This window comes from Staurois parvus, unplaced genomic scaffold, assembly GCF_062004578.1.
Source record: "Staurois parvus isolate SC_StPar_1 unplaced genomic scaffold, SC_StPar_1.0 ptg000682l, whole genome shotgun sequence".
NCBI lineage: Eukaryota > Metazoa > Chordata > Amphibia > Anura > Ranidae > Staurois > Staurois parvus.
The window spans coordinates 11584976-12738408 of NW_028318478.1; the positions used below are offsets into that span (position 1 = coordinate 11584976).

General features: G+C 40.2%; 2 protein-coding genes and 1 pseudogene across 3 annotated transcripts; 2 read left to right on the top strand and 1 right to left on the bottom strand.

Annotated features, from left to right (window-relative positions):
* The first annotated feature begins 56193 nt into the window (after positions 1 to 56193).
* THSD4 (thrombospondin type 1 domain containing 4) lies at positions 56194 to 927814 on the top strand. Of its 2 annotated transcripts, XM_089652473.1 has the most exons (18): positions 56194 to 56426; positions 129352 to 129475; positions 133585 to 133654; positions 216534 to 216961; positions 262633 to 263062; positions 338528 to 338630; positions 440253 to 440389; positions 829017 to 829221; positions 864924 to 865099; positions 886264 to 886360; positions 888325 to 888558; positions 891368 to 891497; positions 900902 to 901106; positions 910914 to 911087; positions 911413 to 911586; positions 918189 to 918368; positions 925090 to 925234; positions 927022 to 927814. In XM_089652473.1, the coding sequence occupies exons 2-18, from the start codon at positions 129441 to 129443 to the stop codon at positions 927162 to 927164; spliced, it is 3066 nt and encodes a 1021-aa protein (XP_089508599.1). In that variant the 5' UTR covers positions 56194 to 56426; positions 129352 to 129440; the 3' UTR covers positions 927165 to 927814. The 2 variants fall into 2 exon arrangements, with proteins under 2 accessions (XP_089508599.1, XP_089508600.1); XM_089652474.1 differs by lacking the exons at positions 56194 to 56426; positions 129352 to 129475; positions 133585 to 133654; ... (2 more) ...; positions 338528 to 338630; positions 440253 to 440389 and adding an exon at positions 671670 to 671911.
* LOC149447598 (U2 spliceosomal RNA) lies at positions 82902 to 83022 on the top strand (annotated as a pseudogene).
* A 14835-nt stretch (positions 927815 to 942649) lies between the features above and the next one.
* On the bottom strand, positions 942650 to 943973 carry LOC149447599 (bone morphogenetic protein 7-like). Its single transcript, XM_089652350.1, has one exon. It carries the CDS (start codon positions 943971 to 943973, stop codon positions 942711 to 942713), a length of 1263 nt encoding a protein of 420 aa, XP_089508476.1. The 3' UTR covers positions 942650 to 942710.
* Between the last annotated feature and the right edge of the window lie 209460 nt (positions 943974 to 1153433).

The window sequence follows — 1153433 nt, forward strand, 5'->3', positions numbered from 1 at the left end:
ATAAGGGAGTCCCTGATGTCCCCAAATCCACAGGTTGCAGCCTGTCTCCTCAGCTCTGTCACATATCTGTCCACACTGTCCCCAATCTCCTGATTCCTTGAGAAGAACTTGTATCTCTCCACCGTCTCATTCTTTTTGGGGTCACAATGCTTATCAAATGCTTGCAGTATGTCTGTCAGTGCTATGCTGTCTGTGAGCAGGGTCTCGGCTAGTTCTCTGCCTTTTTCCCCAATCAAGTAATAAAACAGCTTTACTTCCCTCTGCTCATCTCTGGGTGCCACTGTCAGGTCCACATACAGAGTAAACTCTTCCTTCCAGTGTCTCCATGTCTGTGAGAGATTGGAAGAAGTGACATCCAGTCTCTGAGGGGGTTTCAGGCCACTCTCCATAGTGCAGTCTGATAGGGACTCTGTACTTACAGTTGCTGATTCTCTGTACAGTTCTAGTGTCACACAATCTGTATTTGTAGACAGAAGACTTGCTATTCAGAGGTTCAGTGCCCAGCTGCCACCATGTTCTGTTAGTGGATCCTGCTCAGATGCTCACACACTGTAGTTAACAGGAGACATTTTATTAGATGCTCCTAGCTGCCATTATACATGTGTCTGCCTAAGAACTACAACCAAAGAGAGGGAATAACACAGTTGTACCAGTATCTAAGTAGTGAGACCCCTAGAGGCCATACACAGCATATAACATATTGCTACACAACCATCAATTACCTCTTCAGATTCTTCACCTGACAGGCAGGTGAATGCAGAGCGGTGGCTGCCTGGCCTGGAGGAGTAAAGCTATACAGCTGATCTGGTGCAGGGCGCTGGGCTTGTCATTGTGGATAGACAGGAGGAGTTCTTATGGACTAAAGCTGGCCATACACTAAAAGATTTTCGAATCAACGTCAGGTAAAAATTCTCAGTAGATCCTTGATAGATGTTGTTTGAAGGTATTTTCAGTTTTTTTGGCTTTTAACATTTGATTTTTGAAATAATGTGTTTGCTGAACCAAAACCACATGAACTGTTAAAAATTTGTTAGTTCAAGAATAATTTTCTATCCTGCTCCTTCAAATCCTTTCACTGTGGTTAAAAGAACAAACGTCGATGTGACCCCACTAATGATTACAAAACTGAAGAAGCTTTCATAAAATAAAACATTTCAGACAAATTCTACTTTTGTACGGCCAGCTTAAGCATGGCAATATACAGTAGTATAGTTCCAACTTCTGATCCAAACCTTAATAAAGTGCAGGAACTTACAGCAAGCAATAAAATGTTTTCCTCAGTTTGGATAGGTTTCTTTAAAAATCTTAAATGTAAATGTTTGCTGGAGGTTATTTTATTATAGGACATGGCAATTAGGTACGAGGGGCTTTGATAAACTTTTGATCAGGGACAAAAATCAGCTGTATTGTCAAGTTGCCAGAAATAAGCCTTTACTGTGCCAATGCCACAAAAAAGCCCGGTTACAATATGCCCGACAACATCTTGACACACCGACTTTTCTTGTTGCATTGGCACAGTAAAGGTTTCTTTCTGGCAATGACCATGCAGCTCATTTTTGTTCAAGTACCATCTTTTTCCAGAGCAGCTTGTATTTCTCTTAATGTTACAGGTGGGTTTTTCTTTGTATCCTGAACAATTCTTCAAGCAGTTGTGGCTGCAATCTTTCTTGCTCTATCTGTACTTGGCTTGGTATCAAGACATCCCTGAATTTTCCACTTCTTAATAAGTGATTGAACAGTACTGACTGGCATATTCAAGGCTTTGGATATATTTTTATATCCCTTTCCATCTTTATAAAGTCCCATTACCTTTTTACGCAGGACTTTTCACAGTTCTTTTCTGCTTCCAATGACTCAGTATCTAGCCTTCTCAGTGCATCCATGTGAGAGCTAACAAACTCATTGACTATTTATGCACAGACACTAATTGTAATTTAAACAGCCACAGATGTGGGAAATTAATCTTTAATTGCCATTTTAACTAGTATGTGTACCCAGGCCAAACATTCCAGTATATGTAAACTTTTGATCAGGACTATTTGGGTGATTTCTGATCATTATGATTTAAAATGGAGCCAAACAACTTTGTGATAATAAATGATTTCATATGATCACTATCCTTAAAAAAAGACCGTTTCTTGGCATGATCAGTCATATTTTCAATAAATGCCAAAATGTCATGATTTCTGCCAGGGTATGCAAAAGTTGTAAACCCTTATTATGTGGTGAAGGAGGGGGGGGGAATCATCCAAACATTATTGTAAACTAACTGAAGATAAAGCAGTTTTAAACCCCAAAACAAGCATGGAATATTTTGCAGCTTACCAATCCTTAAATGTGTTTTCTTTACTTTTTCCCTCTAGTTCACTTGGCGATCCTGCCAGTAAAGCACTTCCTGTCTTAGGATGTCTCCGCTCTGGATGGGGGAGCAACGGAAAAACCTTTGGACAGTAGCATTGTCAAACTTGGGAAAGGGTAGTGTTAGATAGACTTGGAAGTGACCCCCAGAAAATGTCGGTTCCCACCTTGTTGACTCCAGACCCACCCCGCTTCTTCTTGGATGGGATAGTCACTTACCTGTCATCTTGAAGAGACTCTGCCACTTCTCCTAGCCTGAAGCCCACCCACTCACATATCCTGGCTAGAGGCCTGTTACAATAAAGGAATGTCCAGTTGAGTTGCATTTTAAACCTTTACTGCACAAAACATAGGCACATTCATCAGTACATATTCCATGCATGTCAGCAGTCAATAGCATGACATCCTGACAGGAGTCTCCAGGGCAGAATCGTATACCTCCATTACACAACTTCCTGACAGTAGTCTCTTAGTGCACACAGTAACACTCGATACAGTCCCAATGCACCTTTGCAGCCAACCTCCCAGATGTTACAGTCTCTCTGAGGTAGTTCACACTTGGGTATTCCCTCCAAACACATAAGGTGTTCCTCACTTTGGCCTCAAGGCTGTCCCAAACCAAGCCACAGGTCCTGCTAGACAAAGGTCTGGAGTGGCATAGTTGTTCCATCTGTCACCATTGTGTCCTCCGCTGACCAACCTGGTAGTTCAGCCCTCTCTCTTTCCTCATAGCACAGCACTGCATCTTGCTGGTCATGGATGTCCTCCTCCCATACCCTAACTCCACTGAGCCCCACCCATAGCTGGCTATAAAGGGGTACTAACTCCACCCACCACATCACCAAAGGAGTGGCAACAATTAAAAGGCACTAACACCTGCCAACAGACTAGTAGATTTAGATGGTCATGACTAACAAATGAAAGCTAGGCTCCAGCTAACACTTTTGAAGCAGTTACAGCAAAACAGTTTTATTTCCTTTTGGGCTAAAGGGTTTACATAAATAATGAAAAATTGACCATTGTAAGCACCTCTGTCAGTATTAAGTGGTTTGTGTAAACCCTCTAATTGACACTTTTACTGGACAGCTTGGTATTTCAAGCTCAAGCATGAAATATGATCATATGAAAGCACATCCTTCAATGCTGTGCACCCGTGTTTATCCAAAGCACTGAGTGTGATTTCTCTGTCAGTGACTCTCATCTGTGATTGACAGCCCCAACCGTGCATGTTCTCCTGTACTGTGAGGAAGGGGGTGTGTCCCTTCATCCAATCAGTGCTCAGAGCTCTCCTCACTTTGCTGTGTAGTGTGAGACACCAGATCCCTGCCCTTTGCTTTTCAGAGCTCAGAAATGCTGTGTAAAATGTGTGCTTTTGAAAACTGTAGAGGAGAGGAGCCGCAGATAAACAGGTACAACTTGTGCAGGAGGATTTGTTTCATTTCTGTGTAGGAAGCTGAAAAATAACAGATTTACTAGCTGGATCAATAGGTGAAAATAAAGAAAAAAACATCTAAGAGATTGTAGGGTGCAATATATACATTTTTGTTTTTGGGTTTAGGTTGTCCACACATATTTATCACATCAGTAGCATCATGTAGGAGCACAGCCCGGAGCATTTTGTGCCTCAAACTTTCCTTACATTTAGAAGTATTAACATGCATTTATATGATGGTCATGACAGGGAGTTGCCTTTGAAATGATATTAAATGGTTCATCCCCAGATTTCAAGCTTACATGGTGAGGGAATTTACTTTGATGGATCAAATGGACATGGACATGAAAATCTGTCATCATACATGAGATTAGGTATGCAGAATGAACTATAAATGTCCTGACCTGCAGACTATGTTCCTGACGGCATGAATGGGAACAGATTGTGTGCTCTCCATTCACAGATGATTAGTAGTACTTGAATTTGGCCTCAGTAGCCATGGTGACGTTACCGAGGATGAACCCTACAACGTGTTTACACAACAATTAACAAGTATGTAGCTCCCATGATTTACAGTCATTGTGAACAAAGTGAAAGGAGATCTGTATTCATCTGGGAATCTACAATGCTGTACAAGCAAACACATTTACGTGACCTCTTACTAAACAGATGTAATTACTGCCACTGCATATTGCAGCACTCTACATATCCTGTTTACTAAGCTTTTACTTATTCCTGAAGACTTGCAAAGTAATGTGCTGCAAAGTTATACCGGTGTGCTAAAATGCATGATGAGGATATAAAGAATGTAGATTTAACTTCGCTCAGTGACCAGGGGCGGACTGACAACTCATGGGGCCCCCGGGCAATAGGGGATCATGGGGCCCCTGTGTCCTTGCCCAAACTCAAAAATGCCTATGAAAAGGTACCAGGGGCATTTCATGGGGCCCCCTACTGACCCCGGGCCCTCGGGCAGTGCCGAGTTTCCAAATGGTCAGTCCGCCCTGTCAGTGACTATAGCTAAGTCTTCAAGAACTAGAAGAGTAGAGTTGAAAACACAGGGCTCATCCTAAAGCAGGCCATAGATTAAGCAATTTTCTTCGCGTCTACTGTTAGTGTTGATGGGGGAATCCCTCCCTCTGCCAGTCGTGACACCTTGAATTGGACCCTGAACATACCAACAACTCAGCTCAGGTAAAATTATTTATTTTTATTGCGCTGCCACTCTAGGAGAGAACTCTTTAGTGACTAGACAAATCAAGGCAGACATACATGAAGTGTAACAGTGATGTGAATGTACAAAATATATGTAAAGCACTGCGTAAATTGACAGCGCTATATTAGTAATAAATAATAAATAATAACAATGGTGAGTACATACAATGGTCGCAGGCAATGTACCTTATAAAATGAGATAACAATGTGAATAGAAAAGGTGACATTAACATAACTACAACTAGCTAACACTGTACAAATAGGCTTTCTTGTCACACTGGCCAATGAAGATTAGATACACAAAAATATGTAAATGTCCACAGCCGGCAAAGTTGGGGCCTGTTGGAGCTCGTAATAAACAAATGTTTAATTTAATTTAATCCACAAGTGCAATATGTGTTTCTACAAATGCAACATAGTATAAAAAGGCAAATTTTAGACCAGACACCCAGGTATGGTTCTCACTCTCTCTGACTTTAGAGGAAATTTTGGAACACAGTCCTCTTAATGAATCAAATTTACTGATGTATGGGATGTAGTCTACCTTGTTGATGCTGTCTAGAAGTTGGCTGAAACAGCTTACCCCTCCAGCAAATTGCAATAGGGCCCCAGAACACTGGTGGCAACAACTGGTCCACTTTAGAGTCACAAGTGCACGGGAGATGACTTTGTTAAACGTCATCTAGACCTGGTTGATTTTCCACAGATGGAAGGAACAGGTACTTGGCAATCTTTCACTGATGACTTTTGATACACAGTGGCCCTTACAGGACTTGTCTACCAGTAACTTAGTTTATTTGTACAGTCACATGTACTTGAAAAAACACTTTAAAAATATCATGCTCTGTCTCGTTACATAGATCCATAGCACATTCACATAAACTGTCGTGTTAGTCACATACAGTAATTATAATACAGGTTGTCATGCACAGTGCCTACCATAAATGCTATTTCAGAGAAACAGACAACTTTTCTGTCAATCCATTCACTGTTCTGAAGTCCCACAATCCTCTAACACACATTCACATGTGTAAAAATTCAAATTAGCAACATAACGACTGACTTATGTAGTGTTTACTAAAGGAGCCGTTTGATGTGTCAGGTCCTCTGTTCCTATGCCCATGACTTTGTGAACAGCTCTGTACTCTCTTACACAGCTGTCAGGCTAGGACATGTTGTTCGGCTAATATGCATGCACATAGGCAAGACATATTGCCAATTTTTCCCCGTGTACAAGAAAACATGCGTGCACTGCTGACAAGCAGCCTATTTAAACTTGAATCCTGCGCTAGTCCTGTGCTGTATGGTCATCAGCCTTAACCACGTGATCCAGTTTGATGTGATGTGATGTGCATCTGTGACCCTGTTACTGACCTGGCTTTTTCTCTGACCTGTCTCTTGAATTATCCTACTCATGTGTGCTGTCTGCCTCTGCTACCGACCCCATCCTGGACTAAAGCGGCTTCTGCCTAGTGATTCTATACCTCACTGCCTGATTGTTGCCGACCTCTGCCTGTTCCTGACTCTGATTCTGTGAGCGTCCTGGTGTACGCCATCCACTAAACTTTGTGTTATCACAGTGTATCACCAGCTGTATCTCTGCTCAACAGATACCAGCGCTCTCAAGTTCCTTTTCACAGCAGCTACACTCTGGCACGTGTGCCTTTCTTTCGCCCATGTAGTCTCTGTCTCACTATCCAGGGTTGCTCGAATGGGAACTGTGCAAGAGGCCACCCTTGTCATCTCAGGCTCTGCATACAGGTATGTGACAGATACATATACACCAGAATATTATACCAAACTCTTTGGATAGTTGCAAAACGTATTGCAACCAGACTGTACAATGGTGAATCAACAAGAAAAGATTATACTGGATTGGTTCACATTTAAAAGATATATCACAGTCAACAATCAAAACAGAAACAAATAGTACTACTGCAATATTTAACCAACAGAAATAGTTTATTAGCCCATCTTTTACCTAAACCTGCACTAGTTAAGCCTAATTAAAGGGAGGACCTATAAGTGTTCACCCCTGTAACAGTCAGCAATCAGTATTGCACGTGCTTCAGACCTTTTGATGGCCAGCTTGTTGGGGCCCAAAACCGTGCATTGGAGTGCTTGGGATGAGAAAGTGTTTCTAGCCAGCAAATATATTCCTCTGCTTGTTCACTGTAGTGTATGGGTGACCAACAGTCCTTTGTAAGCAAAGGATCTCCATCCACCTGCCAGGCAAAGGGATCTCTCTCACTCTCTCTGATGGGGTCCTCAGCATCCTGCTCATTAGCTGTATAACAGGTTCCCTAAAGTCCAGGTCTCACTCTGCTCCATCTCCATTGCCTTCAGGTAGGAATCACTTGCTCACTGCCTCCTCTGCTCTCAGATAGGTTGCAGGCTGTCTTAGTCCTGGGCTCCATACAGAAAGAAACCTTCTCTTATCTCAGCCTGGGAAAACTACATCAACCCCTGCTCTTAAATGTCTCCCTGCTGCAAATCACAATTTAGAGCAAGCCTGTAGTAGGAGTAGGAGTCTTTTAGTGAACTACACAACCCACAATCTTCCAATTTCCACTGAAAGGTCTCTAACAGTTCATGTCCTCAGCTCGCCCCCTAGTGGTTGGAGGGTGACTGGTCACTAGCTGCTCTGTGTTCTGTGAAAGCAAATTCTCATGCAACCATGCCTGTAACTACCTTTGTCACTGAGCAAACACAGAATCTTCTCCTCAAATGTGAACAGGAGTGGCCTTGTAAACAATAAACTGACAGTCACGTTCAAGTAGCTGCTCCTCTCTCTGGCAGCATTGCAGACTAGGGTTACACTTTTAATGACATTTAACCATGGTGGGCACAGAAAACAAACCTATTTGCCGGTTTATTATTTGCATATCAGTAACCTTTCTGGCTTCCAAACCTGCTTTGCCAGTTTAAAAAATTGAACTTTTTTAAAACGGGCTTGTCCTTTAAAACAAGTTTAGAAATTTCATATGATGCAGTGATTTCAATTCAAAACACGAATGCCCTCTAAAATATCCACTGCATAACAAAATTGCCTTGGCTGTCTGTAGTAATCATGAAATAACTGGAAAGTTATAGTTATTTTCAAAAGGCTAAAACAACTTTAAAAGGTCAGCTTACATTCCAGAAATCAGGACATAGTTCCCAAAATTTATAATGAGCAGTTTATCTGCCATTACTGGGGACAGGAGAATGCAGAAATTGTTAAGTTGTACTGCTGCTGTGTCATCTGACAAGAATGCTCCTAATCATAAGTCAACAGGGGAACAAATGTTTTTCTCTTTATAAGCAGCCCCCTCAATGTCAAGCAGCTGTAGCTTTTAGAAATCTGCAACCTGGGCAAGTTAACTGTTGTTGTTGTTGTTACTATAATTATATAGAATTTAAATAGCGCCAACAGTTTGCACAGTGTTTTAAAAAATAAAGAGAGACAAAAAGTTACAAAAGAATTCAAAGCAAGAGAGTTAGGGGGAGCCTGATCATGGCAAGCCGTAGATTATGCAACTGCAACCATGGACTGAAAGAAAGAAAGAAAATCTCTTGATTCCCCCATCAACACAGTCTTGTCAATAGATCAACCTCAATAGAACCAGCCTGTCCATAGATGGATCAAAATTTCAATCCATCCATGGCTGGATTTACAATCCAAAGGGATTGGGAAGCAATTCAAAGGTAGTATCCGGTTGAGGATGAAATGTCTGAGAAAATAAGATTCGATTGCTAGCTAAAGGAAAGATAGGCTTCCTGAACAGATGAGTTTTCAGAGATCATCTAAAGGCAAAGTAAGAGATATTGGTGAATTCCAAAGGATGGGAAAGGCTCTGGAGAAGTTCTGGACATGAGAATGGGAGAAGGTGACAAGAGAGCTAGAGAGCAGGAGATCTTGGGAGGAGAGGAGAGGATGGTTTGGTTGATATTTTGAGATGAGGCTGGTGATGTAGCTGGGGGGAGTTGTGAAAGTTTTTGTATAATGGTAATAGTTTGAATGTTATTATTGGGAGACTCCTTCATAATAAATTCATTAAAGGAGAACTAAACTAATTGATTTAACAATTTCTCAAAACATTTACATTCAAAGCATACCATGAATGATAACTGTTAGAGTTGTTTGTGCTCTCAACTGAACTGTAACTCCATGGCTGGTGTCATAAGTGATCACATGTGCAGCACATGGCAACTGCAGATAAAAGAGAGGCTAAAATGGCAGCTAACTGTAAAGGATAGTAGGGTTTAGTTCCGCTTTAAGGGCCAATCCACACTGAAACACGTACGTTCCTGTGTGCTCCCCTGCATTCAAGCATATTCCTGTGCATTCCAGTTTTGACAGCCTATTCATCTGACTTTTTCAGCTCACACTGCACCAAACACCATGGTCTGGGGTACCATGTAGTCTGGTGGCTGCAATAATGCTGTGTTTGTGTGATGTGTTTGGGATGCCATTAACAAATAGCTGGCACCCATGCTTGACTCGCAAGGGCAGCATGTTCACTTGCATTTCAGGAAACGCGCACGGAACATACCTTTCTCACCCTGGTTTTTGTGGGAACAGGCCCTTAGAGCAATATGATCTTTTTTCTATTACCCCTGAAGCATAACTAATGGTGGCTTTTGTGTAAAATGTTAACTTGGGCAACAGAAACAAAACAATCTTTTTCCCAGTCAAAGATGTTTGGTAATCTTGGGCGCCAGCGGGTAATTAGCATCCGGGACCTGGTGATTGACATCCGTGGCTCGAATGGTGGCGCGGGTAGGGCGTCCCACTATTACTTTTCTGGGGACAACCCAAAATTTGGGATTTTTTTATTTTCACTTTCAGTGATAAATGGTAAACAGGACATATAGAGAGGGTGAATCTCCTTATTGGGGGCACAGACAGCAATAAAAACTGACAGGTGTTCTATCCCCACTCTATCCAAGACTAAAAAAATGTTTTGCCTTTATTTATACTTTACCCCTTGGTGCCAAGCATACGTAAATTAGCAGGCCATTGGACTGGGCTTTTTTCCATGGGGCTGCTAATTTGCATACATGTCTTTGCGCTTCCAGCACGAAGACCGATGTGTCAGTGAGAGCCCCAAGTCCCGTTCTAACATTCGGGACTCGGTACTCCTGATTGCTGTGAAAGCCTCTGATTAGTTATCACTTGTTTTCTCTCTCTGAATGGAGGAGAGAGATACATTGTATCTCTCTCTGTCCTTTTAGAGAGAAAAAAAAAGTGTTTGTAAAAATAAAATTAAAAAAAAGAATAATAATAATACCTAGATCGAGGTTTGATCTAGGTCAGTGCCAGGGTTAGTGTTTGGGTCAAGGTCAGGGTCAAAGGTCATGGTCAAGGGTCAGTATTTTTTTTGTCAGGATTTTAATTTTTAAATTAGTATCAGTGTCAGTTAGTGACGGGATAAAAAAAAGCAAAATGTGCATTATTGTTTCTGGGCCATACTACAGGTACAAACAACTAACATGCACATATGTGGTATGGCTGCAATTGTCAGGAGCAGGAGAAATTATTTTGGGTTGTTCATTGTTGGTGGGTATAGTAATAGCAAGAAATATACAACTAAATGTAAAAAAAAATGTTTCTATGATAATAAAAACAATTAGAAGATATCCATTACTATTTACCACCAAATAAAAGCCCAATTTGTCCTGAAAAAAAACAAGGTCTAATCCACCTGGATGTACAAAGTAGTTGTGATGATATGTACAGTTTTGCTAACACATGTCAAAGTTGCAAAATTGTGCTCAGGCTTTAAGATTTGTTTTAACCTTAGGCGTGAAGGGGTTAACATCTCTTTCTCAGTCAATCGCCCAGACCTTAATAAAGCCCATTCAATAAAGTAATCATCAGAAGAATACATTTACATCTTGGTGTGCGCTTCTGGAGATAACAAAGAAAAAATACTTTAAAAGTATTACTTCGTCAGGTGAAGAGAACTGAGTATTCTCAACAAAATTAGCTAGTTGGCCTCCCCACATAAAACCTCCCCACATAAAATTTCAGAAGAAAAAAATCATCAGAATACGCTGAACAACTCCTGATTAAAACACACACACACACACACACACACACACACACACATATATATATATATATATATATATATATATATATATATATATATATATATATATAGCCTTTTTAATACCAAGATAAAATAAAAGTAGAACAAGATTGTGTCCAATAGTAACCATAAGCTTTTGTCCTTCTTAAAACATTGAACAAGTATTATGATTGGTTGCTAAGAGTAATAGCATTCATATAATTTTCATTTTGTTTTGGGGGGGAGGAGGGTTAATGAATCAGACCATTTTAAAAAGATTAAAAACTTGTGATTAGGTAACAGCAGTAGATTGGTAAGGAGCCAAATGCATAAAAGATTTGGGAAAAAGAAAAGGAAGGAAATAGGAGAAAAACAAAAGGAACATATGCTGGAGACAGAACTGTGGAAAAGAAGAGGATGATATTGATGCTTCTTGGCTCAATCTCTATTAGCTCTCCTACGCACCTTTTCTGCCAGTCTGTACTCTGGCTCACCATGCATCACTTATTAATACTCATATTACACCCATAACTCTCTTTAAAGAATATAACAAATGTGTGCCCATAAATGAGTGTTCCAGAGGCAGTTTGCCTGTCTCTTCTTAGCATGCTCAGACAGTAGAAGGGCATACTCAGACATATAGTTCCACAGCAAGCAGAGGCTGTCTAAGATAGTTGTAGATAATAAAACTTGAGAGAGAAGATGAATGTTGAAATAGGGCAGACGTAAACCCAGCAGGCTGAAAACTACAGACGGGAAGGGGACAAGTGGGAACAATACAGTACAGTAGCCAGGATAAAAAAAAAAGGAAATAGTGCGTGGGGACACTATAATCTTCTAACCAGGAAGAATATTTGAAGATACAAAAAAATGCATGTATCAATAATTTCTACAGCGATGGTAATTTAGGTAATTTAATTCTAAATGCTGTGACGGTTGGTATTCAGTTATGTTTTCTATAACTTTTCCAGAGAGGTCATGTGGGTGCTTAAAGTGATATTAAACCCAAAAGTAAACATTTATTATGTTGCAGCTTTCCATTTCTCAGATGTGATGGTTGCATTCATTTTTAGGCTCTCTTTTTTCTACTTTTATCTGGTGATCCAGCAAGTATGTCCGTTTTTTCAAAAGAACAAGCTCTCCAGCAAAATGTATCAGTTACAGAGATGAGACAGACAATTTAACACTGAGAGGGGTGCTTACAATCATTGGCTTATAAAGAATCTGTACTAGTATCTGCTAGTACATCTAACACTCCCCACGAGACTGACATTGCTGCTATCTCCAGTGCCCCTTGTGCTCATTCATCTAGAGTGGGGGCATTTTAAAACAGATAGTGTGTTATCGGCTAGATCACCAGAGGGGAAAAAAAGCCTATGAAAAGAGAATGAATACAACCAACACATGCAATGACTCATAAGCTGCAATATATTACATTTGTTTAATACCACCTTCAAGTGTTCCTATCATAAAACAAATATGTAGGCTTTAATTTTGGGCCTCCCTGTCTAAAAAAGTTAGCTGCCTTCCTGTAATACTGATGCCTTGGCTTCAATGCTATCTGAGACCCTGACCCAATACACTTGTTGTTGCATGCATGCTATGTCTGTGATTTTAACAAGGCGATGGCAGCCTACATCATTTTCTTCTCTAAAGGTACTCTAAAGCCCTGGAGGTTTTTGAATAAAAACCCATGGATTTAAAACCAAGCTCAAACCAGTGTGGGAATAAATAGGAAAATGCTCTCTCTATGCCACACACAGACATACACAACTGATAAGAGTTGTCAAAAAAATGCAACCCTCAAAGAGGCAAAGATCTCAGTGGGGTTGATTTACTAAAACTGTGGAAATCTGGTGCAACTCTGCATAGAAACCAATCAGCTTTCAGGTTTTATTGTCCCAACTTAATTGAACAAGCTGAAGTTAGAAGCGGATTGGCTACCATGCACAATTGCATGGGTTTCTGAGTGTCCGAGTTTTAGTAAATCTCCCCCTATACATACCTTTTTTAGTATATCCACTTATTTATTTCAGGTACTTATATAGCGCCGTCAAATTACGCAGCGCTTTACATATACATTGTACGTTCACATCAGTCCCTAACCCTCAAGGGGCGTACAATCTGAGGTCCCTAACTCACATTCATATACAAGGGTCAATTTAGACAGGATCCAATTAACCTACCAGCATGTCTTTGGAGTGTGGGAGGAAACTGGAGTACCCGGAGGAAACCCACGCAGGCACAGGGAGAACATGCAAACTCCAGGCAGGAGGTGCCGTGGCTGGGATTTGAACACTTCTGTTATTCCCCTATGTACAAGAGACATTACCAATGGTATTAACTATGTCTATTTTAAGTCATGGAATGAAGGATCACAGGATTTTCTGTGTCACCAACCAGTCCTGCACTGTCTGGTCCTATCCAGAGCTGCTAGTGTTGCAGATGTGGCATTAAAAGGACATAAAAAAGAACAATGTGTAGGATTAGCTACAGCGATAGTGAAGACAGAACTAGATCATGATGCCAAATTGTAAAGCAGATGAAATCAGGTGAAAATATTTTCTAATTCCAGATCTTTGTTGTTTGGGAAAACAATTCCTTTAAAAGAATAAGCAGAAGTCCAAAGCTGGCAAAAAAGCATAAACCAAACAGGTTGAGTTGTAAATAAAAGCAATCAAAAGGTTTCAAATGGTTTCAATTGGATTCAATGGATGAGTTGAATGCTATGAAAAGGCAACAAGTTGTAAACAGGAAAACAGATCCAAAATTCACAAATACCTGGCAGGTCAGAATACAGAAACCTTGGATCATTGCCGAGTCCACCCAATTTAAGCTCTACTAATTGAGGCCAGGTGTGTAGCTTTAGCATGGTCTTGCCCCAGTGCTGAATGTTGTCCAGTAGATTTTGTGACATATACACACACACATTTACACACATGGTCATTGGTCATGAAGTCTGCCAAGGTAGCTTTGAAGGGCCATATGCAGACTCAGACTATCATTAGTAACTTGCTGGTTTATTGTACATTTGAAGCATGTAGTGAGACTCTAGAGATAACAGAAATTCATCATGATTTATGTATTTACAGACACAGAGTATAAATATAGATTATTCATTGTCAAAAATAAAAAACTGTATATTCATAAAGAAGAACATTACATGCATATAACAGCATATTTATGAAACAATATGGGTATTCACTTTCCCCAGAGGAACTATTTTTAATTCCAGACCTTTGTTGTTTGGGAGCACACTTCCTTTAAAAGGGAGTATGCTTCACAATGCTTTACTGTGAAAAAAGAAAGAAATATCAAGGAGATGTTCCATAGATATGTTGCCAATCTCTGTAGTTCTCCTTCCAGTAATATTTCTGAAATGGAAGTAATTATAATACAGGCAAGCATTTTAGAAATCATTGCCTTAATATTTTATGGATGAATTCCTGCATTTGTACAGCTTTTTAATGTTGTAGAAAGCTCCTCACAAAGCATTTGAGCATGCATTTGTAAATACATAATATTACATAAAAGCTAATTTTACCTGAAACCAACTTCAAGTAAATGCACAGATTCATTATCACAGTTCAAATTGAAAAGTGTATGTAAAACCAATTTATAAACTATTTATACACTCTCATTTGCTCCTTTTAGTTCTGCTAAAATATACTATTAAAAAATATTTTTTACCCTGGCAGAAATACACTATATTGCCAAAATTATTGGGACTCCAAATCATTGGATTTAAGTGTTCCAATCACCTCCATGGCCACAGGTGTATAAAATCAAGCACCTAGGCATGCAGACTCCTTCTACAAACATTTGTGAAAGAATAGGTTGCTCTCAGGAGCTCAGTGAATTCAAGCTTGGTACCGTGATGCCTGTGTAATAAGTCCATCTGTGAAATTTCCTTTCTACTAAATATTCCACGGTCAACTGTTAGTAGTATTAAACCAAAGCGGAAGCAACTGGGAACAACAACAACTCAGCCACAAAATGATAGGCCACATAAAATGACAGAGCGGGGCCAGTGAATGCTTAAGTGCACAGTGCTCAAAAGTTGCCAACTGTCTGTAGCGTCTATAGCTAAAGACCTCCAAACTTCATGTGGTCTTCAGATTAGCACAACAACAGTGCATAGAGAGCATTGTGCCAAGTGTATAGTTTGGTGGAGGGGGGATTATGGTATGGGGTTATTATTCATGTGTTGGGCTTGGCCCCTTAGTTCCAGTGAAGGGAACTCTTAAGGCGTAAGCATTTCAAGACGTTTTGGACAATTTCACTCTCCCAACTTTGTGGGAACAGTTTGGGGATGGCCCTTCTTGTTCCAACATATCTGCGCACCAGTGCACAAAGCAAGGTCCATAAGGACTTGGATTAGCAAGTTTGGGGTGGAGGAACTTGACTAGCTTGCACAGACTCCTGACCTCAACCCAATAGAACACTTTTGGGATGAATTTGAGTGGAGACTGAGCCAGCACATCAGTGCCTGACCTCACAAATACGCTTCTGGAAGGATGGTCAAACAGTCTCGTAGACATACTCCTAAACCTTGTGGACAGTCTTCCCAGAAGAGTTGAAGCTGGTATTGCTGCAAAGGGTGGGCCAACTCAATATTGAACCATATGGATTAAGACTGGGATGCCATTAAAGTTCATGTGCTTGTAAAGGCAGGCGTCCCAACACTTTTCGCAATATAGTGTGTATATATATATATATATATATATATATATATATATATATATTGTATATAATATGAAAATTTCTTGTGATAGGTAAAAATCAAAAGCAAGGTAGGAGAGAAGAGCACAAACAGGATGAGGGAATTGTAAAGGAGTAAATGCTCCAAAATGTCTTTAATATTATATCCCTTGTGCCACTAGGCATTTTACAATAGTGATGTTTGTGTCATAACATGTGCCAGTTATTGGTAACCAGCCAAATCTAAAGTGTCTTTAAAAGTGATCCAACTGTACTATTTTTATTGGTACAATTAATTGTCCATACATACAGTATTATGGAGTATGCTCATAATGTCCATTGACCTAGAATTGGTGTAGCCAGTGGCTGCATTAGAAAATGCTGTAAGATATATTTTGTTTTTTAATAAATATTGAGTCTAGATGTCAAGGTCTATACCCAGGTTTTCTCTTGTGTGGGTCATTGACACTACTGAGGCATCAACAGCTCTGGACAGCTCCTTCCCTGATTTCTTGGTCAATCTTCATTAGTACATAGTTTCTTGCCAAACTCCTTGCTTCTCCCCTAAGTTTCCTATTTAAGCCATACCTCTGGAATTCCTGTTTGCCAGAATATTGTGCTCTTGTCATAATATTGTGCTTTTGTCAGTAGTTAGCTCTTTATTGCTTCTGCTACACTGTTGGGTTTATTTACTAAAGCCAGAGAGTGCAAAATCGGGCTCACTTCTGCCGAGATTCCAATCAACTTCCAGGTTCTATTGCCAAAGCTTAATTGAACAAGCTGAGGTTAGAATCTGATTTGGTTTCTTTGCAGAAGTGATCCTGATTTTGCACTCTCCAGCTTTATTAAATAAACCCTGTATCCTTATTTACTGCTACTTGTGTAGCAATTTATGGCTTTTGATTCCTCCACTACTCATCGTCACTCTCTATTGCAAATCTGATACCTTTGGCTACTGACTTTGGCTTGATCTCTGACTCTGCTTCTGCCTTGCCTCTTATACTGCTATAGCTACATGTGTACCTACTGTGGACCAGTCTGCTGCTCCTGCCGCTGGACTCTAAGCCTGATTCACCACTTGCCCTCCAGAGTATTTACCCCCCTTCCTGACCAGGCCATATTTTGCGATATGGCACTGCATTATTTTAACTGACAATTTTGCAGTCATGCAATGCTGTACATAAATGAAATTTATGTAATTGTTTTTCCTCACAAATAGAGCTTTCTTCCAGTGGTATTTGATCACCTCTGCATTTTTTATTTTTTGCCCTATAAACAAAGAAAGGCCTACAATTTAAAAAAAAACAAACAATATTTTTGACTTTTTGCTATAAAACATTTTCAATAAAAAATTTTCCTAAATCAAATTTCTTCATAAATTAAGGCCAAAAGGTATTCTGCTACATGTCTTTGCTAAAAAAATCCCAATTAATGTATATTTATTGGTTTATGTGAAAGTTATAGCATCTACAAATGGTGGTATATATACTGAAATTAAAAAAAAAAAATGTTATACTAGTAATGGCGGCGATCAGCGACTTATAGAGGGACTGTGGGGGGCATTCTGACACTGGCTGGAAACTGACTATCTGCCACTGACATACCCAGTGACACTAATACCGTCATCAGTGCTAAAAAAAAGGCATGACACTGTACTAATGACACTGGGCAGGAAGGGGTTAACATCCGGGGCATTGAAAGGGTTAACTGTGTGCTGTGTGCGTTTTACATTGTGTGCTGTTTTACTTGGGAGACATGCTGCTTTGTATCTCTGCTGTGCAGAGAGATACAAAGCAACATGCCCAAGCTGACAGGAGAGAGACCTATGTTGTTTGCACACAGGTCTCTCCCCTGTCAGCTGATTACGGAGTGCCTGCCTGGAAATGCAAAATACCGTCTATATATTTATTTATTTCAGGTACTTCTATAGCGCTGTCAATTTACGCAGCGCTTTACATATATATATTGTACATTCACATCAGTCCCTGACCCTCAAGGGGTGTAAAATCTAAGGTCCCTAACTCACATTCATACATACACATACTAGGGCCAATTTAGACAGGATCCAATTTACCTACTAGCATGTCTTTGAAGTGTGGGAGGAAACCGGAGTACCCAGAGGAAACCCACACAAGCACAGGGAGAACATGCAAACTCCATGCAGGAGGCGCCATGGTCGGGAATCAAACCCATGACCCATTTACTGCAAGGCAGACGTGCTAACCACTAAGCCACTGTGCCGCCCGTCATATATGTGATTTTGTGCAGCTGTGCTGCCCTGTAGCTGTAGTTCTGCTATAGGGTGGATGGCAAGTGGTTAAACTTATGAGAGTAATCTCCCAACCACCCTGGCTTGAGCTCTGACTATGCTTCTGCCTCTTGGGCTAGGTTCACATTACTGCATGTTGGGAACATGCACAAAATTGCTTGCGTTCCAACCCTCTAAGCATAAGCGTGCTAAAAAGAGGTTTAACCAACCTTGGATTGCACCTTCTGTTCCACCTATACCTACTCATAATAGGTTTGAACCACTTTCATATATGCCAGAGACTAATATAGGCCCCAGGGACTCTAGATGGCATCCACATGGCCAATCTATGTCTCATCAACAAACATACCCTGACTCTCCATATAGAGATTATCAGGATATTCCACCTAGACCGGGCTATTATAGAGGTCCACCCCAGTCCAGAAATTATAATAGCCCCTATAAATCTAATTATTATGGTGGTCCACCTCCCAAGGGGAATTACCATCCTAATAATAACTATTACCAGCAACCAGGGACTTCAAGGAATTCAGGTCCCCCCAGACCACCTAGTGGGCCTTACCCACCTCCTAATAATGTGGTTCCCCTTATGTCACAGGGACCTCCTAATTACTACCCTCATGTTTCCCAGCCTGCGCAATTTTTAGGGACAGGTCAGGGGAAAAAAAGAAACAAACATTTAGAGGGAAGAGAGGAGGAAGGAGAATGCATGGACACCCCCAAAAAGAGGAAGTTTTAAAGGGTAATGGAATTTTTAATCTCAGTAAAACTGATCTTACTGTTGATGAGATTAAACTGCTTGACAAAGGCCTCAAATTTGCTCCTACAAGACATCCTAATAAGTTTGAGGCTTTTATAGATGTCCATAAGTTCTCAAGAAAGTTATCTATCAAGAGATATTTTCTTACTAACCCTATTAGTAAGGAGCCTGCCAAATACAGTTACTCCAATTTGAGCAATGCCTCCACCTTTAATCCACCTCCTCAGGCTAATTCTGCAGTGGGCCTTTTCCAAGAACAAGTTTTAAGGGATTTAAATAGTCTTCCCGTTAGAAAATATTATACTGACCACTCTAAAAAAGTAGCTATGAGTTCTCTTCTTGAGAAGAATGATCTGGTTATTCGCCCAGCGGATAAAGGTGGAGGTGTAATGATTTTGGATAAGCAATATTATGTTGAGGAGGTTTACAAAATTCTGAATGACACTACTACCTATCTGCCTTTGAATAATAACCCTATTCTGAAATATAAGAAGTCTCTAAAGAGTATTATCAGTTCTGGATTTGATAATAAGTTAATTAACCAGAAAGAAAAGGCTTTCTTGTGTCCAAAAGCACCAAGATTACCCATTATGTACATTTTACCCAAGGTGCATAAGGATGCTTTGAACCCTCCGGGTAGGCCAATTGTAAGTGGGATCAATTCCCTTTGCTCCAAGATTGGAGCTTACATAGATCACTATCTCCAGCCACTTGTCACCCTTACACCATCCTATTTAAAGGATACCAAGCAAGTATTGAACGCTATACAAGATATTGCTACTAATCCCACTACCTATTTAGTTACTGCAGATGTGGAAGCCCTATATAGTAGTATAAGCCATCAAGAAGGCTTGCAGGCAGTTGATTATTATTTAAAACATCATAGCTCCTTATCTGCACCTCATATGCGTTTTATCCTTGAATTACTGGATTTTGCAATGAAAAAGAATTATATGTGGTTTGATGGCAACTTTTACCTGCAGATCAAGGGCGTGGCTATGGGGGCTAAGTTTGCCCCCAGCCTTGCCAATCTCTTCATGTCATACTGGGAGGAGGAGATTATTTATGCTAGGGAGTGGCCTGAATTATCCTTCTACAAAAGGTACATTGATGACGTACTGTTGTTATGGAATGGTAGCGAGCAATCTCTTATTAATTTTTTCGGAACGCTTAATTACAATACTAGTAATATTAATTTCACGTATACTTATAGTATGGTGGAAATTAATTATCTTGATTTAGTTCTTATGAACATTGGTGGTAAGATTGTTACTAAGTCTTACTTTAAACCTTCCGATCGTAACAGTTACATTCCTCTTGATAGTTGCCATCATCCAAATTGGCTTTCTAACATCCCTAAAAGTCAGTTTCAGAGGATTAGAAGGAATTGCACGGATCTAGATGATTACCATATACAAGCTTCCATTTTGAAGGAAAGATTTATTGAAAAAGGCTATAATATCTCTACGCTTGATGACACCATCTCTATGGTTGCAAATATGAGAAAGGAACAACTCCTTAAGTCAAACCCCAAATCTCCTAAGAATTTGATTTGCCCTTTCATCACTACCTTTTCAATTCAACATAGATCTATTCGCCATATTATTAAAAAGAATTGGCAAATTTTGAAGGCTGATCCCATCTTAAACAAAATTCTGCCTAATTCACCAGAGGTCATTTTTCGTAAACCATCCACTTTGAGAGATATTATATCTCCCAATGTAATTAATCCCCCTGCTAAGCCTCTGTCTTTATTTAATCATAAAGGTTTCTATCCGTGCAACAAATGCATAGCCTGTAAAGTAGATGACAATAGGAAAAGGAAAATCACTACCTTCCGCTCCAGTTCCAATAACAACACATATACTATAGACAAGTTCATATGCTGTAATAGTAAGCATGTAGTCTACCTTCTCGAATGTCCCTGCTCCAAGCAATATGTGGGCCGTACCACGAGAAGGTTACGTGATCGGCTCAGGGAGCATATAAATAATATTAGGAAGGGCTTTAAAGATCATTCTCTCTCATTACATTTTAGACGTCATCATGGGAGAGATCCCTCCCTTTTGAGATTTACTGGAATTGATACTATTGTTCCACATTGGAGAGGTACTTATAAAATTCGGGCTGTTTCACAGTTAGAGACTAGATATATTTGTCAATTGGATACTCTATACCCACGGGGCCTTAACGTCGAGCTTGACGTAAATTGTTTTATAGACAATAGCTGAAATAACAGTTTTTTCCACATTTTTATTTCATGTTTTTTGTGTATTTTATTTAATTTCATTTCATTTACATACATATCTGTGCATTTTTGATTCATATTTTTGTAATATGGTGTGTTTATTATCATATGATCATTATTGCTGCGTTATACATTTATTGGCCCCCATTTTTATTTTTAATTTTAATTTTAATTTCTTTAGTTATTCATATATCTCGGGTTTGGGTTTTGAACCACCGTTCTCCATTATTTATGACCTTATTTTAAGTATGGAGAGATTTTGCTCAATCCCTAATTGAGGTATTATCCACTGCTCCTCTGTTAATTCATGACGAGCATGTGGACTCTGTTTTTTTGAGCTATGATAGCATGGCGCCTTGCTATCGCGCATGCGCCTTTCTTTCTGGCTTGTTTTTAAGTAATCATGATATTATCCATGGTTATAGTTATATTCTTCCTTTTTAATATTCAGTAGCATTTCTCCATTATGTATAATCATTTTGTATAGAGAATTTATGCTTGATTATGATTGATGTACCGTCTGCTGTCCTTCTGATAATCTATGACGGACATGCAGACCTTTTTGAGCTATGACAAAATGGCGCCTGGCTATCGCGCATGCGCCTTTTGATCTATTTAGCTCTGACTTGCACATCGCGGCGTACACCGGTTCTTTTCTCTGAAGATGTGCTTGGCACGTAACGCGTAAGGAGGAGCCTGCGCACGCCTTGACGTCACGCCGTCGGAGCATTATGGAGCTCCGGCGGCCACTACATCTGACAGGACGGTTAGTCCTTGTTTTTAATAGCTAGCATTCATGTTTGCTAGCCGTGTGCTGTTTCACCTACTGCTATTTTATTGGATGCATCCTGTCTTATCCTAATAAACCAGTTTCAACTGTACTTCACTATGGGCATTTTTTCTTGATCCCTTGTGGGGAGCATATTTTCCTAGATACCGTTGATGTGCAGTGGAGGAGTGGTGGCTTTCTCTGGTGGAGCTGTGATTCCTTCCTTGCTGTCTAGTGGATCTATTCTGCTCTGTTTTTATCTCCACCGTGTGGATCTTCTCTGATCAAGGGGATACATCTGTCCTTTCCATGCTGATGACTACGTCCTGAACTCCATCTTTGCCATATTGCATTTATTTTGCGTGCACCTCTGGTCAGTGTGCACTGTTACCTGAGGTCATCTTTATTGGGACTTTCATTAACGGGACTTTTTATGTTCTTATGTCACATTTATAATTTTAGCGCTGCACTTTATATTGTATATTCATGTGAGGATTTTTTGGTTGTCCTGTGTGTTTCAGCTGCTTGTCCATCTAAAGCGCTCACTTTTTTGCTCTTTGTTTCAGACTTCTAGTACAAATCCTTGTAGCTGCAGACACACATGAAAGTCCCATAATAGGTCTTAAAGAAAACAATTGAACCGCACATAATAAAACAAAATGTGCATATATCCAACATATCAAAGACTGGCCTTTGATATGTTGGATATATGCACATGTGTTTTTTGATTATGCGCGGTCCAATTGTCTTCTTTATTATTTTATCGTGACATTTGCACACAAGTAGAGGACTGCTGCAAAAGGTTAATTTGTTTATTTGTTTTGTTGATTGTGACACATTCATTAGTACATGAACACTTTTATCATTTATATTTACATGGTTCTGTTATACTGTTTATTGCATTGCAGCTATGGATTTGTTTAATTATGTACAGAGCAGAAGTATGCTAGCTAAATATTTTTTTGGGAATATAGATGTCACGCAGCACAGATATGGAGAATTGTTTTAAACAGTTGAAACATTTGATGGATAAGCAAATTTGCACATGGTGGGACATACTCACCGTAGAACAATACCAAGCAGAACGTTTGACTCCCAGAAGGCTGAGGTGGGACTTGGGTCCCAATGATGGCCTTACAGACCCAGAATTAATGAATGAATGGAAACAATTTTTTAGTCAATGTGAACAGAAATTGTTGGGTATCATTGTCCAAAGGAGGAACAAAAAAAATTGACTATTATTGGACAACAAATAGAGGATATTAAGAATAAGTTAACGTCTGTCATGTACCTGATGGTGGAATCTGAGACACAGAGGAGGGCCTCCCTTGCGTCTCTGGCTCAGGGGCCCTGGTAAAGTGACAGGCAGCGCCGGAGCACAGAGGTGAATGAGTGCCTGTTGGATTCCTGCGGAATGATGTGCATCAGGAATGCAGGAGTGGCTGGACGATGGCACACTGACAGAGGTGCTGGATTGGTTACACAGCCGGCGCTCAGGCAGATGTGCGGGTGCAGGATACTGGCAGGGTAAGCCGGTAGAAGCAGGATCAGCGTTAAGCAAGGTCAGGCGGTCCAGTTCAACAACAAGTGGGCAAGTCAGACAGAATCAACAGGCAGAAGAATAGTCCAGAGGGCAAGCAAAAGGTCAAGGCAGGCGGCATTCTAGCGAGGTCAATGACAGGTCAGATCAGCAATAGCAAAACAGATAGCAGGATATACAGGAGCATAGGGTAAAGACCAAATGGCATTGAGGCAGAGTCCCATCTCAGTTTAAATAGCCCGCCTGGTGCCAAAGTGCCATCGCGCATGCACACCTGCGCACCCTCACGCGCATGAAAGTGCATGTGCACCCGCCGACTGGCCATGAACGGACCCGAGAGAAGCCCTGTGCCCTCGCACATCTATGAGCCTTCCCTGACAACTCCTCATATGAATACAGCTGAATATAAACACAAAGAAAAACAGCTGCAAGAAATAGTACTGAAATTGGAGAATGATACCAAAACAAAGAAATTAAAAAAATACCTAAGAGATAAAAAAGATTATGCAGATAAAAAGATCTACAAATGGCAAGAGGATGTAGGGAAAACTAAACCCGCTAATATTTCCCTAGTGAAAGAAGCAGACTTTCAGGTAACTCAGGAAAGTTTCACCAAGATTCAACAAAGAAATGTAGATCCCTACACCCTGCAAACCAACAAGAGGGGGCCAAGGCAACAGTGGCCTAACACTCCAAAATATGCAGTTAATACATTTAACAGGTACAAACCGCTAGAAAGGCATCAATCCCATTCACCTGGAGGGTATGATAATATCCAACCTTATTCACCCAAAGGGTATGGGTATGTCCCCTACTCACGGCTGTGGAGAGGAAGGAATAGGGGTAGAGGGAGAGGGAGAAATCCCAACTATTCAACCAATTTTTAGAAAGGGGGGATGGAGAGAATTGCAGGAGCCTTACAAACTCCATCCACCACAGTTATGGGTACCCACCAACAAGGGAGATGAAAGAGAGGCAAGAAGAACTAGAGGGGGGACTAAAAAGAAAAAGAGAGAATTAAGTAAAGGCATTTTTAACCTCAGTGATGTGAAACTGAACACGGAGGAATTGACAGTTTTGGATCAATGTCTTTAGTATGCACCCACTAAATATTTTAATAAGTTTGAGACTTATATAGACTTGCAAAAGTTTATTAGGAAATTAGGCATTTAAAAGTACTTTTTGGAAAAGGGGGGATCCACAGTTAATTTACAGCCCACTCGGTATTTACATAGTGGACTTCATAAAAAGTCCACATTTAACCCCAAATCCTCTACACAACATTATTTGGAGGTATTCAAAAAGATGATTGAAGAGGATATTAAGAATATGCCCATTAAGAAAAACACTTCAGATAAAAGGATATGGCAAAGATGTTATAAAAACAAATCACTAGTCTTAAGGTTGAAGATTCCACTTTATTAGTTACGATAGACGTGGAATCATAATACACAAACATTCTGCAACACCATGCTAGTGATGCAGTCAGGTGGGCCCTTAAAAAGTATACAAATTTAGAGAAAGTACAAAAAAAATGTATTCTGGAAGGACTCGGGTTGGCAATAACTAACAACTTCTTTTGGTATGATGGCCACTAATACAATCAAATTAAGGGAGTGTCTATGGGGGCAAAATATGGTTAGAGAAATTTCAAAAAATGAAACGAAGTGGATATATAAACTCGAAACTTTAACACCTAAAGGGTTAAACAATGAAATAGGTCTAAACAGTTTTTTGACAGATTTTTAAAAGGAACAAAACAAAGCCTATAGTAATTAGATCTACCAGTGAGGTTATTTCTTTTATTCCTTTTATAAATGTTTATTGTATTTATTTAGTTCTAGCATTATGGGCAAGCAATTTTATATGTGTATGTGTATATGCGTATTTATATAGATTATTTATTCTATGAACCTGACTGGGTTCCATTCATTTGAGATGTGTCCCCTTTTAAGGGGATAGCTCTTGTAATACGGAAGGTTCACATAGTTTATTATTTATTTTAGCTTGTATTTGTGTATTAAGATTAATGTTAGGATCTATTAATTTGCAGCTCATAAATATGTAACACTGAATGTACTCAGCGATGTTGCGGGCAGTTGTATCCAATTAATATCTGGCTGGAGGGTCTAAACACCATTATCAAAATGGCTGATTTAGCACTTCCTGAAGATGATCTTGTATCAAAACGCATCAAGGTTTGATGACGCAACTTCCGCTGACGTTACATCCACCCTGTGGAACGCACGCAGCTCCGAGGAGTGTTCAGTGTAGCGGCTCCCATCTAAGAGTAACAAAGCTGAGTACACCAGGTGCCAGGCTTAGGCACTTCTCTTGTGAGTGTATGTTATACACTTTTACCCCCAATAAATATACCATACAGTTTTACATAATGGGATCTTCTTCCTCTATTTTCTTTCTTTATAGTGACATATATATATATATATATATATATATACATTTTTTGCACCTGCGGGGGCTTGGAGACAACTGACCCTTTGGAAACTGTCCCGCTAAGCAATATGGACCACCCTGGGGATAAATGTTTACAGGCTCAGGATCTGGAGACAACCGGCCTCTTGGGAATGTCACTAAAGCGTGAAGGACCATTCTAGAGATTGAAAGCCACTGGATAGGGGTGAGTCTATGTGGGGCACTTTTGTCGAGCACAGTGGAGCACATTTTTGGAGATGATTCATTAATCAAGATATAGAATTAAGCTGAGCACAAGTACAAGCACTTGGTTCACTGATTTGGGACTGGTGTTTGATATGTTGGATATATGCACGTTTGTTTTTATTATACACCGTCCAATTGTTTTCGTTATTATTTTATTGTGACATTTGCACACAAATACAGGACTGCTGCAAAAGGTTAATTTGTTTTGCTGATTGTGACACATTCATTAGGGCATGAGCACTTTTATAATCCATAGTAGGTCTTACCCACAATGTCCCAGGAGCTGACTGCCAACCTTCTTCCACATGACACTCTTCAATGAGGGAGACAAAAGATCATTCTTCAAACCAGAAGTCCAGGACAGTGCACTTCAGAAAAAAACCCTTCTAGCAATTTTCTTCAAGCCTTCAGCTAGCACCAGCACCAGCACCAGCTGAGACTCGACTGCAATTCCTGTCTCAAAATAGCTACCTCCCAAGGGCAGCAGTCCCAGCAGAAGTGGAATCCTCCTTGCAGAAGAAAAACACTCTGGAAAGGTCTACAGCTACCTGTAGAACACCCCCTTCCAGGTATTGGCTGAGGCATGATAAATATTCAGAACCCTCCTGCTCTATATTCTGGAAGCTTCTTCCAGAAACAGGCAGGGGCAATCAATCACCCAGCTTCAGAACCCCTGATCAGAACAAAAAAACAGATCCTTGCTCCATTAACTACAGTGAAGCCTAAAACTAAATTTAGCCTAACAGAGGCAGGGTGCTAGATATGTATGTATACAATGTGTTCTATTGCATTAAAGCTGATGTCCTGAAAGGACTGATTCCTTGTTCACAACTTTTAGAGTTCATACAAATGTTTTTGTCAAATCTTTACCTTCCAGTTTGCAGCATAGTAAGGACGTACCACAGGAAGGAATGAAATTATTTAATACATCTTTCATCAAATTCCATTGTCAACTGCCACATGGGACAGTGCCTCAGTGCAAAAGTGATACATCTGACATTCCTTATTAACATACCAATGAATTTGCTTATAAAATCACATGGATACATAAACAATTCTTTATTAGCCTCTTCGCGCTGACTGTACACAAATATGTGGCCTCTCGGCGGCTGGGCCCTGACGCCGAGCAGCCAAATATTTACGTACCATTTGTAAACAAACATGTCCTGAGAGCGCACTTCACGCGCGCTCCCAGCACACATGTTGGCATCCCACGGAAAGGTCCCAATCTCTCCTTGTGATTGGGACCTTTCCGATCATGTGACTGCCAATCATGGTGGTCACATGACCCTAAACCCCGTCCCGCCTCCCAGCATCAAAAACTCCTTAAAGGGCTGGGAGGCACCAGCGTGAAGGGGTAAATGCAAAGTCATGCTGACTGCTCATAGAAATATACAGTACAATATGAACTCCACAATTTTAAAAAATGTAATCTCTCCCCTAACATAAGAGTAACATAAGGTTTTAACCCATCTGCTATAATGATCTAAAATGGGCAGCTCATGAAAGAATGATATGAAATATTATTTTAATAATATACTCCCTCACTGTGTATAATGAATATTGTTTTACATTTTCTACAGAACTTGGCTCAGCCATTTAATCTCATCCTCATTATCAGAACACCTCTGTCTAGTTTTACTTAACACCTTGTGCCAAAACTAAGAGCCTAGCATTACCTTGCACTGGACGTTAGCCAAAAATTCCAATGCTGATAGTTATTTGTGCCCATGTACTAAACCAGATAAGATAAACCTAAAATCTCTATACAAGTGAAATAATTTGTCTCAATATAAAATAGTACACTTTCTAAATTTAGTAACATATGCTATGGATTTACCTTGGACATGTATTGGAAGGACAAGAGCAGGGTGCGGTCCAGAGTTACATGCAACTGGCCTGGGAAAGCATCGGATGTTGGACTAGATGGAGAAGATCATTTGACAGTAAAGTAGTTGTTACAATGTCACCAGCACATAATAAAATCTTCTAGATTATACTATACCTCATCTCACTTCCTGCTAGTAAATATTCCCAGATGTGTAGTTTATATGATTTACTGAGGTGCATACCTTACTAGACACTGTGCATTGTGGCTGATGCTGACTCCTATCACAACATAATGTAAACTGTTATTTACTGTATATTTATATACAATATATTTGCACCAATCACTGTTTCATTCCAAAAAAATTTTATATACTGATACCAGAATGTGCTGACCTCCTCGCAGATCTTCTGCTTATTGGGAGTCTTGGTAAATAAGGAGTCCCAATGTCATGTCTTGACTGTGACCTGTTCAGAATTCGTTGCTCTACTCAGAATGATCATATACGGTCAATATATATACTTATTGCCTCTAGCACCAAAGGTCCAAAGAACCAGTATTGCAGCTGAGAATATAACTGCCCCCCTGGGCAGACCGATTTATCTGTATTAAACCAGCGCAATAGTAATCCAAATGTCCATATAAGATAAGAGATCTCCTTATGCTCTCACCAGATTCATCCAATAACAGGGGCGGACTGACAACTCATGGGGCCCCCGGGCAATAGGAGATCATGGGGCCCTGTGTCCTTGCCCAAACTCAAAAAAGCCTATGAAAAAGCTACCAGGGGCATCTCATGGGGCCCCCTACTGACCCCGGGCTCTCGGGCAGTGCCCGAGTTTCCAAATGGTCAGTCCACCCCTGTCCAATAATCAAGGTTTGTATACAAATGAATCCTCCTCTCCTCCTCTTCTCTTCTGTCTACTCTTCTACCCGTGTTCCAAAGATAAAAAAAAGAAACATAGTGTAGTATGTTCTTAACTAATTAAATAAATAAAATACATAATGTGCTCTTTTTCAAATGATATAGCTTGCTCCAAAATGACTGTGCAGTTCTCCAAAATGACTGTGTAATCATCACCAATCACCGTTCTCAAAATTTGCTCTTACCCTCCAGAAAAAATTCCACGCATTATATCTCTATGTGTATCTCTTCCACCAATCCTCCTCAGAATCTTTACAGTGTATCCAGTGCACCATCCACCTCAGAAATTCACACTACCGCTAGTGCTCCTCAACTCCCCTCCAGGTCATGCACCTTACCCTCTATAAACTGAATGTCCACCTCTCCGACCTATGAGGAAGTCAATGTGAAGAAACACGTCAGTGAGGAAGTAACATCAGACGGAAGTAATGTCAGATGGAAACCAGAAGTACTGTGGCAGCCATTTTAGAGAAGGCGTTTTGTAACCGGAATCCAGGTAAGCATATTTTAACCTCCCTAGCGGTCTGATTATGTCCATATTTCTGTGCTCAAAGTGGTACATTTTTTTGCATGGAAAGATGTATTATTTTTATTGTAGGCCTGTAATTTTTAGGAATAACTCACTGAAATCTGTCCGAACAAGAGTCTAGTAAACATCCCGGGGATGTTAAAATTTGAAACACAAAATCATAAATTATAATTTATTAAATATTCATAAAAAATAATAATATAATAATACATTTAATTCAATAATATAATCAAACCAAAAACAATGAAATTTGAAATATAGCGCCAAGTTCGCACATCACTGAGCAAAGTCGCAAAATCGTTTTCAGTGTCTGATGACGAATTTCCTCACGAATCATTATCACTCAATTCTGCAAGTAGTTCTAATTTACTATCGCTGTTCTCTAGCTGGTCTAAAACTGCTTTTGACCTAAAGGGACGCTTTTTGGACGCCATGGACGTTTCTCAGTTTCCAGGCAGAAAGAACTGTAAAAATGCAGGCAGGGCACAGGACAAAGCACTAGGGACAAAATATATGTGAAATGGTTTGATACAGTAATGTTTTACTATGTTATTTTAGTGAATTTAGTGAATGTCACTTTTTGTTACTTTCAAATTTCCTGCTGGTTCCGGGCCCCCGTACGACCCGACATTGCAGGGGACGAAACCCAGAAGACAGATGCCAGCATCCGCCAGAGGACATTACAGGGGACACTGCAGGAGGGACATTGCGGGAGCACAGGACAAGGTAAGAGAAGAACAGATCCTGGAGCAGCGCCGCATGGTAAGCCCGAGTGTAGCTCGGGGTTACCGCTTGTGGTACTGAAACTTTACCCCGAGCTACACTCGGGAATATCGCCAGGGAGGTTAATGAATAAAGTGCGTTTTATACATACTACTGCACTATGGAATTTTGCTTTTGATCACACATGTCGAGAGGAGATTCATAGAATATAGAGAAGAGTTGATATTGAAGATTCAACAGAGAGATTTAAAGAGGCTGATATTCAGTTTATAGAGGGTAAAGTGCATGATCTAGAGGGGAGTTGAGGAGCACTAGTGGTGGTGTGAATTTCTGAGGTGGACGGTGCACTTGATACACTGTGAAGATTCTTGGAGGATTGGTGGAGAAGGTACACATATACAGTAGATATAATGCATTCATTTTTTTCTGGAGGGTAAGAGTGATTTTTGAGAATGGTGATTGATGATGATAAAAAAAATCAGTTTTCAGATGAATACTGAGTACTTATTCCAAAAGAGTCTGAGCTGCCCACAGCTACCAATCAGATTCAGGCTTCCATATTTCAATTTCCAACTGGCTATGGACAATCCTTATTTAAATGGTAGCTAACTGCATTTTTAACTAAAACACAGTTCAGTTTTTATTAGGCAGCCAGAGCTGAAGGCATGCTTTTTTAATGGTTTCAGCCAGTGTCTTAATGCTGTAGACAAGTGGGCAGGTCAGCGGCATGCTTCATGAGTCAACTTGAGGAAAAACTGTCCACTGGTCTTCAATTGGCAGCATAAGCCTAACTTATTCACAGAAGCAGTACTGACAGATGCTACAAACACTGGGTACAGGTCATGGGTAAGAGTAGCCATCTTCCACTACTAAAATGTTACTTAGCCCAAGGATGTCTAATGAGTGTGTTGGCAGGTGGCATAAGCGAGCAGGCGAGCCAAACCCCCAACAGGACACTGACCTCCTGGGCATTACCAAACCTTGCCCCATGGCTCAACCAGATCTGTGGTTGGTGGACGGAGACCATCCAACCCCATCCACCCTCCTGGCTGTCTGCTTCACCCCCTCACTCCAAGGGGTTCAAGACACTGGCACCTTCTCCAGGCAACAGTCAGAGGACACCAGTAGAACTCACACTCACACTCTTCAGAGCAGCATTCTTACCAAATAAGGCATCACGAGGCTTGATGTTGTTAACGTTTGTTTACTGAAAGCCTCAATCAATCATGGCTGAAGTAGAAAAACACAGTTCAGTCATGTATTCCAAAATATTTCTCAAAATAAGGCCTACATGACTTAGAATAACCAGAGCAGAAGTAAATAAAAATGACAATGGGGTCACATTGCAATCTGAATCCAACATCTCAGTAGTAGTAGTAGGTGATGTTGTCATAGTAAGTGTCCATTCACACCAGGTGAAGTGTGACTACATTGGGCGGCTATTACAATACAGTCCCACTGCAAGACAGGGCAAAATGTCTTCTTTGGGCCCAGTTCATACCATTGCGTTGCAGTGGTGTGTGGGCTGTGTGACCTGAAAAATGACAGCAGCAACTTTTTCCAGCACAGTGTAGAGCAAGGCAATCCACCACCTCACTGCGCAGTGGCCAGTTAAAGTCAATGATATGTCTGTGTGACATTTCAATTAAGCTTATTAAAAAAAAAGTAAACAGTGCAAATGTACCGAGATAGACACTGCAATGGTCCTGACGGACCACACCGCGTGCACACCAGCATTGTAATACAGCAGCTGCCATGAATTAGCCTTAAATGCTGTAGTAACTATACCAGAGCACTTGAGGCCCATTAACACCTAGGCTGCTGGTTGAAGTGCATTAACAAATGTGCATGTTAATGTGCAATGCGTTAAGGCAAACCATCTGATTGCCTGCCAACATATCAAAATCGACATAAAATAGTTTTTTTCCAAACTAGCATACTAAAAAGAAAAAAAAACAGGCTTTCTGTATAAAAACTAGAAAAGAAGAAAGTGAAATAATTGCTTATAAAAGCCAAAGAAATTCTAAGCTACTGTCTGGATGACATCATCACTAGAGATGAGTGAATCGAACCAGGCGAACCGGAATTCGATACGAATTTCAGGAAAAATTCGATTTGCGTCGAATCCGAATATTTGCCTACTTCGGGTGCGCGAATCGGATTTTTCCCGATCAGCCGGCAAAAGTGTCCCTGCAGAGAGCTCCGCTATTTCTGACAGTTCTCTGACAGAAGGAACACATGTACAGCGGTTGAAACATTGTATCTATTTGTTTCCATTTAGGATACAGATGTTTTTATTCGGAAACAGATGTTTCAATCGCTGTACATGTGAAGGAGCTGTCAGAGAACTGTCAGGAATAGAGGAACTCTGCAGATACACTTTTTGCCGGTTTGGAATTCTTATTTTCATCCTACTTCTTCTTCTTCTTCTTCTTCATCCTCATCCTCAGAAGAAGAAGAATGAGGATGAGGATGAAGAAGAAGAAGAAGAAGAAGAAGTAGGATGAAAATAAGAATAATTCCAAGCCGGCAAAAAGTGTATCTGCAGAGCTCCTCTATTCTGCAGATACACTTAAAGGAGCTCTGCAGATACACTTTTTGCCGGCTTGGAATTAATCTTATTTTCATCCTACTTCTTCTTCTTCTTCTTCATCCTCATCCTCATCCTCAGAAGAAGAAGAAGAGGATGAGGATGAAGAAGAAGAAGAAGAAGAAGTAGGATGAAAATAAGAATAATTCCAAGCCGGCAAAAAGTGTATTTTTCCATTTCCATTCCATTTATGGAAACAAATAGATACAATGTTTCAACCGCTGTATGGAGTGAATGTCCCAGAACTGTCAGAAATAGCCTATTTCTGACAGTTCTGGGACATTCCCTCCATACAGCGGTTGAAACATTGTATCTATTTGTTTCCATAAATGGATCCATTTATGGAAACAAATAGATACAATGTTTCAACCGCTGTATGGAGTGAATGTCACAGAACTGTCAGAAATAGGCTATTTCTGACAGTTCTGGGACATTCCCTCCATACAGCGGTTGAAACTGCTGTATGGAGTGAATGTCACAGAACTGTCAGAAATAGGCTATTTCTGACAGTTCTGTGACATTCCCTCCATACAGCGGTTGAAACCGCTGTATGGAGTGAATGTCACAGAACTGTCAGAAATAGCCTATTTCTGACAGTTCTGGGACATTCCCTCCATACAGCGGTTGAAACATTGTATCTATTTGTTTCCATAAATGGATCCATTTATGGAAACAAATAGATACAATGTTTCAACCGCTGTATGGAGGGAATGTCCCAGAACTGTCAGAAATAGCCTATTTCTGACAGTTCTGGGACATTCACTCCATACAGCGGTTGAAACATTGTATATATTTGTTTCCATAAATGGATCCATTTATGGAAACAAATAGATACAATGTTTCAACCGCTGTATGGAGTGAATGTCACAGAACTGTCAGAAATAGCCTATTTCTGACAGTTCTGGGACATTCCCTCCATACAGCGGTTGAAACATTGTATCTATTTGTTTCCATAAATGGATCCATTTATGGAAACAAATAGATACAATGTTTCAACCGCTGTATGGAGTGAATGTCACAGAACTGTCAGATATAGGCTATTTCTGACAGTTCTGGGACATTCCCTCCATACAGCGGTTGAAACCACTGTATGGAGTGAATGTCACAGAACTGTCAGAAATAGGCTATTTCTGACAGTTCTGGGACATTCACTCCATACAGCGGTTGAAACATTGTATCTATTTGTTTCCATAAATGGATCCATTTATGGAAACAAATAGATACAATGTTTCAACCGCTGCATGGAGTGAATGTCACAGAACTGTCAGAAATAGCCTATTTCTGACAGTTCTGTGACATTCACTCCATACAGCGGTTTCAACCGCTGTATGGAGTGAATGTCACAGAACTGTCAGAAATAGCCTAAGAAATAGCGGAGCTCTGCAGATACACTTTTTGCCGGCTTGGAATTCTCCTTCTTCTCATCCTTCTTCTTCTTCTCATCCTTCTTCTTCTTCTCATCCTTCTCCTTCTTCTCATCCTTCTCCTTCTTCTCATCCTTCTTCTTCTTCTCATCCTTCTCCTTCTTCTCATCCTTCTCCTTCTTCTCATCCTTCTTCTCATCCTTCTCCTTCTTCTCATCCTTCTTCTCATCCTTCTTCTCATCCTTCTCCTTCTTCTCATCCTTCTCCTTCTTCTCATCCTTCTCCTTCTCCTTCTTCTCATCCTTCTCCTTCTCCTTCTTCTCATCCTTCTCCTTCTCCTTCTTCTCATCCTTCTCCTTCTTCTCATCCTTCTCCTTCTCCTTCTCCTTCTTCTCATCCTTCTCCTTCTTCTCATCCTTCTCCTTCTCCTTCTTCTCATCCTTCTCCTTCTCCTTCTTCTCATCCTTCTCCTTCTCCTTCTTCTCATCCTTCTCCTTCTCCTTCTTCTCATCCTTCTCCTTCTTCTCATCCTTCTCCTTCTTCTCATCCTTCTCCTTCTCCATCTTCTCATCCTTCTCCTTCTCCTTCTTCTCATCCTTCTCCTTCTCCTTCTTCTCATCCTTCTCCTTCTCCTTCTTCTCATCCTTCTCCTTCTTCTCATCCTTCTCCTTCTCCTTCTTCTCATCCTTCTCCTTCTTCTTCTTCTCATCCTTCTCATCCTTCTCCTTCTCCTTCTTCTCATCCTTCTCCTTCTTCTCATCCTTCTTCTCATCCTTCTCCTTCTTCTCATCCTTCTTCTCATCCTTCTCCTTCTTCTCATCCTTCTTTTCATCCTTCTCCTTCTTCTCATCCTTCTTCTCATCCTTTTTCTCATCCTTCTCCTTCTTCTCATCCTTCTCCTTCTTCTCATCCTTCTCCTTCTCCTTCTTCTCATCCTTCTCCTTCTTCTCATCCTTCTCCTTCTCCTTCTTCTCATCCTTCTCCTTCTCCTTCTTCTCATCCTTCTCCTTCTCCTTCTTCTCATCCTTCTCCTTCTCCATCTTCTCATCCTTCTCCTTCTCCTTCTTCTCATCCTTCTCCTTCTTCTCATCCTTCTCCTTCTTCTCATCCTTCTCCTTCTTCTCATCCTTCTCCTTCTTCTCATCCTTCTCCTTCTTCTCATCCTTCTCCTTCTCCATCTTCTCATCCTTCTCCTTCTCCTTCTCCTTCTTCTCATCCTTCTCCTTCTCCTTCTCCTTCTCCTCCTTCTCCTTCTCCTTCTTCTCATCCTTCTCCTTCTTCTCATCCTTCTCCTTCTCCTTCTTCTCATCCTTCTCCTTCTTCTCATCCTTCTCCTTCTTCTCATCCTTCTCCTTCTCCTTCTCCTTCCTCATCTCCAAGGGCATTTAAATTAAAGGTACAGTGTTCTGCACTAATTTAAAGGCTCTCTGAAGCCTAGAAACCCTTTTTATAAGTTAACTTCGTAGCGAATAAATTCGCATCGAATCGAATTTCTTCCTGAAATTCGGCGAATCAGCCGAATCAAATTTTTGAATAATTCGCTCATCTTTAATCATCAATGTATTTCTTTTATCCTTTTTTGATGAGTTCCCTTATTACTAAAAAAAAAAAAAACCTTCAAAACAACTTGAGTCTATTGTGACAGGCGTGGCGTCAGACCCCAAGCCTTCTCACCAACTTGTGACCGAAGGACTAGCCAATCTAAAACCATGCTGCCACTTGCGTAACAATGCCACGCTCAGCTACACCCTGCTCAAAGATTTTCCAGCTCACTGGACCACAATCCATGTGCCGCAGCCTGAGAGCGATTGTTACTGGGTCAGGTTAATTACGCAATTAACCCTTCACACTGCCACCACCACCTTTTTTTTACAGAGAAGGAGAAAACTCACAAATCTTAGCAGTAACACTATGATGTTTGAATAAGCATCTGTTTACACACTGTCACTGCAGGCAGATGTATACAGAAGTTTAAAACACACAGTAGCACTCGTCAGAGACCGGGATTCTCAGTTTGCACTAAAGAGCTTTAGAAACAGTTCAACACTTTTCAGAAAATAGGCTTTATTACTAAAAAGGTCAAAATGATGCAATAAAAATATTTACAGAAAAAGATGTAGCCAATATATATATATATATATATATATATATATATATATATATATATATATATATAAATAAATACAGAGAGCAATAACACAACAGAGAGATAACAGAAAGAAGTTTAGAGAGGTAGAATACTTGCCGAAGTCCTTGGTTTAAGCAGATTCAAGTGTCCTGAACAAAAGGGTACCGTTTCTCCCAAAGTTGGTTCCTGATGTTAAAAAGGGAGAATCTCTTCATCTTACTTCTCCAGGTCTGACAGCCTATTTTCTAGTCAACCAGCAGGGGGTGTCTACTGAAGCCAAGGGCCAATCTCCTCATTTGGGGAGGGGGTTTAGGTGGCGACCCCTCGCAGTTTATACTATGGTCAATAACCTTCCATAGGTACATGTAGCATCCTATCCACTGGTAGAATAATATGCAGAATCATCTGCTGAATGTTCAGACACCAGATATGACATATCTGCCTGTGACGGTTAAAAAGATATCGCTTTCTGCTCTCGGGTAGATGTTATCTAGGGATGCAAGATATCAGGTGACTCGCATTAAACTGACCTATCTGAATATACGCTTTGTTTTATTGTACCTGTTTCCTGCTGGGAGTTATGAAATTGTATGAAAACATGGTTCCAAGTGGGATGTATGTTTTACTACTATTTCGGAATGCTTTTCAAGTCCAGTGACTGACTGGTTTATGGCTTTGCGATCCGGCCAGAGCAAGAGTCTGGCAGACACGCTGGAACCAGCTAATTGGGTTTACAACCATGAAGTTTATCCAACTATGCCATGTGCACTCTTGAACTCAGCACACACACGGACCACATGCCATTCAACAAAAAGGGAGGGGGACTGATTTGGGGTGAGAATGACACAAGATGGTGGATCTTGAGCAAAATGGATGTCCGCATCCATATCTGTACGTACAATTGCTACATCTATTTTTTCCCTTCTGCTCATAGAGATTCGTTTAGATCTAATTTACTTTATGAACCTGGGTGGACTACTTATATTAGACTAGCTGTGTTTCTAACCTGGTCACCAAAAATAACCAGTTACCTGTGACAAGGCCGTTATAAAAATACTGGAATTTATGTTGTTGTACCCGCTTCCATTAACAGCTTCCATTTTTTTTATTTAATCCATATTGGTATACGGCATTGTGACCTTATAAACATTTTTTTCTGGTTGCTGTAATATTGAAATTGTGTTGGGGTTGTATTATGTGGTTTGTTTAAATATACAATTTGCTAATGGACCTCTTTACGTTATTCTTGATTCTTCCATTAAAAACATGAGCAGCACTGAATGAAGCTATCAGCTCTTCCATTTTCTTTATGGCACTGTATTTTAGAGTTATGCATCTACTCCCAGTGTCTTTATTACAGCTCAGTCATTTTACATTTCCACTGGATAAAAACTGGGAATATGAATTGCATAGAGCTTATCTGACCAGGGCTAATTTACAGTTTGATTTAAAGGCAGGATTGACTTGCCTGTAGAAGTCAAAATCTCACTTGAATTGTGGAATGTCCCATGAGATCTGTGGTTCACATTAATGAAACATTTTTTTTACTATATGTTAATATTGTTTGAAATAACCCATAATTCATAGGGATACAAAAATAATTATGAGGATTTAATCATTATTTTGCAGAGGTGATATACTGTATATTTCCCCATAGTTATGTGTAGGTGTTTGGGGGGGCATCCTGTAAAATGCCTTTTAAATCAGAAGGAAAATCATTATATTATAGACAAGAGTGACATTGAGTGGGCCTGTAACCCAATGTTCAACCATTCTGCTTATAATTACATCACAAATAACATTCCATAACAGGGAATGAGATCATGAAAACAAATTGAAGGCAGCTGGGAATTGTTAATGTGAACCCAAATAAAGAAAACTTAGTTTTTTCCTTTTCATATTTATTTACTGTCTAAAGTCGAATAATGTAGTGGGTAAAACAGCAACAAAAAAAGCATCATACTATAAAAAAAATCTGTTTCTAGTTTTATGTAATGTTACATAATTGGCTTAAGTCTTTCCAGTTTATCTATCAAGTCACAATGATTAATAAAGTCATTTTGTTTCTGCTTTGCTTAAAGGAAATGAGAGTCAGTGGACACATTTGTACAGGACATTTTGATGGATATAAGCTATCTCATTTAGGTGACATGATGACAAATAATTCATTATGAGAAAATATATATTGTATGTATGTGTACAGGGTGATCTGTTATAGGATTAGTTCTAGTTGGTAAATGTGCATTCAGTGCAACCAACAAAATCGATCAAGGCCCCATGTAGATATTAAAACTACAAGCTTTTAGTGTAGCCCACATTTCATCCAATCTGACCTTCAATAAATTAATTTATAGTAGAAATAAATATTCTTGACTTCAAGAACAATGACAAACATTCCTTGGGATTCATACAAATGTACTGACTTTTGGGGTACCGTCATTAAAAATGGTAATGGCTATTAGATAGTAAAGGGTCATTAGACACTTCGACATATACTTTGAATGCAGAAGGCTCCATCACATAGGGCAACCGACTGAACTGGATTGCACTAAACCAAACAGTACTTATCCAGAGGCATCTGGGAGTATGAATTAAAATCAGATTTGCCCTGTGTTCAGTGCAAATCCCTAATGTCCTTGCAGGTATGCTGTAAGTTTTTATTTGTCTATACTTTACATTTTCTTAATTTTAAATGTTTCCTTATTTTTTACAGGACCATTCATGTGTGTGCCATTAAGGTCCTTCAAGTGTTCTGCATATTCTAATAATACTAATCATAATATAATAATACTACTAATAATAATCATTTAGCTCTAAAATTAAAAATAGTAAAAAACAATATAACAAAACAAAGCACTATTTTACGAATGCTTTTGTACACATCCACGTGTTCCATGATCTTAAGAAAAACCTGCAGCTTCATCTCCATATACAGTAGATGGTCAGAAGACTCTGCTTTTACTTATCTACAATTAAAATTGTGGTGTAGATGTAGCACCCTCTAGTTAGATAGGATTTTTCCCTGTGAGTTAGAGGCTTGCTAGAAGCCTTGGATGAGTCATCCTGGAAGTGAAGCTGTGAGGTTACCTCAGTCTAGGCTGGGAAGCTCTACAAGTCAGCCCCCCCATGCTTCTAGAAACTGCTGGAACTTTCTAGAAGAGGGGCAGAGGAGGGGAGGAGGCCTGGATTTGCATGTTTGAGGGAACTTGCCCAAATCCCCAGGAGGGAGGCCTGGCATGGTGGCTAGGACAGCCCTTCAATGTGGGAGAGCCTGAACAGCAGGGGAGTTGGGTGGTAGATGGAGTGAAGGAAGGAGTTGGTGTTTTGAGCCTGGGAGGGGGCCCCAGCGGAGGTGGGCCTACCTACAGGTTGAAGTTGGACAGAAGAATCTCCACTGCCCCACAGTCTACCAGGAAAGACAACCTGTCAGCAGGAAAGGAGCCAACTCAGTGTAAGGCCTGAAAGCAGCTTCAATCCACTAAGCTACAGGAAAAATAGTTCTCATCTGGGACTACCTTACTGTAGGTCTCGGAATCCCTTGCCCAGGGATATCCTCAGGACAGCAGGGTAGATGAGGATAGTTTCATTTGGGGTCTGAGGAGGTTCACCAAAGGTGACTTAGTGCTCCTTACTAAGACTGTTACTGATTTGTGTCCACATTTTGTACATTTTTCTTTTTGCTAAGAAATTGTCCTCAAAGTTCTACAGTTCCTTGGGCATCCTATATACACCTAGACCCCATCCAAGTTGTTAATCCCTAATAAAAAAAAACAACAAAACCAAGCTCAATGACTGTTTTACTGACTCTGGGAGAATTGGTTATATTATATAAAAATTCAACATGCAAAGTCCATGCTCAAAAATTATGACTTTTATATTTAAAACATACATCTAAGTGTAAAGCAAATATCCCACAAGTAAAATCACATAGTAAATCAAATAGAGTTGTGCCAACTGTTCTTAGAACAATGTTACTATTAAGTTTAGGAAACTCACTGAAGGTACCCGAAATCATAAGTACATAAACAGATCACAAGTGTATTCACTTCACCTTTGAGGAGGACTGCAGCATCTTCTTAGTCTTCTGTGCTGTGCTACCTACCTACATCAAGAAGCCTACATTGTGGCTGGAACAAATTGTTGATACTGCCTTTATGAATGCTCAGAGGCACATATAATTAGAAGGGAAGGGCTTATTAGGGCTAATGTTAGGTAAACATTCTCAGTGCTATGTGTAGCTTGAAAAGACATTATTACAACCAAAAACATATTACCAAAAACAGAAATGTCAAATACTTATCATTAGCCTCTAGGTTGACTTTAGTCTTCACTTTGTTGCAGAGCTAGAGGTGCTGCTAGAATCATTATCATCTGACACCTTTGGGTGCAGCGGGTGGCTCCGTCTCCCTGCTGCTCACTGTGGGTTTTCGTCTTGGGCTCTACTTTACTAGTGTATCTATTAAAAGAATCATGGGCACACTAGTGATTCGGCAGCTGGGAGGGGGTTTATTTTATTTAAGGTAATTCAAACCCATATGCAATGGCATGAAATATATCAGCAGAGTTCATAGTAGGCTACAAAAACCCAGGATCTTCAGAGCTCTGAAACAGCCAGCTAGAAAAACTCTGGATCTCCAGAGCTCTTAGACCACGAGCTACACAAATTATGGATCACTAGAGCACATAGGCCACCAGCTACACAATCCATGGGTCAGTAGAGCCTTTTAACAGACAAATACACAATCTGTCGATCTCCAGAGCTCTTAGACAGTGAGCTACACCAACCCTGGGTCTCCAACTCACTTAGACAGCCAGCTACAGAACCTATGGGTCTCCATAGCTTTAGGCAGCCAGCTACAGTACATAAATCCTGGGTCTTCAGAGTTCTTAGGCTGCTGACTACACAACCGTGCATATGCTCTTAGGCAGCCAGGTACACAAATCCTTGTTGTCCAGAATGCTGAGACCTCTTTTACTCACAAAATCCTAATGATACAATCCATATTGGTAACTATCCTTCTTGGTGTCTTAGTATGGTTATAGACTTGGTATGGCTTATTATAAAAGGCATGTGCACCAAATCTTGAATCTGAACCTGGCTATTACCAGAACATGAGGTGTTTCACTAACTAACAACAGTTTGCCAAATAGAGGAAAGGCACAGGAGGGGGCTTTGAGTAATGATCATAGAGGGAACAATAGCCCTGCATGTCATGTCAGATGAAGTGTGTGGGAAGAGATTCTTAACTGAAGAAAAAAAGGAGAGATTGACATGCAAAGTAAAAGGAGGAGTTAGAGACAACTGATATTTCCACTGTGTACATGTAACATATACTATACCAGGTGTGCCCTTGTTTTGGGTTATTTGAAAGCTTGATTGACACTTGGTAATTTAGCCACACTCTATATGAATTACTTGATTTGGCACCCATACCTGTAAAAGCAAATAAGGTAGTGGGTGGGGGAATGTCATTTGTGGGAACTGCACGTGTGAATGGAGAATGAAGCATTATAGGAAACCTGTGCCGAGAGAAATATTGAGGCTTTTATTGTTAATCTCCTACTAAAACTGATAGTTACCTGGCTGTCGTATGCCTTGTTACTTGGAATACCTGTCCTGAATCTAGCATGCAGCAAATAAAATGAGAGCGCAGTCAGAATTTCTGACATGACTACCTGACTCTTAAGCTGGCAATACACAGATTAAATTTCAACTGCTCCTGATGAAATGGTCAAAATTCAAGCCATGAGTGGTTATGTTGGCACCCTTACACTCTACAGTGCATCCTTAGATCTGAATATCAAAGGGACCAGGTGGAAAATTGTCAGACAATTAGTGGCTGCTACCCAGTCAGATGCAGCTACTGATCAGATATTCTGACAGCCATGCATGTTGGCTGTAAAATTACAATACCTGGCATGGATTTAGCATGGATGGTAGAATTGAAAGAATTCTTTCTTTAAACCCAAGGGGCTGAATAAGAAAAATCTTACAGTGTATTGCCAGCTTTAGAGGAATCATTATAAATAGAGATGAGCGAATCGAACTAGGCGAACCGGAATTCGAGTCGAATTTCAGGAAATATTCGATTCGTGTCGAAACCGAAATTTTGCCTACTTCGGGTGCGCGAATCGAACATTTCCCGATCAGCCGGCAAAAGTGTCCCTGCAGTGAGCTCCGCTATTTCTGACAGTTCTCTGACAGAAGGAACACATGTTTAGCGGTTGAAACATTGTATCTATTAGTTTACATTTAGGATACAGATGTTTCAACCACTGTACATGTGAAGAAGTTGTGAGAGAACTGTCAGAAATAGAGGAACTCTGCACATACACTTTTTGCCGGCTTGGAATTATTCTTCTTTTCATCCTACTTCTTCTTCTTCTTCATCCTCAGAAGAAGAGGATGAGGATGAGGATGAAGAAGAAGAAGAAGAAGAAGAAGAAGAAGAAGTAGGATGAAAAGAAGAATAATTCCAAGCCGGCAAAAAGTGTATGTGCAGAGTTCCTCTATTTCTGACAGTTCTCTCACAGCTTCTTCACATGTACAGCGGTTGAAACATCTGTATCCTAAATGGAAACTAATAGATACAATTTGTATCTATTAGTTTCCATTTAGGATACAGATATTTCAACCGCTGTACATGTGAAGAAGCTGTGAGAGAACTGTCAGAAATAGAGGAACTCTGCACATACACTTTTTGCCGGCTTGGAATTATTCTTCTTTTCATTCTTCTTCTTCTTCCTCATCCTCATCCTCATCCTCATCCTCTTCTTCTGAGGATGAGGATGAAGAAGAAGAAGAAGAAGAAGTAGGATGAAAAGAAGAATAATTCCAAGCCAGCAAAAAGTGTATGTGCAGAGTTCCTCTATTCTGCAGATACACTTAGAGGAGCTCTGCAGATACACTTAGAGGAGCTCTGCACATACACTTTTTGCCGGCTTGGAATTAATCTTATTTTCATCCTACTTCTTCTTCTTCTTCTTCTTCTTCTTCTTCATCCTCATCCTCAGAAGAAGAAGAGGATGAGGATGAGGATGAAGAAGAAGAAGAAGAAGTAGGATGAAAATAAGAATAATTCCAAACCGGAAAAAAGTGTATGTGCAGAGCTCCTCTAAGTGTATCTGCAGAGCTCCTCTAAGTGTATCTGCAGAATAGAGGAACTCTGCACATACACTTTTTGCCGGAAACCGCTGTATGGAGTGAATGTCCCAGAACTGTCAGAAATAGACTATTTATGACAGTTCTGGGACATTCACTGCATACAGCTGTTTTAACCGCTGTATGGAGGGAATGTCATGGAACTGTCAGAAATAGACTATTAATGACAGTTCTGGGACTGTCCTTCAATGCAGCGGTTGAAACATTGTATGTATTTGTTTCCATAAATGGATCCATTTATGGAAACAAATACATACAATGTTTCAACCGCTGTATGGAAGGACAGTCCCACAACTGTCATTAATAGTCTATTTCTGACAGTTCCATGACATTCCCTCCATACAGCGGTTAAAACAGCTGTATGGAGTGAATGTCCCAGATCTATCAGAAATAGACTATTTATGACAGTTCTGGGACATTCACTGCATACAGCTGTTTTAACCGCTGTATGGAGGGAATGTCATGGAACTGTCAGAAATAGACTATTAATGACAGTTGTGGGACTGTCCTTCAATGCAGCGGTTGAAACATTGTATGTATTTGTTTCCATAAATGGATCCATTTATGGAAACAAATACATACAATGTTTCAACCGCTGCATGGAAGGACAGTCCCACAACTGTCATTAATAGTCTATTTCTGACAGTTCCATGACATTCCCTCCATACAGCGGTTAAAACAGCTGTATGAAGTGAATGTCCCAGATCTATCAGAAATAGACTATTTATGACAGTTCTGGGACATTCACTCCATACAGCTGTTTTAACCGTTGTATGGAGGGAATGTCATGGAACTGTCAGAAATAGACTATTAATGACAGTTGTGGGACTGTCCTTCCATACAGCGGTTGAAACATTGTATGTATTTGTTTCCATAAATGGATCCATTTATGGAAACAAATACATACAATGTTTCAACCGCTGTATGGAAGGACAGTCCCACAACTGTCATTAATAGTCTATTTCTGACAGTTCCATGACATTCCCTCCATACAGCGGTTAAAACAGCTGTATGGAGTGAATGTCCCAGATCTATCAGAAATAGACTATTTATGACAGTTCTGGGACATTCACTGCATACAGCTGTTTTAACCGCTGTATGGAGGGAATGTCATGGAACTGTCAGAAATAGACTATTAATGACAGTTGTGGGACTGTCCTTCAATGCAGCGGTTGAAACATTGTATGTATTTGTTTCCATAAATGGATCCATTTATGGAAACAAATACATACAATGTTTCAACCGCTGCATGGAAGGACAGTCCCACAACTGTCATTAATAGTCTATTTCTGACAGTTCCATGACATTCCCTCCATACAGCGGTTAAAACAGCTGTATGAAGTGAATGTCCCAGATCTATCAGAAATAGACTATTTATGACAGTTCTGGGACATTCACTCCATACAGCTGTTTTAACCGTTGTATGGAGGGAATGTCATGGAACTGTCAGAAATAGACTATTAATGACAGTTGTGGGACTGTCCTTCCATACAGCGGTTGAAACATTGTATGTATTTGTTTCCATAAATGGATCCATTTATGGAAACAAATACATACAATGTTTCAACCGCTGTATGGAAGGACAGTCCCACAACTGTCATTAATAGTCTATTTCTGACAGTTCCATGACATTCCCTCCATACAGCGGTTAAAACAGCTGTATGGAGTGAATGTCCCAGATCTATCAGAAATAGACTATTTATGACAGTTCTGGGACATTCACTGCATACAGCTGTTTTAACCGCTGTATGGAGGGAATGTCATGGAACTGTCAGAAATAGACTATTAATGACAGTTGTGGGACTGTCCTTCAATGCAGCGGTTGAAACATTGTATGTATTTGTTTCCATAAATGGATCCATTTATGGAAACAAATACATACAATGTTTCAACCGCTGCATGGAAGGACAGTCCCAGAACTGTCATTAATAGTCTATTTCTGACAGTTCTATGACATTCCCTCCATACAGCGGTTGAAACCGCTGTATGGAGTGAATGTCCCAGAACTGTCAGAAATAGACAGAAACTGTCACAGAACTGTCCTTCTTCTCATCCTTCTCCTTCTTCTCATCCTTCTTCTCATCCTTCTTCTCATCCTTCTCCTTCTTCTCATCCTTCTCCTTCTTCTCATCCTTCTCCTTCTGCTCATCCTTCTTCTCATCCTTCTCCTTCTTCTCATCCTTCTCCTTCTCCTTCTTCTCATCCTTCTCCTTCTCCTTCTTCTCATCCTTCTCCTTCTCATCCTTCTCCTTCTCCTTCTCATCCTTCTCCTTCTTCTCATCCTTCTCCTTCTTCTCATCCTTCTCCTTCTCCTTCTTCTCATCCTTCTCCTTCTCCTTCTCATCCTTCTCCTTCTTCTCATCCTTCTCCTTCTCCTCATCCTTTTTCTTCTCATCCTTCTCCTTCTCCTTCTTCTCATCCTTCTCCTTCTTCTCATCCTTCTCCTTCTTCTCATCCTTCTCCTTCTTCTCCTTCTTCTCATCATTCTCCTTCTTCTCATCCTTCTCCTTCTTCTCATCCTTCTCATCCTTCTTCTCATCCTTCTTCTTCTCATCCTTCTCCTTCTTCTCATCCTTCTCCTTCTCCTTCTTCTCATCCTTCTCCTTCTTCTCATCCTTCTCCTTCTTCTCATCCTTCTCCTTCTCATCCTTCTCCTTCTCCTTCTTCTCTTCCTTCTCCTTCTTCTCATCCTTCTCCTTCTTCTCATCCTTCTCCTTCTTCTCATCCTTCTCCTCCTTCTTCTCATCCTTCTTCTCATCCTTCTTCTTCTCATCCTTCTCCTTCTTCTCATCCTTCTCCTTCTCCTTCTTCTCATCCTTCTCCTTCTTCTCATCCTTCTCCTTCTTCTCATCCTTCTCCTTCTTCTCATCCTTCTCCTTCTTCTCATCCTTCTCCTTCTTCTCATCCTTCTCCTTCTCCTTCTTCTCTTCCTTCTCCTTCTTATCATCCTTCTCCTTCTTCTCATCATTCTCCTTCTTCTCATCCTTCTCCTTCTTCTCATCCTTCTTCTTCTCATCCTTTTCGTTCTTCTCATCCTTCTTCTTCTCATCCTTCTTCTTCTCATCCTTCTCCTTCTCATCCTTCTCTTTCTTCTCATCCTTCTCCTTCTCCTTCTTCTCATCCTTCTCCTTCTTCTCATCCTTCTCCTTCTCCTTCTTCTCATCCTTCTCCTTATTCTCAGCCTTCTTCTTCTCATCCTTCTCCTTCTCATCCTTCTCCTTCTCATCCTTCTCCTTCTTCTCATCCTTCTCCTTCTTCTCATCCTTCTCCTTCTCCTTCTTCTCATCCTTCTCCTTCTCCTTCTTCTCATCCTTCTCCTTCTCCTTCTTCTCATCCTTCTCCTTCTTCTCATCCTTCTCCTTCTTCTCATCCTTCTCCTTCTCCTTCTTCTCATCCTTCTCCTTCTCCTTCTTCTCATCCTTCTCCTTCTCCTTCTCCTTCCTCATCTCCAAGGGCATTTAAATTAAAGGTACAGTGTTCTGCACTAATTTAAAGGCTCTCTGAAGCCTAGAAACCCTTTAAATAAGTCATCTTCGTAGCGGAGAAATTCGCATCGAATCGAATTTCACACTGGAATTCGCCGAATCAGCCGAATCGAATTTTTCATTTCTTCGCTCATCTCTAATTATAAAGTACCAAATGTAACATTTACCAAACATTTACTGGCATTAAAAAAAAAACACAAGCACCAGGAAGATTCACCTAGAGTGAATGTTTAGTGAATGTCAGAATAGCTTCTTTATAAATATAATCCTTATGTATAAATTAGCATGACTAACCAGGCCACTAATCTTTTAAAAAATAAGAAATGGCAGCTTCCATGTTTTTCTCACTGAAGATTTCCATTAATGCTGGGTAAAGCTCTGATCTGAACATTATATTATTTTCAGCAGTCCAAAGCTAACACTTTGTAAAAAAAAAAATGTTGGTCAGTGTCCATAATATATTTTAACTGCAGTCTATGAATCTGTGTGCATCTGTGCGCATGGCAAGGCAGCAGTATACTATTAAACATATATTGCTTTTTTCCCCCTTTCTCTTTCCTACTTCAGTAACACAAATAAAAGAATGGGAAGCATCAGTTTTATTTGTACAGTATATGCATTCCTAAGGTCATTGTTGTGCGAAATACTAATACAATAAAAGGCTCCATTGTGCTCCAATTTCAGTTGTAGGTTGTTCCTATTTCAAATAAGCAAGCCCAATGGGTATAATTATATGAAATGTACATTATTTTAAATGTTTTCTTATATTATCTTAACACATCCACCATTTCACCCCATCAAAATATCCCTTCCCCATCTCTCTTCTTCCCTTTTCTAAACTATCCACATACTCAATTGACAGTTTGAGGTCTCTTTTCCAAATACCCAGGTTTGACCTCATATCCAATATTTTAGCATTTCATTAAATTAGTCTTTACACATATATATATCTATATATGTATATTTTTTTATTATATGAATGATTTTGCTATGCCCTGAACACATTATGCTAATTCAAGCAATCTTCAAAAACTAGGACCCAGGCTGACATTTGATATACGTTGCCAATATCTCATCTTTTTTCTGAATGTACTAAAATGGATTAAAATAAAACAATTATTTTTAAAAAGTCAGCCTTAAATGCTGTATTTTAAATTATTTTTACAACTAGAAGACACTGATAAATGTCCCTCTTGCACGTATATGGCCCATGTGATTATACCATACAGAAGGTAATATTAATCAAGTGTCTTAGATCTGGTTATATTTCAGAGCTTTAATCATATCCCTCAGTAAATCTCCAGAGCTTTACACTCTTCATGCTCTTACATGCTGACTCTGAGCCTGGAGGGAGAGTCTAGAATGACATTTCAACAACTTTATGTTCTGACAATTATTACTACTACCAGGGAGAATTCATAGAAACTAGATACAGAGACACTACGGCCCACATATCAATATAGTATGTCTACTAAACAAAGAGGCTATTTTTAAAAAGGATACAAAACTATTTTAGGCTAATTTATTAAAGAAACAAAATGAACGAGACCAACAATTTAGCTATTGTGACACAAAACCAGTCCAGAGGTTATGCAGATCATGTGCCCAGCTTTGCAGACATTTGTTTAGAACTGAATGCAAAAGTAACTCTTAGCAGCGTCTTTGGCTGCTGTCATTTTTCGATTAGCTTTCTATAAAAAGAATTCCATGTATTCCATTTTTTAACCCATAGTGTACCTTATTGTGTTGTCATTCTGAAAGGCGCCCTAACGCACCTATACAGCCTACCACGCACATTTGTTTATGCACAACATTTAGGCAGGCCATAGATGAGTCAAAAAAGAAAGTTCTGTTGATCAAAAAGCGAAAATAGCTCATACGATTGTGCCATTTTTGATTTTCTAAAAAAAACCAGCACGTTGGTTCAGGCATGAAAATCGCATGTCACAGCTGGCACACTAATATTAGATGAGAAAAATGAATGATTCAATGGTCTACATTAATTTCATCTTGTCTATGGCCTGCTTTAGATTCACCATTGACGAAAAAGGTGCAGGTGGGTTAAAACATTAAGTTATTAATGTGCATGTATTAATGTGCATGTTCATAAACTGCAATAGTGTGGATCCACCATAATAGAATCTGTAACCACAGTAAATTAAAGTAGAATTAAAAGCAATACTTTTGTCAGTTTGGATAGGGTACGGGAGGGTTATGACCCCTATCAGTTTTTTTTTGCCATCCATGCCCCATTGGGGAGCTTTCCCTTCACTTCCTGTCCCATAGCCACAATAAGAAATGAGAGGAAATCCCTCCAAAATGATGGAATTCCTGGTTCAACATTTTGGATTCTCTTTCACTTTCACTGTTGGTGATACTGGTAAAGAGAAAGGGTGAATTTCCCTAACAGGGCCACAGCCAGAAATAAAAACCTGACAGGGGTTCTAATCCCTGTTCATTCTATCCAAATCTAAAAAAAAAATTGTTTTGCCTTTAGCTATATTTTAATTGACTTTCAATACATGAGAGATTGCGAATATACAGTATATTTTCTTCAAACTGAGCTAAAATGAATCTGGTTTTTTATTAGATATGCGTGTGAAATTATATTACCAATCTGCAATAATGCTTTTAAAAATGTTTTAAAAAAAATTGTGTTTGTAAAAAATAAAAAAAAAAGTGTCTGTATTTCTAGTTGTGATAATATAGTGTACATAAGGTTTATATGTAGACTGTGTTTTCTGCACAGAAATAATTACATCCCCTATGCCCTTGCTCGCTTACTGTCAATGCACGTCTATCACTCTGCTCACTGAAAACAAGACAATATTTTGGCTTAATTTTTATAATGACTTGTCGGTAAAGGTGCAGGTTCTAAGTCTGTCGTCCTGATCTTGGCTTTGATTCCTAGTAAGTCAGTGACCTGGAACAAGCTAGCAACCAATGAACTCTGCAAAGTCTCAACTCTTTCTGCATACTTATTCCAGATCAGTGACTCACTAGGTAGACAAAACCAGAGTTTAACATTTCAGTTATTTATCAAAATTTGATAACTGTAAGGAATGAGTTTTTGGATTGGGTTTGATCTGAACACAGGCTGCTCACTCACTGGACTGAACCTCCAGCTGATGTACAGTAGATGGAAACCTGTCATTTAGCAGTGGTATCTTGCCTATAAATGACAGATCCCTGCTGACTTAAATTGTAAACAAGCCAGGGGGAATCCTGGGTGATATCACTTACAAAATACAGTCATGAACCTTGGGGGCTGCTCACTTTCTGCTCCCTTTTCCTGGTGACCCAAGCTGCATGCTTAGATAATTTGGTCAATGATGTCACCCAGGACCCCTGGCCCTTTTGTTTACAAACAGAAGCCAGCAGAGATCTGTCATTTATAAGAAGTAGTAATACAGATACCTAACTTATTGACAAACAAACTGGTGGGAAACTACCATTTACCAGTGATATTCCTGCCACCGATAAATGACAGAGCACCAGTTGCCATTTGTAAACACAAAATGTGATTGTATGTACAATATCATACTGCATCCACAACTTCCCTTGCAGCATTAAGACATCCCCCATGCGTTTTATTTAAAGGGGTTGTATATTTGCAATGATGATTTCTAAGTTGCATCAAAAGACCCTATTCATGCTGAACAGTATTTTTAATTTTTTTTTTTTGCATTGGTACATATTCCCAATGGCAGTGCTAAGCTACAGTGCCTATGCCTTAAAAAAAAAGAAAAGAAAAGGATTTCTAACTGGTGTAAGGATGCCCTCTACTGTTTGACTTTGTAAATACCTGTAAATATATTATGCATGCACTTCCTGTCCCTGGTTGTTGGCTTAGAAACTCCAGAAGGAGGAAGTGGAGAGAGAGAAAGTCTCAACCACATGCCCTGTTCATGCTACTAACTCCAGACCACAAGATACTATTATACACTACTATGGAGGGACTAAAGTGCAGAGTAGATAGGTTTACTCTACGTTCCAGTGCCACATCACAGTTTGTGACAGAGAGAAGTTCTATTCCAGGGTGGTCGGACAACAGTTGGAGGACACCCCCTCTAACCGCTGATCTTGTCTTCAAGTCTCTGACATAAAGACAGAAGCGGTTTCAATCTCCTGGACTTTGCTGCAACATTCATCAGGTGGTATCTCTATTAATAAGTATATATACTGAGTATACAATATGTGCACAATTCCATGAGGACCTCTTTCAGGCTTTTTGCTGATAATACCTGTATATACATTGGATATATGTAGTGTTATTCATCTCCTATATAAAGTTTGTATTATTTCCCTACTAGTGTACATCTACTGTATATACTTATGGGTACTGTTACATGCTAGTTGTAGTAGTTCTACTGCTCCCAATTACTTTGTTTAGATTACTGGTTAATTTCCCAGGCAGAGAATCTCCTCTGCAGAATTTTCCCCACTTCGTTGAACCTCCTGCTAACCAAACTTTGCCTGGTTTGCTTATTACTATTCCTGATTACTTATTGCAACTGGTGGGGGAGGGGCTATAAATCTGGATGTATATACTGTATATGTGCACAAATATTATTATCGTACATAGTTTATATCGCACCAACAGATTGCACAGCATTTTACAATATAAAGGAGACAGTACAGTTACAATACAATTCAATACAAAAGGGATAGGAGGACCCTGATTACTGGGTAGGGAACACCAATCAAGTAAAATTGTAAAAATTTAATCAAAAGCCCCTTTCAGGTAAACCTTACCTTCAGAATATTTTTAATATATTTTGACTTACTGAAAATACATTAGGAGGTCTGTTATTGTTTTCACCCAAGATTCATACAACTTTCATCCAAGATTCATACATTTTTCTATTTGGAATTACGTTGTGTGAATCCTGGGTGAAAACATTTATAAACAGATCCCCTTGTTTTCTTTGAGTAGATGTCAGCTTGCACAGCAATGACTACCAAGTCTCAGCAATGACGACAAGTGGTGTAATCATCAGTAATGTACAAGGTAATTATCGTGGTAAACCACTTTGAAATATTTTTGGGTAATTTTTCTATGTCTGTGATTATTTTTGTTAGTTATGTAAGTGTCATGCTTTGTGTGGCATTTCAATGACTGATATCCGGATAGCATGTTTTGGACTTCATACAATCTTTTCACAAATTGCACTTAATATTGTACAAAGTAACCCTACACTGAATACAACTGTACATACCACCCGCCTTCTGTGACACATTATCAGTCTGAGCTGCCAGCCTGACACAGTCATGAATTCTTTAATCTCCTTAACACTGATACAGCAAATGCTTTGAACTTGCAGCTAGATGGTAACATACTGTAGTTTACCATGGACTGTTAACATTCTAATCCTGGTGGATAAACTACCAATGTGTGATTTCATTCCCATCATAAACGTCAAGGCTATGGCGAGTTCCCACACACTGCAACAGGTGCAATAGCAATAACAATGATATTAAAGTGCAATTCCAGGCAACAAGTAAAAGCAATTAGTGAGCAACACTATGCAGAAATATGAAGAGGTTCAGCCAATTTACCTTAACCACTTCCCGTCCGTCCTATAGCAGAAGTACTGCTACAGGGCGGCACGGGTGCGCAAAATCATGCATATATACATGATTTCGCAGTTCCGGGTAGGGGGCGCGCGCGAGGTGCCCGCGTGCCTCCTACTCGCGTCTCCATTTGCCGCCTCGGCTGTCAATCACCGGATCCCTGTCGGTGATTACTCGCCAGCGCCCAGTGATAGCCGAGAATCTTTGATGGGGGGAGAACTGTTTGTAAACATTACAGTTCTCTCCCCTGTCAGCTCCTGCACACTGCTTTGCATAGCTCTGCAAAGCACAGCCATGCAAAACAGTGTGCTTACAGTGAAGCACTAACACAGGACACAGTGTGAAATGGCACATAGCACACAGTTAACCCTTTGATCGTCCTACATGTTAACCCCTTTTTGCCCAGTGCCATTAGCACAGTGCGCTGCAGTCCCACAGTCCTGCTAAGTCACTGATAGCCACCATTACTAGTAAAAAAAAAGGAAATCCCAGTATCTATGCTGCCATTTGTAAACACTATAGCTTTCACGTAAACCAATTAATTTACACATTATGGGATTTTTTTTTTAGCAAAGACATGTAGCAGAATACATTTTGGCCTAAATATATGATGAAATTTAACTTTTAATTTTTTTTACTGGACATGTTTAATAGCAAAAAGTCAAAAACGTTTTTTTTCTCAAAATTGTTGGTCTTTTTTTATTATAGCACAAAACATAAAAAACGCACAGCCGATCAAATAACACTGAAAGAAAGCTCTATTCATAGGAAAAAAAGACATAAATTTCATTTGGGTGCAGCGTTGCATGACTGCACAATTATCAGTTAAAATAATGCAGCACCATAATGCAAAGAATGGCCTGGTCAGGAAGGGAGGTAAATCCTCTGGAGGGCAAGTGGTTATAGAGACACTGTCATTGGGGAAGTAGAGGGGCTGCTATTGCTGGCCCCTAGGAATACATTTTCCTTTTTTATTGCTTACCTTTTTCTGATGTCTTCTGTCTGGTCACATGATGCACTGGGTTATCCTCAATTTTCTCCCAGTGGTGGGCAGTCCCTGATGATACAAACAGTAGGGCTGATGTGATGACATCAGCATGGGTCTCCGCATCATTACATAGGGAGTACAGGGCACCATGTTTAGGTACAAGAACTATGACACCCTACACTCACAGTCTTTCCTGAGTTGTCTGTGTTGAGTGATGCTGGGTGTCAAACAACCCAGAAGATTGTGGACAACCTGTGGCGAAGAAAAGGTACTGCGGAGGGGGGTTGTCAGCTCCAGATTGCTGATGAGTATTGCAACTTAAAAATATATACATACATGGGGACATTTACACTTTTTTATAGCCTCTAAAAATTTTCTCAGCTTTTACCTGTATACAAAAAAGGGGGATGCAGCTGCATCTGGGGCTGTACATATCTACAGATCTTATGCCTGTAAACGAATACAGGCGTCTGTAAATGCATGTAAACACGTACATGCATACACGCATAAGGTCATCAGAACAATTGTATGTATGTAAGTGTTGGTACTTTAGGTATGCATTTTATGCAGGATCTTTGACAGCAAGAACCTACATTCCATGCAGAAAATAGCCTTAGTGCCCGGTAATACCGGTGCGATTTGCAAATTGAAATCACATCTAATGAATGTGAATGTCAGTGTCTTAACATGTACAATTTGCTGCAGAGCGGTTTCTAAAGTAGTACTTGCATTACTTTTTCTGCAGTTTTGTTGCAATTTCACATACATAGAATTTGATGGATATTGTACTGCAAATTTCAAGAAATCATTGAAATTCCTCACAAGTAGCAATCAAGTCTTCAGAAATAGCACCAGAAATTGCACACAAATTGCGTGATTTTAAATTGCAGCAGTGTGACCGGTGACTTAGGCTTCATTCATACAGGCATAGGATTATTTTGTGCATGGAATGCAGGTTCTTACTGGCAGAAATAGCAGAAGATCCTGTCTTAAGTATGTGTGTTTATGCTTTTAAGCCGACCATAGATGGATCAAAATCCAGCCGGTTCAACACAAACTGTCTGAGTTTCAATCAGTCTATGGGCAGGCTAGTTGTACTGAAGTTGATCCAATAACTGACTTTGGTACAACCAGCCTGTCGGGATTTTTTTTCACCTGGCTATAGACGCCAGCAATGATCATTGTAACCCTTGGCTCCCCGTCAGCAGAACACAATAGAGCTGCAGGAATGATTCCCCCATCAACATTGATGGGGAGGTGTCAGGACAAGTCTGATTATTGGAGGAGAGCACACTGAGTTCCCAGCACAGCTTGAGAACTGACCATGATGTGCTCTTATATCTAGTATGGTCAGCTTTTAATAGAAAAGCAGAGGAACTGTTAGGATAACCAGGGATTTCACAGAGAGGAAGCAATAAAAAAGAGCACAGGATATTTTCCATACAAATACATGGTACAGCAGGCACATATCAGGAATATGAAATGCCGGGTTTATATACATATTCTTTAAGCTGTCCATAGATGGGTAGAATTGCAAATGAACATTCTTAGGAAAAGAACATTCTAAAAAAGTTAATTTGTTTTTCTAATCATTAGTGGGTCAAGTCGCTATTCACTTTTGATTAAAATGACAAGAAAGGTTGTTGAAACGGGATGGAAAATTTCTAAAGCCTGGTAGACGTGGGCTGAAAATTGGCAGCTTCAAATGGACCTGGCTAACTTTTGGTCCATGTGTACAGCTGCCTGTTCAACAGAAGCTGATGCAATGACTGGCTTCTGGCAATTGGCATGCTAGAAAACCAGCATTTGATCAGTGTTTGCAGCCAATGGCTACAGAGCTGATCAGTGTATTCTGGTGGTGGTGGGGGGGGGGGGAGTCCTCCTGCCAGAGTACAATGTCTCAGCGGGAGAGATCCCTGCATCAAAATTGCTTGTGTTGGTGAGGGGATCTGTCAGGTTTGTTTTGTACAGCCTCCTAGCTGAATGAAAACTAACTGTGTGTGTGTACCCAGATTAAAGTGATACTAAAAACTTAAATTTTTTTTAAAATAACAAACATGTCATACTTATCTGCTCTGTGCAAAACCACTCCAGCTCCTCCCTCTCTGGGGTCCCACGCTGGCACTCCTGGCCCCTCCCTCCTGTTGGGTGCCCCCACAGCAAGCAGCTTGCAAAGGGGTACCCCAGCAGGCATGTTCCCAAGCCGTTGCTCCGTGTGTCCATTCACACATGGAGCTGTGGCTCAGCCCCGCCTGCTATATCCTCTCATTGGCTCACTGGCTGTGATTGACAACACTGCTGTTCCAGCCAATGAAAAGAGGGAGTCTCGGGGTAACCGAGATTCCGGTGCATATCACTGGATCAAGAGTATTAGTGGGGGCTGGGAGGGGGAAGCGGCACATGAAGGTAAAATACCTTGAGCCTTTACAACCAGTAAAGTCTGTTCATTCCAATATCAAATGTTATTATTATTATACAGGATTTATATAGCACCAATAGTTTGCTCAGAGCTTTACAATATAAAGGGAGACAATACAGCAACAATACAGTTCAATACAAGAGGGTTAGGAGGATCCTGCCCTTTGGAGCTTACAATCTAAATGTTAAAAGCAAACTAAATCATTTAAATGGAATTCTAATGGTCTGAGAAGTTTCATACACATTTCTAAGATTTTTCTTTTGTTCGAAATTCTATCCATCTATGTCCACACCAATATCTATCTCCCCCTCAAACTGATCTGATCCCAGCCATGAGCTTTGTGAGCGGAGCCGGGATTGTCCTCTCCTGCCATATACTAATTGTCCAGCAGGTGGCGGTGTAGAGGCCTCTGTGCGCTGTCAGTGCCCATAGCAGCGGAGAATGCCTGCAGTCCGGGACGGCTGTGTGGACTCCGCGCCTCCTTCCTCCACACGGCGTGCAGTTGCCAGGGAACTGAAGTGAACCTGCATGCACTTTCCTCGCCCGGACAGATCTCCCTGCTGGAGGGACGGCTCGGAATCTGGGGGGTTGCTGGTCCTGGACTGCAAAAGTTGACATTAATAGGGGAGCCTGTGAATTGGAGGAGCTGGAGAGTGAGCGATCCTAGGAGAGCACTGGGGGCAGGTAAGTGATGGACAGGTGGGCTGTACTCTGCACCCTCCATGTACTCTGCACACTCCATGTACTGTGACTCCTTCATGGACTGTGCACCCTCCATGTACTCTGCACACTCCATGTACTGTGAATCCTTCATGGACTGTGCACCCTCCATGTACTCTGCACCTTCCATGTACTCTGCACCTTCCATGCACCCTCCATGTATTGTGCATCCTCCATGTACTCTGCACCTTCCATGCACTGTGCACCCTCCATGCACTGGACACCCTCCATGCACTGAACACCCTCCATACACTGAACACCCTCTATACACTGAACACCCTCTATACACTGAACACCCTCTATACACTGAACACCCTCTATACACTGAACACCCTCTATACACTGAACACCCTCTATACACTGAACACCCTCTATACACTGAACACCCTCTATACACTGAACACCCTCCATGTACTGTGTACCCTTCATGCACTGGACACCCTCCATGTACTGGGCATGATTATTTCATCACTGATCTGAGGAATTGTTCTGTCCTCCAGTGATCTTTGTGTAGGAAGATGTTTCAGGTGTCCTTTGGTGTCTGTCATACATGCCCCATGTGTTATACTTTGTACAGAGTTGATCTGTGACTATCATAGAGAAAGTGTTGCCTAGTAACCAGACTGCTATCTGCGCAGTTTTATTTGTTGCTATGGGCAACCGCTCTACTTCTGCACCTGCTTTGCTTTAATACAGAATCTGGAGCAGCTGTACATGGCAGCCAATCAGCTTCCAGCTCGTTCAGTTAAAGTGGATTGGTACTCCCCTTCTCTCCAGCGCTGCAGTGTCACAGGGCTCCTCATTGGCTGCTGTCATCTTCAGCTTCTGGGTCCTGATCTTTGGCCATTTTCATTGGCCTGGCCGAAATGACGCCACGCGCAGGAGTTGATTGATGACGGCATTGCCGAAAATTGTACATTGGGCTGCGTGTGCACAGCTCAGTATTCAGGGCGTACAGCAGGTATGGGACTCTAATGCAGGAGGGACATAGCGGGTCTCTTCTGTATTAAAGATTTTTTTTTTCATTGCTGATTGGTTGCCATGAACAACTGCTCCAGATTCTGGCTACTCCAGTTTTGATAAACGCCTGTGATTGGCCAGTGTGTGCATTCATTAGCATTCTTAAAGGCACTCTTACTTACTTTAGTTTCAACAGTCCAACGCCCACGAAGTCCCTCACCAGCATCTTCCCCCTTGGTTCTTATGGGTGCCGGTCCTTTTATTTTTTTTGTGGTCATCCAAACACACGGTCACAGTGCTGAAATGTATACTGAGCTGCGCATGCACAGCTCAGTATACATTCTACAAAGAATAGGCAGGTAAGTGTACTTTATCACAGAAGAGACACTGCATGTCCCTTCTGCGAGGAAGACCCTGCCTATTCACAATTATTTAGTCTTTACCCTCCGTTCTGCTCGAAGGTGACTACACATGGTACAATCTGACTATATAATGTACCATCAAATATGTAGTACAAGGGCCTGTGTGATTGGATACTAATTGAAGGTATCATTTAGGTTTGTCCTCATTTTACAAACTTTTGTTGAATCTAAGGAAGATTTCAGAGACATTGTACAATCAGATTGTATAGTATAGGCCTCATGCACACTGGGCGTTTTAAAAACATTGGTAGCGTGTTAACTTTTTTAAAGCAATTTTTAGCACACAAAAAATATTTTGGCTCAAAAAATGCAAGTTTGCTGCGTTTAACCGCGTTTACCAATGTTGGAGCGTTTTTATAGCTAAAAAACTCCTCTTGAAACCCACTAATTCTGTTTTTTTTTTTTCCAGCCAGAAAACGGCCATGTCAAAAAAAGTTAATGAAAACCTATGTGTGCATGGACACATAGGATAATATGCAGGGGAGCTTACTGGCTATAGAAAAAAAAATGCCAGAAGCCAAAAACAGCAGCTGTAAAAACGCCCAGTGTGCATGAGGACTTAGGATCAGGGGCATATTTACCACAAGGCAAACAAGGCAGTTGCTTAGGGCAGCATTTTTCAATAAGGGGCAGCACTGCCCTTTGGAAGAAGGGAAAAAAGAAGGGACACACGCAGCATGGGGACCTGGTGGGGTCTGAGAGGCTGCGGGTTTCATAAAAAGTGTATGCACAGCCTGACTCTCGTTCCCGGGGATGTCCAGTGCTGTGAAGGTGAGTGTCTTTCTCTCTCCCACCATGGGGGATGGTAGCTGGCTTATAGGGGGCAGTGTTAGTGGAATACTCTCTTGGGTGTTGTTGGTCAATGTCAGGCTCTCTCTGCGGGGGGCGCCGATTTTTGTGTTGCCTAGGGCAGCACAAAACCTAAATACACCACTGCTTAGGATCAGGGGTGGACTGACCATTTGGAAACTCGGGCACTGCCCAAGGGCCTGGGGTCGGTAGGGGGCCCCATGAGATGCCCCTGGTACCTTTTTCATAGGCTTTTTTGTGTTTGGGCAAGGACACAGGGGCCCCATGATCCCCTATTGCCCGGGACCCCATGAGTTGTCAGTCCGCCCCTGCTTAGGATCACAATACATTCTGACCATACAATCTTTGTACAATCAAATTTAGATTTATTAAAGCCATGTAAGATGAGGACCTCCATAATCTACCCCAGCCTTGGGTGCCTTTAGGTTTCTTCAGGGGTGCCTTGGCAAAATCCATAGAAAATGCCCAGAAATTGTATAGAAGCCAGGAGGTGGATCAAGCCTGCCTTTAAGTTACACAAAGCCACAGGTTTGCAATGTGCACCATTACATTTTTCCAGCCGCTGACATCATTGGTTGATAAGGACATCGGGGACCTCACAGCGTTTTTGTTTGTCCCTCCCTCCCCTGCCCCTCTCCACCAGCACTGGGGTCACATTAGATGAGTGAGGGAGAAGAGAAACATTGGAATACTAGTCAGTACCAGTGTGGAAAGGTGTGTCTGCTTAGAAAGAATAAATCACCTCTTACATTGGGTGTCCTGCATGTGTGGATGTTGCTGCGTTCTGTAAAACTTTTGTTTTATATTTTAGTCCTCGTTCATGCTGCATATAAATTGGAAATCATGCGACTTCACTTGAAGTCGCACAATTTTTAAGTCGCATGACAATGCAACTTCAAGTGCGACTCACAGACATCTGTGCGACTTCATGTACAGATGTCTATGCAAGTTGCACCCAAAATCGGCAAAGGTAGTGCAGGAACTACTACTTGCCGATTGTTGGATGCGATTTGTCATGTGATTTTGATCAGTCAAATCGCATGACAAGTCGCTTCAGTGTGAACCAGGGTTTAGAATGGGGTGACTCGAGATTGTCTATGATTTTAAAGGATGCCTTAACTGAAAAAAAATGGTTGAGAATCGCTGATCTAACCAATCGATTTGTATCCAGTTAGGCAGGCCCATGCTCTACAAAATGTTTGGTAGATGTCCGATCAGATTGTAATACATATGGCAAGCTTTAGATCTCTCAAAAACTATGTAGTGCACAGTCCTGCCTGCTTAGATAGAAATGGGTTGGTTGGATTATGGAGGTCCTCATATTGCATGGTTTTGGTAAATCCAAAGTTGATTGTACAAAGATTGAAGGTAGATCTAAAGAGTTTGAATAGATCTAAAGATTGTACAGACAGATGGTAACGTGTATGGCGAGCCTTATGGTGGCTGATCGATGTGATGTGATTCAATCAAAATGACTGATTCTACAAACAATCGAGCAGCCATTACTTCCCTTCCATACAATGTAGACCTAGTTTCAATCAAATGTGGTTGAACTAAGTTGATTGCCCAGGGTGGAATTTTATCGTTCATTTTACATTGATTGACAGCACTGAGATCCCATGTTTATGAACACGACAGTATTTTGATCGATCAGATAATGAAATCCCGTGGTGGAAATAGAGATGCAGTCGATTATTTACCATCATTATTTATGATTGTATCTTCGTGTATCCTGTATGTGGCATATTGATCGATTGGGTCATCAGCTATGGATTGTAAGAGATCGATCGCAGAAGAAATAGAATATTTAACAAAGTAATATATATATATAATAATAATAACAACAACAGTGGACTTATTTGATGTTACAGTTCCATTCACTCCTTTGTGTATTATTCCCAGTTGCAGAGTTCTGGACAATGGTGGGTGAATTTGGGGGGTTAGCACCTGCCGGGGCGGTGGGCTCTCATCGTGGCCCCTCTGGATCTTCAGGAGCTCGAGTAGTGCTGAGTCTTCTAATCCTTTCATTAGTGTGGATGTTGTTCCCTGGCTCTCCTCCTCTTGACACATGCAGGTAAAGGCGAGTAGTGTTGCTCGGGGCACAGGAGCAGTGATAAATCCTCAGATTAAAAAGCTGTCTGAAGAACGCTGGGAGTCTGCATACGGCTCATTTTCATCTACCTGGAAGACGGCTTTTTATAAGATCTGCCAGCATTCATTGTTGTAAATCAAGCAGAACAGATAAGGGGGAAAACAAGTGACAGGAAACTTCAGAGTTCAGAAAGGGAAAGAGAGGATAGTGATGATTTATCCCCAAGAAGGAATGCTCTACTCCCAGGCTATGAACTGTGTTTAATGGGGGGATTCATTCCTGAGCTGTACATGGGAGTGAATGTGGTGGACTGCAGGTAGATCCGAGGCATAATCCCTCCTTCATTCATTTGGAACCTGAGTTACTAAAGTGTGGAGTGAACCTGCGCTCCTTTTAGCCTTTTTTTTTTTATGTCCCCTGCATATGATTAGTGCTCAATACCTGTCATCACACCTGACACTTAAGTAAACCGAGATGTCAAACTTATCTCTTCAATCCTGTATTGGTGTAGCATTCGTGATTTATTATTATAAGATAAAAGGTGTGATGGAAATCTACATACTGTACATTCACATCAGTCCCTGTGCTCAAAGTGCTTACAATCTAGTCCCTATATATACTATGGCCAGGAAACTTACCAGCATGTCTTTAGATGGAGGAAACCCAAACAAGCACAGGAAGAATATACAAAATCCATGCAGGTGGTGTTCTGACTGGGATTTGAACTAACTCTGTAGCTTGGGCCATACTTACTAGGGACATTAAAGGAAAATATGTTATATGTATTACAGGTATTTACAGTATATAGCGCCAACAATTACAACTTTACAATTACATTCACATCAGTCCCTGCCCTTAAGGAACTCACAATCTAGGGCTTCATTCGCAGGAGTGTTTAGATTCCTTGGATTGACAGCTGCGTGCAGATAGCGACTGGGATTGACAGCTGTGAGCAGATAGTGACTGGGTTTGACAGCTGTGTGCACGTAGTGACTGGGTTTGACAGCTGTGTGCACGTAGCAACTGGGATTGACAGCTGTGTGCACGTAGCAACTGGGATTTACAGCTGTGTGCAGATAGCAACTGGGATTGACAGCTGTGTGCAGATAGCAACTGGGATTGACAGCTGTGTGCACGTAGCGGCTGGGATTGACAGCTGTGTGCACGTAGCGGCTGCGATTGACAGCTGTGTGCACGTAGCGGCTGCGATTGACAGCTGTGTGCATGTAGCGGCTGGGATTGACAGCTGTGTGCACGTAGCGGCTGCGATTGACAGCTGTGTGCACGTAGCGGCTGCGATTGACAGCAGTGTGCAGATAGCAGCTGGGATTGACAGCTGTGTGCAGATAGCGGCTGGGATTGACAGCTGTGTGCAGATAGCGGCTGGGATTGACAGCTGTGTGCAGATAGCGGCTGGGATTGACAGCTGTGTGCAGGTAGCGGCTGGGATTGACAGCTGTGTGCAGGTAGCGGCTGGGATTGACAGCTGTGTGCAGGTAGCGGCTGCGATTGACAGCTGTGTGCAGGTAGCGGCTGCGATTGACAGCTGTGTGCAGGTAGCGGCTGCGATTGACAGCTGTGTGCAGGTAGCGGCTGCGATTGACAGCTGTGTGCAGGTAGCGGCTGCGATTGACAGCTGTGTGCACGTAGCGGCTGCGATTGACAGCTGTGTGCACGTAGCGGCTGCGATTGACAGCTGTGTGCACGTAGCGGCTGCGATTGACAGCTGTGTGCACGTAGCGGCTGCGATTGACAGCTGTGTGCACGTAGCGGCTGCGATTGACAGCTGTGTGCAGATATCGTCAGTGATTGACATCTGTGTGCAGATATCGGCTGCGATTGACAGCTGTGTGCACGTAGCTACTGGGATTGACAGCTGTGTGCACGTAGCGACTGGGATTGACAGCTGTGTGCACGTAGCGACTGGGATTGACAGCTGTGTGCAGGTAGCGACTGGGATTGACAGCTGTGTGCACGTAGCGACTGGGATTGACAGCTGTGTGCACGTAGCGACTGGGATTGACAGCTGTGTGCACGTAGCAGCCGCAGTAAAATGACAGGCTGTCAGTGGCAGCAGTTATCTTGCTGTGGGGATTAACATCATGGTCATGCCTGTGTGAATGCAGCCAAAGGTTCCTACCTTTATATAGTGGATATAAAAAGTCTACACACCCCTGTTAAAATGTCAGGTTTCTGTGATGTAAAAAAATGAGAGAGAGAAATAATTTCAGAACTTTTTTCACCTTTAATGTGAGCTATAAACTGTACAACTCAATTGAAAAACAAACTGAAATCTTTTAGGGGGGGAAGTAAAGATTAAAAAAACTAAAATAATGTGGTTGCATAAATCTGCACACCCATTTTTAACTGGAGATGTAGCTGTGTTCAGAAAAGCAATCACATTCAAAATAATGTTAAATAGGAGTCAGTACACACCTGCGATCATTTAAAGTGTCTCTGATTAACCCCAAATAAAGTTCAGCTGTTCTAGTAGGTCTTTCCTGACATTTTCTTAGTCGCATCCTACAGCAAAAGCCATGGTCTGCAGAGAGCTTCTGAAGCATCAGAGTGATCTCATTGTTAAAAGGTATGAGTCAGGAGAAGGGTACAAAAGAATGTCCAAGGCATTAGATATACCATGGAGAAACAGAAGATAAGTGAGCGCTTATGTGACAATATATACTAAGCAGCAGCTGTACACCAGAAAAGGCACCGTATCAAACCTTCAATAGCATATATATGTAAAGGGAGGGAGGTGCAGCGCTGCACCTCCCTCCCTTTACATATATATTAGATATACCATGGAACACAGTGAAGACAGTCATCATCAAGTGGAGAAAATATGGCACAACAGTGACATTACCAAGAACTGGACGTCCCTCCAAATTTGATGAAAAGACGAGAAGAAAACTGGTCTGGGAGGCTGCCAAGAGGCCTGCAGCAACATTAAAGGAGCTGCAGGAATATCTGGCAAGTACTGGCTGTGTGGTACATGTGCAACAATCTCCCGTATTCGTCATATATCTGGGCTATGGTGTAGATTGACAAAATGGAAGCCTTTTCTTACGAAGAAAAACATCCAAGCTTGGCTAAATTTTGCAAAAACACATCTGTAGTCTCCCAAAAGCATGTGGGAAAAGGTGTTATGGTCTGATGAAACCAAGGTTGAACTTTTTGGCCATAATTCCAAAAGATATGTTTGGCGCGAAAACAACACTGCACATCACCAAAAGAACACGATACCCACAGTGAAGCATGGTGGTGACAGCATCATGCTTTGGGGCGTTTTTTTTTCAGCTGGAACTGGGACCTTAGTTTAGGTAGAGGGAATTATGAACAGTTCCAAATACCAATCAATAATGGCACAAAACCTTCAGGCTTCTGCTAGAGAACTGAATATGAAGAGGAACTTCATCTTTCAGCATGACAACGACCCAAAGCATACATCCAAATCAACAAAGGATTGGCTCCAGCAGAAGAAGATTAAAATTTTGGAATGGCCCAGCCAGAGCCCAGACCTGAAAACGATCGAAAATCTGTGGGGTGATCTGAAGAGGGCTGTGCACAGGAGATGCCCTCGCAATCTGAGAAATTTGGAGTGTTTGTGCAAGGAAGAGTGGGCAAGTATTGCCAAGTCAAGATGTGCCATGCTGATAGACTCATACCCAAAAAGACTGAGTGCGGTAATAAAATCATAAGGGGCTTCAACAAAGTATTAGTTTAAGGGTGTGCACACTTATGCAACCATAATATTTTAGCTTTTTATTTTTACTTCTCTCCATCTAAAATATTTCAGTTTGTTGTTCAACTGAGTTGTACAGTTTATAGGTTACATTAAAGGTGGAAAAAGTTCTGAAATTATTTCTCTTTGTCTCATTTTTTTACATTACAGAAAGCTGACATTTTAACAGGCGTGTGAAGACTTTTTATATCCACTGTATACACCTACAGTACCAATTTGTCATGTTACAACCAAAAACGTAAATGTATTTTATTGGGATTTTATGTAACACAAAGTGGCGCATAATTGTGGTGTGGAAGGAAAATGATAAATGATTTTCAAAATTGTTTACAAATAAATATGTGAAAAGTGTGGCGTGCATTTGTATTCAGCCCCCCGAGTCAATACCGTATTTTCCGGAGTATAAGACGACTTTTCAACCCCTGAAAATCTTCTGAAAAGTCGGGGGTCGTCTTATACGCCGGTGCGAGCAGGTGTCAGGGCGGCACTTTTTCGAGGGGCGGCGCGGCGCTGCCCCCCCTCCTCCTCCAACGGACACTACGTACAGGGGTGGGCAGAGGGGCTGCTGTACCTTACCTGGCTCTGGCCCCACGACGATCCGGTCCAGGAAGCGCGGCTGCTCCTTTTTTCAGTTCGGCCGCTCGATGGTCACGCGGCCGCTCGGCTCCGCCTCCTCATCGGTGATTGGGCACCAGCACTGGAAAGGCACACAGGCGACCAATCACCGGGGAGGAGGCGGAGCCGAGCGGCCCCGCGAAAATCGAGCGGCCGAACTGGAAGAAGGAGCAGCCGCTCCTCTCCCCCACTGACACCAACGATGGGGCACTATTCATCCTCCACACTGACACCAACGATGAGGCACTGTTCCTCCCCCACTGACACCAACGATGGGGCACTATTCCTCCCACTAATACCAACGATGGGGCACTATTCTCCCCCCCACTGACACCAATGATGGGGCACTATTCCTCCTCCCCACTGACACCAACGATGGGGCAGTATTTTCCCCACTGACACCAATGATGGGGCACTATTCTCCCCACTGATACCAATGATGGGGCGCAATTCCTCCCACTGACACCAATGATGGGGCGCAATTCCTCCCACTGACACCAATGATGGGGTGCAATTCCTGCCACTGATACCAATGATGGGGCGCTATTCCTCCCACTGATACCAATGATGGGGCGCTATTCCTCCCACTGACACCAATGATGGGGCGCTATTCCTCCCACTGACACCAATGATGGGGTGCTATTCCTCCCACTGACACCAATGATGGGGTGCTATTCCTCCCACTGATACCAATGATGGGGTGCTATTCCTCCCACTGATACCAATGATGGGCCGCTATTCCTCCCACTGACACCAATGATGGAGCACTATTCCTCCCACTGACACCAATGATGGGACACTATTCCTCCCACTGACACCAATGATGGGACACTATTCCTCCCACTGACACCAATGATGGGACACTATTCCTCCCACTGACACTAATGATGGGACACTATTCCTCCCACTGACACCAATGATGGGGCACGATTCTTCCCACTGACACCAATGATGGGACACTATTCCTCCCACTGACTAATGATGGGACACTATTCCTCCCACTGACTAATGATGGGGTACTATTCCTCCCACTGACTAATGATGGGGCACTATTCCTCACACACTGACACTAATGATGGGGCACCATCATTGGTATCAGTGGGAGGAATAGTGTCCCATCATTGGTATCAGTGGGAGGAATAGTGCCCCATCATTGGTGTCAGTGGATGAAATAGTGCCCCATCATTGGTGTCAGTGGGAGGAGTAGTGCCTCATCATTGGTGTCAGTGGGAGGAATAGCACCCCATCATTGGAATACCATACTGAAATACCATACCATATTGAAATCAAATCTGATGTTTTTTCATTTTTATTTGGTGTGCGTTGGAAGAGGGGTAGTCTTATACGGCGAGTATAGCTCAAACCCTATATTTTAACAGGAAAAGTAGGGGGTCGTCTTATACGCCCAGTCGTCTTATACGCCGGAAAATACGGTACTTTGTAGAACCACCTTTCGCTGCAGTTCCATCTGGAAGTCTGGGGTGTCTCTACCAGCTTTGCACATCTGGAGAAGAAAATTTTTGCCCACTCTTCTTTGCAAAATAGCTCAAGCTATGAAACCAAGTCATGTTCTGTCCTTTTCATTAGTTGAGGGGCTGGAAATAAAGTCCTGTATTTGCATTCTGTTCGGATGGCAGGAGCATTTGGATGTTTTGTTTAAAAGGATTGCACATGAGTATCCTCGGCATGAGTTGTGACCTGTAGAGCCTGTGCTATTATTATCATTATTATTTTATTATTATAGGGTTCACCTGAAACAAGATCTGCCAGTCTTTAGCTGACATCTTGTTTTCCAGCTCTATTATCTACATCCAGAATGATAGTGGGGATGTCAGATTACACATGTGCTGGTTACACAGTACTGTCACTACACATGTACTATGTAATAAATATTGTGTGCGACAATTCAAGCCAGGCAGCAAATAATACCGATTACATAATTCTGCCCTGTAAACTCTCCTTTTAAACTTGTACCTACAGATAAGCTTACAATAAGACTTACCTGTATGTACAATGAATATCTCCTCTGTATGTACAATGAATATCTCCTAAGTGTGTACCGTTTAGGAGATATTAACAATTTCAGCAGCTGGTGATGTCCATCGGCACAAGCACACTGCGTTCTGCATTGAGGGCTTACTGAATGAATTTAATGTGTCTGTAAGGACAGAGATGTGAAAGCTGATGTTACTGACTGTTTTCAAGCCTAAGTTCAGCTAAAACAGAAAATCAGCACAAGGGACATCATTTACAATCAGTAGGCTATGTCTGTTGTGCTAATCCCTCCTCTGTCCATATGCACCCACTGCCATGGATAGGCATGGACAGAAGATGGTTTGTATTAACAAAAGAGGAATCTGCACAAGGGACCCATCCTACTGACTGTAAGTTATGCACCTTGTGCTGATTTGTGTGTTTTTGTTTTTTTTATCTTCACTGAGTTCACTCTGATGCAGTGTGGAATTCGCAATGGTTTCTGTGCGAATTCCACACCGCATCACAATCGCACCCCGTTCATGCAAACCACTGTGGGTGTGTATGTTAAGTTAACAACGACCCAAGATCGGTCCGCAAAACGCGGTGTGATGTGCAGAATTGGATCACATGGGTGAGAATACACATGCAATCCAATTCTAGTGCGGATCAAAAAAAGGGTCCTGCACCTTTTTGGTGCAGATGTGGTGCAATCTAAGCCATGCAAAATGTATGGCTCAAATCTCACCGCACAGAATTCGCAAGTGATTTACACAAGAAGGCGTTGTGGTTCCTTGAAAATCACATGGGGTACGCTGCACCGCACAAGTGTGAACCCAGGCTTAAAGGTGCAGGCTCTGAGACTGTCACTGTGGCTTCACTAACTATTGGGTCTGTGACCTGGAATAAGCATGCAGCCAGTGGAGTCTAAATTCCTGCCCTGTATCTGTTTCGAATCCGTGGCTAATTGGGCAGTGTCTGGATGATAGCCCTAAAGGTTTTACCCTTCAAGCCTAAGTTTAGATAAAACTTTTATTTTAAAAAAATCAGCATCAGGGATGGTATTTGCATTTAATCCGAAGTGTCCCTTGTGCAGGTTCTGGGTGTCGTATTTGAAATCCAACCCCCCCCCCCCCCATCCTGCAGTTGCAATCTTCCAGTGCTGCGGGGGTTATTAGAGCCAAAGGGACCTTTCACAGGCACTGATTAAGAGTCCCAACCATGCCTATCTTTTCTGCCCCCTTCCTCTATTCATAAAAGCCGTACAATAGCTTCCATGGTTGAAGCACGATTTATAAATGGAGGAATCAGACCTTTCAGTCATCTGCCCATCCTCCATTTCATACGTTTTGATTCATGGAAGCTATAATACAGCCTCTGTGAATGGAGGAGGTTGGCTGAAAGGGCAGACATAGTCAGTCTCTTGGCTGTTAACTGCCCCAGCACCAAAGATTATGGGAAGGGGTAGAGGATTTCAACTACAACAGCAGGCACCAGCGCAAGGGACACTTTGGATTAAATGTCAGGGACGTTGCGGTACATCTTTAGTTTCCCTTTTTTCACCACTTGAAATGGCCACAGTGTCCACACACTAATACATATTGTGATTTTATAGGAAGTTACTACAAAAATGTCCTTTAAAGTATATAAGGTATGATTGTTCGTCTCTCCAGCTGAACATACTTTTTCCATTTTCAGACAGATATTCTTGGATTCTGCATACATTAGAATTTAGTATTACAGAACTTATGTTTCTTTTTTTGTAGACATCACTGCCATATCCATTACATTTGTGACAGCCTCAGTTGATCTGTTTAGCAGTCAAGAGACATTGTCCATTGTCGGGTTACCTGAGACACCAAGTAGGTCAAAGATCAACAAGACCTCTAGGGCTCTATTTTCCACTTATGCTAATAGGAAAGAATTATTCAAGAAGGACATCTCTCATCCAAGACTCAGTAATAAAGCAGCAGCAATTATGGTGTTGGATAGTGTTGGGACTTGTTTCATGATTGGTATGAGTACTTTGTAACATTAAGTTAAAGTTAGCCCATACTAGGCCATATACAGTAGTAAAGACCAGGCTGCTCAGGGCAGTTTAATGTCAGGTTCATGAGGCATAGTCTTTAAGGCAAAACTGCACCCATGTAGGTCTCCACTTCAGCTAGTTGTGCTCATTTGGCAAATGGGAATGAAGAAATCTAGCCATTACTTCTGATGATGGGAAGCAGATGACTGGTGATTGGCCAGAGCTGTCGCATTGCGCAGGAAGGCCGTCCTCAACCATGTGTAAGCTCCAAGTTGTGACATGGAGCTTAACCTTGACTCACTTTCATTGTTCTGGCACCTGCAAAAATGAGTGAGGGAGCGACTGGGAGTTTGTTATGTACAGTATGTGGGGCACATGGACAGTTCACGGGTTCTCCTTAGGTGATCTGGCAGTATTCATTAAATTGGACCATCCAAGGTCGACAGGCTGGTGACCAAGTCTTTATGATCAATTTGTTTCACAGGTACTTCTTACCTTCCCAATAAGGCAAGGTATCAAGTAAAATATACACAGTGACTTCTTACATGGACAGATATGTATGTGAGCTTGGATTTTCCAGCCAGTCTATATTTGCTGTAAATGTGATTATATGTAGCTAAAGAGTATATATTGTGGTTGTACATATATACGGTATATTTTCTTTCTGAATGTATTTGTTAGGTTACATCATGATATTTTATATTTTTGGAGCCAACAGATGGATGCCTAGGTTCCTCTTTCTACACATTTTACTCTATCTTCTTCTTGTAAAACACCTGTTTACAGAGTTCAGTAGCACAAGCTGAAATATGTATACATGCAAGTAAAAGAGTTAAGAGGAATGACTTGTCACTTCTGTGATGGTTGCGTTCAACATTTCAGTCAAACCTGCTGATTGCTAATGCTGTGTATGCTCTTTACATAAACCATAGAGCTCTTGGTATGTTTTGGTATGTAATATATTTTTTAAACTAACATTGTGTTAGTTTAGTAACCCTAAGTGTGCTAACAGGCCTACACTCAGAATACTCTAGTCTGCTTATTTCAATGTAGCTCCGGGGCACATTCACTCTCAGGGCTGAATCTTTCGTGTGAAGTTGGGTGCCAGTCATTTCAGAAATGCTTGAAGTTTTGTTTGCTGAAGTATAGCAGAGAGGGTGATGGAACAGACTAAACAAAATTTCTATAACATCTTAGCAGCTACTTCTATGTTTTAAAGCAGAACTCCAGCCAGAAATAACAAAACCATATGTCCCATCAAAAGCTAATATATATATATATATATATATATATATATATAAACTGCTTTTGCTGCAATATTCACTTTCAATCCAGAGATTTGCCTTCAGTCTTTTGTTTCTTTAGCCAGTCCACTTCTGCTGAGCCCATGCCATCTTGAATATACCCAGGCCTATGACTGGATGGTGAAAGAATCCTCTCGCTGTCAGTGTGCTTCTTGTCAGCACATGAACTGATTGACTCCTTGTATTGCTACTTTTTCTCACGCTCCATCCCTGTTGTACACCCATCTACCTTGAATCCAATCCAGCAAAAACAAACAGAAGGGGATCTGTTCCTGTCTGTCTGGACAGATCTACAGCTTGCCCATTTACACTTGACTGCCCATAGAGCAGAGCAGGAGGTGCCCATGTCTGCTCTGCCTAAGTAGAGTGGACATGAACTTGTCATCTGTCTGCTCTGCTCAGCTCAGCTCAGCAGAGGATCAGCGGACAGAGCCCCTGCTGAGAAAAACGGATCCAGCTCGTGTGAAAGGGGCCTATAGGCTAGGTTCACCTTTTACATAAAAGTCCAAATGCGTTCAAGTTTCCCCAGTATATTAAGATCACTGTTCAGCTTTTAAAAAAGGAATTTCTTTTAAATGTCATACTTGTAGGCCATGCATGCCCTCTATCCTTAATGTCTCTCCTCCCACTACAGACCACCAGGGTCTAAGGGTCACAGGTTGGGCACAAGGGCAGTAGGGACATCTGTATACCATAGTTCTCAGTTCTGTTCACAGCCAGCCTTTGAGCTTGTGTGTTTCCGCCTATCTTGTGTATGTTACTCCTCCAAATGCATTCTGATAAATAAAGTATCCAATAGGGAAAATCACACCTTTTCATAATGTGCCCACCAAGACCACAAGATATATGACATTAGGTGGTTGAGCACCTTCTAAAACATTAAAGGTTGGTTTTGAATGGGCTGACTCTTTTTTTTTTTTCCAAGGCATTTGCTATGCAGACAGTACTATAGTAGTGTGTTACTATAGCTCAACATCTTAAAATGGAGTACATGGGAAAGGAGACTTTAGATCAAGGGTCTCCGAACTTTCCAAACAAAAGGGCAATTTACTGTCCTTCAGATTTTAGGAGGGCCGAACTGTAGCCATTGGCAGTAGAAAAGGTCTCAACGTCACTATCTTTGGTGTCAGTGGGAAAAAGTATGCTCCATCATCGCTGTCTTTAGACCCCTTTTGTTTGTGTCATTGGGAGAAATTGTGCCCATTCATTGGTGTTGATGGGGAAAATTATGCCCCATTGTTGGTATCAGTGGATATTAAATATTGCCTCAAGGGCTGGCTAGAAGCAAGCAAAGGGCCTCAATTTGGAGACCACTGCTTTAGATGGATGCAAATAAATCCTCATCCTACGTTACAAACAATTGTAGGGAAAACAAGTTCAACATGATGCACAAGGACCATTGCCGTGCTTGTTTTATGTAGGTGACAACCTTTCAAAGAGTTGATTTATGCTACGCTGACATGTGCAAATATGATCTACCTATATACCTTTTGCTGGGTAAATAGGGATCTTTTTTAAGTGGTGACTTACAAAGCATAAGGAATCCAAATAAGTAGTATGATCTGTATGTTATGTGTGTAGAAAAAGAATGCTTCTTAATTTCAAGCTACAGAATTCCCTAGGAAAATTTTCCCACCATCAGCATGCAGTTTGCCTTCCAGATCCAAGGAAAACTATGATGCACTTTTATTTATTTTACGTGAATGGAGGTTTTCAATGCAAATTTCATGTTTTTACTTGCCAACTGTGCTGTATTTTCTCAATGGTATATTCTATAAAGATGGGTATATTCTTATGCTACTGAATAGTATGCAGTACAGTGTGCATTTTTGGTGAACAACAGATGTGATACTCATTTATCTGATAAGATACCTGGAAGAAGAGAAGTTGGTAATGTTGGCAGTTTTTCTGAGTAGAGGGATTGGTAGTAGGGGAATAATGGTGGCAGGGCAAAACGGAGTAGGTGACTAGGGGAGGGCATGGCAGGTGACTGGGGGTGGGAGATTTAGGGACAATTACTAGGGAATGGTGCTGTGGGTCATTTCTTTGAGGGGGGGTAGGTGCAATGTTGCAGGTGGTTGCAGGAGAGCTCTGCAGTGTAGGTGACTGAGGAAGGGTTCTGCATGGTGGATCATTGGGGGCTGGTTTGGTGTTGTAGGTAACTGTGGGTGGGAAAAGCGTTGCAGGTGACAGGAGGGAGACAGCTATGGGACAGGTAACTAAGGGAGGGTTCTGCGGGCAATGTAACTGGGGAAAGGTATAGCTGTGCAGGTGACTAGGAGAGGGTGCTGTGGAGCAGGTGGCTCGGGGTGAGCGTAGCAGTGACTGGGGGAGAGCGCTTGGTTGCAGGTGACTGGTGGAGGGTGCAGATAGGACATGTGAGTTGAGGTAGGCCCTTGTGCTGCAAGTGATTGGGGAAGGGTGAAGTGATGCAGATGATTGGGGAAAGGTGCAGTGATGCAGGTGATTGGGGAAAGGTGCAGTGATGCAAGTGATTGGGGAAGGGTGCAGTGATGCAGGTGATTGGGGAAGGGTGCAGTGATGCAGGTGAGTGGGGAAGGGTGCAGTGATGCAGGTGAGTGGGGAAGGGTGCTGCACTGCAGGTGACTAAGGATGGGTGCGGTGGTGCAGCTGACTGGAGAAGGGTGCAGTGATGCAGGTGATTGGGGAAGGGTACTGCACTGCAGGTTACTGGGAAAGGGTGCGATGATGCAGGTTATTGGGAAAGGGTGCTGCACTACAGATTACTGGGAAAGGGTGTGGTGATGCAGGTGACTGGAGAAGGGTGTGGTGGTGCAGGTGACTGGAGAAGGGTGTGGTGGTGCAGGTGACTGGAGAAGGATGCGGTGATGCAGGCGATTGGGGAAGGGTGTATGTATGTATGTATATTATGTATATAGATTGGGGAAGGGTGCTGCACTGCGGGTGACTGAGAATGGGGGCAGTGGTGCCTGTGACTGAGGATGGGTGCGGTGGTGCCTGTGACTGAGGATGGGTGCGGTGGTGCCGGTGACTGAGGATGGGTGCGGTGGTGCCGGTGACTGAGGATGGGTGCGGTGGTGCCGGTGACTGAGGATGGGTGCGGTGGTGCCGGTGACTGAGGATGGGTGCGGTGGTGCCGGTGACTGAGGATGGGTGCGGTGGTGCCGGTGACTGAGGATGGGTGCGGTGGTGCCGGTGACTGAGGATGGGTGCGGTGGTGCCGGTGACTGAGGATGGGTGCGGTGGTGCCGGTGACTGAGGATGGGTGCGGTGGTGCCGGTGACTGAGGATGGGTGCGGTGGTGCCGGTGACTGAGGATGGGTGCGGTGGTGCCGGTGACTGGAGAAGGGTGTATTGGTGCAGGTGACTGGAGAAGGGTGTATTGGTGCAGGTGACTGGAGAAAGGTGCGGTGGTACAGATGACTGGGGAAGGGTGCTGCACTGCAGGTTACTGGGAAATGATGCGATGATGCAGGTGATTGGGGAAGGGTGTAGCACTACAGGTGACTCAGAAAGGGTGTGATTATGCAGATGATTGGGGAAGGGTGCTGCACTACAGGTGACTAGAAAAGGGTGCAGTGGTGCAGATGATTGGGGAGGGCACAGTGATGCAGGTAACTGGGGTAAAGGGCCAGATGGTTCACATGGATGATAAAGGGGCACACCTGTCAAGTGTTTTCAGCCTAGAAAGGGGGTACTAAGCACACAGGCGCCATTCCATGCTAACCCTAACATTGCGTGCTGCACTAGACAGCACAGAGCAATCGCTTTAGTGATAGCAGTGCAACCCAAATGCTATCCAAAATACATGCACTGAATGCTCTTTGTAATCAGTATCTGTGTAAACGTAACCTTTATGCTAACCTCATCATATACACAGCTGTGTGTTACATCAGCTTTATACAGTATATATATATTTATATATCTACATTTGCATGAAATATGAAATGAGCTGAATACAATAGGCTATTATGCGATACACAGCTGTGTGTCGTATATCAGCTGTATAGAGTATATATTTTGATATACATAGTGCTATGTAATGTCAGATATGAATATAATGGACTTTCTTTTTATTATCCATAGCTACGTGTCATGTATTAACTGTATATGCTTCCTCCTAGATTGTAAGCTCTAACGAGCAGGGCCCTCTGTTTCCTCTTGTACCAAATTGTATTGTAACTGTAATGTCTACCTTCATTTTGTAAAGCGCCACACAAACTGTTGGCGCTATATAAATTTTGTATAATATGCTGTATACTGTACATTACTCACAAAACAGATCACTGTGTACGTTCAACTATGTATTGTAAGACCAAAGCTGCATTGTTCTTAGATTTTGGAACGCTGTCAAACACCCTGAATTCTATGCAGTCCCTTTGTGGCTGATATTTTATCTTGACAGTTGTTAAGCAGGACGCAGAGTGATTGTGGTTAAATCCAGAGCTCCCTCTACTGGCTGCTCTACAAATCTATGCATTTAGTACAATCACAAAAACATGGAAGCTTGTGAAAATGCAAATGACACATAAAAATGACTTTAAGTTAAATACCACAATGATAACTCAAATATGTGGTCACTAAAAATACAATTCTTTCCCTTTTGGAGCAGTTCATCTCTCTGCCAGCAGGTGGAACAGATCACCATCAATATGTGAACATCATTTAACTTTATTACTATTTTTGTTTTCACAACATCATCATTGTAACTTTCTTTTCAGCTTTTTATTCACTTGAGTAAGTAAAAAAGAAATATTTTTTTCAGAGATAAAAATCAGTAAATTATGCCAGAGGATTAGAGTGCTAAAAAGTACTTGTTTGATCTTCAGATCCTCTCTTTTTACTGCAGTGGAGACAGCTGTTTTTTACCAGGTTTTATGGAGGTCAAAATGTGAGCTGACACTTTAATGTTATTGCACCAAGTGCTTACTGTGTTTTTAAAGCAAAATGTCCATCTCATTTTAAAGATGTCTGTCATCCTCTCCCTTTCTAACACCAAAGTGATTAATGCCAGTAAATCACGCTCAAAACATCACCCAATGTGCTTAGATATAATTTTGATTCAGGGATATTGGATGGAATATAGGATATTAACAGCATGTATCAATCTGGTTAATTGGTCCTGTCTAAATTGTCCCTAGTATGTGTATGTATGAATATAAGTTATCGACCTTAGATTGTACGCCCCTTGAGGGTTAGGGACTGATGTGAATGTATAATATATATGTAAAGCGCTGAGTAAATTGACAATGCTATATAAGTACCTGTAATAAATAAATAAATAAATCCGCACTGTCATACAGCTCTAAACATGCAAATCACATTGAAAAAATATTCATATGTAAGCCTATTCTTGTATATCCATATAATATTGGATGCTCTGCTGAACACTAATAGCTTTACCACATTACCCTATATAACCATAAATCCCAAAAATAGTGTAGCACAACCAAACAATATTATATCAAAAATAGTATAGCACAAAAAAGTCAAATAATAAAGTGTCCATCAATTTCCATGTAGGCTTAATGCACTTCTCAGCATCTAATCACCAACTAGTGATTACTTTCAGTTATTTTAGCATGTCACCCATATGTAGAAACCACTTGCACCTCAAAAATTGGCCGCTTACCTTCTGAGAATAACCTCTGAGCCAACAGGAAAAGCTTCCCTTTAGGGGCGTATATGAACACCCCAAATACTGCTCTTTCTCTTAAATCTCAGCGATACACAGCCATCATTCAAGAACAAGAAGACAGCCCATAGTGCTCATTGTAGATAAAAATGTATTGCTGTTAAATGTGAGATTAAACTTACAAAATAAGGCATGGGGTTACAGTCATAAATAAACCACGTTGCCAATGATCAACAAGGTGACCACAGGATGATGTCATATGTGTGGCTCCATCACCTACACGCAAATCAGATGATTTTCTGATGAATTCACTAGAGAGATTACTCCTGTACAGGCGATGCTTCAGCTGATTGGCAGTTCCTCCATTCTCTGACTTGCACCGTGTGAAATGGCTGATTGAGCCTGGCACTCTGCATCTGGATGTGTAGGTAGGTGGACCCACACACATGACGTCATCCCATGGCCATCTCGTTGATCACTGGCAACATGGTTTTTTATGCCTGTAACTTCGCACAGTGGAGTGCCTTATTTTGTAAGTTTAAGCCCACATTTCAGCAATAATTCATTTTTATACGGTGAGCACTATGGGCTGTCTTCTTATTCTTGCATGACGGCTGTGCTTTGCTGAGATTTAACAGAACGAGGAAGAGCAGTATTTGGAGTGTTCATATATAACCTTAAAAGGAAAGCCTCTCTGATGTCCTGTTGGCTCAGGGGTCATTCTTTGAAGTTAGTCATTCACTGTACCTAAATCTAGACCCAAGCTTCCTTAACCTTGTTGCTCCTTCTTATGCCCCATTTACACCTTAGAGCAAGGGCATATTTACAAGGCAAACAAGGCATTTACCTAGGGCGGCATTTTTCAGGGGGGCAGCCCCCCCAGGAAGAAGGGACTTATGTGGCATGTATTTGAGGTGGTATCCGGAAGAGGCTGCAGGCTGCTTGATGGTGTATGCAGAGCTCGACTCTCGTTCCTGGGGATGTCCAGAGCCTTCTCTCTGTTGCCGGGGGGCAGGGGTGTTGGTCACTAGCAGGCATGGGGGGGTGTTTGGGGGTAGGGGGTCTGGTGCTCATTGGTGTCAGGCTCTCTCCGCTGAGGGGGGCGTCTGATTTTTGTGTTGCCTAGGGCAGCAAAAACCTAAATACACCACTGCCTTAGAGTAATGGCCTTGTGGGTGATATCTCTTGAATATGCCCGCTATTCTGGATCCCACTAACATAGCAGCAAAATGCACAATGTGCATTTGGGTGCCATTAATTCTTAATTGCATATGAAATGTGCAAAAAACTACATTTTGTTGCACGAAAAACACACAAATCGCTCTGTCCAGAAACTTGGCTCCAAAAAAAAGGTACAGGAGCTGTTTTGCTGCCTTTTTGAAATTGAGGGAATCCCATTCAATTGGATGAAGTCTTACGTAAAAAACGCACAAAAAAATGCATGACACATAAAACAAAAAGACGCTCAGCATTGCTAGATGTGAATGGGGCTTTAGAGTTTGACATTTTGTGCACTTGCTTTCCCTCTTTGGCTTGTGTCTTCTTCAATAGCCTGAACAACCTTTAAATCAGTCCCTTCCATGGTATGATAGTAGTAATGGGAGTCTACATGAACAGATATCTTTAAATTTAGGCAGCTTACTGAAATTGTCTTCTTGGGGGGACAAATATAATATCACATTAAAATGTTAGCAAGAGGCTGAATACACCTAAAAGTCAGGGAATGACAGTTTTTTTCTCTTTTAGGCCTTAACTTCCCTTTTGATGACCAGCAATTCCTTCCCTAAAAATCTGTAGGGGAGTAATACTTGGAATGGCAGGGGGACCACAACTATGGGCCCCTTGTTCCTCCATCCAGGATGGGTTCATCGTGATTTCTTCACAGGACCTCCTGAAATAGCAAAACAAAAATCTTCACTCCTCTCAGAGCACCCATATTTTGATCCTAGAAATCTGTTGGCCTCCATACCTCCTCCTTCTTTGATATCACATTGGTGGATTTCCACAGTTAGGAAAACCAATCAAATGAGAGAGCAGGCTATATCCATATCGATAGGAAATTTTCCAGCAGGGTTGTTGTACAAACATTTAATCAGTAGATTGACTTCTGTACAACTACAAGTGCCTATATATGGATCAAAATTTGGTCAGTCCCTGCTGAACTCTATGAATTTCAATCCAGGCGAGAGACTCAATATAAAATAACGCATCAAGCATATTTACCAATTCAAGGATATGACTCGCAGACAGGACTCAACCATAGGTGTCCAAAATGTGGAGAAAATAAGGCTACGCTAGCACACTATTTTTGGTATTGCACCTTCGTTAATAATTTTTGGAAGTAAGTACTAAGTTATGCATCTAAGATCTGTGGCTATAGCATTCTGGAAGATCCAATTCTAGTTTTATTAGCTACTGGGAGACCGTGCCAGTGGGACAGTCAGAAAAATGCCATACAGAATGGGTCCATTTGTGTCTAATAACAGCAAGAAGGTGTATACCTAGAGAATGGCTCAACCCATTTCCCCCAACTATGGAAAGGGTACAGAGAGATATAAAGAACTTGCTTTACTTAGAAAACTTATCAGTTAAAGTAGATGATGGGTGGGGGAGCAAAAGTCGAAGAAAATGTATCAACTATGGGCTCTATAAAAACAATCTTTAACAGCACAGGAAAAAGCCATGTAATCGCCTAATTGGGTTATTATTATCCAGGATTTTTATAGCGCCAACAGTTTGTTGCTCAGCGCTTTACAAAATAAAGGGGACAATACAGCTACAATACAGTTCAATACATGAGGGTTCGGAGGGCCCTGCTCCTTGGAGCTTACAATCTAAGAGTTATGCAAATTGTAAGGGGGTGACTCTATATATATATATATATATATATATATATATATATATATATATATATTCTTATCTGTTACAATTTTACACAGTATATTTTACATCTAGGTTGCTAGGCTTTGACTTATACGGGAAAAATGTGTATATGCTAAGAGAGAGTAGTGGAGGTGAGAAATTAACAATTAATAAATTACAGAGGAATTTAGAGGTTAGCGTTTGTCTGGTGATGGGTACCAGAGGAAGGTTAAGGAAAAGATGAGGATAATTGATATTATTACATTTTGGACTCCCTTCTCTCTCTTTTTTTTTTTTTTGTGTAATGTGTAAATAATTTGTTTTGTTATTGTAAAGATATTTTTTTGAAAAATTAATAAAATGTTTTGGAAAAAAATAAATCAATCCATCTGTAGGTAGCATGAGAGTTTAAGGGGGCTATTCATCAATCAGTTCCAACCAGCATAAGTGAAACAAACGAAGGACAAGGATGGAAAATTTTTGTCTGATCCAAAGGTAACTAATGATTTTCTCATCACTGAATTGGCTCCCAGCCCAGAAAATTCATTACTAATATTATGCGCATGAACTTGTCAACGGTCATCCAGAAGTAGAACGTTCTTTAGTAAGAGAGGTCATTCATTCTTGAATTGGAGACAGTGCTGGGACAAAGTGATCCAGCGCCCAGGGCAAAAATACTAAAGATCGCCCCCCCATTCATGATGTGCAAGTTTAGGGGATCCTACACCCAGCTTGTCAAAATCGCTGCCGCTACTCCTGTTAGCCTTGTCACAGAAGGAAAGCGCCCTCCTCCCTACAGTACACCATTGCGTCCAGGGCAGCTGACCCTCCCGCCCACCCCTTGTCCCGGCCCTGATTAGAGACATTGATATGGTGCTTGAAGGAAAAGTTCTTCAAAATTTAGTGGAGTCCATCAAGGTGCCATTGAATGGTTGGATGAGCATTTTCTTTACTTTCTTGTCTGAATGTGTGAATGAAATTCTACAGGTATAACGACAGCATTAGTTCTACCTCCATGCTACAGAGCACCATGTATTTATAGTGTCCATTCTTGCAAAGACAGATACAGTATTTGGCTCTTCTCTGCATTCTCCCTGTTAACTGCCTAAACAGTAAAAGGATTATGTTGGAGACTCAGCCCTTTGCCAATTACATGCACAATTTCAACTGCCCCAGGCTGACAGTTTGACAGACATTTATGCTGCATGATGGAATTTAATCATTACAGTTTTGCCAACCATTTCAATAGACTTTCTATTTTCATGAACTCTTGTTTGGAAATGATGAAGATAGACATACCTACAAAGATCACCATTAGAAAACAGACAAATATGAGATTGGCTTAACAAAAGTGTTTAGAGCTTATCTTATGTATACTGTATTCTTCATTGTTACGAGTTGTTGTTTTACATAAATCTGATTCCATTTACACATTCCTTTCCAGCCCTCACCACGCGACCGTCCCTGCTTACCAGTCTGAGACGGTGGGAAGAGTTTGGAAAATACCGAGTTATAACATAACTCCATAATAACTTATGTCTCAAGGGAAATGTTGTGGACAGACAAAGTGTGTCAGTAGTTTTAGTTTTTATGTGAACAGATCTTTTTTTAAAGTCTAAAGTTTAACTTTAACAAAAAATCAGCACAAGGGACAGTACGTACATTGAAGGAGAAGTGTCTCTTGTGCTAATGCTGCTGTCATAGTTGAATCTTCCATCCTCTCCCCTCCTCTCCATATCAGCTTTAATCTTCTGGTGCTAGGGGGTTAATACGAGCCACTGGACCTGCCATAGGCACTTGCCGAGGGTTCAAACTATGCCTGCCTTTTCCACCCACTCCTCCATTTATAGAGTACTTTTTATTGTTGGAATATATAGTACAGCTTCAATGAATAGAGGAGGGGAATGGAAAGGGTTGACATAGTCATCACTCCTGGCGAGTGCTTATGACAGGTCCAGCGGCTGTATTAACCATTGGTGGGATATGGGCAGGGGTCAGAGGACAGAAGATTTCAACTAGGACAGCAGCCATCAGCACAAGAGACACTTCTTATTGAATCTAAATACTGTTCCTTGTGCTGATTTTAAAGCTGTAGTACACTTAACAAAAAAAAGGCCCCCTTGCAGGTTTAAGCCATAATGTGCTAGTATGCACCGCATACTAGCACATTATGTCACTAACCTGAAGAATGTATCCTTCTTGCAGCGTGCTGTCACTGCTGGCAGGGGTTCCATCTTCACCTGGTCTTCCTTCCGGGTTCCTGGGCTCCGGCCATTTAAATGACTGAACCGCAATGACATCACTCCATATGCACAGGAGTCACAGCCACGGCACAGAGCTCTGGAGGGCACAGCATGAGTATGTTGTCCCTTCAGAGTGCTTGTGCCGCTGACGTAATCGGCTGCTGCTAACTGGAATATCCCCTAAAAACGGGTGTCAAACTGGCGTCCCTTCAGCTGTTGCTAAACTACAAGTCCCATGAGGCATTCCAAGATAGACCGTTACAGGCATGACTCCCAAGGGCAGGGGCATGATGGGACTTGGGTGAGGGGTACTTTTGCAACAGCTGGAGGGCCGCCAGTTTGATGCCGCTTCCCTAAATGGTACAGGTTTAGGAAATAATCATTTTATTTACATTTAAGCTTTATTATAAGCTCACCTGTAGGTAAAAGTTGCAAAGTGGACTTTACTACCACTTAAAAAAAAAAAACAACTAAGGAGCTGTGTGCGTGTGCTTACATGAAAGTGTCTTGTTGTGCATAGTAACCAATTCAAATTCTTGTTTTATTTTTAAACCGGGGACTGTAGACTTGACAGTTGAACGGTGACTGAGCAAATTATTATGTTTTCTCCTTCAACACATTTTTCATACATCAGCTTCTACAATTTTTATTTTTATTTTGGAGTATGCGGTAACTCACAGCAGTCATTCGGACTACGTTAGATTACTGAAATCTGATTACTGCAGGACACTGCATATTACACATTTTTGTGATGTCATGGAATCCCATTATGTTGTAATGTTTTTTTCCATCGCACAGGGCTAACCATTAAACTGTTCTCCTGGCTGTAATAAAACCATATCCTAACGCTCCAGTGTTTCTATCCATCCATTTTTGACAAATGTTTGTCATGTACAATAAATAGTGGTGTAGATCTAGAACAGATGGCAAGGTTGTAAGAGAAGTTGGTGGATATTTTCTGGCAGTTCATCGTTGTGTTTAAAAGTCCAGTAGGAAGACCAAATGATTGTTCTGTAGGATATACAATATATTGTGTGCAATTACTGGTTCAAGATAAAGCTGTGTTATCTTTAGATTATATAAAAAGCTTTGGTATATATTTTATTTGTTGTATATATTTTAATTATTGTATATTTTTTTTTATGCAGGGATAAAAAAATAAAAAGTATTTTCATTAGGTAAGTTTTAGCCCACATGGAAGAAAAATATATTTGAAATTTATTTTACAAATATGCTTCCCAAATATATTGCCATATTTTTGAAATGCTACAATGTTGACCATATTCAATTTATTTCAAAATATATTACAAAATATATGAAAAACATTTTTAAAAATACATTTCAAATACACTGTATTTCTTTAAAAATACAAATCTACATTTTTGGAATGCATTTACAAATAAATGTAAAAATATATGTTACAATTACTTTTTTATATATTAAAAAAAATCTGAAGAATATATTTAAAAAATATATATTTTTAAAAAAATATATATATTCTTCAGATTTGTTTTAACATATAAAAAAGTAATTTTAACATATAACATTTTAACAGTGTCAGTGCTTCTGATTAGCATTGATCACTGTATTAGTGTCACTGGGAATGTCAGTGACAGTCAGTTCTCACCCAGTGTCAGAATGCCTGCCTCAGTCCCACTATAAGTTGCTGATTACCACCATTACTAGTATAAAAAAAATAAAAATTCCAGTATATATACCGTCATTTGTAGACGCTATAACTTTCATGTAAACCAATTTAATTTACATGTATTGCTTCTCAGCCTTTTGGCTAAGATCAAGTGTAGTATCTGTTCTTATCAGTATCCAGTAGGGGTTATCTGCCGTCATTCTTGCTTTTAGGCAAGGATGGCTCGCTGTATAGTACCCCTGCTGGTATAATGGGGGCTCTGAAGGCTAGTACCGGCTGGAAGAGAAGAAACCGAGGTGCCCAGAGGCTGTTGGGGCCCGGGAGTAATTCCCCTGGGAAAACGGGAGGTGCTCAGCTCCTCCTGATTTGAGTGGATCTACCTTGTCTGGCCAGGGGCCGGGGAGGCAGAGAGTCCACGAAGCAGTGCCCCCTGAGTGGTTGCCTCAGGGGTGCTCTTAGTAACACATGGGGGTGGGATCCCAAGTGTGAAAAGTGCACATGGTCATTGTTCCAAACACGTTTTTCTGCACTACGCCTTTAAAGGCTAGGCCTTTTGGCTAAGTCCAGGGCAATTTTTTTTGCTACAGGCCTCAGGGCCTAGCCAGTGCACAATTGCATGGCCACTTATTTATTTATTTCTCCCACGTTTTGTCACCTTTCACTTTTGGGTGTGTTTTTTCTCACTAAGATGGTAGGGTGTGGGTTCTCGGGCCTGCCCTGAAGTCTAGGGGGAGGATGTGTGGCCATCAGATTCCTTCCTACCCTGTCCCTAGGAGGTCTCTCTTCAGGAAAGCCCCCTGACCTAGTACTTGGTGGTCAGCTTTGGCTAGCCACAAGGAAAGGGGTTCGCCAGGCCTTTTGGCTAGGTGGAGCATGTGGAAACCTCAGTCCCTGTCAAGAGCCTTGCACCCCGTGGGATCAGGTTAGAGGTCCTACCCCTTCGGGGGGTAGACTAAAGAACACCCCTAAGTGCACTTTTTTGTGTTTGTGTTTTGCACTTGCACGTTTTTTGTTCACATACGGGTTTTTAGTTTTTTCGCACCTCTGCGGACAAAGAAAAAAAAATAATAATAATTTACGTGTATTGGGATTTTTCTTTAGCAAAGACATGTAGCAGAATACATTTTGGCCTAAATTTATGAAGAAATTTGATTTTTCTTTACATTTTTTTACTGGATATGTTTTATAGCCAAAAGTAAAAAATATTGCTTTTTTTTAAATTGTCTGTCTTTTTTTTTTTTGTTTATAGCGCAAAAAAATAAAAACCACAGAGGTGATCAAATACCACCAAAAGAAAGCTCTACTTGTGGGAAAAAAAGGACATAAATATCATTTGTACAGTGTTGCACGATCGCGCAATTGTTAAAGTAACGCAGCGCCGTATCGCAAAAAATGTCCTGGTCAGGAAGGGGGGTAAATCCTCTGGAGGGCAAGTGGTTAATTTGCAGGGATTTCCTCTCAATTCCTGTTTGGCTATGGTACAGGAAGTGAAGGGAAATCTCTGCAATAAGTCACAGATGGCAAAAAAAAAAAAACCTGGCAGGGATTATAACTCACCCTTGCTCCATCCAAAATGAAAAAAAAAAAGTTTTGCCTGTAGTTCTACTTTACAAATAGTCAGTTGTGATTTGGGCAGTGTAGTTCCACTTTAATCTGATGAGTGGTACCTGTCGTGGTATGTCATACAAAGCATAGCATTCTATGAATGAACTTTTATTACTTTGACACATCCTAGAACCATTACTAAGAAATAACTCCTGAACACATCTCTTAAATAGTTGTCTTTTCTTTTCATACCAAGTATCTGTCAGTGCAAATTCTCTTCAGCGTTGAAGAATATTGTTTTGCTATGACTCACATTGACTTCAAACAGCGATAAACATGTGCATTTAGCTTCACAGTTATACACCAGAAATGAAAGATATGTTCAATAGAACGTGTTTTCTTAAACTGTAACCAAAGCAAATCTGTTCCAGGCAGTTCAAAGGTGGATGCATTAAAATGTACTGTAGAACTTTGACAGCCATCCTTTTCAATCAGATTCTTCTCTCCAGCCCTATGGGTTCAGCCAGAAGCACATACTTCTTGTGACCTTGGCGTTGTCTCTTCTGTAAACCCTTCTATTAAAACTGTACTATCATTAAGATGAAATGGATCCAAGAATGTGACTTACGGCAACAGGATTAATAATTTAGATCCTTTTACAGAGTAGTATCCTTTATATTACATTTATTAATCTCTTCTGCAGGGGAATTGTGCCAGGGTGAAGTACTACAAAAATGTTGTATGCTCTTGCAGAATTCTTAGTGGGATTAGATAGACAAGAAAGACACCGCAGGCCTTTGGATTCCATTGAGATTGGCTGGAGGGGAGGCATAGCAAGAAAAAAAAAAATGTTTTTGGCTTCATTTTCTCTTTAATTGTTTCTTGTACTATACCGTGAGGTTGATTTACTAAAGGCTGTTCACTTTGGGGGAATGTTCCCAGAGTTTAGTGAATGAGGTGAAGCTCTGCTGACTTCTGTCTTCCAGTCATGCAAAGCAAAAATACTTTCTTTTTTTTTTTTTGTATTTGTATTTATTTTCCTTGCATGTGATTAGATATTTTTTGTAAAGTGCTTTTCACCACATTCACTAAGCTAAGGGGAAATTCCTTTGCAAAGTGGAAATTTGTTTCCACAATCCGCTAGTGTACAGCCTATTTGTCTTTAGTAGGTTAACCCTGTTTATTAATGTAACAGGTAAAAGCGATATTAAAACTTCTGGTTTTCTCTTAAAATAATAAACATGCCATACTTCCCTGCTGTGTGCAATGGTTATGCACAGAGCAACTCTAAGCCTCCTCCTCTCAGGTTCCTTGGTGGTGCTCCTGGCCCCTCCTCTTCAGTGAGTGCCCCCATTGGATGCCACTTCCTATGGGGGCACTTGTGCGGGCTTGCTTCCGAGCCGCCCTATCTGCATCTATTGATATAGACAGGACAGCTCCCTGATCCCTCGTCACAGGATTCATTGACAGACTGCTATCAGTCTGCCCAGAGAGGAGGGACAGTGCCAGGAGAGCCAATGTTTTCATGCACAGCGCTGGATCGGTAATGGGTTCAGGTAAGTAAAGGGGGTGGTGATATTCTGTTAGAACCACTTTACGCATACATTTAGGGCTTGATTTACTAAATAAAAATAGGCTGTGTACTTTAGCAAAGGGGGTTACACTTTGAAAAGAGTTTAATGAATGTTATTAAATGTCTTTTTGCAAAGAATACCTAATCGCATGCAAGGAAAATAAAAAGTGGCATTTTTATTTGCACATGATTGGATGATGGGAGTCAGCAGAACTTCATCTTATTCATTAAAAATTCCAGCTTAACTCCAATGGCCCTGGAGGCTGGAAATTACTGAAGTAGACACGACTATTCCAGTGATCACCACTTGCCTCTGGGTCTTGTGCTGAGCTGCTGGCCTACTGCATTCTGAACAAAGGAGGTTAGCTGCTCAGCAGGGGCCTCATTTGGAGAATGATTTGCATTTTGTAAATTAATTGGATGAGGTGAAAAGTGGGGCGGTGATGTCACCCTCTGCACTTTTTCCAGTCACAGAAAGCTATGCACTCACTGTCAGCCATCTCCTGGCAGTATCTCTAGCTGCCCACAGCACGGGGTTCCTCAGGGCGCGGGGTCTAAGTCTCAATCTGCTTGTTCACCAGGGCCCCTGATGGTGGGGATGGACTTGGAGCAGACTGAGACCAGGTCGCGACCCCTGAATACGTCCGGCTATGGTAGAGGGTACCGTCAGAGGTGTGCGAGGAATAGGGCCTGATGTGAAGAGGCTGGCAGGCCTGGCAGCAGGGACTGATCCGTGCGGGATGGATGGACGGACACCATAAGATATGGCGTAGTCAGGCGGACCAGGTCGGTAACGTGCGGGCAGCGAGGTACCAGAGGAGCAGACAGAGAATGGTCAGGTCAAGCCAAGTTCAGCAACGGGAGATCAATCGTAAGGGGCAGGCAGGAGAGTGGTCAGGATGAGCCAGGGATCAAGCAGGAGACAGTCAGCAGGGTCAGGATCAGGCAGAGGTCGGCAACAGTGAAGCTTCACTAACAGAACACAGGAACAGATTAATAAGACCAAACGGCAATGTACATACCTCCTGGCTCGTTTAAATAGCGCGCTCTGCGCTGTCATTGGTGCCAGGCGCGTGTCCGCGATCGCGCATGCGCAGCCGTCGCTGTTGCCGCGATCACCCAGGTCCTGCCGCTCGCCGGCTTGTGCGCGTCGGTGTTCTGCGCATGCGCCGCCCGGCGTATCGCCGCGGAGCCCTGGGTCCCTAACACTCAGAAAATGCAAAACATTCTCCAAATGGCGCCCCTGCTGAGGGCCAACCTCATAAGTTCACAATGCATTAGACCAGCTGCTCAGTGCAGGATCTGGAAGCAAATGGAGATCACTGGAATAGCGGTATCTGTGATTTCCATCTTCCAGGAACATTGGCTAGGTATGGTATATACATAGATACGTTGGACCAAGCTGGACCACTGTAATTATGTATAAATATTAAATATACCATCCATTAAATATAAATGTGTGTGTATATATATATTGTCTTGAGCTAGAATCTTGTGCACATTGGTACATGAATATAGAACTATGGAGGCTTGTATGATAAGCAACCCTTTATGATTATTACTCGTATGTATACATTATACACTTTCAAGTGAGGCCAATGGTAATCCAAACTGTAGCACGAAAAATTGAAACACTGTTTTCTATTTAGTGCAGATGTTCTGTTCATTCTGATGGAGGGTTTTCCTTGTTTAACGTCAGCATAAGGAGAAGTCACATTTTTCTCATCTTCATTTCCCTTCTGTAATTGATTGGAATTACTGTATCTACTGTACATGTCTCAACCAGACAGTTGTAAAATGATCAGCATTGTTGGTATTCAGCAATTATTTGTAGTTATCTGATGGTTTAATATGTGCTCGGAAAAGTGGAATGCAGTCATGTGCAACAGTCAATCATCTTTTCTTTAATCTCTGAGTTTATATATAATTGGTGGACAATTTGTGATGCAAGTATATGGAAGACAGAACGACAAAGAGAAATATACTTAAGTAGATCTGCAAACCATAGTACAAATTGGGTAAAATGTACCTGTCTATTTTTTGGCTACTGTAATTAAAAATAATCCTGTGTTAAAGGTCTTGTATTATTTGTATTTCTGTATTGTTATTTTGGGTTGACACAGAAATATGCCTCATTCCTACTTCCATTCTTTATAACTACTCTTTGAAGTGTTACTACTTGACTTTCTTAGCCTCTAGGGACGAATTTACATATTGTGAACCACCAGTAAAATCACTTAAAACAAGCCCTTATTCGCCTCTGCAGCTATAGGCAATGTGGAAAAATGTATTTTTATTGTTGACAACAAAGGCATTAAAATTATAGCTTCTACTTCCTTATCCTAAGTGTCCTGTATGTGAAGCCCATCTTTTTTTTTTTTTTTTAATAGAATGTGGAAGATTTAGAACCTCTGTTAGATTTTCATTGCTGTCTGTACCAATTGGGAAGATTTACCCTCTCTAGTGGTCCTGCAAACCATTCTGTGGTACAGAAAGTATTGGGAAATTCCATATTTTTGAGTTGTTATAGAAACACGAGGTGAAGATGCACTACAGTGGGGATCGAAAGTTTGGGCACCCCAACTAAAAATTTGTATTAATGTGCATAAAGAAGCCAAGGAAAGATGGAAAAATCTCCAAAAGGCATCAAATTACAGATTTGACATTCTTATAATATGTCAACAAAAGTTAGATTTTATTTCCATCATTTACACTTTCAAAGTAAAAGAAAACAAAAAAATGGCGTCTGCAAAAGTTTGGGCACCCTGCAGAATTTATAGCATGCACTGCCCCCTTTGCAAAGCTGAGACCTGCCAGTGTCATGGATTGTTCTCAATCATCATCTGGGAAGACCAGGTGATGTCAATCTCAAAGGTTTTAAATGCCCAGACTCATCTGACCTTGCCCCAACAATCAGCACCATGGGTTCTTCTAAGCAGTTGTCTAGAAAACTGAAACTGAAAATAGTTGACGCTCACAAAGCTGGAGAAGGCTATAAGAAGATAGCAAAGCGTTTTCAGATGTCAATATCCTCTGTTCGGAATGTAATTAAGAAATGGCAGTCATCAGGAACAGTGGAAGTTAAAGCAAGATCTGGAAGACCAAGAAAAATATCAGACAGAACAGCTCGCAGGATTGTGAGAAAAGCAATTCAAAACCCACGTTTGACTGCACGATCCCTCCAGAAAGATCTGGCAGACACTGGAGTTGTGGTACACTATTCCACTATAAAGAGATACTTGTACAAATATGGTCTTCATGGAAGAGTCATCAAAAGAAAACCTCTTCTATGTCCTCATCACAAAAATCATCGTTTGAACTTTGCAAATGAACATATAGACAAGCCTGATGCATTTTGGAAACAAGTTCTGTGGACCGATGAGGTTAAAATTTAACTTTTTGGCCGGAATGAGCAAAGGTACGTTTGGAGAAGAAGGGGCACAGAATTTAATGAAAAGAACCTCTGTCCAACTGTTAAGCATGGGGTTGGATCAATCATGCTTTGGGGTTGTGTTGCAGCCAGTGGCACAGGGAACATCTCACGAGTAGAAGGAAAAATGGATTCAATAACATTTCAGCAAATTTTGGATGGTAACTTGATGCCATCTGTGAAAAAGCTGAAGTTAAAGAGAGGATGGCTTCTACAAATGGATAATGATCCTAAACACACCTCGAAATCCATGGGGGATTACATCAAGAGGCGTAAACTGAAGGTTTTGCCATGGCCTTCACAATCTCCTGACCTCAACATAATTGAAAATCTATGGATAGACCTTAAAAGAGCAGTGCGTGACAGACAGCCCAGAAATCTCAAAGAACTGGAAGACTTTTGTAAGGAAGAATGGGCAAAGATACCTCAAACAAGAATTGAAAGACTCTTGGCTGGCTACAAAAAGCGTTTACAAGCTGTGATACGTGCCAAAGGGGGCAGTACAAGATATTAACTCTGCAGGGTGCCCAAACTTTTGCAGACGCCATTTTTTTGTTTTCTGTTATTTTGAAAGTGTAAATGATGGAAATAAAATCTAACTTTTGTTGACATATTATAAGAATGTCTAATCTGTAATTTGATGCCTTTTGGAGATTTTTCCATCTTTCCTTGGCTTCTTTATGCACATTAATACACATTTTTAGCTGGGGTGCCCAAACTTTCAATCCCCACTGTATATTGGCAAAAGTATTGGGACGCCTGTCTTTACACGCACATGAACTTTAATGGCATCCCAGTCTTAGTCTGTAGGGTTCAATATTGAGTTGGTCCACCCTTTGCAGCTATAACAGCTTCAACTTTTCTGGTAAGGCTGTCCATAAGGTTTAGGAGTGTGTCTATGGGAATGTTTGACCATTCTTCCAGAAGCGCATTTGTGAGGTCAGGCTCTGATGTTGGACGAGAAGGCCTGGCTTGCAGTCTCCGCTCTAATTCATCCCAAAGGTGTTCTATCAGGTTGAGGTCAGGACTCTGTGCAGGTCAGTCAAGTTCTTCCACCCCAAACTTGCTCATCCATGTCCTTGCTTTGTGCACTGGTGCACAGTCATGTTGGAACAGGAAGGGGCCATCCCCGAACTGTTCCCACAAAGTTGGGAGAATGAAATTGTCCAAAATGTCTTGGTATGCTGACGGCTTAAGAGTTTCCTTCACTGGAACTAAGGGGCCAAGCCCAACCCCTCAAAAACAACCCCTCCACCAAACTGTACACATGTAACATTCTCCTGGAAACTGCCAAACCCAGACACGTTCATCAGATTGCCAGACAGAGAAGTGTGATTCGTCACTGCAGAGGAAATGTCTCTGCTACTCTAGAGTCCAGTGGCGGCATGCTTTACACCACTGAATTTGATGCTTTGCATTCCATTTGGTGATGTAAGGCTTGGATGCAGCTACTCAGCCATTAAAACCCATTCTATGAAGCTCTCTACGCACTGTTGTGCTAATCTGAAGGCTAATCTGAAGGCCAAATGAAGTTTGGAGGTCTTTTGCTACTGACTCTGCAGACAGTTGGTGAATTTTATGTGGTCTAACAATTCATAGCTGAGTTGCGTTGTTCCCAGTTGCTTCCACTTTGTTATAATACCACTAACAGTTTGTGGAATATTTAGTAGCAAGGAAATTTCATGCATGGACTTATTGCCCAGGTGACAACCTATCACGGTACCACGCTTGAATTCACTGAGCTCCTGAGAGCGCGACCCATTCTTTCACAAATGTTTGTAGAAGCAGTCTGCTTGATTTTATACACCTGTGGCCATGGAGGTGATTGGATCACCTGAATCCAATGATTTGGAGGGGTGTCCCAATTCTTTTGGCAATATAGTGTAAATGGGGAGACCTGTTCTGATGATATGCACAACCTTTAAGAGATCCTCTCTTCCTTCCTGTTGACTGTCTGGGACTGGAAGTGAGGTGGACATCTCCCATACTAACAGGAATCTTAAAGTATAACTAAAGGCAACACTTTTTTTTTTTTTTTCTTTTTTAGTTTTGGATAGCCTGGTAGCTCTGTCTGGGGTGTCATTAGCCATGCACGTTTTGGCATGTTTTTGGGAACATACATTTCTGCATGTGCTCCTGGAAAACAAAGCTGTGAATGTGGCCTAGTAGTATTGTTTTAAAAAAGAAGTGTGGCCAAAATGCTTTCCTTCTAAGTCACAGGAGTGCACTTACTTTTGTTTTCCTATGACCCTGAATCTGTCGTTAGCTGGCTAAAGCCCACTGTCGACTGATGTCACAGAGCCGCTCCCGACTTTGGAGGGATCCCAACAAAAATGTTGGAATCCACCCAGATGCCTGACCCTTCTACAGCCTGGCACTTCAGTGAACGCTGGAGGGGCAGATCAGAGAGCTGGCTACGGACAGTCACTGCCCTCTGCTCACTGAAGACTGCGATATGAGCGATCAGTGGTCATGTGGTTGCTCAGTTCTCAGGTTTAGAGTCAGCAGGGGACAGCTGCAGCATCAGACTGATGCTGCAGCCATAGAGTTGAGTATGTATGTTTGTTTTTTTTTAAACTCCAAACTTCTCTTTTAGATATTCTTTTAAAAAGACGCTTTCAATGATTAGTGGTAAATGTCACTCTTCCACATTGGTGGATATTTCCTATTTGTTGAACTTGCGATTTTTACATAGACGACACATTTTTTAAACTGTTTATTTTTTGTTCTTGCCCAACTGGAAGCAGTAAAAAGTATGTTTTTCAAGGTTACATAGTAATATTCACATTATGGAAATGATTTACTAACCTGCTGCTGCTTAATAAATAGTTTGTGAGTTACCGCAGGGATATTGGCAGTGAGAAGGAGGTGATGCATACTTTCACTGTAATTATCAGGCGCACCATGGTCTTTCCCTGCAAATCTTTCTATTTACAGTAATGTAAGAAAGGAGCAGACTTGTGCAAATATAAATGCAACAGTATAAATACTTATGACTGTATCTTTAACACTAATTATATGGTTCATTGAATCTCTAGGGGAGAAATTATTGCTGTAACCAGAAGGTATGTTGATTAAGGCGTGGAAAAATAGCAATATACATGAATGAGCTGGAGCTGACTTCTAAAACTTGAAAAAATATAGCTGCTTCTCATACCAGACAACTTCTTTTTTTATGTAGTTTTATGTGAAAGTTCAATCTGGAACAACAAAGTATTAGAACGTCTGTTGGGCATCTAATGCTGTCTTTTTACTAACTACACTACTAAAGAAGTTTGGAGATTCTTCACAATGGGGACACAGGAAGCAGTAAATATCCGACAGAGACTGTAAATGCCCAGATACACTATTCTGCCGCAATGTGGTGATTTGCTACATTAATACACTATGTGTTTCGTTAAAGTGGTTGTAAACACTTATATACACCCAGTGAAATGACTAGCCTCAGGTGATACACAGAGATGAATCAAATCCTCCTACATAATTTGTATCTGTTTATCTGCAGTCTTCTCTTCTCTACTTTTGTTCAAAGTGCAGAATTTATAAAGCTTGTCTGAGCTGTCATAAAACGGGGCAGGAAGCTGACGTTACACATTGCAGAGCTCAGTGAGGAGAGTTATGGGCTGTGATCTGAGGGAAGGGACACACTCTCCTTCACACAGCACATAGGAAAAAAGCTGAGACTGTCAGTCTGAGGCTGTGTGCTGGAGCTCCCTTCCCTGTCACCTTTTTTTTCTTGATGTTAGAAACACTTGTCAGAAGTGACTCATACAGATAGCTGAGGAACAAGGCAGCAGACAGAAATTATGCTTTGTGCCCTGAATTGAGACCCTATAGATCAGAGGTGCTCAAACCTGTAGCCTGCAGGCAACATGTGGCCCTAGAGAACTCTGATGTGGCCCTCAACCTCAAACCAGGGAATTGCATGCCTGGGTTGGCAACCCGTTGATCACAATCTGGGCCTGCTGACCCAACATCCTAGAGCATCAGACTGCATGGAGCTGGCACTGATAGCTTCCTGACAGTGCATCACACCTGCAAGATAGAATAGGAGTCTGTGGCAAAATGCAACTAACCAACTGTTAGCCCGTAGGTGCACTGCGCTGCACCCCTGGAGCGGGTAAACACCAGTGCGTCATTATGAAAGCAGCCTTACAGGGGGCTCGGGACAGTAAGAGCTTGTTTACATTTGCAGTTTGAGGGTGGTAAAACCCCATTATTGAGGCATGTTTTTACCACACCCTCCCCCAACCACTGGTGTAGTGTTAGGGGTCTCAATGATGACCCTGCTGCATGTTCCAGGGGGCCATGTGGCTTTTCTGTCACATTCTGTTTTTTACTTGTACTGGAGGGGCAATGGGGGCAGTATATAAAGGGACAGTTCCTCTCCATTTTCCTCCAACAACCGCTGAAAGTCGGCTTCTCCTCCTCTCCCTCCTGGCGGCTTTCAACAGCTGCAAGAGGAAATTGTTAATTTAAAATATAAAATTGGAAATTTTGAAACCATTTAATTTCATTGTGACCCACGACTGGTTACCAAATCATTTAAGTAGCCCTCGCTCTCCAAAAGTTGAACAGCCCTGTTGTAGAGGGATGGCAGGGACTGGGTTGGTGGCACCACATCACACTACTCCTTGCTTTCTTTTATCACAACACAGTTTGAATGGACCCTAACTGTTCTCCCCCATGAAAAAAAATGTTTACAGCCTGTGTCCTCATTGGAGAGATTGTACTTATGATCGGTCCCAGTGACCACAATGGAACATCTCCCCATTGGTGAAAGAGGCTGCAATAACTTGTTAGGCATTATACTGAAAAGTATGTTTTGATGAAGGTTGTTTTTTAAAATGTTGCCATTATCTGTTTTCTCAGAGATATTTTCAGAAGCTACTTCTGAAACCTGTACCTTTTTTTGTTACAGTTTCTTCCTGTAAAGCACAACAGTAGCTATTCATCCCAGTGCCATCCCAGGAATCAGTGGATTAGCAGGTCCCAGTGGGAGATCAGTGACAGCCAACATCCATCACTAAGCCCCAGAGCTGAAACCATCATTTTCCATGGGAGCGCTTGTAACAGATCATTAGAAACCCAATGCTGTAGTGACGATATGGTACTTTCTTTGAATATGGCAACTGGGACAGAACTGTTGCAGCTCTGTCCATCCTCTCCCTGCAGCAATAGATTATTGTTCTACTGCTTACTGCAGCCAGCAGTTGATCATTATTACCAGTGATCTGTTGCTGTGTGAGGGGTTCACTGACCATCTTCCCACATGAAGAATACAAAAGTGTACACAATATTAATCCCCAGGCCAAAAAAAATTATGTTGGGTGATCTTAATGACATTTGCATTTACTGTGCAAACTTAAAGTGCTCATGCAATTGCAATGTCATCTGGATTTTTAGCAATTGCAAACTTGCAAAGAAGTTTGCCAATTTGTGCCCTTGCCAATGCAATTTGATCTTCTATTCATGTTATGCTATCAGTTTACGCAAACTGAATTTTTTCTTGTGTGCATCTCATTGTAGCATTGAAAAGGGAGCTCTGCTACAGTGAAACACATAAGTTTACTATGAGCTTTACCATTCCTCTATGGTAAATAATGTGCTATAACTTTAATCAGCAGTACATTTTTTTGGGGGGGAATGGCAGGTAAATGCATTTTTTCCACATTTTTTTACTAATTATTTGGGTGGGGAGCTGAAGTTACATCAGTGAGGAGAGATCTGAGAGCTGATTGGAGGGAAAGGACACACCCCCTTCACACAGCACGCAGTCACAGAGCTGAGGCTGTCAATCACAGGCTGTGCCTTCCCCATTACCATTTTTCTCTTGGTGTCAAGAAAACTCATCTGATTCATATTGATAGCAGAGGAACAAGGCAGTGTAAAGAAATGACACTTGGTACTCTGAATTCAGACAAATACACACTATAGAGGAATATGCTTTGTTCATATTTCATGTCTGAGGTTTACAACTACTTTAACCGCCTCCCTCCTGCCATATAAGGTAATGACAGGAGAGCGGCGGTTCTCTCGTTCTGGGAGGACATCATATGACGTCCTCCCACTCTAACCACGCGCAGCATGGCGATCGGTGGTGCGCTATGTCCCTGGGACACAGCGGAAACAGCCGATGATGTGGGCTCTGTCATGTGATCTGCTGTGTCCAATCACAGCTGATCACATATTAATAAGGAAATGCTGGTTATCAGCATTCCTCTCATGAGCTGTCACGCTGACAGGAGGAGACTAGAGCCAGTAATTGGCATTGCCAGAGCGGACATGTACACTGATCAGCAGGGCACTGATGATCAGTGCCCTGCTGATCAGTGTATCCCAATAAGTGCCACCTGTCAGTGTCCATCAATGCCACCTGTTAGTGCCCATCAATTCCACATATCAGTGCCTACCAGTGCACATCAATGGTACATATCAGTGCCCATCTGAGCTGACTTTCAGTGCAGCTTATCAGTGCTGTTAATCAGTGTCGGTCAGTTCCACCTATCAGTGCCAGTCAGTGCCGCTTATCAGTGCTGCCTGTCAGTGCCATATATGAGTGCTGCCTTTCAGTGCCCATCAGTGATACCTGTCAATGCTCATCAGTGATGCCTGTCAATGCCCATCAGTGCCACCTACCAGTGCCTTCTCAGCAGTGCCCATCAGTGCCGCCTATCAGTACCCATCACTGCAGCCTCATTAGCGCACATCAGTGAAGGAGAAAAATTACTTATTTACAAAATTTTATAACGGAAACTAAGAAACATTTTTTTTTCCCCAAATTTTCAGTAGTTTATGGTTTGTTTAGCAAAAAATAAAATAAATAAAAAAAATAAATACCACCAAAAGAAAGCTCTCTGTCTCAAAAAAATAATAAAAATTTCATACGAGTACAGTGTTGCATGACCGCGCAATTGTCATTCAAGGTGCGACAGCGCTGAAAGCTGAAAACTGGCCTGGGCAGGAAGGGGATGAACGTACCCAGTAGGCAAGTGGTTAAAGAAAAGTGCAGTAGATACAGCAACAGTACAGAGAGAACTTTTCCCATGCACAATCATCCTTCTTCTACTGTAAAGCCTATTCCACACCCTGTATAGTTTATTTATTGTTGAAATTAAAAATACAATGTGTGAACACAGGATTTACCTAGATGTCTGGACTGTTAATATGTTAATATAATGTAAAGAATATAAAAAAAATTGTAGGATCCACAAATCTTTGAGAAAAGCATTATGTTATGAAAATGACCTAGCCAGATTTGAATGCCCATAAAACTTTCAAATGCTTTGAATCCAAACATGCCTAAAAGATCCACATTTTTGGGGCTTGATATCTGTTCTTTATACCATATTGCTCATAACAAGCTCTTCTCTGCCGACCACTTACTGACCATTACAAACTGGGCAGAGGAGTTGGAAGTTTCTCTGAGAAAGGTGGACTGGAACCAAATTTGGCAAACTTCTAAGTCATGCTCCAGTAATGTCTATGCATTTGAGACAATCCCACATATCCAAATTTACACCTGAATCTTCTCATAAGTGTTTCTGGGGATGTGATGAATATTGCACTTTCCATTATATATGGTGGACATGTCCCATGGTAAGTAAGCTTTGGTCCAGTAAGTAGCAAATGTTAAATACAATCCTGATCTACTGCCTCTCAGAGGCAAAGCCCTTCTCAATAAAACAAACCATAGGGAATAACTAATTCTCAATGTAAACTACTGCTAGCTATATTTAGCATAACCAAACAATTGCTAAAACATGGCAATCCCCATCCCTTAACCCTCAAGATCTTGAGCTCTCTTCAATTAAAAAATAACTGTTAAATTGCCAGGCACAACAGTCAAATTCTGGTCTCTTTGGGTAGACCGCTTTCTTCCTTCAGCTTTTGACCTTAGTCTTCTCCTCTTCTGTGATTTTCTAATAGATATGTATGCATTGTGCCACAGTCCCCAGCCACCACAATATCCTGCTCAACCTTTACCTTTTCTTTTCACTAACCTTCTTTCTGTTTTCTACCTCTCTGTTCTACCTCTCTATTCCCCTATGTTGTTCTTCCTTAGAGTCAAGTTCACAATTATTCTTTTTCAAGTAAAATCTCCCCAGCACTTTCAGTATTATAAGTGCTATTTCAAACAAGTCTTAATATATTAAATGTAATACATTGAATGAGATGTACACATGAGTTTTCTGTAATGGGTATCCTGTAATGTCCTCTGAAATCCTTTAAAATTTTGCAAAGCCTATAATGTAGAATAGATGGATAGAAACTGGTTATTAAATATACCTAGGATTGCAACAGTGGGCCATCTGTAGGCGGTCTGTGCGCTGTGGAATGACTGTGGAATGACTTTCCTTACCTATTTTCTGCCTACAACATATGAAGTCTCAAGCAGTGAGAGCATGTTCAAGAGCATGTCTTGTTAAATGGAAGTATATTTCAGGACAGTACTGATCAGTAACAAGATTAGTATACCTAATGCTGTTCAGGTTACAAAAGATAGTAGATAGTTCATTACGTGTATTGATGTATAAATTCACAATAATACACATAAACACATGCTTTTATGCAGTACTATAAGTATATTATATAAATAAAAAATACATCTGCAATGCTGATCCAGGTACATTAAGCAAACAGTAATAACATCATAAATTCACTAAAGCATTACTAATACAGCATAATTCAGACGTGCACCTCATCTGTTATTTTTTATTATTGAAAATTACATTTTTATGCATTTAAGACTTGAAGTACTGAATTTACACAATGCGCACAATAGTGCACAAAATATATTTAACATTCTCTCTAGCCAGCAGGTGGAGTTCTGGGAACCCTTGTAATGTATTAAATGTTTATTTGTAAAATGTTTATAATTGTATATAGATATATACATTTAGTTAAAACAAAAAATACAGATATATGACAACAGTTTAAAACGCATAAGGGCTCATTCACACTATGGAGTTGATTTACTGAAGGTAAATAGACTGTGCACTTTGCAAGAGCAGTTGCTCCAGAGCTTAATAAATGAACAGAAGCTCTACTGACCTCCATTATGCAATCAGGTGCAAGCAAAAATGCTGTTTTTTTTTTTTTTTAATTTTCCTTGCAGGCAATGGGCTATTCTTTGCAAAGTGAGCAACTGCACTTGAAGAGTTCAACTGCAAGTTGCAGAGGATGCCATCTATTTGTCTTTAATAAATCTACCCCTATGTGTAGAGACTTGTGTTACTCCACACTGGATCATAGTGGTTTACTGCAAGGACACATAAAAACAACTTTTTACTGTGTGCTCATCCACACCACAATGAAGCGATGATGTGCATTGCTTTTGCAATTTTTTGCAGTGCATTGCATGGCACTACTTGTCAATTGAAAGAAAAAAAGAGTAAACAGTGCAATGCACTGAAATAGTTTATCGCAGTGCCCCCCACTGGACTTCAGTGAAACAGCACCCACCATACTAAGGGTTCATGTACACTGCAGCTGTTAAACTCGCGTTCAGGAGCTTTTCTGCAATTTTTCAGCAGCCCCTGAACTCTCCCTAATGTTTTATGTGTCCATGTACACATAGTCGTTTACAGGCAGTTGAATTTGCAGTCGTTTTTTTGAACGCACCAAACTTGCGTTCAGGAGTAGATTTTATCAGCGTTTCAAACGCCAAGTGCTTGTAAACACGTGTAAATGCAGCTAACCGCGTTTATAAGCGTTTGCGTTTAGAAGTGTTTTTTAACTGTTCCATATCCAAATGCTGTCCAGAGCCTTTTTTCATCATCAGAAATGCATGCAAAACGTTTTCCATGTATTCAAATGGACCTAGCACACCAGCGCAGTCAGTTCAAGAAAAAAATGGTAGAACGTGCTGCATTATTCTCATGATGGGATCCATAGTGAATACAACCAGAAAAGATAGGTCATCTCAACACATACTGCTCTCTCTGCTTCTGCTCTCTCTGTTTCTCACAAAATGTCTGAAATAGTTAGTTTTTTACTGTTTTTCAGTAAAAAACAATATCAGTCTCCTGATATTATCTTCAAAAAACGCTTCTAAACATAAATACAGTATGCAAATGCAGCTAAACAGACGTTTTTTAACCTACGTTTTTCAGTAGTCAGTTTCCATCATTCAGAGGTGTTTTCCTAACGTCCCGTGTACTTGGTGCCTAAGAATGCAACTTTTTAGAGTGTGGCAAAGTGTGAGTGAGATCCTAATCTTACTGTAACGATAAAACAAACAGTCCAATAATCACAGTAGTTTCTTTTTAAAGGAAACTTAACTTTGTGTTGTACATGTTTTTTTTTGCTATAATGGTGTCTGCTAGCTTGCTGTGCTCAAATCAAAACCAATGTCATTGAAAGAGCCATACATTTACCATTAAACCAACTGACATATCAATTTGAATTAAATGCTGGTAAGTTACCTTGCTTTACCCCATCTAAGCCGTAACAGTATTGATAGGTAGTTGATTTACATTTTTCCTACTATATTCTCTGTTCACTGTTCACATTTAGTTTCTTCCTCATGTATATATCAACTTTATATATACTAATTTTAATTGTATATACATTTCAAGTATTTATCTCTTCTTACCTATGCTAGCCAACTCTCTTCTAGCATTATTTCACTCACTTGAGCAATCTTGCAATATCTTGGCTTGGGAACATGGTATATCAGTAGTAAATAAATACAAATTTCCATAGATAAGCTATTGGTTAAATCTGAAACGCAAAGTACAGTAAAGAAAATAAGTAAAGGGGTGCTGAAGTCCCCTAAATTTGCTTTTAAATCGCAGCAAGATGACCTACATCAATGCTTGGCATATGCATACCATGCATTCTGCCGAGTGAGCTCCAGTTAAAAAACTTTTTTACGGTTACTGTCCCTTTTATCCATTAAGTCTGCAAGATAGTTTGCCTTATGGCATTTAGGCTTGCAGTCCTAATTACTTAAGAAACCTGATCTGTGCATTACACAAATTGATTATGAAGCAATAAATGCTGCATCCACGAAGGAGACCATAAAACGCAGTAACTGTTCTTCCATTACTGCCCAAACACAACGCAAGCTGAAACACAGGCTGTATTCCAAAATCCTTCGTGGGTGACATCATTTAGAACTAAGGATTTCTTCATTTGCTTGAAAGGCTTCAGTAGGCTTCACATCCTGCTCCAATATTGTTCTAAAGTGTTCATGGTCCTTAGCCATTCTCAATGCACATATTTGGAATTAGCTTTCAATTACCATCTGTAGACTGCTCTCCATTGTAGAGCAGGGGTGCTTTTTGTTACCAAGGCATTTTATTGTATTTGGCAAAGCACAAATCTTCCCTTTTTAACCTTGGCGGTCTATTCTATCAAATAGGGACAAATGGGTTGGCTGGTGTGAGGTCCAAAGTTATGAAAAGTGTATATGAACTGTGGCATTGGGAGTTTGGTGGGAAATAAATGTTTTCTTGAAAACACAATTCAGATCTTGTCTGTTTGGATTGAGGTGGGAACTAAATTAATTGGGCTGAAAAATAGTGCTTGACCGGGTTTGCGCTTACAGCACTGCAGTTACCTTGTGAAATGTTTGACATTGGGCATATTCGAAAGTTATTGGATGACGCTAATGTAATTGCGAATTCACATGTTCAGTGATTAATGTATATTTAATATCATTCAAAGTATTTGTATTAATTTGTGTATATATGTGAGTTTTTATTCTTATTGCGACATTTTTGGATGGCAGAGCCCAAGAGTTCAACCATATAGCTAGATACATGTATAATAATAGTTCATATAGCACTCCTATCTCCTGTGGCAGGGTACAAAGTACATGAAATAACCACATTTTTCATTCCTTCAACAAATAAGTAAGAAAGTAAAAATAAGTCCAATGTAACATTTGTAATTCTGATAAAATATCATGGAATTCTAACATCGTAAGACAGAATGAGGCATACATATTAACTTTGTTTTTTATGTGTCAATAAATGTTAATCCTTTACTTGAACTTGCTCCCCCAGAATTGCTGATTGCAAAGTTTTCATAAAAATGTAATTACATTTTCTGTACTAAAATTTGATTAAAATGTTTCAGAATATTTCATTTTTCTTCCCACATGCTTTCAACCCATATATATATATATATATATATATATATATATATATATATATATATATATATATATATATATACAGTTGCAAGAAAAAGTATGTGAACCCCTTGGGATTACGTGGAGTTTTGCATGAATTGGGCATAAAATGTGCTCTGAACGTCATCTAAGTCACAACAATAGAAGAACACAGTCTGCTGAACATAATACTACACAAACATTAGATGTTGCCATGGTTTAATTGCACATAACATGTAAACATTCACAGTGCAGGGAGGAAAAAGTATGTGAGGCCCTAGCTTAATGAGTTCTCCCAGAGCTAATTGGAGCCAGGAGTGAGCCAACCTTGACTCCAATCAGTGTGATGATATTGGATGTGTTGCTGACAGCTGTCCTGCCCTTAAAAAACACACCTGTTTTGGGTTTACTGGTTTCAAGAAGCACTGTCTGATGTGAACCATGCCTCGCAGAAATGAGCTCTACGATCAAGAATTGTTGACTTGCATGAAGCTGGAAAGGGTTACAAAAGTATCTCCAAAAGCCTTGATGTTCATGTGTCCACGGTAAGACAGACTGTCTACAAATGGAGAAAGTTTAGCACTGTTGCTACTCTCCCTAGGCTTGGTCATCCTGTAAAAATGACTGCAAGAGCACAGCGCAGAATGCTGCATGAGGTAAAGAAGAATCCCAGAGTGTCAGCTAAAGACCTACAGAAATCTCTGGCACATGCTAACATTTTTGTTGACACATCTACAATAAGAAAAACATTAAACAAGAATGGAGTGCATGGGAGGACACCACGGAGGAAGCCATTGCTGTCCAAAAAGAATATTGCAGCACGTTTGAAGTTTGCAAAAGAGCACCTGGATGTTCCACAGCACTACTGGCAAAATATACTGTGGACAGATGAAACCAAGATCGAGTTGTTTGGGAAGAACACACAACACTATGTGTGGAGAAAAAAAGGCACAGCACACCAACATCAAAACCTCATCCCCACTGTAAAACATGGCGGAGGGAGCATCATGGTTTGGGGCTGCTTTGCTGCCTCAGGGCCTGGACGGATTGTTGTCATTGATGGGAAAATGAATTCCAGAGTTTATCAAGACATTTTGCAGGAAAACGTACGACCATCTGTCCACCAACTGAAGCTCCGCAGGGGATGGGTGATGCAACAGGACAATGACCCAAAGCATACATGTAATTCAACAAAACAATGGCTGCAACAGCACAGAATACGCCTTCTGGAGTGGCCCAGTCAGAGTCCTGACCTCAACCCGATTGAAATGCTGTGGCATGACCTTAAGAGAGCGATTCACACCAGACATCGCAAGAATATTGCTACACTGAAACAGTTTTATGAAGAGGAATGGTCCAAAATTACTCCAGATCGTTGTGCACGTCTGATCTGCAACTACAAGAATCGTTTGGTTGAGGTTATTGCTGCCAAAGGAGGGTCAAACAGTTATTAAGTCCAAAGGTTCACATACTTTTTCCTCCCTGCACTGTGAATGTTTACATGTTATGTGCAATTAAACCATGGCAACATCTAATGTTTGTGTAGTATTATGTTCAGCAGACTGTGTTCTTCTATTGTTGTGACTTAGATGACGTTCAGAGCACATTTTATGACCAATTCATGCAAAACTCCACATAATCCCAAGGGGTTCACATACTTTTTCTTGCAACTGTATATATATCTTTCCTTGGATAAGGGTATTTCTGGACTTTAGACCTTTACATCGTTTACTGAAGAACATTTGGCTTAACTATATTTCTGAAATAGCTGTGCTGCTCCCCTCCATGCCATCTACAAGAGGATGTCATGCTTTTGCTGCCTGCCCATGCATCTCATACCTGACCTTCTAAATGGATTTATAAGCTGCCCACCAGTGACAGAACCTTCCAGTACAGAGTGTGGGTTTTAGATGCTGGTCTCTGATTTGGGTTCACAGGCAGCAAATTTAGAATTCAAAGCTAAGCAGCCAAATCATTTCCTCCTGGTAGAGAACCCAGCACTATACTCTTGAGTGGCAGACGTTAATGGGGAACTGCTGGCTGCTGTTGCAATATTGGGAGGCCCTATCAAAGCTAAACAGCTTTAAAAAATGTTTTGCAGCTGAATGATGGTGGGGCGCAGGCAAGCTACAGAGGCAAGGGTCGGTTTCTCTAAATGCCTTACTACTTCAGTCATAGGGATGTTGTACCACTGCCAAACATGCTTACACATCCATGATCCTCTTAGAGCCATCTTAGAATTTTAAGAGTTGTTCATGTAAAATATTAAGCACATCCCTTATGAAACGTGATTATCACATTTATTTTCAGAAAAATGTTAGATTGTTTGTTTTCTTATTTGTTAAGTGTACAAAGAGAGAGAGATATGGCGAGTACAGAAGTAGCACAATCAATGTGTTTCAAGTCTGTTATAAGTCATTTAAAAGTGGATTTTTAATACAATAAAAGGTGCCTTTACTTTGGTCATGATGGTTAAAAAATACTAAATAGTTGTGCAATGGCAGTTATAAGTTAAAGTGGTAGTAAACTCCACTACAGGTCAGCTTATAATAAAGCTGGCCTGTAGGTAAAATTAATATCTCCTAAACGTGCACCATTTACAAGATACTCTAGTAAGCAGCAGCTGTTGACATCATGGGTATGCCGTTCCTTCAGAGCTCTGTGCCATGCCCATGACTCTCTCACTGCACGTGCTGGAGTGACATCATTGCAGCTCGGCCATTCAAGCGGCCACAACCCGCGAACTCAGAAGGAAGACCAGGCGAAGATGGAAATGATGCATACTGGCACATTATGCCTTTTCCTTGCAGGGAGTTTTTATTTTTTTCTAATATTTACTACTGTTTTAAGATGTTTAGTGGTGCTATGTTTTCTTTAGCCTTAGCAACCTCTTCCTCCTATATATATCTTAAATTAATTATTGAATTTCATTCCACTGTTACTTTGTAAGTAGATTGAGAAGAGTAGTGAGGAGATTTCTTTATTTTATTAGGAACAATATGACTAAAGCTGGTCATACACATTTATCTTTCTCTTCTTCAGCTTCCACACTGAACAAGATAAAAATACTTGATTCCCCATTAATGTTAAACAGCATGGATGGAAAAATATCCTACCGCTGGCTATTGAATTCTGACAGTTAGCACCAGCGGCAGTTATTACACCCAAACAGTGACTGCATCTGCTTGGCTGTATTCACTGTATGGCTGACTTTTTCTGCCCAGCATCTTCATTTCTCAATCAAACATTGTGCAGAGTCTGGAGGTGTTGGCAGGGCCATCCATAGCTCGAATTTCAGACAAGGAAACAGGCAAAATTTGCTCTGTGTATGGGCAGTTTATGTCACTGTGTTCTTTGGGCACAAACCCTATCCTTTGTGGTTTAATATGCTGTTATAAGGGATTTAGGGTACTGGTTATAAGCCCAATATGCAGTAAGCGTTGTCTGAATTTAGGTGTGTATTTCGCCAACAACTCTTATAAACTGTTTTGATAATTGATATATTTTTTAGTAAAAGCAACTGTTATCCTTTTTGCAAAACCTGATAATTTTCCATATACACAAGATATAAAATCAGTGCATTACCGCATATGTCATAGGAAAAGCAAACCAAAAATCCATCCACTAAATTAGTGTGAAGAACAGTGGAGCCTTCTTAAAACATTCAAACCAATACTGCAAAAATACTGTTTGAGGGCTGCCTCGAGTTTTTCAAAAAATAAATAAAGTATATGGAAAAACTATATAATCCAGCTATTTCATACGCAGTTTTTATTAATAAAGGTTAAAAATAACTCGTATATAAACAATCACTGGTATAGCAGAATTTAAAAATATACCTCCAATGATCCTATAATTGGATATTTAAAGTAAATTGAGAATATATTCAATTGGTTTGGATAGTTTGTTCTATTGTGGGCTCCAATTAGTTGATATACAGTATATATCATAGGTTTGGAGATTGTGTTTTTTTTTTTTTTTTTTTGACACTTTACCTTTCTTAAAACATGTCTCACATTTATTGCAAATCCCAAAAATTAAAGGTTAATTCCTTGTTTTATGGTAGTGGTTGGAGCTAAGTATATCATTAATTGAATGAGCACAAATGGCGCTCACGTGTAAAGGACAGCAGGCAGCAAAAGCAGGCTAAAAGAGCTTTGCACCCATATTGTTGTTCAGTGCCTTTGGTTTATGGCTTATATCAAGCAGGCCTTGCAGCTTTCTTCTGATTGGAGGAATCTTGAATACTAAAGAAACAAAAGAAAAAAGGGAGCCCGCTGGCTTAGTGCAACACCTTTGGACACATTTAAATAGTTTAAAATTAATTAAAATACTCACAATAAATAGTGTTATAGAATAAGTTCACCTAGTTGACAAAAATAATAAATGTACATTTTTTGCAGGTAAAAACATGTGCATTTATTATTTTTGTCTGCAGGAGCATGGAAAGCATTGCACCAGCGATTAGTAGATTGCTGATGCCATTCAGGTCTCCTGCAGACCTGCCAGAATATCTGCTTGCCGTATGGGATGTACAGTCAAGCAGATATACTGACAGGAAGCTTCAATGAACTACCACGGCGCTCCACAGCTCCATGGTAGTTCATTGAAAACTACAAGGCTGCCGGGACTTGTAGGCACTCATTCACAGCACTCTGTGAATGAGTGACACGGCCATGTGGGCAGAGACCCGCACAGCCACGCTGTTTTCAAATTCGACAGATCGTACAGGGAGAAGCTTCCCTGTACTATCTGTCGGGGGGGGGGGGGGCACGGCTGCATTTATGGGAACATGTTACATGTTCCACCCTAAAAATGGGAGGAACATGTTCCCAAAGGTGAACTTATCCTTTAAAATCACATGCGCATTGTTAAAATGCAGATGCAGGGCCCCTTCATATCCTCATAGACTAAGGCTGGCCATACATTATACAATTTGTTTTTAGATTTTTGCTTTAGATGTATCAAAAACCATATAATAGGAGGTCAAACCCAAACAGCACTTTCAGTTGTATCCTACTAGGCAGGCCCTTGCACTACACAGTTGAAGGTAAATCTAAAGGAAATTGGGCAGAAAATTGTAAGAAAATTGTATAGTGTATGGCAAGCCTAAATGTGAATAAAGGAGAGCTCTCCAACATCAACAGCAACTTAATGAAACACATTAGCTATCCCACAGTTTCCATATCAAACCGTCATCCTCAGTTCTTCATCACTAGAAGTCAATAATTGCAGAGCTCAGATAGTGCCTAATGATGGTATTCACTGTGTTGCACACCTGGAGTCAGTGCAACCTTTCCCACCTTATTGCTAATTTTTTCACATGCATGGGACAGGCTGTGTGCAGGGAAGGGCCACAAAGAATAATGGCCGTCCACCTACTGCAGAAGCTAAAGCGTATCACAGGGACTTCTAGAGGGAAAAAGATGGCATCAACCCATTATAAATAGTCTGTTACTCCAATGTAATACAGAGCTTGTTTTCTTTTCTAATTAAAGGTACACCGATCCTCCAAAATGTGGTCAGTGTAGAGTTGATGTATTTTCTGTGTATGAATGATCAGCTTGTAACTAAATGCAATATCAATCTTCCTGCTTCACCAAGATTGTGGCTTTGTTTTAAAAACATTATTTTGCTGAGATAAAACTACCACTTTGCCCAAGACAGTGAGTGATGATTTCTGGCACTGAGAACAGCTCAGGGCCTCTGTCCAGCCATTCTGCATGCACATAGATTCATCCTGAGCCAGATTCCTAGATTCACTTTTATAGAAAGATATGTGATTATTCAAACAAACCGGATGAGGCCGAAGAGTTTGATTTCATAGTTAAATATAGATGTATTCCTTTAGAAAGTGAGAAATTTTATTTTGGTACTTCACAGCCTACTTTTATAGTAATCCAAGTATAAAGTTGTACTAAAGCATTGCCGGCCTGTCTCCTTTCTTGCGTATATATAGTACAAGTATACTTGGTTTGCTCTAAATGTATCCTTTTTAGTCCATTTAATTCCATCTTTTTTTTTAGGCTTAGGTTTTGTTACTGTTTGGAAAGATGAATTGTTACGGACTGTCATTTTTAAAAAAATGAATATAGTTGATCTGATGTGCAGGGAGATGTATCAAGCAACATGCTGAAAGAATCAGTTGCCTATATAGCACAGATTCTGTTGTCTATGAATGAATTTCTGTTTTGGCCTGCAATCCTAGACATCCAACTACTGTAATGACTTGCTCTACTTGTAGCACCACTCGAAGCCGGATGGCATGAGTAATATCGCCAGTACACAGAAAGTGGATACCAGCATCCTTACATTGATTTAGAGTGAGAAAGAAAACATTTTTCATAAATGGCCAGGTATGGCGATATACAGAAGATACATTGATGATATTTTGGTCTTATGGAAGGGTACAGAGGATAAGTTAGATGAATTCTTAATGGATATTAATAATATTATTTATGGACTCAAGTTCACAGGAACGAAGAGTCAAAGTCAGATTAATTTTTTAGATCTGAATCTTTTCAAAGAAGAAGGTAAAGTATGTACTAGGACCTTTTTTAACCACTTACCCTCCTGAGGATTTAACCCCCTTCCTGAGCAGGCCATTTTTTGCGTTACGACGCTAAGTTACTTTAACTGACAATTGCGCAGTCATGCAATGCTGCACCTAAATTAAATTTACATTTTTTTCCCACAAATTGAGCTTTCTTTCTGTGGTATTTGATCGCATGTGCGGTTTTTATTTTTTGCGCTATAAAAAAAAGACAATTTTGAGAAAAAAACAATATTTTGGACTTTTTGCTATGAAACGTGTCTAGTAAAAAAATTGAAATCAAATTTTGTCATAAATTTACACCAAAATGTATTCTGCTACATGTCTTTGCTAAAAAAAAATCCTAATACGTGTAAATTAATTGGTTTACGTGAAAGTTATTGCATTTACAAATGGCGGTATAGATACTTGGATTTTTTTTCTACTAGTAATGGCAGCGATCAGTGACTTTTAGCGGGACTGCAGTGGTCATTTTGACACTGGGGGGAACTGACTTGGTGTCACTGACATCCCCAGTGACACCAATATAGTGATCAGTGCTAAAAAAAAAAAAACACTGACACTGTACTAATGGCACTGGGCAGGAAGAGGTTAACATGAGGGGAGATCAAAGGGTTAATTATCTGTAGGGAGTGTTTTACTAGGGGGTGGGGGTTGTGTGCTTCACTGTAAGCACACTGCTCTGGATGGCTGTGCTGTGCATAGCCATCCAGAGCAGTGTGCTGGGGCCGACAAGGAGGAAGACTGTTAGTGAACAAAACAGTCTTCCTCCCCATCTGAGATACTCAGTAATCACTAGGCACCGGCGAGTAATTACCGCCCAGGACCTGGTGAGTGACATCTGTGGCCACGAATGGCAGTGCGGCCCCCTACCCGGAAATACAGAATCACGTAAATATATGTGATTTTGCGCACCCATGCCGCCCTGTAGCAGTATTTCTGCTATAGGGCTGTCGGGAAGTGGTTAAGGACACTGACCAAAATAGCTATATTACTACCACGAGTTGCCATCATTCTAGATGGATTTATAATACCCCAAGTAGTCAATTCACCAGAATTAGGAGAAACTGTGATTTGGAGGCAGATTATAGGCATCAGATGGACAGATTGATAGATTTGTAGAAAAGGGTATGGGAGAAGCTTCCTTGAGAAAGAAAAAAAGATTTTTCAGAAAGACAGGGAGAACCTCCTATATGGCCAGAAGAAGGCCAGAAAGAAGGATAACAATTGTGCTTTTATTACAGACTTCAATATACAATATAAAGATGTAGAGAGGATTATCAGGAAGTATTGGCCCATTCTACTGAAAAAGATGATTCCTGATCATTCCAAGTTTATATACAGGAGAAATAGGTCCTTAAAAACTAGGATCACACATAATGTACTTGATCCACCAGAGAAACCCAGACATTTTTTTGAGATCCAGGGTTTCTTTAAATGTCAGAGATGTAAAGTATGTAAAACAATGAAAAAAGACAAAAGAAAGAGGGAGAAATTTAGATCCCTTTCTACCAATAGGGAGTATGAGCTCAGATCCTGAATTACATGTGAATCTACCCACGTAGTATATGTTTTACAATGCCCATGTTGGACACAATATGTGAAGAGGACAACTATTCCTAGTTAAAAACTAGGATTGGGAAACACATTAATAATATTAGAATTGGGTTTGAAAAACATAGTGTTTCGAGACATTATTATTATTATTGCATCGCGTTTATATAGCGCCAAAGGGTTTGCTTAGCGCTGTACAATAGAGGGGGGGACAATACATGAAACAGTACAGCAACTACAAACAGCACATGAGGGGTTAGAGGGCCCTACTCTTTCGAGCTTACAATCTAGAAGGGAGGGGGTAGTGGTACTGGAGGAAATGGCTGTGGGGGATGGAGTGGTAGGAGGAATGAAGGAGAACGGCTGTTAGGTGAGGGTGGGGTAGGCTTTCCTGAAGAGGTGGGTTTTCAGGGACAGCCTGAAGGTGTGGAGGGAAGGTGACAGTCTGATGGATTGGGGTAGTGAGTTCCAGAGGATGGGGGAGGACCTGGAGAAGTCTTGCAGTCGTGCGTGGGAGGAGGAGACCGGGGAGCAAGATAGGAGGTCCTGTGAAGAGCGAAGGGTACGGGTAGGGTGGTACCTGGGAATCAGGTTGGTGAGGTAGTTAGGGGCAGTGTTTTGTGAATGGCTATGTAGGTCAGAGTGAGTAGTTTGAATTTGATGCGTTGGGCAATAGGGAGCCAGTGGAGGGATAGGCAGAGGGGGGACATTTTAAACATAAGCATAGAAACAATTGAGTACTGACGTGATACTTTTTTTTATTTGCACTAACATACAATTTTGAGGACAAGCTTTCAGGGTATGTCCCCTTCTTCAAGGTCCAAGCAGTACTATTACAAAGTTTTAGCAGAATATTGGAAGAGGTGGGGGATGAGAAAAAAAAAAGGCAGAAAGAAACACAGGCCTAGGGTTAGCCTAGAGATAAGACACAGCAAAGCGAAAGCAAAGACTGGGGGGGGGGGGGGGGAGTCATAAAAATGTTGGATAATGATTGAGGAATCCCATGTCCAAATTAAGGCCCTTATCTCTTCTGTCAATTAGAATTATCATTCTTAGTTCAAAAGTTTTTCTTTCTTGAATGGATTTGAAATTTCCTTTAAAAACTAAAACATTGAGGTCTTCCATAATGTGGTCTGGTTGTGCGAAATGGTGTCCCACAGGTGTGTAAAAGTCATCTTCTTTATGTTCCTTGATGGTATGTCTGTGCAAATTCAACCTTTGCAACTTCTGTCGTGTTTTGCCAACATAAGATCCTTTACTACACTTTCTCCACTGGATAAGTTACACAACATTACTTGAGGTGCAGCTGTATGATCCGGAAATATTGAAGATCCATTTTGAGTGTCTGACACTTTTTGATGGATTGATTTGGTTGCACAGTTTGCAGTGTTTTTTTATTGCAGGGTTTGCTTCCATTATTTGTGACCTCATAATCAGAAGGAAGTTTCCTACTGATTAGTTTATTTCTGAGGTTGGGGGGTTGTCTGAAAGCTAGTATTGGGGGTTGCTGGAATATTTCTTTCAGAGTTCCATCCTCTGTTATGATCCAAACCATAAATACACTGCTGAGGATGTTACACAGCTCATTGAATTCATACTTACACACAACTACTTTGCCTTCAATAAAAACATCTATCTTCAATGTATGGGTACTGCGATGGGACGTAAAATGGCACCCCAATATGCCAATTTATTTATGGCTGACCTGGAGAAAAAATTCCTGAACAGCATGGAACAAAAACCATACAGATACTATTGCTATATTGATGATATTTTCATCATGGACAGAAGGTGAAGAAAACCTAAAACAGTTTTACTACTTAAACCACCTACACCATTCAAAAACTCTTGATTTCTCTTTTGAATGTTCACTATAAGCCTGTGGTAACTAAGCTAAAGTTTCACTCGCACTTTTCACACGAAATTTGATGTTAAGCCACTGCTCCAGATTCCTGTCACTCATTTTCTGCCAACAGCGCAACACACGCATATTATTTTTTCTACTACTCTGTAAAGACTGAGTCAACTAGTCCACAACCCAAGCAAGTACAAATTAGACTCACCACCATATTGCTATACAACTGGCGTTCTGTTAATTAAATTGTCACACTTCTGTGTGCAGTAATCTGAAATATAATTTGTTCAAATGAGCTACTTTATCTTCATTGATCTTTGTGGTTCTCATTCAATAAGCAAGATAGCATGCACCCTGAACTTTTAAAATTTCACATGTGCTGTATATCTGATTATATGTTACTTGATCTTTGTGAGAGAGAAGTATGTGAACTGTCTAAGAAATCTTTTTGCCTTTGATAAAAATAATTCTAAACTCAGCCATTGCTTCCTGTAGAGACATGTTGTGGTCATGTTGGAAGTAACTCCTCTATCACTCCTAAACAGGGTTTTACATACTCTCCTGGATTTACCATGTACAGCCTTATTTTCATTAAAATGTTCATCTGGACACAGATTAAGCTTGAGCCATGAACTTGAATTCATTCTGGAGTCAATAATCATGACAATGCAAGGAAACCTATATGGATTATATCACATAACTTGTATTACATCGTGTTCAAAGAGACATTTCCAAAGCTGTTGATTTATGGGATGTTTGTCATGGATGAACAGCTCTTGAACACCCTGATAATTGTAGTTGAAGCATGTGCAGACATGGCCATGGTGAAACTGATACATGTGTGGTCTGCTGAAGTTGGGTTGTTCCAGTGCCTTATGGCACAAGGAATGTAATTCAGCAGTTTGAACATTGTTACTTATTAAATGCCTGTCTTCAGAAGGGATGTATATTCTTCTTGCTGATGGAAATGAAGGCAAGCCAATTCTAAGTGCCAAATATTAATACCAAACAGCCATATATTATACTAGGAGATACTAAATAATGGATACATCCAGGAATGTTGATAATGGCGATGAGTTTATTATCCTGTATAGATTTGACAAATGTAGTGCTTGAGTCATGCACGCCTTCTTCTTTAGCCTTTCCTCCTACATCTGCAAGAATTTCAAAGTGTACTATGATTATGATCTCTTCCCTTTTCATTCATGCTTGTATGAACCAGAACATTTTATATAACTTGTAAAAACTGTATTTGACATTTAAGAGCTCTGCTATGTCTTACATCTTTTATAAACCTCCTAGAAATACTAGTAATTTACTAATATACCTTAATTAATTTACTGCTTGCTTTGGTGATGATTGTGAGCGAGCACAGGAAACCTTTACACAATGTTTCATCTTAGAATAGTCCTTCCTATATCTTCATCATCATTATCTGTTACACCCACTGTATGTATAGCAGCAACTCCACTTTTGTTTGTCTAAGTTTGGGCTTCATGAGGGGAATTTACTAAAACTGGAGCACTCATAATCTGGTACAGCTGTGCATGGTAGCCAATCAGCTTCTAACTTCAGCTTGTTACATTAGCAAAAATGAGCTGCATGGTCAAGTTGCCAGAAATAAGCCTTTACTGCACCAATGTCACAAAAAAGCCTGGTGGGGCGTGTCAAAGTTTTGTCAGGCATAATGTAACCAGGCATTTTTGTGGCATTGGCGCAGTAAAGGCTTCTTTTTGGCAACTCAACCATGCAGACCATTTTTGTTCAAGTATCGTCATATTGTGCTCCTTGAAACATCCACACAGTCTTTTTACAGAGCTGCCGGAGTTTCTCCTGAGGTTACCTGTGGGTTTTTCATTGTATCCTGAACAATTCTTCTAGCAGTTGTGGCTGCAATCTTTCTTTGTCTGCCTGACTTTGGCTTGGTATCAGGAGAGCTCCAAGTTTTCCATTTCTTAATTCTTAAGTACTTGAACAGTACTGACTTGCATATTCAAGGTTTTGGCTCTTTTTCTATCTTTATAAAGTTCCATTTCTTTGTTATGCAGTTCTATTCTGCTCCCCATGGCTCAGTATTTATTCTGCTCAGTGCATCCACATGAGAACTATTAAATCATTGACTATTTATACACAGACATTAATTGCAATTTAAAAATCCACATATGTGGGAAATTAACCTTTAACTGTCATTTAACCTGTGTGTGTGTGTGTGTGTCACCCTGTGTGTCTGTACCAAGGCTAAACATTCCAGGATAGGTAAACTTTTGATCAGAGTCATTTGGGTGATTTCTGTTATCATTATGATTTAAAAAATAGCCAAATAACTATGTGATAATAAGTAGCTTCATATGATCCACTTCACTATCCTTAAATAAAAGACATGGGATGATCAGTCATATTTTCAATATCCATGCCATGTTATGATTTCTGCCAGGGTATGCAAACTTTTGAGCACAACTGTAAGTGGCTAATGTTTCCTAGATTTTCAACATTACTGGTTTTAGTTTGTGACAATCAGCAAGACACTTGCAGTATCCTAAATAAAAGGTTAACTTTATTGGGGGTTTTATACATATTTTCATTGTTATTATGGTCCAGACTAAAAAGTTAAATTAAAAAATTTTTAGCCAGGTGAAAATGAAATTTTGCTTTTTAATATTTTGATTTGTAATATCCATCAGGTGGACCTCTCACATTCTTTTCACACATTTCCTTTGTATTGTTTTACCCTGTAATTAACATTTTCTGTTTGCAAAGCTCAAAAGTTGAAATTTACACAACGAGAATTCAGAGAAGTGGCTCCTTTCCCTCTCTCCCCCTTTCCCTCTCTCCCCCTTTCCCTCTCTCCCCCTTTCTTCAGTGGGCTGAAATCTTCTGAGATGAAATAGTTGACCTGATTTACTAAAGGAATAAAGCCTGTTCACTTTACAAGGTAAATGTTCACTTACCCTAGTGAATGTGGTAAAAAATTCACATTGCAAAATGAACAGGATTACTTATTTTACTTTGCAGGGGAATTTTCACTTACCTTAGTGGATATGGTAAATGTGACGGAGGGTAGGCAGGACAGAACACACACAGTAGATGGCAAACACACAAAGCTTTATTGAGACAAAAAGATGACAGTCACTCAATGGAGGGATTGCAGGGAGGGTGACCTCACCAGTAAGGGGCAGCAAGGAGGGGCTAAAACACTTGTAGTCCAGTACCGAGAGCAAAGGAAAAGTCTCTGTAGCAGATTGTAATCCAACAAGGGGGGTAGGGGCTCATCACAGGAACAGTTCAGGTAAAACAGGGGAAAGCATATGCTCACAGATCCGACAGGGTGCCTGGTCTCCCAGGGATAGAAAGTAAGACACAGGTACCTGTTGGGGTCCGGAATAGCCGGGTGGTCTCTCCTTTTGGGCTGGGGTCTCAGGCAGCTGGCAGGCAATCTCCCCCCTAGACTGGGGTCTCAGGCAGCTGGCAGGCAATCTCCCCCCTAGACTGGAGTCTCAGGCAGCTGGCAGGCAATCTCCCCCCTGGACTGCGGTCTCAGGCAGCTGGCAGGCAATCTCCCCCCTAGACTGGGGTCACAGGCAGCTGGCAGGCAATCTCCCCCCCAGACTGGGGTCTCAGGCAGCTGGCAGGCAAACTCCCCCCTAGAGTGGGTTCTCAGGCAGATGGCAGGCAATCTCCCCCCTGGACTGGGGTCTCAGGCAGGGCTTGGATGCGGTCCCCCTCTTAGCTGAGGGTCTTGGCAGAGTCTAGCCACGAGGGTCCTGCCGCAGCTGGGCTCCCTCGGCGGCTGCACAGTTTAGAAGATGACCGGGGCGCCTGGTACCAGCTTCTTAAGCTGATGCAGGACGCTCTCCGGTCTTCTTGGCAACTGGGGCGGGCTGGAGCTGGAGTGCCTCATTGCCTGGCAGCGAGGCATGCCCCCTGGACATGGGCCACATTTCTCGTAAGCGCGACCTTTGTCCGGGAACTTCCCGTGCTGTAGATGACAGGGCTGGGGTGGCGTCAGTCTGATGCTGCAGCCCGGAACATCCCCGCAGGAGGTTCGCACCTTTCCGTGGAGAGGTGTGAACCTCGATACCTTTCCCTCTCTGGCCGCGCCGGAGGAGGAGAAGATAGTGGCAGGGGTGGTAAAAGCCGCACCTCTCGTCCTGCGCGGCAGGATGAGAGGTGGAGGGGGGTCATTTGGCAATGGGGAGAGAATTAGGCTGGAGACAGGGGCCAGGGGTGACACTGGGGACATCAAGGGGACCTGGTGGAGAAAATAGTTTAATGAAATTTGCGGACATTTAGCAAGCTGGCAGGGAGGAGGAAACAACGGTAATTGAATTTGGGCCATTTGGCCGGATGACACGGAGGACGTACAGTAATTAAATCTGGGGACGTTTGGCACAAGGAATTAATGAAAGGATTAAGCAGAATTAATAATTCGCAGGGCCCCTATACCGTGACAGTAAACATTTACATTGCAGAGTGAACAGGCTACTAAATCAGCCACAGTGTCTTCCATTCTCTTTCTTAAAGTGCCACTACTATCCTTATTCTTCAAAAATAATCCATACACATCCAATACTTAATAGCCCTGTAATCTATTTTTCACGAAGTTTCATACTGTATATTTTTACCTCCTTGTAATGATCTCTGTGAGCTCCCAAACTTCACCTTCCCCAAACTGCTCTTTTACTTTATTTGTGTGTATAGAGCAGTGCACATTGGGTACAATCATGCTCATTGCTTTATGCACACTACACATCCCATAGTCTATAGTTGCTCAGCTATGCTTCTACATACAATGGGACAATGGAGAACGAACATAGCCACCCTCTAAAAGGAAGCTGATTCCCAGCAGCAAAAAAGGAATTTGTAGATTTGGAGGAGTCTGAGAGCAATAGAAGATAGTTCTCTGAGTTGAGTATACATACTTAGTGTTACTAATCCCAAGACCCTGCATTCTATCTGGTCTCCCACAGTACACAGAACATGTAAGTGCAATTATTTTAGTAAATATAAACTGCTGAATACCTTTTCTCATCAGCAATTAGAACAGTCTTGTGACTTCTATCAATGTTCAGCAGAGTACTGGTTAAAGCTTGTAGGAGGAATTTTCTTTCTGCTCTAGGAGGAAACAGAACCCCTGACCTGTGTCCAGACAGCACTGATTGGCCCTGTGCTCATCACATGCACTCTCCAAAAAAAAAAAACAACTCTAGCAATAAACACCAAACTGAGCATGTAAAGAGTGACTTCACATGATCTGTCTTATCAGGAGATAACGGAGCACTGGAAGAAGGGAAGGATCAGAGAAGTTGGGATCAAACGGCCTTTTTACATAATGCAGAGGAATAACCCCTTAGGTTCAACAGGGAGTACAACAATCAAGCTTTACTGCATATACAGCCTGATTTTACTGTAGTGGGTTTAGTAACACTTTAAATAGAATTTGTTTTTTTTAAACCAGAGTTTAGTGTCACTTCAAGTAAACCCATAGGTGTGTGTGTGTGAAAATAAAAATAAAATTGACCAAAAGCCATTATAATTTCTCATTATTGTGCACAATGTGGCATTTGCGTATAAGCAAACAACATGGATTAATACACTTGCTCAGCTATTTTACTACTATTTTCTACTATTTGCTATTTTCTACTGCATGCTGGACAGACTGCAAGCAAACACCCTGGGAAACATCTCTTACATGCCTGAGTCCCACTCTGTGTACCTTTATATAATACACTCCTCTTCATACTACTATCCTCTGTTCCCAAATCTCATTTCTTTACCCCTCTGCTCCACCCCAAAACTTGCACATCTCCCCCTCATTGCTATCATCTCCCTACTACTGCTCTCATCACCCCCCAAAATGCCTCTTCTACTCCTCATTTTCCTCTCCTCCATTCCCAAAATCCATTCACTATATCCCTCTGCTCCTCCTAAACATTTGTATATTGTGTCCTCACTGCTTCCTTCGCCCCTCTATGGCACCCACCACCTCCTCCTATTACTCCGCTCTCCCACTGACCCGAACACCTCCACTAGGAGTTTCTCACGCTCCTGCACATCCCGCTCCCATGCCACCTTTCTCACCCTTCTCCTCCTCCTAGCCGCGGGAGACATCTCCCCGAATCCTGGCCCTCCACCACCTCCCTCACCCGCACAACACCCTCCCGCCTCCATGTCCTACCGCAACCCCCGCAACCTAGTATCTGTCCCCCTGCTCCCTAAAATCTCCCCCCCGTTTTCATGTGCACTCCTGAACGCCCGATCGGTGTGCAACAAGCTTACCGCCATCCACGACCTCTTTGTTTCCCGCTCCCTCAACCTCCTGGCGATCACGGAAACCTGGATCCAGCCCACTGACTCTACCTCCCCTGCTGCACTCTCCTATGGAGGTCTCACCTGGACCCACTCACCCAGACCTAACGGTCGTAAAGGTGGTGGGGTTGGTCTGCTCCTGTCACCGCAGAGCACCTTCCGAGTCCTCCCAAACCCCCCCTCCCTATCCTTCTCCTCCTTCGAGGCCCACTGCGTCCGACTATTCTCCCCAACCCCCCTGAAGATTGCTGTGATATACCGGCCTCCTGGATCCATACCCCGCTTCCTGGAAGACTTCTTCTCCTGGCTACCCTTCTTCCTCTCCTCTGAGCTACCCACCATCATTCTTGGGGATTTCAACATCCCTGTCAACCTTGACAACCCGGACACAGCCCGTCTCCTCCACTTAACCTCCTCCTTTGCACTTGCACAGTGCATACAATCCACCACCCACTCTGACGGTAATATCCTTGATCTTGTCTTCTCCAACCGCTGCGCTCCCCACAACCTCACTAACACCCCCTTCCCTCTCTCTGACCACAACCTGATCACCTTCTCTATCTCCTCGTCCTCCAACGCCTACCCCTCCAAATGTCACACTACTACCAGCCGTAACCTCCGCAACCTTAACCCTGCTCCCCTCCACTCTGCAGCTGATCAACTCCACGACCGCATCCTCCCCCTGTCCTGCCCCGACTTGGCTATGACTGCCTACAACAACGCGCTGTCAGCAGCCCTTGACTCACTAGCGCCTTTAACCACACGCAACATCAGACTCCGACCGCTCCAGCCCTGGCAGACTGATCACACCAAAACCCTCAAACGACGCAGTCGTGCCCTGGAGCGACTATGGTGCAAAACAAAATCCCAACAAGCTTTCACCTGCTACAAATCTGCCTTCCGCACCTACACCTCCTCCCTCCACGCAGCCAAACAAGCCTACTTCCTGACCCTCATCAAGGCCCTCTCCTCCAATCCTCGCCGACTCTTCTCCACCTTCAACTCTCTACTCTCTCCACCCCCACCTCCACCCAGCACCTCACTCACCGCCCTTGAGATTGCCAATCACTTCAAAAACAAGATTGACACAATTCGCAAGGACATTGCCGCAACTCACACGCCCTCTCAACCTGTCCCCTCTCACACAGCTACCCCATCATCCCCCCTCCCCCTCGACATTACCCGCAGGTACTTCGTCACTGCTCAAACTCCCTCCAACCCCGTTCCCCCTCACTCAGCTACCCCTCATCACCCCTCTCCCACGGCCCCACCACTGCTCTGACCTCCACTCCCACCCCACCCTACATTCCTCATACTGAAGCTCCCCCAACACTCCACACCTTTGACCTTACTACCATCGAGGAAGTCTCCAAGATCCTCTCTGATGCCCGCCTCACCACCTGCCCCCTTGACCCTATCCCCTCACAATTCCTACGACCTCCCTCCCCCTCCATCCTACGCTCCCTCACCCACATCTTTAATCTCTCCCTCTCCTCCGGCACTTTCCCCTCCCCACTGAAGCATGCACACATCACCCCCATACTTAAAAAGCCCTCCCTGGACCCCAATGACCCGAACAACCTCAGACCCATCTCCCTGCTCCCACTTACATCTAAACTCCTCGAGCTCCTCGTCTACACCCGCCTATGCTCTCACCTCAACGACAACAACCTCCTCGATCCCCTACAGTCTGGCTTCCGCCCCCTACACTCCACCGAAACCGCCTTACTCAAACTCTCCAACGACCTTCTAACCGCCAAAGCTAATGGCCACTATTCAGTGCTCCTACTCCTTGACCTCTCTGCGGCCTTCGACACAGTTGACCACCCCCTCCTCCTCAAAATACTACACTCCCTCGGCCTCAGAGATTCTGCTCTCTCCTGGCTCTCATCCTACCTGTCACAACGCTCTTTCAGCGTTACCTATAATGCTACCACCTCCCCCTCACTCCCCCTCTCTGTTGGGGTCCCTCAAGGCTCTGTCCTTGGGCCCCTTCTCTTCTCCATCTACACCTCCTCCCTTGGCCAACTCATACACTCTCACGGCTTCAACTACCACCTCTATGCCGACGACACACAAATCTATCTCTCAACCCCCCACCTCACCCCCTCGGTCTCTGCCCAAATCACACACCTACTGAGCGACATATCAGATTGGATGTCGCTCCACTTCCTTAAACTGAATCTCTCCAAAACCAAGCTCCTTGTCTTCCCCCCAGCCTGAACCCCACCCCCCATTGACTTCTACATCACATCCAACAACGCCAATATCAAACCCGCTCTGCAGGCCAGAGTACTTGGTGTCATTCTGGACTCCAACCTATCCTTCCAGCCCCAAGTCCAATCTTTAACAAACTCGTGCAGACTTCACCTCCGCAACATCGCCAAAATCCGCACGTTCCTAACCCCAGAAACCACTAAACAGCTCATCCACTCCCTCATCATATCACGACTCGACTACTGCAACTCTCTCCTCACTGGCCTGCCTCGCCGCTGGCTATCCCCGCTTCAGTCGATCCTGAATACGGCTGCCAGACTCATTCACCTTTCCAACCGCTCCATTTCCGTCACCCCCCTCTGCCAATCCCTCCACTGGCTTCCGATTGCGCAACGGATCAAATTTAAAATCCTAACACTGACGTACAAAGCTGTCCACCATACTGCCCCGAACTACATCACTGACCTAATATCCAAGTACCGCCCAACACGCACACTCCGCTCCTCACAAGACCTCCTTCTCTCTAGTTCCCTGGTCTCCTCCTCCCATGCCTGCCTCCAGGACTTCCCCAGGGTGTCACCCATCCTCTGGAACTCCCTGCCCCAACCCATCAGATTATCACCTACTCTCCTCTCCTTTAGGCGCACCCTGAAAACCCATCTCTTCAGGGAAGCCTACCTCACCCCCTGCTAACTTGCTGACCTCCTCCACTCTTCCTACCACTCCATCCCCCACAGCTATCTCCTCCTGTACCACTATCCCATCCCTTCTAGATTGTAAGCTCGAAAGAGCAGGGCCCTCGATCCCCTCATGTTTTGCATTGTATTGGTATTGTTCTGTCACATGTTCTGTCCCCCTTTGTAATGTACAGCGCTGAGTGAACTATTGGCGCTTTATAAATACTGTATAATAATAATAATAATAATAATAATTTTATGATTTAAATGGACAATATTTATAACTGCCTAGACGGTTTAGGTTGCAGACATCACAGGCAATGACAGTTTGCTTTGGAATCTTCTAAAGTCAGAAGTCACAGGTGGTCTAAATATGCTGTAAGATGTCGTATGGTTGGGTAAATCCAACTATCAAAGTATATCATCCAAAGTCAGGAGAGCGGACAGCAACCGTGCTTAATCTTTTGTTATTGCTACACAGCTGTCCAGCACTCATGGAAAAAGGAGAGATGATCATAAGTCCAATCCCGCTAACAAACCTTTTTCACTGGCACACAGCTGAACCCTGCCGCCTGCCAAGATAAAAATAAACCTTTAAAAAATGCTCCGGTTTTCCCAGTCAACCATTGAACCATTGTTATTACTCAGAAAAATGGCCACAAGCCCGTAATCATTTGTGAATTTTTGGGTTGTTGTAATGGAACAGTTTAAGAGAAATTTCACTAAATCTAGAAATCAGAAGCTTGTTGTCAATTATTAAAGCTAGAAGCATATACCAGATTGGCTTAGTCTCTCTTCCTAATATGGATGCCAATGTTGCCACTGACGTCACCTACATATTTCTTTTTCAGCTCATGAAAAAATAAATTTTTGTCCTAAAGAATATTTCAGTATATTTTTTTTTGTTGTATTAATACAGGTTAAAAATTGCAAAACTCTAGAAACATGTTGGTAGGTTAATTGGCTTCCTCCCTAGTTGACAATTGTGTGTCTGTTGGTATGACTGCGGTAGGCACACTAGATTTTACATTTCTTCAGAGGCAGTGGCTGATGTAGATGGCTCAGTGTTTGTTATGGTTTGCAACAGTTGTTGGCACTATACAGATCTATAGAACTCTTTGCAGTTGGGGCCAACAGGAAATTAATATCTGGCCTCGTAGTAAACAGTAAAACATATCAGAAAAGAAAAAAATACTTTATTGCCCTTTGTAACCAGTTCAGTCAGATTCTTGCAGTCGGTTTTCCTGCACCAGTTTAAAAAGGAATTATTTGCTTGGGCGGCACTAACAAGTAAGTGGGTGTTAGAGTTTAACCACTTGACCTCTGGAAGATTTACCTTCCTTCTTGACCAGGTTATTTTTAGTGATATGGCTCTGCGTTACTTTAACTGACAATTGCACGGTTATGCAACACTGTATATAAATGAAATTTGTCATTTTGTCCCCCCACAAATAGAGCTTTCTTTTGGCAGTATTTGATCACCGCTGCATTTTTCTTTTTTTTACTTTTTATAAACAAAAAAGACCGACAATTTTGAAAAAAAAAGCAATATATTGTTTTTTTCTGCTATAAAACATATCCAATAAAATAAATCTAAAAAAAAAAATTTCTTCATGAAGAAAAAGAAAATCCCAGTAAACGTATATTGATTTGTTTGCGCAAAAGTTATAGCGTCTACAAACTGTGGGCCATATACTGGAATTTTTTTTTTCGCAGCAGGACTGCGATATTGTGGTGGACATTTTTACACTGACATTAACTGATGCTTTGTGGGAACCAGTGACACTAATACAGTGATCAGTGCTAAAAATATGCGCTGACACTGTACTAATGACACTGGCTGCGAAGGGGTTAAACATCAAGGGCGCTCAAAGGGTTATCTATTTGCTTGGTGTGCACTAGGTGGTGCTTTTACTAGGGGAAGTGAAGGATCGTGTTCCCAGCTTTGCAGGGACACACAATCCTTCACTCCCACACTGTCAGAACAGAGCTCGGCCTTGTTTACATAGGCAGAGCTCTGTTCTGTGTCCTGCCTGATGATTGGCGGGTGCCTGCAGACATCCATTCACAGCAGTAAAATTGCTATAGGGCAGACCTTAAGTGGTTATATGAACTAGTTATTTTTATTCTGACTGGGGCTTATTAAAGTAGAACTATAGGTTAACCTTTTCTTTCATTTTGGATAGAGTCAGGGAAGTTTTAATCAGTCAGATTATTTTTTGCCACCCGTGTCCCATTGGGGAGATTTACCCTCACTTCCTGCCCCATAACCAAGCAGGAAGTAAAATCTCTTCAAATTAAGGGAGTTCCTTGGTGACCCTGCAGGTCACGAGAACTAGTGTCCACATTGGAAATTTACCCCTCTATTATTTTTCTGGGGATAACCCAAAATTTGGTATTTTTTTTACTTTCACTCTCTTTCAATGATAATCGTAAACGGGACAAATCAAAAAGATGAATCTCCCTAACAGGGGCACACACTGTAGTAAATCCGTCTCCACTCTATCCAAAACTGAAAAAAACCTATTGCCTTTATTTATAATTTGCTGCAGGCAAGAGGGGGGGCTGAACATTTGCTCAGACCGTCTAGGTGATTCGGGCAGAAGTGGGAGCAGGTACCTGTCAAAATCAGAAACCCCCCCCCAAAAAAGTGCCCAATAGTTAAAGGGGGGGGAGGCAGACAAGTAGAACATCTACTGTTGGGTGAAGTTCTGTTTGAACAAATGCCATCAGATATCAGCCACACAGAGAATTGATTGCTTGTGCCCAGGTATTGACCCAACCTTGAATGCATCTCTAGTTTAACTAGGATTCTTAGGATTGATATTCATTTAGATTTTTCTTTATAACAGACAGTCATGGAGAAGGATATAGTGGTTGCTGTCATGCAGTTGTGAGTAATCCATCATAATTGCAATGGCAAGTTCTAGTTGGTCTGTGAAGACACTTAACTGTGCTCACCAATCACAAGCCTCATATGGGGATTCTTCTGGTAAGTTGTCCTAGAGGAAAGCAGCACTATCCATTGCGAGCATTATGATGGGTACTCGCTCCAGGGCAGATGCACCAGCAGCACAGTGCATCACAGCTGCTGTGTGCATCAGGGTCCAGAAGGCTGGCCAGGACAATTTGAGTTAGTTCACCTTTTCTTTTTTCATGAAAAGATGAACTTACCCATAAGGTTAGATTTACTAGGTCTTTTATTCTCAATCTTTGGTTACCTGTAGCAACAGTTTTTGGCTGGCACTAGAATCTGTATAGTATACGAAGAGGGAATAACATTGTTCCTAATGGAAGCATCAGAAGTTCTCCTGTCTGGGCCCCATAGCCATTAAAGACTTTTACTAAGCAAGCTTATTGGTAACAGCCCCATGCTGTTGGTAAAAGGCTAAAGAGCCACAAGTTCCAAAGACTTAGCTGAATGTGCTGTAAAATGAAATGTCATTGGATTAATCAAAGTCACTTAGCTTTTACAGTGTTTTCATATGTAAAAAGGATTGTCTAAATTAAAAGGAGCATCACGTTTGTCTGTTAATGTGCATCGTTATGCAGAATACACTCAATGCCTCCATTCTTTTTACTGGAAAGTAATAAATCAGTATTGTCTTCATTTTTCTTTCTGTCACAGAATCTTGGGTTACACGGGGTCTTTTCAATGTACAAAGTACTTGAATTAAATAGTGGAAGGGAAGGCACATGATCTATCCTTGTCACTGTGTAACATCAACAAGAAGATTAACAGCACTACAAAGTTGGCTTTGCTGTTTCTGTGTGTTTGTCTTGTCTTCCACCATGACTGTTGCAGAATTGCCCATAAGGCTACATTCACATTTTTTTAATGTAAAATTAAACAACAAAACATGTATCAATTTATGCATTAGATATTTTTGTGCTTCCATTGTTCATTCACTTTTAGAGACAGCTCTTAGTTCATTAACAGTGTGTATGTTAAAGTACATTGTCAAACCTGAAGAAGCAGAACAACCACGAAATGCGTAGACTGTACATTATATAGCATAGGTCCTAAATTCTTAAGAATACATATATTGTAATCAAAAGAAGATTCTTTTTGTCATGATTTAGTCTACAGTTTTGTTGCCTGTGTAGTTCTTACCTCCTTGCTGCATTGCTTCTCTTAGACTTGATTTCTTTCACATGTGTTGTTTGGCTTCTGTGCTCACCGATGGGCGTTGCCTGCTATTCTGTGGGTTTATATTTCCTTTTCCTTCTATCACTTCTTGGACCGCTTCCCAGTTTGCTTCCCAATATTAGACATTCTCAGTGCAGCCCACATTGCCTAAGCAACTTCCTAGTTCTCTGAGTTCCTGTTTGCCTATTATTGCAAAAGAAGTTGGATGTTCCCAAAGTGCTGTATCAAAGCACATTAATAGAAAGTTATGTGGAAGGGAAAAGTGTGGAAGAAAAAGGTGCACAAGCAGCAGGGATGACCGCAGCCTGGAGAGGATTGTCCGGAAAAGGCCATTCAAAAGTGTTGGGGACTTTCACAAGTAGTGGACTGAGGCTGGAGTCCGTGCATCAAGAGCCACTACACACAGACGGATCCTGGATATGGGCTTCAAATGTCATATTCCTCTTGTGAAGCCACTCCTGAACAGAAAAACAATGTTAGAAGCGTCTTACCTGGGCTAAAGAAAAATAGACCTGGTCTGTTGCTCAGTGGTCCAAACTCCTCTTTTCTGATGAGAGCAACTTTTGCATCTCATTTGGAAACCAAGGACCCAGAGTATGGAGGAAGAATGGAGAGGCACACACTGCAAGATGCTTGAAGTCCAGTGTGAAGTTTCCACAGTCTGTGTTGATTTGGGAAGCTATGTCATCTGCTGGTGTTGGTCCACTGTGCTTCATTAAATCCAGCGTGTCAGGGTTCGCCGTGGCGCGTAGGTCTGCGCATGCGCAGACTGCCAAGACACACTAACACGCGGGAGCTAGGACCTGGGTGCCCGCGGCTGCAGTTGCGGCCGCGCATGCGCACTCACGCACACGGGCGTGCGCTTGTCACCAATGACAGAGCAGGGCGCTCTATTTAAAACCGGCTCTTGCAATGCTCAAGTGTCGTATGGTCTTACTCCTGTTATCCTGTGTATCCTGTAAGATTGCTTGTTGCCGACCCTGCCTGACCCTGATCCATTGACCGTTTCCTGCTCTGATCCCTGGCTTGTCTGACCATTCTTCTGTTTGCTCCTGAACATATTGACCTCCTGTTACTGAACCTGGCCTGTGACCCGTTTATCCTTCTGCCTGCCGCTCTGTACCGTTCTGCCTCCACCGTCACCGACCCGGCCTGTCTGACTACGCTTAGTTCACCTCTTCACATCAGGCTTTCACCCGCTACATGCCACTGGCAAGTACCTCTACCGCAGCTGGTTGTACCAGGGTCGCGACCTGGTCTCGGCCTGCTCCAAGTCCATCCCCACCATCAGGGGCTCTGGTGAACAAGCAGGTTGGGGCTTAGATTCCGTGCCTTGGGGAATTCCGGCCTGTGGGGCGCTAGAGGCTTCCGTCAGTCGGTCCGTGACACAGGGTCAACGCAGCCGTCTACCAGGAGATTTTGGAGCACTTCATGCTTTCTTCCGCAGACGAGCTTTATGGGGATGCTGACTTCATTTTCCAGCAGGACTTGGCACCTGCCCACACTGCCAAAAGCACCAAAATCTGGTTCAATGACCGTGGGGTTACTGTGCTTGATTAGCCAGCAAACTCGCCTGACCATGGCATTGCCAAGAGAAAGACGAGAAACATGAGACCGAACAATGCAGAAGAGCTGAAGGCCGCTATTGAAGCATCCTGGTCTTCCATAACACCTCAGCAGTGCCACAGGCTGATAGCTTCCATGCCACGCCGCATTGAGGCAGTGATTGCTGCAAAAGGGGTCCAAACCAAGTACTGAGTACATATGCATGCTTATATTTTTCAGAGGTCCGATATTGTTCTATGTACAATCCTTCTTTTATTGATTGCATGTAATATTCTAATTTTCTGAGATTGTGGATTTGGGGTTTTCATGAGCTGTAAGCCATAATCATCACAATTATGACAAAATCACGGCTTGAACTATCTTGCTTTGCATGTAATGTGTCTATCTCATATATTAGTTTCACCTTTTAAGTTGCATTACTGAAATAAATGAACTTTTGCACGATATTCCAATTTTCCGAGTTTCACCTGTATATGTTGGATTTAACCTGTGTCATATGCAAATAGAGAATATATAGTGTCCATATAAATTAATGAAACAGGTATGCTGGTATATATTGAATGCATGATCTATCTAAAACTAGCTTAACCACCTGAGAAATGGCAATAATAATAATGACATTTCGTAAGTGATAAGAATGATAAAATATGATAAAGAATGTATACAAAAAAATGTATAAAAATCAAGGATATATAATATATGACACAATGTAAAATTATACATAAGTAAAATGAGTGTTCTTATAAGTTAAAATGGTAGATATATCCAGACTGCCTTATTCATCTGAGAAGTGGTACTAATAGTACTGGTGGTAATAAGTGGTTTAAAAAGACTTCACATATTTAATATATAAATGTATAAGAAATGAGTATGCCTAGAGTTGAAATAGTATTGGTAGGTGTCAACTGTTGTCAATGAAACAGTTTATGTCGATTTCGACATTGTGGCCTGCAGGGGTCAAGGTCTTCATTTCAAAAATCCACTTGGTTTCCAAGCGTGAGACCTGCCTACATCTGTTCGAACCACACCAATGGTGTTGTGCCACGTCTATCCCTACAAATTTGAGGGATGATGGGTCTCTGTGGTGGAAATACCTGAAATTTTTCGATAGTGAGTGTTCTCGGAAGCCTCTTTTGATGTTATATATATATATGGTCACAAAATCGGTCTCGTAGTCTTCTGGTTGTCCGGCCGATATACTGCTTCCGGCACGGGCATTCCAGAAGATATACTGCATAACGAGTATTGCAAGTGATAAAGGTAGATATATCATAAGACTTCCTCATTGTAGGTGAGGTGAATGTTTCAATTTTCTTTTTTGACATATTGCTATGTTGACAGATTTGACATTTCTTACACAGAAAAGAGCCTTTAAGGTTGGTGAATAGGCTAGGACGAGGAGGGGGTTCAGTCACATTGGGAGCAATTTTGTTCCTCAGTGATTGGGCCTTCCTAAAAACAATTTCTGGCTTCTCTGGTAGGGCTTGAGAGAGGATTGGGTCGGCTTTAAGCACATCCCAGTTTTTCTTGATTATCTTAGGGATGGCTTTGTACTGAATGGAGAAAGGGGTGATAAATGGACAAAATATACTCTTTCTCTGTGTTGGTGGACCGGAAAGCATAATATCCGGTTCATTTTGGCTACATTATCAATCTCGGTGTCAAGAGTATTTACCCCATATCCTTTCTCAAGCAGCTTCATCATAGTAAGCATCAATATCAGTTGTCATTATGGGGTATTGTTTGAGGAATGTTGAGGAAAAAAATGAATTTAATCCATTTTGGAATAAGGCTGTAACATAACAAAATGTGGCAAAAGTTAAACGCTGTGAATACTTTCTGGATGCATTGTACATCTCCTGTGCCTTTTTCTTAAACATAAATATCACCTCCACACCAGGTTGAGAAGGGAATTAATCTGAAGCTATAATCCAATGTTGTGCTACACAACAAACCAATCTGGGCTGTATGAGATTGAGAACATCTCAACAACCTCTGATTAATAAATTGCAGATGTATGTACTCCTTCAGCTGTTGTGTATCCATCATACCTTATTAACCTTGTTCATACACCCTTATATGGAATATAATATAAATAAAGAATACAAAATACAAAAATACAGTGAAGCAGCAATGCGTTTCTAACAAGAAGAATTAATTAAAAAAATCTTGCTAGTAGTAAAATGTTTATTAAAAAAAATCAATGTGTCAAAATAAGCAGCTTTTGCTACAATATTCCTTTTCAAACTGGAGCTTTCTCCCACAGTAATTCCTCCATACCACTATATGTCACTGGTCTTCCTTTGACACAGGTGCACCATCTTGGTGGTCTGTTCTCAGACTAATACTGCAAAGAACTGCGCTTATGCTTCATCATAACATTGGAGTTCACTTTTAAAATTATATGAAATGAAGTAAAAGCTAAAACATAAGGGACTGTAACCAATAGCACCCCAATATGTTATTAGTGTTTACTCAACTATGTAGTGTACAAGCTTACATCAGTTCTCAGTGCTAAACTACATGTGTTTTGTATTGTCGGGGAGATCACAGCTGCCTGAAATTAAATTGAATTACATTCTTTTGAAATGATCAGTTTGCCTTGAAAACGAGAGATTTTTAATCCTTATGACTCTAAAAATACATTTTGCTCATAAGTGAAATCTAAGCCTTGAGGTATATACTGCGAGAGGAGCCTACCTGCTCTTTCTTCATCCATTTGTAGCTGTAGTATACTAGTCCACCCCAGTCCTCTTGGTGATTATCTGGCGATTCGAGAATCCCCATTTGTGATACAGGAGAACTATTCTAACATACTTTTACTGCAGACTCCTGGTGGTCTTTAGCATATAGAAAATATAAGAGAGAACGATTCCTTCCAGTTTTTTTTTTACTTTGTTTTCATACTCAGATTAAGAGGCTGCCCATACTACTAATGTTTAGTATTATATTCTTGCTTTTACTTCATTGTCTTTGAGGATAGCTATGTCTAAAATGAGTATATTTATATTTTTTGTCTTTCAGTTTGGAATTCTTTGCTGTTATCTCCAGATCAAGACTGAACCATTAAGTTTCAGGAAACATCTTCACACTTGGGTGATTCTTTATTTCCTATGAACATGGTTGACAGTTTGATTTTATCTTTACGGTGAGTTATTCGTTATCATTGCTGTGGACGTGGGGTTCCAGTAGCTAAGTTTAAGGATCAGTGCACAATTTTGTTACATTGAACATGTCATCCTCCCAAAATAACATGCAGAAATAATATATTCGCTTGTCATTACAGCTGCTTTTTTTACTGTTGCTGCTCAATAGATGAAAGAGCATGGTTGTAGACTTAGGTGTTATTTAAGTTCTTTTTTGTTTTTAGATAAAATAAACAAAACTCAAATGTATTTGATATGTTTTTGAAACATTTCATGCTCGGACTTTGATTTTTCAATTGGTTTTCACCTGGTCATACTGCTTGATGCTCATTCTCTCTGTTCCCTCCTGTGCGGCTGGGATCTATAGAGTCCTGTATGAGTCCATGTGCTGTCACTCAGCCAGCTTGAGAGGGACACATGGAGGAAAATCCACACCTCTCCTCCTTCTTCACAGCAGTGACAACGGCTTCCTGTGCGGCACGCTGACAGGTTACACATAGAGAGCTTGAGCGCACACATAATGGAGACTCATACAGGACCCCATAGATCCTGGTGGCACAGGGGCACAGAAAGTATGGCTATCAAGTAGCATGGTCAAAGTACAATTGAAAAAGCAAGCAACGAGGAGGACCCCCCAAAAACATCAAATAAATGTGGGTTTAGTATTTTTATCTGATTTAAGAAAAACAAATGTTGACTTTAAAGGAGAAGTAGGGCTAAAGCTCTCTTGACTATACTTCTCCTATGGATCAGAGAAGTGCACTTCATTCTACACTCCTCTGGCTCGTTTTCATCCAGCAGTGGGCTAAATTCTGCAGCTGGCTGATGTCACTGAGCTGGTCCAGGCTCTGGAGAGATCCTGACTTTAATATCAGGAACCACTCACATTCCTGCAATAGAAAGAAGGGCAAGCCGCACACTGGAGGGTAGATGAATATAGTGTGTATTTATTAATCCATAGGACACACAAAACACCAGGACATGTTAACGCGTTTCACACGATCTCGTGCTTAATCAGTTTGTGATTAGGCACAAGATCATGTGAAACGCGTTAACAGGTCCTGTATTCATGTCCTGGTGTTTTGCGTGTCCTATGGATTAATAAATACACACTATATTCATCTGTCCTCTGGTGTGCGGCTGACCCTTCTTCCTATTGCATCGTGTGTGGTGGCAAGCCAGAGCCTGCACCTGTTGTGGATTGATCTGGATTGTTTGCATGAGCGGTATACCTTTTTTGTTTTTTGGATTCAACCCCATTCCTGACCGGCAGCTGGCTCTGCCTCTCAGCATATCGCTGGGAACCTGAGCCAGCTGCTCCCGCCCCTTTACAGCTCTGCGCTCCAGTGAGCACTGGAGGGGTCCAGCAGAAAGCCAGTGACTGATGGGCACCGGTTCACTGCTCATTGAAGACCAGAAACTGAGCAATCAGCAGCCTTTGATCACTCAGTTCTTGGTCTTAGAGGTGGCAGTGGAAATGTTCAGCATCGGTCTGATGCTGCATTCACCTAGGTGAGTATGTAGCTTTGTTTTTTGTATATCCCTGAACTTCTCTATTAATAAATTGTGTTTCCAAAGTTTTATCAGAGTGTTAGCAATGACAACTCTCTACAATCTGAAACTAGATTTTTCGAAAACTTTGTTGGTAGGGTCCATTTTCATTAATATATTGGTATCAGGGGCGGACTGACCATTTGGAAACTTGGGCACTGCCCGAAGGCCCGGGGTCAGTAGGGGGCCCCATGAGATGCCCCTGGTACCTTTTTCATAGGCTTTTTTTGAGTTTGGGCAAGGACACAGGAGTTTGGGCAAGGACACAGGGGCCCCATGATCCCCTATTACCCGGGGGCCCAATGAGTTGTCAGTCCGCCCCTGATTGGTATGTAACTTTACACTTGGGTACTATGTGCTTTTTAAGCACATCTGAAAAAATAAATCCCAGCAAAGAAGATATCTGAAACTGACCTCTTGTGCTGCCCAAGCCTGGTCACTGCAGTGGTAAGGGCAAATCACTTGCTGAAGAATCTTCAGAAACCAACACTTGCAGGTATTCTCCTTACCTGCTGCTCCCTTTGGCCCATGTGTCACTATTCTAAGAAATCAACATTCCCAGAAGTGTCATTTTCTGAATTAGGTAGAACAGGAGAGGTGTTGAACTTCTTTGCAGGGAGATTTTTATTTCAGGTGTTACGCTTCTTTCATATAGTTGGACGGGGATAAGGGTGGTTGAGTTGCAGTTTTTCTGCCCCACCTTCCTTCCCCCCTTCCTGTATCACATGTCTGATGAATGGGTCCTGAGTGGTCCTGAAACCTTGCACTTAACACTGTTATGTGATCACCAGATAAACATTTGGACTTTATTTCAAGGAGTCTTGGTTTGCTGGCGACGTATAGTTTGGCTTCCTTCCCTCTCCACTTAGAACATAACATGCAGTCACTTGGGATCTTACACATGCCACAATGCTTTGCTTTACTGCAAAAATTATGCACAAATGTCCTGTTTGTACTGCACCACAGAGAAGAATGAGCAGAGCTCATAACTTACTGTACCTGTATGTAATTCTGGTCTGTCAATGTCCAGTTAATAAGCTGCAGGCAGGACAGTTACACATCAGCGTCACCTTTATAGCTGTGCTGTTTGTCAGAGGTGGGCAAATCACAAAACTGGCTGGACAGAATTACACTTCACATATGTTCATTTCTAATATGTAATTAGTTGCTTGTTTGTATTAGGCAAATACAGTGGATATAAAAATTCTACACACCCCTGTTAAAATGTCAGGTTTCTGTGATGTAAAAAAATGAGACAAAGATAAATCATTTCAGAACCTTTTCCACCTTTAATTTTGTTTGAGGTGATTGTAGCCGTATTAGTGCATTTGAGGCAGAAACAATTGAGTACTGTCCGTGATACTTTTTTTATGTGCACTAACATACAATTTTGAGGACAAGCTTTTGGGGTATGTCCCCTTCTTCAAAGTCCAAGCAGTACACAAACCTTCAGGCTTCTGCTAGAAAGCTGAACATGAAGAAGAACTTCATCTTTCAGCATGACAACTACCCAAAGCATACATCCAAATCAACAAAGGAATGGCTTCACCAGAAGAAGATTAAAGTTTTGGAATGGCCCAGCCAGAGCACAGACCTGAATCCGATGGAAAATCTGTGGGTTGATCTGAAGAGGGCTGTGCATAGGAGATGCCCTCACAACCTGACAGATTTGGAGTGTTTCTGCAAGGAAAAGTGGGCAAATATTGCAGTGGCAAGGTGTGCCATGCTGATAGACTCATACCCAAAAAGACTGAGTGCTGGAATAAAATCAAAAGGTGCTTCAACAAAGTATTAGTTTAAGGGTGTGCACACTTATGCAACCATATTACTTTAGTTTTTTATTTTTACTTCCCTTCACCTAAAAGATTTCAGTTTGTTTTTCAACTGAGTTGTACAGTTTATAAGTTACATTAAAGGTGGAAAAAGTTCTGAAATGATTTATCTTTGTCTCATTTTTTTACATCATAGAAACCTGAAATTTTAACAGGGGTGTGTAGACTTTTTTTTTATCCACTGTATCTGCTTTTGGAAAACAACATCGCTCATAGGGGTTGATTTACTAAAACTAGAAAGTGAAAAATCTGGTGCAGCTCTGCATAGAAACCAATCAGCTTCTAGGTTTTTTTTTCTTTTTATCAAAGCTTAAATGAACAAGCTGATATTAGAAGCTGATTGGCTATCATGCACAGCTGCACTGGGTTTTGCACTCTTCAGTTTTAATAAATGAACCCCATAGTTTTTAGAAAGTGTTGAGTTGTGCAAAGGTTTTCCTTATGTTATTATACACCTGCGTAGTGCTTGTGTGCATTTTAATGTAATGTAAACAGTAATAAAACATTAACAGTATCTCATTAAATTCTGTGTATATGTATATACATACATGTTCACTCAGTTAAACATCTGTAATATAGCAGTGTCTTATTAAACACACACTGCAAGCGTACGTCATTATGAAGGAATCCAGCATCTGTACTCACTAGTCAATGTGCTGGTATGCGGCTGGAATGTTGTCGTGGATATTAAGTTATCTTTACATTACCAGCTCTGTTTTTCTTTGCAGATTGGTCAGCTCCATAGTATTGTTAGGATTTCAGCTGGTTGTCTCCCAGCTGTCAGTTGATCACAGAAAGGTAAGACATTTCCAGCACACTTTGGCCTATTGTTGGTCTCTGTCTCCTTAGCTGCACTGTTTCAGGCTTTGATGAAATGCAGCCAAGTTCTCCCTTTAAACTGATACCTTGCCATGAAGATTTGTAATGTGGAAACATTTTTGTGATATTTTTGTACATATGTTTTTTAGAAATTAAAATGTTATAATTACCTGCACAATGGAAAATGTCAGTACATCAAGAGTCTGCAGTAAGCACATGTTATGGCTAAAGTGTCCCTATAATCTTTAGTCAGAATGGCTGAAGAACCAAGTTAAAATAAAGTCAGCATGTAAACACTTAGCTAATTATAATTATATGCTACCAGTTATGAAAAACAAATGCTTGATATTTTAGTGCCCTGGGTGGAATTTAGCTGCATGTACAGTGAACATGGAATAGACTAGTCCCTTTTTTTTTTTAAATTCTTTTTATTGTTCTCTTACATAAAAGATACAAAAGTTGTAAAATAAAACTGTTACTTTAAGTCCCCTTTCAGATGGACAATTCGATCAGGTCCACCTGTCAGTTTTTCAGGTGGATCTAATCAGAAGGTCAGTGCATTCCTATGGACAGGCGGGTTTAAACGGACTTGTGTCTGTTTACACTCGCCCAGGGGCGGACTGACCATTCGGGTACTCGGGCACTGCCCGAGGGCCCAGGATCAGTAGGGGGCTCCATGAGATGCTTCTAGTACCTTTCATAGGCTTTTTTGGGTGTGGTTTGAGTGTGGGTGAGGACACAGGGGCCCCATGATCCCCTATTGCCCGGGGGTCCCATGAGATCTCAGTCCGCCCCTGCACCCGCCTATCTCCGGGTCCGATCCGGTCCACTTACAAAATGGAAAGGGATCCATTCTCTTCCATTTAGCTGGATCAGATTGAAGGATAGTCAGGTGAAAACTGCCAGCGGAGTACATATAGAACAAAACTGGTTTGTCCATATCTGGTTGGCAGAAACTGAACAGACACGGATGTGTTATCTGCCCTTTCTGCTATGATCAGCAGGGTATCTGTTAGCTGATCAGAACAAAATCCGGCCTGTGTGAAAGGGGCCTAAAACTCTTACGTTGTGTACAACTGTTGCAACATAGTCTCATTAGTTTCTTATACCTCTTTAATTTTATGAGAAGAGAAGTGGAGTTAGTGTTGACAATTCTGGAATCAGGAGGCTCATAGCTGAATGTGGCCATATCAATTGTGAGTTCGTTTTGTAATTAGAATAATTTGTAATGGGAGCCTTAGCTTAACCACATCCTGCCCGCCCGCAATGTACTGTGGACAAGCCGGTTGGTATAGGTGAAGCAACTTACCTGTATGTCGCTGGCTACTTCCGGGTTTAGGGCACAGAGGGAGCTGGTCAGCAAGTCCCAGCCAATGATTCACGGCCGGGACCTGCAGATCTCCTGTGTACAGTTACAGCCCAGAGCTCTGTGTTGACAATCAACACAGAGCTCTGTACAGAGAAAAATAAAAGCAGGGGTGAGAAACTGAGATCTATTAGTAAAAGCAGCACATTTTACACACATTATACATAGTTACGGACACATTTAACCCCTTGATCGCCCTAGATATTAAGCCCTTCCCAGCCAGAGTCATTAGTACAGTACAAAATATAATATTATCACCGATCACTGTATTAATGTTACTGGTGATATCAGTGGCAGTTAGTCAGTTCCCCCCCAGCATCAGTATCAGATTGCCCACCGTACTTCATCCCATTATAGATCGCTGATCACCGCCATTAGTAGTATTATGAAAAAAATAAATAAATAAAAATTCTAGTATATTTACCATAGTTTGTAGACGCTATAATTTTCACGCAAACCAATCAATATACACTTATTGGTATTTTTTCTTTAACAAGAATACATTTGGCCAAAATTTTATGAAGAAATGTTATTTTTAAAAATTTTTTATTTAAAGTGTTTGATAGCAGAAAGTAAAAAAAATATTGTTTGTTTTTTCCTTTCATTGATATCACAAAAAAAAAAAAAAAAAAACAGTGTAATGGTAAAACAGAGCTCTCCCAATTACCCAATCCACTATTCCAGTCTGAAAACTCTAATAAAACTGTCACCCTCACAAGCTTCAGAAATACGGAGACCTAACAGACCTTGGGTCATAAATACCTCAGTGAAATGCACATTTCTGATAGATGGCTTATCAGACAAGGTTCTAAAACTTCAGCATATTTCATAACTCATGAAATGATTAGAACACAGCCAGAATATATACATATTTACCTCCCTCAGTTATTGGGTAGCATTTTGAACCCAAACATCCCTATGCTAAGAGGTACCAGAGTGGATCAGGCCCCCACACCCCTCCTATGAGAAATAGATATCCGAGATCTGCTGTATCTATATCCATTTTGAAGCTACTTTCATGCTGGACAATAATCTGCATGTTAGCAGACTGTAAATGGTAGGCATTCAGAAATATTAATACTTATAAGAGACATTATTTGGGACTTGGTCACAAATGCGGTGACCTCCCAGCCCCCTTCCTTAAACCGGATGATTGGTCAGATGGTCTCTCTCAACACCCCTTTGATACCACAGAAAAAGGGAATGGCCGGACCTGATGTCAAGCTCTAATTTTACCATCAACGAAGGAACATCTATCAAGCTAAGAGAGCAGATAACACCTTGCTTATTGATTGAACTCTTCTAAAACCAAGGACTTTGCAAGTATTCTTAATTTTCAACTATTTTTTTAAATTCTCTGTTGCTTTATGGTTTCTTTATTTCTTTTTAACACCTTTTTCTGTAAATATTTTATTTGCACCATTTTGACCCTTTCATTATTAAACCCTCTTTTTGAAAAGTTTTAAATCTGTCATTAAGGCTTTTAATGCAAACTAAAGAATCCCTGTCTCTTGAAGCTTACTACTGTATATGACAAATCTCTGAATATACCTGTCTGTGGTGACAGTGTGTGTGCAGACGTTTATTTTTCATATTTGTTATTGCTAAGATTATGACTTTCCACCTTCTCAGTCCAAAGGTGGTGATGGTAGCTTAAAGGGTTAATTGCTAACAAACTTAACCCAGTAACCATTGCTCTCAGGCTGCTGGCATCTAGATTGTGGTCCCCCAAGCTGGAAAATCTTTGTGCAGGGTGCAGTTGAGAGTGGCATTGTTACGTAAGTGACAGTGCGGTGTGAGATTGTCTGGGTCTTTTTCAAGTTGTTGAGAAAGGCAGGGTTCGGGCACCACATTAGTCACACCCAGTGGGGATCAAATACCACCAAAAGAAACCTCTATTTGTGTGAAAAAAAAAATATAAATTTGATTTAGTACAGCGTTGCATGACTGTACAATTACCAGTTAGAGTAGCGCAGTGCTAATGCGGGGAGGTTTCCCTCATCTCTAATACAGTTGGCAGATGTTTAAGACTTCAGGAAAGTAATCGGGTGGCAAGTTTCTAAATCTGGCACTTCAATATGATGAATTCCCAGGTTGCTGTTCCCAGACTGTCAACTTATGTAAGCCATTAGACAATTTTCCAGGAATGTAGAATGCTTGGAAAACATATAAGAGTAATGTTGAATTTTAGTTGTGGAGTTCATGAATGCTGCTGTTGTCAGACTGAAGTCAATCCAGACAAACTACACTTTTCAGAACCCTGCAGGCCATCATCTTTGTTTGTAGGTTTATGGCCATGTGAAGTGCCGAATTTACAGGAAATTTCCAAAAGGTTTGGATTAGGCTTCTTTCAGTGCAGTACGATTGCTTCTAGGCATAGTAAAGTAACAATCCCTATAGCATTATCATGGCACTTAATGGGGCTAATGGTTCAACTAGGCTCAACAAGCTTGTTATAATATTAGGTAGGATGTGTGACCTTCTAGTTAGATCATACAGATTTCTGTATGGGTCCTATAGATGTGTATATAATCTGCTGGCTTTTTAAGGCATCTTCAGCATTTGAATGAGGAGGAGGGTGTGCAGTGTTGTAGTTCTGTGCATGTCAGTTAGATTCGAGCAAGGAACTTTGCCCTCTCATTCAACATTGACTATTTTTAATCCTTATGTTGCTAGCATTAGTAAATGGATAGGAAAGTATATTATATTTAGTTGTTTTAAACTTTTTTTTTTTTTGCTACATTTCTTCAGTTACTTCCTGCTTTCCATGCCTAGGCAAATGACCTCATACATGCCAGATGCCTTCAGGAGGGAAGGAGGTTTTTTTTTAGATAAGCACACCCTCCTGTCTGCATGCATGAGCCAAGAGTAGGTGGATTCCAGGAAGTAAATGCTACATGAATCATCTACCCTTACTCAAGATGGCCACATCCAGAAATGCTAGGGCGTGTTTTTCAAAGTTATTTCATGACAACATAAAGCATGCAGACATGGATGGATGGATGGGTGAGTTTGCTTTGTATAATAAAAATGAATGAAATAGTGTTTTTGGTGCTCAGATGCAGTGAAGTTCCGCTTTAAATTGTACCAGTCTGTTTCGTAAATACCTTCTAGTTGACTTGTGGTACTTGATTGGAGTATTGCATATGTTTTGGACAGAGCCTTAGACAGAAAGGCATCACATACAAGTATCTGAAGATTCAATGCTGGGAGCTGTGCCTTGAAAGCCTAGCATAGTTGTAGCTAACAGAATAGATAGGAGATGGATTATTCATGGATTTGAGTTAGGCAGGCCATAGACGGTGCAAACTTCTTTTCTGCAGCCATGGGTTACAGGAATTACATTTTCTGGATTCCCACATCAACACAAATAGTGTTGATAGGGAAATACCTCCCTCTGAGCCATTGTGTTCTCCTGGGGGGGGCTGGGGAAGTCGTCGTTGCCGCCACCGCCGAAGAAGACAGTGAATATTGCTAGTGGCTATAACAGCCGCTGGTGATAATCACATATAAAATCTGGCAGGCTTGGGTAATTGGTCAACTTGGGTACATTCAGCCTGCCCATACTTGGTGAGAATCTCGGCTGGTTTCTTCTGAACCAACCCAGATTCAAACCATCTATTGCTGGCTTTAGTCAAACAAAAGCAGTAATTATTTCCAGCTATGTTTTACAGAAGCTTTGATACCTTTGAAGGCACAATTAACTGGATCCTGAATTTTGGAGAAGTGGCGTAGGTATGTTTCTTTTCAGCGTGGGGTGGAGGGGAATAAAGAGTGCTTATGAATGTTGATGTATTTTTTGGAGTCTCTCCAGTCCCTAACCAGTGCTGATATATATGAAGTTGGTCCAGGGCTAAAAAGGCTCTGAGGGGAAAATGCTATAGTGCTTCAAAGGAGTATAGGTGCAGTTTTAACTACAACTGCTGCATTGTTCTTGATGAAAATTATGGAATTATGAAAGTCCGAGGGCCAAGCTTCCCCTAACCCAGGATTGTTGGAGGGTGCTTAGATGAAGCCTTGCATGGAGCTACACCATAAACCAGTTGAAAAGGATTTTTTTGTTTTGCTTAAAGAATTTAAGGAGGAACCAGATAGTGGTATTCCTAAGGAAGTATAACAGGAACGTGTTTTAAAGTAAACATATACTAAATGAAATATTCTGTCATTACTGAACAGTCCTCCTAAAAACTAACTGAGATTGATGAGCCCTATGGCTTCAATACTTTAAGTCACTGATCCGGAACAGATATGTAGATCAGCAGTTCTGACTCTTCAGAAGGAGATCAGCCATAATCTAGCTCAGTTTTGTTTTTAAATAACTGTCAGCATTTCATACAGCTGTCCGTTATCTTAAAGCAATATTAAATCCCAGAACAAATACTTATTAAATTGTACACATTTTAGATGTGGTGGCTTCATTCTATTTTATAGGCTTTTTTCCTTTATTTTCTCCTGATGATCCAGCCAGCAAGTCTTATTTTTCAACTTCCTTTAACAGACAAAGCTATCCAGACAAAGTAGCTGTTAGAGGGCTAAAACATAACTTTATTCAGAATGCAGACGCTGTGAGGGCATTTGCCCAGCTCTCCTAAACTCCATTCCACGTGGCAGCCGCATTTGGGCAGACAAAATGCTTGGCATGAGTAAACATGTCTAGAATCGTTTAGGCGCATTTAGGCATGCCAAGTGCATAGACTTTAATTAATTTCAGAATAATAATTTATTATTATTTATTATTAGAATATTATTAAATTATTATTATAATAATGTATTCTGGCATTTAAATGAATTAACGATCAAGCACGTTTACATGCATTTACATGTCAAACGTTTTTCTGCCAAAACCCTGCTCTGCTACTCCTGGATGTGCTGGGAGTGGTTATTTTTTTTCCTTTCAATGGCCCTCCCTCTAAACTCCTCTAAACATCTAACATGCAAGGGAGTTTAGAGGCAGAAAAAAACCCCGCTAGATGCCCCTTGAAGCAGCATTTTTAACACTCAATGTTTGAGGCCTAAGACAGGAAATGTGTTACTGGCTGGATCACCAGGTGAAATAAAGAAAAAAGCCTAAAAAAAAGAAAAATAATGCAGGGATTAGTAAGTTGCAATATATTATTTCTTTATTTTTGGGTTTAATTAACATTAAGACTCTAATTTTTTATCTGTATGTTCCTTCCTTTCCTGGTGACAACTCTTTCCCTCCCCCTTTTGTTATTCTGTTGTCGCAAACACCTGAAGGGAAAATCCCTCTAATGGGATCACAGACATAACATAAATGTAAACCACCCCTGTCTGTCCAGTGCTTAAAAAATGTGATTTGATGAAAGGTCCTGCAAAATGTTATGTCGGTAGCTGTAGGAGTCCATCTCCATTGCAGCAGCCAGGGTTACTTTAGATAATGATCTCTTACATTGTAAACTCTAATGAGCAGGGCCTTCTCATTTCTCTTGTACCAAATTGTATTGTAACTGTAATTCCTGCCTTCATTTTGTAAAGCGCTGCGCAAACTGTTGGCGCTATATAAATCCTGTATAATAATAATGATGAGTGATCATTTATGTGCATGCAGCAGCATCATGGCTCTGGTTTGGAAGGACCCTGTGCTATCATATATAAGGCTTTGCCTGTTTTCATGGCGTACACAATTTGCGTTATTATTGTAATGTTTTCTTAAATTAATGTTTTTTTAGTACCCATATGGAAAAAAAATATATTTGAAATATATTTTGAAATATATTTTTAAAATATTCTTCCCAAATATATTGACATATACAATTTTTACCATATTCAATATACTTCAAAATATATTTAAATATATATATATATATATATATATATAATCTGAAGAATATAATTTTAAAAAATGTTTTTAAACATTTTTTTTTAACATATACAAAATTAATTTTAACATATATTTTTACATATACTTGTAAATGCATTCCAAAACTGTAGATTTGTATTTTTAAAGACATACAGTATATTTGAAATGTATTTTTAAAAATATTTTTCATATATCTTGTAATAAAAAGGTATTTCAACATGCAGTGTATGTGTGTGTGTATGTATGTTTTTATATATATATATATATATATATATATATATATATATATTTTTTTTTTTTGGAATATATTGAATATGGCCAAAATTGTAGCATTTCAAATATATATTAATATATTTGGGAAGAGTATTTTAAAAATATATTTTTTTCTTCCATGTGGGTAGTTTCTCTATTTAAGTAGAGATTTGTAGATTAGCCGCTTATGGGAAGCCTGTGTGCCACTACACTCACAAAGCTTTCTTGCTTAGTCCCCTTCCAGATCAACATTTCAGTCATTACTATTGATTCTGACCTCGCTGCAGATTTCTGGATGTGTATTAGTAGGCAAGTCATTGCCTACTATAATATTACAAACTAAACTTCTCCTACATCCATAAAAAGATATACATTTAATGGTATGTAAACCCTAACAGTTACCTTTTCTTGTTTGGTCCCTTTTGGTCTGTTAAAGCTGAACTTTGGCCAAAAACAATATTTGGTCATGTGCACCGTAAAATAAATTAGTACTAATGAATTGTGTCCCATGTGTGGGCAGCAGCATTCTATAAAACTCTTACTTTTCTTTGCACAGTTTATTAAAACATCCACCACCAAGAGTTATACTTCCAGCTGGAGTACAGCTGTACTGGGTGGCTTACTCTGCAGCTCCTCCATTCAGTAAATGTCTTGCATTCTTTTCACAGAATGCAAAGTCTTCTGAGATTAGTGGAGGTAAGATTGCGATGTTGATTCACATTTCCTTCATTCAAAGAATACATGGCATACAGGACATTAACTGAATGAATAAGCTGTAGAACGAGAGACCCAAAACCAACACTGTACTCCTGGCGGAGGTGTACGTCTCAGAGCTGGACTTTTGGCGCTTAACAAATTGTGCGGGGTGAATGAAAGTAGGAATTTTTAGAATGCTTCAGTCTACTCAGCCTCCTACTTCATTAGTGCTGATTTATTTTTACAATGCACATGTCCAGATATTGTTTTTGGATGGAGTTCAGCTTTAAAAAACAATTTTTGAAATAATGTAATTATTAATACTAATATTTATTAATATTATTAAATTATAATTATTTAAATTAAGAGTCAATAGCCAGTGATCTCCAAACTTTCTAAACAAAGGACCAGTTTACTGTTCTTCAGACTTTAGAGGGGCAGGAAATTGGTGTCAGTTGGAAGAATGCTGCCTCATCATTGGTGTCATTGGAGGAATAGTGCCCTGTTGGTGTTAGTGGAAGGAATAGTGCCCCATCATTACTGGTGGGAGGAATAGTGCTCAATTGTAGGTGTCATTGGGAGGAATGGCGCCCAATTGTTGGTGTCAGTGGGAGGAATAGTGCCCCTTTGTTGCTGTCAGTAGGAGGAATGGTGCCACATTGTTGGTGTCAGTGGGAGGAATAGTAGTGTGTCAGAGGAACAGTGCCCCAAGGGCCAGATAAAGGCAAGCAAAGGTCCAGATCTGGGCACCGGGCCACAGTTTGGTGACCACTGGTCTAAGCAGTTGCCAGCTGCCCTATAGAAGCTTTACGTGTGTATATATACATGATTCTGCATTTCTGGGTAGAGTGAATGCGCCCACCTAGCCTCGCTGTCATTGGCTCCATTACATGTCAATCACTGGGTCCCGGCCAGAGATTCAAAGCCTGGTCCCTGCGATCGGTGGATCAACTGACCGGATTGAGAGCTGTGAATGTAAACAACACAGGTCTCTCTCCTGTCAGTGGGAATGTGCTGTTTTTTTTGTCTCCCTGCAAAGCATATCCCCTAGTAAAACAGTACACAGTTCACATCAATGACATTCCATAACACACAGTTAACCCTTTGATTGCCCCAGATGTTAACCTCATCCTGCCCAGTGTCATTAGTACAGTGAAAGTGCTTTTTATTAGCACTGATCACTGTTTAGTGTCACTGGAGATGTCAGTGGCATTTATTCAGTTCCCACCTAGTGTCAGAATGCCCGCTGTATTATCACAGTCCCACTATAAGTCGCTGATCACTGCCATTACTAGTATATATAATACAAAAAAAAAATTCCAGTATCTATACCATTGTTTGTAGACACTATCAATTTCACGCAAACCAATTACTATACACTTACTGGGATTTTTTTTATCAAATACATGTAGAAGAACACTTTTTGGCCTAAATTTATAAATACATTTAATTTTTTTACATTTTTTTATTGGATATGTTTTATAACAAAAAGTAAAAAAAATTTTTTTTTTAAATTTTCCATCTTTTCTTGTGTTTAGTGCAAAAATTAAAACACCCAGTGGTGATCAAATACCACCAAAAGAAAGCTCTATCTGTGTGAAAAAACTATATGAATTTCATTTGTGTACAGTGTTGCATGACCACTCAGTTGTCAGTTAACCACTTGCCTACCGGGCACTTTTACCCTCTTCCTGCCCATGCCAATTTTCAGCTTTCAGCACTGTCACATTTTGAATGACAATTGCGTGGTCATAACCTAAACTAAATTTTTATACTTTTTTTTTTAAGACAAATAGAGCTTTCTTTTTGTGGTATTTAATCACCATTGGGGTTTTTTATTTTGTTATAAACAATCAAAAAAAGACCAAAAATGTTGAAAAAAAATAAAAAAGGGTTTCTTAGTTTCTGTTATAAAGTTTTGTAAATAAGCGATTTTTCTCTTTCACTGATGTGTGCTGATGAGACTGCACTGAGGAGGCACTGACATGCATCACTGAGGAGGCACTGACAGGCATCACTGAGGAGGCCCTGATAGCCAGCACTGATAGGTACTGAAAACCATAACAGATGGGCACTATTGGCCGCACTGATGGGGCTACACTGATCATCAGTGCCATGATGATCAGTGTAGATGTCCCCCTTAGAATTGCCGCTTACTGGCTCTCCTCTCCTCACGCGGGATCAGCCTGAAGAGAGGACTGCTGATAACCAGCATTTCCTATTTACACTGTGATCTGCTGTGATCAGGTGGGTAAATCTTCTTTTTATGTTTTGCTAGACGGCTACAGCGTGGTCCTCCAGTTCTGGGACGGCATCTCTCAGAACTGCGCCTGCTGCAGGGTGCACCCAGCACTCTCTGTGATTGCTATGTCCTTAGGACACAGCTGATCACATCACGGTGGCCCTTTACCATGTGATCGGCTGTGTCCAATCACAGCTGATCACAATGTAAACACAAGTGGCGGCTATTGTTGGATTGTTCAATTAAGCTTTGACAATAACCCCCTGGTCACACTGATTTGACTTTGAAATTCCGACTTTGATTTCAAAGTCATGTGTTATTCTGACTTAAGGTGTGAATTGCAAGATGTCTATGCAAATTGCACCTGAAGTAGTGCATGCACTACTTTAGAAGTTGGTGTAGCTCTGACCAAGTCGGAATCGCACCAATGTGACCACTTTAATTGTGGACAATAGAGTGCAACTTGCCATGTGATTTGCAAGTTGCATGGCAGTTGGCACCCGGTGTGACCGTGGTGTTATACCTAGAAGCTGATTGGTTACTATGCACAGGTGCACTACATTCTGTGTGCTCCAGTTTTAGTAAATCTTCCCCATTGGCTCTTACTGGCCATGCAGACTTACATATGTATTCAGTAAGGCAATGTGCAAAGTGAAATAATCCTTATCAGCGAATTAGAATTTACCATTTACCCACCTGGTATTGCAGAACAATTCTAATTCCTCACTACATCCAGCAAAAATCCTCCTTTATATTCTGCAACTGAGTGAAGGAATGGAAGTAAGAACCTGAACAGATGGATAAAAAGTATATTTCCACTTTTGTAGGCAAATTGGGACACCTACTTTATGTTTGTTACATGCCCCCATTCACATGGTATAAGTTAAAAAAAATATATACAAATTGGAGTTTACTTTTTTTAGATGCTGTATTTTGAATCCTTTATCAAGACAAAATCCTACCCAGCTCTTTTTGTGAGGAGGCTTGGCAGCTGTGTTTGCCATAATTAACCCTGTCTGTACTGTGCAGGCAGATCTTTAATATCAATTGTAACTAGATTTGAACACTGTCTGTCCTAACAAAGAGGTAACGATTTAGAGACTGAGCTTCTTGCCTTGTATGTTAATGAAGACAGACCTGGGACAGTCTCACTCTAACATAGTTCAGAAAACCTTGCAGTCAGCCATGGCACCTTCTTCTCCTTCTGAGAAACATCGAAAAAGATATGCAAAAGTGTAAATATGCTCCATCTAAGCCAAAACTTTTTTTTTTTTTAATTTTTGTTGGAGTGGCGAAGGGTTATCACATTTGTTAAAGCGGTAGTTTAGTAAAAATCTAACTAAGGCTAAACATACTCACACCCCCATTCTAAGCCTATTTTAGCCTATTTTAGCTACCCCTATAAAGAAAACATCTGTATACTTACCTATTCTGAAACTGCTCTGGTCCAGTCACATGATCTCTCCAGCAGCGGCTTCCGTGTAGAGGGGAGATCGCTGACAATGGCTGCAACTGCCAGGGAGATGACGTCACCCATAGGCTCACTATGGGGCATCCGTTGTCTGTTCCTCCTCTACATTGAAGTTGCCACTGACACCTGATGATAGGACTTGAGTGGCTGTAGAATAGGTAAGTATACAGATGTTTTCTTTACAGAGTGTGACAGTACACAAGTCACTGTGGAATTGGTAAAAAAATGGATACAGGGTTTGAACGTTTACTGAGTACAGGACTAAGAAACGTTTATTTTGAGTGGAGAAAATGGCTTTTGCAGCTTTCTTCAGGTTTTGGTATTCCTGGATGGGGCTCCGTAGTTTGGAGATTCCATAGTGTCTTGGGCAGGATGGAATCTCCAGCCCAGTGTCTGGGTTTTTTGGAGGACCAGCAGGGTGTGTACGTAGGTGTACACAGGCCTTATAATGGAGGTTTGGGACTACCTCAGGGTGCCACCGAACAGAAACAGGAAGGTCTCATGTCCAGGAGTTAGTAGGTCTCCAAGCCTCTCCCGGAGCCAGAGAGCAGCTGTATGCATTAGAGTGAGAGACAGATAAAGGCCTGAGGACTAAGGCCAGAGGAGCTGTGTGCATTAGAGTGAGAGACAGATAAAGGCCTGAGGACTAAGGCCGGAGGAGCTGTGTGCATTAGAGTGAGAGAGAGATAAAGGCCTGAGAACTACAGCCGGAGGAGCTGTGTGCATTAGAGTGAGAGACAGATAAAGGCCTGAGGACTACAGCCGGAGGAACTGTGTGCATTAGAGTGAGAGACAGATAAAGGCCTGAGGACTACAGCCGGAGGAGCTGTGTGCATTAGAGTGAGAGACAGATAAAGGCCTGAGGACTACAGCCGGAGGAGCTGTGTGCATTAGAGTGAGAGACAGATAAAGGCCTGAGGACTACAGCCGGAGGAACTGTGTGCATTAGAGTGAGAGACAGATAAAGGCCTGAGGACTAAGGCCAGAGGAGCTGTGTGCATTAGAATGAGAGAGAGATAAAGGCTTGAGGACTAAGGCCGGAGGAGCTGTGTGCATTAGAGTAAAGCCATTTGCATTGAAGTACCTGTGGTCTGGGTGACCAGTGTAAAGAACAGAGATACTGTAAGTAAGTGCTTAAGAGCCAGGTGGGCTAGCATTTTTCATTTGTATCTTTTACTGGCGAAAAACCCCTGTGTGGGAAACCTTATGTTTTATGGACCTTACATTTTCCTTTTAATAAAAGTGGGCCCTTAAAACAGTTCTGTCTGATGTGGATTTCACTAAACAAGGCATCTACCACTGAGCTAAACACCCCCATGTCACAAGGGTTAGATAGAATAGGCTTGGAATAAGGTGGGAGTAGGTGTGGCCTTATTTAGCTTTTGGTTGAACTTCCATTTTACGATTTATTGCCCTTTTTGTTTGTTTTTTATTTTACCTCATTTATGTCCTGATGACCACAGAAGGAGTTTGAGAATCTCTTGCAATTGAGAAAAAAGACAGCAAATACCAGAGGGAGGGTCTTAATCCTACCCTCTCTACCTTGAAAAAGTATGTATTGCTGTGTGTGGCCCCCTTTAAAGGAATGTTCACTTCCTGCCCTGGTAACAAAACAGGAAGTGGGAGAACATCCAGATGGCTACACAAACCTAAGTAAAAAACCTGACAATGTTTCTAACCAACGCCCACTCTGGGGTTCGATTTTACATTTTTCAAAACAAGTTCTACTTTGTATTTGCTAAATACAGAAGGAGTTGTGAGTAGGTGTCAGAAATGTTGTTAACCTTCAGATTTGCTTAAACATTGCATAAAAATACCATTTCTATAATCATTTAGAATAGCAAGTTTATAGCAGAGGGAAATCAGATTTCTCCAGGTGTTGTGTTGCATTCTGGACATTTTTTTCCTCCTGGAGGTTGTAGATTTTTCTTACTTAAACCATGCCAAGTTAGTAAACCGGTTATCTTTTAAAGTAATATTTATAAAAGTAACTTTACTTCCAAATTTAACAGGTGTTAAAGGGCCACTTAACAGCATTCAGGATTTTGGTCTTGATACATCTTCCATGTGCTGGATGTTGCAGATCCTTAATTAACGTTGCTAAGTTATGCCTGGTTTAGGAACAGTAACGTGATCCGTGTGTTTATTTTATCTTATATTTTTATGGTACAGTCCCCGACCTTGATTCAAAAAAAAAGTCTGCTAAAATTAAATTTCCCTTCCTGCCTTCATATATTAACAATATCTTTTCCAGATTAGACAGCTTTGCAGAGACAGGGTGCGTGGTTCAGTCCTTGTTCAGTTCCTGCAGCCACAAGGGATATCAAAAATTGTGTTTTAGATTTTTGTGCTGACAAGCACATCTGTGTGACTTTTAGCATAGCCAGGGTTCTTATGGAGATAATAGTCTGCAGGTTCCCAGAATGCTAGGCAATGACCTCGGTATAGCACTGACCCTTTGCCTCCCCAGATACACCAATTACCTCACCTAGGGATTTCCACAAAGGGCCGTTGTGGGTTAAGGCACTTGTTCTAGAGTTAGGTTTTAGCTTGTTGTACGAGGTCTAGAAAATAATAAACTGTAATTTCATCACTATAGCTGGAAAGAGTTTATTATAATTAACTGATATCTTAATCCTTCTAATCTCTACTGGGACTAACTTCACCCCAGCTTGCTGAGTCTGCTTTTCATCTAATCATGCATTAATCTTTATAGGTTTCTCTATTCTTAAGGGCTGAGTAGTCATAAAAATGTAGTCTTTATAGAGGAACGAAACTGTATCTGAGCACCACAAACCAAAAACGCTATTCACTTCATTTTTGATATTCAATTTACCCATCTATCCATGTCTCCATGCTTTAATTTGTCAAGAAATCACTTTAAAAAACACCCCTTAGCATTTCTGTCTATGAGTAAAGACAACTAATTTATGCAGCATTTACTTTCTGGAATCCATCTGCCCTTAGCTCAGGCATGCTGGCAGGAGACTTAGTCGAGAAAGCCCTTCCTCTCCTCTTACTGGTGAAAAATAAAATGCCCAAGAAAACTCCTGGGATGTATGACATCATTTTGACCTTGTCCAGAAACCAGGAAACAACTAAATAAATATAAAAAAAAATTAAAACACGTAAATACAATATACCTTGTTATCTATTTACTAATGCTAGTAGCATAAGGATTAAGAAGTGTTAATGTTGATTCAACATGAAAGTTCCATTTTAATGTGATGCTTAAAGGATAATTTCACCTTTGGGAATATGTTACTTGTTCCACCTGTTTTTAGGGGTCTTAGTCTGCTGATTGCTGGTGTAATGCTTTACAGGCTCCTAAAACAAAAAATAATAAATGCATATTTTTTTTACCTGCAAAAAAATGTGCATTTAATATTTTTTGTGGAAAGGTGAGTTATCCTTTAAAGCTGAATTCCAACACAAAAACATTCACTTAATGTGGTTGTAAAGGCTCAAGGTTTTATATGAATGTATACGCATGCGTGTGCAGGCACCCCCCCCAATACTTATCCGAGCCCCATATAAATCCAGCGATGTGCACTAGAGCTTCAGCTGTCCCAGGTCTCTCCCTCCTCATTGGCTGAGACTGCAGCAGGAGCCATTGGCTACCACTACTGCCAATCACAGCCAGTGAGCCAATAAGGAGACAGTGGGGGACAGGGCAGAACCATGTCTGTGGGACAAAGGACACACAAAGCAGCAGCTCAGCAAGTTGCTTGCTGTGGGTGCACTTGGCAGGAGGGAGGGGCCAAGATGCTGGCGGGGGATCCGATAAGAGGAAGATCAGGCTGCTCTGTGCAAAACCACTGCACAGAGCAGGTAAGTATGACATGTTTGTTATTTACAAAAAAATCTGCCTTTACAATCACTTTAAATACACTGTATTGCCAAAAGATTTGGGACGCCTGCCTTTACACACGTAAACTTTAATGGCATCCCAGTCTTAGATCGTAGGGTTCAGTATTGAGTTGGCCCACCCTTTGCAGCTATAACAGCTTCAACTCTTCTGGGAAGGCTGTCCACAAGGTTTAGGAGTGTGTCTATGGGAATGTTTGACCATTCTTCCAGAAGCGCACTTGTGAGGTCAGGGACTGATGTCAGACGAGAAGGCCTGGCTCGCAGTCTCCACTCTAATTCATCCCAAAGGTGTTCTATCTGGTTGAGGTCAGGACTCTGTGCAGGCCACTTAAGTTCCTCCACCCCAAACTCACTCATCCATGTCTTTATGGACCTAGCTTTGTGCATTGGTACGCAGTCATGTTGTAAAAGGAAGGGGCCATCCCCAAACTTTTCCCACAAAGTTGGGAGCATGAAATGGTCCAAATCGCCTTGGCATGACGACGCCTTAAGAGTTCCCTTCACTGGAACTAAGGGGCCAAGCCCAACCCATGAAAAACAACTCCACACCATAATCCCCCCTCCACCAAACTTTACACTTGGCACAATGCAGTAAAGCAAGTACCGTTCTCCTGGCAACTGCCAAACCAAAATTCAAGAAAGAATAAACATGCCTCTTGTATTTAGGTATTTGCTTACCCTGGAGTTTATCTTTAAATTGTTTGTAAACTCTAACAGTCATTGTTTCTGCTATGCCCATCTTTGGTCTGTTAATCATACCACTGAAAGCTATTTTTTATATCTGTTTGATAGGTTCAAATATGCCTGATGATACTGCTGGAGGTCTTGTAAATTCCTAACTTCCTGTTGTAACCTGACATTCCTACACTGAAATCTCAAAAAGCGTTAGCTCTGGCTATGTTTTCTCTGAACCCCTCTCTCTATGCTATAGAGAGGAGGAGAGGGGAAGGTTTTGTGAAGTCCTAGGGCACTGACAGCGCTTCTCCTCCAATAATATGGTACAGTGAGTGAGCATTGTCACCCTAAGACAGGAAGCTTGTTACTGGCAGGATCACCAAGTGAAAATAAGGGAAAGAGAGCCTACAATCATATATATATATATATATATATATATATATATATACACAGTTGTGTTCAAAATAATAGCAGTGTGTTGAAAAAAGTGAATAAAAATCTCAAAATCCTTCTAATAGCTTTTATTTCCATACACACAAATGCATTGGGAACACTACACATTCTATTCCAAATCAAAACATGAAGAAAAATATATCAAATTTGTGTGTTCCTCTAAAAAAAAACTGAAGAAAAGTGAATATTAGACTGTTCAAAAAAATAGCAGTGTTTGTATTCTTCTTTACAAACTCAAACATTCACTATATAAACTGAAAAATTTTGAAGATTTTACTTTCCTTTGAATCACTTAATGAATATTTAGTTGTATAAGCACTGTTTCTGAGAACTGCTGTACATCTGTGTTGCATGGAGTCAACCAACTTCTGGCACCTGTGTATTCCAGCCCAGGATGATTGGACTACATTCCACAGTTCTTCTCTATTTCTTGGGTTTGCCTCAGAAACTGCATTTTTGATGTCACCCCACAAGTTTTCTATTGGATTAAGATCCAGGGATTGGGCTGGCCACTCCATAACGTCAATCTTGTTGGTCTGGAACCAAGATGTTGCACGTTTACTGGTGTGTTTGGGGTCGTTGTCTTGTTGGAACACCCATTTCAAAGGCATTTCCTCTTCAGCATAAGGCAGCATGACCTCTTCAAGTATTCTGATGTATTCGAACTGATCCATGATCCCTGGTATGCGATAAATAGGCCCAACACCGTAGTATGAGAAACATCCCCATATCATGATGCTTGCACAACCATGCTTCACTGTCTTCACAGTGCACTGTGGCTTGAATTCAGTGTTTGGGGGTCGTCTGACAAACTGTCTCCGGCCACTAGACCCAAAAAGAACAATCTTACTTTCATCAGTCCACAAAATGTTGCGCCATTTCTCTTTAGGCCAGTCAATGTGCTCTTTGGCAAATTGTAACCTCTTCAGCACATGTCTTTTTTTCAACAGTGGGACTTTGCTGGGGCTTCTTGCAGATAGCTTGGCTTCACATATGTGGCAAACTTGCTCATCAGAATTGGAGCGGAGTTCCCCCTCAACCCTCGTTTTCGTGTTCTGTCTGTGTATTTGAGGTCTTCCTGGAATCCTCACATCCCCCCTGCATTCCTGTGAGGCAGACTTTATCTCCTGGCAAATGGTGTGAAACAACCAGGAAGACATGAGAAGTGGAGCCAGCCAGTCGGCAGAGGTGTCATTTTTATCACCCAAAACTATGTAAGCCCACTCATTATCAAACGGACCAGAATAAGTGCCCAGTCCTCAGGTCAACTGTATGGTTCATATCACGGGATATGAAGCTAGTAATTTAGTGTAGAGTTCCCCAATGACCACTCCCAAGTCAGAGCCCCCCCTCCCCTTTTGGCTTTTAAGACTTTTAAGTGAGTTTGTGACACACACACACAGGGATCTCCCAGCAACATCGTAACAAGGGGAGATCAAAGAAGCTTTCTGCTCACAACTTGAATTTGCTAAAACCAGGCAAGGCAAGTAACTTATCCTGTATTTTCCCGCTATTCTATGTTTGCTGTGTCTTTGTATACATATATATATTTTTGTGATATCTCTTTGTACATATTTATTTTGCATCCAACGCTTTTAGTAATAAATCTTTCTTTCTGAAAGTGTTAAACTGTTTCTAAGCGCTTACTTGCAATTCACGAATCCCTGCCTTTGAAGAGACGCTACTGTTTGTATATCTCTGTATAGCAGGTCCGCGGGCCGTGCTATATAGACCAATATTTCAATCATTATAGTGTATATTTAGTAACGGGAGTCTCCCAGTCTCCGACAAAAGTGGTGGTGGCAGTATAGGGTTAGTTGCGTAACTAACCTGACCCAGTAACAAGCGCATCCAGGCTGCAGGCACCGATTGTAGTCCATTAGCTGGGCAATCGCTGTGTAGGGTGCAGCTGGGTGGGGCCTTGTTACGCGCGTCACACCGCGGTTTTGGATCGGCCGGCCCTTCGGTCACGAGTTTGGTGAGAAGGTCTGGGGTCTGACGCCGTGGGCGTGACGTATTACTGTTAGTCGCGGCTGTGCGATTGTCGCCTGTTGGTGGCGGCGACCGCGGGTCGTGACATATTGTTGGCAGCGTACGTGGGATAATTGCAGTAAGAGCTTCAGTGCAGTGTTAAAAGTTGGCTCTGCACTGAAGGATTGTAACCTTTGTGGAAACAGTCCTTAGAAAACAAGCGGTGCATATTTTATTTTATATATATGTGTGTATAGAGAGACACATAGCAACAGCTCCTTCTTTTCCTACGTTTTTCTTCTATCTTTGCTTGCAATTATGCCTGGTGAAGCAGATTACGAGAAAATGAGCAAAGCTGATTTGAAAGTTGAATGTGCCTCACGAGGATTGGACGTCGGTCGCAAAACTCGTGAAGATTTGATTAGTGATCTAGTGGAGTATGATATCCGAGCAAATCAGAACTCGGGGGAACTTGAACATGGAGAGGTTCCCATTACCCACATTACCAGTGGTTCAGAGACAGCCTCACAGGATGGGCATACAGAGACTGACACTGGAGGATCACCAAAGGTTAACGTCACACCACCGCCTGAGTGCGCTAGCAACGTGGTGCCGGTAACCAGCAGAGACTCTTCTCAGATGCAGGAGGCCCTAAAACGCCTCCTGGAGACAGATTTGGAGGCATACCTGCGGTTCATGGAACGCCAAGCAGCGGCTGACAGAGAAACTGCAGAGCGCCAAGCAGCGGCTGACAGAGAAGCTGCGGAACGCCGGGCTGACAGAGAAACTGCGGAACGCCAAGCTGAGAGAGAGGCGGTGCAGAGGGAAGCTGATCGTCGGCACGAGATGGAGATGGCAAGGCTCCAGCAGCGACCGGGTCAGAACCTCGGGTCCCTAGATCACAGGGACGGCACTCTTTCCGTGGGCGCAGCCAAGTTTCCCGCAATGGAAAAGGACAGTGACATTGACACGTACTTACTGTCCTTTGAAAAAACGTGCCGTCAGTACCATGTGCCCCAAGCTCAATGGGTTCGGTACCTGACACCAGGGCTACAAGGCAAGGCCCTGGAAGCGTTTGTTGAATTGCCAGAGGGGCAAGATGATGACTATGAACGTTTAAAAAATGCCATTATCCGGAAGTACCAGATGACCCCGGAAGTGTACCGCAAGCGGTTCAGGTCCATGCAGAAAGGACCTGGGGACTCTTACACGGATGTGGCAAGTCGCTTACGCACCACATTCCGACAGTGGACTAAGGGACTGAAAGTTGATTCTTATGAATCTTTGGAGGATCTCATGATCCGAGATCAACTCCTGCACATTTGCCCAGCAGACGTCAGACAGTTCGTCTTGGAGAGGGGGCCAGCATCTACTACAGCTGCAGCAGATCTGGCCGATACCTTCGTCCACACGCGAGTGCCTGAACCTCGCAAGGCTCCTCCAAACAGCTGGAAAGGGGGGAAATCGTCCCTAGCCACCTCTCCCACTTCGGTGAGTCAAGCTTCACCTCCGCCCAACCCTGCAGCGCTTGGAGCCAAGCCATTCCTGACTGACACCCGCAGATGTTTCGCCTGTGGGAAAGCCGGACATCTCAGGACCCAGTGTCCTGAGCAGAAGAAGATGACATCATCGGGCCAGCCAGCCCGCAACTCTTCCTCCGTGCTGCTGGTTAGTAGAAAACCTCGGGGACCCAGCATCAACCTACAGCCGGTCATCGTCGGCAACCGGGCCGTAACAGGCTTACGTGACACTGGAGCTGAAGTCACCTTAGTCCGACCCGAGGTGATAGAGGACACAGACATCATCCCCGAGAAGTTCCTGACCCTCACCGGAGTGGGGGGAACCCGTTCCCGCATACCCCAGGCATATGTGTTCATCGACTGGGGTGCAGGGAGGGGGATGAGGCAGGTAGGAGTCTCTGATGATATTCCCACAGCTGTCCTATTGGGGGCCGATCTGGGCACCCTTATCGCCTATTATGCCCCTGCTAAGGACTCTCCGGATGCCCCCCTGGAACTCTCGGGACCTACCAAGGTACAGTGTGCAGATATTGAACTAATGTCTGGGCAGCCTGTGGATGGACAGAGGGAGGAGGCTGGGAAGGGAGCGGGGTGGCAAGATTCTCCATTAGCTGGAGAGGGAGAAGAAATCCCCTTGTTGGGGAAGGTAACGAACTCAGGTGACATGGACAGTAGACAAGTAACTGTTGATAATGATGAGGACAATGATGTTGCAAATGCCTGTAATGTTGATGTTAATGTCGGTAATATCATTAGTAATGTCATTAATAAGGTCAGTAATGTTGATGGTTCTGATGATACTAATGAGGCATCCCTCACCTTAGTGGTCACCCGCAGTGCAGCTCGGGTAGCTGAGGCACAGACTCTGGTCTCAGAACAGCAGGAGGATGTCCCTGACCCCTCCCCTTGTTCTGACCCAGTGGACTCTGCCTCCAGGGAGTCTCAGCAGCTGTCATTGTTTGCTACAGGACCGCTGGCTGGGACCTATAGTTCCACATTTGAGGCTGCCTTACTGACAGACCAGACCCTGGAGCAGCTCAGGAATCTGGCTAATGGCCCCCCTGCGGAGAATGCTAAACAAAAGGTCTACTGGGAGCAAGGCAGACTATATAGGGAGGGGCTGCCCACTGAGGGAAGGGGGACTGACATTGGTAGACGACAGCTTGTCGTGCCTCATCCCTGTCGGGGACAGCTGCTGAAGGTGGCTCATGAGATTCCTCTGGCCGGGCACCTGGGCATCACGAGGATGCGAGCCCGATTGATCCATAAATTCTTTTGGCCCACTATGTTCGCGGACATAGCGGATTACTGTCGGTCCTGTGGTACCTGTCAGCGAGTTGGCAAGGCAGGAGAGGTGCACAGGGCCCCATTACAACCTTTGCCTGTGATTGACGAACCTTTTAAGAGGGTGGCAGTAGACATCGTGGGGCCTCTAGCCATTCCTAGCAGCTCAGGCAAACGTTATATCTTGACAGTGGTCGACTATGCCACCCGGTATCCGGAAGCTGTGGCTCTCCTCCCTCCGGTCGGACAAGGTTGCGGATGCTCTGCTGGGAATCTTCACCAGAGTGGGGTTTCCGGCCGAGCTTATTAGTGATCAGGGGCCCCAGTTTGTGTCCGACCTGATGCAAGCTCTCTGTCAGAAGATACAGATGACGCATATCATGGCCAGTCCTTACCATCCACAAACGAATGGCTTGTGCGAACGTTTCAATGGCACATTGAAACAAATGTTGCGCACCTTTGTGGAGTCCCAGGGCAAGGACTGGGAACGATATTTGCCTCATCTGTTATTCGCTTACAGAGAGGTGCCTCAGGAGTCCACCGGGTTTTCGCCCTTTGAACTTCTGTACGGGCGGAGGGTGAGAGGGCCTCTGGACCTGATCCGGGAGACCTGGGAGGGCAAGATTGCGGACCCAGAGGTCTCCGTGGTGGATTACGTGCTCAGGTTCCGGGATAAAATGGAGATGCTGGTGGGGTTGGTACGAGAAAACATGGCCCAGGCCCAGACCAGGCAGAAACGTTGGTATGACCGTAATGCCAGGGAGCAGACATACAACGTTGGGCAGCAGGTGTATGTTCTGCTACCCTTGCGGCAGAACAAACTGCAGGCTGCCTGGGAAGGCCCGTACCCTATCACCCAGCGCCTGAACAATGTGACCTATCTGGTTAGGTTAGGCGAAGGAAGCAGACGGCAGAAGGCCTTCCATGTTAATATGATCAAGGCTCACCACGAACGTACGGCCTACGTCATGCCAGTCTGCAGCCAACAGGAGACCGAGGAGTCTGACCCCCTCCTGGACCTACTCGCAGACACTAGGGAAGGGGAGTCAGCCCTCCCGATCAACCCGCTCCTTACCCCCACTCAGGTACCTGGGCTGGAGAGAGTGCTGGCAGTACATGGGGGTAGGTTTACTGGGAAGCCTGGGAGAACCCATCTTGCTACCCACAAAGTAGACACAGGGGCCCATCCTCCTATTAGACAATCCGCCTATCGCGTCTCGTTAGAGGTGCTGGCAGATATTAAGAGGGAGGTGGAGGAAATGCTGCAGTTGGGGGTGATTCAGAAGTCTCACAGCGCCTGGGCGTCCCCTGTAGTCCTGGTCCCCAAAAAGGACCGGACGACCAGGTTCTGTGTGGACTATCGGAAGCTGAACGCCATCACCGCTGCAGATGCCTACCCCATGCCCCGGATCGATGAATTGTTGGATAGGCTGGCGGCGGCCCGCTATCTCACGATCATGGATCTGAGCAGGGGGTACTGGCAAATTCCTCTAGCGCCCGAGGCCCGGGAAAAGTCGGCCTTCATCACCCCATTCGGCTTGTTCGAATTCACGGTCATGCCCTTTGGGATGAAGAATGCCCCAGCCACCTTCCAGAGGGTCATGAACGACCTATTGGAGGGGCTGGAACAGTGCGCAGTAGCCTACCTGGACGACATCGCCGTGTTCAGTCCCACCTGGGAAGAACATCTGGGGCATCTGTCACAAGTTCTGGACAGACTGACAGCCGCCAATCTGACAGTCAAACCCAGCAAGTGTCAGATAGGCATGACAGATGTCCAGTATTTGGGACACCAGGTAGGAGGAGGCACCCTGAGGCCTGAAACAGGGAAGGTGGAGGCCATCCTGGCCTGGCCTACCCCACAAACCAAGAAGCAGGTCATGTCATTCCTGGGGACAGCTGGCTACTATCGGAAGTTTGTAGGTAACTATAGTAGCCTGGCGAAACCCTTGACTGACCTGACCAAGAAGAAACTGCCCAAGGAGGTGTCGTGGACACCCGAGTGTGAGAAGGCCTTCCAGGCCTTGAAGGAGGCGCTGGCCAGCGCCCCTGTGCTACAGGCTCCAGACTTCACCCGTCGTTTCCTAGTGCAGACGGATGCCTCTGCATATGGATTGGGTGCCGTCCTGAGCCAGGTTGATGGTTCAGGAGAGGAACATCCCATCCTCTACCTGAGCCGGAAGCTGCTCCCGAGGGAGGTAGCATACGCCACGATCGAGAAAGAGTGCCTGGCGATCGTGTGGGCTCTCCAGAAACTACAAATGTACCTGTATGGGCGGCACTTCACCGTGATCACTGATCACAATCCCCTGAGCTGGCTAAATCGTGTGGCTGGGGAGAATGGCAAACTACTCCGGTGGAGCCTAACTCTCCAGCAATACGATTTCACCATACAGCATAAGAAGGGCAGCACCCATGGCAACGCGGATGGGTTATCACGGCAGGTCGAGCCAGCAGAAGTCGGTTGCGTCAGGAGGGAACTTGTAGCTCACTCCTTGGCAACCACTTAAGGGGGAGGTGTGGCAAACTTGCTCATCAGAATTGGAGCGGAGTTCCCCCTCAACCCTCGTTTTCGTGTTCTGTCTGTGTATTTGAGGTCTTCCTGGAATCCTCACATCCCCCCTGCATTCCTGTGAGGCAGACTTTATCTCCTGGCAAATGGTGTGAAACAACCAGGAAGACATGAGAAGTGGAGCCAGCCAGTCGGCAGAGGTGTCATTTTTATCACCCAAAACTATGTAAGCCCACTCATTATCAAACGGACCAGAATAAGTGCCCAGTCCTCAGGTCAACTGTATGGTTCATATCATGGGATATGAAGCTAGTAATTTAGTGTAGAGTTCCCCAATGACCACTCCCAAGTCAGAGCCCCCCCTCCCCTTTTGGCTTTTAAGACTTTTAAGTGAGTTTGTGACACACACACAGGGATCTCCCAGCAACATCGTAACAAGGGGAGATCAAAGAAGCTTTCTGCTCACAACTTGAATTTGCTAAAACCAGGCAAGGCAAGTAACTTATCCTGTATTTTCCCGCTATTCTATGTTTGCTGTGTCTTTGTATACATATATATATTTTTGTGATATCTCTTTGTACATATTTATTTTGCATCCAACGCTTTTAGTAATAAATCTTTCTTTCTGAAAGTGTTAAACTGTTTCTAAGCGCTTACTTGCAATTCACGAATCCCTGCCTTTGAAGAGACGCTACTGTTTGTATATCTCTGTATAGCAGGTCCGCGGGCCGTGCTATATAGACCAATATTTCAATCATTATAGTGTATATTTAGTAACGGGAGTTTCCCAGTCTCCGACAAAAGTGGTGGTGGCAGTATAGGGTTAGTTGCGTAACTAACCTGACCCAGTAACAAGCGCATCCAGGCTGCAGGCACCGATTGTAGTCCATTAGCTGGGCAATCGCTGTGTAGGGTGCAACTGGGTGGGGCCTTGTTACGCGCGTCACACCGCGGTTTTGGATCGGCCGGCCCTTCGGTCACGAGTTTGGTGAGAAGGTCTGGGGTCTGACGCCGTGGGCGTGACGTATTACTGTTAGTCGCGGCTGTGCGATTGTCGCCTGTTGGTGGCGGCGACCGCGGGTCGTGACAACATAGGCATCTTCTAATTGTAACAGTACTCACAGGTAACTTTAGACCTTCTTTGATCTTCCTGGAGCTGATTGTTGGCTGAGTCCTTGCCACTTTGGCTATTCTTGTATCCATTCGAATGGTAGTTTTTCACTTTCTTCCACGTCTTTCAGGTTTTGCTTGCCATTTTAAAGCATTTGCCATCATTGTAGCTGAGCAGCCTATCATTTTCTGCACGTCTTTATATGTTTTCCTCTCTCCAATCAACTTTTTAATTAAGGTACGCTGTTCTTCTGAACAATGTCTGGAACGACCCATTTTCCTCAGAATTTCAGAGAGAAATGCACTGTAACCAGCATGTACAACATTTGCTGCCTTCCTTCCTTAAATAAGGGCAATAATTGCCACATGTTTTTCAAAGAATGAATGACCTCACTAATAGAACTCCACACTGCTATTATTTTGAACATGCCCCTTTCAATTAGTGATTCAATTACACAGAATCAGCAGCATGCATGTCATGACTGTTGGGTCTGTTGGATTTCTATTACTCTACTACACCTGCTAGTAAATTATTTGCCATGTAGAAATATAATTTCTACCAAAAACAGTGATTGATCAGGTTAGTGATGTCTGACTGCTATTATTTTGAACACAACTGTATATACACACAAAACTGTGCAGTAATTATACAAAAGCCATTATAGTTTACATTTTACACTAGTTTCCCTGTTTGGTCTATAGGCATTAGGGATGTACAACCGTTATTTTTCATATATTCACTGACCTTCTAACTCATTTGAAAGCTGCATGTGTTGTAATAACTCTGCTTCTCCGGTAATTGAGTGCTTTACATGCTGTCCATGTTTTTACATCATTTGCATCATTTCTCACTGATTCCTTCAATACTGCAGGTCAAATAGTGAGGAAGTGAGAGGCATGTATGACCTTTTTTAGCATGAGAGCAAAATAGTCCTACCACTCTTGTCTGCCAGTTCGCTGCATAGGGTGTGGGAAAGGGGACTTTAAAAAAAAATGTAAAAGTCTAATTTGTTAAAAGTAGAGTTGGCTGACTGCAAATATCTAAAAAATGTTGGATTCAGCTGATCACAAGTGGATTGCAGAGAAATTGCTTACCTCTAATCCTGACTTAATGACTGTAAGAAATTGTTAGACTGTTATCAGTAACTTGCTTATGTGGCAGAGCAGCAGCTGTAAATGTAGCTGTCATATCAGTAAGTCATATAACTAAATTAAATATACCACAACACTTGTGTGTCATTCATAATTATTGAAGTAGGGCACTACTTAACTATACATGAAAACTGATATACATGGATGTAACTACTATAATTAAGGAAATAAGTGTGTTGTTGGACTTAATATAATTTAAATTATTGAGCAATTACAGCTATATGTTTATCAACACAGATATCCAGGCCACCTCCATGTGCTATGTGGGTGAATAAAGAAATGGGATCACACTGGGTGTGTAGTAGTAGTAGTGTCTGTTTGGTAGTGTGTTCCCTAATGTATGATGTGGTTCCTCCCTTCAGTGGGTTGGTAGTAGAAACCACAGCGTGCAAGAGAGGCACGCTATCTAGCAAACACGGAAATGATGTATAGCAGCGGTGGCTGAATCTCATGAAGAGGGTGAATATTTACCGGCCTGCCCACCAGAAAGGTGGGAATTCTTATTCTTTTACACATTTTTTTCTGCTGTAATGTCTTTCAGCTAGTGTCAGGGTCAAAATTAAACACAGGGATCAAATGCCTAGTGCATTACCATTATAATTTATTGAATATAATACCAAGTGAGTATACACTCCAAAAACCCAAGGAACAAAAGCATAGCACAACCTCTGAACCCATGGTGATGATCCAGAAGACGGAACTCGCAAGGTCTTTACAAACTGCTGACGTGTTTTGAGGGATACGCCCTCTTCTTCAGAGCAAGGTAGTGACTTTTTTATTTTGGTTAATTGGTGCTTCAGAGCACTCCACAGAAACTGGTCTACTATAGCTCACTAAGCATTGACTAACTGCTAAAACCAATGGCCACTACTCCATACTCTTAGTATACTCCGTACTTAATATTAGACTTCTCTGAGGCATTTGATACTGTTGACCACCCACTCCTCAATAAACTCCACTCCCTTGGCCTCCGAGATTCAGCGCATTCCTGGTTCTCCTCCTATCTATCACAGCGATCCTTCAGTGTCACCTATAATTCTGTCTCCTCCTCTCCACTACCTCTTTCTGTAGGTGTCCCTCAAGACTCTTTTCTTGGACCCCTTCTCTTCTCCATCTACACCTCCTGTCTTGGTCACTTGATAACCTTCCACAGCTGCCATTACCATCTCTATGGCAATGACACCCAAAACTTTCTCTCTACTACACACCTCACTCCTTCAGTCTCCTCTCGCATTACTAACTTACTAACTAACATATCAGTCTGGATGTCGCACCACTTCCATAAACTAAATCTCTCTAAAACTGAGCTAATAATATTCCCCCCTGCCCGTGCTCCTTCAATGACTTTTCCAGCAAAATCAGTAATACAACTATCAGTCCCTCCCCTCATGTCAGGGTACTAAGTGTAATTTTAGACTCTGACCTTTCTTCCCCAAATCCAATCGCTGTCAAAAGCTTGTAGACCTCACCTCTGTAACATCTCTAGAATTTGCCCTTTTTAACTAATGTAACCACCAAGCTACTCATTCACTCCCTTGTTATCTCTCACCTTGACTATTGCAACTCCCTTCTCATATCTACCTACCTATCCCATCTTCAGTCTGTCATGAATGCTGCTGCAAGACTGATCTGCCTTACTAACCACTCAGTGTTTGCCACCTCTCTCTGCCAATCTCTACACTAGCTTCCAGTAGCTCAGTGAATTAAATTCAGAATATGAACAACATCATGTAAAGTCATTCACAACTCTGTCTCAAGCTACATCACCAATCTTGTCTCTAAATGATACCCATACTGTCCTTTCTGCTCCTACCAAGACCTCCTGCTCTCAAGTTCTCTTGTCTCCTCCTCCCATTCTTGTCTCCAGGACTTCTCCAGACCTTCTCCCATCCTCTGGAATTCTATACCTCAGTCTGTCTGGCTGCCTTTGGTGATCCCTGAAAACTCATCTCTTCAGAGAAGCCTATCACACCTCCAACTAACTGAATTTTTACCACTTCCATCAGCTCATCCCCCACAGTTATAACCTTTTGTACCACTTGCCCCACCCTTTTAGAATGAAAGCTCTTATAAGCAGGGCCCTTTTAACGCTCTTGTATTTTATTGTACTGTAACTCCGTTTATATTGTAAAGCTCTGCGCAAACTGTTGGTGCTATATAAATTCTATAAATAATATTATCAGCCAACAGTGCATACAGAGCAATCATTGTCTCAACCTCCTGGGAGATCCTCAGTGACCTCAATAGGATTGATGTGACCAATGAGGACCTGCAACAGGGAATGTAGGATAAGTCCGCCTTGTAAGACCCTATATCCAAAGAGGGAGTGAGGATCAGCCCACTAGGTGACCAATAATAGGTGGAGATAATGTATCCCATGTGGAGCAAAAGGTCTTCCACGTATAGGGTTTGCCCCATAGAGGATAAATAGGATCCTTTCTTTTGTTTAACCATCAGATTAAAAGAAACTACTTATAATTATATTACATTATTTTTTAATGTTCAGTAGTTTTATGATTTAAAAAAAGAGTAACTTCACTTTGTAAAAAAAAAAACAATCCTCTCTTAGTGATCAATGTACATTGCAGGGATTTTACCAAACATTGTTGCAGATTCCTACTTTTTGTTGCACTGAAAAAAATTGCTGTTTGTTTGACTATGTCCTGTGCAGAGTGCTTCTGAATCGGAGGGTCTGGTTCATTATACAGTCAGGTCCATAAATATTGGGACATCGACACAATTCTAAAATTTTTGGCTCTATACACCACCACAATGGATTTGAAATTAAACAAACAAGATGTGCTTTAACTGCAGACTGTCAGCTTTAATTTGAGGGTATTTACATCCAAAGCAGGTGAACGGTGTAGGAATTACAACAGTTTGCATATGTGCCTCCCACTTGTTAAGGGACCAAAAGTAATGGGACAGAATAATAATCATAAATCAAACTTTCACTTTTTAATACTTGGTTGCAAATCCTTTGCAGTCAATTACAGCCTGAAGTCTGGAATGCATAGACATCACCAGATGCTGGGTTTCATCCCTGGTGATGCTCTGCCAGGCCTCTACTGCAACTGTCTTCAGTTCCTGCTTGTGGTCCTGCTTGTGCTTCCTCCGTGGTCTTCCGGGTCTTTTGGTGTTGCTGAGCTCACCGGTGCGTTCCTTCTTTTTAAGAATGTTCCAAACAGTTGTTTTGGCCACGCCTAATGTTTTTGCTATCTCTCTGATGGGTTTGTTTTGTTTTTTCAGCCTAATGATGGCTTGCTTCACTGATAGTGACAGCTCTTTGGATCTCATCTTGAGAGTTGACAGCAACAGATTCCAAATGCAAATAGCACACTTGAAATGAACTCTGGACCTTTTATCTGCTCATTGTAATTGGGATAATGAGGGAATAACACACACCTGGCCATGGAATAGCTGAGAAGCCAATTGTCCCATTACTTTTGGTCCCTTAACAAGTGGGAGGCACGTATGCAAACTGTTGTAATTCCTACACCGTTCACCTGATTTGGATGTAAATACCCTCAAATTAAAGCTGACAGTCTGCAGTTAAAGCACATCTTGTCCGTTTCATTTCAAATCCCTTGTGGTGGTGTATAGAGCCAAAAATGTTAGAATTGTGTCAATGTCCCAATATTTATGGACCTGACTGTAATTACCTGGTGCACTTTCAATGTTCTGATGAGGAAAGTTGCAGCATTTGTATCCCTTTATTAAAGATTAGCCCTTAGGGAGTATCTTGCCAAAAATGACATTTTGTTGCAGCAAATGCCGAAAATCTGACTTGTGCAGACTTCTGGGAAGATCAGTGAGTCAACCACAAAAGCAAGAAATGCCTTTTTTGGAAGCTTTCTGTACACCATCTGGGTACAGAATGCCTTCAGATTGGCATATTGCAGTGAATTTTTGAGAAAATCACAGTGCTGAAAACTGAAAGAGAAAGCTCATTTTTAATAACATTTAATTACAATATGGTCTGTGTAGCAATTGTATATGCAAAATTATTTTTTTAATTTGGGCAATTTTTTTTTTATGAAAGTAGAGTTATCTGTTCACTGTTTAAATGCTTTGGCTGTACATAGACATGTAAATAAAGAAAACTGTCTTGGAAAAGAAGTTGTGTTGTGTCAGATGTATAACAAGTAGCAGGTGAACAAAAAGCAGAGGCAGTTATAAGACATAGAAACAGAAAATATTTGTGGCCGCAGCACTGACATAATTTGTCGATTGCATCTCTGGTGAGAATGTGTGGTGGTGAGGTAATAGTAGCTGGTTCATGTAGCCTAAGAGTGATTAATATCAGCTGTGGGTTACCGTGCCTGCTAAATTTGTCAAAACAGAGCAGTGCCCATGAGATAATTTCCCACTCTGGAGTTCTGATAGCAAACATGGCTGTCCTCCAGGCAAGGCCAGAAGTTTCTTTATTAATGCACATTACAAGTTCACTATCCTCTGTAGAAAGAAGGCATATGATGCTTGAATTAACCAGGGAGAACAGACCAAAAGATTACTGTGCCCACACTTCCTGATTTTGCCTTTTCTGGGATTCATCATGCTACTCAGGTTGTATCTTTAGATAATTTACAAAGCACCATTTCAAACACTGCTTTCATATTAGAACTTAAGACTAAAGACAAGAAAACTAACCTAAGGAGCATACAATAAAAAGAAACTTTTTATTTAGGAAAGAAAACCTTTTTAAAAGTCGCTGCAGCTTGAGTCACATTGATTGGAATGGCTGCAATTGAAATAAATGGGATGTGAATAGTTATGCAACTTTATGTGCCAGAAGTCGCATGCAAAGTTGCAGCAGTGTGAACCGGGTTCAATCATGTATGAGCAAAATAGTGTTTTTCTTTTATTTCCCTTGCATGTGACTGGGTATTCTTGCAAAGCTTCACCATAAGCTAAGGAAAAATTCCATTGCAAATAAAACTTATTTTGCATATTGAACAGCCCACTTACCTTTAGTAAATCAATTGCATTGTTGAAAGGGAGCTGTCCTAGAGCAATTATGTGCTGACAATACTGTGATGCATGTACATGGACGGGAAGGGGGCTGAAGGAGACCGGAGAAGTTCAGCAGCAAACATTTTCAAATGGAAACATATATAATACTTTAGCAAGCTAAAATTCATCTAGTTAGGGTTTACAGCGACTTTAAAGGATAAGCGCACCATTCATAACATGTTACACTCGTATCCAGGGTGTAACATGTTAGTAGATGAGCAGCCCCCTCTCCCCCCTGAGCCCCTGTTGTTAACCAGAGACAGGGATCTTCTCCTTGCACCCGCTGTCACAATTTAAAAAACGTGGCTGTGCGGGGCTCCACCCACCCATTTGTCATTCATTTAGAATTCTGTGAATGGGAGAATTGCGGCTGACAGCGTGTATTTCTCAATGAATTACCATGGTGCTGATGAGCACTATAGGAAGTTTGATTCTTTCCATCATTCAGTAACTGCCTGCCTGTATGAGTTATGGGCAGACAGATACACTGACAGTCTGTAGGAGTGTAACACTGCTCCTGCGATCTGCAATAATTTATCAGCTCCTAATAAAAAAAATTATAAATGTACATTTTTTTTTTTACCTGCAAAAAAGATGTGCATTTATTTATTTACCTATGAATTTAGCCTTTAAAATCCAAGGAGTTAGGTTTGCAATGAGTAGCCATTTCTTGTTAATACTATTAACAAACAAAAGTGTAGTTTTCAGTTTTGGATAGAATGGGAAAGGGTTAAAACCCTTGGATGTTTATTTTGCACTGACTGCATTTTGTTAGGAATATACAGTGCATGTGATATATATTTTTATTATTATTACACAGGATAAATAGGGTAAATCTACCATGTTCGGACATATATAGCAATTTAAATTTGACAGAGGTTCTAAGCCTTCCCCACTTTATCTAAAAACAGTTTTGGCTATACACATACTTTGAGGTTTACTATTATTTATTAGCTGCATTTTACCACTCAGTCGGTGGTACTGGGAGTAATGTTTCTGGTTCCCTGTATTCCCCAAGTAGGAGATTTGCACATTTATTTTTTTTGCCTACTGTGATAGAAAACTGTTTGATCTTACTAATATTTAACCTCATTGAAATGGAGTTTGAAGGTTGACCTAAAATACCAAATCATGTTTAGGGCAAAATTGCTTGGCAAAATTGACAGGTTTCTTAAACCTTAATTCAGCATATTTACCTCTGACATGAAGCAATTAGAAATTTGGAATATTCGGTCATTTCTATGTAATATGTGTGCTTTGGATTGAACTGAACGACCTGCAAATCATCATCCTTCCCATTATTATTGATAGTCAGGTGGCTGCGCTGTTTCCATAACGCAGTCAGGGAAGTTAGTCCATCACAAATCACCCAAAACTGAAAGAACAGTGAATGACTTTTTTTTTGTCTGGCCTTTTTGACCTTTTCTTGCATGGACAGGCTTTCTAGATGTCCAAGGGTTCTGTTATTCTAGTGATTTGTTTCCAGCTTCCACCACTTTAAACAAAAAAAAAATGGAGCAGATGTTCTGCCGTGTCTGTGACATGCAGCACAGAGAACATGAGAGCTGGAGCTGCATGCTCTGATCTCTCCGCTGTCACCACATTATAATGGAAACTTGGTTCCCCAGATTATTTCTATTGTAGGTGTAGTTTTAGATTATGGATGTACAGTACATGTGGGAAGCCATATTTTCTCTTACATGCTCTGCTTTGTACATACAGGTTCTCCTTCCTACATACAGGCTCTGCTTCCTATTTTGCATTGCTAAACAGTTGTGGTTTACTTTTTTCTCTCAAGTCTTTGAATTGCAGTGCTTGGATAACACAATCTAACAGTTGTTGAAATGGAGGCCAAGTGATTGCAAACTGTTTGCTCACTCTAGTGGCTAACCTACGAATCGCTTTTTCAATGCAATAACAACTAAAAAAGAGCAAGCTTGTTAAAATGTGTATTATTGTAGTAAACACTGCAATAATATCTCTAAACGTGCTCACTGAGGATACCCTATATTTTCCCTTTAATGAGTACATAACTAAATTAAATAGGAATATTTTATATCTGCTCACACATATATTTTATTATAAAAAAAAAGTATCCTGAGGACGATCCACATATTTAAATGTTTTATGCGAAAGTAAAAAGAGCTACATCTGGTAAAGTTTGGCATAGAGTTCTAAACATAAGATGAAACAGATCAAATAAACCATGTACAAGATAAAAAGAACATATGCTATCACTGTGAGCAACAGCTAAAAGGCATTGCAGTGCAAAAAAGAAGCTCTCTTAAACATTCGTTTAATGGAGATAAAGAGTCTGGCATTAGTGAACTTATTTCAGCTCTTATTGTATAGCTGGAATTTGAAGGCTGGAGATTTATACGGGAGGGGAGCAGGGGAGATCACCAAGGAAACTTTTACATTATTCTTTAGGATGCCTACATGTCACACACAATGCAGCCCTATAGGGAATTCGTTCAGAGTAAGGTCAGAGCTGTGTACTTGAGGCCCTTTATCTTTGATGGCTGTGGTGTGCTGTATACAATCTCTGCCACCATGGGACTGTATACTGTAGGTCTTTAGAACTGTATTCTAAATATTATGCTGGGTGTTATGGAGAGCAAATCGTAAAACAGAAGTTTTCTCACTATATTGGCCTCTGATTTCAGAGGTACATAATTAAAATGTATGCAAATTACTAAAAATGTATTTAGTACTGCACAAAAAAAAAAATGCTTTTCTAATAGCACAAATGACTGAGGTTTTTGCTCAGATTAGGCAGTGACTTGTGTTAGTTCATAGTCTCTCCTTTTATTTACAAAAAAATTTTTGGGGTTAACTTTAGCATTAATGGGATGGAGGAAACTGATTAACAAAAGTGTCCATTATAAATTGCAAAATATATCTATATACTGTGTATATGTGTATGTACAGTGGGGATCAAAAGTTTGGGCACCCCAGCTAAAAATTTGTATTAATGTGCATAAAGAAGCCAAGGAAAGATGGAAAAATCTCCAAGAGGCATCACATTACAGATTAGACATTCTTATAATATGTCAACAAAAGTTATATTTTATTTCCATCATTTACACTTTCAAAATAACAGAAAACAAAAAAATGGCATCTGCAAAAGTTTGGGCACCCTGCAGAGTTAATATCTTGTACTGCCCCCTTTGGCAAGTATCACAGCTTGTAAACGCTTTTTGTAGCCAGCCAAGAGTCTTTCAATTCTTGTTTGAGGTATCTTTGCCCATTCTTCCTTACAAAAGTCTTCCAGTTCTTTGAGATTTCTGGGCTGTCTGTCACGCACTGCTCTTTTAAGGTCTATCCATAGATTTTCAATTATGTTGAGGTCAGGAGATTGTGAAGGCCATGGCAAAACCTTCAGTTTACGCCTCTTGATGTAATCCCCCGTGGATTTCGAGGTGTGTTTAGGATCATTATCCATTTGTAGAAGCCATCCTCTCTTTAACTTCAGCTTTTTCACAGATGGCATCAAGTTACCATCCAAAATTTTCTGAAATTTTATTGAATCCATTTTTCCTTCTACTCGTGAGATGTTCCCTGTGGCACTGGCTGCAACACAACCCCAAAGCATGATTGATCCAACCCCATGCTTAACAGTTGGACAGAGGTTCTTTTCATTAAATTCTGTGCCCCTTCTTCTCCAAACGTACCTTTGCTCATTCCGGCCAAAAAGTTCAATTTTAACCTCATCGGTCCACAGAACTTGTTTCCAAAATGCATCAGGCTTGTCTATATGTTCATTTGCAAAGTTCAAACGATGATTTTTGTGGCGAGGACGTAGAAGAGGTTTTCTTCTGATGACTCTTCCATGAAGACCATATTTGTACAAGTATCTCTTTATAGTGGAATAGTGTACCACAACTCCAGTGTCTGCCAGATCTTTCTGGAGGGATCGTGCAGTCAAACGTGGGTTTTGAATTGTTTTTCTCACAATCCTGCGAGCTGTTTTGTCTGATATTTTTCTTGGTCTTCCAGATGTTGCTTTAACTTCCACTGTTCCTGATGACTGCCATTTCTTAATTACATTCCGAACAGAGGATATTGACATCTGAAAACGCTTTGCTATCTTCTTATAGCCTTCTCCAGCTTTGTGAGCGTCAACTATTTTCAGTTTCAGTTTTCTAGACAACTGCTTAGAAGAACCCATGGTGCTGATTGTTGGGGCAAGATCAGATGAGTCTGGGCATTTAAAACCTTTGAGATTGACATAACCTGGTCTTCCCAGACGATGATTGAGAACAATCCATGACACTGGCAGGTCTCAGCTTTGCAAAGGGGGCAGTGCATGCTATAAATTCTGCAGGGTGCCCAAACTTTTGCAGATGCCATTTTTTTGTTTTCTGTTATTTTGAAAGTGTAAATGATGGAAATAAAATCTAACTTTTGTTGACATATTATAAGAATGTCTAATCTGTAATTTGATGCCTTTTGGAGATTTTTCCATCTTTCCTTGGCTTCTTTATGCACATTAATACAAATTTTTAGCTGGGGTGCCCAAACTTTCGATCCCCACTGTATGTATGTGTGTGTATATATATATATATTGTATTTATTTTAATTTTAACGAAGAACACCTATTGTCCTGCAAAATGTAGCATGCAAAAAGAGAATTAAGCTGACCATACATTAGTAAAATTCAAACATTGGTTTGACTTTCTAATCAGAGGGATCAAACTGATGCTTGTTTTCAACCACAATGACAAAGGGGAAGGATGGAAACAAACAAATTTCTAACAGCAAATGTGGTTTTCATTCAGGAAAGTACATTTACTCAAAGATCAAATGTTGAAAGCAAACTTTTTTTTAAGTACTTTAGAACTACATTTGTAATGTCATTGAATGAACTGATGAGAATTTTTGTTCCAATGTTTATACAAACACTCAAAAATCTACTAGTGCATGACCAGCTTTAAACCTTGAAAAACATAATATGGTAATCATGGGAAATTAAATGGGCTTTATTTTTTGCTCTTGCTTCTTGCAGATCATGAATTAAAGTAGAAGTTCACCCAAATCCTAACTAACTCTGAACCTACTCACAGCCACATTCTAAAACTAATCTATCCAGATAAGAAATCACTATACATGCCTTTTCTTAAGCTGATCCAGTCTGGTCTCCAGCAGCGGATGCTGTGTGCAGGAGAGAACCAACAATGGCTGTGAAATGCCTTGGAAATGACGTCGCCCACTTTGGGGCATCCGTTGTCGGTTGCCTCTCCTGCACACTCCTACACACTAAAGCTGCTGGAGTGGTACAACAGAGTGGTAAATATAATACAGAATCTGTGGGCTTACGGATGAGGGTCAGATTTTGTATTATATTTACCACTCTGTTGTATTTCTTGTTACTTACATGGAGTTCATTTGTAGACTTTCGATATTGAGTACGGTATGGTACATTACTGTAAATCCAGCTAGTTTTTGGTATTATTCTGGGGCATTTTTATGCTTGATGTTTTCATACACATTTTTATTGTAAACATAAAGTGAATTTTGTTTTAAACATGTGTGGTCTCCCATACTGAGCCAGTAAAGTCCAGTCTTCCTATGTTGGGTTCACTCCAGTGAACCCATTCTATTGGTTTAAAATTTCAGATGTGACCTGTAAAAGTAAATTTTTGTTTAGGTTTAAAGTTAGTGAGATATTGGGTGAACTTCTACTTTAAAGTTTAAAAAAAAAAAAAAAACCTTTAGCCTTTACAATTACTTTAATCTAACGACCAAAAGTAATTATCAAATGCATAAAATAATGGGTTTTTCTTGTATTGCTTGGTCTGTACATGTAAGGGAATATACTGTCTCAGAAAGAATTATGTCATGGCCCGACAGGCTCTTGACAACAAGCATGGTTCTGTTCACTTCGTTTTTCCTAACTGTAAGGAAAGAAGGAAAAAAATCCATTCAGACCTAGTTAACTTTATGCTGCCTAATAAAACAGATGGAAATTAATACATACCTTGCTGACAGCACAGCATATCTAGAAGGCCTGGTAAAATATTAAAAACCGTTTATACCTGTGTGGTCTAGTATGGAGCATAATAAAATCTTCATGTTTCTCCGATAGCATTGCTTTCATAACCCTGGGAAGTTAGTGTTTAAAAAATCAAGTGTTAAGATAACTCAGGAAAACTACGATGACAGCTCTACATTAAAAGGTCATTGTAAGCCTACAAGTCTGCCTTAGTATTTGCTGATGCCCGTTGTTTAGGGACAAGCGTTCTGAAGTCACTTTTTTAGCTGTTAAACTATTTGTGAGCTGATGAGAAGAAAATATTGTCAGTTCTGGTTTTAATGTCTCTAAATGGAATAATCACATTTAACTTTGAAACAATAGATGAATTGCTGGGACTGGGGTGGATTAAGGTTTTATGGTCTTTTGATGTGTGTGGATCGCACAGCTGGTTTTCCTTGTTCTTTAAAAGATGGGATAAACCGTTGGCTTTGGCGTTTCAATGGTGATGTATATTAGAATTTGAGTGTATAATTTATTCTTCAACATTTGTTAAAATAATTTATGAATTTATATATATATTTTTTAACTATGCTACTTTACTTTTTCCAAAGAATGCGACAGAAACATAAAAATCTTCCAGTAGAGATTTATTAAAATGAATACAACTGGCAAAATGATGAATTTGTACCTATAAAAGAAAGGGTTGGTCTCTCCAATTGACCATTTGTTGTAAGGAAATCTGTAAGTCAGGAACAATTGCGACAGATGACTCAATCATGCAAAAAAATCACTATATTGCATATACATTTCAGGTGAAGAAAAAATCATTACACATTCTGATCCATTGGAAGCGTAAATTTAAAACCATTCATACATTGGGCAATTGAGCCATCTGGAACAGCCAGATTTGCTAAGTTAATATTATTATACAGTATTTATAAAGCGCCAACAATTCGCTCAGCGCTGTACGTTACAATGGGAGACAATACATGCGACAGTACAATAACATTACAATGCGATACACGAGGGGTTCGAGGGCGCTGCTCCTCGGTTCAGATGTATATGTTGTTGGAAGAGGCTGTATGATGGCGCTATATGTGGGAAAATTTAGTCAGTATACAATTAGATTTTCCATCTCACCTGTTTAACATCTAATGATATTTCAGTCAAATAATTAAGACATTTTAATTTTTTTTCATTATCCTCATATGGCATCTAAAATTATTATTGCCAATAATTGGCTCTCACACTTTACATTGCTCGTATTAATCTGTAAATTCAACTTTTCACAAAAAAATGAAAACATGAGCTAACACCCTACACCCCCCCCCTCCCCTCTTCCCCACTGCACTAACCTCCATGGGTGATTAGCTGTCACTGCCCACTCAGCTGCTTTGAAAAGGATTTGAAAGTCCCGCTCTTCTTCCCCTTTTTTCCTTAGGGCTTTCAGCATGGATCAAAGCAATTTGCATTGGTGACCACTTTGTCCAATCTGAATCTCTCTGATCCATCTTAGATGCTCTAAGAAAAGAAGAGGAAGAAGAGCGGCTGCAAGGGCAGTGACAGCTAATCACCCACAGAGGTAAGTGCAGCAGGGACCGGGGTGAGTGGGGAGGGTAATAGGGTGTTAATTCACCCTTTCTTGTGAAAAGGTTATACTTTAAAGTCTAACTGCAGCCATTTTGTATCCTAATTTTTCTTAATGTGAGTAAGAGTTGAAATTTCTCATTTCTGTTTGTGACCCCATTGGGGAGATTTTACCTAACTCACTGCCTTCGTGACGTGTACAGTTGCCACTGGGGTAGGAGGCACAAACAGAAGTAAAAGCATTTTAATCCTTCCTCACCATCTAAAATGTGTTTTTATGTATGTCCCTGCAGGAGAGAATATTCTCCCTACCCTGATAAGAAGTAAAGGGAACTCCTACCAGGAGGGATACAATCAAGACTAAAAGCTTGATGGGGGGGGCTAAATTTTCTCTGTTCTATCTATCCAAAAGGAAATAAAAAGTTTTGGCTGAAGTTTCATGGGCAATATATTAAGTTAAATGCCACATGTATTTAACTTTTGGATCCCAGTTTAATAAATGAATTGCAGCTTCAAACATTCGTTAGATGGGGTGCCAGAGTTATCAGAGCATGCAATGTTTTGGGATTGTTTTTCAACTAAATTTAAATTTCTTTAGTATTTAATGTTGGTTTCAATCCACTGTATTGGGTGTGGCTACATGTCAGACTCTTGATATCACTCACAAGACAGTTTATGATTATACACATTTTTTTGGTACATTATTTGGATTTAAGAATTACCACCAGTTTATTTGGTAATCACAAAACAAGTAAGTAGACTAATAAAAGCAATACCTATCTGCAGTAAAAGAATCATCAAAAAATTGGAAGTACTACAAGTATTATATCACTAGTGCATTCAACAAATTTATATATTTCTTTTTGTAGTAAATAGTTTAAAATAAATTGTCACCATATACCACTCAATATTTCCTCCACAACAAGCAATATCAAGACTCAAGTAACGTACCTTCTAACTTTCTGAGATTTAGAAACCACCTTACATAAACTCAAAAAGATAAAATGTTATCACTTGCTTATAAATCTTCCGTAGCAAGAAAATATCAAGAAGAAGGATATAAACTCCTTATGGGGTGATATCGCACTTCATCAGTGGTACATCATGTGTTCCTTAATTCTTATTCTTTGGAAATGCCTGGAATTGAATGAGTTTTGGAATGCAGTAGAGCAAACGATTAAAGAGCTAACTGGTATGTTTCTTGGGAGTAATCCGGTAGCATACTTACTCCATGATACACCCTTATCCTATAAAAAGTATAAAAATTCTTTGTTAGAACATCTCTTAATGGCAATAAAAGCATGTATTCTAGCATTGTAGAAGAGTCAGGATCCGCTAACTAAGCCTCAATGGCAGGCTAGACAGAGGAGTAACTAGGATATTTTGTGCCCAGGGACGAACGGTTACCTCATGACACCCCCCCCGCTTCATATGGTCCCTGTAGACACCCCCCTGTCCCGATCACATTGCCCCCCCCTTCATCAATGGCAGTATTCATCCAGCTCGGCTCTCCCCTCGTCCCCTCCGGCACATACCCGGTTCACTGCCCTCCTCTCCGCTCCTCTCCTGGCCGGCTCCTCTCTCCTCTCATAACTCACTGTGAATGGCAGACGTATCAGATGACACGTCTGCTGCAGCCGCTGCAGTGATCTTGTGATCTCATTTTGGCATCCCTGTACCTTGGCGCCCGGGTACATATGTACCCCCCTGCCCCCCCCAGCTACGCCTCTGAGGCTAGAATAAAAGAAATTCAGGTAATGGAAGATCTAACTACGGCCATGAGGGAACAGAGTGAGTGATATCGGAAAATATGGTGTTTTGTTTTTTTTTAAAAAAGAGGGTCAAAGGAGAGTACTACTTTTTTTTTTTTTCTTTTTTGTGTGTTATTTTGTTTTGCTTTTTGTTGGGTTGGGGTAAAAACTTGGCAACTGAAGGATACAACTTTTTTTTGTTGTGGAGACAGAAACATCAACAGGTCTTGGAATAATAAAGTGGCGTATATCTTAAATTTTAATATTTAGTTGGCATTTAGGTACCTAGGTAAGAAGTCTATATGCTCTCTTGGGTATTAGATTAGGCTTAGTATTGTAACCTGTATATTTGTATGCTTTTGTGTTCTTGAGAATTATGTAAGATGCATTCAATATATATTTCCATTTATATAAATAAAGAATTAAAACAATAAACTATTTGTACCACTATTTGCTCAAAGGTGTGGGCAAAGGAAAGCCCCCTGCTATGCCTCCAGTTATGTACACATCATGAAGGGTTAAATGCATATCCTCACTATCTCAGACCAAAAAAGAGGGACAACAGAGGAAGGGGGGATACATTTTGCCACCCGTGATGCTATGCATAGCTTTATAGCTACATCCACTGCCCTTACATCTTAACCTCTTCACCTCGGGAGATGGGGCGGGGTTTTTGGGTCATGTGATTGCCATGATTCGCTGTCACGGCGGTCACATGATCGGAAAAGGTCCTGATCGCAAGGGGAGATCAGAACCTTTCTGGGAGACACCGACATATGTGCTGGTGGTTGCAGTGCACGCGCTCTCAGCACATATGTGTTTTCAAATGGTACACAAATATGCGGTCACTCGGCATCAAGGCCCAGCTGGTGAGAGGCCGCATATTTGCTTATGGTCTGCGTCAAAGGGGTGAAGGGAGCACTTGGGGGACTGTAAGAATGTTGGCTAACTGTGCAGTTTTTACTGTCTCCCAACTGCGTGTAAACGTGGCCTAAGGAAAAGTTCATTGTTAGGGTTTACATACACTTTAAAGAGGCCTAGTTGTCCGTATTTGAAGCATGCAGGTCCTGATCTCTGCTTCAGCACTGAACACTTTTGTTAGAGCTTTGTTCAGTGTTTTGCTGCCTCTTGGTGGTCTAGCCATGTGTCCCTCAGCTTTTCAGTTGAAGTAATTTAATTAGTGTTTGCAATGCCAAAATTCGTGTTAGGTACTAAGGAATCTGTCCATCAAAAAGAAGAATGGAATACCATGTTCACTGAAGAAAGCCCACATCTAGTCTCACTCTCATATTAGTGGACAAAGAGATTTTCTAAGTGACATTTGAAGACATTGTTTCCAATGCTACAGGCAAATGTTTTAAACTGCGAGTTCATCTGTGCCACTTCCATGTTCTGAAGAACTCAATAATGTTTAATAAGGGATTGACACCATTTCAGAGTGCAGACAGGTCATATTCATTCTTTTCTTTCAAACTATTTATTTCCCAGGTCTACTTCACATTTGCCTGATAATAAGGAAAATGCACAGACAATGTGTGTTTGTAATGAAAAAAACACATTCTGGGTGCTGGGCAACAGATGAAAAATCTGTCATAGAATGTGTGTTTTTCAGCATTGATAGAGGCTGTGTTCCTTGTAAGCAAGGTGCATTCTCCATATTGTGACAAAAGTGCAGTTATGTTATTATAACAGGGCTGCAGTTGCCAACTAAGGATAGTGCTGGGAAAAAAAACTGATTAGCATCTTATTGGCTGCAGTCATTTTTGCGTTGTAAAATTCCTGGGAACTACAAATAATGTACTACCTCACAGAATTAAATGGTTGACTTCCATATTTTCAATATTTTTGTGCACCCCATTTTGAAATTTGATCCCAGAATAAAGCTCATAATAAGTGGTGGTCACCTTCTTTTACGTCAACAGCAATCCTTTCTGTAGTAAAAGGGGAAACTGATTAAGTCCTTTACAGAGTCCTTGTGATGGATCCTAGGTTGATGTCTGTGGTAAAGAGAGTTAACAGTTTAACGGGAACACCAGCACTTTTAAAAATATGCTGGTTTATAACCTGCCATACTACAACTCCCAACACTACCGACCTGCTGTACTACACTTCCCTGTACATCATGGTCCGCAGTGTCCCCCTTACATCAGAGTTCCCCTTTACATCAAGGTCTACAAAGGTCCCCCTTGCACTGTAAGGGGGGATCCTACAGATTCTGATGTAGAAGAGAACTCTGAGGACTCTGATGTAAGGGGAACTCTGGGAACTCTTGTGTAAGGGGGGCTCTCGTGACCAGAAACCCCCTTACATCAGAGTTCCCCTTTACGTCATAGTCCGCAGTGTTCCCCTTTACACCAAAGTACACATCATTCCCCCTTACATCAGAGTTCCCCTCTACATCATGGTCCACATAGGTCCCCCTTGCACTGTAACGGGTGACCCTGCAGATTCTGATGTAAAGGAGAACTCTGAGGATTGATGTAAGGGGAACTCGGGGGGCTCTGATGACTGCAGACCCCTTACATCAGAGTTCCCCTTTACAACATGGCCTGCTGTGTTCCCCATAGTCTGCAGTCCACAGCATTCCCCCTTTCATCAGAGTTCACTTTTACATCATGGTCCGCACTGTTCCCCTGTACATCATGTTCCGCAGCTTTTCCCTTTACATCAGGGTCTGCAGTGTTCCCCTTGCACTGTAAGGGGGAACTCTGCAGACTCTAATGTAAAGGGAAACTCTGTGCCATCTGATTTAAGGGGGAACTTTGTTGAGTATGATGTAAAGAAGGACTCTGATGGAAAACCCTGCAGTCGGTCTTACTGTCTTTTTTTTTTTTGGGGGGGGAGCGCTTCAGAATTCTCTGCTTATAGGCTCCTGAGATGTAAATCCAGCCCTGGCTGGGGCCACCCCTGTGCACACTTCCGTGAGCCTGTAGTTTTTTTGCTAAGGTATACTTGGGTAATGGCCATCTGGACAAGTATTTTTTATTTTAAAAATTTTAGTCTTATCCCTCATTTAAGGATTCTTAGATAGGTATTTGAAAGAACTTTTACAGGCCTCTTTTGCTCTTAGAGATCGAGCCCTGCAGCCAGAAATTGCTGCTTTGTCTATTTTCTAGACTATTGATAAATGAACAAAACAAATGCACAGGGACTAGGAACCTATCTTTGATTACCTTTTGATAGTTATGCCTTTATGAGGAATCCTTGATAAATTCATCAAGGAAGTCAGTGGGGGAAAACTACTCCTAGAAGAAACTTAAAAGTCTGCCACTCATATGGCTACTATTTCCACTCAGTGAAAGAGATCTTTTCATTCTTCCCAAGCACCAACCTCAAAATCAAGGCTTAACATTTCCTTTTGTCACAAGCCCTTGGTCACGCAGCCAACCAAGGCTCCCCAGAAGTCCTCTTCACAATGAAAAGCTATCTCTGTTTGTTGGCATTTGCACCATTCTGGATCCAAGATGTCCCAGAACTCTGGGTCCAATTCAACATATTCACAACAAGCTGATCTAATCCTTGGATTGCCCAGTGCTTTTTCAAGCCAGAAAAAGCTTTCCCTGATATGTTGGCTCTCCAGTCTTGCTGTGGAATTGGAAACTCATTCCTTCACATATATTGGAAGATACAATGTTTTCCAGCCTTACAGGCTAGGGCGAAGAATCTCTCCATCAACATTCTGGAACTGAGAGCCATCTAATTTTATCTATAACACTGGACCTCCCTACTGCAAGATCACCCAGTCAGGATGCAGTCATGCCACAGCAGTGGCCTACATACACCACCAGGGGGGCACATGAAGTCAAGCTGAAGAGTAAAAAAATCTGCTACACTCTGGGTTAGAAACTTACATTCCAGCTCTTTCAGCAGTCCACTTCTCAGGAGTGGACAATTGGCTGGTGGACTTTTTAAGACGCTGATTCCTAGACCCAAAGTAGTGGCCTCCACATACACTGAGATCTTTCAAAATCTCTGTCAAAGATGGGGAAAACCAGATATGGACATCATGGCCTCCAGGTCCATGAAACTGAACACATTTGTAGCCCAGGGATTCTCTTGCCCTTCGCAGTAGATGCTCTGGTGATTCCATTGCTTCACTTCAAACTGGTTTATATCTCTGTTGAAGATTCTTCCTTGACTGCCATGCAAGATAGGAGGAAAGGGTCCCAATGATTCCTATCGCACAGATTTGGTCCAGAAGGATGTGGCACACAGATATACTCAAACTTCTAGTGGATGATTAATGGCCTCTTCCATAGAGCAGACTTATTGATCCAAGGCGCCTATTCCATCCTTCCTCAGAGCAAGAAAATCTAACTTCCGCAGGATTTACAATCACATATGGAAGGCTTACTTTGCATGGTGCAAGGACAGGCTAACCTCAGGGAATACTCTGTCACCTGTATTTTGCCCATTCTTTAATCTAGTCTTGACTAGCATCTGACATCTGGCAGTACTGTCACCTTAGAATCTGAATCTGATGCTCTCTGCCCTCCTCAGACCCCCATTTGAACCATTTTGAGACATCCAGTTGGAAGACCTCACACATAAGGTTCTTTCTTTCTTGTAAAGAATCTTTTTGCACAGGTTTAATGTGGCTTTGAGACCAAAACTTTCCTTTTTACCTAAGGTGGTCTCTTTTTATTGTCCTCCCTTCCCTCTGTCCTTCTCCAAAATATGGCAGAGCTATTGCCTTACACAGCTTAGATGTGCTTAGGACTGTCAGAGTTTACTTGATAGCCATGGGCTCTGTTCTCAACAATCCTTTGTTTTGCCTGAAGGTCCTATGACCTTAAAGGAAGGGATTCCTCCCTTTTAATTCCAGAGCTCATTTCGCCATGGCTGTTGATGTCTCTTAGGCATTTTGGCATCAAACATCTATCTCAGATTTAAAAGACCACCCCTGGTCCTCTGTTCACACATTTTTCAAGTTCTATCAGGTGGATGTTTAGTCCTCTGCTGATGCAAGATTTAGCCACAAGGTGCTTCGAACTGTTATCTGAGTGTTTTTGCATTCTGTAACCCTTGTGTTTCCTTGTGAGTTATTTTCCTTGGCAGTTTTGTGTTGCTATGTTGTTGCCCATCCCTCAGTTTATTGCTTGGGTATGTCCCATGGTCTATGAAAATAAGTCTTGTGTCCTTTACTGTACGATTAAGATAATAGGAATTTTAACTTACTTGTGCATTTTTTCATCTTGGAGTACAGTACAGTATACAGGCACCTCCATCCTGTGTTTTCTTCGTTCATTATTGCAAGAGTGGGTGGGGTTATATTTGTGTGCATTAGGGACAGCCTTAGCAGGTGCCCAATCACCTGAAGATAGATTGCATATAACCTCGGTCTAAAAATACAAATCCTGTGTCCTTTACTGTAGTCTACCATAAAGAACTTACCATAAATAACTTACAGGTAAGTCCGTGTGCATGATCCATTTCTGTAATGACCATGTGTATGAGCCATTGCTTTTCTTCTGCATGCTGATTTAACATTATCGCCCTTTCTTTCCTTTTGTGCCAGTGTACAGTATGTTTTATTGCCCATCACAGATTTTTGTTCAGTAGTTTCAACTCTAGCTAGGTTTTTGCTTAACTGAACAGCTATTGGCTGTTTGATTTCCAGCCAAAACATGCCTGCTCTGCTGTTTTTCTCTGGCAAAAGGTAACAGTTGGTGAATAGGTCCTTTCTTTCTGTACAATTTGCTGTTGATACTAGAATAGTCTATACCTTCATATTATAAAATCCATCAGGCAAGAAGATTTCTTTTCACTTAGTTTTTTTGTAGTTGTACAAACAAGGTGAAATCTCTGAATGTATAAATGAGTTATAATTTAGGAAATTAAATGCCAATTCTACTTTGTGGACCATTGGAATTTCTTTGGTAAAGTTTGCACTTCCTGTGGTCTCACACAATCTTGCTTCTTTCTTTGTGTCATTCTATTTGGGTCTATAATTTGGTCATCAGTGTACTTAATAGATACTGTCTCAGAGGGCAGTGTGGTGGAATGATGGAACATGTGATACAAAATATTACAGTACTGATAGCTCACAAAACACAGAAAAAAATGCTATGTTGAGTGACCATCAGCTGCATGTTGTACCTGTATGGCTTTTTTAGATTGAAGCTATGTTCTTGTTATCCATACAGTATGTTTTAGGCACTATTTTTAGGGTGTCTTGACTGCTGGTGTTAGTTTAGTGCTTCATGAGTTGGTACTCTAGTATACATTTGCTATTCTTGTCATTTTTTTACTTGATTTAACAGTTGTTATGGACATGATGACCTGGGGCAGAATTTTAATGCAGGAGATTAGAAGATTAGGAAAGAAAATTAATCTTGTGACCTGAACAAATATGGGGTGTCCGTCTTTTCTTTGCAACTTTTTTTAATTCACATACAGTCAGGTCCATAAATATTGGGACATCGACACAATTCTAACATTTTTGGCTCTATACACCACCACAATGGATTTAAAATGAAACAAACAAGATGTGCTTTAACTGCAGACTGTCAGGTTTAATTTGAGGGTATTTACATCAAAATCAGGGGAACGGTGTAGGAATTACAACAGTTTGCATATGTGCCTCCCACTTGTTAAGGGACCAAAAGTAATGGGACAATTGGCTTCTCAGCTGTTCCATGGCCAGGTGTGTGTTATTCCCTCATTATCCCAATTACAATGAGCAGATAAAAGGTCCAGAGTTCATTTCAAGTGTGCTATTTGCATTTGGAATCTGTTGCTGTCAACTCTCAAGATGAGATCCAAAGAGCTGTCACTATCAGTGAAGCAAGCCATCATTAGGCTGAAAAAACAAAACAAACCCATCAGAGAGATAGCAAAAACATTAGGCGTGACCAAAACAACTGTTTGGAACATTCTTAAAAAGAAGGAACGCACCGGTGAGCTCAGCAACACCAAAAGACTCGAAAGACCACGGAAAACAACTGTGGTGGATGACCGAAGAATTCTTTCCCTGGTGAAGAAAATACCCTTCACAACAGTTGGCCGGATCAAAAACACTCTCCAGAAGGTAGGTGTATGTGTGTCAAAGTCAACAATCAAGAGAAGACTTCACCAGAGTGAATACAGAGGGTTCACCACAAGATGTAAACCATTGGTGAGCCTCAAAAACAGGAAGAAAAATTAGAGTTTGCCAAACGACATCTAAAAAAGCCTTCACAGTTCTGGAACAACAACCTATGGACAGATGAGACCAAGATCAACTTGTACCAGAGTGATGGGAAGAGAGGAGTATGGAGAAGGAAAGGAACTGCTCATGATCCTAAGCATACCACCTCATCAGTGAAGCATGGTGGTGGTAGTGTCATGGCGTGGGCATGTATGGCTGCCAATGGAACTGCTTCTCTTGTATTTATTGATGATGTGACTGCTGACAAAAGCAGCAGGATGAATTCTGAAGTGTTTCGGGCAATATTATCTGCTCATATTCAGCCAAATGCGTCACAACTCATTGGACGCCGCTTCACAGTGCAGATGGACAATGACCCAAAGCATACTGCAAAAGCAACCAAAGAGTTTTTTAAGGGAAAGAAGTGGAATGTTCTGCGATGGCCAAGTCAATCACCTTACCTGAATCCGATTGAGCATGCATTTCACTTGCTGAAGACGAAACTGAAGGGAAAATGCCCCAAGAACATGCAGGAACTGAAGACAGTTGCAGTAGAGGCCTGGCAGAGCATCACCAGGGATGAAACCCAGCGTCTGGTGATGTCTATGCGTTCTAGACTTCAGGCTGTAATTGACTGCAAAGGATTTGCAACCAAGTATTAAAAAGTGAAAGTTTGATTTATGATTATTATTCTGTCCCATTACTTTTGGTCCCTTAACAAGTGGGAGGCACATATGCAAACTGTTGTAATTCCTACACCGTTCACCTGATTTAGATGTAAATAACCTCAAATTAAAGCTGACAGTCTGCAGTTAAAGCACATTTTGTTCGTTTCATTTCAAATCCATTGTGTTGGTGTATAGAGCCAAAAATGTTAGAATTGTGTCGCTGTCCCAATATTTATGGACCTGACTGTATACATTACTATGAAGTGGTATAAAAAAGTTTTGAGTTTAGTTTTTTAACATGCCAGCAGATGGCAGCACAAGGCTGCACGCAGTCACAGGGAGCACCGATCTTCATAAGTCAGTGTGCCAAAAGACATCGTCCTGTGTACATCAGGATTGATTGAGTTTTAGATATACTGTACATACCATAGTTTGTGGACTCTATAACTTTCCTACCGGCTAAATAATATTCTTTCTTGAGGCCCAAAATGGTCAGGGCAGTACAGATATCCCCCAAATTACCCCTTTTTGGAAAATAGACAGTCCAAAAAGGGGTAATTAGTAAGGGGCACAGCAAGTTTTTTGAAGTTTTAATTTTCTTTTCAATTTTTTATTACATTTTTTTTCTTTGTTTTATGATTTTTTTTATTTTTTTTTTACACACTGTGACCAGAGCAATACTATGTTACCGTAACATTGTACTACTCTGGGGAAGTGAGCATTCATTTTTTTTTTACACATTATGATATAATGAATTTAATTGCTATAAGCAAGCATTTAACTGAATGAAATTGATTCATTCAGGTTTTTTGTTGTGATTGTCTGTGATTGGCCACAGCTAATCACATGGCAAAGATGGGCTGTGATTGGCCCAGTCTCTACCAAGTGATCACTGTGACCAATTACAGCTAACAACACAATTGTACATAATTGTCATGTGACCTGTTGTGATTGATCACAGCGGTTACATGGTACCCGCAGTGGGCCAGTACACTGATCACTCATCAGCTGTGTCTGATGGACACAGCCGGTGACAGCCGGGCGCGTGCTAGGGGCGATCCAGGAGGATGTCATATGACATCCATCTGGATCGAAGAAAATGGTTGAATAAGAATTAGTATTTCAATAAGAAAAAGAATGTGGTAGAGAACACTAATGGATAGTAGAAGAAGAAGGAGAGAAGAATGGTGGAATAAAGAAACCATGGGGGAGCATATAAAGTTGAGTCAGTTGGTACCACCATTTAGTTTTGGGATGGGGTGGGCAGGAGTTGATCAGTTAGAAATGTATATGTATATAACGTCTTTTATATATACACTGTTGTTTTCTAAATTGGAATTAAGCTGGAATTTTTATAATGTTATCTGGCTGTATTAATATTCTGAGAAGGACATACTGTATATGTGCCCAATATTAAATGACTTCGATAATCTACATGCCTTAAAGTGGATGGCAAGACAAAATCTAACTAAATGTAAATGTACTCCACCCCCATTCTAAACATATTCTATCTACTCTGTAAAAGGAAAGATGCCTATACTTACCTATTCTGAAGTAGCTTTGGTCTGGTCACATGATCGGCTCCCTCCCAGCACCAGCTTGTAGAGATGGGACAGCCAATGAAGGAATGGCCCATAGTAAGCCTATGGGTGATGTAATCGCACAGGCTCTGCAGCCACTGTTGGCGATCTCTCCTCTTTGGTGAAGTCATTGCTAGAGAGATCACTTGACCGGACAGGAGCAACTTCAGAATAGGTAAATATAGGCATACTTTCTTTTACAGGGCAGACAGAATAGGATTGGAATGGGGATGGGAGTAGATTTAAGCTTAGTTAGGTTTTGACTTACCTTCTACTTTAGGCCCTCCACTTTGGCAAATCAATGATCTGTCAAGGGTGGGTTAAGTAGATTCCAGCTTGGGGTATTGTAGGATCTTGCACTGTTCCATGTAGATTAGAAAAGTTTTCTGATATATCTTTCAAGGATGATTGCGGTTTGTTATTCTACTTTGCTTATTATTTAGTGAACTAGAACTCAAATATGAAGAACAGGGAATAGTCCCAAGGGTAGTCACTGTACTGTATGTGTGAGGTAAATACCCAGTTGCTCATCCACAAAGAAATCCATACAAATCCAAAACAGGTATAGAAGCATTCATGAGTCTTATGTTGGAAATGAATCAAAACAACAGCATTTTATTGTCAATGTTTCAACAGAGCTAAGTCCATTATACTCAAGAAAAGGAGTATACCTTTACTTTTATGCGTTCATCTTAGTCACATTGCAATGATGTACATCATCATACTTGGCTTATATATGTCATACGTTTAAGAAATTATTCTCTGGCTCCATCCAGGTTCTTTGTAGTGCTGAGACTGCTAAAATAACATTAGATACTGTACATCGGGGTGGATTTACCATAGGCAAATAGACTGTTCACTTTTGCAAGTTCAGTTGCATTCTGCAAGGGAATTTTTCCGAGAACTTGGTGAATGTGGCTGCTGACTTCCATCTTCTATTCATTCAAAAATGCTTGCTTTCAAAGTAAGCAGTGTTGTTTGTCTTTAGTAAATCAACCTCATCAACTCTTTCTGTATATCACAATGAAAAAAATAACTGACAGATGTCAAAAAAGTAAGATGAACATTTTTGATTTGTTAACTTGAAAAGAAACTCTGTCATTTCCGCTCACGGGCAGGTGTACCCAATGTTTTAGTCTAGCCTTTTTCAACCAAAGTTCCTTCAGAGGTTGTTTGGGGTTCCTTGAGCAGTGGAAACCTCTGCTTCTTAGATGAGTACTTAATTGCAACAATAATTGTTTTAGCTGTTTGTAAGGTGGGAATTCTTCACACTGACCAAAAATGTAAGAAGCATTCTTCCCAGTGGCCATCACACGAACGCAAATTGTAGATACAGTAAGTATTATCAGGGGTTCCCTAAACCCTAAAAATGTTTTCAATTTCCTCCATGTGATCAAAAGGTTGAAAAGGGTTGGTCTAGCCTGTCTATAAAGTCATGGAAGAAACCAAAGAAGTTGAAGAAACCAATAAAGGTCACAAAAATGAAACAAAATATTCAAACCACCTAGGTTTTACTCTAATTTCCTGTATTAATAGTCACTGCTGACAATAAGGTATTTGGTATGCATTACTAAGTGGTGTCACAATGAGAACAATGCATGTTCTATGGCATGTTGTGTCCATCAGTGCAGGGTTCATTATTTCATTAGTTACCATCTTGCATATCCATCATCACAGATATTTTAGTCAGTGCACATATTTCTTGTTAACCAAGACAGCAGTTGGAATGAAAGACAATTAGAGATGTTTTTGTACCATTACTCTATCAGAAACAAGAGGGTAATTGCTAATTGAGTGAGTGAAATGCTTTATTTCCCAATGCTGTACAAACAGGATGTGAACTTATGTTAACAAATGCATTGAAAGGCCTTGAATGGAGGTCTCCTGGTCCACACACACCCTGAATCCTATTTCACTGCTCAGAGTTACTGTCCCTAGGCACAGCTGTTGCTTTGTGTTCATTAAAACCATCATTTGCCAGTGTCACTCTCATTTTTTTCACTGAGATCTTTGCTGTGCTGAAAACTGTCGCTGTTCAGTTTCAGAAGTATTCCCTGAGCTGTAACGTTACACTCTGCACAGTGACTTGAAATATGCAATGCATTCCACATGGAGACTTTTACTGTGACCTCACATGAGTCTTTCTTGCTTACAATAGTGGAATAATCATTATTTATTTGATGGACAACCTCTCCTGGGATGCATTACCTGCTGTTCTGTTTAAATGGGAAAACCATAATAAAATAATGCTGATACAAAAATAATTATCCTTTTTTAGCCCCTTACATTGTATAAAAAAGTAAATTGCAGTGCCAAGAGACCTTGCCTCTACAGAAATTCACATGATGATAGTGATACTTGATCACTAGAGACCGTATTTGTGCACTGAGATGTCAACATAACCATTTCTCTTATACATGGGAGGGGTGGTATTTTTTTTCATCCGAAACTTAATAAAAATTATTGGTGGGAATGGATATTTGAGTATGACAGTTTTTCTAGAACAAAAAAGAAGACTTTATGCATTGACCATAACTTAAGTTATATAAGTGGACTGAAAAGAAGGGGCAAGAAAATAAGTGCAACGCAGTGAAAATCCTTAAAGGTGAACTCTGGGAAAATGTGTAATTAACCCTTGCACTTGGGCCTCCTTCGCACAGCACGACCTAAAGTAGAAGAAAAGCCTAAGTCTAAAGCTCTTACACACGGGCTGAATATTGGCCGAAATCAGCCAGTACAGTAGACATTTGGGCCATGTGTACAGGTCCTTGTCCGACAGGAGCTGATCTCATGACCAGCTTCTGTAGAACAAGCATGCTGGAAAACCAGCAGCCGATCTGTTCAGCGCTCAAAGCCAATGGCTGCGAGAGCTGACGAGTATGGTTTGGCGGGGGAGTGGTCCCCCTGTCAGAACACAATAGCACAGTGGGGAGATCGCTGTACTAACATTGCATAGTAACTACAATAAGCTCCTCCGTTTTTGTTTTTTTTTTTCATTTGTCGCACTGGGCTGAATGAAAAAAGACTTAGCGTGTGTACCAGGCATTACTATTCTTAAAAATGTTCCCTTCCCCCCTCCTCATACCTATCCTGCTTAACATATAAAAAAAGATGTGTGTACTTACCTATTTTTAATCTGTTCTGCTCTAGGCACATGATCTTTCAGCTTCGGCTCCCCTGTGTCAGTGATCGGTAGGCTATAGGTGAATCTCGGCTCCTAGAATTCCCAGTCGCTGTCATACACTCCCTGAGCCGGAGCTGCAGGATCATGTAACTGGTCCAGAGTGGATTAAAAATAGGTAAGTACACAAATCTTTTATGCACAGGTTAGACAGGGTAGGTAGGAGGAGGGGGAGGGAATATGTTTAGCAATAGTTGGGCTTGAGCTTTTCTTCCACTATAAATGTTCATTCTTGTTTTAGAAGAACATTAAAAAAAAACATTTCTCTTACATTACCCTTTGTTCCCACAGGCTTCTTTCTCTCTGTGTGACTGCTCCTCCTCAAAGCCCTCAAGGATCTGCAGTCCTGTATTGTATGTGAATGTCTTAAGCTTCCGTACAGCCATCATGAAATATCCCCATAGTTTGTATTTCCTATTATCATCAGCTTCATCTAGTGGCCTTAATAGAATTTTTTCCAGAAATACCTCAACCTGGACAATGCTGCATTATGACCACTAGATGAAGCTGAAGATCATAAGAAATAAACACATTAGGCAAATTATGGGAATTATTTGTGACAGCTGTACAAATGCTTGAGACATTCACACAGAGAATATTTTGAAAAGAGACCTTATTGTATTTGGTTCCCCTGGTGTGTTGAATGGGTATAAGGCAAACAGATAACTGATGAGATCATCAGTGTCTCCACGTTTTCGCAATTGCAAGTGAAGCAGCAATATCCTTGCCTGTGACTCCTTTTTTGTGCAGAGCAATGATGACTGCACATTTTTCCTTGTAGGTAACCATGGTTAACAGAGGAAGAACAATGATTTCAAGAACCATCATCCTTTTAAAGCTTCCAGTCTGTTATTCTAACGCAATCAGCATGACAGAGCGATCTCCAGCCTTATCCTCGTCAACACTGACAACTGTGTTAACGAGAGAATCACTGACATGATGTCAGCTGGTCCTTTTGTGACAGGGCTGAAATACAGTGGAAATTATTTTTTTGGGATTGAGTTAATTTTTATGGCAAAGAGGGACTTTGATCTACCAATTGCGTATACCACAGAAGACTTCAAAATGACTAGATAGCAGAGTTACACAAGTCTTAACAATATACACTGATGCTCAAGGCTTACAGTAAACTGTAATAACAATTTATTTACAAAATGTCAATGTATGTTTACATTTGTAGTAAAGTCCAACACTAACTGTTCTTAAAAACATTCCCTCCTCCTTCTTTCTACCTATCCTGCATACCATGAATAAAAAAGCTCTACATACTTACCTTTCCAATTGCAGTCCGGTCATATGATTCAGCAACTCCAGCTCCCATGTGAATTTCTGGAGTTGTGATGCCACCTATAGGCTCTCATGGCCCAGACATTGTTAGCACTCCCTTCCCCTGCAACAGCCAGTCAGTGACACAGGCGAGCCAGAGCTGCTGAACCAGAACAAAGCAGACTAAAAATAGGTAAGCACCCTTTTTATACAGGTTATTCAGCATAGGTAGAAGGAGGGGGGAGGAAACATTTTTCCATTTTTGGCTCTAAAAATGTTGCACAGCCAAATACCTGTTAATTCTGCTGGAAATCCAGTGAGCTCCTAATTTTCTATAGTGATTTGACAACACTGCCTCTGCTGAATTGAAATACCAAGAAGTGTTGTCAGCCCTGCCTGAGTTCTCCCCTACTTTACTATATACATAATTCTAAGGTATCCCTTGCTTTGACAGCGGCTGATTGCCTTGTATTTTTTTCTGACACAGCCAGAAATGTGTAATTTGACATCACAGTATCCTATTAGAAGTTGAGGGTAAACTCTAAAATAGGCAGATGAAAATCATGCCATTGGATCTACAGATTATCTGAAAAACAAAAAACGGTTAGCACAGCAGTAGCAAACGATTCTCTTGACATCTTGTGCAAAGGAAAAATAGGTCTTTTTTCTCAGTGTCTAGGCCAGCAATGGGCAAACTACGGCCCGCGGGCCGTATACGGCCCGGCGGACCTTTTAATCCGGCCCGCGGAGCTAGGCTCCCGCAAGGCCAGTGGTCGGCAAGCCGCGGCTCTTTAAAACTTAGATGCGGCTAGCTATCCTGTGTGCCGGGCGCCCGCTCCCCTCCCTCCTCTCCCCCTCTCCTCCTCTCCCCTCCCCTCCTCTCGGATGGCCGCCCCCCCTCTCGGATGGCCGCCCCCTCCCTCCTCTCGGGCGTCAGGACTCTGCAGCTGTCAGGATGTAGGCGGGGCAGCCAGGATGTAGGCGGGGCAGCGTGACGAGATCTTCTCTCACAGTCCTCCCTGAAGACCAGAACGGCGCGGGAATACGAGAGGAACGCGCGGAGCAAAGGTAAGTGAATTGACACGGGGGGGGGACTTACTATATGGGGAATGAATTACTATATGAGGGATGAATTACTATATGAGGGATGAATTACTGTATGGAGGACTTACTATATGGGGGACTTACTATATGGGGAATAAATTACTATATGGGGGACTTACTATATGGGGAATGAATTACTATAGGGGGGACTTACTATATGGGGAATGAATTACTATATGGAGGACTTACTATATGGGGGATGAATTACTATATGGGGGACTTACTATATGGGGAATGAATTACTATATGGGGAATGAATTACTATATGGGGGACTTACTATATGGGGAATGAATTACTATATGGGGGACTTACTATATGGGGAATGAATTACTATATGGGGAATGAATTACTATATGGGGGACTTACTATATGGGGAATGAATTACTATATGGGGAATGAATTACTATATGGGGGACTTACTATATGGGGGATGAATTACTATATGGGGAATGAATTACTATATGGGGGACTTACTATATGGGGAATGAATTACTATATGGGGAATGAATTACTATATGGGGGACTTACTATATGGGGGATGAATTACTATAGGGGGGACTTACTATATGGGGAATGAATTACTATATGGGGGACTTACTATATGGAGGACTTACTATATGGGGAATGAATTACTATAGGGGGGACTTACTATATGGGGAATGAATTACTATATGGGGGACTTACTATATGGAGGACTTACTATATGGGGGATGAATTACTATATGGGGGATGAATTAATATGGGGGATGAATTAATATGGGGGATGAATTACTATGTGGGGGATGAATTACTATGGGGGATGAATTACTATATGGGGGATGAATTGCTATATGGGGGATGAATTGCTATATGGGGGATGAATTACTATATGGGGGACGAATTACTATATGGGGGATGAATTACTATATGGGGGATGAATTACTATGGGGGATGAATTACTATATGGGGGATGAATTACTATGGGGGATGAATTACTATATGGGGGATTAATTACTATGCTTACTATGGATGACACATACACATCATTCATCTACTCTTGGTCCGGCCCCCGGGTCCAATATATGAACCCATTGCGGCCCTCAAGTCAAAAAGTTTGCCCACCCCTGGTCTAGGCTCCAGTCCCCTCCTAGTGACTAAAGCCAACCACATATAATTAATTTTTTTGAACAATGTTGGCATGTGCTAAGGGATGCAAATGTTAAAGTAGAACTATAGGCAAAACTTCTTTTTTCATTTTGGATAGAGTAAGGGAGGGCTATAACCCTTATCAGTTTTTTTTTTTTTTTTTTGCCATCTGTGTTTCATTGAGGAGATTTACCTTCACTTCCTGTCCCATAGCCAAAACAGGACGTTGGAGGAAATCCCTGCAAATTAAGGGAATCCATTGGGTCCAACAAATCAAAATTTGGTCATAATGGTAAACAGGACAAATACAGGTGAATCTCACTAACGGGGGGCAGAGGTAGCAAAAAAACCCAAAAAACAAAACTAGCAGGTGCTCTAATCCATCTTCACTCTATCCAATACTGTTTTGCCTTTAAGTATACCTTAAGATGGCCATACCACAGTAGCAAGAAAATTTGAAGGAGCAAGATGCATGATTTTTCTCGAAGTAGCGAATTTCTAACAGTGAATGTAGTTTTCATTCAGGAAAAGTCTATTTACTTTAAAATTGAATGTTAGAACCAAACATTTTTATGTACTTTTGAACAACATATGTCATTGAATATACTGAGAACTTTTGTACATTCTTACTAATGCTCTTAACTACTAGTGTACAGCCAGCTTTACGAAAGCATTTTATGCTCTCAGAATAAAAAATAATCCAGTGTTTTATTTCCAGCAGATATTTTTAAATTTTAAAATATTATAGTGGCAGCATGTTGGCCTACGTTAATTTGTAATAATTTCACAATGAAACCATAAATGAGTAGGCCGTGCTTTACAATATAAACTCCAATTAGGCATCTTGGAACAAAATAGAAGTGTTTACAGTCTCTGGAATGGGAGCCTCATACATTACCAGGTTGATTTTCATCTCAATGACTAAAGACAAGACTGCATGGGCAACTGGTAGCTGCTGTTTGACAAAGCATTTATCTCACAGTGGAGCATTGTTTTCAGATCTGCCAATCCAAAATAACAATTTACACCATTTGCAAAGAACTCAAACAGATAGTGCATCTGACTTAAGCTTACTAGAAACTAGGCCGTTTCTTTGTTTTTATTTTTCTTTAGTACGTTTTCCAATTACACTATTGTGCACATACTGTATAGTTATTATTATTATTGTGGGACATTACAACTGTTTACTGATTTTTATTTATTTATTTTTTTACACAATTTTAATTTTTTCTTTTTGAAGTATTCTTACCTTAATAGATTTCTGAAATAAAAATGCATAACAATACTGTTAACATTTTTTTCAGGCTTCAAGTCTTCACGAAAGTAGTTATACAGGTGAAACTCGAAAAATTAGCATATTGTGCAAAAAGTTCATTTATTTCAGTAAAGCAACTTAAAAGGTGAAACTCATATATGAGATAGACTCATTACATGCAAAGCAAGATATTTCAAGCCGTGATTTGTCATATTTGTGATGATTATGGCTTACAGCTCATGAAAACCCCAAATCCACAATCTCAGAAAATTAGAATATTACATGCAATCAATAAAACAAGGATTGTACATAGAACAATATTGGACCTCTGAAAAGCATAAGCATGCATATGTACTCAGTACTTGGTTTGGGCCCCTTTTGCAGCAATTACTGCCTCAATGCTACGTGGCATGGGAGCTGACTGTCTGTGGCACTGCTGAGGTGTTATGGAAGACCAGGATGCTTCAATAGCGGCCTTCAGCTCTTCTGCATTGTTCGGTCTCATGTCTCTCATCTTTCTCTTGGCAATGCCCCATAGATTCTCTATGGGGTTCAGATCAGGCGAGTTTGCTGGCCAATCAAGCACAGTAATCCCACGGTTATTGAACCAGGTTTTGGTGCTTTTGGCAATGTGGGCAGGTGCCAAGTTCTGCTGGAAAATGAAGTCAGCATCCCCATAAAGCTCGTCTGCGGAAGGAAGCATGAAGTGCTCCAAAATCTCCTGGTAGATGGCTGCGTTGACCCTGGACTTAATGAAGCACAGTGGACCAACACCAGCAGATGACATGGCTCCCCAAATCAACACAGACTGTGGAAACTTCACACTGGACTTCAAGCATCTTGCAGTGTGTGCCTCTCCATTCTTCCTCCATACTCTGGGTCCTTGGTTTCCAAATGAGATGCAAAAGTTGCTCTTATCAGAAAAGAGGACTTTGGACCACTGAGCAATAGACCAGGTCTGTTTTTCTTTAGCCCAGGTAAGACGCTGCTGACATTGTTTGTTGTTCAGGAGTTGCTTGACAAGAGGAATGCGACATTTGAAGCCCATGTCCAGGATCCGTCTGTGTGTGGTGGCTCTTGATGCACTGACTCCAGCCTCAGTCCACTCCTTGTGAAAGTCCCCAACACTTTTGAATGGCCATTTCCTGACAATCCTCTCCAGGCTGCGGTCATCCCTGCTGCTTGTGCACCTTTTTCTTCCACACTTTTCCCTTCCACATAACTTTATATTAATGTGCTTTGATACAGCACTTTGGGAACATCCAACTTCTTTTGCAATTACCTTTTGAGGTTTCCCTCCTTATGGAGGGTGTCAATGATGGTTTTCTGCACAACTGTCAGGGCAGCAGTTTTTCCCATGATTGTGATTTCTACTGAACCAGAGAGACCATTTAAAGGCTCAGGAACCCTTTGCAGGTGTTATGGCTTAATTAGCTGATTAGAGTGGGACACTTTGAGCCTAGAATATTGCACCTTTTCACAATATTCTAATTTTCTGAGATTGTGGATTTGGGGTTTTCATGAGCTATAAGCCATAATCATCACAATTATGACAAATCACGGCTTGAACTATCTTGCTTTGCATGTAATGAGTCTATCTCATATATTTCACCTTTCAAGTTTCATTACTGAAATAAATGAACTTTTGCACGATATTCTAATTTTTAGAGTTTCACCTGTAGTTTCTTCAGTCACAGATTTCTGTGAATGAATGACGCGGCTGTGTGGACGGAACATTCTATAAGAGACTGTTGTAGCACAATGGAACTATAAGTCTTGTGGTTATATAGCAAATGATATGACAGGTTATAGCGGGTTATATGCAAGACCATGTTACTACGATTTCCTCTGTCTTTGGCAGCCATCCTGGAGAAGAGCTGGAAGCCCCTGACCTTGTAGTAACAGATAATCTACAATTGTAATAAATTGCTTTCAGATACAGTAAGGCTAGGTTCACACTACTGCAATGTGATTTTGACTCGATTTGCTATACGATTCTGGTGTGACTTTGGTTGCATTTTGGATGTGGTGTACATATTCTATGGGGCCAAATCACACTGTAAATTGAACCAAAGTAGCACAGGAACCTTTTCCAAAATTACACCGCATGAAGTTGCATTGATGTGAACTGGCGCCATTGAAAATAATGTGATTTTTCTTGTCATGTGATTCTTTGTGACTCAAGTCACATCTGGAATCGCAGTAGTGTAGACCAGACCTAACAATGAGAACATTCACACACAACAGCAATATCATTTTCTGTAATGGTAACCCTGTGAAAATGGCACTATATTTTTTCTCTGCACAACCTTAAATTGATTGGTTTCTTAAAGTGGAACTAAACTCCTGAAAACTGTCCACTCCACAATCCTGCGATGTGGAGGTTACATGTCATCTTTTCCCTGGGCTGCATCTGGGTACTGGTGTTTCAGCCCCATGATGTGCATGCACAGCTCAATGTACATCCAGTAGAGGACTGCAAGCAGGCAGGTAAGTGTGTGTTGCAGAAGAAACATAGCATATCTCACCTGCAATAAAAAACTGCCTACTAGCAGGTTTTTAAAAGTTTGGTTTAGTTATACTTTAAAGTAACATAGAAACATAGAAGAGTGACAGCAGAAAGAGGACCAGTTGGCCCATTGAGTCTGCCCCATCTTTTGTATTGATTATTAATAATGTTTTTATTAATTACTTTTTTATTTATATACTGTGTGCATGTGTACGTGTGGTGTGTGTGTGTATATATATATATATATATATATATATATATATATATATATATATATACAGTTGTGTTCAAAATAATAGCAGTGTGTTGAAAAAAGTGAATAAAGCTCAAAATCCTTCTAATAGCTTTTATTTCCATACACGCAAATGCATTGGGAACACTACACATTCTATTCCAAATCAAAAAATGAAGAAAAATATATCAAATGTGTGTTGTTCCTCTAAAAAAATTTAAGAAAAGTGAATATTAGACTGTTCAAAAAAATAGCAGTGTTTGTATTCTTCTTTACAAACTCAAACATTCACTATATAAACTGAAAAATGTTTGAAGATTTTGCTTCCCTTTGAATCACTTTATTAATATTTAGTTGTATAAGCACTGTTTCTGAGAACTGCTGTACATCTGTGTTGCATGGAGTCAACCAACTTCTGGCACCTATGAACAGGTATTCCAGCCCAGGATGATTGGACTACATTCCACAGTTCTTCTCTATTTCTTGGTTTTGCCTTAGAAACTGCATTTTTGATGTCACCCCACAAGTTTTCTATTGGATTAAGATCTGGGAATTAGGCTGGCCACTCCATAATGTCAATCTTGTTGGTCTGGAACCAAGATGTTGCACGTTTACTGGTGTGTTTGGGGTCGTTGTCTTGTTGGAACACCCATTTCAAAGGCATTTCCTCTTCAGCAAAAGGCAGCATGATCTCTTCACGTATTCTGATGTATTCAAACTGATCCGTGATCCCTGGTATGTGATAAATAGGCCCAACACTGTAGTATGAGAAACATCCCCATATCATGATGCTTGCACAACCATGCTTCACTGTCTTCACAGTGTACTGTGGCTTGAATTCAGTGTTTGGGGGTCGTCTGACAAACTGTCTCCGGCCACTAGACCCAAAAAGAACAATCTTACTTTCATCAGTCAACAAAATGTTGCGCCATTTCTCTTTAGGCCAATCAATGTGCTCTTTGGCAAATTGTAACCTCTTCAGCACATGTCTATTTTTCAACAGTGGGACTTTGCTGGGGCTTCTTGCAGATAGCTTGGCTTCACATAGGCGTCTTCTAATTGTAACAGTACTCACAGGTAACTTTAGACCTTCTTTGATCTTCCTGGAGCTGATTGTTGGCTGAGTCCTTGCCATTTTGGCTATTCTTCTATCCATTCGAATTGTACTTTTTCGCTTTCTTCCACGTCTTTCAGGTTTTGGTTGCCATTTTAAAGCATTTGCAATTATTTTAGCTGAGCAGCCTATCATTTTCTGCACTTCTTTATATGTTTTTCCCTCTCCAATCAACTTTTTAATCAAGGTGCGCTGTTCTTCTAAACAATGTTTGGAACGACCCATTTTCCTCAGAATTTCAGAGAGAAATGCACTGTAACCAGCATGTACAACATTTGCTGCCTTTCTTCCTTAAATAAGGGCAACAATTGCCACCTGTTTTTCAAAGAATGAATGACCTCACTAATAGAACTCCACACTGCTATTATTTTGAACATGCCCCTTTCAATTAGTGATTCAATTACCGTATTTTTCGCTCCATAAGACGCACCTGACCATAAGACGCACCTAGGTTTTAGAGGCAGAAAACAGGAAAAAAAAATTCTGAACTAATGGACTGCAGACATAGTACAGGAGATGACCAGAGACTGCGGACACAGTACAGGAGATGACCAGAGACTGCGGACACAGTACAGGAGATGACCAGAGACTGCGGACACAGTACAGGAGATGACCAGAGACTGCAGACCTAGTACAGGAGATGACCAGAGACTGCGGACACAGTACAGGAGATGACCAGAGACTGCAGACACAGTGCAGGAGATGACCAGAGACTGCAGACACAGTACAGGAGATGACCAGAGACTGCGGACACAGTACAGGAGATGACCAGAGACTGCAAACATAGTACAGGAGATGACCAGAGACTGCGGACATAGTACAGGAGATGACCAGAGACTGCGGACACAGTACAGGGATGACCAGAGACTGCGGACACAGTACAGGGATGACCAGAGACTGCGGACACAGTACAGGGATGACCAGAGACTGCGGACACAGTACAGGGATGACCAGAGACTGCGGACACAGTACAGGGATGACCAGAGACTGCGGACACAGTACAGGGATGACCAGAGACTGCGGACAGCACAGGGATGACCAGAGACTGCGGACACAGTACAGGGATGACCAGAGACTGCGGACAGCACAGGGATGACCAGAGACTGCGGACAGCACAGGGATGACCAGAGACTGTGGATAGTACAGGGGATGACTGCTGACCTTTGGGGAGGGGGGGGAGCGGGGGGAGCGGGTACCTGAATTTGACAGGTACCCGCTCCCACTTCCGCGGAGTTGTTCTTTCATCTTACCTGTTCCTCTATCCATCCGCGCGCTGTCTTCCCGGCTTCTGTAATGGCGCTTGGCATGACAGCTGGGTGCCCAGTGCGCATGAGCGAGAAGCACTTGTGCTTTGTGATTGGTCCGGCGGCTTCTGGGATCTGTCATGTGTCCCAGGTGCCGCCTTACCATTCACAAAAAGCACCGCTTCTTGCGCATGCGCACTTGGCACCCGGCTCTCATGCCCACACTACAGAAGCTGGGAAGACCGCGCCGCTGGATAGAGGAACGGGTAAGATGAAAGAACAACTCCACGGAAGTGGGAGCGGGTACCTGTCAAATTCAGGTACCCGCTCCCCCTCCCTCCCCAAAGGTCAGCAGTCATCTCTATAAGGTCCCGCTGTAGAGCTGAACGGCCGGCCCGGTATTCTGACACGGCAGCAGTGGAAATACCGGACCGGCCGCTCCATATTCGCTCCATAAGACGCACTGACATTTTCCCCCCTTTTTTGGGGGAAAAAAAAGTGCGTCTTATGGAGCGAAAAATACTGTATACAGAATCAGCAGCATGCATGCCATGACTGTTGGGTCTGTTGGATTTCTAATACTCTACTACACTTGCTAGTAAATTATTTGCCATGTAGAAATATCATTTCTACCAAAAACAGTGATTGATCAGGTTAATGATGTCTGACTGCTATTATTTTGAACACAACTGTATGTGTGTGTATGTATATATATATATATATATATATATATATATATATATATATATATATAAACATTTATTTATTTACTTTAACTCTAATTATACAGCTCTGGCCAAAAATTTTTAGAGTGACGCAAATATAAATTTTCACAAAGTCTGCTGCTTGAGTGTTTTTAGATCTTTTTGTCAGATGTTACTATGGTATACTGAAGTATAATTACAAGAATTTTATAAGTGTCATAAGTTTATGCAAACAGTCAATATTTTCAGTCTTGGCCCTTTTTTTTTTCAAGTCCTGTTCAATTTGCCCTGGCATGCTGGCAGTCAACTTCTGGGCCATATTCTGACTGATGGCAGTCCATTCTTGCATAATCAATGCTTGGAGTTTGTCAGAATTTGTGGTTTTTTTTGTTCACCCACTTCTTGAAGATTGACCACAAGTTCTCAATGGGATTAAGGCATGGGATGTTTCCTTGCCCTGGACCCAAAATGTCAATGTTTGGTTCTTCAGGCCACTTAGTTATCATTTGTGCTCCATCATGCTGGAAAAGGCATTGTTTGTCACGAAACTGTTCTTGAATGGTTGCGAAAAGTTGCTCTCGGAGGATGTTTTTGTACCATTATTTATTCATGGCTGTGTTCTTAGGCAAAACTGTGAGTGAGCCCAGTCCCTTGGTTGATGAATGGTCTCAGGATGCTTTACTGTTGGCATAACACAGGACTGATGGTAGCACTCACCTTTTCTTCTCTGGACAAGGTTTATTCCAGATTCCCCAAACATTTGGAAAGGAAGAGAAAATTACTTTACCCTAGTTCTCAGCAGTCCAATCCCTATACCTTTTGTACAATATCAATCTGTCCCTGATGTTTTTCCTGGAGAGAAGTGGCTTCTTTGCTTCCCTTCTTGACAGCAGGTCATCCTCTAAAAGTCTTCGCCTCACTGTGCTTGCAGATGCACTCACGCCTGCTGCCATTCCTGAGCAAGCTTTGCACTGGTGGTTCCCAGATCCCACAGCTGAATCAACTTTAGGAGACAGTCCTGGCACTTGCTGGACTTTCTTGGGCACCCTGAAGCCTTCTTCACAATTGAACCTCTCTCTCCTTGAAGTTCTTAATGATCCAGTTAATGGTTGATTTAGGTCCAATCTTAGTAGCAGCAATATCCTTGCCTGTGATTCCCTTTTGTGCAAAGCAATGATGAAGGCACATGTTTCCTTGCAGATAAATTATTTGTGTCATTCTCAAACCTTTTGACCAGGGCTGTAGATCTAAGTTTATCCCAAGCATGTTTAAATCCACTAATGGCGGACTGACACATTCCTCCTGCTGGAAGTCTATTCCACGCATCAACTAAACTTCTGGTAAAATAACACTTTCCAAGATTAATTTAAACTTTTCTCCTGCTAGTTTTGAGGTCTTGTTCCTCTGTTCTTGATCTTTGCTTCATATTGAAAATACTGCCCTCCTGCACCTTAATTACCCCTTCATGTATTTAAAGGGTTCACTCATGTCTCTCCTTTCCCTTTTTTCCTCCAGACTGTACATATTAAGTTCCTGATGTCTCTCCTGATATGTTTTATTCTCCAGACCTTTCACCATTTTGTATTGTCTTATAAATATATTTTTGTAAGTGAGATCTGTAGAACTGTACAAAGTATTCTAATGATGTGAACCTTAACCAAATGATATTTAGTTTGCCAAAGCACTGTGTATTATAATTTTTTTTAATGTGTTTTTACCTTTTTTCATTCTTTGTTGCTTGTCAATGTTGCTGATCACCTGCAGCGTCTTTGCAGCCACTTCCTGTCTATATGCATGTACTCCAGTAATATAAACAGAAGGTACATAGTATATAAAAATATCTGCAGAAAAGTTAAAGTGATTGTAAAGGCACATGGGGAATTGGGAAACAGGCAGTGCAATGTTTTTTACCTTAATGCATAGAGTGCATGAAAGTAAAAAAAACGCTTAGACTTTAGAATCACTTTAAAGCTGATGACAGCCCTGAACCAGACAAAGAACTGTGTTTTGACAGCATACTGTAGATCAAGCATTGTTAATATGCAAAGTGCAACTAAATTACATGCACCTGAAAATTCAGAAGCAAGTCACAAATGATTCCAGAAAATAATCTGTTTATAAAGGAATGCATAAAGCAGAACATTGCATAGTTTTAGCTAAAACAAGCACATTCCTTGGCAATCTCCCTCCATTGACCCCAATACTGTGATTCTGTATAACTTTCTTTTTTCTTATGGGACAGGAGACCTAGACAGCCTTCTAAGAGCATTAAACCCTATGCTCCCTGTCACTGTGAAACAGTGATTACCTGTCTGGTTGTCTCTAGGTCCAACCTAGAGGAACAGTAATCTTCTCTCAAGCAGCATTTCAGTCTTCTCCATGGCCAGACTCAAATGCTGCATCATTAGAAGGAGTCAGGCTGAGGGTGATCGAATGCAGTGCATGGTTTGCTGTTGGGGTGAAGGAGGTGGAGCAGCTGCAACAGTGCTAGACAGGACGTTCCTCCACTTTAATTGAGCATGGGAGGATACTAAATGAAACTCTAATACAGCTCTGTGCATGGGCTGTGCACTAACCACCAGCAAAGGGATGTTTTTATTGGAGGTGCTATAAGGGTGTATGATGACACTTGGGGGTGCTATAGCACTCCCAAGCACCCCCTTGGCACCAAGGGGCTGTGAGACATAAGTGGTTCAGTTTCAGTGTAAGGGTTTTCTCCATTTGATGATCTCTATGATAGCACAGGTTTATAGCGACAAGCCTTGTATCCAGTTTGTGGTGTGGTTCTGTTTCCATCTGTCAGTCATACTCTGAGTGCTTTATATATGTAGTTGTTGCCACCTGTCAGAAATATCAGAAATATGGTTTGGTCATACCAAACAAAATTTGATTTGGGGGGGGGGTTGTAGGGCTCTATCATATTTTAAATGCATATCTGTGTCTCGGGAGATTTACACTACCTTCCTTTCCTGGTAAGGGTTCTTCCACACAAGCGTTGAATACTAAAATAGCCATTACTGATCATGAAAGCACCTATACTGTTAATGAGCATGTTGGGCATGTTGCACCGGCATTCACGTAGCATCAATCAATGTTCCTCAAATGCCTTGTGTTATGTTTTGTTTGATTTTATGATCACTTTGGGTGTTTTGCAGTGAAATTAAAGCTTTGTTTTTGTTTTTTTGTTATACTTACCTGCTCTGTGCAGAGATTTGTATTCCTCTTCTCGGGTCCCTCACCAGTTCTGGCTTCTCCCCCTTGATTATTGCCACCAATAGCAAGCTGCTTGCTATAGGGGTACTGTTGTGTGCTCACTCCCAAGCCCTGCTATATGCGTCCATAAGGCACATAGAGCCATGGATCAACACCGCCCCCGATTTCTCTGCATTGGCTGACAGCAGTGGGAGCTAATAGCTCCTGCTGCTGTGTCTTAGCCTATGTGGAACGAGAGACCCAGGACAGCTGAGGCTTCTGTGCACATCACTGGATCAAGAGGGGGCTCAGGTGAGTATTGGAGGGGTTTTGGGGGGAGAAGCACACAGAAGGTTTGTTTTATCTTCATGCATAGAATGTGTAAAAAAACCTTCAGACTTTACAACCACTTTAAATGTGTTAAATGCCATAGGCATGTTAAGAGTGAGTTTAGGGCACACTTGAATAGAAGTAAATAGAGGTAGTCACAAAGCATCAATGCCTGCCAAACGCTGCAGGCAGCACTACAGTCTCCTTGCTGCAGTGTGAGGCAAAGTTAGCTCTGCAGTTAGTACACCTTCATCTGCACCCAATTTTGAGTGCAATTGGTAGGTGGTTGAGAAATGGTAAAAATGTGACCCAACCACCTATTTTCAGTCTCTGTGTGAAAGAGCCCTAAAATTTACTACAAATCGGAAAGGAAGGGGACATTCTCCCAGAGGGAGACAGAATTTGATAAAGCATATTTTCCCCACTCTTGTCTGGATATAATCTCAGAATTTTCAGTTTTCCGTATGTTCGAATCATACTTCCTTTTTTGAAACTATTTACAAAAAAGTTGTGACAATTTTCCTGTTTTTGCACTTCCTTGCATGTGATTTGAATTCCATTTCAGCTTGTTGCTATTTTTTGATAACATCGTTAAAACTTAAGTTTACATTTAAAAAAATAAACCCTTTCTTTAATACATAATAACCTCAAAACATGACTTTCCTTCATTAGATGTCAGATATTCCAAGGCACCCCATAAAACGAAAACTTGTGTCACTATAAAGCATACTAATTCTTCTCCATCAAAGGCATTATGAAAAAAAGTGCTGAAAGTTCCTTTTGTATGACGCTGAAATGAAAGCGGTACTTTCAGAAGATCTGGAAAAGTTTACTTGACTTTGGCACACACAGTACAAAGCCATGCTGCAAATACCAAAACTCAGGAACTTCATTGTGTACTGAAAAGGTGAAGCAAGCATGCCTCACATTCACTGGTCAGCTAACAATTGCAGGTTGTATAACATCTGTATTGTGTTGGCTACATTATTCAAAATAAAAAAAATTGTACGGAACATGAATTGATTTGTAAGCTGCTATAGTGGTTTTGATAGTTTCCTGGCTATGTCTTTATGGACCTGGTGTAGAATTTGGTCAAGCTTACTGAATTTATTCTTGAATGAGTAGGTCTGAATATTACCAATCAGGTATAACAAGCTTTCTGTGCTATCCATTCTGTGTTCTGAGTCTTGCTTGACCAGTCTAGTAGTACCATATATATAGCTACAAGCTGTAAATTACATTACATTACATTACATTGAGTTTATATAGCGCCAAAGGGTTTGCTCAGCGCTGTACAATAGAGGGGGGGACAATACATGAAACATTACAGCAACTACAAACAGCACACGAGGGGTTATAGTGCCCTACTCTTTTGAGCTTACAATCTAGGAGGGAGGGGGTAGTGGTACAGGAGGAAGTGGCTGTGGGGGATGGAGTGGTAGGAGGAATGAAGGAGAGCAGCAGTTAGGTGAGGGTGGGGTAGGCTTCCCTGAAGAGGTGGGTTTTCAGGGAGCGCCTGAAGGTGAGGAGGGAAGGTGACAGTCTGATGGGGGAGGACCTGGAGAAGTCTTGCAGACGTGCGTGTGAGGAGGAGACCAGGGAGCAAGATAGAAGGAGGTCCTGTGAAGAGCGAAGGGTACGGGTAGGGTGGTACTTGGGAATCAGGTTGGTGAGGTAGTTAGGGGCAGTGTTGTGAATGGCTTTGTAGGTCAGAGTGAGTAGTTTGAATTTGATGCGTTGGGCGATAGGGAGCCAGTGGAGGGAGAGGCAGAGGGGGGTGGCAGAGGTGGAGCGGGTGGTGAGGTGGATGAGTCTAGCCGCTGAGTTGAGGATGGTCTGAAGCGGGGAGAGCCTGCACTGGGGTAGGCCGGTGAGGAGGGAGTTGCAGTAGTCAAGGCGTGAGATAATCAGGGAGTGCACAAGTAGTTTAGTGGTGTCTGGGGTAAGGAAGGAGCGTATTTTGGCGATATTGCGGAGGTGGAGTCTGCATGTGTTTGTGAGTGATTTGACATGAGGTTGGAAGGAGAGGTTAGAGTCCAGAATGACTCCAAGGACTTTGGCTTGCGGGGCGGGATTGATGGTGGTGATGTTAGTAGTGATGGATAGGATGGGGGGGGGGGGGGCGCGGGCAGGAGGGAAGACGAGAAGCTCGGTTTTGGAGAGGTTGAGTTTGAGGAAATGGAGCGACATCCAGTCAGAGATGTCGTTTAGGAGGTGAGTGATGCGGGCGGAGAAAGTGGAGGTGAGGTGAGGGGTGGAGAGGTAAATTTGAGTGTCATCAGCATAGAGATGGTAGTTGAAGCCGTGGGAGTGTATGAGTTTGCCAAGGGAGGAGGTGTAGATGGAGAAGAGAAGGGGTCCAAGGACAGAGCCCTGGGGGGCCCCAACAGAGAGGGGGAGTGAGGGGGAGGTGGCACCATTGTAGGTGACACTGAAGGAGCGTCGGGATAGGTACGAAGAGAACCAGGAGAGAGCGGTGTCTCTGATGCCAAGGGAGAGTAGTTTATTAAGGAGGAGGGGGTGGTCAACTGTGTCGAAGGCCGCGGAGAGGTCCAGGAGGAGGAGGACAGAGTAGTCGCCTTTGGCTTTGGCGGTTAGTAGGTCGTTGGTGATTTTGAGGAGGGCGGTTTCGGTGGAGTGTAGGGGACGGAAGCCGGACTGTAGTGGATCAAGGAGGTTGTTGTCAGTTAGGTGGGCGCTTAGGCGGTTGTAGACTAAGCGCTCCAGGAGTTTGGAAGTGAGTGGCAGCAGGGAGATGGGTCTGAGGTTGTTTGGGTCAGAGGGGTCCAGGGAGGGCTTTTTGAGTATGGGGGTGATGTGCGCATGCTTTAGGGGGGAGGGGAATATGCCGGTAGAGAGGGAGAGATTGAAGATGTGGGTGAGGGAGCAGATGAGGGAAGAGGGGGGTGACTGGAGGAGTCGAGAGGGGATAGGGTCCAGGGGGCAGGTAGTGAGGCGGGCTTCTGAGAAGACCCTGGTGACTTCCTCAGTGGTAGTAGGGCTGAAGGAGTGCAGAGCTGGTGGGGTTATGGTAAGCGGGGTCTTGGGTGTGGAGGGGGGCAGTGCGGTTGCGAGGTCAGAGGAGGGAAGAGATGAGGGGGAGATAGGGGGGGGGAGGCTAGGTGGGGAGGTAGATTGCGAGTTGACTATGTCCTGACGGATTGCATCAATTTTGTTGTGGAAATGAGTGGCAATTTCGTGGGCGGTGAGTGAGGTACTGAGTGGAGGAGGGGGGGGGAGAGCAGGGAGTTGAAGGTGGAGAAGAGTCGGCGAGGGCAGGAGGAGAGGGTGTTAATCAGGTCTCTCTAGCGTGCGACTGCGACGTTTGAGGCATTTAGTGTGGTCGTTCTGCCAGGGTTGGAGCGGTCTGGTAAATGAAGATTATTCATATAACTTATTTGCAGAATAAAAAAAAATCATAAAAATAATTAGAAATTTAACAAAATCATATAAATGATTTGCAAAATAAATAAAATGATTCCAAACACAGAGATTTTACCATTTCCTTTTAAGGTAGTCTAATTTATGAGAAATAATATTTTGGTAATCATATTTACCATGATTTCATTCATTTTAAATTACATACTGGTGTGAATGATTATGTAAGAAAAACACTTTTTAACAGCACTGTCATATCTTCAGATTTTGGCAGTTCTAAAAATTCTCCTGGCCAAAATGTATGCTCAATAGAAATAGAAATATATAAGTGATGTGTGTAGTGGATCTTTAGCAATAGCTAATCATTCTAAGTTATCACTGCCCCTCATCCCCCCACCCACCCCAATCATTCATTTCAAAAGCGTTCCAGTTACTAATTTTCAAATTTTTGCAAGGTGTAATGTCTAGTACACATGATAAGAAAATTGGAGAAAAAAAACATTTTTTGAGTGATCACCCAATAATCTGATCATTAGTACACAGCTTTCAAGAGCAGATCATGACAGTTCATGCTAAATTATTTGAGGGACAAGCACAAAAATGTTTCTCATAAGATTACAGAACAAACAATTTTTGTTTAATCAGCACAGTATTCATTTGTAAAAACGTGACCAAGACAGCGCATGTTTTGAAACGAAAGAATACATTACAATACATCATTGCAGGAAGTTGTATTCTGTCTTAGGTATATTTTTGTAATTCTAGTAACCTATTTGTTTTTGATATAAGACTAGAATGCAAAAAAAAATTGTATAACTGTTCGTCCGATATCCTCATTGTGTGTACTGTGTAGAGGGCAGTATTCCAAACAGGTGCTTGTCCAAATTGATAGTGATGTGTTTCCAAAAAACTCACAGAACATCGGTGCCAATTCACATGAACTTACGCTAAAATGTATAGAAAATGCATGTACATTTCCATCCATTTTAGTCACGTTTTAACACGCGCTGACGTCCGTTGATATACATTTTGATATCTATTGACTTATATTTTTACGTTTGTTGACATGCATGCGCAGCGGTATGATGTGAATAGGACACATTAGAAATTATTGTTTTTCAGATGTCCTTCTGTTTATCTGCGTTTTACAGCTTCACTAAAACAGAGATCAATGCACTGGTGTGAATTGGCCTTTAGGCTCTATTGCTTCCAGTAGACTTGGAGCTACACACAAAATAAATTGTTAAAGTAATTTGTAATGGAATACTATAGCAAGACATAGATGGATCAAATCTCAACTGGTTCAGCAGAGACCGTCTGAGATTCAATCCATCTATGGTCTGGTTGGTTGTACTGAAGCCAATCCATTGATCGATTTCAGTACAACATGCAATCACTGCCAGTGGCTGTAGCTGCCATCAGTGATCATTGCGTTTGGCCAGCAGGGAAGTCTCCCCGCCAGCAGGATACAATAGCGCTGCGGGAGGGTTTCCCCTATTAACACTGACTGTGTTGAAGAAAATTGCGTAATCTACGGGCTGCTTTAAACATAGTTTGTCATTGCCAATTTCTTTAAAAAAAACTTGTTCTTGTCTGTCACACTGTTTCTTTGTCTGAACAGCAGGCACCTTTTAATTCCTGCTGATATTGGTTTTAAAGTAGAACTATAGGCAAAACCTTTTTTCCATGTTGGATAGAGTAGGGGAGGGTTATAACCTCTGACAGTTTATTTTTTGCCATCTGTGTCCCATTGGGGAGATTTATCTTCAATTTCTGTCCCATAGCCAAAACAAGAAGTGAGAAAATCTCTGCAAATTAAGGGAATTCCTTGGGGATCCCCAGGTCACCAGAACTAGTGCCCACATTGGAAAATTTCTCCTCTGTTACTTTTATGGGGACAACCCAATATTTGGGGTTTCTTTTGTAAGCTGTGTACCAGGGTGGGCTCCCCAGGATACAGTGAAGTCATGAACGAGGAAAGCAACCCCAACACCAGCTTTTGCCACAACAGAATTTTACTTAGATGTGGCAAATAAACACAACCACAAATGCTGGAAACATACAATCAATTTACATACACCCAGCCCAAAGGCTGAGACCCTTGTGCTGCACAGCACAGCGCCTTCTGTTGGATGAAGGTAGAAAGTGAAGTAATTTGCCTACTGGCGGACACAAATAAGCTGCCACACCTTGCCTGTTATTACCCTAAAAGAGCAGGAATCAGTGTATGGGTGTACGGTATGGGCTAGCCTGCGGTGCAGCACAACAGCTTACAATCTTACACAAATCTACAGTATTCCCCCTCCCATAACTGTTCCTGTAGCACGTGCCTGAGTATTCCTTCTGAGCAAAACGCCAGTCTGGCTTGAGTTTGTAGGATTTTATCAGCTCTCCAATGTGAAATGTCACTTTAAATTGTGGAGTCCTTCCAATGATCAGTAACAACACTTGTGGCCTGACACAAACAGAGACCCTAACTAACTAACTATAGGCCTGGTCCGCTGATGACTCTGAACAGAACAAATGTCTCTCCAACAGGCCTGCGATATTGCAGTGTATGCTGCATTGTTCCCCTGCTCTCATCAGCTTCCTGGCAGCAATCTCATCAGCTTCACCCAGCTGCAGCTCACACGGCCCCTTCATTCAGCATTCTCCAGAACATGGCTTCTGTTTCCTCTTCCTGTTTCCTCAACTTTGTGTGAAAACCCCACCTCTTCAGGAATATACAAATATCTATGCAGTCTGAGCCTGTGTTAGAAAAACAGTGACATCTTGTGGCTAAACCTCAGAATGTCAGTCAAAACATTAATTTACTCCACACAATAATTTACTGCACACAAACAGTGTTCAAACAATGAGAGCTGTTTCCCCATCTCACACTTTCACTTTCAATGATACTGGTAAACAGGACAAATAAAAAGGGTGAATCCCCCTAACGAAGACACAGTCTGCAGTACAAACCTAATAGGTATTCTAATCCCTCTCCACCTTGTCCAGAACTGAAAAATGTTTTGCCTTTAGTTATACTTTAAACCCTAAAAATAAAAGTTCTCCTTTTTACTCCCTTTTGGTCTGTTAAATATACCATCAAAGTATTTTTTTGTATCTGTTCAATAACTTCAAACAGATACCTGTTGATCATGTCAGAAATGTAGAGCTGTCCTGTGCACACTTTCTGCGTAATTAGCCCTCATAATTATTTTCTTGCACTACAAAACAATTCTCTATTTTGTGGAGATGAGGACAGTGGGAGGGATTTAGTAATTTATTAAAACACAACTGGCCAGGACTGACACCAGTTCCCAAAAAGGCTGTGTCTTGTCAGCCAACAATAAGTAATATGAGCTGAGTGTATTTATTGCATATCCGTGAGTATTTTTCTGTACTTTCAGGGTCTTTAAAAAAATAAAACATTGGAAAATGTGCATATATTACAAAGATGCACTGCATTGTTTTTTTTTCTGTTTCACACTGCCATACAGTTAAATCTTTAAATTTTCTTTGTTCCTTCCAGGCCTCTGCATCTCAAGCCCAGAAAGTAAACAATGCCTTGACTGGCCAAGTTGCCCCTTCTGGTGATAAGCCCTGCCCACCGTCATTCAGCTGTCAGATAGTAGGGACTCAGTGGCCAGAGTCCACCTGATACTTATCTGACAGTAGTGTAGTGCATTCTCACTTAGTTTCTATGGTTTACTGCACCATGAACTGGTACCTTGCACGGTACATGTACATATGTTTGGACTTTCTTACATTTGATATGCTAGTTAATTGTTTTCCATTTTGTAAGGTCCCAAAACCTCCTTGATTTGTTAGGCCTTATCTAGTTTGAGATCAAGACCATTCCAAAGCTTAAAAGATTGTCTGATCTCTAACGTCTCTCAAGGAGTCATGGGTTGCGCTCTACAGTGGCGTGCATATCTATAAAGATAAATGACTCTTACAAAGCAGGGAAAACCTAGACAAATATATTTAAATGCCTTATGCTTCCAATTTCCACTATCTGAAATATCCATTAAGTGAACGTTAGCAGGTACTGTTGTGAAGACAACATCTAGAGAACAAGAATAACATTTTGATAGAACTGCCTGTACACTGATCAAAGTTGTAAAATTCCCATAATACTAAAAAGACCTGTTATACTTACTTTAACAATAACCTGCAAGAATATTTAGTCAAACATAGAGTAGTGGTGCGTCAGCCCACTCCATAATCTTGCTTTCACAAATATGATCCGCATGGAAAGGTCATCAGATGAGAACTTTACCTACAATCCCATCATAAAAGTCAACTCCGGAATTATGCATAACAATTCTTAGATAAATAAGTAGCATTTAGGGAACCATAGTACATTTAGGAGTTTTTACAGGCACCCCACTTTAAAAAGTATAAGCTGAATGTCTGTTAGCACCACCACCTCCAGTCTTACTAGCCAAGGAGAAATGGATCTATTAGATGGAATGCACTGATGAAGATAAGAGGAGCATATCTGACAACACATGGAGATCCTGAACAGCCTTTCACTAAACCAAACCCTCACTAAGGTCTCCCTTAGCTTTTCAGGCTTTTCCAGATTACATGGTCACTAAACTTCCACCAAAAGACATTACCGAATCTGTCCTGAAAACATTCTTTCTATCCAAAATTCCATCTCTTCAAAAATTGTATTATTCTTACTTCCATCTCTTTAAAGTAGGGAGAAACATGTCATTTGTGAACAGGGGTGCCCATACTTGTGTGTATAATGAGTAAACAAAACATACAGTATACAAATACAGTCAGGTCTATAAATATTGGGACATCGACACAATTCTAACATTTTTGGCTCTATACACCACCACAATGGATTTGAAATGAAACGAACAAGATGTGCTTTAACTGCAGACTGTCGGCTTTAATTTGAGGGTATTTACATCCAAATCAGGTGAACGGTGTAGGAATTACAACAGTTTGCATATGTGCCTCCCATTTGTTAAGGGACCAAAAGTAATGGGACAATTGGCTTCTCAGCTGTTCCATGGCCAGGTGTGTGTTATGCCCTCATTATCCCAATTACAATGAGCAGATAAAAGGTCCAGAGTTCATTTCAAGTGTGCTATTTGCATTTGGAATCTGTTGCTGTTAACTCTCAAGATGAGATCCAAAGAGCTGTCACTGTCGGTAAAGCAAGCCATCATTAGGCTGAAAAAACAAAACAAACCCATCAGAGAGATAGCAAAAACATTAGGCGTGGCCAAAACAACTGTTTGGAACATTCTTAAAAAGAAGGAACGCACCGGTGAGCTCAGCAACACCAAAAGACACGGAAGACCACGGAAAACAACTGTGGTGGATGACCAAAGAATTCTTTCCCTGGTGAAGAAAACACCCTTCACAACAGTTGGCCAGATCAAGAACACTCTCCAGGAGGTAGGTGTATGTGTGTCAAAGTCAACAATCAAGAGAAGACTTCACCAGAGTGAATACAGAGGGTTCACCACAAGATGTAAACCATTGGTGAGCCTCAAAAACAGGAAGGCCAGATTAGAGTTTGCCAAACGACATCTAAAAAAGCCTTCACAGTTCTGGAACAACATCCTATGGACAGATGAGACCAAGATCAACTTGTACCAGAGTGATGGGAAGAGAAGAGTATGGAGAAGAAAAGGAACTGCTCATGATCCTAAGCATACCTCCTCATCAGTGAAGCATGGTGGTGGTAGTGTCATGGTGTGGGCATGTATGGCTGCCAATGGAACTTCTTCTCTTGTATTTATTGATGATGTGACTGCTGACAAAAGCAGCAGGATGAATTCTGAAGTGTTTCGGGCAATATTATCTGCTTATATTCAGCCAAATGCTTCAGAACTCATTGGACGCCGCTTCACAGTGCAGATGGACAATGACCCAAAGCATACTGCAAAAGCAACCAAAGAGTTTTTTTAAGGGAAAGAAGTGGAATGTTATGCAATGGCCAAGTCAATCACCTGACCCGAGTCCGATTGAGCATGCATTTCACTTGCTGAAGACAAAATTGAAGGGAAAATGCCCAAGAACAAGCAGGAACTGATGACAGTTGCAATAGAGGCCTGGCAGAGCATCACCAGGAATGAAACCCAGCGTCTGGTGATGTCTATGCATTCCAGACTTCAGGCTGTAATTGACTGCAAAGGATTTGCAACCAAGTATTAAAAAGTGAAAGCTTGATTTATAATTATTATTCTGTCCCATTACTTTTGGTCCCTTAACAAGTGGGAGGCACATATGCAAACTGTTGTAATTCCTACACCATTCACCTGATTTGGATGTAAATACCCTCAAATTAAAGCTGACAGTCTGCAGTTAAAGCACATCTTGTTCGTTTAATTTAAAATCCATTGTGGTGGTGTATAGAGCCAAAAATGTTAGAATTGTGTCAATGTCCCAATATTTATGGACCTGACTGTATATACTCTATATACACTATATTGCCAAAAGTATTGGAACACCCCTCCAAATCATTGGATTCAGGTGTTCCAGTCACCTCCATGGCCACAGGTGTATAAAATCAAGCACCTAGGCATGCAGACTGCTTCTACAAACATTTGTGAAAGAATGGGTCGTAGGTTGCCACCTGTGCAATAAGTCCATCCATGAAATTTCCTTGCTACTAAATATTCCACGGTCAACCGTTAGTGGTATTATAACAAAGTGGAAGCAACCGGGAACAGCAACTCGCCCACAAAGTGGTAGACCATGTAAAATGACAGAGCGAGGTCAGCGCATGCTGAAGAGCACAGTCGCCAACTGTCTGCAGAGTCAATAGTTAAAGACCTCCAAACTTCATGTGGCCTTCAGCTTAGCATAACAACAGTGCTTAGAGAGCTTCAAGGAATGGGTTTCCATGGCCGAGCACCTGCATCCAAGTCTTACATCACCAAGTGTAATGAAAGCATCTGATGCAGTAGTGTAATGGACACCACCACTGGACTCTAGGGTAGTGGAGACATGTTGTCTGGAGTGACGAATCACACTTCTCTGTCTGGCAATCTGATGGATGAGTCTGGGTTTGTCAATTGCCAGGAGAACAGTACTTGCTTGACTTCATTGTGCCAAGTGTAAAGTTTGGTGGAGGGGGGATTATGGTGTGGGGTTGTTATTGTTCAGGGGTTGAGCTTTTCCCCTTAGTTCCAGTGAAGGGAACTCTCAAGGCATCAGCATGCCAAGACAGTTTTGACAATTTAATTCTCCCAACTTTGTGGGAACAGTTTAGGAATGGCCCCTTCCTGTTCCAACGTGACTGCTTACCAGGGCACAAAGCAAGGTCCATAAAGACACCGATGAGCAAGTTTGGGGTGGAAGAACTTGACAGGTCTGGACAGAGTCCTGACCTCAACCCGACAGAACACCTTTGGAATGAATTAGAGTAGAGACTGCTAGCCAGGCCTTCTCGTCCGACATCAGTGCCTGACCTCACAAATGTGCTTTTCGAAGAATGGTCAAACATTCCCATAAACACACTCTTAAACCTCATGGACAGCCTTCCCAGAAGAGTTAAAGCTGTTGTAGCTGCAAAGGGTGGGCCAACTCAATATTGAACCCTACGGACTAAGACTGGGAGGCCATTAAAGTTCATATGCGTGGAAAGGCAGGCATCCCAATATTTTAGGCAATGCAGTCTACGTGCATGTATGTGTGTGTGTGTGTGTGTATATATATATATATATATATACACAATCTTAGAAGAATCTCTGTCCAGTTCGGGTTTTGAACCTTTCCTTTTTGGCAATTTAGGATCACCTGGAATGTGGAGTCAGTGCTCTTGGACCTGGGGAACAGACAAGTCATGTCTGTGAAAGCTATAAGGTTGTAGGAAGCTGTAAAATGATACTTCTAGATTGATAAGCATTATGCTTGCTCAGTCTGCTAGTTAGGACATGGGTGTGTGTAGTTAGTGCTGGGATGTGGCTAGTATTTTGTTTTGGTGCTTTTGCCTTGTCTAACACTTTACAGCACATGTACTGTAAATAGACTTGTAAATGCACCAATAACACTGCACTGTTTGTCACTATATCACTGGACTTGTATCAGTGCCTGAAAGTGTGCTCACCCCAGGGAGCTTTGTACCTGCTACCTATCCCCAGATCACAATATAAAAAGACAGACTGAAAAAAATACTCAATACACAGAGAAACAGGGATTGGCTTTATGTAGTTTTCAAAGGTCAAAGGTTAGTTGTATACTTGTATGTTGGTACAGTTAGAAGTTTCTTTTTCTTCCAAGCCATTAAGAATTTCATCATGGGTCTCCGCAGGAGATTACGCACAATACAGGCAACACACATTGGCTGACTTTGGAAGTGTGGGAATTGGGATGGATTCAGCATTGAGAAGAAGTAAAAAAAAGAGCCTTAAAAGTGACATGGCACATTGCCCAAAGAGATCCACCCCAGTGAAAAATGTTTTCTTCTCAATCCAACGATTCCATCACATGGTTCAAAACTCCCGTTCCTCTTTGGAACCTCTTCTGCTTTTCTATGAGCTCTGAAGAAAATAACTGCCGGGCACTGAGAACAGTTCCATTAGTTACTGGATATTTACACGATTATTATTCGGTCATGTCTGTTTCAGATCTAAAAAAAGCTACAATCTGAGAAAACTGGCAGGATCTTGCATTCATCTGTAGAATTTCTGTGTCCTTGGAGCCGACAGTTTAACATACTGTTTCTATTACTGTTCTTGTTTTGGATTTCTGTCTCACACTTGTTGCATTCCCCAATGAAGGCTGAGGGATGGAATTTGATTTATTTGTATAATATCCCATAAACCAGTGTTTAATTGAATTAAAGGGAAAAGTGCATGTGTTACTCCTGTTCTGCAGAGAAATAATTTTCAAGTGGGTGTATCATTTATTTTTAACTCTTGCACCACCAGGTGTATTAGTATTCCTCTTGAAGCATAACTCCACGCAGAAGGGAAGTTATGAGCTACCCCACTCTACCCATATAAAAGTTTTGGCTGGAGTTGACATTAAATAAATGTTTAAAGCCCAATGCAAGCCAACAACTATATTCTGATAGGTAGAATGGGGAAGTATTAGCACCTCTGTCAGTTTTGTTGAAAACACTAAGCGCCTTCTGTTTGTATGCAGAAAAATAAAATATACTGTCTTACAAAGAAGTGTATCCCCTGTGTAATAAAATATAAATTAATACTCTAGTCTGCCAACAAAAATAAAAATGCAAAAAATGTTAGCTGCCCCTTAAAAAAAAATCACTTGTGACCATATAATAAAGTAAGGTATGACACTATACATGCACACTAGGTAAACAATATTCTGTGATAGGAACATATAAGACCTGAAAGTACTATAAATCAATGAGTCCAAAGTAAAATAACAAAAGCAAGAACAGAAATCTTACACCAGGTTGTGGATCAAAACAATGGTGCATAATCCGCTGGTGCCAAATAAATTGCTCCATGCAGATCCTTCCTTTCCAAAGGCGTTGTCAACCTAGGGCAGAGAGTGTGTTAGGACACATAATACCTCCCTCTTTTCTCCATTAAATGGGAGGTGTTTTGTAGTCCATGGAAATAGCAGTGAACATAGCTAACTAATAACAATCCAGAGGCAGAGAGCACAGGAAGCTGACAACTCACAAGATTTCTAGCTGCTACTTTTCTTTTTCACTTGTTAGATATAATCAAATGCGATCAACTGTATATGTAACAGAACAAAAAGGATTAATGTTTTTTTTTCTTTTTTATATATATACTGAACTTTTTTATTGTAAAAAGTTGCAAATATTAATGCAATGGGGGAGATTTACTAAAGCTGGTTCAGTCAGAAACTGGTGCAGCTGTGCATGGTAGCCAATCAGCTTCTAACTTCAGCTTGTTCAGTTGGGCTTTGGAAGCTGATTGGTTTCTATGCAGTAGTGCACCTGATTTTGCACTCTTTAGCTTTAGTAAGAAACAGATAATTACATTGTATAGAGTGTTGAAGTCTAAAATACTGTTATGAGAATGCAGCTGCATACAGTATATTGCAAGCCATGTACAATAGAATAAACAACTAAACTAATAAGACTATGAGTGAAAATAATAAACAAAAAAAGTACAATTTGTTGTGTATCTTATTCTTGTTCTTAGTTGAATAATAAAAGTGGAGGAAAAGAAATCAAGTTGCAATGTCTGTACTGGTTGCAGTCCGAAAGGAATTAGAGGCTTAAGTAACTCCCCTGACCTGGGAAATAGGAGCCTAAATAAGAGTGTCCAAAGTATCAACAGAGTTCAACCATTCTCCCCAATTTTTTTCAAAATTATAGGGGCAACCTCTTGTCTCGTATGTCAGTTCGTAGAGAGAAATTTATTGTTAGACTTTACATACATTTTGAAGTTTGAATTCTGCATCTCTTTTATGGGGAGTTAATTTATTGAGGAATAATTGTAAAGGTGATTGGACAGTCTTGTAGATATACTTGGGTTTTATAATTTCCTCAAATTTATATTTTTGAATTAATAAATTGAATATGTGTAATTTTTGTTTTAAACTAATCAAAGCCCTGTACACACAAGCCGAATATTGTCCGGTTCAACAGAAATGACATTCGGCCTGTGTATACACCAGCCTGTTGAAAGGGCATGCTGAAAAACCGGCATCTGATCAGTATCCGAGCAAGCGCTGACAGGTACAATAGCCTGCTGGGCTGAATGAACAAAAAAAATTGATAGTGTCTACCCAGCATAAAGTTAGGTGATCCACTTTATGAATAATTTTATAATCATTCATATAACAGTGTGATATCTTCTACTTATTTAAGTCTATTTTCATTTGTGTATCAAGGTTTGGCCCTGGGGTCTAGCTCTGACTCTTTTATAAGAATGCTTGATTCTTTATCCATCATTATTCCAATAGAAGCATAGTCAATACAGCAGTGAGTTAATGTGAAAACATGAAATATAAAAGGTGCAGCGCTAAAATAATGAGTAAGTCTAAATGAAAATCAAATAAGAGATGTGCATATAAATAAATAGATAATGATGCAGTAAATGGAGCAGCAATAAAAAATAGCAGAAATACTAAGAAATGGACACAGTGAGGCACTCTGGTCAGCGCTAGCAGTCTAATAAATGTGAAAAGAAATAAATTATTAATATAACAATAATCAGTTTACTGATCAGTATGGTGATGGTATCTGTGACACTGAGTGGTCAGCGTAGAGTGATCTAAAATGGATTAGTGACTGGTAGTGAACATATCAAATTGCACAATAACAATAAACAATAATTATAAGAAAGTCCAGAAAATGAATCTGTGAACAGGTGACAGCCAGTGCTGGTGAATCCGTGAAAAAGTATTCTTTTATATGCACTCACCAGAAACGCATATAAGATGTGCATGGACAGCTCTTTACTTCCCCAGGTTAGTCAGTCAGCACACCTATTAGTCATAGGACCATGAAGGCCAAGGTGATCTCAGATAGAAATGGTGACACCAAACTGCATACAATCGCGGTAGGAAATCTTGAGGAGTTAGCTCACAAAAGAGCCAGAGAATATCAGCTAATAGTGTAGTACTTTATTAAAGGTAAGGTATATCCACATCATGGAATGTACAAACAAAAGTATAAAACAACTCACTAAGATGGCCGCCAGACCTTCGTGCGGCCCCGGCGGCAGGACGTCAATGTGCAGGCTCCTCCCTGATGCGTTTCGTGCACACGCACGTTCTCAAAGGGATTTGTGAACACATGTTCATTCCTGCAATTTTGTATTATACACTGTATTTTTTGTATATTAAATGTTGTTTTGATGAGTAGACATCTTGGAAGTTCAGATGTTGCGCTGGAGCTTAAAGGAGTTTAGCTACACTGCTGGCGATTGTTTTGTAACTGTACAGGTGTTCCTCTACAGCACTGTAACAAATTTAATATTACATCACCTAGCCACAACAAGTTTACAGAACTTTATGTGAACACAGTCTGCTAAAAAGTCAAGACTGTAAACCATTTGAAGTCAGCAATTTAATTAAAATGTAAGGTGATGAATAGAGAAGTGTCACATGTCGATTGGATGGCAACTATTTCTGTCTGTCTGTGTACCATAATTTCTTTCAACGTTATTGTTTATTTGCACTTACACTGTATTCCTGGTTATATGTTTACAGGTTCCACAGAGGATAGAACAACAAAGTGGCACAGCAGACAATATCAGTGCTGGGTCTGCTGGAGTTTGGGGCAGCTGGGGACCTTGGTCGGCTTGCTCTAGAAGCTGTAGCGGTGGTGTTATGGAACAAACTAGACCCTGCCTACCAGCCAGCTACCATGAAAGAAGCTACCAAGGCTCAAGTCACCAATATTCTGCTGCTGAAAGAACATCCAGCCATCAAAACACTCTTGGCCATGAGACTGCATTAAATCCATACTCTGGTCATGTGGTATCTGCCATTCGGACATCGGTCCCATTACACAGAAATGGAGATAATACTAGACTCAGTCCCCCAGCTGTCAATGATTTTAGTCATCTTGGGAGAGGAATAATACGAGGAAATCGGCAACAACTGCCACAAGGGCATATCTCCAGAATTGATAGAAGGTATTTTGTTTTTTTCTTTGTTCTAATATGTCCTTGTGATATGGGGCGTATAATTGTGAATTGAAATCTGTATACTTCTTATGGAGCAAAGCATTTTTTACATTAGATCTACTGTATTTGTCTATTGATTCAGCAGTAACATTTTCATTACATAGGACACCAAAGTCATACATCCAACCTATAGAGAAAAAGCAGTTTAGACAAAAAAAAGTGAAATAAATCAGTAGACACACAGTTGAAGATGGTTACATGTTTTTGGGAATGGGGCTGGATGATTGGAGATGGTTACAAATTTTAAGAAATTAGGTTGGATAGTATTTTGAATTTACTGTGTATCATGTTTAGATAGAATACTACAATACTTTCATCTTTAAAGATGTGGTTATCAGAAATATTAACATACACACAATCTCCAGTTATTAATGAGGCATTGACTTATTTACCCTTATTTAGCAGTACTTTAAAAAAAACATCAGAAGGCAGTTTTTTTATTACACTAGACACACTATGGGGTTGATCTAATAAATCGGAAAATTGCTCTGCATAGTAACCAATCACCTTTCAGTTTGTTTTTTTTTTTCAATCAAAGCTTAATTGAACAAGCTGACGTTGAACACTAATTGGCTGCCATACACAGCTGTCCCAGATTTTGCACTCCTCCAGTTTTAGTAAATCAACTTCTATATGTCTTCTGTAATGCAACAATCTTACCTGCCCATTCCCAAACTTCTGTAGAATACACAACAAGCTGGTTATGCACTAGTTATACATTCTCGGTATCCCTAGGTGCTGAGATGGATGAACTCCCATGCACATTCACAGGAGTTACATCATCCTGGCCTGGCCAGCGAAGAAAGCGAAGAACTCTTGTATCTGGAAGAAACAGAGGAGAAGATGTTGGCATTGGGGATGGAGCTCCCTATACTACCCATACTATAAAACTAGCTTGATTAGCTTCAGGAAAGTTTGTACTATTGTAGAAATCATTTTACTGTTTTATTACTGTAATATCCATTATTGGTTACATATTTCCGGAGGGTATCATATCTTTGTACGGAGGCAAGATTGTGAAAATTAATATTTTTTACATTGTTAAAAATAATGGATTTATAGTTCCAGTCTTGAAGGTAGGACACTTCTCAGCACACTACCTACTTATTGTACTGCAGGTGGTCTGCCTGAGTCCATTCAGCACAAAATGTGGATGCAGTTAGCAGCTCTTTTCTGTAGGGTAACATGTTTTAAGTTAACTGGCCTTTTAAATCCATTGTGAAGGAATGCAAGGTTTTCGGTAATGGCCTGGATGCACGTTTGGAATAGGTTACATAAATAGCTGTAATCTAGACACCATGCAGCCATTATCTCACACTAGGAACAGCTGTAGAATCTACAAAGATTCACATTGCAGGTGGTTTAAATATAAATCAGCTTTCATTTTTTTAATGAAAATGTATTCACAGGTTTGTAAACCAACCACATGCACACCAGAAGTTAAACTACAGACACAAATAAAAAGCCACCCCTGAATTCATTACAGATTAATTAAAAAATGGTGAAGTGAATTTTTATATGCACCCAAATCTCTCTTAATAAAACTATCCATTCATTCTCTTCACATTAGTACATAGACTGGTATCTTACTGAGAGGATGGAGAGAGCAGCATGATCCATTAATACGCTGCTGTACCTTCATTTTCCTCAAATTGCATACATCAAATAACAGTTGGCAGTGCCTCCTAGACCAGGTTGTGTTGCCCAACTGCAGTGCAATCTGCAGAAAGGTCCAAGAGAGTGCAGGGTCTGGCTTTGCTGATTGGAAGGAGCACCTAGACCACAACGGTACAGACTTAAGGTGGTCCACATATTTGTTTGTCTGCTGCACTTTTACTCCTCCTGCATACTGGGCATTTTAAAAACACCAATAGCATTAGCTGTATAAAGTCACATTAAAAACAAGTGTTTTTCCAAATTTTTTAGCGTTTTTGCATTAATGTTTAGCCGCGTTTTTCCACGCTTGTGTTTTTTAGCATTTTTTACACAAAAAAAATAAATACAATTTTTGCTAAAAAAAAGCCCAAAAACGCTGGTTGCCACATTTTATGGTGTTTTTCCACGTTTACGAACGTTAGCGCATTTTTACAGCTAAAAACTCCTCTAGAAAACCACTAGTTAATGGGGGGGGGGGGTTCCAGCCAAAAAACACTCCAGCTTGAAAACACTGATTAAAGCCCATGTGTGCATGGGCACATAGGTTAACATGCTGGGGAGTTTACTGGCTGTAGAAAAAAATGCCAAAAGCCAACGACAGCCACTGTAGAAATGTCCAATGTGCATGAGGACTTAGTTTTTCTCAGATCAGATTAGCACATTAAAATGTTTAAAAAAAAACAAGTAAAGTTATTCCTCTGTTAGATATGTTTGATCAGCACTAAAAGAAAAATACTTATTGACCTTATCAGAAATTTAGAACCACTCTGTGTCTCATGTTCACTCTATTATCACAAGGAAAATCATGTTTCCTAGTTCTTAACTTGGGCTACAGAACAGTCACTCACTATGTTATGTAGAGCGAGGAGAGTGAGATGGATTGTGTAGTTTAGCAAAAGAACACTGGGCAAGACTGCTTGCAATCTCAGTCCAGAAAAGGCACTTTGATGTCAGTCCAGTACAGGAAATTAGAAGTTGACTGCATTTCTGGCAGATCAACAGGTATCTTTCCGGACTTCATAAACATTGGACTGATGCATGTTTTGCAGAGTCGTACTTATTATTTTTCCTTGAAATATGCTTTAATTTATTAGATTCAGTCAGACTAGAAACACCAAAACTGTATTTTGACATGCATTTTTGTGTGTGTTGATGTTCTTTACTGTGTTTTAGTTCATTTTGCTGCATTTTTTGCCACTATAGGATCTATTTTTTAACCTGGCCATTCAAGATTCTGACATTCAGTGGTATATCTAATCTGATTGATGCTGATTGACCATGCCTATAGGAGTTCAGGCTGCTGATCCAGATGTAGACTCTGCTATAGTTTGTGCTGCAAAGATCTCCCCTGTACTTTCTTTTTTGGAAAACGTCCTGCGTGAAGACTGAGAGCTTCCCCTGCTGTCATGGTTTCCTCCTAGTCATACGAGGCAGCATTTCTTCCTGAACAGAGAATTTTTGGACAATTGTTTCCTGCCTTCTGTGGACACTTCAGTCCTTCACCTTAGTGAACAATTCTCTGCCCTGTTCTGGTGGCGTCTTTAAGTTGTAAAACCATGATTGGATCACATAGTTTCTTGAGTTCTCCTTGCTTAACTTATGATCCTCGAGTTTTACAGCTTCAGCCAATTATTTCTTCGGATATTCCTGTAGTAAGAAGTTTACATCTGTTACATCTCTCAGTGGATGCTACCTATGCTATAGTTGGATGGCTTTTGGACATCCCGCTTACAGTATCTATGATTTTCTAAATCAATGTGTCCCTCACTGGACAGTAACAAAAATTGGATTTTTGCACATCTTTTGTTTTTTTGGAGTCCAGTTAGGGACACAGATCCCACCCCTCTCTCTCTCTTGGTCTTATATACTGCTTGCTAACAAAACTGAGGCACAATGGTTAGGGGTTGTGTTAATGTGGGCTGGGCTTCAGTGATTTTACTAGTGTCCACCTCTTAAAGGCAGCTGGATATAACGCAGACTCCTATGATTTTCTATATCCTCAATTGACGCCAAGAAAAAAATTATGGCAAGTACACAGTCTTATTTTCAAAGTATTTCCAAGCAGAAATATAAGTCACAAATCATAATCATGTAGGGTATACAGATATAAAGAGATACATGATTGGTCACATCCGTTAGGATTCATTCTGTCACATTTACTGTATCATGGTAGAAAATCTGTTATCCTCAACACATTTTGTACAATTAAGATAATCCATATTTCTCTATTTGCAGGCAAAAAAACCTGGGCAGATTGATGATATCACTGTGCTTTGATCAGTATGATGTCATTGAATTATTTTGACTGATGCTGATGATCTAAGCAATTAAAGAAATATTCCTGCCTGCAAAGTTTTCCTAGTATGATCTGTATTCCTACACTACCTCCAAACACCGGTGTGTGTGCTGCACTGTGTTTGAATCATAAAGGTCAAGTGGCAGCTGAGCTCCATCACGATTCAGTAAATGCAACCCTGGCACAACGCCCTTGAGCAAAGGGCCACCTAGCATAACATATTGAATTCCATCTGGAATAAAATGTATTGGTAATAGCAAATATTTAAATATAGACTAAACATTTTTCTAAGTAGCTCTGTTAACTAACAACCAACCAGGGAGTTATAAAACATGGTATACTTTTCATATTAATGGCTGATCTGAGAGGGAGAAAAAAGGGTATAAGGCGCAAGTTGCTGACAGGTGCCAGTGATACACTTTCTATAGTGGTTCCAAGTCTAAAACAAATAAAATATTTGTTAAAAGTATATAAATTCACACTCTGTTATAGCTAAGAGCGTCTATTCATACTTAAGAGGGTGTGGGCCGTTTATAATTTCTTCTGCTAGATAAAAAGACATTTTTTATGACCCAACTGCACCCTTACAAAGTGTAACTTTATGCCATGTTAAGGAAGTTTCACACTATTTAAGATCTGATATTTCCATTACCTGTTTGCTTTCAGGAAACTGCGTTTTCAGTGCCAAAACATCTTGGCCTTACAAGCAGAAAGCTTATTATTGTTCTGTAGGGTGCGGAGGGTATGTGCAGAGCTTGCTGGTTACTGTAAAATGCTGATGAAAAAGTCCTGGTTGTTTCTGCTCTGATCAAGTACTATAAGGAATATTTGTTTCAAGAAAATATAAAGTTGTTCAGCGGCAAAGCCTGCAAATGAAAAAGTTAGAGAATAACAATTTTTTTAGTGACATTTTTGTTTTTCTTGAGTTGTATCCTCTATTGCAGAGGTCTTCAAATGTTTTAAACAAAGGGCCAGATTACTGTCCCTTAGCCTTAGGAGGGCCAGGCTGTGGCCAGTGACTGTAGAATATGCCCCGGCATCACTGGGAGTAGACAATGCGTCAGGCTTGGTGGTCAGTAGGAGGAGGAATAATGCCCCATCTTTGGCATTAGTTGGAGGAATAGAGCCCGATTATTGATGTCAGTGGGAGGAGTAGTACTCCATCATTGGTATTAGTTGGAGGAATAGAGCCCCATTGTTGGTGTCAGTGGCAAAAATGGTATCTTATTGTTGGCACCAGTGGAAGGAATAGTGCCTTATACCAGTGGGAGTAACAGAACCTAATCAGTGTTAGCAACAGTGTCCCAAGGGCCAGATAAAGGCATGCAAAGGGCTGCGGGTTGGAGACCACTGCTCTAGTGCATACCATTATTTAAGTGTCGCTAATTCTTTTTACATATATGCATAAAAAAGGGCTACTTGGTGCAATTTGATGGCTGTCAAAAATATTCTGGTGTTTACTGTAGAAACACTAAATTGTGCCCTATGGTCCAATGCAATGAACTACTCAGCATGGCCAAAGCTTTGTTTTGCTCTGCACCATGAGGTCTGGAGTTGTAAAACAAATTGATTAGGGCAGTTAATATCACACACTGGCCTTTGGATCCTTGATGTTCCTCACATTAGTTTTAGAAATTCTCAAGCAATCCCTGACTTTAAAAAGTGAAAACCACCATCGTAATGACATAATTACATTTACCCTCTGGAGAAATACAACACCAGTGTTGTTCCTCACCACTCTTTAACTCTTGTCTACAGGGACTGTTCTTCAAAGGTTAATTCCATATGTTCTGCATTATTTGAAGTATCATTGGTCCACTCCGATTATACAGATGTGGGTACACAAACCCACTGCATACAGTCTTAACAGGAAACATGCACTTCTATAAACTAGTGCATAGTCTTACCCTTGTCACAGCACTTTCAGCATTGGCTACAAAAAATCTATTTCTTATCAGTTTCCAAAATGCATGAGTCCTGTTTCTCATGGTTGCTTGAGGGTGGATATTATTACTATTATTATACAGTATTTATATAGCGCCAAAGGGTATGCTCAGCACTGTACAGTAGCAATTATGCCTTTTCAGTCCCTGGAAACTCTGGGTACTTATGGAACACTTTACTGATTAGTTTATATGGGACAGATTAAAAACTGTACTTTGCATTTGGCCATTTCATTGGTGCATGTCACACTTGGGACAAAAGACTGAAACATGCTTTACATAAAATGGATTACAAAAAAATTGTTAATATGTGTTAACCACAAACAACAACTTAATTATTTATAAGATATAATTACGCTTATATTACCAATTTTTTTCAAAGCATAAATCAAAAAATTATGTGTAATATAATAGGTAAATGAGTAGCGTGAAAATCATTTTAACCTCAAGTTCTTAAATTATACTTCTGATTACCTTCTCCTCTTTTAACAATCAGTCAACTGGAATCCCAGAAATAAAAGATTTACCATCATGTCACTAAAGTGCATCACTCAGTACAAGTGCCCAGAATTTCTTGCATTTCTATTTGCTAGACATATCTTATTGCAGGAGAGATTTGGACCTCCAAAGGAAGAGCTGAGCAGTTGCATACCTAGCATATTTGATGCATGAAGCACATTATTATTTTTTTTTACACCTTCCCCTATTTTGTGTCAAAATTTATTTCAGTTTTAATCCTAAAATAAATGCTAATAATGATCAGGAATGAAACAAAGACAGTGAACATTGTCTTTGTCTGAAAAGCTGCATATATGATTGTGCCAGTAAAAATAAAAAAGCAAGGTTTTAAGGTTCACATTGCAAAACATGGGGATATTAATGGAAAAGCTTGAAAGTGATAGGTCTGCAGGAGATTAAAGTAATATTAAAGGCTCGTGTTTTTTTTTTAAAATAATATGTCATACTTACCTGCTCTGTGCAATGGTTTTGCACAGAGCAGCCCAGATTATCCTCTTCTCAGGTCCCCTGCCTGCACTTCTAGCCCCTCCCCTTTCTGAGTGACCCCAGAGCAAGCCATTTGCTCTTTGGACACTTGTGTGTGCTCGTTCCTGAGCCCCACCCTGTGTGTGTGTGCTCGCTCCTCACTGGCTGTGATTGTCTCAGCCAAGGAGGAGAGCAAGACCCGGGAGAACTGAGGCTTCTCTGCATAGTGCTGGATCGAGATTGTGCTCAGGAAACTATTAGGGGGGCTGTGTGGGGAGCAGGAAATACAGTGAATAAAAAAAGTCTACACACCCCTGTTAAAATGTCAGATTTCTGTGTTGTACAAGGTGAGACAAGGATAAGTAATTTCAGAACTTTTTCCACCTTTAATGTAACCTATAAACTGTACAACTCAGTTGAACAACAAGCTGAAATCTTTTAGGTAGAGGGAAGTAAAAATAAAAAACTAAAATAATATAGTTGCATAAGTGTGCACACCTTTAAACTAATACTTTGTTGAAGCACCTTTTGATTTTATTCCAGCACTCAATCTTTTTGGGTATGAGTCTATCAGCATGGCACATCTTGACTTGGCAATATTTGCCCACTCTTCCTTGCAAAACACTCCAAATCTTTCAGATTGCGAGGGCATCTCCTGTGCACAGCCCTCTTCAGATCACCCACAGATTTTCAATGAGATTCAGGTCTGGGCTCTGGCTGGGCCATTCCAAAACTTTAATCCTCTTCTGGTGAAGCCATTCCTTTGTTGATTTGGATGTATGCTTTGGGTCACTGTCATGCTGAAAATTGAAGTTCCTCTTCATGTTTAGCTGTCCAAGAGAAGTCTGAAGGTTTTGTGCCAATATTAATTGGTATTTGGAACTGTTCATAATCCCCTCTACCTTGACTAACACCCCAGTTCCAGCTGAAGAAAAACAGCCCGAAAGCATGCTGCTGCTGCCACCACCATGCTTCATTGTGGGTATGGTATTTTTTGGTGATGTGCAGTGTTGTTTTTGCGCCAAACATATCTTTTTGGAATTATGGCCACTGTTTTTAAAAAGTGACAGTGTGTATGGGGAACCTCTCCATCAACATGAAACGGATCAAGCCCTATTTTTGTTCCATTAAAAAAATCACAACAGACGAAAAACGTATGAAATTGGACAACAGTCCATTTTTGCATTGGTATTAGATGTAAAAAAACTTGTGTATACTTCATCCATTTTTTTTTTGTTTTAAAGACGTGACTGAACTGATGAAACACAAAGTCCGCGTGAAAAGGGGCCTTAGAGAAAGCCTGCTTCTATTTTTTGGCTCAGCCTTACTGTCCCTGGTTCACCTTTTTATTTAATTGGATTTAAATTTTTTCAGTAAAAGAGGCTCCACATGACAAGTTGGCATTACCTAGGACAGGTTACATGCAAATGCAGTCTGCCAAGAATACCCGCTCTTTCAGACTGACATCCACCTATTAAGGCATATGGATATTTGCAAAACAATTTCAAAAGGCCTGTCTACTGCTTCCATTGGGACTGAGGACCTTTGAGTGCAGTAATGAAGCAGGGTACTGTGATTTTTTTTTTTTATAGGAAGCTACATACAACACCAGCTGCTAGCCCCTCCCACCAGCTGTGATCAGTCTGCATTTCATAAAGAAGCACAGAGACACAATATCAATGTCACTGGGTCCAAAATAAGGCATGTTGTGAAAACAGAATGTTTTTGTAAAAACATTTAATTGAAAATGTTGATGGGGGAAGGATGTGGGCATGGGGGAACAGGGATGGCAAAGAAGAAGCAGAAAAAATTTCAGCATTAATATGTCAGGGATTTTTGCTAATGATAAGGTGTTTATGATGATACATTTGATCTCTTTGGCTGGTGTTCTGCATGCTCAGCACTGTTAGGAGATATGATGAGGGTTCTGAAACTCCAAGTAATATAACATATGGGTCCACTTACTGCCATCAGTCTCCACTTATCTTACCTCTATCTTTGCCAAATACACGTGTAGTTTGCATTCTGGTCACAGTTCTATATTTTACTGTCATGAATCTTAAATACAAAGAATTGCCCAAACAACCATCCTCTTCTGTAATGCATTAGGTGAAACAGTGAAAAAGTATTTGTTCTCTAAATCATGATCTGCTTATATGGCTAAGAGGCAGTGGAAAATATCTATCCATGGTTGGTGTAGCTTTATTTATGTGTCCAGTAGATCATACAAAATATTCATAAAATCTGTTTATCATCATGATTTGTAGAATACATTATCAGTGTCTTGTTAAAAAAAGACCATTCTTCTGATTCTCTACATTTCTAGAATTATAAACACTGATGTGGAATTTGTATGGGACATTTGCCAACCTGGATAATATAATTCAGAACAATTGATCACATGTTTTTTATTTTTTGCAATGAAATGTAATATTTCGCAATGTGTTCTTGATCTACAGTCATTTTGTTGATTTAAGTTGATGCAACTGCTGTTTTGGACAAATACATTTAAAAAATAGCATTTTAGATTACAACCAGAAATACTGTATATTTGTAAATGTTTACTTTTTAGATGGAGAGCGTGTGTGTGTCTGTCTATCTCTTTCTAGTGCTTCAGACCTTAAAATTAACCTGTGGTCAAGCTATGGTCATTCAGGCATTTACATATATTCACTTTGAAGGGGTGTGACCTTGTACACAATATTAGCTTATTTCTCACTATCCATTGCCTTCGGTCTCCCTATTTTTTTCCCATCTTCATTCGTGTATGTCCATTGCCATATCACTAATTCATTTCTTTTTTGGTGTTTACCCTTTCTTTTGTTGCTCTAAACTTGTCCTTGTGACTCTTCCTTCCATCCTTATGACATGGCCAAGCATTGTGACTCTTCCTTCCATCCTTATGACATGTGTATGCATTGTGAGAGTGCTGAGCCTTGCCAAGGTGTTGAAGGAACTTGGTGCATCATACGGTAGTTTTGTGGATTTAGAAGAAAGACTCAATGTTGTGGAAATCAGGGCTTTGTGGACATACCTTCTCTTCTAGAACTCCTTGTTCTTCGTTTTCTTAAGGATAGTTCATTATAACTTTAGTTGTGTGATTGGTGTCATGTCCTGCTGCAGAATAAAATTATGATCAATCAGATGTCTTCCTCATGGTATTGCATGTTAGATAAGTATCTTCCTATACTTTACGGCATTGAAGAGACCAATAATTCTGACTAAATTCCCAACTCAATGTGCAAAAATGCAGATCTTAACATGCAGGAATTGACAGCATGCTTTACTGTTGCCTACAGTAACTCATCCTTGTGCTGCCCAGGTCTTTGGCAAACAAACTTCTTTTTATTACAGTGAAATATTTCAAATTTTGACTCATTAGTCCAGATCACCCGCTGCCATTTTTCTACACACCAGTTCTCATGTTTTTGTGTATAAACAAGTTGCTCGGCTTTCTTCCCATGAGGTATGGCTTTTTAGCAGCAAGTCTTTCATGAAATTAATTTCTGACCAGACTTCTCTGGACAGTAGATGGTTGTATCAGGGTCCAATTGGTTTCTGCAAAGTCCGAGCTTATGGTTACACTGTACACTGTCTTTCATCTGTTTCCTTGGCTGATCACTGCGTTTTTGGTTCTTAATGTTGCTTGTTTCTTTGTGCTTCTGCGGAAGAACTTGGAATCACCTCATCACATCTGGAAACACCTGTCATTCTTGAAATTTCTGTGTGAGAGAGACCCTGTTGATGCAGTAAGATCACACTGTGTCTTGTTGTACTCAGTCTTGCCATTGTGAAAGTTTGTTTTACATTGAATTGTCTTCAGTGGCCTCACCTTGGCTGTAAATTTATCAAAATCAAAATTCCAATCAGTGTGTGACTCTCCATGGTAACATAAGCTGACTGGATGATTGACTTCTGTGAAAGAAATACGTTGGAAAACTGTCGATCAACAGCTGCAGCCAATTGGCTGCAGCTTTTGATCAGTGCATTGTGAGAGCGGCTTGTCTTGCTGTCAGAATACAATTTCCTGGCATCACCTGTGTGGATGGAGGAATCAGCCTGCTAGCTGAACAAAAAAAAAATGACCTGCCGTAGTAGAGCTTGGATTTCCCTGACCCAGTTTCATTCCTTCCACACTTTTTATCTGGTTGACCATTAGCATCTGTTTGAATCTAAATAGGTAGTATGTATAATATAATAGGTATGTAGCTGTACCAGTGGGTAACTAAAAATTTATATATAAAAATAAAGGCCACATGGAAAGACAAATTATATGCAAGCTCTGACTATAATCTGTTTTAGTATTCTAAGAAGCAGGTTGAGTACATTTAATTAGGAATTCCTTCATGCCATCTCCAAGAAGCCTTTTGTGGTTGCCTTGTAACCTTCATTTACCTCTCTGCTCTCTACTTTCCAGTGTGTGGTACAGTTATAATGCTAACATTTCCATCACATAGCAGCTAGTAAAATTCCATACTACTGCAAACATTTTAAGTCTCTACAGTTGAGCTCCTTTAAAAAGATCAACACTAGTTCCTTTGTGTTTTTAATGCTAAAATTGTTCCACAGAAGATGATAAAGATAAGTACCTTTTAATGATCTTTATTAGAACTGCAGCCCTAGTTCAGTACAAAAAGCTATTTAATGACTTAGCAGTACTATGTGGAGTCTGGCAAGTAGTAATATCATTAAAGAGCTTAAATACAGCATGACCATTTACATGGTAACATTTTTGCGTCATTGACTGCAGAAAATCTTTGTCTAATGAAACCTATTTAAATTAAATGTATAACCTTTGAAAGTATTTAGCTAAACATATAAAATTGGCTTGATGTAAATAGTCCTATCGATGTAATGTTTAAGGAAAAATGTTATTGTAAACATAATTTGTACATCGTAGTTGTGCATGGGGCAGCCATATGTGCTCCTTACATATACAAGCTCTGCTTTTTGTTTTGTAGTGCTATACAATGGTTGTGTCTTACTGCTCCTTCTCACAATGCTAGCCTAGATAACAATGCACTTGGCTAATATGTTGTTGTTAAAAGTTTGGATGTTTGTGAGTGCAAATGTTTAAAGGTTTTGTGAGTACTCTACTAGGATGACTTCCCTTGTTACAAAAAGACTGAAATGAGCAGTAATTATGTTCAATGCTGAAACAGAACGTTGGTGAGCTTGGAGAAAACCATAGCAACAGGAATGGGATGAAGACAGCAAGGGGATGAAACTGTTGTTGGACTGGGAGGAAGTAGCAGGATTGAAACTGTAGCTGGATGTAGAGGTTGAGGTGGGGTGGAAACTTTGGTTGAAAAGGGAAAGAAAGAAGTTAAAGGGCAGGTATTTGTGGCCTAATCTCAGTGATTGTTGGGAAAAACATTCATTGGATGTACAACCTAACAGTTTCTTATTTTTTACCCTATAAAGGCAAAGGCACAAAGCACCACTTTTATCCTACACAACTTTATTTCCAAAGTAACTGTAAAAAACAGTCACAAACATAAAATGGAATATGTCAAATAAAAACTCCAGCCATAGAGCAATTTCATCTGACCAGATGTGCCAAGTTTGGTCAGCTGAAGCATTTCGGGGGATGTGCCCCTCTTCTTCAGAGATAAACCAACTAGATGCAACACCTCATCCTAAATACTCACACACTAAAAGACTCCTCAAAGGTCGTACCATCACAACGTAATAATGTCAAAACCCATAGACCCCTGTTGAATGCTTCAACTAATTTCCTCAACACCTTGACATGACCATAAATGACAACCTTCAATGTGTCAAGATGCCAAAAGGCAAGAAAGGACTACCATTGCTTTATACCCACCAAACCTAGAATGAACAGTAAGTGCATTATACAAATTGTAAAAAGCATCTTCATCTGTTAGGGAGAATGTTCCATCCTAGATTGTAAGCTCGTAAGAGCAGGGCCCTCAATCCCCTCATGTTTTGCATTGTATTGGTATTGTTCTGTCACATGTTCTGTCCCCATTTGTAATGTACAGCGCTGAGCGAACTATTGGTGCTTTATAAATACTGTATAATAATAATAATAATAATAATGTGTCATCAAAATATGTTTGTACAATCCTAATTATTTGAATCAAATTGAAAAGATTCCTGCTGTGCAGACAAGAGCTGCTGGAATGCATGCTCAATGTTTTGGACCACAAGTCGTCACCTCCACTGTATCCGAAGTAAGTCATAACCGAAGTGCATCATATCAGGGCATATCTTTCCTGATAACCCTTTCAAGACCAAAGTCCCTGTTATCAGGGTTGGAGATTCTTAATCACCGAAAGTCTCTATAAGCCTCCAAATTTCAAATCCCATGTAAGGACTTATTATTCCTGGGAAAACGGTAAGTCAGTTTACTACTTTTTAACTGGAACCCTTCACCTGGTATTTTTGAGAACCCTTATGTTCTCCAAAACTGTATTCAAATTGTTTCATTTAAAGGAACTACAACCCAAATAATGGGGAAACATACCTGTCTTCCAGGACCTATCCCTGGCATCTTGTACAATGCTCAGGTTGAAAATGTTAAAAGATACAACTATGTAATAATGCCCAATGGTTTTGTTGTGTAAAACCAGTGTGTTGTGTCTCTCTTTCTCATGTTTGAGTGGTTAAAAGAAAGAAATCTATGGTTTGTTACTCATTAATATGTAGGCAGATTAATATAAATTGCATTTAATCTTCATCACATTAGACGAATGTTAGCTTGATACAGGGAATGATTAACAGATATATTGTTAGGTATATAATGCAAACAGTCTGTGTTTTTAAAATACGTGTCACCAATATCCAGCCAAGGTGTTGTGTGTTGCTTAGAACTTGTCAGTAAAAGTCTGCTTCTTTATTGCTCATAGATGAAACACATTAGGCCCAATGAGTGAGGTGAAAATTTCACTTTGTGTTTTGTCTGTAAAGAAAATACCCCCGTGCAGCATCAGTCTATATTAATCCTTTTCCTGACTTTTATAGGTTTGACTTGGACAATCCTAATATTTTGTTTGGTAAAACACCCCAGTCTACCTTCTCCATCATCCCTGCATGCACAGATTTCAAATTTCTCTTTTTTATTGTCATTTCAAGTAAAAGTGTAACACAAGACAGCTTTTTGGCATAATGACTATGCTGTAACAACCTCAAAAACCTTTTGGCCCTGCACTATATCACACAGATTTTTTTCCTGACATTCCTCCGGATTTACTGCATGGTTTACGACTTATCAGTGAAACTGAAGTATGTAACATAAGGTGTTTGGTCTGCATTTCATCGTGTAATCCAAGGTAGAAACAAAATAGATGTTGTTTTTCATTTAGCTGATGGCTTGATTGGCTGCCCAGAGATAATTCCTCTTTTGGAAGACTGGCTGTATATACCAGTGTTATTTTTTGCAGGTGTCTTGTACCCTGAAGCTTTAATGCCATACTTCACTAGGTTGTTTACTTTAACAGTTGCCTGTCATAGTTAATTACATGCTCCATGGCAAAGACTGACAGAATGCTAAAAAGACATGTGCTGTTTGTTTTGGGGAACCCAGTAGAGGGTTTTACATTAGTTTAGTTAGTGGCTCACATGAGCAAATGTTTTGTGCTTTTTTTAGGCTGTGGACTTGCTGTACAAAACCCTCTTGTATTGCCTTGCTAAATAAACATGCTGGTCAAACATTTTTGGACTGTTTCTGGGAGTCCCTGTGTTGTCCATGGTTACCCCTGCCATTATGTGCATATATATGAAATACGTTGCAATTGGGTTTCCTGGTCATGGCACCCAGTAGTTTACTGCAGATCCACTATGGCATTCTATGGCAAGTGTGGTGCTTCTGATAGGGTTTAGTAAATTATATATCTTTATCATACAGTACAGGGAACAGGATTCAATTCAGAGAGCAAGGGCTATATGCCACTACCTTCAGGTGATTGAACACTGGCAAAATCTTTGTTGGTCTGGCCCCCAAGTGTACCTATATAAACCTGCCCACTCCTTGAGGATCCAGTATTTACTAGTATCCTGAGGTGATGAATGTCTTCTCCTCTTGGAGAAGAATACTTCCTATTTTTCACCAGATTTATTTTACCTCCTTCAGCTGACACTGATCTTACTAGGTATTGCCTTCATGGCTTACTAACAGTTGCTAGGTCGGTGACCCTTGGGAACAGTGGGGCTGGCCTGTAATGTTTGCTTCAAGCACTGGATCCTGAATTTGGCTCTCACCTTGGCACGTGGCTCAACGAGTGTAGTTAGCCACAAGGAGCTTTACAGGTCCATGGTCATGGTTCATTCTTATGGCACCCAGACCCTGAAAATTCCTCGTTAGGGGTATGCCCACTATGATGAGGAAAACTTGGACCCTGAATCTGTCCTTCAGGACATCATGTAAAGCAGAGCCCTCCTTTTCTGTTCTAAGTGGTTAGTGCCTTCATGGGTTCCTTATGAAAATAGATCCTCCTTCTTTCTTTTAACACCAGCAGTTGTAGTTTTGCCTTGGCCTTCCTTCTTCCACTTCTGGACAAGTAGTCTGGAAGCCATCTCTCTCCTTGCTTCCTTGGTGCTTTTTTATCACCCTTATAGGAATTTCTTTCCTGCCTGAGCCCATTCGTCTGCTGATGTCCGATTCTTGGGCCTGTACGACACCTAGCCTCTATTAATTTTCTTTTTCGCAGAGTCACCATCTGAATTTCTATTCATATTTCTACCAAACCGTTTATTGGTAAGTGGCTGTTTGAGTCACCACTGTTGCTTGTTCTGTCGGCAAGGCACTGCCAAGGTTAATAGTTTGTTTGGGTCAGTTGACCCTTCTTTTTTTGTCCTGTGGGTCTGTTGCTGCTGTTTAGATGTACTGTTGCCTGCCCCTCGATTATTACTTGAGGTTGTTCCATGGTCTGTGAATTAATTCCCATGTCCTGTATTGTACAATAAAGGTAATAGAAATTTTGATTTATTTGTAAATTGAGTATCATGGAGTACAGTGTAAGGCACAGTGCCTCTCTTCTCTTCTTTGTGATCTCTTTATTGCTTGCTAAAAAAAACTGGAGCATCATGGAGCAGGTGAGATTATGTGAGTGCACTAGGGGGTAGACCCAGCTACGATTTTGCCAATGTCCAATTATCTGGAGGCTGTGGCATATAACCCATGGTCTATGAAACATTTCCTGTGTCCTGTACTGTACTACCACTTACAGAATTTTCAAGTACATTAAAATTCCTATTTTTACCTCTTTAACAGAGAACATTAAGGAGGTCATTTGACCTTCAGTGACCCATTTCCACCCCTAATCCGATTGACCATTACAATTTACAGAATATACTGCATGTACTGTTTTCTGAATTTGATTATCTTTCCTCTGCATTAATACAACAGACCTGGGACTTGGTATACAGTACAATATGGGAGAAGAAAAGCTGTGGATTTCAGTCACGAGTTTTTCTACATCACATACATTTCTGTTTGATATTACCTTAACAGTGCATGTTTTCAGCTATCATTACAGAATGACAGGTAAAAACTTTATTATAGTTCTATTTTATTAGATTTTCTTGACAACACAATGTTTTTGCACTCTGTTACCAGGTAACAGGCACCCATGATATCAGGCATATGGGATGGGGGTGGCTAGACATGTGATTGGTCAAACCCTCTTTGATGCTTTCACATAAACCCACCCCATGTCAGAGTAGATGTAGTTGACTGTTACTAGTCCACACAATAGTATTCCTGCCTAAAGGTGTGGAAACACACACTACAATTGGTTCTCACGTACCAAAGTTATAATGGGAAATAACATTCCTACTCTTTGTTAGAAAAGAAAATGAATTATATTATTTTTAAGCTTTCTTGATTTTTTTATGTTTAATTGGCTAAGCTACTGAACAACATTTCCCATTTAGCTTATTTTTGGAACTTTAGTTTTATCTCTTGCATTATTCCTATTAGTGTCGATGAAAAGACAACATAAAACCTCTTTCTGTTTCCTCTGGGAAGAAATTCTTTCTGTTACTGCTTTACTGTACTGTCCCCTATTTTCACGCCTATGCTGATTGTAATATACACCTTTTGGGACATACTGTACAAAATATTGATGAGAAAAAGACTTTTCCAAGGAATAAAAAGACAAAAAGGAAACTTCAAAAGGTTTCACATACTTTCTACAATTTCAGCTATATTTGTGTTTCAACTTGGCTAGTGCTTTTGCCTTGGATTTTGCCAAGACAAATTCCAGCAGGTGTTTTTTGAGATTATTGCAAAGCCACACTCATGTTTTTTTCTGCTAGTCTCCACCAATTAATTTATGTTGAGAAATGCTTTGCTTTCTTGTTCAGAGTCCCAGCCTGTGGTTGAAACAATGAAATACCTGCCTACCTATTAAATAAAGGTGGTATGTTCCAGTCATATTTAATAATAAAGATGTCCAGTATCCCTTTGCTACATAATGATATATGCCTACTGGCAACTACATTCTGGCTCTGCTCCTTTTCACGTAGAGCCCGGCTGCTTCTTGCATTCTTCATTTGTAGTTATTATAGCAGTAATATTGTTGGAGGTCTAGTGCATTGTATTTTTTGGCAGCAGCAGGGTTTCCCTATTGGGAATCACTCCTTCAGTTTTGGCATTGTAGTTTATCCTATTGGGAATCTGATTATTGCTTTGTGATGTGATGCTGTTATTATCGCTTCATTTAAACTTTACATTTTTGTAATTTGATGTATATAAATCTCTGTCAGAGCAGAGCGTCCTGGATTTAGTTTTATATTGGGGAAAACAGTGGAATGAGTGTCTAGAGCAGCTAATCTCTGGAATGAAGTAGAGAGTTTACATTGGATTACTGCTAATTTGCTGGTCTTTCATGTTATCAGTCAGGCTACTTAGTTTTGTATAAACACCCACTAACAAGATGTAATGAAGAAAGGCTTGTGTTAAGAGTAATCGGCTAGTAGTTCTTTTGCCAGAGATAAGCCACTGTGATGTGAGGTGCCTGTGATTCTAGTATGACATGTTCATATTAAAGGAATTGGCTCACTGACAATGTTATACATCAAGTATTATTTTGTGATTTCATAGTGCAACCCATTTTACCTTGTAATACAGAAGTTTAGGATCTATTACATTCAGTAGTAGGTAAAGTTGTCAAAAGTCTTTTAAAGCGATAAACTGTATATGCTCCATAGAGAATTTCTTTGCACTTGGGGCACCATTGTTCAAAACATGGTGGCTTAGTGGTGCCTGTTCCTGTCCTGTAGATCCTATGCTTTTTTTTAACCAGGATGAAGTTTTGATGCTCTTTGTTTACATGTGTAGTGATAACCCCTGGAGGGGCCACTGGAAATAAACATGTCCCCCTTAGCTATTCAGAAGATGCCCACCCTGTGTGCAGTCCCCAAAGTGCACCAACAAATTCAGGCTAAATCTAGGGGTGTCTTTTGATGATTTATTGAAAATCTTGAACAAATGCAGAGAGGAGGATTGAGAGTTGCAGGATATACAAGGCACAAAATCTTGGAAGACAGCTGCCTTGAAAAATCCTTGTCCTAGCAGTGTTAGGCTCTATTGTAGCAGCCACAAAATGATGCTGAAGAAAGAGGGGACATCCATTCCAATCTGAGACCTTATGCAAGCAGTCAAAGTCCTTAAGCAGAAACCTCTAGTGTCTCTTCCTCTGTGAACAGTTCTATACCTGGAAAGGCACTATCTCTCTAGTCGAGCTTCCACTGATAAGTTTATTTCAGCAACTTTCCGTAAGTGTTACTAAATGCACAATTTAAAAAAAATGAAAATAACGAACATGTTATACTCACCTGCTCTGTGCACAGAGTCGCCCCGATCCTCCTTTTCCCAGGTCCTCTGCTGGTGATCCTGGCTCATCCTCTTCTTTGTGTGTCCCCATAGCAAGCCATTTGCTATCGTGACAAACACTGTGTGCTTGCTTCCGATTTTAGTGTCTGTGGAGCCGTGCCCCATAGACATACACACCAGGACTAAGCCCCGCGCCCCACTTCCTCTTCACCACACTTGATTGACAGCAGCAAGAGCCAGTGGCTTCTGCTGCTATTCGACTCCCTGTGTGAAGAGGGAGGGAGGAGAGAAGAGACGCAGCCATGGACAGTGCTGATCTCTTCTCCCCTCTATTCCCCTTTACACAGGGATGGGGGAGCACAGGGAACTTAGTTTTTCTACCTTAATGCAAGCAATGCATTAAGATAAACATTTATAAGCGTTTGTGTTTGGAAACTTTTCTTAAATCTTTTTTCATCATGAAAAATGCAAGCAAAGCGTTTTTTCTGGTACTCAAATGGACCTGGTACATCATACTTTGAGGTTTCGCATGAAAGAAAATATGTTAGACACCGCAGCAATAATTTCTGCACAGAAATGAGCTGGAACACATCCAAACATCACATAACAAAAAAAAAGACAGCTAATCTCAACAAATTTTGCTTTCTCTTCTTCTGCCCTCTCTATTTCTCTCAAAATGTCGAAATAGTTAATTATTTACTGTGTTTCAGTGCATTCTGAGCATTTTGGAAGGTCTCCTGAGGTTATCTTTAAAAAACGCTTCTAAATGCAAATGCGCATAAATGCGGTATGCAAAAGCGGCTAAACAGACGTTTTTTAACCTACGTTTTCCAGCAGTCAGTTTCCATAGTTCAGAAATGTCCCAATATACATGGAGCCTAAAACCAACTATTAGATCAAGTGTGTGTGCACCTGTTTTTGACTATAATGGGGACATAAAACTGAAATTGGATGTAATTAGATCTGTGCTCTTAGTAAAGTGTGGTATATTAAGTAAAAAAAAACATGAATAATTGTTGCAACTATTACATAAATATACATCCAACTTTCCAGTAATAGGCATGTGGACTGTGCCGGTGTAAAAAAATCACTATGGACACCAAAATATCCATACATTAGGACAACCTTTTAACATGTTTTTAAAATTTCTAACACAACTGTGCTATCATCTTAGACTTAATGGGCATAGTGGGCAAATATACCCATTTCCTGTACCATATGGATCACTCACTTCCCTGCTGACCTAATCCCCTGCCAGGCTGCTTTACTTTAAACTGGTGGACTTGCTGAGCAAGTTGAAATTTACACAAGGCTTGGCATGCTCCAGCTGTCCCTACATGAAAGTACTCTGGCATGTCAGTTGAATTTTCGGGCACAGGTTGTTATATTGTGTCACTTGTTCAGTCATGTACAAGATAAGTATTTTTGGGGTGGGCTGGCAGCAGATTGTAGTTGAGGGGTGCATGGTAAAGGTAAGTACTGGCTGTATAAACCTGTGACTTTGCTCATCAGAAACAAGAAATTACTGTTGACATTAATTGGATGGGATGAAAAATTGTGTAATTTGTATTTTATTCCTTATTAGAAATGTCTGTGGTTCACTATGCAGTGGATGGAAAAACAATCGTAGAAAGTTTGATTGTTCTGTTGGAAGTCAGTTACTGCATTACTTGCTCCAGTTACTTTGAGCAAGTGTATCGGGAGTAGAAGCAGGGATTATGCAGCTGTGCTGTTGGCATTGTATCAAGAGTTAATGTATTAGCACCCCTTAAAGAAGAACCCCAGTCAGCATAAAAAAAAACATACCAGGTTATATGACCATGGTATTTCTTTCACAATACAGACTCTAAAAATTAATGCAACTCCAACAGTTGTATTGATTTGCTGTTTGAAAAATAATCTTGGATGCAATTGCACCATCTGAATGATTTGTATTTTTGCTCCATACATACTGGGCTTAAAACATGCTGCTTCTACAGGAGTTTTGTGTTTTCCCTGTAGAAGCAACTCAGTGTTATATAAGGACATTTAAAGGCAATTTTAAGTTTAGTGTTTAGAGGCAGAAAAAAGAAACCCCTTCTGGGTTGTGTTTTTGTGTGGAGTTTTCTGGCCAAAAAAACCTCTAAACACTCCTAAACTCCTGTACAAAAACGCTCTATATGTAAAAAAAATACAAGTATAACACAATATCTGTTGATAGAATGCCTCATTCTTGCTATTTTAGCTGAGAACACAGGGAAACTGATTTATTAAAGGAGTTGAGGAAGTTTCACACAATTAATTGTGTGAATATTAGGCTCCTGTTCACTGGAATGTTTATTCTACTGGCAGCAGAAAAATGCTAAATGCCGCAAAAACGCGTTTAGCGCTTGGATGTTTATTCATTTAATTGACCAGAGTACTTGCTGTTGAAATGAATAAACACCCAATCGCTAATTGCGATTAGCGCTTAGGCGTGTTTACACGCATTTTTGCTGCGTTTATCTTTTTTGGCCAAACCGTTCTAGCCCTGAAAGCGATTCTTCTGGGTTCAGGAGAGGGACGTTTAACTGCCTTTAGCTTCTGCTAAACTCTGGTTTTACAAGGTGAGTTCAGGGCATTTGGCAAAAAAACACCAAAAGCTCTTAAACTCGTTTAAAGCAGCAGTGTGCATAAGGCCTCATGCTTGACAATTGTCCAGTCATGTGAAAAGCAGATTCCTGTTCAATTTGAATATCCACTTGTGTGCATGTGAAAAAAGCAGAAAGTTGCTTTTCACATAATTGGACAATTGAAGTGAATATTCATTCAATTGATTGTTTGAAACTTTCTCAACTCCTTCAGTAAATCAGCCTTGGTGTCTTTTAAGCTCCAAGGGCTAGCTCATACCATGCCTGCATCTGAATTGCACAGGAATGTGCTGTGCGTTCCTGTGCAGTGTAAACTGCATGCAAAATGCACTACATTTGCTATCTGCTGCTGGTGAAAAAAAAAAAGTTAACACATAGTCAGGGGCGGACTGACCATTTGGAAACTCGGGTACTGCCCGAGGGCCCGGGGTCATTAGGGGGCCCCTGGTACCTTTTTCATAGACTTTTTTGAGTTTGGGCAAGGACACAGGGACCCCATCATCCCCTATTGCCTGGGGGCCCCATGAGTTGTCAGTCCGCCCCTGCACATAGTTAAAACACACAACACAACACAAGTTAAAACATAGTGCATTTGCCTGCACCTGCCAGCACCGGATTGCATGGTATGTTTGCCTGCACCGGATAGCATGTTGTAAACTGGCCCTCAAACCCTAAGAATGTGGTGTCAGCCCTGCCTACTTATTTTGGATGAATTACAAAGAGCGAGCCTTCTCCTCATTTCCTCATCTCCATATCCTTTCCTTGTGTGCAGGGAGTTATTAGCTCACAAGATCTCATGTAGAACTAATGGGTATTATTTGCACTTATTGAACAGACGTAACAAAACACTTAAACACTTTCAATGGTATACTTTGCCAACCAAAAGAGAACAAATTAGAGAGGTTCATTGTTAGGGTTCACTTACACGTTTACACTATGTTTCTGCAAATATATCGCATTCTATTAAGACTGAGCCTGCTGTTCTCATGTAAATCAAAGAATTTTATCTAAAACGTTTGAAGCACTGTGACACATTAGATACAATAAGAAATGGATATTGGGCTAGCCCCATGAGCCCAGGTTCATGTTAGACTTGTCAAAGCAATGTAAACTACACCTGGGAACTGCAGTGTAACTTATTCAAGTAGAAAATGTATTTGGAAGGTTCAGTGTAACCACTGTTTCACCGAGTGCCTGTACAACATATCTCAGCAGCACAGATTTCGTAGAAATAACCATGGGCAAACTGAACAGTTATCTTTTCATTTTTAGAGACTATGCCATATTGGGACTCATAATGACCAAGTATGTATTATTATGTATTTTGATGTGTGATTTTATAGTTTGTGGTGACAACTCTATAAGACATCCCTGAAATAAAATATCCAGGTACTATTTTCTTAACTGAAATGAACAAAAATATCAATGATTGCATTAGTTTATGTCTATACAACAATTCCTAGAAATGACACCTGCAAGTAAATTGTAATGTTATTTCATCATCAACTATGATTTTGTTTCACATATTTACATAATTTGAAAAAAGAGACAAGTACTGCACATCCAGTTAAACCAGAAGAAAAAAATAAATGCCTAGAATAAATAAATAGAAAATTTCCATATACAGGGCTCAGTTTACAAAGAGTTATTTTCCCCTTAAAATCTGAGAAAAAAATAACTCGTAGCTTTTTTCTAATTTTTTTTCACAAAAAAACGCTACCAAAAAAAAGTATGAATTATTTAATCAAAATGTGAGATTTTGTACTTGTGAAACCATTCGGAATTTTATCTCATGATGTGATATTCAGTAGGATGGATACAGTGGAGACGTGACTAGAACCCCTGTCAGTTTTTATTTCTATAAAGTGGTAAAATGGTTTAAACCGTCCAAATATGCCAACTCACTAAGTCAGTGCGGTCCCTGCAGCATATGTATTAATACAAAAGAAAAAATAAGACGGGAATACCAGTCAAAAGGAATCCGCTTTTACAGGACACACGTGGCGTGTCAAAAACAAGTGAGTTAAATTAAGTAAATGCAAAAGATCTTTCTAAATGACAAATATTGAATGAAAATAGTATCAACAATCACAAACATATAGGAGTTTATTTACTAAAGCTGGAGAGTCCAAAATCAGACTCCCTTCTGCATAGAAGCCAATCAGCTTCTAACCTCAGCTTGTTCAATGAAGCTTTGGCAGTGAAACCTGGAAGCCGATTGGTTTCTGTGCAGAAGGGAGTCTGATTTTGGACTCTCCAGCTTAAGTAAATAAACCCCATAGTGTCATTGAGGAGATTTCCCTTCAATTCCTGTCCCATAGCCAAAACAAGAAGTGAGAAGAAATCCCTCCAAGTTAAAAGAGTACCTTGGAGCCCCCAGGTCACCAGAATCAGTGTCTTTATTTGGAAAATGTCCCCTCTATTACTTTTCTGGGGACAACCCAAAGTTTGGGATTTTATTTTACTTTCAATGATAATGGTAAACAGGACAAATAGAGAGGATGAATCTCCCCAAAGGAGACACAGACAGCAAAAAAACCTGACAGGGGGTCTAATCCATCTCTACTCCATCCAAAGCTAAAAAACAGTTTTGCTTTTAGTTTATACTTTAAGTAAATCAGCCCCAACTATTCTGTGTTTTTTCATATTTAGGTTTCTATGCATTACTATTGAGAGAACATATTCAAAAAGGTAGAGACTACTCCAAATTAGCTATTATACGGGGTGTCCCTAACGTCAAAATACTTTCAATAAATTTCAATACATTTTTCAACAATATTTTATTTCATTGGAATATTAATCAATAACATCTTCAATGGGATTTCCACCATTTGTGATGCAAAGTTCCATGCGCTTTGCAAGATTCTCATGAACGCGATGCAGTAACTTCACATTTCCATCAAATTGAGCACATTCGTTCATGATGCTTTCCTTCAGGTGATTCATATCTGTGATTTTCATTAAGTACACCTTCTCCTTTAGCATACCTCAAAAAAGACAAACTCATATTTAATATGTGGATAAAAAAACATATAGTTAGTGATATTGCCTATGTGTCTAGACTTTAGGGGCACCCTGTATTTTTACATTCCTTAAATACCTTGTACCTGGACCACTACTTATTTAATGCATGCATTTATTTATTTCATTTAGAGAATTGACTTTAACACCATATTATGAGGTATTTACTGAGTGTTTTTGTTTTGTGAGGTAGATAACTCGTAAGGTGATAGTGAATTGACATTTTCAGCATCTCATGAGATAATTGGAAAAATTGTGTCATGTGATTCAATTATCTCAGAAGATATTCTTTAGTGAATACAGCCCACAGAACCCTGTCCCCACAGGTGATCCAAAATAAACCTAAAAAGCATGGCTCAATTTGCTTTAGTGGTAGAAACAAATTCCTTCTCAATACCTCAAAGCCAATGGATGCTCCCTGGACCAACAGTTTTTGGTGTTATTATCTATAAATTCACCCTATGGTACTGTTTCTTTTTGGCTTAGCCTGACCCCAATCATAAACTTGCCTAATAACTAGTACACCTTGGCCTGTCTAGTTGCTGGTTGCCACCAGCAAGGCCGTATCAGGGATTGTGTATCAGGGTGGGATAGTCCTGCCAAACATACCTTGGGTCTGCCCCAAAGCCTTCTCTCAGTTTTACCTGTCTGGAATATATCCCAAGATAGCCTATGTGTACATCAGCATACTTCAGGATAAGATGACCGAACGTATGGCACCTTCTTGATTTGGGCAGCACAGTGGCTAAATGGTTAGCCAGGCTAAATGGTTAGCACTTCCGCCTGGCAATACTAGGGTTGCTGGTTCCCAACCCCGGCACCACCTGTCTGGCGTTTGCATGTTCTCCCTGTGACTGCGTGGGTTTCCTCCGGGTACTCCGGTTTCCTCTCACACTCCAAAGACATGCTGGTAGGTTAATTGGCTCCTGTCTAAATTGTCCCTAGTATGTGTATGTATGAATGTGAGTTAGGGACTTTAGATTGTACGCTCCTTACGGGTTAGGGACTGATGTGAATGTACAATATATGTATGTAAAGTGCTGCGTAAATTGACGGCGCTATATAAGTACCTGAAATAAATAATAAGATGCAGCAAATCTGCTTTGCAATGCTCTCTGGCTGTTACTCTCCTTAACCAATCATGAAAAGCAACAACCCAGTCGTACACAAATAACATACTTTCCACTATTTTATACTGTGACCTTCATCTTTGTGACCATCGCTTAGAATAAAACTTGAGATATTTGTGGCCAGTGTGATTTCACACCACTAGTACAGTGGAGAGTGCAAAATCTGGTACCATGGCTACCATGCACAGCTGCACTATATTCTGAGTGCACCAGTTTTAGTAAATACCCCCCATTATCTGTGAAACTTCAACAGTTGACCCAATCTTCTTGTACACCTTTTGTAATTAGACTTATTCATAAATTATGATAGACTGGGTAAAAGTAATTTTTCATTCAGTAAATCATTTCTTATATATGTCTTTAGATGAACTTTCTTAACTATTCAAGTCTCACTTACAACCTAAAATCAGTGCTGTAGCAGTTGCATGCAGTTGCATCACTGTTTTAAAGCATTGGTGGCTTGAACTATGTAATAGCCAGGGTTGACTTCACTTTTCTTCATTTCATGACCTAGTGTCACAGGGTGAGGAAGAGAGGGAATATAACATTTAGTTATAATTGTTGACATAGGTTAATTATTGACAATGTTTCATTGCAGAATAATTCTAAACTGTAGTTCTTCCATGCAACTTGGATAGAAAAAAAATGTAATTTATTGGTAGCACTTATCATTGGCACTGGCTAAATTTGATTTAATCCATCATGCAAAAATGAAATAAGTATTTGAAGTTTTAATTTGTTTGGATATCATTTAGAAACAAATGTAATTTAGACTCTATTTATTATCTTTAGAATGGTAATTTTTTTTATTTTAAAAATTATCATCTAGCCTTCATAACTGCATTTTGTGTTTTTCCATCCATTTTTTTTGCTTTTAAATTTTATTACATTGTCTAGTACATAATCGATGAACTATCTACACAAAGGAATCATAAATAATAATAATCCTAAAAAATATTTTCCTGAATTCGGAAGAGTTGCGATTCTTCACTGCAAAACAATCCAGTTATTATTAATAATAATAATATTACCACCAAAATCAAAATTGATATGAAAAGTATTGAAGCCATCCAAGTTGAAATACTATTGTTGTGTATGGTTTTTTTTTTATTGTCTTCTGTCATTCTGCTAAAACTATGTGTATTTGTACTGCTTGGACCTTGAAGAAGGGGATACACACCGACAGCTTGTCTTGAACACTTGAATGTTAGTGCAGATAAAAAAGTATCTGTGGCAGAACTCAGTTGTTTTTGATACTATCCAAGTAAACTTTTTGCTTTTTGTAGTGACCTCACTAGGTTTCTCTTCATTTTGCTTCAAGCCATTTTTATTTATTTTTTTTAGTTTTTCCAATTTTCGGTGTTTATCAGCTTGCTTTAGGCAGCTCATAGGTGATTCATTTTTCACACCTATATGTGACTTAAGTTTTTGTAGTATTTTTCATAAACATTTGTACAGCTTTAAAGGATAAGTTCACCTTTCATAACATGTCATGTGTTACACCCATATTCAGGGTGTAATATGTTATGAAATGACCAGCCCCACTACCTCCCAAGCCCCCATTTTGACAGCTAGTGGGGGATCTTCTCCCCCCTGCTAGCTGTCAAACTTGAAAAAAAAAAAAACACAATCATGCGGGGTGCTGCCCGTCTGACTGTGTCACTCATTCAAAGTGTTCTTTCAATGAGAAACTTCAAGTCCCAACAGCCTTAGCAGCTGTCGGCTTGTAGTTCTTGCTGAACTACCACGACGCTGTGAGTGATGTGATAGTTAATTGATTTTTCCTGTCAGTAAGTATCAGCTTGCCCCTATGAGGTACAAGCAAGCAGATACACTGACAGGACTGCAGGAGACCTGAAGATCGCTGGTGCAATGCTTTGCAGGCCCCTACAACAAAAAATAATGAATACACATTTTTTTTGCAGGTAAGAAAATGTGCATTTATTATTTTTTGATAGGTGAACTTATCCTTTAACCACTTCCAGACCGAACACTTTTACCCCCTTCCTGACCAGGGCAATTTTCAGCTTTCAGCGCTATCATACTTTGAATGACAATTGCGCAGTCATGCAACACTGTACCCAATTGAATTGTTTACCATTTTTTTGAGACAGCTAAAGCTTTATTTTGGTGGTATTTATTCACCACTGGGATTTTTATTTTTTTTTCTATGTAAATGAAAATGTCCAAAAATTTTGAAAAAAAGTGTTTTTTAAAAAAAAATTTGCAAATAAATAATATTTCATCATAAATCTTTGCCAAAATTTATTCTGTTATCTTTTTAGTAAAAAAAAAAATCCAAATTAGTTTATAACCAAAAATTATAATTTAAAAAAATTTTTTTTTACATTTTTATTTTATTTTTTATTTTTTTTTTTACATATTGTCACCCTAGCAGTACAGTATCACCATGGTGACACTGTACTACTTGTGGGGGGTGATGAAGATTTTTTTTTTTTTTTTTTACACTGATTGCTTTTACACCCTTATAGGATGTAAAAGCAATCATTTCTCTTTCTCTCTGTGTGCATTCTTGCACTCATTGAGAAGTACTGAGTGAGCTGTGATTGATCACAGCTTGTCACATGGTACAAGGCTGTTGTGAATAGCCTTGTACCATGTGACCTCTGTGATCATTCACAGATTTCACACGTAGTAAGCAATGATGTCACAAGTGACATCTTGCTTACTACTTTGCAAATGATCACTGATTGGTCAATCAGTGATCACATGATCGGGACCTCGTACAGAGGTCCCGTCCGACGATCGGTGTTTCACTGTGTCCAGAGGACACAGCGGGCACCGGATCGCGGTGCTGCGTGCTCCCAGGGAGCGCGCACAAGCAGGGTGCGGGGAGGCCGTTTATAAATGGCCACCCGACCCTGCAGTGCCACCGTCCAGCCGTTTATATGCAACGGCCAGTCAGGAAGTGGTTAAAGTACTTATAGATAATATATGACCGTTACCTTTGGTTCTGCCAATTTCTCTTGGGTCTCCCAGTAAATGATACTTCTTCAAGAACTTGCAATCCCTTTCTATGACTTTGCAAAAATCTGTTACAAAAGCATTAGTAATCAAACTGTATATGCATATATGTCTAATCACCTATAGTGACCATTGGAAGCCATTTTATAGTCTCATATCAATATACATACTGTCAGCTGAAGTTCTTGCGCGATTCATTTTTCATTCTTTCTTTCACTTCCCTTTTCCCTTTCTTGCTTACTATTACCATAGCAATAAGAACAATGGGAAAATCATCACATTTTTTCTAAATTTCATTTTGACAAAATCAGAAACACTTGCAGTGTTTTACACAGCAGAGGAGAGGGATAAACCCTCAGTAATAAGCATTACTGTCCCACAGCATTTTCATTTAAGAACAGCAACAGCTGAGCTTGTGTGAATTCGACAGGAGGAATGACATAAGATATGATCTGACATGGCAAATCAGCACCTTCCTCCACAGATCACAGCCCCACAATGATTCATTATGAGGCCCAAATGAATATGAAACCTGAAAGAAAACTGAACTTATCGTCAGCTTGGCAGCTCTTCAGAAGATTACAGAGAGTGTTGTAATACTCTTCAGTGTCAGCTTACTTCTCTTCTTATGGTTTTCCTAGTCATTACTGTGAATATTGTAGTGGACTAGAAATGTACCGTGTGTCAAAGGTACAATAAAGTTTTGTTGGATTTCCTCCATTATCTGAAAAGTTCCAGGGCCATTTAATTGGTTAGGGACTGGCTACATCCTTTATGGAACCTTATTAGACCAGAACAGGTCACGTAGTAAATCAGTTTTAGAGAATTTAATTCTTGGACCTTATTAATTTTGAGTTGCCTAGAACACAAAACATTTTACCTAAGAACAGGATCTTGTAATGCATATATTATCCAAATAACTAACTTAGAAAGTTGTTCTGCCCTTTTACATTTCATTTAAAGCATACATTTCCTCAAGCAGTCTGAAAATGTTAAAGGTTATTTCGAGTATACTTCTGATGTACAGTAAGATTGAATTTGCACAGCTGCTTTGGCTAGTGTTTCCAGTCGCATTCATTGCATCAACGCCCTTCATTGTTGGAGGGTAATGTGACTATTTTGTGATAGTCCAATTTACTTTAATAGAAGGTAGGAAAAATGCATTTGCTTTTTGGGAACTTTAATACAACTATAAATGTGAAGAATTATGACCTAATCAGGTCTTGAGAATTTAACTCATCTTTGCCACTGTTTTAAAGTGGGTACATTTTCATTGAGGTAGATTGGATCTTCTCTATATAAAATAAGCATCTTAACATTTTTCCTGCTGTAAAGTAGGTTCTCAGAATAAGAAGCTAGAAGGTTTAAAATATTCTTGTTAGTTATAAATAGTCTCCTGGGTTGCAATGCAAAAATCCTGTATGTTACTCTCTTTGGTCCCCTAAATTCCGAACTGATGCAGTCTGCAAAGTTGGACAATTCTGGTACTGGGATTGCTGACCCTGCTTTCTTCTTCTTGCTTCTTCTGGGTGATGAGCCATCTTATTATAATAATGGACCTGTAATAATCTGCGAAAGTTGCTGAGCATACTACTCTGCAGTACTATGCAGCCATTAATAATAGGAAAGGCATATCTCTGTGTGGGTATATGAAAGTCCAACACTTTCAAAAGAAGACAGACTTGAGTCAAATTAACACAATGTGTGTACATGTATAAATCTCTTTAGCCTAGAATTAGTGTTTCTGATTTCACTCAGATGCAGAGATGGCCTCAAAGGAAAACTAGGGAGAGTGAGGCATTGTAATTTCAAAGCTTGGCATCCTAAAAATATAAGAAATGATAGAACATCCTGCATGAAGAGCTCAGTTTGGCCTGATGTTATCAGTTATAAAGTAAGCTCGTTTCAATGCTTGTGACACATAATTTTCATGCATGTGCAAAAAACAAAAAAAAAAAAAAAAGTTAATTGCTTCACTCTGGGTAAATACAATAAGGTTTGGGAGCTGTGGCACCTTATGGACATTGGTGTTTTATAATTCAACCAACTGTCTGCCCCCGGGCGTACTCCGATTCATATTTGCATTGTGTTATTGCTCCAGTTCTGTAGAGAGGTTATTGTGTCCTGTTACATTCTGTATAATTTCTCCCACCTTTTCAGCTGTCTTTATGAAGTTTCTCATTATGTTAAATGTTAAATCTACACCCCCTTCTACTAAATCCCTGTTCATTCTTAGTGACCAAGACCAAACTACCCAATGCTTTTTTGATGTAGCCAAATATATTTTATTGGCATAAAATAGCTTGTGTTTTCCAACAAGCAATATACACTTCACATTAATCTACACTCAATTGCCATGTCTCTTGATACTGGTCTTTATTTCTGCTTGTGATTGTCTTCATTTGTACTAAAATGTACCGTGAATGTTGTAACGTACCATCCGCTGCCTATATGCTTCACATTTTCTATTGTTCTGTTTTATTAAAAATTAATAAAAGTCAGTTATCAAAAGAAAATAAATAAATAAACAGCTCCCACTGCTATGCTCAAACTGTCTTCAGCACTTACTGATCCAACACTGCTATGCCAGTCTTTTTCTTGGTTGAATGAGACCCACAGTCATTCAACCCATTTTCTGTAAGTCCAGGACTTCAAGTGCCTGGCCCTCTATCCTGAACTCACAGCTTAATGCTGCAGAGAGAAGCAGCATTCAGGATCCGCCCAGTGCTGAATGAAGAAACGGGTGGAGAAGACCTGTCAGGGCATTCAGCTGTACTGTGAACACCTGGATAGAAGTAATGTGCAATGTGCCTGGCAAGCCCTGAGACCCTGAACTTCAGGCAAACAACTAAATATGGAGTTGATATACATAGAGAGAAGCTCTTTTCCTGCCAATTAATATGCATCCAGTTCTGATATTGAAGCAACCCTTCCAGACAAGACAACAAAGTTCATGAACTGAGTATTTTCTACTGCAGTGAAGCAATAAGGCTGGGTCACCTCCCTACCCCAAGCCTGTGAGTGGGTAGTAAGGGATCAGCAAAACACTGTTAAGGGAGCTTTAACACAGTACTAATGGCATAACAATAGCCATAACAGCCATGACTGCTTTGAAGCCTGGGGATGACAGGGACCTGATTGGGGGAGTGGGGGCTGTTAAGACAATTTAGGCAGAAAATCTGTGTCGGTAACACATATCCATCACTGCATTAATAAAGTGATTGTAAATGCAATTTTAAAATAATGGAATTGCACAGAGAAGCCCCAATCCTCCTCTTCTGGGGTCCCTGGCGGTGATCCTGATTCCTCCTCTCCGGTGAGTGCCCCCATAGGAAGTTGCTTCTTATGAGGGTACTCTTGCAGGCTTGCTCCCGAGCCTGCTGTCGACGTCTATAGACACAAACAGTGGGACTTTGTCCTACCCCCTACTACCTTGTCACTGGCTTTGATTAACAGCAAAGCCTGTGAGACCAAGAAGTTAGGGGAGAGAAGAGCTGCAGATAAGCACAGAGCTAGATCGAATGAGGGCTCCGGTTAGTATGAGGAGGGGGAGGGGTGAGACTAATGCCTAAACATTTTTTACCTTAGTGCAAGGAATGCATTAAGGTAAAAAATGTTAAGGCTTTATAGCCACTTTAGGGATTGCAGACGATGCTAATGACACTGACCCTTTACCCCCATTTGACATTTCTAGTCAAGCAGAGCTGACATCAAGATATAAGTTCCTATGGCCTTAGCCCAGTTATAGTGCTGCTTTAAAAAAAAGGAACATTTACAAATCATAGCCCTATGCTTTATGAGCATACTTTGTACTTCATTTCTTTTGGGATTCCGAAGCAAGCAAACCTCCGTCCAAATTAATGAATAGAGAAATAAGTTCTCAGAGGAGTAGAGACTGGTCACATGATTTTGACAGATTATGGGACTGGACTCTTTATTTATTTCTATTTTTTATTGTGGCTTCTTAAGTTCAAATAGTCTACTACATTGTATACTGTAGCACCCCAAGTAAGCCCTGCTGTATGTTTCATTGTGGTTGTTTTGGTTCAGTAGTGTGACCCTTGCTTCACTCCTATAATGGTTTGCAGGTTTTCTGTTCTAACCTACATTTCCTAAAGGATTTAAGGGCATTCGGCCAAGCACAATTATTTCAGTATATGTTTTGGCCTACCAGGCATATTATATATTTTTTATGAAAAGACACTTGATAGCACCGTTTTTTTAATCTTTGGTCCTTTGTTTACATATTTAGAATCTGAATTATTATGCTGCACCCCTGAAAGATATAAAAAAGTTATGTATTCATTTTGAAAAATCATTAAACATATTTTTAAATGCAATGAGTATAGGTATCCAAATTTTAGTTAGTTCCCTGTACAGCAGTAGTTGGAATGAAGGAGGGTGGCCCAGCACTAGGGGCAGTCAAGTTGGCTACATGCACATGTGTTCACAAACATCGTGTTTGACAGGAAGAGAGCAGAGTGTCTGGAGAAATGAGCTTGTTAAGTATGATCTTTCACTATTCAGTCAGAAGCTAGGGCTAAGGAGATGGCCTTGCTGTAATTGTATTCATTTAATTTTTAAAAAATCCTAAGCTCAGATCCACTTTTACTTACCTAAATCCATGGTCATGTGACACACTCGAGTCGTCTATCTTTTTCACTGCAAAGGAGGGAGGTATCTAGATGGATGCTAGACTTGAGTGAGGAAAAATCTGCTAAATAAAGTATTTAAGAAACATTTTGGAAAGGGTTGGGAGGGAGGATTTGAAGCAAGATTGAAGAGTTCAGAAATGGGTTGTAAGTTTTTTGTTTTTCTGAAATTGGTAAAATTAAAAAATATGTGGTCAAAGATAGAGCTAATGGCATTTAATCATTCTTACATTGCTATATGGAGATCAGAATAAACCCAGTAACATTTTTGGCTGTGATGAGATGCCTTTTCATAGTTCTTACCATGGGCATTGCTAGCATGGGGCACCCGGGGCATGAACCTCATATCTCATGCTGGTTGCTCCAGGTCGTGAGCCACGGGTGGGAGGGTTGCTTGAGGCATAGGGATGATTTTTGCTTGGGGGATTGGGGACTGATTTTTGCTTAAGGGTGCTTGAGTGATAGGAGATTTTGTTTGTGTTGGGGGGGGGGGGGGTGTTGGAGTGCATGAGGGATGGGGACATTTTGTTTTTCTGTTTTGTGTGTTAAATACTCTGAACTTTGTATGGTGGGTGGGCAACAGTCAAGAATGTGCAACATAGTAACCAGTATACGTAGGGGCTCATTTAAAAATCCGTGATATGTGCATTGCACATCTGGTTTCCAGCGAAAATCAACAGAACTAAATGACAGTTCTGTAAAAAAAAAAAAAACGAGAGGAGCACGGTCATGTGACCTATCAAAGTCACATGACCTGCTCTTCTCACTTGGTGACTTTTCTGGCTACACACTGCAACCTAATTTTTATGACTGAGATGGACCACATTGCACATGGTGCAACATCTGGGTTTTTTGTAACTATGCCTTTTTAAGCCTCTTTCACTGACACCACAGTGTGGCTATGCCCTCTGTGAGGTGGATTTACTAAAGGCAAATAGACTTTGCACTTTACAAGTGAATGTTAGCAACCGCCTGGTGGTACCCCTAGCAGCCCAAAGGACAGGTTCCCCAGAGCGTGGAGTCTAAGCCCCAGCCTGCATGTTCACCAGGGCCCCAGATGGTAGGGATGGACTTGGAGCAGACTGGGACCAGGTCGCAGCCCCTGAGTACACCCGTCTGTGGTAGAGGAATCCGCCGGGAGTCTGTGCAGGTGGAGAGCCTGACGTGAAGAGGCAGAAGGCGGAAGCAGGGATGGCTGGATCCGTGCCGAATGGATGGACGGATGAGCGTGGTCAGGCGGGCCAGGTCGGTAACAGAGAGGTCAGCGTAGTACAAGGCAGCAGGCAGAAGAATAGTCAGGTCATTCACCGGGGTCGGTACCAGTAGTTCAGATCAGGTAGGGATATCCAAAGAGAGGTCAAACTTAGCCAGGGGTCAGAGCAGGAGAAGTCAGCAGAGGTCAGGTCCAGGCAGGTCAGCAATGAATCTTCAGCAACAGAATACAGGAACACAGGAATAAGATCAGATCATACGGCAACCCGTGTCCGCGCAGGGCCGGTTCAAGTAGCCCGCCCTGCACCTGACAGGTGCAGCCTAGGTCCCAGTGCCTGCCCAGCACCGTCATAGGCGACGGGTGCACCTGGGTCCCAGTGCCCTGCTGCCTGCATGTCTTGACAGACACCTACGCATGCACAGACCCACGGGCCGCGATGTTCCAGGGCTTAGTAAATGAGAGGAAGCTCTGCTGATTTCCATCACCCATTCATTTGCAAACAGACTGGTGTTTTTCTCTTTACCTTGCATGTGATTAGGTATTCTTTGCAAAGTGAAGCTCCACCTCATTTACTAAGCTCTGGGGAAAATGAGTGCAGCTGCACTTGCAAAGTGCACAGTCAATTTGCCTTTAGTAAATCCACTGCTGTCTGTCACTGCACACTATAAGGTTGATTTATTAAAACTGGAGAGTGCAAAATCTAGCTCAGCTCTGCATATAAACCAATCAGCTTCCAGATTTTATTTTTAAAGCCTAATTGAACACGCTGAAGTTAGAAGCTGGTTGGCTACCATGCACAGCTGCACCAGATTTTGCACTCTTCAGAAATCAACCCCACTATGTTCTGCATCATTCATTTTCATACAATGCCCAAAATTGCTGCAGGTCATACACAAGCCTAGCAAAGCTACTGGCTCGTTAAACAAGACAACTGCTGTTTTGTCCTTCACTAAATCAGATTCAAAAGACAGTGACCTAAGAATGATTTGTAAAAGTTTTTTTTCTTCTTTTTTTGCCATGGAAATGTGTATGAGCATGCTTTAATAAAAAATTGGCAAATATATTTGTTTTATTACAAATATTTTTCAGAGACCGCAACAATTACTTATCTTTGCATGAATAATGATTTGCCTCAGAGGAGGAAGTACATTTTGGCATCCTCATTATTCACATTACAAGTTCTGTTCCTTTGGTGCACCAGATTGTATACTACATGCAGAGAACATTCTTGTGGTTGCAAGGGAAAGCACAGCACATTGATGTGGACACACAGGGATGCCAAATTTTGAAATGTTTTCTGTATTGTAAATGCATCTATAGATAATTTACGTTTTGGATGAAAAACGGAAGGGTTAAAAAAAATTCAGATTAGATTATATTTGCATTTTATACATTTTATGATTGTTACCTGTAGAAGTCTTCCTTGTGGAGACATCCAAAAGCCCTGAGACTGCTGCTGGGTGCCACTATCTTATATGCAATGCCAGCAGCCCGAGCACCAGACATTCGTTGGTGCTCTTCTTTACTCTTCCTCTGGCAGGTACAAAAATGGTTGCGTAGTGAGGTGACAGCAAGATCGGATGAGCTAGGCCAACACAGACAGTAGTTAAATATTTACAGAAGAGGAGAGGACTGTGATGTGCAAGGAGGAAGGGTGTTGTGCTTGGGAATTGAGTCTTCCTGAAGTGGTCAAATTTACTTAGCAAATTCAAAGGCATAGTGCAAGTGAATAAAGTATAGTTTATAAAAGGTAACAATGCTGAAAGTAAGCATTTAAACTGCTTGAGAACAGTGGTTTAGTGGTTAACACCTAGTCCTTGCAGCATTAGGGTCCTCAACTTGAGTCCTAGACAGAATACTACCTGCATGAAGTGTGCATGTTCTCCCTGTGTTTGTATGAGATTCCTCTGGGTACTTTGGTTTCCTCCCAAACTCAAAAGATATGCTGGTAGGTTAATTGGCTCCTCTCCAAAATTGACCACAGCATGACATTTTACTGAGTGAACCCAAGATGGCTGCTTCACTATGGCCCCAGCGGCAGATAAAATGCTATTAAAATACAAATTATTTCAAATAAAAATTGTGCTTTTATCTTGTTAATTTGGTGACAGGGTCTCCTTACAATTGCTGACACTTGTAAGTAAAAGAAAACCTTCCCAACGAGAGAAGCGCCCTCTGACAGTTGTTAGTATAACTAGTATCCTCATTTCGCCTGACCTCATGTTGGATTTTCTATCACCTTCTGGCCCTGTGCTATTAAAATACAAATTATTTAAAATAAAAATTGTCCTTTTACCTTGTTAATTTGGTAACAGGGTCTCCTTACAATTGCTGCCACTTGTGAGTAAAAGAAAACCTTCCCAACGAGAGAAGCGCCCTCTGACAGTTGTTAGTATAACTAGTATCCTCATTTCGCCTGACCTCATGTTGGATTTTCTATCTCTTTCTGGCCAAGTGACAATGCTCACCAGGACAAATAAAAAGTATGAATTTTCCCAGTGAGAACACAGACAGCTATAAAAAATTGTAACAGGGATTCTTTCTCTTCCACGTTCTATCTTTTTTTTTTTAAATGTTTTGGCTATTCATACACTTTAACTTCATTTGATGTTCAGTCACCATATCAAATGGTATTTATTTTTCCATGACACTATTAGATCAATTTGGTTTATGTTCATGGGACAATTATTCTACAAAATTTACTCTATATAAGGATAATGGAGTTTTCCGTATTTACAATACGAATATTGTTTTTCAGGTTGAAACTGGAAAGTCTATTTCGAATTTCTTGGCTAGTTTTACATATTTGCTTAATCTGGATGCCTGTATGCAATGTGTATGAATCACAAGCTAAGGACAGTAGGGTTAGCACAACAGCTGTACCAGGGTGAAGGAGACAGCTGCATTCCTGACCTATGAATATGTTCTGGTAACATGCATGTAAATGAACGTAGTAGGAAATAGTTAATGAATTGTTCTGTCAACAGTCAATTTAAATATTGTGCTGGTTATTTCTGTGTTGCTTGAGTGTTACGTTGTGTACTTAAACTTTAATTTAGCATGTTGTAATAAATCCTCCTGTGCTGCTGTGTCTACTATGTAAATGAGAAAGCAGCTTACATCCAATCCTTACCTTTAGATGGAAAAATAAATAGAACGAATATAATAATGATGTAGTGCTGTGTTAACTGTTTTAACCCTTAGGCAATAGAGATGTCAATATACTGTCAACCAAGTATATACTGTGATACTAATAAGTGATACATGCAGTATAAGACAAACATATATTTATCCAAGTGATCGTATAATCATAATCGTGGCACACAGTGATTCCCTACACAGGGATATGCATCGCCTTAAAAGGGTGATCTATATAAATAGTAAAACAGTCCACAATATCCGGTGTTTAGCTTGTGTAACAATAGCACACACAACAAATGACAAACTGCATGCTCCTGTGCCAGTGCAGTTAGTGAGTGATGCTCCTATATGACAGGCGTGCCCGCTCACCTTCCCCCTGCGACCCACAGGGGCCAAAAAGCCTTATGGATCACCGAGGATCCTACACGATTTCTCCAGACATAGATTGGCTCCACCGCCTTTATGGAGCTTTCCTCCACCTTCCACTATTCCTCCGTGGCCAGGTAACAATATGGATGCTCATATATAGATATGATATTTGGTAATCATACAACAGAAAAGCAGAGATCCTCCATAGTGTAATACTGCATATAAAACTTTAATATATGAAAAACGCCAAGCACAAACTCACATTTCAGTTGCAGTACAAAACGCCTGTGTCACCTCACATGGGTGTACTAAGAACTTGCTGGTGTACAAAGATGGCGCTGGACTGGAAGTACGTCATGCGTCACCACGTTGCATCTACGCGTTACGCCACGCCCCTCGTAGCTTCATCAGGATAGCGTCGTGGTGATTTCCCTGGTATTTATAGGGGGATCTGGGTGCTGATTGGTTTATTAGATATGCAAATTATCGCGGCCATTTTATTGAAGTCCCGGACACTTTTCCTCCGCCATTTTCTTATAGTCTCTACCTGTTCATATGGTTTGCTATATTATACCATGCGGCAATTTTCTTGTAGTTTTTCTAGGAAAGTATACATGGCAGTCATTTCTTCATGGCTCTAAACTGTATATATTTGGTTACTGTAATGACCGCTGTTGCAATAAGTAGTTATATATAATAGTCTATTATGTGTGGAAGTTTGGCATATAAGCTAAAAACTTGAATAAAAAATATATATTAGAAACACCAATTTTATTAAATAATTAAAAATGAGACGACTTAGTTGCTAAAATAAGTATGTGATAAAAGATGAATAATAAAAAACTGGGCAGTAGTAAGAAGCGAAAAAACCCCCGAATAGCCAGACTAGTACAGTACATTCATGTGAAGTGCTAACAATAAGTACATAAAACATTTAAAAATCACTGATGAAACAGTTTAGATCGAATTCTATGTTTAACCCCATTGGTGCTTGATTTTGCATGGTATAAATCCATTTAGATTCCATTTTGCTTAATGTGCGAACTTTATGGCTCCCTCACCAATGTTTCTTGTAGCTTTCAATGCCCCAAAATTGTAGTTCTGATGGATCCTGTTTATGATGAGTTGCAAAGTGTTTAGATACACTATGTTTAGGGAAACTTTTGGAAACGATTAAGGGAACACATCCAAAACATTTACATAGTGGTCTCTTAGTGCGTCCGATATACTGAAATCCGCATTTACACTGCAAGCCATATACAACCCCTTCAGTTCTGCATGTTATGAATTCCTTGATTTTGAATTCCTCCCCACTATTTGTTGATTTGAAGGTGAACCTTTTCTTATTGTATCCCTTAGTGGCTTTACATGCATAATATTTCCTGCATGGACAAAAGCCTTCTATGTCTAAAAACGTGGTCTTCTTATCTCTAGTGGGTGGGTCCACTACATTCTTAACTAGTTTGTCTCTCAGAGTGGGTGCCTTCCTATAAACGAATTTTGGTTGTTGTGATCTGATTTTTTCTAACATCAAATCCGTTTTTAAAATTGGCCAATGCCTCTTAAAAATTTGTTAAATTTTTTTATAGTGACTATTAAAATCCATAATGATAACTAGTTCATCCATAAAATTCTGGCCCTTATCTTTATCTTTAAAAAATGCCTCTCTATCCATATTATACACTTCCAGACTCTTTTCTTTTATTATTTTCTCCTCGTATCCTTTAGCTATAAATCTTTCTTCCATTATTATGACCTGTTTCTGATAATCTTCTCTATATGTGAAATTGCGTCTGAGTCTAATGAATTGCCCCTTGGGGATATTGAGAAGCCAGTGGGGATAATGGCAACTGTCAAGGGGTATGTACCCATTTTGATCAACTCCCTTAAAAAAATTCCGTGTATAAATAGTGGATTCTCTGATTAAAATTTCTAAATCTAAAAATTGGATACATTCTGCACTCTGGTTCCAGGTGAATTTAATATTTTTGTTGTTAGTATTGAGTATATTCAAAAATTCCAATAATTCGTGTTTTTTTCCTTCCCATATCATAAAAACATCGTCTATATATCTCTTATATATCTTAAGTTGTGTAGGGGGTTGTTGGTATATAGTTTCCTCTTCCCATTGCGCCATAAACAGATTAGCCACAGTGGGGGCAAACCTTGCCCCCATGGCTACTCCCTTAATCTGTTTATAATACTTTTTCTCGTGCCAAAAATAATTGTGTGTTAGACAATATTCTAAGGTTTCCAAAATAAATTTTCGTTTTTTCCTTGTTATATTGCTATACTCTCTCAAGCCCCAGCCAACTGCTGATAGGGCATCCTCATGGTTGATGATAGTATATAGAGATGAGACATCTCCGCTAACTAAAATCATGTCCTGTCCTTGCTTTAATTCTTCCAACTTTTGAATCAAATGTTTCGTGTCGCGCAGATACGCTTTTGTGTTGTTCACAAGTGGCTGCAGGTAGATATCAAGGTATTGTCCCATTCTTGCCATAATAGATTGGATCCCACTAATTATAGGTCTTCCTGGTGGGTTTGATATATCCTTATGGATTTTTGGCACGGTGTGTATTATAGGAATTCTACATCATTTTGTAACAAATAAACTACTTAAAGTAATGTTAAAGGCAGATTTTTTAAAAATAAGAAACATGTCATAATTACCTGCTCTGTGCAGTGTTTTCGCACAGAGCAGCCCCAATCCTCCTCTTCTCGGGGTCCCCTGCCAGCACTCCTTGCCCCTTCCTCCTGCCAAGTGCCCCTAGAGCAAGCAGCTTGCTCTGAGGGCACCCGAGCAGGCTCGATCCTGAGATGCTGCTCTGTGTGTCCATTCACACACGGAGTGGGGTTTGCCCCCCCCACTGCTCTCTCATTGACTCACCGGCTGTGATTGGCAGTAGCTGCTGTGTCAGCCAATGAGGAGGAAGGAAGAGACCCAGGAGGGCCACTGCTCTTGTGCATATCACTGTATCGCGATGAGGCTCAGGTAAGTATTGGGGGGGGTGGGATGATGCTGCACACTGAAGGTTTTTTAACTTCATGCATAGAATGCATGAAGTTAAAAATCCTTGAGCCTCCTCCACACTAAAATTAATTTTATTATATTTTTTCCTGAAAATTTGTGTTTAGTAAACAGTTGCACAAATATCATGTCACATAAAAATATGCAACTATCACCTTTTTATTCTACAGGGTCTCTGCTTTCAGAAAATGTATAATGTATAATGTTTTTAAGTCATTTTATTGCCAAAAATGTAGATATTTACATGATAGTAAGCTCTAACGAGCAGGGCCCTCTGATCCCTCCTGTATAAATTTGTATTGTAATTTTATAAAGCGCTGCACACTGTCGGTGCTATATAAATCCTGTATAATAATAGTAATGTATGTGAAAAAGAAAAAAAATTGTTCTGGAGCCAAACTGAGTAAACAAAATGGGGCCCCAGACACTGCCTCCCCTACTTTTGAATGAGTGCGTAGTAACCTAGAAATAAAGACACCTAAATATTAGTCCTTTATTAAGAAAAATAAAATCCACAAGAATTGAACATCAATCATGATGCCTGCTGACAAAAAACAGATGGATCTGGCACTCTTGGTGGATCCCAATGCCACTCCTTGGTGAATGATAGCGCCTAAGGGGTAGACTGTGTGGCAGAGCTGTATTGCATCTATATATTTAGCAGTTTTCCTAAAGTTAAGCTTTTAGTGTGTGGAAAACAAATCTCTGTATGTAAAGTTAAGTCATGGCTTTAACTGAGAGTTCTGAATGTTCATAATTACTGGATAAAGAAAGCATAGGTCAATTTTACAGTAACCTAGTGAATATGATTGAGGTAACTAATTGGGCTTTTATAAGTTAAAGCCCAAGTTCAGCCAATTCTTCAGTTGTTTTGGATTGATGAAAAAAAGGTTAGAACTTCTGTCAGATTTATAAATGCTGTTGGCATCCATGTCGAGAAGATATTCTGTCAGATTTTAAATGTCGTTTATATTATTATTATACAGTATTTATATAGTGAGACAATACAGTAACAAAACAAAACACAAGGGGGTCAAGGGCCCTGCTCTTTTGAGCTTATAATCTAGGCGATGTATATAGATTTCCATTTTCATGGTCTAGTGTGATGGTCAAGCACTCTGATGTGAACGGGGAGGAGAATGGAGAACTCTGATGTTAAGGGGAAAGACTGAGGATTCTGATGTGGAAGGGGAGATTGAGGACTCAGATGTTAAAGGGGGACTAAAGACTGATATAAAAGGGAAAGGGGTGGGGGGCTGAGGACTCTTGAAATGTGGGGAAGATTGAGATCTCTAATATGGATGGTAGACTCTGATGTGAAAGGAAGGAGGCTTCTGATGTGAGGGAGGGACCCATTTTTAGGCTGAAGTGCCTTGAGATTTTGCATACTTGGGTGCCATGACTAAAAAAAGGTTGCAAAGCACTGGTCTAAAGAATAGGGTTGCTTCCTTCTCTGCCGAGGGCCACTCTTCCAGAGTGCATGATTGACTTTCCAGCATAAGGTACATGTTTCTCAGATTTTCAAGGCTGCCACCTCGTCTTCTTCTCACATGCTTGTTCTGTTTTGCCAGGGTGATGTTCAGGTCTCCTCTGACGGCAGTTTTTGGTGTAAGCTCCTCCCAGCTGCTCTCTATGACTGTCAAGCTCTTATTAACCCATTATGTAGAGTTGTTGGTTTTTGGTTGCTGTGCTGCCCATCCATCAGTTGCACTGCTTTTGAAAATCTCATGGTTAAAGGGTAAAGATCATGTGTCCTGTTATGTACAACAAGAAAATAGGATTTTTGACTTTGCAGTAAAATCCAATTGCTGGAGTACAGTACTGGACACAGGCTCCTTCCTTCTTTTCTTTATGATTTCCCTATTGGTTGCTGCTAAGGTGAGAGTGGCTTGGAATGGTAGGGGTTATATTTGGGATTTCCCTGCAGCTTTCATTTTTGCCAGTGTTCAGTCACCTCACGTTAGCTACATATGGTTAAAGATTAAATATCCTGTACTGTACTCCAAGCAATGGATTTCTTTACTGGTAAGTCAACCATCCTATTTAACTTATCCTATTCCTTGCTCTTGCAGGCTCCTCCTTCCATAAAACCAGTCTTCCCTTCTTTTCAGCACTCCATCCAGCGGTTTTAGCTCTAACATCATTGCATACAATGCAGGGCCAGAAGTCTTAATTATTACATATGGGGTTATCACATATGCACAGAGGAATTTTCTTGTGGTGGCTGACCTCTGACCGGTTAATGCACGAGGCTGCTGCTGAAATGAGCTTCGGAAGTGAGATCTGACTCTCCTGACTGTGTTTCTGAGCTCAGAATTCAGTGTCTATGGAAAAAACATGGATAAAGTTCAAATGAATTTTTTGTGGTGGGAGTGTGACTGCAGACTGGAGAGTGTGAGCTGGGGAAGGCATTCAAGGGAAAGACCAATCTATGCGCTATATGTGTGATTCCATTGTGGAAGGACCAGGAAGAAGCTGATTTGCAAAGTGAATTTTAATGTAATCACTTGAAGACTGCAATACGTACAATACATACATTTACTTCAGTACTTCAAGTGGTTATGCCAGGATGATGCTTGCAGCTGCAGGTATCACCCCAGTATTGTTTTTTTCAGTCAGCAGCCGACTTTTATGTAAAAGCCATCCTAGTGGCTAATTAGCCACTGGATTGCTTTTACATACGGCGGGAGGTGTCGTCCCCCCCTCCCACCACCCACCAGTGCCTCTGTGGGCTCTCCTGTCCCACCAGCTAGCCCTGACTGAAGCCAGCAGTTCTGCTGGCTTACCATAAAGCTGATCGAGAACAAAAATGTCCCCAACAACAAGGTTTCACCAGATTTCAACAAAGTAATTTTTCAACAAAGTCATTTTTGGCTTGGGAAAGCATTTGATCATACCGATCTCGGTGTGTTCAGATGCATTTAAGGGCAGAGGAAACATCTCTTAGACCCCAGATCTCTCCATAAAGGGGACCTGTAGCTGCCTATTGTTATCACAAGGGATGTTAACATTCCTTGTGATATAAATAAAAGTGATTTAAAAAAAGACAACGTAAAAATAAAATAAACAAGAAAATTAAAGGGCTCTATCCCACCACGCTCGCACGCAAAGGTGTGTGACCCGCATCGGTATGAAAATGGGTATCGCACCACACACGTAATGTGTTGCTGCAGAGCGCGAGCAATAATTCTAGCATTCTTGAGTAACTAGAACCTGGTAACCTGTAAAGGCTTTTAAAGTGTTGTCTGTGGAGATTTTTATATACTGTAGTTTGGCCCCATTCCATGAGTGTGCACAATTTTAAAGTGACATGTTAGGTATCTATTTACTTGGCATATCACCATTTTTTATATTTCATCCAAAAATTGGGCATTATATTGTGTTTGTGTGCATTAAATTCACATTACCGTGTGACATAAAAAAATTGCAAAAACCACTATTTTATTCTGTAGAACCTCTGTTAAAAAAGAAAAAGCAAAAAATACAGATTTTTACAAGTCAATACAAAGTGTCAGAAAAGGCCCCGTCGATGCAAAAGAATGCATTAATTGTGACAGAAATACATGGCAAGGACCATTGTCTTCTATGATATATTAAGCTGCTATTATAATTGTGCAGCCCATAATCTAATCTAGCATTACAGTAGAGACTAGAGAATTTTTTTGTAAAACTTAATTGAGATTCCACATGCAAATGAGTGGGAGACTTCAAAATCAATATGGTAATGATTCATTGAGATGGCACTTGCAGCTGAACACCAAGTGGAGTCTCACTTAATTTTTATTGGTATGGTCTCGGTTGCCTCTGCTTCTTTACAAGAGTTACCCATAGACGTTTGACAGCAGCTGAACATTTGCAAGCTATCTGACTTAAAAGTATCTCCTCTTGGAATGCACAAATTTGTCATTTTTCAGTTGAGGTAACTGTTCACTATGGCCAGGCAAGTCCAATTAACTTGTAAAAAGTAAAACAAAATTGCTGCTGCGCTTATTAAATACACTGTTATGAACCTATGTGATGCAGAAGTCCTAATTGTAAACTCTTAAACACAAAATTGGAATAAATAGCATTTGGACCACAGAGGGAATTTGTTGTGGCCTGTGTTACTCCACTTGCACTCATCAGTCATTGTATTAGGTACACCTGTTCAATTGCTTGGTAACACGAATTGCTAATCAGCCAATCACATGGCAGCAACTCAGTGCATTTAGGCATATAGACATAGTGACGATTTTCTGAAGTTCAAACCGAGCATCAGAATGGGGAAGAAAGGGGATTTAAGTGACTTTGAACATGGCATCAGTTTTGGTGCCAAACGGGCTGGTCTGAGTATTTAAAAAACTTCTGATCTACTGGGATTTTTACGCACAACCATCTCAGAAGTTTACAGAGAATGATCCAAAAAAGAGAAAATATCCAGTGAGCGGAAGTTGTGTGGATGAAAATGCCTTGTTGATGTCAGAGGAGAATGGGCAGACTGGTTCAAGGTGGTAGAAAGGCAACAGTTTCTCATATCAACATGGACCGAAATCTCTGAGTAATGTTTCCAAAACCTGGTTGAATCTATGTGACGACAAATTAAGGCAGTTCTGAAGGCAAAAGGGGGTCCAACCCAATACTAGCAAGGTGTACCTAATAACGTGGCTGGTGAGTCATCCTGACTGTTAAATGAGCTTTTAGTTTCTGATCATGATGATCTAAAGTCAGAAGTCTATTACAGTACACTGTTTATACTGTGTTTCTAAAATTGAAAGAATGCATTTTACATTCTTGTTTTTTTAATCTAGAAACAGGACAAGAACTTCAATCAGTCCGGGATCATATGGCTATGGAAAGATTCCTTATATACTACCACTACAAAGTGACACGGGCCAAAACACCCCACGAAAAAGAAGACAGATTCAGCTAGGACGGCAGCCTAGTTCTGGACAAAATGCAGCCCAAGGCCAGTCCTTCAACCTCCCATCAACTCATCGGAGTAATCTTTACCAGGATGAGCTCTATTCTCCAGTGAGGCCAGAGTCATCACAGTCTTCATCAAATCAGCAGTTTTCTCATTCCCAGCCTCTTCCAATAGCACAAAGTCCATTCTCTGATGCTACTAGACAAGGTTCCACATCTCTAAATTTGCTCCGAGATAAACCACTGGGACAACGTGGATCTACAGCAATTACTTGTACTGGTGCCTACAAACAGTATAAATTGTGTAATAGACAGGTATGTGCACATTTTTACTTTTTTATATCTTTGCCTTTAACCACATTTTATGATTGCAGTACAAAGGAGAGTTTGTATGAGACCTAATATTGATTTTTTTATGACAATTTCTCGTGACTCTATTCAAGTCCTCAGTATAATTGCTAAGTCCTGGTGAAGGGGGAGTGTTGTTGCCCCAAACACAGTAGCTGTTTAATGTGATTGAACAATGAAAAAATAAAACCATCTTGTGACTGACATCTGTCTGTTCACAACCCCACTTAAAGTCAAGGACTCTAGCTGGAGGTGAAATGTCAGCCCACCTGGTCAACGGAGGTCCCTAACTTCTCCTAGGGGTTAGGGTGTTATTACTTGCGTTCTAAAAAAAATCCCTTCCTTCATCAAAGCACAATTTATGTTTTCCGTATTATGGACATCACTGAGTTGCATAGCTCACTTCCTGAGACTTCAGCAATGTGATCTTTACCATCCCACATGAACACAGAACAGTTGTGACATTCAGTAATGGATTCTAAAGTTATTACTTTGTCTTCCATTATTTAACCTATACCATCAGAAATGTAAGGTTTTTGGTTAGAGGCCAGACCGAGAAATGTTAGTGAACATAAATTTAACATAAGTTTTTAAGAAAAATCTGGCAAAGGGTGAATTCTAGATGCCGGGGAGCATCCTATCCAATAAACATTTTCTTGGTCTTGGTTAGAAGCCAGACCATGACATTTTGGTGAAGATATTTTAACATAAGTACACTACTCAAGAACATTAATAGGACACTTTGAAAACACATTAGATCTCAATTGGGAAAAACATCATGCTGGATATCTATACTGATATGGACAGGGTAATGTGTTAGGAAGGTAAGGATGCCCTATCGTTTGATGGAAATGAAAATGATCAACCTACAGAAGACTGAATTCAAAGACACCCCGAAAATCAAAGTGAAAAAATGATGCAGCTGGGTAGTCCATTTTGCTGAAATTTCATTGCAGCAACTCGATATGGTAGTCAGTAGTTTGTATGGACCCCAAGTGCTTGTATGCATGCCTGACAATGTCCAGGCATGCTCCTAATGAGATGACAGATGGGGGTTTATTTACTAAAGCTGGAGTGTCCAAAATCAGACTCCCTTCTGCATAGAAACCAATCAGCTTCTAACCTCAGCTTGTTCAATGAAGCTTTGGCAATGAAACCTGGAAGCTGATTGGTTTCTATGCAGAAGGGAGTCTGACTTTGGACTCTCCAGCTTTAGTAAATAAACCCCATGGTGTCCTGGGGTATTTCCTCCCATATCTGGACCAGGGTATCACTGAGTTCCTGGACAGACTGAGGTGCAACCTGGCGGCGTTGGATGGACTAAAACATGGTGTTCTATTGGATTTAGAGCGTGGGGGCCATTCAATTGTATGAATTCCTTCATCTTCCAGGACCTGCCTTCATACTCTTGACACATGAGGCCAGGCATTGTTGTGCACCAGAAGGAACCCAGGACCCACTGCACCAGTGTAGGGTCTGACAATGGATCCAAGGATTTCATCCCAATACTTAATGGCAGTCAGGGTGCCATTGTCTAGCCTGTAGAGGTCTGTGTGTACCTTCATGGATATGCCTCCCCAGACCACCACTGACCCACCACCAAAATGGTCATGCTGAACAATGTTACAGGCAGCATAATGTTCTCCATGTCTTCTCCAGACCCTTTCACATCTGTCACATGTGCTCAGGGTGAACCTGCTCTCCTCTGCAAAAAGCACAGGGCACCAGTGGCGGACCTGCCATTTCTGGTGTTCAGTGGCAAAGGCCAATCGAGCTTTATGGTGCCAGGCAGTGAGCACAGGCCCACTAGAGAATGTCGGGCCCTCAGGCCACCCTCATGAAGTCTGTTTCTGATTGTTTGGTCAGAGACATTCACACCAGTGGCCTTTTGCAGGTCATTTTGTAGGGCTCTGGCAGTGCTCATCCTGTTCCTCCTTGCACAAAGGAGCAGATACTGGTCCTGCTGATCTTCTACGGCCATGTCCAACTCTCCCAGAGTAAATGCCTGTCTCCTGGAATCTCCTCCATGCTTTTGAGCCTGCTGGGAGACACAGCAAACCTTCTGGCAATGGCACGTATTGATGTGCCATCCTGGAGGAGTTGGACTGCCTGTGCAACCTTTGTAGGGTCCAGGTAACGCCTCATGCCACCAGTATTGACACTGACCCTAGCCAAAAGCAAAACTAGTGAAAAACAGTCAGAAAAGATGAGTAGAGGCACAATGACAGTGGCCCCCACCTGTAAAACCATTCCTGGTTTGGGGAGCATCTCATTATTGCCCATCTAGTGCACCTGTTAATCAGTTTCAGCTGCTCGGTGTTAATGGAATTAACAAGCCCCTCTGCTACTTAACTGACCAGATCAATATCCCAGGAGTTTAATTGACTTGATGCTATACTCTGATTAAAAAGTGTTCCTTTCATTTTTTTTAGCAGTGTATATAAGAAACGTACTAAATGGTAAATTTTAGTCACTGAAGACTGTCCAATCCTTAAAATGTAAGTTCATCGTTTCACAAAAAAATGTAAAGGTGAACTAATTCACTACACTCTTCTCAAGCCCCTGGTTCTGGCTGCACTTACCTCCTTGGGTGATTAGCACCCATGCAGGCAGTGCAGTGGTCCAGGATTTGAAAATTTGGCTCTCCTCTGCCATCTATCTTTAAGTCTTCCAGAATGGTTCTGTGTAATTCTGATTGGTCAAAGTGGATACATGCCAGCATTAGTTCACCTTTTCTTTTTCTGTAAAAAAAACCCCAAAAAACTTATACTTTAACTTTTTTTTGCTGGAATTGTCCATTAAGCTTAACCTTCTTAAGATAGGTTGAATTCAAGTGCTGGTGAGTCCTAATATTTCTCTGACAAGTTGAGGCCCCTGTTTCTATCCTAGTGTGTTTTAGGCAAATCTATAATTATAACTGCAAAAAAAGAGGCATTATGAAAGGTTCAAAAGAACTCTTCTGTTAAAGTGCTATGTTCTCTTGTAAATATATGATCACTATTTAATAATAGCTTTTCTTTTAACATATGAAAGCATGACTGGGAGCACTGATTGTGGACAATGGAAAAGAGTGTGGTAAAATTAGTTTAACATTGCTGGACCAATTGATCCTGAACCATAAATAACTTCCTCCTCATATATTTTACAGTCGTATGTAACTGTTCAGTAAAATATTTAAAGTTTTAAAAATAAAATCCCTGCATGGCATTTAATGACGAGGAACTTATTTTATACATTAGGTAGATTTAAAGAGACAAGAGTAAATATACTGTGAGTTATTTTATATACGTAAAACCGCATGGGTGGAAAAATTTGCTGTCTGACCAAATAAATCACAGACAAAGGGAAGTAAGTAATTTTCAGAATGTGTCCCGGTAGAAAGGAAAACAGAAGTGCACTGTGGCTTTTTTCAGTGGTTTCGACATCTCCAATTTGCACAAATGCATTACTTTTAACGAAGTCCTTTTTCGTGGAAAAATAATGAAGTTTGCAAGTCAAGTCCATCATCATACTTTCAGCCAGTTAAACACTTTATGTCAAGAGCAAAATCATAAATAGTGTGGTCTGCTGGGTAATCAGTAGCAATAAAATATTGTGTTCTATAGACTATAAAATTACACTCCATTTCAGTGAGTGTCATAAGTGTTGTTAGGGAATGAAGATGAAGAATGAAGTTATATTTAGAGGAAATTCTTAGTGTGGATGGAAATAAAAGGACTATGATTGCTAACTTTTTTTCTAAGATTAGGCAGCTCATACATGAGTCAATTTTTTTCCTTCAACCAGTGGGTTGAACAAAAAAAACCTTACCTGATCTCCCTCATCCACACATTCAAGGTGGATGGGGGGGAATCCTCCCTGCCATCAGAATATGCTGATCAGCGCTGCCAGCTATAGCCTGTGGTGCCGATCGAATGGGAAAGACCTGACAGGGCAGTTGTACAGAAGACCATCAGAAGTGCCCATACGTGGATCGCAATGTGGCTGGTCCCTGCTGAACCAGACACATTTTGGTCCATTCTGGCCAGCTTTACTGGTTGCACTGCACAGCATACAGCAGGGAGCTCAGTGGGAGGGAAAGGAAACACCCTCCTCTACACAGACATATAGGGAAACATGCACAGCTGAGGCTTTCAGTCACCTGCTGTGTGCTGGAGGGGGGCTGGGGATGTCTGGTATCAGGGTAACCTGTCAGAAGTGACTAATGCAGATAGCAGAGGGAAGAGAGAGGAGACAGAAATCACACTTGGTGCTTTGGATTAAGGCTGTTGCACACTGTGAAAATGTGGAATAGACTCCCTCAAGAGTTGGTTCTGGCCAGCTCAGTGGATTGCTTTAAAAAAGACCTGGATTCTTTCTTAGATACACAGAATATAACTGGATACTAACATTTATAGGTAAATTTGATCCATGGAATATCCGATTTCATCTTGGGAGATCAGGAAGGAATTTTTTCCCCTGCAGGAGCAAATTGGTTCATGCTTTGCTGGGTTTTTTTGGCTTCCTCTGGATCAACTGTGGGTATAGGATTATAACTTTTTTTTTTTTTTTTCATGTTTGAACTGAATGGACTTTTGTCTTTGTTCAGCAAGACTAAGTATGTAACTATACAGGGATATGCTCTTTTCATTTTTCATTTCAGAGGTTTACAACCACTTTAAATTCAAGGCTACATATTAAACATGTGGCTACATTAACCTCTTAAACCTTTTGGGGTCCTAACATTTCTATAACTACCGTGACCCAAATTCTGAGTTAGGGCCCATTCTAACTATTGCCATGAGATAAGTGCTGCAATACATGTCACAATCGCTGCTGCGATACAGTGCCAAATAATTTTGGGTGGCACTCCAATGCACCATGCTGACTGACATGCGTTACAGTGCATTGCCAGAAATGTTACGGCCCTTTTTAATGTGTTGGCCTAACATATTGCACGCTTACGCATTGCAGAATGTGTATCAAAGCACCGCACTAGTGCAAATTTGCACTAAATGAAAAATGCTTTCTCCATAATTAGCCTTAAAAATTTTTTTTTGTTTCTTTTAGTCAGCTTTAAAAAAAATGTACTATTGTTCACGCGGGTGACCTTTATCTAACATTTGATATTGATCTAATATAATATAGGTAAGTCAAGAGGAATGCATAATATTACACTGCTATGATGTTCTTCCTGTCCTAAAGTGAATGTGCTTCTTGTTTGCATTTGCTATAAAATAAGATACAATTTTACTTGTATTTTAAGCTAAAGATGATGCCATCTATATTTTGTTGAGGTTGACCTCACTAAAGTCTCATCAGTAATTTAGAATTAAAGCGATCCTGCTGCTACAAGGTCAATACAAAACTAAAAGTACCGTATAACATGATAGTCTATACTTGCTTTTCCAGCAGTTCATGTGCTAAATCTTTGCTGCATATACCTTGGACCAGCCTTTCCTAACCTTTACAATACAGAGGAACCATTGAAATAACTATCCAGTCTGAAGGAACCACTACTAAAAATTACTATATCTACAGCTCCCGATGCATTATTGTGATGATCAGTGGGAAGATTGCTCTTTACACTTGTATACTGTATATAGATAAAAAGATCAATAGTGTCAATGGGAAATTATTTGAGAGGCAGAAACTGTTCAAGGAACCCTTAGCAGCCTCTGGAGGAACCCTAGGGTTTTGAACCCCTGCCTTAGACTTTCAAGTGTGTTGAATATCTGACCATTTTCATGGTCACAAACCACAGTGTATGGTGGGGGTCACAGATATTCGACACACCTGGAAGTGTTTGATAACGGTAAAGCCTAAAAATCAGCAAGGAAAAGTATAGAGCAGGTGTGTCAATCTGGTGGCCCTCCAGCTGTTGCAAAACTACAAGTTCCATCATGCCTCTGCCTTTGGGAGTCATGCATGTAACTGTCAATCTTGCAATGCCTCATGGGACTTAGTTTGGCAACAGCTAGACAGCTGCCAGTTTGACACCCTTGGTATAGAGGCTTTTGTTTTACAAGTACCATTAGTTTTGTTTCGACTCTGCAGTGACAGAGTCACTTAAGGTAACCATAATAACATTATACTCTGGTTGTGTGTAATTTTTTGAATTGGTAACAAATGCTTGCACAACTGCATGTAGCTCATAACAGGCAGCGCTAATCCCTTAAACAAATCAAATAATGTAAATATGTTATGTATATGTATTTCTGCTGATGGAAAGCCAGATGCTGCCTGTCGATGTGCTGACCTGATGGGGAGATTTCTCATGGGATCCTGGGACCTTGAAAGCACCAACTGGGTAATAAATCCTTTTCCTCTTCCACCCAACATGAACTCAATCCTTGGTGAATTTCCACTATAACATTTTTGTTCACATCAGCATCTGAGCTGATCGTACAGCTGCTGGTGTGCGCTGGGAGAAAACCGTGCTGATCTGCCAATCTCCGTGCACACCACTGGTTTTTTTTTTGTTAAAACTTTATTGAAATGTCACAAGTGACATTTCATTAAGTTCTATTCACCACAGTGGCTTTGTGGTGCTGTAGTTTGCAGCCCACTGTGCTGAAACAAGTAGTGCATGCAGTGTTTTTTTAGCACACACCACTGCAATACTGTACTATACTGGCACAATAGGAAGCAAAGCAAAATTGCCTTGTCTTTGGGTTCAGATTGTAAGGTTGCCCAATGCAGAACAATGCAAAAAGCACCAAGGGTGGGTTACAACCCCTGTCAGATTTTTTTTTTTCTTACATCTGTGTTCCATTGCAGAGATTTCCCTCCACTTCTTTCCATAACCAAACAGGAAATGAGAGAAAATCCCTGATAATTAAGGGAATTCCTTGGGGACCCCCAGGTGACCAGAACTAGCATCCCCAATGGAAGATTTCCCCTCTATTACTGTTCTGAGGATTCTGTTTTACTTTCACTTTCTATGATAAAAGTAAACAGGACAAATAGGGAGGGTGAATATCCCAAATGGGGACACAGACAGCAATAAATACTTGACAGGTGTTCTAATCCCTCTCTCACTCTGTCCAAAACTAAAAAAGTGTTGCCTTTATTTATACTTTAAGGCACACTTTATAACTATAATTGCCCATGTCCTCTGCTGCACCCCAACCAGTTCAAAGACGTTACAAAAACTCACACATTATACGTTTTCCCCCTGGGACCTATCTCCTGGGAGAAACGCCAATAACCAACCAAGTGGAAGCTCCATACCCTAGATGGGCCCACATATTTTGTAACAATATCATTAATCCCTGACCCCCTGACCCGCTAAGCTGCTGTGACTTTGACAAATGTTAATTTTTTTTGCATATAAATTCAAAACCACAAAATACTGCCCCACAACCACAAATACACCAGGAACCCTGAGGGAGGGTTACATGGCAGGAGGGAGGGGAAGTTTCCTGTTCACATGAACTTTCTGGAATGAATACCCAGCATCCCTTGCAACTAACCATCCTTGCGGCTCCACTCTGACCATCAGCCTCTATTCAGACAATAACTGCACCCTTTCCCCTCTAAACTACATTGTTTTAATGTTGTCTCTGAGCTGTTCCTGCCTTTTTTCATGTCGACCCTTGTCCATTTTCTGTTCTCCGGGTCGCACTTTCCTTTCCAAACATGTGGCTGCGTTGCATTCAATCTTTCAAAATGTTCTCTTCTCTAGTTCCTGTTATCTAGTGGCTATGTCTCCTTTTAGGGTCCAGTGGAGTCAAATTTGCATGTGTACTATCAGCAAGGTCCCTACACTGTGTGTGTCCACAAAAACAAATAGCCCCAAAGCTTATGGTCTCAAACCATTCTCCCACTCCCCCATCCTTCCACTTCCTAGCAAGTTGGTTGACAGCAGCTGGAGCCCGTGCTATCCATTGTGACTTATTCCCTATAATGTGCTCAGTGTACATGCTCTCCTACCTGGAAGTTCAGGTGGTAAGGAGGGGTATAATAAGTGATTGCTGGGCACACATGTGTAGTAAACAGTGTGCTGGGGAATGTTTCCCTGTTTGATTACAATGCATTCATTAAAAAAAAAAACTTAAAGCCTAAGTGCATTCACAATAAAAAAAAATACTAAAATCAGCATAACTGACATACCTTACAGTCAGTCGGGAGTGCCAATTGTGTTGATTCCTCTTCTGTTAGTTGAACTCCTCCATCAATCCCCCCCACACTGTTCATTCATAGAAGTAATAGTATTGTCTTCTATGAATGAAGTAGCTGGGTAGAAAGGGTGGGGTAGTTGGGCACTCTTGATGAGGGATTGTGACAGCTGTTCTATTTACTCCCACCACACTGGCGGGGGGGGGGGGGGGGGCTACAATGCAGTAAGATTTCACGTAACAGAAGAAGCATTAGCACAAGGGACACATCCTACTAACTGTAAGGTTTTTCCCTTGTGATTTTTTTGCTTTGACGGCACTGAAATTTTAAGTTGTGGCAACATAAAGGAAGGAAATAGTGTTTTAGAGGAGCATGGTATACTAGCTTGATCATCTGTCCCATCTGGATAGCAGTTTCTTTGTATATTTGTATTCCTGCTTGTTTGAGACTCTCAGAATTGGAACAGTAGAAACATTATACTTGTGAATGGCAAACCTTCATCCTTGCAAATTTATGGAATAATGCTTCTTGCTTTTTCCTCACCCAAACCTTGAATACCCTCTTAGGCTACTAGACTTCTCATCAACAAGTGCTCTTGCACAATCACAGATGATTGGTGCTCATCTTCACAGTCAGTACCTTCCTGTATTGTTCAGGACTCCACACCATACCTACTTCTGTTCAAGGTGCTGAACTCTTCTCTATCACTAAAGCAACATGCCTAGGGAAGGCACCCCTTACACCAAATAATTATGTAATTGTAATGGCACAGTGGCACATATAGAGCTAGGTAACCATCGTAAGGGAAAAAATATACCACATTTGTCAATTCTCCACATAGCCACAAAGGTCAGTCTAGATGCTGTGGTTTATTCCACCTAGCTCCTGATATTTTTCATCTGCTGCTATTTAAGGTCAATAGGACCACAAGAAAAAAAACTTTATAATGGCATATTATTTACTCTTTTTCTAGGTCTTTACTGTCACTGTAGACCCTCATGGAATCATGTGATCTGTTTGGCAGCATTCATGTGATATTGGTCCTTCTACTAGTTAATTTTTTTCTACTTTTTCTGTATAAAAAAGAATTATGTAGAGGCCTTAAAGTTTAGGTAAAACTTAAAAAAAAATCAGCAAAAGGGACAGTACTCCATAGGGCAGACCTAGTCGGCAGTCTTAATTACTTAAGACAGGTCTCTCGGCTCTATTAAATCCCGTAGCACTGGACGATTATGACTGCAGGGTATGGCAGGGCTAAGAAGGGAGGCAAAAGACAGAGGATTTCAACTTTGACAGTCAACAGGTTTAATGTATGGATCATCCCTTGTACTGATTTTTTTTAATTCAAGTTTAAACTAAACTTCGTCTTTAAGGCTTCTACATCATATGACGTCCTCCCAGAACCACACCCCCAGCGGTGTGGCACGCACCTGGCGCTCTCTGTGATCATTGTGTCCTTTGGATACAGCTGATCACATGTCCCAGTAAAGGGCCAATCACATCAGCCTTTTACCACGTGATCCAGTCACAGCTGATCACTTGCTGGTTATCAGCAGCACTTTCCTCACACTGTCACAGCATGAGGAAAGTACTGCCCATAACCAGCAAGTGTGAAAAGAGACATCTACACTGATAACCAGGACACTGAGTATCAGTGCCCTGATGATCAGTGCAGCCCCAAAAGTGCCCATCTGTGCTGCCTATCTGTTCCCAGCAGTGCTGCCAATCTGTGCCCATCAGTGCCCTCTATCAGTGCCCTCCAGAGCTGCCTATTAGTGTCCATCCATGCTGCTTTATCAGTGCCCATAATTGCCACCTATCAGTGCCACATATCAGTGCAGCCTCATCCATGCCTCCTCATCAATGCTTGTCAAAGCTGCCCATCAGTGTGTTCTACCTGTGTTTAGACTAAGTTACTATTGTAATTTACAATAGTAAATACATATTTAGACATTTTAAGAGCCAGTGGTGAAGCAGACACACTTCTTATAGCAATATATTTGCAAAATCTTAATACTGTGTGTAAATCTTTCTTCACTTAATTTTGCGAAGCTATAGGGAGGAGGGTGGCTATAATTTTAGCTTTAAGCATGTACTATACATCCAAGGACAATTTCCTGCTTAACAACACAAAAAATGCAGTTAAAATTGTGTAGTCCACACCCAGCTACAGAGACAAACTAAATGCCCCACTTAGAAATGTGCATATAGTTCATGGGCTTGAAATTCAATGTTGTGGTTGAAGTAAAGCTCCCTGGTGGGTACTAACACGCATCATAAAACCCACATGTGTAACACACTGCAGTTCACTTATGCAGCATTGGTGGCCCACTACTGGAGAATTGCCTCATAATGAACCTTCCTAATGAACGACCTATTCTTTGACCTCTCTATAAGAAGGAAAATACTGTAACAATTAGAGGAGCACTATAAGACCCAATGCTAAGTATGAATGAAAGTGAAGAAATATGAGACTTGACAGAGAACAGGGGGTCTGCATGTCATCAAGAATAAGATCTGTCTTTGTCCTTGAATTCAGTAATGTTTCTTGTATCTATAGCTACAGGCAATAATGTGATTTAAAAGTCGTAGCCCAAAATGAATATTTTCAGCACATGTTTTATTAATGTTCCTGTGGTAGTAAATATTGCTGAATATTGTTTGGCAATTATGGTAATTCCATTGTAAATTGGAATGTCTGAGACCTTGGAAGTGACCCATGACATTTTCAACCTAATGATTTCTTAGATTGCTACATACTTTGTGATTTGATAATGAAAAGAAAGCTAACTGGGAGATGCCTGTAGATTTCAAAGAGATGGAAAAAAAGTAACTCTGGACTTTGAAAGCAAACAAAAAGTGTGTTGGACTGGACGGAAGGGAAAATTATGACTTGTCTCTTGTGAATTTACCTTTGAATCTAGTCCACCTGTAGTTGGGTAAAATTGTACAGAAAGCGGAAGTAAAGCGAGGCTATATTATAAAAATAAATATGTGTGTGTGTGTATGTATGTATGTGCATATATATATATATATATATATATATACATATATACACACTGTTTGTGTGTGTGTATATATATGTAAAATAAATTATACCTTCTCAATCTTATTTGGGTGAGATACAAGGATATGCAAAATTTCATAGATTAGAAGTATATGCATGTGTTTTCATCTTTAGTATATACGTGCTCCAAAGTATGAGAGTGAGAAGAGATGAGTCAAGTGATCCATCAGCACATTAACCCTGTGGAGGTTGCTGTGATTATCTAATTCTACTTGTTTCTACAACAAATAATAAAACCATAGCTACTGGATATAGCATAGGTGATTCAGATGTGCGGTGCTCATTACACTAACTGTAATCTTTGCATACATCATACTACTTATGTTCATATTACTAAATATACTCCAAAATAAAATTTCCATTATTTGTTGCAGGAAAAAATTGTTCCATCAAGCAATAAAACTTTTTACTAATTTTGCGTACACAAAACTTACAATTATTTTATTTATTTATATATATATATTTATTGCCAAAAGTAATGGGACGCCTGCCTTTACACGCACATGAACCTTAATGGCATCCCACTCTTAGTCTGTAGGGTTCAATATTGAGTTGGCCCACCCTTTGCAGCTATAACAGCGTCAACACTTCTGGGAAGCCTGTCCACAAGGTTTAGGAGTGTGTCTATGGGAATGTTTGACCATTCTTCCAGAAGCGCATTTGTGAGACCAGGCACTGATGTCGGAAGAGAAGGCCTGGCTCGCAGTATCTGCTCTAATTCATCTCAAAGGTGTTCTATTGGGTTGAGGTCAGGACTCAACTGTGCAGGCCAGTCAAATTCCTCCACCCCAAACTCGCTCATCCATGTTTTTATGGACCTTGCTTTGTACACTAGTGCGCAGTCATATGTGAACAGGAAGAGGCCATCCCCAAACTGTTCCTACAAAGTTGGGAGCATGAAATTGTCAAAATGTCTTGGTATGCTGACGTCTTAAGAGTTCCCTTCACTGGAATGAAGGGGCCAAGCCCAACCCCTGGAAAGCAACCACACACCAAAATCCCCCTCCACCAAACTTTACACTTTGCACAATGCAGTCAGGCAAGTACCATTCTCCTGGCAATAACCAAACCTAGACACATCCATCAGATTGCCAGACAGAGAAGCGTGATTGGTCACTCCAGAGAACAGGTCTCCACTGCTCTGCTTTGCATTGCACTTGGTGATGTAAGGCTTGTATCCAGCTGCTTGGCCATGGAAACCCATTCAAAGAAGCTCTCTATGCACTGTTGTTGTGCTAATCTGAAGGCCACATGAAGTTTGGAGGTCTTTAGCTATTGACTCTGCAGACAGTTGACTACTTCTGCGCACTGTGTGTTCAGTATGCGCTGACCCCACTCTGTTATTTTATGTGGTCTGCCACTTTGTGGCCGAGTTGCTGTTGTTGTATGTTGCTTCCACTTTGTTATACCAACAGTTGACCGTGGAATATTTAGTACCAAGGAAATTTCACGGATGGACTTATTGCACGGGTGCCAACCTATCACAGTACCACGCTTGAATTCCCTGAGCTACTGAGAGTGACCCATTCTTTCACAAATGATTGTAGAAGCAGTCTGCATGCCTAGGTACTTGATTTTATGCACCAGTGGCGATGGAGGCGATTGGAACACCTAAATCCAATGACAATACCTTTGGCAATATAGTGTATGTGTGTGTCATTGCATAGCCTCAACTGAGAATACTGCAGCACTGAATGGCGCTCACACATCATTAGGTGCACTTTTTTCAGTACAGGAATAAAAACTGCCCACTGATGCCTTGGCCTTTTTTTCCCCAAGTGAAATCAGTACAGTCAGACATTTAAGCTAGTATCTCCATTTCAAGGAAGCAGTGAGTGTGTCCCTTGCTATGCTTAGTCAGCCACAGTACGATGCTGACTGAACTGGGCTCTTCAGTATTTCTGGTGACTAGGATGTGCTGGCAAGGGGCAATTGGGCCTAAGTCCAAATATGAGAAATAATGTCAGGAAAACCCATTCCCTAGAGTTCCCTGGGCACTTAAAACTGTGCCAGTATTGGGAACTTCTTCAGTGCTCAAACAGTGTTTGAACAGTAAAAAAGGAAGTACCTGTGCTCCCTTGAAGTCTGACCTGACATCATTGATGTGGCTGGTCTGGAACACCTTTGGACATCACTTAAACCTGGAGCATTAAATATTAGTTAAGAAAAGATTAATAATGATTTTTGTGTGTTTATATTTACATTTTCTCTACCAGTTTGCTAGGTAGGTGGAACATAAACTCCCACTTGCCTGGTGCCAGTTATCATCTGCCTAGAGTGCTTTGAGAGGACCCCCATTTTTGGGGAAACCTGCCTCAAAGCACCCAAAATAGTGAAGGGTATGTGGGCTGGTATTGGCATAGCAGAGGGGGCTTCAGGGGTACCACGCTATGGAGGTGAGGAGAGGAGAGGACAGTTTGGGTGATATTTTGAGACAAGATTAGAGATTTAACGCAGGGCAGAGTTGTGGATTGCTTTTTATGGCTATTGTTATGGAGATACCAGCCTACATGGCTGGCATGGAAGGCTGGTGTGCTCGGGGGGGAGACAGTTTTTTTTGTTATGTTTTAACATTTTTCATTTAAGAAATTACATTAACCCTCCTAAACTGTGTATAGTAAACTGTGTTTATACACAGTTTCAGTGCTATGAAAAGCATGTTGGAAAATGGACAAAAATATATTCTTGTTATTTAACAGGATGCGCCCAAAGATAAAAATAGTTGCTACTTTGCTATCAAGATTTGTTGTGGCAAGATTTAAAGGAATGAGATTTGCCTGGTAAAAGTCATATAATACATAGGATGTCACTGCGAGTTTGGATATTCTGCTGCCAAAAATATCCCCATAGACTAATCTTTCTTGCTGGTTGTAGATAATGTTTAGATAAGTGGGAAGAATGTGTCAACATGTTGTAACTGTAAAGGACCATCACTATGTCTGTATCTAGATTGTTTAAGCCTTGCGGTCAACATGCTTAAATACTTGTTTTAGATTAGTATGTATGTAGGGGAATGTAAACTTCTAAAATTAATATTAGCTTTGTCTTTGCCAAGATGACCGATCAGAATATCTTGTTTGTAATTAAATATTTGAAATAAACAGTTAAGGATTTTAAATTCAAATTAGGAAATAAAAAATACATTGATTGGTCATATTAATCTTGGGCAAGACTGAGTTTTTGAAAATCATATTATAGTTTAGTCCCACATAAATGTAATTATACGGAACAGCATTTATATGTAATTGGAATACCTTATTCTGATTCATGTGAACAATAGTTCAAACCAGATTGCACCAATAAGCAAATATGTACACTTTTTTATGGTTCAGGGCCAAAAATAAATTGCATTATTGTTAGCTCCGAGTGACATTCAGCTGTCAATTTCATAATTCCCGACCAGAGGCGGACTGACCATTTGGAAACTCGGGCATTGCCCGAGGACCCGGAGTCAGTAGGGGGCCCCATGAGATGCCCCTGGTACATTTTTCATAGGCTTTTTTGAGTTTGGGCAAGGACACAGGGGCCCCATGATCCCCTATTGCCCGAGGGCCCCATGAGTTATCAGTCCGCCCCTGTTCCTGACATTGGTTCCAATACTCACTTGTACTTTTCTTCCCTGTCACAAGAGCCAGTCAAGAGGGGCTGTTTAAATAAACATATTCTCTATATAATAGCAATGTATTTTGCATTTGTTGAGCTCTATAGAGCTGATCACTTTATTTTTAGCTGTTTTAATTGCATTTATTGGTTGCATTGCTTCATTATATTACAAAGTGTACTAAAGCAACTGTATCTTGCCACCTCTCATTCAGGTGGCCGCTGTGAGTATTCCTTGGGCAAAGTGCTGCTGCCTTTCAGGAAACAAATCATAGATTTTCTAAAATCATCTGCTAATGGATACCTTAAAGCCCAACTCCAGGCACAAGAAATAAATTACACTCGCTGCGCACGTTTATGCTGAGGAATAGAGGACTAAGGTGTTATACCTCATTCCTCCCTAAAGCAGGGTCCATCCACTAGTGCAACCAGTCCCCTGCAGCCTTTCTGTAGGTTGTTCCCAGACGCAGTTGCACTCCTGCCTCCTATACATATGGTATAGGGTTAATAGCCCTGCATTGTACATGATGAAGTAGAGAGAACGCCGAAAGATTGGAACCTCTGAAAGAGAAGAAAACACTGGAGACAGCCAGAACAGGGGTATACAAAGTAACATAGTCTCTCCATGTCCCCCTAGAAGTGAGAATCATTTAACCCTTGCACGGCTGGGGCCAACTGCAATATTTATTTTTTTTTTGTTTTCTAGCTTTTTTGGCTTTAGAGCTTCATACATTTTTAGATGTCTTATGGACAAGATCATTTTTTAAATTAACTTAATTCCCTTCATCTGCCTCTGGAAGTCTATATACAGAGGCAAAAAACAGTATGTGAAATCTTTGGAACTAACTGGTTTTCTAATGTAAACTCATCCACATCTAAGCCACAACAATAGACAAGCACAATGTGCTTAATTTATTCTGTCTTTATTGAACACACATTAAAGGAGAAGGACAGCCAAAGCTCGTTTGGCTGTACTTCTGTGGATCACAGGAGTGCAGTTTATTCTGCACTCCCGTGACCTGTTTTCAGCTGACAGCAGACTTTAGCCGCTGAGAGCCTGAGCCAGCCGGTTTTACCCCCTCCACAGCCCAACGCTCCAATGAGACAGTGGTGATTAACATTCACCAGCTCTCTGTTCAGAACGGCAGAGAGAACTGAGCGCGATGAGAGGTGTCTGACCACTCAGTTCTCACCCTTAGAGCCAGCGGGGGACAGATGCAGCATAGGACCAATGCTGCATCTACCTAGGTAGGTGTGATTTAAAATAAAAAATACTTCTCTTTTAAACATTCACAGTGCTGGAGGTAAAAATAAGTGAGTGAACCCATAGAATAATTACATCAATATAAGCTAATTGGAGTCAGTAGTTAGCACACCTAGGGTCCAATTATGAATCATGAAATGAGTTTGGAGGTGTAGTTTATAAATACTTTGATTAATACAAGACACCAAAACATTTTAAAATTGCTGTTCATAAGAAGTATCAGTTGACGTGAACTAAGCTTCGCAAAAAGGAGCTCACTGAAGACATGCAATGAGAAGTTGATCTGCATAGGGCTGGAAGAGCAATCACAAAGTATTTAGACATCCATCAGTTGACAGTTAGACAAACTGTCTATAAATGTAGGCACCTAGCTAAGATGACTCCCTAGGAAAATCCTCAGGCCCAATCATGAGGTGAAGCAGAACCCACAAGTAATAGTTAAAGGCTTGAAGGCGTCTCCAGAAGTGGCAAACATTCCTGTTCATAAGTCTACTATATGTAAGTATTTGAGCAGGCAGGGTGTCCATGGCAGAAAACCACAGAGGAAGAAGCTGTTCTCCAAACATAAAAACATTTCTTCACACCTGAAGTTCATGAAATAGCACATTGGCAAACTGAAACACTTCTGGGAAATTGTTTTTTAAAATGATGAAACAAAAGTTTAATTGTTCGGAAAGAATACTCAGCACCATGTATGGTACAAAAAGCGCACAGCTTACCAACATCAAAACAGCATCCCAATTGAGAAGTATAGTGGAAGAAACATCATGATTTAGCTTGCTTCACTGCCTCAGGGCATGGACCACTTGCCATCATGGAGGGGAAAATGTATTCTCAAGTTTACTAAAATATCCTGCAGGATAATCTCAAGGTGGCTGTGCACTAGCTGAGCTTAGTAGAAGTTGGGTGATGCAGCAGGACAGTGACCCTTAGCATTGAAGTAAATATGCCACAGACTGGCTTCAGAAAATAAAATGCATCTTTTGGAGTGGCCCAGAGCCCAGACCTTAACCCCACAGACATGCTGTGGGATGACCTCAAGAGAGCCGTCCACACCAGACATCCTACAAATGTGTCTGAGCTGATGCAGTTTTGTAAAGAGGAATAGTCAAAAATTCCTCCTGAACATTATGCAGGTCTGATCCAGAGCTACTGAAGGAGCTTGCTGCTTGAAGTCATTGCTGCTAGGAGGTTCGACCACAGATCATATTTGATCAGCTGCTTGCCTGGCTGTAACAGAGAGGGAATAACAGATCTGAAACCAGAAGTGACTAAATCCTTATTGCTTCTGGCTATATTTGTCTCAGAGGAGATGTGAAAATGGATGTTCCTCTATCTCTTCTGGGGAAAGCCATCCCTATTGCTTACCTCCAGTCCAGTATCTGGCCTCCCAGGACGAATGGGAGAGCCTGGGAACCATTATATGACTCTGTCATTAGAGAAGTATAGGAGCTGCCATTTTAGGTCTCCTTCTGAAAATGCTAAATACCTGGCTGTGGCTGACCTGTATAAGTTTAAGAAACCATCCTGAAGTAAGCATGTTATAAATAGGTATCAGAAAAGTGTCAGAATTCCATATCTACTTGTTCTTGGTTAGTTACTCAGACAGCATTGATGTCAAAGCATGAGAATGACAGCCAAAGAGCTACCATAATCAGGAGTTTAGCAATGGCAGCCTCCATTAATCACTCATGAAATTGCTCCTTTAAAAGAATTTGAATATGTTGAATAGTATTGCCAACAATTTGTGAGCCCCTAAAATTAAATATGAGCTCTGAAACCACAGATGTGCATGAAAGTATAGCAGGGGAAGTCATTAACCTTATAACTGTTAATTTGCTGTAAAGTTCCTTAGGCCTAGTGCTTACTATTGTTAGGGGACTCATTTGCAGAGGTACATTCTATTATGTACTTCACAGGAAATCATGTCATTAACAACATTTTCTATGTGCAAGTTTCAATTTTAATTAGGAAAAGGTTTTTGCTCATAAGCAGGTGGTAACATGATCATTCTTGAGGCAGAACGCATGACTTGAAGAAACAGCAATAGGAGAAGTCTAGTGGATCTCTGATGGTGTTAAATGTTCAAGGTAAATGTCAGACATTATTCCTTTGTCATCTACACCTGTGTAAAGAAAACACAACTCCAACCCTTGACCAGCTTCTAGGATGCTCTGAGTGGAACACCTTGTGATAGTCTGGCACTTTACTGCTACTTTGATTTAAACTTTAAATGTACCAGCTGTGTTTATACATTCTTAATGCTGAACTTTGGCACCTGAATATAGAATGATTCTTATTTCCAGGTCAGAGTTACTAGGCTGGCTCCCTCCCTTCCTTTTCAGATATAAAATACATTCTTTTGCATTTTAAAGACCATTAAACACATTCCTGTCTTGATTTGGGTTATTCTACACATACGTTAGGTTTATTCTTCATATTGTACTAGTTGGGGTATCTTATTGCCATATGCTTATTGTTCTCTGTGAACTGGGATTCAAAATAACTAGATACATATGCCATTTATAGATATCCCCATCTCACTTTAATTTTTACAGCTAAAACATTTCAGATATAACACACATGTAGACTTTCTTGACCAGGAAATTATTTTTTCTCCCATCAAAGAAAGCAGATAACCAGCCAAAGTACAACTCAGATTCAATTTTACACATATTTTCTTGTTAGTCTATAGAGTTCAAGGGACATATCTGAATTTTAGCCAGTCTGAATAGTCTAGAAATAATACATATTTAAAGCCTAAGTACAGCAAAAAACAAAGTTAGAAAAATCAGCACAAGGGACATAACTTTGTGTTACATATCCCTTGTGTTGATTCTTCTTCCACTTGGTCCTGCACTCCACCCAGTGCGTCAAGGATTAATACAGTTAAGGGACAATCACAGGCTTGGATCTCATCAAAAGAGTGCAACTATGCGTACTCTTTCCTGCCAGATCCATCATTCACAGAAGCTTTACTACTGTGATGATTGGAACAGGACCTCTGAATGAGGGACTGGCAGATGATTGGTAGCTCTGCCCCCTCCATTCACAGATACTGGCAAGAAAGGGTGGGCATTGTTGAGTTCTCTTGATGACACAGCCCCATACCTGTATTAACCCCTGCTGCACTGGAAGATTACTGTGGCTGGGGAGGGGGAAGGTTCAGGACCAAGTGGATTGTTTCTAAAAGGAAAAAAATCAACACAAGGAACACATCATACTAGCTGTAAGTTATGTCACTTGAGTTGATTTTTCTAGTTGTGCTTTTGGCTGCACTTAGACTTTAATTTAGTGAAACTTGAACCTATCAGGTAATAATATTCTCTATTGTTTAAGTAGAAATTTGTTTCTGATTACAAATTTGTTTTTTAAGGATGGAACTGTATTTGTAGCATCTTATAAGACAGCTATCGGTGCTAGAGGAAGTTCCATTCAATTACATTGTCATCAGCAAGTAATACCCACCTTCCATCAGTCTTGTACAGAAGATACCTTAGAAGTTTTCTGTATAAGAGCAGAAGCACCCATGGGGGTAATTTTTACCAAAGGCAAATAGGCTGTTCATTTGCAAGTAAATTTACCCCAGAGCTTAGGGAATGAGGTGAAGCTCTGTTTTATATTTTCCTTGCATGTGGTTGGGAACTCTTTGCAAAGTGAAACTTGACCATATTCACTAAGCTCTGGGGAAAATTAGCTTGCAAAGTGTGCATTAATGTCTAAACCACTGGCAAAAGTGAGTACACCCCTAAGTGAAAATGCCCAAACTGGGCCCAAAGTTTCAATATTTTGTGTGGCCACCTTTATTTTCCAGCACTGCCTTAACCCTCTTGGGCATGGAGTTTACCAGAGCTTCACAGGTTGCCACTAAAGTCCTCTTCCACTCCTCCATGACGACATTACAGAGCTTTTTTCCTATAGTAAACAAAACCCATAGTACTTAATATACTAGTGGCAGACCTGTCTCAGATTTCGTTTTGAAGTATATTCAGTGTGAACATGTTGCCTTGTAGGGACTGAATAACATCAGGTCCACCAGTCTAACTAGTAGTGTTGCATACAAAGGAATTAACAAGACAATTTGCAACATGCCCTGGCTATCCTGTTGTGGAGATAATTTATTAGAAAAAAGATGGCTCTGGAGTCTGTAAATACTCAAGTAAGAAAAACACTGTTTGTCGATAGACAGTTGAGTTTTTCTACATTTTTCAAACAATTACACAACACATCTGTTAGATTAGGTTGATCATATTGTAATCTGTAGCAGAGGTTATATATATATATATATATATATATATATATATATATATATATATATACACACACACTATCTCACAGACGTGAGTACACCCCTCACATTGTTGCATTGTTGTAAATATTTTATTATATCTTTTCATGTGACAACACATTACTGGCTGTGTGTTGAGTTATTTTGAGGGGACAGCAAATTTACACTATAATACAAGCTGTACACTCACTACTTTACATTGTAGCAAAGTGTCATTTCTTCAGTGCTGTCACATGAAAAAATATAACATAGCAGTATTTAAAAAAAATGTGAGCGGTGTACTCACTTCTGTGAGATACTGCATATATCATTTTCAATACACAAACATTGATCCTCCATAATTCCATCCAATTATGATGCTAAGGTCAATGCTATTTTCTTAGAGTTAATGTCTACAAGATGCTTCTAGGTTATGATGAACTACTGGACGCATTAAAGTGTATTGCAATGCTGCAAAGTTGACTTCTGCTGGAACTAGTAAAGCTCTACAGTACATCCAGAAACCTCAAAAACTTGACTTTCAGTGAGAGGAAATGAAAGACATATTTCATACTCCAGAAGAACCTAACAAAAAAACAAAAACATCTGGAATTCTTCAGCATTAGAAAGCAAGCAATCTCCTGTTGACTAGCTACATTAGTTTGAGCTGTAAACCTAATATTCCTCTATATTATTTGGTTGACAATAGAGTTATATCCTCATTTTTGTTATCAATATATAATGTAATCTGCAGGTTTTGAGAATGAACTCCAATAAGATAACGGTTTTGTACATGCTTGGAAGAGATTTGGTAAGTTTGATATATTTGGCAAAAAAAAAAAGAGTAAAAACATTTGTTTTAAGGGTTAACCAATTTTATATAATAAAAATTAAAAATTAGTGAAGCGCTTGTATCACATGAATACAATCATGTATCTCCATATAGTGTAATTATAAATCAAAGTGACCACTATATCTAATAAATGTGTGTTGACTCCGGCCGGGTGAGAGGTCAGCGGAGAGACACCGAGCCAGGCAGCGGGCGGCGGCTCGGAGTCACCGGGAGGAGAATTACAGAGGACCACGAAGGCTTTAAACGGGTACGAGCAACTGTGACCCCTACTAGGAGTTGCATAAGAGAGGAGGAGGAATAAGGAGTCTGCCAGAGGAATACACCACTGAGGTGGTAACTGCTTTGAGGCCCTGTGTGGGTCGAGGAAGGGAGGTGAGCAGGCATTGCTGCCATTTGAAGGAGAGTACTTGCACTTAGAAGTGGAGATCACGAGTGTGTTCCAGCTTAAAGCACAGTCACATGCATGGAATATTTTTTTCACCTTTGATATTGTCTTGTTCACCTATGGCATATATCATTTATGTATAATTTAGACACCATTGTATGTGGCCAATATTCTGTTTTCACGTATATATATTCTGTTCATTATATTTGATTTATGCACTATATATTTAGTTTCCTAATGTGTGTTATTTAGCTATTTTGGTTGACACTATTTTTTCTTTTCACTAGAGGGAGTCAACACACATTTATTAGATATAGTGGTCACTTTGATTTATAATTACACTATATGGAGATACATGATTGTATTCATGTGATACAAGCGCTTCACTAATTTTTAATTTTAATTTGCACTTATTGGTATCAGCTAAGTGACAGCAGCTGTATTTTGTCAATTATTCCCATGAGCGCAGGAGGATCCCTTATTATTCAATTTTATATAATGCATCTTATGGACTTGTTTGGAACACTTTCTTGATCCTCATTTAAAATACTTAATTTTGAGTAGAGATGATCTGATCCCCCAATGGAATACCCACCAACTGAAAACCTTTAGTTAGTGACTTAAGTTATATAGTAATGGGCTGGTGTCTCCAAGGCAGGAGTCCTGCATGTATGTTGACTTACAGTTATGTTTATACTAGCTGATGCTATAAGGCAGCACCCAAAAAGGGACATCAGTCACAATGGCTTCTATGCAGTGGTAGCTCTGTGGAGGGCAGGCAAGTGGAAAGAAAAACACACATCACACTGATTTAAAAAAAATTGAGGGCATTCTCTGGTACCACTTTAAAAGAGGACACAGGAGGGCACACACACCTAGTGCATTCTTGTATAAAATATTTGACGTTTTTGTATAAAACAAAAACATAGCCAAATGGATACTCACAAAAATGAATGTAGCAGAGCTATGAAAAATGGGGTGCGTCCTCAAAAATGCATTAGTTTGCCAGCGCAGCGTCACAGTGTGGTTGGACACAATATTCTCGCACTGGATTAAGATTTAGTGTCATATCCATTTGGCTGTATTTTTTCGTTTTATACAATAAATCTCTGCTAATGCATTAGGAGTGGATGCCCTCCTGTGAGCTCTTTTGCAGTTTCCTACCTGATTCCCTGGTCTGAGGAAGGCAGCATCAACGAAGCATACCTGTAGGAAGTGGTTGCATTGCTTTTGATGATCCACTGCACAAGTAGACTTTAAAGTGATACTAAACCCAGAAACAAATAACAAAAAAGCAAGAGACACCATAAGTTTAATGTATCGCTGAATGTATATCATCTGCCAAGTAAGCAAAAACCAAACTTAAAAAGAAGGAGGGATGTGAAAAGGGATTCAGAAGAAAAGCGGTGACATCATGAACAGAAAGCGATACCCAAAAATTTCAAAAATTATGCATTATTACAAAATTTGCATATATGGACAATTAGGTAAATACCTCAGTTAGCCATCACCACAAAATAAGACTATACAGAAAAGTATGACCTAAAACCAAAATATAATTAAAAACAGACGTCATGACCGGTCATGAATATATACAGTAGTGCTGTAAATGTAATGACACTTGGTCTAGTACATAAGCAGCACTGACACATAGGAAACACCACCATGTAGGGAATGTATTCAAAACATTATACTGTAATAGGCGATATATCAGACATGCAATAAAATATACATAATATACATTTTTTGAATACATCCCCTACATGGTGGTGTTACCTATGTGTCAGTGCTGCTTATGTACTAGACCAGTGGTCGGCAAGCCGCGGCTCGCGAGCCACATGCGGCTCTTTACACACGCTAATGCGGCTCTTCTGTGTGCCGGGCGCCCGCTCCCCTCCCTCCTCTCGGGCGGCCGCCCCAAAAGTCAGGACCTTTTAATCCGGCCCGCGGATGTGGCTGTCAGGATGTGTGTAGGCGGGGCAGCGTGATGAGCGTGAGGGGAGGGGAGCTAGGCTCCTCTCACAGTCCGCCCTGAAGACCGGAACGGCGCGGGAACACGGCGAGAGGAATGCGCGGAGCAAAGGTAAGTGAATTGACACAGGGGGGACTTGGGGACTTAATATGGGGGATGAATTACTATGGGGGATGAATTACTATATGGGGGGTTAATTACTATATGGGGGATGAATTACTATGGGGGATGAATTACTATGGGGGATGAATTACTATATGGGGGATGAATTACTATGGGGGATGAATTACTATATGGGGGATGAATTACTATGGGGGATGAATTACTATGGGGGATGAATTACTATATGGGGGATGAATTACTATGGGGGATGAATTACTATATGGGGGATGAATTACTATGGGGGATGAATTACTATGGGGGATGAATTACTATATGGGGATGAATTACTATATGGGGGATGAATTACTGTGGGGGATGAATTACTATATGGGGGATGAATTACTATATGGGGGATGAATTACTATATGGGGGATGAATTACTATGGGGGATGAATTACTATGGGGGATGAATTACTATATGGGGGATGAATTACTATATGGGGGATGAATTACTATGGGGGATGAATTACTATATGGGGGATGAATTACTATGGGGGATGAATTACTATATGGGGGATGAATTACTATGGGGGATGAATTACTATGGGGGATGAATTACTATATGGGGGATGAATTACTATGGGGGATGAATTACTATATAGGGGATGAATTACTATATGGGGGATGAATTACTATATGGGGGATGAATTACTATGGGGGATGAATTACTATATGGGGGATGAATTACTATATGGGGGATGAATTACTATGGGGGATGAATTACTATGGGGGATGAATTACTATAAAAACTTACTGAAACTAAAAACAGTGTACCATCCTATGTATTTTCAGTTTTAAAAATGTGGCTCTCAAAATAAATTTCAATCGTGGTTTTGGCGAGATTTGGCTCAGTTGAAAAAAAAGGTTGCACCACTGTACTAGACCAAGTGTCATTACATTTACAGCACTACTGTATATACTGTATTCATGACCGGTCATGACGTCTGTTTTTAATTATATTTTGGTTTTAGGTCATACTTTTCTGTATGGTGTCATTTTGTGGTGATGGCTAACTGAGGTATTTACCTAATTGTCCATATATGCAAATTTTGTAATAAAGCATAATTTTTTTAATTTTTGTGTATCGCTTTCTGTTCATGATTTTCTTGTGAATCCCTTTTCACATCCCCCCTTCTTTTGATACTAAACCCAGGACCCTGAATTCACTATATCTGATCTCCCACAGTACACACAACATGGAAATGCAATTATTTTAGTAACTATAAACTGCTTAATACCTTATCTCATCAGCAGTTAGAGCAGTCTTGAGCTGGTTAAAGCTTATAGGAGGAGTTTTCTTTCTGCTCTAGGAGGATGTGAAACCCCTAACCTTCTGTCTGGACAGAGCTGATTGGCCCTGTGCTGATCACATGCACTCTCCCAAGAAAAAAAAAACATCTCTAGCAATACACACCAAACTGAGCATGTGCATGTGACTACGGATTCAGTCTGTATCAGGTGGTCATTTCAACAAGGGGAGGGGCAGAGAAGAAAGGATCAAACAGCCTTTTTACACAATGCAGAGGATTGACCCCTTAGGTTCCACAGTGAGTATAACAAGCATGCTTTTACTGCATATACAGGCTGATTTTACTGTAGTGGGTTTAGTAACACATTAAGGCAGAACAAAACTTACAGTACAATATCGCGTGAGGCTTACTGTCCCAAAAAAATTGTGTTTGTGGCTCTTAAGGCTACCCATTCAAGTGAATTGGTTGCCCTATCTTGTCGAATGACAAATGCACAAAAAAAGGCAAAAAAACACACATAAGCATGTCATGCAGGTATGACAAGGGCAACATTAAAAATACACCCCCATTCCAATGATACTGATAATAAGGAACAAAAAACAGCACCTATTTATTAGCAATAATTGTAGCAAATCAAAAATTCTGAATCTCTGATCTCTCGGGGTAGATACCATAATTCCCTGATCTGGAGACAATAAAAAATACCCTAGGGTATGCTGGTCTGTATAATGTATTCAGATAGACTGTGCTTGAAAGGATACAGCGATTGGAGCTATGGAGGTGTAAGGCAGCAGTGGAGGTACAATCTTTGATCAGGGTACCCAGCAGTGATGATGTCAAGGTAGAGTTGCAAAATGTTCTGGGCAGCAGGCATTGCTGTTACAATTACGTTATCAAGGGGTTTCACTATAATGGGGCTATAGGGACAGAAGCCAATAGGACACAACATTTTAGCAGCCAAAAGAACTTGGTTTAATAGGACTAATGCCATCATCAATGATTTGAATTTTTATTTGTTTAATGCAGATAGTTTGTAGTTTCAGTTATTCTGTTTATTAGCTAATTACAGATGCCAACTTTTAGGACCTTTCTTAAAGCAGACCCAAACCAAACAATTTCACATTTTTCCCCCAAAAAAGATCAAGTTAGAAACGTTAAAAAAAAAATGATAAACCCCCCCTCAATACTAACCTAATCCCAATCTCGATCCAGCGATGTGCACAAATGCAGCAGCTTTCTTGACTCTATCCTCATTGGACAGAGAGGTAGCAGTGGGAGCCATTGCTTCCTGCTGCTGTCCATCGCAGCCAGTGAGGAGAGAGCAGGGGGTGGGGTCAAGCTGCACTCTGTGAGTGCTACATACTGCTATGGGGGGCAGAAAGCAGGGGGGAGGAACCTAGAGCACCAGCGGGGGACTAGAAAAGAGGAGGATTGGCGCTGCTATGTGCAAAACCATTGCACAGAACAGGTAAGTATGACATGTTTGTTATTTTAAGACATTCCTCTAAAATAGAATGTAAGTTTGCCTAAATGTCATTTCCTGGATATATTTTGCTGGCACAACAAGAAGTATCTCTGAGAAAAGTAGATCTTTGCTAGTAAGGATAATAAAGTTGTTGGCCTATAGCCAGGTACTTGTGAAAATAAATACTAAGTAATAGATATGAGAGCTATGGGCATGGGGAATGTTTAAGAACTACTGAAGCCAGTTTGCAAGAATTTATAAGGACTATTGTCCAGCCTTATTTATTTTGTTGCTGTTTACTATGTGAAGCCAGTGCTTGTTTACACCCCCCCCCCCCACACTGTCACATTTGTTACTTTTTGGGGGGCAGGGGGGAAAGGGTGCCAGGTTTTGACAGGTACCCACTCCCACTTTCAGTCCTTCTCCTTCCCCCTGCAGCCTTCTGGGACCCATCACAGGTCCTAGAAGGCCGTGGGACTATTCACAAAGCGCATTGCAGCTTGCGCACTAGGGAACTAGCTTTCCTTGCCGAAGATGCCGGCACCTGCACCTGAAGCAGATTGAAGAATCGAGGACATCGCTAGACCCCTGGACAGGTAAGTGTCCTTATATTAAAAGTCAGCACTTGCAGTATTTGTAGTTGCTGATTTAGATTTTTTTTTTGGGGGGGGGGGAGACTGGAGCTCCTCTTTGAAGACCTGAAGAATGATAATAATAATAGTGATGCACTTATTTTTTCAACTTCTGGTCATAGCACACGTTTGTTATTGAACACAAACTTTCCAGCTTGTTAGAAAATCTCCCTGCAAGAAAGCCTGGCCCTTCATTTATAGCAAGTACGATTGCTCCAACAATTTGCTCAAGGATGGCAGATATGTAAAGGCTTGTTATTCTCAAAAAAGAGAACTGCCTGTATATGGCCACGTTCAGGGGCTTAGTTGTGAGATGGGGAAACAGCTCTCATTGTTTGAACACTGTTTGTGTGGAAGTAAATTAATGAATTGACTGACATTCTGCGGTTTAGCCACAAGATGTCACTGTTTTCTAACACAGCCTCAGACTGCATAGATATTTGTACATTCATGAAGAGGTGGGGTTTTGCACTCAGAGTTGGAGAGAACAGGAAGGAGAGAGAGAAGCCATGTTCTGGAGAATGGTGAATGAGGGGGGCCGTGTGAGCTGAGAATCTGATGACATCCAGGTGTGAGAGTGTCCCTCCGTAACCAGAGCTGCAGCTAAGTGAAGCTGATGAGATTGCTGCCAGGAAGCTTATGAGATTGCTGCCAGGAATGCTGATGGGAGCAGAGGAACTACGCAACATATACGGCGATACCGCATGCTCGTTGTAGAGACATTTGTTCTGTTCTGAGTCACCAGCGGATGAAAAGCAGACCTGGGTTGGTAAGATCGTGCACACACCTCATTTCAGTGTTGGCGCCTAGAGACTGAGGCCAGGCCTATAGTTAGTTAGGGTCTCTGTTTGTGTCAGGCCACAAGTGTTGTTACTGATTATTGGCAGGACTCCACAACTTAAAGTGACATTTCACATTGGAGAGCTGATAAAATCCCACAAACTCAAGCCAGACTGGCGTTTTGCTCAGAAGGACTACTCAGGCACGTGCTACAGGACCAGTTATGGGAGGGGGAATACTGTAGAATTGTGTAAGATTGTAAGCTGTTGTGCTGCACCGCAGGCTAGCCCATACCGTACACCCATACACTGATTCCTGCTCTTTTAGGGTAATAACAGGTAAGGTGGGGCAGCTTAGTTGTGTCCGCCAGTAGGTAAACTGCTTCACTTTCTACCTTCATCCATCAGAAGGCGCCGTGCTGTGCAGCACAAGGGTCTCAGCCTTTGGACTGGGTGTATGTAAATTTATTGTATGTTTCCAGCATTTGTAGTTGTGTTTATTTGCCACATCTAAGTAAAATTCTGTTGTGGCAAAAGCTGGTGTTGGGGTTGCTTTCCTCGTTCTTGACTTCACTGTATCCTGGGGAGCCCACCCCGGTACACGGCTTACATAGTCATTAAATGCCTGATCAAAGAATAAATGGTGAGTGCAAGCCGAAAAAAGGAAAAAATAAAGCAGCTAGCACAAAGTGGCAAACCCTCTGTCTCCACCAAAACAAAACACTATAATATCAATGTGCAGCGCAAATAAAAATGTGTGTTATAATCATTGATGACCAGTGTGATCATAAAGGAGAAAGGAAACATCATATAAAAGAAATAGAGAATAGTGAATACTCCAATGAAGAAACAAAATAGACGGTATAACAAATGAAAATAAGTCCTCTGCCTACTGTAAAGCATTTGCAATTTTCAAAGGTTGATAAGATTATAAGATACAGGTAATTACATGATACAAGTTCAGCAATTAGTCATGTGTATAAGTTACAGTACATATAGGTTTTTACATGCCTGCAAATTTTCTTCAAAGAACCTTTCATAGAGGGATAAGAGTATAAAGGTGTCAGCATATGTAGTTATACCATCTGCTTTCACATGCACACAGATAGTAATGAATAGACACTTTAGTTCATGACAGTAACAACTATTGAATGTCCATGTATACCTCAAATACAAAGAGCTCTTGATTTCTTGGTAAAGTTGACTTTTTGCTGAGAAACAAAGATGTAAAAAAAGGTTATAGTTACTAAACATTATTTGCTGGGACAAACTTCCAAAAATGAATGAACATGTCCTTTTAGTTTGTGGTCATATATTAATGTCAATTATACTATATACTGCAACCTTATGGTCTCGGGTGTCCAATATCTTATACAAGATTTTACGTAAATATTTTCTTTAAGTTGTAAAATATCTGCCATTTTGTGTTATTGCAAACATCTGCACCAACATGTTATTGTGTGGTTAAAATATTTTCCCTTGGGTGGGCTATTTTGTTTTATTTGTACAGTACAATACTGTAACCTTGTGTAATCCATATTCTAAATATTTTCTCTGAGGGCTCAAATTCCTGTTAGTGTGTCATGTGACATGATTGATGTTCAATTCTGCAACCTGCAATTTTTGGTTGCAGTGTTGGCTTATTAGACCTTACTGTAAAATAGCAGAAAACAGATGAAAATGCCATGTTTAAAGGGGTATTAAACCCAAAACCAAAAGTGTAACATATTGCAGCTTACCAATCATTAGATGTGGTGGCTGAATTAGTTTTCTTTTTTCGGCTGTTTTCGCCTCTGTTTTCACCTGGTGATCTGGCCAGTCACATTCCTCCTGTATTAGAATGCCCCCATTCTGAGTGAAGAAGCACAGGGGCATCCTTGAACATCAGCATTGTTAGTCTGGGGGGAGGGGAGTGCTAGATGCACCAGTAGCTTACTAAACAAATTTAAGCCAAACTCCAACTAACACTTTATATGCTGTTACAGCAGTTTTTTTTCCCTTTTGGGATAAAGGTTTTACATAAAATAAAAGCAAATCATTGTAAGCACCCCTGTCATTGGTAAATGGTTTGTCTCAACCCTCAAACTGCTACATCTGCAGGACAACTTGTTCTGCTGAAAAATAACAGACTTATTAGCAGGACCAGCAGGTGAAAATAAGGAAAGAAATTCTAAAAAATAAAAGGAATGCAGCCATCACTTCTAAGAATGGGTAAACTGCAATATAATAAATGTTTGCTTTTGGGTTTATTACCGCTTTAAGCTACAGTGAAGGGTAAAATGGTCCCATCGTGTACATAGCAGTATATTCAGCTTGAGCAATGTGTTTTACACTGTGTGTGCATACCTTTTATGACGTGAAACCTCTTTATCAGAAAAAGAAAACAAAACCACTGTCACTTTGTGTTTATAAACCATGAGAGGAAGGGCCAAATTTATTATACATATTGAGTGCCTATAGGCACACACCATCTAGTAACTTAAGCCCCACACATCAGCCCTGGTTTACACTGATGCGGTGTGGAATTTGCAGCGTTTTCTGTACAAATTCCACACCGCATCAGAATCGCACCCCGTTCATGCGAACCGCTGCGGGTGTGTATTTTAACAACACTCCGAAAGCAGTCTGCAAAACTTGGTGTGATGTGCAGAATCGGATTGCACAGGTGTGAATACCTATGTGATCCGATTCTAGTGGGGACCCAAAAAAGGGTCCTGCACGTTTTTGGTGCGGCTGCGGTACGATTAGAGCCATACAAAATGTATGGCTCCTATCACACCGCACACAGATCGCATGTGATTTGCACAGCAATGCGTTGTGGTTCCTGTGCGAATCACATGCGATATACTGCACCGCATATGTGTGAACCCAGGCTAAAAGAGTAAAAATTCTTAATGAACCCTCTGCACACTGCTATACACCCTTTCCAGCGAACTTTGCACAAGAACAGAGATTGCTTGTTCCCATACATTGCAATACATGTTTAAATGCTGGCCGGCCATGCTATAGCCAATAGATGGCTACAGCACAGTCGTCCAGTTCTAGGAGGGCATTTGGGGCCATCCAGACTCTGTTTTGTCAGTGTTGTCTTGTAATATCTATTTTCTTTTTATTCAAACTATAAACATGAAGAGGGAACAAAAAAAAATAGATTGACCAGTGTTAGTTTTAAAACAGCCAGTATTACTGTAAAAAAAAGTGTGTGCTTGATTATGTTATTTATAATAGTACTAAGCTTACTTTACTGGTGCAAAGCACAATCATGTTATTTACAAATTCAATATATTTTATTTTTATATTATGTATTTTTATGCATTGCTACAAAGATGAGAGAAAACGAAAAAAGCAAAAAAAAAAAAGTTTAAATATGATGTGTTAAAAAAATAGCTGGGGGAGAAGGGAAGGAAGAAGTAAATAAAGGCTTATGAATGTGGAACTAAACTCACCAATTTAACTGTTTCCCCAAATGGTTAAATTCAAGGTATGCCTTGAATAAGAACTGTTACAGTTACTAGTATGCTTATGTTAGCGCTCAACCAAACTGCCAAGCCATCAAATGGCTGGTGTCATAGCTGATCATGTGTTCAGCACCATGGCATCTACAGGTCAAACAGAGGCGAAGATGGCAGCTTCCTTGGCTGTATGGGATAGGAGGGTTCAGTTCCGCTTTTCACACCGGTTTCAAATAGCATGTTCGAATAAGTGTGATTCTGATGGAGTCGCACTGAGTTTGAAAGTAGTTCCTGCACTATTTTTTGTGTTTTTCAGGTGAGACTTGCCTAGACATCTGTGCATGAAGTTTCACAGATGTCTGCCAAGTCACACCTGAAGTTGCACTGATATGCGACTTTGAAATCATACGACATCAAGTGAAATCGCACAATTTCAAAGTCGGATCCAGTGTAAACCAGGGCGAAAACATCATTAAACTCGTAAGGAATGCCATAAACAATAACTGTCACAGTTGCTTGTGCTCTCAACTCAATTGTCAAACCATCAGAACTAATCACACGTGAAGGATCATGGCAACTGCAGATCAAACAGCAGCTAAGATGGCAAAATTGTCTATCTATTTTTTTATAGCCCAAAAAATAAATGCACAGGTGATCAAATACCACTGAAAGAAAGCTCTATTTGTGGGAAAAAAGGACGTAAATTTCATTTGGGTGCAGCGTTGCATGACCGCGCAATTGTCAGTTAAAGTAATGAAGTAATGCAGTGCCGTAACGCAAAAAATGGCCTGGTCAGGAAGGGGGGTAAATCCTCTGGAGGGCAAGTGGTTAAAACATTTTTTTTTTTTTGCTTACCAGGTTTATTCAGCTGACTTTATGTGCTGGCAAAAGAAAAGATCTCTTGATCTGCACATAAAAGGACCTCTTAACAATAGCATTGCATTTCATTTTTTTTTTTTAAAACTGCAAATAATGTTTGTCTGCAGGTTTTGTTTATACAGGAGCCATTGTTTGAGTCCCTGGAACAGAGACCAGGTCCCAGTGTTGAAATGACAACCTGATCTTGGTATGTTGCAGGAGCACCTTCAGTGGCTTCTGTAATAAACAAAGCATGTGCAGGAGTTCTGACAGTGACTCCAGTATACAGTGAGGAACAGAAGTATTTTAACACCCTTCGATTTTGCAAGTTCTCCCACTTAGAAATCATGGAGGGGTCTGAAATTCACATTGTAGGTGCATTCCCACTCTGAGAGACAGAATTTAAAAAACAATTCAGGAAATCACATTGTATGATTTTTAAAGAATTTATTTGTCTTGCACTGCTGAACATAAGTATTTGAACACCTAAGAAACAGCAAGAATTCTGGCTCTTAAAGACTTGTTACTGTGCCTTAAAAAAGTCTACCTCTACTCCACTCATTAATCTAACTTAGTAGCACCTGTCTGAGCTCTTTAAAGACACCTGTCCACCCCACAGTTAGTCAGACGTCAACTACTACCTAGGGCAAGACCAAAGAGCTGTCAAAAGACACCAGAGACAAAATTGTGGACCTCCACAAGGCTGGAAAGGGCTACAGGGCAATTGCCAAGCAGCTGGGTGAAAATAGATCAACTGTTGGAGCAATTGTTAGAAAATGGAAGAGGCTAAAGATGACTGTCAGTCTCCCTCGGACTGGGGCTCCATGCAAGATCTCACCTCGTGGGGTATCACTGATAAGAAAGGTGAGGAATCAGCCCAGAACTACAAGGTTGGAGCTGGTCAATGACATGAAGAGAGCTGGGACCACAGTTTCAAAGGTCACTGTCGGTAGAACACTACGCCGTCATGGTTTCAAATCATGCATTGCACGGAAGGTTCCCCTGCTCAAGTCATCACATGTCCAGGGCCCATCTGAAGTTTGCCAATGACCATCTGGATGATCCAGAGGAGACATGGGAGAAAGTCATGTGGTCAGATGAGACCAAAGTAGAACTTTTTGGTCTAAACTTCACTCGTCGTGTTTGGAGGAAAAAGGATGAGTTGCATCCCAAGAACACCATCCCTACTGTGAAGCATGGGGGTGGTAACATCATGCTTTGGGGGTGCTTTTCTGCGAAGGGGACAGGACAACTGCACTGTATTAAGGAGAGGATGAATGGGGCCATTTATTGTGAGATTTTGAGCAACAATCTCCTTCCCTCAGTCAGAGCATTGAAGATGGGTCGTGGCTGGGTCTTCCAACATGACAACGACCTGAAGCACACAGCCAGGATAACCAAGGAGTGGCTCCGAAAGAAGCATATCAAGGTTCTGGAGTGGCCTAGCCAGTCTCCAGACCTAAATCCAATAGAACATCTTTGGAGGGAGCTGAAATTCCGTGTTGCTCAGCGACAGCCCCGAAACCTGACAGATCTAGAAGAGATCTATGTGGAGGAGTGGGCCAAAATCCCTGTTGCAGTGTGTGCAAACCTGGTCAAGAACTACAGGAAACGTTTGACCCCTAGAATTGCAAACAAAGGCTTCTGTACCAAATATTAACACTGATTTTCTCAGGTGTTCAAATACTTATGTTCAGCAGTGCAAGACAAATAAATTCTTTAAAAATCATACAATGTGATTTCCTGAATTTTTTTTTTAATTCTGTCTTTCAGAGTGGGAATGCAGCTACAATGTGAATTTCAGACCCCTCCATGATTTCTAAGTGGGAGAACTTGCAAAATCGCAGGGTGTTCAAATGCTTCTGTTCCTCACTGTAAAACAAGGCGGTAGCTTTGTTTACAAGACAATCATTTTGTTTACAAGACGATAGTTTTGTTTACAAGCCAGTAGCTTTGTTTACACTGAAAAAGGCTGGTGCGCTGTGGGTCTGACTGTGTACTCAGCTAGGGCAGTATTACGATATAAATACTTTTCCTAGCTTGACGTTTCTGCCATTGATTCCAGTTATATTTACATTTAAACTTGTTAAATATAGTTTAAAATACTGCTAGTATAACAATATGAAATTTGCATAATTCCCCCAATTCACTACAACAGTAGAAATGATGGAGATTTGAAGATTTGCACCTTTAGACAATGTAGATTTGTTCCTCTGCCCTATGCTGCCAATCCAATATATTTTCAGGCTCTAGATGATAAAGGTGGAGGTGTGAGTGGTTGATTTTTACTGTGCCTTAGGCCCTGTGAGCCCGCTTCAAACAGATCCACTGTAATATTTCTCATAGTAAATTTTATATGATTATGACATACTGAGCATTGAAAGAATTAAAATATAACAAAAGGAAAAACTTAATTTTATTTGGACTGTTTAAATTCAGCGTCTCCTAAAACATATTGTATAGTATGTGGTTGTGCTAAATAATAGCTTAATATTTGAAACAGTCCTTTCTTTTGCCATCTTGTTTTAATCAGAGCATATGACTTCTATAATAAAACATACAGAAATTTTACTCCCTGGTCAGAAACTATATTAGAGTTTGCGGTCATAAAACAGAATTACCAAGCCATGTTGTGCTGTGCAGGAGACTTACTCCACTTTGTATTTGGAAATTCACTGTGAATCATTGGGAGTCACAAATGAAATCCAGTATGTTTCTTACACATGTGGAGTAACAGTCTGCAGATATAACCATTCACCACATAATATGCGTTCTTCTACTTTTAGGGTAAGATATAATTTTTAGGGTACTAAACAAAGCATTGGCATCATTAATTGTAGTGTTCACTTAATACCTAAATGGGAGATGCACTTTCATTTAAAAATAATTTAGCATAATAAATTGCCACACAAGCCATTTTGTAATTTAACTGCTTTCCGACCGCCATACGTATGTACATTATATTGCCAAAAGTATTGGGACGCCTGCCTTTACATGCACATGAACTTTAATGGCATTCCAGTCTAAGTCTGTAGGGTTCGATATTGAGTTGGCCCACCCTTTGCAACTATAACAGCTTTAACTCTTCTGGAAAGGCTGTGCACAAGCTTTAGGAGTGTGTCTATGGGAATGTTTGACCATTCTTCCAGAAGCGCATTTGTGAGGTCAGGCACTGATGTTGGATGAGAAGGCCTAGCTCACAGTCTCTGCTCTAATTCATCCCAAAGGTGTTCTGCTGAGTTGAGGTCAGAACTGGGTTGTGCAGGTCAGTTAAGTTCCTCCACCCCAAACTCACTCGTCATCTTTATGGACCTTGCTCTGTGCACTGGTGCGCAGTCATGTTTGAACAGGAAGGAGCCATCCCCAAACTGTTTCCACAAAGCTGGGAGCATGAAATTGTCCAAAATGTTTTGGTATGCTGTTGCCTTAAGAGTTCCCTTCACTGGAATTAAGAGGCCAAGCCAAACCCCTGAAAAACAACCCCACACCATAACCCCCCCTATTAAACTTTACACTTGGCACAATGCAGATTGCCAGACAGAGAAGTGTGATTCATTACTCCAGAGAACATGTCTCCACTGCTGTAGAATCCAGTGGCGGCATGCATTACACCACTGCATCCGACGCTTTGCATTGCCCTTGGTGATATAAGGCTTGGATGCAGCTACTTGGCCATGGAAACCCATTCCATGAAGCTCTCTACACACTGTTGTTGTGCTGATCTGAAGGCCACACGAAGTTTGCAGGTCTTTAGCAATTGTCTCTGCAGACAGTTGGCGACTTTTGCGCACTGTGAGCTTCAGCATGCTCTGACCCCGCTCTGTCATTTTATGTGGCCTACCACTTCGTAGCTGAGTTGCTGCTGTTCTCAGTTGCTTCCACTTTGTGATAATACCACTAACAGTTAACCGTGGAATATTTAGTAGCAAGGAAATTTCACAGATGGACTTATTGCACAGGTAGCAACCTACCATGGTACCACGCTTGAATTCACTGAGCTTCTGAGTGCGACCCATTCTTTCACCAATGTTTATAGAAGCAGTTTGCCTGCCTAGGTACTTGATTTTATACACCTGTGGCCATGGAGGTGATTGGAACACTGAAATCCAATGATTTGGATGGGTGTCCCAATACTTTTAGCAATATAGTGTATGTTGCCTAGTCAGGAAGTGGTTAAGTCAGGATCATGGCTGCAAGGCGGTGATCTGAGCACTTTTACAGGTGGAGGAAGAGTCTTCCTTAACCCCCCCTTTCCTGCACCCTCTTTTCCCAGAGGGGAACCTGGGGCTGATGCGATCTCACATCAGAAGCACTGTGAACAGTGGGAACAACATCCATTCCCAAATCTCTTTTATGATATAAAAAACTGAAAGTGATGAGGATTTAGTCATTTCCAGTTTTGGTTTGTTTCTTTACCAGCCATTGCCGGCTATTAAAACAGCTGATCAAACCATTATCGGTTAGATTATCTGCTTTTGAGGGCAGAGGAGAGATCAGGGGTCTAATATACCCCAGACCTCTCCATAAAGAGTACCTGTCACTGCCCATGTCATCAAAAGGGATTTTGTTTTAATAAAGTTGAATAAAAAAAAAAATGTAGATGTGTATGTAGGTAACATAGTCAGCAGAAGCTTCAGAGTAGAGGGGGGACAGCTGACAAAAGATGCCCCATAGTAAGCCTATGGTTGGCGTCATCACCCAAGCTCTGCAGCCATTGTTGGTGATCTCCCCTTTACACTGAAGCTGGCGCTGGAGACATCATGTGACTGGACCAGAGCAACTTCAGAATAGATAAGTTTAGGCATTTTTCCTTTTACATGATAGATAGAATAGGCTTAAAATAGGGGTGGAAGTAGGTTTAAGCTTAGTTACGGTTTGACTTGCCTTCCACTTTAATGCACAAGGTTAGACTAATAAAAATTCACAGTTTGCCAGAAAAGGTGATGTTTTCTTATTTAACAGATTTCTTTGATTCACAATTTGATTGGCTTATTTCTTGTCCCAACTAATTGATCTCTGACACAAAATATTTATGGTAATATCTACCTAAAACTGAGTTTGAATTTAGCACCTTGCATGTCTACTTAGCAAGCACAAGATCTGGACATTTTACTTCTCTAAATGAACTACTATAGAGGTCCTGTGTCATTACTTCTCTCTGGTCACTTTTGATTTTACAAGATTATCCCATCCAAAATTGTTGGTGGTATTAATAATGTGTCCTGTAATAAGATATTCGTACTGTGCAGGTAGGTGTCTAAACCACTGGTTGATATAGTACATAGTACTACAAAATGTTTCTGTGGCATTTTCTATGTTCTGTTAGGTCAGCCCTTCATATTCCAGTTGTAATTATTTCTGTTTGGAATGTTAGCAAATATTCACACCTGAGTTCCCATCCATAATGTTGGAGAAATATAGAAACAAATAAGAGTAATGGCAGAGATAAGATTAATGACAGAGATAAGATTAAGTGGGTCCATCGAGTCTGCCCCATGTAGATATATTCCATACAAAGGATAAGAAATTGAAATGATACATTATAACCTTCTGGAGCCTACTGCTTGCTGAATGTCTTCTAAATACGCGGAGAGAGAAATCCCCGCTTTTTCTTTTCTCCATGGCTTAGACTTGCCAATTGCCATTCAATTATACAATAGGAGTTCTTTAGTGGCCAGCGAATGGCAGTTATTGAAATTCTGAAATAAAGTCAGGAATGTCTGGCCCACAATAACAAGTGAAGCTAAATTAGAGAAGGGAACAGTAGATAACTAAACTAATAAAAGACATATTTAAGTTTTAAATGGTGTACAGATTCGCTTTTTACGCACACCACTTCCAATGGGACAATAGCGTATGTGTCAGTTAATGACACAGACCTCTTGTATCATTATCTTCAGGATTTGAGAAATTATGTAGAATATGATCATAGGTTGTTTGGTGAAATTAGCTATAAAATAAATAAAAAATGTATACAGGCTTGTATCATTAGTATAGTTTTTAAAAAACATATTTTCAAACATTCCAGCAAAACATTGTATACAAACCTTCTATATTGATAATAAATGGAAATATGTACTAGGAAGTAGTTCCCTGGCTATCATACTGATCCAGTGACAGTATTTCTCAATTCATTGAGCTTTCTGTGTATGTTAGATCCAAAGCCAGATTTGGACAGATGTATTGTATTTTTTATAGGTATTTATTTAGCACCAACAATTTTTCTTGGTTCACATATTTATATCATTCTCTACTCTCAAGGAATGGAGTATGCAGTCTAAGGTACCTACCTCAATTGCATATATACACTTACTAAAGCCAATTGACCTACCATTATATCTTTGAGGTGTGGGAGAAAGCCGGAGTGCACCCATGAAAACACAGGAAGAACATTCAAACTCAATACAGGATGTTTTCTGGTTGAGTTCCGAACCTAGGACCCTAGTGCTGCAAGGCAGAAATGCTAACCAATAAGCCACTGTGCTGATGGGAAGATTTTTTTTCCTTTTTCACTGCTTTGCTTTTCTTTATATTGTCTTTTGCATCTACAGGATGGGAAGTAAAGAGAAATCTTTCCAAAATGATTTCCCATTACTTCCTGTCTTATAAATGCAACAGATTGGAGAAATGAAAACAAACCAGAGGATATCTGATAAAGAGAATTTATCAAAGTGTCAAAGCTCATTGGCTATGATTACTGCTGTCAAGCATCTGTGAAGAAGGACCATTCATCTATCCTTTTCTGTATAAGGCTTTGCTTCTTTGGACTGGAACAGAATGCTTACCTTTTGGTGTACCATATTCTATACACACCACATTCCTGTGGAGAAAATCTTACCAAACTAAGAGAAGTTGGGAGAAAGATCAGATTTTCCCTTACTTCCTATCAAGTAAAACGGTTTTCACAGTAAAGTAAGTGAGGGTAACTCTAACAGTGCTCTGGATAGCAATAAAATCCCAACTGGAGTTATATTCCTTCCCTATTCTATCCAAAACTAGAGATCAGCATACATTTAAGTGAAATAATTTGACTTGCACAACTTAAATGATACCAATTTTCTCAATAATGTTAATTGTTTCAGTTTTTTAAGTATGGTATTGAGAAATACAGCAATTCAGCTCATCTTGGTTGAGAATGCTGAAGTGATTCTGTGACTCTTAAAATGCCAGACTCATTCATGGGCCAGGAACCAGACCGTATAATTGCCAGCCTTGATTTTTATGTGCAACACATCAGAAGGATGATCTGTTTCCCCAAACTACCTAAAAGCAACAGTCACATGGTAGACTTCACTCAGACAATGATCAGTTTGTTTCCTTAGTAAATTAAACAATTTGGTGCCACTGCCAGCTATAGTTTCATCTGTGTTTCATCTCTCCATTTGAGCAGATTTATAGCACCTGAAAAATGGCATTATTCAAGCATGTATTGTTTCTGTTCCAAAATGTGGAACTTAATTACAGATGGAATAAACTATATACCAGTACTACTGAAATGTCGCTGAGCCTACAATAAGATTCAGTCCTCAAATTTCTGCAGAGATTAAGTAAACCTGTACAATGTAATGACATTTGCAGAGTATGCTTTAAGAAAAAAAATTATTTGTTACAATTTTTGACATTGTTTTGTAACATTGTATATGATGCCTTCATGGAAAACACATGTAGGGGAGTCTTCTCTCTAATGTGATCCACCAGACATATGTGTTTTATATTGCTAATACTTTCTCCACATCAAAGGTAAAGTCAGCTGGATGTCCAGTTTGGATGGAATCCCAGTTATCTCACTGCAGCTCAATGCGATTGAAGGACTCTATGAATAATTCTTTATGATCCTAAAGTCTTTTATGGACCCGTTTATTTTATGTTAGTGGTAAAAGTCAGGTATAACTATCTGTATGAACTATAATTTTTTCATGTTTGGGATAAAAGTTCTGTAAACCCTTCTAAATTCCTACTTAAATGGCTTTGTAAAATGTTATCTGATCTTTATCAAAGTCATGATAAGAAGTATGGGGGCTCATTTACTAAAACTGAAGAGTGCAAAATCTGTTGCAGCTCTGCATAGAAACTAATCCACTTCCATTTTTTTTGTCAAAGTTTAATTGAACAAACTGAGAAGCTGATTGGCTACCATGCAGAGTTCCACCAGACTTTGCACTCTAGTTTTAGTAAATTAACCCCATGGGCTTCCCTAACAGCACTCAACATTTTACTCTGCCATATTTGTATTAAAAAATTGATTTAAGCAGTCAAGGACATTGATAGAAAAGGTATATGGACCTTTATATTTAGTAACTAGTTGAATGTTCTTTACTGGGAGAAACCTTTACCAAATAGGTGCTAATCATAACTGGCTTATTGCTACAAACACAAGTGATTTAGATCTACAGTTTTGGAATGTCTTGCCTTAAATATTTGGTTCAGATTGCCCCACGTCATTTCAACTTGATTTAAACGTTACCCTTCTAAAATATTGGATTTCTTGTGCTATAGCCACTCTGCTGCTGATTTACTCCTGTGTTGTGGATCATTGTCTTGCTGCATGACCCTATTTCTTTTCAGTTTTAGATTACAGATATCCTGACCTGCTATTACATTTCCTAATACAAGTTAGAATTAATAAAAATATAGATAAAGGCAAAACATTTTGTTTAGATTTGAGTAGAGTGGTGAAGAGATAGAAAACACTGGTTTCTATTGCCCTCTGTGTCCCTGTTAGGAAAATTTATGCTAATTGTTCTAATCACCACTGGCACTGGGAATGAAAGTGAGGGTAAGTGTGTTTTTTTGAGTTGCCATCAGAATAGGAATAGAGGGGAAATTTTGCAATGAGGATACTTGTTCTAGTGACAGTTGCTAAAGAGGGGGTTTCCTACACACTGGAAAAGTATCGTTTCATGTCCTTTTGAGTCTACAGGAAAGGACGTGTGGGGAAATATCCCTAAACACTAATGGCAAGAAAAAAAAATGACAGCGGTTTTAGGCATTTCCTTTATTGTATCAGCAAACAATCAGCCACCATTATTTATATGGCATGAAATTTTGGTATTAGTATGCTGTATTTTGATTTCTCAAAACAATGTTGTATGCATTCAGATATCCAGGTGGCAGGGGCGGACTGACCATTCGGGCACTGCCCTAGGGCCCGGGGTCAGTAAAGGGCCCCATGAGAGGCTCAGTCTGTCCCCTGGATTTGCCCACAGCTTATATGCAAAAAGAAGATTTAGGCAAGCTCCGAGGAGGCAGTGAGCCATGGCATCCATATCTGCAATTCATGCAGAAATCGGAGAGGATTAATGCTGGCCGGGATCAGAGAGCGATGGTGGATGGGGCAATGGCAGGCACTTCGGCCACCTCTCCTCCTGGGGGATTCAGCGGAGGTCCACATCCCTGCCGCGGGTGCTAAACTTGGAGAGCTGGAGGTGGTGGGCAGACAGTGCACTGGAGAGACGTCGCTGAGCTGGCAACCTGCTTTGTGTGCAGCAGGTCAGTGTGTAATGCCCAGCCCAGGTCAGCACTGCAGCTAGTCAGGCTGAGTGTTCTATCCTGCCCAGTGTTTCCCGTTATAGCGAGTGTAGCCGAGTTTCCCCGGCCGGGTAACACAGGCACAGCTGTGGACTGCATGTGCTGGAGCCTGCTGCTTCTCCCACTGTCTGGAGTGTCAGGACCTGAGTGCCTCTCTATGTTCCCCAGCCTGTCAGACTTGAGTGGCACACAGCCGAGGGAAGTGTTCTAGTTGTGTTCCTCAGGTCTGATAGGCGGGGCCTGCACTGTGCTGGGATCGGTGCCTGCTGCACTGCTATGAAACTTCTGTAAACAGGTGAAAGAGAACTGTGGAGAGAAGGGGGGTGGGGGGGGTCGTCTGTGCAGAGAATTAGCTGGAGGGGGGGCGCTGAAGGGAAGGAGGGTGAATTTGTGAAGAGGTGAGAGCACTGAAGTGGAGGGGGGAGGTGATTTGTGAAAAGGAGGGGAAGCACTGAAGGGGTAAAGAAGGGGGGGATTTGCGAAGAGGTGAGAGCACTGAATGGGAAAGGGGGAATTTGTGAAGAGGTGAGAGCACTCAATGGGGGAGGGGGAATTTGTAAAGGGGTGAGAGCACTGATTTTATTATGTGCCTTGTGTGATACAAACACCTCAGCACTGCACAGTGCGTACTCCTGAGTACAATTTGTTATGCAATACTGAGTGTGGTAATCTCTACCTCTTGTGCAATGTGTAGATTTTTTTGGTGCTGCTCTAGATCTCTCTGCAAGGAACGCCAAGGTTAGGGGTAAGGAGTTGGCCTGGGAGGGTGAGTTCCTTCACCTGTTCTGAGAAAAAAATGCCCTGGCTACAAGTAATAAACCTAACTCACCACCCTGTCTTTCCCCCTCACCTCCTGGCTGCAGAAAGGACCAATTAGAGAAACCAGTGGTAATGATGCACAGTAGCCTACAGCAACCAATCAATAAGCGGTAATGATTTACAGTAACTTATAGCAACCAATCAGTGAGCACAATGATATGCAGTAACCAATCAGTGAGCCTCAACCAATCTGATAGTGTGGACATGTTATTTATGTTTATGTTCTTAAAGTTTTTTTAGATAAGTCTTTGTGTGTTTGTTTTTTGGGATGTTGGTGTGGAGAATGAAATTGAATGGCAGAAGGGGGCCCAAGAACATTTTTGCCCAGGGTCCAATCAATATTAAAGATGGCCCTGGATATGACCCAAGAGTGCACTCAGTGTCCAGATATCATTGTTATATATAGGGAATAGCACGCAGTGTACGGATATCAGTGTTATACATAGGGACTAGCAGTTAGTGTACATAACAACTGATATCTGTACACTGACTGCTAGTCCCTATGTATAACACTGATATCTGTACACTTAGTGTTATCCCCTATATATAACAATGATATCTGAACACTGAGTGCCTTTCTATATATATATACAGGGCTTTCTTTCTGCCGGAACGCGGCGGTACTGCGTTCCGCCACCTTTTTCTTCTTGTCCCCGCTCACCGACTGCCTCTGCAGAGCTGACAAGCTATGCAGAGCAGCGAAAGTGACAGGTGCCGGACGCGGCTTGTTTATGTCATGCTTGCGCGTGCCCGGCACCTGTCACTGCCGCTGCTCACAGCCGGTGAGCGGGGACATGCACGCTTCACCCCCCCCCCCTCTACCGCCAGCGTGTAAACATCGGGGGCGCGGACGATGGGCGAGGACACTATGCACGCTTCACCGCCCCCCCCGCCGGCGTGTAAACATCGGGGGCGGCGCGGCGACATCAACGGCAGTGACAGCGTGGACGCAGGGGCCGTACAGCTTGGAGTAGGTAAGCTGCGCTCGGCTCCCTGTCACTGACTGCAGTATCATGTATTGCTCTAAATTTTTACTCTCTCCCCAGCCTGTGCCCACCTAAACTATCCCAACCACCTGTGCCCACCTAAACTATCTGAGCCCACCTAAACTATCCTCACCCACCTGAGCCCACCTAAACTATTTCAGAACGCAATTGCTCAGCGCTCAGCGGCGCCGATCGAGAGCGCCCCTCCTGTGCATGAGGAACAGGAAAGATAAATTCAGTGATGGACGGTATTTTTTGGAGGAAAAGGTGGCAACCCTAGGGGAGCCTGTAGGAGCAGGCACATCTACCAGACAGGGTACACATGCATGCTAGACTGATTTTATATCTATGCTGGACGTTTACAAACGGCCTGCCATGATTTTATATCTATGCATGTGTTCCTGGTGTCAGTACGGTACTGATTTTATATCTATGCGTGTGTTTCTGGTGTCAGTACGGTACTGATTTTATATCTATGCATGTGTTTCTGGTGTCAGTACGGTACTGATTTTATATCTATGCGTGTGTTTCTGGTGTCAGTACGGTACTGATTTTATATCTATGCATGTGTTTCTGGTGTCAGTACATTAGTCATTTTATATCTATGCATGTGTTTCTGGTGTCAGTACGGTACTGATTTTATATCTATGCGTGTGTTTCTGGTGTCAGTACGGTATTCATTTTATATCTATGCATGTGTTTCTGGTGTCAGTACATTAGTCATTTTATATCTATGCATGTGTTTCTGGTGTCAGTACATTAGTCATTTTATATCTATGCATGTGTTTCATGCAGATCATGCAAGAGGCAGCCGGGGGTCCGATGACATCATTTCCCTTATATGGTATGTACGGGAAATGATGTCATCGGAAGCCCCTCCCAAATTTTACTTGCATTCCTGTTCTCTAAAGGGGTGGTCCTAGGGTTTGATGGGGGCGTGGCCAGGTTTGGGTGGGGGAGTTCCACCACCTTTCCTCTGAGAAAAAAAGCCCTGTATATATATATATATATATATATATATTTGTGTTCAAAATTATAGCAGTGTGTTGAAAAAAGTGAATAAAGCTAAAAATCCTTCTAATAGCTTTTATTTCCATACACACAAATGCATTGGGAACACTACACATTCTATTCCATATCGAAACATGAAGAAAAATATATCAAATTTGTGTTGTTCCTCTAAAAAAAAATTTAAGAAAAGTGAATATTAGACTGTTCAAAAAAATAGCAGTGTTTGTATTCTTCTTTACAAACTCAAACATTCACTATATAAACTGAAAAATGTTTGAAGATTTTGCTTTCCTTTGAATCACTTAATGAATATTTAGTTGTATAAGCACTGTTTCTGAGAACTGCTGTACATCTGTGTTGCATGGAGTCAACCAACTTCTGGCACCTGTGAACAGGTATTCCAGCCCAGGATGATTGGACTACATTCCACAGTTCTTCTCTATTTCTTGGTTTTTGCCTCAGAAACTGCATTTTTGATGTCACCCCACAAGTTTTCTATTGGATTAAGATCTGGGGATTGGGCTGGCCACTCCATAACGTCAATCTTGTTGGTCTGGAACCAAGATGTTGCACGTTTACTGGTGTGTTTGGGGTCGTTGTCTTGGAACACCCATTTCAAGGGCATTTCCTCTTCAGCATAAGGCAGCATGACCTCTTCAAGTATTCTGATGTATTCAAACTGATCCATGATCCCTGGTATGCGATAAATAGGCCCAACACCGTAGTATGAGAAACATCCCCATATCATGATGCTTGCTCAACCATGCTTCACTGTCTTCACAGTGTACTGTGGCTTGAATTCAGTGTTTGGGGGGTCGTCTGACAAACTGTCTCCGGCCACTAGACCCAAAATGAACAATTTTTACGTTCAGCAGTCCACAAAATGTTGCGCCATTTCTTTTTAGGCCAGTCAATGTGCTCTTTGGCAAATTGTAACCTCTTCAGCACGTCTTTTTTTCAACAGTGGGACTTTGCGGGGGCTTCTTGCAGATAGCTTGGCTTCACATAGGCGTCTTCTAATTGTAACAGTACTCACAGGTAACTTTAGACCTTCTTTGATCTTCCTGGAGCTGATTGTTGGCTAAGTTCTTGCCATTTTGGCTATTCTTCTATCCATTCGAATGGTAGTTTTTCGCTTTCTGCCACCGCTTTTAGGTTTTGGTTGCCATTTTAAAGCATTGCGATCATTTTAGCTGAGCAGCCTATCATTTTCTGCACTTCTTTATATGTTTTCCCCTTTCCAATCAACTTTTTAATCTAGGTACGCTGTTCTTCTGAACAATGTCTGGAACAACCCATTTTCCTCAGTATTTCAGAGAGAAATGCATGTACACTATTTGCTGCCTTCCTTCCTTAAATAAGGGCAATAATTGCCACCTGTTTTTCAAAGAATGAATGACCTCACTAATAGAACTCCACACTGCTATTATTTTGATCATGCCCCTTTCAATCAGTGATCCAATTACACAGAATCAGCAGCATGCATGTTATGACTGTTGGGTCTGTTGGATTTCTATTACTCTATTACACCTGCTAGTAAATTATTTGCCATGTAGAAATATAATTTCTACCAAAAACACAAGATGTGCTTTAACTGCAGACTGTCAGCTTTAATTTGAGGGTATTTACATCTAAATCAGGTGAACGGTGTAGGATTTACAACAGTTTGCATATGTGCCTCCCACTTGTTAAGGGACCAAAAGTAATGGGACAATTGGCTTCTCAGCTGTTCCATGGCCAGATGTGTGTTATTCCCTCATTATCCCAATTACAATGAGCAGATAAAGGTCCAGAGTTCATTTCAAAGTGTGCTATTTGCATTTGGAATCTGTTGCTGTCAACTCTCAAGATGAGATCCAAAGAGCTGTCACTATCAGTGAAGCAAGCCATCATTAGGCTGAAAAAACAAAGCAAACCCATCAGAGAGATAGCAAAAATATTAGGCGTGGCCAAAACAACTGTTTGGAACATTCTTAAAAAGAAGGAACGCACCGGTGAGCTCAGCAACACCAAAAGACCCAGAAGACCATGGAAAACAACTGTGGTGGATGACCGAAGAATTCTTTCCCTGGTGAAGAAAACACCCTTCACAACAGTTGACCAGATCAAGAACACTCTCCAGGAGGTAGGTGTATGTGTGTCAAAGTCAACAATAAAGAGAAGACTTCACCAGAGTGAATACAGAGGGTTCACCACAAGATGTAAACCATTGGTGAGCCTCAAAAACAGGCTAGATTAGAGTTTGCCAAACGACATCTAAAAAAGCCTTCACAGTTCTGGAACAACATCCTATGGACAGATGAGACCAAGATCAACTTGTACCAGAGTGATGGGAAGAGAAGGGTATGGAGAAGGAAAGGAACTGCTCATGATCCTAAGCATACCACCTCATCAGTGAAGCATGGTGGTGGTAGTGTCATGGCGTGGGCATGTATGGCTGCCAATGGAACTGCTTCTCTTGTATTTATTGATGATGTCACTGCTTTCAAAAGCAGCAGGATGAATTCTGAAGTGTTTCGGGCAATATTATCTGCTCATATTCAGCCAAATGCTTCAGAATTCATTGGATGCCGCTTCACAGTGCAGATGGACAATGACCCAAAGCATACTGCAAAAGCAACCAAAGAGTTTTTTAAGGGAAATAAGTGGAATGTTATGCAATGGCCAAGTCAATCACCTGACCTGAATCCAATTGAGCATGCATTTCACTTGCTGAAGACAAAACTGAAGGGAAAATGCCCCAAGAACAAGCAGGAACTGAAGACAGTTGCAGTAGAGGCCGGGCAGAGCATCACCAGGGATGAAACCCAGCATCTGGTGATGTCTATGCATTCCAGACTTCAGGCTGTAATTGACTGCAAAGGATTTACAACCAAGTATTAAAAAGTGAAAGTTTGATTTATGATTATTATTCTGTCCCATTACTTTTGGTCCCTTAACAAGTGGGAGGCACATTTGCAAACTGTTGTAATTCCTACACCGTTTACCTGATTTGGATGTAAATACCCTCAAATTAAAATTGTGTCGATGTCCCAATATTTATGGACCTGACTGTATATATCTCACTGATATCTGTCCACTGAGTGGCACTCAGTGTTCAGATAGCAGTGTTTTATATAGGGCGTAACACCGGGGCATTTTTTGCTATTTGGCACTGCACATTGTGTGGGTGTGGCTTGAGTGTGGGCGAGGACACAGGGGACCCCTTGATCTTCTATTGTCCGGGGGTCCCATGAGTTGTCAGTCCGCCCCTGCCGGATGGACTCTAGAATGGGATAGGCAGGAAAACCTTTTTTGCAGAAATCAGTTGTTTCCCTCTTTGTAACCGCTCACAAACACCACTGTTGTTTAGTGATTTATTTTTGTAGTTTCATGAGCCTACTGGTGACATCACATGCAGCCAATGGAATACACGTTGATGCGGTGCTTCTGGTGTGGTGATCTTGCATTTACTGCAACTGTTTTTAGGTGACTATAACCAATTTATGTGTGGTTTTTAATAAAAATGGAATTATGCTATGTGTATACAGTCATGGCCGAAATTGTTGGCACCCTTGATATTTTTCCTGAAAATCAAGTATTTCACACAAAAAAGGTATTGCATTAACACATGTTTTGCTATACACATGTTTATTCCCTTTGTATGTATTGGAACAAATATAAAACAGAGGCAGAAAAGCAAATATGACATAATGTCACACAAAACCCCAAAAATGGGCTGGACAAAAGTATTGGCACCCTTAACTTAATATTTGGTTGCACACCCTTTGGAAAACATAACTGAAATCAGTCGCTTCCTATAACCATCAATAAGCTTCTGACACCTCTCACCCGGAATTTTGGACCACTCTTCCTTTGCAAACAGCTCCAGGTCTCTCTTATTGGAAGGACACCTTTTCCCAACAGCAATTTTAAGATCTCTCCACAGGTGTTCAATGGGATTTAGATCTGGGCTCATTGCTGGCCACTTCAGAACTCTCCAGCGCTTCTTTGCCATCCATTTCTGAGTGCTTTTTGACGTATGTTTGGGGTCATTGTCCTGCTGGAAGACCCAGGATCTTGGACGCAAACCCAGCTTTCTGACACTGGGCCCTACAGTGCGACCCAAAATCCTTTGGTAATCCTCAGATTTCATGATGCCTTGCACACAGTCAAGGCACCCAGTGCCAGAGGCAGCAAAACAACCCCAAAACATCATTGAACCTCCACCATATTTTACCGTAGGTACTGTGTTTTGTTCTTTGTAGGCCTCATTCCGTTTTCGGTAAACAGTAGAATGATGTGCTTTACCGAAAAGCTCTATCTTGGTCTCATCTGTCCACAAGACGTTTTCCCAGAAGGCTTTTGGCTTACTCAAGTACATTTTGGCAAACTGTAGTCTTGCTTTTTTATGTCTCTGTGTCAGCAGTGGGGTCCTCCTGGGTCTCCTGCCATAGCGTTTCATTTCATTTAAATGTCGACGGATAGTTCGCGCTGACACTGATGCTCCCTGAGCCTGCAGGACAGCTTGAATGTCTTTGGAACATGTTTGGGGCTGCTTATCCACCATCCGGACTATTCTGCGTTGCAATCTTTCATCAATTTTCCTCATCCGTCCACGACCAGGGAGATTAGCTACAGTGCCATGGGTTGCAAACTTCTTGATAATGTTGCGCACTGTGGACAAAGGCAAATCTAGTTCTCTGGAGATGGACTTGTAACCTTGAGATTGTTGATATTTTGCCACAATTTTGGTTCTCAGGTCCTCAGACAGTTCTCGTCTCCTCTTTCTGTTGTCCATGCTTAGTGTGGCACAGACAGACACACAATGCAAAGGTTAAGTGAACGTCTCTCCTTTTTATCTGCTTTCAGGTGTGATTTCTATATTGCCCACACCTGTTACTTGCCCCAGGTGAGTTTACAGGAGCATCACATGCTTGTAACATTCTTATTTATCCGCAGTTGTGAAAGGGTGCCAATACTTTTGTCCAGCCCATTTTTGGAGGTTTGTGTGACATTATGTCGAATTTGCTTTCTTTCCTCCCTTTTTTTGTTTTGTCCCAATACACACAAAGGGAATAAACATGTGTATAGCAAAACATGTGTTAATGCAATACGTTTCGTGAGAAATACATGATTTCCTGGAGAAATATCAAGGGTGCCAACAATTTCGGCCATGACTGTATATATTATGCTGTATTTTTGCTATCCTTTTTGCATGGGTGGAATACACTAGCTATTGAATCATGATATTTGCATTGATGGAAAGTGGAAGAGTGTTAAAGATACCTGCAACTCAAGTGCTGTGTACTTACACAGAAGCTCTTTCTGCTTATATATAGTAAATACAATTGGATGTACAGTAAATAAAATTGGGAGAAAGTTCAGCACATTTTGCTAGAATTAAATGACTAGATTTGGCCTTTTTGTGATTTGCATTCTTTTTTGTTGAGTAAATTGTACATGCATTTTACTACCAAAACACTTACGGTACATAGTTCCAATGTGTTTCAGTATTTGTATGTTAAATTTAAAAAGTTCCTTCCATTTGATGTAGTAGCCATGGCATTCATCCCTTCCCTTTTCAGAGATTAGCAAATTTGTTACTGATGTACATAAACCACACATCCACATTATATAAACCAGCAAACTAAAACATGTCATTCATGGCTGTCATTGTAGATATAAGTGAAAATGTTTCATACATATAATGGGGTGACAGGGGGTGCTAAGCTGTTGGAGTATCACCATTACATTGTACCACGACAAGTGCTTGGAATATTTTACAGTTATTGCATCATCTGCCAGTAAATGAACCAGAGAACCACCTGGAACCTGAAACCACTAAACTGTGTATTTTACTATTATGGCAACCAAGATGAAGCTACACAGAAACTGTAAAACATTATGTAGAATCTATTTATCTTAGGACCGACAGTCATATGAAAGCTAATTTTATATTCTGATCTATATATGTAGCTGTAAAATCTGTAACAATGAGCCTCATGTATGGAAGTGTCTGTAAACTGTCTGAAAGGAAAATGTCTGAAAGCAAAAATCTTGTTAAGCCCAATGGGGAATGATCAGACTCTTCCCTTCATTGTCACACCCACAGTAAAACAATGAATAAATGTATGGAGTTGCTATGGCCAACATTTTATGAATAGGAGGATCAGTATTCTTTTTCATATAATGTCACCTATACTGTAGTCCATGAGGTTTATTTTAAGCCAAACTCCAGGCAGATATAAAAGACACAAATTAAAGTATGTCTATGGTAAAAATTTTAAATCATTTTTTCATTTCCACATCATATTTCAATTTTTTCTAACCTACTTCTATTAAATCTTAACAGTCTTTTAGTTTATAAATAGAGATGAGCGAATCGAACATGACGAAGTGGAATTTGTTCCGAAGATTTGGAAAAATTCTATTCGCGACGAATCCGAAGATTAGCAAACTTCGGATGCACGAATCGAATTTTCCCAAAAATGGCGGCGACATGTGTGGCGACGGAGAAAATGGACAGAGAAGATGGGGCGGGGATCTCTGGGAAGGCGCGCAGACAAGGCCTAATGCATTCATGACATGTGATCGCATTAGCCAATCAGCAGCCAGCCAGCACTGTGTAATGGTGGAGCTATAAATCGCGGCCATCTTAGAATTCTCCATTAGCCTCCGGTCATTCAAGAGAGACAGACCTGTGTGTATTAAGGGACAGAGTTAGGGCCACAGAGACTTTAGGGCCACAGAATCGTTACTCAGGGACACAGAATCGTTACTCAGGGACACAGAATCGTTACTCAGGGACACAGAATCGTTACTTAGGGCCACAGCTATCAAAGAATCGAAAATTTAAAGTGACATACACCCTTTTTTTTTTGGTGGCTGTCGTGCACAGTTGGTGCTGCAGTTTGCCGATTGTGCAAAATAAACTGACTTTCTGCTTCACAACCACTATTGTATGTTCAAAGAGTTAAATCCATTTACACGCCGGCTGGCGGTAATATTTTTTGGGTGATTAGTGCATTCTAGTGACACAAACGTACAGTTTCCAGCCAACGGCAAGCTGCAATTGACCGATTGTGTACAATAAACTGACTTTCTGCTTCACAACCACTATTGTACGTTCAAAGAGTTAGATCCATTTACACGCCGGGTGGCGGTAATATTTTTTGGGTGATTAGTGCATTCCAGTGACATGTTTATGTACAGTTTCCAGCCAACGGCAAGCTGCAATTGACCGATTGTGCTAAATAAACTGACTTTCTGCTTCACAACCACTATTGTACGTTCAAAGAGTTAAATCCATTTACACGCCGGGTGGCGGTAATATTTTTTGGGTGATTAGTGCATTCCAGTGACATAAACGTACAGTTTCCAGCCAACGGCAAGCTGCAATTGACCGATTGTGCTAAATAAACTGACTTTCTGCTTCACAACCACTATTGTACGTTCAAAGAGTTAGATCCATTTACACGCCGGGTGGCGGTAATATTTTTTGGGTGATTAGTGCATTCCAGTGACATAAACGTACAGTTTCCAGCCAACGGCAAGCTGCAATTGACCGATTGTGCTAAATAAACTGACTTTCTGCTTCACAACCACTATTGTACGTTCAAAGAGTTAGATCCATTTACACGCCGGGTGGCGGTAATATTTTTTGGGTGATTAGTGCATTCCAGTGACATAAACGTACAGTTTCCAGCCAACGGCAAGCTGCAATTGACCGATTGTGCTAAATAAACTGACTTTCTGCTTCACAACCACTATTGTACGTTCAAAGAGTTAAATCCGGTTTTATTTTTGGGGTGCTTATTGAATTAAAGAGTATGTCAGACCTGCCCAGGGTCTCGTAAGTAGATTGCACGGAGGAGTAGAGTTCGTTATTGGAATTAACTGTGAGGGACTTTTAAACCTAGGCCTGTGTATGGCCTTCAATTGAAGCTGCTTCTGCTCCGCCACTCTGCCATTGGACTCTTGATAGTCGTCTCCCCACGCTGCTGCTGGGGGGACTTTTTAACATAGGCCTCTGTATGGCCTTCAATTTTAGCTGCTTACGCTCCGCCACTCTGCCATGGGCCCCTGTACCGCCTCCTCATGCTGCTGCCAGGCCCGTAATCTGCCATGGGCCCCCGTACCAACTCCTCATGCTGCTGCCAGGCCCGTAATCTGTCATGGGCCCCTGTACCGCCTCCTCATGCTGCTGCCAGGTCCAGAGTGTGTCATGGGTCCCTGTACGGCCTCCCATTGCTGCTGTCTCCATCGCCACACTCTGCCATGTGCCACTTTCAGGTCTCCTCACACTGCTGGTGGGTTCCATTTTGTCATAGGGTGCTGTATGGCCTCCCATTGCTGCTGCCTCCACCGCCACACTGTGGCTCCACACTCTGGTTTTGGCCCCGTGACTGCCCAAATGAGTGAAGTGTGCGGTGATTCTAAGATCGACGGCACTCATCTGCATGTCATACTGACTGACAGTATTATTTCTCTTCCCCAGCAGACTCCAAGGGCATTTAAATTAAAGGTACAGTGTTCTGCACTAATATAAAGGCTCTCTGAAGCCTAGAAACACCCTTTTTATAAGTTAAATTCGCAGCGAATATATTCGGCTCGAAGCAAATTTATTTGGCGAATTCGGCGAATCAGCCAAACCGAATTTTTGAATAATTCTCTCATCTCTATTTATAAACATACATGCACATTTACTTTTTTCAATTCTGTGACATGTAGTCACTATGCCCTCTGAGTAGGCACTGCTATGTCACACATTTCACAGAGCCTGCCTTCTGATCTATAGAGGTGCTGAGAGGACGAGTTTCAGGAGGCAGAGTCAATACAGGATTCACTGCTTGTAGGCATCCAGGTGCCATGGGATATGTAATCCTTAGACATTGAAAGTAAATAGCAGAGGAAAAAGCATTCAGGAAGTTGTGAAAAAAATTGGCCAGCTGACAAGCAGCACTCATAACATGAAAAAAGATTTTCCAAGTAAGCTTCTATTGGATTGTCAAAAAGAACTATAGTTTGTATTGGTATTACATAGCTGATGTTATATAAAATTAAAGTGTATTCTGTTACAATCGAACTCCTTTAATTAACCACTTGAAGACCAAGCATTTTCTGGCACTTTCTATTTACAAGTTTAAATCAGTATTTTTTGCTAGAATATTACTTATAACCCCCTAACTAACTATATATATATATATATATATATATATATATATATATATATATATATATATATTTATATATATATATACATAGAGAGAGAGAGAAAAGGCTCTAGAGAATTAAATGGTGATTGTTGCAATTTTTATGTCACATGGTATTTGCGCAGCGGTTTTTCAAATGCTATATTTTTTAAATACACTTTGATAAAATGAAACAAAACACAATATATACCCAAATGTTTTGTAAAATATGAAAGAAGATGTTATGGTGTGTAAATATATACCTAACATGTCATGCTTTAAAATTGCTCATGGGATGGAGACAGTCTACAGTAGTTGAAAATCTCCACAGGCAATGCTTTAAACATTTTTAGTCTATTTGCAGATGATGTAATACTTTTGATTACCAACCTGGACTGGTCATTAGATGCAATGTCTTAAACGCATTTAGTCTAGTGTCTTCATACAACTGCAAAATGACTTCCCGTTTGTATGAGCAGATCAATCTATTCCCTATCTCGGGGTTAATCTACCCTCCTCTATTGACAAAATATTTGACATCAACTATAAGCCCTTCCTACAGCAATTTCCCCATCTCTTAAGTTCATTCCACCGTACCTGCCTCTCTAAATTAGGTAAAATAGCATCTTTCAAAATGCTTATATTACCAAAACTTCTCTACTTCTTTTGCACTCTAATCATCCCTGTTTCTCAGTCATACTTTACAAAATTACAAAAACAACTTTCCAAATTTTATCTGGGACTCAAAGCCACCCCACTGTGCTAACTCAACCCTGACCAGACCACACTATTTGGGAGGAGTCAGCGTACCTAACCTACAAACCTACTATCAAGCCATGGACCTCATTCTATCCACAATCAGGACTAGCTGATTCCCTTCTTCTCACTTCAGCAGGCCTACCTCCTCCTCTAGTATCACTTCCTTCTATCACAGCATCTACCGAGGCCCGGAAACAACTCTCCTCTACACATCTAACCTCGCTCCCTGCTCGTAAGCTTCCTATTTCACTGAGGGCACTAAATAAACATCTACCAGACTTACTGACACTTCTACTGGCAATCATATGGCATTAGGATATTATTTGACCTTATGGAAGCTGGGGATCTAAAAACATCTAAAAACACACCCTCCACAAACAATTTAATCTTCCACACACGGAAATTTACACATACATGAGGATTAAACTGTTTAGCAGCTCCTCAAAAATCCCTCCAATGTCCCTGATTTCCGAGCCCATTTACACCTTTTTCACACGTCCATCATATTCTAAAGGAGGTATTGCCTCACTCTACAAATTTCTAAGCAATAATCTGCCATACACTCAAATTACTTCTTTAACAAAATGAATGGCTGAACTAAATGAATCTTGCACACCTGATATGTGGCAACAAGCCTTTAGAGCAACTTACAAAGCTTCACACTGCTCTTATCATTATGAAGTCTACCAAAAAACTATTCATAGTTGGTACTTGACCTCATTTCAGCTTTCAAGGATGTACCCTGGCAGCTCTCCAAAATGTTGGAGACAATGTGGTAGTACTGGTACCTTAGCTCACATTCTCTGGTACTGCAAATCTCTTAGCTCCTTTTGGAAGTAAGTATTTACTATACTTTCATCAATCACAGGACAAATTATTGCTCCCAACCCAGCCTTTAGTGCTACTTCTCATTGGCATAAAGAAACTCCTCCGAACACTAGGTCTATAGCAATACACCTTTTCCTTACTGCTAAATTGAATATCACTAGATCATGGAAAACCACAAACACTCCCACTTTGTTCATGGACATTTCTGACCTTAATTTTCAATGTGAGATGGAAAAGGTAGTAGCCAGGAAAAATATGCAAATAAAACAATTCTCTCTCAGCTGGTCTTCCTGGTTCACCCACCCAAATTGTATGGTACAATTGTGAATTCTATCCCTTTCTTTTTTTCTGTTCATTACACAGACTACTACTTAGCTGGTGATCTGGTTCCCTTTTCTTTCTCTTTAAGTCTCTTTCCACCTTCCCTTCTTCCCCCTCTCCCATCCCTCCAGATCCCAACCCTTCTACTATCCCCCCCCCCCTTCCCTCTCCTCCTTCTGTCTGGAATACATTTTGTGGCTGATCGGTAATTTCAACCTGTTTAACTATCTATGTAATTGTGCCTGTTTCTATGATACTACTGCAATATAATCTGTATGGACCTTCCAAGACGGACCGACTGCCTATTGTTTACTACTTTATCAATGCATTGTCTTTGCATTTATTAAAATTCCAATAAAGTACTATTGAAATTAAAAATTTTTACAGGTTGCCTGTTTAGAGTTAGAGTAGGTGTAACGCTAGAAATATTGCTCTCGCTTTAACGTTCGTGCTGTGAACACTGTTTACATTAAATTTACCCCCAATCTCTCCTTTACCTTTAAAAGCAAAAGATTAAAAAAAAAATGTGATCTTTTGCTTAAAAAGAAAAAAATAAATAAAATAATGTATGTCTGTCCTGGATCAGAAGTGACATCATGATGTCGCTCCGGTCCTCCAAGGCCATAGAGACGGTCAGAGACAATGGAGTTTCTCAACGCCTCTGTGACCAGTTGGCCGCACAGTCAGAATGTTTCTTACTAACTATTTCCTTTGCTTGCCATTAAAACTTGTGCGCCGAAAAACATCGGGAGTGGACTCCCCCCACCTCCTGCCACATGCCAGTGTTACTGAAAGCGATCCAGTGGCTAATCAGCCACTCAGACTGCTTTCAAGAGAAAGCTGGTCATCCACTGAAAAAAAAGATACATTGGTTAAGGCAGTTATCTTCAGCCATAACTCTGATAAACGACTTGCAAACCACAACGTATATATACGTATTGCGGTCAGCACGTGGGTTTTTTTTTTTTTGACAACAGATTTTTATTTATTTTAAAAGGCAAAACATGCAGGTTATTCTGCCATTTGTGGGCTTACATTGAGAGTAGTTATCTTATATAATGGGAAAATAAGAACAGAAAAAAAACAAACACAATACAGTTGGTGTTGGTCAACTAGTCATCAATAATATGGTACAAATGGTCACATAAGGAAAAATAAGATGGGCCAAGCAAAGGTCATAGTGCTTCTTGGCTCTAGTGCAAAGTTGAAGTATTATATCTCTCATATAAGCCTTATGGGCATTCCAAATTAAGGAGTTGTTATTAGAGGAGACAGAATTTGTTTCAACGTAATCCTGGAGATGCTGAGTGAGCAGAGACACATTAGCAGGGGTATTGATAACTATAGAGTTGCATCGCCATAGGCATATCGGATGACAGGGATCCTTCTCCTCTATGTGTAAAGAGATGGCCACATGGTCTGACCATGTGATGTCGGAAATAGAGGAGGAGGAGGCCTGTTGAAGCAGCCATTTATCTGTCAAGAACATATCTATGCAGGTATATGTGGCATGTCTGGGAGTGAAAAAGGTAAAGTCCTTTTCAGATGCATGATGGCAGCGTCAGACGTCAAACAAATCTTCAGAGTGCAATAAAGGGTGAAGAGCAGACATCAATTTCCTAGGCAGCTTGGATGAGTCCATAGCAGGGTCTACTGTTAAATTGAAGTCCCTACAGAGGAGCAGACGGCCATTTTTAATCCAATCTATTTTTCAGAGAAGTTTTCAGAGGAAGCGAAGTTGCTGCGTGTTTGGGGCATATACATTCACCAGGGTGTATGGTTGGTTATTTATGTCGCATAATAAGATAATATACCTGCCTTGAGGATCTAGAATTGAGTCCTTACAGCTGAAGGATAGAGAATTCTTCACTGCTTTCAGTACTCTTCATTTTTTGTAGGGGTCGAAAGCCCAGAAGATATGAGGAAATGCTTTATGGCTGCATCTTGAGCTGTGGGGGGCATGAAAGTGAGTCTCTTGTAAGCAGAGTATGTCAGCATGGAGGGTGAAGGCTTCTTTCCACATCGAGGATCTTTTTGCAGGGTGATTCAGGCCTCTAGCATTAAGTGAGACTATCTTAAATCCTATTTGAGGAAAGCGAGTGAGTGATAAGACGTAGACATAGCTCAAGGCTGCATGATAGGTATTCCTCTGCAAGATAAAGTAGGGTAGTGATCTCGAGCAGGTGATGAGGGAGGAGACTGGTGCCAGTAAGAAAGCGCTTGGGTGGTAAGTGCTTGGGTATAGAGAAGGACATCAATAAGCATTTGAAATCAGCTTCGTCATTTTTTTGGTATGTAGCACCAACTGCAAGGGGTGAAGAGTATAGGAACTGAAACTTTGAAAGAAAAAAAAAAACATAATGGAACTAAGGAAGTAAAAAAGGTTCAAGAACTGTGTATAGAAATTTGCCGAACTCTGCGGGGAAAAGGAGATTACAGACATCTAAGTCCCAGCTGGGGAGTAGTATGGTAGAAGTCCCCTGAAGTGCGATTAGGACTCATTTTGAGCACGGTGGGGATGAGATCTCCTGCATGATACAACTTGCCAATCAGAGGTGATTGAATAGAGGCCAGCTGGCTCTGTTGTTTGAGGATTTTCTTCCGAAATAATGTCCCATCTTCTAAGTAGTTGGAGGCCACTTTCCAGGGATGTGACAGTGGAAGATTCCCCATTTCGGGTGATGATCAGAGAGCACGAGTAGCGCCAATGGTACGTGATCTTATGGTTCCGAAGAGCCTTAGTGACATCATTAGGTTCCTATGCTTCTGTAGGGTGTATTGTGATAGGTCAGGGAGAAGTTGTAGCTTGGGAAATTTCTCTGGTAAATGCTCTGAGTGGCAGAAAGCATGCATGAACTTTTCCTTGGCCTGGAAGAAGTGTACTCTGAGCAACACATCCCTTGGGATGGGCTGGGGTAGATGGGCTGGTTTCGGAATTCTGTGGATCCTGTCTATAGTGAGGTCTTCTGTTGTCAGGGAAGGAGCCACAGATTTAAATAGATCTTGTACATAATGAACCAATTGGGCTTGCTGGACAGATTCAGGGATCCTGCATATCTTTATGTTATTTCTTCGGGATCTGTCCTCTATATCAGCCATTTTTATCTTTAGCCACTGAATATCATCTTTGTGAGCACTGTGAGCGTCAACAAGAGAGTTGAAACAAGCTGCGTATTCTTCCATCTTGTCCTCAATCTGCCCCACTCTGTTGTCCACCTTGCAGAGTTCCCCTTTAAAACTATGGATGAAGGAGAGCATGTCGGTTTGTAGGGATGCTCTAAGAGATAGGAGCATATCTTTTAGTGTGGAGTCCGACTCCGGCTGACCTGTAGTAGAAAAGTTTGCTCTGGAGTCAGGGTGATCCGGAGGAGGGGGAGAAGTAGTTTGAGATGCGCCTACCTCCATGCCCATGTGGGTGAGTGGATCCTCATTCTCTTCCATGCGGGGTCTGGATTTGGCTGGGCTTCGAGCGGAGAGTGAGGAGGCACCAGAGCCTGAGGATTATGCTGGATTACACTGCCCATCCATCTCCTTGCTGTGATGGCTGTGTGTAACAGGCTCAGTGTGCGGTGCGGTCTGTTGTTAGGGGCGGCGGTGGCTGGTATCTTGCCGGAGTCTCTGGGGGAGAGGAGGGAAAAACCCCTCTAGTTTCCTGGGTACAGGGGTTTCTTTTAGCCATCAAGGCATTCTGAGGGGTCCCTAGTAAGTGAGGGGGACAGTGGATGGTCACGGGGGTGTCAGCGAGCCCTTGTGCTGTGCGATCTCCTCAGCTGTGGAGCGGAGCTGCCTCAGCGGCCATCTTCTAGCGTGGTCGCCATGCCCCCCTCGGCATGTGGTTTTTAATGCAGCTCTGTAATCAATAATACATTTGTAAATGTATTTTTAAATGCAAACAGTGTAAGTACATTAGCTTATCAACTTTGGGTTATATATTCCCTTGCGATCAATGCAAAAATATATTAAATAAATACATTGTGTTAAATATATAAATCAAATGCAAATCAAATAAACATGACAGTATACCAAGAGGCTGCTGCTGTTACAAAGGTTCTATGCCCTTAAACAGTGGAATTCAAAATCACAGCGCTGCCCACTTACAAGTGCAAAAAAATATTCAACCTATAAACACAAATCACCTACATGTGAAGTTCATAAGTGTCCGATATGCAAAGAAGTCTTCATCAAACCGTGCTGTTAATACAAATAAGTGCAGTCTTTAACTCATTAGTGATGCTGTGCTGTGACTTCTTTACAGTTGGTGCAAAAAACACACACAGTGCTGTTCTCCCCTCCAGTATTCCTGCACTCTCCAACAGTTGTGAGCTGTTATGCAAAGCATTGAGAAACAAAAGCACTTAAGTTGCAGGTATCTCTAACACTGATGGACTCTGCTGTCCTCCACTTTCCATCGCTCTTCCAATGCGATTAGCGGGATTCAATAGCTAGTGTATTCCTCACATGCAAAAAGTATAGAAAGAAGGGCCCACATTGTGTAATTCCATTTTTATTAAAAGCACACATAAATTGGTTAAACATATATAAAGTGGTGTAGCGCTCATACATAAACCATATATGTATAAATGAATAATAATCTAATAATATTATTAGTAATAAAAATCATAAATGGTGATACATAAAAACCATAACTAGTGATACATAAATATATAGTGACCTGATCCCCTCTGGGATTTTAAAGTGACCTGAAAACTGTGAAATGAAAAATGTGGTCCTATTTGGACCCAATGTGGTAAACACACACAAAGTGCTATCCAATTACCCAAATCTCTAATTGGGATCAGTGGCTAAACACAGTCTAAAAAGCAAAAAAAAAAGTGCCACATACAAGTGAATCCCTGCACTGGGGGATAAACCTCCTAAATAAAGTGACTTGTGCTTAGTGAAAAAAAGAAAAAAAGAACTCCAAAACTGTGCACAAAAAAAATATCACACAATGCCTGAAAATCACAACACCCTCCCCCACTGAATAACTCTCAAAATGAATTCCAAAATATGGCCTTGAAAATAATAGTATAGAGAAATATACTTATAAATAAAAAAACAAAAAGTAATTATAAAAGGCCAAAATGATGAGCATATATGCCAAGTGTTCCACTAATTCTTCCAAAACATGCAGGTGGTGCAGTGGATGTGCATTACAGCCGCTGGTGATAAATCCAAAAATGGTCGAATTGCCTCCGAACCTCCTTACCGTGTCCCAATGGGCCAAACTGCTTTTGGGATCACAACTGGATCCTCCATGAACAGATTCCCCTTTGTGGTATCCTTCCAAGTAGTAGTAAAGGCCACTTCAGTATAATGCGTTTAACATCTCAGATCACCATCAGATTCCCTTCAGATGTACGTACCCGTAATATAGCCAATTGATATCAGCAGATAATAAGCATTTCAACCTTATGCTATGGGTGTAGTTTGCATGGGTTTGTTTGGAGTAGCAAGATGGCGTCCACACTGGATGCGTGTCACCACATGCCTACGCGTTGCCTCACGACTAACACGTGACTTCCTCATAAATTGGTTGCATTCACTTAAAAACAGTTGTAGTAAAGGCAAGATCATCGAACTGGAAGCATGCATTTCACCAGCTGGATGTGACATCTATTTATATTTATGCATTGACACCACTTTTGAGAAAACTAATTTCAGATTCAGTAAGATGTGGGACACTGTTTTAGAACAATGTCCACATTCCTACATATGAATGGGAATTTTGCTAAAGGTGTAAGACTGTAATGCTGGTGAGAGGTATTAGATGGCTAAAGGATGTTTAAAAACAGTTTAACTGCTGAACCTTTTTTCTCCACCAGGTTTGCACACCTATGGTGGTGAACAAAACAAACCAGGGGTCATTACAAAGTAGTTAAAGCTTAAGTTTTACTAAACAAAAAAGTGCGCTGTTCCTTTAAACCATGAATATACAAATGACAAACCAATCAATTAGTGTAAATAAGCAAAATATAAAATTATCCAATGCAATCAATATGTGCAATAAATCACACAATAAAAAAAAATTACAGATCAAAAAGTTCATATAAGTAAAAAATCCAAAACGTGACACAGTGCTCCGTGCTTGTAAACTTCCAGACAGTGCTGAAAAGTGTTCCTTTAGAGAAAAAGAGGGGCCTCTTACCAAGTGGAAGTGATATTGAATTATAGAGATCAGAAAGTGATTAAATCCAAACCCCAGGTTGCCACTCTCACTGTCAGATCCTCAGATAGTTGAATGACCTCATCGATGGAGTGTGTGGACAAACCAAGTGTCAGCCTTAGTTTCAAATGTCGCTCAACGCAATTGCATGTATAAAGCACAAACAGGGAGAAGCCTTATAGTGCAGTAAAGTTAAAGGATAAATTCACCGTTTGCACAAAAATAATAAATGCACATTTTTTTGCAGGTAAAAGGCTCTCTTCACTCCTCCTCCACTGCAAGTATCAGTGAAAATGTGCTCTCACCTTAAAATAATGGCCTCTAATTTATAGATGTTATATAAAGCTTTTTTCCCTTCCTAAGGTCAAGAACTTGACAGCAATATTATTATTATTATTATTATGCAGGATTTATATAGCAGCAACAGTTTGCTCAGCGCTTTACAATATAATGGGAGACAATACAGCAACATACAGTTCAATACAAGAGGGAAAGAAGGGCCCTGCTCCTTGGAGTTTACGATCTAGGAGATTCACTTCCAAGTGTCACTCAAGACAAACAAAAAACATTCCACATAGTGTATACCGCTTTAAAACACATTTATTAAAAGCGCTTTTAAACCACACTCACATTAACACACCAGTGCTCCTCAGTTCACTCAGAAAAACCACATCATAATAAGCCTTTTTGCTCTTGTATACAGCCTTATTCAGCATAAAAACCTATCATTCCATCCACTTCCTGGTTCATGCATGATGACGTTGTGTTAGTAGAGGACTTAATATGTCCGGTGCTTATCTGTTCCTGTCCTAATTTATGACGCTAGCTTTGGAATGTGGGCACATTGGAAGAGACTCACGCTGACACACAAGTTCAGTCTATGAACACTTCTAGTTTATTATAATGAGAAAGTGAGCTTATATATGCAAAATGATGCAAGAGTCATGTGAGAACAGCATAAGCATTATATTAGTCTTTGGTCATTTCCACACGAAAACAATCTCCATCATGGTAAAGGTGTGATCTTCTTCCAGGCCTTATCTCATAGGAAAACAACATTCCTTTGTTACAAGTTGGCACGGTGGGAGGGGGGGCAGTGTGTGTGAGCAGACATTTCTTAAGCAAAGATTTCTTATAGTACCACAAAGCCCAGCAGGCAGAAAATATTCACACAACATATGTATTAAAGTATAAAAGTAAATATTTATAAAACTTATAGAAATAGCGTATATATATATATATTCAATAGGAAACGAAATAGGCATTTTACCAAATCCATCACAGTCCCCCCTTAAAATGACTATTTTTACTCTGTCCCTATAAAACCTAGCTCATCTGTCCTTATGTACCTTGGAACTCTTTTATTCTGCACGTTAGACAGGTGATGACTATTTCATCACCTCCCTTGCCACAGACTTTGTACATAAGGAAGTCAGATGCTATCCCTCCAAAATTGTGAAATTACTATTGGTGGGGAGGGACCGTAATGGGGTATAAAGTTTTTCTTCATCTACCATATGGAGATCCTCTTGCTCCTGGTTCAGGAAGATAGGTGTTCTGTTGTCTACAGCTTTGCTCATCAATTTCCTCACACATGGTATAACACAGCATACAACCAGGGCCAGGAGAATCAAAATTATTAATACAGTTACCCCTATTTGGGCAAGTATCTTTTTCCACCCACTCATCCAACTGAAATATTGATCCCACAAGTCTGTGATCCCTGAATTCTTTTTCAACTCAACTGACAGATCTTCCAATTTCTTTATAGACAGAGTAACCTTACCATTCGGGCCAGTATTGTCAGGAATATATGTACAACATGTTCCGGTTCCTTCTATCATTTTACAGACACCTCCTTTTCCTGCTAAAATCATGTCCAGAGCCATCCTATCCTGGAATGTCATGTAGGATGTAGGGGCTAGCTGGTCAACGATTCCTTGGAGGGCATCTCTGGTGTAATTCACAAACCTCTATTAGTTGTAGTATATGTAATTTATCTAATCTACTTTTTTATTAACAGTTATCATGGGAATCAGGGATTCGAAGCCTGCTTTTACTTGGTCTCTGGCTTTAAATTTATTAGGCACCCCCCTTGGGACTCCAATAGCATCTATACACATGTGGGTCAAAACTGCCAGAAGGAGCTTTTCGTTTCCTCCTACGGCCAGGCGTTGGATCATGGGTATTTTCTGCTAGGATGTGGAGATGCATAATGACCTTTGCAAGAGCATACTCATCAGTCCAAATCCCTTCCAATCTGATAATCATCCATGACACATATGTATACCTCGTCACTACTATCGGAACATGCTCGTTGTGTCAAGATCATATAGATTATGGTCATAGCACCACATGGGATCTATACTACAGAAATCAAAAGTGAAAATAGCTACATGAGTGTTGGATGAGTTGTACCAAAATATAGTGGTGTCACCTATTTCGGTGATATCCACCTGTTGAGCCTCTGTCAGACTTATAAGAAAAAGGATATACAACATAGTTGTCATGGTGTAGATGACGCCTTTTCCTCAGGGGTTGGGACTTTCTTGCAGTGGGAGGCGTGTATCCAAGTATTCTTTCCGGCCACCTTGTCAGAAGGAGCTGTCGTCAGCAGAACTTGGAATGGACCATCATATCTTGGCTCAAGGGAATGTTTCCTCATAAATGTCTTTACTAATACCCAATCTCCGGGTAATAGGCTGTGAGTTCCTGTATCTGACTCAGGATCTGGAATGGAGAAAACACTTGGACATAGATACGGGTTAATTCACGTGATAATACAGTCACATAATCAGTTAACACATCAGACTGTAATTACAACTGTTGTGGAAAATAACAACCAAGTCTGGGGGCTGAGCTAAACAAAATCTCATAAGGGGATAGGGAGTGTTCTCCCCTTGGTATGTATCTGACACTAAATAGGGCAATAAGCAGACTGTCTGGCCAACTCATGCCAGTCTCTTGGGCCATTTTTAGCATTCTGGCTTTCAGAGTGCCATTCATTCTTTCTACTTTTCCACTACTTTGGGGGTATGGAACGCCAGAGTGACTCCTAATGCCGCCCATATTCCTTTGGTTACTGAAGCTGTGAAGGCGGGGCCCTGGTCACTCTCTATCACCTCTGGAAGCCTATATCTGCATACAACCTCAGTGAGGAGTTTCTTCGCAGTTGTTTTAGCAGTCATGTTAATTACAGCAAAGGCCTCTGGCCAACTGGAAAACATGTCCAACACCACTAGGGTGTACTCAACCGCCCACTCTTTGGCATCTGGATATGATCAATTTGTATCCTTTGAAAAGGGTATAGGGGTTTGGCCAAGTGTTTCTGTGGTGTCTTCTCTGTGCATCCCGGATTGCATTTTGCACAGATGGCACATGTTCTGCAAAAATTGTTCGTCAATGTGGTGATTCCAGGCACTATATAGTACTTGTTGATGAGAGAGTTCATGAGGCTCTTTGACAGATGGGCTGCTCCGTGTGCCCACTGGACTATAGCTGAAAACATATTCTTGGGTAAACAAAACCTCTTGTTGCACTCAAACAGACCGTCTTTGAGAATAGCTCCTCTCCGTGTCCAGCTCTCTTTTTCTTCTGGACTTGCTGCTTCTTGGAGTTCCTTGAGGTAGTTTCTGTCCACAGGTAAGGTCTGTAAGGTGAATATTGGTTCCCACTCTCCGGTCACCTCTCCTTCCATTTCTGGTGGTCCCATGGCCGCTCGTTTTGCCACCAAATCTGCCAGATTATTGCCTTTGGCTTCTGAAGAGTTTAATTTCCCATGAGCTTTTACCTTCAGAATAGCCACTTGAATGGGTAGAAGGAGTGCTTCCAGCAGTCGTCCAATGGCTGCTCCATGTCTTATGGACGTACCTGCCGCAGTCATAAATCCTCTTGCCTTCCATGTGGGTCCAAAGTCATGGGCCACCCCAAAGGCATATCTGGAGTCTGTGTAGATATTGCTGGCGATAGGGCTCTTGCCTGTAGGACTGTGTCTGCAGTAGTGACCGCAAATCCTGTATAATATTTGCCTCCTTCATCTGCATATCTGGAACCATCAACAAAGAAAGTGAAGTCTGGATCCTGCAGAGGTGTTTCACTCACTGTGGGGAGATGGAAGGTTTCCATTTTCATCACTTCAAGACAATTATGAGGCTCAGTGGCTCCATTATCCTCTCCACTTTCTTCATTACCTTCATTACCCCCCTCAGCAATTGGGAGGAGAGTGGCCAGATTCAGGGTTTGGCAACGTAGGAGAGTGACGTTATCAGGAAGTTGGAGGGAACACTGTAGTCTAAGATGCCTCGCTGTGGACAAATGTTTAGGTTGGACTTGGTTTAAAATGGCAGCAATGTCATGCGGCGCCAGAAGAACAAGTTCATGTCCCAGTACGATATCAGAGGTCTTATCCAGCAGAGCTTGAGCAGCGAAAACTGCACGCAGACATGACGGTGCTCCTCTAGCCACTGGGTCTAAATGGCATGAGTAGTAGCCTACGGGTCGTAGGCGGTCGCCATGGGACTGGGCCAATACTCCTGTGCCATGGCCTTGGCGTTCAAACACGAACAGTTTGAAAAAATTTCTCGTAGTCTGGTAGACCCAGGGCTGGGGCTGTAGAAAGTAAGCATTTTAGAGCCAAAAAGTTGGAGGTGGCCTCTTCGGTCAGATGGAAGGGCTCAGACTTGAGAGCATCGTAGAGTGGTTGCATAAACCAAGAAGCATCAGGGATCCATGCCCTACAGTAGGATATGAGGCCAAGAAAGGCGTTGAGTGGCTTCTGGCCTAACGGTAGTGGCAAGTTCTGGATGGCCTTAACTCTTTCCTCCGTAAGATGCCTTGTTCCATGTGAGAGGCAGTGGCCCAAGAACACGACTGTTGTAGAGCACCATTGCAACTTCGGTTTAGAGGCTTTACAGCCTTAGTGTGCCAAGTAACATAGTAAACTCTCTGAGGCTTCTTCAGCCGTGGGCAGGTCATCAGCACAGAGGAGAAAGTCATCCACATATTGAAGAAGGACCACTGCCGAATGTTCCTTTTGTCACGTGCCCAGTATGGTGGTCATGGCCTTGGCAAACTGGCTCGGAGAATTTTGCGCCCCTTGTGGCATAACTGCCCAGGTGTATTGCTTCCCCTCATGGGTAAAAGTGAAGAGGTATCTGCAGGAAGGATGCAAGGGAACGCTGAAGAATGCATTTGCCAGGTCCACCACGGTGAAATACTTTGCTGTTGGCGGTACCCCTGTGAGTAAAGTGTGGGGATTTGGAACGATAAGTGTCTCTAAGACAGTGGCTTCATTCACTGCTAGAAGGTCCTGTATCATCCTGTACTTCTCTGGTTCTCCTTTGGGTGTCTTCTTTTTTTATCGGGAACAAAAGTGTATTACATGGAGAGGTACAAGGTATGAGTGCACCATTTGCCACAAGGGACTTGACCTACTTCGAAATGGCCTTGGATTACGCTGGTTTCAGTGGGTTCTGTGGTTTCCTGGGTAGGGGAGCTCCAGGCTTCAGTTCCACCATAATTGGGGATACCTTTTAAACGTCCAATATCTTCGGGTCCTGTGGACCATAGACAACTTGAGATTCTGCTCAGCACATCCGGTGCTACGTAGAATGTACCATTGACTTGTAAGACCGGACACACTGGGTAGAGGCCGCTCACTCGAGGCGTTGGTCTTCCAGTTGTCTAATTTGGTGTACCAATATGGCCGCCTCCAGGAAGTGTGCTGGGCAGGAAGGGACAAAGCAGGAGCAGCAAAATGGCTGCCATCAGGAAGTGTACTGGGCAGGGCTGGGGTGGTGGGCATAAAGTAGGCGTTAGATGAAGGGCAGGGCTGTTCCTGGCCTCCTTTGTTCTGAATTCTATAATCATAGGGCGGTGGTTTTAGCACACTTCCATTTTCAATTTTGTGATACACATACATTATACAATCGCCATTTTCTTGAATTTCTTCCAACTATCCTTTATGCAACGCTTTTACAGTTTTTTTACCAAGCTTCTGTCACGTTCAGCAAACCTTTTTTTCACATAACATTCCTCTCTGTTCCTACAATGATTTATGCCAGTCCTGACCTTCAGCTTACAAACTTTCGCTACGTTAGATAACTTTTTAACTGCTTCACTTCCTTCACACCTCTTCACAATATGACATGCTAGTAATCTTTCAATATTTTAACACACAAACAGTTTTTTTTTTTTTTTTTCCTGTAGCAATACCTGTTCTGTCCACTGCTCTTTGTGGATAGATAACTTTGGCTACATTATACCAAACTTCTTGCTGTCTTCAGCAAATATTTGTCAACTAAGACATCTTTCTTCTCTTTTTTTTTTTTTTCTCTACCTTCAACCAGGTCACGTGCTAACATTCCTTTCTAGGGATCTTATCAGTGTCTGACCCATCTCCTCCCCCCTTCTCTGTCCTTCCTAACAGAAATCTAAGACACTTCACAGGCTGCTGTCCAGACTTTCCTTAACCCTTAACAAACCCCAACCTTCTGTTATGAATGGCAAACATTAACTTACAGACACACATTTAGGACATAACATAGCAGTCTATCTTGGTGGGCTATGAGTACAGATCACTGAGGAAATCTTCGTAACCCACACAAACACGGTTACGGCACCCGCTGTCACACTACCGTGACGCGTACCCGACACCTCCTCTCTTGTGGTCAACACACAAGGTTACCACACACCCAAGAGAAATTATGTGTCAAAACCCTCAGTAGGTCCACTCCTCTTCCACCTCAAGACTGATACATAAAAACAAACACAAAAGAGACCCAGGTAACAGATAAGCACATGCAGGTAAATTTAAATAAACTCCGGGCAAGCAATGTTACCGGCCTTTAGTGACCTTTAGCAGCCGTACTAGGCACAGGTATGAATCAATAACAAAGACAGGATAATCAATGGTAAGATAGCAAAATATATCTTACCATGCTCCAGAGGTGATCAATCTCCGGCCTGTCCAGTTTGACTGACACCGAACGCCTTTTCAGGTCGGCTGGCTACAGGTTAATGACCCGGAGTCCCGGATTTCGGCATCAGCTGTGTTAGTAGAGGACTTAATATGTCCGGTGCTTATCTGTTCCTGTCCTAATTTATGACGCTAGCTTTGGAATGTGGGCACATTGGAAGAGACTCACGCTGACACACAAGTTCAGTCTATGAACACTTCTAGTTTATTATAATGAGAAAGTGAGCTTATATATGCAAAATGATGCAAGAGTCATGTGAGAACAGCATAAGCATTATATTAGTCTTTGATTGGTCATTTCCACACGAAAACAATCTCCGTCATGGTATAGGTGTGATCTTCTTCCAGGCCTTATCTCATAGGAAAACAACATTCCTTTGTTACAAGTTGGCACGGTGGGAGGGGGGGCAGTGTGTGTGAGCAGACATTTCTTAAGCAAAGATTTCTTATAGTACCACAAAGCCCAGCAGGCAGAAAATATTCACACAACATATGTATTAAAGTATAAAAGTAAATATTTATAAAACGTATAGAAATAGCGTGTATATATATATATTCAATAGGAAACGAAATAGGCATTTTACCGAATCCATCACAACGTCACTAAGCACCACTGTGGTAGTATGGGAAGGCAGAGGAATTCGGATTTCAACTAAAACAGCAGCTAGCAGCACACAGAACACATCTTATTCCATGCAAGTACCATCCATTGTGCTGATTTAATTAAAAAAAAACTAAACTTGGGCTTTAACAGCATAAGCTGTCAGCAAATATCACTTCAAAGCATCCTTGAAATCAAAGTGATGTCAGCTAGCTCATCATTCTGCTAGTTTTGTTCATTTGTCTCCACCACAGGCTTTCTTTAAGATAGAACTGTGGCCAGGCTATGGACATTCAAATATTTACATATTCTTAATATGCAGTAAATCTGCTGATATACGGACAGCGGTAAAAAATATAATTAGAGTGAATCATATTTATGATATAAGGCTTGTTTAGTCTAGCCTAATGTTGCTTGTGTGTATATATATATATATGTCTTTGTGCACAGGAGACACCCCCATGCTACGCTTACATTTGGCAAAGAATGAGTGAAAAAAATAAGACAAAGCTAATAAATGTTCTCCTTAGGACTTAATGCCTGGATATTTATGTCAGGGCCTGTATATGGGTGAGATCTGGTGATATGAGTGGTTGACTGTCAGTGCTTCCTTTAAAGGTATAAAAAGGGTAGTGTAAGGTTGGTGAGGTTGGGTAGCTCCCACAGTGTGTAAAAACACCTGCAATCACTTGAAAGGTAATGTATATGTTTAGCTAGATTTCAGTTACTTGAAGAAAAGCTAAGCTAGTGGGTGCAGGTATATTCAATGTAATCCTAGGCACAGAGAAACAACAGTTTAACCATCTGCCAAAAACTTGGAACTTTGCACAAAACCAGAGTTAAAGAGCTACGTTTTATTTCTTTTAGGAGTTTCCATTTTAACTGAAAAGCTGAGTCTAGCTTAACCACCTTCATATGATATATTATAGCAAAACGCTCTACCATCTTGTAATGGCATTATGCCCATTATTTTGTTGAGCTTCAGCCATTGCATTATGTTATGGCTTTTTAGTTGCATTTACCACTATGGATGCTAAAACAACAGTCTTAAGGACTCAAGATCTGGACTTGTGTACTGGTTGTCCAATATGCATAGTAACAAGATTGACTGGTATTCTTAGGGGTTGACCATAGCAATGAGGATGAAGGGCATTTCATTGCTGCTTTGGGTAGTACAAGGAACTAAAACTCTTCTGATAATAAGATGAAAAAGCTAATACTGTCAGCAGCAGAAGGAAATAGATATACAACGGTGGGATTTACAGCAAACCTGCATGGGCAAGGCAACAGGTTGTCTTTAATGCCACCCTCCTCAACAGCGCATACTTCATTCCTTTTTTCTCCTTAAGTTCCATTGGTGCTTGTACCAGAGAGGTTGTCCTCAGCCCTGTGTAAGGTCCAATTACAGGGAGTCTGAGCTTGTACAAGGTTTCATTTCCCCATTCTTTGTGGCTGAATGGACAGGCAGGCAAATAAATAAAGGGTCATGAGTAAATACTGTTTATCACCTACCTTTCTTATTGCCCCGCTGTCTGTAGTACACGGCCCACAGCGATTCCATGTTCTCATGACATCATCAGCATGTTCCTCTTAAAGAGACTGTGCCAATTCAAGGGATCATTCTTTCTGCATCCAAAAGAAGAAACTTCCTCTAAAACAAACCTCTAAAAATTTTAGCTGCTTTTTAAAGGTGTCTCTTTGACTTTTGCTGAGCAGCATATGTGTACCAAGTCAGTGACTCAGAAGGTATTGAAGCTAGCAGGCCAGAATAACAGCCAAGTAGTGGGAACCTTCATAAAGGGATCAGCAATGGCACCCATTATATTGTCTTCACAGCTTTACCTGTTAAAGCTGAAGTCTAGCTTTACAGCAACCCTCTGCTCTCTTCCCTATAGAAAAAAAGTCAATGTATACATTCCTTTTTTCTATGATTCTTTTAGCTGGTTTGATGACATTAGACCTTCTTTCTCTATTTCTCTTGTAGCAGTGGCGGGCAGTACATTTTGCAGTACAGAACATTGCTCATGTAATGACATGTAAGTGATCTTCAGTGCTCTAAACCCTGGCTACTTGATTACAACTATCGATGGGTGCTCCATGGCAGTCTGGGCTCCGGGAAAGTGGTTTTAATGTAGCTAAAAGTTATTTAACCTAGAAGTCTGGTGGCATCTAGTGGCAGAGAAGCAATAGCTCTGAATTGAAGGTGAAAGGGTGAGGAATACATGTATTGTGCTGCATATTTTTCATTTTAAGCAGGGCCGTCTTTATGGCAGGGCAAAAGGGGCAGCTGCCCCGTGCCCAATTACTGTTGTGGGGCCCAAAGCAGCTTCCTCTTCAGCCCATGCTGCCCATGGTTTTCAACAGTAGTTTTCTTTGCAGCTACTGGGGTATGATGGCGCCACCTGTATAGTATTTAGGAGCAGAGTCCTTATAATCTGTGTGATCAGGACAAGATCACTAACAAGCGCTAGTGCCTCCACTCAATTGGGGCTTGTGGATAACAAGTGAAATCCGGACTGAGAAATGTATTGTCCACATAGACAGTAATCCACACAGCATTGTATATGAAAGTCCATGTATTGAACAAATAACATTCAGTGAACCATCCAACATAAAGTATCTTCCAAACAGGAACATTAAATCATTAACAGTCTTTTTTGCAAGTCTCAGTGAGGGGAGGCTGCAACACTTACAGTCTGAGCTCTCTCTCTCTCTGCAGGAAATCCACACCCCTTTCTTTTCCACAAGTTCTCTCTCTGATGACCTCATCCTCAGTGCCCAGAAAGCATAGCAGCCATATTGGAAAAGGGCAAAACAAACACTGCATAACAGAAGTATACACTGGAAAAAGGGCAAATAAATTATCACATCACTACATTCTCCCCTGCTGGAAATCCTTATGACCCGGCAAGGATATACACATAAAACAACAACAAAACATAGCAAGTTAACATTGTCGCCTTCTGCAGACCAATTCTCCAGAAGCAATCTATTACAGAGATTAGCTGCAAAGAAAACATGGTTAGTAACAAATAGGCATCATGCTAACCAGTCTAGAATGGGCTATACTCATGCCATCAGAACATGAGGTTGTACAGCATAGTTCTGTACAGCATAGCAGGGTCTTCCCAAGGTGTCATAAGTAAACATTGGTGGAGGTCGTAGAAAAAGATCTCCTCTCCTCAAGCCCCCAGGCATTAGTCCAGATAAATCTGGGACTGCACTAGTGGGAAAACTTGGTGCTCCAATCATACCTGGAACTGTAGACACAAAGTTTTGGGCTTTTTGTTCAAAAGCAGGAGTAGCTGGGTTCAGACTTCCCCTCTGAGGAAGGCCCCCTTTAGTAATAGGTGAAGGCGTCTGTGCAGGAGACTCTTGTGGAGGTGTAAACCAGTCATTGTCATCACACTGTTCTCCACTCTCTGCACAAGGTACATCATTAGAATCTGTAGCAATATCAGGTTGTGGCTCCTCATCTGCAGTAGCAACTTGTGGTACTTGCAGCAAGTGATTCCTATGCCAGGCTTTGATCCGACCCTCAGGTCCTCGAATCTGGTAAACTGGAATTCTAGGCAGTTTTTCTATAACTTCAAACAACTAATTTCTCCAGCGATCAGCTAACTTATGTTTGGCTGAAGGTCCCAAATTGCGAAGAAGCACTTCTAGCCTCCTCACAAACACAGAGATATCCTCTCCCTCTTTATATTTTATCTGTTTAAAATCAGCAAGCATCTGATCCAGGTCACAGTGCAGTCCATAAGCATCTGTCAAAATATCAATATATTCTTGAGCATTGGTACTCACATGTGTGTCCTTGTAAGCTCGAACAATAATGGATGCTGGTGGCTCTTAAGCTTTCCATGATGCACTGTTTTTTCTTTTCCTCTGAGCAGGTCTATTCCTCTATCACTTGTGCAAAATCTTTCCACACTTCAAAGCTTTCTTCACTAGCAGGGACAGGTAGCACTCTTGAAAAAGCCTTTAATTTGCGGTAAGAATCAGAATGTAAATTCTGAGCAATGACTTCAGTGACTTTTAGCAGCAGATGCTCAATATTTGTTTCCTGCTTAGTGGCTGTAGCAGGCAACATTACAGTCTCTCCTGATGAAGCAGATTCTAGCTGAGAGTTTGGAGAGAGACAGACTGCTGCAACTTTCATTCAATTTGCTGGGTGGAGAGAGGAGCAGGAGTGTGGCTTGCTAGTTGCTGTGTGTATCTATGGATGCACACAGCTCGGCTCAGGTGCCAACCAGGAGCATGCAAACACAGGTGTCTCCCTAGCAATCGGCTAGATAAAGAAGACACCCACTAACAGAAAGTCTGGGGCAGTAGTCTGGCAACCAGCTAGTAGACATGGAATAAACCATATTCAAAGAATAGGACCAATATTATTAGGTTAGTCTGGACGTATTATGTGATTTAAAAAAAAAAAAAAGTGTTTAGTATTACACTCTAATACCATATTGTTTCCAAAATATGCACTCTTGCTAAAAGTTATGGTTAAGACATCTGTCACCACTCATCAGTCTTCATTGTAATCTTAACATGTTTCTTTGTGTAGTTATTCAAACATGCACAGTGTCATATTAAAAGGTATAAAATATAAAATAAAGTGAGCGCTCATTAAATAAAAAGAAAATATCAATGAAAAGTAAGCAGCTAATGGCACAAGAGGGGATCACAACCTCCTCTGACTGTATAAATAGATGAATAAAGTGCAGCGCTAAAGCATATCAAAAAAGTTCGTTCTTAGAAGTTCGTTGTCAAAAGTTCATAAGATATCTCGATCAATACTATGGTGTACACAGCTAGAAGGATCCAGTAGAAATGACAGGAATGCGCACTCACCGACCGCGCATAGGAAATGCGCATTTGTGTGTTAAAAACACAAGTGTCGAACTCCCTCAGGACGAGGTATCATCAGGCGGTGATCTGCTAGGCTCACAGGGCCTCCTTAAGATCAGGATTAAAGACGGCCAGGTGAGGGCTCCCTCCTCCAGATATAGCTGTGTCTGCCAGTCTGATAACCCCTCAATAAGGGGTAAAAAACGGGAGAATGCCCATAGTGTAGTATATCAAAAGTTTATTTAAATAACATATATAACAGGACAGGTCAGTATTCAAACTGGCAAACAGCCAGAAAGTGTATAGTAAAAATACTGGTACTGACCTAGAGTAAAATGGCCGCCAGACCTCCTCGTGGTCTGGGCGGCGATGAGGCGTCACAACCTGTCAGTTCCTCCTGAGGCCTTTCGTGCTAGAGCACATCTTCAGCCTCCCCTCTGAAGATGTGCTCTAGCACGAAAGGCCTAAGGAGGAACTGACGGCTTGTGACGCCTCATCGCCGCCCAGACCACGAGGAGGTCTGGCGGCCATTTTACTCTAGGTCAGTACCAGTATTTTTACTATACACTTTCTGGCCGTTTGCCAGTTTGAATATTGACCTGTCCTGTTATATATGTTATTTAAATAAACTTTTGATATACTACACTATGGGCATTCTCCCGTTTTTTACCCCTTATTGAGGGGTTATCAGACTGGCAGACACAGCTTTATCTGGAGGAGGGAGCCCTCACCTGGCCGTCTTTAATCCTGATCTTAAGGAGGTCCTGTGAGCCTAGCAGATCACCGCCTGATGATACCTCGTCCTGAGGGAGTTCGACACTTGTGTTTTTAACACACAAATGCGCATTTCCTATGCGCGGTCGGTGAGTGCGCATTTCTGTCATTTCTACTGGATCCTTCTAGCTGTGTACACCATAGTATTGATCGAGATATCTTATGAACTTTTGACAACGAACTTCTAAGAACGAACTTTTTTGATATGCTTTAGCGCTGCACTTTATTCACATATTAAAAGGTAGACATCTCTATAAACATTAGGTGAGAAGAACTCTAAAGTTTATAATTCATCTGAAATAAATTTAGAGAAAATGCCACATGTTTAGTAAATGCAGATGGTGTATGCATGCAATGTCCAACTTGTATGCAAACAAAAACAAGATGGTTTGTCTTCTCTAAGTGGGTGAATCTGAGGATATGTATATGTAGTAAAATCACTGTATAAAAATGACATGCGGTACAGATCTCTTTAGCTTTTGTAGAGACAGTTATTAACTCTGAATTATAAACCATTGTCTGGGTATTTGTTTTTACAGCTGTGTCCAGGGAACAACAGAGGCACCAGAGAAGTGCAATGTGCATCCTATAACAACAAGCCGTTTATGGGGAGATTATATGAATGGGAACCATTTTCAGAAGGTACTATAATTATTGTTATTTTTACTAGATCATACATTTGGTCTTTCTTTTTTAGTTTAAATAACTACAATAAAATAGTGAAATCTAAAGCGCCCAAACCATTGCATGTAACATCATTTTTATTGAACAAATTAATATGTCTAAAGATTTGAATTTATGAATATTAGACTGATAACTGAAATACTGGGATACATATTTGGTATCAGTACCTTTAAATCTGTTCATTATATATAGCTAATATAATTTTTTTTAAAAAGCGTGAATCTAACTAGTAACTGGGATGTCATTTCGATGGTCAATTGAGTTTTTAATTTTAATGTCACTGATAATCCATGTGTTCTACGATTATTCCATGTTGACTCAAATTTTTTTTTCTTTTTGTAAAACTCTATAAAACTTGTTTTTTGCTTTGGAACTATTTGACCACCTTGGAATTCCATCTACAACTCCTGATTACTCTAGTGATTTCTTCTGTATCCAAGAATTACAAATGGATGAATGTTTTTCATATTTTGCATATATTACCTGGGTGATGTATACAGGAGTATCGATATTTGACAGCTATGATGCTTGTTATATAATCTAGGAGCGGCAAACCAAACCACAAGATTTAAATATTTGAAGCAACGTGGTGCCCCCCCCCCCCAGCCCTTCTCACCAACTTGTGACAAAGGACCAGCCAATCTCACACCACGCTGTCACTTGTGTAACAATGCTACTCTCAGCTGCACCCTGCACAAAGATTTTACAGCTCACAAGACCACAATCTATGTGCCAGCAGCCTGAGAGCAATTGCCACTGGGTTAATTAATTACTCAAATAACCCTTCAAACTCTAAACTGCCACCAGATAGCTTTGGACCTATCAACCCTTCATAATGTTAGCAAAAACTAATGTGAACAATAAATGTCTGTAACACACACTGTCACCACAGACAGGTATATTCAGAGGATTATTATATACAGTAGCACTCTTCAAGAGACAGGGATTCTTTAGTTTGCATTAAAAGCTTTAGAGACAGTTTCAACACTTTTCAAAATAGGGTTTATTATTAAAATGGTCAAAATGGTGCAATTAAAATATTTACAGAAAAAGATGTTACACAGACATAAAGAAAACAATAATGCAACAGAGAAATAAAAGAAAGGAGTTAAGAAGGCAGAATACTTGCAAAGTCCTTGGTTTTAGTAGAGTCCAATTGTCCGAGCAAAAATGTTGCTTTGGTTCTCAAGTTTGTTAAGATGTTCCTTAATTTATGTTAAACGAGAGCTCCCTCTTCACAAGTCTTGTCAGTCCCTTTCTATGATATCAAGGGGGTGTGGACAGAAAACAACTGACAAATAATCTGGTTTAAGGGATGGGAGCTAGGAGCTCACCAAATTTACGACCAATTCCCAAATACAGTTTTACACTAATATTAATAACCTCCAATACGTGTAGGTGGTATTCTAGCAACTGGCAGATTAATATTGAGAATTATATTTCGAACCCAGGGATACCAAACATGGCGTAATTTTTCACCCTGGAGGGAAGAGGCTGCTTTCTCCCCTTTCCTATGTGCTAACATAGTCATCTCTGACCTTAACTTGTTCAGTATGAAATTCCCTATTCAAATATTTACCTAATATTAATGTGCCCTGTGCCTGTTGAATTCCATGAATTGTATGTGGAATTGTTACATGTGGAATAGATGTTTTATGGCATGCTCTGCATTCCTAGAGCTCTAATGGCCTTACAGGTCATGTGTGACGGCTTGACTGAGTTATTATTGTTTTACGATAGGGCAGAGGAAAGTCATTTGTGGAAAACAGACATCTTGCCAAGACAAATTAGCTGTTTACAGCCCTGGACACTGGCAGTCTACTTGTGTTTTAATTAAGATAAGAGGTTCCTTTGAAGCTTATTAAAAGTTACAGCTACAAATTCCAGTTTTCAGAAGGAGGGAGGAGGGGAGGAAGATTATTGTTCATGAAAAACAAAATGCTGAGACCTTAACAAGATGACTGTCGCGTACAACTTCCATGTCTCTTTTGGCTCACAATCGTTACAACATATATGGGTGCAAGTAGGGAATTCTTTTGATTCATGGCGGTTGATATACTATATACAGTCAGGTCCATAAATATTGGGACATCAACACAATTCTAACATTTTTGGCTCTATACACCACCACAATGGATTTGAAATGAAACAAACAAGATGTGTTTTAACTGCAGACTGTCAGCTTTAATTTGAGGGTATTTACATCCAAATCAGGTGAACGGTGTAGGAATTACAACAGTTTGCAAATGTGCCTCCCACTTGTTAAGGGACCAAAAGTAATGGGACAGAATAATAATCATAAATCAAACTTTCACTTTTTAATACTTGGTTGCAAATCCTTTGCAGTCAATTACAGCCTGAAGTCTGGAATGCATAGACATCACCAGACGCTGGGTTTCAACCCTGGTGATGCTCTGCCAGGCCTCTACTGCAACTGTCTTCAGTTCTTGCTTGTTCTTGGGGCATTTTCCCTTCAGTTTTGTCTTCAGCAAGTGAAATGCATGCTCAATCGGATTCAGGTCAGGTGATTGACTTGGCCGTTGCATAACATTCCACTTCTTTCCCTTAAAAAACTCTTTGGTTGCTTTTGCAGTATGCTTTGGGTCATTGTCCATCTGCACTGTGAAGCGGCGTCCAATGAGTTCTGAAGCATTTGGCTGAATATGAGCAGATAATATTGCCAGAAACACTTCAGAAATCATCCTGCTGCTTTTGTCAGCAGTCACATCATCAATAAATACAAGAGAACCAGTTCCATTGGCAGCCATACATGCCCACGCCATGACACTACCACCACCATGCTTCACTGATGAGGTGGTATGCTTAGGATCATGAGCAGTTCCTTTCCTTCTCCATACTCTTCTATTCCCATCACTCTGGTACAAGTTGATCTTGGTCTCATCTGTCCATAGGATGTTGTTCCAGAACTGTGAAGGATTTTTTAGATGTCGTTTGGCAACCTCTAATCTGGCCTTCCTGTTTTTGAGGCTCACCAATAGTTTACATCTTGTGGTGAACCCTCTGTATTCACTCTGGTGAAGTCTTCTCTTAATTGTTGACTTTGACACACATACACCTACCTCCTGGAGAGTGTTCTTGATCTGGCCAATTGTTGTGAATGGTGTTTTCTTCACCAGAGAAAGAATTCTTCGGTCATCCACCACAGTTGTTTTCCGTGGTCTTCTGGGTCTTTTGGTGTTGCTGAGCTCAGCGGTGCGTTCCTTCTTTTTAAGAATGTTCCAAACAGTTGTTTTGGCCACGCCTAATGTTTTGCTATCTCTCTGATGGGTTTGTTTGTTTTTTTTCAGCCTAATGATGGCTTGCTTCACTGATAGTGACAGCTCTTTGGATCTCATCTTGAGAGTTGACAGCAACAGATTCCAAATGCAAATAGTACACTTGAAATGAACTCTGGACCTTTTATCTGCTCATTGTAATTGGGATAATGAGGGAATAACACACACCTGGCCATGGAACAGCTGAGAAGCTAATTGTCCCATTACTTTTGGTCCCTTAACAAGTGGTAGGCACATATGCAAACCATTGTACTTCCTACACCGTTCACCTGATTTGGATGTAAATACCCTCAAATTAAAGCTGACAGTCTGCATTTAAAGCACATCTTGTTTGTTTCATTTCAAATCCATTGTGGTGGTGTATAGAACCAAAGATGTTAGAATTGTGTCGATGTCCCAATATTTATGGACCTGACTGTATATATATATATATATGAATATCACTCCTTGGATCGAGTTGTAGGTAACAAATATCCTGCAAGTTTTTGAGACATTGGGGTGACCACTTTACAACAAAAATAGACAATATCCATATTTTTATGCACCCAGATTTTCAAGTGTTTTTTTTATATTGCTAACTTGCATTTTAATCATTGATTGCCGGTCTTTGGAAAGTTCCACAGGTAATGGATGAGATTACTATAAGTTTTAATCATTGCTCGAGAATATATCCAATTGGAAAGCTATATGCCTCACAGCAATACTCGTGCCCAGGCTTTCATTAACATGCCTCATACCCTTCTTGGGGGTTCTGTAAATAAAGAACTTAAGTCTGACAATTAGTTCCAGGGAGGAGGTGTCATTGTATAATATACAACACAGTGAATGGATTTGTTGGTCAAGACTGAGATTAGAGTTGGGGTTTTGATTCAGGATAAATAATTAATTGCAACAGAGATTATTATGGAGAGCGAGCACTCACCAGTGCCTCCATAGCAAGTGGCTTGCTATTGGGGACACTGGTCGAGGAGGAGCCAGGAGCGCAAACAGGGGACCAAAGAAGAGGAGGATCAGAGCTGCTCTGTCCAAAACCACTGCACAGAGCAGATAGGTATACCAGGTTTGTTATTTAAAAAAGAAAAGAAAAACGGACCTTTAATATCAATATATAAATATAACCTAGAGCAGCGGTCACTAAATTATGGACCGAGGTCTGAGAACGGCCCCAGCAGCTCTGCTGCCCAGACCAGCAGTCCGAAATGACAGATCCACCGCTGAGCATGGTGGTCATCACAGCAACATGACACCACGTGTGCGCCCCACCCCTTTCAGCTCACTGTCTCTCCGGCTCCCTGCCTGTACACAAGCGTCCAGCAAGGATCCCAGCATAGCTCCTGTCTGCCTTCAAGGTAGGGTGTAATCTTACAGGGACACTCTGATGGGCACATTGAATGTTAAGGGGCACTCTGATGGGCACAACATAGAATGCGCCCATCAGAGTGCCCCTTAATATAAATGCGCCCATGAGCATGCCCCCTAATTTATGTTAAGAGGCACTCTGATGGGCACATTTTATATTAAGGGGCATTCTGATGGGCACAATTTATATTAAGGGGCACTCTGATGGGCACATTTTATGTTAAGGGGCACTCTGAAGGGCCCATTTTATGTTAAGCGGGCACAAATGGGCACATACTGTGGAAAGGGGCACTCTGATGTGCACATGTGATGGAAAGGGGCACTCTGATGGGAAAATATGATAGAAATTGGTACTTTGAGTGTAAGGGGGCACTCTGATGGGAATACCTGTTGTAAGGTGGCAATGTGATGGGGATATCTGATTAAAGGAGCACTCTGATGGGCACACCTGATGTGATGGAATACATGATGTAAAGTTGTACTCTGATGGCGACACCTAATGTAAGGGGGCACACTTATGGGCACACCCTATTCAGACATTGGGCAGAAGAAATTTTTTGTGACCGGACCTCCTTGAATTTTAATTCAATGCCCCTGACCTAGAGTATTATGTATATTTTCATGTTAAGTGCATGCATGTTAGGTAATTTATAAGTTTAACATAGATATGAATTACCTCTCAAAGCAGGTGCATTGCTTCCCCTGACAATGCCTTAAACAGCTTTTCTCTTCAGAAGGAGTGGTCTTCTTTCTTCAGTCATTATTCAAAATGACAGCATCTAATTTCCGGGACTGAGATCCTGGCCAAGGAAATAAACAAACCTCTAAACCTTGATGCATCTAAAGTTCATGCCTGTGTTCCAAAATGTCTGGTACAGATCAGCCCCTGTTGCAGCCTGTTGTGATTTTTTACAAAGTTGCAATTTTGCATTCTGATCACTGGGGAAGAGGTCACTGAGGAAGGAAATGCTTCCTCCTTCCTGCAGCAGAATGATGACATAGCCTAGCCATAGCCTAGGCTGGTGTTTCTCAATGACTTTTCAGTCAGGGCCCACTTTAAAATGATGCACAATCTCAAGGCGCCCCAACTAGTAGCTTTATATAACGCATCAACATCCACATGTCGGACACCCAATGTTTGAGGTGATTTATTCATCGAAAGCAAATACATCTTTGCATGCTGGTACTGACTATTAATCAAGTGTTTCTCTTCCCCTCAGTTTCTCTCCCTCACTCAGCTAATGTGACTCCAGTGCTGATGGAGAGGAAGAATGCTGTGCACCCTACATCCTCCTTATCAACTAATTATGTCATTGGTTGTTAGGACGCCAGCGGCTGGAAGGTTGTAATGGTGCACAATGAAAACCTTTTAACTAAAAATCTGGCTTCATCCATCCGCTGGCTTGTATATAATTTTGGGGCAGTTTTTAGGCACTTTGCCAAGACATCCCTGGACAAACCTGAAGGCAACCTGGTTGAAATAGGCTGGCCTAGGCAAACTCACTTGACAGGAGCTGAGGTTTATCATTTTGATGATAAAGGTACAGTGTTTCTGAAACAAATATGTTGTTGCAGCATATTGTGACATATCCAGAATTTATTTGTGTAACTTGTAAAGTTACTAAATGGCTCATTTTAAAGAGGCCTTCTGAAAATGTTCTAGTCTCTACTTCCCCATATAGCCATTTTTAGCTTTCTACTATTTTGTATGTGTTCTGTCCTTCCCTCTCAGTTATAATATTTTATAATAGTATAGTTTTGTTGTGTTTGATGGTAGCCATAGCAAACGTGCTATCTTGATATATGACTGATGCACACAGCCAGTTTTCTGAGTGGGGGTGCTCAATGTCAGTCATTTCTTTCTATTAAAGGGAGAATACAGATGAGTTGTAATACTAAATATGTTGTTTATCTATCTGGAGTGTGCACCTTATAGTGTACATGGATGCTTTAACAGACACGATGTGGGACAGTAGACCAATGGTGTGTTAACTTAAATCTCATTTTGCTTTTAAATGCTTAAATACATAGACATAGAATACCTGTATGGACTTGTCAAGCAACTTGTCATCTTATGCCATATAGGCTTATAGTCATGCTTGAGGGACACCTTATAAAATTCCATATTGCAGATTAATTACATTTTAAATAATAACTGGCCATCTGTTTACCAAAAGTTACATTTCCATTGGATGTGCTGCTGTGTGCTGTGAAATACTTTGTTGCCGTATATCTTTCTTTTTACTTTTTCTTTCTTTTTTCTTTTTTTAATATTTAATTTTATTTTAACCTTGTAAACTATCAAAACCAACATTTTGTGTCTTCAGTTGCTTTGCAATTTTGACAATATAAAATTGAAAATTCAGTTGGTCTATCAAATTACCATATGTACTGCAAATTTTAAATGGTTTAAAGGACCTTTATAGGAAAAATAATATAGTTGTTAGTATAACACTTTGGATGTAGAGCTATGCATTCATCCATTATACAGTGAGGATTTTGCTTATGTTTAGAATCTTACAAAGAAGCCTCTTTGGTCTCATAACCAGGTTGGAGAGCAGTATATACAATATATTAAAAGTAAATCGGAAATAAAAGCTAGGTCCAAGTTTAAAGATGAAATGACCTTACATAATCAATTTTTAATGATGTTGCTCTTTGCCAGCAATTGTCTGATAGCCCACAGAAATCTAATTTATCATCTCCTCTGGGGCATGGAAGGCTGGTTTTATATCCATCTGAATCATGTTCCGTCTGTTTGCAATCCAAAATGTAATGTCCTGCTGTTTTCAGACAAACATTAGGCTTTCTGATGAAAACATACTAGGATTTTGGATTCTGTTTGTTTAAAACTGAACTCTAGGCAGATATAAAAAACACAATTTAATGCAGTTATGTCCTCATTTAAAAACCATTAAATGTGTTTTTACTTGAAACTTTGTAAGTACCTGTATTTGCCTTGATATTAGTCTCCTGTAATGTTGTGTAGAGCAGGACATTCAATTCTCTAAGCCCCAGACGTTGTTTTAACAGTGTTTATTACTTTATTACATGCTTTTCTCATAAAAATGTTCACATCACATACAGTCATGTAAAAAAGTAAGCACACCCCATGGAAATTGTTGACCTTTTCAAAATATTTAAACAGACTTACACTAGATTTTCATTCAAGCAATGCCTACAGATACACAGTACTTGAAGGAATGACACAAAAAAAGTAAATGGTTTGATTTACCAAAGATAAATGGACATGTTACTTTGCAAAACAATGCTCCTTTAGCTTATTGAATGTGGTAAAGCTCTGCTGGCTTCCATTATCCAATCATGTGCACGCACAAAAGTTTTTAAAATTTTACATGCACATAATCGGGTGTTCATTGCAAAATTAATTTTCTCCACATTTAAAAAGTGGAAGGGAAAATCCCCTTGCAAAAAGAAAATTCCCTTGAAAAATGAATAATGCATCACCTTTAGTAAATAAACCCCAGTGTATGCATTCTCACAATCAAAATGAAGAAAATGCTGATTTTTCATGTGGAAAAAGTAAGCACACACCTACAATAACCACCACTTCAAATCCATGAAATTAGAATCAGGTGTTTCAGATTAGGTGCCAATGATTACAACCTATATGCAGGTGAAACGTGCCCTATTTAAAGGGTAACTCCACGTTCGTGGGAAAAACAAATCGCAATAAATAATATAATGTATACAATTGCAACACAAGTCATATTGTAATTGAATGTTATTACAAATTACCTTTTCTTTTCAATCTGTAAACTGCAATGCAATATGGCTACCTGCAGGCGTTCTGTAAACAGATTGTGAAATGTAATTTCCTGCTTGTGTGCTTGTTTTACTGATTTTCCTAGAAGTCTGCACGAAGATACAAGTCAGATTTTGAGCATCCTACGAAATGAATGTCATTTTTGGTGAGATACTCTCAAAGGAAAATGATGTCTAACATCCCGGTCACATTGGGTGCGACTTGGCATGCGATTTGCATGCCATGCAACTTTCAAATTGTATGCCAAGTCGCACCCTATTGTTTGCTATTAGAGTGGTTATAACAGTGCGTTTCCAACTTGGTCAGAGCCGCACCGTTTTTTAAAGGAGTACATTCACTACTTTTGTTGCGATTTGCATAGACATCTGTGTCAGATGTCTTGCAAATCGCAACTAAAATCGGCAGGTCACCCGATTTTGAAATCGTGCTACTTCACTGTAAGTCGCACAATTTCAAAATCATCTTTGATGTGATCATGGCTTAAAGGTAGCAAGACCTTGCTATTTTCTTCATTAGAGCCTTGCACGTGCAGCAGCTGGTTGATAGTTATAAAATCAATCTCATACAGATTCAGTCTGCACATGGACACATACAAACTGCTATTTCTTCATTATAACAAAAGGTAGGACTCTGCAACAAAGTTTGTTAAAATACATTGCAATGTACATTGATAACCCAGAGGGAAATGTTTTTTTTTTCAACAATAAATGACTCTTTAAACCTTAGATACCTAGGGTCTGGTGTTCTCTTTGCTTTTGACATGTGTGGTGTCATCATGCAAAGGAGATGTCTAAGGCAAGGGATCTACAAATGATTGCCAGTTTGGCATCAGTCCATTTATTTTAAGGGAACTAATCCACAAGTCGTGTTGATTTCAAACAACAACAACAGGATATGAGAACTGATAGTATGTGCAGGAGATGAGTTTGCAGGGTTTGTCAGTGGGTAGTATGTGCAGGAGAGGAATGCAAAGGGTATGACAGTGGGCAGTATGTATGTGCGGGAGAGAAATGCAGAGGGTATGACAATGGGCAGTGTGTGGGAGAAGAATGCAAAGGGTATGACAGTGGGCAGTATGTGTGGGAGAGGAATGCAGAGGGTAATACCGTGGGCAGTATGTGCGGCAGAGGAATGCAGATTGTATGACAGTGGGCAGTATGTGCAGGAGAGAAATGCAGTGGTTATAACAATGGGCAGTTTGTGTGGGAGAGGAATGCAGAGGGTATGACAGTGGGCAGTATGTGCGGGAGAGGAATGCAGAGGGTATGACAATGGACAGTTTGTGTGGGAGAGGAATGCAGAGGGTATGACAATGGACAGTTTGTGTGGGAGAGGAATGCAGAGGGTATGACAGTGGGCAGTATGTGCAGGAGAGAAATGCAAAGGGTATGACAGTGGGCAGTATGTGCGGGAGAGGAATGCAGAGGGTATGACAATGGGCACTTTGTGCGGGAGAGGAATGCAGAGGGTATGACAATGGGCAGTTTTTGCGGGAGATGAATGCAGAGGGTATGACAATGGGCAGTATGTGCGGGAGAGGAGTACAAACAGTATACCAGTGGGCAGTAGTTGCAGGACAGGAATGTGGAGGTTATGTCACAGGGCAGCATCTGCAGGAGAAGAGCGTATAGAGTATGACATTGAGTATCATTTTTAGGATAGCAGTATGGAGAGTAGTACAATGAGTTTGCATGTTCAGGAGAGAAGTCTAGAGTGTATATGAGTGGACAAAATGTGCAGCAGAGGAATGCAGAAGGAATGATAGCAGGCAGTATGTGCAGGAAATGTAGCTAGTAATATGGAATTATGTCAGAGTTAACTGTGCTTCAAAGAGGGCAAATTGTTGGTGTTGTGGTCAGTTGACCATGTCGCTTATGCTTATCAGACAATGTTTTCCCAGAAACTGTATGTGCCATGATAATCTTTGATACTGTACCTCGCGACACGACAAATACGTTGGCGACTTCAGTCACAGAGGCACCAACTAAGGCACTAAGCTTACCCTCTTTGAAGCTCCGTAAGCTCTGACATGACTCCGTATTACTAGCAGTGCACACAGTGAATGGCGAAAGGGAGACTTCCCACCTGTTAGCTAGGTGTCTCATCACACAGCAGAAGCAAAAGAATGTTACATTACTTATGCTTTCAACTTGAAACATGTCTCCACTTTAACACCTACAAATCATGTAGTGTTTCCATATTTTTGTCTAACTTCTGTGCCTTTCCTTTTCAATCTGCAGCACTGTAATTTCATGTAAAATTCAATGCAATATGGTAACTGGGAGATGTTCTGTACATAGTTTGTGTACAGTATGCCCCTGGAAATATCCTGCTTGTGTGATTGGCTCACTGATTTTCTTAGAAGTCTGCATTAAGATACAAGTCACATTTTGGGCATCCCTTGTAATATGAAATGTAAGTATTGGTGAGATACTCTCTAATGGGTAATTACTTTACCCTTATTCCAGACACTGCAGCTTTCCTCATTAGAATACCGAGAGTGCACCAGCTGATTATGATGAACCAGACCCTCCAGTTCATAATCAGTCTGGTGAAAAAAGAGCATTTTCTTAACAGCAACAAAAGGTAGAAATCTGCTGCAAAGTTTGTTAAAATCCCTGCAATGTACACTGATTACCAAGAGGGGATTGTTTTTTTTTTTGTTCCACAAAAGGGGGGTTACTCTTTAAAACCCTGTTGCCCCCCATCATCCAATTATGTGCATACAAAATACTTTTTTTTCATTTTCCTTGTACATGATTGGGTATTTTTTGTAGTATTCATTTTCACCACATACCATAAACTAAGTGAAAATTCCCATGCAAAGTGAACAGACTAATTGCCTTTAGTAAATGAACCTCACTGTGTGTGCAACTTTGACCACTGAAAAGCTAGCACTTGTCAAGGGGGAATGTTCATATATGTGACTGTTGCCAGATGTGGGAACCAGAGAGCGCGTGAGGGTGGCCGGCAGGAGAGTCTGTTTTTGGCCAAGTGCATCCTGAATTTTTGGTTTTAGTCCAGAATTCTAATTTCGGTGCACCACTACTGCACAGGCTGTGTACTGCACAGTGATGATGTCACTGCTACTTTTACAAGGTCATTTACAACTTAGATGAGTGATCTGTGACCAAGAAGTATAACATACAATGCAAAATCAACAATCACTGTTACTTGGTGATGTCACTGTCCCACCCACATTCCAGAGCAAGAATGAAGTAGACTGGAGCACTGACTGCCATTGGCCTGAAGAACAAGGACCCTTTGGGTCAGATTTGGGAGGTAAGTACACACCCTTGGTGGAGGTGGACACAGTGGTGTTGGAAGTGGATTCTTTTGAAGAATATTACATATTTTATGGATTGAATTATATTTCTTTGGGACTTTGATTCAACACTATACACTGGCACTTGAAATATGTTTATTACTCATTATGACATTATCTGTTATATGGTTTTATAATATTTTGGGAGGGTCATAGTTTTTGGGTATTCACTCACCCTCCTTTTCTGTGCACATCATTCTGAAAGATTGAGTTTTATGTGTTTATCACTTTTCTCTTTTTCACTTAAGAGGGCAGCCGGGGCGTTTATTATATTTTTTTTTTTGTGTTGTTTTATTTGTTTGAGGTGTCAATATTGGCCTGTGTATTAGGCCATTTATGATTCACTGAGTTATTTACTATTGCCCTGGTTATGGAGGTAGGGCTCAGATGGGTGTTTACTTATGACATTTATTATATATTTATGTGTTAGTGCAGCACTTTATATATAGTTTATACATCATTTTTTCATATATGCAGCTTTGGCGTGTCGAGGTGAGCACTGCCGTCTATAATGGGCAGTAAGGTGACCAGTCTCTTAACGCAAAGCAAGATAGTTGATGAGGCTAGTCCCGATTATGTGAATCTACATTAGTCTGGATTATAGCCAGTAGTTTAGGGCACCACTACTGACAGTGACACACATTAATCCAGGTATGCTTGCACATGTATTCACTAATTCTCTTTCAATTTCGTCCTTTGAGTTCAGCTTCAGAAACATACTGTACTTCAGGTTTTCTGGCTATATGTTGAGTTTTATTTGCTTTTTTCAGAATTAATTTATTCCCATGTGTACAACTCATGATAAACTGAGGTCATTGTTGCTGTATATCATGCCTGTAAGTATTTTGCACAACACAATTCTTTGATCAAAATCACTGCAGCGTACTGTGTGACAGGAAGTGATAATCTCTCCGAGAGGATGTGTGTCCACCCACAGGGACTTTTACACACACAATCATTTGTAATCGAGCCACAAAAGCAATACTCCCTTTGGACCGAATAATAATCTCATTTTAGTGATTTACACTGTTCCATTAGACCTCTTTCCAGTTATAGCCCCTTATACCTGTACTTTGGCTCATTGCTTGCAGGGCCACTATATCCAAATTGCATACATTTCATATTCAGGTCTATGTAATCAAGACTATGGCAACAATTTAAGTAAAGATATTTTCAGCGCAAAATATATTTAAAACTGAACTGGCATAGGAAGGAACAGCTGACTTCCTTATCAGCCGTCCCACAGGAGCAACCTAGTTACATTGTTTAGAATGTTGTTATTAAAGACTGCATTCAATGCACATACTTTCAATTTTTGTTTTTTTTTAATATGTTGAGCTTTTTTCTATAGTTTTGGATAGAGTGGGAAGGTGGAGAGGTTTAAAACATCTCTCAGCTGTCCTTGCTAGACCCAGAGGCACAACAGGAGTTTAGTGGAAATCTCTTTCACCTTTGACAGGTGTCCACTTTGGGAGATTTCTCTCCATGACCAGTGCAAAATCTGTGAACCTTTGTGGTGGAGACATAGGCAGGGACAGAGGTTTATACCCTAAAAATATGAAAATGTTTGACCTAGAGTTCCACTTTGTGACAGAACGCCTCTCACCCTGATTGGGTGATTAAGTCAGAGAACCACTTGATCATCACTGGGACACAGGACCAAGGTAGTATAGCCGGGCATTGCACCCAAGACTAGACAAGACTAGCTTGATGCAAATAGGAACTACTTTATTGAACAGGAACACAGGTTTTTATATACTTTAGAAATAGGGGCAGTCCCCACAATAAAACTGATTAGGTAAAAGCCTGATCACATTATCCTAAACTGTGCAAATGGTAAACAGTACAGCTAATAGTGATCTAATTAACAGTAAGTTAATCAACAGTCAGGCACTCATGCATTGATAATCAGGGAGCCCACTGCAGACAGACCGGCAACAAACCCGACCCTGAATACACAAAGTACATCATACATGCTGTCTTTCAGATGTTTGTTTTCATATGTATAATCTGTCCATCATAAGACAAAAGTCATACAATATTCCAACAGTCTGAAGTTAATTTATCTTCATAGATTTCTTGAGGGAGATTGTTGGTACATTATTCTGTCCCAAGTAGAGGAGCTTCTCCAACCCAGTCCACATGAGGGCCACCATATTTCCTCTGACTAGTAACCTGTACAAGATTAATATTACATCTTTCCATCCACTCCAGAAGGGAAGATTTATTGTCTGTATGCAGAAAATTAATCCAAGCCTCACTCTCAGCATTCACCACATTGTTGCCCATCATTAGAGAATGATCTGCTGTCTCCATGGGTCATAGTCAGTGGGTAGACTTCCACTTGTTTACTTGGTATGGTAAATATAAAATCTATATATAGTTAGAAGAGGTACGTAAAGTGCCTTTTAGGTTTTCTCAGGGTTTTGTAACTCCTGGATTGGGCTCTAGAGTCCGGGGGCTTCCAAGGGTTTTGGGAGGGAAGAAGCCGCTACCCTTGTGCCCAACTTTTACCAGAAACCAGCAGACTATGCATGTGCGGTTATGCACATCCTTTATAGTCATGGGTCTGGATGTAGTTCAGGGCTCTACAGGAGATGATCTGCCCAGGTTAGTTCATGGGCCAGTGAACCAGATAGTTGCAGGAGTGCAGAGTGAACCAAGAGAACTGAAAGAGCTGAGCAAGAGTTACTGAGTTGTATATAAACACAGTGGTGCTGTGTAATGGTCTCAGGGACCAGACCAAAGGCCTAGGCCTGAGAGTCAACACTGCAAAATAGAGCCAGAGAGTTTAATGTCATTTATTTTGTGCTGTGAAGTGACGATGGAAAACCCAATAAGGGCAATGTTTCTGTGGAACTTTTTACTTTTTTAAAAAATAAAAGTGGGCTAAAAAAACCTTAAAAGGGTATTCTCTGGCTGGCCTGAACTCGCTAGGAAGCACTATGCTTAGTGTAGAAGTTGACTGTTAGTGCTTTTGCACACAGACCAACTGAGTCCTTTCAGTATAACTACAGCCATATGCTCAGGCAGCCCAGGTGCAGCATACAGCCTATTAACATGATTTACATTATTGGCTATGCACTGCTGTACTCATGTAAACACAATGTACAAGCATTTGAGAAAACAAAACAATTTGAAACTTTTTTTGCAAATTCTCACGTCTACAATAGCAATGCAGTATACAAGAGGACAGCGGTGCATTGCCATTCACATTAATGACAGGCTGTATGCTGTGCCTAGGGTGCCTGGGCAGTGGGGGGGGGGGGGGAGCTGCACACAGGAGCTGCACACAGAATGTATAAAAACCTTGAGCCTTTACAACCACTTTAACGCAATACAGCTTGGTCAAAGACTTTCTCGGCTTTTGATCAGATAGTAAAAAAAACAAAACAGCAAATATCAACTGTACAGTGTATTTAACCTTGATTGGCTTGCAGAGATTGTTTCATCTCTTCAAGCCCATCTCTAGGAAAATGCTTCCCTCATTTGTCCATTACATAAAGGTATTAATCGGCCCCCTGGGCATCTACTGGACCCTAGGCTCCTGTTTGGGTTGCCTTGGGGATGATTTGGCTCTGAAAATGAAGTATAATGGCTACTAAGAAGTATGATAATAATGCTATTAGAAGGAAATTTAGTGGTAAACATAAAAAACTACAATAACGCGTTTGTATAAGTGTGCACAGCCTCTTTTAATTGGGGATGTAGCTGTGTTCAGAATTGAGCAATCACATTAAAAATCATGTTAAATAGGAGTCAGTACACACCATCATTTAAAGTGCCTCTGATTAACCCCAAATAAAGTTCAGCTGTTCTAGTAGGTCTTTCCTGACATTTTCTTAGTCGCATCCTACAGCAAAAACCATGGTCCGCAGAGAGCTTCCAAAGCATCAGAGGGATCTCATTGTTAAAAGATATCAGTCAGGAGAAGGATACAAAAGAATTTCCAAGGCATTAGATATACCATGGAACACAGTGAAGACAGCCATCATTAAGTGGAGAAAATATGGCGCAGCATTACAAAGAACTGGACACCCCTGCAAAATTGATGAAAAGACAAGAATAACACTGGTCTGGGAGGCTGCCAAGAGGCCTACAGCAACATTAAAGGAGCTGCAGGAATATCTGGCAAGTACTGGCTGTGTGGTACATGCAACAACAATCTCCCGTATAATTCAGATGTCTGGGCTATGGGGTAGAGTGGCAAGACAGAAGCCTTTTCTTATGAAGAAAAACATCCAAGCCCGGGTACATTTTGCAAAAACACATCTGAAGTCACCCCAAATCATGAGGGAAAATGTGTTATGGTCTGATGAAACCAAAGTTGAACTTTTTGGCCATAATTCCAAAAGATATATTTGGCACAAAAACACTGCACCTCAGCAAAAGAACACCATGCCCACAGTAAAGCATGGTGGTGGCAGCATCATGCTTTGGGGCTGTTTTTCTTCAGCTGGAACTGGGGCCTTAGTCAAGGTAGAGGGAATTATGAACAGTTCCAAATACCAGTCAATATTGGCACAAAACCTTCAGGCTTCGGTTAGAAAGTTGAACATGAAGAGGAACTTAATCTTTCAGCATGACAACAACCCAAAGCATACATCCAAATCAACAAAGGAATGGCTTCACCAGAAGAAAATTAAAGTTTTGGAATGGCCCAGTCAGAGCCCAGACCTTAACCCAATCAAAAATCTGTGAGGTGATCTGAAGACGGCTGTGCACAGGAGATGCCCTCGCAATCTGACAGATTTGGAGTGTTTTTGAAGTGTTTTTGAAAGGAAGAGTGAGCAACTATTGCCAAGTCAACATGTGCCATGCTGATAGACTCATACCTAAAAAGACTGAGTGCTGTAATAAAATCATATGTTTGGTGCAAAAACAACACTGCACATCACCAAAAGAACACCATACCCACAGTAAAGCATGGTGGTGTTTTTCCTCAGCTGTAACTGGGGCCTTAGTCAAGCTAGAGGGAATTATGAACAGTTCCAAATACCATTCAATATTGGCACAAAACCTTTAGGCTTCTGCTAGAAAACTGAACATGAAGAGGAACTTCATCTTTCAGCATGGCAACGACCAAGCATACATCTAAATCAACAAAGTAATGGCTTCACCAGAAGATGAAAGTTTGGAAATGGCCCAGACATGAATCTGATCGAACATCTGTGGGGTGCTCTGAAGAGGGCTGTGCACAGGAGATGCCCTTGCAATCTGACAGATTTGGGGTGTTTTTGCCAGGAAGAGTGGGCAAATATTGCCAAGTCAAGATGTGCCATGCTGATAGACTCATACCCAAAAAGACTGAGTGCTGTAATAAAATCAAAAGGTGCTTCAACAGAGTATTAGTTTAAGGGTGTGCACACTTATGCAACCATATTATGTTATTTTTTTATTTTTACTTCCCTCCACCTAAAAGATTTGTTTGTTGTTCAACTGAGTTGTATAGTTTATAGGTTACAATAAAGGTGGAAAAAGTTCTGAAATTATTTATCTTTGTCTCATTTTTTACATCACAGAAGCCTGACATTTTAACAGGGGTGTATAGACTTTTTATATTCACTGTACATACAATGATCCCATTACATTAAACAGCTTACATTTGTAAAGTCTGTGTCGGGTACACCAATAAATTGGTTCTATGGATACAATCTGAACAGAGCCATACAATATATACACATTAAGAGTTAACCAAACGCTATCACCCAGACCTGGGTTCTATAATTAAACCATATCTATGGCATTAGAATAGGTATAAACAGCATCACACAAAAACAAGAAAAGAAAAATTACATAGAAAAAAGAGAAAATGAAACCATACTTAGAAAGTCACATTTAGGTTAAAATATTCTTACATTTCGATAAGCAATCCTGGAGCTATATTACTCAAGTGTGCCTGAATACAAACTAATACTAGTAAGTTTTCCCAATGTAAGGGCTTGAGGAGGAAGAGAAAATGGAAAACCCTCCACATCGCTAGGTTCCTACATATCTAGTAAATCATGCAAGTAATATATCCGCCCTGCCCATATGTCTTTAAACTTCTCCAATATATCATTGGCAGTATGAACCGATCATTCTGCCTCTATAATCTGGTCCATTTCCCTCTTCCAGTCATCAAGAATCAGGTAGGTAAATTGTTTCCAAAATCGTAGAATTAGGCATTTAGATGAGTTAAGTAAGTGTGGGGCCAAGCTGTGCTTGTATGCTTTAAAACAGGGGTCTCCAAACTTTTCAAACAAAGGGCCAGTATACGGTCCTTCAGACTTTAGGGGGGCCGGATTAGGGCCAGTGAGGATAGAATATGTCCTGGCCCCAGCATTGATGAGAATAAACATGGCCTCAGGGTTGATGATCAGTAGGAGTAGTGCCCCATCATTGGTATTAGTGGGAAAAATAGTACACCATCATTGGTTCTAGTGGGAAGACTAGTACACCATAATTGGTTTCAATGGAAGAAGTGATGCACCATTGTTTGTCTCAGTGGGAGGAATAGTGCCCCAAGGACCGGATAAAGGGTAGCAAAGGGCCATATCCAGTCCTCAGGCCGCAGTTTGGAGACCCCTGCTTTAATGGAAGAGATAGTGAAGGGGTATAGGTCTAATAGGTTTGAAGGTGGGTTTATCATGTCTTAATAATACTGACTTTGGTAACATTTAGCAAGCCATCTAACAAGTACATGCTTTCTACTACTTTACCATAGTTGAAACATTTTTAACACAGAATCTTTTTAGTCTAGTCTGTCTTGGTCTTTATGTATGATTCAGAAATGTCAAGTGTTTACTTGTTAAATAGCTGGCTACCTTTAACAAGAATAATATTGCTTTGATGAAGCACTGAATAGGTTGAAACACATTAGCAATTGTGAATTTTTTGGGGGGTCAGATTTCACTTGGCATTGGGGGTCTAGAGTGGTGAAACCTGCTTTTACATTTATCCTGTATATAGACTGAGTTGGGACATCTGGTTACCCATAAGTTTACTATCCATCTTATATACTAAATCACAGCACAAGGCACAAATTGAGTCTATTTTAAAAATGTTCTCATCATATGGTATTGTATATTTTGGAGCCATGCCACACTTTAAAATTAGCAGGAAAATAACTTTATATAGCATTTATAGGTAAGTAAAATTCCCGAAATCTTCTGGTTATAATGGAAAGATATACTGAGCCTCTATGTGGACAGATGAACTGTTGTTTTTATTCTATCCTCTAGCAGAGTTTAAAGCTGTACATTGAAAGGGTGTCCCTGTTCTGCTAGCTGGATGATCTCATTTCGGTCATGTGAAAAATAAGTCCTTAATGTCTTTTTACCTGTGCACTTGCTGTAAGTAATTTTATTATTTTAAATAATGGCTTTAGTCATTGCTACTAGAGATGAGCGAATTTCTCAAAAATTCGATTCGGCTGATTCGGCGAATTCCAGTGTGAAATTCGATTCGATGCGAATTTCTTCGCTACGAAGATGACTTATAAAAAGGGTTTCTAGGCTTCAGAGAGCCTTTAAATTAGTGCAGAACACTGTACCTTTAATATAAATGCCCTTGGAGATGAGGAAAGAGAAGGAGAAGGAGAAGGATGAGAAGAAGGAGAAGGAGAAGGATGAGAAGAAGGAGAAGGAGAAGGATGAGAAGAAGGAGAAGGAGAAGGATGAGAAGAAGGAGAAGGAGAAGGATGAGAAGAAGGAGAAGGATGAGGAGAAGGAGAAGGATGAGAAGAAGGAGAAGGATGAGAAGAAGGAGAAGGAGAAGGATGAGAAGAAGGAGAAGGATGAGAAGAAGGAGAAGGAGAAGGATGAGAAGATGGAGAAGGAGAAGGATGAGAAGAAGGAGAAGGAGAAGGATGAGAAGAAGGAGAAGGAGAAGGATGAGAAGAAGGAGAAGGATGAGAAGAAGGAGAAGGATGAGAAGAAGGAGAAGGAGAAGGATGAGAAGAAGGAGAAGGATGAGAAGAAGGAGAAGGAGAAGGATGAGAAGAAGGAGAAGGAGAAGGATGAGAAGAAGGAGAAGGATGAGAAGAAGAAGGAGAAGGATGAGAAGAAGGATGAGAAGAAGGATGAGAAGAAGGAGAAGGATGAGAAGAAGGACAGTTCTGTGACAGTTTCTGTCTATTTCTGACAGTTCTGGGACATTCACTCCATACAGCTGTTTCAACCGCTGTATGGAGGGAATGTCATGGAACTGTCAGAGTCCCAGAACTGTCATTAATAGTCTATTTCTGACAGTTCCATGACATTCCCTCCATACAGCGGTTGAAACAGCTGTATGGAGTGAATGTCCCAGAACTGTCAGAAATAGACTATTTATGACAGTTCTGGGACATTCACTCCATACAGCGGTTGAAACATTGTATCTATTTTTTTCCATAAATGACATTCTGCAGATACACTTAGAGGAGCGCTGCAGATACACTTTTTGCCGGCTTGGAATTATTCTTATTTTCATCCTACTTCTTCTTTTTCTTCTTATGAGGATGAGGATGAGGATGAAGAAGAAGAAGTAGGATGAAAATAAGATTAATTCCAAGCCGGCAAAAAGTGTATCTGCAGCGCTCCTCTAAGTGTATTTGCAGAATGTCATTTATGGAAAAAAATAGATACAATGTTTCAACCGCTGTATGGAAGGACAGTCCCAGAACTGTCAGAAATAGTCTATTTCTGACAGTTCTGGGACATTCACTCCATACAGCTGTTTCAGAAATAGACTATTAATGACAGTTCTGGGACTGTCCTTCCATACAGCGGTTGAAACATTGTATCTATTTGTTTCCATAAATGGATCCATTTATGGAAACAAATACATACAATGTTTCAACCGCTGTATGGAAGGACAGTCCCAGAACTGTCATTAATAGTCTATTTCTGACAGTTCTATGACATTCCCTCCATACAGCGGTTGAAACAGCTGTATGGAGTGAATGTCCCAGAACTGTCAGAAATAGACTATTTATGACAGTTCTGGGACTGTCCTTCCATACAGCGGTTGAAACATTGTATCTATTTTTTTCCATAAATGACATTCTGCAAATACACTTAGAGGAGCGCTGCAGATACACTTTTTGCCGGCTTGGAATTAATCTTATTTTCATCCTACTTCTTCTTCTTCATCCTCATCCTCATAAGAAGAAAAAGAAGAAGTAGGATGAAAATAAGAATAATTCCAAGCCGGCAAAAAGTGTATCTGCAGCGCTCCTCTAAGTGTATCTGCAGAATGTCATTTATGGAAAAAAATAGATACAATGTTTCAACCGCTGTATGGAGTGAATGTCCCAGAACTGTCATAAATAGTCTATTTCTGACAGTTCTGGGACATTCACTCCATACAGCTGTTTCAACCGCTGTATGGAGGGAATGTCATAGAACTGTCAGAAATAGACTATTAATGACAGTTCTGGGACTGTCCTTCCATACAGCGGTTGAAACATTGTATCTATTTGTTTCCATAAATGGATCCATTTCTATGACAGTTCTATGACATTCCCTCCATACAGCGGTTGAAACAGCTGTATGGAGTGAATGTCCTAGAACTGTCAGAAATAGACTATTTCTGACAGTTCTGGGACTGTCCTTCCATACAGCGGTTGAAACATTGTATGTATTTGTTTCCATAAATGGATCCATTTATGGAAACAAATACATACAATGTTTCAACCGCTGTATGGAAGGACAGTCCCAGAACTGTCATTAATAGTCTATTTCTGACAGTTCCATGACATTCCCTCCATACAGCGGTTGAAACAGCTGTATGGAGTGATTGTCCCAGAACTGTCAGAAATAGTCTATTTCTGACAGTTCTGGGACATTCACTCCATACAGCTGTTTCAACCGCTGTATGACATTCCCTCCATACAGCGGTTGAAACAGCTGTATGGAGTGATTGTCCCAGAACTGTCAGAAATAGTCTATTTCTGACAGTTCTGGGAGATTCACTCCATACAGCTGTTTCAACCGCTGTATGGAGGGAATGTCATAGAACTGTCAGAAATAGACTATTAATGACAGTTCTGGGACTGTCCTTCCATACAGCGGTTGAAACATTGTATGTATTTGTTTCCATAAATGGATCCATTTATGGAAACAAATACATACAATGTTTCAACCGCTGTATGGAAGGACAGTCCCAGAACTGTCATTAATAGTCTATTTCTGACAGTTCCATGACATTCCCTCCATACAGCGGTTGAAACAGCTGTATGGAGTGAATGTCCCAGAACTGTCAGAAATAGACTATTTCTGACAGTTCTGGGACAATCACTCCATACAGCTGTTTCAACCGCTGTATGGAGGGAATGTCATGGAACTGTCAGAAATAGACTATTAATGACAGTTCTGGGACTGTCCTTCCATACAGCGGTTGAAACATTGTATGTATTTGTTTCCATAAATGGATCCATTTATGGAAACAAATACATACAATGTTTCAACCGCTGTATGGAAGGACAGTCCCAGAACTGTCATAAATAGTCTATTTCTGACAGTTCTGGGACATTCACTCCATACAGCTGTTTCAACCGCTGTATGGAGGGAATGTCATAGAACTGTCAGAAATAGACTATTAATGACAGTTCTGGGACTGTCCTTCCATACAGCGGTTGAAACATTGTATCTATTTGTTTCCATAAATGGATCCATTTATGGAAACAAATAGATACAATGTTTCAACCGCTGTATGGAAGGACAGTCCCAGAACTGTCATTAATAGTCTATTTCTGAAACAGCTGTATGGAGTGAATGTCCCAGAACTGTCAGAAATAGACTATTTCTGACAGTTCTGGGACTGTCCTTCCATACAGCGGTTGAAACATTGTATCTATTTTTTTCCATAAATGACATTCTGCAAATACACTTAGAGGAGCGCTGCAGATACACTTTTTGCCGGCTTGGAATTAATCTTATTTTCATCCTACTTCTTCTTTTTCATCCTCATCCTCATAAGAAGAAAAAGAAGAAGTAGGATGAAAATAAGAATAATTCCAAGCCGGCAAAAAGTGTATCTGCAGCGCTCCTCTAAGTGTATCTGCAGAATGTCATTTATGGAAAAAAATAGATACAATGTTTCAACCGCTGTATGGAGTGAATGTCCCAGAACTGTCAGAAATAGTCTATTTCTGACAGTTCTGGGACATTCACTCCATACAGCTGTTTCAACCGCTGTATGGAGGGAATGTCATAGAACTGTCAGAAATAGACTATTAATGACAGTTCTGGGACTGTCCTTCCATACAGCGGTTGAAACATTGTATCTATTTGTTTCCATAAATGGATCCATTTATGGAAACAAATAGATACAATGTTTCAACCGCTGTATGGAAGGACAGTCCCAGAACTGTCATTAATAGTCTATTTCTGACAGTTCTATGACATTCCCTCCATACAGCGGTTGAAACAGCTGTATGGAGTGAATGTCCCAGAACTGTCAGAAATAGACTATTTCTGACAGTTCTGGGACATTCCCTCCATACAGCGGTTTCCGGCAAAAAGTGTATGTGCAGAGTTCCTCTATTCTGCAGATACACTTAGAGGAGCTCTGCAGATACACTTAGAGGAGCTCTGCACATACACTTTTTGCCGGCTTGGAATTATTCTTATTTTCATCCTACTTCTTCTTCTTCTTCTTCTTCTTCATCCTCATCCTCATCCTCTTCTTCTTCTTCTGAGGATGAGGATGAGGATGAAGAAGAAGAAGAAGAAGAAGAAGTAGGATGAAAATAAGATTAATTCCAAGCCGGCAAAAAGTGTATGTGCAGAGCTCCTCTAAGTGTATCTGCAGAATAGAGGAACTCTGCACATACACTTTTTGCCGGCTTGCAATTATTCCTATTTTCATCCTACTTCTTCTTCTTCTTCTTCTTCTTCATCCTCTTCTTCTTCTTCTGAGGATGAGGATAAAGAAGAAGAAGAAGAAGAAGAAGAAGAAGAAGTAGGATGAAAATAAGATTAATTCCAAACAGGCAAAAAGTGTATGTGCAGAGCTCCTCTAAGTGTATCTGCAGAATAGAGGAACTCTGCACATACACTTTTTGCCGGCTTGGAATTATTCTTATTTTCATCCTACTGCTTCTTCTTCTTCTTCATCCTCATCCTCATCCTCAGAAGAAGAGGATGAGGATGAGGATGAAGAAGAAGAAGAAGAAGAAGAAGTAGGATGAAAAGAAGAATAATTCCAAGCCGGCAAAAAGTGTATGTGCAGAGTTCCTCTATTTCTGACAGTTCTCTCACAGCTTCTTCACATGAACAGTGGTTGAAACATCTGTATCCTAAATATAAACTAATAGATACAATGTTTCAACCGCTAAACATGTGTTCCTTCTGTCAGAGAACTGTCAGAAATAGCGGAGCTCACTGCAGGGACACTTTTGCCGGCTGATCGGGAAATGTTCGATTCGCGCACCCGAAGTAGGCAAAATTTCGGTTTCGCCGCGAATCGAATATTTCCTGAAATTCGACTCGAATTCCGGTTCGCCTGGTTCGATTCGCTCATCTCTAATTGCTACTTTAGAATGCAGTCTGTGACCTTTTTATATTAGTTACGTTGTAAACAAGGAAACCAAAATCTAGATTGAATTGTGTTAAAACACATGCCAAATATTACAATTTTATATAGAGTTGCAAGAAAAAGTATGTGAACCCCTTGGGATTACGTGGAGTTTTGCATGAATTGGGCATAAAATGTGCTCTGAACGTCATCTAAGTCACAACAATAGAAGAACAGAGTCTGCTGAACATAATACTATACAAACATTAGATGTTGCCATGGTTTAATTGCACATAACATGTAAACATTCACAGTGCAGGGAGGAAAAAGTATGTGAACCTTTGGACTTAATAACTGGTTGACCCTCCTTTGGCAGCAATAACCTCAACCAAACGTTTCCTGTAGTTGCAGATCAGACCTGCACAACGATCTGGAGTAATTTTGGACCACTCCTTTTCACAAAACTGTTTCAGTGTAGCAATATTCTTGGGATGTCTGGTGTGAATCGCTCTCTTAAGGTCATGCCACAGCATTTCAATCGGGTTGAGGTCGGGACTCTGACTGGGCCACTCCAGAAGGTGTATTCTGTGCTGTTGCAGCCATTGTTTTGTTGAATTACTTGTATGCTTTGGGTCATTGTCCTGTTGCATCACCCATCCTATGCGGAGCTTCAGTTGGCGGACAGATGGTCGTATGTTTTCCTGCAAAATGTCTTGATCAACTCTGGAATTCATTTTCCCATCAATAACAATCTGTCCAGGCCCTGAGGCAGCAAAGCAGCCCCAAACCATGATGCTCCCACGCCCGCCATGTTTTACAGTGGGGATGAGGTTTTGATGTTAGTGTGCTGTGCCTTTTTTTCTCCACACATAGTGTTGTGTGTTCTCCCAAACAACTCAATCTTGGTTTCATCTGTCCACAGTATATTTTGCCAGTAGTGCTGTGGAACATCCAGGTGCTCTTTTGCAAACTTCAAACGTGCTGCAATATTCTTTTTGGATAGCAATGGCTTCCTCCGTGGTGTCCTCCCATGTACTCCATTCTTGTTTAATGTTTTCCTTATTGTAGATGTGTCAACAAAAATGTTAGCATGTGCCAGAGATTTCTGTAGGTCTTTAGCTGACACTCTGGGATTCTTCTTTACCTCATGCAACATTTTGCGCTGTGCTCTTGCAGTCATTTTTACAGGACGACCACGCCTAGGGAGAGTAGCAACAGTGCTAAACTTTCTCCATTTGTAGACAGTCTGTCTTACCGTGGACACATGAACATCAAGGCTTTTGGAGATACTTTTGTAACCCTTTCCAGCTTCATGCAAGTCAACAATTCTTGATCGTAGGTCGTCTGAGAGCTCTTTTCTGCGAGGCATGGTTCACATCAGACAGTGCTTCTTGAAACCAGTAAATCCAAAACAAGTGTGTGTTTTTTAAGGGCAGGACAGCTGTCAGTAACACATCCAATATCATCACACTGATTGGAGTCAAGGTTGGCTCACTCCTGGCTCCAATTAGCTCTGGGAGAAGTCATTAAGCTAGGGCCTCACATACTTTTTCCTCCCTACACTGTGAATGTTTGCATGTTATGTGCAATTAAACCATGGCAACATCTAATGTTTGTGTAGTATTATGTTCAGCAGACTGTGTTCTTCTATTGTTGTGACTTAGATGACATTCAGAGCACATTTTATGCCCTATTCATGCAAATCTCCACGTAATCCCAAGGGGTTCACATACTTTTTCTTGCATCTGTATGTGCTTGGAAGACTGATTCCTGAGCAGTAGTGTCTTATGTTCATTCTAATTAGCTGATGCACTTACAGTGTTCTAATGAGGAAACTTGCAATGTTTGCATCCCTGTAGAAGTAACTAACCCTTAATGAGTATCTCACTAAAAATATAATTGCTATTGCTGGGGATGCCTATAATTGTATTTGTATCTTAGTGCAGATATCTGGGAAAATCAGTGAGCCAATCGCCCAAGCAGGACATGACATTTCTGGGAAGTGCTGTGCACCCCAACTGTGTACAGAATGCCTCTGGGTTGCCATATTGCATTTCATTTTTCAGAAAATTACAGCAGCTGCAGATTGAAAAGGAAAGGTAGTTTCTATTAACATTCAATTAGAATATGGCTTGTTGTAATTTGATATGCTTTTTTTTGCCATTATTTCCTACGAAAGGGGAGTTACTCTTTAAGTTAACTTGGCAGCACTTTCTTATGTCGATAGAGTGCATTTAAAGTGTATGCACAGCCAAAACTTTTTTTTCAGTCTTGAACAGAGTAGAGAAGGGTTGAAACCCCTGTAAGTAGTTTATTGCTATCAGCCAGGGGCGGACTGACCATTAGAGCACTCGGGCACTGCCCGAGGGCCCAGGGTCAGTAGGGGGCCCCATGAAATGCCCCTGGTACCTTTTATAGGCTTTTTGGGTGTGCTTTGAGTGTGGTCAAGGACACAGGGGCCCCATGATTCCCTATTGCCCGGGGCCCCATGAGTTGTCAGTCCTCCCCTGCTATCTGTGTCAACACTAGTTTGGTTTACTTATCTGTCTTGGGGAACACTAGAGCAGGTGAGTGGAAATGCTCCAATTGGGACAGCTGCTCCGCTCAATTCGTAGAGATTTCCTCTTGCTTAGGATAGGAAGTGAAGTCTCCTCTACAGAAAACGATAAACTGCCAGGAGTTTTATCCCTTTGTACAAGACTGAAATTGCTGTGACTAAGGCCTGATGGCCGAAACGTGCCTTTGTACTGCTTATGACCACGTAGCCATCAGAAATTTTTATTACCGGGTTGCCAGCTTGATCGTACTCAAAAAAAAAAAGTTTTGGCTATACATGCATTTTGATTTAGCATTGGCTCTCCCTATTCTAAATCCAGCCCTGATGACTGCTAATCTCTACAAACCTATTGAAATGTTTTTTATTCTTTATTCTAACAGTTGGCAGATATATTTCTAAAAACCAATAAAAATAACTGTCAAGTGCACATACTGTATATGTTTACAGGTGAATCTTTGTCCATTAAATTGCCAAAGCTTAGTTTGCTTCATCTCAGTTTTCTTCTTTAGACTTATTTAGTAAAACTCAGAGTTGCTTTTTTATTTGAAATTACAGAATTTCTACAGATATAAATAATTTTATCCCACTTACTTGCTGTGTATAATAGAAGCAGTGACATGTTGAACCTTTAGTTGTGTTTATAAATCCTGGGATCAGTAGCCAATGTGTGAAATCTGTTTCTGAGTCTTCAGGTGGCTTTCTTAACTATGTATTTGTAAAACATATATTCATTTATTTTTCTAATTAGAAACATGAAGTTTTATCCATCTGTGCCATGTAAGCAGCATAAAATAAGACTAAAAGCCTTCTTATAGCTGTTAAAGCAGTGCATTATCTGGCCTACATACTATTCAGGAAACATTACACAACCTTAGCAATCGATGTAGAAACACATTTTACACAGTGAAAATGGAACTCTAAGCTGGTGGTGTTCTCTGTCCAAAAATGTGATGTCACTCACAACTAAGCTACAACAAGCTACAGAAGAACCCCTTTCTTCCCTCCACCCATCTTGAACAACTCTTGCCATATAGCAGTTCTCTATGATTTAAGAAATATAATAAACTTTGGCTGTTTCCATTTACAACATTTCATTTTACTTTCATGATAAAAGCAGGGTGTTTTTTTTAATGGATGAGATCTGTTGGGAGATCACAGGTTAGAAGTTTAGAAAAAAAAATTATCCCTCCCCCTTCCCCAAAAGAAAAAAAAAACCCAGAAAGGCAAATTAAATACAGGGTTGTTCAAAAATATGGAGCAGAATTCAACTTTTTTATTTCAAACAAACTGAAAACGATGGAAGCACATTCTGCACATCACTGGATAATAGTGGAAGGTTCAAAGTTAAAAGCCCGCCTAGAAGTTCCATTTAATGCCACACACCGGTGCTCTTTCTTGTTTATAGGAAAATGGTGACGTGACAGGAGAAGTTGTTTTGTGTGCTACAGTTTGCCAAGTGTGAATCTATTGTTCAAGTGCAACATGAATTCTGTCGTCGGTTCAACAAAAAGCCACATCATTATGAGAAAATGTATTTAGTGGCATAAAAAATTTGTTCAAGATGGTTGCATTAGTAAACGGAAAAGCACTGGTAACCCTTGCATGTCAGATGAAAAGGTTGAGTATATCCAAAGTGCGTTTGAATGGAGCTTTAGGAAATCCACAACATGGACAAGCGTCTGTGGCCACCCAGATCACATACCTAACCCTCTGCGATTTGTATCTGTTGGGGAACCATAAAAGAGAGGGTATTTGTCACACCTATGCCTGCTACTCTTCAAGATCTGAGACATCAAATTATTTCAACTGTTAATTCAATGACTAGTGGCCAGTTGATTCGTGTGTGTGCAAGAAATGGTGTACTGTTTTGACATTTGTATTGCAACACCTGGTGCTCATGTTGAGTGCATACAACCTCATTACCATAAAACTTTGAACCTTACTCTATCTAGTGATGCGCAGAATGTGCTTCTATACCTTCTATCCCTTTTTTGAAATAAAAAGTTAAAATCTGCTCAAACTTTTTGAAAACCCCTATATATTGCTTGTAAGCAATGATGCCATGAAGCCAAAGCGCAGACCTGACATCTAGGGGTTGTTTACTAAAGGCAAATAAACTGTTCATTTTGCAAAGGAATTTAAACCAAAGCTTAATGAGTAAGTTGAAGCTCTGCTGACATTTATCATCATAAGCAAGACATTTTATAAACTTTTTTGCACATGATTTGGTATTCTTTGCAAAGTGAAATTCCACCATATTCACTAATTTCTGGGGAAATCTCCCTTGCAAAGTGAATAATGTATTTACCTTTAATAAATTAACCCTTTGGAGTATTATTCTGCATTTGCAGATCCCTTTCCTAGGGCAGTGAGCGCTAAGAGTTTTGCGCATGCTTATCCAGATGCTGCAAACTCTCCACTCCGCTCAGCTGTTGTTAAAATACAATGCACATTGATACAATGACCTTTCATAGAGAACAAGGGGGGAACAATCCTAACTTGTACCTTGCTTTAGAATTATTTGGCCTAAATCTTTGTATTGTCTACAATCAGACCATGTATGAGGCATGTAAGGATTTAAGACTAAACCATCTGACCTGGATAGTGACCAAGTGAACAGGAAGTATTAAACTTCAACAGCATTGACACTGTTGAAAATAAAGCAAAGCATCAAAGCCTACTAAATGTGGAAGACTTTCAACTTTGATTGGGGGAGGAGTGCCTCCGCTTATGGCCATTATTATATATTTTTTACAAGGTCTGCTTCTGATGAACTTTTTTGTTTTTATTTTTGAGCATATGCCATTCATTCAGGTTCAGTGGCGAGAATGGTAGAAAAAATAAAGCACTGGTCTTTCATGGATCATTGGTGTCAATTTCAATTGTCCTTGTTTGGTTACATTTTATTGCTATTCTAGTGGTTTGGTGTCCTTTGTGAACTTCCTTATTATCTAGAACCCACAACAAAGGGGAATAGGACTAGACATGAAGTGCCACACCAATCCACATCCAATTTCATGGTAATTTTTAAATTGTACACAAAGCCAACATGTTTCTGAGCATAAAGCAAGCCCCATCATCAGGGCTTTTAAGGAAGAACACAGTGTACTTGAACTTGTGAAAGAATGCATTCTGAAGAATTGTGTCGATTGGCACAAAAAGCTCATTAGCAGCTGGTTGTAGCAGTCAACCAACTGCTTACAAGCTTTGTGAAACACATCAACAGACAACAATTTACATTAAATAATCAATTGATTCTCCAGTGTACATACACTGTTCTCTTTCTTAAACGTTTTAGTGGAGGGAAGCATTATAACCCCCAAAACACATTTGCATTATTATTATATCACACTGCAGAGAGATTACTTTATTAATATCTGATTAAAGATCACACTGTTAGTAGGCACACCACTCAGAAACCCCTGTTGCCGGGCACATTCTATAGAGTAAGCCTTCACTGGGACACTGCTGATGAGCAAGTATAGAAAAACTCAGTAGGCATACTCAAACATAGGGGGTCCCATTGTCTAAAACACAACAAAAAGCTCTTGTACCTGTGTGTTCCTTAAAGGGTTTCTTCACCTTTACCTAAATACTGACTATGCAGATATAGGGTGAAGATAAAAACAAACTGTGCATCTTTGACTAAAGTTGAATAATGCCCTTGCTATAAGTGTAGACCATTTATGTACTCCCTGTAACCTGATTGGAATACATTTCTAGGGCATTGCTAAGAGAGGCTTAGTCATTTCTGCTCACCTCCACCATCACAGGAGTGAGCTTTCAAATGCTGAGCTCAGAGGTACTGCATCATGGGAGAGAGAGCATGTGAGGAGATTTGAATCAGAGAAAGAGCTCACTAGCTACGATGGTGGAGGTGAGCAGTATTGTGTAGGACTCTCTTTGCAATGTCCAGGGAGTATTTTATTTATTTACATTATTTTAATTTTTTACTTGCAAGGTTGCTTTAACTGATGTCATATACAGATCAAAGCTCACATCTTTAAAGCCTTAGTTTGGCTAAAACTAGAACAATCAGCACAAGGGACATAACTTAAATATAGTGTGATGTGTCCCTTTGTCCTGATTCTTTCGCTTTAAAGCAGTAGTAAACCTGGTGCACAAATCCTCATAAATGGCAAGGCCACTATGCTAAATATTTCTTCACATGCCTCAATGCTAGTTATCCACATTGCATGTTTCTTACTGTTTTTTTTTCTGCTTTATTTCTTGTCCTGTGTTGTGGCAGAAACCGGCGCCATATTTGCAGTGTCTACCTATTCCGTGTAGTGGTATACATTCGCTTTTCCTTGTGTGTCTGAGACATAATCTTGCGCATGCGCAGTGAATATTATTAGTAATGGGACTGACCTCTCGCGGGATTGCTATGTAATGCTGTGGAGTGCCAATGACAGAGGACGGCACCTGTATGAAGAGACTGAGGGCACACTGAGCTTGCATTAATGGAGGACAAACTGCGCATGCACCAGTGACATCTTGCTGGCAAAGATCAAGTGGGTTACCTAAACAGTGAAGGTTGGGATAGCATGAAAAACTCCTACATGTAAGTTATTTCACTTTGCTTTACGTGACACAGAATAGGTCAGGAGACTTTACTACCACTTTAAGTAAATATGTTGCTGTATCCTACCACCATCATCCTCCCCACCGCTAGAAGCTTGTGGTACAATAGTGGTTAATACAACTAGTGGGCTGTCAGAAGCTCTTATCAAGAGATCTCGACTATGCCCACCCTTTCCTGGCAAATATGCCATTCATAGAAGTACTACTGCTTCTATAAAATGACACAGAATCTGTGAATGGGATGGCAGCGCTGTCAATCATCCACCTATCCTCCATTCACAGAACCTTTGTCATTCATAAAAGCTGAAGTATGGCTTTTATGAATAGCAGCTCTGCCAGGAAAGGGCTGGCATAGTTGAGCTATATTGATGAGAGCTTTGCAAAAATCATACCCATGTTGCATTCATGGGGCACTCAAGTAGCTGGGGCTGTGCCGCATCACACCTGCAACCATGTGTGATGCACTCACTTGCAGCTTAGTGGTGTGGGCTTTAAGGGGTTAAAACAGGCACTGATGAAGAGACAAATCACCTCCTGATTGCCAGTCAAGCTCCCCTTTAAAACAATCCATTGCAGATCACTTTTCTTAGGTGTGGCAAAGTCTATGGCTTGTGTCAACTATCCTAACTGTTACTAGCATAGAGAACTCTTCTTCTCTTCCAGACAAAAGTATGAGGTTTGATAGAGCGGTATTAATCCTTTTGCAGGTAAAAATACAATCTTATGTGTACTTCAGCTGTGTATTTAGCTGTTTGCCTGGAGATCAGCTGTACAAATTGAAAATGTAAGAACTATTTGAATGACATTAACATTTGAAAGATTATAAGACATTTTCATAGATGGGGTTTAGATCTATTTAAGTACTGTAGATGCATCGCCAAACTGAGGAAAACAGCATTATGTAGGGAGCAGAGTGAGATAAATACACTAAACAAACCTTTACCCCTCTCACATAACAGGGATAGTAGATTCCTGGATTGCAGGCAGAATGGATTATAGGATTACACAAGACTGGGGAATCATGGAAACAAGGGTGGACCAATGTCCTGACTGGCTGTAAATTGAAAATACGGTTCGGAGTCAGCAATTTTTTGTAAATATTTAAAAATGTAAAAGATTAACTAAAAAGGTGATAATGAAGAATCATAAACTATTAACATAAATGCATTATTCAAATAACGACTTGAGCTCAAGTTAATTTTAAAGAAAAAGACACCAAGTAGAGCTGACCTTTGTTTAACTAGATCAGGGGTCTCCAGACTTTTCAAGATGAGGACCACATTGTATGTTTTACAAATATTCACAGGCAAAAAAAACCCACTTTTATAAATTAATGAATACATTTTAAATTAAATAATAATTGAGCTTTTTGTAATTAGCTTGATATATTTAAGCATAGAAAAAAATCCAGTATAACAAAGCAAAGAAGTTCTAAATGAGCTTGAGAAGTTAATGAAGGTCAAACAAAAATACATTCAATCTGCACCTTTCTCAACAGAGTCTCCTTTAAATCAGGATCCCCATCAGAGTCCCCCCTATACCGAGGTCTCTATCAGAGTCCACCTTACATTGGGGTCTCCATCAGAGTCCCCCCTAAATTAGAGTTCCTCCTTACATCAGGGTCTCGATCAGAGTCCCCCTTACATCAGAGTTCCTCCTTATATCAAGGTCCCCATCAAAATACCCCTTGCATTGGAGACCTCATCAGAGTGCCCCAGGGCCATGGATAAGGGGGTACCACTAGTGCTCCTGTACGGGGTCCAGGCCAACAGGGGGGCCCAGGCAGGAGAACCAGATGTGGGCAGGCCTGATGATCAGCATGGCGGGGGGGGGGCATTTACTGGAACAGATCTCCTGTATGGCTCACTCTGCAGCAGCTGAAAGATGGTTTCTTCTCTCTCTCCCACTGGGTTTCAGCTGCTGCAGAGAGAGTCATATAGGGGATCAGTTCCAGGTATTGCCCTCCCCCGCCGAACTCATCACCCTCCCTGTGCACCATACATTTCCTCCTACCTTCCAGGTCTCCCTGTGTGCCCCCACCCCCACAGTGCTGCTGACTTCACTCCTCTCTTTCTCACCAGCAGCTGCAAGCACACAATAGAATCCTACAGGATTGAGAGTGGAAGAAGGGTCTGGTAAATCTGTCACATTTAGCAGCTGCTATCTTTCCCGAATGAACACAATGGTACTGATCACTCACTGTGTTCATTCATAATGAAGCATAGAAAACTGGGGGGGGGGGGGGGGGCTTGTCAGCCTTTGCTAGCTCTTCTTTCTCCATTTGTCCATTCTATGCACTATGTGCATCTATTAAGATGCTACTATTCACATTAAAGGAGGCTTTATGAAGGGTGAATCCTTTTATAAGTGCAGCTGTGAAATGTGCACTAAATAATAAAAATGGGTCCCCTTACAGGTGTAAACTATAATGTGCTAGTATGCATGGCACACTAGCACATTATGACAGACCTGACTTTCAAAACGGAGCCCCCCAAGAGTCACCGCTCCCACTGGTCCCCATCACTTAGATCTTCGCTCACCCTTCCTTCCAGGTTCTCTCTCTTTGGCCACTTGCATGGGAGTCACACCATGACAGCACAGAGTAAATGCTGCAGATGTGGTCTGAGCTGTATGTGCATGGCTCAGGTTAGATTACCACTGAAATAACAAAAAAAAAATAGTTATTATTATTATTATACAGGATTTATATAGCGCCAACAGTTTGCACAGCGCTTTACAATATAAGGGAGACAGTACAATTACAATACATTTCAGTACAGAAGGAATGTGAGGGCCCTGCTCATGGAGCTTACAATCTAAAGGAAGGGGGAGGTGATACAAAAGGTGATAGCTGCGGGGGATGATCTGGTGGAGGTGATTCAAGTACAGTTCTTAGGTGGAGGTGGGGTAGGCTGAAGAAGTGAGTTTTCAAAGATCGCCTAAATGCAGACAGGGTGGGGGCTGACCGGACATGCTGTGGTAGAGAGTTCCAGAGGATGGAAGAGGCTCTGGAGAAGTCCTGGAGGCGAGCGTGGAAGGAGGTGATGAGGGCGTTAGAGAGGAAGATATCATGGGAGGAGCGGAGTGGGCAATTTGGATGGTATCTTTGGATGAGGTTGGCGATGTAGCTAGGGGCAGTGTTGTGGATGGCTTTGTAAGCTGTGGTTAGTATTTTGAATTTTATCCGTTGGGTTAGTTATTGATTCAAAACCAGACCTATCATAAAACTTGGTTCTGTAAATTAACTCCATGTTTGTAGACCATTGCATTATAAAAGATCAACCCATGAGACTGAGTTTGAGCTCTGTAGTCACTTTTGCAGCAGTTGTTTTCTTATTCCGGGTCACAATCCTGTGCAATGTCCTTTTGTCTCTTTCAGTCAGTTGACCATGTCGACTGAGCTTATGCTTATCAGACGTTTTCCTGGAAACTATACACCATCATAACCTTTTGATATTGTACCTCACCACACAGGAAATAAATTAGCAACTTCAGTCACAGAGGCACCAGCTAAGCAGCACCAACAATTTGCTCTCTTTGAAGCGCTTGACTTTACTCAAGACATCTGCATACTTCATACAATAGCTTCACCCTGTCCCCAGTATTTGAACAATACAATTTATCAGAGCCATACCCTTGTCATTCTGATAGTGAATCCCTGTAACCTTTGCTAGGCTCTTCCCAATTAGTGTTCAAAGCTAAAGGTATTTCAGTTTCCACTGTATACTAGATGTCTGCCCAATAGACAGTAGTTCAGAAATAGCTGGAGCTAAGAGGGGTGGAAAAAAGTGCAAACGCTACATAACTGGGTGATATGGGGAACCAGGCAATGCAGGGTTAAATGGTTTGAAACAGTGCAGAGCTAGTGGTAACTCATCTGATTGAAAGGAGGTGGTCTGATTAGGAGAAGCTCCCAAGAGTGGTCCCTGTAGTGGAGTAGAGGCCGTTATAGTCGGAGATCTGGAGTCGTCAAATGTGTTTCCCCCACACCTATCCTACAATTTGTGGTTTGGGGTCCCAGTGGGTGGTTTGGCTTAGTGGTATCGACAATAGTTTGGGACCCATATTCTGCACAGTCAGTTTATAGTGACCCGGTAGCAATAGGCCAATATGTGTTTGCCGTCAACTGATTTCAACCCAAGGCAGTGTATTGGGGCTGGGGCCTGTGGTGGTAAGGGTACCACAGACACAGGGGATGTGTAATGTTCACATGGTGCATTAAAGAACTTGTAGCCTTATTAGATCATTTTATTGTTACAATATTTTTTTTTGTGTCATTTATAACAAAAGGGTGCTATGGTTATTTAAACCCCACTTGAATGTAACTTTCCTTGGGATTGATCGATGGGGGAGTTCAGGTTGTGGCCACACTCAAGTATTTGGGTGACCTATGATCTACCATGATCATATGATTGTGCAAGTGAACCCCCATTTGACTAGCTATTTGAGATCACAAAGGTTTCATTTGAAGCCCTATAATAAGAATGCACCACACAGTATTTTTTTAACATTCACATATTCTTTTATTTTTGGCGAAAAAATAAACCAGAAGCAAAAGAGAAGCTGTTGTGTATCAAAGTGCACATTATTCTTCATGTTTGTTTTCTCAGTACACAGACTGCCTGGTGTCCCCGAGAAGCAGGAATAAAGTTTTCAAAACATTCAGCAATGCCAGATTGTCCATTGCATTATCATAAGCCTTGTGCAGCAGTCATAATAGGAGCCAACATTACTAGATGCTACAGCAGATTTCCAGCATACACTGGGATAACAAACATTGCATGGGCTGGCTTTCTGTCCTAATCTTAGAACTCCTACAGACACTATGTTGTTAAAACACTACAATGAGCTGTTTGCATGTGTTACAGCCCTGGTCTCATAGGATTCGGTAGAGAGCACTTATGGAGATTCAATATTAAGTAACAAGGTATGGCCATTTTCCAGAATGCTCTGAAGTGAGTGCTGTGCCTAAATATATCAACTAAATAAAAGTGTCATACAGTCTGCGTTATATATTATACATCTAATGGGAGCCCTGTAAACTGGAACATCTGCCTGTATTCTATAGAGAAAAATTTAGGTTAATGATGACCATTAATGGAGTGAGCATTAAAAGGGTTTGCTAAAGCTTCTATCAATTCAGTAAACTGCATGCTCCGCTTACTATATAAGGCTGTCTCCCTCAATTTTACTGTTAAAAAAACCCGTAAGGAAAAATAGTAAGTACACCTAAAGCATGTGTAAACCCAAAAGCAAAAATGTAATATATTGCAGATTAGCAATCCTTACAGGTGGTGGCTGCATTAGTTTTTTTTTTAATTCACTTTTTTCATCTGTTGATCCAGTAAATTCTTTTTCAACTTCCTTTAACAGGACAAGCGGTCCTGCAAAAGTGGCAGTTAAAGGAGACGTACAGCCAAATCTTTTTTGGCTGTACTTCTCCTGTGGATCACATTAGTGCAGTTCGTTCTGCACTCCTATGGTCCATTTTCAGCTGACAGTGGACTGAAGTCTGCTGTCGGCGGACCCCACTCAGCTGGTCCAGACTGGCGAAAGATCCCAACTTCAAAGAACTCTTTAAGGCAATTCCCGTGAGATGGCTGGCGAATACACGTGCGCATGTGCACAGAAATGCATGATCATGCACGTGCACACGCACGGCGAAGATTGGTGAGAGACAGACTATTTAAAAGGTGCCTCTGCCTGTGCTGAGTGCTGACTGGTCTTCAGCTGTTCCCCGTTTCCTGCTCGTTCCTGTGTGATTTCCTTGTTGCTGACCCGGCTTGTTCCTGACCTGACTCTGATTACTCTTTTGCTTGATACTTGTTCCTGACTTCGGCTCTGCTCCTGACTTTGGCTTGTCTCTGATTTGGTACCTCGCTGTCCGCCCGTTGATGACCCCGGCTATTCCTTTGACACTGCTCCTGTCCCCCATCCCAGCTTCCTGCCTTGCTCTGGTGCACACCTGGCGATCTACCATACCAGCTCTGCATAATACTACTGTGCCTGAATCGGAGGTTCATCAGTCTTCCAAGGTCACCAACCGCAAGAGCTGTCAGCTGGTGTCGAGCCACGTGCGCATACCCTGACTTTACATTGGTGGAAGCAGTGCGCCTGCGAGAGAGGGAGCCTCCACTAGATACAGAGGACTGCACCCACCTATCCCGTAAAAGGGAACTCTGGATGACCTTGATACCAGTGAATCCATATCTCAGAATCCATCCACCCATAGAGGAAAAGCTTAGGATTCCTGCCATCATCCCATGATGACCATTTGACGACATTTAAATTAATTACTAACGCGCATTTACGTGCGCTTTCTGGTGAGTGCGCATTGCTTATACACCTATATGCACATCCACTGGGTCCAGGAAGGCGTATGATTAATGAACACCATAGTGACCTGATGAACTTTTATATGCTTTATCAACAATCAGTATTTTATGTTTATATGCTAACTTATAGACTTTTTTTAATCTTAGCGCCGCACATCATTTTATTATATTTTTTGAGGTTTTCTTGGTTACCTTGTGCTTGGCTGCTTTTAATTTAATTTATCCATTTTCTTTACTTATTTGGTTTCATTGGGCACTCACATCTACCTATTCTTAACATCTACTGGCGCTCTTGTCCCCCTGGTCCCTAGACACCCTCTGTTCCACCTCCTGTGGGGTCAGGGCTAGTGACACAAGTGAGGCCGACCTCGTCATTTCAGTCTCCAATCAGGTACGTGACAAACTCCGTGATCAGCGTTCATGTGATCACTGATTTCTCATCCTTAGAGCCAGCTGGGGACATATTCTGCACCCACCAAGGTAAGTATAAATAGGGGGGAGGGGGGGAAGCCATACTTCTCTTTTAAAGGATTGAGACAAACCATTTACCTTGACAGGTGTGCTTACAATAGTCGGCTTTTATTTAGTTACAAAAAACCTTTGTCTCAAAAGGAAAAAAACAAATAAATTGTTCAGTTTTTCTCTGCATGTAGTGATTGTAATTGGAGAGCGGTACTTTGTGTGTTTTTTTCTCTAAACTTTAATGGAATGATGCACACAAACAACTGCAGAGTGGTGGGAAAAAATGCAACATGTCTGCATTTTTCCCATACAGCTAGTGTGGAAGTGTGAACAGGGCATATAGAAAACCATGTGTGCCCTTGCAGAGAGCTACACTTTTCCTCTACAGAAAAACACAGCTCTCTGCTAGTGTGAAACAGCCCTAAAGGTCTCTGCAAGGCAAAAAGAAAGATATTGTTTTCTGTGTGCCCTGTTCAAGCCACAATGTCGGTATCACGTGAGGGGTTTTTTTTTTTTTGCACAGAAAAATGTATACATGTTGCATATTTCTGCACAGAAAAAAATAAACACATAATACCACTGTTGTGGTGTAAACAGTGCGCATAGAAAACAATTGTTTTCTTTGTGTCCTTGTAGAGAGAGACATAGAAAACACTTGTCTCTTCACATGGTGTGAACAAGGCCTTATGCAGCCCCAGATAGCAGTAATTAATTGATGGGGTTCAACCCTTCCTTACTCTGTTAACGAAGAATAAAAAAAATGTTTTGGCTGACCATATTATTCAGGGCTCATTCACACCAGAGAACTGCAATGAACGCACGACTGCTGGTGTGTGCTAGGGAGACACAGTGCTGTTGCACTGATCCCGACTCATTAAGCTATTTAACCTTGTTGAGATATTGAGATATTGCAGATCTTACAAATGACATTTCTAGACCGTTCTTTTCCCTGCAGTGGCATTGTGATGCACTGGCTTACTTTGAAACCTGCTGAGCTGAAAAATTCATATTGGACCTGTTATGGTCTATACACATGATTAGAGATGAGCGAATCGAAGTATCCGAAGTGGAATTCGAGTCGAATATCGGAAAAATTTCGATTCGTGCCGAATCCGAAAAACAGCCTAATTCGGACGCGCGAATCGAAATTTTTCCGAAAATGGCGGCTGACATGTGCGGCGACGGAGCGGGGATGTCGGGGAAGGCGCGCAGACAAGGCGCGCTGCCCCATAATGCATTCCTCAACGACATGTGATCGCATCAGCCAATCAGCAGCCAGCCAGCCAGCACTGTGTAATGGTCGAGGTATATATAGCGGCCATTTTGGAAATCTTCATTTGCCTGCAGTCATTGAACAGAGGCAGACCGCTCTGTACTAGGGACAGGGACAGAGTTAGGGCCACAGAAACGAGAATTGGGGACAGAGAGAAGTTACTTAGGGACAGAGAACCATTACTCAGGGACACAGACTTGTTAATGAGGGCCACAGAATCGTTATTTAGGGACAAAGAAACGCTAGTTAGGGCCACAGAATTCATACTCAGGGACAGACAGAATTTTCACTCAGTGCCAGAGAATTGTTACTTAGGGCCACAGAAACGTTATTAGGGCCACAGAATTTTTACTCAGGGACAGACAGAATTGTTACTGAGTGCCAGAGAATTGTTACTCAGGGACAGACAGAATTGTTACTGAGTGCCAGAGAATTCTTACTCAGGGCCACAGAATTCATACTCAGGGACAGACAGAATTGTTACTCAGGGACAGACAGAATTGTTACTGAGTGCCAGAGAATTGTTACTCAGGGACAGACAGAATTGTTACTGAGTGCCAGAGAATTGTTACTCAGGGACAGACAGAATTGTTACTGAGTGCCAGAGAATTGTTACTCAGGGACAGACAGAATTGTTACTGAGTGCCAGAGAATTGTTACTCGCACAGACACAAAATTGTTACTTGCACAGACACAGAATTGTTACTCGCACAGACAGAATTGTTACTCAGGGCCACAGAATTCATACTCAGGGACAGACAGAATTGTTACTGAGTGCCAGAGAATTGTTACTCAGGGACAGACAGAATTGTTACTGAGTGCCAGAGAATTGTTACTCAGGGACAGACAGAATTGTTACTGAGTGCCAGAGAATTGTTACTCAGGGACAGACAGAATTGTTACTGAGTGCCAGAGAATTGTTACTCGCACAGACACAAAATTGTTACTTGCACAGACACAGAATTGTTACTCGCACAGACACAGAATTGTTACTCAGGGCCACAGAATTCATACTCAGGGACAGACAGAATTGTTACTGAGTGCCAGAGAATTGTTACTCAGGGACAGACAGAATTGTTACTGAGTGCCAGAGAATTGTTACTCAGGGACAGACAGAATTGTTACTGAGTGCCAGAGAATTGTTACTCAGGGACAGACAGAATTGTTACTGAGTGCCAGAGAATTGTTACTCGCACAGACACAAAATTGTTACTTGCACAGACACAGAATTGTTACTCGCACAGACAGAATTGTTACTCAGGGCCACAGAATTCATACTCAGGGACAGACAGAATTGTTACTGAGTGCCAGAGAATTGTTACTCAGGGACAGACAGAATTGTTACTGAGTGCCAGAGAATTGTTACTCAGGGACAGACAGAATTGTTACTGAGTGCCAGAGAATTGTTACTCAGGGACAGACAGAATTGTTACTGAGTGCCAGAGAATTGTTACTCGCACAGACACAAAATTGTTACTTGCACAGACACAGAATTGTTACTCGCACAGACACAGAATTGTTACTCAGGGCCACAGAATTCATACTCAGGGACAGACAGAATTGTTACTGAGTGCCAGAGAATTGTTACTCAGGGACAGACAGAATTGTTACTGAGTGCCAGAGAATTGTTACTCAGGGACAGACAGAATTGTTACTGAGTGCCAGAGAATTGTTACTCGCACAGACACAAAATTGTTACTTGCACAGACACAGAATTGTTACTCGCACAGACACAGAATTGTTACTCAGGGCCACAGAATTCATACTCAGGGACAGACAGAATTGTTACTGAGTGCCAGAGAATTGTTACTCAGGGACAGACAGAATTGTTACTGAGTGCCAGAGAATTGTTACTCGCACAGACACAAAATTGTTACTTGCACAGACACAGAATTGTTACTCGCACAGACACAGAATTGTTACTCAGGGCCACAGAATTCATACTCAGGGACAGACAGAATTGTTACTGAGTGCCAGAGAATTGTTACTTAGGGACAGACAGAATTGTTACTGAGTGCCAGAGAATTGTTACTCAGGGACAGACAGAATTGTTACTGAGTGCCAGAGAATTGTTACTCGCACAGACACAAAATTGTTACTTGCACAGACACAGAATTGTTACTCGCACAGACACAGAATTGTTACTCAGGGCCACAGAATTCATACTCAGGGACAGACAGAATTGTTACTGAGTGCCAGAGAATTGTTACTCAGGGACAGACAGAATTGTTACTGAGTGCCAGAGAATTGTTACTCAGGGACAGACAGAATTGTTACTGAGTGCCAGAGAATTGTTACTCAGGGACAGACAGAATTGTTACTGAGTGCCAGAGAATTGTTACTCAGGGACAGACAGAATTGTTACTGAGTGCCAGAGAATTGTTACTCGCACAGACACAAAATTGTTACTTGCACAGACACAGAATTGTTACTCGCACAGACACAGAATTGTTACTGAGTGCCAGAGAATTGTTACTCAGGGACAGACAGAATTGTTACTGAGTGCCAGAGAATTGTTACTCAGGGACAGACAGAATTGTTACTGAGTGCCAGAGAATTGTTACTCAGGGACAGACAGAATTGTTACTGAGTGCCAGAGAATTGTTACTCGCACAGACACAAAATTGTTACTTGCACAGACACAGAATTGTTACTCGCACAGACACAGAATTGTTACTCAGGGCCACAGAATTCATACTCAGGGACAGACAGAATTGTTACTGAGTGCCAGAGAATTGTTACTCAGGGACAGACAGAATTGTTACTGAGTGCCAGAGAATTGTTACCCGCACAGACACAAAATTGTTACTTGCACAGACACAGAATTGTTACTCGCACAGACACAGAATTGTTACTCAGGGCCACAGAATTCATACTCAGGGACAGACAGAATTGTTACTGAGTGCCAGAGAATTGTTACTCAGGGACAGACAGAATTGTTACTGAGTGCCAGAGAATTGTTACTCAGGGACAGACAGAATTGTTACTGAGTGCCAGAGAATTGTTACTCGCACAGACACAAAATTGTTACTTGCACAGACACAGAATTGTTACTCGCACAGACACAGAATTGTTACTCGCACAGACACAGAATTGTTACTCAGGGCCACAGAATTCATACTCAGGGACAGACAGAATTGTTACTGAGTGCCAGAGAATTGTTACTCAGGGACACCTAATCGTTGAATTAAATAGTATGTCAGACAACATGCAGAGGAGTGGCAGAGGAGGCAATGTTTTAGGAGCGAGCAGACGTGGCAGCAGAGGAAGGGGTCGAGGCAGCAGTATTCGCAGCCAGAGGCCAGTGCTCCCGGTGTCATCCAGCGGTCGTGTCTCCACCGACAACCCTGCCGTCATTGATTGGTTGGCTCGGTCGTCTTCCTCTTCCCAGGTCACCTCTGACACCTACAGCCAACGGTCGGTGGGTACGTCAGACACAACCGTTAGTTGGCATGGCCCGGGACCAAGCCCACTGAAATCACGTGTCCTCTACCTGCCCCTGTCCTTTGCTGTTCCCTCACCAAGCGAAGTATCGCATGCTGTGGGCTCAGCCCCACTGTACAGTGAGGAAGAGCTAACAGAGGGCGGTCAGGAACGGGGGGAGACATCGGCCTTTTCAGCAGCCAAGCGAACAAGTACTGGCGAGGAGAGTGGCTCGGTAGCCGGTCTAGAGACAGGTCTGTCTCCTGACCCAGACGCAGCCAAGGGGGCTAGTAGTGAGGCGGAGACCCTACTTGATGATGAGGAGGTTGATCGCACTTGGCAGCCTCGTCGTCATCAGGCAATTTCTTCCGCATCATCAGGAGAAGAGGGTGGCAGCTTGGCAGCGAGCAAAACAGTCGGTGGGTTGCCCAGGAGACAGCAGCAGGGTCGCATCAGTGTCAGTGGAGCCAAACGTCCACGGAGTAGAGCACCAGCTCCACTGCAGCCTACCACCACGGCCAGTAGTGGTGCCGGTGCGCACGGAGGAAGTAGCAGTCAGCCAGTGAAGAGTAGCGGGGGCAAAGTTTCCTACTCGGTGGTGTGGCAATTTTTCCTCAAGCCGCCCGAGGAAGTAAACGTAGCCGTATGTCGACTATGTGGCCAGAAATGCAAGCGTGGCCAGGGGGCCCATGTTGGGACTACAGCGTTGCGTCAGCATATGCAGCGTCACCATTCGGTGGCCTGGGAAAACCATGATAAACATACGGCGGTTCTGCCTGCCCCAGCCCCCGCTCCATCACCCGCTCCGTTACTTGCTCCGTCACCCGACGTCGTCAATCGCCCTCTATCAGCCAGTCAAGGCTCCAACACCTCTGCTGAGGGGAGTTGTCGCTCATTGGCATCTTCCGCTCGTTCAGATGCTCCTTCTCCTGCTACTCCTCTTCTCGGATTCCGTCAACAGTCTTTCTTGGAATCCGTATCCAAGAGACAACAGTTTGCGAGCACGCACCCGACGGTGCAAAAGCTGAACGTCCTCCTGTCCAAGTTGCTGGTGCTGCAGTCCCTCCCTTTCCAACTGGTGGACTCAGCACCTTTCCGAGAAATGATGGCTTGTGCCGCGCCGCGGTGGAGAGTGCCAAGCCGTCATTTCTTTGCCCAAAAGGCAGTGCCAGCCCTGCATTCACATGTAGAAGAGATGGTGGGCCAGTCTTTGAGCATGTCGGTCTCTGCCAAAGTGCACGGCAGCGCCGACGTGTGGAGCTGTAACTACGGTCAGGGACAGTACATGTCATTTACGGCCCACTGGGTGAACGTGGTGCCGGCACAGCCGCACCAGCAACTTGGACAGGTCACGACGCTTTTGCCTCCACGTTTGCACGTCCTTGGTCCAGCAAGCATGTCCGCCTCTATCACCTCTTTTTCCGCCGTGTCCTCAGCCGCCACCCCCGTGCCAAGTCCCATTACCCGACCGGCATATCACATGTGCAGGGCGCAACGGTGTCACGCTGTGCTGCACCTGGTATGCCTTGGCGAACGTAGTCACACAGGGGAGGAACTGCTGAGTGTAATGAACAGAGAAATCGACAGATGGCTGTCTCCGCGCAAACTAAAAATCGGAACCATGTTGACTGACAACGGAAAGAACATGGTGTCTGCTCTGCGTCAAGGAAGGTTGTGCCATGCGCCATGCATGGCTCACGTGTTCAATCTGGTTGTCAAGCGGTTCCTAAAATCCACCATCCCACTGCAAGACATCCTTAAAATGTCACGTAAACTGTGCATGCATTTCAGCCATTCCTACACCGCAAAGAACACCCTCATTGAGCTGCAGCGGCAGAACGGAATTCCACAGCATCGCCTGATCTGCGACGTTGCAACAAGGTGGAATTCAACCCTACACATGTTAGACCGCCTTTACGAGCAGCGAAAGGCCATCACCGATTTCCTGATGTTACAAGCGGATAAAGGTACTCCCCTGTGTAACTTAGATGTCAGCCATTGGCAGCTCATGCGTGACACCTGCCGCTTGCTCAGGCCCTTTGAGGAGGCCACGCTATTCGTGAGTCGGCAGGACTATGGGATGAACGACGTCATTCCTCTGTTGCACGTCCTGGAACAAATGCTGTTAACAATGGCTGGTCAGGGTGCGGTAGACGTGGCGCACAGATCTCAACGCCACATGACCCCTGTGGGGGCAGGACAGGAAGAAGAGGAGGAGGTAGAGGTGGACATTTGTGCTCAGGAATTATTGAGTGAAATGGGTGGTTTTTCCACTCAGCGGACAGGAGTGGAGGAGCAGGAGCATCTGGTAGAGGAGGAGGAGGAGGAGACAGAGGACCCAGACGCACCGTGGCAGTATGCTGTGGAGATGGAGGCAGGGAGTCCCTCGCATTCCTTGGCACAAATGGCCCATAGCATGCTCGGTTGCTTGCGTAGCGACAGCCGAATAATAACCATCAGACAGAGGGATGACTTTTGGCTGTCCACCTTGTTGGACCCTCGCTACCGGTCCAAAATGGTGGCCTTTTTCACACCTGCTGAGAGGGAGGCCAAAATTACGTACTATAAAAACCACCTATGTAGTCAGTTGGTCTCTGCCTTTGTGCGCCAACGTCCATCCTCAGACACTGTGGGCCCTGTGCGCTCGCGTTCCGCTGGCATGGCAGCAGGGGAGGGGTGGGGTGGTAGGAGCAGTGGCAGCTCCACCAGCAGTGGCTGCCTCAGTCTGCAGTCGATGATGAGTAGCTTTCTTCACCAGCGCAGTGAGGAAACTACTAACCAGCCGCAGCAGCAGCAGCAGCATCAGGTGGACCTGGAGCAGGAGCTCAAACAACAGGCTTGGGCCTACTTGGACAGCACCCTGCCAACCGAGGTAGACAATCCCCTTGACTACTGGGCAACGAAACTTGACCTTTGGCCCCAACTAGCTGAATTTGCCCTTGAAAGGCTGTCATGCCCGGCCAGTAGCGTGGCATCGGAGCGCGTGTTTAGTGCGGCAGGAGGTATTGTAACTCCGCGGAGGACACGACTGTCCACCCAAAGTGTGGAGAGACTCACGTTTGTGAAAATGAATCAGGCGTGGATTAGTCTGGATTTCAAACCACCAGTTCCTGACACAACTGACTAAATCCGCCATGAATCATGCCTCAAACATGTGCCACTTTCAGGTCTCCTCACACTGCTGGTGTGTTAAATTTTTTGACATAGGGTGCAGGCAGATTACGGGCCTCACATAGCTGCTGCCAGGCCCCTAATCTGCCATGGGCCCCTATATACTGCCTCCTCATGCTGCTGCCAAGTCCAGAGTCTCTCATGGGTCCCTGTACGGCCTCCCATTGCTGCTGTCTCCATCGCCACACTCTGCTGCCATGTGCCACTTTCAGGTCTCTTCACACTGCTGGTGTGTTAAATTTTTTGACATAGGGTGCAGGCAGATTACGGGCCTCACATAGCTGCTGCCAGGCCCCTAATCTGCCATAGGCCCCTATATACCGCCTCCTCATGCTGCTGCCAAGTCCAGAGTCTCTCATGGGTCCCTGTACGGCCTCCCATTGCTGCTGTCTCCATCGCCACACTCTGCTGCCATGTGCCACTTTCAGGTCTCTTCACACTGCTGGTGTGTTAAATTTTTTGACATAGGGTGCAGGCAGATTACGGGCCTCACATAGCTGCTGCCAGGCCCCTAATCTGCCATGGGCCCCTATATACCGCCTCCTCATGCTGCTGCCAAGTCTAGAGTCTGTCATGGGTCCCTGTACGGCCTCCCATTGCTGCTGTCTCCATCGCCACACTCTGCTGCCATGTGCCACTTTCAGGTCTCTTCACACTGCTGGTGTGTTAAATTTTTTGACATAGGGTGCAGGCAGATTACGGGCCTCACATAGCTGCTGCCAGGCCCCTAATCTGCCATGGGCCCCTATATACCGCCTCCTCATGCTGCTGCCAAGTCCAGAGTCTCTCATGGGTCCCTGTACGGCCTCCCATTGCTGCTATCTCCATCGCCACACTCTGCTGCCATGTGCCACTTTCAGGTCTCTTCACACTGCTGGTGTGTTAAATTTTTTGACATAGGGTGCAGGCAGATTACGGGCCTCACATAGCTGCTGCCAGGCCCCTAATCTGCCATGGGCCCCTATATACCGCCTCCTCATGCTGCTGCCAAGTCTAGAGTCTGTCATGGGTCCCTGTACGGCCTCCCATTGCTGCTGTCTCCATCGCCACACTCTGCCATGTGCCACTTTCAGGTCTCTTCACACTGCTGGTGTGTTAAATTTTTTGACATAGGGTGCAGGCAGATTACGGGCCTCACATAGCTGCTGCCAGGCCCCTAATCTGCCATAGGCCCCTATATACCGCCTCCTCATGCTGCTGCCAAGTCCAGAGTCTCTCATGGGTCCCTGTACGGCCTCCCATTGCTGCTGTCTCCATCGCCACACTCTGCTGCCATGTGCCACTTTCAGGTCTCTTCACACTGCTGGTGTGTTTAATTTTTTGACATAGGGTGCAGGCAGATTACGGGCCTCACATAGCTGCTGCCAGGCCCCTAATCTGCCATGGGCCCCTATATACCGCCTCCTCATGCTGCTGCCAAGTCCAGAGTCTCTCATGGGTCCCTGTACGGCCTCCCATTGCTGCTGTCTCCATCGCCACACTCTGCTGCCATGTGCCACTTTCAGGTCTCCTCACACTGCTGGTGTGTTAAATTTTTTGACATAGGGTGCAGGCAGATTACGGGCCTCACATAGCTGCTGCCAGGCCCCTAATCTGCCATGGGCCCCTATATACCGCCTCCTCATGCTGCTGCCAAGTCTAGAGTCTCTCATGGGTCCCTGTACGGCCTCCCATTGCTGCTGTCTCCATCGCCACACTCTGCTGCCATGTGCCACTTTCAGGTCTCTTCACACTGCTGGTGTGTTAAATTTTTTGACATAGGGTGCAGGCAGATTACGGGCCTCACATAGCTGCTGCCAGGCCCCTAATCTGCCATGGGCCCCTATATACCGCCTCCTCATGCTGCTGCCAAGTCTAGAGTCTGTCATGGGTCCCTGTACGGCCTCCCATTGCTGCTGTCTCCATCGCCACACTCTGCCATGTGCCACTTTCAGGTCTCTTCACACTGCTGGTGTGTTAAATTTTTTGACATAGGGTGCAGGCAGATTACGGGCCTCACATAGCTGCTGCCAGGCCCCTAATCTGCCATGGGCCCCTATATACCGCCTCCTCATGCTGCTGCCAAGTCTAGAGTCTGTCATGGGTCCCTGTACGGCCTCCCATTGCTGCTGTCTCCATCGCCACACTCTGCCATGTGCCACTTTCAGGTCTCTTCACACTGCTGGTGTGTTAAATTTTTTGACATAGGGTGCAGGCAGATTACGGGCCTCACATAGCTGCTGCCAGGCCCCTAATCTGCCATAGGCCCCTATATACCGCCTCCTCATGCTGCTGCCAAGTCCAGAGTCTCTCATGGGTCCCTGTACGGCCTCCCATTGCTGCTGTCTCCATCGCCACACTCTGCTGCCATGTGCCACTTTCAGGTCTCCTCACACTGCTGGTGTGTTAAATTTTTTGACATAGGGTGCAGGCAGATTACGGGCCTCACATAGCTGCTGCCAGGCCCCTAATCTGCCATGGGCCCCTATATACCGCCTCCTCATGCTGCTGCCAAGTCTAGAGTCTCTCATGGGTCCCTGTACGGCCTCCCATTGCTGCTGTCTCCATCGCCACACTCTGCTGCCATGTGCCACTTTCAGGTCTCTTCACACTGCTGGTGTGTTAAATTTTTTGACATAGGGTGCAGGCAGATTACGGGCCTCACATAGCTGCTGCCAGGCCCCTAATCTGCCATGGGCCCCTATATACCGCCTCCTCATGCTGCTGCCAAGTCTAGAGTCTGTCATGGGTCCCTGTACGGCCTCCCATTGCTGCTGTCTCCATCGCCACACTCTGCCATGTGCCACTTTCAGGTCTCTTCACACTGCTGGTGTGTTAAATTTTTTGACATAGGGTGCAGGCAGATTACGGGCCTCACATAGCTGCTGCCAGGCCCCTAATCTGCCATAGGCCCCTATATACCGCCTCCTCATGCTGCTGCCAAGTCCAGAGTCTCTCATGGGTCCCTGTACGGCCTCCCATTGCTGCTGTCTCCATCGCCACACTCTGCTGCCATGTGCCACTTTCAGGTCTCTTCACACTGCTGGTGTGTTAAATTTTTTGACATAGGGTGCAGGCAGATTACGGGCCTCACATAGCTGCTGCCAGGCCCCTAATCTGCCATGGGCCCCTATATACCGCCTCCTCATGCTGCTGCCAAGTCTAGAGTCTGTCATGGGTCCCTGTACGGCCTCCCATTGCTGCTGTCTCCATCGCCACACTCTGCTGCCATGTGCCACTTTCAGGTCTCTTCACACTGCTGGTGTGTTTAATTTTTTGACATAGGGTGCAGGCAGATTACGGGCCTCACATAGCTGCTGCCAGGCCCCTAATCTGCCATGGGCCCCTATATACCGCCTCCTCATGCTGCTGCCAAGTCCAGAGTCTCTCATGGGTCCCTGTACGGCCTCCCATTGCTGCTGTCTCCATCGCCACACTCTGCTGCCATGTGCCACTTTCAGGTCTCTTCACACTGCTGGTGTGTTAAATTTTTTGACATAGGGTGCTGGCAGATTACGGGCCTCCCATTGCTGCTGCCAGACATGTAATCTGCCATGGGCCCCCGTACCGACTCCTCATGCTGTGACGTTGCAACAAGGTGTAATTCAACCCTACATATGTTAGACCGCCTTTACGAACAGCTAAAGGCCATCACAGATTTCCTGATGTTAAAAGCGGATAAAGGTACTCCCTGTGTAACTTAGATGTCAGCCATTGTCAGCTCATGTGTGACACCTGCGCTTGCTCAGGCCCTTTGAGGAGGCCACGCTATTCGTGAGTCGGCAGGACTATGGGATGAATGAGGTCAAATCGGCCATGGGCCCCCGTACCGCCTGTTCACGCTGATGCTGGTCCCACAGTGTGACCTGGGTCCCTGTACGGCCTCCCATTGCTTCCACTCTGCCATGTGCCACTTTGAAATCTCCTCACACTCCTGCGGTTGTCCATTTTGTCATAGGTTGCTGGCAGATTACAGGCCTTCCATAGGTGCCACCAAGCCCCATATCGGCCATGGGCCCCCGTACCGCCTGGTCACGCTGCTGCTGGGCCCACAGTGTGACCTGGGTCCCTGTACCGCCTCCCATTGCTCCCACTCTGCCATGTGCCACTTTCAGGTCTCCTCACGCTCCTGCTGGTTTCCATTTTGTCATAGGTTGCTGTATGGCCTCCCATTGCTGCTGCCTCCACCGCCACACTGTGGCTCCAAACACTGGTTTTGGCCCCGTGACTGGCCAAAGGAGTGAAGTGTGCAGTGATTCTAAGATCGACGGCACTCATCTGCATGTCATACTGACAGACAGTATTATTTCTCTTCCCCAGCAGACTCCAAGGGCATTTAAATTAAAGGTACAGTGTTCTGCACTAATATTAAGTCTCTCTGAAGCCTAGAAACACCCTTTTTTAAGTTAAATTCACAGCGAATTTATTCGACTCGAATCGAATATTGTCCACGAATTCGCCGAATCAGTCGAATCGAATTTTTCATTTCTTCGCTCATCTCTACACATGATGTTTGATTCCAGCCAGATGAGTAAATGTCTGTTCAGACTGAACCTTAAGCTGGTCCCTAGTGCCTTTCTAAAGGTGACAGATGGTCTCTCCAAAATAAAAGAAAATCTTAAATTTTTTTAATAAATACCAATATTTACCTTTTGTATTTCAGAGTGTTGATGGGATATGCTTAACTAAGGATTTTGTTTTTATTTCCTCTGTTCTTGATTTAAATCTACTGGTATGTGTTTTTTGCTTCCTTCTCTACGTCATCATCTCTGGTACAGTCTCCGCATATTCAGTGGTATAGATCAATGGGGATTCCTCTGATGAATGGAGCTGGTGACAGCACAAAGCCTCATGTATCATATTACCTGCAGTCTCTTTTCTGAATAAGGTCGTGAAAATCCCTCCATTGTTGTTTTTACAAATGTAGTGATCCAGGAATGGCAGTTTTTCAGGGTGGATAGAGGCATAGAAGCATAAAAGAGTGATGGCAGAAAAAAGACCAACTGCTCCATTGAGTCCACTTATTTATTATTTTTTTAAGTTTTTTTTTTTAGTATAGAAGGGGGTGAATAAGGTTCAGGAGAGTAGTATTTTCAATATGAAGCCAAGATCAAAAACATGGGGACATGACCTCAGACTAGCAGGAGGAAAGTTAAAACCTTTTCTTAGAAAGTATTATTTTACTGAAAGGGTAGTTGATGCTTGGAATAGACTTCCAGCAGAAGTAGAGAGTCAGTCAACAGTAAGTGGATTCAGTGGATTCAAACATGCATGGGCCAAATATACTGTATGTAGCCAGGTGCTGGCTCTATCATTATGCCGTCCAGGTACATTTACAGATGAGACTATTGTTAATCCTTTCCCCCTAGTGTCCAGTACTGGGACTGCTAGATCACCTCCTGTTAGCAGAGTAGATCCAGTTCTTCGGACAGTAGAGGATCCTGGGACCTGTATTCCTATGGCTAAAACATAATGTATTTCTGAGTGCTGACTGAACTACAAATATCAGAAAGCTGGGGAACCAGAAGGTTGCTGGGAGAGCAGATATATTTTACAGCAAGGAAATGGCTGGCACTTTGGGTGCAGGATTCAGAGCTAAAAACAGGGGGACTGCCATTATGCTCCAGAGACAGATTGCTGGCTACTTCTGCAGAGCTCTGCATTCCAGTTCAGCACAGCTGTGATGGCGATCACTACACTGGGAAAACATCAGCTTCTCTGCATCGGGACTGTCACTATCTAGTCTTCAACCAATCATCTCTGCTTGCTGCACTGACAGGCCGTCAGGCAGTAACTCTTCTCTGTGAACAGCAAAGAGCCTGTGCATGAATCTTGTTCCTAGGAGGCTGTGTTATCCATGGGATTGGTGAGCAGACGGGTGCCCAACCTCTTTCTGACAACACTCTAGAGACACTACATGCAGACACCTTTACACCTCAGCTCCAAGAGGACTTTGCTTTGAGCATTTACCAGAGCCTATCTGTTATCTTCATTGAATTACCATTACTCACTACTGTATATGGGCCCCACCATTGCTAGCAGAAGACAATTTTGCTTTTATATGTTAACTGGAGATGTACCTCCTAAACCTTCATTCTGTTGTCTACTCTTCTGAATTAGCCTAATATAGAGGTGTTATTAAAAATTTGTGTCTCTTGTATTATTATCCAGAGTGCCAGAGGTGTCAAGAAGCTTACAAGGTCAGGGCAACCACTGGGGACAAGCATTATCAAGCAACCCCCTTTAAAGGTTTTAATCATGTCTCCCTTTCCCTCCTTTCCTCCAGACTGTACATATTACGTTCCTGATGTTGCTGCTGCTGTTTTCTCAGACCTTTCACCATTTTTGTTACCCGTCTCTGGACTTGTTCTATCTTATCAATATCTTTTTGTAAGTGAGGTCTCCAGCACTTGACATGGTATTTTAAGTGAGGTCTAACTAAAGATCTATATAGGGGAATTAGGACCTCCATCCTCTTGCTAGTGACCCCGGTAATGATGCATCCTAGAATTCTATTTGCTTCTTCCCCTACCTGGCCACACCGTTTGCTCATTTTGCAAGCATCGGAAATAAGTTCTCACAAATCTTTTACCTCTGTAGTGCTGGCCAAGACTGTACCCCCAATATTGTACTCAAGGGATTCTATTTCCCTAGGTGCATTATTTTACATTTAGAAACAATCTTTCAACAATGCCAAATCAATGCATACACTACTACCGGTAGTTTTAAACCATGTGATCTAGTGCAGGCAAATGCACTGTTTGAGACCTGCATTTGGGGTGTTGTTAACATTGCACTGGCACCCGCTGCAGATAGCAAGGACCAAATGGACACTCTGCTTCAGTTACTACTAAAAAGCCAGCAACTTTGATTTTACTTACCCACTGCAATACCACTGTTGTTGGTCTCATACTATCCAAGTGCTTGCTCACACAGTTTCACTGTATGGCGCAGTTGCCAAAAGTAACTAAAAGTTACCTTTGCACATGAGACAGCTTATTGCCTTGTACACAACTTACCTTGGACAATCAGCAGATCACGGGTGTAATGTCAGACTCCTGCAGACTGTCTGTGTATCTATCTGCCTGTACCTCTGATACTGGCAGGCAGTTACACTTTGACAGAAAGCTCAGTGAACTACTTAGAGTGCTCAACAGCGCCCTGGTAGTTAATTGAGAACTACAAATTGTTAGCCGCAAAGGCTGTCAGGATTTGTAGTTCTCCCATTTCCAGAAAACTGCGGATGGAAAATGTGGCCAGGTGGGCAGAGCCACACACAGCTGCGTTTTTTCAGATAGTGGCAACTAGTGGGGGGGAAGATGGGGAATCGGGAGGAAAGGGGTGTGGGGCAGGTGCAACATGTTACACCCTGAATATGGGTGTAACATTTATTTATTTATTTCAGGCACTTATATAGCGCTGTCAATTTACGCAGCGCTTTACACATATATATTGTACATTCACATCAGTCCCTAACCCTCAAGGGGTGTACAAGCTAAGGTCCCTAACTCACATTCATACATACACATATTAGAGCCAATTTAGACAGGATCCAATTAACCTACCAGCATGTCTTTGGAGTGTAGGAGGAAACCGGAGTACCTGGAGGAAACCCACGCAAGCACAGGGAGAACATGCAAACTCCAGGCAGGTGGTGCCGTGGCAGGGATTCTAACCAACGACCCTAGTACTGCCAGGTGGAAGTGCTAACCAATTAGCCACTGTGCTGCCCATATGTTACAAAAAGTTAACACATCCTTTAATCACTTCTGAAGTGATTTATTAAAGCTAATATTTTATTCTCTTTCTGTGTTCCTAGATCTCCCTTTTGCACATACTCTTTAGTACTTCTTTTTGAGTGGGTACACAGAAGGATACTTTTTGTTTAGATGCTCCTCATCTTGAACTGTTAATTTTATCACACAATGTCCTTGAACTGAACAATTTTTTAAACTGTTAAACAGATTGAAAACGATTGTTTCATATATGGCTAGCATTAAACCAGTCCAAAAGTTGCTTCACATAGCTGCTACAAATTCTTCATCTTTCCTGAAAGGAGACAAAAGCTTTAAATCGTGTAGAACACCTGTATTGTCTATCTTATTTTCTCATTAACATACAAGAATAGTGAAAGGTGGAAACTAGCAAAAACAAATACTGTAACTAAGTAAAGTGTAAAAGGAAATGACTAGTGCAGTAAGTATGTCATTTTCAATGTGCTATTGAATTGGAAAATGTTCATTTACAGATTCCTTATGATTCAGTTGACTACATTCTTAAAGATGTCAGAGGTTCATATTTCACTCTCATGCATGAATGGAACCACAACGTGCTAGTGATTTTCACTGGTTTCTTGAGAATTCCTAAGTTCCAGAAATGTCGACTATCTCTATTGTACACAGGTGACAAGTTAAGGAAAAAAAATCCCTACTGACCCCAGTATTAGGAAATGAAGCTTAGGTCACTCAGAGTTCTGCAGTATGGAAAGCATGATTCTTATCACACTAACATTAATAATGTTGGCCATACTGAAAAATATCTTTCAGAGGTGGTGATGAGAGATCCAGTAATTGAATGGCGAGACTTACTATGTATAACAGAGGAAAGGATCCCATCGTTTCATTCAGAATAAAGAAGTGCATAGAGGATACCTAACATTTCAGGGGAGCAATCATTCATCATTGATTACATCTGACAAAGGGGGATTTCTCCCCTGAAACATTATGCATCCTTGAATTAAAGTATGGGATCTTTTTTGCTATGAAATGGAGTTAGTTTTACCATTCTTGTTTTTTTTTTTTTTTTTTTTTTTTAGGAACTTCCATACCTTCTTTGTAGAGCGGCTGTGTATCTGGATTTTGCTTTCTATACTTTATCCGTTAGTAATGTTTAGCATAAACCAGCAGCAATAACCTTTTTTTATCATAATAATAATAATTATAATAATAAAAAATAAATTTTTAAACACAAAACAACTAGAAAGAAATATACATTTTCCAGCAACTGCCATGTTATCTATATCTACAAATGGTTTTGTATAGTTTCCTTCTATTTTACTTTTTAATAATTTTTTAGTGCTTGCTATTACCTGTGCGTGACCTATACTTTTCTCAGCTACAAGTGATACTCAATTTTTGTCATGTTGAGCAAATAAATAGATAGTCTTTGGTAAAATGGCAAACCCCAATGGAGGACACTTGTAGTGCAATTATGCCTTATTTATTTAAATATAATAGTTCTCCATGAACACTGTTACATCTGAAAGAATGGACTTGGTCCTCTGAAAAAGAATAAACATGAGGGAACAGTGGAAAGGGAGGATCCCTTTCTCTTCTACTGTGAGGAGGGGGTAGTATAATTTACTATTGGGATATTCCTTTAAGGCGTACTGTGAAAAATTGTTTCTATGGTAATGAAAACACACATCTATACCCCCTAAAGATCCTGTTGATTCCTAAATTAGAAGAACTACATGAATTGTACATTTATTAAACTGTGTATGTAAGTATGTAATTGTATACAGTATACAGTATAAAGGGCCACTTCATTCTTCTGAAATTGCTTGTTCAGTAAAGCAAAACGTTAAATCTTTTTCAGCTAGAAAATGTGCTAGAGATATTGTTTGCTGTCCACAGCAGTTTCTTTTCAAAGAACAGAGGGAAACATGTTATGGCAAACATTGTGAAAAGTCACCTCCAGCAACAATTTCAAGTCCTAAAAGTGTCAAGATGGGAGGGGGTCTAAAACATGACTGCATATGCCAAGTATGGACAAACTGAATCCCCAAAGGAACTTTGTTTTTCAAGTCAAAGCTTACTGACAGGGCCAGGCACTTATCAGGATTATTGAGTCCATAAGGTACCGGTTGAGAATTATGACAGAAGTAAAGGAAACCTGCATTCTAAGAGTTTTAGAAAGCTGGAATTTGTGGCAGTTTTAAAAATGCTTGTGAAAGCACACATTATTATAATACAGGATTTATATAGCGGCAATGCTTTACAACATAAGGGCAGACAGTACGATTACAATACAAATGAATACAGGAGGGATCAGAGGTCCATGCTCACATACACAGAGCCTGTTGTAAGTGGAACGCTTAGAAAAGGAAAAATGTAATATGGACTGATAAATCATCAATCAACCTATTACTTTTATCAGGATAAGTTTACATTTACCGAAAGCCAAAGGTTAGCTTTTAATCACAGTGCCTAATACCAACTATTAAACATATGGGGATCTGTAATATTATGGGGGTGATTTACGTAAAGGCTATTCACTTTGGAAGGGAGTGGCACTTTGTATGGGAATTTTACCCAGAACTTAGTGAAGGTGGTGAAATTTCACTCTGCAAAGAATACCAAATCATGCTTAAAGAAAAAAAGGATAATTTTTGCACACAATTGGGGATGATGGAAGTTAGCAGAGCTTCACTTCATTCAGTAAGCTCTGGGAAAAATTCCCATGCAAAGTGCACCTTCATTTGCAATTTACAACTTTCCTTTCAAGGTAAACAGTCAATCAACCCCATTATGGTCAATGATTACTGCTCTGTCCTTGTTTCCCTGTGTGTAACTTGACATGCAGCTAAACAAGCAGGGTGGGGTGAAATTGTTGGGAAACACACATAAGAAGATAAGAACATACAAGACATAATGCAATAACTAGGCTGCTGATGGCAATTAGTCCATGCTCACCAATGGTACTGCATGTAGGGAATGCAAGTTTGGACATGTGCTGCAAAAAATGATTCCTGATGTCCTCTCCCTCAGTTCTTTAGATGGAGTCTGAGCTCCCAGGATGCACCTGTTTCCTTTTTTGAGAATGAGGGATGATGGGAGGTTTATTAAAGATAAACAGTTTCTGGTTTTTGCAGAACAGTACATTTATTCTGTGAGCCATCTAATGGCCAAATTTAATATTGCAGGGAGGACAACACTGAATTTCCCTGCTGTAGGCAGAACAATTACTTTGCATGGTCATTTAAGTCAAGTAAATTAACCATATTATGTTCAATGATTGCTTGGCAAGGTTATATAAGCCAAGGATTTGGACAATATTACAGGGCAAGATGTTCCTATGGTGCTAAAACTGTTATCCCTTTTTCATACCATTCATATAGTACCTCCAAACATACTACTAAACAAATATGAAAATAATCTATTGAATGCGAGGGAGGGTGTAGTTAAAACCTTGTATTGCTTTCTCCATCTCCAGAACTAAAGATCATATCTGCATGGGGGGCTCTGAAGTGCAGAAATGAAGGAAGATTTTTCACCTTCTTTATTTCTCAGAATACGGATGTTTTCTTTTTTTAAAGAATTGTGTAAAATCCTGCTATATAAAACATAGGATTTACCAGCATTCTAAGAAGCGCTAAATCTGTTCTGAAGACAAATGGTAGCCCTACCTCCCATTAGATTCTTGATATTATGTTGCTTGGTATTTCCATTCTTGTGTCCACCATTGTAATACTAGAACTGCATATGTGCATTTTGGGCATATGAGTGCTGTACATTCATGAGTATTGTATCTGTATATGAACACAATAAATAAAAAATGGGTTACGTAACTGGAGTAAGTAGTAATAGTTTAAAATACTATCATATTTCTTTAAAACAGTTACATATTCCAATTTCAGCATCTTTATTTTATAGGAAATTATTTTTACTACCCAATCAAATTATTTTCTGCTAATCATATGGGGAAGTTTTAACCAGTTTAAGTAATAAATCGCTTAACATAAAACTACAAAGCTAATTATGTACTCTAGTATCTTATGAAATCATTTATATAGAACTTCAGACTATTACTGTTTGGTTTCTTGTTTAAAACATGAAGTGTGAACCAGGTCAGATTTTCATGAATCATAACTTTGTAAAAGAAAAATTAATTTTTTGCAGAAAACCATAAATTACTTGGGTGCTTCATTTCCATTAAACATTCACATTTCTTTCCAGCATAGTTAATATTAAAAGAATTTTGGTTTGGATGTCAAAAGATAGTTTGCAGTGGTGTTGAGTAATTCTCCCATTCAGTGCTGACATCTGGAGTCACTTTCGGCAGTGATGCAATGTTCTAACTGGATGCTAGTGGTTTTATCACTGTCCTTTTATTAAATGAAATAGATTTTTTGCAAGCAGGGGGCTGTCTATGTTTCCTAAGGTATATGTTCATATGGTATAAGTAAACTACCAGTTTATGCATCTGTCATAGGTAGAATAAAATCTGAGATTTAATAAAATTGCAGTGTCAGCTTGTAATATGTATGATTATCATAAAATGTTAAAGGGCTAGTTCACTCAAAAATTATTTTACTGGGCTTGGTCGCCCATTGGATTTTTATATCTCTTGGAGACTCCAGAAACAAGATTAGCTTGACTTAATTCTCTCCTCTTTTCCTCATTTGACTTGCAGTTTCACTCACCAGGCCACAAAAATGTGTATTTCCACTTCTTGATTTGCATTCTCCATCCTCCATCCTTGGTTGCTTAAGTCTCCAAAACCGTAGGAACTCTAGCATGCCATAACTCTGTGGAGAATAAGACGTTTTACTGCTCATCTTTTACAGAGATTGATAGCTCAAGTAAATAACAGTGAGGTTCAAGAGAAGGCCCATAACATTCAACTTATTTATTACACATATTTATATAGAGCTGACAGTTTCTGCAGTGCTTTACATATATATTGTACATTCACACCAGCCCCTGCCTTCAAGAAGCTTAAAATCTAAGGTCCCTAACTCACATTCATTTATTCACATACTAGGGCCAATTTCAACAGGAGCCAATTAACCTACCAGTGTGAGTGTGGAGTGTGGGAGATAACCAGGGTACTCAGTTGAAACCCATACAAGCACAAGGAAAACATGCAAACCCAATGCCCTGACTGTAACTGAAAGTGAGGACCCCATTGCTGCAAGGCAGAAGTGCTAATCAGTAAGTCAATTTCTGTATTCGCACAGAAAAGTGCCCCTATTTCAAGGCTCGCAGAATGTTCAAGTTGCTAACATAAAACGTGCAGGCACTATATTGTTTATGTCAGACGCCAACTTTGGATAACTTAAAAGGTTCACTTGGGTGGTTTATTTGTTTTGTATATTTATTGGCTACATGCATTATTTGCAATGTACTGTATGTGTGTGGCTGAAATCATATTTACTATGGCATTTTTATTGGGGCTTGTCACCATGTACACATTAGTAGGATCACCTAATTAAAGTTACATATTAAACTAATAGTAAACAACATATCTTGACTGCACATGCATTTATTTTATGAAAAAAAATAAAACCTACACATCCCAAAAGCCCTGAACCTAGGCACCTCCAGTTAGTTATATGTAAACCCCCAAAATAGACTTGCTTGCACCTTTTTGGTCTGTTGATAAGCTCAAAAAGTGTGCTGCTGATCTTTCAGCAAAGCTCAGGTTTTGTACACCACCCCACTTTTTATTCAATAGAGTACAGTTTATGGTGGCTCTGTCTACGTTATGCTGCTGATTATAGGAGGCATTCTGCTACTTAGCTTTGGGAAGTTTTTAAGCACCTAGCATCTAAAAGATGTAGCACTGTTTACCACACCCCTTAAAAACAAACCCAAGTTTGACTAGAGTGCAAATTAAGTCCTGCATTCTGTTAAGACACCTTTGATACATGGAACAGATTTTTTTGGCATATGAGGCTGCCATTTTAATATTTACTCACTGTTTCACTTTCCTCCTGCTGGCCATTTGTGCTGTCTTTTTTTTTCTTTCCACTAACACTGACAAGTTGTTACCTTCCACTGACTGATGTTTTTTTCTTCCAATTGACCACCAACACCAGTGTTTTTTTTTTGTGTTTTACTCTTACTGATACCAAGCCATTTTTTTCTACCCCTGACCACTAATGATTTTCTCTCCCACTAACAACTGACAATTTTTCCTCTTACTGATTACCAATGATTTTCCCTCCCACTGGCATAGAACACAATTTTAGTATATGGGGCTGCCATTTTAATATTTGTCCAGGACGCCATATTTTCTAAAACCAGCTCTTTGGGAACACAATATTTCTGTGCCGCAGTTTCACTTTTATCTACAGGTCCCCTCCCCACCTTTACTTTGTGATTGGACAGTTACAGGTGAAGCAGCAGACGATCATCTTAACTCTCTATCACTTTGCTCTCTCCTAAGCTCCTTGAACTGTGGCATATCTGATTGGCTTCTTCTTCCTCCTGCCTCTCTGAGTCTGCTGTACAGACTGCACAGCAGACCACAAGAGGGTGATACCAAGTCAACTTTAGGTGCTTTCAGTGCTTGCATAAACAAAATATACATTTACCAATGTATTTATGGAGACAAAGCTTCATTAATTGGTATCTTTTATAACTTTGGTTTTTGAGTTGTTGAAAGTCCACTATGCAGTCTTGTAAATTTGATTCGATTTCAGGTTTAATTTGAGGGTATGTACATCCAAATTGGAGGATGGGTTTAGGAATTACAGTTCTTAAGAGTAGCCATCCCCCCTTTGTCAAGGGACCAAAAGTAATTGGACAGTTGAATCAAAAGCTGTTTCATGGCCAGGTGTGGGCCTTCGTATTTTCTTCATCAATTAAGCAGGTAAATGGTCTGGAGTTGATTCTAAGTGTGGTATTTGCATTTGGAATCTATTGTGAACCTACATAATGCATTCAAAGGAGCTGTCCAAACAAGTGAAACAGGCTTCAAAAACAAAACAAATCCATCAGAGAGATAGCAGCAACATTAGGAGTGGCCACATCATCAGTTTGGTACATTCTGAGGAAAGAAGAACACACTGGTGAGCTCAGCAACATGAAAAGGCATGGGCATCCACGGAAGAAAACAGTGGTGGATGATAGCAGGATCCTCTCTGTGGTAAAGGAAAACCCATTCATAACATCCAGACAAGTGAAGGACACTCTCCAGGAGGTGGGTGTATCATTGTCAAAGTCTACAATTAAGAGAAGACTGCACAAGAGCAAATGCAGAGGGTTCACCACAAGGTGCAAACCATTCATAAGCCTGAAGAACAGAAAAGCCAGATTAGACGTTTCCCAGAAAACCTCTAAAAAAGCCAGACCAGTTCTGAAAATGCAAAAACTAAGATTAGATCTGTACCAGAAAGATGGAAAGAAAAAAGTGTGGAGAAGGCTTGGAACAGCTCATGATTCAAAGCACACAACGTCATCTGTAAAACATAGTGGAGGCAGTGTGATGGCATGGGCATGCAGTGGCACTGGGTCATTGGTATTTATTGATGATGTGACAGAAGACAGAAGCAACCGGATGAAGCAGTGTTTAGAGATATTCTGTCATCCCAGATTCATCCAAATGCAGCAAAGTTGATTGAAGGGCGCTTCACAGTACAGATGGACAATGATCCAAAACACACTGCAAAAGCAACCCAGGAGCTTTTTAAAGAAAATAAGTGGTATATTCTGCATTTGCCGAGTCAATCAAATGATCTCAACCCAACTGAACATGCATTTCACTTGCTGAAGACAAGACTAAAGGCAGAAAGACCCATAAACAAAGAACAACTGAAGACAGCTGCAGTTAGAGCCTTGTAAAGCATCAGAAAGAAGGAAACCCAGTCTTTAGTAATGTCCATGGGTTCCATATTACAGGCAGTCATTCCAAGTAAAGGATTCTCAGCAAAATATTAAAAATTAACATTTTATTTATGATTATATTCATTTATCCAATTACATTTGAGCCCCTGAAAATGGAGGGACTGTGTATAAAAATGGTTGCAGTTGCTAAAATTTGTACTTGATATTTATGTTCAACCCCTTTAATTAAAGCTGAAAGTCTGCACTTCAAATTCATTTGGATTGTTTTGTTTTAATTTATTCTGGTGGCATACAGTAAAAAGTATGAAAATTGTGCCTGTGTCCAAATGTATATGGACCTAATTATAGCTGATCTCAGTGTAGTAAAACTCTTTTTATATTACTTAAAATTCAAATTAAATACAGTAAATTAGTTTGCAGTATAAATTTGAATTATCCTCCTTTTGCCAAGAACCTTGCTCTTGGAAGAATCATTTTGCAAATTGACTGTGTAATTACTCCTAGAATAATCTTTTAAATAGGACAAGCAATTTCAACAATAACCTCAGGTGTTCATCATCTTTGGCAACTATAAATGATATAGGCATGGCTGATTTCAGCTTAGACCTAAACCTTGACTGTAAGGGGATTTTTATCCGTTAACTTCCTTGACATACCATAAATCTCACTAAACCAACCAAGAGTGGAAAGAGAAACCTAGTTAACTTAAACTGTTTAAATGGCAGTTGCTTTCCTTTATCCTTTGCTTGTCAAACAACTTAAATGGTATCATTAATTTGGGAAAGGCAACAGAAGCTAAACTTGGAAAAACAAATGAAGGTGATCACGTAAAAACCCAGCTCTGCTTCTGCCCATTGAAAAAAAAAGGCCAGTGTTTCCAGCATATGCGGTGATCACATCTGGTTTTTATTGTATGTGTCTGCAGTACTTTATTAGAAGTATTAAGGGCTGGGTTAAAAATGTTCATTCACCAGCTTCAGTATTTGGCACAGATGTGAAGTCCTAGTGTAAAAAAAAAGCTGCCAGCTCATAGTTGCCAATATGGAAAACTATATTTCCAAAGACAGACTGCAGTGGCCTCACACCTGGTGTCATCACACTGTTGCAATCTAAGTGTGCTTTATTCATTTTGGAGTATATCTGTTATATAAATGCTTGCTTATAGGTTATTAATTAATGCAAGAAAAGCATCAGTTCTTTGATTGATTTTTTAAATGTATCTAGTAATGCATACACAATGGAAGCAGACATTTTATGTAGGCAGGACAGTCATTCAGAGCTTCATATAGGATGTCTGGTGTGTTGGCTTTTCAGTAATAGAAACCTATAATGAAATAAACACAGAGGCTACCATTGCTGACGTCCTTTTCTTACGTTATAGTTCCCTGGCTGTCAGGATTATGCAGTGGCTAAAGTGCTTTCTGATTCACTGATCTAGGATGACTGTGCAGATCAGAATTTCTGATTTCAGTAGCTACTTACTTGTTCCAGGTTAGTCACAAGGACATCACTAGGCAGAAGCTTCCAGGTTCCAGGCCAATGATACCACCAGGGTTGGTGATGCAGTGATTAATTAGTAGTTATGCCAAACAGGCACATAGAGGTAATTAATAATTATAAAATTTACACTCAGAGAACCATTGCTTAGATGGATGACCATTGTTTAACCACTTGCCTACCAGGCACTTATACCCCCTTCCTTACCAGGCCAATTTTCAGCTTTCAGCGCTGCCACACTTTGATTGACAATTGCGCGGTCATGCAACATTGTACCCATATGAAATTTTAATCATTTTTTTCTCACAAATAGAGCTTTCTTTTGGTGGTATTTAATCGCCACTGGGTGCTTTACTTTTTGCGCTATAAATTAAAAAAAGTGCAAAAAATTTGAAAAAAAAAAAAAGTTTATTTGTTTCTTTTATAAAATTTTTCAAACAGGTATTTTTTCTCCTTCACTGATTTGCGTTGATGAGGCGGCACTGATGGGCACTGATAGGCGGCACTGATGGGCACTGATAGGCAGCACTAAAGGGCACTGATAGGCAGTACTAATGAGGTGGCACGGATAGGCGGCACTGATAGACAGCACTAATTAGGGGTCACGGATAGGCGGCACTGATATGCAGCACTGATAGGCGGCACTGATAGGTGACACTGATGATGGGTACTGATAGATGGCACTGACTGGCATCACTTCTGGGCACTGACTGGCGGCACTGACTGGCACAACCCCTGGGCACTGACTGGTGGCACTGACTGGCAGCACTGCTGGGCTGCACTGGTGGGCGGCACTGGTGGGCAGCACTGGTGGGTGGGCACAGGTGGGTGGCACTGGTGGGCACAGGTGGGTGGCACTGGTGGGCACAGGTGGGTGGGCACAGGTGGGTGGCACTGCTGGGCACATGTAGGTGGCACTTCTGGCCACAGGTAGGTGGCACTGCAGAGTGGCACAGGTGGGTGCACTGCTGGGCACAGGTGGGGGCACTGCTGGGCACAGGTGGGGGCACTGCTGGGAACGGGTGGGCGGGGCTAGTGGGCGCACTGCTGGGCGGAACTTGCGGGTGTCACTGCTGGGCACCGATCATCAGGGCACTGATCATCAGTGCCCTGATGATCGGTGCCGATCCCCGCTCTGACAACTGCCGGTTCTCGGCAGTACTTTCCTCACGATCTGACAGCGTGAGGAAAGTGCAGCCGAGAACCGGCACTTGCATTTCCCTGTGATCAGCGTGTCATTGGACACCGCTGATCACGTGGTAAAAGGCCGGTGGGATCGGCCGTTCACCACATCACGTGATCAGCTGTGTCCGTAGGACACAGCGATCACGGAGATCGCCGGGTGCGCGCCCCCTGGGGCGCGCAGGAGAGCGCGTTCTGGGAGGACGTCATATGACGTCCACTCAGAACTGGCCGGCCGCGGTGAAGCCGTCATTCGGCTATGCGCGGTCGGCAAGAGGTTAATGACAGGAAATCTTGAGAGAGGGTTCCTGCATGGTCCCGAAAAATTGTTTGGTGATATTCTTCACACTGATGTTTGAAAAAAAGCTGATCATTTCTTACAAGAGGTGTGCTGATGCACTTTTTGCAGGTGCTTACCTCCTGAAAGGTGTCTCCAACCCGTCTACACTTTCTAATAATATGACAGAGTATATATTATCTAAGGGATGATAGCAATGCTGTAGCATTGCCATCATCCCTTAGATAATATATACAGATAATTCTCTCTACATTTTGGGACTATTATTTGGCAAAAGAGTAATAGTGAGCTTGGATATATAAAAGAAATTATAACCGCTATATTCGTACAAATTCATAAAAGACAAATAACACCAATACAGATTTGTGGCTCAAACACATATGTATACATTATGCACAGATTGTAAATATACAGAAACAACCTTAACCATAATATTAAGACTGTCCAACTCCCTAATACTATGATGAACAATGTTTCTGTATATTTACAATCTGTGCATAATGTATACATATGTGTTTGAGCTGCAAATCTCTTTTGGTTTTGTTTGTCTTTTATGAATTTGTATGAATAAAGCAATTATAATTTATTTTATATATCTGAGCTCACTATTACTCTTTTGCTCTCTTTATCTCTCTTTATCTGTCTCTAGTGAAGGAGTCCCACACATGTATAAAAAAAACCACAATGTACACATACTTTATTTCAGTGTTTCCTGACTTTATTTTATTATAACCCCCTTTACAACTAATATTTACCAAATATACCTGATATGTATCAGTTTACACCAAGCACTCCCCAGTGTGTAACTTTGTTGTCCATATCCCTCAAATGTGTATCAGTGTTTTATAGACAATTCTTCATCTAATCCCATGTGTTATTTTAGCATACTTGGCATGAATATTTTTCTGATTTAATTGTTGCAGTGTGTATGTATACATTTGTTTGCATATTAATCTATCATAATCATGCCTCCTATGGTTAAACCTTACCCCATAAAACCATGTCCATGTACTCATGCCCACATTGTTATCACAATGCACTACACTTCTCCACCTGGAAACTGCCCTCCTAGGTTGGCATTCCTCGGAATGGCTGTTGCATGACATCTGGAATCTTTCTTATTTTCTGGTTTGTACTATAGAGCAAGTTGAAACATTTGGAAAACATGTGTTGCACATTTTACACAAACTTCAAAAATTTCACACATACATTTCCTTTAAAGGAAGTTATGTGAGGAAACTATCCATATTATATGTACATTCCCTTCACCCTTAAGGGAAATAAACAGATTAACAATCAGAGGCAAGTCTTGTCAACATGCTAAACATATTCCAGTTAACTAAACATATGACTTGGGTTGCTTTATTGATAGTTATTCCATGTTTCCTATTTGAAGAATTACAAAGCTCACAAAAACATTCTTCAGCTGTCATCGCAGATGATCATCCAAACAGCATTCTGTTTTATTCTGCAGATAATGTGCAATTCTACAAATTCATACATTGTTAAGGTTTTGATATAATTTTAAATAGTAAGTTTGTTCAGATATCTAAATATAACCTATTAACAATTTTATTTTAGTTTCTAATGACTGGGAAATTGTTGCTATGCATTGGATAATTCCTAAGGTAACCATACAGAAGGGAATTTTGCATAGAAGGATGTTGTACAAATTACTGACTGAATTATCAAGCACCTGTCTTGAAAGCCTCTCATTTATCAAAGGATCTGCAAACGTCTTTGTAGTTGATTTACCAAAGACAAATACTGTATATTCCATTTGGAAGGGAATTTGCACTTTACAGTGGGATTTTCCCCAGTGTTTAGTGAATGTGGTGAAATTTCACTTTGCAAAGAATACCCAATCATGTGCAAGGAAAATAAAAATAAAAAAACAGCTTTTGGATTGCAGATGATTGGATGATGAACGTCAGTAGAGCTTCACCTCATTCACTAAACTGTAGGGAAAATTCCATTGCAAAGTGAATAATGTATTTAACTTTGGTAAATCAACCCCTTTGCATGTATCTTTGGCTCCCTGCAATCCTGGTCAGCACTGTAACAGGTTTGCAAGCATCTGCAGCAGATTTACCATTGCATTCATGGATTTATACTTACAGCACAAACACAGAAGTGGCCAATGATATGCTTGATGCTCTTGTAGTGCTACTTTTGAGACATGGGAAGATTGCTGAATTTTGCTTCGATCTTGTAGTAAACCTTGCGTGGAAAATGTGCAATTGCTTCAATGTAGTCTTGGTGCATGGCAAATTTGATAGATCGCCCTAGGATTTTGTATGGTTCTGCTTTAAGATCTTGTGAAAATGGCAATCAGATCTACAGTATAACATATTATAACATTTCTTGGGCACCATTTCCTAGCATGTGCATCTCCAAGCAAACATACATTTTTGCATGTAAACAGGGGATTACTGCACACATACCTATAAGGTTCATAGTTTTCCTCCCCTTATATTGTACTTGTTGTTCCTGCCATTTCTCTTGAATCCAAAATATATCCTGTGGAGGACTAACAACTCCAAAAGGCCAATATATAGAAAGTACAGAAATGCTGTAAACCCACCACACTAAGTGTCCATATGAGGATGATCATGTTAGTGCTTTCTCTTACGAACAGGTGGTGTCATTCCAAACGAAGTATTGACAACACTTAGTGTAGTCATGCACATATTGCTTTTCTCCTCCTTCCAACCTTCAATGTAAATGCCTGCAAAGGATGCTGGGATATGTAGTCTTGTAGAGAAGGTGGACGCTTTCTCTCATGATGTCTGTGTTCAGTAAGTTTCTGTCCACTAGTCACTTCCCAAAGAGAGGAGCAAAAATGGGAGGCTAAGTGATCATATGACTGCAACAAAATTATTGTATGACACTTCCGGATGGGTTCACTTACTAACCCCTACCTTATTAAAAAACTCAGTAGTATAGAACTAGGGGCCAGTGGAAAAAACATCAGCCTGAGGCAGGGGACCAGGTATTCAACATTTAATGGGGTTCTAACTCTTCCACACTAAAGTCTGACACTAATCTTCAAGACTAAAAAAATAGTTTTGGCTACATATGCTTTATAAATCAGTTCTATTGTTTATACACAAGACTTAGTCTTATGTAATTTTTTTAAGGTTGTCAAAATGCATGGCGACTTGTAATGCTCAATTCCTCTTATCACTTTTACATGATGTTAGTTTTCTCAGGAATCCAGTCAAAGACTGTTATCAGTGCATTTGGAGTACCTCTATTGAATAGAACTTCAACTTTAGACCTCAACAAATTCAAAGGGAGGAGATAACTAGCTGTTTTATATGATGTCTGGGTTAACATAGGGGCAAGAGAAGTTCCGACTTCAGATGCCATGTTACAAGGTGGGTGGCATACTTAAAGCAAAATTAAACCCATTGATTTTACTATTTCCCAAAACAGTTACTTTCAAAATATGCCATGAGCTTGTGCTGTCAATCGAACTGTCAAGCAATCCAGTAGATGGTGTCATAACTGATCACATGTGTAGCACCATGACATGTCAAACAGAAGATAAAATGGCAACTTCCTTGGCTGTGAAGGGTTTAATTCTGCTTTAAAGCCAGTGGACAACCGTTGTTATTAAGCACCCTGCGTCAGAAAATGTACCTGCAGGTACAATTTATCTTGGTTTGGAGCGGTGCTTGTTTTGCAATCTTTCCTTGGGTACTAGAGGAACTTGTCCTGGTATTGTGTACAGGGCATGATATATGGACTCAAATATGAGATATCCTGCCCAACAAGAAACAGCTAACATCCATATCCTATATATACTATACTTACAATTATCTTTGACTGCATAGTTTAATGTAAATTTGATACAGTGTTTCACTTGAAATAGAAATAGGTGCAGTGCTCACTACAGGTGATAAGTGCATGAATCAAATATGGAACCCAAAAGACAGGTGCTGTGGCTCACGGAGTGTTCTCCATACACTAAAATTAAATATGAAACAGAAAAAGTGTGGCCGACAACTCAAACCTCTGTATACATTTTTGTTTGTTTCTTGCACAAGAGTAACTAAAGAGCTAACATGTTTCTGCAAATAGCCTTGTTCACAGTATTTCACTTGAAATTGAAATATGCCTTTTATTTTTGCAAAAATAATATACTGTATTGTAAATAGTAGAAAACAGTCACCCCACATTCACTGTGTTTTTCTGTATTTACCATATACCTATTTATAAAACAAATTGTTGGATGAGCATGAAAAACATCCTTCACAAATTCTGACAGTATTTTTCTTAAAGTGATTCTAAAGGCTTGAATATTAAAAAAAAAACAAAAAAACAAACATGTCTATACTTACCTGCTGTGTGCAGTGGTTTTGCATAGAACAGCCCATATCCTCCTCTTCTTGGGTCCCCCACCGGTGCTCCTGGCCGCTCCCTCCTGTTGGGTGCCCACACAGCAAGCAGCTCTCCAGCCGCTGCTCCGTGCGTCCATTCATGCCCCTCTTTCTTCTCATTGACTCACTGGCTGTGATTGACAGCAGTGGGAGCCAAAGGCTCCCGCTGCCGTCTCAGCCAATGAGGTGAGGGAATCCCTGGATAGCTGAGACTCCAGTGCACATTTCTGGAGGCTTAGGTGTGAATTGGGGGACTGGGGGGATGCTACATAGAGAAGGTTTTTCACCTTCATGCATAGAATGCATGATGGTAAATAAACCTTGAGCATTTACAACCACTTTTATTCAGTGATTTCCTGTGCCCAGCTCCATCTATTGGCCATAATGCAGTATTTTTTCTGACATGGGTATTTCTGAAAAAAAATATTCCAGCACTTTTCTTTTTATAAATAAACACTGTGGTGTCTGGCATATGATTTGCATTGGTGGATGCTGCTCCTTGTCCCTTCCTTCCTTTACCTTGTACTCAAAATCCCAGTTTCCTAGCTGTGCATTCTATAGACGATATTACTTTAAGAAAGTTAATTAAGATATATTATTATAGTACAATCACCATTACATATCGAAATAAGCAGTTAAATGTTGGATATGTAGAGAAGGAATATTTTGTTTCTTTAAGGCTCAAGTTGTCAAGATGAAACTGAAAATTAAATTACAGTGAAGGAATACAGTGTTTTAACTTTCCCAAAGGAAGGATTACATTCTCCTGTGAATCATTAAAATCCCAGACATACTCAGCTAGATTACAATTGGAAAAAAATCCTTTCATCCTGATAATAATTTACTATGTTATATGCTGCTGTAAAGACTCAATAAGAAGAGATCCACTATGGCGCTATTGTCATGATAAACTCCACATTATATTCCCGTAAAATGAACATTTTATAGGCAATCTTGTAAAGTTTTACTGCATGTAGGTTCAATTAATTGTGGAGATTCTCAAGAGACACAATGATACACATAACACAATATTTTGTTCCCATCATTCTGAGGAATCTAATAAGTATATAATGAGGTCGATGACAGACAATATTTCATTTCCAGAGGTTCAACCTTCCATTTTAACTGCAGAGAATAAAAGTTGGCCTTTCAGCATGTCTCACCAATGACAAAAACAAGCCATTAGTCCATCTACATGCTGCCAGGCTGTCTTTCATAATACACACAGAAAGCAATGCTAATCTTTGAATCTTTGGAGTCTAACTTATTTTTACTTTCCAGGATTTGCAATCACAAGAGAGTTATAAAAATGCAAACACAAAGGCATAACACATTCTTCTATCCTTGATTTGTTTCTACAATGGCAAGTTTGTAGACTTGCTTTGAATATTACAACATGACTGTAAAGTATCTGTACTTTATAAAGAGGCTTGTAATAAAAAAAATGTTAGGAAGTAATTGTGTCTGTTCTCAACAACCATTCAGATTTTCTAATAAGCATTAAAAAAATATGTTTGACTATTTATTTGTTCAAAAACATCAGACTGGTAAAGGCATACGTTTTAGGATCAATCAAGCTGGCCACTGCCCAAAACTTGGCTGAGAGTGAAAAGTAATTTTAAAGTGCCAATTCTGACTATTTAGTAGCCGTTGGCCAGTTTCAGAGTAAAGCTTAAAAAGCTTCTTCACACATTTTGCAGTTAAATATTTAAAAAATATGTTCTGACACTTTCATCATTGCTTTAGTTTGTTGTAAATAATGTAGTGGTGATTACTAATTGGTTAATCAAAAAGAGCTGTGAAATACTATTGTGTAATTCATTAAGTACAGCCCTCTGTACATCTAAAGTAATCTGGCACCCTGCAGAGTTATCTTACTGAATCCTAAAACAAATGTAAGACTGAAATTGGTATATTATTTATATATATATATATATATATATATTGACAGTGCAGTGAGAGTTTAGTAAGTTGGTATAGAAATGACACAAGACTGTCAAAGATCTTGCATGAGAAGCTCCAGCAAGCGGTTCGTGAGCCGAGAAAACTGTCTTAAGTTTTCTCTGGATTTGGTAGTTCCGGGTCAGGGACTGGAGCTTGAAGGTTCCAAAGAGTCTTATTTGGGATAGAACCTTCAGTCCTGTGTCTGGGCTTTGCTAGTTGCCTTCAGTCTGTGTGTGTGCACAAGTGGACAGGATCATTATAAGCCAGATCTGTGCATAGCTCAGGGCAGTTGCAGTTGTTCTTCAAACACACAGTCGGTGTGTGAGGTGTGCTCCAGCCAAAAGAGGTGACCTACTGGGGAGACAAGACTGCATGTTGGAGAGATTCCCTTACCCACAAGAGTGGGAGAGTTGGGACAGCTAACCAAGTGAGTTGAGGTGACCCGAGAGTCTAGGAATGAGATCTGTGAGTCTTAAAAATAGGAGAGCCCCAGGTGCTGGGAGAACCCTATCCAGAGAGGCTGGAACTGGGGCCTGAGCAGTATGTTGCTGCAAAAACTGACTAAGTCTGAGGAGACATGGTCAGGGAAACCAAAGAGAGCAGCATTGCTGCTGACTGAAGAGTCAGGTGTCTTGGTATTTTTCGATTGCTTGTTCTACAGTGAGAAACTGAAACCCCCATGTGGGTAACCCAATTTTGTTGAATTGGAATCTTGTTTTTCTGTTTACGAAGAATGGGCTTCCAGGCCCTTTTAAAATAGTTTGAATTGACGTAAACTCACTTCAAAACCTCATCTACCACATGAGCTAAGCATCCCCCAATATCACGATATATCATATATATATATATGATAGACAGATAAGAGGGATATTCTGGGGAATTTAACTCAGTGGTAGTAGCATTTTTAGTGATGTCTATGCCAGTCCAAACTGTGTTTCAGTGTTTGTCAGCTCACCTGGCTTTCTCTCTTCAGCAGCGCTGTTTCTTAGACCTTATACCTTGCCCTTTGGCTTTTGCCTGGCAGGGAATCTCATTAGCTTTCCATTTTGGGAGTATATCACCAAACACGCACTTGTTAGTTGTAGACGATGCACAAAATCTGACTTTTAAATTAGTGCAGACTTCTGGAAGAATCAGTGAGTCAATCACACAAGCAGGAAATCACATTTTTGAAGGTGGCATTTCGTACACCATCTGTATACAGAACTCCTTCAGGTTGCCATATTGTATTGAATTTTACAGAAAATTTCAGCACTGCAGATTGAAAAGGAAAGGTCATTTTTTTAATAACATTCTGTTACAAATCGACTTGCGTAGCAATTGTATATTATATATATATATATATATATATATATATATATAGCATACTACCCCACAGTTACTACCTTTTGTACTACTAGCCCCTCCCTCTTAGATTGTAAGCTCCAAGGAGCAGGGCCCTCCTTATCCCTCTAGTATTGAACTGTATTGTTGCTGTATTGTCTCCCGTTATATTGTAAAGTGCTGAGCAAACTGTTGGCGCTATATAAATCCTGTATAATTATATATATATTTTGATATGTTTTTCCCACGAAAGTGGAGTTACTGTTTAATTCCCTCCTTTGGCTTGTTCTTTGTTCTCCTCTAAAAATGATTATATTCCTAAAAAGACAATGATCATCAACTTGTCTGGCAGGCCTGTGGGTGCCTCGATTTAGAATGACTGAATGATATTTCTCTGTTTGCTATGTGTTCAGTCTCTTAAGGGCTACGTATCTTGACCAGCTATATTAAGCATTTAGAATTATGTTAATGAATATATACGCTCTCCAGAGCTAATACCTACCTGAAAAGAACTCACTGACAAATAGAAAAAACACCGAAAAATAAATTTCTCTGTGAAATCCAATTGTGTTACCATTCAGGGTACACCCCCCACAAATGCTTCAAGCACTCATAAAATGACATATTGACATAAGCAGAGCAAAGTGATAGTTAGCCCCTTGATAGCAATGATAAATGAAGTTCAGCCATTTCCAAGCCATTTGAAACAGCTTCCTAGCTAATGTATAGGCCCTCGTGTTATCCTAACAGAGCACTGCCCATTTCTGACCCAGTGTAGCACTCAAAGGGTTTAATCATTGGAGAGAACACTGAAATTCCATTGAGCATACCAAATATTTGTATTCTATTATAATGTACAGGACTTTTAACACTGATTGCAAGCATATGCTTGGCTGTGACTCATGCTGAAATGTGCTATACAATATACTTAACCTTTATTCCCAAACCTCCGGCAAATGCATGCTTTCACATGCTTATGCATTGACTCTTTTCAGAACAGGTCTGGGTTTTAGTGCCATTGTTACAAACAGACAGATTGATATACATTTGTTTTCTTTCTCTCCGTGAAAGAATGTTATATTTTCAGTGCAGCCCATGACAGCCAATAATATTCCAGATTTCCCACTTAGAGGATCTGTAGTATTGGACAAAAGCCATGAAACACTAGCTGTACTTAGGAACTGTTAGATGCCACAGAAATATCACAGGGATATCAGTTATTCCAAGGACTGAAATTTAGTTCTGTGACTGTACTGAAATAGTGACATAAACTAAACTGTTATAACATAAAAAAAATATGTACAATGTAGCTTAAAGTATATCCCAAAAATTATTTTGAAGTTTATCCGCTTTCCCGCTGCCTTATAGCAGAAATACTGCTGCAAAATCACGTATACTGTATATACTTGATGTCGCATTTTCTGGTGGGGGGGCACCCACGCCCCACCCATGTCACCATTGGCGGCCTCAGCTGTTGATCACCGGGTCCCGGCTGGTGATTCCCCGCTGGCATCCGACGATTGCAGAGTATCACTAACGGGAGAGACCTGTATGTAAACAATACAGATCTCTCCCCTGTCAGCTCCTGCACATTACTTTGTATTACTCTGCATAGCAGAGCAATACAAAGCAATGTGCTGACACAGTGAAACACACACACAACACACAGTAAAACAGCACACAGTTAACCCTTTGATCGCCCCAGATGTTAACCCCTTCCTGCCCAGTTCCCTTAGTACAGTGTCAGTGCTTTTATTAACACTGATTACTGTAATAGTGTCACTGGGGATGTCAGTGACAGTTAGTCAGTTCCTCCCAGTGTCAGAATGCCCACAGCAGTCCTGCTATAATTCACTGATCGCCACCATTACTAGTATATAAAAACAAAATTCCAGTATACAGTATATACTGCCATTTGTAGATGCTATAACTTTCACGTAAACCAATTAATTTACACGTATTGGGATTTTGTTTAGCAAAGACATGCAGCAGAATACATTTTGTTCTAAATTGATGACGAAATTTGATTTTTAAAATTTTTTTACTGGACATGGTTAATAGCAAAAAGTCATAGATATTGTTTTCTTTCTCAAAATTGTCGGTCTTTTTTTGTTTATAGCGCAAAAAATAAAAACGGCACAGGTGATCAAATACCACCAAAACAAAGCTCCATTTGTGGGGAAAGAAAGGACATACATTTCATTCGGGTGCAGCGTTGCATGACTGTGCAATTGTCAGTTAAAGTAACGCAGCACTGTATCGCGAAAAATGGCCTGGTCAGGAAGGGGGGTAAATCCTCTGGAGGGCAAGCGGTTACAAAACTGCTACCAGTATGGTAATTAGCCATGTTTCATATGTGGCTCGCTAGACTGTTGTTAGCATCTAAGAATTCATTTTTGTCAACACTGCCTTAAAGTGGTATTAAACCCAAAAGCAAACATTTATTATATTTCAGCTTACCAATTCTTAGTTGTGATGGCTGCATTTGTTTACTTTTTAAAGATTTCTTTGTTTTATTTTCACTTGGTGATCAAGCCAGTAAGTCTGTTGTTTTTCAGCAGAACAAGTTGTCTAGCTAAAGTGACAGCTAAACCAGTGAAAGGGGTGCTTACAATGGTCAGAGTCTCTTTTTTTTCATTTATGTAAAACATTTATCTCAAAAGGAACAAAACTATTGCTGTAATAAATTAAAAGTTTTATCTGTATTTGGCTTAAATTCTTTTTAGTGTATCTAAATCTACTAGTATATCTACCTTCCCCCAAGACTGACAATGCTGCTGCCGCCCCTGTTGCTCCTCCATCTGGAGTAAAACTACTCTAATACAGGAGATTTGTTAGCTGGATCACCAGGTAAAAACAGAGGGGTAAAAAGCCTAAAAAAAAAAGCAAACTAATGCAGCCACCACATCTAAGGATTGGTAAGCTGCAAAATATCACATTTTGGTTTTTGGTTTAGCACTGCATTACGTTTCTGGGGCATCTGTTTTAGAGCCAGTGTGACCAAACTACATGCATAAAAATTAAAATTAGGGTTGCACCGACACCGGTATTGGTGCTGATACTGAGCATTACACGAGTACTGATGCAAATGCTCTAATTCCTGAAAATGGTACCTTTGCAGTGTGATTTGAGCCCATACAAAGAATGATTTGAGCAAGAATGCAGTGCGATTCCTGTCCACATCATCTGCGGTTTCCCTGTGGGTGCAGTGTGATTTGCAGTGCTATTTCAGCCATTCATTTTATATGGGCTCAAATCACAACACAAAGGTATTGGTAATCAGTATTCAAGGTATTTAAGGTATTGGTAATCAGTAATCAGTACTCCTACTCGCTGATAAAAAAAAAAAGCATCAGTGCAACCCTAATAAAAATATACTATTGACTGTTTTTCATTTGTTAACTGCTACTACTTATTTAGAGGGTGAGTGCATTCTAAGCAGCCATTTTTTTTATATCAAGTACACTGAGGAGAGGAAGGGCTCAGGTTGATGAGTGGCACATTCTGAAGAATGATCCGGGGTGGATTGCATTTCAGAGGGCAGTAGAACAGCATCTGTCAGGCATTCAGTTGGGAATACTATCACCTCCTGAATGGCTGTCTTTTCTTTTTTTTTGCAGCTGAAAGGGGATTTTAAATGGGAATAATGTGGCACAACCAGAAGCAAATCGCTTTGCTTGCGATTGTGGCCCCATGCATTTAAATGGGTGACATTTCATGATTGTACTGCCTGCCGAATGCAACCTGTTGTGTACATTTTGCTGTACCAGAATCATGGTAATATTTATGAGCTTTAGAGCTTAGTAAATGGGGGAAGCTCTGTTGACCTCCATATCTAATCATGTGCCAGCAAAAATGCTGTTTTTTGCATTTTCCTTGCATATGATTGGGTATTCTTTGTAAAGTGAAGCTTTACCTAACTCATTAGTTAATGTGTGACCTGGCTTAGGAATATGAGGAGCGTTCTGGAATCTTGTTGCAACAGATTGCATGTAATTTAGAATAAAAAATTGATACTTAGGGGCAGGGGCGGACTGACAACTCATGGGGCTCCTGGGCAATAGGGGATCTTGGGGCCCCTGTGTCCTTGCCCAAACTCAAAAAAGCCTATGAAAAAGGTACCAGGGGCATCTCATGGGGCCCCCTACTGACCCCGGGCCCTCAGGCAATGCCAGAGTTTCCAAATGGTCAGTCCGCCCCTGCTTAGGGGGTATCATAAAAAGCATCCAAGACACTCTTTAGAATTCCAACTTTCCTCCAAACAACAAATGTTGATGCGGGAATCAGATTCATATACCTGTAGTAGACTGGTATATACATCTAGGGCACACAAGTCCATGCAGACATTCAGCCCTCAGTGCTTCCTGCCTGTTGCTGCACTTGCTAGACAACAAAGCAGTGGGTAGTTTTGTACCCGGGGGAGAGAGCCTGATGGGGATTCACAGACACTAGTTCACCATCATGTCCACTCACCTTGTGATTGGCAGCAGGCAGTGGAGGGATCCTCAGCCAATAGACTGTCTGCTATTGGCTATAGAATCCACCCCATTACACTATGCCCACTGCAGCATTGCTGGTTGCTAGGAGGCTGTCAGCTATGAAGCCCACAGCCCCCTTAACAACCAGGGACAGGGAGAGGATATACCGCTCTTCTACATTGTGGACAGGGACAGGCTCTCTGCCTTTGTCTGTATGCCAAGTTAGATTAGGCCATAATTACCTCCAGTTTCATTACCTATGAACTAGAAGTAATTATTTTTGAATTTGGTGCATTAATACATTGCATTTTACAAAATGATGCTAGAACTACCTGAATGTGCTGCACATGTCAGTAAAGTGGGCGATAGAGATTTTTGACTGTGGCCATTAAATCAGGCACTTTAAAGGGCTGTAGTGCCAGAAAACTGTTAGTGCTTTATTGAATTCCCCTGACTGTATCTCCTTAACATGCCAAATGCTTTCTTTGTTGCATTCACACACTAACTACCATTCTTGAGATGGACATTCCTATTTTACTGAATTGACATATGTCAAAAGACCACATGTGGACAGATGCCTGTGTCAGTGTAGTTGAAAAATTATATCTGCTCACACAAACATTTTTTTGAAGAACAAGACAGTGTAGAGTGGACCACCAAGGAATAGCACAAAGTGTGAGTTTTTAGACATGCTATCTAGGAAAAGGATAAATGAGAAATGGTACAATTATGGGAATGTGCCATGGGATTAACATTCCATTTAGTATTCTCACAGGTTAACCCAAGACAACTTCTTCACCCTCTAAAGTAGCAGAAAATGCCTGTTGTCTCAAATAATTTTACAATGCAATATTCGACTTTCTGTATTTCTTTAGGCATCAGTGATGGGTAGGGCAAGGCTGGCCTAAAACCCCCAGCAAATGCTGCAGATTGAGTACATTAAAGTAATTGGCAAATATTTGCAAATAGAAATACCTATATCCTTATTATTCATGTAAGCCTGCTTATAAAGATTAGGGGTACTAAACAAGAATATACATTTTATATTTACAATGTTACTTCTAAGACCTTATGCAGTGACTGTTATGTATTATATGAATGTGTGTGTGGTCTTACTATTACAGTCTTTGCAATGCAATATCTTTAACACATTTTAAGAGATTTAGTCTTGGTGTAGATGTGAGGTAGCTTTTAATAAATTGAGACAGAGGAGGAGAATTACTTCAATAGGATAACAAATAATATGACTTGTTAAAAGGGGTTTTCAGCTATTTAATTTTTTCGTTGGTTAAATGCCCCTATTTCTCTCATGGCGATGTCACCAGGACAAAAATTTAGAGCAAACCACTCTGAGATGCAACAGCAATTATTTTTATTTTTAAGATTTTTTTCTATTATTATTATTTGCTTTTAGGAGGAATGGATAGAAACATTGTCAGGTTTAACCACTTTAGGGTTAATTTCCTTTATTTGTTGATACAATCACAATGTTGTCACCAGAACGCCACCACTGAACTCTAAAGCAGTGGAGACATGTTCTCTGGAGTGACGAATCAAACTTCTCTTTCTGGAAATCTGATGGATGTGTCTGGGTTTGGCAGTTTCCAGGACAATGATACTTGCCTGGGTGCATTGTGCCAAGTGTAAAGTTTGGTGGAGGAGTGATAATGGTGTGGGGTAGTTTTTCAGGGATTGGGCTTGGCCCCTTAGTTCCAGTGCAGGGAACTCTTAATGCCTCAGCATACCAAGACATTTTGGACAGTTTCATGCTCTCAACTTTGTGGGAACAGTTTGGGGATTTCCCTTTTCCTGTTCCAACATGACTGCGCACCAGTGCACAAAGCACTGTCCAAAAAAAGACATTGATGAGCGAGTTTGGGGTGGAGAACCTTGACTGGCCTGCACAGAGTCCTGACATCAACCTGATAGAACACCTTTGGGATGAATTAGAGCAGCGACTGTGAGCCAGGCCTTCTCGTCCGACATCAGTTCCTGACCTCACAAATGTACTTCTGGAAGAATGGTCAAACATTCCCATAGACACACTCCTAAACCTTGTAGACAGCCTTCCCAGAAGAGTTGAAGCTGTTATAGCTGCAAAGGGTGGGCCAACTCAATATTGAATCCTACGGACTAAGACTGGGATGCCATTAAAGTTCATGTGTGTGTAAAGGCAGGTGTCCCAATACTTTTGGCAATATAGTGTATATTGTAAGGGATTAGATTGGTAGCGGGTTGTGCGTGATTCCCTGGATGAGTCACAGCATGGTGAAAAAGGCACAGCAAGACCGTATGATCTTGGTGAAACACAAGTGTGGTTTATTTACAAAGTCGGTGTTCACAAAGTGCCGGTATCAAAACAGTAAAATAAATGGAAAATAAATCCTTGCCACTTTGGGCATCTAAAAACTACAAACACAGGAACCTGACTATTTGTCCTGAAACCGCCTACTGCTGCCCAGACACTTGACTTCCTATCAAAATATATACACAGCTGTCACTGATTTGTACAGGAGGATGTACGCAAAAACACCTGTCACTTCCATACGCAGAGGTACGCTTGTTTTCCCAGTGTATGGCTGTCAACACCCGTGTGAATGAGCCCTACATAATGGCTCTAGAAATATTCCTTAATATGTGTTACACAATTACTTATGCACACGATTGCTTTATATATTTAGGGGTTGGGGCTTTAAAAAATTATAACTTTTTTTTTCCTCACACTTTATTTTTTACTTAACTCTATTGCTATTACAAGGGGTCTGACAAGATCAGTTTTACCTGAAACCCACCAAGATCGCGTTTACCCAAAACGCAGGAGGTGGCTGAATGAAACAGCAATTTTATGTACTGAAGAATTACAGTTACATGGATTGTAAACATATGGCATTTCTCACTTTTTACACAGCTTACAGGGCACCATAGACTTCCCAGGTAAGAAAGCCCAACAATGACCATGATCTATCTGACTACTTGAAAACCCGGTGGGCTTGTTTCTCCTAGCAGCAAATGGATGCATCTCATGTGTAGCTTGTTCGTGTGTGTGTATAATGTGAAATCCTGCTATTTAACCTACAAATGAAGCTATTAAAGCTATTCACGGCATAGCAGTAAATCAGGTTCAAGAAAACATTGTACTTGCCATCTGTTATCACTATATCTTAGATATTTAAATTTTCTGGTAATAAAATATATGCTAAAGCAATTTAAATTTTTTTTTACATTGGCAACCTTGCTTTAAGGATTGTCAAAATGTGGAATATTCTGCCAAAGAAGGTAGTGGTAGCCAATGATTTAAGTGAATTTGAATATGTTTTGGATGCCATTCTTTCTAGAATTGGCATCTCAAGCTACAAGTAGTAGAACTGAGTAATCTGATGTTGGCATCTATCTAACCAATATATTGTTCTGCGATCTTTTTTTTATCAACAGTAGTCATAAACCATTAAATTAAAGTATGATATAAATTAAAGTCTGACATTGATAGATTTCTAGTCCAATAACTAGTCATCCAGGAAAACACTTCAATTGGAAAGTTATTCTCTAGCATTGTCACCGCTAATTTGTTTTCCTTTTCTTTGGACTGTTTTGTTCTGTTGCTGTGATGGTTTACTATTCTTTTACTGTGTGCATTACTGGGCAGTTATTAGGCTAATTAGTATTTGTTGTCACATCATTTCAGGAAATATATTTAAATAAGTGTTTTATATACACATTTTGTCTGAGCAGGTCCACACAAAAAAATGGAAATTCTAAATATTGCTATGCTAGGCTGTGACCTATGTGGCCTTTCCAAAGTTTGATTTTGTGGTTGCTTCCAGTTGGTGCAGAGGCTAATGTAGTATACTATTTTACATTATATGGTATTCATTAAAGTACAGTATAAGCCTTGAATTCCCTTTCAAAGTCATGTCACTGTAGAGAAGCGATTAAATGCATATTCATATATGTTCTCATACTTTAGCAATGTGCATGTTTGTTGATGTTGATTACTATGTTGATGTTGAAACACATTTATTGCCTCCTACAAACAGCTTGTAAACTGGAGACCAATGCTGCAATCCTGTTTGATGGAATATTCAAAACAGATTATGGTCTTTTAGACATCCCAGTAGGCCATGGTGGATTAGATTTTTAACACAACCCCAGCTACAAAGCTGTAAAAGAATCAAAAAAATGATTATTTTGTAACAAGCAAAGGAATCATTTACATGTATTTATTTTGATGTCGTTATGTTCACTTGCTAAAGTATGTTGCCCAGGCTTAAATGAAATAAACTTGTTTAGGTCTTTTTGTAAATATGAAGCTAAAAAAAAGGAAAAAAACGTAATAACCCTTCAAGCTATTTGCCAGAAAAAATAAAGCATAAATTGAGCATCTATAAAGTTGTGAATACATATTCCATACAAAAGTGGTGTGAACCTCCTGCGCTCCCAAGTGTTTCAACTGTATAAAAAACACCAGGAGAAGCTGCTAACATTAAATCATATACCAGTGATTGTGATAGATAAATACAATAAAAAATGTAGCGCTACTCCTTTAGGTACATACACAAACATATATATAATACATTAATTAGTGATGTGTAAACTCAAAATCACATCAAATCAAACCAAAAAAACATTTTTTGTGATAGTGATATCAATTAAATGGTGCCCATTACTCATTAAATATACAAAATTAAATCAGATAACTTAAAACATGTGAAAAAACATTTTCATATATATATATATAATTCTGTGAATATAAAACCACACGTGCCTCTCGTGTAGTGAAAAAAACACAATATAACAGTAAATAGAACAGTGCTCTCAAAGTCCAATGAATGCTGATAGTGACCAAAAAATAAAAAACACACTCGTGCTTCCAATAACTACTGATGGTGACCATAAATGAACAGGAACTTGTGTAGATATTTGGGTGCATGTGAATATGACAATCCGACCACCATCTGGATAAGCCTCTCACCTCATCACTTCGACCCTTGCGGATCAAAGCGCTTTAGTGAATCCCCCTGACAGATCCTCCAAGATAGCTATCACTCCAAATGCTGCTCCTTGTCGCACCCAAATCTCTCAGAGATTAGTTGTCAGGGCTCCCGGGTATGACCAGAGGTGTGTGACTGACGCAGGGAAACGCAGACTTCAGATAAGTTATAAACAATTTATTAACGCTAACAATACAAACATAAACGCAGTGCAATACTAAAACATAACACAGTGCAAACGAACCAAACCAAACCACCCACAGATAACAGTACATACAGTGCAAGCGTCGTCAGGCAGGCCGGGTCAATATCAATCGGGCAGGTAGGTACAGGGGGAGCAAGCGGAGAATAGTCAGGTTACGAGCAGGGTACAGCAACTAACAGGCAGGTAGGTACAGGGGGTCAGGCAGAGAATGGTCGGGGTCACAAGCCAGGGATCAGAACAGGAGAAGTCAGCAGAGGTCAGAATCAAGCCGGGTCAGCAACAAGACAGGAACAGGAACAGGAACAGGAGCAGGATGCAGGAACAGGATACAGGGCCCAGGAGAAACACACACCAAGGCAGAGTCTGCAGGTGTGGCCATCCCTTAAATACACCAGTATAATCAGTTCCAGGTGTTAGCTGGCTGCAAGGTTGAGTCTCTGATTGCTGGGAGCACCCGCTGGCCAGCCCTGGTACTGCAGATCATAAGGCAGGTGACTCCCACCATTGCTGGCCAGTCCATTCCTGACATTAGTACTCCACCAATGGCTCCTCTCCAGGCAAGTTGCAGCATCAATCTCTCAAATAAGACATAAAATAGAACCTCCCATAGTGCAGTATATTTTATTTATAAAGTAGGGACAGATAACAAAAACTTTCTCACTCACGTGGCAGCCGTATCCAATTCAAAACCTCATGCTTTCGGATGAGGGTATGTATGTATGGGTGTACAGCTGGGTGTACAGGTGTACCAAGATGGCCGCCACGCCGGAAATACATCACCACGTCAGGCCGATGCGTTGCGTCACAATGTCATGTGACTTCCTCAGGGCTGCCAATCATAGTGACGATCTCTCCTCATATACCCAACTTAATGAGAGGAACCGCCCACAGAGGAGTTTATCGCCTCATCATCGATCCTCCTCTATTTTCCACGGCCATAACTATGAAGACCACAGGGGACTACTATACGATTAGCCTATGCGATTAACCCAAAAACACACATATATATGAATCACACGGAGACATATATAATTTGGCACTAGCCCAGATAAATAAAACCCTAATCATATAGAATATCTCTGCTATTATATGGAACCCCATAGATATAAAATATTGATCTTTTAATTCATCATATAAAATCTTATAAAACCTACATTTATTATATAATTTAAACCTCCATTTATTACATATTTTAATTCAATATTAATTCACAACCTAATCTTAATTCATCTTTTATTTAGCAAACGTTTTATTTCCTCTATACAGTATATATACAACACATATAAAAATATATTTAAAATTAAAAAATATATATTAAAAAAATATATATATACATATATATTCTTCCTTTCTTCTTCTTTCCTTCCTTTTTTTAATCGTTTTAGAAGTTATATTTTAAAATATTTTTAAATTTAAATAAAAATAAAAATGAATATAAAAATAAAAAATAAAAGTATAAAAATATCCAACACCTAGTCTACTCCACCTCTTCTCCAGAGAGAAGATATAAAGTAAATTATAATGTAAATGTTAAAAACTCTTAATGATGCAGGATGGCCACTTTATGTTTTGTCACTTTGCTCACTTGATGCACTTTGGTAACTATGGTGCAAGGTTTACTACATCTACTATAACCTTACCACTCACATTTTGTTTTGTATGGCTGTCCCTTGTCCAGTTTTATTCTCTCCACACACTTATCTATGTGTGTCCTTGTCAGTTAATCACTTTGGTTAAAACTATACTAATTTGATCCTTGTTTGATTCTACAAATTTAAACTGTAAAGTGGCACAGTGGATATAACAAGTCTACACACCCGTTAAAATGTCAGGTTTCTGTGATGTAAAAAAATGAGACAAAAAAAAATCATTTCAGAACTTTATTGTGACCTATAAACTGTGTAACTCAACTGAAAAACAAACTGAATTTTTTTTTTTGGTGGGGGGGGGGGGGGGGGTAAGTATAAAAAATAAAATAATGTGGTTGCATAAGTATTCACACCCTCTTATAACTGGGGATGTAGCTATGTTCATAATTAAGCAATCACATTCAAAATCATGTTAAATAGGAGTCAGTACACACCTGCCATCATTTAAAGTACCTCTGATTAACTCCAAATAAACTTTAGCTGTTCTAGTAGGTCTTTCCTGACATTTTCTTAGTCGCATCCTACAGCAAAAGCCATGGTCTGCAGAGAGATTCCAAAGCATCAGAGAGATCTCATTGTTAAAAGGTATCAGTCAGGAGAAGGGTACAAAAGAATTTCCAAGGCATTAGATATACCATGGAACACAGTGAAGTCAGTCATCATCAAGTGGAGAAAATATGGTGCAACAGTGACATTACCAAGAACTGGACGTCCCCCCAAAATTGATGAAAAAATTATAATAAAACTGGTCTGGGAGGCTGCCAAGAGGCCTCCAGCAACATTAAAGGAGCTGCAAGAATATCTGGCATGTACTGGCTGTGTGGTACATGCGACAACAATCTCCCATATTCTTCATATATCTGGGCTATGGGGTAGAGTGGCAAGACGGAAGCCTTTTCTTACGAAGAAAAACATCCAAGCCCGGGTAAATTTTGAAAAAACACATCTAAAGTCTCCCAAAAGCATGTGGGAAAATGTGTTATGGTCTGATGAAACCAAGGTTGACCTTTTTGGCCATAATTCCAAAAGATATGTTTGGTGCAAAAACAACACTGCACATCACCAAAAGAACACCATACCCACAGTGAAGCATGGTGGTGTTTTTCCTCAGCTGTAACTGGGGCCTTAGTCAAGCTAGAGGGAATTATGAACAGTTCCAAATACCAGTCAATATTGGCACAAAACCTTTAGGCTTCTGCTAGAAAACTGAACATGGCAACGACCAAGCATACATCTAAATCAACAAAGTAATGGCTTCACCAGAAGATGAAAGTTTTGGAATGGCCCAGCCAGAGCCTAGACCTGAATCTGATCGAAAATCTGTGGGGTGCTCTGAAGAGAGCTGTGCACAAGAGATGCCCTTGCAATCTGACAGATTTGGGGTGTTTTTGCCAGGAAGAGTGGGCAGATATTGCAAGTCAAGATGTGCCATGCTCATAGACTCATACCCAAAAAGACTGAGTGCTGTAATCAAATCAAAAGGCGCTTCAACAAAGTATTAGTTTAAGGGTGTGCACACTTATGCAACCATATTATTTTAGTTTTTATTTTTACTTCCCTCCACCTAAAAGATTTCAGTTTGTTATTCAACTGAGTTGTACATTTTATAGGTTACATTAAAGGTGGAAAAAGTTCTGAAATTATTTCTTTGTCTCATTTTTTTTTACATCACAGAAACCTGACATTTTTAACAGGGGTGTGTAGACTTTTTATATCCACTGTATACTAAGTTAGTTTCTTTCTTTAGGTGTTTTCAAATATTGTATTGCTTCACTTTTTTGGAAAAGGAAAATTTAGAGCTCTAACATACATTCTTTTGTATAGAAAAGTTTATGCAGAAGACATAAAGTAATCATTTAAGGCAAATCTCACTATTACAGTACGTGTCTTTCCTGATTCAGTTGTATCATCTGGAAGCCAATATTTTACTTTTGTTAAAGTTTATGATTTGTATAAAGTAGAAACATGATTTTTTTTTTTCTGCATCATGTTGCCCTTTTTTTTTTATAAATTCCAGAGTGAAACTTGATGTCGCCTTTAATTTTATCCACCAATTGTAAAAGAACTAAAGTTTTAACTGAATGTCCTTTAGGGAGCTGTTACTGGAGCCAAAAAAGTTTGTTAAGATTACAAAGAGAGACAATACTATAAAAAGCAGTCTGTTTGTAAAGTATTTTTTTTTTAAACTTTTTTTTTTTAAATACTGACTGTAGAAACATTGCATGGTTCTCTTGATCAACAGGCGTGAAATGAACAGTATGGCTGTAGGACCATACCTAATACACACCAGAACAATTGTTTAATTTTTCATTTCTACCAAAGGCTACAGAGCAGTGCAGTATAATTCTATACAGATCTCTGTCAAGCTAGAACAAGCTAAATTGTCTCGAATTTAAAATATCTGCTAAAGCTCTAGCATGCCTATGCCAAACCATATCAAATGTCTATGTATAGAATGGCTAATAACAGATTAACTAAATGAGATCTGTTTCCGGGATCTGTTATTATTTGTTTTATTGGATGGTGGTGCCAGAAATGGTTGTAAACTTTTTTTTTTTGTGGCATAACTCATAGGAGCCTTTCAGTCTACTTATGCATGTTAACATCATAATCAGTGGTGCACCCATAAAACTTGTTTAATAAAGCAACAAACAAAAGTTTGTGATTTTGTTTCCAGATGTTGGTAAATTCAATTATTTTTTCTTTAGTTTTTTATAAACATTTTTGAGACTAGTATGTTGCCTGTTTTTTTTTTTTTTTTTTTTTAAAAAAAGAATAGGCCTTTGTAACAGCATTTTTGGAGTTGCCAATATGTGAACAAGGAAGTGTCAAAGATCAGTTTATCTCATTTAGGTTAAATAATAATACATGTGTATCACCATTATCTTGTGATAAGGATATTATAAAAAAAATACAGTAGATTTGAAAAAACACACAAAAGTTTACTTTAGAATTCCCAAGAAACCCACGTCCTCAAATATGTAACATAGAACTAAAGCCAAAACTTTTTTTTTTTCTCATTTTGAATACAGTAAGGGATGGGTAAGAACTGCTGTCATCTCTGTCCCATTGAGGAGAATTCCCTTCATAGCTAAAACAGGAAGTAAGAAGTCACCCGAACTAGAGGATTTTCCCTCTAATTCCTGTTCTAATGATAACCCAAAATTTAGACAGATGGTCAAAGCCCTCTCTAATCTATACAAAACTAAAAGTATTGCCTTTAGTTATTATTTTACTCTTTGAGGACCAAGGGACGTATTTGTCCCATGTTTGTAATTGCGTGTATCATCTGATTAAGAACTTAACACTCTTTTTTTTTTTTTTTTTTGGTTTGAGTCAAAATATTAGTTCTTATCAACAAACAACAAATGGATCTAGCTTTTTGCAAATTATTTCATGAAATGGCTTAGTTACAGCAACTGAAGTGTACAAACTTTAACCTCCTTGGCGGTATGATTCTTTCCGATTTTTTGTGCTGAAAGCGGTACCATTTTTTTGCATGGAAATATGTAGTTTTTTATTGTAGGCTGTAATTTTTAGGAATAACTCACTGAAATCTGTACGAACAAGCGTCTATTAAACATTCCGGATATGATAAAATTTGAAACACGAAATCATAAATTATATTTAATAAATAATCATAAAAAATAATAATATAATAATAATAAATTTAATTCAATAATATAATCAAACAAAAAAACACTGAAATTTGAAATACAGAGGCAAATTCGCACATCGCTGAGCAAAGTCGCAAAATCGTTTTCAGTGTCTGATGATGAATTTCCCCACGAATCATCACTCAATTCTGCAAGTGGCTCTGATTTACTATAGCTGTTCTAAAACCGCTTTTGACATAAAGGGACGCTTTTTGGACACCATGGACTTTTCTAAGTTTCCAGGCCGAAAGAACATTCAAAATGCAGGCAGGGCACAGGACAAAGCAGTAGGGACAAAATATATGTGAAATGCATTGAAACAGCAATGACAGCAAAAATGACATTTTTTAAAAATTTCAAATTTCCCGCCGGTTTCGGCGCCCATACGTCTCGACGCCACAGGGACCGGAACACAGAAGCCGGATGCCGGCATCGGCCGGAGGAGATGGCCGGGGACACTGCAGGGGACACATCGCGGGAGCGAAGGACAAGGTAAGTGCTGCAGGGACCCCCAGAGCAACGCCGCATGGTAAGCCCGAGTGTAGCTTGGGGTTACCGCTCTTGGTATAGAAATTTTGCCCCGAGCTACACTCGGGATTACCGCTAAGGAGGTTAAAAACAAAAAAATGTATTCTTTTGGCGTTCCAAAACCTTATGGTCCTCAAAGGGCTAATTATATAAAATTCTGTTTTGTCTCAAAAGAATTTCTGTTAATCTTTAGTATGAACATGCATTTTACATACCTCCCAACTGAACTTTTTGATATGATAAAAAGGGACACTGTATAGCATAAAGTATGTAGGGTAAATACAAAACCATGCTACGATCCATTTACAGTACATGGACCATAAAGAATGAATAGGCAAAAATGATTGGTTAGAGCTACAAGTGCTTGATTTTTCACCACCAATTTTCCATTACACTGCAATAATTAAGTGGTAGGAAGAAAGGACTAGTGTATTATAACACTTTTGGTAGCAGAATAATATTTTTTTTAATAGTCTATACATCAGACCCAAAGGTGGGACAATGGTGAAGGAAAGGTAAATATTTGGTTTCAAATAAGAGACCATTGACAGCTGTCAACAAGTAGAAAGAATTTGAAATACTCTGTGTGTTGTTCATGCCCAGTATGGTTGTAGCCCCAACCCTATGCCTGTTAAAGGTTTTACAGTTTACCTGTAGTTTGTTTACCTGAATGTGGTAAAGCCATTCCTGCAACTGAAGTAAGTTGAATGACATCTGAAGGCTGCCAGGGTCATCAAGTAAGAGCTAAGCCACTGAAATCTGGTGGTGTTGAGCAGTATTAAAACGGAGCCTGGGAAAAATTTGCATTTTTACAATAGTGATTTAAAATGGTGCTCTAACAGAAGCTAGAACAAGTCGCTATCCTGGGAGATTTCCATGATTGTACAGTATGTAAAATGAAAATGCAAACAAATGCATATATGCAAAATATTTTACAGTCAAAAATATTTGCAAATTTGCTCAACTACTTTTGTGATTAACCACACACAACAACCTGGGTGGTGACCCACTATTTCAAACTGGATCTGTGCAGTGTTCTGTGTTTGATACATTACCTGCCATCTCAAAGTATCCACAGTGCTTGTCCTTATTTTGCACTCTATGTGCATGCTACCTAAACATTTATACCTTTTCTCAGTGTCTAAACATGTTAGATTGGTTGCCTTTTTGGCTTACAAAACATATAATTGTGTCTCTGTTCCAAAACCTTGAAGGAAACACTGATATGTATAGAGATGTTGTATTGCATCCAGCACATTCCTTACAGGCTTGACCACAGTTTGAGTGCTATAGAGGACCTTTGGATGGTGCTACCATACAATCATCATAACCTTTCATCACAGGGACCTTGCCCTTTATTCACAATAAATAACAAAATGTATGTGATTTATAAAACAAGATTGTCACTATACATGATGTGTATAGGTCAGCCAGTGAGAACCAATGTATCTGTTATTAGAGGTGAGCCAATGTACAACGTATTGTAGTGAATGTGGGTCCCTAAAAAAAAAAAAAAAAAAAAAAAAAAGATACATTAACACATGCACATTTATTCTTCAAAAAAATTGTGTGGAATATGAACACAGTCTTCAGTGCTTTTCAAATATTTTGTTGAATCATCTCTTCTAGCAACATCTAAGTAATATTATATTCATTCTCTGGCATGGTTGTTTTCTTTGGGAATATTATTGAATAAACAATACAACTAGGCCCATCCAGATTGGCTCTTTGTTATATACAGGGCAAGGGTCAATCTAATATAACATTTAACTACACAGACTTGCATAAGAAAATGACTAGTGACTGGGTTACTGTCTGCCAAGAAATTTTCCGAAAACGGATAACTCATGGAAGAAAAATGTATGAAAACTATTTATGCAAATTATGGTTATAATTTCATCAAAGGATATTGTGTGTTGTCTGCCCATTTCCCATCATGTTTAAAGCTAAACTTCAATTTATCATTCCTATCTATGGTTACAGAAATTATATATCCAGGCTTCCATAAAGCCCATGAGGTTGTTTTATGCATGTTGCCTAAAAGTGACCTTTCGATACAAGTGTGAAGCCATTATTGTCTACACTTAGATTTTAAGCCAGTGTTTGATTATAGAAATGTCAGAATTTATGGGTGTGGCTAGTGTGCTGTGACAGGATCTGGGCGGGAATTTTATTATATAAATGCGCAATTACTTTGTAGTTGCACAATGAAGTTTTTTTCCTTGGAGTTCAGGCTTATGCCCAAAATAGTAAAACTGTAACTAGTCAATAGTTGTTTCACTCAGGATATACTCTATCTATGCCCCCCCACCATCTCAAATTCCATGAGGCTGTCCTGGGATCTAAACACAATCCTGGCATCCTGTAGACCAGGGCTGTATTCCAGGGGCAAGTGTGGGAACACTTACTCCAGCGCTAGGCTCTTGCTCTGTGTAGAAACTTTGGGTGGATGGCTGTCCTACCCAACAGACTTTGCATAGTCCCAACAGAGAAAGAGAGCAGAGGTGTGAGACACATGCTGCAAGCTAGGTGTCCACTGACCATCAATGTACCTCTGCAGCCCTCACTGACAACCAATCTACCCCTTCAGCCCCCCATTGACAACAAACGTACCCTCTTATCCTCCACTGACCACCAATGCCCCCCTCCCAGCCTCCACTGACCACCAATGTAGCTCTTTAGTCCTCATTGACCACTGAAATACCCTCCCAGCCCCCACTGACCACCAGTGTACATGCTCATCCTCCACTGACCTCCAATGTATACCTATAGCACCCACCGACCACCAACAAATCATATTAGCCCCTATTGACTAATAATGCACCACTGTACTCCTCCATTGTACTCTTTAAGCTCCACTGATACCAGCGCTTTTCTGCTTTTTCCCCTACTGCTACCATTTTTTTTCTTTTTTCCCCAATGGCTTTTTTTTTCCTTCCAAAGATGCTAAGCTGTTTTTTCACCCCAAGGACCACTGACAGCAGGTTCTCTCCTTCTTACACACACCGACACCAGACAATTTTTCTTTCCACTGACTGGCAATGTAAAGGTGAATCTTGATACATAATCCTATTTCCTATATACTATGTGGTGCATTGCATAGTCCTGACTGATGTTTAGTATGCCACATGGACCTGACCCCACTCTGTACACTATGTTGTCTGTTATATAGACCTGACCTAAGTGCTCATTGCTGTAGGTTTATGTGTGTGAGATACAGCACAGTCAAAAAGGGAATTATACTGTAACCATACCACTGTATGCCATACCCAAGATTCAGTGCAGTACAGCCATGCCCATTTTCACCAAGGTTCCAAAGTTGGGAGGCATATTCAATGATTGTTTTAAAGTGAACCTTTGGCCAGGCTACGGACATTGAGGTATTTATAGGAAGGGCGTTCAAGTCAATCTGGAACTTTTACAGGTATAAAAGGGGAGGCTCACATAGCAGTACTACACACAATAGTAAGTGGTAAGTGGCCTATTACATATCGCAGGCCAGTCCAGAGACCGTCCATGAAGATGGCAGACAACAGTGTTAGTGCATACATGGAACAGCGTGTGGTGATGAAGTTTCTTGTGAATGAAGGCATAAAATCCACGGATATCTACAGAAGACTAAAAGCGCAGTATGGTGATGAGATTCAGGGGCATATCTGCCGTGAGGCAAACAAGGCATTTGCCTTGGGTGGCATTTTTAAGCAGGGCAGCGCTGCCCCCAGGCAGAAAGGAACAAGTGGCATTGCTATAGGGAGGCAATTGCCCCCCTAGGGTATTCCTTGCTCCCCCCCACCAGTAGCGGACTGGACTCGGGTGGGGGGGCAGTCTTGGCTGGGCTTGGCTGTGCTTATGTTGGGGGGGGCATGTATCAACTGTGCCCAGGCGAGGTGTGGGTTTCAGCTGTGCTCGGGTGGGAGTGCAGAATTCGGCTGTGCTCAGGTGGGAGGATGGCCTTCGGCTGTGCTCAGGCAGAAGACTAAAAGCACAGTATGGTGATGAGATTCAGGGGCATATCTGCCGTGAGGCAAACAAGGCATTTGCCTTGGGTGGCATTTTTAAGCGGGGCAGCGCTGCCCCCAGGCAGAAAGGAACAAGTGGCATTGCTATAGGGAGGCAATTGCCCCCCTAGGGTATTCCTTGCTCCCCCCCACCAGTAGCGGACTGGACTCGGGTGGGGGGGCAGTCTTGGCTGGGCTTGGCTGTGCTTATGTTGGGGGGGCATGTATCAACTGTGCCCAGGCGAGGTGTGGGTTTCAGCTGTGCTCGGGTGGGAGTGCAGAATTCGGCTGTGCTCAGGTGGGAGGATGGCCTTCGGCTGTGCTCAGGCGGGGGGGCGGGCTTTGGCTGTGCTCGGGCAAGGGGGCGGGCTTCGGCTGTGCTCTCGGCTGTCCATCTTCTGCATCCTGTTCACAGTCTCTGACTGTCTCCTGTAGTATGTATGCAGTCTCTGACAGTCTCCTGTATCTTGTCCACAGTCTCTGACCTTCTCCTGTATCTTGTCCACAGTCTCTGACCTTATCCTGTCCATAATCTCTGACCATCTCCTGTATCCTGTCTGCAGTCTCTTACTGTCTCCTCTATCCTATCCGCAATCTCTGACCATCTCCTGTATCCTGTCCGCAGTCTGACCAACTACTGAGGTGGAGCTCAAATAGGAAGAGGTGGATCCTAAAGAGGAAGGGTGGATCTTAAACAGGAAGGGTTGGAACAAATTTAGATGGGGGAGGCACCCGGTTTTAGTTGTGCCTGTTGTAAGCTGTAGGTAAGATGTTTGAAATGTTTTAAAGATGGCTGTCCGTCCGTCAGTGACTATCCTGGCTGTGGTAGTTCCCAGCTCACAGCAGTCATTCCTGTGAACATTCAGCCTGTGGAATTCTTGATCCTTAATAATCAATGCATAACCTGTCAGGAAATTGCACAAGAGACAAATTATTCTGTGGGAATGGTGATGAAGTGAAGCAGGCTGTCCCTGGATGGTTCAGGTGTACTGACACATCTTTCTATGTCAACACTTTCCAGGCATTAGTTAAATGCTGCAATGTGTATAAATGTAGCAGGGGAGCATGTGGAAAAATAAATGCGGTTTCCACTCCTTGAAATTTGTTCTTTTTTTTATATAAAATCAGAAGTCCCAGTTTGACTTGATCTACCCTCATATATTCTCACTAACCTCTGTAGCTACAGCTGCTGAGGAGCAATTCAACCTCAAAGTTCTCAGCAGAAGCACCTAACTTGTTCAACATCTCCTCTCTCAGCAGCTCATCTCACCTTGTTCCCCCCTGACAAAGCACTTGTGCTATGTTTACATTAGAGAGACATTAGAAAAGACTGGAAGGCTGCCAAGTCAGTGCTAGGAGGAGGGTGAGCCAAGCTGGTCAGAAAATAACTTAAATGCTTTGCTGAGAACTTTCAGCATGAATTGCTGCATTACCCTTTAGTGACAGGGGGTCACTAAAGGGATGTTGTAAAGCATATTTACTACTTGTTAAGAATATAGCAAGGGCATATAAAATACAATTGTTTTCTATGTGCCCTGTTCACACCAAAATGCTAGTGTGATGTGCAGGGCCTTGCAGTCCAAACAAATGCAGCATTTTTCTGCACTGCACAACCATGCTACTGTGCAGATATACAGTATGATAGAACTTCAGATAAAGTTCAAAGTAAAGTAAAAACAAAAGTAATAGTGTGATGGGCTGAAATGAACATCTTAGCACTCCCTGCCAGACCCCACACTGATGGCTGCCCATGGGATTAAACTCCATTTGCCATTGACTCCATGATTCCATTATATTGAGAACCGTCTACACATAAAATCCTTTCTGTTTGTGAATATGCAGTCGCTTCTTTAATCACTGGCTAACATTAGGTTTGTGTTTGCCACCAGTTAACACCTTCCTGCCTGCCCCTGCATCCCTTAAAAAAGTTCTGAGCGGAAGGTGGAGTGGGAAGCATTGGCAGTCACATGACCACTGTGATTGGCTGTGGGGACCGAGAGCTGGTTTGGACAGCTCAGTATCTGTGCTGAGAGAGTGCAGTGAGTGCGCTCCCAGCACAGAAACATCAGCTGCCCAGTGGCGCATATGTTTTTCTACTGCACATACTGTATATGTTTGGTTGAAAGGTTAAAAAAATTTTGGACTTAATACAGTTCTGATCACAGCTCCCCTGTGTCCGCTCCGTTTATGCAGCTCTGCTCTATGGGCAGCCGGGAGTAACGAGACTCCGCTGTCCATTGACACACGACTACCCTCTTATCCAATCCACCTAAAGGGAAGACAATGGATCTCCTTCCATTTTTTATTTATTTATTTTTTTTAGTGGACCAGGTCAGACCTGATCGTGAGTCTGGTGTAAATGTCCAATTACACCTGTCTGTCTATGGTGCTAAATCGACTATCTGCTCAGATCTGCCTGAAATACTGATAGGTGGACCTGATTGAGCCCACAGCATGAAAGGGGCTTTATTCGCATACGTGTTAATGTGGCCCACACACACCACAGTCTGATCATCAATTCATTGGGAAAACGTCTTTAAATTTAATATCAAATGTGTTGGTAATTAAAATGAGCAATTCAATGTACAGTATATCCAGCCAGGTAGACCTTTAATTACATAGCTGATGGTAAATCTAAAGGAGATTGTACAATCATATTAATACATACCGGGGCAGACTGACCATTTGACCCGGGGTCAGTAGGGGGCCCCATGAGATGCAGACCAAAAAAGGGATTTGTGAAAAGAGATTCACAAGAAAGCGGCTACATTATGGACAGAATGCGATACTCAGAAAAATTTCCAAAAATTATGCTTTATTACACATTAATGATTGACAATCGGGCAATCGCCCTGGTTTACCATCACCTCAGTATGAGACAATACACACAGACCTAAAACCATTAAAAATCACACCAAGACCGGTCTGGATATATATGTGATGCAAAGGCTATGACAACCATAGTCTAAAGCATTTGTAGCACCGCACATTGGTTACACTCCCTGTAGGAGGTGTTTTCAAAAATTATACCATAGGTATATAATATCACATGCTATGCATATAAGCAAATACAGTTACCACATGGAGAGAAGCATAACCCTAAGCCTATACAAGGCAATATGGGTAAAAAATTTAATGAAAAAAAGGGGGGATAAACCCCAGTAATATAATTATGGATTCATGCATACAACCCTGTAAAGGCACATGTGGTTGGGGCCCATCTATCTGTGATATACGCAAATAGTTGCAAAGATTCTTATAGATGAAAGAGTCCCTGTTGATGTCTTGATGGAGAGATGAATGCAAATAGCAAATAGCAGAGGCGTGCTTTATATGGTTTCTTCACCACCACATGTGGACTGCAAACCACTTTAATATTTGAAATAGAATGAGGCCCAATGGGTGTTCCGCCTGTTGCAATGTATGTTGAATGCCTTGCATCTAGATAAAGCATCATAATGTCCCCATCCTGCAAACAAAGTTTGATCCTAACTTCTATGATCCTCCCCTTCTTCCAGTGTCCCTCTCTTATCTCCTCATAAAGACATATTGTGTGAAGACACCCGCACATGCTCAGATTGGTGTGTGTTGCTAGAGAGGTTTTTTTTTTCTTGGGAGAGTGCATGTGATCAGCACAGGACCAATCAGCACTGTCCAGGCAGAGGTCAGGGGTCCTGCATCCTCTTAGAGCAAAATTAAAACTTCTCCTACAAGCTTTAACATGTGCACAGCTGAACACTGATTGGAGTCAAAAGATTGCTCTAACTTCTGATGAGAAAAGGTATTTAGCAGTTTATATAAGGAGCAGGGTCCTCCTATCCCTCTTGTATTGAACTGTAATGTTGCGTATTATCTGCCATTATATTGTAAAGCGCTGAGCAAACTGTTGGCACTATATAAATCCAGTATAATAATAATAATATTTATGAAAATAATTGCACTTCCATGTTCTGTGTACTGTGGGAGACCAGATATAGTGAATGCAGGGTATTGGGTTTAGTAAGTCTTTAACTTTAATTTTTTTTAATAGCCAAATGGCAATTTTAGATGGCGGGACTGCACCAAAACTGTGACCCGAATGTTCGAGCAGTAAAATCTGATGGGGTTCTAACTTTTCCCCATTCTAACACAAAAAATGTTTTGCATATAGATGCATTTTAAATATGTGTAAGCACTCTGTATTATTGATTAGTGTACACGGTTTTAAAATGGTTTATTATAACCCCATGCTATTTATATCTTTAATTGTGAGTATACCAGGCGTGTGCACTTCAGTAGCAGCACACATTATTCTTCATAGCCGGCTTGTCCAGTATTTATTATGTATAGTACTGACATCTTGTGGTAAAAGTGCATAACTGCTCTTATTACTTTTACAATATTATTCATCTGTTATTTTTGTAGTAGTTTACACTTATTACAGTCAGTTTACTGAACCGCGTCCACTGCCTGGGCATTGAATGCCTATCTTTATTATTTCTGGTTTCGTTTTTATTTCCTCAAAGATTCGATCAAAAATGGTAGCCGAAATGATCAGTTTTTTTTGTATTTTGTATCCACAAAAATGTTCACAATGGTTTTCTCTCCTTAAAATAATGCTAACTTATCACCAATGGTCATTCATTTTCTATCAGGTGTATATTAAGGAAACCAGAAAATGTAGACATTTGAGGTGCAGATAAAATAATAACAAGGAGTGTGTTTTTATTTTTTCTTTCTGTATATGTTACTCTTTATTCTTACTAAATAATATTCTCAGGTGACCATTGTGGTAATGACTGGACATAAAATAGAACGTGACATAACTTGTGATAATAATGTGAATATATCTACTACATTTTGTATAACTTGTGGCTATTAATTTGACACCTTTTTTTGCGGAAATGTACTGACCAACTTGGTCATTGTTGTAATAGCTTTCTGTGTAAAATTGATAAAAACGATATGAAACAATATAATGATAACAAACCAATTAAAGCAGTATAGGCTTTCAATGGTTAAATGATCGTTTTATTTGAAATACAACGTTTGAAAATAAAAGGGCTAAACCCCTTGAAGTTACCAATTAGTGCAATAAAGAAGCATCATTATGAAAATGTGAACACAAATATATGAACAATCCAACTTAGAACATTTAAAAAATGTCCATATGAAACTATTAATTGTTCTTTCAAAATCTCAATGATCCAACACCTGTGTCCAATACGATAGACAGTGTTCTTCACCACCACCGTGCAGTAAAATGAAAGGTTTACCAGATCCAATCAGAATCCACGCTGATCTTATGGTCAAAGTAACTAATGAAGGAAGCAGGCATCTACAGGATCTCCAGATCTAATTCCAATTCAGGTATGTTATGTAAACCAGGCAGTGCTATGACAATACATACATACAAATAAAGAGAAAAAATTCCTCCCATAGCGTAGTATTTTATTAAAAGGTATGCAAGACAAGACAAAGATCCACTCACATTGACAAGTGCCACTCCAGGCACTGGATATTCATGGAGCACAAAAAGACCCCAATACCATCACTCTGTCTAACAGGGCCAGCGTGATGGTATTGGGTAGACCGGAAGTGACATGCACTGAGCTCCCTGATGACGCAGTTCTGCGAAATGCATTGAGGCCTGGCCGTTGCCGTCACTTCCAGTCCCCATTGCACGTCACTTCCGGTGGTCTGGAGTCCGCTCGTGGAGCGCATGCTAGCCCTGCTAGACAGAGTGGTGGTGTTGCGGTCTTTTTGTACTCCGCGAATATCCAGTGCCTGGAGTGGCATTTGTTAATGTGAGTGGATCTTTGTCTTGTCTTGCATATTTTTAAATAAAACTTAATATGCTATTGGAGGAATTTTTTCTCTTTATATCAGCGGTGGACTGACAACTCATGGGGCCCCCGGGCAATAGGGGTTCATGGGGCCCCTGTGTCCTCACACACACTCAAACCACACCGAAAAAAAGCCTATGAAAAGGTACTAGGGGCATCTCATGGGGCCCCCTACTGACCCAGGGCCCTCGGGCAGTGCCCGAGTGCTCAATTGGTCATTCCGCCCCTGCTTTATATGTATGTATTGCCATAACAGTGCCTGGTTTACATGACATACCTGAATTGGAATTAGATCTGGAGATCCTGGTGATGCCTGCTTCCTTCATTAGTTACTCTGACCATAAGATAAATGTGGATTGTGATTGGATCTGGTAAGCCTTTCAATTTACTGAACGGTGGTGGTGAAGAACACTGGTTATCGTATTGGACACAGATGTTGGATGTATGGTTGGATCGTTGATAGTTTGAAAGGGCAATCAAGAGTTTCATATGGACATTTTTGAAATGTTATAAGTTGGAGTGTTTATATATTTGTGTTAACATTTTCATAATGATGCTTCTTTAATGCACTAATTGGTAACTTCAAGGGGTTTAGCGCTTTTATTTTCAAATCTTTTATGTTAAATGAGTATTTACACTCTGTTAGGAGCTGTTTCCCTACTTTATATATACATATTTTTCATATATTTCCACGTTTTCTATTGAAATATCTTTTTTCACATTATTTTGTAGGTAAGTATGGTACCACTTGGTATACATATTAGATTTTATTTGAAATATTAATATTTCTACATCTATGTTATATTTTTGCATTTGAGTTGAACAGATGAGAAATGTTTGGAGACATAAAATAATAAACTTAGTCTTGTTTTGTCCGAATGACTCTGCTTGTTGGCCGTTCAAGTCTTGCTGAGTGTGTGTTTCTGAAAATTGTTTCTGTAAAGTATACCCAAAGTGGATATCTCAATATTTGGATAGATACATATATATTTAGTCACCTTCTGGTTTCCTAAAATCAACTGGTAGCTGAGAGGGGAGAATCCATTCGAAGGGGAAATATTTGTAGCCCAGATGATGAGAGCAGCTTTTGGTGAAAATGTTGCTCCTCCATAGATACAGTGATTGAGCGTTGTCACCCTAGAACAAGAAGAAGGTTATTGCCAGAATCACCAAGTAAAAATAAAGACCTGAGAAAAGAACATGAATGCTGCCACCACAAGAACTGGTAAACAGCAATATATTACATTGTGTTTTTGGGTTTGGATATTGGATACACTTTAAATTAACACTGTCATAGAAGAAATGCAGCTGCACACCTGTTATGTGCAATACCTTAAATGTAATGGACATCAAAAAAAGTCAGCAGTACACCCAGGCAATTATCATGTTCATAAGAGCACAGTCAGCACAGCTGCCCTCTATGAGCCCCTAATGCCAGGCTTATTTTAAAGTAGTATCAATTCCCCCCAAAAAATAATTTGCAGCTTACCAATTCCTAATTGTATGTGGTTTTTTTCTTTATTTTTAAGGCTTTTTCCTTCTTTTATTTCACCTGGTGACTAAATCTATTATTTTTCAACTTCCTTTAACAGATCAAGCCGTTCAATAAAAGTGGCAGCTAGAGGATTGAGACAAGCCACTTACCACTGACTGGGGTGCTTACAATGATCAGCGTTTATTCATTTATGTAAAACCTTTATCCCAAAAGGAAAAAAAGAAAAAACTGTTGCTGTAACTTATTGTAAAGTGTTAGCTGGAGTTCAGCTTTTATTTGTTAAAGTGGAACTTCACCCAAAAGTAGGAGTTCCACTTTTTCTCCTCCTCCCTGGCGGGGACCATGTACCTGGTTTAACAAGTACCTGCTTCCACTTCTGGTCATACCACTGTGGCGGATCCTCCAGAAATTCTCCTTCCCTCCTTTCCCACAACCTTCTGGGACATGTCACAGGTCCCAAAAGACGGAGCGACCATTCACAAAGCTCAGTGCAGTGGGCAGCCAGATGTGAAGCCGCAGGGCCACTTCATAGCTGGTTTCCCTTAGGAAACATGACCCAAAGAGGACAGGACACAGGCTGCACACACACTGGCTCTGGGGAAGAGGTACAACCTCGAAACGCATCAGTCACTAGCTATCCAGAGGTCTACAGTCCCCCACCAGACCACCTTTAGGGGTTTTTGGACCACGTTGCATCCTTTGTGATTTGATTTTATTTCTCTTGTGAGTATTTTACTATTTATAAATAAATCTCATTTTTAAAGGTAATCCAGTAGGCCCATGCCTTGTTTCTTTTATACTGGCGAAGAACTGGCTCAGGTGAGAATGGTGCTGGATCCCTGGACAGGGAGGGTGATCCCTGGGGGGAGACTAAAGCTCCTCTTTAAGGCTCCATTGACTTAACTACTTCATGTCTGGACACTTTTACCCCCTTCCTGTCCAGGCCAATTTTCAGGTTTCAGCACTGTCACACTTTGAATGACAATTCGGTGGTCATGCCACACTGTACACATGAATTTTTTAGCATTTTTTTGAGACAGATAAAACTTTATTTTGGTGGTATTTATTTACCACTTGGATTTTTATTTTTTTTGCTATATAAATGAAAATGTCCAAAAATTTTCAAAAAAAGTTTTTTTCTTATAAAATTTTGCAAATAAATAATCTTTCTTCATAAATGTTGGCCAAAATGTATTCAGTTATCTTTTTAGTAAAAAAAAAATAAATAACCCAAATTAGTTGATAGCCAAAAATTATAATTTTTCAAAAAAACTTTCTTTACATTTTTCTTTTCTTTTTTTATATTTCTTTTTTTATTTTTAACATACTGTCGCCCTAGCAGTACAGTGTCACCATAGTGACACTGTACTACTTGTAGGGGGTGATGAAGATTTTTTTTTACACTGATTGCTTTTACACCCATACAAGCTGTAAAAGCAATCATTTCTCCTTCTCTCTGGTTGCATTCTTGCAGCCATTGAGAAATACTGTGTGAGCTGTGATTGGTCACAGCTTGTCACATGGTACAAGGCTGTTGTGAATAGCCTTTTACCATATGACCTCTGTGATCATTCACAGATTTCACATGTAGTAAGAAATGGTGTTAGGAAATTACATCTTGCTTACTACTATTCATGTGATCACTGATTTGCCAATCAGTGATCACATGATCGGGACCTAACACAGAGGTCCCGTACGTGAACAGAGTTCTGCTGTGTCCCAGGGAGCGTGCACAGACAGGAAAGCGGGGAGGACCTTTATAAACGGCCACCCGCTCCTGCAATGCTCCCGTCCGGCCGTTTATATACATGGGCCGGACGGGAAGTGGTTAAAGCTCCTGCACACTGGCTTAATAAAACGCCAGTGCTCTTGGCAGAAAAAAATGCTAATTTAAGTGTTTTTTGTACTGCCCGAAAACCACTCTCACAAATGCAAAACAAGGATTTTTTTTTTCTAAATGCTGAACCTAAAAAAACGCCTCTAGTACATGCAAACATAGGGTAACATTAGTTGCTTCTACAGGCAAATCACTAAACTCCTCTAGGAGCAGCGGGTTTTTTAAGCAGGTGTGCATGGTGCCAAAGTCCATTTAAATTTACTACTGCATCCAATGATACTCCCCAATTTGGTAATGCTGCTGTCCAGAGGTATCTCCATTGCTTCTCCATCCAGAGTGGGGAGATCTTAAGACAGGAAGCAGATTACTGTAAGGATCAACAGGTGAAAATAAAGAAAAAAACATTTAACAAAAAGAAAATGAATGCAGCTACCTAATTTAAAATTGGTAAGGTGCAATAAATTAAATTAGAGTGTTTGGGTGCCTATACCAATTTGTTTGTCTTCTGAGTGGTTGTACTTTTTAAGTAAGTGACATGACTGGTGCAGAGTGCATATTTCTGAAGTGGGAATGAATAACACTGCAGAGGTAGTGACCATGACTATGACAGCAATGAACATGGGAAGCAGGACTAATTACTCTGTCAACTAATGCAACAGTAATGTGTCAAAAAAGTGTTTGCTTTTCAGGGAAAGGGGAGCTAAAGTGTGAGCTGACATGCCGAGCAATGGGCTACAGGTTCTACGTCAGGCAAGCTGAGAAAGTAATCGATGGAACTCCGTGTGATCTAAATGGAACCGCTGTTTGCGTAGCTGGTCAGTGCAAGGTAAGCAGAGCATTGCTTTTTATTTCCAGGCCAAGTAGGTTTCTCTTAGAAATTGCTTAGCATATGATTTTTGTTTTTGATGTAATTTTTGTTGTGAGTAAATGATTGGCTTTTATTAGAGTTAATGTATTACTTTTGTCTTTTGGTGTTTGGATTTATAAATGGCATAGTGTTTGGAGAAAATTAGAAGATGAGGGAGAGATAATATTTATTTTCAGGTTTTATTTTTGTTTCTTCCCTTCTGGGGGATATAATAATCAGTGAATGACTTCAGCAAGCTGCTTGAGGTTACCTTGTTTTACACTCAATATGTATATACAGTATGTCGGATTCATCATTTCTTGCTCCACCCAGGGATGGTTTTGCTGGTGTTCACAGATTTATTGTGTCACTGACACACGTGCGGTAATGCAAGAGGTGGTGACAGATCACTAAAAGCCTTGTTAAAATGTGTGTTGCCTGCAGCTACTTTTGTTGATCATGATGGTAACATGTGGAAAGTCAGATGGTTGTTGTTCTCAAGCAGCAGTTTAGTCAGAAATTGCATGGACCCTGCTGTGTTATTTATTATCATTTTGTGCAAATTAATTGAAAATTTTATACATTAGCTTATGAGCATTGTATTTATTGTATTATTAAAACAATGTCTGTATTTGTGTGCTTTTGTGTTTGATGTTGTTTTCACATGCATGTTCAAAGAGTGTCAGACAGACACAAATCAACGTAGTATTAAAGCCAAAAACAGCATTTTAATATCAATCCTTAAATGTGGTGGTTGAATATTTTTAAGTTTTTTTTTTGCTTTATTTTAACTGGGGGATCCAGCCACTAATATAAATCCTGTCCCAAAGGTGGCTTCACTCCAGTGTAGGAACAACAGAGCCACCCGTAGACAGTAGCATTGCCATTCTGGGGGAGGGTAGTGTTAGAAGTACTAGCAGATATAGATGATCTTGACTAAAAGAATTAAAGTGGTTGTAAACCCTTACATATAATATAACCAGTGAAGTGACTGGCCCCAGGTGATACACAGATATTAAACAAATCCCCCTACATAGGTTGCACCTGTTTATCTGCCGTCTTCTGACCTCTACATCCATTCAAAGGTTATAATTTATACAACTTTCAAAAAGCAAGGGGGTGGGGAGTTGAAGTTACACTCTGCAGAGCTAAGTAAGAGCTGATTGGAGGGATGGGACACCCCCCCCCCTTCACACAGTATACAGAAATAGAACTGAGGCTGTCAATCATAGGCTGTGTGCTGGAGCTCCCTCTCTGTCACCTTTTTACCTCTTGGTGTCAGGAAAACTTGTCAGAAATGGCTCATGCTGATAGCAAGGAAGCAGCAGACAGAAATAACACTTAATGCTCTGAGATTGAGACAAGTACACATTATAGAGGGATATATTTTGTTCATATTACATATCAGAGGTTTGCAACCACTTTAAAGCCGAACTCCAGCTAACACATTTAAGGCAGTTACAGCAACAGTTTTGTTTCCTTTTTGGGGTAAGCATTTTACATAACTGAATAAAAGTTGACCATGGATTGTCTCTACCTTCTAACTACTACTTTTGCTGGACAGCTTGGCCTGGTAAAAGGATGGCCAGACCAACTGGTCAAAATTTAAAAAAAGAAGAAAACTTATTCAGCAATCACATCTAAGAAAACTGCAATATATTCCATTTTTGTTTTTGGGTTTAATACTACTTTAATTTGCTGTTCTTTACTTGTCCTCCTCTGTCTGGGAACTGCAAAGTACAGATTCATGCTATAAATTACAGCTGGTTTTAGCAAGAGTCCCAGATGTTTCAATGGTGGTAGAGCTTGCTGCTTTTAATTGACAGTGACTTCCTCATCACTGCCTCACACTGAAGTGTGTACCATTTACATAAATTAATCCAAGATTTTCCAGTTTATTCAGAGACCCAAGAGGGTGCAAATCAACATAATAGCTGCTATGTATTTCAAATATGAACCTGTATCTGACATGTTCTGTTTGGTGGTACAGGTTCTTCCTTTTAAAAAGCAAACTCCTTACTTACAAAAGAAAATAAGTTTGAAGCCCTTAGTGTTGTGTAAAGTTAACTCTTAAATATAATATGATTTATTTCCTTTATGTACTCTTTGAAATATAAAAATCCTTATGCCCCAGTTAGATGCATTTTGAACCCCACACAATTTGCATGACATGTGAACCAAAAGGCTTTTCTGTGGAGCCGGTTCACATATGTGCGGGTCGGCCGCATTGCGATTTCAAAAAGAATCCGGTGCAATTTCAAAAAGAGTCCAGTACAATTTTCAGCCCAATTCTGGTGTGATTTTCAATGTCATACACAGCGATTTGCACCTGAATCGCAAAATGAAGTCACACCACAACAGGTTTCAAACCTGCCCCAAACATATGTGAACCCAGGCTTTGTGTATTTTAAATAAAATTTTGTAGTGTATTTATTTCACACATAATTAAGAATACCCAGAAGAGCCTACAAACCCCATATTTTATTTAATGTATTACTCCGAAGTCATTGATGACTCAAAACTATATAGACCAAAAACAAAAAAAATCAAACCACCACTAAATAGACTACAACAGAGAACCCAACATAAACTGCAAATTATTTTTATCAAAATATATAATGAACTCACAGCCACAATCAAAACCACCTCTTTATTACAGTTTGAAGCCCATTGTATGATTTAAAATCAATTCTTTGCCTAATATGTGTAAATATAAGATAATGAATTGTATCTTACAGTAATTATGTATTCTTTGAAATTTTAAAATCCTTAAGTAGAACATTGGTGTGTCTTTATATCACTGTATTATAATCCCCTTGCTAATTTTCACAGTGCATTTTGATAGGATAGGAGATAGGAATGGATATGAGATGGTGGATGGGAAAAACAGAGGGCCGACCTTTTCAGTCTGTTGCTGCTCCTTTACCATCCATTCACAGGCTGGGTATGCTCGGCCTGATAACATGGAGCCAATTATACTACACGATGTTAAATACAATACCGAAAATGTAATTTCTCCATTGATGCGTGTGCATTTCTTCTGACATGTTTGTAAGTGTCAATAGCCTTTTTCTTGAAGTTGCTGGGTATGTCAGGCTTCACTGGTTCTCAGAGTTCCTGCTTACTCTGAAACAGTATACTGTCTTAAAACATCTTTCATCTTCCTCACCAGTGATTAGAATCAGCCGAGTTGTTTCCATAAAGAAGTTGTAAATATTTCAGCAAACAACAGTAAGAAAATCACTGGCACATGCTTGGCTTTCCCTTACATTCTCCTCATAAAGTAAATGTTTTATGTAGTCTACTTGGTATATCCACAGTCTGCCATAATGAATTTGTTGGAATGGTGGCTGTCCATCAACACGATCATTATTTGAAAGTCTGTGTCAGGCGCTTAGAGAATGAATGGTAAAAATAACCATGTGATGTAGCATCTGGATTACTAATGTAAACAATGGAAATCCAGTAAATGGAATGTGTATGTCATGGAACATGAAGATGTAGGCCTCTGTGATCACAGGATGATATCTACAAGCTCTCCTAATGCTCTGCATTCACCTTCACCAGTATTCAAAGTATCTTCAGCCTCAGTAATTACTGACAAAATATTAGGATAGGTATGGAGGAGCACAAGCAGAGGAATGTATATGGATTCAGGTTTTGGAAAGCATGAAATCACATTTATTGGTTCATTAAGGTAATCAAAGTTACACAATGGAATCTCTAATACTTGGGATTCAATTAGCAGGTCATATGCAAAACAACAGACATTTAAAAAGAGTTTTCATGAGCTTTAAAGTGGTTGTAAAAATCTGACATAAAATATGAAAAAAGCATATCCCTTGATAGTGTGTACTTGTCCCAGTCCAAAGCACTAAGTGCCATTTCTATCTGCTGCCTTGCTTCCTCCACTATGTACACAAGTAATTTCTGAAAAGTTTTCTTGACACCAAGAGACTAAATAGTGAAAGAGGTGGGATCTCCAGCATGCAGCCTGTGATTGATTGCTCTGCTCCTATGTGATGTTTGAAGAGGGTGTGCCCCTTCCATCCAATCAGCTCTCAGAGCTGCCCTCACTGAGCTCTGCAGAATGTAACTTCAGCTGCCCACCTCTTGTTTTCTGAAAGCTGAGACAAGCTTTATAAATGTTGTGCTTTGAATTACTGTAAAGGAGAGAGGGATGCAGATAAACAGGTACACCTTATGTTGGAGGATTTGTGTAATCTCTGTTCATCAACCGAGGCCAGTCACTTTGCTGGGTACATATAAGGGTTACAGCCACTTTAACTAATATGAAATGGATCAGTTAAGGCAAAACTCATTCAAAGGAATGGGCATAGTGCCACAAACAAAATGCAGTAGTGTGAACCTAGCCTAATACAGGATTAAAACTCAAATATCAACTCAAATTTAATCATCCTGTGAATATTTTGGAGTTAGAAGAGAATATGCCCCTTTTTTCATGCATCTTGGGTGTGTTTTGTACACCCTTTCTCCTCTTAATGTGTTTTTTATTTTTTTCCAGGTTTTTTTTTTCCTTTTTTATTCTCTTAATCTATTCATTACTTTCGCAGTGATACATAAGCAGCCTTATGTGTCCATTGTAGACTAGTTCTATGTATCCTGTTTGTTATCATGCTACAGTTCTCATTATTTTTGATTCTTGTGTTATACATTGTTTCTTTACTGACAGTTGGCTTACTTTAGTTGTGCTTGACTTAGTCTGTAATCCGGTAATTATAATAAAAGGGTGAGTCAGGTGTCAGCAGGCTGAGCACACAAGTCAAAACTTGCTTTTGATTGACTGTAGGTTGAAGCTCCCTCTATAGTTTATAGCATTACCTGGTCAGCTAGAACAATGGTTCTCAGCCATAGTGAGGCCACAGTCTGTTCAATTCTTTTAAAGCCTTCCATGCTCCAGCAGTGAAAAAAAAAACATTCATAAAATAAAATACAGAAATGCAAAATAATGCATAAAAGGGAGTAATCAGTGGAAAATATGTTACAGTAATTTAATACAACACAATAGCAATATTATTTACGACTATTTAAAGCTTTGAGATTTCTCATTCTCACTGTGTTTTTAACTTTTTCTCTCTTTCATGCTTTCTTTTTTTTTCAACAGTAGATTTTTATTTGGTTTTATCCAATAAGCAAAACATAACAAAATAAGAGAAAGTATCTATAGATTACAAAATAATGATTATAGGGTGATGTTATACAGACACGTTCTGAAAATTAAGAAAGTACAAGAAGTACATTGAAAATAGGTAACATTTCCAATCTTCATCTTTCCTTCATTCTCTCGCTCTGGTTCTTTCACTTTCTCCCTCTCTCCTTTTCTCTCTTTCTCTCTCTGTTATCCTTATTTGAGCTCACTTTTTACTTCATTGTTCCACTTAGAGATGTGCATGACAAAAAAATGTTTCATTTCGGATTCAGTCATTAGGGAAATAATTTTGTTTCATCATATTCGTTATGGTAGAGTGATTTATTTTCAGAATTTGTTTCCTATATTTGGATTTGTTTCATATATCTGTTGTTCCAAATCAATTCTTTATTTTTAGACAGGATTTATACAGCACTTTACAGCATGAGGGCAAACAGTAAAGTTGCAATTCAATACAGGAGGAATCAAAGGGCCCTGCTCAATAGAGCTTACAATCTAAAAGGGAGGGTCAAGTGATACAAAAGTTAATAACTGTGGGGGATGAGCTGATAAAGCGGATAAAATACAGGTACAGTAGTTAGGTGGAGGCAGGATAGGCCTCTCTGAAGAGAAAAGTTTTCAGGGATCACCTAAAAGTGGACAGAGACTGGACAGATTGGGTAGGGAGTTCCAGAGGATGGGAGAGGCTTGGGAGAAGTCCTGGAGGTGAGCACAGGAGGTGGTGACAAGGAAACTAGAAAACAGGAGGTCTTGGGAGGAACAAAGAGAACAATTTGTTGGTATATTGAGACTAGGTTAGTGATATAGCTGGGGGCCAAGATGTGGATAGCTTTATAAATTACTATTTGTATTTTGAATTTAATTTGTTGTGTGAGTGGCATCCAATGGAGGGATTGACAGAGAGAGGTGGCAGACACTAAACAGTTGGTAAGGTGGATAAGTCTGGCAGCAGTCATGATGGACTGAAGTGGAGGGATGGCCTATGTAAAGTAATCCAATGAGGATGGAGTTGCAGTAGTCAAGGCGAGAGATGACTGGGGAGCAAACTAGTAGCTTTGTGGTATCATTGGTTAGGATCTATTTTCGGAAGTTATTTCGGAAGATTGGCTATATTCATTTTAATGAATTAATTCATTATTTCAGGAGATTACTTATGCACTCTGAGTCATTCTTGTTAGGCCAACGCACAAGGAGAAATGGAATGAGCTGATTGGACAATATCGACTAGAGTTGTGTGCATCGAAAAGTGATGAATGTAACAATTAATTTTGGATTTGTTCGTTACTTGGAGATTTTGATGGATTCACCTCCAATCAACCCAAAAACAATAAGTGGGAATCATCTTATTTTGCTTTTACACCATACTGTATTTATTTCAATGTGTTTCCATTTCATATGTAGTGCATTTTTTATAATAATGAAAAATATTAATACAAAAAGAACCAGCTAATTATCCAAGAGTCAAGGACTAGCATACCACTCTCATCTGAATAAATTGAAAGGGTTTGAATCAATTCGGATCCTTCATTATGTCGTTACATTATTTGGATGCTTCAAACATTAACAAAAGGCCCAAACTATCGCATCTTGTCACCCAAATGGATTAGTTGATTTCTTTATAATTTTTTGGGGATTTGCTGCAATGTGTTACTTTTGCAATTTGGAGATTCGGATACATCTGAATCTCTGAATAACGAAAATTTTGTCTGAATTTAATTTTTGTGAGGAAACGACTCACGCACGTCTAGTTCCAGTCTTTCTCTCTTCTCTCTGTTTCCTTCTCCTTTTCTTGGTGTTTTTCTGTCTCCTTTCTCTCTCTCTTTTTCCTCCATGCTGTGTCTTTTTACGCACAGAATGTGCTATGGGAAACTACAGTTTAAATCAGTGGTGACCAATTTATGGCCTCATTCACACGAGCACTAAGGCCCAATGACAGTGAATGGGCCGTACGCAGGGGCGGACTGACTATTTGGAAACTCAGGCACTGCCCGAGGGCCCGGGGTCAGTAGGGGGCCCCATGAGATGCCCCTGGTACCTTTTTCATAGGCTTTTTTGAGTTTGGGCAAGGACGCAGGGGCCCCATGATCCCTTATTGCCCGGGGGCCCCATGAGTTGTCAGTCCGCCCCTGGCCATACGTATATGTGACCTGAACCTCCAGGTGCTGCATGTAGCAGTCACTCATCTCATTGTGACAGGTGTGTAGGAGTGGGTGAGCAGCACTGAACACAGAGTGCATTTGGGGCCACTTACCTGTTTGCTGGAGCTTTGGCTGTGAAAAGGTTAGGTTTCTAAAAGAAAGAAACAGCCGTGGTCTTGCAGTTCACTGATTTATATGTGTACTCAAACCTGTAACCAGACAGCCAATCAGGAAAATCTGAACTTTGCTGATTGGCTGAAGCTTTAACCACTTCCATACAGGGCAATTTTACACCGTCCTGCCCAGGCCAATTTTCAGGCTTCAACGCTCTCACACTTTGAATGACAATTACGTGGTAATACAACATTTTACCCAAACTAAAATTCTATGATTTTCTTCACACAACTAGAGCTTTCTTTTGGTGGTATTTAATCACTGCCGGGGTTTTTATTTTTTGCTAAATTAACAAAAAGGCCAAAAATTTAGAAAAAAAAAAACACGTTTTCTTTGTTTCTGTTATAAAAGTTTGCAAATAAATAATTGTTCTTCATAAATTTAAGCCAAAATGTATTCTACTACATGTCTTTGGTGAAAATAACCCAGATTAAGATGTATTATTTAGTCTGTTGGAAAGTTATAGCGTTCACAAACTATGGGATATATCTGAAAATTGATCAATCCTGAAGTACTGATGGGCAATCTAATTTCTTGAGGTCCAAAAATGTCAGAACATTACAGATATCCCCTAAATTACCCCTTTTTTGCAAAGTAGACAGTCCTACGTATTTCATAGGAGCCATGACAAGTTTTTGAAGTAATTTTTTTGTCATAATTTTTCGGAAATGAAGAAATTAAAAAAACTATTTTCACTTTTTTTTTTACATACTGTCCCCAGTGCAGTACAGTGTCATCATATAACTGGCATGGCGGTGATCAGGGACACTGACTGGTGACAGTACGAAAAAAATTGATAATTTTTTAAATAATTTTTTATTACATTTTTTCTCTTTTTTTAAGATTTGTTTTTCATATTTTACTATGACCAAAGTAGTATAATGTTACCATAGTAACATTGTACTACTTTGGGGAAGTGATCAGTATTTTTTTTTACACAATTTGCTATAAGCAAGGATTTACTTGAATGAAATCGATTCATTCTAATCACATGACACAGCTGATTGCCCCAGCTTGTGCATGTGCATGTGATCGCTGTGACCATTCAGAGCTAGACACACTTGTATATAATGGATGGCTTGAAAGGAAGCCATCCATTGTATACAACTGTCATGTGACCTGCTGTGATTGGTCACAGCAGGTCACATGGTACTGGCAACGGGGCCAGTACACAGATCTGTCATCGGCCGTGTCCGAGGTACACGGCTGGTGACAGATTGCGCTGCTGCGCGGCCCTCCGGGCATATATATGGCTATAGGCTGGGCAGCAACTGGTTAAAGTGTCTGGTTACAGGTTGTGTTTGCACATTGCATTAAATGAACTGAGGAACCACGGCTGTTTCATTCATTTTAGCTGTCATTTTCCTGTTGTTGGATTGCCCAACAGGAAAAGGCCATGATCTAGCTGCAGGTCGCATCCTCGTTGTTTAGAACCACATGAGCCAGAAGATATAAACACCTTAGCATATTTTATGTCTACTGTAAATCATACTCTTAGTTGCATGCACTAGGAAAAATAACAAAAAAGAAGTCTAGAAAGGAATGTCTATATTATGAGTCTGATTTACGGAATACGTTGAGAATATTCATTTATTTATTTATTATTATTTATCACAGGTAATTATATAGCATGGTCAATTTACACATCACTTTACATATATATTGTACATTGACATCAGTCCCTGCCCTCAAGGAGCTTACAGTCTAAGGTACCTAGCTCACATTCATACATACACATACTAGGGCCAATTTAGACAGGAGACAAATAACCTACCAGCATGTCTTTGGAGTGTAGGAGGAAACCCAGACAGGCACATGGAGAACATGCAAACTTTATTAGTGTGACTGTTCACTTATCCATTCATTGAAAAACACATTTCTGTTTACTTTGAATACCCAATCATGAGCAGATGCTTTTCATGTGATTGGGTAATTAAAGTGAACACTCACATAATTTTGAGAGTGAAATTTCTCCGCCGGTTTAGTGGAACAGCTGGTAGCAACTCTACTGTTTCACTTTATTCAGTAATAAAAAAAAGATGTACTGTGCAGTCCAAAAAATAATCCCAGTGGGCTGCACAATCAAATCATTAGGTTGGTGCTTTTGCAACAGGGCTGACCCCAACACCCCCTAACATATAGAAGAAAAAAGTCTGGTTGCAGAATTTGTAAATTATTAAGTCAGAGCATCAATGACATCGTTCCAAAGAGATACAAGCTTTTAGGCAAGTTCAAGTCTGTCCTTCCTTGGGTCAAAAAACATTTTTTTTGACCTGCGGAGGGGCAACCTTTCCCGAAAGCTTGTATCTATCTTGTACATGGTCACTGACACATTAACTTTTAATGTATGTATAAGTATTGCTACCATAGAATTTCATTTTTCATGTATATCCTTGAGCCCCTGAGGACGTTCTATGGTGATGAAACATGTTGGGCAGAGCTTCCAGGCGCACATTCTGACATGATTTCTTATGCTGCAAACACTGCAGGTGGTATTTTTTTTAGTGCTGTTACTGCTCTGAGAGGAGTTTTAAAACCAGCCTTGACGTCACTGGTGGTTGAGGCCCATTCCTAATCCTGTATGGGGACTGTACCAAACTCAAGTGAATATTAACCTCTAGGTTTTGAGGTCCATCATTCTGGTAAGCCTTGGCTTCATATTCATAGGTGTTGGAAGATCTGGCACTTAATAGGATTCTCACGTTTGATTTTTCATCAAGATTTGTAGAATTTTTACACAAGGGACATGGTATTTTATTTTTATTCATGTAATACACAGCTTTGGACGAGTTATTAAAATGTATTGATTTCCATAAGGTTTTATTTATCTACACTACAATCTGTTTAAAAAATGGAAGCACTGCTCTAGGTCGGTCCCCCTTTTTCAGACCAAATCCACAAACGGTGCAGGTCCACTTCGTGACTGTGTGCAAGCAAAAGAGGAGGAATTGGATGACCACACACCAGTATCGCATTTAAAATGTCTTTTTTATTTAAACCATTAAAATCGTCATGTTACCAGACAACATCACAGAGAAGCCCAGGAAAGCCTATAAACATGTCAATAGGCTTCCCTGGGCTTTCCTGTGATGCTGCCTGATAACCAGGGGCGGACTGACCATTTGGAAACTCGGGCACTGCCCGAGGGCCCGGGGTCAGTAGGGGGCCCCATGAGATGCCCCTGGTACCTTTTTCATAGGCTTTTTTGAGTTTTGGCAAGGACACAGGGGCCCCATGATCCCCTATTGCCTGGGGGCCCCATGAGTTGTCAGTCCACCCCTGCTGATAACATGATGGTTTTAAAAGGCTGAATAAGGCAAGCCATGTATTAAATTGATTTTATTTATTTCCACCATGGTGGAAGAAAAGAAAATCACTCAATTTCCCCATCAACATAGTCAGTGCACGTGGGTAGCTGTGGGTAGCTGCTAGCTGCTATCGTCACTGGCAGTAATTGCATGAAGAAAAATCCAACAGGCTGCTTGTACCCAAGTTGATCAATGGATCGACTTGGGTACAATAAGCCTGCCCATACATGGATCCGAAGTTTAGCTGGTCGCTCCTGAACCGGCTGAATTTCGATCTATTCCTGGCCGGCTTAAAGAAGATGTTTTACATGTGATACTGGCTTCAGGTCATCCAAGTTCTTCCTCTTTTGCTTACAGTTTGTGTATATATACAGTATATATATATATATATATATATTTTTTTTTTTTTTTTTTTTCTGTAGCGAGAGCTCTACATTTACACAAGCTTTTTGGTTGCCTGCATATTGCAGTCTTTGCTGACCCCTGGTGATCATTGTTGAGTTGTGTTATCTTATTCATTTTAAGTTATTTAGTTGGTTTTGACAGAAATTAATTAAAAGCAGACCCTACTTACTTTAGCACTTATACTTTTTTTTTTTTAAATGTTTGCATCATTAGTATACAATTGAACGGAAAGTTGAACTGTTCAGGAGACGTTTGCTGCCAGAAAAACAACGCTATTATTCTGGATTGTCAAACAGACAGGTGAATGCAAACTGCGTATATCCGTAGTCTTATTTTGTTACCTAAACTTATACAAAGAACTGGAATAAATGTAGTCTACCACATAGAGTATTAAAATGTTCTCATTAAAGCCGACTTGTACAACAACACATTAGAAATCCATATGAACAGTTGTAACATGCAATTTTGTCACTGTTATGCTAACAGCTATATAATTCCTTCCCTTTTCAGCTTTGACATATCAGTTTGAAGTTTCCACGTGAGTTCAGATATGACATATTTAAGCATAATTTAGTTGAAAGTATTTGTAAGACTAATATTTGTCCTGAAAGTTTTATGTGACAGCAGTTACACACTCTGATTGACTTTTGGCTGAAGCTTTAAGTTTCAGCATTCTTTGATAAATCTGATTTTGAAATCAGAAAAAAGTTTTAATATGTAATTTGTCTGCTTATAATATGACAGCTTCTCTTTGTGTGTCATCACAGCATGATATTGAGGCATTTCCTTTCTTCTTTTTAAATATAATTTATTCATCTCTAAGTCCTATTCTACTTCAAAGTTAAACTTATTCAGGCTAATACCTGAATTATATCTCACAAAGTGAATCATCTGGACATTGGCATATTCCTAAAGTGTGTAGTTTGTGCAGGGCACACAGGCTCCATGGGAGATGGGCCCACTGTACACTTACTCACTGACTGCACCTTTTAGGGATTCATTTTGTGGCCACATACTGTTCTATAAACTGATCCAATCCATGACACCAGACTGAGGTAGGTCAGCGTGTTTTACCCTTAGCAGCTCACTTTGTTGCCTGGGCTACACTGTGCAGCAGAAAACACACGTGTCACTTACTAGATGGCTTACTAAGTGCAGGGGCAGAGGGAGTAGGCATAGCTGGATGGTCTGTGTTGCAGGATGTTTTTTTTTTTTTTTTTGCTGAACAACAGAGATACCAGTATTTTTCAAAAAGGTAATGGTCTGTTAAGATTGCTCTAAAGCTATGCAATCTGTTACTTGACAGACTCAAGAGTTATGACATTTATGATAATTGTCAACACTCTTGTGGCTGTGCCTGGTAACAGATTATACCACCCAACCCTATGAATGTGACAGAGTAATAAGAATTTATCATTCTACCCTGTAATCATTTTGTCCCTAAAGCTTGGCCTCTAGTATGATTTTCTGTTCCACACCACCTCGTTCTGTACTCTGCGCTGTACATTTCCTTTCCCTTACTGCCTTATTCTGTATTCTGCATCAACTTGTTCTGTATGCTGGACTGTACATTCCCTGTTGTGTGCCGATTCATTCTGTACTCTGTAGTATATTCCCTTTTCCATACAACCTCATTCTGTATGCTGTGGTTTATCATTCCCATTCCACGTTACTTCATTTTGTACTGTGCCCTGTACATTTCCTATTGTGCACTGCCTCATTCTGTATGCTGTGCTGTATACTCCCTATTGTGCACTGCCTCATTCTATATGCTGTGCTGTATACTCCCTATTGTGCACTGCCTCATTCTATATGCTGTGCTGTATACCGCCTAGTGTGCACTGCCTCATTCTGCATGCTGTGCTGTATACCGCCTAGTGTGCACTGCCTCATTCTGTATGCTGTGCTGTATACTCCCTGTTCTGCATTAACTCATTCTGTGTGCTGTGCTGTATACTCCCTGTTCTGCATTAACTTATTTTGTATGTTGTGCTGTATACTCCCTGTTTTCCACTGCCTGATTCTGTATGCTGTGCTGTATACTCCCTGTTCTGCACTGCCTCATTCTGTATGCTTTGCTGTATACTCCCTGTTCTGCATTAACTTATTCTCTATGTTGTGCTGTATACTCCCTGTTTTCCACTGCCTCATTCTGTATGCTGTGCTGTATACTCCCTGTTCTGCACTAACTCATTCTGTATGCTGTTCTGTGCATTCACTACTCTTCAGCAACCCATTCTATTTGCTCTGATGTACATTTCCTATTCTCCACTGACTCTTTCTATACTATGGAAGTCTTCTTAGACAACATCCCTTTAAGCCATGTCCAATATGCAGCACGATGCCTGGAGAAAGAGGACCTAACTTATCATCTTTCACACAGGCCCACTGCATTCAGAAAACATCACTGCAACTAAACTACTGTTGCTACATGCTGGCTGCTATGGCTTCTCTTTCCTCATCCCTGTTGTTATTAAAACCCAACATCAGGATGGTATGGAATGTCTCCCAACTGCTTATAGTTTTGTAGGAAAGACCTAATTCACATGCCATAGTCATACATTTTAATGCAATAACATAGCACTTTTTATTTTTGCAGATGTCCTAAACCTTTATTGCATTACAAATAAATGGTATACCATTTTGACCTGTAACATACTTCTTTAGGAAGCAGTTAAAGTGTCCTGCTCCAGAAATTATTATTTTTTTTTGTTAAACGCTGACAGTAGAGGGTGACTCTGTGTTCCTCTGTTTACACATCTCTTTCTGTGTAGCATGGCATCCTCAAATGAGCAGGATTTTCCAAGTATAGGTCTTATAGTGTAACTAAATCCAAAAACAAAAATGTTATATATGGTAGCTCACCAGTTATGGAATGTTGAATGTGGTGACTGCGTTGGTTTTTTGTTTGGTTTTTTGTGTGTGTGACCACATTTATTCTCTGCTGTATCTATGAAGGAGCAACATAGCCTATCTTGGTCAGCAGTATTGTCAATCAGTGAAGAGGGTAGTGTTAGATGGACTAATAGATTTAGATGGACTTTGCAAGACTAACAATTTATATCCAAACTCCAGCTAACACTTTTTAGTACGTTGCAGCAAACAGTTTTTTTTCCCTTTTGGATAAAGGTTTTACATTAATGAATAAACGTTGATCATTCTAAGCACCCAGGCCAGTTGTAAATGGTTTGTTCTAGTACTCTGTCACTTTCGTTGGACAGCTTGGTCTGTTGAAGGAAGTTGGAAAGCAACAAACTTACTGGCAGGATCAGCAAGTAAAAAACAATGTTAGAAACTATGGGAAAAACAAAAATTGCTGTGTTAATGCTACTGACAAACTATCATATATGTAATTTTTGATTTGGGCCATAGTTACACTTTAACATTGCCCCAGGTTCAAAATCCTACCCAATGGGATAAAGGGCAACAAAGAGGTGCCCTCTGGGCAGTGGCATGTTAGAACAGGGGTGTCAAACATCATCATGGGCCACATCAGCCTTATGGTTGCCCAGAAAGGGCCAGTTGTATCTGTAAAACTAGATGTCCAGAGCACCCCAACCCCCTTGCATCAGATGGCAGAAGTTACCCCACCATCTGAAGTCAAAAGTCCCCACCCTCCCTTACCTCACAGTGCACCCCCTTAGCTTGTGCTGCTGCAGAGATGAAGCTGGGGGTGGAACTGGGAAGAGAAAGTGCAGGGTCTGGAGGAGAACCAGGGGAGGACTGATGGAGTCTGCTGAATGCTGAGACCAGGAGAGGTGCCACATGAAATGGCTTGGTGGGCTGGATTTGGCCTGCGACACATGCATGTTAGAGGTTGAATTATATATTACGAGCTAAGTGGCACATAAAGTAAGTAGAAAAATATTTGGTAGGGGGTATTATTCTTTCAGGTGAGAACTATACAATTTTATATACACATTAGAGAAAAGAATGGTATCTGTTTTCTGGTTCGTTTATTTATAATATGTTCTAACTAATAATATGTTGACTGTTATGGACAAAACGGTTCTCTTCTTAAACATTTTTAAACAAGACTCCATGCTGTAAGAAGTATTTTAGCGTTGTCACTGTAAAGAGCAGCATGATTAATTAGAACCATTTACTGGCTTACATACTGGTACGTTTTAAATCAGGTACTAATCAGAACATTAGCATTTGTATAGCAAATGGTCTGGGGTGGGGGGTGGGGGTTAGATGTGCCTTCTGCTTTCTATAGGTCAAGTTACCTGATTTAGTAAGTAAAAAGTGATTTTCCCTACAAAGTCCATCTAGCCAGTAGGTAAAGCTGACTGATTTTCATTCTTCTTTCTTTTATGGATGTGATTTGCAACTCTGTTACTTTTGCAAATTACAGAAAATTACACAGCTCAGTTTAATATACTGTATATAGACCCCAGTCATAGAGCACAAATTACTTTTTTTATCCTAGACGGCACTTACTAAATCTAGTTTTGAGATAAAATCAGGAAGGTGGGTATAAGGTCTGCTTTTAAATTGAGGTTTTGTGGCATGATTTGACTATAGAGTATTTGTTTTTAGTAGATGATGTAGGGCACAAGCCTGATTACTACGCCACTCTCAAGGTAACCAAGTAATCATCATCTAACAAGGATGACTTTGGAGGACTCTGTCCTTTCAATAATTTCCATGTATGCACTGACCAGAAATATATAAAGTTTCACCCAATCAGAAGAGCAGCTTTGAAAATCCAAACCACAGTTGGAAGACGAGCAGACATTGTTTTGATTGGCCATTCACTATCTGAGATATTCTTTCAACATAAACATATACTTAATTCTGAATAATATTTCTACAGGCAAGCTTGTGTTATTAAAGTATTTCAATCTTCTTCATTAACCACTCCCTTGTAATAGAGGTTATTTGTCTTGTGGTTCTGACATCAGTTCTCCTGTGGTTTCCATGCTATTCTTGGTTCAGTATAACATTCCCAAACTTGTAACATTTGTACCTATATCCATAAGAAGAATTCCTCTATAATATTGTGTAGAAAAGTGAACTTCTTAAAATTTGCTCCACTGACAATTCATTAAATGTTTCAATTGCTGAAATTGAGAGGTCAAAAATATAATATAATATAGTGTGTGGGACTGCCAGCCCCCCAGATTCTTTAATTAGTTTTAATTTCCTAGATTGTAAGCTCAAAGGAGCAGGGCCCTCGAACCCCTGTATTTTATTGTATTGTTACTGTACTGTCTCATGTATTGTCTCCCATTGTAATGTACAGTGCTGAGCAAACTGTTGGCGCTATATAAATGCTGTGTAATAATAATAGTTGTAGGGTAGTAATGCGGGAACATTTTTTTCGTCCAAATTAAGTCTTGGAAGGAGTTATTTATTGTAAACCATTTGGATGGCATCCATATTGGTGAATTATGAAGGAACTACAATTGTGGGGTTTATATCATCTTAATGAGTTTGGCCCTGCCAACCATGGACAAGGACAGCCTACACCAATTAACACATTTGTCTTTAAATTTGTTCAACATGGGTTTCAGAATAAGGGTGATATACTCCTGCATTTCCAGGGAGAACACTGCTCCGAGGTATTTGACAATGCATTCAATTTTCCCTGTCATCCAGTTTGCTGCATGGAAAAAATCCTTTAAAATATGCAGATTTGTACGCTTAGCGGTTGATTCACTAAGGGCAAAAAAACTGTTCACTGTGCAAGGGAAATTGCACCCTAGGGCTTAGTGAATGCAGTGAGCTGTGCTGACTTCCATTATTCCATCTTGTGCAAACAAAAAAAGCTTTTTTTTCAATTTTCCTTGCATATGATGAAGTATTCTTTGCAAAGTGAACTTCGCCACATTTACTAACCTCTGGGGAACATTCACTTGCAAGGTGGAACTTCCCTTGAAAATTTAACAGCCTATTTGCCTTTAGTAAAACAAAGCCTATGTGTTTTGTATTGTAATTGTTTACTACCCACCACATTTTTTTTTACCCAAATACATTTATTTCTTACTCAAATACACTTGTATGGAAGGGCTTCTCTTACTGTACAAGTCAATGGGAATGCCAAAAGCAGATCAGTGTTTGAGAATGATCTCAGATGCATTTTAAACTGATGTCAAAAGCATGCTGAATTTGTCCATCGAAGCCAATTGTCACAGTTCTTATAAGGTGTTCAGAGGACAATACTATACCGAAGAAATGGGGTTTGATACTGTACGTTACCTTTTTTTTCTTTGTCCAAAACAGCATCAGTACTTTCAGCATCTTTGACCAGATAGTGAAGCTGGTAATGAATATATATATATATATATATATATATATATATATATACACACACACACATATATATACACACACATAATTTGAGGGCATGTACATCCAAATTGGAGGAAGGGTTTAGAAATTACAGCTCTTAAGAGTAGCCACCCCCCTTTTTCAAGGGACCAAAAGTAATTGGACAATTGAGTATAATCATAAATAAAATCTTTACTTTTAATATTTTGTTGAGAATCCTTTACTGACAATGACTGCCTGAAGACTGGAACCCATGGACATTATCAAAGACTGGGTTTCCTCCTTCCTGATGCTTTGCCAGGCTCTAACTGCAGTTGTCTTCAGTTGTTCTTTGTTTGTGGGTCTTTCTGCCTTTCGTCTTGCCTTCAGCAAGTGAAATGCATGCTCAATTGGGGCATGCATTCCAAATATATATGGACCTAACTGTATATATATATATACTGTATATACACTATATTGCCAAATGTATTGGGACACCCCTTCAAATCATTAGATTCAGGTGTTCTAATCCCCTCCATGGCCACAGGTGTATAAAATCAAGCACCTAGGCATGCAGACTGCTTCTACAAACATTTGTGAAAGAATGGGTCGCTCTCAGGAGCTCAGTGAATTCAAGTGTGGTACCGTGAGAGGTTGCCACCTGTGCAATAAGTCCATCCGTGACATTTCCTTGCTACTAAATATTCCATGGTGACTGTTAGTGGTATTATAACAAAGTGGAAGCAACTGGGAACAACAGCAACTCAGCTACGAAGTGGTAGGCCACGTAAATGACAGAGTGGTGTCAGCGCATGCTGAAGCGCACAGTGCGCAGAAGTCGCCAACTGTGTGCAGAGTCAGTAGCTACAGACCTCCAAACTTCATGTGGCCTTCAGATTAGCACAACAGTACAGAGCTTCATAAAATGAATTTCCATGGCTGAGCAGCTGCATCCAAGCCTTACATCATCAAATGCAATGCAAAGCATCGGATGCAGTGGTGTAAAGCACGCTGACACTGGATTTTAGATTAGTGGAGATGTGTTCTCTGGAGTGACAAATTATGCTTCTCTGTCTGGCAATCTGATGTATGTGTCTGGGTTTGGTAGTTGCCAGAACAGTACTTGCCTGACTGCACTGTGCCAAGTGTAAAGTTTGGTGGAGGGGGGATTATGGTGTGGGGTTGTTTTTCAGGGGTTGGACTTGGCCCTTTAGTTCCAGTGAAGGGAACTCTTGAAGTGTCAGCATAGCAAGACATTTCAGACAATTTTGGGGATGGCCCCTTCCTGTTCCAACATGACTGCGCACCAGTGCACAAAGCAAGGTCCATATAGGCATGGATGAGCGAGTTTGGGATGGAGGAACTTGACTGGCCTGCACAGAGTCCTGACCTCAATAGATAGAACAGCTTTGGGATGAATTAGAGTGGAAACTGCTAGACAGGCCTTCTTGTCCATCATCAGTGCCTGACCTCACAAATGCGCTTCTGGAAGAATGGTCAAACATTCTAATAGACAAACTCCTAACAACTCCCAGAAGAGTTGAAGCTGTTATAGCTGGAAAGGGTGGATCAACTCAATATTGAACCCTACAGGCAGGCGTCCCAATACTTTTAGCAATATAGTGTGTGTGTGTTTATATATATATATATATATATATATATATATATATATATATATATATATATATATATATATTAATATATTCATTTTGGGCATGAACTGAAGATAGCGCCTGTTAAGGAGGGTGGAATGCGGCCTGGCCGGTCCAACCCGAAGGGAAGTAATCTGAAGATAAAGAAGCAGGCCATAAGCTTTCCCTACTCCTCTGTAACCTCACTCTGCCACTAGTGCTGTCCCTAGCAGACAGGTATGCTGTCACTAGCCACTTTACAAAATGCACACCAAAACCGGGAGCAGGGACTTAAAAAGACAATGCTTCACCCAAGATGGCCACCAGGGTCACCTGCATCCAGCATAGCCAACCGGAATGCTGCCCCAGAGGACTGAAGGAATCATAGAAAAACGCAGTTCCATATTTCCTCCACCAGATGCATTACTGTTCTGGAAGAGTGCCACCTGCAGTGGAGAATATAGACTGCACCAACATACACAAAATAAACACATCTTTTTTCCAGTTGATATTGTTTTCCAAGTTGTAATACTAAGTTTCTAGAACTTAGTGACATTCTTCATAACAAGAATGCATTTATTGCCAGAGTATGTGAGCACATTTTGTTCCATTTCTTTGATATAAGTGGATGTTTTGTTGTTATGGCACAAATAATATACTGTATTTTACTGCAGCACTTAATGTTTTTGAAGTATCTATTCTTCTGTTTGAATTGCTCAGCTTTGTATTCCTCTCACCTGTTCTTTTCCCATGCGATTTTTTTGGTTTCCTTTCTTTAGAGGAAGAAAAAACAGAAGCCGCTGCTATTTGAGTTTTATGTTTCTCAGTTGCTTTCATTAATATATATGTTTTGTGCTTTTTCAGTCCTAAAATAAATATTGTGCTGTCACTCATGAGGGTGTGGGATACAAATTTGTGCAAAGTCCCCAATACATCATTTTGCATAAAATTTAAAGCAGATTTTGAGTCAAAATAACACCAATAATAATACAAAAATTAATAGCTTTTGCTACAATAATCACCTTCAATCCAGAGCTATCCTCCACTGTACTTCTTTTCTAACCACTAGCTGCCCTTAATATTTAGGGCTGAATGATTGCCAGCATCATTAAACCCATGTCTTCTGAGCCCCCGAGCTCTGAGGAAGGGAGTGCATCCCCCGAAATACGGAAGCCTGACAATCGAGTGATTATCAGGTCAGATGACACCTCCCCACCACTGGATCTGAACTTGGTGTTGTACATCGCTTGCATTTTATTTCTTTTGTGAATATGTTTTTGATGTTTGGTTTGCAATAATAGTTTGTGTTTTTACGCCCTTCTGGGTTTTTTATAGTTCTCAGCTCTAATTGACCTGCCCCCCAGCCTGTTTCAAGAGGAAGTGAAGGGGAAGCAGCATAATAATTAGCACATCTCTCTGTCACTCTGCTCTCTCCTTTTATCAGCATGCTTCTTGTCAGCACATGAACTGACTGCCTTTTTGTGCTTCTTCTTCCTCTTCCACTCTGAGTTTTGCTGTACAGTGGATTGAAGAGGCTAATACCGAGTCAGATTATGCATTTTAAAAAAACACAGAATGTTAATAATAGTAAGCTAAGTCATTTATAATTTCAGAACTGCTTTAAAGTGTTAGAAAACTCTGGCAATTAACCACTTGCCCTCTATAGGATTTACCCCCCTTCCTGACCAGGCCATTTTTTGTGTTACAGCACTGTGCTACTTCAACTGGTAATTGCGCAGTCATGCAATACTGTACCCAAACAAAATGTATGTCCTTTTTTCACACACATAGAGCTTTCTTTTGGTGGTATCTATTGATCACCTCTGGGTTTTTTATTTTTGCACTATAAACAAAAAAAACACACACATTTTGAAAAAAACCCGATATTTTTTACTTTAGGTTATAGAAAATGGCAACAAACTGCATACATTTTTAATATCCATATTGATGCTTTAAAAGCCTTTACAGGCTACCATTTTAGATTTTCACAGGAGGTCTAGTACTAGAATTACTGCCCTCGGTCTGACGTTCACGGCGATACCTTACATACATGGTACAACCACTGTTTTCATACCAGCATGGGTCAATTATTTAGATTTTTTTAATTATTTTTACACTATCCTTTTCATTTTTTTTTTTAACACTTTTATTGCTTTCACAGGGAATGTAAATATCCCCAGTGGTTACAATAGGCATTAAACTGGTATTCTTTTTTGAGAAATCTGGGGTCAATTAGACTCTAGATATCTTCTCTGCCCTTACATCATCTGATCTCACCAAGATCGGTGTGATCAGATGCTTTCCCAATTTACAAATGGTGCTGTTTATATCCTGCGAAACTGAAGTGATGAAATGCTCTTAGCTTCCAATTTCTTAGACTATAGAGATGTTTGGTGCCATTCCAGTCTCCAATCAGCTCTGTGGTCAGCTGGCCGAAACACTGGCTGCTTTGTCAGGCACGGGACTGCCTGAGAAAGCCTTGGAAGGCAGCAAGGGGGTTATCTTCTCCCACGCTTCTTCATCAAAATTGTGCTCGGACCAAGGTGTCACTCCAGTGCATCAATCCTAAATATCCAGAGTGCCTCCTCACCTCCAACATTCGACCCCTAGAGGTCACAGATCATTTATTTAAATGATGATCCAAACCGACACCAGGATATACCTTGTCCCCACGACTCAAAATCTTATTATATAAGATGACTCAGCCATATAACCATGGAAGATTAAGCAAAAAGAGAGATCTCCATAGAGCAATATGTAACTTTTATTAAATATAAAGACCAGATGAATAACTCACATGCTCCTAGTAGTTAACAAGCGGTTCCCCCATATCCTATGGGTGTAATAGGAAATCATGTTTGGCGAAAAACCGTAAGTGCGCCACCGGAAACACGTCACCGAGCTCCACCTGGAAATGACGTCAATGCGCTCCACGCGTTACACCACTGTCACGTGGCTTCTTCAGGATCAGATCCCCACAGGCTGCATAAAAAAAAAAAGAACATAGCATATATACCCAACAAGGACCAGCGATGTACTGGACTTTGAGTGGTTATACCAGGATGATTATTAAATATACTGTACTGTACTATTATGAACCCTGGTATAGTGCTGATCTGATCAAAGATATTGATCTGTTCAGACACTATACTAGCAATGGAGGTTTATTGTGTGTGTGAGCGTGTTCCTGGCAATCAAGGGGTTTTATGTGATGACTGATGTAGTAGCAGGTAATCTGATGCTATCTGGGAGGGACGCTAAACAATGCTAATGCTATCTGAAATCGCCAGTGACACCAATACAGAGATCAATAAAAAAAAACTCCAACGGAGTGCTGTCACCGTTGACAGTGCTTCCATCTTCAACTGGTCTTCCATCCAGGTTCATGTGCTGTAGTCTTTTGAAAGGCCGAGCTGTGATGACTTTATTCCCACACATGGCCAGGAGTCATGGCTTCGGCACAGAGCTCTGAAGGAATGGCATAAGTCCCTTCAGAGCTCTTGCACCAGGGACATCACTGGCTGCAGCAACAGTGAATATCTCCTAAGCTGTCCACGTTTAGGAGATATTCACTGTACCTACAGGTAAGTCTTATTATAGGCTTACCTGTAGGTACAACCAAAATTAATTAATTATTTGATGTCACTTGTCTATTCAAACGATCAATTCACAGATTTCCTATAATTATTTTCTGCATGGTCACATGATAGTCACTTAGGAGACTAACTTTACCTATGCACTATTCCCCACAATCCTGTGCTATGGTAATGACAATATGGTAAAGAGTAATGTATAACCTGCAATACTCTACTTTGAGCTGCAAACCGTGATCAGAAACAAGCAACCCCACCAGCAACCAATAAAGTAGAGCAAAGTGCAATTAAACAGGGGTGTGAAATAAGTAACCTATAACAACCACAAATTAATGGTTTTCTATGTGCCTCATTCACACCACAGCGTTGATGTGATGTTCGGTGACATGCTGCAGTGTTTAATATCATACTGGATGGCTCTGCAGATCACTGCACTGCAAAGCAACACACCTCATTGAAGTGTCCCTTTGTGCAGTTTAAATAAAGTTTAAAAAGAAGTAAACAGTGTGATATGCTGAAACATACATCACACCACCCCCTAGATTTGGTTTGAATGCTACAGCATACTGCCCTTTGACGTATAATAAAAGGCACAAAAATGTAATTGCAATATTTTCCTCAGCAGCTGCGAATGATATAACTTCACTTTTTTGTGCACCAAATACCCTTGCAAACCCAAATATTATCTTATAAAAGTAACTGTAGCATAATTTTTATGCTGCACACGTTGCACTGATCAGCCATAACGTTATGATCAACTACTTAATATTATTATTATACAGTGTTTATACAGTTGCAAGAAAAAGTATGTGAATCCCTTGGGATTACGTGGAGTTTTGCATGAATTGGGCATAAAATATGCTCTGAACGTCATCTAAATCACAACAATAGAACACAGTCTGCTGAACATAATACTACACAAACATTAGATGTTGCCATGGTTTAATTGCACATAACATGTAAACATACACAGTGCAGGGAAGAAAAAGTATGTGAACCTTTGGATTTAATAACTGGTTGACCCTCCTTTGGCAGCAATAACCTCAACTAAACGTTTCCTGTAGTTGCAGATCAGACCTGCACAATGATCTGGAGTCATTTTGGACCACTCCTCTTCACAAAACTGTTTCAGTGTAGCAATATTCTTGGGATGTCTGTTGTGAATCGCTCTCCTAAGGTCATGCCACAGCATTTCAATCGGGTTGAGGTCAGGACTCTGACTGGGCCACTCCAGAAGGCGTATTCTGTGCTGTTGCAGCCATTGTTTTGTTGAATTACTTGTATGCTTTGGGCCATTGTCCTGTTGCATCACCCATCCTCTGCGGAGCTTCAGTTGGCGGACAGATGGTCGTACGTTTTCCTGCAAAATGTCTTGATAAACTCTGGAATTCATTTTCCCATCAATGACAACAATCCATCCAGGCCCTGAGGCAGCAAAGCAGCCCCAAACCATGATGCTCCCTCCGCCATGTTTTACAGTGGGGATGAGGTTTTGATGTTGGTGTGCTGTGCCTTTCTTTCTCCACACATAGTGTTGTGTATTCTTCCCAAACAACTCAATCTTGGTTTCATCTGTCCACAGTATATTTTGCCAGTAGTGCTGTGGAACATCCAGGTGCTCTTTTGCAAACTTCAAACGTGCTGCAATATTCTTTTTGGACAGCAATGGCTTCCTCCGTGGTGTCCTCCCATGTACTCCATTCTTGTTTAATGTTTTCCTTATTGTAGATGTGTCAACAAAAATGTTAGCATGTGCCAGAGATTTCTGTAGGTCTTTAGCTGACACTCTGGGATTCTTCTTTACCTCATGCAACATTCTGCGCTGTGCTCTTGCAGTCATTTTTACAGGACGACCACGCCTAGGGAGAGTAGCAACAGTGCTAAACTTTCTCCATTTGTAGACAGTCTGTCTTACCGTGGACACATGAACATCAAGGCTTTTGGAGATACTTTTGTAACCCTTTCCAGCTTCATGCAAGTCAACAATTCTTGATCGTAGGTCTTCTGAGAGCTCTTTTCTGCGAGGCATGATTCACATCAGACAGTGTTTCTTGAAACCAGTAAACCCAAAACAGGTGTGTTTTTTAAGGGCAGGACAGCTGTCAGAAACACATCCAATATCATCACACTGATTGGAGTCAAGGTTGGCTCACTCCTGGCTCCAATTAGCTCTGGGAGAAGTCATTAAGCTAGGGCCTCACATACTTTTTCCTCCCTGCACTGTGAATGTTTACATGTTATGTGCAATTAAGCCATGGCAACATCTAATGTTTGTGTAGAATTATGTTCAGCAGACTGTGTTCTTCTATTGTTGTGACTTAGATGACGTTCAGAGCACATTTTATGCCCAATTCATGCAAAACTCCACGTAATCCCAAGGGGTTCAAATACTTTTTCTTGCAACTGTAAAGCGCCAACAGTTCGCTCAGCGCTGTACATTACAATGGGAGACAGAACATGCGACAGTACAATAACAATACAATGCGATACACGAGGGGTTCGAGGGAATATTGAGTAGGCGCCCCTTTTATCACCAAAAAAACCCTGACCTGCCAAAGCCTCTAGATCTCTGAAGAATTGCTATGGTATCTGACACCAAGCCATCAGTAGTAGATCCTTTAAAGTGACTGTAAAGTCTTAAAAAATAAATGTTGTATATACCTGCTCTGTGCAATGTTTTTACACACAGCCCTGAACCTCCTCTTCTCGGGTTCTCCATTGGCGCTTCTGGCTCCTCTCTCCTGCTGAGTACCCCCATAGCAATCCGCTTGCTATGGGGGCACTCATGAGGACTCGGCCCCTCCTCCTGCTTCCTCATCACTGGATTTGATTGACAGGAGCAAGAGCCACTGAGTCCAGTGAGGAGGATGAGAGAGAGCAGCGCCGCTGCTTTTGGGTACAATGCTGGATCGAGATCAGACTCAGGTAAGTATCTGTGGTGGGGAGCTGTACCTAAAAGGTTTTCTACCTTAATTCAGAGAATCCATAAGGGTAAAAAAGTTTAGCCTTTACAACCACTTTAAGTCTTGTAAGTTGTAATAATCAAACTTGTTTTTTCCAGCACATCCCACAGATGCTCGATGAATTGAGATCTGGAGAATTTGAGGTCCAAGTCAACACTTAAACCATTCTTGAACCATTTTTGCAGTGTGGCAGGGCACGTTATCCTGCTGAAAGAGGCCACTGCCATCAGGGAACACCGTTTCAATAAAGGGGTGTTTTTGGTCAGCAACAATGTTTAGTTAGGTGGTACGTGTTAGTAACAATCATATGAATGGCAGGACCTAAGGTTTCCCAACAGAACATTGCCCAAAGCATCACACCACTGGCTTGCCTTCTTCCCATGCTGCATCCTGGTGCCATCTCTTCCCTTGATAGACGATGCATATGTACCTGGTCATCCAGAAGATGTAAAAAAAAAAACCTGATTCATTAGCCCAGGCAACCTTCTTCCATTGCTCCAGTTCTGATGCTCACGTTCACATCGTCGGCACTTTTAGCTGTGGACACAGATCAGCATGGGCATCTTTACCAGTCTGTGGCTACGCAGCCCCATACAAAACAAACTGCAATGCCAATTTTTTCTCCTTTCAACAAATTACTTCAGGGACAATATGTTCACTTGCTGCCTAATATATCCCACCACCTTCAGATGCCATTGAAATGAGATAATCAGTGTTATTCACTTAACCAGTCAGTGGTCAAAACGTTATGGCTGATTGGTGTATATGATCCTATTAAATAATTATTTATTTCCTATGATCGTTAGATCCATCTAGTGACCGTATTGCAAAATTTTCCTAATGTGCTCTATACTTATAAATTAACATTCAACCTGGAGAGAAAATTCCCCAATAGCATTTGACTTTGCCAGCTTTCACACAGAATGGTATAAATACACCGCCTGCTGTTTTGCTTTGAAACTCACTTTCAGTGTCACTAGCACATACTATATGTTTAATATGTATTTTGAACACTGAGTAATAATAGTATAGCTCTTCACAGTACTGAAGTGTTTTAAAGGTTAGATGAGATGCGGACAGCAACATATGAGATATTGCATTAAAATTGTAAATTTTCTTGATACGTAGCATAAGTATATCCACATTAACAAAATGAACCACCAGTTAGTTTCTCATTGCGTATATTCCTCTTTGATTTCTGAGTCTGCTCAGATAATCCTGCGGTATTTAGCAGTAATTTCTTTTTCAACAGTCCTGCATGAGCCCACATTTTTCATTCTCTAAATCTTTCTGTCGCACATAAGTAATGGCTTTATTCCCTAATAAAATTTAAATCAATTTATTTAGCCTCAGAACCAAAAAAGATGGATTTATTTTCAACACTCGTCATACGCTATCAATCTAAATACAAGAATAGCAACAGTAACAAAAAATTTGTGGAATGATAAAACCTTTGCAGTGGGTTTATTTATGACCTGTTTAAGCGTTTCATAAGGTCAATTCACTAAGATGACAGCTTTACTTCAAATGTGTTCATTATCGTATCCCGCTATATTTTTTCATCAGAGCAGTTCTTTCTACAAGTATTAAAAGCGTGTGTTGTTTTTGCATAAAATAGTACCGGTCATTTAATCACAGCAAGCTTTTGTTATGACTTACTAATATTTCACATGGACTGGCTCCACAGATCCTAATTGTTCCCACCAGTCTGAAGGTTTTAGGACTTGCAAACCTGTGCAAAAGGTATTGTGAATGGACTTTTATCTACAAAATCTAAGAATATTAAATAACATTTGCATGAAGAAAATTAATCTACTCTTTGAAATGAATCCTACATTAATTCCAACTCTTGATTATGAGCATGTACAAGAGAACATATAATAATGGAAATGTGGCTTGTGCTATGATAAACCTTTCAGTACGAGAGTCGCATTCTTTATTTTACAAATATTCATGAACAAAAATTAGCAAAAATCAGTTTTATAAAATATAACATTCAAATGAATGTATAAACATGCTCCAAGAAATAAGTTAGTATCAGAAGCCTATACACCACTTCAGAAGCCCCCCCCCCATCACATAGGAAGCCTCCTCATCATTTCAGAACCCCCCTCCCCCCCATCACATCAAAAGCCTTCCCATCACATCAGAAGCCTTCCCATTACATCAGAAGCCTCCCCATCACATCAGAAGCCTTCCCATCAAATCAGAAGAATCTCCATCACATCTGAAGCCCCTCATCACATCAGAAGCCTCCCCATCACATCAGAAGCCTTCCCATCAAATTGGAAGCCTCTCCATCAAATCGGAAGCCTCTCCATCAAATCGGAAGCCTCTCCATCACATCGGAAGCCCCTCATCACATCGGAAGCCCCTCATCACACCGGAAGCCCCTCATCACACCAGAAGCCCTCCATCATACCAGAAGCCCTCCATCACAATAGAAGCCTCCCCATCACATCAGAAGCCCCCCATCACATCAGATGCATCCCCATCACATCAGAAGCCTTCCCATCACATCAAAAACCTCCCATCACATCAAAAACCTCCAATCACATCAGAAGCCTCCATCACATCAGAAGTCCCCTATCACAGCAGAAGCCCCTCATCACACCAGAAACCCCTCATCACAACAGAGGCGGATCCCTTCACATCAGAGTCCTCTTTTCACATTAGAACCCCCTCCTCCCATCTTTTCTGAGCCTCCCTTACATATCATACCCTTACATAAGGGTCCCCATCAGAGACTAACTGATCTGAATCCTCAGTCTGTGCACTGAGTCTGAGGATATACCACTGACCCTAGCTAAGACCCAGATAAAATCTTGTAACGGCCAGATGTGGCCCAGGGGTCAAAGTTTGGAGACTCTTGCTTTAGGTAATTGACATGTATGGTAAGTTTGACCTCACTGGTGACCAGAGGGTTTTTTTTTTTTCATTCAACATATGCCAGCACTAACAGCCATTGTAATCATATTGTCCAAAACTACAGTGATTAGTTTCTGGACAATATTCTGGGAGCACAACTGTCCAGTGACATTATGACTGCAATATGCAGGTGCAAGCTTGGCAAAAAAGCAATACTGTATGTAAGATATTGTGGTCTTTTCCAGACTTATATATACTGTGAGCAGTAATTAATTTTTATGTGGATTATGTGGACCATGGGCACAATTTTAGTACAGCATCCTTTGAGTCCTAATCAATGCCAAGTTGCCTCACCACAGACTTGTCATTGTTGCCAATGCACCAGCTGTGCCCTGATAGCAGAGTTAAGGATGTGCCATTTTATCAGACTCATGTAGTGTTACAAGGGTGGTACTATCTCATCAGCATGCCAGTAATGTTATCAGCTTGATCCAATGCTACAAGATTACCAAAGCCAACAGGTTCATCAAATCCTGCTCCAGGTCTCTGTCCACTGTACATGAAAAGCTGATCTGCCACCAGGTGAGCAGACTTTTTTTTTTAATTTTCCTGCAATGTTCAGCAGTGCTCACAAGCCAGGAGTAAAGTGGTGGTCATTGTTTTCAATCAGAATTTTTTTTTTTTAAGTTAGACCTGAACAAGGTACATGCTGATTTGTTGCTGTGAGTATTGCGCTTTGCACATGGGGCTATGCTCCTTGCAACTTTTTTCATGTTAAACTGACACCAAACTCTTGTTTAAAAATGAAATAGTTTGTATTCTTAAAGTGTTACTAAACACAGGACCCTTCATTCACTATATCTGATCTTGAACAGAACACAGAACATGTGCTGATCACATGCACTCTCCTAAGAAAAAAAAAACTCTCTACCAATACACACAAAGCTGACCATGTGCAGCTTGCCCCCAAGGCTCTGTTCTATCAGCAGACAGATTGGGGCAGTAGAAGAAGGGGAGGATCAACAAAGACAGGACCAAACATTCTTTTTACATAATGAGGAGGATTAACCCCTTAGGTTCCACAGTGAGTATAACAAGCATGCTTTACTGCATATTCAGACTGATTTTACTGTTGTGGGTTTAGTAACACTTTAAAAAAAAAAATACCCTCTATTACTCTCAATCACCTCCAAAATTCTTCCAATTCCTTTTTTTTTTGCAGCTGTGATCTGACTTCCTGTTAGAAGGTGACTAAGTTTGTTCTTCATGGTTCCACTGTATGTTGGAACGTAGTTGCTCTCTCTTGAGATGGACTATGTACTGTGGACTGTAGGATTTGTAGTGTGCATAACTCACTGCTCGTTCCCAAACAAATGGATGTGACAGGGAAAAGGAGAAGTTTGAGAGCTCATGGAGGATGTTACAAGGAGACAGAAAACACAGTAAGAAACAATGTCATGTAAAATAGATTACAGGGCCTTTAAGAAGTGGATGTGTATGGATTATTTATTTTTACAAGCAGTGTGGCCCCGCCCCTCCATGCACATCATTCGCCTAGCAACAGTCCAACAATATAAAAAAGACAAGATATAAAGCATTAATGTGGATTTTCTCAATTCACAACAGCTAGGACAAATAGTTGTCCAAATAGTTGGATCAAATATCAGATATTGGACACAAAGTAGCAATCAAAAGTTACAGTATATACAGATGAATAGCAATAGAGGACATATGTCCCTTAAAGTAGAACTATTGACAAACCTTTTTTTCATGTTGGATGGAGTAAGGCAGGGTCATAATCCCTGTCAGTTTTTTTTCTTTATTTTTACTTTCTGTGCCCCATTGGGTACATTTCCCTTCACCTCCTGTCCCATAGCCATAACATAAAGTGAGAGGTATTCCCTCCAAAGTGAGTGAGTTACCAAAACGAGTGTGCCCACTGGAGGATTTTCCCTTTATTACTGTTCTGGTGACAGCCCAAATTTTAATTGGTTTAATGTTCTGTTAGGTCTAGAGGTTTGGGAAAAATTCCGGATTCCCCCACTCCCCCAGCAGCTGGCTCTCCCCTGTGAGCTGAAGTGGACTGTCCCTTGGCATCCTCCAGTCCAAAGTAGGGCTATGGGCTCTGCCTTGTTGTTGATGTCAGAGAGCACCCAACTGCTGGAGTGCAGGGGAGAAGAGGCTGCATAGATCAACCCAGCAGCACAGAGGGAGCTATGTGACAGGAGGATCACATAAGTAAATGTGCTTTTCTCCAGACCCCCAGACATAAACGAGTGTTTAATCCTTGCAGTGTTGGGGCAACCCCACAGCAAGGAAGGATTTTTATTTTCCTGGGAGTTGAGCTATAATCATCAGTGTGTAATCTTAAGAGGGTCTGCAACTGCCTGCCTCAGTGAATGTCAAATTATTACATTCTATCCCTAACCAAAAACTAGGGTCCAGAACATCTGGTATGGCCTACAAGCATCTCCTAGGGAAAGGGCAGGCACAAAAAAATAACCCACTCAGTCCATGGCAGGCTTAATTGTCAGCAATTCAATAGAAAAGAGAGGGTGAAAGGGAAATAAGAGAAAGAACAGAAAAGAAATGGAGTTGCAGACACTGAGCTAAGAAAAATACGCAATAGCATTGTATTGGTTTCAGGGGCTCCAGATTCGGTCAAACTTACTTTGTGCTTTATGTAAGACCCTCAACATCCGATCATTAATCATGATGCAATTCAGTTTGTGCTTTACTAAGACCAGGGGGACCTCCAACATCAAGCTATAATTATTCTTGCTACTAGAAATATATTTATGTGATCAGTCTACTAGTTCCCTTTCGGGATCCAAAGGAACACAATTCTATTTTTCCAACTCTGATTAAATACTCATACACATGCACATTTCATGTATCTGTGGGCATTCTTTCAATATTTTGTGGCACTGTGTGGTTTTCAAACTGTTTGTTTCCTAAGAATGAACCATGTCAAGAAATAATGTTTCATTTCAAGACTGTTCATCCAAGGAATTAGCCACTGGTCAGGAGAGTAAAAGGGATCTTTTAATCCTTTGGTGGAATTAGATCTAGATTATAGCATGAGCAAGGATCTTGTGAATCCTCAACAGTTCACATAGTTAAAAGAAAAAGTTCAAAGGAGAAATACTTGAAGTTTTTACATGAAAGGGTCAGCCAACCCAAATATCACATATTTAGGTATAGTGGAGCCTGGTGGCCTAAATCATCCCCAATCCCAGATCTCCTTACCATAGCTTCCAACTCTGTTCCTTTTCACCTTGAGGTTTTCAATGTTTCAATCCAACTTTGTGCATTCCAGCACTTTCTTTTGCATCCTCCTTAAAATAGAATACAATATAAGGTCTTCTCTGAAGCATCACTCCCATACTTAAAAAGCCCTCCCTGGACCCCACACTGACCTGAACAACCTTAGACCCATCTCCCTGCTGCCATATACATCCAAACTCCTTGAGCGCTTAGTCTATAATCGCCTAAGCTCCCACCTCAACGACAACAACCTCCTCGATCCCCTACAGTCCGGCTTCCGTCCCCTACACTCCACCGAACTCTTCCTTACTCGAACTCACCAATGACCTGCTAACCGCCAAAGCTAATGGCCACTATTCAGTGCTCCTACTCCTCAACCTCTCCGCGGCTTTTGACACAGTCGACCACCCCCTCCTCCTCAAAAAACTACACTCTCTTGGCCTCAGAGACTCTGCTCTCTCCTGGCTCTCATCCTACCTTTCACAACGCTCCTTCAGTGTCACCTATAACGCTACCCCCTCCCCCTCACTCCCCCTCTCTGTTGGGGTCCCTGAAGGCTCTGTCCTCAGGCCCCTTCTCTTCTCCATCTACACCTCCTCCCTTGGCCAACTGATATACTCTCATGGCTTCAACTACCACCTCTATGCCGACGACACCCAAATCTATCTCTCGACCCCTCGCCTCACCCCTTCAGTCTCTGCCCGAATCACTAACCTACTGAACAACATATCGGATTGGATGTCACTCCACTTCCTCAAACTGAACCTTTCCAAAACTGAGCTCCTAGTTTTCCCCCCAGCCCGCGCCCACCCCACTGACTTCTCCATCACGACCAACAACTGCACCATCAGTCCCACCCCGCAAGCCAGAGTACTTGGTGTCATTCTAGACTCCAATCTGTCCTTCCAGCCCCAGGTCCAATCACTGACAAACTCATGTAGACTCCACCTCCGCATCATCTCCAAAATACGCACGTTCCTAACCCCAGAAACTACTAAGCAACTCATCCACTCCCTTATCATATCACAACTTGACTACTGCAACTCCCTCCTCACTGGCCTACCTCACCACAGGCTATCCCCGCTTCAGTCGATCCTGAATACTGCAGCCAGACTCATCCACCTTACCAACCGCTCTGTTTCCACCACCCCCCTCTGCCAATCCCTCCACTGGCTTCTGATTGCCCAATGGATCAAATTCAAAATGCTAACACTGACGTACAAAGCTGTCCATAACACTGCCCCAAACTACATCACCGACCTGATATCCAAATACCACCCAAAACGCACTCTCCGCTCCTCACAAGACCTCCTTCTCTCTAGTTCCCTGGTCTCCTCCTCCAATGCCCACCTCCAGGACTTCTCCAGGGCCTCACCCATCCTCTGGAACTCCCTACCCCAATCCATCCGACTATCACCTACTCTCCTCTCCTTTAGGCGCACCCGGAAAACCCACCTCTTCGGGGAAGCCTACCCCGCCCTCTGCTAACTGCTGATCTCCTCTACTCTTCCTACCACTCCATCCCCCACAGCTATTCCTCCCGTACCACTATCCCCTCCCTCCTAGATTGTAAGCTCGAAAGAGCAAGGCCCTCGAACCCCTCGTGTATCACATTGTATTGGTATTGTTCTGTCACATGTTCTGTCTCCCATTGTAATGTACAGCGCTTAGCGAACTATTGGCGCTTTATAAATACTGTATAATAATAATAATAGTACAAATTCAACAGGGAGAGTGGCCACATAATGACCATGGTAGATACAGACCCTATAACTCAAATGTAGAGGTCTCCCCAATAGTGTGCATGATATATACACAGTCTAGGAGGTTAAACGTTCATCTGTCAAAAACTGACTTAGGTGGACTAACCTTTATTTTCTCTATCTAGCAATCATCCAAGAAGACATTTGGTAATTTCTCCTGATCAGTGTTTTGTTCACTGAAAATTATGGCATGCTCTTGAAAGTTATGTATTATATAATATATGACATTTGTACTTGCTAGTACTGTAAAACTATACAATTACTGAGGTATTTAAGCATTGATTTGTCTGTCACTTTACATGGTTATATTTCTTTCTGGTTTATTTTTACAAACAGCTTAGCATTCTAAGGTACATGCTATAAATAGCCACATGGTGGCACTCTTTACTTCTAAAAATCTTAAGTGCCTGACTTAAAAGACTAGAAATTCCGTAAAAATCACCTACATTGATGCGATAATGCAAATAAGTTTGTTGTTTGTGTACATTTATTTCAACTTACACGTAACATGTAAAAAATGCGTGTGTGTGTATATATATATATATATATATATATATATATACACACACATTTTAGTGTCCATGTACACTCAATCAGACAACATCATATAGTGCATAGACTAGTTGAAAGTATCATTCAGATTAATTGACTTATTCAGTAGTCAGAGTACAAAACCTGGTGATTTTTATGGGTTACCTGAATACAGTCCTAGACCAAACCCTGCTAATGTTTTGATTGCTAACCCCAAATTACTAAAGTATGGAAAAGAAAAACAGGGATCTAGTGTATTAGGGGTCTGTTTATCAAGCTGTATTATACTTATAGCACAAAGGATCCAATGGGAAAAATGTATGTATTTTGGAGGAAAGTTGTGAATTGTAGGGAAAACATTGATAAATAGACCCTTTAGTGTTATAGATCCATTTACTAGGCTGGTATGCATTAAAATGCAATGCTTATTTCAAATGCATGTTTAAACTCTTTAAATATTCCCCTTAAGATCAAAATGTGCAAAAGCATGGGATATGTATTTATATTTTGGCCAAAGTATGTAATCTCACCACCTGTGCCAAGCACTCTCATGTCTGGTGAGCCCTAAACTAACATTTTACAAAAAAACTGTTTTTTTTTATCATAGCCAGATTTTTAGTAAGCAGCCAAGTAGTCAGTGATCTATTGAGAGATAAAAGGTGATATCCTATTGAACACACAGGTTTTTGCATTTTGTACTATATTTCTATTTGTGCTGAATTATTGCATAACCCTTGAATAGCACAGATACTTCTGACTCGGGCGGACTGACCATTCGGGCGCTCGGGCACTGCTTGTGGGCCCAGGGTCAGTGGGGGGCCCCATGAGATGCCCCAGGGGCCCCATGATCTTCTATTGCCCGGGGGTCCCAAGAGTTGACAGTGTGCCCCTGTTCTAACTATATGATCTTATACAGCATTTAGCACATACAACATTTTACCCCAGGAGAACCCTTGACATAATTTTCAGGTCTTGGGGAACCCCTTTTAAAACCAGTTTATTGGTGGTCAGTGGGAAAATGCTTTCCTTACATGGTCCGTGGGAATAATACCCCACAACAGTGATGGTCAGAATGTCATCCTAACACACAGCTAAAAAAGATAATTGGGTTCATGCTGCTGGTTCTGCTAAGAAACTATGCAGGCACTATCAAATGGAAGTTCAATCAGCCACAACCCAGGGAACCTCTAGCAACCTCTGGAGGAATCGTGTTAAAATACTGCTGAATTGCAGCTGTCCTGAGTTTTTTGGTTCAGACAGAATGCAGGGTCACTCATCTGAGATAGCAGTTTTAAAGCAGGGATCTCCAAACATCTATTTTACAATATTTGCGGGCTAGAAAAAAGAAGTTTCATAAAAGAATGAATAAAATATAAATGAATTAATGTGTTTAACATGGAGATGTTTTCACCACATCATAAGCATGATAAGCATGATAAGATTCAGAACAACATAGAAAGAACTGCAGTAAAACAAAACAGAAATCTAAATTAACTTGAGCCATTACTAAAGGTCGAACAAAATTACAATTCAATCTGCACCTTTTAATGTCCCCATCAGAATCCCCCCTTACATCAAGGCCCCCATCAAAGTCTCCCTTACATCAGCATCTACCCTTACATCAGAGTTTTCTCTTATCTCAGAGTCATCATCAGATAACCAATGACAGAGTCAATGACAGCACAGCAGGGGGAACTTGTCGTGGAAGCTGGGGGTTAGAAGATGACCTGAAGTGAGATCTATGTAAAAATACAGTTGGCCCAGATTTATGATACGACACTTACCCTAGCTGAAGGCAGGATATAAACTTGCAGCGGGCTACATTTGGCCCATGGGCCATAGTTTGGAGACCTCTGTTCTAAAGTTTATTGCACCTTACTGGGCAAATCTGTTGGAACTAAATCTGTTCCTAGATTGTTGACTTGGTTTTGAAGGTGCAGGGTTTGGAGCTGTCATTCTTATCCTTTCTTCATTCTTTAGTGGATCGGTGACTTGGAAGAGCTGATGTGTACATCATGTGTCCCAACACTTCAGTGGCTAGATGCTTTTTAAAAATCAGTGACTCCACTAAGACCCCTTTTACAGGAGTAGTTTAATCGGGTCCTCCTGCCCCCCTGTTCTCTCCTGTGGGAAATCAGATGTAAACAGATCTGTGCCTGTTTACACCTGGCTACCTCCGTTGTGATCCAGCAAAAAAAAAAGCACAGAAGGAGATCAGTTCCCTTACATCTGGCCTGGATCAGATCGAAGGGCAGTCGAGTATAAACATCCATAGGTTATAAAGATACCTTGTGCTGCCGCTCCAAGCTGGAAATTTAACAGAAATCACCCCACTGGCAAAGGAAAAGGAGCAGATGTCCCAAAGCTATTCCAGAGTGGCTAATGAAGTGAGAAAATGGACTCTGCTCAACCAGCCCCAGGAGTCAGATGACAGGTCCATTTCCGCTCCACTTATGCAAAGCTCACAGGGACACAGCCCGCTCTGCTCTTTGGGCAATCGAATGTAAATGGATGTTTACACCCGCAGTGGCTAATGAAGTGAGAGGGCGGACTCCGCTCAACCAGCCCCAGGAGTCAGATGTGTAGATGGTTTGGCCTCGGCCACTGCTCTGGCCACCCCTCTGACGTGTTTTGCGCTGCCCAACGAGGGCTTGATCACAGAGGCCTATCTTTCTTGGTAACGATTTTTACTTTGCTTTTATTAGTCACCCTTGTGTTCACATCACCTGTTACCTTTAAATGTAATATCTTATGTTTTTCAATCTGTCCATCATGATTTAGACCCCAGAGTGTAATCAGGGATTTATTCTGATAATCAGGCTTTTCCATGCACCCGTTTGGTATTAGAACTTGGTGCGCTCAATGCGTTCCTTCCGGTGGTGGCCAGCAGGATTGCAGGCTGTAATAACTGTTTCATAGCCTTGTTTTAACTTCCTTCCAGAACAACAGGGGAGCAGACCAGGTGTATTGTAAAGTGACTGTTCCACAAGGAGTTAAGGAGATAATACGTGGGCTAACCAATAATATTGTCCTAAACTTTAAGCATTATACCAGACCATATCATATGAGCGTGCTGGACTGTATGGAGCATGATTCTGCTACTGTGTAGTAGATGTTGTTCTAGTATTCAGTTATCATAATCCAACTGAATGTTATTAAATTGTGTCACAGAATGTTTATTCCTCCTACCTGGATTTAATGAGATTTTCCTAAACTGTAACTCATGGACTAAGGCTAAATAATCAGAGCTTGCAGAAAATCAGCACATGCTGGAAGGATTGCTAATCATTTCTAATATGGCATAGACATCCCGCTCCTATTTCAGGAAGGATCTGATTGCATTAAATTAACAGACACTTTTCCTTGTGATAAGCACATTCACCGCCAAGTATGTGTCATATCTTACATTGTTTATTGTCCTGTTATACAGTTTGATACTTCCTTCCTTTCATTCACACAAAGCAATTCATATATATATAAGCAAGGATCCATCATAGTGTTACACTGGTTTCCAGCTTAACCAGTCATCCACTAACGGGGGGGTTACTGAGCACTGACTGGGAAATATTTGTCTGGATAATAAAACACAGAATACCTGACTTTCATTCTCTGTTTTAAAATCATTCTGGGCATTTGGATCACTTCCATTCCTAAATAACAACACATATTTGCACATACTAGTTACCTTCATATCTATATGAACTGTATACATGTTCACTTTTGTTTCAAGTTAACTCGTCGACGAGCCCGTGGGAGATTTATAGATGTTTTCAGTGTGTTTCACAGAACAGAATAAAACTACAGTACTGCTGTCATATCCATTTCTCTGATATCTGTGCCTTTTTTTACTATCATCAGTCTGCTAGCAGCAGACTAGTTGACTCTGGTCAAAAAATGGAATGGGTCATGTTATCTTCCAAAACTGCCTGCCTAGACCTATAATGCGCAGGACTGACCTAAATGAAATTAAGTTTTTCATCCTGTTTCAATGTATTCTGAATTTCTGGAATTTGGTTGCATGTTATAGTAGCTAGTGCTTAGAAATGTAACAAGGATTGGGTGCCTGTGAGATACATTGTGGCAACTGTGAGCAAAGTCTATTCCTCACCAAGATTTGAAAATATGTATTACTATTACTTCCTTGGAGCCACCTGTACACAGATGTGTGGCCTCATGTGTGTCTTTATCCCTGAGGACACTTATATGTGTACCTATATTTGTGCTGGGACTGCACAGCACGTTCCCAGCACAGAGACTGGGCTCTCACCGAGCGTTCTAGGTCTCGTACTAATGATTGGGACCCGGGACTCCCAGTTCCCGGTCACCTGATCGCTATGATAGTCTCTAATTGGCTATCACAGTGATCAGTAACTGTGCAGCTCAGCCCTGTGTTTTCCTTCTCTTGTGAATGGAAAGAAAAATGCATTGTATTATGAGATCAGTTGCCAACCGGACGTATCCTTGCAATCTGGATTTCATGTACATTATCCCTGATGATATTTCTTTAGGTTATTGTATGTAAATTAACAAAGGGCCAGTTTAATGTCCTTCAGACTTTGGGGGGCAGAATGTGGCCAGTGGGAGTAGAAAATATCCTGGCATCAGTGGAAGTAAACAATGCTTAGCCTTGGTGGTCAGGGGATGTAAAAACATTACATTGTCCTTGTGGTCAGTAGGAGGAGGACTAGGGATTTCATCATTGGTATTACTGGTAGGAATAGTCCCCATTATTGGTATTGGTGGGGGGAATAGTGCCTAATCATTTATATCAGTGGGAGAAACTATGTACCATTGTTGGATATTTATGAAAAAGTATATATTGCACTTAGAATGTAGTTAAAACAAAAAGACATCAAAGATCGTCACGAGGCTGTAGCAATCCCACTGTTCTGTATTATGACATTTGAGGTTTTGTATCTTTCACCTGTGCTAGCTGCTTTTATTATAGGGTTTAATCTAAGCGCAGAATTATATTGGGTTTAAGAATCTGCGCTTTGCACTTTAACTTATTCTCCCCCTTAGTCTCAGATATTGCCATGGTTTCTATTCACACATTAACATAAACAAAAGACATACGAAAATTCTGATCAGTATGTGGCAGAGATTAGGAATAAATGGAAACGGGCGTGAGTAAAAACAAATGTATAAACTCGCCAATTTAGAAAATGAAAGCATCCAGCTGATGTAGTGCAATGGCTTTTCCTTTGTAGCAACTACACTAAATGACCTAGTTGTGTGTAATATATATCTTTTTAATACTGTACAACAGTTTGGCTTATTTAAGGAAGAGTTAAGAGCTCTGTTCAAATGCAATTTATTTTATTAATGCCCATTCCCTTGTACGTCTCTTGTAAATAGGCCTCTCAGTTTTTCCAGAATGGAATTAAATGGGGCATGACAGAAAACTCAGTGACCTCAGTGAAATCCGCACCAATGGAGCAATTCTTCCTAAGCCCCCTTGCACTATTAAGTCAAAGAAAATGTTTTATTACAACACATAGTGTAACCTTCACATTCACCCCAAGGTGATGTGCGCTGTATGCCTGGCTTCACAATGTGCAGAGGTTTCAAGAGCAAAGCGAAAGGTGGTGCTCTGGAATGTTTTTCATGGGAATTGTGGGTGATGTGAGGTCATTCTGCTCTGCTGTGGTCATTTAATGAATGGACATTGACACTGCATTTGAGTTGGGGATTGCTTTTGAAGTCCATAGCCCCCTTCTAAATCATTTATTGGCATTCTGCTTAAATACTTAAAAGTAAAGAGAGAGAACATGTGACACGGACAATAAACCTAAAGCATGGGAATGGTGAGCATTGTGTCCCTTGACTCACGCATGGCTCCCAGTAGTACAATAGAAGCACCATTTCACTACATTAGCATGCTATGAGTTCAGATGTCTTATTTGAGTAGTTCTTAAGCTTCTTTTAGATAGGGAATTTTGTACTCCATTTGGTGTGCCAATACTGATTCTGCGAACCTAATTAGGAACCTTTGGCATGTTTAGTCATTTTTCATACTCAGATACTGTATATCACAGCATAAAAGGCATACCTTTGCTTTTGTACTATTTCATTTACATTAAGAAAACAATTTTAAAAAATGCACAAATTTCAGGAAAAAACTGTATGTGCAGGACCACACTAAATTGCATATTCCTAGTTCTGTTTTGTTGTGTATAGAGCCACTGCTTTTAAAAGTTCCAGTTTTAAAGTTTAGTCTAAATTATTTTATGTGTACCTGAAATTATGTTCTAAATATTGGTGTGTTGTAATTAGCAGACAAAACATATATTGATGGAGCTACGTATTGAAAAGTTTCTCAACAACCTCACTGTAAGACTTCATTGGTAGTGTAGCTCAAAGGTTAAAAAAAATTAAAAAAAAGTGATAAAGTTTTAAAGTGATAAAATACTGAAATTGAAAAAGCACAGCTAATGATCAATTTCAGTTAAAAATCTGTATTTCTTTATATTTGATTCAGACTTGCTTAACTATTCACATTAAGGATGTAGAATTACCAGATGCCAAAACAAAACAAAAAAATGATTCTGATTGTGAGTGGCCTATAGATGTAATAAGCAAAATCTTTATAATACAGAAGGATCAATGCTTTATCCAAAATAATGTCTTCTGCCATGTGAGCATTGTAAAAAAAAGTAATGTTTTGTGGAGTTGCTTTGTTAAATGGAAGGTATTCTAAATGTTTGGCTCCACCAATAGCATTATTTTCAAAAATAGGTTTCTTCACCGTTTTGCCCCCACCCCCCTAGGTAGAAGTCTGTGGGACTAAACTCTGTGCACATTGGATAAAGAAGTCATTGAGCGATGTATACAATGCCATTGGTCTCAGTGTTGAGATCTAGGTAAGTATAGTGGGTTGTGGTAGGTAGGTGTGGTGTAGACCTACTTGGGGGAGTTGTGGCACAAGAAAACTATGCGGGAAAGATTACTCATGATTAGGCTGTCATTATAAACGAGCAACAGCCAGCTTTCTAAAGACCTGTTTATCATACTAAGATTAGAACTGAAGTGAGAAGCAGACCGTAGCAAACAGGTATAGTAATGTTACGAAGATTGTTCCCCTTCCAAAAACTGGTCTGAGGACAGGAAACCATCCCTCACACATCATGCACCTGCTTGTTGTGGTCTGGGTTTCACAAAAATTGTGGTAAATGGACAAAAAAGGCTTCATTTTTGGTTGTATACTGTCCCTGTTAGAGCAGAAGTATCAAGCTGTAAGGACTTGTGTTGTTGCTGGGAGAAACCCTATAGGAAGCAGGGCAGGTGGCATGTATTAAAAATGGGTTTTGTTCAATATATGCGATTAAACTACTTCAATACCGGGCACTTTTACCCCCTTCCAGCCCAGGCTAATTTTTTAGCGTTGTTGCACTTTTGAGTGACAAATGCACAGTCATGAAACACTGTACCCATAACAAATTTGTATCATTTTTTTTTACACAAATGGAGCTTTCTTTTGGTGGTATTTAATCAGCACTGAGTTTTTATTTGTTGCTAAGTAAAAAACAAAGACCAAAATTTTTCTGTTTTGTTTGTTTCTGTTAGGTTTTTTATTTGCAACATTTTTTTCTTCATAAATTTAGGTCAAAATGTTTTCTGCTGCATTTCATTGGTGAAAATAACCCAAATTAGTGTATATTATTTAGTCTGTAGGAAAGTCCACAAACTATGGTATATAAAGTATATCTGACAATAGATCAATCCTGATGTACGGGCGGCCAATCTCATTTCTTGAGACCCGAAAACACCATGACTGTACAAATACCCCCCAAATTACCCATTTTTGGAAAACAGACAGTCCAAGGTATTTAGTAAGAGGCATAGCGAGTTTTTTGAAGTTGTAATTTTTTGTATTTCAATTGTTTTTATTCATTTTTAAATATTTTAACAAGGAAGGAGTTGAGCAAAAGGCACGCCCACGCAGGGGCTATCAATGGCACATAAAACATAAAGAGAACAATGCTATAACACCAAGAAGAATAAAGTGTAAAAGTTAGCGCTCCCTGGTGAGCAGCTAAGGCACTGAAGGTAACCAATAAAAACTTAAAAGAGATAAATGAGTGCAGTGCTAAACATAATAGATATGAAATAAAATGGTCTAAAATGCAGAATGACAGCAAAATCCGGTATTGGTGCTCCAAATAGTGTGGTTAAATTACGCACTCGCGCATAAAATAAATCGGCTATTTAGGAGTTGGATATGATCCTGGTCAAGGATGATCCAACTTTTAGGCAAAGGTGGTGTTGTCAGGAGCTCACAGGGGGTAAATGATCCAGCTTGCCAGAGGTCCCTTTAAGGGATGGATGGGTGTAGTTGTCTGTTGTCAGGAACTCCCTTCTCTGGATACTGCAGAGGGATGGATCAGGTGGGCTCAGATGTGTAATGTATATACGCATAAAATAAATAAGTAGAGGTCCCCTTTAGGAGTTGGATATGATCCTGGTCAAGGATGATCCTCCCTCCAAAAAAATTCTGGGGATTTTTCATTGTTGGTGTTAGTGGGAAGAGGCATCTCCCCAGTGTCAGTGTCAGTGGGAGAAGGAATCCCTCCAGTGTCAGTAGGAGGAGGAACCCCCCCTCTCAGTTTTGGTGTCAGTGAGAGGAAGAATCTCCCCAGTTTCGGTGTAAGTTGGAGGATGAAGTTGGCTTTTTTCACTTTGCACAGGGGCACGCGTAAGGGTTGTCCTCTCTCCACTCTCTCCTTCGCTTTGGCGAATGCACCTCCCGCTGAGACTATTCATCAATCAGCTTCCATTGTTGGCTTTCGAAGGGGAGACAGGGAGGACAAAATAGCTCTATATGCTCACGATACGTTACTGTTCTTGGAGGGACACAGCCTCTTCTATATCTACTCTTTTGTCCACTATTACAAGGTTTGGGTCTTTTTCTGGATTTGTGATACATTGGTACAAGTCAGTATTACTTCCCCTGGACTCTCAAAATATAACATTACCCCCAGTGCTGGACAGATTAAAGTTGTGCCCGTATTTAAATACCTGGGAATCTGGGTTCCCTCTAAGATAGAGGACTATCATCTATGTTTCAATCTACAACCCCTACTGGATAAATTTAAATTAAAATATAGGCCAGACAAATCTTATTAGAGTGTTTTGGGCCCCTCATTTGCTTTATGTTTTGTATAACTCTCCTGTCTGGATCAGCCTGCAATGGTATCAAAAAATAGGCTTGCTTTTTAGAGTCTTAATCTGGAAGGGTAAAAATCCTAGAATTTGCTTGCCCATTCTACAACTGCCCAAAGATATTGGGGGCCTTTCTATCCCCTCAGGGATTTTCTTGTAGTTCAACTTCAGCACTTTTTTGGCTGGGGGGATATTAATAATAGCGACCCCATACAAGCTATATTATAACCTGGTTCAGATAATTACTCTTTATTGGCTCAACTGGAGGCAGGGAGATACTGGGACAACTCCCGATATCTCACCTTAGTCCTTATGCTTAAAGTGTGGGCAATGAAGCAGATCATGAGATACAAGGGAATGACACGGTACTGATCTTATGGGAGAAAGAGCGGTTGAACGAGATATAGAGGCTACAGCACTTTGAGGGTTGGTGTGCTAGAAGCGTTCAATTTCTTCATTAATTGTATGAAAATGACCATTTAAAATCATTCCAAGACCTACAAAAGGAATTTGACATTCCTCCTCAGAGGTTCTTTCAGTTTCTCCAGCTTTGCCATGCCCTCTCTGTACGAGTTAGACAGACTAATCTTAGACAGGTGTCTGCTCCACTTCTAGATCAGCATCTACTACCTACAATACTCATTTCATCTTTTTTATTATTATTATTATACAGGATTTATATAGCACCAACAGTTTGCTCAGTGCTTTAAAATAGAAAGGGAGATAATACAGCAACAATACAGTTCAATACAAGAGGGTTAGGAGGACCCTGCTCCTTGGAGCTTACAATCTAAGTCTTTATACAACTCTCTGTTGCACAATTCCCTTGGGAATACTCAACTCTGTGGTAGGACAGGGTGTGCTAAGGATATTGGTTGCCTGGATAGGGAAACTTGGCAGACTATTCTGGAACAGGTCCCTCGTGTCTTTCACCATCCCAACGGTTATCCCAGATTTTTATTATACAAAGAACGCCATATTGATTATATCAATGGCATTGCAGAGAGGGCCTGGACTGCCCTAGATGTGGAGGTTCCCAGGCAGACCTCCTTCATATGCTCTGGAAATGTCCGAAATTAGTAAGATGTGGCGAGATATAATTGCTATTATTATCAAGCATTCCAGATGTAGCTGCATAATGATCCATTAACATGTACATGTGGATTTCTAGATGAGGAACGGTTTACCCCTCATGCCTGCACCTCTACCTCTAGACTGTTATTCTTGACCTGCACATGTATTTTGTTAAATTGGATCTCTCTATTACCTCTGACTCTTGAGGACTGGAGAGAGCAGGTTAATTTCACCTTGCTTAAGGAGCGACAAATTCTGGTGCAACGAGGTACCCCTTAAAAATTTAATAAACTCTGGGATCCATGGCCCCTCTGTCACTGTTGTCTCTACAAATGTTTCAGTGCTAAAGTTATAGATGGTGTGGGTGTCAGGTACCCGGCAACCTTTGGTTGTGACCGATAAGGTGTGCCATAGACACGTGATGGGTTGGAGTCAATTAATGGAGTTGGGCTTGCACGAGGCATACGACATAACAGAGTTCCCACTCTTTCGTTTATTCTTCCTAACATTACAATGTGCATAATTTTTTTATGTTCTTATGCGATTATACGCATAGCAGTTTTTCAGTAACACCATAAAAGTTTTGAGGCTGTGATAAAGATATCCATAAGTTGTATGTTATACCGACTTTTGGTTCTTAATCCTTTATATTACTTACATATAATGCTAGATGCATTGAGAACTGGTATTGCACAATTGTATGTCTCCTAATGTATATCACACTCTGCTTAATGTTTTGTGCTTTTTTCTTTTCATTTTTCTATTTGGATTTTTGTAGATTTGCAAAAATTTTTATAAAAATTATTTGTAAAATAAAAAAAAAAAATGTTGGAGGAGGAATATTTCAGTGTCGGTGTTAGTGGAATGTGGAATCCCCCAGTGTCACTGTCAGTAGGAGAAGAAATCCCCCTAGCATAGGTGTGAGCAAGAGGAGGAATTCCTGTCAGATCAATCTAAGCAAATTACGTGTATTTTAAGATTTCCCTATACAGTTTTGGACCAAGTAAAGGAAATTCTAGTCTGGCCTGTTCAATTGAATGCTCCTGCAGCCCAGGCTAGAGCCAACAAAATGTAATAGAAAATGATTTTATAATATGAATATGTTAAATACCAGTGTTCAATATTTACTTGAATGTAAGTCTGGAACTATATTTTTTTTTCTCTCTAACAAAGGAAAGATAAATATGCAAAATGAATAGTTAAATTATTTTCCAAGATGTGTATGACATAATGAACTTCGGTTTCATTGCCTGTTCAAAATTTGCCTTATATGTTTTAATATTAACCTTGAAGGAAAAAGAACACTGGCTGGTTTCCTATGCATGTAACGAGGTCTGCAGCACGTGGGCTATTTCCTGTAAAACAAGGCCTGTCTTTCTTATAGCTGTATTTTAAAATGCTGGCTCTCTCGAGCTTCTACGACATTAAAATATTTATAGATCCTTGTGTTATTTAGGCTCCGTATAACAAGTTCCTTGAGCCTTTCGGTGCTCACATAGCTAAACAGGTGATTTTCTGGGTCTAGTTTCTATTACGGTGTTTACTTTCTCATTAGTGAAGAAATTTTAAACTCCTGGCAGTCTGATAGGAATCTTTGTTAAAGACTTTATGTTTTGTACAATCCAAAGCAGTTGGTGTTACTTATGTTGGTTACTTGAGCAGTTTTTCGTGCTGCATTGCATACATCTTTTTTCTCATTATAAAAAGTAAAAACACCCAAGAGAATGGTTTCTATAATAAATAAATGGTTGATGCCAACCATTTTCACATGAGCCCATCTTCAGGCAAATACTAGCCACCTGCATTTAAACCCCTCTAACTGATTGCTGGCATTACCAAAAAATATCCAAAAGCCATTTTTGCTTATGTGGGACTGGTGTGGTTATGTTTAATACTGTAGGTCAAGGAGAGCACCAAATTTAATATCCTTGCTACTTATACTGTGAATACCAGCACTAACTGTTATTTATAATATCCCCCCCCCCAACCCTTTGGTTGTCTTTTGCTCTGCTTATTGTAACCAATTGACTTTGAATTGAATCCTAAGGTCTCTTTGACCTATTACACCTGGATTTCTCAGCTCAGGTGAATGTCCTTTCCTGGGTGATCCCTGTCTTTGTAATGAGCTGCCGAATACAGGCCAATTTGTAATGAGCTGTCAAATACAGGCCAATTTAGCTCATGTAAAGACTTTGTCCACATTTTGATAACCTGTAAAATTCCACGTTCAGCATCCCTTTACCACTACCTTTTGATGTGATCATGTGACACTTCAGTCTGAGTCTTCTCTCTTCTTCTTTTTACATAAAGCAGGGTCCGTCTTCAGGCATCCATGCCATGCTGGCAGTGCAACTGGTCCAGCACTGCTTCCTTTCTAAGCTGCTCATGGCTGTGGTTGTACTCTTCCCCTCTCTACATACAATGCAGGGCTAATAGCCCTTCACTGCATGTGTTGACAGTGAGGGACTGCCCACAGTCCAGAGCTTCAGGGAGAAGAATACAGCACTAGGGCCTGCTGAATAGGGCAAGTAATAGAGCACCTACCCTCTCGAAATAATGAGAATTTAACCCATACAGTTCAGAGGGAGCCCACTGTAAGGGTATTTTTGTGTTCCAGCCAAGAGTTCAGCTTTAACCTAGATCTCATTGTGTTAAACTATTCTTTTGGGGTCTATAAGCTTGTTTTTTTTTTATTCTGCACTATTTTGTTTTTCTTTGAAATGAAGGTTATTAAAAAAAATGTGTTATGTACGTTATTGTGAATAAATAAACAGTATTTCAAAGAAGGAGCTGAACTAAGACATCAGTTACATATTAAATAAACACATCAATGGTTAATTAAAAAGAAAGTTTCCCCTGGAAACAACATTATTAATTATCATGTTGTTTTACTCCTTAAATATCTTGAATTAATTAGAAATTCATAGAAGAAGAACAAACTAGCATGCAAATTGTGTCCCAATGTCACAAGGTTACAAAGAAAGCTTCTGTGGAATGCTTAAATAAGGCACAGCACAAAGCTTTAATCATTTGAACAAATGCCCCACAAGAAACATAGCAAGAGTAAACCAAACCAAAAAAAGCATACCAAAAGAATACACAGTTCCTACGTTCTTTCAGTTTTTTAAATATTAAAAAAAATGAAGTAGATCTAAATCCAATTTCACAGTCATTACCATGTTAATCTAATTTAAAAAATCATCTTCAATCTTTTAAAATCGTTAGCTTTCATTAAAATAATACCTGGTGATCCTGCTATGAAGGTCCTTGTTCTGAATCAGAATGTGCTGTCCTTGCCTCCCAGTTGCTTCTGATGGGGAAAACATGTGCTCGTTTTAACTCATATTATGTAGACTTGGTCCACTCTTGGCAGCATCAAGAAACTTACCCTGAGAAATGACATGCAGCCTTCACTAGACTGCATGCGCATATACAGAAAATGGCTTCAAAGAGACTTCAGAAAATCAGCACTAAGAATGGGGAAAAAGGCATTAACAAGTATTTTCTAAAAGAATACATGGTGGCATTTTATGATACATAGTCCAGAAAAACAATTCTATTGTTCTGTTGCATTGTTCAATATTGTCTATCCTAAAGTGGTATTAAAGTGGTAGTAAACTCTGATTTTGAACTTGTACCTACAGGTAAGCCTATAATAAGGTTGCAGAGTTTAGAAGATATTTACACGGAATGTAACCGATGACGTTAAGGAGCACAGTACAACAACGCTTTAACAAAAATTAGCTGCATGGTCGAGGTGCCAGAAAGAATCCTTTACTGCAGCATTTGTGATTTCTGTTATCATTTTGGTTTAAAAAGGCACCCAAGAGCTATGTGATAATAAATGGCTTAATTTGATCATTATCCCTAAATAAAAGACAGTTTTGGGCTTGATCAGTCATATTTTCAATATAAATCTAAAATTTCATGATTTCTGCCAGGGTATGCAAACTTTTGAGGACAACTGTATGTGCACTTATATGTTTTTACACTCTCAATGGTTTTATTCATGGTAAGCTACTCTGAAGAATTTGAGTTATGTGGTCCTTAGATGAGCCTGGGTGTCCACTGTCCTTTCATTATTGGAGGCATAAACATGGTAGACCCAGCTAATGGTCGAGGGACAGTCAAGTCAAACCAGGACTTTTAATTTTACAGGTATAAAAAGGGGTGCTAGCATGGCGGTACTACACGCAGTAGTAAAGGGCAAGTTTGTCCTGTTACTGATAGGCGGCGCACATGTCGCAGGCCAGTCCAGAGACCGTGAATCAAGATGGCAGACAACAGTGTTAGTGCGTGCTTGGAACAGCGCGTCGTGATAAAGTTTCTTGTGAATGAAGGCGTAAAACCCATGGATATCTACAGAAGACTTCAAGCACAGTATTGTGATGCAGCCGCAGTAAGACATATAAATGGTGTAAACATTTCAAAGTTGGCCATACGTCCGTCAGTGACGATCCTGGCTGCGGTGGTTCTCAGCCCACAGCAGTCATTCGTGTGAACATTCAGCATGTGGAATGCCTGATCCAGCACAATCGACGCATAACACATAACCTATAGTGAAATTTCACAAGTCAGAAATATTTCATTTCAGCACCGATGACGAAGTGAAGCAGGTTGTCCTAGGATAGTTCAGGTATGCTGACAAATCTTTCTATGATGAAGCTTTTCAGACATTAGTTGAGTGCTGGGATAAGTGTATACATGTAGCAGGGGAGCATGTCAAAAAATAAATGCAGTTTCCAACCTTGAAATGTGTTCTTTTATTATATAAACTCAAAAGTCCTGGTTTGACTTGAACACCCCTTGAAAATTAGTTAAGGTCCATGAAAAAAAGGTGAGTGCAGTTCCTGTGGAAAAGGGATTGTCAGTGAATGCATACACATTTATTGGTAGATGGAACACAGCTACTCCAGACTTTGTATGGTTAAAGTAACAGCACCATGGATGAATTGCAGTGTGAGTTAGCGGATGTACAGTACATCTGGTGGACTTTTTACACGCTATTTGCTGTGTTTACACATGTGGATTCTACATGTTATTGCACATATTTACACATTTTCATTGTTTTTCTTTGTATATTGTGTTTTTTGGTGTACTGTAGATTTTATAATTTTACATAGAGTATTAGTTTTCATTTACTTCAATATGTTTTGAATTGATTAGTGTAGTGGGGGAGAGTGCTGCACTATTTATGTAATTATTGCACAGCTTATGACACATAGTGCTATACCAAAGTAAAAGTCATCCAGTTAGAACCTCTACTCCAAATAGTCAATAAAAAAAATTAAATCTTTATAAAAAGATATATTGCAGTACCTGAGAAATTTTACACCATAGTTGTATTTTCTATTGGAACAATATTGGACCTATTAATGACAACTTGAGCAAAGAGAAAAAACAGGCTATTGCCTCTAATAATGTCTTAGGTCTTACCTTTCATTGTAAAATTTGCACTGGGACAATAAAAAAGACATATGAATGCTAGGTATGGTTCATCTTTTTTTGCTCCAAAATGCACATGTGATTCTGGTTATGGGTTTGCAATTTTTCTACTCCGTTTACAAGCCTATATCTGGTGCTTGTGAAAAAGCTCCCTAAGAGCAACATGAACCCTTTAATTTCCATGCTTAGTTTGTTAGAAACAGTTGTTAGTCATCTTCCAGGGTTTCAGAATAAGCAATGAGCAAATCAGTTAGCAATCTACTGGGATTTCTATCCTGTGTACTCAAATCGTCTCCTACCTATTCAGCTTATTGTGACTACTACTATGAGAAGGTCATGGCTATGATGCAACTGGTATTAGATTTCCAGTTTTATAACCACTGCAACCAAGAAAATGGGACCACAAGGTGGTTAAGGGAAAGTCAATTGCAGGGTTTGGATGTCAACCATTGTGCTTTCTAATCATTGCTTTGCATGGAAAACCCTGACTGCAATGCTCCTGATTGCCAAGATGCTGTGTGACACAAGGAAAACTTTACAAGACATATAAATCAGATACTAGTTTACTTAGTTAATTGAGCATAGCCCATGATGGTTTTGCATATTTTTTTTTAAGTTATAGGATGTAGTTGTTAGCCTCATGCCCAACCAGGCACCTTACTGGCATGGTTGACAGTACTAATAGCAAGTATACTGTAGCTTTCAGAAACAAAAACTGGAAAATAACCATAATTGCAGAACTGTCTGGTTTTTATCCAGTGCATTCATGAAGTGACATATTTCTGACACATTTGACCAGCAGTTAGCTTAATAATATTGATATAAATATACTCAAGTGCACCTATACTGCCCTCAGCTGTTCTGTATCCAGCATTAGCACTGTGAGGGAGCACCTACTGTACACATTTTTGGTTAGAGTGGGAATAGTTAAAACTCCTGTCTCTGTCTCCATTGTTATGTGACACCCCTACAAGAAACTAGGTTGTACTATAAATACATTGTCAGAAATTTTAACCCATTGCCACTTATAAAAATGTGTTTGGCTGGATCCCCAACACCCTCAGTATGTTAAGATGGGCAAACACACACCGAACGTTGGCTGTTTCAGCAGGAACATGTGTACTGCTGACTGCTCAACAGAAGCCAGTCCAATGATGGCTGCAGTGCTGATCTGTGTATTCTGGTGGTGGGAGGTGTCAGAATACAATAACTCAGTGGGGGAGAGATCCCTGCATCAACATTTCTTTTGCTGATGCAGGGATCACCAACCCACTGGTTGATGGAAAAAAAGAAAACTCAATGTGTATATCCTGCTTTACTGTGTTTTTATTTCCAGTGGGCACTGCAGTAAAATATGTGTCTGACCTGTTCAGATCACCGTAACATTGTCTACACTTCTAGGATATCAGTCAGAACACATCATTAGTCCCACCTTACAAAGGTAGAGCAGACTGAATGCCCCATAGCTGTTACAAGGGGAAGATTGGGGAGGGTTAGGACATAAGTTCCACTTTCTGCCAAAAAAAAAAATGATTTGTATGGTTCTGCCCACTATCATAAAATAAGGAATAGTCTATTTTTGGGATTTGTGATGGAAATGAAACATGCAAATACATTCTGTTTTATGAAGGCTCTGCTGTGTTTTGCCAAAAAGGAAAAACCTATTCCTTAAGATAAAACAGTAGAGGAGATTAGACTTGAGGGTTTGCAGTTTGTTCAGCTTTGTGTGGTAGCGTTACATTGTTTTTCGAAGTTTAAATTTCCATATTGGCTTTCTGCATTTCATGAATTCCACACTCCTTATCTCTCCGTGTTTTATGTAATGTTTTGGGGAACTGCAACATGATTAAAAGGCAACAACGATATATTAAAAAATAAGCTCTTGATAACAATCTTAATAACACTATATTAGCATATGAAAGAGGGGAAAAAGTGAAATTAAGCAAACTATTTTAGCTAATAAAAGTATGCCTGGCCTGAGGGTACACACTTCACTGATTGTATTGAAATTGACAAGCATGCATTACATTTAATATGTCTCCAGTAAGCAGCAGGGTGCAATTACATAAAGCAACAAAAATGGAGGGAGCCGTTTGGTTTATTATGACTAAGGAAATATCCGCGTCTCCAAGATTTATTTTAAATGGTTAAAAAGAAAGAGCAAATATGTTTCTTTCTTTACCTTTCATATTAGAGAAAAGACCCCTTCCTTAGTATAGAAATGGTGAAAAGAATGTGACTTATAAGTTCTGACTAATGAAACTAACATCATCTGAAATGTGACACGTCTACAGTATATCCAGTATTCACACACCTTAGTTATTTGACATACCAAAGAAAATATTCACAGTTTATAATTAGTTGTAATGTTCCCTTTGAACAGTAAACTCTATGAATGGCTCTGTTTTATATGAAGGAATGTACTTCTTTGCATAAGTTATATACACATGCAATTTTGTTCCTGTATATGCACGCATGCATATGTAGTACAGATTGTTTTCTAGAAAAAGAAATTTGGAGGTAATTTACCCATTGCCTTGTTTATTGCCATGTGTCTTGTTTATTGACCAATAGCAGCTTTTCATATAAAGTGGCATTCAAACTGAATTATACAGTGGTGGGTGGCCTAGCAAACCTTTGCGTCAAAGCAATTGTCAGCACTTCTGTACAGCATGCAGAGGATGAAGGACTCTTCAGGCACATAGAAAATTATTTAATGAATACTAAAAGTACTTGCAGGAATCATGTTGTGTCTAGGGTTAGTTTTACTAAAGGACTGTGTACCATACACAAGTGACATTTTTATTTAATTTTTTTTTTTCAGAAAATTGTATCGAATTATGTTTTTAATTTTTTTTTTTTGCATCAAAGTGCTACTGATACCCTTTTGCTCTTTGTAGCCTGGAAAGTAAAAAACCCTTCAGGTCTGGTATTAATTTTAAAGGGGGGCAAATGCAATTTTTTTTTTTTTTAATGAGTGGGTTTCTCCATAAATTCTGCAACAGACTCTAAGGCCCTGATTCACTAAGATGTGAGTGTAATAGCAGAGACTGACCATTCAGGCAGACTCCGGTCAATCAATCAGTCGTCTGACCAGCGTCTAGCAAGCTCATTGACGAGCGTCTATTGACTACTTTGCTATCACTGGCACATTTTTAGGTGCAATACCGGATATGTTCGCTAGATGGCGCACAAGCGCTGGCTTTATTGACATTGGCGTTCTTATGATGGCAAAAGAATTCTTAGAATGTAATAAATAGTACACCTGTATAAGAATTTTCTATTTTCTTCTATTTCTTTTCTTGCTGTGTCTCCAAAATGATCAGGAAACTAATGCATTTACTAATGAATGTCATACATTCTGTACTCAAATGTTAAACATTTTCACACTTATAGCTCAAATAATTTATATACTTCTAATTTCCCAATATAATTATATATCTTCATTCTCTTTAATCACGTAACTATTCTATGGTAAAGACAAGTGCAGCGCTATAAATGCATGTGATCAATAATGAACGCATGTAAAAACCAAAAAGTGCAAAGAATTGCAACAATGATGTAATATTGTAAATGGTGCTAAAATAAGTTCATAGAATCATTCCTGAATAATGGAATGTCCTTCGTGTGAGAGTACCAACTCAGAGAGTGCCTATGAATGGCACGTGTGGTCTCTCCGTGACGGACAGTAGTGCATGAACTTGTGAAAGGTAAACCACCCTTGGGACTGGTCTACACTCACCAGAACAAAAGTATTAATGTGCATGGGTTATACACATCACACATCTGGGGATGCAGCGGTATGCTGGCAGTTATGGGTTAGTCATCCAGCTCCATCCATCCATCCATCAGGGTGGGTGCCCAAATGGTCCTGGGGAGGAATTAGCTCAGCCACAGGAGCCAGAAAGGTGCTCAATAGTGTAGTACACTGTCACAGGGGTGGATGACCTTTCACGAGTTCATGCACTACTGTTTGTGGTTATATTTATCTTGTGTAATACCATTTTAGTAGTCTATATAATTTGACCAGCGCTCGCTTTATCATTTTCAAACAATGGAACTATTCTACATTATAACTCAAACTGTGTCTCCCACAGTGGTTTAGTGGTTAGAGCTCAGAACTTACAGCACTTGGGTCATGGGTTCTAATCCCAGTCATGGCTACATCCTAAAAAATGGAGATCAATTTTCTGGGTTGTGTCAGTGCCAGGAATATTGATCAAACAATTATGATTTTGCCTAATGACTAGAAAGTGGATGAATGTTACTTGCGTACTGTTCTTCTGCCAATTAGGAAATGTGCAAGTTTCATGCCGTGTATATTTCATTGTAACATTTTTCTCTTTTAAATCTGTCTCCTTATACAACTTGACCCCCTCCCCCACCCCGTCATCACCTGTCCCATATGCAAATCTATGGATCACCGCCCCACTCTTTAACTATCTATTTACTGATCAAGTGAATGTGTCTCATTTTCTATCAGCTACAGCTCAGATCTCACATTATTATACAATTGCTGATTGTATCTCACCACTAGTCTGATTGAATTCACAATTCCTGGTCAGTCCCGTTCCCTGACCTCTAATAACCTTTAGGGCCAGTTCACACTACATGTGTTTCAGTTGCTTTTTCAGCATCACAAACGCACAGAAAGAAGGTTATATGGTTGTCAATGTCATAGTTCACATCAGCACTTGCATTTTCAGTGCATTGCAGGTGCTGTAAACAAAGTTGACCACGCTGCATTGTTTCTGCACAGAACTGTACTGGAACACATTGAAACGTCCTTGAATGTACTAAAACGCACATGTCCCTAACTACATTGAATACAAAGAAAATAGAAAAAAATAAGTGGAAGGGATATAAAAATGCAATGTAAACATGTCCAAAACGCATTCAAAATGTACTGGAACACACTAAACATGCATGCCAAAAGGGCATGAAAAAAACCCATCAGGAACACATCTAGACTGTTTCTATAGTGTGAACCAGCCCTTAGGACTTGTTCACACCATTGGTGGTGCAGAAACGCATGCAAGAACACACATTTTCCAGCACAGCAAAGAAATGCAATGCCCTATGTAGATGTGCGCAGGTACCATGATGAAAACGTTGTTGCACCTACACACGTCTATTAAAAACAGCCCCATTCACAGCCACAAATACGCATGGCACCACACTACTGTGCGGTTAGGTGCGACACACTTGGAAAATAACATAAAAATAAGCCAACATGGCTAAAACATATCTTGAAAATATGGGGACTCTGATATCCGGCGACAGTCCGTTCACGAACGAGAAGCAATTCTGCACCCCTAAAACCAACATAGAGGAAAGGGATGGTCAAATTGCTGTGCTGCTTCCAAACCACCTCTGGCATGCCAGGGTCATTATGCAGGTCCTCAATGCCAGTTCTTGCCTGCGGCCACAAAATATCCACTGGCCACGAGTGAAGGTGAGTGGAGGACGTGAAGGTGGATTTCTACCAGCTTCAACCGCAAGCAGTACCACTCCTGAAAAATGAGAGCAAATAATCATTGACACGTCATCATGACAGTCAATTCTCAGTGCAGGCTATCTAGAGTGTCTTTCCTTTTTAACCATTTCAAGAGTTCAAGGAAACATTCTTGGAGCATCTACTGTGTTTGGAAAGGCCAAAGGTCCCCCCCTCCCCCAGGCACACTAATGCTTATGCAGGCCATAGACGGGGAGAAAAACGGCCGATTTTTCTTTTAAAAAATGAAAAATTGGTTGTTCAAGCGGCCGACGTTACCAGCAATGGTAAAAAAAAAATCAGCCGGTTTTCATCCCGTCTACAGCCGGCAAAAAGTGTCTTTGCAGAGAGCTCCGCTATTTCTTTGACAGTTCCTTGACATTTACAGCGGTTGCAACAATGTATCTATTTGTATCCATTTAGGATACAGATGTTTTTATTCGGAAACAAATAGATACAATGTTGCAACCGCTGTAAATGTCAAGGAACTGTCAAAGAAATAGCGGAGCTCTCTGCAGGGACACTTTTTGCCATACTGGAATTCCTCTCATTTTTCATCCTTCTTCTTCTTCATCATCATCCTCTTCTTCTTCTTCATCATCATCCTCTTCTTCTTTTTCATCATCATCCTCTTCTTCATCATCATCCTCTTCTTCTTCATCATCATCCTCTTCTTCTTTTTCATCATCATCCTCTTCTTCTTCATCATCCTCTTCTTCTTCATCATCATCCTCTTCTTCTTCATCCTCTTCTTCTTCATCATCTTCATCCTCTTCTTCATCCTCTTCATCATCTTCATCATCATCATCCTCTTCTTCTTCTTCTTCTTCTTCATCATCATCCTCTTATTCTTCTTCATCATCATCCTCTTCTTCTTCTTCATCATCTTCTTCTTCTTCATCATCATCATCATCATCATCCTCTTCATCATCATCCTCTTCTTCATCATCTTCTTCTTCTTCATCATCATACTCTTCTTCTTCATCATCATCCTCTTCATCATCATCATCCTCTTCTTCTTCATCATCATCCTCTTCTTCTTCATCATCATCATCATCCTCTTCTTCTTCTTCATCATCCTCTTCTTCTTCATCATCTTCTTCATCATCATCATCCTCTTCATCATCATCCTCTTCTTCATCTTCTTCTTCATCATCTTCATCCTCTTCTTCTTCTTCATCATCATCCTCTTCTTCTTCTTCATCATCATCATCCTCTTCTTCTTCATCATCATCCTCTTCTTCATCCTCTTCTTCATCATCTTCATCCTCTTCTTCTTCATCATCATCCTCTTCTTCTTCTTCTTCATCACCATCCTCTTCTTCTTCATCATCATCCTCTTCTTCATCCTCTTCTTCTTTTTCTTCTTTTTGTCTTCCTCTTGCAGGTCACTGCTCATGTGCAGATTTTTTATCAGTAAAAAATCGGCCGATTTGCCCATCATTGCCGCGAAAATCAGCCGATCGGCAAATTCGGCCGTTTTTTTCCCCAACTTTACCGAAAAAAAAAATCTGCCAAAATACCGAAAAACGGCCGAACAAATAGCCCACTAACGATCCGAAAATTGGCCGATTTTATTTTCGGCCGAAAAATCGGCCAATTTTCGACCCATCTATGGCCTGCATAAGATATGGTGTGGCCCTAGGGTCAATGTGTGTTTAGAATACTTCCAAAATGCACATACAAAAACACTCCATCCAAATGCATGTTGCATTTCTATAGCATGTTAAACAGAAAAAAAATGCACTTACATAATGTTAACATGCGCAAGTAAAAATAGACAAAATCCACATCCTTTTATTCTGGCTTCACATACATGCATTGTGGTCTAACACCGCACTCCTGGGCAAATCACATGCAATTTGTGTGCGTTGCAATTAGAGACAAACATTTTGCACACCTCAAATTGCACCGCATCCGGGCCAAAAATGTGCAGGACCCTTTTTCAGGGTATGCACATGTATTGTACTGTCCAAGGCATTGCACACTAACGCATTGCACACTAAAAATGTCAAATGCGTTAGTGTGTACAGTGCATGAGTGTAAAATGCTTTAGTGTGTACAGTGCATGAGTGTAAAATGCTTTAGTGTGTACAGTGCATGAGTGTAAAATGCTTTAGTGTGTACAGTGCATGAGTGTAAAATGCTTTAGTGCACACTGCAGTGTACAACGCATTGCACACTGTAATACACTGTAATACCGTGTACACCCACACATTGTAGACTGTAATGCACTGTACACTGTCATGCAGGATAGAGCTACGCATTGCACACTGTGATACCGTGTACACCCACACATTGTAGACTGTAATGCACTGTACACTGTCATGCAGGATGGAGCTACGCATTGCACACTGTGATACGCTGTCCACTGTCATGCAGAATCCAGCAACGCATTGCACACTGTAATACCATGTACACCAACACATTGTAGAATGTAATGCATTATACGCAGTATACATGTCCAGATATTCAAAGATTAGCCATGAAGGCCTAGCTGGTTACCTTTTGGGCGACCGCAGATAGCCGAATAACGCTACACTGCATCCAGGCAGCTCTGGGAGGGCGTCATACGACATCTTGGCAGAACGCGCTCTCCGTGATTGCTGTGTCCTAAGGACACAGCTGATCACGTGATGTGGTAAAGGCCAATCACAGCGGCTTTTTACCATGTGATCAGCCATGTCCAATGACACGCTGATCACCGGGAAATGCATTTGCCGGGTCTTGGCTGCACTTTCATCACGCTATCAGAATGTGTGGAAAGTACTGCCGAGAACCAGCAGTTATCAAAGCAGGGATCGGCCCCGATGATCAGTGCCCACCAGTGCCACCCAACAGTTCCGCCCACCTGTGACCAGCAGTGCCACCCACCAGTCCTGCCTCATCAATGCACATCAGTGTTGCTAAATTACCAGTTTACCAAATGTTATAATATAAACAGACTTTTATTCATTATGAGCTATTTTGTGGTTTATCGAGCAAAAAGTAAAACACACAGCAGCAAGTCAATACCACCCAAAGAAAGCTCTATTTGTCTGAAAAAACTGATATAAATTTAAGATGGGTACAATGTGGCATGACCGCACAATTGTCATTCAAAGGGTAACAGTGCAGAAAGATGAAAATTGGCCAGGACAGGAAGGGGGTAGGAGTACCCAGTAGGCAAGTGGTTAATATCATTGACCCATCAATACCCAGGAGCTAATGTACAGATAAGTAGCATGTGCACCAAGTGAGATTCTGCTAGGCCCCACCCACAAAATTGCAATTACCTGTCCCTCACATGTTATTAACATATTTGCAATTGCCACAGTTACTGTACATATAAGGATCATCTCCTCAGTTGAGAACTGTGCTCTCGCCATGTCCAAATGCCAATAAGGTTATCAAAATTTTCAACCAACACAAAACCTCCAACCACTTGTCATCCACTTACACTCCCCACAACCACTTCCGGGTGCGCGCGCACGTGATGACGGACTTCCAGGATAGCCGTTCATGCGCCATGCGGACACCTGTTTGGTGCTTATTTGTTTGCAATCGCGCATTTTTATGTGCGGCTATGATAGCTTTCGCAAATGTGTGTTTCTTATTGATTTGTTTTTTTTAACCTTGGCTAATATTTGTTGCCAAAGGCCAAAAATCAACAAAGTGTGGACTATTTTATTACTGTAAATCGAATTGTAGAAAACCTGTAGCTGGCTGCACAGTGAATGTGACATTCATTAGTACATAACAATATTGTGGTGCAAGTGGGTTTTTTTTGTTTGGTTTTGAAAAAGCCAGTTTGCACCCACTTGCATATTCACGCTCTTACAAGCTACATTTGAGCAGATTATATAAGTATACAAAGTAACTATTAAGGTTGTTCATATATTGAACATAAAATAAACACAAAAACATCGGTCAAATATTTATTGATCAAATATATCGTCATTTATTTGGTCAGCAGGAACAAGTAGGTACAGTCAATATCTTGGTGAGTCACAAAAAATAGGATTGATGTGGCAAAAATAAAACACTCCTGCTCATAAGAGCTTACAATCTAAAGATACTTCTAGTGAACTGTGTGTGCACAGGTTATAGCAGGAAACAAAGGGGAAGATGAATCAAGTAACATTTTCATGCACATAGGATTTACTTACACAATCACGTAGTATGAAGATCCATTCACAAAAAAAGTCTTCAGATCAAAATATCAAGAAAACAAAGCATGTGAAAAAAAACCCCTCCCACCTCTACAAAACCCCTCCCACCTCTACAAATCCCCTACACATACATTTGTCAGCAGGTTTGTCAGAAAAATGCATTTGAGTCTAAATAAGCAAGCAAAATTAAAACAAGGGCAGATTTTAAAGAAAACGATTGACATGTGTGAGGCTTTCAATGCAAAGAGAAAAAACACAATCATTGTGCAATAACACACAAACACTTTACAAGGCCAAAATTATGCAAACATTTCCAGCCCACTTCCAAACACAGCCTGGGTGGTGTCTGGGGCAATTCAGCACAAAATCTCTTCTTCCCCCAAACCACTACAAGCAAGGACTTAGTCACAAACCACCCGGCCTAGTAACAGGCCAAATCACTCCCTACTGCACATCTTTATATAAGCTAGGTTGTATTTGGAGCGTGCCAAACAAGGCCCCACACCCAATGAAGCCTCACCCACCACTGACCTTAATTTGGTCAGTGAAAGTGTTTTCACCTGATGAATCCGCTTCCTACCTGCATTAACCCTTGGTATACAGGCCCCACAAATCAGAAAGATATATACAGTGAAATGTACGTGTGCAGCATACAACAGAACATTGAGCAGGGATGTAAAAGGGAACCCCAATTGGAACCGTTATTGCTACTATGGTCACAATTCCCTCCAGATTCTCGCATGAGTTAAGACAGTCACATGACCACATCTTGTATGCAATACTGAAAATGACAAATCGATTTGACTAGTATGGTGAATTTCCCATCAATTGGCAAAACACTCCAGAAATCAAACATCACCAAACATTACACTCTGGGCAAAGCTGATTTACAAATCCTGCGACTTACAGTAAAGTTGACCATTTTAATGCAATTTTCAAGACATCTGACACAGATCTCTATGCAAATTGCCACTAAAGTAGTACATGTACTACTATAGAAATCAGTGTTTGAAACGCACCCATGTGGTCGCTCTAATAGCAGACAATAGGGTGCGACTTTGCAGACGATTTACAACTTGCATGTTGTGCAAATCACATGCCAAGTCCCACTCAATGTGCACGCTATTGGAGCGTTCATATTGTTGTGGTTCAAACTTGGTTGGAGCCGCAAGTAATAATAGAGTAATGAATACACTACTTTTCATGCAATTTGCTGAGAGATCGATGTCGATTGTCTTGCAAATTGCACTTGAAATCACCATGTACCCTAACTTTGAAATCATGCAACTTCTATGCAAGTCACATGATGTGACTGTGGTGTCAATAACACCACTTAGAAATCTGCTTTAATGTGACCGGGTGGCCCCCAGTAACATTGTTTGCGATTGCCATGCAATTGGCATTACAGGCGACTTGCAAATCGTAGACCAAGTCGCACCCTATTGGCCACTGTAGGCTCTGTTCACATCCAATTGGATTGTGAACTCGTGCAACTTCACTGTAAGTTGGGCAATTGCCGCATCGGATTAGATGTGACAGTGGTGTTAGCCCCCAGTAACATTGTGTGCAATTTGCCATGCAAAGGGCAAGTTGCTGGCCATGCCAATCGCATGACAAGTCGCATCCAGGGTGTGCAATTTTAGGTGCGATTTGTGAATTGACATGGTACCTGATATTGGATATAATGAATGTGAATGTGAGTGTATTAACGTACGCCATTTGTTGCAGTGAGAGTTCAAAGGTATTTGAAGATTTTGGCCATTTATTAGCAATTTAACATCTAGACTCAAATAGAAATCGCAATGCTACACACAATTGAAAACACAACTAGTTAGTAATTCTCTAGAAAACACAGTAAAATTGGCAACTTAAAGAGTAATTTTCAATTGCATATAGTGTGAACGAAGCAGGAAAATTAACAAAGGAAATAAATCTTTGAAGGCGTGCGGTCTGCTTTGCATTTGGTGGAAAAATCCATACCAGTATTTGTGACAAGTTTGATGTGTGGATTCACCAACCAAGTCTTTTCTCTCTCGCTCACTCTTCTTTGTCTCACTGGCTCGCTCTTCTCTCTCGCTCACTCTTCTGTATGTCTCTCTTTATCACTCTTCAGTATGTTTTTCTCGCTCACTCTTCTTCATCTCACTGGCTCGCTCTTCTCTCTCTCTGTCAGCTCTTTGCTTGCCAAATCCTTCACAAAAGTGGGTTGAGTGTAAACCATCATTATCAAATCTATTAGTGCTCCAGGCCCTTATCTTATCCCATTGTATGACATTCACATAAGGTGCAGCTTTGAAGGTGTTTCAACAGACAAGGCCTCATTCTAATTCACATTTTAGGGATCACTTAGACAGAAAGCAAAGATGTTGCCAGAACATCTATTTGAAGACAGCCACACACGGAGATCATACTACTTCCTTGCCGTGGTTGGGATTCAAACCGACAACCCTAGAGTTGTGAGGCAGTAGTGCTAACCACTAATCCACGGAGCTACATTGCTAATCCAGCCTGTATTTCTGTGCTGTGAATCAATCTTAGGTCCCTGGGCAAGTTCAGTGTAACTACCAGATATCTCCAATGTGACACAAATGTTGTGCTATGTTGCCAATTCACATGTATGATGGTTCTATGTATCCCAATACAAAGGATTGCAATACTAATACAGGCGTACCTCGGTTTACCAATGCCTCAGGGAACGTCATATTTGGGGTACAAATGCCAAACCATTTCAGTTAATTGGTCTGTTTACAAATGTTTGAATAATTTGGTATGGGCATGTGGCCTGGTATGGTTCAGGAGGGGGGGAGGCGCTCGCTTGTCCCCCCCCCCTTTCTTGACCTGCTGGGCTGCATGCTCAGATAAGTATCTGTTATGGATTTTGGGGGGTACCCCATGCTGTTTTTTATTTAATTTCAGCGTGGAGTTACCCCTTAACATCCATACGAGACCCGAAGGGCTTATTATGGATGAGAGGGGGGACCCCACGCCGGGTTTTTTACAAATTGTTTATAATTCCCTGCAATACTTTTACATCAACTGTCAGTGGGGAACTCCGCCGACAGCTGAAACATAAGCGCTGCATTGGTTTTTGCTACTAAAATGCTGCATGAGTTGATAACATAACTCATGCGGGATTGTAGGAGCGACAGCCATGTGTTAATGTTTCAACTGTCAGCGGGGTTCCCCACTGACAGCTGAATGTAAAAAAAAAAAAAAAAAAGCGTTGGGTCCCCCCTCCCATCCATACCAAGCCCTTCGGATCTGGTATGGATATTAAGGGGGAACTCCACGCTGAAATAAAAAAAAACAGCTTGGGGATCCCCCCAAAATCCATACCAGACCCTTATCCGAGCATGCAGCCCGGCAGGTCAGGAAAGGGGGGGGGGACGAGCGAGCGCCCCCCCTCCTGAACTATACCAGGCCACCTGCCCTCAACATGGGGGGTGCTTTGGGGAAGGGGGGCTCCCCCCCAAAGCACCTTGTCCCCATGTTAATGGGGACAAGGGCCTCTTCCGTTATTGGGATAATTGGTCAGCCATTTTTTGGGATTTTAGCATATTTTGTTTACCAGTAAAGTTGAAAATTTTTTGTTCCAAATTTACTGATAAAAAAAATGTGCCAAAATCCCGAAAAACAGCTGACCAATTAACCCACTAACGGCCCGAAAATCGTTCGATTTTCTTTTCGGCAGAAAAATCGGCCGATTTTAGACCCATCTATGGCCTGCTTTACATGGGTCTAAAATCGTCCGCAAAAAAAATCGGCTGATTTTCAGCCCGTTAGTGGGTTAATTGGTCAGCCATTTTTGGTGATTTTGCAACTTTTTTTAATTGGTAAATTTGGATAAAAATTGGCCGATTTTGCAGATCGGCCGATTTTAGCTGCAATGATCGGCAAATTGGCTGATCTTTTAACAGATAAAAAATCTGCACATGAGCCATGACCTGCAAGAAAAAGAATAAAAAAAAAGAATAAGAAAAAGAAAAATGCAGGCCTTAGATGGGGCGAAAACTGACCGTTTTAAAGAAAAAAAATCGGTTGTTCAATGGGCCGACGTTACCACCAATGGTAAAAAAATTATTCGATTTTCGCCCCATCTACGGCCTGCAAATATAATAGCGAAGTAATTACTTCTGTCCCTGCAGAGAGCTGCGCTATTATATTTGACATTAAAAAGTATAAAGGTTGCAACATTGTATCTATTTGTATCCGAATAAAAACATCTATATCCGGAATGGATACAAATGGATACAATGTTGCAGTCTCTATACTTTTTAATGTCAAATATAATAGCGGAGCTCTCTGCAGGGACAGAAGGAATGTTTCAGCTGTCATCGGGGTTTCCCACTGACAGCTGAATTTTAAATTATTTCCGTGAATTAAATAAATAATAAAAAAAACAGCGTGGGTCCCCCCTCTCATCCATACCAAGCCCTTCAGGTCTGGTATGGGTATTAAGGGGGAACTCCACGCTGAAATTTAAAAAAAAAACAGCGTGGGTCCCCCTCAATATCCATACCAGACCCTTATCCGAGCATGCAGCCCGGCAGGTCAGGAAACGGGGGGGGACGAGTGAGCGCCCCCCCCCCCTCCTGAACCATACCAGGCCACATGCCCTCAACATGGGGGGGTGCTTTGAGGCAGGGCGGGCTCCCCCCCCAAAGCACCTTGTCCCCATGTTGATGAGGACAAGGGCCTCTTCCCCACAACCCTGGCCGGTGGTTGTGGGGGTCTGCAGGCGGGGGGCTTATCAGAATCTGGAAGCCCCCTTTAACAAGGGGGCCCCCAGATCCCGGCCCCCCCCCCTACGTGAACGAGTCTGCGGTACATGGTCCCGCAGACTTATTCACAAAAAAACTAAGTGTGGTGTAAAAAAAACACATTACAGGGTCTTTGACAAGTCCTTTATTAAAACAATGTCCCCCGAAGTAGATCCAACGTCAATCACGGCGGCGGCGGCAGGGACCCGAAAAAAGAAAAAAAAAAAGGTTCCGCTCCCGTCGGAGGCTTCCAGCCTTGTGAAGAAGAGGCTAGCTGACAGTTCTTATATAGGTATGGGGCGGGGCCAGCCGGGCACATCATCCCCGCCCCTTACCTATTTGAGAAATGTCACCCTGTCTCTCCACTGAGGCTAACTAGCTGAATGCAGGAGACAGTCTGACATTTCTTATATAGCTATGGGGCGGGGCCAGCCGGGAACAGCAAGCATGTGACATGGGGCGGGTCACTCAGATGATGTCCCCGGCTGGCCCCGCCCCATAGCTATATAAGAAATGTCAGACTGTCTCCTGCATTCAGCTAGTTAGCCTCAGCGGAGAGACAGGGTGACATTTCTCAAATAGGTAAGGGGCGGGGATGATGTGCCCGGCTGGCCCCGCCCCATACCTATATAAGAACTGTCAGCTAGCCTCTTCTTCACAAGGCTGGAAGCCTCCGATGGGAGCGGAACCTTTTTTTTTTTTTTCTTTTTTCGGGTCCCTGCCGCCGCCGCCGTGATTGACGTTGGATCTACTTCGGGGGACATTGTTTTAATAAAGGACTTGTCAAAGACCCTGTACTGTGTTTTTTTTACACCACACTTTTTTTTTTTTGTGAAGGAGTCTGCAGGAGCATCTACCGCAGACTCCTTCACGTAGGGGGGGGGCCGGGATCTGGGGGCCCCCTTGTTAAAGGGGGCTTCCAGATTCTGATAAGCCCCCCGCCCGCAGACCCCCACAACCACCGGCCAGGGTTGTGGGGAAGAGGCCCTTGTCCTCATCAACATGGGGACAAGGTGCTTTGGGGGGGGGGGAGCCCCCCCTGCCTCACAGCACCCCCCCATGTTGAGGGCATGTGGCCTGGTATGGTTCAGGAGGGGGGGGGGGCGCTCGCTCGTCCCCCCCCCTTTCCTGACCTGCCGGGCTGCATGCTCGGATAAGGGTCTGGTATGGATATTGAGGGGGACCCCACGCTGTTTTTTTTTTTTAATTTCAGCGTGGAGTTCCCCCTTAATATCCATACCAGACCTGAAGGGCTTGGTAAGGATGAGAGGGGGGACCCACGCTGTTTTTTTTTTTTTTTTTTTTTATTGTGGACCTTTATTTTTACATTCAGCTGTCAAAATAAATATTATCTAGACCTTTGAAATAAGTAAAATCATTACAGAAATAATTATAAAGGATAAGAAACAAAAATAGAATCACTAGAACTAAGGAAATCTAGTTAGATTACATGAAGATATGCCGAGTGCTGTTTATTAAACACAATAGACGCGAGCGAGTTCCGGCTGTCAGAGGAATCCACAATCAGATTCACTATTAGTCAGTGGCTAAAAAGCAAACGCCCATGGCAGAAGTCTAAAATGTGTTCTGCACATGCTCAGTTGTATCTGCCAAAGACACTGCACGGGCTTCTAGATTTTTACTGTGTCGATTTCCTTGAAAAAAACGATTTTTAACACATTCTTAATTTTTTTTGAAATAGCAGATATTGTTTAAAGTGAAGTCCTGATATTTGGCAAAGCAAATTTCTAAGTGAACATGTCTCTGCAGTGATTTTTCTTGGTTTTAGACTTGCTTCTTAGCAAGTCTGTTTTGTGAGTCTGATTTCGGGCGTGTGTCTTTTTGTGAATTAGATTGGGCGTCTGCTTATGGGCTCTGCTCAATAGTGAATTAGGTTGCAGGGTAAAAAATGGACGGATGCCCATGAAAATTGGGCTTAAGCCCATAAATATGCGCCCACGCCCAATAGTGAATCAGGGCCTAAGGGTCTAGTATGGGTTTTAAAGGAAAACCCCTTGCAAAAAGACCCCATAATTCCACACCAGAACCTTATTGAGCATTCAGAATGGTAGTCCGGGAAAAGGTCAGTTTTGTTGCAGAAGTTATATAAATCATACAGACAGGTTAAGAGCAACCCTCCAGGCATGCTATTTAAAGGAATTTTGCATTTTTATTATTTTGCTTTAAGCATTATTGAACTTACTTGCCAAACTGATTTTTTTTCCTTTGGTGCATGCTCCCTAGAGCTGTGTTCAGACCCCCCCCCCCCCCCCTCAGTATCTTGCCTATTAGATTAAAAAGTTGACATAACTGATTTTCAGCTCCCATTGGTTTCAGTGGTGTTCGAGATCAGCACCTGAACTTCTATAACGTTCAATAAACATGCTTCTAACCAAACTCAGGTACATTTAGCTCATTCCTAGTATACAGTAAGTGTGTGGCAAGATGAGTGAATCCCTATGCGCATACGGTCTTTTATCATTCCAGCATGGCCAGCTAAGGCAACCAGACTCTGCTAAACATGGGGGAAGAATGACAGTGTTGGTGACAGAGCCTTGAGGAGGATAGAAGATGTTTCAATGTTGGAGGGGGCAATTAACAAGGAAAGTATACCATGAGGTGCAAATATTGTAATGTACAGCGCTGAGCGAACTGTTGGCACTATATAAATATTGTATAATAATAATATACTGTGCATACTTGCACTTTATTTTTGCAAAATTTAGGGAAGCCAAAAGCTCTTTACTTTAACTTTAAGGAGCGAACAATAGAATTTGCAGAATGATTGATCGTTTCTGCTAAACATTATTGGCTGACATGGTCAAAAGTTGTCCAAAATATGAAATTAAAGCCCAACCCAGCAGAAAAAGGTAATCTAATGCCAATGCATAGCTTTAGGGTTCATATCCCCCCCCCCCAGCCTACATACAACTAAAGCTCCAGCCAAAACCTCTTTTTTTCTGTGTGTTGCTTGGAGTGGGGGAAGATTTGGACTTCTGTCAAGTTTTTATTGCTGTCTATGTCCCCTTTGAGAGAGTTTTCCAACCTGTCCATTTGATAGAAGTTGATAAAACAATCAACTTCTGTCCAGCAGGATTGGCCACATACTGATCAAAATGTGGCCAGTCCCTGCTGTACCAGCCGGATTTTGGTTAATGTATGGTCAGCTTTAGGTAGGAGTAGAGGGACATTTGTGAACATACTGTCTTACTAACCATGTGATGGTTAATTTAACCTACTGACATTTCATCCTTTGAAGGCATGTATCCTGTTTCTAATTTGTGTTTATTGTCAACTAGTTAGTTTTGTAAATTGAAAGCTAATGTGCTGCACAGGAGTCATGGTGCCATATACAATTATGGGAATTCAGTCCTTGAGTATATTTGTGTGCAAATACCCCAAAACTCTGATCTCTGTTCCTCTTCCTGTGTAGACAGTGATAATCACCAACAGAGACAGGAAGAGCTTGAGCACAGCTGTATTGTGAAATCTTTTTGTTGGGGAATGTTCAGAATGCAATGTAGGAAACTTGTAATTCCTTTCTAAAATGGATTCATGGCTGTGACTCCTAAAATGTGATAGGGAATTTTACCAGAAGTGTCATTTACCAGAAAAATAACTAGCATTAGTCTACATGAACAATATGCCTTTTTTTTAGAAACATTTCTACATATTATTATTATTATTATACAGGATTTATATAGCGCCAACAGTTATAATTAAAGTGTTACTAAACCCAGGACCCTGCATTCACTATATCTGGTCTTCCACAGTACACAGAACATGGAAATGCAATTATTTTAGTAAATATAAATTGCTAAATACATTTTCTCATCAGAAGTTTATCAGTGTTCAGAAGAGCATTGGTTACAGCTTGTAAGAGGCGTTTTCTTTCTGCTCTAGGAGGATGCAAAACCCCTGACCTCTGCCTGGACAGTGCTGATTGGCCCTGTGGTGATCACATGCACTCTTCCAAGAAATAAAAACCTCTCTAGCAATACACACTAAACTGAGCATATGCAGAATGGCCATGGGTTCAGTCCGTCTTATCAGGGGATAAGACATGGACATTTTAACAAGAGGAGGTGCAGAGAAGACAGGATCAAACAGCCTTTTTACACAATGCAGAGAATTAACCCCTTAGGTTCCACAGTGAGTATAACAAGCATGCTTTACTGCATATACAGACTGATTTTACTGCTGTGGGTTTGGTAAAACTTTAAGATTAAAGTAAAGCAACAGGTTTGCTATAAACTCTTCATCTCCAGCTATAGACGTATCTTTCCTTCACTTCCCCTTTACAATGTTCAGTGTCTGTGGAGGTCTGCATTTAAGAGAACCTGTTGCTTTCCTAAGCAAAGTAAACATTGATTATAATTTGAAAAATTAAACATCTCTGTATTTAGGCTGATAATCCTAGAAACAATTAGACTCACTTGCCCAGCTAGATGCTAAAGTATAATGTCTAATCCAAATCACAAAAATTTAATTTCAAAACTAAAGTTCAATATTTGTAAATCCACAGCTTTCATTAAAATAATTTCTGGTAATCATTCCTTGAAGGTTGCTGTTATGTAGTGACAATTGCTTCATACATTGTCACCTTGTCAATTCTAACTCGAACTCTAGATCATAAAATCTAGTAAATCACAAATCTAACTCCAAGTCTTGTTAGACTAGTAATCAGAGCCACAGGCACAGATCTCACACTGCAAGTATATAGCTAGGGGTCTCATAGTACATGGGGTGTCCAGGAACAGGAAGTGTTATTTTTCAGAAGGAATTCAATACAAATTTTTTTCCAGGGTACTGCTTAGGTATAATTATTTTAATATAAATCATTTCTAATCCCCATTGTAGATCTTTTTGAGTTCAAGTCCACTTTAATCCATTCACAGCTGACAGCTGGCTGACCATAATACTGTGTATTTAATGTTAGTTATATAAAATAATAATTGTGGCTCTACATTTGGTGACTCACCCTTTAAATTCAAATAGTAGAGCACTCCTGCAAAATAACTATGCAGTAAGTAAATGCCTAGCCAGCTGTTATGACATTACTGTCATATCATTTTTTGGCCTGGTGAACAATAATTATACAAGTGCCTAACATGGACATGAAGCTACCTATCCAAAGGCAACTTGTCAGAATTGTATACCTAACGTTACATGCTATTATTTAGTCTGTAGATAAGGGTTCAATTATCTTTCCTGCTCATAGAGTCCTTAGATTTTTTAAAGTATCAATCTGGAAGGAAAAACCATAGCATTACATTGGTAAGGACACTGTCTTAAGATGAAGTCCCCCTAGTCTACATTTAGTGAACAGCTAGGCTGTAGTGAGTCTAGACTCTGATTGTTACTGGTTCTGTGTTGTTTGGTTTTAAAATACGGTTTACTTTTGCCTGTTGTTGAGAGTGTTCTTCAGATTATTGAAGAGAAACAATGTAAGGATTTGTGAAATTTTATTTCCCTCTGGCCAATCACCAGGCAGTTTATTGCAGATGATGCAGGCTAGTGAAGGAGATAAATAATTGGGGTGACTTTCCAGATGGGTCTTTGCCTTCTGGTCTCTTGCCAAGGGAGGAGGTCCTTGCCTCCCAGGCTTGGCCTGGAGGGGATCCAGGGTAGAAGAGACTTTGCCCGCCATGCCTGCTATCTGGGGAGGGTATTGCCCAACCAGATGTTAACCCGTGTTTTGGGGCTTGAAGGATTTGTTTCTGTTTTGCTGCAGGGTACATCCAGAGGGAGCAGAGCAGATGACTGCCTGTATGGAGCATCTTAGAAGGAGCTTCTGCGCTGATGTGTGTTTTGGAGAGCTGGGTAGAAGCTGCTGACAGTGGTCATTGCAAGTTCTCACTGCTCATCCACCAAGTATCTGTGGTTGATTGCATAGGGCCTGGGTGTTGCTTGGCTGCTCTTAATGGGCAACTAGGATTTTACAAGTAGATAAGTCTGGAACTGTATTTTGACTGTTTGTGTATCCTGTGTCCTAACCCTCTTTCTAGAGTTTATTGTGCTGAATAAACCTTTAAAACATACTAAAATTACTGGCGCCCAATATCCTTTTACTCTACAAGGAATTAAAGATCCCTGTCTGAGAACTGATATGCTAGACTAATGAACATCCTGGAGGGTCCTCTTCAACTGTCCAGGGGTAAGGAGGTGCTACACATATCTGTTTGAGCAGAGAGTCACATTACAACAATTTTTACTGTCCTTCCCATGATCTGGGAGTTTTTCTCTGGAATGTAATATTCCCATGTTACAGATTCATTGACACATGCTTGGACACGTCTGAGAATGGATCAGATTACCTGATCATAACTTTGTATAAAATGGGGAGCATCTAAATTCTCACTCCAGATTTTATTTCTGTCTGTACGGGGAGATTTTATTTCTCCCCTTTCCTGGCCCAATGACCACACAGGATGTAAACAGAAATCTTTATAGTGAAGTTATTGTATAGACAACAAAAGACATTTGTCCAACTGTTTTACACTGTATTCAAGTCTTATTTTTGGGTAGAATTGTTTTTTTTTTATAGTAATTGCTGGCTAATAAATGTTGGCTGATATAATGTCACATCCTGCATTTTGGCCCCTGAACCAGTTGATATTAGGATTAAGAATGAACTGGTCAGGATTTGTCAGGATTGCTAATAGCTAATGTCCCACCTGTATAAAAATGGCACCAGGCATGTCTACTTAGGGTGTAAACATGCAAACAATGCTCAGCTGATAAAATCTTGCGAGTTTATGAAATGATCATTCTTTAGAATAATTTCCCAGCCACACGATCTGTAAGTTCCTTGAGTCTGTATGGCATCTTACATTTGTTGAAATAAATACATGAACATAGCCAAGTTTTAATAATAATTCCGTTTTTTAAAGTTTTTAGTGTGCACTAAAAATTGCCGTAATCAGGCAGTTACTCATAGCTATTGATAAGAGTTTATATTTCACCGGACCGACTTCTTTAACTTCTTATTGGTTTTCATGGGTAATTGCACTTTGCATATCAGCATTGCTGTTTGTATAACCTTATTACATAAGTCAAGTTATATGAGAAGGTTGCTGTCCTTTCAATTTGCCCTGAAATTTGGTCAGGAAAGAGTGCTGGGTTTAAAATTGTATGCAATATGTGTCAAAGATTGCTAGTGGAAGCTGAGATCAGTAAACTTATTGTACAAAGACTCTACTATGTTTTGACTCACTAATCAGTCATAACAACTATGGTACAAGCAGAAACAGAATCCATTTATGCTCTTGATATAAATTGGTACGTTATGAAATAAGACTTGTGTGGTTTTCCCCCACATTGGCTCAGTCCAGATATGCTGGCAGCAATTTGAAATAGTCCACTTGGGGACAGGAACAAGGCAAAAATGTGAGTTCTGTTTAGAGTCAAAAGCACATTGTCCAGCTTTTCTGATTAATTCCATTTGTGATTCATAACTGAATCATCTGGTCTGCTTTCAAAATTAATTTATTTACTGTTACTTTCAATTGAAGCATATAAATAGAAAATACATGAGTTTGGGATTGCTGTCCCTAGCTTATGTCTTGGACTGCATTAATCGCCTGACTTGTTTTGATGTATTCAATGCTGCAAACAGCCTGTGTACTTTTATTCATTCTTTACATTCTGCAGTCAGTGCACATGTGGTTATCACAACAGACGCACATACATATTGAACTAAATTAAATGTTCTCCATGTTTGCTTAAATAGAAGTGTTATTATGTATGGGTATAATAAAATCGGGCATTCTGAATGAATGATAAAAAGAACACAGCTCTATTCAAGTATATGGTACTAAGTAGTTCAGAGCAGACCATTGTGCTCCAAATAACACATTGAATAATACCTCGCCCACGACTGCCACAGAACAGAATTCCTATTTTAAGTTTCTCTTTAGCCACATTTATGATATCATGTCTGCAACCCAGTGCACTTGTTTTATCTGCTTGAGGTCTTGCAATAATTGTAACATTGGAAAACTAGGGTTGTTGGCACCACTTTTCACTGGATATGTTGAAATTATCACCTGATCCATACATCAACTTTACTTTCTTTTGTAATGATGGGGTTTTGGCTAATACACTCAAAATAGCTGACTTGCATATTAGATATGTAGAGGATAATTTGCTTTTGGAGTTTAGGCTTCATTAATTGTTTCTTCTATTTCCCACCATTAAGGGTAACCTGCAGATCTCATTAAATGTATTATATCAATTTGAGACGACTTACTCTAGGGCAATCATATGAAAACCCCCAAAGTGCAACATAGGTTTTTTAAGCACGTGTGAGTACTTCATCAATGCAGTTGTGCTCATGGCATACTCTCATGGTAAAGATTTGATCAGCATACTGCAGTTCTAATCTCACCATTCAGGTCATGCTGGACACCATCAGTCATTTTTCCTTGGATGGTGCAGGTCTGTTTTATAGTGTGTGAGAACCAGCTTCAAATGGTAGTGCATTAAAGACATAACCACCCACTTAAATCAGTTTTAGGGCTTTTCTTGCCCACTTTTAATAAAAACAAAGATCAAAGAGACTCACATGGTTTCCCTTGCAGAGGTTCCCAAGTATTTCTCTGATACAAAATGATTAAATTGTACATTAGTCTTCTGGCATTTACTTGCAGCACTCCTGCTCTGGCTCTAAATCCCAGGCCCTTGTCCTAGCAGCTCCCTGTTGTATCGGCTTCCACCTGTCTCCTAGGTGGAGCCCTCCTAACTCCTGGGAAGAGACCTCTTCTGTATGCCGGGGTGGTAGAGCCCTGAACTCTAATCTTCTCTAATAAAAGCACTGCACACACCTGCACAGTCAGTGTGCTGTTGTCCCAAGCCCTTGTCCCAAGTTTAGAGACTTCATCCCTCCAAAGTCTCCAGACTCCAGGTCCCAAACCAGATTTTTCATTCTGCTGAGGAAACTGAAAGAACAGTTTCCTTTGAATGAGATCAACACCCTGGAGCTCCTCAACCTGTCTGGATGAGAACCATGGGTGACACAAAACTCTTTCCATGCCATTGAAGGGCACAGCACTGTCACAAGTGCTATATACAATTTTTTCATTTATTTATTTACCACATTTTTTAAAAACATTTTACTGAAGAAAAAGTAAAGCACAGAATAAATACATATGTGCATAATAGACCTTAATACACACATAGTTGTGCAACAATAAAACCGTAAAAGGCAGAAAAACACAAATGACTTCTTATTTGTTATTAACAAACTGTCCTCTTCAAATCTGTGAAGAGGTATCATTGTTAGCAAAAATTAAGGCTGAGTTTCTCTAGAAGTCCTGCACTTTATTAAATTTAGCTAGACAATGTCTATTTAATATATAATGTATATTCATTCTCTTTATTAAATTATTTGGTAACTCCGGTGATCCATTGGTGTAGAATGTGGCGGATTCAGGACATTCGCCTTAAAGCAATCATCTTGTGAGTCAAAAATAGTTTCCCTTAAAAATATTTGTATATAGTGGACCCATAATTCATCTAAAATAGCAAAGAGAAAAATCAGTGGTGAAAAGTAGGGGAAAGATAATTAAGTTTGAACATGTCTGTCACCTGAGACCAAAAGTTGCCGAGTACAGGGTATGACCATAGCAACTGTGCCTGAGGTTGGTGACATCGCAGACAGTTTGTGGGATAACCAACCCTTTATATGCAGATAGGTTAATGTTAGATATGTTTGGCGAAAGATATACTGTTTGACAAGTTTATTAATAACTGCTGGAGAAACTAGGAGCCCCAGATATCATCACAATATTCAGCTGTCAGAGACTGCATTAGTGTTTACCATCTTTAATCACCAGTGGAGATTTGCCTAATTTGGTGTGAAGCAATAAAAAGTACAAGGTGGATGTCAGCCTCTTAGTCTGCTAAGATTTAATTATCCTGGTCAGGGGTTAATGGGTAATTCAAATGTCTAAAGCTTGTACCACAGTTTTGTTTAAATAGGATATATTTTAAACACTTATGATGGTTACCATAAATCTTATCTTTGCTGCCCATGTAATAAAAACGGAATGAGAATAATGTGAGAATGCTAAGTCTTGTATACCTAAAAGGGATTATACTGTACAGCTTGCAGCCTTTATCTTTAAAAAGAAGGGGACTTTTCAGCAGACATTTTAACTTATTTATTACCCATATAACACTATATATTTTGCATATTATATGTTTTTAAAACTTTGTGTTTATTGTGGTTTTCAGCACTCCTGTGTTGCGAATACAAAAAATGTTTTCAGCCCAAAAAGTACTTAATATCAAAAAGGACGAGAATATGGTAATATTCTCCTCATGTATTCTATGAAATTCTATAGATTCAAACATGACACTCTATAATCACATTTTACCAACATCTTACCCATGACGCCCTTTTTTAATAAGCAAGTTATGGTCACATTCCTGCCCCCTCCGTCTGTGTCGTAAGTGCTTTCAAATGACTAGCATTTCCTGGACATCCTTTGGATGCTCCCAGCTCTTATAATAAATTACATATGGAAAAAGGTCTTCTTAACAATGGACTATTCTGATATTGACAACTGATTTACTGGTGCACAGTGCTGTTCACACGGTGAACTCTTCCTCCTTTCCTGAAAGGTACCATGTGGACATTGCATTATAACTGTTTACTGACCCAGTACTAATTTGAGGTTGTGGAACAAATCTCTAGACTGATGTGTTGTTAGTTTATATTGTCTGCAAGAATATTTTGTATGGTCTAAAGATTGTTTATTTATAAACACTTGTACTTGGCACAATCCAGTGTCCCTTTCTTCTATTTGTAAGAATCAGAAATAATGTTATCATAATAAAAGCACACATGATAGATTGTCTTATTAGTCTGATCATTTAATAATTAAAACATTTTAAAATGCATTATAAATATTATAATTGTGAGCAATTTGATCTATTATAGCATAGATTCAGGTCACCAACCATTTGGTGACTACTGTCCCTCTGTGTCTGGCTTCTGCTTGGCCAACATATAAAATTTAAAATAACAACATACAGAACTATCCACAATGCTGCACCTGGCTACATCACCAAACTCAACTGTGACATGCTTTGTATCTTTACTCTTAGGCTACTCATATTGTTTTTTAGTGTTGGATGACATCTTCCAGGCAGCAAGTGAAATTTACCCAGCTGGCATGAAGAAGGTAGAATGTTAACTGTCAACTGTTTACATTGATCTGAGTTTTGTGTAATTGAGTAAGAATCTGGGGAGAACCTCATAGGGTTTTTAGAGAGTAATTCCTGAAGCATGCACTGTTTAAGTTCTTTCTGTGTTGACACATGCACATGAACTTAAATAGCATCCCAATCTTAGTCAGCAGGGTTAATATTGAGTTGGCCCACCCTTTGCAGCTATAACAGCTTCAAATCTTCTGGGAAGACTGTTCACAAGGTTTAGGAGTGTGCCTATGGGAATGTTTGACCATTTTCCAGAAGCTCATTTGTGAGGTCAGGCACTGATGTCAGACGAGAAGGCCTGGCTCGCAGTCTCCGCTCTAATTCATCTCAAAGATGTTCTGTTGGGTTGAGGTCAGGACTTTGTGCAGGTCAGTCAATTTCCTCCACCCCAAACTAACTCATCCATGTCTTTATGGACCTTGCTTTGCACACTGGTGCACAGTCATGTTGAAACAGAAAGGGGCTATCCCCAAACTGTACCCACAAAGTTGAGAGCATGAAATTGTCCAAAATGTCTTGATATGCTGGTGCTTTAAGAGTTCCCTTCACTGGAACTAAGGGGCCAAGCCCAACCCTTGATAAACAACCCCACACCATAATCCCCCGTCCACAAAACTTTACACTTGGCACAATGCAGTCAGGCAAGTACTGTTCTCCTGCCAACCGCCAAACCCAGACATGTCCATCAGATTTCCAGACAGAGAAGTGTACTTCATCACTCCAGAGAACACATCTCTACTGCTCTAGAGTTCAGTGGAGGTGTGCTTTACGCCACTGGATCCGGCGCTTTGCACTTGGTTGTTGTAAGGCTTGGATGCAGCTGCTCGGCCATGGAAACCCAATTTCATGATGCTTTCTACACATTATTGTTGTGCTAATCTGAAGGCTACAACAAGTTTGGAGGTCTTTAGCTATTGATTCTGCAGACAGTTGACGACTTCTGCGCACTGTGCGCTTCAACATGCGCTGACCCTGCTCTGTCATTTTACATGGCTTAGCACTTTGTAGCTGAGTTGTTGTTGTTCCCAGTTGCTTCCACTTTGTTATAATACCACTAACAGTTTACTGTGGAATATTTAGTAGCAAGGAAATTTTATGGATGGACTTATTGCACAGGAGGCAACCTATCACAGTACCACGCTTGAATTCACTGAGCTCCTGAGAGCGACCCATTCTTTCACAAATGTTTGTAGAGGCAGTCTGCATGCCTAGGTGATTGATTTTATACACTTGTGGCCATGGAGGTGTTTGGAAGACCTGAATCCAATGATTTGGAAGGGTGTCCCAATACTTTTGGCAATATAGTGTGTGTATATATATATATATATATATATATATATATAATTTTTTTGTTTTGTTTTTTTTTTAGAAGATGAAAAAGCAATCAGAATGGAAAAAATGCAACGAGCCTGCATTAGGTATGTTGGGGGATTTTTCTTCTCCATAGGTAGTGTGGATTTGTACATTACAGAAATGGCTCTGCGTAGCTCAAGTCTTAAAGTGAACCTTATTTAGTTCTCAGTTTTTAAAATGACTCATTACTGTACAGCCCTGGCCAAACGTTTTGAGAATGACACAAATATTACTTTTCACAAAGTCTGCTGCTTCAGTGTTTCTAAAGGCAAATTTGTCTTTATTATTTTGCATAAATGTAACAGACATAGTATGAGATGTAAACAGCACATGTACAAGTAGATAAACAACAAAAAATACATCACAGATGAGGTTATGATCCATATGGCTGTAAGAAAATGATGCAGTAAAATTGCCAAAGGAAAGGATCAATATCTTATATTACGGAGTTATAACATAATAAAGTATTAGGGGGGTATCCCTGGGCGGAATGTCTGAAAAAATGAGAGAACTCCATACAACCAAAAATGTAAACTAAAAAAAAAAGAAAGAAAGAGAGAAGAAAAAAAAAAAGGAAGGGGGGAAGGAAAAAAGAGGGAGTTGGGAGACAGGGATCATTAGAAAGCCACAGTAGGGTGGTTCCTCAACCGAATCTCACCGAAGTGACCCCGTTGCTCGCCTCTCGGCACGGACTGTAGGGTCAAATCGGTGGATAAGAGTGCAACAGGGGAACACATATCCCGGAGAGTCGTAGAGGAGGAGAAATGGAGCCAGATCGACCACAGCAACTTATGTTTATCATAGGTATTATTGGTAAATGCCAGCATTTCCTCCATACGCATGGTATCATTAAGCACGGAGACCCACATCGGGAAAGGAGGGGGGGTAGCCATTTTTCAAAAGAGGGGTATCAATTGGCGGGCTGCAGACAGAAGCGCAACAGACTTTTTTTCTGTGCTACCCGTGAACCCGGTAGTATAGATAGAAGGGCAATTTCCGGGGAAGGGGCCAAGGACTCACCATAGACCTGGTTATATACAGCAAAGACTTGTCGCCAGAAGGGTTGTATTTGATCACAATCCCACCAAATGTGGAGCTGTGTACCAAGAGCTCTATTACAGGTCCAACAAAGATCAGGTGTAGAAGGAAAGATTTTGTGTAGGGAGAGGGGATCCCTGTACCATTGAGAAAGAAGCTTAAAATTATTTTCTTGTGAGTAGCAAGAAATAGACGATTTATGAGTAAAGTGGAACGACGTGGACCAACCTTCCGCCGAAATGTCCTTACCTAGGTCTCGAGCCCACGCCTTAGTGTAGGGAGGGAGTTCAGAGTGAAGAGCATTGTGGAGCACTTTATAGAGAGAAGCTAGGACGTGCTTCAGTGTTTTTAGATTTTTTTTGTCAGGTATTACAGTGGTATAAGTACAAGAATTTCATAAGCGTCAAAGTATTTTACTGACAATTACATTAAGTTTATGCAAAGAGCCGATATTTGCAGTGTTGACTCTTCTCTTTCAATACCTCTGCAACTCTCCTGGCATACTGTCAATCAACTTCTGGGCCACATGCTGACTTATGGCAGCCCATTCTTGCATAATCAATGCTTGGAGTTTGTCAGAAATTGTGGGTTTTTTTTTGTTTACCCATCTTTTGAGGATTGACCACAGGTTCTCAATGGGATTAAGGCCTGGGGAGTTTCCTGGCCATGGACCCGGAATTTTGATGTTTTGTTCCCCAAACCGCTTAGTTATAACTATTGCCTTATGGCATGGTGCTCTATCATGCTGGAAAAGGCATTGTTTGTCACCAAACTGTTCTTGGACGGTTGGGAGAAGTCACTCTCGGAGGATGTTTTTGTACCATTCTTTATTCATGGCTGTATACTTAGGCAAAATTGTGAGTGATGTAAAAAACCACACTACCCTCCTAAAAATGAAATATTCAATAACAATAGTGGCCACCAAGATAACCCTTCCACCCAGGAAGTCCTAAACCAAAAATGTGTTAAATAGCGTCCAGCAAAGTCTCAATACATTCCCATGCAATCTAATGAAATCTTCATGCTTCCTAATAACTTTCAATATTCTTCAAAGAAAATTTCTCCTCTTCCTCTTTTTACCTCAAAGAGATAAATTACACATAGTGCATTACCCTTAATACATAACTGAAAAAATTATAATAGTGCACTCGCATCATAGTGTTCAAAACGTGCCCCAAATAACCAAGTGTCATTCCAGTGACCGTAATTCCTGCTCTTACCCTCCTTAGATGAATAACTTGCTTTACATAAAATCTTGACTAGTGAGATCCTTCTTCAGAAATTATTCCCAATAAAACCAGACCCTCCGAAAAATGTAAATCAAATATAGTGTAATATTGTCAACTCAACATCATCATATCATGTGAATCAGTGCTTTGACATTCCACACCAGTGATCACCAAACAGTGAAACAGCTAAGTGATCCAACACCTGTCAATCCATGCACCTTACCAGAATGATGGGACAGAGGCTTTGATCAAATAGACTCCTACTCCAAGCACTGTGGCTTTCAATGCTTCGACCAATGACAATGATAGTATATGCCCGGAAAAAGAATAAGCAATCATTGCGTACCAACTTTTAAAGCTCTTAATTTAATAATAGGAAAGCACTTACATATGCAGAGTAAACATTAGCGTTTGTGTGCTCCTTAAACCAGATCTCCTTCACAATATGAATAAAGAAACATGAAGATTTCATTAGTTTGCATGGGAATATATTGAGACTTTGCTGGACGCTATTGAACATATTTTTGGTTTTAATATTGTGAGTGAGCCCACTCCCTTGGCTGAGAAGCAACCCCACACATGAATTGTCTCAGCATGCTTTACTGTTGGCATGACACAGGCTGTTGGTAGCACTCGCCTTTTCTTCTCTGGCCAAGGCTTTTTTCCAGATTCCCAAACAAACTGAAAGGGGATCCATCAGAGAAGATGACTTTACCCTAGTCCTCAGCAGTCCAATCCCTGTACCTTTTGCAGAATATCAGTCTATCCCTATGTTTTTCCTGGAGAGAAGTGGCTTCTTTGCTGCCCTTCTTGACACCAGGCTATCCTCCAAAAAGTCTTTGCCTCACTGTGTGTGCAGATGCACTCACATTTACCTGATGTCATTCCTGAGCAAGCTCTGCACTGTTGGTGTCCCGATCTTGCAGCTAAATTAACTTTAGGAGATGGTCCTGGCGCTTGCTGGACTTTCTTGGGCACCCTGTAGCCTTCTTCACAACAATTGAACTTCTCTCCATGAAGTTTTTGATGATCTGATAAATGGTTGATTAAGTGTAATCTTAGTATCAGCAATATCCTTGCCTGCAAATCCCTTTTGTGCAAAACAATGATGACTGCATGTGCATGTGAGGAAGAACAATGATTTAAAGTACCACCCTCCTTTTAAAGTTTCCAGTCTGTTATTTTAACTCAAACAGCATGACAGAGTGACCTCCAGCCTTGTCCTCGTCAACACCAACACCTGTGTTAATGAGAAAATCACTGACATGATGTCAGCTAGTCCTTTTTTGGAAGGGCTGAAATGCAGTGAATTTTTTTGGGGGGGATTAAATTTATTTTCATGGAAAAGAGGAACTTTGCAATCACTTGCAATTCATCTGATCTCTCTTCATAACATTATGGTGTATATGCAAATTGCCATCATAAAAACTGAGGCAGCAGACTTTGTGAAAATTAATATTTGTGTAATTCTTAAAACTTTTGACCACGGCTGTATATAAAAATCATTTGTGCCCTTCTTTAAAAAAAAAGTATCATTTTGTTGGGTCCTAACTTTCTCTGCACAAACAACATTGTCCCCCAAGAGGAGGCAGGTTTGTATTATAGAGATTTCTAGATTTTTACTAATGAACTGTGCAAGAATTTGGCAAAGTATTTCACTAGTGTGGGCTAATGTGTTAAATGTGCATAGTTTCCACTTTACATAAAGTCTGGCCCCAACATTCCTACTTTAAATGGCCCAAGTTACTAAATAGTTACATGCGGCAAAACAGATTACAGAAAAATTATAGCAAATATTGTAAATTCTGAATGAAAGAGCATTATGTCATTTTACAGATGTATGATAACATTTCCACACTTTGAAAAGAAGAGAAAATACATAATATATGTTGCCTTTTGGTGTATCACTGTTTAACTGAAAGAGTTATCCTTATATGCCTTTTTCTCCAATTTAAAATGTTTCTAAAGGGAGAAGGTTTTTTTTTACCTTCATGCATTTACGTATATGAATGAAGGTAAAAAATCTTCCGTGTGTTGCTTCTCCCACAGTTCCCCCTTATACTCACCTGATCCCTCTCTCGATCCAGCGATATGTATGAGAGCCTCAGCTGTCCCTGGACTCCCTCTCTTCATTGGCTGATACAGCAACAGCAGCCATTGACTGTTTGGACGCATAGAGCAGGACTCGGGAACAAGCATGCACCAGTGACTTGCAATTGGGGGCACTAAGGGGGAGGAGACCAGGAGCGCTGTTGGGGGACCCAAGAAGAAGGGGATCGGGGCTGCTCTGTGCAAAACCATTGCACAGAGTAGGTAAGTATGACATGTTTGTTATTTGAAAAACAAACAAAAAAACAAATAAAAATGAACCTTTAATCCCACTTTAAATTGTCTCTGCACTTGCCTTTTCCCTACTTTTAGAACAATAGACTGTTCATTCCTCTATTCAGACATGATCATACCATCAGTATTGCAATATTGCTGGGACTGTAAAGGAAGATCCAACCTTGAGACTCTCATGTTGTTATTGTTCTTTCACCAACTGACATTTTGGAACTATTATTTGAACAGTAACATTTTCTCATCACTTAAAGATGAATTCCAGACATAGTTTATTTTACGTAGTCGCATTGGTGCAGCATGGACCAATATAACCAAGAGTTGTTCCAAATCCCTCATATTCTCTGATCACTCTTGATCATTGAAACTTCCTTGCGCTCCAACAGTCTATAACAAGAGAGGTTTTTATAAGCACTGTGAAACTTTTTTTGGTTAAAGAAGAATTCCAGGCATTGTATACTCTTACATAGTTACGTTGGTCCAGCTTGGACCAATGTAACTATATATATACCATGCATGGTCAATGCCCCTGGAAGCTGGAAATCACTGAAATAGACACCACTCCAGTGATCGCCATTTCCTTCCGGGTACCGTGCTGAATGACCGGCCTGATGCATTGTGAATCCTGGAGGTTGAGCACTGTTCAGAGAATGCTTTGTATTTTTTTAATTAATCCAAAGCGTTCTCTGAATGAACAAAGTGGACAAGGTGATGACCCCCACCTCACCTCTCCACCTTGTCCAACCTGAGAATGCTGAGCGCCCAATCTGCCTTTGTAGTACCCAATCCCCACTGTAAGGGTTAAATTCTCATTATGTCAAATGGGTATAGGAACAGGTAGGATGACTTACCTGTTCCCCACTCTGATCAGCTCCACCTCTGCCCTTATATCTCTGAAGCTCCGGTCAGTGTCATGTATAATTCTTGACTATTAACCACTTCTTTTGTGGTGATGTGAGTAAGTGACCACATCAGAACACTAGAAAGGAGGACGCAGGGGTTGCACAGCTGGAGGTACCCTGTTGAAGTGCAGAATAAGATAAATCATTTGGGTAGGGGGTGGCTGTAGGGGTAGTTTTTTTTTCATTTTCAGGAGTTTCAAATTTTCTTATATGATAACTTTGGATTATGCTGATTTTAGAGACACTCATGATACCCTAAAAACTTCTAACAGTAGGTAAGTCAAAGACTGTAGGATAGGTAGGTAATTAGTCAAAGATTGTATAGGGAAGATCCTGGCAGAACAATGGGAGGGGGTTTATAAAAGCAAGAATTAGGTCTGGTCAACTGCACAGTACAAGATAGAATATAAAGTTGTGTATAAATGTGTTAGTATTAAAAAAAATCTTTTATGCACACAAACCTGAATCAAATTCAAACCAGTGCTTGAAACAAACAGAATCTGAAATATTGAACTGGACTGGTGGCTATGTTATAAAACATTGCATTTGTAGTACTGAGGCTTTATTGGTGAGGCCCATCACAGGGTTACTGTGCTTCATAGCTAAACTACAGGCAGATATAGACACACATTTTTGCAGTTTTGAATGTATTACATTATTAAATGTATTTTTTAAATGCAGCCAGTATAAGCAAATTTGACTTGAACAGTGACAACACTAAATAGACAGAAATCCTTATCCTTTAGTAGGTAAAACAACTTCCTTATACTGTATGTATTGTGTATTTAGATGTTAGCCTAGAGTTTGGCTTTAACTCAGATTTGGTCCATAAAAGATATTGGCAAAGATAAGGCCTTTTTGAGTCAGGTATATTACAGGTTAATGTGGGCAGCACAGTGGCTAAATGGTTAGCACTTCCGCCTGGCAGTACTAGGGTTGTTGGTTCGAATCCCAGCCATGGTACCACCTGCCTGGAGTTTGCATGTTCTCCCTGTGCCTGCATGGGTTTCCTCCGGGTACTCCAGTTTCCTCCCACACTCTAAAGACATGCTGGTAGGTTAATTGGATCCTGTCTAAATTGGCCCTAATATGTGTATGTATGAATGTAAGTTAGGGACCTTAGATTGTACACCCCTTGAGGGTTAGGGACTGATGTGAATGTACAATATATATATGTAAAGCGCTGCGTAAACTGACGGCTCTATATAAGTACCTGAAATAATAATTGTGATTTCTATAAGTGAGCTCTTCTTTATAGGTGGTGTCAGTGATTCACACACTTGCTGTATATATCTGTTTAGCCATTGCTTTAAGAAGGAAGAGATAAGTCATTTCCCAGATATGACTCTTCCTTCTAAACCTGCCTTGAAGTTGTCATTCTAATGCGTAGCTTTCATAATGCCCGAATTATGCACTGATTTATACGGCCATTAGTTCATTCATTCTTGGCAAGTTTCTTGTGTTAATCATGAGCTGAGTTAAAATATGAATCATTTCCATCGTATTAGTCTACATTTTTCAACAAACACTTAAATAGGGCACCATAATGTGCTAATTAGGAAAGTGACTGTTCTTGTGTTTATGGATAACGGTAATAATGACTAACTACTCTGTCATTGTAAAGCTGGTGAGACATTTCCCATTTCTCCAGCTTCTCCTGAAACTGAAGATCAATGCAGCCTCAGGACCGGAGCAGTCATCTGAAATTCTAATCTGTGATAACAGGGCTTTGGGGATCCAGCACCTGGCTGACATTACACCATATAATAAAAAAAAGTGGATATGCCATTTTATATGAACAAGGGGTTTCCTCTCCATTGTCTTGTAAGTGTGTTTAATAAATGCAATAGACTCTTGGCCTAGATGGAAGGGATTATAAATCTAAGTGTTCGATGAGGTTTTATAGTGCAATGTACTCTAGTTAACTTTTTACTTAGTATAGATACATGCGGCAGTGCATTCTCAATGCAGTTTCATTTCATCTCGGTAACTATACATGCCAGTTAGACATTTGTCTCCAATCTCACTCACCTCACAGCTATTCATAAAGGTCGGCTGGGAGACTGCTAGCACGATACTCTTGTTTCTTTGACTACCTTTCTGAGACCCTACTTCATTATTATCCAGAACGCCAAGTAGGAGCTGTCTAGTTGATGTAACCACTAAAATGTTTAATATTATTTCTAAGAAAGGTGGTTCTTGTTGAACATAATTTAACAAAGTGTGAAAACTGAAGGGATTACATTTGGCTTACTGTAACTAGGGAAGAGTGTAATTGAGAGTGTTTATTTCTGTGGAATTTTACCACATAATGCTGCATACCTGCACTATTTTTGGCCAGCTTAGCGCACTACAACACACAGTACATTTATATCTGTTCCTAACCACTTCTTGTCCATGGGGCATACCTGTACATCCCTGGATAGGAAGGGTGATAACTGCAGCAATAGACAGTGGCTGGATTACTTTTACAGGCAGCAGAAGGACACCCACCTGTGATGATTGTGGTGTCAGACCCCTGACCTTCTCACCAAACTCGTGACCGAAGGACTAGCCAATCTAAAACCGCGATGTCATGTGCGTAACAATGCCACGCCCAGCTGCACCTTGCACAACGATTTTACAGCTCACTGGACCACAAATCCATGTACCGGCAGCCTGAGCATGATTGTTACTGGGTCAGGTTGATTACGCAATTAACCCTTCACACTACCACCACCTCCTTTTTGTACAGAGAAAGAGGAAACTCGGCAATATTAGCAATAACACTAGGATGATTGGATAATCATCTGTATACCACTGTCACCACAGACAGGTTATGCAGAGGGTTAAACACACATAGTAGCGCTCTTCAGCGGCAGGAATTCGTAAGTTGCATTAAGGAGCTTTAGAAACAGTTCAACACTTTCAGAAAGAGAGATTTATTATTAAAAGGTCAAAAGGGTGCAATAAAAATATTTACAGAAAAAAGATGTAACCAATATATATATAAATATATATATAAATATACAGAGAGCAACACAGCAAACGATAACAGAAAGAAGTTTAGCTAGATAAGTACTTGCCAAAAAGCCTTGGGTTATGCAGCTTCAAGTCTCATGAGCCAAAAAGGATTTCTTGTCTCTACTGCTAGTTTTGATGTTAAAACCAGGAGACTGCTTTCTCTCACACCCAACTCCAAGCTTAACAGCCTTTTTCTACAATCTCAGCGGGGTGTCTCCTTACAACAAAGAACCAATTGCCTTATTTGGGGAGGGAAGTGTAGGTGGAGACCTAAGTTACAACCAGAATCTCTCATAGCTTATATTTTGGCCCATAACTTTTCCTAGGTACATTTGACATCCCACCCGCGTGGGATTTATATGCAGACACATCTGCGGAATGGTTAGATATGAGACATGAAATATACACTTGAATGGTTCAAGACATATACTTTTCTACTTTTCTATGTATGCCAGCCAAGGAGTGTGACATATCAAACGGTTTGTCTTATCGTGACCAATCTGAAGATATGCCTGGTTTTTATGTAAGTCTAGATAGACATAGGGGGAAAATGGATTTTGAATGTGGTATCTAGTTTATTACTCCTCTGGAATGTCTTTGAACTCAGGGAAAGGCTTGGGTTATACTTTTACGATATGCCAGATTGCACAGTTTCTTAGACAGCCAGGCACCCAGCTCCCTGGGGGGTTTTATAGCTCAGAGCTCCCTGCTGTGCTTTGGCTGCCTATGACCTCGGCCAACACACGTCACTGTGGATGAACAGAGAGGGAGGGGGGACAACATGGAGAATTTTTAACAAAATGGAGGGCCGTGTCCGACTCTGTGTGCACGATTGCTACAACACCCACCCCTGTTGCCACCTTTACCAGGCTCTCCTGAGTGATTGGGGAGCTCAGCAAGGTTGTGACCAGCGGCATCTGGTTCCTGAGACACAGTGAGAGGAGCGGATGTTGTTCCTCCTACTGTATGACATCAGAAACCAGAAGCGACGAGGATTTTGTCACTCATTTTGTTTCATGTAAACATTACTGGCTTGCACAAGCATCAGATCAAACTGATCTTGGTTTGACCTAATGCTTTGAAGGACAGAGGAGAGATTTGGGGTCCCAGATGCCAGATCTCTCCAAAAAAAAAGGACCTGTCAATGTCCATGCTATTAAAAAAAATGGTGTTCAGCAACCATGATAGCAATAAAGTTACAGTGTAGAAACAAATATAATGTGCCCCCATCCCACTGTGCTTGTGGGCAAAGGTGAACACACGCGTCAGTCCTGCAGGCATATGTAAATGGCAATTGCAGCGCACTTGTGAGGTATCACCATGATCATCAGATCAAGGGCAAAAAGTCTAGCATCAGACCTCCTGTGTAACTCTAGACTGGTAACCTGTAAAGGTTTTTAAAATGTCACCTGTGGAGATTTTTAGATATCATAGTTTGGTGCCATTCTACGGGCATACATAATTTTAAAGCATGACATATTTGGTATCTATTTACTCAGCATAACATCATTATTTATTTATTTTACAAACAAATTGGGTATTATATTGTGTTTTTATGTATTAAAATTAAAACTGCTCTGCAAATACTGTGTGACATAAAAATATGCAACACCCAGCATTTTATTCTCTAGTGTCTCTGCTTAAAAATATATGTTTTGGGGTTGTAAGGAGTTTTCTAGCAAAAAAAAAAAAAAAAAGATGATTTTGTCAAAATTGGCCTGGACTGATAGCGTTTAAGGGCTTATTCACACTGGTGACGAGAGCCATACAAAATGAAAAATGAATGTATCTCTATTCCCAGGAATGACAGGTGTTTGCAAACAGCCACCTGTGCACTTGTCACTCCCAAGTGACAAGTTTAAGACAAAGCACCCTTTAAAATTATGTGCAATCTCAAGGCACCCTATTATATATATTTGAAAATATAAAAAACTGAATAGTTTTAGATAATGTAGCAGCATCCACACATGTAGTACACTCAACATTAGAGTTAGTTTATTTTTACAATGCAATATACATTTGCACACTGGTCCTGAATAATATTTCAACATTTCTCTTCTCACTCAGTTTCTCTCCCTAATTCAGCTAACACAATCCCAGTGCTGATGGAGAGAAAGGGGCAAACAGGAATGTCTGCAGGCCGGGAGCTGGTCCGCACGGTATTCAGTGTTGTAATGCTGCACAGTAAAAACATGCTTGAGCCACCCATTGGCTTGTTGACAATTTTTGGGCAATTTGGGGACATTTTTAGACATTTTGCCAAAGCCTCCCCTAAAAAGTCCAGAAAACACTCCAGGGTGCCACAGCACCATGGTGGAAAAAGGCTGCCTTATGATGTGCTGGCAACTGGCAAGCAGGTATGCTGTTTTCCACTGTATAAGTGCATTGAAGTGTAGTTCAGAATGACATATACTGCATGTAGTGGTGTGTATCATAACCATCTTAACAAGTGCATAAGTGTGAAGTGAACCTAAATGTACATTAGGCAGGGTTTAGTATAAAATACCAACACTATGTAACATACTGAAATGTTAATAATTGAAATACATTACAATAGACATTAGATGGTGGTGGACTCCTATGCAGGGTTACTCACATTGATGGAACAGCCCTCGAACTTGTATTTCTGAACAGCAGGACTTGGCTGAAAAGCAGAGTGTCTGAGACTACATTTCCCAGGAGAGGTAGCGTGTGGGCTGGAGCAGGGGCGGACTGACCATTTGAAAACTCAGGCACTGCCCGAGGGCCCTGGGTCAGTAGGGGGCCCCATGAGATGCCCCTGGTACCTTTTTCATAGGCTTTTTTGAGTTTGGGCAAGGACACAGGGGCCCCATGATCCCCTATTGCCCGGGGGCCCCATGAGTTGTCAGTCCGCCCCTGATCTGGAGCATATAAATATCAAAGCCTGGGAGATTGGCCAGGAGAATGTGGAGGGATATTGAAGGTGAAGGAGGTATGCTGAAGGCAGAGGTGCTGAACTAGGCCACATTGCCAGGATTAGAGGGAGAGAGAGCGGAAAAAACTCACTGACCGCCCGGCTAGCCAAGCAGACCACTCTGACAGCCGGAGACAGAGTGGAATGCCAAGTCTGAACCAGAGGGCTCATGGACTGTCTCTATCCATCGGGAAAGACTGATCGCGGCAAACTGCCGAACCATATTGATTGGGTGAGAGAGACCCATGCATCCACTAACAAAGTGAACATTCATAGTTCGTTACACCAGTTATCTGCACATAGTTGTGAACATTACATACAGTTGCCCCAGTTTGTGACCTAATAATGCCCGCGCCATTGTTGATATATATCTCCAGTAAAGTTATCATTCAAGCTGACCACAGGACATAGTTATAGACCAAGATACAGTAGGGCCAACTAAATCAACAAGTTTGTCTCCCTCTCTGTAGAACAGGATTCTTACTACTGTTCATCTTTTGCTGATTTAATCTGATTGGTGGACTGTGAGAAACCTCAGTACTTTTTTTTATAGAAAGTAACAAGACTTGCAATCCCTGCATTACTGGCAATTGGAAATGGTGTGTTATGGTGCAGTATAGCCATACTGTATGTAGATAAAATGTATATACAGGGCAAACTGGTAGTAATCCCTGTGTGCATCTCAATATGTACTGTATATTTTAATTTGGACTGGAATGGATAAATAAAAAAAAACACAATTGTCCTTAACATTCTCATTATTAACTTCTGAAAAACACTTGGAGCTGAATGTACATATAATATCTATTATTATCTATGTACAAGTACACTATTTTATTGCTTGTTATGACACAGTAGAACACAGTAATTATGATGTTCAAGTTAACATAATGCATATAATGTACAGTATATACATAGCGAATGCAATAATGAATGGTTTAACAAAAATCTTCATTCTTCCTTTATGAGAAAACTTGCTTCTTAAAAGATAAATGCATCCGTGCAAATTAGGACATCTGAAAAAATGTTCTTAGAATTGACCAATTATTAAATTAAAGTAAAGAGGAAAAACTTTTTTGCATAGAGTAAGGGAGGATTATAACCCCTGTAAGTTTTCTTTGGCCATCTGTGTCCCATTGCTTAGCTTAACCCTCACTTCCCAATCCTTAACCAAAACAGGAAGTGAGAGGCAATCATTCCAAAGTGAGGGAATCCCCGGTTGTGACCAAAACTAGTGTCTCCATTGGAAGATTTCCCCTTTATCACTGTTCTAATGACAGTGCACTATTTGGGATTTTCTTTTACTTTCACTTTCAATGATAATTGTAAACCAATAGGGTAAATCGAAGCACTGAAGTGTGATCTCTATAATTGACCCAGTTAGGCCATGATAACTTTGACCTACAGTCTCAGTAAAATTGGCCAGCAGTGGCTCAATCCAAATTACATCTTGCAGATCGTAGAAATCTTTAACCACTTGCCTCCGGAAGATTTACCCCCCTTCCTGACCAGGCCATTTTTTGCAATAAGGTGCTGCATTAATTGGACTGACAATTGCACAGTCATGCAACATTGTATATAAATTAAATTTATGTACCATATTTTTTGCTCCATAAGACACACTTTTTCCCTCAAAAAAATGGGGAAATGTCTGTGCATCTTATGGAGGGAATATGGAGCGGCCAGCCTGGTATTCTCCCCGTTGCCGCCGGACCGGCCGCTCGGCTCTTTTGTGCAGCAGAACCTGCTCCTCGGTCCTGCCTGTTCCTCAGTCCAACGGTGTCCTCATCACCTCTGGTTTCACCGGCTGTCTTCTCTCCATGGAACCGGCATCTTCAGTGTGGGCACCCGGTTGTGACAGCTTGTGGCTTCACAGCCGGGTGCCCACTTCACATGCGCGAGGAGCGCTGTGCTTTTTGAATGGCCCCATAGTCTTCTGGGACTTGTCACGTGTCCCAGAAGACTACGGGGAGGGAGGACAACGTCCGTTTCTGATCGCCTAGGCGACCGCAGCGGAAGTGGGAGCGGGTACCTGTCAAATTTGGGTACCCAAAGGTCTTCAGTCTCTGGTCATCTCCTGTACTATGTCTTCAGTCTCTGGTCATCTCCTGTACTATGTCTGCAGTCTCTGGTCATCTCCTGTACTGTGTCCACAGTCTCTGGTCATCTCCTGTAATATATAAAATCAAGTAACAAGAGTGAGCACACAAAAAAACTAAAACAGCTGCTAGCATAAAAGGATGAACCCCTCGATCCTCAAATAGAACATAAAATATATATATGCAGTGCTAAAATTGAAGTGACTAAGTATAACACGCAAAACTGAGATTTGTGCAAAATTGGTGAATACCAACAAGTGTCAGCAAAGTGACAAGTGCAAAAGTGAATGGATGAACATAAAATCATTGAATGAAGTGACAAATTGATTGTGAATGTTCTAAGACAAAATCAATAAAAACAACTCAATAATCTCTTAAAAAAGGAATTATTTAAAACATATAAACATATGAAGTCTAGTGAGTTGGTGAATGGATGAGAAAACACCTAAAATTCGATGGAAAGTTCCAAAAACATCTATAACATCTAAAATCCAGTGCAGGTGACTAATGTGGTCAAAGGAATTAATTGATTATTGATTTTGTCTTAGAAGATTCACAATCAATTTATCACTTCATTCAATGATTTTATGTTCATCCATTCACTTTTGCACTTGTCACTTTGCTGACACTTGTTGGTATTCACCAATTTTGCGCAAATCTCAGTTTTGCGTGTTATACACTTTGTCACTTCAATTTTAGCGCTGCATATATATATTTTAGCTCCTGTACTATGTCAGCAGTCTTTGGTCATCTCCTGTACTATGTCCGCGGTCTCTAGTCATCTCCTTGTAGTATGTCCCCGGTCTCTGGTCATCCCCTGTAGTACATCTGCAGTGTCTGGCCATCTCCTGTAGTATGTCCGCGGTCTCTGGTCATCTCCTTGTAGTATGTCCGCAGTCTCTGGTCATCCCCTGTAGTACATCTGCAGCGTCTGGTCATCTCCTGTACTATGTCTGCAGTCTCTGGTCTTCTCCTGTACTATGTCCGCAGTCTCTGGTCGTCTCCTGTACTATGTCTGCAGTCTCTGGTCATCCCCTGTACTATGTCTGCAGTCTCTGGTCATCTCCTGTACTATGTCCGCCGTCTCTGGTCATCTCCTGTACTATGTCTGCAGTCTCTGGTCATCTCCTGTAGTACATCCACAGTCTGTGGTCATCTCCTGTAGTACATCCACAGTCTCTAGTCATTTCCTTTACTATGCATTCCATTGGTTCAAAATATTTTTTTTCTTGTTTTCCTCCTCTAACACATAGATACGTCTTATGGTCAGGTATGTCTTATGGAGTGAAAAATATGGTAATTTTTCCCTACAAATAGAGCTTTCTTTTGATGATATTTGATCACCTCTGTTTTTTTTTATTTTTTGAGCTATAAATGAAAAAATGCTGATGTAAAAAAATATATATTTTTTTACTTTCTGCTATAAAACCTATCCAATAAAAACATTTTAAAATCAAATGTCTTCAAAAATTTAGGCCAAAATGTATTCTGCTACATATTTTTGTTTAAAAAATCCCAATAAGCATATGTTGATTGGTTTGCGCAAAAGTTATAGCATCTACAAATGACGGCATAGATACTGGAATTTTTTTTTTTTTTTACTACTAATAGTGGTGATCAGCAACTTATAGAGGGACTGAGATATTGTGGTGGACAGTCTGACACTAACTGACACTTTGTGGGAACCAGTGACACTAATACAGTGATCAGTGCTAAAAATATACACTGTCACTGTAGTAATGACACTGGCTGGGAAGGGGTTAAACATCTAGGGCGATCAAAGGGTTAATTGTGAGCCTAGCCAGTGCTTTTGCGTGTACTGTATACTGTTTTTACTTGGCAATCTGCTAGATGTTATTCCTTGAATAAAACCAAGCAGATCGCCATTGACACAACACAGCCCTGCTTTGTTTACAATCAGAGCTGTGTTATGTCAGTGTCCTTGGCAATCAATGGGTGTCAGCGCTCATCTATTGGCCAGCACCTGTTGATTGACTTCTGCTGTGTCCAATCACAGCGAAAGGGGCGCTCCGGCAGCAGGTGCGTACCCCTCCTATGGCAAAAATGCAAAATGATGTTTATATATGTGATTTTGCACAGAACGCCACCCAGTAGCAGTAAATCTGCTATAGGGCGGAGGTCAAGTGGTTAAAAACTTGTGGAGATCTTTACAGATAGGTAAAAAAATCATAGCATGTCTAGCTCCATCATTTACATGTGCTGAGAACAGAAACTTAAGACATACTGAACTAGGTGGGACTAGCTATACAGAGCATCTACTAACTATGGAGTGGGAAAGTTACATAAAGGCAAACAAACAACGATGCATGTGTAGCATGATAGGAATAAAAACTCGACAGGTGTTCTAATCCCTCTTCACTATATCCAGAATTAAAAAAAATAGGTTGCCTTTAGTTACCCTTTAACACTTCCCATTAATCAGTAGGGCATATATTCACTTTACCAAATCACATTATGATGCAAAGTGGAAGTGTACCTTCCAGGTATATTATGTTTATATCACAAAGTAATATGGCTGTCCACATTTATGTATGTATATAAATATAACTGTGAATAGAAAAAATAGGTATTTTTAAGATATTGAGACACATTGATAAGATCATTTATGTTAAGGAATAAGATTCACATGATTGACTGATTCCCCTATATAGATCTTTAGTTAGACCTCACTTAGAATACTGTGTCCAATTCTGGAGACCTCACTTACAAAAAGATATTGATAAGATAGAAAGACTCCAGATACAGGTAACAAAAATGGAGAAAGGTCTGTTGGATAAAACATCAGGAGAGACTTAAGGAACATAATATGTAGAGTCTGAAGGAAAGAAGGGAAAGAGGAGACATAAGTGAAACCTTTAAATACATCAAGGGGGTGAATAAGGTTCACTACGGCAGTATTTTCAATATGAAGCCAACATCAAGAACATAGGGACATGACCTCAGACTAATCTTAGAATATATTATTTTACCAAAAGTGTAGTTAATGCTTGGAACACACTTCCAGCAGAGTAATGAGTCAGTCAACGGTAAGTGTAATCAGATGTGCTTGGGACAGACATAGATCCATGCTCACACAAAGAGGTTAACAAAAAAATAATCAGAAACAAAAAATACAAAAACATTTATAGATTTAAAATAAAATGAAAAAAAAAGCTCAATGGACCACTTGGTCTTTTTTTCTGCCATTACTTGTCTATGCTTCTATTTAATGTCAGTCCACCAAAAAAAACAAAAAAAAACTTGAGGTTCTTTTCCTTATCCAGACTATTAAAAAAAAACCTTAGTCATACTTTAGGGAAATTGAAACTTTGAATTTACCCGAAATGCACATCCACTGGGCAGTCCATGTCAGGTATCAAGTTTTGCATCAATATTGGATGAGAAAAACTAACTGGAATAATTTGAACTTTATAACCTGCCAATTTTTGGGGACAGATTAAGGGTCCATTATTTACTTACATATGCATTATTTGCTTGAAAGGAACTGAAAATGGGAATTCATGTGCACATTTCTAGTACAGTAATTCATTTTTAGCTGATGATGTATTTGAAATGACAGTACAGTAGTTCTTCCAAAAACCCTGTTTGTATTTGCTATCACATTGCATTTATTTATCAGCATATAAACAGAAAGCAGCTTGGAATTACATTGTTTAGTATTTTTTGGTATTGTTTGGCTTTCCCAGTAATATAATCTCATATTTCTCTTAACATCCCTTTGAACTTGAACACCCTCTTAAACCTCTAAATAAAATACTATTTAATTGTCTGCACTTTAATGTAGCATCTGTTTTATGTAGCCGGGACATAAAAAGCAGCAAATGGGGTAAAAGAGTTTGAGAAATGCACATGCTAACCAGCTGTTTTACAGAATAACAAGAGGTGTAGTTAAGATTATATAGCGATCAAGCAGATGCTTTAGTTAAAGGGACTTAGCAGGGAGCACAGATAATCCATAAGCAAATATACAGTTTCCAAAATTACGTAAACATGAATCTGTGTTTGAAAACTTCACATTTGGTAATGCACTGATGAAAGTAATCAAACAAAACTATTTTTCAACTTTTCATTTCCTGACTACTTCAGGTCCACTTGTTTTTACTGCATATGGATAAATGTCCCGCTTTCCTTTTAATCATCTGTAATGTGAGGCTGTTCATTCTGGCAGAAATACTGTTCATCATTGTTTGTTATGAAGGGCCAATACTAGCTCAGGCTTCATTACTTCTGCTTTTTTTCACCTAATAGAATCTACCGATCGATGATGATTCACAAGCTTGCATTTGTACTTGGGTGCCCCAGGAACGTCTGATGGATTATAAGGCTAGGTAGCCTCACAGAGGAGCTCTTTGGTTAGTGGGTGGACCAGCAATCCAGCGAATGGTCAAGACAGACAAATATACTGAATCAAGCCAGAGTGTTGTCAATAACTAACAGGGTCAGAACAAGCCAGACTTGGATGGTGTCAAAGGGTGATATAGCAGCTTGTTCATGAGGATAGATAGAGGTGGCTGTGGAGATGACCAGAGCTAAGAATCAAATAGTGAAAAGCAGACACATGGTCAGGAGGCACAGGGCAGGCAGAGTACAAAGGAGGCCAGAATAAGTGAGGTCAACAACAAAGGTCAATATGAGTGTCGAAAGGGGACCTAACTTGTGGGCTAAAAACCTCTTTGACTGTCAACCTGATATTGAGACAAGTTGTTCTTAAAACAGAGCTTAGACAATTAAAGTAAAATGGGAGAATATTTCCATTGCTCTGTGAAGTGCCTATTTTGTACTAGAGTCTACTTAACTTTGTGTTCTCTCTGGTCCAAAAACCTTTGATAGCCAGCTAAACCATCTTGGCTGCTTTATGCTAGAAATTCTGCTAGAACAGAAGAGTACCTGCAGCGTAAGTCCTTTTTACAGCTAAACTCCAGGAAAACCGCTAAAAACACAACTGAAATGCATATATGGGAGCAGTTTTACTGGTAGGAGTTGTATTTCTGCCCATCCATTCCTATGATGTACAGCATAGCCAGGCTGGTGACTTGATTTTGCTTTACTACAGTTAAGAAACACAAATGGTTCACCACCATGCCCCTAACCTGTAATTAGACAGTGAAGAAATTGCAAAAGATTGGTGAGGTCATATTCCTGCTCTCTAACCAACATATTAGAATGGTGGGATCCTCCTAAACTCCTCCTCAGGGCACCATTCCATCAATTCAAACATTGCAATATACTACCCCTTCTCTCCTCATGTAAAAGGGGAAAAGGAGGGGAGTCAAAAGTGGGACTTTCAATGTGCCACAGGGAGGATACACACTACAACTTTGATTAAAAAAAAATCTTACAAATCTTTATTACATAGTTAAAACATAATAAAAATCACACAATAATCTGCAATATATACAAGTTTTACAACAAAATGGTGTCCAATGGTGTATTCATCTCACATGGCCAGAACTGGGGGGGAATTTGCCCTGCATTGGTAAATCATTCATCAATATTGTCGTGTGGGCTGGAGGTCATTGGCACCACATTACATATAAATAGACAATACCAAAACCTGAAGCAGTTGGGGATTTTTCAGGTACCCAAACAAATTACTAAAAATCATTAAATGAAATCAATCAAATTTTACTGTTCAAAGCCAAAGAATTGGCAAAACTTGTTGAGCTGGAATGATTGCATCATGTCTTGAGCCACATGGAGCCTTTTGTTGATTTTAAATCTATACAACCACAAAAGTGTTGTTGTTTTTATCATGAGTTTCTCTGTAACAATAACATTTTATTTTATTTCATGATTTTTGGTCATTTCTTTGGGCAAATGAAAAATCCCTAACTTCTTCAGGTTTTGGTATTGCCTGCATTGGTAACATTCAGGAAGTGGAAAGATAGGTCCCCAACAAAGTTGGACCCACAAGGGGCATTAAAGTATGGCTGCATGTTTGATGCTGTTGTATATTTAATAGTGCTACCTCAGAGCTAGGTGATGAGGATTTTTTAATCTCTAAGTGCTGCCTTTTGCCCCCTCATTACCATGGATTGAGGATACATGTGGGCTGTATTCCACAGTTTAGAGCCACCATTGTTAGGAGAGCTATATTGGTTGCATCCAAAAGGCATGGATCCTGAAGAAGCAAGTGCTGCTGTGAAATGCATAAATATTTGGGAACTTGATTTATGCCAAAGCTATGTGGCAGTGTGACTATTGTGCAATTTTTATCACGTTCTAACTATGAAAAAAAAATGTGTAAGACGTTTTTATCAAAGTTATAGTGTGTATCCTCCGTGGTACATTGAATATCCTGCTTTTGACTCCCCTCTTTTTCCCCTTTTACATGAGGAGAGATATTTCTGCTCTCTCTTCCTGACAGCATGGGTATGCAGGAAACCTGATTGGCCGCAAGTGCTGCTGAACAGAAAATTACATAAGTCAGATTCAGGTATTTACAAAATGCATTTCAAGACTTTATAATAAACACATCACTGAATTTATTGCTATTTTTATATATCTGTATAGCATTTAGTGTAAACAATAGAGTTTGTCAAAGTATGCCTAGTCTCAGTACTAGGTCCAGATTTCACATAATACTTGTTCTTACCCTGTAAGCTACAGAACATGTGTTAGTATTAAGTGGCCATTCCACAATATGTGCATAAAGTAATGAACACATAACCAAACTATAATGTTATGTACCATGCTGTTCATAGGAGACCTCTCATTTGTGATGGTGAAGGTGAGATATTTTCCCATTACATTAACAATCATCAAACACTCAACAGCATGGACACTCTTTACCTTGATACATGAAGTTTATTTAATTTACATTTGCACAGCAAAAGGAACCATTCTTCATTCGAAGAGACATTTACTTGCATACATTTATCCTTTAATGATTGAAGCCAAATCCTACCACCACCCTATGGTTTTCTAGGTTGATGAGGGATACTTAGGAGGTGAGAGCAACAAGACTAAAATTAACTTTTCAAGGAAAGTGTTGAGATTTGCATGAAATTTTAGCTGTCTGTATGTCTGGAAAAGCAATTTTTAGTGAGCACAACCTCTACTTATGTATTGTTTCATCATATGCGCAGGTATAATTTCTAGGACTATATGATTTTATTTTAAAACCGCAATATCAGAGCATTTGTTGAAAACTAAAGATTAATGCTTAAGTATTTTGACACCCGTTCTGCAGATCTATCACTTCACAAAGGATGCTACAGTGTTCAGAGGGGCACCAGGCAACAGAAATTCCTGGAAGTGTCTGATCATGAAGATTTTTTAGCAAGTGTAGCTCTTCAATCTGTGATACAACACTGGGACATATATTCACTCTTGGCTTTGCTGTTAATGCAAAGTTAGCCACTTTAATAAGAGCTTCACTTAAGTGGTCAACTTTGAAATAGTAAAAATGTGCACCCTTTTTTATTGCGTGACATCTATAGTTCCATAAGACATTCTTATTTTGGAAGACTCTATGGTGCACAGATTTATTTAGGGAGGCTTGCATGCTTTTCTTGTGCGACTTTGGTTGTATAAAGCGTTTTATTGAATTTTTCTGCTATCGTGAAACATATCAGCTCCACCACAGTGATTAAAGATCAGGGTAATATAAGTTCCTTCTGACATTAGACAGATGTTTATCAGAACAAGGCGAACCACTAGCGTGTTTTTATAAGCTCCTTTGCACATATATACATTCTGTGGACTGATGTACACTGTGAACTGTGATGTGACACTCTTACTTTAGACTGTGAAGAAAAAAAAGGTAGTCTAGTCATTTTTTCACCCTCCAGACTTGCCGATTGGTATCAAAACCCCTACAAATTATTATTAAAGCCCATATCTGAACCCAAACGTAATCCCCCTCACCCATTCAGTGTTTTTTTAACCCTCTAAAACAGTATTTTACTTACCTAGGTTTGTGTTCCTTGCCTGCACCGTTTCTGGGTGCAAGGGACCAGTAAGCCAGTGATGCAGATATACCCTCACCCACTGGTTACCCCCAGACCACTCTTGCTGATGCCATCACTGCAGGCTCCACATCTGGATCTTGAGAAAACCCCCAACACTAGAAAGCTAGTAAGAAGTGTCCACATCACACAGGCAGTGGCTTGGACACCTTCATTTTTCGTATTGATAGATGTTGGACAGTAGGGTGCCAACAGGGCCACCTACTATTGAATTTTGTCTGGTTCATCAGAAACTGTACACCCTTATATACAAAAAATGCTTCAGGGCGCTCACTGTCCCTGACTCTTTGAGATGCTCTCCGAATACTTGCTGCAGTCTATTATAGAGAATTCAAGTTATTGGCAACCATGAATTGATGGTAGCACATTTGTAGTGTTGACATGAAAGCAATAGTTGTCCATTGATTGGTTTCTCTTGTTGCCAGGAGTTTCTATAATACTGTTATACCTTTGAATTATGAATTCAATATACTGAATGTCAAAAATTCCTAGTTTAAAATTTTGTATCTATTGTAGCATATAAAGTCATATTAAAAAAACATTAAACCATATATTCAAGGCAATTATTTTCAGTGTTCTTAAACGATATTTGATTTGCATAAAAGGAAACATTTGAAATAAACTGATTGTTATATATGAATATTTTAAAACTTTTCACCAGGCTTGTTTATAAGCATGCCTTTTTCCTCCTCCCAGCGGGTTCCTCTTTAGCTCTATCAAGTTTTTGTTGTTGAGTTTACGTACATCAATACCTTCAACTGAATGTTCCAATGTCACAGAAATTTTATTCACCTATTACCATACATCCATAAATTCATAACAAAATAGTTCGACAGCATGATAATGTGAAATAATTATGGTTATAGTCTGATGTATACAAATTTGTTACAGGGAAAATAACAAAAGACATTCTTGTCATTGAGAATTTCCTGTGGCAGTAAACTCTTTTCTAATTATGTAAATGTAGCACTTTTATTTGATTTCTTTTGTAGTGACTTCAGTTTATTTAAATTGAGTTTTGCAAATGTGTCTACCTGTTCTTATTTTGTGACTTGTACCTAATGAATTAAATCTGCTTTTGCTATTAGAAAGATGGGAAATTGTCCTATTAGTTTATATGGACGTTTGGACAATAAATATCCAGAGTCTGCCATTAAACGCTTAAAATTCATAGCAAGTGCTAATGAAGGCTCCACTGTATTATAAAATAATTCCGCTTATTGGATAATTATCATAGCTGTAATGTACAGCTCAGCACGGTGTTCTGGAACCTGTTGGTCTTCCTAAAGTAAGCCTATCATAGACCTGGTCAATTCAAATTAAAAATATGATGAAAATTGTACACGTAATCCCATGTCAGAACAATTAAAGAATCCTGACATGCAGGCAGCAGAAATTATATTCATATCTTGACAATTCCCATTATAGGCAAGTTTTTTCCCACTTCCTTCTGCCCCCTATGCCTTCATATAGTTACATTAAACAGTTTATCCTTTTATAGGACAATTATGGTGTGGGAAGAGGTGGGGCCTTTTTTATAGAAAAAGTTGAGATCTGAATAAAACTCTAGACCCACTAGTAACATTGGCATACATATGCGATGTCATTGCTCTGCCTCTTCACACTTTCCAATCAGAGGGCCTTTTGCATTCATTCAGAAAATACAAACCATTCTCTGAATGGCACTCATGCCGAGTGGCCAACCTCCTGTGTTCAGAATGCATCAGGACATGTGCTCAGCATGGGACCCAAAAGCAAGTGGAGATCACTGGAGTAGTGGTGTCCACTTCAGTGATTTTCATTTTCAAGAGGCATTGACCAGGTATGGCATATCAATCAAAAAGAAACAAAATAAAACTCAGCGCAGAGGCAGATAATCCAATAAATTAGATAAGTAAAAGTGCAGCCCTAAAAATAAACAGAAAATTCGATCTAGAAAGTTCTGGTCTAGAAAATTCGATCTAAAAAGTTCGTTCTGAAATTATCAAAAGTTCATAGAATCAGCGATAAAGTAGATGTGACACAGCTTATGAGAAATCCGGAACAAATGGCAGAAGTGCGCACTCACCGACCGCGCATAGGAAATGCGCATATGTTTAATCAATTCTGCAGAGTATCGATCTCCCTCAGGAAGGGGTGTTATCATGCGATGGTCAGCTGGGCTCACAGAACCTCCCAAGGATCAGGATAGATCGGCCGGATACAGACTCCAGGTGAAGGCTTCCCTCCTCTGGATGAAGTGGAAAACGGTGTCTGCTGACCCCTCAATAAGGGGCAAAGAGTGGGAGAGTACCCATAGTGTAGTATTTCAAAAGATAACTTTTATTGGTAATAAACAGTGCAGGGTATATCAGTAGTGATGCTAGGCAGATGGCCAGACATATAAAGTGAATAACATAGATAAAAAGCAAAACCACTGACCCTGAATGAAGAAGCCGCCAGACCTCCTCGTGGTCTGGGCGGCAATAAGGCGTCACAGGCTGTCAGTTCCTCCTGAGGCCTTTCGTGCTAAGGCACATCATCAGAGGGGATACTGACAGCTCTGTGACAGACGCCGAATCTTCAAATAGCAGAGAACGGGAGTCGCGCATGCGCACTGACTCGCCGCCATTTTCGGAGAGACCGGGCAACTGCGCATGCGCGCGCGGCTAAGCGCCATTTTGCCGTGGATATCTGGAACTGTCAGCTGTAATGCATTACATACCGCTGACAGAGCACATAGAACAGTGCATTTGAGCCAGAACTGATGGCTCACGATCCCAGGGGAGATAATCAATATGGGAATCCTGGTTTATATCCAGTCAGGATAACTACAAACCACTTCCCTAAATAATGTAGCACCAAGCTTGGTGACAGAGAAGGGGAATAAACTAATATACCCACGGTATAAAGGGTGCTCCAGGTCCTCAAATCTTATTAATTAAAATCTTATTAATTAAAATAAATGTCACAGAAAGTGCAATAATACTAACAGTGAAATTAAAAAAGATACTTTTAGAAGAGCAAGGTACAAAACTCTAATGTACAATATTCATCCTAATCAAAAAATGCCAATAAACCGGCATTTAGAGACTAAAAAGATAGCTGGGACATATTAGTACCCAGCGATCCATATATAAAATGGAACGCTGAATGCCACTAATTAGTGGTATAATCCCGGGGAAATAATGGTGAGTTGCAAGTCCCCTTGATAAGTGATTAATCACCATTTGGTGAGATATCGGAGAAAACACTAATTTGCCCATGGCATATAAAGGTGCTCAAAATTCAACAATCAATAATATGCATAAAAATACGCATTTAAATGAATAAAAAAGGAAATATATTCCAATGTAAAAACACCCTTATTAATACGCTAAGATCAGCTCATGAATTAATGAATAGGATAGCATAAAATAGTGAATAGAATAGCATAAAATGAAATAGGATAGCCATAAAAAATGTAAACAAAGGTCCATATTTGTCAATCCTGAGTAAAAAGTCATAAAGTGCGTCTAGAGAAAAATGGGTATACCGGATGTTAGTTGTTTGCTATAAAGCAGTTAATATCGATCTCAATATTATGTCCCCTAGGGTATAGGATATCGCCACACTGGAGGGGCGTGAATAAAACCAGAGCCGTATCGAAGTCCGAAACTAAATGGGTCTACGAATTAGATACCCTATACCCTAGGGGACATAATATTGAGATCGATATTAACTGCTTTATAGCAAACAACTAACATCCGGTATACCCATTTTTCTCTAGACGCACTTTGTGACTTTTTACTCAGGATTGACAAATATGGACCTTTGTTTACATTTTTTATGGCTATCCTATTTCATTTTATGCTATTCTATTCACTATTTTATGCTATCCTATTCATTAATTCATGAGCTGATCTTAGCGTATTAATAAGGGTGTTTTTACATTGGAATATATTTCCTTTTTTATTCATTTAAATGCGTATTTTTATGCATATTATTGATTGTTGAATTTTGAGCACCTTTATATGCCATGGGCAAATTAGTGTTTTCTCCGATATCTCACCAAATGGTGATTAATCACTTATCAAGGGGACTTGCAACTCACCATTATTTCCCCGGGATTATACCACTAATTAGTGGCATTCAGCGTTCCATTTTATATATGGATCGCTGGGTACTAATATGTCCCAGCTATCTTTTTAGTCTCTAAATGCCGGTTTATTGGCATTTTTTGATTAGGATGAATATTGCACATTAGAGTTTTGTACCTTGCTCTTCTAAAAGTATCTTTTTTAATTTCACTGTTAGTATTATTGCACTTTCTGTGACATTTATTTTAATTAATAAGATTTTAATTAATAAGATTTGAGGACCTGGAGCACCCTTTATACCGTGGGTATATTAGTTTATTCCCCTTCTCTGTCACCAAGCTTGGTGCTACATTATTTAGGGAAGTGGTTTGTAGCTATCCTGACTGGATATAAACCAGGATTCCCATATTGATTATCTCCCCTGGGATCGTGAGCCATCAGTTCTGGCTCAAATGCACTGTTCTATGTGCTCTGTCAGCGGTATGTAATGCATTACAGCTGACAGTTCCAGATATCCACGGCAAAATGGCGCTTAGCCGCGCGCGCATGCGCAGTTGCCCGGTCTCTCCGAAAATGGCGGCGAGTCAGTGCGCATGCGCGACTCCCGTTCTCTGCTATTTGAAGATTCGGCGTCTGTCACAGAGCTGTCAGTATCCCCTCTGATGATGTGCCTTAGCACGAAAGGCCTCAGGAGGAACTGACAGCCTGTGACGCCTTATTGCCGCCCAGACCACGAGGAGGTCTGGCGGCTTCTTCATTCAGGGTCAGTGGTTTTGCTTTTTATCTATGTTATTCACTTTATATGTCTGGCCATCTGCCTAGCATCACTACTGATATACCCTGCACTGTTTATTACCAATAAAAGTTATCTTTTGAAATACTACACTATGGGTACTCTCCCACTCTTTGCCCCTTATTGAGGGGTCAGCAGACACCGTTTTCCACTTCATCCAGAGGAGGGAAGCCTTCACCTGGAGTCTGTATCCGGCCGATCTATCCCGATCCTTGGGAGGTTCTGTGAGCCCAGCTGACCATCGCATGATAACACCCCTTCCTGAGGGAGATCGATACTCTGCAGAATTGATTAAACATATGCGCATTTCCTATGCGCGGTCGGTGAGTGCGCACTTCTGCCATTTGTTCCGGATTTCTCATAAGCTGTGTCACATCTACTTTATCGCTGATTCTATGAACTTTTGATAATTTCAGAACGAACTTTTTAGATCGAATTTTCTAGACCAGAACTTTCTAGATCGAATTTTCTGTTTATTTTTAGCGCTGCACTTTTACTTATCTATCTTCACTTGAGGCTGTTGTGATCTCCTTTCAGTGCTTTAGCTGCTTATATATTTTTTATTGTTATACAAGAAGCGCTCGCCATATCTTTTATATATAAATCCAATAAATTACCAGCTGCTAGCACTCAGTTTGTAATACCAAACCTAATGAAATGAATACATAAATGTACAGCGCTATAAAAAAAGTGCAAATTCACATAAAGTGTAAATAGTATATAAATACAGAAATAGATGATCATTCCAAAATTGCATATATAAAAGTCCCATACAATCTTCAAATAAAACACCAACCATGTACAAAAACAGTGTAAGTCCACTTGTTGCAACAAGGGATTCCTTTCACAGATAACGTGGACCATTTAACATCAAAAAGAATCACTATTGCTTTAAATGTCTCTCTCCGGCTGTCGGAATCATCGTTCCTCCATCACCTGATGCTGGAGACATTTGTCATAGAAACTTGTTTACTGTGCTGTTTCCTTGATATATGGCCGTCGTGACGATCAATGTGGGTGTGCAGCATGCACATGCCCTGGAGGTATTAGAAGATAAATTGGTCGAGGGTGCTGAGTAATGTATATCCCAGCTCCCCTGTACTCCATTATAGTGATATGACATGTATACAGTGTGTATATCCCAGCTCCCCTGTACTCCATTATAGTGATATGACATGTATACAGTAATGTATATCCCAGCTCCCCTGTACTCCATTATAGTGATATGACATGTATACAGTAATGTATATCCCAGCTCCCCTGTACTCCATTATAGTGATATGACATGTATACAGTAATGTATATCCCAGCTCCCCTGTACTCCATTATAATGATATGACATGTATACAGTAATGTATATCCCAGCTCCCCTGTACGCCATTATAGTGATATGACATGTATACAGTATGTATATCCCAGCTCCCCTGTACTCCATTATAGTGATATGACATGTATACAGTAATGTATATCCCAGCTCCCCTGTACTCCATTATAGTGATATGACATGTATACAGTATGTATATCCCAGCTCCCCTGTACTCCATTATAATGATATGACATGTATACAGTAATGTATATCCCAGCTCCCTGGTACTCCATTATGGGTGATATGACATGTATACAGTAATCATTACTGTATACATGTCATATCACTATAATGGAATACAGGGGAGCTGGGATATACATTAATATATACAGATTTATATTTTGGACTCTTTATTCTAAAGAAAAATGTATTTTTATAAGCTTTAAGGGGGCGTGGTTGGGGGCAGGGCTGGGGGAGGGGGTGGGGTTGGAGGCGGACCTGGGCAAGGTTGGGTGGGGCAACTGGTGGAGAGTAAGGTTTGTGTCTGGCTAGTAGGTCTAGACTCAAAAGTTTAAGCCCTGGATATATGCATAGTTTTATTGGTTCAAATTGGACCAATGTAACTATGTATAAAGTATCTATACCTGGAATTCCTCTTTAATTCTAAGGGCATCTGCTCCTGCAGCTTCTCTTAATCACCTAGTAAAGTCCCACAAATACCAGTTGAGCCTGTCAGTGAAGTTCATCCAGTGCATCTTCCTGCGATGGTGTAACATGATGTTGCGCTGCTCCTGATTTCACAAAAAGTTGCCACTATTGTGTTTACACTACAGTGAAATAAAAAAAATGTTGCAGGGGACATGGCTTTCAGCATTGTCACTGTTGGTTCGCAAGCCTGTAGCTAGTCAGCCAGCACCTGTCCACACCAAGCCCAGTCCACTGCTTTCTGGATTGATAGAACTGTCCCTTTTACAGAAACCCTCCCACTGTGAGCTGCAGTGTCTGGGAGGGGAAGCGTGCAAGACTCATATGAAGGAGGTTTTGGCTTAGTCAGGGAAAATAAAAAGTTTTTTTGCTTTATGAAGCATGTGCATCACATCTACGTAAATTTAGCACATGTTTAGAACATACTTTAGTTGTACTTTAACTCACTTCCTCTGAAGGACAAGCAGCACATAGATGATCTCATCTCTTTGTAACTGTGAGCTTATCTCTCTGTCACTCTGCATTCTACTCCTGTCAGCATACTACTGATTGGTTCTTTGTGCTGCTTCCTTTCCTACTGTGTTGCTGTACAGGACTTCAAGAGACTGACAGTAAGTCAAATCCAGGTATACACACTACTTGCATTAAACAAAATACATTTAATAATGTATTTAGAACTACAAACTGATATTATTTTGTGACATTTTGAACTATCTATTGTTGAGCTTTAACTACACGTGAGTGAAATGGAGCCCCAGGATTATCTATTTTTCTTCATATAAATGATAAAAAGTATTGAGATGAACTTTTGATATTGACCAAATACTTATTTTCCACCATAATTTGCAAATAAATTCTTTCCAAATCAGCCAATGTGATTGTCTGGAATTTTTTTTCTCATTTTGTCTCTCATAGTTGAGGTCTACCTATGATGCCAATTACAGGCCTCTCTCATCTTTTTAAGTGGGAGAACTTGTACAATTGGTGGCTGACTAAATACTTTTTTGCCCCACTGTACATTCATGTTAAACCCTACAAAGTAAAAACAGAATTGAAATTACACATTAAAGTGGTAAACCCGTTAAAGAAAAAAAAAAGTTTCCTGCTGAAAGGTAATATCATACTGTGCTAGTATGCATTGCATACTAGCCCATTATGAAAGACTTATCTTAGAACAAAGCCCTCTGGCGGCACGTTGTCACCTCTGCAGAAGGCTTCCATCTTCACCCGGTCTTCCTTCCTCGTTCGCAAGCTGCAGGTGCTTGAATGGCCGAGCCGCCGATGGCATCACTGCCTCACACACATGAGGGAATTTCAGCCACGGCACACAGCTCTGAAGGAACCGCACTGGCGTGCCGTTTCTCAGAGTGCTTGCGCCGGTATTGTCACCAGCTGCTGCTCCGTAGAATATTTCCCAAACAGTGAACGTTTAAGAGATATTCATTTTATAATAAAGTTTACCTGTAGGTGAAGATACACAAAGTGACTTTACTACCACTTTAATGTATCATTTGAGATTTGTACATGCTCAAAAATAATAATATGCAAACTTAACTTTTGTTGAAGGATAACACAATTTAAATGCAATGAGCTTATATATTTTCATGCCCTTTTGCTTGTAAGCAAAATAGACTATGGTTTCCAGATATCTACGTGCGCTATTTCTTGCAGGTAAGTGTGGCGCTACCCCCACAGGAGCCACTTATATTTTTGCCCAGGTCTCCCCTTGCTTCACCCTGCAGCCAGGCACAAGGTATTTTCTATAGCCATGTGCACACACACACTTTTGCTCACAGTCTTCAATGACGAGTCTACATGATGTTGTTTTTGGAGTGTTATTGTAGAACTAGGGTTAGGGGTTGGAAACTATAGTAGGATACTCCAAAATTAGAACTATTCACATCAAAGGACATCTAACTGATCTCTTAGTTAGGCATGGTTGAAGTCCTTACTGAAAGCAAATAGCAGACTTCCCTTTTAGACTGTATCAACAAGCAGGTTAGAGTTGCTAAGTCCCTTAGCAGTAGCAAAAATTGGACTAGCTCATCAGAACACTAGCCAATGTTCCCTGGACAGAATGGTCGCCTCCTTCCAATCTTCCCAGTGACACCCTTCAGTGCTACTAGACAGATCCTTGGCAGACAGTTCCCCTCAGTTAGCCTACTGAAGAACCAGGGTCACTCTTTCTAGCTTCAGGCTCTCAGGTCGCCCACCTGAGGCCACATGGTAGCAAGTACCAGGTGAGGCAAGCCTGCCTCCATTCTGGCTTGGTGCAATCCTCTCCAGGAAAAGACCCTGAACTCATGTGCTCATAGAACATAAATACTGCTCCCAGCATGCAGTGCGGCCAACCTCCCCTGCAACTGGCCAGGGCTGCTTTCATATTCAGGCTGCTCATTTGCCTAGCTCCCACCCAGGTTCTGGAAGGCTGTAGTTGCTTTCAGAAGATGGGGGGGGGGGAGGGATGCAAGACAATCTCAAACAACACCAGAGCATCATGAGCAGTCTTTACCAATCCATCTCAGCAGAGAACCCAATTTGATTTTCCTGACAGCCTCTCTGATAGGCAGTGAAGCACAGCTATACTATCCTAACTGTACAAATCCTAGCACCTGCCTAGGAGGCTGCTAAATAAGCTTTTATTCTCATTTTAGAAACAGGTTTTGTATAATTATATTCTCTAGATTCAATGATTCTGGCATCTGTCATTAAAGCTTGTAAGGTCTTCCTGTCGTGGTTTGTAGGAGATGCTAGACAATGCCGTAATTTTGACATCCAGATTGTATTCTAGTAATATGAGATCTCTGTATTGAAAGATAAAATATTGCCATTGTTTTATACTTTATAGTGTTTTTTTTTCTTTTAGTGAGTCATTTAGTGTCCATCTCTTCTTTCTGCTTACATTTTGATACTTGGTAACATATCTAATTAATAGTGTATAGTGTAGCATATTTGAAATCTATACAATTTGTACTTCAAGTGAGTAATGCCTGAACACTCGGTAGCTTATTCTGAGTCAGCATGGGATCATGCATCAGTTAAGCATAATTATTATTTTAATAGGTGATTTCACACAACTAAAGCCTCGTACACACAATGAGCATATCGAACAAATGATTTTGTTTTGCATGCCATTCTCATATTGAAAATGAATAGGTGACTAAAGTTACAAAAATTCTTATAAGGCAGAATACAACTTCCTGCAATGATGTATGATTGTATTGTATTGTATACTTTTGTTTCCCAGCATGCACGGTCTTGGTCACTCAATTTTTTATTTTTTTTTACGGATGAATACTATACTAATTAAATGAAAATCATTTGTTCTGTTATTGTATGAAAACATTTTCAATGCTTGTCCCTTTGGATAATTTTGCAAGAACTGTCATAATCGGCTCTTGATAACTGTGAATTATTGATCAGATTATTGGACGATCGCTTAGAAAGCAGTATTTTTCATCCAATTTTCTCATTGTGTGTCCTAGGTATAATACTTGAGGTGAAGACATATGACTTGAGTATCACCCGTGGTCCATGATCGTTTTAATTCTTTAGTTGCTTAGGACTTTCAGCATAAAATTTGATTGGATCCATATTTAAAGTGGGGCATTTTTTTACATTTATAGCAATTCTTACCCAAAATAAATATGCCTTTTTCTTTACAATATTCTTGTTCTTTACAATAGTGCTCTACAACTAGCATTCTTGCTACATCTTCAACCCATAGAAACTCAGAGAAAGCATATGTTCCTGTGTCCAGCCTTTTAAGTATGTGCAGATTTTCTCCACTGTCATTACAGGATACAGTAGTGTCATAGAGGTCCACAGGAGGAAACAGTGAATGATGCCAAGGGACCCTTAGAAATTTTCTTTTCCCTGTTCACTTAACAGGAAAATGTCAAGTTCTGGTGGCACGGGAAATGAAACAGAAGAGTATTCTCTCTCTTTTGCATGCCCTTATTTAAGACAGTTTTATTTCATGACAGGATTGCTTTAAAGAGGTTTCTTTCATTAAGAATTTAGGACAATTCTGAATATATACTAAGATGTATGTATTTAAGATCATGATAATGTTCTATTTGTGAAAAGCCTAACAAAGTAAACAATGTAAGCACAGTCATTTCAAACGTTGTACCATACTCAGTTATAACCTTTAAATATATACTACTTTGTTATGCCAAAATGATTTTAATCTAGAGACTGCAACCTTTGTTAAATTATTTAACCCCTTGGCGCCGGCGCCTCCCTGCCCTTTAAGGAGTTTGTGACGCTGGGAGGTGGGGCAGGGTTTAGGGTCATGTGACCGCCGTAATTGCCTGTCACAGCAGTTACATGATCAGAAAACTCAGAAAAGTAGTGTTCGGGACCTTTCCGTGAGGCACCAGTAAATGTGCTGGGTGTGCGCAGGGCATGCACTCTCAGCACATGTTTGTTTACTTTTGGTACGCAAATATGCGGCTGCTCGGCGTCAAGGCCCAGCCACCGAGAGGCCACATATTTGCGTGCTGTTGCCGTGAACAAGTTACTGATAATCTCAACGATAAGCCTAAAAAATATACAGAGCAAATGTGAATTAACACAAAGTATATTTCATCTGTAAATTCATGTTGGCAAACTAGTGATGTTCATTTCAAATAAGCAAAGCAAGTACTGTATATACTCATAACAAATATTAGCCAATCTGATGAATTCAGAGTGCTAGTGTTCTTTCAGCTTCTGGTGGAAACAGCAGCAGTTTTATGCTCCCTCTGTTTTATAAATCCCATAAGAATCTAACACTTGTGCTTCTCCATTAGAGACATCTGCAGCAGCTGTTTTACAGAGACCTCTTACACTGCCAGTTAACTCAATACTTAGCAAATCTATTAGGTCAAGGGTGAAGAAGATGGCTCAGAAAATGTGTCGGTTTGTAAATGTTAAGACAGGTTTCATGCACTGTAATGAGAGTATGATATACAATTTAAAAGCATTTACTTTTCAAATAATTCTAAAATTCTATGGAGATAAGCTGAGTTAAAGCATAAGCTCACCTTTAAGCGCTCTTTACAAGTTCACCTCTGCCCTCTTCAGCAGGTTTCCTTATGTAACCACATTCCTTAGATGTTGCAGATAGGTAGTTTTACACTCTTCAGCCTGCCAGGGATTTGCTATACTCTTTAACAAAATAATAGATAACATCTTCCATGTAAAGGACAGTAATTATTGAAATATAAGCAGAAAACAAAAAAAGGTTAAAGAAACTTGCTTTTTTGTAAGAAACTGCATCTTTGGAGAGGCAAGGCTTCTTTGTAGGTATCGTTAGTGGACATTTGTGGTACTAATCACCATGCTAGAGATACTTGCTATCTATTTATGCATACTTGAAACACCCTGTACATATTTTAGCTATATATTAGCTAAGTAGAAGCACCCTCTCTCTATCATGAGGGGTGTTCAAGTCAAACCATGACTTTTGAGTTTATATAATAAAAGAACTAAATTCAAGGAGTGGAAACTGCATTTATTTTTCAACACACTTATCCCAGCATTTAACTAATGCCTGGAAAGCTTCAACATAGAAAGACTTGTCAGTATGCCTGAACCATCCTAGAACAGCCTGCTTCGCTTCGTTATCCATGCTGAAATGCTGGCCTCCGAAGAACTCTTTTAGGGGTCCAAACAGGTGGAAATCACTCGGAGTAAGGTTTGGGCTGTAAGGGAGATATGGCAATACCTCCCAGTCAAGTTGCTGTAATGTGCACATACTGCAGTGAGTAGTACAAGCTTGTGCATTGTCCTGGAGAAACAGGACACCCTTAGTGATCAAACCAGGCCGTTTATATATTACAACAGTAATGTTCACTGTTGATAGTGGCACCTCCGGGTACAAAATCCACATGAATAATGCCATGTTTTTCCCTGAAAACACTTGCCATCACCTTACCTGCAGATACAATGTCTTACTGTGACTCAGCGCGTCTCATCAACCTACTGTGCTGTACGTTTTCTGTAGATATCCGCGGGTTTTATGCCTTCGTTCACAAGAAACTTCACCACACGCTGTTCCATCCACGCACTGTTGTCTGCCATCTTGATTAGCGGTCTGTGGACTGGCCTGTGACATGTGCGCCACCTATCTGTAATAGGACACACTTGCTACTTTCTAATGCGTGTAGTACCACCAACCTAGCATACTTTTTTATACCTGTAAAATTAAAAGTCCTGGTTTGACTTGAATGCCCCTTATACACAGCTGCCTGATAAGATGGATAGGGGGTTTAAGAACCCAGTCCCTGTCCCCAAGCAGAACATTATGAGAAGCCTGTCATGTTATGAGAAACTTAAAAAACAAACTTCCAAACTTGGCAAGCCATCCTTTATGTCCATGTAACCTAGACAAAGGGATCCTTTGTGTCTTGAAAGCTTTGGCTGTTTACTGGGATCATTTTTAATTAAGTAAAGAGGCTTCTCAAACTCATTGTGGATTGCTAACTTTTGCTTGTACAATGCCATCATTAATAACCGCAAACACTTCTCCAATAGGCTGCAGAGAACTTGTATGGGATGGTGTCATATCAGTAACAACACCCAAGGAGAGCATACTAGAGCAGTAGATAATTATTTTTCCCATTCCTCCCTTCACACTGACCTTCTGTGGGTAAAAGTTTTTTCTTTCTCATTCATTAAAGGGACACAGTTTTCAGAGAATATTGGGTGACCTACAAAAAACAGTTAGGTATAAGCACTTCCAATATGCCTCAGTTTCTTTTGCTAATGCCCTGGGAGAATGGACACACGAAAAACATTTAACCCTTTTTTGTTGCCATTTTTCCTGCTTATAAAATTATTTTCTCATCAATCAAAATTTCCATATACACTACTTGAACTGCCCTTTTTACCCAGCTATCTGGATTGGTGTATCCTCAGCAATAGCTTTGGAAGCTGTACCTAGACCAGACTGGACTTTGATGATTGTGGGGTTCATATGGAATGTGACATTCAAGCATTCAGCTCACTCACAGTGTATTGTGTTAGTTATCCCTTGAATACATTTCAGGTGCAAAGGCATGGCACAGCCTCTGCTGTGACCTTGCCTCTGAAGACTCACTTTGTGACTGGGCATGTGGACCAAGTGCCAGGAGCTACCTCACTAATAGACTTCTGGATGCCATTGTTATCCCTATGTTTCTGGCCTTTTGCTACAGAGGCTCTGTCTGATGGAGAGTATCAGAAATCCTTAATGGATGATGTTGCCCCTGTGGAACTGCCAGAGTCTAAGAGAGACCACCTTGGCTCTTATTGATTCAGTGCACACCACCTTAAAAATAGAAGAAAAGCTACAAGCTTCTTCAAGTGCTGCTACCTCTCTAGAATTTCTTAGACGTCCTAAGACTAGACCCAGAAATCCTTTTTTGGAGTATGGGCAACAACTGATAAACTGTTCACACCTCCCAAACAGCCCCTTTACAGCCTTTTACCCATTTGAGGAGTCTTTCATTAAGAAGTGGGCTGTTCCACTATGGATCCAGCAGTTTCTCATCTTAAAGAAACACTGACCATTGTTTAAGGATCTCATATATACATGTTTGGAGATTCTTTCCAAAGCCATATTTTCTTTGGCAGGCCCAGCATTGCATCATACCCTGATCATGATGCAAGTCTGTCTAACATTAGGGGAATAGACTAGGCTTATAAAAAGCAATCCCATATCCCTGCACACTGGCCCCCGTTTTTGGTGCATTTAGCCCTGAGCTGCTGCATGGATAAGTTAGTGGATGTCTTCCATCTTATTTCCTCTGTGAGTCTCCTGTTAGTGAACATGGGCAAAACTGAAATATTGGATTCCAGACAATTGGATTGGACATTCTCATCAAGGATGTCACTGGGGATAAGAGTAATCATCTGCCCCAGCACAAGAAGCCTAGGCCTTGGACCAGGAACACTCCCCCTCCCCCCCCAAGGACAAGAAGATTTCCTTTTGTTTCTCCCAGGCCTCTACCACAACATTCAGACCCATGCCAGGTTACCAATTGAAGGGCAAACCCTGGGCTTCCAATCCCCAAACCTTCAGAGAAATTATTTTCAGCAGGAAGGGACTTCCCAACTTTCCTGGAAAGACAACATATCAAATGTCTGTGTAATGGAATTGGTTTTCATGGGCTACAAGTTAGAATCCAGCTTGAATGTCCTGATGGATATGTGAAAGATTATGGGATAAAATAGGCTAAACTTAGCCTGCTTCTGCATCTAAAAGTTTGGCTTCCCTCTGGTAGCTCTATTTGAGACTGACTGATTCTGGTACCTTATCTCGACCTAGCCTTGTCTCCTTTTTCCATGTAGCTTGGGTTGGCGTGTCCCATTGACCTTTTGTGCCTTAAATTAATGGCACTCAAGCATCAACAAATGTGTTTGCTATATAAAACTGTGCATTACGGTGGCTATATAAGCATATTCAAAACTGTAACAGACAGGAGCACACACAAGCATAACTAGGGTATGCCATCTCTGAGCCTGCATCGTACAGTGCTCTGACACTTGACATTTCCTAGGATAATCACTATAATATAGTATTTACATGAATGCATAAAAGTTGTCAAATCTACACTAACATAAAGTTTGATACTTTGACATCTTTGCTCCTGTTTTCGTAGAAGTCAAAACGATAATTTGCAAACACAGTGCACCCTAGATATAACAATCTTCAAATGTTCCATTGTACTGTAAGCAAGAATGAGCTTTCTAATGCTGCTCAGAATACATTACAATTGTTCAAGGTGATGGTAAATTTTTACTTGTCAACATCACAGCTATTTCTGAATGTATCCCAGAAGCTAGTATTTGGCAGCATTGGGTTCAGTTATTTTACAATGCCAAAAGACTGAACAAGTTTAGGTCACATTGCACATGACTTTCTTCATTCTCTTCTAATGTGAAGCAGTTTTGGAATGCCTTTTCTTCAGTGGCTGTATTTTCCTTTATTAGTTGCTAATTGTAGGGATCATGTTACGTCAATCTTTATGGCATAGACCCTGAACAATTCAAATGCAGCCTTAAATATGTAATTGTTAATAACATAATGCATGTATTAATAAGCTTTTCTACAGCAGAGCTCCAGTGTGCATGAACATCTTTTTCTATAACCTCCCCTTTACATTACTTTTCTTTACTTTTCTTTTTGTGTATTCTTATGCCCCAGAGCACCTTGAAAAGCATAAACAATGATCCTGTGCTCCACACCAAAGCCTTCTGTGGTATCATCACATTGCAGTAGACACTTCTCGGGACACCATTTTTCCAGTAGTTATAGTTGTCTTGTGAATAGTGTTACCATTACTTGGTGGCTTACATCATCTCTAATTACGGCCATGGTCAAGAGGACCAAGGGGAGTGTATGATAACTAGGCCACTGATGCCAGCGTGGTGTGACTCTGAGTGTCACAGACTGGAAGTGATACAGGGAGGGTGAAGTAGCAGAGAAACAGACATATGAGAACCACATCTTTGGACTAACCATAAGACACAGCTCCAAATATGTGAAGTGAGGCTTGAGTTATGCTTTAAAAACATTTCTTATGATAACTTACTAATGCTCTGCAGAGTTTTGTCACCTGAGGAAAAATAATGGAATGACTAAGTGATAGTACATCTTATTTTGCCATTTTAAAGCTCTGCTAAGATAGTCTTGAGCATATTGCTGATTTATGAAATATGCTTTTGAATTCAGGTGACCTTATTTCACTTTACAAAGCCAGCCATTTCAATAAATGTCTATCACTAATGAGTGCCCCTTTAACCAACACATTATTTTACATATTTTAATTTGTTCTTCTCCCACTTATGTCTTTATACATCCAGTCAGTTGAAAAGGTCCATCTCTTCTAATAGCATTGCTTTCATTATTGTTCTTAACAGGAATATATTTTTCTTTCTCTGTACACATTATGCATCGGTAATGGGTTTATATCTGCTAATAAGGTCGATATATTCAGCCACTAATATTTGAGCCAAAGTCAATAAATTCAAGTACACTTGTCAAAATTTTGCCCATTCAGAGTATCAGAAAAAAATACATAAACACAAGTTTTCTTCAGTAAAAACAGCTTGTCAAGTTACCAGTAAAAAGGGAGATAAGGCATGCTGAAGTTACATGTATATTTTGAATTTTCTGGTGAATGTATATCTTGGCCTCTTACTTGCTGCCCTTTACTTCTTCCTTTTGGTCAGCTATTGTGCTTTATGGGTTTACTGGGATAATGAGAAGGATGGGGTAAATTTGACGTTTGCAGAAAAAAAACTGAGATTTACATTGAAAGCCCAACTCCTGGCAAATAAAAAAATATCCCTTGCAGTGGGGTTGTGCCAACACTGCAAGGGTTAATTGCTAGGTTATGTCTAGAGGAACAATAAAAGCAGATTTAATTACCAGATCTTCCACTTCTACTGAAAGCTAGGTTGTTACCCGCAGCTTCTGCACCCTCACGCTCCTCTGGTCTAGGGTCCTGACGTCATGAAGATCAGAGCAGGGGTGTACCCTGCGATGGACATGAGGACCCCGAGGGACAGTCCACCACCAGATCGTGAGGAAGCAGAGGCTCAGGTACAGTGGGGCAAAAACGTATTTATTCAGCCACCAATTGTGCAAGTTCTCCCACTTACAAAGATGAGAGAGGCCTGTAATTGGCATCATAGGTAGACCTCAACTATGAGAGACAAAATGAGAAAAAAAATCCAGACAATCACATTGGCTGATCTGGAAAGAATTTATTTGCAAATTATGGTGGAAAATAAGTATTTGGTCACCTACAAACAAGCAAGATTTCTGGCTCTCACAGACCTGTACCTTCATCTTTAAGAGGCTCCTCTGTCCTGCACTCATTACTTGTATCAATGGCACCTGTTTGAACTTGTTATCAGTATAAAAGACACCTGTCCACAACCTCAAACAGTCACACTCCAAACTTCACTATGGTGAAGACCAAAGAGCTGTCCAAGGACACCAGAAACAAAATTGTAGACCTGCACCAGGCTGGGAAGACTGAATCTGCAATAGGCAAGCAGCTTGGTGTGAAAAAATCAACTGTGGGAGCAATAATTAGAAAATGGAAGACATACAAGACCACTGATAATCTCCCTCGATCTGGGGCTCCACGCAACATCTCACCCCGTGGGGTTAAAATGATCACAAGAACGGTGAGCAAAAATCCCAGGACCACACGGGGAGACCTAGTGAATGACATGCAGAGAGCTGGGACCAACGTAACAAAGGCTACCATCAGTAACACACTATGCCGCCAGGGACTCAGATCCTGCAGTGCCAGACGTGTCCCCCTGCTTAAGCCAGTACATGGCCAGGCCCGTCTGAAGTTTACTAGAGAGCATTTGGATGATCCAGAAGATGATTGGGAGAATGTCATATGGTCAGATGAAACCAAAATAGAACTGTTTGGTAGAAACACAACTCGTTGTGTTTGGAGGAGAGAGAATGCCGAGTTGCATCCAAAGAACACCATACCTACTGTGAAGCATGGGGGTGGCAACATCATGCTTTGGGGCTGTTTCTCCGCAAAGGGACCAGGACGGCTGATCCATGTACAGGACAGAATGAATGGGGCAATGTATCGTGAGATTTTGAGTGCAAACCTCCTTCCATCAGCAAGGGCATTGAAGATGAAACGTGGCTGGGTCTTCCAACATGACAATGATCTCAAACATACCGCCCGGGCAACAAAGGAGTGGCTTCGTAAGAAGCATTTCAAGGTCCTGGAGTGGCCTAGCCAGTCTCCAGATCTCAACCCCATAGAAAACCTTTGGAGGGAGCTGAAAGTCCGTGTTGCCCAGTGACAGCCCCAAAACATCACTGCTCTAGAGGAGATCTGCATGGAGGAATGGGTCAACATACCAGCAACAGTGTGTGCCAACCTTGTGAAGACTTGCCAACAAAGGATATATAACAAAGTATTGAGATGAACTTTTCATATTGACCAAATACTTACTTTCCACCATAATTTGCAAATAAATTCTTTCCAAATCAGCCAGTGTGATTGTCTGGATTTGTTTTCTCATTTTGTCTCTGATAGTTGAGGTCTACCTATGATGCCAATTACAGGCCTCTCTCATCTTTTTAAGTGGGAGAACTTGCACAATTGGTGGCTGACTAAATACTTTTTTGCCCCACTGTATGTAAAACTGATTTTTCTTCTCTAGATAAAATGAGTTATTTACCCTTGCAGTGTGGGAACAGCCCCATTGAATCTGTTTTGATATGCTCTCCTACATGACATTGCAGAACTCAGACTAGGTGATATAGAGAATAGACAGAGATCTATGACTTTTTTCATAGGCTTGCTTAGCCAGTTATTGACCCTGGGTGTAACAAGTATGCCTATAAAGAATCCAATGAAGTACCTTGGATGTACTTGGTACGCCCGGTCTTGTGTCCCCCTGGCAGGTTCTGAAAGACATCAGAAATTGTCCGGTTTGACTGTCATATAACTGTAACAATGTTGGACATGCACAGAAAATATCTGTTGATGATGCCAGAAATGCAGTCAGCTCTTAACTTCCTGTAGTGAACTGAACACGCAGTGCCTCTACTGCACTGAAATCCTAAGCAGTGTTGCCAAGCTTTTCTGAGATCTCCTTTACCTATTTAACTAAACAGCACATCACCCTTTCTTCATCTCTATAGCATAAGTGGGAGGTGTGTGCTATAAGGGGAGAACTAGGCAGGGTTGATAAAACTGCTTGGGATTCCTGTGCTACAGAGATGGCATTGTCAGCTCAAGCAAGAGTTCTGGCAGAATAAAGGTTAATTTGCTGTAAAAGCAACATTTTAATGCATGCATTGCAGAGATATACTGAAGTGTTTTTCTATTTTTGCCTGGACATACCCTTTAAGTTGTTTATATCTTTGGGTCTGCTGATCATTTCAATCATGCATTTTTCACTTACTTATGCATTGTTCATCATAAACGAAGTTTTAATTCCTCCGCTTTGTGACAAGCTTGCTTGAAAGTAACAGGAAAATGAACAATATTTGTAATAACTTATTGGAGAGTACTTTATAGTTAGTTCAAGTACTGGTTTCTGTTACAAAACCCAACATTTGGCAGGGAATGTTGGGTTTATATGAGGTCAAAGAAAGGCAGTATATTAGTCTGGTAAAATAAAACAAACAAAATACCATGTAACACTGACATAAATAGTTGTCCCCTAATACACGACAAAGCAGATAGGACTGCTTATGTTTGGTATGCTTTCATGTGGTAAATAATATTCCTGTTTGGTTTTTTTTTGCATTTTTTTCTACTATACTATAATATATTAGTAATGCAAAAGATCTTGATCCAAAATAATGCTTTTAACCCCTTAAGGTCTGCCCTATAGCAGTTTTACTGTTATAGGCAGTCCTCCTGCGCAAAATCACACACATACGTGATTTTGCACTTCTGCCATGGGGGGCGCACACGCTGCAGGCAGATCACTTCTGCTGTGAGCACTCACAGCAGAAGCAAATCTGTGAGTACTGGTGAATGGCACCCGTCGATTGTCAGGCAGGACACAGAACAGAGCTCTACCTATGTAAGCAAGGCAGAGTTCTGTTCTGATGGGGGAAGGGGGGGGGGGAGTGAAGAATTGTGTGTCCCTGAAAAACTGAGAACATGATCCTTCACGTCCCCTAGTAAAAGCACCACCTAGTGTACACCAAGCACATAACTAGGCACACAGTTAACCCTTTGATCATCCTAGATGTTTAACTCCTTCCCAGTCAGTGTCATTGGTACAGTGTTGGTGCATATTTTTAGCACTGATCACTATTAGTGTCACTGGTTCCCATAAAGTTAGTGTTAAAAATGTCCACCGCAATATTGCAGTCCCACTAGAAGTCACTAATCGCCGTCATTACTAGTAAGTAAGAAAAATCCCAGTATATGTCCCAACGGTTTGTAGACACTATAATGCTATAACCCAATATACGCTTATTGGGATTTTTTACCAAAAATATGTAGCAGAATACATTCTGGCCTAAAGTTATGAAGAAATTTGATTTTTATTTTTTTTTTCATCAGACATGTTTTATAGCAGAAAGTAAAAAATATTTTTCTTTCAAAATTGTCAATATTTTTTTGTTTTTAATGCAAAAAGTAAAAAACGCAGACGTGATCAAATACCACCACAAGCAATTTCTATTTATGGGAATAATATGACTTAAATGTAATTTATGTGCAATGTTGCATGACTGCGAAATTGTCAGTTAAAGAAACACAGCATTGCATCGCATAAAATGGCCTGGTCAGGAAGGGGAGTAAATGTTCCGCAGACCAAGTGGTTAATTGTTTTTCTGTCAGACCTGGGTCTCAATAGCATGCAGGGGTGGACTCACCATTTGGAAACTCGGGCACTGCCCGAAGGCCCAGGATCAGTAGGGGGCCCCATGAGATGCCCCTGGTACCTTTTTCATAGGCTTTTTTGAGTTTGTGCAAGGACACAGGGGCCCCATGATCCCCTATTGCCCGGGGGCCCCATGAGTTGTCAGTCCGCCCCTGCTAGCATGCTCTTCTAAATTCAGTAACTTTAAAAAAAATGAGTATTACAGTAATGAGTTTAACAATTGTACAATGGTGTGCTTTATAGTTGTGCTTTGTGTTTCACTTCTTTAGGACTTCATTTTAATTAATGTCTGCAGTGGTATATAGTGAACCCTCAAAGCAGATCTCTTCCCAACCCCCTCCATTTTTTTTCTTTTACCCATGCTTACCAGGAGGTGGGATCTGCATGTTTCAGATACTCGCCTATTCAGCGGACACAGTGTTGTCCCACTGAGATCCTCTCATTCCCTGACACTGCTCAGTCCCTCACTGCCATGTTGTTTCTGATGTTATCAAGAGTCTCACTGGCTCTTCCGGGTTCAGTGGGTGGGCCGATGACACGTGACTAGGCCCACCCCCCTCCTCCTCTGTGAATGAAGCAGTAAGGCCTTGACACAGTGGGCAGAGTACATGTCATTCGCCTAGGTGTATTGGAGGTGGGACCAAACACTTTTCTGAAAAAAAAGGGGTAAAGAACAAAAAAAAAGCACTATACAGGAAGTGGAGGACTGCATTTTATGAATGGCACAAAAAAAGCAGAGCACAGTAGTTTCCGTTGGAGAGCAGATATGGTTATCCAATTTCCATTTTAAGTGTCCTATGAGGGAAACTAGATTTAAGGAGGCCATAGATGGACTAAATCTTGGCGATTCAACAGGGATGAATTATTTGCATGTGATTTCTGTTATCTGCTATAGCCGCCAGCAGTAATCATGTTCTGAAAATTCCCATAGTGCTGTGGGAGGGATTCGAGCATTTTTTTTTCCTGTAACCCATGGCATGTAAATCCAATGGTTTATTATAATTTTGTCCCCACTGGATGATTCCCCCTCTATATTGGCCTTAGTGAATATTGCCTCCAGCACAGAAGGACATAGAAAACTCCACAACTTTTGAGTTGTCACAGGAAGAGGAGGTGAGGGGAAATGTTCCAATGGGTAAACTTGTTCTGGTGACCATTGTCTACAAGGTGAGATCTGCTTGCTTTTCAGAGGGATATATCTCTAAAGTCAGGAGACTGGAATCTAGAGATCTTTTTCAGCATAATTTGAATAACCTGGATGATATTCACAGCCTAATGCATGCACCTGCATATATGCTGGTCCAATACTGAAAAAAAAACACAATTTAAATAAGGGCAGGGTCCTTCTTCAGGTTTCACATAGCTGCCTGGTGACTTGGATACTTCCCATTTGGTCCGTCAATGGGATCCTCATCTTCAAGACTCATGTGAAGACTCCAATGTTGTCATGCCAGGACTGCAGTGATCTAATGCCAGTCTTTATCCCTGGAAGAGAAGTTACGGAGACCATGGAAGTCCAAAGTTAAAAAGAGCTTTGGAAGTTGTTTTCTCAGTTTGTAAATGGGTGGGAGCATGGCAAATGGGAGGGATTTTGAGATAGACGCCATTCTCTTGAGTTGCAGTGCTGCACCTTTAATCTAGGCCCTGGGTGTCATTAGGTAGTATGGACTCTATTTGTTCTTTTGACCAGAGATGATAGATGGTCTTTAAAAAACTTACCTCCTGTTGTTGAAGATCAAAGCAGGGCTTTGGAATATATCTGCGTGTTGAAAATGTAAATTCCTCACAAGGTGAACTCATGCAGATCCATATTAATACATACTGGATCACTCTCAATACGACATCTTTTTTGAAATAAAATAATCTCACTTATTTTGATACATATTAGATTAATAATGGTGTAATTCATACAGCATGATTCTAGACGTAATAAGAGTATTTGTGTGTATTAATAACCAACTGTAGTAATATTTGTTTTATATGCATAAAATTAAATAATTAAAACCTATAAACTGATACAAGCTTCTCTCCATTTACTGCCTACAGCACAGTCATCCTAAATGTTTTGCAGAGGTAACTTCTGGAATGTCAATGGTATTCATACACATTGTGTAAGATTGGTTAATATGTTATTTCTGGAGATACCATAAATGTTCACTAGTATGTACTAAGCAGGTGTTACACTAGACTAGTTACTTGTATAGACAAGGCTGAGTAAGCTCATCGTAAAACCTGAGATGGCCCAAACTGCCATGGAAAGTCTGTCTTGTTTTACCCTCAGATTCTGTGGAGTCTAAAATGTCTTTTAGGCTCACAGCAATCATGAAAGAACTTGCTGGGACACGTAGTACTTTCTAAATCATCCCTGTCACAGTTGTCAGTTTGACTAAAACTCCACGTAATTGAGAACTATTTCTCTGAGCAGGAAATTATTATTATATAAGAATATAGTATTATTTTAGGCTTAATGGTAAAATTATTTTTTTATTGTGACATACTGTATAGAGAAAAAAAATGTTTCCTAGTTTGTACAGTGTATATACAATATATGATCCAGCATTATAAATCTCCAGTGGATTATTTATTTTTCGTGATTCACAAATTTCATATTTCAGCTTAAAATAGGTATAAGCTGGTAATTTATATCTTCTCTGTATTTTTAGATGTATTTCTTGGTAAGTAAGTATTTGTAACTATTGGTTTACAAATTGTTTGGCCAGTTGCAGGTAATAAAACAGAATTATTTTGTTTGTGTGTTTAATTCATATTCTCAAAATCTAGTCTATGCTGTGATACAAATGACTGCTAGAAGAATAGGTTGATAAACCCTACAAGACCTGACATTGTGAGCATCTGCAGTGCCAAAAATTAATAACATAAATAGAATAAAACAGAAAAAAAAATCAGTAATAATAATGCGTATCCCAAATATAAATGTAGTATGCACAGCTTTATAGTGCAGTAACTAAAGTGCCTCAGTACTCGTATACATCAAGTGCAAAGAAAGGCCATAAAAGTCCATAAAGTGATATATACATTAGTAAATCATCCACTCACCAATCAGAACTGCCAACCAGTTATCTAGTATGTGGATCCATCAGTAACCACCGCCCCATGAAGTGAAACTCACCGACAGTAAAGCTATACCACATGTCACAAAATTGGTATGTCATAATAGGTAAGGGTCACTTCAGGTAGTATGTGCATCCGCTCACAATACACTCCTCTGCATTATGTCCAGATCCTGTGTCAGCTGCAGCAAACAAAGCTCACACCGGAGCCAATAACTGCTGTGATAGTGTAGTATTTTATTAAAATTGAGCCACATTCATAAAATCCAAATCACAAGAAGCAAAGACTATAGTTAAAACCTCAGTAACGCAGGTTTATGATTAGCTATTATACTATGTGGTTCCATTAAAGCGGAGCTTGCAGTAAATAATTTTGAATCATTTTTTTCATTACAATTTTTTGATTGGGAGAGGAAACCCTAATTTAGTAATGCGGAAGTAAACTCTTAGACTAAATTCTAAATTTTGGGCCCCCAGGAGGTTTTTACCATAATGTACAAGTATGCACAGCTTATTTATACATTATGGCACATTTACCTAGCAAAGTGATCTCTTCCAGTGCTGCAATGTCAGCGGTCCCTTCCATCATCAGAACTTTCCTATACTACCAGCCTTCTTCTGAGTTTGGAGTTCTTGGCCTGTTGAATGGCTGGGCATGCCTGATGTAACTCCTGCACATGCTGTATGGTGATGACTTTATCCTGGCACAGAAACGTGCCATGCATACTCATTTGTGATCATGCACGCTCAGTATTAACTATTAAGAACACATGTTGATAGGCAGGTAGTAGCATCTGTGGCAAATCCCTTGTGTCATTAAAAAAAGCTTGCCTGTCCACAAAAAAAACAAGCACTTCAACTTTAAAGTGGTATTAAACCCAAAAGCAAACATTTATTATATTGCAGCTTGTCAAGTTCTGGATGTGATGGCTGTATTAGGTTTCTTTTTTACGCTTTCTTTCCTTCTTTTATTTTCACCTGGTGATCCTGCCAGAAAGTCTGTAGTCTTGTAAATGAACAAACCATTTAAGACTGGCAGGGGTACAATGATCAGCTTTTATTTATTTTTGTCCCAAAAGAAAAAAAAACAGTTTGCTGTAACTGCTTATAATGTAGTAGCTGGAGTTTGGCTTCAATTTGTTAGTTTACTTAAATCTGCTAGAACAGTAAATCTAACACTCCTCCCCTCCCCCCCAGACTTATTGTCTGCTGTGTCCCCTGTGCTCATTCATCCAAAGTATGGCACTTTAACCACTTGACCTCTAGAAGGTTTTATCCCCTTCATGACCAAGCCATTTTTTGATATTCAGCACTGTGTTACTTTAACTGGCAATTGCTTGGTCATGCAAGACTGTATGCAAATTAAATTTATAGCATTTTTTTTTCACACAAATAGAGCTTTCTTTTGGTGCTATTTTTTCACCACTGGGCTTTTCATTTTTTGATATAAAGACAAAAAATACTGAAATCTTGGGGGAAAAAAGCAATATTCTCTATTTTCTGTTATAAAACCTATCCAATAACATAAAATGTCTTCATAAATTTAGGCCAAAAATGTATTCTGCTACATGTCTTTGGTAAAAAAAAATACTGTATAGATTTCAAATGGTACCAATTAAAATTCCAGAAGCCTTCTTTAAGATAATGAAAAAAATGTTAACAAGATACATATGGAAGAATAAAAAACCTAGAATAGCATATGAAACATTGAGTAGGACTAAAGAGAAAGGGGGATTGGGTCTACCAGATGTCAAGAGATACTATAAAGCAGTGGTTTTATCAAGAATATATGACTGGACATTTAACCATAAGGGGAAAAGCTGGGTAACAATTGAAAATGATCTTAGTGGCACTAGATTGAGTCAGATGATATGGGTTCCACCACAGTTCAGGGGAAGTAAAGAAAGCACAAGTATCTACACTTTAAATGTCTTTAGGGTATGGGACAATTTACACAAAAACATGAAATGGGAATTTAATTCTATATTAATGCCTCTCACAAATACTGAGTACTTTCCCCCGGGAAAGAATAAGATATCAGGGAGATGGTTTAGAAAGGAGGATACCCAACTGAGAGATGTTTTGGTGGAGGGGGAATTGAGATCACTTAAAGATTTAATAGAGAAGAAAGGAGATATTTTTATTAGAATAGATGAGTGGAAATATCATCAATTGAAATGTTTTATTGGAAATCTACCGAAACCCCTGAGACTAAAACAGGAGTGGAATATGTTTGAAAGGTTGTTAGAGACACGAAGGGATGGGAAGCACGGTATTTCAAAAGTGTATAGAATACTCACAGAATTAGACACAAACACAAAGTTAACTTTTATAACAAAATGGGAAAGGGATATGGGAGTTGGGTTTGATGAAGATAGACAGAGAAAGATGTTTAGATTGATACACGATAATGTTAGTATGAGAGAGGTTGAGGTTAATTATAAGTGTGTGACACGATGGCACATTACACCGAGTGTAGAGCACAAGATAAATGGGGAAGATTCAAGTATGTGTTGGAGAGGATGTGGAGAGATAGGCACGGTGTTTCACATATGGTGGGAATGTCCGAAAATCCAGGCTTTTTGGAAGATAATAGTCAAATTGATTGAAGAAATAACTGAAATTGACATAGGGTTAGACCCAACGACGTGCCTCCTACACAATGTAGAGACATCTGTAAATAAATATAAAGATTCTGGTATATGGTACTTCTTGAATGCGGCGAAAGGGTTGATACCCAAGTTTTGGAGGAGATCTGAGGTACCGAAGGAGGAAGACTGGATTAATAGAGTAAACCAGATAGGTAGAATGGAAAGATCATACCATATGCAGGAAGATAGGATGAGAGTTTATTTTAGGAGATGGGAAAAGTGGGAAAGAGCGGGATTGAAAGAGAAATATAGGAAAATATGAACTAGGATGTTAGCAAAAAATTAATAAGCCTCAAGTGATTAGAATGGGCTGGAGTCTGCAGAGGGGGAGGAGGGGGGATGAGGGGCGGGAAGGGGGGGTAGTGGGATGGGAAAGAAAAGAGTTTTTAGTAAGGGAAAGGTAGAAATGTTATAAATGTCTATTTGTATGAAAATTATTTCCGTTTTTGGGTATTTGTATTGACATGAAAAATTTAATAAATATTTAAATTAAAAAAAAAAAAAATATTCTCTATTTTTCTGTTATAAATCACTTAAAACAATAACATAAAATGTCTTCATAAATTTAGGCCAAAATTGTATTCTGCTACATGTCTTTGGTAAAAAAAAATTAACAAGTGTATATTGTTTGGTTTGTGTGAAAATTATATCGCCTACAAACTAGGGAAGTATCACTAGTTGAAAGTCCAGGGGCAGAAGGACAGATTTGGCCCAATTTATTACAAATCTAGAAAAGGTTCCAAACATTGAGATTATTATTATTATACAGTATTTATAAAGCGCCAATAGTTCGCTCAGCGCTGTACATTACAAAGGGGGACAGAACATGTGACAGAACAATACCAATACAATGCAAAACATGAGAGGATCAAGGGCCCTGCTCTTTCGAGCTTACAATCTAGGAGGGAGGGGATGGTGGCACAGGAGGAGATAGCTGTGGGGGATGGAGTGGTAGAAAGAGTGGAGGAGGTCGGCAAGTTAGCAGGGGGTGGGGTAGGCTTCCCTGAAGAGATGGGTTTTCAGGGTGCGCCTAAAGGAGAGGAGAGTAGGTGATAATCTGATGGGTTGGGGCAGGGAGTTCCAGAGGATGGGTGACACCCTGGAGAAGTCCTGGAGGCGGGCATGGGAGGAGGAGACCAGGGAACTAGAGAGAAGGAGGTCTTGTGAGGAGCGGAGTGTGCGTGCTGGGCGGTACTTGGATATTAGGTCAGTGATGTAGTTCGGGGCAGTATGGTGGACAGCTTTGTACGTTAGCGTTAGGATTTTGAATTTGATCCGTTGCGCAATCGGAAGCCAGTGGAGGGATTGGCAGAGGGGGGTGGTGGATACAGAGCGGTTGGAAAGGGGAATGAGTCTGGCAGCCGTATTCAGGATGGACTGAAGCGGGGATAGCCAGCGGCGAGGCAGGCCAGTGAGGAGGGAGTTGCAGTAGTCGAGTCGTGATATGATGAGGGAGTGGATGAGCTGTTTAGTGGTTTCTGGGGTTAGGAACGTGCGGATTTTGGCGATGTTGCGGAGGTGGAGTCTGCACGAGTTTGTTAAAGATTGGACTTGGGGTTGAAAGGATAGGTTGGAGTCCAGAATGACACCAAGTACTCGGGCCTGCAGGGCGGGTTTGATGGTAGCGTTGTTGGATGTGACGGAGAAGTCAATGGGGGGTGGTGTCCGGGGTGGGGGGAAGACAAGAAACTCGGTTTTGGAGAGGTTCAATTTAAGGAAGTGGAGTGACATCCAGTCTGATATGTTGCTCAGTAGGTGTGTGATTCGGGCTGAGACCAAGGGGGTGAGGTGGGGGGTTGAGAGATAGATTTGTGTGTCGTCGGCATAGAGATGGTAGTTGAAGCCGTGAGAGTGTATGAGTTGGCCAAGGGAGGAGGTATAGATGGAGAAGAGAAGGGGCCCGAGGACAGAGCCTTGAGGGACCCCAACAGAGAGGGGGAGTGAGGGGGAGGTGGTAGCATTATAGGTAACCAGTGAACATGAGAGAGGAAAGGGACTTATCTTTCTCATCCAATAACAAAAATCATGGATGAGAACATGGAAGCTTGAGGACAAAGTACAACAGTTTTACCAATCCTATAAAGCGATCTCCAAGACCAGAAAAGCTCAATACTTCCCAGAGTTATGGCCATTCCACACTAATGAATTCTGTGGCCGCGTTCAAAAATAGAATGACCCTATTACCCATATTATCAGATGGAAGCCGTTGATGAAGGAAAAGCCTATGGATTTTAATTGCTGTTGAACTGGTCGGTATAAAACCTGACTGGTTGGGATGCACCAGTCTCTGCATGACTTAGTCTATTGGCTAGAACTTTTGCAAGCAGTTTGTCATCTGAATTTAGTAGGGAGATAGGATGATACGACTCAGTAAAGACTAGCCTTCACTGTTTTGGCAAAACAACTATACCTGCCAGGTTCAAAGAATCCCGGAGGCAATGAAGCTCATAGGCTAAAATCAGGACTGCTAACAGTTCTGATAACAGGACTTCCCTAAAGGTTTCATAAGTTTCCGCCGATAGGCCATCCAAACCCGAAAGTTTTGTTATTAGGGGCTTCCATTGTGGGCTTAATTAATTCTTCAGGTGTTTTGGGAGAGTGTAGGAGCTTCCTGTCCTCTGTGGACAAGCATGGTAAATTAAGGGGATGTAGGAATTCAGTTGACTGCTGCAGAGAGTGCTGCTCCATACTGGAGTATAATTCATGATAGTACATTTGAAAGACACCTGGAATCTACCTGATGCAGTCGTAATAATTGCAATATAATTTGGATGGTTTTGAGAACTGGCTATAATATACGCCTTTATGGCATCCCAAACAGTGAGAGGCGATGTAGACAGTTTGTTGTGATGGAAAAATTCTGAAAGATACAACCTAATAGCGTCACTCCTGCGGAAGCACACATAACCAAAAAGGATTGACTTTCCAGGTAACACACCTAGAGGACTGGCAGAGAATCACTCTTTCGTTTTGGTAAATCTACCCCATAGAGTTATTATCAAATTTAATGATACATATTGATGCTGGTCTGCACATCAATGACTTTTGGGCATGAAGGGGTTTACCATGTGCTGGCAGTCACCCCATTTGCAGCACATTGGCCCCCAATAAGTGTCATTGAGATTACTGACATCAAGTAGTTGCATGTCTCAAGAGCAAGAAATATTCACCCCTTTAGCCCCCTCCTTGGGATAGTGGGTCAAATAATAGCAATAGCGTTCATACTGCATGGGACATTGACCTGCCTACAGATCATTTGTATTTGAAAATTGTTTTAAATCTCCCACTTGTGTTCCTTTTGCTAAGAGCCCTTATCATGTTATCTGATTTTATTTGCACCTATCATCCCGTGCCTTCTCCATTATTGAACATCTTCTCTGTGATGTTCTGCTCTATGCACTTTGTGATCCTGTAACCAGCTGCACTTTATTTCCTTTTTTACTGCCTTTGGAGCCCAACCATACAGCAGAGTACACTCCCACAGTTCAAAGTGCAAAAAGTCATAATGTGCAGCAAATCAGGGAGCCTTAACATATTTGTAGTGCAATGATGTTTGGAATTTCCTATTGACTGCACTTTATAAAGTGTCTTATAAAGATTTTGGGAATGTGCAACCAATCACATTTGCTGAAACAAGGTAAACTAAACTGAACTGCAGGGGTAGATTTGCATGTGGTGAGCTTCCTACACACCAACATGCCCTAGGCTTGTGCTTAGATCACCTAGCGGGCAATCCAGCTTTGAATAAAAGTCATAAAAAAAAGGTTTTTTTGAGAGGGATAGAGTTTATTAAAAAAAGGGGAAATAAGAAATGAAGAAAGCATGCAACGTAAAAGAAAAGAATCGAGAACTACTGGCTATATAAGGATTGTTCTGGCTGAGTGATTCTGGTATACATGCTAAATTATGAAGTTCCAATAAACTTGAGTTTTAAGGCTCTCATTCCATAAATGGGTAGCTTGTGTAAGTAATTTACTACTGTACCATATACCTTTATTTTCTCAGTTGTCTATGATATATTTTGTGGGCAATGTACTTTCACAGTTCCTATTTGACCAGTAGGGCCGTACTATGGGTAACTCCTAGCATGTATATTTTTCATCTACTGTCAGTTCTTTAAAAACAATATCATTTCTGTGTCTGTAAAGGAAACATGTTTGTAAAATAATATGAGGCAACATGATGATTTTGTTCTGTTTTTCTTGTACTCGAGATGCAAACTGGAGAAGTCTGTAGGAAAGCATTTTATCCCACAAAGATTTGTATCTTTGCCAGTACTGATAGGTGTAGTCTTGTTTTTATAGCTGCAAGAGGCATGGAGAACATTGTGAATTTGTTTCTCTAAAACCTTGGGCAAACCTTGAACTGGTCTAAGTATGAGAATCTGATATTTGAAAAACAGATGTATTATTTTTCAAAATTCAGAATAGACAGATATGCTACTGAGGATGCTTGAAGAATAAGGACCATACTGTATCACTAGGTATTCAGCGTGCAGTATGAATAAGTTATAGAGTTTCAAATGTTTTAGGTGATGTGGATTAGCAAACATATTTGTAACAGCTACTTAGCTTCCTTGTTCCAGGAGCATATCTTCTAGGGCACATAGCCACACACCCTTGTGGGTTTAATCGCAGGTGTTGCAACCACAGCCAGTCAGGCTTGCCCATGTCACTCGGCTGTGTTGTTAAAGGGCTGGCGCATGCTGTGGACAGACACCAGTGCAACGTTTGTCTCCACTGTCACCAAGTACCCCATGAGTGGTCTCACCTTCCCTTGTGCCTCTTCAGCTCTTTGAACTTTCACTGGAGTGTCTACTCCACCATTCGGTGCATGCAGTCTGTGACTGCTACCCCAGGTACACTGCAGTTTTCTCCCCTTTCCATTGGTATTGCTTTACAGAAAATCATTAGAGGGCTACAAAGAAAATTTGAAGAACCCTTAGAACATGTTGCCTTGCATGACCAATTGAATGGATAATCCTGAAAAATAGAATCCCTGCCCCTGCAAGAGAAATGGGCCCATCTAAAAATGCATAGACAGAGGTTACATAGTTAGTCTGTCTGAAAAAAGACACAAGTCTATCTAATTCAACTATAAAAGGGGGGAATAAAAAAAATTATATCCTATACCCACAGTAGACCCAGTGGAAGGCAGAAACCCCAGCAAAGTCTGATCCAATTTGCTCCTGCAGGGGAGAAAATTCCTTTCTGGCCCCCAAGAAGCAAGGTATGCAGCAGAAATCCCATTTCCCCTCTTGCCTTGTATTTAGAGAGTTTGCAGATAATGGGTTTAAAATGTGAATCAAAAGCAGGAATGTTGGGAAGAAGAGTTAAATAGTGACATGACCGGTGGTCATTGAGTGGTTGGGCATTTCAAGGAGGAGAGTGCAAGACTCTACAAAACATTGCACAAGAGGTGGCCTTAAAAAATCTATAAACATTTTTTTTTTTTAAATAGAGTTGAGAATGATGATTTATTGTCTCTGTCCTGTTGAGGAGGTTTTCTTTCACTTTCTCAGTGATAGGTAATCTTTCCAAATTAAGGGAAAATCCCCTTTTAGAGCATTGTCAGTGGAGCAGATATTCCCATTGGAAGAGTTCCGTTCACCTCACATTTCCATGTCCATCATAAAATTGTGGATTTTTTAAAATCATTTCCAGTCAAAATAACCCCCAGGACCAATAGAGAGAGTCCCTCTCCTCATTAAAAAAAAAATGTTCTAAACCTTTTCATTTTGAATCTTCCATACCATATTTAAAGTATAGGCATAGCTGTTTTGGCTATATTTCTCCTGTGTGACCCTTTTTCAGCTGTTGGCACTCAGCAGGTCCATTTGGTCGGGACTGCCAGCTGGCTCAGCCTCTCAGTAAACAACTAAGAAACTGAGCCAGCCGATCTCACCCCCTCCTCAGTTCAAAGCTCCAGTGAGCGCTGGAGGGGAAGAGCAGAGAGCCAGTGACTGATAGTAACTGGCTCTCTGCTCATTGAAAGCTGAGAACTGGTCTTAGATCTCTTAGTTGCTCAGTCTTAGAAACAGTGGGAGAAAGCTGCAGCATGAGACCACCGAGGTGAGTATAAATGTTTATTTTTTGCAACCGATACATTGCAAACCCATACTTTTAATTTAAAGCTGAATGATAGACAATTACAAAACTTGATTAAACTGAGCTAAATATACATTAAAAAAATCATCAGAATGATGATTTCCGCGCCAATGCCACAAAATAGCCCGGTTACAATATGCCCGACAACAACTTGACATGCCTCACTGGGCTTTTTTGTGGCATTGGCACAGTAAAGACTCCTTTCTGGCAACTTGACCATACAGTTAATTTTTGTTTAAGACTTGTTGTTTTGTGCTCCTTAAAAATAAATTCACATCATCTTTTTCCAGAGCAGCCTGTATTTCTCCTGAAGTTGCTTGTGGGTTTTTCTTTGTATCCCGAACAATTCTTCTGGCAATTGTGGCTGCAATCTTCCTTGGTCTACCTGACCTTGGCCTGGTATCAAGAGATCCCACAACTTTCCACTTCTTAATAAGTAATTGAACAGTATTGACTGGCATATTCAAGGCTTTGGATATCTTTGTATATCCTTTTCCATCTTTATAAAGCTCCATTACCTTGTTACCCAGGTTTTTTTTTATAGTTATTTTCTGCTCCCCATGGCTCAGTATCTAGCCTTCTCAGTGCATTCACGTGAGAGCTAACAAACCCATTGACTATTTATACATGGACTCTAATTGCAATTTAAAAAGCCACAGATGTGGGAAGCTAACCATTAACTGACATTTTAACCCGTGTGTGTCACCTTGTGTGTCTGTACCAAGACCAAAAATTGCAGGATATGTAGACTTTTGATCAGGGCTATTTGGGTGATTTCTGTTATTATGATTTTAAAAATGAGCCAAACACCTATGGGATATTAAATGGCTTCATATGATCACTATTCTTAAATAAAAGTCAACTTTTTTTGAGCACGATTAGTCCTATTTTCAATATAAATGCCAACATTTCATGATTTCTGCCAGGATATGCAAACGTTTTATCAGAACTGTATATGCCACTTCTGCCAGTTTATCTGTAGTTCAGCTTTAACTTCCCTATCTAGTTGTGCAATTACCAATATTACAGTGCACAGTGCACCACTCCAGTCCACTCAATATCTTAGAGCATTTCCATGATCCGTTGGTGTCAGTGTAGAAGACCTTTAGATAGAGATACTAAAGGAGCCAAAGGTGGTTCAACACAGCAGTTTCTATTTATTTTTGATGAATGTATATTCTGTTACTGAACATACAGCATAGCAGTAAATTGGGTAAACGATATATACATTATGCTAGACAAAGTAATGTTATTCATTACCTATGTAGTATCAGCATTGTTATGACAAACTTAGTGGAAGGCTTACAGTCAGAGACACAGAAGTCTGCAGATGTGACCTCTTTCACTCAATGTTCCTCAAGCTGTTATAAATATATCTCTTCCCATGTGACATTTTTTCAGGATGTCATTTCAGTAATATTGGCAGAAGTAATGGCATCTTTAAACCAGACATACGAAGCCGAAAAAAAAAAAAGAATTTAGATGTGTTGGATTCTATAAAACCTGCTGCATTGGGGCTTTCTGATGAGTACAGGTTCAAAATTCCTGCACAGCATTATCAGATTGCTAATCAATTTTACTATTAGCTTGGCGGATTATTGGCAAATCGATCAATGCTTAGCATATATGAACACAATCTAAGTGGCATGCTTTTGTATCTACTCTTTATGTCTAATGATTTAGATTTCAAGTGATTTCTACTAATGAAAAAAGGAGTCACTGTTTGATTTGAAGTTATTTCTCCTGTCTTCATTTTGTATAGAGATGGACCGATAAAGATTTTTCTAGTTTTTTTTCTCTAAGAACAACTAAACAACATTATGGTAAGGTGGGCTGAAAGGAATTGAAAGACCCCCACTTAATTAGTGAGAAACACAGTAGAGCCTTCTTTAAATGGAGGGTATTTACAGGCTTCACTTTTATCACATATAAAAAAAAGGAGATTTATTCCTCAGTCTAGGATAGTGCTATTCAAATTATTTATGTCAAAAGTCGTTTCAGCCTAGATGTACATCATTAGTGCAATGTATGAAAACCGAGGCTTTTTTTGGAGTGGAGCTTATAGACTTACCCATTTTTTTGGAGTGGGGTTAAAGACTGACCCATTTTTTGGAGTGGGGCTTATAGATTGACACATTTTTGCTTTCATTATAAAATTACATCTTGCAAAGTTGACACCATATAACTGTATCTAAATTAATAGATAGGGACTTGCTTAACCTTATTTTCATTTGTTAGCCACCTGGCATTTTCATGAATAGGGATTTCAAAGTTTCTGTGTTTAATAATTTTGTTCAGTGTTATATTACTACAGACAGTGGTTGAAAAAACTGCTAAAAACATATGCAGAAAATATTTAAAACTGATCTCCTGGCAAATGGCCATATTTATAGTTTAGATACATAGTTAATCTGATTGAAAAAAGACCAGTTTCAACCAACAGAAAAAAACCACACACAAATCAAAAACCTCCATATACTCAAACCCATACCCATAGTTGATCCAGAGGAAGGCAAAAAAACCCCAATAAAGCATGGTCCAATTTGGTCCAGAAGGGGAAAAATTCCTTCCTGATCCCCCAACAGGCAAGATATGTGAACTGTTCGCCTGCCAAAAGTTTTTTTTTTCTTTGTAGCCAGTCTTGGGATTCAGGCGCCTCCTGCCCTGCCAGACAGTTTACCCAGGTTGTTGACCTCACTGTTCTCCACTGAATATAACATGTATTTAAACTCGAGAACAAAAATGTATTAAATTGCAGCTTACCAGTTTCTACATATAGTGACTGCATTCTTTCTCATTTTCTGGCTCCCACACAGTACTGTTTCTATGGAGGAGCAGTGTTGTGATGCTCGGACACAATTACAAAACTCAGGGGGTTGAAGAAGGGGGGGGGGGCTTCTTCATAACTTGGGTGGGAGAAAAGTGTGGGTAGATGAATCTGGTGTGACGGTTATTGTACTCTGACAGCCAGCACCCGCAGCTACCAGAATGCATGAACAATGCCTGCATTGGATGCTGTTCAGACCAGAGTTTTCTGCCTGGCTTCTTTGACAAAAGTCATTTGAAACAGTGCACAGAAAGTTATTAGCTCACAAGATTTCTGTCAGATTAACAGTAATTTACACAAATCTAACAGATGCACACAAAATAACTGGATATTAACATTTATAGATAAAGTTGATCCAGGGAAAATCCGATTGCCTCTTGGAGAATCAGGAAGGAATTTTTTCCCTGCAGCAGCAAATTGTATCATGCTTTGCTGGGTTTTTAGCCTTCCTCTGGATCAACTGTGGCTATAGGATTATAACTTTTTTTTTTTTTTGTTGAATTGGATGGACTTTTGTCTTTTTTCAGCCAGACTAACTATTTTTATTTATTTATTGCAGGTACTTATATAGCACCATCAATTTACACCGTGCTTTACACATATATATTGTACATTCACATCAGTCCCTAACCCTCAAGGTCCCTAGCTCACATTCATACATACATATATTAGGGCCAATTTAGACAGGATCCAATTAACCTACCAGCAAATCTTTGGAGTGTAGGAGGAAACTGGAGTACCCGGAGGAAACCCACGCAGGGACAGGGAGAACATGCAAACTCCAGGCAGGTGGTGATTCGAACCAATGACCCTAGTACTGCCAGATGGAAGTGCTAACCATTTAGCCACTGTGCTGCTATGTAACTATGTAACAGATATAGCATAGTTTATTTAACAAACTAAAATAAAGCAAATATAAGGAATTATATGAATTATGATATAATATGATGTAATAATATGAATTAGGGTTTGCATACTCTTTAAATTAAAGTGAATGTGTATTTACCACCTCCTACCTGGCCAATGTAGATAAACAGCCAGGTGGGAGCTTTCCTGAATGGACATTCCTGTACATCCCTCAGAACACGTGTGACCGCATGGCCCCGAGGTCCGTGCACCAAGCACCATTTGTCCTTATCCACAGTCCACATGTCAACATCTTTCACAGTGTCCCACAAACATCTGTCAACATCTATCACAGTGTACCAGTGCACAAAACAAATAATAATAAATATTTAAAGTTCCCCCCGCCCCCCCTTGCTCACGTGCGAAGGCGAATGCACGCATTGCTCTGTTACGCATACATAAACAGCGATCGTACCACACGTGTGACGGACGTCAAAAATATAATTCCAGCACCAGACCTCCTCTGGAACTCTACAGTGGTAACCTATAAAGGCTTATAAAGTGTCACTTATGGAGATTTTTAAATACCGTAGTACCATTCCATAATTGTGCGCAATTTTAAAGCGTGACATGATTGGCATCAATTTTACAAAAAAAGTGGAGAGGAGAAACAAAAAGCCAAATCTGACACATTCCATGCAAAACCTTAAAAATGAACTGGACAAAATCCTAAGAAATAATTGCATTCCAAGTGTTTGAGGCTCCTGTGATTTGTAATTAAACTCAGCTGTAGCAGTTAACAGGTGCTGACATATAGAAATCACACTGACAACCAGTTAAAGGGGTGAAAAATTGGCTCAACCTTTCTGTTGTGTGTCTCTGTGTGCCACATGGAGAAGAGAAAGAGCAGCAAACAATTGTCTGAGGATTTGAGAAGAAAAATTGTGGAAAAGCATGAACAATCTCAAGATTACAAGTCCATCTACATCTTAATGTTCCTGTGTCCACTGTGCACAACATTGTCAAGATGTTTAGAGCCCATGGCACTGTAGCTAATCTCCTTGGACATGGACAAAAGAGAAAAATTGATCAGATATTGCAACAAAGGATTGTTCAAATGCTGGATAAAGAACCTTAATCAACTTCCAGATAAATGCAAGCTGACAGGGTATAACTGTGTCAACTCACACTATACGTCGCCATCTGAATGAAAAGGGACGCTATAGTAGGAGACTCAGGAGAACCCCACTGCTGACACAGAAACATGAAAAGCCAGATTGTAATTTGCCAAAATGTACCTGGCAAAGCTAAAATCCTTTATGGAGAATGTCATGTGGACAGATGAAACAAAATTACAGCTCTTTGGTAAAGCCCATCATTCTATTGTTTTCAGAAAAAGCAATAAGGCCTTTAACCATTTGCCGCCCGGCCAATGGCCGTTTGGCAGCTTCAAATGTGTTGCTGCATTCCGGGTGCACGCCATTTGGCGTGCTCCCGCACATGCGCAGTTTGCGCTAATGCAGAGCCGATGACAGATCCGAGTACCGGCTCCCGTTGCTGGTACCATGTGACCTGCTGTGACCAATCACAGCAGGTCACATGACAGTTGTATACAATGGATGGCTTCATTCATGATGCCATCCATTGTATACTAGTGCCTAGCTGTGAATGATCACAGCTAATCACATGCACATGTCATGTGATTAGCTGTGACCAAATCACAGCTAAGCACAAAAAAAAAAAAAAAAGCTGAATGAATCGATTTCATTCAGGTAAATGCTTGCTTATAGCAAAGTAATTCTTTGCTATAAGCAAATTGTGTAAAAAAAAAAAAATACTGATCACTTCCCCAAAGTAGTACAATGTTACTATGGTAACATTGTACTACTTTGGTCATAGTAAAATATGGAAAAAAAATCTTAAAAAAAATAAAAAAAAAATGTAATAAAAAATTAAAAATAATAAAAAAATATATATATATATATTTTTTTTCATACTGTCACCAGTCAGTGTCCCTGTTCACCGCCATGCCAGTTATATGATGACGCTGTACTGCACTGGTGACAGTATGTAAAAAAAAAAATAGTGAAAATAATTTTTTTAATTTTTTCATTTTCCGAACAATTATGACAAAAAAATACAACTTCAAAAAACTCGCCATTCCTCTTATGAAGTACGTCGGACTGTCTACTTTGCAAAAAGGGGTCATTTGTGGGATATCTGTACTATTCTGACATTCTTGGACCTCAAGAAATTAGATTGGCCGTCAGTACTTCAGCATTGATCAATATTCAGATCTATACCATAGTTTGTGAACTCTATAACTTTCCTACAGACTAAATAATACATCCTAATTTGGGTTATTTTCACCAAAGACATGTAGCAGAATACATCTTGGCCTAAATTTATGAAGAACAATTATTTATTTGTAAACTTTTATAACAGAAACAAAGAAAAAATGTGTTTTTTTTCAAAATTTTTGGTCTTTTTTTGTTAATTTAGCAAAAAATAAAAATCCCAGTGGTGATTAAATACCACCAAAAGAAAGCTCTAGTTGTGTGAAGAAAATGATAAAATTTTAGTTTGGGTACAATGTTGTATGACCGCGCAATTGTCATTCAAAATGTGAGAGCGCTGAAACCTGAAAACTGGCCTGGGCAGGAAGGTGTAAAATTGCACGGTATTGAAATGGTTAAAGAAAAGAATACAATCCCTATTGCCAAACATGGTGGAGGTTCACCGATGTTTTGGGGTTGCTTTGCTGCTTCAGGCACTGGATGTTTAGACCATGCACATGGCATTATGAAATCTGAAGACGTCCAAAGAATTTGGGGGTGCAATGTAGGTCCCAGTGTCAGAAAGTTGGGTCTCTGTTAGATGTCATGCGTCTTTCAGCAGTACAATGTCCCAAAACACACGTCAAAAAGCAACCAGAAATGGTTTAAGACAGAGTGCTGGAAAGTACTGAACTAGCCAGTAATAAGTCCAGATCTCAAACCCATAGAGCACCTGTGGAGAGATCTCAAAACAGCAGCTGGGAAAAGGAACTCTTTCAATCTGAGAGATGAGGAGCAGTTGGCAAAAGAAGAGTGCTCCAAAATTGCAGTGTAAGGTGCAGGTGTAAGAAACTCTTTGATGGTTACAAGAAGTGATTGATATCAGTTATTTTTCCAAGGGGTGTGCTACCAAATATTAAATTGATGGTGTCAATAATTTTGTCCAGTCCATATCTGGACATTCAAATGCCTAAATATTTGTAATTACAACAATTTTCTGGGCCAAGTGGTGCATTATCTGACAGAAATGCAGGGGCTGCCAACATTTTTGGCCATGACTGTACTTCAACAAATATTTGTAAAGGCTACGTGCAACCAAAACTAGTGTTTTGGTTTTGGATGAATACTGGTGGCTATACCCAAGCTTGAGCCCAAGTAGGTTTGTCATACCCCTTACTAGGTTATTTATAATGGCTACTGATGACTGAGTACAAGTCTAAGGATTAAAATCAGTTGAGGTTAAGGCACAGCAGGAAAATCTTGTTATATTCTCCAGGAGGTGTAAAAAGTCAGCAGATGATTCAATTGTTATGTTTTCTCCCAAAAATTGAAAAAACAATGTTAGGTTATTTACCTTTTAAATCACTTTGTGGGAAAAAAGACCATTCATGAATTAAAAAAAAAAACAAAAACCTGAGTTATGACGTTATCAATCACTGACGTTCAGATGAAAGTTGGAATGAAAGAATATCCTTTAGACTGGAACAAAATAATGGAATTCCTTAATAGTAAAGGGGTAACACAGTTCGAATGTGTAATAATCTGTATTTATACGAATAATGTTTTCTTAAAGACCATGTGTCTCACGCTCTTTTTACTTATGGTGTTTTAAGTCTTTATGATAAATCACATAAAAAAAAACATTCTTCACGGTTTTGCAAACCAAACGTATAAGGATTGCTGGAAAAGTACTTAAAATGAACTTGTGTCTCATGAAAAGTTGAGTAATATATAAATATGAACTTTTAAATTGACTAGCGCTTCAGATGTAACACAGGCATTTTATAACTTAAACAATCATTTTTGAAGTTCAGCTTTTTTATCCTCTTTCGCTATAACTTAAGACTGTTTCCTGCGGAAAATACTGTGCCAGCAAATGTATTTCCATGGTGCTGTTTCTTAATTCCTTTGTGAAATTGTTCCTATGTAAAAGTATCGTTGATCTTATAAGGCTGTTATAGTAATTACATCAAAGTTGTTGACACTGTAATTAAAAGTTGAAAAAGACAGACCTTCTGTTTAGAGACAAGGAGTTGATTTACTAAAATTGGAGAGTGCAGCTCTGCATAGAAATCAATCAGCTTCCATTATTTTGGTCAAAACGCAGCTAAACAAGCTGAGGTTTATTTATTTCAGGTACTTATATAGTGCCGTCAATTTACGCAGCGCTTTACATATATATTGTACATTCACATCAGTCCCTAACCCTCAAGGGGTGTACAATCTAAGGTTACTAACTCACATTCATTTACAAGGGCCAATTTAGACAGGATCCAGTTAACCTACCAGCATGTCTTTGGAGTGTGGGAGGAAACTGGAGTACCAGGAGGAAACTGGAGTACCTGGAGGAAAGCCACGCAGGCACAGGGAGAACATGCAAACTCCAGGCAGGAGGTGCCGTGGCTGGGATTTGAACCAACGGCCCTAGTACTGCCAGGTGGAAGTGCTAACCATTTAGCCACTGTGCTGCCCTAAATTAGAAGATGATTGGCTACCATGCCAATCTTCAGCAGATTTTGCACTCTCCAGTTTTAGTGAATCAACCCTATGAGGTCAATTTGACAGTCAAAAAATAGAGAGCACACTGGCTTCAATACAATTTCTCCTCTACAGCTACTTGCAAACACAGCCTTTATATACTGTAGTCTCCTTAATTATCTAGCACCACTAAGGCACGTCCTATAATATCTATCTATCTACCTATCTATCTATCTATCTATCTATCTATCTATCTATCTATCTATATCTTTGTGTGTGTATATATATATATATATATACACACACATACACAGTGCTCAGCATAAATGAGTATAACCCAACAGATTTGTCAGAAAACCTTTCCTCTCCTTTCAGAATCAACATTTTCTATGGGAAACAATACTACAAAATACTCCCAAAAATGCGGGCCATTGGTTGCAAACAAGATTTGTTAATTTGCACACTCAAATAAGTATTTTTCCTAACAAATTCAAGACCATGTTGTAAAATTAACACACCCCAATGAAGATCTTAGGAACAAAGCTAAATTTTAGACAAAAATCCTAATTAATAAGAATTCAACTACAAGTGAGTCTAATTATTCATTAAACAGGTGTCCAGCAGACAGTTGATTATAAAAGGGCATTACTTAACAAAAAAAAAACCCTTTCCCATTTCATGCTGTCAGCAATGGCACCACATTGTAGAGAAATATCACAAGGCCTGAAAAAGCATATAATATTTTTATACAAGAAAGGTGAAGGCTACAAGAAGATCAGCAAAGCTTTATTTATCAGAAGAAATTCGCCATGCAAATTCACTGCAGTTAGCTAAAGAAGTAGAAAGCCAAACTGGGGTGATTGTTTCCTGTCATACAATACGGTGTACACTGCAGAGAAATGGCATGCACAGGTAACGTCCGCGAAGGAAGCCTCTCATAATACCCATGCACAAAAAAGCCTGCCTAGGTTTTGCCAGGGTCCATGCTGAAAAATAAGACTACTGGGACTCTGTAGTGATGAGACCAAGATAAATGTCTTTGGAACTGATGGTTTCAAAATTGTACAGCGTCGCAGAAGTGAGGAGTACAAAGAAAAATGCATGGTGCCTACAGTGAAACATGGTGGTGGCAGAATCCTTCTGTGAGGCTGCATGAGTGCTGCTGGTGTCAGGGAGCTGCATTTCATTGATGGTATCATGAATTCACAAATGTACTGCTCTATATTGTAAGAGAAGATGCTACCATCACTCTGTGCCCTTGGTTATCATACACTTTTCCAACATGACAATGATCCAAAACACACATCTAAGGCCACTGTTACATTTCTGAAGAACAGGGTAAAAGTGGTTCAGTGGCCAAGTGTCTCCTGATCTGAACCCAATTGAACACGTATGGGGAATTCTGAAGAGACAAGTTGAGCATCACTCTTCATCCAGAATCCAGGCCCTAAAAGAGGTCGTTCTTGAAGAATGGAAAAAGATAGATGTTGCAATATGTTGCCAATTTGTTCATTCCATGCCTAGAAGATTTGGTGCTGTCCTTACAAATCATGGAGGTCATACAATATACTAGATGTAGTTTTTTTTTGTTGTATTCATTTTTGCAACAGCTAATTTGAGTAAAACTGAAGATTTTGTAATCTAAGTTTATATTATTAACCTTACTTTCATGTAATGAGCTAAACATATGTTCTATAAAACTCAGTTTTGACAAAATTTTGGATATTGTTCTTGTGTTCATTGAGATTTTGATTAAAATCTTACTTTTAAAAAGGGGTGTACTCATTTATGCTGAGCACTGTGTATGTGTGTGTCTATATATATATATATATATATATATATACAGTCATGGCCGAAATTGTTGGCACCCTTGATATTTTTCCTGAAAATCAAGTATTTCACACAAAAAAGGTATTGCATTAACACATGTTTTGCTATACACATGTTTATTCCCTTTGTATGTATTGGAACAAATATAAAACAGAGGCAGAAAAGCAAATATGACATAATGTCACACAAAACCCCAAAAATGGGCTGGACAAAAGTATTGGCACCCTTAACTTAATATTTGGTTGCACACCCTTTGGAAAACATAACTGAAATCAGTCGCTTCCTATAACCATCAATAAGCTTCTGACACCTCTCACCCGGAATTTTGGACCACTCTTCCTTTGCAAACAGCTCCAGGTCTCTCTTATTGGAAGGACACCTTTTCCCAACAGCAATTTTAAGATCTCTCCACAGGTGTTCAATGGGATTTAGATCTGGGCTCATTGCTGGCCACTTCAGAACTCTCCAGCGCTTCTTTGCCATCCATTTCTGAGTGCTTTTTGACGTATGTTTGGGGTCATTGTCCTGCTGGAAGACCCAGGATCTTGGACGCAAACCCAGCTTTCTGACACTGGGCCCTACAGTGCGACCCAAAATCCTTTGGTAATCCTCAGATTTCATGATGCCTTGCACACAGTCAAGGCACCCAGTGCCAGAGGCAGCAAAACAACCCCAAAACATCATTGAACCTCCACCATATTTTACCGTAGGTACTGTGTTTTGTTCTTTGTAGGCCTCATTCCGTTTTCGGTAAACAGTAGAATGATGTGCTTTACCGAAAAGCTCTATCTTGGTCTCATCTGTCCACAAGACGTTTTCCCAGAAGGCTTTTGGCTTACTCAAGTACATTTTGGCAAACTGTAGTCTTGCTTTTTTATGTCTCTGTGTCAGCAGTGGGGTCCTCCTGGGTCTCCTGCCATAGCGTTTCATTTCATTTAAATGTCGACGGATAGTTCGCGCTGACACTGATGCTCCCTGAGCCTGCAGGACAGCTTGAATGTCTTTGGAACATGTTTGGGGCTGCTTATCCACCATCCGGACTATTCTGCGTTGCAATCTTTCATCAATTTTCCTCATCCGTCCACGACCAGGGAGATTAGCTACAGTGCCATGGGTTGCAAACTTCTTGATAATGTTGCGCACTGTGGACAAAGGCAAATCTAGTTCTCTGGAGATGGACTTGTAACCTTGAGATTGTTGATATTTTGCCACAATTTTGGTTCTCAGGTCCTCAGACAGTTCTCGTCTCCTCTTTCTGTTGTCCATGCTTAGTGTGGCACAGACAGACACACAATGCAAAGGTTAAGTGAACGTCTCTCCTTTTTATCTGCTTTCAGGTGTGATTTCTATATTGCCCACACCTGTTACTTGCCCCAGGTGAGTTTACAGGAGCATCACATGCTTGTAACATTCTTATTTATCCGCAGTTGTGAAAGGGTGCCAATACTTTTGTCCAGCCCATTTTTGGAGGTTTGTGTGACATTATGTCGAATTTGCTTTCTTTCCTCCCTTTTTTTGTTTTGTCCCAATACACACAAAGGGAATAAACATGTGTATAGCAAAACATGTGTTAATGCAATACGTTTCGTGAGAAATACATGATTTCCTGGAGAAATATCAAGGGTGCCAACAATTTCGGCCATGACTGTATATATATATACAGTTGCAAGAAAAAGTATGTGTACCCCTTGGGATTACGTGGAGTTTTGCATGAATTGGGCATAAAATGTGCTCTGAACGTTATCTAAGTCAAAACAATAGAAGAACACAGTCTGCTGAACATAATACTACACAAACATTAGATGTTGCCATGGTTTAATTGCACATAACATGTAAACATTCACAGTGCAGGGAGGAAAAAGTATGTGAACCTTTGGACTTAATAACTTGTTGACCCTCCTTTGGCAGCAATAACCTCAACCAAACGTTTCCTGTAGTTGCAGATCTGACCTGCACAACGATCTGGAGTAATTTTGGACCACTCCTCTTCACAAAACTGTTTCAGTGTAGCAATATTCTTGGGATGTCTGGTGTGAATCACTCTCTTAAGGTCATGCCACAGCATTTCAATCGGGTTAAGGTCAGGACTCTGACTAGGCCACTCTAGAAGAGTATTCTATGCTGTTGCAGCCATTGTTTTGTTGAATTACTTGTATGCTTTGGGTCATTGTCCTGTTGCATCACCCATCCTCTGCGGAGCTTCAGTTGGCAGACAGATGGTCGTACGTTTTCCTGCAAAATGTCTTGATAAACTCTGGAATTCATTTTCCCATCAATGACAACAATCTGTCCAGGCCCTGAGGCAGCAAAGCAGCCCCAAACCATGATGCTCCCTCCACCATGTTTTACAGTGGGGATGAGGTTTTGATGTTAGTGTGCTGTGCCTTTTTTTCTCCCCACATAGTGTTGCGTGTTCTTCCCAAACAACTCAATCTTGGTTTCATCTGTCCACAGTATATTTTGCCAGTAGTGCTGTGGAACATCCAGGTGCTCTTTTGCAAACTTCAAACATGCTGCAATATTCTTTTTGGACAGCAATGGCTTCCTCCGTGGTGTCCTCCCATGTACTCCATTCTTGTTTAATGTTTTCCTTATTGTAGATGCGTCAACAAAAATGTTAGCATGTGCCAGAGATTTCTGTAGGTCTTTAGCTGACACTCTGGGATTCTTCTTTACCTCATGTAGCATTCTGCGCTGTGCTCTTGTAGTCATTTTTACAGGACGACCACGCCTAGGGAGCGTAGCAACAGTGCTAAACTTTCTCCATTTGTAGACAGTCTGTCTTACCGTGGACACATGAACATCAGGGCTTTTGGAGATACTTTTGTAACCCTTTCCAGCTTCATGCAAGTCAACAATTCTTGATCGTAGGTCTTCTGAGAGCTCTTTTCTGCGAGGCATGGTTCACATCAGACAGTGCTTCTTGAAACCAGTAAACCCAAAACAGGTGTGTGTTTTTTAAGGACAGGACAACTGTCAGCAACACATCCAATATCATCACACTGATTGGAGTCAAGGTTGGCTCACTCCTGGCTCCAATTAGCTCTGGGAGAAGTCATTAAGCTAGGGCCTCACATACTTTTTCCTCCCTGCACTGTGAATGTTTACATGTTATGTGCAATTAAACCATGGCAACATCTAACGTTTGTGTAGTATTATGTTCAGCAGACTGTGTTCTTCTATTGTTGTGACTTAGATGACGTTCAGAGCACATTTTATGCCCAATTCATGCAAAACTCCATGTAATCCCAAGGGGTTCACATACTTTTTCTTGCAACTGTACATATGTAAAACACCCAGAATGATAGGAAATTAGACACTAAAAAGGTATTACAATCTGAAAGGCGTTAAGAGCAATATATTAGATGTGAAAGATAGTTTAGAGGTGTCATATAGTATTGAAAGAGAAGTTATATCAGCCCTAAACATTTTAAAACAAAAATGGGGAAAGGGTTTTAATAAGCAAGTGGAAATGTCACATTTAAAATGTTACTAAACCCACAACAGTAAAATCAGTCTGTATTCGCAGTAAAGCACGCTTGTTGTACTCACTATGGAACCTAATGGTTTAATCTGTTTGATCCTGTCTTCTCCAATCCTCCCCTTCTTTTACTGTTCCCAATCTATCTTCCATCTGCCACAGTACAGAGCAGCAGTGTTAAGTCTGCACATGCTCTGTTTGGTGTATATTGCTAGAGAGTTTTTTTTTTTTTTGGGGGGGGTGCATGTAATCAGCACAGGACCAATCAGCACTGTCTGGACAGAGGGTCAGGGGTCATGCAGCCTCATAGGACAGTCAGAGGAAAATGAAAAATCCTTCTGCAACATTAATAAATGCTTGGCCGGACACTGATGGAAGTCACAAGACTGATCTAACTGCTGATGAGAAAAGGTATTTAGCAGTTTAAATATACTAAAACGACTGCATTTTCATGTTATATGTACTGTGGAAGACCAGATATAGTGAATGCAGGGTTTAGTAACACTTTATAGTAAAGCTAAAGGCAATATTTATTTTTTTTAGTTTTGGACAGAGTGGAGAGGGATTAGAACTCCTGTCAGGTTTTTATTGCAGTCTGTGCCCCAGTTAGCAAGATTCACCCTCTCTATTTGTCTTGTTTACCATTATCATCAAAAGTGAAAGTAAAAGATACCCCACTTGTTGGGTTGTCCTCAGAAAAGTAGAGGGGACATTTTCCAAAGAGCACACTAGTTCTGGAGACCTGGGGATCCCCAAGGAATTCACTTAATTTGCAGGGATTTCCTCTCACTTCCTGTCTGGTTATGGGACAGAAAGTGAAGGTATATCTCCCCAATGGGACACCAAAGGCAATTTATAATCTGACAGCGGTTATAACCCTCCCTTACTCTATTCAAAATGAAAAAAATGTTTTGCCTATAGTTCTACTTTAATGTATGAAGGCTGGTGTGGAGGGGAGATAATGCATACTAACTTTAGCCCCAAATTCATCTTTAATCCACTATAGGCAAACATAAGGCATTTTCTTCATAATCCATTGTGGGACACATGGATGAAGTTATTCAGAGATGTGTGGGTTATGTTGCTCCTGTAAGGTGCTTACACTGGCAAAAAAAAATGAAAAAAGGTTGAAAGCCTTCCCACTATTACCCCCCCCAACCATCATGTTTCATTTTTTCTAGTTGGTTTGACACTTTTTCTTCCACACTGCAGAGGTAGAACCTTTTTTCAATTACCAGTGTTTTTTTTTTATTTTTTTGCTAGAAAGAAGGAATTTTTTTATAAAAAACTTGTTTTTCTTTGTTTCTTCTATAAAGATTTTGCAAATAAATAATCTGTCTTCATAAATTTAGGCAAAACTGTATTCTGCTACATTTCTTTGGTGAAAATAACTCAAACCAGTGCTTATTATATAGTCTGTAAACAATGGTATATACATCAGAAAATCGATCAATCCTGATGTACCGTACTGAAGGCCTATCTCATTTCTTTAGGCCCCAAAACAGCAGGACAGTACAAATATCCCCCAAATGACCATTTTTGGATGATCCTTTTTCAGTTATTAGGGACACTGACTAGTGACATGTGAAAATTATTTTTAATTTTTTAATTTTTTTTTTTTATTTTTCTATGATTTTTTTTTAACACACTGTGACTAGAGCAGTATAATTAACATTGTACTGCTCTGTGGAAGTGATCAGGATTTTTTTTACACATTTTGATTACTTATACCAGTGAATTTCACTGGTATAAGCAACCATTTTTACTAAATGAAATTGATTCATTTAATGATTACTATTGTGGTTAGCTGTGATTGGCTACAGCTAATCACATGGTACAGATGGACTGTGATTGGCACTGTCTGTACCATGAGATTACTTGACCAATCACAGAGATCAACACAATAGTACACAATGGATGGCATGAATGAAAGCCATCCATTGTGTACAATTGTCATGTGATCTGTTGTGATTGGTCACGGCAATCACATGGTACCGGCAGCAGCCAGTACAGTGATTTGTCATCCACTGTGTCCAGTGGACACAGTGGGTGACAGATTGCGGCGCGTTGTATTTTGGGAGGATGTCATATAACGTCCACCCAGAATGGTGAATGTCTCGCTCAGCCTTCATTTGATTATAGGCTGGAACTGCTTAAGCTAGTCTGCACACAGAGACTGATTATTTCAGCACAGCCTTGAAGGCCATACCTGGACCCTGGAGGACGGAATGTTGCAGGGCTTTCCTGTAACGTGACCATCAGGCACTGGGCTTTGCTTATAGCACTTCCCATTCACCTAGTGTACTGTTTTTATCCCCAGAGTGCTTTAGAGGTCCAGGATCATGACTATTTCCCCTGGGTGTAATGCCCATGGGGTAGGGGGGGCAAGAATTACTGGAAACTAGCCTTTGGGCTCCAAGCTGCTTTCCAAACTTTTCCTAGGTCAGTTAGTTGCAGAGAACACTCCAAATCAGAGTTGTGGTATAACCTTGAGTATAACTCTGTCTCTGTTGTTTCCTTGTGTAAGTTGTGTTTACCTCTTTAACTGGTATTTCTCCTATAGGCGCTGTATTTTGACACTTCCATACATGAATGTACTGTGTCAGCTAATCGTAGAGTGTTTTCAAATTAGAACAATGATACTAACTGTATCATTCAGTCCCTGACTTTCCTGTAATGCAGAAACATTAGTGTGTGATATCTGCAATGCATAGACAATTTCCAGACTTTTCAGTACAAGTCTGTTGGTAGCAGTACGCTACCCAGTATTTGAGAAATGTATGGCTGTTAGTGTATCTCAGTCTCTAATACATTCCTGACCTGTTTTCCTCAGAAAATCACTAATGCTGGCCATAGATGGATGTAAATTCGATTGGTTCAGGGAGGACCGGACAAATTTCCATCCATCTATGGCCATTTCCGTTCATAAGAAGTCAAACTAATGATCAGCTTCTCACGAACAGGCTTGTTGGAAATCTTGTGTACAATCAGTGATGCAGCCAGTTTGTCTGCAATGCTAATCAGTGTATTCTGACAGCAGAGGAGTCCCCATTGTCAGACTACAATAACACAGCAGGAGGTATTCTTCCATTGACCTCAGTTATGTAGATGAGGGAACGTGTTCCCTTTTTTTCAATCAGCCTACTGGCTGATCGAAAAAACAGAACTATCTGTGGTAGGCTTTGAACATCTTATTATGTTGTCTTCCAGCGCTCTACAATATACTGAATCCGTACCATTATGAGTTCTGTACCCATTCTCTGTTCTTTTTTTACCTGCATGAAAATAACTGCTAAATTAAGGAAGGACTCTTAGTATGTTCCAAAACAATGTATAAAAGTTACATACTGGATGTGCACACACAAGACTTCTAAGGTGCAATACCAAATGTAAATACCATAAACTATGATAAACTAAAAGAACCTTATATTACTGACATCCTATGCTTTATTTTTTTCAGTAATCTGGTAGCAAGTGTAAATTTTCTGAAATGAGTATGTTGTTGCAGTGGCTTAATATGCCCCCTAGCATTCAAGGTTAAACGTTTGATAGACAGTGTCTTGTGTTCTTCACTAGCCTAGTCTACACAATATAGAAGTATTATATATATATATATATATATATATATATATATATATATATATATATAGTATTTAGGGGTATAAATATAAAAACGTACTGCTACTGATTGTGGGATAAAATCAGTACTATTACTAGTAGATTCTTGAACATATTTTTCTTAAATTATTCTTGTTGGATTGCCCTACGTGTTCCAATCATACGTCCAGCAATTTCTTTTTCACTTTAACAATTTATTAAAATACGAGGGTTATTCAAGTCAAACCAGGACTTTTGAGTTTATATAATAAAATAACACATTTCAAGGAGTGTAAACTGCATTTATTTTTCAACATACTCCCCTGCTACATTTACACACTTATCCCAGCGTTTAATGAATGCCTGGAAAGCTTCAGCAAAGAAAGATTGGTCAGTACGCCTGAACCATCCTAGGGCAGCGTGCTTCACTTCGTTGTCATTGTGTTCACTGTTCCCACAGAAAGATTAATCTCTTGCGCAATTTCACAACAGGTTATGTGTCGATTATCCAGGATCAGGCGTTCCATGCACTGAATGTTCATAGGAATGACTGCTGTGGGCTGGGAACTACCATGGCCAGGATGGATGGATGGCCATCTTTGAAACATTTACACCATTCAGATATCTTACTGCAGCAGAGCACCTCATCACCAGACTGTGCTGGAAGTCTTCTGTAGATAACCATGGGTTTTACACCTTCGTTCACAAGAAACTTTATCAACACACGCTGATCCATGCACTCACTGATACTGTTGTCTGCCATCTTGATTAACAGTCTCTGGACTGGTCTGCAACATGTGCGCCGCCTATCAGCAATAGGACACACTTGCCACTTACTACTGCGTGTAGTACCGTCATACTAGCATCCTTTTTTATACCTGTAAAGGTATAAAAACTATGCGGGGACGTTCAAGTCCCCTTTTGACTTGAACGTCCCTCATAGTAGCTTAACATTTTACATTTTTACTTCATTTTTCGTTTGCTATACTTTGTTGAACTGATCTTTTCTGAAATGCCCAAGTAATTTGCATGGAAACGTTGAATGAGAACTGCAAGTCCTACTAGTTTTGAGTGCTAATGGAATTATAGTGTGACTAATAAAGTTAATCTTTTGAATGAGATAGAACACTGTTGGTAAGGCCAGTCACAAATCATTAGTATTTATTTTTATAGCCTCATACATACATGGGTGACTACTTGCCAACAGTCAATATGTAATGTATTTATTTTATTTAAAATAATTGAATTATTTTAAAGATTTTAGATTGATATTCCAAACAGTTTAAATGATAAACAGAATGAATTCCATTAACATGGGTTTGGGGTAAGCAGATAATGTTCTGTGTTTAGGGATGGAGTATCCATCCAACCTTAACCACCAGGAACAATTATGGAAGGCAATGTGCTTTCAGTCTGTGGTGGTTCTTGGGCTGTTATTCAAAGCTCTGTTTCTGCCAGGGATTTCTTAAAAGTGGATAATGCTGAGAAATGTACTTTTGGACTTGTACAGAACTATTATCAAATTGATGTTGGCTTATATTTTGTAACCCAATAATAGATCAACTTGCCTTAAATTGTCAAACAACACACAAGGAGAGAATGGAATGTAGTACTCACAAACGGAGAATAGTCATGTCATCATGAAACGTGAGCTGAAAAGGTCTGACCACTCCTGCATCTACTATTAAGTTCAAAGTTATCATAAACTACAGAGGTTAGCGGAATACTTAAGTATACCATAAAAATCTATCTTCGGAGGGAGCTTCCATATTCGGCCCCAAATACATCCACTGTGCTGAAAACCTTTTATGGTTAATATTAGAGATGAGCGAATTATTCAAAAATTCGATTCGGCTGATTCGCCGAATTTGCGGGAGAAATTCGATTCGATGCGAATTTATTCGCCGCGAATTTAACTTATTTAAAGGGTTTCTAGGCTTCAGAGAGCCTTTATATTAGTGCAGAACACTGTACCTTTAATTTAAATGCCCTTGGAGTCTGCTGGGGAAGAGAAATAATACTGTCAGTCAGTATAACATGCAGATGAGTGCCGTCGATCTTAGAATCACCGCACACTTCACTCATTTGGGCAGTCACGGGGCACGACGAAGAAGAAGAAGAAGAAGAAGAATGAAAAGAAGAATGAAAAGAAGAAGAAGAAGAATGAAAAGAAGAAGAATGAAAAGAAGAAGAATGAAAAGAAGAAGAAGAAGAATGAAAAGAAGAATGAGAAGAAGAATGAAAAGAAGAATTAAAAGAATGAAAAGAAGAATTAAAAGAAGAATGAGAAGAATGAAAAGAAGAAGAAGAAGAATGAAAAGAAGAAGAAGAATGAAAAGAAGAATGAAAAGAAGAAGAAGAAGAATGAAAAGAAGAAGAAGAATGAAAAGAAGAATGAAAAGAAGAAGAAGAATGAAAAGAAGAAGAAGAAGAAGAATGAAAAGAAGAAGAATAAGAATGAAAAGAAGAATGAAAAGAAGAAGAAGAAGAAGAATGAAAAGAAGAAGAATGAAAAGAAGAATGAAAAGAAGAAGAATGAAAAGAAGAATGACAAGAAGAAGAAGAAGAATGACAAGAAGAAGAAGAAGAATGAAAAGAAGAAGAAGAAGAATGAAAAGAAGAAGAAGAATGAAAAGAAGAATGAAAAGAAGAAGAAGAAGAATGAAAAGAAGAAGAAGAATGAAAAGAAGAAGAAGAATGAAAAGAAGAATGAAAAGAAAAGAAGGATGAAAAGAAGAAGAAGAATAAAAAGAAGAAGAAGAAGAATAAAAAGAAGAAGAAGAAGAAGAAGAAGAAGAATGAAAAGAAGAAGAAGAAGAAGAAGAATGAAAAGAAGAAGAAGAAGAAGAAGAAGAATGAAAAGAAGAAGAAGAAGAAGAATGAAAAGAAGAATGAGAAGAAGAATGAAAAGAAGAAGAATGAAAAGAAGAAGAAGAAGAATGAAAAGAAGAATGAAAAGAAGAAGAAGAAGAATGAAAAGAAGAAGAAGAAGAATGAAAAGAAGAATGAAAAGAAGAAGAAGAAGAATGAAAAGAAGAAGAAGAAGAATGAAAAGAAGAATGAGAAGAAGAATGAAAAGAAAAAGAAGAATGAAAAGAAGAAGAAGAATGAAAAGAAGAAGAAGAATGAAAAGACGAATGAAAAGAAGAAGAAGAAGACGAATGAAAAGAAGAAGAAGAAGAATGAAAAGAAGAATGAAAAGAAGAAGAAAAAGAATTAAAAGAAGAAGAAGAAGAATGAAAAGAAGAATGAAAAGAAGAAGAAGAAGAATGAAAAGAAGAATGAAAAAAGAAGAAGAAGAATGAAAAGAAGAAGAATGAAAAGAAGAATGAGAAGAAGAATGAAAAGAAGAAGAAGAAGAATGAAAAGAAGAAGAATGAAAAGAAGAATGAAAAGAAGAAGAAGAAGAATGAAAAGAAGAATGAAAAGAAGTATTCCAGTACAGCAAAAAGTGTATCTGCAGAGAGCTCCGCTATTTCTGACAGTTCTCTGACAGTTCCTTCACATTTACAGCGGTTGAAACATTGTATCTATTTATTTCCGAATAAAAACATCTGTATCCTAAATGGAAACAAATAGATACAATGTTTCAACCGCTGTAAATGAACTGTCAGAACTGTCAGAAATAGCGGAGCTCTCTGCAGTGACACTTTTGCCGGCTGATCGGGAAAAATTCGATTCGTGCACCCGAAGTTTGCTAAAATTCGGATTCGATGCGAATCGAATTTTTCCTGAAATTCGAAACGAATTCCACTTCGCCAGGTTCGATTCGCTCATCTCTAGTTAATATCCACGTTGTTTGCTAATAACATGTATAAATGTCTGATTTTCATTGAATATGTGATGACAGGGAACCTGATTGAGATACTTAAAGTAGATGTAAACCCAATTACTAAAATATCATATATAACATAATTTCAAAAGTTGTTTTGAGTCTCTCTAACTTTGCAGTTTTCATTAAAATAATATCTGACAATCCTTCAATGAAAGTCATTGTTCAGACAGTTTCTGTTATGAAGTGACAACTGATTCCCAATTGTGCTCCTGTGTTACACCCTGCCCTGTCACAAGCACCCTTGAAGAAGACTATACCTGGCCATGCTGACATACCGTATGCAGGCATGGTCCACCAATATCACTGTCACAAAATTGTTTTAGAGAAGTGATTTGCAGCCAATTCAAGACAGGAAGTAGCTAAAATAGACTGGATGTGACCAGCAGCACTGAGATGCAAAACAGAATAAAACATGTGTAAATTAGTATTTCATAAGGAAGAAAAATGGTTACACTTTATTAAACACAGTCTTTTCACAAACTAAGTGTCCTAGAGTTAAGGTTTCCATCTACTTTTAAGAAATGTAGATTTGTTGCCACTAAAGCCCAGCTAGATTCCTTTGTATTTTGTGTTAGAATTGTATTGGAGTTATTGTAATAAACCGTATTTATTAACATAATGAAATGTTTGAGTTTTGAGGTGGGGGGGTTGTAACCCATCACTTCCTGTCCTAGGGTGACAACACCGTTCCTCCCTAGATCCAGTTCTGAGAGTGATAATTTTAAAACAAGGATAGGTAGAGAGTGTGTTACTGGGAGAATCACCATGTTAAAATACAGACAAAAGCCTGAAAAAAAGAAAAGAAATGCAGCCACCACATGTAATGGATTAGATCAGCCTTTCCCAATCTTTTCAACACAGTGGAACTCTTGAAATAACTTTCTGGTCTCAGGGAACTCCTGCTAAAAGTTACTATATCTAAAAACTCATGATGCATTAACCCAATGGTGAGTGGGAAGACTGCTTCTCATATTTATGGTCATCAGGAAGAATTACCCACTCACAAATAGCTAAAAAGATCACTGGTGACAGTGGGAATGTATATGAGAGGCAGAAAATGCTCACTGCTCAAGAAACCCCTACCAAGCTTTGGAGGAACCACAGGGTTCCGTGAAACCCTAGTTTAAAAACCCTGGTTTAGATACACTTTGCCTACCACCCTTCACACTGCCTCCCCCCCCCCATTATTTTTATCATGATTACTTTTATTATTTATTTAAAAAGGATGTAACCCACTTATTCTACTTGGATTTTGCAAAAATCTGAAAAGCTCTTTTAAATATAATTAAAGTCAACTGAGTCATAATAACTAGCAAGGTTCATGTTGTTTGATGGCTAATAGAAGTGATTGCATTCCATTGTATTGCATTCATTGTAGCACTTCCCTATTTTAATACATCCACTTTACAGGCAGAGAAGTACCTTTTTCTATCTACACCAGGAAATTCATTTTACTTTTTATTGCCAAAAAATGCAGTTTATTGAACTTGATATGCAAACTCCAATATTTAATTTAGCAGCTGTATCCAATAAGATATTATCACCATGTATTGCATAAGCATTTTAAATATCCTATATTCAAAGCAATTACAGTGCCAACAAGAATTTGAACTTTTCCCAAGTTTTCAGAAACCTGGTTCCAATTCTCGTCAAATCCGTGCTTGGTATATGATGGAGATTATATTGCCAAATTTAACAGAATACAATATATTGCAACTTTTGTAAGAGTTTTGTGACCTTTAAAGCAAGTTTTACCTTCCTTCAGATGTTGGTTGACATTGATTGCAGCCAGTGTGAAATGTACCGTAGGACAGCTGAGGGATTCAGTATAAATGATTAGTTGTCATTTCTGGAACATTTTTACACTCTTTCAACATATTCAAGATTTATTTATTGAAGTACATTAGATCATATGCTTCACTGTAGCTAATTAACTGATAGATTTGAAAGGTCATGAAATTCGGATGAGGAATTTAATGCACACTAGCCAAATGTTCACTGTTGTTTATAGACATATTGTTGGAGTATGGGGACTTATTTGGAAAGAGAGGGAAAGAACTTTTATGATATATATTCAAAGTAACAACTTTGGGTGATCTGAACAGCACAGATACACCCCGACAGAGATCTGCAGTGTTAGCAGAAACTCAATCAACTGCTATTTTGCATGTGCTTTTACATTTAATATCAAGCCATGCAAACTTTTTTTTTTTAACTTCATAGTTAAAACTTTAAAGCTACCTATAGAGATTAGATGACATATGCTTGATTTTCTGCAGTTGGATCAGGTTGCAGTCTTTTGGCTACAAGTACTAGTTGACACTGTCGGATGTCATTCCTCAGGGAACATCCTGACATGTTAGAAAACCTTGCTTGATCAATATTGTCACCCCTAGGTTAGCTGTTATGATTTGTATCTGGCTGCTCCTTCTCTCTTCTCTGTGCCTTGGAAAAAAAACAAATGCTTGGTTTGGCCGAGTTAAAGAAATTAGGTAAGGAATGGTAGTAGGCATTTTAAAAATGGTGCTCTGAAAAGCCTTCATCTTTGCAGTGCTCTATACTATTATTTTGGCTGTCAAATTCACAAATTAGGGCAACCTATGTATCGGGCTACACTTGCTGTGCTGATGCTGCAGAGAATGGAGGGAGTTGATGTACTGTAGCAATACTATATCAGCATGTCTTTAAAATCTTTACATACTGGTTGTCGTTCTCACTGTTCACGCAACACTGAGTTAACAGAAGTTTCCTTTAAAGTCGAACTGGACTCTGGAAGCTTTGCCCAAAATAAGGCAAGCAGAGCGAAAGGAAATAGCCATCAGTATTGTCTGTAGTCTCCCTGCTGCAAATTGTTCCCCATTACTGACAACTTAGGATTTTTTTCTATCTCTGAGTGGATCTTGGTAGAGTCAGGGCTTTGCCTCCTTATAACCAAGTCACTAGCAAAGAAAATGGTGAGCAGCACCATAGTGACATCATCAAATATTCCAAATCTGCTGAGGTTCTCAGAGACAGTAGTGCCTTATGTGGGGTACACACTATGAGAAAATCAGAAGAAAAATTCCATGCGAGGCACAATTATTCCATTTTCAATAGTGTGCAACTTTCCACATCCGATTCAGTCTTTCCAAACAAAAATTTCTGGAGGGACAAACTCCAAATTTTGTTCTCACATGTGAACCGAGCTAATGATTTTCATTTGTGTATTGTTTTCGTGCATTTTTTTGTACCAGAGAAAAATATAATACAATAAAATATAATGCGAAAGACCGCCCATGATCATAAACAATAGCAAAAAAAGACTCTGTTGTATGAGAAATTTCATACAATTAGTACCATCCTTGGTTTCGACCTGCTGTGAAACATCGAGGAAAACCAGATGATCGTTTGTCCGATTTTCTAATAGTGTGTACTAGGCGTTAGATTTCACTCTGTAGATTTACAAAGTATCTAGGCACCTTACATATTGGGAAGCTGTCTGTTAATTTTCAGGAAGAATTCCACTTTCATACACTTTTTAGGTTACTGCTTAGGTACAATTACATTTCTAAATGTCCCATATAACATGGCAAATCAGTAATTTTTGAGTTCAGGTCCACTTTAAATATTGAACATGTGAACAAAACTCAGTAATTTCTAAATTTTATGAAGGCAAACAAGTATAGTTATGAGGCCTTAGAACGGTTAAAAGGTACTGTATGTATGGAAAAAGAGTCTTCAGTTTTTCCCATTTTAACCCCTTCACGCCTAAGGGTAAACCAAATCTAAATGCCTAAGCATAATTTTGCAACGTTGACATGTGTTAGTAAAACCGCGCATATCATCACAACTACTTTGTACATCCAGGTGAATTATACCTTGTTTTTTCAGGACAAATTGGGCTTTAATTCGTTGGTAAATGGTAATGGATATCTCCTGATTTTTTTTTTTTTTATGATCATAGGAAAACTGTCCCAAAATAGTTTCATTTTTTTTTATTTATTTAGCTGTGTTTCTTGTTACAACCATAACCTACCACCAAAGAACAACCCAAAATAAATTCTTCAGCTCTTGATGATACAGCAATACCATATGTGTGTATGTTATTTGTACCTGTAGTACAGCCCAGAAACAATAGTGCACATTTTGTTTTTGTCTTTTTTTTTTGTTTACCTAACACACAGTGACACTGACATTGACACAAACTGACACTGATACCAAATTTAAAAAAAAAAAAACATCCTCACCTTTGACCCTGACTTCTTGACCATTGACCCTGACCTTGACCCAAACACTAACCCTGGCACTGAACTAGATCAAACCTTGATCTAGGTATTTTTTCTTTATTTTTTATTTTATATTTATCTTTTTTGTTCTTTTTCTTTTTTACAAACATTTTTTCCCCTCTACGCCAGGAGTTAGCGAGATACAATGTATCTCTCTCCTCCATTTTCAGAGAGAGAAATAAAAAAGGGGACCGGACTGTACAGTGACTGATCACTGTGATAGCCAATCAGACGCTATCACAGCGATCATGTGACCCAGAATTGGGAGTCCCGGGTCCTGATCGTTAGAACGGGACCCGGTGCTCTCAGCGAAACCGCAATCTTTGTGCTGGTAGTGCGCCATGCGGCTTGCTACCAGCACAAAGCCAGGTACGCAAATATGTGGCCACACGGAAAAAAGCCCAGTTCTGTGAGGCTGCATATTTGTGTTACGTCGGCGTCAAGGGGTTAAACTTCGACTCTTCTTGTAAAAAGTAGGTAGGAAAAGCTTACTGTATTTACATTTTCATTATGTGGCACACTGTCCTTGGATAATTTGATTCTTTATAGTAATTAATGATAATATTTAGAACATGATATAATATTTAGAAAATGGGATTGTGAAGTTTAAAGCATCCTTTTTCCATTTTACTGGAGGTGGGGCTTGCAATGGTAATTTGTACAAAACTACCCCCAAATCCCTCTCCAACTCGGGGACATCAGTGGTGTGAAAAAACCCTGATTCTGTTGTGATGCCATGATCGTAATAAATGGCAAACAAGCTGCTATCTGCTCGAGCGGCAGGGACCACATGCTCACTGGCCCCCCAGCTATTGGGATATCAGCCTGTTGGTCTTATTCACATGGCTTTCATTGTTACATGGGGCCTACAGAAGTAATAAAAAAATCAAATAAAAGGTGAATGGTGATCATATGCAGATATCGTTTGGACATAAATCAGTCATAGACCTAGAAAATTAATCCAGGGGAATGATTTACTCATTTTCAGTTTGCTAAATATTTACTAAGCTTAGAAAATTCTCCTAGCTTGTGTTGGTGCTACTAATGGTGCAAGATACATAACCACGAAAGAATAATCCCCAATAAAATGTAATAATTGCTAAATTGCTCCCATATTTGTCAGCTGAGATACCTCATCACACGTACAATATATCTGAACCAGAACGATGCATATGTTCCATCATATGGTAAAGTTCAACAATTAATGTCATTTCTCTTCAGTACAACATCTTGCCTCCAGACAACATACAAAACAGACATTTTCTAGTAGTTACACAAGGGTACAAATATGCACAACATAAAAACAATTTTCCTTGTATATTTGCTCAGCATGTATTGCTTTACTTCAAGATGTGGTTTTTATTTTTAATTATAGTGATTCTTGAACACAGATGTAGAAATATGATGCTGTCCTTTTAACAGGTTCATGTTTAAGTTTGTGTTACAGAAAATCACTGTTATTTTCAGTTATAAATCATAGAAGAGTAGTGTGAATATATATATATATATATATATATATATATATATATATATATATACAGGGCTTTTTTTCTCAGAGGAAAGGTGGTGGAACTCCCCCACCCAAACCTGGCCACGCCCCCATCAAACCCTAGGACCACCCCTTTAGAGAACAGGAATGCAAGTAAAATTTGGGAGGGGCTATAAAAGTAAATGTATGGAATTAACACCGCCCCCCCCCCCACATTAGTAAGAATAGCGAGTAACACTGCCCCCCCCCACATTAGCAAGAAAAGCGAGAAAAATTGTATCGCCGCTCCTTACCTGATGCTGACGATCCGCGCTATGGTAGGATCGACGAGCAGAGGGCGTGATGACGTCAGCGCGCACCGCCGGGTGTACTAAGATACACCTTTCCTATGGGTGTGGCCGCGCGCCCCCGATGTTTACACGCTGGCGGTAGAGGGGGGGGGGTGAAGCGTGCATGTCCCCGCTCACCGGCTGTGAGCAGCGGCAGTGACAGGTGCCGGGCACGCGCAAGCATGACATAAACAAGCCGCGTCCGGCACCTGTCACTTTCGCTGCTCTGCATAGCTTGTCAGCTCTGCAGAGGCAGTCGGTGAGCGGGGACAAGAAGAAAAAGGTGGCGGAACGCAGTACCGCCGCGTTCCGGCAGAAAGAAAGCCCTGTATATATATATATACACACACAGTATGTATGTGTGTGTGTGTGTATATATATATATAAGCTCCCATAATACCCTAGTGCAGACCGGTTCTGCTCCCAGCCTTTTTTTTCTTTTCATTCGTTCCATGTTTTGGAGTCTCTAGACAGGTTTGTTTATCACACCACTATGTTCTATAAATGTGCTTTTTTGAATGCACTAAGGCCATAATGCTGGTTTATAGATGGACTAGTGTAGTGTATGTATCTTCTTGGTGGTGTGACAGTGCAGGATGTCCTTAGCCTTGTATTAACCCTAGAACTGCAGAACTCATCTACATGACTGTACAGGCATCCCTTGGTTTCCGAATTTAATTCGTTCTGCGGGACTTTTTGTATAGTGAAAAATTTGTAAACAGAAATGCTGTTTCCCATAGGAATGCATTGAAAGCCAAATAATCCATTCCTGAGGTCAGAAAAAAGTAAACGCTACTAAAATGCTGCATGAGTTATTTTATCAAGTCATGCAGTATTTTAGTAGTGACAACCATGTGTTAATATTTCAGCTGTCAGCTGGGCTCCCCACTGACAGCTGAATATAAAAGAATTGGTGGCAATCAAAAATATAAACGGCGTGGGGTCCCCCCTCCCATCCATTTGTTTTTACATTTTGGCGTGGGAGTTCCCCTCAAAATCCATACCAGACCCGAAGGGCTTGGTATGGATGGGAGGGGGGGACCCCACACCATTGTTTTATTTATTATGTTGCCAGTTTTTAAATGTAATTACCTCTTCTTTTTTTTTCTTTACTATAGCTCAGAGAATCAGCTGTCACTTTCCCCCCAGCTAAAAGAAAGAAACCTTCCTTTTAGTTTATTTCCCCAAGTTAAAAGAAACAATGTTTCCTTTTAGTTTCTTAAAAGAAACAAAGCTTCCTTTAACTCCGGGGAAAGTGACAGCTAATTCTGTGAGCTATAGTGAAGAAAAAAAAAAGGCAATTGCATTAAAAAATCGGCACTGACATACACTTCGTATTACAAAAAAAATTTTGTAAAAAGTTTATAAACCGAGGCATTATTTTCAATGGATTTTCATTCGTAAACCGAAAATTAAGTTAATTGAGGCGTTTATAAACCGAGGTACACCTGTACTTTGGATTCACATACTTGGTTCCTTGAATTTGTGGTCTGTGTGCTGGTAAATTTTCTTCAATATAGTTCTAATGCTCACTGTTCAGGCTCATTGTATGGTTGAGAATTCAACTAGTGAGTGAACAGCTCTCTAGTCTCTTGAGGCTAAGTATGTGTCCATTGAACAGGATCAGTATCTTGCCTACAAACAGCATTTCTGTGCAAGTATACACATCTTATATTGTTTAGGTAGGGCCGGTGCTAGACTATTTTGCGCCCTAGGCATGACCACCCTCCAAAATAAAACACACACAGCTAATGCTTGCCAATGTCAACTCTGTGTGGAGACTGACTGGGGAGCTGGGAGGAAGTGATGTGCACAGTATGGTTTGAGCAGCACTTCATTGGCTGGATACTTCTTCTTCATGGATTGGCTGAAGTTTGTTGGAGATGACTAAGTCTCCAGCTAACATCATCCAATCCTGTCTGGGGACTGTGATAAGAGGACCCTGAAGTGTCGTTTTACACGTTGCTTCCGATTCATTAACAGAAAGGGGAGATCAGTGAACAGGTGTTTGCTGATCTCCCTCCCTTCTACCAGTGGCACCCACTGTACAGGTCCCAGGTCTGCTAATGGGGGCCTGGGAAGCTTGGCAGGGCACGGGAGGGGGGGGAGGTTGGGTGGAAGCGATCTGAAGGCTGCACAGCTATTGGATCATTTCCACCTGACAGTCGGCCTGTCAGATTTACACACACTCAATGAGATGCTTCATGTTAGTTCTTATTTACAGTTGTGTTTGAGGGACATTAAATATGTGCAGCTGAGCCACACTTTTACCATTCCCAGCTGCCACTGATCAGCACTGCAAAACGCATTGTGGCTATAGCCGCCTGCACCCGAAAAAAAGTCCCTCTCCGCTCCCAGCCTCCTGGGCCTCTCTGGTGAACTGATGGGGTCTAGGGAAAATGTAATTAATGTTACAGCAAGGCTGGCTGTAATTCGCTATTGGCCCTGGCCTTGATTGCACCCAAGGTGGCAGTGCCCCCAAGGCGGCTGCCTAGTTTACCTAGTAGTAGTGCCTGTGCTTAGACCATATTGATCAGGCTTGACATGGGAATATGGTCACATACCCTTAAGGATGACTCCTAAAACTATATTGTAAAATGTTGAAATCAGCTGATGAAATTGCTTTATATAAAACTGTATTACTACAAATGTTTTATATGGGGTGGTTATAAAAAAAAAAAGGTGGTGATAGTTTTTTGGCTAGAAATGTAAAACTTTAAAATGTAATTAAATAATTTTTTTCTCTTTTATCAGATATGGTTTCACTTAGTCTGAAATTTTTTCTAGTGAGCATATTGCATATTGGATGGCTATTTAAATTAAGTGAGATGTGCTGACCATTTGTACATTTCAAAACACAATTTTTTTTCTAAATGAAAGGAAAACACAAAAAGTAGACCCCAAATTCCTTTGGGCCACGTCACCTATGCACATAAACACCAGAGCTTGAAAGTAAAACATCGGTGGGACTGTCTTTTAGTTTATTTTTTGGCATATCCTTATGGCTGAAACACACTGGTCTTCTTATGTCACCTAGATTTATCAAAGTCCAGAATCAAAACTTAAAATATTTTAGTGCAGCTTTTACTATCTGGCATGATAATCTCAATATATTGCCAATTCAAGGTTTTACAGCAACAGTATGAGAATTCTCCTGAAATAGCGCTTTATTTTGTAACATAGAGAATTAATAACTGATGTGTAGACTCCCATACCAACTAATCAGACTTTAGCTTTTAGCAGGTTAGTAAAAAGTGTCTTACCTGCAGCACTTTGTTACATGCTGACAACCCCAAGCCACTGCTTCACAATTACCAGCAGCGTTATGAGCCTGCCTTTCAAGCTTCTACAGTTGGCCACAGGCTGCCTACCTGGTAGACAGCCCAACATTCAGCTGAAGAAGTGCATGCAGCAGGCTAACAACTCTGCTGTTAATTATGAAGAAGTAGCATAAAGTTGTCAGCCAAAAAGTGCTGTTACTAATAGGAAGTCCAGGTAAGAAACTTTACAACATATCCACAAAAGATTTTTATAATTTATATATAGTTAAGTTGTTACAGGGCCCTGTAGCCTCTAGTTTGAGACCAAGCAGGTCATAAGTTCTCTTTTTGATATTTATTTTCACTAACTATTTAGCACAACTGTATTCTAGCCAGTACAATAATCCAAACTAAGAAAAATATTATAGATAGCTATAGAACATTATGGTGGGTATTTACTAAAACTATTGCACTCAGAATCTGGTGGCCAACCATCTTCAAACTTAAGTTTTTTTCAATTAGTCCTACGGTACGTTTTGATAACGCTTGTAGCATTACCTCTGTAAAGTCACGTTAAAAAGTGAGTTTTTCAGCTTTTATTTAGCTGTTTTGTATCAGCGTTTAGTGGTGTTTTGCCGCATTTAGCAGCATTTTCCCGAATTTTTCCGCGGTTGTGTTTTTTAGTGTTTTATTTTTACCAAAAGAAAAAAAATAGTTTTGTTCAAAAAACTTCCAAAAATGCCAGTTTTACTGCATTTTGCCGTGTTTTTCAGCCTTAGAGCGTTTTTACAGCTAAAAAACTCCTCTAGAAACACACTAGTCCTGGGGTTTTTTTCCAGCCAAAAAACTTGCCAGCCAAAAAATGTTGATTACAGTCTACGTGTGCATGGACACATAGGATAACATGGTGGGGGGTTTACTAGCTGTAGAAAAAAATGTCAAAAGCCAAAAACAGCAGCTGTAAAAACGTCACATGTGCATGAGGATTTAAGGTTTTGGAATAAAACCTGGAATCTTATTGGTTTCTATGCAGAGCTGCACTAGATTTTGCATGATCCAGTTTTAGTAAATAACCTTCTATATGTGAACATTCCAGTAAATATATGTATTTTAATATTCAATTTAAGCCTTTTATTCTGTTCAGCTGTGTATTTGATATATGCTGGATTGCTAAACTAAGCCAATATATATATAAACCTCTTTTTGTTATTGTTCATTAGGGGACATAGAGTTACTTATGATAAAACAGGGTTGTACTGCTGTCTACAGGATATTGTACTCTAACAAACACAGCTGTCAGTCAGCCATATATAACCTCTCTCAATCCCATCAGAGAATGAACACCTTTTTCTCTAAGAGAAGCAAAACTCTTTCTACAAGACTTCTTTTACTTCTATCAAGATCCTCTTTTTCTGCAATCAAGATTCTTTTTTATTGCAAAGTGCTTATTTATTCAGTTTTTTGGATCAACTGAACCTCAGCATAGCCTTGGAGGCCGTACCTGAACCCTGCAGTGCCAAAGTTGTGGGGCCAGCTTGTAATGTGACCCTGAGGTTCTGGGTTCTGCTATGGGTGCTCTCCAAGGCAAATTTTTTAATGGGTGAGTCTAATGCAGAGTGCTTTACAGGTCCAGGGATGTTGTACAGCTGTGGTGGGAACCTGTCCCTGATGAATTCTTAAGGAGTATGTCTACCCTAACCCTAAATGAGTAAAGATTGTGTGCAGGAGGCATGTTTCCCTGGATCCTGGCCAGCACTCTTCAGCTTGTCTGCATTGTGGGGGCCACAAAGCATCTTCCTGGCCACTTTTGCTGTAGTTTAAGGACCTTGCCCTTTAAGGGAACCTGGTGTGTGCTTGATACTATTGAGCCTGTTGCAGGACAATATTTACAATTATAGTCACACACTACTGTTGTGAACTGAAATCTGCGTCATCTTTTAACATTGGCTCCTGTATCTTGCTGTTCTGAGTCTGCATTGGCCATTTTGAAACTGGCATCCAGCACCTACACTGTTGAATTTGCATGGACCTCCTGTATGTCACCACACTGTAGATGTGCTTGCCACTTCCTACATGCTCACATCTCCAAAGGCTCCTTGTTGCCTCACAGTAACAACATCACATACAGCCAGTAGGGTCTGCACACTGTCCTACAAGCCTTCCAGCTGCTGATCCACTGTCGGCTCTGGTCTCTGGCCAAATGGCCTGGTGATGACAGCTTGAACAATTGTCCCCTGCTTGAATCCACAAGATTTTTTAAGTCTTCCCTCACTCCACCAAGCATTATCCCCTCCTCTCCGTTATCATTTCCCGGAGAGGAAGTTTCTGAAGCCATGTCAGAATTTATGACAAAATCACCTCCATGATAGCTATCTCAAAACGCAGTGGAGGCACTTTTTATTCAGAGTCTATCACTGATTTGCCCACAGATGCTTCTGTGTATTTACCTGAGGATGAGTAGGATTGTAACTGTTTATTTTTGGGCCAGTTTGCGCCTGAGGAGTCTGTCTTCTGGCATTACTCATAGTCCAAAGGATATCATTTTGGTACACACTGTGCCAATAAGGACCATTTTAATTCTGGAACAACCTTCACTTGGATTTTCTAAGGTTACAAGTCTGGGCTACTACAAAAGTCCCCAACCCATCAAGACCTTTCCAGTGCACTTGCTACTGAAACCAGTTTTTGTATGGTAATTGGCCTAATTGGCAAAAGTTATTTTCTCCTCCAAAGTGTTTTCTCCAAGGTTGTCATGAGTCATAAGGCCTTCTTTCTTCTGATTTCTGCCCTTCACTTTAACCAGGACATTGTGTTTCTTTCTCTCTGGCCTGTGCTGGTACATCCCAAGAAGATATTCTACCATTGTTGATTGTGGTGTGAGCTGTTCTTGTTATGTCTTAGCTGTGGCTTCCTCCAAGGGACTGACTCCTTGTTCATCATACCCAAGGGTCCACAGAAGTGGCATCCTTCCTCTTGTTCCAGGTGGTTACGCAACTTATCTGCCTATAGGCTATAGGCTTAAAGGAGAAGTTTGGCCAATCATTTTTTGGCCATACTTCTCTTTTTGATCACAAGAGTACATGTACTTTTGTTGTCCTTTGACCCGTAGTCAACTAATAAGGGCTGCTGCCGCCTATCAGATGGGTGGGCAGAGCTGCACTAAATATGGGAAGAATCCCAACAATATTGTCAGGATTCACCCACCTGCCATATTGCCAGCTAGCTCTGCCTTTCAAGATACACTCTCTCCCCAGCCAGGCTTTCTAGTGAGTGCTGAAGGAGCAGAGCAAAGAGCAGTGGCTCACCTCAGTGGTAAATTGATCATTCAACTCTCAGTCTTGCTTTTAGCCACATTTGCACATTTTCATGTTAATACATTTTAATAACCAGAATAAATTAATTTTCTGACCAACAGAATACATTAATGCCAGACATGTGAAGGTGCATAAACCCACAGGAACGGGCATAAACGTGTGTAGAAAACACTGCTTTTACTGCATTTTAAAGCAGCTTTTCTTCTGACAGAAGCTCAGCAAACCCTCGGTGTGCATGAGGCCAGATGTTGCAGCATTGAGGTGAGTATGTATATTTTGTTTTTTTTTAACTCTAACTTCACCTTTAAGGACAAAGTACCACCTTTTCCTGCTAAGGGCATACTCCACTAGATCAGTGAGTGCCTCTTGGAACTTTCCGCATCAGGCATCTGTTACTTAGATTTGCAAGGCTGCCACCAGGTCTTCTGTTCACATGTTTACTAAAATCTTCCAGGTTGATGTTCAGGCCTCTTCTGATTCCAGCTTCGGACATAAAGTCCTTCAGGCAGTATCTTGTGCTGTAGACTATCCCACTTGTACACTGCTGTTTTGGAGGACTTGTTAGCTTTTTGTTTGCTGTGTTGCACACCCCTCAGTTGAGTTGCTTTTGGATGTCCCTCTTGTAGAAGTAACACTGTGTCCCCTAATGAATGATAATGAAAACAGATTTTTTTTTACTTAACCTCTTTCCCACCCTAACCCTGTGTCCCCTAATGCTCTCTAAGGAAAGAATTCTATGGTAAGCATACAGATCCTGTTTTTGCATACAAAATGCAGTAAACATAAAGCATAACAATACAAAATGATGGAATTTTTTATTTTAACGTTAGTCCAGAAAAAAAAGAACAACCAAAGTAATATAAATAAAAGTAATGCTGCTATCATTGTAAACAGTACATTATACAGTAGCAAGTTTTCAGTGGCATATGTCTCCATGCTGATGCTATTTGTCCACGATTTGTGATATCAGCTATTTGGGACCTAGAGCTGGCCTATGTGATTGTGGATTTTGGAGCTGAGCTTTTTCTGTGCAGCTCTTTGTTACATTTTATGGCTTTTTACACGGTTGATAAAATAAAAACCTTTTGTAATCAATTAGGAGGTTGAACAATTAAAATCTGGCTTTTATCATAAATGTTGTCCCTATTTCATGCTTAGCTATATGACTTAGTTAACTGAAACTACAGTAGAATTTATTTTTATGACTTTTATATTTTTTGCAGTCCCCTGGCACAATTAATCGTGGTCAGAGGTTTCAGTCAAGTAAAGATATTTGCAGATGTTTTTCACATTGCAGAAATGTACCAACAGGGACAGTTAATCTCAAACTGAGCAGTTTGGAAGACATCTTGTGTGGGCAAAGTAAGAAGATGTCAACATCACTCTTTTTTTCTTCATTTTCTTAAAGCTACAGGGTTTCTGGAAATGTAAAGTCCTTTGGTTAATATGTTTTAAAAATATAAGTGTTAAAGTGATTCTGAAGGTAATTTTTTTAAAACAACAAACATGTCATACTTACCTGCTCTGCAGAGCAGCCCCGATCCTCCTCTTCTTGTGTCCTCCAGCAGCACTCCTGGCTCCTTCCCCCTTCTAAGTACCCACATAGCAAGCCGCTTACTATGGGTGTACTCGTGTGGGCTCGATTCCAAGCCATGCTCTTTGTATCCATTGACGCACATCTTCCTGCCCCCTGCTGTCTCCTCACTTGTTGTGAGTGACCACAGCAGGAGTCAATGGCTCCCTCTGCTGCCTCCATGGCCATTGAAAAGAGAGAGAGCAAAGAGAGCTGATAGTCTTGGGCACAGAGCTAAGTTCAGACTGGGCCCAGAGAATGAATTAAGGTAAAAAATCTTCTTCCTTTAGAACCACTTTAAATTGCAAAATATTATACAAACTGTACTAGCTAATTTATTAAATTGCCCAGATGGTTGGTTTACATTAAAATCTAACTCTTCAATATCATAAATCTAAGATATAATGTACATTTAACTAACAGAAAATATGTTTGTGAAGAATTTTATTAAAAATGTACTTTGTGCACCTGTATTTGTAATTAGACATGTATATTAGAGAGAGGCTGTGCGGCGACCGGAAGTGACGTGGCCCGGAACCGGAAGTGACACGGGGGTATCTGACAGTGGGTGCCGGCGGTGGTGAGAGCACTGTTCGGTCTTTTCTCTCACAAACATCATAGCTACTAATATCTTTGGGCTTTATTATTTTTTATATCTTGTAAGTAGGATTCTTTGGTGGAGAATAAAGTGTTTACGTGGTACTACACCATATGGGGTTCTCGTCTTTTATCTTCTATATGTGACATATTATCAGTGGAGTATGGGATGGAAGCTTCTTTTAACCCTGGAGATTGGGAACGGTTATTCTAGGAGTCCAGTACTACTGGTTGAAGGGTGAGCTGGTCCCTGGAGAATTATGTACCAAAGCTCAGTATGCCAACCCTGAGAGTAGGAGGCAACACATTTTGGTGAGTGCACACCTGAGAGGGGAGCACCACACGGCATTATATTATGTTTTGGCACACGTATTCACGTGGTGATTATCGGATGATTTAGGTGATTTAATTTATGATTTCTGTCACGTGGTGATCACAGGAATGGACTGAAACATTTGGACTTTTTTTTATTACATTTAGAATTTGATATTGATGCATGTGCCGCTTTAAATATTTTTCTTGTATGTATATTAGCAATGGTTGATTCCTATAATAGCTGCAACATAACATAATTTCCTACTGAATTTATTATTATTGGGTTAGTCTTTTTTGTGGACTTCTGGTCACCTTGGAGTCATTGTGACAAAATGATTATTTATAACTGAGATTTTATTGTTTTAAGGGATTCAAGTCACAGTGACATTTTTCAGTCCTCCCACCTTTTACCATTTTTGTGATATAAATATTCAAAATAACTCTTCCTTGTAATAATGTTTAGCAGAAGTTCTCGCTGAGTCTATGTGACCTTTTAAATAACTGTTACTGTTAAACTGTGGTTTAATTCAGATATGTTCATATTTCTGCCTACATTTGGATAATGTGTATTTGGGGACAGGGGCTGTTGTAAACCTTTTTGTGTTGGCACTATACAAATAAATGCTTATTAAGATGTATTTTATGTTAGCTCTACTTAGCTTTTCACATATGTCATGCTGTAGGGATTATCTGTCCAAGATTACAATGTGGCAAGAAATAATGGAAAATATGAAACAAAAATACTTCATTAAATTGTGGCTTTCCTCTTCTGCTTGTGTTGTGAGGCATAAAAATGATAATTTAGTTATGTGACCACTCATGCTCATGGACGTTTTCCAAAAACCAATTGTCTAGGTGACTAATTGCTGTTTTCAGAATTGAATTAAAGACCCCCTACTCATTTAAAACACATTGACCATTGAAAATCTGATGCTACTTGAACTTGTCAGTAGTGATCTCTTCACTTTAATGTGATAGATTTTGGACTTTCTTGCCAAGTCTTCTGGCCTTACATGGTCCTACTAGAGTGTAGATTTGCTGTGGGCTTTGAAAATTTAAAATGTGCCAGCATGATAGGGATTAGAATGGTAAATTGTTTGTTAAAAACTTCATATAATGTAAAAGTGTGTAGCACTGATTTAAAGTAGAAAGTCATGTAGAATCACTTTCATCATTGAGTACATGCTTTTAGTATTGGCTTACCATTATAATCAACAACTTACTTGAGATGACGATGATTATTATTATACAAGATTTATATAGCGCCAACAGTTTGCACAGTGCTTTACAAGGGAGACAGAGTTGCTATACGATTCCAGACAAGAGGGTTCAGAGGACCCTGCTTATGAGACTGTATAATCTAAAGATAAGGTGAAGTGATAGAAAAGATAGTAGCTGTGGGGGTAAGAATTGGAGTATACGTAAACTGTCAGCTGAATGCTTTTTACTAGTACTGAATTTATTGCTTTTTGCACCCAGGAAGGTGTGAATTACTATTAATGATCTGGGTAACATTGTTATTATCCTTTGGGTTTCCAACTATAGTTTTTGACATTTAAAAGATAATTTTGAAGTGGGAACAGGTACTTTTACAAAGTTTGTAAGTGAGGCTTCTGGGAAGGTACATAACCCAAATCATAGAAATCCTTAGGCTGGGTTTACATTGCTGCACTGTGGTAACAAATACAAGTGAACATTCTGCTCAGGGCAGTGATGAGGGGGTACCACCAGTCCTCCTGTATGGGGCCCAGGGTGAATCAGATGTGGGCAGGGAGGGTGATCAGCATGGTGGGGGGGGCAATTACTGGAACTGATCCCCTGTATGGCTCTCTCTGCAGCAGCTAAAAGCTGGCTTCTTCTCCTCTCCCTCCCACTGGCTCTCAGCTGCTGCAGGGAAGGCCATACAGGGGATCGGTTCCAATAATTGCCCCCCCCCACCGCACCCATCACATCCCTGTGCACTATACGTTTCCCACTGCTGCCCAGTCCCCCGTGTACCCCCACTCCCTCAGTGATGCTGGTTTCCCTCTTCTCCTGGCAGGTTCAAGCACACAATAGGATCCTTCAGGATGGAGAGTGGGGGAAGGGTCCAGTAAATATGTTACATTTACCAAACCCTTCCTTTCCTGAATGAACCCAATGGGTGATCAGTACAAATCACTCACTGTGTTCATTCATAACGGAAGCATAGTACTGTAAACTGTATTTTTTTAGGGGGGTCCTGTCAGGTTGGCTGTATGGAGCCCCGTGGTTTTTAACAGTAGCCCTGATTCTCCTTGTTGGTGCGCTGCATTGCTATTTTGTCTTTAAGGCACCCAAATACACCTTGCCAACAGATGTGCATTTTACAATGCACTGTTGTACATTGTGGTGTGCTGCTTTACAAAAAATAGCACATAATTCTATCTGGAGCCTTTTGGTACTCTAGGCAGCTCATTAAAAGAAATAGGCTGCCTTAGCACAACATACATTAACATGCAACAAAATGTGCATGTTTTACCACACCACAGATGTGTGAACCCAGCCCTATAAACAAAAGTGTTACTGGAATACTGGAGGTTACAATCACCATCAACCTCAACAAACCCAAACCTAAACACTTGTGTTATTGAGTTACAGTTTCTGAAAAGCGATATGAGGTGTATCATTTTTTAGACGGTGACAGAGCAGCCTCCTGAATGGCTGGCTTTTTTTTGCTGCCCAATAAACTGTGTATATATGTAGTAGTGCTATCATCAATAAACGGAGAAATCTACAGCCACAAAATGACAGATCTGTGGCTGGCTTCTGTATGTAAACAATCCTGAAGAGATCTTGGGTGACATCTTTGACGAAATATACTAACAACCATGTTCATTCAATCACGCCACCCAGAATCTCCACTGGCTTGTTCACATACAGAAGGTGGCCAGGGATCTGTCATTTGTGGTGGGGAAGCATCACTAGCCAGCGAGTCGACATTGTTGGGCAGCCCTCATGGTGATTGAGTTGGATCTACATCGCTGGATGGCAAGATTGACGTTGTATTTACATTGTAGGACATTGTTTTTGTTTTTAACTTTTTTCATGCTGTTTTTTTTTCTATATTATTATTTTTTTTTTTATCTTTTTTTTTGCTTGTGAATGAGTACGAAAATGTACTCTGTACCCCATACATTTACGTAGGGGGGGGGGTCCGTTATTTACTTTTAGATTAGAGAAGATCACTCCTCCTCGCATCTCATCCATTTACAGCATGCCTTGTATTTAGAGAAAAGAATACAGGACATTTTGTAAATGGATGATGTGATGAGTGAGTGACCCACTATCATAACTATACTACTAGAGTTGGAATTGTAAGTCGGAGTGGCCAAAGCTCACAGCTGATATTAGTATCCAGCAGAATAAATTTAGCATCATCTGGTGCCATCCGAACATAGCTGGCAATTTCTCTGGACCAGTCACAATTTAAGCAGTACTTTTTTCTTGGCGTTCTACATTTACACCCCGGTCACACCAATCCTGACTTTGAAATTGTGCGATTTACAGCCCAGTCACATCGATCCCGACTTTGAAGTTTCAAAGTTGGATGACATGTCGATTTGAGGTGTGCTTTGTGACACAGATGTCCATGTGAATCGCACCAAAAGTAGTGCATGCACTACTTTAGAAATCAGTGCGGCTCCAACCAAGTTGGAATCGTACCGATATGACCGCTGTAATTACAGACAATAGGGTGCAACTTGCTATGCGATTTGCAAGTTGTATGGCATGCAAATCACATGCCAAGTCACACCCAGTGTGTCCGGGAACTAAAACACTAGGTACTTAGCAATAAAAACATTAATATGTAGAGTTCAAGATTTTTTTGTTATCAGAAACAGTTAAACATATAATTTGAATATTTTATATTTGATACTGGATATATCTCAGCTTCAATCTCCTTTGTTTCGTTGTTTAATTATACATTCCCTAAAGCACTGTCAGCAAATGTCGATTCATATGCTTCTCACTAGTTACAAATATATTACTTCCTGTAGTTTTAATTATCCAACTGACAAAAAAAAAAACAAAACAAAGAAATCTGTCATGGATCCTAATTAATATCCTGATGACATAACTTGGATCTTGTTTATGTGACTTTACACATGAATTGTTCAGTCTATGGGAGAGCAGTTTTTTTAGTGTACTCATTTGTATGTTTTACAGCATCCTTTTCCCATTGCAAAAATAAACTGAATGCTCTATTAGGAGGTGTTAAGGATCAGATTTCCATCATAACAAGTACAGCAGACCAGATGCATACGTAAGGACTGTTTGCAGGTGCTGTTGGTTTGAAAAGTAAACATTGTACCATTCTTTCCATATTATGTACATGAAAGTGAGTTAACATAAAGCTATCAAAACAGCAAGTTTACTTTGGAGTACATATTTATAAAGTCACATGACATGTGAAATCCCATGTTAGTCAATGAGAGCTGTCTTAATTAGCACTACTGAAGTTGCTCCGAGTTTAGAAAAGGTTCCTGTACTACGGGAAGGCGATTTCTATCTGACTTGTGCCCATAGACTTTAATGGAAGTTGCCTCCAAGTCAGATCCTCAGCTATATTGATGTGATTTGGATCCAACATTACAGGAAGATTACCCAGGCATTCCCTGAAAGTCGCTTCAGAGTTGCTTCAGAGTCACTTCAAAGTAGTACACAAGTCGCCTGGCAAAGTCACACTGTAAGTCGCATGACTTTCATGTCGCAGTAGTGTGAACCAAGACTTAAAGTATATGTAATCCCTCACCTTGTAAAACAACCCATTACATTTAAAGCAGAAATGAAAGGCAAAATACTTGTGTATAGATATAAAAAACGTTACACATACATTTTTCCCTTTTTTAAAGTGACTACATACTCTCTGTTCTCAACTGCACAGAGAGGTAGGGAGGAGAAACATACAATGAAAAAACTGAGAAAAAAAGATAAAACAGGAGAAACAGCAGGACAATGATCTTCCCAGTGAATGACTGTGCAGAGGGGCGTGTCAGCAGAAGTCTGATCATTGGAGAAGAGCACACTGAGTTCCCAGCACAGCCAGAAAACTGACCACACTCTCATACCTAGTGTAGTCCCTTTTTAGAAGGAAAGCAAAGGGAGTGGAAGGAACACCAGGTGCTCAAAGGAAGCAATACAAAGAGAAGTGGATACTTTTCCATACAAGTACATGGTACAGCGGACACATATTAGGAATATGAAATGTTGGGTTTTCTTTAAAGTAGAATTGTGGCCTCCCATAAAAAATATGTGCTACAGCACTTAAAAAAGAATTCCAGGTATGGCTTTGACCAATGTTATTATGCATATACCATACCTGTGGGAAATCTTCAAGAAGTTGGAAATCACTGTAATAGACACCGCTGCTCCAATGGCCTCCACTAGCTTTCGGGTCCTGTGCTGAGCAGCTGCCCTGCTGCATTGTGAACACAGGAGGTCATCTGCTTGGCATGAGCTCCATTTAGGGAATGTTTTGCATTTTTTCAATAAATGCACTGCATTCTCTGGATGAGTCGAAACTCATACTGAGAAGCCAATATCCTGTGTTCACAAAGCAACAGGGTATCCTCTCAGCACAGAACATGGAATCTAGTGGAGATCACTGAGGTATTGGTTTCTAACACAGTGATTTCCAGGTTCTAGAATAATCCCACAGGTAAGGCATATGCATAGATACATTGGTCCAAGCTGGATCAATGTAACTATGTAAAAAAATGTCATACCTGAAATTCCTTTTTAATTCTACGTACATCTGCACTTACAGTTTTACTAGTCACCCTGCAATGTCCAACAAATACCTATTGAGCCTGTCAGTAAAGGTCACCTCATGGAGATTCCTGTGATGGTGTGGCAACAATGCTACATTGCTCCTGAATTCAAAGCAGAGTTGCCACTCTAATGTAGGCTGTACCTGTGTGCATTACAGTAGGATGATAGTTGCAGTGGTGTGGCTATCAGCATTTCCATGTGACAAGTTAGCCTGCAGTTTCTTGTTTGTGTATTCTTACCTCCTTGCTGCAATGCTGTTCTTGATCCCTTTCACATGTGTGTTTGTCTGTGCTCACCTATGGGTGTCGTCTGCTGTTCTCTGGGTTTTATTTCCTTCCCTTCCATCACTTCCTGGCCCACCTCCTTGTTTTCCTGCCTATATAAGACATGCTCAGTCTAGGCCACTTTGCCTGAGCAACTTCCTAGTTGTTGGAGCTCCTGTGTGTTGCTATTGCCTGTGTCCTGCATTGACTACTTGTGTTACGACCCCGGCTTCATTCTCTGACTGTGTTTGTTTTCTGCCTCTCCTGACCTTGGCTAGTCTATCAGATTTCCGTTTGTCTCCTCCCATTGTACTCTGCTCCCGCGAGCAGTCTCCTCATCCTTAGCTGGGCGTACCTGGGGGCTGCGACCTGGTCCCAGCTTGCTGCAAGTCCATCCCCACCATCAGGGGCTCTGGTGAAGAAGCAGGCTGGGGCTTAGACTCTGCACCCTGGGGAACCCCAAGTTGTGTATCTACAAGGGCTCACTACCACAGGTGCTGACATTCCACTGCTGACTCACAAGCCTATAGCTTGTCAATCAGCACTGGGCAATGCCTAGTGTGGTCTGTCAATAGTATTAACACAGTAGTTTTTTTTTCTGAGTCCCCCAATGACAGAGTTTTGTAACCATTGATCCTGATAGTAGATCTGCTATTTTCCACTTTCTTTAACAGGCCAACCTGATTAATAAAAGTGGCAATTACAGGGGATAGGACAAACCAAACACTATTGGAGGTGCTCAGAACAGTCAGCTTGTATTTATATGGCTTAAAGCTGAGCTCCAGGGAGAAATTTCATGTCATTTTTGGAAAGGTTTTTGCTCACCTTCAACTATTATCGGTTTAATTTTTTTATACAGTTATCCTCCCACTGATAAATTACAAATTGAATATTTCAGAATAATGTCTTAGTCTTCTTTATTTCTATTTTGTTTGACCAATGGCTGCTATGCCTGGTCACCAGTCATATAATGTCCCTTGTGTAGTTCCTATGTGTTGAGCTTTAGTGGGAGGACTCAAGGATCCCAGGGTCCTAGTCTGACCTACCCAATAGCATAGCATTGTTTGACTGACAGGCTAGGAGATTGCTGTCACTCCCATCTGTGCCTGCTGAAAATAATGGGCAGGTAATGCAAATGGCCTATTAGAATTGAGCACAAACCTGGCCAGATTCTCACCCAATTCCCTAACATTCACCCCCACCCCCCCCCAACAATTCCCAATGCATGTGTCTGCTCACAAAATCTTAGGATTTTACTTGTTTGTTGCTTACTTAGAGGTTGATTTACTAAAGGAAAATAGTTTAGTGAATTATGGGAAGCTCTGTTGACTTTCATCATCCAATCATGTGCAAGCGAAAATATATATTTTTTTATTTGATTTTTCCTTGTGCATGATTGCATATTCTTTGCAAAGTGAAATTTTTCCACATTTAATAGGCTCTGGGGAAGCTTCCGTTGGCAAACGCAGCATCCATTGCAATGTGAACAGCACATTTACCTTTAGTATATCAACCCCTAAAAGTCCATTTAAAACTACATTTCCAGCTAGGACTGTCTTGCCCTTAGGGTGACGACCCTACAGTGCGATTTTGATCTAGTGAGAAAATCAACATGTAAAAAACCCTTTGTTACAGGGAGAACTCAAAAAAAGCAAAAATTGCCATGCTAATGATAAAGACTGTAGCATATAGCTCTTTTTAGATTTTACCTATGGTTCCACTGTAGGCAAACATAGTTCTTAGGAAAGTAATATAAGTGAGCACTCTGGGAAGTAGCCGCTAGTACCAAAAAAGGTGACACCCTAACCTCATTAAGCAACACTGGAAAAAGAATAGTGCAGCTCTTAAAATAAATATCACTGTAACATAAACATAAAATTTGCCTATAAATAAAAAAACAATCATTGTACTAGTGCATAAAGTGAAAGAAAGAAGGAACACCTCCAATTAATAATATAAAGATGGTAAGTTCCACATAGATCAATATGTCATAAATAAATAAAAAAAATATACAATAACTATATAGAACAATGTGTCAAATCAATATGGTGTGTATCCAGATGAGAAAGCCAGGAAGTGCAAGAAAAAGTTTCTCCACCTTGTCACCAGCAATGTGCAATCCTCCACCACTATGCACTCACCAGAGGGTTAAAATACAAAGGCATGTATTGTAGCCAATGTTATATATCCCAGATGCTCTCCTCAGCATTCAAGCCCCTGGCCGCCAATCAGGTTTCCTAAATGGAAAAGAGCTCACACCACGAAGTCTAAAATGGACGCCGATCCAAGTTCCGGAAACGGCAGCGTGATGGCAGCACATAAGGCCCCTTCTAATGTGATTTGTGCGCACACACGTCTTCAGGGTATACGCCTAAATATAGTTCTTGCCTGCCTAGGAGACAAACAAGAGATCTCATTTTCAAATCTGGTGATTGTTCTGGTAAAGGAAACACAGAAGAATTATATAAATATGGATATTATCATTGTAGACATTAAAAAAAAACATTGATTGGTTTCTTTGATAGATGAAGTTAAAATAAAAGTCCCCAAAGTTAAAAAATGTAATGTCTCATGGCATTTAGTACATGAATACTATATAATAATGAAAGTACAGTTTGTTTATTTTTTTTTAGTTGCTAGAATAAAGAAATAGCTGGACATTCCAACTCCAAGAGAGTGACATCTTTGTTCTGTTCTTAAGGAATTAGGCATAGAAGAATGGAAATATTCAAACGGTGTTAGAAAGGCCTAACCTATCAATGCCCATCCAAGACTAATCTTTCAGATTGTTCCCAATGGTTTTAGATTTTCCACTATTATTATTATTATTATTATACAGGATTTATATAGCGCCAACAGTTTGCTCAGCGCTTTACAATATAAAGGGAGACAATACAGCAACGATACAGTTCAATACAAGAGGGTTAGGAGGGCCCTGTTCCTTGGAGCTTACAATCTAAGAGACACTGAAATTAAACCAAATGTGTACTATTAGCTGTAGTAGTAAGAGCTTAATTTACTTTCAGCTTATTCCATGGTGCCACACTATGACCAAGAAAGCATACATAGAAAGAGGGTTCAGTTTACGATCGATTGTAATCTAAGGCAGAGATTCTACTACCTGTTTTATTTACATATATAATTATTACAGGTATTTATTAAGCACCAACAATATACAGTATGCAGTACTTTACATACTGTACATTTGCATCAGTCCCTGCCCTCAAGAAGCTTAAAATCTAAGGTCCCTATTTCATATGCATTCACACATGCACAGTATGGAAAGGAGCCCGTTAACCTCCCAGCATTACCTCTAAGCAGGATAGGAAGTAAGGAGAAATCTCCTCAATGTGTGCACACTCCTGCCTTATTGTAAAAATCTGAATGCTTTGAGAGTGGTCTTCCAAAGCAACCCCTTATATGTATCCCTCCTACAGCATCAACTTGTGAAGTTGGGCTCTTAGCACTGCTTGTGGCTAAAAAGTGTGGAAAAAGAGAAGATCTTACTTTTCCATTACTTATCTTGACCACAATGCTGAAAAAGAGAACTGCTATAGGACTGTTGGGAATTGAATACTTTTTATTTAACCTAGGAAATTAATTTTTAAACAGTGTTTTTATTGGTTTATTGTAATCATTTGCATGTCCCTAGACACTGGTAACCTGTTAAATGATTTAGATTCTAAATTTTAGAAGACCTCTATGTCAGTTGAGCAGAAATAGGGTGGCTATAATAAGTCCAACTGACATTGAATCCACTGACCTGCCTATAGGGAGGCTTAGATGAGGAACTGAACTCTGCCCTACATAAACAGCTCTCATAAGACTGCTATTCTTAGGTAGAAAATTGATTGCATGCTACTGGTTATCTTCACAGTTGCCAACATGTACACAATGATCCAGAAGGTTAATGCCATTCTTATTTGAGACAAAAACACTCATCACAGAAATTCTCCAAAGAAATTTATGAGTATATGGAAATGTTGGTTAGACACCCCTGGTGTAGCTCCTCCACAACTTACTTTAGATTGCTACAGCTATAGTGGGTTATTAACAAAAGAGGATCATGATCTTGACTTTGTTCTAAGAGGCCCCATGACAAATAAGACCAAGGTAGACAGCAAAGTTATTTCTTAATGTTTGAAATGAGTCATTAGATATATCTTATTAGATCTTTGATATGCTTTAAAGTGGGTAATACTCATTCCAGGATTCCATTTTTGTGTTCATTTATTTCTAGTTTGCCTGTTTTCTTGTTCACACATATTCATTTGCTTGTATAGACAACAACAGCATGCTGACCCCAAGTGTATATCTATCTAGACGTTAACAATATATTGTATTGTTCTTAATTTCTGGGGCTTTTACGCCAATTGTCTGTACTGTGTGACTTTTTTCCAATAAACAGAAATGGGGTGGCTAATTACTAGGCCTCCATGATTACACATGGCCTCCCCATGCTAATACATCCTCTTATGCACTAAAGTGTCAGATGGCATACAACATATTAGCATTTTACTCCCTACTTCAGACCCGCTCCCCTACTTTATTTATGGATATACAGGCTGCTTGCTTCGAAAAGCCCATAATTACTCATTATTGAAAATAAAGATAAATGAGAACCGCACACCAATCTCAACTCTTCTGGATTCTTTCATTCAAACCATCCACAGAATAGCTGCAACCATGATCACTCCACCCTGGAGCCACCATCTTGTTAACACATTTTAGCACAAATGTTTTTTATCACAAGGATTAAGCCATTCACAGTGATGAGCTTTAAGAAGGTGGTGGTTCCTGGGTGGAGTGATCATGGTTCCATGGATGTCTTGAATTAGAGTCCAGAAAAATGACAATTGGTGTGCAGCTCTCATTTATCTTTTATCTGTATTTGACACTTGTTTATACTGTCAGACAGGTACCTCTAGTTATACTTTTATATCATTTTTTCATTATTAAAATGCCAAAATGAGTGCACTGAAAAAATTAAAAAGAAAATAATATGTCTGTATCGTAATCTGTTATTGAAATTGTCTGACTAACAGCATCCAATTTCTGTTCTTTTTACAAAAAAGAATTTGTTATGTTTCATTATCTTTTATTACACTGTATTATTTGACCATGGGCCATTCTGTTTTCCAACAATTACTAAATATTGAGTATATTGAAAAAGAAAACACTGCTAGAAATCAGTTTTTGTGGACATGGCTTATAATTTTGGCTTCACTTATCTCTGTTCTATTGTTTAATATAACATTTCTTGAAGCTTTCTGCCATCCATCCATCCATGATGATGCACACAAACATTTCTAGCGTTACAGTAGACACTTTTTACTAGGGGGAACAATCCTTTCACTCTTCACTGCATGAAATATTGCACATAATAGGAGGGGTAGTTTTAGGCTCAAAAATGTTCAGGGAGTGGTAGACGACATACACCTCTGCAAGGTTTAGTAATACATAGCAGGCTTTAATCACTTTAAAGTTAATGAAAATAATGTGAACCCATCCTCAGACAGGAATTTGCTGTGTTGAAGGATTTTAACTGAGCATATCGTGTAAATGCAAAAAAAAGAGTGTGTTTATTTAGGACAAGTAGAGAAGACTAACAAATGAGCCTGGCCTTGTGACCTCTGTTTAACTTTTGCTTTTTATACAGCTAATGATTTGTTGCGGGTTTTTACAGACTCCTGCTTTTTAACAACTTGTAATGTAAATCAAACAAATGCGAGTACAGAAGTATGCTGTGTCATCCAATCAATTAAACACTTGGAAGACGGTTCACGTCAGATCACAGAAGAGCATCCTAACCCATCTGAAATAATTCACTTCTATTCAAACCTAATAAATTTTGCAAAAAACATGAGTAGTATTTTCTTAAAAAGCTGTTGCTGAAACTTTTTAAAAAGTGTTAGCTGGAATTTGGCATTAGTTTATTAGTCAAGCCCATTGAAATCTGCTAGTCTAACACTACCATCTTCCCAGAGTGAGAATACTTGTCAGGGATCCAGGTATGACCAGAGATGTGTGGACCGACACAGGGAAACACAGACTTCAGGTATAGTATAAAACAATACAATTTATTAAAGGCTAAACAATACATAAACGCAGTTCAAGGCTAAACATAAACACAGTGCAAACAAACCAAACCTCCAACAGATAATATGTACAACACCAAACGTAGTCAGGCGGGCCGGGTCGGTAGCAAACGGGCAGACAAGGTACAAGGAGCAGGCGGAAGAGTGGTCAGGAATAGCCGAGGTTGGTACAGGCAGAGTTTGTCCAGAGTCAGGATCAAAGCAAAGTCAGGATCAGGCAGGAAGCAGACAGGATGCAGGTACAGGGGCCCATGGGAACAATACACCAAGGCACTGACTGCAGGTCTGGCCAGTCCTTAAATACACCTCCTGCAATCAGCCTCAGGTGATGGCTTGATTGCAGGAGTGAGCTTCTGGCTGCTGAGAGCACCCGCTGGCCAGCCCTGGTACTGCAGCCCACACGGCAGGTGAGTCCCACCACCAGTGGTGAATCCATTCCTGACAAAAAATGCTGTCCAAAGAGGTCTCTGTTGCTCCTCTAGTAGATTGGAGACACCCTAAGAAAGAAAGAGATCAGCAGGTAAAAATAAAGGAATAACAAAGAAGACAAATGCAAACCCATAAACCCAAAAACAAAATTTCAATTACTTGCAGTGAATCAATCCTAAAATGTGGTAACTGCATTTGTCTTCTTTGCTATTCCTTTATTTTTACCTGCTGATCTCTTTCTTTCTTAGGGTGTCTCCAATCTACTAGAGGAGCAACAGAGACCTCTTTGGACAGCAGTATTCTCACTCTGGGGAGATGGTAGTGTTAGACTAGCATATTTCAATGGGCTTGACTAGTAAACTAATGCCAAATTCCAGCTAACGCTTTTTAAGAGGTTTCAGCAACAGCTTTTTTACCTTTTTAGGGATAAGGATTTTACATAAATAAAAGCTGACTGTCCTCAACCTGATTCATGCTGCAAGGACTGCCGAAACCCCACTCATCCTACTTTCTACTGACGCCGAAAAGATATTTGATAGGGTTTACTGGCAGTTCATGCAGGCAACCCTGGCCCATATCGGCCTTGGAACCTCCATGCTCAGATGGATCGCCTCTCTCTATTCTCAACCCTAAGCCTCTGTCAAAATTCAATGAGATTAGATCTGACTTCTTCCCTATCTCTAATAGGACATGTCAGGGGTGTCCACTTTCTCCCCTGATCTTTATATTAACGTTAGAACCTTTCCTGTGTACAATTCGAGCCAACCGTAATATCTCTGGCTTCTGCAAACCATCTGGGGAGCATAAGGTCGTTGCGTTTGCTGATGATCTTATTTTCTTCCTTGCCCAATTTATTGCAGGCATTTCAAGATTTTGGCAATTTGTCATACTTCAAGATCAATATTGCAAAATTCTCCGCACTAAACATTACCTCAGACTCCGGTGTACTTAGTCACCTCTGTCCCTCCTTCTTCTTTCGCAGTAAAGCAAAGCATTGGGTTGCCATGAAGTTGGAGGACTCCAGGGGCACAGCCCAGAATTGGCCTTGGTAGCAATGCCCTACCCTTGGCACCTCTCTTGAGGTTGCTCGGGAGGTATTCCGTAACACATCCATTTCTTCTGCTCCTTCTTCTCTGGTTTCCATCTTGGGCAACCCCGACTTCCTCCCAGGACTGGAGGATCAACAATTCATTTGCTTCAAAGCCAAATGACACTCCCACCTGGTGGATTTTCTTACCCCAGCTGTGGCCTTTCTCGCTACTGACCTCACCCGGCTAGTGGATCCCCCTTGGGTTTTTGAGGGGGCCTCCAACTTTGATCTTATCTCCACTCCCTCTTATGCTGACCCGGCATTGCCCGCAAGATAACTGTTTTTGAAGTCTTTGAAGTCTTATGTCACAAGGGAGACCGAGTCCGACACAGTCTTTCTACCATCTATTCTTCTCTCATGTATCCGGAACATGGCCCCCCCCCTCACTCTAAATGGGAATCTGATTTAGGTTTGTCTTTCATGGCATCACAGAAATAAACAAATTCAGCACTTCAGACGACCAATTATAAACTCTTTATGCGATGGTATCGGGTGTCCCTCCAGCCTCCATCATAATTCACCACAGCACTCAGGTGCATGCTGGCATTATTGGGCTGACAGTGTTATCTTTTTCCATATTTTTTGGCTGTGCCCAAAGCTCCAATCTTTCTGGTGAGGAGTGACTTACGTTATCAAACAACTTATCATCATGGACCTACATGACGACCCAACGGCCTGCCTTCTGCATCTGTCAGGGACACCCATCAAGAAATATAGGGCCTCTCTTACTATTCACTGCTGAATGTGGCTGAGGCCTGTATCCCACTTCGGTGGAAGGATACCCACCCTGCCACACTCTCTCTTTGTTTTTCCAAGGTCAACGAGCTGTGGGACATGGAGGATCTTACAGCCATTTTGTGCAACAAATAAGAGATCTTCTGGGACACCTTGGCAGCCCTGGCAATACTTTGTATTCACAGATACATATTTGGCCGAATATACTCACCAGCAGTTCCTATCCTTTCTGTCCTACCTCTATATTCCCCGGTGGTGGATGCATAATCATTTGGACTTAAGCCTGCCTATCCCTTCTTTTTTTCTGGCTCCTCCTTCTCCATATAGTCCCCCCCCCTCATTATCAGGCAACCTTACTCATGCTGTTTTTCATATCCTCACAGTCCATTAGTCAGTCACAACTATCTTAGGTTTTCCATAACCCCCCTCACCCCAGGATGATTCTCAACTACTGCAATATGACTTGTTCATGTCTTACCCTATGTTCTGTTTACCCTGGCTCAATATATTTTTTGAGCCTTTTTGTGGCCCTGACAAACCCTAGTATTACTTGTTTTAATGTACAATGTGATGCTTTGACATTTGCACTGTTATTCTCTGTACTTACGTTGACATCCTACTCACCTTTTTATTGGATGTCATTTGCACAAATAAAAGAATTACAAGAGAAAAAAAAGCTGACCATTGTAAGGATTCTTGGCAGTGTTAAATGGTTTGTCTCAGCCATCTAATTGACACTTTTGCTGGACAGCTTGGTCTGTTAAAAGAAGTTGAAAAATAACAGAATTACTACCTGGATCAACAGGTGAAAATAAATAAAAAGGAAGGGAAAAAATAATAAAACATTTATCTAATGTGGTCACTTCTAAGGATTGGTAAGACACAAATGTTGGTTTGGATTTATTATGGATTCAACATGTTCCATGTAGCTGATTTAATGCTTTAAATTTAGCAAATGCTCCATTCCTATTCAGGCATTACCTTGTACTTGCTTGCTTTTCAAATACATTAACCCATGGTGAAATGTTCTGGCTATAGCACTTTGGAACCTAAATGTGCTCTTTGCATATTTTTCTTGTTTTGTGGATATGATTCAGCTCATTACAACTGTTTCTTGGCTCTTTGATTTGCTATAAGGCAATCTCCTACAGATGGACTCTGCCACGGCGTGACAGACTCTCCGCATCATCACGCCCTGATGTGAAACCTTTCACCTCCCCCGATTTGACCAGCACTCCGCTCACCCTAACATGTCACCTGTACTCCTCCTCCTCGTATTCCTCTCCTCCATTCCCAAACTCTCCTCCTTCCACCCGCCTACTCCCCCAAAACAGCTCTACATTGCTCCTTCATTTCTTCCCTCTCCCCACTACGGTACCCACCACCTCCTCCTGATACTCCACTCTCCTGATGACCCACACGCCACCACTAACAGATCCACACGCTCCTGCACTTCCCGTTCCCATGCCACCTTCCTCACCCTTTTCCTTCTCCTAACCGCTGGGGACATCTCCCCAAACCCTGGCCCCTCACCACCTCACTCCCCCTGTAGGCACCCTCCTGATCCTGCCAGCCGCCGCAACCCCCTTAACCTCATACCTGTCCCCCTCCTCCCCGCATCCATCCCTCCTCTCTCGGTTGCACTCCTGAACGCCCGCTCGGTTTGCAACAAGCTTACCGCCATCCATGACCTCGTTATCTCCCACTCCCTCAACCTCCTAGCGGTCACTAAAACCTGGATCCAAGCCACTGACTCCACCTCCCCTGTGGCACTCACCTATGGAGGCCTCGTCTGGACCTGCTCACCCAGACAGAGTGGTCGTAGAGGTGGTGGGGTTGGCATGCTCCCGTCACCACTGAGCACCTTCCAGGTCCTCTCTAACCCCCCCTCTCTATCCTTCTCCTCCTTCGAGGCCCACTGCATCCAGCTCTTCTCCCCCACCCCTCTGAGGATTGCAGTAATCTATCGGACTCCTGGATCCGTATCCCGCTTCCTGGACGACTTTGCCGCCTGGCTTCCCTTCTTCCTCTCCTCTGAGCTACCGACCATCATCCTTGGGGACTTCAATATCCCCATCAACGACAACAACCCGGCTACTTCCCAATTCCTCCACCTAACCTCCTCTTTCGTGCTCACACAGTGCACACAGTCCTCCACCCACACTGATGGGAACACCCTGGACCTCATTTTCTCCCACCTCTGTACCCTCCACCACTTCACTAACACCCCCTTCCCTCTCTCTGACCACCACCTCCTCACGTTCTCCATCTCCCCATCCTCTAACCCCCCCCCAAAGTGTCAAACCATCACCAGCCGTAACCTCTGTAACCTGAACCCGGCCCCCCTCTACTCGGCAGCTGACCGTCTGTTCGACAGTGTCCTTCCACTGTCATGCCCTGACCTGGCCACTACTGCATACAACTACTCACTGTCAGCTGCCCTAGACTCCTTGGCATCCCTAACCACACGTAACATCAGACCCAGATCTCTTCAACCCTGGCAGAATGACCATACTAAATGTCTCAAACGACGTAGTCGTGCGCTGGAGCGATTATGGCGCAAAACCAGGTCCCCTCGAGCGTTCTCCCTCTACAAATCCGCCTTCCTCACTTACACCTCCTCCCTCCACGCCTCCAAGCAGGCCTACTTCGTAACTCTCATTAACACCCTCTCCACCTGTCCTCACTGGCTCTTCTCCACTTTCAACTCTCTGCTCTCCCCCCCCCCCCCACCTCCACTCAGTACCTCACTCACCGCCCACGAGATTGCCAATCATTTCCAAAACAAGATTGACGCAATCCGTTAGGACATTGTCAATTCACAATCTACCTCTCCACCTAGCCTCCCCCCCTTCATCACCCCCTCAACTCTCCCCTCCTCTGACCTCGCAACCCCACTGCCCCCCACCACACCTAACGTCCCGCACACTATAACCTCCCCAGCACTCCGCTCCTTCAGCCCTGCTACCACCGAGGAGGTCACTAAGGTCTTCTCAGAAGCCCACCTCACCACTTGCCCCCTGGACCCTGTCCCCTCTCAACTCCTCCGGTCACCCCCCTCCTCCATCATCCGCTCCCTCACCCACATCTTCAATCTCTCCCTCTCTACTGGCGCATTACCCTCCCCCCTAAAGCACGCGCACATCACCCCCATACTCAAAAAACCCTCCCTGGACCCCACTGACCTGAACAACCTTAGACCCATCTCCCTGCTGCCACTCACTTCCAAGCTCCTTGAGCGCTTAGTCTACAATTGCCTAAGCACCCACCTTACTGACAACAACCTCCTTGATCCATTACAATCCGGCTTCCGTCCCCTACACTCCACCGAAACCACCCTCCTCAAAATCACTAATGACCTGCTAACCGCTAAAGCTAACGGCCACTACTCAGTCCTCCTACTCCTCTACCTCTCCGCGGCCTTCTTCACAGTCAACCACCCCCTCCTCCTTAATAAACTACACTCCCTTGGCATCAGGGACTCTGCTCTCTTCTGGTTCTTCTCTTACCTATCCCAACGCTCTTTCAGCGTTACCTATAACGCTGCCACCTCCCCCTCACTCTCCCTCTCTGTTGGGATCCCCCAAGGCTCTGTCCTCGGACCCCTTCTCTTCTCCATCTACACCTCCTCCCTTGGCAAACTTATACACTCCCACGGCTTCAACTATCACCTCTACGCCGATGACACACAAATTTACCTCTCCACCCCTCACCTCACCCCCTCAGTCTCCGCCCGCATCACCAACCTCCTAAAAGACATATCAGACTGGATGGCGCTCCATTTCCTCAAGTTAAACCTTTCCAAAACCAAGCTCCTAGTTTTCCCCCCAGCCCGTACCCCCCCCCATCCTCTCCATCACGACCAACAATGCCACCATCAATCCCACATCGCAAGCCAAAGTCCTAGGTGTCACCCTGGACTCAAACCTTTCCTTCCATCCTCATGTCCAATCACTAGCAAATTCATGCAGGCTCCACCTCTGCAACATCTCCAAGATACGTACTTTCCTAACCCCAGACACCACTAAACAACTCGTACACTCCCTTATTATCTCACGCCTGGACTACTGCAACTCCCTTCTCACCGGCCTACCCCAACGCAGGCTATCCCCGCTTCAGTCTATCCTGAACTCAGCGGCTAGACTCATCCACCTCACCAACTGCTCCACTTCTGCCACCCCCCTCTGCCTATCCCTTCACTGGCTCCCAATTGCCAAACGCATTAAATTCAAATTACTAACTCTGACATACAAAGCCATTCATAACGCTGCCCCAAACTACCTCACTGACCTGATACCCAAATACCACCCTACCCACACCCTTCGCTCCTCACAAGACCTCCTACTTTCTAGCTCCCTGGTCTTCTCCTCCCACGCCCGACTGCAGGACTTCTCCAGGACCTCCTCCATCCTCTGGAACTCCCTACCCCAATCCATCAGACTGTCACCTACCCTCCTCACCTTCAGGCGCTCCCTGAAAACCCACCTCTTCAGGGAAGCCTACCCCACCCTCACCTAACAGCTGTTCTCCTCCACTCCTCCTACCACTCCATCCCCCACAGCCACTTCCTCCTGTACCTCTACCCCCTCCCTCCTAGATTGTAAGCTCGAAAGAGCAGGGCCCTCGAACCCCTCGTGTATTGTATTGTTACTGTATTGTCTCATGTACTGTCCCCCCACTTTATTGTACAGCGCTGAGCAAATCTATTGGCGCTATATAAACTCTATATAATAATAATAATGAGGTTGCCTGAATGTTGGAGGTGCACAGGAAGATTTTCTAGCCTGTTGAAAACCACTACTAGTGGACCCACGCTATACTAAATATTCATTAACAACTTGAGATAAGAATAGAATACTAAATAGCCAACACATTTCAAGGCTTTTTGTATTCCATCCTCAATGAGAGTATTAATTTGGATTTGTGCCTTTGTTATCATCCTTTTAATGTCGCTCTGTGATTACATGCCACTGATCCGTGATATGAAGGACAGCTCTTTTGGAGCACCTATATTGAGTTAAGTGGCCTAGTAATGAGCCTTTATGTAACTACCAACCAAATGAGAAGTAACTACCAACCAAATGAGAAGTAAATTGAATCCAATCATTCTCCTTTCATCATGAGGAGAGCACTTAGATGGGGCTGCACATAAGTTGATTTATGTAAGGATGGACAGCTATCTTCCTGCCTGCCATTGTTCTTCAGACATCTGCTTGTATATTGAAAGCGTAAAAGGCAGTTTATAATTTAGAAAAAAAATGTGATATCAAATGTAAAACAGTTGTCAATGAATGATTTGAGCTATCTGGACAGTATAAGTGGAAGAAAAGCTGTTCAAAGAACCCATTACAGCTTATCAGCAAGGCAAACAGCAATTTGCAAATTCCAAGTAATAGCATCAGGAACATTGAATCATTCACTATTTTTTTCTAATAACTAGATTTAGCAATTAGTTGCTGTTAGTGACTGTATAACATCAGTGGAATTTGTCAAATTGTGATGTAATTACGGTGTTTCCAAATAGGGTATAACATCACACCTAGCATGCTCAATTCCAAACATTCTGGAAATAATGTTTTATATATTATTCAACCTCTATCAGAATTCTCATTAGTAATGTATAGAGAATTTGGATTTGGTGACACTTTTGATTAAAAAAATGGAGAAATATGTAATAGTCATGATGGAAGATTAGTTTGAACAAGCCAGTGGATGCTCTATCTTATAAGAATCCATCCAGAAACAAATATTTTTTTTTGTGTGTGAGCTTACAATTTAAATGGTTTGCTTGAATGGGGATTTTCACTAATTCTTGCTGACTCCTAAATTTATTATGTATTAGGCTTTTAAATATTTTCTACTTTCTAGTTATAAATTGTTAACAATTACATATAAATAATTTTAATTGTCTGATTTCGTAATACTAGAATCCAAATTCTGAGACTCCCTTTAAACAGTCTTGGGTCTGTTCAAGAGCGCACATACCAATGGGAGGGCAGTACGTCATAATAACCAAGCAGATTCTGTATTACCGAATACAGCTCTATTAAGAAGCAATATCAAGTTTCTGTAAATCACTGCACTTTGCATGGTCTTACATTTAATACTTTAGCAAACTTTGAATACTAGACATGTGTGGTTCATTTCATTCTGAATCAAAATTCAGACAAAATGTTATTCGTTATTTGGAGAATCAGATATATCCAAATTTTCAAATTACACCAGTACAGGGGTGGACTGACCATTTGGAAACTCGGGCACTGCCCGAGGGCCCGGGGTCAGTAGGGGGCCCCATGAGATGCCCCTGGTACCTTTTTCATAGGCTTTTTTGAGTTTGGACAAGGACACAGGGGCCCCATGATCCCCTATTGCCCGGGGGCCCCATGAGTTGTCAGTCTGCCCCTGCACCAGTAACGAATTTCAACAAATCCAAAATAAATTTAAACAAAAAAATTTAATTAATTTCTTTCATTTGGATGTTTAAAGCATCCAAATGAAATGAATGATCCAAACTGATTCGATAATAGCTGGTTTTTCAGGAGTGGCCAGCTGCTGCATCCTGCGGGGATTCCCTGCTGACAGCAGAATGTAAACAAACAATGCCGGCTTTAAAAATAGAATACATAAAAAAAAAAACAGCATGGGGTCCCCCAAATCCATATCAGGCCCTTTGGGTCTGGTAAAGATTTTGAGGTGACCGCACACCGGAATTAAAAAAAAAAGTGTGGTATTCCCCCCAAAATCCATACCAGACCCTTATCCAAATATGCTGGCCAGAAAAGGGGGAGGATGAGCAAGTGCCCCCCCCCTTCTGAACCATACCAGGCTACATGTTGTCAATATGGGTGGGGTGCTATGTTCCCATGTTGATAGGGACAAGGGCCTCTTCGCCACAACCCTGGACGGTGGTTGTGGGGGTCTGTGGGTGGGGGGGATTATCAGAATCTGGAAGCACCCTTTAATAGGAGCGCTCCCAGATTCCGGCCACCCCATATGAGTAAGTTCATCACGTTCATTGTGATTAGCACTGGATTTACTTTTCTTTTTAAATAACAGACTTGTCAAAAACTATGTTTACCCTTACTTGTTCACATGAGGGTAGGATCTGGGGGCCCCCTTATTAAAGGGGGCTTCCAGATTCTGATAAGACCCTTGCCTGCAGACCCTCAAAACCAACACCCAGGGTTGTGAGGAAGAGGACTCTATCTCACCCCCCCTTTCCTTGCCTGCTGGGTTACATGCTCAGATAAGGGTCTGGTATGGATTTTGGGGGTCACCCCATGCATTTTTCTTTTTAATTTTGGCATGTGGTTTCCCTTAAAGTCCATACCAGACCTAAATGCCTGGTATGAGTTTTTGGGGGGACTCCATGCTGTTTTTTTTTTAATTTTGGCATGGGGTTCCCCTCAAAATCCATACCAGAGCCAAAGGGCCTGGTATGATTTGGGGGGAGACCCCTGTGCTGTTTTTATTTACATTTTTAAAAATCCAGCATTGTTTGCTTACATTCTGCTCTGAGTCCCACTGACACCAGATGAGTCATGGTTGTTAAGGATGCGGTGGCCGGTTGCTCCTTAACAGCTAGCTATTCTTTACAATGAATTTGGATTGATTCAATATTTTCAGTTTGATGCAAATACTTGCAAAAAAATGTAATCCATTCGAAAACTAAATGAAATTAATTCTTGTTGCAAATGCATTGAAACAAAATTAGTAACTGAACAAATTGATCCGAAATGAAGAGGAACACATTTTTTCATTCTGCACGTTTATTGAATACTTTTACATAGTTTTATGATATGGCATGTCACAAATAGTTTAAGTTGTAAGCAGGGGCGGACTGACAACTCATGGGGCCCCTGGGCAATAGGGGATCAAGGGGCCCCTGTGTCCTTGCCCACACTCAAAAAAGCCTATAAAAAAGGTACCAGGGGCATTGCATGGGGCCCCCTGCAGACTCCGGGCCCTCGGGCAGTGCCTGAGTGCTCGAATGGTCAGTCCGCCCCTGGTTGTAACCAATAGCTTGTGATTGATACCTACAATCTTATATTTTCTCATACATTTTTGCTCTTACTAGTTTATTCTTTGCCATTTATAGAAGTTTAAGGGTAATAAGGGTAGAGGAATTAAAGTCGAATACGACCAAGTGTTATTCTGTTGCATGGATTTATCAATGAGCCCTTCAATTTTAGTGGTTTAGCTTGCTTTCATTCCAGTGGCTTCATCACCCTTAATGTTCTGCACAAGAAATATACAGTGTTTGGGCTGAGCAGTATTTTGGAGAAACACTAGAACAAAGTAATACATTATGAAGGAAAGAAATAAGATATCTAAACCAAGTCCATCATTCTTTTCAGAAGAGAGTCATTTTTCATTATATTTTTGTATTATGGTATATTGTTGCTTGTATTTGGCATCTTCATTGGTACAGACTTTTGGGTAGAGAGACATCACAGACATATTTCAAATGTGTCTTTTTTTCCAGTAGCAGGACATTATGCATTACAAAACATCACCAAGAGTTTGCTCTTAATTTGACCTATGTTAATTATGGTTTTGCTTGCAGCCCAGTAGATATAGAGTACTCCAGTATCTGAAATAAGATAAAGTGCTCTTCTGACATCATAACAAATACAAGTAGGATAAACCTAAATGAATATAATTAGAGGATTGCTGTTTATGTACTACAGCGATAATGATATTACAAGACAAATGTTATACCTATTATAAAACAAACTACATCAGGGTTTCTCTTTTATTTTTAAACCAGCAGCTGAATGGCAGTAGGGTAGTGAAGGAAGATGAGCATGTGAGAAGAGTACTGAAGAGAACCTGTTTTTTTCTTGCATGGACAAAATACAAATTGGTTTTATGAATGTAAAACTGATGCAAATATCTCAAACATTTACATTGTATTACATAGAATAGTGTTAGTGTAAATCAGGGGTAATTAATTAAAATTCAAGGAGGTTCAGTCACTAAAATTTGAAAGGAAGGGAGGGGTGGGTGGAAGGAAGGAAGGGGTGGATGGAAGGAAGGGAGGGATGGAAGAAAGGAAGGAAGGGAGGGGTTGGTGGAAGGAAGGAAAGGGTGGATGGAAGGAAGGAAGGGAGAGGCGGAAGGAACGAAGGAGGAGTTTGTGGAAGGAAGTTGTGGGTGAAAGGAAGGAAGGGAGGGGTGGAAGGAAGGGAGGGTGGGTGAAAGGAAATAAGGGAGGGGTTGGTGGATGGAAGGAAGGGAGGGGTGGGTGGAAGGAAGAAAGGGGTGGAAGGAAGGGGTGGGTGGAAGGAAGGAAAGAAGATGTATGGTGAAGAAAGGAAGGAAGGGGCGGGTGGAAGGAAGGAAGGGAGTGGTGGGTGGAAGGATGGGAGGGGTTGGTGGAAGGAAGAGTGGGTGGAAGGAAGGAAGGGAGGAGTGGAAGGGAGGTGTGTGTAGAAGGAAGGAAAGGGTGGATGGAAGGGGGGGTGGGTGGAAGGAAGGGGTGAATGGAAGGAAGGAGTTGGTGGAAGAAAGGGAGGGGTGGGTGGAAGGGAGGGATGGGTGGAAGGAAGGAAAGGGTGGATGGAAGGAAGGGAGGGGTGAAAGGAAGGAGGGGAAGGGGTGGGTGGAAAGAAGGAAGGGAGGGGTGGGTGGAAGGAAGGGGTGAATGGAAGGAAGGAAAGGGTGGATGGAAGGAAGGGAGGGGTGGGTGGAAGGAAAGGGTGGATGGAAGGGATGGGTTGGGTGGAATGAAGGGATGAGTGGGTGGGTGGAAGGAAGGGGTTGGTGGAAGAAAAGGAGGGGTGGGTGGATGGAAAGAAGGGAGGGGTGGGAGGAAGGAAGGGAGGGTTGGGAGGAAGGAAGGAAGGGTGGGAGGAAGGAAAGAAGGAAGGGGTGGGTGGAAGGAAGGGGTGGAAGGAAAGAAGGGAGGGGTGGGTGGGTGGGTGTAAGGTAGGTTGAACTCACTTGATTCATTCAGATGCATCAGGCTGTCAGCTGCTGTGTTCAGTTTCCCGCCCACACATCCTCTGAAGCTGCACGGGCTGGATTGTGGGCGGGCACAGGGGGGGGGGCAGAGCAGATCCAGCCTCTCTCTGCTTTTCTCCTATTGGTGAGGAGGATAGAGGGAGGGGCTGGGCATTGAGAAGAACACATTGGCAGTGGGAGGGAGAGGAGGCGGGGGGGTAGAAAGAAAACTTAGCAGCGGTGGTGGTGGTGACTAGCAGCGATCTCCTGTATGACTTTCAATGAAGCATCTGGAAGTCGCTTTTCCTCCTCTCCCTCCCTGCGGCTTCCAGCTGCTTTAATGAAATCCATACAGGAGATCACTGCTTGTTACTGCCTCCACCGCCACCCATCCCACACACCCCTACCTAGTCCTGGCACTGCTCGCCACCCCCACCTTATTTCAAGGGGTGCAGGGATGGTTGACAACTCTCCTCTGGGGGGGCCTCAGACCCTCCTGTATTCCCCTTTATCTACGCCCCTGCTGCAAGGGGCAGGGCGCACACTGTGATGTCATGTTGCCATGAAGACTACCCTGCTCAGCAGAAGATCTGTCATTGCGGGCTGTCAGTCCGGTAGGGAGCACTTCTGGGGCCGTTCTTGGACCGGGGTCCTCCATTTAGTGACCGCTGCTGTAAATGGTTTTTATAACTACTCAGATCCAGTTGCAGCCACAGATTTAATAGTACACAGTATTGAAAGATTAAAAAAGTAAAAGTGTGCAAAATTGCCTCCCAACTCAGACATGGCCTATCTCTATCTTACAAACTGATGGCTCATCCTTCAGAAAGATGAGATCCCTCTTTCATAACAAAATGGGAGACTGACCTGGATATCAACCTTTCAGAGTAATAGAAGGATCAGCTCTTCTGATCCACACATACTGCTTCGTGCTTCAGCGTCATGCAGGAAACTGATTTTAAAATTCTTTCAGGATGGTAAAGAATTCCTTTGCCTATTCATAGAATCTATCCACAAGCTTCACCCCTGTGTTGGAGGTGTCTTTCTTAGAAAGGTATATACCTGCACATATTTTGGGCTTCTCCAGTTCTGCAACCTTTTTGGTAAAAAGTGCGCAACTTGGTGTTTAACCGCTTCCCGCTCGTAGGATGTCATATGACGTCCTAGCGTTGAAGTGGTGATATCTGGATCATCCAGATATTTTGGTTTTCACCCGCGATTACCTCTCCTGTAAAAGCTGCTCTAGTGACTGATTAGCTGTTGGATGGCTCTTACAGGCAGGAGAAGGGCCCCCCTTCCCACCCACTGGTGCCTCTCTGGGCTCTCCCATGCATTTGGGAAGTCAGGGATCTGGCTCTGTGTTACCACTGGCTGGGAATCAGATGGTCTCCAGCAATCTCTATGGTTCTGGGAGACTGGAAGCGACATCATGACATCACTTCTGGATCTGGCAGATGTAAACACTGCCATTTTTTTTTCATGGAAAGCAGAGATAATTTTTTTATGGATCTCATGCTTTCCAGGGTAGAGGAGATATCTGGGATCTTAAGATCCCAGATGTCTCAATAAAGAGGACCTGTCATTCCTTATTTCTTTCACAAGGCATGTTTACATTCTTATGATAGTAATAAAAGTGATAAAAAAAAATTAAAAGGACAGTGTAAAAATAAAAAAATAAAAATATAGTAAATATCATTTTTTTTTCTTTAAAGTGGCCCTGTCCCCTCGTGTTTGCACGCAGAAGCCAATGCATACGTAGGTCATGCCCACATATGTAAACGGAGTTCGCACCACACATGTGAGGTATTGCCACGAACATTATAGAGAGAGCAATAATTCTACTGCTAGACTTCCCCTGTAACTCTAAACTGGTAACCTGTAAGATTTTTAAAGCATTGCCTATGGAGATTTGTAAGTACTGTAGTTTGGCGCCATTCCATGAGCGTGTGCAAATTTAAAGCGTGACATGTTCAGTATCTATTTACTTGGTATAACATCATGTTTTATAGTTTACCAAACATTGGGTTACATATTGTGCTTTTTTGCATTCTAGTTTATTAAAGTGTACTTTTTCACAAAAAAATTGCGTTTGAAAAATTGCTGCACAAATACCATGTGACAGTAAAAATTGCAATGACCACCTTTTTATTCTCTAGGGTCTCTGCTACAAAAAATGTATGTTTGGGAATTCTGAGTAATTTTCTAGCAAAAAATGTTATGATTTTTATACGTAGGAGAGAAATGCCAGAATTGGCCTGGATGGGAAGTTGTTAAATTAACAGATGTTAGGTTAGGGGATGACCCCACTGCATATTTTCTCCACCAATTACTCCTTAAACACATTCTCAGCGCAGCCAAGACCTGCATTTCTCTTTATTGGAAGCAATCAGTTTCTCCTCTGATGTGTACTTGGCTATGCAAAATTTATGAAATTTATGAGATGAAGGATTTCATTGTCTCCTCAAAGCACAAAGAAGAGCAGTTTCATAAAACTTGTTCTATTGGCTTGACTACACTTACCCTTCCAGGTACCTAGTGCACCTTGCCTTGAAACAGGAGCTCTAATACTTATGATGGTGAGCATAGTCTGTTTTTACTTCTCTATTTTACTCTTGCAGAGTGTTCTTTCCTTCCCTTTTCCCTTTTATCCTGTTTCACATTCCCTCCCAACTCCCCCGTGGTAGAATGGATGGGTTTTCTCCCTTACTTCAAGGGCAGGCATACTCCCGGTAAACACACTCTACACACATTACCAAGGTTTAGTGTCAGACGTACCCTTTCAACCTTACTCTGTCTCTCAGGGTTGAGGTCAGTGGCTATATTTTATATCAGGTATGTTAATATTCGATATTTTATATCAGGTATGTTACTCCTCAGAGGTATATTATTTTTCACTTTCTTATTGTTGTTTTTTCTTTGTAACCTTGTTAGGCCCAGCAGATTGTCAATAACCATATTCTGGCTGGTTTTGTTCCTCTGTTTCCCCTTGTATACTTCAACAACCTTGAGTAAAGAATTTAAGAAAAGTGTGCAAACCCCATTAGGCTACCTTTAAAGTAGTAGAAACAAAGAAGTAATAACACTGGTCTAGAAATACATTAATGTCAGTTTAGTCATCCATCACAAGACAGGGTTTTGGTCCAAGATATCCTTTATTGAGCAATGATTGAATGAATAAACTCGACCAAAAATTATTTTGGGATGTGTTCTGTCACTTTTTTCATTGCCAAGAAATCTAAAATACAGAGTAGAATAAAATCTAAATATATAATAAACCATGATGCAGTTATTGAAACATCCTGTGAATGCTACATTTGAATATGGATTTTACCAGGTGCATCTGTAAAGAAAAGGTACAGTACCTGCCAAGCAAGTTACATATGGGATATGTGCTCAGCCATTTTCCCCACTACATCATTTAATTTCCACAACAAAATCTAAGTGGAAATGTATCTTTTTCTTCTCATGAAAAAAAAGAGTAAGTAGTACCCCCTAAAAGACTATATTTTGTAATCTGTTGTGTAAGGGAAACCTGGACATCATCCATAGTGTAGATTTAGTAAAAGCAGCTCTTGGCTATGTGTTGCCTATGTAATAGAGTGACAGAGTGCTGCCAAGTTCCACCAAATCTAACTGTACTTTAAATGCATGTTTGCCTTATACAACCCCTTGTTCAATCATTTTTGATTCTGTAGACTGTGCACTTACTAACTTCTCACTCTTTGCTCTATAGAGTAAAAAATATTATTTACTTTGACTAAAATATTTAATTAGGTTTTAGTTGATCTATGTAGTTACTAAAAAGTTGTTGTTATTCAGTTGTATGCACAAAACCAAGTTTTAACACAAGGATTACAAATGGTTACTTTTAGTGATGAGTGAATAGGCGACAGTTCAGTTTGCTGGGCATTTAGCAAACCTGGAGGAGAGTTCATAATTACTGACCATGGTGCCAAAACCTATTGAAGTCTATTGAAAACAAAATTTTATTTCAAGGTTCATAGTTTTTTAATGTTTTAAACGCCGTGTGGTAGAGGTGGGCATTTGGGTCATGTGACTGCTATGATAGCCAATCAAAGTGGTCACATGATCGGAAAGCTCCCGATTGCTAGTATGCTTCAGTAGCTTTCTGGTGCCTGTGCTGGGAACACGTAGGGTGTACTCTGTCAGTACAGAGAGTTGTTTATTTTGGACAGCATATATGTAAAATCATTGCCACTAAATCACAGGTTCCTGCCAACTTCACTGCCACAGATCTGTCAACTGCCCAGGATCCCAGGTCAGTTTGTTTACATACAGAAGCTGTCTTGGAACTGGTTATTTGCAATGGGAGTAGCAACGTGCGAATATCATTTGGAGGCAGATCGCTATGTCAATGTTTCAAAAACTGTATTTATTTTTTTTTTTAACCTTATGGGTGTTTTTATTTACTTTTTATAAATGTGTAACAAGGGGCACTAAGTACCCTGCACTTATTCACCTGGTGGTATGGATTTCTGGGGCCTTGCTATTTTAATGGTACTTATAAATTCTAAAAAGTACATCCTTTTTGGGGGAAAGGATTTGCGCTCAAGGCTCATGTCCCCATAACATTGTCAACAAGGTGCCTTGCATGGAGGGAGGCTTTCTACCCCCTTGTAAAACACCTTCCCAGTGTAGAAAGCACAGGGTGTGTTGGGGTGATCAATCTCTTACTTTACTGTGGCAGCAGTAGCACTAGTGTTTGCTAGCCAAATAATGTAATGAGACAGTGTTTGTGAGACAAGGCCTCAGTCCCACATCTTGTCCTCCAAATTGGATGGGGGGATCTGGGGGGGGGGGGGGGGGCTGACTTATTGAAAGCTTGGAAGCTCCTTTAGAATAAGGTGGCCTCTAAGTATCTACCACCCCTAGGCTAATGAATTGCATAGAACCCATTGTTGCTCATTAAAATAAAAACAAAAAGCTAAGTAAATGCACCCACACCTTGAAAATATTCCTTTATCAGAAAAACAAAATTTAAAAACCCTGTGTCCCCCAGTATAAATCCAAAATCACCAATGCAAATTAACGCCATTTACGATGACCCGCATGTTGACCTGGCAATGTTAACCCACCACTACATGTGCTGCAAATGATAGAACTGGACAGCTGCTGTTTGTAAACACACTGACCAGTATTCCAAGCTGGTTTGTTTACAAACACGAGTAGCCTTCAATTTCAATGTTGAAGGGTAACCATATTTGTGGGAAACATTTTTGTAAATTTAAGAAAAAAATATCATATACAATTGTTACATAAGCCATACTGCAATTTAATGTTATTACAAATCACCTTTCCTTTCCAATCTGCAGTGTTGTAATCTTCTGTAAAATTCAATACAATATGGCAATCTGAGGGCCTTCTTTACACAGAAGGGGTACAGAACCTCCACTATAAATGTCATTTCCTGCCTTTGTGGCTTGTTGATCTTCCCAAACATCTGCAGAAAGATACAAGTCAGATTTTAGGCATTTTCTGGAACACAAAATTAAATTTTTGGTGAGATACTCTTAAATGTTTATTCACTTTTAAAGGATTGTTGAAAGTACGACTTTGAAAAGTCACTCCAATTCACTTTGCACATTGACATAACCAAACAAACAGCTATCTCATCAGAGCAGAATAAGGTAGGAAACTGCAACAAAGTTTGTTTAAAATCCTTGGCATGTACATTGGTCACTCAGAGAGGGATTGTTTTTCTCAACAAAAGTGGAGTTACTCTTTAAGCTTTCTACTAGCAAACTTCACATTGTGACCATTGGTTGCTGGCCCTTACCCAGCCATTGCATGTCCTCTGAGGTAAACACTGCAGGAAGTCTGTAATGGAATTCAAGCTGGCTACAGAAACAGTGTTTTAAATCACTAGTGAACAGATTAATAAAGGACAGGAAGGAAGAGTAGGGAGGACCTTAAGGAAAGGGTGTATGACAGCCATAGTTAATAGCACCTGTGGATCTACAGCTACAGATCCAAAGAGAGTTATGTGCAGTATGTGTCACATGTAGGGAATTAGCCTGAATTTATGTACATTTAAAATTCAAATTCAAGCTTAACTCTTTGAATAAGGCATCCTTGGACCAGTCCTGTGCCCTGATACTAGCTGTGTCCCCCTTGCAACGATACCATGCAAATAGAAATATCCTATTATAATTGGTGCCTAACTTCTGCTGGGTATGTGACAGTGTTCAAGCATAGTGATTAGAAACTTAGCTTCCAAGCAGTGCAGAAAGAAAGTATACAATTGTACCATGCCTGGACATACAGTGATTTTCACTTGCCTGGAATGGGGCAACATACAGGTTGGGGGGGGGGGGTAGGAAAAGACACTGAAAGGATATATTCTAAAGGTGGGGGAGGGAGGATGGAAGGGGGGGAGGGGGGGGAATGGTACATTTTTGTCTTTTTCTATTGTATTTTTTATTATTATAGTTTTTTTTTTTTTCAAGAAAGCTTAGAAGTCCTGGAAATGTGCAAATTGCCACTGGCCTCATGAGTTCTGTAAAAGAAAAGGTTTGAGTAGTTTAAAGCTAACTGAAGTCTGTTTATGGCCAACATTATTCAATAAGTTCCAGCATTAGTGTCATAAAATGTATTTTGACTAAATACCTTTCTTACCTGCTTAAATGTAATAAAGTATTCTCCATAAATGTCAACTTGCGTCTGCAGTCCAAGCCCATAGAGCTTAGAGGAAGGGCTAAGAATGTGATATCCAGCTGACCTGTTCTTTATCAACCATGGGCAATGATCCTGGTCTAGTGGTTGACCATAGTTCTACATTAAGGTTAGATGAGGTCACCCAAGGAAGTAATGAGGTTGGTAACGTCTAAGTACTTTTGGCTCAGAGACCAGTACTGCTCATATGGAGGCTGGGTTGATTTATTTGTGAATAGACTTTTCACTTTGCAGTTACAATCTGCAAAGGAATTTGCTAAAGAGCTTATTAATGGTGAAGCATATTTGCTTACACATCATTGGATGCTGGAAGTAAGCAAAATTCCCCCTCATTTACTAAAGTGGTTCTAAAGGCAGAAGGTTTTTTTTACCTTAAAGTGTTACTAAACCCACGACAGTAAAATCAGTCTGTATATGCAGTAAAGCATGCTTGATATATTCACTATGGAACCTAAGGGGTTAATCCTTTGCATTGTGGAAAAAGACCATTTGATTCTTTTTCTCTGCCCCTCCTCTTGTTCAAATGTCCCCGTCTTATCTCCTGATAAGACAGACTGAACCCATAGCCACATGCACAATTTAGTGCGTATTGCTAGAGAGGTTTTTTTTTCTTGGGAGAGTGCTTGTAATCAGCACAGAGCCAATCAACGCTGTCCAGACAGAGGTCAGAGGTTTTGCATCCTCCTAGAGCAGAAAGAAAACTCCTCCTACACGCTTTAACTCATGCTCTGCTGAAGTCACAAGACTGCTCTAACTGCTCTATTGCTTTATATTTGCTAAAATAGTTGCATTTGCATGTTCGGTGTACTGTGGGAGACCAGATATAGTGAATGCAGGGTTCAGGGTTTAGTACAACTTTAATGTATTCTATGCATTAGGGTACAAAAACACCTTTGTGCAGTTCCCACTCAGCTCCCCTTCTACTTATCTGAGACCATCTCGCTCCAGAAATGTGCATGAGAGCCGTGGCTCTACCAGGTCTCTGTCTCTTCATTGACTCACACAACAGCAGGAGCCATTGGATCCTTCTGCTGTCAATCATAACCAGTGAGCCAATGAGGAGAGAGTGGGGGGTAGGGCCGAGCCATGCTCTGTGTGTGAATTGACAATGTCCATTCACAGGAATGTGGCTTGGGAGCGAGCTTACTTGAGTGCCCCATAGCAAAAATCTTGCTACTGGGTGAACTCGGCAGAGGGCAAGAGCCAGGACTGCCAGAGGGGGACCCAAAAAGAAGAGAATCAGGGCTGCTCTGTGCAAAACCATTGCACGGAGAAGGTAACTATGATATGTTTGTTATTTTTTTAATTTAACCTGTAGAATCATTTAAGCTCACTGTGCAAATGGCCTTGCAGAGTGCAACTGCACATTCAAAGTGCACAGTCTGTTCACCTTTTGTAAATCAACCCCATTGTTTATAGGAAATGTTAAACAGTGCAGCTATTATGTGAGGTGCAAAATCTAGATGCTTATAGGTGGAATCTTATTTAATACATATACATTAAATCACATTGTATTAGCAGTAACTATGTTTTGGATTCTTGGAGAATTTTTCTATCAAGGCTTTCTAGGTTAGTGAAAATACCGCCCTTGTAATCTTGGCACTTTGTACAGAGATATATTGATTAAAAGGAAACATAATTTGTGTAGTGAATGGAACTGTGTAGTACTCATTGGCTGCCTCTTTACCCATTAGGAACATAACACTTGTGTCCTTTACATATTTTATACACTGGCTTTCTGTAATCAGCATGTAAACAAGCCACTTGTGAACACGTCAAAAACAACCAGTGTTTGTTGCTTAACAGTGAATGACACATGGTTCAAAGAATTTTAGAGATGTCAGCTCAGTAGATGTCAGAAGTGTAAACTAAGAGGTCATATAGAAGTCGGTAGAACAAGACGCATCAGTTAAAAATTTCCTTCAAGGTAATCCAGCATCTGCCTAACAGAAATTTACTTTGGTGGACATATGCACCCTGTTTTCTGACTGATTGCAATCCAAACCTTGTGTCGGGTAAAGGGTTGATGAAAAAAAAGTAATATATGCGCTATACTGAACCTCTCTCTGAAAAATCATTAATCCATGATATGGGGAACCTTCGCTATTTTGAAAATGGTGTTTGGCTATGTTGTTCTTACAGTTCATCACATCCCCTTCCCGCTGTAGCCCGGTGTCCCTTTAAGCAGAAAACCCCTAAAAAAACAAAACCAACGCAGCCACCACATCGAAGAATTGATAAGCTGCAGTATATGAAATTTTTGTATTTGGGTTTAATACCGCTTTAACTCCATGCTGTCGAAGATACAGCTCTCCTAAATTGACCCAAGCACAGCGGTACCTATAGCTCTATGCTTTTAGATAATGTGCTGTTTACTTTTTCTGAGAAGAGTTTTCTTATCTTTTGTACAATGCTGACACAACTTTTAAATAATGATCTAATTTCCACTTATCATAATTAATAATTATCCAATTTCCATTTATCATAATTAATTACCAAAACTGTATAGCAATATGCATTACAGCCATTAATTTCATAACGACAACATTAACTGTCATAATTTAAATATTGTGGACATACATAGTTACTTTACAAAGAACACAAGCCTAGTGTGACAGCCCTTCTTATGTCTGTGTACATTGCCCCAGGTGTTTCCATTTTGGCTGTGTTTGCCAAGAGCAAGTTGTGTCTTCATACTTGTCTGATCTGTTTGTCTTTTATACTTAGCTGGGCTGGGTAGCATTGTTTAAAAAAACAGCTGTTTCCCTGTCTTCAAAATGTGTTGTACATTTGGTCAGGAAGGAAAAATTGACAGGGGTGTGAGAAAGAAATGACAGCTCTGAGATTACTGCAATGGCCAAATGTTTTATTAATTGGATGGGGAATATTGCCTACAAAACTCAGTTTTGGGATTAATTAGTATTTTCTTTATTGTCCCAGTGGTTGAAGGTCAGATTAAAGCCAATAAAATAATCTTTGCATAAAATCCATAAAGCTACACTGTATTTGAACACATCATATTTACACACATTAATGGAAAGTGGTACACTTGTGAGGTAAGTAAACTTTGTAGGTTTTAGGCATAATATATACATTCATAAGCATATCAGGTATTACAGTGTTTTTGTACTTGCATTGTAGACATAGCCTCTTTTGAAATCTGGTTGTGTTTACTCAGCCATGCAATAATAAGGTATATGATGACCACACTACTGCTAAGAGGTCCAGATACAACTGTATTCTAATAAAAGTCAAGGGGACAATTCAAAAAGTTGCCAGTGTGTTTTTTATTTTATTTTTTTTTGGGGGGGGGGTTAGTTGCTGACAAATCCAGCTGCTCTCAGTGCCTCAATGCCTGTGCTTGTAATCACACTGGAAAAGAAATAATAATTAAAAGTCTAGTTCACTTCTAGTTTATTCACATTGTTGAATCAAGACCTGATGAAGGCGCTCTTCAGTTTAAATTTTTGTTGCATTGCACTACAAGCCAAGGAGACTGTGGAGATCCTTTTGGAAGTTGCCTGTCCAAGAACTTGATAATTTTCATGAACATCAATACTTTAAAATAGCAATACCAGTGAGATAACCTTATTGGTTCAGTGCTATTTTTCAGCTTTCCTCAATTCCTCGGCACAAAGTCATACATACATTCTGTAGCATTGTGTGCTGGCTATCTCCATTCTCAATTCACCAAAGTTGTAGACATGTAGTTAATTTTGTATCTTTTTGGATACATTTGTTCACTGAGAATTTTAATTTTGTCATATTTGTTATGCTGACCAGATTTGTTTTTCGGAATTCATTTTGTATCTTCAGCATTTGTATATTTGTTGTTCTGGGTGGATTTGAAAAATGTCATCGTTTTTCCATAAGATTTCTATATATTCAATCCATTAACGAATCTGACAGGTTCAATATTTTTGGACGCTAGTCCAGTCCACCAAGAGCAATGGCATGAGTTGATTTGCCAATATCAACTGGTGTCATATGGATCCAAATGAATGAAACTAAATTCAGATCCATTTGTTTCATGAATCTGAATTATTTAAAGAATTCAATTTTTTTTTCATTTCCCCATGGGCCTGAACTACTGTCACACCAAGTGATGTCATCTGAATGAAACAAATTAAACACATTAATTTGTTAATTTAATCATAACGTTTGTCGGGTTCGTTGCCATTCGTTTCTGTGTCCATTCAGAGACTCATATACATCCAAATCTCTGAAAATGAAATTTTACCTGCTAAATTTCCAACACTTTATATAAAAAAGAACCAAGGCCTGCATCAACACAAAATACCACTTCAGCTGCGCAGTCTTTCCTTAGCACATATCCAGAGCTGGCCTATAGATATATGCCCAGTTCTCTTTGTTGGAAATGAAGCCAATAAAGTAACAACTGTTAACATAAGCATACAAAAGAACTAAAGGCAAACTTTTAAAAAAAATTCAATAGACTGGGAGGGTTATAACCTCTGGCATTTTTTTAATCAAAGAAACCAGTTTTATTGACATAAACTAAAACAAAAAAATAGTACAAAACAACCAATAAAAAGAAAAGGCTCAAATAAAGCATGGTAACTTCTGTCACAGTTACAGTAAGTGCATAAAGTGAAATAGACAGACATCAACAATAATTAAGATGTATAATACAGAGCAGTACAGTGTGCATGATACACAAATTCTTGAGCCCCCACAAATGGATAGCAATAACAGGTTTAACATGAACATCTATACAGGAAATTTTACAACACATTGATAGGTAACTAGGACACCTTTATTCTTTAGGAGGTACATGTGGTGTAGCCTGTAGCCACCTATCCCAGATCCTATGGTAATTGTTTGGGAAGCCTCTGTTAATATAGATAACTTTCTTGTAGGGTAAAGTATTATTATTTTCGGACATCCACGCTTGTAAAGTGGGAGGCGCAGCCTGCAACCATCCTCTAACTATCAACTTCCTAGCTGCAAACAAAGATTTGTGTAGAAGTGTTATAGAGTGTTTATCCATATCAGATTCCTTGGGATGTAGTTGCAGTGGGGAAGAAATTGAACAACTTGCTTTCAGAAGCCCTGGATCCGGGGACATTGCCAGATTAGGTGACTAAACGTGCCTGGAGTAATAAGGCATTTAGGGCACCATATACTATGAGATGGGCAGAATTTAGCTAAGCGTATCAGAGTTAGGCATGTCCTGTGAATAATGTATAATTGTGTAAGGCGGGGGATACCTGTTTACAGACCTTTAGTATTTTACCCCAGTCCTCATCCTCGATAGCACCAGTATCCTCTTCACAATGTGACCTAAGTGAATGTGAGATGCAGCTGGGTAAAGCAATATATCATGAAAGATAGAGATCAATTAACGAGGTTCATCACCATAAATCACTTTTATTGCCTCCAGCAGGGACACCATAGGGAAACTACCAAGAAATTGAGTTTGGATGTCAGGAATGGGCTCACCTGCCGTGTGGGCTGCAGTACCGGTGCTTGCCAGTCGGTGCTTTCAGCAGCCAGGATCTCACTCCTGCAATCAAGCCATCACCTGAGGCTGATTGCAGGAGGTATATTTAAGCAGCACCAGGCCTGCAATCAGTGCCTTGGTGTTGTCCCATGAGCCCCTGTATCTTGTTCCTGATTGTCCTGTACTCCTGATTGCCTTGCTGCCGACCTTGCTTGATCCTGACCTTGCTGTCTTCTCCTGCTCTGATCCCTGGCTCGTTTGACTACTCTTCTGGATATCCCTATTGATCTGAACTCCTGTTACCGAATCCGGAGAGTGACCTGACTACTCTTTGCCTGCTACCTTGTACCGTGCTGTCCCCACTGTTACCAACCCGGCCTGTCTGACCACGCTTGCTACTCTGCCATCCATCCGTCTTGCACAGACCTATCTGCCTCTTCATGTCAGGCTCTTACCAGTGTATACCTCTGGCGGATCCTTCTACCACAGGTGGGTGTACTCAGGGGTCACGACCTGGTCACTGTCTGCTTCAAGTCCATCCCCACCATCAGGGGCCCTGGTGAACAAGCAGACTGGGGCTTAGACTCCGCGCTCTGGGGAATCCTGTCCTGTGGATTGCTAGAGGTACCGCCAGGCAGTATCTGATAGAACCATACGGCCTGCCTGACCATTCCACCTCTCCAGCCCTGACTACACCTGTGTTCCCGCACATACTGATATTAGTGAAAGGTTGGTTTTGTTACTGTGCGTTTTGTATATTTGGGCGGCTAACAATAAATTATATTGTTATTTCATCATTCTTGAAGCCTGTTACTTCCCTGTGTCAGTCCACACATTACTAGTCATACCCCGATCCCTGACATTGGAGGGCATGCCAAAGTTGAAGATATCGAAACAACATATAATTTGGCAAATTAAATTTGGCTTTCAATTGATCAAATGTTTTAAGTGATCCACCTCTAAGTACATGAGATAACCTATATATGCCTTTGGAAATCCACACTTGTGGGTCTGGGATCTGCTATAATTTGTGTAATGTTTTGTTATACCATAAGGGAGTGTCGCTATGATAGACTAAGGATTGAGCTTTAGACATTACAAGGTCCCAGACCTGTCTATAATGAAAAGGAAGGCTATGGCAAGCAGCAGCAACATGGGACTTCTTAGTCCTATCAAGATATCACAAAACGGGTGTGGGAAAGCTGAATGTAAAGGGCCACAAACCAAAGAGAGATGCCTTTGCCAATCAGATTTAGTGAAATGACCAGAGGCATCCCTAGGGTTGGTGTCACCCGGTGCGGTAACACGTGGTGTCACCCCTCAGGAGAGGAAGGAGTGGTGCCAGTGTAGCGGTAAAATGAGTATCCCGACCCTTGAAGATATGTATCCTCTGAAGCAACTGGGCATGTGTCGGTTTCAGGCCACAGAAGCCGATCTCCGACTTTAGCACAGAGCTGCCACAGTTAACCCCTTACAGGCTGCAAACCGCTGAGTCTGATCCCCCGGATCACTATGGGTTGTAAGATCAGTTAAACCCGTATAGGTTGAACCTATACAGGGTTGATCTTGCAACCCACAGTGATCCGCAGGATCAGCTTCAACGGTTTGCAGCCTGTAAGGGGTTAACTGTGGCAGCTCTGTGCTAAATTCGGAGATCAGCGATCGGCTTTATCGGACTGAAACCGGCACATGCGCAGTTCCTTCTGGGGATACATATTTTCACGGAGGATAGAGTCAATAATTTTGAAATATCGAAGGGGAATATAAATGGGGGAGTGCCAGAGAATGTATACAATTTTGTGGAGTAAAATAATTTTCATGACACCTATCCGGCCCATAACTCCCAGGGCCAGTTTCGCCCATACTTGGGTTTTAGTTTTGATCAGAGGAATGAGCGGCTCCAAATTTAAACCAAGGTAGTTGGGGAGGGATCCAGAAATCCATTTACCAAGATATTTAAAGGATGTAACCTGAACTAGCAGTAAATCTGTCTCCTCCGCTGATGGTGGAAATATGTCAAGGAGGAGAATTTGTGATTTATCCCAGTTAATTTTGAGACCTGAATATTGACTGAAGTGTTCAATTATGTGGAGGGTGAAGAGTAATGAGGGACCAGAGCCAGCTAAGTAAAGGAGCATGTCATCTGCATATTGTCCTACCCTCTTGGTCAATGATCCCGGATTTGGGCCCTGGACATTTGGGCTGGAATGTAAAAGCATGGCTAAGGGTTCAACTGCAAGTGTATATAGAAGGGGTGAAAGATGCCAACCTTGACGTGTGCCCCTGGATAGAGAGAATGCCTCAGATGATCACACATTTGCTATCATATCGCTATCATGATATCTGTTGCTATTTGTTGGCACCATAGGGGAGATCACCCTTATCTTCTGTCTCAATTACACAACTGGATATGAAAGGAAATTTCCCCACAGAGAAATAGGCAATAAAAATATGATACACTTCCCCACTTTTATTAATTTATTTGATCATTATGCCTATGTTTGATATATATTTTGAAATATTTACTTTATATTGCCTGATTGTATTGTACTATTTTTTTCTGTATCAGCCGATTTGCGTGCTAGATGACTGACTCCCATAAATACTGAGTTTTTAAACATTTTTTCTAACTTCCCCTCTCTGTCTGCCACTTAAAAAAATACCCTTATTCTTTCCTATTTTGTCCGCCTTTAACTGACGGCAGTTGATTTCTATTTTTTTTCTTCTCCTTGATTCGTCTTAAAATTTAAAGTGGCTCTCTCGCTTAACGTAGACGTGTAAACTGCTTCTGCAAAAACATTTGGGTACTTCTTTGGCTGCCTAAATTGCCAGTTATTGCAGTATGGAGAAATCTCTGGCTGGAGAATCTTTAGAAACTGAGACTTTGGGGGTGCCCATTTCCAGTTTCCCCACTGTGGGGAACTCTTTACAATAATGAAGTAGAGGTCAGTGGATTTAACCACAGAACACTGTAAAGGACCAGGAATCTGACACTACTGGAAGTGGCTGTTAATGAGATTTCTTCAGCCAGTGATTTTTCCTTACTATTGTGGTGATTGCCTGTGCAGGCAGATGGAGAGGGCAATATCGAAGTGCTTTGCAGAAACAACTTTTTTTTTTTAAGTTTTAGTGACAGTCATAGCAAAATTGCAATTGAAACATCAGGGATGTCACTAGGTTTTGATTAATATATTTAAATGAAAGTTTTTGTTTTGGGGTTCAACTTTAAGAAAATTGTAACTGCTGGATTTAGAATAAATCCAAACAGGAAGATTTCTTGCTTGGTATCAAAATAAATATACAAATTAACCTTTGGGAACCCCTCAAATCAGCATATTCTGCAAGACAGAGTGACAACATCATTATCTTTGTACCGTTGTGCTCAAACGTTTGCATACCCTGGCAGGAATCGTGACATTTTGGCATTTATATTGAAAATGTGACTGATCATGCCAAAAAACTGTCTTTTATGTAAGGATGGTGATTATATAAAGCCATTTATTATCACTTAGTTGTTTGGCTCCTTTTTGAATCATAATGATAACAAAAAATCACCTAAATGGCTCTGATCAGAAGTTTACATACCCTGGAATGTTTGGACTTGGTGCAGACATGCAAGGTGACACACACGGGTTAAAATGACAAATAAAGGTTAATTTCTCACATCTGTAGCTTTTTAAATTGCAAAAATAGTCAATATGTTTGTGTATTGTGTTGTGTATAAATAGTCAATACGTTTGTTAGCTCTCACGTGGATTCACTGACCAGGCTAGATACTGAGCCATGGGGAGCAGAAAAGATCTGATACAAGAACTGTGTAACAAGGTAATGGAACTTTATAAAGATAGGAAAGGATATAGAAAGATATCTAAAGACTTAAATATTCCAGTCAGTATTGTTCAATCACGTATTAAGAAGTAGAAAATGTGGGGTTCTCTTGATTCCAAGCCAAGGGCAGGTAGACCAAGAAATATTGTATTCACAACTTCCAGAAGAATTGTTCAGGATACAAAGAAAACCCACAGGTAACCTCAGGAGAAATACAGGCTGCTCTGGAAAAAGACCGGGTATTGTTACAAGCAGCACAATATGTGGCATTGACTTCTTTCTGGCAACTCGACCATGCAGCTCAGTTTTGTTCAAATATTGTCATACTGTGCTCCTTGAAACCATCACACCATCTTTTTCCAGAGCAGCCTGTATTCCTCCTGAGGTTACCTGTGGGTTTATATTTGTATCCTGAACAATTCTGCTGGCAGGTGTGGCAGCAATCTTTTTTGGTCTACTTGACCTTGAGTTGGGATCCTGCAAATGCGCATCCAGGTTGCAAATGGCTTTGTTTATTTTCTTCAATCTAAATGAACTTTGTTAGAAGCACTGCATGGCTCCTCTTATATGGTTACTACTACTAGACATGACTCCTCCTCTGATGCATTTTGTCCTCAATCGGGGCTTCATAAGGATCCCCTATATAATTACTCTCTGACTAAGGGTAAAAGATGTCAGAGCATTCATGTCAAGCGGAAGTAAGAGGAGCCATGCAGTACATCTAATAAAGTTAATTGAAATTGAAGAAAAAAACACAATGGTGTGTAGCCTGGACTTTCGTTGGGTCAAGCTATTAAACAATATTAGTGAAAAAATTATCATTTTGTAAATGTATATATTTTTATGTAAGTAAAACTGTAAAGGGATACATTATAAGATATAGTACACAAAAGGGACTCATTTACTATCATCTTTAAGTAAACCTCGCTGTCCATCCAATATCCCTATTTAAAAGCTAAAAAATGTACTCACCCTGGTAGCTTGACTAATTTATTGCTGTTGAGTAAGAGATACATTCAGAATCAGTGATGTCATTCACTTGTTAAATCCTAGGAATGAAAGCAGAAGACCCAGGTGTTCTGAAACTAGTGCTAGGGATAGTTATTTGGCAGCTCAGAAAGCAAGCACTGCATTGTTGGAGTCATGGAGAAATGTACACATGTGCCCCTTACTAGTCTGTGGGATGTAGAAAGACCAACAAGGTTGCAGCGAGACCAGAGTGGGCAGATTACTCATTGCTAATCATTCTTAGTAAAAGGCTTGCTTGTCATTAGCTTATTTTAATTATATACTGAAAGACATAATTTAGTTTTTGCAGAAAAACATACCATAACATTCAGTAATATCAATTTGATTAGGAGCTACTGAACAATCCCCTGACTAGCCAGTGTATAAGATCGTATGTGTAGGTTCTTCTTCAGAGTTTTAGAGTTTGAAAACACACTATATCACTGCCAATGATGTAAGCTTTGGTTTTAGGAACTCACCTGTATATACGGTACACGGTTTATGTACAGGCAGAAACCAAGACAGAACCCTTCTATAGATCTCTATAGAAGAATAAAAGCGCTCCAGTAGCAGTTGTATCATAAAAAATAAAATAAAAAACATAGTTAAGCCAATATATTTTACCTTTTATTAGTAAATTGTAGAATCAATACACCATCCCTCCAGAACTGCTATACCACATAAAGAAAAACTATGGAGATTTTGCAATTTCTCACTCCTAATTCATTAGGCTTTTAATAGAGGTAGCGGTAGATTTAGCACTGAAGCCAATAGCCTGCATCACTTTTTCTGCAGTGGTAGTTGGAAAATGTCAAGCTAAAACAAGCTCCAGCCTTGAGCATGGATTATTCATGGATTTTAGAACTGCTTTAAAACATTAGTTTGTGCAGAACTCATTGAAAGTGTGAACATGATACTTACTTAGATGGTATCCCATGTCGGGTTTACACAGTTATTAATGCCAGTGCTTTCACATTGCTTTATAGACACAGGAGGCTGAAAATATATTTGTAATAAACATCAGAACTTGTCTTTTTACAGTTATTGATATTGTGGCTACCATTATGCTTTTTTTAAGCAACAAGAGATAGCAACATGCAGTGCAGTGAACATTTGAATTACAACCCACAGCAGCCCCTGATAGTGAAAACACAGCAGTGGTTTTAATTCTTCCTCGCTCTATCCAAAACTAAAAAAAAACAGGCTAGGTTCACACTACAACATTCTCTGAAAATTGATTCACAGTGGACTGCTTTCAGAGAGCAGCTTCCATGCATTGAGAAGGCAATCTTGCCATATGTCTGTGTTTTGTTTGTTTTGTTTGCTGAATGGCAATTTTGAATGGGACTAACACCCATAACCTTGAGTCAAGTGCATGGCTGCGGTTGCGAAGCATCCCATTGACTTGAATTTGTGAGTTTCACAGGCTATTCTACATTAAAAGAGGAACATGGGATATAAAAAAAAAAAAAAAACTATACTCACCTATGGGGATTTATCATTCATTCCAGCTGCATCTGTCCCTCACTGCTTCAAAGTCTGAGAGCTGAGCAATCAAAGACAGCTGATCATTCAGTTCTCAGTGTTCAATGAGCAGAGAGCCGGTGACTATCCGTCACAGGCTCTCTTCTCTGCCCCTCCAGTTCTCACTGGAGGGCCAGGCTTTGAAGGGGCTGGGAGGCTGGCTCAGCCTCTAAGGGGCATGCTGAGAGGCTGAGCCAGCTGCTGGCCAGGCTTCTAGGTAGATCACGACCATAGCCAGGACTGACATCAGCCGACAGCTGGCATTAGCCCACTGTCAGTCAAAAACAGGTCACAGGAGTGCAGAACAAACTGTACTCCTGTGATCCATAGGAGAAGTAGGGCCAAAAAAGCTTTGGCCATATTGCCCCTTCCATGGCTACAATGCTTTACATGCGTACAGCCCCTTCTGGCAGTATGTTGGGTTTTAGTTGGTGGTTAGGAAGCTGTAAAACTGTGGCTCAACCTCCTGTTTTTACTTCCCCCTGGTGGCTCATGTGAAAGGGTCCTTATAGTGTAGTTTTTTTTTTATTGTGATTGTGACTATATTCCAAAAACGTATAATAACTTGCAACCTTTGATGGAACCCATGCATTTATTGTATGGAATATAACTATCGTTAAGGATAGAAGTAAGCTCAATAAATGCTTTCTTAAATGCAAATACAGAAGAAATACTAGTAGTATATTCTAGTCCAAAGTTTTTAAACAAAGGGCAGTTTACTGACTTTCAAACTTTAGGGGGCTAGACCAGCAATGGGCAAACTACGGCCTGCGGGCCGTGTACGGCCCGGCGGACCTTTTAATCTGGCCCGCGGAGCGAGATACATTGGCTGTCAAGATATGTGTAGGCGGGGCAGCGTGACGAACGTGAGGGTTGCTAGGCTCCTCTCACAGTCCGCCCTGAAGACCGGAACGGTGCGGGATACATTGGCTGTCAGGATGTGTGTAGGCAGGGCAGCGTGACGAACGTGAGGGGAGCTAGGCTCCTCTCACAGTCCGCCCTGAAGACCGGAACGGCGCGGGATACATTGGCTGTCAGGATGTGTGTAGGCGGGGCAGCGTGACGAACGTGAGGGGAGCTAGGCTCCTCTCACAGTCCGCCCTGAAGACCGGAACGGCGCAGGAACACGGCAAGAGGAACGCACGGAGCAAAGGTAAGTGAATTGACACAGGGGGGACTTGGCTTACTACTTGGGGGGGAATAGTACTATGGGGGATGAATTAATATGGGGAATGAATTACTATATGGGGGATGAATTACTATATGGGGGATGAATTACTATGGGGGATGAATTACTATATGGGGGATGAATTACTATATGGGGGATGAATTACTATATGGGGGATGAATTACTATGGGGGATGAATTACTATATGGGGGATTAATTACTATGCTTACTATGGGGGAATATTACTATACTTACTATGGATGACACATACACATCATTCATCTACTCTTGGTCCGGCCCCCGGGTCCAATATATGAACCCATTGCGGCCCTCAAGTCAAAAAGTTTGCCCACCCCTGGGCTAGACTGTGGCCATTGGGAGTAGAAATTTTCCTGGCATCAGTTGGAGTAAACAATGAATCTTTGGTATTAGGCTAGGAATAGCGTCCCATTGTTGGTGTCAGTGGGAGGAATATTGCCCCGTTGTTGGTGTCAGTGGGAGAAATAGTGCCCTGTTGTTTATGTCAGTGGGAGGAATAGTGCCCCATCATTGGTGTCAGTGGAAGGAATAGTGCCCCTTCATTGGTATCAGTGGGAGGAATAGTGTCCTATTGTTGGTCTCAGTAGCAGGAATTATGCTCCATTGTTGATGTCATTGGGGACAATAGTGTCTTATATCAGTGAGTGAAAAAGTACCCCAAGGGCTGGATAAAGGCAAGCAAAGGGCCGCATCCGACCCCCGGGATGTAGTTTGGAGACCACTATTTTAGTGCATAGAACAATCTGCATACATTTTACATAAGTATTGTTAAAACACAAGCTTTATTTGTAAATTATAAACACTCTTAACAGAAAAATTGGACAAACATACTGGTTTAAAGGAGATGAAAAATCAGAAAATCTTTAAACATCGTGATGAGTCATGCTTTGATCTAGCACTTCCATATGGTCCATATGTTCCATATGACACATTTTACATTAGTGACTAACACACTATTGCAAAATGTTGGGGGATTTCCATCTTTGCTGTCTTTTACTAGAAGATTTGCTGAAAATAAAAAAACATACTACAAATAGTTAAGAACAAATCTTTATTACTGAGAGGTTTTGATATTATTCAAAGTAAACGGGGCTAACTTAAAAATTGTAATGTACTCACTATTACTATTTCAAAAACCTAAAGCTAGGGCTGCAAAGAAACATTTTAACATTTATCTGTCCTGCCTCCTATAGTACAGAATTCTTCCATTTTGAGGATATAATCTAGCTAAAGGTCTTCACCATCCAGCACACTCTTGAGCATGTAGGATGCTGGGTCCACCCCCTGTTGCTGTGAACTGTGCTACTTTTTGCTGGTCTCAACTTCACTACTGTGTCCTGTAGTGATATAGAGAATGATGAATGAAACAACAGATTACAGTGGGGAATGCAGACATCAGAAACTCTTGGAAGTGTCAAATGCAGAAGATTTCTTAGCAAGTTTATCTCTTCAAGGCAACAGAGTTTGGTGGGGAACAGATTTCTAGAAGATGTAGTGAGTTAGTGAACAGTAAATTAATTTAAACATGCTTAAAACATAGATGTGTCCTTGGATATTACAAAAGAAAAGGCAAACTTGATGGGCTAATTGGCCATGGTCTTGGGATTAGTTGACGCACGCCTAAAATATACATCCATGTGAACCTAGTCTTATGTAGTTCAAGGCTGGAGAAAATAAGTCCAACCAAAGTTTAAATACAAAATTTAAGCTGCTGTGTTTTATTAAATAGATATGAAGTCATTGAAATGACAGACATGATGTGACTGATGTTCCTATAGTATTCTGAAGATTTAGCACACATGTAGTCCAGTAACTATGTGGTGTTTCTTTGCTGTGGTGCTGTGTCCTGATAGAGAATTACTCCAAAAAACAATCCTAAATACTTCTATTAGAAATGAACGCATACACATTATTTTAATTATCATTATAGTAGTTATTTTCATTAAAACATCTCATTCAGAAAAATGTTAAATATCACTGTAGATATTTCCCTACCAACCAGTTCAATTTAGGGAATAGTTTAGGTGGAAATATTGAAGGGTATAAAAATTAAATCAGAAATGGTGTCGTGCTCCACTACCAATTGCAAAAAAGTGTGAATAAATAAATTACAGTGCAGCTTCAAAGAGTGCATAACATTATCTCTACAATCATAATATTGCTACAAACAAGTCCTTATTGAATCCTTGACCTTGAACTTCTCCCAGTGCTGTGATACAAAATTAATAACTGTGCAGTTCATCAATCATGAAAAATGTTATACACCTTGACTGGTTGTGCTCTCACCTGGTGTATATGACCAAACCATTAAGTGAGGTCATAAAAGGCTTATGTCCCTTTAATGGGGCTAAGTGGTAAATGGATGGGATGATCCCGGTTTCCCTGGGATGGATGGATGGATGGAGTGTTCCCTCTTTCCAGCAGGGGGTCTCCTTGCTTCCTTGTGGATTTCCCTGGAGCCGGATAGATGGACGGGAATATCCCTCTTCCCACTAGGGGGTCCCCTTACTTCCTTAGGAATTTTTCTCCATAGGTATAATGGCCATGGAAAGTAATAAAAAATATAGTGCATTATCCTCTTTAAAAAATAATTTATTAAATATAGTAGTCCACTCACATGTATTACAAGTTAAAACCGCATTAAAATGTTGAAATTTGAATCTACATTAAAGTTTTCCAATATTGTTCAATACTTGCTGTATGTTGCTTTAAGCGTCGTGATGTCAGAGCCCCTCCCCTAGTTTGTTTTAGTGCTCGTTAGCGTGCACTGATGCAATAAAACCCAATACAATTAGAACGGATTTGTCTGCATTAGGGCTATTTTGCAGTACTATGCTTGGCATTTAGATTACAAAACATGACAGTTGTTTTTACAGACCCCCGATGCTTTGCCATTGTCCAATATGGGCATTTTTGCCAGTGCATGTGCTCTATTTCACCATACAGTAGTGGAAGTTAAGTTTACAACTATATTTGAACAAAACAGAATGAAATCGTACTAAATGTCCTTATTTTGCAGTATTTAAAGCTACATTAAAAAATATTTTGTACATTCTTTACAGGATTTCAAAATCTGATTTAAAACCATATATGTAAAGTGCTATCCTCAGTGTTCACAAACGTGTAATGTCCCTTTAAATCTACAATACACCACATGCAATTTATGTTTAAAATAGAGTCCCAAAAAAGTCCTTTTTATATTCAGAATAATAAAGTGACAAAAAGTCCACAAAAGTGCTTGTGAAAACAAAAGATCCAAATTCTCTTGTGTCAGGATGTGAGCCAATCAATCCAGCCACCACCACCAGAAAAGATAGTCAAACTTCGTACCCTGTAATATGAACTCTGTATTGCAAGGAGGTCTAAAAGCACTTGTTGTTATACCACCATTCCACACTCCTTCCTGCTCTAGGCCCACTTTGATGTCTTTCCCAGGATCCCATGGGCAATTTACAGGACCCATATGGATGGTTTCCAGGGCATACATCCGACACCACAGGACCGTGCAACCGCAGGTATTCAGCCACTCAGGCCACTACACCTCTTCCCGCATGCTTCCATTTCCCCTGAAGATGTTATTTGTAATGAAACGCTGCATCAGGAGGGGCACAGGGTCTGACGTCATTATGTTTTAGTGCATGCGTGCTGTTTACGGAGGCTGATATCACCATCTTGTTTATCACAAGTATTATTTAATGTTTGCTGATTTTGCGCACAAACTTTTTTTTTTTGAAAGAGTATATGTAACATTAAATAGCAGCTTTTAAACCGTATCACGCTATGGACAGCGTGCTTCATTTTTTAACTATGTGGTTCACGTGGAAAGAGATGTTGCTCACATCCTGGCACAAGAGAATTTGGATCTTTTGTTTTCACAAGCACTTTATTATTTTGAATATAAAAAGGACATTTTTGGGGGACATTATTTTAAACATAAATTGCACATGGTTTATTTTAGATTTAAAAGAGCATTACTTATGTTTGATGTTTGTGAACACTGAGAATAGCGCTTTACAAGTATGGTTTTAGAATATTATTATTATGTGTATGTGGGTGTTTATCTTGGCAGCTTTCCGTTTACATTTTGAGTTGTGATTTATAACACATTTTCACACATTGTGGGTAGGTTTTTGTGTATATTAGCTCAGAGTGTTATGGTTTTTAATTTTCAAAATCTGATTGCCATAGGAAGCATGCAAATATTGTATTATGTATAACTAGCTAGTTTGTCAGTTAGGACCTAGCTTGCCAGCCCAGTAACTCTTACGTTGGCTTCAGTCTCTTCTGTATATAAGCTCACTTCACTTTGGTGACCACCAGGGGTGGACTGACAACTCATGGGGCCCTCGGGCAATAGGGGATCATGGGGCCCCTGTGTCCTTGCCCAAACTCAAAAAAGCCTATGAAAAAGGTACCAGGGGCATCTCATGGGGCCCCCTACTGGGGGTCCGCCCCTGGTGACTACTTCAGTGACCATGAACGTCTAGCAATCTGCTAAACTCTCCTGATTAATGAATAGCTGTGATCAGTAGCTTAGAATCTGCTTTGCAGCCATTCATTAAAAATGTGAGTGCTGCTCCTGCACCAAATTGTGCCCTCTTCCTTCCACATACATTTTTCTATCTCTGCTGCCCACTCTTTCACCTTTGTGTACCCTCTTGCTGCAGTGATGCTCCCTTTCAGCCCTTGTGCTCCCTCCTCCTGCTGTTAATGTCCTTCTCCCAGCCAATATCGGTGATGAGACTGGCGTCCTGCCTTCAAGATGGGTTCATTACCATCTTTTGTGTTCAACATAGAGGGTGGGAAAGCTGGTAAACATGTCTCTGATGAACATATTACTGAGCTCTTCCATATTCATTCATTTACTAAAGGGGGTCATAAACAGGAGTGACATGTATACTGATCTCTTTAAGCTTTTGAACATGGAAGAAAAAAAAAACATTAAAAAAAAAATCATTACCCCCCCCCCATACAAATCACACAAAGATACTGTGCAGTTTTGAGATTTCTTTTTTTTTTTCAAACAGCTACAGTTAAAAATTTACAAATATTTATTTTTTTTTAACATATACACATTTGTTCAGTCAGACCTACACAGTCAGTAGTTTTTTTTCCACTCCCGTGCTTTCAGAAAATGTATTATTTTTTTTTTTTAACTCGGAATGCTGTAATTGAAATATGATGAAGAGAAAAATTGTAAAAATGGTCTGGTTTTCTGGGGGGAAAACATGGAGAGTGGACCTTTGCAGCAAAGAAATGTTTAGAATATTCTCTACAGTGCAAAAAGTAATGAAAGTAATAGTAGATCTTTGCAGCAACTGCCGTATAGGTCCTACTTTTATCTTGTCAGAGCTTTTGTAAACTAAGACTTTAGCCCTACATTGTTTATACTTGCCTCTCAATAATATCCATGCCTAGCACTGTCTTGGATCTTGGGTGGACAGGAACTGGCTAAATGGTGAATTTAAAAAAGCTTGTGCGTTCATAGATTTTGATCCCACGCCCCCAGTGCACTTGCAGATATATACACACTGCTCAAAAAATTAAAGGAACACTTTGAAAACACATCATATTTCAATGGGGAAAAATATCATGTTGGATATCTGTACTGATATGGACTAGGTAATGTGTTAGGAACTTTAAGGATGCCCCATCGTTTGATGAAAATGAGAATTATCAACCTACAAAAGACTGAATTCAAAAACCCCATGAAAATTGATGACAAATTGATGCAGCAGGCTAGTCCATTTTGCTGACATTTCACTGCAGCAACTCAAAACGGTACTCAGTAGTTTGTATGGCCCCCACATGCTTGTATATGTTGTCAGGCATACTCCTAATGAGATGACGGATGGTGTCCTGGGGTATTTCCTCCCAGATTTCTCCCTAGGGCATCCCTAGGGCATCACTGAGCTCCTGGATCTTCTGAGGTGCAACCTGGCGGCATCAGATGGACCAAAACATGATATCCCAGAGGTGTTCTATTGGATTTAGGTCAGGTGAGCATGGGGGCCATTCAATGGTATTAATTCCTTTATCCTCCAGGAACTGCCTACATATGTTTGCCACATGATTTCTAGCATTGTCATACACCAGGAGGAACCCAGGACCCACTGCACCAGCGTAGGGTCTGACAATGGGTCCAAGGATTTCATCCCGATACCTAATGGCAGTCAGGGTGCCATTGTCTAGCCTGTAGAAGTCTGTGCATCCCTCCATGGATATGCCTGTCCAGACCATCACTGACCCACCACCAAAACGGTCATGCTGAACAATGTTACAGGCTGCATAAAGTACTCCACAGCTTCTCCAGACCCTTTCACATCTGTCACATGTGCTCAGAGTGAACTTGCTCTCATCTGTAAAAAGCACAGGGTGCCAGTGGCAGACCTGCCAATGCTGGTGTTCGATGGCAAATGCCAATTGAGCTCTATGGTGCCGGCAGTGAGCACAGGGCCCACTAGAGGACGTCGGGCCCTCAGTTTACCCTCATGAAGTCTGTTTCTGATTGTTTGATCGGCCACATTCACACCAGTGGCCTGCTGGAGGTCATTTTGTAGGGCTCTGGCAGTGCTCATCCTGTTCCTCCTTGCACAAAGGAGCAGATACCAGTCCTGCTGATGGGTTGTCTCTTTAGCTTCCATGGTCTCTTGAAGTTCCAGGGAAATATGGTCACCTCTACTGTGTTACCTCAGGATAGGGGATTCCATCCAGTGCTCACGTGGAAGGCCCAAGTCCTCATGTACCCTTTCTTTTATAATATGCAAATTGTTGTCTATAATTATTTTTGACAGCAGAAATGTCATACCCTCATATAGATTAGAGCTGGTGAATATAAGGTGTCTCAAGGGTAACAAGAATCAGTCATGTGGAAAGGAGGCCAGTGTTCTCCTCTCTGTCATGTATCAGCTAAATTGTTAAATTACATGCTGCAAAAGTGTCTCTTTTAAAGCTCACGTCACTCTCCCCCCCTATTCTGCCCCATCCCCTCCAAGCACACTTCATTCTTAATTTTTGTTTACCTCCAGATGTATTTGGTTGTTTATTCCAGGTGTATTTGGTTCAGTTATTTGACATTCTGGGCCTTCTTCCTTCACCCTAATTTCTGCTTAGAGTATTTCCACATCCCTGCAGTGTGAGCCCAGTGTGGCCTTGATGCCCTGCTCTCACAGGAAGTGTGTTCAATGACACTATGTACATTCAACCCAGAAAACAACACGATCACAGAGTGGTGAGTCGGTGGGGTACAGCGCATAGGAGGAGTGAGTGTTGCAGTAAACGCTGTTTTATTTTTTAACAAAAACTGGAGTTAGGTTTTAATATGCTTTATTGACCATCTGAGTGTCTAATATCATTTTACTAGATTTGGTAGTGTAGAAAAGCTTTTACATTATAAATAATTTTAATTCATTTGATAGTTTAGGTAAGTTCACACTGATTTTTTAAGTTTTTCCTGTAAAAATAAAATAAATAATATCCTTAAAAGGGTGGGATGATATAACCATGGTCGGGTTTTTCCCCAGAGCCCCATGACTTTTGGATTTTCGTTGATTAAATACAATCACGTAAGAGTTTAAAAAGTTGACATCATGAAATGTAAGGGGTTAAGAGTAATAAAATATTTGCCTTATGAGGTATTCAGGTACATAAACCTCATTCCATCTGCACAGTGACATAACTTAAATTAATCACCTATGATCAGCAGACGTCTACAGTCTCCATGGCTTGTGCACAAGAATATCTTGAACATTCCTCCAAGATACGCATGTGGGAAACCTATTGTGAGCTCTCATATGTATGATGGGTAATATTGTGCTATCAAAGCAATACACGTCTTACAGAGTGGCCATTCAGTTTACATGCTATTTCCAACAACTTTCAGTGCAGACAAAACTTGCTTTCAAATGAGTCATGAATATATTTAAAAGCAGGGAAATTCTATAAAACTTCACACTAAGCTGGAGGGAGCAATTTTCAATTTGTCAGCAGCCAGGTGTTCTCTCCTTTTTCCTTTGTGTAATAACAGATAAGTAAAAGTATTCTGGGAACAGAAATATTGTTACTTTTTATTTACGGAGGGAAAAAGCTCAGAATTTGTTTTAATTTTAGGACTAGTGGTTCCCTGCATGCAGAACCATTTTAAGGATGACACAGCTCTGGCTAAAAAGCCCATTGCTTTCAATAGCTTCCAAGTTGGAGCTGCATCTCAAAAAAAAAAATGTCTGTAACAGACTTTAAACTGGTTGTTTTCCCAGTTTTATAGTAGCTAACTGGCCGGGATTCCCACAGCAAGAACCACACTAGTCCAAACAGAGAAATGCATTTTTCTGTAATAAACATAAAAAACCTCTAACAACATAAACGTCAAAGTGTTAGAGTTGAGTAACTCATCTTGCTAAGATTACAATAAAACAAAATCTGATTGCTTTGGAATTATTGCAGTTTGCCCTTATTCATTGCTATGTCTACCTAAACCCTAACAATGAACTTCACTTATTTTCTTCCTTTTGGTCTGTTAACTGTACTCATGCATCTGTGCAAAAAGTACAAAAAATACATATCCATCCTGCCAGGAATCAAATGAGCTGAAACCTTTCTGTGCTGTATGCCTTTTGCTTATTGTTATCAGTCGTCATTGTTCCCAGTTCTCTCTGTGAGCTACAACGTTCCCCCCCACCCTGCCTTGTTATGGAGATGAGGATGGGGTTTCTATAGTCCTGTTTTAGTGTAACAATGATGCTTTTCTATAGATACAGTATGGTGAGTAAAGCTCCTTTTACATGGGCCAGACTCTGTTTTGATCAGCAGGGAATCTGTCCGCTGATCACCTGCTGATCAGAGCAGAACGGGCTGATGACCGGTCCATTTCCACTCAATTTTTGCAGAGCAGACACAACCGTCTCTGGTAAATGGACCGGTGGGTGTAAACTGAAACTACTGTCTGTTTACACCCAACTGCCCTTTGATCCACCTAGATGGGGGGGGATTGAATCCTCTTCCATTTCTTCTTAGAGGACTAGATCAGATTGCAGATAGGCAGGTATAAAAGGACCCAAATCTGTTTATACCCACCTGTCCATAGGGGTAAATAGACTGTCCAATCAGGTCTGCATTAAAGTTGACAAGTGGACCTGATCTGACCCTTCTTGTTCATATTTTCACTCTAGGACAGAAAGTGTGTTACTGGTAGGATCGCTAGGTAAACATAGAGACAAAAAACCTTAAAAAAGAAAACTAAATACAGCCATCATATCTAAAGACTAGTAACCTTCAATATTGATTTTTTTTTTGTTCTTGGATTCAGATACAATTTAGTGTTTAATAGCAAAGAAGCATATGGGACCTTCCATACACTTGGAGAACAAAGTTTTACACAACGTTTTGCAGGGGCTTTTCATTCTTTCTTAACAAAAAGCATGAGGTGTCGGTGTTACATAATTAGAGGGAGCGTCCATCTGTTTTGCAAGTTTTTCACAATCCCATAAACATTCTGTTTACTAAGGTACTTCAGAAACGATGTTTAAGTCAGTTAATATGAGCAGGAAATAACACTGCAACCTTGTCATGACTAGTATGTGGAACAGATTCGTTAGTGATATTTGATGACCTTTTTATTGGAGAAATTTAAAACCAAATGTGAGCTTTCAATGTTAGTCATGTTAACATTCAAATAAGAGTTGTTACCTTCCAGAAACTGTAATATTATTTTTTTTTGTACTGAATGTACTTATGTAGGAATAAGAACATTTAAAAACAATTTTTGGAAATACAGTAAACATAACTCACCAGGAGGTGATTTAACAGCAGTTTTGTATGGGACAGTATACACTTTATTGCCAAAAGTATTGGGATGCCTGCCTTTACACGCACATGAACTTTAATGGCATCCCAATCTTAGTCTGTATGGTTCAATATTGAGTTGGCCCACATTTTGTGGCTATAACAGCTTCAGCTCTTCTGGGAAGACTGTCTACAAGGTGTAGGAGTGTCTATGGTAATGTTTAACCATTCTTCCAGAAGCACATTTGTGAGGTCAGTCACTGATGTAGAATGGGAAGGCCTGGCTCTCAGTCTTTGCTCTAATTCATCCCAAAGGCATTCTATTGGCTTGAGGTCAGGACTTTGTGCAGGCCAGTCAAGTTCTTCCACCCCAAACTTGCTCATCCATGTCTTTATGGACTTTGCTTTGTGCACTGGTGCACAGTCATGTTGGAACAGGAAGAAGCCATCCCCAAACTGTTCACAAAGTTAGAAGCATGAAATTGTCCAAAATGTCTTGGTATGTAGATGCCTTAACTGTTCCCTTCACTGGAACTAAGGGGCCAAGCCCAACCCCTGAAAAGTAACCCCACACCATAATCCCCCCTCCATCAAACTTTACACTTGGCACAATGAAGTCAGGCAAGTACCATTCTCCTGGCAACCGCCAAACCCAGACACGTCCATTGGATTGCCAGACAGAGAAGCATGATTCGTCACTCCAGAGAACATGTCTTCACTGCTCTAGGGTCCATGCTTTACGCCACTGCTTCCGATGCTCTGCATTTCACTTGGTGATGTAAGGCTTGGAGGCAGCTGCTTGCCTATGGAAACCCATTTTATGAAATTCTGTATGCACTGTTGTGCTAATCTGAAGGCCACATGAAGTTTGGAGGTCTTTAGATATTGACTCTCCAGACAGTTGGCGATTTCTGCGCACTGTGCCCTTCAGCATGCACTGACCCCGCTCTGTCATTTTACATGGCCTCCAACTTCGTGGCTGAGTTGCTGTTGCTCCCAGTTGCTTCCACTTTCTTATAATATCACTAACAGTTGATTGTGGAATATTTAGTAGCAAGGTAATTTCTCAGATCAGCATATTGCACAGGTGGCATGCTTGAATTCACTGAGGTCCTGAGAGCTACCCATTCTTTCACAGATGTTTGAAGAAGCAGTCTGCATGCCTAGGCGCTTGATTTTATACACCTGTGGCCATGGAGGTGATTGGAAAACCTGAATCCAATGATTTGGAGGGGTGTCCCAATACTTTTGGCAATATAGTGTATTCAATTAGGTTAATTTACTAAAGACAAATAGGTTGTACACTTTGCAAGGACATGTTCATTTATCAAGGAATGTTTCCCTTAGCTTAATGACTGAGATGCTGACTTTTATCACCCAATCATGTGCAAGCAAAAATAGTTTTATTTTTATTTTCTTTGCACTTATATGGGTATTCTTTGAGGAGTGAATTTTGCCCGTATTCACTAATTTAAGGGAAGATTCCCTTGCAAAGTTCACAGCCTATTTGCCTTTAGTAAATCAACCCCAACGGCTGTGTGCTGCCCAGGCCCTAAAGCAGCAAATCAGTGTCAAAGCATAGCATTTCCACCACCTTGCTTTTCAGTTGTTATGTAGTTATTCTCCCAAAATACTGTTTTTGGTTTTTGACAAATGTATGTACTGTTACAGAGACCAAGCAACTCTGTCTTTGATCAGTCGTCAGTACGTTATTCTAGAAGATTTGGTCTTTGTCTATATGCCCAATCACAAAGTGCAATCATGCTGTAATGTTTTTTTCGAGCAACATAGATTTTTTTTTAACCTACCTCTCATGTAGGTTTGGGTGGTGCAATCTCATTCTGATTGTAGATGCATTTGAACCCAACTCTTTCAAGAGTTACCTGACCCCATGAATTTTCTTGGTTGGCTATTCCTGAACAAATTAGCAGTTGATTGAAATCTACATCACTTGTAAATTATTTCTCTTACAGTGGAATTATTTATTTCAAATAATTTAGCAACTTTTTAAAATCCCTTGCCAGATTCGTAGCCATCCACAGCTTTCTTTTGAGGAACTTGATGACATCACATGTGTAAATAGCAAAAAGAAAACCAGGCCCAAAGGGGTTGATTTACTAAAGGCAAATAGGCTGGTAACTTTGCATGGGAATTTTCCCTATAGCTTCATGAATTAGGTTAGACTCTTCTAACTTTCATCATCCAATCTTGTGCAAACTGTAATGCTATTTTCCTTTTTTTTTCTTTTTATTTATTTTCCTTTCATGATTTGGTATGTTTTGCAAAGTGAATTTTCACCAAATTTACTAAGCTAATGGAGTGAACAGCCTATTTGCCTTTAGTAAACCAGCCTCTAAATGCACCTGATCGGGAACACTGGATTACAATTTTATGGATTTGAAGTGGTGGTAAATGTAGGTGTGTACTTCTTTTTTCCATATGACAAATCTGTATTTTATTTTCAGTAATATAGATTATCAAAATTAATATCTATGCTCAACAAATCAAAATATAATTGCATAACATTAGACAAAATAAAGAAAAGGTCCCATCAGCCAAAAGAGCCCCCTTATTTGCTTCTCAAATGTCAATAAAACATAACTATAAATATTCTCTTAAATACTCTTAGTGTCTTCTATATCAGGGGTTAAAAGTTCGAGTCCAGAGCTACTAGCCGGTCACAAAACTTACTCTCCACCAGTTGCCCCACCCAACCTTGTCCAGGTCTGCCCCAAACCCTGGCCTGCCCCAAACCCCACCCCGGCCCACCCACAACCACGCCCCCTAAAGTTTATGAAATTACATTTTTCTTTAGAATAAATAGTCCAAAATATAAAACTGTACACAGTAATGTATATCCCAGCTCCCCTGTACTCCATTATAGTGATATGACATGTATACAGTAATGTATATCCCAGCTCCCCTGTACTCCATTATAGTGATATGACATGTAGACATGTATACAGTAATGTATATCCCAGCTCCCCTATACTCCATTATAGTGATATGACATGTAGACATGTATACATGTCATCACTATAATGGAGTACAGGGGAGCTGGGATATACATTACTGTATACATGTCATATCACTATAATGAAGTACAGGGGAGCTGGGATATGCATTACTGAGTAGTGTATATCCCAGCTCCCCAGTACTCCATTATAGTGATAGGACATGTTGTATACAGCAGTTACTGTTCCCCGCGGTGGTGGAGAGGTGGAGCGGACCTCTCCTGCACCTGTCCCCTCGGTGGCGGTGCCGCAGAAGCCGGAAGTTCTAAACCAGAACTCGGCTTCACAATGAGGCTTGGAGCGCAGGTGAAGTTGCTCCATGCTTCATCTGTGCTCACCGCTCGCAGCTGCTTACCACAGAGGAATTTCTCCTCGCATTTGGCGAGCGGGCGAGCGGCTTTTTCAAGCCCTGTCCTATATCACACTTGTGCTGCACTTCCACCAATCACCAGATATGCTCTCACCTGGAGCTTTTGACCTCACATACTGTATAATGCTAGGTCAAAAAGTGCTTGAGTCCCTTTAGTATAGCCTCCTTGTTGAAGATCAGCTCCATCTCTCAGATATAGATCAAATCCTCCATTCAAACTCTCCTTCTCCTTACTCTGAATGTTCTCGGGGATTAGCCAAGATGATGTCATAATTGCGCAGTTTGATTGTTGGGAATAGATACTCCAAAATGGCAGTAGTGTTCCACACTTCTTGAGGACCTCTAGATTGACTTAACACAAGATGTTGCCCCTTAGATACCAGAGGATTTGTCCAATCACTAGCCACAACAAAAAAAAATGCACGGATACTCACTTGGCTGTGGTGATGCTAATTTACAGGCTGTATTCTGGCTATGGCAGGACACATTCACAGGGCTTTATTCTGAGTCGGATGTTATGCAAAGTATATTTTGATTTGTTATGCAAAAGTGTTTAATTTTATTTATGTTGGAAGCGCGACACTATTTTTGAGTTAAATGGACACCCTACACATACAGATGAGTATGTGAAGGGTGCAGGCAACTTCCATATAGGATTAGCAGTGTGTGATCATTGTACGAGAGTTTTTTTTAGAGGTTTTAGTTATTTTGTATAGAGCAGCTCACAAGACCATATACATTAACATGAAAATTAATATATTATGTAGTTTTTATGTCACTTTTATCTTTAGTCACCACTGGATCTAATGTTGGGCTGTTCAACACCCCATGGAACATTTCCATGGTGTATACTTACTTTTTCACATGACTGTATGCTGTCTACTAGAGTCTGATGACTTGCCAGGACTAGCATTTTATTTTCATGGCTTTAGTCACAGTCAAATACTGAAATAACATATTTGAATACAACAATCATAATAACTTAGTCCACCACCTAGTCTAATTGACAGATTCATTTACGTTTAGCATCCGCGGTGAGGCCCACATGTTAAACAGTTTAAAAAATTAGGATCAAATGGCGAGGAAATGTGTCTTGCACCAAGATGGCTAAACTGTGTCTGTTAAAGAGGAACTATAGTCTTTTAATTTTTTTTTTAAATATTCATGTAAAAGAGATCAGCTTTATATACATTACATAGTCTTTTCGGAGTATGTAATCTTTTCAAAATCTTGTTTCTGTGTATAGTTTTTAATTATATATGTTTTGTAGGGTAGCAATATCTCTTCATTACATTTGCAGATTTCACTTCTTACTGATCCTCTTATCCTACTCTCTCTGTGTAGTCTCCAGTAACATAAACCACCCACAATTCTGCTAGCCAGAGACAATGTGAAATATAGCAGCAGCAATTCTGCTGAGGAGCAGTGACTTTTTCATTCATGGCAAGAAGGAGGTACTTTCTTTGTTCAAAAATTATAATGATTTGGTAATGCTGGCAAAACAACTTGAAAATATTGCAGGGTTTTCTTACTTATTTTATAAGTTGTCTACAAAAGGCTCACCAGCCATGGCTACTGGGATACCCTTTTTTTTCAAACTACCAACAACATTTGTGTCCCCACAGCAAGAGGGATGTACTGTATTTGTGCTGTGCTATGCAACATTGGATAGGAGCTTTAATGTACCTTACATTGTATGCCCCTTGAGGGTTAGGGACTGATGTGAATGTACAATATATGTATATGTAAAGCATTGTGTAAATTGACAGCGCTATATAAGTACCTGAAATAAATAATGGGGTAAACAGAGTCTCCTTTGAAAATATAAGCATAACTGACACTAGTCTCTCTAACACCACTGTGCCGACAAATGTGTTTAAATAGGAGGATATATTCTATATGTGTCTAATATGTTTCTACTCCATGCCCTTTTTAAAACAAATATGACCACATTACCAATTATGTTGGAGACAGAGGGAAAAAATGGCTAAAACCTTTTGTACAAAACAACCTGCTCTATTCTCCACTTTATTAGTAAATTGTAAGACAAATGTCCTAGGCTTTTTTTTGTAAGATCCCTTAAAGTTCTGGACTACTAGAGGTTAAGTTCAACAAAGTGCATGACACTTTACATTTTACTGAGCTCCAGGAGCATAGCTATTGCTATACTTCCAGCACTCCAACACTGGACCTTCTAGTCACAACTCCAGCAGCTGCAGAGTCACATGTAGCCCCTGAGCCCACTCCTCTCCTCCTCCCCTTGTGTTATGTGAATTTATTCACAAACTACAAAGACATCTGTGAATGGGAGGGGGAAGGCAGAGATGTGTGTGTGTGAAGATAACTTCTATCCTGTCAAAGCTGCAGGAGTATAGATACAGCTGTAAAATAACGAGATATGTCCACAAGGGGGCATGCACCAAGTTGGCCTTAACTCATACTATGCCATCAAATTTTACAGATTGGCTGAATTCCTGGAGTTGCGCTTGAACAACTTCTCCTGTTAAAATTGATAAATCACTGGAATTGAGTTATCCTTTCTCTATTCTCCATGATTTCCAGCCACCAGTAAGTGGATTTTACAGGAATTAACCATAATATACTGTCCATATGATTACGTAAGAGTTTCATACTCAGAATTGTTACGCGTTTCATTCACTTATAGGAAACAGTGTATCAGTCTTTAAATGATCAGTGTAATTTTAACTACCTGCCGACTGCTCACAGTAAATGTAGCACTGTGAGCGGGCGGCAGGTGCAGTTACAATCATGTAAAGGGAACAGCGATCTGGCTGTTTCTTCTCCCTGCAAAACAGGTAGAAAAACAGCCAGGTAGTAAAGTAAAAGCAGCACACATTACAACACTACACATTGTTAGGCACACAATTAACCCTCTGATTGCCTCTAGATGTTAACCCTTTCCAAGTCAGTGAAATTAGTACAGTGTCAGTGCACAGCATTATCACTGTATTAGTGTCACCAGCGATGTCAGTATCAGTTAGTTACCCTCCCAGATAGTGTCTGTTAGCACCAGATTGCCTGCCGTCCTATCACAGACTCACTACACATCGCTGATCACTGCCATTACAGTATAGTGTCTATAGCTATGTAAATTCCAGTATATAAAATATATTATAATTTGTAGACACTGTAACTTTCACACAAATTAATTAATATACATTTATTCAGATTTTATTCAGATGTTTTTGTTTATACAAAAGACATGTATCAGAATACATTTTGGCCTTAATTTATGAAGAAATTAGATCTTAAAATTTTTAATTGAATATGTTTCATAACAGTTTTATTCAGAATTTATGGTCGTTTTCCATATATATAATAAAACATAAAAAATCCAGTGGTAATCAAATACCTCCAGAAGAAAGTGCTATCTGTGTGAAAAAAATATTAAAAATTTAATTTGCGTACAGTGTTGCATGACCGAGAAATTTCCAGTTAAAGTAGCACAGTATTGAATAGCAAATAATGTTCTGGTCATGAAAGGGGTAACACCTTCCAGAGGTCAAGTGGTTAAATGTAGGGATGTGTTTCTAAGGCCTGTTTAAACACTTTTTTTCCAGTTTTGTTGTAGTGCACAGATTTTTCTAGCAGGGATGAGTTTAGGTTCATTCCGAACACAAACTTATCTCAACTGAAGCTCCATTGGTCTGTGCTGCAGTCCTTACCTGATACAGAGAAAACACACAAACCTCTGCTGTTCTCTGTTGCCATGAAAGTTACTTCCATTTCTTGTTTGCAAGAGAAGGCTGAGATCCACACAGGGACTGTCAGCTTTGAGAAGGGCTGTACTATCATTACTGCAAAAACCAAAAAGGAAAATGTGAGTACTATTCTTGGGGACAAGAAAATCTCAATTGGGGGTCCCACTTGCACTACACAAGGCCTAACTGGGTAAAGGCATTGCCAGAGAGAATATAATGTCGTCCCACACTACTGCTTGGTGAGGCTTAGCCTTCAGTTACTACACAGATGCATTGTATTTTAGTAGCATGAAGAGAGGAACAGGGTTACAAAGTGCACTTTTTGTCCTCTTTCTTTAGTAAGTGTCATCATATGATGCAGTGTACAGAGTACAGTGGCCAGACATTAATGGATAGAGAACCCTACTAATAAATGCAATGCAAGAAGAGCACATAAGATTCAATAGGGTGGTTGGTAGTGGCTGGAGGTAAAGGGAGTTAATATCACGAAAATGTTATAGCAGAGTACAGAGGCAGATGAATAGGCAAATAATATTCACTATATTAAGTACTGTATGCAGTTGTTTGATGTACTGTAATAGTATTGTAGAATATGAAGCAGTCTTAGTATGTGTTACTCCTTGCAATGTTTTTACCAACCATTATTATTATACAGGATTTATTATACAGGATTTATATAGTGCCAACAGTTTGCTCAGTGCTTTACAATATAACGGGAGACAATACAGCAACAATACAGTTCAATACAAGACGGAAAGGAGGCCCTGCTCCTTGGAGCTTACAATCTACCATAATTATGAACAGTAGAGGAATAGTGGATGCTGCTCAGACCAGCCCAAGGATATTAGCAGTGTTGGCACCAGCCGCCGCTCCAGTCATGTCCTCTGACACATTTAGCCCCACCCATCGGGGCTTGGTGTCATCTCGACCTTTGTGGCAAAGTGCCTTTGACCAAAGCGGAACGCGTCAAAGGCTGTTCCTGAGGCCAACACGATACTATACTTGGGCTTTTTTTAGCGGTGTCCACTCTTCCTATTGTCAGCTCTTCTGAATAAGTACAAGGACACCCGATCCCAGCTTCTGTGTACTGGTGGGGTAACTCAGCATTGCCTTGGCGATGCAAGTCTGTCAAATCATTATGAACAGCAGAGGATAACACTTTTCTGTTCAGTAGCATAATCACGGTGGCACATTTGTTAAATGGAGACAAATAGATTGGATAGTTACAACATAGTTATACTGTGTATCTGTGGCCAGTGGCAGTGAATGTATATGAGCATGTTAAGCTAAAGTCCTCATCTACAAACCAATGAATGTATGGAGAATGCCCGCCATACTGAGTGAGTCTGATCTCCATAATACAATTATTTCGTTTCTATTTCAGGGGTGTCAGACTCAATTTCTTTGTGAGCTGCAACAGCATTATGGTTGCCCTCAAAGGGCTGGTTGTATCTGTAAGACTAGATGTCCAGAGCACCAAACCCCCTTTTACATCCGATGTCAAGAGCCCCCCCCCCACCAGCAGAAGTCAAGAGTCCCCTACCCTCCCTTACATCACAGTGTCCCTTAGTTAGCTTGTGCTGCTGCCAGGAAGAAGCTGGGAGTGGTGTTGGGAAAAAGGTAGTGCAGGGTCTGGAGGAGGACCTGAAGAGGGCTGGAGTCATCTGTTGAAGTCTCCAGAATGCCGAGACTAGGGAAGGTGGGGACAAGGGGGTGCTGCCGCTACACAGAGAGGTGTAGAATCCATAGGAGAAGTTCTGTCCTCCTGTCTGTTGCCGACTGCTGAGATGGGAGAGACAAGCCTCTCTGCGGCAGGATCTGGCAGATGAGTTCTGTCCTCTGCTCTGGTGCTGACTGCTGAGACAAGGTTGGGGCAGAGATGAGGGGGCACCACAGCTGCAGGAGAGGTGCAAGGGCCACAGGAAATGTCCTGGCGGGCTGGATGTGGCCCACGGGCCATGTGTTTGATGCGTGTGCTTTATCTTCAAAGGAGGAATGATAAATTGGGGATTGGGGCTGCCACTATAAATGTTACTGAGAACAGAATTTTCCTTTAAAGGGTGTAAAACCCAAATGTACGGAGAATTGCATTGATTTTGAAAACATGCACACAGGAATCCAAAATGTGACTATGCTTTATAACAACGATGCAAAATTTGATCTGGTCCTCCTTTGTAAATTCTCTCAATAAAATATTTGTTACGCTACAGTTTTCCTCCAATGAATTATTTTGTAAAATGTATGACCTGGTAGAGTAATTCAGTAACATTTTTACAGCACTGCACTTAATTTGCACTTAGTTATTAAACTTTTCTAAAAGTTGGAAACTTTCCTTCAATAAGTGTTCGCAATGATTTCAAAAACACTGTACCCATCATGCACACTTTGTCTTCATATATTTTCCCTCTAATCCCATCTGTGATATAAAGAAACCAGCAAGTCATCTTCCTGGACCATTGAAAAAGTTACCTTTTAAGTGGACCAGATGCATAACTTGGCATGGACCACTCGTGTCCCTCCCCTTCTTTGCTGTATATGAACTACAGCCCCTAGCTCATTGCTGTCTCCTTCCCCCTCCCCTAGCTGGGAGAAGTTATTCCATGAGGGGATCAGCTTACCAGTTGTCTCCAGAGCTGTAGCTGAAGCAAAGCTTCTTGTAGTGAAATAACTAGAGACAGAGTGAGAGAGAGAGAGAGAGAGAGAGAGAGAGCAGTGGTTTGCAGAACTGCCGTGTTGAGATACTGAGACACAAGTGCATCTGCTAGCTGTTAATACTTGGCAGAAGGATTTTCTTCCTCTAGGATAGTTTTGACATTGTCATGATAATAATGTTTGTCAGCTACTTGATTTTAACTTTCCTCTCCTTTGATAAAGCAGTGCTGGGAAGACCTGGGGGACAGGTAAGTCACCATTTATTTAACTTGCTGTCCTTAAAATTTACTTTATTGGCACAGCTTGATTTTAATTTGTCATGCAACTTCTTTCCTGAATAATAAAACTTATTATTCTATTTCTACTCATGTAAACTGTAAGAGGTGTTTTAAACTTTTGCCATACTTTTCACTATGGGTTTTTTGCCATAGTTTTCACTATGAGTTTTAGACAAAGCAACATGTACAGACCTATATAAAATTTATTAACTGGAAAGGTGATAAGTGCATTGCCAGGTGAAGCTGGCTAGTTATCTTTTGTCTTCAATACATTTTGAAAAACATGTATAATTTAGTATTAGGTTATTATTGCATAAATGTGAATGTTGCTAATGAGTGAGCTTTTGTCTAACAACTGATAATTATAATAATTATTGATATTATTTTTCTTCTAAATACACAACACAAATCAAATTATTGATGAGATCAACAACACGAACCAATTTTTGAATAATTAACTAACTTTGTTTAGAAGCAATTTAAATGAACAATTTTAGGATGCAGGAACATAATGGTATACTTGATTTATGATGCTGGCATAAATTTCATTGGGTTAATCTGATGAAAGAATAATTGATATCGAAATACTGTAAAATGGTTATCTTTTAAGGGACAGTTTTGTTTTAGTGGTGCTGAAAAAACTGTTATTGCTCTAAGCATATCACTTAATATGTTCGATAATTTGACAAAGCATTATTCTTTCATTCTTAAAAATGCACATGTATCAACAACTCCATCTCATCTTAGTTACTTACAGAAAGTCATGTCTTTGCATGCTTTCAGTCATACGTGATAAACCTGTGATGGTTCTAGCTCTATCCTATTGGTTCACAGTTCATGAATGTAGAACACTACACACCCACTGGAGAAGCGTATAATAAAATTTTCCCTTATTTTTAAATACCGTCTGTCATAACAGTCTTCCCGTTAGTACACTTAAATCTTATAATTAATTGGTGACAAACAAATTATGCAGTATTTAGTTTGGTTATTTTAATCAAAAGACTTTAATGCATACAAAAATCAAAGCAGGTGTATTATACTAGATAACAACAGTGGCAAAGGATGCTGCCCATTTTTGACAAAATGGCAAATCACATTGGTTTCCAAATGTTCTTGCTCTTATTCTGGCTATTGTCTTGATTTTAACGTTTGCTGCCTTCACATGCAAGTGTAGCTCAGTTCATTAGTTGTAACTCACTGAAGCTTAATTACTAAAGGAGATGAGAATCTTCACACAAAAAATTGTTTACTTCAATTATCTGATCATTAATATTTAAATTAACAACTTCCGGACAGTTAAGTCACTGGATTTTCCGTGGTTGTGCCAAAGTGATGCCTGCAGTTTGCAGCTGCAGGCATTTCCCAGGTACCTTTTTTTTTAGAGCCAGCGATCGGCTATCTTGTTCAAGGAATCGGAGCAGCTACTAGCCGCTTGATTGCTTGTGCAAGCAGTGGGAGGGGATGTCCCCTTCCTCCTGCCGCTCTCTCTGGATCTCCAGTCCCACTGGGAGTCCTGAGTGACCTACCGGTGCAACCGCCTGATGGCCGGACTGCCGAACAAACCCAGATTGGCTTTGATTAGCTCTCCTTTATTGTACACTTTATTGTATTGTAAACGTTCAGCGGCAGTTTTAAAAATCTGAAAGCATTCAAAAACACAGAGGAGGGATTTGGGGTCATCAGATCATGGGTAGTTATTCTTGCACTAGACCTCCTCTGATAATCTACAGTGGTAACCTGAAAAGGCTTCTAAAGCATAGTCTATGAATATTAAAATGTATGCAGTTTGTCGCTGTTGAACAGGCATGCACAATTACTCAGTGTAATGTCATCTTTTATATTTTACAAAAAAAATGGGTTATGTATTGTGTTTTTTGACAATAAAATAAAAAAAAAAGTGTATTTTCCCCAAAATTTGCATGTGAAAAACTGCTGCGCAAATACCATGTAACATTGTCTAGGGACTCTGCTTTAAAAAAATATATAATGTTTGGGGGTTCTAAGACATTTTCTAGCAAAAAATACTGATTTTAAAATTTAAACAAAAAGTGTCAGACATGGATTGGGGCAAGTTGCTTTTCAAAGCACTGGATACTTTAAGTGAATATTCACACAATTTTTTCCCTATCTCCTGTAGTAATTTGGCCCAACTGAATACAGTAAATATCAATACTTTCAGTATGCACACTAAAATCAGATATCTTTCTTTTGGTCTTGATGATATGATGTAGTGGCATAAAAATGATTGGGGACTCAATGCTATTATGTGTTATGTGTACACTACAATATGTTGGTGTAGGGGGGATTTGAAGCTGAAATTAGGGATATTGGTCTTGAGGCTTTTGTGGATAAAGGTGATATCATATGGTATGCTAATGTTAGATGCATGGGTCACAGTGGCCTCATTACAATCTGTGGGATTGTGGAGATAGTTATGGATATCAGAGAATGTGATTATGCCATTTTAGATCGCATGATGACCATAGGTCCTGTACTTACATCATCAGGGCCTATGTAGTATCTAGTATGCCCCTGCTCAACCTAATACTGGTAATGCTATCACTGCCTACTGTAAATATATTGTCATCACTGTCCCCTTTAGTTATAGGTTATAATCTATCTGTAGTTACAGAAATAACCACAAATCAATGGCGTTCCATACATAGATTTGTGGTGTATCTATGTGCCATCTGAATACATGTATACTTTACATGCATGCCGCCATAACCAACTTTAACTAGTCTGCCTATGTGAGAACAGATCTATGTACTTACATAGTGACAAAAAGGCAAACATGGATAAAATAAATATGTGAATGTTTATGTTGGTTTAGGCTTTACTGTTCATTCTTATCTTAACCTAAGATAACCTTATAGTCCCATATACCTATAAGAATCTGCTGTGTTTTACCAGTAGTTCTTACACTTTGTTTCAAGGTTTGCCACAAATGACTTCTGACCTCATCAGTTTCAGACATCATGAAGCAAAATAAATTTAATGAAGAGGGTGAATTAAAATGTAATAGATCTCCTTGGAAAATAAGTCACAAACAAACTGAGTAAGCCTTAAACATATTTTAAAAAGTCCTACATCCATTGGCAAGCCCACCACATAGCATACCTGCATCCTCCCCTCCACACATTTTCATCATGCAAAAGGTTTGCATCTCCTTCTCTTAAAGGAGTAGTGACACTGCACCCCTTCCTCTTTGCACAAACCACTGGGCCTGCACTTCCCCTTCTATCAGGACCCATTGCACTCACAGCCCCCATTCTTTTTTACCACCTATTGTGCACCTATCTTTCAGCACCATTTCTCTCAGCACCCAGCATGCCTGTAGCCCCCTTCTCTCATGTCTCACCATGAATGCAGCCCTACTTTTCAGCACCCAACAAGTCTGCCTCACTCCATGCCCCCTCTCCCACTATCATGCCATGCCTGCAGGAAGAGCACCCCCATTGCTCCCAACACCCAATTTTCCTCACCCTCATTTTTTCTACCTGTGCTGAACACCTTGCCTTTCCCCACCCTGTCGAATGCTTCTAGTACCCCAACATTGCTCATTCTGAAGCAGGCACACTTTTGCTAGTAGCAGTAATAGGGATAACATAAGAAAAATATTGGTGTGGAAAGTCTCCCAGGTCTCAGACTTACAGAGCAACTTTCTTATAGTGTTTTTATGTGTGTTCCTAAAGTGTTGGTGCTTGACAGTTTTATGTAATCAAATGCAAAATGTCCCAAGGAAATGCCAGTATTTAACATTCATAGTTCAAAGTCAATGAATGAAGACAGTAAAGATTATTTTCTGGATATGGGACAATGGTAATTTTTAGCACTTTTATACAATCAAAATGAAAGTATTGAGCAGTAGCTAAGTGGTTAGTTCTCGCTTCACAGGGTATTCAGCCCAGTTGGCAGTTCACAGTTTTTCCTATGTTTTTGCTGATGTCTGAATTTTACAACTTCATTCCATATCCCCCCAGAAATTCTGGCAGGTTCATTATCTTGGCCTTAATGTGTGTCTTTGCATTAACATTATAATGTTAGCTTTTAAAAATTGTTTCCCTTTTATTAGTAGGGTGCCATGGGACAATTACAAAGGCTTGCAAAGGAAAAAATATATATATTTGGTGTTCGTTAGCAATAAAAGTGGGGAGATCAAGAGGAACGTATGCTAGCACTAAAATTACACATATTATATCATTTTGCTATAAACCAATCTAATGCTGCTGTTTGAAAGTATGTAATATGGGATAACCATGATAGAATCCTAATCTCTGTGATGCCATTTCTAGTAGTATTAAGGCTATTATAATCTAGGGCATTTACTGCAGGCTCTATGAACCAGGAGAACAACCATCAGGCCATGGAGTATGCAAAGCAGGCATAGGAAAATTGTTTGTATCTCAGGCCACTGGTGCCTAAGGATGATAAGGATCACTTGTTTAAAAAATGTGGGTCATCAGTGGGAAAAACTAAAGTTACTGACCTTCCTGCATTCATGATAGTGAATTAAAGCCTCCAAAAACTCCAGTGCCTGGACAATCCAGGCCAAGACTTGGACTAATGTTTTTAAGTGGTCTTCAGTAGTAATACATTCTTCAAGTGCCACTAAACTTTTGAGAGAAAAATGTATTAAAAAAAGTAAGCTGATCTTCAAAGGATGCCTACTTCAGCATCGCCACACTGAAGGCACTGGGATGCTTTAACAAGGTATTGTGAATAACCATGAAACACATGCCACACCAGTTGGGTCATTGTTTTTGACTGATCCTGGCTGCAATGAATGTATTTTTGGCACCAAGCTAGAATGAGCATTGCAAGGTCCTGGAATCACATGAACTCACCAGCACACACAACAGTAAGACCAAAAGGGATGTGACGGATAGTATACTTTGGTAAACAAAATAGAGGCATAGGGGATCATACAACAATAGCTATACGAACCAGGTAGCAATACATTTAAAGTGTATGTCAGGGCAAAATGAAAAAATGATATACAATAAACCTCTGCGATACATGCACATTTTCCTGTGTTTTAATATTTTAGAAAACTCTGCAAGTACAGCAAAGTACCTGTTGATCTGCCAGAAATGCACTCAGCTCTTCAGTCCTGCTGTAGGCTGACAACTCCTACAATTTTTGTGGACTGAGTGTTGTCAGCCCTGCCCATTTTTTTCTTGCCAAACTACTCAGACCCACCTACCCTCCCATATCCAAAATGTAACGGATAATCATTCTTGAGTCCAAAGAAAATGACTTGAAGGGCTAATTACTCATAGGAAGGGAGAACTGGACACAGGGCATCTCTGAATTTCTGACATGATCAACAGGTATTTTTTGCACTTATCAAACAAATATATCAAAACACTTTTAGTGGTATATGTAAAAGATGAAAAGGAAGCAAATAAGAGAAGTTCATTGTTATGGTAGGGTTTACATACTCTTGAAATAAAAGAGTGCTAAAACATATACTGATATTTCAACTTGATGGTTTATCTTTTTTTCCTCCAAAGAAAACACTACATAATATTTACATTTGTTTCTTCTCAATTTACCTATCTGAGAATGTTTTAGATTTTTTTTACCCCTTACCTACAAATAAAATCCATTGATGCTATTATGGGAAATTTAAAGCAGCCTAGTAATAGTATGTTACCATATGTTACAGTAACTCCAGGAAGAAAAGGCCATAAAAAGAGTTACAAGCTAATCTGGAAAGGAATTGTCACAGTAGATGTCTTGTAGGCATATATGTTTTTCAGTCTAGAGCCTGTAATGTTTAACATATGGTACTCTACCTTGCTTTAATAGTGCTGTGGAAAACTAAAACTGGCATAACCTTACTCCAAAAAAACCTTTATTGTTTAATGCTCACTTGGGTATTTAAAAGAAATTTAGTTTTTTATCAACTAAAAAGTAGCATTATTTCAAAAAGATTTGTATGCAAGTTTCTATAGAGAGGCCTACTCTTAAAAAGAACCTATCACCTGCAAACATGCAGAGAACACACCATCTGGTGTGCTGTGTATTTGGGAGCAGCAGTTTTAGGAGTTGTACCCCTCAGTCTGAAAGGGCTGCTGTAAATTCCTGTACAATCAAGGCTAGCTTCTAGTATAGTTGCCGTTATGTTCATTCTAGGACAGTGAAGGATAATGCATTTCAATTTCCACGGCTTTAGAATCCTCTTTCTGCTAGCTGTCCCAGAAATCGTAGGTTTAGATTGACAAGTTTTTTAAAGTTTACTGACATTCTTTTGTATTGTACACTCTATGCCTTGTTGCAACAATAATAAATGACAGTCCCTCAAGAAGAATCCAAATGGTATGTTCTAAAATTCATACAAAGTTGTTTTATTGTTTAAGGCTCTGGGAAAATAATTTATGGAAATCTAAAGTGCCTAAAAACAAGTAGAAAGAAAATACAATAAATAGGATAGGCTGCATATACATAACATGAACCTGTACATTAGGTTTCTCTTGCTCCTCTGACGCTACTTTCAGGCACCAAGAGCAAAGAAAAACAGCCCAGTTTAGGTTCCATTCGGAGCTTACACCAAGCTGAGTTTTCTCCTTGTCCAATGTGACAGTGCTGGGTCAAGCACCAGCGTTGTCATTTAAAGTGGGGCACTTATCCTCTGTACTCAGTAGTACTAGTTATTTTTCTGCTTACAGTTGGTTGAATGAGATAGCAGGGTAAAACTATGGAAATGTGAATGTGTTTTGCTAGAAAGGGGGTATTATAGCATGGATTTCTTTTAAAGCGTATAATACTTCAGATAGATAGATATTTTCATTTTAAGTGTACACACGCTTAGTAATGTATAGGTGTAATTATTACCTCTTATAGAGGTACTTCTGCTGACAGTGCCATCATCCAGCTTTCACAACTGAAACCTGACTCGTCTTCAGGAGTCATCCAAAGTTACCATCTACTAACTGGACAAAGATGCTGGCTCATGGCGGATGCAGCAAACCAAATACTCTTACCTATCCAATAACCTTAGTTCAGATATGTCTTTAGTTTTATAGGTTACAGATCCAATGCAATACTATGGTATACTCCTTAAACAGTAACAATGTATTAAGAAAGAACATACAGAAAAGGAAAAGATAAAGAGGGGAAGAAGAAAGGTAACAAAACTATGGCTGAGCACTGGTAAATCATACCTGATATTATGGTAAGATAAACACCTGAATAGGGCTAAAATGGGTCATTCCCAAGAATCTAGCATGACTGGGGAGGCCAGGGTCATTGTGGTTTTAGGTGAGAAGAAGGGAGTAGAAGATGAGCACACTTTATATGCAATGGAGATAGTATAAATACCTTTTTGCAGAGTCAAGGCTCGAAAAGTATCAGATTTCCTATGAACCAGCCAGCAAGTCCCTTCCAGGTCATTTATTTCAGCTGCCACCAGGGTCTCCATATTCATCATTTTGTTTGGAATCTGGTCCCATTCTCCAATATGTGGACAAGAGGTTGATTTTCAATGACAGGAACATTTGTAATAACCTTAAGATTCTTGTTGTGTATACTTTACCTTATACACATTAGCCCACTTTCCTCCTCTCCTTCATCTTTCCCTGTTCTATACTGCTACCAAAATGTGCATTTTCTGTACCATGTTGTGTCTTGCAATGAAAGAACACATTCACAAGGAACCATTATATTTAGGGTACAGCTCAGACTGATGTAAAATACTTTGTCCTTTGTCATTGATGTGTAGAGAATCATGCACATTACCAATATCAAATTCTTGCACTGCTGTGCTTCATGGCAGTTGAAAGGCCTGTTAAGGCTAAAGGTGTGCATTTGATACCATTCTTATTAGTACAGTAGATGGCATCTGAATAAAAATTAATACAATAAATATGGTACCACAAATGGAAGGGATTTGTAGAAGTATGCAGCTTTCAGCTCATTTCTTGAAAATGGGTACAACACTCATACAGTTGGTTGACATCCACAATATATATCACATGCATAAAGGAAAGTGAATCCACTTCTAAGCCAGGCAACTTCATTCATTCTTTCTGTTATATATTATTGGTCAAGGAATGAGAAAGACATATTGTAGTCAATCCAGGTGTCTAAACTCAATAAATGGCCTTAGGTAATTATAGGTGTAACATACTTTCCACTGATGGTGAACAAAATGTACTGGGTAGGCAATGACACAGCTTACAGAATAGAAAGCTTTTCAATATTTACATTATTATGGTTGATTTTCAGTTATGTTTCCTTTAGGTTATCTTTATGCCACCTCTTCGCACTTAGAAGATGTAGTAATTTTAAATGATAGGTTCACTTTTTGGAGCATTTTACATGTTACACCCATATTTAGGATGCAATATGTTCCAGCACATGTCCTCCTGACCCCCCAGCAGAACAGTGATAGCGGGTGGGGGGTCCTCTCCCCGCAGCCGCTGTCACATTTTGAAAACAGCACAGCTGTGCAGGGCTCCATTCGCACGGTTGCATCATTCAATTACAGCAATCTGTGAATGACAGAACTGCAAGTCTCATATGTCACCGCAGCAGATGGCTTGTAGTTCTCAATGGACTGTGAGGGTACTTATCAGCGCTCTTGCAGTTCATTCACATGCCCCACAGCCTTCAAACTGACAGCCCTTACAGAGGTATAGGTCAAAAGCTGTAGGGTTTGTCTGCTGGAACCCACATTGCACCCCTGAGCCACTGATCATGGAGGGTAGTGCTTTATAGGCTCCTGAGGGAAAATAATAAATGCACATTTTTTTTTCTCCAAAAATATGAGCATTTATTATTTTTTCTCAAAAGTTGAACTTAGCCTTTAATTAAAACAAAAGTATGCATGCAACTGAAATTTAATTTATACTTGCATGCTTTTTAACTAGAACATTTTGAAGATGATGAAACAAAAAGCCGCCTTCTCCCACAAAATGTGCTTCCCCAGGCTGTACCCACTGATGCCTTTCTGCATATTCAGGCAATTAATATTACACAGGGCCTGTCCATTAATTTCATATGTTCATTAATTTAATCTGTGTGTAGTTTAGTTAGAAAGTAAGACTATGAAATATACTTCAAATGTAACATGTTGTATAGCATTTATAATGCTTTGTTAACTTCCCATACTATCTGAATTTCTTTCCCAATTACCATTGTGAAGGACCATGAACAGATTGTTTTTCAAATTCTATAGGGTTGAAAAAGCATATGATTTTTATTTCATCTATAATCTATTGAAGATATTTAGAAAATATGACCTGTTAGTTGTCTCTTGGGACTTGTTGGTCATATAACTTCTAGTTACAAATGGAAAGAATTATCAGAAGCAGAGGGCACAGAACCTCTGCATTACTCCCTGATGGTGCAATCTGTAATGGTCCCAACTAGCCAAATGACCAGGAACATATGTGAAGTTGAAAGATTTGCATTTGAGAGAACATCAGGTGATGAAATGTGACATTAAGCTATACCTACACTTGCTCAGAGGCATGTTTCAAACTAGACTTCTGGTTGCATATATTATATTCCTTTAGGTATTTGTTGGCTATATTTTAGCAACGGCTTTCAGGCCTGCAGTGCAACATCTAAATAAGTAAATGTACAGATATTCTCTGAGACAATCTCATAGGTCAGTTAAGCTTACTTGTTCCAAAAGCAGCAAGCATTCTATTTTTGCATGCATACTTTTTAATGTGCCAGCAAGTGTTTTATCTTTACAGATATGTATCCCATATGGTCTGGTCCTCTCCACTCAACACCTTGTTCCTCTGTTGTTCTCTAATACCTGATATCTCTCCAGAGACTTGTAGGTTTTGCAGAACTGACGTCTGCTTAGACCTTCTGCTTAAAGTTGCAGTGAAAAAAAGTTGCACACCGATTTGTAAAATTCTATTTAGATCATTGAAGAGCAAGGCTTGACTAGATTAAAGACATTTAAACTTAATATTTGATCCCACCTTTATGAAAATAAACATACTTCTGCCTTTCCGCATGTAAGACCTCTTCTTTTATTTCTGTTCCAAGAGTTTATTTTGTTTAGTCCAGACTCTTTTTCTCACTAAGCCGTTGTGTTCTGCCTGGCAGATTCTTTCTGTTAATGTATTAAAGAAGGCATTAAAGTACTTTTGAGATTTCTAAATGCATGTTAATGCTTGAAAAAGGTGATTTTGAATTTGAAATGGAAATGCCGTTAAATTGCATTCAGTGGAGGGGGTTTAGGTAAGAGTCTGTTGTGTTTCATTTTCCTTCATCCCCACATGCCATTGAACTGAAGATTTAAAGGGTCAACTCTTCCAAAAGAAATGTTTTAGCCATGGGTGGGCATCAGCAAGTTCAATCGCCCACTGGCTTACAACATGTATTATATCTTCTGGGGAGTCTGATGGCAAGATCTATACAACTCAATTTCTGGCTCTAACCATCTCATGGATTATTACAGGGGGGTCTCACAGATGCATTCTTCTATTTATTGTACACTATGCAGGGTGCAAAAGAGAGTAGTAAAGTGACCTTGTATAACTTTGTAATGGCCATAGCAGAATGGGTTGGGTGAGGCAGAGGATGATAGGAATGCATATTCTCAAGAAACCTAGTGGATAATTCAATAATCATGATCCCCTAAAATAATTATCAGTGTTTTGTTGCATTAACCTTGAAAGTAACAATCCTGCTTAGTTAAAAATAATCCCTCAGATAAATTAAGCAGATCTTTAGCTAACTTAATTGCAGCTGACAGTGAAAAATATTCTTTCCTATTATCTGACATGTTTCAAAATGAGAGCCAAATGGTCTTGCATGAAGGAAAAGGTCTTAAATCCAACAGTTCTGTATTTGATATTAAACTTTATGACCTGTCACCCTTTAATGCTCCCAGGTAATGGTAATGTTGCATGCTGATACCAATCGAATTACCTCTCAATACATTACTGTAAAGGACAGGCAAATTGCATAAAATGATTAAACGCTAATCTCACAGCTTGCAGATTTCCTCTTTGATTACTTATCTAGCAGAGTTAGATGCAGGGATGGTTTCAAAATAAGCATCAATCAATTTTTAAGAAATTGCAGACAACATATTATTTGCAGATTTTTACATAAACACAATATATATATATAGATGTATTCATGACCCAGTTATGATGAAGTATCAATGTATATGAAGCCAAACACATTCCTAGATTTAGTTAGAACGGGGAAGGATTAGAACTCTGAGTTTCATTGCTATCTGGGGCTCCATTTGAGAGATTTACCCTTACTTCCTGTCCTAACAAAGTTTCACAGAGAAAATGTGAGGACAAAATCCGCAACAAGGACAGAGAGAAAAATCAAAACCTGACAGGGGTTTCCCACCCCAAAACTTAAACAAAAATGTTTTTTGGCATGATATACTCTTTAACTCTTTGGAAATATCTAGTATGTCCAGGCTCGAAGAGGTTAATAAAAACTCAGCAGAAACAAGGCTATTCTGTAAAAGTGATCTGGGTGGCTATAGAGCAGCACAATCACTTTATATGATTTGTTAGGTGGCCCCCCATGTCGTTTCTCATGGTAGTTTCCACACTCCACCGCTCCGCTGACGAGACTGGAACCCACAAAAAATGCTCTCAGGATGGTGAGCTGAAGGACATCAGGGAATATCTGTTTCCTGATCTCTTCTGCTGATTGTGAACCCAGAAGTGCTCAGTTCTGAGTATTTATTATTCACAGCTATCATGTCAAAAAACCCTGCCAAGAAGCCATGTAAACCTTGAGTTAACTACAGTCCTGTGCTGGATCTGCTGGGTCAGATAGTAGTAGAGGAATTAGATATTTATTAGTTCCAATACATCAGGGGCTTGTTAGCTTCTTGTAATGGCAATGCAATTCATTTAAAATGTGTTAAAATGTGAAATACAATAAAATTTATAAAAATTAAAAAACACCCCTGTCACCCCATGTACACACATAAAAACACAAATGCATGTACATGTGAGTGAGAACAATACTTCTGGGTCTCTCATTTATGGTTAACTCTAAATTGAGTTATATCTAAATTGTTGTGAGGAGCATCTAGCACTCCTGCTCCATCACAGCTGCTGGTCTCATTCCAGCATCCTTTTTTGGCTGTGATACATGCTCCCTGTCTGTCTGTCCACCTGCAAGGTGACTGATGTAGCCAGTCTCTGGGTGGAGACTGGACTTGATTTTACCCAATCAAGCCTGCAGTCTTATGCTTCTGATAGTATGTGTAATACATGTTCAAGCTTCCTGTCTGTCTGTCCTGCTCTGCTGTTTGGAATCCCCTGTTTATGACCTTGAAAGGGGATATCAACTATACTCTGAACTCTGCCTACCTTTTGACTACGGATTGGACCCTGACTACTCTGAACCTTGCCTGCCTTGTACCTGGACTGTCATTGAACCACTCTGTCTGTCTGCCAATCACAAGTACCTGTTTGCTGTGCTCGGTTCGTGCCTGTCCCAGCATGGTAACCAGGCACTATAGCATTGTGTATAGGTCCTGGGGGCAACTGAGTACCAGTAGACCTACTTGCCTTATGGGAAAGGAGGCTGCTATAGGTGAAGAACACAGATGCCAGCTATAGTACCTGAACTCCTGTGTTAGGGGTAAGCATGACAGCTGTAAAGACATTTAAATCCCCCACCTATTGATCATTTTGGGTACCTTCATTTTCTGCCATTTTGCAGGTACCTGCAATTTTGAGGCTTGATATCTATTTACGCAATATTACCTCATCTTTTACATTTTACAAAAAACAGGGATTAAATTGTGTTTGTGTGCACCAAAATTAATTTTAATGTATTTTCTCCTGAAAGTATAGACTTGATATACAGTTGCACAAGTATCATGTGACATAAAAAAATTAAGCTATCATCTTTTTATTTTACAGAGCCTGTGCATTAATACATTCTTTGGAGGTTTTAATTATTTTATGGCCAGAAATGCTAATTTTTCCACGCGTGCGAAAGATGAAAAAATTGCTGAGGTGAAGTGTTTATATCACTCTGTGGAGGTTTTAATTAATTTTATATCCAAAAATGCTGATATTTGCATATGAGTGAAAAATGCAGAAATTACTCTGAAGGCAAAGTGTTTTTGGCCCTTTTAACCGTTTCAATACCGTGCAATTTTACACCTTCCTGCCCAGGCCATTTTTCAGGTTTCAGCGCTCTCACACTTTGAATGACAATTGCGCAGTCATACAACATTGTACCCAAACTAAAATTTTATCATTTTCTTCACACAACTAGAGCTTTCTTTTGGTGGTATTTAATCACCGCTGGGGTTTTATTTTTTGCTAAATTAACAAAAAAAGACCAAAAATTTTGAAAAAAAAAACACATTTTTCTTTGTTTCTGTTATAAAAGTTTACAAATAAATAATTGTTCTTCATAAATTTAGGCCGAGATGTATTCTGCTACATGTCTTTGGTGAAAATAACCCAAATTAGGATGTATTTTTTAGTTTGTAGGAAAGTTATAGGGTTCACAAACTATGGTATAGATCTGAATATTGATCAATCCTGAAGTACTGACAGCCAATCTAATATCTTGAGGTCCAAGAATGTCAGAACAGTACAGATATCCCCCAAGTGACCCCTTTTTGCAGAGTAGACAGTCCGACGTACTTCATAAGAGGCATGGCGAGTTTTTTGAAGTTGTATTTTTTTGTCATAATTTTTCGGAAAATGAAAAAATTAAAAAAATTATTTTCACTATTTTTTTTTTTACATACTGTCACCAGTGCAGTACAGTGTCATCATATAACTGGCATGGCGGTGAACAGCGACACTGACTGGTGACAGTATGAAAAAAATATATATATATTTTTTTTTTTATTATATTTAATTTTTTATTACATTTTTTTTTATTTTTTTTAAGATTTTTTTTTCATATTTTACTATGACCAAAATAGTACAATGTTACCATAGTAACATTGTACTACTTTGGGGAAGTGATCAGTATTTTTTTTTTTTTTTTTTACACAGTTTGCTTATAGCAAAGAATTACTTTGCTATAAGCAAGCATTTACCTGAATGAAATCGATTCATTCAGCTTTTTTTTTTTTTTTTTTGTGCTTAGCTGTGATTTGGTCACAGCTAATCACATGACATGTGCATGTGATTAGCTGTGACCATTCACAGCTAGGCACTAGTATACAATGGATGGCATCATGAATGAAGCCATCCATTGTATACAACTGTCATGTGACCTGCTGTGATTGGTCACAGCAGGTCACATGGTACCGGCAACGGGAGGCGGTACTCGGATCTGTCATCGGCCGTGTCCGAGGTGCACGGGCGGTGACAGATCGCACTGCTGCGTCGCTCTGCAACCGCGCAAACTGCGCATGTGCGGGAGCACGCCAAATGGCGTGCACCCGGAATACAGGAGCACATTTGAAGCCGCCAAACGGCCATTGGCCGGGCGGCTAATGGTTAAACACCACCTTCAAAAAAGAAAACAAACAAAAAAAAATATTTAGCATCATAACTGGGGTGTGAATATATCAAATGTCTTGATGTAGTTGTGTAAGACTCTGCATGACAATTTCTCCTGTCTGAATTAGGCTCCATGCACACTGGGCATTTTAATATTGCTGGGAATGTTAGCTGTGTAAAGGCACGTTAAAAATTTCAGTTTTTCAGTGTTTTTTACTGTTTTTGCATTAGCATTCGATTTTTTTCGGGTTTTCCTTTTTAGCATTTTTTTTTACCAAAAATATTTTTTTTTTGCTAAAAAAAAGTCCAAAAAACACCAGTTTGCCGCGTTCTGCCACGTTTTTCAGCGGTTTTGCAGCAAAAAAACTCCTCTAGAAACCCACTAGTTCTGGGGTTTTTCCCAGCCAAAAACCGCCTTTGCCAAAAATTGCTGATTACAGTCTATGTGTGCATGGACACATAGGATACACATGCTGGTAAGTTTACTGGCTGTAGAAAAAAATGCCAAAAGCCAAAAACAGCAGCTGTAAAAACGTCCAGTCTGCATGAGGACTAAATGTTTATATATATCACCTCAGACTGAATTTAGTTGTCTACCAACATGATCAATAGGAACAGAGGCTGCCAGTTTTTTATGGGGCTTATTCATTGGGATGCATTAACAACTGAAGCAGCAATTACGTGCTTACTTCTTTAGCAGTGAAAAAAAAAATCAGCTTTGTAGGTGTAATCTAGTTAGACTGTAGTTTTGTGTTGATCAGCAATCCAACAGAGGGTTAATTAGAAACTTTCAGTCCATTACCTTTCTAAACCCAGCATCTGCTAAACAGAACAGTGAAAGTGGCTTGCCTGCAGTAGCAAGACTTAAAGGAAACTAAATGGACTGTTTTCTTTTTTATGTGTTTCTTTTCCTAATGTACCATTTCGCTGCATTTATATATACTTTAAATAAATACTGTATGGCTTGTTACTTTTGTATTATACATAGCAGACATTTTATTATCTTTTTCATGCTTCATTTGTAATACTTTTAAACCAGGTCTGGGCATCTCGACATGATTTCACATAAAAGATTATAAAAAAGAAAGTGAAGTGAAATTTCTCTTGCCGTTTTTGTATATTAGGCGGTATGAGCAAAACAGTCACAATGCAGTTACCTCATGTTTTCACGTAGTTTGCATCTTTTGTTTCATGAAATGCTGTTTAAGTCGTCCACTGGCTGCCTCAGAGGGAACAGTTTGATTACTGCAGGTGGTTCACTGGCTTCTGCTTTCATCATAAACTCTCACCACTTCAGAAACACCCCAGCATCACAAGCGACCCCATGACACTTGGCTGTATGCCCGCCATTTTATGGTTCATTTCTAAACGCTGTACTATAGAAGGTTTGTCAGAACCTATTTGATTTTGGATGCCTGTAACTGGTTTTACAGATTCATCTAGCTGGCATTTGCTCATTTAAAAAAAAAAAATAATAATAACACTAACCATCTTCTGAATATATGCACCAGAAACCTGTCAATGTCCATGATTTCATCTGTTGCTTAATTTTTTTTCCCAACATACAATGTGCAGTTACTGTTTTACAGATACAGTTGCTCAGAGTGAACTGTAAACTATTTATATTTATGTAAATGCTCAGTAGATTTCCAGTGCTGGAGTAAGAGCTTTGTAATAATTAGACGTGCAGATCATTTCATTACAATCGAAATTCAGACAAAATTTTTGTTATTCAGAGATTCAAATCTCCAAATCACAATAGTAACAAGTTTCAACTAATTTGAAATAAATCAAAATGAAAACAACAAATTAATTTGTTTCATTTGGGACTTTAGAGGGTTTTGTAAGTTCAATAATATGTGTCACACTCTGTATTGTTATGATTGGCTAAAGCCAAAGTTGCAAGTAAGTCATATTAAAGTCACAAGCAAGTCGCATCAAAGTCGCAAGCAAGTCGCGGAAATAACATAACAAATGAATCCTAACCTTCTGAAATAACCTCTGAAAATACAAATCGAATAACGAATATACAAAACCAATTCTGAAAATGAATCATTCTAACATAACAGATATGATGAAACAAAATAACTGACTTAATGAATGAATCCGAAACTAAACACTTTTTTTTGCCGTGTAAATCTGTAGTAATAATATGCAAAGCATGACTCCATCTAGGGTTTGGTGATGAAATTGAGGTAAGTAAAGATGTCTGGGAGGGAGAGTGGACCTAAGTAAGGAGACCTAGAGAAAAAAAAGGAAAGTACACTTTAAAGGGACACTATCACTAATTTAAAGTGATTCTAAAGGGAAAAACATTTTTTACTGTAATGTATGCCCTACATTAAGGTAAAATAATTCCCAGTATTTCTATTGCTCTCTCAACCCCTAAATACTTGAGTCCTCACTCGATTTAGTGCTGTGCCCATATCCAGCTGCTCTCTCCCCTCTCTCACAGGACTGGGAGCCATTGACTCCTACTACTGTCAAACAAATCCTGTGAGCAGAGAGTGGAGGACAGGACCGAGCCGTGCTGCGTGCATGCTGCACTGTATATTATTGTAATTTAAAAAAAAAGAATGGCCTTTACAACCAACTTCATTAAAGATTCACAGCCATTGAGGGACGAATTGCCAGTCTCTCTGCAAATTGGCCTCCCCATCCCAGTTATGCTAACCTTGCCAGTGCTCCCTCTCTCTCTCTTTTCTTCCTTCACAGTTGGTGACACAATGCCCATGGGTATGGGTGATCATGTTACCTCTTTTACCTGTGGCAGTGCTCAGGTATAAAAAGGTATTTATTTATTTCAGGCACTTATATAGCACCGTAAATTTACGCAGCGCTTTACATATATATTATACATTCACATCAGTCCCTAACCCTCAAGGGGCATACAATCTGAGGTCCCTAACTCATATTCATATACAAGGGCCAATTTAGACAGGATCCAATTAACCTACCAGCATGTCTTTGGAGTGTGGGAGGACACCGGAGTACCCGGAGGAAACCCACGCAGGCACAGGGAGAACATGCAAACTCCAGGTAGGAGGTGCCGTGGCTGGGATTCGAACCAACGACCCTAGTACTGCCAGGTATAAAGCCAATGGCTATGCCCAAGAACTGTCACATGGAGGAGAGGGTGAGATCGCTGATCCCCACAGTTACTGACACTTCAGACTTCAATGTAGGAAAAAGGAGCTGCGAAGGAGCACTGACAAAGTAAATATGAGGCGTTCAAGAGGGCACTTTATAAAGACACTAACTCTTTGGGCAAAGTAACAGGATTATGTAAAAAAGTACCCCTGACAATGCTGGTCAGTGAAAAGAAAACAAAAATACTAATGGTCCAGCAACACTGGTCAGTGGGAGGACCAATGCCTGGAGCCATTGGTCAGTAGGACCTCTGCTGTTGGTGGTCAGTGGAAGAAAAAATGCCTAGTTTTATTGTACAGTTAAAAAAATGCCTAATTGCATTGATTAGTTGAAAGACAAATGCTTGGCATTATTGTTCCATAAAAGATAAAATGCCTGGTGCCAGTGGTTATTGGGAAATAAAATCCTTCAACGTCAGTGTTTGGAAAAAATGAGCCTGCATTAGTGAGAGGAAAATATCTGTTTACTGGATGCACCACATTTCTATTATAGTTTACACTCCCCAGACAATGGCTCCTTGGACATGTGAGAGTACAGCACCAGGAGCCCTTTTGTGAAAATCTCCTGGACATTTTTTGTTCTTTCTCAAAAAAGGTGGAGAGCGTGATGTCACCAACCATGCCTCTCCTCGTCATCCAATCAGAGAACATTTTGCACTTATTCAGAAAAGACAAAGCATTCTCTGAATGGTGCCTGTGCTGAGCGGCCAACCTCCTGCATTCACAATGCATCAGGCTGGCTGCTCAATGCAGGACCTGGAAGCAAGTGGAGATCAATGAAGTAGCAGTGTCTACTGCTGGGATTCAGCTTCCAGGGGCATCAATCAGGTATGAAATAAATATGGTTGCATTGGTCCAAGCGGGACCAATGTAACCGTGTAAAAACATACCATGCCTGGAATTCTTCTCTAAGCTGATTGTTTGTTCAAACACTCACACAAAGTTTACAGAATTTTCATGATGTCTGGTAAGCAGTTAGAAAGCATTTGGAGAAGGGGGGAGGTGATGCCTTCCCTGTACCCTTCTTCCCATGTCAGATTAGGAGGATCAGCACTCCTTCAAAAAACCATACGGCTTCTCCCCCTATGAAAACACTTGGGAATTATATGTGCTTTGATTGGCTTTTTATTATTTTCATTATATTATAGTTATTATGAATTTCAAGCTTCTGTAAATTCATGGGCAGCCAGGCATTACTGGCTATGTTTATGACTTGTGGGGACTCCTAAAACAATTTGGGAATTCTGTGTGCCTTGATTGTTTTTTTTTTTTATATATTTTATTTATATTATAGTTATTATAAATTTCAAGCTTCTGTAAATTCATAGGTGGCCAGACACGTCCTGGTTATATTTTGGATTTGGGGGGATTCCTGAGGCAAATGGGACTTGGTGAAAGCTGCAAAATGGAACTCCAGGGCAAAGCAGCAAGAGATTTCTATGATCATTGCAGACACTTTGATACTGTGCAGACAAGAAAGGTCTAGAAAGCATGTTCAAGATCAGAGACAATGCATAGCCTGTAGTATTGGTTCAGGATCAGAGTAAATAAACAGGAGTACACTGTGATACCAGCTGATGTTATATGGCTGTCATTGAAACATAGTGATTGTAGTTTATGTTTTTTTCCCAGAGCCACAGAACCCACAGCAGACAGGCAGATGAAATGCTAGTACTCAGCAGACATATGGGACCAGAGATTATACCAATACACAATAGATCTATGCAGGGGCGGACTGACAACTCATGGGGCCCCCGGCAATAGGGGATCATGGGGCCCCTGTGTCCTTGCCCAAATTCAAAAAAGCCTATGAAAAAGGTACCAGGGGCATCTCATGGGGCCCCCTACTGACCCCGGGCCCTCAGGCAGTGCCCGAGTTTCCAAATGGTCAGTCCGCCCCTGGATCTATGTAATCACTTGTAGTATATCAGAATCAACATAGCAACCTACTCTGGGGTATTTTTTTTAACCACTGACCATGGACACCATGGTATTTTTCTGACTACTGATACCATTGCAATTATTTAAGTCAGGCAAACTGTGTGCACAACAACTCATAGAAAAGTAAAAGAAAGATTTCCAGTTGGTGGTTATCAATGCGTCAGTCTATATCACATTAGAGAAACAAGTCTGATGACATGTCTGGCCACCTCTTATAGTACAAAGTGTTGCAGCATATCTTGCATCTAGTTTTGCATGGTTGACAACAGATTCAATACAGGACTGGCACTTATTATGGATTAGTCATTTATTACACAAAATTTGGGAAAAGTAAAATGTTGCAAAGTCAAAGGAATAAAAAAAATGGAATTGAAAATGAAAAAAAAAACAGCCAGAAAAACCCAGAAAAAAAGCTAAAATGTAACAAATAATATATTTATTACACCTTGAGGAAAGTTTCTTGGCCAGCACCTTTTACTATCACAGTTTATAAAGGGGTATATGTTGGTGTAGATAATTAGCATTCTTTTGTTAATGTAGTCTTTACAAATTCCTGAGGTCTATCTACTGATATATTTTTCTTGGTAACTTTTCCTCAACCAAAATATAGCAAAGGAATTGGAGGTATTGCTCAAAGGGTTTTTATAAAAAATAAAAATAACGCTTATGTAAATGATATATCCCATGCAATTGAACCTTTATAAAAAAAATACTAAAAATAGACCCCATTGACTGTTCCATCTATACCACGTTTATTTATGAGAGATCTACATGTACAAAATTCACATTACTTAAAATATGCAGTATGTGTTATACATTTACAAAGATTTACATATTCCATCTTCTTTTAAAAACCCTGTGTACTTTATGGCAATGCATCAGCATTATAAAATGACAAGTGTTTAATGTACATTCAGCATTGGATAATTAATGTTTGTAAAATTTCCAAGCAACATTTCCTTTCCAAAGTGATAAGTAAGTATATAGGATTATGCACTGGTAGATGATCAGAAAAGGGGTATACATTCAAAAAATAGTCGTCGTCCCCTTAACAAAGCATTAGTACAATCTCATATTAAGTATGTCGTTAGTTATGGTCTCATTTTCTCAAAAAAGATACCCCAGTGGCATAAAATGATTAAAAGAAGGGCAACCAAATTAATAAAGGACATGGAGGACCTCCGTTTAAGAAGACAGACTGATAGTTTTATTCACACTGGAGAGGCAGTGTTTATATTATGTACAACATTTATAAAACTATTGTTATATTATCAGAGAAGGCACCACTGGTATTGTAAAAAATGTAAACTGCATTACTGTATGAACTGTTAAAATGTGGAATATTTTTCATGGTTACTGATATTTAGAAAAATAAATAATGCTGTGATACTGAAGGAATTGTCATTTATGATGATACATTCCTTAACTCCACACGAAAATGCTAGTTGCCTGCCTGTCATGTAGATCCTCTTCAATGCTTGAGTCACTGACCCAGAATAAGTATGAAGATTTGCAGCTTCCCTTACTTTTCTGACCTACATACTTGTTCTAGGTTAAAGTGGTTCTAAAGCCTTCTAAGATGTTTTTTAATGTAACCACTTGCCTACCGGGCACTTTTACCCCTTTCCTGCCCAGGCCAATTTTCAGCACTGTTGTACATTGAATGGCAATTGAGCGGTTATGGAACACTGTTCCCAAACTAAATTGTTAGCATTTCTTTGAGACAAGCTTTCATTTGGCGGTATTTAATCTCCACTAGGGTTTTTATTTTTTTGCCAAACAAAAAAAGACCAAATATTTTGAAAAAATAAAGGTTTTTTGTAGTTTCTGTTATAAAGTTTTGTCAATAAGTGATTTTCTCCTTCCCTGATGCGCTCTGATGAGGCTGCACTGATGGGCACTGATGAGGCTGCACCGATATGCAGCAATGATGGGCACTGATACCCAGCACTGATAAGCGGCACTGATGGGCACTAATAGGTGTCACTAATGCTCACTGACAGGCATCACTTGAGGGCACTGATAGCCAGCACTGAGGAGGCACTGATAGCAAGCACTGATGGACACTGATAGCCAGCACTGATAGCAAGCACTGATGGGCACTATTAGCCAGCACTGGTGGGCACTATTAGCCAGCACTGATGAGCACTGATGGGACTACACTGATCATCAGGGACTGACAATCAGTGCCCCGATGATCAGTGCAGATGCCCCCTCTGAGGAATGCCTCTTACCGGCTCTCCTCTCCTTATGCATTGTCAGTGTGAGGAGAAGTCTGCCAATAATGACATTTCCCGTTTACACTGTGATCAGCTACAGTTGTGACCAAAATTATTCAACCCCCAATGCTGTAAAGGGGTTTAGGGACTATAGTGTACATTTGGAATTGTATTCAGAATCAAATCCTACAAGGACGTTGTAACTACCCAAATGCAACTAAAATGACATCAATTGTTTATGTAATACAGTAGTAAATGGTTCTTATGTGGTTTCTTCATTGCCACAATTATTCAACCCCTTAAAGACTACCACTCTGAAGAACAGAGGTTCATACAGGTGCTTTCCATCAGGTATTGAAAACACCTGTGGATGTCACCGAGCAGCAATCAAGCATAATAAGCACCAATTAGGCAGCTTTAAAATGACTGTGATACTCAGCTCCTTCTAGACATTTACTGGTGTGGTTACAAACATGGTGAAGGCAAGAGAATGGTCCAGGAAGACAAGAGAAGAGGTGATTTCTCTTCACAGGAAGGGCAATGGCTATAAGAAGATTGCAAAGATGTTAAACATACCAAGAGACACCTTAGGAAGCATCATTCGCAAATTCAAGGCAAAGGGCACTGTTGAAACGCTACCTGGTCGTGGCAGAAAGAAGATGCTGACTTCGACTGCTGTGCGCTACCTGAAGCGTAGAGTGGAGAGAAGTCCCCGTGTGACTGCTGAGGAACTGAGAAAAGATTTGTCAGATGTGGGTACAGAAGTTTCAGCCCAGACAATAAGACGCACACTGCGTAATGAAGGCCTCCGTGCCAGAACTCCCAGGCGTACCCCCTTGCTGTCTCCAAAGAATAAGAAGAGTCGACTGCAGTATGCCAAAAGCCATGTGGACAAACCACAAAAGTTGTGGGATAGTGTTCTGTGGACTGATGAAACAAAATTAGAACTGTTTGGGCCCATGGATCAACGCTATGTTTGGAGGAGGAAGAACAAGGCCTATGATGAAAAGAACACCTTGCCTACTGTGAAGCATGGTGGAGGGTCAATCATGCTTTGGGGCTGTTTTGCTTCTGCAGGTACAGGGAAGCTTCAGCGTGTGCAAGGTACCATGAATTCTCTTCAGTACCAGGAGATATTGGATGGAAACGTGATGCAGTCCGTCACACACCTGAGGCTTGGGAGACGTTGGACCTTTCAACAGGACAATGATCCCAAGCATACCTCCAAGTCCACTAGAGCATGGTTGCAGAGGAAAGGCTGGAACATTTTGGAGTGGCCATCGCAGTCACCAGACTTAAATCCGATTGAGAACCTCTGGTGGGACTTAAAGAAAGCAGTTGCAGTGCGCAAGCCTAAGAATGTGACTGAACTGGAGGCCTTTGCCCATGAAGAATGGGCGAAGATACCCGTAGATCGCTGCAAGACACTTGTGTCAAGCTATGCTTCACGTTTAAAAGCTGTTATAACTGTAAAAGGATGCTGTACTAAGTACTAAGATTGAATGTCACTTGGGGGTTGAATAAAACTGATAATGCTGTGAGCACAGAAAAGACATTTGTGGTTATTTCATTATAACTGTTATGTTATATTTGTCTGACCTACAAGTGCCTCTTTAATGTAAATGTAAGCAAGATGACTGAATGATCAAAAGCAATGTCAAACTGGCCAAAACACTCAATTTCAGTGGGGGTTGAATAATTTTGGTCACAACTGTATGATTGGACACAGTTGATCACATAGTAGATTGTAAGCTCGAAAGAGCAGGGCCCTCAATTCCCTCATGTTTTGCATTGTATTGTTCTGTCACATGTTCTGTCCCCCTTTGTAATGTACAGCGCTGAGCGAACTATTGGCGCTTTATAAATACTGTATAATAATAATAGTAGTAAAGGGCTACTATGATTGGAGCTTTACCTCGATCTGTGATCAGTTGTGTTGAAAGACCGCAGCAATCACAGATCGCACCGGAGCGCTTCCCAGGGGCACGCGGGGGGGGGGGGGGTGGGGCATGGTTCTGGGAGGATGCCCTTCCAGAACTATCCAAATGTGCTGTTGCTGTCTTTTGGCTATAGTGCAGTCTGCAAGTGGTTAATGCATTTTCTGCATAAAGGTAAAAACCTGTGTGCAGCTCCCCAGCCCCCCTTATAATCACTTTAAAGCTGAACTTCAGACACTGATAAGAGACTCAAATAATGCAGCACTGCACTCATAAACACATCATTAAATGTATTTTTTAGATGCAAGCAATGTAAAGACCTGAATGTGACTTGGCATCAGCCTCTTGCAATTCCTGTTCACACTGGAAAAGGGAGAAGCAGTACAAGGATCAGTTAGCTTTGCTGCAATGCTTAGTTGTTGGCAGGAAGCGTGTTGATAGCAGGAGCGAGCAGAATGACAGAGAAGTTGAGCTGATCAGTAAACTGCATATATTTTAGCTGTCCAGTCAAAGGCTGGGAAGCAGACCAGATCTAAGTGTAACATAACTGCAGAAGAGAAAAATAAAGTTTCCTCCCTTGTCAGACAGAACTGTGCCATGTAAATCCCAGAACTGAATGAAAAGAAATAAAAGTCCTTTGGCCAGTAAAACAGCCCCCATGTTTGTATTTGATCTGTGTGTTTAGCTGTTGCCTAGAGTTCAGCATTAAAGCAGACCTCCGGGCAAAACTTTCTTTACGTGTCCTTGTTGCTGATTTCCTACCTTCACTGAATATGCCATTCATCTTCTGGTTCACTCAGTAGTTGCTCTGCAAATATGGCCTATTCATTTTCAAATCAAACTGTTAATTCTCTTTGGTTTCCTGTTAGTAAGACCAATGGCTACTACGCCTCCTATTCCCCCAGCCACTGGTTCTTTCTCCAAGAAGCAGTGATGTAATTCAGTCCCACTTGCAGTGGTGGCCGGATAGTGACGTTCAGATTCTCAGACTCATTCAACATGTACAGGCCTAGTGTACCCCCTCACATTCACTACAATTCCCTGTGGTTGATGGAAACTGTAGTTTCCTCTTATTGCAGAGGGGAGAAGGTATGATGTAATCCCTGCTGTTACACCTCCTCCTTGGCAGAGCAGATGCTGTTATTTTTTGAATTACAGAAATGGGTCATGAAAATTCAATTAGACTTTTTTCCTAAATGCTAAGGATTTTCAAAATTGTATTAACTGTTTAGTGGGTTTTTTGCCTATACCGAAGTTCTTCTTGAAAGACTGAGAAAATGCTGGATCAGCGCAACAAACAATCTAGCTAGCATTTTCCAAAGGAGATAAGTAAAGGCAGCTGCCATATTCCTTTAATGGCAGATTTATTTTAAAATTGGACCTCTTTTAACCTTAACAAATGATCCCTGTATGCTATCTATTTACACAGACAGGTTTAACATAAGAATTCATCAGAATTGTATTAAGCAGCATTACTAAAAGCAGCCATTTAGGGTGCATCTGGTAAGAGGAGGAGCTGAGCTTGGCAGGATATGGGAATTATTCCAAGCTATAAATGTTATTTTAACACGGCAATCACAGTTTGTGCTGCTTGTACCTTTGTGCATTTCATTGTCCTGGACCTTTCTGGGGGCTTTGCACCTGTGGCTGGAGGACGTAGCTGAGAGTCACTTAACTTGGTATCACCTTTTTAAGAAAACTACTATTAATCATTCCCTTAAAACGATCTACTTACCCACATTTCTTTATCTGTTTCTTTTTTATATTTATACAAAAGAAACACTTAAAATACTGAATCCATTGTTACCTCATTTATTGGGCAGCTTTCCAGTCCTGGAATGGTAAAAACATTTTCTATGCCCCCAAAGACCATGAAAGAGTAGCACTACCAAATTTTCTCCTCTTCTTTTTCTGTTACTTTCCTGCTCATCTTTTTGCATGATTGGCCGTTACATAGTGGTGAAAATATTGTAATTACACTAGCTGCAGAAATTATTGCATGATATGAAAAATAACAAAATCTTATTTTTATATCAGTAATGTTTGCAGTTGCTGTTCTCTTATTAAAATAGTTCAATTACCATGGCTCAAAACAATACTAAGTGCATCCTTAAATAATTCTCCATTGTCTATGAGGCTGCTTTAAATTGCTAACACTTAGAGATATCTATTCATCCAAATGGTGGGCCTTGCACGTGGTTAAATATGTATATAATTTATTTTAAGAAAACCATTTTATTTAATGTTTTTAAATCTTTCAAACATAGTTTTACTATTACTTAACACTGAATCTTCAGCTTATTAAAAAAAAACACTTTATAACCCTGCATTATATACAGTAGATGACATCTCGAACCAAAGAGTGTCCTGAGAAAATGTTATTGACTCATATGAGTGATCTAATAATTCTCCAAAGGAACATGTTCAAAGGATCATATTTGGAAGGACATTGAAATCAATCTTGCAAGGATTGTGTAAATAATACTGAAAAGAACAACTGCTACTGCACAGAACAAGTGCTTGTATCTGTATAAAGGTCTACCAGTCTTTTGGGTGGCCTTGGCTGGTTCATAAAACAAGTTGTAGTCCTTCTGATCTAGCACAGTGTAATGTTTATGGTGACAAACCTATAAATGGTTTATGTACACTTGGCTCTAAATGATGCTTTAGTTTTTGTCCCATATGATTTCTGGTGAGATTATTAATCTCTCTTTCATAGGAAGTGCTTTTTAATGACTGACATATTTTGTTGTTTCCAGACTGACACAGATGTAAATAACTGTTCTGAATTTTGGCACCACTTGCCTTAATGTCCAGTCTCATCCCCAAGAGTCCGTGTGCTGTTGTGCATGGCCATGATATGTTTAACTATACAGCTTTTAAAAACATTAACAATGAAGCACATAAACAGGTTTTCTGTGTGTTTTTGTAAAAAATTCATTGTGATGAATATTATTCTCTATCCACAAGCATCTTTCCATATTATTTATCTTTTTTAAGTCCTAATGCAAATCAAGCCTGTCCCTGTACACACCTACAATTACTAACCACCAGCCAACAGCTGGTTTTGTCATTGATATTCTAGAGCATTTATCTGTTTGCCAAATTTAAACCTAATGGGATTTGAAAAATAACTGAAATCACATTAATGTCAAGGGTCTAAGAAAATCCTGACTTGGTGTTCATACTGCCATCAATATTCTTTGTCCACTTTTGGCACATGTACCTATTACAACATCTTCCAAGTTATAAGTATTAAATCCACATTGTGATGATAATGAGGTCTGTTGAACCCAAAACGGAGTAGGGAAAATAGGTAAGTCATATTGGACACAGCTCCACCCTCATTTTTTCAAAATTTACAAGACATTGACAAAATTATCACTTTTAAATTTTATGTCTGTGGTGGAGAGGGAACCACTTTAACATGACACAGACCAGGCTGAAACCCCCCTTAAAAAAAAAGGCAGCTCACCGTTCATTTACAGAAGGCAGATCATATTGAATGAAATGTACAAACATCTTAGCCAGGAATTGCACAGCTATTTATTTAGCACCTCAATTACGGTATAGTAATACTCGTAATGCAATCCTGTTATAAAACCATATCATAAAAGAAAATAATCTTCTATAAGTCTGGTTCTTGACCTGAGATTGAACTACTAGATCAAACTCTGTATAAAATCCATAATTCCTGCTATGATAAAGCTATACAAAAATGCTTACACAAATGTAGAAGAAAATAATGATAAGTTAGAGACCAAACTCTCCTTTTCTACAATGTTCAGCACATTAGATTTGGACTCTGTGAAATCATATTTTATTATGTGCAATAATTTGTTGATTGTAAAAAAAAAAAAAAACCTTTCAGATGGAAATGTACAAATTGGCATTGAGTCATTCAAGAGAGCCACTGACTTTAAAGCTTCAGATTAGATTTACTCTGCAGCAGATCAAAATCAAAGACCAGGTGAACTTAGTCAAGTACAGTGAATTATTAATTCCATTTACTGTTACTTATTGTCTATTTTATAACATCTTTTCTGTAACTAGTTTCTTGCAACTTTTTTTTTATTAAAACAATATTTGTAAAATGAATCAGGCGTGTACTTGCATGTTGGGGGTAACTGAACTTTGAACGTTATGTCCAAAAATAAAAGCAGAGGGCAAAGAACTAGTCACTAGTATTGTATATGGTTTGCAGCTGACCTGTCTTCATTATTACATTACTAGTGTAGGTGTGTGTAGGCAGCCATCTTAGTAGAAGCAGGGCATTGTGTCCTTATGTCAGAGTTCCTGCAAGGAGAATAGTGAACAGCATTATTGTGGCATCACAAAACTACAATCTAACTCCACGTTTTTTGCAGACCTAAGGGTCTGGTATAGATTTGAGGGGGACCCCATGCCATTTTTATTTTAAAATTTTGGCTTGGGGTTCTCCTTAAAATCCATACCAGACCCAAAGGGCATGGTATATATTGGGGGAGGACCCCCACGATGCATCTGTAAAAATACCACATGTGATACCACCAGCAAAACGCTGGTGATAAACAATGAATCTTTTTTACTTTCTGTTCCATTTGTAAATTAGACTTAACAGCTTACCACATTTTTTTTGCAATATTTACTAGCACATTTTTCATTCTGCGTTAAATACTGCATAATCTTTTTTTTTTTTTTTTTTCATGAATTGGACATTTTTTTACCGCAGGCAATAATTTTTTCAAATGAGTCACATGACCATGTTATCGTATGCGGTAACCTTTAGTGAATTGACTCCTATGGCTTTGGCCTTGCCACCTACATTTTTTTCATCAAATTTCTATCAGCACTGTCACAATCTTATCATTGCCTTGTGTGACAGAACCGCATCAGTGTCATCAGAATGAAATAAGTTTGTGTATAACTGTCAGCTGCACAATCAGTCCAAACACTAGAAAAAGTCTCACACACGTGGTATCCTTATACTCAGGAAGTGTAGCAGAATGCATCTGGTGTGCGATTCCAATCATTAAAAGCATTTGATGTGTAATTTAAATGATTAAATTGGCATCCTTGTGTAACAAAATGCATTTTCAGTTTCTTTCTTCATTTTGCAAAAACTTGTGGCAAAAAAATTAGATCTAAAGACTCATCATGCCTCTTATTAAATACCTTGAGGCAACAGCTTTCCAAAATGTGGTAATTTTTTTGATGTTTCTATGTTTCTGGCACTTCAGGGCCTCCAAAAATATTATAGGTAGTTCAGAAATCAGATGCATAATCTAGGCCACTTTAAAACCTGAAGGTGCTCATTGGATTTTGGGCCCCTCTTTGTGGCTGAGCTGAGAAAAAATATCAGACATGTGGTATCCCCATACTTAGGAACAGTAGCGGAAGTCTGGGGTGTTCTTCTAAGTATGCCTACACTGTGTGATAAATAGCTTTAAATGACAACATTGTGAAAGAAAAAATCAAATTACGTTTACTTCATTTTCAAAAAAGTGACAAAATGAGACCTTCAAAATTATCACCATGACTTTTACCTATTACCTTGGGGTGTTTACTTTCAAAAAAATTGGTTATTTTGAGGTCTTTTAAAATGTCCTGGCATTTTAGGGTCTCACAAAATGCGATAGGCAGTCACAACACTTGTTTACGTGTGTGTTATGTCACTCTTTCAGCACCTGTTTTAACCCCTCAAAGTCCAAACCACTGCACCGCTTGTGGGGTGGTGGGGCCCAGTTTACCTTAATGGGTTGCATTAGGTGGGCAGTGCTGCTTACAGAATGCAATGGGAAAATAGTTTTTCCATGTGTATACCCTCTGCCTTTTTCCATGTGTATATTCAACTGCCTTGGCAACTTATGGGGGTGGGGTTTTGTTGGTGGTAAAAATGCTGCTCAACCATCTTTTTTTACCATCTCTCTTCAAAAGGCAATTGTCAACTAGGCTCAAAAGCTTCAGCAAAGCTTGTCAAAAGCTCAGTAAAGGCTCTGCAAAAGCTAGCTGTACACACTGCTCTCATACAAACTGAAACCACCCCCATTCATTCTGAAATATACACTAATTTGTTAATTTGCTTGCAGGTGTATACACAGGCATATTTTTGCTAATTACTACTAAAGAGTGCATTTTAGCTTGGAAGCAAATGTTCAGATCCATGTTGGAGCTGTTATAATTACTCTTTGGTGGATTTATGCCTTGCTATTCAGCAAGCATGTTTACTTTATTTTTTTGTAATGTTACCAAATAACAGGTTTTCTCTAAAGTCGTAAAACAATAAAAATTGGCAGCTGTAGATTTATAAAAGGCTTGTACTTGCCCCATGAGTACTGGCTTTTTTTTTAATAATGTAGCTGAGGAGAAGTACATTAGTGGTAACAAGCTGATAAAAGACAAATAAAGCTTGCAGGCTTATTAAATAGCAAAACTTGGTACAGGAAAAATCAGGATTGCAGCTTAAAGGATAAGTTCACCTTTTGGACAAAAATAATAAATGCACATTTTTTTGCAGGTAAAAAATGTGCATTTATTTTTGTCCAAAGGAACCTGGAAAGCATTGCACCAGCGATCAGTAGATCGCTGATGCCATGCAGGTCTCCTGCAGACCTGTCAGAATATCTGCTTGCCCTACAGGATGTACAGTCAAGCAGATATATTGACAGAAAACTTCAATGAACTACCATGGCGCTCCAAAGTGCCGAGGTAGTTAATTGAAAACTACAACTTGACAGCCGCTAAGGCTGCCAGGATTTGTAGGCACTCATTCATAGAACTCTGTGAATGAGTAATGCGGCCATGTGGGCAACGACCCATGCCGCAGCACTGTTTTTAAGTCTGACAGATAGTACAGGGAAACTTCACCCCTTATGATCTGTCAGGGAGGAGGCATGTCTGCAGCTATGGGAACATGTTACTAAGGTGAACTTATCCTTTAATCACTAGCCTACAGGGCACTTATACCCCCTTCCTGCCCAGGCCAATTTAAAGCTTTCAGCAATGTCACACTTGTAATGACAATTGCGCGGTCATGCAACACTGTACCCATATGAAATTTGTGTAATTGTTTTGTGACAGATAGAGCTTTATTTTGGTGGTATTTAATCACCTCTGGGTTTTTTTTTTTTTTTTAAACAAACCAAAAACCACTGAAAATTGTGAAAAATAAACTTTTTTTCTTAGTTTTTGTTATAAAATTTTGTAAATAAGTGATTTTTCTCCTTCACTGATGTGCGCTAATGAGGCACTGATATGTGGCATTGATGTAGCACTGATGGGCACTGGCAGGTGGCATGGATGAGCACTGAGAGCTGGCACTGATGGACACTGACAGGAGGCACTGCTAGGGCTACACTGATCATCAGGGCATACTGATCATCAGTGCCCTGATGCTCAGTGCACATGTCCCCTCCGAGGAATGCCGATTACCGGCTCTCCTCTCCTCACGAGCTGTCAGCGTGACAGCTCGTGAGGAGAGAAATGCCGATAACCGGCATTTCCCTGTTTACATGCGATCAGCTGTGATTGGACACAACTGAACACATGACCGAGCCGAGATCTTCGGCTCTTTCCGTGGATCGGTGATCCGCTGTGTCTGCGGTGAGAATGAGAGGACGTCATATGATGTCCTCCCAGAAGGAGAGAACCGCCTTGCGTCCGTCAATTGACTATATGGCGGGCAGGAGGCGGTTAATTTATCATGGGTGTATTTCCCATCTCTATATAATATGTGTGTATATATAAATATATATATATATATATATATATATATATATATATATATATATATATATATGTGTGTGTGTATATACAGTGCTCAGCATAAATGAGTATACCCTAACATATTTGTCTGTAAAAATTTACTTTAAGTATTTTTCAGAATAAATTCATTCAAGACGATGTTGCAAAAATTATTACACCCCAATGAAAGTCTTAGCAGGAAAGCTAAATTTTAGACAACAAAATCCTAATTAACAAGAATTCAACAGGTGAGTCTAATTATTCATTAAACAGGTGTCCAGCAGACAGCTGATTATAAAAAGGTGTTACTTAACAAAGAAAACCCCTTCCCATTTCATGCTGTCAGCAATGGTACCACATGGAAGAGAAATGTCACAAGGCCTGGAAATGAAAATAATTTCTTTACACAAGATAGGTGAAGGCTACAAGAAGATCAGTAAAGCTTTTCTTATCAGTCAGAATACTGGAGCAAAAGTTATACAAAAATTTAACAGAGATAGAAATGCAACCATCCCAAAGAGATGTCTCGTCCAGGCTGTCCACGGTAGTTAACACCTTGACAGGAGCGTCTTCTGATGAGAAGGGTTGAAGAAAATCGCTATGCAAGTTCACTGCAGTCAGCTAAAGAAGTAGAAAGCCAAATGGGTGATTGTTTCCCGTGACACAATTCAGCATACACTGCAGAGGAATGGCATGCATGGTGTCGTCCATGAAGGAAGCCTCTCCTAAAGCCCATGAACAAAAAAGCCCGCCTAGAATTTGACAGGGCCCATGCTGAAAAAGAAGAGTATTGGGACTCTGAAGTGATGAGACCAAGATAAATGTTTTTGGAATCGATGTCTTCAAAACTGTATTGCATAGCAAAGGTGATTAGTACAAAGAAAAATGCATGGTGCCTACAGTGAAACATGGTGGTGGCAGTGTCCTTCCGTGGGGCTGCATGAGTGCTGCTGGTGTCAGAGAGCTGCATTTCATTGATGGTATCGTGAATTTAGAGATGTGCTGCTCTATTTGAAAGAGGAGATGCTACCATCACTTTGTGCCCTTGGTCATTGTGCAATTTTCCTTGAAAATGATCCAAAACACACATCGAAGGCCACTGTTGCATTTCTGAAAAAGAACAGGGTGAAAGTAATTCAGTGGCCAAGTATGTCTCCTGATCTGAACCCAATCGAACACCTATGGGGAATTCTGAATAGACAAGTTGAGCATCACTCTCCATCCAGCATCCAGGCTCTAAAAGAGGTCGTTCTTGAAGAATGGAAAAAGACAGATGTTGCAATATGTTGCCAACTTGTTCATTCCATGCCTAGAAGGCTTGGATCTGTCCTTACAAATCATGGACGTCATACAAAATACTAGATGGAGTAGTTTTTGTTGTGGAGTGTATTCATTTTTACATCAATTAATTTGAGTAAAAACGACAATTTTGTAGATCATTGCGATATTGATTAAAATCTTGCTTTTCAAAAGGGGTGCACTCATTTATGCTGAGCACTGTAATTAATATATATATATATATATATATATATTTTTTTTTTTTTTTTAATAATTATTTATTTATTTATTTTTCCCTTAAAGGCAAATAGGCTATTCACGTTGCAAAGAAATTTTCACTTGGCTTAGTGAATGAGTGAAGCTCTGCTGACTTCACATTTTCCATTATGTTCCTTCAAGAATCCAGTTTTGTTTTTCTTTTTGCTTGCACATGATTGGGTGTTGTTTGTAAAGTGAATTTTCACCTTAGTTTTTCAAATATGTTATACCTAGCACCTGGTTTTCATGATATTAAATGTGTTCACCAACTGCCCTTATTGTATCTTCAAACAACCTGCCTTTTGTCACTTTTTTCTTGTTTTCAGCTTTATAAAAATACCTATTTAAAGTGGAACTAAGCCCATCAATTTAACTATATCCCAAAACAGTTATATTCAAGGCATGCTCTGAATGACTGTAGCAGTTGCTTGTGCTCTGAACCATACTGTCAAGCCATCAAATGGCTGGTCATAACTGATCACATGTGCAGCACCATGATAACTGCAGATCAAACAGAAGCTAAGATGGCAGCTTCCTTTGCTGTAAATGATAGGAGGGTTTAGTTACGCTTTAAAAGCTAAGTTCACCTTTTGAAAAAAAAAAATGAATGTACATTTTTGTGCAGGTAAAAAATGTGCATGTATTATTTTCTTCTAATAAGCTTGCAGAGCATTGCTGATTGTGGGTGCAATGCCCGGCTCCTGTAGACTCTCAGAATAGCTCTGTCCATACTTCCAAAATGAGCAGGCAGTTACTTGAGAGCAGGAAGATCACTGAGCTATGAGAGAGTTTACCAGCGCTTTTGCAGTTCATTGAGATCTACAAGCCGCCAACCGCAATGGCTGACAGTACTTGTAGTTTATTAACTCACAGGAAACTGAAAGAATCACGTATCTATATGGGTGGAGCCCTGCTTGGCTGCACTGTTTTCAAATTGTGACAGCTGCTGGGGGGAGAGAATCCCCGACTCGCTGTCACAGGGAGGGGGATCGGAGGGTTGTAAATGCTGAACATGTTACATGCTATACCCTAAATATGAGTGTAAAATGTAACATGTTCAGAAAATTGAAATTAGTCTTTAAAGGAAATTTTCAGAAATGTTTTGCTTCACTCTGTTTCTAATACATTGATAATACTTTTCCTATTATTAATTATTAGTAAACCTGAGAAACCATGAAAGAAACATGGAAGCTGACACTGCTTGTTTCATATCTGCCATGCTGAGCTTCCTTCTTTAATATTTTTGTTTATATATATACTTTTGACTTTTCTCTTATGCGTACTTGTTGTGGGTGAGCATATCAGCAAGTATTTAAGGCAGTGGGTCAGTATAACAACAAGAACACCAACAGATTTACTTATATCGACAGCCAATTTTGTGTTTTTTTAAGTTTTGAATGACTGATCCACATCTAAGGACAGCAATTCTCCTGTGATTGGCATACTTTGGTTCTGATGTCTCCAAACATAAATTCTAAAATTGTGGTGGCTCTTGAACTGTATTCAAGCTGTGTGGCCCCATCCACACATTATTGGCTCTTGAAACCCTATAATACATAGTCATTAATTTAACTATTAATATTCAAAGTATTCCCATGCTGCACACAGAATTATGAGGCCTGAAAGATTGCTTCCAGATGTCGCAGGTCAGTCGTTTTGTTTTTCTTTATTTAGAGCACAAATGAATAAAAGTCACACCTAATCTTCAAAAGTATCAAGCTATTCTTTTTATCCAGGGGTGAGCTGCAGCAATACCATCTATGAAAGTTGCAAACCAAATCTTTTATTAAAGTTAGGAGTAAAATTAAGAGGAGTATTCACAATGAAAGTATAGTAATATAGCTACATTCTTCTGTTCAATAATTTGTATTGTTTTCATCAGATTTCACACAACAGCCCAAAACACGCTACATAGGGCATCGGCATGGCTTGCAGGCCAAGAGTTAGGTATAGGTCAAAGAGATGCAAATGTGAATGATCTAATGCATGCATGTTTGACCAATATCTGGCATCAACATTGAAGCTCTGTGACAACTTGTGTGCAGTTAACAAATGAAAGAGAGAAGGAAATAGGTAGAAAAAAAAGAGGAAAAAAAGGAGAAAAGAGAAGAGTAGAGCGGAACGTAGTCAGGAATTGTCGGTGGAAACTTCGCAGAAGGCTATATGGTGGTCCATGAATTTAGGGTGAAAGGAACGACCTCTCATAGGTCTAGGAGATGACAATCAAAGTCTGGGGGCATACATTTCAAGATCCATGGGTCATAGAAAATGTACACATGGGGGATGATTTACTAAAGGCAAATAGCCTGTGCACTGCAGGTGCAGTTAACTAGAACTGAGGGGATGCTCCTAAATGAAGGGAAGCTGTTTTATTCTCCTTGCATGTGATTGGGTATTCTTTGCAAAGTGACGCTTATTTACTAAGCTCTGAAGCAATTGCACCTGCAGTGCACAGTATATTGCCTTTAGTAAATTAACGCCATGGTGTCAGTGAGTTTGACAATCAATATATAATTTGTGAGCATCCAGTTTATTTTCGCTATTATGGCTTCCAAGGATAGGGTATTAGCTAGCATTGCTTTGGTTATAACTGGTTTGGTGGCTGTGAGCATATGAATCATAAGTCTACATTAATGTTTGGAGAGTTAATTTGGTTTCAAATTCAGCATTGCCATGCTTGGTGTCATCAGAGTGGAAGTCTCTAGGAGTATATGCAACAAATCATAGACCTCAGTGCACAGAGCATGGACAAATGGACAGGTCCACCATATGTGAGCGTAAGTGCCTAGTTCCAAGCAACCCCTAAAACAGGTCCCAGCATAACGTGGGGTGTAACATGCAACTTAAGTCAGAAGTAATATGGCGATATTCTAAAGCTTACAATGGAAAGTACTTTCAGTTTCCTTCCAGCAGCTCAGTTCATTCTGCTACCGCCCAGCAGTGACTTAGATGCATTGCCCCAGAGTGTCTGCAGCTACAGAGATCAGTGAGGGCTTATTTAAATTTCATTTGCTGCTTATTAAAAAATGATGCAATATTTAAATGTCCATTGTTTGTCCACTGTTCTAATTTAGGTAAACAAGTTCTCTGCTAAAACAATGTGTAGACTAATTTCACAGCATGCACTAAATTACGTTTGTGCACAGCTTATGTTTTATAAGCAGGTCACAAGATTCTTATGCAGGTTGATATGAAAGGCATTCCAAGTAGAAGGTTATACTCAAGGTCCATTTGGCACCCACATTAGCTGCCGTAGGCAAGAAATGCTCAATACGTATATTATGCAGTGGGATTCATTTACTAAAAGCAAACAGGCTGTTCAATATGCAAGGGAAGTTGCACTTTTTAAGCAATTTTGCCACAGAGCTTGGTGAATCTGGTGAAGTTTCACTTTTCAAAAAATACTCAATAACCTGAAGAAAAACGGAAAGAAAAAAATAAATTTTTGCTTGCACGTGATTGAGTGATGAAGTCACCTTATTCACTAAGCTCTGGGAAACATTCCCTTGCAAAGTGCAGCTTGCCTTGCAAAGTGAACAGCCTATTTACTCTCTAGTAAATCAACCTCATTGTTTCATACTTCTAACTCTCTACTGATTTTGAAAAAAATTTGAAATGAAAATAAATAAATAAAATAAACAAGAACAAATACAACTAGAAAATGTTAGAAAAAAAGCAAATATCTTGCTTTAAATTTAATTAAATATTTTAATTCTTAATTTATCTACTGGGTAGAATGCATTAAGTCAATGCGTTTTTATTTCTACCCATACCACTATTCCAATTAGCAAGGTTAGCTGGACTTTGACCTTATTAGCCTCACAAGGGAACAGTGGCTGGGTTTGTGTCACTCAGCATGATGCTTGGGCGTGCGCTCATCATGGAGGGAGGCTGACAGTTTAGTTTAAAGTTCTGTGTATACACATTATCAATGTTCCAAGAGTATCAATGTATTTCTTCTTCTTGCATTTGTATATCGCTATTATTGGAGGGATTTTATGTTAATTAATCCTTTTGTTGCCTAAAATAAAACTAGGTTTGAAAAGAACTCTTTTACAAGGACTCTGTTGTGCGGCATTTAATTGCTGCACAATCAGCTGCTCAATATCTCGTAAGCTGTACTTTTTATGTTGTATTTTTTAACACAGAGACTATGTGTATCCCTTTCAATTTAATGTTACAATATTTCCATTCTGAATGTTGAGTTTCAATTGGGGTTAACCTTGCCTGAGTCTGAGGCTGTCAAGCTGTCAAAAGTGGTTATCTTGATAAATGTTTACTGTGGTGGACAAGCTAGAGGATGTAATCTTGACTCTTGGACACAAAAGTGCTATATCATCAAAACTCCATGTTAACTCTATAAAGACATTAGAAATACAATACTGAAAAAGTACTTGCTTTACAAACTATATAACCATTATAATAACAACAAGCTAAAGAAGGTAATCTTAACTTCTACAGATGATTTATAAGGCTGCAATTCATATACATCATCTGTCATAATCTACAAATCTGTAAAAAGAATTACATTTATATAACTGAGAATCAAGTTCATAATAACATGAGAATTGCCTACAATGAGTTACGAACTTCTCATAATAAATGTATTTTTTTTAAATAATATGATAGAGAATGAGGGAGAGGGCATTGTTTTTGCTTGGAGATGGCCTTAAAGTTAGGCCTTAAAGTTTCAGTATCACAGGAATGCTAAACTGTTAGTGTTTGGTGACTTTATGCAAATGTATATGTTTATGGCAACTATTAATCAGTTAGCCCCGGTAATTTCATATAGTATAAAACTGTAAAACAACATACTTGATGGCCCCAGAGTAAGGTTGGTTAGATGATGTTTGATAGTACAGTTCTTAAAGCGGTAATAAACCCAAACATTTGTTATATTGCAGCTAACCATTTCTTTGATGTAATAGCTGCATTCATTTTCTTTGTTCGGATTTCATTCTTCTATTTTCATCTAATGATCTCACCAATAAGTCAGTTGTTTTTCAAAAGAACAAGCTCTCCAGTAGAATGTATCAGTTTACAGGGATGAGATAAACCATATAAAACTAGCAAGCATGCTACCAGGGCCGCCGATAAGGGGGTACCACTGGGCCTCCTGTAGGGGGCACGGGCCCTGTCACCTAGCAGGGGGGCCTGGGGAGGGGCTGTGCTCTGACCAGCACTGCATCAATGGATGAGCACATCAAGCCAGCTCCAACCTTGAGGGGTACTGCTGCCATCACGCAGCATTGTGTATGGTTATTGGGTGATAGAAGTCCCTGCATGCAGCCCAGCGGGAAGAGTCTGACAAATGAACCCACTTCTGCTCCTGTCTTCTTTCACTATGCACTGCCACGATCCTCTCCTGCCTCTGTACCTCTGTATGTGTTTTGTAGAAGGTAAATGACAGAATCTCTGCCCGCATCACTGCACCCTTGATAACAAATCCCCACACCCAATCCATCTGTCCAGCTGCTCATTGTCAGTCTCTTCTCTCCCACTGCTTGTCCGGCTCTCACTACACCTGCAGCAGCCCACTTCACCCCCCCTCCCCCTTGATGTGCCAACAATTCATCCTCAGCCTTTCCCGGTCCACAATCTTGTCCCTGAAATTCTTGGACAGCTCGTTGGTCTTTGCCATAGTGGAGAGCTTGGAATCTGATTGTTTGATTGCTCCTGTGGACAGGTGTCTTTTTTACAGGTAAAAAATGAGATTAGCAGCACTCCCTTTAAGAGACTGCTTCTAATCTCAGCTTGTTACCTGTATGAAAGACACCTGGTAACCAGAATCCTGCTGACTGATAGGGGATCAAATACTTATTTCCCTCATGAACATGCAAATCAGTGCATAATTTGTTAGACATGCATTTCTTTTGAATTTTTTTGTTGATCTGTCCCTCAGTGTTACAATACACCTACCATTCAATTTTTAGACTGATAATTTCTTTGTGAATGGGCAAACATTCAAAATCAGCAGGGGATCAAATACTTATTTCCTTCACTGTACCACCTACCACTATACACTCCATACCCCTCTTCTGTACAAACCACCCACCACCATACACTCCATACCCCTCTCCTGTACATACCACCCACCGCCATACACTCCCCACTCCTCTCCTGTACATACCACCTGCCACCATACTCTCTGTATCCCTCTCCGATACTGTACATACCACACACCGCCATACACTCCTCACTCCTCTCCTGCACATACTACCCACTGCAGTACACTCCGCACTCCTATCCTGTACATGCCACCCACCACCATATACTCCACACTCCTCTCCTGCACATACTGCCTGCTACCATACACTCCATACCCCTCTCGTGCACATACTACCCACCACCATACACCATGTACCCCTCTCCTGCACATACTGCCCACCACCATACACTCCACACTCCTCTTCTGCACATACTGCCCACCACCATACACTCCACACTCCTCTCCTGCACATACTGCCTGCCACCATACACTCCATACCCCTCTCCTGCACATACTACCCACCACCATACACTCCACACTCCTTTCCTGTACATATCACCCGCCACCATACACTCCGTACCCCTCTCCTGTATATACCATCCACCACAATACACCCCATATCGGTGATTAGTTCCTCGTTCAATTATCCTAATGCACCTTCCTAAGAGCCTGTTGGGGTAATCAAAGTGAAGAAAGCTGGACAATATTCAAGAAAAAAAAAGGAAATCTGTGAAGTAAGCATTCCACAGCCAGCAATGAACTGCTTCTTAATTGCACTCAGGATTTGTTAAACACTCTATTTAACCATGCCCTCTTTAAGCCACGCCCAATGTTTAGTGCAATTTAAACCACTCCCACTATTCTGCTACTCAAGGGGATTTAGGAAGAAAAGGATTGGGGGCTTAAGTGATTAAAGAAGCACTTCCCATTCCCCACTTCCTCCCTGTGGAAATTTTTTTGTACCCCCTTACTTTGCTGGCTTATCCACAATTAACATACATGCCCAGCAATTCCAGCATTGTTCTGACTAGCTATTCCTCTGCCACTTGCCAGGTCTTGAGTTGCCATCTTCTCTTCTACATCATCAGTAGCCAGCTTTTTTGTAGGCCAACACCTGATGATAGACCACTGTATGTCCCTGCTCCTTCAGTCTCCTGGGATATGTGATGGGGTTACTTCCCAGGAGACTACAGGAGCAGGGAAATGTCATATTTGTCTAGGGAAAAAAAACATAAAAAATTACTTAAAACTGTCGTAAAGTGATTGTAAAGCTTTTATTTTTATTAAAATAACAAACATATTATACTTACCTGTTCTGTGTAATAATTTTGCTTGAAACAGCCCCAATAGGTGGGTGGGGCTTGGGGTGGGGTCATGGGCGGGGCTTGGTCCACATGAGGTAGGCTGTAAAGGGCCCCATGATTTCTAACAGTGGCCCTGGGTGCTACAATGATCAGCTTTTATTTATTTATGTGAAACCTTTATCCCAAAATGAACAAACTGTTTGCTGTAACTGCTTAGAAAGTATTAGCTGGAGTTTGTCTTCAATGTATTGGTGTATTTAAACCTGCTACTACATCGAACACTCCCCTTCCCCTAGACTTACAATGCTGCTGTCCAACGGTGCCCCCTGTGCTCATCCATCCAGAGTAAGGGCAGTCTAATACAGGAGTTGTATTACAGGCCATATCACAGGTGAAAACAAAGGGACAAAGACTAAAAAAATAAAACTGATGCAGCCACCACATCTAATGATTGAGAAGCTGCAACATATTATAGTTTTGTTTTTGAGTTTAATAATGCTTCAATCGAACTCCAGTAAAATCTATTTTTTTAAATTTTTTTATTTTTTAATAAAATGAGGAAGAATAACTGTCAGTTGTAAGTTAGGTCTCTTATGCTGTCTAGGTCCTCTGAGGAGATTTTTTCCATACCTCCTGTCCAGGGTATGATGATAGTATCACACAGGAAATGAGAGAAAATCAACTTGGATAAAGACAGCAGTAATTGTGATGACAGCCATAGGCTTTCCTTACTTAAAAGAGAAAAATGTATATTTTTATTGCTGTCTGTTTCACTCTTGGGGGTTTCCCCTTACTTCCTTTTTTTTTTTTAGTAATATTGTCATCAAGACAGGAAGTGAGAGGAAATTTCCCCAACAGAGTCTCAGACAATATGCAAACAGAGGTTCTAATCTTTGCTCATTCCTAGTGTGTTTTTGCTAGTTATAAAGATTTCCAATCAGTCTTAAATTATTCAAGATATTCAAGGCATTTTGATATTTCGGATCTCAAGATCCTAATATTCTGCCCTTGCTGCCTGTGATGCTAGGAAAATCAGGATATACATCAATTGTACGATACTTTATTTCCATATCAACATCAATGAGGGTGATATAAAGAAGTTACCGTATATTTCGCTCCATAAGACACACCTAGGTTTTAGAGGAGGAAAACAAGAAAAAAAATATTCTGAGCCAGTGGACTGCAGGCATAGTACAGGAAATGACCAGAGACTGCGGATGTATTACAGGAGATGACCAGAGACTGCAGACATAGTACAGGAAATGACCAGAGACTGCAGACATAGTACAGGAAATGACCAGAGACTGCAGACATAGTACAGGAAATGACCAGAGACTGCAGATGTATTACAGGAGATGACCAGAGACTGCAGACATAGTACAGGAGATGACCAAAAACTGTGGACATAGTACTGGAGATGACCAAGAGACTGCAGACATAGTACAGGAGATGACCAAGAGACTGCGGACACAGTACAGGAGATGACCAGAGACTGCAGACATAGTACAGGAGATGACCAGAGACTGCGGACATAGTATAGGAGATGACCAGAGACTGGGGATGTACTACAGGAGATGACCAGAGACTGCAGATGTACTACAGGAGATGAGCAGAGACTGCGGACATACTACAGGAGATGACCAGAGACCGCGGATATACTACAGGAGATGACCAGAGACTGCGGATATATTATAGGGGATGACCAGAGACTGCGGACATAGTACAGGGGATTACCAGAGACTGCGGACATAGTACAGGGGATGACCAGAAACTGCAGACATAGTACAGGAGATGACCAGAGACTGCAGACATAGTACAGGAGATGACCAGAGACTGCAGACATAGTACAGTAGATGACCAGAGACTGCAGACATAGTACAGGGGATGACCAGAGACTGCAGGCATAGTACAGGAGATGACCAGAGACTGCAGGCATAGTACAGGAGATGACCAGAGACTGCAGGCATAGTACAGGAGATGACCAGAGACTGCAGACATAGTACAGGAGATGACCAGAGACTGGGGATGTACTACAGGAGATGACCAGAGACTGCAGATGTACTATAGGAGATGAGCAGAGACTGCGGACATACTACAGGAGATGACCAGAGACCGCGGATATACTACAGGAGATGACCAGAGACTTCGGATATATTACAGGAGATGACCAGAGACTGTGGATATATTACAGGGGATGACCAGAGACTGCGGACATAGTACAGGGGATGACCAGAGACTGCGGACATAGTACAGGGGATGACCAGAGACTGCAGACATAGTACTGGAGATGACCAGAGACTGCGAACATAGTACAGGGAATGACCAGAGACTGCGGACATAGTAAAGGGCATTACCAGAGACTGCGGACAGACATAGTACAGGAGATGACCAGAGACTGCAGACATAGTACATGGGATGACCAGAGACTGCGGACACAGTACAGGAGATGACATGGAGGTGGCACTGATAGGCGGCACTGATTGGTGGCATTGACTGGTACTGATAGGTGGCAATGATAGACAATACTGATTGGAACTGTTAGGCATCACTGACAGGCATTGATAGGCTACACTGATAGTTGGTACTGAAAAGCAGCTCTGATGGGCACTAATTTGTGGCACTGATGTGCACTGGTAGGTACTGATATGTGGTAGTGATTTTCACTGATGGGCACATTTGTTGGCTTGCTCTTTTAAGGGGGGATGGGTCATGTAGTGCATAGTGTATTTATGATGTCTGTTGCTTGTAGTTATTTCCTTTTTTCTGAGCAGTTGCACTGCGGATCCCTATTGCTAGATATTTTTTTAGCATTATAAGATATTTACAGTACATTGGCAAAACCATTTATTTTTAGTTTTGGATAGAATGGAGAGAGACTAGAACACCTGTCAGTTTATGTTGTTACTGAGAGTCACCCTCTCTATTTGTCCTGTTTACCATTATCATTGAAAGTGAAAGTAAAGTCCCAAATTTTGGGTTGTCCCCAGAAAAGTAGTAGAGGGGAAATCCTCTGATGGGGACACTAGTTCTAGTAACCGGGGGTCACCAAGAAATTCCATTAATGTGCAGGGAATTCCTCTTACTTCCTGTTTGACTGGGACAAGAAGTGAAGGGAAATCTCCGCAATGGGACATAGATGGCGAAAACAAATCTGACGTGAGTTATAACCTTCCCTTGCTGTATTAAAAAAAAAAAAAAAAAGTTTTGCCTATAGTTCTACTTTAATTGAAAAATTATGCAGTATATAAAAACAAAGATAAAGTAGAAGATGCATATTCTGTACATGATTTTTTTATAGCCCACCATCTAGCTCAGGAACACATCTGTGATTGACACCTATCCCCCATACATTCTGTCAAAGGTTCTTTTAGGGCTTTGTGATAAATTAAATGTCAGTCTTGAGTAAACTAAAAGGGTGTGATTGTTCTGTGTGGTTTGATCCACCATATTGTTTTGCTTAAGTTGGATGAACTTGCAGGTTTACCTTAAGTACAATAGACTCTGTCAATCACAAACTAACAGATTTTAGATACTGTCCTCTAACCAGAATTTTATTTTAAAATAGAAAATATATTTGACCCGCTGGCTGTGGCATAAATGGAAGTGAGCTGTTAATGCTAACACACATAACATTGTATTTTACAACATTTTGTTTGTGCAGAACAACTTGCAGGGAAGGAAACTAGATGCTTATAAATACTCCTGAGACTGGCTATGACAGGTCTCACTTGGAGGTGCAAATACGTATGTGTGACTTTTTTGATGACACGCAGTTGTTTCTGGTGGACCATTAAATTAAAATGTAATACAAGCTACCTATATGTGATAGATTTGGCTGATAGTCTTATTGCAGTCAGAAAACCTACTTAAGGCATTCTGTAAGTTATTGCTGCCTGAGGTGGTACATCGTCTATACTATCATACAATTCACTCAATACAGAGAGCTATTCAGCAGTACTCAATGCAAGGCAACCAAGTTCAAGGAAGGGGTCACTGGCTAATATGATGACAAAATCAGCACTTCAGATGACCTCTTAAGGCAATGCAGTGCAAACGCTGTAGAAAAAATATAGCTACATTTTCTTAAGCTAGTTGTTTTTTTCTACCACAATCACTATTTACTGTATTTTTTTAAACTAATGTTACATTTGTTTATAATTCCTTTGCTGGTGTGAATGTTAGTACAGATATACATTCATTTATTTTTGTGCTTATATTGCAGTACATGAACGGGTGTTTCTGGTTTTTTCCGACTAAATACTACTAAACCAAATGTGACGTTAATAAATATGTATGCTGCCTATACAAGTATTGGTGCTTATTCCATCCCTTAATGCTTATGTTTCCCTCCAACAAATATGACAAGCGCCATTGTATCTGGGCCTCTCTGAGGACTTCTTGTCCAACCTAATTGCATCACAATCAAATCGTTATTACCTGCATACCGTTTTGTCACTTCCTAGATATATATGAATTGTTGGGTGCAGGGGCGGACTGACAACTCATGGGGCCCCTGTGTCCTTGCCCACACTCAAAAAAAGCCTATAAAAGGTACCTGGAGCATTTCATGGGGCCCCCTACTGACCCTGGGCCTTCGGGCAGTGCCCGAGTGCTCGAATGGTCAGTCCGCCCCTGGTTGGGTGCTATATAAATGTCTTCTGAAGAAGCCTGAAATAGGTGAAATATGTTGAGAAATATTGCACCAGAAACATTTCTTTGAACAAGTACAACTAAATATATATCTCTTTTAATTGACATTTTTTAATATTGATTTAACAATAAACATCATAAATTTTCGCTTTTGTTGTTCTATTATTGTTTGGCACCTTTAAAATTTCGCTATTTTTCTTCTATGTGAGGAGTTTTTTCTCCTCTTTTCTTTTTGTTTCTTTTTCCTCCTTCTCTTGATATTTGTTTGAATATTACAGTTTTGATAGTGTCGTAGACTTATGGAAAGAATAAACTCCCTCTGAGATTCAATAGTAATAATTATCACAATAGTTACATTCACAGTTGAAATACATATACTGTATCCTGTCACATACCTGGTAGAGGCTAAGCTGATAAGAGGGCTCTCCCTTGCACCTCCTTTCCTGGTTCCCCCCCAAGATTGATGAAAGGGTTTGACAGGACATGGAGTAGCATGGGTGCCTGTGGTAAGTCCTGATCAACAGAGGAACTAGATCATGCAGGGAGGCAAGAGCTGGGGAACAGAACCTTGTGCCGGATGCCATTATAGGTTTTGTGGGTGCAGAAGACAGAATCATGGTAAGGGGAACAGGAGTCATCAACAATTTGGCAGCAGAGAAGCAGATTCTGGAGATAAAGAGCATAAACTGTTATCATTTGAATTAGATGGACTTGTGTCTTTTTTCAACCAGTCTAACTATATAAACGGAAGCAGAGCAGGGGTCAGTATCTCACAAGCAGGAGATAAGTAGGATGTGGAGTCAGGTAACAAACCAGGGGTCAAGTAATGGAGGCAGAAGGCAAACCGGGTAGAATAGAGAAGCAAGCAGGGTCTGGTCATGGGCCACAGAAGCTGATGGCTACTCAGCAATGAACTTTTGCCTTGCAGTGCTTTAAAGCGGAAACTCTGCTTATCTGGCTCCTCCCCCCTCTGCTGCCACATTTGGCACCTTTTGGGTGGGAGCAGGTACCTGGTTTAGACAGGTACCCGCTTCCACTTCCATCTCAGTTCACCACTGCAAACTGAGCCAGAAGTTCGGGCCCCCTGCAGGACATTTCACAGGTCCCAGAGGACTATAGCCCATTCACAAAGCACAGCACACTTAATGCATGTGCAGTAGCAAAAACTGGCTGTGAAGCCACAAGGCTTTATGGCCAATTTCCCTTCAAGATGACTGCACAAGCACCCAACAGCGGATTGAAGAACCGGCTCGGGTGAGGACATCGCTGGATCCCTGGACAGGTAAGTACCCTAATATTAAAAGTCAGCAGCTAGCAGTATTTGTAGCTGTTGACTTTTAATTTTGCGGGTGGGGGCCCCGAACTCTGCTCTAAATAGGCCACTGGTGCCAAAGTCATCCTGTTCACAGGTCTGTAGGTGGTTCCCTGTGCATTTACTTGCCTTTCCTGACATATGTTTACTAATTTACTTATCATTTGGATTGTAATTCTGTACAGCCAACCCTTCTGCCACACTTAACAGCCAGACAGGTGACATACTTATTTCCTGTTTCTGAAGTGCAACCTCCACATGACATCTCTACCTACCACCTTCACATTGGCCAATAGTTCAACCTTATCACCTCTGTCCAATGAGCGAGGAGCTGATCTGGGAATCCGTAGACTTGGCTCAAGAAGCAGCAGTGATATTTTTGAACAGCAGAGGTGTGTGAATCACAAGAATGGCTGGCCAAAATTACAAATTCTTTTAAAGCTAACTCTTTGCCAAGAGTTCCACTTTAAAGTAGAAACTGTTGTATAAACCTCTCTTCACCCTTGTAGCCATAACCAAAATGAACAGCATTTCCTTTTGATTATTTTTTGGAACCAACTTTAAAGTATCTGTTATGTATAAATGTGCCCATCCTTTTACAGACCACATTGGATTTGTTTAAAACAGCACTTTGTGTTATTTGGGCATGGCTAATGTTTCATTTCTTATACTTTTGGAAGCTCAGAGGAATCTTGGAGTGTAGACTGAAATGTACCACTTGCATGAATGATTTCAAGGGTGGGGATGTGTAATGCCAGAGAATAAAATATGCCAGGCACTCTGGGTAGAGTGGCAAAAAAGACTTTCTACTTGTTCATCTAAAGCTGGATCGTTTGCTGCAACGTAAGCCTGAACAATGTGTCCACATTGCTTTTTATTGCCAACAGTGATAATAGAGTTATATGGAGTTTATTTCTAAGCTCTTTGTAGAAAAAGTTTAAGGAAAAGTCAGAAATGTGCGTTTGCCTGCTTTAAGATCTATCCTGTGAGTGTTCTTCAAAGACATGAGTTATCCGCAAGTGCTCTGCTGTGCAGTCTTTGTTAGAGGCTTGCTCCTACGAAAAGACCTGGGGACAGAAAGTGGAGTGCCACTGTCTAGTGCTACTGTCTGAGCACGTCTAGCAATGTTCCAAATGTTTTTTTTTGGGGGGGCGGTTTGGAAAAGAAAAAAAATATTTTAGTATACCATTTAAAATGTAGCTCTCAAAAAAAAAAACAATTGCTTGAAGGAATATCAAACTTTTTATAGATTTCTGCTGCAGAAAAGGATACCGATGAACAACGTGTAACATTTCCACATCTTGATGAAAACTACAGATATATGCTGTTTATGTGAATGCAGCAACTACTAAGACAAATGTATTCTGACTCCTACTCCAATACTCTCCTACTACTAGAATGAAAGTTTGGAGTCTGCTGCTAACAAATAACTTTAAGCTGTAACCAAAAACATAATATATTGCAGCTTACCAATCTTTAGATGTGGTGGCTGCATTCGGTTTCTTTTTCAGGCTTTTTCCCCTCTGTATTCACCTAGTTATCCAGCCTCCTATATTAGAGTACCCCCACTCTGGATGAAGGAGCGCAGGGGGCACCTTTGGACAGCAGTATTGTCAGTCTCGGTGGATGGGGTGTTACATGTACTAGCAGATTGAAACACACTAACAAAATGAAGCCAAACTCTAGTTTATAAGCAGTTATAGCAACTTTTTTTCTCTTTGAGATAAAGATTGTACATAAATAAATAAAAGCTGATCATTGTAAGAGCACCCCTGTCAGTGTTATATGGTTTGTCTCAACCATCTAACTGCTGCATCTGTTAAAATAAAAAATGAAAATAAATCCTGAAAAAAAATGTATGCAGTCAATGCATCTAAGAATTGGTAAGCTGCAAAACTTATAAGCAGTTTTGGCAAATAGTGTTTTCCTTTTGAGATAAATGTTTTATATAAATAAATTAAATAGATAAATAAGTAAAAGGAAATTATTGTAAGCAGCCCTGCTAGTGTTAAATGGTTTGTCTCATCTCTGTAACTGATCTATTCTGGCAAGAGCTTGTTCTTTTGAAAAAAAACAACAGACTTACTGACTTAAACACCAGGTGAAAATAATGGAATAAATATTTGCTTTTGGGTTTGATACCACTTTAAAGCGGTATTAAATCAAAACCAATAATGTAATATATTGCAGCTTACCAACCATTAGATGTGATGGCTATATTAATTTCCTTTTTGCAGGATTTTTTCCTCTATAGTTTCACCTGGTTATCTGGTCAGTAACACACCTTTTGTATTATAGTGCCTTCATTCAGGTTGAAGGAGCAACAGAGACACCTTTGGACAGTGGTATTGTCAGTTTGGGGGGAGGGTAGTATTATATGCAACAGCAGATTTAATTACACTAACAAAATGAAGCTAAACTCCAGCTAACACTTTCAGAGCAGTTACTGGGACAATTTTTCCTTTTTGTGATAAAGGTTGTACATAAATAAATAAAAGCTGATCATTGTAAGAGTCAATGTTATATGGTTTTCCTCAGCCATCTAACTGCTACATCTGCTAGTAATAATAAAGGAAAATAAAGCCTGAAAAAGAAAATGTATGCTGTCAACACATCTAGGAATTGGTAAACTGCAATATAATAAATGTTTGCGTTTGGGTTTATTACCAATTTAAAACCACTACGTAGACCTGACTCATAGTCTCCTATGAACAATACCACCATCCACAGATCTATCCAAAGCTATTACAATACCCAGAGGCTGCTTTTCACAAATCACACAATAATTGTGCACTATAAAAAAGAGGTAGCATATGTCAAAAATAAATAAAAAATTAAATACCATATATGTACCCACCCACTTCTACTGTAACATACATATGATGGACAAAAGCTCATACAGGTCTTAGCCGTATGTCAATCAATTCAGTGGTAGAAGTAACAACCTTTGCATCAATATGGCACTGAATTTAATGCCTAAAAATTAAACTATTGACAAACAGTGCAAACATATAAATCCATAATCTTGTACAAATATATCTGTCCAACTTCTCTAACATGTTAAAGAGGATTTTCACCCTCCCACTCACCCACTTTCTTTAAATCCCTACTTGCCTGGTGGTGAGCTCTGCTAAAATTTAGATACTCGCCCACCCAGTGGATCCAGCTCTGTCCAGCTTAGATTCTCTTCTCTTCTGGCAGCACTCTGTCCTGCACCACCATGTTTTACTGTGATGCCATCGATAGGTGGCCAGCTGTTCTAGGTTCACCTGCCATGCCTCCTACTGACACCGCATGAGTCCCACCCTCTCCTCATTTCCTGTGACGAGTATATCCCAGGGGACAGAGGGGGGACAGTGCATGTCATTTGCTTAGGCAAATGAAGTACAAAAAGAAGAGGTAATTAAAGGGAAAAAAAAGCCCTAATCATGCAGAGGACAAGAGGAAGGGTTGTGTGAAGGGATGTAGTATTGGAGGGTTTAAAGCGGAGTTCCACCTGAAAACAAAAAACTGTAGCTGCTGACTTTTAAAATACAGACACTTACCTGTCCCTCGGTGTCCTCACTACCGCTGGTTTCACTGGCTGTCTTCTCTCCCCAGCACTGGCATCTTCATTGTGTGCACCCGGGTGTGACAGCTTGTGGCTTCACAGCCGGGAGCCCACTGTGCATGCACGAGAAGCGCTGCGCTTTGTGAATGGCCTGTAGTCTTCTGGGATCTGTCACATGTCCCAGAAGACTACGGGGAGGGAGGGGGTGAGGACAACTTCCACTTCTGGTCGCCTAGGCAATCACAGCGGAAGTGGGAGCGGGTACCTGTCAAATTCGGGTACCCGTTCCCCCCCCCCCCCAAAGGTGACAATCCTTAATGGGGAGCGGGTGACAAAGACTTAAAGCGGAACTTCCCCTTTTGGGTGGAGCTGCACTTTAAGTCAGCATTACATAATAAAATAAATGTGTGTGGCCTCCAAATAAACGCTATGAGCATTACATAAATGTTCCACGGCTATGAGCGGACAGACAAATATACACAAATGGAATAATTGTTATCAAAGATATATATAAATAAAATGTCCATTCCTTTACAAGGATTACCCGTCCAAAAGAAAAAAATGTAACAAAATCCATAAATATTAAATCTGTTCTAAAAGTAGGCACATGTTTACCATGTCTGCCATCTGTCTACCATGTCTGTCATTTTTTTTTTTTTTTAATATGTGTTATTCCTTGTTTATCATACAGTACAGGGCTTAAAATTTCAAGTCCTGAGCTACTAGCCAGGCCTTAGAGTTACTCGCCACCAACAAACACACAAACAGAGACACCTGTACACACACACACACACACACAGACATGTACATATATACACACACACATACACACACAGAAACATGTACACACACGCACAGAGACACATGTACACACACACACACACATACATACAGACACATGTATACACACACAGGCACGTACAGACACGCATACACACAGATACATGTACATACACAGAAATACAGATGCACAGACACATGTACATACATACAGACACATGTACAAACAGACACATGTATGTACATACACACAAACACACGTACATGCACACACATACATGTACATACACACAGACAGACACATGTACAATTGTACATGCATACACAGACACACAAACACATGTACACGTACACACATACACACACACCCATAAAAAGTTGCAGTACTTTGTTGTTCACTCACAGATCCGGGTACTGCACTCTAGGGGGAGGCAGAGAGCACAGCACACACACTCCTTGCTTTTCTTTCACTGCGCTCAGCTATTGAGCAGTCTGATGGCTCCCAGTGCCAATGACAGATCCGGCCTGAGCTCTGAGCCTGCTCGGCAAGACAGCCCTGGGGGACACACTCGCCCCCACCATAATTTCCACTCGCCATTGGCAAGCAGGCGAGTGGAAATGTCAAGCCCTGCAGTAAGTTATTGTGTGAATTGTGAAAAACAGCTTCTGGGTAGTGTAATCATTTTGGTTATAAATTGGATAGTCGTATTGTTCATAGGGTTCCACCACTCAGCTCTTCTCCAAGGTTTGACAGAGAGCCTGTGAATGCTATTGCTTCCTCATGTAGGAAACCATAACAGTTAATTATTGGCACCTTACTACACTAGTAGCACATAACACCCTTTTATAGCCAAATTTTTGGGGGGCTTTCCCGGGAAAAAGAGAACAATCTGTGAGTCACGCCTGTATATATCCCCCTTTAATAATGCATATATTCTGGGGGTTTTTTCAGTTTTACTCATTGAGCTGCTTGGGTGTAATTAGCTTTAAAAAAAGGGGTTTTATTTGTGGTGTATTTAGGGTAGTTCAGTATATTTAATGTATTTATTTTTTTGTGTTTTGTGGTTTGTTTGTTTTTTCTTTTCATTTTTATGTGTGTTTGATCTCTATGTGAGTACTGTTACAATAAATGTTTTGTTTTACTAATTTTTACTGCCTGTTTTTCCTTTCTCTGAAAAAACAAAATCTAATGAGGGGCCATTTTTTTGCACACAGTTCTGGTAACTTCGAAGGAGCTCCTATAATGTTCAGGATCTACTTAAAGCCCATTTTGCCCTTAAAAACAATCAACAACTCCAACTATGTCCAAAACATTTTGCTAAAATGGCAAAATTTTGCTGTAATCCTTTCATTCTTGCCCAGATCTCAAGGAAATTAAAACTCTCAGTTTCACTCTTTCCTAGTGAAAACCATGGAAATGCATGTAATAAAGAAAAACACACACAAATAATTTTAATAATCTTTTTATACATAAAAAGGAAAGCTTCTTTATTGTACGATTGAGGCCTCAAGAAAACCGCAGTTTGCACATTAGCATTTATCAACCTTTTAAATAAGTCCAATAATGTGGCCATTTAAATTGGAACTAGATAGGGGCCTTCATTTAACAAGGCAAAGAAGAATGTGTAAAAAAACTGAAGTCTGATCAGCAGCTCATTTCTGCTCCTTTCACATCCTTATTAAATGAAAAACAAAGTTTTCAGAAAAAAATATTACATCTACAGAGCTACTAATTTAGCAAACATTAAATAATATCTGAGACGGAAGGCAGAGAAGACATTCATTACTAAACGATGAAATACTGTACCATTCCTTAGCAGAGTAGCTGAGCAACAAGTGTAACCAGCCAGCAAGTTAACAAATGACTTTGAGATTGTCTGTCAAGATAACTAAATATACAGGCTCTTGGCAGTGCTAGATACCATGTAAGGACACTGCTGTAAATCCTTGCAGCTGGAGAAATAAGAAGCTCCCTATCTATTAATTTGTAGCCTCATGGCACTTATGGAGCTTGTTCTGGGAAATACTGAAGTAGTGATATTTGCATTTAAACTTTTTTTTTTTTTAAATTGCTCCCATTGTCTTTGTTTCCGTGCATTTTGCTCTCCATAAAGTTTTGACACCTCACAGTTGTCTTCATTTTAATGATCTAGTGCTGAATTTTGACCTATTGAAATGGAGATTACCAGGAACAGTGCTTTTTTTTCCACAATTGGAAGCAGAGTTTGATTGCAATCCATTGGGGCACTTGTGCAGAACTTGAATTACCTATCAAGGATTGACACAGTTTGCTTCCATTAGCTTCTGTGCATGGACAGTTTGAGGCATTATTGAAAAATGCAAATTGTAGAAACCCTTAAAAATTATCTGATTTAAATTTTCACAGCACAGGCCAGTTTAAAAAATATATATATAATTTCTGAATAGTTTCTGTGGGTTGTGTTCTTTAAATTGTATTCAGTTTTATATTTCATATATTTTAAATATTGCACACTAGTCGGTTGTTTCTGATACCGAACTATTAAATAGGCAGTGTAGGCACCAACCTATGGACCCCACTCTGTTTAAAGTGGAACTTCACTCTCTCAATCAACATTGACAATTTGTAATCCTTATGCTGCTTGCATTACTAAATAGATAGAAACGTATATTATATTTACTTGTTTTAAACTTTTTTTTACATTTCTTCAGTTACTTCCTGGTTTCTATGCCTAGGCAATTTATGTCATACATCCCAGGAGTCTTCAGGAGGGGAGGAGGGGCTTTCTCAGCTAAGGCAGATGGATTGCAGTTTGAAGGAAGTAAAGTCCCCTGCCCTTACTTAAAATGGCCTTGGCCAGAAATGCTAGAGGGGTGTTTTTCTAAGCGATTTCACAGCAATATAAAGTATTGAGACATGGATAGATGGGGGAGTTTGCTTTGCATGTTAAAAATGAATTAAATAGTGTTTTGGGTTTTTTTTTTGGTTTGTACTGTTCAGATGCAGTATAGTTCGGCTTTAAGGTCCCAGCAACAACGGAACAAAATAATATTGATTTGATCTTGAAAGAACATTTCAATGAAGCCCTCAAATCTCTCTTGTATTGAACTGTATTGTTGCTGTATTGTCTCCCGCTATATTGTAAAGTGCTGAGCAAACTGTTGGTGCTATATAAATCCTGTATAATAATAATAATAATAATAATAATAATGAAGCCTAAATGGTTTACAAAAGATAGAAAAAAATGAATCAGCTCAAAGAAGTGAACACTTAACAATAAAGACTCTACAGAGAAAATACTGTATTAGTGTAATGTACCCAATAACAACTTAAAGAACATAAACCATAAACATCAGGTTCACATTACAGTTTGTCTCTTAAAAGCTCATTTTCTTTCAGCTGCCAGTTTGTAAAAATGTTTGGTGCAACCTATGTACATGTAATGTACAGTAGTGATGGTCATCTCTATCTAGCGGCTGATGTGCACACGACTTCAATGTTATCCCACTAGAGCGTAAGCACAAGAGACTTCCAGAAACCTAGGGGGGGGGGGGGGGTTGGAGGCCAAGGTTTGGGGGGGTTGGAGGCCAAGGTTTGAGCTGCCTAGGGGCCTCTACAGAATTTAATCTGGCACTGGGTGTTTCCTCATTCTTGCAACTGGTGTGGTTATGCCACCTATGTCAGTTATTTAAATGTTTGGTTAAATGTATGATTTAATGTTGTTAATATATCATGTGCCTAAAATGCATGAACTATTTTATGCACATGCACTTTGTAATGGGGAAGTAAAACACACAATGATTATTTGTGTTTATATAGTACCGACAAGTTTATGCAGTTCTCTACAGAATACTCACATTCACCTCATTCCTTGTCCAAAGATCCACTGATCTACCTTGTGAGAAAAAGGATGAAGGGACAAGCATTGTGTAGCAAAGTTGGGAACAGAACCTTTGTATGCAATGAGCAAGGATGAGTGAAATTCCATCTCCCTGAAATCTTAGCAAAAATTGGGAGATTTTGGTGAAGTTTTGCCATCATGGCAAAATGCATTGGAGTCAATAGAGAAAGTGAAGCTAAGGTGCTTTTGGTGGTTTTAAAGTGGTTCTAAAGCCAGGATACTTTTTTTACCTTAATGCATTCCCTGTAATAAGGTAAACATACCACAGTTTTTTTTGCATCGCCCCCTACATTATACTTACCTGAGTCCTGTCTCGATCCAGTGCTATGCCCATCTGCAGTTGCTCTCTCTTCTCTTCCTTACATTAATAGCCAGCAACAAGAATACATCACTTGCAGTGGTAGTCAGACTGCCATCCTCACAAACAGCTAAAAAAGTTAGTTGGTTTCATGAAGCTGGCTCTGCCAAGTAGTGTTGGGCCTGGAATTATGCAGGCATCATCAAATGAGCAATTCAAGTAACCCTTAGCATCCTCTGAAGGAACCCTGGGATTTCATGGAGCCCTGGTTGAGAATAGCTGCTCTAAGGTTTACCAGTCTCCTGCAGTGGAACACTGAATGGGAGTTCTCATTCATAAGCACTCCTGAGTTCAGTGCCGTGCTGGGTGCCAGGGGAAATTGGGTAAACATTATTCATCATTCATGAGCAATTCTGAGTTCAGTACAGTGCTCTGTGATGGAGGAAAAGGAGATTGAGAACTTTCTTATTTTCCCCTTAGTGACAGAATGTAGGTAAAAAAAAGAAAAAAAGGTTAAAAAGTAACAAATAAAAAAAAACTTAGCTTATCTCTACTGGCCAATAAATAGAGAATGTCAGGAAAAATGTACCTGGGGGAAAGCTTTGGATTGAAGTTGATTATTGTGGCAAAGCTAGCTTTGTTATGAAGAGAGTTCAAGTCAAACCAGGACTTTTAATTTTAAAAAGAGATGCTAGCATGCACTTATTATTATTATTATTATTATACAGTATTTATAAAGCGTCAACAGTTCGCTCAGTGCTGTACATTGCAATGGGAGACTGAACATGCAACAGTACAGTAACAATACAATACGATACACGAGGGGTTTGAGGGCCCTGCTCCTTTGAGCTTACAATCTAGGAGAGAGGGGATAGTGGTACAGGAGGAGATAGCTGTGGGGAATGGAGTGGTAGGAAGAGTGGAGGAGGTCGGCAAATTAGCAGGGGGTGGGGTAGGCTTCCCTGAAGAGGTGGGTTTTCAGGGTGCGTCTAAAGGAGAGGAGAGTAGGTGATAGTCAGATGGGTTGGGGCAGGGAGTTCCAGAGGATGGGTGACACCCTGGAGAAATCCTGGAGGTGGGCATGGGAGGAGGAGACCAGGGAGCTCCGGAGTGTGCGTGCTGGGTGGTACTTGGAAATTAGGTCGGTGATGTAATTTGGGGCAGTATGGTGGACAGCTTTGTACATCAGTGCTAGGATTTTGAATTTGATCTGTTGCGCAATCAGAAGCCAGTGGAGGGATTGGCAGAGGGGGGTGGTGGAAACGGAGCGGTTGGTAAGGTGAATGAGTCTGGCTGCCGTATTCAGGATTGACTGAAGTGGGGATAGCCTGTGGTGAGGTAGGCCAGTGAGGAGGGAGTTGCAGTAATCAAGTCGTGATATGATGAGGGAGTGGATGAGCTGTTTAGTGGTTTCTGGGGTTAGAAACGTGCAGATTTTGGCGATGTTGCGGAGGTGGAGTCTGCATGAGTTTGTTAGTGATTGGATTTGGGGCTGGAAGGATAGGTTGGAGTCCAGAATGATACCAAGTACTCTGGCCTGTGGGGCGGGCCTGATAGTGGCATTGTTGGACGTGATGGAGAAGTCAGTGGGGGGTGGTGTGCTGGCTGGGGGGAAGACTAGGAGCTCGGTTTTGGAGAGTTTCCGTTTAAGGAAGTGGAGCGACATCCAGTCTGATATGTCGTTCAGTAGGTTTGTGATTTGGACAGATACGGAGGGGGTGAGGCGAGGGGTTGAGAGATAGATTTGTGTGTCATCGGCATAGAGGTGGTAGTTGAAGCCATGAGAGTGTATGAGTTGGCCAAGGGAGGAGGTGTAGATGGAGAAGAGAAGGGGCCCGAGGACGGAGCCTTGAGGGACCCCAACAGAGAGGGGGAGTGAGGGGGAGTTGGTAGCATTATAGGTAACTCTGAAAGAGCGTTGTGATAGGTAGGATGAGAGCCAAAAGAGAGCAGAATCTCTGAGGCCGAGGGAGTGTAGTTTTTTGAGGAGGAGGGGGTGGTCGACTGTGTCGAAGGCCACGGAGAGGTCAAGGAGTAGGAGCACTGAATAGTGGCCATTAGCTTTGGCGGTTAGAAGGTCGTTGGAGAGTTTGAGTAAGGCAGTTTCGGTGGAGTGTAGGGGATGGAAGCCGGACTGTAGGGGATCAAGGAGGTTGTTGTCCTTGAGGTGAGAGCTTAGGCGAGTGTAGACTAAGCGCTCGAGGAGTTTGGATGTGAATGGGAGCAGGGAGATGGGTCTGAGATTGTTTGGGTCATTGGGGTCCAGGGTGGGCTTTTTAAGTATGGGGGTGATGTGTGCATGCTTCAGAGGGGAGGGGAATGTGCCGGAAGAGAGGGAGAGATTAAAGATGTGGGATGGAGGGGGAGAGTAGGATGGAGGGGGAGGGAGGTTGTAGGAGTTGTAAGGGGATAGGGTTGAGGGTGCAGGTGGTGAGGCGGGCATCAGAGAAGACCTTGGAGATCTCCTCGATGGTAGTAAGGTCAAAGGTGTGGAGTGTTGAGGGGACTTCAGTGTGAGGAATGTTGGGTGGGGTGGAGGTCAGAGCAGTGGTGGGGCCGTGGGAAAGGGGTGATGAGGGGGTAGCTGTGTGAGAGGGGACAGGGTTGGAGGGAGTGAGAGCAGCAACAAAGTCTTTGCTTCATGTGGTTAAAGGCGCTAGTGAGCCAAGGGCTGTTGACAGCGTGTTGTTATAGGCAGTCATAGCCAGGTCAGGGCAGGACAGGGGGAGGATGCTGTCATGGAGTTGATCAGCTGAAGAGTGGAGGGGGCAGGGTTCAGGTTGCGGAGGTTACGGCTGGTGGTAGTATGACATTTGGAGGGGTAGGCGTTAGAGGACGAGGAGATAGAGAAATTAATAAGGTTGTGGTCAGAGAGAGGGAAGGTGGTGTTTGTGAGGTTGTGGGGAGCGCAGCGGTTGGAGAAGACAAGGTCCAGGATATTTCTGTTGGAGTGGGTGGTGGATTGTATGCACTGTGCAAGTGCAAGGAGGAGGTTAAGTGGAGGAGTTGGGATGTGGCCGGGTTGTCAATGTTGACAGGGATGTTGAAATCCCCAAGAATGATGGTGGGTAGCTCGGAGGAGAGAAAGAAGGGTAACCAGGAGGAAAATGCAGTAGTAAATGGCAAACGTGTCTTATTATTGGTAGGCGGCACACATGTTGCGGGCCAGTCCAGAGACCGATAATCAAGATGGCAGACAACAGTGTTAGTGCGTGCTTAGAACAGCATGTGGTGATGAAGTTTCTTGTGACTGAAGGCTTAAAACCCATGGATATCTACAGAAGACTTCAAGCACAGTACGGTGATGAGACACTCAACCACAGTAAGAATTTGAATGGTGTAAGAGCTGATTCACATAGTGAAGTGTGAATTGAAGCTCAGGTTTCACAGCCAACTGACACAGTAGTTGTTGAGTAGGTTTACATCAGGTTCAGGACAGGATTAGGTCAGGATTTTATCCTGTTCACACATATGCAGTTTGGGAACGGTTCCCATAAAAGTCAATAGCCTGTAATCCGCACCTGAACCTGATGGCACTACTCAAAAATCGTACATGACTCTTTTTAAAACCACATTGAATCCGCACCGCCAGTGCACCAGACATACGTGAACAGGCACCATAGGAAGCAATGTTCAAACCGCATCCAGTCCACATAATATGAGAACCAGCATTAAACATCCATCAGGGACCATGGTAGTTCCCAGCCTATAGCAGTAATTTCTGTGAACATTCAGCATGTGGAAAGCCTGATCTGGATAATCAATGCATAACCTGTCGTAAAATTGCACCAGAGACAAATCTTTCTGTGGTGGTGAACACAATAATGACAAAGTGAAGCAGGCTGTCCTAGGATGGTTCAGGCATACTGACAAATCTTTCTGTGCCGAAGCCTTTCAGGCATTCGTTAAATGCTGGGATAAGAGTATAAATGTAGCAGGGGAGTATGTAAAAAATAAATGCAGTTTCCACTTCTTTAAAATATTTTCTTTTTATTATAAAAACCCAAAAGTTCTGGTTTGATTTGAGCGCCCCTCGTATTTTAGGCTATTTTTTTTATCTTGTAATTTTTGGATGGAGGTCTGCTTTAAATTGCTAGTACAAAAATAGCAAATACACAAAAAAAGTGAAAATATAAATACAAGGAACACTTATTGAGTACCTTAATTGTTTAAAAAATTCACCTAAACAGTTCAACAAACAGTAACTTCTATGCAGCCTTAAAGAACTTGAACTAGTTTACCTTATCACTAGCAGTTATGGAATCTGTCATAGAAAAATCAGGTACGAATAACATCCTACACCATTTCACAGTTATCTGTATTGGAGACAACACGACATACATGCAACACATGCACATACATACTTGTATGTTAAGAAATTTTTATGTTGGTTTTGATGACTGGTATAGGGTGGGAGTTTTTGCTCTGAATCAGAAAAAGCTTTCTGCCCTAAAATTAGCCTCTCGGGTTTTTAGGCTAAAAGCATTCTTGTTGCAAGAGTCTTGGTAACTGAGCTGTGCCAGCTTCCTTGGCTGCTAGGTAATGCAAATAAACGGTAAGAGGAAGAACATTTCACTGAACTGCCATGCCTTGTAATAATGTGTTACGATGTCTGCTAAACTGCTTAGGTCTATGGTTCAGAGAGCTACTTTATTCCGCAGAGCATACACTTAAATAACATCCTTTGTAACCTGTTTCAGATGCCCTTGGCCAAACTGCAGCCAATGTATGAAAAAAAAATTGAGTGGGGAAATTTCATAGTAAATGCCAGTTTGTAGTTTTTCCACAGTTCTTGGGCACTGTAAATCAAGTCTATAATAATTTTAACAATTGTTTTGTTTTTCAATTGGTTAAAAAAATTAACCCCAGTGCATGTTGAAAAATAATCTTTGGACTCTTTTTTTTCTTATTTACTTTGACATTATTTTGTATTGTAATATAAAAAAAATAAAATAAAACAACAGTTCCAAAAAGAAACAGATATGTGAAACCAGAGGCATAACTTTTTGTCTATGGACAGGTAAGGTGTATAACTTTGATTATTGTGTTACAATGGCATTTGAAATTCAGTTGGATATGTTAGGCAGCAGGTGAGCATATTGTCCCTGAAGTTGAGGTGTTGAAAGCAGAAAAATGGGCATTGCACTTTGTTGTGTATGGGGCTATGTAGCTGCAGATCGGTTACAGTACTCATGATGACTTTTGTCCACAGCCACAATTGCCTACAATGGGCATGTGAGCATCAGGATTGGACCATGGAGCAATGGAAGAAGGTGGCCTGGTTTGATTAATTTTATTTTCTTTTACATCAAGTGGATGAATGGGTGCATGTTCATCGCTCAATATTAGGACTGTACTCCTAAGAGGTTTGTTAGAGAACATTAGTGAACAAACAGCATCATGAAGGCCAAGGAACACACAGGACATATCTGAAAAGAGTGGCATGCATTTGTATTCAGCCCCCTTTACTCTGATACCCCTAACTAAAATCTAGTGGAACCAATTGCTTTCAGAAGTCACCTAATTAGTAAATCCACCTGTGTAATTTAATCTCAGTATAAATACAGCTGCTTTATGTAGACCTCAGAGGTTTGTTAGAGAACATTAGTGAACAAACAGCATCATGAAGGCCAAGGAATACACCAGACAGGTCAGGGATAAAGTTTAAATTTAAAGCAGGGTTAGGTTATAAAAAAAAATATCCCAAGCTTTGAACATCTCACGGAGCACTGTTAAATCCATCATCCGAAAATGGAAAGAGTATGGCACAACTGCAAACTCGCCAAGACATGGCTGTCCACCTAAATTGACAGGCTGAGCAAGGAGAGCATTATTCAGAGAAGCAGTCAAGAGGCCCATGGTAACTGTGGAGGAGCTGCAGAGATCCACAGCTCAGGTGGGAGAATCTGTCCACAGGATAACTATTAGTCGTGCACACCACAAGTCTGGCCTTTATGGAAGGGTGGAAAGCAGAAAGCCATTATTGAAGGAAAGCCATAAGAAGTCTCATTTGCAGTTTGCGAGAAGCCATGTGGGGGACACAGCTAACATGTGGAAGAAGATGCTCTGGTCAGATGAGACCAAAATTGAACTTTTTGGCCTAAAAACAAAACTCTATGTGTGGCGTAAAACTAACACTGCACATCACCCTGAACACACCATCCCCATCGTGAAACATGGTGGTGGCAGCATCATGTTATGGGGATGCTTTTCTTCAGCAGGGACAGGGAAGCTGGTCAGAGTTGATGGGAATATGGATGGAGCCATTACAGGGCAATCTTAGAAGAAAACCTGTTAGGGTCTGCAAAAGACTTGAGACTGGGGCAGAGGTTCACCTTCCAGCAGGACAACGACCCTAAACATACAGCCAGAGCTACAATGGAATGGTTTAGATCAAAGCATATTCATGTGTTAGAATGGCCCAGTAAAAATCCAGACCTAAATCCAATTGAGAATCTGTGGCAAGACTTGAAAATTGCTGCTCACAGATGCTCTCCATCCAATCGGACAGAGCTTGAGCTATGTTGCAAAGAAGAATGGGCAAAAATGTCACTCTCTAGATGTGCAAAGCTGGTAGAAACAACCCCAAAAAGACTTGCAGCTGTAATTGCAGCGAAAGGTGGTTCTACAAAGTATTGACTCCGGGGGGGCTGAATACAAATGCATGCTACGACTTTCACATATTTATTTGTAAAAAATATTGAAAACCATTTATCATTTTCCTTCCACTTCACAATTATGTGCCACTTTGTGTTGGGCTATCACATAAAATCTCAATAAAATACATTGACATTTTTGGTTGTAACATGACAAAATGTGGAACATTTCAAGGGGTATAAATACTTTTTCAAGGCACTGTAAATGTAATACAATGCATGCTGTATAGTAGCTAGACAGAGTTAGTCGCCCCACCCCTCTTATTCTCATATTTCAGATTTACTATCCTCCTGTTTCCTATAACTTAGACATGCAGTGACTGTGCTCCATTCCGCACAGCACTTTTCATCTGTACCATGTGCTCAGGCTTTACGGAATGCCAATGTGCTTCAGTCCCCACTTTACTTTCTTTTTTGTGCCACTGTTTTCTGATTTCTAATCTCTTTTTATCTGCATTTTAATAACTTCCAATTGCTTATTATACTGTTTTGGGAAATGTTTTCATATCTGTAGGAGTTTCCTGACCCTACCTTCACTATTTGGCATATGTTTATTGATCTGAATGCCTTGATGTACAAGCACAGCTTGACAGGAGATCATATACTATTTTACTAACTTGGTAGTCAATAAATGTTCTTCTACCATGCAGGCAATACATACAATAAAAGTAATGGACACATTGGCACATTTTTGGTAGCAGTTATAAAATGTTGAAGGGCTACTTGAAAGAAATGTATGTGTAATACTAATCAATAAGGTTCACTATATATATCTCTTAGATTGTAGTGACAATTCCCTTGCACGGTAAATAATCCATTGCACAGTGATTTTTTTACTTAGATAGATCAAAACCTATGGTCCAGTTCACACCACGGCCGCATCAGAATAGCACAGGAAAGCGCTGTGCGTTCCTGTTCAATTCATATGTGGCTCTGTGTGGTGCAATTTAAAGCAAATTCTTTTTGAATGGGCTAAAATCGCACCGTGCCAAAAGTACTGCATGCACTACTTTGTAAAATGCTATGTAATCTGATTGCATGGCAAAAAAGTTCCATGCTATCCGGAGCAGGTCGGTGTGGGCAAACACACTGCATTTGCAACCTGCATTTGGGGTGTTGTTAACATTTTATTGACATTGATTTTGATGCGGGCATGGTGTGAACAAGCCCTTTATTTCACAAATTAGGATCTTGTCAGCCAAAGTATGCCACATTATTAGGCTTAATCCTTGAGTTGTGCTTTGCAATGCACATGGTGGTGTAAATTGTTGCACTCTTAGGCTAAGCATTAAGTGAAGTGAATAATATTTAGGCTCCATGTACACTAACATTTTTTATAAGCTCAGAAAATGCTGGATAAAAAAAATGCTGGACCACTGGCATTTTTTTAGTAGCGTTGGCATTTTATTAGTACATGTACAAAAAAAGCTAGAAAAAAGCTGTTAGGAGCATTTTAGTATTATTATTTACTGCTCCTAGATGCAGAAGCACAAAAAACACTAATAGCCTAAAGTAGTGTGGATGGGCAGATAGAATAATACTATTTATCTTCTAGGAGCAGAAAAAAAATGCTAATTAACACAGTGACCAGTGCACGCTACAGTATTATGTGAAATCACAACATATATTGAAAATTAAATGCTTCAAAATATGAAAGTGCAAAATTCCACCTCCAGATATCTGCTCACCTCTAGCAGTGTGACCTCACATAATATTATGTTTGGTCTAACTGCGCTTTTGGTCCCAAATTGAGAACATTCCCCTTGAGAAAGTCACGTGATGAGTGAAGAAACACGTTGGTGAGGAGCTTTGGATGACGTCATGACGCATTGCGGTGAGCATTATGGCATCAGCAGTGTATGCACTGATCTGCATATGGTAATATTGGATCTGCTTCCTGTTTAGGGCTTTCCTGGAGCTATGTCTGCCTCCTGGAATGCATCATGATTAGTGGGAGGGTCCCTCCATGTACTATTTATAGACGTCGCCACACCCCTGATGACGCCAATTGGATGACAAAAAGCGTTGGGTGGAGCTTCGGCGTGTGACGTCATTACATTTTTTTGGAGGGACGGTGGCCATTTTCCTGATTGGAAACTTGATTCAAATGCTGGTAACCATCCAATACAATGTACGAGTAACTTGTAATAAACAGGGTGATTATATTATTTAAATACTACACTATGAGTGGCCTTTTTCTTTTATTCCTTATCTCAATATTGGATGGGAGTCTTCTTTTAGGACCGTTTTCAGATCTTTAAGAGGGGGATTGATATCTATTTGGATGAGGATTACTGGTTCCATGATCTACACATATTCATCTCCCATTTGAGTTGCCTATATTGACCGGTGTGTTTTGGTCAGAATTTCTGGTAAGAGGCTGAACCATTCGGGTGTCCTGGTGATGGTGGATCGTGGGAATTGCATTTGGGACTTTTTAACTGGAACTTTTTTTGATTCATTGGACTTTGTTTTTTATGTTTTTTGATTAGTGCCACAATTTTTATTTATTTTCTATTATGTATATTGCCTGATATGTGAGCTGCTTTTCTCCAATTTTTAAATTTTTTATTGATTAGTATATTTACCCAAGCGCAGGTTAATTGTTTTTGTTAATATCAGATAACACACTGCTTAAGTACTATCACTGCGGACTCCTTACTGCACAGATTCCTAGATCGCAGAGCAATTTATATCAGAGGCTTATTTTACTTGGTGCGATTGGGAACCTTATACATGTGAATGCACATTTTGTATATTTAGATAATAAATTGTTTTAAAGTTTATGCACTATGTGGAGTCTTTTGTTTATGAAATTATGTGATAGTGGGATTGTATTCTGAACAAGGTGTGAACCATAGATGGAATTAGTCAAGGTGATCTTCAGTGTCCAATTTGGGACCAAAAGTGCAGCTAGACCAAACATAATTTTATGTGAGGTCACACTGCTGGAGGTGAGCAGACATTTGGTGGTGGAATTTTACACTTTCATGTTTTGAAGCACTTGGTGGTTGCAGAAGGATGGAAGTACTCTAATGAAGATGATTGGACTTTTCTATATTTAATTTTCAATATATGTTGTGATTTCAAATAATACTGTAGTGCTTCACTGGTCACTATATTAATTAGTTTTGCCTTATATGGGATAAGGATAATGTGCAAAAGCAGCTACTTTTGGATTATTAATTAATTTATATTTATACATATATATATATATATATATATATATATATATAGTTTTTTTTTCAATGTATTATTATTTATTTTATTTTTTTTCACATTTACACTGAGTTAATATTAGGAAGATGGTTATTGTTATCCATAGAATCTTGCAAGATTATATATAGTTTCTTATTAGAAAAAATGCTAATAACAGCTTCTAGGAGCTTAAAAAAAACGATAGTGTGCATGGAGCCTAAAGAATACCATTCATTATGAAAGGCATGTTATACCTTACCATGTACAGTTCTTTTTTGCCTCTGATTATACTGAGCTGTGAATTTTATAGTACACTCTGTTTGTTTGTTACATTTTAAAGCAGTTATAGGATATTGTACAGTTTACAGTCCTGGCACAGTGCCATGACCTAAATTGCTTCTTAGCACTATACCATGTCTGTCAGTGTCACAAGGCCAAGACCACCCAGTGCTTCCCTGATGGCCTTAAGTCAGGTTATGTATCCTGCAGTAGGGAAAAACCATGAATTTGTCATACTAAAATGGCAAGTATAGAGAAGGGGAAATATGCCAGCAACTAACTGCAAATTGCTAAAGCAGCTGCCATGCTTCTCACCCATTGGGCATTAAATGTGGTAAAAAGTGCAAAGTGCTCCATAAATCAAATGGAAGCACAACAGCACCTGCAAGGAATTGTGTTGAACAGAATAAGACCTCATGCTGTAGCCTTATATCCTATGTCATTACTTTGGCACTGCGTTGTTCGAGTGCTCTTAGCCAGAGCAAATGTGATGTGAAGCAATGCCAGGAATGCCTTGAGCCAGGTACAATAGCGAGTTTTACTGTGCTCTATTTTGGGAACTTATGACTCTATACAAGTCAGATCTTAATGTCCTCTCTGAACTGCTTGCTCAGTTGGGAATCTCTCGTACTAATAATATTTTGCTAAGTTATTTTTATACATAGGATATGCTTTAGTTTTGGGTGGAGAATCTAGGAAATTCCACTACAGTGAAACTGAAAAAATAAATAATGAGTTCCTCAACTGGCCCCCTTAAATTTCACAAGGCAAATACCTAATTGAAAAAAAAAAATCAAACAGCCTGCACTCCATGCCCACTGGACGTTTTAATAACGCTAGTAGCAATCGTTGTGTATAATCACTTTAAAAACATGAGTTTTTCAGCGTTTTTTAGCATTTTTGCATTAACGTTTAGTGGTGTTTTGCCGTGTTTTTTCATGTTTGCATTTTTAAGAGTTATTCAGCGTTTTTTAGCATTTATGCATGAGCGCTTCACAAAGTTTTGCCGCTGTTTTGTTTATGCTTATTACAGTCTATGTGTGCATGGACACATAGGATAACATGCTGGGGAGTTTACTGGCTATAGAAAAAAACACCAAAAACAGCAGCTGTAAAAACGTTCAGTGTGCATGAGGACTAATCCAACCAGGACTTTAGAAGTCTCTTTTAGAAATTTGTACTTGGTGGGCAGCACATACACAGCTCAGCTCTATAGGCTTTAATTGAAAAAAAGTATAGATTTGTGCATAGCTTCTGGCTCATAGTTTATAAAAGACACTGCTAGGTCTTGGTTGGGCAGAAATGTAATTAATAAGAGTCCATGTATACTGGGCTTAAAAATGCATCTTTTACAGGAGTTTTGTGTTTTGCATGTAGAAGCATGTTAAACTATGTGTCCATGCACATTAGGACATTTAGAGGCACATTTCCAGTTTAACCACATGCCACCCAGCCACTGTAGAAATACGGTGGCAGGGCGGCACGGCTGGGCCAAACCACGTTTTAAAACGTGTTTTTTTTTAAAACAGGTAGGGGGCGCGCGCGAGGCGCGCCGCCGCCTTGCCTGTCCCGCCGATCACGGCCGCGGATGTCAGTCGCCGGGTCACAGCCGGTCGTTACCGGCTATGTCCCAGCGATTAGCGGCAATCAGTGACAGAGAGCACAGCTGCAGTAACTGTGCTTTCTGTCAGTTCCCTGACAGCTCCAGGACACGCTGATCAGGACAGAAGAGTTTCTCTCTCCCGATCAGCAGTGTTCCCTGCAGTACACACCCCCGCCCCCTAGTAAAACACTCCCCTCACACAGTTAACCCTTTCACTGAATAATAAACTTAACCCCTTCCTCCCCAGTGCCATTAGTACAGTGTCAGTGTTTTTTTTTTTTTGCACTGATCACTGTATTGGTGTCACTGGGGATGTTAGTGACCCCAAGTCAGTTCCCCCCCAGTGTCAGAATGTCCACCGCAGTCCCGCCATAAGTCGCTGATCGCCGCCATAAGTCACTGATCGCCGCCATAAGTCGCTGATCGCCACCATTGTTAGTATAAAAAAAATGAATCCCAGTATCTTTCCCGCCATTTGTAAACGCTATAACTTTCACGTAAACCAATTAATTTACACGTATTGGGTTTTTTGTAGCAAAGACATGTAGCAGAATGCATTTTGGCAGAAATTTATGACTAAATTTGATTTTTACATTTTTTTTTACTGGACATGTTTTATAGCAAAAAATCCAAAATATTGTTTTTTTTCCTCAAAATTGTCAGCCTTTTTTTATAGCGCAAAAAATAAAAAACGCACAGGCGATAAAATACTACCGAAAGAAAGCTCAATTTGTGGGGAAAAAAAGGATGTAAATTTCATTTATGTACCGTATTGCATGACCGCGCAATTGTCCGTTAAACTAGCGCAGCGCTGTATAGCAAAAAAATTTCATAAATTGCAGTATCTATACCATAGTTTGTAGACGCTATAACTTTCACACAAAGCAATCAATATACACTTATTGGGATTTTTTTACCAAAAACATGTAGCAGAATACATTTTGGCCTAAATTTATAACTAACTTTGAGTTTACTATATATTTTTTATAGCTGAAAGTAAAAAATATCGTTTTTCTTCAAATTTTTCGGTCTTTTTTTGTTTATATAGTGAAAAATAAAAAGCGCACAGGTGATCAAATACCACCGAAAGAAAGCTCTATTTGTGTGAAAAAAGGACGTAAATTTTGTTTGGAAGCAGCATTGCATGACCGCGCAATTATCAGTTGAATTAGTGCAGCGCCGAGTAGCAAAAAGAGGCCTGGTCAGGAAGGGGGGTAAATCCTCAGGAGGGCAAGTGGTTAATGTTTAGATCAGAATAAAACCCTTCTGGTTTGTATATTTGGGAGACGTTCTGGCAGGAAAAAAATGCTAAACACTCCTAAATGCCTGTACAAAAACACTCCATATGAGCATTTTTTTTCTGCCAAAGGAACTTTTTTTTTTTTTTAAAGCTCTGTGTGCATGGAGCCTAAAAGTTCAGAGGGTTGCCTTTTTTCAGCTATATGCTGTCGCAAGGTGTGAACGTGAAAGGTTTGGGAATAAGGAGGGGGGGGGGGTATGCAAGGTGGTGCTCACTTATATTCCTAATCCCACTTTAAGGATAAAGATTAACTGCCTGAATTGAAGTCTGTTGTGTGTACATGTTGCAATTGCAATACCTACGAAACGGTGTTAGAATGCCGAATCCTACACTTGGCTTGAATTTATCTAGTGGTAGATCAGCCTTTTTGTATTTCTTGTGACACACCTGCTAGGTGGTAAGGATTTGCAATGCTATACGCTAAATAATGTATATATTGAAGTAGATCTAAACCCTAATTGGATGACATTTAGTTTTCAAAAACATTGTATATCATAACTGCCTTAACCACTCGCCCTCCAGAGGATTTACCCCCCTTCCTGACCAGGCCATTTTGTGCGATACAGCACTGCATTACTTTAACTGACAATTGCACGGTGATGCAACGCTGCACCCATATGAAATTTATGTACTTTTTTTCCCACCAACAGAGCTTTCTTTCAGTGGTATTTGATTGCCTGTGCTTTTTTTTATTTTTTTGCGCTATAAACAAAAAAAGACCAACAATTTTGAGAAAAGAACTATTTTTGACTATTTGCTATTAAACATATCCAGTAAAAAAAAATTTTTTTTTAAATCTAATTTTGTCATAAATTTAGGTCAAAATGTATTCTGCTACATGTCGTTACTAAAAAAAAATCCCAATACATGTAAATTAGTTGGTTTATGTGAAAGTTCTAGTGTTTACAAATGGCGTTATATCTACTGGAATTTTTTTTTCTTTTTTTTTTATTACTAGTAATAGACTTATAGTGGGACTGTGGTGGGCATTCTGACACTGGGGGGAACTGACTTCCCCAGTGACTCCAATACACTGATCAGTGCTAATAAAAAGCACTGACACTGTACTAATGGCACTTGGCAGGAAGGGGTTAACGTGGGGTAATCAAAAGGTTAACTGTGTGCTGTTTTACTATGAGGCTGTGTGCTCTGTTTCACTGGAAGCACACTGCTTTGTATGGCTCTGCTATGCAGGAAGGAGTTAACATGTGGAGCAATCAAAGGGTTAATTGTGCGCTGTTTTAAATGTGGAGTGATCAAATGGTTAACTGTGTGCTGTTTTACTATGAGGCTGTGTGCTGTTTGTCACTGAAAGCACACTGCTTTGTATGGCTCCCCCTACCCAGAACTACAAAAAACGTGATTTTGCGCACCCGTGCCACCCCATAGCCATTAAAAAACAAAATGGGGTTGATTTACTAAAAACGGTGCGCTCAGAATCTGGTACAGCTGTGCATGGTAGCCAATCAGCTAGGAAAGGAAAAATGTAGTGCATCGCCATCATTCAAATATTGTTTCATGCTGCAAACACAAAAAAACACAAATTCAAAGATGTAACTTAAGAAACAACCTGCTGGAAGAGCAGAGCATATTGGCAGCTATTTTTACCTGTCATCTGTACAGTGTTAGCTATAGAACACAGACACGTGTATGAAGGTCCTAAAGGTACATGTACTGGGTATAGATTTTTCGATTCCTGCCAGGATTAACAATGCCTTGGCTCTGTATAGGATTTCTTACCTGCAAAAAAACAAACCATTCCATTATTAACCACAATACAACCCACCAGTCTTTGTTTAAAAATACACTTTCTTTTATTATCTATGCACATTAGTCAGAAATAGACACTATTCACCCCATGTAAGTGAGTTTGGTATTTACTTGTTTTTTATTTTATTTTTAAGTCCGAGAACCGCTATGTATTTGTGAGTGTTCCTTTTCATGTGTGTTATTTCTTAACCCAGTTAATAAAGACAATAGGGTTTCACTGTGCTACATTACTAAAAATAAGCAGAACATGTCCATATTGAAAAAATATGACTGCATTACAGTAATAAAAAAGAAAGCTTAAAGTGATGTTAAACCTTTTTTTGTTTACTAAAGTAACAAACCTGTTATATTTACCTGCTCCGTGCAGTGGTTTTGCACAGGGCAGCCTGGATCCTTCTGTTCTGGGCAGGGGTGGACTGACAACTCATTGGGCCCCTGGGCAATAGGGAATCAGGGGGCCCCTGTGTCCTCGCCCACACCCAAAAAAAACCTATGAAAAAGCCAATAAAAAGGTACCAGGGGCATCTCATGGGGCCCCCTACTGATCCCGGGCACCTCGGGCAGTGCCCGAGTGCTCGAATGGTCAGTCTGCCCCTGGTTCCGGGGTCCCCTGCTGGCGCCCCAGGCTCCTCCTTTTCAGCTGGTGCAGCCATGAAAGGTAGTTTTCCGTGGGGCACCCATGTGGGCTCGCTCCCGAGCCACACTGTGTCCATTGACACAGAGCGGGCAGTTGGATCCCACCCCCCTGCTGGCTCTGCAGAGCTTTAGATTGACAGCAGCGGGAATGAATGCCTGCAGCAGATGGTTTGTAGTTTTCAATGAACTGTGATTGCTCTTGTAGTCCATTGAGCTTCCTGCTCTCAGGTAACTGCATACCAATACGAGATACAGGGAGAGAGAGATATCCTGAGAGTCTGCAGGAGCCTGAAATTGCACCCTCGATCTGCTCACTTGGTGATGATAATATTGTTAGATTAAAAAAAAAAACATTCATATTTATCTTTCAAATGCAGGCCTTTACACTGTAATGCTTTTCTATATGTTAAACAGTGCAGTCAGCATCCCTGCTGCACATCAATCTGATGCTACATCTGTTCTCTGCCAACTCTAAGGCTGAGAACTGAGTGATCAAATACTGCTGATTGCTCAGTTCTCCTTACTGCTGTCAGTCTGCGGCTCTCTGCTCTGCCCCTCCAGCGCTCACTGCAGTGCTGGGCTATGGAGGGGGCGGGATCGGCTGGCTCAGGCTCTCAGCTGCTTTCTGAGAGGCTGAACCAGGTGCCGGTCCAGGCTCTTGGGTGGATCCCAACCATGTGGTCGCATTCTATCCCCAGCATGGACCAGCTCGGTGACGTTAGTGGACACTGGGCTTTAGCCTGTTTTCGGCTGAAAATGAATCACAGGAGTGCAGGACAAACTGCACTCCTGTGCTCCACAGGAGAATTACAGCCTTTAAGATAATAGGGCTTCACTGTGCTACATTACTAAAAATAGGCAAAACATGTCCATATTGAAAAAATATGACAGCATTCAGTTTACATGAATGAGACAAATCACTTAACACTGTCAGGAGTGCCTACGATGATCATTTTTTATGTATTCATGCAAAACATTTATCCCAAAATAAAAAAAAATGCTTGCTGCAACTGATTATGAAGTATGAGCTGGAGTTTGGCTTCAATTTGTTTAGTGTATTTCAATCTGCTAACACACCCCTCACCCTAGATTCACAATGCTGCTGTCTGCTGTGCCTCCTGTGGTCATGCATCCAAAGTTGTGTCTCACTAATACCGGAGGTGTATTACTGGCTAGATCACCAGGTAAAAAGAGGTAAACATCCAAGAAAACTGGTGCAGCCACCACATCTAATGATTGGTAAGCTGCAATATATTACATTTTTGGTTTTGGGTTTAATACCTCATTAACTGCACACACTCACAGTGTCCTGTGGTAGCACAGGATTCAGTAACCTGTCAGTTTTTAACCAGACATGGTCACACTGTTCCTCTCTGCATTCAGGGCTATCTTTAACCATTTCAATACCGGGCAATTTTACACCTTCCTGCCCAGGCCAGTTTTCACGTTTCAGCGCTCTCACACTTTGAATGACAATTGCGCGGTCATACAACATTGTACCCAAACTAAAATTTTATCATTTTCTTCACACAACTAGAGCTTTCTTTTGATGGTATTTAATCACCACTGGGGTTTTTATTTTTTGCTAAATTAACAAAAAAAGACCAAACATTTTGAAAAAAACACATTTTTCTTTGTTTCTGTTATAAAAGTTTACGAATAAATAATTGTTCTTCATAAATTTAGGCCGAGATGTATTCTGCTACATGTCTTTGGTGAAAATAACCCAAATTAGGATGTATTATATAGTTTGTAGGAAAGTTATAGAGTTCACAAACTATGGTATAGATCTGAAAATTGATCAATCCTGAAGTACTGACAGCCAATCTAATTTCTTGAGGTCCAAGAATGTCAGAACAGTACAGATATCCCCCAAATGACCCCTTTTTGCAGAGTAGACAGTCCGACGTACTTCATAAGAGGAATGGCGAGTTTTTTGAAGTTGTATTTTTTTTGTCATAATTTTTCGGAAAATGAAAAAATTAAAAAAATTATTTTCACTTTTTTTTTTTACATACTGTCACCAGTGCGGTACAGCGTCATCATATAACTGGCATGGCAGTGAACAGGGACACTGACTGGTGACAGTATGAAAAAAAAAATATATATATATATTTTTTTTTTATTATTTTAAATTTTTTATTACTTTTTTTTATTTTTTTAAGATTTTTTTTCATATTTTACTATGACCAAAGTAGTACAATGTTACCATAGTAACATTGTACTACTTTGGGGAAGTGATCAGCATTTTTTTTTTTTTTTTTTTACACAATTTGCTTATAGCAAAGAATTACTTTGCTATAAGCAAGCAATTACCTGAATGACATCGATTCATTCAGGGGTTTTTTGTTTTTTGCGTTTAGCTGTGATTTGACCACAGCTAATCACATGACATGTGCATGTGACCTGCTGGGACCATTCACAGCTAGGCACTAGTATACAATGGATGGCATGAATGAAGCCATCCATTGTATACAACTGTCATGTGACCTGCTGTGATTGGTCACAGCAGGTCACATGGTACCGCCAACGGGGGCCGGTACTCAGATCTGTCATCGGCCGTGTCCGAGGTACACGGCCGGTGACAGATCGTGCCGCTGCGCGGCTCTGCAACCGCGTGAACTGCGCATGTACGGGAGCACGCCAAATGGCGTGCACCCGGGAAGCTAAAGCGTTTTTGAGGCTGCCAAACGGCTATAGGCCGGGCGGCTAATGGTTAAGAAGGGGCAACCAGCCCGTCAGTCAGCCATTGTTGTGGGGCCCAAAGCAGCTGCCCCATACTTGCCAACTGTACTGGTTTACATTCCCTTCTCCCGGGCTGTGCCCGATATCTCAGTGTGAAGTGCTGTCACTTATGCTTCCCAGCTCTGCCCTATTGCCATGTGCAGATAACTGAGACTGTGTCAGCACTCACATGTAAATAACAGTGGCATTTATATGTAAATAGAGGCAGCAATGTGGTATTCATATATATATTATGCCCCCCCCCCCCACCCGAGGTTGCAGCCTTCAACACCTCTGCTGGTGGTCAGTGTAAATTCCCCCTTATATTGGTGGCCAGTGTAGAAATGTATTGGTTATTGTTGTAAAATCAGTGAACGGTAAGGATGTGCTGTAACCTCTGGCAATCAATCATTAAGCAGATATGTGCTGTAACCTCTAGCAACCAGTCAGTGAGCTGTAAGGATGTGCTGTAACCTCTAGCAACCAATAAGCAAGCTGAAATCATGTGCTGTAACCTCTAGCAACCAGTCAGTGAGTTGTAATGATATGCTGTAATCTCCGGCAATCAATTGCAATCGCTGCCTGATCTGCTGCAATAAACTGATTTTGAGTTTAGCTGATATTTATTGTATGTCTCAGAGCAGATGGAGAGCGAAATTGCATGGGGGGGCATGAAAATATTTGCCCAGGGTCCAATCAATATTAAAAATGGCCCTGTCTGCATTCATCTCACATAGATGAGTGTTGTTCTGTTTATACTGTATAGTTATCCTTGTTTTTCTTTTACACTCCAGTCACACCGATCTGACTTTGAAATTGTGGGACTTCCAGTGAAGTCGCACGATTTCAAAGTCAGATGTCATTCCGACTTGAGGTGTGCCTTGCATGACATCTGCAGCTTGCAAGACACAGATGTCTATGCAAGTCACACCTGAAGTAGTGCATGCACTACTATAGAAATCGGTGCCGCTCCAACCAAGTCGGAACCGCACCGATATGACCACATTAATTTCGGACAATAGGTGTGACTTGGCATGTGATTTGCAACTCACATGGCATGGCAAGTCACATCAATTGTGACTGGGGTGTTAAGGCAATCACGAAGGGCCTTGAATAATTTAGACACTCTACAGCCCCCACACACTGTTATTATTTTAAAATGCGTGACTCTAAGCTCTGCATTTGGTCTTTTATTTAGTAAATAAATGGGGCCAGGTGATGTCAGTGGTTACTAAGAACGTGGCAGGCTCCGGCATCTGTCATGTCCTTAACAACCATTATCAGTGGAAGATGGAAACGGTCATATGTAGTAGAGTGGGGAAAACCCACTACAAATTGCTGCTGACAAGCAGGTTAAAAGTTTGGCATTCAAACTCAGACTGAACTGGGAGCTCGTCCTATTTCTTGTCAGCCTTACATATGTAAAGATTATTATTATACAGGATTTATATAATGCCAACAGTTTGCTCAGAGCTTTACAATATAACTGGAGACAATACAGCAACAATACAGTTCAATACAAGAAGGTTAGGAGGGCCCTGCTCCTTGGAGCTTACAATCTAGGATCACATATGTACATATACAATATATAATATACATACTGTATATCGCTACAAACTGTACATGGCAACAAGGTTTTAAATCATAAACACACCCTAATGAGTTTTTTTTTTTACATTAGGCAGATCACCTTCACATACATGACTGATGGACATGCAGAATATCGAGGCTAATACTTACCCCTAATCCATAAAACCACCACCACCCTTCTACCTTCCCTCCTAAATAAACACACAACTCTCTTTTGGTGTAAAACCGCCCATAGCAGCCATTTATTTAACATAACTCTAACATAACACTTCTTACAGTACACTCAAATAATAACTGACAGTAATAATCCCACCCGGGTCAAAGGTCTTCGAAGGCACCGATACTCACATCCAAAATTCGGCTGTATCTGACACCCAATGAAAAGGCCCCCAGCTGCTACTACACCGCCTCGGGGACAATACCACAGTTACGTAGTCCAAGATACAGCCAATGAACTCTCACATTACCAACGTGACCTTATAATTGGGAAGGAACACCCATACCTACGATGGGCCCAACCCATAATCCACCAATTTGTCACTCCAGCACCGCCTTCAAAGACCCATCGACCCCTGCCGGCTGCCATGGCAACCCATAATCCACCAATTTGTCACTCCAGCACCGCCTTCAAAGACCCATCGACCTCTGCCGGCTGCCATGACAAAAAAAAACAGACAAACACCTCAGGACACAAATGCCTTTCCAGACAAGAAACAAACTCAATGAATCCACACAAAAACAAACCACAGGACAAACACAAAGAACAAACCATAACCAAAACAGCAAAACAAAACATGGAAAGCTCCAGGGAGGGAGAGTGGGAGAAACCACCCCCGTGCTGACACAAGCTCCGACTGACCTCCGACAAGACCCATCCCACCTCCTAATCCTGGCAAGACCACCCCTCAAGGTTGCGTACTCCAATCAGGTGAGTAACCACCCCCTTACCTCCTGTATATACTCCCACCCAAAATACACGCTCCGCCTCGTCTGCACGCCCGTCATGCTGGCCCTCCCTTTTAGCTTTGCTCAATCCAGGCCCTGACTGTACATCTAAAATGTAAAAAGCCCCAAATTAAAGTGTATGTAAACCCAACATTTCAAGTACCATGTACTTGTATGAAAAGGTATTGTGTGTATTTCTTCTTTTGTGTGAAATCCCTGGTGTTCCTGCCAGTCCCTCTGATTTCCTATTAGAAACTGACCACACTAGGCATGAGAGCAGAGCGCAGTCAATTCTCTAGCTGTTCTGAGCTGTTCTAATGATCAGACTTCTGCTGACATCCTTGTATACACAGCCATGCACAGCTGCAGTTTCTCCTTCTGTAGCTCTCTGAGCTCCGTATGCAGCTGAGACCAGAGGGTATATGAGCACTTGCATAAAAAAAAAAGTATCCATAATATTTCAATAGACACGCACAAATGTTTTGCCTTTTATTTTTATTTTAAAGTGATTCCAAAGGTTTGTTTGGTTAAAAAAAAAAGAAGAACAAACACATACCTGCTCTGTGCAATGGTTTTGCACAGAACAGCCCCAAACCTCTGCTTTTTGGGATCCCCCGCTGGTGATCCTGGTTCCTTCCCCTTGACTAGTGCCCCCAATAGCAAGCCACTTGCTATTGAGCCACAGGTGCATGCTTGCTCCCGAGCCAAGCTCTATGCATCCATAAGACACACAGAGCTGTGGCTTGGCCCCACCCCCTGTTCTCTCCTCATTGGCTTACTGGCTTTGATTGACAGTAGTGGGAGCCAATAACGCTCACTGCCATGTCTCAGCCAATGGAGAGAGAGAGACACAGGACAGCCAAGACTCTCATGCACATCGCTGGATCAAGAGGGGGCTCAGGTGAGAATTAGCGGGGGCTGTGGGGGGAGCAGCTCACAGAAGGTGTTTTTTTTTAACTTCATGCATAGAATGCATGAAGGTAAATACCTTTAGCCTTTACGACCACTTTAACCACTTGCAGGTGTGCCCACAGTACATCTACTGCAGGCAGGCAGGAGCTACAGGCTAGGCAATGTACCCATATATCGCTGCCTGTTTCTGGGTATTTGAGCATGCATGTGCACACCCTCTGCTGACCCATGTTGTGATTGGACACAGCAGATGTTTGTCAGTAGGTTTAAACCAATGATTGTGGCTGAAACCTGCTGATTGGTTGAGGCCAATCAATCACAGAGTTCTGTGTTTACAAACACACAGAACTCTGCACAGAGAACAGCGATCTGGCTGTTTCTTCTCCCTCAATAGCAGGGAGAAAATGCAGGGAGATCTCTGCATAAAAGCAGCACACATTACACTTTTTAGGCACACATTCAACACCTTGATTGCCCCTTGACGTTAACGTCTTCCCAGCCATTGTCAATAATACAGTATTGTCACCAGGGGCGGACTGGCAACTCATGGGACCCCCGGGCAATAGGGGATCATGTGTCCTTGCCCAAACTCAAAAAAGCCTATGAAAAAGGTACCAGGGGCATCTCATGGGGCCCCCTACTGACCCCGGGCCCCTCGGGCATTGCCCGAGTTTCCAAATGGTCAGTCCGCCCCTGATTGTCACTGATACTGTATTAGTGTCACTAGCAATGTCAGCGTCTGTCAGTGTGCCTCCCAGCCAGTGTCTGTTAGTACCAGATTGCCTACCACACTATCACAGTCTATAAGTCACCGCCATTACAAGTATAACCTCTATAGCTGTGTACATTTCAGTATATATAGCATAGTTTGTAGATCCTACTAACTTTCACACAAACCAATTAATATACACTTATTGGGATTATTTTTTTTTTTATCAAAGACATGTTGCAGAAAACATTTTGGCCTAAATGTATGACGAAATTTGATTTTATTGGATATGTTTTATAACAGAAAGTAGAAAATATAATAATTTAAAAAAATTTGGGCTTTTCCGATTATGTAATAAATATACCACCAAAAGAAAGCTCTATGAAAAAACAATCTAAATTTCATCTGGGAACAGTGTTACATGACCGAACAATTGTCAGTTAAAGTAGCACAGTGCTGAATAGCAAAAAAAAATGCTCTGGTCATGAAGAGGGTAAAACCTTCCGGAGGTCAAGTGGTTAAACTGAATGGGTTGTTTTACATGGTGAGAGTTTACATACAGTATACATTAAGCAGCAACAATCTTTACATGATTTTCTAAAAATACTATAAACATTTAGAACGTTCAAATAAAACATTGTCACTGACAAATATGCACTCACAGCACTTTATTAGGTACACCTTGCTAGTACCAGGTTGGACCCCCTTTTGCCTTGAGAGCTGCATTAATTCTTCATGGCATAGATTCAATAAGGCGTTGGAAAAATTTCTCAGAGATTTTGGTCCACATGATAGCATCACGCAGTTGCTGAAGATTGGCCGGCTGCACATTAATGAAACAAATCTCCCATTCCACCACATCCCAAAGTTGCTCTATTGGATTGAGTTCTGGTGACTATGGAGGTCATTGGAGTACAGTGAACTCATTGTCATGTTCAAGAAATCAGTTTGAGATGATTTGAGCTCTGTGACATGGTGCATCATCCTGCTGGAAATAGCCATCAGAAGATGGGTAAACTGTAGTCATAAAGGGATGGACATGGTCAGTAATAATACTCAGGTAGGCCATGGTGTTTAAACGATGCTCAACTGATACTAAAGGGCCCAAAAGTGTGCCAAGAAAATATCCCCCACACCATTACACCACCTCCACCAGCCTGAACTGTTGATACAAGGCAGGATGGATCCATGCTTTCATGTTGTTCATGCCAAATTTTGACCGTACCATCTGAATGTCGCAGCTGAAATCGAGACTCATCAGACCAGGCAATGTTTTTCCAATCTTCTATTGTCCAATATTGGGAGAATTGTAGCCTCCATTTCCTGTTTTTTGCTGACAAGAGTGGCACCCGATGTGGTCTTCTTCTGCTGTAGCCCATTTGCTTCTAGGTTTGACATGTTGTGCCTTCAGAGATGGTATTCTGTATACCTTGGTTGTAACCAGTGGTTCTTTTAGTTACTGTTGCCTTTCTATCATTTCAAACCAGTCTGCCCTTTCTCCTCTGACCTCTGACAAGGCATTTTTGTCCATACAACTGCCACTCACTGGATATTTTCCTCTTTTTTTTTTTTGGACCATTCTCTGTAAACCTTAGAGATGGTTGTGCGTGCAAATCCCAGTAGATCATCAGTGTTTGAAATACTCAGACCAGCCCGTCTGGCACCAACAACCATGCCATGTTCAAAGTCACTTAAATCCCCTTTCTTTCCCCTTCTGATGCTTGGTCTGAAGTTCAACAAGTCATATTCAATACGTCTAGATGCCTAAATGCATTGAGTTGCTGCCATGTGATTGGCTGATTAGCAATTTGTGTTACCAAGCCAGTGTACCTAATAAAGAGGCCAGTGAGTGTATTGCTTCATTAACTACTGCAAGACTGATTCTGACAATGAAGTATTAATTCTAATCACACAACTAAAGGATATGTATAATAGAGTTAATTATGTTTGAAGTAAGATGAGATTGTCAATCCTTTATTTTCTAATTAAATAGTGTTTATGTATTGTTGCTCCTTTTTTTTAGATTTAAACGCTGCTTCTGTCTTATTCAGGTTTCAAAATATTTATTTGAGTGAATATTGTACTTTAGGAAGAACAAAGAAAAGGTTGATGACAGGTGCCCATCTGCAGAGAAGTGGCAGGATAAATAAAAGCAGGCAGAATAATTACAGCTATTAATGTATGCCATAGAAAGCTAACAGAATCACTATGCACATATCAAATTAAGTACAGAAAAGAGATTAGTTAGCCCCTGCAGTAACTGATGTTTAAACTCGTTTGATTGTTAATTAGCTGGAAATTATGAATATAAAAGGATAGCTGCCTTAATCCTCTTGTGCAAGAGCTTATATGTCTGGATCCAGATAAAAAAAAAATACAAGCTTAATCTTTTGCCAAATAAGCTCCTTAGTAGTTTCTTTAGGTTTTAATGGAATTTTAGGTACCTGTATAAAAAGGGACTGTCACACTACAGTGCTGCTTGCTTCCTCTAGATGGCACTTTTCAGTCTAGAGTTGATTTCATTTGCTGCAATAATCAGACTTTCAGACTTAATTACAGCCAAATTGTGCTCCTTTATGTGGATTAAGCATACATAGACGTTAATTATAATTACTTTTGTGTCCCCACTCCACAGATAATCATTTTGAAACAGCAGGTCCTGACATTTGTCTGACTGTGCAAGTCACCATGCTGTCTCCCCAAGCAGTACAAATATCCCAATAGACTTCAATGGTCCCAACAGCTTGTAAGAAGGTGGCAAAAAAAGTGGATGGGATGAGCCTGGACTGGCACTTTAAAGACCAATAGCTTTCCAGCAAGAGGAGAAATGACTAAATGCATTGCACTGTACAATTCATGATTTGGAGACTTTAGAGTTCTTTAATAAGGAGAAGAGCTGTATATTGTGTGGTTTCCCCCAGACAATACTAGCTATACATCTAACAAGATCACTGACAGTCAACTAAATCAGTAAAGCAGTGATTTAAAGTGCATGTTGCACTTTGTCCTATTTTCATAGGTGCTTTGGATTCTTAGCTAGCATGGTCAACAGTACGCCCCTCTCACTGATGTCTGACTACACTGCTCTGTAGGAGACAAATAACTAATTAGCGGTGATTGACAGTGCTCCTCTCTGGCACCCAGTGCTTGAGGTCAATGCCTTCACAACACATGCATGGGGGGGGGGTGTTAGCGTGTCTGCCTGATGTCCTGTGGGGGACTTCCCTATGCCAGTGTTGATGATGCCAGTACACCCAACAGGCGCACCCGAGCTGCACAGTCACTGGAAAAATGTAAACATTGACTTTCATTGTGCAGTGTTATATATTACAGTGCACACCCCGCAGATTGAATTGAGTTCCAAAGTAGGAAAGCCCACAAATCAGGCTCCAAGCAGGGGAGGAGCTCAGTTATCTATAGACTCATACAGCATTTCTTTTCACAACAAAAGAAGTATTTAAAGCAGAACTGCACCCAAAAGGGAAAGTTCCACTCCCCACCCCTTTTCTTCTGCTAAATTTGAATACAATTTTTTTTTTTGGTTGGGGAGGGAGTGGGTAACTAGTTTTGACAAGTACCCACTCCCATTTTCGCTCAGATCGCCTACCGCAATCTTCTGGGACACATCACAGGTCCCAGAAAGCCGCTGGACCATTCACAGTGCAACGTGGCTCGCTCGTTAACAGTGTGCAACCGACTGTGAAACTACAAGCAGTCACATATATGTTTACCGCTGCCCAAGATAGAGAGACTCCCAATCTCCAAGCACAACACCTCCTGTAGGTGCTAGCCCAGCTCGTGTGCTGCAGGGGGACTGGCTGTATTGGTTTTATCTTGGTTCAATAAAGTTGATTGTTTGGAGTGCAGCCGATTGAACTTCCTTTGTTCTCATACAAGCAGTCACAGTCGGTTGCCCACAGTGTTGGCCAAAGCCCAGTGAAAAATCGGTCTGGGTGAGGACAGCACTGGATCCTTGGACATATGAGTGTCTGTTTATTAAAGTCAGCAGGTACAGTTTTTGTAGCTGCTGACTTTTAATTTTTGCACATTTGACTGAAGAACCGCTTTAAAGGTAAATCCACTTTCATGATGAAAAAAAAATTTACAAATTAAAAAAATATATATAGCATAGACAATTGCGACTCAAGTCATATTGTAATTGAATGTTATTAAAAATGACCTTTCCTTTTCAATCTGCAGTGATGTAATTTGCTGTAAAATGCAATATGGCTACCTGGAGGTGTTCTGTCACAGATGGTATACTGAACCACCCCGAAATGTAATTTCTTGTTTGCGTGATTAGCTCACTGATTTTTCCAGAAGTCTGCACTAAGATACAGATTTTTGACATGTGATTTTTGGTGACATACTCCCAAAGGGAAATCACATCAATTTTCTCAATAGAGCCCTGCAGGTGTAGCAGTTGATTGATAATGATAAAAATCACTCCCATACATATTCACTCTGTGCATGGACATTGACAAACAAACAGCTATTTCTTGTGAATAGCAAAAGGTAGGAATCAGCAACAAAGTTTGTTAAAATCCTATATGTATATAGATCGCTCTGAGGGGAATGTTTTTTTTCTCAACAGAAGTGGAATTACTTTATCACCACTTGACGACTAGATTATAGCTGAATGATGGCTACAGCGAAGTCATCTAGTTCTGGGAGGGTGTTATAGGACGTCCTCCAGCACCGCACCTCCTGCGCGCCCTCGAGCTCTGTGATTGCTGTGTTCGTTGGACACAGCTGATCACATGAAATGGTAAAGGGCCAATCACAGCATCCTTTCACCAATGTGTCCAATGACACAGCTAATCACAATGTAAATACAGTTGCCTGTTATAGACTGCACTTTTCCCATGCTCTGACAATGTGAGGAAAGAGGAGAGCCAGTAATTGGCAACTGTATTTAAAAAATCAGAGGCAGTCCAGTGCAGCCCCCAGCCCCAGCAGTGTCCATCAGTGCAGTCCCAACAGTGGCCATCAGTACTGCCAGTCGGTGTCCATCAGTGCTGCTGATGTCCATCAGTTCCGCCAGTGTCCATCAATGCCGCCAATCAGTGTCAATCAGTGGCCAACAGTGCTGCTGGTGTCCATCAGTTCCGCCAGTGTCCATCAATGCCGCCAGTCAGTACACATCAGTGCCTATCAGTGTCCATCAGTGCAGCCTCATCAGCGCACATCAGTGAAGGAGAAAAATTACCTGTTTGCAAAATTTTATAATGGAAACTAAGAAAGAAATTTTTTTTTTCAAAATTTTGGGACTTTTTCGTTGTTTAGCATAAAATAAAAATCCCAGGGGTGATTAAATACCACCAAAAAAAAGCTCTATATGTCTAAACAAAAATGACAATAGTCATTCAAAGTGCAACAGCACAGAAAGCTGGAAATTGGCCTGGGTAGTAAGAGGGTAAAAGTGCCTGGTAGACAAGTGGTTAAGAAGAAATCTATAGATGATAAAGTATAGTTTTATTCTTAATGAGACAACTTCTTTAAAGGGAATGTATAGTGGTTTTGTACATAATTTTTTTGGATAGGTAAATATGAAATATTGTATATTATATAGTCTTCTATCCAGCCAGGAGAAGCCTTCTAGTCTCCTTTTCACATATACAGCTACTGTATTTAACCCCCCTGGCGGTATTCCCGAGTGTAGCTCGGGGTAAAGTTTCAGTACCACAAGCAGTAACCCTGAGCTACACTCAGGCTTATCATGCGGCGCTGCTCCGGGATCCCTCGATCACTTACCTTGTCCTGCGCTCCCGCGATGTCCCTCCTGCAGTGTCCCCGGCAATGTAATCCGGCGGATGCCGACATCTGTCATCTGGGTTCCGTCCCCTGCGAGCATCGGGACGTACGGGGACGGAACGGCAGGAAATTTGAAAATGACATATTGTGAAATTCACTCAATACAGTAAAATCACATAGTAAAACATTCCTGTATCAAAACATTTCACATACATTTTGTCCCTACTGCTTTGTCCTGACACCTGCCTGCATTTTGACTGTTCTTTCTGCCTGGAAACTGAGAAAAGTCCATGGCGTCCAAAAAGTGTCCCTTTATGTCAAAATCGATTTTAGACCAGCTAGAGAACAGCGATAGTAAATTAGAACCACTTGTAGAATTGAATGATAATGATTTGTGGGGAAATTCGTCATCAGACACTGAAAACGATTTTGCGACTTTGCTCAGCGATGTGCGAACTTGGCGCTCTATTTCAAATTTCAGTGTTTTTGGTTTGATTATATTATTGAAATAAATTTACTATTATTATTTTTTATGATTATTTATTAAATTATAATTTATGATTTTGTGTTTCAAATTTTAACATACCCGGGATATTTACTAGACTCTTGTTCGGACAGATTTCAGTGAGTTATTCCTAAAAATTACAGGCCTACAATAAAAAAAATACATATTTCCATGCAAAAAATGTACCGCTTTGAGCACAGAAATATGGACATAATCAGACCGCTAGGGAGGTTAAATAATATTAAACTCTTTATCAAAAATTCAGATTTACTTCTATATCAGCTTTATTAGCTGCACTTTTTGATTTTTTTTCTACTCTTAATTTTAGATTTTATTTTATCTTGTAAATCGCCTGAACTTCAGGCTGGGAAGCATGTACTGTGCACATCACATCACATACAATGCAGGAGCTGGGAGGAAAAAAACCAGTTGCCATTTTAAGAGCTGGTGGAAGGAGCAACCACCCTATAGAAAAAAGTGTATGCTGTAAGAATTTTTATTTTTCTCTGAAAAAATCGATGGCGATCAGATATAAATGAGTAAACATTTCTGAAAGCAGATGAGTGATACTACTAAATATTGTCAATTATCTTTTAGGTTTAATAACACTTTAAAGTAGAACTATAGGCAAAACCTTTTTTTCCCATTTTGGATAGAGTAAGGAAGGGTTATAATCCATGTCAGTCTTTTTTTCACCATCTGTGTCCTATAAGGGAGATTTCCCTTCACTTCCTGTCCTATAGCCAAACAGGAAGTAAGATTAAATCCCTTCAAATTAAGGGAATTCCTTGGCGACTCCCAGGTCAACAGAACCAGTATCCTCATTGGAAAACTTCCCCACTATTACTTTTCTAGGGACAACACAAAATGTGGTATATTCTTTTACTTTCTCTTTCAATGATAATGGTAAACAGGACAAATAGGGAGGATAGATCTCTTAAACCACTTGCCCCCCTGAGGATCTACCCCCCTTCCTGACCAGGGAATTTTTTGCATTACGGCACTGCGTTACATTAACTGACAATTGCACGGTCATGCAATGTTGCACCCAAATGAAATGTACGTCCTTTTTTCCCTACAAATTGAGCTTTCTTTCGGTGCTATTTGATCGTCTCTGCATTTTTAATTTTTTGACTATAAAAAAAAGACGACAATTTTGAGAAAAAATATTTTTGACTTTTTGCTATTAAACATGTCCAGTAAAAAAATTTTAAAATCAAATTTCATCATAAATTTAGGCCAAAATGCATTCTGCTACATGTCTTTGCTAAAACAAAAACCCAATTTGTGTAAATTAATTTGTTTGTGTGAAAGTTATAGCATTTACAAATGGTGGTATATAAACTGGAATTTTTTTTTTCTTACTAGTAATGGCGGCTATCAGCAACTTATAGCAAAACTGCGACAGGCATTCTGACACTGGGGGGAACTGACTTGGTGTCACTGACATCCCCAGTGACACCAATACAGTGATCAATGCTAAATTAAAGCACTGACACTGTACTAATGGCACTGGGCAGGAAGGGGTTAACATGAAGGGTGATCAAAGGGTTAACTGTGTGCTGGGAGTGTTTTACTGGGGGGCTGTGTGTTGGTGCTTCTCTGTAAGCACACTGCTCTGGATGGCTGTGCTGTGCGCAGCCATCCAGAGCAGTGTGCCCAAGCCGACAGGGAGGAGGACTGTTAGTAAACAAAGCAGCCCTCCTCCCCATCAGAGATCCTCGGTAGTCACCGAGTGCCAGCAAGTAGTCACCGACCAGGACCTGGTGATTGATAGCCAAGGCTGCGAATGGCTCGTGCATGCTCCCTACCCAGAAATACAAAGTCACCTATATATACGTGATTTTGTGCACCCCTTGCCACTCTGTAGCAGTATATCTGCTATAGGGCGGTTGGGAAGCTGTTAATGGGAGCATAGACAGCTGTAAAAACTGACAGGTAGTCTAATCCATCTACACTCTATCCAAAACTGAAAAAAAAAGTTTTGCCTTTAGTTATACTTTAATCTTCTAGCTCTGCTAAAAGAAGCTAGTTATTTACAGAACTCAAAAAGTCACCCCAGCAGTAACTCCTTTCTAATCAAACGTGCAGTACAAGGTTTAACCAGGCAGAGGGAGCTGTGAAGCCAGGTTTGCTTTATGCACTCTCAATAACTAATCCAGAGTACTTGGGAAATTATTTTGCCATGAATTAAATGATTATTTGTTAATAATTGATTATGTGTAATAAAAACAACTAAAATAAACCTGATTCCAAAACATAATATTTTACCTGTGTTCTGTGTGGGCCTTTTTCCAGAGAACAACCCCAATGTACTCCAAAGCAGTTCGTAGTAAAGACTTGGGTGCAAGTGGGACTTGGTTTAAAATCCTCCTGCCAGGCAGCACCTGCAGTACTGTATAACGTAGATACTGTATGTAGAACATCTGTAAAGGCTTTGAAATAATTGTTATCATACACATTCAGCTTTACAGTAACTGTCATCTTAGGGCTGATGGTTGTTTTCTGACCCACGTGTCCCTTCTGATGCCCCCCAAAGCAATCTTCATCTTTTTCACCTGTAGCAATTTTCTCCCACATAAACCACCACTAATTTTACATGCTGAAATTTTCTGAAAATGCTGTTACGATTGCAACATTTCTATTTATACACACCTTTAACTAGGAGCGCTGAGGTTGTTTGGTTGAGTAAGATTGATGGTCAGAATAATAGAGAGAAAATAAGCATGCAGCTGTACATCACCACAGACCAAACCATCATGAATGCAGTGATATGTTGCTGTCAAGCCACAGTGACATAATGTCATAGAGTTGTTTCCCCAGTGGGATTGAACTACTGTGAATGTATGGATCAATAGCAAGGGGAAATATTGCTTTTACTTACTTTATAATGAGGGCTTTCTTTAGCCTGCATTGCAGATGTTCTGTATTTCCAGAGCAAGTGTTTGTTTTATAACCTTATACCCTTAAACTTGGTAATCTTATTACAGAAACACATGGCATAAAAAGTTATTAGTATAATGTACCAAGTAAGATGCTGTAATAATAGGCTAGAGAGTAACATAACTCTGATAATAACAAAAGGCTGGAGTATTTTTTGGCAGCAGTTCATTTTTAACACGCATAGGAGTGAACAGATTCTTTCAGCTACCACAATTAAAATGTGCCCAAAATATTGTTTTAGTACGAGGGCGTTCAAGCCAAACCGGAACTTTGAGTTTATATAATAAAAGAACAGATTTCAAGGAATGGAAACTACATTTATTTTTCAACATACCCCCCTGCAACATTTATACACTTATCCTAGCGTTTTACTAATGCCTAGTGAGCATCGGCATAGAAAGATTCGTCAGTAAGCTGGTGTAGTATGTTATATTAACTCCCAAATAATAATAACTGCCCAGTCATTTTTATATATGTAATAATAACTCCCCTAGTTTTAAAGAAGCTCAATGACATAAAAGTTGAAAGTAAGAGCTTAAATTAATATGCCTTATCTGTTAATATATACGTAAGAGTGTTAACAGGTTTTAATTATTGAAAATTATCATTAATTATTTGGAGGATCAATTCTTTAAAGCGCCAAATTCTTTAAAACGCCAAATTCCATGTTATAAATGCACTCATTTGTTTAATAATAAACATTTAATTAGAACATTTATTTTAGATTACTTACGCCTTTTTCTGTTTGGGAGGTATTATTACATATATAAAAATGACTGGGGAGTTATTACATATATAAAAATGACTGGGGAGTTATTATTACGGTACATATATAAAAATGACTGGGGAGTAATTATTACATATATAAAAATGACTGGGGAGTTATTATTACATATATAAAAATGACTGGGGAGTTATTATTACGGTACATATATAAAAATGACTGGGGAGTTATTATTACATATATCAAAATGACTGGGGAGTTAATATTACGGTACATATATAAAAATGACTGGAGAGTTATTATTACGGTACATATATAAAAATGACTGGGGAGTTATTATTACATACAGTATATAAAAATGACTGGGGAGTGCTTATTATATGGGAGTTAATATACTGCACCGCAACCATCCTAGGACAGCCTGCTTCATTTCGTTATCTTTGTGCTCACTGTTCCCACAGAAAAAAATCATCATTCATCACTTGTGCAATTTCACAACAGGTTATGCATCGATTATCCACGATTAGGAGTTCCACACGCTGAATGTTCACAGGAATGACTGCTGTGGTCTGGGAACCACCACAGCTGGGATCGTCACTGATGACATCCTGTACGAGTAAGCAGATAAGCTGACAGATCTGCAGGAGACCTGCATGGCACCAGCGGTCTGCTGATCACTGGTGCAATGCTTTACAGGCTCCTGCAACAAAAAATAATAAATGCACATTTTTTTACCTGTAAAAAATGTGTATTTATTATTTTTTATATAAAAGTGAACTTATCCTTTAAGCTTTCAAATGAAAATATAATATGGAATCTGTTTGTTATAGGACAAACAGTATTAAAGCCTGAGGAATAATGTAGCAGCCACACAACCAGAAATAGCAGCCCTGTATTTCTCTCATGACAAGTATACTTTAATAAGCCAAGGAAGAATGTGTAGGATTAATTAATAATGTTGGAGACGTAAGACAAGTAGCATTTTCAAGAAAAGTTCAGCAAAGGCAGACCCTGTTATTTAAACACTTTACACAGGTTTAATTTAAAATACTTTCAGAGGAACAACCTATCTGTCCATGTTGTCGCATTTTCTCCAGTCCTTTCCGATATTGAATGATGATTTGGTGTTCTGAGAATCCAAGCCCTACTATTGTAAAGCACAGGGTAGTATTTTCAATCCCACCTTATGATTTTATAGCCAGACTTGCCAAATGGCCCTCCTTATTTCATATCCAGTTGCCTTCCACTTATCCTCCTATACTGCAAAGTAGAATTTTGGAATATCTCTCCTATGATACTGCAATCTTATTAAGTCTCCTTGGGAATGTAGATGGAAAAAGTTGGGTCAGAATACCTTGAAGTCCATCTTAACATTAAAAGAACATTCAGGCAGCATTTCATGGCTAGAGTTGGCACAAGCATTTCATTTAATCTTAATCTTGATGGTTGCTCTTAAAAAACATTCTTTATTATAATGTGAGTGATGAGAATTGGTAGTTTCCCTTCTCCTCTAAAGGCTTCAGCTTTATGTAATCACTATCCTATTAGTGAGTTTTTTGTACAATTACAATAAATGACACCCCCACGCAGTAAGGCAGCAGAACATGAATACCCTCCAGAAAGAAACACTTCTAACCTAACTGTTTCATGATCTCTTGAGTAAGTGTTGTGAATGAGTGACCGTAAACTTGTATAACTAGTAGAGATTCAATTGTTCAGAGGTCCTCTATAATTTAAATAGATTTAAAGTCAGAGACACATTTTTATGATGTCTCCTGACCTTTCATACTGCAGAGGCCAAAATGACTTCATTGTTATTTATGGGCTGTTGTCCCTGACTGCTCTATTGGACCATGTGGGGAATGCCTGGTAGCTGCTGTGTTCTCCATTTGTGCTGCCTTCGATAAATCTCTATGATTTATTATTTCCTCAATTTATGTGTGGAGCAATGAAGGCTTACATTTGAAAATGGATCATTGCACAAGAATAGATATCATGTTTTTAAAAGCAGTGAAAAATGCAAAATACGTTAAGAAGGGTTGCAGTCAAGATAAATATTTCAATAAAAGTAATTTACCCTCTTATGTTTCTTCTTTTATTTCTTACATTGGTTGTTTATAGTAGACTTGAAACCATTCATTCCACATCCTATGCCTGTCTGTATTTATTTCAGTCAACTTTCATTAAAGGATTGTGTAGACTTTTGCAGAAAAACTGTATATCCTATCATGCTTTGGCTCCTTGCCTGACAATTCCCGCTCAGTACTTAATGAAGGCAACAGTCATGCTTTGTGGAAGGACACAGACATAGCTCCTGCTAGTTTCAAGGCAAAGAGCAGTGGTTTCAGGATTAAGTGCAGGGAACTCATGCTGGCAATTCAATAATCTTTTTTCTTTTTTTTTTTTTTTTGCAAGAGATTTTGTTTTTAGTTTGCATCACTAGTGGATACAGTTGTTCCCAATTAAACCTGCTACCTTCTCAATAAACACATATACCTGATAAAGGGGTCCTGGCATGGCTCCAAAACTTCGCTATCTTTTGCTGTGATGTGATCATCTAATAAAGTGTTGGGCCCTTTTATGGAGCTCTTTGGTATGATGGTGAAATACAAGTCATTCTGGTCTCCATCCAGTGGTGGCTGCACTCACTCTTCAGACATTTTCAGGAATGGGTGCATTGGAAATATTGCTACGGACTTCCTCCCATGATGCAGAATTCAGAAATAGTACTTTAAAGGCAGTCTATTATTTCATTTTTCAGGTCAACATTGCTCAACCTTTTGCTGCATAAAAACTGGTGGCAATAAAGCATCCTCTAATCAAATGAGAAGTGAAGAAGAGAATATTTATGTTTAACAAGAACATAAAAACATTACTAAAACAGTAGCTGCGAGGTGCTGTGATAACAATAGCACATTTATCACCATAAGTGACATGTGAAACCAATGAATTGTGCACCAAGGTTATCTTCATTAGTCATTTGTACTCCATTGGCAGCCTGTGCGTCTTCTGAGCCTGTTGAATAGCAGGGATTAGATGTGCTAAATGTCTTGGCTTACCTTGAGAACTGATCTTCCGTGTTATATATACCAAATCATTATTAGAAAACAAATCTCTAATTAAATGGGATAACTTTCTAGTGGCACTAAAGCTACTGAGTATGATTACCTTTCCTTTTCTTGGGGATAAAATTGTGTTCTTGTAAAAAACAGGTAATGTGAAACAGAATGCATACTTTTAATGACTGACAGTTGCTAACCACAATGATACTTTTGAGATAGTGGAGAAAATCACAAGCCACGTAGAATTTAATGATTGCCGAAGTATATGGCCATAATGTTTAGGTAGTTATAGCTGATGTAAATCCCAGAGTAATTTAAGCAGAGGTGTCTTCATCCTTTGGGCTGCCAATATCAGGTTTTATTGGCGTTTTATAATGAGGCTTTGCCTATAGAGAGGGATTATTGACCATTTTATGTGTCCATTAAATTGACTTGTAAATATTTTACAGGATAGGAAGAGATTATATAATCTATTAAATTATGAGAATGAGAAATTTGTGAATTCATGAAATATTCTTGTGGGTAACCGTAATGGTGTCAATTGCTTCACAGCCATCTGATATATACATTTTACTGTGTTTTATATATGTTTATCTATGTAGAGGATATATTTAACCATAGTATTTACCATGTGAGCATTGGCCAGAAAACTGGTATGCTCAAAACTGGGACATGTTTTTTTAGGAATAACTACTACAAAACGTCTGATTGCATGTTCTGTAGCTGTAAATGCAGTTCTTGGTGTTTACACTGGCCCTACACCAGAAAATCCATCTGCTTGGCCCCTGTAGATTTTTTACAGATTTGGTCATGTGGTTTTAATGGGTTTATCCAAAAGATCTAGACATTCGATGTTGAAGCCAACATCTGTATAATGGTGTTCAGGATTAAAAACAGTCATGTGATAATTGCACAACAGGTTAGATGTGATCAATAAGAATTGTGGCTAGTATATGGACCGTTCCTCACCCCATTCTAGAACGTAAGCCAACAAGATGTCAGTTATCAGCAGTTGCTGCTTTATACACAGGGCAATGTGTGCCAGATTAGTCTGAACAGAACCATCTTTAATTGTAAGTTTTATTTTAAAAGCAAAAACAGATTATGTTGGTACACATATTGGGTTTATTCATTTAGAATTTCGATGCATTATATGCCTTTTGAGAAGGTTCTGGAAGCATGTACTTCTACTGATCCCACTCAGCTAATTGTGGGGCAGCCTAGAAAGCTAGATGTATAAAAATATATTTATACAAAAGGCGTTCAAGTCAAACCGGGAATTCAAATTTTACAGGTATAAAAAAGAATGCTAGCGTGGAGGTACTACATGTAGTAGTAAGTGGGAAGTGCATCCTATTACTGATAGGCAGCACACATATTGCGGCCAGTCCAAAAACGATTAATGAAGATGGCAGACAACAGTGTTAGTGCGTGCATGGAACAACATGTGGCAATGAAGTTTCTTGTGAACTAAGGTGTAAAACCTGCAGATATCTACAGAAGACTTCACAGTACGGTGATGAGACTCAGCCTCAGTAAGACATTTGAATGGTATAAATGTTTCAGTGATGGCTCTACGTCCATCAGCGACGATCCAGGCCATGGTTTGTCCCTGCCCACAGCAGTCTTTCCTGTGAATATTCTGCATGTGGAATAGTCCTGGATAAGTAATGCATAACCTGTTGTGAAATTGTACAAGAGATTATTCTTTCTTTGGGAACGGTGAACACGAAGTGAATGCGGCTGTCCTAGGATGGTTCAGGCGTACTGACAAATCTTTCTTTGCCAAAGCTTTCCAGGCATTGGTTAAATTTTGGGATAAGTGTATGAATGTAGCAGGGGAGTATATTAAAAAATAAATGCAGTTTCCACTCCTTGAAATTTGTTCTTTTATTATATAAACTCAAAAGTTTTGTTTTGATTTGAACGCCCCTCATATATGCTAATAACAGAATACTGTATATGCTAATAAAATTCTATATATTAGCATGTAATAATAAACTGCTAGTAAGAGAATACTATCTGATGTCTTAGTCATTTCACAGCCAAATATGTTGATACATAAAACTAATGATTTGCATGAGCTTATTTTTAGTTGGTTTTCCCACACTTACCCTGAGATTGTTTTTGCTCTTTAACCAGCTTTTAACAGCTCTAAAATTTTAGAAGAATGCGGTTCACTTCAGATTGAGGGCATGCTTTGTCGTTGATGATTGTGTCATTAAATTGCATATAGGAATTGTATTATTTATACAGTATATTGAATGAAATGGGAATGTGTAACGCTTAGCCTATGATTTTAGGAGGCCTCAGTCCATTTTCTATTGATTACAGGGTAATTGCTTTGACTAAGGGGTGCTAGAAATGTCTAAAAGATTTTGCTGAGAACTCATGCAATATGTAATTTCAGAAGGTAATAAGGAGTTTCACTCTGCTTGTAATGTGACAACTTTGAGATGACACCTGCTAATGGAAATATTGCAATGACAGATATATATACTGTGTGTGTGCGCGTATATATATATATTGCTTCTTTTTACAAAGATTCTGCAACAGCACACCATACTTATTATGTTGAGGTTAAAGCTATTTTCCCAGACACTCAGCCACTATATTAAATATTAATTATAAATCCAATTAAATACATATTGTTAGGAGTATATGACAGAGTCATCTATTTACAGAGAAAATGAAAACAATACTTAATTTTCCTTTTTACCATTGATATACCATGATAACGTTAAAAAAGAATCTCAAATAACCAGCTATGAGAAAGATATGGGTGCTGCCATTGCTGATTTCTTTTGGATTGCTAGTTACTTGACTATTACGCTTATCTGCTAGCTTCAGTATTAACCTGAAGCAAGTATTTGGGTCAGAAAAGTCAGAAGTCATTTTCTGCATATTTGTTCTAAATTAGGTTTCTAGTTGTTGATTTGCTAAAGGCAAATAGGCTTTTCACTTTACAAAAGAATTTTTCTTAGTTCAGTGCATGAGGTGATGCTCTGCCGACTTCCATTATCCAATCATGTGCAAGCAAAAATAATGTTTTTTCATTTACCTTGCATGTAATTGGGTATTCGTTGAAGGGTGGATTTTCACCGCATTTACAGAGCTAAGGGAACATTCCCTCGAAAAGTCAACATTCTTTTACAAAGTGAACAGAATATTTGCCTTCAGTAAATCAACCTTAAAATATGAAGTAAGAGTATCAGCATGATAGCCAGCAATGGCATCTTCTGAATCTTTCTCATAACAGGTTTCCCTTAAGATTTATGTCTTCAATTATAACTTCTAACAATCTTAGGGATCAAATGCCTCTGAGATCCCCATATACTAAAATGACAAAGGAGTTGATTTACTAAAACTGGAGAGTGTAAAATCTGGTGCAGCTGTGCACGGTAGCCAATCAGCTTCTAACTTCAGTTTGTTCAATTAAGGTTTGACAATAAAACCTGGAAGCTGATTGATTTCTATGCATAGCTGCACCAGATCTTGCACCCTGCAAATTTAGTAAATCAACTGCAAAGTGTTATGAATAGTTAGAGCATTTATAACTGGGTTTCACGGCATGTAATGAACATGTGTTATTACAGTGGAGATGTCAATCTGGATCTCTATACACCTCTATTATTCAACTGCCTCCATATTGTGGCAGTTGGAAGATGTATAGAAGCAAAAAATATTCTGGCACGTGATTCATCAGATGCTTAAAGAAGAAAAGGGTATGATGGCTGTTTCCATCACTGTTTTCATTTACAAAGATTTACTGGGATTTGTTTTAAGAGTTTAGATTGTAACTATAACTCATATTAACAGAAATGTATGCAAATGGAACACATATTGAACCTGTACACAAATTGTTACCAGTTTTATGTCATGCTTTTATGCCATCTCCATTTATTTACGAGTTTGACTGCTGACAATGAGAAAAGATATGGAAAAGTATTTCAGAGTGCTTCTTCCTATCAATTTCACCTGAAGGGCTAGTCAAAGCATTTTATTAACCACAGCTACGGCTGCTTATATCTTGCAGCATTCGTATTGTGGTTTTAATAAAGCGTAAAAAGAAAATCAAAGGTGGTGAAAGCAGGATTTAAAACTCAGAAGCCTGGATGGGAACATTACAAAGGTGCAATGATATTGACAGCCTTAAAAAGAGGAAATACAATGATAGTACAAATCAAAAAGTACTCAAGAAAAATAATTAAAATATGAGATAGTCGAAGAGATTCGTAAGAGAAATTCAATGTCATCATATACAGTTTGTTATACTATATCACAAAATAATGCATAGGCTTACTTTAGTTATAGATGACAATTATTTTCTTAAGTTTTAATTTTTTGATCTTGAAATCCTTAGAAGACAATTTCTTTAATAATTCATTAATAATAAAACATAAAGCAAGCACAAGTAAAGTTATGTTTAATCAAGAATCTTCTTCTCTAGAAACATAGCTTTCACAACCTATTATGTTACACATGGTGAAGTGTAAATAGTGGCATCTGCTTTTCACCAAGAGGGGGGTTCTTAGTTCTGAACTTGAACAAGAGCTGCCTCTTTAAACTTTACTGGCATTTGCCATCAAATACACAAGTGCGCTAACTGAACTAGTAGTTCAGAAAGGTCTCTTAGCAGCACCATTGTCTGTCTGGGATGAGGAAAGTATTTTAGCCAATAGAGATCTGGTTGTCATTGTGAACTGGTAATGAATGCTAACTCATTTGAACAAAATTCAAAGCCACCTGCTTCCAGGGGAATGCAGCGGAAGATAGCCTGTGTAAAAGGTTCATTGAAGGAGTGCTTCAGGGCCAGTCATACTTGAGACCTTTCTAGTGGGGTCACTAATGACAGATGGCTTTGTGCAGCCTAAAGTTGTAAACACCAAGGAGGGAGCTGGAGCTTCTGAAAAGGAAAAGTAATGAACGTTCCCAGAATATATATGTAACTTACACAGGGACAGGGGCAAACAGATCATAGGCTATCAACTATCTGCTCTTTGTTGTAAAAGAGAACCAAAGGCCTCACTCTTAAGAAACCCTATTTGCAGCTGAATGAGCTGTTTGAGTCCATCATAAAGCTGTGATCAGGGCAGCACTGTGAACTGACATTAAAAGACTGAACTTAGGCATTTTCTTTATCTGTTCAGCCCTAGAAGAGCTAGAAAATTGCTCCTGCCACTTCAAAAGCCAATCTTGGGTATTCAGCCATATGCCTTTCAGAAAGTTTTCCTGAAGTTCATTTTGATTCCAAGGACATCTTATCCATTGAACACTATACCAGTGTTTGTGCTGCAATTGTTTATTAGTTAGCTGAATTGTTGTGACTATAAATATTTATTTTAAATGTTCTGCAAATTAGCGTTGATTTTCTTTGCAATTTTACAATATCATTGAATATGAAAAGGTAGAGTATACAGTAAAATTCAGGCTTGCATAAATAAACAATTGCATAAAAAAAACAATGTCTAAATGAAAGACACATAAAAAATTAGATATTCAGTATAGTGGATAAAACAGACAATACAGCTGCAATAGATAAATAAGATTTTCTCTGCATAATGTGGATTATTCTGCATAATATTTATGAATAAACATACACATATAAAAGCTAAATACAAGGGAAGTCAGCAATAAGTTATACTTTGATACCTGGTGATAGATGTTTCAACATGTTTGTGAATGTTTTTCTTTTAGCAATCTGAACTATTAACTTGTAGTTTGGTGTAGAGCAAAATGTTTAACCACTTGCCGCCCTGCCACTGTAGAAATACGTTGGCAGGGCAGCACGGGAGGGCAAAACAACGTTTTAAAACGTGTGTTTTGTAAACAGGTAGGGGGCGCGTGCGAGGCGCGCCCCCGCCCTGCCTGTCCCGCCAATCACAGCCAAGGATGTCAGTTGCCGGGTCACAGCCGGTCCTTACCGGCTATCTCCCGGCGATCGGCGGCAATCAGTGACAGAGAGCACAGCTGCAGTAGCTGTGCTTTCTGTCACTTCCCTGACAGCTCAAGAACACGCTGACCGGGACAGAAGAGTTTCTCTCTCCCAATCAGCGGTGTTCCCTTCAGTACACACCCCGCCCCCTAGTAAAACACTCCCCCTCACACAGATAACCCTTCCCTGAAAAATAAAGTTAACCCCTTCCTCCCCAGTGCCATTAGTACAGTGTCAGTGTTTTTTTTTTTTGCACTGATCACTGTATTGGTGTCACTGGGGATGTCAGTGACCCCAAGTCAGTACCCCCCTATGTCAGAATGTCCGCCGCAGTCCCGCATTCCCGCCATAAGTCTCTGATCGCCGCCATAAGTCCCTGATCGCCGCCATAAGTCGCTGATTGCCGCCATTATTAGTATAAAAAAAAACCTATAAATCCCAGTATCTTTCCCGCCATTTGTAAACACTATAACTTTCACGTAAACCAATTAATTTACACGTATTGGGGTTTTTTTTTACCAAAGACATGTCGCAGAATGCATTTTGGCAGAAATTTATGACTAAATTTGATTTTTAAATTTTTTCTTACTGGACATGTTTTATAGCAAAAAGTCCAAAATATTGTTTTTTTTCCTCAAACTTGTCAGCCTTTTTTTTTATAGCGCAAAAAATAAAAACCGCACAGGCGATCAAATACCACCGAAAGAAAGCTCAATTTGTGGGGAAAAAAAGAATGTAAATTTCATTTATGTATCGTATTGCATGACCGCGCAGTTGTCCGTTAAACTAGCACAGCACTGTATAGCAAAAAAATGGCGTAAATTGCAGCATCTATACCATAGTTTGTAGACGCTATAACGTTCACAAAAAGCAATCAATATACACTTATTGGGATTTTTTTTACCAAAAACATGTAGCAGAATACATTTTGGCCTAAATTTATAACCAACTTTGAGTTTACTATATATTTTTTATAGATGAAAGTAAAAAATATTGTTTTTCTTCAAAATTTTGGGCCTTTTTTTGTTAACGTGAAAAATAAAAAGTGCACAGATGATCAAATACCACCGAAAGAAAGCTCTATTTGTGTGAAAAAAGGACGTAAATTTCGTTTGGGTGCAGCATTGCATGACCGCGCAATTATCAGTTGAATTAGTGCAGCGCCGAGTAGCAAAAAGAGGCCTGGTCATTAAGGGGGGTAAATCCTCTGGAGGTCAAGTGGTTAATATATGGTTGCCATCTGTGCCCGATTGTTAGGGATAGTCCCAGTTTTGAGGGGTCTGTCCCGGGCAAAAAAACATCCATGGTGATGTCTCCTGTGGTATAGTCCTCTGCTATCTTGCGCTTCAAGGTAGCCTTATTAAAAATGATGCCAGTAAGAATTGCAGGTGCCAACCCAATATGGCATTGCTGGAGTCAGTTGCATATGTGTATGCTTATCACGCGCACACACACACTACCCCAATATGGTGTAACAGCGGTAGACCGCCTTTCCATTCAACAGGGACAGATATCATGCTAGGGAAGCAGACATCATTTTGATTTAGTGCCCGCTGGTAAGGACCTGACCACATCTCAGTGACCAGTCATTGTAAAGTGTTACCATTTCATTTGAATGGCTTCCTCTTCCATATACATTTGCTTCTTCTGCAGTAAACAAATAATGATTTCATGCACACTGTGATGCCTGTTTTTAAAAATCTTAAAATGTTACTAAATCCACAACAGTGAAATCAGTCTATACAGTCATGGCCGAAATTGTTGGCACCCTTGATATTTCTCCAGGAAATCATGTATTTCTCACGAAACGTATTGCATTAACACATGTTTTGCTATACACATGTTTATTCCCTTTGTGTGTATTGGGACAAAACAAAAAAAGGGAGGAAAGAAAGCAAATTCGACATAATGTCACACAAACCTCCAAAAATGGGCTGGACAAAAGTATTGGCACCCTTTCACAACTGCGGATAAATAAGAATGTTACAAGCATGTGATGCTCCTGTAAACTCACCTGGGGCAAGTAACAGGTGTGGGCAATATAGAAATCACACCTGAAAGCAGATAAAAAGGAGAGACGTTCACTTAACCTTTGCATTGTGTGTCTGTCTGTGCCACACTAAGCATGGACAACAGAAAGAGGAGACGAGAACTGTCTGAGGACCTGAGAACCAAAATTGTGGCAAAATATCAACAATCTCAAGGTTACAAGTCCATCTCCAGAGAACTAGATTTGCCTTTGTCCACAGTGCGCAACATTATCAAGAAGTTTGCAACCCATGGCACTGTAGCTAATCTCCCTGGTCGTGGACGGATGAGGAAAATTGATGAAAGATTGCAACGCAGAATAGTCCGGATGGTGGATAAGCAGCCCCAAACATGTTCCAAAGACATTCAAGCTGTCCTGCAGGCTCAGGGAGCATCAGTGTCAGCGCGAACTATCCGTCGACATTTAAATGAAATGAAACGCTATGGCAGGAGACCCAGGAGGGCCCCACTGCTGACACAGAGACATAAAAAAGCAAGACTACAGTTTGCCAAAATGTACTTGAGTAAGCCAAAAGCCTTCTGGGAAAACGTCTTGTGGACAGATGAGACCAAGATAGAGCTTTTCGGTAAAGCACATCATTCTACTGTTTACCGAAAACGGAATGAGGCCTACAAAGAACAAAACACAGTACCTACGGTAAAATATGGTGGAGGTTCAATGATGTTTTGGGGTTGTTTTGCTGCCTCTGGCACTGGGTGCCTTGACTGTGTGCAAGGCATCATGAAATCTGAGGATTACCAAAGGATTTTGGGTCGCACTGTAGGGCCCAGTGTCAGAAAGCTGGGTTTGCGTCCAAGATCCTGGGTCTTCCAGCAGGACAATGACCCCAAACATACGTCAAAAAGCACTCAGAAATGGATGGCAAAGAAGCGCTGGAGAGTTCTGAAGTGGCCAGCAATGAGCCCAGATCTAAATCCCATTGAACACCTGTGGAGAGATCTTAAAATTGCTGTTGGGAAAAGGTGTCCTTCCAATAAGAGAGACCTGGAGCTGTTTGCAAAGGAAGAGTGGTCCAAAATTCCGGGTGAGAGGTGTCAGAAGCTTATTGATGGTTATAGGAAGCGACTGATTTCAGTTATGTTTTCCAAAGGGTGTGCAACCAAATATTAAGTTAAGGGTGCCAATACTTTTGTCCAGCCCATTTTTGGGGTTTTGTGTGACATTATGTCATATTTGCTTTTCTGCCTCTGTTTTATATTTGTTCCAATACATACAAAGGGAATAAACATGTGTATAGCAAAACATGTGTTAATGCAATACCTTTTTTGTGTGAAATACTTGATTTTCAGGAAAAATATCAAGGGTGCCAACAATTTCGGCCATGACTGTATATGCAGTAAAGCATGCTTGCTATACTCACTGTGGAACCTAAGGGGATAATCCTCTGCATTGTGTAAAAAGGCTGTTTGATCCTGTTTTCTCTGATCCTCCCCTTCTTCCACACTCTCCAATCCATCTCCAGATAGAACACAGCTTTGGAGGCAAGCTGCAAATACTCACTTTGGTGTGTATTGCTAGTGAGTTTTTTTTTTTTTCTTGGGAGGGTGCATGTGATCAGCACAGGGCCAATCAGCGCTGTCCAGACAGAACATTAGGGGTTATGCAGCCTCATAGGACAAATGGGAGAATGAAGACTCCTCCTCCAAGCTTTTACTAGTGCTCTGCTGGGCACTGATAGAAGTCACAAGACTACTATATACTGCTGATGGGAAAAGGTATTTAACAGTTTATATTTACTAATATAATTTCATTTCCATGTTGTGTGTACTGTGGGAGACCAAATATAGTGAATTCAGGGTCCTGGTTTTAGTAACACTTTAATCTGGCGGTGTCAGCCCTGCCTACTTCATTTCTAATGAGTTACAAAAAACACTTACCTCTCCTCCTTCTCATCACCATAACCCCTCCTTGTGCACAGAAAGTTTTGAGCTCACTAGATTTTTGGAAAAATCAACAGGTACTTTTTTCCATATATCAAACAGATATAACAAATGTCTTTGAATGGTATATTTAGCAGACCAAAAAAAGTTAATTAAATCCTCCATATGCTTTAAATATACAGATGAAACTGATGAAGTGATAGATGGGCTATGTACAAATTTTATAATGAGAAAAAGTGATAAATGACAGTAGTAAACAAAAATTGGTTACAATGCATGAATGAATCAGTGCCTGGAGGCATTTTTGATATTCATTCATACTGCTGAAGACACCGGAATACATTTCAATTTGCTCATTTTTTTTTTTAAATATCAAAGTGACAGACAAAATATAAAGGTTACGGTCCATGTGTCAGGTTCTTAATTTATCCATTTTGCAATACTCGCAAGACATCTTGCTTAATTTCCCAAATGAACAAAGTGCTTACCCCAAGTACTTATCTTGTTGACACTGTTCCTTGAGTTTTATTGTCCTGTGCCAGCAGAGAACATTCTTGTATAGAGGTTTAGTAGTTAAGATTATTTCTTGAGAGGTATTTATGTGGCGGTGGTCTCGCCACTGCAGTAAACAATCCATCTAAGAGTCAGAATGACAGCATTAATCCACAATATTTATACACCTTTACAATTTTACGATGGAAAGTTTTATATCTAGGAAAGCGCTCTGTTCATGAAACCATTCCCTGCTGTACTGTTAAAGGTGTGCATGCAATGTAAATTGTGTACTAGTTGTTTTGATTGCTTTAATTGTTGTTTTTTTTTTTCCTGAGCATACGATTATGGACGTTCGTTCATTTTACAAGGTGTCCTAAGTAGTGTTCTGTCATTATACTGATTTAGTGAGAGGATAAATTACCTATTTGCAGACGTTTTGGATGTCTGTCTGCATGATACTTTTTCTTGGCAGAGATCGGATAGTCAGGGTTAGGTGCACATTTATGAAAAATGTAACAAATTGAATCAAGCTTGCAACTTTTTGCTTTGCCAGTTTGCTGACAGAATGACTGTATTTTTCATGCATTTTAAACCAGCGTTATTTCTGTCAAAAAAACAGTTATCTTGATTTTGACAGTTCAAAACAAAGTCACAGAACATTTGGAAAAAACTACAAACAAAACTGTCTAATGCAGGCCATAGACAGTTCGAAAATCGGACGATTTTTCAGCAGAAAAAAAAATCGCCCGATTTTCGCACTGTTAATTGGTCGGCCATTTTTCAGGTTTTTTGCACTTTGAGATTATCAGTTATGTTGGAAAATTTGCGGCCGATTGGCCGATTTTCCCGGCACTGATGGCAAAATCGGCCGATCGTTTTAACGATAAAAAATCGGCACATGAGCAGTGACCTGCAAGTGATAGAAGTTATGGGGTGAACTTTACGATTTTTATACTCATTGGTGGTAACGTCGGCCGAACGAATGAACGACCGATTTTTTGTTTATCGTTCGAAAAATCATCCGATGTTCGACCCATCTATGGCCTGCATAAGTTCACACTAGCTTTGTCAGCAGGCATCAGACAGGAGTTTGGGAAGAGTTTTTAACGCTTCTCAAACGCCTATGAAAATTCTGCACATGGCAGCACACAGTGCTGTTCACACTGAAGCGTTTGCGTTGTGTCGTGGCAAAACTGACGCCTCATGTCGAGTCAGGAGGAGTTGAAGCCTCCCATTCAAGTCTATGGTACCGCTCCTCACAAACCTGGTAGGCGTTTGCGACACGGTTGCAGAGCGTTAATACCATTTAACTTCTTTATAAGCGTTTGTGGTGCGGTTTTACCGCTTGGCAAACGCCTATCAAAAGCCTCAAAACCGCACATAGGGCATTTAGGGAACATTTGAGGAGCGTTAAAACCGCTTCCCAAATGCCTGCCTAACGCCTGTCAAATGCTATAGGGGCGTTTGGCAAGAGTTAGAAATAAAGTCAAGTGTGAACGAGCCATAACTACAACAAAATCCATCAAGAAGGAAGAGACCTGTTAAAGTGTATGCCAATGATATAGTGCACTATTTATTTTGCAGATTCTTTCAATTCTTTCTGGTTTCAGTAAAACATGGGAAATGTATTTAAAAAAGGAAATCTGCAGTATGTAACAGTGCTATAATGACTAATGACTGAAAAAGGACACTTTTGGACATGCTTTTAGAACATTTAGTTAAAAAATGTGAAATGTAAGAAAAGAAGGGACAAAACCTTTATATAACCTTTACCCCAGGTTCACACCTAAGCGTTTTCTGCAGCATTTTGCAGAAACGCAGTACAGTCTATTTAACATGATTTCCTATGGGACATGTTTACACCTGTGCGTTTTCACCCGGTGCGTTTTTTTGGAAAGGGTCAGTGACTTTTTTTAATGCAAAAAGTTGCATTTTTGTTTCTCTAGACTTCAATGGAAAGGCTGCAGAAAAGCATGTATTGCGTTTTTGCTGCATTTTAAATCTGCCTAGCAGCAAGAAAAGTTTTTAAAAATTAAAAAAAAACCATAAAAAATACGGCAAATAAGCAGCAAAAACACAAGTGCAAAAATGCAACGCAATACAGAAACGGCTCAAACACAACCTGCATAGGTGTGAACCTAGCCTCAGGCTGAGTTCACACTGCCGCACCTTGGGATCCAACTTGTGCGACTTCAAGTCGCATGATATGTGAAATCCCATGTTAGTCAATGAGAGCTGTCTTAATTAGCACTACTGGTTCCTGTACTACTTCAAGCCGACTTGTGCCCATAGACCAGCAATGGGCAAACTACGGCCCGCGGGCCGTATACGGCCCGGCGGACCTTTTAATCCAGCCCGTGGAGCGTGATACTGTCAGGATGGCTGTCAGGATGTGTGTAGGCGGGGCAGCGTGACGAACGTGAGGGGAGCTAGGCTCCTCTCACAGTCCGCCCTGAAGACCGGAACGGCGCGGGAACACGGCGAGAGGAACGCGCGGAGCAAAGGTAAGTGAATTGACACAGGGGGGACTTGGCTTACTACTATGGGGGATGAATTACTATATGGGGGATTAATTACTATGGGGGATGAATTACTATATGGGGGATTAATTACTATGGGGGGTGAATTACTATGGGGGATGAATTACTATGGGGGATGAATTACTATATGGGGGATTAATTACTATGCTTACTATGGGGGAATATTACTATACTTACTATGGATGACACATACAAATCATTCATCTACTCTTGGTCCGGCCCCCGGGTCCAGTATATGAACCCATTGCGGCCCTCAAGTTAAAAAGTTTGCCCACCCCTGCCATAGACTTTAATGGAAGTCATCTCCAAGTTGGATCCTCATCTACATTGCTGTGATTTGGATCCAACCCTACAGAAAAATTACCAAGGCATTCCCTGAAAGTCGCTTCAAAGTCACATCAAGTCGCATCAAAGTAGTATTCAAGTTGCCAGGAAATCGCCTGGCAAAGTCGCACTCTAAGTCACACAATTTTCAGGTCGCAGTGTGTGAATCGAGACTTAACCTCTTCACGTGGCTGGGCCTTGATGCCGAGCGGCCGCATATTTGTGTACCATTTGTAAACAAATATCTGCTGAGAACACGCTCCCAGTACATGTGTTGGTGTCCCACAGAAATTTCCTGATCTCTCCTTGCGTTTGGGACCTTTCTGATCATGTGACTGCCGTGACAGCCAATTACCGCAGTCACATGACCCTAAACCCTGCCTCTTGGTGTCAGAAACCCCTTAAATGGCCGGGAGGCGCCAGCGTGAAGGAGTTAAAATAGAAATATAGTCAAACGTTTTTTTTTCTTCAAATTTTGGATAGAGTAATATAGGCTTATAACCTGTCAGTTTATTTTTTGCCTTGTGTATCCCATTGTGGAGATTTACCTTCACTTCCTGTCTCACAGCCAAAACAGGAAGTGAGGGAAAATCCCTGCCAATGAAGGGAATTCCTTGGGGCACCCAGGTCACCAGAACTAGTACCCTCATTGGAAAATTCCCCTCTATTACTTTTTTGGTGACAACCCAAAATTTAGGATTTTTCATTCACTTTTGATAATAGACTGCAATAAAAATCTTAATAGGTATCCTAATCTATCTCCACTCTGTCCAAAACAAAAAAAATTTGCTTTTAGTTAAACTTTAAGGGAGCATAGCAGCATTTGAGGGAATGCAGGAAAATGGGTAAAAAAGAGAATCCAATACCAGGTGTCAGCTGGTGTCAGAACCTAGAGGGAGCAGTGAACCCCTCTTCAAGAGCCAGTGCTTCAGCCTAGCAGTATGCTTGAGTACTACATCATGGGAGGAAGTTGTATGCTCCCCCATACCCAGAAGCATAGGGTATTTTATGATGAAAGAAACGGCACGGATCAATTGATTTGATGGTGAGTATATGGTAGTCAGGTGGTGTATTTAACCCCTTCCAGCTGAGTGTACGCATATACAGTTGCAAGAAAAAGTATGTGAACCCCTTGGGATTACGTGGAGTTTTGCATGAATTGGGCATAAAATGTGATCTGAACGTCATTTAAGTCACAACAATAGAAGAACACAGTCTGCTGAACATAATACTACACAAACATTAGATGTTGCCATGGTTTAATTGCACATAACATGTAAACATTCACAGTGCAGGGAGGAAAAAGTATGTGAACCTTTGGACTTAATAACTGGTTGACCCTCCTTTGGCAGCAATAACCTCAACCAAACCTTTCCTGTAGTTGCAGATCAGACCTGCACAATGATCTGGAGTAATTTTGGACCACTCCTCTTCACAAAACTGTTTCAGTGTAGCAATATTCTTGGGATGTCTGGTGTGAATCGCTCTCTTAAGGTCATGCCACAGCATTTCAATGGGGTTGAGGTCAGGACTCTGACTGGGCCACTCCAGAAGGCGTATTCTGTGCTGTTGCAGCCATTGTTTTGTTGAATTACTTGTATGTTTTGGGTCATTGTCCTGTTGCATCACCCATCCTCTGCGGAGCTTCAGTTGGCGGACAGATGGCCGTACGTTTTCCTGCAAAATGTCTTGATAAACTCTGGAATTCATTTTCCCATCAATGACAACAATCCGTCCAGGCCCTGAGGCAGCAAAGCAGTCCCAAACCATGATGCTCCCTCCGCCATGTTTTACAGTGGGGATGAGGTTTTGATGTTGGTGTGCTGTGCCTTTTTTTCTTCACACACAGTGTTGTGTGTTCTTCCCAAACAACTCAATCTTGGTTTCATCTGTGCACAGTATATTTTGCCAGTAGTGCTGTGGAACATCCAGGTGCTCTTTTGCAAACTGCAATATTCTTTTTGGACAGCAATGGCTTCCTCCGTGGTGTCCTCCCATGTACTCCATTCTTGTTTAATGTTTTCCTTATTGTAGATGTGTCAACAAAAATGTTAGCATGTGCCAGAGATTTCTGTAGGTCTTTAGCTGACACTCTGGGATTCTTCTTTACCTCATGCAGCATTCTGCACTGTGCTCTTGCAATCATTTTTACAGGACGACCATGCCTAGGGAGAGTAGCAACAGTGCTAAACTTTCTCCATTTGTAGACAGTCTGTCTTACCGTGGACACATGAACATCAAGGCTTTTGGAGATACTTTTGTAACCCTTTCCAGCTTCATGCAAGTCAACAATTCTTGATCGTAGGTCTTCTGAGAGTTCTTTTCTGCGAGGCATGGTTCATATCAGACAGTGCTTCTTGAAACCAGTAAACCCAAAACAGGTGTGTGTTTTTTAAGGGCATGACAGCTGTCGGCAACACATCCAATATCATCACACTGATTGGAGTCAAGGTTGGCTCACTCCTGGCTCCAATTAGCTCTGGGAGAAGTCATTAAGCTAGGGCCTCACATACTTTTTCCTCCCTGCAATGTGAATGTTTACATGTTATGTGCAATTAAACCATGGCAACATCTAATGTTTGTGTAGTATTATGTTCAGCAGACTGTGTTCTTCTATTGTTGTGACTTAGATGACGTTCAGAGCACATTTTATGCTCAATTCATGCAAAACTCCATGTAATCCCAAGGGGTTCACATACTTTTTCTTGCAACTGTATATGGCCTCACGGAAGTGGGTCTTTATCCATGCACTGCTGCGTTTGTGTTGAAAGTGTGCTACACAGCACGCTCCCAGCACAGAAACCAAGCTTTCACTGAGAACTCCAATCGGGACCAGGGGCGGACTGACAACTCATGGGGCCCCCGGGCAATAGGGGATCATGGGGCCCCCATGTCCTTGCCCACATTCAAAAAAAGCCTATAAAAAGGTACCTGGGGCATTTCATGGGGCCCCCTACTGACCCCGGGCCCTCGGGCAGTGCCCGAGTGCTCGAATGGTCAGTCCGCCCAATCGGGACTCCCAATCACCTCTTCGCTGTGTTAGCCTCTGATTGGCTATAACAGTGATCAGTCACTGTAATGCCAATTTCGGTGTTTTCTCCTCATGAATGGAGAAAAAGATATGGTGCATCTTTATCTCATTGCTCGAAGAAAAAAATTTAAACAAAAGTATGTGTAAATATAATGAGAAAATACAGATAAAATAGCCTGATCAGGGTATGATCTTGGTGAGTGCCATGGTTAAGATCGAGATTAGAATCAAATGTCATGGTCAGAGTCAAGGTTGGGGTCAAAAGTCATGGTCCATGTATTTTAGGTAGGATTAAACCCCCCCCTTTTTTTTAAATAGTTTTAGATACAATAAAAAAGCAAAATGTGCACCATTGATTCTGGGCCATACTACCAGTACAAACCGCTATTAATATACAAATATGTGGTATTGTTGCGATCGTTAGGAGCAGGAGAATTTATTTTGGGCTATTTTTTTGGTGTTTTATGCTCATATCAAGAAATATACAGCTATTGTTTAAATTATATTTTTTGTATTATATTGGGCCAGTTTTTCTTTTGATAGATATAAAACAGGTTATATCCATTACTATTCACCAAATGAAAACCCAATTTGTCCTGAAAAAAAAAGGTATAATCCTCCTGGATACACTTAGTAGTTGCAATGATAAGTACAGTTTTACTAACACATGTCAAAGTTGCAAAACTGTGTGCAGGTGTTAAAGGATACATTCACATATTCAGGGTGTAACATGTAACAATCAGACTGGCCTTCGCTCCCAGCTTTGAGAGCTAAGAGGGGATCTTCTCCCCCATCACTAGCTGTCAAATTTAAGAACAATGTGGCCTTGTGGGGCTCTGCCCGCCCAGCCTTAGCAGCTGTCGGATTGTAGTATTCAATGAACTACCACGGCGTTGTGGAGCACCATGGTAGTTCATTCATTCTTCCTCTTAGTATATCTGCTTGGTCGTACTTCTCGTACGGGCAAGCAGATATACTGAAAGATCTGCAGGAGACCTGCATGGCACCAGCAATCTTCTGATTACTAGTTCAGTGCTTTACAGGCTCCTGCAGACAAAAATAATAGATGCACATTTTATTACCCTCCATCATGAAGGGGTAAAAATATGGCCAATATGACAGGGTCTCTTTACTGGATTGTTAAGGAACCTTTGGAGGTACATTTCTTTCACTAGAAAAGTCATGGTTGGCATTTGACTTGAACTGCCAATATTTCTAGATCTGCCAGTTGTTCTAAAATTACATTTTTTGTAGTGAAGGTAACCCCTGCTTGTGCAATTTTGCATCATATGCTGAGTTTGAGTTGATAGTGTTTGGGACAGGTTGAAAGATTGACATAATATATGTGCAAAAACAAGGAGATCTCCCTTTAGTGTCTAACATGTAAATCTCAATGTTTAAATGCTAAGTTCACCTTTAAAAAAAAATAATAAATGCACATTTTTTGCAGGTCAAAAATGTGCATTTATTATTTTTTCTCTAAGGAGCCTGAAGAGCATTGCATCAACAGATCATGGGTGCAATGTCAGGCTCCTGCAAACTCTCAGGATAGCTGTCTGCTTGTACCTCGAACGGGTAGACAGTTACTGGAGAGTAGGAAGATCACTGAAGTACAAGACTGCTTGCCAGCACCCTCATAGCTCACGAAGAACTAAAAGCCATCAGCCGCAATGGCTGACAGTACTTGTAGTCTATTGATTAACAGGAAAATGTGAATGAGAGCCGCAGCTGTGTGGACAGAGCCCTCATGGTTGCGCTGGTTTCAAATTGTGACAGCGGGTGCTTGGAGAAGATCCACCGTCTGCTGTCACAAAGAGGGGGAATTGTGGGGGGGGATGGATGCTGGAATATGTTACACCTTCCACCCTAAAATGGATGGAGCATGTAACTTGTTCTAAAGGTGAACTTATACTTTAATGCAATAAAAAAATATGAAAGCGCAAAGCTTGTAAAACATCAAAAAGCCCTTTAAATATTGCAGTGCAATAATAACTAGTAATGTGCTGTCACTCAGAATATACTATTCTTTTTTCCCTTTTAAAGGAATCCCATTTTTAAAGAAATATGTTGGCTGCCTTTGCTGACCTCTCGGTGCCTGTGCAGCATTTGCGCTTGTCTGCTTAGAACCTAGTTCAGGTTTAATTTAATGTAGAACACAATATATTGGTGCTGTGTTTATGTGAATATTATACATAATCCAGATAAATCCTTGGTGAATACAGATTCTCTAAAACAGTATAGGTGATGCAAACATTAGGCACTGTACATAATGCTTTGTGCCCCGAATATCTTTATCTGTATGCCTTTTCAAATTCTGTGTTTTCATTTTTGGAAAAGAACAGAAGAAACCCAACAATGATTCCAGATATGCTGTTATTTGCTGCTATGTAGAGTATTGTTAATTGAAATAAAGAATAGTATTATGTGATCCAAATATCAGCACACACATAGAAAATTACTCTCCGAACAAAATTGGCTTCAGCTAGAAAGCCTGCAGAGCCAGAATGTGAACTGATATCCAGGTGTGGTGTACAGCTTGCTGTTTACATAGCTGATATTATTACCTCCATACCTATGGGGCTTGGAGGAAAGAAACAGCTTATTGCCAAGGAAAGGGAGGGTGACTCTTAAAAACAAACCATACATTGTGTAATAGGATTGGACTTCTGGATTCCCTGCTGTGCCTAGACTACTACTCCCAGTATGCTCTGCTTCTAGAATGCCATTACATACAGTATGTCATACAATACTGAAGATTGTTTGTTAGCTGTGCAGTAAAAGTAGAATTTCTGTTCTGGAAATACTTTGATTATAAGAAAAAGGGAAGACGTCAACAGAAACCGAGGTTATTTTTCTTTCCATTAGTAGTCTCATATTGTAAAAGTGCTCATTTGAAATGGCACTAAGAAACATGCATATTTCCAGGACCACAGTGCTGCTCTCTGCTGCAGCGTCAGACCCCCATACAATAATTAACTAGTTCCGCATTAGAGCAATTTTATTTTTAATTTTTATGCACATATGTATAAATCATAATTTTTGACCATAAAATTACGTAAACCCCCAGAACATTGTGTATTTTTTGAAAGCAGAGACCCTGAAAAAGAAAAAAGATGATAGTTGCAATTTTTTATATGTCACACAATATTTACACAACTGTTTATCAAATGCAAATTTTCAAGAAAAAATATAACACGAATTTTAGTGCAATTACACACTTATAATACCCATATTTTGGTAAATTATAAAACATGAGGCTTTGTCAAGTAAATCGATACTAAATATTTTTTTTTTTTCCCAAAGATACTAAATATTTATTATTATTTATTACAGGTACTTTTATAGCGCCATCAATTTATGCAGCGCTTTGCATACATATATTGTACATTCACAACAGTCCCTAACCCTCAAGGGGTGTACAATCTAAAGTCCCTAACTTACATTCATACATACACATACTAGGGACAATTTAGATGGGAGCGAATTAACCTACCAGTGTGTCTTTGGAGTGTGGGAGGAAACCGGAGTACCAAGAGGAATCCCACGCAGGTACTGGGAGAACATGCAAACTCCAGGCAGGTGGCGCTGTGGTTGGGATTCGAATCAACGACCCTAGCACTGCCAGGCGGAAGTGCTAACCATTTAGCCACTGTGCTGCCCGTATGTCAAGTCTTAAAATTGTGCCCGTGATGTTGTAAAAAACTACGGCATCAAAAAATCTCATAGGTGACACTTTAAAGGATACATTGACCTTTATTTATTTCTATTACAGGTACTTTAGGAACATGTTACCAATGCTGCAGCCGCTGCACCCCCCTAGCTATCACTTTTTAAAAACAACACAGTGTTCTGTGAATGAATGAACTGCAAGTCCCAACAGCCTTAGCACCTGTCAGCTTGTAGTTCTCACTGAACTATCAAAGCACTGTGGAGTTATGTGGTTGTTCATTGAATCTTTCTGTCAGTATATCTGCTTGCCTGTACATCTCATACAGGCAAGCAGATACAATGACAGGTCTGCAGGAGACCTGCATGACACCAGCGATCTGCAATGCTTTACAGGCTGCTGTAACCAAAAATAATAAATACACATTTTTATACAGTGGGGCCAAAAAATATTTAGTCAGCCACCAATTGTGCAAGTTCTCCCACTTAAAAAGATGAGAGAGGCCTGTAATTGGCATCATAGGTAGACCTCAACTATGAGAGACAAAATGAGAAAAAAAATCCAGACAATCACATTGGCTGATTTGGAAAGAATTTATTTGCAAATTATGGTGGAAAATAAGTATTTGGTCACCTACAAACAAGCAAGATTTCTGGCTCTCACAGACCTGTACCTTCTTCTTTAAGAGGCTACTCTGTCCTGCACTCATTACCTGTATCAATGGCACCTGTTTGAACTTGTTATCAGTATAAAAGACACCTGTCCACAACCTCAAACAGTCACACTCCAAACTCCACTATGGTGAAGACTAAAGAGCTGTCAGAGGACACCAGAAACAAAATTGTAGACCTGCACCAGGCTGGGAAGACTGAATCTGCAATAGGCAAGCACCTTGGTGTGAAGAAATCAACTGTGGGAGCAATAATCAGAAAATGGAAGACATACAAGACCACTGATAATCTCCCTCGATCTGGGGCTCCACGCAAAATCTCACCCCGTGGGGTCAAAAGGATCACAAGAACGGTGAGCAAAAATCCCAGGACCACACGGGGGGAACTAGTGAATGACCTGCAGAGAGCTGGGACCAACGTAACAAAGGCTACCATCAGTAACACACTACGTCGCCAGGGACTCAGATCCTGCAGTGCCAGATGTGTCCCCCTGCTTAAGCCAGTACATGTCCAGGCCACTCTGAAGTTTGCTAGAGAGCATTTGGATGATCCAGAAGAGGATTGGGAGAATGTCATATGGTCAGATGAAACCAAAATAGAACTGTTTGGTAGAAACACAACTCGTCGTGTTTGGAGGAGAGAGAATACCGAGTTGCATCCAAAGAACACCATACCTACTGTGAGTGAAGCATGGGGGTGGCAACATCATGCTTTGGGGCTGTTTCTCCGCAAAGGGACCAGGATGACTGATCCATGTACAGGACAGAATGAATGGGGCCATGTATCATGAGATTTTTAGTGCAAACCTCCTTCCATCAGCAAGGGCATTGAAGATGAAACGTGGCTGGGTCTTCCAACATGACAATGATCCCAAACATACCGCCCGGGCAACGAAGGAGTGGCTTCATAAGAAGAATTTCAAGGTCCTGGAGTGGCCTAGCCAGTCTCCAGTTCTCAACCACATAGAAAACATTTGGAGGGAGTTAAAAGACCGTGTTGCCCAGCGACAGCCCCAAAACATCACTGCTCTAGAGGAGATCTGCATGGAGGAATGGGCCAACATACCAGCAACAGTGTGTGCCAACCTTGTGAAGACTTACAGGAAACGTCTGACCTCTGTCATTGCCAACAAAGGATATATAACAAAGTATTGAGATGAACTTTTGATATTGACCAAATATTTATTTTCCACCATAATTTGCAAATAAATTCTTTCCAAATCAGCCAATGTGATTGTCTGGATTTTTTTTCTCATTTTGTCTCTCATAGTTGAGGTCTACCTATGATGCCAATTACAGGCCTTTCTCATCTTTTTAAGTGGGAGAACTTGCACAATTGGTGGCTGACTAAATACTTTTTTGCCCCATTGTACCTACAAAAAAGTGATTTTTTTTTTCTTGTCAAAAGGTGAACTTATGCTTTAAAAGCCTATATTTTAGAGTTAACTGTTATATATTGTGCTATAATTATTGCTGTCACTCTGAGATTAGTGGTGATACCTCGCATGTGTGGGTCTACCCAGGTTTACATACATGTGCGCACCCTGTGTTTGTGGGTGTGTGCGGGTCAATGTGGGTATGGTTATTTTTTAAATACATAGTATTTTTTTTTTTTTTTTGTATGGTATTTATTTTTACTTTATTGCTATCATAGGGGATTAATAAACCTCTATGTGCTAGCATTTATCAGGTGTGAGGTACACTTTTTGAAGACATTAGGGGACTAATAGACCCCAATGTCCCCCCTGCCCTCCAATGCATGAAAATGAGCACAGATACATTCAGTTATATGTGGCTGTACCGGCCAGGAAATGGTGACAAAATCATTGTCGATTCTTTGTTTATAGAGGAGATCGAGGCATGGATATGCCTTGCTCTCCCCCAGTCTCAATCTTGAAGTGGTTTGATGTGGTTCTGGATTCCACATGTAAAGAGCACTTAAAAAAGTAACCAGCAATTTTTAATTCTTAACAATAGTTACACTATGCTACTGGGAACATGTACCAAACATTGAGTAGGTGGTATCCCAATTTGGCTGCAAAAGTGGAAATACATTTTTAAGCTCTTACTTGACAGCCTATAGTGGACCTTGCACTGCCAAGCAAGGTCTGTTTTTTTTTCCAACCCCTAACAAAACAAAACTGTAGAAAAATGAAGAAAAAAAAAACAGTTTAATCCTGGATATTGGTAAAAACCTTAAAATCTCAGCACAGTTTAATAGTGTCTTCTTGTGAAATTTGGGGTATCCTTGGGTCCTACAAGGATGTTGACATAATCCCTGCCTAGGCCTCAAGGCCCCCACACTTTTTTAAACATTTTTATAGCTATAGACTGCTTTGTTCAGTCTTAATCACCAAGAACAGTTTAGAGGTGGGGTCAGCTTAAGGGGAACATATTAACTACATTATGTGTTATGCTTGCTTCATGCTCACATAGCTTCCAAGTGCCACGGGTCGTTTTATTAAAGCAAATGGGCTGTAAAGTAGCCTAAATGATTCCTTTTAAATCTTTCCCTTATTTTGATCTCTCACATTCCCCCTCCTAGGCACTGCAGCCTACAGTAGGAGATTTCATCAACAGAGCCGTTACTGACAATCCAGAAGGTAGGCAGAACTAGATGTGACCAGCTGATGGTTGATTTACAAGCTATAGGCTTCTGAGTCATAGTGACAATACTGATTGCCATTTTGCCTCCAGCATTTTTTCAGCCTATGCTAGTGTAAGCAGGAACAGTCTATATGAAAGTGGCAACACTGCTTTTAATTAAGGAGCATTGCAGCATCGTTGCCGCACCATCACAGGAAGTTTCATTAGGTGGACTGCATGGGCAGGCTTAACAGGTACTTTTGAGACTTTGCAGGGGCATACAAAGAAAACTGTAAATGCTAATCCACTTATAAATATGTGCAGCAGCACGTTTTTTTTTTCCATGGGGGGACATAGGTCTATTTAAGAGATTAGTCCCAGATGTGATTTTAAGGCAGGAGAACTTGCTTGTCTTTTATAACTGGTAACATAAATTTAAAGAGCAGAACCATTATGAAGTTTCTCATTATATTAAAAGCTTACAGCAGCTTCACAGTTTTCTTCAGCTTATTGGAAAGACCTGCAGGTACTGAAACTATTGTTCAAGGAGGTGCTCCTCTTTCTTTGAGCATACAAAGAAGGTTCACACAGGCAGAAAACTAGTGCAAGGAATGCATAATCTGCTAAGTTACAAACAAATAAAAAATACAGACCATTCAAAGGAAGACCACATTTAATTTAAATCACATGTATTTTAAAATATAAGGCATCTGTAAATACCTTGATCACTATACGCTTTATCAGATTCCTAGAGGCACTGCTTTTTTATTTATTTATTTTTAAGAAAAGCGGTTAGATATTGAAATAAAAAATCTAAACTCTATGAAACAAAATGCTGGAATACCTACTAGTTTGGTCTATGCCAACCCACAATGCCGGATACAATGTGAGTTCACCTACAGCCAAGGGGAGTGACCAGATTATGGATTGCCAAGAGTAATAGCTACAAACCAATGGATGGTTAAGAACAGACACAATTATTATTGTTATTATTATTATATATAATTATTATATAATTTAGAATAGAGTGCACGGTGGACCGTTTCAGAACCTACTTATGTATATACAACAATCAGTCTTCACTCCATGATGTCATTAAATAGTAATTGGAGAAGCCGTGAAGGCAAAATACACCTGAATATACAAATAATACATAAATTACAACTGTTAGTTACGTAACTACACACATAAAATTACTGCAGTGACTGGAAATGTGTAAGGAATATGAAATGTGTTCCTTAAAGTACAATATACTGCTTTTAGTAGACCCCAACATACTGTAGCTTTTTTGCAGCATATGTAATGTTTTACTCATCTGGGTAATACAAATATTTCTACACTGAATTTAAGTAGCACAGTGCTTTACAAGTTATTGATATTTTTTCTGTTTTACTTATTTGTAATAGTTACATCGGGTATCTATACATATCTATTTTAATACAGTCACTTTTTAATAGCAGTTTCTCTCAGACATTTTACTTACTTGGCATAAATACTTTTTTTCTACTAATTTGGTAGCATGTTCTGCCAGGCAACTGTAAATTCAAAATAAAATTGATTCTGTGGTGTTACTGCTATTAATATTGTTTGTAAGGTTCTCTAGGAGGTAATAAAATTGCCGGACATAGAAAGTGATTAATGACGTGTAGGCCTAGATGGAAAACGTAAAACCTGAATGAAGTACTGACCCTGCTTGCACAGCAGAAACTCTGCAAGGAAATGCCTTGTGCCATAGCTCTGCAAAAGTCCAATATTATTTGACAAAGGGTAATCCCTAGGAAACTGGGAAACTTTTCATCTCAGAGTGACAATATTGGTAACTAAAGCCCTGTACACATGATGAGAATATTGGACGAATGATCATCTGGATTTTTTTTGCATGCTGGTCTAGTATCAAGAGTAAATAGGTTACTACAGTAAAGTTATGAAAATTCTTCTACGACAGAACATTTAGAGGTGATGTAATGTATTAATATTGTATTTTCAGACAAAAACTGTACTGATTAATTGAAAATCGTATGATCTCGTATTGTACAAAAAAATTTTTTGTGCTTGTCCCTTCAAATGACTTCAGATGAAAGCTGTGTACTAATGATCAGATTGTTGTACAATCGCTTCGAAAGAGGTATTTTTTGTACGATTTTCTGATAGTGTGTACTAGGCTTAAGAAATTGGTAGTTATGGTTGCTCCCATACACCAAGAACAGCTGAAGAATTTAGTAGGTTATTGCAGAAATTATTTTTTTTTTTTTTTATTTTTTACCATTTTGGGAGTCATGTATTATATTATCTAAAAAGAAAATTGCCTTTGCTGCCCAACGTTTTTACTTCATTTTTACCTCATATTAAATAGATGAAATGAAGGCTTCTAATTAGTATCACCTTTTCTTTTTAAGACTCCTCTATAAATCAATGCACCAGTGTATACAGGCATAGACTTGGAAAGTCAGAAAACACAGAAGTAGATTTAAAGTGGTATTAAAGCCCCTATAATAATTTGTACCTACAGGTAAGCTTACAATTAGGCATACCTGTAGGTACAATGAAAATGCACTGTTTAGGGGATATTCACATTGGCAGTAGCTGATGCCATCACCTGTGCATGTACAGTGATGCTCTGCATTTAAGGCACACAGTATGCCGTTGAATGCAAAGCGCCGAAGGCCGCAAACCCAGAAGGAGGAAGACCAGGTGAAGATGGAAGCCCCAGAGATCAATAGTAGCGCTGCACTTGGAGGGCTCTGTGTGCAGGTAAGTGTGTCATAATGTGCTATTATGCAGTGCTTACTAGCACATTATGGCATAAACCAGCGGTGGGACCCTTCTTTTTTTTGGCCGGTTTGCTACTGCTTTAATATAGTATTAGTTTAATATACTTAGAACAATTAAATAATTTTTAATTATTGCTATACTTGATCATTTCTTATTGCACAACCAGCTTCAGGTGTACTTAAATGTTTGGGACCTGGATATTCAGTAGGTCCAATAATAATAATAAAGTAGACTATCTTCCTGCAAATCATTTACTTACAGTCCAGTCAACACCAAGAAGTTCATCATTCGTGTTTGTCTTGTTTTATGGTGATAATGGTTTGTAAGGGGGCTAACTTTGTAATTGGAACTATAATTAGGTTTTTCAAATGTATTTCCTTGGGGTTATTTACTTTAGCATGAAGGTCTTTACATTTTTCTGATATATTTTTGGTAACAAATGCCTGTGCTGGTTTTCACAGGATTATTATGGAGTTCAATTCTTGTCATAATACATGCCTAAATGTGAAAATAATTAAACATCTCAAAGCACATATCTGTTGAGAAGAGACTAAATACTTACCTCTCCTACCATCCGCCATACTGAACACCACTCTGCTGCTGAGAAATGGTCCGCCCGAGTGTGCACGGAAATGGACACTTTTGGGAACCTTGACCTCCATGGCTTTCACTGGTTTCTCCCGCTAACCTCCATATCACCACATTCTCCTGTAGTGATGTGAAGGACAGCAGGAGGAACCAGTGAAAGCTACAGGATATCACAGAGATTTACACCCCCAAAAGTGTTTATTTCCCGACTAATCTCAAGGGACTATTTCTCATCAAAGAAGTAGCATTCAGTGGTACAAGCGGTAGAAGAGTAAGTATTCAGTCTCTTTTTACAAATAATAGCTTGATTGAGAGTGTTTAATTATGTGTCTCTTTTAGGTAAATCTTTTCTAAGAGAAATTCAAGGGCTGCCTATGTTTACCTTCTGTTCTATTATGGTGATCAACTGGATTTAGTACTTTCTGATTTACTGACCTTGAGAAAACGTAGATGAGCAAATTTCAAATGCTTATAGGCATACTTATTCTGGGTCAGTAATTTGAAGTATTGAAGCTAGAGGGTAAGCCTGACATCCATACAAGTAGCTGTTCCCTAATCAGCCATGTGTTTAGAGTGGAAAGGGTAACACAAGAGTTTACTGCCAAAAGATTTGATTAAACTGTTATGAACTGAGTCTGATCTATTTTTTCTCATGCACAGTATAGTGCAGTTAAATCAGCATTTTGTAAAATTTCTCCAAGGTTTTTCCTGTTACTAGATTAGTGTTTCTAATCCAAAACTGGAATTTAATTCACAGTAGAAAAGTGAATATTTAAAATCACTCATATTGCTTGTACTGCTTTCTTTTGGAATGTCTGATGAGCTCCTCATCGCTCTGGGATATACTCTTTGAAAAATAAGATTACTCTGAAGATGCAGCAATACTTCATGTATGTACGCTCACTCATAGCAATAATGTGCTTGTTCTGTAGGCATGGATCAAACAGTAGTTGTAGATTCATGAAACAAAAATGTGTTTTATTTTTCTACTTTATTTCCTTATTGATCCTTGTTTCATATCCCTAAATATTGCAGATGCAACATCCTTATCTTCAGTACTGTCTTCAATGTTGGACTGGAAATCTATAAATTCCATTGTAGAACTGCAAGACCAAGTCTTGTGTATAGTCTTTTTTTTTTTTTTTATGATAGCTTACATAGTAACATAGATGGGTTTAGTTCCTTAAGTCAGTTTTTTATAATACTACATGGGTCTTAGAAATCAGTCCCAAGGGTAGCGACTGCACACTATGTTTTAGGTGCTCACGTTCTCACTTTCATGGAAATCCAAACAAATCCAAAACAGCTGCTTTTTTATTGTGGATGTTTTGACGAAGCTCGGTCCATCTTTCTTTGAAAGATGGATTGAGCTTCATCGAAACGTTGGCAATAAAAAACGCTGCTGTTTTTACGTATCTCCTCTGCAAGACCTATGAGCGGCTCTGTACCTGTTTTGGACTTGTGAATATTATAAAACTGTAGTCCTCTTTGATAATGTTAAAGTTATGGTAAAGTGAAACACCCTTTAAGTATTCCTGGACTTAAGAGTAATTTAACTATTTATTGTTCCAGGAGAGAGTTATTGCCTAAATGTATTATATTTACTAATGTCTGTGAAGGTTCTCATTTATCCAGGTCATAGTATATGTAGTAGTAGTTAGTCATATTTAGCTGGACGTGTAATGTATTATTGAAAAAGTTTCATAGCTTGTCCAAGCCACTTCTTCAGTACTAATGAGTGTCAGGAAAACACCTCAACATTCATATCGAAACAGGTAGCACCAACACCTTGATCTAATTACCATGCAAAGACATATGTTATTGTCTAAGGACAGGATGGAAAGTATAAAAATTGTGGAACCACCCTGTACTAGTTAAACAATCCCTTCCTTGGTGTCAAGAAGACTTCATAAATGCTAATCCTTCTATTTACTGAAGTCCAAAGGCATGAATTGTTGTCAAAAAGCAAGGGTATTTATCTTAAAATGGCATTATATGTGGAAGACAGTCAGTGTTGAAGGTCTCCATCCCTGTTTAAAGATTGGTTGTTCCAGTTTAACATAGACAGCTTCTTTCACAACTCTTGCAAACCAGCTGTCCTCTCTGTCCAAAATGCTCACCTCCCTGTTGTCCTCTCTATCCAAAATGCTCACTCCCTGTTGTCCTCCCTGTCCAAAATGCTCACCTCCCTGTCTTCAAAAGAATGTCCCTTTTCCTTATGGTGTAGAAAAACACTTGACCTGAAGAATTTGACCTCCTAGGTTGAGTTTTTTTTTTGCTAAGATGGTGCCTCGCCTCCCTAGTGTACAGGTCTTTGCATTCCTCACTACCCTGCATATACCCACCATATACCAAGTCACTTTGCTTGTGCTTAGATGTTGGTCCTTTTTGAATTATCCACTTCTATGTATTGCTTTGTCTCTTGGTATACGCAGTGAAATGTACTGGCCCTTCTCATGTGACCTAACTACAGTTTGATATATACTATATAGTCATGTGACCTTCATGGCTAGCCAAGTACTCTTGCATAGCTGCAAATAATTATTTTAACTGCTTCGGTCAGTTGAGAATTAACTCTGCATCCAAATGGCATTCTAGAACATTGAGTGGATGGAAAATAAAACAAAGATGCTTTCATAAAAGCATACGTTAATGCAAATTTAGAATTCATCTATAAAATCTACTTATTTGTTGCAAGAAGAGATATGATGAATTTATGAAGAGTTTCTGGTAATGGATTCACCTATTTAGAAATATCAAATAGAAAACAAAAATTACATTAAAAGTGTCAGTAAAGTCTCAAGAGTTAATCTTTTCAGTAGCTAGAATTAAAAGGAAACTGCAAAATCCACTGGATGTCAACATTCGATTAAGACTGGCAGATGAAAGACTTAGCTAAATGTTAGCTTGCAAATCACAAGCATATTGTGTCATTTGATGACTTTGCAGATGTAAGGTCATCATCCCCCATGTGGATCTTGATTACTTAATAGATCATTCAAGGTATCTGGTGATCATAGAATAACTCCAGATTACAAGTCCTCATCAGATATAATCACGTTTAAAAACTAAACTGAACCTCATTATCAGCTAGTTATTTCTTGATTACTAATTTGGATAAAGTAGCCTAACCTATTTCTAGTGAATTTATTCACATACACGTACGTTTGAGTTTCATGGATGTGATACAATGTGATACATTTATACTTTACAATACAGACACAGATCTCATCATCGCTACTACAAGACCAAACTTGTTCGTTGTAAACCCCCTCCCGTGTGTCACTCCCCCCCCCCCCCACTCCCAGCCCCAGCCCTCTGGTCTCCTTAAGCCATCTTCCACTTTGGTTCTCTGAAGCAAAATGGTTTGACCCTTTAAATAACATAATAGCTACCCATTTATTGCAATCTGTATGCAGAGATGCAAAGGAGATTCAATGCTACTTTGCACATGACCACTATGGCTTAATCATATAAACTAAGAAGAAAATAAAATCCCTACTAAAGCTGGCCATACATGGATCAAAATTCAGCCAGATCAGCAGTGACCATCCAAATTTTGATCCATGCATGGTCAGGGTGGTTGTACAGAAGTTGATCTACCGAACTAATTTTGTACAACCGCCCTGTTGGATTTCCCGCACTTGATCAGTGCCACCAGCTATAGCCGGTGGCGCTGATCAGTGTATTCTGACAGTGGGGAAGTCTCCCCGCTGTCACAATACAAATAGCTGAGCAGCAGGATGCCCCACTCCACATTAAATGTGTGGATAAGGAAATCAAATAATTTTTTTTCCTTTCAACCCTCTGGTTGAATGAAAAAAAAAAAGACTCATCTATTGCCTGCCTAATTCCAGGTCATGTGACTGAGCAGAAAACTTGAATATTACAATATACTCTGCAATAAAGTTGTGACAGCCTTTCAGAGTGTTACCTATTTTATTATATGAAAACATGCACATAACAGATACATTTTCACTAATGTAAAAGTGGCAACATATTAAAATACTCAGATTATTGGATGACAGACTTCTCTACTGAACTATGTGTAAACCAGATGTCGTGCAGTAATGGGAAGAAACAGACATAATCAGTTCAAGAAGTCCTCCCATATCAAGTTTGTGACTGACCTCACAAAATCTTATAATTGTTTGCCCACAAACTTTATATCACCATCTACAAAGGCTTTGGCCATACTTCTCTTCTGGGTCACAGGACTGCAATTATTTCTGCAGTCCTGTGACCCAGATTCAGTTGACAGCGGGCTAAAGCCTGCTGTCACCTGAAATCAAAGAGCCACTCCAGGCTTTGAAAGGATCCCCACTTTAAAGCGGAGTTCTACTCACACTGTCAAACAGTAAAAGTCAGTAGCTACAAAAACTGTAGCTGCTGACTATTAAAAAACAGCCACTCAACTGTCCCACAATCCAGCGGTGTCCTCCCCGCAGGCCGTTTCACCAGCTGTCTGGTGTTCCAGGCGCCAGCATCTTTAGTGTGGGCACCCGGCTGTGACAGCTTGTGGCTTCACAACCGAGTGCCCACTGCACATGCGCGAGTAGCGCTGCACTGTGATTCCTGAATGGCCCCGTAGTCTTCTGGGATCTGTCACGTGTCCCAGGAGACTATGGGGAGGAAGGGTAGGAGGACAACATCCGCTTCCGATCGCCCAGGCGATTGTAGTAAAAGTGGGAGCTGGCACCTGTCAAATCCCCCCCCCCCGCTCCCCAAAGGTGCCAATCCTTAATGGGGAGCGAGGGACCAGTCTTTAAAGCGGAACTTCCCCTTTTGGGTGGAACTCAGCTTTAAGGTTGGGATCCACCTAGATGCCTGACTGGCAACAGGCTCTCAGGAGCCTGAGCCAGCTGCTCCACAGTCTGGCGGTCCAATGAGCTTAGAGCCAGCAGGGGACAGATGCAACATCGCACTAATGCTGAAGCCATATAGGCGGGTATGTGTGTTTGTTGTTTGTTTGTTCTTTTTATTTCCCACACTTCTGCTCCTAGATGCTGGAGCTCAAAAAATGCCAATAGCCTAATGTAGTGTACGCTCTAGTAGCGGTTTTCAAGCTTTAACACTTAGGAGCAGAAAAAAAATTGTTTTGTAGAGTTTTTAGGAGTATTTTTCCAGCTCAAAAAATGTACTGTAAAAACACCAATAAAATGCCAAAAAAATAAAACGCCAATAAAACAGTATTAAACGCTACTAAAACGCTCTTACCAGTGGTTTAATACGCTAATATAATTTAAAAAGTTACTTCAGTCTTTTAAACATATAGATTTTATTAAACTACTGTATTACCTGGTGATCCTGCCACGAAGGTCCTTGCTTGGAACCTTTCTTTGTTCTTCTTTCCCATTCATTCTCCTGCATTGTTATCTTGTCACATGTGCTTCCAGTGAAGATTGTAAGCTCTGTGCTCAAACAATAGGGCTGATTTAGTGAAACTGGTGAGTGCAAAATCTGGTGGAGCTGTGCATAGAAACCAATCAGCTTACATTTTTTTTGTCAAAGCTTAATTGAACAAGCTGAAGTTAGAAGTTGATTGGCAGCTATGCACAGCTGTACCAGATTTTGCACTCTCCAGTTTTAGTAAATGAACCCCACAGTGTCCAAGTATATCATGATGTTGTCACCATCAGGATGTCTGTCCTCAGTATTAAGATGTAGCTGATGTCGGAGTGAGTGTGTATAGCTGCAAAAGTGGCTGCAAGGAGACTGCAGGAGACCAGCAGCATTAAAGTGTTACTAAACCCAGGACCCTACATTCACTATATCTGGTCTTCCACAGTACACACAACATGGAAATTCAATTATTTTAGTAAATATAAACTGCTAAATACCTTTTCTCATCAGCAGTTAGAGCAGTCCTGTGACTTCAGCAGAGCACTGGTTAAAGCTTGTAGGAGGAGTTTTGATTGTGCTCTAGGAGGATGCAGAACACCTGACCTCTGCCTGGGCAGCACTGATTGGCCCTATGCTGATCACATGCACTCTCCCAAGAAAAAACCCAAAAACCTCTCTAGCAATACACACCAAACTGAGCATGTGCAGTGTCCCCACACGATATGTCTTATCAGGTGATAAGAGGGGGACACTGGAAGAAGGGAAGGATCAGATAAGACAGGATCAAACAGCCTTTTACACATTGCAGAGGATTAACCCCTTAGGTTCCACAGTGAGTCTAACAAGCATGATATACAGACTGATTTTACTGTTGTGGGTTTAGTAAAACTTTAAAATGCAAAAATTATGAAAACTAGGCGAAAAGAGTGTTTTGTAAAAGAAAACAAATGGCAACTATTTTTGAAATACAGTGCTTTAATAAATTAAATGCTGTCGAGCTAGGGTTTAGATGCTTTATATTACATTTGAAACATGGTCATTCAGTAGAGAATGATCATGCCCTTACATTTGTGCTATTTTCATGCAGGTGTGCATGTACAGTTCAGTGCTTTCCTGCACCTGACAAAAATATTTTGCCCCTAATAGGGCAGGTGAACAGGTACAGTTCAGTACTTTCTTGCACCTGACAAAATATTTTGCCCCTAACAGGTTACTCCCAATTGTCCCATATTTCCACCCTACCCATCCCTATCTTGCTTTTTTTTTCCTCTTTAATATTTAGGTGTATTACATCAGGATAGAAGTTTAGTTGGCAAAAAACTGACAAAGATTTCTCAGTGCCACCCTTAGCTGTATGAGATCAAATCTAACATTGTGCCTTAATGTATATCTATTTTTAAGTAATGTATTCCTTTTTATAAGGAACATGGAACAAAATGTTTCATGGAGAAGAAATTGTGTCACTGTCACTATTGATGCTGAAGCCTCTGATACTGCAGTGTAGATGTCAGTCTGTGACCTTTTAGATTAGGTAGCCCATAGTGTTCTAATGAGCTGGGCTGCAACATTTCAGTGTCTCCGGGTGATGAATTACTCGCAGCATGTTGCCACATGGATACTTCCAGACAGTCTGGAAGAATGTTGGCTATGCCCTGGTACATCATGACAAACAGAGCCCTGCTACCAAGCTAGTCCATTGTCACTTCCAATGTGTATAGAGCCTTGTCACTAAACTGATCTAAAATTAATTAATCACTTTAACTCACACTCTGTCATTAACGACATGAGCTGTTGCAAAATCTTTAGTTTAGGCACAGATCCCAACTTCATTATGCCAGGCAACATTTTCTGAACAGATTCGCATAACAGCAATATTTTGATGGCTCCAACTCTGCAGTGAATGATGCCATGAAACATCTCTGGTTGAAAAACTTGTTAAAGATGTTGCAATGATTATAATATAGGAGCATTGGCAGAATGATATGCCCTTTGGGAGCCACTAGAGGGTGCTATTGTGTATTGTAACTTCAATGGTCTAAAATGCAAGCTCCCCCGCGCTAGACATCATCCTTTATTTAATATTGCACTCTGTTGCACAAGTATGCTGTCTAAGTCAAATATCTGAAACCTTGTAATTGGCCATTCTTTCTATTTTGGATAAATCCATTTCTGCATATTGCATTTCCAGTGTTAGGCGCAAGGTAAATTGACAAAATCTGCTGTGTTAACAGTCTTTGTTCTGTTCATCTTTTTCTTTGGCATTGCTTTAATTGCTTGGTGGGAATGAAGTCTCTAACTAATAAAATACGTATTGACCTTTTAGATTTGAAGTAGCAGGTCTCATTCTTATATTTTATTTTTGAAGCTCCGTTGGCACTAGTTCTTTTTCCACCTGTAACTAATTGCAAGTTTCTCCCCATTTAGGTTGTAGTTTTACCTGCCCTGCAAGGACAATGGGGTTTAATTAGTAAAAGTGTAAAAAAAAGTTAATTTAGGGAAGGTTCACTGGGTTTAGCAAATAGGACTGTGTTTGCATGCATTCCTATAATTTGGTTGCCAAGAAAGGTAATGGGTTTTTTTTTGTTTTTTTTTGGTCACTTGTGGTGCAGTTGTAGCCCAACTTCCGTAATGCAATGCATGTTACCACATGGCACAACCAGGGATGGACTGACCATTAGAGCACTCAGGCACTGCCCGAGGGCCCCATGAAATGCCCCTGATACCTTTTATAGGCTTTTTTGGGTGTGCTTTGAGTGTGGTCAAGGACACAGGGGCCCATGATCCCCTATTGCCCGGCAGCCCCATGAGTTGTCAGTCCTCCCCTGGGCACACACCCATGTTAAATCATGGCAACTGATTACAACAGTGTAAATCAAACCTCAGTGTGATCATGCATGATTTTCCCACTTAGTCCTCATGCACACTGGACGTTTTTACAGCTCCTGTTTTTGACATTTTTTCTACAGCCAGTAAACCCCCCAGCATGTTATCCTATGTGTCCATGCACATATAGACTGTAATCAACATTTTTGGCTGGAAAAAAAAACAGGACTAGTGGGTTTCTAGAGGTGTTTTTCAGCTGTAAAAACGCTCTAATGGGGAAAAAAATTGCTAAAAAACTTTAAAAACTGCAAACATGGGAAAATGCCACAAATGTCGCTAGACGCTAAAAAAACCTGAAAAACATTTACACAGCTAATGTTACCAGCGTTATCAAAATGTCCAGTGTGCATGGAGTCTAATGTTCTTATACATTGGTCAGTTAGTTCAACCATTATTTTACTTTTATGTTAAAGGACCTCTGTTGTGAAAAATAGGGTACCCTGAGAACTTCATGTGGCTTTGCATGTAGACCTAGCTGTCCAGCAAAAGTGTCAGTGACTTGGAAAAATCTATGTGAATAAATGGTAAAGATTACAAATACAGTTGACAGCTCTACAGTCTGTATATTCACCTTTCAATGTTTTTTAAGAAAAAATAAAGGCGTGTTAAAAAAAAGTTCTTATACAGATCAATATCTATACATGTATTAGTCATTTAAAGTAATCATAATATAATATGTTTTGTTATAGTGCTCCTTCTAAATCAGGAATTCCTAAATGGGGTATCTGTGACCCTTGGGAGTATGGCAACCAAATGATAGGAGTATAGGACTGGATCAGGGACTAGATCTCTGAATATATAAGGAATTGAAATCGATTTCTCTGCAATTTGATGACTTGATGTGTCACATGAAATATGAGTAACATTGCCAGTAATTGTACTGACATTTTACATCAGCTTAAATCTCACTAGTTGTTGCTTTGTTGTATCAGTGATTAGTAATTTTTATATAAATACATAAAATCTTTGATTGTCTTTAAGCTGTTCTGTTCCTAGTTATACATATGTACAGTAAAACCAAGCTGTTGGTACTTTTTACAATCATACTGGCACCTAAAAAAACTGGCGTGATGATGATTTAGATGGTCTGATGAGGGGGTATGGGGACATATTGGGAAATCCACTGGCGGTCTGAAAAGGTTAAAAACCCCTGTTCTAAATTGTATTCAGAACTGAATATTTCACAGTACTTAATTAACCAATAGTACAGTTGCCAAATGTCCCTTTGTTTCTCTGAAAGAACAGTCTGGGCTATTCAGAGTCAACCAAGCAAGTGTGCCTAGTTTGATAATGTTCCCCAATGACATAGTTCTAATTTTATATTCATATGCTGAACCCTTACAAAGTGTGTTATTGACCAGCTACAGCATAATTGATGCCAAATATTCATGAATTATGAAAATATTTTGTTAATATCCCAGTTGTAGAATGTTTCTATGCCATTCATTTAGTGCAATTTCAACATATAGGGGTTGATTTGCTAAAGGAAAATAGACTGTTAACTTTGCAAGGGAAGTTGCGCTTCCCCATGAGGTGAAGCTCTGTAGCTTCTAACATCCAATCATGCTCGAGCAAAAATGATTTTTTTTTAAATTTTCCTTGCACATGATTCCATATTCATTAAAAAGTGAAATTTCAACATGATCACCAAGCTCTGGTAATAATTCCCATGCAAAGTGAACAGCCTTTTTGCCTTTGGTAAATCAACCCTATAGCCTCATTCATTCACACTAGCACTCCAACCTTTAGCTTTCCTAAATGTAGTCACCTGAAAGCATATATGACTTTTATGCTTCCCAGATCACTTTTACTTGCACTTAGATGTTCCGAACATGTTACATACTACTCCTGTATTCATAGTGTGTAACATGTAACATTTTCCAGCTCCTGCCCCCCTTTGCCCTGATCCCGTTCCCCTGTGAAAGCGGGCAGAGGATTCTCTCCTCGTAGCTGCTGACACATTTGTAATTGATGGGGTTCAGCCTGCACAGCTATATCATTCATTCACAGGGATCTGTGATTGAAACTACAAATCCCATCTGCCACCATGGCAGACAGACCTGTAGTTCTCAATGGATAACGACTGCTCTGATCAGTGCTCTCATAGTTCATTCACTCTTTCTCCAGCTTTCTAACTGATATCCCATGTAGAGGTATAAGTTGAAAGCTGGAGGGGGAGTGTGCAGGAGCCTGACCTTGCAGCCATGATCCACCGATCATGGGTGCAATGCTTTGTGGGCTCCTATAGGAGAAAAATAATACATGCACATTTTTGTTTTCTGCAAACATATGTGCATTTATTATTGTTTCCCAAAATGTTAACTTAGCCTTTAAAGCATGTTTAGTAGCTTTTAACCATGTTTAACTGCATTTACATGCATTTAGCAGCATTTGTAATCAGATCTTTGGTTATGCATGCAAAAAATTCTATTTTCTCTAAATGCAGCTAAACTGACCTCACTTAAACGCAGGTAAAAACTCTGGCACCATTGCAAAAATCAATACCTGCATTTATACACATTTAGAAATGTCTTCTAAAGACACATAAATGCAGGTTTGACAGTGCCAGTGTGAATGAGGCCTTGAAAGTACCCACAGATATGAGATGATCCTTTCCCAATTTAGTTGAATCTGGGTGATGATCTTAATATCTAAGGCTACCATCAGAAATCTCTAGAAGATTGGCCAAGATGGCCTTTTATGACCTCTACATGCAGATAAACACAGATTTGACAGTGCCATTGCGAAAGAGAACTTAGCTTGCTAGAGGTAAAACGTTTAAAATGAAATTGTAATATACCGTATGTTAATTCAGTTATCATGTATAATATAGTACTCTTTGTACTCTTAGACATAATAAATCTTACATGTAAAGCTGTGTTCTTGTCTATGCACCTTTTTAATACCATCTGGCTTCATAGAGCTGCATAAACGTTACTTGAGGCATATTTATCTGTAAGAATAATTTGTATGAAGCACTTATTTTCTACCAGAAGATTTAAAAAAAAGGAATTTATGTACCAAGTGTCTGAAGATCTGTATGTATTGTCCCTATTTGTCCGAATTCTTGTAGTTTTTACGCAAACCTGCACTGGAAAGCATTTTAGGTGCAATCAGGTTAATGATTGTTTTTGTAGACCAAATAATGAGTATTATTTAAGGATCTGATTGAACACATGCCATGTAAAAATAATAGTGTCCATGCAAGTATGTAATAAAGCAATACAGTGACGAATGATGATATGCAAAGTGCATAAGCTCACAGCAACCAATCCGATTAAAGTTTACTGATTGCTATAAGTTACTAGTGCATGTGATTCAATAAAGCAGGGGTCTCCAAAATTTCTAAACAAAGGGCCAGTTTACTGTCCTCTAGACTCCCAGGGAGCCGGACTGTGGCCAGTGGGGTAGAAAAGGTCCAGATGTCAGTGGGAGTAAACCATGGCCATGTCAGTAGGAGGAATAGCACCCCATCGTTGGTGTCATTGTGAAGAATTGTGCCCCATCATTGGTGTCATTGGGCCCCATTGTTGGTTTCATTGGGAGGAATAGTGCCCCATAATTGGTGTCAGTGGAAGGAATTATGCCCCATTGTTGGTATCAGTGGATAAAATAGTGCCCCAAGTACCAGATAGAAGCAGGCCAAAGGCCACAGTTTGGAGACCACTGCAATAACATTATATCCACATTAGAAAGTCCTCCATCAAATTCATGAAAGCTATGTGACCATTTTTGTTTTGCTATTCCTTATGTACAGTATGTGACTAATTAATATAGTTCTTATGTGTTTTAGTTTTCCATTCTAGTGCTATGGAAGCAGAAAATTTCTTAAAAAATATACCAGCTTAGTAGTGATGAGATCAGGAGTGTTTCAACCCTAGTCTGAACTCACCTGAACGAGTCTACCGGGAAGCTGTCAACTGTACTGGGCAAGTCACCTGCGATTGGAGCATTCCCTACCATGCAGCCGCACTGTGGGCATATATGCATATGTGGCTGTAGGGTGAGCGGATGCCTTGGCTGCTTATGATTGGCCAAATACAGTGACGGTGTCTTATCTGGCCCACTCGGGTGGGTTCAGAATTAGTCCTCTTTCATGTTGGAGTAAATTGTGTTGCACGTGTACTTATTCTGCCTTAGACAAAATCCAGTTCAAGGCAATTCTCCAACAGTTTTATATACACTTTACCAACAGGCATATGAATTTGTCACAGTTGCACCATTCTTGAGCACAGATGGGAGATTTCTATTGAGTGTCTATGAAATACGTCTATAAATTCCAAGAGCTGTAGATGACTATGCTAGTGTGTCTTTGTTACAGGATTATCGGTGATCTGAGTGCAAGTTATGACTAAGATGCAGTGTTCAGTACAGTATCTGTATCAAAGAGGAGAATGCAAAGCACATGTTGCTCACTTGCATTCTGTATTTAAAGTGGCTGTACAGGTTCAGGGTTTTTTTACCTTCATGCAGCAGCCCCCTCAGCCCCCCTAATATTTACCTGAGCCCCATCGCAATACCTAATCATACCTGATCCAGCCTCGGCTCTATGGAGACTCTCCCTCCTCATTGGCTGAGACAGCAGCGGGAGTCATTGGCTCCCACTGCTGTCAATCACACCGGTGGGGAGAGAGAGGGGGAGGGGCGAGGCACGGTTATGTGTGTGATTAGACATGCAGAGCAGTGGCTCGGGAGCCAGCCTGCTTGGGTGCTCCCATAGCAAGCTCCTTGTGCTGGGGGCAGTTGACATGAAGGATGGGCCAGGAGCACTGGCAGGGACCCAAGAAGAGGAGGATTGGGGCTGCTCTATGCAAAACCATTGCACAGAGCAGGTAAGTATAACATGTGTCCAACAGAAATGGATCGCCTTATACAGATAATTACTTTCTTTATAGTGGCAGTGCATGCCACATGGAAAATTGCATCAATTTGTATTAGAGAGTTACCATTACTTACACATAGGATACTATACAGAGAAAGTGAATGTCAGAAGAAACACTAAACTGAGCAAAGATAGCATACACCAAGTGTGACTAGCCTGTATCAAGAGGAGGAGAGGAGAACACAAAACACATGTTGCTTACTTGCATTCCATTACTTACACATAGGATACTATACAGAGAAAGTGAATGTCAGAAGAAACACTAAACTGAGCAAAGATAGCATACACCAAGTGTGACTAGCCTGTATCAAGAGGAGGAGAGGAGAACACAAAACACATGTTGCTTACTTGCATTCCGAGTTTAATGTGAGCTTGCTGGTCCCACTACAAATCATTAGAGCCTCCTCTAGCTGCAGCTAAGTAATAGCATTACTGAGCGGTTTATTCATTTACTTGCTACAGCTTGCTGTGCTGTTAGGTTTGCATAGTGGAATAATGTTGAAGTACTGTTGATAAGGGATCATCACAGTTCTGCTGAGGTATGACATTCAGAATTTGCCTGTGTGGTTTTATTATTTTGCTATGATTCCTGATGTAGCATTAGCAACAATACCGCAGGATTACTGCAGGAAAGGTGCCAAACAAAAACTGAATTCGTTTACATAAGTGTTCATTTCAGAAAAATTGTTTCATAAACATTTTTTTTTTTCTTCCCTGGATATCTTAATGCATTTGCTGGTGTTTTAGAATCTTGGGAAATGAATCCACAAAGAAATTAGAACATGTTATCCCCCCTCCCCCAATATGTAGGATTGAAAAATAAAAACTAATACCGGTATCCAGAATATCAGTTTTGAAGTTTTCTGTGTCACAGTATTTACACCATTCCTTGGGACACCTCTATAAACCTTCCCCAGTACATTCACCAGCAAGAGTTAATAGACCATTATTAGCCTGCTGCACCTTTAATGTCATTCCTTCCACAAAAATATTTGCTTTATTTAGTTATATATTTCATATGGTAGATGTGAGAGCCATTAGCACAGTAAGCTGTAAAAACCACACCAGCAAATATGCCCGCTGGAGCTCTTCATACAGTCTCAGCATTTGGTGAGTCAAAATTAGGTTTTCTTTTTTTTTTTTCTCTTTTCTTTTAAAGTGCTTGTAAACCTCAGACATGAAATCTGAACAAAGGACACATTTCTATAATATTTACAAGCCTCTCTCCAAAGCGCTAAGTGTCATTTCCCTCTGCTGTCTAGTTCCCCTGTTATCAATGTAAGTCACTTCTGACAGGTTTTTCTGACACCAAGACCTAAGAAAGTGACAGGGGAGAGATCTCCAGCACGCAGCTTGTGATTGACAGCCTCAGCTTTGTTCCTGTGTGCTGTGTGAAGGGGGTGTGTCCCTACCTTCCAATCAGCTCTCAGAACTCTTGTACAGTGTGTAACTGTAGCCAATCTGCCCCCTGCTTTGTGAGTCTGTGAAAAATTCTTTTCATCTTTGAGTTTTGCAAGGATGTACGGGACAAATGGCTGCTAATAAACAGGTACAACTTATGTAGGAGGATTTGTTTCACCTCTGTGTATCACCTGAGGATAGTCACTTCACTGGGTAAAGGCAAGGGTTTACAACCACTTTAACTGCTATTAATTGTTTTAATCTTCTTCTCATTTAGGGTATATGTTAACCCAACATGTCATATCACTGATATGTGCCTGCAGTGCCATGTACATGTATGAAAGTATCCTGCTCTCTTTGCATTGCTACCTTTGTGTGAAATCCCTGGGGTTCCTGCCAGTCCCTCCACTTTCCTATTAAAAACTGACCACAGTGGGCATGAGAGCAGAGCATGATCGTCTCTCTAGCTGTGCTGGGAAGTCAGCCTGATCTCCTCCAGTGATTAGACTTGTGCTGCCCCCCCCCTCACATCCATTCACTGGGAAGACCAATGTACTGCTGTTTCTCTCCTCCCACCTCTCTGAGCTCCTTATGCAGCTGAGGAAAGTATGTGTGGTACTGTATGTGAACACTTATAAAAAAGGAAAACGTTTAAAATGTATTTATATGTATACACAAATGTTTTGCCTTTCATTTCTATTTTAAACTGAATAGGTTATTTTACAAAGTGAAGGTTCAAATATACTTTAGGCTTTCTTCTGAGAATAGAGATTCAAAACCAACAATGGTGTTAAAGGTGCAGAGAACTCTGGGGAGATGTCTCTCCGGTGTTTCATGTGGCAGCTAATATGGAAAATGATGCCTTCGCCATATTAGGTATAATACTCAGTGATATCGCAGGGAATACAGAGTTCACGTCTTCCTAGAATATTCAGTAGGGAAGAATCAAAACCCTTTCTGTTTTTTTTTTGCTTTCTGCATGCTGTTGAGAAAAGAGTTCTCTGCACTTCCTTTCCCAGAGTCTACTAAATCGAAAAACTAAACTGAGCCCCCTCTTAGACAGCTGTAACTAGAGAAAGATTTACCCTTCTTGTTCTAGCGGAAATCTTTCCCATCATTTACTGCCACTGTGACAATGCTCACCAGGATAAATAAAGTGGGCGAATCTACCTAATGGATACAGACAAAAAAAATACATAAAATGGGTTTTAATCCTTCACTACTTTCTGTCTTTCCCTACAGTTTAACATATGCTTCAAAAACATTGCCAGTTGGTATGTACTGCACAAGGGGGGAATTGTTCCCTGTTTGGATTCCAATTTCTGTTTATTATGTTGAAGTTGCGAAATATAAAAAAATGTTTTCCTATGCTCAAACGTGTGTTGTGAAGAGAACAAATAGCTAAGAGTAAGTGAGAACATTGCACCATGTGGAACTGTGTAGTCAGAGTCTGTAAACCAACTGAGAAAACAATGCTATCAGCATTCTGAACTCTAGCCATATTGGATTTAATAAAACGTTACAATTAGTAAATTGAGTTCAACTTTATGACTTAAAGGGGTAAAACCTCAGACATAAAATATAAAGTGTCCTTTCTGTCTGCTGCCTCATTCCTCTGCTTTCTGCATGAGTCACTTTTGACATGTTTTTCTGACACCCAGAAGTTAAAAGGTGACAGGGGAGGTATATCCAGCTCACAGCCTGTGATTGACAGCCTCAGCTCTTTTCCTGTGTGCTGTGTGAGAGGGGTGTGTCCCTTCCTTCCAATCAGCTCTCAGAACCTCACTGAACTCTGCAGAGTGTAAGTTCAGCTCCCCACCCCTTGCTTTCCAAAAGCTCAGATAATATGAATTCTGCACTTTGAATGGCTATAGAGGAGAGAAGACTGCAGATAAACAGGCACAACTTACACCATATTGCCAAAAGTATTGGGACGCTTGCCTTTACACACACATGAATTTTAATGGCATCCCAGTCCTAGTCTGTAGGGTTCAATATTGAGTTGATCCACCCTTTGCAGCTGTAACAGCCTTAACTCTTCTGGGAAGGCTGTCCACAAGGTTTAGAAGTGTATCTATGGGAATGTCTAACCATTCTTCCAGAAGCGCATTTGTGAGGTCAGGCACTGATGTCGGACGAGAAGGCCTGGCTCACAGTCTCTGCTCTAATTCACCCCCAAGGTGTTTCTATGGGGTCAGTCAAGTTCCTCCACCCCAGACTCCCTCATCCATGTCTTTATGGACCTTGCTTTGTGCACTGGTGTGCAGTCATGTTGGGACAGGAAGAGGCCATCCCCAAACTGTTCCCACAAAGTTGGTAGCATGAAATTGTCGAAAATGTCTTGGTATGCTGACACCTAAAGAGGTCCTTCACTGGAACTAAGGGGCCAAGCCCAACCCCTGAAAAACAATACCACACCATAATCCCCCCTCCACCAAACTTTACACTTGACACAATGCAGTCAGGCAAGTCCATCAGATTGCCAGACAGAGAAGCATGATTGGTCACTCCAGAGAACACGTCTCCACTGCTCTAAGTGCCAGTGGGTGTGTAATTTACACCACTGCATTTGACGCTTTGCACTCAGTGATGTAAGGCTTGGATGCAGATGCTCGGCCATGGAAACCCATTCCATGAAGCTCTCTATGCACTGTTGTTGTGCTAATCTGAAGGCCACACAAAGTTTCCATGGAATATTTAGTAGCAAGGAAATTGCAGATGGACTTATAAGACAGGTGACAACCTATCACGGTACCACGCTTGAATTCACGGAGCTCCTGAGAGCGATCCATTCTTTCACAAATGTATGTAAAAGAAGTCTGCATGCCTAGGTTCTTGATTTTAAATACCTGTGGTGATTGAAGGTGATCGCAACATCTGAATCCAATGATTTGGAGGGGTGTCCCAACACTTTTGGTATTATAGTGTAGGTAGGAGGGTGTGTTCCATCTCTGTGTATCACCTCAGGTCAGTCACTTCACTGGGTATATGTAAGGGTTTACAACAGCCTCTTTAAGCTCAATTATTTCCTAAATAGTATTAGGATACAGCTACTCAGGAATTTCTTTAAAATCACTAGGGATCAATCACTAGGAGAAGCAGTTAATCCCAGATGAACCAAAGAGCCACCTATAGTGTAAATTACATATAGTAGGGGGCATATCATAGAGATTAACCTCTCTCTCTACTTGTGTAACTTACTATATCGGTAGCTTTTTGTTATTTAGCAATTAATTACCATACCTAGTAATTAATCTTTAGTGATTTTAGTAATGCAGTTAAACAGCCAAACAACTTCTGTGTAGTTCTAACCCATTTGACTGACATATTTTTGTTGCCAGGGGTTGCTCTTTAAATAGGCTTACTTGTGTATTCTGTAGACAGGGTGTAATCAGACAGTACACTGCTGACTAGACAGAAGACTCAATAACTAAATGTTCTTCAATTAAAAATGATCAGAGCTAAATCTCTAATACCTTGTAATTATACATAGATTTACTGACAAATCTCTAACATCTTGTGTAACTTTTAGGAGCTTGTTATCGCTTACATGTTAACCTATACATGGAAGGTTTATTGCAACACTTGGTTAGGAAACTTAAGGGCATATTTATAAAGCTATGAATGTGATTTTCACCAAGCATTCACTGGTGGTGAATTAATTACTGTAATTTAAAACACATACATCTGGAAGATTCACCTATAGTGAATTGTTGGTATGTGTGAGATTCACTGCTTTATAAATATGCTACATTGCATGTCATAACTGTGCTATTTATGGTCAATCAGTAAGGCTCAATTTGCACATGTGGCAATGAGGCAGTAAAAACAGTTTTTACCACGCCACAACTGCTTACCAACAAGCTGAAATGGTAGCTACTTGAGTTGTATATTGTCACAGTCAGTATGCTTCATTTTGCAGTGCATCACATTTTATAAAGCCTGTTGCATTTCACAGATGGTGCCATTGAAGTCATTAGACTGCACTACACCTGCATGCCAACTGCTTGGCTTATGCTTGCGGCACAGTATTCCAATGTAAATTGCCCCTTGGGATTTAAAAAAAAAAAACAACCGGCATCCAGAAGGTGGCACTATTGCCTTTTGAATGCCTGCAAACCAGCTCTAAATGTATAAAAGGTCCATAAATGCTTTATCTATATATATTATGAAGATATTTTTCATCCTAAAAAAAATGTTGCCTTTACAGCTAAACTCTGGTTTTGCCCCTTCCCCCTGCTGCAAGAGTAAATTGCTCATCAAGTGTAGGGGGTAGGTGTGACCATGGGCTAGAGCACTAAAAACAAGAGGCTTCAAGGGACCAGTCCCACAGCACTGTGGAAGTGAGAAATAAGTATTACAGTGTATTTCCTACCCCTGGACTTAACATGGTTCTTCACTCTCAAAAACAATTAAAAGTCATCAGCTATGAAAACTGTAGCTGCTGACTTTTAATATTAGGACACTTGCCTATCCAGGAATCCAGCTGTTCTCACCTGGGCCGGCTCTGTGCCAGTCTTCGGGTCCCCGGCGCTAATATGTTTACTTTTGGCTTCCCACTGTGCATGTGCCAGCCGTGCTGCTCTTTTTGGGACCTTTAATGTATCCCAGAAGACTGCAGGAGGGGGAAGGGGGAGCCATACTTTTACTCAGTTTGCCTAGGCGATCCAAGCAGAGGTGGGAGCGAGTACCTCTTAAAACCAGGTACCTGCTCCCCCCAAAAAAAAGTTAAAGAGGAGGTGGGAAGGAGGAGGTAGATAATTGGGACTTCCCCTTTGGGTGAAGTTCTGGTTTAGTGCTCTTTTAAAATTTGTAGTGAAAGGGGTTCCACTGCTTGCATATTTTTTTACAAAAATGCCTGAGTTCAGCTTTACCACTCATTGACCACCACCCATAGGAGTACAATGGCAGAGCGACTCTTCATTGCCGGATCCGGTATCTAATATGTGATTTGGCACCTCCGGGTAGCGCACACCGGCTGTGATTAGTAACAGCGGCTGTCGGCCAATGACTGACCGCTAGTACCCGCTGATTGACGAGGAGGAAAACAGGGCAGAGATCTGTCAATGTAATCAATACAGAGCTCTGTCCTGTCAGCTGGGATATGACGATTTTTGTTTCACTGGAAAGCAGAGAATAAAAACCGGCACATTCTTTAGTGAAAACACCTCATAATGTACACATAAACACTGGTTAGGCACACATTTAATCCATTGAACGCCTTAGATATTTAACGCCTTCCCAGCCAGTGTCATTAGTACTAGTGTCACTGGTTCCCACAAAGTGTCAAAAGTGTCAGTTAGTGTCAGATTGCCCACCATACTACCACAGTCCCATCACTGTCATTACTAGCTACTAAATAAAAATTCCAGCATATATACCATAGCTTATAGATGCTGTAACTTTCATGCACACCAATCAATATACGCTTATTGGGATTTTTGTCACCAAATATATGCAGCAGAATACATATTGCCCTTTTTTTATTGGATATGTTTTACAGCAGAAAGTAAAAAATAAGTTTTGTTTTTTTTAAATTCAGTATTTTTTGATTTATAGTGCAAAAAATAAAAACCCAGTGGTGATCAAATACCACCAAAAGAAAGATCTATTTGTGTGAAAAAAAATTATATAAATTTGATTTTTGTACAGTGTTGCATGACTGCGCAATTGTCAGGTAAAGTAACGCAATGTCAAAAAGCAAAAAATGGCCTGGTCATGAAGGGGGTAAATCTTCTGGTGGTCAAGTGGTTAAACTCTATGGGGTTGGTTACTAAAGCTGGAGAGTGTAAAATCTGGTGTAGCTCTGCATAGAAACCAATCAGCTTCCAGTTTTTTTGTCAAAGCTTAATTGAACAATCTGAAGTTAAACACTGATTGGCTACCACGCACAGCTGCATCAGACTTTGCACTCTACAGTTTTAATTAAAATTTCCCTCTGAGTCTAACTGATGAGTGGCTCTGATTTCAGTGTGTATAGTTCAGGCTGTACCCACAGAGTGTGAAAAATAGTTTTCATATTGTGGAATTCCATTATATGGGTATGAAGGTACTTCATGAAGCACTGTGACAAGCCTGACCATCCAGACTGCAAGAGGTTAACTGAACAATCTTTCTGTTTTTAGCACATTTACTATCATCAGTAAATTAATTTATTCGCAACCACTTTTGTTATGAGCGACTTGCAATTAACACAGTACTTGTTATCCCATAATGGTGACTCATCTCGTAGCTACGTCCTTATTCATAAAATGTCAGTTAAGAGTTGATTGTTTTTTCTCGTGGTATAGGATTATATATGGGAAAATGTAGCCGCCAAACATTATGTAATTTATTAGATGTGACTTTATGTTCCCCATAACTCTGTATATCCCTTATATTAGGTTATAATTTTGGATGAGGTGTGAATCACTTTTTTCCATGTTACATCTTTGAAATAACGTTTTTTTAAATGAGAGACTTGCTTTTACTGACCTTCTAACCTATCGAGAACTCTTTTCCTCTCTGTTATATTTAGCAGTCACTGGGTTCTGTAATCGGAGGTCATAATCTACTTTATAGCTGTGTGAAGCTTGAACAAAGGTTTTGTTAAAAAGTTGTGCCAGGTAGAATCAATAAAGTATGTTTCTAAAGAGAACAATGAGACAACAAAGTCAAACTTGATTTGATCTCAGGAATTAGTAATCCCAAGTGGATAACTAACTTGAGCTGAAGTCTGACAATAGACGAGACACAGATGTGTTTCTATTATTTAGAAAAGTTTATAACACGTTTGTTGTAAAAGCTCCAATGGCTTAATAATTCCTAGAGGTGCACTTTTACAATGAAATATGATGGGACACTGAAATATTCCCAAAGAAACATTAAACCAAACTTGTTAGTTAGATTAAGAACAGACCATTTTCTTTTACAATTACTTCAGCTATAAAGCAAATGTAGAGTGACTGAATTGTGTAGATGATTTCAGGATCATTAAATAATATTTACACCAAATTTATGATTTAACAATGGAGTGAGAACCATGAATTTGCATACTTGTTGAGTTTTCTAATCCTCTTTAAACAGTTTACCACGTGGCACTGGGACAGCCTGAATTCTCACACATCCATGTAGATGTTTGTAAATGTATCTCAAGTGGCGCATTAGTATGTTGCCTCTCTTCCAAATATTTCTTTTAAGAAAAAAAAACTGTACTGTTGAAGATGTGGCACAAAAGGCAAGCACAGAGTAAAGGACTAGTCACAAATATTGCCAGTGTGTTGAGTAGGTGCAGCACATTGTAGTAACCAATGTATTGCAGAACTCGTAAAGAGTACAACAAGCCTGATGGGGAAGCTCACTAGACCGAAACACTTACAATAGTTGGAGCAGAGAGTCAGCAGTGTGTAGGCCTGAGCAGAAGACAACGCCTGAATGCGGCTTGGTCTATCCAACCCAAATGCGGTCTATCTAACCCAAATGGGAGTCTCTTGAAGTTTAGACATAGGCCCTATGCTTTCTCTACTCCTCTGGAACCTCTGCTTACCATGGTGCTGTCTCTGATACACAGGGGTCCTGTCCCTGCACTATCCACTCATAAAATAAGTTCCAAAATCTGGGGACAGGGGCATAAAAAGACTCTGTGTGACCCAAGATTGCTGTGAGGGACATCTGGATTTAGCATAGCCAACTGGATTTCTGCTCCAGGAGACTGAGGAAATCATAGAGAAACCTCTCTTGACCTCCTCCCCAGCTGCCTTGCCATACTGGATGAGCACCACCTGCAGGGGAAAATGTAGACTGAACCTGCCTACAAATGAGCTCCTTGAAACTGATCTTTTCCCCATCACTGACATTTAATGCCTTGTTTCATACCATATCCCCATGTGGAGATGGACAACTTGGTAAGGCTTGGCCATGGCTTTTCTTCCTTTTGCCAGAACTGCCCCTCTGAAGACTGATAATGTAATGAATGGTAGGGGAAAGGAAGCTGCAGGATTTGTTATACAAGTTCTGCTCACAGAATGGATGAAGTAGAAGCAGCAAGAAGAACAATAAGCAGCACCACACCCCCCCTACAAATCTTGTGTTCCTCAGATGATCTCACACTGTAGATATACAGTTATAAAGCTTTAGGCACAGGAAGTGCACTGATTTTCTGCAGTAGTAGGGATTAGCCAAATGTACCTGGGTTCTGTTTAAGGCAGGTTAGACAAATACTTACCTGCTCTGTGCAGCCCTGAACCTCCTCTTCTGGGGTCCTCCACTAGCGCTCTTGGCTCCTCCTTCTCCATCCTTCTTCTCCACTTCCTATGAGGGTGCACATGAGGGCTCACTCCTGAGCTGTTCTGTGTGCATTAATAGACACACACACACACACACACACTGTAACTTGGTCCTGTCCCCCCTGCTCTCTGCTCACAGCATGTGATTGACAGTAGCAGGAGCAATTGGCTTTTGCTGCTGCTTTCTGTCAGGTGAATGCAAGGAGAGAGGAGAAAGCCACTATATAGACGGCACAGCGCTTGATCGAGTGAGGACTCAGATAAGTATTTAGGGGTTGGGGGCATACAAATACTGCAACATTTTTTACCTCAATGCAGGGAATGCATTAAGGTAAAAAAATATCATGCTTATACAACCACTTTAAAGAAGCTTAGGTGCCGAATATGAACCACCATTTTCTAGACTAATAGCGATCTCCTGATTGCTGGTGCAATGCTTTACAGGCTCCAGAAACCAAAAATAATAAATGCACATTTTTTTACCTGCAAAAAATATGCATTTATTATTTTTTGCTAAAAGGTGAACCCATCTTTTAATTTAAACTCGATTTTGTTATTGTGAGCTACAGCTATAACTGGCTAAAATTGTGTGCACAAACTTTCCCTAACAATTCAAAAAGCAGCATAAGAACTGAAGGATACTAATGGCTTGCTTAAACAGTCTACAATGTATACCTAGGTAAGTTGCCGGGTAGTATGAGTGCATCTGCAAGAAGGCAGTTCACTTTGATTGGGTCGTTGATGCTTAGTGCAGAGACTTACATGTGTTTGGGTGGATATGATTTGTTGCTGGTCAAACCCTTTAATTTTACTATGACAGCTTTCCAACTGAGTAATGAGGAATGAAAGGTTTCCTTCCAGCTGTTCCCTTTCATAGCATAGGTCAGTGCAGGGCTTGTTTCGAATTGCTGGTTTGTCAAAACATATATCAGAGTATAAGAGATTTCCAAACAGCGCACATTACTTCCCTACATTCAGGGGTTTTGGAAAGATATATCTTTTTATTGCTACAAGGTTCAAATGTACGGTGTCTGTCAAATTCAAAGACATGGGAAATAATACAGAGTAACTTTAATAGATGCAGGCATTCTTGCCTACATTTCTTCATGCTTCATTTATTGTAAACTTTCTTGGATCATTTGACTTTAAGTTGAGTCAAGTTGCATTTTCCCCATGTAGACCTGGTAGCTAGGACTGTATATTTATTTGATGCTGATAAAGATTCTGAAAACTAAAAATGTGTAATATTAGTAAATAGTCACTGATAATTCTCTTTGTCCTGACTCTTGGCTCTGTACCTAATGCAGTTCCTTGTGATAGCTTGTCAACAATGCTGCACTACTTCAGAATTGAGAGCAGAGTTGCCACTCTCATGTAGAATGTACCTACTTGTACTCCAATGAGATAAAAAAATGCTGAAGAGGGTGCGGCTACCAGCATTGTTACTCTTGATTCACAAACCTGTATCTTGTCAATCAGCACCAGGCCACACCTAGTCCTGTCCACTGCCTTCTGGATTGACAGCGCTGCCTCTGTAATTGAAACATTCCCATTGTAGGCTGCGGTGTCTGGGAGGGGGAGTGTGTGAGACACAAATGAAGGAGGATTTAGCTCCTTGTGTGCATCACATACCAATTGGGTTTGGTACTATAACCCCTTTCCGCCTGCCCCAGCAGCCCTTTAAACAGTTCTGAACACCCAGAGGGTGGGAAGGATTGGCAATTATGTGACCACTGTCAGTCCGCTGGCTACTAATCTTTTGGCTGGACTGAGAGCTTTGAACATGCTCTCAGCACATAACCATTGGCTGCCCAGTGATGCATATATGAGGCATGTGCATGTTAAAGCCCACACATTTGCTGCTGCACATACTGTATGTGTTAGGCAGTTGAAAAGGGTCAAAGCTTTCAAAAAGCATTCCAAAAAATTACCTATGTGGAGCACTGGCTTGAGCATCCCTATACTTGATAAAATGTTTTTAGGTCACACCTTCATGACAAGAACTCATTACTGTTAATATTCTTTGTCATAAAGGATAAAAACTCTTCCAAACTTAATACTAACCTATAATCCTATGTTCTATTAATGAATTAGAAATCTTTAAAATAATGATCTGTGTCTGCTACTCCTCTCTGTCAATACATCCACTGGCTTCTGCTCACCCAACAAATTAAACTCAAAATACTAACAACAACAAAGCCATCCACAGCTCGGTCCTGAGCTACATCACTAACCTAGTCTTTAAGAACGGACCTAATCATTCTCTTTGCTCCTCCTAAGACCTCCTGCTCTCTAGCTCCCTTGTTATCTTCTCCCCTGCTCACCTCCAGGACTTCTCCCGAGCCTCTCCCAACCTCTGGAACTCCCTACCCCAATCTGTTCGATTATCTCCTATTCTGTCTACTTTTAGATGATCCCTAAAAACCCTTCTCTCCAGAGAAGCCTGCCCCTGCCTAACAACTGTGCATTTATTTTTTGCATCAGCTTATCCCCCATAGTTATTACCTTTTTTATCTCTTGACCCTCCCTTTTAGATTGTAAGCTCTAATGAACAGGACCCTCTGATTCCTTCTGTATTGAATTTTAATTGTAATTGTATTGTCTGCCCTCATGTTGTAAAGCACAGCATAAACTGTTGGCGCTATATAAATCCTGTATAATAATAATCATTTTCATCTATTTTTAAAAGAAAATTTTACTATATATAAACATAACCGTATGTATTATAAAGTCTTGGGGAAATACAGCCAGTTAAAATGCTGTATTTTTGTACTTTTTTTTTTTCTTAAATCAATATGAGTGTTTAACACCCATAATTAACCTAAAAAAATTTAAATGTGTGTTTATTTCCCTAAAACAGAGCATTAATTATTGCAGTAGTATGCTGCTAATCAGCCGTCCATACAAAGAGTAAAATACCGAATTAAATAATCTACACATACAGTATTTGTACTTAGGACAGTGGAGATCAGATTGCCTACAGCAATAGTTTTTCTTTGACCATTGGATATTTTCTGCGAAGATCCCTGAGAGGGAAGTAAAAGCTACTTTGTATGCAGTTGGTAGTTGTTTTGTATCAAATTCACTTTGTGGTTTCAGAGACATCCCACTCTTCATATTTATTCTGACATTGGTAAGATTTAAAAGAGATCTGAGGGACTTTTGCTGATAAAAGTTGATTGATGTCTGAAAAGTATTGAAAGCAATTGCAAGGAAGCCTCATGGTTTGGTGCTGTGTGGCAATTTGATAGTTAGTCTGTTATGTCTGCTTGTGTGGTCCTAAATTATAACTGATAGACAAAAATGCATGTTCATAAGTGGATTAATATTACAGCTGGGAACGATAAAAAAGCATCTTTTTTTAATACTGTTCAGAAATATTAACTTGTATTTTGGTCCTGTAAAAAGTCTATTGCCCTCCACAGTCTACAGCCAAAGTTCAATTTTTTATCAGTTTCAATGTTGCCTCCACACCAGTCTCAGGACCTTTCACATTGCAGTGTAAGACTTCAAAGGAGGGCAAGGTTGTGGCTAACATTTCAACTGTCTTTGTCACTACCCCACAGTGGAAAATACACATTGGAGGTTAGGATATGCAGTAATTGAGTTGGAAGTTAGCTCCTCTATCTTTAACCTGCTGCATTTGTTTACATTTTAGGATAAAGTCAGCTATAGATGGTTCAAATCTTAGCCTGTTCAGCAGGGACCGGCTGAGATTCGAACCACGTATGGGCAGGCTGATTGTATCTAAGTCGATCCAGCGATTGACTTGGGTACAACCAGAATGTTGGATTTTTACATGCGATTATTACCATCGGCTATAGCTGCTAGCTAAAATAACTGTTTTCTCCAAGTTGGGATGGCTCCCCCTGCCCCCGCCTCCCCTACTGGGAGAACACAATAGCTCCCTGGGAGGGATTCCATCAGGACTTACTGTGTTGATGGAGGAATCTAGAAAAAAAATTGCATCATCTATGTCCCGCCTTAGCTACATAACAACATGGGAAAGTCTTTAAAGCCCATCTCTGGGCAAAAAAAAAAAAGTTCCCATGCAGTGTGGGTTATCGGTTCATTTTTGTCTAGTGGAGAGGAGAAAGGGGATTTATTTACCTAATCCTCCAATCCAGCACCCCTGCACTGTAGTGGTCTTGAATTATGAATTGTCCCCGACATAATCAAGATCAGAGTAGGCTCCATAGACCAGGAACAGTCCACTGCTGAACTAGGGAGAGCAACGTTTTCCGGAGGAATGAAGGATAAGGTCAGTAGAAGCTTTCTCCTCACCCCCAGACAAAACAAGCAGTTGAACCGTGCAGTGTGGACACAACCCCACTGCATGGGGAAACTTTTTTCCCTGAAGATGGGCTTTAATACACAAGCCAAGTATACTGTTATTTTGAATTTCAAATACATAGACCCTAGCATCAAAATATCAGCTTAGTGCTGTACCCCCCAAAATACAGGTTGTGATATCAGTGAGGTTTATTTGTTCACTGGGTGCAGATAGTAAGTTTCTACTCCTATCCTCAAGAAATGATATAGGGATTCTTTGGACACTTCCTTTAATGCAAGGAAAACTCAGTAGAGGCTAAACAAATCTAAACCTCTTCACGCTGGCCGAACGCAAATGTGCGGCCTCCTTTCGTCTAGGCCTAGATGCTGATCAGCCGCACATTTGCGTTCCATTAAAAAAGAACGTTCGCTGAGAGCGCGTGCCCTGCTGTCTCCCAGCACACATGTCCGGCACTCACGGAAAGGTCCCGATCTCCTCTTTGGATCAGGACCTTTTCCGATCATGTGACCGCTGTGATGACGTGTCACGGCGGTCACATGACCCTAAACCCCGCCCCGCCTCCCAGCTTAAACCCTTAAAGGGTCGGGAGGCGCCAGTGCGAAGGGGTTAACAATAAACTACCTGCCCCTATTTACAACTTTATTAAAATGATTTTTTCATTATGATTCTCATAATGAATAAAAAGTATTCAAAGTGACATTCTTGCTTTTTTTTGCTTTTTTTGTGCGCATAGAGATTCACTATTTTGCTGAAACTATTGTGCCTATAGGTTGGTAGAAACATAGCAGGCCTCAGTGCACCGGTACCTTTTTTGCTATGGAGACTCCGCTATGCAATCCTGGGAAACTCTGCCAGTCTTGCTATGAACTCATTTCAAACCTAAGAAAAAAAGTATAACAGGCAGATAAGCTGGGAGAATTGGCTCTGTTCACCATCTATCAATCAGTCAGATTTAAGTCAAGTCTGCAACCCTTAGGTCTGTTCACTTGTCTCCTGAAGTGTATTTACAGCCAATACATTTGATTTATTTTTGGGTAGAATAGGGAATGATTAGAAGCCCTGTCATTTTTTTCCTTGTTGTCTGTGTCCCACTTCATTCCTGCAGACAGAGCAGGAGGCGTGAAGAAATCTCTCAAAAGTGAGGAGAAATCGCTCTAACAGTTGCCATACACACTACGATTTTATTATCTGATTGATGTGCAATTCAATCAAAATGTATCAAATTGGCAAACAATCAAATAGTTGTAGTGCTACCCCTGCAGGAGCCACTTGTATTTTTGCCCAGGTCTCCCCTTGCTTCACAATGAGCAGTCTAGGAGATGTTTGTTTTTTGGGAGTTTTATTGTAGAACTATATGGGGAATGGGGGATGGGGAATTTAGTAGGATACTCCTAAATTAGAACTATTTACACTGAGGACATGTGGCTGATCTCTTAGTTGAACACTTTTGAACTCCTGGCAGAAAGCAGATAGCAGACTTCTCTTTAAGTTGTAGTAGCCAGTAGTTTAGGAGTGAGCAAAGTCCCTTTAGCAGTAGTAGTTATTGCAGCAGACTGTGGCAGTCCAGGAGTAATACAACTGAGCAAAGTTCTTTGCAGCAGCAATGGTTGGACAAGCTCTTCAGAACACCAGCCAGTGTTCCCTCTTTTTCTCAGACCCATACTGACTATCAAGCACCAGGGTAGCAAAACACACAGAGTCCCCAAGATCTCTCAATGTCTGTACTCACAAGTAGAAGGACATAATGGAAGCCTCCCTCCAATCTTCCAAGCAGCTCTCTTTCCAGTGATACCAGACAGAGCTTTGGCAGACAGCTCCCTTCAGTCAGCTTACTGTAGAACCAAGAACACTCTAACTTCAAGCCCTCAGGTCACCCACCTGAGGCCCGCATGGCAGCAAGTGCCAGGCGAGGTAAGCCTGCCTCCAGCCTGACTTGGTGCAATCCTCTCCAGGGAAAGATGCTGAACCCATGTGCTCACAGAACATAAATACCACTCCCAGCATGCAGTGGGGCCACCCTTCCCTGCTGTTTGCCAGCGCTATATCTATATTCATGCTACTAATCTGCCTAGCTCCCTCCCAGGTTCTGGAAGGCTCTCATAGCTTCTTGAAAGTGGCCATAACTCAAACAGCACCAGAGCATCATGAGCAGACCTTACTAATCCATCACAGCACTCTGCTAAAGTGTTACTAAACCCACAACAGTAAAATCAGTCTGTATATGCAGTAAAGTGTGCTTGATATACTCACCATGGAACCTAAGGGGTTAATCCTCTGCATTGTGTAAAAAGACTGTTTGACCTGGTCTTCTCTGCTCCTCCTCTTGTTCAAATGTCCATGTCTTATCTCCTGATAAGACAGACTGAACCCATAGCCACAGGCACATGCTCAGTTTAGTGTGTATTGCCAGAGATTTTTTCTTTCTTGGGAGAGTGCATGTGATGAGCACAGGGCCCAATCAGCACTGTCCAAACAGAGGTCAGGGGTTTTGTATCCTCCTAGAGCAGAAAGAAAACTCCTCCTACAAGCTTTAACCAGTGCTCAGCTGAAGTCACAAGACTGCTCTAACTGCTGATGAGAAAGGGTATTTAGCAGTTTATATTTACTAAAATAATTACATTTCCATGTTGTGTGTACTGGGGGGAGACCAGATTTAGTGAATGCGAGGTCATGGGTTTAGTAACACTTGAAGCAGAGAGCACTATTTAGATTTTGTTAACAGTCTCTCTGTTAAGCAAAGAAACACAGCTATACCTATCCTAACCATACATATCCTAGCTCCTAACTAACAGGGTGTTACATAGTCATTACTTCTATTCTGTTAAATTAAGAATAGATTTAGATCGGGTTTGCTCAAACCAGGGTGAAAAATTTACTGTTTTGCATTGATTGGCAGCTCTGAGATGCTTTGGTCATGAATCTGATTTTCAATCACTCAGATTATGAAATTGCACAGTGAAAACAGAGGTGTGTTAGATATCTTATGATTGTATCTTCCAACTGTCAATCAAACTCCACTCCCCTGTGTGTGGCATATTGATTGATTTGGTTGCCAACTATAGGTCAATTATTCCAATCAAGAGAGATCGATTTGATAAGAAATCAATCATTTATGGAAGTGTGTATGGCCACCATTATACAGTTCTCTTCATAAAATTCCGTATTTCTCTTTTATCTCTCCCATTGCCGGTACTCACCAGGACAAATATAGATGATAAATCTAGCCAACATGGATACAAACAACAATAAAAACCTGACTGGGTTTAAAAAGTTAAGTCCACCTTTATGACCATGTATTATATTACACTCATATTTGCAGAAACATGGTCCGAGTCTGCAGCTCCCACCCCCAAACCTCTACCCCTTACTGAATCTCATGTTTTTTTTTCTCCTCGCAGGTTCCTGTCATTTTTTTAATTTGGTGTGGTTGTTGGTGGCTTCACCTGCACAGCTCCATAAACAGAGATCTGTGAAAAGACCAACTACAAGTTCCATCTTCCACTGCAGCAGAAGGGCTCTTAGCTCTCAATGATGAAGTATCCAATTATACTTCCTCCAGCCCTGTAACTGAAGGTCCATATCTCTGTGTAGTTCTGAATCTAGAGGAATAATTGGCAGGAGCCTGTGCATTGCTACTGCGATTCACTGATCCTGGTTGCAGTGCATTTCAGGCTCAAATGCAGAAACTTGATAATTGCACATTTTTTATTTTTGCAAAATGTTAATTATGGCTATAGGCATTTCCTACTCTATGCAAAAGTTACAAACAAAAAGTTTTATCTTTAAAAATATAAATCTGCTGTATTTTTCATACTTGGTCAATGCATAATGCTTGAGGACCAAGGGACGCATTTGTCCCATGTTTTTAATTGCCTGTATCATCTGATTAAGAACTTAAAATACTTTTTTTTTTTTGGTTTGAGTCAAAATATTAGTTATTATCAACAAATGGATCTAGCTTTTTGCCAATTATTTCATGAAATGGCTTAGTTACAGCAACTGAAGTGTACGAACTTTAAAAACAAAAAATTGATTCTTTTGGCGTTCCGTAATCTTATGGTCCTCAAAGGGTTAAATGCAAAAACAGAAGTTTATATTTCCTTTGTGAGTTATTTGTTTCTTATAGTTTATATATATTTTAAATTGGTTGTAAAGGCTTTTCTCTCTGTAATAATAAACATGTTATACTTACCTGCTCTGTGCAATGGTATTGCACAGAGCAGCCCCAAATCTCTTTTTCTGGGGTCCCCCTCAGGCATTCTTGGCTCCTCCTTTTCTATGTGTGCCCCCGTAGCAAGCTGTGGGGGCACTCCTGCAGGCTCATTCCTGAGCTGGGCTGTGTGCATCCATAGACACACACAGGGCTTCACCCCGCCCCCACTTATTCTTTCTCGCAGGATTTGATTGACAGCAGCATGATCCAATGGCTCTTGCTGCTGCCTGAGGTTAGGTTCACACCTGTTCTGCCGCGTTGGCCGTGATTTGCGTGGAAATGAGAGCCCATTCAATTGAAAAAGCTGCCATGGCCTGGGACATGCAGGAAAGAAGTCCCTGCACTATTTCTGAAATTGCAGCCTGTACAGGTGCGATTTCCAGTGTGGGCAGGATTAATCCTAATTTCTCTGTGTGGGTGGTTGCAGCTTCTGATATTTATGCACACAGTGGCACCACCTGCACTGATGTGAACCTAGCCTGAATGTCATGTGAGGAGGGGAACAAAGACCAGCGCCTCTGCAGACAGGCACAGCACTGGACTGAGATAGATAAGTATATAGGGAGTTGGTGGGGTGGGGGGGATACAGTAACTGGGACATTCTTTACCTTAATGCAGGGAATGCATTAATAAAAAAAATGTGTTGCCTTTAGAACCACTTTAAACATTTGACTGATCCTGATTGCACATCAGTATTCATCGGTGTGCAGCCAGACTGGGGGCCTAAGCGGCCAAATCTGTTTATGGGCCAGGTATGTCTGTAAATGTGCTTCCATTAAATTAACGGAATCATCCCTCAAGCTGTTTCTTTCCTTTATTGCATTCATGGCTGCATATCAATTATATTATGTATAGTAATGTTTTTAGTCAGAGCTATAACAGTAAGAAATGTTTCATTAGGGAACAATCAGTTCTAATGCTAAGCACTTTCTTTCAGAGGCAGAAGAATAAATTGCATGAGGTCAGTGCGATATCCCACCTGTATTCAATCTATCATGCCTTGTTACCCCTCGTCATAATAGTTCACACTGTTCTTGCCATGTGAGGATTAAGCCTTTGAGTGTTCTCTGGCCTTATAGGATAATCACCTAACAACTCCAATTGTTTTATATTAACTATATTTATAGGATATTAATCTTCAGTGTATTGAATAGCAGATTCATATCTCTACAAATGGAAGCAGATGTTCGGAGCCGATTCTCTGCTTGGCAGCTATTGTTCTCTATGATATGTAGAGAGAAGAACCGTGTGATGTCTCTCCCTACACATTCCTCCATAATATTGTGTTGAGGCATTTTATACAATCACATTCAATTATCAAAAGCGCAACTTGTGTCGACGTGGAACATATGGAATGTATCTTAGTTGGGGCATTGTTTTTCATTGTGATACACTTCGATAGAATATATAAGAGATCTTCACAGGTTTTACTGTCCATTATTGTTTATGGTATGCCTTCCATCAGTTATTGACTGAATAACATAGCAGAGCTATCCTTGAATGACTCCACTCAGCTACATGACACAGTAGCCGACGTTCTACCAGCTATTTGTGAATACAAGTTTGATCTGACTGAAAGCAAGATCTTATGCTACAATAATGTGCTCTATAAAGCAAACATTTTATTAGTCCTACCTCTCTACCTGGTTCAGACCTGAGCAGGATTACCTACACATACTCTGTTCCCTGTGTATAAGTTAGTGACATGGAGACACTTTAAGGGCTTGTTCACACCATATGCATTGTTCGGCAAGGACACAGAGAAAACAATTGTTCGCTATGTGTCCTGTTCACACCATTCATTTGCACTGATGCACGTTGTGTAAAAATGCAACATGCTACACACAGAAAAATGATTTTCAGTCCATGGCAGCATGTCACACTGGGGTTGATTTACTAAAACTGGAGAGTGCAAAATCTGGTGCAGCTCTGCATTGAAACCAATCAGCTTCCAGATTTTATTGAACAAGCTGAAGTTAGAAGCTGATTGGCTGCCATGCTACCAGATTCTGAGTACTCCAGTTTTACTAATTCAACCCCAATGAGTCTTTTGGAAAGAAATTAACAAAGTACCATTTTCTGATATTTTAAATGTGTTACAAAAAGTAAAAAAAGTAAACACTGCCTACACAGGACATATACCAGCATGTATGTTATAGGCACCATAATGAACACTCACTAGTGTGAACTGGTGTTTGTAAAGCAGGCTCTAAGATTTTAAAATTTCAGAGTTATGTTAAGTAATATTTTAAAAGAAAGTATGGGTTCTGATCACTCAGTTCTAAGGCTTCACTGAGCAGACTGCGGTGACTGTTTTTGGGATATAGAGGACATGTATAGGAATACATAAGTAATATCAAATGTATTAAATTGTCATTCAAATATGTATTTGAACTCAAATAGCTATTATTTGTGTGCAAAACATGGTCTGAGCTGTGTAGGGGAAGGTTCTGCCAATCAAGGCCTGTTTCACGCCCCTCCAGGCTGTGTCTATTATTTGTATATGGGTAGAATTACAGAGAGGTGAAATCTCCATCAATCAATATGTACAGTAATACCCCAACCCCATAGTATAGAGCTGTTTGGTGGGCATAGAGGAGAAGGGAGGAAGTGGGGTGTCATTTATCTGGAGTGCATACATTCATGTGTGTAACTCTATAGTCATGTAGGCCACACAGATAAGAAAAAGAAGGAAACAAGCAGCTTAGAAGGGAATTGAAACTGGAGCATGCTGAGCAGATGTGGCAATGGCTGGTCCACAAAATCTCAGGCTGCAGCAGGGACACAGACAAGGAGGGAGGGATAGTGAACAGCAGGATCAACAAGGTTTTTTGTAGAATATTGAAAACGAGCCCCAGAGACTCAGTGAGTATGAGCAGCATGTAACACAGCAGTTGCTGACCGTTTTTATTAATGTGGTTTTAAAGACATTTTAGCATCTGTTTCTGCTTCTATAGGCAATTTAGGTAAAAATCAATCATTCTTCTGGAAGCACAGACTGTAGGAGATCTTTTCTCTCTCTCTCTCTCTCTCTCTCTCTCCCCCCCCCCTTCATCAATATGCTAGAACAAGTTTTCATTACATACCTTATCTTAGACCCAGTGATGTAATTACTGGGTCTCAGTCTAATGCAGGCAGATCATGGCTGGTGGGAGTGGCTGGCAGGGTGCTGTACATAGACTCCTGAAAACATCACAATGCTATGCCTCACTACTCCTCTCAAGATCCACACAGACCTGATGTAAGCAGTGAGCTGGCTCTTGGAAGGAGGTATGCAAATATTAAATACCTTGATGATTTGGTGTCAGTTTAGAGGAGTGAGTGATCCTAAGCAGGCTCCTTTAGTATGCTGGCCACCCTTGGTAACTCACACTGTTATGCTAAGCTTTTATAATTGAAGGAACTGACATTCATTGATAGGGGCAGACCAAGGACAGTAAGGCTGGGGAGATAAGAGCTCGATCAACATTATCCATCCAAGAAATAAAGAAGGCTCTATCTAATGTTCTGCAGCTTTTAATGCATGCTACAAGAAGCTTACAGTGTGCAGTGAAATCAGAGTAAGCTATTTCAGTACAGCAGAGGAGCCTGAAGGCATGTAAGTCCAAAGGCAAGGCAGGCGTTCACCTTTCAGCTTTCTTCATTTGGAATTGGTTTTCAGCTTGGCTCCATGACCATAATACTAGGCACTCACAGAACTTTGAAGGGGAGAAAATCTGGATACATAATCTGACATTTCAGTGGGGCACAGCCTATGGCCTGAGAATTGGTACTCCCCTCTAAATAGGGGCAATTTATCCTTTTTATATATTTTTGTTCTCAAAACTGAAAAGAAAATGACAGCACTACATCTCTGTTGGCTGATAACCCTCCAAGCTCTTGCCTTTTAATAACAAACAGACAGCTATGCATCTGCCACAGAACACAAGATGTGCACTCTGGGTGTATTTATTAGATGGCCTAAAAAAGGTCTGAGAGTGCTTAATACTTTTATTGGATTCTATCATCTGGCACTGAATTTGGAACCTATTCATGTCTTGCAGAAAGAAAAATAATACATTCTTGACTTTTGGAAACAGAGGTCAATAGTGGTGGTCAATTTGTTACTGTGAGATGGACATTCCCTTAATAGCTGCTTAATAATAGTCAACTGAGACCTGGTCTATAGAGTTGTAGTAGAAGACAATAGCAGTAAATTCTAGGTAAACCTAATCACTAAAATCTCATGTAAGCTTTAAAGTGGTTGCAAACATAAGTTTTTTTCTACCTTAATGAGTTCTCTGCATTAACCCCTTGGAGCCAGCGCCTCCCGGCCCTTTAACGGTTTCAGAAGCTGGGGGGCGGGGTTTAGGGTCATGTGACTGCCGTGATGGCGGTCACATGATCAGGAAAGGTCCCGATCGAAAGAGGAGATTGGGACCTTTCCGTGAGTACCGGACATGTGTGCTGGTAGTGTTCAAGGCTCGCGCTCTCAGCACATATGTTCTTTTTTAATAGAACGCAAATGTGCAGCTGCTCGGCGCCTAGTCCGAGATGCCAGAAGGCTGCACATTTGCGTTTGGCTGACGTGAAGAGGTTAAGGTAACAAAACCTTTTAGATGCTGCTCCCCCTGCAGCCCACCTAAATACTCACCTGAGCCTGATTTTGGTGCAGCGCTGTGCATGTCTGCGGCAGCTCCTCTGTCGGCTCTCACAGGTGTGGTTGAGAGCAGCAGGAGCCATTGGCTCTTGCTGCTGCCACTCAAGGTCTGTGAGCAGAAAGCAGGGGTTGAGGTCGAGCCAGGCTATGTGTGAGCACTCAGTGGGAGGGATTGAGGGGGGCAGGAGCACCAGCGGGGACCTGAGAAGAGGAGGATCGGGGCTGCTCTGTGCAAAACCACTGCAAAGAGCATGTAAGTATAATATGTTTTTATTTTAGTTAAAAAATAACAGAAGCGTTATTAACATGCTAATCTGCAGCAACAAAAAAATCAATATTTCTAAATCCACAGCTTTAATTAAAAAAATACATGGAGATCCTGCTATGAAGGTCTTTGTTCAGGTATTTGCTGTTTTGGGGTGACAATGCCCTGTTTCTTTTTCCCAGTGTTGGGACAAGGTCATCCTGTGCCGGGGCAGGGATGCCAAAATGTGCTTTCTCAACTGTTTATTACGCATAAGTCTTTCTTTTCAAGATAATAAAATATATAAAGCCTTTTAAAATAAGCTTAATTAAAAACACTGAAAAACAGAATTCACTCACAGTTGCCCCTCCTTCCTCCCTTGTCCTGCCCCTAACTGTACCCATAATCATATATTACATGAGCAAAGAATGTATTTTGCATGTTGTTTGTTGCAGTGTGTACATGTTAATGAAAGCAGGTCTTGAGTTACATGTGTAGTATAACAAGTGTGATCTTGTATCACATGTAGTAAGAAGCAGTGAGAAGACATACCAATAAAACTGAATTTAATACATGAGTAGTATGTGTATATATAGAGAGATGAATGTAAATTGAGTGTTTATGTGCAAAATGGAGGCAATATGAGTAATGGTACATCCAGAGTCATACTGTATGTAGGTATTAATCAGTAGCAGACCACACTCACAGTTTGCTCTTCCTCCTGTCTCTCCTGTTCTCTTTTTCTACTCCTCCAGCAGAATAGGTCCAACTTCCTCCTGCTTCTGTATTGGCCTTCCACCTCTTCCGACTGCCTTTTATTCTTCCTTCTCTTTTCCACTCCTTTCCAGTGACCCAAGCTTCCCTGGCCAACTCCCCAATTTTCCTGCCTGCCCAAGCCCAGCCTCCACCCTCCATTGTCATCAGGAAGAGCTGAAGGGAGAACACGCAGGTATGAGGCAAGGTCTTCTAAATAGCATGCCATGCAGTGCTGAGAGTGAGGGAGCAGCCATTCGAGGGGTAGCATGTTGATGGCATGCAGAAGAAGAAGGCAGCTCAGCAAGCCAGTTTCAATAGAGTGCATGGTGCTACGTGAAAATCAGCTTCCCCCAGCATTCCTGCAGGTGTGTACACCCTAACGACCATTATTCTCCACGGTAGATGAAATATCATTCTTGCAGTGCAACTTCGTGCCCCTGATTTCCCCCAATTGTTCCCCTGCATTGTTACTCTGTTACATGCTTTCTCAATGGTGACTACAAACAGCTGTGCTGACACACATTGCGTAGGTGTGTTATACTGTTGTCACCATCAAGCAACCCTCCCTTGGGGATGATGTACAAATTGATGTACAACAGTTACTGTACACACGCATGTAGACTGGAAGAGGCTGGAAAGAGGCTGAAGGAAATAAGCTGTACCAATATTCAAGGTTGAATAAATGAGAAAGCAGTTTTTTTATTAAAAAATATAAGAATATATCCCCCCCCCCTTTTTTTTTTTTTTTTTCTTTCTCTTGCTCACTCTCTGGCTCTCCATCACTCATCCTTCCCTACCCCCCCTCCAACTCTTCTTATCATTCCCCTTACCTTCCCTTTCTTCCTTTCTATTTTGCATGCCTTACTTTACTCACCTCCTCCTACCCTTCCACTCTTTTCCCTGCCCAAAAGCGACATGCTCCCATACCCATACACAATCTACAAATACGCTTCATCCGATTCACAAAGACCTCTCCTCACACACTGGTAACCACTAATCGTAGCCCCCGTTATACCTTATGGATAGTATAGAGCTCTCTACACCTCTGCACCAGCTTTGCTCTATAGGATGTACTGAAAAAAAAAGAATATAAATAAGATTAAAAGAAAAACAGCCATGAAAAATACCATCTATACTAATCTATACTAATGTCTTGCAACATCACCACTTCATTGCTCCCCAACCACCCTAGGTATTCTACACTTCAGTGTGAATATCTGCTCCTCCTGCCCAATGCAGTGGTTCTTTCCTTTAGCTTGTACATGTACAAGCCTACGGGAAGAACCATTGTGTACAGCTGGGGGAGCAGGTAATCAACCCACTGGAAAAAGTCTAATACCTGCAGTGGTTAGGAAACAGTGAAACAATGGCACTTGCAGACAAGGACTGCTAGAGAGTTCAGTATAAATAGGCTTCATTCACATAGGTGGTCTTGTTTTATAAGTGACCCTTTGAACAAAATAAATGTCAGTCAGTTAGGGGTTAAATGTACAATATTATTTAAAAGGATGTTGACATTTGACTAGATTATCTATAAAGTCAGATTCATATTACTACATTTTCTGGTACCCTGCAGATAAATGACTGGTTATTGCTTAATACGTACTGTAAAACTTTTATTACAGTGATTAAGGTTAGTAAGCTTTTAAATATTCTACAGCAATGATAAGCATTGTTAATTTAAACTACCCTTGTTCTTAATGTAATGCACATTCTGCTTAAACTAAGTATTATAGTACTCAAGAGGGGCGCCCATTTTTGTTATGGAATAAATAACTAACTTATTCGAGTTAATCTGACATTAGAGCCACAAGGCTTCATTGTGTTCATTAATTAAAACATCGCTTTTCATTGTTATTACCAAGAATAAATAGATATGTTACCTCATCTTCAGTAGTTCAAGAATCACAAAGTAATATAATTAGTAGGACAATGTTCCTGCATTGTGAGTGGGAGATTTCAATACCATATGGGATAAACAGCTAAATGAATGAAGTGTTATCTTCACCTTGAATCCAAGTTAAAGAATTCTCTTTTTAACTTTTAAATTGATTGTGCATCCAGTGAGCAAAGCCGGTATCTTTTTCACAGCTAATTGGGTGCATTTACCTTTGCAAATACCTTGGCAATTCATAACAACTGATGTGAAGAATCATTGACATTACCCAGGACAATAGATGTATTCATTTGTAGCCTTGCAGCTGCTGAAGATGCCTTTCTCATGCTTCTAATCACCATCCTTTTCTGCTGTTACCTGTCATTGACAAAAGATGTAGAAGAAATACTGTCCTTCTAAGTATACCATTAATGCTGAATTAATTAAAGGATATATCACATTATTTTAGGTGGAGATGCACTTTCTTTGTATTTACTTCAAAACAGTGCACTGCTCAATAAACAGAAAGATAAAATATAGAAATTGCAGGATATAGAAATTGTCCATGAAGGGAAAAGCAAAAAGCTCACTTTAACACCTCCCTGCTTATACTGTACTTATCAGTATCATAATTTGTTTTCTTTATCATATTATTTTATTATTTTTGGTAAAATTTTTATTTGGAAAGCTAAACATATTGGCAAGATTTTTTTCTAGATGTGAAAAGGTTAAGATGGATTAACCATTTTAGTTTTGAGTAGAGTTGGAATTAGGTAAAACCCCTTGCTTGCTGTCCAGGTGACCTCATAGGATGCATAATGCTTCCATTGGGAACCTTGCTTTCCACTTTCTTATATTCACTCTTGCTCCTCTAGCTCGAAGCGCTGTTGCTCCATTTTATATACCCAAACTTTCTAGGTATAGAATAGCATGTGGCCTCTTCCTTGGATGCAGCACTTGAGCTTGAGTGGCCAATCTCCACTTCTACGTGATAGTAGGAGTGTTCTGTCTCTCCAATCTAAGCATTGAAAGTGTGATCTCTGTAACTTACAGTTGTGATGAGATACCGATAACTCCAATCTTAGTTGAATAACACAGGCAGTGACTCAATCCAGATGACACCTTGTAGATCTTGTGAAGTTTATTCCATAAACTGCGAGGATCTTACAATAAAGAACATCGGATAGGTCAAAAGATCATAATGTGATCTGCTTCATGACATGAGGCTTGAAGCTGAAATGCCTTACTGGGAAAAGGGGTGGGCTATCTATACAGCAAAAACTAAACCAGAGGAAAGGGAGGAGCAGAGACAAATACAGATAGCACTTAAAGGCATATGACAGTCATGTGGAATGGAACATGACAAGGAGCAAGTTTGTATACTCCAGGCTTATAGGAGTGGCAGGAAAGTAAGAATCTTACAAAACAACCCATCACTTTGCCCTGAATGGTAAAATTATCAGAGGCTTTTTAAAACTAAAGATAGGTTCTAACCCTTGTTTTATCCATGACTAAAAAAAATGTCTTGATTTTTTATGTTATGGAATAAATAAATAACTTTAATTGTGGAAATAGTGGAACTTTAATTAAATTTCCCACAAGAATTCCCTGGAGCAATCAATAACAGGAAATTGAGTTTTTTGTGCATTGGTATTCAGAAGTTAGGTGTTTCTATAAAAACAGCTCTCCGTTACAGGCAAATTTATATATATATATATTTTTTTTACAGATAATTGGCTGTGATGATTTCCTGGGATCTGACAAAGTGGTTGACAAGTGTGGCGTTTGTGGAGGAGATAATACAGCATGTAAGATTGTATCAGGAGTCTTCAAGCATATTTTAACGAAAGTTGGCTACCATAAAATTGTGGAAATCCCTGAAGGGGCCACGAAAATCAATGTTACGGAGATGGCAAAAAGCAATAACTACTTAGGTAAGTGATATTCTACCAAATGTAATTTAGGTTAATGGTCTGTTCTTTTTCTAGAGCATACAGCTGACCATACACGGATCAAGTTTCAGTTGCTTTCTCTGAATCGGCTGAAACTCTATCTGTGGATAGCACTGTAGGCACCACCAGGCTTGACCAACTTAAATCTGAAGATTGAAGGAGCCATAGTTCTGCCCTAAACACTTGCAATAAATTAAATTTGACAATATAAAAATATCATTCAGAAGAACATGTGATGAGTGCAGATGTGTTGCTGTGAGTTACTGTACCTTGAAAATTGCTTTGTCTTATTCAAAAAACCCCAAAAGTATCAATAATAATCACCAAGAAGAGAAGGTGAAGCTTTTTCACTCTAGTATAGTACTAGAGAGTCTGTTTTCTGATTGATAAAATGGCTTTTCCAATTCAGCAGTAAGGGTACCTTTTGTTGAGGTACAAAATGTAAGGAAAAAGTGATCTCAATATAGTATAAGAGAACTAAGCTTTCCATGTGATTGCTCAGTGGAGTTCCTGCTTCAGTGGGAACATGAACTGTTGACTGTTTTTCCTGAAGGATGTCTAGTGCCATTAAGATTTAAAAGGCTTGTGAAGAAGAACTTCTACATAGCAGGAAATGCTATAACCAGAGCTGAGTAACTTTATTCATTAAAGAGCATTTCTAATCTAACAATAAAGATATTTGTTCTGCCTTTGAGAAAACGTTTTGATCATGCAAATGAGTGAATGTTTAGTGAGCTCCTATAGAATGATGTAAGAGGTCTTCAGTGATAAGTAATGAGACCAATCGCCGGTTCATGTTTGGAAATGTTTTACAGATACCACCACACAGAGGCCATTGGATACTGCGACATGCAGCCCAAAGGCTCACATTTTGTCTCAGAAGATGTAATTGTGTGTTAAAGCATGTGTGATGAATTCCCTTTTACATCCTTTAAGACCCTCTGGAATTGACATAAATGTCTTTCATGCTCATGAGGCTTTACAAGTTATTTGTATATGCTGTGCACAAATTACATGCTGTTTTATAGGTAAACCACTTTGCAACTGGCATTTAAGTTATAGTATATGAAAAAATCAAATGGCAGAAATCTAAAAAATCAGTAGCTTAATAGAAAATACTATTATTCTGAAATTTTGAGTACCTCAAACATGCATTCTTTTATGAATCATTAGTTTAATTGTGATTAAAATGTAACTAATTTATATTTCAATATTTTTGAGAGAATAACAGAGTAAGAATATTAGGTTCAAAGGTAAGCATGTCAATACATCATGGTATAAAACATTTACCCCACCAATTGGCTGGGGTCGATTATGGTTTATAAATCATCAATATTAGAGGTATTCTTTAGTTTCGTATTGAACCTTGGTAGAAAGTAGGGAGAATTGAGGGGGTATTAAACAGGGAAGGAATTGGGAAGGAGAGATAGGAAGAGGAAGGGGGTATAAGTAATGGGGTCGGAGGAGGGGTACCAGTCTAGAGTTAGTGCACAACTCAATTTGTGCTTACGCTATCAGAATTTTACAGAGCAGTTCGGATTTTTTGACCAAAGAGTCCACTGAGATTTGAATTTGTATTGAGTGGAATTGTTAAAGGCGGATCTTTTTTCATTTCACACTGGAGATTAAGATCTTTAATCAGTGATGATAAGGAGGAGTGGTGGTAGTGTTCCATAATCTGGTAATATTGATTTTGGCTGCGAATAGTATATGGGCATTACAGTGGCTAAATGGTTAGCACTTCTGCCTGGCAGTACTAGGGTCATTGGTTCGAATCCCAACCATGGCACCACCTGCCTGGAGTTTGCATGTTCTCCCTGTGACTGCATGGGTTTCCTCCGGGTACTCCGGTTTCCTTCCACACTCCAAAGACATGCTGGTAGGTTAATTGGCTCCTGTCTAAATTGTCCCTAGTATGTATATGTATGAATGTGAGTTAGGGACTTTAGATTGTACACCCCTTGAGGGTTAGGGACTGATGTGAATTTACAATATATATGTAGAGGGCTGCGTAAATTGATGGAGCTATATAAGTACCATAGATAAATAAATAATATGGATAATGATAGTGCGGGTGTCGTGGGGAAACTTTTCAATCCCGATGTGTAGGAGTGCCAGTGAGGGGTTGGTGACTATCTGTGTTTTTGATAGTTCGGAGATTAATTGAAAGGCACTGTTCCTAAAGGATCTGATTGATTTACAGGTCTATAATATGTGTAATGTTGAACCTAGGTCACCCCAGTGTCGCCAGCAAGAAGAGGAGTAATTTTGGTAGTATAGAGATAATTTGACAGTAGTTAGGTACCATTGGTGGAGAACTTTTAAGTATGATTCCCAGTGTGAGCTACAACGGGAAGATTTATGGGTAGTGCCAAATGCTTTTTCCCATAAGTTTGCATTAATGGGTACGGAAAGGATTTTCTCCCAGTTTGATAGGGATGTCGATTGTAGGGCAAATTGTAGGTTCGATATGTATGTATAGAAAGTGGAAATACCCTTATCTGGGTATTGTGGTTTGTTAAAGAAGTGGTAGGCAGTATTTGGGATCTTTGTTGTTTGGGGTATAGTTTTTGTTTGTATGCAGTGAGCGATTCTCAAGTAGGTAAAGTATTCAGTGATAGGTAGATTAAATTGGGTTTGGAGATTCTGAAATGGATTTAGAGTGTGGCCCGTAATGAGGTCTGCTATAGTATTTATACCTTGTTTTTCCTATTGGGTTAGGTCTAGAGAAGGCGTAATAAAGTGTAATGTGTTAATTGGGGTAAAGATTTGCTTGGTGTCAGTGTATTTAGTGGTTAGGAGTTCGCACCAGGCTTGTAGGGCGGCTTGGATACATGGGTGCTTCAGAGAGTGATCATTTCGGGGTAAAGGTGCAATTAGGAGTAGATTTTGGGGTTTAAGTGGAAGAAGTGGAAGAGTTTCCATCGTGGACCAAATTTTTTCTCTTGTCGGATGCCACCAGAAATATATTTGGTCTAGGAGGGTAGCATTATAGTAGGATTTTAGGTGGGGGAAGCCCGCACCTCCTTTAGATGTTGGCCATATTAGAGGGTTGGTGGTACATCTGGGTTTTTTGGAGTTCCATAGGAAATTGGCAAGAATTGCCTGTAATTTGGAGAAAAAGTTATTAGGGAGTGTGCGAAATATGTATATAATTTTAGAATAGACACATTTTTAAGGTCGCTACTCTGCCTAGTTTAGAGAGTCCTTAGGTGCGAAGGGTGACAATTTCTTGGGGGACGGTTTCAAGGAGTATCTTGTGGTTTAGAAGGTATAATTGGTCTGTTGTTGAAGTAAGGTTAAGTCTTAGGTAGGGGATATGGTTTTTCTCCCAGGAAAAGGGGAATTGCTTGGTAAGTAGTAACTGGGTTTGGGTTAATGTGTGAAGATTCAGTATTGAAGATTTGGGTTCATTAAGTTTGTAATAGGAAACATCCGAATAGTTTCAGAGGTGGGTGCGAATCGTTTGGAGGGATCTAGTTGTATTGGTCACCATGAGTATGATGTCATCTGCAAATAAGCTAATTTTATGTTCTGAGTTAAGGTGTGTGATGCCAGTAAACGTCAGGTCTTCTCTAAGTTTAGAGGCTAAGGGTTCAATAAGAAGAGCGAATATTATGGGAGATAAGGGACAGCCTTGTCTAGTACCATTTTTAATATTGAACGGGTCTGATAATGTTCTGTCTGTCAGTATTCTAGCTGAGGGTTGGGAGTATAGTGATAAAATGGCTGTTACCATCCATCCTGCGATGCCAAATTTTTGTAGGGTCAGTTGCATAAATTGCCAATGTATTCGGTCAAATGCTTTTTCTGCATCCAAAGATAGACGTAGGGAGGGTTGTTTGGTGAGTTCTAGATTATGGAGAAGGGAGATAATTCTTCTGGTGGCATCAGGTGCTTGGCAGCCTGGGATGAATCCTACTTGGTCTGGGTGTATTAAAGTGGGAGGGTACGGGAGGAGTCTGCGAGCTATAATTTTTGCATAGAGTTTTATGTCCGTATTGAGAAAGAATATGGGTCTATAGTTTTGGACATATTGAGGGTCTTTGCCAGATTTTGGTATAGTCGTTATTATGGTCTTTAGGGAATGTTCCCGTAGCGGCAGCATGGTTAAAAAGTTTGGTCAGATAGGGTGATAGGTCAGGGGCAAATTGTTTGTAAAATTTTTTTTTATATCCATCACTTCCTGGAGATTTATTGAGTGGGAGTGTTTTGATAGCTATTTCTATTTCTTTGGGAGAGATCAGATTAGATATAGCGTCAAGTTGAGATGAAGAAAGTTGAGGAAGTTTAGTTGTGTGTAGGAATTGTTGTATTGACGTGAGTGTTGGTTGGATAGTATCAGGGTCATTTTTGAGATTATGTAGGTGTTGGTAGTAGTTCGCAAAGGCATTGGCTATTTCTTGTGGGTTTGTGGTTAAGGTATGGGTGGTTGGGTGTTGAACTGCGGTTATTTTGGATTTAATGCATTGTTGTTTGATCATTTTAGCTAGTAGGGAATTGGCTTTGTTACTTAGGGAATAGTATTTTGCTTTCATTTTTTGGAGATTGAGGTCATATTTGTATAATAAGAGGGATCTGAGTTTGTTTCTTTCTGTCGTGAGGGAGGCTGAAATTGTGGGATCTGGGGATTTTTTGTTTTTTCCTTTTTTTGATTTAATTCAGGCAAGAAGTTTGTCAATTTGTTGGTTTCTCTGCAATTGAACTCCTCGGGAGTTCAATTGTAAAAGAATAATGAAAAAATCAATTCTGGAGTAGTTTAGGTGTGATGGAGAGTAATAGGTATAGTCCTTTTCTGTGCTATGATGGCATCACCAAACATCATAAAGATCGTTAGTGTGTAGAAAATCGTTAAGAGTGTGTTTAGAGGAGCATTTGTTGGAGGAAGAGTCCAGGAGTGGATTGCCTATGATGTTGAAGTCCCCGCCGATGAGTAGTCTGGCTTTTTTTGGAAAGGAGATGATTGAGTTGAGTTTGTTGTAAAACTGAAGTTGGTTGGCGTTTGGTCCATAGACATTGACCAGGGTGTATAGGATTTTGTTGATTTTGCATATAAGGATGTGATAGCGGCCTTGGGAGTCCACTGTTTCTGATATGCATTGAAATTGGAGCGAGCTTCTTATGGCTGTGATGACACCATTTTTCTTTTTAGGGTTTGTCAACATATATACTGAGGAGAAGTGTTGTATAGCGAATTTAAGAATTTTGGTGGAGGCAAAGTGGGTTTCTTGTAGAAAGAGGACGTCCGCTTGTAGGTAGCGGGCTTCTTTCATAAGTAAAGATCTCTTTTAAGGGGAGTAGAGGCCATGGACATTTAAAGATGATATATTAAGCATCTTGTAGAGTGTTAACGAATTGAGTGGAGTAGCGGAGTTGTTTCTGAGATCTTAAGGAAATGTGGATTCTCTTCTGTCGTAGGCAGTGGACTATTAGAAGCATTTGTGGTCTTGCTTTGGTCGTTGGTTTGAGGAAGATTTTTCATCGTGTGGTGGAGGTCTTCGAGAAAGGAAAGACTGGTATGTTTGACTGGTGGTATGTGAGGGGAAGGAGGGTAAAAAACATTTGTAAAAAGCACAAGTAACATGTGTAGCACACTTTGCTACTGAATAACGGGAGGGTTTGAACAAGCTTGACTCGAGAGAGACGTCATGCTGGAAGAAGACGTGGGGTCTGAGGATGTTCAGGTAAGGGCCATCTGCCAGCCTTTAGCGAGTTGTGGAATAATGCCCAGCTTGTTGGGCAGTTGGTGAAGTGGGTAGGATCTGGATCATGTCCATTCTGCATCCATTTGTTGTGGACGATTAGAGGTGGGTTGGTGGGAGTACACTGGTATGATGTTCAAGGTTTTCAGGAGATCAGTGCCTCCTTCCAATGTTCTGATCGTCACCTTCCTTGATGTTTGATAGTGAGTTTCATGGGCAAACCCCATTGGTATCTGATTCCGTGGTTCCACAGTGCTTTCGTTATAGAAACAAGCTTCTTGCGGCTGAGAAGTGTAGCTTTTGAGAGGTCAGCAAATAATTTGATATTTGTTTGAGATGCTGGGAGTGTGGTAGAATTTCTAGCAGCTATCATAAATTTCTCCTTCACGTGGTAGAAGTGTATACGCGCTAAGGTATCTCTGGGTATTGTGGCCGGTAGAAATGACGGCTTGGGTATTCTGTGTGCGCGATTTATGGCAAGTTCTACGTCTGAAAGTGAAGGGATAAGGTGCTTCATAAATTGTTGGATATAGGGAACTATGGTGTCCATAGAGATAGATTCAGGGATACCGCAAAATTTGATGTTGTTCTGCCGGGAGCGGTCTTCTAGATCTGCCAGTTTAAGTTTTATTTTTTCTATGTCGGTTTCATGGTCTGCATGTGCATCTATTAGGTCATTGTGGGCCGTGAACATCCCTCTCATTTTGTTCTCAATGTGGCGAATACGGTGATCTTGTTTTTGTACCATGTTTGAGATTTGGGATAATGTTGCGGTCAGATCATTGTGTAGTGATTGTTGCAGAGAAAGAAGCATATTTTTCATAGAGATTTCTGTAATAGGTTGGTCAGAGGCAGGAAAGGTATCAATTAAAGATGGAGAGGTACTGTATTTGTAAAAAGTGCGGCTTGAATGAAGGCTGCATGTCAGAGATGTTGTCCTTGTCCAGTCTTGGTCTGTATTTAGCAGGACTGCTTGTGGATGGTGACGGGAGGAGAGGACTCACCTGGGTCTCCTGGGTACAGAGGTGCCTTGAGCCTGGGGTCTGCGGCATGTGCTGTGTTCTCCTCTGCCTGTGTGAGGAGACTGTCTGTCATGCAGCCGGGACTTAAGCTGATCATAAATCGAGCAAATGATGGCTGGCTCCTGATGAATCGGCTGAAATTTGCTCAATGCATGACCCTTTTGGCACCCTTCTGTCTGATATCTTTCAATTCAAAACAATAGAAGGAGCCAGGGAGAAAATTCTTGCCCAAACCTTGTCTGGCCTTTGCAAATGGGAATTACCCCCCACACCTTACACAAATTAAATTGTAGCTCTCCAGCCACTGGTTGTGTTTTGTGCAAAAAGGCCTGAAGTTGTGCAAAGTAAGCAATGATCAACCTCTTATCAGTGATAGTAGTGAGCTTAAAATATAGGTACCTTTTCAGCTATGAAGTCTTAGTAACAATTAGAGGGAGGAGAATTTTGGTTCCTTTCACAAAAATGGTGACTTGCTGTATCTTGCGTAATGTGGTAATGGGCTATGGTATTAACATTGCTTCTTTGGATAACTGAACTTTGAGGCTCTAGTTATTCCCAATACACATAACCTGCTCCTGGCTCCTGCTGTTGCTCTCGTTGGCATTATATTTTGTACTACATTGCCTACAAAACTATTTAAAAAATTAGATATTTTATAAAATTAATTCTATTTACTTTGTATAGCTGGAGTGGGCTATGGGCCCCCCCAGATTTCATTTGAGTCTCCCAGCCAACCCATGCATGCCGTCTATCAGGAGAAGCTTTCTGAAGCTGCTGGCTGCATCTCTCAAGATTGAGTGTCTGTGACACCCTCACACAGCCCAGCCAGCACTCCCCCTTCCCTGCACAGAGAGAAGAGATGGAGGACCGCCTCCTCCCACCCCTCTCCTCATGTCTGTCCCACCCACAGTCCTATTCCTGGCCAGTGCTGTGCCTGAAAATGTGGGGGTGGGAAATATGAAGCACTATAGCTGGCAACTGCATGGTGGTTGCAACATTGATTCCTCTACCTGAGCCATCAGACTAGCCTGGGCTGAGTGAACTGAGCTCTGCACTGTAACTGAACCCATCTCCATCTCCATTTCCATCTCCTTCCCTTCTCTCCCCCATCTGACTCCCCCCCTTCTCCTTGTTCATGTCCAGGTAGCACTCAGGGACAACTTTATCATTACTGGGGGATTGCTGACAATCTTCTAGTTGGATAAACTGATGGGATTTTTTCAAGTTTGTGATTCCTTTGTTTTAGCGCCGTCCTGGCAAGTCTGAGCATCCCTTTAGGGGCTTGTTTTTTTTTTAATCTCAGATTGCTTTTAAGAGAACATTTGGCAGGCAGTGAGGAGGTGTTGTATCACCTTCTCACCACCTGCTTTAAAACACTAGTGCACTGCAAACGCGTGGGGTACATACAGAGCAGCTACATTCACTTAAATGGAATGCACTAAGCAGGCATTGTGTCCTCAGAAAGCAACTGAGGGTATAATTTCTGTAATGGACAGGAAACAAATTATCACAGTGGCAGCATTTGAACACCCCCAGCCCTGTGTTGCCAACCATCTGTAAATTTACAGACAGTTTGTTAAAAACAGGCACTTTTACCCTGTCCATAAATGTCCGTGAACTGGAAAAAAGTGCCTGTAAAAAAAATCACCTTGCCGTCAGCTCTGAGCTGCTCATGCACAGTTCCGGAACCAGCCTATTAGAGTACTTCCGGGCTCAGCCTCAGAACAGGCAGCAGGGCAGGTCCAGATGTGCACCTACACAGTGACATCATGTTTTTTATCGGGCTTATATTCACATGCCTCACCATACCAGTTTAGGCTTAGCCAGGCAATTCACTGCATACCTGCATGCACAATTCAGAGCCAGAAACAAAGGAATTTTTTTAAGGCCTTTTCACATCGGCCACCCAGTGAAGGTAAGATATAAGGGGGAACTCTGCCAGACTCTGATGTAAGGGGCGATAATCTGATGTAAAGTAGGACACTGATGTAAGGTGGGATTTTTAGAGATACGGATGTATAGGGAGAAAAAAAAAAAAGACTTGATTCTCCCATCCACACATTTGACATTGTCCTGCTAATCAATCGTACTCTGCTCTACTCTACTGATTCCTGTTTCTGTATACTGTCCTGCTAACATTTCATCTCCTGCTCCCTTGACATTTTTTACTGCGCCCCCAGATCAGACCGGCTGGATCCGGCCCTGGTCAGTAAAGTATTCGGAAGTGTTTCTTTCAGCCATTCCATGACTTTTTTTGGCTGTGATGTCTGATCTTGTCATTGGGATAATAAGGGTAACCAGTCAAGGTAATAAGGAGGCATAACAAGACAGCTGACCTGGGGAGCAGCTATTAGTTGTTAGTCACATTCAACTGACTTTGTTTTGTAACGTTGAGAGATTTTCACCACTCATCCATGTTGAGGAGCTGAGAAAGAAGAGGTCTTCCTTGAAACAAGTTCTGACCATTGCTAGGGTGCAGGAGAGCAGTGTTTCCTGATGGTGTCCATGTCAACACTGAGAGCAGTATCTGGTATCCATTGTATACACAGCTACTGACAAGCAGCTCCTGTCATAGCCAGAGGCACTGCCTCATCCCCCTTCTGAGAGTGGTGGATCACTGGACTGATTACTAATGTGATTGCCTAATAAGGCAAATATATACTACTGTTGTTGTGAGTACAATTCCTATTTTGTGTTTATTGTGCTATTATGTTCTATTTAATAATAAAAGATTTTTTTTTCCATCTACGGAGGTGCGAAAAAACTAAACCACTCTTAGGTGGCACTGCTTTGCACACTCTCTGCCTCCCCAGCCCCCGGTCAGACAATGTAGACCCATTAGAAACAGGAGGAACTGGGCCGCTCCAGTTTTCCCAGGAGAATTACTCCCGGGCCCCAACAGCCTGTTGGCACCTCAGTTTCTCTTCCAGCCGGTATTAACCTTCAGAGTCCCCTTCATGCCAGCAGGGGTACTAAATAGCCAGCCATCCTCACCAAAAAGCAAGAATGATGGCGGAGCACCCCCACTGGACATTGATAAGAACAGATACTACACTTGATTTTAGCCAAAAGGCTTCCATTGAATTTCAGATACGTTAGAAGATCATCTAAGTAGTTTCCTCGGTTGCACTGAGTATCAGGAATATATCCCAGCATTTATAGCCACATGGGGAACTCAGTCAACTTAATATAATCACTGTGGTGGCATGATGCAGGTGTCATGTTCTTAGACAATCAGCAGCTTTTTTCACATACTTCATTACACCACGGTGTTTGGATAAACATCACTGAGTTACTCTTGTGACTTTAAATGTTGTGGTACATTGCAGACAACCATTAGCATGGAGGAAGTCACTTGGATAAGTGGTAAAATGTGTTCAGCATTACTGAACAAGTCCAGTGACTAACTACTACTAACTAGATCATGACCTGGATGAATAAAAGCCTTCGCAGAAAACTTGGGTGGGGGCTGTAAGTTTAAATCTTTACAACTGCTTAATTTTATTTCATTTGCAATGGCGCATGAGATATTTTTGAAGCTGCATATAAGTTACATTGAGATGAAGAAATACTGGTTCACATATACAGTATTTCTTCTTGCATATAAATGTAGTGTTCTCCAAGAACATTAGAAAAAAATGTAAAAAAATATCAGGGTACGTTATCCTTTCATTCATCTTTTGTATAAAGTACACAATATAATATATTTTTTTCACCTTTTCTATCCAGTATAGGTGTAGTATTGTTATGTGTGATAGCAAATAAAGGGCAACAATGAAAATGCACAACTTCAAGAACATGCTTGGAGGATGCCTTGAAGCTACATGTGGTTTTGTGAACTAGTATGATGTAGTGCTTTCAGAAATAAAATGGTGTGCAGGTCCCACCTTAAATCCCACCAAGACCCATATCCAGGCATGCAGCCTGGTTGGCCAAGAAAGGGAGGCCTACTTTATGGTACCAGCCAGGTCACATGCCTTTCAGCATTGGGGGGTATGTTGGAAGGAAGAGGGAATGCCTAATGCCCTACCTTTAAAGAAAACAAAAGAAAGAACAGCAGAAACCCATAGTGTAGCATTAAAAAATAGCTTACAATTTATTGAAAAACTCACAAAAGTACACATTTGTAGGACCTGACATAAATGTGAAAGCCAGAAATATCCAAGGGGCAGCCAGAGAACCGCCAGCTTTGGTGTCCAGCTGGGGATGAAGAGTGTTAAAGATGAAGGAAGCCGCTGTCACTGCATCTGCATCTGGAGTTCAACCCAGGAATCCCCAACATCATTGTTGACACATGAGCTATAGTTTTGCGACATGTTTCGAAGCCCTTCATCAGCCTGTATGTAAATGGACTATCCTACACTTTAAAAACATCTTGGAGAAGGCAGTACTGTAAGGATGCGACTTGCAGGGAGTCAATAAATTGTCATTTATTTTTTAATGCTACACTATGGGATTGCACTATTGTTTCTTTTGTTTTTTTTTCAAATAGTTGGAAAGTGAGTGTCCTCTGTAGTATTCTAGTTGCAGCTCCTAGTTTTAGCTATGTTTAGCACTCTGGACTATCCTATGCAAACCTTTTAATACTGTTGGTGCATATCATTTGTATTGTCATTCACCAATCATTGTTTTCCACTATTTTCATCCCTTATTTCTTATTTGGTGCTATTAGTTTATTTTTTATCCATTTTGTATGATCCATCAGGGGCAGACTGACAACTCATGGGGCCCCCGGGCAAAAGGGGATCATGGGGCCCCTATGTCCTTGCCCAGACTCAAAAACCCTATAAAAAAGGTACCAGGGGCATCTCATGGGGCCCCCTACTGACCCCGGGCCCTCGGGCGGTGCCCGAGTTTCCAAATGGTCAGTGAGCCCCTGTGATCCATTAATTTGGTAGATTAATTTAAATTACATCCATGCTATGTCTGCTTTATCAGACGACTCCTGAGCATGGTAGTTTGTTTTGGCTTGACAAGCTCATTCATTCAGGTTGCATGACTGGATAAGTATCTGTGTAGATGTTCAGGGAAACTAGGGCTCCAGCAGTACACAACAAAATTGGAACTACAAATCATGGGATCTTAGTACTAAGTGGCAGCACAGTACAGCAGCATGCGTTATAAACACATGTGAACCACATTGGATTTTAAACATATTGCTAACAGAGTAACCTTTAACTGCCCTGTTAGGCTAGGTTCACACAGTTGAGGGTGGTGTGGCTCCCGTTTGTGTAGGCACAGCAGCTCATTCACTTGAATGAGCTGCTGTACCTGTGTACTTTGACACCATGTAGTTTCACCCAAATGTGCAATGCTTTCTGTTGTGTGGTGGTGCAATTAAGTATTCTTGGCACCTCCAGGTGTCTGCTACAAAGCAGTGTGTTTTGGCTCCAGGTGTAAGAACCTCTGCAATTTACATGCATTTCCATACCAGTGATAGTGTGAACCTAGCCTTAGGGGAATGCACCGAAAACTATACTTTAGATTATATTTTAAACATGCAGAAATATAGCAGTGTTGTCAAACAGTGCAAAAATTGCTTTTTGTGTAAAATCGATACTGCCTTTGATAAGTAATCCATTATGAAAAATTCACAGTTCTAGTGCCTTTTATTTAAATATCTGATTCTGTAGCTGAAAGCTGCATATAAATGTTTTCACTCTACAGTGTTGTGTGTCTGTATGCTGCCAATAATCATTTAAAGTGAATGAATTAGAGGGAGTATTTTTATTAATCCAGGCACTGACAGACTCAGCAGAACTATGCCACTTTTATTGGACTGCTAAAGGTCCAAGGATCATATTCTCAGTTTGAGATTCTATTTAGAAACATTTATTGGTCATTTAATTTCATTGATTCATTGCCATTGACAGGCAAATCATTTTATGATGTGATAGATCAATAAGTTCTTCCTGATTCAGTGAATAATAAAACCATGGAACAACCAATCTCTAATGTTCACTTTTATTTTGTGTTGTTTCCAATCTGAATATTAGAAGCCAAAAATTGGTAGACAAATTGTATATATGCATAATTCTTTTGGTTCGGAAGATATGAATTTGAACATACTTTACCGTCACCTGTGTTTATATTTGACATTTTAAAAGCTTTTTTTTTTTTTTGTGCTTCATATTTAAAATCATATAATGCTTCAGGATTTAATATTTTCTTAATGTTTGTGAAACACAATATGGAGATTTTTTTTTACTATTTTGAATTGTATTATTATAAAGTCATGCTTTTAGAACATGTGCTGAATCCCATTGATGTACACATGTGCAATTTTAATGTATAGTATAGTTAAATTGAAACGCCACTTTTGCTTGGATTAAAAAAAAGGTTAGCTTTCCTTCTAGGTCAGTTTTATACATAGCAAATATTTTAGAAAACTTCCCAACCTGCTTCTGGATACTGAGACAAAGCAATATTGTAACTTCAGTAGAAAGACTCCTTAATTTGGAAGTTCTACCTGTTAATATCAAATGATCAGTCCCAGTGCTGGACATGACATGACAATGTTATGACGTTTGAGATTTGGCTCCCAGGTAAGATGGGAAGGGAGGGTGGCGAATAAGGGAATTAGGAAATAGAAACCAGTGGACAAGATATGGGTAATGCAATATGATTAAAAGTCCAACATAAGTCCATATAGTGCTGTGCAGCTGCTGTCAGCTGGGGGAGCTAGAAGCAACTCTGAAAGGGTTCAAAACAGAAAAGAAAAGGAGCACCATCTAGGTGCAGCATATAAAAGCAACATGTTTATTCTAAAGTAGAAAACTCACAAGGAAAACACTTGTATCAGGCATCTAGCAAGCTCTCACTGGTGTAACCGCATCTGGTCTGTTGTAAAGGGACTCCTGCCTGTCTGGGTCTCACTAGTGGTTCCCAGGGCTCCCCGGCTGGTGTGGATCCATGGATGACAGCAGAACTCGGAGGAGGAAACAGGAGGCGTGGTGCACATTTGCATGCGTGCTTGTTCATCAGGATGTGCAGTGGCTCTGTCTAAATGGGCTTATAAGGGCTAACTGAGCTGGTGGACTATATCGCCCAGCTGTCCAGCATGCTGCATGGTTTGATGAAGGTGCACGCATGTTCTGAATGTGTTCTATACCTCCTGTTTCCTCTGATGGGTTCTTACATCATCAACTGTCATTTGTGGACCCCTGCCAGCTGGGGAGCCCTGGGAACCACCAGTGTGGCCCAAACGGATGGTAGCCCCTTCAGCGGACCAGACACGGTTGCAACAATGAGAGCTTGCTACATGCCTGATACAAGTGTTTTCCTTGTAAGTTTTCTACTTTAGAATAAACATGTTGATTTTATATGCTGCACTTGGATGGTGCTGCTTTTCTACCAGGTAAGATGTGGACCTAGGAATGGAGGCTTTATTGTACCCAAAGTTCTAAAAGTCTCTGGGCTGTGAACCCAGAACAGAACTTCTAGATTCTGATATAACAAAAAAAGTTTGTTTTCTCCACACTAGCCAATAACTCTATAGCCTCTCCCAATTTTTATGTGAGAAATCTAGTTTGCAAATACACACCATCCATGATCCTGCCTGCCAGTGTCTCAAATACCCTCACCCTGGGTCAGGCCTGTGAAAAGGAGCACACTTTGTCAACAATACCAACATACAGTGGACTTGTGACAGTTCATCGCCATTTCCTTGCATGGTCCCTGACCTGATCACTACACTAAAATATAAAGTTGTGCAGAGGAAAAAAAACATGTTGTAACTTTGCATTGTTCTTTTTGTTCCAAGAAATTCACTGTAGTGGAGTTTTCCCTCACTTCCCTCACCATGGTTGGGTGCAAGGACTACTATCATCTTACCAACCAAGGACGTGTAAGGGGGGGCTCTACTGGGCACACCTGGATGTAAGGGAGATTATGTCAGGCCCTAGATCATGTTCATATTTGGTCAATGATATCACCAGGGAGACCCTGCCCTTTGTTTATTCTCAGCTGTCATGCACTGAAGTTGTCATTCTCAGGCGAGCAGTCATCAGGAGGATCACATCGACGATTGACTGTTTTTTCCTTTCTGAAGGCCAGTGGGTGTTGTTCATTATGATTGACATGGACTTGTTGGATCATGTGATTGACAGTGGATTTACATCACTGGGCATTTTGTTTTTTAAACTCTGTGTGTTTTTATTTACTTTTCTTTTTGTTTGTGAATGAGTAGAGGTACTATGTATGGGGCAGTATCTTGGTCTCCCCTTGTTCATGGGGCTTCCAGATTCTGATAAATCCCCTGCCCACAAACTCCCAAAACTGCCAGACCAGGGATGGCCCTACTCATCAACATAAAGGACAAGGTGCTTTGCTAGGGAGGTCTGAGACTAGGCTGCATACTCAAAAAAGGGGTTAGTCTGTATTTTGTGGGGGAAATTAAAATCAGACCTGAAGATCCTGGTATGAATTATGGGGGGGGGGGGGTCCTTTCACTTTTCTCTTTGTTTTTTGTTTTTTTTACTATCCCTGGACACTTTTTTTACATGACCAAGAATTACCAGCAAGCTAATGCATGGAGCCAGGTAAAACCACTTAACGATCATTGACAGTGGAAGAAGGAAGTTGTCATATATGGTATTGGGATTAAAACCTACTATATATGAAGTTTGGCTCCTGCTGAATGGATTAACAGTCGGGCGATTGGACATTTCACAAACAGGCAAATTTGGTCTGAACTTATGTATATGGTTGACCACTTCCTCCTCCTCTAAAAACTTTGCTCCCTTTGTATCCATGACTGTGCTCTTTGTTGGTTCTCATCCTACCTATCCCACCACACCTTCAGTGTCACTTACAATTCTACTTCCTCCTCTCCTCTTCCTTTTTTCCATTGGGGTCCCCCAAGGTTCTGTTCTTGGACCTCTCCTTATCTCAATCTACACCTCCTCCCTGGGTAAGCTGCTTCAATATCTTTTCTACGCTGATGACACCCAAATCTATCTCTCTAGCCCCCAGCTCAAAACAACAGTCTCCTCACATATCACTAATTTACTGACTGACATGTCAGCCTGGATGTCACACCACTTCCTCAAACTCAATCTATCGAAAACTGAGCCCCTAATATTCCCTCCCCACGTGCCTCTTCCCCTGACTTCTCTGTCAAAATCAATGGCACAACCATCAACCTGTCCCTGCATGCCAGGGTGGTAGGTGTAATCTTGGACTCTGAACTCTCCTTTCGGCCCCACATCCAATCATTTTCCAAAGCCTGCTGTCTCAACCTCCGCAACATCTCCAAAATACTCCCCTTCCTAACCAATGACACCACAAAGCTCCTAATTCACTCCCAGGTTATCTCTCACCTAGACTACAGCAACTCCCTCCTCATTGGCTTACCTTTACATAGGCTATCCCCCTTCCAGTCCATCATGATTGCTGCTGCCAGACTAATCCACCTTACCATTGAGTGTCTGAAAACCCCTCTCTGCCATTCCCTCCATTGGCTGCCACTCACCCAATGAATTAAATTCAAAATACTAACATCAACTTACAAAGCCATCCACAACTCGACCCCAGCTACGTAACTAACCTAGTCTCAAAATACCAAACAAAGCGCACTCGTCGTTCCTTCCAAGACCTCCTGCTCTCTAGTTCCCTTGTGACCTCCTCCCATGCTCACCTGCAGGACTTCTCCTGAGCCTCTCCCATCCTATGGCATTCCCCACCCCAATCTGTCCAACTATCTCCTACTCTGTCCACTTTTAGGCGATCCCTGAAAACGTTTCTCTTCAGAGTAGCCTATCTTGCCTCCACCTATCAACTGTACATGTATTTTTTCCATCGGCTCATCCCCCACAGTTATTTCCTTTTGATCACTTGACTCTCCCCTTTTAGATTGAAAGCTCTAACAAGCATGGCCCTCTGATTTCTCCTGTATTCAATTGTAGTGTAACTGTACTGTTTGCCATCACATTGTAAAGTGCTGTGCAAACTGTTGTCACTATATAAAACCTGTATAACAATAATAAAAATAATAATGTTAAGTTCAAACTGGGAGCTCCTCCCCACTGGCCACTCCTGGAGAAAAAAGAGACTCTGATGGGTACATCCTGCATGTAAAAGACTCTCTGGGAGACTGGGTGCTCCTGATTGTAAGGGGGACTCTGCTGGGCACTGTTGGATGTGAGAAGGGGCTTCCCTTGGCTCTCCTGGATGTAAGGGGGGACTCTACTGGGCACTCCTAAGAATGGGGAGGGACTTATTTATTCATATAAATTTGAATAATATATTTGTCAAACTGTTTTTTTGTAAAATATATGACCAAGACCTTGTTCTGAAATGTTTGGAGAACCTTGGTCTATAGCAAGATTTATCCCCCAAATAGACATCAAACATAACTTAAAATGGACCCACTTGTGGTGCTGTCATGTCTTCTTTGTCTTAACAATAATGTGCAGAGTACATGGCATTAGTAAAGGTAAGACTTAGACCTTGATTCCTGAAATGTACCTTTAGGAATCTCTAAAAAACACCTAAGATATGTACATAACGGATATCCGACTGTAGTTATTAGCCATCTGTTTATGCTGTATGTATTGAAATCACACAGCTAAGCAGTAATTATATTAAGCAGATAATATAAAATCAAACATTTAATTTATGTTATCTATTACCGTTTTTCAGAATGTTATCTTTCACATTGTTTAATTCCTTTATATCTAGCACCAGGGGCTGACTGACAACTCATGGGGCCCCCGGGCAATAGGGGATAATGGGGCCCCTGTGTCCTTACCCAAACTGAAAAAAGCCTATGAAAAAGGTACCAGGGGCATCTCATGGGGCCCCCTACTGACCCCGGGCCCTCGGGCAGTGCCCAAGTTTCCAAATGGTCAGTCCGCCCCTGTCTAGCACTCAATATAAAACAAATTCAGAAAGTCTCTAAGAATTTTCTTTGCGTCTATTTAACTGTATTGTTAGTCCAAGGAAGATTTCAGATTGATACACTTACATTGGAAGCAGCACACTTTGATATCCTGTCTTTCTAATGTCCCCACTCAAAGGAAACACCACCAAGGGAGCCTTTCATTAAGAGTACAATGTGTGCTGTTTGAGTCTAATCAAATATTGGTTAATTTATTTTTCTGCCTAATTAGCTGTACTATAAGATTAAATGGTTTTAAAGGCTGCTATGTTTACCTGGTTTCATTAACATCTATAGAATTGGGTGAAAAGTTAATCTATCTTTGCTGGTTCTATATATTGTACTTTAAAATGGACATGCTTGTCCAAGTTATATATTGTCCATATTATTTATGTGCGCAAACGCGATAGCTACTCATCCTATTCATGTGCACAAGTCCACTTAGCAGACAAAAAGAGTATTAGACAGCAGCATACATAATATATACAGTATATATATGCATATGTGTTTGTGTGGGCAGGGTTCCTTACCTTATATTGGTATATTGTAGGGTATGGTGGGTATTTAAAGACAGTTACATCTTCACATAAGAGAGAGACCTACTCTATCAGGTGCACCCTATGCTAGTTTAGCATAGGGTGCCCTGAGCTGGAGTGCCACAGCTTACTGCGAATACATGGAGGTCTGCAAGCCTTTGGTGCAGCTGCACATATGCAATTTCAGCACCCTGACATTGCAGTAAATAGGACTAGAGCTGTAAAAGGTCTTCAGGTGATCTGAAATAAGTAGAATGGGGCTTCTATGGAAATAGGGATAACTTTAGCAAATTCATGTAAAGATGTAGTAGGCCTTTAAGAGCTGTTGCAGGACATTCTGTCTATCACATTGCCACTTCCCAAGACAAGGAATAATTGAAGCAAGTGCTGTGTATATAATGTAAATGGAACAAGATTCCCCACTCTTGATGTATTATTAAATCAATTATTAATAGGAATTATAGCTGTTATATTTCATTTTCTGGAGGAAAGCTATTAAAACATTTATTGAAGTTTAAAAAAATACTTTGAAAATTGGCTGGTTGTAAATGAAAAGCTAGCTGCTGGGTTTATGATATTAAAAGGCATGCTGCCTATAAACTAGTATGGGGTCCGAAAGTTCAATTTAAGGGGAAAGCTATTGAGAAACTGGATTAAACTTAACAGACCAACAGCTTTAAAATCCACTGATTTTTTTTAACCATCATAATTTCTTCACCTCTTTCTGCACCTGCCCTTTGAGCAACATTGCTGCCCAAACCTTAGCAGAATTGCATTTAAAAAATGTGTGTTTTCAAATAGTTCATTAGACTTTCTAATGGCTAATGGGATAAAGTCACCAGTTGTTTTCGACCTTAATGATGAGGAAAATTCAAAGGAGCAGGATGGAATTATTTTCTTAACAAAATGAAATTCTAATTGTGAATGTGATTTTTGTTTGGTAAAAATTGTACATCCTATAATTTGTGTTCTAGTTGGAAAAGAAACCTGTTTATTACTTCTGGGATTCCATTCAAGTAGCAGGACTGGACGAAAGGGCATCAAACTAAATTGTGATGGCAAAATCGAATGCTCTGACAAACGATTTTTTAGAATTTCCATTTCAAAGAAATTCTGCTGGTGTATTGCCAGTTTTAGGCTACCCATAACAGTATTCGGCAGGAAAACACAAGTAGTAGGAGAGGGTGGGCTAGCTCTTGAAACTTGTAGGAAGTGATGGAAGTTGCATTTAAGAGTAAATCAGGATCTGCAGCACCCTGTGGAACTAAGGAGTTATGTAGGAGTATGAAGGTATCTGCTTTTTCTTGTTGGGATGCATAAATAGTGGGGTACCTTGGCAAGTGTACTTACAAAAAAAAAATGCCAGAAGGGTCGAGAAGGATCAGTTATGAATAGCCATTACATAGCACTGCAAAATGGAATGCAGAGCCTGCTCATAAACAAACATGTCTGCCCCTTGTTAATAAAAAAATTGCAAACTATACATAGAAACATGATTTTGAAACTTTAGCAGATTTTAATGATTATTTATATCACACAGATCTCTTTTACATGCATATCTAAAATAACATAGAAAAAACTATTCATCCCCTTTAAATAGTGGCCATGTGTTCTTTTGTTGTCTTCTAAACTGCCTTTAAATGTCATTGCCCAAGAGTCCAATTAAAACTCTCTGTATAAGTACAGTTTCCAGTGTCTGATGCCAAGTTCTGGAGAGAATATGAATGTAATGAATATTATTCTAAGCTTAAGACAAAGATTTATAACTATGATGTCAGCCTCTTTTGGAATGAGAGGTTTAGAAGGAATGAAACATGTCTGCCATTAAAAACACCATGCAAAGTTACATTTATATTGTACAGTTGTAATTTTCAAAACGTTTAGTTCAGAAGCCCTAGTGAAACTCCTTGTTGACATCAGTGCCTCTGTTTTCATCCACCATTTAATCATCTCGGTCAGACCAATCATACACTCCTAAATTTGTAACAGATTTGCTTTGTGGTAGCTGTATTATTAAAGGTACAAAGGTAAATAAAGATATACTATTTTAATGTATAACTTCACTTTACTATATATTATAAATTTGTATCTGTCCCCGCAGTCCAAGAACATTGCCAATATGTTGGATTACCTTTCCTAAAGACAAGTCCTGATTTCAGTAGTATGGTCTGGCTGTAGGTTTACTTTGCTGTAAACAAGCTGTTTGAAACCACTGCTGTTTGCAGGTGGGTGATCTGCTTTGCATTGGGATAGGTGAACAGCCTTATTTCCAGGAGCAACTTGCTTATATCAGAGCAGGAAGCATTAGCAGAGGGAGTAGATTGCAGACAATATTTCTGGATGTTGGGGCATGTGTTCAGGGAAGATTATCCATCATATTGGATGTAGGGGCATGTTCAAATATATATCTCATTGGGACTTTTCATTATTAAATTCAACTTGAAACATATGCATGTATTAATTATCTTTATTCTACGCTGACCTGGGGGATGTTTATTCTCAGTAGTTGATGCATTTTTGTGAAGTCCATGCCAGTCCGAACTGTGTTTTAAAGGTTTTCTGGACCACTTTTATTGGAAACGGAAAGAAAAGTTCACAAAACTTGCCCATGTTTCCATTTCACACAGAAAAAAAGACAAACAGCACAAAGAAAAATGTTGAGCCACTTGGCTCTCTTGTCAGTAGCATTGCTACTATTGGCACTGGTCCCTCAGACCTGGCTCTCTGGATTTTCTAGGCTCACTCAGTCTAGTGTTACAGCCCCAGCTGTACGGGCCCACTCCTGGCCTATCAATAGGGGTTTCCCTAACATCTCAGGTTCTCCCACTATCCTGGCCTATCAATAGGGGTTTCCCTAACATCTCAGGTTCTCCCACTATTTTGAGACTTATGGACTCTCTCCGGTCCCCTGGACTCGCTAGTTGCCTTGACTTTCTTGTTCTCCCTAGACTCACAGGTTATAGTGTCTTTGCAGGACCAAACGTTTCTCCTATCTGGAGCACACAGCTCTCTCCTGGCAGCGTTCTGTCTCCAAATTGGAGCCCTGAGCTATGATCCTGGCTGGTAACTAATGTGCACACCTGTGCACTCACAGGTCTTCAGTAAGTCCTGGTGTCACAGTCAGGGGTGAGATTTTGAGACTGGTAGCCATAGCAACCAACCAGCAGGATAAATATACAAGCAGGTCATCCTGGCAGGTGACGTGAGCTCACCCAAGGTAAGAGGTCTAAATACTAACCGGTATTCACCAGAGCTCCAAATGGTGGAGATGGGTTTTGCTGAATGTTAGTACCAGGTCATGGTCCTCAGGATTACCTCACCAGGAGGCGAGCTAGCCGGGGTCCAGTAGCAGATATAGCAGGTAGAGATAATTAGAGGCACAGTCATTTAACAAGCTAAAGGTTGATAACAAGTGGTTTCAAGCTGGGATCAAGCAGAAGCGTAGTTGATGAACAAGCCAAAATTAATGAATGATAGCAAAGATACAGACAGCAGCAGGAGTGACAAGAGCGAGATATTAGCTGGAAAAAGTACAATAATCTGGCAAATAGGAAATGCAAAGGCATGGCTTTAATAGGAAGTTCATGGAAGGAGCAAAGGGTTCAAGGTTCAACAGAAACAAGACTCAAGGCAAGGTTGTCTTAAGCGATCAGACAGGGAGCTGTCCAGCATCACAGGTACCTCATCAAGAACTGTTACTGCCAGACACAGCAGAGGACCTGAGTTCAGATCCAGGTTCTGACACCTGGACACAAAATTGGAGACTACTTACCACCCAAAACTCTTTAAAATCTCCAAGCTCCAGAACCTCATCCTCAATTACAAAATCTGGGGAACACTGACAAGCCAGTCTTTTACACAAAAAAAAAAAAAAAAATTCTGGAGATTCGTACTCTGCCTTGGTATGGATCTTGTGACATTTCTATATCCATTTTCTAAACTCACATCATGGCAGAGCCTTGCACTGTCACAGTACATATTTCAATTTAAGCTTCTTTAATAAAAAAAAAAATCAATTCTGCATTTTCTATAAAGCCAGTTACAGTGGAACTAAAAGAAAAAAGTTTTCTTTTTATTTTGGATAGAGCAAGTAAGGGATTCTTTTGCCATCTGTGTCCTATGGGAGAGATTTCACTTTACTTTCTGTTCCTTAGCCAAATCAGAAACTCAGTGGAAATCCCTCCAAAGTGAGGGATTCCTGGGATGTCACTAAGGTCAATAGAACTAGTGTCCCCTTTAGAAGATTTCCATTCTAATACTGGTCCAGGGACAACCCATGGAGGCTGCTGTGCTTTGCTTCTCATTCTACAAATGCAGAAATTGTCTGACTTTCATGTTGTCACTCAGGCTGCAGTAGTTTGAGTCAAGGAATCGGATGCAGATAAGGACTTTTAACTGTACTCTCAAATTTTGAATTTGAATTCCAGTATTGAGTGGTCAGCATATCAGCCTGGCCTAGCAACAAGTAATTTCAGAAGGAGTTCAAAATATCAGCCTAACTAAATTATGCCTGTACATGATGAAGAATCACAAAAAGCAAGCACTTGTGTGAACAGGACATTCCATAAACATTAAAACAAATGGTATCTGGAAAAATGATAAATGATAAATTACTAGGGTGAGTTATAAGCCCCTATGTAGTCAAAATTGCAAACTGATTAGTCTATTTTAGATTTATCTGTCTCTTATAATGTGGTTCCAGCTCCCCTCTGTCTGATCAATATGCTGTTGAATATTGTTTAATATTCTGCATTCACTTAAGTGCCACTAAGTACACAAAAATGTATATACAAATTATTTTAGCTTGGAATTACAGCCATTTCTTTTTACACACAAATATTTCTTCTCAAGCAAAACAGCAATAAAAACACAACAGGGGTTCTAATTCTTCCCTGCTCTATTATTAAAACTGTGTCTTGGCTGGAATCTAGTTTAACTCTAATACCAATGTATTTTGTAGCTTGTTTTATTTGTGTAGGCACAAAACATAAATTTGGTGAATTACATGATCCTAGATTTCCCAAGTGCTCAATCCAAATTCTTACCACATCCATGTTCCTTTCTGGTTAACAGCCTCTTTGTGAAATTATAGTGTAATTTCCTTTAAAAAATGAAATCCAATGTCTGTGCAAATAGCCTTAATTGTGAATTTTATGGCCTAGGCATTTCCATTGCCTCTAAAGGTTTTCACTTAACCTTACTTATCCACTCTTTAAACTACTATAATCATATCATTAATTCCTTGTTTCTTCTTATTGAAATTTAACTGCTCAAATTTTAATTTATTTTCTGAACTTTATACTATAGACCTGGCAAACGTATGGCTTCTGACTGTAAATCAAATGTGCCTATAAGAAGCAGTGTATGCTTGTGAACAGTGATTTTGCACAGAGTTTGGCTACTGTATACTTTTCAATATCATTTTTAATACACACAGGTTTTTTTTCTGAGCAGTTTTAGAATCAAACTACTGTAATTTTAGTGTACTGTGGGTGTGTAATTTAACCATTTATTTTATTTCCATAATCCACTGTAGCATTTGATTAAAATACCCCATGTAGATTAGTTTTTATTTTGTCAAAACCTGGCATAATATGGTATTTTAGGGTCTTCATTTCTTTTGGGGGTTTATTGATTTTTATTTTATTTTCATAGGTCCCTTTTTAAGTTTGGAGTATTCAAAATGGAGCATTCATCTGTTGCTGACCACCAGTTCTTGTAGCAAACTTGACTTAACCTTTTCTCGCGGACCTGTGTCTTGGCCTTGATGCCGAGCGGCTGCATATTTGCATACCATATGTAAACAAACGTGCTGAGAGCGTGCGCCATGTGCGCTCCCAGCACATGTGTCAGCATCCCACAGAAGGGTCCCAATCTCTACTTGTGATTGGGACCTTTCTGATCATGTGACTGCTGTGGCAGCCAACCACGGCAGTCACATGACCCTAAACCCCGCCCCGCCTCCCAGTGTCAGAAACCCCTTACAGGGTCAGGAGGTGCCGGTGTGAAGGGGTTAAAGTGGTTATAAAGGTAAGATGATTTTTTACCTTAATGCAATTTCTACATTAAGGTAAAAAAAACTTTCAAATGTTGTTCCCCATTAAACATTTAGCCCAATCTCGATCCAGAGCTGTGCTCATCTGCAGCAGCTCTTCTACCCTCTCTCTTTTCTCACAGAAGACTTGGCAGCAGCAGGAACCATCCTGTGAGGAAGGAGCAGGGGTGAAGCCATGCCACGTTTTGTGTGTCTTTAGATAGAGCACGCATGTCAGTGCCCCCTTGCAAGTGGTTTACTATGGTGGCAGACGGAGAATAGAAGATGTACTAGCAGGGGATCTCAGAAGAGGAGTTTTGGGGCCGCTCTATGCAAAACAATAGCACATAGCAGATAGGTATGACATGTTTGTTATTTAAAAATATATATTTTTCATATTTTGGATAGAATAAGGGAGGGTCATAACTCCTGTCAGTTTTTTGCACTCTGTGTCCCATTGGAGAGAGTTCCCTTCATTTCTTGTTCCATATCCAAAACAGGAAGTGACAGGAAATCCTTCCAAATTGTGGGAATCCCTTGTCACTAGCGTCACCGTAACTAGCTTCCCCCATTGGAAGATTTCTCCTCTGTTTGTGATCTGAAATTTTCTTTTACTTTCTGTGCTAACTGTAAACAGGATAAATATGGGGACACAGACAGCAATAAAAACCTGACAGGGATTCTAGACCCTCTCCACTATGTCCAAAACTTTAAAAAAAAAATGTGCCTTTAATTATACTCTAAATCATGATGATATATAGCTTGAAAGAAAAAAAACAACTAAGTGCAAAATCACAGTTTACCGAAAACACCTCATATTCATATTCACCTCATCTGCTCTGACCCCTTATTAAAAGGTACATGGTAAACCTCTTCTTGCCGATTCCAAACTGTCCTGCTGTTGGCCAATTTTTACACACCTGTATCTGAGGTCTAAAACGTATTATTTTATATGAAAAAATTGCTTGTGTTATGTTCAGTTTTAGGGCCCTTTCTTTTAGCTACTAGCCAGCTTCTCTCAAACCACTGGATAGTTTTCAGCAAGCGTTACTAAGGCTGCTTTGACCAGTAGATAAAAATTAATGTGTCGCTACTAAAACTTTAAAGCATTTAAAGTTTGAAATCTGACAAATGGGAGTCTTTTTGCTGTATGTCCTCCTTATTCTTGCAGGAAAGTCATTGAGGTTGATTTATTAAAGGAAAGACGGCTGTGCACTCCAAGTGCACTGAAAGTGCAGTTGCTGTAGATCTGACACAATATGTAAGGAAAAGTTAAAAAATTTTTGCTTGCACATGATTGGATAAAAGAAATCAGGAGAGCTTTGCCTCGTTTCAGAGCTTCCCCTCAGATTAAAGCAACTGCACTTGCAGGTGCACTTGTGGTGCACAGTATATTTACCTTTAGTAAATTAACCCCTTTGAGTCACTGAAATTGGTCATTTATGGAATTATGTACTATTAATTTAATTAGGTATAATCTAGCTCTAGCTTTATGGTGTAGAATTTCTGACCAGCCTTGTACATGAACAACCATTCAACCAAGTTGAATTCTAGAAATGAGTCACCTTACACTATTACGCGTTTTACTGCATTCAACAAAAAAAGACATTGTAGATCAGTGAAAAGCCATCTAATGTTTATTTTAGGTAATCTGTTGGGAATAAATGCTGTTAGTAATTGAAACCATTTGTTCATTTTATTGAAAGGCTAAAACATTCCCAGTATTTTGGCATCTTTATTAACATGAGAAATCAGCCTATATGTCCTTATTTGGTTATGCAATAGTATAATTAATGCTTCCAGCATTGATTTCAGAAGAGCACTTTCATCAAAGGCCACGCTACAGATCTCTAGTGAATTAGGGATAAGAATGTTTTTTACACTTCTGATACCATTTACTCAGATATCCATCCAGCTTTGTTGTTTTGGGGCTTTTTTTTTTCAGAAAAGTGCAAAAGCTATTTCAATTTCCTTAGCTGTTATGGGCTTTTCAGTTTCTCTTTTTGGTGCGGACCTAACTGTGGTGGTTTTATTATATCTTAGCATACACTCAGATTCCAGGTAAAGTGTTGAATGACGTATTTCCTTTAATTTGGGACTGTGACGATCTGCTGCTTATACTTTCTGTGTTAATATACAGACAGAAAAGTCAGACTTTTTTCTGAGTTAACCACTTCAATACCGGGCACTTTTACCCCCTTCCTGCCCAGGCCATTTTTCAGGTTTCAGCGCTCACACTTTGAATGACAATTGCGCGGTCATACAACATTGTACCCAAACTAAAATTTTATCATTTTCTTCACACAACTAGAGCTTTCTTTTGGTGGTATTTAATCACCACTGGGGTTTTTATTTTTTGCTAAATTAACAAAAAAAGACAGAAAATTTAGAAAATTTGTTTCTGTTATAAAAGTTTGCAAATAAATAATTGTTCTTCCTAAATTTAGGCCAAGATGTATTCTGCTACATGTCTTTGGTGAAAATAACCCAAATTAGGATGTATTTTTTAGTTTGTATTAAAGTTATAGAGTTCACAAACTATGGGGTAGATCTAAATATTGATCAATACTGAAGTACTGACAGCCAATCTAATATCTTGAGGTCCAAGAATGTCAGAACAGTACAGATATCCTCCAAATGACCCCTTTTTGCAAAGTAGACAGTCCAACGTACTTCATAAGAGGCATGGCGAGTTTTTTTAAGTTGTATTTTTTTTGTCATTTTTCGCAAAATAAAAAAATTTAAAAAATTATTTTCACTATATTTTTTTACATACTGTCACCAGTGCCGTACAGTGTCATCATATAACTAGCATGGTGGTGATCAGGGACACTGACTGGTGACAGTATGAAAAAAAAATATATATATAATTTATTTTATTTTTTTTATTATTTTAAATTTTTTATTCATATTTCACTATGACCAAAGTAGTACAATGTTACCATAGTAACATTGTACTACTTTGGGGAAGTGATCAGTATTTTTTTTTTTACACAATAAATAATTTTGCTATAAGCAAGCATTTACCTGAATGACATTGATTCATTCAGGGGTTTTTTTTTTGTGCTTAGCTGTGATTTGGCCACGGCTAATCACATGATACAGCTGGGTTGTGATTGGCCCAGCTTGTGCATGTGATTGCTGTGACCATTCACAGCTAGACACACTAGTATACAGTGGATGGCATGAATGAAGCCATCCATTGTATAGAACTGTCATGTGACCTGCTGTGATTGGTCACAGCAGGTCACAAGGTACCGGCAACGGGGCCAGTACTCATATCTGTCATCGGCCGTGTCCAAGGTACACGGCTGGTGACAAATCGCACCACTGCGTGGCTCTGCAGGCGCGCAAACTGCGCATGCCCGAAAGGACGCCACATGGCGTCCACCTGGAAAGGTGAGGGTTTTTGCCAGCCACCATTCGGCCATAGGCCAGGTGGGAAGTGGTTAATAACTCTGACTAGGCTTTGGACATTCAAACATCTTCATGTCCAAACACAAAGATGCTTTAAAAAAAGCCCCTGCCAATCTCTGTAGGTGCAGACACTATGGAATATTTAAAATGGACCTTGCAATAAAATGCAAGGGCCACATATCTGGCTGTCTCCACTCTAAAATAAATTAAAAATTTTTACCTTACTCCCAGGTTGTGGTCACTTCCTGCTTCCTGTTACTTCATCACTGGGCTTCACAGAGAGATCTTAGGAAAGTTCAGTATCCCAATATTAAAATACTAAATACTAAAAAGAAGCTGCTGTGTTTTACAGGAGCATGGGATTCAAGACCTAACTCCCTAGGAAGACCCTCTGAAGTCACTTTTTCTTCTATTAGCACCAGGAAGGGGGGCAGATTGTGCTTTTTAGTGCAAGGTCCACTTTAATTCTCAAATGCTTTCACTTTCATTTCAGCATCTAAGCTCATTCTGCTCATTCCATCCCAACATTGGCTTGGCAACCTTCCTTGCCATACAAGAAGAAGAGGAGAGCAGAGTACTAAGACTGGATTGGAATGATTTAGGGCTTGTGTACACTTGAGCTAAAAAACGATGCTTTTACACACATTTGAGCTTTTTATTTTCTTTGCCTCTAAATGCCCCACCATGCTAGCCTATGTGTCCATGCACACTATAGATGTTTACATGAGTTTAGACAGGAAAAAAAACACCAAATTTGCAGTCAGGAGACGAGATTTTGAGCATAATAAAGGGTAATCAGCACCGAAATCTAATGTACCCCAATCATTCAGGGTTGCTAAAGAGGTTTATATATGTAAGGCAAGAATCCTGTTCCCTGGCACTGCCTAGGAATGAGGGTACATGCAACTCTCTCTCTTTCTTCCCAAATGCAGGAAAATGCTCAAAGCATCATCACATGGAGCAGAGGGAGGTTCATTAGTCTTGTGTAATCTTCAAACAAACTGACTAACACAAGGCTTTTTTCTTCACTCTGCTTCAGTGGGTGAATAGGGCGGGGAACTTCTTATTTGCCCTACATGACCAATGTGAAGGTTCCTTCACACCCTAGTTTCCAATAGTTAAAACCTGATCACTTGAAGAATCAAGTGAAGCATTTACCATTCCTATACTTTTTTTCACAGCATCATGTGTTTTACTACAGTACTTGTGCTCTTTAAACAAGGAAAATACATGGGCCTTTGAATGGTACATTGTCTGACACATGCCTCATATACTTAGTGTTAGAAGCAGTTTATATTTTAATAGCTATTTACATAATCACATCGTAAGCAGAGCGCTTCCAGTAACTACGGAAGAGATTAAAGAGGTCTCTAATGTACTTGTTGCCCATGTTCCAGCTTTCATTTGCCTAATTAAACATCAGTTACAGTAATATATGAAAGAGGTGTGAATATGGAAGAATATGCATTGTAGGGTTTCCATGAGGTCTGCCAGATGCTGAAGGTGTACAGTGCTTGGCATTGTGCCTTCTGCTGAACACCTGGGGAAAGTGTCACTTTCTAATTAAATACATTCAGCAGTATGTAATTTCTAACTAATTGTATAATACCTGGGTTCATTAAATCTATAAATGTTACTATAATTATTGCTTACTAGCATTCTTATGTCTGACCCTTGAAATGCTAAAACCATTGTTCAGTTTTTTCCATAAATAATGGCAATGAAAAAAAAAGATTGTCCTAATTAAAGTATAATTTTGTGAAATATGAGGCCCTATTAGTAATTCTATTTTAAACAATAACGTCACAAACCTTTTCTATCACTATTTCCTAGAAAAGGAGGTCATTTAGAAATGCTAATAGTTTGAAAGATTAATTGGTCACATCCCTGTCTGGCAAACTGATACACATTAATGATAACAGCAAAAGTCCAGAAGGAGTGTAAATGAATGCAATGGAACAAGACAAAATTTAGCTTTATTTTATTTTTTTCCCACATTCTCCAGTTTCTGCCTCTGTGATGCTATCATGGTGTGAACACCAACTTCTCAGACATCATTGTAATGTTCATTCAGAAAGCTTACAGATTTTCTACTAGTGTTCTTTTCCTTTGTTATCATGTTGGGTTGTTTGGAGAATACAGCAACTGTTCTCGCTACTCGATACACTTTGAGAGAGTTACAAAAAACAGAATCTTAAAACTCAACTGACATTTCAGTTTAAATCAGGTAAATTAATTCCAGGTGGATATAAATGGACAGACAGAAAAAAGAAAGGTCGGCAATGGTAGCCTCCATATTTTTCTCAGTACAGTTTCTTTTTGGCTGTAAATCAGCATGGTATATTTGTATGAGATGAATCCTGAAGCCTTATGTATAAATCATTCTTCTGGCAAATTTGAATCTATAAGGTAGAATAATGAAATAATGGTTGTATAATCCTTACAATAGCACACTGCACCCAGTGATACATATTGAAAACTTGCCTGTTGCTATAGAATCTGTCTTCAGATGGTTTCAGTTAAAAATAAAATATTTCAGTAGTTACAACATTCCATCTTTACTGTAATTCACCAGTGGCAACTGGCACCATCTTAACTTTTACAACTCTGGGGATTTGTTTTTTTAAGAAGACTTTTGGCATATTATAACAAAGTCAGTAAGTTACATTGTGCATTATTTTACAGTTCTGTCTTATATTAAAATAGATAGAAATGAGAGCTTTCAGTTAATGTGTATTTTATTTTAACTATTTCCGCTTTAGCACCTATATGCCCCTTATGAACTAGAGCAGTTTTTCTTTTTGTTTACAAACGTTTTTATTTTGCAAAATAGACTGTAAAACAACAGTACAGTTTCAAATGATATTAACAGCTAAAAAAGGCACTTTTGAAAAGTACAATACATACAATTATATTAATATAAGAAAGAGAGGAAATAGAAAAAAAAGTAAATTGCAAGTACATGAAATGTGTGGACGATTAAGTAGGCGAAACATTACTTCTGTCAGCAGTATATACCAGTCAATCTTCACTTGGGATGTTATTAAACATGTAATAAATGTCTATAATCCTTCCAAGATTCCCATTTTTTATCAAATAAGCGCATCTTATCCAATAGGGTATAATGAATACGTTCCATGAGCATCACAGCATCAACTCTATGCAAAACTGTGGTTAAGGGTACAGTGTTGGACTTCCAATGTGAGGCAATAGCCCACAAAGTGGCAATACAAATAGTATGTATCAATCTCATAATGTCATTAGAGACCCCTGGGATATGAGCCCCCAATAAACAGGTCTGTATAGACAATTGCACTGGGATACCCACCAATGAGGTAGCCACCTCAGATAATTTGCGCCAAATCGGAGATATGGTCAGGCAATACCAAAATATGTGAACCAAAGTACCTGTGAGGCCACAGCCCTGGAAACATAAAGGGGATGTTTGTGGGAACAATACATGTAGTCTTGATGGGGTATAATACCATCTGGTTAAAACCTTAAGGGCAGTCTCTCGAACTGAAAGAGATCTAGAACATATGTTATCCACCATGGAATCCCAGTCCTCATCTGAAAAAATGATACCGCTATCCTCCTCCTATTTTCGTCTATACTAGAGCAATTTTTCAATCACAAGCAAAGGGCAATGAAAAATACCCACATTTTCCAGCTTTACCAAACATGTAACTAATTTCCCTCCCTCTTATGTGAAAGTGTTGATTGGAAGCTCACATAGCAGCTATGTCACATGGAGATGGGGAGAGGTTCCTAACTCAATTTGAGTGGCTGGGGAAAGAAGGGTTCAGTATGGGCAGCCAGTATTAAAGAAAACAGAAATTATATGTGCCATTTGTTAGACCTCAGGAAGAAATACATGACAACTACCAATTAAAGTTCTTATATTTATTACAAACCCATTTATTAAAAGTGAATAAAAAACCCACTGCTAAAAATCTTTTTTATAACAAGATTATAGTATCTGTAATCAGCACCCTATGCACATGAAATTACATATAATTATATGCAAAGTATGAAAACCATGACCATCAATAGGTTTAACATAGTCGAGATAAAAGGAGAGTGCAATATCCCAAAGCATTTCAATATCTAGGCTTCCTCAAGGGCTCACAGGGTGCAGCTGATGAAGAGAGAGACACTGTAAGTTGCAACAGTCTATAAAAAACACAAGTACACATTTGTTCATGAACATGAAAAACATACAGATCTGATAATAGGAGTAAAATTATTATATGGTTCCTATTCATACCTGTAATGAAAAACTCCCAAGAGACAGCATCACAGAAAAAGAGGCATCACTCACAAAAGGCAATCCAGACATCATGTACAAGCAAAAAAGGGAACCATATGGGAAACACTAAAAAAGGACAAAATCCTCTAATAGAGTGTACACTGCATCAAGGCGTCTTACTTCAACAGAACAAAACAGATCCATGTGTCTTCACACAGCCACAAATGACAAAAGCTTCAAATCAAATATTGGAGGTTAGAAATGGTTGCACCTTCCCATCCCTTGCTGCCCCCATCTTCCAAATGCTGGGGGACTGTCGAGCGGTATATGTACCACTGCACAGGTGCCCAAAGTTGGATGTGCTATTGCTCGCAGTGGTGGTGGGGACAATAGGGGATGAAAGAACCAAACTCCTCCACCCATGCTGTTTAGCGTGGACAGAGGAATCTATTGATTTTCTTTTGTTCTGCCCAAAGGCTATGTATCTGTATGACTAGCCTTAGAACATAAATGTCTCCAGGCCAAGTTCTTCTGTGAATTACAAGCTGGCAAGTATGCGGTTATGTAAATGCTGTATGCTTCACTATAACCGCTCTGCCTGCTTAAACCAATTTTATAAGATGTCACCGATATTTTGATTTAGTATATGAATTGCTCATCTTTGTATGTATCGCACAGATCCACGCATTTGGAATCTATGTCTGTATTTCCTTTATTCATATTATTTGAGATTTACAATAGACATAATATTATTCATACACCCAATAAACACTCCATATCCTGTTTAAAGCTAACACTTTAAATCTAGTTGCTAAACAGCCATTCTCATTACTCCTTACAGCAGTGTGTATAATAGACTTCATTTCCAGCCTTAATAATTAGACTTTTATGTTACTCTCACATCATTTTATCCAGTAACCAGAGTGTTTACTGTATCTTCTAAACAAGGCAATATTTTAATAATGGAATAGAACACTATTAGAGGAGCTGTGTATACTTTCTGAGGGAACATTACAATGATGTCTGAATTGCTAGCCATCTATCTTGATAACATCATATGGGAAGAAACAAATCTATAAAAAAACAAGCTGCTTCTGTCCAAAAAATAGACTATTTTGTTATGTTCAAAAAAAAATCCTTTATAGTCTCTTGGCATGTGTTATCAGTAGGGACAAGGGGGTTCAGGTTGAACATATTTGGCCAATTCAACTGCCTGAACCTTCAGCTGATATTTGTACAGAAACATCAGTTGTAATCTGTCAGTTCGTGGTGGTTCAATAAAGGAAAATATTTGGTTTGGGTGTTTTTATTTACTCTTTACGTTTTATGAATATAAAATAAAGGGTATAGGGTACTTTGCAATGGACAAGGGAAGGCTTTTCTGCCCCCCCCCCCCAACTTTGCAAGGTACCCTCCCAATGTTGAGAGCATGTGGCCTGGTATGGTTAAGGAAGGGGTGCTGCATGCTCATTGCCCTCCCCCCCCTTCCTGGCCATTCAGGCTTTTATTAGGGGTACCCTACATTGTGTTTTTTTTAATTGTGTGCTAGACCTTTAGGAAAAAAAATAGTAAATAAAAATACCCACATTGTGAAAAAAATTCCTTTTCAGAATATGACAGTGACATAGATCCATGTTGATCAGGATGATCCACCAAATGATGATGTAGGCCTGCTAACACAACAGCCCACTGCGTCTGGTGATCTTTCCTGGATCTCCAGCCCTTTTGTTTACAAACAGAAACAAAACAATGGGGAATCTGTCAGTCAGTGGTGGTAGCACTACTGTGGTGCTGATGCTGCAGTAGTGCTAGTGTTGGCATTTTAGTAAGGCTAAAATAGTAACAGCGCTACTACTGCTAAACAACAGATCCCTGATTGGTTTGTGTATGTGTTTTTTAGGTTCTACTACCTCACAGCCCATAATAATATTCTGCCTTTAATGGAGTGTGCATGCTGAGGATTGTTCAGGGACATGATCCTTCCTTTTTTAAATATTAGGATTCCACCATGCAGAACTAAAGAGCATGCTCACTTTAATACTGGATGCCCCGGTAAGGGGCTGGGGAGGGGCCAGTAGTACCAGTGGGAATCCGAGAAGAGGAGGATTGGGGCCGCTCTGTGCTTCTATGTGTAGTTTGTAATAAACTGGTATATTTGTCTGTAAGGGGGCCATATTTTATAAGTACATGTGGCAGGGCCACTCGCCCTTCACATGGGGGTACCTTTTGCCTGTGCACGCTCACCAATGTCTGGGACCAGGCAGGGACCATGTCCATATGAAAGTCAAACATTATGGCAGTTTCATGGATTAGAGATAAGCCAGGCACTGTGTGTAGTGATATGACAAACAAAGTTTATTTGTAAAGTCCTCCTTCTTGTGTCACTACACACCCTTCTCTTTCTATTTAGGAGTGATACCACTGAGCCTATGCCCTCTCCACCTAACAAACCTCCACCACCTCACTCCCAGTGACAGAATTGGGTCCTACCGTGCACACAGTGCGGACCTCATGCGTTCACTTGTTAACTCATTCCATATCATCTGCCCAGGCTGCGGACCTCCATAGTGCAGGTTCAGTCCAAGTTGCTTGGGAAACAAACCATTGGAGAAGGAGTCAGGTCACTGACCCCCGTGTTACGTGAGGACCCATCACCCACACCAGGTACCATGCTTCATGACAGGCTGCTGTTCACCTTGCACCAGTTCTGGCAACTGCATGTTTCTTCCTGCTCCCCTTGCCGAGTAAACCTTTCAAAGCGGCTTTGCTCATACCTCACTTGTGCTTTACTGTCCCTAGTTCTTTCACATGCCAGGAACCATTATGCACCCCTTTAAAATCACTTCGGACCAGGCTTAGAACAGTTGATGCACCTTTGCTCAATATATTTGTAACACAGTTCAATGTAACATTCCCTGACTATCTCAACTAATCTGCCCAGGCATACCTCAGTAAAGTGATAGTTCATCTCTTTGCCCAGCATGATGGTTCTCCACCCTCCCAGTGCCTTCCGATGGACTGAAGGGCGCAGCAATCCCTCTAGGGAGCTCCACAATAATCATGGCATTTTCCTAAGTGGGACGAAGCTGCAAAACCCAGCCTTTCCCCTTAGTTTTATCACAGGGTGGGTATCCTGGGTCCAAAAATCTCAGGAACAGAGGTGCAGAACATTAACCCCTTCCCCAGCCTGGGCTATCAAACTGCCTAACTAATATATTGTAGGCAACCTGCCTACAGACAGATGCAAGCTTTGCTTTCTTCTGAGTAATGCAGAACAATGGTTACACTTACTGTTCATATCTCCTAATTCATGTAAACCAGTCAAAGCTGGCTACCTCAAAATATAGCACTCTCTGTGTACCTTTTATTTCATCAATTACTGATGAATGTTTGAGGTAAAATACAATATGCAATACAGTCATGGGAATAAAGTTTAGCATGTAATTGTAAAAGTTATATCAAAGTTCAATTTGTGCTCAGCATAGTTCATTATATTTTAAAATATGCATTTTTCTTATTTTGCGGAGGATTTGTCATAAGCTCGCAAGAATATTGCTGAAGATGAATGCCACACAATCTTTCTAGTGACATGTATAATTTTCAAGAGTCTCAAAGGCCATCGCAAAACCTGAATGAATTTTATAATGCTTTTATCATTTTCATCTTTATGGACTTTGCTTTGTGGTTGTATTATTCCCTTTTTTAACATACAAGCGTGATGACCTTTTCAGCAACAGCAGGTCATGTCTAATAAGGTTTTTTTCATGCTCTATAGCAATAAAGCAGCTTTATAGTTCAAAGGAATGCAATTTATCTTTGAAATTATTTCTATATTTTTCTGCTAGCCCTCCGAAGTCGATCGGGTAGATCAATCATCAATGGGAACTGGGCAATTGACAGACCTGGAAAATTTGAAGGTGGAGGAACAATGTTCACTTATAAGCGACCAAATGAAATATCAAGCACAGCGGGTGAATCTTTTTTAGCTGAAGGACCAACCAATGAAATACTGGATGTTTATGTAAGTACAAAATATTAGCTTTTAAATTCTACATCAAGGAACAAGAGTCTATTTGTGTAAAAGACTAGTATAGCTACCAATAGCACGAAACATTGACATAAGAAACAAAGCCTAGAGAACAATATGTATGATATGAAAGCTGGATGTACAAAATATGTGGACTGCTAAAATGGATTTAAATTGTGGCGCATAGTATACTTACTAGAAAGTGTAATGTCAGTTATTTTTCATATCAAGCAACAATGTGTCCTAAAGATAACTAGTAGAGATTTCCATAACCATTTCATCCAATTTTTGCACATGTAAAACTGCACATTATAAACCTGAAGGTTAGTTAAAACTCCAAATTATATATGTTGTGAAAGAATACACCCTGAAGAATAAAATGGTGGCAGCAAGGTCATGTGTCATTAGCGCATTGGCTTCTCTATCCCACCTTTTTTGGAAAAAGAATACACTAAAATGAATGCAAGTGCACACAAATGCAATAGATAACCACATTTTTGGTAAAATACGAAAGATGAGGTTATACAAAGTAAATAGAACATCTCAAGCCTTAAGATTGTGTGTGTCGGTAAAATGGCAACAAACTTTGCTACCCAAAATTGTCCAGCTCATCAATTTAGACGTAATCATGAATAACAAGCCTAGAATTATTTCTGTCCCTCCAGCGAGTGTGGTGATATATAACTTGTAGCACAATCTCCATTTTCATACATAAACTTTCCAACAAATGTGTTTATGTATGTGTACATGTGTGTTTGTGGAAGGGGGGAACTTTACAGTTTAATTTTGTTTTTTCATATGTTGTGCCAGGTTCTCTATTTTGAGAAATCAGTGGTCTATTACACCCTTGATGTTTCCCTTGCACTCCACTAAGCTAATGGAGCACAGATTCAGATTGTGCTCCATTAGCTCCTTCCCTGGCAGGCCTTGCCAGTGAAATGAATGATATGAACCAGGAAGTGACATATTACAGATCGCTTCCTGGTACATGCACCAGAGAGAGGATCAGCAAATGGAAGTTTGCTGAGCTCCCTGTGCCCTACCCAGTAGCACCTTCCATGGATGTCTTAGGCCTTCAGGAGGAACAACAGAGCCCGTGATACATGGTGGGGGTGTGTGGAATATATCCATGAAGGGGGGCATGTAGCATGATTGGGTGGCTTCTTAGTTGCCCAAATCACTTCCACCTGAAAGCCAACAGTCAGCCTAAATGTACACATAGCAGTGTTTTTAAAAACTCTTGATACCAGCGCTATTTATAAACAGACAAAATCTAAAACTCAGTTTATATAAAAAGATTGTGAACTCCTTCCCACCAGCTGTACGCATATATGCGGCCTCTTGATGGATGGGCCTCAATGCATATCCAAAAAAACCCAGAACTTTGCAGAGAGCGTGCACCGTGCATGCTCCTGGCACTGTTACAGGCGGCTAATGGAAAGCTCCCAATCTCTACTTGCGATTGGGAGCTTTTCGATCATGTGACAGCCAATCACAGCGGTCACACGATCAGAAACCCCACCCCACCTCTCAGCATCTGAAACCATTTATAGGGCCAGGAGGCGGCAGCGCCAAAGGGTTACTATTACCAGGTATGTTTATAAATGTTATGCATTTTTATAACCAAATTTACTTATATTTATGGACCTGTTCACATCAGGTGCATTGGGCTGTCTTTTCCACCACAGTCTGTATGCATACACAAAGCAATTTGCCTTGTTTACAGTTAGGTCAATTCACACCACTGTACTACACTGGCGTATGCAGCACTTTTTTTCACTATAGTGTCCTGCAGCACAATACACCACATCACAACGTTCCTGGCAAATATAACTGAACTGAATCCGAAATCCAAAAAACAATCAGTTTACTCCTTATATACAGTATACATAATGAGCAAGACATGCAAATCGCTCCTTTATGCCCTTGGGCGTCAATTATACATCTAGAACTGATGGCTTATTGAAAAAAATAAATCAATTATAACTACATAAATAAACTATGTAAACATATACACTATATGAGATATACACTGATCAGCCATAACATTATGCCCACCTACCATAACCTGTCGAAGCATGGACTCCTCTAGAGCTCTGAAGGTATGCTGAGGTATCTGGCACCAAGCTGTCAATAGCAGATCCTTAAAGTACTGTAAGTTGCATGGTGGGGCCTCCATGTTTTGGACTTGTTTTTCTAGCACATCCCACAGATGCTCGATTGGATTGAGATCTGAATTTTAAGAATTTTGGGGCCAAGTTAGCACCTCTAACTTGTTGTGTTCCTCATACCTGGCCACCTTTTCCTTTTGCGCTTTGGTCCAGTGCTGATGCCCATTGTAGGCACTTTTGGCTGTGAACACAGATCAGCATGGACACCATGACTGGTCTGCGGCTACACAGTCCCAAACACAATAAACTGTGATGCAACTTTGTGTTCTGATACCTTTCTATTGGAACCAGCATTAACTTTTTCTGAAATTTAAGCTACGGTAGCTCCTCTATTAGATTGGATTACATGGGCCAGCCTTTGCTTCCCATGTGCATCGGTGAGCCTTGGCTGCCAAGGACCCAGTCACCGGTTTGCCGTTTTTTCTTCCATGGACCACTTTTGGAAGGTCCTGACCACTGCAGAGCAGGAACATCCCACAAGAGCTGCTGATCTGGAGATGCTCTGGCCTAGTCAGCTAGACATTACAATTTGGATCTAGTTAAAGTCGCTCAAATATTTATACTTGTCCATTTTTTCTGTTTTCAACACATCAACTTCAGGGACAACATGTTCACTAACTGCTTAATATAACCCACCCACTTTCAGATGCCATTGAAACGAGATAATCAATGTTATTCATTTTACATCAGTCAGTTATAATGTTATGGCTGATAGGTGTATAGCACAGTTCAGAAAACAGAGCCATTTATCCGTCCTATGTACATCTGTTTGAAGAGCAATAGCCTTATAAGTGCATGATGTATATACTATGGTTTCTGCATTCACATACTGACCTGTCTAGCGGATCCAGTGACTGCCATCTTTGATACTGGAATCATCAAGTGTCAGGTGCTTCTTAGTTAGCCCAGGCAATTTATGGGTGGTGTTCCAGGGCAGCCCACATCCAGCTTCTATGATTGAAAGTGAAGCTATAAATCCCAGGATGTTTTACAGAACTGGAGACATCATTCTCATCTAGAAGAATATGATGGCCAGGGGGTGGGGCGGGCACACAAATAAATAAATCATTAAATAAATAAACAAAAAACATAGAAAAAAATATTTTGCCCCAATTTTTGTGTGCAGATGGGGTGCAGGAGGAGTGAAAGGATGCTCACTGCTTCCAGGGACTGAAGTTCCACTTTAATGTTCCCTTGAATGGTGCCCCATGTTAGGGGATTGTTAATCTACAACTTCCTTTGATAGCTAGCAATCAACACTATGTGCATCTGCTAGATGACCGTCTAAAATAAATAAAAAAAACCCCAAAAAACAGAGAAGAGTTTTTACTAAAACAGTGTTCCAAATAAAAGTCTTATATGTATTTTTTTTTTTTAAACCAATTTAGGCAGGCTGTAGTCAAGTTAACAAGGCATACTGACTAAATTTGTCCTCAGTATCTATGTTTCTGTGGTGAACTAGGAGTGCAGAGAGAGAGTGAGAGCACACAGAGGCAAATCACACAGAACCTGATGCGCAGGGTGTTGGGGTATTCTGGTACCGCAGAGTGAGGGGTTTAAAGAGTTCTTCTGGAGGGATATCGTTGGGTCCTGGTAAAGGTAGTGGTCTGGCAGGTACACCAGGTAGCATACAGTGGAAAAAGGAAAGCAGAGTGGCACCAGAAGGAGGCTGCTGGGTAAATTTAGGCTAAGGGGTACGTCCTGAAGGGCAGGCCACAGATTCAAATCCATACAAGTTACAAGTAGCAAAGGGTCCACAAAGAAGGAAAAAGGGGAGCCTGGTGTCCAGACAGAAGTTCATAATCCCATCACAGCATACACAGGTGCAGAACTATATGTCACAGCAGATCTAATATCTTTCTTGTCTCCTTCCAGCGAATTCTCAGACACTTTACCTTGAGCACAGGGTTGTTATATTATACCTAGAGTTTGGCCAAGTCCTCAGCCCAAATTGCCAGTGCCAAGGTATTGGGCTCTATCCTGGTGTCTTGTGCTTCCTGCTAAGAGGAGCCTTATCTCTAGACCCTTGTATGAGCACAGAAATTCAATAATCAATAAAAAACAGCTGACTTATTTACTCACTACCTTTTGATCAATTTTCATGTAACAATTGTTTTTAGAGGTTGCTGATTTCACAAAAATGTAATATTTCTGACCACAGTTAAAGCTTAAATGACTTCTAGACAGGAAAGGGTTAAAACGCTGTGATTGGTTCTATGATTGGGCAACTTTAATTTCCTGAGGCTAGTTTGCGGTGTGTAAAAAAGATTCAGTTGAGCAATTTGGAGGCTGATTTTGTTAATTTAGAAGCTACTGATTTTTCTTTGTCTGGCCTCACAAAAAGTATTTGCATATGCTCAGAGTCATAGATGCAGAAAATTAGAGCATTTGCTTTACCTTTGTGAGTGTTTGACCAACCTCATCAACACCTTGATCATCATACTTATTTTCTGAATTCAACTAGTTATTCACAAAGATTTAAAATATGGAGTGTTTGCACAGTGATTCACCACAGTCTTATCCTAAATTTCCTTAGCAATAGTAAAGCAGAGTTCCACCCTATCTAACAACCATAGCCCCACTGGTAGTGGATACCTGTGCCTGTAATCCTTTACAATTTTTTTTTGTTCTGTTTAGTTAAGTTTTTTATTCAAACTTCCCCCCACTTCCGATCCTAGTTGCTGCGGCCATGTAGATCATCTCTGATCTGCCGTTGACTCCTGGGATATGTGTATCATCAATCCCAGGAGTCAACAGGAATTCTATACTTCTGGCATCGCGTTAAAACTGGAAATGGAGCAATGCCAGGCTGCGTTCAGTGACTGCACTTGCCTTCCTTCCGGGTTGTGTTGATTGACAGGTTGCCATAACAATGGGACGGGAACTTCCACCTCTGCTGCCATTGCTAAGGCACCCTGCAATCAACACAGTGCACCGCACTTTGTTCTGACTGCGCAGGAGCGAGATCGGGAGGTGCATGCTGGGTAGAAAGCTGCACCAAATCTTGGAAACAAATACAAGCGGGCTTCAGATGCCTACAGTTGCAATGGCCGCTGCCTGCATACCTGGGGCGCCTGTGAGTAATTTCAGTTTTATAAACAACATGAATTATTACACTTACAACAGTATCCAATTTACAGTAGATTGTACTAGCAAAGAGAATCACGGGGGTATTTAAAAAAAAAATAGACAAGGAGACTGGAACTCCACTTTAACCTGCAACATTATATATATATATTATATCTTAATGAAAGCAATGACAGCAACTGCATAAAGAGTGAATATTGTACAGGGTAATGGAAATGACCATATAGAAACTACATACAGTATATGCACCATTTCAGTCTTTATGTGGTATTACCTTCCATTATGGACATTTAGTATCCAGGAACAGACCTTAGATGGGATGATTATTAGCAAGGTCTAAAGCATCCTTCTTCGGCCAATGTGTTGCTACTTAATAGTTCATTATTTTTGATTTTGAATTCTCTTGGACATTTATGGAAAAAGAAACATTGATTAGAGATTGCAGAACTCCCATAACTGGACTCTAAAATAAAGCTATAAATCTTTGTTGGCAACAAGGGCTGAAAAGACATTCACTATAAATCTGGTGACATAATGTAGTGAGGAAAATCATGATAAGCTGAGGACAGACTGATTACTTTCCTTATACATTTTCTCTAAAACATAAAGAATGGCTTTCAAGTTAATGAAACAATTATTCAAAAAGGCTATTGTGCTTTCTACCCCTGTTGTTTCCCCAGTCAGATCTTATTTCCAGAACAAAAACATTTCCCCTTTTTTCATTTTCTATAGAGATCCATAAATGCTATTTTAAACCATTGGGTAAACTAGTAAATAACCTCATGCTGAATGGTGCTGAATATTCTATCAATGCTTAGTATTTGACAAAATAGCTTATATTTTTAATATTTTACCTTTGCAGTGATGAGTGGTCTTCTAAAACCGTAATTGCAGCCACTATTAACACTATAGGAGCCCAAGAAACCAAGAAGAAAAACAAATTCCTCTGAATTAGTCAGGAGTTAAAAAAAATCTCTAACCCTTTGCTATGTGATAAAGCTTAATCTTTTATCCACCCTAAAAATAAAACACATTTGTAAGCTGGGAGGTAAATGACATACAAAATCTATGTCATGAACATTTTATGCAGAATCTTTGTAAGTGTCGGTATAATTATCCCAGAGGGTAAATTAGCTTATTAATATTTAATTGTGCTAAGACAAGACATAAACAAATGTGTACTGATCATTTAATTTAATGTAGGACAGAATTGTTTATCTAAATTTAACATTTAAAGTGTCTTAATAGTGTGATATAGATTAGTGTTTGTCAACATTGTTAAAGCCGGCTATGCACTGCTTGAGTTTCATCCAATTTCTGCTGAAACGACCACAATTTGATCCCTGTAGGGGGGCAGAATGAGAAAAATGCAAAGTATGTGTGACCGGTATAACACATGTCCCCCCTTTACAAAAGGCATTCTTTATTAAAGTATATCTAAAGCACAAACTTTTTTTTTTTATTGTAGCCAAATGGGGGAATGGTTAAACAACTCATAATTTTGTCTTGTCTCTCGTTTTCAGCAGTGATGAAGGAACCAAGCAAAGTTTGTATAGCGCAGACACAGCACTGGTCTGGCTATTTGGTCCCAGGTTTTATTCCCTGAAATGCACACAACAGCCAGGCACATGGTAGTTCACAGTCACTTAAGTCAGGAAACAGGCTGTGCTTATCTTTTTACAGTTTATTTGCTGATTAAAACTTGGATGGGGTGAAAATGAGCCTTGGGGTACTCCAAAATTTCTAAAAAACTAAAATAGAGGATGCTAAATCTAATCTGCTTTTTCAGGGTGAGAACCACCCTCTTGAATGTGAAGGTAACTAGATACCAAATACGACCTCCATAACAGGAGTATAGTCCTGGATGTACTGCTGTAAGTTCTCCCAAGTAGGGCAAAGAAATGTCTTCGGAATCTTCATGGCAGGCACTTTCTGTGCCCTATATATTGTGTTGCCACCTGCAGTATTTGTCAGCTTATGTACTTGTAGCTTGTGTCCTGGATCCTCAGAAGAGATGTCTGCATACTTTCAGGCTAGGCCAGAGGTCCCCCAGCCATTGCAGAAGGTGCAACCCCAAAATAATTTCTTTGGTGTTGCAGGTAGCCTCCCAAGGATTCCACAGCCCTCAGGCTGGGTCTTACTCTCACGGGAACAAGAGGAAGCTGTTATAGGCCCCAGCCTACTTACAGTATACCCTTCTCAGCCCCTGCTGGTCACTCACTCTCCTGACCTGTGATTGGCTGAAGAGGTATGAATATTGCCTCTGGATGGACTTTTGTCTTTTTTCAGCCAGACTAACTATGTAACTATGTAATATGCAGGCCAGGGTCAAAGCTCTTCCACCCACTATATCCCAGTATTCAGTGGGATGCAGGGGAAAATAACTGAATCTGCACCAGCAGAACCTGGAACAGGCACTAACAAGCGATAACTGTTCTCCCTGGTTACAGGGAGACCAAAAACTAAATTTACCTAACACTTGTAGCCTACTAAGGGGTACGACATTTGGTTCACTGGGCATTTGCAAAACAATTGAAAAATTCAGCAAGCCCAAAACATAGCACATGAACCCCACTGAAGTCAATGGGTGGTGAGTCTTGTAAGGTTTTTTGGCAATTTACAATACCGTTTTGCAAGTTTACATTAAAAATAACATGGGTATCTGGGCACTGATGTAGGGGTGATGTACTCATACAAAAAATAAATAAATAAATAAAAATATTATTCAGTGGGGAGAGGTTATTTTAGAAAGGCTTAAAAGGCAAGATTAAACATATACACTTTCTTTAAATAACATGCTTGGGGAATGTCTTAAACCTGCATGTGAAGTGGCAGATCTGTAGGATGTACTTCTGCAAAAGTGACAGAAAAAAGCTTTTGCCGCTAAATAATGATTTCCAGATGGCTTCATTTTGTTCATAAAAAATGGCGTGGGCCCCCTCCAAAACATCACAATGGACCCTTATCCTTGATAAGGAACTGGATTTGAAGGGGGACCCCAGGCAAAAATACAAAAATTCCTGGCGCAGGATTCCCCTCCAGAATCCTTACAAGATTTATTTTTCAACCATACTGCCTGTCTGTCCAGAAAAGGTAGAGGGAAGCAAACGTATCTCCCTTTCATGAACCATTGCAGGCCACAACATTGGGAGGATACCTCATGCCTACATCCATGGTTTGGTGAATGTGGGGGTCTATGGAGGGAGAGGCCTCATCAGAATCTGGAAAACCCCTTTAAGATAAAATATTTAATCCTCCCGCTATGTGAATGAGTGAGAGGGGATATACAGTACCTCTAGTTCCTCATTTATGAAAAAATAAAGGACAAAGTGCTTTATTAAAAAAAAATGTCCCATGATGTAGATCCAACTTAAATCACATTGTCTAGCTATGTAGATCCAATGTCGCTCTCAAAAAATTACAGCCTGCTGGACATGACAACCCATACAACAAACATCATCTTTAGAATAAGGGGGCTCACAGATATCTGCCCCCCCTTCTATGTCAATTAATAAGGAGTACATAATACCCCTTGTTACTCAGTCACAAAAAAAAATATACAAAGTAAACAAAGACACTCCATTGAAAAAGCATTTTATTAGAAAAAAAACAGTCAAGCCATGTAAATCCTGTTAAACATTAATCATGTTGTCTAATAGTGTAGATCCATCGTCACACACAATAAACAGTGACATGATGACCTGCGTACACAAACAAGACAACCTGTGCTAACAATCCTCTCCCTCCGGACTCCCGTCTCAAATGACATTGGCTGACGTCATAGACTATTATGGTTGTTTGTCACCCAGTTTCTCAGTCTGCTTGTTTACAATGTAAAATATGCCAACAGATGGGAAATCATTCAGTTAGTGACGGTAGTAATACTGCCACTAAATGAATGACATCTGGATGAAGCAGCTGCAGGTTCAAGGACAAATTATTAGAGTTAATCTCCCTAGTGGGGACACAGTGATAAAAAGCTGACAGTGGAGCTAACCCTTCTCCACCTTATCCAAAAGTTCATCCAAAAGAAAACAAATACTATCTTATCTTTTCTTGCCACCTGATGTGAGTTATTTCATCACTTGAGGTAGGTATACTTATTACTGGTATCCACTAAAAGTGTATAAATATTTTTCAAACAACTTGATGTGTAGAAAAAAATCCCGCCAAAAGTACACCATGGAGTACACATACCATTGGTTAAAATTGGTTAAAGTAATAGTATTACTTTAATAAGATTGAAAAATGACTTCATATTCATCTATAGATATTCTAGGCAGCTTGCTACATCAATATTTTACAAACACATCAGGGTTGTACTGTACTATTGATATATAGCATTGGAGTTTATAGTTGGTGCATATTCATAAATGATCACACCTCCCCTATGGTTAAATGGCCATAAGTAGTTTAAGCATTTGGCCCCAATGGAAACGTTACCATCATCACTTGTTCTGGTTACAGCTCTAACCGCTTGGATTTTTCATTATTTTCTATCTAGTTGACAGTGGTCACCAGGACAATGAAGGAGGGCAAATCTACCCAGTGGGGGAACAGACAGCAATGAAAACCTGATATTCATTTAAAGTTTTCAGATCTGCAAAATAAACACACTTAATTCTATGCTTCTGTTTGAAGTGGAAGTTCAGACAAAATCTAACAAAGGCTAATCCTACTCCAACCCTCATTCTAATTCTATTCTATCTACCTTGTGAAAGTAAAGATGCCTATACTTACCTTTTCTAAAGTCGCTCCTGTCTGGTCACATGATCTCTCCAGCAGTGGCTTTTGTGTACAGGAGAGATTGCTGACAACGGCTGCAAATGCCTGTGCGGTGGCATCATCCATTGGCTTACTATGGGGCATTTGTTGTCAGCTGTCCCTCCTCTTCATTGAAGTCAGCACTGGAACTCTATCATGTGACCAGACCAGACTGGCTTTAGAATTGGTAAGTATAAGCATCTTTTCTTTCACAGGTTAGATAGAATAGTCTTAGAATGGGGGTGGGAGTAGGCGGATGGGAATTTAGCTTTTGATTTCGATTAGATTTTGACTAAAATTCCCCTTTAAATCCTAACAATGTGATTCTGCAATTCAGGATTACACATTAACATCAAACAGAAAATGTATTGAAATGATAAAACAATATTTAGAAAAAAAAATCTTCCTTACTCTATCCAAAGGAACCAAATAAAACACATCTATACAGTACAGGCAGTCCCTGCATTATGAACATCTGAGTTGTGGGAAAAGGGTGTCTCCACTGAAGGTTTATCACGAATCTTTGTTTCCACGACCAACAAAAATTTTCAAAATCCAATTGTCACAGGGAAAGAAAGCGAGGTGAAATCTTCTGAACAGGGGCTCAGACAGCAAAACAAACATTACAGGAATGTTAACCCTTTCCTATGCTATCCAAAAAACTTAAATATTTTTTTTGGCTGGAGCTACACTTACAAAATATACCTGTTCCAACTTACATACAAATTCAACTTAAACAAAAATGCTATATAATTCATTTTTAATATTCAAAACAAACTCCTCCATCCATCCCTGGCTCCATACTTTATGTTGCTGAGACATCATTTTGAATAACACTTCCTGGCATTTATGGCAGTGGCCATCTTGAGTAAGAGCAGATTACTCATGTAGCAGCTACTTCCTGGAAGCCATCTGTCTTTAGCTCAGGCATTGACTGAGCTGAGAACCCTCCCTCCCCTCCTGAAAAGTCCTGGGATGTATGACATTATTTGCAGAAGCATGGAAACAAGGAAGTAAATGAAGGCATGCAAATAAAGGTTAAAACAAGTAAATATGATATACTTTTACTAATGCTAGAAGCATAAGGATTAGAAATAGTTTGTGTTGACTGAGAGAGTAAAGTTCTGCTTTAGGAACCCTATCATCTTTGTAACCCGGGGACTGCCTGTATATACAATTTAAAGGACAGTAAACACTCCCTAAGTGTTGTTCCATGGTCTGTTTTAGATGTTATTGAGAGTGTTTTTATTTGTATATTCCCAACATGTAGAACTCTATTTGTGGTCCTCTGTCCACAATTAATTTCTTTTATTACTACAGTCTACCTTTCTGGTTGTGCTGAAATATTTGCAATGCAACAACATTGAAGAGTTGCTGCATATCAGATGACATGAGAACATCCCTGACAAAATATTTTAGGCATGGCCTTAAAGTGGCTGTAAACCCAAAAATCAAAATCGAAATGACCAGTGTCCCTCACACAGCATAGCAGCAAAAGTCATCTGTCCCTAGTCTGGCCAAAAAAGGAGCAGCCAGTCATCTGAAATTCTCTCTGCTTTCCTACAGTGAAAAAACCTGACACATGAAAAAAATTTATGTCACCACACCCCCTCTCCTGATAGATTAATTAGGAGTCCACTCCAGACTGAGGATACTGAGAAAAGTTATTCCCATAAACACTAGGCAGCATTTGAGGCTCCGGAGACTGCAGACTTTCATAGGCTGGAGGGAGCTGAGCAACTGTCGGGAATTACTCAGCGGGACCATGCTGCCACTATGTGCTTATCCCTACTAAGGGAGGAGTAGGAGGGGGGATAACATGCTTTCATAGAGCATCACTATTAACTAATGGGAGCCAAACAACCTCACACAGATTTAAGCCCACAGCTCCTGGGGAGGGAGCAGAGCAGAAGGATCACAATTAATCCCTAAATGGTTGGGCACATTTACTGTAGTGCCCTACTTTCAAGTAAATAGTTGCACAGTAAAAGTGGCCAGTCATTGAGGGGTTAATTGTGATCCCCCTGTTTGGCTTTATCCCTGGCAGCTATGGGGCTAAATCTGTGTGAGGCTGTTTGGCTCCCCCCCTCCCCCCGTTAGTTGATAATTATGACCTGTGAAAGTATGTATCCCCCCTCCTCCGCTGTTGGTAGAGATAAGCACATAGTGTCGGTACGGTCCACAGAGTAATTCCCGAGCTAGGCTACTTCGGGAGTGGTCTGTGTGGGTGGCTGCGGGACAAATGCACCCTTCTCTCATGTTCATGGATGAGACTCCTAATTAGTCTGTCAGTCACAGGAGAGGAAGTGTGGTGACACAATTTTTTTCATGTGTTGGGTTTTTTTACAGTAGGAAAGTAGAGAGAATTTCAGATGACTGGCTGCTCCTTTCTTGGCCAGACTACAGACAAATGACTTCTGCTATTATGCTGTGTGAGGTAGACTGATCATTTCAAATTAGATTTTTTTTGGGGGGGGGGTTACAACCACTTTAACAGTTACAGCCTTTAGCTTTGAAATATGAAGGTGAACATGCTGGGATTCAGTCACAAAATAAGAATTTGGTATAAACCATAATTGAGACTAGAGTAACTTTAACTTAAACAGTAACAGTAAAAATGAATAGACATTTCCAATAGGACTGAAAAGTGAAGTATACCTGTACTGTTGAGCTGTTAAAACTGGAACACTGTCAGAAATGGAATAAAAACTTACAAGAACATATTGCATCTCTTACAACCGTGACTGTGCAGGGAAATAAAAAAATAACTTTTAGCATTGAGATTACTCATATGTATGTTTCATAAAATCAAGAAGTGTGGATTTTGCATGCTACACATTTGTCCAGTTTTATTTTATTAAGGGACAGTTTCTATGGTTAGGGCGAATGCAAGTTTTTTTTCATTTAAAGCCAATTTGCTTATATTGCTTATGCTTTCTGACCCTTTCTAATGGAAATATACCTTTTAATAAAACATGTTTAATACATTTGCTTGCTGGTGAATTTACTTATTCATTAGAGAGTGGCTCGGAAAAGTCATTGCCTGGTGTTTTAAAGGTCATGTCTTTCTTTTACAAACCTGTCAGTTCTCCTGAATCGTCTGGGAGTCATTTACACTCATATATGTCTCATTTCTTTTCTATCAGAGAATAGAAAAGTGAAGTAACTGGGTATTTGTGGTGCTGGCATATGGGGCAGTAACCATAGACACAGTATGGTTTATTTACTAAAACTGGAGAGTGCAAAATCAGGCTCACTTCTGCATAGAAACCAATCCGCTTCTAAGCTCAGCTTGTTCAATTAAGGTTTGCCAATAAAACCTGGAAGCTGATTGGTTTCCATGCAGAAGTGAGTCTGATTTTGCACTCTCCAGCTTTAGTAAATAAACCCCAGTGAGTGAGGCAAATATCAAAACTGTGCCATGTGGGAAGCCATCTATGATAGTTAACTACAGCTAATGGCTCTTGTATAACATTGTATGACAGTCTAAGCAAGTACCAAATCCATGGCCACACAGGGGAGGTAGCCATTTTTGCATCCAGCATGGACACTCCAGTCATAATGCCACCAAAGACAGCTGCCTCAGTTGGCCTCATGAGTGGCATGGCACTTTATGTGATGCACAAGCCTCATAAAGTAAACAAAAATCCTTTATACTGGAGTTAGTTTGTGTTCTCTTTTGCTTATACATCCAAATTAAGCTCGACCTAAGCCTAATAGAATTAACAGCACATTAACTGGCTTTATGAGATCTGGAAATAAGGGAACTGGGTCTCCCCTGCCTTCCCTTCCATAATGACTCTGAGTTCTACCACCCTCTATGTGGAGTCTACTTCCCCTCAGCAACCCCATGTTTATTTTATCCCTTCAATTCCCAATACCCTCTCCCTGCCCTGAGGGGAATTTATCCCCCACCCCCCCCTTTTTTTTTTTTAGGCGAGGTGTACCAACTTGCTCTTTTCTATCACTTTTATGAGCTCTATGAACCACACATGATATGATGCATGTGGTAATCTGGATGGGCTCTCTTCTTTTTAGTCTGCATGGCCCTGTTGAACCAGTTGATTAGACATGATCATATTTTTTTGGGGATGACACACAAGTCTGCATTTACCAAACCTAATTATCAGTCAGCGCAGACATTATGCGATTACCCGTTGCACCACAAAAATAATCAAACGTATAAACATAAGATTGCATATGAATCAATTGTTAAACATAAGGTTGCTGCATGCACCATGAAGTTTTTTCACTCCATCACTCAGTAAATAATGAAGCAACAGGTGCCACGTAACCCACAAACTTGGAAGATCTTACTACTTTGGACGTTATGTTTTGGACTTTTTTTTATTATTTTATAGTGAAGGTTTGTGGATTGTGCGGCATCTTTTGCTGCATTACAAGTCTGCATTTGTTCCATTGACACTATGACCATGTTATTGCACTCAGGAGACTTTGTGTAATTTTATGCTGACCATTGTTACATATGGTCTCTGTACTTTGGTTTTTGGATAAGTAAATAATCGAAAAAAAGCAAATAAAAATCTTCCATTACTTTCCCTACTGATCCAAATCCTTCTTTATTTGTGTTTCACATGATTTCCCTCTGAGACACTACAATCTTCAGTGGGAGGTTTCAGCAATAGAGGTGGTACTGTCAGTCTGGAATGCAGTGGTCTGGACTAGGTGTGTCCTGGTGCTCATTGACAAGCTACAGGTTTTTAAATCAATAGAGACGATGTTGATAGCCATGTACCATATAACATTTTTTTATCCCGCTATGATGCTAGCAGGCAGAGCCTACATGGAAGCCACAACTCTGCTCTGAGTTCAGGAGCAGGGTAGCATTGTTGTCACACCATCACAGAATCAGAACATTAGGTGAACTTCACTAGCAGGCTTACCAGGCATATGTGGGAATTTGCAGGGGGACTAAGAGAAAATTGCAAGGCCTTGTTAACACAGGCAGTTGGTAAAAACAGGCAGTTGGGTCATAGCCTGACCACCCAGCCGCAAGTTAACATGGCCAGCAGCCAGGTTAGTACATGCTGCCACAGCTATAGCATGGCAACATTTATACCACAGGTCATGTTCAACAGACAGTACCATCACCATATTCAAGTGAACATTGGCAGTGAGAAGGTGGCGTAATGCCTCTGAGCCACTTGTCAATTGCCTTTGAAAAGAGATGCACTACAAATTGCTTTTCAGAAGGGAAGCAATGATGGCCACATGTGTAAATAAACCCTAAGTGCAGATGCAGTTATAACATAGTTGGCAACTTTTGAAAAAAAAAGTTTAGGGTGTTTTTCTGTGTGGCGGGAAAGCCTCTGTAGGCAGGGCATTACATTAATTAGGGGTGGGCATTGATATATTATGGGAATGGTTGTATAAGAAGCAATATAAGTGATAGTGTGGTGCACAAAGCAATACACACATATATACACACAATTACAGTATAAATACATACACACATATATACATATACACAAATACAGTATAAACACATACACACGTATATACACAAATACAGTATATATACAGGCACACATATATACACATGTATATACATATATACAAATACAGTATACCATATATACAGGCACACATATAAACATACACATGTATATAATGTACAAATACACACAATATCACACACACATACACACACATAAATACAGAATCTACACAGGCAAACATACACATATACAGTATATACACAAATACATTATATGCTGTACACATACACACATATGTGTACAAATACAGTATATACACATACACACACAAATACAGTATATACACAGGCACACATATATACACACATACAATATATACACATACACAAATATAGTATATACACAGGCACACATATATACACATATAATAAATACACACGTACTGTATATACAGTGCTCAGTATAAATGAGTACACCCCAACAGATTTGTCAGAAAACCTTTACTTTCCTTTCAAAATCAACATTTTCTATGGAACACTATACTCCAAAATACTGCCACAAATTCGGGCCATTGATTGCAAACACGATTTGTTAATTTGCACACACAAAAAAGTATTTTTCCTAACAAATTCATTCAAGACCATGTTGCAAAAATATATACACCCCAATGAAAGTCTTAGTGGCATGGCTAAATTTTAGACAACAAAATCCTAATGAACAAGCATTCAACTACAGGTGAGTCTAATTAAACAGGTGTCCAGGAAACAGTTGATTATAAAAGGGCGTTACTTAACAAAGAAAACCGCTTCCCATTTCATGCTGTCCGCAATGGCACCACACGGAAGAGAAATGTCACAAGGCCTGAGAAAGAAAATAATTTCTTTACATGAGGGTGAAGGCTACAAGAAGATCAGTAAAGCTTCACTTACCAGTCAGACTACTGTAGCAAAAGTGATACAAAAATCTAACAAAGATGAAACTGCAACCATCTCACAGAAACCTGCAGGCCATCCACGGAAGTTAACACCTCGACAGATAGGTCTTCTGATGAGAAAGGTTGAAGAAAATCGCCATGCAAGTTCACGGCAGTTAGTTAAAGAAGTAGAAAGCCAAACTGGGGTGATTGTTTCATGTGACACAATATGGTGTACACTGCAGAGGAATGGCATGCATGGATGTTGTCCACGAAGGGAGCCTCTCCTAAAGCCCATGCAAAAAAAGCCCACCTAGAATTTGCTAGGGCCGATGCTGAAAAAGAAAAAGACTACTGGGACTCTGTACTCTGGAGTGATGAGACCAAGATAAATATTTTTGGAACTGTCAGCTTCAAAACTGTCTTGCGTCACAAAGTACAAAGAAAAATGCATGGTGCCCACAGTAAAGCATAATAGTGGCAGTGTCCTTCTATGGGGCTGCATGAGTGCTGCTGGTGTCAGGGAGCTGCACTTCATTGATAGTATCATGAATTCACAGATGTACTGCTCTATATTGAAAGACAAAATGCTACCATCACTCCGAGCCCTTGGTCGTCGTGCACTTTTCCAACATGACAATGATCCAAAACACACATCTAAGGCTAATGTTGCATTTCTGAATAAGAACAGAGGGAAAGTGATTCAGTGGCCAAGTATGTCTCCTGATCTGAACCCAATTGAACACCTATGGGGAATTCTGAAGAGACAAGCTGAGCATCACTCTCCATCCAGTATCCAGGCTCTAAAAGAGGTCATTCTTGAAAAATGGAAAAAGATAGATGTTGCAATATGTTGCAAACTTGTTCATTCTGTGCCTAGAAGACTTGCTGCTGTCCCTACAAATCATGGAGATCATACAAAATACTAGATGTAGTCATTTTTGTTTTAGGGTGTATTAATTTTTGCATCAACTAATTTGAGTAAACCTGAAGATTTTGTAATCTAAGCTATGTTATTAACCTTACTTTTATGTAATGAGCTAAACAAATGTTCTATAAAAGTCAGTTTTTTCAAAATTTTGGAAATTGTTCTTGTGTGCATTGAGATATTGATTAAAACCTTACTTTTCAAAAGCGGTGTACTCATTTATGATGATAACATATACACACACATACAGTACATATAGTATAAACACACACAAACAAATACAGTATATACACAAGCACACAAATGTAGTCATACACATATACAGTATATATACATATACAGACACAAATACAGTATCTACACAGGCACACATATACACACATACACATGTACAGTATATACATCTACACATACAGTACACACACACCAGCACTTTTCACCTACAAATCAGCCTGATCGATAACATTGCCGTGGCCTCTTATCTCCTGGCATGCTGGGACTTATAGTGCTCCAGAAGCTCACAGACACATGAGGTGGTCATACAGAAGAAGAGGAGGCTGTCCCTGTGTGTTAGTGAGCAGGTAATGAGTAGAGGGGTTTAGCAGAGAGTGTGGGAGATCTCAGATTGTAATGTCCTCCCTCCGGAAGCAGGCAGTGCAGTTGCCTTCAGAGAAAAAAAATCAATCTAACATCTAAAACATAGGGGCCCTGCCAGAGGGAGTATAGCCTCTCCCCCCTCCTTTGTGTATGGAGAGCACCCCCCCATTAAGATAAGCCACTGACTACGTGTGCTTAGCCAAGCTTACTTTCCACTGGTAATCTGAAGTCCATCCCACATTGCAGGCTGTGTCTCCTCCTCTCCTGCCCGCTCCAGCATCTCCTGCCGTACAGTCAAATAAGGTGCACTGGGGAAGGGGGCCGGTACAGTTCCATTCCGATTGCGGCCGGTACAGTTCCATTCCCATTGGCTGAGGATGCTTCAGGGAGGAGGAGTAACTGTAGCCTTTGGATTTGTTTTACAAATACTGTATGACTGATTGATGTGATTTAGGATGTGCCTAGGCACACCCCCTGCATATGCACCTCTGGTTTAACCCCTGTGTTACCCCGGAGCCATGGCAGTGTTTTGTCTGTGTGAAGGCAGCTGACTGTCCATGACGGATCTGAATTTCCGTGATTCTACCCGGGATAAGGACTGAGCAGAACATCAGTCAGCTTTCCGGAAATGTCCCGGGCAATTAGAGACTGTTGGCAATTGTGTTATAAGTAAGTGCTGCAGTACATATTTTTTTCATAAATGGAAGGTTCTATTTTTACTTTAAGGGCTCGTTCACACTAATGGTTGTAGCGCAGTAAAACCCTGCAACTTCTATCACCCCTCAACCACTACTGGTATACCCCCTTGTCACTTCTGGCAGTAGTAGTGCCTACTGAACACGAATCATTGAAGTGAATAGGGCTCACCCCACAACTGCATGCAATACACGTGGTTGAGGCACTCTAGTGCTGGGATCAAGATGTTAAAGCAGGCAGTAAGGAGGAGATACAGTGCTTCCTCACCACCTCTTAAATGCTCTCTGTGGATTGATCTCAATGCAGATCTATTCACAGACTAAAGCTAGTGTGAACAAGACCTATGAGTTTTTTCATGTCAGCCCTGTGTTCAGTTCTACCTGGTCATGTTTTGACACTTTTCCTCTGTAGGGGCAGCTATGGTAAATACAGATATGCTTACAAATGCTAAAGTGCTTGTGAAAGATTAAAGCACATAAATTAGCTAAATGCATTCCAGGTGCATGAAAACAAAAGGTATGCAATGTCTCACAGTTTGTTTTCTTTAGAAAGTGCAAGAGACTGAGCAAAAAAGCCTGTTTCCTGTCAGCATGCTCTAAAGAAGGCCCCTTGCTCTCTGTGTGTAAAGAGTAGTCACTCTGCAGAGTGTGAGCTTTGTTGATTACACAGCTCTAGATCTGACTCACCAAGGGAAGTGTCAGGGGAGGAGTTGTATTACACCTATGCAGAGAGACCACTGCTTTCACACAGAATGAAAAGGTCTTTTTCTACAGCATGCATGTATGTATGCATGCCTGCAAATGTTAAGTCTACTTGGAGACTGGAGCTGAGAAATTTTAAAACGTTTCCTATACACTGACCACATCTAGACTTATCAGTGGTTGATCAAAGTATTTTTTTTAACAGGTCACAAATCAGAATGCCAAAGAGATTCTGATTTGGAAGGCATTCTGATACCCAACTTTTGTTTCTCCTTCCTGAAGTTTTTGCGTGAATCAGAGTTTTCTCTGTCTCCCCCCTTCATCCCCATGACATTTTGCTAAAAAAAAAAGAAATAAAAAAGTTTTGAAAATGAAGAATTCTTAATAATGTCCTGGTCTGCAGAGTCTAACGAATAAGTTAAAAATGGTACAGTGGCTCTCTCAAGCCCAGTTAGGTGTTCTTGGTTTGATGTTAAAATGAGAGCTGTCAACTTTTGGAGCAGTCTCTTTTTCTCTGATATCAAGGGGGTGTTGTCAGAGACCATCTGACCAATTAAGCAGCTGAGGGATGGCAATGGGAAAGTCACTGTGTTTATGACTGTATCATGGTCCTCCTTTACACAGTGTTATATAAATATCAATGTATTCCAATATGTACCGGATGCATTCCAGAAACTGGTAGATTATTTTTTAGCATTATATTTTGTGTCCAAGGATACTAAACACAGAATATATCAGATGGACCTGTCACCCAGGAGGTATCTGACTGTTATCTAACCTTCTGTATACTATAGCTTAGCCATGTATGATCTCGATTTGTTTGGTATAATATTCCCCATTTAAATATATACTTAATATTGATGTGTCTTGGTCCGGTCTGTTTTCATGTTGGTGTGTAGTTTTTGAAATTTTGAGTTGGTCAGGGGGTCGCCAAAAGGTGACTGCAAGACTGATTTTGTTTCTACTTCTAGTTTAATACATGCTCTATGGGTAGATCTGCAGCTAATGGTTACATAATGCAGTGCTGTGTAATCTACCGCCATGCTCCAGTTCATGCCAAGGAGTTAATAGTGAGCAATGAGCTTATGTTCTTGACTTGTATTTTTATAGGAGTACTTAGAATGAAAATAAGCTGTTATGTCAGATGCAGATCATTTAATATTAGAACCATTTAGCATGTAGGTAAATGTCCAAATGTATGAATGTTTTTATTTGACTGCAGTTGTTTGCATTAGTACTTTGCCACCTACTGGCTAAGCATGTCATAGCCTCATGGAAATGAAATTATACCTGCATTATAATTGCATTATTGGGGCCTATTTAGTAAGATCGGTAAAATTATTAATTTTGATTTCACTGCAGTATACCTGATTTTGTTTATACTTCTCAGCCCTCCCCCCAGTGTATCACTTTTTAAAATTTTAATTGGGAAGGTGTGATTTCAATGTGGGTGTAACAAAGGTGAAAATTGACAGTACAGACTGGTTAACAAATATGAAAAACAGAAATGATACCACTTTCAGAAATATTCCTACCTGTTAACGTACAAGATAAATTACAAAATAAGCCAGGTAGCAGTTGGCATAAATAATAAACAAACTTTTTAAAACAAAATGTAACAAAAAGTCATGGTTTTAAAAGAATTGCAAACTATAATTCTCTAAATTCTTCTTACCTTTGTCAAAATTTAGTAAAATGCAGTGGAAAAAAGTGGAAAATGTTGTTAATTACTTTTTGTAAAGAATAGAGAAATGTCAATTTGTATTTCATAAATAGTCGCTAATATTTAATTTGGTTAATTTGTGCTTATATAAATAAGTCTTATTTGTACTTCTAATTTAGATGATACATCAACAGCCAAACCCTGGAATTCATTATGAATATGTTGTTCCAAATACAAATACTATCAGCCCACATCTACCTTCACAGAGGAGACCAGGTAAGATTGTACATCCTAAAATCATTGCACTGAAATGCTGATGTTATGTACATTTTACATGAGGGTAAGGTTGATTCAATTTTCTAATAGTCATTTTTGCTGTTAAAGGTTGATTAAATTTTTAGCTTATCTCATTTTGTTGTGTGTAGAGATAAACAAACCTTTCAAAATTCTGGGTTGATCCAATCTGCTGTTGTTCTGCTGATGGTCATTCTGATCTCACTAAAACTAATCATGTAATAGCAATTTGTTTTTATTTCTGTAATGTAAAAAAAACTAAAATGCAGGATGCCTTCCCATCTTGTGCTACTTTTAGTTCTAGAAACAATATATGTAAGGTCTATTCGAGCATATTGGCATATGCTGGTGATTGGGGAGCTGCATGTCATTTGGATGTTTCCTTACTCTAATCTCTATTTGCCATAGGTAGGGGGTCCACAAACATGCAAACCAGTCCAGTCAAAGCTGCTGATGAAATGAATGTACCATTATGAATGTTGGGTGCATTGACCTTTTGAAATATACTTATTGTTAACGTGGATTACACAAGAATATTTGAGAAAAAAATGCATTAGATGTCACCTCCAGCGTCAAAATAATCAATATATTCTGGTATATAGGCAAAGTCTAATTTGGACACTGCCACTCTTACATGATATTGTCAGTAAGGATGCTTGTCACATAAAGGATCAGGAAGAAAGCAGAGGAGCCAAGCTTGCAAAAAGTCAAGATTTTCATATAACTTTATCTTCCAATTTCTCAGGACCTACTTTCATGTAGCATGAGATTACAGAAGGAATATTCCACATATTTTTTTTATAGTTTGCTCAGATAGAATTTTCAGGTTCGCTGTGGTGGCAAGTATGATAACCATTGTACATTTTGTGAAGGGATAACAAAAGGGAACTCACGATCATAATTAGAAAACTGCATGAACAGACATTGACTCTTGGTTTATCACCACACCATGACTGATCTTGTTATTGATGTAGTTGCACATTAGGAAGTTTCATAATGGCTTCAGTTCTAATACAGAAAATGTTGCAGTCCCACCTTCTGTCAGACAGACAGTGGCCAGTTACCTTGCCTACAATTTTAAATACTATTTATTGCTATTAAACATTGAAATATGTATTTACAATTACTGCAATATACTGTCCATATGAAAAATAAAACCTGGGGTTTATGGTGGTGTAAGTAATAATGAGTGTATGCCTGTATATGGCTTTTCTCAAGTATTACTATTAACCTGGACTGCTCATTTAATTGTTTTTGCTTTCCTCTAATACTGTCAATCTATGTATATATCGACTATGTCATCATTCAATTAAAATACATTTAAATCAGGATTCTTCTTACAAGCTCAGTATAGCTTCTTCCAGCACAGGGATCTCCAGACTTTTTAAACAAATGGCCAGTTTACTGTTCTTCAAAGTTTAGGAGGGTCAGACTGTGGCCAGCAGAAGTGAAAAATTCCCCAGCATCAGTGGAAGTAGACAACGTCTCAAGCATGGTAGTCAGTGGGATTTAACAATTATGTAGGGCCTATGGTCAGTAGGAGGAGGAATAATTCCCCATTATAGGTGTCAGTGGGAGGAATAGTGCCCCATTGTTTATTACTTATATAGTTACATAGTTGCTAAGGTTAAATAAAGACACCTGTCCATCCAGTTCAACCTGAGAGTGTGTGTGTGTGTGTGTGTGTCCCACTTGTTTTTAAATCAGTGGGATGAATTATGTCCCGTCATTGGTGTCAGTGGAAGGCATATGGCTTCATCATTGTTGTCAGTGGAAGACTTGTGCCCCGTAATTGTTGTCATGGGGAGAAATAGTAACTCATGTCAGTGGGTGGAACAGTACCCCAAGGGCCACAGTTTGTAGACCACTGTTCTAGTAGATAAAAAAGGGTCATTATCATACACTTTGCTTACATCATATTTCTTTTAATAATTTTGTGTACTTAGGTGAACCCTTGAATGGCCAGTTAGACTTACCAGATACTTCAGACCGTACAGAAAACAGAGATTCCTTCAACAGTCCTGATCTGTCAGCTGGGTCCACGCCTTCTAGGCAGCCTGCAAGGATTCCTACACATGTAACAGACAACCAAGTGATTCCATTGCAGCCTCCTCGAAGGAACCGGGACTATAACTGGAAACAAGTGGGATCAACTGAATGTTCAGTATCCTGTGGGAAAGGTGAGGCGGGTGAAGGGCTAAACAGCCCTGGCATATACTGTATATCTTAGCAGTTGCCATTTATGCATACAACTATTTTCCAAGGATTGCTTACCTGCCCACACCTATTCCCTGACATACTTGCCATTTTTTGTGCCAGAGTTGCTAAGTTGACAGTTTCAGTCTGCTACAGGTATTATTGTGAAATAAAGCTGGAGGATTTGTTATTTAAAATCTGTAAGAAATTTAAGAAAATATCCCTTTATCTTTTTAAAATTCTAAAGTGTTCTACATTTGTAGTGTTACAGACTTAAATTAAAATGGGTTTAATTGAAGTTTAATGTAACTGGTACATGGAAAAGTCTATAGTATTTAAGTTTATTTTTTTTATAATTTTCCCAAATAATTACAAATAAAAAAACACTCTTAAAAGGTTTGATGCATAATTATTCACTTCTTTGCTGTGAAACCTCTAGAGTTGAGTGTAGCCAATTTCGTAAAGACATCACTTATCAGGGTGATTGGGACTACACCTGTTTACAATTAAAGTGTCATGATGTCATTATATATTTAACCAGTTTGGAAGGCTACACTGTTTGTTTGAGATCACAGCCAAACAAACAGCAGCAAAAAGGCTAATGAGCTATCAAAAAAAAGCCAAGGTAAAGTTCTGAAGAAACAGCAATCAGGGTTCATTTATTAAAAGAATATTCCAAAATATTAGTCAAAGAGGCAACTAAGAGCAGCAGAAATCAGCTGCTGAGATTAGAGAAACTGTCCATAGGAGAACTGTAACATGTACTCTACAGAGCTGAAGTTATGCAAAGTTTGGCAGAAGGCATGTAGGAAATACAGCAAATGTGGAAAAAAAGTTACATGGTCTAGTTAGACATAATTTGAACAACAGCTGACATTACTTATCACCCTAAGGACACCATGCTCATGATAATAAATGCTTTACATAGCAAAGCAAGGGAAACTGCCCAGGATTAAGGAAAAGATGAATAAAGCCAAACGCAAAAGATCAAAAAATAGGGCAGCAGTTCACCTTTCTCCAACACACAGCCAAAGCTTTACTGTAATGACATAGCACCAATAATCTGAAGGTTTTAGAATGTCCCAGTCAAACCCAGTTGAGAATCTGTTGTCAGACTTGGAAGTTGCTGTTCTCTAACAGTTCCATGTTGACAATGACCTGACAGTGCTGGAGCAATAGGAGAATAGTCAAAAACTGCTTGACCCAGATGTGAAAGCTGGTAGAGACCTAAACCAAAAGACCTGCAACTGTAATTGCAGCTAAAAGATGGTTTAGATTGTGCAACCAGCAAATGTCTACCTTTTTCTTAAAGACAAGAAGAAAGTCCTCTGCACTCAAGAGTGGTAAAATGATAAAGGAACATCAGGTCCTTAGTACATCCAATGTCAGCACAGGCCTTGCTGCCCTCTGAGTAACTTTATTAAATCCAAAGTAGATATATAGTCACAAACAACTGTAGTATCAAAAGCATGTCCATGGCCAAAGCAACCAAGTCACTAGCTCAGCTCCCAAATGCGATTTGAGGGTCTTCTCATTTTTGAGAGCTGACCTGGTGACTTGGTCGCTTTGGACATTGGTATGCTTTTGCTACTACAGTTGTTTGTGAGTATATATCTTTTTTTTATTTAATAAAGTTATTTCTCAGGTAATGCACTAGGCTGGTGCGCCCTCTCTTCCATTGTTTTACACTACATTTTTCTTAACCTTACTTACGGTGTTACTTTTACTGTGTAAAAATAAAGATATTTTTTAAGCTTATAAATGTTAAAGCTGCCTATCTGGGGCATTTGTGTCTCCCATAGAATGTGGGAACCGGTGTTTCCATACTGCATAGAGGACTCACAGGATGCTTATATTCAGTTATAATAATTCATATAAGATTTAGTAAATTGGATGAACTTTATAAGGTTTAAATGTTTGTCAAAAGCTTTTTAAATTGTTTTTAGATGTTTGTTATTTGTAACTCTGTGTTTCTTGACAATTTCTGATGTGATTTATTAAAGGTAAATTAAATTATACAGGTAAATGTGAATAATAGATGTATTACATCAGATATATCCTAAAAGATATATTGGGACATTATTGTTTATTAATAGTCTAAGGGGGAGTATACAGTATTTCTGTACTAGTATTAGTTATAGCAATAATGAATGAATATTATTATAGGACTTCCGCAAAAAAAATCCTAGTGTTTCTCCAATTTTATGAATGAAGTCTATACAGTGACTTAAAGGAGAAGTATATCCAAATCTTTTTTGGCTGTACTTCTATGCATGCAATTAGTTCTGCATTCCTGTGACCAGTTTTCAGCTGACAATAGACTAAAGCCCGCTGTCTGATGACATCACAGAGCCATTGAAGGCTCTGAAAAGATCAAACAAGCATATGGTCAGGATCCATCCATATGCCTGGATTGGCAGCTGGCTCAGCCTCTCAGCAAGCCACTGAGAGCCTGAGCCAGCTGCTCCTACCCCCTCCAAAGCCCAGTGCTCTAGTGAGTGTTGGAGGGTCAGAGCAGAGAGCGGTGACTGACATTCCCAGGCTTTCTGCTCCTGAAGGCTGAGCACTTAGTGATCAGTGGTCCTTGATCACTCAGTTCTCAGTCTTAGAAGCTGCAGAAAACAGATGGAGCATCAACCTAGGTGAGTATATTTTTTTTTCCTGAAAACCAAACTTCTATGGCCAAATCTAGAGTTTTGCTGAACTGATAGTCTTGATTCACATACATTTTGCCTCAGCCCACAACATAATGAGAGGTATGGATCAACAGAAGCAATATTTGTCTTATTTCAGGATCACATTACCCCATCTTTCGCTGTGTAAACAGAAATACACATGAAGAGGTGTCAGATAATTTCTGTGATTCTAGTACCAAGCCCAGTTCTGAAGAAGAGCCTTGCAATCTTTTTCCTTGTCCTGCATTGTAAGTATATTCCTTAATGATTTCCATTTCAATTCCTAGACATCTGTGCCTCATATTCAAGTAATGGGCATCTTCAATCAGCTATCACTGCCATGGCTTAAAGAAGCACATATGTCTTGTTTTTGTTCCTACAATAAAGTATGAAGATGTTGAGTGTTTTGGAATGCTTGTAGGGTCAGTGGCTGGTTGAATTTTGCCAATTAAGACTTTAAATAGCAGCCCGTATAAGTGAAGGTGCACAAGAAACAGCAATGCTCATAAATGATAGCAGGAGGGACATAGCAGTTCACTATGTTAATAGCGTGGATACAGAAAACTCCTGCTAGGAGGTTCTGAAAATTTGAAAAGACATTTTGTAGGACCTGAATTTGGCCCACCTTGATGTTGCAAACAGTTCCATTTCCTTCAATTGTTAGTACAATGCATTGTTGTTACTTTTCATTGAACTAATTGAAAGATGGGCATTTTTATGTCATAGCTGTTGCTCCAAATTGTGGTTTTGGCTCTGGCATAGCTCACGCCCTTCTTAAACACCTCCTCCCTTCTCTGATGCTTTCTTCTCATTATGGAGCTGTTTTTTACAGCCTGTCTTCCACTATATCATCATCACCATTGTGTGACTTAGAATCTGTCAGTTGTTTGCCCTCTTAAGGTTTATCTGCTTACATTGCAAATGTTAAGGGTTTTATATATCCCCTCTTTTTAATGAACTGTAGCTTCCTTTAAATTTGGCAGACTTGGAAATGAATTGAGAGAACCTTTTGTAGCCCTCAATTCCCTGTGGATTAAAGTCTGGTTGCCACTGTGACATATACAACTACAGTATAATTGATAAGCAACTGCGTCTGACCAGCCTTGAATAATTGTTTTTATTATTATTTTTTGTAGATTTGTGAATTTTTGTTCAATGTATATTAATGTATATTAATCTACATATATCAGTATTCCAGAAAGCACACACAATGAGAATAAATTACAGTTGAAAGCAGCAACACTTCCTCAGGCTGCTAGAAAAGTCGAAAAGTGAATTATAAGCATGGTAACATTTAATAGTATGAATGTAATGCACTTTATTGACAGAATAGAACTAGACATAAATGGGTGTATTAAAATTGCTGCAATCATTATTTATGGCTAATGACAGCAATAAAGTCAGTCATTTTCCATCTTCCATTGCCATTCACTGTGATTATCTCAGAGGGTCTTAAGTGAAAGTGAACAAAAAAAATATATAGTGGTTTTATGAGAAAGTTAAGATCTTACAAAGATTATAAGAACATAGGAAAGCAGTGGAAAGGAGTAATTAATGTTTAATGATTCAGACATACTAGAGGAAAAATACTTGTGAAGGGCATTGAGACATTATTTTTTATCGTACTCTCTTGATTGCATTATGGATTTGGAAACTCTAAGACATTCATAAAATTTGTATTAAATCGGCAGTCTTTTCTTGTTGTCAAGAGATTCCCAACCTTCATGTAATACCCAACTGTATTTCATCGTTATTTTACTGTATTTATTACTGAAATCACATTGCAATATACATGTTTTAGTAGAGCAATCAGAAATGAAGGGGATAACATTCATCCACTGGCTAGCTAGAACTACTTTTTTCTAGAGAAAAAAATCCTCTATACACTTATTCACATTGGAGTGACAGATTAACCTGCATTCCTAATTGGGAACAACATGAAGTCACATGTTCTGCAGATTGAATGTATATAGTGAACCACATGGCTCTATATACATTTGATTCAACTGATATCGGGAACGCTTGAAACTTGTCAGAAGCACTAAGCACTGTATTTACTACTTGTTTGCACAAATCTGTAACTTACAACCTAAAATGTACTGAGAAACTACTGTCTCATAGTTTTTTTCGACAGCTACAAGTTACCTCTTTTTCTAATTATGTGTAATGATAATACACGTTTATGCTGGACAGTTTATGGTAATAAATGATCTCTTCATTTTTTATGAATATTCATGAACAGCTATATACTGTATACTTATATGATAATAACTCTATGCAGTTATTAAAAAAAATAGATTTTACCAATACATAAGTTTATGAGCAAGCAGTGGGTCCACTTTAAACTTGTTTTCTCCTTTACCTCTAGATATATCAAATACTCAATGGAATGCTTAACAGTTAAGAGCAGAGCCAATTTACTACAGAATTAAAGTAGATGTAAAGTAGGCAGATGGACAAAACAATCTTCTCTTTTGTAGGACTACTTTTCCATGCAGCCTGTGCATAGGAATGACAACACTGCAACACTTTTAGCAGTAGCCTGGCAGTGTTGTCAGCTCTCTGCAGGAAAAGAACAGCAAAGAACAGGCAGGATCAACAGATAAAATACAAGGGGAGGAATGGAAAACTACAAGCACAATATAATTGCGTACACAGGGTATTGCACTGTTTACATGCAAAATCTTGTAATTGACTTTTATGTACACTTTAAGGGTTTCATGTTAAAACTCACCATGGAGCCAGCTCCACTTATATTTCCTCAGCGGGAAATAGTTCATTACTTCACATACTTCACAAGTTTACTTGCTTTCCTTTGTTTTAAAAGTGAATTTTAAATACCAGAAGCAAACATCCCAGAAATTAATCCAAAGACGTTACTTTTTTAGAATTTTTAGAGCATCTCAGAACAAATGAGACAATCTCTGGTAGATCTTGATGAACTATTCAGGGAGAGACACAAAGCTGTAGATATCAATACAAATAGGTCATTGTGTTTAGTTTATGGCATTCTCATTTTAGTTTATTCTAGATAACAACATGTATATGTTACAACCAGGGGAGGACTGACCATTTGGAAACTTGGGCACTGCCCGAGGGCCCAGGGTCAGTAGGGGGCCCCATGAGATGCCCCTGGTACCTTTTTCATAGGCTTTTGTGAGTTTGGGCAAGGACACAGGGGCCCCATGATCCTCTATTGTCCGGGGGCCCCATGAGTTGTCAGTCCGCCCCTGGTTACAACAGATTTCTGAAACTTTTGTACTGTTTGAAAAAAAAAACACAATAAGAACAAAAATTGAATTTATTATGTTGTCTTGTAATGCTGGACTGCTGAGATTGATTATATCTCAACATTCAATAATGAACAACAAAGCCAGTTTAGCTAAGTTAGTAATGACAGGTCGTATCGTATCAATCTCATGCATGCCCAACTCCCACTCCATTTCAAGTCAATAATAAAAAGGTTAATCATTTTTATAAAACAATCTCAGTCAACAAATGCCAGTGTAGACATTTTTATACATTAACATCCTATAGATGGAAATGTCACCTGTCTACTTCAGTGTAAGCAATTAAATATTTTACATTCAGTAATTCTGAGTACACAGTCCATTGTTACTGAACACATTTTAAAAGGAGTAATACATAGTCATCTATATCAAGACTAATAAATATTGTTTAACCGCTTTCCCGCCGCCCTATAGTAGAAGTACTGCTACAGGGCAGCAGGGCTGCACAAAATCACGTATATATACGTGATTTGCATTTCCAGGTAGGGAGTGCGTGCGCCCTACCCATTCCACCATTGGACTAGGGATGTCAATCACCTGGTCTTGGCTGGAGGTCTCTCTCCTGCCAGCAAGGACATGCTGCTTTGTATTTCTCTGTATAGCAGAGAAATACAAAGCAGCATGTCTCCCTAGTAAAACACACACGCACGTAATGTAAAACAGCACACAGTTAACCCTTTGATCGCCCCAGATGTTAACTCCTTCCTGCCCAGTTTCATTAGTACAGTGTCAGTCCTTTTTATTAAGACTGATCACTGTATTAGTGTCAATGGGATGTCAGTGGCAGTTAGTCGGTTCCCACCCAGTGTCAGAATGCCTCCCTGCAGTCCCGCTATAAGTTGCTGATCGCTGCCATTACTAGTATAAAAAAAAATTAAATTCCAGTGTGTGTGTGCAAACCAATTTACATGTATTGGGATTTTTTTTTTTTTAGCAAAGACATGTAGCAGAATACATTTTGTCATAAATTTATGAAGAAATTAGATTTTTAAAAATTTTTTTTACTGGATACGTTTTTTACTATTGAACTAAGCCCTAATTGTAAATCATCCTCTTTGACAAATAACAAATCTATGCTGGACGAGGGTGTCCCTACCCACCATCTGGCCGATTGATTAATCTAAGATATAACTTTTATTCAGATATATATATAAAATGTATGCTAAGCTGTAATTGATGCCTATTGGGTTGGAATGTACTGAGCACAACAATATGACTGGATACCATTACAATTATCTACCTTACATCCAAATGGTTAATAATACCAGATCAAATACCATACCGTTTTCGATGAAGTGACAGCATAAACAAGACACTGTAGTTTTGATCATAAGCTTATCAGCTTGAATATATAATATCTATTAAGGAAGTGAAGTTACCCCATGGACAAGACTAAATAGATAATATAATCTGTCTTGCCACAGATATGTAATACGGGTACACTCATCCACAGGCCTTAATGTCAGCCTCTAGTGGACAAGCCCCATACATCACCATATCAAGTCAAAAATACCTCACTGTCTTGAGGAATATAAAAATTATGCACTATAAAGCACAGTACAGACCTCTCCAAAAAAGAGGGGGAAAAAGTAGTAAATACCATCTCCATTCAAAAAGTGCTCCCAAAAAAGACCTAAAGTAAAGAAAAAAAGAAATTCTACATGTTTTGCTCCAAAAAACAGAGCTTAGTCAGGAGTATAAAGAATTAAATTATTAACACTGATCACTGTATTAGTGTCATTGGGATGTCAGTGGCAGTTAGTCAGTTCACACCCAATGTAAGAATGCCCCCCTCTCCATTTGTAGATGCTATAACTCACACAAACCAATAATTTACATATATTGGGATTTTTTTTTAGCAAAGACATAGCAGAATACATTTTGGCCTAAATTTATAAAGAAATGTGATTTTATAAATTTTTTTACTGGATATGTTTTATAGCAAAAAGTAAAAAATATAGGTGTGTTTTTTTTTCAAAATTGTCGGTCTTTTTTTTATTTATAGCGCAAAAAATAAAAAGTGTAGAGGTGATCAAATACCACCAAAAAAAGCTCCATTTGTGGGGAAAAAAGAACATAAATGTAATTACTGTACATTATATGAAGAGAGGAACGAGCGCTGGATATGATAGGATTCAAGCTGCTAGCATATAGGTAAACCTCGTATACCCCCTTCATCAAAAGTCAAATACAAAAAATTGCAGCGCTTGAGTGTATAATACAGGGAATTAACATGAATAGCAGATTAAAATGTTCATATTTCAACATGCACCAAATTCCACATTCTTAAATTGTTGTAAACAGTAATCAGATAAGTAATGAAGATCTATCCGACTAATCAAGGTGCATTTAGTGATGGTGATGTTAAAAACATAAGTTCTGTGATGTATCCAAAAAAATCCGTGACTTCCGTGATAGGGGAATGACTGTATAATGCACTAACCAGATAGCGCAAGTACATGCGCATTGGAGTATAATGACCTACTCCTGGTCACAGCCAGATGGTCCTCAGCGTGAAGCCCTCAGGAACACCAGTGCACCACTCTTGCCGTCTCCTACCACCAGGGGGAGTGCGCCTCTTTACAGTAACACGAAATCACTTTATATCCTCTATCGCCAGGATTGGTGTACTTTCTTATCAGGAGATCATCTCAGGGGCTCAGCAATAAGACCCAAAAGAAAGAAATCTTGATAGTGTAGTATTTTATTCAAAGGTAAAAAGTAAGTAATACACTTACATGGTAATGTCCAAAAAGCTGATGCATAGAATCCAAAAAGATGGCCGACAGTCAGATGCATGAAACAAGTGGATAATCAATGGTGTGAGAGGTGTCCTTATCTCTAACGCGTTTCGTGGCAATGGCACATTATCAAAGGGAAGTCCCTTTGATAATGTGCCATTGCCACGAAACGCGTTAGGATAAGGACACCTCTCACACCACAGAACTTATGTTTTTAACATCACCATCACTATATGCACCTTGATTAGTCGGACAGATCTTCATTACTTATCTGATTACTGTTTACAACAATTTAAGAATGTGGAATCTGGTGCATGTTGAAATATGAACATTTTAATCTGCTATTCATGTTAATTCCCTGTGTTATACACTCAAGCGCTGCAATTTTTTGTATTTGACAATTACTGTACATAGTTGCATGACTGCACAAATGTCAGTTAAAGTAATGCAGTGCCATATTGCAAAAAATGGCCTGGTCAGGAAGGGGGGTAAATCCTTATTTCTGAAATTTGATTGGATGATGTAGGCAACAACACAACTTTTGCTTCAGTTTTCATAAATCATACCCAGTAGGCCAAATTGTTTAACAGGATGATTTTTCAATTTGGCCACACACCGGCGGGTTCAGATGCTTGACCTGTTGAGTAGGTAGAGTTGATTTACTAAAGAAATAGGCTGTACAAAGGAATTTTCACTTTGCAAGGAAATATTTACTTAGCTTAGTAAATGCGGTGAAAATTCACTTTGCAAAGAATACCCAATCACGCAAAGGTTATTTAAAAAATTATTTAGGCTTACACACGATTGGATGCTGGAAGTCAGCACAGCTTCAACTCATTCTCTAAGCAATTTCCTTTTAAAAGTAAAAATTGTGTTTCAATATTACCAGCCTATAAGCCTTTAGTAAATCAACCACTATTGTATCTAAAGATGAACATGGCTCAAACTGAAAGAACTGTGTGCATGGCACTGAAGTCGGAAAACAGATACATTCATATTTGGAAACCTCATACAATCACGTTCTCTATCTCAGTTGCTTGCATCTAATTGCATACACAATGTAATTATTTGATTTAGATTTATAGTCAGTTCTACCAGAATGTTCTGTTTTTATGAATAAATTACCCTAGAGGTTAGTGAATAGGGTGAAGCATTATAGACTTCCATCATCTAAGCATATGCAAGCAAAATCCATTTTTTTAATTAATTGCTTAATAAATGTTTTCTTGCATGTGATTTGGTGCCTTTCAGAGTGAAGCTCCACTGCATTTACTATACTCTGGAGCAAACCCTCTTGGAAACTGCTTGCACATGATTAGATGATGGAAGTCTGCAGTGCTTCACCTTATTCAATAAGTTCAAGGGTATATTGCCTTGTAAAGTGCAACTTTCCTTGCAAAGTCAACAGCCAACTAGCCTGAACAACCAGGCAAAAAGCATCGTAGATGAACAAAACAAAAGTAAATACTGACCAGAAAGGACTGTTAATGTTACTGATACTGGTTACTGGTAAACGGTAGCATCACAAAATATTTGAACGAGTAGAATACTGTACATTCTTGTGCAAACATTTTATTTCAGATATTTTTTTAATGTTCATCTAGCATATATTATTACCACATTTAAAATAAGGTTGTGCTTCAGTATTTAAAAAAAAAAATATATATATATATATATATAAATATATATATATATATATATATATATATATATATATATATATATAAATAGAGAGAGAGAGAGAGAATATATATACAGTGGGGATCGAAAGTTTGGGCACCCCAGCTAAAAATTTGTATTAATGTGCATAAAGAAGCCAAGGAAAGATGGAAAAATCTCCAAAAGGCATCAAATTACAGATTAGACATTCTTATAATATGTCAACAAAAGTTAGATTTTATTTCCATCATTTACACTTTCAAAATAACAGAAAACAAAAAAATGGCGTCTGCAAAAGTTTGGGCACCCTGCAGAGTTAATATCTTGTACTGCCCCCTTTGGCAAGTATCACAGCTTATAAACGCTTTTTGTAGCCAGCCAAGAGTCTTTCAATTCTTGTTTGAGGTATCTTTGCCCATTCTTCCTTACAAAAGTCTTCCAGTTCTTTGAGATTTCTGGGCTGTCTGTCACGCACTGCTCTTTTAAGGTCTATCCATAGATTTTCAATTATGTTGAGGTCAGGAGATTGTGAAGGCCATGGCAAAACCTTCAGTTTACGCCTCTTGATGTAATCCCCCATGGATTTCGTAGTGTGTTTAGGATCATTATCCATTTGTAGAAGCCATCCTCTCTTTAACTTCAGCTTTTTCACAGATGGCATCAAGTTACCATCCAAAATTTGCTGAAATTTTATTGAATCCATTTTTCCTTCTACTCGTGAGATGGTACCTGTGCCACTGGTTGCAACACAACCCCAAAGCATGATTGATCCAACCCCATGCTTAACAGTTGGACAGAGGTTCTTTTCATTAAATTCTGTGCCCCTTCTTCTCCAAACGTACCTTTGCTCATTCTGGCCAAAAAGTTCAATTGTAACCTCATCAGTCCACAGAACTTGTTTCCAAAATGCATCAGGCTTGTCTATATGTTCATTTGCAAAGTTCAAACGATGATTTTTGTGGTGAGGACGTAGAAGAGGTTTTCTTCTGATGACTCTTCCATGAAGACCATATTTGTACAAGTATCTCTTTATAGTGGAATAGTGTACCACAACGCCAGTGTCTGCCAGATCTTTCTGGAGGTATCGTGCAGTCAAACGTGGGTTTTGAATTGTTTTTCTCACAATCCTGCGAGCTGTTCTGTCTGATATTTTTCTTGGTCTTCCAGATCTTGCTTTAACTTCCACTGTTCCTGATGACTGCCATTTCTTAATTACATTCCGAACAGAGGATATTGACATCTGAAAACGCTTTGCTATCTTCTTATAGCCTTCTCCAGCTTTGTGAGCGTCAACTATTTTCAGTTTCAGTTTTCTAGACAACTGCTTAGAAGAACCCATGGTGCTGATTGTTGGGGCAAAGTCAGATGAGTCTGGGCATTTAAAACCTTTGAGATTGACATCACCTGGTCTTCCCAGACGATGATTGAGAACAATCCATGACACTGGCAGGTCTCAGCTTGGCAAAGGGGGCAGTGCATGCTATAAATTCTGCAGGGTGCCCAAACTTTTGCAGACGCCATTTTTTTGTTTCCTGTTATTTTGAAAGTGTAAATGATGGAAATAAAATCTAACTTTTGTTGACATATTATAAGAATGTCTAATCTGTAATTTGATGCCTTTTGGAGATTTTTCCATCTTTCCTTGGCTTCTTTATGCACATTAATACAAATTTTTAGCTGGGGTGCCCAAACTTTCGATCCCCACTGTATATATATATATATATATATATATATAGAGAGAGAGAGAGAGAGAGAGAGAGAGAGAGAGAGAGAGAGAGATCCATGACTTAAAATAAAGTGAATTGTGATAGTATCTATTTGCAAGGTACTACATTGACGTGTAAAGGTGTTATGCACACACAAATATATGGATGAAAATGTTATAATGCTCCATTTATTGTGTATGATTGACAGTTGTTGTCACATTAGCACTAGCTTTAATTGTGCTTCTCTTTTTACCAGCTGGGACATAGGAGAGTGGTCTGAATGCAGTAAGACTTGTGGCCTAGGAATGCAACACCGTCAAATCCTGTGCAGACACATCTATGCTAATCGTACCCATACTGTGCAACCACATCGCTGCCAGAATCTGGAAAAACCAGAGACCACCAGCACTTGCCAGCTGAAGATCTGTAGTGAATGGCAAATCAGGACAGACTGGACACCAGTAAGTGGCAGATGTAAGGGGAGCAACTATTTTAAATTGTATTATTTCCTACGTATGACCGCTGGCACCAGGCAGATGCAAGTTTATACCTAATAAATTTATGTAAATTCAATTACCAAAATTATTCAGATTTAAAGGATAAGTTCACCTTTGGGAACATCTTACATTTTCCACCCCTATTAGGGTGGAACATGTAACATGTTCCCGCTCCTGCAGCGGCTCTGCCATCCAAGCACTGTGTGTGACAGTAGTAAGGGGAGATGTTCCCTGTACATGTTGTCACTTTTTGTAAAGAGAATGCAACCATATGGGGCACCCGCATCATTCATTCACAGCATTCTGTGAAGGAATCAACTACAAGTGCCAACATCCTTTGCAGATGTCAGCTTGTAGTTCTCCGTGAACTACCACAGCGCTCTTGAGCTCTGTTGTAGTTCATGGATTCTTTTTTTCAGTGTGAAACTGCCTCACCATACGATGTATGAGCAGACAAATTACACTGACAGTCTTCAGGAAACCTGCATGGCACCAGCGATCGGTTGGTTGCTGGTGCAATGCTTTCCAGGCCCTAAAACAAAAATTGGCAAATACACATGTTTTTATCTGCAAAAAAATGCGCATGTGTTATTTTATTTTAGAGGTGAACTTCTCATTTTTAACCTTTACTGAGAAAAGTTGAGACAGTGCCATTGATCCTTCTGAAAATGCTATTTTCTTGACTTCTCCTGGCTACAACACTTTGAGACAGGCAAATGAGAAAAGTCACAAAGAAGTTGCAGCCACTGATCATTTTAATTGATCCAAGTCACAGACATAGAAACTACTGAAACCATAGAATCAGCATGGGAGCAGGAAAACTAATCATTTTCAGAGGGTGCGGTTAGATATGGCACGGTATAGGCTTCCCTTTAAGTTTGGTGTCATTTAGGGTTATTGTTGTGCTAGAGTTATTTTGTGATAATATTGGACTAAATTATATGAAAACACTAGGGAAAAGAAAGCTAATGTTCTGAGTATCTGTCATATTATTGAACACATAACCTATAGTAGTGCTTGAGATATCACCTCAAATCTTTTAATCCTGATTCAGCTCTTTAGAATTGTGAAATGATAGCATGCTTATAGTGAAAGCAGTTGCATGAATATTTTATTTGTAGAAAATGTTAATTAAGGACAATGGGAATATTGTAACAAACACGAGCCTATGAAGGCTGAAAAAGTAAAATGATAAATAAAAATATTAGTGGGACATACACTCACCAGCCACTTTATTAGGTACACCTTGCTAGTGCCAAGAAAATTATCCCCACCCCATTACACCACCACCAGCTTGAATCATTGATACAAGGCAGGATGGATCCATGCTTTCATGTTGTTTACGCCAAATTCTGACCCTACCATCTGAATGTCACAGCAACCAGTCTGCCCATTCTCCTCTGACATCAACAAGGCATTATTATCCACACAACTGACGATCACTGGATATTTTCTCTTTTTCTGACTATTCTCTGTAAACCCTAACCAGGCTGTCTGGCATCAACAACCATGCCATGTTCAAAGTTACTTAAATCCCCTTTCTTCCCCATTCTCATGCTCAGTTTGAATTTCAACAAGTCGTCTTCACCACGTCTACATGCCTAAATGCATTTTGCTGCCATGTGATTAGCCAATTAGTAAATTGTGTTACCAAGCAATTGAACAAAGAGCAAGAAGAATGGCCAGCAACGGCTCAATAACAGCAACCTAAAGGAGAATAGTTAGGAAGATATATTTGAGTTGTCTTTAGTATACATAAATTATGGTGAAATAACATGAAGCTCATATTATCAATATGTGGAACAGGCCACGGGTACAGAAAACCTTTCTGAGTTTTGCAAAGGTAATACACTGGTTTTGTATAGATATTCTTTGGTTAATATGGTTAGAATTATTATATAAAAAAATGCCTGCAGCAGCATGCGTATGTATTGTGTCCCCTCTATTTTATTTAAATCTTAGAAAGAATTTTTGCTGGAAAACAGGGTTAAGTACTTTGGACGCTTTGTTCTGAGATGAGAATTGATATCAGGGTATGAGAGTCAGTCTGTGTCTGTAGAGCAGTGTTTCTCAACTTTTTTTCAGTCAAGGCACCCATTAAATTTATGTACAGTCTCAAGGCACCTTTTAAAATTATGGACAGCCTCGAGGCACCCCATTCTAATTTGTAAAAAACTGTTCTAATACTTTTACATAATGCATCAACATCCACACATGTGGGACATCCAGAATTAGAGGTGATTTATTCTTTCAAATCAAATACACATTTTCACACTTCCAGTGTTTCTCTTCCCTCTAAGTTTTTCTCCATCACTCAGCTAATGTTACCTCATCACTGATGGAGAAAGGCAGGGGAGGGTCAAACCAGAATGCTGTGGAAATGACCGACATCCTCCTTATCAACTGATGACCTCATTGGTTGTTGGATGCCAGCATCTAGAAGGTCGTAATGGTAATGAAAAACCTGTGGCTTTGTGTAAGTAAAGGGAAGGTTTGATCCACCTTTGGCTTGTATACAATTTGTGAGCAATGTTTAGGCATTTTGCCAAGGCGCCACCCTGAAGAAACCTCAAGGTACCCCAGGGTGCCTGGGCACCCTGGTTGAAAAAGGCTGCTGTAGAGAATGGGGTTTAGTCTCAGACATCCCCTTTCGGAGAGTCCACTTCAAGACATAGTGTGGTGGCAACAGTTGTGCGGCCTGAAAGCTGTGAGAAAAAATTGTCTATGATCAGAAGGTGAGGGTATAAGGTTTTCCCCTTCACTTCATGCATGGTCTCTAAGCTAGACATGGAAGTCTCCCACTCTCCAGAAATGTCTTGCAATGTGGATGGGAGTGGGTTTAGTTTAGGATAATATTTACACTCCTGTGTGTGAACCCTTTGCCAGATAGTTTGAAGTATTTAACCCAAGATTTCCAGAACTGATATCTCCTATACTTTCCCTTACATGGGTACCAGGGTATACCTAAAGTGGATTTCAATGTTATTTGCATTTTCACTGACACCACTATTTCTGCTACTATTGTCCTTTCTGTATCTGGACCTAAAGAAAAATGCTATTTTTCTTGCGCCATTCCTTTTTTCTTGGTAAAGGTTTGCTTGAACCTGTATCAGAAATTCAAGGCTTTGTGTTTACTGTAAATGATCAATCTTATAATACCTGCAATACATTGTGCTTCCTAAATGTCATTTTCTGTAGATATTTGCTTTCTTCAGAAGACTCACAATGTTTGTATTCTGTACAGGACATGGATATGACTATGGGTTGTCCCTCGCTGCATGTCACTTACAATAACTGTTTTCTCTTGCTGTGCACAAAAAAGAAAATAACCTAGTATGAATTGCTGGGCAAGCATTGAAAGCTTCTTTTTTCCTTTACATTTGCTTCATATTGTGTGATTATGTTTCTATTTTCTTTTGCCTTCCTTGTCCATGTAGTTTGATACTTAACCACTTGGGTGCTCGCTTGTATATAACCCTTCATTACCAGTCCATCTTCAGTTATGGCTATGATAGTTTTACTAGAATAAATGTTATATCATTTTTTAGACAGAGCTTTCATTTGGTGGTGTTTCTTAACCTCTGTTTTTTTACTGAATAATAGAAAAAGACCAAACAACTGGGTTAGCTTACATTTACTTCTCATTTTTTTATCTTTAAAAAATGAACGCACAATCATTGGTGATTAGTGGCACTTAACCCCTTCTCAAATAAATCCACAGTCAGTGGTCAGTAGCATTTAAACTCCTCACCTTTAAAAGATCTGAACATCATTGATAGTCAGTGGCACTTTAAAGTGGTATTAAACCCCAAACCAAAAATGTAATATATTGCAGCTCTTCCATTTGTAAATGCTGTAGCTGCATTGGGTACTTTTTTTTTTAAGTTTTTTCCATCTTTATTTTTACCTGTGATCTGGCCAGTAGTGCACTTCCTGTTGTAGGGTGCCTACACTGTGGATGAAGGAGCAACATAGACACATTTGGACAGCGGCATTGTTAATCTGTGTCAAGGGTAGTATCAAACATGATAGCAGATTTAGATGCAGTAACAAATTTAAGCCAAACTCCAGCTAACATTCTTTAAGTAGTTACAGTAATTTTTTTTTTAAACAAAACACATAAATGAGCACTCAAAAAAGTGATCCAATAGCGCATAAATATATAAGTGAAAAATTGTGCATGGTCATTTGGTTTTAGTGTGGAGTATTTAGAGGAGGGGATACTCCTCTGTCACCCTAAGTGCCACCATTTTGGATTTCCATTATTATACAAATCATTGTCGACCTTTTTGGGATAGACGATTATAAAGATTGGAGGAGAGGATTGATATTGGCACTGATTGATCCATCAGTCCACTGGGAGATATTGATAGCCTCTTTAGCCAACCATGAGAGTGGGGGGGCAACATTTTCTTTTCTCATGTGGTGATTTAGGTTGAAGATTTGGAAGAATCGCTTGGTGGATAAGAAGTAGCTTTCGAACTTTCTTTGGACTACACACTCAGTTTTCACTTTTTATGTTCACAATTTTTCACTTATATATTTATGCGCTACTGGATCACTTTTTTGAGTGCTCATTTATGTGTTTTGTTTGATAATTTTGGATGTAGCAGCATTTTTGTATTTATCCATTTATTTGTGTACTTATTCATATCTAATCTATTTTTCACGCAATTAGCGCAGTTCTCACACTTTTTTCACATTTATATAATTCACAATATTTTTTTTTTGTTTTGAGGATAAAGATTTTACATAAATAAAAGCTGATAATTGTAAGCACCTGTCAGTGATAAATGGTTTGCCTCAACCCTTAACTGCTACTTTTGCTGGACAACCTGTTCTGTTTATAAACAACAGGCTTACTGGCCAGATTACCAGGTGAAAAGAAAGGAAAGAAAGCCTAAAAAAGTAAATTAATGCAATCTCCACATCTGCGAATTGTAAGCTGCAATATGATAAATGTGTGCTTTGGGGTCTAAAACTCCTATCTTCACTTTCAATCTGCCACAATCCTCTTTCCTATCTCTGTGTTTACAAACAGTCTATTCACTAACTGATGCTCTTACAATAAGGTCTTTCACATTTTTTTTGGATCAGAGGCTACAGTTCTACTTTAGGAGCAGTAACGGTTATTTTTAAAGCTTAGCCATACTAGCACCACCTGCTGTTCAAATATGGTATCTAGATTCTTCAGTAAAATAGTATATCTAGTCTTTAAGGGAATTCAAATGTATGTATTCATCCTTGCAACTACACATAGGGGCCCAAGGCAGTGGCTAATTGAGAAAAAAGAAAACAGACATCCTCTTTAAATTACCATAGCAAAGAAATTAATTTGTTTATTTGAAAAAAGGTTGTTTCCAATTTTGCCAAAATGATTCTAATTTAACTTTACTCTTATGCCTGGCACAAAACTTTTTTATGCATATATTGTTTCTTTGCAGAGATGAACTGCATAAAATCAAGTAATGAGTGACACATATACAAAGTGCTTTGAGCTTATTAGATCCTGTTTCAAAATCTATCAATCTGGTAATACTTGTTATACTTTATCTCTACCTCTGCCTCTAAAGTGCATACATTTTAAAGGATAAGTTCACCTTTTCAGAATTAATGAAAAGGTGAACTAACTCATAACCCCTCCCTCCACACTCATCCAAACCCCACTGCACTTAACTGCTGAAAATGCCGTCTCCCTCTGGCCATGCCAGCCAGTGTAATGGGCCACACACTTGACAACTTCACTACTAGCCCCAGAGACCATGTAGCATCATAGCGCTTGCAAGGCCATCCCCCCAAAAAAAGGCTCAGAAGAGATTTTCATTGGTCAACATGGTTACGAGGCCACACTGACCAGTGACCACTAACTGTTTCAAGCCTCTGGTGCTGTTTAGTGTGTGGCCCAGTACACTAGCTAAGAAGAAAAGTGAAACAGAATTTCTGCAATTAATTGTGGAACCAACATGGATGTGATGTTGACCTGTGTACGCTGGAAAATTTTTGTTTAGTTTCGCTTGCATTTGTTGATTTGTTTCTTCATATTTGTGCCAATCCAGTTAATTTTCTGGATTTTTTTTTAGTTTTCTTGGAATTCAATTTATATATTCGTTAGACAATGAACACCAACTGCATAAAAAAACACACCGACCCTCAAACATGACTGCTCCTGTAGAAAGACCTTCGCCGAAAGACAGGTAGACATGGGGACAGGGTCATCCGGTGACATCACTGGGTGACCCCGCCCCCATGTTTACCTGTCATTCGGCTTGGCGAGTGTTTGGAATCCCACTGACAGAAGATAATTTATGATTGTTAAGGACGCAGTGGCTAACCACTCCTTAACAACCAGCTATTCAAGCTGTATCATTCTATTGAATTTGCAAATGTGGCATCTTCCAACTGAAACGGATGTTTTTTCAGAGTTGTTGCCCTTCATTTCTATGTCCATTCAGAAATTTGGATACATCCGAATCTCCAAAAATGAAATTTTCGTCCAAAAAACAAATGCATTGCAAATGTATAATGTTATGGAACTTTTGCAGGTGCATAGTAGTGATGCTGTACTACTGCAACTTGCTCTATTCATTGTTTTTTTAACTCTATTTTTTTAATATAAACAGTTTCATGTGAACATTTCCTCTTTTCCAATTTATGGCTGTCCTAAGAAAATTCTGATCAAGGAAATTAATGGGACATGTTAGGACTTAGACTCTGTCTAGGACCTGAGAGTTGTTGGATGAGCTGTCCTCTGTGTCCATTGGAGTGTCTTAAAGTAGAACTATAGGGAAAACTTGTTTTTTTTTTCATTTTTGGATAGAGAAAGGGAGGGTTATAACTCCTGTCAAAACTTTTTATTTTTTGCCATCTGTGTCCCATTGCAGAGATTTCCCTTCACTTTCTGTCCCATAACCAAACAGAAAGTGAGAAGAAATCTCTGCAAATTTAGGGAATTTCTGGGGGACTCCCAGGTCACCAGAACTAGTGTCCTCATTGGAAGATTTGCCCTCTATTACCTTTCTGTGGACAACTCAAAATTTGGGATTTTCTTAACTTTCACTTTCAATGATACCAGTAAACAGGATAAATAGAGAGGGTAAATCTTCCTAACAGGGACACAGACAGCAATAAAGTCTGACAAGTATTCTAATCCTGCTGCACTTTATCCAAAACTAAAAAAAAAAAAAGTTTTGCCTTTAGTTATACTTTAAAGTGCTTCTTTCTCGCACTCTCTGTATCACTGACAAGTGGCTTGAGCTTGGGTTTCTGTGTCCATGTAACTTGAGGTACAGCTGAGAGAAACAAAGAGTCTTGTCTCCTATGCAATCTATTCTCCTATCTTCTTTTCTGATCCCATAGAACTGAGATGTGCAGAATACTGTAAATGACAAACCAGTGGAGTGGCCTTTTAACAAGAGAACAAAGGAATGATATACTATAGATGATGAAGGAATTAGTGCATGTGAATGTGGGGACCCAAAGTTACAGAGTGCCCAGGCAGAGAAAGGGAGATGGACACTGCTCATACCGATCCCAAGGAATCAGAGAGAGAAAGACGCTATGTTGTGAGTGGCCTCAGCCGTCACTCTGGCCACGTCCTCTGACGTGTTTCACACCACCCGTAGGGGGCTTGGTCAGAGAGGCTAGGAGAGAACAGACAGCACAGAAGCTATATAGCAATGAAAACAAGTGTGTGTGCAGGTGAGAATGATTAAAAGAATTAATAGAAAATGATAAAGGAGCAAGAGAAAGAGGGAGGTGAGAAAAGAGAAATAAAAAATGTGAAATAAGATAATAAAATAGAAGGAAAAAGGAAAAAAAGAAAGTATGTATGTAAATCAGAATAAAAATGACAAAAAATAGTAATAGAGTAATAAGAAATAACAGCTAGAAAGATGAGAAAATGAGGGGAAATACGTGTATATGTGTGTGAATGTGTAATGGTAAAAAGTTGTTGGAATTGAGAGTAAAGTGGAGTGCCTTGAGGTTTCTTCAGGGGTGCTTTGGCAAAATGCCAAAAAATGTATACAACCCAAAGGTGGATCAAGACTGCCTTTGAGTTACACAAAGCCACAGGTTTTCATTGTGCACTATTAGGACCTTCTAGCTTCCGGCATCCCAACAACCAATGACATCATCAGTTGATAAGGAGGATGTTGGTCATCAGAACAGCATGCTTGTTTGCCCCTCCCCTGCCCCTCACCATCAGTGTTGGGAGTCACATTAGCTGAGTGATGGAGATGATAAACATTGCAATACTAGTCAATACCATTGTGCAAAAGTGTATTTGATTTGGAAGAATAAATTACCTCTAACATTGGGTGTCCTACATGTGTGGATGCATTATGTAAAACTATTAGAATAGTTTTTTAAAATTTTTAGAATGGGGTGCCTCGAGGCTGTCAATTTTAAAGGGTGCCTTAAATGAAAAAAGGTTGAGAAACACTGGTCTAGGCCATCTTCTAAGTATGGCTCTGTTAACAGTTTGCATCTGCTGGTACCTCAACAATAAAAACTTTTCCTATTATTTTTTTTAACTGAACTTTACTATGCAGCACTAAAATCTTTTTAATATGTCTTAGTTTTTGACATTTGTAAGTTCAGTAATGATTCTATGGACGGGGTTAGATCATACAGCAGAGAATTCCAAAAAGTAAATTGTGGCTAAGAATTGTGAAACGTCTTACATTCGTTCTCGTATATATTTTTGTATCATACCCACTTGTAGGCCCATTCTAAGACTTATTTGTGGTTCTCTAGAAAAACACATCTCTGTAGGCTAACATTAAGCCATCAATCCCTAGCTGCTGCGGAAAAAAAAAATTGTACACCTAGAGCAAAATTTTACAAATATGTATGTTTTATCTGCCAAGGGAAAACACATCATGTTTATCTGTTTAACATAGAAAGTACTTGCCATTAGTCTTATTCATGCTGTATAATGTTATGGAGGATCTTTAAACCTCTGACTTAGATATTATTCGGCATCAACTCAAGTCATTATTAATAATAGCCTAGAGTAAATCAGAAGATTATGCTGTATTTCTGTTAATCTTAGATCGCTCAAAAGACATGCAGTTGCCTACACACTTGACTGTGTTTTTCTGATTGTTATCCATTGTATGGAAACTATAAGGGTTTCGAATTTATTGAATTTTATAGGTTATTAAATGTTTTTGTATCTGTTTTACACTATGCACAATTTTTAATACATGACAAACAGTTCCTGAAACAATATGGGTTATCTAAAGATGAATGACTTAGGCTGCTTTTGTAAACAATGGGCTTCGTTCAGCATAGATGAAAAGTAATCATGCTAATAATTTAAAAAAAGTCAAGAGCTCCACCTACTGGCTAGGTTCAAAGACACCCATTTATTCATATGCAATATTTTATATAAATGTGATTTTTTTTTATTTTTACTTTTTAGTTCTAACCACAAGAAGTGAAAATGTGTAAAAAAAACACTTTTCATTCCTATTATCTTCTTCCAAAACATTTTAGACACAAGGGCATTTGTGCATACACTATATTATATACAAATAGTCCAGAACACTCCTTCAAATACCTGGAAAGGTATTTGAAGGAGTGAGATATACCCTAAACAGTGTTCTAGGGTGCTATAGTACTAGTCACGGCAGTGATGTACTTAACAACAAGCTTTACAGGTATGTGCTTGAATGACTGTTTAACCACCCAAGTCTTCCTTTTGCGAATATTGTTTATGCACATTCAATTCAATATACAACTACATTTTTATTGTATTGTTGGCAGTGTTCTGTGCCCTGCGGAGTGGGACAGAAAACACGTGACGTAAAATGTGTCAGTAACATTGGGGATGTTGTTGACGATGAAGAATGTAATATGAAGCTACGGCCAAATGATATTGAAAATTGTGACATGGGACCATGTGCCAAAAGTTGGTTCCTTACAGAATGGAGTGATAGGGTAAGATATGTCTGGTAATTAAATTCATTGTTTGATTTTTTTTTATTATTACATGCATTCTTCTTCAGTATATAGTATAAAGTATATATTTCTCTTTGTTATGTTTTTCATGTTAGCTGATGAAGGGTGTCATTCAAACTACAAACTTTCTTTTGTATACTTTATGTATATCGTGACCATTGCTTTCGAATGCTTTGCATGAGTCTTTCAGTCAATTCTTATTCGTTCATTAATCATCCTCTGTCCTGCTAAACAGCATGTGCTTTACTGCTCCCCATAGACAAATGCTGGTGGTCAAAATAATTGCTTCCTTTTTGCATTTCAGTGCTCAGCAGAGTGTGGGGAAGGAGTGAGGACGCGGTCAGTAGTCTGCATGTCCAACCACATCAGCAGTTTGCCGCTAGAAGGATGCGGAAACAACAAACCAGCAGAAACTACGACCTGTGATAACGGGCCATGCGAGGGCAAGGTTGAGTGGTTTACAGGAGCCTGGAGTCAGGTAAATCTTTTACGGTACACAGCTGAGTTCCTGTCTGACTGAAAGCAAAGAATGCACTCCTCTAGATGGCTTTGTATTTACTGTCTCAAGTGGAAAGTACAGACTAAGTCCCCGTAAGAATACTAATTTCTTATTCTGAAACTGCTGTTGCTTGTGCTTTGAAATCTTTGTGTATTCCTTTATTTGGGATAAAGATGAGGTTGTAAAATAAGTCATAGAATGTAATGTAATTAATAAATGTAGACTTCCAAAAAAGAAAAAACCTTCTTCTACTTTAAAGTAAACATGTTTACCTGGCTAACTGAAACTGCGCAAATGATTTGTTTCAACAATAATCTTCCCTAAAATGACGTGCATTTAACATATTTTAGGTATGTTATTTAGCTGTAAAACCTCCCTTGTGTACAAATCCTAAAGCCCTGAGGCTGCTGCTGGGTGGCACCATCTCGGTGTAATATCAGCAGCCCCAGCAGACTCCGAGCTGTCACTCAAGTGAAACTGAGTAGTCCATTTTCCTTCCCTCCTCACTCATGAGCACCACAAACCAAAAACGCTATTTAATTTATTTTTAGTATTCAAAATGAACTCCCCCATCCATCCATGTGGCCGTGCTTTATTTTACTTTGAAAAACACCCCCTAGAACTTTAAGCCTCTCTTCCATAGTGGATTAGGAGGGGCACCACTGGGAAAGAAGAAGTGAGCCAAGAAGCAGGTCTTTAATAAGGTCTTCTTCCATGTGCTCTTCTTCCTTCTTAGTGGTGACCTTCCTAATCCACTGCAGAGGTGAGGCTTGAAACTGCCTCATTCTTCAGGCATGGCTGGCCTATTTTCTTTTTGTTGCTGCAGCATGCCTTGTAATCTGGAGGTGAGGATTGAATTAAGAAAATTCAAGCCTCACCTGCATATGGATTAGGAGGGACGCCACCAGATATAAAAAGTGAATTATACAATACCTTCTTCTAGGCAATCTTCAATTGTCTGCCGCAAAAGGTGAGGCTTGAAATTGCGCAGCTGCTTTCTTCTGGTGCAACAGCTAGGGTTGTCCTCTTCCAAAGCATCCTAAGATGATTTCTTTCCACTTTCTTGATGTGGTACACACTGTGAAAGTCTACCTTTCTGCTATCCCTGGATTCCCTCTATGTAATTTCCGCAGGTTTACATAGTGGGCTTCCTGCCTTTCATATCACCAGTACTAGATACATTAGACAAGTCATTATTCAAGTCTATATTCTAAAGGATAAGGGTCCAACCCTTTCTTTTTAGGACACACTCTACCAGATCCATTAGTGCTTCATGGGCTTTTCAGCATCAGGGACCTGGTTTTCAGATTTACAAGGTTTGCCGCCTGGGCTTTTTTCAACACATTTATTTTTGCCAGGTGGATGTTTAAGACTCATCTGATTCCAGTTTGGTGTAAGAAGCTACACGCTGCTTTCTGGATTCTTTTGAGTACTTTTTTGACCTGTTGGGATGTGGCCCTTTTAGTGTTTGTTTGCTGTGTTTTTCACTACTCAGTAGGACTGCTTTGATATGTCCCATGTTTAAGATTAAGGATCCAATGTCACATTCTGTGCGGTTAAGAAAATATAATTCTTGACTCATCTGTAAAATCCTTTTTATATAGACAACGTCCCTGCAGCTTTTTCTTTACCAGTGTCTAGTTACTTGAAGGTGGCTGAATGTAATGCATGGTTAAGACTAAAGATCATGTGTCCTGTACTGTACTCCAAAAAAAAGATTTCACATGCAAGTTAAAAATCCTACGTTTTTTTAATTATATTATTAGCAGATACGCTATATCTGCAAAGCCCTGTTCCGTTTTTGTGTAGCAGGAACAAGTGTTCCTGATTACAGATTTCAAAGCTCAGTTTACACAGTTTTCTGCATGTTGTCCATTCACTTCAATGAGCTTCCCTATGTACTTTTGTTACCCAAAAAAAATCCTGCTTTTTTTTTTGAGCAACAAACTTGGTGTGATTTTTAAACGTGCGTTTTACCAAAATTGCCACTTGATTCTGTAGTGTGACAATTGCACTATTTTGGGGTGCCATTGAGAACAATGACACCCAGTCATCTTGCACATTTTGCCACAGTTTGGAATCGCAGGTAGAAACGTGCCAATTCTGCCTGTGATTCAATTTGCCTACTGTGAACGGGGCCTAAGTGTTTCATTAAAAGAACGCAGGTATTTATAAATGCTAATGCCCTTCTTGTCTATTCCTTAAAGTTCATTTGTTTGTTTGAGAATAAGGGGTGCTGTGAGGGACAGCTCCAGCTGGAAGATTAGTATAGCAGCCTGAGCAGCTTTTCTTTATTTCCTCTGAAGGAATAATTTAAAAACGTAGCCTGGAGTTGGACTTTAAATAGGCAAAAAAATCACCCATTGGTACACCCCTCTACACAAAACACTAAACAGTTAATAACATTTTGAAAATCCTTACCACTTAGGAAAAAAGTCTAAATGAATTTTCATGATCTCATCTCTGTAATTCAAACAATAACAGCATCTGTTGTGCCAAGGAGGAGGTGTAACAGCGGGGATTAAATCATATCCTCCCCTCTCGATCTGCATAAAAAAAGAAAACATACAGTTCCCATCAACCACAGGGAATTGTAGTGAGTGTGGGCGGGTACACTAGGCCTGTGCATGTTGAATGTGTCTGAGAGTCTCTGCAAGTGGGGCTGAGTTACGTCACTGCTTCCTGGAGAAAGAACTACAGAAGGGATGTGCCAAGACCAGTGGCTGGGGGAATAGGAGTCATAGCAGCCACTGGTCATTTCAGAGCAACAAACATTTCAGAGTAACTGCTGAGTGAACCAGAACATGGAAGACATATTCAGTGAAGGTAGGAAATCAGCAACAAGGACATGTAAATATGTTATTGCCCAGAGTTCTGCTTTAAGATAACATTTTTACTGGAGTTTGGCTTTAAGCTCCACATAGCAGGATGTTATTTAGACCTTTTTGATGAGTTCACTTCCAGCTAGTCATTCTTGCCCTTCAAGAAATCGAAAAGAAAAGCCACCATTAGCTGTAAATCCATGTTAATGGTTCTTATAGAGCAACTGCAATGCTTTTTTGCAACCAAATTAATTAAAAACACTCAGCTAGTATATATTTTTTTATTTCAACACCTTTTCATGGCCACTTTGGGATATTTGTCATACCTTTACATAATCATTACTTTTTTGGTAGCTGTAAAATTTTTAATCAAGGTATTCAAAGATTGAACCTTGGCCTTTAATAAATAGGCTCTTATGTGCTTAAAAGTTTGACTAGCCTATTGTGTTTCCATAGAAAGACATGAATGCTTCTTTTGTGCCACATCTACAGTACATGCAGATGCTTTATCTATTCTGCTGGGTTATATGCTGCACCAGAGTTCAGGTTCATTTATCTTTTGTAGCAATATTTCTTTAACACACTCATTTATTTTCCTAGCAATGTACTCAAGTACAGTACCTCCATCCTAAATAGAAGTATTGTAGAAGAGAGTTAACTTCCAGATGAATGTAAAGATTCACAAAGTGGTTCTCCCTGTAAGGAAGTCAATATATTCAGTTGTTCAACACAATTTACCATACTGAGAAGTAAAGCGTTTATTAATAGATACCGCTGTCAAAGAGTTTTATAAGCCCGAGTTCACAAAATAAAGAAATCTGAAAGTTGTTTGTTAAGTGGAAGAAATGCTTGAGAAAAAAATATTACCTTCTGGATTTTCAGTCTGGAATGTGGGTGACATTGTCTTATTTGAAAACAAAACAAAAGAGAAACCTTGGCTTCAATTTATTTTGCTTAGGGGCAGCAGGAGTATTTAGGTGACAGATGAAGAATACGCATTTTGGCTAGGCCTCAGCTTCCCTAAGGCGACACTGAGAAGATAAATCGAAACTCTTGTTAGTACTTCAAGATTTCTTTTTATTCCAGTATAAAATATGCTGTTGCTAGAGGTAGAAGTGCATGCAGAAAAGAACCAGATTCATGAAAGGTACACTATGTTTTCTTGGTAGGACTGTGGCTTGACCTAACTGAGTAGAGTTCTTGAAGCCAAGATTCCACTAAGTTGGCTCCACTGTGGCTACTAATGAACAGTTTTATTACTACATCCATCTGGCACAGAAACAGAATGCTTGCAAAATGTTATACTGATCTATTCTATCGTATCTTTGAGCCAGAACTTTCCATAGGTTATGCATGATTTTTAACCAATTAGTTTCTTTTGTTCAGTATTTTGCAGCAATGGCAATCACATTTAATATCACATTATTATATTCCAATTTGTTTTAATTAAGAGTGTCTTCAAATGCAGGAGGACTAATAGAGATGTGAGATACATTTTATGTACTAGGAGGTTTTTGTTACGAAGTGTGTGCTTCAGGAATATTGGTTCAACCCACAGTTCTGGTTTGCAGCTATTCACTGACCTGAAACCAGCAGGTCAACAGTCCAGACGTCTCTGGTATGTTTTTTATGTCTAGGGATTCACTTGGTAGTGAAGCTAGGATTGGAAAAACAGCCCCAGTACCTGCAACTTTAAAATCATGGTAGCAGTTGCAGCTCATTTGTATTTCTGTCTTCTTAGCTTAAGTGATAACAAAAGCTTAAAGTGTTACTAAACCCACAACAATAAAATTAATCTGTATATGCAGTAAAGCATGCTCGTTAAACTCACTGTGGAACCTAAGGGGTTAATCCTCTGCATTGTGTAAAAAGGCTGTTTGACCTTGTTTTCTCTAATCCTCCCCTTCTTCCACAGTCCCCAGTCCATCTGCTGAGCCCTAGGATGCACTCTGCACTTGTTCAGTTTGATGTGTATTGCTAGAGAATTTTTGTTTTGTTTTTTGGGAGGGTACATGTGATCAGCACAGGGCCAATCAGTACTGTCCAGACAGAGGGTCAGAGGTCAGGCAGCCTCATAGGACAGTCATAGGAGAATGATATAGGACAGTCAGAGAAGAATGAAAACTCAAGTATTAAGCAGTTCTCAGCCAGACACCGATAGAAGTCACAAGACTGCTGAGAAAAGGTATTTAGCAGTTTGTATTTACAAAAATAATTGCGCTCCCATGTTCTGTGTACTGTGGGAGACCAGATATAGTGAATGCAGGGTCCTGGGTTTAGTAACACTTTAGGCTGGTTGTATTGATGAATATATGTTTTTTTTTTGTGTTCTTCTTGGCATTCATATTTAACGTAAAACCAGAATTATGCATCACAAATAGCGCTTTCTCTTTAAAACAAAGTAGTGTTCCCCCTGCGCTTAATATGTACCTAACCGATACTAAGCAGCTAGCACCTCAATTCTTTACCTATAGGTGAAAATAGCAAATAAACAATAATATGGTGCAGTGCTACATATACACATAAATAAACTCTAAATAAATAATAATAAATAAATAAACCAGTGATATGATCCTCACAGGATTTATATTAGACGTGAAAACAGTGAACAGATCCCTAACACGGGATAAATCAGATGTGCACAGTGATGCAACAATATAATAAGGTGCTAAAAAGTGTATACACCTATCTGTGTATACAGTGAATCCCAAATGCGGGATATAATTCAACTGCGTGACAAAGTGCTCAAAACAATAAGCATATAAAAAAGAACACAATCAATTAATCAATATGTGAAAAAATAATGAAAAAGTCCAATAAAGGTGCAAAGATGCAACTAAGGTGCTTCACAGCTCCAGGGCATGCAACACGTGCAGTGTATGTGCACACTACATTGATGGATTATCCTTCAATGGCTGTAATGGCCCCTCACCTCAAGTCGGCGACCCCAAAGGGCCAATGCGCCTTTTGGATCACACCTGGATCCTTCCTGAATGTACATACAGAGCCATACACAGTAAAACACATACAGCACACAGTTAACCGTTTGATCGCCCCAGATGTTAACCCCTTCCTGCCCAGTGCCATTAGTACAGTGACAGTGCTTTTTATTAGCACCGATCGCTGTATTAGTGTCACTGGGGATGTCAGTGACACCAAGTCAGTTCCCCCCAGTGTCAGAATGCCCGACGCAGTCCCAATATAAGTCACTGATCGCCACCATTACTAGTATTAAAAAAAATTAAATCGGAGTATATATACCGACATTTGTAACAGTTATAACTTTCACTTACACCAATTACTTTTTTTAGCAAAGACATGTATTAGAATACATTTTGGCCTAAATTTATGATGAAATGTGATTTTTTAAAAATTTTTACTGGATATGTTTTATAGCAAAAAGTGAAAAATATTTTTTTTTTTTTCCAAAATTGTCGGTATTTTTTTGTTTATAGCGCAAAAAATAAAAAACGCACGGGCAATCAAATACCACCGAGAGAAAGCTCAATTCGTGGGAAAAAAGGATGCAAATTTCATTTGGGTGCAGCATTGCATGACCGCGCAATTGTCAGTTAAAGTAATGCAGCGCTGTATCGCAAAAAATGGCCTGGCCAGGAAGGGGGGTAAATCCCCTGGAGGCCAAGTGGTTAAATAATGTATCACTTACTATCCATGTCTTGTTGCTTGGCTTACAATTTAGCACAATGCAACCTAACCTGTTTTATAATATAATATATTTTATGTTTGCTTTCTGTACAGTGCTCAGTTGAATGTGGCTCTGGAACACAACAAAGAGATGTCATTTGTATTAGAAAGACTGCAGAGGGGTTCACTGTGGTGAAGCCACATGAATGTTCCTTTTTGGAGAAACCGCCAAATCAACAGTCTTGCCACCTCAAATCCTGTGGCGCAAAGTGGTTTTACACAGAATGGAGTACGGTAGGTGTCTAAAGTAATAATTGTAAACCAGATATATAAACAAGTACTTGTGGTAGATGTTCTCTCATTGGTCAGAAAAAAAATGAAGTTTAGCGTGCATATTTTTTCACAAATTCCCCATGTATTACATTTCTGAGACAATATAACAGGATAATCAATATACTCGGCTAATAAGATGAGTCCTCTGACAAATCAGCCATTAGGCCATATACTGTAGTTATTGTTCTGAAACTAGAATAGCTTTTCATGGTTAATATTACGCATAAAGGAGTTTTTGCGTCTGATCCTATTCAGTTTTACTTAACAATTATCTTATTATTAAAAAAAAAAAAGACATACAGCAATTGTCACTATTAGGTATGAGCCGATGATTTTGTTGAATACTGACATCATGATGAATGGCTTTGTTGATCAGCACTGAGCTGACATGGTGATCACATGACCCACAAGAGTGCGACCTGAACCCGAGCTGCTGGCAGTTTGCTAAACAGGTGAACTAAATTGTTAGATTTGGCCAGTTTGCCTGACCATGCAAATCTCCACCTACTGCAGCCAGAAGTCATTATTTAGTGGTGGTATTACTTTGTGATAGTTTGGGTGATATCAATCACCAAATATAGTTATGACCAAATTTCAACAGCTTGTGTGTTTTATTTAGTTTTTAAGTTTTTTTTGTGAAGGAGTAGCAATGGGTTCTAAAAATCTCATATGAATGTACATGGGGTTGGATATCAGGGGGACTGACATCCATCAGGCCAGAGATATGGGGTTCCCATAAACATTGTACCTTCCCCAATAGTGAGGACATATGGCCTTGTGTGGCATGGTTCAGGAGGAGAAGGTACACCGTCACTGTGCTACTCCTGTTCTGGCCAACCAAGCTGAATGCCTGGATTCGGGTCTAGTATAGCTTTTGGTGGGGACCTCACATAATTTTTTTTTTTTTCTTGCATTGAGTCCCCATTAAGAATCCATAACAGCCCCCTCTCTAGGAAAAAGATTTTTTGCAAGGCATGTGTCCTGGTATCTTTCAGAGTGGGAGGGGGAGGCACACACGCTTCCCCTCCTTTGTGGCACCGTGGCTGCATGCTTGGATAAGGGTCTGCTGTGAAATTTTAAGGGGGACCCCCACACATAAAAATGATGTAGGGTCCCTCTAAAATCAATACCAGATTTTCTGGTGTGGATTTTTAAGGGGGACAAAAAGGGTACCATGTTGATAGGAGCAAAGGCATTGTCCCCATCAACAAGGTATATGTATATGGGGGTCTTTTGGGGGTCTTATATGAATCCATATGTATATTTTAAAATAAGGGGTCTCCAAGATATCCACTCCCCCACATGAATAAGTATGGGGTACATAGTACTCTTTGTTACTCGTTCACAAAGAATATGTAAATAGCAAATAAAACAAACAAACCTTTGATAGAGTAATTTATTTAATTTTACTTAAAAACAAAAAAAAGTGCCACAATGTGAATCCAAAATCAGTCATGCTGTCCAGCAATGTAGATTCATTGTCAATCACTAGCATGTACACTGTCAGAGCAGATGTCAAGGGTCCCAAATTGTCTAATCCAAAGGAATGGTTCGTGACTCCTCCCTGCAATGCAAAGTTGACATTTAAGAAGCTTTCCGTATTTCAGGGGGATGATGTTACCATCTTGCCAATAAAATCCCAGTGAATGGTAAACCAACCAAATGTCAAAAGAAGATGTTCCGGTACTATATAATATATGCACACTGTGTGAGTTTATATATAGAGTTATATGCATACATAGTTACATAGTTAGTCTGGCTGAAAAAAGACAAAAGTCCATCCAGTTCAACCATAAAAAAAAAAGGTATAATCCTTGATCCAGAGCAAGGCAAAAAAAACCAGCAAAACATGATCCAATTTTCTCCTGCAGGAGAAAATATTCCTACCTGATCCCCCAAGAGGCAATCGGATATTCCCTGGATCAACTTTACCTATAAATGTTAGTATCCAGTGATATTCTGTGAATCCAGGCCTTTTTTAAAGCAATCCACTGAGTTGGCCAGAAGCAACTCTTGAGGGAGTCTATTCCACATTTTCACAGCTCTCACTGTGAAGAAACCTTTCCGTGTTTGGAGATTAAATTTCTTTTCCTCCAGACGTGAGGAGTGCCCCCTTGTCCTCTGTGATGACCTCAGGGTGAATAACTCTACACTGAGCTCACTATATGAACCACTGATGTATGTATACATGTTGGTCATATCTCCTCTTCTCAAGAGAGAATAAATTCAGTTTCTCTAATCTTTCATCATAGCTGAGCTCCTCCATGCCTCTTATCAGTTTGGTTGCCATTCTCTGTACTTTCTCCAGTTCCTCAATGTTCTTTTTGTGAATTGGTGCCCAAAATTGAACTGCATATTCCAGATGAGGTATTACTAATGATTTGTACCGGGGAAGGGAATGATATCTTTCTCTCTGGAGTCTATACCTCTTTTAATACAAGAGAGGATTTTGCTCGCTTTAGAAACCGCAGCTTGGCATTGCATGCCATTATTAAGCTTGTGATCTACCAGAACTCCCAGATCCTTCTCCACCATCGATTCCCCCAGTTGTACCCCCCCTAGTATGTATGATTCATGCATATTCTTAGCCCCCAAGTGCAGAACCTTACATTTATCAACATTAAACCTCATTTGCCACATAGTTGCCCAATTAAACAGTGCATTGAGGTCGGCTTGTAAGTTGGAGACATCCTGTAAGGACGTTATTCCACTGCACAGCTTGTTGTCATACAGTACACCACTATTTTCATTTAGCATCGCTAATTTTAAACTGGGTTATTTCTTATTCTGAAGATACCCTGTCACTTCAAGAAAACTAAAATCTACTGAAAGATATGAAGTGTAGGCACTCAGAGGTCCCTGCACATACTGGCAACACCTTTCAGAATCCTCTACTCTGGCCAGATGGCTGATCATTTCAAGATTTCCATGGCAGTGTCTGAGCTTGCTGCTAGACCTTGCTTCCATATACTGTAGTCCAATTGGCTCATTACCATGATGGGCTTCCTCACTGGATAATATGGAGGTGCCATTACCATTGTTTATATTCCACATATTTTATGTCATAGCAAAAAAGACCTAAACTAATAAAACTATTAAATCTTCCATAATTTAAATTATTACTTTTTAAATAGGCCATTTTAAAAAATAGTTCAAGAAACTGTTGCAAATAGGTATCCTATTCTGCCATTATACAAGGCAATTAAAATAGTGATTTGGTTTGTACTTTGACAAACCTAAGAACATGCACAATTAAGAACATGTACTCAATCTGGTTCACTCTTAATCAAGTTGCTTTCAATTTAATATGTGTTGGTATATTATGTTAGGGCTGCATCCATTCACAAAGCTGTATATGTTACCTTAATATACCCAGTGAAGTGACTGACCCCAGGTGATACACAGAAATGAAACAAATCCTCCTACATAAGTTATGCTTGTTTATCTGCAGCCCTTTCTTCTCTGCATCCATTCAAGGTACTGAATTTATAAAGCGCATCTGAGAGTTCAGAAAAAGGGGCAGAGAGCTGAAATTACAAAGTGCTGAGCTGAGTGAGGAGAACTGTGAGAACTGATTGGTGAGAAAGGACACACCTCCCTCCACATAGCTCACAGGAACAGAACTAGGCTGTCAAGTACAGGCTGTGTGCTGCTGGAGGTCCCTCATTGTCACCATTTTTCTTTTGGTGCCAAGAAAACTTGTCAGAAGTAATTCATGCTGATAGCAGAGGAATGAGGCAGCAGACAGAAATGATACTTAGTGCTCTTACTTGAGACAAGAACACACTGTAGAAGGATATTCTTTGTTCACTTGTTATGTGTCAAGTTTACAACCACTTTAGGTTAGCTTGTTATAGTATATCATGATAATGTTCTCATTGGATTGTTCCATTCCACAAATATAGCCATTGCATTGGTGTTAAATCATATTTTGTATCTCTTAACTTAATGTTTAAAAATTCATCAGTTACTTTACTTTTAGAAAACTAACTTTCAGTGAAGGACACTCAGCCTTTCAGAGCTTTGCTTGGTAACATAAAACTAAATACACCATTCTTCGCTATACCACAATCATACCACGCTGGATATCTCAAGGTCTGTGAAAGAATGGAAATCCTGCGTACATACAGTATCTGTTAATGATTATTCATACTTTATTTATTCATGGCAACTTGTTTATGCTTTAGAGGGCCCTTAAAGTTTATTTTTTTTCACAGACAGCTACTAAAAAACAAGTAAACAGCTAAGTGTTTGATAAACTGTGTTGATGCTTTTATGTTTATGGTTGAGTGTTCATCAGATTGGGTTTGTATAATTTAGTCTATTTGAGTTATAGATTACAATGTGATCAAGATGATTTTTTCCTTCCAAATCTCTGAGTGAGGTAAGGAAGTACTTTTTCACATGTGCACAGCTGTAGTGTGTTGGCTGAATCTTTAGTGTCCCCATGCAACCCAGAAGTTCAGCTCAGGCACTGAATGCCATATGTGTGTATAGCCAAGGCTATTAAAGTGAGAGTGCACTCTTGTTGATTAGAAGACAATTCCTTCCAGGTAACCTACACTCACCGGCCACTTTATTTGGTACACCTTGCTAGTGCAAGGAAAATATCCCTCACACCATTACACCATCATCCTGAACCGTTGATACAAGGCAGGGTGGATCCATGCTTTCATGTTGTTTATGCCAAATTCTGACCCTACCATCTGAATGTCGCAGCCACCAGTCTGCCCATTCTCCTCTGACATCAACAAGGCATTTTCATCCACACAACTGATAGTCACTGGATATTTCCTTTTTTTGGACCATTCTCTGTAAACCCTAGAGATGGTTGCACATGAAAATCCCAGTAGATCAGCAGCTTTTAAATACTCAGACCAGCCCGTCTGGCACCAACAACCATGCCCTGTTCAAAGTCATTTAAATCCCCTTTCTTCCCATTTCTGATGCTCAGTTTGAACTTCAGCAAGTTGTCTTCACCACGTCTATATGCCTAAATGCATTTAGTTGCTGCCATGTGATTGGCTGATTAGCAATTTGTGTTATCAAGCAATTGAACAGGTATACCTAATAAAGTGGGCTGTGAGTGTATATACATTGCAAGAATTTTTGGCAGATTATATTGCATAATCTTACCTTTCTCTGTTTTGGCGAAGTTAAAATGGATATTACAACATCCTTTTTTAAAGTAGCTGCTTAATGGCAGGGTTGGGCTTCATAATAAAACACCTGATCAATCACAGTGATGTATAAGAAAAGGTGCATCATCTACATCCCTTCAGCTATAAAAATGTTCTAGAACAGAGGTCCTCAAACTACGGCCTGTGGGCCGGATGCGGCCCGCCAAATACAATAATCTGGCCTGATGAGAAAAAAAAGACTAGGCTGTTTACTGGGTCCTTGGGCCACAAAGACCCAGCGAGCAGCAGCCTGGAAGCCCTGAATTTCAACTGCTGCAGTAAGAGGAGCAACAGGAGAGGAGGAGAGCACACCAGGCCCCAGGTACAGTGCATTGTGGTGTCCAGTGTATCAAAGTACAGTGCATTGCGGTGTTCAGTGTATTAGTGTAAAGTGCATTGCGGTGTCCAGTGTATCAGAGTACAGTGCATTGTGGTGTCCACTGTATCAGAGTACAGTGCGTTACAGTGTACAGTGCATTGCGGTGTCCAGTGCGTTACAGTGTGCAGTGTATTGTGGTGTCTAGTACGTTACAGAGTTCAGTGCATTGCAGTGTCCAATGCATTACAGTGTACAGTGTATTAGAGTGTCCAGTGCGTTACAGAGTACAGTGCATTGTGGTGTCCAGTGTGTTAGAGTACAGTGTATTGTGGTGTCCACTGCATTACAGAGTACAGTGTATTGCGGTGTCCACTGCGTTACAGAGACAAGTGCACTGTGGTGTCCAGTGTGTTACAGTGTACGGTGCATTGCTGTGCCCAGTGCATTGCAGAGTACAGTACATTGTGGTATCCAGTGTGCAGTGCCTTGCAGTGTCCTTTGCCATACAGTGTACAATATATTGCGATGTCCAGTGCCTTACAATATCCAGTGCATTTTAAATATTGTATTGTTTTTTCCTGTTTTTTGCACTACAAATAAAATATGTGTGGTGTGCATAGGAATTTGTTCAGATTTGTTTCAAATTATAGTCCGGCCCTCCAACAGTGTGAAGGTCCGTGAAAGGCCATGGCCCCCTGTTTAAAAAGTTTGAGGACCCCTGTTCTAGAACATAATTCCTATTGCAGTGAATGGCAGAATTTTTGTCACAAGTCAATCACACAAGCAGACAGTGAGATTTCTATGGATTTTCTTCACACCTTCAGAAAAACAAACATCCTAACCACACACCACTGTGTTTTGCTTTCCAATCTCAATCAGCTTTACAGAAACAAAACATGGCTCCTTTTGCATGGTCACACAAACTGGACATGACTCTTTCACCACCAGCTTGCACCTTTAAAAAAACCACAACAGCTGTTGTATCCCATATTGGTTGCCTTTAAGCACAACACTTTCATTTCATCATGGTTTATGTACTGTATTTTGTACATTTGGTAGGTTGTTACATTCTATTGAAATAATCTGCAGTTTCTTCAACATGTGAAATGCTATTATAACACCAGCTTGATTTGCTTTGTGAAACTCAGGTATCATGTGTTTCTTCTGATTTTGACTGTTCTAGTGCTCCAAATCATGTGAAGGTGGTTTCCGGATTCGTGAGGTCCGTTGCTTGGCAGATGACATGTCACACAGTGACAAATGTGAAGCAGAACTTAAACCGGAAGACAGAGAAACATGCAATACTCAGGACTGCATCCCAGAAATAGGTAATGGTAACGCTATTGCTGCTTGGAAATAGCCACAATACATGTTTAATAGTTGCCTGACTATTATGCTGACCCACAGGCTTCAATAATTTGCGAGCCACTGACCTGGAAAAAATATACAGATTGCTAAAGGTATTGAAGCTTGATGGTCTGCATGGTGGTTAGACAGCTATAATTTGCAGAGTAAGGAGTTAATGGATAGCCTCCATGCTTATCTCTATTCATAGACCCTAATAGCATGTATGTAGAGGTGCCTGCTTATACCAGTATTTAAAGTGAACCTGTCAGGACTGGTGGGAAAATGCCATTGTTGACTTGAGGGAGAGCACCTGCATTGTCTCAATGATCTTGGTTTCACTACCTACTGGCCTGGAGAAAGCATGCATTTCGATCTGGAAATTGTAGCACCACACAGAATGGTTTGAGTTTGAATGAATTAAATGTATTCCAAATGTTAACTGGGTATCCAATGCATTTCAGGGACTGACATCACCCCTTTCATTACTTTTTTTAGACACACTGACATAATTTATGGAGCTCTGTGCTACTCTTTGCTATGCAGACAGACCGTGGCTATAGCCTATGGCTTTGGGAGTGGTGCTTCAATTTCAAGTTCAGATTTTTGCCTACATGACCCAGGGTGGCTCTGGTGACCCTGTGGTGTGTGGAGACTGCCTACCCACCTACAGGTGTTACATCTACACAACAGTATCAACAACTGGATCATAAAATGATCATGAATCTTCTGCTTAAGGTTCCAGTGCCATTGATCTTTTTTCTAGAGTAAGCATGCAGGCAGCAAAGTCAGAAATCATATCCTGCATCCTTGTTTCAGGTCAATGACTCTCCATGTAGTGATGACAGGGAAAAAATGACAGCCGCAGAGCATGCATTCTTTTTAAGTTGCAGGTATACTTGTACATTATGGAAAGCACCCTGGGGGAGGCGATCCACAATACATAGCTGCACCAGATTTTACACTCTCCAGTTTTAGTTCATCAACCCATAAGTGTGTGACTCTCTGAGCCCTTCCAGACAGTTCTATGTTTTTCTTACCTAGGCGCTTGTAGTAGTTAAATGATTTGACTTTTTATTTACACCATATAACTTTTTTCTGTGATGTCCATCCCTTGTCCCATTTTATGTTTTTTTTTTTTCCCTCTGATCTTTTAAAGCGAATCTTGCTGTGGCACAAGCAGGGGCGGACTGACAACCCATGGGGCCCCCGGGTAACAGGGGATCATGGGGCCCCTGTGTCCTTGCCCAAAAAAAAAAGCCTATGAAAAAGGTACCAGTGGCATCTCATGGGGCCCCCTACTGACCCCGGGCCCTCGGGCAGTGCTCGAGTTTCCAAATGGTCAGTCCTCCCCTGGGCACAAGTAATCTTTAGGGGGTATAGGGAGCACATGTGGTATGATGGATTTGTTGAGGGGTTGTCTTAGCAGTGACCTTATGCAGCTTTATATAATGCATCTCCAATCCCTAACCATCTCCTGCAGCACCTCTACAATCTTTGACCTGTTGCAGAATTGCAGTCCAACATTTGTCTCTATCATCACATTTGCTGAAAATTATATGTTGCCCTTTGGTGGTGTCAGGGACTACACTTGAGAATCCATATATCAATGAAGTTGACCACCACTGGTGTAATATTTTTAGGAGAGGACCGCTGTACTCAATCTGTGTGTAAAAGGCAGGATAGAGCATAATAAAGTAGTAACAGTGCCTGGACCCCCAAAAAAGAGATCCTCATCTAATAAATGTTGTTTTTTATTCTACTGTAACAGACGAAACATGCAAAGACAAATACTACAACTGTAACGTGGTAGTACAAGCCCGGCTTTGTGTATACGCCTACTACAAGACAGCTTGTTGTGCTTCCTGTGTGAGAGCAGCAAGCAGACAATCAGGATACCTTGGACGAAGATAACAGCTACTGATACTTTTACCTTTACAAGAGGCAGCAGATAAGTGGTGTGACAATGGCTGACCTGACTCCCTGCCTCTGGCATGTATAGTTTGAACTCATTTTTATGACATGGAACTTCATCATCACCATCCAGTTTTATCTGCAACTTTAATAGGAAGATTATGACTTTTTATTAAGAGCAGAACATTTTTGCTGTACTATTTTAAACTTGACTTTGTGCACACTGCTGGAGAAGTACAATACCCAACCTTCGCCAATCTAGAGGAGTCAAATAGAGGCACAGGGCTGGTATATATATTTTTTCTTCTGGGCTTGGTATTTTATGTACTGTATATAATCGAGAAGTGGTTTTTAGCTCAATCAATAGTCTGGGATGTTGGATTAACTGCCTTGTAAATAATGATTTTATATATAAATTGGAAATGCTGCAGTCTTACGGCTCACTTTAGTTTCATGGTACATGTTTAGGTAAACATGTTAAGCAAAAAGTGAATGATTTCCAAATAATTTGGTGATAAAAAAAAAAGTGTTCTTTTTGACAAGTACAACTAATATGCTAAATTCTCTTTACCAGATTCCTTCTGTGTGTATGTAAAAAACATTTGCCAACTTTTTTCTGTAGTAAAAATGTGTGCTTCTTCGTTTTGTAAGCGAAAGTCTCTGGTTACATTATGATTGTAACTCCAAGCTTCTGGCCCTGAAATTCTGAAGGTTGTCACTGTGGTTGACAAGTCTATAGCATAACCCTAGAGGCACTACCTGTGGAAGAACTTGGACAGAGGGACTCATGGGCACAATCATTTTCATGCTGATAACATCTGAAGATCTCTAAATCTAGCAAGCTGTTTATTGATAAGTCTATATAAGAAGAGACTGACAATTCTATGTAGTCTTCTATGATTTGTTTGGGGAGTGCACAATATTGAATATATTTTGCATACAAATGTTGACCTTCAATCTACTATCCTAAATATCTAAATAAAATATAAAGTGCAGCGCTATAAATATAAATGTGACATAAAAATATATATAAAAAAGTCCCAATAAAGGTGACCTCGGGTAACAATGCACACTGACCAGAAGTGCACATAAATAGTGCAATGTAGCAAAGATGGAATTCAGAAAGTAGTCATCAGCATGGAGAGGGTAGATGTATTCCCTTGATCAATGAAGGTCCGCACGGTGAAGACAAAGCTGGGCAGAATGAATCCACTAGTTAGCAGAAAAGGAATCACAGCTCCACCAAAGAAAGCACCACTCCTCCACTGCACATCAACGATATCTAGGAAAAAATGCTCCCCACAAGGGATCAAGAAAAAATGCCCATAGTGAAGTATAGTTAAAACTGGTTTATTGGGATAAAGCAGGATGCATCATGCTGATGACTACTTTCTGAATTCCATCTTTGCTACATTGCACTATTTATGTGCACTTCTGGTCAGTGTGCATTGTTACCCGAGGTCACCTTTATTGGGACTTTTTTATATATATTTTTATGTCACATTTATATTTATAGCGCTGTACTTTATATTTTATTTTCATGTGAGGATTTTTTTGGTTATCCTGTGTGTTTCAGCTGCTTGTCCATCTAAAGCGCTCGCTTTTTTGCTCTCTGTTTCATATCCTAAATATCTGCTGAGCCAATGCCCCCAAAGTGTATATTATATTGCCAGCGCTAAAGTGAAACTTTAATTTTGTGTAGAGATTAAAATGTGTGTATAGGCAAACCTTTTATATATTTCGTTTTGTATATATTAGAGAAGGATCACAACCCCTGTCAATTGTTTACGATCTGTGTCCCTACTGGGTGGAATCATACTTTCCATTTGTCATGGTGACCATTGTCACTGGGACAGAACATGCTAAGGAACCTAAAATTTAAGAGTTCTCACAAATCTTCCAATGAGGAACCAAGTTCTTGTAAAAACAGAGATTTCCTTCTACTTCCTTGTGTGTCTCCTGGACAGGAAGTGAAAGAAAATATCACTAACAGGAAAAGGCAGCACAAAATAAACTGGCAGGTTTTATTAATTCCGTACTCTATTTAAAAAAAAGTTTTTGCTATACATACAATTTAATGAACAAAAATAAATGGAACAACTGTTATGCCCATTTTTAGCTCGATAAAGCATGGTAAAGTTCACGAGTGACTATCTGATTGGTCTGCTGGTGAACTTTAGCTGGCTCATGTTTCAAGTATGTTGATATCACGTACCTGGTTGGAGGCCAAAGTAATGAGAGAACTTCCCTTGCGGCAAAGCATCCCTGAAGGTTAGAACAGAAAGTGCAAGGCTCAAAGAAGCACTGGTTGCCTGCTGAAAACTGCTCATGGAGATGTCCAGCCAGAAAGTTGCTGGACAGAGTGCTAAGGAAGTCAGCAGTGACACTGAAAGCCCAGTGAGGCAGATCTGGATTAGCAGCAGGGGTAAGGTGGTACCCATGGTAAGTAGCAAGTAAACTGGTATAGTGGAAACCAGAAGTGTAGTCAGGACGGAGCGGAGGTCGGATGCCAGGTTTAAATGGCAGAACAGAAGAGTGGTCAGGAAGGTAAGCCAGGGTCATATGAAATATAAATAGGGCTACGCTGTTCAACTTGCCAGCCAGCTAACCAACAAACATTGGTCAGCAACCCCAGTCTAAAAATGGCTTTTATCAGCAAGGAACATGGATAGGTATCAAAAAGGGGGATAAGAAAGCCAGTTCAATACACATATGAGAAGAAGAGGTAGAGTCTGTAAAGCAAGCCAAGGTCAAAACAGGAGTCAGGCAGTAGACAGGTCCAGGAAAAAGCTGAGTCAGTAACAGGGAATCCACACAGGAAAAAGCACACTGGAGAGCTGCAGATTAATCAACAATCCCTGGAGGCAGCTAACTCCCTTATAAAGACTCTTTGGCACAAGTCCTGGATGAAGGTGTGCTCCAATGAACATCCTGGCATCGGCACATTCCAGCGCATTCCTAATGCGTCCTTGTGCATTCCCTATGCATCTGTACGCATTCCTGCACAGATAAATGTGGCCATGTAAAGTACTGGCAGGAATGCCAGGTCTTCATCACTGTGCAAGCGTGCCTTTAGTCTAAACAGCATCCTGACAGTTGACTTCAATATCTTGTTCTATTTTTACTGTAGAGCGGTCATGTCAAACTGTTCTCCAGTTAATAAAACAACACTTACTTACATAAGTTTTTAGGCCGAAAATGTTTAGGCCCCTTTACTTGGGATAAAATGTTTTTTAGGTTCCTTTACCTGGGATAACATGTTCTAAGATGTAATCATTACTATAATGTTAGGTACTAAAACGCTGTAATCTTTTTCAAGGAATTAGGTGTTCATAGCTCTTGGTAAACATAATGAAGGTGCACAGTTTTATTTGAGTTTGACATGCCTGGTGTAGGGGAGTGCAGCCTCAACAGAATAAGCCTGTCCCATTGCACTGAAAGACTGTTAATAATTTCACTTATTTCTAAATAAATGTTTTGAGGGTCTCTTTTATATCTTGATCTCAAATTTTGTAAATACTCAGCAAAACTATTTATTAATAGAAGATACCTCATACTGATATTGTCATACTAGATCACCGAGAACATTGTCACTCTTGATAGTCCACCTTACATGACCCTTGTTCAGTATGTGCTGCATCAATATTACGAGATTGCAAAAGCAATCAGTGGAATAGCCAGTGCTTTTTGTTTATTGGGTTCTGCTATTCTATGGGAAAACAATTTTGCTGTACTAAAGTTACCAAGTTAAGTTGATATACAATCACCTTGGACTACTCACAATAATGTGTTTTTTATATTTTTCATGGTTCATTTGATTAATTTAAGTGTATTTTTGTAAGTGCTTCAAAAATGTGCTCACAATGAAATACAGAAGAAAATAAAAGTAAGTATGTGGCATTATTTTTAATAAAGACCACACTTCATTTAGTTTACATAAGCATTACTTTAAACAGGGTGCTTGAACAGTCCACTGTCTTTCAATTTTGTTTTCCCCACAGTATAGTAGTTTCTGCTGGAACACTTTCAGAGGGGGTAGAGGAGCAGTGATGGTATTGGCATAGTAAGAATGAAAAGCAAACAGGTAATCAGTTAAAATATGTACAGTATAATGATTATCCACTGGATATTTAATAATAATGTCTTCTCATACTAAAATTCAGTCACTATATGATTAAATTATAAGGTCGCATGGAAATATTACAAACAAAGAATAAAAGGGGATGCTAAACCAATAATAACTAGCATTTGCAATCTAATTTGGGTATATACTTTGCAGTCTTATTTATATCAATGCGACTGATTGGGCTTATAATTGATACCTTCATGAAACTTGGGAAAGAAATTAAATATTTTATTTGAAATATCTTATAGACAATAGCTTCAGCATTTTCAAATATTGCAGCTACCGCTAAGCAGCTTTTATGAAGCCATTAAAGTCAGTGACAGCCATGTTTGACAGTTAGCACGATACATTCACCTTTTTAGCTACCACCTGACATTTTGCATAGCTACCAGCTCTCAAACTTGGCTGTTGCTGACAGTTTCAGTCCCCACTAATAATTGGCAGCTACTCAGAGCTTCTTAACCTTCATAATTACTGTGTTAGCTATGGCATAGTGAACATGGAAGCTGAAGGTCCAACTAAAAAAATGGTTTCAGCTTGCAGAAGCTCCTGAAGTTAGTGTGATTGTGTGCCTTAGTTAAATACTGCAATGGTTTCTGTGTTGTGTTAAAAAATATAGTGCAATACAGTACGTTTAATAAAATGCTTACATGTGCTGACAAAAATAATACATTTAGGTTGGAAGATTACAGTTCTTGTCAAGGCTACTAGTTTTGATAAATTTATCTTGGGCATCTAGGCTTCTGTGACCTTTACTCAAAAAAACAGTGAACGGCTTCAAGAAAACTGCTTTGGAAATGCTTTATAAACACGCGTTACTCTCATATAGACTGAAGCCCATATGTACAAGATCTAAATATTAAAAAGTAAAGGTTTATACTGACACATGGTATAAGACAAACACTAGAAGAGTGAATCCATGCAAAACTGATGAGACAATGGCAAGCTAAACTTTGTTTCTTCTATATCTGGGGAATTCAAGATCATTAAATCTCCTAAACACAAGCCACGACAATCTTAAGTTCCACTCCCTACTGTGTGTTCCGTAACATAAAAAACAGGAGTAAGAATATCTTCAATGTAATTTCTGGTCTGATAGAGGCAACTCATGATACAACATTCAGCAAGGAGGACAGAAGACAAAAGGGTAGATTTCTTCAGATGCATATGACATTGGGAAAGCTACCTTTGCACTTGGCTCACAAATGCCAGCATGCAATGACAATGCCAGAGGTTTTCGAGTTCACAGGAGGAGTCCCACATTCTGGATTGTGGATGAAGAGTAAACTAAAGTATTCTTTAGGTAGCTGAATATATTTTTACAGCAGTGTCTCACACATCTATCTTGATAGATGCTGGACAATGTTAGTGTTACTAAACACACAACAGGAAAATCAGTCTGTATATGCAGTAAATCATGCTTGATATACTCACTATATCAATCCTCTGCATTGTATAAAAAGGCTGTTTGATCCTGACTTCTCTGATCCTCCCCTTCTTCCAGTGCCCCCCTCTTATTTCCTTATAAGACATATCGTGTGGAGACACTCTGCACATGCTCAGTTTGGTGTGCATTGCTAAAGAGTTTTTTTTTTCTTGGGAGGGTGCATGTGATCAGCACAGGGCCAATCAGCACTGTCCAGACAGAGGTCATGGGTTCTGCATCCTCCTAGAGCAGAAAGAAAATTCCTCCTACAAGCTTTAACATGGGCTATGCTGGACACTGATAGAAGTCACAAGACTGCTCCAACTGCTTATGAGAAAAGGTATTTAGCAGTTTATATTTACTAAAATAATTGCATTTCCATGTTTTGTGTACTGTGGGAGACTGGATATAGTGCATGCAGGGTCCTGGGTTTAATAACACTTTAATGAATAAGAATCACCTTTGTATACAATGGTCCAAAAATAACTTGTTAGAGAGCCAAGGCAAACAGCATTAAATACCACCAAAATATTTCAGTAGTAATAATGATAGTTTTACGTTATTGTTGGAATTATGTAACAGAGTACAACTGACCTCTACCTGTAAATCTTAAATTACCCATTACTAGCACCTCTGGCTAATGTAATGTAAACCTATACTGATAGATATGTAGGTTGAAATTGATAGTCCCCTTTTAAAAATGCCTTAAAAACATAAAAACTGCTTAGGTATCATTTTCGCCATTAGATGCAGTATTTTGAGCCTGTGTCCCACAACAGATATGTTTTATGGTAAATTAAATACTTTTATACTATTACTAGGAATACTAGTTGCTTGGCTGGCTGTGGCTTCAACACTTTTGAGTCATCATCCAAGAACAAACATGCAGCAAGTAAACTGTGGATCAGAAATGCTAAACTGAATGTTTATTCCAGGTCAGTGTATCAGAATATATGGAAGCCACAGAGGTATGTAGCTTTGTGATGGGCAGCAATAGAAGCATCCTTACCCACTTAATACAGATTTCCTTTAATTTGTGAAATGTGGGCCAGTGCAGGTTTAGCACAATAGCAACATAACTCATGAACCTGAACACAACAAAGGTCCAATTAGAAAGCTAAGCAAAGTAAAATTCCCAATATTTTTACTTTGTTTGGTTTAACCCCTTGGTGCCAGCGCCTCCTGGACCCTTTAAGGGTTTCAGAAGTCTGAAGGTCATGTGACCGCCGTGATTCGCCATCACAGCGGTCACATGATCGGGAAAGGTCCCGATCGAAAGAGGAGATTGGTACCTTTCCGTGAGTACCGGACATGTGTGCTGGGAGTGCGCAGGGTGCACGTTCTCAGCACATATGTTTTTCTTAATTGCACGCAAATGTGCGGCCACTCGGCGTCAAGGCCCAGACACTGGGAGGCCGCATATTTCTGTGCGGCCGGCGCGAAGAGGTTAAGGAATATTAGTACCCAGTTATATAGTATTTGGTCTACAAGACATACTAGTATTTGCTCTGCAAGACATACTTTTCATACTCTGCAAAGTATACTTCTGGACTCAAGAAGTAGACCCTGTAAAATGGCTTTGATGGAAGCAGTCTCTATAGCTAAAGGCCCCCTGCACATGGGAGTCATAATTTACTGATATTTAGCCAGGAACTTGTTGACAGAAAGTCCATGAGTAAAAAAACTGTGTGTGAAGACTCAATATTGATAATGGGCACGTAAAGGTGCGTAAACATATAGACAAGTAAAATTCTTCTTCATTGCCAGTGTTGTAATATACTCATCTATACTAGTATAAACATGCTTATAGATGCATATGTATAAATTACTGCTCTGAAATGTAACATTTTCTACTTTTGTTTTAAGGCTCTCAACACTGTGTTCATTGGTCTGTAGACAACAATGGATATAATTTCAAATCAGTAAAAAAAAACAGGCATTGAAAGAAGCTATAATAGCTTCAATTACCTGTACTTAAGTATGCCCCATGTTGTGCAGGCAGCTGGATCCTGTAGAAAACTTCAGTGCAGTGATGACATGTCTTCTTGCTGCAGCTGAACTTCTAGCACTGTGATAGTTAATAGCTCTGAGTCTTCGGTGACGCTACAGTTCCCAACGGGGACCCACCAGCTCCTCCCTTCTCTATTCAGAAAAGGTACTTTGAATATACTGCCTGTAACCCAATCTATGAATGGTGGGAGAGAATCCTGAGATTCATCTGACTCTCTTCCATTCAGAGATTGTGTTGCATGCAGTGTACACTATGAAACAACTCTTGCCAGTGAGGAGAAGGGAGAGCTTGTTCATTGAAGACTGAGAGCTATTAACCCTTGCAGTGCCAGGAGTTCAGCAGCAGGAAGAAGACTTGTCCATACTGTACAGATTTCAATAGCTGTCTACAAAGTGTGGAACAAACTTCAATATAGGCAAGCTAGGTCAATAAAACTATGGAGATTTTTTTCCCTAAACTTCAGCTTTAAAGTTTTCAGAAAGCCATGAGCAGATTTAGTAAAGGGAATCTCATGTAAGAAATGGTTTGTGCTACTTTGCCATTTAAATTTTGGCAATTGCCTGACCTACACCTTTGCTACCAGTAAGTCAACACTGGAAAGAATTATGCAGCTTGTGAAGTTGGAATGCCTGAATTCACTGGTTACATCCATCTTCTGGGTTAGTGACCAATTTGTGAAACTGGAGAATGGGGATCAAAAGCATCAGCAAGACATAAAGGTAGTTGGCAGTTGCAGACCCACGGCTTACCTTTGCAGACCCACCAAAAATTGGCCCAAAATGTCTAGTTCAACCCTCCAAATCCTTAGCTGCTGATATGTAAACAAGCAGCTAGGGATCCTGGGAGATATCTTTGATCAAATAGATCTGATGATATATCATTGTATAATGGAGTGTGGGCGGTAAACATCAGTGGTCATCGGGTAGTCATGAGTGAAATGAATTTACATTGCTGGATGACATTAATGATGGAATTACATCAGGTTATATTTTTTTTGTAATTTTACTGTATTGTAATTAAAGGACTTTTTCTAAGGCGTTGGTGTGTTTACTTACATTTCTTTTCTTTTTTTTGGGGGGGGGGCATATTAATGTATGCCTGTAATCAGGGCAGTGGAAAAGGGGGTACCACCAGTCCTCCTGTATGGGGCCCAGGCTAGTGGGGGGGCCCAGGTAGCTGGGTGAATCGGATGTGGGCATGGAGGGTGATCAGCATGGCGTTGGGGGGGGAGCAATTATTGTAACAGATCCTCTGTATGGCTCTTTCTGCAGTAGCTGAAAGCTGGCTTCTTCTCCTACCCCTTCTCCCCTTTCAGCTGCTGCAAAGAGCCATACAGTGGATCACTTACAGCAATTGCCCCTCATCACCCTCCCTGTACACCATACGATCGCCCCTGCTGCCCAGGCCCCCCTGCGTGCCCTCACCCCTGCAGTGCTGCCGGCTTCCCTCCTCTCCTTTCCACCGGCAGCTGCAAGCACACAATAGGGTCCTTCAGGATGAAGAGTGGGAGAAGGGTCTGGTAAATGTCACATTTACCAGCCACTTTCTTTCCTGAATGAACACAGAGTGATTGTTTTTTTTTTTCCTTTTTTTGGGGAGAGAGAGGAGCCCTGTCAGGTTGGCTGTATGGGGCCCCATGGTTTCTAACAGCAGCCCTGCCTGTAATCATTCTTTTGGGAGGAGCAGACTTCTGGGACACCCTTATTATCAATGGAGCTTCTAGATTGCACTGAAAGCCTCCCCAAAAATCTTCACATCCTTTTTAGCAAAAGAGGTTCTTGTCTGGTACAAGAAGGAGAGGGATACACACTTGCTGCCCTCCCTTCCCTGGCCATCCAGGGTCTGCTTGGAATTTAAAGAAGAACTTCACATCGTGAACCCCCTCTTTTTTTTAATGTATATTGTCACTTTTAAGGGACTATTTCATACTATTTGTCACACCACATTTCACTTTAAGGCATCCTCCAAGAATTTTATTTAAAGGATTTGTTTATTAGCCTTGAAAATGTCCAAAAAAATTAAAATTGAGATGCTGTTTTCTCTTCCCATATACTGCAATGGGGTTCAGCATTAAGCTCTGGGTTTGATGAACCTGAGTCGAATAAAATTCAGACAGATTCACTCATCCCTGTTCATAAATAACAGTTTCAAGAAGCCATAATCATTGTTTCACTTGTGAATCTGTAACAACTCAAACCATTTTAACAAAATTACTCTACTACAGGTGTCCCTATTTGGTCAAAGGAGTAGAGTTCAGCGGTGTGGGTGACTGAAACAATAAATATTCTATTTCTTCGGTACAGTATATAGCAGGCCATAGCCAGGTCGTTTATCGGCTGAATTTTCGTTCGAATAAATAATCGGCCTATATTCACACCGTTAGTGGGGCAATGTCGTTGGCCGATTTTCGCGGTTCTTCTCATTTCTTTTTATCGGTCATGCTGGAAAATCTACAAAAAACATCCGTTTTTTGTAAGCATTGGTGGCAGCAACGACCGATTTTTTTGTTTATCGGCCGACAATTTGGCCGATAAACAACCCGTCTATGGCTAGCCTATGCCAACTTGGTACATATACTTATCAGATAAGTGAAGTGTAGCCTAAGCAAAGATGATGCAGTCCGTAGAAACACTGTGGATGTTCTGATAAGGTTTGTCTAATAGACTCTTTGCAGTCTCTAATACTGTCACTGAGATATAACTACAAACAGGAAGCAGAGTATATATGGCTGCCCCATGTATGTACAGAATATAATTACAAATTACACATAGGAACATGGTTCTTGAAAAAGTCACACACTGATAAGATGTACATTTAGCTGTTCCTTTTCACAAGTTTATAAAAAAGCCTATCGATCCTCATTAAACAAGCTCAGTGATTTAGACAAGGATCAAAGATTACAGGAGCTGCTATAATATACCACAATTCACTGAACAGAATAGGCAATAATGATGGATTAATCCTCTTCTGTAAAATTTCTAAAGTATTTTATTTTCTTGATATGAAGAATAGTTCGAACACCTGAGAAGGCAACTGCAGTATGGCGTAAAGAAGGCATACCTACCCATGTACTGATATATATTATACAGCAGGTAAGGAAGCATTGAGAATGTGAACAGACTTAAGTTTGAAATTGACAAATGTTCTCCTGGGCATTTAGATCAGTAGCGCTTTGAATTGCATGCTCAAGCATTTAATCATAAAATAATGCACCAATTTTATTGATGAGAGTCTCAAACTGCCGGAGCAAAAAATTTTATGTGATGTGAAGAATAAATTAAGAGTTGAAGATGCGAGTACTGAGCTATCTAGAAATCACTTTTATCTAGTTTATGTTCAGATATTTATTGCAGAATGTGTTAAAAGAAAAAGAGAAAAAAAAAACGCCTGTCAGTTTTCAACAAGACAAATCCAAGATTTTTTAAATGTCTGTTCTACAGGGAATATTTTAACGCTCAAAAAGTAATCTCATTGAAGGTAGGGGACCACTAGAGATATGTCCCTTCATTGGACATTAAGTAGAAAGGCAGATACTTTTACATGCAAGCTGCCCTAATGCTCCACACACACAAAACTAAATTTAAAGCATAGTTCTAGCCCCCGCCACTTCCCCCCCCAAAAAAATTAAAAGTCAGCAGCTACAAATACTGTAGCTGTCACTTACCTGTCCATGCATTCAGTGGTGTCCCCACCCCGAGCCAATTCTTCAATCAGCTGTCAAGTGCTGGTGCCGCCATCTTGACTAAGGGAAACCGGCTCATGCGCAAAACAAGCTGCACTTTGTGAATGGGACACTTCCAAGGTCCCAGAGGGCTGTGGGGGAGGGACTTCCAGCTCTGTTCACCGCGGAGAACTGAGCTGGAAGTGGGAGTGGGTAGCTCTCAGAACCAGACACTTGCTCCCCCCTCTCCCCAAAAGGTGCTTAATATGGAAGCAGAGTGGGGTAGGAGACTGAAAAGCAGAGCTTCCACTCTTGGGGGGAACTCCGCTTTTTAAAAAGTTATTGGATATCAATTCAAAATTTTCTGCCTTGTACAAGACGATCAAGAAACTTCATTAACAAGCTTTTAGTCTGTAGATGGCATTGCAGATGCTGCTGCAGCCTGAAGGTGGCAGTGTTAATCTGTTTAATACTGTAATTGTCAATTGCTACTTGAAAAAAAATATTAAAACAGTAGTATACAAAATTGAAGTTTGCCCTTTAAAAATCTAAAAACTATTTTATAGTTGTTTTAAATATAAAACTATAGATATGCAAATTAATCAGTTATTGATGCTGAATTTGGCCTGGTCATCTATGCATTAATCATCTCTGGTCATGAAGGGTTATATGTAGAGCTTGGTCTAAACTATATGACACATTTTGTTGTTATATTTTTTGTAAGCATCTTATCTTATAAGGACTGCTAGTAAGAGGTTAAATTGCTCAGTATGATAATCGCTTTCTCAAAAGTGTCCCTTTAATAGTCGCATACAAGTTGGGAGGTTCAGAGGTATTGGTATAGATAGACACTCGGAGCCCTTACCTTACCTTTGTAACCGTTGTGTAGTTGAGGAAGGGGTGGAAGTTATTCAGAAAATAAAATAAGAGGGAATTGGGAGGAAATTGGGTGCAGCTTCCCATCAGTGATGAGCTTGAAGAGGATGTCTACAACTTGTTAAACCACACATGATCTGTCATTATTGGGGTGCACGGTGTGTCGCATGCATGCTGAGCAGTGTACTGTAGCTCATGGGCAACGTATCAGGTGATTGCTGCATTGTGTATTGGGCGCCTTGTGAATTGCATGTTGTGGTGTGGAGTGCAAACAGCATGATTTAGTGTTGCATTCATTCAACTAGAAGTGTAACCATCCACCCTTTCTCACTCCCAATATGGACTGAGGACTATGGACTAGAGCAGGGGTGGGCAACTGTGACCCTCCAGCTGTTGGTGAACTACAAGTCCCATCATGCCTCTGACTTTGGGAGTCGTGCTTGTAACTGTCAGTTTTTGAAATGCCTCATGGGACTTTTAGTTCTACAACAGCTGAAGGGCCACAGTTGCCCACCCCTGGACTAGAGAGTATGAGATATTTAGTGTGCATAGAATAGTGCACATGACCACAATTAGTGTGCATTGTTCCTTTTAAAGAAATGGAAATGAGTGGGAAAATAAGACTTTCGGAAGCTCTAGGCAAGGCCACTAAATAATAAATGTGTATCAATTATTTTTATTTAATAAAAAAGATATCCTTAAGTTTCACTATAGGGGTTCAATGCATGTTTCTGCCAAATCAAAGCTATATTGATAGTAAATAGTAAGTAGCAATTGGTGATTGCTGAATCAGCTTTTTTATTCTTTAATCTGCCCAAAGTCTCTTTTCTCAATTTTTTAAAAACATTATTAACACATAACTAACCCTAAATCACACATTTCTTTTACAAAGGGTTTATTAACAAATGACATATACATACAGTGCCAAGTAACTGGCATACCAGAAAGATGTATACAATACAGTACAAAATACAGCATCGGATCATGACTAAATAAAAGAAACAATAATGGGTGGGTGAAGGTCAAAAGTAAACTAGATCATAGCATGGAAGTGATGTTGTGGTGTTCAAATAGAACATAAAGACCAGTATCAACTTAAATGCTAGAGGTGGAACCAGAGGGCATCAAACCCCAACATTAAAAGAGATTACACAAAGTTACAGTGTCTGCTCGGCCCTGGAGCCAATGAGGTATCCTTGTACTAATGCATTCGCATGAGTAGTAGAAAAGGAAGATCTTCAAGAGGAAATCAGAAATATGAAAAAAAGAAAAGGAAGAAAAAAGAGAGAACATAGGGGAGGGAGGTTCGTCAACACCATGGTATAAAGCATCAGCTATCTGGCACTGGTTCCACAAGAACTTAGCTAAGTTAGTCAGTCTCCACAAACGTGCAGAACACAGCAGCGCAAGTGATGGTCAGCAAGGCAAGGTATAGAGTCAATCTAAATAATATAATAACAAGTACCATTTGCACGCCTGCCCATGTCAAGCTGTCACTCACGTGGCACGAACACTAACCTAAGACAGAAAAGAGAATAGAAATGAAAAAGAGAAAAGAAGGGGAAAATGGTCTCGGAGGGTAATGTGTTCAAGGTATCACAATGTTAGTAATGTATGGTCAAAGCTCAAGGGATAAGCATATGATATCTAGGGTGGCAAAACTCACAGGAACTGGTCGTGAGAGTCAGACAGTATAAATGTCAATTTCTAGTTGACCATTATATCGTTCATACGATGTTTCACCGCTTCAAAACTGAGGGCTGATGTTTTCCAGGCTTTTGCTATAGTGAGTTTTGTGGTAGCAAAAAGGTGCTTTGCCAGCTCGCATTCTGCCCGTAATAATGACTCAATAGGTTTAAAAAGAAGGGTCTCACTGGGGTTCCTTTTTATATCTCAATTAAGTATTGTCCGTAAGAGTGCATAAACCCAGATCCATAATCTCATCGCCCTAGGGCAAGACCACCAGATGTGGGTCATTGTCCCCAGTTGGGGGCACCCGCAAAAGCAGGTCGTTGGATATTGTGGTAGAATTCTGGCCAGTTGAGCTGGCGTGTAATACCAGCGGTATATGACCTTATAGGCATTTTCTAAAGTGGTGACATTTCTGGAGCATTTTGAGGCCGTTTTAATCATTATCTGCCAATCCTCTGGTGTCAGGGTCACTGCCAGTTTGCAATCCCAATGTTGTTGGAAGGGGCGCAGTGGAGGTTTCTTGAAGGAAACGATAGAGGAGTATACTAAAGAGATTATACCTGTTGAGCATGGACGTGACCTACAGATGCTTTTGAAAGCTGAAAGGAGGTAGGGTGCTGAATGATGTCTAATCAACTTCTGAATAAAGTGGCGAAGCTGGAGGTAGTGAAAATGTTCCTGCAAAGGTATCTCATGGGACAAGTGGAGCGCATCGAAGGTAACAATCCTGGTTGGAGCGAGCAAGGAATGGACATCTGAGAACCCGTGTTCCATCCACAAAGAAAATTGGCCTGGTTGGCAGATTCCGGGAGGAAATAATGGACAGCAAAAAAGACGCAAAAGAGGTAAATGAGGCAAAGTCAAGCCTGCAGAATATTTGATTGAGTCCCAGAGACTGAGGATATGTGAAGAAGAGCCATGGCAAAGAGGATGGGTGGGAGTCTACCATATCAATTGTAGCCCATAAGGGCAAACGGTAAATCACACATTTCTTAAAGTAGATATAAACTCAATAACAATTGGGATGGTGTTAAGAGGTTTGCTCTATTATAAATTAGCAAATATACTTACCTGTCCAAATAATAATGCTGTGCTTTAGCTCTGGGACCATCCTAATCTTTTAAAGAGAATTCAAATTTTGAGCTGTGTGTGCTTTTGGACTGCTATGTCGTAGAATTGAATTAGTTACAAATATGTTCTATATGGAGGGTGTGCAGGTGTGCAGACATAGATTAGAAAAGATTGTTCTGTCAATAGCAGAGGTAAGTTGCATGGAAACTTTGCAGTTCCATTTCATGTGTTGTAGGAGTTGTTTTTTTTACCTATAAAATAAAATAAATGCTCAGCACAGAGGCTTGACAGATCAGCAAGATTATACATTTAAACATGACTATACATTTATTTTTTACATAATTTATCACTGTAATGCATTTGAAAAAACGTCTGAAAGGTTATTTCTATAAAATCCATTATATTGCTTTGTTCTTGATCATATAATACAAAATCTAAGAGAAAAAATACTAGATTGTAAGCTCCAAGGAGCAGGGCCCTCCTATCCCTCTTGTATTGAACTGTATTGTTGCTGTATTGTCACCCGTTATATTGTAAAGCGCTGGGCAAACTGTTGGCGCTATATAAACCCTGTATAATAATAATAATAATAATAATAACAACTTATAAGCATGCAGTGGCTTTTAAGAAGTAAAACACTAATCAAGATGCAGATTCCAGTTTCAGTTACATTATCTGTGATTCTAGTGGCAGCCACATGATCTCACCACCATGTTTCTGTACTTCTTTAATATAACATTGGAATTGTCATCAAAATACAAGACAGAGATTCCCTGAAGTTCTGTAGGGGCACAAGATGGCTTTGGGACAGTCTCAGGATTAATAAAGTGAACTAAGGTTTGGACAATTGCATGATTAGTAGCATTCATGTAAGAGTTGAGTGGAAAAGCACATTCCCCTTCACAGTAGTAAGCAGCATATCCTTCTGGGGCAATTATCCAATCTTGCCAGCCAAGGTCACGGAAACTCACATACAGTTCATGCTTCTTGCAGGCCTGTTTCAAGAATCGATGCCCACTATTACTACCGCTGCTACTCATAAAGTTCTCTGTAATATTGGCTAATGGAAGGTTGTGTTCCTTTACCACCTTTTTGTCTTGGTGTGTGTGTTTACTGTTTGCAGAACGAACACTACGTAGGTGAATTGTTGCAGTTTTAAAAAATGCCACCATAAATGGCTGCTTCTCCTGTGGTCCACTTTTATCAACTAGACCAACTGATTGAGCCTTAACACTTTTCCTGTCCATCGTTTCTATTCTCATTTGTAGTCCAAGATTGTCCTGAGGATTATCCACCCAATCATTGCTTGATGCAGTAATGTCAAATGTCAACCATCCACTTTCTGCACCTGTGATTATCTGGCTGTCCAGCTTTAACAGCTGACTAGAATGTTCCTGAAGCACCTGGTAGATGTTGATTTGGTAGGTTTCATTGTAGTTTGTTGCATCTTTATATACGCGCAACTCAGCTGCTGTCACTTGTTCTCCAACTGGAACATCAGCAAGATCAAACCTGTAGCATTGGTGACAGAATTTGGTGTCATTCTCCACTAGGTTAACAAAACTCATAACAAAATCCGCATCAGTAAGAAAGTGGTTTTCATGAAGATGGACAAGGGAAGGATCATCCTTGGTAAAAAAATTAAAGTACTGAAAGCTATCTTTTCTCTCTTCATTGATACTTACTGAATTGTAAAGATTCATCATGAATATTGGGGCAGATGTCTTCTCATGTAAGTGAGGTCTTGGTCTATGAGGCAATCCTAAAACAGATAAAATCTCTCTCTGTATCTCTCTGCGTTCAGGACCCTTCAGTCCCCACTGGACAAAACTGGAGTGCACATCATTTTCAACAATTCCATCTGATGTTATGAGTTGCATAGAAAAGTATAAAAAAAATATTATGATGGTTCTTCTCCTGCTGCCAGTTCCAACAGTCATTTCCATGGGGCCTTTCTGCAATAGGGAGAACATGCAATCAAACCTCTATCAAAGACATAAAACAAATCATACAAAGTGGCACTTTAGAAATAAAATTTCATAGAATAGATATCTCAGTTTTGTTTGCAGATTTAGGGCCTGTGTTGGCAGGCTTTTGTTCACTTCAAGCATTTTCTACATTCCCATACTAATCTGTAGGAATGCAAGAGTTGCATCTGCCAATGAATTCTGAATTATCGCAGAAGAGAATCAAACTGATTCCATTGAAAAGTCCAAAGCCTGTTGACAGAGGACTTTAAAAATATAAATATTATGTATATAAAAATCAGCACTAAAATCAACTGTATTACTAACTGCTGTAATATTATCAAAACATGATATAATATATAAAAATTCATAAAAAGTGCATAGTATCGAAGCCAACAGAAACATCAATTAAATATACTTATTATATATGCAAAAACATTTAAATATGTGAAAAATAGCAAAATCTGTACAAATAAAACTGTGCAAGAAAACGACAATTTTGTTAATGTGATATAAAGTGCTAATGAAGTCCTGGTGATGAAACACAATGGTCAAAGCTTACATACGGCAACATCATTACATTCTGAATGCACGTGACAGGAGGAAGTTCTGGAGCAGTCAATGTATTCCACCTACACATGTTTAAGGGTTTTCTTTGCCCAGTGCTGGGAAAAGCACTAATACATTGCTTACAAGCCAGAACACTTAAGATATAACACACTACCACTCTACCTTGTATGTTTTCTTTCAAGATATGTGTTTATTTTTACTTTAGAGAATATATGTTTATTTTTGCTTTTGCAGAGCTACATTGGACCAATGGAAGTATACATATTCCATACCTGGCTGATCCCTGTGGAAGCAAGGAATCACTGTAGTGGCCAATAATTTATTGAGAAATATACTAGGGGTTCTCTGAATAGTGCCGATGCCGAGCTGGCAACCACCTGTGGTTACCATGCAGCCATGTGACATGAAACCTAGAAGGCAGCAAGGCCTTCTAGGTTTCATGTCACATGGCTGCATAGTAACCACAGGTGGTTGTCAGCTCGGCATGTGCACTATTCAGAGAACACCTTGTATATTTCTCAATAAATACAAGACATTCTCTGATTAGATAAGGTGGATATTGTGACATCACCTCATGCTTCTCCACCTAGTCTGCTTTGCATTAATTGAGAAAATTGCAATACATTCTATGAATGTTGTCCATGCCTAGTCATCGATCCACTGTTGTTGATTTACTAAAACTGGAGAATGCAAAATCTGGTGCAGTTTTGCATAGAAACCAATCAGCTTCCAGGTTTTTTTTGTCGAAGCTGACATTAGAAGCTGATTGGCTACCATGCACAGCTGTACCAGATTTTGCACTCACAAGTTTTAGTAAATAGACCACACTGTGTTCACTAGCCCTATTATGAGTTGCAGAAGACAGCAAGGATCATTATAGTAGCAGTAACTTCATTAGTGATTCTCCACTTCCACAGGATTGGCCAGGTATAGAACATGTAAATTTGGTCCAAGATGGAACATACCCAGAAGTTATATTTAATACATTTCTGGAGTGGAGGAATAGCTACTGGAGTTTAATACCATTGGGACCACACTTTTGTGTTGTAGAAGGGATCTTGCTTACTGAACATCAGGAGAGTCTAGTTCAGACAGTACATGCATATACTGGAATAATTATTGTGTTTGGACAATAATTGCTGTTTAGCTGGAATCATAAATGACTTTATCTATGTGGACTGCACTGGTTGCACTTTATATTGCACTAAAAATATTTTTGTTTTAGATTTGCACAACGTTAGCTATTTTGGACATATTTGTATATTTTGCACACATGATAAGTACTTTCAATATACTAAATACATAGACTGCTTTCCTATATAAAATGAAAATGTCATTGTAAATGACAGAAGCTTAGATTTTCACATATACCAAGAATTTTGTCTGCAAGGATGCAGATTTGGCAATATGCATATTACCAAGCTGTATATGTACCCCCCCCCCCCATTGTACCATGAAACCCTCCATTGGTTAAGGTGGAAAGAGCTCTACACTGTCCCTAAAAGAATGAATCCCTCCATTTGCATATGGCCATGAGAGTAATGGGGGCCTCATGAATGGTGTTCTTTTCAAAGAAAGGATTGATTTTCTTGAATTTAATTTAGATTACCAATCTCTAAACTATCTAGCTGCCCAAGTTTTGCTTATACTAAATCAATTCTACATGATTTTCTTGTGTGAGACACAAGGGAATATTTGGTTGCCCTGTGTACAACCCCCTTAAAATAGAACACTACCTGTAACAGTGCTACTACATGGTGTAGTTAATAGCATAGCAACAAGAGTGGTGGTATGAGCAAATACAATTACTGTATACCAAAAAAAAAATCAGAAAAATGGTTTCAGTTAGGCTAGATAACTCACACAAATTTCTATAGTATGATGTTCAATGTGGTAGTATACAAAGTGGCTGTAGTTTTCTGTAAAGTAAATAAAAGGCCCATTTTTTGTAAATCACTGCTGTTAGTAATAAATATATATATATATATATCCCTTACCCAAGAAGCATATGTGGGTTATACTTACATTACGTTTGTAGACTGCACTGATGGTGATCTTCATAATGAATCAGGAAAACTGTTTGTGTAATAAGTCTTGAGCAATTGAAATGTTGTCCCAGTATTTGCTGATGATGTTGCAGATCAGGCTACATGTTTGTTGCCTCTTCTCCAGAAACAGAACTTCTAAATGCAGATACAGGCAATGTGTCCTCTATGCAGATGTTTAGGTATCTCCAGGGCTCCAGCTGAGATGAGTAGTTAACTAGATGAGATGAAGCTTGTAGTATGGCATGCAAAGCCAGAACAGAGAGAGTAGTCTTAGGTGCATGGATTCTAGTTTAGCTAAATTCTTTGAAGATAGTGGTAAATCAGCTATGTACTGATCCAGGATGTATGTTAAAGAAAAATACAAAACGAAACAAACTTTAAAGGCTCAGAGTGGTCCTGTGTCTAAATGGAATCCTGAAAAGTGGGAGTGTGTGTAGGAGGGTGTGAAAAGGAAAACTGACACACCTTTGTAAACCCTAAACAGTGAATCCCATTCTGCAATTGGTGCCTGTGATTTCTAATTTGCATTCACATGTACAAAAACAATAGGAAACTATGGAGATACTATTTTGCATATGTAGAACCACACAGTACTGTAAAACAGCAAACTGAACCATAAATATAAGGTTGAACCTTAGCTTTCCTGTAAATACAAAATACATTAAGTCAATGGAGGAAACTCGTTATCACCTAGAATGAACTCACAGTCACATTTCTGTACCAATATGGACTTTGAGTAAAGGCCTGTAAGGACTACCACACTTATATTCACTACTCTAGTGTATAATTCTAGTGACCTCATGGTTGATGGGCCACACCATGCCCATCAACAAATTGCAAAGTTTCCTGATTCCCAAGCATTGACACATTGTCATGGGCTGCCTCTGATGTCACTTATAAACTGTGACCTACTGGTGTGAAGATACCTCCTGATTGTGATAATTTTTTGGTAAGAATTATCCCCTAGCAAAATATGTTTGCATCTGGCATATGGCTAGGACTAGTCAGCTGACCTGTAGCTATTTGCTCACCAGGAAAATCAAAAACCTTTTTGAGACTCTCTGCCACACTACTCAATATCTCCAAGGCCATTCCCCTAGTCATAAAAATACTAATTCTGTCATAGCAGTCGTATAAAGGTTCAAAAACTACATGCACGTTAATGTTTATTTAATTAAACATATTTGTCAATTGCTGTCATTACCTGCATAAATTACTGTGTTACAATGATAAGTTCTGTCCCCTTTGTGCTTCTGGGCCTCATAGCAGTTGTATGGTCACAGTTACATAGTTACATAGTTAGTCTGGCTGAAAAAAGACAAACGTCCATCTAGTTCAACCATAGAAAAAAAAAAGTTATAATCCTACACCCACAGTTGATCCAGAGGAAGGCAAAACAGAAAAGCATGAACCAATTTGCTCCAGCACGGGAGAAAATTCCTTCCTGATCCCCTGAGAGACAATCGGATATTCCCTGGATCAACTTTACCTATAAATGTTAGTATCAGGGGCGGACTGATCATTTTGGGTACTCGGGCACTGCCCGAGGGCCCGGAGTCAGTAGGGGGCCCCATGAGATGCCCCTGGTACCTTTCATAGGCTTGTTTGAGTGTGGGCGAGGACACAGGGGCCCCATGATCCCCTATTGCCCGGGGACCCCATGAGTTGTCAGTCCGCCCCTGGTTAGTATCCAGTTATATTATGTGTATCTAGGAAAGAATCCAGGCCTTTTTTAAAGCAATCCACTGAGCTGGCCAGAGCCAACTCTTGAGGGAGTCTATTCCACATTTTCACAGCTCTTACTGAGAAGAAACATTTCCATGGTTGGAGATTAAATCTCTTTTCCTCCAGACGTAAAGAGTGCCCCCTTGTCCTCTGTGATGACCTCGGGGTGAATAACTCTACACCAAGTTCACTATATGAACCACTGATGTTTTTACACATGTTGATCATATCCCCATTAATTGGTCAATGCTATAATTACATTCTTGCTTGTTAGTTAAGATCCCCACAAGTGATGTTTCTCAACTTCACTACTTAATCAAAACTGCTTAATCTTGTCTTTTCTTATAATCAAAACTATATTCCTATGTGTCACATGACATTTAGCGTTTAAGTGAATCTATTAAAACGCATACTTACAGAGAATAGACAGAATGATCAAATCACATTATTTCCAGTTAAAAAGTATCTAATTTTCTACTGAGCTTCCTTTTGTTGAGTTGAAAAACCTCTGGCTAAAAGATTTTTCACATCGTTCCAGACTGCAGAAATGATCTTTTTTAATCAGACACAGACCCTTTCTAACTTGCAGATAGAAATATTAGCAAGGTAGAACCACTAGTAAGTTCATATGTACAGTGAGAAAATATGACCACCCCCACATACATGTTTAAAAACTATACAAACATTGAAAAAGATAAACATACATTGATAAAATTGAATATTTTGGACTCGTAAAATATCTTTGATGTTCATTGAGGGACACAGCGCTGAAGAGAGTTCATACAATGGGTTATTCTGTCATGGCACATACATTCTACAGTCCTGTGTCCCTCCACAAACTATGAGAAAGTTAACTGAATGCACAGCTCCACTTCTCACCTGATGAGATCCATTGCCAAAAAATGGGCTAAAAGGAACCCAAAACAGGGTGTTACTTTAAGGATCAAGTAGTATTACTCAAAAGATGCCTTTATTACCAAATATACAGTTGCAAGAAAAAGTATGTGAACCCCTTGGGATTACGTGGAGTTTTGCATGAATTGGGCATAAAATGTGCTCTGAACATCATCTAAAAATTCTGAAGGACCCTCTGCACACTGGTATATACCCTTTCAAGCAAACTATGCAATAAATAATATTTGGTTCACACATATTGCAATACATGCTTAAGCTGGCCAACTGCGTCAAAGTAATCCCTCTATGGCCAGTCCTACTCTGCCCTGCCTACGCAAGTGCTACTGTGGACACAATGCTAGCATAGGGGAAAAGACACAATGGGGAGAGCTACAAGGTTCAGGTCTGGCTACTGACCCAACAATACAACAAACAAGAGATCCCTGTGCTCAAATCCATACAGCTAGTGCATGCATTTATCCATCAGGTGCTAAAGGGGTGTAACCACATTAACTCTAGAAACTCTGAAGGACCCTCTGCACACTGGTATATACCCTTTCAAGCAAACTATGCAATAAATAGGGATATTTGGTTCACACATATTGCAATACATGCTTAAGCTGGCCAACTGCCTGAACCTTGTAGCTCTCCCCATTGTGTCTTTTCCCCTATGCTAGCATTGTGTCCACAGTAGCACTTGCGTAGGCAGGGCAGAGTAGGACTGGCCATAGAGGGATTACTTTGACGCAGTTGGCCAGCTTAAGCATGTATTGCAATATGTGTGAACCAAATATCCCTATTTATTGCATAGTTTGCTTGAAAGGGTATATACCAGTGTGCAGAGGGTCCTTCAGAATTTCTAGAGTTAATGTGGTTACACCCCTTTAGCACCTGATGGATAAATGCATGCACTAGCTGTATGGATTTGAGCACAGGGATCTCTTGTTTGCTGAACATCATCTAAGTCACAACAATAGAAGAACACAGTCTGCTGAACATAATACTACACAAACATTAGATGTGGCCATGGTTTAATTGCACATAACATGTAAACATTCACAGTGCAGGGAGGAAAAAGTATGTGAGCCCCTAGCTTAATGACTTCTCCCAGAGCTAATTGGAGCCAGGAGTGAGCCAACCTTGACTCCAATCAGTGTGATGATATTGGATGTGTTGAAGACAGCTGGCCTGCCCTTAAAAAACACACACCTGTTTTAAGTTTGCTGGTTTCAAGAAGCACTGTCTGATGTGAACCATGTGTCAAGGTCCTACCTTTTCCCAGAGGTTATGTTACTCCATGTGCTGGCATCCATCTTGGATTTCTGCTGAGCATGGTGGGAATCTTTTATGCCTTCAGGTCTCTGAGGTCCATCCCCCAGAGGGGTGTGGCTGATTACATATAAGCCTGTGGTCCGCACATGCCCTTTGCACTTGTGTCTTGTGTCTTTGTGTTGCTATAACTCTGTTATGACTCTTGTGACTCTCCTGGAATCTGACTCGGCTTGTGACTCGACTATTCTTTGTGTTCTCCTTTGATCTGACCCTCTGTTGCTGAACCCGGCTCATGACCTGTGATTCTTGTCTGCTGTCCTGTACCGTTTTGTCCCATTGTTGTCGACCCGACCTGCCTGACTACTCTATTGTCTTTTCCACCAGCTACATGCCATTGGCGGCGGCCATTACCGCAACTGAGGTGTCTCGGGGGGCCGCGACCTGGTTCCTGGCTGCGTCAAGTCCATCCCCACCATCAGGGGCCCTGGTGAAGGGCAGCCTGGGACTTAGACTGGGTGGTGGTTGTCGTCAGCTAGTGCGTTACATTGTTATTAGGCTTGCCTGTCCGTTCCTCAGCTCCTGCCCTGACATTATGCCTCGCAGAAAAGAGCTCTCAGAAGACCTACGATCAAGAATTGTTGACTTGCATGAAGCTGGAAAGGGTTACAAAAGTATCTCCAAAAGCCTTGATGTTCATGTGTCCACAGTAAGACAGACTGTCTACAAATGGAGAAAGTTTAGCACTGTTGCTACTCTCCCTAGGTGTGGTTGTCCTGTAAAAATGACTGCAAGAGCACAGCGCAGAATGCTTCATGAGGTAAAGAAGAATTCCAGAGTGTCAGCTAAAGACCTACAGAAATCTCTGGCACATGCTAACATTTCTGTTGACACATCTACAATAAGGAAAACATTAAACAAGAATGGAGTACATGGGAGGACACCACGGAGGAAGCCATTGCTGTCCAAAAAGAATATTGCAGCACGTTTGAAGTTTGCAAAAGAGCACCTGGATGTTCCACAGCACTACTGGCAAAATATACTGTGGACAGATGAAACCAAGATTGAGTTGTTTGGGAAGAACACACAACACTATGTATGGAGAAAAAAAGGCACAGCACACCAACATCAAAACCTCATCCCCACTGTAAAACATGGCGGAGGGAGCATCATAGTTTGGGGCTGCTTTGCTACCTCAGGGCCTGGACGGATTGTTGTCATTGATGGGAAAATGAATTCCAGAGTTTATCAAGACATTTTGCAGGAAAATGTACGACCATCTGTCTGCCAACTGAAGCTCAGCAGAGGATGGGTGATGCAACAGGACAATGACCCAAAACATACAAGTAATTCAACAAAACAATGGCTACAACAGCACAGAATACGCCTTCTGGAGTGGCCCAGTCAGAGTCCTGACATCAACCCGACTGAAATGCTGTGGCATGACCTTAAGAGAGCGATTCACACAAGACATCCCAAGAATATTGCTACATTGAAACAGTTTTGTGAAGAGGAGTGGTCCAAAATTACTCCAGATCATTGTGCAGGTCTGATCTGCAACTACAGGAAATGTTTGGTTGAGGTTATTGCTGCCAAAGGAGGGTCAACCAGTTATTAAGTCCAAAGGTTCACATACTTTTTCCTCCCTGCACTTTGAATGTTTACATGTTATGTGCAATTAAACCATGGCAACATCTAATGTTTGTGTAGTATTATGTTCAGCAGACTGTGTTCTTCTATTGTTGTGACTTAGATGACGTTCAGAGCACATTTTATGCCCAATTCATGCAAAACTCCACGTAATCCCAAGGGGTTCACATACTTTTTCTTGTAACTGTAAATAGTATAAATATAAGTAAAACACACACCTTCACCTTACCATGATTATGGCTGGATTCACACTATGGAATTGCAGGTGATTTGGACAGGAATCACACTGCATTCCTGTTCAAAACACATGCGATTATTTGCAGTGCAATTTGAGTCCAGTCATTTTTATGGGTTCAATTTGCACCATACCTGCACAAAAAAAGTTGCAGGAACCTTTTTTTTGCCACACTTGAATTGGATCGCATGAGCGTTCACGCTGCTTTTTACAATATGTTTTGGAGTGTCTTTGATTTAACATTGACACCGGTGGCAGATCGCATGAATAGAGTGTGATTTCAATGTGGTGCAGCAAATTCTCAGGATTCGCTGCATTTCCCGCACCGCATTTATTTAATCGGCTCTAAAATGACAACATCACTATTCTTAAGGGCAACTGCACACATACAACCCACCATCCATACATACCCCTACACCAGATAAATTTAGAGAATACCATATGAAGTGAATAGCAGAGGACCCAGGGTATATCTACGTATAACAGAGAGGCCAGACAATGTATTATTGCTCTTTTAAATGGAGGACACTATTTCTCAGCCCCTTGCTGACAGATCCGATATACAGTGCTCAAAAAAAATTAAAGGAACACTTTGAAAACACATCAGATCTTAATGGGAGAACAATATCATGCTGGATATCTACACTGATATAGACTGGGTAGGAACATAAGGATGCCCCATCGTTTGATGGAAATGAAAATGATTGACCTACAGAGGACTGAATTCAAAGATACCCGAAAATCAAAGTGAAAAAATAATGCAGCAGGCTAGTTCATTTTGCTGAAATTTCATTGCAGCAACTCAAAATAGTACTCAGTAGTTTGTATGGCCCCCACGTGCTTGTATGCATGCCTGACAACATTCGGGCATGCTCCTAATGAGATGACGAAGGGTATCCTGGGGTATTTCCTCCCAGATCTGGTCCAGGGCATCACTGAGCTCCTGGACAGTCTCAGGTGCAACCTGGCAGAGTCGGATGGACCAAAACATGATATCCCAGAGGTGTTCTATTGAATTTCAGTCAGGCAAGCATGGGGGCCATTCAAAGGTATCAATTCCTTCATCACCAGGAACTGCCTGCATACTCTCGCCATATGAGGCCGGGCATTGTCATGCACCAGGAAGAACCCAGGACCCACTGTACCAGCATAGGATCTGATAATGGGTCCAAGGATTTCATCCCGATACCTAATGAGAGTCAGGATGCCGTTGTCTAGCCTGTAGAGGTCTGTGCATCCCTCCATGGATATGCCTCCCCAGACCTTCACTAACCCACCACCAAAATGGTCATGCTGAATGATGTTACAGGCAGCATAATGTTCTCCACGGGTTCTCTAGACCCTTTCACGTCTGTCACATGTGCTCAGGGTGAACCTGCTCTCATCTGTGAAAAGCACAGGGAGCCAGTGGTGGACCTGCCAATTCTAGTGTTCAATGGCAAATGCCAATCTAGCTCTACGGTGCTGGGCAGTGAGAACAGGGCCCACTAGAGGATGTTGGGCTTTCAGGCCACCCTCATGAAGTCTGTTTCTGATTGTTTGGTCAGAGACATTCACACCAGTGGCCTGCTGGAAGTCATTTTGTAGGGCTGTGGCAGTGCTCATTCTGTTCCTCCTTGCACAAAGGAGCAGATACCGGTCCTGCTGATGGGTTAAGGACCTTCTATGGCCATGTCCAGCTCTCTTAGAGTAACTGTCTCCTGGAATCTCTTCCATGCTCTTGAGACTGTGCTGGGAGACACAGCAAACGTTCTGGCAATGGCACGTACTGATGTGCCATCCTGGAGGAGTTGCCTGAGCAACCTCTGTAGGGTCCAGGTATCGCCTCATGCTACCAGTAGTGATACTGACCCTAGCCAAATGTAAAACTAGTGAAAAACAGTCAGAAAAGATGAGTAGGGAAAAAATGTAAGTAGCCTCCACCTGTTTGGGGGTCATCTCATTGATGCTCATCTAGTGCACCTGTTGATAATTTCATTAACACCAAAGCAGCTGAAACTGATTGCCTCTGCTACTTAACTGACCTGATTAATATCCCAGAAGTTTAATTGACTTGATGCTATACACTGATTAAAAAGTGTTGCTTTAATTTTTTTGAGCTGTGTACAGTATATTCTTAGAAAAAAAATACTTTCATACCATAAGTTGGAAATGGACCACATTCATAAAGCCCTTACATTTCCAACACCATGAGACCTCATGGTCATGCCACATTTCTACTTACAAAGAACAAATCTTCTTGCAATTTTTATCAAGTGGTCTTTGAACTATACGAAACATGAAGATTCTGGAACAATTCGTACAAGTGTTCTTTTGTATTTCCCTCCAACTACAGTCCTAAAAAAGAAGGTACTTTAAAACCACTTGGCTACCGAAATACATATATAAATGTTGCGGTTTGCAAGTGGTTCTCTGGGAGTTATGGCTGAAGATATCAGCCATAAGCCAGGTATCTAGTTTTTTCAGCTGGTGGCCGGCTTTCTCATGAAGTTCATTAGCCACTGGACTCCTCCCCCTCCCATGGCTTGCTGGTTTTTCTCTGGCTTACCTTTTCAACCATGTGCCGAGAAACAATCCAATGATGTGGCAGATTGCTCACAGAGGCGATGAGAGACTCTATCATCTCTGATCGCCTCTATGGCCAACATTTTTATTTATCTGTTGCTTTTAAAGGTAAAGAAGTGATTTTTTTTTTTTTTTTTTTAACCCAGATCTGTCCTTAACCACTTCCAGCCCACCCGCAATGTACTGCGGCCCGGGCGGCAGCTGCAGGCAAAGAGGCGTACCCATACATCGCTCTGGCTGTACTAACACAGGGGGACGTGCAGCGCTCCATCCCCCGTGACTGCTGTGTCCGGCGAACGGGACGCGGTGATCATGTGATCACTATGCAAGCAAAGCTGTTATGAATCAATGTCATTCATAACAGCTCTGCTTCTCTTCCTAGTGGGCTGTGATTGTCTCACAGCTGTCACATGATACATGGGGCCAATCACAGCACCCTGTACCATGTGACCAGCTCTAGCCAATCACAGATGACTATCCTGAGCTGTGAAAAACTTAACTCGTGCATGACAGTTCATGAATGAGTTAGGTTCATGACAGCAAGCTTTGCATTGCAGGAGAAATGATCTTTATTTCTCCTGTAAAGTGTAAAAAAAAAAAGAAAAAGAGAAATCCCTGATCACCCCCCCCCCACACACACACACACACACACACACACACACACACACACAGTAGTACAATGTTACTATGGTAGCATTGTACTATTCGGATAAAAGTATTAAAAAAATTATAATTAAAAAAATAAAATAAAAAATGCCATATTGAGAATATGAGGTTTTTTTTTTAACTACTTGCCAAACACCCGCATTTTGCAGGCGAGCAGCAGCTCTTGGCAAAGCGATGTAATCTTGCGTCGCTTCCTGTTTTGGGGTGTAAATGCGCCTGCGCCCCCCACTGCCCCCCCCACCTGTCAGTCCAGGGAGAGAAGAGAAAACACGGCATCGAGTAAAAGCACTACATTTTACACACACGTTAGATTAGCATATTTAACCCTTTGCTTGCCCCGTCACCCAGCCAGTACTATTAGTAGTGTCAGTATATAACATTTTTCACTGATCACTGTATTCCTGCCATTAGTGGCATCAGATACCATCAGAGTCAGTAAGCGCCCCTCCCAGCCAGTGTCAGCTAGCGTTAGATTGCCTGGAAACTATCGCACTCAAGCTATAGTTCGCTGATCACCCCCATTACTAGTATAGTGTTTGTACAGATCAATATAATGATCACGTACAGAACTATACTAGTGCCTCCTTTGTATAGTGTCCTCAAAAACGCAGTGTTAGAAGGAACAGCCCTGTTCATTGCCAGTACTAGCGTTTAGCCCTTCCGCTGTTCTTCACGGAAGACTTGTGTCAATTGATTGTGGGCCAAGGCAATTTATACACACAACAATACATCACCACCCACCCAAATTCAGCATTTGCCAAACAATTTGCATGGAAAGCTATCATGGTCCCCATAACCCCCTCCTTTCCTATCTTCGTAATCCAGCCTTCCCCCTGGCCTGGTCCGCACCGCATGTCTTTGCTCAATGGGCAACGGCTGGTCTCACCCAGACCCGTCATTTTGTACTCAGGAATCAATTTAAATCTTTTACCTCTCTCTGTGAGTCCCATAACTTCCCCACCTCTGAATTATTTAGATATTTGCAGTTGAAACATTTCTTTGCTCCGTACACATTGGCCACCAACCCAATTTCCTCACTGTCTCCCTTTGAGCGAGCATGTCACCGAGACCCTCATAGACGAGGTCTCATTTCCTATCTATACTCCCTTTTTACGACCCCATCCGTTTCTCCATTACCCTCATATACCGATAAATGGGAAGCTGATTTAGGCCGGCAAATCGACCCCTCAGATTGGGACCTCATTTGGAACAATACCAAGGAGTCCTCGCAAAATGTTGTGGCCCTGGAGACCAATTACAAAGTCCTGACCCGCTGGTATCTTGTCCCAACCAGAATTGCGAAATTTACCCCTGATTATCCCCCAGTTTGTTTCAGAGGCTGCGCAGACCTAGGAACATTTTTTCATATTTGATGGGATTGCCCAATCGTCCGTACTTTTTGGGCGGAGGTATTCAGAACACTGTCTGCACTCAGCGCCACAACCCTCCAACCAAGTCCTCTAGTCGCGCTTCTCAATCACCGGCCACCAGACATCACAAAGGCAAATTTTAAGCTTATTCTGCAAGTCACCACTGCGGCCAAACAGGTTATCGCTAAAGCCTGGAAATCACCCTTACTGAATACGACTGCAGTCATGACTAGGGTCACTCAGGCGATGATCCACGCAAAAATTGAAGCCACTATCCTGGATTCCATCCCCAAGTTTAAAAAGATTTGGAACCCATGGGTGGAGCATTTCCTCCCGCCCAACTTTGACGAGTCCCTTCTCAACCCATAATCTATGTTTTTTGCTTTACGGGAACCATCCTTTGTTGATACTGCGGTTATTTGGCTATTTTCAGTATCCCCTTCCTTGGTGCCGTACACCCTATCCCTCCCTTCCTCTCCCCCCTCCTACTTTCCTTCATGTTAGGCTCTATTTGATATTTGTTGTTCACTCTTGTTAGTGCTGCCTGACTAGTATAAAAGGGAACCTTACTTGTTCATTTACTGTACACCTCTAATATCCCATTTGCTTACTTTTTAACTTATGTTGTTGTACTTTAAAACAATAAAATGTTTGAACAAGGAAAGCTATCATGGTTTTTGAATGTTAAACTTTTTTTGCCTATCCCTCAACATGGGCATTACAAAAAATAATGAATTGGAGCCGTATTTGTCCACAGACCAGATTTATCATATGCCTGGGTTCTCTGCTGTTACATATATGCCCAACATGGACCAGCAATATACTGGTACATCTCTGGACTTTGAGTGGTTATACCAGTATGATGCCTGCAACTACAGGCATCATCCTGGTATCGTTTTTTTTAGCTAGCAGTAGTCTTTCATGTAAAAGCAATCCTAGTGGCCAATTAGCTGCTGAATTTTTTTTTACGAGCAGCGGGAAGGGACATCCCCTTCCCCCTCCTACCTTTCACAGTTTTCTTGGGCTCTTCTGTCCCACAGGGGAATCTTAGAATGCAGCCAGCAGTTCGACACCATAGAGCTGGTCAGAGACCAGAATGGCTCCAATTATCTCTATAGTCTAAGAAATCAGAAGCTACAAGCATTTCATCACTTCAGTTTTGTAGGATATAAACAGTGCCATTTGTAAATTGGGAAAGCATCTGATCACACCGATCTTGGTGAGATCACATGATGTAAGGGCAAAGGAGATATCCAGAGTCTAAAATACCCCAGATATCTCAAAAAAGAATACCTGTCAATGCCTATGCAGTCAGAGGGGACATTTACTTTCTCTGTGATAGCAATAAAAGTGATTTAAAAAAACAGAAAGGGACAGTGTAAAAATAATTTAAATCAAAATAACTAAAAAGAAAAAAAAAATCACCCTTGCTCCCCTGCATGCACAAGAGTTGACCCTGTGCCGGTATGTAACAGTAGTTGCACCATGCATGTGAGGTATTGCCATGAACGTCAGATCGAGGGCAGTAATTCTAGCACTAGACCTCCTGTGTAAATATAAATTGGTGACCTGTAAAGACTTTTAAAGTGTTACTTATCGATTAATAAAAATGTATGTACTTTGTCTCCATTGCATGGGCATGCACAATTTTAAAGCATGTCATGTTTGGTATCTATTTATTCAGCATAACATCATCTTTTATATTTTATCAAACAATTGGGCAATATATTGTGTTTTTGTGCATTAAAATTCAAAAAAGTGTATTTTTGCCCAAAAGAGTTGTGTTTGAAAAATTGCTGTGCAAATACTGTGTGACGTACAAAATTTTAACACCCACCGTTTTATTCTCCAGGGCCTCTGCTTTAAACAAATATATAATTTTTGGGGGTTCAAAGTAGTTTTCTAGCAAAAAAACAGTTTTTTCATGTGAACAGAAAGTGTCAGAAAAGGCTTGATCTTCAAGAGTGGGTGATGTGTGGCATAAGCTTCTAATGTTGGCCCTAAAATGCCAGGATAAGAGAAGCAGCCCCTCCAAATGACCCCTTTTTGCAAAGTAGACACTCCAAGGTATTTGCTAAGAGGCATGGTGAGTATTTTGCAGATCTCATTTGTTGCCACATGGTTTTGGAAAACAAAGAAAGAAAACAAAAATGTATTGTTTTCTTTTCTTTTTCAAAACCCTGTGACAAAAATGATATCTGTAAAATACTCACCATGCCTCTTGTCAAATTCTTTGGAGTGTCTACTTTCCAAAAAGGGGTCATTTGGGGGGAGGGGGTGTTTATACTATGCTTGCACTTTAGGGCCTCCAAAACTGTGATAGGTAGTGGGGAAGTGATATGAGAAAATATGCCCTTTGAAAGCCTGGAGGTGGTCATTGGATTTTATACCCATGGCATGCATGAGCAATATATCGTTAAAGTGGCAACTTTGTGTTAATAAAAAAAATTGTCATTTTCCAAAAATTTGTGACAAAAAATAAAAAATTCATGGACTCAACATGCCTCTCTGCAAAATCCTTGGGGTGTCTGCTTTTCAAAAAGTGGTCATTTGGGGTTTTACTGCCCTGGCATTTTAGCACCTCAAGAAATGTGGTAGGCAGTCAGAAAGTAAAAGCTATGTAAATTCCAATATATATAGCATAATTTATAGACGCTATAACTTTCACACAAACCAATTAATATATATGTATTGAGATTTTTTTTTTACCAAAGACATGTAGCAGAATACATTTTGGTCTAAATTTATGACTAACTTTGAGTTTATTAGATAATGTTTATAGCCAAAAGTGAAAAATATCGCTTTTTTTTCAAAATTTTTGGTCTTTATTTTGTTTATAGTGCAAAAAGTAATCAAATACCACCAAAAGAAAGCTCTATTTGTGTGAAAAAAGGACATACATGTTGTTTGAGTACAGCATTGCACGACTGCGCAATTACCAGTTGAAATAGCACAGTGCCGAACAGCAAAAAATGGCCTGGTCATTAAGGGGGGGTAGATCTTCTGGAGGGCAAGTGGTTAAAGAAGCTTTTCATCCTTATTTATATTACAATGGATGTTTAGATTCCTTGTAATAGGAACAAAAGTGATAAAAAAAAAAAATAAAGGGACAGTGTAAAAATATAAAATAAATAAAAAAAATGTTTTAAGCGCCCCCATCCCTCCATGCTTGTGTGCAGAAGCGAACGTATACATAAGCCATGCACACATATGTAAATAGTGTTCACAGCACACATGTGATGTGACGCAGCGAACATTAGAGTGAGAGCAATAATTCTAGTACTACACCTTCTCTGTAGTGCTAAACAGGAAACATGTAAAACTTTTAAAGCGCCACCTATGGATTTGTTTTTTTCAGTCATTAAAGTATTTTTTCCAAAATAATTGTATTTAAAAAGCTGCTATACAAATACCATGTGACATAAAAAATTGCAATGATCGCCATTTCATTCTCTAAGGTCTTTGCTAAAGAAAAAAAATATAATGTTTGAGGGTTATAAGTAATTTTCTAGCAAAAAATATGGATGTAAACTTGTAAACAACAAGTACCAGAAAATGCTTGGTATTCTTCAACCTTTGAAAAAACAAGGAATCCAATACAGTACAGTACAGTGTCATCATATGACTGTGTGGTGGTGATCTGGGATTGTTTAATTAAATTTTTAAAACATTTTTAAACATTTTCTCTCTTTTTTTTTAATGAAAAAGTTTATTTTACTATTTGTTTTTACATAATTTCATCACAGAATCATGAGTACACCTTTGGGATGAATTAGAGCAGAGACTGCTCGCCAGGCCTTCTTGTCCGATATCAGTGTTTGACCTCACAAATGTGCTTCTGGAAGAATGGTCAAACATTCCCATAGAAACACTCCTAAACCTTGTGGACAGCCTTCCCAGAAGAGTTGAAGCTGTTATAGCTGTAAAAAGGTGGGCCAACTCAATATTGAACCCTATGGACTAAGACTGGGATGCCATTAAAGTGCATGTGCCTGTACTTTTGGCAATATAGTGTAGATATATTTTTGAACAAATCTATGTTTCTCAATAAAGTACTCACGATTCTATTTAGTGAACACCCCAAACAAAACTAGAGGAGTAGCTTTCTGCTTTTCAAAATCTTTTCCTTTCACTTCCCTTAAGATGATTCAAGATCCTGACAAATGGTGTATACCAGTCAAAGGACCTTTTGCAGATAATAGTATTACACTAATTTCATGTTCTTTCAAAAATTGTTTGATACTGCACTCCCCATATTGAAGGTCACATTATCTTTGTAAGAGACTCTAATATTGTGGTAGACTCATGTACTAGATAGGTCTAATACCAAGAAACCTAAATCATCACACTCTTCAAAGGTTTGTCACAAAACAAGCTACAATTCTGTACCATCACATTCTTAGATATCTGTTGTGAATTGAATCCTACAATCGGAGATTATATGCATTTCTTAAATGTTTATTTTACATATTAATGATTAGATCACATATGTATTTCCCCACACACACAAGGATGATGGTCTGACCATTCCCTGGCCCCTGTAACATTATTACAAAATAATCAAAGTATACAAAAATTAAAAACAACTCATTGGAAACATAGCCAATCCCTAATGAGCAATATAATTATGTGCCAAGAAATTTCCAAATACCTTTGAAGTGGTTCTAAAGTTTTTTTTTTTTCCTAGAATAATAAACATGATACAATCAGGTCCATAAATATTGGGACATCGACACAATTCTAACATTTTTGGCCTATACACCACCACAATGGATTTGAAATGAAGCGAACAAGATGTGCTTGAACTGCAGACTGTCAGCTTTAATTTGAGGGTATTTACATCCAAATCAGGTGAACGGAGTAGGAATTACAACAGTTTGCATATGTGCCTCCCACTTGTTAAGGGACCAAAGGTAATGGGACAATTGGCTTCTCAGCTGTTACATGGCCAAGTGTGTGTTATTCCCTCATTATCCCAATTACAATGAGCAGATAAAAGGTCCAGAGTTCATTTCAAGTGTGCTATTTGCATTTGGAATCTGTTGCTGTCAACTCTCAAGATGAGATCCGAAGAGCTGTCACTATCAGTGAGGCAAGCCATCATTAGGCTGAAAAAACAAAACAAACCCATCAGAGAGATAGCAAAAACATTGGGCGTGGCCAAAACAACTGTGTGGAACATTCTTAAAAAGAACAAATGCACTGGTGAACTCAGCAACACCAAAAGACCCGGAAGACCACGGAAAACAACTGTGGTGGATGACCGAAGAATTCTTTCCCTGGTGAAGAAAACACCCTTCACAACAGTTGGCCAGATCAAGAACACTCTCCAGGAGGTAGGTGTATGTGTGTCAAAGTCAACAATCAAGAGAAGACTTCACCAGAGTGAATACAGAGGGTTCACCACAAGATGGAAACCATTGGTGAGCTTAAAAAACAGGAAGGCCAGATTAGAGTTTGCCAAACGACATCTAAAAAAGCCTTCACAGTTCTGGAACAACATCCTATGGACAGATGAGACCGAGATCAACTTGTACCAGAGTGATAGGAAGAGAAGAGTATGGAGAAGGAAAGGAACTGCTCATGATCCTAAGCATACCACCTCATCAGTGAAGCATGGTGGTGGTAGTGTCATGGCGTGGGCATGTATGGCTGCCAATGGAACTGGTTCTCTTGTATTTATTGATGATGTGACTGCTGACAAAAGCAGCAGGAGGAATTCTGAAGTGTTTCGGGCAATATTATCTGCTCATATTCAGCCAAATTCTTCACAACTCATTGGACGCCGCTTCAAAGTGCAGATGGACAATGACCCAAAGCATACTGCAAAAGCAACCAAAGAGTTTTTTAAGGGAAAGAAGTGGGATGTTATGCAATGGCCAAGTCAATCACCTGACCTGAATCCGATTGAGCATGCATTTCACTTGCTGAAGACAAAACTGAAGGGAAAATGCCCCAAGAACAAGCAGGAACTGAAGACAGCTGCAGTAGAGGCCTGGCAGAGCATCACCAGGGATGAAACCCAGCGTCTGGTGATGTCTATGCGTTCCAGACTTCAGGCTGTAAGTGACTGCAAAGGATTTGCAACCAAGTATTAAAAAGTGAAAGTTTGATTTATGATTATTATTTTGTCCCATTACTTTTGGTCCCTTAACAAGTGGGAGGCACATATGCAAACTGTTGTAATTCCTACACCGTTCACCTGATTTGGATGTAAATACCCTCAAATTAAAGCTGACAGTCTGCAGTTAAAGCACATCTTGCTCATTTCTTTTCAAATCTATTGCGGTGGTGTATAGAGCCAAAAATGTTAGATTTGTGTCGATGTCCCAATATTTATGGACCTGACTGTATATTTACGTTGTCTGTGCAATGCTTTTGCACAGAACAGTCACTTATCTCCTCTTCTGGGGTCCCCCTGCTGGTGTTCTCTGCTCCTCCTTCCCTAGGGGGCACACTTGTAAGCGTGCTCCCGAGCCAGGCTGTGTGCATCCATAGATGCACAGAGTGGCTCAGCCCCGCCTACTACTCTCTGCTCACAGGAGTTGACTGTGTCCTGAGAGAGCAGGAAGAGAGGAGAGAGAAACTGCAGATGGACACAGTGCTGGCTCAAGTTAGGACTCAGGTAAATGTTTAATGAGGTGGGAGGGGGGGGGCTATACAACTACTGGGTTTTGCCTTTGGGACCACTTTAATATTACTTAATGAAAACAACCCAGCATTGACATCCCAAATGATTAATTGGGCAGCACACAAAACTACACTCGGTATATTTATAAATTGCCTCCCACCTTAAAACAAACACTGATTTTTCTTTTTTAGTGCTTCCCCTCCACCCGATAGCATAAGTACTGCTACACGGTGGCAGGGCTGCACAAAATCACGTATATACTGTATATGTGATTTGCATTTCAGGGTAGAGGGCGTGCATTGTCGGATACAGATTTCAATTACCGGGTCCCGATCAGAGATTCCCCTCCAGCACCTGGTGATCGCCGAGAAACAGTGCCAGGGGAGAGACCTGAGTGTAAACAACACAGGTCTCTCTCCTGCCATCAATAACATGCTGCTGTGTATTTCTCTGCACAGTAGCATGCATACACAGAAGAATGTTTTCCTAGTTAGACACAGTAAAACAGCACACAACCCTTTGATCACCTCAGATGTTAACACCTTCCTGCCAAGTGTCATTAGTACAGTGTCAGTGCTTTTTATTAGCACTGATCACTGTATTAGTGTTATTGGGATATCATTGGCAGTTAATCAATTCCCACCCAGTATCAGAATGAACCCTGCAGTCCCGCTATAAGTCACTGATTGCTGCCATTACTGGTATAAAAAAATAAAACAATTCCAGTATATATACCGCCATTTTGCAGACACTATAACTTTCACATAAAACAATTAATTTACACATATTGGGTTTTTTTTTTTAGCAAAGACATGTAGCAGAATACATTTTAGCCTAAATTTATAATGAAATTTGATTTTAACATTTTTTTACTGGATATGTTTTATAGCAAAAAGTAAATTGATTTTTTTTTTCAAAATTGTTGGTCTTTTTTTGTTTATAGTGGAAAATTAAAAATGCACAGGTGATTAAATAACACCAAAAGAAAGCTCTATTTGTGGGAAAAAAAGGAGATAGATTTTGTCAGTTACAATAACGCAGCACCATATCGCAAAATATGGCCTGGTCAGGAAGGGGGAGGGCAAGTGGTTAAACCACTTGCCCTCTGGAGGGCAAGTGGTTAAAGCTGTTTTTTTGTATACTGAATCTGATATAACTTACCTATTGCCTTTAACTTTAGGCACTGCATTGGTTAAGAGCAGCAGCTGCAGTTGTAAAAGTCTTTTGGTTCCTGACCTTCCCTTCTTTCGCCCTCCTCCATTAAGAAAACTTCTTGTATTGTTTTTACAGAATGCAATACATTGTGTGAAAAGTAAAGGGGTAGATGAATGTCACTCACAGGGTGTGAAAGCAATTGAAGGAGTTGCTATTTTTAACCCCTGCAGCACCAGAAGTCCACAGCTGCAAGGAGGATCCAACAACAGTAAACAGTAAACTATGTCCCTGGTGCAGTGTGCCAAAAAAAAACTACTCAAAGAATACAAAAGCAAACCAAACAGGGATCTAAGAAACTAAATGAATACCCTTTTTTTTAGAACTTCACATGCACCTTATTGTTGGCTAAATAATATACCCAAAACCTTTTCATCAAGTCTTCCCTAAATTAAGACAAAACAATGAAACTTGTACCCAAAACTCATGTTTAGTCTAGAAGAATTCCAATCATACTGCACTAAATTATATGAAAATCTTCACTCTATAAACGACACCCAACTAACAAACTTCTTTAAAAAAACTATTTTTTTACAAAGTTTTCAAAAACAGATTTCAACATTTAAAAAAAAAAATCACAAAGACATTTTAGAAATAGATATTACCCTTGCTGAAGTGCTAGTGGTAATAAAACATCTAAAAATGTCAATAGGCTAAAGTTTCTGATCGACTATAAACACTGTGCTACAAAAAATGAATGGAACAACTGACCCCACACCTAATGCTACTATTCATTCTCTAAGAAAAGAACCCTGCATTAAACACCACTTTTATCAGTATGATACTTAAACCCAGTAAAGATAGAAGTTTCAAATTACTGACTCATATCCTTGCTCAACTGTGATCTGAACATGCTCACAAAAAGTCAAGCCGACAGAATATTGGTAATTATAGCTTCCTATATACTTAAAGCCCAGGTGAGATTTATACCTGTCTATCAAGCTCCAGACCAATTTAAAGATTATTTCTATTATGCAGTCTTCTTCTATAACACAGAGTTGGTGCTTAAAAACTAAATGGTGTATTACTATTTTTAGACCTACTTAAGGCCTTTGAGTCTCATGGAAATACCTATTTATTATCCCATCATATTAGGGATCTGTTCTGCACTTTATTACAACCATCTTTGTACACTCAGCCTATAACTAAGATTTCTATAAAAGGTTTTATGTCATCAGAGATCAAGATAAAGAGAGGACACAGGCGAGGATGTCTTTGTTCTGTTTGCCACTGCTATTAAAAATGTTCCTATTGCAATTCCCCAAGATCCTAATATCAAAGGAATTTCTTGTGCAGGTACAACACACAAATGTGTCAATTCAGATTCTTCCAGAATTTGGAAATCTCTTAGGATTGCATGTAAATTCTTTAAAATCAGAAGCAATGCTGAACCAAAAAGCTTTAATTTGTACTGTCAACAGACAGGACCTTCAAACCAAAATCGATAGAGGATAAAGAAGCAGGCTCTACACAATAATGAACAATAAAGGTGTTGATTGAGGACCACTAGGCCGCTCTGCAGATGACATCAGGAGCCACATGCTGCAAAGACACCCAAGAAGTAGATATGCTCCTGGTCGAGTGTGCTGTCACTGCCTCCAGAGGAGCCAAGCCCTTGGCTCTGCTTGCAGAAGTGGGCCCTGTGACAAAAGGCCTGGCCTGAGGAGAAGGGGCTCTGGGTCCCAGAAGCTGAGCTGTACTAGCAAAGGGAACCATGGCCTGTTTGGCCAATATGGGATCACCACTACTACTTCCACATCTTCCACTGAGTCTTCTCAGATACCCGAGGATGACTGGAATTGGAAGAAAACCATAGGCTGTGAGAAGAGCAGGCTGTGAGATTGTGGTGATGTCAACACTCACTGACACATTGCACATGTGATGGATGGCCGGCTGGGGTCACACAAACAGACACGAGACATCAGAGTCAGACATTACCTTCATCCACAGGCGCAGCTCTGCCTCCACTGATGAATGGGAAGGGCTGGAACTGCACAGTGATCAGCAGCCACTATCTGGCTTGCACTAAGGCACTGAGTCTTAGAGGAAAACTGGAAGGAGTGGTAGGTCAGCTGCTGCACTGGCCTCAGACACCCGGAATCTTCCTCTGTGCTTTCTTCCTCTCCCTCTATCACCCCTCCTCTCAGCTGAAGGATCATTCATGATGTGGTGGTGTTCCACACAGAGAGAGTGCGGCCTGTGCTGTGCCCAGGGGCCCCTAGGTGACAGTGCACCCTAGGCGGCTACCTAGTTTGCCTAGTGGAAGTACCAGCCCTGCTTGCATGCCCATCTCCACCCCGCTGATAACTGAGGAATACTGGTACTACGAAGGGACGTATTATCCGGCACCACTTGAATCCAACCTGCATGCTGAATCACCAGACCCTAGCCAAAAGGATAATTAAAAAGGATAAGGAAGTAACTTCCAACCCACAGGTCCTATTGAGGAGGACAAAAAAGAAAGTGGCCTCTGGCTCTGAGCCAAAATGTATGGGAGTGGGGTCCTACAGAGTGTGTGAGGGGCGGAGTAAACCCATAAGTATGCTGCCATGGAGTCTGTCAGGGAAATTTTAATTTCCCTCCAGTTTTCTCCCTTACTAAAAAGACATGCTGATAGATTAATTAGCTCCTAAATTGGCCCTACTATGTTTATGTATGAATACAGGATAGGGACCTTAGATTGTAAGCTCCTGGGGGCAGGGACTGATGTGAATGTACGATATACTGTATAGGTAAAGTGTTGCATAAATTGTCAAGGTTATGTAAGTACATGTAATCAGGGCTTTTTTCTCAGAGAATAGGTGCCGTAACTCCCTACTACTGAGCCACTCCTTGTGTTCGCCCCCTACCCACCTCCGAGCACTGTCCCTTGGTTGCTCTCCCAACTATCCACCCCCCATTACCACCTCTTTTATAGAATACAGAACCAAATATCATTTTGTGGTGCTAAATATTTTGTATGGAATTTGTTAATTATAACAAGAAAAGCGGTAAAATAGATCCCCTGCAGCCAGCAACAATGGATGCCCCCAGCAACAATAGATCCATTCATCCTGCAACAATAGATCCTCCCACAACAAGACCCCCTAGAAACAATGTTCCCCCTGCAACAAAATACCTCCACAGCAACGATAGTCCACCAGCAGCAACAACAGCTCTTCCAGCAGCCAGCATCAATAGAACTTTCCCTCAATAATAGATCCCTCTCAGCAACAATTGACTCCCAAGCCACAATAGATTCCCCACAGCAACAAGAGACTTCCACTCAAAAATAGATCCCTTCCAGTAACAATAGATCCCCAGCAGCCAGAATCAATAGACCCTCCTGCACCCCTTGCCATTACATACATTCAGTGCTGTTCCTCCGCATTCCTGCTGAAAAAAAGCCCTGCCTGTAATAAATACATACACTTGCCGGCCACTTTATTAGGTACACCTTGCTACCCGGAGTGATCTTCTGCTGCTGTAGCCCATCTGCTTCAAGGTTCGACGTGTTGTGCATTCAGAGATGATATTCTGCATACCTTAGTTGTAACTAGAGATGAGCGAATCGAACATGGCGAAGTGGAATTCGTTTCGAAGATCAGGAAAAATTTGATTCGCGCCGAATCCGAAAATTAGCAAACTTCGGATGCACGAATTGAATTTTCCCAAAAATGGCGGCGACATGTGTGGCGACGGAGCGGGGATCTCTGGGAAGGCGCGCAGACAAGGCGCGCTGACCCATAATGCATTCATTCATGACATGTGATCGCATTAGCCAATCAGCAGCCAGCCAGCCAGCACTGTGTAATGGTGGAGCTATAAATTGCGGCCATCTTACAATTCTCCATTAGCCTCCGGTCATTCAAGAGAGACAGACCTCTGTGTATTAGGGACAGAGTTAGGGCCACAGAGACTTTAGGGCCACAGAATTGTTACTTAGGGACACAGAATCGTTACTTAGGGACACAGAATCGTTACTCAGGGACACAGAATTGTTACTCAGGGACACAGAATCGTTACTCAGGGACACAGAATTGTTACTCAGGGACACAGAATCGTTACTCAGGGACACAGAATTGTTACTCAGGGACACAGAATTGTTACTGAGGGACACAGAATCGTTACTCAGGGACACAGAATCGTTACTCAGGGACACAGAATCGTTACTCAGGGACACAGAATCGTTACTGAGGGACACAGAATCGTTACTGAGGGACACAGAATCGTTACTCAGGGACACAGAATCGTTACTCAGGGACACAGAATCGTTACTCAGGGACACAGAATTGTTACTCAGGGACAAAGAATTGTTACTCAGGGACAGACACAGAATTGTTACTCAGGGACACAGAATTGTTACTCAGGGACACAGAATTGTTACTGAGGGACACAGAATCGTTACTCAGGGACACAGAATTGTTACTCAGGGACACAGAATTGTTACTCAGGGACAGACACAGAATTGTTACTCAGGGACACAGAATTGTTACTCAGGGACACAGAATTGTTACTGAGGGACACAGAATCGTTACTCAGGGACACAGAATTTTTACTCAGGGACACAGAATTGTTACTCAGGGACAGACACAGAATTGTTACTCAGGGACACAGAATTGTTACTGAGGGACACAGAATCGTTACTCAGAGACACAGAAATGTTACTCAGGGACACAGAATTGTTACTCAGGGACACAGAATTGTTACTGATGGACACAGAATCGTTACTCAGGGACACAGAATCATTACTCAGGGACACAGAATTGTTACTCAGGGACACAGAATTGTTACTGAGGGACACAGAATTGTTACTCAGGGACACAGAATCGTTACTCAGGGACACAGAATCATTACTGAGGGACACAGAATCGTTACTGAGGGACGCAGAATTGTTACTCAGGGACGCAGAATTGTTACTCAGGGACACAGAATCGTTACTGAGGGACACAGAATCATTACTGAGGGACACAGAATCGTTACTCAGGGACACAGAATTGTTACTCAGGGACACAGAATCGTTACTCAGGGACACAGAATCGTTACTGAGGGACACAGAATCGTTACTCAGGGACACAGAATAGTTACTCAGGGACACAGAATTGTTACTGAGGGACACAGAATCGTTACTCAGGGACACAGAATCGTTACTCAGGGACACAGAATTGTTACTCAGGGACACAGAATCGTTACTGAGGGACACAGAATCGTTACTGAGGGACACAGAATTGTTACTCAGGGACACAGAATCGTTACTCAGGGACACAGAATCGTTACTCAGGGACACAGAATCGTTACTCAGGGACACAGAATTGTTACTCAGGGACACAGAATCGTTGAATTAAAGAGTATGTCAGACAACACGCAGAGGAGTGGCAGAGGAGGCAATGTTTCAGGAGCGAGCAGACGTGGCAGCAGAGGAAGGGGTCGAGGCAGCACTAGTCGCAGCCAGAGGCCAGTGCTCCCGGTGTCATCCAGCGGTCGTGTCTCCACCGACAACCCTGCCGTCATCGATTGGTTGGCTTGGTCGTCTTCCTCTTCCCAGGTCACCTCTGACACCTACAGCCAACGGTCGGTGGGTACGTCAGACACAACCGTTAGTTGGCATGGCCCGGGAGCAAGCCCACTGAAATCACGTGTCCTCTACCTGCCCCTGTCCTTTGGTGTTCCCTCACCAAGCGAAGTATCGCATGCTGTGGGCTCAGCCCCACTGTACAGTGAGGAAGAGCTAGCAGAGGGCGGTCAGGAACGGGGGGAGACATCCGCCTCTTCAGCAGCCAGGCGAAGAAGTAGTGGCGAGGAGAGTGGCTCGGTAGCCGGTCTAGAGACAGGTCTGTCTCCTGACCCACACGCAGCCGAGGGGGCTAGTAGTGAGGCGGAGACCCTAATTGATGATGAGGCTGATCGCACTTGGCAGCCTCGTCGTCATCAGGCTATTGCTTCCGCATCATCAGGAGAAGAGGGTGCCAGCTTGGCAGCGAGCAAAACAGTCGGTGGGTTGCCCAGGAGGCAGCAGGGTCGCAGCAGTGTCAGTGGAGGCAAACGGCCACGGAGTAGAGCACCAGCTCCACTGCAGCCTACCACCACGGCCAGTAGTGGTGCCGGTGTGCACGGAGGAAGTAGCAGTCAGCCAGTGAGGAGTAGCGGGGGCAAAGTTTCCTACTCGGCGGTGTGGCAATTTTTCGTCAAGCCGCCCGAGGAAGTAAACGTAGCCGTATGTCGACTATGTGGCCAGAAAGTCAAGCGTGGCCAGGGGGCCCATGTTGGGACTACAGCGTTGCGTCAGCATATGCAGCGTCGCCATTCGGTGGCCTGGGAAAACCGTGATAAAGATACGGCGGTTCTGCCTGCCCCAGCCCCCGCTCCATCACCCGCTACGTTACTTGCTCCGTCACCCGACGTCAATCGCCCTCTATCAGCCAGTCAAGGCTCCAACACCTCTGCTGAGGGGAGTTGTCGCTCGTTGGCATCTTCCGCTCGTTCAGATGCTCCTTCTCCTGCAACTCCTCTTCACGGATTCCGTCAGCAGTCTTTCTTGGAATCCGTTTCCAAGAGACAACAGTTTGCGAGCACGCACCCGACGGTGCAGAAGCTGAACGTCCTCCTGTCCAAGTTGCTGGTGCTGCAGTCCCTCCCTTTCCAAGTGGTGGACTCAGCACCTTTCCGAGAAATGATGGCTTGTGCCGCGCCGCGGTGGAGAGTGCCAAGCCGGCATTTCTTCGCCAAAAAGGCAGTGCCAGCCCTGCATTCACATGTAGAAGAGATGGTGGGCCAGTCTTTGAGCATGTCGGTCTCTGCCAAAGTGCACGGCAGCGCCGACGTGTGGAGCTGTAACTACGGTCAGGGACAGTACATGTCATTTACGGCCCACTGGGTGAACGTGGTGCCGGCACAGCCGCACCAGCAACTTGGACAGGTCACGCCGCTTTTGCCTCCACGTTTGCACGTCCTTGGTCCAGCAAAGATGTCCGCCTCTACCACCTCTTCTTCCGCCGTGTCCTCAGCCGCCACCCCCGTGCCAAGTCCCATTACCCGACCGGCATATCACATGTGCAGGGCGCAACGGTGTCACGCTGTGCTGCACCTGGTATGCCTTGGCGAACGTAGTCACACAGGGGAGGATAAAACATAAGGAATGCTGCGCTACATTCAAATCAATTTGTGAATGTGGGATCCCAAAATATTAAATCAAAGAGTGTGACAATATTACCAATATTAATCTATAGGTGCTTACTGATACTATCAAAATCAATTGAATCACTTAAAAATTATATAGAAACACAAAAAACTGTATCTATATGTATGTGCATAAATACAAACACATATATATATACTTAAATCACACGTGCCTGTTGTGAAGTGAAAAAGAATGACCAAAATATTGATACACGCAAACTTATATCTCAAAGTCCAAAAATAGAATATTGTAAGTGAAAAAACAGTAAACGGTGCTTCCAAATTATACTGTTAGTGACCACGAGTGAAAAAAATCGTGCAGGTTTCTGGGTGTATATAGATCTATGAATCCAACCACCTTCTGGATTGGCCTCTCACCTCATCCCTTCGACCCTTGCGGGTCAAAGAGCAGTAGTGGATCCCTCTCACAGATCCTCCAGGTACCAAAGCACTCCAAGACAGCTCTCAGAATATAATATTCCCACTCAGGCTCTTCTCCAGGAAAAGTTGAAATATCAATCTCTCAGAATGAGACAAAAGAATCCTCCCATAGTGTAGTATATTTATTATACCATAGGAACATGTAACAAGTGTAAATAAGAACTCACGTAGCAGCCAGTCCACATTAAAGCCTCATGCTTTCAGATGAGGATATGTCTGTTGGGTGTACAGCTGAATGCACAGGTGTACCAAGATGGCCACCACGCCGGAAATACGTCACCGCGCTACGCCAACGCGTTACGTCACAATGTCATGTGACTTCATCAGGGCTGTCAATCACAGTGACGATCACTCTTATATACCCAGCTAGATAAAGGGAGCCACCCACATAGGAGGTGTTTTCTTCAGCCTAATCTCATCAGTACTTCCTGCGGCCATTACACTGAAGACCACTGGGGACTACTAAGCAAAAAAAAAATATAAAACTACATAGACTAATAGCTGCAGTAGGCGCATCTGCACAGAAAACGTCCGAGAACTGTAAAATAATGCACCACCTGCGATTAATATACCTATTAATTGGCAAAAAACTTTATACACATTCCCATTTTAATTAAATGTTAAAAAAGGATATATTATTTAATGAATAGGAATTTAATTAAAATAGATAAAATACACCATCTCTCACCTAATTACATGCTAATAACGCATGTAATCTCCAATGATATATACCAAAGGTACAACCAATTAATTACACGGAAATATATATATACCCCTGCATACAAGTATACATACAATCCAACCCTCAGTCTAATCAAAAATAATTACGCATAAATTTTAAAAATCACTAAAATAATTTAAAAAATAATTTAAAATTAATATTTATTAATAAAAATTAATATTTTATATTTTTATAAAAACTCTTTTATTTAGAATATTACTAATATCCCCACCCTTCACCAGCACATAAAAGACCTACTCCGAAAAAAACTCACACACATATATTCTATCTGAAAGCATGAGTTTACATAATCAATATATAAAATGTATATATCTATAGCACCACCTTAAACAACCTCAAAAATCAGAAATAAAGCAATTTAAATCAAACTCAATGTTCAAACCATTGGGAAAATAAGTGTGCATACTATAAATCCACTTTGACTCTAATTGGCTCAAAGTACGCACCTTATGGCTGCCTCGCCAATGTCTCTTATATTTCGTGATACCCCAAAATTTTAATTCACTAGGGTCTTTATTATGAAATTTGGCGAAATGCTTAGAGACGCTATGCTTCGGGAACCCCTTCTTTATATTTTGCACATGTTCCCGGAGCCTAACCCAAAGAGGTCGTTTAGTTCTCCCTATATATTGCATTCCGCAACTGCATTGCAGCGCGTATACAACTCCCTCTGTCCTACAAGTGATAAATTCTTCAATCTTAAATTCTTTCTTACTCACAGATGAAGAAAAATTAAACAGTTTCTTATTCCTTCCTTTTGTGGATTTGCACGCATAACATTTTCTGCATGGAAAGAACCCATTTACATCCAAAAAAGTGACATTCTTTTTAGTAGGTGGATCAAGAACATTTTTAACAATTTTATCTCTTAATGTTGGGGCTTTTCTATATCTAAACATGGGGAATTCTGATATTATCCCTTTCAGGGCTGGATCAGCTTTCAATAGTGGCCAATATCTTCTAAAAATAGTTTCCACTTTTTTATAATGGACATTGAAATCTAGGCACATCACAAGTTGGTCTTTCTGTTCCTCATTTTTCTCTCGATCTACCAACAGTAAATCTCTTTTTGTATTCCCAACTTCCTGGATCGTTTTGCTAATTAAGTTTTTCTGATAACCTTTGGCTTCAAACCTCTGGCCTAAATTTTTTGCTTGACTTAGAAAATCCCCCTGCATCGTACAATTCCTTCTGAGTCTGATCATTTGACCTTTGGGTATATTTAATAACCACGGCGGGAAGTGGCAGCTGTCTTGAGGGATATAACCATTCCTGTCGACACTCTTAAAGAATGTCTTTGTAATAATTTTATCCTGTACGATATTAATATCTAAATCTAGGAAACTAATCCGCTCACGACTATGTTCCCAAGTAAGAACAATGTTTTTACTATTTCTATTCAGATTATCACAGAAACATAATAAATCCTCTTCTCTTCCTTTCCATAATACTATAATATCGTCTATATATCTTTTAAACAATATTAATTCTTTCGGGGGACTCAGATATACTGCCATCTCTTCCCAATATGCCATGAAAATGTTTGCCACACTGGGAGCAAAACGGGCTCCCATGGCTACACCCTTAATCTGATTATAAAACACGTTCATATGCCAAAAGTAATTATGTTTTAAGCAAAATTCTAAACAATCCAAAATATATTTTCTCTGCCCTCTTTTCAGATTTCCATATTCTCTTAAGCCCCATTCAGTAGCTTCCATACCTTCTGTGTGGCCAATAATTGTATATAACGATGAGACGTCAGCTGTTGCTAAGATCACATCATTACCATCTACTTTATCTAACATTTGTATTAGGTGCTTGGTATCTCTCAGATACGACTTAGTTTCTCTCACCAATGGTTGGAGAAACATATCCACGTATTGCCCCAATCGTGCCATTAAAGATCCAATCCCATTCACTATAGGACGTCCCGGAGGATTAATATTATTTTTATGAATTTTTGGGATGGTATAGATAATGGGAATTCTGCACATTTCAGGAACAAGATATCTGGCTTCTTTTTTATTCAGATACTCTTTCTCACATCCTCTTTTAATTAACTTTTCTAAATCTTTCTTATATTTAACCGTAGGGTCCTTTTTGATCATCTCATAGGTGCTATCGTCACTTAATTGGGTACCTAGTTCTTCTAAATAATATTTCTTTGACATAACCACAATTCCCCCTCCCTTATCGGCCGGCCTGACCACTATGTCATTTCTTTGTGTTAACATCTTAATTCCTTTTTGCATATCTATATTAGGCCGAAACCTTGGGAGTTTAAGGGATTCCAAATCTTGACTCACCATTTTCTTAAAAGATTCGATTTGACAATTATTGCTAATCTGAGGGTTGAATAAAGATTTATTCTTTAATCGGGTATGTTGAATATTGCTGACAGGTGCATTATTAATCATATTTCTGGTGTTAGATAAACCAATAAAATACTTTTTAATATTAATCTTTCTGATAAATTTCTGTAGGTCTATAAAAATATCAAATTTATTGGCTGGTTTAGGAGGGGCAAACTTCAATCCTTTGTCCAACACAAGAATTTCTTCCTTAGTGAGTGTAGTACCGCTGATATTAAAAATACCCTCTCCTACTACTCTCTTTTTCGCTTGGACCTTCCGTCCTGCTCTGCACCCTCTTGTCTTCCAGGACTTCTGTTGGTACATCCTTCTTTCCGGGGACTTCTTTCCCCACTCTCCTTCCCTAAAAAATTCCTCTGTTGGTAATCATAATCCAATGGTTCATATCTATTGTACACCGGGATGGGACTCCTCCCTTCATAACGTGGTTCTTGCCATCCTAGTTGTTCCTGTCTGGGACTCCTAGGATAGTAGGGCCTATTATCCTGTCTCGGACTTCTAGGATAAAAAGGTCTATATTCCTGCCTAGGAAAATAAGGAGGTCCATAAGGCTGCTGATGATATTGATTAGGTTTTGGATAATAAGGTCTATAAGGGGGACGATAAGATTTACCATATCCATTGTTTTTCCCTGGTGGTTTATTATGAAAAGAACCCCCATTCTTTGGTCTCCATCCATTGTGTGGTGTATGGTATCCCTTATCTCCTTTGGAATGGTTCATTTGGGGATTTCCTTTACCTTGACTTTTATATTCTTTTGGGTATTCATTCGTATGTCCCTTAGTAGGTTCTAAGCGCACTTCTTTAACGGGAGTAGTATTAGCTGAACTACATTCTGATTCTGCACCTGAAGATTGCCATTTATCTAGCTGGGTATATAAGAGTGACCGTCACTGTGATTGACAGCCCTGATGAAGTCACATGACATTGTGACGTAACACGTTGGCGTAGCGCGGTGACGTATTTCCAGCGTGGTGGCCATCTTGGTACACCTGTGCATTCAGCTGTACACCCAACAGACATATCCTCATCTGAAAGCATGAGGCTTTAATGTGGACTGGCTGCTACGTGAGTTCTTATTTACACTTGTTACATGTTCCTATGGTATAATAAATATACTACACTATGGGAGGATTCTTTTGTCTCATTCTGAGAGATTGATATTTCAACTTTTCCTGGAGAAGAGCCTGAGTGGGAATATTATATTCTGAGAGCTGTCTTGGAGTGCTTTGGTACCTGGAGGATCTGTGAGAGGGATCCACTACTGCTCTTTGACCCGCAAGGGTCGAAGGGATGAGGTGAGAGGCCAATCCAGAAGGTGGTTGGATTCATAGCTCTATATACACCCAGAAACCTGCACGATTTTTTTCACTCGTGGTCACTAACAGTATAATTTGGAAGCACCGTTTACTGTTTTTTCACTTACAATATTCTATTTTTGGACTTTGAGATATAAGTTTGCGTGTATCAATATTTTGGTCATTCTTTTTCACTTCACAACAGGCAGGTGTGATTTAAGTATATATATATGTGTTTGTATTTATGCACATACGTATAGATACAGTTTTTTGTGTTTCTATATAATTTTTAAGTGATTCAATTGATTTTGATAATATCAGTAAGCACCTATAGATTAATATTGGTAATATTGTCACACTCTTTGATTTAATATTTTGGGATCCCACATTCACAAATTGATTTGAATGTAGCGCAGCATTCCTTATGTTTTATATTCACTTGATCACTGGTATATGATTTAATGCTAGCAGCTCCCTTTGGGATACATACACCCATTTATTCATTTGGTTTAATATCATTTTTAAACACACACTTGAAGCGCAGGAGATTCACACCACTATATTCACACAGGGGAGGAACTTCTGAGTGTAATGAACAGAGAAATCGACAGATGGCTGTCTCCGCGCAAACTGAAAATCGGAACCATGTTGACCGACAACGGAAAGAACATGGTGTCTGCTCTGCGTCAAGGAAGGTTGTGCCATGCGCCATGCATGGCTCACGTGTTCAATCTGGTTGTCAAGCGGTTCCTAAAATCCACCATCCCACTGCAAGACATCCTTAAAATGTCACGTAAACTTTGCATGCATTTCAGCCATTCCTACACCGCAAAGCACACCCTCCTTGAGCTGCAGCGGCAGAACGGAATTCCACAGCATCGCCTGATCTGCGACGTTGCAACAAGGTGGAATTCAACCCTACATATGTTAGACCTCCTTTACGAACAGCGAAAGGCCATCACCGATTTCCTGATGTTACAAGCGGATAAAGGTACTCCCCTGTGTAACTTAGATGTCAGCCATTGGCAGCTCATGCGTGACACCTGCCGCTTGCTCAGGCCCTTTGAGGAGGCCACGCTATTCGTGAGTCGGCAGGACTATGGGATGAACGACGTCATTCCTCTGTTGCACGTCCTGGAACAAATGCTGTTAACAATGGCTGGTCAGGGTGCGGTAGACGTGGAGCACAGATCTCAACGCCACATGACCCCTGTGGGGGCAGGACAGGAAGAAGAGGAGGAGGTAGAGGAGGACATTGGTGCTCAGGAATTATTGAGTGAAATGGGTGGTTTTTCCACTCAGCGGACAGGAGTGGAGGAGCAGGAGCATCTGGTAGAGGAGGAGGAGGAGACAGAGGACCCAGACGCACCGTGGCAGTATGCTGTGGAGATGGAGGCAGGGAGTCCCTCGCATTCCTTGGCACAAATGGCCCATAGCATGCTCGGTTGCTTGCGTAGCGACAGCCGAATAATAACCATCAGACAGAGGGATGACTTTTGGATGTCCACCTTGTTGGACCCTCGCTACCGTTCAAAAATGGTGGCCTTTTTTACACCTGCTGAGAGGGAGGCCAAAATAACGTACTATAAAAACCACCTATGTAGTCAGTTGGTCTCTGCCTTTCTGCGCCTACGTCCATCCTCAGACACTGTGGGCCCTGTGCGCTCGCGTTCCGCTGCCATGGCAGCAGGGGAGGGGTGGGGTGGTAGGAGCAGTGGCAGCTCCACCAGCAGCGGCTGCCTTAGTCTGCAGTCGATGATGAGTAGCTTTCTTCACCAGCGCAGTGAGGAAACTACTAACCAGCCGCAGCAGCAGCAGCATCAGGTGGACCTGGAGCAGGACCTCAAACAACAGGCTTGGGCCTACTTGGACAGCACCCTGCCAACCGAGGTAGACAATCCCCTTGACTACTGGGCAACGAAACTTGACCTTTAGCCCCAACTAGCTGAATTTGCCCTTGAAAGGCTGTCATGCCCGGCCAGTAGCGTGGCATCGGAGCGCGTGTTTAGTGCGGCAGGAGGTATTGTAACTCCGCGGAGGACACGACTGTCCACCCAAAGTGTGGAGAGACTCACGTTTGTGAAAATGAATCAGGCGTGGATTAGTCTGGATTTCAAACCACCAGTTCCTGACACAACTGACTAAATCCGCCATGAATCATGCCCCAAACATGTTATTATTTTTAACATAGGCCTCTGTATGGCCTTCAATTTAAGCTGCTTACGCTTCGCCACTCTGCCATGGGCCCCTGTACCGCCTCCTCATGCTGCTGCCAGGTCCAGAGTGTGTCATGGGTCCCTGTACGGCCTCCCATTGCTGCTGTCTCCATCGCCACACTCTGCCATGTGCCACTTTCAGGTCTCCTCACACTGCTGGTGGGTTCCATTTTGTCATAGGGTGCTGGCAGATTACGGGCCTCCCATTGCTGCTGCCAGGCCCGTAATCTGCCATGGGCCCCCGTACCGACTCCTCATGCTGCTGCCAGGCCCGTAATCTGTCATGGGCCCCTGTACCGCCTCCTCATGCTGCTGCCAGGTCCAGAGTGTGTCATGGGTCCCTGTACGGCCTCCCATTGCTGCTGCCAGGCCCGTAATCTGCCATGGGCCCCCGTACCGACTCCTCAAGCTGCTGCCAGGCCCGTAATCTGTCATGGGCCCCTGTACCGCCTCCTCATGCTGCTGCCAGGTCCAGAATGTGTCATGGGTCCCTGTACGGCCTCCCATTGCTGCTGCCAGGCCCGTAATCTGCCATGGGCCCCCGTACCGACTCCTCATGCTGCTGCCAGGCCCATAATCTGTCATGGGCCCCTGTACTGCCTCCTCATGCTGCTGCCAGGTCCAGAGTGTGTCATGGGTCCCTGTACGGCCTCCCATTGCTGCTGTCTCCATCGCCACACTCTGCCATGTGCCACTTTCAGGTCTCCTCACACTGCTGGTGGGTTCCATTTTGTCATAGGGTGCTGGCAGATTACGGGCCTCCCATTGCTGCTGCCAGGCCCGTAATCTGCCATGGGCCCCCGTACCGACTCCTCATGCTGCTGCCAGGCCCGTAATCTGTCATGGGCCCCTGTACTGCCTCCTCATGCTGCTGCCAGGTCCAGAGTGTGTCATGGGTCCCTGTACGGCCTCCCATTGCTGCTGTCTCCATCGCCAAACTCTGCCATGTGCCACTTTCAGGTCTCCTCACACTGCTGGTGGGTTCCATTTTGTCATAGGGTGCTGGCAGATTACGGGCCTCCCATTGCTGCTGCCAGGCCCGTAATCTGCCATGGGCCCCCGTACCGACTCCTCATGCTGCTGCCAGGCCCGTAATCTGTCATGGGCCCCTTTACCGCCTCCTCATGCTGCTGCCAGGTCCAGAGTGTGTCATGGGTCCCTGTACGGCCTCCCATTGCTGCTGTCTCCATCGCCACACTCTGCCATGTGCCACTTTCAGGTCTCCTCACACTGCTGGTGGGTTCCATTTTGTCATAGGGTGCTGTATGGCCTCCCATTGCTGCTGCCAGGCCCGTAATCTGCCATGGGCCCCCGTACCGACTCCTCACGCTGCTGCCAGGCCCGTAATCTGTCATGGGCCCCTGTACCGCCTCCTCATGCTGCTGCCAGGTCCAGAGTGTGTCATGGGTCCCTGTACGGCCTCCCATTGCTGCTGTCTCCATCGCCACACTCTGCCATGTGCCACTTTCAGGTCTCCTCACACTGCTGGTGGGTTCCATTTTGTCATAGGGTGCTGGCAGATTACGGGCCTCCCATTGCTGCTGCCAGGCCCGTAATCTGCCATGGGCCCCCGTACCGACTTCTCATGCTGCTGCCAGGCCCGTAATCTGTCATGGGCCCCTGTACCGCCTCCTCATGCTGCTGCCAGGTCCAGAGTGTGTCATGGGTCCCTGTACGGCCTCCCATTGCTGCTGCCAGGCCCGTAATCTGCCATGGGCCCCCGTACCGACTCCTCATGCTGCTGCCAGGCCCGTAATCTGTCATGGGCCCCTGTACCGCCTCCTCATGCTGCTGCCAGGTCCAGAGTGTGTCATGGGTCCCTGTACGGCCTCCCATTGCTGCTGTCTCCATCGCCACACTCTGCCATGTGCCACTTTCAGGTCTCCTCACACTGCTGGTGGGTTCCATTTTGTCATAGGGTGCTGTATGGCCTCCCATTGCTGCTGCCAGGCCCGTAATCTGCCATGGGCCCCCGTACTGACTCCTCATGCTGCTGCCAGGCCCGTAATCTGTCATGGGCCCATGTACCGCCTCCTCATGCTGCTGCCAGGTCCAGAATGTGTCATGGGTCCCTGTACGGCCTCCCATTGCTGCTGTCTCCATCGCCACACTCTGCCATGTACCACTTTCAGGTCTCCTCACACTGCTGGTGGGTTCCATTTTTTCATAGGGTGCTGTATGGCCTCCCATTGCTGCTGCCTCCACCGCCACACTGTGGCTCCACACTCTGGTTTTGGCCCCGTGACTGCCCAAATGAGTGAAGTGTGCGGTGATTCTAAGATCGATGGCACTCATCTGCATGTCATACTGACTGACAGTATTATTTCTCTTCCCCAGCAGACTCCAAGGGCATTTAAATTAAAGGTACAGTGTTCTGCACTAATATAAAGGCTCTCTGAAGCCTAGAAACACCCTTTTTATAAGTTAAATTCGCAGCGAATATATTCGACTCAAATCAAATTTATTCCGCGAATTCGCCGAATCAGCCGAATCGAATTTTTGAATAATTCGCTCATCTCTAGTTGTAACGAGTGGTTAATTGGGTTACTGCTTTCTTTCTATCAACTTGAACCATTCTGCCCATTCTCCTCTGACCTCTGACATCAACAAGGCCTTTTCATCCACACAACTGCCACTCACTGGATATTTTCTCTTTTTTGGACCATTCTCTATAAACCTTAGAGATGGTTGTGTGTGAAAATCCCAGTAGATCAGCAGTTTTTGAAATACTCTGACCAGCCCATCTGGCACCAACAACCATGCCATGTTTCTTCCCCATTCTGATGCTCTGTTTGAACTTCAGCAAGTCATCTTCGTCATGTAAGCTCGAAAGAGCAGGGCCCTCGATCCCCTCATGTTTTGCATTGTATTGTATTGGTATTTTTCTGTCACATGTTCTGTCCCCCTTTATAATGTACAGCGCTGAGCGAACTATTGGCGCTTTATAAATACTGTATAATAATAATGTCTAGATGCCTAAATGCATTGACTTTCTGCTATGTGATTGACTGATTAGCAATTTGTGTTACCAAGCAATGTAACAGGTGTACGTAATAAAGTGGATGGTGAGTGTATAACTCTTTTGCTGCTGGAGCTGTCTTTGCATTTTTGCACACACGTTAAAGGCCTGAAGATTTTTCTTCATGTCACATCATATTAATGCATCAATTTATCAAACCCAGATTTTCTGTAAAAAGCATACTAGTTAATTGTAATGCAAACAACTGCAACATATTACCAATTTTTGGTGAAATATAAAATATTAGGTGCATCAAGTAAATGGATACCCAACATGTTAAGCAGTAAAGTTGGACACACCATAAAAATGGCGACAAGCTTTATTTCCAAAAGTTATCCAAAGCTCTTACAGATCATCCTTTTAGAGTTAACCATGAAAAATGACCTTAGAAGTGATGCTCTCACCTCAGTGTTTGCGGCGACATCTATGATATGTAACACAATCATTGTTTTTGTACGTAGCACCTGACGCATGTGTTTATGTAAGCTTCTGGATTTACAATTGGGCAGAGGGTCTTTTGAACTTTTTTTTCTTTATCATTTTTTTGTTACTTTAATTTTTTTAAACTTTTGTTATCACATAACATTATTTCTGTCATATAGGGGATCAACAGCCCCCTTAATTGATAGCATAGAACTTGTGTCAGGTTCTCTTCAATGAGATATCAGGGGTCCATTAGATCCCTGATGTCTTCTCCACACTCCACTATAGCTAATAGAGCACAGATCATGCTCCATTAGCTGGTTCCCTGCCCAGTGCTCTTGGGGAATGACAAAATACACATTGTTTACTGGTTCATTTACTAGGAAAAAGAATCAGCAAATGGTTGTTCACTGAGTTCCCTCCACCCTAACCAGTGACATCTGCCACTTCAGAGACAGTCAACAGTCAGCTTGTAAAGTACACATACGAACACAGCACAAAGGCGCAGGGAGTGTGTATAAAAGCGGCTGCTGCCACCGACATAAGCTAAGGGTTAAATGGATAGATACAGAAAAAATAGGTCACTCAATAAACACAAAGGTTATCTAATGAAGGGCCATTTGGTTAACACTTTTAACAGCTTCAAAACTATAGGACGTACCCATACTTCCTCTAGTTGAAGAGGGAATACCTGGGCCATGGCTGTGGCTGCAGCCATGACACCAGTATTGATGTTTTCAGCCGACGATACTGTACACTGTAAAAACAATGTGAGCAGCTAAGTAGGTGCTGGATTGCTTTTACAGGTGGCGGAAGGGGGTCCCCCCTCCCGCCACCTTCCTCCACCTTCCAGGGCGATCCCGCCCCGCCATGGAGCCCAGGACTGCACCAGTCGCATTCAGTTGCTGACTATAGAGATGGTCAAGTTGGTGGATACAGAGCAGTTAGTAAGGTGGATGAGTCTGGCCGCAGTATTCAGAATAGACTGAAGTGGGGATAGCCTGCGGTGGGGTAAGCCGATGAGGAGGGAGTTACAGTAGTCAAGTCGTGATATAATAAGGGAGTGAATGAGTTGCTTAGTGGTTTCCGGGGTTAGGAACGTGCGTATTTTGGAGATGTTGCGGAGGTGAAGTCTACATGAGTTTGTCAGCGATTGGACCTGGGGCTGGAAGGACAGATTGGAGTCTAGGATGATACCTAGTACTCTGGCTTGTAATTGTCATTTATGGAATTACAAAATTCATGAAGCAAAGATAATTTCTGTTATATCATATTTAAAACATTGTTGCTTCACCCCACCAGGACCTAGAGGAAATGTCTTCTTCCTATACAATGAATGTACTACTACATCCAAACCGGTCTAAGTAGAAAAATGGTAATTAGACTTTGAACAAACTTTAGAAATCAATGATTGGCACAAATGGTCTGTACAAGCTCAGAAGAGAAAAATGAATATGGCTGTCAGTCAGGCAAACAAAACTAACATTAGTCAAAACTAAACTCCTATGGATTATGGTTTACAAAAAAAAAGTTAAGTAATTTACTGTCCATGAAAGATTACCAGAGTTTGAGAAAATGTAGGAACCTTGGATTAAATATCTATTAGTGAATTCTATGGTTTAATCTTTCTACTTCTTAGACCCTTTTTCCCTTTTCTTTTTTTCCTAATTTTTCTTTAACCTTATATTATTCTTATATTGGTTTTTGTTATTACTGTTGTTTGGTTACAACATAAATGTTAACTTTATAAAAGTAAGCCTTCCTATAGCTTTAGATATGTTGTACATGCTACTTCTACTGATCAATTTAGGCCGACTACGATTAAATAATTATTACGCTTTTCCAGACAAATCTACCTACAAACTAAGACCTTTTTTCAAGCTGAAATAAATTAGATTGGTGTGCTGCTGTTGTACTTAGGTCAAGCAACATGTAAAAGGAAAAAAAAAATCATTTACACATCCAAAATAAATGAATATGGTGCCGCTGATGCTGTGTGCTAATGTTACTGTTTGGTAATATTACACACAACTTAAATGCAACTCCTAAGCATGTACAGTAATTAAAGAATTGGTGGTTTTTCCATATCGCCTTCAGTTGCATATAAAGGAAGACACTCTTTGCTCTTGTACCTCATTTAAAAAAACAGCTTTTCTGTTCCCCATGCTCTTTTTTGACCATATCTTGCCTATTAGACATAAAAATGGCCAGAATTTAGTATCAAGAGTCATCCCCATTGACTTCAATGGTATTTGCTGCTAAATTCAGGTTTCAATAATTTGAAACAGGATCCTGCTAATCGCCTGCACATCGAACTGCAGATTTGCTCATTCCTAGTCATGTCTCACAAGCAAGCCTGTCTCTGATGCAAACTTGCCAGCATCAGGAACGTTAATAGACCACTTACCAATTTTAATGGAGACACAACCCCGCTAGCTGTATTGGCAAAATTTCACTTCCTCGTTTCAGATTCAGCAGTGAGTGATTCCATAAACGTAAGTGGAAGTTTCCCCCAATGATTCTGCTACTGGCAGTGTGCTGTGGGTGGCTATGCTATATGGACTGGGATCTTGGTTGGGACAGCTGTTTCCGGCATTTCCACTCACAGGTTTACATCCAGCAGGACATGTCATAAGAGGTAAATCCTATGTCCTTAAGTTGTTATGGATGCGTAACCAACTTAAAACAAAACTACATATCACTGAAATTCAGTAATGAACGTGTACAAATTTTGCATCGTATACCTGTAACTTTTAGCAAACTTGGACAGTGAAATGCAGGTTAATGCACTAAAAATCTGGCATGAGGGCCTTTTTCTCATTACAACTGAATGCAATACATTGTTGGAAATGGATCCTATTGAAAACTGTCATCTCAGTTCCATGCAATTATTTTGTATAACTCAGCCAAATGGATGTCACTGTACATAATGTGAACGAGGGGCATTACAGTGCACCACTCTTCCTATGATAAAATAAAAAAACAGCTGAACAGAAATCAGATTACATTTTCCAACCCCTTGGATTTCTTTTTATGCAGATGTAATCTCCCAATAGGATTGCTAATGCACCATTTGTTATGAGCTCGCTGTGCAGTGATTTGGGTCATGCAACATTCTAGGCTGAGCAATTACTGTTGCTATCATCTTCTAACTGTATTACTAGAACTTTCCATTAATTAAGACATTAATGCTTTTGATTAGCGCTTACTGCCTTTCAGAGTTGATGTCATAGAAACTTTTTCTGTATTCAAAATTCTCTTATACGTGACCTTTTTTTGGAGGATTTGTGAATGTATAATAGCCCCCAAAATTGGACGGGATACCAGCCGCTGCTTATTCTGTGTAAAGGGTGTGTAGTAAAGCAAAGTTTTGCCGGTCTAATGCAAATCATAGTGTTACGGAGAAGCTGGGTGACCTTATTGCTTGCTTGTTAGTGCTAGTCGCTTCCAGATGCAGGCTGTTTTTCATTGCTGGGAGTCATGCAGAAAGATACATTTTTCTGAAGACTAATTTATGTGGCATAAACATTTTGGGGCCATTCACACTTGTGCATTGCAACAACGCACCTACTGTATGTGCAGTGCAATGTGATCCCATTCATTGTCAATGGCACTCCAACTCCCACAGAGGGGAGTACCCAATGCAGTGCATCAAAATTTACACATCATGCATTTTTGCACACTGCATTGCTAAAAACAAAAAAAGGGGGCATCTTTTGTTCCATGACAGTACATTGGCAGTTCATTGATAATGATGATGTATCTCTACCATGTGACTGAGCCCTCAATGCCAGCCAAGTCAGATATATAATATATAATGTATGCATTAATTCCAAGAGGGAGGTGACACTGACAATAAAAGTATGTGTGTGCACATGTGTGCAGCTTGGTACGCAGCACTACTATCAACTGTCACACAATGCCACCTATGGTGCTGTTACCTTCCTCCTAACCTTTTATGATGGGACTGTGCAGTCATGTCGGGAGAGAGGGAGAAAGATACTGACACAAGCTGCAGTCAAAGAGCAGAATTGAGATTTGTTGCATCTGCAGCTCAGGAACAGCCCACCCACCAAACCCAGGAGCTGCAGGGGTCAGATGGGGTATGTAGTGGGCATGGTTCAGCAATTAAAAGACTGTGCAGGCCTACAAGTCCCAGGAGCTGGGCTCTCCCGGGTGTGGAGAGGGGAAACGTGCACTGAAAAGCCTATGTTACTGGACGCAGTCTCAAGTGGACAGTGGGAGAGAGAGCCTTTCTGCTGGAAAGGCCCTGGTTCTGCTGAAAGACCCTGGAACTGCACTATGTTGCCCTGCCTGTGAGTGATCCTACTGAAAGTTGTGGTGCACAGATCTGCGTTGCTGGGGGATCACAAGGTTCAGTGTGTAAATATGGATTATCTACTACTTCATCTGGGCTTGCAGGTGCTGGGTTTATAACTGTTGCCCTCACCCTCAGAGATTGTGAGAGTCAGCCTGTCCTTGTATCCAGTGACTATATTCTGAGGAAATATGTAATATCCACACTTCACTGTTAGCTCCTCTTGCCGTGTTTACTAGTTACCAACAAAAAAACTGCATACAGCAGTGAAATGTGAAACGTTCCATAGAAGATTGGTTCCCAGGTGGAGACATTGCTGCATGCAGTAATTTTGTTGATGAATAATAAACACGACATGAGGAGTGGAGTGTGGCCGATACATAATTTCCTAATTCCCAGGAGGGGCGAGTCTTGAGTGGAGCTGTGGATTTTGGTATGTTTCTACTATATTCTGGGTGCTCCAAGAGAGGGAGGAATCTTTGTGATGGACTTCGAAGTGGTAAGAGGCCTTCTGCCACTATCTCTGTTACATTCATGCTTAAAGGGACAGCACTGATCCTTTCTGGGACCCCCTCCCCTCTTCCCTGGGATTTGTTCTGGGGAGTCTTTCCCTTTTCTTGTTGTGTACACAATACTGTAGCAGACAGCTATTTACCACTGGGCAGTGGTAGAGTGATAAGGAAGGGCTGTGTTTTTATAGCCCCTGCGTGTATCTACCATACTTAAGGTACCCACTTAGGTTAGGCCCTGAGAGGTCTAAACTTTGCCGCCCTTGAACCATGTATTCAGTACCCAGTATATACAACACCACCATCAGTCCCACCCCGCAAGCCAAGGTCCTAGGTGTCACCCTAGACTCAAACCTGTCCTTCCAACCCCATGTCCAATTGCTGTCAAACACATGCAGCCTCCACCTCCGCAACATCTCCAAAATACATCTGTTCCTAACCCCAGAATCTACTAAGCAACTCATTCACTCCCTTATTATCTCACGACTTGACTACTGTAACTCCCTCCTCACTGGCTTACCTCGTCACAGGCTATCCCCACTTCAGTCTATCCCGAACTCTGCGGCCAGACTCATCCACCTTACCAACCGCTCCATATCCGCCACCCCCCTCTGTCATTCCCTCCACTGGCTTCCAATTGCCCAACACATAAAATTCAAATTGCTAACATTGACGTACAAAGCTATCCATAATACTGCCCCAAACTACATCACCGACCTGATATCCAAAAACCACCCAACGCGTACTCCTTGCTCCTCACAAGACCTCCTACTCTCTAGCTCCCTGGTGTCCTCCTCCCATGCCCGGCTCCAGGACTTCTCCAGGGCTTTCCCCATCCTCTGGAACTCACTACCCCAATCCATCAGACTGTCACCTACCCTTCGCACCTTTAGGTGCACTCTGAAAATCCATCTCTTCAAGGAAGCCTAACCCGCCCTCACCTAACTGCCGATCTCCTCCACTCCTCCTACCACTCCATCCTCCACAGCCATTTTCTCCTGTACCACTATCCCCTCCCTCCTAGATTGTAAGCTCCAAGGAGCAGGGCCCTAGAACCCCTTGTGTATTGTATTGTTTGTTCTGTCTCATGTATTGTCTCCCATTGTAATGTACAGCGCTGAGCAAACTTTTGGCGCTATATAAATACTGTATAATAATAATAATAATAATAATAATGTAAAACTGATATTATCTTGGATTCTCTGCATGCCTTTCAGCTTCTTCTCTACTGTTTACTTTAAATTATTAAGGACTACATATCCCATGGTACCTTGCTGCCTGCAAGCAGCGATTACTGTACTGACTCCGCCTCCGATAACACCTCCTCTCAGCACCACTCTAGTTTAGAAGACAGGCTTTGTGAAATGTGTGACACAGCAGTGCACACTAGCAGGGCATAATCAATACATGTCATAGAAATTGAGGATATAAAAATGTGGGGATCATCACAAAGTAAGTTTACAAACTTCAAAATCAGATTAATAGGAGTAGACTAGAAATAATAGAAATGCAATGTGTAAATTAATATATAATGTTAAATGTTGGCCATGGATAAACTTTTAAAGCCACAACTCTGAAATCCTCTCACATCAAAAAGATAAGGCATGAATAAAAATAGAACAGGAGAGGTGACAGGTAGCAGGTATAGTTTTCTTTTTCTTTGGTGGGGGGAGGGGGTGCTGCCTGTGTGTGCTGCCTGCAGCTGGGCCTGACCACTGTGGTTTAAATACTCCACCACCCTGCTCCTCCTTTCAAGGATCAGAATATCAGAGGCACTTTGGTCATTAACAGAGAAGATTCTGTCTTAATGGGGAAATGCAGAAAAGAGGCTCTTATACAGCACTTCCTCAGAGTACTGCATTTGGGCTCTCTCTAGGGCACTGACTGTGTATTGGTTATCTCACCCTTACATCAAGGATCTCATAGAGTGGCCACCCAATAGTGGCTACTCTCTGATTACCCCCACCTGTGGTTGTTGTGCAGGCATTTGAACATAAAAGACGCCATTCACCACAAACAGCCTGCAGATGAGGAACCAGAGTCCTCATCTTGCTGAGTAAAACACTACACTCAACAATCTGGCCACACCCCTGTACATGTCTGGAGGATGGAAGTTCCCCACTTACTCCTGCTCATTGCCAGCATTACAATTCTTTTCCTCTTCCTCAAGTTCCTCTTCTGCTGTCTGTTGCCTCTGCCTCCGTGCCAAAATTCCGCATGCATCCTGAATGATGAGCCGTTGATTGATATTAATGAAATAGTGTACCCTCAATTTGAGAATATGCACCCGCAAGGTATATGTGTGATTTTTTTTTCCAGGTGAAGGGTGACCAGCAGGTTAGTACCATTGTCACACATGACCTTGCCTGGCTGAAGATGGAATGGGGTCAGCAACTTATTGGCCTGGGAATCTGGCAATAGCTCTGGCCTGTAGTGGCTCCTGTTTTCTAGGCATATGAGTTGAAATGAGGAAAATCAGTCATTCAGTCTGCACTTGTCTCCATCTCTACATTATTCCCCTTATTCCATCAGCTTGATATACATATACAGTATATGTGTGTACAGTGCTAGTCTATTATTAAAACATCCTACACCCTTTATTAAATGATAATTTACTTTATGTCTGTGAAAACAGACTACATATGTAAATAACCTCAAATCATATGCTTAAATATATAATATAATTACACATTTGTTACTTACATCCCATCCTACTGTGTTTTACCATCCATAAAACATAAATAACTATCAATCAAAGTGTCCATTTAAAAAGTGTCCAGCGATTAGTTAATTAAAGTATCCTTAAACATGCAGTGTCCATTGCTTCATTAAATAAAATATCCTTTTCCATACATAAAGTGTCCATTGCTTTATTATTAAAATATCCTTTTCCATACATAAAGTGTCCATTGCTTCATTAATTAAAATATCCTTATGCATAAAGTGTCCAGTGCTTCAACAAAATGTGTGCTAACAAAATATATTCTTCACAGTGATCTTCAGTATTCATTTGCCAAAGTGCTAAATCTCCACACTGCTGCACACCACTCTGCTTTTGGGCTTCCTCCACCAACACTTCAACCTACTCACCAGAGGATTAGACCCTCTAATATAATGGGTCATAATGAGCTGAAATACAGCATAGCTGAGGTGTTGTATATGCTCTGGGGAACTTTGAGGGTGGGTGCTTCTTCCAAGAAGTCAAGGGATAAGAAATAGGTACTGTGCTGTCACCATTGGGCAAGACATCAGCTCCAACAGTGTGTCTTATCCTGCACCACTCCCAGTTACCCAAAGATTAACTCAGTGTGTCATAAAGTATATGTAGCATCCCTGCTGATGCTTACTGGACCACATGTATGTCATCAAGAGCACCCTGCTACTTAGCAACAGTGTTCAGCGGCACAGACACATTCTATTCTATATGCCTGTGGTGGGCAGGGGTGATCTTCTGGGAAAAATAATAGTAGATGGTTACCTGGCACTGTAGTGCAGCACAGCCAATAAATTTGCATAAGGAGGCTGATTCCATGAGATGGAATGGAAGCATATGCCTTGGAAAGGATGCTGCTGTAGATGGTGGGGTGAGTGTAAGAGATTTCTGAAGAGGTTCACGCCTTTGCTTGACCTTCTTCAGGGTGATTTCGCTAGTATTCCACAAAGCTCTACAGACGTGGTGATACTAAGCTTAGAAGCTTTGTGGAATACTAGCGACCTACTATTGTACACTTGGAGATTCATGCCTATTGTATCTGGAAACATGTGAGTGCAATACCAGTGTGTCTGCTTTACTAATAAATGGAATTGCACTATTTGGATGCATCTCTACATTCCTTACATGTATATATCTATCTGCTCTACATTTGAATCACTGGGAATGACAAGCAACATTTAATCAGGAGAACTAAAAGCTCCAGAATGACTTCCTATGCCCCACCAAAAGCGTGAAAGACTCTTATTTCACCATAAGAGTCCATTAAAGTGGGTGAGTGAGGGGGCACACAGGCGGGAAGCACAGAGCACTTATCACCTTCTGGATGTGAAAGGGATTTTTGTTCACTTGATTTCACATTTGGGACTTTATTTCACTATTTATTGTTATGTGTTTATAATTTAAGCGTTTGTCATCTCATGTAACTTACATTGAGGCAGTTCTCCTGCTATTCTTTGTATTATGTTGTTATGGTTGTGCCTTTATAGTAGCAGCAGCCCTGTTTTTGTTTAATATTGAGTGTGCACTATTGATTGGTGTGTCCTAAGTGTAGGTGATCATTATCTGTCATCCTACATGGATACTGTTCAGGTGTCTCCTGATGAAGATGTTTAAAGCATTCAAAAAGCATTGAGCTAACATATGGATGTTGAAGTGAACATCACATTGCAAACACTGGAAATGGTGCTTTATAACATTTTAATATTTGTATAATAAACTTCAAGATTTTATGAATTTACTTTGTGGTACCATTTTTTATATAAATAATAATGAAAACTCTGTACCATAGACAAAACTAAAAGAAACCAAAAATAAGGAAACACGGATGAATGTGATTATGGCTGCTGCAGTCTTCAAAATGTGTCTAACATTCACATTAGTGAGTCCTATAAAAGTGTATATAGACCACGCTGCCAAAAAATGTGAATCAAAATCACTAAACAATTTGACACATGTGGAGATGCCAAAATAAATAAAACAAATGAACAACACCAGAAAATACAAATAATGTCCGGTGCATCAGTAAGTCCCATTCAAATGATAATTGGTTGAAAACCAAAAGATAGGTGAACAGGTGCTGGTGCCATTAGTAACAGAAACAACAGGTCACCACTTCCAGGTGCTCCAGGTGACCCTGTATGGATTTGCACTCATCACAATGTATGGACCTTCTACTACTAGATAGGTACTACTGCGCTTTTTTTTGGACTGATGTGTCTTGTCACCAACTTGGCCATTCATATGTACCAGGAATGCAATACCTTCCCATGCAATACACCGCCACACAAAAAACAGTATCAGGGAAAAGGTTCATTGCGCAAAGCAGTCGATTTTATTAAATCATATAAAACCTAAGGACGGCACCAGGTACATACAGTGCTTGTGGTTAAGATGGCTGCTGCAGCTCCGAGACCAGCTGGATTGCGCTCCAGGGATGGAATGTGATGTATCGGTTGGGGAACACTGCTTCAACTAGTTTTGTCTGTAATTGGACATCTTTAGGAAGCTAGTGTATTTAAGCCACTGGGCATCATTTTCTATATACCCAAAATAAATTCATTGTTACAAGAACTTCTCTGTTTTACATACCTTTCAGTTTAGGCCTGCTTGACATTTTTTTTAAAACAATGTATTTGGCAAGGCTCACATGGAACGCTTGTCTCAAATCAAGGCAACTAAACAAAACAGGATTCCCAGACTTCAAAAACCTATAATGTGGGCAGCACAGTGGCTAAATGGTTAGCACTCCCACCTAGCAGTACTAGGGTCATTGGTTCGACTCCCAGCCACAACACCATCTGCCTGGAGTTTGCATGTTCTCCTTGTGCTTGCGTGGGTTTCCTCTGGGTACTCTGGTTTCCTCCCACACTCCAAAGACATGCTGGTAGGTGAATTGGCTCCTGTGTAAATTGTTTCCTAGTTTATGTATGTATGAATATAAGTTAGGGACCTTAGATTGTACACCCCTTGAGGGTTAGGGACTGATGTGAATGTACAAGATATATGTAAAGCACTACATAAATTGACAGCGACATATAAGTACCTGAAATAAATAATGTAAAAGAAATGTAATTGAAAAGCTTAGGGAATTACGCTCAAAACTACTTTAGTAACAAACTTTATTAACCCCCAAAAATGTATGCAAAAACTAATCAGCTGTCGTAGTAAAAACAAGTAAAAGATTCTGAAAACAATTCCTGTAGCCACATCACAAAATTCCCGTTAAACATCCATATTCATATGGGCTTATCACCCACAGTTTAAATGCAAAACATGCACTCTTGTAGCAATTCATTGATTAATCCACAGTATTAGGACAAATAAATGATCTCAGATATAGTCCAATGCATTAGCTTCCAACCATTGTTTAATATCTTTATATATCAATTAATAGTTCATGCACTTGGCAGAGCAAGTAGATAAAACCAAGTGAACAAAGGCCCATTCATCACTGTCATATTCAATTATATGTACGGCTTATACATGTTTTCAAGTTGATTCTTACCGTATACATAACAGAATTTGCAGAGCAATCATATGTAGGCAAAAGCAAAGGATCTGAGTAATCTCTTGTAAGTACACTGATGTCATAAATCATGTGCTTGGTAGAAATGTTGTGCTTAACAAAATTAGCCCAACAGATCAGAACAAAATGCTTCAGCCATCAAAGGGCATCATGTCAGTAGAACTTCAACAATGTGCTAGATATCGGTATTCATACACATATAGGATATAATGGTTAAATATGCTATTTAGGCAATATATATGCTATTACTCACTCTACTTGCAACATACATATATGTTTATGCATAACTTTGCTGAAGTCCTACTAACATGATGCCTTTTGAAACATATTCTTATGATCAATTGTACAAATTCTATTTCGCACAAGATTTCTACCAAGCATATGATTTAGGACATCAGTGTATTTGCAAGAAAATAGTAACAACTATTGGTAAGGTTGAATAAAGACACCAGTCCATTTAGTTCAACCTGTGAGGGTGTGTGAATCATTTCCCGCATCCCTGTATATTGTGTTCTCTAAGATGCACGTCTAAGAGTCTTTTAAAACTATTGATATGTCCCATTGACACCACCAATTGTGGAAGGGAGTTCCACATGCTTACCACCCTACAAGTGAAAAATCCCCTACGCAGCCTAAGGTTAAACCACTTCTCTATTTTCACTGAGCGGTCCCATGTCTTTTTATACTCCCTGATACTGAATAGTTTACTCCCTACTCTGGGAACATCATTTAGGTATTTGTATACAGCTATCATATGTCCTCTCAAGTGTCTCTTATCCAGGAAGAATAAGTTTGGTGCTTGTAGTCTTTCTTCGTAAATGTTCTCAGCCCTCTTTATTTAAAAATTAAAAAGTTAGAAATATTTCCTTCACTTTTCTTGTGACTACATCGCTACAGTATGTGCTTGCTCTATAAATTCTGCAATGCATACAGTTTGGATCAGCTTGAATTTTTTTTTAAAGAATTCCAAGTATGCCATATTTACATCCATTTTTGACCAATGTAGCTATGCATATACCATGCCCGCAAAGTATTCAGTGATTGGACAAGGTGGAGACATGACTTCATTTCCCCACCTCTCCATCTTGTCTAATCAAAGAATGCTTTGCATTAAGAAAATGCAAGACATTCTCTGAAAGGCACATATACAAGCGGCATACCTCCTGTGTTTAGTAAATAGCAGGGCAGCTGCTCGGAATGTGATCTGGAAGCTAGCTGAGATCACTGTAGTAGCAGTGCAGGTATGGTATATGCATAGTTACATTGGTCCAGTCTAGACCAATCTATGTAAAAAAATGCCATACCTAAAATTCTTCATTAAATTTAGTTTTTTAGTGTACTACTGCTTGTAACCAATGCTGGCAATACTAATGTCTTAAATTTCAGTCCCTGCAGAATATTCGCAAACCTTTGTTATGTACTTGTCAGGAGGGAAATGGAAAGCTTTGAAAATTAGTTTGTACAAAAGTACACTAGTAGGCATGAAATTCGTATTCCTAAGTAGGGGTGAGATTCAGGTATGTAAAAATATATGTTTTGGGGAACCATTGGAGCGATCAATGTGGTTTTGTAGGGATGCACTGATACCAGTATCAACAAAAAGTAAAGCAAGTATTCGGCACACTCAGGAAGGGCTGAAATGGTCTCTGCAGGATGGACATAAGCACAGAACAATATGAAAATGTATACCGGTAAGTCCTGGTGTAAACCAAACAATGTCCTTATAGATCTATTATAGTCTTTAAAAGTAGTGTTACTTGAAGGCTGCCAGGTGCTGGAGAGCTAGAGAGGACTCTGTGAGGAGATCAAGGGGCAAGAAGAGTGGCGCCTTCTAAGTGTAGCAGTTAAAAATCTTTACTAAAAAATATAATACAGTCAACTCACAAAAGACATTGTGGAATGCCTTTTGTGAGTTGCCTGTATTATACTTTTTATTAAAGATTTTAATTGCTGTACTTACAAGGTGCCACTCTTTTTTTCCACTGATATCAGTATCGATGCCGATACTGAGTAATTTTCACAAGTACTCAAAATGCTACCGATACTGGAAGAGTGGGGGTGTGGTGATGTATACCTGGTGGAAGATGCTCTGTATTCTCAGCTGTAGGAGAGGAGAGAAAGTGGTGGGGATTTGAAATCCCCATTGCTTTTTCTCCTCTCCTTACAGGGATGATAGTTTGGACTAGAGGGCTTTTGAATGGTCAGCACCGTCACGTGGATGGTGCTAACCAGTAAAAAGCCATTTAGCCCATACTGTCATCCCTCCAAGGGGATTATAGAAAGCCAGGGGGATTTCAAATCCCCAGACCTGTGAAGCAGCTTTCTCTCCTCTGACGGTGCTAACCAATCAAAAGCCCTCTAGCCCAAACTGTCATCCCTGCAATAAAGCATCGGGAATTTAAAATCCCCGCAGCTTTTTCTCCTCTCCTACAGCTGAGAATACGGAGCATCTGCCACCAGGTATACATCCCTACATGTGCTTCTCTTTCCCTCCCTGCTGAGGGAAACCTCCCTGCACCGCTCCTGTGTGAACTCAGGCTATGACAAGCCTGGGTTCACACAGGAGCAGTGAGGAAACAACATGCGATTTGGACAGAAATTGCATTCCTGTTCAATCGCCTGCTATTCTTTGTGATGCAATTTGCGTCCATACATTTTGTATAGACACAAATCGCACCGCAAAGTATCAGTACTCAGTATCGGCAAGTACTTGACCGAAAATATCGGTATTCGTACTCGCTAATCAAAAAAGGGTATCAGTGCATCCCTATTTTTTTAAAAATAGAAGCCAGAAGATAAATGTCATTTGCTGTCAATTTATAAGCATTTCCCTTTGTAAATGTCAGTGCTTTAAAAAAAAAATCACTGTAAAAGAGATCAAAGCAGCTGTACAGCCGCCCAATTACTTACAGGGCTCAAAAGAGGTCTATCCCCCTCGGCTGCCCGCTGCAGTTCCTGGATTATTCCATTCCATCGGGGGGGGGTTTGGAACATTTGTAAGTGGTTGGGTCAGCAGCACATCCATTCCCCCCACCTCCTTTGTGACTAATCAAGCTAGAAGCGGTGAGGATTTAATCACTTCCAGTTTTGGTTCTCTGTTTACCTGGCCAGTAATGGTCAGGGAGGCAGTCGATGAAACTGATGCCTTAAAGAGCAAAAGAGGGATCAAGGGTTTAATAGACACCAGATCTCTCAATAAAGAAGACTCGTCACAGCTCAAGCTATCACAAGAGATGTTTAGTAAAAACAAATTTGTAAAAAATCGTATAAAAAAAAAAACACTAAAAAAATTCCCTATCCCTCCATGCACAAATGCAAACACATATGTAGGTCCCGCACACATATAGTATGTAAACAGTGATTGTACCACACATGGGAGGCATCACTGTGAGCCTTGGAGTAAGAGCAATATTTCTAGCACCAGAGCTCAAGTTTAACCCTAAACTGGTAACCTGTAAATACATTCAAAGTGTTGCCTATTTAAACGTTGGCATGTTTGGTATCTATTTACTTGACACAACATAATCTTTTAAATTTAACAAAAATGTGTATTATATTGTGTTTGGGTGCACTAAAATTCATTTAAGTGTATTCTTTCCAGAAAACTTGCGTTTTAAAAATGGCTGCACAGATATTGTGCCACATAAAACATTGCAACCACCATCATTTTATTCTCTAGGGCCTTTGCTTTCAGGAAATATATAATGTTTAGGGATTCTAGTTAATTTTCTATATACAGTAAAAATATTGATTTTAACATGTACAGTATATGAAAATGTCAACATTTTCTTTGAAGGCAAGTAGTTACATTTCATTTTGTACTGGTATATGCTAACCCCCATACAATTTTTTTTACAACCCTTTGCCTATTAGCCCAGAAAACATATGCAGTTTCTATTGATTTCAATGGAGCTGGACCCAGGGCAGTTCAGTCGATCCCTAATTAGAATGCAAAATTTTACTTGAACGTTTTTGGTGTAATGCATGCATACAAAGATTTTTTTATTTCAGTAACAATTACCTTTATTAAATATTTGCTATGTCATTTAAAATAATGCTAATTAACTGGTTACCGGGTTACCAATGACCTTGTGGGAACACAATTCCGTTACTTGTACCCTGTAATTAGTCCATTCATTTGTACACCTACACACTTTGCTATAGAGTAGGAATCTTTGATTCACAGTTTCAGCAGCAGTTGTTCTCAGAGAGCAAAAAAATATATAATCCTCCATGGCATCTTTGAATAAAATCTCCTGACTCTGATACACAGAGGTTTATTTATGAATGTATCTAATAAGGCTTAATGATTTTTAAAGGATGGTTACATAGCTTCTATTTCTACTAATATTGCAGGATATACAGTAAGTATACAACCAGATAAGGGCTGTTTTTGCACATGTGTGCACCCTTTGCTTCAATGGAAGTGAATTGCACTTTTTTAAAACTTATAGAAATGAATCATGGCATATAGAGTTTAGGGCTTACCATTTTACACGGCATAACAATTTTGTCAAATATTTGTAAATATAGTGAATGGAACTGAACTTGGGTAAAAAAAAACCTCTCTGATATACACAAATTGAACTTTTTATGAAACTGAACAGTTTATATTTTTCTAGAAATTAGAGTCTATTTGCAGCTACACAATTTACTCTTCAAAACTTGATTTTTTTAATGTGACATTTCCCAGACAACACTTTATATTTCTAATCTAAACATTGACCTGTTACTCTATTTAAAGGTATTGTTATATTGTAAAGCGCTGAGCAAACTGTTGGCACTATATAAATCCTGTATAATAATAATAATAATAATATTGTTTCACCCAGATAAAGGTCTCTATACCAGCTTTAACTATTTTAAACAAAACAAAAAAGCATCAAAAAGTCAAGAAATATAAATGTATAATTAAAAGATGATCCATATGACTGATCACATTATTAACCCCAGTACAGAGACAATAGTAATGGAAATTTCACTGCTTCACAGACAGCATATTTTATAGATTTCACGGCAGTGTGTGAATCAGCTTGACCTCCATCCTGTATAATTACTTTCCCTGTCAGCTTTAGATAAGACCCTGAAGTTAAAAGGGTGCTATGCTGGTAGGGACCAGTTATTGCAAATTAATGAAGATCAGACAACAGGCGGAGGTATCCGTGGTAGGGGAAATCATTCTGCATTATAAAATGTTGATGGGCCATCCGAGAACATTACTCATAGATAATGAAGACTTCAAAATATTGAAATGCTATGTAAATGAATTGAATGCTTCAGTTGAGAATTAATACAAAATGCTAGGTGATGGGGTAAATTAAATACAACTTTATATTACTTTGATATTCACAGTGCTCCTTTCTTTGTTACTGAAAAAAAATTAAGTTTAATATGTTGCACACATGTAAAAGCACACATACACAACCCTATTTCATCCAGTCATCTGATGTTTTATATCAAACTTTCTAAGCAAAGGTTAGAAAATGCCCCAGTATCAGTAAACAATGCCTCTGGTTTGGTGGTCAATGGTAGTAAAAAAGATTACATAGCAGTTGTGGTCAGTAGTAGGAGGAATAGTTCCCTATTGTTGGTGTTAGTTGAAGGAATAGTGCCCCATCATTGGTGTCAGTAGGAGGAACAGTGACCCATGATTTGTGTCAGAGCAAGAAATAGTGCCCCATTGTTGGTTAGTGTCATTGGGAGAAATTATACCCCACTGTTGAGTGTCAGTTGAAGGAATGGTGCCTCATCATTGGTGTCAACAGGAGAAACAGTGCCTTGTGTCAGTGGCAGGAATAGTGCCCCAAGGATCAGATAAAGGCAAGGGAAGGAGAATCCTGGTAATCGGAACTGGCGATCATGTGATGAAGTCACATGACAGTGATGTAAAGCGTAGGTCGGAGAGTGGAATGTGGTGATGTAATTTCCGACATGAACGGCCACAGTCATATTGGTACACCCAGTACACCCATATCAGCACATGTGATTGATGCTTTGTTTGATCTGTTCCCATGTAAGTGCGCATTTGTCTTCACAATAAATTTGATTCATTTACAGTATACAGTAGTACACAGTATTACACTATGGAAGCACTTTTTCTTGTCTCCCTGGGAGTGCTGTGAGCTGGCTGTTTTTTCTGGTCCAACAGACTCCTGGCAGGAGTTCTGTGCGCTGACTGATTTCCGTGTTCAAGGGTGAAAGATATATTACCACCACTGAACAGTATGGTCCACCAGTGAGGGGGATATAATACCTACATCGCCATTTTGGATTACACTTAAAAGGCACCTGCAGTGAGTGTCCTGAAAGCCTTTTGGCCCCTTGGGGTCTGGGCACGGAGGTGAGGAGGCATTTTAGTCATAGACTTTATGTCGCAATTATGCTATTTTTTTTAGTTACATGTTATTTATTTCTTCATTGTGCTATTGTATTTCACATTGCACAGTAATACATTCATTTGGTTTCACTGTGCGTTTATATCACTATTTTCTGTTTTATACTAGTTGCACTCTATATATGGTTGCCACATTTATTTATGATATTTATATGGTCACTTATTAGTCGTTTTATGTCACATGGCCTTTTGATGCACATTGTGGTATGACTCTTTAGTCGCATGGTCACATGTTTTGGCCTCACTGTGCGTTGTTATTGTCAGTCTTCTGTGATAAGTGGTTTGTCCAATTTTAATATTTAAGCACTTAATTTTGTATTTTTCACATTTTGCACCACTTTCTCATTAGTTGTATTCAAGTTATTTAATTTATGTTATGACGGACTCACATGTCCCACTATTACTGTGGTTTAGTTAATATTTTATTTTTTCCTGATCATTTCCGTGCGGTTTGCCCACGGTCACGGTTTATTGTTTGTTACACCTTTTGGTCCTCATTTTAGACCTTTATTATTTCACCTTTCCCTTCACTCCTGTATTCCTTCCATTTACTGATTATGTTATGGTGTATTATCTATTGTCTTCTCATCTCATTATTTATCTTGGAATGTCTATGGCATTATTGTGATTAGCGCAACATCAATTTTATGTTTAAAGCTTTGACGAAGCAATCTGGTTCATAAAAGCTTTGCTTCTGTTCCTGGAGAGCTGTGATTGGTCCACAGCTCTCACATGACACATGGGGCCAATCACAGCACCCAGTCATGTGACCAGCTGGAGCTTTAACAGATCACTATTATATTGAACGGTCATGAACTTAACACATTCATGACAGTGCAAAGCAAGCTTTGCATTGCAGAGCAATGACCTTCATTGCTCATGCAAAGCAAGGTGTAAAAAAAAAAAAAAACTACTCTAATGAAAGTATTTTAAAAAAATAAAAAAAAAATGAAAATAATGATTAAAAAAAATAAAAAGTGTTTAAAAAAAACTATTGAGAGAAATGTATTACTGCCACTAGAGACATCAGATAGCTTCAGGGCCAATTAGCACCCCTCCCATCCAGGGTCAGCTAGTGTTGGATTGCCCTCACATTATCGCACTCACGCTATAGGTCACTGAGATCTGTGTTTGTACAGATCAATATATTGATCACAAACAAAACTATACTAGTGCCGCAGTGTTAACAGGATCGTCCGCTGTTTTTCATGGAAGATTTGTATCAATTGATTGTGGACCAAAGCAATTTATATGCACAACAATACATAGCCGCCACCCAAATTCAGCTCTTGCCAGACAATTTGGATGGAAATCTATCACAGTTTGTGAATTTAAAACTTTTTTGGACCTAACCCTTAACATGGGCAATACAAAAAAGAATGAATTGCGGTCATATTGGTTCGCAGACCCGATTCATCATATGCTCATGTTCTCTGCTGTTACATGTATGCCCAACATGGACCAGCAATGTACTGGAACGTCACTGGACTTTGAGTGGTTATACCAGGATGAGGCCTGCAGCTACAGGCATCATCCTGGTATTGTTTTGTTTCAGCTGGTGGTCAGCTTTCATCTAATTATCTGCTGGATTGCATTTATAAGCAGCAGGAATGGGACTCCCCCACTCCTCCTGCTGCCTTCCAAGGTTTTCTTGGGCTCTCCTGTCCCGTCCATCTGTGCTGTTCCCCTCATATTTGTTATTTAACTGTGCATTGTATCACCAATTCTTATTTCACCATGTTTGTTTCTATGTCTTGATCTGTTGCTGCCATCTGCTGGCCAGAATTTGCATGCTGCATGCCCCTGTTATAGCTAGTAAGTTTTTTCTCTGCTGGGCATGGTTTTAGGCAAGCCTTGGTTCTGGTCACTTCCTGCAGCCATTTTTATGTGCTTTATAGCTGACAGGACATTCAATACCCAGGGCTTGTGAAGGCATCAGTTTTTGACCAGCAGTTAGCCTCAGGAAGGATATAACAGGACAGCATCAATACCTCTACTACCTTACAGTATTGTATCACTGTTTGTCGCTGTATTTGGACCAAATAAACCCACGCTGATTTCATTCCCGTGTATACGTTTGGATCCGTCTAACCTGAGCATCTGCCGGTCCGGTCTGCTCCACTGCTTGGATACAAAGGTAGGAAGTTACACAGCCATTATCAGTTATACCTTCATTCGCCTTCATGTGGGGACAGAACACCATCATGGGAACCAAAAATGTAGCTGGCTGACAATAGAGCTGATTGGAGACTGGAATGCCTCCAATCATCTCTATGGTCGAAGAGACTGGAAACTACAAACATTTCATTATTTCCATTTTGCCAGATATAAACAAAGACATGAAGCAGAATACATTTTAGCCTAAATATATGAATAACTGAGTTTTACTATACATTTTTTATAACCGAAAGAAAAAAATGTTTTTTTTTTTCAAAATTTTCAGTCTTTTTTCATTTTTATCACAAAAAATAAAAAACCCATTGCTGATCAAATACCACTAAAAGATATCTCTATTTGTGTGAAAAAAAGGACATCAATTTTGTTTGGGGATAGCATTGTATGACCATGCAATGACCAGTTGAAATAGCAAAGTGCCATAAATTGCCTAGTAATTAAGGGGGGTAAATCTTTCAGAGGGCAAGGGGCTAATAAGAGGACACTTTCCTGTCCAGGGGTAAAGCACCATCATTACCAGAGCTAGTTCTTCACTATCCTCTGGGTTTTCAGTGCTGGTATTGCAAGTAAGGGAAGCCTTGCGGCTTCATACCCAGTTTCCTACTGTAAATGCGCGAGTTGCACTACGCCTTGTGATTGGTCTCATAGTCTTCTGGGTCCTGTAAAGTGTTCCAGAAGACTGTGGGGGAAAGAGCAGGACCGAACTTCGGTCTGAGTTTGATACAGCAAACTGAGCGAGAAGTGGGAGAGGGTACCTGCTCCCCCCTGCCCCCCAAAAAGTGCCAAATGTAAGGAAGGGTGCAAACAAGCAGAACTTCCACTTTTGAGCGGAGCTCCACTTTACATTTTGCAGAAGGATGCTTTTGAGGGTTTTAAGAATAAACACATTGGGGTAGTTTTACTGAATCTCATGCACCTGTGCATGGTAGCTTCTAACTTCAGCTTGTTCAATTAATCTCCCTAGCAGTCTGATTATATAAGCATTTCTGTGCTCAAAGCAGTACATTTTTTTGCATGGAAATATGTTTTTTTATTGTAGGCCTTTAATTCTTAGGAATAACTCACTGAAATCTGTCCGAACAAGAGTCTAGTAAATATCCCAGGTATGATAAAATTTGAAACACGAAATCATAAATTATAATATAATAAATAATCATAAAAAATAATAATCTAGTAATAATAAATTTAATTCAATAATATAATCAAACCAAAAACACTGAAATTTGAAATAGAGCGCCAAGTTCGCACATCACTGAGCAAAGTCGCAAAATTGTTTTAAGTGTCTGATGACAAATTTCCCCACGAATCATTATCACTCAATTCTGCAAGTGGTTCTGCTTTACTATCACTGTTCTCTAGCTGGTCTAAAATCACTTTTGACCTAAAGGGACACTTTTTGGACGCCATGGACTTTTCTCAGTTTCCACGCAGAAAGAACAGTAAAAATGCAGGCAGGGCACAGTACAAAGCAGTAGGGACAAAATGTATGTGAAATGGTTTGATACAGTAATGTTATACTATGTGATTTTAGTGTATTTAGTGAATGTCACAAAATTTTTGAATTTCCTGCCGGTTCCATCCCCGTACATCCCTATGCTCGCAGGGAACGTAACCCGGAAGACGGATGCCTGTATCGGCAAGAGGAGATGGCCAAGGACGCTGCAGGGGGGACATTGTGGGAGCGCAGGACAAGGTAAGTGCTGGAGGGAATCACTGAGCAACGCTGTAGGATAATCCCGAGTATAGCTCAGGGTTACTGCTTTTGGTACTGAAAGGTAACCCCGAGCTACACTCGGGAATACCGCCAGGGAGTTAAGCTGTGGCAATAAAACCTGAAAGCTGATTGGTTTCTATGCAGAGTTGCACCACATTTTGCATTTTCCAGTTTTAGTAAATAACCCCTATTAGGACTACATTAGTAGGCCTTCCCTATTACTTCATGTATGACCACTAACACTAGATATACTGCTCACATACAGTGTTCCCTCGCCACTTCGCGCTTCATGTTTTGCGGCTTCAGTGCTTCGCGGGTCAGCAGCCACATTGTGGAAAGGAGCGTTGTTTCATGTTGATGCACGAGAGAGAAGGATCCCTGCATGTCAACCAAAGAGATGAGTTGACTCAGAGTACTGTACATACCACAGGCTTTCATAAAGGCGCGTGATTGGTTTCCGGTGTGACATCGACCAATAAGAGTACGAGTGGATTTATCCCTGTGAGTTGATTGTCTGCGCATCATTGCAACCTCACTTAGCATCTTCCCTTGTTGTATCTCGCCAGTCTTGTCCATGATGTTTACATATTTAAAACATTCTTGTACAGTACCCGCATACACAAAAATTCCTAGGGGCAAATACTACTTCGCGGTTTTTCAGCTTTCGCGGGAGGTTCTGGTCCCCATTAACAGCGAAAAACGAGGGATCACTGTATTCCCTTGTGTAAAAGTACACATAAACATGAGATGATAGGTCAGCAGATTAACTAGAGAACTTGATTAAGATCATGGGTCTCCCCACCCCAAAAGCCAATGCTGACAGTGTTTGGGTACGCCTCACCTCCCATGACATCTGTGCATGCTTGCTGATTTCCTGTTTTTCCTATAACTGACCTAAATTATTAACTATTGGTATAATATAGATAACATAGGTATAATAAGAAATATAGTGCTGTCAATTTACAAAGCACATTATATACTGTATATATTGTACATTCACATCAGTCCCTGCCTTCAAGGAGCTTACAATCTAAGGTCCCTAACTGACATTCATACATACACATACTAGGGCCAATTAATCTACCAGCATGTCTTTTGAGTGTTGGAGGAAACCGGAGTACATGGAGAAAACCCACACAGACACAGAGAGAATGTGCAAACTCCAGGCAGGTAGTACCATGGTTGGTATTCAAACCATCGAACGCAGTTAGGTGGAAGTGCTAACCACTTATCCAATGTGTTACCAAGTGTCCCCTCTTTCTAATACTTGAAAAGGACTGCAGCTTAAATGCTGACAAATGCCTTCAGACATTCAGCTCAGTATGATTTCTGCACAATGAACTACTTAACACATGTATACAGGAGTGGACTGACCATTTGGAAACTCGGGCACTGCCAGAAGGCCCGGCGTCAGTAGAGGGCCCGATGAGATGCCCCTGGTACCTTTTTCATAGGCTTTTTTTATTTTGAGCAAGGACACAGGGGCCCCATGATCCCCTATTGCCCAGGGGCCCCATAAGTTGTCAGTCCGCCCCTGCATGTATATAAAATCTTACTGTGCTCAAACTTTTTTCTTCAACTCATCAGAACTCATTAGAAAGATTATTCAGAAAGGTAATCAGATATAAAAAAAAAACCAAACCAAAAACATATTTAAAGCATTTTCAAGGAAAATCAAAGGAACATCAGCCTTTTTTTAAATCTTACTATAATAAATAACCTTTTTCCAGCAAGTTAAATACATGAGGATTCATTTCTAGGTTTTATGACCTATAAAAAAATGACTTTGTTCTATGGCATTGTCAGTTCGGTCATAAAACTCCTGCCTGAACCTTAAAACATTTTTTTAATAGTAGGGGATACATTATCCAAGTATCCTTGGACTTTGACACATAAGTCATCTCTCTCCTAAATTCAAAATACACATTCACCTGATTAATTTACTGGTTGGACAGCAGGTGGCAGCATTTCTGTTTGGCTTTATATTGTTTAGGCTAAAAAGCCTTCAACAGTTGTGATGTTTTTGCATGACAGACAAGGACAAGTTTACTTTTGTATTTGAAAGCCAAACGTTTGAAATCAATACTTGATAGATTTAGTTAAAAGCTTTTCTAATTGTTAGCGGGGAATAATATAAGGTTTACTTTTGTCAAATAGCTTCATTCTAAAGTAAAATGTCCTAAAAAAAAATCTTTTTTGACTTTTATGCAATCAGTTTTTTGCAGAAGACATGCTTCGAATTGAGGTTTATAGATGCAAATCCAGAGATGATGTTAAAAGCATTTAGCTGGATATCTAAAATTTGTCAATCACAGTGTTACATTGAGATGTCAATTCAAGATTTTCTTGAAAAGCTCTTTAATTTATGCTTTTCAGATTTCATTTGACATTTAGGAAACTACAGCAAGGTTGTTTAGTTAGGAGAAAAAAAGAAAGAAATCAGTCACTGATTTTTTTTGTGCAGAGTGTATACAATCATGTTCCTAAAAATAAAAAATGTTCTTAAAGACTAACTTCACTTTTGTTGAAGAAAAGAAAGAAGAAGAAAAAAAACACCCCCACTGGGCAATCTATGTACATTGCAGTGATTTTAACTGACTTTGTTGCAAATTCCTACCTGTTTCTGCCCTGAAGAAATAGCTCTTTTATTATGTCAATATCCACAGTGGATATGGATGGGAGTGATTTTTTTCTTTATTAGTCATCAAACGCACTTGCAGTATTCTAATGAGGAAAGTTGCAGGGTCTGCATCCCTTTATTAGTAACTAACCCTTTGTGGGTATCTCACAAAAATTGACATTTTTGTTGCAGAAGATGCCTAAAATCTGACTAGTGTCTTAGTGCACAGTTCTGGGAAAATCAGTGAGCCAATCACATGAGCAGATAATGACATTTCTGGGGAAATTCTCTATGTCATCTGTATACAGAAGGTCTTAACACTGCCATATTGCATTGAATTTTACAAATTCTGCACCTGCAGATTGAAAAAGAAAAGTAATTGATAATAACATTCAATAACAAGAAGGCTTGTGTAGAAATTGTATATGGTATACTATTTATATTTTTTATATATTTTTTTCCTGCAAAAGTGGAGTTACCCCTTAAAGGTCCATAAAAAAACAAACCACAACTTGCTTTATGTAGAGCAACTTTTCACAGCATTCCCACTTGCATATGTAAACATCTATAGAAAGAGACATAGAAATACATTCCTGGAAACACTTCGGGACTTAAATGGTATCAAATTTTCAGCTTTCCATATGTGCAATGAAGCCACCAATTATTTTCATTGTTAAAAATCATTTTTATCTATACAATTGAAATGGCAAAATCCTTAAAGGATCAAACATTGCTTCAGTGTCTACTCCCTAAAATGGGGAGGACACAAAAAGACATACTAAAGAGGTACTAGCCCTCAACACCTCTACAACACCATAAATCGACTTCAACTACACTGCTTAAACTCAAGAGTCTATATTACTGTTTTACTAACATAGTTACATAGTTAGTCTGGCTGAAAAAAGACAAAAGTCCATCCAGTTCAACCATTAAATTAAAAAAAAGTTATAATCCTATACCCACAGTTGATCCAGCGGAAGGCAAAAAAAAACAGCAAAGCATGAACCAATTTGCTCCTGCAGGGAAAAAAAATCCTTCCTGATCCCCCGAGAGGCACTCGGATATTCCCTGGATCAACTTTACCTATAAATGTTAGTATCCAGTTATATTCTGTGTATCCAAGAAAGAATCCAGAACTTTTTTAAAGCAATCCACTGAGCTGGCCAGAACCAACTCTTGAGGGAGTCTATTCCACATTTTCACAGCTCTCACTGTGAAGAAACCTTTCTGTGTTTGGAGATTACATTTCTTTTCCTCCAGACATAAAGAGTGCCCCCTTGTCCTTTGTGATGACCTCAGGGTGAATAACTCTACACCGAGTTCACTATGTGAACCACTGATGTATTTATATATGTTGATCATATCCCCCCTTAATCTCCTCTTCTCAAGAGAGAATAAATTCAGTTCCTCTAATCTTTCCTCATAGCTGATCTCCTCCATGCCTCTTATCAGTTTAGTTGCTCTTCTCTGTACTTTTTCCAGTTCCCCAATGTTCTTTTTGTAAATTGGTGCCCAAAAGTAAACGGCATATTCCAGATGAGGTGTTACTAATGATTTGTACCGGGGTAATATGATATCTCTCTCTCTGGAGTCTATACCTCTTTTAATACAAGAGAGGATTTTGCTTGCTTTAGAAACTGTAGCTTGGCATTGCATGCCATTATTAAGCTTGTGATCTACCTGAACTCCCAAATCCTTCTCCACCATTGATGACATGACATCTATAAACATGTATGACATATTTCAGATACTCATGTGCCATCATTCATTTGAAAATATGTTTGGAGGTGGGAGATGGAATTCATTGTGCATTTCACAGACTTGCATCCAGGTGTTACACAAGGAGTAAATCTGTAAGTAATATAAACATTTTACAGACAATAGTATCACAGATCTCATTGCCTTCTATATCAATGTGTGCTTACATAACACTTACATGATCAGACCATGTGTTTCAAGGAAGAACTTTTTTTTATTACAAACCAAAAAAACATTCCACTGTCAGGGTCACCTTGAAAATCTCACCAGTAGTGTGTGAAGTAGAGCTTCAAATGTATAAAGAGGGGTCAACTCTGAAAAAATATACATAATGACATTAAAAGGTGTGCATAGTGCATTACAGTTAGAGATGAGCGAATCAAACCTGGCGAAGTGTAATTCAGGAAAAATTCGATTCGCATCGAATCCGAATTTTAGCAAACTTCGGGTGCACGAATCGAATTTTTCCCGATCAGCCGGCAAAAGTGTCACTGCAGAGAGCTCCGCTATTTCTGACAGTTCTGACAGTTCATTTACAGCGGTTGAAACATTGTATCTATTTGTTTCCATTTAGGATACAGATGTTTTTATTCGGAAATAAATAGATACAATGTTTCAACCGCTGTAAATGTGAAGGAACTGTCAGAGAACTGTCAGAAATAGCGGAGCTCTCTGCAGATACACTTTTTGCTGTACTGGAATACTTCTTCTTTTCATTCTTCTTCTTCTTCTTTTCATTCTTCTTTTCATTCTTCTTCTTTTCATTCTTCTTCTTCTTCTTTTCATTCTTCTTTTCATTCTTCTTCTTCTTCTTTTCATTCTTCTTCTTCTTCTTTTCATTCTTCTTCTTCTTTTCATTCTTCTTTTCATTCTTCTTCTTCTTCTTCTTTTCATTCTTCTTTTCATTCTTCTTCTTCTTCTTCTTTTCATTCTTCTTCTTCTTCTTTTCATTCTTCTTTTCATTCTTCTTCTTTTCATTCTTCTTCTTCTTCTTTTCATTCTTCTTCTTCTTTTCATTCTTCTTCTTCTTCTTTTCATTCTTCTTTTCATTCTTCTTCTTCTTCTTTTCATTCTTCTTCTTCTTCTTTTCATTCTTCTTTTCATTCTTCTCATTCTTCTTTTCATTCTTCTTTTCATTCTTCTTCTCATTCTTCTTTTCATTCTTCTTCTTCTTCTTTTCATTCTTCTTCTTCTTCTTCTTTTCATTCTTCTTTTCATTCTTCTTCTTTTCATTCTTCTTCTTCTTCTTTTCATTCTTCTTCTTCTTCTTTTCATTCTTCTTCTTCTTCTTTTTATTCTTCTTTTCATTCTTCTTCTTCTTTTTTTCATTCTTCTTCTTCTTTTCATTCTTCTTCTTCTTTTCATTCTTCTTCTTCTTCTTCTTTTCATTCTTCTTCTTCTTCTTCTTTTCATTCTTCTTTTCATTCTTCTTCTTCTTCTTTTCATTCTTCTTCTTCTTCTTTTCATTCTTCTTTTCATTCTTCTTCTTCTTCTTTTCATTCTTCTTCTTCTTCTTTTCATTCTTCTTCTTCTTCTTTTCATTCTTCTTTTCATTCTTCTTCTTCTTCTTCTTTTCATTCTTCTTCTTCTTCTTCTTTTCATTCTTCTTCTTCTTCTTTTCATTCTTCTTTTCATTCTTCTTCTTTTCATTCTTCTTTTCATTCTTCTTCTTTTCATTCTTCTTCTTCTTTTCATTCTTCTTCTTCTTCTTTTCATTCTTCTTTTCATTCTTCTTCTTCTTTTCATTCTTCTTCTTCTTCTTTTCATTCTTCTTCTTCTTTTCATTCTTCTTTTCATTCTTCTTCTTCTTCTTTTCATTCTTCTCTTCATTCTTCTTCTTTTCATTCTTCTTCTTTTCATTCTTCTTTTCATTCTTCTTCTTCTTCTTTTCATTCTTCTTCTTTTCATTCTTCTTCTTCTTCTTTTAATTCTTCTTTTCATTCTTCTTCTTCTTTTCATTCTTCTTCTTCTTCTTTTCATTCTTCTTCTTCTTTTCATTCTTCTTCTTCTTCTTTTCATTCTTCTTTTCATTCTTCTTCTTCTTTTCATTCTTCTTCTTCTTCTTTTCATTCTTCTTCTTCTTCTATTCATTCTTCTTCTTCTTTTCATTCTTCTTCTTCTTCTTTTCATTCTTCTTTTCATTCTTCTTCTTCTTCTTTTCATTCTTCTTCTTCTTCTTTTCATTCTTCTTTTCATTCTTCTTCTTCTTCTTCTTCTTTTCATTCTTCTTCTTCTTCTTGTCCTTCTTCTTCTTCTTGTCATTCTTCTTTTCATTCTTCTTCTTCTTCTTTTCATTCTTCTTCTTTTCATTCTTCTTTTCATTCTTCTTCTTCTTCTTTTCATTCTTCTTCTTCTTCTTTTCATTCTTCTTCTTCTTCTTTTCATTCTTCTTCTTCTTTTCATTCTTCTTTTCATTCTTCTTCTTCTTCTTTTCATTCTTCTTCTTTTCATTCTTCTTTTCATTCTTCTTCTTCTTCTTTTCATTCTTCTTCTTCTTCTTTTCATTCTTCTTTTCATTCTTCTTCTTCTTCTTTTCATTCTTCTTCTTCTTTTCATTCTTCTTTTCATTCTTCTCATTCTTCTTTTAATTCTTCTTTTCATTCTTCTTTTCATTCTTCTTTTCATTCTTCTTTTCATTCTTCTTCTTCTTCTTTTCATTCTTCTTCTTCTTCTTTTCATTCTTCTTTTCATTCTTCTTCTTCTTCTTCTTCTTCGTCGTGCCCCGTGACTGCCCAAATGAGTGAAGTGTGCGGTGATTCTAAGATCGACGGCACTCATCTGCATGTCATACTGACTGACAGTATTATTTCTCTTCCCCAGCAGACTCCAAGGGCATTTAAATTAAAGGTACAGTGTTCTGCACTAATATAAAGGCTCTCTGAAGCCTAGAAACCCTTTAAATAAGTTAAATTCACGGCGAATAAATTTGCATCGAATCGAATTTCTCCCGCAAATTCGGCGAATCGGCCGAATCAAATTTTTGAATAATTCGCTCATCTCAAATTACAGTATCTAAGTCAAAAAACATATAGGGGTCGATAAGGAGCACAGTGTTCCTGAAGGGAATAACTACTCACATTAGCACTCTCGAGTAAATTGATCGGATGCTGTTTTTCCAGCATGCCTTTCAACAGAAGCATGATGTTTTCGACAATTTTGACCCATGTGTACCCAGCTTAAGTATCCACTTCCACAGCTTGATTATCCTGGGATAATGCTAAATATACAATGCAAAGCAATATAATCAGAGCCAAACTGCACCTTATGGTTAGCATACTGTATATAATCTGCAGTATCCCATCAAAGCTGTGACCATCCATAAGTATTCACACACCTGTTCGGATGTTAGCATGAGCTAATCCCTCGTGAACAGTTTTTAGAGCAATCCCTCCTTGGATGGTCTCATGGATACTACAAACATAGTCAACATTTAGCTGAAATTTCACAGCAGCCTCACTTACACCCCCTTCATTATAGCCCGTATGCAGATAGTAGGCATGACAATTACAGATCAGTGTCTCTCCTTTCAGCTTTCTGACATTATCAGAGTGTACACACCCACAACAGATGACAGGAGGAGGAGGACCACTCTCCTTCTCTATACCGTATATATACCCCTGTGCAATGTCTATAGACAACATCAGGCTTCATCCCCAATGTTGCACATTGACATTATATGTAGAGATGAGCGAAGTATTCAAAAATTCGATTCGACTGATTCGGCGACTTCGTGGACAATATTCGATTTGAGTCGAATATATTCGCTGTGAATTTAACTTAAAAAAGGGTGTTTCTAGGCTTCAGAGAGACTTAATATTAGTGCAGAACACTGAACCTTTAATTTAAATGCCCTTGGAGTCTGCTGGGGAAGAGAAATAATACTGTCAGTCAGTATGACATGCAGATGAGTGCCGTCGATCTTAGAATCACCGCACACTTCACTCATTTGGCCAGTCACGGGGCCAAAACCAGTGTTTGGAGCCACAGTGTGGCGGTGGAGGCAGCAGCAATGGGAGGCCATACAGCAACCTATGACAAAATGGAAACCAGCAGGAGTGTGAGGAGACCTCAAAGTGGCACATGGCAGAGTGGGAGCAATGGGAGGCGGTACAGGGACCCATGTCACACTGTGGACCCAGCAGCAGCGTGACCAGGCGGTACGGAGGCCCATGGCAGATTACAGGCCTGGCAGCAGCAATGGGAGGCCCGTAATCTGTCAGCACCCTATGACAAAATGGAACCCACCAGCAGTGTGAGGAGACCTGAAAGTGGCACATGGCAGAGTGTGGCGATGGAGACAGCAGCAATGGGAGGCCGTACAGGGACCCATGAGAGACTCTGGACCTGGCAGCAGCATGAGGAGGCGGTATAGGGGCCCATGGCAGATTAGGGGCCTGGCAGCAGCTATGGGAGGCCCGTAATCTGCCAGCACCCTATGTCAAAAAATTCAACACACCAGCAGTGTGAGGAGACCTGAAAGTGGCACATGGCAGAGTGTGGCGATGGAGACAGCAGCAATGGGAGGCCGTACAGGGACCCATGACAGACTCTGAACTTGGCAGCAGCATGAGGAGGCGGTATAGGGGCCCATGGCAGATTAGGGGCCTGGCAGCAGCTATGGGAGGCCCGTAATCTGCCAGCACCCTATGACAAAAAATGGAACACACCAGCAGTGTGAGGAGACCTGAAAGTGGCACATGTTTGGGGCATGATTCATGGCGGATTTAGTCAGTTGTGTCAGGAACTGGTGGTTTGAAATCCAGACTAATCCACGCCTGATTCATTTTCACAAACGTGAGTCTCTCCACACTTTGGGTGGACAGTCGTGTCCTCCGCGGAGTTGCAATACCTCCTGCCGCACTAAACACGCGCTCCGATGCCACGCTACTGGCCGGGCATGACAGCCTTTCAAGGGCAAATTCATCTAGTTGGGGCCAAAGGTCAAGTTGCGTTGCCCAATAGTCAAGGGGATTGTCTACCTCGGTTGGCAGGGTGCTGTCCAAGTAGGCCTAAGCCTGTTGTTTGAGGTCCTGCTCCAGGTCCACCTGATGCTGCTGCTGCTGCGGCTGGTTATTAGTTTCCTCACTGCGCTGGTGAAGAAAGCTACTCATCATCGACTGCAGACTGAGGCAGCTGCTGCTGGTGGAGCTGCCACTGCTCCTACCACCCCACCCCTCCCCTGCTGCCATGGCAGCGTAACGCGAGCGCACAGGGCCCACAGTGTCTGAGGATGGACGTTGGTGCAGACAGGCAGAGACCAGCTGACTACATAGGTGGTTTTTATAGTACGTTATTTTGGCCTCCCTCTCAGCAGGTTTGAAAAAGGCCACCATTTTGGAACGGTAGCGAGGGTCCAACAAGGTGGACAGCCAAAAGTCATCCCTCTGTCTGATGGTTATTATTCGGCTGTCGCTACGCAAGCAAGCGAGCATGCTATGGGCCATTTGTGCCAAGGAATGCAAGGGACTCCCTGCCTCCATCTCCACAGCATACTGCCACGGTGCATCTGGGTCCTCTTTCTCCTCTTCCTCCTCCTCTACCAGATGCTCCTGCTCCTCCACTCCTGTCCGCTGAGTGGAAAAACCACCCATTTCACTCAATAATTCCTGAGCACCAATGTCCTCCTCTACCTCCTCCTCTTCTTCCTGTCCTGCCCCCACATGGGTCATGTGGCGTTGAGATCTGTGCGCCACGTCTACCGCACCCTGACCAGCCATTATTAACAGCATTTGTTCCAGGACGTGCAACAGAGGAATGACGTCGTTCATCCCATAGTCCTGCCGACTCACGAATAGCGTGGCCTCCTCAAAGGGCCTGAGCAAGCGCAGGTGTCACGCATGAGCTGCCAATGGTTGACATCTAAGTTACACAGGGAGTACCTTTATCCGCTTTTAACATCAGGAAATCTGTGATGGCCTTTTGCTGTTCGTAAAGGCGGTCTAACATATGTAGGGTTGAATTCCACCTTGTTGCAACGTCGCAGATCAGGCGATGCTGTGCAATTCCGTTCTGCCGCTGCAGCTCAAGGAGGCCCGTAATCTGCCAGCACCCTATGTCAAAAAATTCAACACACCAGCAGTGTGTGAGGAGACCTGAAAGTGGCACATGGCAGAGTGTGGCGATGGAGACAGCAGCAATGGGAGGCCGTACAGGGACCCATGAGAGACTCTGGACCTGGCAGCAGCATGAGGAGGCGGTATATAGGGGCCTATGGCAGATTAGGGGCCTGGCAGCAGCTATAGGAGGCCCGTAATCTGCCAGCACCCTATGTCAAAAAATTCAACACACCAGCAGTGTGTGAGGAGACCTGAAAGTGGCACATGGCAGAGTGTGGCGATGGAGACAGCAGCAATGGGAGGCCGTACAGGGACCCATGAGAGACTCTGGACTTGGCAGCAGCATGAGGAGGCGGTATATAGGGGCCTATGGCAGATTAGGGGCCTGGCAGCAGCTATGGGAGGCCCGTAATCTGCCAGCACCCTATGTCAAAAAATTCAACACACCAGCAGTGTGTGAGGAGACCTGAAAGTGGCACATGGCAGAGTGTGGCGATGGAGACAGCAGCAATGGGAGGCCGTACAGGGACCCATGACAGACTCTGGACTTGGCAGCAGCATGAGGAGGCGGTATATAGGGGCCCATGGCAGATTAGGGGCCTGGCAGCAGCTATGGGAGGCCCGTAATCTGCCAGCACCCTATGTCAAAAAATTGAACACAACAGCAGTGTGTGAGGAGACCTGAAAGTGGCACATGGCAGAGTGTGGCGATGGAGACAGCAGCAATGGGAGGCCGTACAGGGACCCATGACAGACTCTGGACTTGGCAGCAGCATGAGGAGTCGGTATATAGGGGCCCATGGCAGATTAGGGGCCTGGCAGCAGCTATGGGAGGCCCGTAATCTGCCAGCACCCTATGTCAAAAAATTCAACACACCAGCAGTGTGTGAGGAGACCTGAAAGTGGCACATGGCAGAGTGTGGCGATGGAGACAGCAGCAATGGGAGGCCGTACAGGGACCCATGACAGACTCTGGACCTGGCAGCAGCATAAGGAGGCGGTATATAGGGGCCCATGGCAGATTAGGGGCCTGGCAGCAGCTATGGGAGGCCCGTAATCTGCCAGCACCCTATGTCAAAAAATTCAACACACCAGCAGTGTGAGGAGACCTGAAAGTGGCACATGGCATGAGAGACTGTGGACCTGGCAGCAGCATGAGGAGGCGGTATAGGGGCCCATGGCAGATTAGGGGCCTGGCAGGAGCTATGGGAGGCCCATAATCTGCCAGCACCCTATGTCAAAAAATTCAACACACCAGCAGTGTGTGAGGAGACCTGAAAGTGGCACATGGCAGAGTGTGGCGATGGAGACAACCCACCGACTGTTTTGCTCGCTGCCAAGCTGCCACCCTCTTCTCCTGATGATGCGGAAGCAATAGCCTGATGACGACGAGGCTGCCAAGTGCGATCAGCCTCATCATCATCAATTAGGGTCTCCGCCTCACTACTAGCCCCCTCGGCTGCGTGTGGGTCAGGAGACAGACCTGTCTCTACACCGGCTACCGAGCCACTCTCCTCGCCACTACTTCTTCGCCTGGCTGCTGAAGAGGCGGATGTCTCCCCCCGTTCCTGACCGCCCTCTGTTAGCTCTTCCTCACTGTACTGGATGACACCGGGAGCACTAGCCTCTGGCTGCGAATAGTGCTGCCTCGACCCCTTCCTCTGCTGCCACGTCTGCTCGCTCCTAAAACATTGCCTCCTCTGCCACTCCTCTGCATGTTGTCTGACATACTCTTTAATTAAACGATTCTGTGTCCCTGAGTAACAATTCTGTGTCCCTGAGTAACGTTTCTGTGGCCCTAAGTAACAGTTCTGTGGCCCTAAGTAACAGTTCTGTGGCCCTCAGTAACAATCCTGTGTCTGTCCCTGAGTAACAATTCTGTGTCCCTCAGTAACAATTCTGTGTCCCTGAGTAACAATTCTGTGTCCCTGAGTAACGTTTCTGTGGCCCTAAGTAACAGTTCTGTGGCCCTAAGTAACAGTTCTGTGGCCCTCAGTAACAATTCTGTGTCTGTCCCTGAGTAACAATTCTGTGTCCCTCAGTAACAATTCTGTGTCCCTCAGTAACAATTCTGTGTCCCTGAGTAACAATTCTGTGTCCCTGAGTAACGTTTCTGTGGCCCTAAGTAACAGTTCTGTGGCCCTAAGTAACAGTTCTGTGGCCCTCAGTAACAATTCTGTGTCCCTCAGTAACAATTCTGTGTCCCTGAGTAACAATTCTGTGTCCCTGAGTAATCTTTCTGTGGCCCTAAGTAACAGTTCTGTGGCCCTCAGTAACAATTCTGTGTCTGTCCCTGAGTAACAATTCTGTGTCCCTCAGTAACAATTCTGTGTCCCTCAGTAACAATTCTGTGTCCCTGAGTAACGTTTCTGTGGCCCTAAGTAACAGTTCTGTGGCCCTAAGTAACAGTTCTGTGGCCCTCAGTAACAATTCTGTGTCCCTGAGTAACAATTCTGTGTCCCTGAGTAACAATTCTGTGTCCCTCAGTAACAATTCTGTGTCCCTCAGTAACAATTCTGTGTCTGTCCCTGAGTAACGTTTCTGTGGCCCTAAGTAACGGTTCTGTGGCCCTCAGTAACAATTCTGTGTCCCTGAGTAACGTTTCTGTGGCCCTAAGTAACAATTCTGTGTCCCTGAGTAACAATTCTGTGGCCCTAAGTAACGGTTCTGTGGCCCTCAGTAACAATTCTGTGTCCCTGAGTAACAATTCTGTGGCCCTAAGTAACGGTTCTGTGGCCCTCAGTAACAATTCTGTGTCCCTGAGTAACAATTCTGTGTCTGTCCCTGAGTAACAATTCTGTGGCCCTAAGTAACGGTTCTGTGGCCCTCAGTAACAATTCTGTGTCCCTGAGTAACAATTCTGTGGCCCTAAGTAATGGTTCTGTGGCCCTAAGTAACAATTCTGTGGCCCTCAGTAACAATTCTTTGTCTGTCCGAGTAACAATTCTGTGGCCCTAACTAACGTTTCTGTGGCCCTAAGTAACAGTTCTGTGGCCCTCAGTAACAATTTTGTCTGTCCCTGAGTAACAATTCTGTGGCCCTAACTAACGTTTCTGTGGCCCTAAGTAACAGTTCTGTGGCCCTCAGTAACAATTCTGTGTCTGTCCCTGAGTAACAATTCTGTGGCCCTATCTAACGTTTCTGTGGCCCTAAGTAACAATTCTCTGGCACTCAGTAACAATTCTGTCTGTCCCTGAGTAACAATTCTGTGGCCCTAACTAACGTTTCTGTGGCCCTAAGTAACAGTTCTGTGGCCCTCAGTAACAATTCTGTGTCTGTCCCTGAGTAACAATTCTGTGGCCCTAACTAACGTTTCTGTGTCCCTAAGTAACAATTCTCTGGCACTCAGTAACAATTCTGTCTGTCCCTGAGTAACAATTCTGTGGCCCTAACTAACGTTTCTGTGGCCCTAAGTAACAATTCTCTGGCACTCAGTAACAATTCTGTCTGTCCCTGAGTAACAATTCTGTGGCCCTAATAACGTTTCTGTGGCCCTAAGTAACAGTTCTGTGGCCCTCAGTAACAATTCTGTGTCTGTCCCTGAGTAACAATTCTGTGGCCCTAACTAATGTTTCTGTGGCCCTAAGTAACAATTCTCTGGCACTCAGTAACAATTCTGTCTGTCCCTGAGTAACAATTCTGTGGCCCTAACTAGCGTTTCTTTGGCCCTAAGTAACGATTCTGTGGCCCTCATTAACAATTCTGTGTCCCTGAGTAATGCTTCTCTGTCCCTAAGTAACGTTTCTCTGTCCCCAAGTAACGTTTCTGTGGCCCTAACTCTGTCCCTAATACAGAGCGGTCTGCCTCTCTTGAATGACTGGAGGCAAATGAAGAATTCTAAAATGGCCGCTATTTATAGCTCGACCATTACACAGTGCTGGCTGGCTGGCTGCTGATTGGCTAATGCGATCACATGTCATTAAGGAATGCATTATGGGTCAGCGCGCCTTGTCTGCGCGCCTTCCCAGACTTCCCCGCTCCGTCGCCGCACATGTCCGCCGCCATTTTAGGAAAAATTTCGATTCGCGCGTCCGAAGTAGGCTATTTTTCGAATTCGGCGCGAATTCGAAAATTTTCCAATATTCGACTCGAATTCCACTTCGCCTACTTCGATTCGCTCATCTCTAATTATATGCAACGCAAGCATATAATGATGTCCTTGTCCTTGCAACCCTATTAAAAAATGCAGGAGCAGGAAACAAAATAGCTTCCTGCTAATCATCCAAAACAGAAATGGCTCCTACCACAACAGGTCAAACAAATTAACACAATGGGGACCTGTGTGTATGTGTGTGTGTAGCTCCCCGAATCTGGTGTTCCTTGGGATGACCCTGAGAGAGGAATACAATGCAGTACAATCCAAAGATTACAGAGATTGTTTACATTTGTATATGTAATTCAATTCATAAATAGAACATTTATTCACGTTAAGGGAAAAACAAGAGATTACATCACTTCATATACCAGGGTGCAAGTTTTACGTAAAAATGGTGTAAAACTCAGAGCTTAATTCAAATCTGGGAAAACCATTGCATTCAAATGATATATCCTTTTAATTTCTAATTGCCAGACTGAGTGATCAAAGTATCCCCTCTGCTATCTGGACATACCCATTCAGTGCTGATAACCTAATAACGCCTGTTTGGTAGTGATGATGTAGTGCTACATGATGAGCAAGAAGTACACTCAAATCCCCATTTTCTATATCATAGATATGGTCACAAGCTCTACAAAGGCCTTTTGGCCTTTATGACGTAGAGGGTACCGCAATAACATCTCCCAATATAAATTATGTCTCATGTTTTTGCAATTCACACAGTACCTGGGTTGGTACACTGATCCATTAAGTAGACTGTCCTGTCCTTGTATCAGGCTATAGTTACAGTAGACACAACCCTCACCTATATTTTACATGGGTCACTTCTCTGATTTCCTTGATAGTGGGTTTGTACCAACTGGTCTTTCAAGGATGTGGCTCTTCTAAATACAATTTCTGGAGTGTCTTCTAAGAAGCAGGCTATTTTTGGCATCCTCCATAAGAAGATACCAATATAGACTACTGATATTGTCCATACAGGATAGACCTCACCAGAGGTCTACCATCACCAACCAGTGAGCCAAAAAGTCACTGAGGTGACTTTATAAAAATTGGAGCAGTCAGATCCTCGAGCAGCTGTGCATGGAAACTATTCAGCTTCTAATTTTCATTTACAAAGCTTAACTGAGCAAGCTGAAGATAGATGTTGATTGGTTGTCATGCACAGCTGCTCCACTGGCTGCTACAGTTTTTCAAAAAGTCAGTTAATTAGCTGCTAGGATTGCCTTTACATGAAAGCCGACCGTCAGCCATCATCCCGGTATACCCACTCAAAGTCCAGCGATGTACCAGTATGTTGCTGGTCCTTGTTGGGCACAGCTGCTCCACTGGCTGCTACAGTTTTTCAAAAAGTCAGTTAATTAGCTGCTAGGATTGCTTTTACATGAAAGCCGACCGCCAGCCATCATCCCAGTATAACCACTCAAAGACCAGCGATGTACCAGTATGTTGCTGGTCCTTGTTGGCCTTATATGTAGCAGCAGAGAACATGAGCGTATGATAAATCGGGTCTGTGTACCAATATGACCGCAATTCATTCTTTTTTGTAATGCCTATGTTAAGGGTTAGGCCCAAAAAGTTTTAAATTCAGAAATCGTGATAGGCTTCCATGAAAATTGTCTGGCAAGAGCCGCGTTGTGCATATAACTTGTTTTGGCAAAAGGAGGAGGGGCCTGAGCATGGCGCTGACAGAGCATATGATCTAAGTGCTCCCGAGGGCCCGTCAGAGAGATAAGATGAATCCGATGAAAATAGAGGATCCTTACCCTGCTTTGTCTCGTGGTGTTGCTCGCTGCGCTGCCCCTTGCTTGTTGAGGTGGGTCCAGAGGCGGATATCGTGGGCCCCGACACTTGGTCTCCTACGGGAGAGGAGGAGGGTGCACGAGTGGAACGGTGACTGCTGGGAGTGCCCACATGATGGCTGTGGAGACTGCTGGGAGGCATTGATTTCAGTGGAGAGGAGAGGAGTGAACTGGAGCTGGCGGTTGCCTGCGATGGACACCCATGGGAGGTGACCCTCGAGAACACTTGTGAGAATCACCAGACCAGCCTAATAACAAAACCCCGGTCATGAAGATAGAATTAGGTGGTGGAAAGGAGCCATGGGAAGCAGTGAGTTTTTCAAAATTATACACTGCCTACACCTGTCAAAGCCTGTCACAATAGTTCACATGGGGAGCTGAAGTTAAGCAAACACAGGGGTGGTCAGTGATTGAAAATGCCTAAAGAGAAATAAAAGATCTGAGGGGTCACCATGTGGGTGCAGAAGAGGAGCGGAGGTGGGGAAGGATAGAAGAAAGAGAAAGTTTTGGAAGGAAGGAAGGAAGGAAGGCAGGCACCATGATATTTTGAACTAGGAACCTGAGATCTCTCATTAAAGAATGGAAATCAGAGGGGGCATGTTTAAAGTACCCTATGGATATTGATAAGAATATCTGCAGTTAAAAACAGAATAAAACACTGGAACCTTGGAAATAATTTGTTGTTGTGCACTATAAAATCTGAAATATAACATAAAAAAATGAAGAACAGATCTGTAAAAGGAGGAGGCTTGAAGATGCCCCAATTAAATATAAGTACAATACGAAAATATATGCCCCCACAGGAGAAAAGCCCAGAAGTACAAACCCCGGAGAGGCAGCAAGGAGAAAGAGGAAGACATGAACGGGGAAATAATATGGGAGACCACTCTAGAACATCACTGGGAATATCGAATATGAATCAGTCTAAAGAGATGCTAAATATAGAGAGTGAAATAGAAAAAGAAAATATAGAAGAACAAGAAGCAAAGTCACAAAAGCCCACAAAAACAGAAATAGCAGAAATGTTTGCGAAGTTAGAACGCTCCAGAAAAATTGAGATGACAATATTACACAATGACCTGGGCCAAGTACTGCAACGAGTTGAAGATAAACACACCCAAATAATAACTAAATTGGAAAGGAAAATGAAGAAATGTGAAGGAAACAAAGGAAATTATCAAATAAGCTGGAGGATCAAAAAAATAGGGATAGAAGGAACAATCTGAGGATCCAGGACCTACCGGAAGATCTCAAAGAGAAGATTTGATGGATATAATGATGAAAGTGTTTAATCCAGTTATCAATAGGCCAGTAAAAGAACAACTGAAAATAGACAGAGTACACAGAATTAGACAGCCCCAAGGAGTAGCATTGGAAACCCCTAGGGATGTGATATACATTTTCATCAATACAAAGATAAAGCAAGCATATGGAAGAAGATGATAGATGAAGAGGGATACCGGCAATAAAATATGGAGAAGCAAATATGCAAATTTTCGCAGATATTGCACCTGAGACACTGGCTAGAAGAAGATCTCTGGAACCATTATTGGAGCAGATGAGGAAAAAAAAATGTTCAATATAACTGGGGCTTTCCAGCGTGCTTGATAGGATGGAAAGATGGACGCTCTGCAAGATTAAGATTTCCAGAAGAACTGAGGGACTTTTGTGAAAAATTGGATATACAGTTGATGGACATTCCAGACTGGTTGGGGGGTCTCGGGGAAAGAGTGGTGTTAGAAAAAGAGAGGTGCCATTTAACCTCCCTGGCGGTATTCCCGAGTGTAGCTCAGGGTAAAGTTTCAGTACCAAAAGCGGTAACCCCGAGCTACACCCGGGCTTACCATGTGGCGTTGCACAGGGATTCCCTACAGCGCTTACCTTGTCCTGCGCTCCCGCGATGCATCCCCTGCAGCATCCCCGGCCATCTCCTCCGGCTGATGCCGGCATCTGGCTTCCGTGTTCCGGTCCCTGTGACGTCGGGACGTACGGGCGCCGGAACCGGCGGCAAATTTGAAAATGTAAAAAAAATGAAATTTTTTTTAAAACGATTATTTCATAGCAAAACATTCCTGTATCAAAGCATTTCACATACATTTTGTCCCTACTGCTTTGTCCTGTGCCCTGCCTGCATTTTGACTGTTCTTTCTGCCTGGAAACTTAGAAAAGTCCACGGCATCCAAAAAGCGTCCCTTTAGGTCAAAATCGGTTTTAGACCGGCTAGAGAACAGCGATAGTAAATCAGAACTACTTGCAGAATTGAGTGATAATGATTCATGGGGGAAATTCGTCATCAGACACTGAAAACAATTTTGCGACTTTGCTCAGTGATGTGCGAACTTGGCGCTATATTTCAAATTTCAGTGTTTTTGGTTTGATTATATTATTGAATTAAATTTATTATTATTATTATATTATTATTTTTTATGAGTATTTATTAAATTATAATTTATGATTTCGTGTTTCAAATTTTATCATACCCGGAATGTTTACTAGACTCTTGTTCAGACAGATTTCAGTGAGTTATTCCTAAAAATCACAGGCCTTCAATAAAAAAAATACATATTTCCATGCAAAAAAATGTACCGCTTTCAGCACAGAAATATGGACATAATTCATAATCCGTTTTTGGTACTAAAACTTTACCCCGAGCTACACTTGGGAATACCACTAGGGAGGTTAAGTTACACTCTAAATACTACCCAACATGGTATTATGCCGACTCACCAATAAAATATGCAAATGGAGTAGCAATAGCAAAAAATTTAAGATTTAAATTGGAGATAAATTGGTAGATCCAGAGTGTCAATTTTTGTTTTTAAGAGGGAAATTACAAGAACTAGAATGTACATTAGCAAATATTTATTGCCCTAATAAAAATCCAATGGTATACTTGGAGAATACATTAAGAAAAGTAATGGATTTTAAGAAGGGTAAACTGATTAGCTGATGCCTGTTGAACAGGCTGAGTTTTGATCCATGTGTACCCAGCTTAAAGCTAGACATGAGAAGACAATTGCATGATCAGGCAAAGTGAAGCTATCACAGATGTCATTTGACAGTTGACTGATTTGGCTGGGTAAAAAAGACACGTTTGGCAGGCCCATATTCCTGGTGGCATCCTCTCTTCATTAACAAAAACATGAATTTTGGAACAAAAATGAAAAACAAATTCCCAAAAACACCAACAATTTCTTTAAACAACAAATATCACAAGTTAATCAAATATTTTCACATTTTCCATCCTGTCTTGCAATTTGACATAACAAAAAAAAGAAAACTATTTTTCAGATTTAGTCTGAATATTGAATAGGATTATCAATTAGATTGAAACATGTGCGAGCATTTTGGTAGACCCTCTACCCTCCTGAACAATATTTAGTAAAGAAAAATACAATCTTCATCACACTGAAATTTGTAATAGAAATTCACAGAAATATAGAGCCAAGTAAAATCAAATAGGTTTCCTTAATGTCCCTGAAACACTTGGCTGTAAATGTAACTGCAACAGAAACCATTTATCAAACACTTAGCTGTTTGTTTTTTAGCAGCTGTCTGTGGTCCTTTTCCAAAGCAGCAAATTGCTTGTATACCGCTTTCAAACTCCCTGCACTGTGAAACTTTTATTCAGAAAGGATGCAGAAACAAAAAATGAAAAATTGTTTTACAGCCTTTTATCAAAGTCATTTTTTTTTTTAGCTAAAAATACAGTCGGTACATAAAACATGCTAAATTTGCTGCTCGCTGCAGTTGGCAAGCATCGCATATCTGTGAAAGGCAATACTAGCCACTCGTCATAGTGAAATTCAAAACAAGGTTAGAAAGTAAACATCTAAACATTACACGGTGCCTTTGACATTTACCAATGTGATCTAAACACTTTTTAACTACATAATGCACATACATAAATGCATAACAATTGTAGAAACATGTAAATACTGTATATAGCTCCCCACAGATCCAACAAATCTGGACAGTCTTACATCTACAAACCCCAAGCATGACCATCGACCAACAATGACTAGGGGACCTGGACTCTACTTCCGTCTTCCCCCCACATAACCTGCATAAGCTGGTGTGGTTCCCCTTTTTCTTAACTAGGTGAGTTTGCTTCACTGACCATAAAAGAAACACATTAAAATTTGTGTTTGTGGTGCTATTCGCTGGATGGGGTCTATGATGCCTGCATGACTATTTCTATAGGCAATGCCTATGTCTAATACAGTGGATATAAAGTCTACACACCCCTGTTAAAATGTCAGGCTTTGGTGATGTAAAAAAAATGAGACAAAGATAAATAATTTCCGAACTTTTTCCACCTTTAATGTAACCTATAAACTGTACAACTCAGTTGAACAACAAACTGAAATATTTTAGGTGGAGGGAAGTAAAAATCTGGGGAAAGCACCTCTGCTTCTTTAGATGCTTGGGACTTTTTCGGCACATCTTCTGAAGTTGCCTGGCTGTCTCTAGATTTAATATTCTGTGACCTGGATTTGAGCATGCCGATAATAAAGTAATAGTGAAGTCAGCACTCCTAATCATTATACTTGAGTGAATCACTCAGAAAGACAGCCAGGCAACTAGCTTTGTCAGCCCTCATGTTTTCTTGGTACAGGTTTCTTTTACATAGGAACATATTTGGCTTGGAATTAATCTATGTCTTTAAAAACTCAAGTCTGTGTGAAATTTGATTTAATTTTTTTAATTAAGTTGGTGGACTACAAAGATAACTTTTAAATTAATTTAAAACAAAGATTCTTTACAATTATACCAAATATTATTTGCAAATGAAACATAGCAGGCCATCAATTAACATTATCTGTTATCAGAACTGCATCTGATATCTCTAATAGGGCTAACAGGACTTTGTAATAGTGCATTAGTCTTTACTCTGAATCTTGTTAGAAAGAAATTCATGTCAGTTTCACCATCATTAACTAATTACAAGATAACAAATTTTCTTAAGCAAGAAGCAAAATTATCAATGAACAACGGTATGCTGTGTCTAGACAACTCCAAAATGTGTCGTCAACAAAAGAGAAAAATAGTACTTTAATATTAACAATCTACCTTTAAATCTGTTAAATGCATTTTGCATATTAACTAGAGCAGCACACAGATATTAGGAGATATGACTTTTCTGTGGAATTTATAAAGTATACATTGTTCCCCTACTGTGGGGGCAAACAATGAAAAATATTAATAACCAATACATTCAATTTATTGGTTTGAAATGGCCGAGTCCCTTTATTATTGATGTGAATCATAACAAAAAAAACAACAGAATAAATTTTATTAAATACACATTAAGTATATATATATAAAATTAAATACATATATTACCATATTAAGACTTATAAATAATACTAACAACCACGATAATACTAACAACATACAGATCGATTTACTACCAACTTTAACATTAAATTACTGTCCCACATGCCAGGCTCATTCAATATGATCCTGGCATCCCACCCAACCCATGGCCAGTTCAACACGATTCTGTAGGCCCACACTGAAAATGTCCAATGCAATGTCAGGTGAGTGAGCCATGTCAGACCAATACAGACTGGGCAATCAAGGTCAGAATGGTGATAAGAAAAGCCACCAACAGTTGGAAAAAATATAGCAATAGCTCTATTAATGCACTTCAGGATCTTATCACAATCTTTGAACTCAAGGCACCTTACCCACAGAAATGTAGGACAATTTCGGAAATGATAAGAACTGTATAAGGTAAAATAAGATGCGATTGCCAGAAATCCATTATGAGCTGAGAAATTATATCCAAAGTGTTTCGGGAGACAATATCATTTCTGCAAACATGTAAAATAAGGAGGGGGAGGCCAATTTTTGTACAAAAAGGACAAGATCTGATGCAAATCACTCAGTTTTATGCCCTGAAACCCATACCACCAAATGCGAAATGCATCAGTAGGAAAACCAAGGTTGGAACCATAAACTCTAATAGCTGCTCTCTGTCAGGCTGAAATGATATAATAGTGGCCCACGATCCATACATTGTAGTGAACTCCTGCAAAATCAAGCAGGCAAATTAGGATGCACATAGGGTAAGTAACATCAGATCGCCATCTACTGATATTCTGCATAACAATACTTGGCAAGCCCATTTCAGCAGCCTCAGCTGGCCGCCCCAATGAGATAGGAGTGCTAGATAACCCGCAGATGAGAAAGACCTAGGCAAAGCAAACATTAGTGCAATACAGCAGAAAACTGATATCTAGTCAAAGGCAGACCAGAGGTATGGATAAAGAGGTAGGCACCAAAGGCAGGGCGAGAGTCCAAAAATTAATAAGTATTGAAATAGGACAAATAGGAGAGGTTGATAATTTATGCAATGTGACCCATTTACCTTGACCCAGCTGGAAAACTCCTCCTACAAGCTTTAACCAGTGTTCTACTGAACACTGATAGAAGTCACAAGACTGCTTTAACTGCTGATGAGAAAATATATTTAGCAGTTTATATTTACTAAAATAATTTAATTTCCATGTTCTGTATTGTGGGAGACCAGGTAGAGCCTGAGAAGGCAAAATCTTTTATTGAATGAAAAATAAAGAATACAGTATAAAGCATTGAGTTGTACAAAGAGTAAACAGGAACAGTTACAAACAACCAAACCAAAAAAGGGCAACTACATGGTGACAATATAAGTAGGATAATGATCATAACACAGTAGTGGAGACCTGTATAGAGTATACATTTTCCAGCAGCAAAGAAAAAAAACAGTCAGCATATTCCCTTATGAAGAGGATATTTCTACCTCAAGGAAGATAATATATGTGAAGGATACATGTATCTATATGATAATAAGGAGAGAAAAATAAATGTGCACCCTGTATATGAAGCCAATCCAAACATGCCTTAATGGTAATCTGCAATATACTGTATTTAGCTTTTGCTCTTGGAATTGAATGTCCATTAAGAGGGCAGACTGATTTTAAATTGAGCCATCAGTTACTCTGGTGGCTAATCTACAAATCTCAATACTTATATGAATTTTTGCATTGAGAGTAAAATATATTTTCATTTCAATTAACAGCAGCAAAACAAACTGGTAATTTTGGTTGGCTGCTGCTAAGCAAATAAACATGACCATTATGATGTAAAATGATGGGCAGTATTTGACATTAATCTAATTCAGACCAGAGAGCAAGCAAGACATATGTAAATGCTGCTTTGTGGAGTCTCAGGTGCTTAACTATTCACCATGTAATGGATCCTATATGCCATGCTTTTCATGAACAATTATAAAAAACAGATGAAGAATATTGTATCAGTTTTGGATCTACAGTATTTGCTTCAATTTAATTAATTTAATTTATTTATTGATCATGTTGGACATATTTTTTGCAGCTGTGATTTGAGAAATGGCTTATTTCAACAGTGCAGAGAACATTGATAGAGAAGAAATTATCTGTGACATGTTAGAGATAAGTGATATTGCTTTTAGGGGACAATGAAATGTAGCCATTCTTACCTGTCAAATAGGGATGAGGTTTGAGTTAAGGTTGATGTAGGATTCGATTCAAATGTTGGCTATTCAACAAATAGGCAAATAAATGGGGTGCTGGCCCATCTGCCAAGTTGAACCTCAGGATATGGTGGGAAGTCATACAGTTAGCAGCAGTATTACTGTTGCTATTACATGTAACAGCTTCCCCGTCACTGCTTCTGGCTGCTAGGCCACTGGAGTATTAGTAATCAATGACACATTCCCTGCTCCATTCGTCTGACCTTTGGGAGATTCCTAGTTAGCATCTGAATGTAAACAAAGAGGAGAGGATGCTGGCTGACATCATTGACCAAATATGGTTTGGTTAATCACATCAGCCAGCACCCCCTCCTCTTCACTAACAATCAAAATGTTGGCCCAGGGTGCTGACAGTTGCAACCAGGATGTGGGGAAGAAGTCCTTGTCCCATTCAAGATGGTGGGTATGGCTCCCCCCTTGCAAGGTACCCTCCCCTTGCTGAGGGCATATGGCCTGGTATGGTTCTGTAGGGGAAACCCACACTTACTGTCCCCCTCTCCCTTCCTGGACTTCAATCCTGTATGTCTGGATTAGAGTCTGGTATAGATATTTAAGTGAACTTTTTTGTTTTTGTCACAGGGTCCCTTTTAAAGGGAACCCCACTTTTTGACATCTTACAATAAAATGTTGCTTTATGCAGTTAAATTACCAATGCGTGAACTTCTCAGTGCCTTTTATAACTTGCTAGCTTGGCTGTTATGCTTATCTCCCACCCTGTAAGGCTCCAAACCTTGGGCACTCCGAAAAAACTTTTTTATAAAGGTTGTAAGTATTTGTTGCAAATGATGCAAAGGCATTATCTATCATATAGCATAGCATCTGTGCCGACTATAGCTAATGCAATGCAGATATTAGAATAGTTTTAGAATAAAAGCTTTTCTGGTCTCACTATCTTGTTCAGCAGGCCTCATAGTTTATGGCTCTTTACTGTAGGTTAGTAAGATACTTACATTGGATTGCTAGATGAGGAGAGGCATGTATCAGCTGTGTCTTTAAACTGAAAGTTACTATTTGCATAATGAGTATCTTGGCTCTGAGGCTTCCAACACACTCAGCATTACATTTAGGAAAAAAGTGATATGTTGTCTTTTCTTATTTATTTTTCTTACCATAAATCTTTTGCAAAATTATAATATATACAAAGAAATAAGGCACAAGAATAATATCTTCAAACATTGCATCAATACCAATAAGAGCAGCATTGCCATTCCGCCATGCTGTGGGTTGGCAACTTCTCCAAGAATGGCCTGAGCTTCTAGCCAAAACAGTAGTGAAAAATAACAAACAATACCCACAGGGCAGTGAGTTACAATGGCATAATACATCATAAACTGGATCTAGAGTAGTAAACAATAAAGCTGAGGATCTCGGAGAACTTACAATATATATCTTAGTCATGTATTTTCATATATAAAGGCTAAGTTCACCTTTTGTAAAAAAAATAAATAAATTCACATCTTTTTTGCAGGTAAGAAAATATGAATGTATTTATTTTTACATTGCATCATGTAAAGCATTGCACCCACCAGAGGTAGATGTATAAGAACATGTTACATGTGACACCCTAAATATGAGTGTAACATGTAACATGCTCCTAAAGGTGAACTTATCCTGTAACTGCATAACATGTTTATTTAACTAGGATGCAATTCTGTGTCCAATGTTGCAATTACTGACAGTAACAAAACAGCAATTATCTTTCATAGTATTGACTGCTCTGAATGAATACAATGTGACTGATAGCTACTGATTACTGTCTTTTGCCTATAGACATTGTTTTTTGGGCATTTTCATTAAACACATAAGTAAATTCCATAGTGCTATGTACTGCATATGACTGCAGAAAAGATCATATGTGTAAAAATACAATGTTAACAAAGAATCATACTTCAAAGGATTACAGGTTTTTCAGTTGACATTATTTTATATTGGGTATTTTTTAAAATAGATATAGTTGTTAAATCATAACTGGAGACATCCTTGAATCATAATCAGAAGACACTCGTAAATAATATCCAACAAAAAACAACCCTGAATCCTAACCAACTAGATAGATCCCTTAATCATAGCCAACTGAAGACATCCCTAAATCAAAGCCAAAGGGAGACTTCCCTGAACTGAGACATCCTTCAATCATATATACAATAGATTGGTGCTATTCAGTGAACAAATAAAGAAATAAAAAGATAAATAAATAAACCCCACACCCAAGTGTAGGAGTAGAGAAACTACTAAAAACAACGGGTGAAATATAGTGACCAAAGCAATGGACAAAAATATATAAACATCTGCATAACACAAAGTGTAATTAAAGTGCCAGTGATGAACAAGTGTATAAGTGACCAAAAATAAATAATAAATAAACTCGATTGTAGAAAAACATGACACAATATATAAGTTCTAAACAATATAGTGTACAGTCCCAAAAAATCAGTGAATCTTCAGCACATGCCATGAATCATCCAATGATCACTGCAATTACTTAATCCTCCACTAGCTAGCGTGTGCGCTCACCTTCAAACTGTGACACAATATATAAGGCCCAAAAAAAATCACTATAGTGTACTGTCCCAAAAAATCATTGAATCTTCAGCACAAGCCGTGAATCATTCAGTGATCACTGCAATGAATCAATCCTCCACCAGTTAGTGTGCGCGCTCACCTTCAAACTGTGACCCGCAAGGTGTCATAAGGCGTTGAATACATTCAGTCAATGATCTCATTGTGTATCTCCCTCGATAGTACTCAGAGCACTCCTCTATGGTGGAGATGGTAAGCACTCACAGGCGTAACAGCAATAACCACTCAGGTGTCCTTACATATGGCCATAAGACTCTCTCATCTCCAGTGTCGCCTCATGGAAGATTTAAACAAAAAAGCTTCCCATGGTGTAGTAAGTCAAATATTTATTGTAAAAAGAAACACAAAGTGACTACTTACATTTAAAAGTGGGTCCACAGACCCATATAGGCAAGAAACACTGCAATCTAATGCAGACAGGTGTATAAGCTTGGGAGTACCAAGATGGTGGCTGACGTCCATACTGGAAATTACTTCACCATGCTACACATTGTGTTATGAATCACATGACTTCCTCAGGGCCCTGTCACGAGATTTGTGACGCAACGCGTAGGGCGGAAGCATGGTGACATCATTTCTGGTACGGACGGCAGCCGCCATCTTGGTACTCCCAAGCTTATACACCTGTATATAAAATATTTAGAAAAACGTGAGGGGTGTACTCACGTCTGTGAGATACTGTATTTCTGTCGCTATTGGGAATATAGTCAGGTGTCTGCGGCCACTTGGTGGTGATTATAGTTACCTGGCAGCGCAGGAGGATTTTTTCATTTTTTGTTGTTTTTCCCTAATTCATAGCTAACTGGAAACATCCCTGAATCATAACCAAGTGGAATCCTCCCTGAATGTTAACCAAATGAAGGCATCTCTAAATCCTAACCAACTGAAGGCATCTCTGAATCATAGCCAACCAGGGGCGGACTGACCATTTTGGAACTCGGGCATTGCCCGAGGGCCTGGGTTCAGTAGGGGGCCCCATGAGATGCCCCTGGTACCTTTCATAGGCTTTTTGGGTGTGGTGGGAGTGTGGGCGAGGACACAGGGCTCCATGATCCCCTATTGCCCGGGGGCCCCATGAGTTGTCAGTCCACCCCTGTAGCCAACTAATGTTGTCCCGTATACTGAATCATGGCCAGCTCAAGACATCTCTAAATGGAGTCATTTCTGAATCATAGCCAACTCAAGACATTCTAAGACCATAGCCAAGTGGAGCCATCCCTAAATTACAGCCAAATGCAAACATTTTTGTATCATAACCAAGCTTAGACATCCCTGTATGATCAGAATAAGCGTTTTCAATGTCTTACGGAATATTTGCCATTTTATATACTACGCATTGAATAATCTTACCAAGGCCTTACAAATCAATAAAGATAAAGATTTGTTCTAAGGTCTAATACCATAATGGTATCAAGTGCATTTTACTTTATTCTATTATAAAACTTTCAACTTTATAAGCCTGGTTCATAGTCTAAACAAACATTTACAATTTTATGCTTTTCAAGGAACATTGAATTTTACCATTGCAAGCAAAATGGAAATAACTGCAAAGTGATCTCTTGCATAAGTTGCTTATTGGCAGCAGACAACAACAGTAATAGCCTGTCATTGCTGTAAGAAATATACTACTTGAAATTGGTTTCTGACAAAGTTTGTGCATTTGACAGAAAATAGAATTGGCTTAAATCCCAAAATAAGAATATATAAATTTGCTGTTTTCTCTTGGAAAATCTTGGGGAAGTTCACCTATGACTAGCATGTTAAATTCATGAATAGAATGGTTTCAAAAATAGTTACTGGATACTTTTATTGTTTCAGATGCACAACCACAGATTTTGCTTTCAAAGCAAGAATTTACTTAGTGAATAATCTTAGTGAAGCTCGTCCACCTAGGAACAGCAACAAACCATTTAACTTTGCTATAGGCAGAATATTAAAAAGCTTTGTTATTGGTTGATATGTGTACAGCCAAATATTTGTACTGTGTTAGCAAATATGATGATCATTCAATGTGTCTTGATGGGGTTCCCTTTTTTTTTTTATAGAAGCAGTGAACCACTCTTGGGGGAAAATCAGGTTTTCAAATCCTATTTATTTTATTTTTCTTACTTGAGATACACGGATGTTAGGTAAAGTTTGCCTTTACCTTCTGCTTCTCCTCATTCATTGTTCTGATCAATTAAATCATACCTTGTATGGCTATGCCTAACTTTGCTCTGAGATTGACACTGTGGAGTTGATTTACTAAAACTGGAGAGTGCCAAATCTAGTGCAGCTGTACATGGTAGCCAATGAGTTTGTAACTTCAGCCTGTTCAATTAAGCTTTGAAAATAAAACCTGGAAGCTGATTGGTTTCAGTGCAAAGCTGCACCAGATTTTGCACTCTCCAGTTTTAGTAAATAAATCCCAGTGTTTTAGAAAAAACTGGGGAGAAGATCTAAATCAATCACTGGACACTAAACATAGGAATAAGAAGAAAATTCTGTTTTTATAAATCGTCAGCTTTTATTTCTCAAAGTGTATCTATAGCCAGAACGTTTTGTTTTGTATTTTCTGGAACTGTCAAAGCCCAACATATAGTGAACTCGGTGTAGAGTTATTCACCCTGAGGTCATCACAGAGGACAAGGGGGCACTCTTTACATCTGAAGGAAAAGAAATGTAATCTCCAAACACGGAAAGGTTTCTTCACAGTAAGTGTGAAAATGTAGAATAAACTCCCTCAAGAGTTGGTTCTGGCCAGCTCAATGGATTGCTTTAAAAAAGACCTGGATTTTTTCTTGGATACACAGAATATAACTGGATACTAAAATTTTTAGGTAAAGCTGATCCAGGGAATATCCACTTGCCTCTTAGGGGATCAGGAAGGAATGTTTTCCCTTGCAGGAGCAAATTGCATCATGCTTTGCTGGGTTTTTTGCCTTCTTCGGGATCAACTGTGGGTGTAGGAGTATAACTTTTTTTTTTTATTATGGTTGAACTGGATGGACTTTTGTCTTTTTTTGGCCAGACTAACTATGCAACTATGTTGCAGTTTTTTATGTCACATGGTAGTTGCGCAATGGTTTTTGGAAAAAATACACTTTAATGAATTTTAGTGAACAGAAACACAATATAATACAAAGGTTTTGGGTAAAATATAAAAGATGATGTTACGCCAAGTAAATAGATACCAAACATGTCAAGCTTTAAAATTGCACACGCCCATGGAATGGCAACAAACTATGGTATTGTAAATTATCCATAGGCAAAATGCCTTTACAGGTAACCAGTTCAGAGTTACTCATTTCGGGTGATACCTAACATGTGTGGTGCAATCACATAGTTACATATGTATGCGGAACCGATGTGTGAGTTCACCTTTCAGCCAGAGCATATGGGGGATGGGGACACCTGTTAAAGTAATCCAGCAGCTACATAGCTACTCTGATTACTTTCCCATAAAAGAGAATTGCCTGCTAGACAAATGACACCGGGACCATGATCCCGGTATAACCGCTTCAATACCAGGCCGTATACATATGGCTGTATTGAAGCAGTTAAAATTCACCTACTTAGCAGCTTTTAGTTCTAATTGCACAAATCTTCATTTACTGTTGAAAAACACATCTTTACCCTACACTGACATAGTCAGTGTAGTAACATTTTATACTCTGAGAAATGGTTTTGTTTCCATGTGTAAAATATATTGTGAAACTTGTGCGAAGGTTTAATTGCTTCCTCAACAACTGGTTTAGGCCAAACGCTCTCTGAGTCCTGGAGCATACTCTGCTTTCCCTCAGAGTTGCTGCCCGCATAATGTTTACTCCCTGTTGTGCTCATGACAACCTGAGAACAGAAGTAAGCTTTTCTAACCATGTCATTTCTGAAAGCCATGAATGCATCCATTTATTTGGTGTGAACTGTGCTAACAGCTACTTTGCAACATTTTTTGGAACACATTGCATTAATGGATTCTTAAATTTACCGAATAAAGATTTTCACTGCAGTTTGGGTACCATCACTTAATCAATGTAACTGCCTATAAATGTCAGCGAAAGGTGGAAAAGTATGAAAACCTTTCAAATGCTGAACCTTATCCTTTCCACTGAATGGGCACATGAATATGCATGATTGTGTCCTGAAGGTGTACATGTCTGCATGTACTGCAGAGCAAAACTTTAAGGCAATTAATTTACGTGTGCAAAATCAAATATTATTAGCTGAGAGAGAGAGAGAGAGAGAGGGGGGGGGGGAGAGGAGAGAAAGAGAAAAATAGAGAGAGAGGAAAAGAAAGAGAGAGAGCGACAGAGAGATAAAGAGAGGGATAACCTAGTAAAAAACAGATACTGATAGCAGAAAGCTTGTCAGACTAGCTGTGCCTTTTAATACACATGTCCAAAAAAAATTTAATAATTCAAATAATACATTTTTTTTTAAAAGGGTCATATCAGGAAGAAGCTGTGTGAAAATGTGTTATGCTTAAAGTGATATTAAAGGCAATTAAAAAAACAAGCATATAATACTTACTTTTTGCAAAGAGAAACCCTGATCCTCCTCTTCTCAAGTCCCCCACTGGTGCTCCTGGCCCATGTTGACTGCCCCAGAGCAAGCAGCTTGCTATGGGGCACCCAAGAAGGCTCGCTCCTGAGCCACTGCTCTGTGTGTCCATTCACACACAGAGCCATGGCTTGAACCTGCCCCCTCTCTCTTGTCATTGGCTCACTGGCTGTGATTACCAGCAGCAATAGCTCCCACTGCTGTCTCAACCAATGAAGAGGCAGAGTTCCCAAAAAGCTGAGGCTCTCATATACATTGCTGGATCACATTGGGGCTCTGGTAAGTATTAGGGGGGCTGGAGGGACTGCTGCACACAGAAGGTTTTTTACCTTTATGCATTGAATGCATGAAGATAAAAAAAACTTGAGCTTTTACAACCACTTTAACTCAGATTGTTTAAAAATAAAAACCAGAAAAATCCAATGTTATATTATCTCCCTTTTCTATGTAGAAGAGGAAACTATCTTTCAGCTTCCAAAGTTTTGAAACGTGTCTGTAACAGATTATGTAACCTGTCATCTGAAGTGTCAATATTCTTAAGTTTATCACATATTACAACCAAACGGTACTATCTCATTTAGATTTAACAATAACTATGCAGTTGCACACTAGTTGTTGTCTACTGCTCATCAAAAGATAAAACCCATCAATATGCTGATGCATCTGCTCATGCAAGCTCTCTAGAGCTGTCATTAGCTTTATATAGAAGGGGGCAGGAATCTGGTGACATCACTGACCAAAAATAAACATGGCCATATTTGGTCAGTGATGTCACTATCACTCCACTGATTTGTTTACATACCCTTGGATTCCCAGCCATGTAAGTAAATGGGGCCAGTGACATAATGTGGCGGTGCCCGCACCCTCTGGCGTCCTTAACAAACATTGGCTGTTGGAAGCTGTCATGTATAGTAACGGCAGTAATACCATCTTCAAATGTATCACGCTGCAGTGATTCCAAACAGGTAATGTACATTTTTGCTGGGTCTGTATCAGGGGCGGACTGACAACTCATGGGGCTCCCGGGCAATAGGGGATCATGGGGCCCCTGTGTCCTTGCTCAAACTTAAAAAAGCCTATGAAAAAGGTACCAGGGGCATCTCATGAGGCCCCCTACTGACCCCGGGCCCTCAGGCAGTGCCCGAGTTTCCAAGTGGTCAGTCCGCCCCGTGTCTGTATATATCTCCAAGAACTGATTATATATTTAAAGATTAAAAAAAGAAAAAAAACACGTAGTGCACAGAATTGTGCAGATAAAACCACTTTAACCACTTGCCTACTGAGCACTTTTATCCCCTTCCTGACCAGGCCAATTTTCAGCTGTCAGTGCTGGCACACTTTGAATGACAATTGCACGGTCATGCAACACTGTACCCATATTCAATTTTTATAATTGTTTTCACACAAATAGAGCTTTATTTTGGTGGTATTTAATTTTTTTTTTGTACAATAAATGAAAAAAGAATTAAATCTTTGAGGAAAAAATAGGTTTTCTTTGTTTCTAAAATTTTGCAAACAGGTAATTTTTCTCCTTCACTGATGTGCTTTGATGAGGTGGCACTGATAGGCAGCACTGATGGGCACTTATAAGCAGCACTGATGGGCACTGATGAGGTGGCACTGTTAGGCAGCACTGATAAGAACTGATAGGCTGTACTAATGAGCCAGCACTGGTGGGTGTAGCAATCGTGAACACAGAGATGGACGCGGTCATCCATTTTGCTCCAAACCCTCCATCTTGTATCTCTCTCCCCCTCTTCCCTCATCCCCCCTCCCTCTCTGTTGAGTGACACGTGGTCCCTGGATGCTGAGTTCAAAAAGGCATCAAGGCCCAGCGGGGGAGCTCCTGGCTATAAAACCCCAATTATAAACATATAGTGCAGCGCTGAAAAAGTAATAAATTGAAATGTATAAAATATATATATAAAAGTCTTTCTCATGATAATATAGTCGAATATGTGCAGGTCTTCTCCTCATTAGGTGACTGGAAAATAACAAGATTGCGCACTCACCGACCGCACATTTAAAATGCGCCTGTGTGTGATATATTCCAAAAGACCAGCCAGGTATACAGCTCCAGAGACCACACGGATCCTCCCTCTCCAACACTCTCGTCCGCCTTGGGTGTAGCAATATCTCCAGATCCAAAGGTAGAAAGACAAAGATCCCCCTTTTTTTGGTTCCAGACACCCCAAGAATGGAAGATGTATATCTGCACTCTCCAACAGGAGAGTCAAAGAAAAAGGGGAACGCCAATAGTGTGGTACTATCAAAAACTTTATTGGAGCAATAATGCCTGGGTCATATGCACACATATATCCACACACCATAAGCCAATAACGGACAGGTAGGTATGAAAGGAAAATAGTAGTACTAACCCGGCAATGGCATAAAAACGAAGACCACCAGACCTCCTCTTGGTCTCAGTGGTCTGGAAGTCACACTTGCTACTTGGCTCCTCCTGAGGCCTTTCGCGCAAAAAGCACTTCTTCAGAGGATGGACGCCACTAGCAGTGTGACAGCCAGACTTCCATTTAAAAGCTGTTCGCGCATGCGCGAAAATCCCGCTCTATCGTGAAAAGCGGTACTGCGCATGCGCGAACAGCGGCCATCTTGCCGTGGATCGCGGCTGTGCAGTATCAAACTGCGCATGCGCCACCCGATCGCCGCCATATTGCCATGGATCATAGGCAGCAAGGAAATAGCTGCTGAAGATTAACCCATTAAAGAAACGGACAAGCAACCACATACTCAGGTGCTCTTAGTTTATATAAATGAATACATACTCAGGTGCTCTTAGTTTATATAGATGAATACAGATACCTGCCCACCCTAAAGGGAAGCATTAAAGATACCCGACCTGGAGTAATTAATCCGAGTGAGGAATATATATATATATATATATATAGGGGAATGCACAAAATAAGTGCCGCAAGAGCCCTCTCAAAAAATCACTAACACCATGGCAAAGGGGCTTATGTATCATCATACAAAGATGAAAGTGATGATAAACTTAAATTAAATACATATAAAACTTCTAAATGCCCCAAAATCATTAAATAAAGCGATCACATTCTAAAGGGGCTTAATAGATAATAATCGAATTCTAGATCACCACGTCTTATAATATGGACTAATACGTAAAGATCAAGTGATCCAATGTAATCATAATAATTCCGACTTTCTATATAGTTCGGAACCAAACATCTTGAATGAGGCTATTAAAACGAACTAAAACAAAACAATAAAATTACGATAAAAGCAGCGCTATACTACGTAACAAAGTCTTCATGTCCTAGCTATTGGCAATGAAACAGTTTATGTCTACCTCCACATTATGTCCATGAGGGTAAAGGGTGCGTAATTCGTAGACCCAGCGAGTCTCGGCCTGCGAGACTGTTCTGGTCTTGTGAAGTCCCCTCCAATGTGGTGATACCATTTCTATACCCACAAACCTTAAAGAAGTAGGATCACTATTATGGAACCGTCTGAAGTGATTAGATAGCGAATGATCCCTATAACCTTTTTTAATGTTGGCTACATGTTCCCGCAGACGGTCCCTTAGGCGTCTAGTTGTCCGCCCTACATACTGCTTATTGCAGGGACAACTGAGGAGGTAGACAACATACTTGCTGTTACACGTTATACACTGCTTGATAGTGTAAGATTTCCCTGTTGATGATGAAGCAAACATATCTATTTTCCTCTTACGAGATTTGTCACATCTGCATATGATGCACTTGTTGCATGGATAGAATCCCTTTAAATCCCCAAAGAAAGAGATTTTTGAAGGGGGATTTACAACATTAGGAGCAATACGGTTTCTCATAGCCGGAGCCCTCCTAAACATAATTTCAGGCTTGTTGGGTAATATTTGTGAAAGGACAGGGTCCATTCTCAAAATATCCCAGTTCTTCTTTATAAGTTTTCCCACCTGTTTATATTGTATTGAAAAAGTTGTTACAAAGGGGCACACCTTTTCATTTTTCTTATATGGTTTACGTGAAAGCATCCCACTCCTATCCAGGTCAGCAACTTTTGTCAAGGACTCCTCAAGTTCGGGTTCTTTATATCCTTTTTCAAGGAATCTATTCTTAAGGATATTTGCTTGGGACCAATAGGTCTCAAGATCTGTGCAGTTACGTCTTATCCGAGTGAATTGGCCTTTCGGGATGTTTCTCAGCCAATTTGGATGGTGACAGCTACTTACAGGAATATAGCTGTTACGGTCGGATCCCTTAAAGAAGGACTCAGTAACTATCCTCCCATTATTTTTCTTAAGCGTAAGGTCCAAAAAGTTTATCTGGTGTTGACTATAAGCATATGTCAAATGAATATTGAGGGTGTTATTGTTCAACGTTGTAAAGAAGTTATTGAGGGCACTTTCCTCTCCATTCCAGAGGAGGAGGATGTCATCAATGTACCGCTTGTATAATACCAGCTCCGGCCAATCTCTGGCATAGATGACATCCTCCTCCCATCTGGACATGAAGAGGTTGGCTAGGCTAGGGGCAAACTTCGCCCCCATCGCTACACCCTTGACCTGTAGATAATAAGATTGATTATACCAAAAATAATTATGACACATAGAAAAATGCAGCAGGTCCAGAATGAAGCCCCTCTGCATTCCCGATAAACGACTGCAATTGGTTAAATAGAAGTCGGTAGCTTCCATGCCATCTGTGTGATTGATGCTGGTATATAAGGAACTGACATCAGCTGTAACCAGAAACATATCTGGTGATATACGTATTGTGTCAACTTCATTAAGGACCTGCTTGGTGTCTCTAAGGTATGAGGGAGTTTCAGTAACTAATGGTTGCAGGTGGAAATCAATGTACTCCCCAATCCTGGAAAGTAATGATCCTATCCCACTGATTATTGGTCGACCTGGAGGATGTACCGGGTCTTTATGTACTTTTGGGAGGATATACAATATGGGAAGTTTTGGAGCCACAGGGCACAGAAAAGCCTTCTCCTTCTTATTTATAATTCCATCCACAAAACCTTTCTGGATAATGGCTAGAAGAGACTTCTTATAGCCACTGAGAGGATCGCTAGGGAGTGGTCTATAGGTGGAGTCATCCGACAACAACTTGCTGACCTCACCCATATAATCAGCCTTCTTCCAAACCACCACTCCACCACCCTTGTCAGCTGGCCTGATCACGAGATCTTTCTTCTCCAAAAGAGTTTTTATGGCCAGCCTATCACTGGAATTATCATACGCCCGTTTTACAGGCATATTATCTAAATCCTTCAGGACTTTCTCCTTGAAAACGTTCAAATAGGAATGCGATTGTGGAGGGGGGTTGAAAGTGGATGCATTCTTTAAATTAGAATGAACCACGCCCAAAGAAGGCTGGTTCACTAAACTTGGTCTATTAAAAAAGTATTTTTTGAGGGAAATTTGTCTAATAAATTTATGTACATCCACATAAGTATTAAATTTATTCATCTGTGTAGCAGGGGTATATTTTAACCCTTTATCCAGTAGGTTGAGCTCCTCCTTAGTCAGCTCAACGTCACTCAGGTTATAAATACCCTGACCTTTTATACCCGTCTCTTTTTTGGGGTATCCTCTCGTTCTCCTTCCTCCTCTCTTTCCCCTTCTATGTCTCTCCTTTTTCGTGGTTGACCTGTCCCTAAAAAAGACTGTTTAGTTTGATTTTGTTGTTGGGAGGGGTTTTGATGTGTCGGAGGTTTGGTACTACCCTGGTTATTACCTGATCTGTTATGGTCCTGACGTTTAGGGTAATAAGGCCGGTTCTGATTATAATTATAATAATCATTTGGATGATGGTTCTGATTATTATTAAACCCATATTCCCGAGGAGGGTAAGGGTGAGCTCCCCCATTATGGTAATATTCCCTAGAGCTCTGTGAGGGATAATAGTAATATGGATCACCCCTAGGTCTCTGTGGGGTCCTAGGAGGGAGTGGGTGTTGGTAATAATTATTGTCCCTTAGGGCATTATTGTTCCTATATATCCCATCCCTAGTCAAATGTATGGGGATATTAGGATAGTACTCTCTGGATCCTATATTTGGATCCTGGAGGGGACCACCTCGGTTATCATGAGGGCCCTGTCTCCCTGAATTGGGGCCCTTCTTCCTCTTTTTATTCCTATTTTGATTTCCTTTTGTATTATGATTTGGATCCTGGATCTGAGGCCCAGAATCCTGCTCAGGGGGGAGTGTGTCTTTGATTTTCTGCCAATCGAAAACCACCTGATTGGAATAATCGTTAAAGTCCCTAAGGAACTTCTTCTTTTTCTTACTTTGTTGTTCCTTCTCTACTCCTTCTAGATGTAATTTTAGCTTATCAGATTCGATTTTATATCTGTCATTATCCTTAAGGGATACTAATTTCTCCCTAATAAGGTTAATTTCCCTATCCAGACGTGTTAGTTTCTTCCTCTTCCTGGTTACCAAAAACTTTAGGAGGTCCAATCCTGCATTGTTAAAGAATTGGTACCATTCTAATAAATTGGTCTTATCCTCTGTGTCTGGACGTACATCCCACCTTAAGGATCTCGGGACCATTTGTTCTTTCAGATATTTATCCAGAAAGGAAATATCCCACAAGGTTTTTATCTCTGCTGTGGTGACATTCTTTAATTGGACGAATAAACCTCTCAGGTCCTCCGTCTCTTGATTTGAGGTATATATATCTTCTGAGATGTCTATTCGGGATAATCTAAAGTCAAAGATATCTCCCATTTCTAGTGATGAATGCTTAAACACAATGTTGTCTTTATCAAAAAGAGAGAGAGAGCCGCTTCAAGCTAAAGATGTGATGTTAACTGAGAATGGATAATGAATAAAGCGAGCGCTCAGAAAAACCAGCTGCTGGAACACTTCAAGGGATCACTAAACCTCATAATGAAGACAATATAAACATATAGTGCAGCGCTGAAAAAGTAATAAATTGAAATGTATAAAATATATATATAAAAGTCTTTCTCATGATAATATAGTCGAATATGTGCAGGTCTTCTCCTCATTAGGTGACTGGAAAATAACAAGATTGCGCACTCACCGACCGCACATTTAAAATGCGCCTGTGTGTGATATATTCCAAAAGACCAGCCAGGTATACAGCTCCAGAGACCACACGGATCCTCCCTCTCCAACACTCTCGTCCGCCTTGGGTGTAGCAATATCTCCAGATCCAAAGGTAGAAAGACAAAGATCCCCCTTTTTTTGGTTCCAGACACCCCAAGAATGGAAGATGTATATCTGCACTCTCCAACAGGAGAGTCAAAGAAAAAGGGGAACGCCAATAGTGTGGTACTATCAAAAACTTTATTGGAGCAATAATGCCTGGGTCATATGCACACATATATCCACACACCATAAGCCAATAACGGACAGGTAGGTATGAAAGGAAAATAGTAGTACTAACCCGGCAATGGCATAAAAACGAAGACCACCAGACCTCCTCTTGGTCTCAGTGGTCTGGAAGTCACACTTGCTACTTGGCTCCTCCTGAGGCCTTTCGTGCAAAAAGCACTTCTTCAGAGGATGGACGCCACTAGCAGTGTGACAGCCAGACTTCCATTTAAAAGCTGTTCGCGCATGCGCGAAAATCCCGCTCTATCGTGAAAAGCGGTACTGCGCATGCGCGAACAGCGGCTGTGCAGTATCAAACTGCGCATGCGCCACCCGATCGCCGCCATATTGCCATGGATCATAGGCAGCAAGGATCCAGGATCCAAATCATAATACAAAAGGAAATCAAAATAGGAATAAAAAGAGGAAGAAGGGCCCCAATTCAGGGAGACAGGGCCCTCATGATAACCGAGGTGGTCCCCTCCAGGATCCAAATATAGGATCCAGAGAGTACTATCCTAATATCCCCATACATTTGACTAGGGATGGGATATATAGGAACAATAATGCCCTAAGGGACAATAATTATTACCAACACCCACTCCCTCCTAGGACCCCACAGAGACCTAGGGGTGATCCATATTACTATTATCCCTCACAGAGCTCTAGGGAATATTACCATAATGGGGGAGCTCACCCTTACCCTCCTCGGGAATATGGGTTTAATAATAATCAGAACCATCATCCAAATGATTATTATAATTATAATCAGAACCGGCCTTATTACCCTAAACGTCAGGACCATAACAGATCAGGTAATAACCAGGGTAGTACCAAACCTCCGACACATCAAAACCCCTCCCAACAACAAAATCAAACTAAACAGTCTTTTTTAGGGACAGGTCAACCACGAAAAAGGAGAGACATAGAAGGGGAAAGAGAGGAGGAAGGAGAACGAGAGGATACCCCAAAAAAGAGACGGGTATAAAAGGTCAGGGTATTTATAACCTGAGTGACGTTGAGCTGACTAAGGAGGAGCTCAACCTACTGGATAAAGGGTTAAAATATACCCCTGCTACACAGATGAATAAATTTAATACTTATGTGGATGTACATAAATTTATTAGACAAATTTCCCTCAAAAAATACTTTTTTAATAGACCAAGTTTAGTGAACCAGCCTTCTTTGGGCGTGGTTCATTCTAATTTAAAGAATGCATCCACTTTCAACCCCCCTCCACAATCGCATTCCTATTTGAACGTTTTCAAGGAGAAAGTCCTGAAGGATTTAGATAATATGCCTGTAAAACGGGCGTATGATAATTCCAGTGATAGGCTGGCCATAAAAACTCTTTTGGAGAAGAAAGATCTCGTGATCAGGCCAGCTGACAAGGGTGGTGGAGTGGTGGTTTGGAAGAAGGCTGATTATATGGGTGAGGTCAGCAAGTTGTTGTCGGATGACTCCACCTATAGACCACTCCCTAGCGATCCTCTCAGTGGCTATAAGAAGTCTCTTCTAGCCATTATCCAGAAAGGTTTTGTGGATGGAATTATAAATAAGAAGGAGAAGGCTTTTCTGTGCCCTGTGGCTCCAAAACTTCCCATATTGTATATCCTCCCAAAAGTACATAAAGACCCGGTACATCCTCCAGGTCGACCAATAATCAGTGGGATAGGATCATTACTTTCCAGGATTGGGGAGTACATTGATTTCCACCTGCAACCATTAGTTACTGAAACTCCCTCATACCTTAGAGACACCAAGCAGGTCCTTAATGAAGTTGACACAATACGTATATCACCAGATATGTTTCTGGTTACAGCTGATGTCAGTTCCTTATATACCAGCATCAATCACACAGATGGCATGGAAGCTACCGACTTCTATTTAACCAATTGCAGTCGTTTATCGGGAATGCAGAGGGGCTTCATTCTGGACCTGCTGCATTTTTCTATGTGTCATAATTATTTTTGGTATAATCAATCTTATTATCTACAGGTCAAGGGTGTAGCGATGGGGGCGAAGTTTGCCCCTAGCCTAGCCAACCTCTTCATGTCCAGATGGGAGGAGGATGTCATCTATGCCAGAGATTGGCCGGAGCTGGTATTATACAAGCGGTACATTGATGACATCCTCCTCCTCTGGAATGGAGAGGAAAGTGCCCTCAATAACTTCTTTACAACGTTGAACAATAACACCCTCAATATTCATTTGACATATGCTTATAGTCAACACCAGATAAACTTTTTGGACCTTACGCTTAAGAAAAATAATGGGAGGATAGTTACTGAGTCCTTCTTTAAGGGATCCGACCGTAACAGCTATATTCCTGTAAGTAGCTGTCACCATCCAAATTGGCTGAGAAACATCCCGAAAGGCCAATTCACTCGGATAAGACGTAACTGCACAGATCTTGAGACCTATTGGTCCCAAGCAAATATCCTTAAGAATAGATTCCTTGAAAAAGGATATAAAGAACCCGAACTTGAGGAGTCCTTGACAAAAGTTGCTGACCTGGATAGGAGTGGGATGCTTTCACGTAAACCATATAAGAAAAATGAAAAGGTGTGCCCCTTTGTAACAACTTTTTCAATACAATATAAACAGGTGGGAAAACTTATAAAGAAGAACTGGGATATTTTGAGAATGGACCCTGTCCTTTCACAAATATTACCCAACAAGCCTGAAATTATGTTTAGGAGGGCTCCGGCTATGAGAAACCGTATTGCTCCTAATGTTGTAAATCCCCCTTCAAAAATCTCTTTCTTTGGGGATTTAAAGGGATTCTATCCATGCAACAAGTGCATCATATGCAGATGTGACAAATCTCGTAAGAGGAAAATAGATATGTTTGCTTCATCATCAACAGGGAAATCTTACACTATCAAGCAGTGTATAACGTGTAACAGCAAGTATGTTGTCTACCTCCTCAGTTGTCCCTGCAATAAGCAGTATGTAGGGCGGACAACTAGACGCCTAAGGGACCGTCTGCGGGAACATGTAGCCAACATTAAAAAAGGTTATAGGGATCATTCGCTATCTAATCACTTCAGACGGTTCCATAATAGTGATCCTACTTCTTTAAGGTTTGTGGGTATAGAAATGGTATCACCACATTGGAGGGGACTTCACAAGACCAGAACAGTCTCGCAGGCCGAGACTCGCTGGGTCTACGAATTACGCACCCTTTACCCTCATGGACATAATGTGGAGGTAGACATAAACTGTTTCATTGCCAATAGCTAGGACATGAAGACTTTGTTACGTAGTATAGCGCTGCTTTTATCGTAATTTTATTGTTTTGTTTTAGTTCGTTTTAATAGCCTCATTCAAGATGTTTGGTTCCGAACTATATAGAAAGTCGGAATTATTATGATTACATTGGATCACTTGATCTTTACGTATTAGTCCATATTATAAGACGTGGTGATCTAGAATTCGATTATTATCTATTAAGCCCCTTTAGAATGTGATCGCTTTATTTAATGATTTTGGGGCATTTAGAAGTTTTATATGTATTTAATTTAAGTTTATCATCACTTTCATCTTTGTATGATGATACATAAGCCCCTTTGCCATGGTGTTAGTGATTTTTTGAGAGGGCTCTTGCGGCACTTATTTTGTGCATTCCCCTATATATATATATATATATATATTCCTCACTCGGATTAATTACTCCAGGTCGGGTATCTTTAATGCTTCCCTTTAGGGTGGGCAGGTATCTGTATTCATCTATATAAACTAAGAGCACCTGAGTATGTATTCATTTATATAAACTAAGAGCACCTGAGTATGTGGTTGCTTGTCCGTTTCTTTAATGGGTTAATCTTCAGCAGCTATTTCCTTGCTGCCTATGATCCATGGCAATATGGCGGCGATCGGGTGGCGCATGCGCAGTTTGATACTGCACAGCCGCGATCCACGGCAAGATGGCCGCTGTTCGCGCATGCGCAGTACCGCTTTTCACGATAGAGCGGGATTTTCGCGCATGCGCGAACAGCTTTTAAATGGAAGTCTGGCTGTCACACTGCTAGTGGCGTCCATCCTCTGAAGAAGTGCTTTTTGCACGAAAGGCCTCAGGAGGAGCCAAGTAGCAAGTGTGACTTCCAGACCACTGAGACCAAGAGGAGGTCTGGTGGTCTTCGTTTTTATGCCATTGCCGGGTTAGTACTACTATTTTCCTTTCATACCTACCTGTCCGTTATTGGCTTATGGTGTGTGGATATATGTGTGCATATGACCCAGGCATTATTGCTCCAATAAAGTTTTTGATAGTACCACACTATTGGCGTTCCCCTTTTTCTTTGACTCTCCTGTTGGAGAGTGCAGATATACATCTTCCATTCTTGGGGTGTCTGGAACCAAAAAAAGGGGGATCTTTGTCTTTCTACCTTTGGATCTGGAGATATTGCTACACCCAAGGCGGACGAGAGTGTTGGAGAGGGAGGATCCGTGTGGTCTCTGGAGCTGTATACCTGGCTGGTCTTTTGGAATATATCACACACAGGCGCATTTTAAATGTGCGGTCGGTGAGTGCGCAATCTTGTTATTTTCCAGTCACCTAATGAGGAGAAGACCTGCACATATTCGACTATATTATCATGAGAAAGACTTTTATATATATATTTTATACATTTCAATTTATTACTTTTTCAGCGCTGCACTATATGTTTATATTGTCTTCATTATGAGGTTTAGTGATCCCTTGAAGTGTTCCAGCAGCTGGTTTTTCTGAGCGCTCGCTTTATTCATTATCCATAAAACCCCAATTAGCCTGGGCCCCATATGTTTGAGAGACTCTGCTTGGAAAAGGATCGTAAAACCATAAACCAGTCCCTCGCTGAGCTTCAAAGACATTCCAGATAAACCGTGAACCAGACATCACATTCAACAGCTACTTTCCCCAATGATCACATATCTTAGAATATGAAAGACTTACATAAAAACCAGGCATATATTCAGATCGGTCACTTTAATATATATCGTCTGATATATTACACTCCCTAGCTGACAGCTACAGGAGAGCAGAAAATGATATCTCCTTAACCGTCCCAGCAGGTATGTCATGTTTCATATCTAGACGTTCAGCAGATCATTCTGCGTATTAATCTACCCATGGATGGAGTGTTACATGTACCTAGGAAACATTATAGACCATAGTATAATTTGGGAGGGATTTAGTCATAGCCTGAGCTCCCCGCCTACAACACCCCTCCCCAAATGAGGCGATTGGTTCTCTGCTTTAAGGAGACACCCTGCTGAGCTCCTAGAAAAAGGGCTGTTATGCTTGAAGCAAGCTATGCTGAGTTGAGTTGAAGTTGAAGAAGCTCCCTTTTAACATCGGAACTAACTTTGGGAGATAAGGCCCTTTTGCTCTGACACTTGAAAGCTGCTTAAACCAAGGCTGACGGCAAGTACTTTATCCCCCTAAACTTCTTTTTGTTATCTCTTTGCTGTGTTATTGCTCTCTCTCTCTCTCTCTCTCTCTCTCTATATATATATATATATATATATATATAGGCTACATCTTTTTTCTATTTTTATTGCACCCTTTTGACCTTTTAGTAATAAATCTTACTTTCTGAAGGTGTTGAACTGTTTCTAAAGCTCTTTAATGCAAACTAAGAACCCTTGTCTCTGAAGAGTGCTACTGTGTGTGTGTGTTAAAACCTCTGTATACCTCTGCCTGCAGTGACAGTGGTATACAGACGATTATTCAACATCATAGTGTTATTGCTGATATTGCCAAGTTTCCTCTTTCTCTGTACAAAAAGGAGGTGGTGGCAGTGTGAAGGGTTAATTGCGTAATTAACCTGACCCAGTAACAATCGCTCCCAGGCTGCAAGTACACAGATTGTGGTCCATTAGCTGGAAAATCGTTGTGCAGGGTGCAGGTGGGCGTGGCATTGTTATGCACGTGACAGTGTGGTTGTAGTTTGGCTAGACCTTCGGTCACGAGTTTGGTGAGAAGAGCTGGGGTCTGACGCTGCGATCGTCACAGTGGGCATTGATGAAGAGGCACTGATGAGCCTGCACTGATATGTGGCCCCGATGGGCACTGATAGGCAGCAATGATGGGCACTGATAGGCAGCACTGGTGGGCACTAATAGGCAGCACTGAAGGGCACTGACTGGTGGCACTGATTGGCAGCACTGATTGGAGACACTGATGGGCACAGATTGGCAGCACGGACAGCCACAGATTGGCAGCACTGCTGGGCACTGATGTGCAGCACTGTTGGGCACTAATGGGCAGCACTGTTGGGCACTAATAGGCATCACTGTTGGGCACTGATAGACAACACTGTCGGGCACTGATGGGCACTTTTGGTGATGCACTGATAATCAGGGTACTGATTATGAGTACAGATGAATCCTTTCACAGTTGCCTGTTATCAGAAATATTTTTTTTTTTGCTGTGATAGCATGAGGAAAGTGCTGCTGATAACTGGCAAGTGTATTTACATGGTGATCAGCTGTGACTGGCCCTTTACCATGTTATGTGATCAGCCAAAGGACACAGCGATTACTGACAGTGCCAGCTGCAGGACCCTGGAGGCGTGTGGGGGTGGGGGCGGCGCATTCTGGGAGGACATCATATGATGCCCTCCCAGAACTGGACAACCCCGCTGTAGAAGTCATTTGGTTTTAGCGTGGTCAAGAAGTGATTAGTAGTAGGAAATTCAGTTTGCTCTTATATGTAAATGCAAATTTTATTTTCTTACTATTAAAGTTGTTTTATTTGCACTATCCAATGTGCTCTGTTCCTTTTTTAATTATAATAGTAATACTGTTTTTGTATATAATATTTGGCACTCGCCAAATGGGTAAATGTTTGTGGTTCATCTAAATGCCTGAACTGCCAAGGTTGGTCCAATCTTGCATTCAAACTGAATCTTAAACTAATTCCTATTCATATGCAGAGTTGATGTGAATGTGGTTTATTACTGGATAAGCTGACAGGATGTTGGTGTACAGCAGACCACAAGTTAACTGATGGCAGGCAAATGGAAGGAGTCAAGTAATGAAATCAGAAGATAAATCCCCAACACTATTAATTGGACAATAATATAAACCACCAATAATTGAAAGCAAAAAAATGTATCTGGATACTTGTGCTCATTTTAGAATGATGAAGTAACTAGACATTCTAGAATTGGAAACCTATAATATATCTCTAGCAGCATGGTCAAGAATGTGTCCTTAGAGCAATAAAGTTTACATTGCTTAATCAAAGGTTAAAGTGTCATTAACCACTTACCTACAGGACACTTTTACCCCCTTCCTGCCCAGGCCAATTTTTCACTTTCAGCACTGTTGCACTTTGAATGACAATTGTGCGGTCATGCAACACTGCACCCAAACAAAATTTTTATCTTTTTTTTTAGACATATAGAGCTAATTTGGTGGTATTTAATCAGCTCTGGGTTTTTATTTTTTGCTAAACAAACTAAAAAAGACTGAACATTTTGAAGAAAAAAGTTTTTCTTAGTTTCTGGTATAAAATTTTGTAAATAAGTATTTTTTTTTCTTCACTGATGTGCACTAATGAGGCTGCAGTGATGGGTACTGATAGGCAGCATTGATGAGGAGGCACTGATAGGTGGCACTGATGGGCATTGCCTGGCATCACCGATGGGCACTGAAAGGCAGCACTCATATATGGCACTGATAGGCGGCACTGATGGACACTGATAGGCAGCATTGATATGCAGCACTGACTGCCACTGATACGCGACACTGATTGAAACTGTTAGGTGACACTGACGGGTACAGATAGGTGGCACTGATAGGCAGCACTGACTGGCACTGATAGGTGTCACTGACTGGTACTGATAGGTGGCACTGATTGGTGGCACTGATATGTGTCACTGACTGGCACTGGTAGGTGGCTCTGACTGGCATTGATAAATGTCACTGAAAGGCAGCTCTGATGGGCACTGATATGTGGCATTGATGTGCACTGGTAGGAACTGATATGTGGCTTTGATGTGCACTGATGGGCACTGACAGGAGGCATTGATGGGCATTGACAGGTGGCACTGATGGAGCTTCTCTGATCATCAGGGCACTGATCATCAGTGCCCTGATGATCAATGTAGATGTCCTCTCTGAGGAATGCCAATTACCGGCTCTCCTCTCCTCATATGCGGTCAGTGTGAGGAGAGGACTGACGATAACTGGCATTTCCTTGTTTACATGTGATCAGCTGTGATTGGACACAGCTGATCACATGACAGAGCTGACATCATTGGCTCTTTAGTGTGATCGATGATCTACTGTGTCCCAGGGACATCGCCGTGCTGCACTCCCCCGGGGGTGTGCATGCGCAGTTAGAGTGGGAGGACGTCATAGAACATCCTCCCAGAGTGAGAGAGCCTCCGCCCACCCATCATTTCTTTATATGGCAGGCAGGAGGCGGTTAAACCCACATCATTAAAAACAATCAATACATTCTGTATTACATGCTGTTCACATTCACTCTATAGAAATTCTTTTCTGTATAATGCAAAAAAAACTTTGTTGATCCTGTTGTTCTCAATCTCTCCTTCTGTCCTTGTGCCCAGTGCAGTTGTGGATTTTGCAGAGCAGTGTAGGCAGCTAATGCACATGCTCAGTTTTCTGTGTATTTCTACCCTGAGCATTTCTATAAAATATATATTATAGAATCCCACATGTGGGTATATGACAGGCCACACTCTCCCTCCTCTTCCATGCCCACTAACCAGCTAAACACAATGGGGGTGGGATATTACATGTTGATTGATAGAGGCTCCACCTCCCTGTAATTCTAAGACACAAGCTGGAGGGGTGTGAAACAGCTTGTGACTGGCAGAAATCTGCCCAAACCATGTTATTGCCAAAAATAATAAAGATTTGATTTTAAATACATATATATATATATTTAATTTAAACAGTTTATTGATGTTATTTTTTTATTTTACTCTGTATTACAAAGGCTTTTTTTAACATGTGACCAGCAGCAGAGGACTAGAAGCTCCTCCTGCTTATGTTTCCCTGCAGACAGGTCTGGGAAGATCTGGGGCATGTGGCAGCAGTATATCGGTTAGGAAGAAGGAACGTAGATGTTTTAATTACAATAATTACAGTGCCATCATCCATATACAGAAAGAGAAGGGATCATGTAAATTAAACAGTGTGTGTTTAATATCACTTTTAAAAAAAATGACTGAGGCCAAAAGAAGTTATGCTGTAACACCCTCAACCCAGGAGTCCTACTGCTTCACAAACTCATTAAGTGTCTTGATAGAATGGACAGTGTACATGGCTTGAAAGATTCTACCAGTTACCAGCAAGGCCAATGACTGGCAAATAGCAATTTAGGAGTGATGCATATAGATGAGATTTTTATAAAGGGATGCAGAATTTTACTTCCGCATTAGTGTAGGACCATCCCAATTCTAAAGCTAAAAAGCAGCTTTAGATGATGATATTCCAAAAATTCAGTAATGATTAAGGTCCCCTTGTATTTTTATATTTCAATTATACCTGAAAAACAATATTCCATTGTTGGCTTCCTATTCTGCACATTCTGCACATTTGGTTGAAGATCATGTAGCAGAAAAACAAATAACTTGATGCCCTGCAAAAAGTTGTTTACACAGAACGTTGAAGGGATAATTGAAGAGAAAGTTCATGGAGAAAAACTCCCTATAACAACAACCTCTTTAACCTTGAAAGTAAGAGAAAAGTTGTTGTTTACATCGATTATAATGAAGGAAAAGTTCATGGAAAAAAGCTTGCTATCACAGCTGCCTCTTTAACTTTGAATTAGAAAATGTGTGAAAACAAAGAAGTGTAAGTGCAAATTCTTTGGATGTATTTACAAAGGGATGACAATCTATACCAGACATAAGGAATGCTTTTGGTCACATAACCTCTTACAGATTTCCATGCAAAACTTATTTAATTGTTTTACAAAAATACTTTTGGTTATAAATGATATGAAGAATGACACAATCTCTGTTTTTATCAAATCCCCTAATTAAATGGGGGGTTAAATCTGGTCAAACACACATTACAATTTATTTTGAAATGTTTTATGTTTATGTTTAAAAACTATCCAAATTAATTAATTAACTTTACAATATAACCCTGCACATAGAACCTTGCATTGCATAGTTATTGGTAAATCTAAAAAGGATAGTATAGAAAGGATAGAAAGGATAAAATTAAGAATACTGATACTTCAAATGGCAAGTTATCTGTTATAGACATTATTCAACACTTGGGTTGTTGAAAGACAGCTTCCTCTTCTACAAAAAACGAAAGAAAGATAACCCTTTAGAGCAGGGCCCCCAAATTATGGCTGGCTGCAGTATATAGACCCCTGCAAAGAGAATTGTGGCTACATGTATTTCTGCATGTAGGATTTTCTCATTTCAAGTCAAAAGAAGCTGGTCTATGCAAAGTGGCAATAAATGCCCGAACCCAGACCTTTCCAGCATCTGGAAATGCATCTGAGGCACTGTGGGGAGAAATATTTTCCTGCCCAATGATACCTGTATAATCCCAGCCACAATGTCATCATGAAGAGTAGTGCAAGACAATGAGCCAGTGGTAAGTGCCACTGAACCCCAATTCTAGGGGATCTTCCCATCAAATGTTTGCCATGTTTTGCTGGCTACAAGCTGAAGAGTGTGAAACTTGAGTGGAGAGTTAAAACCCATTGTGCTTTTGACTGCTGGTGATTGCCTGCGGTTGAAATTGTTTTACTTTCTTCTTCTTCTTTGCTAGCAGCTTTTTAGAACACCTTTTTTGTCAGTTTTTAAACAGCATTTTTTTCTTTCCTTCCTTCAGTCTGCTAATCAAGGGAGGTGGTTAATTGTTAACAGGTGCTACAGGTATTAGATAACTTTCTGTAGAACTCACTCTGAGCTTGCTGGAACCTTGACAAAGTGGGGAATTTGAGTTAAATCCTGGAGTTTATAACAAGAGTTTTGTAACTGGTAAGTAACATTTGAAATTTCCTGTAAGTAATATTATTATTATTGTAACTGGGATAATTAGTGCTAGCAGGGTTGAAGGTTTTGTGCAGTGCACAGTGTGCCACATGTACTGTATACAGCAATGTAACAATAGCTCCAGGATAGATACCATTGCAATAGATAGGAGCAGGTTGCCGTTCTGAAAGCTCACATTAGAGTTGATAACTTCACTGACAACCTCGCTGAGCAAGTGGTTAATGGGGTTGATGTGGAGGGGTAAGTCAGTATTATCAGGTAGGAAGATGGGTTACTGTAGTCAGAGGGAGTGGTAGGGGCTCACAGAAAAGGAAGGCCAGCACTGGGTTTGAGTACCCAAACAGATTTGCCAAGTTGGGTGAAGATGTGGGAGTGGCACACTCAGAGGTGGCAGCCCTAAATGTCACTGCTATCCCTAACAGCCAGGAGAGCAGCACATCTAGTAGGGGTGTAGAGGGTAGTGCAGGAAGGCCTAGACAGTTGGTGGTAATAGGGGATTCTACAATCAGAAGGATGAATAGTATAATGTGTCACTAGGTTCGCCTCAACCAAATGGTTTGCTGTCTCCCTGGTGCCAGGGTTCAGCGTGTGGTGGACTGGGTTGATAAATTACTGGAAGGGGCTGGGCATGACCCAGCTGTCTTGGTCCATGTTGGAACCAATGACAGAATACATAGAAGGTGTAGGCTCCTTAAGAATCAATTTAAAAAACTAGGCTACAAGTTGAAGGGAAGAACCTCCAAGGTGATATTCTCTGAAATATTACCTGTAATTCCCAACTCAGAAAAGACAGTGGGATATTAGAGAACTGAATGCATGGCTAAAGACCTGGTGTAAGAGGGAAGGATTTGGGCTTCTAGAGTACTGGGCTGACTTTTCATTTGGGTACAACCATTTATGATACAGATGGTTTGCTCCTAAACTGAAGGGGGTCTGCTTTGCTGGGGGAGAGGTTTATGGGGGGGGAGGGGCTGGAGGAGTATTTAAACTAGGATTGATTGGAGAGGGTGAATGAGATTAAAATGGACCAGACAGGTCAGACAGGGATCAGTCCCTACTGGTGGGTGGAGTGAGGAAAGACGGGGGAAGGGCTATGGCAGTTAATAAGAAGGTTCCCATGTTACAAACAAACATTGGAAATGGTACTATTTGTACTAAAATAAAAAATCTGCAAAATGTATATGCAAAATGTGACAATGAATTAAAGTGTTTATTCACCAATGTCAAAAGTCTGTCACGAAAAATAGGTGAGTTGGAAGCTTTAGTGCATGAAGAGAACCATGATTTAATTGGTATTGCTGAATCTTGGCTTCATTCTACACACGACTGGACTAATAATATGCATGCTCTCTTTTGGAGAGACAGGGTAAAACAGAAAAATTGTGGTGTCTGTCTCTATGAGAGAAGTGATCTCATAGTGAGTGTGAAAGAGTGTGTAATTCTTAGAAGCAATATTACAGAATATGTAAAAATGAAATCAAGGCTACGAAAATTCAAAACGAATGACAGATTGCAAAAGAGAGTAAAATAAACCCAAATAATTTCTTCAAATACACTGCTCAAAAAAATTAAAGGAACACTTTTTAATCAGAGTATAGCATCAAGTCAATTAAACTCCTGGGATATTGATCTGGTCAGTTAAGTAGCAGCGGGGGTTGTTAATCAGTTTCAGCTGCTTTGGTGTTAATGGAATTAACAACAGGTGCACTAGATGGGCAACAATGAGACAACCACCAAAACAGGAATGGTTTTACAGGTGGAGGCAACTGACATTTTTTCCCTACTCATCTTTTCTGACTGTTGTTCACTAGTTTTGCATTTGGCTAGGGTGAGTGTCACTATTGGTAGCATGGGGCGATATCTGGACCCTACAGAGGTTGCACAGGCAGTCCAACTTCTCTAGGATGGCACATCAATACATGCCATTACCAGAAGGTATGCTGTGTCTCCCAGCACAGTCTAAAGAGCATGGAAAAGATTCCAGGAGACAGGCAGTTACTCTAGGAGAGCTGGACAGGGCTGTAGAAGGTCCTTAATCCATGAGTAGGACCATTGTCTGCTCCTTTGTGCAAGGAGGAACAGGATGAGCACTGCCAGAACCTTACAAAATGACCTCCAGCAGGCCACTGGTGTGAATGTCTCTGACCAAACAATCAGAAACAAATTTCATGAGGGTGGCCTGAGGGCTTGACGCCCTCTAGTGGGCCCTGTGCTCACTCTCCGGCACCATAGAGCTCAATTGCCATTGAACACCAGAATTGGCAGGTCCGCCACTGGCACCCTGTGCTTTTCACAGATGAAAGCAGGTTCACCCACAGCACATTTGACAGATGTGAAAAGGTCTAGAGAATCCATGGAGAACATTTTGCTACCTGTAACACCATTCAGCATGACTGTTTTGGTGGTGGGTCAGTGATTGTCTGGGGAGGCATATCCATGGAGGGACGCACAGACCTCTACAGGCTAGACAATGGCTCCCTGACTGCTATTAGGTATCTGGATGAAATCCTTGGACCCATTGTCAGACTCTACACTGGTGCAGTGGGTATTGGGTTCTTTTTTTTAGATGACCTAAAAAAAAGTATTGTTTAATTGGGCAACTGTGTGGAAAATGAGGTTTAATGTTAATAAATGTAAAGTTATGCACTTGGGGGCCAAAAGTATGCACTCATCATACATACTAGGGGGTGTACAACTGAGGGAATCAATGGTGGAGAAGGATCTGGGGGTTCTGTTAGATCATAAGCTTAATAAAGGCTAGCCAAGCTGCGGTTTTCAAAGCAAGCAAAATTCTTTCTGGTATTAAAGTGGCAGTAAAGTCACTTTGTACATATTTACCTACAGGTAAGCATATAATAAAGCTTACCTGTAGGTAAAATGAATACGGTGAACGTTTAGAAAATATTCTAGCGAGCAGCAGCCAGTGACAATACCAGTGCATGCGCTCTGAAGGAACAACATACCTGTGCCATTCTTTCAGAGCTGTGTGCCATGGCCACAGCTATTTTTGTTACTCCCACTTATGCCAAGGCATTTTTTATTCCCACTGGCAATTGGCACTGAGGAATATTTTTAATCCCATTGACCTCTGAAACTAAAGCTTTTTCTTTACTCCCTATGGCCATGTTCTGGCTGACAGTGAACCAGCCTTTTGCTTAAAACGTTTGAGGACTCCTGCTTCAGAGTATCAAAAGTATTTTTACTATGATACATGATAACTAAAAGACAGTGACCACCTAAATACATACTGTAGTCTTACACTGCATTAGCTAAGGAAAAATAAGTAGTGTACATCATTACTGCACAAAAATTTTTTTTCCTGATTATGTATCTATTTGTCATATACATTATTCAACTTTTAGGACAACACATGTAAGAAAAAAAAAAGTTGCAAAACAAGTAATATAATGTCATGCTTTATTGCTAAACCTATGGGACACATCAATCATAACCAAAGAATCATTTGAAAACTGCAGGTCGTGGAAATTAGAAATCAATGAGTAGCTCATTGGGAGGTGTTGGCATTTGGTTTTTAAATTCTACAAACAGCGAGTATAAGAAAATAAGTTGTAGAGAACAATGACAGGCTGTGAGTTGGCGCACTGTGGGGGATTCTCTGATGAAGCCATAATAGATATTTCAAGTTAAATCAAGACCTTTTATCATATTTAGACAGGCTCTAAAGAAAGTACATTCATATCTCAAAAATGGAAGAGATTCCCCGCAGACACATTCTTTCACTCGTCTCTTATGTTCTCAGTGTGATTTCAGTTTGCCGGTGTGTGATGTACCACTGGGGACTCCTGGCACTATCAATAAGGAAGCTAAAAGACATTAGTAAAATTAAAGTGTATGGTGTCATGAATTTCAAATCAGTAAATGGAAATGAAAATCAGCACCACCTTTTTAAAAGGGCTACAAATGAGTGGTTTATAAAATGTGCCAACAAACAATCAGCTACAGAACTGTCATGAGTTGAAAATGACAGACTAAACAAAATTTTATCCTTTACCTTATAATTTTTCATAATAGTCAAGCACACATACCAAATAAGTGTTCCCTACATTCCCTGTACATAAGAAGTCTCCAGTTGAATTAGAAAAGGAATTCACTAACAGGCTATGGAACTTGAGGTGTTTCCAGCAAAAAACATACGAAATACTGGTTCTAAAAATATTAATATAATTGCCAAAAATGTATTAGTCATCTATAGTCATACTGTTATATACTATACTGGTTTTATATAAGGGGCGGACTGACAACTCATGGGGCCCCCGGGCAATAGGAGATCACGGGGCCCCTGTGTCCTTGCCCAAACTCAAAAAAGCCTATGAAAAAGGTACCAGGGGCATCTCATGGCGCCCCCTACTGACCTCGGGCAGTGCCGAGTTTCCAAATGGTCAGTCAGCCCATGCCTTACTTTTTCAATAAGTGGGTCAAACAAGGTCTTGTGAGTTAGTACTTATATGAGGTGGCACAAAGGTGTTTTTATTGCTTGAAAAAAAGAATTTATATTGAGAGCACAAAAGGATTACAAAGAACCTCTGTGGGTGTGGACTTTTAATGGAATTTATGTATGTGTGCATTTTTTATTGTAAATTGTTTAAGTTGTAGAAATTAAAGCCTTTGTAAAGTCAAATATTTTTTATTTTAAAATAAAAAACATCATATTTACTTGCTGTTTGCATTGGTATTGCACAGAGTGGCCCCAATCCTCCACTTCTTAGGTCCCCCACCAGTGCTCTGTGCTAATCCTCTTCTCATTGTGTCACCATAGGAAGCCGCTTACTCTTGAGCTGCACTGCCTGCATCTATAGACACAGTCAGCAAGGCTGGACCCTTCATCCCCGCTCCCTCATCGCAAAGCAAGAAGAGGAGACAGACGCTGCAGACAGACACATCACTTGATCGAGATCGGGCTCAGGAAATGCATTAAGGTAAAAAATGTTTAGGCTTTACAATCACTTTAACGTTTGCAATTTCTGTTATATAATATGAATGTGCACTAGGGTGTAAATACAAAACGTAGGGCACAATATTATTGTATGTATAAACTTTATTCAGGTAAAATAAGGATACACTGAAAATACTATTATCTGCATAGGAGTCTTACATTTAGGTATATTTAGACAGTAGATAGTATAGTATAATTAGGCAGTTTACAGTTGTGTCCAAAATTATTCAACCCCCAATGCTGTAAAGGGGTTTAGGGACTATAGTGTACATTTGGAATTGTATTCAGAATCAAATCCTACAAGGACGTTGTAACTACCCAAATGCAACTAAAATGACATCAATTGTTTATGTAATACAGTAGTAAATGGTTCTTATGTGGTTTCTTCATTGCCACAATTATTCAACCCCTTAAAGACTACCACTCTGAAGAACAGAGGTTCATACAGGTGCTTTCCATCAGGTATTGAAAACACCTGTGGATGTCACCGAGCAGCAATCAAGCATAATAAGCACCAATTAGGCAGCTTTAAAATGACTGTGATACTCAGCTCCTTCTAGACATTTACTGGTGTGGTTACAAACATGGTGAAGGCAAGAGAATGGTCCAGGAAGACAAGAGAAGAGGTGATTTCTCTTCACAGGAAGGGCAATGGCTATAAGAAGATTGCAAAGATGTTAAACATACCAAGAGACACCTTAGGAAGCATCATTCGCAAATTCAAGGCAAAGGGCACTGTTGAAACGCTACCTGGTCGTGGCAGAAAGAAGATGCTGACTTCGACTGCTGTGCGCTACCTGAAGCGTAGAGTGGAGAGAAGTCCCCGTGTGACTGCTGAGGAACTGAGAAAAGATTTGTCAGATGTGGGTACAGAAGTTTCAGCCCAGACAATAAGACGCACACTGCGTAATGAAGGCCTCCGTGCCAGAACTCCCAGGCGTACCCCCTTGCTGTCTCCAAAGAATAAGAAGAGTCGACTGCAGTATGCCAAAAGCCATGTGGACAAACCACAAAAGTTGTGGGATAGTGTTCTGTGGACTGATGAAACAAAATTAGAACTGTTTGGGCCCATGGATCAACGCTATGTTTGGAGGAGGAAGAACAAGGCCTATGATGAAAAGAACACCTTGCCTACTGTGAAGCATGGTGGAGGGTCAATCATGCTTTGGGGCTGTTTTGCTTCTGCAGGTACAGGGAAGCTTCAGCGTGTGCAAGGTACCATGAATTCTCTTCAGTACCAGGAGATATTGGATGGAAACGTGATGCAGTCCGTCACACACCTGAGGCTTGGGAGACGTTGGACCTTTCAACAGGACAATGATCCCAAGCATACCTCCAAGTCCACTAGAGCATGGTTGCAGAGGAAAGGCTGGAACATTTTGGAGTGGCCATCGCAGTCACCAGACTTAAATCCGATTGAGAACCTCTGGTGGGACTTAAAGAAAGCAGTTGCAGTGCGCAAGCCTAAGAATGTGACTGAACTGGAGGCCTTTGCCCATGAAGAATGGGCGAAGATACCCGTAGATCGCTGCAAGACACTTGTGTCAAGCTATGCTTCACGTTTAAAAGCTGTTATAACTGTAAAAGGATGCTGTACTAAGTACTAAGATTGAATGTCACTTGGGGGTTGAATAAAACTGATAATGCTGTGAGCACAGAAAAGACATTTGTGGTTATTTCATTATAACTGTTATGTTATATTTGTCTGACCTACAAGTGCCTCTTTAATGTAAATGTAAGCAAGATGACTGAATGATCAAAAGCAATGTCAAACTGGCCAAAACACTCAATTTCAGTGGGGGTTGAATAATTTTGGACACAACTGTAGCTCAGAGTCACATCCAACGTAAACACATAGTTTGAACCAGTTGGTGGTTCACAAGTTTGTAATGTCAGTTTTATTACACATCTGGCTTCAGCAAGGTTTTCCATCAAATGAATGCTGCAAAGACCCAGGGGAGCTCTTCCTTAGTTTTCTTCATATGAAAAGGTAAAATAATTGCATCTTTCTCTTTCTTTCCTTATGACACAACAAACAAGGAGGATGAGAAGAATGCTTTTATATGCACACATACTGTATATACATTATATGCTGTACACTTATTTGCACATGCACACAAAAAATACATATATAATGGAAATATGAAGTATTAAATATAATTGCTCTGTTTTTTGATCTACTTAACCTATTTGTAACCAAAAGTCATTGAAGTCTAGATGTCCAGAGAAATGCTATCAGCTTCAGTAAGTATCAGTTATTTTACCAACAACTGTGACTAAACCTCCTGTCTAAATGCTTACATTTTAAGGCTCTATTCACACCTGGGCATTTTGTAGCTTGAAGCATTGAATATTAAGAACCTTTCACACTTGAGTGCTCAGGCACCTGTTGCTATACACTTGTCACTGGAAATAAATACAAAAGCTCTTAGCATTTCTGGCCCCATAGACTTCAGCAGAGTGCCTGAAAAAACACATAACGTGTTGTTAGCATTCAGGCGCTCCCATAGTAAAGGTCTATGGATCCAAATACACTCAATCCTATCCAAAGAAGCTCCTGCATGGCACATCGCTCCTGAAAAGTGCAGAAAATCACACAACAATGCATATAAAAGTTTGTGAAATCACCTGAAGATGCTACATTCAGAATGTACTCTTAAGTATGTAATAAGCTGTATTTGATTTACCATTTCAGTAAAATACCTTGACCTTTATGATAGGCTTATGATAGGCATATAATTGGACAAAAAGGTAAACAAATCTGCAACTGTACCTTATTGTTACAATATTAAACACTGGCACTGTGCAATCTCTGTGCTGATGTGGCCACTGCATATCGTAAGGTTTGGTTTTAGTCACATGATCACCATGTCATAATGATCATCATGATCACCGAATTGGTAACCACTTTGATTTGTACCTGATCGTTAGTAGAGACTATGGATGGCAGACACAGATCAGTTAAATAGCCAGCATCCCCTTAAAACACTAGAATTAATTTTGCCTATTAATCACTTGAATGGTGAACCCATGTTCTTCTACTCTTGCAAGATCTTATTTCTTGCAAGAATTTATTTACCTTTGTTAATCAGATCAGTTTTTGTTCACGTATAACCATTTTCTCTTAGATGAAAAAATGCATCATCAAATGTTACCTTTCTTGAAAATCACCTCATGATAACTAGGTCCAGAGATTTGGGAATCTGACAATATAGGCAAATCTCAACTTTTAATGCATACATTCCAGCATGGCTCCACTCACTTCTGCCTCCTACACCTGACTGATGGTTGTTATTGTTGTTATTATACAGGATTTATATAGCACCAACAGTTTGCTCACCGCTTTACAAGATAAGGGGTTACAATACAGCAATGTTACAATTCAATACAAGAGGGTTAGGAGGGCCCTGCTTCTGGGAGCTTACAATCTAATAGGGAGGTTCTGGTGGAACAAAAGGTAATAACTGTGGGGAATGAACTTATGGGAGAAATAGAAGACTCTGTTCAGCTGAAGACAGGATAGGCTTCTCTGAAGAGAGAGGTTTTCAGGGATCACCTAAAAGTAGACAGAGTAGGAGATAGTTGGAAAGATTGAGGCAGAGAGTTTCAGAGGATGGGAGAGGCTCTGGAGAAGTCCTGGAGATGAGCATGAGAGGAGGAGGCAAGGGAGCTAGAGAGCAGGAGGTTTGGAAGGATCAGAGAGGATGTATTGGGTGATATTTGGAGACAAGATTCGTGATGTAGTTTGGGACGGAGTTGTAAATGGCTTTATATGTTATTGCTAATGTTATGAATTTTATCCATTGGGCAATGGGACACCAGTGAAGGGATTGGCAGAGAGCGGTGGCAGACACGGAGCAGTGGGTAAGGAGGATGAGTCCGGCAGCAGCATTTCTGATAGACTGAAGAAGGGATAGCCTGCGATTAGGTAGGCCAATGAGGAGGGAGTTACAATAGTCAAGGCGAGAGATAACAAGGGAGTGAATAAGTTGCTTAGTGGTTTGAATGGTTAAAAAGGGGCATATTTTAGAGGTGTTACGAAGGTGAAGTCTACAATTTTTGGACAGTAATTGGATTTGGGGCTGAAAGGACAGGTCAGAGTCTAGGATTACACCTAGCACCCTGGCATGAGGGGTGGGACTGATGGTTGTATTACTGATCTTGATGGAGAAGTCAGGTGAGGGGGTCCGAGCTGGAGGGATTATTATGAGCTCAGTTTTAGAAAGGTTGACTTTGAGGAAGTGGTGTTACATCCATGCTGATAAGTCAGTTAGTAAACTAGTAATGCGAGAGGTTACTGAAGACAGTTACTGAAGTTGCACATTACTAATTGGGAACCTTGAGGGATAAGAAGGCCAATATTTTCTGCTGCCTATATTGTTGAATCCTAATACATACATGACATGTTTTATCTGAAGGCATGATTATGGTTTTTTATGGTTTTTCATCATATGCTCCCTTTCAACTGCTAAAATCTGTGACAGGTTCATTTCAAAGTAAAATTATAAGTAAAAGTATGGCTGACCTCTTGGCTGACCTCTTCCTCCAAGATACTAGATGCTTGACAGTCATGTTAGTTAGTCTGGCTTCAATACTTTAATCACCATCCCAGAATAAGTATACAGATAAGGACAATAATATAGCTTTCCTTATTTTTGCTTGATTTGTGTCAAGAAGAAAACCTTGAAGCTAATGGGTCAGCATAACAGCTAGGCAAGAAACATTTTCAGAAGGCCATCAGTAATGGTAGTCATTGTTTTTTTGACAGGTTAAAACTTTAAAGAAGCAATGAAGTAAAATAATACACCCTCATTGCCTTTGAAGTTAGATATTCTAACTGCACCTCAAATTATCTATTACCTATCTGGCATCTTACATGTCCTGGTCATGTGAGTGAATGCTCAGGCATACTATGTAAACTAGTGTTCTTAATTTGTGGATGAAATGTCTAAGGTGATGCCAGGGGTGGAGTGACAACTCATTGGGCCCCGGGCAATAGGGGATCATGGGGCCCCTGTGTCCTTGCCCAAACTCAAAAAAGCCTATGAAAAAGGTACCAGGGGCAACTCATGGGGCCCCCTACTGACCCCGGTCCCTCAGGCAGTGCCCGAGTTTCCAAATGGTCAGTCTGCCCCTGGGTGATGCTTATTTGGTGCTAGGTTTGTGCACCCTTTATCAGTGTCTACATATGACTCATTATTGTGTCTTAATTAACCTAATGCCATAGCTGAACTTGTTTGAGTTTTTATTCATTTTGATTCTCCCCCCACCCTGCCCCAAAAAAAAACGACTACATTCTTTTCCTTCATATCATATCTATATGAGTTTAGGATCCCTGAAAAAGGAAGTGTTTTGAATTGCAGAGATTTAAGAAGGACTTCACAGTGAGCCATATCACAGCTAAGAAAATATCTGAACACACTCCGGGATTAGGGTCTTCTTCATTATTGAACTAGGAATGAAAAATGGTTTTTACCAGACTTTACTTTGCAGCGAAATTAGCCTCTTATTGATCAATTATTAATTTTCTATATTGTCAATTATATTATTTTTTATACAGTATGTAAAGTGGCAGCATAGTAATAATTATGTTTTTGATCTTTATACAACTCAATTTTAATTTCTAATATATATGTATATAATATATATACTGTCTATATACATTTATATATAAATATTGCAGTATACTGTATATAGCATTATACACAAACAGGCATATGGAGAATGTGTGAAATCTCTATTGATTGCAATGATATAATTCAGCAAATTAACACTTTGCAATCTCTTCCCACTAATGACATGCTGACCCCACTGCAAGGTTCATGCCAACAGAATCAAATTCAATTTTAGGAAAGCTCTGCTTACTGTAAGAATCATTTTAATTAGCATTACAAATACTAAATGCATGTTATAAATATACATAACTGAGTGGTGCTGATTGTGTTAATCAATAATTTACATAAGCAGGTTCCTGGTAGGACATTAATTAGGCCAAACTTGAATCTCATTTTTTAAACAAGCATCGATCTACACTGGATGTGCTAAAGAAAATTGCATGAGATTGGCCTTTGAACATGTTGATACCTTGGGACCTGTACAGGAAGACTCTGATGAGCCAAGTTACTTAGGAATGCCACCAGAGACATTGAATAATCAATTGGGTAATGGTCTAAATGGGAAAGAATTGATTTAATTAAAATGGTCATTCATGATGACCACTGAAAGAATACTATGTATGCATGTAATAATATGTTTTAAAGAGGATACTTAAGTCAAGTTATTTATTTTATTTACGCTAGTTCTATTCAATCATTTTTACTCATGGGCTACTGCCAACAGCTACTTAAAGCAATCTGGGTTTATTATTTGCACTAGCAGTTAAATTTTCAGGACACGTTTTTGAGAATGTCTACCCCTGCTTTTTCTGTCCAAGCAGTACCGATATACAAAAGTTTTGCAAATTGTGAAGAAAAAAAATACAGGTGCCCAAAGGGTTATAAAGTGTAAAGTTCAACTAACTGTTAAGCGCTATCTATGCATCAATATAAATTTATCATTCATATCAAAATGACTTTTAGCATTTTTAAGTGACCCGTGCTCCCTGCTTTAATTCATCCACTGCAAAATTTAACAATTATAATGTGCAAGATATACTGCAACATAAATTAATCACTCACATCAGAATGTCCTTTAACATTGTAAAGTGTCCCACGCTTAAAACAATAAGTGCTCCGTGCTTCAATTCATCCACTGTTTCAGTGCCATTCTGTCAGGGCTCCAGGGTATGACCAGAGGTATGTGAACTGACACAGGGAAACGCAGGCTTCAGATAAGTTATAAACAATATAATTTATTAAAGACTAACAATACAAACATAAACGCAGTGCAATACTAAAACATAACACAGTGCAAACGAACCAAACCAAACCACCCACAGATAACAGTACATACAATGCAAGCGTCGTCAGGCAGGCCGGGTCAATAACAATCGGGCAGGTAGGTACAGGGGGTCAGGCAGAGAATGGTCGGGGTCACAAGCCAGGGATAAAACAGGAGAAGTCAGCAGAGGTCCGGATCAGGCAGGATCAGCAACGAATCAGACAGAGACAGGAACAGGAACAGGACAGGGATGCAGGAACAAGATACAGGGCCCAGGAAAAACACACACCAAGGCAGAGACTGCAGGTCTGGCCATCCCTTAAATACACCTGCATAATCAACTTCAGGTGTTTGGCTGGCTGCAGGGTTGAGTCTCTGATTGCTGGGAGCACCCGCTGGCCAGCCCACAAGGCAGGTGAGTCCCACCATTACTGGCAAGTCCATTCCTGACACATTTGTGCAAACAAATCACTTCACCTCTCATCCTGTGCAAACAGAACATGCTCCAAAATAAAGTGCTTATCACTTTCCATGCAAACCCCTTCAACTCTGAAAGAATTCACCAGACACTCTGACCCCTTTGTTTAACAAGTGGTCAGACAGCACTTCTATTCCTCAGGGGATTTTCTCCACCGATCTCTTCAATGTGCTCTCTCTATTATTTATCTCTTCTCCATCCACCACAAGGAAATACAGAAAAGGCCAAATATAGTGTAAAATCATTTTGTTAAAAAATTAATTAAAAGTACATCAAACTCTATACACTATGTCTCAGCACCTGGGTATGTCTGCTGATACCTCTGCAGTAACCGGCTCCACTCACTAGTCTAGTCCATGCGAGTGTGGCTTCCATATGTGCGGATGCAAGTGTATGTAGCTTCGCCTCTATGTGGTTTATCATCCGACATCTTCAGGGAGCAATACAGATACTGCTACTCCTTTTATTAGCAGTGTCTATATTGCTCTCTGAAGATGTTGGATGACGAAACGCATAGAGCTATGGACACTGATATCAGCATGTGCAGAAGCAATGCTAACATGGCCTATTAACAAGGTCTAAGGAAAACGCAACCAATCTGAAAATATACCATATGTGTATCTGTAATGCATGTTTTAAACACTTGCCCTCAAGAGGATTTAACCCCCTTTCTGACCAGGCCATTTTTTGCGATACGGCTCTGCGTTACTTTAACTGACAATTGCGCAGTCATGCAATGCTGTACATAGATGAAATTTATGTCCTTTTTTTCCCCACATATAGAGCTTTCTTTTGGTGGCATTTGATCACCTCTGCGGTTTTTATTTTTTTTTGCACTCTAAACAAAAAAATCAAAATAAAAAAAAACCTTATTTTTTACTTTTTGCTATAAAACATAGCCAATAAAAAAAATTTAAAAATCCAATTTTATCATAAATTTAGGCCAAAATGTATTCTGGTACATGTCTTTGCTAAAAAAAAATCCCAATATGTGTAAATTAATTGGTTTACATGAAAGTTATAACGTCTAGAAATGGCGATATATATACTGGAATTTTTTTTTATACTTGTAATGGCAGCGATCAGCAACTTATAGTGGGACTGCAGGACTGTGGAGGGCATTTTGACACTGATACAGTGATCAGTGCTAAAAAAAAACTAACTTCGTACACTAACACAGTACGAATGATACTGGGCAGGAAGTGGTCAACATCTGGGGCAATCAAAGGGTTAACTGTGTGCTGTGTGTTTTACTAGAGAGACATGCTGTTTTGTATTTCTCTGCTGTGCAGAGAGATACAAAAACAGCATGTCCATGCCGATAGCAGAGAGACATGTGTTGTTTACACACAGATCTCTCCCCTGTCAGCTTTCCCTGATGATCGCCGAGTCCTGGCCGGGACCCGGTGATTGACATCTCTAGCTGCCAATAGCGGCGCGGGTAGGGGGGTGCGCTTGGAAATGCCTGGAAATGCAAAGCACATTGTACAGAGTAAAGCAGTCAGGAGAATGCACTGTAAACAGTGGGGGAGATTTACTAAAGCTGGAGCACTCAGAATTTGGTGCAGCTGTGCATGGTGGCCAATCAGCTACTAAGCTGATTGGTTTCTATGCAGAGCTGCACCAGATTTCGCCAACTCCAGTTTTAATAAATGTCCCCCAGTATGTTACATAATTCTGAGTCAGAAATGCTTGGCACACAGATGAAACCCTCGACCTCAGCAAAATTCTCCCTTCAAAAGCAACCTCTCCTAAAATCTCTCCTAAAATCACCATCCACCACTCATCCTGCACCTCTTCTGCACCACTTTTGCCTCTGACCCCCTCATCCACCCTTCTCCTCTGCCCTGCCCATAATGTGAAAGCTAAATTCTCTATAAAAAAGAAATGCTCCTGAAGGCACCATTCACCACTCATATATGCACACCTTTTCCACTACTGCTGACCTCTGCACAACTCTACCAAAATGTCTCATCCCTTTTCCAGTACTGCTAAACTCTGCACCCCTTCTCCTCCCATTTCTCACATCTACATCCCTTGTCCATTACTGCTAACCTCTTGTACTCCTTGACCCCTTCTTCCTTCACTTTTCAAACTTCACTTCTGCTCACCTCTGCCTTCCTACTCACACTCACATACAATTCAGCCGCCTCCCCCAACAGCAATGAGCGCATAAGTGTGTCGGAGGTGAATATAACACTGGGGGTCACAAGAAATCACTGGATGTATATATAGATTGCACATTATCACCTGGAGCACTGAATCTTAAAGGGACGGTTGATTAAGAAGTATTCATTTATATTGGTACATTGTTAATATATAAACGCACAGTGAATATGTTTCAGAAAACGCATGGTTAATATGGACATTATTATGGGATGGAATATGTTAATATGTTCATTATAAGGTGATATGATTAAGCACTCATACGGTTTTTAAATAATTGTCACAGAGCAAGATTTATGTACATTTATTATTTGATTATTTAGTATTGCGCTGCATTTTTTGTATATATATTTCTGTATGTGGGAACACTTTACATGTTAGCTGCAATATTTGTATATATTGATTTGGATAGGCATATTGTGCTGTAAGTTTTTCACATAATAATGAATAGAGAGCTGTAGGTGGCCCAGGCCAAACCGTAATATTTGCATAGTAGTGTTGATTACAGAGGATTTCATGTCTCCTGGGGCACCCTAGAAGTTAATATAGGATATGTACAAACACCTCTGGGTGCTTTCGCTAACTTACTAATTTCAGTTTGCATTGTTTAATGTCAGTACAGGGTCATTTTAAAGGCTAAGTTCACCTTTGGAACACGTTATGCCATGTGGGTTTGCCCAGTGTATTGGATATCTCCAGCTTTTGTGGTGAGAACTTAACACTAGTTTGTTGACAGATTCAAATGTGAATAGTTATTTGATTACATGCCTTGGTTGGACTAGTGTAGGAGCATTTGGCCTATTTGCCTATTGAAATTGTAATATTAATACTTTGACCTATTTCCTAAAAGGCACTTTCAATATTTACCATCACCTCATGTGTCCCTATATATGTATGAGGGTACATACAAGCGTGTAAATATTAATTTATGATCTAACTGATTCATTATATAAATATGAAATTATAAATTACTGTTTCATGCAGAGGTCAATCCACTGAAGCCAGTATCATCATATGTTCATTCTTTTGGGAGCCCTCTGTGGTTCTAATATAAACCTTGTACGTTAGTCATTAACCATTTCCATACCGGGCACTTTTACCCCCTTCCCTCTCAGGCCATTTTTCAGGTTTCAGCGCTCTAACACTTTGAATGACAATTGCGCGGTCATACAACATTGTACCCAAACTAAAATTTTGTCATTTTCTTCACACAACTAGAGCTTTCTTTTGGTGGTATTTAATCACCGCCGGGGTTTTTATTTTTTGCTAAATTAACAAAAAAAGACTGAAAATTTTGAAAAGAAACATGTATCTCTTTGTTTCTGGTATAAAAGTTTGCAAATAAATACTGTATCTTTCTCTCTATAAGACGCACTTTTTTCCCCCCAAAAAAGGGGGGAAAATGTCAGTGCGTCTTATGGAGCGAATATGGAGTGGCCGGTCCGGTATTTCCACCGCCGCCATGTCAGAATACAGGGCTGGCTGCTCAGCTCTGCAGCGGGACCTTACCTGTTCCTCTATCCAGCGCCGCTCTGTCTTCCCGGCTTCTGTAGTGTGGGCGGCTCGACTTGACAGCCGGGTGCCAAGTGCGCATGCACGAGAAGCGGTGCGCTTTGTGAATGGTAAGGCGGCACCTGGGACACATGACAGGTCCCAGAAGCCGCTGGACCAATCACAAAGCGCAGCGCTTCTCATGCATGCGTACTGGGCACCCGGCTGTCAAGCCGAGCGCCCACACTACAGAAGCCGGGAAGACAGCGCGGCGCTGGATAGAGGAACAGATAAGGTCCCACTGCAGAGCGGACACTAACCAAAGAACAACTCCGCGGAAATAAGAGCGGGTACCTCCCCAAAGGTCAGCAGTCATCTCCTGTACTGTCCGCAGTCTCTAGTCATCTCCTGTACTGTCCGCAGTTTCTGGTCATCCCTGTACTGTCCGCAGTCTCTGGTCATCTTCTGTACTATGTCCGCAGTCTCTGATCATCTCCTGTACTTTGTCCGCAGTCTGACCATCTCCTGTACTATGTCCGCAGTCTCTGGTCATCTCCTGTACTATGTCTGCAGTCTCTGGTCATCTCCTGTACTATGTCCGCAGTCTCTGGTCACCTCCTGTACTATGTCCGCAGTCTCTGGTCATCTCAGTACATATATCCCCCAAATGACCCCTTTTTGCAAAGTAGACAGTCCGACGTACTTCATAAGAGGCATGGCGCGTTTTTTGAAGTTGTATTTTTTTATCATAATTTTTCGGAAAATTAAAAAATTTTAAAAATTATTTTCACTATTTTTTTTTTACATACTGTCACCAGTGCAGTACAGCGTCATCATATAACTGGCATGGCGGTGATCAGGGACACTGACTGGTGACAGTATGAAAAAAAAATATATATATTTTTTTTATTTTATAATTATTTTTAATTTTTTATTACATTTTTTTCTTTTTTTTAAGATTTTTTTTTCATATTTCACTATGTCCAAAGTAGTACAATGTTACCATAGTGATTGGTCACAGCAGGTCACATGGTAGCGGCAAAGGGGGCCGGTACTTAGATCTGTCATCGACCGTGTCCGAGGTACATGGCCGGTGACAGATCACGCCGCTGTGTGGCTCTGCAAGCGCGAAAACTGCGCATGCCCGGGAGGACGCCATATGGCGTCCACCCGGAAATCTACAGCAGTTTGCCGGCCGCCAAACGGCTATTGGCCGGGAGGCTATTGGTTACATTTTCGTGAGAAGTATTTGGTCTCTTGCTGCAAGTTAGGGATTTGTAACTATTCTAACTTTCTACAGCTTGGTCCTTCTGTATCCCCTGTGATCACGTTTTGGACACCAATTCTTTGCCATCAGTTGTACAATCATCTTTACAATTTGATATTTGAGACACTTTGGGGCTGCAGATAAGATCCTATATATTATTTACTAATTGTTCTGACCATATATGCCTTTGTAATTATTCTGTATATTTTTGTATGTAGCTCTGGAATAATCAGCTATCATTTCCCCTGAAGAAGCCCTAATGGGTGAAACATGTTGGGATTACTGAAAATCAATGAACAGCTGTAACAAATTGTTTGTCAATTACATTTAAGCACATTTGCTTTTTTAAGAAGAAGATTTTATATTTTGTAACTAAATAAATGTTATTTTGATTTCAAAGACATTTCTAAAGAAATTTTCCATAACTACAAAAACTTTTCACGATGTGAAGGAACCTTAAAATGCCTCAACTGCTCCACATATTTATCTACTAAATTGGGATGTAGGTGCAATTTGTTCATATCGACAGCCTACAATATTAATCTATAAATCTTTGGAACATGTTACTTGCCCCGATCTCCACCCTCACCCCTACCCTGTGACATTGGGCAGGGGTTCCTCTCCCCCACATCTGCTTTCACATTTAAAATCAGTGTGGCTGTTTGGGGCTGCACCCACACATCCATGTTATTCATTCACTCAATCTGTGAATGAATGAACAACAAGTCCACTGTGGCAAACAGGCTTTTAGTTCTGAATGGACCCCACTAGTGTGCTAATCAGCACCCTCGTAGTCCATTCACTCTTCCTCCAGCTCCAGCATGTACAAGGAAAGGGGAGTGTGCAGTAGCTGGACATTGTACTTGTGAACCACTGATTGCGGGTGAAATGCTTTGCAGGCTCCATAGGAAGAAATAATAAATGTACGTTTTTTCCTGAGCATTTCCTATTTGTTATGCTTAAAAGTGCACTTAGCCTCTAAGACCATATATGCTAAATGCCACCTTTTGCCACATGCACACTTAACCGAGAACTAGGTTTATTGGCATACCACTCAATTAATGGGAAGACAATGTTTGAGGTGACAATAGCTTATTTGTTTCTATGGAAATTTAAAAAAGACTGTCATTTGAGGTGAGAATTATGCCTGACATCCTTATCTCTGAGTTAATTGCCCCAATAACACCTCTAAACTCTTCTCTAAGATCTCTTTTCACTTATCTCTTATCTCTTGCAATAGCCTTTTAGCACTACAGTGGTATATGTTCTGAACCCTTTTTCAGAAGTCTATAGAGCCTAAAGAAGGGATCTAAGCTATACTGAAAGTTTAGGTAAAATTAAAAAAGAAAATCTGCACAAGGGACAGTACTCACATTCAGGGGCAGACTGACAACTCATGGGGCCCCCGGGCAATAGGGGATCATGAAGCCCCTGTGTCTTTGCCCAAACTCAAAAAAGCCTATGAAAAAGGTACCAGGGGCATCTCATGGGGCCCCCTACTGACCCTGGGCCCTCGGACAGTGCCCGAGTTTCCAAATGGTCAGTCCGCCCCTGCTCACATTTCAGTGTACCTTTGTGCTAGTGCTGGTTTTCCTAGTTGAAATCAAAATTTCTCCATCCCTCACCCTCGTAGGTGTAATCTTTCAAGGGGTATGGGGGATATACTTAATGAGTGCTTTTGGACCTGTCACAGGCACTCATCAAGAGTGCTGATTGTGCCCACCCTTTGCACCCCCTTCTTTCCCTGCTGTACTATAGCTTCCATGATAGAAAAGAGCTTTTTGAAAGCAGGATGTGTAGATGAATGAAAGGTCCCCCTCCTCCATTCGTAGATCCCTATTCATTCATGAAAGCTATAGTACAGCTTCTATGAATGTAGGAGAGGTGAAATCAGCACTTTTGACCAGTGCCTCTGACAGTTCCAGAGCTTGTATTAACCCCCACAACACTGGAGGAATAGAGGACTTCAGATTACAATTAGGACAGTCTGCACCAGCACAATGGACACTTCTCATCAAATGTAAGCACTTGTACAATTTCTGCAGATTAAAAAAAAAAAACTCCTAAACTCAGACTTTAAGTTAAACTTAAACTTCAAACTTTCTGCAAAATGCTAAAATAGTACTGCACTCTACTATTGCAATGACCCCTCCGGTAAGCCCTCAGTTCACACAAGGTGAATGAGGCAGATATCGCCGTAACGATGTTAATGTATTGGCAAACTATGTTCTTATCATTTTTGCAGGTAATAACCTTTTTAAGTCTTCCCTAGTTGGTTGAAAGGACAATCTTGCATTATAGTAACCTTTAGAGTTTGTAAAATGCATAAATAAATACTGCTGTCACCAGAGGTTGCTGCTATATACCAATCTACCAGCTTCCTTCACTCATCCAGGTCAGTCTTCTGCCATTTTCTAAATTGCTTTTCTCTTTGCTCAAAGAAATGTGCAGTCATGTAAACTAATATTTAAAATATGTGCAAATTACAAAGACAGGAAAGTCATTTAAATTATAATAATTTACTAATTCTGCTTAAACAGGACATCTTTAGTATACAGTTATTGCAAGCTGAAGGGAAAATTGCTAATTGGTAAGCATTTATTATGAAGGTCTTTCGAGGATGGCTGGGTAGATAATTGGTAATGTAATTATTCAAACGAATTACAACTAGTTTGCTGAGTAAATAAAATGCCAGTTTACTGAATTTATCCATCCTGATGAATTTTTAAAGCCTGAATGTCACTTACTGGAAATAAGGACTTTTGATATAAAATGTGTTAAAGCAATTTAAATCCTTTAACCATTAGCCGCCCGGCCAATGGCCGTTTGGCGGCCGCAAAAACGCTTCGGCATTCCGGGTGCACACCATTTGGCATGCTCCCGCACATGTGCAGTTCACAGCTAAGCACAACAAAAAAAAAAAAAAAAAAAACCTGAATGAATCGATTTCATTCAGGTAAATTGTGTAAAAAAAAAAAAAAAATACTGAGCACTTCCCGAAAGTAGTACAATGTTACTATGGTAACAATATTACTATGGTAACATTGTACTACTTTGGTCATAGTAAAATATGAAAAAAAATCTTAAAAAAAATAAAAAAAAATGTAATAAAAAATTTAAAATAATAAAAAAATTTAAAAAAAAATATATTTTTTTTTCATACTGTCACCAGTCAGTGTCCCTGTTCACCGCCATGCCAGTTATATGATGACGCTGTACTGCACTGGTGACAGTATGTAAAAAAAATTGTGAAAATAATTTTTTGAATTTTTTCATTTTCCGAAAAATTATGACAAAAAAAATACAACTTCAAAAAACTCGCCATTCCTCTTATGAAGTACGTCGGACTGTCTACTTTGCAAAAAGGGGTCATTTGGGGATATCTGTACTATTCTGACATTCTTGGACCTCAAGAAATTAGATTGGCTGTCAGTACTTCAGGATTGATCAATTTTCAGATCTATACCATAGTTTGTGGTCTCTATAACTTTCCTACAAACTAAATAATACATCCTAATTTGGGTTATTTTCACCAAAGACATGTAGCAGAATACATCTCGGCCTAAATTATGAAGATCAATTATTTATTTGTAAACTTTTATAACAGAAACAAAGAAAAACGTGTTTTTTTTTCAAACTTTTGGTCTTTTTTTGTTAATTTAGCAAAAAATAAAAACCCCAGCGGTGATTAAATACCACCAAAAGAAAGCTCTGTGTGAAGAAAATGATAAAATTTTAGTTTGGGTACAATGTTGTATGACCGCACAATTGTCATTCAAAGTGTGAGAGCGCTGAAACCTGAAAAATGGCCTGGGCAGGGAGGTGTAAAATTGCCCGATATTGAAATGGTTAAATGGCAGATTAGGAAAAAAGATTGAGCTGGTTTCTAGAAGAAATACAATTTTCCTATGGACATCGTAAAAACAGTGAGCAAAATGTTTTTGTAAATGGTGGGAGGGGATTAGAAACTCTGTCAGGCATTTACTGCTGTATGTTGGGGAAAATGTCCTTCACTCCCTTGCTCAATAATAATGGTCACAGACAGGAAGTGATGGGAATTTGTTTTGTTTTTTTTATAATAGGCACTAACAAAGAAATAGAGACACTCAAGAGTTGTAAAACCTGTGACAATTTTTTTTTTGTTCACTGGTATGTGTAAGAGTGAAATTGAATATATGAAAGCACCAAATCTTTCTAAAGTGCAATGAGTTAAAGTTGAACTAAACTGTATGTAAGCACCACAAGCTGACTACGCTATTTAATTTATTTTTAACATTCAGAGCAAATTCAGCCCTCCATTCCTATCTCCATGCTTTATTTTGTTGGGAGATCACTTTAAAAAATTGCCCCCCCCCCTCCTTCCCTAGCATTTTTAGCCACACGTATGTTGAGTAACAGCAGATGATTTATGTAGCATTTATTTACTGGAATCCATCTGGCCTTAGCTCAGGCATGGGTGGGTGTGCTTGCCTGAGAAAGCCTTAACTCTGCCAGGTGACAGAAAAAAAATATCATGAAACGTCCTGGAATGTATGACAATATTTCACCTAGGCCAAAAACCAGGAAGCAACTGTAGAAAGGTAAAAAAAAGTTTAAAAGAAGTAAATATAATACATCTTCCTATCTATTTTCTAATGCTAGCAGCATAAGGATTAAAAATAGTCAATGTTTAAACTCATACAATTGACATACTTAGATGGAGTTTATTTTACACATCTAAGCATTTATTTTTTATCCACAAATGCACCACTCCCACATGCCATTAATGCAGTGTTTCTCAACTCCAGTCCTCATGGACCCCCAACAGGTCATGTTTTCAGGATTTCCATTATTTTGCACAGGTGATTTGATCAGTTTCACTGCCTTAGTAATTACCACAGCTGTTTCATCTGAGGGAAATCCTGAAAACATGACCTGTTGGGGGTCCATGAGGACTGGAGTTGAGAAACACTGCATTAATGTGAGTCAGAACAAGGGGACTTTATGTGTATGGTTTGGGAGTGCATTAAAGTGTTACTAAACCCACTACATTAAAATCAGTCTGTATATACAGTAAAGCATGCTTGTTAAACTCACTGTGAAACTTAAGGGGTTAATCCTCTGCATTGTGTAAAAAGGATGTTTGATCCTGTCTTCTCTGATCCCCCTCTTCGCCCAGAGTGCCCAATTCATCTCCTGATAGAACAGAGCCTTGGGGGCAAGCTACACATGCTACAGTTTGGTGTGTATTGCTGGAGTTTTTTTTTCTTGGGAGGGTCCATGTGATCAGCACAGAGTCAATGTCCAGACAGATGGTCAGGGGTTACACAGTTTCACAGGACAGCCAGAGGAGAATAAAAACTCCTACAAGATTAACCAGTGCTCAGCTGGACACTGATAGAAGTCATGAGAATGCTAGATACTGCTGATGAGAAAAGGTATTTAGTAGTTTATATTTACTAAAATAATTGCATTTCTATGTTGTGTGTACTGTGGGAGGCCAGATATAGTGAATGCAGGGTCCTAGGTTTGGTAAAACTTTAATGAATCAGAACCTCCCACTTTATAAGCTAATTTATGAGGCAAGAGGGTATCCAGAGTTTACTAGACTCTGGCGACCCTGGCTGGACATGCACGATACCAGTGACTGTCTTCTACATTTACTCTGACCTTATACCTTAGTTACCTTCTGTTTTAAGTCAAACCCTCCCCTCTGTTCTTGCTAGTGCCCCTGTTTGGGCTGGAAGTCATAGTGTGGTGCTGGGTGCCTGGGTGGACACACTAAGTCTAATCAGGGCCATCTTAATGCATGGGCACACCTGGGCACTGCACAGTGGCCCCAGGTGCATGGGAGCCCCATGATGATCTTGCATTACAACGTACTTGCCAACTGTCCTGGATTTGCTGGAACAGTCACACTTTTCATAACTTGTCCCATGATGATTGTGTCCTGGGAAGCATCCTGGAATCTGGTCTATGCGGACAGCAGCAGCTTGTCACTGGGGTAAATATACAATCGAAATAACATCCTCCCCTGCTACTTGTTTACTTTATAATTTCATTCTTGAGAGTAGGGCAGACTGGTAGGGGCCCCAGTATATTAATTTGCCCAGGGGCCAATTATGTTATTAAGATGAACCTCAATCTAATGACATACATGAGTGCAGTATTATGTCTGATTGCTTACTCTGTTTTTTTCTTCTCTTTTGTGTTACTTGTTTAATGTAAGTTTTTTCTTCCTATTTGATTTTTTTGATTTTGCTTATACAAAGGTGTACCTATTTGTTGTTACAGTATGTATGGAATTTACAGGCTTTGATACTCCAGAGCTTTGGCAATTCCCTTTGGATACACAAATTGTTGGGTATACTTTGCCACTGTATTGGCTTAACAAATATAATTTGTAAGTGCATTTTTTTCAACAAACTAAGTTTATAATAATAGTTGGCTGAGGAATATTAGTTTTACTATAAAAGATATGCTGAAAGGGATGCTTCGGAACCACATAAATTCTCAATAGGAATAAATCCTCCTAAATGTGACACACAACTGCAGCCATTTTTTGCCCATAGGAATGCATTACAGAAAATGCTGTTGAAAAATACACCGAAATGAGTGTGGGAAGATATACAACGTTGCTAATGGTCTACGGGCAAAATGCAATGCAGCTGTGGCTCTTTGGCTTTCTGGTACTTTAAGGCTATGTGCAAGAGGCCTAATACGCACTTTCAGTATGGAAAGGGGAGTTGCAATGCTTTGACCAATCACAGCCCATGATGATGTCACAAAGGGGCGGGGGTGACCCAGTACTTAAGTGCATCACAGTATTTAAGAACTGTCACCCCGGAGCAGCTGTCATGCGGGAGCCAGCGTCGAGAGCGGAGAATTTTTTTTCTCTTTTTAGATCTACTTCAGGGGACATTTTTTACATTTTTGTTTTAACTAAAGGACTTGCCAAAGACTGTCTCCTGTCATTTTTTACACTACACTTTTTTTTGTGAATGAGTAGCGGTACCAGGTACACCATACTCATTCACATGGAGGGGCTTCCAGATTCTGATAAGACCCACAGACCCACACAACCACCGGCCACGGTTGTGGGGAAGAGGCCCTTGTCCCCATCAACATGGGCACAAGGTGCTTCGGGCGGGAGCCCCAAAATGTTGAGGGCATGTGGAGGATGTTGAGGTCATGTGGCCTGGTATGGTTCAGGAGCTTGAGGTGCTCACTCATTCCCCTCCCCTTTCCTGATCTGCCAGACTGCATGCTCAGATATGGGACTGGTATGGATTTTGGGAGGGACCCCACACCATTATTTTTTTAAATTGTGGCATGGGGGGTTCCCCTCAAAATCCATACCAGACCCGAAGGGAATGGTATAGACTGAAAACCCCAAAGTATCTCCATCATATACCTTTAAGACCACTTATATGTGTTACAGGATTATCAGTGATCTGATCTGAGTTCGAGGTATGACGAAGATGCAGCCTGTAGTATCTGTATCAAGAGGAGAGCACAAAACACATGTTGCTCACTTGCTCATTCTGAGTTAAATGTGTTAATCAGAAATGGATCACATTATACAGATAGTTACTTTCTTTATAGTAGCAGCACAGGCCACATGGAAAAATGCATTAATTTGTATTATAGTATTACCATTACTAACATATAGGATAATAAACAGAGAAAGGGAATGTCAAACACAAGGTGAACAAAGATATCAACGATATCATAAACCAAGTGTGACAAACTTGTATCAAGAGGAGAGTACAAAACACATGTTGCTCACTTCCTCATTCTGAACTTAATGTGAGCTTGTTTGTATTAGTCTCCTGAAGTGACACTACAAATTATTAGAGCTCCCTCTAGTTGCAGGAATAGCATTACTAGGAGGTTTATTCATTTACTTGCTACATATGCAGCTGCTGATATCTGATTTATGGCTGGACAAGTGTGTGAGGCTTATTTGTCATAGACTGACACATAAAATTGCAGGTTAACACCAGAGCAGTAGATGAGTGTAAATGTCTTCAATATGGTTCCAGAAAGCAAAAACAAAACACACACAATATTTAACATCTATACTTATTTCTCATCTCACCTCTGTGCACTGTTGCTGTGGTTATTGTGCAAATTATAGAGACTTTTTGGCAGATGTTAGGTACCCCAACTCAAAAAATAACAGAGGCATCAACAGAGGTCATTAGGTTTGTGAGAATATTTCTGTTGCTATAATAATGAAATATACATTTTAGTTACAAAAAAAATAAAAAAGTCTTCTAATTTTTTTTTTGCAATACAAAATTTGGCTTGAGTGGGGTACAAATAAAATTTTGAACAATTTTAGTCTGATCTAACTGGGGAATTTTTTCCACTTGCCCTACCATTTTTGATACCAGAACAAAAAATAGTTCAGAGGGAGTCTGGGAGGGAATGGTTGTTACTGAGGGCTTTATTTACTAAAGCTAGTTCAGTCAGAATCTCGTGAACCTGTGCATGGTAACCAATTAGCTTCTAACCTCAGCTTGTTCAATTAAGCTTTATCAATAAAACCTGGAAGCTCATTGGTTTCTATGCAGAGGTCCACAATATTCTGAGTCAACCAGCTTTAGTAATTAAACCCCAGTGATAGGAAAGCACAGACAGCAATACAACAATTTTAGATGTTCTAACCTTTTGCCTCTCTACTAAAAATATCTTTGTTTGTGTCCTCATTGGAGAGAGTTGCTCTCACCCTCTTGACATGAAGTACGTAAATATCTCCCTAACAAGTATAGAGACAGCAATAAAAAACACTAAAAAAGCAGGACTATAACTCTTTTCAAAATCTAAATAAGTTCTGACAGGAGTTGGGCTTGAGATCTGGCTAGAGTTGGGCTGGAGTTGAACTGTATTGTATTGGTTTTACTCCAGAGCAGGGACAGGGGCTAAAAATTGTACTACATCTCCTAATGCTAAGACAATTCCTGTATTATTTTTACAGAACCCAAGAAATATATATACACATTACTATAGGTTAAACTGAAGCCACCACTTACAAGTAAGGCAAAAACAGTTCATAGAGGAGTTTTCGGACTCTCATATAGATACAAAAAAACTATGACTAACACAGCTTTGACCTTGATATTTTTCTCTGCCTGTTTGTAACCTATGGTTAAGAATAAGAAAAGTTTAGATTTACTTAGTTGAGCGATCAATCACAAAATGAAACCGTCTGGCAGGTGTGCTCCAAAGTTTGATTTTCTCATTAATGTGTGACACCAGGGAGGAAAGCATACAATAGTATCAGCTAGGTTGTGCAAAGCACTTCTCACAATGAATGAATAGTTACATTGGGTAAAGCTGCTGGAAATACTAACAAGGCATAACATGGCTCATTCCCAAAGACAAATCCAGACTTAAAACAAGATTGCATTGGGGTTTCAAGAGCAACTGAAAGCAGTGGAATGTTATCTTTGCAATGCAGCTGACCTGCATACAGTAGGCATTACAGTGTATTCACAAAATTTTCATTTTCTGCACGTAAACTTCCAGAATTAGAATAAAAATATAAAGACATTAAAAAAATAAACAGCAAGGTGGAGATGCCACCCATGCCCATGTTATGCACTCATATTAAAAAAAATAAAATTTTATATGTATATATATATATATATATATATACCATATCTATCTATATATCCAAAATGTTCCTTGCAAAGCCTTTATTGCTTTCCTGGAAAATCTGGGATAGTTGTATGTACGTATGAATCACAAATTGCTTAGATGTTTAGCACTAAGCATCCCATGTGATTTCAGGCATATAGATAGCAATAATAAACCCAAAAGCAAACATCTATCATATTGCAGCTTACCAATTCTTAGATGTGGCGGCTGTATTACTTGCCTTTTTTATGCCTTCTTTTTTATTTTTACCTGGTGATCCTGTCGTTAAATTTTTTACAACAGAACAAGCTTTCCTGCAGATACAGAAGTTAGAGGGTTGAAACAAACCATTTACCATTGACAGGGGTGCTTACAATGATCAACTTTTATTTATTTACTCCAAACAATGTTGAAGTCAAAGGGGGAAACCGCAGCACCATGTCCATACAGATACATATAAAACGGACAGGAGAGAACCGAGCTCCTTCAAATTTAGGACTTAGGTGCAAGGTCATTCAAACGTCTACAATTTTCAAGATAAAAGCACTAAAGATTTTATTGCATGTATAAATTTTAAATACAATGTGAAATTGCTTAAAAACAATACAAGATATAATGTTCAGTAAATCTCACAGATGATAGTTCCAACCATTAAACATACTGTGTGATGAATACCGACATGTTTCACCCATTGGGCTTCCTCAGAGTTATGAAAGAACTTGTCTAAATTTGAGAAAGGTGGTATACGATTATTTCCAGATAATTCAATAAGTCCCCCCACAGGTAGAGACGGAGGGTAGTATTCGGTGTGCTGCAGAAGGGGCACACAAGGCCAGAACCTGGTAATTATCCTATATGGGAGTACTGGTTTCCAAAGGAGGATAGTCTGTACATCATGCAAATAGAAAACATCCAACAAGAGGCAGAAAAAACATATATCAACATGGACTTCTCTCCAAAGATCCAGCATTAAGTTGATAACAGCATGTCCCACCACCACCATCTAACACTCCCCTTCCCCCAGACTGGGAATGATGCTGTCCAAAAGTATCTCTGTGCTCCTTCATCCAGAGTGGGGACACTTTAATACAGGAGGTGTGTTACTGGCCAGATCACTAGATGAAAACAGAGGAAAGAAAGCTTAAAAAGAAAACTAATGTAGTTATCACAATCTGCAATATATTACATTTTTGCTTTGGGGATTAATACCACTTTAAGTAGTTGAGAGTCTAATATTTACTTCAATTATACAATGATATAAAAAACAACTTGTACTTTGTGTCATTTCTGTCTGCTGCCATGTTCCTCTGCTATCAGCATGAATAATTTCTAACAAGTTTTCCTGACACTAAGAAAGAAATGGTGACAGGGGAGGGACCTCCAGTAGAGTGACAGCTCTGTTCCTGTGTGTAATTTCAGCTTTCCGTCCTTTTTTCTGAACTATCAAACAAGCTTTATACATTTAGCACTTTGAACGGATGTAGAGAAGAGAGCATATACTATAAACAGGTACACCTTATCTAGGAGGATTTGTTTCATCCCTTTGTATCACTTGAGACCAGTCACTTCACTGGGTATATGTAAGGGTTTACAACCACTTTAATTGTGTGAAGATTCTTATCTTCTTTAGGAAATCCACTCAATAGCTGTAAAGCAGGTTGCACTTCTAAAGGGATTCCCAGGGCTTTCGTTGCTTTCGGTTATGTTTGTAAAGTTATGGCTCCAGGATGGGGGTGGGGGGGCATTAAAGTCCAAATCCCCAGCCACCTGCTGGGGATTAAAATGTTTAACAGTGCCGCAGACCTGCTGGTATAGAGGCATGTATATTTTAGCAAAGCTGACTGCCAGCTTTCATATGGAAGTGGTACAAATGGCTGTGAAGTCATCTATCACTTCCACAACTACCACTGCAATGTGCCAGCCCAGGTGCGTCCCACTCGTCCACCATGTTTACCGGGCTCCGCTGTCCCACCTGTGAACCAGGTGCAATCATGACGAATGTCAATTGGAAGATCAGCAAAATGCCCCCTTCCCTCAGAAGCTCTAAAAATGAAGGGCGCCAGTCACTTTTAGATAAAAAAATAAAGAACAGGCTTATTACTCATGGTCAGGGAGAAAAGGGTTTATCTCTCAGATGCTCAATCTTCAATTAGAACTCCAGCACAGAATATTTGCATACAGAAGAGACTCTTCCATATTAAATACTAATACTCCAGTGTTAGTATCCTCTCCATAATCGTCACTAGTAACTTTAGGAGGTGTCCTCCAGGAGACTCTATCAGCATTACCTGGGACTCCCATCCTGGTCCACACTACTCAGGAAAATTTTTACGTACCTTTCCTTTAGACTTCCCCAGGAATGCAAACCTAGTATCCACTCCAGATAGGCTTCTTCATGCAGGCAGGCCTGACAGAGCAGCTCCATCACATGCACCCAGCCCCAGGCCAGAGTCCAGGGGGAAGAGAGCTTACAGCAGTTTTCCGATAAATATTTATACCCCTACCCAGCAAGCATCTTTGACTCCAGAAACTCCTAGTGGTTGCTTAGTCAGATATAAATATTCATAAGTCTTGTAAAGTAAGGCAAGACTAAAAATTAATAATGGCTGGTTGCAGCCATACAGACTAAATTTAGGAGTCATTCCTGCATATGGCAGGATGGCTTCAGATTTAATATATGAATGGTTGCAGTCAGGGGCGGACTGACCATTCGGGCACTAGGGCACTGCCGAGGGCCCAGGGTTAGTAGGGGGACCCATGAGATGCCCCTAGTACCTTTCATAGGCTTTTTTGGGTGTGATTTGAGTGTGGGTGAGGACACAGGGGCCCCATGATCCCCTATTGCCTGTGGGCTCCATGAGTTGTCAGTCCTTCCCTGGTTGCAGTTGTAAAACACTAAACGGAAGAATTCAGAAATACAGCAGATACAAGCTAATAGTCCGCAGGTCAAAGCTAACTTATCAACATCTTCTGCTAGTGTCAGGACATTTATGCCTGCTTGATATATTCTTCTGTTAGATTTATTCAGAAGAAAGATAATCTGCTTGGACAGGAAGGAGTTACGATATACTAAGGGGTTTCTTTGAGGAACAAGAATTTTCCAGACCTTTTCTCATTATTGATGAATAATCTACTGATTCATGCCCATCTTAAGAAATAAAAATCTAACTATAATGAACAAACCAGCATTTTTCTCTCCACTCAAACACAGCTTCACACGTAAATGCCCCTATATTGACATTATAAATGTCTGTGTATGGTGGTTAAATGCAGGGCAGGCATCTGTCACTCTGTTTTGCTGTATAAGGTATAAGATTCAATTTTAGTCCCAAAGTATTCCTGCAAAACAGTAAATTCTCTGACTTATCAGAGTTGGTGATGCATTCAGAATTGATGTCTCTGTCATCGCTTGGAATGATTTACATTGTACTATGCAGAGCGTACACTGCAAAATGGCATTGTCAGACTCAGCCTGTCACTATTTAACCAGATAAAATCTATGTCTTGTGTCCTTCGCACTCAAGCATGATGCCTCCACATAAAGTCAGTTGCTGGGTTTGCACCTTTTACCACTACAGAGAATCCAATACAGGTGATGTATACAAATAATGTAAAAAAAAGGAGAAACAATGTCAATGACCTAGCGTAGTAGATTGACCAAGTGATGCTTAATTCACAAACTTTCCCAAATTTCTCTGCTATACAGTATCTACAAATGAGGATATTTAACCTATGTACTGCATTGATCATAGTATCATCATAATAACATTTTTGAAAAGCCCCTTTCTCAAGATAACTCAAACAGCTAGTCAGCATTTAATCATGGGAGCCTTTCTGCACATGTGCTTGCTCTTTGCCATAGAGTTTGGTGGGCATTCCATAATACTGCATGGCAGCAGGTTGGTGCAAAGTACTATAGGAATTACACCACTACCTTAAACACATTATTTCCAAAACTAAGCTTGTAATATTTCCTCCTCCCCAATCCCCCACTCATGCCAGGATGCTAGGTGTAATCCTAGACTCTGACTTCTCCTTTGGGTCCCACATCCAATCACTGGCTAAATCCTGCCACCTAAACCTCTGCAACATTTCCAAAATCTGTTCCTTTCTCACCAATGACACCACAAAACAACTTATCCATGCCTTGGTTATATCCTGCCTTGATTACTGCAACTCCCTCCTCACTGGTCTACAGTTACACAGGTTATCCTCCCTTCAGTCTATTATGCATGCTGCTGCTAGACTCATACACCTTACCAACCGATCAGCGACTGCTTCCCTTCTCTGCCAAACCCTTCATTGGCTTCCACTAACCCAACATATTAAATTCAAAATACTAACCGCAACATACCAAGCCATCCACAACATTGCCCCTAGCTACATCACCAGCCTCATCATCCAAATCGCCCACTCCGCTCCTCGCAAGACATCTTGCTCTTTAGTTTCCTTTTCACCTCCTCCCACGCTCACCTTCAGGACTTCTCCAGAGCCTCTGCCATCCTCTGAAATTTCCTACCCAGTATGTCCGGTCAGCCCCCACCCTGTCTGCCTTTAGGTGAACTTTGAAAACTCACTTATTCAGGGAAGCCTACCCCACTTCCACCTAAGAACTGTACTTGAGCCACCTTCATCAGATCATCCCCCACAACTATCACCTTTTGTACCAACTCCCCCTTCCTTTAGATTGTAAGCTCCACGAGCAGGGCTCAATTATTCCTTTTGTACTGTATTGTAATTGTACTGTCTCCCTTTATATTGTAAAGCACTGAGCAAACTGTTGGCGCTATATAAATCCTATATAATAATAATATAGGAATGCTAAAATGAAAGTTAAAGAATCCTGCTTACTAAATTGAAGGATGAGGGGAAGGAAAACAAGCTTTTTATTCCGAATCTACTGATACCATTTATAGCATGGTTTACTATAAATACATAAAAAAGAACACCAGAGGGTACTAATCTAAGTGTAGCTTAAAAACATATTTATTCAAAGAAAAAGACAGATGGCAACTCACACAGTCAAAGATATCAAACGCATGTCGTGAGTCATCTCAGCCTGAACTACTGTTGTCTCCAAAGTATGTATATTCAGGCCAGTTTTCTCAAACTATCAAAGAAGTGTGAGTGTGTGTGTTATACCATTTATTTTTCCATTTCACCTTAAATTGTATTATTTGTTATATATTTGGATTACACTCACATGTTTTTAGCTTTTATTTTATGTTTGTATAACACCCATTATTTAGTAGTACTGCTAAAGCTTGCAGTTCAACTTGTTTATAAATAGCAATCCTTGCAGATGATAGGCAGGCTTGAGAAAGGAACCCAGCGACTACAAAACGTGTAGCTACACCCCCTGTGCATCTTCTGGTGTGTGACATCATCCCCTGTCTCTCTGCGCTCCAGGGAGTTCTCACACTTACTTGGCAGTCTGACAAGCCCTGGTCTGTGGCAGTATTCTATGATTTCTGGCCTGAAATGGTTCACATATTCTGGAGAAAGCGGTAGTACCTACTGAGATGACTCATGAGATGCCCTCTGTATCTTTGATTGTGTGAGTTACCATTTGTCTTTTTCATTGAATAAATGTGTTTCTAAGCTACTATTATATTAGAGCCCTCTGGTGCTCCTTTTTACATATGTATCCAAAGATTTTCTTCAGTTTCTTGAGGTGCTGCAGCAAGTGTATAAGATGAAACAGTGTTAACCCTTGATGTACCACAATGGCTTTTATGTCAGGAGCATGTAACGCTCCTGACCCATGGTAGCTGCAGACCTCATTCCAGCATCCTGGTTTTGGCTGAGATGCACTCTCCTTGTTTGACTGTCCACCTGCACTGTGATTGTTAGACAAAGCCTCTGGGTGGTGTATAAAACCTGTTTTAATCCTGCCAAGACCTCAGTGTCATACTTGTGATGGTGTTTGCAACACATGCTTCAAACTCCGTTTTTCTGCCTCATTCCCATGGCTTGACCTTCAGCTTTGTCCGAGCCCTGCCAGCAAGTTTAGAATTTCTTCTTATCAACCTTGGATTGGACGTCTGACTATGCTCTGAACTCAGCCTGCCTTTTGACCATGGATTCGACCTTGACTACTCTCTGACCACTGTCTGCCCTGAATGAGGATTGCCAATGGGCCACTGTGGCTCTCTGCCATATGCAAGTACCTGTCCGCTGTACTTAGTTCGTGTCCGCCCCAGCATTGTAGCTGGTAGTCCTGCTTGACTAATGGGAAAGGGAGCTGCTATAGGCAAAGAACACAGAAGCCAGCTAAAGTGCCTTACCACCAATGCTAGGCATAGGTGTGACATTTTGATGAACTTGTGCTTTTTATGTCTTTATAAACCCCGTATAATGCCTAGCGACTATTATAGTTTTTCCACCATGTTTTTCTTTTGTTTTACTCTCTAGGAGATAAAATGTGCTGCAAAGTATTCTAGTGCTTTTACATGTTTTTATAATTTGTTGTTTTCATTCATACCCTTGGGGAATTCATTCATAATAATGAATCTGCCTACCCCACCCTCACCTAACAGCCGCTCCCCTTCATTCCTCCCACCACTCCATCCCCCACAGCCACTTCCTGCTGTACCACTACCCCCTCCCTCCTAGATTGTAAGCTCAAAAGAGTAGGGGCCCTCTAACCCCTCGTGTGCTGTTTGTTGTTGCTGTACTGTTTCATGTATTTCCCCCCCCTCTATTGTACAGCGCTGAGCAAACCCTTTGGCGCTATATAAACTCGATGTAATAATAATAATATGGCATTCTGAATGATTTGTTTTCTTGTTTTGATGTTATACCTAATCATTATGAAGTGCAAGATAGACTGTCTGATTAGGCTGTAAAATGCTCAAAATTCTGCAAACTGGAAAGTAACATTATAGCCACTAATACCCAGTGGTGGGATGTGTTCTTCCTAAAAAAAATCTTGATCCCAAAATTTTTCCCCAAAGTTTTTGAATCCTAAACAGCTGTGAACTTCCTGCCAGTGTTCTAAAGAAAGAATGGGAACAACTAGCTGATGTTTGTGACTCAAAAATGGATAAACCATATCTTTACCCAGAGAAAAAGAAAATACTACTCATATCTCAATAAAGTAGTGGTACAGACTAAAGAGATTTGTAAAATCCTTTCTTGAAATGGGTGTTAGTTTTACAGAGGAATACAAAAAGGAGGAAGACTATAGCTATCAAAAGTTAATTGGATAAACTTAGAAGGGGATCTGGATGATATAATCTAAAGAACGTTTTTTGTTGGCAGAAAAAGGTACACATCCCAACATACCACCCCTGATGTCAATAAAACCTATTCCCAATTTCCATATTGCTAACATGGGAAAATATAAAGAAGTTGCACATATACTATGAGCCTGACAGGTCCCCAAAATTAAATCTTTTGCAACCAATAAGACTCTTAAAAATGGCCACAGAAAGTCCCCAAATGTAAAGTGGCTATTCCATCATTAGATCCTCTTGTCTGCTATAATTCCTACATTTCTGCTGACAAACATAATTCCAGTGATACTATAGCTAGCATACAGGACACACATTCTAGGGTTATGGATAATTAACATGAAGAACTGGTTCCACATAAGTCTCCCGAAACTACATAAGAGAGGAAGGAGAGGAGGAAAACAGAAGAACCCCCAAAAAAGAAAAATCCTGAAACCATAAAAATATTTATCCTATCCTCCCAGATACTTAGCAAACATGAGATAGCCCTTCTTAGCAGAAGCCTAACTTTCACCCCTTCTGTCAGGTTGGATCCTTTAACAACATTTAAGGATTTAAATACATTTATTAGAAATCTGACTATAAAGCAGTTTTAAAACATGAAATGGGCACCTTTACAGGTCTGTGGCTCCCTAGCCATTATCCAGCAAATTGCAATGCACTGTTTGTTCTGACACTTTTCTACCAGAGCCAGCATTAACTTTTTCATTCAACTTTTTTTCTGAACTACATTAGCTCTCCTATTGGATCGGACTACACAGGCCAGTCTTCACTCCCCATGTGCATCAGTGATTCTTGGACCACTTTTGGTAGGTCCTGACCACTGCAGTCTGGGAACATCCCACAAGAGCTGCAGTTTTGGAGTTGCTCTGACCAAGTCATCAAGCCATTGCAGTTTTGACCCTTGTCAAAGTTGTTCAGATCTTTATGCTTGTTCATTTTTTTCTACTTTCAACACACCACCTTCAGGGACAACATGTTCACTTGCTGGCTAATATATTATACCACTTTCAGGTGCCATTGTAATAAGATAACAAATTATACTCACTTTACCTGTCAGTCATTCTGCTGTGGCTGATCTATGTAGAGTATATCAAAAACGTGTAATGATTGCAGGGTTTTCCTCTCTAATTTTCAGTTTTTCAGCTTAATTCATATGTTTTGCATCTTTAGTGTAGTTAGAAGAAAATCTAAATATGTTATTTATTAAAGCAGTATCCTTTAGCTGGTGCTATGAACTATTTTGCATTTCAAATTCTCTGACAGCTCAACTTGAATATATAAAAAAAAATCTATAATATAGAAATTTATACAAAATTTTCCCTAAGGAAATGTTGGATGTGAGCATGCATATGTTTGGATGATGGGAACATTACTTCCTTTACTTATTTACCTCCATATTTCAATACACCAAACATTGTTATTCATCTTACATAACTATATTGAACGTGTTTGAAATACAACCTTCACTGATAACCAAGTCAATTATAATGTAGATTTTCCTTCTTTCCACGGGGCGATAATGTAGTCATGTATGTAGCATATTATACTTACATATCCGGTCATACACTTCATAATATAATCCTGTTCAAATGTAAATGTAGCAGGATAAAATATTTGCAGTTCAAGAAAAAGAGGGGTGTCCTTGCTTCAGTTTTCATACAGCCGCATTGAACTTTTCTTTGTCAAAACATGAAATAGCCTTTATTACATCCATAAAAACATTTATTTTATTTTATTATAGTATATTATGTATAAACATTACATATTCTTGATTATTGTCACCAGAAATAATTAGCTCAATTTGTTAATTTGCTTTGTTAAAATGCTGGCAATGTATAAGCATACCTGTTGTCTTCAACACAAACAAGGTCCTTTTGAAGCAAGTTAAGATCTTAAGTTACCTATAAGTATGAGCTTTAAGTTTGGTTCAAAAGTGTTTTCAAGATGAACCCAAAAGGAAGCTGTCATTGTTGGCCACTGCCACCCAATCAATTACAGTCAGGGCATTCCTTGCCCTGCAACTACATATACAGATATATGTGTAAAACACTAATTTTCCCAACTATTTTATAAGCACACTTCACCTCTACCCTTAGAGGTGTACAATTATAAATAAAAATATGCTCAGTGATCAACAAAAAAGTACTTTTCCTTATATAATCCCAAAAATCCAAGATCTGTAAATAAAGTCCAATTTTAAATTAGAGTCCAATAAAGAAAATACGTGTAGTCCAAAAGTTACTTCCAGTGTAAAAAACGAAAAAAACATACAAACGAACGAAAACTCTCCACTGCTTGTAAACCTTTGATTACCTCAAAAAAAAGAAAATTAACATAGTGCATTATCCTTTATAAAAATCTCATTAGCCTGTAAGATTAATTCAATCTTATTCACCCAAGTGAAAACAAGTGTATATATCAAAAACGCATACACATGTGATATACTGTGCAAAACCATGCATGTGAAACACTCTGCTGTGCTACAAACTCATAACACAGTGCACACTTCTATTGGGGTAAGGAATATATACCCTTACCAATGTTCAAAGCAATATATGTTTTATGATCTTAATCCACAGAAAATTTCTCTGGTGGTATAAATCTTTGTATGGATATCCTCTGGATTAGCTTTATATGGATCCTTCCCCCTAGTAACTTGGGAGTGCTTCCACCATATACGTCAGCCCGATATCCATATACAAGGAAGAAATCATAGCGTAATACTGCCACATACTTAGATCAAAAAGCTTTTAATTATCCTGCTTACATTAAAACATCTTTAATCGCACATAGCATAACAAGACCTGTCTGCCATCCGGAATCCAGGAGAGTCCCAATCGTAACTCACAGCCGAGATTTTGCCCTCTCCAAGATGGCCGCCACTCTACTTCCGGAATTCTCGTATGCGTCTGACGTCACCTCCCTTTGATGCGTTTCGTCATTGGACGTAATCATGATTACGTCCAATGACGAAACGCGTCAAAGGGAGTGGCGGCCATCTTGGAGAGGGCAAAATCTCGGCTGTGAGTTACGATTGGGACTCTCCTGGATTCCGGATGGCAGACAGGTCTTGTTATGCTATGTGCGATTAAAGATGTTTTAATGTAAGCAGGATAATTAAAAGCTTTTTGATCTAAGTATGTGGCAGTATTACGCTATGATTTCTTCCTTGTATATGGATATCGGGCTGACGTATATGGTGGAAGCACTCCCAAGTTACTAGGGGGAAGGATCCATATAAAGCTAATCCAGAGGATATCTATACAAAGATTTATACCACCAGAGAAATTTTCTGTGGATTAAGATCATAAAACATATATTGCTTTGAACATTGGTAAGGGTATATATTCCTTACCCCAATAGAAGTGTGCACTGTGTTATGAGTTTGTAGCACAGCAGAGTGTTTCACATGCATGGTTTTGCACAGTATATCACATGTGTATGCGTTTTTGATATATACACTTGTTTTCACTTGGGTGAATAAGATTGAATTAATCTTACAGGCTAATGAGATTTTTATAAAGGATAATGCACTATGTTAATTTTCTTTTTTTTGAGGTAATCAAAGGTTTACAAGCAGTGGAGAGTTTTCATTCGTTTGTATGTTTTTTTTCGTTTTTTACACTGGAAGTAACTTTTGGACTACACGTATTTTCTTTATTGGACTCTAATTTAAAATTGGACTTTATTTACAGATCTTGGATTTTTGGGATTATATAAGGAAAAGTACTTTTTTGTTGATCACTGAGCATATTTTTATTTATAATTATACATATACAGATAGGCGCCAGGATGTTCAGTTCTGGAAACTGCCCTTTGTACACAGCATGCCACTGCACTGATATGTGCAACAAAAACACCACAAACTCACACCACTTTTGCCATAGTGTCAGTAAGAGATAGTGATTCTATTCACTTCCCGAATAATAATACAATGAGAGAATAAAAGGCAGGTAAAAAATGAGAGGCAAAGGAGCTGCATGTGACGGTGGTAGGGGATGAGAAGGTTCTGAAGTAGTGGTAGAGCTGCACAAACTGAAGTTAGGGCACCTGTGTCTTTTTTTTTTTTTTTAAATGGCTAAGCACGACAGATAGTTGATTGGCTGACAGAACATTCCATAACTACAAATAAGTCAAAACAAATTGCCCATGGAACGTTTTTTGAAGGTAATAAAAAAACAAAATATAGACTACATCCTCCAAGATGCATAACAGCCAGTTGTCTGCCAGATTTACTCTTCCCCCTCCTCCTTTCTGTGGTTGTCAATTACCATTATGCTATTCCATAAAAACATATACAGTTTTAATACATCTCAAAATCTGTAATTTAAATAAATTGTATAGCTTTAGTGTAGCCATTGAATCCTTAAGAAAAGGTCCTCTCCCTGCTGTATGTTATTTTTCCCTATTGGTACATACCTTCCATGACAGTGGCCAGCTTTCTATACCTCTTTTTTTGCAATAGTTTTTTTCTTATGCTCATAAAAGGAACAAAATTAATATAAAGGTTCATCCCCATAGGCTTCAATTGGGTTTAGGGAAAAGTTTGGATTTTCCGAATGTTTTGATTTTTCAGAATCTTTTGAGAAACTTACTGTGCATTGAACAGGGGCAGGTTCACTCATCTCTAATCTAAAATAGCCTATGGGGGAAACCATAATGTGAGTTTCCCTTCAGTAACAACAACAAAAATGCACTTCACACGGCAGTGGACTAAAATCTTGCATTTTTTTTCAAATTAATTTATGGTAGAACATGATTGTAGCAAATGCATGTGAAAATGAGACAGAAGTTGCATAGTTACAACTTGCCCCGCCTGCCAGTTGCCCCTCCTTTCTTGGTTTTAAAAATGTTTCAATGGAAAATGTGTTACTGAAAATGTGCATGTTTTAAAAGACCATCATAACACACATATTGCCTTATAATAACTGTATTTTGTTGATAAACATAATTATATTATTCAGTAAATAGTTTTTTTTAAAGTTCATATGTCTTATTTTTTGCATTTTGTCTGCAATTATATTTATACCAAGGCATATAGCAAAAATAACAGAACCTAAGGTACAGACAAGCTATATCAGTGTTAGGGGTGCTTACAATTACCTGTTGTTACTTTTTGTATATAGAGAGTTTTCAAGATATCTATACTTTAAAATAACCCAACTAATGGTAACTTTTCTCCCATATCAAATAGACTACCTTTACTTACCTAAGATCAATGGACAACAGTCCAGGAGCTGTGGGCTATGACAGTTGGTGCTCTGATCCTTTTCTCAATTGCAACACATGGTGCATGAAAGGCTAATTCTTCATAATCCTTAAATGAGAATCTGTCTCCCTGAAAACTTATAGGTAGATGGCTTTCCCATTTGGGCCTATATAGAAAAGCCCACATGCACAGTACCTTTAGCCCCTCCAGCTCAAAAGAGGACAAGAGACTGGCTTAGCATTGGTTACAGTTCCTGGATTGAGCTTTTTGTTGATCTAAAGTAAGTACAAGTATAGTTAGGAAAGGGCAAGAGAAAGGTATCAATTTGGAATAGGTTATTTTAAAGTATAGTTACTCTCTAAATATTTCTTGAATAAACTGTGTTGTTGAGGTTGTGTATGCACCCATGCCTTTGGTGATACCCTAGGAGCCACATAATGCTTATAGGGTAAAGCAGCATCATGCATGACATGATGATCTGGAGAACTTTGCCCCTCAGAGCATGTTAAGCATCATACCCCTGAGTGAATGTAATTTATTGTGCGATTGGAACTGTATTGTTATATGGTGTATTTATGTGCTGTGTTACAGTACAAGGAAGAATGTACCCCAGCATTGTGTGTGTATGTGTATATATATATATATATATATATATTTATTTTTATTTTTTTTTCAATGACAAAGAAAAATATTAGACAAGGGCTATGGAGTTCATTATTAGTCTGACTGGGTGACGTGAGAGGTGCAACTTTGCCCTTAGTGGTCCTTGGGAGTTCAGTGGCTTTGTTGTCTTATACAGAGCCGAGGTTTTCCCCACCTTATAGTTAACTGTAGGTATACTGTGCAGTGGAGACCATATAACCACGGGTGAATGCTTACTAATTGGCCGCTTTTTTGTTTCCCTCACGTTCACACACCCACTCTTTAAGATTTCCCAGGTCATCCAGGCCGTCAATGGTCACACCACTAAAAACATACAATAACAATCATGAATCTTTGGTGAATAAGGTGGGTCACTTGATTGTGGGTAGATTTGCAGAAATGTCATCATCATTTAGTGTGCCAACAAAACCTTTCACATAATAGACAACTTGGGAGAACTTTAGTGGCAGTGAGCCAGTCTCTCTTAAAAATGAACTTGCTAAACTATATAATAGTTGCACTAATCAGTTCTTGTAACAGAAAATCAATGTATTCTCTTCTCTCTGCCTTGGTATACTCATGAAATATGTGGCTTTAACCTAGATAACTAAAAAAAAGTCAGAAATATAACAATTTCTTTCACTGACATTGTTAAAGTCGTTTGAATTAACTGTACTGCAATCCAGTAAGAACCAAATTTACATATCTGTAACAAATTTAAATGAAAGGCATACTTAAACTCAATGTCCATAATCAAGAAGGCTAATTTACTAAAAGAGTTTATCATTAATTTAAGTGAAGGTACACAGCAAATTCTTGTATTTAATTATTTTATTTGAATCATATTATTATTATTATTATTATTATTAATCATTGTAAAACCAGTTATGATGTATTCACTGAAGATTCTCAACTCTTTCTTTATATCCTCAGTGTCTTTTCATACTAAAATGGAGCTTTTCTGTGTCTGCAGAGACAGCATGATGGAAAATTGAATTTATCAAATGTTTTTTGGCATCTGGGCTTTTGGGTCTGGGTCTTCCTCTCTAATCATTCTGGAACTTCTGGATCACATGTTCTGTGCCCTTACAAATTGCTTTGCTCTACTGGCTTGCTATCTACATGTCCTCTGCTCTCCTCTTTATCGTTTTGCTTCTGCTTTGCTCTCTGTGCTTTCTAATTTCAGATTTTTCTCTTCACATTGGCTGTACTTGTCCAAGCAAGTTCTTTTTAGCATTCATACTGGTTTCCACAGGGATTTGTGCTTTTGTTATTAGCTGCATTTTACAACATGTGGCATCATTACTCAAGTTCTCAGCATTCCTCAGTAGGAACAGGGTTCGATTCGACAAGTGTTCAGAATTTTTTTTTTAAATATGGCAAAAAGTAATTTAAAGGTAATTCCATTAAAGTCTATGGATTCAAATTTAGCTGTTGAATTCTGCTAATTTGTAGGGCTAATAGTCAAACTTCTATCAAAAAGCATGGCATTCTGGGCTTTGCCATGGGGGACATGTACCAATGCCAAAATAAAAAAATTGATAACAAACAGTAAGAAGGAGAGTCTTTTGATGAAGCTTTAAGGACAACATATAAAATATATTAATCATTTAAATAATATACAGTATGTAGGTATGCCTTAAAGCTGTATGTGGTGTTCGATTTTCACAGAGAGCCTAAGTGACATTGTACACTGGCAGCAAATGTTTGGTCATGGTATTGTTTTTTTTCTTTTTGTCCTCATTTACACAGAACGCACTATACTGCACAAAATGCCATGTCTGCCTACACGGTGATGTACAAGTGTTCCATGCATCATCATGCAGGCAGTCCCATTGATGTCAGTTGTTTCTGCAAGGATACATTTGATGTTCTGCAGTATGACATCCATGTGGATGCGGGTGAAAGTGGATGTGTTTCACTGAACGTACATTTTCTGAATCCCAATTGACATCATTGGGACCGCCTGCTCAAGCATGCATGGAACAAACAGTGCATCCATGTGTGGGTAAACACAGCCCTGAAGAGGGTGTACGGTATAGTACATTCTCTGTAAACAACGCCTTACAATTAGCTTGTGGTACATACAGTGGCATCAAACTATGATTTTTTACTTGGAAAATGTGTTTTTTTTGTATGATAAATCATAAGGTGGTTTAAATGTTCACTGTTCTTACACTCAGTTTGTTTCTTTTAAATGATGCATTTCAAACTTTAAAAAGTCTCTATGAACATTAAAAAAACATGAAATAAATATAATACCCCAAATACCACTGCTGAAACAAAAGCTCATATTGTTTAATAGAATCCCTGCAGTACAACCCCCCCCCCAAAAGAAAACAAAACAAAAAACCAAGCAGCTAAAAGTGATTTTAAAAAGGCTTCTGGGAACTCATGGGAACTCACTCTTTTAAAGTGAGGTATGCACAGACATGAAACAGAACAGACCATCATGAGTAATAAATACAGTAAGGTCCCTGCTTTACCTATCCAGCAAAATTTGATAACATGCACTTTGAAGATCAGGGTAAAAAATAATTTAGCTCCCGTGAGTTCTTAAAATACTTTCTAAATTTTTCTCAAGGGGTGAATGTCCATAACAACAGCTTTATTTAGTTTGTGAAGGTCACCCCGTAGTATAATACCTCCTGATTTTTTCATTGTTATCACAATAGGAGATATCAATTTGGATGTATCAGTTTAATGCGTCGCATCTTCGTTAGTAAGTTCTTAAATTCCTGGCTAACAGTTTTTGGGTAAGCACCTCAACTTCTGTCTCACTGGTTCTCTGCACAGACCAATGAGGTGCCTCTGCATGGTGAAACTTTGGGCACGGGTAGCACAGGGGCAATTGGAGCTGTTGCAATTAGGCCAACCACTAATTGTAGATTTAGTGCAGAAAAAAGATCCCTTCCCAGTATAATGGTGACTTTCTTTACAATGTAGAAGCCAGCTTGTACACTGGTGATTTAAATTTCACTGGCAGGCAACCAGGCACAAGAATAAGGTCACTAACTAACTAACTAGTTAACTAATAATTTTCAGAGTAAGTGCAGCAAATTGTTGATTAGCTTTTAATAGATTTCCTCAGGCTGGACAGCAGATCTTGTATCAAGCATCAGGAATCAGGATAATGTAGTAGCCCCTGGTAGCAAAATCTGTAGTAATAGTTATTTTACACAACAGTTTATCTGCAATAGCAACATATTTACTGTATCTTGTTAGACATTCTGTATATAGTCCTACAGAACAGACAGTGCTCAGTTCACATGTGCACTTCTGCTTACTTAACTGCAACCAGGAAAAAGGAAAACTTTATTTCAGAAAAGACATAAAGTATTAACCAAAGATGCAGCTACAAACTTAAAAACACTGCCATCTACTGGTTGAAGAATATATCTCTACTGAATACTGATGTCTGTTTTACACAAAATACATGAACACTGTTTTCCAACATATCTACAGTAAGAAAGTAACCTCAAGGGTAGTAGCTTAACAAATTTGTCTAGCAGCACAGCACATTTTTTTCTAAGTGTCCCTTTGTTGCATGTATGGCATCTTACATCTTGAGCAGGGCAACCATCATAGTTTGCAATGTGCTGCATTGAACCACACCTCAGTTAGTACTTGTTCTGTGCATGTGCATCTCTGCACTGTACATTTAATGACTCTCTTGCTCTACCTTTGTATTGGGCCTGATTATGTGCCTTATGATATATAGATTCAGAATTGCCAGCCTGTTTAGTTCCAGTAGTCTTCTGACTGAAGCTTTTGGCCTCAGCTACAGCAGTTTTATTTTGGCTTGAAATAGTAATAGCCTTTGCTAGAATTAAATCTTTCTTTAATTTAGGTTGAGTTTTTTTCTACTAGGGCAACATCCTTGACCTTGTATTCTCCTACCTATGCACTTTGTTCAACCTTACCAACAATCCTTTCCCTTTCTCTGATCACTATCTTATTAGCTTCACTCTTTCCCTGTCTTCTACCTCCTCTCCCACCAGCCTAACGGTTACTCACAGAAACCTCTGCCACCTTAACCCTTCACTTTGCTACTTACCAACTCTATGCCAAAATCTCCCTCGACCTAGCCTCTTCTGTATATAATTGTTCACTGTCATTCATCCTAGGCTCACTTTCCTCCTCGATACACACAGAAATAGGTCTCGACCCTACAACCTTGGCAAACAAATAACACCAGAATTCTGCAAAAAAACATAGCCGTGCTTTTGAGTGCCTGTGACTAGGTCTAAGAAAGATTTCAACCAAAACAGATCTGCCTTTCAAAAAATACTACTCCATGCTGCCAAGCAGACATATTTTATCACTCTCATTAACACCTCCATATCCAGTCCCCATCAACACTTCTCTACCTTCAACTCTCTACCTTAATCACTGCTGCTCAGGAGATCGCCAATCACTTAAAAAATAAGATTGATACAATTCATGATGAGATCTCCGCTGTGCAGACATCTCCCCCACTTATCACTCCATGTCTGCAGCTACACTCATTACTTCCCTCATTCAACCCCGGTGCTATGGATGAGGTTGCCAAACTTTTTTAATGCCCACTGAATCACTTGCTCCCTGAACCCTATTCCCTAGCAAATGCTACAATAACCCTCTGGCTCAATCCTAGAATCTCTCCCTCTCTTGTGGCATCTTCCCTAATTCTCTAAAACCTGCACTAGTCAACCCCATACTTAAAAAGTCCCCACCAACATTAACAACCTACGCTCGATCTCCTTGCTCCCCTTTTCCTCCAAACTCCTTGAGCACCTAGTCTACAACCAACTGCGCTACCATCTTACTGAAGATAACCTTCTTGATCCTCTTCAGTCTGCATTTCACTCAAAACACTCCACATAAACTGCTCTCCTAAAATCTCACTTCCTCCTCTCTTCTTCCATTCTTGGTCAAGGCCCCCCAAGGTTCTGTCTATCTATCTACCTCACAGCTCACTGCATCAATCTCCACACACATCACTACTCTACTAATGGACATATCAGCCTTGATGTCACATCAATCTATCCAAAAAAAAAAAATCTCATAATATTTCCTCCCCCCATGCCTCTTCTCTGTAAATATTGAAGGCGCAACTATCAACCCGTCCCAGTAAGACAAGGTGCTAGGTGTTATCCTGAACTCTGAGCTATCCTTTCGGTCCCACATCCCATCACTGTCCAAAGCTTGCTGCCTTACCCACACAACATCTCCAAAAAATGCCACTTCATTACCAAAGACACCACAAAGCTCTTAGTTCACTCCCTGGTCATCTCTCGCCTTGACTACTGCAATTTTACATATCCCTCTTCAGTCAATCAAGAATGCTGCTGCCAGACCCATCCACCTTACTAACCATTCAGTATCTGCTACTCCTCACTGCCATTCCCTCCACTGGCTTCTGCTCTCCAAACAATTTCTATTCAAAATACTAACAACAACTTACAAAACCATCCACAACTTGGCCCCCAGCTACATCACTACCCTAGTTTCAAAATTCCAACCAAATCTGCTCTCTAGCTCATTTGTCCCCTCCTCCCATTTTCTCCTCCAGGACTTCTCCCGTTTCTCTCCCATCCTATGGAATTCCCTACCCCAATCTGTCCAATTGTCTTCTACTCTGTTTACATTTAGACGAACCCTGATAGCCCATCTTTTCAGACAAGCCTTTCTTACAATCTAAAAGAGACTGTCAATTGACAGGTGGGGGCACACCTAATATCTGTACTTTATTTTCTCCATCAGCGCATCCTCAACAGTTATTACCTTTTGCATCAATTGACACTCTCTTTTTGATTGTAAGCTCTAACGAGCAGGGCCCTCTGTTTTCTACTCTATTAAATTGTATTGTAATTATACTGTCTGTTCTCACGTTGTAAAGAGCTGCACAAACTGTTGGCGTTGTATAAATCCTGTATAATAATAATAATACTAATAGTTGGTCTTATCATTTTATCTGTTAGAGCACCAACCTCACAGTAAGTAACCAACTAACTCAAAGCTGCTATCAATTGTAGTTTTTATTGACCATTTTACTGTCCATTTCCAGAATTTATATAATTCTACAACCACATTTTCTTTACCCACAAAGATGTTCTTTAATCCAGTGAGAGCTGTATCTGCTGCTGCTAAAAAATAAGCTGCTGGTAGAAAATACTCTATCCTTGTATATTGTGAGTCCAAGCAGTAAGAGGTACTGCAGAATCACCATGATGTGGAAGAAAAGATGTAGCTTGCTATAGAGGAAGAACAGACATCATTGCCATTGGTCTTATTGTGCCCTGTACTTAGGGATAACAAGTTCAGGCATCCATAAAATTGGAAACGGAAACTGGAACAAACCTGAACAGAATTACAGAAAACTATTATACATGTAACAACTATAAATAGTGACTTCTACAGGCCAGGGGCATGAACACTGGTGTCAGCACAGCTAGGCGTACTCCTGTGGAAGGCTGGCCATAAATTACTCATTTGTTTTTTAATTAACTTGCGGGACAATTAAAAAAAAAAAATAATTTCTTCATCAACACATGCAAGATGGATAGAGGAATTCTACCTATTGGGACATTGTATTCTGACAGTGGAACTCCTCAACTTTCAAAATACACTGATCAGCGGTTGTAGCTGACTGGCTGCAGCCGACTGATTGCAGCTGCAGATTAAGAAAATTTTTCCAGTTTTCCTGTTTGACAGAAGTCAATTGTTAGCTTGACTGTTATCGAGCAGGAGCACCCATACATACATTGAAATTTGACCGGTCCCTGCTGAACCAGCTGATATTAAATCCATTTATGACTGTATCTTTCAGCTGCGGAATGTTTTCATAAATGTCTTCTCCAATCTACAGACATAGTTAGATGAGAGAAAATAAGCTCTTTTTAATCAAAGATGAGCAAGCTGGCCTCACTCAGAGCTATGCTTTAGAGACTTTATTTTATATTTGTTACACCCACAGGATTCTTATTGAAAGATTCATTTCTTCAGCTGCACTTTCATGAGAAAAACTAAGATAACCTTATTTCTAGGTGCATAGCCAGCTGTGACCTTGAGCGCCTACTAAGATATAGAAGTATATTGTCCAACTGACATGTGATCTAATTCCTATCTCTAAGCTATGCTAAACATGCTAACATTCTCAATAGACAAGAGATCTTTCTTGCATTCATTCTGTGTGCGTGTTTTCTCTCCTTGTGCACAATAATATATTTTTCACAATATATACAGATTGGTTTTAACTTCAACAAAGTCCATAAAAATAGAGGTTGGCAACCCTGATATAGACCCTAAAACCTCTTCCCACTGATCATTGATAGAACAGGAGCAAAAAAGCTGATGTATTAAGAAGAAAAAAAACAAAATACTATGAAAAGTATGAAAAATTCTGCTCTTAGTAAGAAACATAATAATGTTGGTCTTGCTGATGATAATGTAAACGCTAACCACTAACATACCATATTTATCCCTGCAGAGTTCTGTCAGCTGACAGAACTAATAAAGCAACTTTTATTTCCTTGTCCCTGCAGCATTTTTGAATTGATGAATCATGGTAGCGCTTCTAGCTGTTTAGATTAGATGAATATTCAATCAAGTCATCTGTTATCCTGACAAGGGAAAAAGTGGGCTAAAACAATAAATATTTTCTTTCAACTAATTGTATGTTCTGGCTCGAAATTGAAAATTGACTAATGCAGATATCTAGGTTATAAACGTTCCTCCTTCACATTTAGATGACTGTAGCGTTTTGAGAAGTCTACGTAAGGTCATCTTCACTGAGCAGTGCGTTCCACTTATCTAATTAAACATTGAGTAGAATGAACATTTTTGCTGCTTTTTGTTGTTTGGCACATTAAATATGTTTTGTTATTGTTCTATTATCATTAAGTCCCAAAACATGAATTTTTAATTCTGGCAATATTTCTTTCTTTTCATCATGTTTTATGTGAGATTTAAAATGTATTTCTAAACTGAGCTGTTTATTAAAGGATCTGTAGCATTAAAATGATCTACCATCAAATGACTTTATTCAAATGAATACTTGTGAAAGTAAAATCCCAGCTCAATACACAATTCTCACAGTCAGCATACAGTATATCAAAACATTTTTGAAAACTGCTTTATAAATTAAAAAGAAAACTGTAAATATGTTAGGGAATATCAAGCAATGTTATATTTGCTACATTAGTTGGCAGTTAAAAACAAATCTAGGAAATTAATGCTCTGTTAATTAAATGGAAACTGCTTGGAACAAAAGTGCACAATTTAAAGGCTACGTTCAATATTAAAATAGAGGTGTTGCGCTGCTCCTACCAGTAAATAGTGTATTGGTGCAACTCCCCCACTGATAAATGATAGCGGTGCTCAGTGTGAATAGTATGAATCCTTTCTGACATAGAAGGACCACTCGGTACTACAGAACACCTTCCCCCTTCCTGCTCAAATAAATGTGTTCAAATGAAATAACTAATACGTGCGGAAGTGTGACTCCCTTGAAGAACCCCTCCATCCTATGGAACACCTTCCTCCTATGGGTATAACAAGTTTGTCAACCAGGAACTACAAACCACCTCCCCTTTCTAAGTTGACATAAGCTAAATAAAGGTCTGGTACTATATGAAATCACTTCGTCCTACAAAACACCCTCCTCCTTTGGAAATGTAGAGTGCATATGACAAATAAAGGCTGAAAAAACGCCTCGTCCTCCTAGGTGAACATAAGCTAAGTGTGGTACTATAGTGCACCTCCCCCATAGGGTAACATACATAGGCTTAAGTGATGATGCTCACAAATGCAAGTGTACATATAAAAAATAAGCAATATAAGTGAAATAATACAGTGAACACTAATCAATAAACATGACAAATAAAGTGTCCGTGCATAGGTACAGATGTTCCAGACTCAAGCACAAAAAACACATTTCTTGTGCTCCAATGTGTTGTGGGTGATGGGAAAAAACAACCAATGCTCCCCCTTTTACACCACACTCACTGCAAAGTTTGACTCGTTTCCAGTGGGTCTAACACGATTGTGTTGCTCTCCAATCCACTGCGAGAGGACTGTGCATGTCCCTTCAATCTCAAACGCACATGTCTGCCATATACCAGACCCTTAAAGAATATGCCAAAGAAAAAGTGAAGCTTCCATAGTGTAAAACCTTTTTATTTAAAAATAGAAGTGCCAAAAACGCACTTACAATGGTAAACAGTAAAGAGTGCTTTAAAACCTGAACACCATGCATTCCACAGCTGAAAACCAAAGTGACGTAAGTTAGCTCCATCCAACGCGTTTCATCATCTTGTCATCATCAGGAATTGTCCTGATGACGTCACGATGATGAAACGCGTTGGACTGAGCTAACTTATGTCATTTCCAGTTGTTGGCTCTGGAATGTATGGCGAGGGTGTTGGTGAGCGCTCTTATAACCCATTGATCTTCCTGCTCTCAGGTAGCTGCCTGCTTGTATGAGCTGCAGACATACAGCTATCCTAAGAGTGTGCACGAACTTGAGATTGCACCAGCAATCGGCTTATTGTGGCTGCAATGATCTGCAGGTTCCTTAGAAAAAATTAATAAAAGCCTAATTTTTTTACCTGCAAAAAAATGTGCATTTATTATTTTTTTGTCAAAAGGTGAACTTATCCTTTAAGTTATTTGAAGAACAATAAACTACAAGGATACTGTTTAGAGAGCAGTTACCTTTAACAACCAGTCCAGATTTTAGTTTCTTGTTGTATATTAGATGATATCAGGATGGTAAGGGTTAAAGTACTATGTCTAACTGAATAAGCCTTCATATCCGCATAAATAAAAAAAAAATATTTGGTTATACCTGGTTATACCTAGAGCAAAAATATCTAACTTTAATGAAACCAAAACACTGGTTTTACTCAATGTATATGGTCTACAATGATGTTATGCAGATATGCAGATAACATTTTGTAGTGTCCCTACTAGAACTTCACTTCTAGGAGGAGGAAGAATGTACATTTGTTCTTTTTCTGGACATGTGTCTTTGAATATATTTTTCACATTAGATAGTAGACCTTTGATTCAAAATAATTATTACAGTAGCATAGAAGGATCTTCTCCTGCCGATGGCAATCAATCAACACAGTTATACATAAATATATGCATGTTATATTGATTTTGCACTTTTTGGTTATTTATACATTCTTTGTGAGTAGCGCACTGCAATATATATGTATTTCTGTTGACCATTGGTGTCTGAAGGTATGCTGGCAGTTGATTATTTATTTATGTCACCCATTAGCGAGGTTTCACATTGGTTTAAATTGCATGTAGTTAAAATGTCACATGTGTTTGATAGACATGAGATTTGTAAACGAATGCTTATTGATGTAAAATTACATTTTGTAGCACCTTTGGGAAAATAATAAACACTGTACTGCAAATAAGAAAAAAAAAAGATTTATTTGGGCAATACAAAGGTCACCAATGCAGCACAAAGTTCAGTGATCTATAATTGCCAATTATTTATCTTTCATTGTTTAACACTATTCCTAAAACGTATGTAATTTTTCTTTTCGTTAGGTTAGAGCCTTTGTCAGGTTTTAAAGTGGTTATAAAAGCATGACATTTTTACCCTGATGAATTCCCTGCATTAAAGTGGTTGTAAAGGCTCAAGGTTTTTTACCTTTATGTATTCTATGCATAAAGGTAAAAAACCTTCTGTGCGTAGCGGCTCCTTCAGCCCTCCCCCAATCCTTGCTTGAGCCCCCTTTGATCCAGTGACGTTCTTGACAGCCTCTGTTGTCTGGGGACCCTTCCTCATTTTTCAATGGCTGAGACAGCAATCACAGCAAGTGAGCCAATGAGGAAAGAGTAGGGGCGGGGCCAAGAAACATCTCTATGTATCTTGTGGACACATAGAACAGTGGCTCGTGGACGAGCACACAACGATACCCCCAGGGCGAGAAGTTTTCCCTGATGGAACTGCACGAAGAAGAGGAGCAAGGAGCGTATGCGGTAACCCAAAAAGAAGAGGATTGGGGCTGCTCTGTGCAAAACCAGGTAAGTATAACATGTTTGTTATTAAAAAAAAATAAAAATGAAAAAGGAAGTTTTAGTGTCACTGTAAGGTAAAACATATCCCAGTATTTATATCACTTCCCCCCAAATACTTACACTATCCAGCGCTGTGCCCATCTGTAGAGGTGAGGCAGCAGCAGAAGTCATTGGCTCCTGCTGCTGTCAATCAGCACATGCGGGTGGGGGGCAGAGCTGCACTGTAGGCATCTATGGATGCGTACAGTCTGGCTCGGGAGTGAGCCTGCATATGCACCCCAAAGGAAGTGGCTTCCAATGGCAACTCACAGAGGAGAGGAGAAGCACTAGTGGAGGATCCCAGAAGAGGAGGTTTGGGGCCACTCTGTGCAATACCATTACACAGAGTGGATAAGTATAACAGATTTGTAATAAAAAAAATAGCCTTTATAACTACTTTAATAATTAAACCACTGCACCATTATGGGTAATCAGCAAACAAACAGAATAACTGTAACTTGCAGTTTACTACACAGGTGCAAAGTTAAAATTAAAAATGCAAAACAGGGTCAGAATGGCAAAGAGCATGCATACACCTCAAACCAATACATAACAGATAATGGAAGCTGCACAAACATGTACTCTTCACAATAAAGTTCCTGTGGCTCAACCAAGGTAAAATGTAATTGCATAGCATAGACTCTATAGCATCAGAGAATTTAGCTGTAAATCACTACTTCAGTTAAACAACACAGAATACATCTACTTGCTTTTATCCTCATTAACAGCATCCCTCTTAGTGAAGTCTATTGTAGTTCAGGTAATACAGATGAATAGATGGAGGGATCCAAGGCCTGAGGATGGAACTTACCACACTGAAACTACAATATATTGCCAGAGGTGTATAAAATCAAGCACCTAGGCATGCAGACTACTTCTACAAACATTTGTGAAAGAATGGGTCACTCTCAGGAGCTCAGTGAATTCAAGCGTGGTACCGTGATGGGTTGCCACCTGTGCAATATGTCCATCCATGAAATTTCCTTGCTATTAAATATTCCACAGTCAACTGTTAGTGGTATTATAACAAAGTGGAAGCAACTGGGAACAACAGAAACTTAGCCATGAAATGGTAGGCCACGTAAAATGACGGGGTCAGCGCATGCAGAAGTTACCAACTGTTTACACAATCAATAGCTAAAGACCTCCAGACTTCGTGTGGCCTTCAGATTAGGAAAACAACAGTGCATAGAGTGCTTCATGGAATATGTTTCCATGGCCGAGCAGCTGCATCCAAGCCTTACATCATCAAGTGCAATGCAAAGCTTTAGATGCAGTGGTGTAAAGCACACCCCCACTGGACTCTAGCACAGTGGAGACATGTTCTCTGGAGTGACGAATCAAGCTTCTCTGTCTGGCAATCTGATGGACTTGTCTGGGTTTGGCAGTTGCTAGGAGAACAGTACTTGCCTGACTGCATTGTGCCAAGTGTAAAGTTTGGTGGAGGGGGGATTATGGTGTGGGGTTGTTTTCCAGGGGTTGAGCTTGGTCCCTTAGTTCCAGTGAAGTGAACTCTTAAGCAGGGGCGGACTGACCATTTGGAAACTCGGAACTGCCCGAGGGCCTGGGGTCAGTAGGGGGCCCCATGAGATGCCCCTGGTACCTTTTTCATAGGCTTTTTTGAGTTTGGGCAAGGACACAGGGGCCCCATGATCCCCTATTGCCTGGGGGCCCCATGAGTTGTCAGTCCGCCCCTGCTCCTAAGGTGTCAGAATACTACAACATTTTGAACAATTTCATGCTTCCAACTTTGTGGGAACAGTTTGGAGATGGCCCCTTTCTGTTCCAACATGAGTGCACACCAGTGCCCAAAACAAGATCCATAAAGACATGGATGAGCGAGTTTGAGGTGGAGGAATTTGACTGGCCTGCACAGAGTCCTAACCTGAACCCGATAGAACACCTTTGGGATGAATTTGAGTGGAGACTGTGAGCCAGGCCTTTTCATCCACCATCAGTGCCTGACCTCACAAATGCGCTTCTGGAAGAATGGTCAAAGCTTCCCATAGACACACTCCTAAACCTTGTGGACAGCCTTCCCAGAAGAGTTGAAGCTGTTATAGCTGCAAAGGGTGGGCCAACTCAATATTGAACCCTACAGACTAAGACTGGGATGCCATTAAAGTTCATGTGTGTGTAAACACAGGCGTCCCAGTACTTTTGGCAATATAGTATATAGTACTCTGATAGCAATAGGGAAGTGCTCTGAGCAGTACCTAGGATTTTGGGAGAAGCAGCAAATTATTAGGCCCTGGCCTGGTTTCCAACGCACAAGCTCTAAAAGCAGAGAGCCTCCCATTTGGCTGCAGACCAGTTGCCCAGCTACCTTTGCCCCATCAGGCCTCTGAGCTTCTGAGAGAGAAAAACCGAAAAATTTATTTTCCATGGGCATGTCCAGAAAACTAGAAAGTTGTGAGAAAAACAATTAAAGGGACCCACATTTGCAGCTGCTACATCCTATTGGTCCTGGTAACTATTGTTTCCAGTATAAAAAGTAATCACAAATTACCTGACAGGGATTCCGTTAGAGGGATTTCCCCTCACTTCCTGTCCAAGGGCACAAACTGTTTACTAGACAGGAAGTAAAGGAATCTCTTCATTGCTAGTAACAGCTGACAGGAGCTCTACAATTTCTCCATGCTATGTTTTACTACTTTGGTTTTTCACTTTAAAGCGGAACTACACTGTATCTGAGCAGCATGAACCAAAGACACTATTTAATTCATTTTTAATATTCAAAGCAAACTCATCCATCCATTCATGTCTCCATGCTTTATTTTGATGAGAAATTGCTTTGAAAAACACCCCCTAGCATTTCAGGCTGTGGTCATATTATGTAAAGGCAGATTAACTTATTTCCTGGAATCTGGAATTCATCTGCCCTTAGCTCAGGCATGAAGGCAGGAGGGTCTGCTTAGCTGAGAAAGCCCATCCTCCCCTCCTGAAGATTCCTGGGATGTATGACATAATTTACCTAGGTATGGAAACCAGGAAGTAACTGAAGAAAGTTTAAAAAAAGTAAATATAATATACTTTCCTATCTATCTACTAATATTACCAGCATAAGGATTAACAATAGTCGATATTGCTTAAGAGAGTGAAGCCCCTCTTTAAGTGATTTAAGGAGAAATATGACATGCTGCTAAGGCATGCAGCAAAAGCATTACCATAGTTTTGAATGACATTATAGTTTAAGGATACTGGTATACAACAGGGGCGGACTGACAACTCATGGGGCCCCCGGGCAGTAGAGGATCATGGGGCCCCTGTGTCCTTGCCCAAACTCAAAAAAGCCTATGAAAAAGGTACCAGGGGCATCTCATGGGGCCCCCTACTGACCCCGGGCCCTCGGGCAGTGCCTGAGTTTCCAAATGGTCAGTCCGCCCCTGGTTTACAATTAACATTTTATATACTAAATATCTATAGTATGCAAATATCCAATTCTCTACATATTTTCAACACAGTTTCTAGCTTGAGAAAGAGGTACACTCAAAACTGTTGCTGTATGTTGAATACTTGAACCTTGAGCGAAGCTGAAAGTATATTATACTTGTTGGAATATACAGTAAATTAGATTTTTGCATACTACAGATATCGCATCCCCTTATTGGATATATTGTGGTGGATAAAGTGGAGCTTACCTGCTGCGTATATTCATATTAAAGATTTATACTGATAAGTGCAACTCACCCTAATAGTAGTAGTATACTGCATAATATATATTTATATATATATATATATATATATATATTTATAATGTAATATATACTGTATATATATATATATATATATATATATATATATATTGTGGGAACTCGCTTCAACGTGGTAGAGCTTCTTCAAAGCACACAGCAACTCGCTTCTTTTAAGGGCTTTTTTGCCCACTTTTATTTACAAGAAAGTTCAAGAAACACAAATGCTTCCCACGCAGGGGTATCCAACATCAAACAAATTCATATTCAGCCTCCTGGCTTGTACACGGTTTTAAGTCTGCCTCCTGCAGACTCTTCCCAAAGTATGGCACTAGCACACAGCTAGTCTGGCTTCCACCTCTCCTAGGTGTAGCCCACCTGACTCCACGGCAGAGACCTCCCGTCTGCCTGGGTGGAGACCTCCTGACTCCTAACTGCCGGGGTGGAGCCCTCCTGACTCCTGTCTGCCGGGGTGGAGCCCAGAATCATGGCGTGGCCTCCGCTAAAAGGCCTGCACACACCTGTGGCTGCTCCCAAAATATGGGTCCAGGATTGGAGATTTCATCCCTCCCAAATCTCTAAGAAATCTCCAGGCTACAGGTCCCAAAACAGGCTTTACCAACCAAAGAGGAAACTGATAAACCAGTTTCCTCTGCATTAGGAGATCTGCCTGGAGCCCCTCAACCTCTATGGTTGAGAATCCTGGGTCTCCATCGTGCTTTCCACCATGGCAGGATACCGCACTGCCACAATATATATATATGTATGTTTGCATTATGCTCTAATAAATTACACCAGAAGCAATATGGTGGCTTGCTCATACAGGTTCGTAGCATTTTCACTGTACCCAACTTTTTGCAGCAATTAAAGAAGCCTTTGTGCATATTATTTTCTGGAAATCTAGCATACTTTTAATATTAGTTCTACAACTGGATTCTTGTGTCACTGAACAAAAAAGACTAATCAACTTTTGGGCTGATTTGAACTCCTAACAGATGTGTACAACAGATGGGGGGTGCCTGCAGCATTATAGAAAAGCTTTGAAAGCCTACTCAGAGTTGCAAGAGCCCGACAGAAAATAGGTTATGGATCTGAATTAACTTAGGAGTCTTGATCTGAGAACATTTTAAACAGCAGATATATTGTGTAATATTTAATAAATATTTTATTTACTTTATATTGTATACAAATAATAAAAATAGTTTATCCTCTGCATTACACCTTATATTAAGAGGACAATTGTGTTATTACATGGAAAGGTTTAGCAAATGTAATTTTTGAGTTACCTGTTAAACTGTAAAACCACTTTGGGAGAAAGGAATACAGTCTTCCAGCATCTCTCATTTCCCAAAGATATTTGCAGTCCTAATAGTTTCTCAATTAATTACTAATGTATTAATTCCATTTTGATGTAGAATCATCAAATATAGAGTTGGCTATTATGCACAGCTGCACTAGATTCTGTGTGCACCAGTTTTAGTATATCCCCCCCCATTGAATATTGTGATTCAGGAACAATGCTCCAACACAGGATGGCTACATACTACTGGGGTGCATACTACTTGTAAAAAGTGCCACATCCTTAAAGTGTTACTAAACCCAGGACCCTGTATTCACTATATCTGGTCTCCCACAGTACACAGAACATGTAAATGCAATTATTATAGTAAATATAAACTGCTAAAAACAGCAGTTAGAGCAATCTTGTAACTTCTATCAGTGTCTAGCAGAGCACTAGTTAAAGCTTGTAGGAGGAGTTTTCATTCTGCTCTGACTGTCCTATGAGACTTCAGGACCCATGACCCTCTGTCTGGACAGTGTTGATTGGCCCTGTCCTGATCACATGCACTCTCCCAAGAAAAAATAACTGTCTAGCAATACACACCAAACTCAGCATGAGCAGTTTGCCCCAAGGCTCTGTTCTATCAGGAGATGAAGTAGGGATTGTGGAAGAAGGAGAGGATCAGAGAAGACAGGATTAAACATCCTTTTTACACAATGCAAAGGATTACCCCTTAGGTACCACAGTGAGTATAACAAGCATGCTTCACTGCATATACAGACTGATTTTATTGTTGTGGGTTTAGTAACACTTTAATAATTACAGTATTTGGGAATATGAACACACAGACTTTTTAGGTACCACAATTTTAATTTAAAAAAGTACAAACTGAATTATGGTTCATAAAGTAGACAAAAATTATAAACAAAATTACAACATATTAAAACATTTTCCAGACTACCCAAACACTTCAAGGCCCCATAAGATAAGAATAGCCATCGATTAGCTATATGCTTGGCTGGGATTCTTGATGTGTTTAGGTCAAAACTCTACATGTTTCGCAATAAACATCGCTTCCTCAGGAGCTGTGCTGAATATTTCTGGATAAACAAAAACATAATCATTGTAATAACATACATGTACAATATACATAACATTATTGTATGACGTGTGCTAAGTAACAACACGTACACTTACAAGGACAACTATGTGCTAATGCCAAGGCGATAGTGATGGCCGTAATCCTGTTGGTGAGAATTTTGGGTGAGGAACTACCCCTGGAGACATGGCAGGTGATCTGGCCTCAAGCAGTCAAGAGCTCAATGTGTACTCTTAATAAAGAAAATGTTTACAAGATACTCTGCTTTTGGTATATGACACCAGATGTCCTCCACGCTATTTACCCAAACGGCAATGACTGCTGCTGGAGATGTCATAGAGCTACAGGTACACTTTATCATATTTTTAGGAGTTGCCCTGGCCCATACTGGAAATCAGTTAAACAATTATTACATTGTCTTCTTGGTGTAATTATTCCTCTCACCCCCAGATTTTTTCTCTTTGCTTTGGCTCTGGTACGCCTGGCTAAATGCAGTAAACACCTGGCTCTCAGGTTGCTGCTGATGGACAGGACTGCTGTGAGTGAAATGACAAGTTGTTTACTATGCTACGCAACTAATATGTGTATGCAGGGGCGGACTGACAACTCATGGGGCCCCTGTGTCCTTGTCCAAACTCAAATAAGCCTATGAAAAAGGTACCAGGGGCATCTCATGGAGCCCCCTACTGACCCCGGGCCCTCGGGCAGTGCCCGAGTTTCCAAATGGTCAGTCCCCCCTGTGTGTGTGCATCTTGTCCAACATTCTGCTCTACGTGACTTACTTACTTTTCAGTATGACTGAAACTTCTCTTGAGAACTAAGTATTATGTGTACTTGTATTTTGAAAGACATTTAAAATGAAATTATTAATTATACAAAGACTATTCTTTTGTGTTCTTGTTTCCAATAGCACCGGGACCAAAGCCTGCTTGCAATTACTTCTACCAATACTAAAAAAGTATGTATTAAAAAAGATTTGCTATGCCATTAAAATGAAATTTGCAAGATTTGAGAACTATTGTGGCTAAAAAGTTTCTACTCACTCATTGCTACTTTTCCAACAGTGAAGTGGTTAATATACGAGAGTATGAAAAAAGAGGAGAAAAATTCAATTTAAGACTATACTGGTGTAGGTGGTAATACATATAAGTCCTCATGCACACGGGACGTTTTGATAACGCTGGTAACATTAGTTGTGTAAAGAGATTTTCAGCTTTCTTTAGCATTTTTACATTAGCGTTTAGCGGAGTTTTGCCGTGTTTAGCAGCGTTTTTCTGCGTTTGCATTTTTTGGCGTTTTTTTGGTCAAAAAAAGTCCAAAAACGCCGGTCTGCAGCGTTTTACCGCATTTTCCCGCATTTTGCCATATTTTTCAGTGTTAGAGCATATTTACAGCTAAAATACTCCTCTAGAAACCAACTAGTCCTGTTTTTTTTTTCAGCCAAAAAATGTTGATTACAGTCTCTGTGTGCATGGACACATAGGATGACATCATAAATAATAAACATGCAGCGCTAAGGGTATAATTAAAAGGCATGAAATCATAAAATGCATGAATCAAACCTGACTAGATCTGATAAAAAATTATATAAAGATGATCAACTATGATATCCATATGAAATATAGTGACGTAAATAAATGCACGCAATGAGGCGTATAGTGGAATATAGATGTGATAAACATCCCAAGTTAGCGTTTCAAGGTGCAAACGTGAAGTAGTAATCCAGTTAGTGTCTACTCCGTGTGAATCCGTGATGGTGAAATTATAATAAGTGGCTGTAGATTGCACTCACCAGAGAGCACAAATAACTGCGTGTTTGAGTAATTAGGACCAACTCCTGGTCATCTGCATTAGGTTACTGAAACATCAGGTCATCCGGTGGGCATCAGTGGGGCAGACAGCACACCATCAGGGTTTATTCGGCACCAGGATTGGACTTAATCAGCCACCAAGGGGAATCCCACTTGTAGTTATAGCCAGGTCACCATGGGTATCCTTATGGAAAAGATTTACCAGAAATGAGCCAGAGCAAAAAGACGTCCCATAGTGTAGTAACTTTTATTCAGTCAAAGGATAACAATAGAAGATGAAATAAAACTCACAATGAATCAATTTTTTTTTTTTTTTTAAATGTCAAATGGTATAAAGATGGCCGCCAGCTGTCCATAGAATAATGCACTAGAGGATAACATGCTGGGGGGTTTACTAGCTGTACAAAAAAATTTCAAAAGCCAAAAACAGCAGCTGTAAAAAACATCCAGTGTACATTAGGACTTAGAAATAAAACTGTATGCAGAGATGTGAAACTTAAACAGACCTTTCCTCAAATGCTTGTTGCTCATTAAAGCTAAAGGTCTTAAAATGAATGTTTACATTGAAAAAGAGAAAGAGGTTATCTTCACCTTGATTCCTATTATTTTATATTTTAAAAGGCAAATAAAAGTGTATTTCCACTTTTGCAGCCAAATTTGGAAAACATCTACGTGTGTTTATATGTGTTATATGTTTTCATTCAAATAGCATCACAAAAAAAGTATTTAAAAAATGCTGCTTACATTTAAAGTTACTGCTTATACCTGGATTCTTCCTATTATGTAATAATAACCGTTTTCCGACCTCCCTATGATGTTAACCCCTTCCTGCCCAGTGCCTTTAGTACAGTGTCAGTGCTTTTTATTAGCACTGATCATTGTATTAGTGTCACTGGGAATGTCAGTGACACTTAGTCAGTTCCACTCCAGTGTCAGACTGTCCACCGCAGTCCCGCTATAATTCACTGATCGCTGCCATTACTAGTATAAACTAAAAAAAAAAAATCCAGTATCTATACCGCCATTTGTAGACGATATAACATTCACCTAAGCCAATTAATTTATACGTATTGGGATTTATTTTTAGCAAAGACATACATTTTGGCCTAAATTTATGACAAAATTTGATTTTTTTACTGGACATGTTTAATAGCAAAAATTTAAAAATATTGTTTTTTTTTATCACAATTGTTGGTCTTTTTTTGTTTATAGCGCAAAAAATAAAAAACACACAGGCGATCAAATTCTACCAAAAGAAAGCTTTATTTGTAGGAAAAAAGGACACAAATTTCATTTGGGTGCAGCATTGCATGACCGTGCGATTGTCAGTTAAAGTACCACAGTGCCGTATCGCAAAAAATGGCCTGGTCAGGAAGGGGGGTAAATCCTCTGGAGGGCAAGTGGTTTATGCAAGGGCAGGGAAGTTATGTTTACCATAATTAACCTGTACTATGACAGATCTTCATTATCAGCTGTAAACTTGAGGTACACACTGCCTGTCCTAACAAAGGGTTAATGATATCAAGACCTGGGTGATCAATTGTACGTTTATTAGTTCAAATATAAGTGCAGCACAACATAAACAAATCCCCACTACACATACAGTGCATAAAACACATAGTGCATATATATCAACTATAATAAAAGCCCAAAATAGAAAAAAGTCCAAGGAAAAAAAACCCTGTGGAATATTAAATAAAGCACGTAGCTTATTGCATATATCTTCACTTCTTCCTTCTAAATGTAGTGCACCTCCACCACACTGGGTGAAAAACCCGCTCACCTCAAATATATTAATACAAGCTCATTTGGACTGTCTGAATCTTACAACTCCTCTGGCTCCAGGCAAGGGCGGACTGACAACTCATGGGGCCCCCAGGCAATAGGAAATCATGGGGCCCCTGTTTCCTCGCCCACACTCAAACCACACCCAAAAAAGCCTATGAAAGGTACCATGGGCATCTCATGGGGCCCCCTACTGACTCCGGGCCCTCGGACAGTGCCCGAGTGCCTAAATGGTCAGTCCGCCCCTGGCTTAAGGCGACTTCCACCTTCCTCTGCAGCTTGCACTCAGAGACCAATCTGTATATATACCATGCAACAGAAAGGCCAAAACATAGTGCTCTCCATATACAATTTATTAAATTTCCACCATTAAAAATTGAACTTACTAGACAATATATATAACGCTCATAAATAAAACCAATCCTCAACCTGCTCACCACTCTTCTAGCTAGATGGTGGCGGTGTGATGTTACGGGTTTGACTCCTCCTCCCTAGACACATTACACCCTCCGGTTTTCCTCAGTAGGCAGGGGAGCCAACTATCCTGAGCCCTTAAATAGCCTTGAAGTTGTCTCCATAGAAACCCAATGCAATGCAATATGCAGTAATCAGAAGAACAGTGTTGACCCAGGAACTGGAAGTGTGTCATAACCAGAATCTGAAGTGCGTCATCACCTGTCCACACACAGATCCAAATGTACTCTCACAATTGGAAGAGCGTCATCATACTTACCCTATGACTATGGAATCTAAAACATCACCGTGGTTCCCAATTGGTGCTATACTCCACTCTTCTGGATGCAGCAACCTATGTACTACACATGGTATAACTACGTTACATAAAATGTACATACAAAGTGAGTAGTTATGACCCGTTACATCGTAAAACCAATATTCAATAAAACATTAAAAAACACAATCAACAATTAGAAATAAAACAATTCAAATCAAAATCAATAGTTAAAGCCCTTGGGGACCACACCTTGGTTTCAAACATCCAGAAGGATTCCCTTTGGCTCAAATACCTAATAAAATCCCCCCCCCCCCCCCCTAGTGTCTATTTACTTTTTCCACTCCTCAACATTTTTAACCCTTTGGGATACTTCCCATGGAAATCCATAAAATGCTTAGAAACACTATGTTCCTTTTTGCCTCTCTTAATATTATTAATATGCTTCTGGACTATAATCTGCAAAGATCTAAAAGTGTGTCTTACATATTGGATGCAGCAAGGGCATTCCAGTATGTATATGACATGGGCCTTTCTGTTGCATAGTATATATACCAATTGGTCTCTGAGTGCAAGCTGCAGAGCAAGGTGGAAGTCGCCTGGAGCAGAAGTGAGGTTCTGGGCCAGAGGAGTTGTAAGGTTCAGACAGTCCAGAAGAGCTTGTATTAACATATCTGAGATGTGCATTTTTTTCACCCAGTGTGGTGGAGGTGCACTACATTTAGAAGTAAGAAATGAAGATATATGCATTCACAAGCTACTTGCTTTATTTAATATTCCACGGGGGGTTCCTTGGACTTTTTTATACTTTGGACTTTTGTTATTGTTGATATATATGCCCAATATGTTTTATGCAATGTATGCGTAGTGGGAATTTGTTTATGTTGCACTACACTTATATTTGAATTAATTTATGTTATGGTGCCCCTAATTGCACATTGCAAGCTAATATTTTTGTTATTGTATCTTTATTGACAAATTAATGACCGTCTGCACAAAGACACCAACTCCCTGCTGTGTAAATATGAATAAGATGGGTAAAATATTTATGGGAAAAAGGCTTCATCTCCTGTTCTTCATCTGTAGAGAACTCCCCAGGTGCATTTTGATTCTACAATTAAGCCGCAAAAAGGGTGGAACACATTTGAGGAGATTTGCCCCATCCTATTCATATTTATGCAACAGGGAGATGATGTCTATGTGCAGACAGTCAACATTTTCTGTTAGAGCTTGACAGGCTGTTCTGTATATATTTCTATTGAAGTTTACATATTTTAACAAAGACACAGGCATTCAATGTTATTGTAAAGTACAGTCAATAAAGAGCAGAATAAACCATTATAAAAGTCCAAAAAGAGCTGGACAATGGAGAAGTATGAAGGCATTAGGTGAGTATCAGTCAAAAAAGGTGAACGTGATCAGGTAAAGCAGGGGTCTCCAAACTTTCTAAACAAAGGGCCAGTTTACTGTCCTTCAAACTTTAGGAGGGCCTGACTGTTGCCAGCGGGAGTAGAAAATGTCTTGGTGTCAGTGGAAGTAAACAGTGTCCTCTGTTTGATATTTGGGGGAGGAATAGTGCCCCATTCTTGGTGTCAGTGAGAGAAATAATTCCCCATTGTAGATGTCAAGGGCACTGTTGCTGACAGTGGGGCGAATAGTGCCCCAAGGATCAGATAAAATCAAGCAAAGGGCCGCATCCTGCCCCCGGGCCGCAGTTTGGAGACCACTGAGCTAAAGCAAGCCATACATTATACAATTTTATTTCTTTCCATAACGAGTAGAAGGACAGAAAATTACTAATTTTTGCCATCAACACTCCCTGAAGGAACCTTCCCTGCTGGCAGAACACAAAGATCATTGCTAGTGGCTATAGCTGCCGGCAGTGATTGCATGCAAAAAATCCGGCAGGCTGATTATCTCGAAGTTGATCAATGGATTGACTTCAGTACAACCAGCCTGCCCATAGATGGATTGAATCTTGGCTGGTCCCTACTGAATGGACAAGATTCGATCCATCTATGGCTGTCTTAAGGAGCGGTGTTGGTAACAGGAAGATTTGACAGATGCATAGTGTTTGTTAATGTGAGTGTATTTTTTTATAATAATGATTTTAATGATATAACACCTTTCAGAGTATTGTTTATCTCTTTTTGTGTGGACAGTATTACATATTGGGAAGTGATATATGAAGATAGACAAGAGATGTTTGTTATTGGAAAACAAGCCTTTTTGAGACCTTATTATGTATAAGGTCATGGATTTCCGGAGAATCATTTCTGACATATGTATGGTGTGCGGGGACATTTTCGCAGCAGTGCTGTGCTTTTTGAAGAAAGAAGGATGCACTGTAATTAACAAGTGTGGATTCACAGCGGTAGATTCAAAAGGGGAAGAGAATTTGCAACTGTGCTTCTTTTTTTCTTTTTTCTCAGAGGATTCTTTCTCAGCTGGACACTTCTTTCTTCACTGGATTCTGTAAATACTTTGAGCATTTGTGGTTTATAATTTGCACAGTGATTGCACTTTTGATTATTTGTTGTTGTCATTAAGTATATTCATGCTATTTGAGGTTTATTATTCATTTATAGTTTTGGAACATGTTCTTACAGCTTAATTTATTGTTATTTAAAAGGTGATAGTACAAGAATATATATTTATAGTACAAAAAATAAACAGAAAAACTACATATACTCAAACTTTATTTAGCTGCTCATGAAGAAGATAAATATCTGGTCCTTCTAGCTATAGGGGAACACAAGACTCACTCCCCTTCCTCTCATGTGACAGTGCTGGTACTTGGTAATTGGTCTAGTGCTATCACATGGGGGCTGGGAGAGTCTTTAGCCCTGTGTAAGCTTCAAGTTGCATGGGCAAGTTAAAGATTCACTTTGCATAATACCTCAGACCACTGTTAATTTTAATGTAGTGCATTGGCAAAAATGAAAGTAACACTGTTACTACAAAAGTAAAAGAGGTAACAAAATAGCTTCCCCAAAAAAATTCTTATAGTACCTCACTTTGAATATCTCTCCGATCACTTTCTATTGTGTTTATAGAACAAAAAGTGAAGGGAAATTTCTAGAATGGGAAAATATGGCAAAAAATAATAATCTGACAGATATTTTAACTACTTCCAACTCTACACAGAATGCAAAATGAATTGGGCTTTAAATATACTTTAAATCATGTGTTATTTATTGTAGGTGGATAAGTTGAACTTTAAAAATATCTTACCCTTCATTTGACTTCAACTTTAAATTGATCAATCAATGCATTGTTTCCTTTGCTCATTAACAGTCTATTAACCTAAGCCAATATAGTTGTAGCTCTAATTGCTTTGGAGCACACACCCACTGATAGAGTTTCTGTTAGAAAATAATATTTTCAGCGAAAGTCAGCATGGATTCATAAAAGTCCAAAGTTGTCAAAAAATTCTGATTTCTTTTTATAAGGAGGTAAGCAAAAACTTAGACAAAGGAGTGGCTGTGGATGTAGTATACTTGCACTTTGCAAAAGCATTTGACACAGTTCCCCACCCATATGGAAGAAAAATATATTTGAAATATATTTTAAAAATATTCTTCCCAAATATATTGACATATATTTGAAATACTACAATTTTGGCCATATTCAGTATATTTAAAAAAAATAAAAAATAAATATATATATATATATTTATTGAAACATATTTTGAGAGAGAGGGTAGTGATTAATGATTTGAACTCTGATTGGTCTAGTGCTGTTAGTGGTGTACCCAAGGTTCAGTGTTGGAACCCTTACTTTTTAACATGTTGATAAATAACATAGAGTTTGGGATTAAAACTACAATTTCAGTATTTGCAGATGTCAAGCCATATAGTGGAATAAGGTCCTGAAAGGATATCTCCAAGCTACAAGCAGACTTTAATACACTGTTAAATTGGACAACAATGTGGAATACAAGGTTTAATGTTGATAAATGCAAAGTTATGCACTTGGGGGCTAAAACATACACACATCATAAATATTAGGAGGAGAATAGCTGGGGAGTCAATGGTGGAGAAGGAGCTGGGTGTTCTGGTAGATCGCAGACTTAATAATAACATTCAATAATAACATTCAAGCTGCAGTTTCTAAAGCTAGCTAAAAGGAGGTATAGACTCCAGAAAGATAGAGACATCATTTGTCTCTATAAAACTCATTAGTAAGACCTTATCTGCAATATGTAGTTCAGGTTTGAGCACTAGTTCAGAAAAAGGATATCAGAGAACTGGAGAAAGTGCAGAGAAGGGCAATTATTCTGATAAGAGGTATGAAGGACCTCTGCTATGAGAAAAGATTTGCTGAACTGAATTAATTCCCTCTTCTCTTGAGAAAAGGCAATTGAGGGGGGATATGATCACCATGTATAAATACATAGGCAGTCCATTTATTGAACTTGGTGTAGAGTTACAGTATTCAGTTAAAGGTCATTACAAAGGACTAGGAGACACTCTTTATGTCTGGAGGAAAAGAGATTTAACCTCCACATTCAATATTTATTTATTTATTTCAGGTACTTATATAGTGCTGTCAATTTACACAAAGACTGCTTCACAGTCAGAGCTGTGAAAATGAGGAATAGGTTCCATCATCAACTGGTTCTTGCCAGCTCCGTAGATTGTTTTAAAAACAGGTTGCATGCATTCCTAAATGCACAAAATATTACTGGATATTAAAATTTGTAGGTATAATACCAGAGATTATAGATCGAGGGAACATCCAGGGGGAGGCACAGTGGCTTCCTCCTGGCAGCACAGTTGTTTGTTCAACCATGGCACTACCTGCCTACCATGGCACTACCCAATCCCAACCATGGCACTACCTGCCTGAAGTTTTCATGTTCTCCCTCTGCCTGTTTGGGTTTCCTGCCACACTCCAAAGACATGCTAATAGGTAAATTGTCCCTAGTATATGAATGTGTGTTAGAGACCTTAGATTGTGAGCTTGTTAAGGGCAGGGACTGATGTGAAAATACAATATATACTGTATATAAAAAGCACTACGCAAATTGTCAGCACTATATAAATATCTATTTGCCTTTTAGAAGATTACAAATAAATGTATGTTTCTTATGCTGGGGGAAATTGGACCATGTTTTTAGGGAATTTTTCTGCCTTCCTATGGATTACAGTTGCAAGAAAAAGTATGTGAACCCCTTGGGATTACGTGGAGTTTTGCATGAATTGGGCATAAAATGTGCTCTGAACGTCATCTAAGTCACAACAATAGAAGAACACAGTCTCCTGAACATAATACTGCACAAGCATTAGATGTTGCCATGGTTTAATTGCACATAACATGTAAACATTCACAGTGCAGGGAGGAAAAAGTATGTGAGACCCTAGCTTAATGACTTTTCCCAGAGCTAATTGGAGCCAGGAGTGAGCCAACCCTGACTCCAATCAGTGTGATGATATTGGATGTGTTGCTGACAGCTGTCCTGCCCTTAAAAAACAGAAGACCTACGATCAAGAATTGTTGACTTGCATGAAGCTGGAAAGGGTTACAAAAGTATCTCCAAATGCCTTGATGTTCATGTGTCCACAGTAAGACAGACTGTCTACAAATGGAGAAAGTTTAGCACTGTTGCTACTCTCCCTAGGCGTGGTCGTCCTGTAAAAATGACTGCAAGAGCACAGCGCAGAATGCTGCATGAGGTAAATAAGAATCCCAGAGTGTCAGCTAAAGACCTACAGAAATCTCTGGCACATGCTAACATTTTTGTTGACACATCTACAATAAGGAAAACATTAAACAAGAATGGAGTACATGGGAGGACACCACGGAGGAAGCCATTGCTGTCCAAAAAGAATATTGCAGCACGTTTGAAGTTTGCAAAAGAGCACCTGGATGTTCCACAGCACTACTGGCAAAATATACTGTGGACAGATGAAACCAAGATTGAGTTGTTTGGGAAGAACACACAACACTATGTGTGGAGAAAAAAATGCACAGCACACCAACATCAAAACCTCATCCCCACTATAAAACATGGCGGAGGGAGCATCATAATTTGGGGCTGCTTTGCTGCCTCAGGGTCTGGACGGATTGTTGTCATTGATGGGAAAATGAATTCCAGAGTTTATCAAGACATTTTGCAGGAAAACGTACAACCATCTGTCCGCCAACTGAAGCTCCGCAGAGGATGGGTGATGCAACAGGACAATGACCCAAAGCATAGAAGTAATTCAACAAAACAATGGCTGCAACAGCACAGAATACACCTTCTGGAGTGGCCCAGTCAGAGTCCTGACCTCAACACGATTGAAATGCTGTGGCATGACCTTAAGAGAGCGATTCACACCAGACATCCCAAGAATATTGCTACACTGAAACAGTTTTGTGAAGAGGAGTGGTCCAAAATTACTCCAGATCGTTGTGCAGGTCTGGTCTGCAACTACAGGAAACGTTTGGTTGAGGTTATTTCTGCCAAAGGAGGGTCAACCAGTTATTAAGTCCAAAGGTTCACATACTTTTTCCTCCCTGCACTGTGAATGTTTACATGTTATGTGCAATTAAACCATGGCAACATCTAATGTTTGTGTTGTATTATGTTCAGCAGACTGTGTTCTTCTATTGTTGTGACTTAGATGACGTTCAGAGCACATTTTATGCCCAATTCATGCAAAACTCCACGTAATCCCAAGGGGTTCACATACTTTTTCTTGCAACTGTAACTGTGGATAACTATGGATAAATGATTCTGTTTATGGAGATTTTCTATTTACTGTATTCATTTTTTTCTGTTGGTTGAACTAGATGGACTTGTGTATTTTTCAACTTGCCTAACTATTTAACTATGTAAGGTTTCTCTCTTTAGTATCTAATTGTAATTGCTTTCATTGATAAAGTATGATCTAGCTATATATTTATCAACAGCATCTGAGTTTTAAGATTCCCCTGGCTTAAGCAGCATCTATCAATATATTACTGTTTGCACTGCACTTTTGTCTTTGACCCTTGAAAAGGTGTACTGTAGCCTACTAAATCACAGAGCACAAAGGCAATCAACTTTTGAACATTTTTACACCAAGGCCAGTGTCTCATGTAAGTACTCTAGTCTAGCAGAAGGTTGCCTTAGCAGTTTGAGTTTACTGGTGTGTGCCTCAGTGACTGCATTTTATTTTTATATGAAATCAAATATATTTCATCTTGATGCTTTTATTGACAAGCAATCTATTACAATTCTAGTTGTGATTTTTTTTTTCAGTAGAAGAATACCTTTGTAGGAGTAAGGAATCATTTTAAATACTCTTTTAGTCCTGTAAAAGCATGTACAAAGCGGCATACACTACTGTATAATGGGAAGATACCTGCCTGCCCAGTTGAACTAAGGCAGGCCAGAGACAATGTGACTTGCTTCCCTGCAACCACAGTCAGAATTGATAGGGGAATTCCTCCCACCGAGCTATTGTGTTCTCCTGGCTTGGGGAGCCAGCCCTGCCGGGAGAACTCAGTGATTATTGCCACTGCCAATAATCACATGTAAAAATCTGACACAAGGGTTGTACCCAAGTTGATCCATTAGCTGGCCATAGATTGGATAAAAATCCAATAAAAAAATTTAAAAAATCTAATTTCTTCATACATTTAGGCCAAAATGTATTCTGCTACATGTTTTTGCAAAATAAAATTCTAATATGTGTAAATAATTGGTTTATGTGAAAGTTATAGCATCTACAAATGGCGTTATATATACTGGAAGTTTTATTTTTATTTATTTATACTAGTAATGGCGGCAATCAGTGACTTATAGCGGGACTGCGGGACTATGGGACTACGGCGGGCATTCTGACACTGGGCGGGAACTGACTAACTGCCACTGACATCCCCAGTGACACTAATACAGTGATCAGTGTTAAGAAAAAGTACTAACACTGTACTAATGACACTGGGCAGGAATGGGGTTAACATTTGGGGCAACCAAAGGGTTAACAGTGTGCTGTTTTACATTACGTGCAAAGAGATACAAAGCAGCATGTCCATGCTGACAGGAGAGAGACCTGTGTTCTTTACACACAGGTCTCTACCCTATCAGCTTTGCCAATAATCACCAGCCGGGACCCAGTGATTGACATCCCTAGCCGCCAATAGCAGTGCAGGTAGGGCGGCGGTTGCCCCTTTCCCGGAAATGCGAATCACGTATATATACGTGATTTTGCGCAGCCATGCCACCCTGTACAATACTTCTGTTATGGGGCGGACAGGAAGTTTTAATAAATAATACTTATACAAAAAGGAATCATAAAACTGCAAGTATTTATTAAAATCTACATGAGAAGAAAAGAAATACTGAAGCTCCTTCTACCTCTTTTCTACTTTCTGTAAATATGCTCATCTGTCAAACTCAATCAGTGTACTTTCGTCTTTTGCCCATGGGATTACCTTGCAGAAAAACATACAGATGGTGTCCAAAAGATAAAATATAGCTGGAAGATTAGGACCATGTAAACTTCTGAATATTTTTAGGTACTTTGCTGTGCCAAATTTAGCAGTTTTTTCTGTTAATATTTCATTAGGAGTAAAATTTTGTACTTTTTTTATCCTTTGTTACTGCCAAATGCATAGTACCGCATGTAAATTTCCTTGGTTATTTTCAAGGTGAATAAACAATTTGAATTGTTTATATGGCTTCTATTCTTTACAAACAGCCTCTGAAAGGAGCCTGGCAACTAGTTGCTTGGCAGTAAACTATTTTGGATTAACAAACATAGTTTGACCTGATAAAAAGACTATGTTATAGTAATTCTTAGTGTTTCTACAAGTATAAACTGTCTTATAGACAAACCTTCTAGAAAGATAAGGGTAAATTGATTAATCAGTTTGTCATTTATTTTGCACTTAAACAATTTGCTTTAAATGCATTATCACAAAGATTTAACAGATGACAGTTGGCACCAAAAGTTCAGTACCAATTTCACTTTGCAATTAGCAGTCCTCCATGCTGCTTTGTTTATTTTTTTTTTGCCCAGCATTCTCTGTTCCTTCACAGCATGGGGTTGATTTACTAAAGTCAAATAGGCTATAGACTTTGCAAGGGAAATTGAACTTTGCAAGGAATTGTACCCCGAGCTAATTGAATGTGCTAACATATTACTTTACAAAAATACATGATTATGTGTGAGAAAAATAAAAAATACAGCATGTTGCTTGCAAATGATGATGAAAGGCAGCAGAGTTTTATCTCATTCAATAAGCTCTAGAGCAAATTCTCTTGCAAAGTGAACAGTCTATTTGGCTTTAGTAATTCAGCCCCCATGTCTATAAGACAATCAGAAGTTGTAAACTGCGGCACAATCCCCCAACTATAATACAAAATATTCAGGCGCTAAGAGCTATTGCAATGAGTCCTGTTAACATGAAATATACAATATAATGTTGAGTGCTTTAGCTTTATTCTTCTTTAATTCAAGCATCTTACCATTGAATACAAAATCAGGCACTGTAGCCAAAACCACCTAAAAAGCTTTTTTCCAAGTTGAAGTGAATCAGAATGGGGTGCTGCCGTTGTATTTAAAGTGATACTAAACAGAGAAGATGTTTTATTTGCGATAATTCATTCACATAAATCATATATATCATGCCACTGTGTGTTTTTTTAATCCTTTAAGCACCTTATTCCTTCAGCACTTTTATGTAGTCACATGGTCTCTCCCTGTTCTTTGACATCTGCAGGGAAAGATCTATTACAACAGTATGAGTCTGTCTGCACAGCCCTGATTGGTGCTGTGCCAGTCACATGACTAAAAACAAAGCAGAAAAAAAAATCTAATTTAATTATATGTAAAAACAGGGGGTATGCGAGCGCTACAAACTCAACAGCTGCTGGGACACCAAAGGTAACCATAAACCTCCTAAAATAAATGTCAATGTAAACAGGTGCAGCACTGGTATATATAAGGATATTGTAAGGATAAACTTTAGTATTCAACCAACCATATAAATGATAAAGGATTCCAGATATACAGTATATCTAAACAACGGCATAAATGTTATAAATAAGAGCAATAAAAACAATATATATATAAATATATAAAGTGCCAAGTAATTATAACCACATTAAAGTGGTAATAGTGATAAGTAAGTCCAAACAAATAAACATGGGGATCACGGCGGATCACAGCCAAAGTGCTCAAATTCCTTATCCAGGAGTGACGAATGATGTGACCTAATAATAAGTGAAATGACTGACCATATACTTTCAGGATGGCCACCAGCGGTGGCGTGATGTCAAGATGCTGTAGCCCCTCTCTGATGCGTTTCGTGCAAAGCACTTAGTCATAGGGTGCAGTATATGGTCAGTCGTTTTTGTTTTATGTCAATACCTTGTTTCTTTGGAAATAAAATTCCATTAAGATAAACAGTATCAAGCTATGTGGCATCATTTGTTGGGCTTTCTGTGAGTGCCATCATTTACAGAGACTATTTCAGAGGTGACCTGATGCAGTGATACCTATCAAGGGACCCTGAAGGGAACAGGAACTGGCCATACCTTGGAATAGACGACCTGAACAAACCTGATGAGACAGGATTAATCTCAAATGCGTGTTTTTAGTGAGCTTCTGGTGAGTGCGCCCTTCACTTATTATTAAGTCACATCATTCGTCACTCCTGGTTAAGGAATTTGAGCACTTTGGCTGTGATCCGCCGTGATCCCCATGTTTATTTGTTTGGACTTACTTATCATTATTACCACTTAATGTGGTTATAATTACTTGGCACTTTATATATTTATAAATATATTGTTTTTATTGCGCTTATTTATGACATTTATGCCGTTGTTTAGATATATATCTGGCATCTTATATCATTTATATGGTTGGTTGAATACTGAAGTGTATCCTTATAATATCCTTATATATACACCAGCGCTGCACCTGTTTACATTGGAATTTAATTATACATATCAATAAACTGTTTTATAGCTCCCTATAAATCTTTATTGAACATTACATGTGTTTTAATTTTTTTGTGCATTAATATTGTGCAGGCAGAGTCAGAGATGACACTAGCTTGCATTTTGTTCAAAAGGCATCTGCATCCAAGGCTCTTTTTTACTATACAGGCATTAATAATTACATTTGATATATTTAATACTGATTTATATTAAAACTTAAGTTTGTTTGTGAGTTTCTTAGTGAATGTAATCAAGCAGCATACTACAACCTGCCCCCATTGTTTTTCACAATAGGAGTACATGAAGGAGGATGTAGGGGGTGTGAAATTTACCACTGTGTATATGCTGACATGTGTGACTACATAGTCCTGAGTGCTAAGATATGAAAAGGGAGGAAATGAGGAGCTCCAGAAAGGATAATGTAATTGAGGAATAGAGGAAACCATGTAGTCTATACAATCTGAGGCTGCAATGGGGACACAAAGAAGGTGGGAGGGACAACTGAGTGCAAGATCAACCAAATATATTTCACTCTACATAAAATTAATGCTTTGGTGGTTTTGTGAGTATGCAAACACTGTTATATAGCATGTATATAGCAAGATTTTTTATAGTCTAGGTTTAATGAACTGTAAGCCAACCTAAATGTAAAAGATAAACAATTGATTACATATCCAAAATAAGTAATAGCAAAAAAGGTGTTTCTGATGCTGTTTACAGTTCTGTAACACCACATACAGCTTAAAGGCATCTCCCAAGCATTTAGTTTAAAGTATTGGTGTTTTTATCATGTCATCCTTGAAACCACATAAAAAAATCCTCACCCTGCTCATTTTTTGCTTTGTTAAATGTCCCAAATGACAATGCCCAGCTACGTGATCCCTTTTTGACAATATCTTTCCTATTACCCTTGAAAATAGCAGAATTTTGTATCAGGATTTGCACTCCAAAAACTTTAACAGGGTTTGCTGCTAACTTCAGGATCCATGGATTTCAGTAGGGATTGATGGACCACTGTGATTGGAATTGGAACATACAGTATTCACTCATCCTTATGATGTGGTACTCCACCATCTCTCCCTCAACAAAGACTAAAAGTCTGCTGTATTGGACAGTGGTGGTATAGCTTCCATTAGAAAAAGAAGAAATTGTAGATTAGTAATTCTGTTGATTGTCAGGTATCACAAACTGCAGGATTCCCATTGTGACCTAGGTCTTTGTAAGTATGCCTTTTCACAAGATGAAATATCCTGGGCAAGCTCAGGATTCAATAATGATTTGCTGGATCCCAGAACAAAACTAGAGCCTTCAGTGTTTTGCATTTGTTTATTAAAGTATATGTGAACCCTAACCTTGTAAAATAACACATTCAATTTAAAACAGAAATGAAAGGCAAAACATTTATGTATACATATACATAATACATAACATTATAATTACCTTTTTCCGCTTTTTATAAGTGATCACATACCCTCTGTTCTAAACTGCATAAGGAGCAGGGAGGAGACACAGCAGCACACTAGTCTTCCCCAAGAACGGCTGTGCTGGGGGGGTGTATGTCAGCACAAGCCTGATCACTGGAGGAGAGCAGGCTGAGCTCCAGCACAGCTAGAGAACTGACCAAGCTATGCTCTCATGCTTAGTGTGGAAGGTTTTCAATAGAAAAGCAGAGGGCTAGCAGGAAAACCAGAAATTTCACACAAAGGAAGCACACAGGATACTTTTTCATACAAGTACATGGTATAGCAGGAATATGAAATGTAGAGGATTTACCCCCCTTCCTGACCAGTCTATTTTTTGCGATACAGCGCTGCATTACCTTAACTGACAATTGCACGGTCATGCAACGCTGCGCCAAAATGAAATTTACATCCTTTTTTCCCACAAATAGACATTTCTTTCAGTGGTATTTGATTTACATGAAAGTTATAGCATTTACAAATGGCGGTATATACTGGAATTTTTTTTTACTAGTAATTGCGGCAATCAGAGAATTATAGAGGTACTGCGGCAGGCATTCTGACACTGGGGAAAACTAGCTTGGTGTCACTGACATCCTCAGTGACACCAATACAGTGATCAGTGCTAATGAAAAGCACTGACACTGTACTAATGCCACTGGCCAGAAAGGGGTTGACAAGTAGGGCACTCAAAGGGTTAACTGTGTGCTGTTTATGCAGAGCCATACAAAGCAGTGTGCAGGAGTTGACAGGGGAGAGATCTGTACTGTTTACATACAGGTCTCTCCCCCCCCCCAGTTAGAAATTCTCGGAGATCACTGGGTGCCGGCAGGGAATCACCAGCTGGGACCCAGTAATTGACAGCCGAGGCCGCGAATGGTGGCATAGGTAGGGCGCTCATGCGCCTTCTACCCGGAACTGCAAAATCACGTATATATACATGATTTTGCGCACCTGTGACGCCCTGTAGAAGTATTTCTGCTATAGGGCAGCGTAGAAACGGTTAATCTAGATGTATGGGATTGTTAATTTTCAATTATTAATAATCTTAAAATAACAAACATGCTTTTCCTTTACATAATTAGCTTTGTTTTCTCTTTAGACAGTTACTGAAAGTTAATTAGGCTTGCCAATCATACTATAACAAGCATGTTTACCTATCTATATTATGTAGAGTTTAAGTAAATAAGATGTTGACGCATTCAATGTTGTTCATGTTATTACTGAAGAAGTTATTTTCCTATACAGAAACAATAAAGAAAGCCACTTTTCTTAGATTATAATGCATTAGAGGTGATTATAAATAAGGGATATTTTTGTAAATTGTAAAACCTATTCCTACTGTTTCTTTTATCACATAGTCCACTATCCATGACCTAAAAAGTTTAGAAAGCATCTGTTTTCCACCTGGGAGCTTGTAATAGCCTTTAAAAAAAACCTATGGATTTTTCCCTAACAAATTACCTGGTTGCCTTGTTTTCTGCACAAATTTAATTTAATGTTCCTTTCAAACTGTTTCTTACAGCGTAAATGAATGAACTGTAAAGCACTCAGGGTACTTGCCTGCTAACAAGCATTCACCAAGTTAGCTCCATGTGGCTTTAACGTTTATTTATCGAAAAGCTTAAAAGCAATTGCTGTCAATTGACAATTTTAAACAAAATATGTTTACTTTTTATTATTATGTATGAATATTGTTCCCATTAAAGTGCTAAATCTGTAACAAGACTATGCCGTTTGCTCTTTTACTAAGTAACAGCACTTTCTTTACAGCTCTTGAAGAAATTCCTTTTTTTTTAGAACTTTTACTTTTGTGCTCCAAATAGTAAATGTCCTGGGGCTCAGAGTAGAAAGGTGATGTTTTCTTGTGCCCGTGATTATAGACCTAAATGTAAATCAGGTCTAGAGATTTGTTGAGTGACTTCCCAAATGGGAATGGTGATGGTTTAATAATTGTAATACAGCAGCTGAAGTGAACTTTGGTCTTTATGGAGTTTACTATATACAAAAGTTAGTGGAGTTCACTACATAAACTGGGGACAAACAGTTATGTTATATTTGGCCATAGTTTTAGCAGTTATAAAGAAAGATTACTTTGTATTAACACTGTGTTTTTTGGTTGCAGCAGACGCTAGTGGAAAAGAGTTTTTGTCTATTAAAAGATAATGGAGAGATTTACTAAAACTGGAGCTAATAGTTAGCATAGAGAATCTAGTGCAGCTATGTCTAGTAACCAATCAGCTACTAGGTGTTATCATCAAAGCTTCCTTGAACAAGCTGAATTTAGAAACTGATTGGTTACTATGAACAGCTGCATCAGATTCTCTGGGCTCCAATTTTGATAAATCTCCCTCATTGTGACTTAAGAGATCACCAAAGCTCATTCATATATGGATTCAATAGGATCTTCCCCTTAGTCACCAGTCACACCTCTGCGATTTAAAATTGCTCGATTTGTGTGCAATTTCAGCGCGATTTCAGGTGCTCTTTCTGAAGATTTTATTGCTATTTGTGAAGATTTTCAACGATTTCTTGTAATTTGCAGTGCAATTTACATCATACATATATGTTTGTGAAATCTCAACAAAACTGCAGAAAAAGTAATACAAGAACTACTTTAGAAATTATGCTGCTGCAAATCGCACGTTAAGACACTGACATTCACTAGATGCGATTTCAGGTGCGAATTTAGTTTGCAAATCGATCCAGTATGACCGGGCAATTATGGTTTTACAAACATCACTAATTTACAGGATTCCTGCTAGAAAATGCACCCTGCCCCCATGTAAGGGGCAAATGTCCTGGTATGGTTCAAGGGGGAAGGCCACGTGGGTTATCCCTTTAAATTCATACCAGACCTGAAATGTCTGACATGCAATTTGAGCGAGGACCCTACACCTTTTTGTATAAGGTCTCCCTTGCAATATACAGTTGTGACCAAAATTATTCAACCCCCAATGCTGTAAAGGGGTTTAGGGACTATAGTGTACATTTGGAATTGTATTCAGAATCAAATCCTACAAGGACGTTGTAACTACCCAAATGCAACTAAAATGACATCAATTGTTTATGTAATACAGTAGTAAATGGTTCTTATGTGGTTTCTTCATTGCCACAATTATTCAACCCCTTAAAGACTACCACTCTGAAGAACAGAGGTTCATACAGGTGCTTTCCATCAGGTATTGAAAACACCTGTGGATGTCACCGAGCAGCAATCAAGCATAATAAGCACCAATTAGGCAGCTTTAAAATGACTGTGATACTCAGCTCCTTCTAGACATTTACTGGTGTGGTTACAAACATGGTGAAGGCAAGAGAATGGTCCAGGAAGACAAGAGAAGAGGTGATTTCTCTTCACAGGAAGGGCAATGGCTATAAGAAGATTGCAAAGATGTTAAACATACCAAGAGACACCTTAGGAAGCATCATTCGCAAATTCAAGGCAAAGGGCACTGTTGAAACGCTACCTGGTCGTGGCAGAAAGAAGATGCTGACTTCGACTGCTGTGCGCTACCTGAAGCGTAGAGTGGAGAGAAGTCCCCGTGTGACTGCTGAGGAACTGAGAAAAGATTTGTCAGATGTGGGTACAGAAGTTTCAGCCCAGACAATAAGACGCACACTGCGTAATGAAGGCCTCCGTGCCAGAACTCCCAGGCGTACCCCCTTGCTGTCTCCAAAGAATAAGAAGAGTCGACTGCAGTATGCCAAAAGCCATGTGGACAAACCACAAAAGTTGTGGGATAGTGTTCTGTGGACTGATGAAACAAAATTAGAACTGTTTGGGCCCATGGATCAACGCTATGTTTGGAGGAGGAAGAACAAGGCCTATGATGAAAAGAACACCTTGCCTACTGTGAAGCATGGTGGAGGGTCAATCATGCTTTGGGGCTGTTTTGCTTCTGCAGGTACAGGGAAGCTTCAGCGTGTGCAAGGTACCATGAATTCTCTTCAGTACCAGGAGATATTGGATGGAAACGTGATGCAGTCCGTCACACACCTGAGGCTTGGGAGACGTTGGACCTTTCAACAGGACAATGATCCCAAGCATACCTCCAAGTCCACTAGAGCATGGTTGCAGAGGAAAGGCTGGAACATTTTGGAGTGGCCATCGCAGTCACCAGACTTAAATCCGATTGAGAACCTCTGGTGGGACTTAAAGAAAGCAGTTGCAGTGCGCAAGCCTAAGAATGTGACTGAACTGGAGGCCTTTGCCCATGAAGAATGGGCGAAGATACCCGTAGATCGCTGCAAGACACTTGTGTCAAGCTATGCTTCACGTTTAAAAGCTGTTATAACTGTAAAAGGATGCTGTACTAAGTACTAAGATTGAATGTCACTTGGGGGTTGAATAAAACTGATAATGCTGTGAGCACAGAAAAGACATTTGTGGTTATTTCATTATAACTGTTATGTTATATTTGTCTGACCTACAAGTGCCTCTTTAATGTAAATGTAAGCAAGATGACTGAATGATCAAAAGCAATGTCAAACTGGCCAAAACACTCAATTTCAGTGGGGGTTGAATAATTTTGGTCACAACTGTATATATGACCCTTATCCCAGACAAGGGTCTGATGCAGATGTTGGAAGGTTATCTCCAGCTGCTTGTTTACAAACATAGCAAAGCTTAAACTTACTTGCAATTAAATTGCATTTATTTTTCTTTTTAAATGCTATATTTACTGTAGTCATTGTGCAGGTGTGAAATTACCCAGACAGGTTAAGCCTTTTTAGTGCTTTCTGCTGAACAGTAATTAAAAAAAAGAATCTGTTTTGCATTAGTACATGTTTCTCTGCCAGCTCCCAGGTCTTCATCCTTTATAGACTTGGGGACAATGAAGTTTGGGGAATGTTCCTGTTTTCTAAATTCTTTTTTTAAACTTGATCATAACCCATTGAAATGTTATCACTGGCAGTACATTAAAATGGACATTAGATGGCGGTGGTCTGCCATTCAGGATGGATCAGCCCTCTGGAACTTGTATGCTGTATAGCAGGACTCAGCTGGTGAGCAGGACAGTCATAAACTACATTTCCCAAGGAAGGTAGCGTGTGGGCAGGGGCATATAAATATCAAAGCCTGGGAGATTGGCCAGGAGAGTGCGGGGAGAGACTGAAGGAGAAGGAAGTATGCTGATGGCTGAAGTGCTGAGCAAGGCACTGAGCCAGGGTTGGAGAGAGAGGAAGAGCAGAAAGAGACTACTGACCATCCAGTCTGCCACACTGCCCAGTAGGGCAATAAGACAGCAGGAAACCAGATGGGATATGGTGTTTGAGCCAGAGAGTCCATGGACTGACCCCGGTTGCAGAGAAAGACAGACCTTTAAGATCTGCCAGACTACTTGACTGGGTGAGAGAGAACCATGCATCCACTAACCAAGTGAATACTGATAGTTTGTTACCCCAGCTATCTATCTACACATAGTTGTGAACACTACATATAGTTGCCTCAGTTTGCAGCCTAGTTCTTGCAGCCAGCATCATTGAGATACATCTACAATACAGTTTATTACACAAGCTGACTGCAGGACATACAGTTGCAGGCCAGGATACAACAGTGCCAACTGAAACAACAAGTTTCCCTTCTTCAACAAAGCAGGATTCCCATTACTGTTAATTTTTGCCTTTGATGTACAAAGGAAGCTATCTTTGCCTATAGACATTCATGCCAATTGTTGATATTCATTACTTCAAATCTGCCCCCTGTTAACTGCTTTAAAGGGGATCCCATCCTAATTTGCTGCCATCAAGAGGAAATTTGTTAAATCTCCTTTATTCCTTCACTATCTTTGTATTGCCATCTCAATGATCTCTATTACACACCTCAACTCAACTTCATATGAACTGGGCCCCAACGAGCGTGCAGAAGATACTGTAGAGCTCTTAAAGGGACATTGCTCAAATTCAAATGAGAATTCTCTTTCCTTCACATCTAATCCTTGTCATCTAGTTTTGAGGACCCACAGTGAGCTTTCCTGTTTCATGATAGTTGTTTCTGCTCACTGGGGAAGTCAGATTCGGAAGTTCCTTCAGATTGGAGGCAGTGAACTATTTCTGAAAGCAGGCTTGCTATTATTGTTACTTTTGAGCACAACTGCCAAGAGTGATTATATTTGCTGCATATCAGTGTCATTTTGTTCTTTTTGACCACGTTACCTTTAATTCCAACATAAACGTCATATTAGTTTATCCTAACTTGTGTGTGAGTCCATTTTACAGTTGTGATTTACTCTGGTTACAGGAATAGTGGTGTCAGCAGAGGTTGGGCTTTCAAAGGTTCAGACTGACAGGGAACCAAAAAGAATTACTAAGCAACCCTTAAGGGGTAGTGCTACAGAATACAGGCTATACTTTTTTTGTTGCATAGATCTGCATTAAAATCTGCATTGTTTTGTTAGGAAATTACTTTAAATGCCATACATTATACACTTTCTAAAAGCAGAGGCTATGTAGTATAAAATGGTGGCAGTTCACACAATACTTGCACAATTGTTTATCAAAGGCATATTTATAGGAAAAATATACTCAAATTAATTTTGGAACACACAAATGCAATATACTGTACAACCTATTGTTATTCTATGCTGAGGTAATAGATACCAAACATGCCAAGTCCTAAAATTGTGTGCACCTGTGAAATGGAGAAAAACTACAGTAACCAAAATTGTAAATTGGTGATATTTACAGCTTATCAGTTTAGAATTATTGCTCACAATCTGATCTTTGAAACAATACTTCATATGTGGAGTGATTCCAGTTTATACACATGTGCGTACCCAACTTTTTGTGCGGAGATGAGGGTGCTTTTAATTTTTGTAATTTAAAAATATTGTATTAAAATTTTATTTCTTAAAACTTTTTTCTTATTTTTTGATTTAATTATACTGCTGTCGCAAGGGGCCCAGCAAGCCCCCATGTGACAGCATTGGCAAGAAACAGGTCCTCTTCATGGAGACATCAGGGGTCTATAAGATCCAAAAGGTCCCCTCTGCCCTCCACTGCAGTAGCCTAAAAATGACAGCTGTGAACCAGAAAGAGATGTTAATTAACATCACTTCCAGGTTGATTAATTGCAAAGGAGATTAGGGAATAGACATTCCTCACTGTCCTCCCACACGTCGGGTAGGGCTATTTACCACAGCTCTCTTACTCCGTGACTGGTACCAGAAGAAGAAGGGGATAGCACCTTCTTCTTACTCGCAGGCTTTTAAAAAAATTATACCAAGTTTATGGCGTTTGGCCTTACCACTTATAAATGTACGATGTGTTTCTTGGTAGAGAAAGCACCTATTCAAGGTGGAGGAAATCCTGAAACATGGTCTGTTGGTGTTATTTGAGGACCGAGGTTGGGAAGCACGGTACTAAAGCTCTGGCTGGTTGCTCCCTCTCTTTTTATAACATGCTTTTGCAAACATGAGTCAGTTATTTTATGGTAGCTGGGTAAGATGGTCTCAGCTTATTTTGTTTCCCTAAAGCATAAGAAATCATATGAATTATTGGATCTTCAAATTGCATCAGTGATCTACAATGGCTAAATTTGCCATACAAGTGCTCTCCTGCCCAGCTTCCAGTATCAAAACTTCTCAGTCAAAATAAAAATCTTTAAAGTTGCATGAACTTTCATTTGCTGATTTTGTCATTTATCAAGGTGAAACAAGTACAAGTCAGGAATGGCATTGTAAGCATTATGCATTTACAAACACTAATCAATAATTTATCTATGCCTATTGTTATTTCAATTTAATGAGATCACTGTCTACTTTCAGAAATTAAAATATTATGGATTCAAAATAAATGAATGAACTAAGGTCATCTTTTGTCTCTTAAATACATGGCCACAAGGACCCCTAGAGCGTCTTTACCACAGAGCAGACTGAGCATAGCAGTGACTGAGTAATGTTTTCTTATCCTGCTTCTCTGGGCAGTCCCCACTCCAAGCACCTGCTTCCCAAACCTGTCATATTACTGCCTCTGTCAGAACCATTGACAGAGATAAAGACCCACAAGGCAGGAAATAATCAGTGTTATTTTTGTGTTTGAAATATTACATTTTCAAATTACTGTTTTATTGTAAGCTGAAGCTTTTAAAAATCCAAAGTTGTTGTAAATGTAAGGGGACGTGGATGGTCACTGAATACTGTACAAAGCAGAAGTTAATTGGAAATGTATGATTTTATTATATGAAATTGATTCCATAATAATGTTGCAAAATGTTTATGCTGTTTTATACTTTTGGATATAAATATTCTGCATTTATTTCAACAGGCAACCAAAGTAGAGACAACTCAAAATTATAATACTTTTCCTGATAGCCACCATGTGGATACATTAGAATATAAAGGGGTTGATTTACTAAAATTGGAGAGTGCAAAATCTGGTGCAGCTCTGCAGAAAAACCAATCAACTTCAGGTTTTATTGCCAAAGCTTAATTGAACAAGCTGAAGTTAGAAGCTAATTGGCTACCATACACAGCTGCACCAGATTTTTGCACTTTCTAGTTTTAGTAAATCAACCCCTCAGTGTTGTATCTTACAGAAACTGGGAACCCAACTTGATCGAATATTCATCATGTATCCATTAGATCTTAAATTGATCTGATAATGCTCAGTGTGGACATGTAACATACATTTCTGAACCTCCAAACAGCTTTGGTTACAAAATAGCCAGATTAGTATAAGCGCACATGTTAGATTAGAATAGGAACATATTTGTAGAGTCAATTCCTTAGTGACATATAATTCCCACCTATATATGACAAATACAGCGTGATTCAAAAAAGATGGTGCAAAATTAAAGCTTATTTATTCATAATGGAATGAACCTAACAGTACTGTATTAACACGAAAAGACACAATAACTGTTCAAGCTCTACTTCAGCACTACAAATATTTGATGTGAGCCTAGTTAGTGACATGACAGATGATTGCCTTTTACCATTGTTGTCACTCTTGCTACAAGCTTTTACTTTTCCACCATCACAGCAATGGTAATAGGCAAATTATTGAAAACTATGAAGGCAACCGATCTCAAGTCATTGTGTGTTGGTGTATGTACCCTCCCCCCCCTACCCCCATGTCACAGGACCTGAACAACCTGAGATGACGCATCACATTAGCAGTGGAGGAAATATCCAAGGACATGCTGGCACGAATCTGGACAAAATTGGAGTACCATCTTGACATCTGTCATGTTGCCAATGGGGCTCACATCGAACATTTGTAGTGCAGAGGTAACACTTGGACAGTTAATGTGTCTTTACATGTTAATACAGCTGTGATAGATTCATTCTGTTATGAATAAATCAGCTCACAATACCTTATAACCACTTATAGCGCAGCTCAAGGTTCTCTACTAAATCCAGTGTCTCACAACAGTGCAACGGTGCAGGCTGACTTGTATAAAAAAAAAATTTTAAAAAAGGCCTTATCATTAATTGGGTGACTCTAATGCACCCATGGTCATTTTCCCACCCACTAATAATGTATTAAGTGGAGCTTCATGGTCAGCCTAAAGCATACACACAAAAAAATGGCAGGCAAAAAGCAACCTGCCAAAAAGGGCCGTATATCTGAGCCTCTGGGGCATTATTTGACCTAATCAAATAGCAAAAGAAATTACTTATTAATAATATGGAAAACCTTTACTGAATCACAAAAAAATATCAGAAAAATTCAAATGAACCACCTTCCACCAACACAAAAAGACAATGTTGCCTTAGCACCAAAAAGTACATCTAGATGTCATACGCACATCTATACAATAAAAAAATGCATATCATCACATATGGAATCGGCATAATTGAATCTATAGCATGTATCCTCTCCCTAGAGGTGTCCCATGAGTAAAGCTATTAGACCATGGTGTACCATGAGTATATAAACGTATACAAAATTCCTAATGCTGCTAATGGCACTATGCAGCTTACTCAAGCTTAAAAAAGCATATTGAGTCAGCCAGGTCTAAACATCAGAAAATCCTCATCAATATATTATCAAACAGATATAACAACTAATGGGAGAAGCAATTTTTGACAGAATACTTTTTGCATTTTTTGTGTGTATGCAGGCTGTCTTGTGCTTGATTCAGAAAGCAGAGAAGCATAATAAAATGATGGACACAGCATACCATTAGCTTAGTGGGTGGAGAGCAATGTGAACGACCTCAGCCTTGAGTTCCTCCTGAGCCACATAGGGTGAAATACATCAGAGGTTTGGCTCAGGAGGAACTCCAGGCTGAGCCATTCACATTCCTTTATGCCCGTTGAGCTACTTTTATGTGGCATCTCTCATACCCATCTGAATAAATCAGCTTTGCTTTTGCACCATCCTTTTTGAATCACACTGTATTTCACTGATGTCTTTTTGCAGCAGCAGATTTTAAATTAGATCCCTTGGCAAGCTAACAAAGTTGGGAATTGGGGAATTTTTGTCTCACAGGTTACTTGGATGTTCTTACCAACTTTTGGAATGCAATGCAAATAATTTAAAGTTGTATACTTTATTCCTAGTCTCTTGGATTTGATAGCTCAACCACTCCGAGTTCTGAACTTGATCGTTCTAATAAAAGTTTCAAGGGTAATATAAAAGATAGTTTAGACAATACAAAAAAGAGAAGAACAAATGCAACTTAAAAAAATAAATAAATATGGAAATTAACTTTAAGTTATAAACTACATTTCATATTGTAATGTGCTACTGCTGGTAAAAGGAATGTGTAAAAAAACTTAACAAAGTTTTATCTTAAAAAACATTATTTTCTTAAACCTATACAAAAAATATGTAAATGCACAGAAAACGATTTTTTAAATCTATACAGAAAATATGGAAAGGAGAAACAAACGCCCAAATGAATTCCCTGAGGAGGTAGACAGAAGGTGCTCCAGCTCACAGTGTCTTCCTAACACCAACATAATATGAGAGGGTAGAGTGGAGAGCTGGCTACTCGTTCTTCTGAATAAGTCGCTTTATTATAACAGGCAGAGTATAAAAAATACAGAAGATTTCCCGTTTCGGCAATAAGCCTTAGTTGTAGCCATGACTATGACTAAGACTTATTGCCAAACCGCATGAGCTACCCTTTCATATACAGAAAATATGTAAATGAGAAAGGAAACATTTGTCCAATTCTTTTCTTTCACTAAAATACTGCTGTGTGGTTGGTGACCGAACTTTGATTGGACCCACATGAAAACAACCACCCAGGAGAAGCTGCTTATTTAGGCAGCTTGCACATTTTTTTATGAAAACGTATATCGAGTCAATAAAAAAGTATTTTCTCAGGATATATGGGCACCTGTTGAACTGCTATCACAAGTACCGCCATAGGATGATAAGAGCCTCATCTGTGAGTTATTTTTGCTCTGAAAGAATGTTCTAATTGGAAATCTTAACAATGAGGTCTGTGATTTCCGCTAACTTTTACTAATACATATTTGGGAAAGGCTGACTGTGCCAAGCTGCACATCTTGTACTAAAAAGGGTAATTCTGGAATGCAGACCTTCGTCTAATGAAACAGCACACAAGAGACTGCATATCAACCTTTTATTACTTGGTTGTCGAATTTAATTATCTGACAGTTTTGCAGATGTTAAGTTTTAGCATCATCGTTTTCCATGAACACCTTATAATAAATAAGCATATTTAATTTTTATAGTCACATAACCTTTTCAGCTTAATTAATATTGGTAAAAGTTTAACTGTACACATGATTCATTAAAAGCACCATTTTTGTTAGGTGAACACACCAATCAAATAGCAAATGCCAAAACCAATCACATGCAGTATTAATAACCTGAACCTCCTGATCTAATTAGTGTCAGCTAGTGCAAAAAAAGGTGTTTCAAGTCAGAAATAGTTGTTCGGCAAAACCTGTCATGCTCCCAAAATATCATACCAGTTTCTATGCAGTTTTCAGAGTAATGGCAATGTTAGCATATTTGTGCATAATCTTATATCTGTTATTACTAGAAGCCATTTTAACTGATATTATTGTAAGGAAAAGTTTGAGTTGCAATCTGTTTCCTATATTCTGTAAAAGTGCTTGTCTAAATAATACATTTTTTAAATATAATCCATTAGCTTATTACTGTACATATCATTGTGTATTAAAGGCAAAAAAATCACATGCTTAAAGGCCAGCCAGAGTCCCCCCAGTAATCAACACCCCCATCCCCCTCTTGCTAATATAACTGGTACTTAAAAAAAATCTAATCTAAATGGCTTGAATCAATTTCTTTCTCTTCTGGACTGGTCTTTCTTTGGGTGTCCACATTGCCACCTGGTGTAGTGGATACTTCCTATTGGTTGCACTGGCATAGCAACAAGTGCTGGCAACAAGACCAGTCAAAGTCAGGCCTGCACCGGTGAATCATACTGGTCTTCCAGCCATGAAACAAGGGGTGTCCCCTTCCTTACTGTTAGAAAAATAGACTGGTAAATGTTTTTTGACCAATTTTCCACAATTTTCCACTTGAACAAATTAGATTTGCCAACAAATCAAATACCTGCTTCATAGCAGGCCTATAATGGAGTGAACTAGTGGAATTAACTACATATTCTTTTTTTTTCCTTTTGTGTCTTTTCTGTTTTTTTTCCTGCTTACAATTTGTTTGCAAAATTTTAATTTTCACAGTTGGTGCATATTTTCTTTGAGTTCTGTCACCATCAATTTAGTTATACACATATGCTTCCCATGGAACCGTGTGTAATTCCAAAATGTCATATACACTTTTGAGGGATACATTTTTATCATTTACAGTATTATGACTCACCTACATGGGGTCTGGTTTGCACAAGTTTTTTTTAAGGGATTCAGGAAGACTCGATCTGCCCTTAGTGTCCAATATCTAGACCCCTGGTGCCCAACACACAGGCCGTATGTGGCCCACCATCCATCTGCGTGCAGCCAGCAGAATAGTGGGCACCATACAAAAGGCAGAGTTGCAGCGGGGACCTGGAACACAGAATGAGTTCTGAATGAGAGAGTCTGTATTGTGGGCAGAATTATCACAGTACAAGCAAAATCCCAGCCTGGAGAGATTGAGAGCGGCACGGGAGCTTTTGATGGGTGAGTAATGGGAGTTAACTTTTACTTCCAGCCTGCAATACAGGGGGAAGAGGGGGCTTAACTTTCACTGCCAGTCTACAATACAGAGGGGAGGAGGGGGGTTAACTTTCACTGCCAGTCTACAATACAGAGAGGAGGAGGGGGTTAACTTTCACTGCTAGCCCAAAATATAGGGGGGAGAAGTGGGTTAAGTTTCACTGCCAGCCCACAATAGAGGGGGGAGGAAGGTTAAGTTTCACTGCTAGCCCACAATATAGGGGGGAGGAAGGTTAACTTTCACTGCTAGCCCACAATATAGGTGGGAGGAGGAGGGTTAACATTCACTGTCAGTCCACAATACAGGGGAAAGAGGGGGCAAACGTTTACTGCTAGCCTGCAATACAGGGGGAAGGGGGGTTAACTTTCACTGCCAGTCAACTTTCAAATGTAATTAACTGCACTATCTGATTAGAAAAAAATATTGTAACCATACCTAATGTTAGATATCACTGTCTGCTAAGGTGCTGCTGTCAGGTAGGAGATTTCCATGTGAGCTAAAAATCTTCCTTCGCTATATAATAATTTAGTCTGAATGTATACACGTCTGTTAACATATGTCATCAGAAAAAATACATTTGCAAGCAGCATAATCTGTTTGTAATTGTTTTAACCTTCACAGCCTTCATGTCTGGATTTATTAAGGGGACTCAAGCTGGCATAAATTATTCTGCTGGGCTCCCTGGCCGTTTTGTGTTGCCTTTGTAAAGCTGGCATAAATAGAAAATGTCAAGATGCTCATTTAAAGATAGTGGTGATAAGCAGCTCTATCTAGCTGAATGCATTCTTTAGTAATAAATGGCAGGACTGTTTAGAGGGAAACAACTATCTGTCTTGTATAGAAAGTAACACAGAAAAACACTCTAATAGGACAAGCTAGGTATATTTTTAGCCAGAGAATACAGTGACTCATATTACATTGCATATAAAATACACTTTTCTCCCATCTATCTCATATTGAGCTGTTGGCTCATTTAAAAGAGATGTTATATAGAGTGAATGTTATTAGCAAATGCAATTGTAAATATTTACTGGTACAGAATTCTTCCTTGTTACCTTTGTTATGGTTGCTTGGTGTGCTCTATGATATGCTCATTAGCAGACTGTAAACAAATCATCAAAATAAACTGAGATAACTTGCTGAAGTACAACATATAACAATCTAGGTTAAAGTACGTTGTACTGACCTTACAAACAGCTTGCATTAATGTTTATCAAGGTTGTGGCTCCAAGAACCTGAGCACCTACAAACAAGTCTCTGTGAATATTTTTTTTTTATTATTATTATTATTATTATTATACAGAATTTATATAGCGCTAACAGTTTGCTCAGCACTTTACAATATAGGAGACATCAACAATACAGTTCAATACAAGAGGGTTAGGAGGGTCCTACTCCTTGGAGTTCACAATCTAAGAGGGAGGAGCTGTGGTACAAAAAGTGATAAATGTGGGGGGTGAACTGATAGGAGAAATAGAAGATTTGGTTATTAGATGAAGGCAAGATAGGCTTCCCTGAAGAGATAGGTTTTCAGAGATTGGCTAAAAGTGGGCAGAGTAGGCTGATAGATTGGGGTAGAGAGTTCCAGAGGATGGGGGAGGCTCTGGAGATGAGCATGGGAGGAGGAGACAAGGGAGCTAGAGAGCAGGAGGTCATGGTAGGAGCGGAGAGAATGATTTGGGTGATATTTGGAGACAAGATTGGTGATATAATTTGGGACAGAGATATAAATGGCTTTATATGTTATTCTTAATATTTTGAATTTTATTCATTGGGCAATGGGAAGCCAGTGGAGGGATTGGCATAGAGGGGTGGCAGATATGGAATGGTTGGTAAGGTGGAGGAGTCTGGCAGCAGCATTCATGATAGACTGAAGAGGGGATATTGTGCGATTAGGTAAGCCAGTCAGGAGGAAGTTACAATAGTCAAGAGATAACAAGGGAGTGAATAAGTTGCTTAGTGGTTTCAGTGGTTAAAAGCAGGCATATCTTGGAGATGTTATGGAGGTGAAGTCTATAAGATTTGGACATTGATTGGATTTGGGGCTGAAAGGACAGATGGGAGTCCAAGATTACATCTAGTACCCTGGCACGAGGGGAGAGACTGATAGTTGTATTATTGATCTTGATGGAAAGGTCAGGGGAGGGGGCACTAGCTGGAGGGAATAGTATGAGCTCCATTTTAGAAAGATTTAGTTTGAGGAAGTGGAGTGACATCCATGCCAATATGTCACTTAGTAGGTTAGTAATGTGAGAGGAGACTGAAGGGGTGAGGTGAGGAGTAAAAAAGATAGATTTGTGTGTCACCAGCATAGAGATGGTACTTGAAACCAAGGTAGTTCATCAAGTGACTAAGGGAAGAGGTGTAGATGGAGAAGAGAAGGGGTCCAAGGATAGAACCTTGAGGGACCCCTACAGAAAGCGGAAGTGGAGAAGAGGAGACAGAGTTATAGGTAACACTGAAGGAGCGCTGTGATAGGTAGGAGGAGAACCAGGAGAGAGCACAGTCTCAGAGGCCAAGAGAGTTGAGTTTTTCGAGGAGGAGGGGATGGTCAACAGTATTAAAAGCTGCAGAGAGGTCAAATAGTAAGAGTATGGAGTAGTGGCCATTGGTTTTAGCAGTTAGCAAATCATTAATGAGTTTTAGTAGGGCAGATTCAGTGGAGTAGAATGAGTGAAAGCCAGACTGTAAAGGGTCAAGAAGGTTGTCAGTGAGGTAGGAGCTTAGGCGATTGTAGACTAAGCATTCTAAAAGTTTAGAGGTAAACGAAAGCAGGGAGATGGGTCTTAAGTTGTTCAGGCTGGTGGGGTCCAGTGAGGACTTTTTAAGTATGGGAGTGATCTCTGCATGTTTTAGAGGGGAAGGAAAGGCACCAGTAGAGAGGAAGAGTTTGAAGATGTGAGTGAGGGAGCAAAAGATAGAAAAAGAGGGTGACCGTAGTAGTTGTGAGGGAACAGGATCCAGTGGGTAGATGGTTAAATGGGCTTATGAAAAAACTTTAGTGACCTCTTCAGTAGTAGCAAGGTCAAAAAAGGAAAGTGTTGAGGGAGGTTTAGTATAAGGCATGCTAAGTGGGATAGATGTCTGTGTAGTGGAGATGCCCCTACAAAGTGCATCAATCTTGTTTTTGAAATGATTGGCAATCTCGTAAGCAGTGAGTGAGTTACTGGGTGGAGATGAAGAAAGTAGAGAGTTAAAAGTAGAGAAGAGATGTTGAGAACTGGATGACAAGGTATTAATAAGAGTGACAAAGTAGGCTTGTTTGGCAGCATGGAGGGAGGAATTGTATTTTAAGAAAGCAGATTTATATAGAGTGAATGCTTGCTGGGATTTGGTTTTACGCTACAATCGCTCCAGTGCACAGCTATGTCTCTTAAGATTTCTGGTGTTGTCAGTCTGCCAAGGTTGAAATGGTAGGGGCCTGATACTTCGTGTAGTTAGAGGAGCAAGTGAGTCTAGTGTGGATGAAAGAGAACTGTTGTATACAGAAGTGGCCAGGTCAGGGCAGGACAGGAGAGAGATTCTGTCATAGAGGTAGTCAGTTGCAGAGTCGAAAAGAGAAGAGTAAAAAGTTGTGAAGGTTTCTGTGGGTAATTGTTTGCTGCTTGGAGGGATAGGTGTTTGAAGATGAGGACACTGTGGAGGTGATGATATTGTGATCAGAGAGAGGAAAGGGGGTGTTTGTGAGGTATTAGGGAGTGCAAAGATGGGAGAAAACAAGGCCTAATGTATTCCCATCAGAGTGAGTGGAGGACTGTGTCCATTGTGTTAAGTAAAAAGATGAGGTTAGGTTGAAGAGTTGGGATGTAGCTGGGTTGTTCACATTAGTGGGTATTTCAGAGAAGAGAAAATAGGGTAGCCAGGCAAAGAAGTCATCAAGAAAGTGTGAAACTGGTCCAGGAGGCACAGACGAATGCAGTGAATCTCGAAAGAAGAGAAGGATAGAGAGGGAGGGGAAGGGAGGACTTGAGAAGTCTGTTATAACTTTGTTTCTTATCCTTGGAAACAAAACAGAGTCTTAGGGGTCTATTTAGAAAACATTCATTGCATGAATGTCAGAAGCATTTGTGTATGCTGAACAAAATGTCACTGTATTTTTTTTCTAGAAGATGAATCCCTCTACAAACCACTCCACTTAGCGGAAAAAATGCAGTATAGTTTTCCCATTGAGGTATTTCAGAAAACTGGCTTGCGTTTTGGTCACTAGATTGAGCTGATGATACAGGCATCAATCTATTAGAAAAATATAGTGACATTGTGTTCAGCTTGCCTGAATGTTTCTGGCATTCCTGCAACTAATGTTTTATAACTAGACTGCTTAAATTCATGAAGGGAGTGGGTAAACATATTTGTAGTGGGAAATGGGAATGTCAACATTTCCTCCTGTTTGATGATAATGATAACTTGAATACTATAGCCCCCTTAACCATAACACTAACAAGTCTGAAATCAGTTTGACTGGAGTACACCTATATTTGTAGTTTCTCTTCCTGTGTATGATAGGCTAAGTGGCTCAGGTCATTTAGAAGGGGATGAACTCTTAAGGCTTCAGCATACCAAGACATTTTGGACAATTTGTTGCTCCCAACTTTGTGGGAACAGTTTGTTCCAACATGACTACACACCAGTGCACAAAGCAAGGTCCATAAAGACATGGGTGAGCGAGTTTGGGGTGGAAGAACTTGACTGGCCTGCACAGTCCTGACCTCAACCCGATAGAACACCTTTGGGATGAATTAGAGCAGAGACTGTGAGCCAGGCCTTCTCATCCGACATCACAAATGTGCTTCTGGAAGAATGGTTTAACATTCCCATAGACACACTCCTAAACTTTGTAGACGAACTTTCCAGAAGAATTGAAGCTGTTATAGCTGCAAAGAGTGGGCCAAATCCATATTGAACCCTATGGATGAAGACTGGGATTCCATTAAAGTTCATATGCGTGTAAAGGTAGGCATCCCAATACTTTTGGCAACATAGTGTATGTTTGTCAGTAGTGTCAGGCAGCCTAGCTTTAAGGGATTTCCGGTGAGACGAATCATGACTAGAAATGCCCATGTGCTTAGAAACGGCCGGAGAAGAGTGGTCGGTTGTGTGCATGCACGTGGAAATGCACAATCGCGCACACGTACACGCACGGCGAAGATTGGCGCCAGACGGGCTATTTAAAGAGTGCCTCTGCCCATGATAGGTGCTGACTGGTCTTCAGCTCCCCCTGTGTCCTGCTTGTTCCTGTGTGATTCCTTTATTGCTGACCCGGTTTGTTCCTGACCTGTCTCTGATTGCTCTCCTGATTGATTCTGGTTCCTGACTTCAGCTTTGCTCCTGACCTTGGCTTTGCTTCTGATTCTGTACCATTGATGACCCTGGCTATTCCTATGACACTGCTCCTGTCTCTTTCCATGGCTATGTGCCTTGCTCTGGTGCACGCCTGGCAAACTACAAAACCCGCTCTTCTTGTTACTACTGTGCCTGAATTAGAAGATCATCAGTCTTCCAAGGTCATCATCTGCAAGAGCTGCAAACAACATCTACTGGCGCTCTTGTCCTCCTGGTCCCTAGACTCCCTCTGTTCCAACTCCAGTGGGGTCAGGGCTAGTGACACAAGTGAGGCCGACCTCGTCATTTCAGTCTCCCATCAGGTACATGACACTAGCTATGTGTGATACTAGTTTTATCCTTATTTCACTCTTTATTTTAAGGAGTCTGGACACCTACAGTACATATCTTAATATGATGGGATAAGCCATATATAATACCTTTTGGGAACCCAATCCTTCTGGGGTGGCCCCCTACTAGTATAAAAAATTGGTAAAAATGTTTTTCAACCCCACATGAAACCTAAGAAAGCACCCACATGGGCATTATTGCCTTATATGAACATTTTTTTAATTGCTCTTTTGCATAGCAGTTTAATTACAAATCTTTGGCGGGCAATATTTTGAAGAAGCCTTGGGCTACTTTAGCTGTTCAGTGTCTTTCCTCTCTTTTAAAGCTAAATAAATGTAAGTGCTTTCTTATTCATCTCCTCTTTTGTTGTCAATTATAGCCTGCACACTTTGAACCTTAGTGGGCATAGTCACATGTCATAAATAGGAACATTTTTAATAATAAGCCTATTGGAGATATTTTCCCCTTGACTCTCCCTGCTTGTCCTTTTTTGCAAATCTTCAGTTTGTATATTTTCTTGTCAGTTAATCAGCCTATAATTTGCAATTTTTCTACTATAATGAGAAACGCCACAGCTCCCTTTGTGCTCCAACAGTCTAAACTGTGTGGGATTCCATTCTTGGAGACAAGATCATTTTAGCAACTAAGGGTCTTGTAAGTCTATGGTTATCATTTAAATAGATATCTCTGTATTTCTGCTATATGTATTGCTTCATGTATGGCACAAGTAGGCTTAAATTCTAGATGTAACCACTTTGATATATATTTCCCTGATGAAGATACATATCAGGGATAGAAACGTGTTGGGGCTTTCACATACTGTGGTGAGGTATTATTATTTTGTTATATGTTTCTCATTGTGGTTAACATACTGTTCATGACTATAGACCAATCTGCACTATGACAATATGCATGGTGTTTTTAAGAGATGCATTAAATATTGAAAATTCGTATGCAACTTTTCTTTGTTAATTTAGGGTTTTGGTGCCTAAATCCCAGTACTTGCCTGATTGAGCCATTCTACCATACCCATACCTTAGCTCATAAGTTATTGCATTGCAGTATGCTATGCTAGAATGGTTACAGGTTATATGGTCCTACCATTAATTGTATTTTGCTGCATTGAAGTAAGTTAGGAGTTATAAGAGAATGTTCTAAGGGTGAGTTGGGAAGAGTGACAGGATTAAACAAACTTCTCTGTACTGAACAGGGGCGGACTGACCATTTGGAAACTTGGGCACTGCCCGAGGGCCCGGGGTCAGTAGGGGGCCCCATGAGATGCCCCTGGTACCTCTTTCATAGGCTTTTTTGAGTTTGGGCAAGGACACAGGGGCCCCATGATCCCCTATTGCCCAGGGGCCCCATGAGTTGTCAGCCGGCCCCTGGTACTGAATCATCCACAGTGGACCAAGAGTCTTGAGGAATGGTAGTGGAATATGAAGAGTATGTGGAGGAAGTTTCTAGTGTGGTGTATGATGGGTATGCTTTCTAAGACTGCTCTGTTTCTGCTGTCACTTTTCTATGTTTGTGGTCATGGATGGGTTTGAGTGTATATAGCATGATGTGAGCATGGTACAATTGAGCATGATGTCCAGGTGTAATATGGTGGATGACTAGATGGTAGAGGAATCATGTGTAGGTTGTATTTGACCACCTGCAGTATGTCAAATTTAAGAGCAGATAGTTTCTGTTGAGTAATTTATCTCATGTCATACTCCACTGAGCTTAAAAAAACAATCATGTACAGATACAGTGAGCATTTGCACTATGCAAATTGTGACAACCTACTGCAGTTAACAAACTTTCAGTTTACTGTAACTTTACAGCTAAAAAATACAAATCCTGACTGCATGTAGGAAAACATTTTTTCTTGTATAGAAAAAACTATAATTATTTATACTGCAATTTAAGCTTACAAGTTTGACTTAAAATTACCCTAAGTGCTGCAAACATTTCTGCTATTTGGAACTATGGCAAGCATGAGGAATAACAGCTTGACTACAACGTTTGATTTGGACTGCATGTTATGGTTGATTGCCATCCAGCAGTATATAAGTATGTTACTTAATATTTCTTCTAAAACACACTGAATCTCATGTATAAAAAGGGCCTATTCTCTGCATATTATATAGAACAAGCTATAAAACCTTTGTATTGTTCTAAGATGTAAAAAACAAAAACTTAAGGCATTGGATATTTTTAAGCAATAACCCACCTCACAAAACACCAAATGGACTTTGCCACATGAACCAAGAACTGTCACAAGTTAGTCTGCAGTTTCTTGTTTGTGTATTCTTACCTCCTTGCTGCAGTGCTGTTCCTGATTCCTTTCACATGTGTGGTTTGTTCTGTGCTCACCTATGGGCGTCGTCTGCTACTTTCTGGGTTTTATTTCCTTCCCTTCCATCACTTCCTGTCCAGCCTCCTAGTTTGCTTATCTATATAAGACATGCTTAGTCCAGCCCAGGTGCGGACTGATAACTCACGGGGCCCCCGGGCAATAGAGAATCATGGGGCCCCTGTGTCCTTGCCCAAACTCAAAAAAGTCTATGAAAAAGGTACCAGGGGCATCTCATGGGGCCCCCTACTGACCACAGGCCCTCGGGCAGTGCCCGAGTTTCCAAATGGTCAGTCCGCCCCTGGTCCAGTCTACTTTGCCTGAGCAACTTCTTAGTTCTCTGAGCTCCTGTTTGTTGCAAACTCCTGTATCCTGCACCTGACTTCAAGTGTACCGACCCCAGCTTTGTTCATCGACTCTGCTTGTTTTCCGCCCATCCTGACCTCAGCTTGTCCGTTGGATTTCCTGTTGTCTCCTTCCATTGTACTCCGCTCACGCGAGCGGTCTCCGCATCCTCAGCTGGGCGTACCTGGGGGCTGCAACCTGGTTCCAGCTTGCTGCAAGTCCAATCCCACCATCAGGGGCTCTGGTGAAGAAGCAGGCCGGGGCTTAGACTCCGCACCCTGGGGAACCCCAAGTTGGTGATCTACAAGGGCTAACTACCACAGGTGCTTGACAAAAACAAGCAAAAGAAAAATGGTTCCCCAGAATAAAGAAGTTCACACAATAGCAATAATTGTGGCTGGGTTTAATGAAAAAGATTGCTTTATTAAATACAAAAGTAATCACTTACAAAACATAGTCTATATATCATAAGTTAACCTTCCAGCTTGAAAGGAAATCCCCAAAAAAGAACATACAAGGAGGTGCATACATGACAGACAGCCAAATAACGAGCATATATAACTAAAATAATCCGAACACCACATATTAAAAACACCACGGCAATACAGATCATTATACTGATGTCAAGGTAATAACCCTGGTGTTTAAGTCTCTTGGAAGCTTGAGCTTAGATTTGGTCAATGAAATGTGGAATATACAGGTACACTTTCAATCTGGTCATATTGCCCTAAATAAAGTTAGTATAGTTCCAAAGAAAATCTAAATGTATTAATCCCAAGGACAATTAATTGGGAGTATAAAGAAGCAACATTTGGATCACTGGTGATAACAACACCATCCCACAGGAATTCAATGCTGAAAGATAGTAGCAGCAATAAACAATGGGACAGATCAGGCCAACTGTTTCCTTAAGGTGAAAAAAATCTTCATAAATGGCTCCATACATCAATCAAATCTAGAACCAGGAATCATTTTTCTTTTTATTGTTCTAAGATATATCAATAAGAAAATTTGTGTTAATATACAGTAAACATTCATCAGGTAAAATGTTTATGCTTGCCAATTAATGTAAATCATCAAAGTAATACTAAAGGCTCAATATATATATATAAATATATATATATATATATATATATTTTTTTTTTAAATAACAAACATGTCATACTTACCTGCTCTGTGCAATGGGTTTGCAGAGAGCAGCCAAAATCCTCTTCATCTCAGGTCCCCCACCAATGTTCCTGGGTCCCCCCCCTTCCCCCCTGCTGAGTGCACCTATAGTCATTTCTACTGCTCAATGCACACTACACATCTCATAGTCCAGTCCATTGTCCATAGTCCATCTCAGGAGCGAGAGAGGGTGGCTGTGTACTTACATACATAGGACCATGGAAAATGAATGCAGCCAGATCAGTTTACAGGAGCAAGAAAAAAACAAAAGAATTTGGAAAACCAGAGGAGGCTGATAGCACTAGGGGGTACTTCTTTGAGTTAAGAACATCACTTGAATAGTTTTTTTTAAACCAGAGGTTAGTGTCACTTTAAAGTGGAACTAAAGTCAGGGATACTCACCTATTCTCCAACGGCCCAGTCCTATAAGTTTCTTTGCGAGTATCTGCACCTTCTCTCCAGCTTCTTCCAGGTGCTGGTCTTCAGTCATCTTGACTAAGCAGTGCAGGATGACGTCATCTTCTGCAATAAAGAACCTGCCTATTTCCAATTAATTTTTTCAGCCTTTCGTTCCGTTGTAAGATTCACAGATTTTTTTCCTTAATTTTATGTTATCTGCTTAATGATGTATGTCCGGCCACAACATAGTTTTCTAGTTATAGCTACAGTGGAGTAGAGTTAGATTCCCTGTTGAGTTTTTACTGCTATATAAAGTTCTATTTTAGTCTTGGTGACAACAACTTCACCAGACAGGGCAAAATGGTAATTGTGACAGACCAAACCGGGACTGGGTCTTTTGGAGGAGACTGCAGGCTAGCCTCTTGCCTACTGACTGTGGGCCCTGGCATTTGAAGGGGATTTATTCTTTGGGAAGTATATGCCTGAGGGATCTTTTGGAGTAGTTTTACTTCAGATTCAAGACCATGTCTCCCCAAAACACACTGACTCTGAGAACAGGAGGATCCAGATTTGGGGTCTCTTTACCCAAACTAGCATTGACAGATTGACAGCTTCACTTCCACTCCTAGATAGAGAGAATCTAAGCAGATATTAATATAATTAGCTCAAAACAACCTGATGCTAAAGTTTCTTGCTGTAATTTGTTTATTAAGTCGTGACATGTTTACCATTGTGACTTGATCCCATTGATAATTGAGTTAATTGAGTCGCCTATTGATTCTGTCTGTTGACTAGTTGTCCTGGAGGTTATTACGTGATGTGATTAGTCTTGTGTCAACTTGACCTCATTACCTTATCAGTGTGGGATGTTTATCTCAGTGTTTAATGTTTTGTCTTTATTGTTTATGTGGGGACTGCCCCTATTTCTGAAGTGTATAAAAACCTGTATGTAAGTTCCAGTAGCACCTAAGCTAGTGTTGTCTAGTTCTTGGGTGCAATGCTCAGCTATATTACCTTTGTTTTGTGTCCCAGTGCTGAGGACGCAGTTCTCTGATGGAAGCACCCAGGTGCCAGGTAGTTTGTCACTGTAGTTTTTCAAACAGCAACACAGACAGGGAAATTTTTTTTTATGCTGTCTTCGTCCCTGTTGCAAAGTTTCCATGACTTTTGTCTTGTAACATTATTGCTATCAGGACAGGAAATTAGGGAATATCGCTCTAAAAGAAATGCGCATAGCAGTGAAAACCGGACAGAGGTTCTAATTTTCCTCACTCTATTCAAAACTAAAACTAAAAAAAGCAAAAAAAAGTTTTGACTGAACATTTACTTTAAAGTAGTTGGAAAATAAAATACACTACTGTGTTATTGTATTTACCTAACTTGACCTTATTGCATTTTCAGTAGGTGTACAATACAAAGTAAAACCACACCATCAATTATAAAGGTAGTCAACATTTTATCAAGTAACTAGCAAGTTTCTAAACTTCAAAATTTATGTCTGTTTTTTTATTGTCATGATATTTTGAGATCATATCCAAGGGGCAATAAAATATAACAAGAACTTCCCCTGTAGAAAGTCTTTCAAGAGTCATCTTCTTTAACTAAACCAGCTGCCATAAAATGTCATTGTCAGAGAGTGCTTGTGGCGGTATAGTAGGATAGCACTTTTGTAGCATGTAAAATGTCAAAGATAAGTGAGATGAAAATGATTGATCTTTTTTTTGGGTAATGGATACACTGGCTGGTGTTTGGAAATAAAAGTGCCCCAAACCTAACACAACGCTGCTTCGAAAGAGTTGTATTTATTACTGAAATTATTTCCATTTTATTATCAGATTTATTTTAACAGTAGCATTTTTTATGGTTGTGGTAAAAACATTTCTTGAATACAGTTCACTTCTCAAAACTTGTAAAACAAGCAGATGACAGTATTTGAATGTTAAAAAGAGGGCTCCTGCTGAGACAAAATATTGGCAGGAAACTTAAAAAGAAGGCATGTTTCTGCACTTTTTCCCACAGAAACACCTGATGATTAGAAATGTGTAGACCAGTGTTTCTCAATCTTTTTCAGTCAAGGCACCTTTTACAATTATAAATGACCTTGGACACACCAGTCTAAAATGTAAAAAAAAAGTAAATGTTACTTAAAGAATCAATTTTTCTTGGTAATCCTTATAGTGATATAATATGTTCCCTGGGAGCACAATTGAGAGCAAATGTATATCAGGAAATGTATGTAAAAGAACGTTAAATGTGCTCCCAGATGAATTTACCCAATACAAATCAATAAAGATGCATTTTTTATTGTTATAAAAAAGAACAAAACCATATTCCCATTATGCAGGAATTCTAAGCATAAAACCAAACACTGATACAGAAAAGACCTTTGTTCACTGTTTACATGCATCCTCAAGAGTCAACACATTTTGTGGGTTGACCACCCCACTTCTTTAGGACTGAGACAGATGCAATGGTAGTTGTCCTCCAAAGTCTTGATCAAATGTGTAGAAAGTACATAATACCATTTAAAAACTGTACACTTCAATGATCATAAAAGTATACACATTCACCAGTTACTGGTTACTTACTTTTATTTGGGGGGGGGGGGTATTTGGTTTGTGGGATCTATATGGAGTGAATTTATTGAATGTACTATGATGTTAGAAGAATATGTAGCTTATTTGTGTATAGAAGAAAAAAATAATAAAAAAAGAATGGAGAAAACCGAAGTTACTTACAAATGGCATAAATATATATAATTTGTCAGTCAAATAAACTCTCTGGTTTCAGTTGATAATTTAAATTGATTTGTACTGGGTCAGTTCATCTGGGAGAATATTTAAAGTCTTTTTTCTACTTACATTTCCAGGTAAATGTTACTTACCATCAATGAGAAACATGAGCAGGGATGATAAACGCAACCACTCTATTCTGGCAGGAATGAATGAAGGCAGACATGGAGCTCGTGGTCCAAGGTTCCTGTACTTGTTCCTGATGCAGTATAGGCTCAAACAGTCAATAGACCAGTAGTTTGTTATGCAGGATTCAGTGGTCAGTAGTTTGTAATGTAGAGTTTAGTGGTTAGTAATTTTTAATGCAGAGTTGAGTAGTCAGTAGTTTGTAATGCAGAGTTCAATAGTCAGTACTTTGTACTACAGAGTTCAGTGGTCAGTAGATTATGAAGCAGAGTTCATGGATCAATAATGTGTGATGCAGAGTTCAGTGGTCAGTAGTTTGTACTGCAGAGTTTGATGTTCAGTAGTTTGTACTGCAGAGTTCAGTGTTTAGTAATTTGTGATGCGCAGTTCAGTGGTCAGTAGTTTATGACATAGAGCTCAGTGGTCAGTAGTTTGTACTGTAGAGTTTAGAGGTCAGTAGTTTTTATGACACAGAGTTCAGTGGTCAGTAGTTTGTACTACAGAGTTTAGTGGTCAGTAGTTTA

What these genes read in the sequence shown, in the direction of transcription:
- THSD4 (XM_089652473.1), top strand. Translation starts at nt 129,441, where the DNA reads ATGAACATGGTTGACAGTTTGATTTTATCTTTACG. An exon ending in GCGTAGCTGGTCAGTGCAAG is followed by an intron (nt 440,390 to 829,016) that starts GTAAGCAGAGCA and finishes TTTTTTTTACAG; the next exon opens with ATAATTGGCTGTGATGATTT. An exon ending in GGACTGCATCCCAGAAATAG is followed by an intron (nt 925,235 to 927,021) that starts GTAATGGTAACG and finishes CTACTGTAACAG; the next exon opens with ACGAAACATGCAAAGACAAA.
- LOC149447599 (XM_089652350.1), bottom strand. Translation starts at nt 943,973, where the DNA reads ATGGAAATGACTGTTGGAACTGGCAGCAGGAGAAGAACCATCATAATA.